Source organism: Hyaloscypha bicolor (assembly GCF_002865645.1).
Source record: "Hyaloscypha bicolor E unplaced genomic scaffold K444scaffold_15, whole genome shotgun sequence".
NCBI classification, from domain to species: Eukaryota; Fungi; Ascomycota; class Leotiomycetes; order Helotiales; family Hyaloscyphaceae; genus Hyaloscypha; species Hyaloscypha bicolor.
Window position 1 is genome coordinate 56,615 of NW_020194517.1, and position 993,755 is coordinate 1,050,369.

The 993,755-nt window shown below is 45.6% G+C and overlaps 337 protein-coding genes and 1 non-coding gene across 338 annotated transcripts; 163 read left to right on the forward strand and 175 right to left on the reverse strand.

Annotated features, from left to right (window-relative positions):
- Nucleotides 1-16,653: 16,653 nt before the first annotated feature.
- K444DRAFT_518094 (uncharacterized protein) lies at nucleotides 16,654-17,478 on the reverse strand (the record flags this gene model as incomplete). Its single annotated transcript, XM_024873831.1, is given in 3 exon segments — nucleotides 16,654-16,787; nucleotides 16,800-17,056; nucleotides 17,159-17,478. Coding segments are annotated over 3 exon segments (711 nt in total), but the record flags the coding sequence as incomplete, so codon positions are not given.
- A 17,058-nt stretch (nucleotides 17,479-34,536) lies between these two features.
- Nucleotides 34,537-35,255, forward strand: K444DRAFT_607129 (putative fatty acid-binding protein). Its single transcript, XM_024879116.1, has 3 exons — nucleotides 34,537-34,628; nucleotides 34,681-34,881; nucleotides 34,996-35,255. The coding sequence occupies exons 1-3, from the start codon at nucleotides 34,613-34,615 to the stop codon at nucleotides 35,160-35,162; spliced, it is 384 nt and encodes a 127-aa protein (XP_024742655.1). The 5' UTR covers nucleotides 34,537-34,612; the 3' UTR covers nucleotides 35,163-35,255.
- Nucleotides 35,256-35,515: 260 nt separating this feature from the next.
- K444DRAFT_517608 (adenosine deaminase family protein-like protein) lies at nucleotides 35,516-37,400 on the forward strand (the record flags this gene model as incomplete). The annotated part of the gene is made up of 3 exons (XM_024873791.1): nucleotides 35,516-35,672; nucleotides 35,722-36,108; nucleotides 36,157-37,400. The coding sequence occupies 3 exons, from the start codon at nucleotides 35,516-35,518 to the stop codon at nucleotides 37,398-37,400; spliced, it is 1,788 nt and encodes a 595-aa protein (XP_024742656.1).
- Nucleotides 37,401-37,683: 283 nt separating this feature from the next.
- K444DRAFT_150864 (uncharacterized protein) lies at nucleotides 37,684-43,014 on the reverse strand. The gene is made up of 2 exons (XM_024870605.1): nucleotides 41,070-43,014; nucleotides 37,684-41,012 (listed from the first exon to the last, which is right to left on the reverse strand). Exons 1-2 carry the CDS (start codon nucleotides 42,705-42,707, stop codon nucleotides 37,968-37,970), a joined length of 4,683 nt encoding a protein of 1,560 aa, XP_024742657.1. The 5' UTR covers nucleotides 42,708-43,014; the 3' UTR covers nucleotides 37,684-37,967.
- Nucleotides 43,015-43,168: 154 nt separating this feature from the next.
- K444DRAFT_649780 (acyl-CoA dehydrogenase-like protein) lies at nucleotides 43,169-45,955 on the reverse strand (the record flags this gene model as incomplete). The annotated part of the gene is made up of 11 exons (XM_024885603.1): nucleotides 43,169-43,466; nucleotides 43,515-43,572; nucleotides 43,620-43,788; nucleotides 43,833-44,145; nucleotides 44,260-44,324; nucleotides 44,510-44,581; nucleotides 44,738-44,967; nucleotides 45,049-45,268; nucleotides 45,455-45,551; nucleotides 45,686-45,701; nucleotides 45,926-45,955. 11 exons carry the CDS (start codon nucleotides 45,953-45,955, stop codon nucleotides 43,405-43,407), a joined length of 1,332 nt encoding a protein of 443 aa, XP_024742658.1. The 3' UTR covers nucleotides 43,169-43,404.
- A 573-nt stretch (nucleotides 45,956-46,528) lies between these two features.
- K444DRAFT_552018 (uncharacterized protein) lies at nucleotides 46,529-53,536 on the forward strand. Its single transcript, XM_024876569.1, has 3 exons — nucleotides 46,529-47,031; nucleotides 47,092-53,427; nucleotides 53,479-53,536. The coding sequence occupies exons 1-3, from the start codon at nucleotides 46,855-46,857 to the stop codon at nucleotides 53,494-53,496; spliced, it is 6,531 nt and encodes a 2,176-aa protein (XP_024742659.1). The 5' UTR covers nucleotides 46,529-46,854; the 3' UTR covers nucleotides 53,497-53,536.
- Nucleotides 53,537-56,587: 3,051 nt separating this feature from the next.
- K444DRAFT_552021 (putative polyubiquitin) lies at nucleotides 56,588-57,240 on the forward strand. Its single transcript, XM_024876570.1, has 3 exons — nucleotides 56,588-56,671; nucleotides 56,726-57,063; nucleotides 57,160-57,240. The coding sequence occupies exons 1-3, from the start codon at nucleotides 56,638-56,640 to the stop codon at nucleotides 57,232-57,234; spliced, it is 447 nt and encodes a 148-aa protein (XP_024742660.1). The 5' UTR covers nucleotides 56,588-56,637; the 3' UTR covers nucleotides 57,235-57,240.
- Nucleotides 57,241-57,517: 277 nt separating this feature from the next.
- K444DRAFT_580205 (formaldehyde dehydrogenase, glutathione dependent) lies at nucleotides 57,518-59,128 on the reverse strand (the record flags this gene model as incomplete). The annotated part of the gene is made up of 7 exons (XM_024877695.1): nucleotides 58,964-59,128; nucleotides 58,887-58,901; nucleotides 58,717-58,831; nucleotides 58,526-58,661; nucleotides 57,838-58,475; nucleotides 57,757-57,788; nucleotides 57,518-57,703 (listed from the first exon to the last, which is right to left on the reverse strand). Exons 1-7 carry the CDS (start codon nucleotides 58,982-58,984, stop codon nucleotides 57,518-57,520), a joined length of 1,143 nt encoding a protein of 380 aa, XP_024742661.1. The 5' UTR covers nucleotides 58,985-59,128.
- A 1,025-nt stretch (nucleotides 59,129-60,153) lies between these two features.
- On the forward strand, nucleotides 60,154-61,710 carry K444DRAFT_649784 (MFS monocarboxylate transporter; the record flags this gene model as incomplete). Its single annotated transcript, XM_024885604.1, has 3 exons — nucleotides 60,154-60,289; nucleotides 60,335-60,655; nucleotides 60,712-61,710. The coding sequence occupies 3 exons, from the start codon at nucleotides 60,154-60,156 to the stop codon at nucleotides 61,617-61,619; spliced, it is 1,365 nt and encodes a 454-aa protein (XP_024742662.1). The 3' UTR covers nucleotides 61,620-61,710.
- A 301-nt stretch (nucleotides 61,711-62,011) lies between these two features.
- K444DRAFT_580213 (uncharacterized protein) lies at nucleotides 62,012-65,391 on the reverse strand. Its single transcript, XM_024877696.1, has 3 exons — nucleotides 65,038-65,391; nucleotides 63,106-64,945; nucleotides 62,012-62,995 (listed from the first exon to the last, which is right to left on the reverse strand). The coding sequence occupies exons 1-3, from the start codon at nucleotides 65,234-65,236 to the stop codon at nucleotides 62,137-62,139; spliced, it is 2,898 nt and encodes a 965-aa protein (XP_024742663.1). The 5' UTR covers nucleotides 65,237-65,391; the 3' UTR covers nucleotides 62,012-62,136.
- A 1,058-nt stretch (nucleotides 65,392-66,449) lies between these two features.
- On the reverse strand, nucleotides 66,450-70,575 carry K444DRAFT_517911 (uncharacterized protein; the record flags this gene model as incomplete). The annotated part of the gene is made up of 10 exons (XM_024873817.1): nucleotides 66,450-66,593; nucleotides 66,646-66,769; nucleotides 66,820-67,259; nucleotides 67,380-67,869; nucleotides 67,979-68,409; nucleotides 68,515-69,259; nucleotides 69,319-69,649; nucleotides 69,706-70,165; nucleotides 70,310-70,396; nucleotides 70,510-70,575. 10 exons carry the CDS (start codon nucleotides 70,573-70,575, stop codon nucleotides 66,450-66,452), a joined length of 3,318 nt encoding a protein of 1,105 aa, XP_024742664.1.
- Nucleotides 70,576-88,210: 17,635 nt separating this feature from the next.
- On the forward strand, nucleotides 88,211-89,920 carry K444DRAFT_624316 (uncharacterized protein; the record flags this gene model as incomplete). The annotated part of the gene is made up of 1 exon (XM_024882387.1): nucleotides 88,211-89,920. The coding sequence occupies one exon, from the start codon at nucleotides 88,211-88,213 to the stop codon at nucleotides 89,918-89,920; it is 1,710 nt and encodes a 569-aa protein (XP_024742665.1).
- A 143-nt stretch (nucleotides 89,921-90,063) lies between these two features.
- On the reverse strand, nucleotides 90,064-91,347 carry K444DRAFT_624317 (uncharacterized protein; the record flags this gene model as incomplete). The annotated part of the gene is made up of 1 exon (XM_024882388.1): nucleotides 90,064-91,347. The coding sequence occupies one exon, from the start codon at nucleotides 91,345-91,347 to the stop codon at nucleotides 90,064-90,066; it is 1,284 nt and encodes a 427-aa protein (XP_024742666.1).
- A 1,280-nt stretch (nucleotides 91,348-92,627) lies between these two features.
- K444DRAFT_518372 (putative 13 kDa ribonucleo protein-associated protein) lies at nucleotides 92,628-93,269 on the reverse strand (the record flags this gene model as incomplete). Its single annotated transcript, XM_024873855.1, has 4 exons — nucleotides 92,628-92,786; nucleotides 92,844-92,902; nucleotides 93,030-93,170; nucleotides 93,242-93,269. The coding sequence occupies 4 exons, from the start codon at nucleotides 93,267-93,269 to the stop codon at nucleotides 92,628-92,630; spliced, it is 387 nt and encodes a 128-aa protein (XP_024742667.1).
- Nucleotides 93,270-93,583: 314 nt separating this feature from the next.
- On the forward strand, nucleotides 93,584-94,633 carry K444DRAFT_607144 (vacuolar H+ ATP synthase-like protein 16 kDa proteolipid subunit). The gene is made up of 5 exons (XM_024879117.1): nucleotides 93,584-93,722; nucleotides 93,848-93,860; nucleotides 93,969-94,098; nucleotides 94,150-94,410; nucleotides 94,459-94,633. The coding sequence occupies exons 1-5, from the start codon at nucleotides 93,691-93,693 to the stop codon at nucleotides 94,521-94,523; spliced, it is 501 nt and encodes a 166-aa protein (XP_024742668.1). The 5' UTR covers nucleotides 93,584-93,690; the 3' UTR covers nucleotides 94,524-94,633.
- A 464-nt stretch (nucleotides 94,634-95,097) lies between these two features.
- K444DRAFT_151268 (uncharacterized protein) lies at nucleotides 95,098-96,095 on the forward strand. The gene is made up of 3 exons (XM_024870606.1): nucleotides 95,098-95,708; nucleotides 95,783-95,828; nucleotides 95,881-96,095. Exons 1-3 carry the CDS (start codon nucleotides 95,217-95,219, stop codon nucleotides 95,928-95,930), a joined length of 588 nt encoding a protein of 195 aa, XP_024742669.1. The 5' UTR covers nucleotides 95,098-95,216; the 3' UTR covers nucleotides 95,931-96,095.
- A 3,568-nt stretch (nucleotides 96,096-99,663) lies between these two features.
- On the forward strand, nucleotides 99,664-100,809 carry K444DRAFT_151514 (putative AP-1-like transcription factor). The gene is made up of 3 exons (XM_024870608.1): nucleotides 99,664-100,049; nucleotides 100,109-100,306; nucleotides 100,359-100,809. Exons 1-3 carry the CDS (start codon nucleotides 99,927-99,929, stop codon nucleotides 100,704-100,706), a joined length of 669 nt encoding a protein of 222 aa, XP_024742670.1. The 5' UTR covers nucleotides 99,664-99,926; the 3' UTR covers nucleotides 100,707-100,809.
- Nucleotides 100,810-101,712: 903 nt separating this feature from the next.
- On the forward strand, nucleotides 101,713-104,480 carry K444DRAFT_151508 (putative transketolase). Its single transcript, XM_024870607.1, has 6 exons — nucleotides 101,713-101,862; nucleotides 101,974-102,020; nucleotides 102,067-102,162; nucleotides 102,400-102,484; nucleotides 102,548-104,206; nucleotides 104,257-104,480. The coding sequence occupies exons 1-6, from the start codon at nucleotides 101,809-101,811 to the stop codon at nucleotides 104,371-104,373; spliced, it is 2,058 nt and encodes a 685-aa protein (XP_024742671.1). The 5' UTR covers nucleotides 101,713-101,808; the 3' UTR covers nucleotides 104,374-104,480.
- On the reverse strand, nucleotides 104,301-106,526 carry K444DRAFT_607154 (uncharacterized protein). The gene is made up of 3 exons (XM_024879118.1): nucleotides 106,389-106,526; nucleotides 105,787-106,305; nucleotides 104,301-105,733 (listed from the first exon to the last, which is right to left on the reverse strand). The coding sequence occupies exons 1-3, from the start codon at nucleotides 106,443-106,445 to the stop codon at nucleotides 104,588-104,590; spliced, it is 1,722 nt and encodes a 573-aa protein (XP_024742672.1). The 5' UTR covers nucleotides 106,446-106,526; the 3' UTR covers nucleotides 104,301-104,587.
- A 1,307-nt stretch (nucleotides 106,527-107,833) lies between these two features.
- Nucleotides 107,834-108,049, forward strand: K444DRAFT_607156 (uncharacterized protein; the record flags this gene model as incomplete). Its single annotated transcript, XM_024879119.1, has 1 exon — nucleotides 107,834-108,049. A coding segment is annotated over one exon (216 nt), but the record flags the coding sequence as incomplete, so codon positions are not given.
- A 413-nt stretch (nucleotides 108,050-108,462) lies between these two features.
- On the forward strand, nucleotides 108,463-109,452 carry K444DRAFT_607158 (uncharacterized protein). The gene has a single exon (XM_024879120.1). It carries the CDS (start codon nucleotides 108,531-108,533, stop codon nucleotides 109,158-109,160), a length of 630 nt encoding a protein of 209 aa, XP_024742674.1. The 5' UTR covers nucleotides 108,463-108,530; the 3' UTR covers nucleotides 109,161-109,452.
- K444DRAFT_152034 (uncharacterized protein) lies at nucleotides 109,362-110,526 on the reverse strand. Its single transcript, XM_024870610.1, has one exon. It carries the CDS (start codon nucleotides 110,081-110,083, stop codon nucleotides 109,562-109,564), a length of 522 nt encoding a protein of 173 aa, XP_024742675.1. The 5' UTR covers nucleotides 110,084-110,526; the 3' UTR covers nucleotides 109,362-109,561.
- On the reverse strand, nucleotides 110,174-111,387 carry K444DRAFT_151828 (uncharacterized protein). The gene is made up of 2 exons (XM_024870609.1): nucleotides 111,042-111,387; nucleotides 110,174-110,524 (listed from the first exon to the last, which is right to left on the reverse strand). The coding sequence occupies exons 1-2, from the start codon at nucleotides 111,234-111,236 to the stop codon at nucleotides 110,264-110,266; spliced, it is 456 nt and encodes a 151-aa protein (XP_024742676.1). The 5' UTR covers nucleotides 111,237-111,387; the 3' UTR covers nucleotides 110,174-110,263.
- A 719-nt stretch (nucleotides 111,388-112,106) lies between these two features.
- K444DRAFT_639831 (putative zinc finger protein GLI2) lies at nucleotides 112,107-112,985 on the forward strand (the record flags this gene model as incomplete). The annotated part of the gene is made up of 2 exons (XM_024884422.1): nucleotides 112,107-112,415; nucleotides 112,470-112,985. 2 exons carry the CDS (start codon nucleotides 112,107-112,109, stop codon nucleotides 112,983-112,985), a joined length of 825 nt encoding a protein of 274 aa, XP_024742677.1.
- A 1,024-nt stretch (nucleotides 112,986-114,009) lies between these two features.
- On the forward strand, nucleotides 114,010-114,886 carry K444DRAFT_624327 (uncharacterized protein; the record flags this gene model as incomplete). The annotated part of the gene is made up of 3 exons (XM_024882389.1): nucleotides 114,010-114,177; nucleotides 114,367-114,804; nucleotides 114,845-114,886. 3 exons carry the CDS (start codon nucleotides 114,010-114,012, stop codon nucleotides 114,884-114,886), a joined length of 648 nt encoding a protein of 215 aa, XP_024742678.1.
- A 294-nt stretch (nucleotides 114,887-115,180) lies between these two features.
- Nucleotides 115,181-116,657, reverse strand: K444DRAFT_517411 (uncharacterized protein; the record flags this gene model as incomplete). Its single annotated transcript, XM_024873774.1, has 2 exons — nucleotides 115,181-116,529; nucleotides 116,606-116,657. 2 exons carry the CDS (start codon nucleotides 116,655-116,657, stop codon nucleotides 115,181-115,183), a joined length of 1,401 nt encoding a protein of 466 aa, XP_024742679.1.
- A 1,764-nt stretch (nucleotides 116,658-118,421) lies between these two features.
- On the forward strand, nucleotides 118,422-121,965 carry K444DRAFT_580248 (uncharacterized protein). Its single transcript, XM_024877697.1, has 6 exons — nucleotides 118,422-118,982; nucleotides 119,034-119,047; nucleotides 119,102-119,156; nucleotides 119,217-119,455; nucleotides 119,513-120,471; nucleotides 120,525-121,965. Exons 1-6 carry the CDS (start codon nucleotides 118,846-118,848, stop codon nucleotides 121,866-121,868), a joined length of 2,748 nt encoding a protein of 915 aa, XP_024742680.1. The 5' UTR covers nucleotides 118,422-118,845; the 3' UTR covers nucleotides 121,869-121,965.
- Nucleotides 121,966-122,210: 245 nt separating this feature from the next.
- On the reverse strand, nucleotides 122,211-123,349 carry K444DRAFT_552067 (NAD(P)-binding protein). The gene is made up of 4 exons (XM_024876571.1): nucleotides 122,772-123,349; nucleotides 122,604-122,708; nucleotides 122,472-122,552; nucleotides 122,211-122,415 (listed from the first exon to the last, which is right to left on the reverse strand). The coding sequence occupies exons 1-4, from the start codon at nucleotides 123,279-123,281 to the stop codon at nucleotides 122,329-122,331; spliced, it is 783 nt and encodes a 260-aa protein (XP_024742681.1). The 5' UTR covers nucleotides 123,282-123,349; the 3' UTR covers nucleotides 122,211-122,328.
- Nucleotides 123,350-127,220: 3,871 nt separating this feature from the next.
- On the reverse strand, nucleotides 127,221-129,988 carry K444DRAFT_552070 (Rgp1-domain-containing protein). Its single transcript, XM_024876572.1, has 2 exons — nucleotides 129,290-129,988; nucleotides 127,221-129,237 (listed from the first exon to the last, which is right to left on the reverse strand). Exons 1-2 carry the CDS (start codon nucleotides 129,822-129,824, stop codon nucleotides 127,286-127,288), a joined length of 2,487 nt encoding a protein of 828 aa, XP_024742682.1. The 5' UTR covers nucleotides 129,825-129,988; the 3' UTR covers nucleotides 127,221-127,285.
- A 112-nt stretch (nucleotides 129,989-130,100) lies between these two features.
- K444DRAFT_552073 (Mob1/phocein) lies at nucleotides 130,101-131,661 on the forward strand. Its single transcript, XM_024876573.1, has 6 exons — nucleotides 130,101-130,225; nucleotides 130,279-130,344; nucleotides 130,547-130,710; nucleotides 130,760-130,853; nucleotides 130,905-131,038; nucleotides 131,087-131,661. The coding sequence occupies exons 2-6, from the start codon at nucleotides 130,322-130,324 to the stop codon at nucleotides 131,326-131,328; spliced, it is 657 nt and encodes a 218-aa protein (XP_024742683.1). The 5' UTR covers nucleotides 130,101-130,225; nucleotides 130,279-130,321; the 3' UTR covers nucleotides 131,329-131,661.
- Nucleotides 131,662-131,856: 195 nt separating this feature from the next.
- On the forward strand, nucleotides 131,857-132,778 carry K444DRAFT_517753 (OSCP-domain-containing protein; the record flags this gene model as incomplete). Its single annotated transcript, XM_024873803.1, has 4 exons — nucleotides 131,857-132,030; nucleotides 132,139-132,456; nucleotides 132,516-132,608; nucleotides 132,665-132,778. The coding sequence occupies 4 exons, from the start codon at nucleotides 131,857-131,859 to the stop codon at nucleotides 132,776-132,778; spliced, it is 699 nt and encodes a 232-aa protein (XP_024742684.1).
- A 342-nt stretch (nucleotides 132,779-133,120) lies between these two features.
- On the reverse strand, nucleotides 133,121-136,464 carry K444DRAFT_517775 (uncharacterized protein; the record flags this gene model as incomplete). Its single annotated transcript, XM_024873806.1, has 6 exons — nucleotides 133,121-133,490; nucleotides 133,544-135,870; nucleotides 135,923-136,022; nucleotides 136,075-136,192; nucleotides 136,249-136,287; nucleotides 136,341-136,464. 6 exons carry the CDS (start codon nucleotides 136,462-136,464, stop codon nucleotides 133,121-133,123), a joined length of 3,078 nt encoding a protein of 1,025 aa, XP_024742685.1.
- A 358-nt stretch (nucleotides 136,465-136,822) lies between these two features.
- Nucleotides 136,823-137,764, forward strand: K444DRAFT_152347 (uncharacterized protein). Its single transcript, XM_024870611.1, has 2 exons — nucleotides 136,823-137,290; nucleotides 137,344-137,764. The coding sequence occupies exons 1-2, from the start codon at nucleotides 137,006-137,008 to the stop codon at nucleotides 137,563-137,565; spliced, it is 507 nt and encodes a 168-aa protein (XP_024742686.1). The 5' UTR covers nucleotides 136,823-137,005; the 3' UTR covers nucleotides 137,566-137,764.
- Nucleotides 137,734-138,655, forward strand: K444DRAFT_517640 (uncharacterized protein; the record flags this gene model as incomplete). Its single annotated transcript, XM_024873792.1, has 2 exons — nucleotides 137,734-137,919; nucleotides 137,972-138,655. The coding sequence occupies 2 exons, from the start codon at nucleotides 137,734-137,736 to the stop codon at nucleotides 138,653-138,655; spliced, it is 870 nt and encodes a 289-aa protein (XP_024742687.1).
- Nucleotides 138,656-138,968: 313 nt separating this feature from the next.
- On the reverse strand, nucleotides 138,969-140,009 carry K444DRAFT_639841 (aldolase; the record flags this gene model as incomplete). Its single annotated transcript, XM_024884423.1, has 1 exon — nucleotides 138,969-140,009. One exon carries the CDS (start codon nucleotides 140,007-140,009, stop codon nucleotides 138,969-138,971), a length of 1,041 nt encoding a protein of 346 aa, XP_024742688.1.
- Nucleotides 140,010-140,546: 537 nt separating this feature from the next.
- K444DRAFT_580266 (amidohydrolase 2) lies at nucleotides 140,547-141,831 on the reverse strand. Its single transcript, XM_024877698.1, has 2 exons — nucleotides 141,080-141,831; nucleotides 140,547-141,026 (listed from the first exon to the last, which is right to left on the reverse strand). Exons 1-2 carry the CDS (start codon nucleotides 141,726-141,728, stop codon nucleotides 140,626-140,628), a joined length of 1,050 nt encoding a protein of 349 aa, XP_024742689.1. The 5' UTR covers nucleotides 141,729-141,831; the 3' UTR covers nucleotides 140,547-140,625.
- Nucleotides 141,832-142,740: 909 nt separating this feature from the next.
- On the forward strand, nucleotides 142,741-143,360 carry K444DRAFT_607174 (uncharacterized protein). Its single transcript, XM_024879121.1, has one exon. It carries the CDS (start codon nucleotides 142,975-142,977, stop codon nucleotides 143,203-143,205), a length of 231 nt encoding a protein of 76 aa, XP_024742690.1. The 5' UTR covers nucleotides 142,741-142,974; the 3' UTR covers nucleotides 143,206-143,360.
- Nucleotides 143,361-145,406: 2,046 nt separating this feature from the next.
- K444DRAFT_639843 (HAD-superfamily hydrolase) lies at nucleotides 145,407-146,948 on the forward strand (the record flags this gene model as incomplete). The annotated part of the gene is made up of 3 exons (XM_024884424.1): nucleotides 145,407-145,765; nucleotides 145,815-146,153; nucleotides 146,258-146,948. 3 exons carry the CDS (start codon nucleotides 145,407-145,409, stop codon nucleotides 146,946-146,948), a joined length of 1,389 nt encoding a protein of 462 aa, XP_024742691.1.
- A 2,560-nt stretch (nucleotides 146,949-149,508) lies between these two features.
- On the forward strand, nucleotides 149,509-150,547 carry K444DRAFT_607176 (uncharacterized protein). Its single transcript, XM_024879122.1, has one exon. It carries the CDS (start codon nucleotides 149,555-149,557, stop codon nucleotides 150,440-150,442), a length of 888 nt encoding a protein of 295 aa, XP_024742692.1. The 5' UTR covers nucleotides 149,509-149,554; the 3' UTR covers nucleotides 150,443-150,547.
- A 1,737-nt stretch (nucleotides 150,548-152,284) lies between these two features.
- On the reverse strand, nucleotides 152,285-153,024 carry K444DRAFT_517647 (L30e-like protein; the record flags this gene model as incomplete). The annotated part of the gene is made up of 2 exons (XM_024873794.1): nucleotides 152,285-152,655; nucleotides 152,730-153,024. The coding sequence occupies 2 exons, from the start codon at nucleotides 153,022-153,024 to the stop codon at nucleotides 152,285-152,287; spliced, it is 666 nt and encodes a 221-aa protein (XP_024742693.1).
- A 1,176-nt stretch (nucleotides 153,025-154,200) lies between these two features.
- On the reverse strand, nucleotides 154,201-155,114 carry K444DRAFT_607180 (ubiquinol-cytochrome c reductase complex ubiquinone-binding protein). Its single transcript, XM_024879123.1, has 4 exons — nucleotides 154,996-155,114; nucleotides 154,832-154,857; nucleotides 154,477-154,654; nucleotides 154,201-154,423 (listed from the first exon to the last, which is right to left on the reverse strand). The coding sequence occupies exons 1-4, from the start codon at nucleotides 155,052-155,054 to the stop codon at nucleotides 154,369-154,371; spliced, it is 318 nt and encodes a 105-aa protein (XP_024742694.1). The 5' UTR covers nucleotides 155,055-155,114; the 3' UTR covers nucleotides 154,201-154,368.
- A 108-nt stretch (nucleotides 155,115-155,222) lies between these two features.
- Nucleotides 155,223-156,240, forward strand: K444DRAFT_607182 (uncharacterized protein). Its single transcript, XM_024879124.1, has 2 exons — nucleotides 155,223-155,598; nucleotides 155,651-156,240. The coding sequence occupies exons 1-2, from the start codon at nucleotides 155,278-155,280 to the stop codon at nucleotides 156,164-156,166; spliced, it is 837 nt and encodes a 278-aa protein (XP_024742695.1). The 5' UTR covers nucleotides 155,223-155,277; the 3' UTR covers nucleotides 156,167-156,240.
- Nucleotides 156,241-156,419: 179 nt separating this feature from the next.
- On the reverse strand, nucleotides 156,420-158,613 carry K444DRAFT_580281 (DUF676-domain-containing protein). Its single transcript, XM_024877699.1, has 4 exons — nucleotides 158,581-158,613; nucleotides 158,111-158,513; nucleotides 157,746-158,046; nucleotides 156,420-157,696 (listed from the first exon to the last, which is right to left on the reverse strand). Exons 2-4 carry the CDS (start codon nucleotides 158,164-158,166, stop codon nucleotides 156,692-156,694), a joined length of 1,362 nt encoding a protein of 453 aa, XP_024742696.1. The 5' UTR covers nucleotides 158,167-158,513; nucleotides 158,581-158,613; the 3' UTR covers nucleotides 156,420-156,691.
- Nucleotides 158,614-162,110: 3,497 nt separating this feature from the next.
- K444DRAFT_639849 (P-loop containing nucleoside triphosphate hydrolase protein) lies at nucleotides 162,111-163,283 on the reverse strand (the record flags this gene model as incomplete). Its single annotated transcript, XM_024884425.1, has 3 exons — nucleotides 162,111-162,459; nucleotides 162,524-163,146; nucleotides 163,197-163,283. 3 exons carry the CDS (start codon nucleotides 163,281-163,283, stop codon nucleotides 162,111-162,113), a joined length of 1,059 nt encoding a protein of 352 aa, XP_024742697.1.
- Nucleotides 163,284-163,784: 501 nt separating this feature from the next.
- Nucleotides 163,785-165,517, reverse strand: K444DRAFT_518017 (MFS general substrate transporter; the record flags this gene model as incomplete). The annotated part of the gene is made up of 4 exons (XM_024873825.1): nucleotides 163,785-164,244; nucleotides 164,294-164,725; nucleotides 164,777-165,048; nucleotides 165,098-165,517. 4 exons carry the CDS (start codon nucleotides 165,515-165,517, stop codon nucleotides 163,785-163,787), a joined length of 1,584 nt encoding a protein of 527 aa, XP_024742698.1.
- A 974-nt stretch (nucleotides 165,518-166,491) lies between these two features.
- Nucleotides 166,492-167,644, reverse strand: K444DRAFT_607188 (DUF427-domain-containing protein). Its single transcript, XM_024879125.1, has 5 exons — nucleotides 167,557-167,644; nucleotides 167,327-167,466; nucleotides 167,066-167,251; nucleotides 166,764-167,019; nucleotides 166,492-166,713 (listed from the first exon to the last, which is right to left on the reverse strand). The coding sequence occupies exons 1-5, from the start codon at nucleotides 167,562-167,564 to the stop codon at nucleotides 166,560-166,562; spliced, it is 744 nt and encodes a 247-aa protein (XP_024742699.1). The 5' UTR covers nucleotides 167,565-167,644; the 3' UTR covers nucleotides 166,492-166,559.
- Nucleotides 167,645-171,401: 3,757 nt separating this feature from the next.
- K444DRAFT_607192 (Orm1 type endoplasmic reticulum protein) lies at nucleotides 171,402-172,573 on the forward strand. Its single transcript, XM_024879126.1, has 3 exons — nucleotides 171,402-171,891; nucleotides 172,006-172,364; nucleotides 172,413-172,573. Exons 1-3 carry the CDS (start codon nucleotides 171,759-171,761, stop codon nucleotides 172,461-172,463), a joined length of 543 nt encoding a protein of 180 aa, XP_024742700.1. The 5' UTR covers nucleotides 171,402-171,758; the 3' UTR covers nucleotides 172,464-172,573.
- Nucleotides 172,574-172,788: 215 nt separating this feature from the next.
- On the forward strand, nucleotides 172,789-174,155 carry K444DRAFT_153074 (uncharacterized protein). Its single transcript, XM_024870612.1, has 2 exons — nucleotides 172,789-173,426; nucleotides 173,478-174,155. The coding sequence occupies exons 1-2, from the start codon at nucleotides 173,035-173,037 to the stop codon at nucleotides 173,842-173,844; spliced, it is 759 nt and encodes a 252-aa protein (XP_024742701.1). The 5' UTR covers nucleotides 172,789-173,034; the 3' UTR covers nucleotides 173,845-174,155.
- A 4,342-nt stretch (nucleotides 174,156-178,497) lies between these two features.
- Nucleotides 178,498-179,393, forward strand: K444DRAFT_607194 (uncharacterized protein; the record flags this gene model as incomplete). The annotated part of the gene is made up of 1 exon (XM_024879127.1): nucleotides 178,498-179,393. The coding sequence occupies exon 1, from the start codon at nucleotides 178,855-178,857 to the stop codon at nucleotides 179,389-179,391; it is 537 nt and encodes a 178-aa protein (XP_024742702.1). The 5' UTR covers nucleotides 178,498-178,854.
- Nucleotides 179,394-180,592: 1,199 nt separating this feature from the next.
- On the forward strand, nucleotides 180,593-184,795 carry K444DRAFT_518127 (uncharacterized protein; the record flags this gene model as incomplete). Its single annotated transcript, XM_024873836.1, has 3 exons — nucleotides 180,593-182,801; nucleotides 182,886-183,316; nucleotides 183,365-184,795. 3 exons carry the CDS (start codon nucleotides 180,593-180,595, stop codon nucleotides 184,793-184,795), a joined length of 4,071 nt encoding a protein of 1,356 aa, XP_024742703.1.
- An 873-nt stretch (nucleotides 184,796-185,668) lies between these two features.
- Nucleotides 185,669-187,055, reverse strand: K444DRAFT_607197 (uncharacterized protein). The gene has a single exon (XM_024879128.1). The coding sequence runs from the start codon at nucleotides 186,794-186,796 to the stop codon at nucleotides 186,086-186,088; it is 711 nt and encodes a 236-aa protein (XP_024742704.1). The 5' UTR covers nucleotides 186,797-187,055; the 3' UTR covers nucleotides 185,669-186,085.
- Nucleotides 187,056-187,269: 214 nt separating this feature from the next.
- Nucleotides 187,270-188,082, forward strand: K444DRAFT_624353 (kinase-like protein; the record flags this gene model as incomplete). The annotated part of the gene is made up of 1 exon (XM_024882390.1): nucleotides 187,270-188,082. The coding sequence occupies one exon, from the start codon at nucleotides 187,270-187,272 to the stop codon at nucleotides 188,080-188,082; it is 813 nt and encodes a 270-aa protein (XP_024742705.1).
- A 147-nt stretch (nucleotides 188,083-188,229) lies between these two features.
- Nucleotides 188,230-189,225, reverse strand: K444DRAFT_518341 (uncharacterized protein; the record flags this gene model as incomplete). Its single annotated transcript, XM_024873854.1, has 2 exons — nucleotides 188,230-189,148; nucleotides 189,200-189,225. The coding sequence occupies 2 exons, from the start codon at nucleotides 189,223-189,225 to the stop codon at nucleotides 188,230-188,232; spliced, it is 945 nt and encodes a 314-aa protein (XP_024742706.1).
- A 487-nt stretch (nucleotides 189,226-189,712) lies between these two features.
- On the forward strand, nucleotides 189,713-190,456 carry K444DRAFT_517714 (Adaptor protein complex sigma subunit; the record flags this gene model as incomplete). Its single annotated transcript, XM_024873799.1, has 5 exons — nucleotides 189,713-189,757; nucleotides 189,813-189,930; nucleotides 189,981-190,120; nucleotides 190,171-190,179; nucleotides 190,235-190,456. 5 exons carry the CDS (start codon nucleotides 189,713-189,715, stop codon nucleotides 190,454-190,456), a joined length of 534 nt encoding a protein of 177 aa, XP_024742707.1.
- A 1,400-nt stretch (nucleotides 190,457-191,856) lies between these two features.
- Nucleotides 191,857-192,849, forward strand: K444DRAFT_580308 (mitogen-activated protein kinase-like protein MAF1; the record flags this gene model as incomplete). Its single annotated transcript, XM_024877700.1, has 1 exon — nucleotides 191,857-192,849. The coding sequence occupies one exon, from the start codon at nucleotides 191,857-191,859 to the stop codon at nucleotides 192,847-192,849; it is 993 nt and encodes a 330-aa protein (XP_024742708.1).
- A 2,009-nt stretch (nucleotides 192,850-194,858) lies between these two features.
- On the forward strand, nucleotides 194,859-196,094 carry K444DRAFT_153312 (Translin). The gene is made up of 4 exons (XM_024870613.1): nucleotides 194,859-195,134; nucleotides 195,177-195,273; nucleotides 195,318-195,463; nucleotides 195,510-196,094. The coding sequence occupies exons 1-4, from the start codon at nucleotides 194,960-194,962 to the stop codon at nucleotides 195,818-195,820; spliced, it is 729 nt and encodes a 242-aa protein (XP_024742709.1). The 5' UTR covers nucleotides 194,859-194,959; the 3' UTR covers nucleotides 195,821-196,094.
- Nucleotides 196,095-196,247: 153 nt separating this feature from the next.
- Nucleotides 196,248-197,019, forward strand: K444DRAFT_517941 (uncharacterized protein; the record flags this gene model as incomplete). Its single annotated transcript, XM_024873819.1, has 2 exons — nucleotides 196,248-196,565; nucleotides 196,618-197,019. 2 exons carry the CDS (start codon nucleotides 196,248-196,250, stop codon nucleotides 197,017-197,019), a joined length of 720 nt encoding a protein of 239 aa, XP_024742710.1.
- Nucleotides 197,020-199,242: 2,223 nt separating this feature from the next.
- On the forward strand, nucleotides 199,243-201,930 carry K444DRAFT_153317 (uncharacterized protein). Its single transcript, XM_024870614.1, has 4 exons — nucleotides 199,243-199,881; nucleotides 199,932-200,187; nucleotides 200,291-201,380; nucleotides 201,435-201,930. The coding sequence occupies exons 1-4, from the start codon at nucleotides 199,712-199,714 to the stop codon at nucleotides 201,632-201,634; spliced, it is 1,716 nt and encodes a 571-aa protein (XP_024742711.1). The 5' UTR covers nucleotides 199,243-199,711; the 3' UTR covers nucleotides 201,635-201,930.
- Nucleotides 201,931-202,100: 170 nt separating this feature from the next.
- Nucleotides 202,101-203,641, reverse strand: K444DRAFT_607210 (DNA glycosylase). The gene has a single exon (XM_024879130.1). It carries the CDS (start codon nucleotides 203,576-203,578, stop codon nucleotides 202,226-202,228), a length of 1,353 nt encoding a protein of 450 aa, XP_024742712.1. The 5' UTR covers nucleotides 203,579-203,641; the 3' UTR covers nucleotides 202,101-202,225.
- A 626-nt stretch (nucleotides 203,642-204,267) lies between these two features.
- K444DRAFT_517998 (FAD/NAD(P)-binding domain-containing protein) lies at nucleotides 204,268-206,354 on the forward strand (the record flags this gene model as incomplete). Its single annotated transcript, XM_024873824.1, has 4 exons — nucleotides 204,268-204,411; nucleotides 204,593-205,166; nucleotides 205,337-205,620; nucleotides 205,671-206,354. 4 exons carry the CDS (start codon nucleotides 204,268-204,270, stop codon nucleotides 206,352-206,354), a joined length of 1,686 nt encoding a protein of 561 aa, XP_024742713.1.
- Nucleotides 206,355-207,730: 1,376 nt separating this feature from the next.
- K444DRAFT_153490 (uncharacterized protein) lies at nucleotides 207,731-208,908 on the forward strand. The gene is made up of 2 exons (XM_024870615.1): nucleotides 207,731-208,784; nucleotides 208,839-208,908. The coding sequence occupies exon 1, from the start codon at nucleotides 207,851-207,853 to the stop codon at nucleotides 208,673-208,675; it is 825 nt and encodes a 274-aa protein (XP_024742714.1). The 5' UTR covers nucleotides 207,731-207,850; the 3' UTR covers nucleotides 208,676-208,784; nucleotides 208,839-208,908.
- On the forward strand, nucleotides 208,438-210,073 carry K444DRAFT_153496 (PLC-like phosphodiesterase). Its single transcript, XM_024870616.1, has 5 exons — nucleotides 208,438-208,784; nucleotides 208,869-209,032; nucleotides 209,089-209,268; nucleotides 209,317-209,421; nucleotides 209,475-210,073. Exons 1-5 carry the CDS (start codon nucleotides 208,745-208,747, stop codon nucleotides 209,907-209,909), a joined length of 924 nt encoding a protein of 307 aa, XP_024742715.1. The 5' UTR covers nucleotides 208,438-208,744; the 3' UTR covers nucleotides 209,910-210,073.
- Nucleotides 210,074-211,286, forward strand: K444DRAFT_153511 (uncharacterized protein). The gene has a single exon (XM_024870617.1). The coding sequence runs from the start codon at nucleotides 210,238-210,240 to the stop codon at nucleotides 211,057-211,059; it is 822 nt and encodes a 273-aa protein (XP_024742716.1). The 5' UTR covers nucleotides 210,074-210,237; the 3' UTR covers nucleotides 211,060-211,286.
- Nucleotides 211,287-211,489: 203 nt separating this feature from the next.
- K444DRAFT_639862 (SET domain-containing protein) lies at nucleotides 211,490-213,442 on the forward strand (the record flags this gene model as incomplete). The annotated part of the gene is made up of 5 exons (XM_024884426.1): nucleotides 211,490-211,756; nucleotides 211,816-212,001; nucleotides 212,222-212,384; nucleotides 212,541-213,259; nucleotides 213,323-213,442. The coding sequence occupies 5 exons, from the start codon at nucleotides 211,490-211,492 to the stop codon at nucleotides 213,440-213,442; spliced, it is 1,455 nt and encodes a 484-aa protein (XP_024742717.1).
- Nucleotides 213,443-215,306: 1,864 nt separating this feature from the next.
- On the forward strand, nucleotides 215,307-218,730 carry K444DRAFT_607217 (uncharacterized protein). The gene is made up of 4 exons (XM_024879131.1): nucleotides 215,307-216,066; nucleotides 216,119-216,719; nucleotides 216,770-217,127; nucleotides 217,180-218,730. Exons 1-4 carry the CDS (start codon nucleotides 215,586-215,588, stop codon nucleotides 218,395-218,397), a joined length of 2,658 nt encoding a protein of 885 aa, XP_024742718.1. The 5' UTR covers nucleotides 215,307-215,585; the 3' UTR covers nucleotides 218,398-218,730.
- Nucleotides 218,731-218,767: 37 nt separating this feature from the next.
- On the forward strand, nucleotides 218,768-219,671 carry K444DRAFT_153532 (uncharacterized protein). Its single transcript, XM_024870618.1, has 2 exons — nucleotides 218,768-219,504; nucleotides 219,558-219,671. The coding sequence occupies exons 1-2, from the start codon at nucleotides 219,056-219,058 to the stop codon at nucleotides 219,571-219,573; spliced, it is 465 nt and encodes a 154-aa protein (XP_024742719.1). The 5' UTR covers nucleotides 218,768-219,055; the 3' UTR covers nucleotides 219,574-219,671.
- Nucleotides 219,672-219,729: 58 nt separating this feature from the next.
- On the reverse strand, nucleotides 219,730-221,134 carry K444DRAFT_517892 (P-loop containing nucleoside triphosphate hydrolase protein; the record flags this gene model as incomplete). Its single annotated transcript, XM_024873816.1, has 3 exons — nucleotides 219,730-219,759; nucleotides 219,809-220,928; nucleotides 221,037-221,134. 3 exons carry the CDS (start codon nucleotides 221,132-221,134, stop codon nucleotides 219,730-219,732), a joined length of 1,248 nt encoding a protein of 415 aa, XP_024742720.1.
- Nucleotides 221,135-221,739: 605 nt separating this feature from the next.
- Nucleotides 221,740-223,836, forward strand: K444DRAFT_153654 (P-loop containing nucleoside triphosphate hydrolase protein). The gene is made up of 2 exons (XM_024870619.1): nucleotides 221,740-222,687; nucleotides 222,849-223,836. Exons 1-2 carry the CDS (start codon nucleotides 221,918-221,920, stop codon nucleotides 223,726-223,728), a joined length of 1,650 nt encoding a protein of 549 aa, XP_024742721.1. The 5' UTR covers nucleotides 221,740-221,917; the 3' UTR covers nucleotides 223,729-223,836.
- Nucleotides 223,837-223,876: 40 nt separating this feature from the next.
- Nucleotides 223,877-224,665, reverse strand: K444DRAFT_639866 (uncharacterized protein; the record flags this gene model as incomplete). The annotated part of the gene is made up of 2 exons (XM_024884427.1): nucleotides 223,877-224,500; nucleotides 224,633-224,665. The coding sequence occupies 2 exons, from the start codon at nucleotides 224,663-224,665 to the stop codon at nucleotides 223,877-223,879; spliced, it is 657 nt and encodes a 218-aa protein (XP_024742722.1).
- A 384-nt stretch (nucleotides 224,666-225,049) lies between these two features.
- K444DRAFT_607221 (uncharacterized protein) lies at nucleotides 225,050-225,763 on the reverse strand. Its single transcript, XM_024879132.1, has 2 exons — nucleotides 225,586-225,763; nucleotides 225,050-225,534 (listed from the first exon to the last, which is right to left on the reverse strand). Exon 2 carries the CDS (start codon nucleotides 225,525-225,527, stop codon nucleotides 225,231-225,233), a length of 297 nt encoding a protein of 98 aa, XP_024742723.1. The 5' UTR covers nucleotides 225,528-225,534; nucleotides 225,586-225,763; the 3' UTR covers nucleotides 225,050-225,230.
- A 97-nt stretch (nucleotides 225,764-225,860) lies between these two features.
- K444DRAFT_607222 (tubulin-domain-containing protein) lies at nucleotides 225,861-227,825 on the reverse strand. Its single transcript, XM_024879133.1, has 7 exons — nucleotides 227,722-227,825; nucleotides 227,632-227,672; nucleotides 227,407-227,573; nucleotides 227,157-227,339; nucleotides 226,813-227,106; nucleotides 226,296-226,760; nucleotides 225,861-226,246 (listed from the first exon to the last, which is right to left on the reverse strand). The coding sequence occupies exons 1-7, from the start codon at nucleotides 227,727-227,729 to the stop codon at nucleotides 226,013-226,015; spliced, it is 1,392 nt and encodes a 463-aa protein (XP_024742724.1). The 5' UTR covers nucleotides 227,730-227,825; the 3' UTR covers nucleotides 225,861-226,012.
- A 5,915-nt stretch (nucleotides 227,826-233,740) lies between these two features.
- On the forward strand, nucleotides 233,741-236,524 carry K444DRAFT_517748 (uncharacterized protein; the record flags this gene model as incomplete). The annotated part of the gene is made up of 2 exons (XM_024873801.1): nucleotides 233,741-235,561; nucleotides 235,610-236,524. The coding sequence occupies 2 exons, from the start codon at nucleotides 233,741-233,743 to the stop codon at nucleotides 236,522-236,524; spliced, it is 2,736 nt and encodes a 911-aa protein (XP_024742725.1).
- A 301-nt stretch (nucleotides 236,525-236,825) lies between these two features.
- Nucleotides 236,826-237,920, reverse strand: K444DRAFT_624371 (glycosyltransferase family 8 protein; the record flags this gene model as incomplete). Its single annotated transcript, XM_024882391.1, has 3 exons — nucleotides 236,826-237,300; nucleotides 237,393-237,828; nucleotides 237,884-237,920. 3 exons carry the CDS (start codon nucleotides 237,918-237,920, stop codon nucleotides 236,826-236,828), a joined length of 948 nt encoding a protein of 315 aa, XP_024742726.1.
- Nucleotides 237,921-239,254: 1,334 nt separating this feature from the next.
- On the reverse strand, nucleotides 239,255-242,684 carry K444DRAFT_659106 (uncharacterized protein; the record flags this gene model as incomplete). Its single annotated transcript, XM_024886328.1, has 6 exons — nucleotides 239,255-239,837; nucleotides 239,945-240,512; nucleotides 240,566-240,888; nucleotides 240,944-242,287; nucleotides 242,402-242,546; nucleotides 242,598-242,684. The coding sequence occupies 6 exons, from the start codon at nucleotides 242,682-242,684 to the stop codon at nucleotides 239,344-239,346; spliced, it is 2,961 nt and encodes a 986-aa protein (XP_024742727.1). The 3' UTR covers nucleotides 239,255-239,343.
- Nucleotides 242,685-243,567: 883 nt separating this feature from the next.
- On the reverse strand, nucleotides 243,568-245,724 carry K444DRAFT_552159 (cytochrome P450). The gene is made up of 3 exons (XM_024876574.1): nucleotides 245,461-245,724; nucleotides 245,261-245,409; nucleotides 243,568-245,193 (listed from the first exon to the last, which is right to left on the reverse strand). Exons 1-3 carry the CDS (start codon nucleotides 245,587-245,589, stop codon nucleotides 243,840-243,842), a joined length of 1,632 nt encoding a protein of 543 aa, XP_024742728.1. The 5' UTR covers nucleotides 245,590-245,724; the 3' UTR covers nucleotides 243,568-243,839.
- A 699-nt stretch (nucleotides 245,725-246,423) lies between these two features.
- Nucleotides 246,424-249,812, reverse strand: K444DRAFT_607226 (HET-domain-containing protein). The gene has a single exon (XM_024879134.1). It carries the CDS (start codon nucleotides 249,436-249,438, stop codon nucleotides 246,703-246,705), a length of 2,736 nt encoding a protein of 911 aa, XP_024742729.1. The 5' UTR covers nucleotides 249,439-249,812; the 3' UTR covers nucleotides 246,424-246,702.
- A 1,718-nt stretch (nucleotides 249,813-251,530) lies between these two features.
- On the reverse strand, nucleotides 251,531-252,320 carry K444DRAFT_607228 (putative 40S ribosomal protein S24-B). Its single transcript, XM_024879135.1, has 3 exons — nucleotides 252,129-252,320; nucleotides 251,781-252,028; nucleotides 251,531-251,716 (listed from the first exon to the last, which is right to left on the reverse strand). Exons 1-3 carry the CDS (start codon nucleotides 252,209-252,211, stop codon nucleotides 251,637-251,639), a joined length of 411 nt encoding a protein of 136 aa, XP_024742730.1. The 5' UTR covers nucleotides 252,212-252,320; the 3' UTR covers nucleotides 251,531-251,636.
- A 166-nt stretch (nucleotides 252,321-252,486) lies between these two features.
- Nucleotides 252,487-253,673, forward strand: K444DRAFT_607229 (FAM86A protein). The gene is made up of 2 exons (XM_024879136.1): nucleotides 252,487-252,783; nucleotides 252,866-253,673. Exons 1-2 carry the CDS (start codon nucleotides 252,532-252,534, stop codon nucleotides 253,643-253,645), a joined length of 1,032 nt encoding a protein of 343 aa, XP_024742731.1. The 5' UTR covers nucleotides 252,487-252,531; the 3' UTR covers nucleotides 253,646-253,673.
- A 732-nt stretch (nucleotides 253,674-254,405) lies between these two features.
- On the forward strand, nucleotides 254,406-255,573 carry K444DRAFT_607230 (uncharacterized protein). The gene is made up of 3 exons (XM_024879137.1): nucleotides 254,406-254,633; nucleotides 254,689-254,800; nucleotides 254,905-255,573. Exons 1-3 carry the CDS (start codon nucleotides 254,443-254,445, stop codon nucleotides 255,460-255,462), a joined length of 861 nt encoding a protein of 286 aa, XP_024742732.1. The 5' UTR covers nucleotides 254,406-254,442; the 3' UTR covers nucleotides 255,463-255,573.
- A 173-nt stretch (nucleotides 255,574-255,746) lies between these two features.
- Nucleotides 255,747-261,400, reverse strand: K444DRAFT_607231 (uncharacterized protein; the record flags this gene model as incomplete). Its single annotated transcript, XM_024879138.1, has 2 exons — nucleotides 261,067-261,400; nucleotides 255,747-260,992 (listed from the first exon to the last, which is right to left on the reverse strand). Coding segments are annotated over exons 1-2 (5,108 nt in total), but the record flags the coding sequence as incomplete, so codon positions are not given.
- A 376-nt stretch (nucleotides 261,401-261,776) lies between these two features.
- On the forward strand, nucleotides 261,777-263,042 carry K444DRAFT_649834 (alpha/beta-hydrolase). The gene is made up of 3 exons (XM_024885605.1): nucleotides 261,777-262,094; nucleotides 262,141-262,213; nucleotides 262,273-263,042. The coding sequence occupies exons 1-3, from the start codon at nucleotides 261,860-261,862 to the stop codon at nucleotides 262,781-262,783; spliced, it is 819 nt and encodes a 272-aa protein (XP_024742734.1). The 5' UTR covers nucleotides 261,777-261,859; the 3' UTR covers nucleotides 262,784-263,042.
- Nucleotides 262,871-263,719, reverse strand: K444DRAFT_154017 (uncharacterized protein). Its single transcript, XM_024870620.1, has one exon. The coding sequence runs from the start codon at nucleotides 263,531-263,533 to the stop codon at nucleotides 262,958-262,960; it is 576 nt and encodes a 191-aa protein (XP_024742735.1). The 5' UTR covers nucleotides 263,534-263,719; the 3' UTR covers nucleotides 262,871-262,957.
- Nucleotides 263,713-263,855, forward strand: K444DRAFT_t6. The gene has a single exon. It is a non-coding gene; the product is annotated as a tRNA-Tyr (tRNA).
- A 760-nt stretch (nucleotides 263,856-264,615) lies between these two features.
- Nucleotides 264,616-265,516, reverse strand: K444DRAFT_639874 (triacylglycerol lipase; the record flags this gene model as incomplete). Its single annotated transcript, XM_024884428.1, has 2 exons — nucleotides 264,616-265,364; nucleotides 265,414-265,516. The coding sequence occupies 2 exons, from the start codon at nucleotides 265,514-265,516 to the stop codon at nucleotides 264,616-264,618; spliced, it is 852 nt and encodes a 283-aa protein (XP_024742736.1).
- A 588-nt stretch (nucleotides 265,517-266,104) lies between these two features.
- On the reverse strand, nucleotides 266,105-266,798 carry K444DRAFT_624381 (V-type proton ATPase-like protein subunit G; the record flags this gene model as incomplete). The annotated part of the gene is made up of 6 exons (XM_024882392.1): nucleotides 266,105-266,278; nucleotides 266,379-266,479; nucleotides 266,542-266,550; nucleotides 266,609-266,642; nucleotides 266,705-266,743; nucleotides 266,796-266,798. 6 exons carry the CDS (start codon nucleotides 266,796-266,798, stop codon nucleotides 266,105-266,107), a joined length of 360 nt encoding a protein of 119 aa, XP_024742737.1.
- A 263-nt stretch (nucleotides 266,799-267,061) lies between these two features.
- Nucleotides 267,062-267,360, forward strand: K444DRAFT_517662 (uncharacterized protein; the record flags this gene model as incomplete). The annotated part of the gene is made up of 2 exons (XM_024873795.1): nucleotides 267,062-267,157; nucleotides 267,211-267,360. The coding sequence occupies 2 exons, from the start codon at nucleotides 267,062-267,064 to the stop codon at nucleotides 267,358-267,360; spliced, it is 246 nt and encodes an 81-aa protein (XP_024742738.1).
- Nucleotides 267,361-267,764: 404 nt separating this feature from the next.
- On the reverse strand, nucleotides 267,765-271,642 carry K444DRAFT_518145 (putative DNA-directed RNA polymerase II subunit RPB2; the record flags this gene model as incomplete). Its single annotated transcript, XM_024873840.1, has 3 exons — nucleotides 267,765-267,927; nucleotides 267,974-269,202; nucleotides 269,252-271,642. The coding sequence occupies 3 exons, from the start codon at nucleotides 271,640-271,642 to the stop codon at nucleotides 267,765-267,767; spliced, it is 3,783 nt and encodes a 1,260-aa protein (XP_024742739.1).
- Nucleotides 271,643-275,980: 4,338 nt separating this feature from the next.
- Nucleotides 275,981-278,377, reverse strand: K444DRAFT_607239 (phenoxybenzoate dioxygenase subunit beta). The gene is made up of 4 exons (XM_024879139.1): nucleotides 278,134-278,377; nucleotides 277,437-278,005; nucleotides 276,918-277,361; nucleotides 275,981-276,772 (listed from the first exon to the last, which is right to left on the reverse strand). The coding sequence occupies exons 1-4, from the start codon at nucleotides 278,189-278,191 to the stop codon at nucleotides 276,188-276,190; spliced, it is 1,656 nt and encodes a 551-aa protein (XP_024742740.1). The 5' UTR covers nucleotides 278,192-278,377; the 3' UTR covers nucleotides 275,981-276,187.
- A 775-nt stretch (nucleotides 278,378-279,152) lies between these two features.
- K444DRAFT_624384 (uncharacterized protein) lies at nucleotides 279,153-281,690 on the reverse strand (the record flags this gene model as incomplete). The annotated part of the gene is made up of 5 exons (XM_024882393.1): nucleotides 279,153-279,317; nucleotides 279,365-279,613; nucleotides 279,670-280,954; nucleotides 281,004-281,182; nucleotides 281,235-281,690. The coding sequence occupies 5 exons, from the start codon at nucleotides 281,688-281,690 to the stop codon at nucleotides 279,153-279,155; spliced, it is 2,334 nt and encodes a 777-aa protein (XP_024742741.1).
- A 2,361-nt stretch (nucleotides 281,691-284,051) lies between these two features.
- K444DRAFT_552178 (trafficking protein-like protein particle complex subunit 3) lies at nucleotides 284,052-285,313 on the reverse strand. Its single transcript, XM_024876575.1, has 4 exons — nucleotides 285,188-285,313; nucleotides 285,127-285,135; nucleotides 284,851-285,073; nucleotides 284,052-284,799 (listed from the first exon to the last, which is right to left on the reverse strand). The coding sequence occupies exons 1-4, from the start codon at nucleotides 285,220-285,222 to the stop codon at nucleotides 284,488-284,490; spliced, it is 579 nt and encodes a 192-aa protein (XP_024742742.1). The 5' UTR covers nucleotides 285,223-285,313; the 3' UTR covers nucleotides 284,052-284,487.
- A 170-nt stretch (nucleotides 285,314-285,483) lies between these two features.
- Nucleotides 285,484-286,735, forward strand: K444DRAFT_518061 (WD40 repeat-like protein; the record flags this gene model as incomplete). Its single annotated transcript, XM_024873829.1, has 4 exons — nucleotides 285,484-285,621; nucleotides 285,700-285,826; nucleotides 285,879-286,634; nucleotides 286,686-286,735. 4 exons carry the CDS (start codon nucleotides 285,484-285,486, stop codon nucleotides 286,733-286,735), a joined length of 1,071 nt encoding a protein of 356 aa, XP_024742743.1.
- Nucleotides 286,736-287,814: 1,079 nt separating this feature from the next.
- On the forward strand, nucleotides 287,815-289,361 carry K444DRAFT_154323 (uncharacterized protein). Its single transcript, XM_024870621.1, has 3 exons — nucleotides 287,815-288,608; nucleotides 288,658-288,990; nucleotides 289,042-289,361. Exons 1-3 carry the CDS (start codon nucleotides 288,024-288,026, stop codon nucleotides 289,276-289,278), a joined length of 1,155 nt encoding a protein of 384 aa, XP_024742744.1. The 5' UTR covers nucleotides 287,815-288,023; the 3' UTR covers nucleotides 289,279-289,361.
- A 5,100-nt stretch (nucleotides 289,362-294,461) lies between these two features.
- Nucleotides 294,462-295,219, reverse strand: K444DRAFT_154391 (uncharacterized protein). The gene is made up of 2 exons (XM_024870622.1): nucleotides 295,115-295,219; nucleotides 294,462-295,061 (listed from the first exon to the last, which is right to left on the reverse strand). The coding sequence occupies exons 1-2, from the start codon at nucleotides 295,136-295,138 to the stop codon at nucleotides 294,552-294,554; spliced, it is 534 nt and encodes a 177-aa protein (XP_024742745.1). The 5' UTR covers nucleotides 295,139-295,219; the 3' UTR covers nucleotides 294,462-294,551.
- Nucleotides 295,220-295,746: 527 nt separating this feature from the next.
- K444DRAFT_518538 (uncharacterized protein) lies at nucleotides 295,747-296,688 on the forward strand (the record flags this gene model as incomplete). Its single annotated transcript, XM_024873873.1, has 1 exon — nucleotides 295,747-296,688. One exon carries the CDS (start codon nucleotides 295,747-295,749, stop codon nucleotides 296,686-296,688), a length of 942 nt encoding a protein of 313 aa, XP_024742746.1.
- Nucleotides 296,689-299,301: 2,613 nt separating this feature from the next.
- K444DRAFT_639881 (uncharacterized protein) lies at nucleotides 299,302-300,862 on the reverse strand (the record flags this gene model as incomplete). Its single annotated transcript, XM_024884429.1, has 2 exons — nucleotides 299,302-299,682; nucleotides 299,729-300,862. 2 exons carry the CDS (start codon nucleotides 300,860-300,862, stop codon nucleotides 299,302-299,304), a joined length of 1,515 nt encoding a protein of 504 aa, XP_024742747.1.
- A 2,521-nt stretch (nucleotides 300,863-303,383) lies between these two features.
- Nucleotides 303,384-305,509, reverse strand: K444DRAFT_580376 (putative sugar transporter; the record flags this gene model as incomplete). The annotated part of the gene is made up of 6 exons (XM_024877701.1): nucleotides 303,384-303,915; nucleotides 303,982-304,339; nucleotides 304,392-304,753; nucleotides 304,903-304,977; nucleotides 305,036-305,135; nucleotides 305,185-305,509. 6 exons carry the CDS (start codon nucleotides 305,507-305,509, stop codon nucleotides 303,384-303,386), a joined length of 1,752 nt encoding a protein of 583 aa, XP_024742748.1.
- A 999-nt stretch (nucleotides 305,510-306,508) lies between these two features.
- K444DRAFT_552196 (uncharacterized protein) lies at nucleotides 306,509-310,610 on the reverse strand. The gene is made up of 3 exons (XM_024876576.1): nucleotides 310,100-310,610; nucleotides 309,829-309,972; nucleotides 306,509-309,777 (listed from the first exon to the last, which is right to left on the reverse strand). The coding sequence occupies exons 1-3, from the start codon at nucleotides 310,164-310,166 to the stop codon at nucleotides 306,893-306,895; spliced, it is 3,096 nt and encodes a 1,031-aa protein (XP_024742749.1). The 5' UTR covers nucleotides 310,167-310,610; the 3' UTR covers nucleotides 306,509-306,892.
- Nucleotides 310,611-311,015: 405 nt separating this feature from the next.
- On the forward strand, nucleotides 311,016-315,438 carry K444DRAFT_154591 (uncharacterized protein). Its single transcript, XM_024870623.1, has 2 exons — nucleotides 311,016-311,417; nucleotides 311,473-315,438. The coding sequence occupies exons 1-2, from the start codon at nucleotides 311,221-311,223 to the stop codon at nucleotides 315,131-315,133; spliced, it is 3,858 nt and encodes a 1,285-aa protein (XP_024742750.1). The 5' UTR covers nucleotides 311,016-311,220; the 3' UTR covers nucleotides 315,134-315,438.
- Nucleotides 315,439-315,743: 305 nt separating this feature from the next.
- K444DRAFT_659128 (membrane associated DnaJ chaperone-like protein) lies at nucleotides 315,744-316,882 on the reverse strand (the record flags this gene model as incomplete). Its single annotated transcript, XM_024886329.1, has 2 exons — nucleotides 315,744-316,772; nucleotides 316,835-316,882. The coding sequence occupies 2 exons, from the start codon at nucleotides 316,880-316,882 to the stop codon at nucleotides 315,744-315,746; spliced, it is 1,077 nt and encodes a 358-aa protein (XP_024742751.1).
- A 268-nt stretch (nucleotides 316,883-317,150) lies between these two features.
- K444DRAFT_624397 (uncharacterized protein) lies at nucleotides 317,151-321,261 on the forward strand (the record flags this gene model as incomplete). The annotated part of the gene is made up of 9 exons (XM_024882394.1): nucleotides 317,151-318,093; nucleotides 318,151-318,212; nucleotides 318,301-318,669; nucleotides 318,854-319,548; nucleotides 319,673-319,979; nucleotides 320,127-320,246; nucleotides 320,546-320,605; nucleotides 320,802-320,838; nucleotides 320,927-321,261. The coding sequence occupies 9 exons, from the start codon at nucleotides 317,151-317,153 to the stop codon at nucleotides 321,259-321,261; spliced, it is 2,928 nt and encodes a 975-aa protein (XP_024742752.1).
- A 632-nt stretch (nucleotides 321,262-321,893) lies between these two features.
- On the reverse strand, nucleotides 321,894-323,443 carry K444DRAFT_624398 (uncharacterized protein; the record flags this gene model as incomplete). Its single annotated transcript, XM_024882395.1, has 3 exons — nucleotides 321,894-322,332; nucleotides 322,382-323,330; nucleotides 323,401-323,443. 3 exons carry the CDS (start codon nucleotides 323,441-323,443, stop codon nucleotides 321,894-321,896), a joined length of 1,431 nt encoding a protein of 476 aa, XP_024742753.1.
- A 2,531-nt stretch (nucleotides 323,444-325,974) lies between these two features.
- K444DRAFT_154752 (uncharacterized protein) lies at nucleotides 325,975-326,385 on the reverse strand. The gene has a single exon (XM_024870624.1). It carries the CDS (start codon nucleotides 326,322-326,324, stop codon nucleotides 326,091-326,093), a length of 234 nt encoding a protein of 77 aa, XP_024742754.1. The 5' UTR covers nucleotides 326,325-326,385; the 3' UTR covers nucleotides 325,975-326,090.
- Nucleotides 326,386-327,493: 1,108 nt separating this feature from the next.
- K444DRAFT_624400 (isoflavone reductase family protein-like protein) lies at nucleotides 327,494-328,570 on the reverse strand (the record flags this gene model as incomplete). The annotated part of the gene is made up of 3 exons (XM_024882396.1): nucleotides 327,494-327,714; nucleotides 327,770-328,388; nucleotides 328,448-328,570. The coding sequence occupies 3 exons, from the start codon at nucleotides 328,568-328,570 to the stop codon at nucleotides 327,494-327,496; spliced, it is 963 nt and encodes a 320-aa protein (XP_024742755.1).
- A 3,671-nt stretch (nucleotides 328,571-332,241) lies between these two features.
- K444DRAFT_154796 (uncharacterized protein) lies at nucleotides 332,242-335,541 on the reverse strand. The gene is made up of 3 exons (XM_024870625.1): nucleotides 335,285-335,541; nucleotides 334,776-335,078; nucleotides 332,242-334,721 (listed from the first exon to the last, which is right to left on the reverse strand). Exons 2-3 carry the CDS (start codon nucleotides 335,065-335,067, stop codon nucleotides 332,419-332,421), a joined length of 2,595 nt encoding a protein of 864 aa, XP_024742756.1. The 5' UTR covers nucleotides 335,068-335,078; nucleotides 335,285-335,541; the 3' UTR covers nucleotides 332,242-332,418.
- A 637-nt stretch (nucleotides 335,542-336,178) lies between these two features.
- Nucleotides 336,179-338,398, reverse strand: K444DRAFT_649853 (ATP-dependent RNA helicase-like protein dbp5). Its single transcript, XM_024885606.1, has 4 exons — nucleotides 337,780-338,398; nucleotides 337,244-337,729; nucleotides 336,957-337,194; nucleotides 336,179-336,903 (listed from the first exon to the last, which is right to left on the reverse strand). The coding sequence occupies exons 1-4, from the start codon at nucleotides 338,106-338,108 to the stop codon at nucleotides 336,439-336,441; spliced, it is 1,518 nt and encodes a 505-aa protein (XP_024742757.1). The 5' UTR covers nucleotides 338,109-338,398; the 3' UTR covers nucleotides 336,179-336,438.
- Nucleotides 338,399-338,570: 172 nt separating this feature from the next.
- Nucleotides 338,571-341,473, forward strand: K444DRAFT_607263 (uncharacterized protein). Its single transcript, XM_024879140.1, has 4 exons — nucleotides 338,571-338,746; nucleotides 338,806-339,017; nucleotides 339,074-340,653; nucleotides 340,704-341,473. Exons 1-4 carry the CDS (start codon nucleotides 338,702-338,704, stop codon nucleotides 341,063-341,065), a joined length of 2,199 nt encoding a protein of 732 aa, XP_024742758.1. The 5' UTR covers nucleotides 338,571-338,701; the 3' UTR covers nucleotides 341,066-341,473.
- K444DRAFT_154851 (uncharacterized protein) lies at nucleotides 340,912-341,818 on the reverse strand. Its single transcript, XM_024870626.1, has 2 exons — nucleotides 341,550-341,818; nucleotides 340,912-341,472 (listed from the first exon to the last, which is right to left on the reverse strand). Exons 1-2 carry the CDS (start codon nucleotides 341,598-341,600, stop codon nucleotides 341,053-341,055), a joined length of 471 nt encoding a protein of 156 aa, XP_024742759.1. The 5' UTR covers nucleotides 341,601-341,818; the 3' UTR covers nucleotides 340,912-341,052.
- Nucleotides 341,819-342,267: 449 nt separating this feature from the next.
- Nucleotides 342,268-344,219, forward strand: K444DRAFT_607264 (glycoside hydrolase family 72 protein). The gene is made up of 3 exons (XM_024879141.1): nucleotides 342,268-342,661; nucleotides 342,713-343,373; nucleotides 343,424-344,219. The coding sequence occupies exons 1-3, from the start codon at nucleotides 342,538-342,540 to the stop codon at nucleotides 343,983-343,985; spliced, it is 1,347 nt and encodes a 448-aa protein (XP_024742760.1). The 5' UTR covers nucleotides 342,268-342,537; the 3' UTR covers nucleotides 343,986-344,219.
- Nucleotides 344,185-345,001, reverse strand: K444DRAFT_154871 (uncharacterized protein). The gene has a single exon (XM_024870627.1). The coding sequence runs from the start codon at nucleotides 344,865-344,867 to the stop codon at nucleotides 344,385-344,387; it is 483 nt and encodes a 160-aa protein (XP_024742761.1). The 5' UTR covers nucleotides 344,868-345,001; the 3' UTR covers nucleotides 344,185-344,384.
- Nucleotides 345,002-348,524: 3,523 nt separating this feature from the next.
- On the reverse strand, nucleotides 348,525-349,873 carry K444DRAFT_154909 (uncharacterized protein). Its single transcript, XM_024870628.1, has one exon. It carries the CDS (start codon nucleotides 349,434-349,436, stop codon nucleotides 348,579-348,581), a length of 858 nt encoding a protein of 285 aa, XP_024742762.1. The 5' UTR covers nucleotides 349,437-349,873; the 3' UTR covers nucleotides 348,525-348,578.
- On the forward strand, nucleotides 349,178-350,159 carry K444DRAFT_154915 (uncharacterized protein). Its single transcript, XM_024870629.1, has one exon. The coding sequence runs from the start codon at nucleotides 349,494-349,496 to the stop codon at nucleotides 350,043-350,045; it is 552 nt and encodes a 183-aa protein (XP_024742763.1). The 5' UTR covers nucleotides 349,178-349,493; the 3' UTR covers nucleotides 350,046-350,159.
- Nucleotides 350,160-358,664: 8,505 nt separating this feature from the next.
- K444DRAFT_659137 (HET-domain-containing protein) lies at nucleotides 358,665-361,456 on the reverse strand. The gene is made up of 4 exons (XM_024886330.1): nucleotides 360,865-361,456; nucleotides 360,721-360,740; nucleotides 359,237-360,669; nucleotides 358,665-359,183 (listed from the first exon to the last, which is right to left on the reverse strand). Exons 1-4 carry the CDS (start codon nucleotides 361,392-361,394, stop codon nucleotides 358,791-358,793), a joined length of 2,376 nt encoding a protein of 791 aa, XP_024742764.1. The 5' UTR covers nucleotides 361,395-361,456; the 3' UTR covers nucleotides 358,665-358,790.
- A 539-nt stretch (nucleotides 361,457-361,995) lies between these two features.
- Nucleotides 361,996-363,555, forward strand: K444DRAFT_580403 (FAD-binding domain-containing protein; the record flags this gene model as incomplete). The annotated part of the gene is made up of 3 exons (XM_024877702.1): nucleotides 361,996-362,127; nucleotides 362,176-363,340; nucleotides 363,388-363,555. The coding sequence occupies 3 exons, from the start codon at nucleotides 361,996-361,998 to the stop codon at nucleotides 363,507-363,509; spliced, it is 1,419 nt and encodes a 472-aa protein (XP_024742765.1). The 3' UTR covers nucleotides 363,510-363,555.
- A 242-nt stretch (nucleotides 363,556-363,797) lies between these two features.
- K444DRAFT_607273 (uncharacterized protein) lies at nucleotides 363,798-364,666 on the forward strand. The gene has a single exon (XM_024879142.1). The coding sequence runs from the start codon at nucleotides 364,037-364,039 to the stop codon at nucleotides 364,370-364,372; it is 336 nt and encodes a 111-aa protein (XP_024742766.1). The 5' UTR covers nucleotides 363,798-364,036; the 3' UTR covers nucleotides 364,373-364,666.
- Nucleotides 364,667-365,965: 1,299 nt separating this feature from the next.
- Nucleotides 365,966-367,403, reverse strand: K444DRAFT_639896 (cytochrome P450; the record flags this gene model as incomplete). The annotated part of the gene is made up of 5 exons (XM_024884430.1): nucleotides 365,966-366,078; nucleotides 366,134-366,782; nucleotides 366,829-367,092; nucleotides 367,149-367,324; nucleotides 367,385-367,403. 5 exons carry the CDS (start codon nucleotides 367,401-367,403, stop codon nucleotides 365,966-365,968), a joined length of 1,221 nt encoding a protein of 406 aa, XP_024742767.1.
- Nucleotides 367,404-368,344: 941 nt separating this feature from the next.
- On the reverse strand, nucleotides 368,345-370,701 carry K444DRAFT_154997 (general substrate transporter). Its single transcript, XM_024870630.1, has 8 exons — nucleotides 370,268-370,701; nucleotides 370,006-370,218; nucleotides 369,696-369,957; nucleotides 369,311-369,648; nucleotides 369,001-369,255; nucleotides 368,851-368,941; nucleotides 368,658-368,797; nucleotides 368,345-368,591 (listed from the first exon to the last, which is right to left on the reverse strand). Exons 1-8 carry the CDS (start codon nucleotides 370,470-370,472, stop codon nucleotides 368,449-368,451), a joined length of 1,647 nt encoding a protein of 548 aa, XP_024742768.1. The 5' UTR covers nucleotides 370,473-370,701; the 3' UTR covers nucleotides 368,345-368,448.
- Nucleotides 370,568-371,440, reverse strand: K444DRAFT_155041 (uncharacterized protein). The gene is made up of 2 exons (XM_024870631.1): nucleotides 371,072-371,440; nucleotides 370,568-370,779 (listed from the first exon to the last, which is right to left on the reverse strand). Exons 1-2 carry the CDS (start codon nucleotides 371,339-371,341, stop codon nucleotides 370,663-370,665), a joined length of 387 nt encoding a protein of 128 aa, XP_024742769.1. The 5' UTR covers nucleotides 371,342-371,440; the 3' UTR covers nucleotides 370,568-370,662.
- Nucleotides 371,441-372,288: 848 nt separating this feature from the next.
- Nucleotides 372,289-373,851, forward strand: K444DRAFT_624411 (uncharacterized protein; the record flags this gene model as incomplete). Its single annotated transcript, XM_024882397.1, has 1 exon — nucleotides 372,289-373,851. The coding sequence occupies one exon, from the start codon at nucleotides 372,289-372,291 to the stop codon at nucleotides 373,849-373,851; it is 1,563 nt and encodes a 520-aa protein (XP_024742770.1).
- A 174-nt stretch (nucleotides 373,852-374,025) lies between these two features.
- K444DRAFT_639898 (uncharacterized protein) lies at nucleotides 374,026-374,991 on the reverse strand (the record flags this gene model as incomplete). The annotated part of the gene is made up of 3 exons (XM_024884431.1): nucleotides 374,026-374,577; nucleotides 374,629-374,804; nucleotides 374,853-374,991. 3 exons carry the CDS (start codon nucleotides 374,989-374,991, stop codon nucleotides 374,026-374,028), a joined length of 867 nt encoding a protein of 288 aa, XP_024742771.1.
- A 1,189-nt stretch (nucleotides 374,992-376,180) lies between these two features.
- Nucleotides 376,181-380,350, forward strand: K444DRAFT_517519 (putative xanthine dehydrogenase; the record flags this gene model as incomplete). The annotated part of the gene is made up of 2 exons (XM_024873780.1): nucleotides 376,181-378,573; nucleotides 378,622-380,350. The coding sequence occupies 2 exons, from the start codon at nucleotides 376,181-376,183 to the stop codon at nucleotides 380,348-380,350; spliced, it is 4,122 nt and encodes a 1,373-aa protein (XP_024742772.1).
- A 233-nt stretch (nucleotides 380,351-380,583) lies between these two features.
- Nucleotides 380,584-382,217, forward strand: K444DRAFT_155139 (retinol dehydrogenase 12). The gene is made up of 3 exons (XM_024870632.1): nucleotides 380,584-381,028; nucleotides 381,078-381,337; nucleotides 381,441-382,217. The coding sequence occupies exons 1-3, from the start codon at nucleotides 380,817-380,819 to the stop codon at nucleotides 382,166-382,168; spliced, it is 1,200 nt and encodes a 399-aa protein (XP_024742773.1). The 5' UTR covers nucleotides 380,584-380,816; the 3' UTR covers nucleotides 382,169-382,217.
- A 49-nt stretch (nucleotides 382,218-382,266) lies between these two features.
- Nucleotides 382,267-386,112, reverse strand: K444DRAFT_580416 (NUC173-domain-containing protein; the record flags this gene model as incomplete). The annotated part of the gene is made up of 2 exons (XM_024877703.1): nucleotides 386,016-386,112; nucleotides 382,267-385,959 (listed from the first exon to the last, which is right to left on the reverse strand). Exons 1-2 carry the CDS (start codon nucleotides 386,073-386,075, stop codon nucleotides 382,267-382,269), a joined length of 3,753 nt encoding a protein of 1,250 aa, XP_024742774.1. The 5' UTR covers nucleotides 386,076-386,112.
- A 296-nt stretch (nucleotides 386,113-386,408) lies between these two features.
- K444DRAFT_552236 (uncharacterized protein) lies at nucleotides 386,409-388,020 on the forward strand. Its single transcript, XM_024876577.1, has 2 exons — nucleotides 386,409-387,394; nucleotides 387,448-388,020. Exons 1-2 carry the CDS (start codon nucleotides 386,676-386,678, stop codon nucleotides 387,569-387,571), a joined length of 843 nt encoding a protein of 280 aa, XP_024742775.1. The 5' UTR covers nucleotides 386,409-386,675; the 3' UTR covers nucleotides 387,572-388,020.
- Nucleotides 387,702-388,559, reverse strand: K444DRAFT_607279 (uncharacterized protein). The gene is made up of 2 exons (XM_024879143.1): nucleotides 388,094-388,559; nucleotides 387,702-388,043 (listed from the first exon to the last, which is right to left on the reverse strand). The coding sequence occupies exons 1-2, from the start codon at nucleotides 388,388-388,390 to the stop codon at nucleotides 387,783-387,785; spliced, it is 558 nt and encodes a 185-aa protein (XP_024742776.1). The 5' UTR covers nucleotides 388,391-388,559; the 3' UTR covers nucleotides 387,702-387,782.
- Nucleotides 388,560-388,697: 138 nt separating this feature from the next.
- On the forward strand, nucleotides 388,698-393,262 carry K444DRAFT_607280 (MRG-domain-containing protein). Its single transcript, XM_024879144.1, has 5 exons — nucleotides 388,698-388,910; nucleotides 389,203-389,458; nucleotides 392,354-392,625; nucleotides 392,673-392,788; nucleotides 392,835-393,262. Exons 1-5 carry the CDS (start codon nucleotides 388,744-388,746, stop codon nucleotides 393,005-393,007), a joined length of 984 nt encoding a protein of 327 aa, XP_024742777.1. The 5' UTR covers nucleotides 388,698-388,743; the 3' UTR covers nucleotides 393,008-393,262.
- A 714-nt stretch (nucleotides 393,263-393,976) lies between these two features.
- Nucleotides 393,977-394,536, reverse strand: K444DRAFT_607282 (uncharacterized protein). Its single transcript, XM_024879145.1, has one exon. It carries the CDS (start codon nucleotides 394,472-394,474, stop codon nucleotides 394,307-394,309), a length of 168 nt encoding a protein of 55 aa, XP_024742778.1. The 5' UTR covers nucleotides 394,475-394,536; the 3' UTR covers nucleotides 393,977-394,306.
- A 244-nt stretch (nucleotides 394,537-394,780) lies between these two features.
- Nucleotides 394,781-397,278, forward strand: K444DRAFT_607283 (exocyst complex component Sec6). The gene has a single exon (XM_024879146.1). It carries the CDS (start codon nucleotides 394,822-394,824, stop codon nucleotides 397,084-397,086), a length of 2,265 nt encoding a protein of 754 aa, XP_024742779.1. The 5' UTR covers nucleotides 394,781-394,821; the 3' UTR covers nucleotides 397,087-397,278.
- Nucleotides 397,279-400,072: 2,794 nt separating this feature from the next.
- Nucleotides 400,073-402,380, forward strand: K444DRAFT_607285 (transcription factor Zn cluster transcription factor-like protein Rds2). Its single transcript, XM_024879147.1, has 7 exons — nucleotides 400,073-400,419; nucleotides 400,502-400,524; nucleotides 400,624-400,641; nucleotides 400,717-401,032; nucleotides 401,087-401,835; nucleotides 401,886-402,082; nucleotides 402,134-402,380. Exons 1-7 carry the CDS (start codon nucleotides 400,314-400,316, stop codon nucleotides 402,183-402,185), a joined length of 1,461 nt encoding a protein of 486 aa, XP_024742780.1. The 5' UTR covers nucleotides 400,073-400,313; the 3' UTR covers nucleotides 402,186-402,380.
- K444DRAFT_607286 (SPO22-domain-containing protein) lies at nucleotides 402,186-405,964 on the forward strand. Its single transcript, XM_024879148.1, has 10 exons — nucleotides 402,186-402,223; nucleotides 402,476-402,566; nucleotides 402,618-402,971; nucleotides 403,019-403,158; nucleotides 403,209-403,946; nucleotides 403,995-404,122; nucleotides 404,172-404,605; nucleotides 404,654-405,208; nucleotides 405,262-405,437; nucleotides 405,488-405,964. Exons 2-10 carry the CDS (start codon nucleotides 402,509-402,511, stop codon nucleotides 405,692-405,694), a joined length of 2,790 nt encoding a protein of 929 aa, XP_024742781.1. The 5' UTR covers nucleotides 402,186-402,223; nucleotides 402,476-402,508; the 3' UTR covers nucleotides 405,695-405,964.
- A 1,943-nt stretch (nucleotides 405,965-407,907) lies between these two features.
- Nucleotides 407,908-409,450, reverse strand: K444DRAFT_639908 (glycoside hydrolase family 28 protein; the record flags this gene model as incomplete). The annotated part of the gene is made up of 7 exons (XM_024884432.1): nucleotides 407,908-408,120; nucleotides 408,182-408,221; nucleotides 408,378-408,543; nucleotides 408,592-408,671; nucleotides 408,718-409,097; nucleotides 409,144-409,285; nucleotides 409,344-409,450. The coding sequence occupies 7 exons, from the start codon at nucleotides 409,448-409,450 to the stop codon at nucleotides 407,908-407,910; spliced, it is 1,128 nt and encodes a 375-aa protein (XP_024742782.1).
- A 1,392-nt stretch (nucleotides 409,451-410,842) lies between these two features.
- K444DRAFT_518209 (uncharacterized protein) lies at nucleotides 410,843-412,598 on the reverse strand (the record flags this gene model as incomplete). The annotated part of the gene is made up of 3 exons (XM_024873845.1): nucleotides 410,843-411,688; nucleotides 411,734-411,986; nucleotides 412,291-412,598. 3 exons carry the CDS (start codon nucleotides 412,596-412,598, stop codon nucleotides 410,843-410,845), a joined length of 1,407 nt encoding a protein of 468 aa, XP_024742783.1.
- A 1,083-nt stretch (nucleotides 412,599-413,681) lies between these two features.
- K444DRAFT_155495 (uncharacterized protein) lies at nucleotides 413,682-414,612 on the reverse strand. The gene has a single exon (XM_024870634.1). It carries the CDS (start codon nucleotides 414,303-414,305, stop codon nucleotides 413,808-413,810), a length of 498 nt encoding a protein of 165 aa, XP_024742784.1. The 5' UTR covers nucleotides 414,306-414,612; the 3' UTR covers nucleotides 413,682-413,807.
- K444DRAFT_639910 (uncharacterized protein) lies at nucleotides 414,339-415,733 on the forward strand (the record flags this gene model as incomplete). Its single annotated transcript, XM_024884433.1, has 2 exons — nucleotides 414,339-414,405; nucleotides 414,457-415,733. 2 exons carry the CDS (start codon nucleotides 414,339-414,341, stop codon nucleotides 415,731-415,733), a joined length of 1,344 nt encoding a protein of 447 aa, XP_024742785.1.
- A 1,951-nt stretch (nucleotides 415,734-417,684) lies between these two features.
- K444DRAFT_607291 (uncharacterized protein) lies at nucleotides 417,685-418,833 on the reverse strand. The gene has a single exon (XM_024879149.1). It carries the CDS (start codon nucleotides 418,812-418,814, stop codon nucleotides 417,717-417,719), a length of 1,098 nt encoding a protein of 365 aa, XP_024742786.1. The 5' UTR covers nucleotides 418,815-418,833; the 3' UTR covers nucleotides 417,685-417,716.
- An 817-nt stretch (nucleotides 418,834-419,650) lies between these two features.
- K444DRAFT_639911 (DNA/RNA polymerase) lies at nucleotides 419,651-421,637 on the reverse strand (the record flags this gene model as incomplete). The annotated part of the gene is made up of 3 exons (XM_024884434.1): nucleotides 419,651-421,351; nucleotides 421,470-421,535; nucleotides 421,587-421,637. 3 exons carry the CDS (start codon nucleotides 421,635-421,637, stop codon nucleotides 419,651-419,653), a joined length of 1,818 nt encoding a protein of 605 aa, XP_024742787.1.
- Nucleotides 421,638-422,525: 888 nt separating this feature from the next.
- On the forward strand, nucleotides 422,526-424,407 carry K444DRAFT_607294 (uncharacterized protein). Its single transcript, XM_024879150.1, has one exon. It carries the CDS (start codon nucleotides 422,750-422,752, stop codon nucleotides 424,310-424,312), a length of 1,563 nt encoding a protein of 520 aa, XP_024742788.1. The 5' UTR covers nucleotides 422,526-422,749; the 3' UTR covers nucleotides 424,313-424,407.
- A 191-nt stretch (nucleotides 424,408-424,598) lies between these two features.
- On the forward strand, nucleotides 424,599-426,559 carry K444DRAFT_607295 (uncharacterized protein). The gene is made up of 3 exons (XM_024879151.1): nucleotides 424,599-425,902; nucleotides 425,950-426,298; nucleotides 426,348-426,559. Exons 1-3 carry the CDS (start codon nucleotides 424,736-424,738, stop codon nucleotides 426,392-426,394), a joined length of 1,563 nt encoding a protein of 520 aa, XP_024742789.1. The 5' UTR covers nucleotides 424,599-424,735; the 3' UTR covers nucleotides 426,395-426,559.
- A 676-nt stretch (nucleotides 426,560-427,235) lies between these two features.
- K444DRAFT_517962 (RmlC-like cupin) lies at nucleotides 427,236-427,788 on the reverse strand (the record flags this gene model as incomplete). The annotated part of the gene is made up of 2 exons (XM_024873822.1): nucleotides 427,236-427,409; nucleotides 427,465-427,788. 2 exons carry the CDS (start codon nucleotides 427,786-427,788, stop codon nucleotides 427,236-427,238), a joined length of 498 nt encoding a protein of 165 aa, XP_024742790.1.
- Nucleotides 427,789-428,336: 548 nt separating this feature from the next.
- On the forward strand, nucleotides 428,337-429,658 carry K444DRAFT_607297 (uncharacterized protein). The gene is made up of 3 exons (XM_024879152.1): nucleotides 428,337-428,625; nucleotides 428,672-429,119; nucleotides 429,167-429,658. The coding sequence occupies exons 1-3, from the start codon at nucleotides 428,509-428,511 to the stop codon at nucleotides 429,217-429,219; spliced, it is 618 nt and encodes a 205-aa protein (XP_024742791.1). The 5' UTR covers nucleotides 428,337-428,508; the 3' UTR covers nucleotides 429,220-429,658.
- On the reverse strand, nucleotides 429,643-431,235 carry K444DRAFT_659163 (carbohydrate esterase family 9 protein). The gene is made up of 3 exons (XM_024886331.1): nucleotides 431,110-431,235; nucleotides 430,326-431,058; nucleotides 429,643-430,261 (listed from the first exon to the last, which is right to left on the reverse strand). Exons 2-3 carry the CDS (start codon nucleotides 431,038-431,040, stop codon nucleotides 429,798-429,800), a joined length of 1,179 nt encoding a protein of 392 aa, XP_024742792.1. The 5' UTR covers nucleotides 431,041-431,058; nucleotides 431,110-431,235; the 3' UTR covers nucleotides 429,643-429,797.
- Nucleotides 431,236-431,749: 514 nt separating this feature from the next.
- On the forward strand, nucleotides 431,750-433,817 carry K444DRAFT_701238 (uncharacterized protein). The gene is made up of 3 exons (XM_024888029.1): nucleotides 431,750-432,021; nucleotides 432,075-432,482; nucleotides 432,533-433,817. Exons 1-3 carry the CDS (start codon nucleotides 431,998-432,000, stop codon nucleotides 433,439-433,441), a joined length of 1,341 nt encoding a protein of 446 aa, XP_024742793.1. The 5' UTR covers nucleotides 431,750-431,997; the 3' UTR covers nucleotides 433,442-433,817.
- Nucleotides 433,818-433,977: 160 nt separating this feature from the next.
- On the forward strand, nucleotides 433,978-435,495 carry K444DRAFT_659165 (uncharacterized protein). Its single transcript, XM_024886332.1, has 2 exons — nucleotides 433,978-434,609; nucleotides 434,657-435,495. Exons 1-2 carry the CDS (start codon nucleotides 434,293-434,295, stop codon nucleotides 435,033-435,035), a joined length of 696 nt encoding a protein of 231 aa, XP_024742794.1. The 5' UTR covers nucleotides 433,978-434,292; the 3' UTR covers nucleotides 435,036-435,495.
- Nucleotides 435,496-436,749: 1,254 nt separating this feature from the next.
- On the reverse strand, nucleotides 436,750-438,142 carry K444DRAFT_659166 (RTA1-domain-containing protein). The gene is made up of 2 exons (XM_024886333.1): nucleotides 437,735-438,142; nucleotides 436,750-437,681 (listed from the first exon to the last, which is right to left on the reverse strand). The coding sequence occupies exons 1-2, from the start codon at nucleotides 438,101-438,103 to the stop codon at nucleotides 437,013-437,015; spliced, it is 1,038 nt and encodes a 345-aa protein (XP_024742795.1). The 5' UTR covers nucleotides 438,104-438,142; the 3' UTR covers nucleotides 436,750-437,012.
- An 820-nt stretch (nucleotides 438,143-438,962) lies between these two features.
- Nucleotides 438,963-440,284, forward strand: K444DRAFT_552275 (uncharacterized protein). Its single transcript, XM_024876578.1, has 2 exons — nucleotides 438,963-439,359; nucleotides 439,414-440,284. Exons 1-2 carry the CDS (start codon nucleotides 439,176-439,178, stop codon nucleotides 440,211-440,213), a joined length of 984 nt encoding a protein of 327 aa, XP_024742796.1. The 5' UTR covers nucleotides 438,963-439,175; the 3' UTR covers nucleotides 440,214-440,284.
- Nucleotides 440,285-440,499: 215 nt separating this feature from the next.
- K444DRAFT_607304 (antibiotic biosynthesis monooxygenase) lies at nucleotides 440,500-441,146 on the reverse strand. Its single transcript, XM_024879153.1, has 2 exons — nucleotides 440,631-441,146; nucleotides 440,500-440,584 (listed from the first exon to the last, which is right to left on the reverse strand). Exon 1 carries the CDS (start codon nucleotides 441,055-441,057, stop codon nucleotides 440,716-440,718), a length of 342 nt encoding a protein of 113 aa, XP_024742797.1. The 5' UTR covers nucleotides 441,058-441,146; the 3' UTR covers nucleotides 440,500-440,584; nucleotides 440,631-440,715.
- Nucleotides 441,147-441,383: 237 nt separating this feature from the next.
- K444DRAFT_552279 (uncharacterized protein) lies at nucleotides 441,384-444,099 on the forward strand. Its single transcript, XM_024876579.1, has 2 exons — nucleotides 441,384-442,011; nucleotides 442,061-444,099. Exons 1-2 carry the CDS (start codon nucleotides 441,566-441,568, stop codon nucleotides 444,024-444,026), a joined length of 2,412 nt encoding a protein of 803 aa, XP_024742798.1. The 5' UTR covers nucleotides 441,384-441,565; the 3' UTR covers nucleotides 444,027-444,099.
- Nucleotides 444,100-446,099: 2,000 nt separating this feature from the next.
- On the forward strand, nucleotides 446,100-447,064 carry K444DRAFT_624440 (uncharacterized protein; the record flags this gene model as incomplete). The annotated part of the gene is made up of 3 exons (XM_024882398.1): nucleotides 446,100-446,808; nucleotides 446,856-446,957; nucleotides 447,039-447,064. 3 exons carry the CDS (start codon nucleotides 446,100-446,102, stop codon nucleotides 447,062-447,064), a joined length of 837 nt encoding a protein of 278 aa, XP_024742799.1.
- Nucleotides 447,065-448,489: 1,425 nt separating this feature from the next.
- K444DRAFT_607308 (mitochondrial putative homocitrate synthase) lies at nucleotides 448,490-450,519 on the forward strand. Its single transcript, XM_024879154.1, has 8 exons — nucleotides 448,490-448,787; nucleotides 448,843-449,057; nucleotides 449,113-449,193; nucleotides 449,245-449,312; nucleotides 449,360-449,905; nucleotides 449,972-450,108; nucleotides 450,163-450,281; nucleotides 450,345-450,519. The coding sequence occupies exons 1-8, from the start codon at nucleotides 448,691-448,693 to the stop codon at nucleotides 450,429-450,431; spliced, it is 1,350 nt and encodes a 449-aa protein (XP_024742800.1). The 5' UTR covers nucleotides 448,490-448,690; the 3' UTR covers nucleotides 450,432-450,519.
- Nucleotides 450,520-452,338: 1,819 nt separating this feature from the next.
- On the forward strand, nucleotides 452,339-453,056 carry K444DRAFT_156183 (uncharacterized protein). The gene has a single exon (XM_024870636.1). It carries the CDS (start codon nucleotides 452,518-452,520, stop codon nucleotides 452,950-452,952), a length of 435 nt encoding a protein of 144 aa, XP_024742801.1. The 5' UTR covers nucleotides 452,339-452,517; the 3' UTR covers nucleotides 452,953-453,056.
- Nucleotides 453,057-453,102: 46 nt separating this feature from the next.
- K444DRAFT_156192 (uncharacterized protein) lies at nucleotides 453,103-453,621 on the reverse strand. The gene is made up of 2 exons (XM_024870637.1): nucleotides 453,515-453,621; nucleotides 453,103-453,400 (listed from the first exon to the last, which is right to left on the reverse strand). Exon 2 carries the CDS (start codon nucleotides 453,385-453,387, stop codon nucleotides 453,160-453,162), a length of 228 nt encoding a protein of 75 aa, XP_024742802.1. The 5' UTR covers nucleotides 453,388-453,400; nucleotides 453,515-453,621; the 3' UTR covers nucleotides 453,103-453,159.
- Nucleotides 453,622-453,955: 334 nt separating this feature from the next.
- On the forward strand, nucleotides 453,956-456,380 carry K444DRAFT_607312 (Zn-dependent exopeptidase). Its single transcript, XM_024879155.1, has 9 exons — nucleotides 453,956-454,274; nucleotides 454,392-454,510; nucleotides 454,564-454,637; nucleotides 454,681-455,201; nucleotides 455,324-455,680; nucleotides 455,728-455,760; nucleotides 455,809-456,147; nucleotides 456,202-456,266; nucleotides 456,318-456,380. Exons 1-7 carry the CDS (start codon nucleotides 454,081-454,083, stop codon nucleotides 455,945-455,947), a joined length of 1,437 nt encoding a protein of 478 aa, XP_024742803.1. The 5' UTR covers nucleotides 453,956-454,080; the 3' UTR covers nucleotides 455,948-456,147; nucleotides 456,202-456,266; nucleotides 456,318-456,380.
- K444DRAFT_607313 (putative cytochrome c oxidase subunit 6B) lies at nucleotides 455,923-456,770 on the reverse strand (the record flags this gene model as incomplete). Its single annotated transcript, XM_024879156.1, has 4 exons — nucleotides 455,923-456,148; nucleotides 456,203-456,266; nucleotides 456,318-456,428; nucleotides 456,548-456,770. Coding segments are annotated over 3 exons (210 nt in total), but the record flags the coding sequence as incomplete, so codon positions are not given.
- Nucleotides 456,771-456,827: 57 nt separating this feature from the next.
- Nucleotides 456,828-457,294, forward strand: K444DRAFT_518267 (uncharacterized protein; the record flags this gene model as incomplete). Its single annotated transcript, XM_024873849.1, has 3 exons — nucleotides 456,828-456,881; nucleotides 457,069-457,141; nucleotides 457,191-457,294. 3 exons carry the CDS (start codon nucleotides 456,828-456,830, stop codon nucleotides 457,292-457,294), a joined length of 231 nt encoding a protein of 76 aa, XP_024742805.1.
- A 192-nt stretch (nucleotides 457,295-457,486) lies between these two features.
- K444DRAFT_156195 (nuclear cap-binding protein) lies at nucleotides 457,487-458,162 on the reverse strand. The gene is made up of 3 exons (XM_024870638.1): nucleotides 458,028-458,162; nucleotides 457,777-457,975; nucleotides 457,487-457,710 (listed from the first exon to the last, which is right to left on the reverse strand). The coding sequence occupies exons 1-3, from the start codon at nucleotides 458,147-458,149 to the stop codon at nucleotides 457,573-457,575; spliced, it is 459 nt and encodes a 152-aa protein (XP_024742806.1). The 5' UTR covers nucleotides 458,150-458,162; the 3' UTR covers nucleotides 457,487-457,572.
- Nucleotides 458,163-458,456: 294 nt separating this feature from the next.
- On the forward strand, nucleotides 458,457-462,333 carry K444DRAFT_517458 (uncharacterized protein; the record flags this gene model as incomplete). The annotated part of the gene is made up of 3 exons (XM_024873775.1): nucleotides 458,457-458,665; nucleotides 458,724-462,240; nucleotides 462,289-462,333. The coding sequence occupies 3 exons, from the start codon at nucleotides 458,457-458,459 to the stop codon at nucleotides 462,331-462,333; spliced, it is 3,771 nt and encodes a 1,256-aa protein (XP_024742807.1).
- A 900-nt stretch (nucleotides 462,334-463,233) lies between these two features.
- Nucleotides 463,234-464,121, reverse strand: K444DRAFT_473026 (uncharacterized protein; the record flags this gene model as incomplete). Its single annotated transcript, XM_024872899.1, has 1 exon — nucleotides 463,234-464,121. A coding segment is annotated over one exon (888 nt), but the record flags the coding sequence as incomplete, so codon positions are not given.
- Nucleotides 464,122-464,627: 506 nt separating this feature from the next.
- On the forward strand, nucleotides 464,628-465,178 carry K444DRAFT_491131 (uncharacterized protein; the record flags this gene model as incomplete). The annotated part of the gene is made up of 2 exons (XM_024873203.1): nucleotides 464,628-465,094; nucleotides 465,145-465,178. Coding segments are annotated over 2 exons (501 nt in total), but the record flags the coding sequence as incomplete, so codon positions are not given.
- A 1,067-nt stretch (nucleotides 465,179-466,245) lies between these two features.
- Nucleotides 466,246-468,485, forward strand: K444DRAFT_639923 (putative sorbitol dehydrogenase; the record flags this gene model as incomplete). Its single annotated transcript, XM_024884435.1, has 14 exons — nucleotides 466,246-466,280; nucleotides 466,367-466,447; nucleotides 466,503-466,560; nucleotides 466,724-466,739; nucleotides 467,128-467,150; nucleotides 467,211-467,266; nucleotides 467,317-467,405; nucleotides 467,455-467,537; nucleotides 467,590-467,687; nucleotides 467,739-467,838; nucleotides 467,890-467,966; nucleotides 468,018-468,104; nucleotides 468,182-468,279; nucleotides 468,340-468,485. The coding sequence occupies 14 exons, from the start codon at nucleotides 466,246-466,248 to the stop codon at nucleotides 468,483-468,485; spliced, it is 1,047 nt and encodes a 348-aa protein (XP_024742810.1).
- A 181-nt stretch (nucleotides 468,486-468,666) lies between these two features.
- Nucleotides 468,667-470,862, reverse strand: K444DRAFT_518107 (uncharacterized protein; the record flags this gene model as incomplete). Its single annotated transcript, XM_024873833.1, has 2 exons — nucleotides 468,667-469,691; nucleotides 469,818-470,862. 2 exons carry the CDS (start codon nucleotides 470,860-470,862, stop codon nucleotides 468,667-468,669), a joined length of 2,070 nt encoding a protein of 689 aa, XP_024742811.1.
- Nucleotides 470,863-471,035: 173 nt separating this feature from the next.
- Nucleotides 471,036-471,816, forward strand: K444DRAFT_639925 (uncharacterized protein; the record flags this gene model as incomplete). Its single annotated transcript, XM_024884436.1, has 3 exons — nucleotides 471,036-471,074; nucleotides 471,194-471,300; nucleotides 471,351-471,816. The coding sequence occupies 3 exons, from the start codon at nucleotides 471,036-471,038 to the stop codon at nucleotides 471,814-471,816; spliced, it is 612 nt and encodes a 203-aa protein (XP_024742812.1).
- Nucleotides 471,817-472,157: 341 nt separating this feature from the next.
- K444DRAFT_624450 (HECT-domain-containing protein) lies at nucleotides 472,158-475,929 on the reverse strand (the record flags this gene model as incomplete). Its single annotated transcript, XM_024882399.1, has 3 exons — nucleotides 472,158-473,077; nucleotides 473,124-475,295; nucleotides 475,344-475,929. 3 exons carry the CDS (start codon nucleotides 475,927-475,929, stop codon nucleotides 472,158-472,160), a joined length of 3,678 nt encoding a protein of 1,225 aa, XP_024742813.1.
- Nucleotides 475,930-476,575: 646 nt separating this feature from the next.
- On the reverse strand, nucleotides 476,576-477,564 carry K444DRAFT_624451 (60S ribosomal protein L15; the record flags this gene model as incomplete). The annotated part of the gene is made up of 4 exons (XM_024882400.1): nucleotides 476,576-476,943; nucleotides 477,000-477,156; nucleotides 477,313-477,396; nucleotides 477,562-477,564. 4 exons carry the CDS (start codon nucleotides 477,562-477,564, stop codon nucleotides 476,576-476,578), a joined length of 612 nt encoding a protein of 203 aa, XP_024742814.1.
- A 1,099-nt stretch (nucleotides 477,565-478,663) lies between these two features.
- K444DRAFT_580488 (HET-domain-containing protein) lies at nucleotides 478,664-479,815 on the forward strand (the record flags this gene model as incomplete). The annotated part of the gene is made up of 1 exon (XM_024877704.1): nucleotides 478,664-479,815. A coding segment is annotated over one exon (1,152 nt), but the record flags the coding sequence as incomplete, so codon positions are not given.
- A 755-nt stretch (nucleotides 479,816-480,570) lies between these two features.
- Nucleotides 480,571-481,658, reverse strand: K444DRAFT_624453 (uncharacterized protein; the record flags this gene model as incomplete). Its single annotated transcript, XM_024882401.1, has 4 exons — nucleotides 480,571-481,048; nucleotides 481,094-481,240; nucleotides 481,307-481,538; nucleotides 481,625-481,658. 4 exons carry the CDS (start codon nucleotides 481,656-481,658, stop codon nucleotides 480,571-480,573), a joined length of 891 nt encoding a protein of 296 aa, XP_024742816.1.
- Nucleotides 481,659-482,799: 1,141 nt separating this feature from the next.
- On the reverse strand, nucleotides 482,800-485,631 carry K444DRAFT_517602 (PSP1-domain-containing protein; the record flags this gene model as incomplete). The annotated part of the gene is made up of 3 exons (XM_024873790.1): nucleotides 482,800-483,400; nucleotides 483,452-484,130; nucleotides 484,254-485,631. 3 exons carry the CDS (start codon nucleotides 485,629-485,631, stop codon nucleotides 482,800-482,802), a joined length of 2,658 nt encoding a protein of 885 aa, XP_024742817.1.
- Nucleotides 485,632-489,058: 3,427 nt separating this feature from the next.
- On the forward strand, nucleotides 489,059-489,421 carry K444DRAFT_624455 (uncharacterized protein; the record flags this gene model as incomplete). The annotated part of the gene is made up of 1 exon (XM_024882402.1): nucleotides 489,059-489,421. One exon carries the CDS (start codon nucleotides 489,059-489,061, stop codon nucleotides 489,419-489,421), a length of 363 nt encoding a protein of 120 aa, XP_024742818.1.
- A 1,072-nt stretch (nucleotides 489,422-490,493) lies between these two features.
- Nucleotides 490,494-491,868, reverse strand: K444DRAFT_156823 (NifU-like protein). Its single transcript, XM_024870640.1, has 2 exons — nucleotides 490,989-491,868; nucleotides 490,494-490,939 (listed from the first exon to the last, which is right to left on the reverse strand). Exons 1-2 carry the CDS (start codon nucleotides 491,784-491,786, stop codon nucleotides 490,781-490,783), a joined length of 957 nt encoding a protein of 318 aa, XP_024742819.1. The 5' UTR covers nucleotides 491,787-491,868; the 3' UTR covers nucleotides 490,494-490,780.
- Nucleotides 491,869-492,016: 148 nt separating this feature from the next.
- K444DRAFT_518478 (uncharacterized protein) lies at nucleotides 492,017-492,776 on the forward strand (the record flags this gene model as incomplete). Its single annotated transcript, XM_024873869.1, has 2 exons — nucleotides 492,017-492,216; nucleotides 492,263-492,776. 2 exons carry the CDS (start codon nucleotides 492,017-492,019, stop codon nucleotides 492,774-492,776), a joined length of 714 nt encoding a protein of 237 aa, XP_024742820.1.
- Nucleotides 492,777-494,807: 2,031 nt separating this feature from the next.
- On the forward strand, nucleotides 494,808-495,539 carry K444DRAFT_157490 (uncharacterized protein). The gene has a single exon (XM_024870642.1). It carries the CDS (start codon nucleotides 494,934-494,936, stop codon nucleotides 495,300-495,302), a length of 369 nt encoding a protein of 122 aa, XP_024742821.1. The 5' UTR covers nucleotides 494,808-494,933; the 3' UTR covers nucleotides 495,303-495,539.
- A 1,715-nt stretch (nucleotides 495,540-497,254) lies between these two features.
- On the forward strand, nucleotides 497,255-500,533 carry K444DRAFT_518411 (ras GEF; the record flags this gene model as incomplete). The annotated part of the gene is made up of 5 exons (XM_024873859.1): nucleotides 497,255-497,698; nucleotides 497,756-498,080; nucleotides 498,128-498,331; nucleotides 498,499-500,390; nucleotides 500,441-500,533. The coding sequence occupies 5 exons, from the start codon at nucleotides 497,255-497,257 to the stop codon at nucleotides 500,531-500,533; spliced, it is 2,958 nt and encodes a 985-aa protein (XP_024742822.1).
- A 679-nt stretch (nucleotides 500,534-501,212) lies between these two features.
- Nucleotides 501,213-502,396, forward strand: K444DRAFT_639931 (uncharacterized protein; the record flags this gene model as incomplete). The annotated part of the gene is made up of 5 exons (XM_024884437.1): nucleotides 501,213-501,334; nucleotides 501,828-501,969; nucleotides 502,012-502,020; nucleotides 502,084-502,268; nucleotides 502,312-502,396. 5 exons carry the CDS (start codon nucleotides 501,213-501,215, stop codon nucleotides 502,394-502,396), a joined length of 543 nt encoding a protein of 180 aa, XP_024742823.1.
- A 185-nt stretch (nucleotides 502,397-502,581) lies between these two features.
- On the reverse strand, nucleotides 502,582-503,586 carry K444DRAFT_701321 (uncharacterized protein). The gene has a single exon (XM_024888030.1). It carries the CDS (start codon nucleotides 503,249-503,251, stop codon nucleotides 502,745-502,747), a length of 507 nt encoding a protein of 168 aa, XP_024742824.1. The 5' UTR covers nucleotides 503,252-503,586; the 3' UTR covers nucleotides 502,582-502,744.
- A 2,149-nt stretch (nucleotides 503,587-505,735) lies between these two features.
- On the reverse strand, nucleotides 505,736-507,563 carry K444DRAFT_624461 (uncharacterized protein; the record flags this gene model as incomplete). Its single annotated transcript, XM_024882403.1, has 7 exons — nucleotides 505,736-505,908; nucleotides 506,038-506,256; nucleotides 506,300-506,555; nucleotides 506,608-506,693; nucleotides 506,761-507,115; nucleotides 507,191-507,211; nucleotides 507,387-507,563. The coding sequence occupies 7 exons, from the start codon at nucleotides 507,561-507,563 to the stop codon at nucleotides 505,736-505,738; spliced, it is 1,287 nt and encodes a 428-aa protein (XP_024742825.1).
- A 4,271-nt stretch (nucleotides 507,564-511,834) lies between these two features.
- On the forward strand, nucleotides 511,835-512,801 carry K444DRAFT_624462 (DUF1711-domain-containing protein; the record flags this gene model as incomplete). The annotated part of the gene is made up of 2 exons (XM_024882404.1): nucleotides 511,835-512,220; nucleotides 512,360-512,801. 2 exons carry the CDS (start codon nucleotides 511,835-511,837, stop codon nucleotides 512,799-512,801), a joined length of 828 nt encoding a protein of 275 aa, XP_024742826.1.
- A 1,002-nt stretch (nucleotides 512,802-513,803) lies between these two features.
- Nucleotides 513,804-517,875, forward strand: K444DRAFT_607336 (SPRY-domain-containing protein). The gene is made up of 7 exons (XM_024879157.1): nucleotides 513,804-514,971; nucleotides 515,038-515,261; nucleotides 515,330-515,454; nucleotides 516,361-516,453; nucleotides 516,503-516,656; nucleotides 516,704-517,228; nucleotides 517,289-517,875. The coding sequence occupies exons 1-7, from the start codon at nucleotides 514,133-514,135 to the stop codon at nucleotides 517,429-517,431; spliced, it is 2,103 nt and encodes a 700-aa protein (XP_024742827.1). The 5' UTR covers nucleotides 513,804-514,132; the 3' UTR covers nucleotides 517,432-517,875.
- Nucleotides 517,876-518,495: 620 nt separating this feature from the next.
- Nucleotides 518,496-519,697, reverse strand: K444DRAFT_639934 (mitochondrial carrier; the record flags this gene model as incomplete). Its single annotated transcript, XM_024884438.1, has 4 exons — nucleotides 518,496-518,860; nucleotides 518,911-519,114; nucleotides 519,165-519,492; nucleotides 519,545-519,697. The coding sequence occupies 4 exons, from the start codon at nucleotides 519,695-519,697 to the stop codon at nucleotides 518,496-518,498; spliced, it is 1,050 nt and encodes a 349-aa protein (XP_024742828.1).
- Nucleotides 519,698-521,095: 1,398 nt separating this feature from the next.
- On the reverse strand, nucleotides 521,096-521,892 carry K444DRAFT_157608 (DUF1763-domain-containing protein). The gene is made up of 2 exons (XM_024870643.1): nucleotides 521,530-521,892; nucleotides 521,096-521,474 (listed from the first exon to the last, which is right to left on the reverse strand). The coding sequence occupies exons 1-2, from the start codon at nucleotides 521,808-521,810 to the stop codon at nucleotides 521,363-521,365; spliced, it is 393 nt and encodes a 130-aa protein (XP_024742829.1). The 5' UTR covers nucleotides 521,811-521,892; the 3' UTR covers nucleotides 521,096-521,362.
- A 172-nt stretch (nucleotides 521,893-522,064) lies between these two features.
- K444DRAFT_639935 (zf-CHY-domain-containing protein) lies at nucleotides 522,065-524,250 on the forward strand (the record flags this gene model as incomplete). Its single annotated transcript, XM_024884439.1, has 2 exons — nucleotides 522,065-523,321; nucleotides 523,369-524,250. 2 exons carry the CDS (start codon nucleotides 522,065-522,067, stop codon nucleotides 524,248-524,250), a joined length of 2,139 nt encoding a protein of 712 aa, XP_024742830.1.
- A 483-nt stretch (nucleotides 524,251-524,733) lies between these two features.
- On the reverse strand, nucleotides 524,734-525,072 carry K444DRAFT_518257 (mitotic-spindle organizing protein 1; the record flags this gene model as incomplete). The annotated part of the gene is made up of 3 exons (XM_024873848.1): nucleotides 524,734-524,802; nucleotides 524,852-524,929; nucleotides 524,980-525,072. The coding sequence occupies 3 exons, from the start codon at nucleotides 525,070-525,072 to the stop codon at nucleotides 524,734-524,736; spliced, it is 240 nt and encodes a 79-aa protein (XP_024742831.1).
- A 334-nt stretch (nucleotides 525,073-525,406) lies between these two features.
- Nucleotides 525,407-525,853, forward strand: K444DRAFT_480831 (DUF636 domain-containing protein; the record flags this gene model as incomplete). Its single annotated transcript, XM_024872994.1, has 1 exon — nucleotides 525,407-525,853. A coding segment is annotated over one exon (447 nt), but the record flags the coding sequence as incomplete, so codon positions are not given.
- A 291-nt stretch (nucleotides 525,854-526,144) lies between these two features.
- On the reverse strand, nucleotides 526,145-526,971 carry K444DRAFT_639937 (uncharacterized protein; the record flags this gene model as incomplete). Its single annotated transcript, XM_024884440.1, has 2 exons — nucleotides 526,145-526,692; nucleotides 526,740-526,971. 2 exons carry the CDS (start codon nucleotides 526,969-526,971, stop codon nucleotides 526,145-526,147), a joined length of 780 nt encoding a protein of 259 aa, XP_024742833.1.
- A 195-nt stretch (nucleotides 526,972-527,166) lies between these two features.
- Nucleotides 527,167-530,820, forward strand: K444DRAFT_580511 (uncharacterized protein). Its single transcript, XM_024877705.1, has 4 exons — nucleotides 527,167-527,397; nucleotides 527,446-528,627; nucleotides 528,676-529,384; nucleotides 529,436-530,820. Exons 1-4 carry the CDS (start codon nucleotides 527,295-527,297, stop codon nucleotides 530,436-530,438), a joined length of 2,997 nt encoding a protein of 998 aa, XP_024742834.1. The 5' UTR covers nucleotides 527,167-527,294; the 3' UTR covers nucleotides 530,439-530,820.
- A 275-nt stretch (nucleotides 530,821-531,095) lies between these two features.
- On the forward strand, nucleotides 531,096-531,994 carry K444DRAFT_607344 (DUF1000-domain-containing protein). The gene is made up of 2 exons (XM_024879158.1): nucleotides 531,096-531,393; nucleotides 531,451-531,994. Exons 1-2 carry the CDS (start codon nucleotides 531,137-531,139, stop codon nucleotides 531,854-531,856), a joined length of 663 nt encoding a protein of 220 aa, XP_024742835.1. The 5' UTR covers nucleotides 531,096-531,136; the 3' UTR covers nucleotides 531,857-531,994.
- A 102-nt stretch (nucleotides 531,995-532,096) lies between these two features.
- On the reverse strand, nucleotides 532,097-533,281 carry K444DRAFT_607346 (DUF814-domain-containing protein). Its single transcript, XM_024879159.1, has 5 exons — nucleotides 532,880-533,281; nucleotides 532,665-532,832; nucleotides 532,512-532,615; nucleotides 532,313-532,462; nucleotides 532,097-532,264 (listed from the first exon to the last, which is right to left on the reverse strand). Exons 1-5 carry the CDS (start codon nucleotides 532,950-532,952, stop codon nucleotides 532,121-532,123), a joined length of 639 nt encoding a protein of 212 aa, XP_024742836.1. The 5' UTR covers nucleotides 532,953-533,281; the 3' UTR covers nucleotides 532,097-532,120.
- A 1,153-nt stretch (nucleotides 533,282-534,434) lies between these two features.
- On the forward strand, nucleotides 534,435-535,379 carry K444DRAFT_478053 (HET-domain-containing protein; the record flags this gene model as incomplete). Its single annotated transcript, XM_024872954.1, has 1 exon — nucleotides 534,435-535,379. A coding segment is annotated over one exon (945 nt), but the record flags the coding sequence as incomplete, so codon positions are not given.
- A 129-nt stretch (nucleotides 535,380-535,508) lies between these two features.
- On the forward strand, nucleotides 535,509-535,775 carry K444DRAFT_484347 (ankyrin; the record flags this gene model as incomplete). The annotated part of the gene is made up of 1 exon (XM_024873071.1): nucleotides 535,509-535,775. A coding segment is annotated over one exon (267 nt), but the record flags the coding sequence as incomplete, so codon positions are not given.
- Nucleotides 535,776-536,159: 384 nt separating this feature from the next.
- Nucleotides 536,160-536,372, forward strand: K444DRAFT_518462 (uncharacterized protein; the record flags this gene model as incomplete). The annotated part of the gene is made up of 1 exon (XM_024873867.1): nucleotides 536,160-536,372. A coding segment is annotated over one exon (213 nt), but the record flags the coding sequence as incomplete, so codon positions are not given.
- A 3,357-nt stretch (nucleotides 536,373-539,729) lies between these two features.
- On the forward strand, nucleotides 539,730-540,650 carry K444DRAFT_518025 (translation protein; the record flags this gene model as incomplete). Its single annotated transcript, XM_024873828.1, has 1 exon — nucleotides 539,730-540,650. One exon carries the CDS (start codon nucleotides 539,730-539,732, stop codon nucleotides 540,648-540,650), a length of 921 nt encoding a protein of 306 aa, XP_024742840.1.
- Nucleotides 540,651-540,941: 291 nt separating this feature from the next.
- Nucleotides 540,942-541,608, reverse strand: K444DRAFT_517589 (DUF1783-domain-containing protein; the record flags this gene model as incomplete). The annotated part of the gene is made up of 2 exons (XM_024873789.1): nucleotides 540,942-541,408; nucleotides 541,461-541,608. The coding sequence occupies 2 exons, from the start codon at nucleotides 541,606-541,608 to the stop codon at nucleotides 540,942-540,944; spliced, it is 615 nt and encodes a 204-aa protein (XP_024742841.1).
- A 159-nt stretch (nucleotides 541,609-541,767) lies between these two features.
- K444DRAFT_517469 (uncharacterized protein) lies at nucleotides 541,768-542,452 on the forward strand (the record flags this gene model as incomplete). The annotated part of the gene is made up of 2 exons (XM_024873777.1): nucleotides 541,768-541,861; nucleotides 541,938-542,452. 2 exons carry the CDS (start codon nucleotides 541,768-541,770, stop codon nucleotides 542,450-542,452), a joined length of 609 nt encoding a protein of 202 aa, XP_024742842.1.
- Nucleotides 542,453-542,620: 168 nt separating this feature from the next.
- Nucleotides 542,621-545,645, reverse strand: K444DRAFT_624473 (ankyrin; the record flags this gene model as incomplete). The annotated part of the gene is made up of 4 exons (XM_024882405.1): nucleotides 542,621-542,806; nucleotides 542,862-544,654; nucleotides 544,746-545,508; nucleotides 545,577-545,645. 4 exons carry the CDS (start codon nucleotides 545,643-545,645, stop codon nucleotides 542,621-542,623), a joined length of 2,811 nt encoding a protein of 936 aa, XP_024742843.1.
- Nucleotides 545,646-547,036: 1,391 nt separating this feature from the next.
- K444DRAFT_607353 (uncharacterized protein) lies at nucleotides 547,037-548,870 on the reverse strand. The gene is given in 5 exon segments (XM_024879160.1): nucleotides 547,037-547,663; nucleotides 547,702-547,703; nucleotides 547,716-548,243; nucleotides 548,295-548,586; nucleotides 548,685-548,870. The coding sequence occupies 5 exon segments, from the start codon at nucleotides 548,712-548,714 to the stop codon at nucleotides 547,202-547,204; spliced, it is 1,314 nt and encodes a 437-aa protein (XP_024742844.1). The 5' UTR covers nucleotides 548,715-548,870; the 3' UTR covers nucleotides 547,037-547,201.
- A 272-nt stretch (nucleotides 548,871-549,142) lies between these two features.
- On the reverse strand, nucleotides 549,143-550,257 carry K444DRAFT_607354 (uncharacterized protein). The gene is made up of 3 exons (XM_024879161.1): nucleotides 549,970-550,257; nucleotides 549,668-549,919; nucleotides 549,143-549,618 (listed from the first exon to the last, which is right to left on the reverse strand). Exons 1-3 carry the CDS (start codon nucleotides 550,231-550,233, stop codon nucleotides 549,211-549,213), a joined length of 924 nt encoding a protein of 307 aa, XP_024742845.1. The 5' UTR covers nucleotides 550,234-550,257; the 3' UTR covers nucleotides 549,143-549,210.
- Nucleotides 550,258-550,463: 206 nt separating this feature from the next.
- On the reverse strand, nucleotides 550,464-551,358 carry K444DRAFT_158050 (uncharacterized protein). Its single transcript, XM_024870645.1, has 2 exons — nucleotides 551,163-551,358; nucleotides 550,464-550,976 (listed from the first exon to the last, which is right to left on the reverse strand). Exons 1-2 carry the CDS (start codon nucleotides 551,255-551,257, stop codon nucleotides 550,646-550,648), a joined length of 426 nt encoding a protein of 141 aa, XP_024742846.1. The 5' UTR covers nucleotides 551,258-551,358; the 3' UTR covers nucleotides 550,464-550,645.
- Nucleotides 551,359-552,015: 657 nt separating this feature from the next.
- K444DRAFT_624476 (uncharacterized protein) lies at nucleotides 552,016-555,072 on the forward strand (the record flags this gene model as incomplete). The annotated part of the gene is made up of 7 exons (XM_024882406.1): nucleotides 552,016-552,130; nucleotides 552,173-552,318; nucleotides 552,356-552,475; nucleotides 552,525-552,791; nucleotides 552,852-553,616; nucleotides 553,676-554,841; nucleotides 554,901-555,072. 7 exons carry the CDS (start codon nucleotides 552,016-552,018, stop codon nucleotides 555,070-555,072), a joined length of 2,751 nt encoding a protein of 916 aa, XP_024742847.1.
- A 1,054-nt stretch (nucleotides 555,073-556,126) lies between these two features.
- On the reverse strand, nucleotides 556,127-556,619 carry K444DRAFT_518431 (uncharacterized protein; the record flags this gene model as incomplete). Its single annotated transcript, XM_024873863.1, has 2 exons — nucleotides 556,127-556,526; nucleotides 556,576-556,619. The coding sequence occupies 2 exons, from the start codon at nucleotides 556,617-556,619 to the stop codon at nucleotides 556,127-556,129; spliced, it is 444 nt and encodes a 147-aa protein (XP_024742848.1).
- Nucleotides 556,620-556,864: 245 nt separating this feature from the next.
- K444DRAFT_639949 (AAA-domain-containing protein) lies at nucleotides 556,865-559,271 on the forward strand (the record flags this gene model as incomplete). Its single annotated transcript, XM_024884441.1, has 3 exons — nucleotides 556,865-556,915; nucleotides 556,983-557,228; nucleotides 557,283-559,271. 3 exons carry the CDS (start codon nucleotides 556,865-556,867, stop codon nucleotides 559,269-559,271), a joined length of 2,286 nt encoding a protein of 761 aa, XP_024742849.1.
- Nucleotides 559,272-559,658: 387 nt separating this feature from the next.
- On the reverse strand, nucleotides 559,659-560,529 carry K444DRAFT_639950 (putative cytochrome c; the record flags this gene model as incomplete). Its single annotated transcript, XM_024884442.1, has 4 exons — nucleotides 559,659-559,683; nucleotides 559,741-559,835; nucleotides 559,894-560,084; nucleotides 560,514-560,529. 4 exons carry the CDS (start codon nucleotides 560,527-560,529, stop codon nucleotides 559,659-559,661), a joined length of 327 nt encoding a protein of 108 aa, XP_024742850.1.
- Nucleotides 560,396-560,842, reverse strand: K444DRAFT_158117 (uncharacterized protein). The gene has a single exon (XM_024870646.1). The coding sequence runs from the start codon at nucleotides 560,797-560,799 to the stop codon at nucleotides 560,539-560,541; it is 261 nt and encodes an 86-aa protein (XP_024742851.1). The 5' UTR covers nucleotides 560,800-560,842; the 3' UTR covers nucleotides 560,396-560,538.
- A 91-nt stretch (nucleotides 560,843-560,933) lies between these two features.
- Nucleotides 560,934-561,728, forward strand: K444DRAFT_517688 (uncharacterized protein; the record flags this gene model as incomplete). Its single annotated transcript, XM_024873798.1, has 2 exons — nucleotides 560,934-561,287; nucleotides 561,342-561,728. The coding sequence occupies 2 exons, from the start codon at nucleotides 560,934-560,936 to the stop codon at nucleotides 561,726-561,728; spliced, it is 741 nt and encodes a 246-aa protein (XP_024742852.1).
- Nucleotides 561,729-561,787: 59 nt separating this feature from the next.
- On the reverse strand, nucleotides 561,788-562,957 carry K444DRAFT_639952 (uncharacterized protein; the record flags this gene model as incomplete). The annotated part of the gene is made up of 2 exons (XM_024884443.1): nucleotides 561,788-562,411; nucleotides 562,463-562,957. 2 exons carry the CDS (start codon nucleotides 562,955-562,957, stop codon nucleotides 561,788-561,790), a joined length of 1,119 nt encoding a protein of 372 aa, XP_024742853.1.
- A 217-nt stretch (nucleotides 562,958-563,174) lies between these two features.
- Nucleotides 563,175-565,087, forward strand: K444DRAFT_552372 (NAD(P)-binding protein). The gene is made up of 4 exons (XM_024876581.1): nucleotides 563,175-563,547; nucleotides 563,761-564,301; nucleotides 564,349-564,541; nucleotides 564,695-565,087. Exons 1-4 carry the CDS (start codon nucleotides 563,398-563,400, stop codon nucleotides 564,843-564,845), a joined length of 1,035 nt encoding a protein of 344 aa, XP_024742854.1. The 5' UTR covers nucleotides 563,175-563,397; the 3' UTR covers nucleotides 564,846-565,087.
- Nucleotides 565,061-567,217, reverse strand: K444DRAFT_639954 (arginine-tRNA-protein transferas-like protein 1; the record flags this gene model as incomplete). Its single annotated transcript, XM_024884444.1, has 4 exons — nucleotides 565,061-565,428; nucleotides 566,028-566,921; nucleotides 567,089-567,133; nucleotides 567,184-567,217. The coding sequence occupies 4 exons, from the start codon at nucleotides 567,215-567,217 to the stop codon at nucleotides 565,061-565,063; spliced, it is 1,341 nt and encodes a 446-aa protein (XP_024742855.1).
- A 2,210-nt stretch (nucleotides 567,218-569,427) lies between these two features.
- On the forward strand, nucleotides 569,428-569,974 carry K444DRAFT_517672 (uncharacterized protein; the record flags this gene model as incomplete). Its single annotated transcript, XM_024873797.1, has 2 exons — nucleotides 569,428-569,458; nucleotides 569,550-569,974. The coding sequence occupies 2 exons, from the start codon at nucleotides 569,428-569,430 to the stop codon at nucleotides 569,972-569,974; spliced, it is 456 nt and encodes a 151-aa protein (XP_024742856.1).
- A 958-nt stretch (nucleotides 569,975-570,932) lies between these two features.
- On the forward strand, nucleotides 570,933-571,595 carry K444DRAFT_518131 (uncharacterized protein; the record flags this gene model as incomplete). Its single annotated transcript, XM_024873838.1, has 4 exons — nucleotides 570,933-570,972; nucleotides 571,140-571,208; nucleotides 571,258-571,295; nucleotides 571,347-571,595. The coding sequence occupies 4 exons, from the start codon at nucleotides 570,933-570,935 to the stop codon at nucleotides 571,593-571,595; spliced, it is 396 nt and encodes a 131-aa protein (XP_024742857.1).
- A 1,712-nt stretch (nucleotides 571,596-573,307) lies between these two features.
- Nucleotides 573,308-575,292, reverse strand: K444DRAFT_580565 (anthranilate synthase component). Its single transcript, XM_024877706.1, has 3 exons — nucleotides 575,175-575,292; nucleotides 573,702-575,106; nucleotides 573,308-573,619 (listed from the first exon to the last, which is right to left on the reverse strand). Exons 1-3 carry the CDS (start codon nucleotides 575,184-575,186, stop codon nucleotides 573,429-573,431), a joined length of 1,608 nt encoding a protein of 535 aa, XP_024742858.1. The 5' UTR covers nucleotides 575,187-575,292; the 3' UTR covers nucleotides 573,308-573,428.
- A 345-nt stretch (nucleotides 575,293-575,637) lies between these two features.
- On the forward strand, nucleotides 575,638-577,058 carry K444DRAFT_158727 (uncharacterized protein). Its single transcript, XM_024870649.1, has 3 exons — nucleotides 575,638-576,400; nucleotides 576,451-576,530; nucleotides 576,580-577,058. Exons 1-3 carry the CDS (start codon nucleotides 575,882-575,884, stop codon nucleotides 576,824-576,826), a joined length of 846 nt encoding a protein of 281 aa, XP_024742859.1. The 5' UTR covers nucleotides 575,638-575,881; the 3' UTR covers nucleotides 576,827-577,058.
- Nucleotides 576,625-577,526, forward strand: K444DRAFT_158680 (uncharacterized protein). The gene has a single exon (XM_024870647.1). The coding sequence runs from the start codon at nucleotides 576,816-576,818 to the stop codon at nucleotides 577,380-577,382; it is 567 nt and encodes a 188-aa protein (XP_024742860.1). The 5' UTR covers nucleotides 576,625-576,815; the 3' UTR covers nucleotides 577,383-577,526.
- K444DRAFT_158710 (uncharacterized protein) lies at nucleotides 577,527-579,369 on the reverse strand. The gene is made up of 5 exons (XM_024870648.1): nucleotides 579,275-579,369; nucleotides 578,901-579,143; nucleotides 578,657-578,742; nucleotides 578,544-578,605; nucleotides 577,527-578,392 (listed from the first exon to the last, which is right to left on the reverse strand). Exons 1-5 carry the CDS (start codon nucleotides 579,275-579,277, stop codon nucleotides 577,671-577,673), a joined length of 1,116 nt encoding a protein of 371 aa, XP_024742861.1. The 5' UTR covers nucleotides 579,278-579,369; the 3' UTR covers nucleotides 577,527-577,670.
- On the reverse strand, nucleotides 578,894-580,251 carry K444DRAFT_158734 (uncharacterized protein). Its single transcript, XM_024870650.1, has 3 exons — nucleotides 579,978-580,251; nucleotides 579,417-579,897; nucleotides 578,894-579,267 (listed from the first exon to the last, which is right to left on the reverse strand). Exons 1-3 carry the CDS (start codon nucleotides 580,052-580,054, stop codon nucleotides 579,250-579,252), a joined length of 576 nt encoding a protein of 191 aa, XP_024742862.1. The 5' UTR covers nucleotides 580,055-580,251; the 3' UTR covers nucleotides 578,894-579,249.
- A 1,167-nt stretch (nucleotides 580,252-581,418) lies between these two features.
- Nucleotides 581,419-584,801, reverse strand: K444DRAFT_624490 (FabD/lysophospholipase-like protein; the record flags this gene model as incomplete). Its single annotated transcript, XM_024882407.1, has 5 exons — nucleotides 581,419-582,959; nucleotides 583,016-583,639; nucleotides 583,712-584,304; nucleotides 584,353-584,593; nucleotides 584,645-584,801. 5 exons carry the CDS (start codon nucleotides 584,799-584,801, stop codon nucleotides 581,419-581,421), a joined length of 3,156 nt encoding a protein of 1,051 aa, XP_024742863.1.
- Nucleotides 584,802-586,858: 2,057 nt separating this feature from the next.
- On the forward strand, nucleotides 586,859-589,871 carry K444DRAFT_607377 (uncharacterized protein). Its single transcript, XM_024879162.1, has 12 exons — nucleotides 586,859-587,362; nucleotides 587,465-587,603; nucleotides 587,664-587,751; nucleotides 587,838-587,854; nucleotides 587,965-587,996; nucleotides 588,065-588,169; nucleotides 588,219-588,407; nucleotides 588,487-588,557; nucleotides 588,608-588,701; nucleotides 588,777-588,805; nucleotides 588,852-589,143; nucleotides 589,196-589,871. Exons 1-12 carry the CDS (start codon nucleotides 586,927-586,929, stop codon nucleotides 589,639-589,641), a joined length of 1,938 nt encoding a protein of 645 aa, XP_024742864.1. The 5' UTR covers nucleotides 586,859-586,926; the 3' UTR covers nucleotides 589,642-589,871.
- Nucleotides 589,792-591,025, reverse strand: K444DRAFT_158809 (uncharacterized protein). Its single transcript, XM_024870651.1, has one exon. The coding sequence runs from the start codon at nucleotides 590,647-590,649 to the stop codon at nucleotides 589,942-589,944; it is 708 nt and encodes a 235-aa protein (XP_024742865.1). The 5' UTR covers nucleotides 590,650-591,025; the 3' UTR covers nucleotides 589,792-589,941.
- A 428-nt stretch (nucleotides 591,026-591,453) lies between these two features.
- Nucleotides 591,454-591,780, forward strand: K444DRAFT_624493 (uncharacterized protein; the record flags this gene model as incomplete). The annotated part of the gene is made up of 1 exon (XM_024882408.1): nucleotides 591,454-591,780. One exon carries the CDS (start codon nucleotides 591,454-591,456, stop codon nucleotides 591,778-591,780), a length of 327 nt encoding a protein of 108 aa, XP_024742866.1.
- A 417-nt stretch (nucleotides 591,781-592,197) lies between these two features.
- Nucleotides 592,198-592,790, reverse strand: K444DRAFT_607379 (uncharacterized protein). Its single transcript, XM_024879163.1, has 2 exons — nucleotides 592,660-592,790; nucleotides 592,198-592,610 (listed from the first exon to the last, which is right to left on the reverse strand). The coding sequence occupies exons 1-2, from the start codon at nucleotides 592,713-592,715 to the stop codon at nucleotides 592,397-592,399; spliced, it is 270 nt and encodes an 89-aa protein (XP_024742867.1). The 5' UTR covers nucleotides 592,716-592,790; the 3' UTR covers nucleotides 592,198-592,396.
- Nucleotides 592,791-623,271: 30,481 nt separating this feature from the next.
- Nucleotides 623,272-625,711, reverse strand: K444DRAFT_517842 (kinase-like protein; the record flags this gene model as incomplete). Its single annotated transcript, XM_024873813.1, has 2 exons — nucleotides 623,272-625,485; nucleotides 625,538-625,711. The coding sequence occupies 2 exons, from the start codon at nucleotides 625,709-625,711 to the stop codon at nucleotides 623,272-623,274; spliced, it is 2,388 nt and encodes a 795-aa protein (XP_024742868.1).
- Nucleotides 625,712-629,645: 3,934 nt separating this feature from the next.
- On the forward strand, nucleotides 629,646-631,036 carry K444DRAFT_659215 (uncharacterized protein; the record flags this gene model as incomplete). Its single annotated transcript, XM_024886334.1, has 9 exons — nucleotides 629,646-629,701; nucleotides 629,755-629,781; nucleotides 629,833-629,859; nucleotides 629,930-630,028; nucleotides 630,080-630,245; nucleotides 630,294-630,335; nucleotides 630,425-630,530; nucleotides 630,577-630,715; nucleotides 630,769-631,036. 9 exons carry the CDS (start codon nucleotides 629,646-629,648, stop codon nucleotides 631,034-631,036), a joined length of 930 nt encoding a protein of 309 aa, XP_024742869.1.
- Nucleotides 631,037-632,235: 1,199 nt separating this feature from the next.
- K444DRAFT_580577 (uncharacterized protein) lies at nucleotides 632,236-633,200 on the reverse strand. The gene is made up of 2 exons (XM_024877707.1): nucleotides 632,710-633,200; nucleotides 632,236-632,655 (listed from the first exon to the last, which is right to left on the reverse strand). Exons 1-2 carry the CDS (start codon nucleotides 632,942-632,944, stop codon nucleotides 632,411-632,413), a joined length of 480 nt encoding a protein of 159 aa, XP_024742870.1. The 5' UTR covers nucleotides 632,945-633,200; the 3' UTR covers nucleotides 632,236-632,410.
- Nucleotides 633,201-633,644: 444 nt separating this feature from the next.
- K444DRAFT_552398 (60S ribosomal protein L3) lies at nucleotides 633,645-635,308 on the reverse strand. The gene is made up of 4 exons (XM_024876582.1): nucleotides 635,039-635,308; nucleotides 634,825-634,981; nucleotides 634,097-634,770; nucleotides 633,645-634,048 (listed from the first exon to the last, which is right to left on the reverse strand). Exons 1-4 carry the CDS (start codon nucleotides 635,128-635,130, stop codon nucleotides 633,793-633,795), a joined length of 1,179 nt encoding a protein of 392 aa, XP_024742871.1. The 5' UTR covers nucleotides 635,131-635,308; the 3' UTR covers nucleotides 633,645-633,792.
- Nucleotides 635,309-635,578: 270 nt separating this feature from the next.
- K444DRAFT_159186 (TPR-like protein) lies at nucleotides 635,579-639,255 on the reverse strand. The gene is made up of 8 exons (XM_024870653.1): nucleotides 638,778-639,255; nucleotides 638,524-638,727; nucleotides 638,394-638,476; nucleotides 638,166-638,345; nucleotides 638,015-638,107; nucleotides 637,806-637,962; nucleotides 637,507-637,751; nucleotides 635,579-637,447 (listed from the first exon to the last, which is right to left on the reverse strand). Exons 1-8 carry the CDS (start codon nucleotides 638,938-638,940, stop codon nucleotides 635,903-635,905), a joined length of 2,670 nt encoding a protein of 889 aa, XP_024742872.1. The 5' UTR covers nucleotides 638,941-639,255; the 3' UTR covers nucleotides 635,579-635,902.
- On the forward strand, nucleotides 639,256-640,134 carry K444DRAFT_158896 (uncharacterized protein). Its single transcript, XM_024870652.1, has one exon. It carries the CDS (start codon nucleotides 639,572-639,574, stop codon nucleotides 640,040-640,042), a length of 471 nt encoding a protein of 156 aa, XP_024742873.1. The 5' UTR covers nucleotides 639,256-639,571; the 3' UTR covers nucleotides 640,043-640,134.
- Nucleotides 640,135-640,790, forward strand: K444DRAFT_701418 (uncharacterized protein). The gene has a single exon (XM_024888031.1). It carries the CDS (start codon nucleotides 640,314-640,316, stop codon nucleotides 640,764-640,766), a length of 453 nt encoding a protein of 150 aa, XP_024742874.1. The 5' UTR covers nucleotides 640,135-640,313; the 3' UTR covers nucleotides 640,767-640,790.
- A 2,706-nt stretch (nucleotides 640,791-643,496) lies between these two features.
- On the reverse strand, nucleotides 643,497-644,592 carry K444DRAFT_509588 (DUF1751-domain-containing protein; the record flags this gene model as incomplete). The annotated part of the gene is made up of 2 exons (XM_024873423.1): nucleotides 643,497-644,166; nucleotides 644,216-644,592. Coding segments are annotated over 2 exons (1,047 nt in total), but the record flags the coding sequence as incomplete, so codon positions are not given.
- Nucleotides 644,593-645,165: 573 nt separating this feature from the next.
- On the forward strand, nucleotides 645,166-645,465 carry K444DRAFT_607387 (uncharacterized protein). The gene has a single exon (XM_024879164.1). The coding sequence runs from the start codon at nucleotides 645,177-645,179 to the stop codon at nucleotides 645,414-645,416; it is 240 nt and encodes a 79-aa protein (XP_024742876.1). The 5' UTR covers nucleotides 645,166-645,176; the 3' UTR covers nucleotides 645,417-645,465.
- On the forward strand, nucleotides 645,230-647,578 carry K444DRAFT_159227 (lish protein). The gene is made up of 6 exons (XM_024870654.1): nucleotides 645,230-645,462; nucleotides 645,537-645,553; nucleotides 645,615-645,766; nucleotides 645,832-646,905; nucleotides 646,957-647,397; nucleotides 647,446-647,578. The coding sequence occupies exons 1-6, from the start codon at nucleotides 645,413-645,415 to the stop codon at nucleotides 647,470-647,472; spliced, it is 1,761 nt and encodes a 586-aa protein (XP_024742877.1). The 5' UTR covers nucleotides 645,230-645,412; the 3' UTR covers nucleotides 647,473-647,578.
- A 605-nt stretch (nucleotides 647,579-648,183) lies between these two features.
- Nucleotides 648,184-650,401, reverse strand: K444DRAFT_607390 (glycoside hydrolase family 51 protein). The gene is made up of 5 exons (XM_024879165.1): nucleotides 650,008-650,401; nucleotides 649,931-649,958; nucleotides 649,556-649,791; nucleotides 649,278-649,498; nucleotides 648,184-649,229 (listed from the first exon to the last, which is right to left on the reverse strand). Exons 1-5 carry the CDS (start codon nucleotides 650,198-650,200, stop codon nucleotides 648,219-648,221), a joined length of 1,689 nt encoding a protein of 562 aa, XP_024742878.1. The 5' UTR covers nucleotides 650,201-650,401; the 3' UTR covers nucleotides 648,184-648,218.
- A 534-nt stretch (nucleotides 650,402-650,935) lies between these two features.
- On the forward strand, nucleotides 650,936-652,836 carry K444DRAFT_624502 (MFS sugar transporter-like protein; the record flags this gene model as incomplete). Its single annotated transcript, XM_024882409.1, has 7 exons — nucleotides 650,936-651,033; nucleotides 651,187-651,247; nucleotides 651,301-651,643; nucleotides 651,699-651,733; nucleotides 651,784-651,941; nucleotides 651,991-652,280; nucleotides 652,337-652,836. 7 exons carry the CDS (start codon nucleotides 650,936-650,938, stop codon nucleotides 652,834-652,836), a joined length of 1,485 nt encoding a protein of 494 aa, XP_024742879.1.
- A 1,248-nt stretch (nucleotides 652,837-654,084) lies between these two features.
- K444DRAFT_552417 (DNA replication factor C, large subunit) lies at nucleotides 654,085-657,793 on the reverse strand. The gene is made up of 5 exons (XM_024876583.1): nucleotides 657,567-657,793; nucleotides 657,464-657,512; nucleotides 657,370-657,414; nucleotides 654,657-657,320; nucleotides 654,085-654,607 (listed from the first exon to the last, which is right to left on the reverse strand). The coding sequence occupies exons 1-5, from the start codon at nucleotides 657,664-657,666 to the stop codon at nucleotides 654,244-654,246; spliced, it is 3,222 nt and encodes a 1,073-aa protein (XP_024742880.1). The 5' UTR covers nucleotides 657,667-657,793; the 3' UTR covers nucleotides 654,085-654,243.
- A 150-nt stretch (nucleotides 657,794-657,943) lies between these two features.
- Nucleotides 657,944-658,811, forward strand: K444DRAFT_518413 (ribosomal protein L16; the record flags this gene model as incomplete). Its single annotated transcript, XM_024873860.1, has 3 exons — nucleotides 657,944-658,378; nucleotides 658,434-658,575; nucleotides 658,630-658,811. The coding sequence occupies 3 exons, from the start codon at nucleotides 657,944-657,946 to the stop codon at nucleotides 658,809-658,811; spliced, it is 759 nt and encodes a 252-aa protein (XP_024742881.1).
- Nucleotides 658,812-659,132: 321 nt separating this feature from the next.
- On the reverse strand, nucleotides 659,133-659,429 carry K444DRAFT_580602 (uncharacterized protein; the record flags this gene model as incomplete). Its single annotated transcript, XM_024877708.1, has 1 exon — nucleotides 659,133-659,429. The coding sequence occupies one exon, from the start codon at nucleotides 659,427-659,429 to the stop codon at nucleotides 659,241-659,243; it is 189 nt and encodes a 62-aa protein (XP_024742882.1). The 3' UTR covers nucleotides 659,133-659,240.
- A 719-nt stretch (nucleotides 659,430-660,148) lies between these two features.
- Nucleotides 660,149-660,971, forward strand: K444DRAFT_159358 (uncharacterized protein). Its single transcript, XM_024870655.1, has 2 exons — nucleotides 660,149-660,166; nucleotides 660,227-660,971. Exon 2 carries the CDS (start codon nucleotides 660,466-660,468, stop codon nucleotides 660,856-660,858), a length of 393 nt encoding a protein of 130 aa, XP_024742883.1. The 5' UTR covers nucleotides 660,149-660,166; nucleotides 660,227-660,465; the 3' UTR covers nucleotides 660,859-660,971.
- Nucleotides 660,972-661,084: 113 nt separating this feature from the next.
- K444DRAFT_659224 (putative voltage-gated K channel beta subunit) lies at nucleotides 661,085-662,541 on the reverse strand (the record flags this gene model as incomplete). Its single annotated transcript, XM_024886335.1, has 3 exons — nucleotides 662,109-662,541; nucleotides 661,908-662,062; nucleotides 661,085-661,855 (listed from the first exon to the last, which is right to left on the reverse strand). The coding sequence occupies exons 1-3, from the start codon at nucleotides 662,224-662,226 to the stop codon at nucleotides 661,085-661,087; spliced, it is 1,044 nt and encodes a 347-aa protein (XP_024742884.1). The 5' UTR covers nucleotides 662,227-662,541.
- A 3,258-nt stretch (nucleotides 662,542-665,799) lies between these two features.
- On the reverse strand, nucleotides 665,800-666,734 carry K444DRAFT_159433 (uncharacterized protein). Its single transcript, XM_024870656.1, has one exon. The coding sequence runs from the start codon at nucleotides 666,493-666,495 to the stop codon at nucleotides 666,028-666,030; it is 468 nt and encodes a 155-aa protein (XP_024742885.1). The 5' UTR covers nucleotides 666,496-666,734; the 3' UTR covers nucleotides 665,800-666,027.
- Nucleotides 666,735-667,086: 352 nt separating this feature from the next.
- Nucleotides 667,087-670,050, reverse strand: K444DRAFT_607399 (putative MFS monosaccharide transporter). Its single transcript, XM_024879166.1, has 8 exons — nucleotides 669,511-670,050; nucleotides 668,945-669,261; nucleotides 668,556-668,797; nucleotides 668,277-668,500; nucleotides 667,824-668,149; nucleotides 667,675-667,763; nucleotides 667,556-667,623; nucleotides 667,087-667,499 (listed from the first exon to the last, which is right to left on the reverse strand). The coding sequence occupies exons 1-8, from the start codon at nucleotides 669,591-669,593 to the stop codon at nucleotides 667,160-667,162; spliced, it is 1,689 nt and encodes a 562-aa protein (XP_024742886.1). The 5' UTR covers nucleotides 669,594-670,050; the 3' UTR covers nucleotides 667,087-667,159.
- A 249-nt stretch (nucleotides 670,051-670,299) lies between these two features.
- Nucleotides 670,300-671,732, reverse strand: K444DRAFT_580609 (ClpP/crotonase). The gene is made up of 2 exons (XM_024877709.1): nucleotides 671,211-671,732; nucleotides 670,300-671,134 (listed from the first exon to the last, which is right to left on the reverse strand). Exons 1-2 carry the CDS (start codon nucleotides 671,551-671,553, stop codon nucleotides 670,641-670,643), a joined length of 837 nt encoding a protein of 278 aa, XP_024742887.1. The 5' UTR covers nucleotides 671,554-671,732; the 3' UTR covers nucleotides 670,300-670,640.
- Nucleotides 671,733-673,366: 1,634 nt separating this feature from the next.
- Nucleotides 673,367-676,291, forward strand: K444DRAFT_518541 (uncharacterized protein; the record flags this gene model as incomplete). The annotated part of the gene is made up of 3 exons (XM_024873874.1): nucleotides 673,367-673,648; nucleotides 673,787-674,719; nucleotides 674,825-676,291. 3 exons carry the CDS (start codon nucleotides 673,367-673,369, stop codon nucleotides 676,289-676,291), a joined length of 2,682 nt encoding a protein of 893 aa, XP_024742888.1.
- A 403-nt stretch (nucleotides 676,292-676,694) lies between these two features.
- On the reverse strand, nucleotides 676,695-677,396 carry K444DRAFT_517556 (uncharacterized protein; the record flags this gene model as incomplete). Its single annotated transcript, XM_024873784.1, has 2 exons — nucleotides 676,695-677,255; nucleotides 677,313-677,396. 2 exons carry the CDS (start codon nucleotides 677,394-677,396, stop codon nucleotides 676,695-676,697), a joined length of 645 nt encoding a protein of 214 aa, XP_024742889.1.
- An 80-nt stretch (nucleotides 677,397-677,476) lies between these two features.
- Nucleotides 677,477-677,808, forward strand: K444DRAFT_518019 (uncharacterized protein; the record flags this gene model as incomplete). Its single annotated transcript, XM_024873826.1, has 2 exons — nucleotides 677,477-677,682; nucleotides 677,742-677,808. The coding sequence occupies 2 exons, from the start codon at nucleotides 677,477-677,479 to the stop codon at nucleotides 677,806-677,808; spliced, it is 273 nt and encodes a 90-aa protein (XP_024742890.1).
- Nucleotides 677,809-678,181: 373 nt separating this feature from the next.
- Nucleotides 678,182-679,134, reverse strand: K444DRAFT_486982 (uncharacterized protein; the record flags this gene model as incomplete). The annotated part of the gene is made up of 2 exons (XM_024873132.1): nucleotides 678,182-678,813; nucleotides 678,861-679,134. Coding segments are annotated over 2 exons (906 nt in total), but the record flags the coding sequence as incomplete, so codon positions are not given.
- A 324-nt stretch (nucleotides 679,135-679,458) lies between these two features.
- Nucleotides 679,459-679,922, forward strand: K444DRAFT_517912 (cytochrome-c oxidase, subunit VIIa; the record flags this gene model as incomplete). The annotated part of the gene is made up of 4 exons (XM_024873818.1): nucleotides 679,459-679,482; nucleotides 679,573-679,615; nucleotides 679,744-679,774; nucleotides 679,835-679,922. 4 exons carry the CDS (start codon nucleotides 679,459-679,461, stop codon nucleotides 679,920-679,922), a joined length of 186 nt encoding a protein of 61 aa, XP_024742892.1.
- Nucleotides 679,923-680,910: 988 nt separating this feature from the next.
- K444DRAFT_607406 (putative guanine nucleotide-binding protein subunit beta-like protein) lies at nucleotides 680,911-682,350 on the forward strand. Its single transcript, XM_024879167.1, has 3 exons — nucleotides 680,911-681,163; nucleotides 681,226-681,543; nucleotides 681,746-682,350. Exons 1-3 carry the CDS (start codon nucleotides 680,957-680,959, stop codon nucleotides 682,169-682,171), a joined length of 951 nt encoding a protein of 316 aa, XP_024742893.1. The 5' UTR covers nucleotides 680,911-680,956; the 3' UTR covers nucleotides 682,172-682,350.
- Nucleotides 682,351-686,495: 4,145 nt separating this feature from the next.
- On the forward strand, nucleotides 686,496-688,300 carry K444DRAFT_607408 (DUF159-domain-containing protein). The gene is made up of 3 exons (XM_024879168.1): nucleotides 686,496-686,724; nucleotides 686,772-687,300; nucleotides 687,352-688,300. The coding sequence occupies exons 1-3, from the start codon at nucleotides 686,698-686,700 to the stop codon at nucleotides 688,053-688,055; spliced, it is 1,260 nt and encodes a 419-aa protein (XP_024742894.1). The 5' UTR covers nucleotides 686,496-686,697; the 3' UTR covers nucleotides 688,056-688,300.
- On the reverse strand, nucleotides 688,288-692,286 carry K444DRAFT_639984 (glycoside hydrolase family 5 protein; the record flags this gene model as incomplete). Its single annotated transcript, XM_024884445.1, has 9 exons — nucleotides 688,288-688,364; nucleotides 688,420-688,484; nucleotides 688,538-688,666; nucleotides 688,792-688,917; nucleotides 689,032-689,083; nucleotides 689,135-689,644; nucleotides 689,693-689,746; nucleotides 691,651-691,758; nucleotides 692,268-692,286. 9 exons carry the CDS (start codon nucleotides 692,284-692,286, stop codon nucleotides 688,288-688,290), a joined length of 1,140 nt encoding a protein of 379 aa, XP_024742895.1.
- A 1,281-nt stretch (nucleotides 692,287-693,567) lies between these two features.
- On the reverse strand, nucleotides 693,568-695,084 carry K444DRAFT_607410 (arad-like aldolase/epimerase). The gene is made up of 4 exons (XM_024879169.1): nucleotides 694,903-695,084; nucleotides 694,448-694,692; nucleotides 694,143-694,397; nucleotides 693,568-694,089 (listed from the first exon to the last, which is right to left on the reverse strand). Exons 1-4 carry the CDS (start codon nucleotides 695,039-695,041, stop codon nucleotides 693,781-693,783), a joined length of 948 nt encoding a protein of 315 aa, XP_024742896.1. The 5' UTR covers nucleotides 695,042-695,084; the 3' UTR covers nucleotides 693,568-693,780.
- A 3,261-nt stretch (nucleotides 695,085-698,345) lies between these two features.
- On the reverse strand, nucleotides 698,346-699,156 carry K444DRAFT_701475 (uncharacterized protein; the record flags this gene model as incomplete). The annotated part of the gene is made up of 2 exons (XM_024888032.1): nucleotides 698,911-699,156; nucleotides 698,346-698,774 (listed from the first exon to the last, which is right to left on the reverse strand). The coding sequence occupies exons 1-2, from the start codon at nucleotides 699,148-699,150 to the stop codon at nucleotides 698,346-698,348; spliced, it is 669 nt and encodes a 222-aa protein (XP_024742897.1). The 5' UTR covers nucleotides 699,151-699,156.
- Nucleotides 699,157-699,985: 829 nt separating this feature from the next.
- On the forward strand, nucleotides 699,986-702,734 carry K444DRAFT_649935 (acyl-CoA oxidase). Its single transcript, XM_024885607.1, has 6 exons — nucleotides 699,986-700,532; nucleotides 700,585-700,680; nucleotides 700,735-700,769; nucleotides 700,860-701,134; nucleotides 701,235-701,875; nucleotides 701,924-702,734. Exons 1-6 carry the CDS (start codon nucleotides 700,170-700,172, stop codon nucleotides 702,611-702,613), a joined length of 2,100 nt encoding a protein of 699 aa, XP_024742898.1. The 5' UTR covers nucleotides 699,986-700,169; the 3' UTR covers nucleotides 702,614-702,734.
- Nucleotides 702,735-703,008: 274 nt separating this feature from the next.
- On the forward strand, nucleotides 703,009-704,758 carry K444DRAFT_517587 (general substrate transporter; the record flags this gene model as incomplete). Its single annotated transcript, XM_024873788.1, has 3 exons — nucleotides 703,009-703,186; nucleotides 703,238-704,046; nucleotides 704,099-704,758. The coding sequence occupies 3 exons, from the start codon at nucleotides 703,009-703,011 to the stop codon at nucleotides 704,756-704,758; spliced, it is 1,647 nt and encodes a 548-aa protein (XP_024742899.1).
- Nucleotides 704,759-705,122: 364 nt separating this feature from the next.
- Nucleotides 705,123-706,316, reverse strand: K444DRAFT_159770 (uncharacterized protein). Its single transcript, XM_024870657.1, has one exon. The coding sequence runs from the start codon at nucleotides 705,834-705,836 to the stop codon at nucleotides 705,204-705,206; it is 633 nt and encodes a 210-aa protein (XP_024742900.1). The 5' UTR covers nucleotides 705,837-706,316; the 3' UTR covers nucleotides 705,123-705,203.
- A 153-nt stretch (nucleotides 706,317-706,469) lies between these two features.
- K444DRAFT_607414 (MFS multidrug transporter-like protein) lies at nucleotides 706,470-708,715 on the forward strand. The gene is made up of 4 exons (XM_024879170.1): nucleotides 706,470-707,121; nucleotides 707,179-707,480; nucleotides 707,527-707,707; nucleotides 707,760-708,715. Exons 1-4 carry the CDS (start codon nucleotides 706,706-706,708, stop codon nucleotides 708,685-708,687), a joined length of 1,827 nt encoding a protein of 608 aa, XP_024742901.1. The 5' UTR covers nucleotides 706,470-706,705; the 3' UTR covers nucleotides 708,688-708,715.
- Nucleotides 708,716-709,386: 671 nt separating this feature from the next.
- On the reverse strand, nucleotides 709,387-712,514 carry K444DRAFT_518275 (AIP3-domain-containing protein; the record flags this gene model as incomplete). Its single annotated transcript, XM_024873850.1, has 2 exons — nucleotides 709,387-712,242; nucleotides 712,341-712,514. 2 exons carry the CDS (start codon nucleotides 712,512-712,514, stop codon nucleotides 709,387-709,389), a joined length of 3,030 nt encoding a protein of 1,009 aa, XP_024742902.1.
- A 2,829-nt stretch (nucleotides 712,515-715,343) lies between these two features.
- Nucleotides 715,344-718,306, forward strand: K444DRAFT_624523 (uncharacterized protein; the record flags this gene model as incomplete). The annotated part of the gene is made up of 4 exons (XM_024882410.1): nucleotides 715,344-715,482; nucleotides 715,532-715,907; nucleotides 715,956-718,036; nucleotides 718,086-718,306. The coding sequence occupies 4 exons, from the start codon at nucleotides 715,344-715,346 to the stop codon at nucleotides 718,304-718,306; spliced, it is 2,817 nt and encodes a 938-aa protein (XP_024742903.1).
- A 614-nt stretch (nucleotides 718,307-718,920) lies between these two features.
- On the reverse strand, nucleotides 718,921-719,566 carry K444DRAFT_607417 (DNA binding methylated-DNA--cysteine S-methyltransferase). The gene is made up of 4 exons (XM_024879171.1): nucleotides 719,433-719,566; nucleotides 719,228-719,351; nucleotides 719,066-719,176; nucleotides 718,921-719,011 (listed from the first exon to the last, which is right to left on the reverse strand). The coding sequence occupies exons 1-4, from the start codon at nucleotides 719,545-719,547 to the stop codon at nucleotides 718,939-718,941; spliced, it is 423 nt and encodes a 140-aa protein (XP_024742904.1). The 5' UTR covers nucleotides 719,548-719,566; the 3' UTR covers nucleotides 718,921-718,938.
- A 346-nt stretch (nucleotides 719,567-719,912) lies between these two features.
- Nucleotides 719,913-722,218, forward strand: K444DRAFT_607419 (uncharacterized protein). Its single transcript, XM_024879172.1, has 6 exons — nucleotides 719,913-720,736; nucleotides 720,916-720,968; nucleotides 721,117-721,212; nucleotides 721,262-721,583; nucleotides 721,727-721,890; nucleotides 722,028-722,218. Exons 1-6 carry the CDS (start codon nucleotides 720,132-720,134, stop codon nucleotides 722,168-722,170), a joined length of 1,383 nt encoding a protein of 460 aa, XP_024742905.1. The 5' UTR covers nucleotides 719,913-720,131; the 3' UTR covers nucleotides 722,171-722,218.
- Nucleotides 722,219-722,666: 448 nt separating this feature from the next.
- On the forward strand, nucleotides 722,667-723,225 carry K444DRAFT_518390 (uncharacterized protein; the record flags this gene model as incomplete). Its single annotated transcript, XM_024873857.1, has 2 exons — nucleotides 722,667-722,868; nucleotides 722,966-723,225. The coding sequence occupies 2 exons, from the start codon at nucleotides 722,667-722,669 to the stop codon at nucleotides 723,223-723,225; spliced, it is 462 nt and encodes a 153-aa protein (XP_024742906.1).
- A 409-nt stretch (nucleotides 723,226-723,634) lies between these two features.
- K444DRAFT_518443 (glycoside hydrolase family 28 protein) lies at nucleotides 723,635-725,451 on the reverse strand (the record flags this gene model as incomplete). The annotated part of the gene is made up of 9 exons (XM_024873864.1): nucleotides 723,635-723,789; nucleotides 723,837-723,868; nucleotides 723,957-723,985; nucleotides 724,048-724,102; nucleotides 724,244-724,414; nucleotides 724,498-724,517; nucleotides 724,569-724,855; nucleotides 725,012-725,173; nucleotides 725,199-725,451. The coding sequence occupies 9 exons, from the start codon at nucleotides 725,449-725,451 to the stop codon at nucleotides 723,635-723,637; spliced, it is 1,164 nt and encodes a 387-aa protein (XP_024742907.1).
- A 1,618-nt stretch (nucleotides 725,452-727,069) lies between these two features.
- K444DRAFT_518428 (carbohydrate esterase family 8 protein) lies at nucleotides 727,070-728,101 on the forward strand (the record flags this gene model as incomplete). Its single annotated transcript, XM_024873862.1, has 2 exons — nucleotides 727,070-727,180; nucleotides 727,229-728,101. 2 exons carry the CDS (start codon nucleotides 727,070-727,072, stop codon nucleotides 728,099-728,101), a joined length of 984 nt encoding a protein of 327 aa, XP_024742908.1.
- A 325-nt stretch (nucleotides 728,102-728,426) lies between these two features.
- K444DRAFT_607424 (uncharacterized protein) lies at nucleotides 728,427-730,487 on the forward strand. Its single transcript, XM_024879173.1, has 3 exons — nucleotides 728,427-729,234; nucleotides 729,756-729,938; nucleotides 729,990-730,487. Exons 1-3 carry the CDS (start codon nucleotides 728,775-728,777, stop codon nucleotides 730,190-730,192), a joined length of 846 nt encoding a protein of 281 aa, XP_024742909.1. The 5' UTR covers nucleotides 728,427-728,774; the 3' UTR covers nucleotides 730,193-730,487.
- Nucleotides 730,488-730,731: 244 nt separating this feature from the next.
- K444DRAFT_160254 (uncharacterized protein) lies at nucleotides 730,732-731,685 on the reverse strand. The gene is made up of 2 exons (XM_024870658.1): nucleotides 731,585-731,685; nucleotides 730,732-731,510 (listed from the first exon to the last, which is right to left on the reverse strand). Exon 2 carries the CDS (start codon nucleotides 731,216-731,218, stop codon nucleotides 730,949-730,951), a length of 270 nt encoding a protein of 89 aa, XP_024742910.1. The 5' UTR covers nucleotides 731,219-731,510; nucleotides 731,585-731,685; the 3' UTR covers nucleotides 730,732-730,948.
- A 390-nt stretch (nucleotides 731,686-732,075) lies between these two features.
- Nucleotides 732,076-734,410, reverse strand: K444DRAFT_639997 (TRP-domain-containing protein; the record flags this gene model as incomplete). The annotated part of the gene is made up of 2 exons (XM_024884446.1): nucleotides 732,076-732,109; nucleotides 732,159-734,410. The coding sequence occupies 2 exons, from the start codon at nucleotides 734,408-734,410 to the stop codon at nucleotides 732,076-732,078; spliced, it is 2,286 nt and encodes a 761-aa protein (XP_024742911.1).
- A 2,153-nt stretch (nucleotides 734,411-736,563) lies between these two features.
- On the forward strand, nucleotides 736,564-738,969 carry K444DRAFT_701509 (uncharacterized protein; the record flags this gene model as incomplete). Its single annotated transcript, XM_024888033.1, has 3 exons — nucleotides 736,564-737,375; nucleotides 737,431-738,888; nucleotides 738,945-738,969. The coding sequence occupies exons 1-3, from the start codon at nucleotides 736,855-736,857 to the stop codon at nucleotides 738,967-738,969; spliced, it is 2,004 nt and encodes a 667-aa protein (XP_024742912.1). The 5' UTR covers nucleotides 736,564-736,854.
- Nucleotides 738,970-739,321: 352 nt separating this feature from the next.
- On the reverse strand, nucleotides 739,322-741,880 carry K444DRAFT_607428 (uncharacterized protein). Its single transcript, XM_024879174.1, has 2 exons — nucleotides 739,559-741,880; nucleotides 739,322-739,497 (listed from the first exon to the last, which is right to left on the reverse strand). Exons 1-2 carry the CDS (start codon nucleotides 741,813-741,815, stop codon nucleotides 739,478-739,480), a joined length of 2,277 nt encoding a protein of 758 aa, XP_024742913.1. The 5' UTR covers nucleotides 741,816-741,880; the 3' UTR covers nucleotides 739,322-739,477.
- Nucleotides 741,881-742,141: 261 nt separating this feature from the next.
- On the forward strand, nucleotides 742,142-742,595 carry K444DRAFT_607429 (uncharacterized protein). Its single transcript, XM_024879175.1, has one exon. It carries the CDS (start codon nucleotides 742,175-742,177, stop codon nucleotides 742,415-742,417), a length of 243 nt encoding a protein of 80 aa, XP_024742914.1. The 5' UTR covers nucleotides 742,142-742,174; the 3' UTR covers nucleotides 742,418-742,595.
- A 717-nt stretch (nucleotides 742,596-743,312) lies between these two features.
- Nucleotides 743,313-744,638, forward strand: K444DRAFT_518247 (Thioesterase/thiol ester dehydrase-isomerase; the record flags this gene model as incomplete). The annotated part of the gene is made up of 3 exons (XM_024873847.1): nucleotides 743,313-743,447; nucleotides 743,501-743,839; nucleotides 743,889-744,638. 3 exons carry the CDS (start codon nucleotides 743,313-743,315, stop codon nucleotides 744,636-744,638), a joined length of 1,224 nt encoding a protein of 407 aa, XP_024742915.1.
- Nucleotides 744,639-744,924: 286 nt separating this feature from the next.
- Nucleotides 744,925-747,442, reverse strand: K444DRAFT_517751 (uncharacterized protein; the record flags this gene model as incomplete). The annotated part of the gene is made up of 4 exons (XM_024873802.1): nucleotides 744,925-746,176; nucleotides 746,260-746,348; nucleotides 746,407-746,429; nucleotides 746,584-747,442. The coding sequence occupies 4 exons, from the start codon at nucleotides 747,440-747,442 to the stop codon at nucleotides 744,925-744,927; spliced, it is 2,223 nt and encodes a 740-aa protein (XP_024742916.1).
- A 1,807-nt stretch (nucleotides 747,443-749,249) lies between these two features.
- Nucleotides 749,250-750,902, reverse strand: K444DRAFT_517555 (uncharacterized protein; the record flags this gene model as incomplete). Its single annotated transcript, XM_024873783.1, has 1 exon — nucleotides 749,250-750,902. The coding sequence occupies one exon, from the start codon at nucleotides 750,900-750,902 to the stop codon at nucleotides 749,250-749,252; it is 1,653 nt and encodes a 550-aa protein (XP_024742917.1).
- Nucleotides 750,903-751,375: 473 nt separating this feature from the next.
- On the reverse strand, nucleotides 751,376-753,000 carry K444DRAFT_607433 (TPR repeat protein-like protein). Its single transcript, XM_024879176.1, has 3 exons — nucleotides 752,525-753,000; nucleotides 751,944-752,465; nucleotides 751,376-751,897 (listed from the first exon to the last, which is right to left on the reverse strand). Exons 1-3 carry the CDS (start codon nucleotides 752,964-752,966, stop codon nucleotides 751,854-751,856), a joined length of 1,008 nt encoding a protein of 335 aa, XP_024742918.1. The 5' UTR covers nucleotides 752,967-753,000; the 3' UTR covers nucleotides 751,376-751,853.
- A 403-nt stretch (nucleotides 753,001-753,403) lies between these two features.
- On the reverse strand, nucleotides 753,404-755,866 carry K444DRAFT_624537 (uncharacterized protein; the record flags this gene model as incomplete). The annotated part of the gene is made up of 1 exon (XM_024882411.1): nucleotides 753,404-755,866. One exon carries the CDS (start codon nucleotides 755,864-755,866, stop codon nucleotides 753,404-753,406), a length of 2,463 nt encoding a protein of 820 aa, XP_024742919.1.
- Nucleotides 755,867-757,294: 1,428 nt separating this feature from the next.
- On the reverse strand, nucleotides 757,295-759,368 carry K444DRAFT_640002 (uncharacterized protein; the record flags this gene model as incomplete). The annotated part of the gene is made up of 2 exons (XM_024884447.1): nucleotides 757,295-758,896; nucleotides 758,952-759,368. The coding sequence occupies 2 exons, from the start codon at nucleotides 759,366-759,368 to the stop codon at nucleotides 757,295-757,297; spliced, it is 2,019 nt and encodes a 672-aa protein (XP_024742920.1).
- Nucleotides 759,369-760,408: 1,040 nt separating this feature from the next.
- K444DRAFT_160537 (uncharacterized protein) lies at nucleotides 760,409-763,012 on the reverse strand. The gene has a single exon (XM_024870660.1). The coding sequence runs from the start codon at nucleotides 762,786-762,788 to the stop codon at nucleotides 760,632-760,634; it is 2,157 nt and encodes a 718-aa protein (XP_024742921.1). The 5' UTR covers nucleotides 762,789-763,012; the 3' UTR covers nucleotides 760,409-760,631.
- A 97-nt stretch (nucleotides 763,013-763,109) lies between these two features.
- On the reverse strand, nucleotides 763,110-765,108 carry K444DRAFT_607436 (DUF124-domain-containing protein). Its single transcript, XM_024879177.1, has 7 exons — nucleotides 764,972-765,108; nucleotides 764,788-764,908; nucleotides 764,719-764,739; nucleotides 764,128-764,667; nucleotides 763,699-764,048; nucleotides 763,464-763,637; nucleotides 763,110-763,411 (listed from the first exon to the last, which is right to left on the reverse strand). The coding sequence occupies exons 2-7, from the start codon at nucleotides 764,801-764,803 to the stop codon at nucleotides 763,367-763,369; spliced, it is 1,146 nt and encodes a 381-aa protein (XP_024742922.1). The 5' UTR covers nucleotides 764,804-764,908; nucleotides 764,972-765,108; the 3' UTR covers nucleotides 763,110-763,366.
- Nucleotides 765,109-765,468: 360 nt separating this feature from the next.
- Nucleotides 765,469-766,908, reverse strand: K444DRAFT_580671 (uncharacterized protein). Its single transcript, XM_024877710.1, has 3 exons — nucleotides 766,790-766,908; nucleotides 765,875-766,724; nucleotides 765,469-765,821 (listed from the first exon to the last, which is right to left on the reverse strand). Exons 1-3 carry the CDS (start codon nucleotides 766,799-766,801, stop codon nucleotides 765,652-765,654), a joined length of 1,032 nt encoding a protein of 343 aa, XP_024742923.1. The 5' UTR covers nucleotides 766,802-766,908; the 3' UTR covers nucleotides 765,469-765,651.
- A 249-nt stretch (nucleotides 766,909-767,157) lies between these two features.
- K444DRAFT_624541 (uncharacterized protein) lies at nucleotides 767,158-767,550 on the forward strand (the record flags this gene model as incomplete). Its single annotated transcript, XM_024882412.1, has 2 exons — nucleotides 767,158-767,389; nucleotides 767,447-767,550. The coding sequence occupies 2 exons, from the start codon at nucleotides 767,158-767,160 to the stop codon at nucleotides 767,548-767,550; spliced, it is 336 nt and encodes a 111-aa protein (XP_024742924.1).
- A 699-nt stretch (nucleotides 767,551-768,249) lies between these two features.
- K444DRAFT_624542 (putative Non-classical export protein 2) lies at nucleotides 768,250-768,802 on the reverse strand (the record flags this gene model as incomplete). Its single annotated transcript, XM_024882413.1, has 2 exons — nucleotides 768,250-768,444; nucleotides 768,497-768,802. The coding sequence occupies 2 exons, from the start codon at nucleotides 768,800-768,802 to the stop codon at nucleotides 768,250-768,252; spliced, it is 501 nt and encodes a 166-aa protein (XP_024742925.1).
- Nucleotides 768,803-771,464: 2,662 nt separating this feature from the next.
- Nucleotides 771,465-773,100, reverse strand: K444DRAFT_160687 (4-hydroxybenzoate polyprenyl transferase). Its single transcript, XM_024870661.1, has 2 exons — nucleotides 773,027-773,100; nucleotides 771,465-772,824 (listed from the first exon to the last, which is right to left on the reverse strand). Exon 2 carries the CDS (start codon nucleotides 772,795-772,797, stop codon nucleotides 771,541-771,543), a length of 1,257 nt encoding a protein of 418 aa, XP_024742926.1. The 5' UTR covers nucleotides 772,798-772,824; nucleotides 773,027-773,100; the 3' UTR covers nucleotides 771,465-771,540.
- A 117-nt stretch (nucleotides 773,101-773,217) lies between these two features.
- K444DRAFT_659257 (uncharacterized protein) lies at nucleotides 773,218-778,101 on the forward strand. The gene is made up of 2 exons (XM_024886336.1): nucleotides 773,218-773,874; nucleotides 773,929-778,101. Exons 1-2 carry the CDS (start codon nucleotides 773,604-773,606, stop codon nucleotides 777,858-777,860), a joined length of 4,203 nt encoding a protein of 1,400 aa, XP_024742927.1. The 5' UTR covers nucleotides 773,218-773,603; the 3' UTR covers nucleotides 777,861-778,101.
- A 951-nt stretch (nucleotides 778,102-779,052) lies between these two features.
- Nucleotides 779,053-779,800, forward strand: K444DRAFT_701527 (uncharacterized protein; the record flags this gene model as incomplete). The annotated part of the gene is made up of 5 exons (XM_024888034.1): nucleotides 779,053-779,132; nucleotides 779,192-779,258; nucleotides 779,318-779,372; nucleotides 779,434-779,492; nucleotides 779,534-779,800. 5 exons carry the CDS (start codon nucleotides 779,053-779,055, stop codon nucleotides 779,798-779,800), a joined length of 528 nt encoding a protein of 175 aa, XP_024742928.1.
- On the reverse strand, nucleotides 779,761-781,020 carry K444DRAFT_649955 (uncharacterized protein). Its single transcript, XM_024885608.1, has 4 exons — nucleotides 780,755-781,020; nucleotides 780,572-780,695; nucleotides 780,215-780,518; nucleotides 779,761-780,161 (listed from the first exon to the last, which is right to left on the reverse strand). Exons 1-4 carry the CDS (start codon nucleotides 780,965-780,967, stop codon nucleotides 780,143-780,145), a joined length of 660 nt encoding a protein of 219 aa, XP_024742929.1. The 5' UTR covers nucleotides 780,968-781,020; the 3' UTR covers nucleotides 779,761-780,142.
- Nucleotides 781,021-781,348: 328 nt separating this feature from the next.
- Nucleotides 781,349-782,013, forward strand: K444DRAFT_517560 (uncharacterized protein; the record flags this gene model as incomplete). The annotated part of the gene is made up of 2 exons (XM_024873785.1): nucleotides 781,349-781,448; nucleotides 781,499-782,013. Coding segments are annotated over 2 exons (615 nt in total), but the record flags the coding sequence as incomplete, so codon positions are not given.
- Nucleotides 782,014-782,657: 644 nt separating this feature from the next.
- K444DRAFT_659260 (serine threonine protein kinase) lies at nucleotides 782,658-785,229 on the reverse strand (the record flags this gene model as incomplete). Its single annotated transcript, XM_024886337.1, has 4 exons — nucleotides 782,658-783,183; nucleotides 783,231-783,867; nucleotides 783,973-784,808; nucleotides 784,865-785,229. 4 exons carry the CDS (start codon nucleotides 785,227-785,229, stop codon nucleotides 782,658-782,660), a joined length of 2,364 nt encoding a protein of 787 aa, XP_024742931.1.
- A 568-nt stretch (nucleotides 785,230-785,797) lies between these two features.
- On the reverse strand, nucleotides 785,798-787,013 carry K444DRAFT_607446 (uncharacterized protein). Its single transcript, XM_024879178.1, has 3 exons — nucleotides 786,741-787,013; nucleotides 786,143-786,696; nucleotides 785,798-786,092 (listed from the first exon to the last, which is right to left on the reverse strand). The coding sequence occupies exons 1-3, from the start codon at nucleotides 786,831-786,833 to the stop codon at nucleotides 786,020-786,022; spliced, it is 720 nt and encodes a 239-aa protein (XP_024742932.1). The 5' UTR covers nucleotides 786,834-787,013; the 3' UTR covers nucleotides 785,798-786,019.
- Nucleotides 787,014-787,074: 61 nt separating this feature from the next.
- On the reverse strand, nucleotides 787,075-788,710 carry K444DRAFT_607447 (glutamine synthetase). Its single transcript, XM_024879179.1, has 6 exons — nucleotides 788,662-788,710; nucleotides 788,553-788,599; nucleotides 788,455-788,500; nucleotides 787,850-788,366; nucleotides 787,372-787,793; nucleotides 787,075-787,323 (listed from the first exon to the last, which is right to left on the reverse strand). The coding sequence occupies exons 1-6, from the start codon at nucleotides 788,695-788,697 to the stop codon at nucleotides 787,285-787,287; spliced, it is 1,107 nt and encodes a 368-aa protein (XP_024742933.1). The 5' UTR covers nucleotides 788,698-788,710; the 3' UTR covers nucleotides 787,075-787,284.
- A 409-nt stretch (nucleotides 788,711-789,119) lies between these two features.
- Nucleotides 789,120-790,154, forward strand: K444DRAFT_160909 (uncharacterized protein). The gene is made up of 2 exons (XM_024870662.1): nucleotides 789,120-789,446; nucleotides 789,605-790,154. The coding sequence occupies exons 1-2, from the start codon at nucleotides 789,286-789,288 to the stop codon at nucleotides 790,101-790,103; spliced, it is 660 nt and encodes a 219-aa protein (XP_024742934.1). The 5' UTR covers nucleotides 789,120-789,285; the 3' UTR covers nucleotides 790,104-790,154.
- A 2,724-nt stretch (nucleotides 790,155-792,878) lies between these two features.
- On the reverse strand, nucleotides 792,879-795,317 carry K444DRAFT_160936 (MFS general substrate transporter). Its single transcript, XM_024870663.1, has 4 exons — nucleotides 794,811-795,317; nucleotides 794,270-794,757; nucleotides 793,698-794,221; nucleotides 792,879-793,639 (listed from the first exon to the last, which is right to left on the reverse strand). The coding sequence occupies exons 1-4, from the start codon at nucleotides 795,003-795,005 to the stop codon at nucleotides 793,083-793,085; spliced, it is 1,764 nt and encodes a 587-aa protein (XP_024742935.1). The 5' UTR covers nucleotides 795,006-795,317; the 3' UTR covers nucleotides 792,879-793,082.
- A 1,096-nt stretch (nucleotides 795,318-796,413) lies between these two features.
- Nucleotides 796,414-798,630, forward strand: K444DRAFT_160985 (uncharacterized protein). The gene is made up of 8 exons (XM_024870664.1): nucleotides 796,414-797,062; nucleotides 797,120-797,403; nucleotides 797,458-797,499; nucleotides 797,544-797,579; nucleotides 797,636-797,745; nucleotides 797,800-798,018; nucleotides 798,071-798,540; nucleotides 798,593-798,630. Exons 1-7 carry the CDS (start codon nucleotides 796,582-796,584, stop codon nucleotides 798,135-798,137), a joined length of 1,239 nt encoding a protein of 412 aa, XP_024742936.1. The 5' UTR covers nucleotides 796,414-796,581; the 3' UTR covers nucleotides 798,138-798,540; nucleotides 798,593-798,630.
- On the forward strand, nucleotides 798,599-800,497 carry K444DRAFT_518109 (benzoate 4-monooxygenase cytochrome P450; the record flags this gene model as incomplete). Its single annotated transcript, XM_024873834.1, has 7 exons — nucleotides 798,599-798,685; nucleotides 798,757-798,826; nucleotides 798,895-799,010; nucleotides 799,151-799,361; nucleotides 799,415-800,019; nucleotides 800,095-800,255; nucleotides 800,335-800,497. Coding segments are annotated over 7 exons (1,413 nt in total), but the record flags the coding sequence as incomplete, so codon positions are not given.
- Nucleotides 800,498-801,747: 1,250 nt separating this feature from the next.
- On the reverse strand, nucleotides 801,748-804,416 carry K444DRAFT_552518 (uncharacterized protein). The gene is made up of 2 exons (XM_024876584.1): nucleotides 803,601-804,416; nucleotides 801,748-803,498 (listed from the first exon to the last, which is right to left on the reverse strand). Exons 1-2 carry the CDS (start codon nucleotides 804,044-804,046, stop codon nucleotides 801,980-801,982), a joined length of 1,965 nt encoding a protein of 654 aa, XP_024742938.1. The 5' UTR covers nucleotides 804,047-804,416; the 3' UTR covers nucleotides 801,748-801,979.
- A 998-nt stretch (nucleotides 804,417-805,414) lies between these two features.
- On the reverse strand, nucleotides 805,415-806,701 carry K444DRAFT_640014 (uncharacterized protein; the record flags this gene model as incomplete). Its single annotated transcript, XM_024884448.1, has 4 exons — nucleotides 805,415-805,970; nucleotides 806,034-806,378; nucleotides 806,420-806,447; nucleotides 806,479-806,701. The coding sequence occupies 4 exons, from the start codon at nucleotides 806,699-806,701 to the stop codon at nucleotides 805,415-805,417; spliced, it is 1,152 nt and encodes a 383-aa protein (XP_024742939.1).
- A 968-nt stretch (nucleotides 806,702-807,669) lies between these two features.
- K444DRAFT_517552 (uncharacterized protein) lies at nucleotides 807,670-811,468 on the reverse strand (the record flags this gene model as incomplete). The annotated part of the gene is made up of 11 exons (XM_024873782.1): nucleotides 807,670-807,913; nucleotides 807,966-808,383; nucleotides 808,436-808,583; nucleotides 808,701-808,930; nucleotides 808,982-809,405; nucleotides 809,451-810,224; nucleotides 810,281-810,993; nucleotides 811,046-811,117; nucleotides 811,166-811,238; nucleotides 811,302-811,331; nucleotides 811,403-811,468. The coding sequence occupies 11 exons, from the start codon at nucleotides 811,466-811,468 to the stop codon at nucleotides 807,670-807,672; spliced, it is 3,192 nt and encodes a 1,063-aa protein (XP_024742940.1).
- A 741-nt stretch (nucleotides 811,469-812,209) lies between these two features.
- On the reverse strand, nucleotides 812,210-812,615 carry K444DRAFT_624557 (uncharacterized protein; the record flags this gene model as incomplete). The annotated part of the gene is made up of 2 exons (XM_024882414.1): nucleotides 812,210-812,461; nucleotides 812,556-812,615. 2 exons carry the CDS (start codon nucleotides 812,613-812,615, stop codon nucleotides 812,210-812,212), a joined length of 312 nt encoding a protein of 103 aa, XP_024742941.1.
- Nucleotides 812,616-813,282: 667 nt separating this feature from the next.
- K444DRAFT_517820 (alanine--glyoxylate aminotransferas-like protein) lies at nucleotides 813,283-814,618 on the reverse strand (the record flags this gene model as incomplete). Its single annotated transcript, XM_024873809.1, has 4 exons — nucleotides 813,283-813,366; nucleotides 813,419-813,777; nucleotides 813,824-814,449; nucleotides 814,530-814,618. 4 exons carry the CDS (start codon nucleotides 814,616-814,618, stop codon nucleotides 813,283-813,285), a joined length of 1,158 nt encoding a protein of 385 aa, XP_024742942.1.
- A 734-nt stretch (nucleotides 814,619-815,352) lies between these two features.
- On the forward strand, nucleotides 815,353-816,973 carry K444DRAFT_161122 (acid phosphatase/Vanadium-dependent haloperoxidase). The gene is made up of 4 exons (XM_024870665.1): nucleotides 815,353-815,854; nucleotides 815,917-816,081; nucleotides 816,142-816,325; nucleotides 816,381-816,973. Exons 1-4 carry the CDS (start codon nucleotides 815,391-815,393, stop codon nucleotides 816,762-816,764), a joined length of 1,197 nt encoding a protein of 398 aa, XP_024742943.1. The 5' UTR covers nucleotides 815,353-815,390; the 3' UTR covers nucleotides 816,765-816,973.
- A 460-nt stretch (nucleotides 816,974-817,433) lies between these two features.
- K444DRAFT_624560 (uncharacterized protein) lies at nucleotides 817,434-817,760 on the reverse strand (the record flags this gene model as incomplete). Its single annotated transcript, XM_024882415.1, has 1 exon — nucleotides 817,434-817,760. One exon carries the CDS (start codon nucleotides 817,758-817,760, stop codon nucleotides 817,434-817,436), a length of 327 nt encoding a protein of 108 aa, XP_024742944.1.
- A 26-nt stretch (nucleotides 817,761-817,786) lies between these two features.
- Nucleotides 817,787-818,684, reverse strand: K444DRAFT_161148 (zincin). Its single transcript, XM_024870666.1, has one exon. It carries the CDS (start codon nucleotides 818,573-818,575, stop codon nucleotides 817,895-817,897), a length of 681 nt encoding a protein of 226 aa, XP_024742945.1. The 5' UTR covers nucleotides 818,576-818,684; the 3' UTR covers nucleotides 817,787-817,894.
- A 619-nt stretch (nucleotides 818,685-819,303) lies between these two features.
- Nucleotides 819,304-821,070, forward strand: K444DRAFT_624562 (uncharacterized protein; the record flags this gene model as incomplete). Its single annotated transcript, XM_024882416.1, has 3 exons — nucleotides 819,304-819,508; nucleotides 819,579-820,058; nucleotides 820,106-821,070. The coding sequence occupies 3 exons, from the start codon at nucleotides 819,304-819,306 to the stop codon at nucleotides 821,068-821,070; spliced, it is 1,650 nt and encodes a 549-aa protein (XP_024742946.1).
- Nucleotides 821,071-822,454: 1,384 nt separating this feature from the next.
- K444DRAFT_649964 (FAD binding domain-containing protein) lies at nucleotides 822,455-824,644 on the reverse strand (the record flags this gene model as incomplete). Its single annotated transcript, XM_024885609.1, has 6 exons — nucleotides 824,320-824,644; nucleotides 824,147-824,251; nucleotides 823,496-824,096; nucleotides 823,119-823,332; nucleotides 822,767-823,067; nucleotides 822,455-822,559 (listed from the first exon to the last, which is right to left on the reverse strand). Exons 1-6 carry the CDS (start codon nucleotides 824,377-824,379, stop codon nucleotides 822,455-822,457), a joined length of 1,386 nt encoding a protein of 461 aa, XP_024742947.1. The 5' UTR covers nucleotides 824,380-824,644.
- A 1,525-nt stretch (nucleotides 824,645-826,169) lies between these two features.
- K444DRAFT_517547 (uncharacterized protein) lies at nucleotides 826,170-828,293 on the forward strand (the record flags this gene model as incomplete). The annotated part of the gene is made up of 6 exons (XM_024873781.1): nucleotides 826,170-826,261; nucleotides 826,312-826,486; nucleotides 826,559-826,928; nucleotides 826,983-827,207; nucleotides 827,256-827,338; nucleotides 827,388-828,293. 6 exons carry the CDS (start codon nucleotides 826,170-826,172, stop codon nucleotides 828,291-828,293), a joined length of 1,851 nt encoding a protein of 616 aa, XP_024742948.1.
- Nucleotides 828,294-829,042: 749 nt separating this feature from the next.
- K444DRAFT_518303 (vesicle transport v-SNARE protein) lies at nucleotides 829,043-829,683 on the reverse strand (the record flags this gene model as incomplete). Its single annotated transcript, XM_024873853.1, has 2 exons — nucleotides 829,043-829,453; nucleotides 829,504-829,683. 2 exons carry the CDS (start codon nucleotides 829,681-829,683, stop codon nucleotides 829,043-829,045), a joined length of 591 nt encoding a protein of 196 aa, XP_024742949.1.
- A 671-nt stretch (nucleotides 829,684-830,354) lies between these two features.
- Nucleotides 830,355-832,016, forward strand: K444DRAFT_640021 (FAD/NAD(P)-binding domain-containing protein; the record flags this gene model as incomplete). Its single annotated transcript, XM_024884449.1, has 3 exons — nucleotides 830,355-830,580; nucleotides 830,633-831,074; nucleotides 831,122-832,016. The coding sequence occupies 3 exons, from the start codon at nucleotides 830,355-830,357 to the stop codon at nucleotides 832,014-832,016; spliced, it is 1,563 nt and encodes a 520-aa protein (XP_024742950.1).
- Nucleotides 832,017-832,543: 527 nt separating this feature from the next.
- Nucleotides 832,544-834,078, reverse strand: K444DRAFT_701550 (uncharacterized protein; the record flags this gene model as incomplete). The annotated part of the gene is made up of 4 exons (XM_024888035.1): nucleotides 833,431-834,078; nucleotides 833,048-833,386; nucleotides 832,746-833,003; nucleotides 832,544-832,546 (listed from the first exon to the last, which is right to left on the reverse strand). Exons 1-4 carry the CDS (start codon nucleotides 833,632-833,634, stop codon nucleotides 832,544-832,546), a joined length of 804 nt encoding a protein of 267 aa, XP_024742951.1. The 5' UTR covers nucleotides 833,635-834,078.
- Nucleotides 833,939-834,377, reverse strand: K444DRAFT_518178 (uncharacterized protein; the record flags this gene model as incomplete). Its single annotated transcript, XM_024873842.1, has 2 exons — nucleotides 833,939-834,265; nucleotides 834,312-834,377. Coding segments are annotated over 2 exons (393 nt in total), but the record flags the coding sequence as incomplete, so codon positions are not given.
- A 1,072-nt stretch (nucleotides 834,378-835,449) lies between these two features.
- Nucleotides 835,450-836,724, reverse strand: K444DRAFT_607461 (uncharacterized protein). The gene has a single exon (XM_024879180.1). It carries the CDS (start codon nucleotides 836,562-836,564, stop codon nucleotides 835,698-835,700), a length of 867 nt encoding a protein of 288 aa, XP_024742953.1. The 5' UTR covers nucleotides 836,565-836,724; the 3' UTR covers nucleotides 835,450-835,697.
- A 1,750-nt stretch (nucleotides 836,725-838,474) lies between these two features.
- K444DRAFT_607465 (kynurenine aminotransferas-like protein) lies at nucleotides 838,475-840,260 on the forward strand. The gene is made up of 4 exons (XM_024879181.1): nucleotides 838,475-838,665; nucleotides 838,822-839,081; nucleotides 839,130-839,202; nucleotides 839,253-840,260. Exons 1-4 carry the CDS (start codon nucleotides 838,493-838,495, stop codon nucleotides 840,130-840,132), a joined length of 1,386 nt encoding a protein of 461 aa, XP_024742954.1. The 5' UTR covers nucleotides 838,475-838,492; the 3' UTR covers nucleotides 840,133-840,260.
- Nucleotides 840,261-840,548: 288 nt separating this feature from the next.
- Nucleotides 840,549-843,209, forward strand: K444DRAFT_659281 (uncharacterized protein). Its single transcript, XM_024886338.1, has 4 exons — nucleotides 840,549-841,876; nucleotides 841,931-842,363; nucleotides 842,412-842,703; nucleotides 842,756-843,209. Exons 1-4 carry the CDS (start codon nucleotides 840,751-840,753, stop codon nucleotides 843,113-843,115), a joined length of 2,211 nt encoding a protein of 736 aa, XP_024742955.1. The 5' UTR covers nucleotides 840,549-840,750; the 3' UTR covers nucleotides 843,116-843,209.
- Nucleotides 843,210-843,214: 5 nt separating this feature from the next.
- Nucleotides 843,215-844,359, reverse strand: K444DRAFT_161348 (uncharacterized protein). The gene has a single exon (XM_024870667.1). It carries the CDS (start codon nucleotides 844,325-844,327, stop codon nucleotides 843,314-843,316), a length of 1,014 nt encoding a protein of 337 aa, XP_024742956.1. The 5' UTR covers nucleotides 844,328-844,359; the 3' UTR covers nucleotides 843,215-843,313.
- A 141-nt stretch (nucleotides 844,360-844,500) lies between these two features.
- K444DRAFT_607467 (uncharacterized protein) lies at nucleotides 844,501-846,474 on the forward strand. The gene has a single exon (XM_024879182.1). The coding sequence runs from the start codon at nucleotides 844,716-844,718 to the stop codon at nucleotides 846,081-846,083; it is 1,368 nt and encodes a 455-aa protein (XP_024742957.1). The 5' UTR covers nucleotides 844,501-844,715; the 3' UTR covers nucleotides 846,084-846,474.
- Nucleotides 846,475-846,899: 425 nt separating this feature from the next.
- K444DRAFT_552551 (uncharacterized protein) lies at nucleotides 846,900-848,907 on the reverse strand. The gene is made up of 2 exons (XM_024876585.1): nucleotides 848,288-848,907; nucleotides 846,900-848,226 (listed from the first exon to the last, which is right to left on the reverse strand). Exons 1-2 carry the CDS (start codon nucleotides 848,603-848,605, stop codon nucleotides 847,198-847,200), a joined length of 1,347 nt encoding a protein of 448 aa, XP_024742958.1. The 5' UTR covers nucleotides 848,606-848,907; the 3' UTR covers nucleotides 846,900-847,197.
- Nucleotides 848,908-849,851: 944 nt separating this feature from the next.
- Nucleotides 849,852-851,743, reverse strand: K444DRAFT_624574 (NUC189-domain-containing protein; the record flags this gene model as incomplete). The annotated part of the gene is made up of 2 exons (XM_024882417.1): nucleotides 849,852-851,257; nucleotides 851,518-851,743. 2 exons carry the CDS (start codon nucleotides 851,741-851,743, stop codon nucleotides 849,852-849,854), a joined length of 1,632 nt encoding a protein of 543 aa, XP_024742959.1.
- A 1,287-nt stretch (nucleotides 851,744-853,030) lies between these two features.
- On the forward strand, nucleotides 853,031-855,051 carry K444DRAFT_517853 (Bromodomain-domain-containing protein; the record flags this gene model as incomplete). Its single annotated transcript, XM_024873814.1, has 2 exons — nucleotides 853,031-854,680; nucleotides 854,728-855,051. The coding sequence occupies 2 exons, from the start codon at nucleotides 853,031-853,033 to the stop codon at nucleotides 855,049-855,051; spliced, it is 1,974 nt and encodes a 657-aa protein (XP_024742960.1).
- A 2,765-nt stretch (nucleotides 855,052-857,816) lies between these two features.
- On the reverse strand, nucleotides 857,817-860,084 carry K444DRAFT_640029 (putative plasma membrane fusion protein prm1; the record flags this gene model as incomplete). Its single annotated transcript, XM_024884450.1, has 1 exon — nucleotides 857,817-860,084. The coding sequence occupies one exon, from the start codon at nucleotides 860,082-860,084 to the stop codon at nucleotides 857,817-857,819; it is 2,268 nt and encodes a 755-aa protein (XP_024742961.1).
- A 1,563-nt stretch (nucleotides 860,085-861,647) lies between these two features.
- Nucleotides 861,648-863,823, reverse strand: K444DRAFT_518388 (DUF1741-domain-containing protein; the record flags this gene model as incomplete). The annotated part of the gene is made up of 7 exons (XM_024873856.1): nucleotides 861,648-862,638; nucleotides 862,688-863,022; nucleotides 863,068-863,180; nucleotides 863,229-863,382; nucleotides 863,430-863,510; nucleotides 863,561-863,683; nucleotides 863,740-863,823. 7 exons carry the CDS (start codon nucleotides 863,821-863,823, stop codon nucleotides 861,648-861,650), a joined length of 1,881 nt encoding a protein of 626 aa, XP_024742962.1.
- Nucleotides 863,824-864,069: 246 nt separating this feature from the next.
- Nucleotides 864,070-865,320, forward strand: K444DRAFT_607472 (iron sulfur assembly protein 1). Its single transcript, XM_024879183.1, has 2 exons — nucleotides 864,070-865,122; nucleotides 865,179-865,320. Exons 1-2 carry the CDS (start codon nucleotides 864,402-864,404, stop codon nucleotides 865,214-865,216), a joined length of 759 nt encoding a protein of 252 aa, XP_024742963.1. The 5' UTR covers nucleotides 864,070-864,401; the 3' UTR covers nucleotides 865,217-865,320.
- Nucleotides 865,321-865,354: 34 nt separating this feature from the next.
- K444DRAFT_607474 (uncharacterized protein) lies at nucleotides 865,355-866,209 on the reverse strand. Its single transcript, XM_024879184.1, has 3 exons — nucleotides 865,978-866,209; nucleotides 865,736-865,849; nucleotides 865,355-865,658 (listed from the first exon to the last, which is right to left on the reverse strand). The coding sequence occupies exons 1-3, from the start codon at nucleotides 866,041-866,043 to the stop codon at nucleotides 865,503-865,505; spliced, it is 336 nt and encodes a 111-aa protein (XP_024742964.1). The 5' UTR covers nucleotides 866,044-866,209; the 3' UTR covers nucleotides 865,355-865,502.
- A 376-nt stretch (nucleotides 866,210-866,585) lies between these two features.
- On the forward strand, nucleotides 866,586-867,457 carry K444DRAFT_640033 (HAD-like protein; the record flags this gene model as incomplete). The annotated part of the gene is made up of 2 exons (XM_024884451.1): nucleotides 866,586-866,605; nucleotides 866,650-867,457. The coding sequence occupies 2 exons, from the start codon at nucleotides 866,586-866,588 to the stop codon at nucleotides 867,455-867,457; spliced, it is 828 nt and encodes a 275-aa protein (XP_024742965.1).
- An 817-nt stretch (nucleotides 867,458-868,274) lies between these two features.
- On the forward strand, nucleotides 868,275-869,875 carry K444DRAFT_624580 (D-lactate dehydrogenase; the record flags this gene model as incomplete). The annotated part of the gene is made up of 3 exons (XM_024882418.1): nucleotides 868,275-868,907; nucleotides 868,962-869,363; nucleotides 869,516-869,875. The coding sequence occupies 3 exons, from the start codon at nucleotides 868,275-868,277 to the stop codon at nucleotides 869,873-869,875; spliced, it is 1,395 nt and encodes a 464-aa protein (XP_024742966.1).
- On the reverse strand, nucleotides 869,802-871,565 carry K444DRAFT_701606 (uncharacterized protein; the record flags this gene model as incomplete). The annotated part of the gene is made up of 5 exons (XM_024888036.1): nucleotides 869,802-870,535; nucleotides 870,620-870,909; nucleotides 871,057-871,344; nucleotides 871,406-871,438; nucleotides 871,488-871,565. The coding sequence occupies 5 exons, from the start codon at nucleotides 871,563-871,565 to the stop codon at nucleotides 870,064-870,066; spliced, it is 1,161 nt and encodes a 386-aa protein (XP_024742967.1). The 3' UTR covers nucleotides 869,802-870,063.
- Nucleotides 871,566-871,851: 286 nt separating this feature from the next.
- Nucleotides 871,852-875,971, reverse strand: K444DRAFT_552579 (uncharacterized protein). The gene is made up of 10 exons (XM_024876586.1): nucleotides 875,691-875,971; nucleotides 875,480-875,632; nucleotides 875,240-875,432; nucleotides 875,117-875,187; nucleotides 873,986-874,931; nucleotides 873,822-873,933; nucleotides 873,505-873,768; nucleotides 873,357-873,425; nucleotides 873,116-873,203; nucleotides 871,852-872,992 (listed from the first exon to the last, which is right to left on the reverse strand). Exons 1-10 carry the CDS (start codon nucleotides 875,820-875,822, stop codon nucleotides 872,096-872,098), a joined length of 2,925 nt encoding a protein of 974 aa, XP_024742968.1. The 5' UTR covers nucleotides 875,823-875,971; the 3' UTR covers nucleotides 871,852-872,095.
- Nucleotides 875,972-876,891: 920 nt separating this feature from the next.
- On the forward strand, nucleotides 876,892-877,492 carry K444DRAFT_517473 (uncharacterized protein; the record flags this gene model as incomplete). Its single annotated transcript, XM_024873778.1, has 3 exons — nucleotides 876,892-876,978; nucleotides 877,044-877,146; nucleotides 877,389-877,492. Coding segments are annotated over 3 exons (294 nt in total), but the record flags the coding sequence as incomplete, so codon positions are not given.
- Nucleotides 877,493-881,623: 4,131 nt separating this feature from the next.
- Nucleotides 881,624-885,260, forward strand: K444DRAFT_607481 (uncharacterized protein). The gene is made up of 11 exons (XM_024879185.1): nucleotides 881,624-881,777; nucleotides 881,835-882,003; nucleotides 882,069-882,724; nucleotides 882,774-882,875; nucleotides 882,945-883,189; nucleotides 883,246-883,279; nucleotides 883,329-883,507; nucleotides 883,574-884,456; nucleotides 884,506-884,691; nucleotides 884,746-884,896; nucleotides 884,947-885,260. Exons 1-11 carry the CDS (start codon nucleotides 881,668-881,670, stop codon nucleotides 885,010-885,012), a joined length of 2,781 nt encoding a protein of 926 aa, XP_024742970.1. The 5' UTR covers nucleotides 881,624-881,667; the 3' UTR covers nucleotides 885,013-885,260.
- Nucleotides 885,261-888,749: 3,489 nt separating this feature from the next.
- K444DRAFT_552586 (mitochondrial carrier) lies at nucleotides 888,750-889,959 on the forward strand (the record flags this gene model as incomplete). Its single annotated transcript, XM_024876587.1, has 2 exons — nucleotides 888,750-888,828; nucleotides 888,962-889,959. The coding sequence occupies 2 exons, from the start codon at nucleotides 888,750-888,752 to the stop codon at nucleotides 889,837-889,839; spliced, it is 957 nt and encodes a 318-aa protein (XP_024742971.1). The 3' UTR covers nucleotides 889,840-889,959.
- Nucleotides 889,960-890,003: 44 nt separating this feature from the next.
- Nucleotides 890,004-890,782, reverse strand: K444DRAFT_649986 (ribosomal protein L22e; the record flags this gene model as incomplete). The annotated part of the gene is made up of 4 exons (XM_024885610.1): nucleotides 890,004-890,283; nucleotides 890,354-890,550; nucleotides 890,644-890,682; nucleotides 890,768-890,782. 4 exons carry the CDS (start codon nucleotides 890,780-890,782, stop codon nucleotides 890,157-890,159), a joined length of 378 nt encoding a protein of 125 aa, XP_024742972.1. The 3' UTR covers nucleotides 890,004-890,156.
- Nucleotides 890,783-891,317: 535 nt separating this feature from the next.
- Nucleotides 891,318-892,261, reverse strand: K444DRAFT_607483 (UPF0057-domain-containing protein). The gene is made up of 4 exons (XM_024879186.1): nucleotides 892,146-892,261; nucleotides 892,007-892,064; nucleotides 891,882-891,958; nucleotides 891,318-891,770 (listed from the first exon to the last, which is right to left on the reverse strand). Exons 1-4 carry the CDS (start codon nucleotides 892,160-892,162, stop codon nucleotides 891,749-891,751), a joined length of 174 nt encoding a protein of 57 aa, XP_024742973.1. The 5' UTR covers nucleotides 892,163-892,261; the 3' UTR covers nucleotides 891,318-891,748.
- A 5,287-nt stretch (nucleotides 892,262-897,548) lies between these two features.
- On the reverse strand, nucleotides 897,549-899,845 carry K444DRAFT_624585 (uncharacterized protein; the record flags this gene model as incomplete). The annotated part of the gene is made up of 7 exons (XM_024882419.1): nucleotides 897,549-898,583; nucleotides 898,634-898,735; nucleotides 898,793-899,017; nucleotides 899,085-899,118; nucleotides 899,180-899,264; nucleotides 899,458-899,497; nucleotides 899,594-899,845. The coding sequence occupies 7 exons, from the start codon at nucleotides 899,843-899,845 to the stop codon at nucleotides 897,549-897,551; spliced, it is 1,773 nt and encodes a 590-aa protein (XP_024742974.1).
- A 714-nt stretch (nucleotides 899,846-900,559) lies between these two features.
- Nucleotides 900,560-901,667, forward strand: K444DRAFT_624586 (uncharacterized protein; the record flags this gene model as incomplete). The annotated part of the gene is made up of 3 exons (XM_024882420.1): nucleotides 900,560-900,783; nucleotides 901,215-901,323; nucleotides 901,539-901,667. 3 exons carry the CDS (start codon nucleotides 900,560-900,562, stop codon nucleotides 901,665-901,667), a joined length of 462 nt encoding a protein of 153 aa, XP_024742975.1.
- A 931-nt stretch (nucleotides 901,668-902,598) lies between these two features.
- Nucleotides 902,599-903,399, forward strand: K444DRAFT_607487 (uncharacterized protein). The gene is made up of 2 exons (XM_024879187.1): nucleotides 902,599-902,666; nucleotides 902,716-903,399. The coding sequence occupies exon 2, from the start codon at nucleotides 902,719-902,721 to the stop codon at nucleotides 903,025-903,027; it is 309 nt and encodes a 102-aa protein (XP_024742976.1). The 5' UTR covers nucleotides 902,599-902,666; nucleotides 902,716-902,718; the 3' UTR covers nucleotides 903,028-903,399.
- Nucleotides 903,400-928,805: 25,406 nt separating this feature from the next.
- On the reverse strand, nucleotides 928,806-929,310 carry K444DRAFT_607488 (uncharacterized protein; the record flags this gene model as incomplete). Its single annotated transcript, XM_024879188.1, is given in 2 exon segments — nucleotides 928,806-928,934; nucleotides 928,946-929,310. A coding segment is annotated over 1 exon segment (261 nt), but the record flags the coding sequence as incomplete, so codon positions are not given.
- A 2,887-nt stretch (nucleotides 929,311-932,197) lies between these two features.
- On the reverse strand, nucleotides 932,198-933,471 carry K444DRAFT_607489 (uncharacterized protein). The gene is made up of 2 exons (XM_024879189.1): nucleotides 933,432-933,471; nucleotides 932,198-933,384 (listed from the first exon to the last, which is right to left on the reverse strand). The coding sequence occupies exon 2, from the start codon at nucleotides 932,987-932,989 to the stop codon at nucleotides 932,522-932,524; it is 468 nt and encodes a 155-aa protein (XP_024742978.1). The 5' UTR covers nucleotides 932,990-933,384; nucleotides 933,432-933,471; the 3' UTR covers nucleotides 932,198-932,521.
- Nucleotides 933,305-934,741, forward strand: K444DRAFT_640039 (cyclophilin-like protein; the record flags this gene model as incomplete). The annotated part of the gene is made up of 2 exons (XM_024884452.1): nucleotides 933,305-933,384; nucleotides 933,457-934,741. 2 exons carry the CDS (start codon nucleotides 933,305-933,307, stop codon nucleotides 934,739-934,741), a joined length of 1,365 nt encoding a protein of 454 aa, XP_024742979.1.
- A 61-nt stretch (nucleotides 934,742-934,802) lies between these two features.
- On the reverse strand, nucleotides 934,803-939,199 carry K444DRAFT_162106 (uncharacterized protein). Its single transcript, XM_024870669.1, has 4 exons — nucleotides 939,178-939,199; nucleotides 938,403-939,118; nucleotides 937,798-938,357; nucleotides 934,803-937,743 (listed from the first exon to the last, which is right to left on the reverse strand). The coding sequence occupies exons 2-4, from the start codon at nucleotides 938,872-938,874 to the stop codon at nucleotides 935,062-935,064; spliced, it is 3,714 nt and encodes a 1,237-aa protein (XP_024742980.1). The 5' UTR covers nucleotides 938,875-939,118; nucleotides 939,178-939,199; the 3' UTR covers nucleotides 934,803-935,061.
- Nucleotides 939,200-939,265: 66 nt separating this feature from the next.
- K444DRAFT_552597 (uncharacterized protein) lies at nucleotides 939,266-940,434 on the reverse strand. The gene is made up of 3 exons (XM_024876588.1): nucleotides 940,061-940,434; nucleotides 939,378-939,998; nucleotides 939,266-939,326 (listed from the first exon to the last, which is right to left on the reverse strand). Exons 1-2 carry the CDS (start codon nucleotides 940,377-940,379, stop codon nucleotides 939,517-939,519), a joined length of 801 nt encoding a protein of 266 aa, XP_024742981.1. The 5' UTR covers nucleotides 940,380-940,434; the 3' UTR covers nucleotides 939,266-939,326; nucleotides 939,378-939,516.
- A 268-nt stretch (nucleotides 940,435-940,702) lies between these two features.
- On the forward strand, nucleotides 940,703-942,617 carry K444DRAFT_640041 (beta-catenin-like protein-like protein 1; the record flags this gene model as incomplete). The annotated part of the gene is made up of 4 exons (XM_024884453.1): nucleotides 940,703-940,729; nucleotides 940,781-940,832; nucleotides 940,879-942,474; nucleotides 942,532-942,617. 4 exons carry the CDS (start codon nucleotides 940,703-940,705, stop codon nucleotides 942,615-942,617), a joined length of 1,761 nt encoding a protein of 586 aa, XP_024742982.1.
- A 124-nt stretch (nucleotides 942,618-942,741) lies between these two features.
- K444DRAFT_607493 (MFS transporter-like protein) lies at nucleotides 942,742-944,691 on the reverse strand. The gene has a single exon (XM_024879190.1). The coding sequence runs from the start codon at nucleotides 944,573-944,575 to the stop codon at nucleotides 943,052-943,054; it is 1,524 nt and encodes a 507-aa protein (XP_024742983.1). The 5' UTR covers nucleotides 944,576-944,691; the 3' UTR covers nucleotides 942,742-943,051.
- Nucleotides 944,692-945,924: 1,233 nt separating this feature from the next.
- K444DRAFT_162482 (uncharacterized protein) lies at nucleotides 945,925-946,846 on the forward strand. The gene is made up of 2 exons (XM_024870672.1): nucleotides 945,925-946,451; nucleotides 946,537-946,846. Exons 1-2 carry the CDS (start codon nucleotides 946,144-946,146, stop codon nucleotides 946,709-946,711), a joined length of 483 nt encoding a protein of 160 aa, XP_024742984.1. The 5' UTR covers nucleotides 945,925-946,143; the 3' UTR covers nucleotides 946,712-946,846.
- Nucleotides 946,847-947,359: 513 nt separating this feature from the next.
- Nucleotides 947,360-949,976, forward strand: K444DRAFT_162284 (uncharacterized protein). Its single transcript, XM_024870670.1, has 3 exons — nucleotides 947,360-947,436; nucleotides 947,502-947,681; nucleotides 947,765-949,976. Exons 2-3 carry the CDS (start codon nucleotides 947,535-947,537, stop codon nucleotides 949,850-949,852), a joined length of 2,235 nt encoding a protein of 744 aa, XP_024742985.1. The 5' UTR covers nucleotides 947,360-947,436; nucleotides 947,502-947,534; the 3' UTR covers nucleotides 949,853-949,976.
- An 876-nt stretch (nucleotides 949,977-950,852) lies between these two features.
- On the reverse strand, nucleotides 950,853-952,300 carry K444DRAFT_624593 (BAR-domain-containing protein; the record flags this gene model as incomplete). Its single annotated transcript, XM_024882421.1, has 2 exons — nucleotides 950,853-952,208; nucleotides 952,265-952,300. The coding sequence occupies 2 exons, from the start codon at nucleotides 952,298-952,300 to the stop codon at nucleotides 950,853-950,855; spliced, it is 1,392 nt and encodes a 463-aa protein (XP_024742986.1).
- A 54-nt stretch (nucleotides 952,301-952,354) lies between these two features.
- On the forward strand, nucleotides 952,355-954,629 carry K444DRAFT_162363 (cysteine desulfuras-like protein). The gene is made up of 4 exons (XM_024870671.1): nucleotides 952,355-952,751; nucleotides 952,799-953,117; nucleotides 953,168-953,991; nucleotides 954,185-954,629. Exons 1-4 carry the CDS (start codon nucleotides 952,680-952,682, stop codon nucleotides 954,605-954,607), a joined length of 1,638 nt encoding a protein of 545 aa, XP_024742987.1. The 5' UTR covers nucleotides 952,355-952,679; the 3' UTR covers nucleotides 954,608-954,629.
- Nucleotides 954,630-957,359: 2,730 nt separating this feature from the next.
- On the reverse strand, nucleotides 957,360-960,589 carry K444DRAFT_517859 (uncharacterized protein; the record flags this gene model as incomplete). Its single annotated transcript, XM_024873815.1, is given in 8 exon segments — nucleotides 957,360-957,945; nucleotides 958,352-958,414; nucleotides 958,431-958,579; nucleotides 958,862-959,229; nucleotides 959,391-959,454; nucleotides 959,512-959,726; nucleotides 959,847-960,403; nucleotides 960,495-960,589. 8 exon segments carry the CDS (start codon nucleotides 960,587-960,589, stop codon nucleotides 957,360-957,362), a joined length of 2,097 nt encoding a protein of 698 aa, XP_024742988.1.
- A 373-nt stretch (nucleotides 960,590-960,962) lies between these two features.
- K444DRAFT_162749 (uncharacterized protein) lies at nucleotides 960,963-961,895 on the forward strand. The gene is made up of 2 exons (XM_024870673.1): nucleotides 960,963-961,260; nucleotides 961,316-961,895. The coding sequence occupies exons 1-2, from the start codon at nucleotides 961,179-961,181 to the stop codon at nucleotides 961,711-961,713; spliced, it is 480 nt and encodes a 159-aa protein (XP_024742989.1). The 5' UTR covers nucleotides 960,963-961,178; the 3' UTR covers nucleotides 961,714-961,895.
- A 221-nt stretch (nucleotides 961,896-962,116) lies between these two features.
- On the forward strand, nucleotides 962,117-963,580 carry K444DRAFT_518450 (uncharacterized protein; the record flags this gene model as incomplete). The annotated part of the gene is made up of 4 exons (XM_024873865.1): nucleotides 962,117-962,320; nucleotides 962,380-962,686; nucleotides 962,775-963,442; nucleotides 963,485-963,580. 4 exons carry the CDS (start codon nucleotides 962,117-962,119, stop codon nucleotides 963,578-963,580), a joined length of 1,275 nt encoding a protein of 424 aa, XP_024742990.1.
- Nucleotides 963,581-993,755: the final 30,175 nt, after the last annotated feature.

Below are 993,755 nucleotides of genomic sequence, written 5' to 3' on the forward strand. Positions count from 1 at the left end.
GTACTAACTAATTAGTATTAATTTATTAATAATATATAATACTATTATATAATTATAAAATACTATTTATATAAGATTAGTAAAGTTATTATTTAGAAATGGGAATTATAATATTAAAATATTAATATATAATTCCTAAATTTATTAAGCCTAAAGAAATCTAGTTTATTAGTCGAATTATTTATAAAATATAAGATTATATAATTATATCTCGTATTTTATATCTTATTATCTATATCTCGTATTTTATATTCTATAACTATATATATAATTCTTAAAGAAATAGCTATATTAATAATTAGAATATATTTTAATATTAGATATAAAAATAATAAAACTCAAGTATTTTATATATATAATTTTAAATTCCGATTTCTTAATATCTATTTAAAGGCTAATAATATATAAATAATCTAATATATTTTATATATATTATTTATATTTTATTAGATTCTTTAAATAAATAAAAATATTATTAAAATATATTATATAAAAATTATTTAAATATTTAAAAAAAATATTATTAATATAATTAGACTATTTATATAACCTTTCTAAAGAATATTATATTTATATATTTTATAATAAATATAAAATATTATTAGCTTCTAAAAGTTCGAATTTATAGTTATATAATAAAAAGCTTAATAAATATCTAATTTAATATAAATTTTAGCTTTAAATAATTAACTTAAAATTTTATTAATAAATAAAAGAAAATATTAATTCTTTTAAATAATATTATTTAAATAATAGAAATTAATATAAAAATATAAACCTCTATTTATTTTTTTAATAAAAAGAACTAGTAAAATAAAGAAAGTTTAATTAGTTTTAATAAAGCCCTTAATTAGATTCTTTTTAAAAAAAATACTTAATTTTTAAAAGCTTTTAAATAAATTATTACTAGAAGAATTAGTATTTAATACTTTTAATTTCTTTATTATATCTAATTAAATAATATTTAATATAATAACCGAATTCGTTACAATTATAATCTTTAATAATTAAGAAATCTTTAATTATTATAAAATATTACTTATATTTATAAAAAGATATATATTTAATAAAAGTAATAAATATAAGATTTTTCGGTTCTTTTTTAGAAATATAAAAAATATAATACTAAATAAAGCAAGTAATATTAATAAAAGAATTATTATAATATATATATACTAATTTCTAAAGCTTTAATAAAAGCTTCTTATTTAATTTATATTTAATATCTTAAAAACTAATATTATTTTTTATAAATAATTATAAAAAGAAAATATAAAACTTCTAAAATATTTAACTAGAATATATTTAAAGCTTACTAAATTTATAATAAGTATTTTATATTTTATTAGAATTAAAGTATAGCCTTTTTAAATAAAAATATAATTCTAAGAACTAAAAATATTAATTCGAATTATTTTTATTTATATAAGAATTAATTAAAATAAAAGTATTATTTATAAGTTTATTAAAAATATAAATAATCTTAAGATTTTCTAAAAGATATAAATTAGTATTTCTTTATAGTTTGTTTTTAATTTAAACTAGCTAGTTATTAAAATTAGTACAATTTCTAATAAAGAAAATTAAATCTAAAAGCTTAATAACTTTAATATTTTTAAAAGAAATAAAAAATAGTTCGGAATTTTTTAGAAAGAGATTTAAAATAGCCGGAATTATAAGAATAATAGAAGTAAATAAAGTAGAAATAACTAAAACTATTATAAACTAATTTATTATAATTATATAATATTTAATATTTTTCTCGAGTTTAATATTCTCAAAAATAGCTTTATTATAATTATAAATATTTTTATATAAAAGAGTTTTTTAAATATTTTTCTAATAGCTTTTTATAATAATATTAATATTTAAAAATAAAGTATTAAATTTCCTGGCCTATTTATATAATTCTTTAATAATAATATAATTATTAGTTTTTAGAAGCTTTATAATAAAAGTAAATAAATTTATTTCTATAAATTTATTTATAATTTATTTATAAATATTAATATAATATTTAATTTAAAAAAAGCTATTAATAGAATAATTTAAACTAATAAAAGCTTTAAAAACCTTAATAAAAGTTAATATAATTTCTAGTTATATAATATTCTAGAAAATTAATTTATTATATATTTTTATTATTATATTTTTTCTAGTAATTTTATTACTAGTATATATATAAGACTTATAAGATTATAAAATAGAGCTTAAGAATAATAATTAGATTATTAGCCTATAAATATCTATTATTTTAAAACTTAATTAAAAAGTAGCTTTTATATAAAGTTTTTTAATTTTTAGAGGTTTTAAATTTTTTTAATATATTACTAATATATATTTATAAAAATATAAATACCTAATTTATCTAAAGGTTTTAAAGGTTTTTACTTTTATTATTCTAGAATTTATTACTTATATTTTTAAAATTCTATTATTTTAATAATATTTATATTTCTAAAAATTCTAAATTAGTTTATTTGAAATTCTTTATTAAATTAAAAGAAATAAGCTCTAAATACTATTATAGATATAATATTTAGGGCTTAGAAAATAAAATAAAAGATTTCTTATAAAAATAATTTAAAGCTAAAAAAGAAAAAACTAGAATATAAAAAACTATAAAAAAAATTTTATAATATATTAATTTATAAAAAACTTAGCTTTTTAAATATCTCTAGTATATTTTAAATATATTTTTCTAATAAAATAATTATATTATATATATTTAGAAAGTAATAGAATATAAATAATAAAATATAAATAATAAAATATAAATAATAAAATATAAATAATAAAATATAAATAATAAAATATAAATAATAAAATATAAATAATATAAATAATAAAATATAAATAATAAAATATAAATAATAAAATATAAATAATAAAATATAAATAATAAAATATAAATAATAAAATATAAATAATTATATTAGCTAATAAGATTAAAAGCTAAATTATAATATAAATATTCTTTTTATTTTCTTTTATAAAATAACTAAAAGCTTATTTTTAAATTCTAATAAATTTAATAGAAATAACTTAATTTTATATTTCTAGTTTAAAAGACTTTTATAAATAAAGCTAGAAATTAATAAAGAAGTAATTAATAAAGAGAAAAAGAGAAATTAATATAAATTCAAATATTTATTTAAAGTAGTAATAAATTAAATATATTTATAATTAAAATATATTTAGAAAAAAAAGAAGTTTATAATTAAAAAATAATTTAAATAAATAAATCTAGTCTTTTATAATTTATAAAAGTAATAAAAGACTTTAAAGAAATCAAATTAAATTTAGTAGAAATTAATTTCTTTAGGCAAATTCTTAAATAATTTTAATTATTTAATTCTAGAAATAAAAGAATAAAAATAGTAAAATAAAAATAAAAAAGAATATTTTAAAGCTATTATTATAACTAAATATATAAAAGAAATAATAGAAATATATAAAAAAAAAATTATATAAGAAATATTTATTAGTTTATTAGGAATATATAATACTATTATATAGGTATAGAAGTACTATTTATATAAGGTTAGTAAAGTTATTATTCAGAAATAGGAATTATAGTACTATAATATTAATATATAATTCCTAAATTTACTAAGCCTAAAGGAATCTAGTCTACTAGTCGAGTTACTAATAGGATATAAGGTTATATAACTATATCCCGTATCCCATATCTTATTACTTATATCCCATTACTTATTACTTATATCCCGTATCCCGTATCCCGTAACTATATATATAACTCCCAGAGAAATAGCTATACTAATACTAGAAACTTTCTAAAAATACAAAAAACAGTATTTCTTTCTAATTATATATAAATTCCCTAATCCGGCCTAGTACCAGATTTTCCAAATACTCTATATATTTATATTACTTCTAAGGTTTTAGTTATATACTAAAGGCTATAGCCTTTTATATATAACTTCTCCTTCTATAATATTCTCCTATTCCATATATTTATTTTCTGCCCTATTTATACTCGACCTATTTCTCTATATCTAATTATATAGTATTTGTATTAATTAGATACTTAAGAATATTTATTAGCTTCGATTTCGTTATGGAATTAGCAGGATTCGATTCTTCTTTAATCTATTTAACTTCTGTAATTTCTCGTTATTTATATACCTAATAAAGATATATTATATTAATTATTAGACGTTTTTCTTAAGTAATACCTAATTTAACGAGATATTCGTATAATAACTTCGAATTCGTATAAATAACTAGTAATAGTTCTATTTCTAGTACTCTATTAATTATAGATTTAACTAAAGTACCTATATTAAAACTATAAGCCATATTATAGAGTTCTAAAGCTAGAATACTTCTAGTAATTCTCTTATATTTAGTAAAGAACTAGTAAATAATATTAGTATATCTAGTTCTATTTACTAGAACTAGAATATATCTAATTTAGGAAAAGAGAGCTCTATTATTTATAAATAAAGCATTTATAAAAATAATTAAATATAAGAACTCCTTTATTAGCTTTATAAATCTTAGTTCTCTAGTAGTATTCTTAATTTACTATTAAATATACTTATTAAATACCTTTATATTAGTTTCCGAGGGTTTAATAGCTTAAGTAATAATTAATAGGTTATATAAAGCTTCTAGTTAATAGGCTAATATAATATATACTTCTTTCGTATATTAGGTAATATATTAGTCCTTAATAAAGAGATTTTAACGAATAGTACCTCTATTACTTATAGTAATAGTATTCTTTATAGAAATAATTCGAAGGTTCTTATACTAGTATTCCTATATAAGAGTAATTCTAATAATATTTATATAAATAATATCTTTATTAAATTTGAGATTATAATTAAAAGTAAGAAATTCACGCTTCTTAGCCAAGAATTTAGTCTTATAGAGCTTTAGTTACTTTACCTTTACAAAATTATTAATTCTAATAAATAAGGTATTATTAGTTTAAAGGCTAATAATTCTAAAGAGTTACTTACTATAAAATAGGCAAGAGTTATAAATTAACTATTTTATAAAGAGCTTATTAATATAATAGGAATAATAAGTCTTAAACTAGTAGTTCCTAGCTTCCGATATACTATATAGTAGTTTTATAACCTTTAGAATAGAATTATTCTTTAGATTTAGCTTTCTAGTAAACTTATAAGGTAAGTTAATATAGAAATTATAATTAAATAAGATTATTAATTAAATATAAGCTTATGAGATATTATATAAATATAATTCTATAGTATTTATTATTATAGTAGTAATACTAAGAATAATTCTCTAACTAATATATTAGATAGTAGGTAATTATATTAATATTATATATTTCTTACTATTATTATAAGCTTAAATAACTAGTCTCGACTTCTTAAGCTTTTTCTTTATATTCTTATTCTTAATCTCATTAATAAACCGGGAGTTAAAAATATATACCTCTTTTAGTATCTAAGATCTAGAAATAACTTTAAATATACCCTTTTCTAGAAGACTAGTAACTTTAACTTAACGGGAATTCTTATATAATTTATTATTCTATAGAAATACCGTAATATCTGAGGTCTTATAAGGGCATCCTTTATTATACTTTAGTAAAATAATAGGAGGAATTATACCCGTATTACCTTTAGTCTTATTATTAGATTTGGAAATAGGTTCAGGTTCGGAGTTATTAGTAATAACCTTAATATTCTCTATATAAAAGAGCTTTACGGAAATTAAACGGAAAATAGTATTACTATATAATAGAGCTAGTATATAGTTCTCTCTATTAATAGCTACTAGCTTATATAGTCTATCCTAACTACTAGATTATTTGGTATTCTCTTTATACTAAATAAGAATATTCGAATTCAGGAGTAGTTTATAAATATTAGTAGTACTAGAACTATTTCAGGTATTTAAAGTATTCGTAATTTAATATCTAGCTTAAAGCTTCTGAATTTCTATTATTACTTTCTTAAGTACCGCTAATTACTATAATATAATAGGTAATAAGATATTATATTTAGTTATTTGAGATAAAGTACTATAAACCAAAAGAATTAGAATAATACTATTAGATTCTATAAAGTTATTAATAGCCTTAAAAGCTATTTAAAATATAGTATCCTTATTAATTCCGTTAATTTTAGTTATAATAATAAGATAGGTATATTAGATTAGGCTATAATAGTATTTTATAATTCCGATAAAATTATAAGCTTTTACGGGAATAATCTTAACCTTAGTTCCTATAGTATTTGCAAGCTAAGTAAACTTCTTATTAGTAAACTACTTTCTAGTATTTACTATAATCTAATTAGGAGAGCCTAAATAGTTATTAATCTAGTATTACTTAAATATATCTCAAATATATATTATACTAATATTCTAGAGCTATTAGCTGGCTTAATATCGAGTACCTTTATTAATAATATAAAATATAGGCTTACCGGAAATATAGAAAATATTAATAATAATAGAATAATTAAAGCTAATATTATCTTTTAGATTAAACTTGAATTATTTAGATAATTAGCTATATTTCTAATATTACTTATAGTACTTTATAAGATACTTAAGGGCTTTTATATTAATATTATAGCCTGCTTATTCTAATATATTTCGGAGCTTACTAATAGATAAATAACTAAAATAATAGTATAGATATTATAATTTGACCTTTATAAGAAAGCAGGAATTATAAATAAAGAATTCGAAAATAAAGCCTTATAATATAGTATTCTAAAGCAAGAAAGAATATTTGAAATATTATATTATAAATATATATTTTCTAGTAAAAGTAATAAAATAATTAGTAAGATTATTAAAATAGATTTCTAGCTTATTTATATTAGCTAAGCTAAATAAAAATAGAGTTTTTAAAAATATAATATGGAATTATACTTGCCTAATTAGTATACTTACTATTATAGATCTAATAGAAGATATAGATTTAATACTAAACTAGATATTAATTTGATTTTTAGTAGTTTTTATTACGAGTATGGTATTTAGGGCTTGGAAAGTAAGATAGAAGGTCCCTTATAAAGATAATTCAAAGCTAAGGAAGAGAAAACTAGAATATAAGAGGCTGCAAGGAAGTATATATATCCTATAATATACTAGTCCTAAAGGAGCTAGCCTTCTAAATATCTCTAGTATATTCCAAGTATATTTCTCTAGTAAGGCGGCCGTATTATATATGCCTAGGAGGTATCTGGGAATTGTAATATTATTCTTCTCCTTTATAATAAGCTTGTTCCCGAGCTTTGTATAAGCCGTTAATCTATCCAATTTCGTACTATACTTCTTCCCAAAGTGAAACTAGTATCTCGGATATAGATATTATATATGAAAGGCCGGTATCTTTACTATATAACCTAGGAGGATTTATTATTATTTCCGTATAGTTCTGGACTAGTATTATTTTTTATATAGTCTAGCTAGTATTACAGGTTTTATAGAGGTCCTGATATATTATTATTATTATTATAGAAACTTTATAAAACCAGGGGGCTATTACTTAGTACCGAAGCTAGATACTATACTAGATCTTTATCCTAACTAACTTACTAAATTCTATACTTTAGCCTATTTCTTACTAGCTTAACTATAATAACCCGTTTAATACCGTATTCTTATTTACTATTCTCTAGTATTAATAGGGGCGGTTCCGGGTTTACTTAATCTAGTAAAGGATTCTGGGGGTCTTTTCGTAGCTTCTTTATATAGAAAACTGGATATATCTTTATAGCTTCTGGCAGTTTTAGAAAGAATAAATAGCTATACTATTTTAGAATCTCAAATGGGTTCTCTATTTAGTTCTCTAGCTTCCGGCTCGGATAATCGGATTTCTAGTACTTTATAGTAACCTATATTTTATTTCCTATTTTGAAATTAATCGAACGGCGGTATTTATTAGCTTATACTATATATTATTCCTATATTTACTTTATATGGCTTTAAGTAAGTTACTATGATTTATGTAATTAATTTACTAATACTTTAGCTTTATTCCTATTTAGCTTCTTTTTGAGTAAATTAGCTTTAATAGGAAAGTTCTAGTCCAGAGAGATATAAGGCTTATAGCTCTTTTTAGTTATAAATAGGGACTAGCTAATAGTTTCGTATTAAAGAGAGGCTTATTAATAATCGATTATAGTAATTCATTTATTCTAGTTATCCTAATAGTAGTTAATATACGGGTATAATCTCTAATTAAAATACTAATTAATAATCTCTGTTTATCTATTTATTTAGAAATAATTAGCTATAGAGAGCTTGAGCTTTATATTAATTCTTATATAGAATTTGCTCTAAAAATCGAATATAAATTAGAGTTCCCGATCTAATATAATTATTTCTGGAATACCTACTTAATATACTATATAGAGTAAAAACAGAGGCACTAGCTACTTGGCTATAATTATATCTTATACGGAAATTATAATTAGGTACTTGGATAAGTGATCTATAAATATAGTAATTATATTATGGCCCGATTTGCTTTCTGGATAGCTCTTAAAGTCTATAGTAATATACTACTAGGGGTAATTAGGAACTAGAAGGGAATAAAGCAAATCAGGCTTTTTATCTCTAGGTATATATAATCTCCTATAAGTATAATAATTACTATAGTATTAATTAATATCCTTACCTATAGATAGCTAGTAATATTACTTCTTTAATAGCTATTAGAGCTTTATATATCTAGGATATCTAGAAAGGGGTTTATTATATATTTTATAGATTAGGGCAGTTTATAAAAGTAGTCCGGAAGTTATTTTGTCCTTTATAATATAGAGTTTTCTATAATATAAAAGGAGGCCGTCTTATAGTATTCAGATATTACTTTTGGCTTAGACTATTATATATGGCTCCTCTAGATCCGGTAATATACGATTATCTTATAGGATCTTATCTATAAGTTATAAACTACTATACTCGGCAGGAGCCTCTAATAGTACTTCTATAGGAGTTACTATAGCAGAGTCTACTAGTAAAGCTTCTAAGAAAATACCTTTTTCCAGGGGAATTATACCTCTAATAGGGATATTCTTCTCCGGAAAATCTTTAGTATATGCTTGGTTTTCAGGGCCGAATTCCGGATTAAGTAAGCCGATTTTATAGAATATTATTATAAGCTATAAATTATAGATAATCTCTAGATTAATCTTATCTTTGGAGAGAAGTACTTGAGTTTATAGCTTCTCCTTAATCTGGCCCTAAATATCTACTTTATCTTATCTTTATAATAAAGTATCTGCTTACTCGTTTGATTTTCCAGAATAATATATAAGCTTGAAGTAATAATAGAATAAGAGCTTAGCCTATCTAGTTTATTAAAAAGAGAACTTCTTAGTAGTTATAAAATACTTCAAGATATAGTAATTAGAATAGACCTTAAAAAGAGTATCCTAAAGGCCTTCTAGCTTAGCTCTCTATTTTTCTAGTACTTAAACTATAGCAAATATCTCCTTATTATATATATTATAATTAAGCTTTATTAGGAGTATAGTTTTGGAAAAATAAGCTATAGGATACTAAAGGCCTGTTTCTGGGTCTTATTAAAAGAGTAGGCTAGTAACTACTTCTTTAGATATATCTATTTCTATTATTATAAATAGATCTGGATTATAGTATTATAAAACTGGAATAGAAATCATAGCTTCCTTTAGGTAAGTAAAAGCCTCTTAGTATTATTCGGACTATTTAAAGAGAATACTCTTTTTTATAAATAAGATAAAAAATCTAGTAATTCATCTATACTCTCTAATAAAGTATCTATAAAAGTTATAGAAGCTAAGGAAGAACTAAATGCCCTTAATTATCTTTGGGAATTACTAGTTATATATTATTTCGACTTTATTAGGATCTACTTTAATACCAGATATAGAAATAATAAAGCCCAAGTACTTTATATATATAACTTTGAATTCCGATTTCTTAATATTTATTTAGAGGCCAGTAAGATATAAGCGGTCTAGTACTTTTCGTATATATTATTTATATTTTACTAGGTTCTCTAAATAAATAAGAATATTATTAAGATATATTATATAAAAGTTATCCAGATACTTAAAGAGTATATTATTTATATAGTATTAATATATAGCCGGGCTATTTATAAGGCCTTTCTAGAGAATATTATATTTATATATTCTATAGTAAGTACGGAACGTTATTAGCTCCTGAGAGTCCGGATTTATAGCTATATAATAGAAAGCTTAGCGGATATCTAATTTGGTATAGATCTTAGCCTTAGATAATTAATTTAAAGTCTTATTAATAAGGGAAAAGGGATATTAATTCTTCCGGATAATATTATTTAGGCGGCAGAAATTAATATAGAAGTATAAACCTCCGTTTACTTTTTTTATAAAAAGAACTAGTAAAGTAAAGGGAGCCTAACTAGCTTTAATAAAACCCTTAGCCAGATTATCTTTTAAGAAATACTTAATTTCTAGAAGCTCTTGAGTAAACTATTACCGGAGGAATTAATATCTAATACTCTCGGTTCCCTTTAGGCCTTTAATCTAAATCTTATAATTATATAGTCTATAGGAAGGAAGAGTATTAGATTTCTTTTTAGAGAAAATAGAGGCATATTTCTTGAATTCCGAGAGTAATATTTTCTATAATTACTAAAGCTCTATTTCTCCCGGTTATTAATTCTCTGGGCCAGAGATAGCTTCTTTTTTTCGAGCTTTAAGCTCTTTATTAATCTTATAAATAGAGATTCGACTAATAATATTATCTTCTTTCTTGGCTATATAGTTAAATACTATAGAGATAAGAATAGCTAGGTCTAATATTTGCTCTTTATTAAGGACCTTTTCTTACTTCTTTAGCTTTTGCTTGGGTATTATATCTTAATTAGGTTATAAAAGCTCCTTTTTTATAGTCTTATATAATTTCCTCTAATTAGTCCGAAAAAAGGAAAACTGCTTTAGAATAAAAGATTTCCAGAAATAGCTTATAATAGAATCTCATTAATTAGTATTTTTTTAATACTTCTTATTAGGTTATTTCTCTAGCTATTACTATAAAGTACTAATAATATAACCGAATTATATAGATTTAGGCTTATTCTTTAGCTATATAAGCCTATATCTTCTATAGTTAACCAGAATATTAATATATACTATCTATTTTCTATTAAGGATAGTATTATAATTTTTAAGGTTTAGGATAATTATAGATATATTAATACTTTATTTATTAATTAGAAGTAAGACTTCTATATATTTCTTAGCAGATTTAGCTAGCTTTCCGTTAAAACCGTATATAATATAGGGTAAGAGAAGGGATTATAGTTCTATTTCCAAGAATTACTCTATAAGTTAAGTAAGCTTTATATTAATAAAAGTATAACTATTAGCTCTAGTATTAATAAGAGAAGAAGACTTAATTCCTAATCTATTTATACTAATAGTATAGGGTATTATAAGAATATCTCCTCTTATTAGACAAGTCAAGTTAATCTCTACTAAATTCATACTATAAGCCCCTAAAATAGAAACTTTCTTTAGGGGTATTTGTTTCCCGGTTCTATACCAGAATTAGAGCTCGAATTCTCTAAATACTTTACTAGAATAGTATATTCTGGTAGAATAGGAACTAAGTCCGGCTCGATTCTAGAAAGAGCTACCTTAGTTTCCTTACTATATAGAACCGGATAGTATCTAATATAGTAGCCGAACTTATTATAGTTATAATATTTAATAATTGAGAGATTCTCGGTTTTTATAGGATATTACTTATACTTATAAGGGGGTATATACTTAATAAGAGTAGTTAATATGGGCTTCTTGGGCTCTTCCTTAAAAATATATAAGAGTATAGTACTAGAAGTAAATTTGGCTAGAATAGCTCTTGCTTTTTTATATTCCTTAGTCTTCTTATATATAGCCTTAATCTGCTAATTATTAGTAGTATAATACTAAGTAAAGCAAGTAGTATTAATAGAAGAATTATTATAGTATATATATACTAACTCCTGGAGCTTTATTTTTATTTTTATTTTTTTTATTTTTTCCTTTTAACGTACTTTATTAGTTTAGAACTATATAGCACGGCCAGCTAAGCTAGCGTGTGTTTTAGTAGCTAATATACAGGCCCAAATTCCAATATAGGTGTAATAAATGGTTGGGGACGTACCCCTGGAACAAAAACTTAAGGAAATAAAGAAATTCTCCCCTATTTCCCTATTTCCCTTTTCCTTTTTCCCTATTCCCCCTTTCCTATTTCCTCCCCTATTTCCTCCCCTATTCCTCCCTATTTCCTCCCCTATTTCCTCCCCTATTTCCTCTCCTATTTCCCCCCCTATTTCCACTACTTCCACCTCTTCCACTTCCACGCTTCGCTCAATATACCATTTTCTTGTATATATACTAGTTTCTTTTAAGAATACTAGTATATTTGATATCCCAATTTCCGTATATAATAGTAACCGTAGGTTAAAAGCACTAGCTTCCAAGCTCCCTTTGAATAGACTAAATAGTCTAAAACGTTCCTCTCTATATAGTATACAATATAGAAGAAGGTGCTTTGTATTCTCAGTTTTGCCACATTTGTATTTATTATTAGACGCTATTTTTAGCCTATATAAATAGGACTTTAAATATCCGTAGCCTAGCTTTAGCTAGAAGAAGGCACTAGCTATAGGCCTAAGTATTCCTATAGGTAGGTTTATTTTTCTGGTTACTTTCCACGGATATATATTACTATATGATTCTAGCTGGGTTTTCGGTTTAGTATAAGATTCTAAAAGTAGTCTATACTCTAGTTTCTTAACTTTATTAATTTCGACCCCTAGGAAAGCAAAGAAGGTTTTTACTAATTCAGGTTCTAATATAGGAGAAGTAGTGCCTAGCTTAGCTAGCTCGTCAGCTTCTTCGTTCCCTATTATATCTGTGTGCCCTGGAACCCAGATTAGTTCTATATTAGCTCCTTTAGCTTTAAGGGCCTTAGTAGCTAATATAGCTCTAATCTGTTGGCTTTGGCCAGGTTTATCAGACGGAGTTTTTAATCTTAGTAAACCAGCTTGGTTATCTGTATAGATATTAAAAAGCTCCCCTCTCTTTGCTTTACTACTAGCATATTCAATAGCCCTAGTAACGCCTTCTAGTTCTCCGTTATAGACTATAGCACTAGCTCCTATATTCTGGCTTTCTCTATATTTAGCTACGACCGGAATATAAGGAGTTTCGTGACTATAAACTGCGAGCCCTAGGCCTACTCCGATTCCTTTTTCAGTCTGAGATCCGTCTATATATATAGATAGTACGGAGCTATTATTATATAAAGTCTTTAGATAGAAATTATATAATATAGCAGTCTCTTTCTTTAGCTGTTTTGATATAGTAATTTTATAAGGTACTTCTCTGTTCCAGGAAGTAAAGTAAAAGTGTCTTATAGTCTCTAGATCTCTAGGGTCTACTAGATTACTAATAGAATCCACTATAGTTTCTATTTGAGACTTTTTAGCCAAGCGATCTCGCTTTAGACAAGTATTATATAAACTATAAAGAAGTCAGAGTGCTCATAACAGATGCTATTACATCTCTAAATCGCGCTAGAATCTTGGAAGGACATATCATACAGACTGCTAGATACTAATGGTGTTTTAGACTTAGTTTAAGGATTCGGCAAGGCATCATCGAGACGTCCGACCTCATGGTTTGAGGCCTTATAAGTAGGTCGGAGCTAAGCTAAGTTCGAGACCCCCTCCCCATAGGAATAATAGAGGAGACAATATATATAAAATACCTCCTAAGTTCGCTTCTCTAGGCTAAGGTTTTGATAGCCTGTACAGGCCCGAATCAATGGAGCGTTTGATTCTTCCAGTCCTTAAAAAAAAAAAAAAAAAAAAAAAAATAAAGTTACTTTTGGAGTTAAATTGCGGCTTATATGCGGATATGCCCGAAGGTTTCGTTTTGTTCGGGAAAAATATCCCACTCGTCTCTGAAATATTTATCATAGCGCGCCAAATAGAAATAGATCCCTAGCCATTTGACTACTTTGCTAGGGGAAACTAGTTCCCTATTAGGTAGTTTTAGACTAGGCTTATTTTTGGAATTATTAAAATGAATAAGCTCAGTTTTATCTATATTAAAGCTAATAGCATTCTTTTTCCCTAAATCGACTATATCCTTTACTTCCCGTTCTAGGGTCTTTATATTCTTTTTAAGACTTTTAGAAGCGGTAGTAAGGGATATATTATCTAAATAGGATCTGAATTTAATATTTGCAGATTTAAATAAGTCTCGGATATAGATAAGAAATAGTATAGGGGATATAGGGCTCCCTTGTGGAATACCAGTAAGTATAGACCTAAATGCTTTAATATTATTATCAAAAGCTAGCCTTAATACCCGGTCGTCTAGGAATAACGATACCTATAGAATAAGGCTAGTAGGTAGTAGTAAACTAATCATAATCTGTAATAGCCTATTCTTGGACACGTGATCGAAGGCGCCTTTGACATCTAGGAAGAGAGTACTAGTTTTCAGCTTATAGGACTTATTTGATTCTACTTTATTTTGTAATAGTAGAGCAGTATTAATAGCTAACTTGTAGAGCCTACCTCTCATTTGAGTATGGTGTAGTAGGTTACTAGTCTCGGCTAAATAGCTAAGTCGCCTAGCTAGTATTCTCTCAGAAACCTTCCCTAAGTAATTAAGTAGGGAAATAACTTGATATACTTTAGGTAGGGAATAATTTGGTTTCCCTGATTTCTTTAGAATAAAGCCAGTAGCTTGTTTCCAGACTTTAGGGTAGTATCCTTTATTAATAAATAAGGAATATAGCCTATAAAAGATGTCTGGAGAAGCTCTATAAGCGTAAACTATAATCTCTTGAGTAACTAAGTCTGGTCCAGGGGTTTTCCCTTTTATCTTAGAAGTACAGGCTTATTCTAGTTCTATTTTAGATAAAATAGGCCAGTCCCACTTTGAGCTAGGCCTATAGTCTATTAGACTAATAGGTGCTGCACTAGGAGGGAGTGGGAAAAGCACAGTTCTAAAGATATTACACTTCTCTTGGAAAGTCGATTTTAGCTCATTTGAGCTATTACTATTTAGGATACTAGGAATAGGTTAATATATAGTATCCTTAGTATATTTCATAGCTTTATAAATCGACTGGGAGTCTTTATTCTCTAAGAACTTATTCCAGTATACTAGTTTAGTGCTTTTAATAGCATTAAAATAGGTATTCTTTATATTTTGGAGTTCTTGTTTATAGAGAGTATACCCTAAAGCTTTATACTTACGGCTATAGTATAGTATTGATTTACATAAGGTTTTTAAGTCTTTATTCCACCAGGGTTTAGAATACGGACTAGTAGTAGATTTTGGAATACTATTACTAGCTGCTTCTACTATTCTATTAGTAAAGTCTTCTGCTAATAGGTCTAGTTCCTGGGTTCCAGGTATACTAGTAAGTGGAAAGGGTATATTCTCAAGGCTATTAGTAAGATAGCTTATAAATTTAGCCCAGTCCGCTTTTTTAGTATTAAATCTGACTGGATTAGAACTAGGCCTATAAGTCGACTTACTAATAGTAAATAGTACCCCAAAGTAATCTGAACCTAAGTCTGGTAGCACTTGCCAGTCTTTGATCTTAGTTACTATTCCACTAGTAGCAAAACTTAAGTCTAATACGGAAGGAATGGACATATTAGGCCTATAGAAGGTACCTTCCCCTATTTTATTTAATAGCCTTAAAGAGTGGTTCTCTATATAGCTAATTAAATAGATTGCATGAGTACTTTGAGGTTTAAGGGAATCCTACCAAGGATAATACATATTAAAATCACCTAGTAATAGAGAGCTATCTAAGAGAGTAGTAGGTAAAATATCCTCTCTTAGTATAGTTAATATACTATTAGGGTCTTCTGAGTAAACTATATTATAGAAATTAATTAGCTGCATTTTTAGTATACCTAGACTCAAGTCTATAATTAGGCAATTAGGATTACTTAGTGAGTTTTGAGCTAGACTAGCCTGTAGTTCGCAAGCTACGTAAACTAGAGTTCTAGGTCTCAAGGTACCGTAATTCGGGAGTATTTGGAAATAGCTAGGGTATATAATAGAACGATATCCCCGATTAGTACTATTCCTTGCTATAATCCAGGGCTCTTGAATTACTAGGACTTTAATATCCAGTTCTATAGCCATTTGCAAGACGTTTTCAGTAGTAGGGCTACTACGATTTATATTAATTTGTAGTACTTTAATATAGCTACTTATTAATAGTAATAGTAGGAGTAGTAGTAGCTTGTTTAATTACTAAGTAGACCTCACATAGCTTAGAACTAGCTGAGTGGGTAGTACTAGAGCAGTTGGCGTATTTAGTAGTTATATAGGGGCATTTTTTATCCTTCTTTTTATAGATAGAGCAGAAATGGTTCTCTATTACGTGCTCCTTACCATATAGCAAGCACTTAGGGTCTTTTTTGCAAATAGAGTCTAAGTACCCGTACCCTGTACACTTAGTACACTATATAGTACTAGAGATAGTATGGTATTTTACTACTTTAGCAGAGATTCCGGCTATAAGGAGTCTGTTTTTAATAGCTCTATTAGCTTGAATCTCGGTAGGGAATACTACTACTACTAAACCGGCTCACTAGAGGCCTGAGTCTCTCTTTTCCTTAGAAGTAGCCTAATAGGGCTGGCCAATAGGCTCTAGACCCTTATTAAAGGTCTTGATCTTTTCTAGGACTAAGTCTATTTCTTCGGATATATCGAAATCACGAATAGGTAGACCGTAGATAATAACTTTATACCAGGGCTCTCCTTTTTATATACTTTTTACTAAGGGAAGCACCCCCTTTATAGTAGCTTCGTTTTGAACCAAAAAGTCAGAGTTGAACTCAGGGGTAGTATTAACTATAATATTACCCTTTGAGGAAAGAGAGACTATAGAGATTACTAGTCCCTTAATTCCCTTAGTACGGAAAGCATTATTAAGCAAATTGCAGACGGAAATAGCTGAAAACAAGCTAGCCTGCTCTATATGAGCTAGTAGGAAGGTGCTTTTCCTAGAGAGGGCTATAGATTTTGTACTAGTATCACGGGCACTAGAACCACTAGGTGGTTTCTTAGTATTACGAGCACTACCGCCACTAGTAAGTATACTAGGGCCTTTTCCTCCCTGATTTTTGGACTTAGTATATAATACTATAGTCCAGTCCTTTTCCGAGTATAGTAGTTCTTGAGTAGCGATTTTAGCCCAAGTAGGCTTTCCGGAGGTAGTTTTAGCTTGAATAGCTTGAGTATCTGGTTTAGCTTGAGTTCTTGCTTGAATTTCGATCCGTTTAGTAGCATTTTCGAGGTTTGCTACTTGGGAGGCTAGTAAAGTACTAGTATGGCGGATACGGCCGAATTCAGTATATTCTCTGAAGATTTCTACTAGATCTAGTAGTCGAGATTGCTGGTCATGTAACGGAGTAATAGTAATAGCTTTGACTATTAAGTCCCGGGCTTGACCAAATCAGTAATTTAAGCTTCATTTAAAGCTTGATTCTGGTACTAGTAGTGGTTTCCGTGGTTTTGGTATATTCCTTATTAATATCACTATTAAATCGCTCGAGCTAGGGCCCCGCTTTAGCCCGTTCTGGAGGGGCTCAGTCGAGCCGCACTAGCCGAATTAGGCTGAGGAAAAGGGGCTGCGAGTTCGTCTGAGGAGATGGGATTTATAGCTAAATCGAATGCGAATTGAGCTCCCTGGCTGAAAACGAGCTATGTGGGGAGCTAGTATAGCTCTAGCTGTCCGCTAGGGCCCTCAGGAAGCTCTCCGAGCTCTTGGGAGTCAATGGAGGGGGGGCTAGAGCCCGGGGGGTCAGGGGGGGCCATTTAGCCTGTTCTAGTTCTACTTATAGTAGGTTCTAGAGCCTGGGGCTAAAGGGCTGAAGTATATGGAGTGAGTTCTGAAGGTGAGTGAAGTGTGGGTGTGAAAGTAGGGGGGGTAAAAAAAACCGTCCTGGAGCTTTAGTATGAGCTTCTTATTTAGTTTATACTTAATATCTTAAAGACTAATACCGCTTTCTATAAATAGTTATAAGAAGAGAATATAGAACTCCTGAAATACTTAACTAGAGTATATTTAAAGCTTACTAAAGTTATAGTAAGTATTCTATATCTTATTAGAATTAGAGTATAGCTTCTTTAGGTAAGAATAGAGCTCTGAGAGCTAATAGTACTAATTCGGACTATTTTTGTCTATATAAGGATTAGTTAGGGCAAGAGTATTACTAGTAAGTTTACTAGAAATATAGATAATCTTAAGATTCTCTAAGGAATATGAATTAGTATTTCCTTATAGCTTGTTCTTAACCTGAACTAGCCAGTTATTAAAGGTAGTATAATCTCTAGTAAAGAGAGTTGGATCTAGGAGCTTAGTAACTCTAGTATCTCTAAAAAGAGTATAAGATATAGGGAATCCTGGACGGAAATAAGCAGGAAATGGTTCGGAATTCTTTTGAGAGGGGTTTGGAGTAGCTAGAGTAGGCAAAGTAGAAGTAGTTAGAGCTACTATAAGCCGATCTACTATAGCCGTATAGTACTTAATATTATTCTCGAGCTTGGTATTATAGAGCTTGGTATTCTCGAAAATAGCTTTATTATAGCTATAGGTATTCTTGTATAAAATAGCTCTTTGGATATTTTCCCGGTAGCTCTTTATAATAATATTAATATCTGAGAGTAAGGTATCGGGTTCCTTGGCCTATTCGTATAACTCTCTAGTAATAATATAGTCTTTGGTCTCTAGAAGCTTTATAATAAAAGTAGAGGGTTCTATTTCTATAGACTTGTCTATAAATTCTCCAGGAATACTAACGGGATATTCGGTTCGGGAAGGGCCGCTAACGGAATGACCTGAACTAGTAGGAGCTTTACCGGAAGCCTTGGCAGAAGTCGATATAGTTCCTGGTTATATAGTATTCTAGAAAATCGACCTATTATACTTTTCCTCTATTATATCCTCCCTGGCAGTCTCATTACCGGTATATATATAGGGCCTATAAGGTTATAGGATAGGGCTTAAGGATAGTAGTTAGGTTACTGGCTTATAGGTGCCTATTACTCTAGGACTTGGTTAAAGAGTAGCCTTTATTCGAGGTTCTTCGATTTTCGGGTTTTTGGAGGGGTTTCTAATATACTACTAGTATATATTTATAAAGGTATAAATACCTGATTTCTTTGAGGATTCTGAAGCTTTTCGCTTTTATTATTCTGGAGTCTATTATTTGTATTTCTGAGGTTCTGTTATCTTGGCGGCGCCTATATTACTAATAGTTCTGAATTGGTTTATTTAAAATCCTCTATAGGATTAAAGGAAGTAAGCTTTAAATACTATTACGGGTATAGTATTCAGGGCTTGGAAAGCAAGGTAGAAGGTCCCTTATAAAGACGATTTAAAGCTAAAGAAGGGAAAACTAGAATACAGGAGGCTGCAAGGGAGTATATATACCCTATAGTATACTAGTCCCAAAGGGGCTAGCTTTCTAAATATCTCTAGTATATTCCAAGCATATTTCCCTAGTGAGGCGGCCGCGTCACGTGCGCCTAGGAGGCATCTGGGAATCATAATAGCTATTATAAATCTTATATTTTTCTTTATATAATTTCTAAGATTTCTAATTTTAAATATAATTTTAAATATATAATAGCTTTATTTATAAAATATATAAATTTATAATTCAAGATTAGAACTATTTATTTTATTATTAAAAATCTTAATATAAAATAAAATAAATAAATTACTAACTTTTAATTTATAAATAATAAATTATATATAAGTTTTAATAGATTTATTTTCTTATTTAATAAAAAGAAATAAAAAAAGAAATATAGAAGTTTTTTTTTAGCTAGCTTAATAAATATTTAAAAAGCCCTAATTCGGAAAAAGAAAACTAATTTTTATATAAAACTTCTAAAATAATATAAAAGCTTTTAAAAGATATTCTATTTAATTAAAATAAAAAAATTATTATTTATTTAAAACTAAAAAAAGAATTATTAAATTAAATTAAAAAAGAATTTAATAAAAAAGAATTTATTATATTATAAGGCTTATTATATAATATATCTCGAAATAAATTTCTAATATTATAGAAAATATTTATAAAATTACTAAATAAAGAATTTATTTAAATAAATTATTCTTTTATTATTATTTTTATTAATTTATAAAACTTTTTAAAATATTAGAAAAGTATTATAAAACCGGGTTTTTAAACTTAGAAAATAAAATAAAATAGCTTTTAATTTAAGAATTCTAAACTAAAAAAAGATTTTATAAATATAGAAGCTTTAATATTCTAAATACTAGCTAGTTATATATATTATTACGGTTATATAATACTAAATTTACTAGTAAAGTAATAAAATATAATAAAAGTAAAATAATTTATAAAATTTATATTATTAAAAGAAATAAATAGAAAATAGCCTTTTATATAAAATATAAATTCTATAAATAATTAATAACTTTTTTTAATCTAATAAATATTTCAAATATATTTCAGAAATATATTAATTAAATTCTTAGAAATTTTCTAAATAAATACTATTTTATTTATATAAATAATATTCTAATTTATTTATTAAAATTAAAAGAAAAATACTATAAATATATATAGAAAGTTTTTTAATAATTTTAAAAAGTAAATTTATAACTAAATATTAATAAAATTAAAATTAAAATTAAATTAATAAAATACTTGAAATTTATTATAGAAGCCAGAAAAGGTATTTATATAAATCTAATAAAACTTAAAGCTATTTTAAATTAGAAAGTTCTAAAATTAGTAAAAGATATATAAAGTTTTCTAGAATTTATTAATTTTTATAAATATTTTATTTGGGAATTTTTAGAAATTATTTAATTACTATTTAATTATATATATAAGAATCGAATATTCTTATAAATAAATAAAATAGAAACTGCTTTTTAAAAGCTTAAAAAGATATTTATTTCGGGTTTAATACTAATATAATTTAATTATAATTAGAAAATAGTTCTTAAAATAGATTTCTTTAAATAAAATATAAATAAAATTCTTATATAAATTAATAAAGAAAATATTTTATAATTTTATAATTTTTTTCCGAAAAAGAATAATTTTATAAAATATAATTATAAGATTTTATTAATTTATATAATATATAATATTATTATATAAATATAAAATACTATTATATAAAATTAATAAAGTTATTATTATTTAGAAATAGAAAATATAATATTATAGTATTAATATATAATTCCTAAATTTATTAAGCCTAATAGGATCTAGTTTATTAATTAAGTTACTTATATCCCGTATCCTGTATTTTATAATTATATATATAACTTTTAAAGAAATAGCTATATTAATATTAGAAACTTTCTAAAAAATACGAAAAATAATACTTTTCTCTAATTATATATAAATTCTCTAATTTAGTCTAATACTAGATTTCCTAAATATTTTATATATTTATATTATTTTTAAGGTTTTAGTTATATATTAAAGGCTATAATCTTTTATATATAACTTTCTTTTTTATAATATTTTTTATTTTATAAATTTATTTCCTATTTTATTTATATTTAATTTATTTCTTTATATTTAATTTATTTCTTTATATTTAATTTATTTCTTTATATTTAATTTATTTCTTTATATTTAATTTATTTCTATAATTCAATTTATTTCTTTATATTTAATTTATTTCTTTATATTTAATTTATTTCTTTATATTTAATCTATTTCTTTATATTGTACACTTTAATCTTCTTTATATTGAATTATATTTCTTTATATTTAATTTATTTCTTTATATTTAATTTATTTCTTTATATTTAATTTATTTCTTTATATTTAATTTATTTCTTTATATTTAATTATATAATATTTATATTAATTAGATATTTAAGAATATTTATTAGCTTGTATTTTATTATAGAATTAATAGAATTTAATTCTTTTTTAATTTATTTAACTTTTATAATCTCTTATTATTTATATATTTAATAAAAATTTATTATATTAATTATTAAATACTTTTCTCGAATAGTTTTTAATTTAATTTAATATTTATATAATAATTTCAAATTTATATAAATTATTAATAATAGTTCTATTTCTAATATTCTATTAATTATAGAGTTAATTAAAGTACTTATATTAAAGCCATAAACTATATTATAGAATTCTAAAGCTAGAATATTTCTAGTAATTCTCTTATATTTAGTAAAGAACTAATAAATAATATTAGTATATCTAGTTTTATTTACTAGAACTAGAATATATTTAATTTAGGAAAAGAGATCTTTATTATTTATAAATAAAGTATTTATAAAAATAATTAAATATAAAAACTTTTTTACTAGTTTTATAAATTTCAGTTTTCTAATAATATTCTTAATTTATTATTAAATATATTTATTAAATACCTTTATATTAGTTTCCGAAAATTTAATAGCTTAAATAATAATTAATAGATTATATAAAGCTTCTAGTTAATAAACTAATATAATATATATTTCTCTAATATATTAGATAATATATTAGTTTTTAATAAAGAGATTTTAATAAAGAATATCTTTATTATTTATAATAATAATATTTTTTTAAAAAATAATTTAGAGGTTTTTATACTAGTATTTTTATATAAAAATAATTCTAGTAATATTTATATAAATAATATCTTTATTAAACTTGAAATTTGTAAGGTATTTATTAGTAGGTAATAAGATAATAGAATAAATTAGTATATTATAAAATTATAGTATTAAATTCAGTACAGAACTAATCTCTATTCCTTTTATAAGGTCCAGGGAAGCCTCTTCTAAATAAGAGGCCCCGATAACATATATATAATTAGTAATTTATAAGCCTAATACTTATAATATAAATAGTAGTTAGTTATAAAGTCGGAGGGCCTCTAATCTCTCTAATTAATACCTGTAATATCCGAGGTTTGTTATATGCCCTTAAGTTATATACGACCCTATATATATTACAAAATTATAATTAAAAGTAAGATATTTATATTTTTTAGCTAAGAATTTAGTTTCTTAAAGCTTTAATTACTTTGTTTTTATAAAATTATTAATTTTAATAAATAGAATATTATTAATTTAAAAACTAATAATTTCGAAAAATTATTTATTATAAAAAAAATAAAAATTATAAATTAACTATTTTATAAAAAGCTTATTAATATAATAGAAATAATAAGTTTTAAACTAGTAGTTTCTAGTTTCTAATATATTATATAATAGTTTTATAACTTTTAGAATAAAAATATTCTTTAGATTTAGCTTTCTAGTAAACTTATAAAATATTATATAAATATAATTCTATAATATTTATTATTATAATAATAATACTAAAAATAATTCTCTAGTTAATATATTAAATAATAGGTAATTATATTAATATTATATATCTTTTATTATTATTATAAGCTTAAATAACTAGTTTTAATTTCTTAATTTCTTTTTTTATATTTTTATATTTTATTTTATTAATAAACCGGGAATTAAAAATATATATCTTTTTTAGTATTTAAAATCTAGATATAATTTTAAATATATTCTTTTCTAAAAGACTAATAATTTTAATTTAGTAAAAGTTTCTATATAAGTTATTATTTTATAGAAATACTATAAAATCCGGGTTTTTATAAGAGTATTCTTTATTATATTTTAGTAAAATAGTAAGAATAATAAAAGAAATTATATTTATATTACTTTTAGCCTTATTATAAAATTCAGAAATAGTTTTAGGTTTAAAGCTATTAGTAATAATCTTAATATTTCTTATATAAAAGAGCTTTAAAAAAGTTAAATAAAAAATAATATTATTATATAATAGAGCTAGTATATAGTTCTTTCTATTAATAGCTACTAGCTTATATAGCCTATTTTAATTACTAGATTAATTAATATTTCCTTTATATTATATAAAAATATTCGAATTTAAAGAAAGTTTATAAATATTAGTAATACTAGAATTATTTCGGGTATTTAAAATATTTATAATCTAATATCTAGCTTAAAGCTTCTAAATTTCTATTATTTTTTTAAAAAATATTACTAATTACTATAATATAATTAGTAATAAAGTATTATAAATTAAGAGAATTAGAATAATACTATTATATAAATATAAAAATACTAGTTATATTAGTTAGTAAAGTTATTATTATTTAGAAATAAGAATTATAGTATTATAATATTAATATATAATCCCTAAATCTGCTAAGCCTAAAGAAGTCTAGTTTACTAATTAAGTTACTAATAAGATATAAGGTTATATAATTATATTTTATATCTTATATTCTATTACTTATATTCTATTACTTATATCCCGTATTCTATATCCCGTAACTATATATATAACTTCTAAAGAAATAGCTATACTAATACTAGAAACTTTCTAAAAAACGCGAAAAATAGTATCTCTTTCTAATTATATACAAATTCCTTAATCCGGTCTAGTACTAGATTTCCCAAATACTTTATATATCTATATTATTTCTAAGGTTTTAGTTATATACTAAAGGCTATAGCCTTTTATATATAACTTCTCCTCTTATAATATTCTTTTATCTCATATATTTATTTCTTATTTTATTTATATTCGACTTATTTCTTTATATCTAATTATATAATATTTATATTAATTAGGTATTTAAAGGTATTTATTAGCTTCGATTTTATTATATAATTAGCAGGATTTAATTCTCTTTTAATTTATTTAATTTCTATAATCTCTCGTTATTTATATATCTAATAAAGATATATTATATTAATTATTAAATACTTTTCTCGAATAGTTCCTAATTTAATAAGGAATTTATATAATAACTTCGAATTCATATAAATTACTAGTAATAGTTCTATTTCTAATATTCTATTAATTATAGATTTAACTAAAATACCTATATTAAAGCTATAAGCTATATTATAGAATTCTAAAGTTAAAATACTTCTAGTAATTCTCTTATATTTAATAGAGAACTAGTAAATAATATTAGTATATTTAGTTCTATTTATTAGAACTAGAATATATTTAATTTAGGAAAAAAGATCTCTATTATTTATAAATAAAGTATTTATAAAAATAATTAAATATAAGAACTTTTTTATTAGTTTTATAAATCTTAGTTCTCTAGTAATATTCTTAATTTACTATTAAATATACTTATTAAGTACTTTTATATTAGTTTTCAAGAATTTAATAGCCTAAGCTATAATTAATAAGTTATATAAAACTTCTAATTAATAGACTAATATAATATATATTTCTTTAGTATATTAGATAATATATTAGTTTTTAATAGAAAGATCTTAATAAATAGTATTTCTACTATTTATAGTAATAGTATTTTTTATAGAAATAATTTAGAGGTTTTTATACTAGTATTTCTATATAAAAATAATTCTAGTAGTATTTATATAAATAATACTTTTATTAAATTTGAAATTATAATTAGAAATAAAGTATTTATATTTCTTAGCTAAGAACTTAGCCTTATAAAGCTTTAGTTATTTTGCCTTTATAAAATTATTAGTTCTAATAAATAGAATATTATTAGTTTAAAAACTAATAATTCTAAAGAATTACTTATTATAAAGAAAGCAAGAATTATAAATTAATTATTTTATAAAAAGCTTATTAATATAATAGGAATAATAACTCTTAAACTAGTAGTTTCTAGCTTCTAATATATTATATAATAGTTTTATAACTTTTAGAACTAAATTATTATTTAGATTTAGCTTTCTAATAAGCTTATAAAATAAGTTAATATAAAAATTATAGTTAAGTAAGGTTATTAATTAGATATAAGCTTATAAGATATTATATAAATATAGTTCTATAATATCTATTATTATAGTAATAATACTAAGAATAATTCTTTAGCTAATAAATTAAATAATAAGTAATTATATTAATACTATATATTTATTACTATTATTATAAGCCTAAATAACTAGTTTTAATTTCTTAAACTTTTTCTTTATATCCTTATTATTAATCTTATTAATAAACCGGGAATTAAAAATATATATTTCTTTTAGTACCTAAAATCTAGAAATAATCTTAAATATATTCTTTTCTAGAAAACTAGTAATTTTAATTTAGAGAAAGTTCTTATATAGGTTATTATCTTATAGGAATACTATAATATCCGGGTTTTTATAAAAGTATTCTCTATTATATTTTAGTAAAATAGCAGGAATAATAAAAGGAATTATATCTATATTACTTTTAATCTTATTATAAAGTTTAGAAATAAGTTTAGATTTGCGGCTATTAGTAATAACCTTAATATTTCCTATATAAAAGAGCTTTATAGAAATTAAATAAAAGATAATATTACTATATAATAAAGCTAGTATATAGTTTTCCTTATTAATAGCTACTAGCTTATATAGCCTATTCTAATTACTAAATTAACTAATATTTCTTTTATATTATATAAGAATATTTAAATTTAAGGGAAGTTTATAGATATTAGTAATATTAGAACTATTTCGAGTATTTAGAATATTTATAATCTAGTATCTAGCTTAAAGCTTTTAAATTTCTATTATTATTTTCTTAAATACTATTAATTACTATAATATAATTAGTAATAGAATATTATATTTAGTTATTTGGAATAAAGTACTATAAACCAAAAGAATTAGAATAATATTATTAGGTCTAGTAAAATTATTAATAGTTTTAAAAGCTATTTAAAATATAGTATTCTTATTAATTTTATTAATTTTAGCTATAATAATAAAGTAAATATATTAAATTAGGCTATAATAATATTTTATAATTCTAATAGAACTATAAGCTTTTATAGAAACGATTTTAATCTTGGTTTCTATAATATTTATAAGCTAAATAAACTTCTTATTAGTAAATTATTTTTTAGTATTTATTATAATCTAATTAGGAGGGCCTAAATAAATATTAATCTAATACTATTTTAGAGTATCCCAAGTATATAATATACTAATATTTTAAAGCTATTAGCTAGCTTAATATCTAGTACCTTTATTAATAATATAAAATATAAGCTTACTAGAAATATAGAAAATATTAATAATAATAAAGTAATTAAAGCTAATATTATTTCTTAGATTAAACTTAAATTATTCTAGTAATTATTCGAATTTCTAATATTACTTATAGTACTTTATAAAATACTTAAGAGCTTTTATATTAATATTATAACCTGTTTATTCTAATATATTTTAAAGTTTACTAATAAATAAATAACTAAAATAGTAATATAAATATTATAATTTGATTTCTATAAGAAAGTAAGAGTTATAAATAAAGAATTCAGAAATAAAGCTTTATAGAATAATATTCTAAAGCAAGAAAAAGTATTTAAAATATTATATTATAAATATAAAATATCTAGTAAAAATAATAAAATAATTAATAAGATTATTAAAATAGATTTCTAGCTTATTTATATTAGCTAAACTAAATAGAAATAAAATCCTTATAAATATAATATAGAATTATACTTGCCTAATTAGTATTCTTATTATTATAGATTTAATAAAAAATATAGATCTAATACTAAACTAGATATTAACTTAACCTTTAGTAGTTTTATTAAGTTTAATACTATTATTAGTCTGCTATAAAGCTTGGAATTAGTTAGAACTAGTAATTAAGAATCTAGAAACTCTAGTATTAATTATAACTTTATAAAAGTAATAAGTATTATATCTTAATATATTATTAATTATAAATATCTAGGTATTTTCTATTTATTTAATAGGCTTTAAGATATGGTTTTTATTTATTATCTAGTATATAAGAAAAAGAAAAGTAAGGTTATTTATAAAAGTATTAGTTATAGAAATAATAGAAGCGGGGGCTATAGGAATAGCTAAGAAGCTCTTAATAAAAATAAAATAGAAATTAGAATAATATTTCTTTCCTTTATTCGTTTTTACTAATAAGGCTTTAAAAGTATTATTTACTAGTTTATTCTTATTATTCTTATTATTTTCTTTTCTTTTAAATTTAGTAATATATTATATATAAATATTACTAAAGTATTTATTAAAATTATAAGTATTTTAAGATCTAAATTAGTAAATATTTCTATTCTTAAATCGAGCCTTTTTAGTTTCTTATTTTTCTAGTATATATTTCTATAAATAATATTTAGGTTTCTTATATATAAAATATAACTTCGAAGTATAATTATTATAATTATAGGACTTAAAATAGTTATTATAGGTTCTAAAGTTATAGCTGGGTTTATATTAATAATTTCCGAATAAATAATAATTTGAAGAATTTTAAGAATAATATTATTAATTAGTAAAATAGGTTTTAGTAATAATTTATTACTTTTTCTTATAAATAGTAATAGATAATTAGAGCTTATTAATAAGCTAGCCGAGATTATTAGAAGAATCCGAGACTATATATTAGTATACTAATAAGCCTTAATAGGAAATAATAATCTTATTATATAAGAATTTGGTATTTTATAAAACAGAAATAAGGCTATATTATAATTTATATAGGTTATTAATTAGTATTTAGATAAGCTCAAATATTGTTTTTTTTGGGGTTCTTTACTATTATAATTACTAAGATAATAGTATTTCATTTATTTAAATTTCGATAATAGAAACCGGGGCCTTTAAAGAAACTATAAATATTTATATAGGCCTCTTTATATATATAGCTCGAGAGCTAATTATTATAGAAATAGTCTTATACTAGTTTCTTTAATATAATAGAAAAAACTCTTACTAGTACTTCTTCTAAAAGCTTTATATATTAGTAAATATTAAGAAAAATAATAAGTTTATAATTAAAACTATTATTAGTTCTATTATATTTCTATATTTCGGAATATATCTTTATTATTTCTCTAATAAGCTTTCTAGTAGAAATAGTAAATATTAATTAATAATAGTTCGGGTTTAGTAATAATACTAATAATAGTAAAAATAAAAGTAGTAAATAGTCTTAACTTAGAGGAAATAAATAAATAGCTTGATTTCTTAACTAAGATTATCTAGTTTCCTTATATCTAGTTTTATCTAAAGTAAGATAAACTAATATAATAGATCCCTAAAAAAGATCTATTCTAATTAGATTATTATTAATAATATTAGCTTTATTTTATATACTTTTTGTTTTTTCTTAGGTAAGATTAATAAAGAATTATATAATAGTAAGGTTTCTATAGTTTTATTTAATATAAATATTATTATACTAAAGTTAGGCTCGAAGATTTTATATAAGTATATAATTAATTAGACTATATATTATAGTATTAAAGTTTTTAAAGTTATTCTAAAATAAATTCTATAGATTATTATTATTCTTCTTATATAAAATATACTAATATATCTTAGTAATTATATATTTCTAAAGTTTAGCCTTTATTATAGTTACTAGGTTAATACTATTCTCTTATTTCTTAATTAGCTTCTTTCTCTTATTAGTATCTATACTAAACCGAGTTTAGATTCTCTTTAGTATATATATATATATATATATAGTTTATAGCAGGAGAGGTTTAAAGATAAGGTAGTTTATAATAGGTTTATAGAAAGAGTTTAGTAATAAAGGTATCTAGATACCTGGTTTAGATGCCTGGTTTAGATACCAGATATCTAGTTCAGATACCTGGTTAAGATACTAGATACCTGATTTAGATACCTGATTAAGATATTAGATATTTAGTTATTAAGATACTAGATATCTAGTAATTAAGATACCAGATATCTGGTTTAGATATCAGATGTCTAATAGGGTATTAAAGTAAATATTTTACTCTTAAATATTTTATTTATAATAAGAAATTTAGAAAGTGAAATATTATAATTCCGGAAGAATCTAAAGCTCAAAGAACTTAATTTAATAATAAAATCGAAGTAGTAATTAAAGAGCTTTAAGGGCATATATAGGGCATATATTTTAGAGAGAGAATTCTATAGATATAAGTATTATATAAGTAGAAAAGATAGTTTCTAAAAAGGTAGTTTTAGGACTAAAAGAAGTTAGTTTTAAAGAATAATAGAAGTTAAATAAATAGATAATTAAATAACTAATTACTTATTAATTAATAAGAGCTAGATATCTTTTTTATAGGCTACTAAATACTTTTATAAAATTAATAAGTAATTTTTTCCTTTAATATAAAATAGACTAGATTTGTTTTAGGCTATTAAATACTTTTAGAACTAATCTAAAATCTTCTCTAATTTATATATATATAATAGGTCTTATTCTAATCTAAATATAAACTAATTAGTATTAGTTTACTAGTAATATATAATAATATTATATAAATATAAAAATACTAGTTATATTAGTTAGTAAAGTTATTATTATTTAGAAATAAGAATTATAATATTATAATATTAATATATAATTTCTAAATCTACTAAGCCTAAAGAAATCTAGTTTACTAGTTGAATTACTAATAGAATATAAAGTTATATAACTATATCTTATATTTCATTACTTATATCCTATATTCCGTATTTCGTAACTATATATATAACTCCTAAAGAAATAGCTATATTAATAAAAATATATAATATTAATTTAATATCTTTAATTATATAATAAATATTATAATTTTTTAGCTATTTATATAGGCTTTAAAATAAAATTAATAATAATAGTTTTTAAAAGTTTTTAAATATTAATATATTTCTAATTTCTAATTATATTATTATATATAATTTTTTAATATAAAATAATTTAATATAAAATAATTTATTTTTTATTAGTTTTAAATTTTAAAGTTAATATTAATAGTTTTTATATTTAAATATTACTAATTTCTAATATTATTAATAATAATATTACTTTTATTTTTTATATAAATACTTATAATTCGAGGTTTAAAACTATAGTTTACTAGAAAATAATTAATTAAAATATATTAGAAAATAATAAATAATATAATACTACTTTTATAATATATAATAATATATATTTAATTCTTTTTTATTTGCTTTTTATTTAAAAGTATTATAAATTATATATAAGTTTATTAATTTTATAATAAAAATATTATAAATAATATATTAAAGTAAATATATTATATAATAAAATAATATATATATAAATAAAACTTTATTTTATTTAACTAATTTTTTAAATAAAACTTAATAAAAAAAAATTATATTATATAATAACCGAGATTTAAAATTAATATATATATCTAATTAATATATATTTAATTTTCTAGCTTATTACGGAATTAATTAATTAATTATTAAATAATTATATAATTAATTAGTCTGAAATTAAAAATATAAAGTAATTAAATTAGATATATTAAATTAGCTAATTAGAATTTTTTATTTTTTAAGATATTATAGTAAAATAATCTCTTTTCCTAATCGGGAGATCTATATTATTTCTATAGCTTTAGAATTATTTTCTTTTATTATTACTACTTCTTGAGTTCCTAAATTTAATAAAATCGAAAACTTTATTTTTAATATTATTATATAAGACGATTTAGCCTTTTTAGTAATATTTCTAATTATAGTAGCTATTTTTCTAACTATTACTTATTCTAAAACCTCTAATTTATACTTTTTCTTTTTTATTTAATTAATAATTTCTTTTTCCTCTATTTTTTTTTTTTAGCTTTTCTAACTCTTTATCTTACTTTTTTAAAGTATTTTCTATAGCTTTAGTAATTTTTATATTTTTTTTTATCTTTTATTTATCTAATTTATCTTATTTAGTTTTTATAATTTTCCTATTCTTATATATAATTATAGCTAGTATTTTAGTTATTCTAAAAAACTAGGTCTTCCTATAGGCTCTTTTATTAAATTAAGCTTTTTCCTATAATAAATTTTTTTTAATTTATAAAGCTTTCTTTAAATCCTCTATATAGTATTCTATAATAAAAGCCTTTACTATATTTATTTTATTTACTTTAGTAAGCTTACGAAATATATTCTTTATTAAATTTTTAGTATATATTTTTATAAATTACTATATATGTTTTATAATATAAAAAATTTAAATTATATTAAAAGATATTTTTAAAGAAGTTTCTAGCTTTAGTAAAGTAATTAAATTAAAAATAACTTATAATTTATAAAGTTATATTTTAGTTTTATTTTATATTAATAAAATATTTAATTCTAATATATTTCTATTTTATATAGATTTAAAAGTATTCTAAAATATTCTTTTTATTATAATAATAATATTTCTATTCTTTTCTATAATTTTATTAATCTCAATAATATAATATATAGTTAATAAAAGAAAATAACTAATATTAAAAGGCTAAAAATAAAATTAGAAATAAAATCTTAAGCTAATTATATATTCTAATAAACTTTATATTAATATAGCTAGAATATTTATTTATAATTAAAAGCCTTTTTTTATATTCTGCTTTTATATAGGTAATAGAATTAAAACCCTAAATAAGATAGGTTAATCTAAAGATATTAGAAAACTATTTATTTACTAATAATATAAAAAAAAAATTTATTTCTTCTTTTAATTTTCTAGCTAGAAATCTTAAAAATCTCTAAAGATTTCTTTATAAATTAAAGCAAGTGAGATCTTTATATTATTTATATAAATAATAATAAATAAGCTAATAAACTCTTATAAGCTATTCTATTTTATTTCCTTAATTTTTCTATTATTATATAGCTTTTTTATTATTATATATTTTAAAATACAAATAATTCTAATTAAAAAATTCTTTTTATTCTAATTATATATATTTTCTACTATAATATTATAATCCTCGATTGCTTTAATTAACTAAATAGAGAAATATAAGTATTAGCTATTTTATTTAGAAAATTTATAAGAAATAAAAATAATACTAAAATAAATAATATTAAATTAAAAAAGAATTAAATATAAGACCTATATTCCGATTTTATTTATAGATTATTAATATTATATAAATAAAGACTTTTAAGCCAGAATAAATATTACTAAATAAAACTAGCTATTTAATTCTTATTTATATTATATTTAATTATTTTCTTTATAAGGTTTTTAATAATATAAATAGTAAAAGAAAGGCCTCGGATTATAAGCTTATTAATTTAATTAATTAAAGCCTCTTTTTATATATTAATAAAAAGTTTATAATATATAGAAATGCCTTTATACTTTTATATAAATATTATTTATTTAATTCTAAATTTTTTACTAATTTTAATATAATTAGGAATTAATTACTTATTTAATATATTAAATACTTTTTCTATATCTTATTTATTAATTATTTTATTAATTTTTGAAATTAGTAATATAATTTAGAAGAAATATATATTAGCTTAATATATATATTAACCTTAAATCTCGGTTATTTAATTATATAACTTAAAAATAATAAAATATAATTTTATAATTTTATATTATATATATAACCCGATTAGTAAACTAGTTTTTATTAGGCTTAATAAATTTAAAAGAAATATATTAATATTATAATATTAAATTTTTAAGTTTTTTTAAAGTTTTAAAAATAAAAATATTAACTTTTTTAAAAAATTTATTAAAATATTACTAATTATTATATAATAAAAACTTATAATTAAATTTTTTATAATATTTAAAAAATATTATTAATATTATTATTATTTATATAATAAATTAAAATTAAAGAAAACTTTTTTTTTTGTTTTTAGTATTCTTTACTTTAAGTTAGTCTGCCCCTTAATTAATACCCCCAGTCGACACCGGGGGCAGGGGAGGGGTCGTCTTACATATAGTCTTGCCGAAAGCACTAGTATGCCTGCTTCCATTTCCATCAACATGCCCCACTCTAGCGGCGGTAGTGCAGATGCAGGCGCTCATGCACCATCGTCGCCGGCTATTACTGGCATTAGCATCACCTGAGGCTCGCAACTGTACGTGTGGTGAAACTACACGTGGCCCAGCTCAACTCGACTCAACTCGTGAAAGATTTGGGACATAGACAGAAGGCAGCAAGTAGCAGAAAGGTGGTAGAGAAAGAGAAGGTAGCAGATAGGAAGATGGTAGCACGGTTAGGGGAGGAAAAGAACAAGAAAGTAAAAAAGGGGGGGGCCTGATGAGCTTGAGGTTGTTGTTGAGATGAGCCAAGCCGGAGCGCTCTGCGCGATAAGATTGTCAAGGTACCAACCAAACCAAACCAAGAGAGGCGAACTCGAGTACCCTCTGCCGTCGCCGGCAGTTCTGCAGCTAGACGTCCCGAAGCTTCATGTGAAATGAATACAGTGAGAAAAGGCATCCAGATTCCTCCAAATCTAACCTCGGAAACGGCTGGTGTACCCCAGACTCTCTCGATGAGGCAGGCTAGTGCTGATCCTTGACTGAACCTCGGCCTGTGTCACATGCAGCGGAATCCTCAAAAAGTACAGTCGCAAAAAGAGCTGACACTCGAAGTTCTTGGCCATGACAAGAAACACTTCTTTACACTACCCCTTCGCTCCCAATTAACATATACCACTCCGCAACTTCTCCTTCTCCTTCTCTCCCCCTTCTCAATTTCGTCTTTCCCTGCCTGCGACTCCACCGTAACGGCAATTTCAACTGGAGGAACCCTTACGAACCCCCAAGCAACTTCACGGCCTCCCACTCGCCATGTCTCTCAAGAACGGTGCTGGACGCCGCGCACCGTTTTCTGGAAATAAGGCTAATCCGTCTACTAGATGCTTTCCCCTCTTCGGAGGCCTTTGAAGCCATCAACGCTGCTCTCCAATCGTCCGACACTGAGCGGAAAGATGCAATTAAGCAAGGAAATGCCGTATTCGCTTTCACGTTAAAGAACAAGGCCGGCGAGACGGAGAGCTGGCATATCGATCTGAAGAACAAGGGAGAGGTAGGGAAGGGGCTTGGAGACAAGCCAACAGGTAAGAAAGCCTTCTTGTTGACCGAATTGATCATTTCGGCTGGACAATGAATGACGTTTATCATGTCGGAGGTTGCTGTGCTGTGCAGACGGGGGCTGACCTCTTCCCAAACAGTGACCCTATCACTCTCTGACGATGACTTTGGCAAATTGGTTAATGGCAAGGCAAACGCCCAACGACTATTCATGGGAGGCAAATTGAAGGTCAAGGGAGATGTCATGAAGGCCACCAAGATGGAGCCGATTTTGAAGAAGGCTCAGGCAGTGAAGGCAAAACTGTAGATGCACTTGGCACTTGTAAAATACTATTTTTGACACTCAAAGCCTCTTATTGGTATCCTTGTGCTTGGACGTCCGGCCGTCCTCGAGTCACTCTCCCCCTTTTATCACCTGCCCAATTGGTTCCATCCCAGAACGCCGCCGCCATCTGGATACTTCATCCCTAGGAAGTCAAGAATTAAGTCTTTGGTGCAAGCACTTGCGGCGCGGGTTCCCTGTCAAGAGACCCAAGAATGGGGGGATGACTAGTTCTATTTACTTTACTGGTGAAGAGCGCACAATACTTAGTGCCCGCGATCCCACCTTCCCGTCAGCCTGCACCCCTCCCTACCTTTACCTCTTTCTGTACAACAGCAATGTCGAGGGTCAAAGATCTTCCTTGGCCGTCACTGATGCCAGATGATGAATGGGCGGAAGTCCTGGAAGGGATTCCTGCCAAGGATGAGCCTTTCATCAACAAGTATCTTGATGGCCGCGAGGCGCTGATCGCTCAGGAAAAGAAGCAGAGGAGCGGTAAGCAGGATTTCTTCTCGACGGCCTCCCCAATTGACAAGAAGCTCAGACCATACATTCCGCCAATCTCTCTCGCCTCTTGCTAAGGAAGCTTGCTCGATCGTCGACCGTATTCGAGATGAGGAACGTCGTACAGTATGGACCTCCGAGTTCGAAGATATCCTGGCTCAGAAGACAGGAGCGAATGTTTATCCCGGCATGATGTTTAGTCTGGCAAAGAAACGCATGGAAGCGACAAAACTATGGCAAATTGTGAGGAAGATGCCCAAAGGGGCTTTACTACACGCCCATATGGATGCTATGGTAGATTTCGATTACTTGTTTGCTGTGCTGCTTGAGACGGAGGGAATGCATATTCATTGCATGTACCCTCTCCACACCCCGGCTGCTCTTGACGGAGCTCCAATAAAATTCAAGTTTCTGACTGCAGAAAGGGGTATTGTTCTGGATCCGTGATTTGTTCATGTGTGCTGACATTTGACAGGAAGTGGAAGGTCCATCTGGAGTCCAGAGTATGTTCCAGACACACCAGTCCTTCTCACCAAAGCCGCAGATTCGTTTCCAGATGGCGGTAGAGCAGGCTTCCTATCCTGGCTCAAGGGTCGTTGTACTATCACCAGCATCGAATCTATTGAACACCATCACGGAGTAGATGCTGTCTGGAGAAAGTTCTCCTCTGTTTTCACGATCCTCAACACAATCATCTTCTATGAGCCAATTTTCAGACGCTTCATGAGGCGGATGATGCAGCAGTTGCATGCTGATGGGGTCAAGTGGGTTGACTTACGATTAGCCTTTACCTTCTTCTATTACGCTGAGGGCAAGGAACAGCCCGAGGCTAGTTATGAGAGAATGTTCAAGGTCTTTGGAGAAGAGATCGAGAAGTTCAAGGCTCACGAGGAAGGCAAGGATTTCTGGGGTGCCAGAATGATTTGGACAGGAATCCGAGCACTTGATACCAGAAAAATTGTCGAGGACATGGATGCATGCATCTCAATCAAGCTGGCTTTCCCCGACCTCATCTCGGGCTACGACCTTGTGGGCCAAGAAGACGGCGGTCGACCCCTCAAGGACCTCCTACCCGAACTATTCTGGTTCAAAAAACAGTGCGCCGAGGAAGGGATAGACATCCCCTTTTTCTTCCACGCCGGCGAGTGCCTCGGTGATGGCAATGCTACAGATCAAAACCTGTTCGACGCCGTCCTGCTGGGAACTCGAAGAATCGGCCACGGGTTCTCTCTCTACAAACACCCGCTCCTGATCGACATGGTTAAAGATAAGAAAATCCTCGTTGAGAGCTGCCCGATCTCCAACGAGGTTCTCCGTCTCTGCGCCTCTGTTATGTCGCACCCGTTGCCAGCACTCCTCGCCCGCGGCGTCTCTTGTTCTCTATGCAACGATGATCCAGCGATTCTTGGCCAAGACACTGCTGGCATGACGCATGATTTCTGGCAGGCATTGCAAGGATGGGATAGCCTAGGCCTCGCTGGCCTTGGATCTCTTGCTGAGAACAGCGTCCGCTGGGCTGCATTTGAGGATCAAAGCTCTTCAGTGTGGGTCCACGACATCAAAGAAGCAACTCTGGGGAGTGGCGTGAGAGCCAAGAGGATGAAGGAGTGGAGTGTGGGGTGGGAGCAGTTTTGCCTCTGGATTGTCACTGAATTTGGGGATGATGGTGAAAGCATCAAGAAACTTAGAAGGGAGACGAGCCTGGACGCCCAGGATTAGATACAGTGTGTTGTTTTCTGCGTTTGTGATTTTGGGATGGTTGTTTAGAGTTCGTCCAGCCCTAAACGGCAGGCGTCATGGAAGGAACATCGAGGCTCGAGTCAAAATTCAACATTGGCATGCAAAGCGTTAGGTTTATGGGATCGGAAATAAAATCCCTGCACCGAACACTAGCATAATGCTTCATTTACTAACTTGAGACCAGGGAGATCGCTCATGCCACGAGGGAGGCTGGATGATATTTCGACCATTTGCTTTATTTACTTAGTACCACCACCACCACAAAATCAAGGTTCTGTCTGAGTATCAACGAACCCATCTATGACATCTAAAACGAGCAATCATCGCTATGCAACGCCAGGCCAATGCCATGCAATCCCTTGATGCAGTTTTAGACACGAGGAAAAAAAGGTCCAAGCCCCCCCATATTCATGCCCATTTTTCTACATAGCTCTCTCCACTCTTCCATAAACCCTATCTATCGAAGTTCGAAACCACCAATGCCATCTCAATAAATCGACCAAGAAGCGCGCCAAAGTAACGCCAGATAGCCAGAGTCTGGCCATCTTATGTGGGCTTGTTGGCCTCGAGAATCTCAGCCAGAGCCTTGGCAAATGCTGGCGTCTTGACTTGCAGAATCCACGTCTCCAATCCGGCTCCATTATCCAAAGGCGTCAAAAATTTCACCGTCTTCTCTTTCGCCTCATACTTGACCCCGGAAAGGAGGCCTTTGTTGAGAATGATCAAGCCCGTTGGATCCATACGAAGTAGAATTCTCGACACACCGGTCTCTTTGTGCTTGAGAACTCTCAACGGCCCCACACCCTTGCTCTCCCATGCATTGTTATCACCACCTTTCTTGGGAGAATATTTCAGTGCCTTCGCGCGAACTTCGTGGACAACCTCCTCATGTTCTTCACCAGGACCTCTGGTGCTCAAATTGAATGGTACATACTTTTCTTTCTCTGCTTCACCGTCACCATCGCCCGAATTATCTCCGTCCGTGGTCCCGCCTGGAGTTGTCGCACGAGAAGTAGTTGCTGATGCAGCTGCGGATGGGAAGAGCGATGAGGTTGTGCTAGGGGCACCAAAAGCAAAGCCAACAGTGCCTGGAGTTGAGCCTGCGGGATTGCTGGTTGTACCAAATAAGGTGGAGAGCGGAGCAGCTGGCTTGCTCTCCCCGCTAGCAGTCCCAAATAGATTTGAGAGTGGTTTTGATGTCGAACCAGGAGTCTTATTGAGACTACTAAAGATACTCGAAGGACTTCCAGTCTTAGTCGGGGTTGCGGCCGTAACACTAACTGTTGGAGTGGGATCCTGGCCATCCTTGCTCGGTGTAGAACTGCCAAATCTGATCGGGCTGTCGGGCTTCCAAGTGTTGTCACTTGGAGCGGCAGTACTCTTGTTGAATACGCTTTTCATATCACTAAATGGACTGGCAGTATTTGGTTGTGTATTCTCTTTCTCTTTCTCTTCGTCGTCGAAGGTACGGCGGACCACGTTCCCATTGCTGTCTTTAGTGATTCTGTCGAAAAGTCCCCCAGTAAAGCCCCCCATTGGTGTACTAGTCCCGGAAGGTGATGGATTAATGACTTTAGTGATTCTGTCAAAGAGTCCCCCTGTAAACTGGCCTGTTGGTGTACTGGTTCCCGAAAGCGAGGCACTCCCGAACTTGGAAGCAAAGGGGTTGGTCTTCTTTGCAGAAGCCAGGCCGGGACCCGTTTCTTCAGCAGGCGTGCCTAGTCCACTTGCACTCTCTCCATCCGGCTGATACGTGGGGTCTTTCTTCTCCGAGTCCACTTCGGGCTCACTTGCTTCATCCCCACTCTCATCGTCCGCATCACCACCCTTACCACTATCGGCATCAGAAAGGTGACCGAAGATGTTGTTGCCAATCTTGACAGGCTTTCCTGGTATATGACCGTCGAGGACAGACCCAGTGGAGCTGCCAAAACCCGGAGTTGGTGTTCTCGAGCTATTCACGGAGCTGGACATGCTGTTAGACGCCTGGGAGGATGGGTTCTGACCAAATAGCGAGTTCGGGAACGTTGATGGTTGGGTTCCAGCTATGCTTGCCTGGTTGCTACCTTCCTTGATAGTCGATGAGATCGTAGCCGATGGTACAAACGTGAAACCCTTAGAAGTTTTCGCAATTTCTTCCATTTCCTTCATCTTTTCAAGTTCCCTTGCTCTCCAGTTTGCCTTAAATTCTTCGAGGTCATCGTCCGAGTCGTACTCCTCGTCTATGGCCTTCTGCAATTCTTTTTCTTTGGCCTCCTTCGCCTTCTGACGAAATTGCTCTGGAAAATTTGTTGCAACATTGCCGAATTTCGGAACCTTCAAGACGTTTGAATTCTGGTCCATGTTAACAAGGCCAGCCGCGGCATTAGAAGGTGCTGAAAGCTTTGGAGTGAACACATTCGGAGTTCCTGATGTTGCGCCCGGGGCGAAAAGGTTCTGGGAAGAGACTGAAGAGGGTGCCGATGTGGCTTTTGTACCAAACACACTCGAAGATGGACCATTCGTAAACTTGACAGAAGAAGAAACGCCTGGGAGGCTTGCGAAAGCATTAGTCCGAGGGGCATCATCCTTTGGCGTTTCCGGAATTGCTGCCATCTTTCTCTCCGGGCTGCTGTTCCCTAAAGACTTTGACGGGCTGTCAAGAATGTTTCTGAAAATGTTTGAAGTGGAAGAACCTGACGAGCTGGATTCCATGGTTCCGTTCGCTTTTGGTGTCTTCAATTGTCGCAGAGGGTTGCGTGCCACAGAGTCTTTTGTAATCTGGTTGTCGGCCTGTCGCTTGAGTGGGGTTTCCGAGGAAGAAGGGAGTCCTGACGAGGGAGCTTTCCACGATTGAAGATTGTTCCCGTTGACAGAAGCGGAAGCTTGTCCATTGGAATTGATCTCACTATTGGCAAGACCTCGAGCGGAACTTGATGGATCGATCTGTCTCGTTCGCTTCGTCGGATTTTCATTTTCCCGGTCCTCGTCATCAAGTTTCCTCTTTGACTGTTGTTCATGCGGCTTGGTAGAAGCGAATTCGATGCTCTGCTTTGACCGTTTGTAGGCGTGGTCAGCTCCATCAGTCACCTCGCCCATCTTCCGCTTCAACTCGAGGGTATCCCCCATTATCAACCCACGTTGCTGTATACAAAACTCTAGAACAGGTGTGGCATCCTCATCAGGATTAACTGAAGCGAAAAAGTCTGACATCGCCTGATGGAGGATACGCATTCGAATTCCTTGGTAGAAAGCCATCTTCTGAAACCCGGTGTAATTTGGGGGTAGTAGATGCGCCATATCTTCTTCCGTCATCTCACTCACTTCCTTCATTTGTTGCCGAGCTGAAGTGTTTTTTCTTTGCAAAGCCTCACTCTGGACAGATTCACTAGTGGAGGTAGCTGGGGCGTCCGGAACCAAAGACGAACCACTTAATCTCTGTGGGCTCTTCGAATGCTCCAGGCTTGGGAACATACCGTTAGGAGGAGGTTGGCTTGCACTAGCCGGAGCGTCAAGGGGCTTCATGGGCGAAAATATGTTACCACTGGCTTGAGGCGGCTGTGCCGACCCAGAGGAAGGCTTGGCGCCGTTCGTGGCAGGTGATGGAGTGAACTTCAAGGAATTAAAATGGTTTTTGTAGGCATCGGCGACATCAACTGGAGAACTTACTGTTAATTTGGAAGCTCCGAAAATGTTGGCAGCTGAGGCAGGTTTGCTGAAAAGGGAGGAGCTAGCAGTGGGGCCAGTCTCCGGAACACTTCCATTCACCTTTGGCTGCGCAACTGACTGATCGATTGGCTTGTTGAGATTTCCGAATAAATCATTGTTCAGCTTGGTCTCTTGGTTCCCAAACATGCTGCCAGCCGATGCTTGCTGATTTTGATTACTGGAATCAGCGGTCGATGCTGTTGGTTTATTGAGGTTTCCAAACATATTACTTGTAGGAGAAACTTTGGACTGCTGCTGCCCAAAGAGGGTGGATTTACTTGGTGTTGTAGGTGCTTGAGCGGCATCTCCGAAGGCATTGTTCGCTGTGGATGCCTGAGCAGGATCCGAGAGGCCGAAGAGGATACCTGTCGCGGGTGCTGCAGTCTTTTGCTCCTGCTTTCCAAACACATTGCTGACCGGTGAGGCTGGGACATTCAGATGAGCAAATGGGTTGGACAATAAGGCCGTTTGTTGATTTGACAACCCGAATGAATCTGTAGGCTGTGCGGACTGCTGAGGTTTAATAGATCCGAAGAGATTGCTGGTGGGCGGGGCAGGCACCGGAATAGAATTAAAAATGATGCCAGAACTTGACGGAGGGGCGGAGGCCTGACCGAAAGTGAACGGCGAGCTGGTAGGCTTGTCTTGTGGAGGCGCTGGCTTTGGAGTACCGAAGGGAGTGCTTGCTGTGGGAGCAGCCGATGTAGGAGAAGGGAAGAGGCTATTTGATTGGGGGGCAGGTGCTGTGGAGGTAGTAGAGCCGAAGAAATTGCTCATTTGAGGAGCAGCTGTCGTAATTGGAGCAGACCCGAAGAAGTTGCTAGTTGGGGGAGTAGGCGCTGGAGTAGAACCGAAGGTGGTGCTAGAGCTCGATGGTTGCCCGGAGGTTTGACCGAACAAGAATGGAGAATTTGCAGGCTTATCATTTTGTACTGCCGGTGCTAAGCCGAATGACCCTGCGGGTTGAGATGACTGCTGATTGAAATTGAAGGGACCTGATCCGAAGCTGGAGCTAGGAGTGGTTGGCGCAGGTTGTGAGGCTGGCTGGAAGGAAAATGGGTTGTTTGCAGGCGTGGCAGGGGCGGTAGAACCGGAGTTGAAGTTGATCCCAGAAGGTCCCGACGGTTGAGAGGCTCCGAAAGGAAACATGCTTCCTCCTGATGGCTGTTGCGTCGCACCAAATTGGTTGCTTGGCTGGCTTTGCTCAAAAGGATTGGAGGTCTGGAAGGGAGAATTGCTCTGTTGAATCGTTGAAGGGCCTCCAAACTGTCTCTTTGTAGCCCTATCGTCGCCCGCGAAACGCCCATTGCTTTCCGACTCATCTTGCGATGGCTCCTTCGTGGTGTTCGATCTGGGACCGAAGGAAGGTGGAGGAAGACTGAGACCTTGCGCAGAAGCAGAGAAGTTGAATTCGCCCGGAGCTTGGATGCTGCCTCCGAAGAGACCACCGCCGCCGTTCTGCGAAGGAGATTGCATTGACGTAAATTGCTGTTGCGCTGTGGAGTTGGGTGGTTGGGATCCGGTTCGTCGAGATCGTGGTCTTGCTTTGATATTTCTAGCTGCGAGCTGAGCAGCATTGGCGCGTTGAGCTTGCTCCATTGTTGCAGTTCAAATCGGAGCGCGCACTATTGTGGTTGGGTATTGAGCCCTCAACAATAGCAAGGAAGGAAAAATAGGAGATCGGGAGACTGTCGGCGGATCGAGTTTTGTATCAGGTTGACCGTGGGTGAATCAAGGTGAACTCGAAGGTGAACCAGACTCGATGATGACGATCACCAAGGCCCCTTCTCCAGCGCAACGGAGCGCGAAGCTAACCCAAGACGAAGAAATCCAATCAAGGGAAGACGTGTCAATCATGTGAGGCGCATCGTGAGCTGTTCACGAGATGAACTTCGTTCTGGTCGAGGTTAAGGACGCGATGGAGAAGGCGAAGATTATCTGGGCCAGGCTGGAGACATACATCACGTGATCTAAATATTTACTTACCTAAGGCATCTACCCCAAGTCGCCCAAAAATTTCCATAGAGTAAATGTCTCGACGGGATTAAATTGATGGAGGGCCCAAGTATGGAAAAGGCTCATGGGGCGCTTCAACGGGCGCGTCTTCCATTTGGAATTCTACACAGAGGCAAAGTCTGTGTTTACAACCCCTGAATCCATCGTTACAGAGGATGCAGGTTTCCAAGATCCAATATCTGAACAGGACACACGGATTTGCTGGCACGGGAGCTGGAGATATCTTCAATTGACGTTCCGGTTATTCCGTGTACCTCACACTCACGCAGAACACCCGCTCTTACAGCATGCTCCGGGGCATGTTCTTCAGCACCTGCCTCACACCCAGATCGCCGAGAACCTCTGCAGAATTATCAGCCTTGCTCCGTCACAGGGGAAAGTAGTATATACCTTCAGCACCGCCCAGGATCGCGTCGAGTTTGTAAGTACGGTGGAACATTTCAATGGTCTTCCCCATACCAGTCTGCGTGAGCCCTCTTCCCCCAAATATTTTACGGCGTCGTCTGTTATCGCATGAGCCGAGCGTGTTGCAAACATCTTCAGAAGACCTATGGGCCCAGCTAAATGGGCAGACTGTTGCTTGTAAGGCATCAGGGTCATTTGATAGGTAATGCTCTCGAGCCATGCCTGGTTAGCCTCGCAGTGTGCTATCATCTTTGCAAGCCTGGGAATATTAGCTGGCATAAAGGAAATGGAAACAGCTAGTACTTCTGGCGGACGGCGGGTTGCTCGATCAACCTCTTTCCGAATACCAACCGTTGATTGCTACATTTTATGCATTCTTCTGTTACCAGTCGTCTCACTCGAATGACAGCGCAAGCCATCATCCACCCCTCGTGGTTGAAGTTGGATAGGATTACGTGAAGCCCTTTATTCTCCTCCCCAAGAAGATTTTTGACCAGAACCTTGACGGAATCGAATGTGATGAATGTCGTCCCAGCAGCTGCAGAGTAGCTCGTTTTGATAGCTTCCGTCTCCACACCTTCTCCCCTCTCGATCAGAATGACGGAAAGACCTTTGCCTATTATATTTCGTTAGAATGCCGTTGAATATTTTCGGAATATTGGATGAGTTCGGGAAGGGGCGCTCGAATGGTCTTTTTTTCCAGAAATTCAGGTCGAAGGGTCTGACCAACCTGTTTTGGCCCCAGTCACAAAGTAATCGCAAAAGACTCCATTTGTAATAGTTGGTTGTACTAAACTGTATTCACTGAAGATCTAACTACCTAGGATATTCCTCTCCTTATCTACACATCACTCAATAAAGAGAGCGTTCTATCCTCCGTATCCTGTATCTCTCTTTACACTTTTAGTATCAAGAGTTGGTCGAAGTTCGCAAGTAGTTAGCACGTGCTATACGAGCTAGCCCTTTCAACAGTAACCCACTTTCTTGTCCCATTTACAATGTAATGTTTTCCGTCTTGGGTTTTTTCTGCAGTGGTTCTCAATCCTGCGACACTCACTAGGTGACTTCAAAATTAGCATTGCCAAACAGATGATCAAATGCTGAAACAGTTTTTGACGAGTGCATCCCTCCGAAGAAATCCTCGAAGAGAAGAAATCGCCGACAAAACACATCAAATGCCAGGTTCGGGCTCGGAGGAAAACATTTACTCTGAACCCGCAAACGCTTCTGTAATAGCTAGATATACCTCCTTCTTGCCCGAAAACACTTCCTGGGCGGTCTTGTTCTTCCAAGCCTCATTATTGGCAAATTGAAGTACAGCTGTCAGACTTATGGTCATTCCAGCCTTGTTTCCATCTTGGAAAACCCTAGCGTTTGCTTGAACCATCTTTTGAGTAATTATTAAGTCATGAAAATAGTCAAAGTCCTCGCCTTTCACCTAGAAGAAAGTCAGCATTCCCTGTTGATACTATATTGTCCTGGGAGGAATAGAACAATAAATCTAGCCCACTATGCTTACAGCTCCGTCCATAATGTTGACGCCATGCAGATGCTTGCCGGGTCCAATGCGCATAAGTAGGATTCCCTTGGACATTGAGTCAACGAGTTCTTGGGGGGTGCGCTTGCCGGTTTTCTCGCACTCCTGCGCAACTGGATATAATTCCTCGTCTGTAAATATTCTCATGGCCTTTTGCAACCTACGGTGGCTTTCCTTGTAATAGGGGCTTTTGAACTGGGGACTAAAACAAAATTAGCAACGTATTGTTGGGGAAAAGGGAGCGCCGCGGTAGATCACCCTCTCCACCACCGAATACAGGAGTTGGGGTAATAGAACAAAGAAATGGACTCTCCACGTAAGCCATGTTGATTCACCATATGGAACCACACTCAAATCGCCAGGCTGCTGCTCGATATCCTTCGACTACTCGCCCTCGATCTGACCTATGCAGAGGTTTGAGTACCTTTGAGCAACTTCTTGCCGGTGTAAGTTGTAAAATGCCACGGTGGCGTCAGTTCCGGCCACTTAGCACCGAATTAGCACTTAAGATCGAGAAAATGCTTCGGTGCTTGGCTGCAAAGGAGTTCCATCCTGCCGCCGACACAGCATTCGGGGTCTCATGAGAAAAACAACAATTTAGCATAAGAGCAAGCCTTACCCTGCTTGAGAACAGCCTACCAACGAATTAGCAACGGGTTTCTTTAGGGAGGAGAGAGTCGGGAGCGAGCCGGGAGCACGAAACATCCTCCCGATCAGTGAAGTAAGGAGCTCAGGATATGGAACAAAGAAAGGGATTGGCTACCTCGCCTCCAGGGTGCGCATCGATGAAATCAGTAGCATCGTAAATTTTGTTGTCGATGATAAATTAAAGAGAGTCTTCCGTGTTATTCTTGGCTACCTCCTCGCGGGTGAGAGTCTTATGAGGCATTGTGGTGATAGTTTGAAGGATCGTGGTACTGGATTACTGGCTCAGAATTGAAGAGGAAAGAGGAAAGAGGAAAGACGTGAGTTTGAAGTCGCCCGAGACTCCATGAGTCTGGAGCTCGAATCTGAGGGTGGTGACAGTAATCCAGGATCAGATGCCGAGGTCCAGCTCCTCCACCAATCAACAGGTTCATTTATTAAACCAAGCATGGCAACTTGGCAAGGGGCTAGACTCAACGGAGGCGACAGGAAAACTGGGGCCGAAGGCCTGTGAAAACAGCTGGACTTGGCTGGCGTCGCTCTGATGTTTCGATGGATGGACAAAATCATTCCCATAGAAAAAGTTTACCAAGAATTTCTCTCTGGCCGTTTTCCTAATAATCAGGCCAATAAAACGGCCAAAATTACCCAGCAATCTGCATCCTTTAAGCACGCGTCTCCATCAAGACACAGACAAAAACAAACAAACTTGGAAATGTTCGAAGGTTTCTTGGAGACATCACCAGTTCAGCACTCACAGGGCTGGCAGTGAGTGGACTTCGGCGAAAAACACAATGACGCATTGACACGTGACGTCTAGCTTATCGGGTAACCTTCAGGTAGTCCAGGTTTGATAGGGCAAGAACGAACGACAACACCACCATGTGGCAAGCATGAGCTTCCAGGAAAGCCACAACCACATGGCCATTCCTTTCGTGGTGTCAACACCAAAGGTACAGCAAACATCCTTACGCTATAAACGATAATGAGAGCCCGACTTGGAGTCTCGCCCCAGACTGTCCACGCGGCTCCGATCAGGAGCCGCACCTCTTGAGAGTCACCAGGCCCGCTCGTCGCTTTGGAACCATTAGGGGGCTCGTTTGATATACCTCCTCGAGCCTTACTTAAACCACTTCCGATACCATGGCGTCCTATCTACAAGCATATTTCCAGGCCTCCTCCATGCCGAAGCGCCTCCTTCAATACGCACTCTCCAGGCTTGAAATCCTCGATACAAACGCTTTGGATTTGGACAATTTAGATATAGCTTTGGGCAAGAACACCGTGCTTGAGTTTCGAGATGTGGGCCTGCGCCTGAAGGTAGTTCATCACTAACTGAGGTGCTCTCGATCCATTTGCTAACACTCTATGTACTCGTAGAAACTGGAAACGTTCCTTCAGCTACCTCCTTCGCTCGAACTTATCAAAGCTCGTGTCCTCCTCCTGCGTATCTCCGTTCCAGTCGATGTTTACATTAGTCCAATACTGGTCGAGGTTGAAGGCGTCGAGAGTCATCTACGCGTGGAGTCCAAGTCGGAAAAGCCTACTCGTACGAAACATGATCGGAAGCGAAAAGGTCCTCAGTCGAGTGATCCCTCTCCCCATAAAATCCCCGAAAGAGGCTCGAAGGGTGCTCATTTCGAGGATGGATCGGACTCCGCAATACCAACGGCAGCTGACCTAGCACAGTCCTTTCTGCAGACTGAGACAGAGGAGGAGAGAGCTGAATTGGAAGCTGCTATTTTGTCAGAAACCCATGAGATCGGCTCATCTTCGGTTTTGAGTGATGATGGCGAACTGCCAGTCGGTACAGGGACTGCACTGTCCTTACCAACCTTCATGGCCAACTTTCTGCAGGGTATTGTTGACCGCGTGCAAATAAGAATTCGAGGTGTCACTTTCAACCTAGACGTGGATGTTCCGAATGAGAACTCAAGATCGCCTCCTTCCAGTGCAACGGATCCTGTTACTATTCAATTGAAGATAGAGAATGTCGACGTTGAGGGCGTTACCCATGGTCTAAATAAGGATTCACAGACCACTGCCAGCAATAGGTTGCCCCGATCCAAGGAAGGCAAACGCCTTATTTGTCTTTCGAAAATTCGAGGGTCTTTGATATCGGAGGCGGCTGTTTTCTCCTCTTTAGCTCGATCCTCCGCATTGTCCTCACCATCGGCGGCACATTCTGACATATTTGAGGACAGAAAATCGGGTTCTCAATCCCACTCGAGTACTCGAGAGAGCCTTCTGCAAACGGTTGACCGAGGATCATCGCCTGAGCAGACACCTACTGTTTCGTCTAAATTATCAATGAAATCTTTACCCGGGAGAAACATAGATACGAAGTCTCTCAGTAGTTCAATCGCTGCGAGTGATAGTGGTCGTTTTGATGACGCTTCGGAGGACGGCAATGGGTCGAATATGTCAGAGAGTGCCCATCTCAGTGAAGTTGGAGACAGCGTTTTTCGGAACTCTGCGTACTTCGACCAGGTTGGAGAAAGCCAGTATTCAGTGGAGAATGAGAATGAGGACGGAGGATCTGCTGTCCTACCTTCTGCCCCTCGAGGTCTAAACAGCAAGAATTTAGCCTCGGCACTGTCTACCCCACGAGCTTCCGTTCACCTCTCAGACATAGAACCCGAAGTCTTCAGCCCGCGAACTGTCGAAGATGAACCCCCTCCTTCAATGTTGCAGTCAACAATATTGCCAACAAGAGGCCACATCAGGTTCTCAGCAGATCGTGTTTCGCAATCTCAGCCATCCCTTTCCTCTGGGACTTCTAGATCATCTGCAGAGGACGGTTTCCCCCCAATGGGAGATATCTCGACATTGACCGACACTGCTCAAGACAGTGACGAGGAAGAGAACAGCTCCACCCCCGTGGGAGAAGAAGACCTTGCTCAATCTCAACTATTCAGCCATGAAGACGCCGAGAGTATGTACATGAGTGCTTTATCCCATGACTCTTCTTCGTCGAGAATTCCGGGAGGGTGGGGACAGTCAAGCAGTGAGAGATCTGCTCCTGGTAGTCCAATTCCTTCGGAGGCGAAGGCACAGCCTTTGGACAATCTGGAAAATGCTCGCCATGCTGCGCCCGTCCCAGCATCACCAGAAGATGAACATTTTCTTCCTTCCATGTCAGCCTCGAATACACCGAGAAGAATATCAACACTCGCTTCAGATACGTTTACAGAGATTCAACATCCTACATTTGTGCCACAGGGCTCAAGCGGAGTCTCGGAGCGATCAACGGCATCATCGGACGAATACCCCAGACTGAACAAGCAGGTTTTCACTCTTGATCGCATCGACGTCTATCTCCCTCCTGTAGCTACCAACACTGCCTCGGATCCCTCCAACCTTTCCTCTGCCAGCTCTATTTTCAGCTCGACCTTTGACGGGCAAAGTGACGCTGAAAGCTCTACCTCAATTAACATACCTGGTGCATTCTCTACTCATCTTCCCGCTCAGATTAGATCGTCCATTCCGCCTAAGTTCCCGCCGAAGTCACAACCAGTAGAACCTAAGACGCACACCGAGGATTCGAAAAGTACAATCGAGTTGCTCATCGGCCACCTTCTCTTGCACTTTGATATCTCAGTCGGACGGCTAGTTTTCAAGCTGGTGCACCAGCTGAAAGACATCTTGAATCAAGGTTCCCCAGCTACAGTGCCGTTGAAGCCGGAGTCAGGCCCCATTGACAGAACGTATATTCTGTGTGCGGAAGAGATATCTCTCAAATTTCTGGAAAGACTCGAAGGCATTTTGAGCCTTGCCGGCGAGCCTGACGTTGGACGATGGGCTGCGCCACCTGAAACCGAGATTCTTCTCCGGGCAACCCTCACCGGTCTAAACATTAAATCCCAGTCTTTGAAATCAACGACGAAGACGTTGGTGACCCTTAAGAAGTTTGTGTTTGGATACGCGACGGAGAACATTGTCTCTTTTGACCCTGCCTTACAAATGAGGACCTCTGTTCGAGACCTCAAAGCTTCTGCCGGCGTTGATGTGTCTGTGAGCATTACACATACCTCTGAAGTAACTCGTTGTGAGGTCACCACTCTTCCGATGCATGTCTCAATAGACCTACAAAGGCTCGACGAAACATTTAGCTGGTTTGGTGGGCTTAGCAGTGTTTTGAACTTAGGCAGTTCTATTGCTTCGAATGCTACTATCACTGCCAATAGTCCTGGCAAATCCAAACCTCGTGGTGTTCGATTCGAGACTCCCATCAGACCTGATGACAAATCTATGGCCATGCAAAACAAGGCCGATGTCAGGATTGGAGGTTTCATTCTTGATTTGGTGGGCACGGAATGCAGTGTTGGGGTGGAAACTTCAGCAGTCAAGGCTGTCAGTCGGAGTGAAGGTATTGGTATCTCTGTGCAGAAAATTAGACTTTCTGGTCCTCATCTTCGACGATCCAACGAAGATCCCGCCATCAACGTTGAGATTACCTCCACCAGCATCGAATACTCTCCTTCGCCAAAAGATGAAGACTTGGATCGCCTACTGTCTCTGATCACCCCATCGAAAGCTAAATACGACCAAGACGATGACATATTGCTTGACACCCTTCTACACCAGCGGAAACAAGGCGCAGTCCTTAGAATCTCTGTTGGTGATGTCCAAACTCGAATAGGTCGACTACATGAGCTCAGCTATCTTCCAGAATTGGGTGATGAGGTTTCGAGGCTATCTTCTGTTGCAAAGTATCTCCCGGATGACGATAGGCCAGGGCTGCTCTCCCTAATCATGGTCAACAAGTTCAATGCGCAAGTGGATGTCAATAATAGCCTTGGAACCATACAGCTCTCATCGACAGATGTTGAAGTTGCTCAGATTACCCTCCCAGCACTCATAGCGCTTAGTGTGAATACCGCATCTGCTCGTCGCAATTCTTCGGAAGATCTAATCGGAGCTGCCACTGACCCCGGGCTACGTCAACCGGGAGCCAGGGCACCCGCTATCATGGCAAGAATGATTGGCGACGAGATGGAACCGGTGGTGAAGCTCAAATTGTGGAACCTGAAAGTCGAGTACAAAGTACCTACTCTAATAACTTTGCTCGGGTTGGCAGAGAATGCAACTGCACAAGACGTTTCTGCGAGTCTCACAGCATCTGTTGCTACTTTGACAGATTTTGCGAGGACAAAAATACCCCGACCTGTCATGTACGGTCAAGTTCGACCTGGAAACCCAAGCACTGCAGATTCCAAACCGCTCATCATTGACGTCGTGCTCCGTGATTGTCTTCTGGGCTTGAATCCGCTTGGTCAGCCTTCAAAACTTCTTGTTGTATTGACCGAAGCACATCTAACGGCAGCGCTTCCGAAAGACCAGAATGCCAACGCATCATTGGACTTGAGTAAGGCTTCATTGCTCATCATTGACAACGTTGCAAATATAAATCCTATGGATTTAAACTCGAGACCCCAACGGCACTCGTTTGACGGTGGCAGCACTCAGGTGGCGGATCTGGGCCGTATGGGTTATGTTCAAATTGGCTCCTTGTCTTCAGCTAAAGCGATCGTTCTGATGATGACAAACGAAGAAGGGGAGCGTTCCATCGATGTGGAGCTCCGAGACGACCTTTTCGTTCTCGAATCGTGTGCCGACTCGACCCAAACATTAATTGCGATTCTGAATGGTTTGACGCCACCCACCCCTCCCAGCAAGGAGATCAAGTATCGAACCAAGGTTATACCTGTGCAAGATCTCCTAGCGTCACTGTCTGGTGACGCTTTCGGTACCGCTGAGGGAGACTACAACTTTGACGATGATTTCCCAATTGATGGGTCGGGAGCTGAATACCCCGGTGGTGACGATGGCGACGATCTTGAATTCGACTCTCATTATTACCAAAAAGATCCTGGTGAGCAATACAGACAAACTGTTCTGGAGTTTGAGGCTGGGTCATCTGCCTCGACACATTTGACGAGCCGGGATACCCGCGACGGCGTCTTACTAGAAAGCATTATTGATCCGCATGAGGAGCCTACGAGCGAAGCACTTGAATTTCAGGACGATCATTTTGGCACGGGCTCTATCTTGGAAGGCACCGCCCATAGGTGGAATTCGGCAAAGAACACTTACGACCGGTCAAACGTGCAGAAAGTTAAGAAAAGTCCCCTCAAGGTTTGCATTCGTGACGTACATATCATTTGGAATCTTTTCGACGGCTATGATTGGCAACACACCCGCGATGCCATTACAAAGGCAGTCCAAGACGTCGAGTCTAAAGCAATCGAGAAACGAGCACGTAACGAGAGACGACCAACGTTTGACCAAGATATTGAGGACGAGGAAACTGTCATCGGCGATTTCCTCTTTAACTCGATTTACATCGGGATTCCAGCAAACCGGGATCCTCGTGAGCTTGCCGCGGCTATCAACCAGGAGCTGAACGACAATGCGACAGAGACCGAGTCTATTGCGACTACATCATTGTCTTCCTCGCCAAGTAGGCAAGGGGGCCTACACAAGAGTAAGGGCAAGAAACTGCGACTGAACCGAAGCAAGCATCATAAGATAACCTTTGAATTGAGGGGCGTGTCTGTCGATTTGGTGGTCTTTCCACCTAATAGTGGCGAGACTCAAAGCTCTATTGATATTCGTGTACATGATTTTGAGATCTTCGACCACGTGCCGACGTCGACCTGGAGAAAATTTGCTACCTACATGCAAGACGCAGGGGAGAGAGAGACCGGCACCAGCATGATCCATATCGAGATACTCAACGTCAAGCCCGTCCCTGAACTTGCCGCGTCTGAGATTGTTCTCAAGGCGACGGTTCTTCCACTCCGCCTTCATGTCGATCAAGATGCCCTTGATTTCATTACAAGATTCTTTGAATTCAAGGATGATTCTGCTCCCGTTCGTGAATCTCCAGGCGATGTTCCATTCCTTCAGAGAGTGGAGGTCAATTCCGTTCAAGTCAAGCTTGATTTCAAGCCAAAAAGAGTGGACTACGCTGGCTTGCGCTCTGGTCACACAACAGAATTTATGAACTTCTTGATCCTGGATGAAGCAGATATGGTTCTTCGCCACACCATCATCTATGGAATCTCTGGTTTCGATAAGTTGGGGAAGACCTTGAACGACATTTGGATGCCGGACATCAAGCGCAACCAGCTGCCTGGTATCCTTGCAGGTTTAGCACCAGTACGATCTCTGGTCAACGTCGGAGACGGTTTCAGGCACCTTGTGCTAGTTCCCATCCGTGAGTATAAAAGAGATGGGAGAATTGTACGGGGCATTTCGAAGGGTGCTGCTGCATTTGCAAAGACTACTGGGACTGAGCTCGTCAAGCTTGGTGCAAAGGTTGCGATCGGTGTTCAAACAGTTCTCCAAGGCGCAGAAGGCTTTCTTGGTCCCGGTGTCCAGCCCGTGAAGACTCCCTTTGACGAAGACGACTCGGAAGAGGAAACTAAACAGATCAGCCTTTATGCCAACCAACCTGTCGGCGTAATGCAAGGCCTTCGAGGCGGGTATTCAGGTCTTCAACGAGATCTCCTGCTCGCGCGGGATGCGATCATCGCGGTCCCCGGCGAAGTAATGGAAAGCGGGAATGCAGCAGGGGTATTGAGGGCGGTGCGTAAACATGCGCCGACCGTAATCCTTCGGCCTGCCATTGGCGTTGCAAAGGCAGGAGGTCAGATCTTGATGGGTGCAACAAATGCATTGGATCCTGTCCATCTACAGAAAGCGGAGGCTGTAAGCCACCCCCATATTCACGTCGATAGAGAGAGACACTAATGAAAACAGAAATATAAGAAGCATTGATGACGTGATGACATTGAACGCACGAATGGTGGGGGGGGGGGTTGCATCAGAATGGAGCCATCATCAGCATTTTTTCACAGCATAGTTGTGGTGCGAGGTGTTTTCGGGCGGTCATGCATATACCGGTAATTCATTATAGACTACTTTCCCTGGTTCATTTGCCATACACTCGATACCAAATTGAAACGATGGAGACTCATTGAAAGCACTACTCTCATAGTGATAAGAAAAGCGACGCAATCTTCAATCTTCCCAGTCACGTGGTATACATTAGTGTTCTCGCTTCTGATATTCCCCTGAATAATCGCTAAAAAGTGATCTCAATTCTTAGGTCCCAAGTCAAGTTAGCTGGGTATATGAGTAATCTCCTTCCCAACATTCCCCTGGGAATTTCCCTCCCAATATAGTGACTTGCCTCACATCGAGAACTTTTCATTCAAATATCTCTTGAACCGTGGGCAGCAAGAATTCTCTTTCTCTAGTGCGCGTGGGAACAATAGAAGCTGTCCCTTTCAGAAGAAGGTACAGATAACATTTCGTGGCATCTTTTTTGAGATATATAAAAGAGGACTTCAACCCCGCACGAGAACTACCTGGGCATCCTTTCTAAAGATGTCATGGAAGCAAGATCCAGCGAAGTTGATTTACCAAGGTATCACCTGCCATCGATGGATCTGCATACCACCGTCGCATTCTTCAATCACTGACCTCCAAACGTCAACCAACCCCACTCTCGAGATATGTTTGATACCTCTAACAGATCTCTTGGGTTTCCGGCAAGCGCTTTCCAGGCATCGGAAAAGATCCTGGTGCTTAATTACTAGTGTACGCGCGGGTATTTGAAACTACACATCCTGTCACTGGGGAGCTGCAAGGCAGAGGTGATTGGGATCTTTAAGAAACAAGCGGCTTGCTCCACTTCCATCAAGAGTTTTCTCTTAGCATCTTCCCTCGGTCAAGCTTGGACTGAGTGGTCAACAGCACATCTCCTCCATAAACTCGCAAGAAGGTACTTGGATAATCCCTTTCACTCTCCGATGTTGGAAAGATTGGTTGGAAGGACAGCGCAGCAAGCACAACATTGGATGTGAAGCCAGAAGGGATAAAAACGCCTACGAGGACGGAACCGCTTTGGGTTGAAAATAATCAGATAGGGAGAACAGTTCCAATAGTTCTACAAGGATATTTTGATGCATTCATTATCCCTAAGTTCTAACAATAAACATAAATAATAAGGTTCACAATACCTCACCACCCTTCACCCGTCTGAGACGGATGCTCAACGGGTTTAGACAGCCGTCAATTCTCCGCATTATGAACGTCTAGCTCACGTTAACAGTTCTAATAGCCCATAAGCCGCTGACAAAAGCGAGTGATGTTACTCATGGCTCGGCCGTCTCGTCTTCCGAAGACAAGGAATGCTACCAGAATCGTCATGAAAACTTCAATCCTCGATGAGACGTCCAAGCCGCAGCACCTACACAGAACCTCCCCTCAAATAGTATTTTGGAAGAACACTCGGAAGATACATACTGACGGTCTAATAAGCAGTGTCGAGTCTGGCCCGTGCCTTCCAACAACTCCAGCCCCGGTCAAACTTGGCAGCAAAGCAGCAATGGTAGATGCCGGTCCACTTGGAAGTTGCGGTACCACACAGATGAAACATTGGCGTTCCTCAGCTTCAGCCGGTAAACTGTTTGAATGGCTGTAATGCTTGTATGGCTTGGTTCCGAACGGATATGGACAAGAACTGAGTGCAATTGGGGGTGCCCGGGATATTCCCAACGGACCAGGCTACCACAAAGTATTCTGGTTGGCAAGTTCAGCCTTGCTGCACGTACAATGTACAATGCGCCCCCGTACCAACCAACGGTGCCTGTCTGGTGCTCCAAAGTATGCTGCACTACGTTCGGCGCGGCCTGCAGCTACGAACCCTGCATGTTGACTGCAAGGAGTCTGGATTGCGCGGGATTGCTGCGAAGTCCGAGAATCGCCTGCTCTGCATGAGGTCCAGGCGTGCTGGCTCGGCACGTGGACAGAGAACTGCGCATGCTCATGCTGGACCGTGAACCTGGACCGTCTGAGGTCGATCTTGTTGAGACCACAAGCTGCGGCGCGGTGCAGTCAGTGATCAAGCAACTTGCTCGTGCTCGTCTCCTTGACCGCGATGCCCCCAGATCCAATACAGTACCACATCAAGTTTCCAGACTCGTTTCACAAGCCAGGAATGCCCCGTAGGTGTGGGCTTTGAAGTTTCTTCTGATGTTCTTTGGCACTCTAAAGCCGCCAGGGAGGCGACGCTTTGCCGCATCCAGCGAGAGCGAAGACTTGAGACCTGCTCTCGTGTCAAAGGCCAATTCCCGGATTGAGGCAGCATCGTGTTCAGAGATGCCAGGAGAGCGTGCAGGCATGGCGCCGGATGGGGGAGCGGAACGTGAGGTGGCAGTGAGAGGGGCGGATCCTCAGTAGAAGGAAAGGGAGTCGCTGGCTGAAAAATAACGAATAGGTGCAAATATTAATATCAAGAAGAGGGCCCATTTGCTAGGTCATAGGTAATAGGTAATAGGGCAAGCCTCGGATTTGATAGAAGCTGCCGCTGCGCTCCGCTGCCGCTGCCCAAACCCAGCCGAGCGCCGGGAAGGCTTTGAGGCGAAGGCGACCTGCCTGCTGTCTCCCTGTCTCCCTGTCTGCCTGTCTGCCTGTCTCCCTGCCGATAAATAATGAATGACTACACTTCCTTTGCCCCCTCGCCAATGCAGTAATTCGCAGCAACCCAGCAATCTCACAACCTCACCACCTCACCACCTCACAACCCAACAACACACCTTTCAGATCGCCATCACCACCACATACTCGCCACAACCCACACCCACACCCACACCCACACCCACACCCACAGCACACCAGCGCCGGTCGTCCTTCAGGGCAACAACAGCCTCTCGATCTTTTAGACCCTCTCCCTCCCTCTCTGACTCTCTGTTGAAGCCTCGTCAGCGCCTCGCTGTGCTTATCTCGCCCACCCATCACGCCACCTCATCTCCTCGCAAACACTCCCGTCGACCTCAACTCCGTCAAATACACATCACCATGCGTTCGTCATCTCCCGTCTCTCGATCTGCGTCGCCAGAGCCGGCAGACACCATGCAAATATTCGTGAAGAACGTGGCCGGGGAGAGTACGGCCTCTCAACCTCCCACTCTCTGCAACTACCTGCTAACGAAACCCCCAGCAATACCGATGATCGTACCTCAAGATCTGTCTATACGCAACCTCCGAACCCTACTGTCAGTGCGGACCTTGCTCCCCGAAGATGATCTCCGCCTTGTCTACGCCGGCAGGCACCTTCCCCCCTCGAGTACCCTCGCGGAGAACAACATCCACCGGGAGTCAACCCTCCACCTCGCCGTACCACTCCGAGGCGGTATGCCACCTAAGAAGATCCGCTGCACGTACAAGGACTGCAGAGAAGGAGCCCAGAGAATCATTGGTGACTGCGGGTTTTGCAATGGGCATTTCTGTGGCAAGCATCGTTTGCTGGAGGACCACAAGTGCGATGGCTTAGAGGACGTAAGTTATCCCCTAGGTTCCCCAAGACGAGGGCCGCAATGGTGGCTCATTGGCCTCAGTGATGTACTCATGGCTAACACGTTACTTGATGAACAGTGCAAGAAGGAAAGCCATGATCGGAATGCTGCGCAGCTCAACGCTGAACGAACACAGGTGATCAGGGGCATTTAGAGGGTGTCTCAGCGATATGTATATGGGATATGGGGGCGTTGTGGTCGATCGACCGGCATTGTCACTTTGTATTTAACACTCGACAGGCCCTCTTTGATTTTAGCGGGTGTAAGATGGATGATCTTCCATTATGCTCCTGGGTTCATCTGCGCGTAGACTAATACAATCCATTCACAAAGCAATCTTACTTCACCGCGAGCCGGAATAATCTTTCTTGATGCATGCTTTTACCTCAGTTTTTAGTGAAATTGCCACCCAACCAATATTTGGCGTCGAGCTCCTCCTACTTTCTCATGTCAACGACACAGCGAATGCAATCTCCTTGCTTCATTGTCTCAAAAGCCGCATTTATCTCTGGAAGCGTCTTTCGGTGAGTGATGAACTCATCTACCTTGAGCTTGCCCTTCATGTAATCGTCAACCAGGTCTGGGAGTTGGGTGCGGCCCTTAATTCCGCCAAAAGCGCATCCCTAGAAAGCGCCTCGTCAGAAAGTTTTTCGGCAACGAAGAAAAGAGTCCCTACCTTCCAAACGCGGCCAGTAACGAGTTGGAATGCTGCAGCAGTATTAGCAGTTAAGACCAGTTCAGCCATGGACCGACTTACGCCGAGTCGAGATCTCCTGTCCCGCAGCTGCGACACCGATGACGATGCTCTGACCCCATCCTTTGTGGCACGCCTCCAAAGCCGCACGCATCACGCCAACGTTTCCCGTGCAGTCAAAAGTGTAGTCGCATCCCCCATCGGTCATCTCGATCAATTTCTCGACGATGGTCTGGTTCTTCAGGTCGCCTGGGTTCACGAAATCGGTGGCACCGAACTTCTCGGACCATTCCTTCTTATTCGGGTTCAAATCCACGACGATGATTTTGGAAGCCTTCTTCTGCACAGCGCCCTGGACGACCGAAAGACCGACACAGCCTGCGCCAAAGACGGCAACAGTGGAGCCCTCCTCAACATTCGCAGTCACCGTGGCTGCGCCATAGCCCGTTGTGATACCACATCCTAATAGACAGGTTCGGTCCATCGGCGCCTCTTTCGTGATAGCGACCACCGAAATATCCGCAACGACAGTATATTGGGAGAAAGTGGAAGTGCCCATGAAGTGGAGGAGATCCTTGCCCTTGCACTTGAATCTTGATGTGCCATCAGGCATAACACCCTTCCCTTGCGTAGCTCTGATCTTGCCGCAAAGGTTTGTCTTGCCGGACTTGCAGAACTTGCATTCTCTGCATTCTGGAGTACTGCGGAGGTCGTCAGAGATTGGCTTCTAGACCACGAGGGGCAAATGTACTAAAGCGCAACAACGTAGTCTCCGGGCTTGACAGAGGTGACGCCCTCTCCAACAGACTCTACAATCCCGGCTCCCTCGTGGCCGAGAACGATTGGGAAAGCTCCCTCAGGGTCCTTTCCCGACAGAGTGTATGCATCTGCAGAGGCAGTCAGCTCTCGTGATAGCTCTTTGTATCCGATTTAGACACGTACCAGTGTGACAGACACCAGTATAGTAGATCTCGATCCGGACTTCATGGGCCTTTGGCGGGGCAACTTCAATATCCTCAATGGTAAGATCTTTTCCTGCCTCCCACGCAACTGCCGCCTTTACACGATATCAATATCCGTCTCGGGATCCAGGGATGTCGAGTATTACTAACCTTGCAGGTGATGGTCTAAATCGATTCAAACAATCAGCTCATGACGCACTTCTCACATCAACAGCAGCTCGACGTACCTTTCCGACGGTTGAAGCCATTTGGATGTTACCGTTATGGAAGTCTTAGTAGTGGGTTGAAGCTGGAGGATGTCTGATGTCTACTTTTGGCGAGAATGGTGTTAAGAGCCCAGGAGATGCGATTGTGGTTGAGCCTTTTGCTATTATTGACGTATGGTTGCGAAGTGGAAGGAGAAGGAGGGGTAGTTGCGAGGACCAGGCCCCCACCTCGGGTCGGGGGTCGGGGGTATCTCGCCCTTCGGGGAGGGGAGGAATTTGCCGAATTCGGATGACATATTGACATATTGACATACTGACGTCGAACATACTTATTAGCCAGTCACCACGCGGGAATGAGAAGGGCATGGCCCTGAGCATGCGCGGCACTTGGAGGGCAATTCCTGAGATTGAGATAGAAGGTCTGGTACACGGTACGGTCGGTGCATTTCATCCACTCACAGGGACCAGGCGCGAGACGGGACGAGTTTTCTTGGCCAGTACACAATGCTGTCTTGCTGACCGCAACCCCGGAATCTATTCCCCGTTTGGGAGATATTCTTGCCCGCGCACCTACTCCCGTCACTTGAAGTTAACAATGATTTCCGCAATGAAGGCCTCCAAGGAAATTCTCCTTTCGCTCTCGTCATTCATGGACTGCTCATGTGACCGTCTAAGGGCAGCTGCAGCAGGATGATCCAGCTAGCCAGCTTCACCGATCTCGCTCTATGGCCCAAGTCAGTGCAGGGAAAGTTGTGTACAAATTTTTACCCGAAAGTGCTAAGCGTAAGTTTGATTTGAGAGAGGATGATCTAATCTTTGTAGCCATTCCAACCCGGCCTCATGATTTAGTATCCCTAAACATTGCCATTGGCATCCGGGACCAGCCTTTCAAAACGAAAGGCATCAACTCCCAAGTGGTATTATTATATTGGCAGTAGCAAAGTATGCGTACACCTCGGATCCCGAAAATCTAATCCTTCCTGTTGCATTTTTCAAAGTTAGGTTTGTTCTGCTTTCAGTTTCTGTAATGATGAAAGCGGAAAGCACGTGATCATTGTTGGCATATTAGAGTTGGCCACAAAGGAAGCTTTGAGCAAGAGAAGAAACGAGCCTTCGTTGCACACATTCAAAATGAAGTGTCCATGTTAACGCTCAGCGACTCTATACTTATTCAACACCAAAATATAAGCACATTTTCTCTCCTTGCGAGCATGCCCTACGTGGCACCGCTGCCTCCCGTCAGCCGCTCGAAGAATAGGTTCTCCTTGGCACAATTCGAATTGCCTCCCCTCCAAGACCCCAGAGATGCATGGGAGCTAGCTTTTCCGAGTAGTACACCTTATGGCGGTAGTTATTTCTCGACATCTGACACTGAGTCCCGGAATTTGATAGATAAACCTTTTGACGAAGGCGTTGTATTCCCCGAAGGAGGGCGACGAGCGTGGCTCGTAGTCTTTGGGTCATGGTGTGCGCTTTTCTCCTCGTTGGGACTGATGAACACCATGGGGGCATTTCAAGGATATATATCGACACATCAACTAAAACATCTTGATGTTGCAGTGGTGGGATGGATATTTTCCCTTTATGCTTTCCTTACCTTCGGGGTTGGGCTCTTCGTTGGTCCACTTTTCGATAAATATGGGCCAAAATGGCTCGTGCTATCTGGAAGTGTCCTGGTCGTTCTGAGCATGGACCTGATAGGAAACTGCATTGGTCAGTATCCCTTTCCGTGGTCCGATATCTCCCTACCTAACCTGTACTTCTTCTAGAATTCTGGCAATTCATGATATGTTTCTCCTTGCTTGGTGGAGTTGGCTCTGCCCTACTTTTCTCTCCGTCCATTGCCATCATCGGGCACTACTTCAGTCGTCGCAGAGGTTACGCAACTGGCATTGCTGCCACCGGTGGGGCATTCGGCGGCATTCTCTATCCTCTCATCATCCAACTCGTCACGCCTTCCACCAGCTTCCTCTGGTCGACGAAGCTGATAGCCTTGATCTCTCTTATTCTCTGCGGTTTCGCGACCGTCTTTATGCAACCACTCCAGGCACCAGGCCCAACCGCGAGCGCTTGGCCAAACCTGCTCATTCTTCGTCGCCAGGCATTTTCCCTGACAGTATTAGGGGTCTTTCTGGTAGAATTCGCGCTATTTGTACCGCTGACGTATATAACTTCTTACTCCAGGTCAATGGGCTTCTCATCTTCGGTTTCCTCTGCGGTGCTGCCGGTATTGAATGTTGGATCTGTGTTTGGACGTTGTCTTCCTGGGTATTTCGCTGATAGATACGGACGGTATAATATCGCCATCTTAGCTATAATTCTCACGGCCCTCTCCGTGTTTGATATTTGGCTTCCATTCGGACACACCCCGCCTGGTCTCGTGATTTTTGCTTTGCTATTTGGGCTCTCCAGTGGCTCGAGCATTAGTCTCACGCCGGTATGCGTCGGTCAACTCTGTCCGGTGGAACAGTATGGGAGATATTATAGCACTTGCTTCAGTATTGTCTCTATTGGCTGTCTAACCGGGGTACCTCTTGCAGGCATGATTCTGGATGCGGATGGGGGTATTTACAGGGGATTGATTCTGTTTGTTGGTGGCTGTTACGCCGGGGGTTTGGTTGCGTTTACTTGGGCAAGACTAATGGCCACCAATTGGAGACTGAAGAGTAAATACTAGATTGGAAAAGGCGAGGAGGGATTATGAATGTACCAAAGTTGGAGCAGCAGTTGGAGCAGCAGTTGCTGGGGTAGCAAATATAGGATTTTTGCAAACCGTGGCATCACGCAAGGTTTTGTTCAGGAGAACGGGACCTTGTTGAAATCGTGTGCTTTCGCTTGCACTCTATCTCCCCTAGAGCCGACATTAACCCCTGCCACTCAAGCAAGCTATGATGAGGTGGGAGTGAAAATACTGCTATATTCGCCATGTAGTCTCTGTGGAGTGGGTGCCTGCTTGCCGGCTGGGTCAAGTTCTCCCTGAACACATGAAGTGTTGACTTCCTCCTATAAGGCGAGATTGGGACATTCAGACTGCAAAGACTTGGTTTTGGTTCGACCGAAATGAAAGAGGAGAATATGCCTAGAAGTTTATTTTCATAAACGCTACGACCTTTAACCTGGATCTATTACTTGTTCTGTGTGGTCGCTTCTAGATACTGCTCGCCAGGCCTCAAACCCATTATATGTACATCAGGTTACGCCCAGACGAGTTTCTTCAGACTATGTCCCAACTGCTCCAATAATCCTGTGCTCTTCCTCGCTTCAGAAAGAGATATAATATCAGCGCTTTCCACAATGCTCTTTCTTTCCGTGCCAACCTCCACCACTTGGCCATGGAGAATCATTCTCTCGATCTCGGAGCAGATCGCCTTGACTTGTTCGATCTCACTCATTTGTGTCTCATTCCCAGCAGCCACCGCAGACCGCGTGGATAATGCTTTCAATGCCAAAACTCGAGTCACAGGAGCAGCTGGTCTGCCTATCAATTTTTCCAGAGCAGAAGAAGGCTGGGAGACGAGGGACGTTCCGCCAAGCAAACCTGCCTCGTTTCTTGTTTGGATATTTGACAATGATCGAGAGTTAACCCGAGTGATGTCGTCTGCTCCAGCGGAATAGGTCACAGCAATTCCGACATTTCGCTGCTCGTCAGCCTGGGCAGCCGATAGCGTTGAAGTAATGTATGTTCCATATCTGATGGAAGAAATGTGCTGAAGATCTACTCGTTCAAAAGAAGAAACTTTCTCGAGATTCCAATCGAATCTGCAAGAATAGAGTCCTACGTCTGTGAGGAGCAAGACCGACTCCTCAAATGGCGATGACCTGACAGTATCTGGGGTCTGTGGAGTTAAGAGGGTCCAGCCACCGACTAACTCTTCGTGCTCATCTGGCACACAAATTTTTTGACACATTTCGATGGCTTGTTCTCGCAGTTTTGGCATTGATACTGCTGGGTCGCCACTCATAAGGTTGGATTCAAACTCTTCGAAGACGACGGAGGAGACGTTTCCCAAAAGGAAGTCGATCGCTGCTTGACTGAAATAATCATTGACAATGCTATGTATCTATTAGCAATGACACATGGTTGAGATGTCGGTCCCTAGAAAGCTCTCGCACTACCACGTCGGTGAATGTGCGTGGCATCTTTGGATCATCGAAGTACGTACCCACTGTAGAACCTAGAGATAGATATCCCCATGTCTTTCAAAGCCCCTTGAAAGTCTCTCTTCCTGTTCCTAGTGAAGTCACCCTTCATAGCTGCAGTCGAAGCGTACTGCTTTGAGATCGAGTCCCCATTATCAGCCCAAAGTGTATTAAACCACCGTGTAGTCTGATCAGCTTGAAGAGACATGTCAATGCCTTCACTTTTCAACTGTAATTCCAACACCCTTCTCCCACATGCACTTTGGGTGACATTGGTTCGGTCGAGACAGTCCATGCAGTTGGTTCTCAGGACACCGGTCTGTTTCCTCAAGAGCTTCCCATCAACTTGGACTGTATCGCCGAACTCGTCGAGAGTCTTGCCTATTTCTTCAAAGAGAGAGCTGACATTCTCAAATCTCATTCCTCGGCATACCGCATGGAAGTCAAACCACTCGAAACCCACAGGCGAATCTTCGTTACGCTTTGCTTCATTGTACCTGCTCAAGTACATCTCATAAGACTCCCCAACAATAGCTTCATTTCCATGTTTCTCTACCAATGACGCGATCTGGACATTTCCATACAACTCGGAAAGCCTCGTGAAATGTTTGACAAATGCTCGATAATTCATATCCTCCGAATGCTGTAGTTGGGGCACCGGCTTGAATGAATAGGGGGATTGCGAGAAAAAAATTGGCACGCTCCCACGAATCTGCACAAAGGAGTAGATTTTGTTTGACGGAGTCCAAGAGCTATCAGATAGAACTTGTTCTGTCTCGACGGTATTCGCCGTAAATCCCTCTTCGTCTATACCCCGACGCAAATATCTAAGGCCGGCACGTTGGACAGATCGCCTAGAAATAAGGGTCAACAAGAATGATTTCATGGACTTGCTTGCTCCACTAGATCTAAAAGAATCTGAATCGTCAATGGACTCTAAATGACCACGCCCAGCGGACATGTCGACAAGTTCCATTGAAGACTTCACATCCCCGTCTAGACCAATGACTGGCTTAGGAGGATCAGAATCCATTTCAAAAGACTGTTGCCCGACAAAACCTTGCATGAGAGGCAGGACCAGAGAAGTTTGGCCTGCATCGATAAATGGCTCTATAATATTTCGATTCCAGAAGAACGTCGGGTCGACTTGTGTATGGAGTGGTAAATCATTTGTCGGCCTCCGGTTCATCAAGCTTCTCGTGATATCAAAGTCGTATGAGAAGAAGAAACTTTGGCTCGAGCCAAACAGGATTTGCGTGGTTCGAAGCAACTTTGGCAACAGCTTCGCAGCAACATCACTGACTTGCTGGTCCCTTATGCTCGTATCATTATTCTTGTCGGAATCCGAGAATGTTACATCCTGTCCTGGTGTCTCAACTTTTCCGGATTCGTTCCCATCTGGTGTACTAATGCCCGACTCTGATACGGCCATCCCAAGATTCCGCCTTTGGTCAACAGCCCAGCCTTTTCGGGAGAACCATTTCTGTGCAAATCGGCCATATGACCCTTTTCTCTTCATGACGTCTTCAGCAACGCTGCTTGTTCTTTGGTGGCCACTGGAAGCGGAAGAAGTGTCTGCAGGAGGCGGCTGTACGCCTTCATCGTCCACATCTTCACTGATGGCGGCCGAGAACTCTTCATCGTCCCCATCCGTGTCACTCTCACCTAGGCCATGCCCGCCAGCGGCCCTTCGCTGGATCGCAGCTTGGGTATTTATGATCGAGGCTTCGGCTTCTGAATGAGATGCGAGGGGGGTTAATGTTACTTCGGTGACAACGTAGATAGGTTTCCCTTGAATCTGTGCAACCTGCTGTCGTCTGGTTATTGATATGAGAAAAGAGAATTTCGAGACTTTTAGTAGACCTGTGGATACGGCGTCAGCAATTATCTCTATGTCCCAGTCCCGGCACATTGCCCAAAGCGGAGTGTACAGCACAAGACTGCTTCAGGCTTACCGACGACTCCAAAGGCCTCAAAACTCTTCCCAGCCTCATCACTTTCCACTCCATCCGCCAGAACGGGCCCAATGGTGTTATCTTTGTAAGCGATCTTTGCTGCGGGGATGGTTCGCTGCCCTCGAGAACCCAGCGGCTGCAAGACGAGTCCATCGATGGCTGCAAAGACGAGGACCTTCCGCACCAGGCCGGGTGCCATTTCCTTACGGTGGGGAATATATACAAAGGGAACAGAATGCCATTCTTGAGTTAGGATTGAGCGTTGAAGCGTTAAGAAGAGGAGAAGAGGTGAAGAGGTGTTGACCTAGCTTAGAAGACTGTCTCAAAGTTTTCCGGGGTGCGGGTCCGCAACACAAGGCTCGAAGGTCCCCGAACCCGCTGACGTTGTCAATTTTCATCCGAACTCTCTTCTTCCGAGAGACGTACTTTGTCACAACCAGAGCTGTTCAAATGCGTAGTGTATTTTACCCCTTTTCTGTCGGCCAACTTACTCCAACATCTGTCGGCGAAACATCTCAATCCCGCTGTTTTTGGGCGTTTTGGGGTCAATGGGATATTCACAACTTGTAATGGCTTTGTATTATCTATACTTCATGTCTTCGGGTGGAGGAGACTCTCGTTGATTGACGTATATGGTGTGATCATAATCATGGGAGACTCCAGCTCCTAAAGGGTCCTGAACTCTTACATTCTCGATACAAAGCTCCTACAATACCCCCAATCTCTGAATTGGTGGGTCGCTCTCATCATATCCCGTATGTACATGCGTCTGGATCAAAATATCCAAAGCCTCTGAATCGCTCCATGAGCCTGGATGCTAACGTCGCTCGCCCAAGTTACAAAAAGGAATTGTATTACACCAAGTATCCACTTTTGATATCCGTCGTTTATGCTAACTCCTCGCCAGATACGCCGGACCTTTTGTTGACAGAAAGAAAATCATGGGTATCTTTCGAAATTAAAGAAGACTTGAAAATAGAAGAGGTGAGCAACGAGCTCTGCCTCCTTAAGGAATCGAAGTAGGTGTCGGGTTGTAAGCAGGGGCGAGTGTATTCGCCACGAGCTTGGACAATGGCACCTGCTACAAAGAGCAGCATTGTTATATTGATGACTGGCACGGTGGATCGTCTTGCTTCTATTTTTGGTAACCGGAACTATCGAGCTGGAAGGCCTAGACAGGTCAGGGTGGATTGGTTCCGTTGGCCAGTGGAAGGATTTGAGGCTCATTCTTGCTGGATGATGCCACAACCTCTTGTTCAGACGCCGTGGAGCTCTTATTAGTCAGAGAGGAAGTTTCTGTCTCTTCGGGAATGGTGGCGAATTTCTTTAGAACTTGTTTAAGGGCTGGTCGTCGAATTGGCTTGCTATAGGATAATTAAAGGTCTGATTCTGCAGTAGCCAGGGAGTTGGGTTTACCTGAGAAAATGGTCCATCCCTGAGTCATAACATTGTTGAACGTTGCTTTCTTCAGCAAATGCTGTTAAAGCGACAATTGGATTCACATATCCCATTTGTCGGATCAATCTTGTACTTTGAAGACCATCCAAATTGGGCATCTTAGCAAGTTAGTACAAGGCGTGCATTAAGAATTACAAATTATCGACTAACCTGAATGTCCATGAAGATCAAGTCAAAGAACTGATTTTTGGACATGCTCTCCTTGACCATATCATAGGCTTCTTGGCCATCCTTCGCAACAACAACGTCATAGACGTCCTCAAGTTTCAGCATGCTTAACATAATGTTAGCCCAATATTATTGATATAGTTGAACATGGCTTACCGGAGCACGACTTCTTGGTTGACCAGGTTGTCTTCGGCCACCAAGACTCGAAGCTTCGAACCTGGCTCTTTCCCAGCAGAGGCGGTACCAAGTGCAGCAAATTGCTCCTTAGAATCTTTTGTAGAAGATGAGGATGGAGCAGCGGCGAAAAAGGGTTGGCTCAAACCAACCAGTCGCGGCTGGGCATCTTTCTCAAATCCCCCCTTTGGACTGGCATCCCCAGGTATCTTGGGCGTTGATGCACAATTTCCTTCTGCGTTGCCTGACACACTGGCAGGCCTGGAATGTATTTCAGAGCTGCTTGTCGACGGAGCTCGTGAGCGGGTGTATTTCAACGGTATTTTCATCGTGAAAGTCGAGCCTGTCGTAGTACCAACAGCATCATTACTAACAAGAGATATACTTCCGCCCATCAAACTAGCAAGCTGGGAGCAAATGGACTATGAAAAAAACGTCAGCTCTGTTACGCTCAATGGGGTGTTCTTCTTAGTGGTTCGTAAACGGCAAGGACGCTTCAAAGGTGTCCAGTTGGGAAGAAGATCAAAAATAGGAGAACTGACCAGTCCAAGACCAGTCCCACCGTATTTCTTGCTTAGACCAAGGTCTCCTTGGACAAACGGTTCGAATACCCTGTCTCTAAGATGTTCGGGAATGCCCGGTCCTGTATCCTCAACCTCAAATTGGAAAATGTAAACCTTTGCGTTGGCTGGGGGAGGTGTTGGTGATCTCTCACGAACATGAATTCGAGGTGTGGATTTTGGATCTGCAGCATTCAAAAACAACGCGGTCCCTACTGGGTTGGATGCGGAATTGGAAGGCTTCCTTGAGACCTGAGAAGTCGAGCCAGAATCGTTGCGTTGACGGTTCCTGGAAGTGCGTTGTGAAGACTGCTTTGATCCCAAGGAGTTTCTGCTTCCATCCGAGACCGTCTCTGCTTCTCCTAAGCACTTAATTCGAACCTCAACTTTGCCACCTTCGGGCGTAAACTTGAGGCTGTTGCTAACAAGATTTATGATCACCTGGAGAATTCGATGTTGATCACCCCATAGACTGTTCAACAATTAGCCATCGCCCAAGAAATGTATGAAAATTGACATGAGGGCTAGGGAGGTAAGACTGGACAGAGAGCTGGCATGGATATAGGAGAGGTGTTACTGACTGCATATCTTTTAACCTGCCCGCGCCTTGAGGTCCCATTGCAGGCAAGACTTTCTCAGTGAAAGGTACCGAATCGGGCTCAGTATCAGTGTTGAGAAACTGGACGTCAAAGTTGATCTTGCCTTCCTGAACTTGTTTCGTGAATATCGTGAGAATCTGTGTTTTGATATCAATAAGTCGGAATTCCTTTTCCTCCAAGCTCAGTTGTTGCCCGATTTGATTCTTGCTGAAGGTCAATAAGTCGTTTAGGAGATGAAGTAGTAGGTCGCCAGATTTGTATACGACTTGTAGACTCCGTTTGATTCTTGGCAAATCGTCTTCGCCCATACAGACCGCACACATCCCGAGAATGCCGTTCAGCGGGGTTTTCAGCTCATGGGATATGTTTGCAATGAACAAAGTTTTGCTCTCATTTGCTGCTTCTGCAGCTTTCTGTGGGGGGGAATCAGCGATATAATTCTGCGCGCTCCATGGCCTGAAACGGAACGACATGTGGCAACGAGGGGTTTTGGAGGGGCGGAACGAAGTCAAGCTGACCTTGGATATTTCTAGCTCTTGTGTACGTTCAGCCACTTTCTGTTCAAGTCTTTCGTATTGTAACATAAGCTCATCGGACATATCGTTGAAAGTTTTCGTCAATTCCGTCAGTTCGTCAGTGATGAAGTGTTTTCGATCCCGGACTTTGGCTGGGATCTTGAAGACTCTCCTCCTTTCATCCTCTGTGCGCTCAGTTTCAGTTTTTTGTTTCCCAGGGTACGCCAACCTTCGCAATTTCATAAATAGGCCCTTCTTTGATCGTTGAGATGTGCTCGTTGGACTTCTCCTCACTTCTACATCACCGCCGAGTTCGCATCCAGATAGATCTGCCTCGTCAAGCCTTTCAGATCTGATACTACCATTTGGCGTGTAGCCAGGAGGTGCAATTGATTTCTCCGTGGCATCTCTCAACCTTCGTATTGGTCGGACACTGTAATGGGCAATGGGCAGAATAATAAGAATGACGAAGCCAATAGTACCGAAGACACAACTCAAGACAATAGCCCTAAGGTGGTTAATGGGCGCCCATGCTTCAGAGTGGCTTTGCTCCACTATCAGGAGCCAGCTCACGAGAGAACTTTGCGGTCTAGCATATCCGACGGCAACAGTAACATTGTTTTCGTTCGTTGTAGTAAGAATACTACTGGCGTTATTTATGGCACTGTTTTGCTTTCCAAATCCTGCTACGGCAGCTGGATACAGGCCCATGCTAAAGTTCGAACGAATGCTCTTGTTGAGAGCTTGACTACAGAGCAGTCAGGCTTGATACTCGACAGGATGGGCGCAGGGTGTATGTCTGCTTACTTGTAAGCCAAGTGCCTATCGGAGTCTCCGGGAGCGGCAACTGGAGGCAGAATGTAGCGAACGGAGGCATTTCCCAATGCGCCTGCAGCAGGGGCGTAAGTGTCGGTGGCAGGCCGCTGTGTATACTTGAACAGATTTTCGCGCCTGTTAGGTCCAACTAAAATCACAATTCCAGTTTTGGCCAACCCTTCGCGAGACTGGCTTACATCGATGAGCGCAGTGGCTGCGGCAACTACTGTCATGAAGCCAAGGACAAATCCGGGCCTCCCATCATCTACTATTGGCAAAGTCAAGGACACCAGCGCATAGGAGTTGTTGATTTGCAGTGGTCCTGAAAAAGTCAGCCTCAACTGTTCTTAGCTCGATAGTCGCCTCGGAAGTCATTACCAAGCAAGAGGGCCGATGTTGCGTTCAGCGGAAAATCCAGAAATGCAGTTGCGTTTACCGCGTTTACCGTAGGATCAACATGGTCATGTTTATTAGATACACCGTATGTGATGTTCGGGTACAGTTCTGTGGGATAGCCTAAATCACCGGGATCTCCAAGCATTGCATACGTTCCGTTAGGATATTGTTCAGGCAACTGGATCCCCGCGGTATTTGCGGTCGCCCTTAACAGTCCACTTGAATTGCCAGTTGTGTTCCGCGAGTATACTATCGTCTGAACGAGAGACGAAAATCCACCGCTTGCTAAGGCTCCATCAACGTCCCTTATGGCGGCAGTCCAGTTGCTATCCGATAGATTTCCTCGATAGAACTGTTTGAGTGCATCCTGAAGTACTATTCTCGTCACGATAGTTGCACAGGTTGCCTGGATGAGTAAGAGGTCCGATGCAATTTGTGATGCCTAGAAGAATGTCAATCTTGCGATGAGGGGGTTCGAGGAATCCTTGCCCAGGAATTATGGGCGGTAAGAATGCAGTAGATGATATTCTCGCAGAAGCAAAGGGATCTTTCAAACCCGGCCAATAACTAGAATGAAGTCGCTCACCTTCAAACTCGCGGCCAAGGTGAGCTCTGCAGAAGTGACATTGACCACTAAGTTGTGATTATTTATCCATATGGCGATGGCTAGGACCTGGGCAATGGAGGGTCAGCAATTGAATAAAATTCCGGGAGGACTGGCATGACTCGAGAGACTATCATAGGTGGAATGAGAAATGGAGAAGGGCTTTCTCCAGCAACACCTACGGCAAGAGGTGCCAATGCGGTGACCAAAACGACGGCCGCCAACTGTTCTCGAATACCGATTCGCATGTTGACCAGCTTCCCCAGGATGCGAATCCCGATCCACCAATGTTCCACGCCTTGTGCATGTGTACACTTTCTTGAGTACCGCTCTCGACTTGACGGGAGCCAGCAGCGTGTGCTGGCTTGGGAGCGGTCGATTCAGAGGGCCCGTTGCATATCCCTGGCAATTGGCAAGGAGGATTGCTCTCTGCCAGGCGCAATTGTCAGTCTCGCCGGTGTCGAGTCGAGGCTGTCTCTGTCTTTGCTGGGTGACTGACGCGGCTAGGATGCCAGCTGGGAAAAGCGGCTGTCCGGGGGAGTGCTCCGTTCGTTAAGCTGGTCGCTCCATGGTCCGTCGAGGCTGAGGCTGAGGCTGGCAAGGCCCGAGGGGGAGGAGACTTTGGCAAGTGAGGGTAAGGAAGAGCTGAAGAGTTGGTTGCGGGCCAGCAAAAGCGGTTCGCGGTGCAGAGGAGGTAAGGAATCGCATACGGTGGAGATGGGGAATTGGGCGGGTCCTTGGCACGCCGGCTTCCTGTCAGAGCCAGAGGCTGAGGAGAAGCTAGTCTAGCCCAGCGAAAGACCACCACTGACCAATCGACGCCTGGGAACAAGCCTGGGGTTGATACGGTAATTATCTCCGAGGGCAAGGATAAGGACCCACGGCCATAAGGACCCACAGCCATAATGGCCTTAGGCATCCATATGTATATAGGCACTCTCTGACAGACTACAATCCTACCAACCTTTCCACCCAACCTACTTTTCTACGGCCACGTCTAAGCGTCTTCAAGACCACAGGAGCAGAGCAGAGCAGAGCAGAGCAAGTGCACGGGCACATCGTTGGCGACGAACGAGGCAAGGACGGACAGCCAGTCAGCAATAATACTTCAAGGCAAGGAGGCTCGCAGCGATTTGCAGCAGAGTCCTCCAAACAGAAACGCGGAGTCCCGCCGTTCCAGACCGACTCGAAGAGCCGCGCAAAACATCGTTTGGTGTTGCACCAAATTGCCACCACCACTGCCACGGTGGCAACTCTGGTGGACGGAGAAAACTCGCACGAAACACCGGCCCTGTGAGGAGAATCGTTCGCTGTATTGTGGGCAGTTGCATACGAGAACCTCCCGTAGGTTGCACAAGATCCGGGGAATCCGAGGATTGGAAGGATGGCCTTCAGTTGATGGATCATCCAGGATGACACCTTACTTGGCCCCGAAGGTTAGGTAAGGTTCGTTAGCTGGTGTTAGCATCCCGGGGCGAAGTTTATTCCACGGATTGCAGGACCCTTTTCCTGCCTTACGAAAGGAACTACGAGGTAGCTAGAGGAGTGGAAGATAGGGAATGGAAAGTCCCAAGCTCGCTGCTGGACCTTTGGACATGTTTTCAAACTAGCAATAGCTGCACTATATGTATTCAAGACAGAAACCCGGCAGCCATATTTTGATCCATGAGACTAAGAATTCTGGTGATGAGATGTACGGGTTTCTTTGCCTACAATTTGATACTCACTGACGTAAGCAAGCACCGGTAAGTATGAATAGTGTTGACTTGCCTCATGGGCGCGTCACTGATATGGAGTGCTCTTGCAAAGCCAGGAGTGGAGGAAGGCGGGCCACGTGATTCAATTGAAATTGCAAGATGCAGAGAACGGAATTGCGAACAGGTGGGTGAGAGAAGGGACGCTTTGAATGCATTTATTCGCTCGCTCACTTGCTGCCCGGATGAGAAGAGCACAATGCCGTGCCACCTGGTGAGGCATGGACTCACGTGACTAGCACTCGCTGAGGTGTTAGGTCGAGATGGGCCAGCCTTTGTCATTGTACATTGACGGAGGCATCAAATGCAACAATCCAATAAGCATGGTCCATTTCGAAGCAAGCATGATATGGCCTAACAGAATAAATAATGCTTTGGTTATTAGTACGAAAGCGCGCGGTGTTGAAAACCGTCCATCTGCCAGAATGCGAGGAACACCAAAATCGCTACATTTAGAAAATCACACCAAATCTCAATAGAACGCCCGAAACTCCTCAAAAGTGCTTTACATAATAAAAATGAAGCAGATCTAACTTTGGCGAAAGTTTTATAATAATAGAATATAAGGCGGAATTATGAGAATTTCTGTAATGCAGCATTAAAATTGTGCCCGTCCTCGCTTAGCGAGTTAAACGGATTTCAATGCCACACGCTTTTGTATTGGTACTGGAAGCGCTCCAGGTTCCAAGTTTGAGGGCAATATCGCTTCCGTGAGATAGTAATAGCATTAGACAATACTGCGAATGCATTTGAAGATACCCACGAATTAATGGCAAGGTCTAACCTGTACTTTCGCTTTATAATATATTAGAAGCTTGCAGATATCGAACTTGAAGAGTGGAATATAATAGGAGATATTAAGGCCATGATTATATCTTATATAATTCTTGTAAAAACTCGGCAAAAACTCGGTAAAAATATAACAAATATATTCAAAAAATAATTAATAAGAACTGAAACTCGTGTTCTTTGAATTATTATTTAAAAAAAAGAATATGAATTAAATAGCACCTGTAACGGCTGGCATAACGGCATAATCTGCCAAGAACAGGATATCGGAAACAGGTGCAAAACAAAGCTAAGCCGGTGTTACGAGCACAAGATCTAGGGCCTGGAAGGCGTGGTTAGACTGTCTCTATTTCGACGATTCAAAGCTAAAGAGAGAAGAGGATCCCGAAGGAGCCTCGGATCTAAATAATCGCGAGCTATATACGGGCCCACGTACTAGCTTAAGCTCGGGGTCACGTATAATGATCAGGTAACTACAGATGCCTCGCTCAGATGCCAGATGCCTCTCTAGCTCTAGTCTAACCCCTACTAGTACCGTATATCGTAATAACCGTAATATTACCCCCCCCCTCGAAGTAAGCTCGTCCCCGAGCTTCGAAAGTCCCTGTTAAATTTCCAAGTCGCAGGTTACATGTCAAAGGCCAGGGCCTTTTGTATGTAACTTTAAAGGATTTCCGTCCGTATTATGCGGTTCCGGCAGTATATTATTCTTGGCGTAGTCCAACTAATAGGGGAGATTCTGGGGCGGTCCTGGCTATTCGGGATTCTTATTATGGAAGCTCTAAAGAGCTAGGGCGCTATTACTTAATAAGGAAGCGGGATACTATTCCGGATCTGGGTCCTATCCTTTCTATTAGACTCGGTACTTTAGCTTTCCATAAAGTAGTTTTACTACTTATATCTCTTAAACTTCGTACTCCGTTTCCCTGTCTTATAGTTCTAATAGCGGAGGCTCCGGATTTGCTTATCCGGGAAAAGGGTTACCTAGGTCTTTATATAGCTTCTCTATATAGAATACCGGATATATTCTTATTAATTCCGGAAGCTTGAGCCTAAAGAAATATCCTACTTATTCCAGGATTTTATATGGTTCTTCTATTTAGTAAGCTAGCTTGCGGCTCGGATAATTATTCTTCTAGTACTTAGTAGTAATTCATATCTTATCTTCTATTCCGAAGTCTACTAGTTAGTAGTACTTATTAGCTTGAGTAATATAGTATTCTTATACTTATATTATATTCTCCTATACTTTTTGCTATAATTTATAGAGCTATATTATTAGGGCCTTTGCCTCCTATTTATTTAGCTCTTCCTTTAGGATACCTAATTATATTTGGGTTTCCTAATCAAATAATATCTGTGGTTTATAGTTCTTTTCTATAAGAAATAAGGATTAGCCTATAGTCTTATAGACTAGAGCTACCTACTAGTAGTTAATTATTACTACCTATTTGTTCTAATTATCCTAGTAGTAATTTATATAGGGATATAACTATTAGTTAAAGTACTAGTTAATAATCTCTGTCTGGCTATTGGTTTGGGGATAGTTAGTAATTAATAACTTGAGCTTTATACTAATATACTTATAGAACTCGCTTCAGAAATCCGATATAAACTAGGGGCCTTAATTAGATACTATAGTCTCCGGGATACTAACTTGGCAAACTATATAGATAAGGAATAGGGGCACTAACTCTTTAGCTATTACTATATCTCGGATAGAAATTATAATAGGGTACTTGCCTAGGCAATTAATAAAGATTACTACTATATTATACTTATTCCTATTCTCTAGGTACTTCTTGAAATCTACTAATATATATTACTAGAAGTAGTTAGGGACTAGTAATAAATACAAGAGCCCTGGCTTCTTATTCCTGGAGATATGGGATTATTGGCAGATATAGTAGTTATTCCTATACTAATTAATATTTATACCTTGGCCTGGCTAGTAATAGCAGGCCTAAAGAAGCTATTAAAGCTTGACTTGTTCTGGATATCCTATTAAGAGCTATATATATGCCTCCTAAATAAGGGCAGTATATAAGGGTATCTCAGATATTATTATATTATTAGATATAAATAGTTTATTATATTATAAGAGAAGGCTGTTTTATAGTATTCAAGTACTTTTCTTTTCGTTTCTTGCCTTATCCTATAGCTCTTCTAGCTCTAGTAACTCTCGGTTCTTACTTAATAGCTTATTTATTAGCTAGATACTATTATACTGGGTTTCTTCCTGAGCCGGGCTTATAAAGGCCTTAATTAGGGCTAACTAGAGATCCCGTATAATATTATTATTAATCTTTTATTATAGGAGGAGAATTTGGGTTTGGTAAGCTACTATTACCTTATTTTAGGTAGTTATATTCTCGTATTTCCTACTTAGGGTATCCGCTTATTTATTTGACTTGCCTATCCGATATATAAACTTGAAATAGTAATAGGAAAGGTATTTTACCTAGCGAGCTTATTTTACTAAGAGCTTCTTTATAATTATAAAGTACTCGAGGGCTCGGTAGTCTAAGTAAATTATAAAGGATATCTCCTATAGGCCTTCTAGCTTTGCTTACTATTTGGTTAAAAAGAGAATAATAATAAGTATTTCTTTATTATAGATATTATAGTTTAGTTCTACTAATTATATAGTTTTAGAGAAAAATACTACCGGATATTAGAGTCCTATCTAGAGATCTTATTATAAGAGAATACCGGCTATAACTCTATTTAATATATTTGTCTTAATTATAGTAGAGAGGTTCGGGTTATAGTAGTATAAAATTAGTACCGAGAGTATAGCTTGCTTTAGCTTAATAAAATCTTCTTAATACTAATCTGTTTACTTAAATAGAACTCTCTTATATATTAGAGCTATTAAGGGCTTTATTATATGGCTATATTCCGTAATAAAGTACTAATAAAAGTTATAAAAACCCAGAAAGCCTTATATTCCTTTAACTATCTTTAGTAATTACTAGTTCTTAATAACTACTATCTTGTCTAGATCTATTTTAATATCTCTAGTAAAGATAATAAAGCCTAGGTATTTTATATAAGTAATCTTAAACTCTAATTTCTTAATATTCGCTTAGAGGCCAGTATCCCGTAATTACTAAAAGATCTTTTATATATGGTTTTTATATTCCAGGGAATTATTCAAATAAATTAGGATATTATCCAAGTAAGTTATATAAAAGATATTAAGGTAATTAAAAAGGATATTATTTATATATCTCTAATATATAGTAGGGCTATTAGTTAGGCCTTCCTAAAGGACCTTATACTTATAGGCCCTATATCTTATATGAAATATTATAAATTCTTCTGATTCTGGGTCTATTCGGATCTAATAGAATACTTACCAAATATTAAGCTTTATATAGACCTTGGCTTGAGCTAGCTATATAAGGGTCTTATAAATAAGGGAAAGAGAATAATAGTTCTTTTATATTAAATTATTTAGCTTGTAATAATTAATATAGAATTAGAGAGCTCTATTAGCCTTCTTTATAAAAAGGATCGGGGATATAAAAGGAAACTGGCTTAGTTTAATAAAGCCCTATTAGAGGTTCTTTTTAAGGAAGTACTTAATCTCCTATAGCTTATAGGTTAACTATTAATAGAGCGGGGAATACCCTAGGCTCTCTGGGCCTTCGGGATTATTAATCTAAATCTTATAGTTATATAATTAATATAGGGATAAGACATTTAATATTTTTTTTAAGAAGATATCTATAAAATCCTTGAACTCCTCTAGTAAGACTCTTACTAACTATTATAGCTCTGTCTCTTCTGGCTATTACTTGCCCGGGACGAACTTGTTCTCTTATTATAATTCTAGCTCTTTATTAATCTCGAAAAATAATATTATAAAGAAAAGATTCTCCTTCTTTTATAGGTTTATCTAGAAAGCGGCCGGCGAGATATCTATAATATTAACTAAGGGCCTTAACTAGATCTTATAGCTTTTCTTTAGATAGTATAATTTTGATATTCCTGTCTCTAACTTAGGAGAAACTTCTATATTCCCTAAGATTACTTGTATTTCTCTATAGTATTAAGCTTAATTCTTTTACTATATACGGCTTTCTGAGCCCGGGTTAGGAAGAGAATAAAGAGGTTTCCTCTTTATAAGCTAAGATCTCTAGAACTTATTTATAGCTATAGCTTTATTTCTTCTATCTATATCTTCTTAGTACTAGTTGCTTTTCCCAGGTTCCAAGTTCTTATATATAGTAGTTAGGACCTTATTTTAACTCTTCTTTCTAGGCTAATTATTTGGCCAGATTAATCTTCTATTCTTATAATTAATTAGGATACTAGTACTTATAAACTACTATTATTCCAAAATTATATTATATTTGCCTAGTCCTATAACTAGTATAAGTACTAGGACTTTCTATTCGTTAATTAAGAATATAAGCTTAATATAGTAAGTAATAGGTATGGCCTGCTTACTATTAAATCCTCTTATATTACAGGGTAATACTAATTAAGTAAGCTTAATATCTAGAAATTATTTAATTATTCTTATAAACTTGAAATTAATAAAAGTATATCCGTTTACTCCGGTATTAATAAAAGAAGAAGTCTTAATATCTAATCTATTATTACTAACTATATAAGAAAGTATAAATACTTTACCTTCTAGTAGCTAGCTTAAATCAACTTCTATTATATTTATATAATACGGCCCTAAAAAGAAGACTTCCTTTAGGAGTCCTTGTTTCCCTGTTCTATATCCTTGAATAGCTTACTTATAGTAAGTACTACTAGCTTAGTTACTAAAACTTACTTTATATATTTTATCTTAGGCTCTAGATAGTTCCTAGATATATAACTAAATCTATTATAGTTATAGTACTTGAGATCTGAGGATCCAGGCTTCGGGATAGTAGGCTTATCTATTACTAGGGTCTTGGGAGCGGGCTTTATATAAGGGGCGCCTCCTGGGCTTGGCTTGTCTATACCTTTATTAGCTTTCTTAGATACCTATTCTTTCTTTTTATAGTAAGCTCGGATTTACTAGTTATTTATAGTATAGTATTATACGAACTCTATAATACGGATAGCCGGGTTATTATAGTATATAGCTATGGCCTCTTAAAGCTTCCAGGTAAGCTTATTATTTAGGTTATCCTTAAGGTCCTATAGGTTAATATTTCCGTCTGCTATATACCTCAGAAACAGGATATAGAACTCCTAAAAGATCTGGCTCTTTTTTATAGATAGCTCCTTAAATACTTGCCGAGTATTATATTCCTTATTCGGATTATTATATAGCTTCTCTAGATAGATATATAGTTCCCTAATAGTCTCGTATATATATTAACTATCCTGGTTTAGGCGAGGAAAAATTAGTATAAGGGTATGGCTACCTATATGGCCGGATATATAAATAATCTTAAGGTCCTCTATCTAATAGGTATTAGAGTTATTATAGAGCTTGTTCTTAATCTAAACTAACTAATTATTAAAGGTAATATTATCCTTGGTTATATCTTCGAAAATAGAAAAGTTAGGGAGTTTGACTAAGTATTTATCTTCTAGAGCAGGGGAACCGGTTATCCCGGCAGGCTATATAATAAGCTTCTTAATAATGGCTTTATTCTTTTATAAGGCTTACTTGGTTTCTCTTAGCTAATCCCGATAATTCTCGCTATAGGCAAGGATATTATATGTCTTCAGAATTAGCTCGATAATCTCTTCGTATAAAGCCTCTGGGTTCCAAAGTAACTCTTGGAACTTTGCCTTTAATAAGGCAGGTCTCTCTTCTTTCTCTGCTCTCTGGAAAAGAGTATCTCTTCTATTATGAATATTAACGGGATGCTCGGACCCCTCAAGAGACTTAATAAGAGGCTCTGGTCCACCTTCTAGTAGTATACTAGTAGTGTCTCGTGCCATAGCTCCTTCTGACTTGCCCAGTCGTTCCGGGACTTGCTTTCTTGTAGATCTTCGTTTAGTAGTAAGGTTGCTGGCCTATCCGCTTGCCTGGCCGGTCCAGGGCTTTCTTGCCTAGTCGTTCTAGGGCTTTCTTTTGTTCTGATATTGGTTGACCGGTTCGGGAGTAGCCACGGCGCGTCACATCTGTACTCGTCGAAAACCGATCGGATGGGTGTTATTTAAATCCTCCGCAGGATTGAGAAATGGGTGAGCTTTGAATTATGTTACGAGTATAAGATCTAGGGCCTGGAAGGCGTGGTTAGACTGTCTCTATTTTAACGATTCAAAGCTAAAGAGAGAAGAGGATCCCGAAGAAGCCTCGGATCTAAATAATCGCGAGCTACGTACGGGCCCACGTGCTAGCTTAAGCTCGGAGTCACGTGTAACGATCAGGTGACTACAGATGCCTCGCTCAGATGCCAGATGCCTCTCTAGCTCTAGTCTAACCCCTACTAGTACCGTATATCGTAACAACCGTAATAGCCGGAATGCTTGGGCGAGACAATACTAAAAGGTCGAGGCATCCTCCCTACTTTATTCCACAGCTTAGTGTAACGGCGGGATCGAGGCAATGGCCAGGGCTCAAAGATCCAAGAATCTCATGTATTGAAAAATACTAAGCTAAAGAGAAGAAGGAGAGAGAGAGAGAAGGAGAGGGGATAAAAGGAGGGAAATACTAGCTAAAACCACTGAAACGCCGGCTAGCTAGGTAAAACCAGTCATGTGACAGCCACTCCCATATGCCCCCCAGCCAGCGCCGTTACACTTAGTATTTTCCAATACATGAGATTCTTTGAACTTTGAGCCTTTAACTATTGCATTAATCCCGCCATTATACTAGTAAGTCTTTTATTACTTCTTATATTTAAAGACATTCTAGTAATATAATAAATATTATTTAAAGGCTAAATATAGTTTCTTATATTATAGGCCGAGATGCATCTCTCAAAATTATTTTTGGTCTCTATATACCTGTAATGGGTACACGTGATGGCGCATGGACAGGTATCAGATGTCGTAGATCTAGTTTCCTATTTTGGGTACAGCTTGCAATCGGAATCATATGGATCGCATGGGATTTCCTAATTAAGTAAAGGGCTTCGCATGCCTGGCTAAGTACTAGGGAATATATAGGGAGACGCTTCTAGCTTTAGAAGGGGCATTAATTAGTCTCTTATTAGAATTAATTCTTGGAATTAGTTATACTTGTAAGTATTACTCCGTAGCTTACTTACCTTAACTACTTGTATATTACCCTGCTATTACGTGCCTTATATTCTAATTGATCCAATCTTCGGGGAGTAGTTTATTGCGAGATAGTCAAGCCGTCGACAGACAAAACCACTAATAGCTAGAGTATTAACCAGAAGAAGCGCCTCTGCTATTACTAGGGCGACCCAGTCAGGTACCCAGGGGAGCGCCTAGTTAGCCACTCTAGCTACTGCCTAATTAGGAGAAAGAAGTAGAACTCAGATATCCCCAGAACTAGCTAGCAGGATAATAATAACAGAGAAGCTAGCGGCGGCTCGTTATTGCATTACTGAGTTAGAAGCAGAGATATAATAAAGGGAGGATCTAGAGGATTTGGAAGCTCAGATTTACTGTCTTAAGGATATTCGGATACCTATTATAGAACCTATTATACTACCGGTAGTATATTTAGTTCGCAGGACTCTAAAAACCCGAGAATTACTAACCTATAAGGGGAAGAGTATTAAGGAAGCCCAGGACTTCTTTTACTAGGTGGAGCTGAAATAGTATAAAGATAGCGGGATTACCTGGGCTATAGATATAGCAAAGGTTATATATTATGCTTCCTGCTTTAAGGATATAGCCAGGAATATCTGGAAGTATAGGGAGTAATTAGTAGGCATTAATACTACGGATTAGGAGACCTTTATTAAGTTTATAAAGGATTTTATTTTAGATCCGGAGAACCGTAGTAATAATACCCTTACCAAGTTTAAGGATATAAAATAGTAGCCAGGTTAGAGTATCTAAAGCTTTATATCCTATTTAGATAGCCTATTAGATAACTTGGGATATACGGGTTTACTATAAAAGCAGGATAACTTATTTAGTAGCTTGAGGCAGGAGATTCGGGATAAGATTAATTACTAAGGGAACGCTTTACGAGAAAGGGAAAAGCTTATTTCTATAGCTATAAAGGTCAAGAATAACTTGAACTAGTTTACTCGACGGAAATATAATAATAAGCTAACGGGTTAATAAAAGAAAGGAAATTAGAGAAAGAAAAGAGGAAATAATAAAGGGAAATGGAAAAGAAATATATTCTTATTATAAGGTTTATATAACCGGAGTAGCAAAAGTATAGTAATAGGGTCTAATATAATACCTATATTAGAATCTATAAGACCGGATATAACTTGCTTTACCTGCCAGAAAAAGGGTTACTATACTACTACTTGCCTAAATCAGGGAAAACTAACTTATTATAATTATAATAAATCTGGCTATAAGGTATATAAGTACCCAGAACTAAAGAAGCCGGGAAACGGGTATATTCCGTAATAGTTATACTCGTTTATACTATAGAGGGCAAGGCCCCTAAAACGAGAATAGTAATTAAGATTACTATTAAGACGAGGAAAGGTAAGTAAAAGATTAGAGTATTAGTTAACTCAGGTATAGAGGCTAATTATATAAAGAGGAAGTTAGTCTTAGATATAGATATTTCATTAATATTAAGGGTAACTTCCTTATTCTTACTAGAGAGAAAAAGGATTTATTTATATAGAGATTATATTCTTGGGGTTATTATTAAGGATATACTAGGGAACTAAAGGGAGGCTAATATATACTTTATATTATGTGATTTTAATCTGAATTATATTAATATAATACTTGAATTTCTATAGTTTTACTAGGTTAACTCCCTGATTTCCTTTAGAGAAATAATATAAAAATACTAGATTTAACTATAGAAAATTAAAGTTCTGAATATCAGGAAGTTTATTAAAGTAGTAAAATATAAGGTATATGTTTTTCTATTAATTGCCTATCCTATAACGGATAGCTAAAGAATTACTACTATTACTATAAACGGGATAGCTATACTTTCCAGGAAGTATTAGAACCTTTTCCGAGTATTCTTTATAGAGGCTATAGGTATATTACCTGACTACTATATAATAGAGTATTATATAGATCTGGAACCAGAATTCTAACTATTATATAGTTCTATATATACTTTATTAGAAAGAGAGCTTGAAGTTCTTCGGGAATATCTTAATACTAGCTTAGAAAAGAGGTAGATCTATTATTTTACTAGTCTAGCTAGTACCCTAATTATGTTTATTTCAAAGAAAAGAGGCAGCCTATATCTATATATTAACTACCGGGGTCTAAATAGGATTACTATTAAGAACCAAATACTATTATTACTTATTAGTAAGATAATAGATAGGCTTTATAGAATAAAGATATATATAAAGCTAGACTTGAAAAATACTTATTATTAGTTATAAATACGGGAGGGTAATAAGTAGAAAATAGTATTTCAAATATATTATAAATATTTTAAGTATTATATTATATTCTTTAAATTATCTAATACTCCAGTAATATTTCAGGTATATATTAATTATATATTAGTAAGCCTTATAAATATTATTTATATAGTCTATCTAAATAATATTTTAATTTATTTAGAGAACCCAGAATAGTATATAATAGTAGTCTAATATATACTCGAGTAGTTATAGTAATACTAGCTTTTTATAAACTTAATAAAATGCGAGTTTAATATAGAAAGAGTAGAGTTTCTGGGATTTATAATTAGCCCAGATAATATAGAAATAGAGGCTAGCCGGGTTATAGCTATTAGGAAATAGCCGGCCCTAAAAAATAATATTCGAGAAGTTTAAGTATTCCTGGGTTTTACTAACTTTTACCGGAAGTTTATTTATAAATATTCTAGGATAGTAAAAGAATTAACTAATTTACTAAAAACTAGCGGAAAACTACTATATTAGTTTAGCTAGATAAATAAGGCAGATAAGGCTTTTAGGGAGCTATAAATTATATTTATAATAGTACTAATTCTTTATTATTTTAACCTAGCCTTAAAGATTTATATAGAAATAGATACTTTAGGATTTATAATTATAGGTATAATTTCCTAGCTCTTTAGTAAGAGGGCAGAAGCCAGGTAGTACCTTATTATTTTCTATTTAAAAAAGATAATTATAATTAAGAGTAAGTATAAGATATATAATTCTGAACTCTTAACTATTATTCTGGTATTTCGTACTTAGTAGTATTACCTGGTATATATCCGGTATACTATTATTATTAAGATAGATTATAATAATTTGAAATACTTTATAACTAAAAGAAAACTAAATAGTTAATAGATAAGATAAGTAAAGAAGCTGGCTGCCTTTAACTTTATCTTAGAGTACTAGCCAGGGTATAGTAATTTTACTAATAGGCTATTAAGGAGGCCAGACTTTATAGCAGATATAGATAAAGATACTTTATTACTTATATTTTATAATAAGCTATAGAATATAGAATAGAGAACCCTATAGATAGTAGTAATAGAATACTATACTATTCCTATAATATTATAATATAAGGCCCAGGAGAGAGGAGATAAGCATTCCTTAATTAGTAAAATATTAAGGAATTCCGAAAAGAAAGTCTATTTTAGTAATAGAGTAATACCGGAAATATTACTACTTGAGCCTATTACTAGTATAGCTAGTTACAAATAGTATATATTATGAATTCTAGCTATATGAGTAGCTAGGTCCGAAATAGTATATAAGAAAAGCAGAGAGATATTATTTGAACTACTATTATAGTACTAAAGGCTTAATCTATTAGTATAATACCGGTAGTATAAATAGTTCTTAAAGGAGATCTTTACTAGAGCTATTAAGACTTGGGAACTTAATATATCTGGGTTATTAAGATATCGGGATATTATCTATATACTAAATAAGCCGGCTCTTAAAAAAGAATTACTATAAGCTAACTATAATAATCCTATAGGTGGGTATTTTGGTACTAGCAAGATACTAGAGATCCTTTAAAGAAAGTACTTCTAGTAAAGTATAAGAAAGGATATAAAAGACTATATTAGAACTTGTCTTATATATTAATAGACTAAGGTAAAGAGATATCTGCTATATAGTATATTTAGTTCGTTTCTTTTTTTTTTTAAGCTATAGTAAGAAATTACTATAAACTTTATTATAGGACTATTTCCTTCTAGGTTTTATAGTAAAGTATATAATTCTATACTTATTATTATTAATAGGTATATAAAAATAGTATAATATATTCCGATTACTAAGGAGGTCTTGGCTCCTGAGCTAGCAGAGCTATTTATATACTATATTATTAAAGACTTTAATATGCCTGCGGGTATAACCTCTAATAGAGGATCTGTTTTTATAAGCAAGTTCTGGTCAAGTCTATACTTTTACTTAAAGGTTTAATAATAACTGAGTATAGTATTCTACCCGTAAACTAATAAATAAATAGAGAATCTGAATTAAACTCTAGAATAATACTTGAGGTACTATACTAGCTATTAGTAGGATAATTAGGTAATAAAGCTTGCTCTTACAGAATTTATATATAATAACTTTATATATTTAATAATAGGAATATCCCTATTTTATATCTTATATAAATTCTATTCTAGTATTAAACTATATATTAAGAATAATATTTTAAAAGGAAGGGTACTAGTAATATAGGAAAGAGTATAAAGGATTTAAGTAAAATAGGAGATACTAGAAAAATAATAGCAAGAAGTAATAGATATATAGAAAAAGTACTATAATAAGAAATATATTAATAAGGAGTTTAAGATATATAATAAAGTCATATTTTATATAAAGAATATTTAATAGCTATAACCTAGTATAAAGCTAGTAGATAAATATCTTGGCCCCTTTAAAGTTCTAGAAGTTATAAGAATATATAAATAGATATACTACTTGGAATTACTACTATTATATTAGATCTATAATATTTTCTATATTTCTTTCTTGGAACTATAGTATCTATAAGCTAGTATTATAGTAAAACCAGAGCCGGTCGAGATTGAGGGCAAAGAGGAATTCGAGATAGAATTTATTATAGCCTATAAGAAGGGCAGAAAAGAAAGGGAATATCTCGTTTATTAGAAAGGCTATTTACTAGTAGATAATATATAGGAACTACTAAGTAATCTAGAGAATATAGCTTAAGAATTATAAGAATACTTGAAAAAGAGTAATATTATAATACTATAAGCTAAATAGAGGCATAAAAGATAAATGCTTTTATTAGGAAACTATTAAAAAACTATATATTTATTCTTGGAAAAATTATATAAAAATTATTAAAAATTCTAATTTCTATATCTTATAAATATCCTACTCTTATAACTATTCTCTACTATTCTTATTATTATCCTTATTAGGATTCTCTTAAGAAACAGGTAGTAAATTGGCCTATAAAGCTATTAGCTATTAGTAAGAAATAAGGAAGAAGTAAGCTTACTTAATACTAAAAAATATTAATTATACTATTAAAAGTACTTTATACTTATACTAAGCTAGTAAGAATTACTTAACCTATTTCTTGGATTATTAGGGGAATCCGTTAGCCTCGAATAATAGCTTTAATATAAGAAGTATATATAGTTTAGTATAGAAGAAGAATAGTAATAGCCTTTTCCCTTTCGGATAAAGAATAGGGAAGATGCTTATATATATTAATAGCTTAAAGAAGGCAATTTAACCGTATTATATATACTTAAGGAACCTTAGATAGTATTAGAATAAGGAATAAAAGAAGGAATTTATAACTTATAGGATTATATTTCTTATTCTTAGAGTAGTAGTAATTATATACCGAGTAATTATTACTCTTAATATAAGTAAGGTCGGGAAACTTAGTAATATTCTTGGAATATCAAAGATAGTAAGGGCAAATTAAGGATATGGGAGCATTAGCCGAACGGGTAGTAATAGGCTAATAAGTACTAAAAAGAGTATTTATCTTAATAGATAAAGAAGTGGAAGAGGGAATTAGAAGGGGACTTAAATAAAGCTTAAATAAGGCTTGAAGGAGCTTAAAGGAGCTTAAAGAAGGCTTGAAGAAGGAAGGCAAGGGACGAGGAGGAGCTAGGTACGGTATTATAATTGAAAAAAAGGAAGGTTAGTTAGTAGGAAAAGGGAGGCCTTTTTATAATATCCTCTTCCCGAATAGTAATCGCGAATTCGGAACCGGCTCTATACCAGGAATACCCAGAAAATTCCAAAGAAGGGATTTATAAATAAACCAGAAGATCGGATTAACTTTTCCAAGCTCTTGGGCCTATAGAGTAATGATTTATTTGCAAATAGAGGCTAAGTTGGGATTTACGAACTAATCAGGAGATCGGATAAGCTTTATATCCGATAGTATATACTATATTCGTACTACCTTTGCGAGGGGGAATCGCCAGAGGCGATTTGCGAACTAGCTAGGAAGGGTTAGTGAACTATATCCTCAACTCCATTACCTGGTGTAACGATGGGGCAATTATGGGGAGTCTTTGGGGAAAGCCAGCGGCCAGGAAAGTTTCAGGGGGACATTTGTAAAGCTATTTGCAGTTTTCCCAGGCCTCTTGGGGACAAGGGCCCAGAGGGGGGGTTAATGTAATAGGCACACGTAATGGCGCATGGACAGGTATCAGATATCGTGGATCTAGTTTCCTATTTTGGGTACAGCTTGCGATCGGAATCGTATGGATCGCATGGGATTTCCTAATTAAGTAAAGGGCTTCGCATGCCTGGCTAAGCACTAGGGAATATATAGGGAGACGCTCCTAGCTTTGGAAGGGGTATTGATTAGTCTCTTGTTGGAATCAATTCTTGGAATCAGTTACACTTGCAAGCGTCACTCCGCAGCTTACTTACCTTGACTACTTGTGCATCACCCTGCTATTACGTGCCTTACAATACCTCTATATCGGCATAGCAAATGCTAGCGTATTAGCGAAGCGGAAGGCTTGTGCCTCTAACTGGGTGAGCTGCAAAAACTACTCGGACGGTGAATGTCCCTTGTTACCGAGCTGTCATGCCCATCTCTTCTGGTCGACTTGTTATTGTTATTATGCCGATACATATGTGGTGTGTGGTCCATGTTAGGGGGGGTTATGCTTAGCATCTTTGAAGCATAAGCTCTCTGAGCGAGGTGGGAGGAGAGTCAGGGGATGCACTTAAATGAATAAAATTCTTATAAATTGTGTCTTGGCGTTTTATTTCGGAATTAGTAGGCCACAATTTCACAGAACTTTTAGTAGGCTATAAAGTAAAGTTCCCGTGCCACCCGGGAAATGTTAAGCTGCAGAGAATATGCAAAGCAAAAAGTGCCTCTGTCCTGCTTCCGTCTTGTTAAGGGTGTTACCCGCATGTAAATCTCAGTCGTATCATTCCTGCGGAGAGCTAATTAGAGGTCCTCCTTGTACCTTTCGGAGGCACATGGTCCAGCGTGCATGTTCACAACCGAAATCCGCAGGCTAAGTGTGGACAGAATCCGGATCGCGCGTTGCCCCTCGCTACCCCTTAACCTCGTTCCCTTCGCCTTCGCGAACGGAAGGGTTGGCTTCCCAAGCGATCTCGTGAAACCAACGCGACTTTGGGCGTCAACGTGAATAAAAGCAGTCCAGACGACCAGAACAAGTCCGTATCGAAAATGCCGCATTCGGAGCTCGATGCAAGCGCGTTTTTACGCGTTTATTTCGCGGTTCCCAGGGCCCCTGGGGAAGCGATAGGCCAGCAGATACTGCTGTGCAGCAATCGCCCAACTCCAAGTCGGCTGCAACTGGCACGTTTCACCTTGTCAATTGGCCCAGCCATCGCCGGCCCCAAACGTGCATGCCCCGCCCCTGCACGCTGCTGCATTCAGGCACTGCGCCACGCTGGAGAGAGCCCAGTAGACGCGGGAGAAACGACTTCTTCCGACTGTCACGATCGTGGCATTTTCGTGTTTGTCCACACTTCTCTGCATCGAGATGCATATCGTCCAGCTTCAACAACTGATCGGTGACTCACAACTCCCAATCACGTGCGCTGTACTTGAGGCATTATGTGAATTATGGGGAGCAGAGGGTGGGTATATGATGGGAGCTATGCTTGTTTTTGTGCTTAGCCACCCTTTCTTCATTTGGTGCGCTGTGTGTTGCTCTTTCTTTCAATGTACCTGCGTTTTCTTAAGCTGCAAAGCGCAAGCCTCAAGCCTAAGACCTCACCCATCTTCAACGAGATCAGCGAAGCAATTCAAAGATAGGCTGTCTGTCTGTTCAAGTTCAATAGCCGTTCCCTTATTGCTTTGGTTGTCAGGACCCCCCTAATAGCCCAATCCTCTCCTCCACCGATATGCGCAAGTTATGGCCTCAGCCAGCCCAGTTTTCATCCGCCTCTGGCGGGTCGAAGGCGTGCGCTCGACTCTCCTCTCTCACCTGGACACCGAGTCCATCTGTGCCTTGCGCCTCACATCATCAGAGTGCCGTGAGCTCACGATTCCAAGTCTTTTCACCCGAACCTGCTTGACCTTCACACCAAGCGCTCTCACACGAACTTCTCGACTCGAGGCACTGTCTCGGATAGGACACCACATCGAGCACCTCACCTTCTCCATGCCCCATAATCCGGCAACGTTCCTACCTCCCTTGTTGAACCCATCGACTGGTCGAGAGGTCAACTTCCTATACACCCCTCACACATCGTGTGCATCGGTCACCCAGCGACCAAAATATGGATCGCCGGAATTGGGTGATCTCCTCACACAACAATACCCTCCCATATTTCATGCTGCAACCAACGTTCCAGCATTTATCAAAGCCTTTTCCCGAATGCCCAACCTTCGCCATCTCACGATCTCCTGCCCTGGTCAAGATCCAGCCCAGAGATACCGTCGAGATGCGGTCGATTATGCGCTCATAAGCTTGCGCATAGCTATCGAACGAGCACCGCTTCTCAAGCTTGAGAAGCTCTCACTCAGTCACATCCATCCATCTGGGCTTCACTACCTTCGTCACCTGCCTGGCTTTGGGACTACGCCCTCTGCTGGTCGACGATGGAAACAAATCAAGAAGCTCCACATTACCATGGACTCCTGGGACTTCCTTGGCCTCCGCCCGGGACGGGACCATCTCAAGATCCTCGATGATTATATCCGCAGCTTCTCATCAAATCTGGAAAAAGTGAGTTTCGGATGGTACGGGAGGAAAGGACCATGCCCCTTTACGTTGTTTAGCGACCCCCTCTTTGCGCCACCCAGGAGGACGGCTAAACTATTCGCCGAGGTGACTTCGCCGATGTCACCCTTGCCAGATGCACCTCCTCGGCCGGCAATGAGGTTCCCCAAACTCCGATACATGCAGGTCCGTAACTCGACCATGTCCGTAGAGCAAGTCTCTGATTTCATCTTGGGTCATCGCCACACCGTTCGCGAGTTCGACTTCGAGAACGTAGGCTTGATCAATGGGGGAACTTGGGAGGATGCATTGGCACCTCTCACAAGATTCAGTGGCAGCGATGAGTGGTTGTCTTCGCAGAGTGGCTCGGAGGCAGAGAGTAGTACGGGTTTCCAAGGCCACTCTGACCTGGACTTTCTTGATGATATCGCAGAAGAGTTTGAGGAGGTTGTTGACACAAGCGCTACAATGCCTGACGATGCAGATATCCCAAGAACATCAGTTCAGGTCAAGAAGAGGGTTCGCAAGCGAAGGCGTAAGCATAAAAGAACGAAAGGAGGGCTCAAGATTTCCAGTCCCATACCCATCTCCGGTCCGATCGAGGAAGTCTTACAGCCTACTACTTTCAATCCAAATGTGCAAGGCGTTCAGCGAAACGTTCGGATGGACGCCGCCCAGCAAGCGCTCGCTGATGATCCTGAGAAGAGGGTGTCCGCTTTGAAGAAGGCCAAGGAGACTATTTTGAAACGCCTCGGCAAAGAGTTTTACAAAAACCAGGACAAGAAAGATAGTGTAAGAGGATTCTTCAACAACACTTGTGCTTCTGGTTGGAAGAGTAGGGCCATGATGGTGCACGAAAGTAGTTCAGCGCTCGTTCCGTTGATGTTTAGTCGCTGCTAGTCGATGTTGTAGCTTTATGTATTCTGATCGTGTGGACCTTTGCTTTTGACCGTAACGAATAAATGAAATCGCTTTCTTCCAAAGACATCCAGGGCCGCTTCTGTGCAATTTGCTCTTTTGATGCTGCTCCCAATATCCCACGTTTACACCCGGCGATAAAGGTGCATCTGATAACGCATGTTCTCCAATGGGATCGGATACCGAATACTTTCTGGAATTCGAAACCATTTCGAGTCCTCAGAAACCAGTTTCACCCACTCTGGAACGCTTTCGCTACCCCTTGACTTTTGCGTCTCGAGTAAGGTGTGATCAAGCAGCCAGTACATGGGATACCTTTTGGCTTCAGTCCCGACGGTAGTCTCTGAGTAGCTGCCAGGGCTATCGACGACAAGTAACAATGAGCCGGATGTGACAGCCGCAGTCAAATTCAACAGGAAAGCCGTCGTCTTCCCAATCGACGAGGTATACAATTCATTCAGTGTAAAAAGTAAGGTCACAAGCATTGGTCGTCCACCAGCGACATCAACAAGTTCGCTTCCGCTCATTCCCAGTACGTTGTCTTGTCGGAAAGTAACTTTGAAATTGGTGTTTGCCGTAAGTGCTTCGTTTGCTTCTTTCGCTGAGGAGCTGGCGTATTTTGATAAAGGAGGTGGCGTGGTGAAGCTATCATGAAGTTTGCGGACAACTCCCTGCCATTGAGCGGTATCGACCAGACACAGATCAATCCCAGGCGATCTGTCAGGATTTGAAAGGCCATGCTCCGGCGATGACTGCTGATTCAAGTCATTTTGTTGTCCCTTTCCCTGAAGAGAGAGCTTGTCAAGTCCTTCCGAGGCTGCGAGCACGTCTTCTCCAGTACTCCGAAGCATGGTATCCTGCAAATAGCGGAGAAAGCCACCGAAAGCAACGACTTCTGCAGCACCTCCACCGAAACAAGTAACACCCATGGGGGACGCATCGTCTCCAGCCGACCCATCTTCCAACTCTGGTGGGGTTATTCTGCAGACTGGGGAGATCTCTGTAAGGTGCTCGAGGAGATCTACCAAGATGGACTGATAACAGAGGGTTCTGCTGGGACTCCATCGAATTGAGTACGCTTCAAGAAATTCCTCCTTGCCGAAAGCTTTGGTGAAGTCTCTTTCGTACAATGCCTTTTTTACTTCCTGTAACAAGGCTTGCAGGGTGTCAGATGCAAGAACTCCAGGAAAAGTATCTCTGTAAATGTTAAGAAGGAGCTGTTGCAGTTCGACCGGTAGGGCGGCTTCCGAAATGGCACTTGAGTTCGTTTCCTCATCCTGGATGGCTCGCTTTGATTTGGCTGGCTCTGCTTTCTTGGAGAAGCCGGGGCCTTTCCATCTAAGAGGCGATTTTGTGTCCTTTCCAACGATGGCTCCATAGCCCTTGCCAAATCTACCATTTTTCCCCATCTTGAAGCGTGGTTGTAAAATTTTGCAATGTTGTGTCGAGGTGAGGGCTGAGTTTCGATGTGAGATCTCTTCTCGCTTGCCTTTTTGCGCTAGTCTAGACACAAAAGCGGCACTAACTGTTAGTGTCCTACCCCTTTAAGTTGGCTATATATCTAGCCCAGAAGGAGAAGGATTTGATATTCCAGAATTTTGGCGACACTGTTATGGAACAATATTGAATGTACAGTAATTTGAGGAAAGTTTACGAAGATGCTGCATTTAAAATGCTCTCTTACCTTCAGGACAATGGAGATGAGTGAGGCTTTTCCATGTGCCATGAGATTTCTATCAAGCACATCACTATCGAGTGTCAGCATTGAAGGTGGGCCTGTCTTGACTTCTGCATCTTTTGCTTCTAAGCAGTTGACAAGTTCCTTGCCAGAATCTCTGCGGATGATGCCACTTCTGAAGTAAGTGTTATTGAAGCTTTGAGGACGGTTTCTGGCTGACGCGTTTTCAATGCAGCATTCCAAGCAAAGACATTATCCCATGTCCCATGCCTTCAGAATAAGAGGTTTGGCTCAAGCTTCAACCTGTTCCAATCTCGGTCCATTTATCAATAATTCTTATTCGTGCTGGCTCTGAATTTCCCACGAGCGTGAAGAGGACCATCTCAACACGCATCAACCAAATACAGATCCTCGGCTTACAGAATGACCTTCTTGGTATGCAAAAATATCACCAAGAATGCATTCCGCTCAACTCCATCGATTTGTTGTTGGGAAGCGGAATTTCAGTCCAGAGGTACCTTACTGGGTGAGGCCCAAACAACAATTTTTGCAGGTGGCTTTGTGTTTCCGACCCTTTAGGATAGCATAATTTCGACTGAGCCCCAAATATTGTATGCCAAAATTATTGCATTGCTCTGAAATACAGTGACAGAATGGAGTCTTCGTCGGGTATAAACTAGCATAAGTTGTTTTCCGGGTTGACTGAGATGCATGCCGAACCAAGGTCCATCGGGTTGTGATTCTGGCTGTTGGGGTGCATTTCAGACCTGATCTAGTATTGTCAGCAGTTTCTGGGTAGTGCAAAAGTAGTTGCTGGACTTGTTTGAGCTTGCGGTTTAAGTCTCAAGAATGAGCCACATCTGAGCATTCCTTCCAGCCTGAACGGAGGATTTGTGTAGTTTCGGAATTTATTTTGCCTGGCCGCTTGGATATCTACAAGCATGCAATGCCACAGTCCCGCCCAGACTCCGCGTGCCTTCATCTGCAGTAGGTCTATGTGCGTCCAACGCTTTAGATCATGAGTCTCTCCACCTTGTCTTTCAGACTCCGGATCTGGTTCATGAGATCGCTGGCTTCATTCGTGGTGATGCTCGCTGCAATCACGGCTCTGCTGACACCGCAAGCACGGCCCAAAGCTGTCTTGCTAGGAACGTATACATATGGAACGTTCTGTGGCATAAATTAGTCCTCAATCTGGAGCGTGTAGATATTCAGAGAAAACCTGACCTTGTCTTCGCAGAGAAGCGGGAGATGCAAGAGAATGGCGAGAGGGGCGGTATCAGCTGCTAAATCACAGAATCTCGGGTTAGTACTGCAAGGCAAATTCTCGAGTCAAGACTGTCATATCTCCGGAAGGAAGAGGTCGCATAACATGCGAGGAAGGGAATGGGTGCTCTAGGGAATTGGGCTTACCAAGAATGATAATTTCAGAGATACCTCTATTTAAAGTCTTGGTCGCTTCATTGGCCCCCTTCTTCAACTGTCTGTAGTGAGATGCTTGTTGGACGATATCCAGGATCTCTTGCGTGAGCCCAGAATCCGCTACAGGCCATGCTAGAAGCTATCAGCAATGATCCCAACATAACAGCTGTTGTAAAAGAATCGAAATATAATGTAGATCTTACCAGCAGAGCCGTTTTGTTCCTCTGCCATCGTGGAGTGAAGTTCGAGGAAGGACGTCTAGAAGAATGTTAGAGCAAGCTCGAGCTTTGCGCCGCGCACGCCTCAGAAGGTCACAAATACCTTTGATTAGAAGAGAGTATTCCGAGAAAGGTGAACTAAAGCTGGCAGGGTTCCTTGCGTTGGCTCGCCCTGTTGCTGTTGTTTGGTGGGGGGTTTCTTGAATCCTGGATGTCTTCAGAAAATGTTCAGCCAGAAATATTTCGCGGAGGCGCTAAACCCAAAATAGATACTAGTGCCGAGCTAACAGACCTTGAACCTCATCATCGCCTTCCACGACAACATCTCTCCAAGCTCAACGCCATCACCCAAGCCTTCAATCGTCCTTTGATCAACCCAACGAGCTTCAAGAGCATCTGCACTTCTTCCACTCCAGCTTCACACACCAATTACGATGTCAGACATGGGAGATTCCTTGATCTATTGGTGAGTGCTCCTGAGGTCCCCTTTACCTTAGTCAAGATATGCTTCACTTTGCACACAATGCAAGCTCGTAGTAGCCCGACACATTATGATACAACTTTATTCATATGCTAACCATATTCCTGTAGCCCGGTGTACGCGGTTCGTATCCCCTCGCTCGTAGAGCTCCTTCCGCTGCAGCATCTTGCAGGGTCAAAACATGGGAGCTCAATTCATTGTCGTCGAAACATCGTACTGATCGTAATATAGCCATTCTTTGGCGCTATGGGCTGCACTTCCGCCATTGTATTCACATGCTTTGGTGCTGCATATGGAACCGCAAAATCTGGTGTCGGTATTTGCGCTATGGGTGTTCTCCGACCCGATTTGATCGTCAAGAGTAGGCTGAGAAGCTCTGTATCAAAGCACCATGATGCTGATTAGGCAACAGATATCGTCCCGGTCATCATGGCTGGTATCATCGGTATCTACGGTCTCGTCGTGTCTGTCTTGATCTCCGATGGGCTTCATCAACAGTTGCCTCTGTACACTGGTTTCATTCAACTCGGTGCAGGATTGAGTGTCGGATTGGCCGGTTTGGCTGCAGGATTCGCCATTGGTATCGTTGGTGATGCTGGTGTGAGGGGTACCGCACAGCAACCTCGCCTTTTCGTTGGCATGATTCTCATTCTTATTTTCGCTGAAGTCTTGGGTTAGTGAATTGCTTGGATGGGTTCGCCGATGGTGCTAACGCTCCCAGGTCTTTACGGGCTGATCGTTGCCCTTCTCATGAACTCGAAGGCGAGCTTGGATGTCTCGTGTTAAACGTGGACACCACGTGGGAAAGGGGAAAGGGAGCCAATGACAATTGAGAATATTCTTCTCCCCTAGAACTACATGTGGCTATGGAGATCGGGGGTTACGGGGGATCTGGGGGGTCTCGAGGGAAGCTTTCGCGGCCAAGCCATGGCTGAATTATGTGTACTGTGCTTGTTCAACATATGGGGCGTTCTTGATGCATAGAGAGTAGAGTTGGCAGCAAGTGGTCAACGTCCCGTGTATGGTAGTATTTCTATTGTTGGCATCCATGCTAGTCCTTGGCCTTTCCCAGTTTAATGTGGTCTCATGCGAGAAAGATTTGAATGCAGATTCTCATCCCGCGTCCTCGAACAGCACTAACTGCCACATGGCATATGCGATTACATACGGCAGGAGATCATATCTCCTTCCCACGGAAGCAATCTCAATCCAATTGGAGGGAGATGGAAGCTTTCTCTGAGCTTCTTTGCATGCGGAGCACCGGGCCATTGGGAAACGATTATACTGATTTATCAAACGGCCCGCTGAGTCAGGCGACCCCACCTTCAGAGGATCACTCCCTCGATACCCCGCAGCTCAGCTCAGCTCAAATCACCACCAAGAACTCACCACATATCAAAGACCACATGCTGCAGACGCGGCACTGTCTCCAAACAGCAAAAAGTGCCCGTCTCATCCACACTCATCTTAGCCGCAGCCATGCGTCTGCCATACATCGACGCCGCCGATCCAAAAGCCTTCACCACTCCCGAGGACCACGCAATCATAGCCCGGGTCCGCGCCCGGCGAGCGCCTCGTCCTCTCCAACCGCTCGACCTCACTCTCCTTCACTCTCCTGCTGTGGCCGACGGCTGGAACAGCTTCCTGGGCGCGATACGGACAAAGACCAGCCTACCAGATGACGTGAGAGAGGTTGCTATCTGCAGAGTGGCGGTCATCAACCAAGCATGGTACGAATGGGCACATCACGCTCCTCTGGCCAAAGCTGGTGGTGTAAGTGAAGAAGGCATGGAACTCCTAGAACAACCCGATCTCGACGGGAAGAACGGGAGCGAAGTGTTGAGCAAGAAGCTCTGGGCAGTGGTGGACTATACAGATGCTATGACCAGGGATGTTGCAGTTAAGGATGGTGTTTTTGAGCAGTTGCGGGAACACTTTTCTGAGCAGGAGGTTGTCGAAGTCACGGCCACGGTTAGTGTTATCTGGGCGCAACGTTTGACGCGAGGCAGATTGCGGGGAAGTGCATGCTGATTCACATGTTGCAGGTTGCCGCATATAACTGTGTTAGCCGATTCCTCGTGGCTTTGGATGGTAGGTTCCTATGTCATTCTCGTATGACAACAAAGTGCTGACTGGAATACAGTGGGGGAGAAGAATGCATGGAGATCCCCGGGTGTTTCAAACTCTAAGTGAACGTGTTTGTGGTGATTCGGTAGTTGGGGGAAACCAGAGAACCTGTTTGCTCTTACTGTACATGGTGCCTCATGTCCCACATCTCTACGAGGCAGCCGTATGCGAAGCATGCGCAGCATGCGCAAGTTTCTAGAGGTTATCGAAGCTATATTCCTCGAAATATATGTACCCAAAAAAAAATGCTTGTCGCCTTCTTGAACCTCTTTGCCAATCCCTCGAATACAGACGGAGAGACGGCATTTGTGGCAATCGCGGGGTTCTTATTGGCAGTGTTTTACGGTACAGTATTTGAGATCTGTGAGAGGGGCCCAAGATCGATCTTCACGTCTATCATATGACAATCCCACAGCACTGGGCTTGCAGGCAGGGCCTCTCTGGATGAGAAACTCGCCACTCGACATCCAGCTGTCGGTAGAAGCCGATTTGGTGCTCAGAAGAGTGCCGAGAGTGTGGCAACCACCACCATGGCATACCCCAGTCAGGCTCCTCGAATCAGACTTTATCGGATGAAGAGGCGTTGATGACTACCCTTGAAGGTGGGTTTTGGCGGGAAGAAAATACTGCAGAACAGAAAATAGTGATTCGTGGAAGATTGAAACACAAATGCAGACAATAGGCATGGGCACCCAATCAATACAGTATCGACTCTGGCAGACTAAGAAAGCTCGAAAAGTTGGTACAGGCCCGCCAATGATCCAATGCCAGTGCAACATCCAGCGTCAAAGTGCAGGCTCGGCAGCAGATTCCCCATCAGTAAATTAAGGTGTGAAAAGGTCACACATCCAGCACGGTTGATACGGAGAGCATTTCGAGTGGCTCGAAGTACGGACGGACTCCGATGGGTTTCTGGGTCAGGTCTGTCACTGATGTACAATTCATCTCAGGAGGTACTGCGATGGTATCCAGGTCGGGTCTGTCACTGATGAACAATTAATTCATTTCAGGTGATACTCCGAAACAAGCCGTGCCGTACGGAGGGACGCTACCTCTGCACCTCGTAAATTTACTTCTGGAGGCAAACAAGCTCACGGCGTAGGTTCTGATGCATACATGGTAGGGAACGCGACAAGAGCGTTTTGGGGGAGTGGGAAAGCAATGCACGGCTGCTACTGCAATGTGCTGCACAGTCTGCACTGCAGCGATCGCATTGGCTTGCTAGTGCTTGTGCTTGTGCTTGGCTTGTGCTTGATCGAAGCCTTGCTTATCACGACATGACCGACATATGGGCTTGGCGCTTGGCGCTTGGCAGTTGGCAGTTGGCAGTTGGCAGTTGGCAGCCCGCAGCACTGGCTGCGAAGGCGGCGCGGGGCGGCGATGCGCTTTACCCGAAACTACATTTCTCGGATACGCCTCCGATGTTGGTGGTTTCCAGTCTTCCAGAACGACGCGCGAGCGTGAGCACGAGCACGAGCACGAGCCTGCACCGCTTCGTGGCATCACATCGCACCGCGTCGCATCTCACTGGCTGGCTGGCCCCTGGCTCGGAGGCTGGCTGGTTCTTTGGCGCTGAGTGTTGGGCACTGGTCACTGGTAAATTACTGGTCTCTGGTCACTGGTCTCCTCTCCAGGAGTCCAGGATACGTTGTTATTCTCCGTAAGGATTGCTCAATTGCTCGAGCCGGCTTGGCGTGAGCAACCGAATCTCAGGGTCCTGGACGTTCCCAACAGGGGGAGGGGAGGGGAGAACCGGGGCAGAACCGGGGCAGCCCCAACCCCCCCCCCCCCCCCCCCCCCCCCCCCCTCCCCTCCAGCCTGACACCGCAGCGTCGTCACAATCGTACGATCTTTTCTAAAACGGTCCCAAGCATCGACAGCCTGGGGCAAGGGGGGTATATTATTGCCCAAGAGGGGATATGATCATTGTTGGTCTCGGTTCTGCTGGCCGTACATTGTACAGTAGCATCATACACCGATAGCCCGGGAGCAGTTAAAGCTTAACCTGCTTAGGGCAGTCTGCATGGTATGCGTGGTATGTATGCTATGTGTGGTATGTATGGTGCCATGCCGTTGAGCCGTTGACGCTTCAAGACTCAAGGACACCACCGGGTCTTCGAGGATCAAGAATGGTGACTCAATGCTACTGTATCCCGAGCCTCCCAGCGGCCAGGCTCGGCGAACGGTTATCGCAAGAGACTTGCCTTGCGATGTGCCATGCCGATATGCGATATGCTTCAGATCTCGCTGAGTCGCTGAAGTGTTGCCCGACGTGCGCGTACTTTCTTGGCCGAGGAACCTTGGTCCTGGCGCCGAGGAGGGCGGATTCCTCAACTTTTATATTCGTTTAGTTACTGTAGATGACTATTCATGGGCTTCGGGCGTAGCGGGAATAGGAGACGTCCTCCTTGATGAGACGGCTGCTGGGGCTGAGGGAACCCAGACAGGCGTCAAGTGTCCAGGATCGAAGTGTCCGAGCTTTGGGACCCACCGCTGATCCAACCTTGCTTGAACTTCATCTCAAGGCGCGGCCGACACGGAGAACACGACCAGGAGTCCAGGACACGAATCCACGACTCTACTGTAGTATCCACGACTCTCGAGTTTCTCGACGATGGCCCCGACGAGCCGGTAATTGAAGGAGGCCAACAGAGGCCGACGGAAGCACTGCTGCTCCTTTTCTACTGGCTGATCCGGGGCACGGGCACGAAGCATACAGCACAGGAGAAACTCCACACGAGGGAAGGGCGTGCGGGCTTGCTCGAGGCGCGAGGCGCAAGGCGTGAGACTTGAGAGGAGAGGCTCCAGAGTCCAAACGTCCAAAGCCCCCAAGAGAAGAGCTCAAGCCCGATGGCGTGCAAAAGGCCGAGAATGCGTCCGGGAAAATGCACCAGTGAGGCCACCTGTGAGTGCACCACAGTCACCGCCCGAGACGTGCGGCTGCGCGGCGCTCGAAAGCCAATTCAGCACGCCGAGCCGGCGTGAAGACTGCAGTGCTGCACCTGCTGCCGCAGCCGCTGCACTTGTCGTCGAGTCGTCGTCGAGTCGTCGTCCGCAACTCCGCATGCAGAGCACCGTAAGTCCGCCCAAGCCGGGGGCTTGTCACTTGTCAGCCTGCATAACCCCCTGCGGCGTGTCCGGCGTTCCACAGGGACATTGCGATCATGTCAGGAAGGGGGGCCGAAAGCCACCTTACCCACCGTGCCCGTCAGCAGGCTTGGCGTCCCGGGGGCGAGGGGGGGCGAGGGGAGGGCTGCTCCGCTCTTGCAAAGTAAGCAACTTTGAGTTTGCGTGTCTCCGTTTACATAAGGTGCGTGCTGCGTCGTCGGCCTACTGTGACTGGCCGGGCCCGCGCCTCCTGGCCCCCTCCCACAGTTCACTTCCCCCCCCCACCACGCAGCTCGGGCAGGCACCTGCCACATGGCTCTCGTTGCCCAACCCTACCAGAATCGCGCACCAAATGTATGCCACGCCGTGGCTGGTTCCCTTGAGAAGGAGTGGAATGTTGGGACCCGCTCGTTCTCCAAACGCATAATCAGATTGGGGCAGTCTGTGATCCTGGCCTCCCCCCTCCCCCTCCCCTTCTGCTCCCGCCCTGGCCCTGGCCCCGGTCATCGCACACGAGCCTTACCGCTCTCCTCGCCCGCGAAACTGGCGGTCGTGATTGGCGCGAACATTGTCCCAGAGAGGCATCGACCATGGCCAAGGCGGGCTCCCTCCTCTTAACTTCTGTCAACAGTCAAACGCTGTGCTTTGGGGTCCCAATGCACTTGACTCTTAAAATGCGTGTCCACCGTCGAGGGTCATCTCGTCCCGAATAGAATCCATCAACCGAGCTGAAGCGAAGCCCTCCATCCAACTTTTAAACTTGGGCTGTCCCCTCACTCAGCCTTCCAATTGCTTTCGAATCTCATATTCAGTACCCACAGCCTTGCCAGAGACAAACTACCCCGTTGGGCAATACCGGTCAATAATCTTCTTGAGAAGCCACCTGAACTGAGCAGCAAGCAATCCGAGACTCAACCACTGCCAGCTATCCTCCTCTCCTTCTGTATCTTCGCGATGGCCGCTGGACAGTACGACAGTTCCGACAACCAGGCGTATATGATGACTCCAGAGCTCAGCGCCGCGATGTATGATGGAACGTCAAGCGAGTCCTCCGCGAGCTCGCCCCTCAACTGTAATGTAAGCCAAGCGCTGCTCCGTTACGTGGAGCTGTCCAATATGCTGACGATTCCTCACAGGGATTTGACAATTTGTACGGCGCGAACGGCTTCATGAATTACCCCGCATTCCCCATGCAGTATCCTATGAGCGGTGACGGTATGGCGCCTTTGGGGCTGATTCCAGTTGAGTTGGATATCGAGGGTCTTTATGAGGACCACGATCGGCGGAGGAGGAAGGGGGGCAGTGATAAAGTTGTGTCCTCTCACGTGCATTCCGTATGTCGCCCAATCAATGCATTTGTGCAGCACATGACTGATAGGTCCGTAGCGTCGCCGAGCCCAAAACCGCGCATCACAACGGGCTTTTCGGGATAGGAAAGAGAAACACATGAAAGAGCTTGAGCAACGGCTTGCTGAGCTAGAAGGTCGGCATACTGATCTTTCGAGGTCATATGAGTCGCTGCAACTTGAATATACAAGCGTCAAGCAAGAGCTTGAGAAGTTGCGCAAGGACAGCTCGAGAACGGATGGAGGGTCTTCCAGTTCATCATCATCATCGAGGCATTACCACTCGAGAGGGTGGGAAGATTCAAAAGGAGAAATCCTTGACCCACTCTTGTTTGATGTTTCTGCATTTTGCTTTGATCAGGATGAAGGACACGAGCGAAAAGACTGAGAGGGAGGCTATTTGTTTTGGTGTTTGGAGTTGGTCGGTGCTATAGGTTTTTCGGTCTGGATGGCCTGGGATGCATGGACAGAGGCGGAGCTTTGAATTCTGAACCATGATAATGACATTCTTGTGGATATTGTTCGATATATTTAATTGAATGTTGAATTGAGATCATCCCATCATGTCCAGGTTCCAACTTCATCTTGAATCTTCATGATGCGCGAGAAAGGTGGAGAGATGCGGGCGGGGTCGTTGGCGGGGTTAAATTGTTCCTGGTGCACAGCACAGTAAAGTCCGCATTGGCGAGCTCAAGACAAGATGTCCGTCCCATGGGCTCGTTGTGGCGTTTGAGAATGCACAACGAGTAGACTTGTGCCTTCTGTTGTATCCTGGGTTGTATACTTGGGGAGGAGAAGTTCAACATGGAAGCTCTCTGCGTCCAACCTGCTCGGTGTGTGCTTCCCCGAGTGACCCCACTGAGGATGCAGAGTTGGAATGCTTTTTCGAAGGTCCGTGTTCATCTTTTTCCCACACCAAACTGAAGGAGGAATTCCGAGGATAAATGCATTCCAAGCCAATTTCCCACGCGTGGGAGAGTCAAGCAAACCATGACTAGACCTGAAGACAAGTGGTATGGCAGAGCTACTCCGTACTGTTCGAGTCAACCCACCGGGACTCGAGAAGGGTTCCTTCTTTCAGCCATCCGATGCCCGGAGAGCCGAGCCTTGTCAAAAAGTGTGAACTGCGTTGGAGAAAGCATGTCGGAAAAACTCAACCTGAATTCAATGACAATGAGAGTATTTACGGCGGATTTGCAGTCCTGTGCCTCTCCCGGGAGGGCGGAGGAGGAGGAGGAGGACGACGAGGAGGGAGGAATTCCACGGATGTCGCGGAGAAGGAGAGGTGCAGAGAATGAATGGGCAAAAAGTTCGAACATTGGGTGGATCACAGAAGGGTCGGAGGAGTGGCTGACAAAGCCGGTGGATGGTGGGGTTCCTCAACATGTCCCACGTCAGGAATTCGAAACTTGTCCCTCCTCTCCTCTGCTCTCGCAACCTCTTAAAAAACACCTCAATTGGCCATCGGAACTCCACTCTCAGTCGCAATCATGGGCTACACCGACGTTGATAAACTGGCTGTTAACACCATTCGACTTCTTTCTGTAAGCTCACGTCCCAGAAATCAGTTCCGCCCCCCCACACCCGCGCAGAGGCTGTTGAGGCATCTCCAAGCATCATAATTATACTACAAAGTACTAATCAAGCTTCAACAGGCCGATGCCGTATTCCATGCCAATGCAGGCCATCCTGGGGCCCCTATGTGAGTGCGCATTCATAGCTCACGGATCCGTATTGACCATGCCCAGGGGAATGGCCCCAGTTGCCCACGTCCTGTTCAACAAGACAATGAACTACAACCCAAAGAACCCAAAATGGCTCAACAGAGACAGATTCGTCTTATCGTGAGTGCCACAATCCGTTTCTCTACCACGCAATCGACATTTTTCTCGCGCGGGCCACTGTGCTCCGAAAGCCTACCCGAAGGAATATGGCAGTTGAGGCCCAGAAATCGACACAGTTTTACTTCGCATGAACCGCTACTTTTTTGACAAGATTTGCTGGAAACTCTATTGTTGAGAATCTACACTTCTTCCCGCTCTTTATTTGACTTTGCCACAAGCTATACTGACAGACCCTAGAAATGGCCATGCTTGCGCGCTTCAATATTCCCTCCTCCATCTTGCTGGGTACAAACTCTCTATCGATGATCTCAAAGCATTCCGCGTAAGTCAGAATCCTGTGCTTTAATTCTCAACAATCTGCAAGACTCTAACGCAGAAGTGCCAGTCATTAGATAGCATTACGCCTGGCCATCCCGAAGCTCACGATACTGAGGGCATTGAGGTGACTACTGGTCCTTTGGGTCAAGGTTTCTGCAACGGCGTTGGGCTTGCCATCGCCCAGCACCACTCATCTGCCAAATTCAACAAGCCTGGCTTTGACTTGATCAACAACTACACATATGTGTTCTTGGGGGACGGATGCATGATGGAAGGTGTTGCCAGTGAGGCAGCCTCCCTGGCCGGACACTTGCAATTGGGCAACCTTATCGCGATCTATGATGATAACCACATCTCCATCGATGGCGACACTAACTGTGCTTTCACCGAAGACGTTGTTCTGCGATTTAAGGCTTATGGCTGGCACACCGAAATTGTTGATGATGGTGACCACGATTTAGAGGGCATTGAGGCTGCTATCAAGAAGTGCCAAGCTGTGACTGACAAACCATCCTTGATCAAGCTCCGAACCACGATTGGTTATGGGTCTCAGTTGCAAGGCACTGGTGGCGTTCACGGAGCCCCTCTTAAAGAGGCGGATATGAAGCAGGTCAAGACCAAGTGGGGCTTTGATCCCGAAAAGTTGTTCGTCGTTCCCCAGGAGGTGTACGACTTATATCACAAGCACGGAGCTGAAGGTGCTGCAAAGGAACAAGAGTGGGAGCAGCTCCTGGAGAAGTATGGTCAATCATACAAGACCGAAGCTACAGATCTCAAGCGCCGCTTGGCTGGGGATCTTCCAGAGGGCTGGGAGAAGACCTTGCCAGTTTACTCTCCATCGGATTCTGCAGTGGCTTCCCGAAAGCTCTCTGAGATTCTCCTCAATAAGGTCCACGAAGCAATTCCTGAATTGGTCGGAGGCTCTGCAGATTTGACTGGCTCGAACTTGACCAGATGGAAGGATGCCGTTGACTTCCAACCCCCTTCCCTCGGAATTGGCGATTGGAGTGGACGTTATATCCGTTATGGTGTTCGCGAGCACGCTATGGGTGCTATCATGAACGGTCTTGCAGCATATGGCACCATCCTCCCATACGCCGGTACTTTCCTCAACTTCGTCTCCTATGCTGCTGGAGCAGTACGTCTCTCTTCCTTGTCCCAAGTTCGGGTTATCTGGGTTGCCACGCACGACTCCATTGGCTTGGGTGAGGATGGACCGACTCACCAACCTATCGAGACACTTGCACACTTCCGTGCTCTTCCCAACTGCATGGTCTGGCGTCCAGCTGATGGAAACGAGACTAGCGCCGCGTACTATGTTGCCTTAACTTCGAAACACACTCCCAGCATCATCGCTCTCTCCCGCCAAAACCTTCCTCAGCTTGAGAATTCTACCATCGCTCACGCCATCAAGGGTGGTTATGCCGTTCACGAAGCCGAGAAAGCAGATATTACTCTTGTCTCTACCGGTTCGGAGGTCGGCATCTGTGTTGACGCAGTCAAGTATCTCAAGGAGCATCATAACCTGACTGCACGTGTCGTATCTATTCCTTGCTTCGAGGTTTTCGATGCTCAGCCCAAGGAGTACAGACTCAGCATTCTGCCAGATGGTATTCCGTCTCTTTCTGTCGAGGCCATGTCAACCATGGGCTGGGAGCGTTACACACACGAGCAATTTGGTCTCAATAGATTCGGTGCCAGTGGTGCTTACAAGGACGTCTACAAGGCAGGCAACTTTGTTAACCATGTATTGATACTCGCTAACCCTTTTTACAGAAGTTTGAATTCACACCAGAGGGTATCAGCAAGCGTGCGGTCGCCACTGTTGACTTCTGGAAGAGCGTCCCCAATATCCGCTCTCCTATCAATCGCGCTTTCCAGCAGTTAATTTAAGCTGCACTTGATGGTCAATTGGATGAGTATATGAGAGTTTTGGGAGGAGAAGAATATGAGTATATAGCTTGCAAATAGACCAGAGAAGTAAACAATTTCCGGACACTTGATCCTTTCTAGATACTATTCCCACAATCATACAAGGTAGAATGGTTCGTGAATTTCTCTACCACTGAACATGCGGATACAGACGTCTAATCCTACAGATCCTATCCTAAACCTCAAATATCTCCCCGACCCCTTCTCCGCCGCCCCTTCTATTCTCTACCAAATCCAATCTCCATCCCTCCCAATTCTTCAATGCCCTCTTGACCTCCTTGACCCTCTCTATCCTCTTCTTTGCCTCTTCTTCTTGCGCCAACCGGAACGCATCCTCATCAAAGTCCAAGTCCTCATCATCCTCTAATAATGCACCTTCAGCAGCAGCAGAATGCACGTTCGCTCCCGTGATAGCATTGAAGCCACTCTGAATGAAATCCCCTAATCCCTTGCCTCCATGAGCAAGGCTTCTCCGCCGACTAGGGGACATCCCTCCAAGGTCGACATCTGTGAATCTCGCACCAGGGCTTGTAACACCAGACGATTCCTCGCCTTCCAGCTCCTTTCTACGTTCACGCCAGACGCCCCGTCGAAGCTCATGCACTTCTCCTTCCAAGTCCCGGACTTTCTTTTCCAGGCGTTGCCGCTCTTCGTTCTCGAGTTCGTCAACACCTTCGTCGTCGATTCCTTGTGCGTCTCGTTTACGCAACCTCTCTCTTTCTTCACGCAATCGTAGGTTCTCGTTCTCAATTCCAGCTAATTTGGCCCGAAGATCCGATGCCTCTTTCTCTGCCTTCTCCCGTTCTCGTTTTTGAGCTTGAGATCGCGCATCATGTTCCTTATGTAGGGTGGCCAATGTTGCTACCTTCTTTTCTAAAGCGTCGACCTTCTTTTGCAGTTCTTCGCTGTGCACTTTCGCTTCTTCGGTTTCTCGTTCTAAGGTTCGGAGTTTAGTTTCGGCTGATATGCGTTCACTGCCTTCTTTGACGGCTTTCTCGGTCGTGCGTTCCAGGTTCTTCTTTAAGTCCCCGAGTTCCCGTTGTGCGGTTGCAGCAGAGCGTTCACTGCGAGCGAGCTTCTCTTCCAACGCGGCAACTTGCTCTTTTTCTGAAGAACCGGCCACTAGACGGTCGAGGTGGGCGCGGAGAGTGGAGAGTTCGATTTCCATGGATTCAATGGTGGATAATTTGGAGGCGAGAGCGGCTTCGTAGTCTGCAGGTGCAGTGGTGGAGACGGAGGGTGAGGAGCCATGTCGAGAGGCTCGTGAGGTTTGGGCTTGGAGTTGTGCGTTTTGACGATGGAGAGCCGCGACTTCTCCTCTCTGAATGGTATAATTAGCAATCGTAGTAGCGGACTGCACACGAGTTCCCGTACCAGCTTTTCCAATTCCTCAGACGATCCGGAGCCTATGTCCTTTTTTGATGTGGTGTCATCCTCTGCCTCTCTCAATTCCTCCAGCTCCTCCTCAGCCTTCTTCCAACGTCTCTCCCCATCAATTGTCTCCTTAGCAAGCCGTTTGTTCTCCTTTTCCAATTCCTCAATCTTCAAGGCCTGTTTTCGGTAGATATCTGGAGCTGTGTCTCCATCTGGGGAGAATGGTGGGTAGTTGGGAGATAATGGTCCGCCTGATGAAGCTCGAAACGAGGACGACCGCATTTTGGATTGGAGAGACAACGACGGCTGTCGTTGATGTAATGTAGCACCGAGGTTTGAAACTCTCTCCTCTGAGGCCTTGCCATCATCTCCCTCTTCCACCTTGGTCCCGTCCACTTCCTGAATGGGGGGTTCGGCCTGGACAGGGCTTTCTTCACTTTTCGAAGATTCCGGGGCTGGCTCTTTCTCTTCCTTCTTTGCACCTATTTTCTTTTGTTTCTGCTTCTTCATCTGCTCGAACTACAAACGAGACGAGTCAGTACATCCACCTTGAAGTAAAAGCTTCGCTGAGTTTGGAGAGAAAGAATGCTAAGGACACGTACACGCTTCTTCGCAGCTGCCAGCTTTTCAGCCTTATCTTTTTCTTCTGCATCTGCCATGATTGCTGGTTTAAATCTGGGTCAATCTGCTAGTAATGGATGAGAAGTTGAGGTTGGCGAGGAAGTGGTCTTGGAGACAGCTTTCACATGGCCTTACTCAAGGTTAGCTCCCTTTACAGTGGTATGCAAAAACTCCCTGTTTTAGCGCGTTTTTGACGAAAAGTGGTACCTTGAAAAAATGGTACTGAATTATATTCAACCACCAATTGCTCCACCAAACCACGCCCGAATTAGGTAAGAAGTAGATTAATTTACTCCCCTGAAGTAGCTCTTGCTAATGATATAATCAGATTACGATCCACCCCCTCCTTCCCTCACCCGAATTTGTAGCTATTGAGCCTGCACATCGAGCCGAATTCTTAGCAAACCCAACTTCTCCCCTGTCTACGAACCAATTCGCCCTTTTTTTATTAATATCGATGGGCAGATATTAGTAATTTGATATCTATGATATTAGAGGAGAAGGCTGAGCTAAAATAGCTAAAGGCGATGGAAAAATCGGGTACTAGTATGGGGATTTCTCCTTATTATGAAGGCTAAAGTCTCCCTTTGGTATACTATATGGAATTCAGAAGCTAATTAGTGTTTTATATTGAATATAGGTACTTAGTAGCACCGATTGCTAATATGGTAGCCCCATTCGAAAGCCCCATTCGACAGCCCCATTCCAAAGCACTATTCCGGACATCCAAGCAGAAGACTCGATTCGACCAGATATTGCCTTTAGTACGTACCCTGAAGACGAAATTAGCTTCTACCAGGGTATAGGCAACTTACAAAAGCAGGATTATTAAGAGTTTATAAGTTCTGGGCTATTGGATGACGATTACAAGGCGATTGGGGGGTAGGGAGAATGATATTTAGAATCGAGGTTGACGAGCTGCCCCCTTGATTTCCACGTATCACTGGTTTAGGGAGGCGAGGAATGGACCAATCAGATTACAGGATTTTAGGCTCTTTTGAAGAGAGTTATTACTGGTGTTGTGGTCATTGTTTTTAGTCGAGTTTGTCTACATTTGGAGTTTTTCCCTTATACTAAATATTTTTGCAACCACGCCGTAGGATTTTTTTATATTAGAATAATTAAAAGAGCTATTTCCCACGATTCTAAATCAGCTTTCGTTTTTTTAATAGCAGTTGTGGTTATTAAGAACCGTAGTATTTTTTAATTAGTATCAATGTCGGCTCTCTAGTAAAGTAACAAGTGATTTTGGAACCACCTTTTGTAATATTAAAATCACCAGAACTTTAAGTAATATTAAGTATGGCGATTTCATTGATTTCATACTAATTCTACAGGGAAATTCCGATATCCTGAATTATAGAAATGCCCTCCAGCCTTTCTAGCCCCCGTCTAAACCTCCAAACCTCCAAATGGTATTAATTAGGTAATTTCCAAAGTTTGGATACTTCCCATAGACTTTCCTGCAATTCCCTCGCATATTAGACTTAATATTGCGAAAGCCCCCCCTAATTGGGTTCAAAATTGGGCAATAGGGAAGCAACTAATATATCCAGATTCCCCCCCTCCCCACCCCCCTCCCACTTCTGGCACATATCAAGCACCCTCTGACTCCAGTGTATACCACAGTTATCCATTATAATAATCGAAGTCTTCCCCAGCCATAAAAACACTACGGGAGTACCCTGTTTCCCATCCAAAATCGAAATTATCGTACCACTGCTCAAGGAGCTCCCGGTTCTGCACGGGTTGTGCGAGAAGATCGTAGATGGCCGCGATGCGCGCGGGCTTAGGTAAGGAGCTATAATCTGCTCTTATCATTAGCAAGAGATACTTCAGGGGAGTAAATTGATCTACTTCTCATCTAATTTGGACGTGGTTTGGTGGAGCAATTGGTGGTTGAAAATGATTTAGGTAACTTTTGGTGCACCCATTTTTAAGTGTACCGCTTTTCGTCAAAAACGCGCTAAAACAGGGAGTTTTTGCATACTACTGTAGCTAGTGCAGGGGTCCCAAGCTAAAAATACGTACGTGGTTATCAAACCACATTCAACATCTAAGCTCACCCCAACAAAAAGACCTCAGAAGCAAGTCTCACATCATTCCTGTCTCCTTGCTCGAGGATGGCAAACCCCGCTTCGAGCCAGCTGGTTCAACACCTGGCGGACCGAGCCCTCACTCCCATCGTCTCCTCTTCTCGGGCCCCCTCTGCCAACAACCACAATCCGCAGTCGCAAGCTCAAGCGCAAGCACTGGCGTCTCTCACAACAACTGCAATTACAGCCTACGATACAGCTTCCAGATTAGGTCTTGGTCTACCGCAGCGAATCATGATTGAGACGCAATCCTCGGGTCCAATCATACTCCATTCGTATCTCAATCCACCATCGGTGCAGCGAGCACCAACAGTATACGTAGATCATCACGAGGATGTACGAGGCATTGTGGAACAGGCACGGGAAGATCTGAGGCCCTTATCTGGGACTACAGACACTGAAGGCATGGGCGAACACGGAGACAACAGCGAAGTACTGGTCAATGGGGACCCTGGTGGTGCCGAGGACGCGGAGGAAAGCTCTGTCCAGCCACTGCCGATGTTGATTGCTTCAGTTGTAGCGCCCACTGCTGCAGATGCAGTATATGCAAGAAGAGCGGCCGCGAGATTAGAGCAGACTGGGAGAATTGTCCAGAGGGAATGGATAAGGGAACATGAGGGGTCACATGCGGCGGTTGCAGATGGCGAAGATGGTTGAGAAATCTTACCATGCCACCATGAAGCTTGTAAGATCGATCCTTTTGGGGGCAAAAGTCCTGAGCAGATGCTAGAGATGGTAAGGAGTGATGAAAGAGGTTTATCCTGCAGCCTCCAGATTGGCTCCAGAGACATCTGGTGATGGCTACTTCGTCAATGAACGAAGGGGAGGACGGCGCAGTGTGGAGTATTATACTCCCAGGGCTAGAGCTGGGGATACATCTGGGTAGGTATCACAAGTAGAGGGCCGGAGAAGTCACCCAATATACCGCATGCAAATGAATTGCCTCGTATGCTGCGGCCTATCAAACACAGCCGGCTGACTGCTATGTCATCTTCTTATCATGATTGTTAAGACAAACAAACCCGGCACCGAGCGGTTGGGTGCTGCACTCCGCCCCTTTACGGAGTCCGGTACACCTCACCGTCCCCAGTCCTCAGCAGGTGTAATGAAGCTATCTCGATCATCGCTTCACCGGTGCCTGCCGGCGGCCTGAGGATGGCAGTGGGGCAGGAGAGCGCGGCCTGGCCAATGTTCTTGCCTGGCCAAGGCACTTGTCGCGCGAAACACAACTGGAACCCGTTTCCTCCTCCACGGCGCGACGGTGAAGTCACGGTCGATACCGAAGGGGCTGTGCTGCAAAGCCACGATCGCTGCCGATTCGTCTCCCTTTCCCGCTCCCGCATGGCGACGAGGCCTGGACAGGGCGACATGCAACGCTTCCCGCGAGCTGCAGCCCTAAGAGACTTCTCACACCGATTCTCACAAGCTCTGATGCCCGCAGCCGCTCCCTCCTGTTCGCTGGCCCAGCCTTCGCCTGCGCTTTTGGCCCCCACATCGACCCCGCAATGAACCCCACCTGTCGGTGAAGACTGAAGATCTCCAACGAGGCGGAGCTCTGTGGCATGGCCACCAGGCGTCATGGCTGATGGCTCGACTCACGATCGGAGACCTTGCGAGGTGAACTGCTCCTTGTGCATGCGGAGTTGGAACTTCAATCTCGAGTTGATTAATATATATTCGGACCCGTGCTCAGTTGTCACGATGCTCATTTATTTTCCTGGCTGGTTGCGTTGGCGAAGGATTGTTGCTGTATCGTGCGTTCAGGAACGTCTCGTTATTGCATTTTCCGCATTTGTGTATTGTTGGAGCAAGCGCATTGCATGACCTGTTGCTATCTTTTGCAAGGCCCTTGTAAGAGGCTTGATATCGTTCCACAAGTATAGTCTTGCAATTCGTTCACCACAGTTCCGCGGTGCTGGGCAAGGAAGACTTATTGAACGAGTAAGCTGCCCATATTTTTTGTATCGTAGCCGAGCTTCCCCCTTCCTTATCTTGGATAAAAATGCCTCTTTCTTTGGGACCTGCAAATGAGATTAGCACTTCCTTGTAAAGAGTTCATTCTCAGCGTTTGTCCGTGGTTCCTTTTGGTTATTGAGACTAACTTGGGAAGAAAAACTCTACTATTGGTGAAAGCGCGACAGAATCTCAAAGGAGAAGAAGTCATCCAGAGCAAGACAAACCAGCAGGAGAGCAACTCTACTGATCTGTTACCGCCAGATCAACAACGTCCAGGACCATATCCTCGATCTTGAAAACCAAAAGAATTCCTCCGTCGTACTGTGGGCAGGCATTTTCGATGGTTGAGAATCAATGATCCAGGACAACGATTTCGCGAAGACTTCAGGCAGCTTCAATCGCTTTGGAAGGCTGATACTCGATCGCCCTCGTCTCTTGGATTCGACCTGGCCTTGGGTCAACCTTCAGGCTTCGGTTTCAGTGTTGAAGGGGGGTTCCTGCGAAATGGCCCCAGATCAGGTGTCCCGACTGCAATATCACCCACATCGACGTTATGATGCACCGAATGCCAACTACACTTACTTTGAGCCCCAAGAGTCTCGTAAGTGCACTCCATCTTTTCCTATTGGCCACGTCACTGCTGCCTAGAAACCTCATCCCCTTCCCAAGCTGGCAACAACGGTCAACGTCGTGCTTGCGGTTTCTAGTGTTCCTAGTTAGGAGGGATCGGGATGCCTTCCTGCCTTCCTGCCTTTCAAAAACTGTGCTGCTGCTCATCAAGATTGGGAGCTGGGCCGGGACAACCTCCGGGCCATCCTGGCAAGTTCAGACATTGGGCATGCACCAGCCCCTTCTTCATTGTACTAGGAGTGTGCAGACATTCACGCATCTTGGCCAGCCTTAGCTTGTCCAGGACTGACGGGTACCATAGAAATCGACGGGCCAGTCATCAAGAAAGAGTACCACGGTCAGTACTTCACGCCTACGCCGCCGCCGCCCTCAACGTGTGAGTACTCGGAGAAGGCAACGTACGCCAACGAGGCGCACCTCTTCCACGGCGTAAGGCCACCGCCGCGGCCAATGGAGGGCCGGCCTCAACAGGCAGACATGGGCCCAACACATCGCAGCCCCTCAGGTGACTCATCACCCCCCCTCCTCATTTTGGCACGTGCCAGCTCACCCCAGAGACATGTGACTGATTCCGCCTCATATTTAACAGTCATGGCTTCCCGGCCGGCGACTCAAGGCTTCCACCTGCGGGCCTCGAATCACCCAAGTACAAATGGACGACGACGTCCGAGTGCGGATGCAGCTGAGAATTGCGACCAGCTTGAACGAGGATCCAATCAGCAGATCCGCTTACTAAACTATGCTGGAAACGCCACTCGGCACAGCCACAGCCACAACCAAACCTGTCAACCTGAGATTTATTCGATCGTAAGGCACCAACAACGCGAACAAGCACTCCGTCACGACCAGACATCCGCGACGTACGAGGCCCTTCGCCACAGCAGCACAGGCCCATATCAATCTTCTATTGCTGCCTTCTCTCCTAATCACCAGGATCCTTACTTCTATCCCTATACCGCCGCGATGTCGCTGTCATACGAGACTCGAACCTTCCCCGACTACCCGCAATCCGCTATGATGCACGACCCCCACCAAGAACAAGACGACAATAGCATTCAGCATCACCGGTACCCGAGTCCCCCTCCCCCGCTGAGCGAAAACCCATACAACCCGCAAACCATGGATGCGGCGACGGCGCTGGCGATGGATGAGATGCCGGAGTTGCCACCGAAGGACGAGTCTGACGCGCCGAGTCCTGGCCGATCGAAACCTATACCAAAGCCTGATCGTGAGGTTACCAAGGGCGAGGATGGGCGCTTTGTCTGCAACTGGGCTGGGTGCACGGAGGAGATCCGTTCCTTCAACCGAAAGTGCGAGTGGTCAAAGGTAGGCACATTCCTCGAGTTAATCTATACTTATGTGAGCTAACACTTCTTCTAGCATATGGACAAGCACGATCGTCCGTATAAATGCCCGGCAGAAGGGTGTGAGAAATTGCCGGGGTTCACATACTCGGGAGGACTATTAAGACATCAACGAGAGGTACACAACCTTCATGGCGGCCCTCGAAAGCAACTCAACTGTCCGCATCCAAATTGCAAGAGATTCTCCGGCAAGGGCTTCTCTCGACAAGAAAATCTGAACGAGCACCTCCGCCGTGTGCACACCGATGCTGGAGAGATGCAGAACGAAGAAGAGACCGAGGAAGATGGAAGCGAGAGAGCGGGCATGAAGAGAAAGAGGGGTATTGTACGAGATGACGGCGGGGATCTTCGTCAGGAAATGGCAAGACTTCGAAATGAGAACGAGGAATTGAAACGCCAGAGCGAGATGCAAACTGCTCAGACGGCTTCCCTCATGCGCCAACTTCAAGAACTCCAAACTCTGGTTGGTGCGAGGCTTCAGCAAAACCAGACTCACCAATCTCACGCAGCTCCTCAAGCCCACATGATGTGAAGCCCTGGCTGGCGATACTTTTTTCCTTTTCAGTTTTGGCGCGAGCAGCATTGGTGGAGTTCGGGACTCATTGGGAGGCGTTTCATGGCATGATATCACATTTTGCTGGGCAGGTTGCTGATAATGGACTCTTCTCTATGATGGCAAAGCAACCCCGTTCTCGCTATTCTATCCTGTACTGTAGTAGACAAATAATTGTACCCCTATCTAAAACTGACGTTGAGCGCAAGCCTGAGGCAAGGTGATGTGAACCTGATTGTCCAGACATCCATCCGCCCCTGAACCTGGAAATTTCACTTCAGCCACAACCCTGTGGCAATGAAAACTTCCTCCATACTTCCTCCATACTTCCTCCATACTTCCTCCATAAGCTCTCCTTATTCTCTGCTGGTAAGCTCTACCGACCTCACCACCTTCTGGGAGAGTGTCCATCATGAGCTCAGCCTGCTTGTGCCTGGATTGCCTCAAAGGTAGCCGCAACGCGCAAGGCCAACGACAAAACCAGCCTCACGTCAAGGAGGCTTCTTCTGACTGAGAACGAATCCTTTCAGTCACGGAGGTGAGCCTATCGGTTTTACCTTCCCGGAGCTCTGCAAATCTCGACAATCTGGTCAGCCGATACCTGGACTTGAGAACTTGCTAACAATTTGGTCCACAACTAATGCAAACTTGCGTTGATCGCCTCCTTAACCTGCCTTCTTTTAAGTCTACAATGACTTGTTGGTGTTTCCCTACCGGTAACAACAAGATCTTTAATTTCTTATTCAATTATGGGTGAGAAGGGAGGCATGGCCTCAAAAACAGGCCATAATGGGCGTTCATGCGTCATTGGACGGCTATCGGCACAGAGACATGAAGTCGGATGTGTTACGGTAAAGAAAACGGCATACATCCCCACCATTTCGCTGAGAAGTCTCGCTGTGACCTTTAAAATTCCCGTCTCGTTAGAATCATCTAACGTTACCTTGACGGTAGCATCTGTCCATTCTCAAATTCACAGATCTTCATTAACTTTAGCATCATCATGGCAGAGACTGACATCCATCCTCTTCAAACGTCAGTTGCCAATGACACGAAGGTCTCATCGTATAATAAACATATAGGCTCGAAACTTGGAGACCCGGCCAGACGTCTCCTCGAAACTTACAGCAAGATTTCCTCAGACGAAATAGAAAAGCATGTCTACGCAATCGTATGCCCCCTTCCCCCCTTTTCATCGGCACGCTCACGGAAATGTACAGCGAGATGAGGCATGGAAAGTCTGGCTATATCCGTGTATTGGCCAGTTCCGCTTCCTCGACCTTTCCATCAGCCAGTCTCCCCACTATCCAGCCATCCTTTGAGCGCCTTAAGAAGGGCGATCAAAACTTCCTCGATCTAGGGTGCTGCTTCGGACAAGATCTCTGCTGATGGAGCCCCATCTGAGCATCTCTACGGAAGTGATCTCCGCCCAGAGTTCTTCGAGCTGGGATACAAATTATTCAGAGATGAGGACACGCTTCAGAGCAACTTTATTGTCGGAGATGTATTTGATCCTTCGCCGCCATTGTCCGCGCTGGATGGGAAGATTGATATCATATACGCTGCGTCCTTCCTCCGCTTGTTTGGATATGAAGACCAGATCAGGGTTTGCAAGCGAATTGTCAATCTGCTGAAGGAGAAGAAGGATTCGGTGGTACTGGGAAGGCAGGTTGGAAATGCCAATGCGGGGGAACGGCCTCGGAGGAACGGCCCGACTAAGGCGAGACGGAGACATAATGAAGAGAGCTTTAAGAAGATGTGGGAGGAGGTTGGGAATTTGACTGAGAGCAGGTGGAGGGTAGAGGTTTCCTCAGAACCCTGGGCTGGAGAGAGTGAAGATGGGTCACGGAGCTGGAATGATCCGACCATGCTTCGATTGAGGTTTGCGATTTTCAGGGAAGCATGAAATTTCCAGCTTCCTTCGTGCAATTGTTCCCGGAAGTTTTAGGTACAAGTCACAGTGTTTGTAAACATTTCTATTATTGTGAGACACAGAACGAACAGAATATCTAGAACACAAGACTTCGAAGTCGCCAGCATTCTGTTTCACACATCTTCACCTCTCATTCGAGCTTCATTTTTCGTCTCATTTTGACCTCGTCTCGTCCCACCTTCTCCTTTCATCTCACCTTATCATCTCCTGTCATCTCGCCTCATCTACTCACATCGCCTTCTCATCTCGTCGCTTCTTCCACTTTCATCCCATCTTCACCTCTCATTTCTTCCGAGATACTCTCAATCATAACCCTCACATTCTCAACCACCATCTCCACCACACCCCTCTCCACAACCCCCTCCTGCCAACAAAACCCAAGCGTCAAGCACCCATCCGCTCCTGTCACAATCCCAGCAGCAATAGCACTACCGCTCACAAATGCACTCCTACTAAACACTACTTTGCCCATCTTCCAAGTCTCTTTCTCCTCTGGTTCAATCTTCATAATGCCTAGATTACTCACATCAAACGAAGTCCCTCTCTCCTTCCCCACTCTCCCCAAGAAAAAAGCCCGCATATCCCTAATCTGCTTGAATTTCGCAACGTTTATCTTTTCTCCGTTGGTTTTGAGATAATCGTTTATTAATCCTCGAGAGCGCTGGGCTTCGAGCCAAGGGAAATGTGCCTCCGGGGTGCGGTCGTAGTAGGCCGAGAAGGCATCGAGATAGACTCCTATTACGCTCTCGTTGACGGGTTCGGGGAGAAAGCGGCGGAGGGACACGGGGATCGTGCATTCCAGTGAGTTGAACGTGTCGGGCAAGATAGAGAAGAGGGCAGAGGCGATGAGCACAGGGAGGGTGGAGGTCAAGGTTGTGCCGTGCAGTTTGCAAGCTTGCAGCAGGTGGTTTGTATTTTTGGCAGAGAAGGTCAGGGAGTGGAAGTTGCTTCGGGTTGGTGGGATGATGTTGGAGCCTGACCAGAGATTGGTTGGATTGGGCGACGTAGAAACAGGCGGTGTTGCGAAAGGAAGGAGAGCCTCGAGGTTGGGAAGCAGGGGTGTGTTGGCTGGGAGGACGATGGCGCTTGTCAGGGGAGGAGGATTTGAGGAGAGGGCTGCGACAAAATCACGGTGGAATACCATCCCCGACGCCCCGTCACCAAGTGAGTGATGGAAGATGAATGATGCTACGAATTCTTTCTCTGTTTCTGGGGACGTCACGATAAGCAGTCGCCAGTACGGGAGAGTTCCGTGGCCCTCCTTGAACGGCGTATTGTGCTGGGTCTCCAGAATATTGTCAAGCTCAACATCTCTACCGCTTGCGGCCACCGGCTCTTGCCTAGTCACGAAAGTCACAGCATCCTCGAGGTTGATTTCAGGGAGTCTAGCAAAGTATGGTTCATTCGAGTCTTCATCCAAAACAATGGCTGAAAGGGCTGGATGGCGATGAATGACTATTGCCAACGCACAGAAAATTGTTGCCTTGAGATCTGCTAATCTCAAGGTTGGGCATACATAGGCAGCTGAAAGGCCAACATTGTTGTAGAAGCCTAGGTGGTGGCGTGCCGAGGAGAACTGTTCCAAGGCTCCTTTAAAGGAGTTAGCCGAAGTGGTCTCAGGGTGAGGCATGCGGTAAGGACATTGAGGGGGGTGGTGACTACTCACCGAGAGGCCGAAGTTTCTGGAGCTGCATGATGTTTGTGGATGGCATGGACATTTTGGAGATGGTGGATTCAGCACAGTTGTGAATGATGTTCAAGTAGGAGGTGGTTTGAAGACACGTCAAGCAGAAGGAGTCCTCAAGATCCAAATAGCACTTGAATTTTAAGAGCTCTAAAGGTCTCAATGTCTAATGTGAATTTCAAAAATTCGTAACGTGAGCGAGAAGAATGGAAAAGAACGAAAGATATTTGATCCCTTCTCGTCTACTCGATATATATTGCAGGCTGCAGAGGGAGGGGGGTAGGGGGATACAAGAAAACTCGATTTGAACCTGAGGACTTTGGATGAGGACAGAAGCAAGTCAAGTGAACGAGATTCCGTGCCCGACCTAAGGCAACCTATATATTGACTTGGTTTGACTTTTCGTTGTGCATTCGGGTGCTTGCATACTGCATAGCCTACTGCATGCAGCGTGAGTCATGGCGACCCCCACCCCTGAGAGCTTGCCGAGGAAAATGCTGAGTAGGGCTCGGCTAGAGCACTTGATGACTGGGGAGATATAATAGTACCATGCTGCCGTGAAACATCGTTGGTGCATGGTACCATTCTGTGCAGGAGTGTCCTTACCCTTCCCCTCCCCCCCTCGATGCAGATCAGGGCCATTCCAAACTGGAATTCAGAACTAACCACATCCGAGAGAATCTGGGTGGGGTAGCAGAGTGTGATATCGCGTTTCAACCACAAACGACTCAAACACAGGTTCAGGCGAATTATTTTGCGGGGTGACACGGCTCCAAATCCAGGAGCAACCCCGATTAGACATGCTATTAATAGGAAAGTTGGAGCATTACCCAAAATCAGAAGAGAGGCAGAAACCATTCAGGATAGCGCTGGAAGGGAAGACGTTACTTGCTGGCACTCTCAGATAAATTCGACTCGCTCCTTGCTGTCTTCACTCACGCCCATCCACTGGGCTTCATCATATCTTCCCCAATGGCCTCGATTCTCTCGTAACCCGTAAGTCTGCTGAGACACTATAAAATAAAATTAATTCTATGCATCGGGAGTGCCTGATGTGGCCGGAGCTACGTGCACCATCCTGCATGCAAGTCTTCGCCCAGGATGAGGATTGCGTCACCAGGAACAGACATGTATCTGTGGGGTTCAAATTGGCGAATCTATTTCGATTCTCCAACGTTTAAGGTTACTCTTCAGACGGTAGATTGTCTGCTCACTAATCGACCTGGCCGTACGCGGCTGATCTTCTTTCGATGAAGCATTTGGGACTGGTGGTTGAGATACCGTAGCAGGATTGCGAACAGCCTTGGCAGCCAGGGTTTCACAGATTGGCAACGATGAAGGACGCGCGTTGACTCGTCCAATTTTGGAAATGTGAAGTTGATGATGAGGCTGCTGAAGAAGCTCCCGCCCCAGATACCTCGGCTCGAGCCGAGACTCTGTTCCGTGCCCTATCCCCTCCTACAGAGTACGAGAGACTCGGGTTGAGCGAGACACTATGCCGTGCCCCTATTCCCCTCCTCCGGCGCTTCCGTCCCGTTGTAAGGGTATCTGCTGTCTTGAACAGTGACCGCAGGTTCAAGCCGCACACCACAGTTGAGCTTGGAACGAGCAACAAACCGTTTCTTTCCCAGCGCTTTCTCCCTCCCTCTGTCTCTCCTCTGTTCGCCAACCAATCGATGATGCCGAATGGCGAGTATCTCCGCCGTTTTGCCTGCAACTGCCGCGTACAGTACTACTGACGGCTGCCGGCTCGCGGCTGTTGTTCTAACTTCTCACGCTGATGCTGATGCTTGTGCAGGGCGGCCGGCGACTCTGCAAGGAATCGAGGGAAGTGAGTTCTTCCGATCCCGGACAGCCACGCCAACACCCACGCCGATGCCCACGCCGACGCTCACGCCCTCGCCTCACTCTCATGCTCACGGTCTCGTGTGAGGCAACCCCTGCTGCAAGAGCTGTCAGTGGTCTCCGTGCCATGGGTCCCTTGCCCCTGCAACGAGGAGAACAAGGAGAACTCCGATCCGCAAGCCTTTCAACCCACTACCCACACGCGTCTTGCACCCTCATCTTTAAATCAACGTGGGACTTGACCGGCACTCCAAGTGCACCAGCAATTGCCATCCCATATTGTGCGGCTCTCCCATCAGTGTGTCCAGCACCCGAGCCCATAAGCCCCCGCGAGACCTGATGGATCTCTAAACTGTCCCCGCTTGCCGCGTTACAAAATGGCAGCTCCCACGCCCACAGAGAAGGAGGAAACCCAATCCCCATACCCAGTCGCAGAACCCGAGCCTGGAAAGAGTAATCCTTTTGCTTGCAATGTTTGCAAACGGAACTACAGTCGAGTCGATCACTTAGCCAGGTACGCTGCTGCCAAGGATTCCTCCGTAGCGCTTTACGTTGACTGCTCTAGGCATTACCGATCTCGTCCGTTTCACAACTTGCTCTTTTTTACAATCTCACTGACTATTTTAATGACAGATACACGTGAGAAACCATTCATTTGCCAGACTTGCAGCAAGGCTTTCGCTCGAGCGTAAGTCTTCATACTTTTGGTCATAGCAAGTACTTATTAATAGCTCACAAACTCAACCAGAGATCTCCTGAAACGACACTCTGCAAGTCACAGTGACAAAAGGGATGCAAAAAGACCTCAGAACTCCTCGCCACAGTTAGCAAGAGTTGCCCAGGCTTGCGTAGCATGTGCAAGTTCAAAGCTCAAATGCGGCAATGAGAGACCCTGCCACCGGTGTCAAGTGAAGGGAACAGAGTGCATCTTCCCATCAATGGCGGAAAAGCCTAGAGGTTTCTTACAAAAGTCAAGCACTATGAAGAGTAAGTATTCGAATTGGTAGCAGGAACTTCTTTGAACTAATTCGGGGTTCAAAATAGCAGAGCAAATTGTTGACATTGACACTCTTGAGGGGGCAGCGACTTTGTCTTCAATGGATGGCCACCGCCGAATCATCCAATTTCAAGATGTTCCTTATCAGAGCATACTACAACCCACTCCTTCGGGGAGCGAATTCTCACAGGACTCGAAAGGTAAAGCCATAGAGTCGAATCCCGTGGATTCCATGAACCATGCAATGTTAGACATTGATGATTCGTCTCTCGCGGATTTTCTTAGCAATGTCATGATGCCTACTTCGCCCAACTCCTTGGCAGCGGCTGCCCCTCACTCTCTGGACCTCATACATCAGAGCTACTACACTGGACGGGACGTTTTCAACTTTGGAATGGACTCAAGTCTGGATTTCAATGAGATCGATTTCGGATGGATCACCTCAAACGCAAGGCAGCCGGTATGGAACTACGGCGCTGCCCCTGAACCCGAACGAGCACTCCCTTTGCGTGAAGCTCGGGCGCCGGATGTGAGTAGTGGCATAAGCGCTGGAGCGGAAGCCTTTCAAAAGTCGATCTGGCGATGGCAACCTGCCCAACAAGACCATGCTCATGCCGAGCAAGTCAATCTTTCATTGCCGTGCAAAGACATGCAAACCCTAGAACCCCGGCATGGCCCTGACGTACTTGATCAAACCTTGGAACAAACTTCTCGAGACAAAATCTTAGCGATGCTCCTGAGCGGCTGCAAACCATCGAATATATCACGTGTCGTTGCATCATTTCCGTCTGCAGAACTATTGGACTCGCTCATGCACTCCTTCTTCCGATCCGAAGTCCATAGGACCGATTCCTGGATCCACTTGCCTACTTTTAGTGTTCAGAGTCAAAGACCCGAACTTAATGGCATTGTTGTGGCAGCAGGCGCAGTTCTCTCAGGTGTTCCCGCATTAAGGAAATTGGGCTTTGCCATACAGGAAGCTGTACGGTCGGCGATCCCAAAAATTGTAAGTACCTATTACCTCTTCCCAAGCTTGCGATTAACAAGTCTTGCCTTTAGTGCGAAATGGACAATAGCACTACCAGGGAGTTGCAAATTAACCAAGCCTTCGCTTTGGAATTGAATATTGGACTGTGGAGTGGCAATAAGCGGAAGCTGGAAATCACTGAAAGCAACTCGCAACCTTTGGTAACCATGCTCAGACGTGCAGGCCACTACCGACGGAAAGCACCCACGGAACCTCCTTTACTTGAGGACGGGCCAGAGGATCTCGAAAGAAAGTGGCGAGATTGGGTTGAGGCTGAGTCCTTTAAGAGGCTGGCCTTCCATACGTTAATTCACGACGCACAGGCATCAATCTGCCTACTAACTCGCCCTCTGGTATCTTACGCCGAGATGTCACTAGAACTACCCTATTCTTTAGCACTTTGGCGTGCCAAGACTGCAGTGGAATGGCGGGACGTATACTTGAGGAAACTGCCAAACATTTCAAATAGGCTTCCATCCCTTATGCATTGCATCCACGACATTGAGCCCGTGAGCATGGTCCAGGATTGCATTGACCTACAGTTCTCTATCCTGGTTATCCTTCACGGGATATGGAGTCTTGTTTCCGAATATCGTCAACTAGAATTTGTTCTAAAGATCCAACCACCACAAGTGGGACAGGGGAGCGGAAACTCGATCACCAAAACCTGGCACTGGGAGCTTTGTCAAATACTAAATCGCTTTAGCATGACGGTTTCTGGATTTGACAGTGGCATACCCCAAGAAGCTCGCATTCTCCACGAGCTATTCATGATGAATCTCCATGTCAGTTTCGAGGAATTGCAGCTCTTCGCAGGCAAGGAAGGATCGGAAGAGGCACACCGAGTCTACCCGCTTCTCCAGAAATGGTTTGACAGTGGGCTATCTCGAAAGGCCATCTTCTACGCTGGACAGATTCTGCGGGCTGCAGATTTGTTCCCGTCAAGCCAATTGCGAGATTTCTATGCTGTGGCTCTCTACCACTCGGCTCTGTGCTTCTGGGTCTATGGAATATGCTCGATGGGTTCTAGTCCCTCGGATCAGATGCAGGACCATCATATGGGCGGCGAGATCGAGGAACCGGTCTGGCTTGACGGGGAAGAGACAGCTAATACTAGACGTTTTTTTGCTACGTCCCGTGGGATTCCGATGATCAGGGCATCGTCGAGACTTGGTGAGGAAAGTGGTGCGTGTCGAGTTGATGATCCGAAGGCGGTCATGGAGACTATCACTTATATTATGGGTAGGAATTGCAGTTCTGGGAGTAGCGTGTTGCCTCCTTTGGTTGAGAATTTGGGCCAACTTATGACAGATCTGGGAAATGCGGCGTGGATTGTTAGTAATCAATCATCCAGGGGGGTGCTAGGTTCTGATTGATACCCAACGATATTGTTGAATTAAACCATACAAAGTGGTCGGATATTTCGATTATTGTCCGCGATAGGTGTGGTACACTCAAGATTCGAGATTCCGGAATGTTCTCCTATATCTTGAAATATTCAACTTCCCCCACCCACCTTCCAAATGTGCCGCAAGCTGTGGTATATTTGATTTTCTAAATCATTCTTACTCGAGCATTCTCAAATACCAAGGAGGTGAATGTACGCAAATCCGGTGGAAGCCAATGTGGGCATGGTTGCTGGTGAGCTGCACTTGTCTACGATTGTAGAAGTTGAAGATTTTTCAAGATCAACTGTCTTGAGAGCATATTGAGAAACTCTGCGTGAGTGAATGCCATCTTCTATCGTGAATAATCTCGAAGCAAATTCATAAGGAAATTTTCTCATTCATTCAAGCTCCAAAAGAATAAAGTTTATAAGCTAGCCGTATGGCAATATTATATTGACAAACCTGCATCAAGTACCGAGTTTGTCCCAGTCGTTGAGGAGCTGTTGGCAAGACAAAGAATCTGCTGGGCCACATCCTGAAAGGATAAATCTTAGCTCCTGTTACGGGAAGATTAATGGAACATAGACCTACCTCAACAGTAGCAATCCTTTTCAAGGGGCTCCTTGCTGTCACACTGTCGATTTTTGATTGCGGGAACTGCTTGCCCCAATCCTGTTATGGGAGTTAATAAATAGAACATGATCTCGAGGCAACGATCCTTACAGTCATGAGAACTCCCGGTGACACGGAATTGACACGAATCGGGCCAGAGATCAGAGCGAGTGATTTGACGAGGTGGATTTGCGCAGCTTTTGTCACAGAGTACGCCTGGTCAAAGTCAACTCACACAATTCGAAAGCAGCAATGAAAGAGGCAGGGGGCTCCTCGTACCACGGAACTTCCGCTCGGTTTGACGCCGGCCAAAGACGCAACTGTAATAAAAGAGCCACCCGACTTCTCCAAGTGCTTCCTCGCTGCATGAAACAGGAACAGATGACTTTTGACATTCATATTGAAACATCGATCCCAATCGCTCTCGTCAACATTCTCGTCCAAATTAGAGAAGTTTCTTATCCTCGTCCAGCCATGATTCGAGACGACGAGGTCAAGTCGTCCCATGGCAGCAACGCTCTCATCAACTAGTCGGATGAGCTCTGATTTTTGAGAGACATCCGCTTTGATGGTAATGAAACGTGGGAGTTGGGCTTTCTCTTCCGTAGACTTCTTGGAGTCGAGTTGCTCTAACTCTTTGACAAGACTGTCTGCCCTTTCTGGACTGGAGAAATAGTTGACGACAACACGGACGCCACTGGATGCCAGAGCTTTAGCCGTTGCCGCTCCAAGTCCAGCTGAGGAAGCTGTGACGAGAGCTACGGAGTGGTGAGATAAGCAAGGAGACATATTGAGGAATCCAGAAGGGGCAGTGGATGCTGAACAAGAGACGAAATTAGGTGGCTTTTAATTGATTTATCGCCGTGAAGACTGGATGAGAAGGAGAACATGATCACTGTGCATTCCCGAAGAGCCGTTGTGGAGCCGAAAGTGGGGGCGGGGTATGGGTAGCTGCTGCCCCTATTCTTCCCAAGTAACAAAAAGGAAGTGAATTTTCAGGGGCGGCCATCGTTTTCTCCACGACTCAATATCCCGCCGCAAGTCTATGCGTTGTTTTCCTGGATACGAGAATGTATCAACAAAGCCTTGAATAATCTCCCCATTTGACTTGTCCATGAAAAGCAAACAACTTTTATATTGAGACCAAATGTCAGGGAGCAGTAACACCCGCATGAAAATGTAGTTGAAAGAAATCGCTAAGGTGAGTCCTTCATTTTCATCCGACACCCTCCGTTTTCATAATATGTTTCCCGTTCTTATCTCATGTTTCCAGTTCTCGTCTCAAACCTCATCGTTTGACTCGTCTCTCTGGTTCTGCTTTATAACACCTAACCTCCTTAGCGTGCCAATGAAAATTGTCCTATTAATGACACTTCTTTGACTATTAATCCATCCGTTGAGCTTCTATTCCCTAGTGCGGCAGGGAAAGGTATGTTGCTGAGGTCCTTCCAAACCTCCACCTTGGATCCCTCTCTAGTAAAGTGCGGGCTGATGTGATCAGCCCGCTCTTTCCAAACTCTTCAGTATACCTCGACAGAATCCACACCACCACTTCGTCTTCCTCAGAGACTCGCTACTCCAACAGTCTGGAAAGATTTTGAAATCCAACTCACGCCACTCTCTAAGATGTTCCTGCAAACGGTAGCTTTCTCAGCCTGGTATCACTCAATTCTAATAGCCGGCTTGTTAAATCACGAGAATGAGTTGTGCAATTGGGCAAGATGGTCGACATTTAAGGTCGAAACGCAGAGCTGAACGGGACATGGATCCGAGGAGAGCGTGTCTGAGACGTGAAGGAGATACGTATGGATGATGGGAGACTTGTGGATTTTTTCTTCGTGTTGAATCCGGTCTAAATTTCTCCTGGAACTCTTCTCTTTATACCCGCAGGTACAAAAGTGGAGGTTGCTAAGTATGTTGACCCGATAGATCTCCGTCTCCTCGCCCGTTGGAGGCCACAGCGATGATGCACTGGAGGGGGTCCCCTTACTGGAGGAGTAGATGGACGATCGAAGTGTTCGGATCGACAAAGCCTGTCTTGACAATGGCAATATTGGATCATTGTCAGTTCTTTGAGTGGACAAAGAGTTGTTCCTCGATGTGGAGATCAAGGATGGCGATCTGAGAAATGGCTGGTTGGATGAGGGTTGTTGCAGCGAAGGTAGATATGCGAAAGATGGATGGAGGGCTAAGATGTGTTCCTGAGTTTTTCTGGTGGCTAGGGTGCTGATCCTCGACGCTGAAGACCGCCTTTGCAGAGACCTTCCGCCATGCCTTTGGGCGATTAATTTAGATTTGGAGGTAATACCTCGGTATTTAGATGCATGGAGGCGATACACACTTTCATCTAGGAACTTTCATCACTTGCTACAGCATCATCGGGGATTTTCGATAGATTAAGGAACTGCTTACAATACGGTATTCGAGGACCCTCATGCGTCTTCAGATATGAAGTAATCTGCTTCATGTCATCTACACTCACCGAGCGTGATAAATGGTTGACCTCTCTCATAAGTACTTTCCGACCACGTTGAACTCTTGGTCTCGTGCTTTGATTACGAGAAACTGAATTGAGCCAATCGTCCTTTTCACCACCTTGAGTATCAGTCAATTCAACCGGCGATTGGGGAATGTCCTCTTCAGCTCCAAGGATGCGGCTTCCATCAGACAACGAGTCAAATTGCTCCTCACCTGTCTCTTTGGTGATCTTGATGACGTCGGATTGTATGGCTGTTTGATGTTTTCCAATGTCATGGGATGAAGACAAAATCTTGGGTCGTCCACGAGGAGTTTCACTTCGTAGAGGTCCACCTGGAAGGTAGGTGGTGATCAATTGCTGGGGTACCCATCGTGTGAGATCAAACTTTCAATTTTCTAAGCTAATTTTAAGATTCGGTAGATAGCGTATTGGGGTTTCAACCCCGATTTTTTTGGTAGGCCACCGACCGAGTTCGAAGCATCAAGGTCATTTGGAGAGCGTTGAATACTAGTTGCCCTATTCAGAACAAAAAAGGGGTGAGGCGGGCCAGTCCATCATCTTCAAAGGATTTATAACTCAAGTATGAAGTTGACGGAGAAATAGGGGTTGTTGGCAGAGCATTGAAGAAGAAGAGTTTTCCGTGCCAGGATCTTCCTGTTTTCCTCGGTGTCAGGAAGACAATGGCATATCGCGTGAGACACTGCACCGGCTGTAGATCTGTTCCTGGGGCAAAATAACAGTGGGTCATGAGAATAGTTGGTGCAGATGCTAGGACAAGGCTCTTTTCGATAGCCATACTGGCATGTGCGGTGACAACCCGTGAATATGGAGACTCCATTTGATGCCCCATGGCGAGGGGTCGACTACATCACAAATTGGTAATCTGGGGTAATCAGGGACCGTAAGTGACACGGGGCCATGGACGATACTCTATAGATGGTAGCAGAGCCATGATCCCGTAAGTGAAATTTCCCATCCGAAGTCATGCACTGAAGACTAAATGGAAGGAAATGCGGCACAAGGAGTCCCAAAAAATAAATTGACAGGAGATTAGATGAACCTATACGGAGTGTATCAGTCGGCCGACAGCAATCTCGACTGTCTCATCTGAGACTAAACTTGCTTCAATATTTTGGTTGGTGAATTTGCAAGGCTTGCCGATGGCGTTAATATGCCCGATTCGCTGGCTGTTTCTTGCAAGCAAAAGGTCCGCATGAAGGTAATCAGCGAAATCCTTCAAGTATATAACCTGTCCACTGTCGTCTGTAGATCACTAAATAAAAGTTGTGGCCGAGTTACTACGTGGGGTGGAAGGTGATGCTATTGTTGGCGAGGTTTGGCCTTGCAGTAAGGTAGCAATCGTCTCAAATGAAGGGAACTTGGCGGGTGGATTCAGGGGCTCGCTAGTGAAGCGACCGAGCCGACTTGGCACCGTACCCCTGAAGTATTTTGTCCCAATTGAAAGGCACGAAACAATGAATCTTATCACCTACCGCTCAGAAGAGCTCCCGGGCGCCTCGGGAATGAACCATCGCCCCCGGTCTTTCAAATAGAGACTCGTACCCACTGTGCAGCGCCACGAACACGTCTGGCATCCCGAATCGCTAGACTCTCTGACTTGACTAATTTTCGTCTTAGAATTGAGATCTCATCTCCAACCATATGAAAATCAGTCTTTCTTTGCAATAATGTAAAGCCTCACCTGTGCATACGCAACCGCACAACAATAATCAGATGATATTCTGACTTATTTCAATCCCCTGAATACCGGCTTGGCGCCGAAGGATTATTCGTCTCCCTCGGCCCGATGCAGCACCCGAAACCCGCGTCGCTTTCGAAAAGATCGATTTTACCCTGGCGACGAGTTTCTCCACTGCATCAATATCAGTGTCTGTGGCATTGGCAAAAGGCGAGGAAAATTATTCACTCAATGTCGAACATAAGTTGATATTGACTTTTCCTCAAGATCTCGGACGAAAGACGACTTGAGACAAAAGTAGAGGCAGAGTATTCACACTCGAAGCCAAGGACAATCTGAATGGCCCAAAAAGACTTCAAACATTGAGTCGATGTGCAACAATCGATAAATAGATTCATTTCACAGCTCAACTAGAAGGCCATCGATGTACCTAAAACTTTTGGGACATTGCGTGTTAACATCCAATCCGGCTGGAGCTGAGCCAACTTGGCCCTGCCTGCCTACTCAAGAAGAAAGAATCACGGGTTGCGGTCCGGTCATAGAAATGAATGCACTTAGATTTTATGTCTGACTTCTATATATCACCAGCGCCAAGATGCCTACCACGAGATCTATCTATACAACAAGGCCTTGCGAAGCCCCTTCGCCTCGATCGGAATTCCCTCCTAGAGCACCATAGACCCTGAGAGGGACAGATACCTCGAAACTTTCGCAGTCCAGGGCTTCTGCTGATGCGAGAACCACACCTCGATCGTCCCTTGAGACTTCTTCTAAAAGGTCTGCATACCCTAAGGCTGACTCACTTTCTCCAAGCAGACGTGGAGTAACAAATTCTATCCGCACGCGCCAATCTAGACTGACGCCGCTTGTTATAAACTCCGGAGTGGCTGAGACTGGTATCGTGGGGGAGAAAACAACTCGTCTTGCGAAAAGAGTTGATTCTGAAAGGGAGACATGGACCTTACGCGTGACCCGAAGAATGCTGGCCTCAGATCGCAGCGCAATTGTGTGGTCCACCTTCTCCGATGTTTCAAGGGCTGCGTGTATTGCATAGCAGGGAATTTCAGCGTCTGTGAAGTCGATGGCTGCAGTGACGGTCTCGCCCAGCCTATACGCTGGTCTGGCAAGCATGACCACAGCTACTCTCTTCCCACTGCGAGCGATTTCAAATCTATTTGCGCTTTGCTGAGCTTCTGTTGTGACGTTGCTCCTCAGAATTGCCATATCGATGGCTTCTTTTGCTGTTACGGGCTCTTCGATCGATGAATGCCGCCGAAGTGACCTCGGGGCATCCGTGGGAGAAAGTAACCCCAGACTAGAATTTTGTCGTGGTTTTGTAAGTAATTCATCAACGTATGACAGAAAGTCCTCCAATGTCGATTCATTTGACTTAGGAGTAGTCTTAACCTCCAGCTCTTTAGATGCTCCCAGATTCTCGATGCTTTCCACGGCTTTCACACGAGCCTGATCGCGAAGGATGACGTACGGAGCCATCAGATCATGTCCAAGAAGCTCACCATGAGTGTTGACGCTCCCTAAAACTCGGAAGGGTACTTCCACCGACTTCACTTGCTGCTCTTTAGCACCTCCCGGTCTCTGTGTCCCAATCACTAACTTGTATGAGATTTTGATGGCCTTGCCACGATGAGTTGGAGGCAAACCCCGCGGCAACTTGAAGGAGTATCTGTAGATCCTGCTTTCCCCGGGAGCAAGCCGAAGATCGACAAACAAGATGGATTGCGGGGTTGACAGAAGCGGGATCGACCTCGAGCCAGCAATTCCTCGCATCTCTTTTATGCTGCTGAGCTCGCCGCCGCCGAGGAAACCACCAAGGGAGTCTCCAAGATTCCCCCATCCAAAACCCCGCAGGAGTCCACTATCTCGTTTACTCGTTTCCACTCCGATCACTCCACCACCTTGGCCTCCAACAGCACCCTTCCGCTTCACCTCCTCGAATGGTGCTTGGCTGATTAACGAGCCATCTAGAGTGAAAGATCCATGTATTTGTGCGTATCCCATCATCAAGGTCTCCGGTTGTCGGTGATTCATTGGAGCAAAATTCGAACCTCGTCTCGAGTGGCCCGCATATGAAGGCATTCGACCAGATGCCTGGGGTAAATACTCCGAGGCTAGGGTCTCCGTGGAGTTGTTGCTAAGTGAGTAAAACTCTCCACTGCTTCTAGGTGTTCCTACTACACTGGACGGTGAAAGTACTCTTGCCGCGGGAGCAGAAGGGTGTTCCGTTATGGCAGGAATTGGTTCCTTCGACCGTGGTGAAAGTAACCGAACGTTATCTTCGACATTGTGCGATCCTCCTGCACCATTGAATTGATCCACAGGTCTTGCATCTGCAGGAGGAGAAACCGCTGGGAATTTGAAGTGCTGTGGAAGGGCTGATGTTGATCCTTTCCGTCTCGTGAAAGGGCCTCCTGAGATATCTGGGGTCGACGCGGCGGTCCCGGCTTTACGCCTCGGGTGCTGCTCTGGTGCAGTTGAATCAGCATCTTGAGGAGAGAACGAGGAAACCAACGGCGAAGGCTGAGTAGTAGATCGCTGATTTATCGGCGCTGCAAAAGTCTATTAGCAGCAGCTCTGCCACCAAAGTAGGGTCTCATCTACCAGACGTAGGTCCTCCATTGACGCCATATCTTCGAGGAACTATCTGCAGACTTGCAGAACGGCCGTGTCCCCTAGATAGTCGACGGGGTCTCTCTGGCAAGCTTCCATGGCTCTTCTGATCGTCGAACCCTCCTTCACTGGCTCCGATAGATATAATGGATACGGATCGTTTATGCGTGCCACCATCTTTGGACGCTTTCGGGGGCTCTCCGTTCCAAGATCCCGGCGCAGACTGCACTGGCGCAGTGCCCACTGGCGCAGATAACGAAAGGGCTGTTCGATGGCCCCTATTCGGCGGGGAAGGTCGAGGACTCAGGGTAGAGTTCATCTTGATTTGTGCAGTTGGGGCCTTCCTCTGCCTTTCCCCCCCCGATGCGAACCCATTGGCTGCTGATGGATGTAGCGATGCCTTCGATGGTGCAGGAACAGTGGCAACATTCTTAAACGTGATCTGGCACTCGACTTCCTCGCCGGCAAAGACCGTCTGCTCTGTCCATTGCACGAAGACTCTTATATTGGTCAATGGTGTCGACATGTCGGTGATATGGCGACTGAAGCTCCTTCTGCTCGAAGGAGAGATGTGCTGCTGGTCATGGATGCAGCATCAATAAAGCCAGATAGCGTCTGTCTGCCGGCATAATGAACTCTGTCGTCGTGAGCTCCAGGTGCGTTATTCGGTTCCTGTACTTTCAAAACTCCTGGCCCAAGTGAGATCCAGTCGGGTGGGGCCTTAGGCTCCTGGATTTACTCGTCAAGGTTAAAGTTCGCTAGCCAACGGCAGGTGCGAAAGTAAACAAGCGCTCGCCTTCAAGCATCGCCACGACTTCAACTCTTGCTTGATCTTCGACCCGTCCACACCCAAACTCTGAACGAAGCCAACTCTTTCCCTGTGTTGAAGGCAATCGAAGTCTTGCAAGCCCAATTGGGGTCCTAGTCGTACGCGAATCCCCCTGAGGATTATTATTGCCCTGCTAACGCGTGGAATGTAGAAAAGCCTAAACAAATTGCTTGTTTTCTATTTCCAAAGCCACGATGACTTCCTTCATCACAACTGTGTTAGTCTTTAAATTTTTCCCCAATGGCTTTTACTATTCTGCACTTCTTGAGTCCTCGTGCTCCCAAAGCCCTGCCTCCCGTTTGCACCCTCGCTCAATCCGTTTCGTCCGTGACGGTTTCGGTGAGGGCCGAAAAGGGTCCTTTTATTCAGGTCCCTGAAGCAACATATGTATCACCTTACTCACAGAAGTCTATGGATAGTAACCAGCGGACGAAGAATCAGTTCAGACCGCGAAACGCCACGAAGGGCACCACGAGCTACCAACTGCGACAATATGCCGAGGCTACACTGGGCGGGGGTAGTCTGCGAAAGATTGTAAAGCTTCCAGAGGGCGAAGACGAGAATGAATGGCTGGCGGTCAATAGTAAGAAGTTTGATTGTCGTGGGGAATGCACAAGCTTACCTCGATTCAGTGGTGGACTTCTACAATCATATCAACCTTCTTTACGGATCGATCACCGAATTCTGCTCCCCACAATCATGTCCCGAGATGAAGGCCACAGACGAGTATGCAAAACTCTCTTTGTGCACGCAAACTTGATCTAATTTTCCCCACAGATTCGAGTACCTTTGGCAGGATTCAGAAAACTACAAAAGACCTACCAAAATGCCCGCACCGACATACATCGAACATTTGATGGGATGGGTCCAAAACAATATTGACAATGAGGCTGTGTTCCCCAGCAGAATTGGTGCGTGGAAAGGAGGCTCGAACTAAGAATTTCTTCTAACATTCTCAGGTGTTCCCTTCCCCAAGTCGTTTCCCAGCATGATTCGACAAGTGTTCAAGCGCATGTATCGTGTATACGCCCATATTTATTGCCATCACTACCCGGTCATTCGAGAACTTGGCCTCGAGGCTCACCTTAATACCAGCTTTAAGCACTACGTTCTGTTCATCGATGAGCACAACCTTGCTAGTGGAAAGGACTTCTGGGGACCATTGGGAGACCTTGTCGACAGTATGCTCAGAAGTGACTGATTATTGAATTGATGAAGGGACGAGGCAGATATGAGCATGATCACAGCGTTGGCGTCACAATCGGATGCTTTTGGGAATGGGTCTTTCACGGGATGTGCTGCTACAAGGCGGCCGGAGAATGGTTATGACGTTAAAGTGCACCTATATTGAAGCCAAGCTTCAGCAGCTGAACATGAATTCTTTAAGAAATTCCTTTCTGTCCCAGCGTTTCCTAGTGAAGCATTACAGTAACATCTGCAAGGCGAAGTGTGGACAGGTCATGGTGATTTCTCAGATTGGAAGCCATAATACTTTGCGAAAACATGACTACATGGGCCAATGAAGGAGGGCGAGGGGAATAAAAAAAGGCTTGCGTTTAAATCTCAATCGGTACATTGGTGTTTAAGTCTACTTTGCATCCGTCTTGCAAGGATGCAAAATCACGTGATCATGACACAGCTTGATTTTCCTCCATTGCCGAGCAACCTCAACTTCGGACGTCCACGAAGCTCTCATCTCCCCTCCGCAACCCCAATTGATCATCTCATCATGCTTTCGAGTCGAGCAGTCCTCCGCGCTACCCGAGCGGCAGCTCCTCAACGGATTGCCGTCCCAAGAGCAATCGCAAGAACGCAAACCCGATCCTACGCAACGCCTGCGGCTGCCGATTCGAAACCGCCTAAGGCTCTCTACGGCCTTGATGGCACTTATGCTACTGCTCTGGTACGTTATTTGCGCATTAAATGTTGTCAATTGCGATGAATGATGTCGATTCTGTGTCGGTGGGGGGTGAGGATGAATCAGGCAAAAGGCTAACAAAACCCGCAACAGTACACAGCAGCAGTGAAGTCCTCTACCCTCGACAACACCGCCAGAGCCATTGAAGCATTAAACCAAGTATACCACAAAGATGCCAAACTTGCAAAGATTATGGAGGCCCCAACCTTGTCTGCAGCAGACAAGGCCGCGATCGTTTCCGAGCTCCATAAGCACACCGGAGGTGCGGATAAAGGCGATACCGTGAAGAACTTCCTCGAAACATTGGCTTTCTACAACCGGTTGGGTCTGTTGAAAGGAGTCTGTGAGAAGTTTGGCGAGCTGATGAGCGCGGCGAAGGGGGAGGTTGAGTTGACTGTGACGAGTGCTTCGGTGGGTTGACAGACGAGAGCCAAGGCCTTTGTTGCGGTATTTGCTGACTTTCGGTACAGCAATTGGATAGCAAGACATTGTCCCGACTCGAGACTGCCGTCTCAAAGTCTCAATATGTTGGACAAGGAAAGAAACTCAAGGTCACGAATAAGGTATGTTTTTCCCCCAAAAGGGCATTCAATGGTCCAATCGACTCACCGAATTTCAGGTCAACTCCGATATCCTCGGTGGACTGATTGTTGAGATCGGTGACCGGACAATTGATCTCAGTGTTTCATCACGAATTGCCAAGATGAACAAACTCCTCACTGATACCTTGTAAAAAATCCCACATCGGGAAATTCCTTTGTTTGGTCGGGGGGGGAGGTGAAGGCTGGTGGTTGTTGAGACGGAAGCCACAGCATATTTGTACATGATCAAGTTAGAGCTTTCCAACCAAGAAATTTGAATTGATATGCAGGAGTAAATGGTAATGCCCCAGGGGAATGCTTGAGACGCTAAACATGGTTCACTGATTGACGACGGATCTACTGTTCTAGCTCTATATAGTGTTGCGTGCTCTCTTCAGCCCTTTCTTTCCTCCTGCAATTCAACGCCGGAAGTTGAACAGAGCACAGCCGGAACAACGAATGCTTAGAAGTCATTTACTATTATACTTTATCATTCACTGACCATCAAGCTGAGCCTCAAACTCGTCACCTGTCTCAAAGTCGGCAGACGAGTTACTGCGAACTCTTTCGAGCTGCTCCGAGACATAGTTCGCTGTATGAAGATCCGCTTCTTGGCGCTCTCGCTCCCTCTCCGCGTTTTCGGTCCCAACCGAAGGTCCGACTGATATTGGAGCATCCCCATTCACAGAGGCATCAAAGTCACTTCGCGCACCGATGGAGCGGGCTGTTGAAGAGCGACGCATAGTCTGATGTGGAGACTTGTCGGCCCTCCCTTGGGCAACATGACGGGTGAAAGTATCATCGAAGTAGTGTGCCATTCCTGTGGATGGTGTCTTCGGCGTCTGGGGTAGACGGCAGCTCAATCTTCACCCATATTAGCTTCTAACATATCAAATAAAGGAAAAGGGCTGGCTTACCCAGTGTCATGGATCATTCTTGCGATCAATCCTGTCCATCCACACTGATGCGTAGCACCAAGTCCTCGACCACTATCACCATCAAAGAATTCATAGAACCATAAATTATCCTTCCAATAAGGGTCGAAATCCAATAACTCATTTCCATCATTGATTGCTCTTCGTCCATCATCTCCGCGTGCCATGAGATGTTGCAAGCGATGCTGGATTTCCTCGGAGACACGGCCGAGATGCATCATCTCTCCTGAGCCAGTGGGACACTCAACTTCGAAAGTAGGACCATAAAACATATAGAATCGCTGCAAAGATTCGACAAGCAGAAAATTGACGCAGATCCAGATCGGACCTCTCCAGTTACTGTTGCCTCCAAACAGACCACTGTCAGAATCTCCGGGAACGTAGCTAACCTTGAACTCCTGCCCATTCACATCCATCGAATAAGGGTGTTTCTCGTGGAATTTTGACAGTGATCGGATGCCATGGTCGCTGAAGAATTCATCTTCGTCCAACATCCGTTTCAGGATCTTCTCGAGGCGATCCTTGCTCACCAAGGACAACAAAATTCTATTGTCCTTGCCCCTCTTTCTGATGCTAGCCATGTTGCGTTCAGCCACATCGTGCCTATTTGCAATAAACCAGTCAACGCGCTTCTTGAAAGATGGCAGCTTGTTGATGAGTTCGGGTTCCAAGGTGAGAGTTGCATATAATGGGATGAGGCCAACAAGCGACCTGATCGGCAGTTGCTGCGTCCATGGTCCACCCCAAGAGATTGCATCATAGTAGAAGCCATCTTCCTCGTTCCACAGGGACTTCTCTTCTTTGGAACCAGATTTGTAGGTCATGGCGTCACTGATAAGGATGAAGTGCTCAAAGAACTTCGAGGCGATATCTTCGTAAATTCGACGGTGTTTTGCCAACTCCAAAGCTATATTCAGCATGCAGAGGCAGTAGAAAGCCATCCATCCGGTACTGTCAGCTTGCTCCAGGACACCTCCTGTTGGTAAAGGCTCAGACCGATTGAATAGACCAATGTTGTCAAGGCCCAGGAACCCTCCCTCGAACACATTCTTTCCATCGAAGTCTTTACGATTGACCCACCAAGTAAAGTTGAGCAACAGCTTTTGGAAGACCCGCTCGAGGAAGTCGAGATCTTGGCGTCCGTAAAGCTTTCTCTCGATCTTGAAGGTCCGGAATGTGGCCCATGCATGAACAGGAGGGTTGACATCTCCAAAATTCCACTCGTAAGCAGGTAGTTGCCCATTCGGATGCATGTACCATTCCCTAGTGAAGAGATCAAGTTGTTTCTTGGCGAAGTCCGGATCAATCATGGCCAAGGGTATGCAATGAAACGCCGAGTCCCACGCTGCGAAGAAAGGATACTCCCACGAATCAGGCATAGAAAGAATATCATCAAGATGCATATGCTTCCAATTCGTGTTTCTGATGGCTTTGCGCTCTGGTGGAGGCGGAGGTTGACTTGGATCTCCATTTGCCCACTGGTCCCATATGAAATGATAGTACTGTTTTGTCCACATCATTCCTGCGAAGGCTTGACGCTGAATATTGCGAAGATCCTCAGACATTGGAAGAGGGCTGATGCGATAGTAGAAGTCGTCGGCTTCCTCTCTCCTCTTGTCGATTATGTCGTCGAAAAGCTCTTCATCCATATAGTCTTCGTATTTTTTGGACAATCGGAATCTTACTACAGCACATTCGCCTGGAGCTACTCCACCGCCTTCATTGAAGGCAAACCAAGCAGCAGATTTAGTGCCGGCTCGTTTCGGGTTGATGGCGTTCTTCTCCTTGTCTACAATGTACCGGTGAAATGCATCCTTGACGTATGGCTGTTCATTCTTTCCCTTGTACAGCTTTTCGTAATTCGTATCATTTTCCGTGAAGATAAGCTCTGGTAGCACATCTTGCCCACTTGGTCCAACTCCGGGTGAGGGGGAGAGTTGGAAATAGCGTTCTCCCAACTTGTGATGCTTGCTTGCCGCAACTGTCTCACTCACTTGGTGGATGCCGGGCTTCTTGTCCGGAGTCTCATGTCCCCAAGCCCACGTATTCCTAAACCACACATGCGGTATAATGTGTAATGGGGCAGGTTCCGGTCCTCTGTTCCATGCAGTTACTCGGAAGAGCAACTCTTCATCGGTTTCCTTGGCTACCTCAATGTTTATGTCCCAGTACCTATCGTCGTCAAATATGCCAGTGTCAACAATTTGGTATTCTCGATCCTGTTTTCCGCGTCTCGCGTTCTCCTTGATGAGATCCTCGTATGGGAATTTTCGTTGGGGATATTTATACAAAAGTTTCATATAGGAATGCTAGTTCAGTGAGTAGCTGAAGTTCGGTACGTGCGGGTGATCATCAACGAACTGTTGGGGTATTATCTAGATGAAAATGCGCCTCCTTAATACTCTCGCCGTGATTGCCTTGTGGGTTCGATAAACCGAAAAGCCGTTCTTTGAGGAAGTTGCTGCCCAATGTTTAGCAAGCTATCATGGGATTAAAAGCTTCAAATCACTGACTCTTCTTCGTTCCAGAAAGCAAATGCGATATTCTGAAAACCGTGTGTATCCGAAACTCCTGCAATGCCATCTTCTCCCCACCTAAAAGCTCGGGATCGCGCATGTTCGTGGGGGAAATCTGGAGGATCGTTAGTGGCCATTATAATGGATGTTAACGCATTTTAGACAACTTACGACTCCATGCATCACCATCAGGACTGTAGTCCTCACGCACTTGAGGTTTCAGTCAGTAATTCAATCCTTTGGAAAGGATCAAGGGAAATTACCAGTGGCCCATTGTCTCTCAGCAACGTAGGGACCCCATTTCTTCCAGTATGCCTCCCGTTCTCTATCCTCCTTCAAGCGCTTCTCTTCCTCGGTGAGATACTCATGGTGATCTATTTTGACCATGATGGCGACTTGTCTCTGTCAATTGATGCAGAGTTTTTCGTTGGGAACGTCCTCGTTGAAGCTGGAGAATCAACGACAGCCAGCAGCAGAGGGTCCCAGAGACCGCTTTGTGTTGGGCTGAGCTTCAATCAACTCGAGAAGCTCGCAGTAAGAAAATTTTTAACCGGTTATTGAGACACCGCGTTTGGAGAACGAGTCAACGGTGGGAGCTCTGGTGATGGTCGGTGAACTAGGGCAGGGACAGAAAATGTTCAGAAGCCGATGGCGCTGGAGCATCGGCGATAGCTACCTTAAGTTGTTCCCGAATCTCGATGCTTTGCGTGAGTGGGACCGGAAGGACGGCGAACCTTGGACGAACCGCAGCAATTCTTGATATCTGGCCTTGCGGGACGTAACCTTGCTGCTCTGATGCGGCTCGAGAGCTTGATGTTGCGCATTTGCCAGCGGGCTGGGCTCTGATGTCATGTCGATTTTGGCTTTGGCGAGATTCACGGGCCAGGGGTAGGGGAAGGGTTGGGGAAGGGGAAGGCGAGGGACGGCAATGCTCGCGGGATTCCTCGCTTCATTCTCCTCTAAAGAATCTAAAGAATCAACTCCACAGCTTTTCTCTGTCGACATCAGATACATCACCAGCGTTTACACGCGGTGGGCTGATAGCTCTGTCACCTTTCCACACCCAGTGAAGATCTTCCTCACCCAGGCTTCCTCCCGCCCGATTGTTGGTACTCTGCTGGCCCCCATTGGCTATTTCCTACCAGTTCGACCGTTGCTGGCTTCGGCACAGCAAAAGCAGGTCAGGTCATCATCCAGGCACAAGCCAAAAGCCGTTGGTTTCTCCATTACCCCTCATCGCACGTGTTGCTCAGGGCGGGGTTCTAGGGGTCTCAAACTCAAAGTGAAACCCTCAGCTGCGCTGTTCTCGCAGACTCGCAGACCCTCGCTCACCATCTCCGACCACCAGCCGGAAGACTGGTTCCTGGCAAAATTATTCTTCCACCCCAAACGGTCGGTTATGTCTTGGCATTTCCCGGGGATGACTTACAGGCGGTAAGTCGCTTTGGCGCTTTGATAGGTCGTGCGAGAAGGAAGAGTGCTTCCTAGAAGCACTTGGTTACCACCTCGGCGGACTCGCGCCGCCGGCGAAATAGAGTACTTGTATCCTCTTGGTGAAAAAGGGTGCATATAGCAGTAAGGGCACAACTGGCCTTCTCCTCTCCTCTTCTCTCCTCCTCTCTCCCTTTTTCTGTACTACCTATTCGCATTTTCGTCATGTCTACTTCCACAAAATATGAGCCGAACGAGCAGGAGAATTCAAGGCTTCGGATTGGAAGCCGTGATAAAAACGTTGGATGGTTCACTTCAGATCTCGAGACCCTCACTCCTGCCCAGCGAGGCCTCTTCGAGAATTACAGCCGCATCCATCCAGATCGCGTCATCCCACACATCCTTGAAGTTGTAAGAGCATCCTTTTCCGTTGCTATAACCTATTTTAACCCCAAATTGATAGCGAGAGAAAGCCTGGGAATTTCATCCCTTACCTTGCATTGGGCAACTACGATTTATCGACTTTGCTCTTTCGCAGTCTCCTCTGTACCCAGAAATCTTATCACGTATCAAATCGGGGGCGAATTTGTTAGACCTAGGGTGCTGCTTCGCTCAAGACTTACGAAAGCTTGCCTATGATGGAGCTCCCGATTCTTCACTTTATGGCGCCGAGTTGGAAAGCCAATACCTTGAGCTTGGTTACGAGTTATTCTTGGACAGAGATACCTTTCGGGCAAAGCTCATCGTGGCAGATATCTTCGATGAACAAGGACCACTTCAAGAAATAGACGGAAAGATGGATATTGTCCACATTGGGCTATTCCTTCATTTATTTGACTTGGACGGGCAGCGAGAGATATGTGAACGGATTGTGAGATTGCTTAAGAATGAGAAAGGAGTACTAGTGCTTGGGACACAAGTCGGGAGCACTAAACCCAAGGATGTACCGTTTGGCGCGGCCAAGAACGTATTTAGGCACGACGAGACGACCTTTGAGAAGTTGTGGAAGGAGGTTGGGGAGAAGACAGGGAGTGCGTGGAAGGTTAAAGCATGGATGGATGGAGGGCTAGGTGCTGGGTCGAAAAAGCGTCCATGGGACGACGAAGATACCCGGCGATTGATCTTCGAGGTGGAAAGGACAAAATGATAGCATGCGCAGGAGAGCTTGGCTATAGAAGTTAGACTGATTTCCTCTGGCGGAGCACTGTGTTCATACCCCTTCTTGTAGTTTCATGAATTCATGACTTTCTTCCTCATTCACGGATATTTATCGCCGCATTCCACCCCTGATTCAGACGACATCACATTTTCAAAAAGGGATTGTTGCGTGGAGTCCGAAGAAGTAGTTCGGGGTGGTCTCCTATTGCCGCATAAATATACCACTCTAGACTGTCTGCTTACGGTTACCAATGGTATTAATCCAAACTCCCTGATCCGTGGCTTTGAAGCCTCTCAGTAATCTAAACACTCTTTTCCACAGCTTCTAAGTCATCCATAGCTTCTTTCCAATTATCCCATTCCTTGTCCCCGCCCGGAATCCCTCCAGTGAGCGGCAACCTCGTCCCTTCTCTATCTCCCATTCCCAATACTCGACTTACTGCCTCCTTGATTCCCACTGTGCCAAACTTGACCACAAGTTCCTCAACCACGCTAAGTTTATATTGTAACAGTCTCCTCTCCTTAACCTCCTCCTCGGTGGGTGCATTCTTAACAGAAAGATTATACAAATGCACTACAGATTTTGGGAAGAAGCCCGCAGTTCCATCAATAGCTCCGGCACATCCCAAAGCAAGAACTGGCAAAAGTTGCTGTCCCAATCCTGTAAAGGTATGGAATTTCGTATTATCAATATTGGGATTCGCTCCAATCTGAGCATGATACGAGACATCTCCATGGGACAGCTTGCAGCCAACGATATTCGGGTGTTTTGAGAGTATGGCGTAGGTAGACGGAACAACTTTGACGTTGTTCGAAACTCCAGGGTAATGGTAACTAAAACATTGTAAGCGAACCACCAGATTAAATTGAAAAGGGGGGAGAACTCGCATCATGACAGGAATCGGACTCTGGTCCGCAACAGCAGTAAACCATTGAATGATTCCTTGCTGGGTGCTCGCACCCGCAAAGTATCCCGGGACAAGACAAAGGCCCCACTGACACCCCGCTTCCTTCGCACTTTTCAGCTGCTCCACCACCACCTCGATATTCTGGGCCGCTGTCCCGGCAATGAGGGGATACTCCTTGAAGCCTCCCCCATCGAACGCCTTTCTTACGGCACTGAGAACTTCGAATCTTTCTTTATCACTCAAATGGACCGCTTCTCCCGTGCTGCCAAGTAGGACCAAGCCTGTAATCCCCGATTTGGCGAGGTGGAGTGAGTGTCTGGCTTGTGTCTCCAGATCCAGTGGTGCGGCAACGGCATTATAATTCTGAGCTGTACGTGAGACGAAGAAGGTCGGGACAGGCACGTAGACGCCTGCGGGAGGAGGACTGGCAATCATCGTTTCGTTCTCGTGCTCGCCGTTACGCTTGAGTTGGACTTGTGTTACCCGGAAGATGGGGGTTTGGGAATGACAAGAGAGCACAAGGTGCCACTGGGCGGTATATAAAGTTCCAACATTTTAGTTTCTCGAGGCCCAGCCAACGGAAGGTGCAATCGTGGTGGTACACAGTAGCCATTTTTTTTCGGGGCAATGTCCAGCGAACTGAGCGAGGCCCCAACGTGTGGATTAGTAACGGGCCCGAGGGGTGAGGGGTAAGCACGAAATGAAGTAAGTGGACCGTGGGATAAGGAAGGACTTGATTATTGGCGGCGATATTGTGTATCGCGTTGGCTGAGAAAGATTAGGTGATGGATGGCGTACGAGTTCTTTGGAGGTGTTTAAAATCCTTGATGATACTAGTCAGGTGCATGGTTTTCAAATGCACCGATTGGAGCAAGGTGACGGGTTATGGGTGGTTGATTGGTTGGAGACCCTTTCTGCATATGGGAGCCAATCATCCTCATCTCACGGGTCAGGTTGCAGATGGAAGTGTTGAGACTGCAAGAGGGGTATTTTCGATGGATACATCTGGAAGCAACAGACTACAATGACTTTTTGGTATCTCGCTGAACTCTCACATCAACTCCTTAATTCCGTACGCCTTGATAGCAGTTCCGCTCCAAATCATAATCTGCTCCGCCTGACTCAAGCTAGCCAAATCACAGAACCTAGCCACTACTTGCCTCCATTTCTTCCAGGCATCGTCAACTCCGATAGTACACACTGGCCAGTCCGAGCCGAACATGATTCTGAAGGGCCCAAATGTAGCCAGAATGACCACAAGATATGGCTGAAGAGCCAGGAATATATCGTCTGCTGATGAAGCTTTGAGTTTATCTGGCATCTCAGAGAAACATCCACTCAGTTTCATATAGGTCTTGCTGCATTTGCTGAGTCTGAACATTGCTGTTCTCCACGCAACAAATTTTGGATCTGTCTGATTGTATACCGAAAGGTCCGGCTTGCAAAGATGGTCTGCAGGAATATCAGTAGTCGGAAATGAGATTCAAGGCAGAACGAATACTCACTGATTATGAATGTCACCTTGTCCTCCTCATCCACACCCTCATGAGCCTTCTCAATCATCTCCACCGCTTCCTCCAACTGCCACTTCCCACCTCTATGCTGATCCACCCCAAGATCAAATACGAACCCCTTCTTTCCTAACCACTTCAATCCCTCAATAAACCCATCCTGCAGCATCGCCCCCTTCGGTTTATCTTGCACCAGGTACCTAAATCCCCTAATCTTCCCAAAGCTATCCTTAGCATGCTTCTCCACCCCCTTAACATAGCGCTCCAATACCTCCGCACCGCTTGGCACAGGAGCCCAAGGAACAATCGCCAAGCACTGTTTCTTCTGTTCTGAGGTATGTCCTTCCCCGTCTTTCGGCGTACCAAGGGCAATTCTCTTCAGCCAGTCAACTTCCATCAAGGGAAATTCCCAGCCGGACCCATCCTCGAGCCCTGTAACGAGATCATGCTTGCGGTCTGTCTCGAGGAATATAAAGCCTTCGAGGGAGGGAGGAGAGCCAGTGGCTGCGGCATATTCTTCGAGTGAGTGTTGGCTGTGCAAAGGATTGGAGGGTTTGCACCACGCGAGGGTTTCGATTTCCGATGCGGGGTAGAGATGGATGTGGGAGTCGATGATGGGGTAGTCTGCTGATTCTTCTGCCATGCTGCTGAGTGATGAAGTTCGGTGCTCCTTTGGCCTTATACTCTCATATGTATATTACTTGACAGTGAAAGTCTCGAGGATGAAGGTTGTTGATGGATGGTGTGAAGATCGCAAAGGTCCGGGGAAAGTCTTCGCCGACTTCTATCCTGAAACTCCAATCAACCCCACCTTCCGCATTGGGACTCGAGACATTCACCTCCTCGAGACGTCACAAAATATGTCTCTTCAGGAACTCGGATTTCTCTCTTCATTTCATTCATTAATCTCAATTACATCCAGAATCCGTCAAAATACCAGATCCTTATGACTCAACGGGCATCGAATATTACAACATTCCCCCTTCACGTTCATAAGTGGGGTTAAGAAGCCGATCAAAGTCGTTTACTGTTCATCTAACCCTTCCAGCAAAAAAAGGCAGCTTTGATTCTAACATGCTACGCTGGACACATTAACGAGACTCTAAGCTTTGCTTCTGGGGCTCTGAAAGACTACCGTGTAATTGCTGTAGCCATGCACGGGAATGGGGAGGCTTCAGCACCTTCCATTGATCCCGATTTCCCGTCAGATTACTCCTTGATGATCAGACTGTCTAAATTCTCAGTATCAGTTGATCACGGAGCAGTTGGGGTATCAAAAGTTTGGATGCTGTTATTGGATATAGTATGGGTGGTTTTGGTGTTTTTGATAGGCTTATTATTGGGCTGTGATGCAAGGTTCTGGGTCTGAGCCATCTGTGAAAAATGTCGTTCCCATCTGTGGAAGTGCCAAGACATCTGGGCATAACAAGCCAATATGAATTTGCAACAGATAAAGGGGGCCTTCATGGGATTTGATAGCTTCGTGCTGATAATCGTTTAGATTACGCATTTCTTGGAGGACCAATAGCTGCCCGACAACGAGCTCTGATAACCATGGTGGGAAGGGCAAAGAACACGGAGTGGCGGCCACACAAGGCATGCGTGCTTTTGGACGAACTTATTGTGCATGGCTTACATCTGGATGTTTTTGAGGCGAAACTTCATTTCTATATTTTTGACTGTCTCATGCTTGCCCCTGGGGACAATGTGTCCCGCTCTCCCAGAACAGTCTCCATCGAGCAATCGCTGACCCCTTGAAAAAGCCCGAATGGTTTAGGCAATATATACGGAAGAAGATAGGCGCCAAGACTCTTATAATTGGATACACCCTCCGACAGGGGAGTCGGAATTCGAACTTTTGGACGCAGGACATCCATGCGATGGGCAGAATGTGGCAAGCCAGTGATGTTGGAGTACTTGCTGCAAACGGTTATTACAAAACGGCGTTAGAATGGGTCACCGCGAGGGTTATGGTGATGCCCAACCAAACGGATCAGTATTTCGTAGTGTATGACGGAGAACCCGAAGCGAAGAATCTGAAAAATGGGAAGTTCAACCCAACTCCGACTATCAGGGGGCACATTGGAGGAGGAGGGGCCAATAAAGTCGATACTAAGTAGGTGGACGGAGAAACATCTAAGTTCTTAAGTGAAGGAGTTTTGGGAGAGGTTGGAAGGCTTCAGATAGATGAATGACGGACGATGGATGAAGAGGTATCTCAATCCTTGGCGGGTGTGTCTTATTATGGATAGTTTCCTATCTTTAACCTCAAAGCAATTGAAAAGAAATTGAACTGCTTTCAAGTTGAGCGCAGGAATATCTCAGGTGCTCCGGTACATTCAAATGTCGGCAGTAGAATCTCGCCCAACTTTTAGTACATTCCGATTTCCCAGCCAATGAAGTAAGTGTAAAGCGGATTCAAGACCGGAAATTTGGGACAGTGGTGGCCAACAAGATCATCGATTTGTGATTTTGAAAACTTTTCGGAAGTCGGATGAAGTCGGATAGTGTCCCACTCTTCCACTGTTGGAGATACCTGAGGATTCCTGAGTCATGAAATCGGGTTGGATTCCATTCGCTTGAACGGACACTTTCGCAGAATCTTTCTCTGAGCCGACGCATGATTACGTCATATTGCCTTGGAGATGTGACTCCAGCAGCGACTAATACGCGCCAGGCAAGGACGGACTTTGAAGCTTACCTTAAAATCATTTTTAACATGTGAAGTAGCACAAGCACTGGTACGAAAGTTAAAATCCTATAGCTCATGTGTCAAAGATATTAAAGTTCTGAAAGAAAAACGCGGCCGAGCTGTAAAATGTGCAAAGCAGATAGAAATAGACTGAATCCATATGATTCAAGCTACTGTGCACACGCTTGACGAAGCTGCATCCGTTGCTGATGGCTAAGAGTTCGAAAGATGGCCGACGTGACTATGATCCAGGGTAACACGCCGAGATGGACGTCTGCGGTCATATTTAATCCCTCACATCGATATTTTTGACAGCGAGACCCTCTCACCGTGTGTACTGTAATGACGATTGTCAATGTGCTTGCCCCTGGCACATGCAAGTAAATTGATATCCTTTCCCCTGGGGTTGGCCATCCTCGTGCAACTGATCGGCACTGCCCCAGATCGCTAAGTCTGACTATCGGTGAGCCCTGAGTTCTGCTTCTCGGCCAATGCTTCTTCCTAAAGCAGGTATTTTCACTGCGAGGCGGGACAGGAACATGACCAGGTCGTTGAGTCAGGCGGCTGAGGGCAGGAGGCGACGGTTGTTATCCATTGGCTAGAAAATGCCGGCTAAGCGAGGCCAAAAAATGGAAACCAGCGCCGGTCCCAGCCCCAATCCAACCTCTAACCTCGTTTTGCTCAACGGTGGATGCCATGACTCTCATCCTTTAACCCAGCTCCAATTGAAGGCCACCGTTGCTTCATACTGTAGTACTGTACACGCCGGCGGGTCCTCGTACAACTCGTACCATCTCCCACTCTACCCATCCCCTATTCGAGAAAAGATGCGGCGGCTTAGCTAACCACCTCGTCAACATGAAGCACGCCTCTCCCGGTTGCCCCTGTCGGACGAGCCCCGGATGTCCTGCAGCACTGCGTCATATCCCGAGACAAAATGGTTGCAAGCCTTCTCCCGGAATGATTCCTTGAAGCAGATCTATCCATTTGCATTGCTGACAACAGGTTGTTGACTTATCATTTGCCCATGTGCAAAAGCCCTTTCCATAGGATCCCGAGCATTGTTCCGCAGCTAGAAAACTTCATGAAATATTGAAGTTGGCCTGCACAATCCCACCTCGATCTTCAAAATGTGGGCCTTGTTCCGTCGATTTTCTCACCACCAAGATGCACCCGCTCCGTCTAGTTGTTCCTGGAGAAGAGTGGAATTATGGGTCCTGTTCACACCTCTCTTCGAGCAAGTGCGAACAACAGCTGAGGTGACCGATTCAACAAACTAGAGCGAGGTAGGAACGCTTTGCCATCACATCTTCTCCAGATCCATATATGGCTCCACTGGTACCCGTGATCCTTTCCTTCTAAGTTTGCTGCGCAATTCCGCTTGGTACCGATCTTACTCCAGGCCCAATCCCTCTTGTTTGACTGCAGCTTTCCTTCCCAAGCAATTTCTGGGTCAGACAGCGCTGTTTCAGACGAACGAAGTTAACGACGGAAGACCCACTGTCTCCAGAGGCTCCACGTTTGTAACCCGACTCACGGCGAGTAGACGTATATCTTCCCACGATGGCGCCGTCGAATCTGTTACATCCGCCTCGGGGCAAGAGACCTGGATTTCGACGTCTCTCATCCATGACTGCCACAGAGAGAGATATCAAAGAAGGAGGCCCTGTTGTTATTACACCCGAAAGAATGATGGCTCAAAGATCACAATCTCAGCATGGCGGCTTTGCTGCCTCGCTGGAGACTGCTAGAAATGAGTTGGCGCAAATCGACCTTGAAGAGGAGGCTATGATCTCTCCGACGTCAAGCTCTCCCGAGACACCAGGCACACCTGCCTCTCCTCTCACTCCGGCAGACCCCCCAACAGCTGATTCCTTTGCCTTTGCCTTCGATATCGATGGAGTTTTGATTCGAGGAGGAAGACCCATTCCCGAAGCCATCGAGGCGATGAAAGTGCTGAATGGTGGAAATGAATATGGGATGAAGGTGTCAGTCCACCGAGACACCACTTTCGAAGGATCTTGCTCACACAAATAGTCCTTATATCTTCCTCACCAACGGGGGAGGTAAGACAGAAGCAGAACGCTGCATCGATCTCTCGCGTCAACTCGACATCGAGGTCTCTCCCGCTCAATTCATCTGCGGTCACACTCCCATGCGAGAGATGGTTGCGAAATACGAAACCGTGCTAGTCGTTGGCGGAGAAGGAGAGAAGTGTAGACAAGTCGCTGAGGGCTATGGCTTCCGAGATGTTGTCACTCCGGGTGATATCATCAAGGATAATGAGGCTACTACGCCATTCCGCAAGTTGACGGACGAGGAGCGAGCCAACTCGAGAAAGAGAAACCATGGCGAAACCAAGATCGGAGCAATCTTGTAAGTATTGCCAAGACTAAACCCCCCACCTGACCCCCACTCCCCCTTTTGCCCCTTCCTGCCGACCCCGCCTTTCGGTAACCACAGCACTGACTTCCGTCCAGTGTTTTCGCTGATAGCCGTGACTGGGCTGGTGATATTCAAATTATTCTCGACCTTGCCATGTCAAAGGGAGGTTACATTGGTACATTGTCCGAGACTTTCGACGAAGGTCCACCCATTTACTTTTCACACAACGACATCGTTTGGTCCGCAGCTCATGACAACGTGCGTCTCGGCATGGGCGCTCTGCGGAAGATGGTCGAGATGCTTTTCAAAGATCTCACCAAAGGCAAGGAGCTCGAGACTATTGCCTTCGGAAAGCCACAAATTGGCACATTTGAATTCGCCACGAGATTATTACAGCAGTGGCGAAAGGATGAATACCGTATCAACAGACCCCCTGAGACTGTCTACTTCGTTGGTGACACTCCTGAGAGTGATATCCGAGGTACCAACCAGTTCAATGATAAATCAAAGAACGAGTGGTACTCTATCCTCGTCAAGACGGGTGTCTACCAAGATGGCACCGAGCCCGCGTATCCGCCCAAGATTACCGTTGACACTGTCCTTGATGCAGTGCAACACGGTATGAAGCGCGAATTCAGCAAGAAGATGCAAAAGGCCACCGGTGGCATGCCAGACGGCCTGGGGCTCAAGCACTTGCCACTCAACGGAGAAACCAAGGTTGGGACGAAGACTCCCATCTTGGAAATCAGCGAGCCCTCGTCCGAAGTTGGCACGCCAGGCTTATGATCAAACGCAGTCGGGAGGAGCACATGCAGGGTTGAGCAGAACAAGAAACAGATTGATTTTTCCTTGCGTTACGAGGTTATCGCAACCACGAAGAATACCTCGGAACACATTTCGGACCGCGAGGGTGAGCTTAGACTATGGATCAACAGGGCGATCATAGGTTCTAGATATGGCGTTTTTTATTTCCATACATGGTATTTCGGACGGAAAAGTTGCTAGAATATGGAATCTTATCAATGGTTCCATCACTTCTCTGTGTCGTGGCCGGTTGTCACGTGGGCTGAATCCGGCTTCCGTGCTGCCTGTCTTGTTCTGGTTCATATGAAGTCGTTCCTTCCCCCATCCACCTATAGAGGAGACCGGTTTGTCATCGCCTACCTCCTACGCCATTTTGCATCGGTATCCTTCATCGGATTATGGTTATCTCCTGCACCTCTTCTCTCAAGGGTCCCAGCCTCTACTCCTACAGTATTTCCTTGTTACCGTTCCTCCCAATTTTTAACTTTAGTCTCGGTGAAATTCTATGACATGCTGCAACTTTCTTGTCTTATTTATAAGGCGAACTTTCGATCATGTTAAAGAGATTATTTTTACCCGACTATCCTCTGGTCACCAAGCTTCAATGTACTGAAAGCTTTGGACAAATGAGGTGATCTTCGAATGTAGAAAGCGACCACCAGAGTCAGGATGACATTCTATGTGGGATGAAACCTCTACCTTGACCTGTCAATCCTCAACGTGTCGAATCGACTCTGGGAGCCTTCGCTGATGTTAGTACTCATCGAATATCGGCACTCGAAATATGGTTTGAAGTCCGGAAGCTCGATGGAGATTCTGCTCCGCTAAAGGTTCTTGGCTTAACGCGAATTCCTGTCCTCCAGGATCTGACAACGTCCCTCGCGGTCAAAGCATCTCATCCTGACACCTTTCGAAGCTATTATGCGCTCAAGTTCCTGTTTCTCTTCACACCATCGGACTGGAAGTTCCTCAATTACACCATCTAAACTTCCCGTTTGTCGTCTCGGCCCGCAGGTAGCTCTAGACCCTGCAAGCCGCCATGCACCAATTTGGGCGGTTAAGGTTAATGCACCTGCACAACGGTATCACAAAATCCTTTCGCGATCCACATGGAAAAGATGCCAACACAAGACACACTTCGAAGATATCTTGCCCTCTCACATTCCACAGCATTCACTCCACTGCTCTGACCATGGCCCGTCGCTCCTGACAAATCCGTCACAAGGCCGCCGCAACCGCTGTGCAACGATGCAGCTCCAGGTAGCTGCAGCTCCGTATCTGCAGTAGTATGGCAACCTTCACAAGTGTACATTTCAGCAATATAATGGACCCGAGAGGGTGCTGACTGCTTGGCCCGGGGGAACTTGCTTCTGCAGCCGCACCAAGAGTGTGCTGACAGGTCTTCAAGGCCCCCAATTCGACCCAACTTTCAACTGTACTTAACTATCGATTCTGGCTCAATGCTTGAGTGTCCATGGTGGATCAAGCCATCTCGCCAGGTACGCCCTGGACTTCGTCCCTCGAGACCGGATGCGCGTCCACCAGCAAGCAAGCTTTTGGCATGTCTTCCGGTGGTCGACCAGTCGCTGTGTCTGCCGCTCAATATGCACATCATCACGACTGACATCTGTCACCGTGCCCCATGGCGACACGGTTCGAAGATTTCAGTGGCGGCCGCATCCGCTTCCGGGAATGGCAGATTGTCAGGTTGAGCAACTCTCGGACTCGGGCTTTCTTCTTCGTCGGGAATCGTGATGGGGTCGTGAAGGGGGTTCTCTCGGGGGAGTTCAATGTCACAATCGATCTCCAGATCAGCCACCAGGATGCCGGGCAAGAACACGGCTCTGATTGGGCGGATATTTGCTGGCGGTGCATCTTGGCGAGGGGGGCGCTCCTAGCGAGAGGGAGCTGGGAGGGGAAGGGGGCGCGCTGAGTGGCGGGGCCGCGCAGGGGAGCAGGAGAGAGCAGGAGAGCAGGGTTCGAAGCGCTGAGGGACCAAAGCACTCTAGCGTCCGCTCACCTGCGTACCTGTAGGCGCCGGGACTTGCAGGTCTCCAGTGCGAGGACTCGCAGCAAGCCAGCTGCATCCGCCAATCATCCAATGACTATCCGCAAAGAGCCCGTCCTGCCTTGTCACCGAGTGTGCTTGCTTGTGTGCTGCCCCTCACCACCACTCGCGGCGTAGTGCAGAGCTGGCAACCGCCGCTGGTGGGCCGCCCACGCTGGCCCCCCATAAAGGGAATCTGGATCCCCAGTTGGCATTCCTTTCTCTCCTCTCCAGCAAGCAGTCAATCCATCCAAGAGCTAGTTCCCTATCCTCCCGTCGTCCCTCTTCGTCGTCTTCGTCTTTTTGTTTTTGTTTACTCCGTCCCTGAGCAGTGCTCATAATATCATACTTCGTATATTCTATCTAATCCACCGTCAAGTTGCTGGCCAACTTCACCGTCATTAATTTAATCCCCCATCAAACGTCAGAAATCCATCCGGCAGAACCGAATACTCCCAAGAACTAGCTCTTCTTGCTCATCAAATTGATTTCGTTAAAAAACATCCCCTCCGACAAGTGCATTCATTAACTGCCCCGAACAATGGCCTCCGTTCAACTCTCCTTCGCTTTGCGCACCTCCTCCGGCGTCAAGACCGTCCATCTCCTCGGGTCTTGGGATAACTACGCCGGACAGCTTCCTCTTTCAAAGGACAAATCTTCGTCCAAGTCTGGTTCGTGGAAAGGGACATTCCGATTCCAAGGATCGACCCTCGAGCCGGGCCAACGATACTGGTATTACTACATCATTGACGGCTACCATGTATCGCATGACCCGGGCCAGTCTTCCACCACCGAACCGACCACTGGACGCATCTTGAACATTCTTGATGTCCCAGCCGAGAAGACCTACAAATCCTCTTCCAGCCATTCCAAATCTAGCTCATCCAGAGACAAGCACTCGTCCAAGTCATCTCACTCATCCAAGCACTCATCGTCCAGCTCGAGGCGAGCCTCCCGCCGCGACAGCAATCTGACCGTCGATATCCCGAAAGGCCGTCCACTATCTATGTCCGAGATCAAGTCGCCCAAGCCAATCACACCCCATGCGACCAAGTACATTCTCACGACAGATTACAGCGCCCCGACGGTCGAGGAACTCACCTCACGCTTCAGCACCACCACCATTGACGAGAACTACGTCTACGACAGTTCCATGTCGCCACCGTCATCCGTCGGCTCCAGTCTCTCGAGCCGCTCGGACAGCGACTCACCCAGCTCCGCAAGTTCTCTCAGCGACTACAGCACGCCTGGCTCCGGCAGCGAATGTAGATGTGAGCGCTACGGCATCACACGCGGAGGGGATCGGGTGAAGCTCGACTGCGGCGGTTCTCGATGCGGCTACAGCGACGACGACAGTTCCTCTTGCTCGTCCGAGGACGAGTACGAGTATCATAGTTCACGACGCAATGGCCTGGTAGTGAGACGATGATAGATTTTACTTATTTTTTGGAAGGGAGAGAGGAAGGAAGAAGCGAAGCACATAACGCCGTCCATTCATTACGGCCAGTTCCCTGTTTGCAACCAACCCCACACGCGCGTCCAGTTAGCTGGTCTCTCTGCACCGTGTGACACACCAAAGCCGAATCCGCGGCCCGCGGTCACGTTTGTTGTGACTACGCGATTTCGTTGTATTTTTTCAACACCATGTACGGGATCCCGAGCAATGGGACTCCGTCCAGCATGACGGGGAAGGGACGAAGACTGCAATGGCAGTTTTGAGGTCAATGGAGACACGTGCAGGGAGGCACGCAGTGTCTACCGTGAAGTGTGGTCTCGGGTGAAAATCCGAGCTAGCCATGCAAAAGTTCTAGCGCAGATGGTCAACTTTCATGCGCTCTAGACATCAAGATAGATAGATGACAATTGAATCTACTCTATGCAGACATAGCTCTTTCAAATTGTGACAAATGCACTTGATAATACTTTCGGCCCAATGTCGCTTCCCCTTTTCTCCTCGCTTATGCCCGAAGTCCACATTCACTTCTTGAAAATGCCTCGAACTCCTTCACTTTACACTTCGAATGAAGTGCACCACTGTGAAACACAAAGAGACTTGGTACAATTAAGAAGGTATGGTGCAATGAAGGTGAGCTGGTATAATGAACAGGGCCAAGCACTTCATTTGGTACAGCTGGTACTATCAGGGAAACTTTGGTATATTCAACAAAATCTAGTACAATCAAGAGGGCCTAGTTCTCCGACGCAGCTAGGAAGTTATCTTGCTTAAATGTCAAAAACTCTCCTCGTGATTCACGAGCCATGAACGAGCTCAGAGCCAGAGAAATCTACGAAGACGGGTTTGGAGCACAGACCGCAAATGACAAGTATTTAAAGCACGAAAGATTCTCAGCACTGCATTTCCCCCCTTAAAATCAACACAGCTGAACTGAACCGAACAACACCGCGATATAGGTAATAAGATCATATAGTACTCCAAGCTTGTCAAAGAAACTTTTCTACCAGCTACATTTCTCAACAAAAAACAACAAAATGGTCTTGGTCTGCCGAAACGGGGTCATCAATTGTGTATTATGTGCCGAAGGAAGTGGCTGCCCGGAATATCGCTGGCGCGCAAAGCCCGCTTAACCAGAACAAAACGGAGAGGAAGCCTCTACAGCAAAAATTAAGATGGTCTGCATCTGCCGGACCAGTCGCGTGAACTGCGTTCCATGTATGGAAGGGGGCAGCTGCCCAGATACTGCCGGCGCGTGAAGCCCGTACCAGAGCAAAGCAGAGAGGTGGCCTCTGCACATGGCAAGAAAGAGAATAAACCGGAACGAACTGAGCTTGTAGCACTTCTCGAATCTCTCAGAAAGGCTACAGAAGCTATTCAGAAGCTCTTGAAAGTCGTCGACAAGCAGGTGGAGGATGAGAAGTTGTCGCCTGCGGTTTTACCGACTGAGACCACTACCACTGGTGGCCCAGATTTGGAAGCTATCTTGGGAAAGGAGTCGAAAACCGAGGACGAGGGCACACAAGAAATTGAGGACCAGAGCACAGAAGATGAGCTTAACTAGCTCTAAGGGGAAAGTAGAAAGATGATAGGAGGCCTGCATATTTTCTGCGGCTCGCGAGACATACTATAATCGAAGAGCCATTTGATTTAGCCTCTCCATTGAAGAATATGCTCAATTGTGACTTTTCAAATTCCAATCCCACCCAGAACGCCATTGACAATCCACGAGCAAGAGTCATGCTCTCGCGTATGATACAACACCAGAGCCCAAACGCAAGGCTTTCCCATTCAGGAGTATGTCATCCCAAGCCTTCGTTATATCCGAACGTTCCTCGACTCCTTCTCCACAACCTTGACCAGATCTTTATAGACCTCTGCGAACTCCTCATCACCCTCAATTTTCTCTGCCTTCTTGGCGCCAACTCTCGACTCCGAAACCATGACCACGCTCGTCGGTCTTTTTGTGTTTCCTGCTGCTCCTAATTCCGCCCGACTAGTGACGAAGATGTAGGGTACGTTGTGATCTTCGCAAAGGACAGGGATGTGTGAAATGACATCCATGGGCGAGATATCTGCTGCGAGAATAACGATGCCCGGGAAAGCGGTGTTGGCTGCGCCTTGAGGTGATTTTCGCAGTGCCTTGACGACTTCCTTGACTCCACGCTTGAGAGTTTTGTTTTTGGCAGCTGCAGAACATTCGAAATTAGTTTTGCTTCCAGGAATTATAAGTATATGGGCAACAGAGAGCAGCAAATCGCACCTTTCTTAACACTCTTCAGCACCTTCTTCGTAACCTTCTCATCCGCCAAAGGATTCGCAAACGGCACCAACGCACCCACAGGTTTCAAAACAACCTCCCCACTGCCCTCCTTAACCACCAGGTCCTTCGCCTCCACATCAGCTTCGACCTTAGTCACTTCCTCGAACGCAGCAGCAACATTATCGCCATTAAGCTTCGACTTCTTTTCCTTCTTGGACTTTTTGACGCCGTCGGCATCGCTGCGCTTCTCCTTCTTCTCCTTCTTGTCACGCTTCTCGGATTTCTCTTTCGCCATTTTGGGGAAGGTGGTGGGGTGGACAATTGGGTTTTGGGCAGCTTCGACCCACGATGAAAAAAAGTTTGGCGATACAGTATCGAGAAAAAGCTGGGGCTATTGCGCTAGTCCGAAAGGGTCCTTATCGAGCTTTGTCTTCAGTGCCAGCCTTGCTTTCGAAGGTTCTCAGTTCCGTTCTCAATCGCTATTTGATCTTTAAAAGAGGCTAATTCGATACCAGTCCATTTCAATTCTAATTTATTACTTGTCAACAAAAACTTCACAAAGTGCCATTTCACATCCACAAAAGCGCTCAATTTCTCACTTGTCACGCAGCTCACCTACCAATCAGTTCGTGCCTGAGTGATGAGAGTCATGGGCCTGGTGGCCTGAATTAGTTCAGGGCGGGAGACACATATCTCAGTTTTCAAGGGTTTGAACAGCTTCGGATTCAAACTTGCTACATGCAAACGGCTTCTCTGCCGGGAAACCAAGAGAGTAAAGGAGTCAACAAATTAGCAAACGATGATACCAGCCAACCGTCCCGAGCTTCTTCTGCAGCATGAGGGGAAAGATACCACCAAGACGATCCTGCATATTTCGAGCGCCATGTCAATCCAATAGCACCATCTACTTTCAGGTTCTTCTGCCCCAAGTCCCGCCCTGAGAACAATCCGGAAATGCTCTCTCTACAGAGGTCGTTCCATGACTGTCCCGGTTGAGCCTCAAAACATTCCTGGATGGTTCCCACAGCTACCGCCTAACGTTGAAGTGTATATCTATGCGGCTTGGCGAAATGACATTGCCAATCCCGGACCGAAGGCGTCAAACCAGCACCGAAGTTGATCCTTTCGTCACCACCAAGCTGTCCCTCTTTCCCCAAAATCAAGAACTTCCAGAAAGCATTCCATGTGGCATTTTGTACAGCTCACAAGTCGAAGTCGAGGCCGTCCAGTTGAGCTTGGAGTGTAGAGTTTCCGCATTGATTGAAGAAGGGTCGAATGGAATGTTTGGAGCCATGCTGGGTGTTTAGAAGATGTACGGATTTCTGGATTTTCGTAGAGAATTGACGTTGAAGTCGGAACTGAGATATGACGCGGGAACCTGTGCTTGGCAAGGTTGGATATAGTAAGCTTGGTCACTTGGCCACAAGCTCCAATCCTGATCAATCATAATAAACACTGCAAAGAGAATAAAGGGGACTTTCAAGAACCATCAATTGAAGCGCAGTCTACTACTATACACCCAAATCCAGCTTTCTACCACAGGTTGCTAGCCACCAAACACCTTTTAGTTTGGATCATTCGCTGTCGGCTAAAGCGCAACACAGCACTGCTTAGCATTGGATCCATACTAGACCTCTCTCTATTCTTCCTCACCAAATTCCAGACGGCCCTCTTTAGAGTTCAGGTACTCGTTTCTATAGGCAACTATCAGCGCCGTCCCAATTCAAAGGATAATCCGCAGGCAAACCTCTCGATAGCCCAGTTCATAGCAACGTAGCCAAGAATGAGCGGCGGGGCGAAGTAAAGAACTTGGTGGCTAAATCGTCTCCATGTGTTGAAAATGGCTGCGTTGAGTGTACCGGCGAGAGGACGTTGTGCGTTGGCGCTGAGGCCGTAGTGGATAATGCCTCTCTGTGTTTGCGAGCCTATGCAGATCCAGTATCAGCTTATCTTCCTTCTCTTCACCCAAACAGCGATTCCAACTCCATCCCTCCTGGCAATCTCCTTCTCTGTCTCGTCCAAACGAGCTCTCCCATGCTTCTGCATCGCCATCGTCGTGTATCTGGATCCAGGAATTGGGACCAAAGAGCTTGAGAACTCACCCAGGTTGCCCCATCCTCCAAGATACCTGTAAATAGCCACAATCAGTCTCTGCCACAAGCGTCTCCAGATATCCCACGATCCAATGCTTACAGGAAGCTTGATGGCGACCTGCACGGCGGAATCGGAAGAGCTTTGCATGCTTGCAATCAGAGGGCAAACTCACTTTCCATACTTCCCAATAGGGGAATCACCACCAGAGCGCATAATCTGAGAAGGTCTCATCGTGAATAGCTCGTAAGGGGTCGACTCGAGGTTCAATTGCGGGTGAGGATGAAATCTGCCGTCGTCGTTGGAAGTCGGTTCATGCTCGCCAAGGCTTCCGACCCCAGGCGCGCTAGCGCGGAATCCGAAAATGTAAAGAGCATCGAAGAAACAACAGTAACTGCTCCAGCTCCAGCTCGCAAACCTCACAATCAAGCTTGTATCCAGAATCCAACCTGTAAACATGGCTCAAGCACTACAGTCACTGTACAAATACGCCATCCCGCTTGCCGTCGGCGCCTCCTTCGTCCAGGCCTCGATTTACGATGTGAAGGGTGGCACTCGAGCTGTGATCTTCGATCGATTGTCTGGAGTGAAGGACACAGTTGTGAATGAGGGCACGCATTTCCTGATCCCATGGCTGCAAAAGAGTATCATCTACGATGTCCGAACGAAGCCAAGAAATATCTCAACGACGACCGGAAGCAAGGACTTGCAGATGGTGAGCTTGACTCTCCGAGTTTTGCATAGACCAGAGGTTCAGCAGTTGCCCAAGATTTACCAAGTATGTTCTCACGGAGTTTGAGAGTATTTGGGATGGTAACTGATGAAGCTAGAACCTCGGTCAAGATTACGACGAAAGAGTCCTACCTTCCATCGGAAACGAAGTCCTCAAGTCCATCGTCGCCCAGTTCGATGCTGCAGAACTGATCACCCAGCGTGAAGCAGTCAGCAACCGCATCCGATCCGACCTCCTCAAGCGTGCCCAAGAATTTAATATTGCGCTGGAAGACGTCTCAATTACGCATATGACATTCGGCAAGGAGTTCACTCGTGCAGTAGAGCAGAAGCAGATTGCTCAGCAGGATGCTGAGAGAGCTAGATTCATCGTAGAGAAGGCTGAGCAAGAGAGACAAGCAAACGTTATTAGAGCTGAGGGAGAAGCCGAGTCTGCGGATACGATTAGCAAGGCCGTGGCGAAGGCTGGTGATGGCTTGATTATGATCAGAAGAATTGAGGCCAGTAGGGAGATTGCACAGACATTGGCGGGCAACCCTAATGTCACATATCTTCCGGGAGGCGGTGAGGCTGGAAAGGAGGGAGGTGGGAAGTTTTTGTTGGGGTTGAGATGATTAATGAAGGCGGAATTGTAACAATAGCATGGCAAAATGTAATCATCCCCACTGGTCAGGTCAAAAGCACCCACTTCTTCTACAATGCATATTGTGTGACTGGTGTATTGAAATCGTGAAATGGAGGTTCAATTTCCTCCGCAAGGAAGAGGAAATAGTAAATGGCAGGATGAGGAGGACTCTGGTAGAACCACCGGTTCAATGAGAAAGACTTCATATAATGAAGAGAGTTTGGCACAACAAAGAGGATTTGGTGCAATGAAGAGGAAGCGGTGTTATTACTTTGAAACCTCAAGCTCACACTCAAGCAGCGAGTGAATCTCGACTGTACCATTCGATTGGGCTATATTACATGTTGGACCAGCTTCCTCAAAAGCTGCAAGAAGTAAAAGCAGCACCTCCATGCACGCCAATCGCTAGAAATAAGAAAATCCAATCTAATAGACCCGCTCCAAATGCAGCAATAACTCGCGGTCCAGGCATCGTTAATCATTCCCATCATGCTTCATTCCCCACCACACCCTCTCACAGGAGGAACTCCTCGTCCAGCCAATGGCGGAGAACTACTCTGCCTTCATCAAAGCTCGGCTTGTCGACTCGCACAACGATGGCAGCGTGACTGTGTCTCACCTTGTGAATGTAAACCGGATACTTTCGGAAGCCAACGTTGTCCAAGGCTTGAACCATTTGAAATTGATATGGAGCTAAAGCGAGGGTTGGCGCCTCATGTCGAGGCCCAGGCTTCTCTGGATGATCGTCGTCAGCAGAGCTGTTTGACTTTAATTGTCCCCGGGATGACTGGGGTCGGTCCGCTGGCTCCTCTTGAGCTGCCTCTTCTTCAGTACCAACGACCAGGTACTCGTTGTCTTGGGCGCTGTTTAGATTCTCGTAGACATCCTCGACCGCTTCTCGCATTCCTGTAATGAGGAGAGGGACTCGGTAGTTGCTAGGCTGGATTCCAGCGAGACCTCGTTCATGGAGTCGAATTCTTCGGTTGCTTCTGAGAGATTGAACCCCAGAATTGATCAGAAAGGCTACAACTCCGACGGGAATGAAAAATATCATAGCCAGGAAGAGCGGAAGGCGGCCAATGGTAGTTTGAGAGCTTCGAATGATGTTTCCGTAGCCAGTGGAGTCTGTTTCCTCTGGTTCGATTGGTTCGACTGGAGCTTGGGGATCCAGAACAACGTCTTCATAACCTTTCAAATAGTTGATCTTGACTTTGTCCAGGTTGGTGAAGGGGTCGCTCTTTGAGATTCCCGTTGTGTAATACACTGCACTCCTATCGTTGACGACGTTCGTATACAGTGTCCTCCGCTCAAACAATGCTAACCCCTTAATGAATATAGACTCGGGGTCCGCGAGAACCTCGAGCAATGGTTTGCCTGTCTCGCGGAAGTTGTCGATGGTAAACAGCTGCCTTCCTGAAGCAGAGAGAGTTCGCGCACCCAGAACGTTCCAAATATGATTATGCCATCCACGGAGAGGGGTCCGCACACCGAGATGAGGTGTTGCAAAGGTTGCGAAATTCTGCAGGAGTTAGCAACAATCTGCGAGCTGGCTAGACGTCGGCGCATACCACTGGCGTGATCTTTTCGAAGAATCCTTTGCTGTATAGTAAACCAACACAAAAACGGGCAACAAGACCACCGAGGGAATACCCAATGAGAGAGATCCTCTTGATCTCTTGGCTGGCTTTTGCCAACTTCTCAATCTCCTCCTCTATTTCCTGGCAGACCCGCTCGCCACCCAACTCGATTCCGTCGTAAGTGAAGCTTCCACTATTGCGTTTAGCAACGAGAATGTGTAAGTTTTCTTCTGGATGCTTTTCTCTCAGAGATTTAGCCATGACCTCGAGGTGGTTAGGATTCCCCCATAACCTAGAGAGGAAGTAAGTCAGCGCCTTGTCAACCCGTAAGTGTCAGGAATTCTGAAGCAGCGTACCCATGCACAAGCACGCAGAGATGCTGCGCCTCGCGACTGGAACCGGTGTAGTCCATCTGTTTGTTATTGAAGAAGGCCCGGTCCAGGGAAGAGAATGAGAAGGGGAGCAATGCGAGATCTAATAGTCGTCGTAGTCGGATCTGCCTCGCGAAGTCGAGACAGGTCTGACCACTTAAGCGTCTGACTACGGCGCGAGCGGGTTAGCTGCTTCTGGAGGGAACAACGCGAGCTGGGATCTGTCTGCAGGTCAGGTATGTAAGACAATGACGCAGTCCTTCTAGTGCCGCTGCACCTGTCAGTCGGGCCTCAGTTTGGAGAGATTAACTCGCGAACTCGAAGACGTGTTTTTTTGTGCGAGAGAAGTGCTGCGCTGCGAATTGAAGGGGAATTGAGGGTTTCCAACCTAGCACGCATTCAGTCAGTGGCCGCTGATAAGGAGACCGCAGAGATAACCAAGGTCAGAATAATACCGCTTGGCGTTGCAAATTTGCAATGAATTTGGCTGGATACGAAATACGGTGCATGTTCGGAGAATGAGTGGCCACCGACTCATATAAGAGCATCATCCAGATCCAAAGACTTTCGGGGTTCGCGTCACTCTTGGAACATCGAACAATGGCACCTTGGTGATTGTTCCGGATTCAACGTGTACAGTACATTCAGTGAGTCTTGGGTTTTGGGTCCCAGATTACTTTTGTGCATTCAGAGCCTTGCCTACATTGAAGAAAACAAGCTTTACTGGAGAAAGAGTTAATGGAAATGTCCTCATGACGATAGCATGAAGGGGAGCACCCAGCCTCATCGTGATGTTCCAAAATGGAGCAGGCGAGGCTCAGAGTGCCCGAAGAAAGCGCCAAGGAACCAGCACCATACTTTAGTCCATCAAAAGACCTCATCCTTCTTTAATGATCTGTGAAGGCAAGCCGAGACTATTCGAAGGTAACGAGACACGTTTAATCCACAGCGTTGCGAGTGAAATAAAAACATGTAAACACAACCACCATATTTAATTGAGGTCCTGGACCCCTGAATTTGATTGGCGTTTTCAGAAGACGGAGGCGACAACCCCTGGTCCCAGGGCTGAGTCGCTTAAATTTACTGGACAGCAAACTGCTTGAGCACATCAACCATGGCAACGGACTACAACTCAAACCCGAGCAACAGCAACACCTAAGATATTCATGCAATCCACCTACCTTGCATCTCAAAATGGTGCACTTTTGAAGGCTAATCTACTCCATTGGCTCTCATTCATCTTTGTCGCCACTTGTCGAACTCCATCAAGGTCACCCTTTCAAGTCACGAGCCACCACGAGCCTTGTCCCATTCAACGTTCTCATCACGAAAGACCAGTCCCGTGGTCCTCATCCATTTGATGAATTCGCTTCCCTTCATAGCATTCTGTTGCTCTTGGTTCAGGCCCTCGTGCTAAGTCTATTGGCTTCTTCCATTTTCTCGTCACTCGTCCCCCACCCACCTCCCAAGAAGTGGTCCCAACGCCGTTTCTCACACCCTCGACCACCTGATGCAACACAAACAACAAACACCGCAACCCATCACGTGGTCATAGGCCTCACTTAAGGGCCGGCCTCGTTCGTTCGCCGCATCATGTTCGCCTCTAAGGGGTTGTTCTCCCAACTTGCCTGCCCGTATCAAGGGACCTGTGCTCTACCTAGCTGTATCTTCAGGCATTCTGACGGCAAAGCGAACGCAGGTGCAACCGTCTTCCAAGGGGAGCAAAGCGCCGTGGATGATCAGCAGGGTCAGCGAAAGAGGCAGAAGGTGACCTATGATAAGTTCGAAGAGACTGCAGGTGAGATTGGATTGGGCGGTACAGCTGCCAGTAGAGCGACTGCCGGGCCCTCAAGTCTGAAATCAACGCCAGAATCAAAGGCTCCAAAGAGACGCTCAGCTGCTACCAAAGAAATATCTCCCCCTCCCTTGAGACGGCAGTCTGCAAATGGAACGCGAGTCCCTCTTAACATAGCCCCGGCTCAGAACGGACGCAGCTCAAGCGGCGCTGCCACGCCAAGCATACCTCAGGCTGCTGTTCAAATCCCAGTCAAAGCTCCGTTAAAGGTAGAATCCTTAAACCCTCGTGTTCTCAAGAGAGGTGCCCCAGCTTCTCACGATATGAGGTATAAACTGCTCAAAGCATTGCACGAGCAACTTACTCGACTCAACTCTGAGCTGGTGAAGGATGCAAGCCATTCCGAGGAAGAGCTTATTCTTTCCGAACAAGCGCTCATTACCATGTGCTTGGATATTGAAGAGGAGGCAACAGCTTCACCTTCCATCTATTCCAATCTTGTGAAAAACAAGATTTTGGCTTACAAGCGGATGACTGTTAAGCAATGGATTGAGGAGAGAGGAAAGGAAGTTGCCAAGGTAAAAGCTTTGGAAGCGACTTCGATGTCGGACACGCCAACGACCAAGCCGCCAGAAGCTCCAAAGCCAATCGAAACAGGACTGAACATCCATGAGGAGCTCACTCTGCTTCATCGACTCTGCACTCCCATCACAGGGCTATCAAAGCACGGCTATGTAACCGAAATCCCAACCGAAAAGGAAATCGAGTCGGCGAAACAAGGGATCGAGATGGCTAAGGGATGGGAGGTCTGTGATCGTTGCAAGACTCGTTTCCAAGTCTTTCCTGGACGCAGGGAGGAAGATGGTGCCTTAACCTCTGGCGGAAAATGCACATACCACTTCGGCAAGCCATATTTCCAGGAGCGCTCCCCTAATGAACCCAAGGCAAAACGTGTCAAGAAATATCGATGCTGTGGAGAATCAATGGGCGATTCGACAGGCTGCACGCAAGCCGAGAACCATGTCTTCAAGATATCCGAGGTGAAGAGATTGGCAGCAATCTTGAACTTTGAAAAGACTCCCGAGAATCTCGCGAGCGTGTCAGATAGACCAGTCTGCATTGATGGGGAGATGGGATACACTGTCTATGGGCTGGAACTTATCCGTCTCACAGCAACCTCGTGGCCAGACGGAGAGCCACTATTTGATGTACTCGTTCGCCCCATGGGCCCAATTCTTGATCTCAATTCTCGCTATTCCGGTGTCTGGCCTAAACACATGGCGGAAGCCCTTCCTTGGTCTGTATCTGCTCCTGACGACAAGAATGGCAAACTCCGCATCGTCGAGTCTCCTGCAGCTGCACGTACGCTTCTCCTCTCGTATCTCTCTCCTGCAACACCGCTCATCGGCCATGGTCTCGAAAATGACCTGAATGCCACTCGGATGATCCACCCCATCATTATCGACACCGCACTCCTCTTCCCCCATAAAGCCGGCCTCCCTTACCGCAATGGCTTGAAAATGCTCATGCTGACACACCTGAACCGGCATATTCAAGTGGTCATTGATGGCAAGATGGACGGCCACGACAGCAAGGAAGACGCAAATGCTGCTGGAGACCTGGTGAGATTTGCATTGGCCAAAGAATGGTCGAAAATGCAAATGAGCGGTTGGGTAGTGAAGGATGGGGAGTTCAAGCCACCGCTGCCGAAGGAGCCGCGTCCTGGAGCACTGGCGGGACCAAAAACGACGGTTGATTCGCCTATCAAGATCTTGTCGGATACGACGATTGGGAGGAAGAGATCGAGGGAGGAGATGGAGGCAGATGTAGAGGATGGCGAGGTGGTGACGGGGCTTGATGAGGACTGAACAGTTATCTACTTCTGAGGGCTGTGGCTATCGGATTTCCTGGACAGTGAGAGTCCCGGGATCCGCCAGTATGACGCGCATGACATACGACAGCTATCAAGAATAGTAAATAATACTCCTGGAGAAGCCTCAACAAACGTGCACGTACAATGAATCCGAGTATGTGGCCGATATGGCTGGGGTCCTTCACACCGTCCACACTTCGGCATGAAGACATAAAATAGATCTCAAGACATTTATTTATTCATGACCATTTCTCACAGATATTGACCCCATTTCCTCCAAACTCCGTAAATGCAAGTAAATTGACCGGCTCCTGCCCTTAAAAGTCCATATTCATTAGATGCTCCTCTACAATCCTCATAAACTTCGCCACAAAAGCCTCCAGATGGAAAATAACTTTCGAGCCCATCCGAATTCTATGCTCATAAAACGCTGACCATTTGATGACTTCCGCCTTCAAAGCATCATCGACTTGAGGTATAAGCTTGAAAGTTAATGTCTTGAGAATGGTCGTAGGAGGAATGCAATGCGTGAGGAGGTCATAGAGTTTGGCTCGCACTTGGAGGATTCGTGCTGGGGAGCGCTCTTCTATCATCTCCTTGGCGACTTGACCGATCAGGGCTTCCCAGTCAGGGGGGGGTATTGGTGTTTTGTCTGATACTTTCTCGCTGTGAAGTAGCCCCGTTAGTTCCTGTCTGAAGGTATGGGTAAAGGAGGTGGAAATGAACATACTTCTGCGCATGCACCGCCTCAAACATCAACAGCGCCCTTCTCAAATTCCTTTCACTCTCCCGCGCAATCCTAGCATTCAACTCCTTGGCCACCGCCCATCCCTCCTTCCCCGCACTCCTCTCCAAAGCCTCACAAATCTCCCCCTCCGTCGGCGCCGCCACCCTCACCAATAGAGTCCTACTTCGAATCGGCGCAATGATGTTCGCCGTGCTGTTCGCCAGTAATATCAGTCGCAAATTCGGACTATACTTCTCCATCGTCCTCCTCAAAGCCGCCTGCGCATCGCGCGTCAAGTGATCCGCCTCGTTAATAACCACGACCTTGAACCGCTGCTTCGCGCTCTGGTCAACTTGCTGCGTCTGTGCTACCTCCTTCAGCAAATCTTGCACAACAACACGATCGTAGTTCCCAACGTCAGACGGAGTGATCTCGAGATGGTAGACTGAAGCCACGATGTTGAATTCTAGTTTTCGGTTGGAGGTCGTTTGGAAGACGCGCGAGTCGATCTTTATTTTCTCGACGCCGGGACCGTAGAGCTCCTTCAGGGTTGCTACAATTCGGGTTTTCTTCCCTGCGCCAGAGGGGCCGTAGACGAGGAGATGAGGGAAGTCGCCGCTTTGGGCCTGGAGTTGGTGAGCTTTGGAGGCAGAAGGAAGGAGGGGACGGGACGTACAAGAGATCGCAGACGCTCAGAGAGATCTTTGTGGTAGGTCAATTGGTCGAGAGACCGTGGTCGGTGCTTGTCTACGAGAAGCGCCATCTTGTGTTGTGGTGGTGGAAGGGAGGAGACTTGTTGAAGATTGAAGTTGACGACGCGCTTTTCTGACAAGAGACGCGAGACCGCGTAGAGTGTTTAGATGCACGTGACCACAGATTCCCCTATTCTTTACCTCATGCCATCGCGAAGGCATGCTGATCAATCAGGAGTTGGAAGCACTATTATAAATCTTTGCAGCACTTAGCCATGTCAATCGATTTTTAGCATCAATTTTGTCAGAATTAGGTAGGTGCTGTCATCACTTCGTAATTGTAGTTCACATCAAACCATGTACTGATGGTGTCTGTTCAAAAGCTTCGTTATACAATCGAATGTACTGGTTGTACAATTAGGTATGTCTCTAAATCTATACCGTGTTCCACGCTATGTAACCAAGAGTTTCAGATTCCAGAACTCCACGCTAGTCAGATATTTGTCCCACCAGTCCGGTCTCATCACTTCATATCCAGTTCAAACTCTAACTCAACTCCATTTTTATTCGACTTAGACCGATGGGCTGAACTTGCTCATCTTTCTGATCTTGGCTCCATAAATATAGAACAAGACTGGCGCCGGAATCATGGCAATGCAGAGGAAACCAAGCAAGGACGTAGCCCAGTTGACGCCGAGGTTGAGATACATGGCTCTAGCAAACAGGGGGAAACCGGCGCCAGCAAGGGACCGTAGAAGAGTATTAGCGGCAATGGCACTATTTGCATGCCACATGTAGACGTCGATAATGTAGTTCAAGCCCTGCAAGAAGATCATCAGGATTCCCCACCCAATAGGAATACCAGCGATCACTTGAGGGACCCATGTGATGTGAGGGCTACTGGTCCAGGCGAACCAGAAGAGTCCGATTGGCAAAATGATTGAGCCGAGTATCATAGGTGGAAGACGTTCTTCGGGAATGACTCTACCATGCTTTTTCATCTTGCGAGCAAATCGGGTCTTGGTGACGATACTGGGTTCGGTTAGAAAGCTGAAGAAGGGACGGAAGATTTGTGACTTACGTGATAGTCACACTGCCACAGAGAACTCCAATCAGAATTCCCAGGAATGGGAGGGCACCGACACCTTGGTTCCATCCTCGCTCCTCTTGAAAGCAGATAGGGTACGCTTCGAAGAAGAGATACAGCGTTCCGTATATAAGTGCCATGTAGACAGTGACAAGGAGTAGAATTGGTTCTCGAAAGAGCATCTCAAATGGTCGTAATAGATAAGTGTTAACTAGCGACTTGGGATTAATATTGATGGTGTCTCTTTGGCTGTGAATTGCCCAGTTCTTGGTCTCGAATCGAATCTTCTTTGCTCGTGATTGAAGGATCTTTGAATGAGAGGTCTCTGGGACAATTAAAAATCCGATGGTTCCGAAGAAGGAAGCCATGATGAGGGTGATCCAGGCAGTCCATCTCCAGCCAAGGTGCGACTGCGTGATGAAGCCACTATTTGGCGGTCAGCAAGTTTCAAGAGATATCGAAGAGCTGGTAACTTACCCCATGATAGGTCCCGCAATAGGGCCAATAAAGGTCGCCGCAGCAAAAACACAGACAGCAATGCCTCTGTCCACAGGTCCAAAGAAGTCTGCGAGGGCTCCTCCCACAATTGCAAGAGGAGCCGACGCGAAGGCCCCTCCGAAGAATCGACACAGCATAATAGTGTATAAATTTTGTGCCACTGCAACCGGTATTTGGAAAATGGCAAAGCAAAAGTAGCCAAAGAATAGAGGCATCTTTCGCCCGAAGACCTCAGAGCCAGGACCCCAAACCTGTGTCGTTAGCAAGTTAAATCCAAACAACCAAAGACCGGAGACTTACCAGAGGCCCAGCTCCAAAGCCGAGGACGAAGAGCGAAGTGCCAAGAGTAGTGACCTCGGTCGAGACCCCGAACAGCTCAGCAACCGGGACTGTTGCATTACTGAAAACACTCGAGGCGAACGTTACGCAGAAAGTCATCATGCCCAAGGCAATGGTAACTATCCACTTCTTGTTTGTTGGCCAGTTCATTGGGTTCTCCGGGTCATCCGGGCCGTCCCATTCGATCAAGTTTGGGTCCTTCTGTTTGGACTCTTTCCTCCTCAGTTGTTCGGCCCTCCCGTTATCGCTGTGTTGGTTTCCCTTTTCCACATCAGAATCTTCACCACTTCCTTCTAATACTTCGTTGCCGTCGAATGTATCGTCATATTGTTGACGGCTTGGGCGTTGTCCCAGCTGGGAGTCATTAAGTGGTTCCGTCATGTTTGTTGTCTTCTCTGTCAGGGCGTCGAGATGTTCTGTGCTGTCGGCTCGAGTAGGGACCTGTGTTCTTTCTGTATCCGATGATGACCGCATTATAAACTGAGGTTTGTAGCGGGAGAGTAAAGGATTATATCAAGGGTACTTCCAAAGCGGGGCGTCCTAGTCGGGACACGATGCCAATGCTAGATGGGGGCGTTGTGGATCTTCCGTAGAGTGATGGGTAGGAAAGTGAATGGTATCATGCAGGTTGAAACGTGCGATGTGAAGACCGGAGATGGAAGGGTTAGATATACTTGGAGATACGAGACTTATGATAAGCAAGAACGGATATAAGTAAACAAAAGGGTATCCCATTGGTTATCACTAGCAAAAAACGGGCATTTCTCACGGTGTATTGCTCGGCCTGCGGCCTCAAGTGTTGCAATTTGCAAGCAAGGAGACCAAAGGCAAGGGAAAGACATGGGGGCTGTACACTGGAGACGGCGCGCTTGTCACCGACGTTGTTCGTCCCAGCAATTTTGAAGACCGAAGCACCGAGAAAAGGGATGGGACGTTCTAGCGGCCAATGAGCTCAGGGGCAGAGGTCGAGGCTTGCACGGCTTCCACAGTGGTCAAATGTTGGAGCACAACATTAACGCTTGCGCAGCTCGGAGTGACGGAGTCAGAGCCAACAGTACACGGGGAAGAGGAGAAGGGACGATTTGCTGTCCTCGTCCGCCTCTCAGCCCAGTGAGAAAAAATCGTTGATGCTGTGGCGTTGTGATTTTGAAGATTTCTGATCAAGCCCCACAGTGTGACTACAGGGGGGCAGGATGTGTGCCGAATAGCGTGTTCGGCGTAACAGAGCGCGAATGCCGAGGGCATGAAAACACGTCTAAAGGACCTTCGATGATTCATGTCCGGCGGAGATAATAAAAAGCGAATGAAGAAAAGTTGCAGAGAGTCGGGGCCATGAGTAATCCGATTGGAAAATATCCGCTCTTGCAGGAGAGGAGAATGAAAAGTCCGGGCCGAACTCCTGAGTTGTCTGTGTTGCAGGCACTCACTTCTCCTCCTTCACTCCATCCACGAAGACGTCCACCTTCTCATTGTAGAAACACAACCTCCCGGCAACCAAAGCACTCTCTGCCGTAGGATAGCGATAGTACCAAACCACATCCTTGATTTCCTTCCCCTTGACATTGACATTGTAATAACTACCCCTCGTAAGCAACATCCCTCAACCCATCCAAAAAGTGGCACTCACTTAGCCATCCCCTTGTAAGGACAATAACTCGTCGTTTCACTCTCCGTCAGAAACTCCCAATTCATACTCGTAGTAGCCAAATAATACCTTGGTCTTAACATCGTCTCAAACAGAAATACGTTTTGTGAGCTCTTCGCAAGAACAGTGCCATCGACCTCGATTCGGATCTCGCGGGAAGAGGGGATGCATTCTACACGCTTGTAGGGGTCTTTTGGGTGAGTACCGAGAAGCTTTTCGTCTTCCACAAACCAGCCATCTATTCCGTCAGTAGTGAAAAAAGCAATGGCGTTGAGAGTGCGAACCGAGAGCAGAGACTTCAATGCGCACGAGATCTTCCAGCGGCCCTGCATGATCAAATGCAAGAACTCTATCTGTGATCTTCCCTCCTGCGCTCAGTTTTCCTAGCCAATATGACTTCTTTGCCGAGGACCCAACTTCCTCCAGCACTCCCTTCTCAAAGGCAGTTTTGGGGATGTAGAAATATGGATCTGTTTGGCATCAATTACATTCCATTGAAGATCATGCAACAATAAATCAGATATGAGAGTAAGGACAGGACGAACAATAAGCGTGCTCCCAAACATATTTAGCACTGGTAGTATCGAAAACATACTTCCCACCCAGCAAACCGCGAACTCGGCGAGGTGTACCTTCAACTTTATGAGGCCCTTCAGTTGTGAGTTTTTTGCCTAGTGCTTCGAGGCTGTGGCTTGCTTCAGCGTATATTCGGACACGTCGTTTACGTGATGATGCTGCAATCGCAGCTCTCCGCAATCTCGGAGTTGGCACTTACTCTGCCATCTTGGGAACGAAAATAAAATGCGATTTCAAGGGTAAAGGTGGAGTGCCTTGCACGGTGTTGTAGAGCTCGAACAAGTTTGTCGTGACGGTAAGCACACTTATGCTTAAAACGGATAATATCCATTTAAGCAGTGTAGTCATCTCTTTGCGGGGTAATCCGGTCCTCGGTGCGAGGTCCGAAATTCCAGATCACAAACGGAAGAAGAGTAGCAGCTCTAAATCTTCATAGGAAGACGAACTTTTACGATTATGATTCATTTGTGTCTATTCATCTGTTCATGAAGGATCATAAGCCACTGAGAGTCTATGCCCAGACGCCGGAAGATGCAATGAGGCAAATCCCATGAACCCTTGATGCTCATAACGCTCAAGCAACGATGCTTGAATAACATACAAGAATGTTTTGCACAAAGGTACTGTACACGTTCAAATAATTCCGCCAGGCATATCAGAGAAGCTGGGGCTTGATTGATAGCATCAGCCCGAAAACCGAGGGCATCCGCCACCTTGCAAAGGAAGCAGTCAGGTCATGGGCTGACGCAAGTAGCACCAAACGCCGAAAAGATTCAGGGTCCATAACATCAACCTCGCTTGCGAGCGTTGGCCTCCATCTGCAAGCGGTCTCGGTCCCTCTTGGTAATTCTTGGATTCCGCTTTTTCTTGCCAGGTTCCGCCGGCCCGCCCTTTTGGGCATTCGGACCACCTATCTTCCTTCCGCCCCCATTATTGGGCCCTGGCATCGATCGGGGATGCATTCCTTGCGGAGGACCACTTGGTCGATTCAATCCGTGTTGAGGAGGTTGAGGAGGTTGAGGAGGTTGAGCAGCGTGATATGTCATACCTCCGGGGTAGTTGTGCATGCTCCCGGATCCTTGAGCAGCCGCATGCGGTCTGCTAGGTAAAGACTGCTCGTTTGAACGCCCAAACCGAATGTGGCCACTCTGAACGGGGGGGTTGATCTTTGCCCGAATGAAGCCTTCACCATCGTCACTGTCATCGATTTCAATAGGGTCGTTGGCCTTCCCTTTGATGCTGAATTGCTTGTTCGATCGTGGTGGGATGGAATAATCAATGCCAGAGGAAAGCGCACGATCTGAACTAGCAGGGTCAACGTACTTCTCCAGGTTCCGTTTGGACCAGGTATTTCCATCCGAGAGAATGCGGCCTCTGTGCAACCCGCACTCTGGTCCGTAGTGATCACTTCCTCCACACACATAACAGTGAACCGGGATGTCCCGAACTGTACGTATCTCTTCGGGCCTGGGCTCATAACTACGCCAGATGTACTGGCAAGCGATCTCGAGGTGATCCTTAGAACCACAGATGTCGCACGCAACTGCCTCGCCTTTGGAACGAGCAAGTTTTTCGGGGCAATCTTCCTTAAAGTGACCTCGTTCGCGACATTTGTCACATCGCGCGTTGAAGGGGCATGAAGCCGTAGAATGCTTGCCAAAAGTAGAGCATGATGTGCATGAAAGAGCAGGGCAAGTTGAACTCCTGTGCCCAAGACATCCACATGAGAGGCAGCGAGGGGTTGTCGAGGCCGTGCGTGAGGGGAAATATTTTTGTTGCAGAATAAGTTCTGCTTCATTCATGTCAAACTTCATGCTTTGCACCCCTTTGGCACAGACACCGGCATCTATCAAGTCCGTACTTTCCGATGCCACCACATCGACCATGGTTGTATCATCATCCTTCGGAGTGGTTTGTCCCTTGTCCGTCATGGACCGCTCGACGTTGGTGGATGTTCCTCCAAGATCGGTATTCTCCTTCTTCGATGATTTAACCCGACTGAAATCAGATTTTCTTAGGCCAGCTTTGGTATCACCACGTTTTGGTGGATTTGGTTCCAAGCCAGCAGCCTTGGCTTTGTCGGGATTCTCAATTGCCCCCGCGAGTAGAGGCACAGAGACCATTCCCAGACCGACACTGCTTGCCGCCAAGGGACCATTCGATGTATTTGAAGCCTCCGTATCGGCAAGGCGCTTCGCCTGCTCTAGAGTCAAAGCATCACTGGCTGTCGCAGTTGTTGAAAGCCGACCAGTAAATCCGAATTGCATAACATGGCTATAGAAGACGCTTACATAGAGATGAAACGCTGCGATGACATTCTTTTGAGTGAGCAAGTCTCGTCTCTTTCGGTGTGCCGCAAGAAAGGCCGGCGCAAACACATTGAAAGAAAACTGTTCGATATGAATGTGCTTGCCTTGATCAAGTATCTCAGAAAGAGGAAAGTTCACTCCACTCTTTTGATAAGATGGGTTGCACTTTCGAGGATAGCAGGTGAGGCCCCTCGCAATATCATCCGGGGCCGCCTTGCGAGTGGCTTCTTCGAAAGTTTCCCGTTGCTGTTCCAATTTTTTTGCCTCTAAGACACGATACTCTTCTTGTTGTTGAGGATCGAGTAATTCGAGCTCGGCACGGGAAAGCTTCCTTTTTGATCTGCGGGGCTGAGGATCTTTCATCTCTTCCAGCACCTCTCTAGCTTTCACTTCTCGATTCTTTGCCCTCTTTGCCATATGAACTGCAAGAGCTTCATCATAAGCCTGCCTCTCCGCGGTTGTAAGATATCTCAACTTTTTCTTGCCAATTCTTTGGAACCTTGCTGGGGGCTCAGAGATAGAGGATATCACAGGTGGACCACCAGATCCAGCTATATTACTGTGCCCACTTTCTTCGCCCTCACTATCATCACCCTCAGAAGAGTCTGGCTCTGGTTGGAGGCCTGCTTGTGTTTCTATGATGTTCGTCGGTTCCCATGCCTGCTCCTCAAGATGGCTTCCAGATTCCGAGATGCGAGCCTGTGGTTCTTGATAGGGAAATGAAGCCAGACTGCTAAGCATCTCGGTCTGTGCTTGATTGCTTGTCAAAGCTTTGCCATCATCAACGAGCTCATCAATCTTGTCATCCGAGACTCTCGCAGTATCTTCGTCACAAAGCATAGGAGTATCTTCCTCTGTTGCAGATGGAATTACTGAATCAAGGCTGCTTTCAGGTCTCTCTCCCATGAGACTGATTGGATTGACTTGACGAGACCGACGTTTACTCTTGCCTGCAAATGAAGTTCGAACTCCGCTCTGCACACCTTGGTTCCAAGTAGCAGGTATGGCGTTTTGAACTCCGGCAGCAGATTGGAATCCATCAGATCCATGTTCAACAATGCCAGGAATGGACCGCGTCGTAGTGGCATCTGGCTTGTCCATCACTTTTCTCGAAAGCTCCGACGCTGACTTCTCACGCTCCAAACACGAGGATTCTTTGGCTTCGACCTCAGAGGGTTGCTGATCGAGAGAATGAGAATCATTTAACGCCATATCCAGCTCAAGACTTATAGTGTCCAAAGGTAGGTGTGTCTCCTTGACGCGTTTATGGGATCTCTCTTCATCAGAGGAGTCGCCAGCATCGGCAGGCTCACGATACTGCATCGAGTCATGGAGATCGCGTTTTCGGCCCACGACAGACGTCCTCGAAGCCTACAACGTTAGCCTGGACTAAAACATTAGAATCAGCCGCCCTGAATAGGTCGAAGCCTTGTTCCAAGGGACACCGCAGTCGTAAATGCCCTCGTGGTGCAAATTCACCGTCGTGTGTTTGTTGTGGATAGAGTTAAAGTTTTGCTCGGAGCAGTGGCTTCTTCGGGCGAGAATTCCCTTCCCTGCTGGCGCTAGTCGAGGCTTGCATTGGTCAATAACGCCAGAACTCAACCTCGTACAAGGTGACAACCCCAGTCTCTGCTGTCTATTCATCCCCAATTCGACTTGCGTCCCCCAAATTTTCTTTATCTGTTCCCTTCCTGCCCAGTATCTTGTCACTCGCTTTTGGCTGCGGTCTAGACTCACGAATTAGAGGTGAGCATCTCCTCAAGCTGACCGGATTCCTCTCCGGCCTAGGTACTTCTGGCCACTCTGCGCGTGCCTCCTCCAGCTTACGTTCCGCCACTTATCACACAGTTACCAGATGCTGACAGGGTGAAGCTATCCGATTTAGGACCATCGAGCTTGCCCAGATCCTCTCCAACTCTGCCGGCGTCAGAAACCCCCATTTTCCATCGAGACCACGCTCTTTCGAGCGTTTTCATCACTCAATATTCCACCTCCTACCACCGCCAAACTGTCTTCCCCGATACTCCTTCCTCGCACCGTCTCCTACGACGCGAGCTCGAAGGGTCCACGTCCGAGCGGTCCGTACAGAACAATGAGCGAACAAAAGACGGGGAGGCGGCGGCGGTCGAGTAGTCTGCTATACCAGGAGCCACCGGAGACAATAGAGCATATGAGTGACCAGGCAGCATTGCCAAATTTGAATGCAAACTGGGTGAATGCGAAGGGTCAGTCATCTCCAAACTTCTCAAGCCATGCCAAGCTGGAGGCAACCTACAGCTTCAGTTGTCGAAGGAAGCTGGTAGTCTTCCGCCACCATTGCTGACATGATCATACCAAAGGGGCCTGGACAATACATCTAGTTCTTATTGCGTGCCTCAAAATCCTTTTCGACATTATCCCTGGTGTCTCGCAAGAAACCTCGTGGACTTTGACAAACATTTCATACATGTTCGGGTCGTTTCTCATGTTCCACTGGGTCCGCGGAGTACCTTTTGAGTTTAACGCAGGTGCTTACGACAACCTAAATATGTGGGAGCAAATCGACAATGGCGCCCAATACACACCTGCAAAAAAGTTCCTTCTCAGTGTACCAATTGTGCTGTTCCTTCTAAGCACTCACTATACCCACTACGACCTAACGTATTTCACAATCAACTTTCTGGCTGTACTTGGAGTTGTCATACCAAAGCTACCATACGTATGTCGTCAAGGGATATCTTGTTGAGCATACTAACGATATTAATAGAGTCACCGCACGAGGGTGGGTCTCTTCTCAGGAGCTCCAGAGGATAGGTAGCATGGATGACTGCATGGCGATTGTACGATGTTTAGGCTTATGGGCCATTCTATCATGGAAGGATACACCCAACCAGAGACGATGAAAGATGTATTTAAGACAGCAAAGAAACACGTCAGGTCTTGGCTACATCAGTCACAGTGGTTCTTGGAAATGGAGTGTCTTCTCCGAAACGTCACATCAAAGTCTGCTGTCCAAAAGAGCGGAGAAGACGTCGAGGTAAGAGCCGTCGCCACGCCTTACTCTAAAAGTACATAATTTATGCGCTTTCCACACCAATTGATTTGACAGCTGCTAGCGGCCGTGGATAAGGGCTGCTTAGCATGGTATATGATTCAGTTTCTGGGTCCTAGAGACTCAACGCGTGTCATTGATCGGGCTCGAAGTGACGAGTATCTGTTGAGGAGATATCTCCTATGGTGACGTTGAGTGCTGCTCATTGATCTATTAATGCATCGATCTTCCTCCTCAGAGTCTTCTTGTCAGAATTTCTTCGGCTGTCAATTTAAGTATTCTCTTTTCACACTCGCTCGAACCCTGCAAAGTCAATCGCTCAAAAGATTCGTTCAAGATGCATTTCTCTTACGCCGCCGCCGCCGTCCTTGCTGCTGTTCCAAGCAGCGTCAACGGCTACATCGCTGCTCGTGCTCACCCCACGGGGATGATTGCTCACATGCAGTGGGACAACAAAACCGGGACTGCTTGGCACAACAAAACCGAGACTGCTTGGGTCACCGAGACTGTGACTGCCTACAAGACGTACTGCCCGTCCGCCACGAAGTTCACGAAAGGCACAAAGACTTATACGGCCACTCAGCAAACCTGGGTCACAGTCACCGACTGCCCGAACAAGTGCACCATCTCTTACCAGCCTGCCAAGCCAAGCATCGTTCCCGTCGAATCTGCTCCAGCTAAGAACGGCACCGCGCCTCAGCTCTCAACCACCCCTACCAAGCCTATCCCGTGAGCTCATCGTACTACCAACCCAACATACCTATAGCTAACCATCCTCAGGGTCCCAGCAGCACCAGCCTGCAATTGCCCACAGGCCAACGCCACTGGTAGCACTTGCGAGTGCCCATCTACCGGACCTACTGGCTCTACTGGTTCGACTGGCTCTGGCTCTACTGGCTCTGGCTCTACCGGTTCTGCCGGTTCTGCCGGTTCTACTGGCTCTACCGGCTCGACTGGCTCTACTGGCTCTGGTTCTACCGGTTCTACCGGTTCTAACGGCTCTAACGGCCCGACTGGCTCTGACTCAACCGGCGGTCCGACTGGAAACCAAGGTAACACCCAAGCCCAGACCACCAGCGCAGGTGCCAAGCTCTCCGCCAGCCTCTCCTGCCTCGCCATGGCTGCCATCTGCTTCTTCGTCTTGTAAGCAGGTATCGGTAATGGTTGAAATGTTCGCTATGACTGCTGGGTTGTGTGGACACAAGGAAGTCTCGGGTGAGGAGATGGGTGCATTGAATGACGAGCATGTTGGCGTCATGATCTAAAAGTTTTCTGTGTTTCGATGGTCACTGCTGGTATGAAGAATCGAGTTTGGGGAGTTATTTCATTGGTGTGATTGGTATCGGGGACGAGGTCGGGACGTTAACAGATAATAATATTTAATAATTAATAATTTGTGGATTGAGACTCTCGTCTGCCTCTGTGGACTTTTATTGATCTCATGTAGGTGTGTTTTGCAATGATTCGTGTGCGGGCAAGATACGGCGCTGACGAAAGGTGAACCAAGATTTGTCGAGGAGCGGCTTCGCTTAATATAGGGGGTCACGTGGCTGCCCCTTTCTGTTCTTGAACTCGCAGTCCCAGAAAAGTGCAGGTGTAGAGACTAGCAGTACAGAATTTTGGATCATACAATGTAACTCCTCCTAGTTTTGGAATCAGACCTTGCCACTGAACGAAATTACAATGATGTTTCAAAGCACCACGAAGGAAAGTTTCGAAGATGAATTAGAACGATAAAGCTTTGGCCCCCGTCCTGGTGTCAGACTCATCTAAAATTAGCGTCTCATGACTGGTTAAAGGATCGAACGTTTATTACTTTGTTCTGTGATACAATTGATAACTTAATCTCCGTTTATCTCTAGCAGAAAACTTTTGCACATGCTCTCGGCCAGATCTCTGGACTATGAAGCTTAGTTGGACAAAGAAAGCTGGTAACACATTCGAATAACATTCTTACCAAGAATAGGACACATAATTAAATTGTTCACTTCAACAAGAAGACAGCCGCAATATCTAGAACAGCTCCCTCAATGCAAAAAAAAAACTCTTCCACTCCGCAAGTATAAATTACCTCTCCATCTCTCGCCCGCCTCCTCGTTCCATTCTTTCGTTTAATCAATTCAAACACCACTTCACCCTTTGCCATTCATTCTTTAATCCATCTTCTCGCAATCATTAATTCACTTCACAATGTGCTGGACCACAGAATCGTACTTCACCCCCTGCACCCACTGGGGTAGCGCCAGTGTCGAAACTTTAAGTCTCGAGGCAACAGCGTCGAGATTTCGGAGCGGGTGTAGTGATTCAACCGTTGCGGGCGTCACAAGATACAACACGCCATGTCCGGCCTGTAGGAAGTGAAACATCGAGATTTGAGGGTGCAACTAAGGATTGAGAAGATGGGCGTGCGAGTTGGGGTTGGAGTTGGGAAATGAGTTGGCGGGGAATTGGGAGTAGAGAGGAAAATGTTGTCGCTGCAGGAGCGTTCGGACAGGTGCTGGATGCCATGCCGGAACAGCGACTACAGATCATCGCCTCCGCGACATAAAGTCTAATGTCTAATCAAGAATGCATTACTTGAACAACCAAAACTTCTGTTTTTGAGTTCCAGTCCTTGACACTTGAGACAACGTGAGTGACAAGCAAAGATAGAAGCAAAGTAACACGAGCCAAAAAGATGATAGTTCGTTCTTCCCAGAAGAGTGGTGATCAAGCTACCGGCTCCTGTTCTCCTCTTTCTTTGTCCCTGGTTCAATCGCCTTCCTCCGTCTATATAACCTCTCTCATTTCCTAGACACTGAAATTAGAAGTCGCGGAACTTTGTCCATGTGGATATTTGTATGCACGAGTCTGAGAGATGATAGTTCGTTTGGGGAAAAATGGTGATCAAACTATGACTCCTGTAATCGCTCACTAATGATATTAGTCCGCACCCTTTTTGGGGGGTTCATATGAGATGTTTTGATGCTCGGTGAGAAGAGTCTGGGTCATGGCTAAGGGTCTGAAGATGATAGTTCGTTCGAGAGAATGGCGATCAGCTGTAACTTACCTCCTGTTGATTGGGCACTAATTGCTGGGTTGAGGCGTCTTGCGAAGACTTCCTTGTGAGATGTTTTGAGGTTCGGCGAGAAGTGCATGATATATTGAGAAGGTCGACAGATGATAGTTCGTTCGAGAGAATGGTGATCAAGCTAGTTGACTTATCTCCCGCTTATTGGGCAGTGATTTCTGGGTCGAGTGACATCTTGCAAGTATAATTTTAATCCCAATGGTTTCTGCCTTTCCAAACCCACTTTAAACGTTGATTATTAACCCCATGGGAAATACTTGGATACAACCCCAAGATCCCATAATGCGAAATATGGAAATAGTGAATTGCCAAGGAGCAATTGAGGATAGGAGGAACTTCTCACTTTAAAGTTGATCCTCACTTCCCCAAGTAAAGCACCGAGAATGGCAAAGAAAAGGCTCCTGACAAGTGACTTTTTAAATCACCTCGTCATCCAAGGCGAATCCAAATTAGTCGTGCAAGAGCGAATATCCTCAACCGCGAAAAAACAAACGAGGCCAGCATTTTTTTGACTATGTAATCCCCCTCCTCTCTACATGGCTTCGATCTAAGCTAATCAGAAAAGTCACAGAACACCAGCACCCACGAGCACAACCTTCGACAACAATCTACAATGTTCCTGGCAATGCCGAAACAATGAGCCATTGACAAGAGCTTCGATATTCGGAGCTTCCATCCATTCGAGGACATCAGGTATGTCGCATGTCTGCACGCAGTCGACTCGATTGATGGCCGTGACGCCATTGATGCTCTCGGAGCGGAGCTGCTTGACGTTGGTGATGACCCTATGCGGAATGGGTTTGGTGGAGGGCAATTCACCGCTTTTGTTCATCCTCGCTGGTGCCCGAAATGCGTTGTGCGGCGTACCGCCCTCCTGAACCAAGGATTGGCCACGAGACTTGCGAAGATCGATCCCTTCACGGACAATGAAGTAGTACGCAGAAATGAGAAAGCATATGTCTTAGGTGTTTTCCAAGGTAGAGTCTATGCCCTCACCGCCCCACTTGAGGAGAACGAGCAGGCCGAGTGTGCCGATCTTGAGCCCGGTATAGACGACGTTGTTGACATGCTATTGGAGGACCACCTGACCGAAGGCGAGGAGGGCATCGAGGAGCCTGCTGCAGATCTGGGCAACGGCGGTATGCAGAACCTGACTGACAAGATGTTCGGTGCCCGATTGGCTGAGGGCGATAGTTGTTGGCGACACTCATGAATAAGTGCAGAGTGGGGGACGAAGAGATAGAGCTTGACGAGCTGCACATGGTGCTGGAGATCGAGTTAGAGCTAGCGCACATCGCAGACCTGGAAGAGAAGAAAGGGTTCGAGGACGGCTGAGACCTTCAGGCGGGACTCGAGAGGATCGCATTGAGCCACGATGAGGACATCGAGGAAAGAGGAGAGCTGCTTGGACAGGGTTTGCCCTGAATGCTGTTGCTGTCGATCATGGTGTCGATCATGGTGTCGATCATCCGTGTCTTTTTGACAAGTTTGCCTCCGTCAGAATTGTCACTGACCAAGAGGTATTGACCACATACGCAAGCTCACTATGATGTAGATAGAGACATAAATGACAAGACTCGATAATGAACTGTTACTGGTGAAATTGGCCACCGGCCTTAAAACGCATTGAAGACTATTTCGAAGAACTGGTATTAGGAGTAAAGCTTCAACAATGAGCGAGTGGTAGTTCTTAGAGCAGCATGAACTCTGCAGATGCCTCTCACAAATGATGAATAAGGACTGCGAGAGGACGACGGTGGTGTATGGACAATTCCCAGATTTGAGAGATGATGCACCCGACATGCACATCAGCAGATCCACTTGGATAGTAGATGTAGGTGGGACTCGAAGCGGGAAGATATACTTCGTCAGCATAAACTGAAACTGCTTTCCGCCTCTCACTCCTACCAGCGAATGGTTCCAACCTCGTCCGACTTGATATATCGACGCGATTTATCGCGATTGACCCTGGGTGGCACGCTCCGATGGATTCTGGCCCTGGCCCTGACCCCGAGGATGATTTTCGTGCAGGTCTCCCATGCTTGATGGGATCAACACGGCATATAATGCGGTGCAATGTGACGAAGAGAGCAAGACCCGACAGCACTGCATGCACCAAGCACTGTTCATGGCTTGCTAGATTGATCCAGTGCTGGGAACGAGTCAAGTCGGCGACTGAGTAAGTGCACGTTCAATTGTTGCAGCACTTGCTGAAGCCTGAAGCGTCTCCACAAAGATTCGCAGCGGGATTTGCCTCATTGGGGGGAAGTTGTGGAGGAGGTCTGAGGGCGGACGACTAAAGTCGAGAATCTAGAAGGGGTGGAATAATGGTGGAATGCGGAGAAGGCGAGCCTTGACTAGCAACATCTGGACATCTGCGAATCATCTCTTGCGTGTTGGGGGCAAGAGGCAGGGTGCCAGGGTGGACGATCCGCGGGGTTGGCACGGTGCCTTTTGGCGTGCTGGAGATGTGATGCGGTGCGAGGCGGTGCGATCTCGACGAGCTGTCAAAATCATCGCCGCCGTCACTGCAAATCTTCAGCCTGCAAGAGCTTGTTTGCTTGGTACAGCCTTTTGCAGGCCCGAACGCCCGCCTTGTGCCTGTCCTCCTCCCCTCCTCCCAGCGCGGCCCTCAACTCACACTCCACACGCCTACACACACACACCCACACCCACGCACACGCACACGCACACGGTCGGCACGCCGTCGTACTCCGTACTCCGTAAGGTCACCGATCCCTGATCAGGAAGCAAAATTGCTGGGTGTCAGCCACGCGAGGTCTCCACCACCACCACCATCGCTTCGGTCGTTGGACCGCTGCCATCCTGCGCCAGCGCTCGGGAAGCATCAATTAGAACAGAGTTCCACACCACTAGAACGATGGCCTCCCCGCTCCAATTTCGCATGCCTTGGCGATCTTGCGTCTTGGTGCAAGTTAGTGATCTTGAGTCTTGGCCTCTTGATCAACTGTCAACACCTCAACACCTTCTTCACCTCTCGCCTCTCGTCCGAGGGGCCCGTGGTATCGGTGTGACCCCTTTCTTTTTAGTCGTGGATGCATGCAGAAGAGAGGAAAATTATGAAACATGCAGCCGGCCCAATCTCTTTGTGCTGCCGGAGTGGGAGCTCGGATTGCTGGGCTGCAGGTACGGAGAACCACACCACTTCACTGGCCACTGTTGCTTGACCGCAGACCTCGATGTCCCGTCCTCCTCGTGCACTCAGCCGACCAGAATGCTGCTTTTGGACTCCTGTGTCACTCACTCCCCCTACCGGTGGCTACAACTATTGCGATCCTTGGGGCAAGGGATTGCTTTTCTCTCCTCGTCAATGGAATTGGAAGATTCCTTCCTTATCAGCGGGAAGCCGTCGACGTTCGGTGCAAGCAAGATGCACTCTTGCCGCGTCCCGAGGGCTTCGACTACTTGATCCAAGAGTTGAGACATATTGGCAGGAGGTTCCCCGTTGCCCCAACTTACCCGTGCATCATGGAATGTCTCTGGACTCTTTGTTCTGGCAAGGGCAGGCAGCTCAGCCAGTATTGGCACGTTTCTTGGCTTATGACAATCAACGATCTCCGTTCGTGGGTTTTGTGGAGCACACGGAGGCTAGTCCTACTATGAAGTGCGCACTGCTTGTGTGGCTCAGACCAAAGCCATATTGGTACCTTAACCCAAAGCAGCTGTGAGGCTCGCAGCCACCACCAGCTGATTGTGTCAACCCGATCTGCACAGATCTGTCGCCTTCTGCCGTTCTTTGCCAGCTTCCGTCTGTGGGCCTGCCTGCGAGCCTGCCTGCGAGGAGCTGCCCTGTACTTGTACATCATGACATATAACCATCCCGCGCCTCGTCGTCCCGCCCATTTTGCCCTTCTGCCCTCCCTCCTATCTCCCAACTCCCATCTCCCGCCTAACCTCCATCCATTATTGGACGACGCGAGTCTTTCAGCCTTTTCATGAGGCCCTCTCATTCTACGGTCCCGACGGATGCGCCCTTCCCCCCAAGACTCTCGCGGCCGGATCTAACCACTCGCGAGCAGAATCCGATAATTTAGATGCACGACCCCTGAGTTGGGCAGCCCATACCAGCTACTTTCTCGCTTCACGAATCACGTCAGCTCCAGCCTCTATCTCTTCTCAGTGCTCGCCGTCCGCTCCTTCTTGACAACTGGCGAGTCTGCGCAGCGTCTGACGCTTTCAGAAGCTCACCATTCCTTGACTCGACCTTTTGGCTGCAATTGTCTCGCAGCGCAATATATACATACATATTTATCCGCGGTGTCTCTGCGCGCCGAGTCCGTCTGCCGACTCCCGCATCGGCGCGACTTCGACGATTTTAGCTGCGATTGAACTTTCTCAGGTACGTCCAGACAACGGTTCCGCATTCAGGGGAGACCTCCAGAGGAACTGGCGAAGGTTCGAGCCAGACCTATCTTCATCTACATCTACGATCTTCTTCACTTCTCCGATATCATAGTTCGCTTCAAGTAGCACGAATTTGATAGGAGCACAACATTCATGTATCCCATGCATTGACGAGTCGGGCGATCCGACAGGAACCCATACATCTCCAACCCCCTTCGTCGTTCCCGTTTCGGTTCCCCACAATTTTGGGATGCAGGAAGGCTAACTGGATAAATTCCCAGAGACTTCTGTTTTTGATCGTGCGACTCGTCGAAATCCCGATTTTTATTTTCCGATTTGTTCTTCAACACCATCCCGGGGGCAGGGTTAATGAAAGACGAATTGACGGCACAAAAGGAGAAGATTTGAATGGTGTTTGAGGGCTAGAACTCGGCGCTGTCACATACCGGTAGAACTCAAGATGGCACCTCCAGACCTCGCGGTACACACTGGTCGATCATCAAGATCGCATAGCATCTCGAGCGACAGGCCTTCTTTGACAGGATTTGGGAACTTGCTCTCTCCACCAACATCAATTACACCAGATCCCGCCTTCATTGCCGCATCTGCTGCCTCGCAGATTGTCACAAATGATCATGACAGCCTAGCCGATACTTGGTTCGATCAGCACGGCATTGAGCCCTCTGGAGAGACCGCACTTGTCGCCCCGCCTGCGTTGAAATTGGTCAACCGCTTTCTGGACCAGCTCTTGTTCAACTTTCTCTCCATATCGAAGTCGACGTCTCTTGGGTCTCTTCGACCCGCAGTCAGTGAGGTCTTGAAGCCGAAGCTTGCCAAAGATGCAATCAACGGTGCCGATCAGGAGTTGCACGAGTACTTGGGAGGCGGAGAAGATGAAGAATTACTAGCATTTCACAACGGGCTGGAACCGGGCAGTGATTGGGATCTAGAATTGGTCTGGAAGCGCACCCGATTGCGATGCATGGTTTACTCGTCTCTCGGAGATATGGAAGAGGAGGATGAAGATTATTACACCGAGCAGGAACAGCTCGATGGACCCCCAGGCTCGAGCAGCAACCGATTCTCCAATAATCCAGGAGTGGTGTCTCCGGCGGTTGCTATTTTCCTCACCTCAATCTTAGAATATATGGGAGAACAGGTTTTGATAGTCGCAGGTCAGGCTGCATATCACAGATTACGTGCGAAGCATGAACGGGAGGAAAGGGAAGGCATAAGCACGCCGTCAGAAATTGCCGATCGTGTAGTAGTGGAAGAATCGGACATGGAGCGTGTTGCCTTGGACAGAACTCTAGGGCGGTTATGGAGAGGCTGGAAGAAGAGAATACGGTCGCCTACGAACTCCATTTCAATGACTCGCTCATTCTCGAGAGAATCCATGACATCCCAGCCTCAAGGCAGCCGGGCAACGAGCATGACACCTGAAGAGGCTATATCAGAAGATATGACATCGCTGGCAGCTGTCTTGGCTGAATATGAGCACGCGGCGACTATCCCTCTGCCAATTACAGATGATGATGTGAGAGAAATTGAGATTCCAGGTCTTGCAAAGCAGAGCGATGATGAAGAGGAGGAAGAGTCTAGCGCCGATGAGGAGCTTCTTGTAAAGTTACGTCCGAAGAGTATGATCGTTTTCGATCACCCCGCTCCCGAATCGTCGACAGAGCATTCGCAGACGGCAAACCTCCTGTCTCCGAAACCGAAGAACCGCAGAAACTCGTTACCTCTCCCTTCAAGAGCGCCTTATTCATCCCCTTCATCAACCGAAGTGCCTGCTGGAGAGGATGGAGAAGAAGTTGAAGGTTCACCTGAGAAAGAGCCTATACCAATTGAGGAAGCTAAAGCGGAGCCGGAGGCTGTCAATGAAGAAAATGCGACCTCAGATGATCACAAGGGCGTTGTCGTTGGTGTCATTGCCGGAGCTGCTGCTCTCAGCGCCGCTGTTGTCGCAGGCGTTGTGGCGGCCGCAAATGGAGAAGCCCCATACACTGCACTGGAGAGCTCGAAAGAGGAGACCGATGCGGAGGAGGAGTTCACTGAAGAACCTCAGATCATGACATCCTCTCGTGTCTCAATTGGTGGAGGTCATATGACTCCAGACGAACCCAAAGCGCTCTCTAGACAGTCCAGCGTGCGATCTTCGAGTGTGCATTCTCTACGACTGATTGATGTGACCGCAGCCAAAAGTCCAGTCCGGTCACGAACTGGGTCTATGGATGCAGCTGACTATATATCTATTGGACGACCCACGGTAACGTCTCGACCCGGCAGTATACATTCTCCGGTTTTGGACACTCCAACACCTCGAATTGCTAGTCCAGTGGCAAGAGGTGCTACTTCCAGCCCTGTCATTCGAAATGGATCGTCCGTCAGCGTCAGGCACCCAGCTGGAGATTCTATTTCTGAGCTGGAGGAGAAGGAGGCTATTGATACCGAATCAGAGCCTAGGACGGCAGTTCCGGCTGATGTTGCAAGATCAATGCGAGGCGCTGATGTGGATCCAAGCCCAACTTCATCTCAATTTACAGCCGACAATTCCAGCAAAGGTGCCACACCACACACCTCCACATTCATTCTTTCCGCTCCTCCTGCAGCTAGAAATCTACGAGATGGTCCAACATCTCATCCAAGTGATCGTTCCGATCAGCAAAGTTCGACTTTGTCGGCAACCACGCGAGCTCTTGGTGTAGAAAATGGCGTTCCTCCCCTCACTCCTTTGCGTGAAATGATGGAAGGAGCACCAGATACTTCAGATGAAGCCAGTAGTGTTGCCCCAAGCAATGACGCGCAGAGCATGTCGGAGTATGGTATCAATAGCCATGCCTCATCGGACTCCACTTCGACAAAACCCAGTTCCAGACGTGTTCCCGACCAAGAACCTTCAATCCAGGCACAATATAACGTTATTAACCCACTTCGAAGCTCGCCGCCGCGGCCTTCAAGAGACGAGACACGAAGGATTGCCCCAGAACCCAAAAGTCAAAGATCCATCCACACATCCGGATCTGGGTCGTCTTCCAACTCTCATAAGATCAAGCCGATCCGAACTTCTCAGGAGAGTACATCAACGCTTGCTGAAGACAAGGGCCGAAGCTTTGAGCAGCTTATCCGCAGTGACCAAACCATTCAATATACACTGACACCACAGAACATGCGCAACATCGAGGTATGCACCCCTATGGTCCCTCTTGACTCGAGCTAACCTTCTCCTCAGTCTCCCGAGTCACCTCGCTACGCCAATCATGCTATTCTTCCGAATAGCAACGATGCCCAGAGGCCAAACACGAGTCGGTCACATTCGTCGTCCGTTAGCAAACTTACTGGATTGAACTCGCACCCGCCGATAGAACTCCCCAGATCGGCGAAACAACTCACACAAGTCCCTCGACCTTCAAACACTGGGTCAAGAGTGCGACCGAACGCTCCTCAGCCCAGGGATGCTCGAGTGGATCGGGATTCCATCGGAGACTTTGCCGATTTCATTAGAAGTACTGGTAAGATGCGCCTTGGCTTTAAACTCCTACCCAGCGCCTATCCTCATGCTAATTTTTTTTATCTTCTAGGTCCTGTTGATTCCTATGAGCGAATACCGCCCCGGACTGCTCCTGGTCATCGGGGAGCTAACGGTGTAGCTCGTAATGGCAGCGCCTCATCGCCACGGTCTGTCACAGCAGGGCCTACCCCACGGCGTACAGAATCATCGGCAGGTAGGAGCAGATTGCAAGCTCGCGATGCCACCGTTACCCGCGGTGACAGTATCAGTGATCTGATCGACTTCGTGCGATCAGGACCTCAGCTTGACAAGGAGAGCCATCGAATTCCTCGTACTGTTGCCCCATTCCGAACTACTATGGATTCAGACCAAATGTCAGGGGCTATTGGTGGCAGAGCGGTTGACGCTTCGTTACCCGATCCACGTTACAGTCAGGCATCCACATCTGCCCACAACTCTGTTAACTCACAAAGTGCTTTGTTGTCCAATGCCTCAAAGAACAAGCCTCTTCCGATTCAAAACAACCGGCACGACTTCGAGGAGGAGGACATGATGCCGAAACGGAAGACTCGAAGGGTTCGAGATCCCTATGCTATTGACTTCTCCGATGATGAAGAGGAAGAGGAATACGAAGCAGCCCGAAAACCCAAAGTCACTCAGGAGGAAAGCTTGGCCGACTTCCTCAGAAACGTGCCTCCGCCACCAGAGTCTACTGTAACCCCGATTTTCGTACCTGACAAGAACATCAGAAAGAAATCTAGCACATCGAATCTGATGTCCCGTTTTGGTCGAAATGGTTCTGGCCCCCAAATCCCGCCGAAACCAGATGTCACCAGCCAGATCGTCCGGCCACAACAACCAAGACAGTCGTATACGCCCATCGCTGCGAAATACAGCACGACGATGAATCTGAATCAACCCCCACCACCGACGAGCAACTATGTTTCACAACTGCATACTGCCCGGAATACCAGCCGAACCAAAGTTGCTCAAAAGAGTTATCAGCCTCGGGATGCCGTATCCTCTGGGAGCAGAACGAACGATCTGGCCGATTTCCTGATGAGGAGCGAGCCTCCAAGCAGTACGCAAACGCAGCCGCAAACGGAGGCGAGCGCATTTCAGCGAATGTTCGGCCGAAAGAAGGTCGCTTGAAGATCTGAGCATATTTATTTTCCTATATCTCTCTCAACTTGGCTTCGGCACTGCAAAAAATCGGTGGACCTCTGCTTTTATATAAACTTTACTCAACCCATTGGCGCATCGGCGCACTTCTTTCTTTGCACGCCATTCGGTCGACTACGCTGTTGTTCGAGTCAAGGGGCTTCGTCGTTGGTTATAGATACCACTCATGAAGTGCTTTCCGCCTTTTTTTCATGATGATATATGGGGGTTAAAAGGATAAGAGGATCTATCGATGGTCCTCATTTACGATTGATTGATTGTATTTACGAAACGTGCTCCTGAAGAGGCCATAGCGTTGGATTAATTTATTTCAGATCTTAATTCTTACCATCTTTCTATCTATATAAGTACGACGGGAGAGGAGCTCATTGTCCCAAGGCACTTTCGAACATTGAATGGCCATGTACTGTACAGCAAAACTCTCGGTTCTGAGATGAGGTTGAAGGAGAGACGTTCGATGTTCAGGGGAGTTTGGAACATCGGGGAGGGTATCTTTCATTGTACCAGAAAGTTTAGAACATTGAAGCGAGATGCAACAAACCTATAGATATTGCTATTCACTACATTTTCATGCTCAGATGAAAATCAATTAGATGGAAACCCCTATGAGATGAAACTTTCCATCAGATGAATATTCAACGTCCGGAATTCTCCAGCTTTGAAGACAAAATTGGAAACAAATTACGAAGGCCGGTCGGAGCATATCTTCAACTTTCTCAACTTTTGAAGAAGTTTCACGTCTCAAAAGGGCGAAACTTCTCAGAGTGTTGATCGGAGATTTCACTAATTTCTAAAGAGGACTAATGAGGATAGAAAACAAGATTGTATTTAGATTGTACTGCAATATAATGTATCGACGCCGAGCTGGACAGGGGTATCTCTTAACTAAATCAACCAAATTCAGCAAAATGGCTGGGCGTAAACGCCGAATGCAAGTGCGAGTGCTAGAAAACTCCCATATGGCGTACACCTCCCTTCCTTTCTATGTTTCTATGTGATGATTGTGACGGCAGTACTCCAGCAATGCGGGATCGAGGTCGTGAACTTGGCCGTGGGTGTCGTGGCTTCGTGATTCTTGAGTTTGGGAATGGTGATGTGGTTCGAGTTGGGGCCGTGGCTTTGTTGAGAGGGCTGTAAATAAAGGGCGAGCCTGGAGGATATGCCATGGTAGCAAGTATTGATGTAATATTTGGCTGATTCGATTACAGATTGATTGGATCGATCTGATGCGTGGCCGAATAATCTCACGTGGACGGTGTTTCATCTGGGACTGGCCATGGATGATTCGATGGAAGCATGCCTCTTGTGCATCAACGGAGATCTCTGTAACTCTGCCACGACTCCAGCCCATCCTTGCCGCTGGGGGCTTCCAACGTTATCCCCATGGCCCATGGCTTGCGTGGTGAGTCGTCGAAGTGGCGGTTTCCTCTGGATGCCTTCGGTCAAAGCATGCGGCAACGTGGGTCGTACCGATACCTTTTGATGGTGTTTTTCAGGGTCCTTGGCCGAACCGTGATGTTCAGAAGTACTCTTCGCAGCTACAAGGCCCATGTATACTACCAAGAACCTCATTCGCAGTAGATCGAGTCTCCTCACACTCTCCTCCAATCTTTTTCTCTTCGATGCCCACAATAACCTTGTACTGGACCTTAATCTCGTCCCTCCTTCATCAATCAATAGTCCGTTCAGATCTTCCCTAAGGTCATCACCACATTTCTGTATCTCCCTCAACAACTTCCCCATCCGCAGCTTGTCCTCGAGCCGCTGGACCTTCGCCACATCCCTATCGTAAGATTCGTTCTCTTGGATGGAGAAGTCAACCGCATCGATGAATGTCGTGATTTCATTGGGAGCAGCGAGGTATGCGCTGGTGTACGTCGTTGCGACTTGTAGCACGATGAAGGCGGAGACAAAACAGGCGGTGAATAGGAGTAGTAGCGTTACGAGAGGTAGGTCGTTCGTGTCTGCCATCTGATAGTTGTGGCCGGGCGGGTTGGCGATGCTATCGATACAGGCGCATATTCGTGGGAGTGTTCGGAATGCTGGTGGTGAGAACTATTGCCACTTCAGATGATGATGTGGTTGTCAACCGTCACCCGTGAATGATGGGTTGTGAGACCCTTGTAAGTGCATTTGCAGCTGCAGAGAACGGGGGTAAGAAGTACCATCACAGATTGGGCGATTGGGCGTCATTCACTGAATAAGCCAAAACCAGTTAATTGTGTGAATAATCAATTATCTGAAACTATGTTTGTGAGTAAGAGTTCTTGCCTGAGTTAAGCTTTTCATCAAAGTTGAAGGCGTCCAAGGGGTTTGTGCCTCTGACGTTGAGTCTGCGGGGTAATTGTGAAATTTATGCAAGATTATCAGGAATTTTCACCGTCCATGTGCATCCATGTCACTTCAAGGCTCCTTCACTGCCCACCACGAAAAACAAACTCGAGATGGAGGCCCAAGCAATACACCCATGCGCCGCCAATTCAGATGAACGAGTTCTCCCCTCTATCTTCAGACATCCCTCCGCCGCAGCCCCGCTCCTCATCACTCAAGGCGCCGAAGCACTCCTCTACCGCAGCACCTACCTCCTCCCCAGCACACCATGTGCGCTCAAGTACCGCCCCTCAAAACCATACCGACACCCTATTCTTGACGCGCGATTAACGAAGCATCGGATCCTGTCTGAAGCGCGTGTGCTAGTAAAGTGTAGACGAGAAGGGGTTCCCGTTCCGGCGGTGTATGCTCTCGATGAGGCTGCAGGATGGTTGATGATTGAGTGGATCGAGGGGGAGGTCGTGCGGATACGGCTTAACGAATGGTTGAAGAGAAGGAAAGAAGAGGATATAGCGGAGGGAGTGGATGATGGGGAGTTATTGGAGCTGATGACGAGGGTTGGCAGTGCCGTGGGGAGACTGCATGCTATTGGTGTTGTGCATGGGGATTTGACTACAAGTAATCTGATGCTACGTCCTAGGAGCAGGGAAGTGTCAAATGGTGATAGTGAGACTGCTAGTAAGATGCTGGATGGGAATGTTGTGCTCATAGACTTTGGTCTGGCGAGTCAGAGCCAAGCGGATGAAGATCGCGCTGTTGATTTATATGTGCTTGAGCGGGCATTTGGGAGCACGCATCCTAGGGCAGAGAGCTTGTTCGTGGAAGTTCTGAGAGAATATGGGAGGAGTTTTAAGGGGGCCAACGTTGTTCTTAAGAAGTTGGAGGATGTCAGAATGAGAGGCAGGAAACGTAGTATGCTAGGTTGATCTTCTGAGCAGGAAGATGCCAAATTCTATCTGCGGTTGACGTCTCGCTATCTTCTCATGTGGAGATGCTCATTTATGAAACCGCGGGATCTAAACGCCAAAATAAATGCCATATATGCAATCGCCTCCAGTATCTGCCTGCAATCATCATTCCTCTAACTCTGCAGCCGCAAAATATCCTTTATTCTCAATCACCCCTCTGTCTCGAACCACTGCCGTATATTTGACAACCCATTCCGGTGTCAGGTCGCCCTTCATCCCATCTAAACCTCGTTTCGATTCTGAAAGAACTCCTGCTCCCCTTACCCCTTGCCCCAAGAGCTCTCTTAAAGTTCCGCTGGGAAGAATATCCGTGCAATCGTTATGCGTGAGAAGCTCAATTCGTTCAAGCTTTGCAAGCTTCAAAAGAGGCGGCGGAACATTGCAACAGTCTTTCACGTTGACCTGGTCTACCTTTGGCCGCACCTTGACTCTCGCTAAGAATCTGGCCAACTTCTCACTTCCAAACTCTGCCAAGCCTAACTTCTTGACAATACCTTGGGTGTGAAGTTCCTCAAGTGCCGGCCAAGATTCAATCTCTTCCTCGTCGTTCCCTTGCGCCGAGTTCCTCTTATCTGCCTCCCATTCGCAATCACCATCGAAAGACATTCCGGGAAAAGATACAATGAGTAAGTCGACGGACTCGACTCCCAGCTCCTTCAAAACTAGTCCAACGGCGTCCTTGGTGTACCTTTCTCTCTCTTTGACGTCTGCGCCCGGCAAGTAGAATAACTTCACCGTTATATCATATTGGCTTCTTTCCTCAGCAAGGCCAGATAGTGACCAGTCTATGGTGGGTATATAGAAATCAGAGCCTTGTCTCGTTGTCCATACTGAAGCTTGTGGTCGGTGTGAGGGCTGATCTCCGTCATAACTGCTTCCGGGACTGCCATTCGTTGCAGATAAAGGAGGAGAATAATCTTGCTGGGCTGCAAGAAAGTTACTCCGGAGGGAGTTTGTAAGCTCGAGATTTGATCGGTCTGCTCCAGGTTTCCTGATAATCGAGGGACCGCCGGTCATAATATTACTAGCAGCAGGCCGGAGTCAGCAAAGTCTACGAGAAAGTTGATTTGCTTACGACGTGGAAAGGATTAATCGCGTCATCTTCAAGCCAGTAATGGGCCTCGTAAGTTAGTAGACAGAAGTGAGGAGGTGCCGGAGGCCGGATGTTGGAGGGTCATTCGAGGATTGGTAATACAGAAGGTAGAAGTTCCTCGGTACTGTTGATAAGTTGCTGGTCCTCCTCTTCTCAAGAATCGCAGCTCAGATCCAGTCAGAGCGCGGAGAGGACCGCGATGAGGTCTAGATCGGGGGGTGAATAGAAGTTGATTGAGAAAATTGCTGCTGCAATCCTCGTTGGCGTAGTTATGAAGCGTAGTAACTGCTCAATAGCCGAAGTCCCTCCGGCGAGGCTATCTCCGAACCCCTCCATGCAAAAGCGGCACCATACATGCATTCTGCACGTGCCGAATCGACAATATCAGACGGCAGCGCTCACAAAGCCAAAAACATCGACATCTCCACCGATGGCAATCAAGTAAGCTTGCTGTGTTCCCTGGGAGGAAAGAACTCGAGTCTTGTCGCAGGACTAATGCCTGGCAGCTATTTGATCCTGCTCTCACGGCAGGGCAAAGTCGTGCGTGCTCACCGACAATCCCAGACCCCCCAGCTCGCCACTAATCCTTCCGCAGAGACTCGCAAAGTGGTTCACTACACTGTCACCGAAGGAGAAGGCAAAGATCATCAAGGATGTCTCGCAACTCGTGCTGGCACGGCGGACGAGGATGTGCAATTTTCTGGAGTACAAAGGTTGGTTGTACCGCGGCTTTACAGACCTTTTGCTAAAGCTCCTCTGCCAGATTCGAAGATAGTCTACCGTCGTTATGCTTCCCTCTTCTTCATCGCCGGATGTGCGTCGACAGATAATGAACTTATAACCCTGGAGATCGTCCACCGGTATGTCGAGCAAATGGACAAATACTATGGTAATGTGTGCGAGGTAAGAATTCCCCTGCCGGAGATAAAAAAGCTGGACTAACACTCTGACAGTTAGACATCGTACGTTACGACTTATATGGTGTTCTTTCCTTGATCCCAGATTGACCCGAGCTAGATTTTCAACTTCCAAAAGGCGTACTTCATACTAGATGAATTACTTTTGGCTGGAGAGATGCAGGAGAGCAGCAAGAAGAACGTCCTAAGAGTGATATCGGCGCAAGACTCAATCGAAGATACCGAGGTAAGTGGAGCATGGCTGTTTCGATTTTACGGGGTCGAGTTGTGCTGTTATACATTCACTGCACCGGGTCGATACCCATATCCTCTCATACACTGACACATATACCCCCTACACCAGGTCGATGAAGAGGTTACGAAAATCATGTGAAAGGCGGTCCTTAATATGTATTCAGAAGGCGCTGGAGGTTGGCGTTTTGGTTCAGGAAATACATCAGATTCAGCCACATGTCCTTCGCAACCTCCTGCTAATCTGAAATTTTCTGATATCTTAGGCATCCGAGAGACTTATGAGCGCACTTGGGGAGTCTGGCCTTATCTAATTCACCGCACTTCGAACTTCTCAGTCACATCTTTCCAACCTTGCTTGCCGAATACGAAAGGAGTTCTAGCTGCATTCGCTGAATTCGTGTCGTTTTCTCAATGGTTGACTAGGCGTCTGGAGGAATGGGGGGCATGGAAGAACTGGGTGTTGAGAGCATAACCCTGAACGGAGTATAAAGGAATGATAAGTACCATTTGCATATCACTTGTTTGACATCCTGATTTGAATCTCCGACTTAATGTCAGCAAGATCGCATTTTCAGATTCGGAGAGCGGTCGACAACAAGGCCAGCTTACAGAACCAATGACTATACTTTCTAAGCAACCTTCGGTCCAAGATCCGGCTGGTTTGCTTGGAATTCTAATTGCCAGGACATCATGCATTAGAATAACTCTTGCAGGAAACAGCAGAGAAGCTCAGCTGTCAAGCCTTTTGGGTGTCCTTTCCATGGCTGCTACTCTCCACTCCTGACAGCATGTGTATCTATCGGGCGTGCTGATTATTCACAGGTGTTTCTTTCTATTACATGGTCACAAGGTGCTGCTACAGAATTCCAAGACCTGATGTCCAAGTTAGAATCTCCTCGTCCACCACCTTTGCCACGTGCGCCCAAAGTGGCATGGCCGGATCATTCCGCGCTAAACGGAAACAGGGAATTGGCGGCCCTGGCCTTTGTCGCCATCGCAACATCGCAATCGCGCTGACCTCAACCACGCCACCTCGCCCACTCCCCCATTTCCATCTCTCTACACATCGCAACTTCATCAAACAATCATCCTCATCTTCGAGTATCACGATGTCCCCTACCTGCTAGACGCGAGTCTAGCTCGAGAACACCTTGATCCGTCCTCCGCAGCCAGCGCGAGGAAGGTTCAATCCTTGATTCTCAGCCGCAGGTCCACCCAACTACCCATCGACAAACAAACATCGCTGCATCTGCAGCAACGTCGATAGATAGGTCTTATCTGCATTATTAAGAGGGATTAAGTTCCTGGTTGTCAGTTTCCGAGTCTGAAGAGTCCTCCGTAAGGTCGCATCTCCAACAGAACACTCGGGTTCGGTCGCCACACGCTTTTGCCTCCTCCGATAACGCGCAACACCCCCATCATCTTCGTCATCCTGATCGCATTGATAAGAACAAAATCTAGTCTCAAGGCATCCCTCGAACAGCCAAGATGAAGTTCCTACCACTTCGCGACTTCGACGACGTCACAAGCGCGTTGAATTTCGAAACTCCCGATTGCCATGTCATAGGCGGCTGCGATCTTTATACAACGAAAGCCGCGGGCTCAGACAAGAAACTCTATCGAAATATCGAGAACTCCCTAGAGTCGCAGTATGAGTCTCTGCTGCGATTGTCGGCCTCGGTCTCACCTCCCAACGACACTGGACCCTCACCTTTGAACCTGTCTCGATCAAGTCCGTTCGGGCCATTAAGCCAAGTTTCAAGCCGTCGTACGTTTGCCTACTTGATCGCCACTCTTAACGCTAGTCACCCTGACTATGATTTCTCACACATCCTCAGGCCTGCGGACTTTAGAAAGGAAAGAAGTTTGAAGGCCGTTATCAACACCATCGACTCTACACTTTACAACCTCCGCCCCAGTTCAGGTATGACTCTCCAAGTTCCGTCGCAGACAAGCTATACCACAACTGCTTCTGCTCCTCCAACAAGCCAAGCATGGGGTCCTCAGATGTGGTCCATAATCGACAAGGAGATGACTCTCAAGGAGTGCACCGTATATTGTTGGGCTCCTCCCGATGAGCCTTTCGAGGAAGAGGAAGGCTCGATCTGGAGTCTGAACTATTTCTTCTTCAACAAGGAGAGAAAGAGGGTCGCTTACATATATATTCGAGGTGTCCCAGTGATGACTCACAGCCCCAGACAACCTGCCAATATGTCGAAGAGGGCAGGCAGCGGGTATGACTCTGGAGCAAACAAGCGGGCTCGATATTGGCTTGGTGATCAGGCGGCTAATATCACTAATGATCAAGATACAGAAGATCTAGAGGATGTGGTTATGTGGGATAATGGTGATGAAGGCTCTGAAACAGATTTCTTCGACGATTATTCCTACGAGGCCGACAATGATTCAACAGACGACCTCAAAGAGAAACCTCGCGGGATGAGCGAGGAGATTGCTGCCTCTATGGATATGGATTATTGAAGCATTTTCTTCTTGGCGGTTCGGATGCCGAGCAATGGCTGTGTTGGCGCTCTGAACCTGCGTTATACCACTTTGGTCCTAATTGTATGAATTTTCCTGGCTTGTAGGAGTATGGAGGCACACCTAGGCTCTGCGGTAATCAGGAAGGCGTAGAAGTGGTGGGTCAGTGGCTGGCGTTTTCGGGAGGTTGTGGGTAGGCGTAACAGTCCTTCAATCCTGATACCAATAACAATCAGTTTCTAGTTTGGATTTCACTTAATTGCTCTTGAGTCTTGGCTTGAGTCGGAAGGTCTTGCACGGCTTGAAGACTGTGGGGGTGCATATGGTGTCACATTGCCTCGTCCCCTCTCCTTTCAGGTATCTGAATTATCTCTAGGTTCCTATTTCGAGACTAGTTCCTCCCCGCCAAAGGATACCTGTTTATTTGACAGCTTCAGAAGTTATCGACGTTCAAGATATTGCTCACTTTTCCATTGGCCGTACCTCCACTGGTAGCCTCATCCAACCAGGGAGAGCATTAACGAGCATTTCCCCATTCCGTGTAGATTGACTGAAAGGATGTCTCACGTCAAGGTGCGTGAAGTCCGTAATCTAGTCAGCGCTGACAAGCTTAGGAGGTAGCTCTACTCCACCTAATGCCTCCCTTTCAAGTCTTTGCAATGAGAGCCTACAAGTTGTATGGCTGCACTTTGGTAGCTAGGTCAGTGGAATGTGATCTGTTTCCTCTCCAAGCATGCGTAGGATGGATGGATGAATGCATGGACGGATTTTTTTCTCTTCCTTAATTTTCTTTTTCTTAAAAACTTGTTTATTACGCTAGCTCCTGATGGTCACCATGCTACCGGAGTAGCATCTTTCCCGCGAAGGGGGGTGACGGGTGGTGACGCCACCAGAGAGGAAGGAGCGTTAGTCAGCTAGCCATTAGTTAGGGCTCCAGACGTGAATACGAATAGAGCCGTCTTTGCCTCATTTGTTCTCTTGACAGAATTGGAAATGATAGATCTGTTGAGAGCTAGTAAAGACGGCAAAAGCAAAGATTTCAGATAAGCTAATAGGCAAAAAGAGATAAGGAGAACAGAAAGAAGAGTCCGAAGCGGCGAGCGAAGTTCTGGGTACACTGTGTGGGGTGGCTTACCAACGCCACGGATCTGTTATGCCTCGTTCTTATAGGCTGGAAAAGGGGAGCGGATTCAGAACACCGTGGGGAAGGCTTTAGAGATCAAGAAAGTGAGCAATAGAATGAGAACGTTAGTATGTTTATGTGGGAGTACAATTCAAGTACAGGTCGGACTGTCCTGAGATTTGCCCGATGCTGGAGCCCTTCAAACTTTGGCGGGGTTTGTCTATTTAGCAAACATGTTTGCTCTGTTTGCTCTGTTTGCTCTCGCTTATCTCACTAGCGGGCACGAGCCACCACAGGCAGTATATATTCAAAGCTGCGCGCCCGCCTTCAACTCTTTTTTCTTTTCTCCTTAGCTCTCTTTGCCTATTGGCTTAGATCAAGTAAGCTTTCATCCTTCCATCTTCATCAAGTCAATGCTAACAACTTCCAAAGGTGTAGTATCTGTTCTTTTCAGTTTAATCTCTGAAAGATTCCTACGGGAATCACATTGATTATACTTATTTTTCTCTCCCGGTTGAGGACCTCTGGGCTTGCTCATGTCCTCGACCACTGTGTCACTGGTATTACACTGCCTCCAGTTGACGCGAAATATCTTTTCATTGCAGATTCTGGCTTGCCGGAAATGTGAAGAAGAGTCATCGAGAGTTCGAGAAAATCAGCCCAAAAGGACGAACGTGAGAAATTTCACCAAAGAGCCGTTTGGGTCTTGCGAGAGGAGCCCAGTGACGACGCAGTGCTTGAGCAGAGGCTGGCATACGGCCAAGCCTGCTGTAGGGGAGGCATAGGAGGGGGAGGCTGGGAACTGGGAGCATGATCTCGATGTCAAATACCATTTGTACTTGTAAGGAAACCTGATTGTGCAGTTTCCGTGACTCCGTGAAGTGAAAATACGGCCACCGCTGCAAATCTGGACCTAAGATCGAAGTTCTGTGATAACTCCAACTCTGCCCTTTCGAACCCAGACACCTACTTCCCCGACCAACCACCATGGCCTCCAGCTCTGGAATGATCGATCCTCGGATCTTTGAGCACCTCCAAACTAAGATCGATGAGGACGCCGAGGTCAGAGACCAGATTCGTGCCATTACCCAGACGTTGGAGAGACAGGGAAGAAATGGGCAGTCCATTCTCTCCCGAGCCCATTCCACCCCCGCAGCACACCGTGAGTATACCCCGCGCTGTCACTATCGCTAACGAACCACAGTGAAGCCAGTCCTCGAAGCAGCAGAGGTTTCTATCAAAGATGAGATCGAGAGCGTCACCAAGCTTGCGGCTGTAGCCTCAAGCTCTCCATACTACAAGTACACGTTGCTGTCACGAATGGAGAGCTAGCTGACTGAAGCAGATACAACAACTTGTGGTCTCGAGATATTCAGAATGTGGTCTTTTCTATTCTCTTCTGTGGATGGCTTGGAGGGATGGGCACTGCCAGCAAGCCAGCAGAACCCGGCAAGCTTCTCACGATCGAGGAAGTCGGTGGGATCCTGAATGGTGGGTCCGATATTCATTCCTCGAGTTTGCGTTGACCATATCACAGTTCCCGTTAATCTTAAAGACCGAGATGCCTTCCATATCACCATCGAGGAGTACCTCCAATCCCTGATTACCCTCATCGAAGAACTTGCCCGACTGGCCATCAATTCCGTTACATTGGGAGACTACCAACGACCTCTACAAATCAGTCAATTCGTCAAGGATCTCCATGCCGGTTTTCAGATATTGAACCTCAAGAACGATTCATTGAGACGAAGAAGTGACAGCATCAAGTACAACGTCAAGAAGATTGAGGACATTGTCTACGATCTCTCTTTGAGGAATCTGGTGCCAAAGGCTGGCTCTGCAGCGTGAAGGGAATTAAGAATACGAATCTTGTTACAAGGCTACGATTTTCACGAGATCACGAAGCAATTGCCTAAAGTCATGCTGGAAAAGGCTGGGAGTCACAAAAGAATTACACGTAGCAGAGGATTGATGGAATCAAACAATTTGATGGTGTTTGAGTTGACATGGTTAATCTTGTCTACTCAATCCTTTGCCTGGCTGCAAAATAAACCATAATGCTGTAAGAGGCCCGAGGCATCTTGAACCTGAGCCGATAACCCCACAACCCTCAATTTGCAGCAATTGTGCTTCGCTGTTTCGCTGAACGGAAAAATTGATACACGTCGGACTAACGAATTTCCGTTCCGGTCTTCAAGATCCCGAGCTCTCCAGAAACGTGTTCCTCGACGCGACCAACCTCAATATCATAATGCCCCTCGTGGATCCAGTAACAATGGCCAGCACAAGTCCAACAAAGACAACAGTCCCTGCCAAACTCTCAATGCCAGTCGAGCTTCTGCCAACCGACCTTGCTCGAATCGTCTCTCAAGCTCATCCAGTGCTCCTCCTTTCTGCTTATTATCTCCGCTTCCCGGCTCTGGTCGCAGACCCAGTCTCTACATTACTGGATTCATTACTGCCCCTGGCAGCCATTCAGATAGCCTATGCTTTCATCTGTCTCCCAGCAGTTGGAACGACCTCAAAGCCCGTGGAGAAAGCCAAGTCCGGAGAAAAGAAAAAGACGCCTGAAGCGTCCAGCGCGAAGGCCCTCGTATATCTCGTTCTTTCCCACATGATACAGATCAAGGCTAATTGATTCCCAGACGGTCATTTATGCCATTCTTCTCTCTCTCATATCCGTTCCCGTCCTAGCAGCTGTCCAGGTCCTCTTCGGCGCTCCGATCACTACGCACATCCCTCATACTCTCCTAAGTTCAGCATATGTCGCCTTACTAGCTATCTTTCCTCTCATATACGTGCACGGATCTGATGGGGCGAAGTGGAGAGAGATAGCTTCTGTGTATAGCCCAATTGATGAAGTGTTCGGGGCATCTGTTGGTTGTTTCCTGGGAGCTTGGTTGGGTGCTGTGCCCATTCCGTTGGATTGGGACAGAGAATGGCAGAAGTGGCCGGTTACAATCGTCACTGGTGCTTATGCTGGGTACATGGTTGGGAAGCTGGCTGGAGGGTGGTTGTTGAAAGGGAAGAGGATTGAGTTCGACTGAAAATTTTGCTTGTGTTAAAGATATATTCGACAGCTGTCAATCGCATCTACTGCGGACAATTATTGCCAACCAGGCGGGGATTGTGTGCAGAGCCCCTGCTTCTGAAAAGCTACGGATACTTCGCATAGTTGCGCTTAGTATTGTTAATGCTCTAAATTTCTCCCCGACTTTGTACTACGAGTACTTAGTAGGTGCATTTCTTGGGAAAAGAGGGATGTAATTGGACTGGTCAATTGCCAAACCAGAACGCCGCTCATCCAAGCCTCACCGAAGCCAGTATAGTCATCATGTCTCGTTCCCATGGCTACCTGCACATACGGTGTAAAGGGAGTGGACACATCGGATTGGACTCCTGTACGTGCAGCTATGTCAGAGACGGGTGTTGCTATAGAGAAAGCACGTGCACAACCCTGTCTACAAAACTTTGTAAAAGCCTCTATGGCAACAGCACAACGACAATGATCACCTTACATGAGTCCAGTCCAATGCATCCGCTCCCTTACCTACAAGGTCGGGGTTCCTAGGCAGCACGACTCCACCTTCTTAGTCAATCCTTCGAAAGCTGGTCCGTCAAGGATTTGAAAAGGAAGAAAGGCAAAATCCGACACCTTCCTAATCAGGCAGAAGACCGTCTGTCGTTCATTGCGTGATTTGGGTCATTCATCCACGGCGAGATCCTCCTTTCCCACGAGTTGGCAAAGATCAGACCGAATACTCCGTAAGGCTTGGAGCTGAGACCGCTTCCAAGCCCATTCGCGCCGAGTCGGGAAACTCTTTGCTGCCTGAAAAGCAGCCAGAGGAGGTTTCCCTTATCGTCTGAGCTATGAAGCACACGAGGATTGGCTCAAATGATGCGATTCTTATCGAAGGCGGGATTGGGGAAATGGTGGCGTGAAGCGGCTTGAAACTCTTGTGAGCAGGGAGGCGGGCATGCCGATGATGCTTCGATGCGTTGTTCTCGAAGGCTGCCAGTTTTGGCTTGAGCCCGAGCTGAGGACGCCCCATAAGCATCGGAACCTCTGAGGCAATAATGTGGCTGATGTATCACAAGATCTCAAGCCATCGACATGGACATGCCTCTACGGAGTAAGTCGAAAATAGAAACGGGTTTGATGTTTGTGGAACGCGACTCGGAAACTCAACCGACGATTCGAAAACTGGTGCTTGCCTTTGGATCGCCATCATGTGGTTTTCTTCCTTTGCGATCTACAACTGGATTTAGCTTCGAGTGGTCGAGAGCATTCCTGGCTGCCCTGGACGGCTGAAGCCCAAGTTACAAGTAAAAAAGATACACTCCCGTGCCAACGCCCCAATGGCGGGCGCTAAGAAAAGCCTATTTTGTGCAAGGATGTTTCGCGAATTAGAGTTGCAGCAGATGAAGGCTTTGAGATTTCGGCAGCGAATGGCAGGGCTCCCCTCGCGACTCCGATCTTGGCATATAAGGATTGTCAGATCCTTATCAAGAGTATTCAAGACTGCCTCGGGAATGCCGCTCAAGAAACCACCGGAGAAGGCCCTTGCAAAATGCCAATGCGCATATCTTCTTGTCTTCTTCCAGCAAGCTGCATTTGGAAGGGAAGGATTCGAGACTCGTGCCATTTTACAATCTTGAGGTCTAAATATGCCCAAATGCAGGTAGATATTTCTACGCTCCGTGTGTGGCCCCAGATCGCTGTGCTTATTATTGGGAACAGGCTGTACCACGCGAGCAGGAATAAGCTTATACCTTTGCACGAGGTGGAGACTCTCCACATCCGTCTCCAGAAATACGGGATCTTGCTCAAGCGAGCTGTGACCAGCGATCTCAGGAGGAAGCATCGCTCTCCGTCTTGCAGCAGGATTCGATTTTGTACTACCGATGATCTTATTTCCAAACATAGAGTCTCATGAGGTACCGACTTGGCATTGGCAGATGTCGCATGATACTGAGGCTTGGTGACATGCTAAGTGGCAACAATGTGGCCATCAGCCAGTAATCTGATTGGTGTCTTGCATTCGAACACCACGCCCAGGACAAGTTGATAGGGCGAACTGAGGCCAGTCCTTTTACAGCTTTCGGGGTGATTATCAACAACAACGTATCTACCCATTTAAATTTAGCGACACAGGGGTTCCAGTTCTGGCACATACCGGAAAGTCAACGGCACGAGTTTTTTATTGGCCTTCACTCCCTGTCTGTGGCTGACTCGCTACATTTAAATGGGAAGATACGTTGTAGTCAATTCGAGGCAAAGAGAGAGATAGCTAGAAATACCAAGGCACTTCTGAAGCGGAAGCCCCAAGCGGCCACATCAACGATAACAAGGGTCCAAAACACAGCCAGCCCCTGGACAGGCTTAAAATATTTTCACATTTAACTTTTGTTACCGACCCTACAATGGACTAGCAAAACCTAAATTAGAACTCGAAGGAGCCTTGCAGGCTGAAAGCTCGAAATTCAACCAAAGAAGCCGTCAAGATGCAGCGGCCCAGCGGGGAACGCGCTGGAATCTCCTGCGAGATGCTAGGGCAGACTGCATGAGCAGGCTAGACATGCTTGACCTCTTCGGCCTTTCTAGTAAATGCTCTTATCAGTTAGTGTGTGTAACACCAAACCAGTGGCTCTCTTTATAAAGTCAAGTCAATGCCCTCGCCCGTCCCTTGCCCTTCCCATCATCCTCCTACAATACTTTCAGGCGATTGAATCACAATCATGTCGAATGAAAAGTACGACAGTGACGCGCCTGACTATGATGGTCATGGCCACGCTACTTATGTCGACCCCACCACGGGAATGGAGAGTAAGGCTGGTGTGCTAAACGAAGCTGGAGAGCTATACGGGAATATTGAAACCGCAGAGGAATACGGTTATGTCTCCCGAGGGTAAGTGGCCGAGCTCCAAGAAACCTCGGACTCTGCTGATCCTCTCTCAGACTCAAGTCAAGACACATTCAGTTTATCGCTTTAGGTGGTACCATTGGAACGGGCTTGTTCTTGGGTATTGGATCTGCTCTCACGCGTGCTGGTCCCCTTTCAGTCCTTTTGGGGTACACTTTCACTGGTATTGCCATCTTTGCTATGATGCAGTGCTTGGGCGAGATGGCCACATGGCTTCCTCTGCCTGGTGCCATCCCTCAGTTCTGCGCCAGATATGTTGATGAGGCACTTGGTTTTGCCGTTGGATGGAACGTAAGTTGCTTCGATCATCCTTGAGATGTCAAAAAACTCCTCAACTTAGGAGTACGATGCGAGCTTGAGCAAGGCGCCAAAGCTGACTCCTTGTCTCTAACAGAACTGGTATGCATCTGCCATCACACTCTGTGCCGAAATTTCAGCAGCTTCGATCGTTATTCAATATTGGCCCGGAGCTGACCACATCTCGGTCGCTGTATGGATATCAATCATCATTGTACTGGTCCTCTGCCTGAACATCTTTGCCATTCAGATTTATGGCGAAGCCGAGTTCATTTTTGCCAGCATCAAGATCGTCACCATAGTCGGACTTTTGATTTTGGCCTTCATTGTTGATCTTGGCGGTGGTCCAAACCACGACCGTCTTGGGTTCCGTTATTGGAAGCACCCAGGCGCGATGAAGGAGTATGGCTCGACAGGAAACACTGGCAGATTCTTGGGTTTGTTTTCCGTGCTGGTCAATGCAGCTTTCTCATACGGCGGTGTCGAGTTGGTTGCTGTGGCCGCTGGTGAAGCCGAGAACCCCAGGAAGAATATTCCCAAGGCAGTCCGCAGAGTGTTCTGGCGTATTCTGTTCTTCTACGTTCTCGGCTCTCTCGCAATTGGTGTCCTGGTGGCATCAAACGATCCGCATTTGTTGAGCGCCCAGAAAGCCGGTGCTGCTGGTGCAGCCCGATCACCCTGGGTCGTTGGGATCCAGAATGCTGGCATCAAGGTTCTCCCTTCCATTATTAACGCAGTGATCCTGACGTCAGCGAGCTCATCCGCAAACGCCTTCCTCTACACAGGATCCCGCTATCTCTTCGCCCTGGCTCAGAACAAGCAAGCACCACGTTTCCTCCTCCATTGCAGCAAAGCTGGCGTCCCGTACTACTGCGTTGCGATTACGGCTTCGATCTCACTACTCACGTACTTGTCCGTAAAGAAAGGTGGCCCTGCAGTAGTTTTTGATTGGTTCCAGAACCTCACTACCATTGCTGGACTCTTCACGTGGTGCTCGATTTGCATCGCATATATTCAATTCCACAAGGCACTCAAGGCCCAAGGAGTAGACCGAAACACACTTGTCTTCAAGAGCAAATTCCAGCCATACACCGCTTGGTTCGCCTTCTTCTATTTCGCGATGATCATTATTTTCAACGGATTCCACGTCTTCGTTGGATCTCGTCACCAGAACTGGAACGTCACTGGTATGTCCTCTCCCCCAAATTGAAATTTGTGTGACCAATACTCATTTACCGTAGATTTCTTGGCCGCCTACATTGGTATACCGATCTTCTTCGTCCTTTACGGATTCTGGAAAGTTTTGAAGGGCAGCAAATGGATTCATCCTGCCGACGCCGATATCTCGACCGGCAAAGCTGCTCTAGATGCAGAGGATGGGCAGTGGCCTGAGCAGCACCCAAGAAACGTTATTGAAAAGATATGGTTCTGGATTGCGTAGAGGATGTCGAGTTGCTGCTGCTGCTTTGCGCCTATATTCGTGGGATGTTTGTGTGCTAGCATAGTGGAGAACCGTGGGATCGTACTGAGATAATGTTGCATATAGCTTCATTAAGAACCAAATTCTTTGCTGGGTTCCTTTCAACAGCGGATAATGTGACCCCGAACACATTTCATGTTTCTGTCAAAATTGTCAGACTCTAATACTGTGGTTTGAAAGCTTCACCTTCTTCGCTTCTCCAGATGACTTTTAGATCTCTACACCTCGCAGCTCCCTCTGTCCTATTTTGGTGTAATCGAGAAGTCCATTGTTCTTAAATTTCCAAGTCAACGACGGACGGGACTTGCTTAGATCTACTGTATGCGACCCCAACTTCTGAAAACCTGTAAATGGCGATGAAGCAAGGCTGGTGGATACAAAATTGGACTCAAAGTTAACAATAGATCTTTACCTGAAGAATATGTATCTGAATACTTTCAGTTGGAGAAAGTGAAAGCTTGAAATTGTGCCAAGGAAGAAGGTACTGTACATACAGAGAACAACCAACCAACATTAATATTACAATATGCCTGATATACGATGGCCAAACCATCATCTTTTGCTTTTACGCTTTGAAGACTTCTCCAGTTGTCCAGGGGCGTTGGCAATGTCATCCAATGTCATCTTTTCTTCCTCCTTCGTCAAGCCTTCCTCAACTAGCAACTCCAGAACTCCCTCCACAAAGACTTCTGCCTTCGAGTCTGCATTTACTGGGATGTCGTTGACGACCTCTTCGACCTTGATGACCTCGCTTTTCTCTATCACAATGCCTTCTTCATCTTTCTTGACCTTCTCCTCCTTTGTCTTCCTCCCAAGAGTGACCTTGCTTCTCTCAGCAGATTTGCAAAGTCCCTCCAGTCCCAACTCGCAGTCTCCACACTTCCGACCAACCGGAAGACAAACAGTCTGTCCAAAGCCTACCAATAACCAGTTTATCTCGTGCCATAGTTCCTTTGGTAGCCACGCCTGTAACGCCAATCTTGTTTCCTCTGGTCCTTTCGTCTTGTGCCATCCCCACAGGTTCGTAATTCGGTGTACATGCACATCGACACCTATTCCCTCCGTCCTTCCCCAAGCGGTACTCATACACAGGTATGCCATCTTCGGGCCGACCCCAGGAAGAGACATCAAGCCTTCAATAGAATCCGGAATATCGCCGTCCCATTGATCCCTTAGAATCTCAGCAGTGGCCTTGATGTATTTCGTCTTGTTATTATGGAAGCCCACCACCCAGATCAACTCGTTCAAGAGCTTCGGATCCACTGCCAAAATATTCTCCAGGTTCAACCCAACAGGTTCCCCTTCCTTGTATGCCGGCAGTTCATTCTGCAACCTGCCCATCGCGACAGCATTGGTGGTGTCCTTTGTCTGCGAGGACAGCATCAAGGCCGTCAACGTATGGTATCTCTTGACTTTTGGGCTAGCCTTCTCCTCTGCCAACCTCTCACAGCCCATTGTGTCTACCGCAGCATTTTGTGCAGCTCCTGTAGTCCTCATCTCCTTAACAACAGCGTAGACCTCCGCCCAGTCATTGGGAGGATGGATCTCGACTTCGCCAGTCTCTTCATTCTTAATCTGTCGAGCTGGTTTGCGGACCTTGCGTTCCTTGGAAGGCGAGAATGTTACACTGTCCTCGACTTCGGTCTTGACGGTCACGGTCTTGTGTGGCGACTGCTTGATCGGCGTTCGTGGGGTGGGGTCTCGTTTCCGTTTTCGTGATGGAGGAATAACATCTTCGATATCTGTTGTATCTTGCAACGGTTCGGGCGAATGTTCGTTCTTGTTCGAAGAATTGCCATGTGCAAAGCGTGAGAGGGAGGACCGTGTGCTTCTGCAAGATGTTGTGGAGACGGATGTGGCATTGATGATCTTGGAGGTCTCCTTCGAGATCCTCGAGGTCCTCATTTCGATGGTGGGCCAGGCGACTTGTACCGCCGGTGAGACCTATGGAGGTGCAGTTACAGAGTGCTTTTCACTGTCTTACCCGCAGAAGGGTGTTCAGCCCCCTGAATCCAGCGCTGAATCGACGGGTCGGCCCGCAAACCGCAGTGCCCAGATCTGTTCGCTGACTAAAACAATGTAGACCTCATTCAAGACACTTGGCAGCGTCTGCACCATCCTGACGCAGAGAGGGGATTGAATCTACGAATGATGGCTGGTGGAACCCTCTACCATCTGTTGCCCAGAATGTACGTGTCTTCTCTCCGATCTGCGTTGAACGAGCATGACTGTGCCTACTGTTCGGAACCTTGTTTTGTACCTAAGCCCTTCTATGACAAGCCTGTGGACACAGTTGATGAGCTGTTTCACTGCTCTCAATCACTGACCTGGTTCAGGTCAAAGCTCAAGTTGGGCAAAGGAGATGTACAGTGGCTATAATGGATAAATCGTGCCTTCCTCGAGAACTCTGGAGCGATTCAAATCGGTCGTAGGCTGCACGTGGTCTGTCTCTTTCAAACTCCCCAAGCATTCTCAATTGGCCTCTTAAACCCTATCTTTCACTTCTCCCCATTGCTAAATTGCAATTGCCTGGTATTTTTAAGCTGGGATATCATACTTTTCAAGAATATCAGCGTCTCCCCGACGAAGCCAACATGGACGCTTATCCAATGTCTTACACTTCTCCATCTCGCAGACACTCCTCACGGATCTACCAGGATCTCGCTAGATATCGACTATCGAACCGAGCCTGTACAGATGTCAAAATTCAGCAACTCGTTGTCGATTTCCAGAGCAAAGTATGTCATCTTCCTGGAACCTTGCAATATGTTTGTCAAAATATCTCTTAGGGCGCTCTTCCGTCCCTTGACCGAGCTTGAGGATGATTTTCGCCCTCAAAACTGGCAAAGTCAAGTGCCTGGAGAACACATATATTTCTCTTCTTCATAGTATGGACGATGGACTAAGCTCCTGCTTTAGCTGCTTACCAGAAGTCACTCAACAACACCGGAAATATGTGTGGTAGGGGCTGGGCTAGCAGGGCTTCGATGTGCAGACATCTTGCTTCAGCATGGATTCAAAGTCACCGTACTCGAAGCTCGAGACAGGGTTGGAGGTCGTGCCCATCAAGAAACTCTTCCATCAGGTCATCTGGTCGATCTAGGTCCGAACTGGATCCATGGCACTGACCACAACCCCATTCTTGATCTTGCAAAGACCACCAAAACTGCAATGCACACATGGGGTGAGAAATTTAAGGTCTTCGGCGCGGACGGCAACCTTCTTGGTGAAGGAAGAGAGTATAACGACGTGATGTGGAAAATCATTGCGCAGGCATTCAAATACTCAGCCCAAAATACATCCACAATCAACCCGAATGAAAGTCTCAAGGATTTTTTTGAAAAGAAGCTCCTAGAAGAGTTTCCTGGACAAGCAGATTTGGACAAGAAAGAAATCCTTATGCAAATGGCTGAGCTGTGGGGCGCCTTTGTTGGAAGCCCTGTGTATCGGCAGAGTTTGAAATTCTTCTGGCTCGAAGAATGTATTGATGGAGGTATGTTTTGCCCAGAATATTTTTTTTCTTGTCCTTCATCTATTCTTTGACATCCTCCGAACACTCGTCCGGCGAAGGAGTTCTCCAAACGTTACCATCCTTTGCCTGCTTTTCTGCTCTTCGCAGACTTTTGCAAGGAACCCAGAAAATCACATGCTGAAATTCTTTAGAGAACTTATTCGCTGCTGGAACATACAAGGAAATTCTCGCCACTATTGCTGCACCGGTACTGGCTGGCGCGAAATTGGAACTTTCCACCAAGGTTACACACATCAAGTCTTGCTCGGGTGTCATCTCAATTTCGACTGACAATGGACGAAGCCTTGAATTTGATGAAGTTGTGGTAACCACACCTTTGGGCTGGCTGAAGAAGAACAAGCATGTTTTTGATCCTCCTCTTCCTCCAAGACTCTCCACTGCCATTGATTCCATCGGCTATGGCTCTCTGGAGAAGGTTTGTTGAAAATGGCAACAAATGAGATAAATGACGCTGACACTGACCAGATCTTCTTAACTTTTCCTCGTGCTTTCTGGCTCGATACTCCGGATAAACAGAAGTTCACTGGCTCTATTCAATGGCTTTCCCCCCAATATGCAAAGGAGACGAATCCAGCCTGTTGGAACCAGGAGGTTGTAGATCTTTCAACATTGCCCGGCTCTTGTGCACATCCCACACTATTATTCTATATGTATGGCGATCAGTCAGTTGCGATGGCTGGCGAGCTTGCTTTACGAAATGAACGAGAACAACGAGATAAATACCTTGTGGAATTTTTCAAGCCTTATTTCTCTCGACTGCCCAACTATAAGGAGGGTTCGAAGGATTGTATGCCAGTTTCGTGTCTTGCAACAACTTGGGTGTTAGATGACCTCGCTGGAAATGGTAGCTATAGTACATTCCGAACTGGCCTTCTTGAGGGTGATCGAGACATCGAAATCATGAGAGACGGACTTCCGGACAGAAACATCTGGCTTGCTGGGGAACATACCTCTCCATTTGTAGCCCTCGGTACATCCACTGGTGCATACTGGAGCGGCGAGGCCGTGGGTTTGAGGATTGCGGATGCATATGGCAAAACTGCGAGAGACGGCGGTGACCAGCATGAAGCTTCAAAGCTCACTACTGGCGATTCTGACAAGGAGGTCAACATCAGAGGTTTTGCTGACAAGGAGTTGGATGAAAGCTAACTGTAAGCGTTGTGGTCAAGGTCTGCTAGCGATGACATCGTTTCAGGGGCGTGATGCATTGCTGTGGTGACTGTTTTCTTGCGAGTTGGCTTTTCGAAGACAGAGATTGTGGATAGATCTCCCTAGGCTAGTCCTTCAACTTCACAAGAGACAAATGACAGACAACTTGAGAAAGTCATTGCGGAAGTTCTTGTGATAAGGGGTTCTTTTAACTTCAGTACGAATGACAAGAATCCCACGAAATTTCCACCCCGCACATCATTCTTTCCATAAACGACATCACCTCTTACAGAACATCCTTCACCAAGGTTCGCGGGATGTACTTCATTTAGCTTCTGGCGAAATCTGCCTTTGGCCAACCCGTTCGCTTTCTATCTTATGTTTCCTCATCTCTAGGCAGGAGAAGACAAGCCAACACGTCTTACTCGCAATGTTTAAATATTGTATTTTTCTTGCGTCGGTCGACCATTTGCCAATCACAAACGAAGATGGTCGTAGTGCGGCCCTCTGACATGCAGTTCAATCTGACTGGCACGAGGTTATTCGACTTGTTAGCCCTTGCTGCCAACACAAACACAAGAGAGACTCTCAAAGTTTTGCAGGTATTGGGCTCAAGATCGCATAGTTATTGACGGAAACGGGGATTGTGTCCCCTTCTCCCACAAAAAATATTGCCCAAAAGGATAGCACATCTATTTTTATTTCATTTAGGCACTGCTCGAGACCAGAAGAATTTTAAAGAAAGCTTGATGATTCAAGCATCAAGGTATAAGTGCTGTCATTTATCTTGGACCAATAACGAGAAATGGAAGCATCTTCAAATGTTCTTGAGCACAAGTAAGCCTCACCCCATTGGTGTGTGAATACGAAGATACCACTTCAGGAACCTGATGAACCAAACGATGTGGCGTTTACCGAACGATTTTCTACATAAGGACGGTGGTCCCCTCGCTGGTTGTCAGGACTTGACGTTCGAAACAGAATCGCATCCCATAAAGGTCCTGCCCACAAAACTTCACACATCTCCACAAAACGCTTTGGACTCCCGAACGTTTTGGAGACCAGACGATGGTGCTAATCTGAATTTTTGCTGTCAGCTGAGCTCACAAATGTTCCAGTTCATCTGCGCTTTGTTTTCGCACCGTGGAGCATCTGGGAATATCCACAGAGTTGTGTCCAGGCATTTCAGCAGCGAAGTTCTATGCTTGGCAAGCGCCGGCTGGTGTTGTGAAACCTCGACGTATCACGGAGCCTAGGTCAGTCAAACCAATTATGTCTAATAATGTTGTCACTGTTTTGGCACCGGCAAGAGATGAGCCGTGCGTGAGGGTTGCTGCGTGCATCATTTCCACTTGTCATCCTCATTGTCTGCGAGGCTGTCCCGTCCGGCGTATTTAGCGTCCCGGAGACGATTTAGGGTATTCAGCTGGCCCCTCCTCCAAGCATGAGGCGTGTCGATCAGCGGGAAGGAGAAACAATTCGAGCGGATTCAGCGCATGATCTGCGTTGTGTCAACGGATGTGGCACGGTATCAGAAGCCCAGAACCACACGGAAGCACACCAAAAGAGCATTCGACCCATGTTCGCCAAATAGCCAGCCTCCCGGAATTGGAGTTGCACATACAGTATGTCGTTGTGAGCTTTTTTCGGCATGCGGCCAGACGATGCTGGCCTGCAGTGGTGCAGTGGTGCAGTGCTGCAGAGGGCATCTCAGAGAGACTCAGACCGCTTTTCAAGCCCGGATGTCGGACTTCCCGGGCTGCATGTTGGTCCTGATTCAGAACGCGAGCAGAAAAGAACGCGGATTATTGTGCAGTAACACCCTCCACGGTCAGGGCCAATTTGGGGGAAGCTCTATTTTAGCCCAGGGTGCATCGACCCCGCTACAGGGAGGAGGGAGTTACGCGTTAGCCGCAACAACAGCAGCAGCAGCAGCTAATCACAGAGTGGCCAGCGGCCCACACAGAACGGACTTGACGGCATTTGTGGAGGGCCAGGGCCGGGACCAGGACCAGGACCAGGACCACGACCAACTGACCTCGACCCCCCCCCTCATGACCTTACGACCGACCATCCGACTGCATTCCAGAACAACCTATTTCGCAGCCCTGGTGGCCCTCGAAGGACAAAGGGTATCGATGATCGAGATCGGCTCCCGCCGTCCCGCTTCTGTGCAAATATCTTCTCTTCCTTCGCCAACGTTCTCCCTCTCATCGACGTTGAATTTAATACTTAATGGACTCGGTCCGCGGAGCTTGCTCTCCATGTTCTACTCTTCAATATCGCGGCGCGACTTCCTTTGGCTTTGGCTTTGGCTTTGATTTTGATTTTGACTCCAGCGCATGAACTCGAGCAACGATACTTCATTTCCTCAAATCTGAATTTACAGAATGGCGGAAACCCTGCCGCTACTACGAGAAAAGATGGATCGTGAGAACTCCCCAGTTGCCCTCCGATTGAGAAGCAAAACTGAGCCTCTGGAAGCTGAAAATAGGTCTTTCATATCGGCCATAGACTCCCCAAAAGGACCGCGACCACAGGCTATCGCACATAGAGGATATAGAGCTGCATTCCCCGAGAACACCATGGCGGCGTTCAAGGGCGCTGTCAAGGTTGGAGCTCATGCCATAGAAACGGATATCCATCTGACGAAAGATAGCGTCGTGGTGTTGTCCCATGTAAGGACCAATTGGATCTGCACATTGTGATATTATGCAATTCTAACATATCTCAGGACCCTACGCTTGAGCGGTGTTTTGGGAGGAAGGACAAGATTATCGATTTGGAATGGAGAGAAATAGAACCACTCAGAACAATCCAGCAACCTTGTGAACCAATGCCTCGACTCCGAGATTTGCTTGAATACCTCTCCGAACCCGAGCTGGAGGACATTTGGATGTTGTTAGATATCAAGGTAAGCTAAACGGCCTTGGTGGAAGAGCAAGGCTAAATCTCAAAATAGATCGACAATAACGCCGAAGACGTGATGAGGCTGATCGCGGCGACACTAGAGGAGGTAAAATCTTCACGGCCTTGGAGTGAACGAGTTTTGCTTGGTTTCTGGATGGTGAGTAACTGCAAACAAGCCATTTTCAATTCCCCCATCTGACCATCGTCCAGCCCAATTACCTTCCTCTGCGCGCCAAATATCTTCCAGATCATCGCGCAGCTCATATTGGCTTCAGCATAACCTATGCAAGACAATTCTTAAAAGAGCCTCGAGTAGATTTCAATATGCTTCAAAAAAGCATGGTTGGACCCTTTGGCAACAAGTTCCTCCGTGACATCAAAGCAGCCGGACGGTCCGTATTTATGTGGACAGTCAACGACGAAGAGAAGATGAAGTGGTGTATCATGAAAGAGGTCGATGGAGTTATTACCGATGATCCGCTCAAATTCCTGGATATTTCGAAGAATTATAACGGAGAACGATGTCGACTTCCTGTGACTCAGTATGGAACCGCCATTTGGATTAATATCATGTCAACCATTTTTGGTTTCATGTACAGGCTCAGGGCCATGTCCTCAAGAGGTAAAGGAGACCAAAGCAGATGAGACGCAGTGGATAGGCTCAGTGGAGACGAATTTATGACTTCGAGTGTGTTGAATAATGATATAGACGGCCAACACAAACATAAACGACTAATGAAAGACTCGGGACTCGAATTTCTAGCAATCTCATCCCGTGTGTTCGAAGTCCAATAGCTCCTATTCTTGTATTGCTTTTTGTTATAGATCAATATGGACTCGTGGCAAGCTAGAGTGCTTCGCAATCACGGTCACTTTCACAGTCATGACATTCTCTTGACTAACCACAACTCAGAAACCAATACCATTTCAATCACCTACACGGTTCAATTAAAAACCCAACAAGACATACCAAATGTGCATCAAACACATCAAGAAGTACACACAGTGTCCCCACACAGGTGTTAAGATCGAGCATTGCGAGATCTACAAAGCCAACCCAGACGCTTGTCACAAGAAAGAGAAGTGCCCGGAAACGATAAATGGCCACTGTCGGAAATGCGGCGGTGGTCCGCAACCAGAGCCCGTCATTACCTACGTCGACTTCGAGACAATCTCATCATGGAACAGAGAGTCAGCATCCAGCATCGAAACACCATCAAGCCTGAATTCCGGTGTCGAGCTGATGAGGAAAGGGAGTCAGAAGGCGGTAGGTGGTGTGAAGAGGTTCATCGGCAGCATCACGAGCAATCGCAGCAGTGGTGGCAGTTCAAGCCTGCTAGACGCAGTCTCAGAGACAGAATCTCCCTCTAGAGGTGAGAACACCGCATCTTACCCCAGTACGATCGAGCTACTTGCTGAGAGTAAGGCGGTCGATACATCGACGTCTCATGCGAAGCGCTGGCAGGGACCTACAGAAAGCTCATCGGGCCACATCCTCTCGAGTTCGAATACGACTGGCGGTATGCACGAGATACAACCCTCACATGGCCGTGATATTGAGACTGCTTCTGCTGTCACGACTTGGACGAAAATTATTGTGAAGGCTAGCGGAATACAGGATTCGGGGAGAGCTGGAGTTTCCCAAGCTGATGGGGTTTTGTATCAACAAGAAGTTGATGTTTCACAATTCAATGTGGTTATGAGCCAAAGCAGACTTGAGGAATTAGCCAAGGCTGATGAGAGATTGGCGAGAGTGAGGGATGAAAGAGGATATATTAATTTCAACATAGTTTGAGTCTGTTGGCATAGGCATGAATTCCGAAGCCACGCAAAAGCAGTAGATTAAACCTATGACTGCTGGATTATGTTGACCAATGTTTGATAATGCTTTCGAGTCGGAAACAGTTGTTCTTCTGAGAATGGCTACTGTAGAGGTGTATACAGCATCATACTTCACACGTGCCCTTTAGAACACGAATTTATCTAACATAGCAACACCGCGGTTCACTTATCACATATAATTAAGAAGCGAAAAGCCCGAAGATGTATTTTGATTCAATTTCTTTGACATCCATTAGAAGAAGTGACGTCTCAATCACGTGTTTCACAACCGAACATCTCGAACACGTCTTGGTTCAAACCTTTCATCAAAACAACATTTGAAGCCGGCCTTGAAAGCTCATAATTTTTTCTCCACAACTGCTTGGTATAGAATTACAAACGCCATGCATCGAGACAAACTTCTCATTACGGCGTTGCCCGCTTGGTGCAAGTTGAACGACGTCAATTTCCTGGACAGCAGAGTGAAAGACCTCGGGGGTTCGAAGGGCTTCGGACTCGTTACTGAAAGAGCACTGAACTCGAAAGGCACATTCGACATCCCGACTTTACTCACAGTGCCTCGTGACCTTATCTTGTGTGCGGAAGCGGTTGAAGAGCATGGGAAGGCGGATCAGCATTTTCGACAACTGTTGGATGCTGCTGGTGGAAAGGTCTCTCCCTGATACCTAACTATACGGTGTTTAATGGAATGTGGCTAATTTCAACGCAGTCTTTGAGAGGAGATGTTCTCTTATTCCTCTTGATGCAAATGACTATCGGGTCACCAAACCGCAACCAAAATGTCGGCTTGTCTACGGCTTGGACGGCTTATGCGAATATGCTCGCTGATGTTGTTCCCGTTCCATCGATGTGGAGTGAAGAAGAAAGAATCTTGCTATTGGGAACGTCTCTTGAGGTGAGTTCTTGACAATGTCTTTTAAATGTTGTCATTAGTTGGGCATGAACGTAAAAGCCATCCTGAGGGTTGCATCTTCCTCCTGCAAGGGCAATCAGCTTGCAGCATTGGATATGAAAGTTTAATCCAGCACTTGTCCAGAGCTTGTTCTTTGAATTATCAAATTGTTCTCCTCTTTTCTAGGCGTTTTCCCCAAGAGGCTTATCTGACAATGTTCCAGACAGCAGTGAACGCTAAGTTGGCTGCCCTTCTTCGGGAATTCGAGGCCCTCCGTGAACAGACTGCCATGGTTTCTTGGTGCAAAAAGTGTTGGTGGGACAACGAGGCTTTACAGTTCGAAGACTGGATTCTTGTCGACGCCTGGTATAGATCACGTTGTCTTGGTAAGCTTATTTCCATACCGAATCCCTAGCTTCTCTATGAGAAGAGGCTGGGAGCTTCACGAGAGCCTCTATACGCATTTGTGTCTTGGGAGCTTGGCTTCTCAGCTCCTGAGCTCTTTTCAGAAAATCGGCACACTTCGTACTAATTCGATGCAGAGCTTCCAGATATTGGAGAATGCATGGTTCCTGTTTTAGACATGGTCAATCACTCCTCACAACCAAACGCCTACTTCGAGCATACGTCCAGCAACGGAGTCTCTCTGCTTATGCGGCCGAACATGGAACTTGAAGTTGGTTCAGAGATCGCCATCAGTTACGGAACGTCGAAGAGTGAAGCAGAGATGTTGTTTAGTTACGGTTTCATTGACGAACAAAGTACGAACAAAAGCTTAGCTTTGACCCTCGAGCCATTTCCAGATGACCCGCTGGGAAAGGCAAAGAAAGCAGCCTTTGCAGGGCCGTCTCTCCTTCGAATCTATGTCGATCAAGACGAGATAAAATGGGAATGTCCTTTCCTGTTCTTGATGTTACTCAACGAGGAGGACGGTCTAGAGTTTCGGATGCTTCAGCAGACTGATGGCTCACGCAGTCCACTGAAGGTATTTTGGCAGGGCTCTGATAAAAGTGACGCCACGGAAACTTTCGAATCTCTCATCAGCAGCCATCCTCTCAGCGATGTCTTCAAACTTCGAGCTATCGCCTTGCTTCAGGACCGGGTACGCCAACAGCTTGAACGTCTTTATGAGAGCGAAGACGAAGTGGACTTAGTAGCAGACACACCTTTCGTAGGGCCGGATCGAAGAAGTAGCGCCATGTTCTTGAGAAAAAGTGAAAAATCAACTTTGGAAAAAGCCTTTGCGGCTGCAGATAAACAGGTCAGTGTGGCATTGGGCAAGCCAATGATTACTGGTCGCTTGCGCTGAGCTAACGCTTCACAGAAAAATGGCCTGCTGGAAAGCGAGGTGGTGTTGCGTTATCTCGGATCAATGGATGGCGAAGAAGAACCGGGAGACCAAGAGACCAATAGCAGTGATGAGCTTCAAGAAGATTTCAGCTGAGACCAGTGGACTTATGCAAAAGACTTTCATCGACAAGCGCCTCTGCCACATTATTGCGGTTGGAAGTCCTTGGTCAGCGCAATTTCCGCAAATTTTCAGAGATGAAGGCCCGGAAGCGGATGAACCCATCCCGGTGAGGGTTTTTGGTCTCGTAATGAAGCAAATGCCTCCGATGATGGCTGAGAAGAGGCTGATTCATGAACCTTTGATTGGGCTCTTCCCACGTTGATTCAAGGAAGATCTTCATCTCAAATCGGATCTGCATCATAGTCCCGAGTCATGAATCTCACCAGTTGAAGGGTTTATTTCGTGACAGGGAGGATTGCTTGCATTTTGGAAACAATTTGGAAGTGTTCAGAAAGTTCTCCCAGACGGAGACTCAAGAAACGAGACACTCAAAAGTCTCAAAAAGGATACAACTTTTCAATCTCATGCACATCCTCAGATCCCGGCCTCGGCTTACTACTGGTATGGTGTTCTCGAACTGTCGAAAGATCGAAACCTTAATTAAGGGAACATTTTACCGCCCGCCAAGGTGAAGCTTGGCCGACCAAATGAGGACTAATCTCAAACTCTCTTTCGCACACACCAGACTCACAACCAGACCATTCCCCGCGTTCTCCAGGTTCCGCCAAGTGACACTCGGCAACCTCTGACGGAACACACCTGGAGCTGTGATGTTATTCGATGCTCATGACGCGTTGTGATCGCACGATGGAATTAAAACGGTGGCGAGGCAGTCACCATCGTATGATACACAGAACTCCTGCGCAGTGCTCAACAAATTCCTCAAGACCAAGCTATTTTTGACCAACCCTGTGCTGTCTACCATGAAACCCGAACACCATTTTCTCACGGCTTACTGTTTTCTGACGGCTTACTGTTATTAATTTCCTCGAGGGTCCGAGATAGGTACAGATAGTACAAAGCGCTCTGCATCCAAGGGGAAAGGTGTCCATTGCTACTGTAACTAAATCCTGTTAGTACAAATGATTTGCTCACATGATATGTTAGTAGATTCGGGGGCCCGGGGCGGGTTCTGGTATTTGGCTAAAGTCGAGCCACTCATCTCCTCAAATATACTACTGTATCCGACACAGGCAAAAGGATACCGGATTAAGACCCAGAACGAGATGCAATATGAATTCCAATGCTGAGAGGGAAGGGGCCCAGATCAGAAGGCTGCCTTGCAGCCCAGCGCCGCCGATGCTCGCGACACGGGATGCTCGGTGAAGCTTCAGGAAGATCTGTTTCTGCTTCCGACACCAGTCGAGGCGTAAGGTTATGTGGGGTCGGAAGATGACGGGGCTGAGTGCTGGAGAACTTCCCCAGAGTGTCACTTTTGCTGCTTTGGGGCGGTTGGTGTGCGTCTGATCGGCAGACAACTGGCCATGGCGGTGGCCATGAGGAACGCGGCCTGGCAGCATCGATCTAGAAGGAGAGCCAGAGGGATCTTGCTGGAGGGACCTAGCTGGGGCGGTGGTGATGGTGAAGCGTGGAAATGCCGCCAAATAATCGCATTCTTCCGTTGGCGATGGTGCTGGCCAGTGAGACGGCCGCCTCGCGGATTCGTGGGCTTTTCGTGGGCTTTCCCGCCCCGCCTCCTTGTCGTGCTGCCGTGCACCAAGAGGATGGTGCGCTGCGGGGGGGCTGGGCTGCCAAGAAGGATGTCGCATGGGCGCATGGGCGCATGGGGCATCCTGGGCCACATCATACTGTTCTTGGCGATGGGCTGCGGACAGAAGAGGAACCCACGCCATTATGCCCACCACTCACCGTGCCCACTGCTGCTCTCTTTCCCCACATCCTGCTCCGTAGTCTTCCTGCCCATCCTATCCCATCCCATCCCATCCCATCCCATCCCCTTCCATCCTGCACATCTTTATCCCCACAACTTCGCACCCCTCACACAACCCTCTTCTTCTCTCAACACTTTCTCGTCGACTGTCAAATCCGCCATCTCTCCATACCGCGACCATTCGACGACGATACGACTCGACCGTCTCTTTCTCTCGACCGCTGCTTGACAACATTTGATGGGTTTGGGATTCATGCGAAGTTGCGACTGACTGGGACCCCGAGAGAGGACGGAATCCGTACCCCCGTGGCAAAATATCTCCGGACACCATTCACACTCGACAGAATGCCTGGAATACTTCCTATGAAAGTGATCAAGGTTGGGTCGAGTTCGCAGAGCCGGATTGCCCAAGCCTGTGATCGCTGTCGCAGCAAGAAGATACGCTGCGATGGCATACGACCCTGCTGCTCGCAATGTTCCAACGTCGGCTTCGAGTGCAAGACCAGCGACAAGCTCAGTCGACGAGCGTTCCCGCGTGGATATACCGAATCGTTGGAGGAGAGAGTACGTGCGCTAGAGGCTGAAGTGAGGGAATTGAAGGATCTGTTGGATGAGAAGGACGAGAAGATCGACATGCTGTCCAAGATGCATCAGAACCGTCGCCCGTCAACATCGTCTGCCCCAATAGCTTCGGAATCTCGAAAAGAGATGGTTACTACGCCGCCGAAAGAAGATGTGTTCCGCGTTCAGGCGTCACCGTTGCTGCTTGGATCAGAAAACTCGGATTCGTATTTCATGGGAGCATCAAGTGGTCGAGCTTTTGTCGGTATCTAGCCGTGTTTACCTGAACTAGTTTATCCATAGCTAATGTCATTTAGATGCATTCAAGCGAAGAATTCAGGAGAGCGGAAAATCCCTCGCCGGTTTCAACACCGAAGCGTTCCTGAACATTCAGGGCGACAAGACCCCCATTTCTCCAGCCTCCGTGTCTAAAACTTCAACTGCACCGCCTCGCATGTTTTCCGATAGATGTGTGAATGTCTTTTTCCAAGAGTGGGCACCGCTATTCCCGGTCCTTCACAAGCCTACGTTCCTTAGATTGTATGAGGAGTACATGTCGAACCCGGACCAGGTCACCGAGCCACACAAGCTGGCACAGTTGCATCTTGTCTTTGGTATTGCTGGATTGTCCAGTGATATCCCTGACCGCGATCAAATTGCTTTCTGTGAGAATCAATGGCACATATCCCTCGAAGCAGTGCTTATGGACAATACACTTGTAACTCTTCAGTGTCTGATCCTTGCACTCGTTTATTGCATTTCTAAAGCCGACTACAATCGTCTTCAACATTACAAAGGAATCGCCATTGGACTTTCTCATCGTCTGGGATTGCACCAAAGCCAAAAACGGTTTTCATTCGGCGTTCTTACTATCGAAACACGGAAGAAGGTTTTCTGGACGCTCTACACTGTTGATTGGTAAGTGCACATTATCATGTTTGAAACGATCAGCTTCTAACGCGTTGTAGTTTCTCCGCTGCTCTCCTTGGTCTACCAAAATTGTTGAAAGAAGAAGACATCCATGCAGAGTACCCATCAGACACCGATGACGAGTATGTCACCGAAAAAGGTTTCCAGCCCACCCTTCCTGGCGAATCCACGAAGATCTCCAGTGCTTTGGCTCTTTTCCGTGCCTCGCGTATCCTGTCCAAGGTCTTGGATCAGAATTATCCGGCTGCTGCAACACATGATCTCTCGCTTCAGTCCCTCACTTCCCTCGAGACCGAGCTCAACGAGTGGTCGGACAACCTCCCAGCTCATCTCAAGCTCACATTCGTTCAAGATAAACCGTCGACAGATGTCACTGGAAGTCGATCTGCGTTACTTGTAAGTTTTGATATCATATTGGCTGATTGCAAATTTGCTCACTGTGATAAAGTCTCTCGCTTATTACTACATTCGCACTCTCATCCACCGGCCTGCTGTTGGCTCGACTCTTGGTAACAAGGCATCGTCGTCTGTCATCTCACTCGCAGACTCCAGCAAACACATCATTCAGATTGTTCAGCTCCTTGAAGAGCGAAGCATGTCTTTCTCATTCTTCTTGAACAAGAACGAGATGCTCACACTCTGTGGTCTGAGTCTCCTCTATCAAGGGCTCGACCTTAAGCAAGAAGGCAAATTAATGCAAGATGGTCAACGCTTGGTCGTATCTGTTATCCACCTCCTCGAGAAGGCGCGAGCCCCTGGAGCAGCTGACTTCAAGAAACTTGCTGCCTCTATGATCAACTTGGAACCACAATCAAGAGTATCTCCTGGACGCAGCCCTAACAGCATGGCCGCTCCTACAAGTGCGAAGTCTACTCCTTCACCACCAATTGCCAGGCAACAGATTCGGCCCCAGATGTACCGTCAAGGAAGTGCTACAATGAGTGAGGCTGACTTGCTATCTCAACAAGAGAAGCTCAGACGCGCTGCAGTTCCAAACATCAGTCAACGTCAGGATTATAATCCTCGGGGACGGACCTCAACAGACTCCACGCGTTCTGAGTCGCCAATGTCCAAGCGCGATTTCCGTTCCTTAGCTCAACAGCTACCAACAATGTTGAAGCCTCGCCAAGTGAAGATTGAAAAGCCCCCGAACCTAGATTATCTCTCCCTTAGCAGCACACCCGTTCCATCGCAACCCCAGTCTCCAATTCAAAACCGTACGCAACAGCAACAGCACAGGCAAAACAACCATGCCCCCATGTACCAAAACAACCCGTACTCTACTACCAAAACTTCAAGCGTGTCGCCATCGGAGTGGGAGGCTCTCCTCGGCTCTCTCGATGGAGGTCAGACGAACTTGTACGATGCAATCTATGGTGGTCCTGCCCTTTCACTTACTGAGAATACCACCTCAAACTATGGCGACTGGTCTCCGGATTCTCAATGGGATATGACTTCGTTTACCATGAATGATTTCAGCAGTGTTCCTGGCGCGGCTCGGAGTGTCTTGAGCTTCAGCGAAGAAAGTTTGAGTTCCGGAGAAGATCTCTCAGCGAATGATTTAGGGTTGGGCGGTAGACCACTGGACTACAGACAGGCTTTATTACCGCGATCTGGCTCGGATGGGTATCTGCTTGAGGGGCTGGATGCGACTTTTGGTTTATAATGTCGGGAAATATGACTGGAGCAATGGCATCTTCATTGGGCTTTTGACACATTTGTAAATATCTCGTATAGCTGGGATACATTGGCTATGGTGTCGACTCGGCGCTGTGGTTGGGGGAAGTCTCCTTTGTTAAAGCGGAAGATTTACTACTGTTGGATATGGTTTCATGATGATATTCACCTTGGAGAGTTCTCACTCCAGGTTTTATAGCCCGAAAAACGTTTACTTTGTTATGCTCGATGTACGTTAGTTACATATCTATGGAATGAGAACCGGAAGTTAAAATAATATTCGTTTTTATCGGTGAAGTCTGGCTGCAAGTGAGGTGTCTGTATTCGGGATTTGTTCAATTCCTGGACCACACTGACGTTAGACACTAGATAAATAAGAATCATTTCACCTTTTTCGCTGTCTCTTGGGGTCTCAGCTCTTTCATTCCGTGTCTCTCATGTGTGATGCCTGTCCACGTGGGTGGGTATAGCCAAGGCTTTGGGCATGACGACACCATCCCTAGAGAATCCGGGGCAAGTAAGGTAAGGGGAGCTCCCTCACTTCACTTCAAGCTATTTTCAAGCTCCTTCTCTGCATTCTACAACAAGATCCATTGCTTCAATCAGCACATCCAATCCAATACAAACTACTTCTAAACCTTGCAAATATGCTTCCCAACAGAGCATTTCAAACCCCTTCCCTATATGCTACGGCAAGATCTGTTACTTCGGTTTCAAGCAGCACATCCAAGCCAATACCAACTCGTTTCCAGGCCCCTAAAATGCTAAACCACAACGCCCGCTTCATGACTCGTGCCTTCCACCGCGTTCTACCAAAGGTTGCGAATAGTTCTACGTCTCCGGCAATGACAGTAAGACGTTTGAGCGGTTCACCAGTGAATAGGAAATGGGAGGGGAGACAGCCAGAGGAGAATCCGACGCGGGAGAAGGACACGGATAATGTGCAGCATGATGCGGTTAAGGAGGGGAAGGAGGAGCGGGCTAAAGGGCAGGGGAGCAGAGGGACGAGCGAGGAGAGTGGGGGTTCTAATAAGAAGGCCAAAGAGGAGTTTCCTGAGGCGCCAGATACGATTGGGATGCAGGATGAGAGAGGGGGGTGAGTGTTTGTTTTCTTTGAAAATTGGGAGAAGAGAGGCTGACGAGGTGTAGGAATACGAAGATGTGAAGAGGAAGTGAAGGAGGAATGAAAAGAGGAAGGAGGTAGTGAAGGCTTGAACTAGTAGCCTATTTAAACTCAAATCTTGGACCTGCCCATTCCCCAGAACTCCGTTGCTATGCTGCCTTTACCCTGTTGAAAGCTGGTGTTTCTAGCCTGATTAATTCATGCCCGGCCGACTTTAAATGAGAGAATCTGTGATGTGTTAGAGATGGAAGAGCATTCTGAGTAAGACAGGACTCACATCGTTCTTCCCAACCGCAACAAGATCATCCTCCGCAACCCTCACCCCACCAGCGCCCTCGACATAAGCCAAAGGAGCATCACCCATAACCTTCCTCGCAACCTCCGCAACAGTCGTATTCTTCTTCACCAGCACACAATCCCGAAAGACAGCATTCGAACCCGAGGCACCAGAAGCAAATGTATTGACATTCCTTACGGGAAAAACCGGGACCAAACCCAGCAGTTCTGCAGCCTGCGAGAGAACTTGCACAACCCCCGTAGACCCAAAACGGTACAGCACCATATCCTTCAGATTCTCTATGCGATTTTTGAGTTTCTCGTCGAGCTCCTTCAACCCGCCACCGTCCGGATCTCCGTCTGCTATCAAATCTTCCCTAGTATCGACAAACTCGCTGCCTTCTGTATACCTGATGAAGCCCTGCTTTGCTAGCTTCCTCAAGAATACCTCTGAGATTGCAGAGCAGAGGACTATCGAGTTCGGGTCCTGCATCTTAGCGATCTTGCTGATGTTCTTGTCTGCGTCCGCATGGTCGATTTTGTTAAGCGCGATAACCGTGGGAAATTTCTCGTCCGTGAAGGCGTTGACGACTTTGTCTATAGTCTCGTCGGACCAATGCTCCAAGGGCTCCTTCAACGCCAGTCTATCCAGTGTCCTGGCTACCACGGTAGCCGTAGATCCGTATCCTGAGAATTGCCCTTGTAGAGTCTCCACGGCCGTAGCTTTCACAGCTACGTGCCGCCGTCTTATCGAGCCCCATTTCTGCATCAGATTCCCGCGTATCCATTGTACTATCTCGGAGCGTAGCCAGACGATATCTTGCGAGGGGTCGTAGCCTCGTGTTGCTTTGCCTTCCGCATCCGTAGTCCCCGACACGTCTACCACATGGACCAGAGCATCTGCATGTCGTAAATCATCCAAGAATTTGTTCCCCAAACCCTTTCCCTCATGTGCCCCTGGCACCAAGCCAGCTACGTCCAGCAACTCGATAGGAACCGACCGCCGTCCATCAACGCAGGCTCCATAGTTTGGTTTACATCGATCGGACAGGTTGTATCGTTTGCAGGCGCATTCGATTTGTAGGTAGCCAATGGCACGCTGAGGGTCTATCGTTGTGAAGCTAGCAGTATTTAAGTAGATATTCGAAGCTGTGGGAGTCGTCGTGCTTACGGGAAGTTGCCTGGTCTCTTGTGAGCTCGAGGTCATGGAGGAGGGTTCGTGGCTTCACCAACCAACTTTGGAACTGGCATCGGTCAAGCTGTTTAATGTGGTGCTTTTACCACTTGACGGCTTTCCGACTAATCCGATTAAGGGGTCTCGCGGCATTGTAGAGCGTTGATGAGAAATTGTGGTGACTTGGAGTTCATGTTAGTGGGGTCGTTACGATAAGGAATATATTTTTGGTGCAAGCCATCACTTTTTATCCGGTGGCGGCCTTCGAAACGGTCCTCCAAGGCAACACACTTCTCTTTCTGGGCGACTTTTCACAATATTTTATTTTTAGTCTCATGGCATTTCAAATCACATATTGCTTTATCATCTTACTCTCGTCTTTCTGTTGGACCCTGGGAGAGTAAGCTCATCCGCGACCGGGCTTGCCACCTGAGACAAACTCGTTCAACTATCTCGGAAATGAATAGGGCTCCATCAGTTGCACTCAAATTGAATCATCATGACCATTCAGCTTAAGTGCCAGTCTTCTCTTGTGTATTAGGGTAACCGGATTCCACCCTCGCTCTGGCTCGCACAAATCCTTCATCTCCTAACACCGGAAAGACCTCAGTCCAGTCAAAAGACTCAGGATGAATTAAAACTGGGCAATAAGCCTTCAAAGTCACAGACACTCGTTGTTCTAGGGAAAACGGGGAGTATGAAGCAGACACTTGTCTTCCCGATAAAATTGGACATATTTAGTAACCGTTATTTCGTAGTGAGGGATGGGGAGAGGAGTTTAGGAAAGCTTGGAGCGATTTCAGCCCCTGAAACTCGGCTACAGTGGCGCCGGAAGCCTGTCGAAGGCCTGTGCTTTGACGCGTCTTCCCCAGAAAATCGCGTCTCGCTTTCAAGAACTGTCACACGAACATCATAGCTTCTCCAGGTTGGCTCAACATGGTTGCATGCCCTATTTGTGGCAAGGCAGTCAAGCCAAGGGATATCAATGCCCATATCGATTCAGGTTGCGCATCTTTTATTGATACCGGTTCGCCGCCACCTACTCAGCAGAACGGAGCTCCACCTCAAAAACCGCCTGCATCCCAGAAACCATCGGTCTCAACCTTCTTCCAAACGCCTGCAGCTAAGAAGGCAACAGCATACCTTACACCGAAGGTGGAACCGAGTCCTACTCTGAGCTTTCAACCAAAAACTCAAAGTAATGGCACATCAACCCCGAATCCACAGCCACGCAAAAGGTCCTTCGAAGATATTGCCCCCGCGATCAAGGAAGAGACAGAGCTTCAAACGAAAGTAGAGGACGAGCAACCTGCAAAGAAGCCGAAGACAAATGCGTTCCAAAAAGCTGCACCATTAGCAGAGAGAATGAGGCCAAAATCTCTAAATGATGTTTGCGGACAAGAGCTGGTAGGGCCACACGGGGTGCTAAGGAGTTTGATCGAGCAAGATCGAGTACCGTCTATGATTCTGTGGGGGGGTGCGGGAACTGGAAAGACAACGATTGCGCGGTGCATAGCTTCGATGGTGGGATGTCGATTTGTGGAGATCAACAGTACCTCGTCTGGAGTTACAGAGTGCAGAAAGATATTCGCGGAGGCAAGAGGGGAACTGGGCTTAACAGGACGGAAGACCATCATTTTTTGCGACGAAATACATCGGTTCTCGAAATCTCAACAAGACGTCTTTTTGGGACCAGTGGAATCCGGGTAAGTACTATTTCCATATTGATTTGCTCTCTTTTTGTTTGGGAGCTCAGAGCCCCAGAGCTTCACGGGAGCTTGCATTGCCAATTGTCTTTGGAGCTCGGCCCTCACCTCTTAAGCTTCTTATTATAAATCAGGCAATTACCATACTAATCTGATGGTAGGCAAATTACCCTGATTGGAGCCACCACAGAGAATCCTTCTTTCAAAGTTCAGAACGCACTGCTTTCGCGATGTCGGACATTTACTCTCCAGAAATTGACAGACGAAGATATACTCCAAATCTTGGAACGTGCTCTTGCGACGGAAGGCCCAAACTATACACCTACCGACTTGGTGGACTCTGAACTCCTCAAATATTTATCTGCATTTGCCGACGGGGATGCACGAACCGCCTTGAATCTCCTCGAGCTTTCTATGGGTCTCTCAACTCGGCCATCTATAACCAAAGAGGAGATAAAGTCTGCCTTGACGAAGACCCTAGTCTATGACAGAGCAGGTGACCAACACTACGACACCATATCTGCCTTTCACAAATCGGTACGAGGTAGCGATCCAGATGCTGCGCTCTATTATTTGGCTCGAATGTTGCAGTCAGGAGAGGATCCTCTTTACGTAGCTCGACGGATGGTGGTGATAGCTTCAGAAGATGTTGGACTAGCAGACAACAGTATGCTCAGCCTAGCAACTGCAGCCTATACAGCTGCAGAGAAGATCGGGATGCCAGAATGCAGGATTGCTCTGGCTCACGCAACTGTAGCTTTATGCTTTGCTCCGAAAAGCACGAGAGCCTATCGGGGATTGAACAATGCATATGCGGCATTAAGGGAACCCGGGGTCGCTGGATTACCAATTCCTATTCATTTGAGGAATGCGCCGACGAAGTTGATGAAGGAGCTTGGGTATGGAGACCAGTATAAGTACAATCCGAACTACAAGGAGGGCAGAGTAGTGCAGGAGTATCTGCCCGAGCAACTGAGCGGTCGAACATTCTTAGAAGACAGAGATTTGGGTACAGAAATAGATCCCGGAGCATGGCCATAAATTTGAAGCACATATGAGATTGTTTTGAGTCTCAGCATTGCGACGGCGTTCATTGGATTGGTGGCAATTAGTAATGCTCAGGTAGGATATAGTGTCTGAACGTTTGACCAAGTGTCTTACAAATTTTGTTCTACACTCTCTGGTACAATCATGCAGGAGTGTCTCCTCCTAAAGCATCATAACCATTATCACCAGTGGTACCCTGCTGTCTCGGTATGGCCGCATCTCCAGCCACATCTGCATTCGTCCTGTTCATTTTCTCTTCTGCTAAACGTCCTGGATCATTCTTTGTCCCTATCTCCTGGTTGAAGCTTGCATTCTTCGAATCATTACTCTCAAACCCCCCCTCAGTCAAATTCTTTCCACGAGGTCCGCTTTTATTTTTAAACTGAGCGTTGATATAGCTCGGAGCAGTCCTAGCTGCGTTCGAACGCCCGCCCGTCTCATAGGACCCCTCAGTATTCTCAACAGCAAGGCCCTTGGATTGCCCACCAGCAGCGGTGGGGTAAGAGGTGGATGCAGCTCCTAGCTTGCGCTCCTCTTTCCAGTCTTCCTGTGCAAGTCTCGCCTCGGCGTCGGAGGCGGGATCTAGACGTGAAGCTCCTGATGTGTTGGCATTAGCAAAGGTAGAATTTGCGCCCTTGACGTCTTGAGGCTCGCTATTGCGGTTCTCTGAGAAGCCGCCTCCTTCTCTGGTTGATTCTGCCGCAAGGGAATCCGAAGCTACCGGTCCAGCTCCTTCTCGAATGGCGGGTGCGTTAAGGTCGGTGACCTGGAAGAGCAATTAGTTAGATTACCTCTTTTAAGATCTACCTTCGATGAGAGCGGTAATTTTGATTCGCAACTTCAATTAAGAACTAGTGAGATTGCGGCTTGCTATGCAGGAAGAAGTAGAGCGCCTTACCTTGGTGCCGAGGCTTGGATTGTGTGTTAACATTGTGAGGGCTATATGGTTATGGAAGATCTCGTTGATAAAGACGAGACGCTATTGAGGATTCAAAGTCAACTTTCGATTATGTATGTTCCAAGCTCAAACAGGTTCTTCCGTGCTGCAGGTAAGTACTGTAGCATCATAGTGAGATCAACGCCATGACATCACCCGGAAAATGTGTTGAACCTCGCCCTCCACCCAAGCAGTATTTTTGTCGCATTTTGTGGAGATTGACTCTGATGGCCATGAGTGCGATCGGATGTTTTAGCTGAGACTTGACGTGATTAAAATTTGAGGAGCTTCGTAAATACGTCAGTAAGTGAAAGTAGCGCGAGGGGCAAAAAGGAGAGGAAACTGTGGTCACGTGCACATCTTCTAAACTCGACCTACAAATTATGTGTGGAGGGCTAGGAGGTGTGAGGTGAGAGATGAGTTTCCTCGAAGCGTCTAAACTTGTGTAGGTAAGAGCAGGTAGAAGTCTGGAATGGGAACCGTTATTCGAAAGGACAGCACAGCTTGGATACCCAAACCACCCCAATTACCAGTACATTTACACAAGCACAACTGTCCTCTATCTTGAAGTGGCATCCTTTGGCGGGCCACTCAACCCTTCTTTGCCTTGTCTCCCAACACCGCTCATATCGGCACCGTCCTCCTCTCTCACACCACTGTCCTGCGTAGCTGGCTCTCTCAAGCCAGTCGAGGAAGCCTCACCCATCGACATCTCTTCTTGTCGTTCGCCGGCCATAACATTGACTGTGCGAGCATCGGCGGAGTTCCAGTCTGAGGCCACAGGAGGGTCTTCTGGGAGTGGGAGATTGGCTTGTCTCTCGGCGATGAGGCCTGCTTTGCTCTGCTGTCCAGACATTTTGATGCTGTGCTTATCAGCTTGTGATAGTGATGTAGATTAGGAAAATCGGACGTACAGTACTTTCGTGGAGAATATAAGATGTTCTGTTCGTGAAAGGAAATTGAGATGAGGCGAGGTAAGATGAGAAAAAGATGAAATGGGAAAATGGCAAAATGCTTGCTGCACTTGCAGCTATTATGACATTTGATCCGGTTCCTGGCCCCGCAAAGCTCCAATTATGTGAGAAAATCAAGGGGTTCCCTGCTAGCGAAGAGGAGGGTTTGGTCCGATGCAGAACGAAGAGGAGATGACGTTTAGTTAAGGATGTGCAGAATTGATGACTGAAGAAAACGGCATCAACACTTAGACTTTAATTCACGAAACTTCTATTCATATTGGTATCATCAATTATTCATGAACAAGGACGCCGCCTCAACCATAGACCCCTTTGCACCATAACCCTCGACTCCGGAACTGATCCCTTATACAGTACATTATTGAAATCAGGATACTCTCTTATCCCCAGCCTCTCCGGCCGTAGTCTTGTCTCCTGCATCGGGATTCAAGTAATCCGCGTCTTCCGCCGCCTCATATTCGGCAATGAGATCTGTGACCACCTCTCTTGCCTCATCGAACTCGTTTAAGTTGTCCGCAAATGGCGCCGTTTTCTTGTAACCTTCCATGAAGGCGTTTCGTTTCCGCATGCCGTCGTACTGTCTCACGATTCGTTTGAAAAGCTAGAAAATGAGTTAGTCAGGGTGGCAGTATTCAGTGATACCGGCTTACCGTTGCGATACTTGTGTGGTTTGCCAACATAAGCCCACTAACTCGGTGGTTCATGGGGATATATGGACTCTTCTTCGTCAACGCCACCTGTATACTGGCAGGTCCCCACGGAATGAAAGTTGCGAGTCTCCGCTCTCTGATTCTGAGAAGACTCTTATGGACATCGGTCGGATCAACATCACCTTGAATGACGTTCAATATTGAGATATAACAGCTCTTCTTCCCGGGAATTGTTGAGACCATGCGATTCTTGGGTTGAAGAAGCCGCCGCATCACGTCCAGCACAGTAGTCTTGCGAACCGTCTTAGCTTGTTCAACGTTATCGCCCGTGAATGGTGTGTAAGATGTCATCAAGAAGTGGCACCGTGGGGTTGGGATTAGGGAAGCAACAATGCTGACAAGGTCGTTGTGCATGTAGCCCGGATAACGAAGGGTAGTAGTACTGGCGGACATGACCGTAGACACCTGTTTGAAGAATTAACAGTGAACGGGGAATATATTGACAATGGAATCCTACCAGCTGGTTCGTTTGTTGAAAGGAAGGCTCTTGGACGTGTAGTCTGTCTGCAGCAATTCGAGAAAGGGCCCCATTGTCAAGGACAACGACCGAGTCGGCATTTTGTGTTAATCTTCGCATCGAGAGCAGACTGTTATATGGATGTACCACAACGTCTCCTGAATTGGTGGTATCCGGAAAGACAGAGTATGTCTGGATGATCTTTTTGGGGAATCGGTCGTTCAATCTTTCCAGTAGAAACGAGCCCAGGCCAGATCCAGTGCCTCCCGCTATCGAATGAAGCATCATAAAACCCTGAGTTAAGTCAGAGACTGCTCTCAAATCTTGTTTGCCTAGCCCCATACCTCGAGAGAGTCACTTCCGTCCGCTTCGCGGTCGATCATCTCCATTATGTCCTCGTGGACCAGCTCTCCTGTTTGATACCCATCTCCCCAGTTGTTTGCAGCGCCCACTCCGTTCTTCCCAACAAAAAAGTTCTCGGGGTTGTAGATGTTCTTGTAAGGGCCTGTTTGAATACCGTTGATGACCTGGAGTTTGTTAGCCTTTGGCCATTTGCTACGCCGGCATAGAGCGCAAACGGTTGCATTCACGCACACGAGGTTCCAAATCTATCAATATAGCTCGAGGGATATATCTTGTGTCATCAGACTGGTAGAAGAAGACATCTTTGCGGTCACCGCCCTCTGTCGCAAACTCCTCTAGATTCCCATCTTGGCTGATCCCATGTTCCTGGCACAGTTGTTGCCAGAACTGACTTCCAACTATATTCCGCCACGATTAGAAGCTGCTCGAAAGCTTGTCTGGGGCATGCAAACTGACTGCTGTTGCCGCATTGGCCGGCCTGAACTGTGATAATTTCTCTGCAGGACTGTCAGTCAAGAGTCGCAGCTGCAGATTGCCAAACCATACCTAGGCATTATCGTACCATGGATGGCAATTCCCAAGTAATGTGCAGAGGAGGACGGAGATTATTCGTTGCAAATCATCCAGCAAATGTTGAGTCTTTGTGATCGCGTTTCGTGGGGTTGACGACGCGTTTAAAGTCGCGCTAGTACGGGCTGATTTAGCGACGATGCTGCAACTATAATTTTTTTCGCAAAATCAAAATTATGATGAATCGCGATTTATTTAATGGCCACATTTTATATGGAAAACACACCTAATTATGGCCAAATACGCAACTCCCATGCATTATAGTCAAATGTATCCAGTAGTATTACTCTGTTCTCGCTTTTTTGAACTGCCCCCGATTATCCCTACACCTATTCCCCGGCCTATAATCACTATCCCCTGGTAATTCCTTCTCTCTATCGTCAAGATCTGAATTATCGTCGTCATCGCTTGATATAATCACCTCCCGCTTCCTCTTTAATATAGACTTCAGAGGACGTTGAGTGGATAGAGCGGGAGCGGGAGCAAACGCTAGTAAAAACGTCAGATCTACTAGTATATTTAAATCTATTAACTTACTAGATATAGAAGCAGGAGCAGGAGCAGGAGCAGGAGTAGGATCAGGAGTAGGAACAGGAGCAGGAGAAACCGTAATTCTAGCTTCTAGCATAGGCATATTATCGTCTGAATTAAAATCGTCAGAATTCAGGTCATTACCTAACTAATTCTTTAAAGAAGCAACCTTCTCCCATATAGCTTCGATCTATTAATTAGGAGTCAAAGCAGGTAAAGAAGATGCCATAGATATAACTATAGATATAGATACTACGTTAGGGGTAATATCGGGAGAGTCTCCTAATAGGGGGCTAAAATCTAGGAGGTAAGACATCTCTCCATCCCTTCTTTCACGCTCATCCTGAATCTCGTCGTCTCTTGCCTGAATTTTATTAATATCTTAATCAAATACAAGATAAATATGCTTTGGCATTCTCTTATTTAATTAGCTAAAATAGGATAATAAGCCATTAATAGTATTTTCAGCTCCATATATCAGATTAGTCACATGGTCGATCCTCTTGTTTTTATCCTTTGGCCATACCTAATTATATTAGTACTAATTATATTAGGATACTAATAAATAATAGCTTACTTTAGTAGTAAAAGATACCCCATTTACGCATTCCAAGATCATAATCCATTAATTAAGCTCCCAGTCTTCAAGTAACGGAATTAATAATAAAAAAGCCTTGGCTAAATATATAGCAAACTCCTTATATAATAGTTCTTGACTATAATAAAGTATTATATTAGCAAAGAGGTATATATTTCTATAAATAAGCTTTACATACGTATTAAACTATTCTACTATCTATAGCTCAATTTGAATATTTTGAGCCTCCTAATACTCTTCTAAGCTAAGGAACTTCTTTGTAATTAAAACAGGTATACTCCTCCCAGTAAAGCTACTCTCTAGTTCTTCTATTTCATATATACATAGTATAATAGAAATAAGGACCTTATATCGTTTTTCGATAATAGGAGCAGGAGGAATCAGCGATTTACTCTTACTAAAAGCCCTTACACATGCCCCCTGGCCGAGAGTAAGGGAACCAAGGGCTTTACCCCTTTTAAGGACTAAACCTAATAAAATTAGTATTAATATAGGAGTTAAACAAATAGATATATACTTTCGCCCTGAGCTTCCTAATAGAAATTACCACGTAATCGCTCTAAACGCTCGAGCTTAGCCTGCTATCTCCTCTTATATACTTCTGATTCAAGAACCTCCTCTAAGAGATCCATACCCGAGAAATAGTAAAAAGAATAGGAATTAGCTAAGATATTAACCCCTTGGTCTCTTAATAGCTAGGCGGCAGTATTCTAAAGTTGAGTTTGACTAGAAAATAATATATTATCTAATATAATAGTCGGTATAGCTAAAATAGGAGTAATAGGAGCAGGAGAAAAAGTAGCTAGGTTAATTGCACCACATAGTAGACACTTTATTATAGAGGGGGAATATAGTACCTCCCGTATAAAATAAGAGTTCCATAGATTGAGATTATTTATTAAAAACGTTTAGGGATAATATAATAAGGATCTAATTTATAATTAAATATTAGAAGGAGGGTATAGCTAATAAATCTATAGTTTAGTAAATAGTAATATAAAGTCAAGTAGCAGGATAGAACTATAATATATTAATATTATTTTAACCCTTTAGCCCATACCCCTATAACTTTTTCCCTAGGGAATTTATATATTAGAGACTTATTTTAGAGGTTATTAATAGTAGCGTATTACTAATATATAAAAAGAAGTAAATAGAAGGACTATAAGAAATACCCCTTAGCACAAGTTAAATTCGGACATATTTTATTTATCCCTAATATTATTCCTATATAAACTATGGTTTCTTATACTAGGGGCTATAGAATATTAAGTAAGGGGCTATAGAAATTAAGGGAGAGAAACTAAATTCCATATAAAAAGAGACATTTTCACCAAATATATCTTATAATTACTTTAAAAGTTCTCAAGAACTATTAATTTAATAGAGCTAGTATTAACGGAGAATTTGATCTATACTATAAACTTCTTACTACTAAAATAACAAGTTAATAAAATAATTATAGGAGGTATGGAAAATAAAGAGGCAAGGGTTAATTTTCTAACAAGGTAAATCATATAATCTTTTGACATTAAACTACCTATAACTATATAAATTTAACTAATTAAGCAGACTACTATTAGCTTCTATAATTAATTGCTTTACCAAAAATTAATATTTTTAGCTAGTTCTTTCTTTAGGATATATATTAATATGTCCCTATTTAGCCTCTCTAAGGCCGGGTAAACCGACTAATATTTACAGGAGGAATTTCTAGATTATTCTCTTCCTCTGCTTCAGGCTCAGATATATATCCATTATCCATAAACTATCTATATTCTTGACTATTTATAACCTAATTACTATTTGCCCTATTAAAAGTAATACTATCTATAGTAAATCTAGTATCCTCCGCATTATCTTTAACCTTCGCTTCGTCGTCAGAGCCAATATAGGTAAGATCTTTATCTCTATAGCTAGCGTCTCTCCCTTTATTAATAAACTAAATGCCATCTTAATTATTATAATTCTTTAGCCTTGCCTCTTCTAGTCCCATAGCTACCTCTGGTAATAAATTCTAATTATATATACCCTTAGGTATTAATAAAAGCCCTAGCTTTAGACAAGTATTCTTCGTATTAATTAGGTAGTTACTAATTGACTTCCTTAGATATATATATATACTCAGGTAATTCAGATCCCTATTTAAGTCACATATAAACTCCATAATTAGGAATATAAAGCCGGTATTCTTAAGCTCTTGCTTATACTACTCAAGTATAACCTCTAGTAAATATATGTCTTTATTATAGCTAGCATATCCTTCATATAGCTCGTTTAGTTTATTAATATTAATAGGAATCCCGTAGTCCCTAACCCCTATCTGCTCTAAAAACATATAGTTCTGGAATAGTTAACTAGGGATAATATATAGATAATTAGGCTATTTCCTAATTAAATAAATATTCCAAACCCGGACAAACTCCTTAGTTTACTCCCGTATAATAAGTAAATAGACAAAAAGCATAGTAATATAGTCAGGGAGAAGTTTACGGGAGTAAAGCCTTTGAGAGTATAGTTACTTGAAAAATATCTTCCATTTATTTAGCATATCCTATATAATATTAGCTAATTAAATAAGTCTATATAGGATTAGTATAGATAAATTACCTTCACAACTTGCCCCCATTATGCCTCAATTCATTAATTAGCTATACTAGTCCCGAACTAATAGAGATCTGAGAACTAATATGAATTAATACCCCTTATTTAGTATATTGCTTTATAGAGGATATAATAGATATTAGTAATTATAGGTATTTCGCATCCTCTATCCAATTAAATATAGAGCGGAATAACCTCTATTTCGTCTACTAAGTCAAGGTATTATACTAGGATAGTAACCTGGAAAATAGTATAAGTAAGTATATATTAGTATAATATTAATTAGCCTAAAGGAGAATATAGTATAGAGATTTAGGGGGTTTATTACCTAAATTAAGGGTTTTTCAAACAACTAGTTCTCTATAATACTATAGAATTACATAGCCGGAATCACGACTAAGTGAATTTTGGCATTTTCAAGGGAATATATTTATACCGAATTAGGAAATACTACTACTTATAGCATAACCATTTGAGATTCTAATATAAATCCAAGGTACGAACCATAAATAGGCATTAATACTAGTATATATCTCAATCCCACAAAATCATAGCTAAGTAAACGGATTAGTAATTATTAAGATAATAATTTTTGAAGTTAAGTATATACTATACTTACCTTATAATAGCCATTAATAGACCAAACAAAGTTCGGCCCATAAATATTATATTCCCCCCTAGCTGCCTTTATCTCTTCCGAGTAACGTTATATACTTTCTGGATTAATTTCCTATATTACAGAAGCTATTCTATTTCTAGAAAACTTCTGGCCATTCCCTAGAGAATTAAGATAAGTATATAGAAGCCGGTAGCCATAACTTCTAGTATTACCTTATGGGCCTTTATCCACTATATATTACTTGAGGATATGGCAAAATTACTCCTTTTCTAGCTTAACTTGCGAATTAAGCATTTGACGTCAAAGGCCCATAGCCCGGCAAGCTTATTATAATAGTTATAGATTAGGAATATCATATCCTAAGCTCCGGAGGTTAGTAAGTATATTAGTATTAGTCATATGGATATTACAAAAGAACCAGGCAATAAGACCCTTCACCTGCGGCAAAGGATTAAATATTAAACGTTTAGAGGGCGTTTTCCATTCGGAAAGCCTACTACATAGTATTCTCAGGGAAATATCAACGTCAAAGTCATGCTTTAACCTCTCCACAATAGTCTCATATAATAGCTACTGCTCAATTAAATAAAGAATATGGGCTTAATAGCACATAATATTAATCTTAAAACGACCTATTATAAAGAGTTTAATAATAATAGATTAATAGTATTAGAAATAATAATATAGGAACAAAAGTATAAACGAAGTATACCAGATAGCTAGTAGGCCAGGGGGCATATCACGTGCATTTTATTAATTTTTCCTACCCTATTGCATTCCTACCATGGAATATAATAAAACACCATATAGATTAACTGTTTTAATTGTATTCTACCATAGAAATTAGCTAGACTATTAATAATAGCACATTTTTAAAATATCGTAATTTTGATTTTGCGAAAAAAAATTATAGTTGCAGCATCGTCCTTAAAGGAGCCCGTAGCTAGCGCACCCTGGAGATCTTCCGAAGTTCTGGTGGTTGATTGGCAACGAAGCTCGTAAATATTATCATTGCCTACTATCGACAGCTCATCGCCAAACATTTCCACGACAACGAGTGCCAATAAATTGCGATCTCGAATCGAAGCTTCTGCATCTCTGCGCAATCATTGCTTTCAGAAACCGCTCTGGGGAGCATCCACGTCGCAATGGCCTTCCAGGTCCCATTCTCCTCCAGCCCTCCATCAACTCCAGACAAGAGATCAAACAATGGCAACAGCAGCTTTCCATTCGGGGCCTCAAACCCTTCCACGACCCCCGCTGGACCTCCGCCTTCGTCGAATGGTTCTTTCACACCTGCAGGACCACCTCCTTCGTCCTACTTCGGTAGCTCCATGATAGGCAACGGAAGCCCGCTCAAACCGCTGTCATTCTCCCAGCAAAGCGTCTTCGGATCACCCTCTTCGCCCTCTGCGAGCTTCTTGCGCCCGTCCGTTGCACCCCAGCGCTCTGGGCTCAGTAATGAGTACCAGGTTTCCTCTCGACGAACTTTTCAAGCTCCGGAAGAGAGCGAGGAAGAAGACTCGGCTAACCTAACAGAGGATGAGCAGCAATACAACGAAAATCAGGCCTACATCGGCGAAGACGCCGAAGACGCCGAGGAAATGACAGACGAAGATGCACAATATGATGATGACGAGGCCATGGATTATCAGTCTGAGAATCCTGCATCAAGAACGAATGGGCGGGGCTACGACCAACGCAGCGCCTCTGATTTGTTACTTTCCGCAGAAGGTGCGCTGAGAAGGAGCAGTGAAGGGGGCATTCTTGGGGGAAACGATTACTTGTCACAATCTCTACTACGACCAAAAGAATCGATTTTTGGATCGATAGCAAAAGACCTATATACCAGAATGCCTCCACCACAGGTCACAGAAGCGGATGATCTTCTTCTCAACACCGAAAGCATCATCACTCGGCTTTACGAGCAAGGCATTGGTGCCTCGGAAGAAGAAGATAGAGTTCAAGAGGTTTTGATGACGATCCCCGGCGAGCTCGTCAACCTTTGGGAGGACTATGACAGAAATACTAGAGTGTACGATTCAGAAGAATACACAACCGCGATCGGGCCAGGACCTAAGGCGACGAATTTCCAGAAGTCAAACTATATAGCTGGCCTTGCACTTCAGATTCATCATCCTCAGAGGGAGGCCAATTCCTTTGGGACTAGCAGAGTCAAACCTTTACCACAGGTCATGCTTGAATGGCTTGATGATCATCACAATGTATTCCCATCTTACCTCGAAGAGGTACAACATCACCGACCAAGTCCTTCCAATAGCCGACTTTTCTGGAGCACTCTCTTCAACAGTCTTATACGTGGGAAGATCGTTGCGGTTGTCAATCTCCTCACAGATGCCGGATGGAGACATGCAAGAAACGATTCCGATGTCGCCGTTGGCCAGTATAATGAGACTGGATTTAGTGGTGCAGCTCTGCAAAATGTTGAGAATGTTGCAGCGGCTGCCGTCAAGGTTTTCCAGCTATGCCCTGCCGCACATGGGGACTGGAATATTCGGGGAAGTGAATGGACCTTGTTCCGGCTTCGGATTTCCCAGGCAATGGAGGACCTGAAGCGCTATGCAGAAGGTAATAACAGGGACCGATCTGAATCAAATGCTTATGCCAGGTCCTCCTTTGCAGGCAAGTCCGGAACATACAGCAGAACTGCTCAGAAGGCAGAAAGCAAGGTTCCATGGCACATATACCAAAACTTGGTCACTCTTTACAGTATTGCAATGGGAGATGCCAACGCGATTGTTGAGGTCTGTGAAGATTGGGTTGAAGCCGCTGCCGGATTGCTAGTATGGTGGGATGAAGGAAAAGACGACAGACGACAAGCTTTGAACAGATCCCGAAATACCTATCGTGCTTCACTGCGAGGTTCTGAAATGGAACACTATTTGCACAAATTACGGAAATCCTTCGAGACTGCTACCAACAAAACCACGGATTTTGCGGTAAACACTGCTGACGAACTCGAAGTCAGCCTGGCATCTCTCCTCGAAGGAGATAATGAAGCCGTCGTGGGGTTTTTGCGGGGTTGGTCTGGCCCTGTGTCATCTGCTGTCGCAGAGGTGGCTTCTCTTGCTGGATGGCTGCCACAACCAGAGCCGCAAAGCCTCATCAACATGGGCAGTTTAGACCAGGAGGATTTGGATTTGCTGGGGGTTAACTCATCGCCTTCAAAGACCGATGGTGTTAAGGATCTGACCCTTATCACTTATGCCAAATCGTTAACGCATCGAGGCCAATTGAAGAGATCTACTTCCTCCGGTCCATCCCAAGAGGGTTGGGAATTAGCTATTGCCATTCTCGGCAGACTCGACTCGACTACCCGTTCCGAAGAAATAGTGGGACATTTTCTGCAAGGGTTCCCGTTAGCCTCAACAACTGTTGTCGACAAGCTCTGGAGATTACTAAATGAGACTGGGATGGGTCATCATGCCGAGAGTGTTGCTGAGGTAAGAGCTCTCTTTTGCTACATTGGGTGTAATGCTAAATGGATACAGTCGTACGCTACTCGCCTCGCCGACGAATCTCACAAATATGGTGAGGCTTTATGGTATTATGCACTAGCACACAAGATCCAAAAGGTCAAGGATGTTTTGGATCTTCTCATCTCGTTCTCTTTGATACAATCGACAGCCTTCCCACCGGAGCCAGAGTTGGACGATCATTTACGCCGACTTGTAGCATCACCGAAAGATGCGTTGACGGAAATCTCCCGAATGGATTTTGAAGCTGCCGGGTTGCTCCATAAGATGCTGAGCGGTTACGCAACACTGCGTAAATTTTACAGTCTTCGAGACGAAGCAGAGGTGCTTAAGGGAGGGAAGCCAAAGAACAGCGCCGTTTCCCGGAAAATTGAAGCTGCTTCAGCTCTGATGGCTGTCATATCCAGCTCGGACGACAACATTCGAGGTGGATTTTACGACGAAGAACGTGGAGCGGTTGTGAACGTTGACTTTTTGCTTGCATTATTGGGTGAAGCAATGGTCTTCGTCAACCAGACCGACTATACTATCACCGTGGGTCAAATCGACGTCTTGCTCAAAGCGATCGAGGATCTCCAAACAGTCGGGCCGAGAGTGTACTCTGCATGTGCCGAGTTCCTACAGACGGTGATTGCTTCTGGACAAGGTCTCAAGGGGTCATCTCCTACCGATATGCTGAGGAAGACAACATCGAACTCCAGTGGTTCAAGCAGCTTCTCTATGATTGGCAGTTCCATGTTTGCGTCACAGCTGAAGCATTCGATGGGGAGCAGCGGCGTCATCGTGAAGGGAAATATCAAGCGCGGTTGGGACTGGCGACAAGGAATTTCTGCATCCACAAATGGAGATGATCTCTTGAGAATCTTGAGACATGGGCTGGCAAAAGATCTTGCGAAGGCATGGCTTAATGAGGCTGATAATAAAATATAATAAGTGGATGGTTGGCTGTATCGGGGCATGCATTCTATGGCGTTATGATATGGAAATGTCCCTTGAAGGAAAATATGGATCGCATGGCCGGCGGGAATACTGCTCATGTGGAAAATACAGAAATGATACCCTGATCCTGAAGCACGAGAAGCTGCGATCACCATATTTTTTATTCATTCTCCACACCATAGACTCAAGCCTCTAAATCTATTCCGAATTTTCTATATACATCTCTTCAATCGTACAGAGATAGCGACTCCTTGATGGTCCTGCAACTTCGTCAAGGCAAAGAACACTTTCTCTAAAACCCATCTACCTTTATCCCCTCCTTCTTCTCCAGCGCTAGCCTCTCATTATTATAATCCACCCACCAAACATGTGTCGGATCCTTGGAGACACTATTCCCCTCTCCATCCATCTCATCCCACGGCTTCGGAGCCAAAATATAATGAACATTCTTCACCTTATCATCCTTCCAGATCTCACTATGCACGTTCTCCCACCTCAGCGTTTTCAGCGCATTGTAGATATACGGCAACGGGACCCAGCAGCCTTTGAACAGGTCAGAGAGGAGCGACTGGTCGGCAAAATCCATGTCGATGGCGGCATCCGATTCCATGTGTGCGAGGATCAGGCCGTAGACAGTTTTGGAGGGGTTCACGACTTGCAGGCCGCCGTTCATGAAGCCTAGGGGACCGACGGCAGGGTCGGGTCCGGTTGTTTGCGCGATGTCAGGGGTGGTGTGTTGGCTTGTGAAGGCGCAATTTTCTGGGACCCTGTTTGTAATCTCTCATCAGCCCGAAGTCTTCTTTGCTAAGCTAAGGGTAAAAGGAGAAGAGGGGCGGGCGGACAGGGCGGTAAAACATACCAGTCCTTGGGATAATGCGGCTTCTTCAACGGATTGCAAACACACGCATGCCCTGCCGCAAACACCTTCTTCCCTTTACCCCCCAACTCCGGCCCATCAAGCTCCATCTCCATCAGCTCATCCATGTTCTGCAGTACCAGCATATCACTGTCGAGTTGTACAACCCTGTCATACTCTACGAGACTGAAGGGTGTGAGTTTGGACCAGCAGTCGTAGAAGCGTGGGTCATTGGAATAGTCCTTCCCTGCTTTCGGAAGCAGGTACTCGATTCTCTGCTTGGGGATTCCCCGTGCTTCGAGCGCGGCGTGTCCTTCAGCTGGGAAGTCATCGGTGTACAGGGCGACAAGGGGGTATTTGGAGCCTTGCTTCTTGAGACTGAAGTCGAGCGTGATGAGGCCCGAGAGATATTTTGTGTTGGTGATGAGTGTCGTCCACACTGTTTATTATCAGTATTTTGCTTTTGCCTGCCTGGCGGGACGCCGCATGCATACCTTTCCTTGCCTCAGTAACTCGTGGTATTTCAACCATTTTTGCAGGAAGATGCTTCCTGTCACGGATATGGTGATAACGAGATCTGTGATTTATATACAAGAGAAGAGAAGATGAGATTGAACAGTTCAGAGGAGCACAAACACCGAAGAAAAGGTTTGATACAAGTGTTTGCCCCGGTTTGACGCGTCTTTCGTGGCCCACAAGCTGTCACTGCATTATCGTTGATTTTTGGTTCCTAGTACCTAGATAGGTACTAGCCGAAGGGTGCACGCCACCGGGAGCAGTATATCGGGAGTTGAACCCAACCTACAAGCCACCCTAGGGTAAGTTATTTCGGTCCTTTATGTGCAGGCCTACCCTTGTAATACTAGGTCAGGAAGGTACTATAATTAACCATTAAGTGTATTCGGTTTTTGTTTGGAATATGGGTTTATTGTAGGATATTTTAGCCCGCTTCTCGCGGTTATTTTTCTTTGGTATTAAGGCTTCTCGAGTGTTCCACAGAACTCGCCTTGGCTTAACATCTCCGCTTTATCAGTCTTTATCGCTTTCTTCTTCTCCGTTATCGAGTTCAGTATCAAGTCTCGGAGGTCCCATACGCAACAAGCATTGTAGTCCTTTCCGGATACTTAAAGTCCTCGGGTCCTCTCTCTAGAGTTTTCGAAATAATGAATGGTTGTAATAATAGTTTCGGTAAGCTTCGTTTTGTACCTACTATATTGTGTTGCGTTTATACCCGCCAGTTTCTTTACTTGCTTTGTATCCGGGTCATAGATATCATCTGGGCACCGGGCACCGCCCACCAGCTGTCAGAAAAGTGTTTATCCCGATGGGGATGTTTTGCGACAACCCCACTACCTGCACGATGGAGGGGCAGCACCTACCTTGGCGCTCGGTTACGTAATATTGCAGGGGTTTGGCCTAAGATTAACGAGTTTCAGGGGCTGTAAACAACGTTATCGAGACCTGACCTGCCATCAATCTACTTCAAGGATCGACCATGGTGAGACTGTGACAGGCAGTGCCCTGGATAAACAACGTTTGGACGACGTACTCAGCCTCGGATTTTCTAGTCTTCTATTTTAGTCTTTTGCGTCGTAAAACTGGATCACGTTTCTGGAATTGCGGCTGGACGGAAGCGAAATTCCACTGTCCCCGTTCAGCCTGGACATTTACCGGGATTGAAGGAGAGATTGATAGTATTCTACAACTTCCAAGGTTTCGAACGGAGTGGCCTGTGAATGTGCCATAAAGTGATAGAACATTCAAAGGGGATGTATTTGAGATTTCCATTGACTCTATGCTATGCTGTATGATCCCTGAGTAGAGGTGTTGAATTCTCAAGAAACTTTCGATGGTACAAGTAGAGGGTAGAACTATTTCTGAGTGTTGAACTCAATTCTCCCAACCCTTTGAATATATGCAGGGGCAAAAAGTGACCGCCACCACTATCTCCAGCTTAAGAGCTGTTAGTTTGCTTGCTCAACTGTTGCATGATAATACCAAGCTCCTTGAACTTTTGCTCGTCTTCATCATCATCCCCTCCATCACTTCCATCATCGTCACCTCCATCACTGGCGCCATCGTCATCACTGTCGGGGTCTTCGGAGCCTTCGGAATTTGGCTCGATGGAAGTATGGACAACCTCGTTTTTCTCACGCGCATTCATCCATGCCTTTTCAATGGCGTGACCCTCCTTCAAAAGCTTCGCTTTCAAAACAAGAGTTGATGGATCCAAACGGCTGACTTGAGAAGCAGGGGCTTTAAACATAGCCTCGAGATCTTCGTGGAGCTTGCTTGATGCTTTCATAGACGTTTCGAGTAGCTTGTGGGATAGCTCATGCTTTTTCTTCTCAAAAATGTTCCGGATATTCTGGTCCATATTGACGTACATAGACGTCTTCTCAATATGATCTGATAGAAGATCCTTCATCCGATTTCCTACTCCTTTTCCTACACAAGTAGTCAGTCATTGTTCCAATTGTCATTTCATTGTCTCAATTCTTCTGGAACAATCGAGGAGAATGTCCCGACGCTCCTCAGAACAATCCAGCACTTACCTCTTTCCTTGCCCATTTTGGATGTATATGGTTTCAAGCTTATAGCAGCCAGCCTAGTGGTTTCAATAGAAATCTCCTGAGCAAATTTCCCCAGTTTTCGAATATCAGATAATTGAGTATTTGCTTCGTCCTTTAGTAGCGAAACCTGTTCAAGTATTCCTTGGAGAGGCTTGTACCCTGGGTCGCAAATAAGTTCAACTGTATTTTTGATATCGTCGGCGTAGGTACTGAACTCTTTGAGGACATTCGTCTCATGTTGCTGGAGGACTTTGGGTATCAACTTATTCACGATATCGTCCCAGGCGGCCGTCAATGGAACGAGTATGACACTGGCGAATTGTTCTTGCCAGTTATGACGTTGCTGGTTCTTACCGGAGGTCATGTAGACACCATTTCGGGCGCAAATTGCCTTCCATGTCTGCGGGCGTAGCTTTTGGGATTTTATGCGTTCGCATCGCTTCGCGGCCATTCCTGGTGCTCCAGACACCGCTCTGGCCAGTGTTGATAGCAACTCGTTACTGCACAAGTGGAGTTCGGACTTCGTATCATTCTGAAGTTGTTGGATCGCCTTGCAACATATTAGCTAGTACTAGTCTTGAGTGAGAATGGCCGATTACATACCTGTTCATGCATCTTAAACTTCTGTATCAACAAACTCTGTAACTCCACTCTCTGGTCCTCTGACAGGCCATGCGTTTCGTTCTTACTTTCTGCCGAGGCTTTGATGTCAACGTACATGAGACCTAATTGAGTGATCAAGTTGCTCGCATCTCTCTCTTTTCGAGCCAGAGTACACTGTTTTGCAAAGTTCTGCAGTTGTGGAATCTGCGTCGAATCCAAGGTTGGAAAAGCTTCCGGCTTCTTAGACCATGCCTTTTTCTTCTGCAAGGATTCGTAAGCCGTCGAAGATACACAGAAGGTTCTTAAGTTGCATTGTCGTATATCTGCTTGGTGTTAGTAGAGTGTTCAACAGAATCATGATTTCCTGCTAGCCTTTACCCTTGGTGACCACTGGGACCTTGGAGTTTCCACCATCTCGCGACTGGCTCACTTTCTGCTTGTACTCAGTGAGGCCCGACTCGAAGTCGTGTTGCAGACGATTCTGCACGATTCTATTGCGAGTGGAGATGCATTCCATCATCACTTTAATGCGTAATGTTTCGACGTTTGCCTTCAGCTCGCCTTCTCTCTTTACCGCAGTACGCTTTTCCTCCAACATACTTTTCTTCTGTTCTTGAATGGTTTTGAGGCGAGAAGATGGATTGTGCAGGCTTGACTCGTTGATCGATTCTGTTGCTTCGGCCATGTCGTTCCTCTTCCGCTTTCTATGCAATGTTTGGGAAGGGACATCACCTTGGAGTCCTTTAATTGATTTGATATCTGCATTAACCTTCTTAAGACCGTTCTGAAGTGCTCGGCGTTGCTTGGTACAGTCCCCCAAGGCCAATTTTTGTTGCTTCTGCTCGTTGAGTACGTCGGTCAATAGTTGGTCCTTTCCTTGTTGCTCCTGAATGACATTACTGTAGTCCACGTTATCTGTGTGAGTTGCAATGAAGGTAAGAAAGTTGTTATTATACTTATTTTCCATAAGTAATTGTCTCTTGAAGTTGCTCCCGAGAAGGTTTCTCGCAACAGACTCGTCAACGGCTCGGTCAATCTTAGCAACGACCCAAATATGGCTCAGCTTCCGAATGTAGCTCTCAGAAACACGGGCTCTGGCCTCATTGTAATCTCCCTGGCCTGGAAGATCTACCAGAACAAGACCGTTCTGCAAAATAGGGGCTTTCAAGCGGACCTTCACAACTTGTACGAAGGGCCAACAAGCTGCCTGATCTTCTTCGCCGGTGCTGCTGATGATATCATTGATCTTTTGTGAGAAGGATTTTGCTGTTGATTCGCGGATCATTACCGTCTGTCCGAGAATGGTCGACAAATCTCGGACTCTGCCTAGCTGTTCCATTGTCATATCCAGTATTTTCTTGACATCCACCCCAGGGTATATCACTTTAAGTTTATCGCTTGCAGTCTTTGCTTCGGTTGACTGATCATCGCCGAGCGCATCGTCCTCGAGGTCGTCCATGATGTCTCGTTTGAGAGTTTCAAATTCCAAAGCCCATTCTTGTGGAGTGATGTAATGTACATCTGCTGCATACTTCTCTTCGCTGTTGGTAGATTCATTGAAGCTGATTTCCACAACTACTGAAGTACACGCCCGCATGCAGTTAGAAGGGACCACGGATTTATCTAGAAGAGCGTTGATTAATGATGACTTTCCGCTCCCTGTTGAACCAACCACTCCGATGAAGACCCGGGGTCCTTCTCGGGCCTGAGCCTCGATTGATGCTATGAAAACTTGTTAGCAATTTGTGTAAATATAAAAGTCACAAGTGTCAGATCAAATTTTGTACAATGATAGGAAGAAAATATAGGGTCAGACAATTGAAGGTACCGACTCACCTATTTTCTGCAACCATTCCACACATTTTGGAAGAGCTGAAGCGTTGTCTTTCAGGAGGGGAATTAATCGATTCACGAAGATCAAACCGAGCTCTACTATCGCCTCCTTTTTGGTAGTACGAACCAGTGGATCTGGCTCAGCTTCCTGTGTCGACGTACCATTAGTAACTGTACAAGTCAGATAGAGCAGACCTACCAAGTCAGACAACAACTTTTGAAAGAATTCGTTCTCCGTGGCAAACGCCTTAGTGCCACGCAGTCGTGCAAGTGCAGCCGGCGGCATCTTGAGCTTCAAAATGTATTTATTCTCAGAATTCCGCATACCTACGTCGATTGTACTCAGCGACTGCGGTACAATCATACGGAGAGAGGCAAATACCCGAGAATGAGGAGATCAAGATTCAATAAAGGTGAATCATATTAATGAGTTGGCTGGGTACGTAGGTGTCTCTGAAATTGAACGAAGTCGTTGTTGTAGATTGACCTAGAGCGTGGATTAATAAATACACGGCTCGTAAAGAAACGGTTGGAGGTGTAATTGTGAAGAGAAAATTTGGTAATGGTGAATCTTCGAGAGAACGGAGCAATCTCAGTTTTAATGGTGTAGAATGTTCGTTGTGTAGGAGGAACAGTGTGGAGTATGTGTGATATGGAGATGGGAGTGTGTGGTACGACAAAGCGATTTCTGGGTGCTCACAGCTTAGGAGGATTGTTGTTCGCCGAGAGTGTGGTACAATGAGAGGAAGAGAAATGAGGGAGAAGGGGAAGCTCCTTAAGTAATTGCGAAGAGGAAAGGATGCGAAGTGGAATGAGTGACTTGAAAATGTTGCTTGAAGCAAACTGCGTGAAAAGGAAGGGATTATGAGGAAGTTGCGAGGACGAAGGTGAGTGCAAAATGGAAGAAGCGCTCTGAGGACGTTGGGTGGGGATGAAGTAACGAAGAGCAAGCTGAAGGGAAGGGAAATTTGTGAGATACTTAAGTGTCCCAACGCAAGGAGAAGAGCCAGAAATTGCAGAAGACCGAATTGATTGTCCAGCTCCTCACCTGGCGAATGAGAGGCGGTGCGGTTATCAAAGCCGTGGTTGTGACTGTGAACAGCGAAGTTGGCGGTGAACCTTTAAAGCAAAGAGATCTTCGAGATGTAAGAAGCCTAAGAGCATGCAGTCTTCCGTCGGACTTGAGGGGTACATTGAGGGAGGTAGAAGCATGAGCAGAAATCCCCATGAAGTGAGACTTAGAGCACAGCGTCACCGCAGTCTCCAATAGCGGAACAGAGCGCAACTGACATGCTATTTCACCTACTGCATTGGTTTCAAGCCCTCAATGCGTCACTTTTGGTTGTGGCGATGGTTGTACCAGGAGGTTGATGTTGAACAGTGAAGACGAGGGTGACTTCTTGGCTTACACTCGCATAACAACATACAAGACCTTCGTGATCTACTTTCGTTTTGTTACACGACACGGAAATCCATCAGCCGGATGAGCAGCAGCTCTGAAAACATGATACGCTCTCTCACCCCAAGCAGTCTTCAACCCCTTCCTCGGGTGCAACTCATCCCACTCATCATAAGCTCCACAAACATCAAACTCCCTCACAGTCATCGCCAACACTGTCTTCGCATCTTGCATCACCAACGTTTGGCCAATGCAGTTGCGAGCTCCGAACTCGAATGGTCTCCAAGCTCCTTTGGCCGGGTAGAATGGATGCTCTGGGCCGACTAGCCACCGCTCAGGGATGAAAGACTTAGGCTCTTTCCAGTAGTCTGGGTTGATGTGGATGGCGCTGTGCATTATTAGAATAGTTACTCCTTCCGTAGGGAAGCGATTGCCGTTTGAATCTTGGAGAATCGAGCCGGGAAGACCTTTTCGGACGCCAGAAGCAGCTGGGAACAGACGCATCGTTTCCTTGATAACTGCGGTGGTGTAGGGCAACATGTTGATCTTCTGAGGCTGGTCGAGTAATTGAGGTCCAACTGTTGATGGGTCGGCCCCGAAGACTTCGTCAAGTTCAGCTTGGATTCGGGTCATAGCCTCTGGGTGCTTTGAGAGGAGATGATAGCAGTATTCTATTGTGGATGCGGTTGAATCATGGCCTGAAAAGAGAAAGGTGCGAATGTGAACCGATGCCCATTTCTCGAAGGATGGATCCATCCGACTTGATGTTTTCGCTGAGGGATTTTCTTTCATGTAATTGTCGAGAACGAGATCCATGACTGAACGAGGAGGGGAATCGCTGCTCTTCTGGCGTTCTGCAAATCTTTTTTCCAGTTCCTTTGATACATAACTGTCCATCTGGCGACTGTTGTACCATTGAACTAGAGGCCGAGCTGGATTCCATCTTTTGAAGAGATTCAGTTCACCATCCGCGATTTGCCATCGAACCTGGCTCCTCATCGCATGGCCCAACTGATTGAATTGTTTTTTAGAATGCAGCCTGGAGCCTAGGATAACAGCGCCTATGATATCCATCATGAAGTAGCCAAGCAGATCGTCCAGTAGGAAGATGTCTCCCTTGGTAGCGTGATCTTTGAAAATCTCAACCAAGTCTGCGGTTTCTCTGACGATGTTATGCGTTTGACTTAAGATGAAGCTTGCACTAAATCCAGGATTAAATATCGCGTGTGATCGTTTCCACTCTGTACCATTGAGTGTGAACAGAGTGTCAGTCCCACCAGCGAACGGGCGGAAGAATCTGTCCAGATCAAACGGTTTTGGAAGATCGAGTTCTTGGGTTGCTTGAATGGCTAATGAGGGGGAAGAAATTACCAAGAATGGGATACTGAATGGCCAACTGCGAAAACAGCTTTCAGTGCTCGCTCTCCATGCTTCAAGCCGAGGAGAAACTAAAATTTACCTACAGGTCCAGGTAGAAACACGAATCCCACTTTTTGAATTTTTTCGACAACTCGGTGATCAGGTAATTTTGATGGGCATTGCTTGGAAAATGCTTCAAGAGGGGCAAGAACGCGAGCAAATTGCCAGTGACAATGTTCCAAGATGGCATGGGCTTCTAGACGTCAGATCTTTCAGCCATGGGGAATGAGCGATGAAAACATACCAGGCCCTGCCTTCGCAGCTTGTAGAATAGCTGCCTCGAGTGCAACCCTTTGACAATTATATAGCTCAAAAGTGCGGCGACAAGCGTAAGAGCAACCTGCCAATAGGCAATGGGGAAGGTTGGGTCCATGATGCTGGATCAGGCTGCCAAGCTGGCCACGATTGAAGGTATTCACCACCTAAGCCTCTTAGACCTGAATGAGGAATCTGACCTGAAAATGACCTGGAACTCACTCCACACTGCGAAAGACGAAATAAGAAAACGTAGTGGCAGAAGACGCGAGTTGCTCAGCATTTTAGGTCAAAGAATGGAAGACGTGCCATTGGATCAGGAGCAGGCCTCCTTCATTGGTCAACATTTCAGCCCCGCCAGCAGCCACTTGGCATGGGAAAAAGTACAACGACCCCCTCCCACCCCCGAAGGCCTTTCCCCCCCTATCGCGGGTATGAAATAGGAGTATTAATAGATTTTAGAGTTTTAATAATGTCTAAATAATTACTTGTATAAGTTTATATATAAGAGCTCTAGAAGGGATCACCAGCCAACCGCCCAAATCACTCAACCGCCAAAAAAATAGTTTTACTATAACCACACCACAACCACATCCCAAAATGAAGAAAACAAGTTAATATTCGTGATCTACGACCTCACTTTAGTCATTCCACAGAGTTTCAAAATTTTCCGAGCCCTTTGAAAATTTTCCAAAATTTTGCTTGGGCGGTTGGCTGGTGATCCCTTCTAGTTTTGGGATATGGATGAGCGAGACGATTATTGCGCACGAGGCAAATAAGTTCCAGGTACTTAATCGCTAAATTTTCAGGCTCTCTTAACGTCGACACCCCTAACTAATACCCCTCAATTAACACCCCCCAATCGACATCCCCCAATTAATATCTGGGGAGGTATCGTTTTATATTTTCCCGTTCTACTAGAAGTTATTAGGAAATATGCATTATTGTAAGCCTGCAAGACCCTAATTTTTATTTTTATTTTGACTAATTGCGATATAACTAAATTTGTCTGAATATAATAATAACAATAACAAGCCATCAGAGCAGAGAATACGATACGCGCATTAGGTGCCAATATACATTGATTTGCACATATTGGTGCATACAAAGTAATATACGCGCACCTGCTACCGCTTGCTGATTTCGGTTAGTGTGGCCCCCATCGACACCCCAAATCGACACCGGGGGGAAGGGGAGGGTCGTTTTACTTTTCCCCAAAGATACCAAGCTGTCAAGCAAGGATGACCTCCTCAGGCGTACTAAACAACTCTCGCGCAAGCAACCAGGCACTAAAGATGACCTTCCCCACGCCTACCCGCCGAGCAATTGGCCCATCCCACTCAACCAAAATCAAATTTACCGTCGACCAAAGGAACTTTGGCCGAGGTTGTCCTTTCTTAGCAGTGAACAAAGCATCTAAAAATTTCATCACAGAAGGCTGTTCCGCCTGAGCGGAGTTCACTCCGTACCTGCCCATCAACCCTTTTGAAGGCGCTGGGCGTAATGCTTCCTCGAAGAACGAGCGGCAGTTCATGAATATTTGCGACTCTGGCAGCTTAGCACTATCAAAGGTCCATCTTGGGATGAAAGCTTCGTCAATTTCCGCTACGCTGAGAGAGAGACCCCAGTTGATGGTCAGGAACTCGAGAGGTTCCTCCCTCCCCTCTTTCGCTAGCCTCAGGGTTGTCCAGACCTCGCCGACACAAGAGCCGTTGTGATCAACGAGTTCAAAGACACTCGCATCGTCGTCGTGAGTAGGGAGGATGTGGTGCAAGCACCGACCGATATTCAACTTGACAATAATAGTTTCCATCGAAAGTAACGGAAATCTGTATTTTCGCGCTATGTCCTGAAGGTCTTGGCGGCTCCGACTCGATTTCGAGCTGTTGTTTTCGTTCTCCTTAAACATAGTACCGTCTGCCATGAAAGTGTGGAGGGATAATGTCTCCTCGCAGTTTAGAGGAGTGACTTTCTTTTCTGCGCAGTAGAACATGTGCTTAACAGTGTGGTCACGAACTGCCAGGGGCCAACCGAAACATGCTACGATATTACCGCTGGCTTTGCCGACAATCTTCCTGGTACTCCAGTCACGCTTCTTCTTGGGTGGCTCGTAGGGATAGTAGGTTGAGGGGGAGGAAGACGAAGTCGAAGATGAAGTCGAAGATGACGAAGAGCCGCTGTCACCACTGTAGTCAGACGATGACGACGAGTCGGAGTCAGAGGATCCACTCGATGCCTTCGCCATAGCTTTGCCCAGACGTGCCAGCAAATTCCGAATCGTGATCATGATTGTGCGAATCATACGAACATCTAGAACATCGTATCCAACCCCATTAACACAATGCCACGCCGCCCATGTCCAAGATGGCAAATTTGGGTCGGATCGGATGTGCCTCTTTCCAGGCTCAGGATACCATAGAAGAGACTGTGCAAAGTATGCTTTAGGAAGTCCACAGATGAATTGCCCTGTATCTGGCTTTAAAGTTTTGAGTACACCGCTGATTGCGATCAAAATGTCGTTTGGATTTGTCAGAGTCCGCTGAGTATATTCTCGAATGGCGGCAGCATAGTCGGGAAATCTGCCTAGGTAGCTCCATTGATCATCCACATGGAGTTGAGGAACAATCATCTTAAGCAGAAGGAGTTTCCCACTCACATTATGGCGAGGCCTATCAGCGGCCCATCGATATTTTCCCGGCCGTGATTCGATGCTGTTCGATAACCTTTTCGTCTCGTTGACAATTTCTTCCGTCCAAACAGATTCTGAGCATCTATAATAGACCTGATAGTCCGTGAAAAGGAGAATTCGCTTGGCCAGAATCTTTTCCTGGAAGGTCCACCCCCGGGTGTTCCAAATCAAAGACTGTGAGTTTTCCAACTCTGTAAATGACGGAGACATTGCAGCAAGGTGCATGCCTTGAATTTTTTCCGGCCGTGGGGAGTTTTTGCGTGGTACCGAAATTCCAGGAATTCCACTGTCGGCATGTAGCCCCGATGCTGCTGCAATTGTAAGAGTCGAACAGTTATAAACGGCATCCATCCTTTCTAGATGGAGGTTCTTCGCCTTAGTGGGATCATCTTGGATGATGCAGAGGGCATCGACCCAGAGATATCGAAAGCCAAGAGTAAGGGTAAGTGATATCGCATCTTCAATCGTTTGTGGCAGGTGATCAGGAAGTGGGGTAAGCTCCTCCCCAGTTGAGGAAAACCGGATGTCCGCTCTGTTTGTGACTACAGGAGTCATTCCAGTTTCCCGTAGCATGTCGTCTGTGCCCCAGACGTAGCTGAGGGTCAAGTATTGCACTCTAGCGGTCGATACCTTCACAATCGTTCTCTCTTCCACATCTATAAGCCTCAACTTCGTCGGTAAATTTTGACCACTGACTCCATCTTGTTCGCAGATATCACCATGCCAATCTTCGCAGAGACGGAGCCATTTCTTCAAGAGATAGGTATCAACCTTCTCTCGATCCAGCGGGCGGCCAAAAAATTGTTGATCCTCCTTACGCACACCATGAGCTAAATACTGAATACAACTCCTGACTTCTGGAGTATCTTTGACATAGACAACAAGGCGATAAGCAACATCTTGGCACTGTTTTGCGGTCGATCTTAGGTCCAGCTTGTTGGAGTACGTGTCTGAATTCAGTTTGTCGTAGGGTGATTGCTCCACTCCAAGCTCCCAGCTCGCATCGTTGCTCAAAATGATTTGATCATCTAAGTATCGTGGAGACCGATTGGGGTTTGCTATGAGAGCGCTAGCAACGAGTCGACAAAACGAACAGTATTGGCTACGCAGAATCTCCTCCCACGTTCCTAATCGGATGTCCTGGGTCATCTTATGGTAGAAATTATGATGGAAGGCGATGGTACTGCATAAGCCGCACAGTTCCTCGCTTCTCTGAACGACTCCCGCGAGTGGCGGTTGAAAACCGAAAGGGCGAGGCTGTGGGATGGTGGTAGGCATTTTGGAAAGGTGGAAGTCGACTAGGCAAGCTTTGAAGAGCGAGGACAGGGAGGACAGGCACTCTGCAGAATTGAACAGAAATAGGTGCAGGCAACGTAAAGAGGGGTAGAGCTTTTGGAAAGGAGTCGCCGGCGAGCGGCAAGGGAATGTAACTTTCATATCTTCACGACCGGTGGGGCTGCTTCGCCAAGTCCCACAGGCTGCTGCGCCCAGAAACTTGACGCTCTCCAGCCTCGACTCAATCTCAAACCACACCACTTGGTGACTCTAAAGAACGCGCTTGCGGCTTCGTCGGCGCGGCTTCTGGCCACAATCCTCAAAAGGGAAAACACGACCAAAGCCACTGGCAGTATCCCGTGAGTGGAGAAAAAAATTTTCTACTTCAAATTTGTGAGGACGACGCTGATGATTGACTGAAAGACATTGATAAGGTTCACGCTTCGAGACCTGACAGATGACTCGCTAGAGGCGCGCAAGCGATGGTGGTGTGTTCGGTCTGCCAATGAACAGCATCGTCTTCGGTGAGTGAAGTGGGAAGATCCGGGTGTGGGAACGTGTGAAGACTGCAGAGATCAGGATCCGGGAATTGCCGAGAAGGCTACTGCGGGTTGAAAGTATTGTCGATGGACCGGCCAACGCTGAATGGGTGTGCAAGTCAAACTCTCGCGGTAAAGCTGTCAGTTGCCATACACGTGATTCTCCCATCTTTGGTTAGCTCGGCTGCAGAGGCATACAAACCTTCCACTGAACTGCACTTCTTGTACTTTAGATACTATCTCAATCTATATCAACTTTACCGTCATATTTTGAAGCCTAATTACATGCCAAATAATGCCTTGTTCATACAATTGTCAAAAGCCTTTTGTGAAAAAAGAAAACGACCTTTAAGTCACAGTTAAGCCAAGGAAACTGATATACGATGGAGTGCTAAGGGGAAGTAACTGCGCAAGACCTAGATAGTTGCCAAACATTGGTGTGCAATGTACTGAACTGCCCAAGATCATTGTAATTGTCCCTATGACGCATTTGCGGTAAGAATCAGTCGATATATAGGAGTCATTCGGACCCATGCGTGGGTTGAGTCATGAGCTATTTCCAGGATAAAATGAACGAATGGAGGGAAAGGAGGTAAGCGAAGGGGCTTGGCGACTTTGTATTCCGTCTCCATTGACAGACAAAGCCAGGCATTTTCAATGTCCCAAGTCAACTTGAACATTTCAGATATGTTCTCTCTGGATGTTCCCTTGTCTTATCGTACATTCAAAGCCTGCTCTGTAACAAACTCCAATCTCTCTGAGTGGACCAAGGTCCGACGTAGCTGAGGATGTTGAAAACGGCTGCCGCTTCTGTGTCCACCACGAGATCCTAGAGCTTCTCCAATAAGGCTGTCAAGTCTACATCATGTTCATCCGTGTACTTCATAACTTATGATTAGAGCCTTCGCTACCCCATGTAAGAAAAATCTTGGCATACAAGATATTCCTGGAACAAGTAACTGGAGGAAATTAAGAGCGAAAATTAAAGCATCAGAGTATTAATGGTGTTGATCATTGGTGTCCAGTTTGTCCAGTTCAAACATGTTAGATGTGAATTCATCGTTTGAGGAAGGAATTATACAAGAGGAAAAGACCCATCAAGTGAAATCCGGAAAATGTTCTGAATTGGCACTCCACGTTCTGAGAGACTTCTCTCACTCGAGCTTTTAGGCGCGCTATATTGACTCTAGCGAGTATCATTAGACACGAGTTGAGCCAAGAAAAATAGACAATCATGTAGGTGTGAAATGAACTAGAGGGTAGACGCATATTCAAAAGGGTACCTCGGCATTGAACAGCAAGAACGCATGGCTAGCGAACCATATGAGAAGCTCGATGGAAACTTCCAAGCAGCAGACTCTGGGCGAGCTCCTTGTCTTGGCAGTAATTTGCCACTCGCAGTATCTCGACCTAGAAAGCGTAGTCTGTAATACGCATGCTCATCATAACTCACACTCAGTCTTTTCGTGGACGAAAAGCAAGTTTATTGTTTGTATTGACCTCAGGATCCATAAGATTCCATGCCATCATGTCCCAATGTCAACCCTTCGGCCCCAGAAGCACCATATGCAGAGCCAATGCGAATGCATGCGTACAAACACAAAGCCCATTCCCGCAACACCAATTTGCCTCCGTCTGCAACACCAGGAAAAGGCGAGTCGTCTATTTCTCCTTCTTCTTGGCCGCACCCTTGACCTTCGCCGTACCTCGGAGAGTCTTTTGTCGGTTCTTGCGTTGCTTGCCTAATCCCCATTATATTAGCATCGCTGCAACTGCCATGATCCGCACATGTGATTGACGACGTACGCTGCTGTCTGCTGGGCTTCTCGATCTTTGACGCGAATCCTACTCTGACAAGACGATAATGGGGCTCAAACTTCTTCAAGGCTTCTGGCGAATCGTAGACGAGCGCGAAACCAGTTGTCTTTCCACCGCCGTATTGTGTTTGCAGACCGAAAACATTGACTTGGTCCTTGTTGGCCTTGTACATTTCGGCGAGCTTGGCTCGGAGTTCATCCTTGGAGATGTTGGCACGATTTGGGTGAAGGATGTCACTATCACAGCAGCGTTAGAATCACAATTCCAATTCCAACTCCGACATCATCTTTGTGATCGGAATGACGGCGATTCGATTGAAAGGTAGGCAAAACTTACACGACCATTTGCTTGCGGCCGAGAAGAGGATTGCGGATGAATTTGCGAGTTCGCAGCGTAACGGGTTGTTCTCGGTCCGCCATCTTTGCGGATTCAAGAGTCGATAGTTCTGCCTGCGAGAGTATCGAGACAGATATCGAGGGGTGGTTGTCAGTGGAGGTCGCTGTCGATTGAAGACTCGCGGAAAGTTTGAGGAGTTCTCGTCGATATCGAGAACGCGCTAAACTATGATGAGTGATATAAGCGAGCACACAAGAATTTTTGGTGAAGGGCTTTGCAAAGCCCTAGTGGCCTTAGTAGCCTGAGGCGTCAAGGTTTCGAGAACGTAAACCTCGCCCTCTGCGGTTCTTCACTTCTCCAACATCATATCAAATCATGATTTATTCGATGAATGGTGGAGAGGATGGAGAGTCAATTATCGGCCAGTGCTAGGCAACAACTCAATCTTTTCGTTCGTCAATACCTTCAGCTCCAGCTCAATCTCGACTACCCGGATGAAGAGCATCTTCGAAATGACGCCTTTCAACTCTCCTTATGTTCTCATCTGTTCTCAGAAAATGGAACCAAGAATGCGTCTCCGGTGCGATATCAGCTTCGAGTCTTGAAAGAGCTCACAAGCAGAATCGAGCAAAGTATTCAAGACTGGGAAGAAGAAGTATGCTGTTTCCTTCAAATTATCAGCTACATGGCGAGTGTAGTTCATATTTGCATCACTTTCTGACTGTTTTATCTTTCAGGGCATTTCTGATGACCTCATGAACTGTCTTTCATCATTGCTTGCATCTTCTGTTCCGCCCGAAGCAATTTCTGCTCAGCAAAAGTCATATGTCACGTATACACTTTCTTCCCTTCCCTTACAAGATCAAGCTGCCCCAACTATCACTCTTCTTGAAGCTCGGAATCTTGTTGCGGCATCTGGAACCACAGGACTCAGGACGTGGGAGGCAGCTCTTCACCTTGGCAACTACCTTTGCGCAAATCAGGCCACTCTCGTTCGTGGAAAGTCCATTCTGGAGCTAGGCGCTGGAACTGGATACGTCTCGGCATTATGCTCGAAACACCTGGACGCCTCACACGTTATAGCTACCGATGGATCCGACGATGTGGTTTCCGGCCTCTCGACAAACTTCTACCTCAACGACCTGCAAGACTCCACAATCATCGAAGGCAAAGAGCTGAAATGGGGACAGGCGTTGGTCGGCGGAGAACATCCGGAATGGAATGGTGGGCGGAACATTGACCTGACTCTTGGAGCTGATCTGACCTACGATGGATCTGGAATACCGCAACTCGTTTCGACTTTTGGAGACCTGTTCGAGCTGTATCCGGCGATGAAAATCATTTACGCTGCGACAGTTCGAAATCCGAAGACATTTGAGAAGTTTCTTGGGGCATGCAGAGCGAACAAGTACGTTGTCGAGGAGATCAAATTCGGGATTGAGAAGGCAGAACTCCAGGAAGGTCCATTCTATTCGGATCAAGTCCCGATTCAATTATGTCTAATCACTAGATCCTGATACGCGAAGATCGCAATCCAAGATCCATTAGCTCTAGTCTCTCGGCAGTGCGTGAAAGTCTGGCTCTCGCTCTACATCCCACCCAATCCCCTCATCATCCCCCTTCACCACCCCCAATCAACCACCTACAGCTTATAACGGCTTAACGCAGAGGCTTTGTTCCTTCCCCGTCCGAGCATAATTATACGGATCCTCCTTCGCCAGCCTCTCCATATGAGCGCGCACCAGGCTAAAGGATTCCCACATAGCCTCCTCCTCTGTTCTCCCCGCAGCCAGCAAATCCTTCTTGAACTGATCTCTCTTCTCAACCGACTCTCTAATTCTATTTAGCTGTACTTCCCCAGGCTTTGGGTGCGGCCCCTTCATCGCTTCATCGCACTTTTCGCTGAGTTTGCCCTTCTTCCAGTTGTTCACGAATATCCCTTTGGAATCCGAGGATTTTGGCTTGTTTTGTTCCGGCATTTGGTTGAATCAGTTTATTGATGGGAGTTTATCTTGGAAACTTCCTGGGTCGTGTTTTTGGGGAGGCGTATCAGAGTGTATAGTGTTTGCTTGGATCTTTTGTTGAGAAAGAAGAAAAGAAATCTGGAGAGAAGAACCTGGCACTATTTATCATTACTTCGGATTCTGGAAGGTGCGAATGACCGTAGGGCACTTTTGGGAGAATGGTTTAAGGTTGCGTGCTCCCGGACTGAATCAAAAGAGTCTGGGTATCGAAAGATGCAAATGAATGAAGATATAATCTTAAGGCAATGATTCAGCAGTAGCGGTATGTACTTTGTAGTATTTATTGAAGGATGGCTCTCCTCATGATTACTCTATGCACATTTCTCAGCCAGATTGCCTGCAATCAAGCAAATATCTCGAATGTTGTTTTAATGAAATGGTATCGTAGCAAGACCGAACGCCAACGCAAAATTCCGACTCCTATGTTAAACATGTCTCATGCCTCATTATTACGGTCCTCCATAGCCTTTCGTGAATGGCTCTTAAGACCTCGATCAGCAAAGCCTCACCAGACTCATTGAGCCATACTAACTTACTCATCGGAACACGGCTCCAATCGCCAATACTCCGGCAGCAATCGCAGCACCTCTCGCGTTCAAATGGCCGGCACGCGCAATTTCAGTTCCACCAGGTAGGACAGGCTCATGCCTAATTATTGTTAGCACTCAATTCTTGAATGAAGCCCTCTACAAAAAGGCCTAAGTAATTCTAGGGAACATCCGATTGTTCGGAAACGAAAGAGAAGCACTCACCAACCACACATGGTAACCGTCTTATCAAAAACATTACAACTCCAGTACGTCGTCAAATGCCACTTCTCCTGCAACCCCAACACACCACCCTTCCCAAGTTCCGGGGGGCTCGTAACCATTGCCTTCCCGGACTCCGTGCTCGTCGACGAGGCTGAAGACAAGGCTGACGCCGCAGTTTCCAGCGATAAGAAGCCCGATAACGCCGAGGCTGGTTCTGGCCTCGAGACCGTCGTCCCAGCCTCGCAGACCGAAAAGAGAACCAGCAATACCGGGCAGGCGGTGAAGATTCTCATTTTCAGAGCTAAATTCCAGAGACAAGAAGGACGGAAAAGAAGGAGGTTGGGAAGGCACAGGTTGAGTAATGAGCAGGTGGCTGATAACGTGATGGGTTCGCACGTGCCGAGCTGTGAGTGGTTGGCTGAGGTCGAGGATGTAGGTATGCGTGCTGATTATCGTAATGCCTGTCTTAGTTGGACTCGACAGCCTGATTTTGCTCAAAGGTGGGCGACTAGCAGATCTTGCACTCGAAACTTGTGTCTGAGAATATTGGGAAGTTGACAAAATTGAAGGAAGGTCGGAATTTGAAGGCTGTCCAGCTTCGACGGAATGACAATGAGTAACCAAGTACATTTAATTATTCACGAAACTAATCGCACATTTTTAGGCACACTCAGAAGAGGTATGAGGGGGGGGGGGATGAAACGGATGCGAAAGAAGGCTGCTTGTGACTCGAGACGAATGTTCGCTGTTCTCTAAGCTGCAGATGCATTGCCCGGCTTGGAAGCTCGGCACAGCCAATCACCTGGTTGGTCCGGGCTGCTGTGAAACGAAACGACACAGGACTTACAATGGTGGTTAAACGGTTCGATACTGAATGAACGGCGCCTCCTTGATTGTGTTCTTAGAAAAGGAGTTGTATTAAACTTTCATTTCTCCCCAAAGTCGTATCGAAAGTCATTGCTAAGAGATGCGGAGAGTAAGCTGACCACTCAACAGCCTCAGGATGAAATTATCAGAAAGCTTGAAGATTGGCAAATTGCAGAATCGTTCTCGAATTAGAATAATGGACAGGACTGCCCTTTCAACAATACTGCAAAATTTGAGTGTGCTCAATGCAAACCAAGCCATTTATCTATCCCACTCGGAACGCCATCGTCCGTCCATATGGTATCTTCATTGTCAAACAGTAAAAACGACTACGGACAACTCGAACTTCACCAAAACACATCACCTAGCACTCGTCTTTCTTCTATTCTGTGTGTTGAGAGATGCCTGAGAGGAAGGTCTCAATCCAACGCTCGTATGTCTCCTGGTCTCAGCCCCCCGAACATTGCTGTGCTTCTTCGGTATCCACCCTGTCTTTGGATCATCATCCTCATACGAATCATCATCCCCATCATCGTATCTCTTGGAAGGGCGTCGAACAGTCTTCTCCGGTTCAGATTCGGGTTCAGCTTCAATATCGCTGGACATTGTCAGATCGACGATTTGTGATGCTTGAGGCTGGCTTTGAGAGGGACGGGGTTGAGAAGCTCGAGGGATCGAGGCTCGCGGCTGGTACGCAGGCTTCTCCGAATTCCTACCCTTGGACGGCCGATTTGCGGAAAATGATCTTTGTTTCTGGTTTAGTGTAGTTTGATAATCTTCGAAAACGTCATCGTCGAGGGCTTCCATGGCTTTCTTGTGTCTAGCGTCCTTTAAGCTTTTCGTAGGTGTCGCCGTCTCGCGCTTTATTGCCTTCTGAGAAGATGCTATCTCTTCGATTGTAGGCAAGACTGACTCATCGGATGAAGGATCATCCTCGAGGATTTCAGGGCAGTTCCATTGAGGAGCTTTGTATTCATTGTCCGATTCCCTCGGTGGCTGCTCAGGTTCGTCAACATCAGACATGTCGATTTCTACGGAACTGGAATTGGTGACCTCTTTTGGAGTGGCAGAACGAGCTGCTTCCGACTCTACGTCTGGCTGAGGATCGTGTGATAATTTGTCAAAATCAAGACCACCTGCTTTCGATTTATCTGCACTCAAATTGAAAGTGTCCTCAAAGTCAAAGTCCGGCTGTCGGCCGTGATCTGCAACCTGGCTGGTGAAGGAGGAGCCCACAGATAAACCCGGATATCTCACGCTTGGTATCGACTCTCGCTCATCAGCACCATCTAGGCCGAGGCTCAAGCCTGGACCGGGGAAAGTCTTAGAGTTTTCCACGTCTGAGGCGGGGGTCGGACTTCTCTTTCGCAGTTTAAGTGCTTGCCATGCTTGTAGGCCTTTGCTTGGTGGTAGTGTCCTCGCTGGGGCCTTCTTTCCGCTTTCAGTTTGCGTGGTCTTGAGGGCTGCGGAAGTAAGAGGGGAAGATTGTGACTCTTGTGGCTGTTCAGTAACCTGAGGTGGTGGATTCGCAAGCTCATCAACGGTTTCCCAACTTGATTGAGGAGGTGCCGGAGGAGAATCTTCACATTCATCCTTTTCTGGAGACCTCGAAGTGCCTCGTGGCTTTCTGGTTGGTGAGGATCCGAGACCATTAAACTTCGGAGAATATGGACGCTCGAGGGGAGTTTCACTCATGTCCATGTCCTGTGCTAACTTCTTCAATTCATCAGGCGACTTCATACCATCAGGTCGAACGAGTTTCGTGAGCGAGGATGGGACGCTAGAGTGAAATCCTCCTTCCTCCCTCATCAAGTGAGTCCACTTTTGCCTACCCTCTTCGGAAATATCCTCTGCCAAGTTGTCAATAGCAGAAGTGTGATTCTTCTGTAGTTCTGCCCATGGCGTATCCGGTTCAACAATGGAGTCGTTGGCAGGAGTGTTTTTGCTCAGGGGTTCAGCAAGTGCATCTACCATGCTGTCCCTTAATTGACTTTCTGCAGATGGAGTCTGTGGTTCAGCAGGTGCATCTAACATGTTTTCCTCTGGTTGATGCGGTTCGGGGGCATCCGAGTTCAAAGGAGTCTCGGTGACATGGGAGAATTGAGCTTCCTCAGCATCACCGGTAGGTTTTTGTTCATGGCTCAAAGTAACTGTATCAAAACCTGTGAGCTCCTTTGCCTGAGACGATTCGTCCATCCCCACATCACCGCCTATATTTGGAGGTGGCTCCTGAACAATCTTAGGCTCGATGAGTTCGTTGAAGAGAAGATTAAGCATCCCTTCGTTGTCTTCATCATCCATTTCATTATCATCAGGGATTTCGAAATTGGAATATATCCTCTCCCCGGTTTGAGGATCGTAGCGCTTGTTTGGCTGTTGTCGGTCCCTCATAGCCAGAGTAAGCTGGAGCTCGCCACTCTCGGCGATAGCGATCACAATGGTTGTGCGATATGCCGAGATTTGCGGCTGCCACTTTGTAGCTTCTGACATTTCCAATTGTTTGAAAGCAATGGTCATGCCTACTTTGGCCTGGCCATCATTGAGATCTGGCAAAGTGGATGGATCATCTGGGAGAAGTGCGAGGTCTTCGGGTCCTTGACTGAATTCAGCAATTGGAGTCTGTATGTCATTCATCAATTGCTGACTGATTTCCCCTTCAACGTCATCGCTTTGAAGCCGCTTAGCTTGGATGGGATTGTCGAATTGCGAGGTCGTGGTGTCGTCTCGAAAGCTTGGTTCGTAAGAAGCATCGAGATATTCTTGTTCTTCAGCATAGTTGTGCTTGCCCTTCCGCCGTTTTTGCTTCTTCGAGGCTCGAGTATCGTCTTGGTAATACTGAGCTTGGTCTCGTTGATCCTTCTTCCGCTTTCCTCCCCGGTCGCCTTTGTATTGGCCTCGTTGTTGAGGATCCCATCGCTGTTCGAATGGAAAAGGTGGTTCACTCAGATCAACTGCATCTTGAATGCACTCCACAGCACGGTAGATGATCTTTTGTCTCCACTCGTCGAGGTCTTCGACGGCCGTTTCGTCAATGGGATCTGGTTGTGGATCCTCAGTTGGTTTCTTTGGTACCAGCGGTCGAACGCCTTTCATGAGGTTGTTTCGAACTTTCTCTTCATCCTTTTTCGTCTTCGGCGCCCTAACCCCCAACGCACTAAACAAAAGTCGTTTCCCTGCACCTAGGTCCAGCTTTGATCGTCGTGATGAGCTCGGCTGCCTCGACTCTGTAGAAGGCTGTGGAGGTTTCGGAGAGGCCGAAGGGGTATCGACAGCTGCCATTTCTGGAGCTGTTGAGGGTTTGGCCATCTCAACCTCTGCACCATTATTTGGCGGAGGCGTTGAAGTGTGCTCAATTTGATCGACGGCGATTGAAGCCGGATTTGCAACCTCCTGTGATACAACTGCCTGTGACTCGACAACCTGCCGCGGTTCGACGCTCTGCTCACACTGCAACTCGGCACTGCTGTGCAACTCGACGCTTTGTTGGGTCTCGACAGCATGCTGAGACTCTAGAGATTCTCCAGCAGATTCTTCAACCCCTGTCATCTCAACATCAGGGCCGGATTCAGTAGGTGGCGATTGATGGACATTTCTCGAGAATTCGGGATCAACTCCAACGCCACCAGCTGCAAGAGATGCGAGCAGTTCTTGTCTGCGATGTTCAAATTCAAGCCCCTGGCTCACGGATTGGTCCGTTTTTTCACTGGATTGTCGGAGGGTCCTGGCAGCCCTAACGGCCTCCAATGCAGCCAATGCGGTCTCTGCCGATGTTGTCTCGTCTATCCCCAAGCCCCTAAAATCAGCTATCGTGGTTCCAGCCGGAAGGATCCCCTTCTTTTTAAATCTGTCTAAGGCATCTGCATTTCTCCTACGCTGGTTTCTCGTATGGGTTTGGGTTGACCCTTGTCCTGGAGCTGCGCTTGGTATTTTCTTCGACTTATTGTCCTGAGATGGAGATGTTGTATTGAGATTAGCAGGAGCATTGATAAGAGTCTCTTGCTTGCTGAAAGGGGAAGCCTCCTCCGCTGATTCATCATCATCACTCGATGAGTCGCTGCTGCTCTCGCTGCCACTTCCTGAGGATGACGTTCCACCATCTGAACCCTTTCCTCCCTCGGCCTCCTCGTCGGAGGAATCGCTACTATCCTCACTGCTGCTAGCATCTTCGTCATCGGACTCTGAACTCCCATCGTCGCTTTCTTCTTCGCTTTCTTCCCCCTCGACTTGAGACTCTTTGTCTATGAATGGGGTTGAGGTGAGGCCTTTTGAGAAATTTTCATCCAAAGCAAATCTGACGCTCTTATTGCTGGTGACTGAGGCTGATCTCCTTGATTCCGAACGTGGTCGAGCAGGCGAGCTTTTCAGGGCCGCTGCCATGACCGACAGGGCTTTGCCGGACTTGATAGAACCCGGGGGAAGTCCATTCTGGTCGTAATAATCGAGAAGTGTATTCTCGTCTGGCTCGACCTGCATACTCGCCAAATTCTCCGATTCATGCACAGACAGGGTCTTCGCCATTGACCAGGTTTTGGGCACCGTCAAATCGCCTTGATTAACTCCTTGTGAGATCTCAGTAACCACACTTTTTGGCTTCTCGGGGACGAAGCCTCGTGCCATGGCTTCATAGGCTTCTCCAATATCCTCCGACCCGTTGAAGACGTACTTGCACACGGCCAGAGGCGATTTAGGAAAGGCAGAATGCAACTTACGGATCTTCGCTCGAGTTACCTGATCCCTTACGTCCGCAAGGGCAGGTTCATTAGAATCGTCGGTGGCTTCTACATCTGCGTGCGAGTCGACAGGAGGTTCTTCCCCATTTTCGGCTTCCTTCTTTTCGTTGTCTCCTTCAAAGTCTTCTTCACTTTCGCCGTCCTCGTCTGCATCTTCGTCTTCTCCAGGAGCGAAGTCTTCATCATCCTCTTCATCATCATCTTCAAAATCAGCGTGTAAGATGAGCTGCCTATTATTATTATCCTCCTCAGAGTCTTCCGCTTCGTTTTCCTTAAGAGTCTGAAACCATTCGGGCTCTTCATCGTCTTTGTTGTGTTCGATTCTTTGCCTTTTTCGTGGTGGTATATTGATAGCAGGTCGATCCCCTGCTTTCCTCAATAGTGGTCTGCCCCAGGCAACGCCGTCGACAAGATGTTTACCATCGGTCGAGATTTGCATGCGTCCAGAGACTCGTCGTATCTTGATGTCCTGGGTGAGAAGAGGTCGTATTCTAGAAAAATGTTAGTTCTACGATACGAAACTGAATCACACCTCATTAAGGTGTCTGTAATAGGGGATACGAACATGACTTCATCTTCGTCCTTGATTACACTCGCCAAATGCTGAAAGTGAAGGCATTCGTAATTGACTCCGTTGTTGCCCTTTACCTCGACAGCATAGTCATCCAGACCCCATTCGCCATCGGACTCGATCGGTATTACCTCGTTTACCTGCTCAAGAAGATGGTGGATGGTGGGATTAGGACTGGTGTCGATGGCCCAGATGATGGGCGTGTCCGGGAGGCGATGGCGCCTTACGGTCAAGCGTAACCTCATGATGAAGGTTGCACAGGTTGACAATGGAATGTGATGGCGCGGAGAGAGACACGGTAGAGTGTGGGGAAAGGATCCGAGGTTGTCTCTGGCGGGACGTGACGACGCGAAGAAAGCTGAGAGTTCGCGTTCAAACGAGAGTGGCGCCGTGCAAAAAAGAAGTTAGCCCTGATGATTGGGCGGATTTCAATCGCCGACAACTGTCCTCCTTTATCATAACTGCTTTTCAATTTCATGATAGAGGGCTTTTCAACCCATTCGGTCGAACACGTCCATTGAGCTTCTTGCATTGATTTGAGAAAACTATCAATTGAAGCTGAAAGCCTGCACTAGCAGCTTAAACGGTGAGTGAGTCTTCTCCCGACCTGGGCCGGAGATAAAGAGCTCCACCGGAGGTAAGGCGATGGATGATAAGAAACGAATCACTGCACCGTTTCGGGGTTGGAGCATCAATTGAGCAAAAACAGCTGTTCAACCCCTAACTCTCTCTCATTCTGTTTCTCAATTGAAATTCACAACTTCTCAAAGGCCCCAAAAACTCCAACATGTCCTGCCCAGCTTGCTTCCAAGGAGGCGTCTCGACCAGCCATCCAACTGGCAAAGAAGCTACTGTACACGGCCTTGCTACGTACGTTGCGGAGCCAGAAGAGAACACCACGCCTAAGGGCATAATTGTCTTCATCACCGATGCTTTTGGCTGGGACTTTGTGAACAACAGGGTCCTATGTGATCACTATGCAAAGGGAGGATTCCTCGTCTACTGCCCGGACTTCATGAATGGTAATCCACTCCAACCGTTCTTGAGACTCTTTTAACAATTCCTCAGGAAGTTCCATGCCATCCAGAGCTCTCACACTTATGGATGAAATCATGAAGCCTGGGTCTTGGTTTAATGCTTTGTCCGGAAGCCTCTCTATGTTCTACAATTACTGGCTATGGGACTTCCTTGGAAATATAGAACACGCTACTCCGTCTCTCAACCCCGAGTCTTCTCCTTCGTTAAAGCTCTACGAACTTCCCCACCTCCATTCGATACGAACAATCTCAAGGTAGGTGCTGCCGGCTTTTGCTGGGGAGGGAGACATACAGTACTTCTTGCAGCGGATACCCCCTCTTCCCGAGTCTATAGACACGAGTCACAGGTCAATTCTTCCTCTCTCGAGCCCTTGATAGACTGTGCTTTTACCGCCCATCCCTCCTACATCGAAGTTCCCAGAGACATCGAAGCCATCACCATTCCAACCAGTGTGGCCGTCGGCGAGAACGACATGGCTATGGGGGCGAATAACATTCAGCAGATGAAGGGCATTCTCGAGAACAAGAAGGTAGGCGAGCATGAAGTCATTATTATTCCGGGTGCTAAGCATGGATTTTCTCTCCGTACCCACCCAGATGATAAGCACGAAACGGAGTGTGCTCAGCAGGCGGAGGATCAAGCCATTTCGTGGTTCGCCAGGTGGTTCAATTAATCACACTTGTCCACTTGTGGATAGCTTTGGGTTTCTGGAAGCTTTCATGATTATATATATAGTCACGAGTTGTACAATGTTCACGCCCCAGTATCTGCAGTGGCATTACGTTCAATTACACAATGACCCAAGTAGATTTCTCACATGCCCGTGACATGAATACCCTCAAATCTCTCACAATCCCGATTGTCGTTTTCTCGGGCTGTCCTCAAGTCTGACCCTCTTCGAGCTCTTCACTGGCACCTTCTCCTCGCGCCGCCCAAAAACCCAGCAGATGAAACCAAAGATCCTACGTATCAAACTCCAAGTCGCACTCATCAAATCAGAAAACTCACTGGCCGTCCATCTTAAAACAGCCTTGAGGACCTTGTAGCCCAACCACGTACAGACGAGGCTGAAAGAGGTAATCACAATCAACGCGGCTGCTATGAAGATACCGTAAATTATTCCGGGCAGGTTAAAGAGTAACGCCAGGCAGACTATCCAGATCCAACCAGTGATTATGCTGAGGCCAAGGATAAAGAGGCTGATGAGGATGAACATCCTGGCGGTTGAGGTGACCGGATATGTATAGATCGGATGAACTTTTGATAGAGCAATATAATTATAACAGATGGGAAACTGGCAGAGAATGATTGAGACGGCGGGAGCTTGCTGAGAAAGAAATCCTCCAAGACAAAGGAAGAACCTCCACAAAAGCAGGAAAGATTGAACCGCACATGCGGACAAAGAGAACAAAGAAAGTCTCATTGCATAGCTGAACTCTGGTTTTGAATCTCCAAAACTAGTGCAGATATGTTATTCACCCGCTATGTCTTCACCAATGACATCCCTCACCGCCATCATCTGCCACCCCCTATCCGAACCTTGCCCCACTCTCCTCGCGACACCAGTCGTACGTACTAGAATAACGACTTTTTCATCAACAAGATCGGATGGCGCAATGGTAGCGCGTCTCCAATACAGTCTACCTCTTCTTCTCGTGTACTAATAGATGCTCTCGGGCGCTCTTGGTGAGGAGTAAGTAGCATTGGCACGGAGAAGGCTCTAGGTTCGATTCCTAGTCTGGTCACTATCATCAGCCCTCAAAAATCTACTTTTTGATTTTCTTTTTTTTGGTCTTAAAGAACTGGAAGGAGAAGACGAGTGTGAAATATTTTTGCATAGGAAATTAGCCGAGTGAGTAAGTGAGTTTGTGATGAGTGTGTGTTTTTTGTTTGCTTTGCGGAAGACAAGATAAATGTTACGCGAATGCCGGAGGGGTAAATTGTGATTAGAGCAAAATATTGTTCAGACTGATTGGAAGATTGTTGAGTAAACCTGGGGGCTTGCTTAATGGACATTGCTTGGTAGTAATTTTTCATACAATGTTCTCATTTGGCAGAACATCCATGCAGCAGAACACTTTTTTGATGCAACATTTGAGGTATATTGCCGGGAAACGCAAAACTGGTAAATAGAGAAGCGTTAACGATCATGGCATAAAGATTGAAGTAGCAGGAACGGCAAAGCAAGAAGCATCAATGCAATGATAAACCAAACATGGTGTTCGAGCAATTCCCAATAGGGCTGTAGGAGGTAAACCCAAGACATATACTGATGTGGATCTTCGCAAGTGGATTAATGAAGTTGACTTCCGGAGCTCTGCTTTTCTATTAATAGTGTACACACATACTCGTACAATACTCGCCTTCCCTAATTATCTAACAGGTCTCCTCTAGCATCTCTATAGACCCTCTTTTGCAAGCATATCTGCAATGTCAAGGTAGAATGCAATAGCATTGAACCTGTCACTAAATCAGCAAATACACCACAAACATTGATCACTAAATTTACTTTCTCTCGTTTCCACTCAGTTGCGAAACGGCCCACTTGATCCTATTCGTCCAATTGATCAAGTCCAAATGAGAAACGTTTACCAATGTCCCCTTATACGCCCCCCATTTCGCACTTTCCACGCTAACCAACCCATCGTTGATCCCCTCCAGCTTCTGCACAATCTTATGCGGCTGCCGGAATGCACTCCAAAAGCTGGGTGCGAAAGTAGCCCCGTAAGAAAAGTACCTCACACCCTGAGCATCTGGTGTTTTTGGATTGAACTCTTCCGCCATGTACTTCCTCGTCAACTGGCTGAAGGCTCCCGTACTGATGCCCAGCCTATCGAAGAATTTGTAAAAATACGGCAGGTAATTAGCACCAATCTCCTGGAAACAGTAATCCGCGAAAGCAGAACCTCGATGTGGAGTAGCAACCGTCGTCAGAGAGAGGACTTCGACATTATTGGGTTGTAGGCGAGAGATCATGTATCGAGCATCCAGACCTCCCATACTGTGTGCTATGATATTAACGCTCTTTCCATTCGCCTTGGTCGCTATATCTTGTCCCAGTTTCGCAGCCCGTTCTTCGATTGACCCCAAAGCGGGGACCGAGGCGATGATGACCTCGATGCCATTTGCGCGCATTGCGTCTGTGATCCCCCGCCAGTAATGAACTGGAGGAAATGGGAAGAATTTCGGTACTATCTGGAGCTCGCCGAAACCCATAAGACCGTGTGCTAGGACGACAGGATGTTTTGGAGTAGCTGTCTGCATCAGCGTTATTCGAAAGAAGACAAACTCCTGGAATATTACCATAATTCTCCCTAATCGTAGCAAAATCATCTTCAATGGCTCTGCCCAATATATTGGTCCTCGGATCTCCGTCGGTCTTCTTCTCTTTCTGCGCCATACGCATACATCGGTGGCAGGAGAACGTCCTGGATTGATATACTGATGACATGACGATGCTTCTTGGGCGGAAGCGTACATTTTGAGAACTCCATCTCGTGCGTGCTACACGAGCTACCAGTATCGTCATCGCTGAAGCTTATACATTGAGTTTGGAAGCGTTGGTGAGGAGATTCCATTTTGAGGAAGTCGCGCTGGGGAAAGTCATGAACCCATTTTGCGATGGCGGCAGTGACGTCGACTGAATGACCCCTGCAAGCATGTGACTTGAGGCTGCATCAGAGCGTACCGTGCGAATAGCTTCACATGGACAATTTGGAGGCACAAAACGTAAGAGGGACATTTTTTGCTTTACTTGAGAGGTTTTCCTACCATGTAGTTTTTGTAAGATGCAATAGCAGTATCTGCAATCTCGAAGACAAGGATATCATTGTAATACTACGAACTGCACTATAGTTATGCAGCTCCTTCGTAGGCCCACCGAATTCCCATGCTGAGTTCAAGCCATTCAAAGCTCATGCAAGCATCCATCATTCCGAAAACTCTAGGTCGTACACTCATCCTGTCTCTCCTTCCTAGGACTCATAGCCTCCGTTTATTTCGGCTTCTCAATACGTTCTGGAACGACAGGTGTGATCTCAAAAACGGCCTTCAGTAGATCCTTGACAACCTTGTCTTGTCCCGTCTTGCCAGCTTCCTTGATCTCCTTCATCTTAGTCTCAGCATCCTTATTCGCATCTTCCTCGGCCTTCTTGTTGCCACTGGTGTGCTACAGACCACATAATTAGCATACATACCACACGACGAATCTCCTATGGCAGCTGTAGTTCCCATCTGAATGGAGGAAAGTAAAGCCAGGCTCAACATACTTCCGCCTCAAACTCCTTGAACTCCTCATCCTTAGATTTCCTGTATGCTTCGATCTCCTTCTTGGCCTCATCTCTTGCCTCCTTTACACGCTTTGTGCGGTCTATCCCAGTCAGTTCCCCTTCTTTCTCCAGCTCGTATTTGCTTGGGTGGAGCTTTGCTCACATTCTCTAGCTGCGACGCAGTTAGCACTCCGCAACCAATTGATTCTGCCTCTACACACAGAACCTACCTCTCTGGACAATCTTCTGAGCTTCTCTCTCAGCCTATACGCAATCAGCACCTCCTCTACCATTTCTAACTGCATTCTCTCGACAAAGGTACGCACATCAAGTAGAGTCTGGATCCCCGCTGAATTCTGTGCCGACTGCGAAACAAATTAGCCCGAGGTTCGGCAGACAGCCGTAGAATAGACATACCATCTTGCAAGGCTCCTTCTTTTCTTCAAAGCTTGCGCGGTGTGGTTGAGCTCGTTATCGCTGGAGGTGCAAATAGAGAGTTGAGGGTAGCTCCACTCCAAAAAGCAATGAGCTTCAAACCCCTGCTCGGCTAGTCCACTTTGGTTGTCTTTCATTGCAACGTCCACTTCTCATGACACCTCCAAGTTCTTCACCATGTCACACTGAAAATTCAATTGCAAAGTCAGGGGAAGGTTCAATCAAGAGGCCGGAAAGCAGGAATCGCCATGTCCCGCGTAGCAAAGCTCACCCTCGCGGGGACGTCCCTCTTCGCTATTGGCACCATAGTCTTCGTGCACCACGCCCAGCAAGCTGAGAAAGCAGTTCGTCTCTTACACTCCCAAAACCAGTAGTGTCGAAGCTAATGCAGGCTCAGGCAATGCACCAAGGCGTAGTCCGAGACGTGGAGCAGCAGCGATTAAAGAAGGAACGCCAGCTCGATTTCGAGATGCAGAAGGCCCTGGAAGAGGAATACAAGAAAATTCAAAGTGTACACGATGGAGGGACAGTACTGAATAAACAATGATGACGCAACTCTGTTCCCCTTATAAATCTCTCCTCTGTGTATCATGAACGGAATTGGTGTCCAACAGCAAGCATTGGGCGGCGAATCGGCTCATTTCTCAAGACAAAAGTAAACGGGATGGCAGCATAAGCATATCACAGGAGGGCACTAAAAGAATCCAGATCATTCCTGCATTCATTTCCCTGAGATCTAGATATGGTACAATAAGGGGGTTCCGCTTTGGGCCTCCCATGGCAAACGAACTTGGCGGTATTAAACTATGCAAATGTTTTCGAGGACCTTTTCTTCCATTCTCGCTCCTTCCCAAACGCCCCGATATGCAAAGACTTTCTCCTCTCCCCGACCATGTCTCCTTTTCTCATCATACATTCTTACATCTCCCCCTCCATTTCCCCACCACTCGCTCAGCGAACTGAAATCCCGGATCGCTTGGTGAACATTCTAGATGCGATGTTCATCGATGCCAGCTCTTGGAAGAGTAACTTGGCAGCGTAGGGAATGTGGATCTGAGAAATCTTGGTTTTGTTCTTGCAAGGTCTGCACTCGAAAGATTGTGTGGAAAGTTTACTATTGCATGTCAGCGTTAAATTCCCCAGGAATGGTTGAAACTTACGCAATCGGTGTCATAAGTCCACAGATGTCACAAACGTGGACTCTGAAAGCATCCGATACCTCGAACAATCTCTCCTTCAAGAAAGCACTTGCTCCGTGAGAGATCATACAATCACGCTCCATTTCTCCGAAACGAAGACCACCATCTCTAGCACGACCTTCCACTGGCTGTCTTGTCAGAATCTGAACAGGCCCTCTGGCTCGCGCGTGGATCTTGTCATCGACCATGTGACGAAGACGTTGGTAGTAAGTTGGACCCAGGAATACTTGTGCCATAAGCTTGCGTCCAGTATGGCCATGATACATGATCTCAAAGCCACGAGATTGATACCCATGATCACGGAGGAGCTTGGAAACTGAATCAACAGTGACTTCCGTGAAGGGTGTAGCGTCACCTTCAAGACCTCGGAGCGTGGAGACCTTACTCAATTGACATTCAATCAAATGAGCAATTGTCATACGAGACGGAATGGCATGAGGATTGATGATCAAGTCCGGCACGATTCCCTGCCTAGTAAAAGGCATATCCTCTTGTCGGTAGGTAATACCGATAGTTCCCTTTTGACCGTGACGAGAAGCAAACTTATCGCCAATCTGTGGGATCTTGGTTGTTCGCATTCGTACCTTCACGAAGCGGAGACCTTCGGCATTGGTTGTGATGAGGACCTGGTCGACAATACCGTTCTCCGTGCTACGCAAGGGAGTGGATGCATCTCGCTTGACATGTGCCTTTGTACGCTGCCCAAGCTCTTCGGCATCTGGTGCAATTGGCGCAGTCTTGCCGATGATGATATCCTCTCCCGAAACACGAACACCTGGCGCGACGATTCCATCATCATCGAGCTTGTCATAAGTCCCATGCTTCAGTTTCAATGTATCTTGTCTAAATGGCTTCTCGAATTGTTCAACCACATTCATGCCAATACGCTTCTCCTGGTCTGTGTAGGCACGATAGAACAGACTTCGGAAAAGGCCACGATCGATGCTACTCTGGTTCATGATGACGGAATCTTCTTGGTTGTATCCAGAGTAACAAGCAATGGCGACAATGGCGTTCTGACCGGCGGGAAGTTCTCGGAATTTCAAGAACTCCATAGAACGAGTAGTTGCAAGAGGCTTCTGTGGATAGTACAGAATGTTCGCCATGGTGTCCATACGCTGGTCAAAGTTTGTGAGGAACACTCCCATAGCTTGCTTGCCCATAGCGGATTGGTAAGTATTACGGGGAGACTAGACGGTCAGCGATGAATTAAAGAAATGCGTACGCATAGTAACCTACCTGATTATGATCTGGGAAGGGAATAATGCTCGCGCAAATTCCCAAAATCATACTTGGATGAATCTCACAATGAGTCCAAATATGCGCTGTAGGGTTCATTGGAGCTTTCACTCTCTTGTTCAAGTCTCCACTCTCGTCCGGGCGAATCTGGTATCCAGCCTGGAGTTGTCTTGAAATATCCAAATCTTCTGGGGTCATGACGATCATGACTGTCTCTTCCTCCTCGGCATCAACATACTCCACTACACCCTCATTGATCAGTCCTTGGAAACCGAAGTAGCCTTGCTCTGCTTTTGCCTCCGCATCCAAATTGGCGGCCATGGCCTGGTCATCTTCCAATCTTCGAATATGATCCTTGTTCAGAACTAGGTTGCCTTTATTAGGGCTATCGACATCGTTGTCGATGACAAATAGCGGCCTGCAAACTCTCCCGGCATCTGTGAAAATCTTGAACTCTCGATCTCGAATATCTCGAATCAGAGAGACTTCATGAGAAATTAAGTGGGATCTTCGAAGATTCTGAACAGTCTTGACGAGGTGGGCTGGGTCTCTGTGAACACCCACCCAGACACCATTAACGAAGACTTTGGTGGCGTTCGGCGACCGCAAAGGTTCGTATTCCTCAAGAACTTCCATGTTCCGCTGGATCATAAACTCGATGATAGGATCGCTGGGAGTACCAACGGTCACATAGCACATGAGTGCCAAATTCTTGACGAGACCACAAGCTTGTCCCTCAGGAGTCTCAGCTGGACAGACCAGACCCCAATGAGTGTTGTGCAGTTGACGAGGCTTCGCAATTTTCCCATCACGGCCAATAGGGGTATTAGTTCGGCGTAGATGAGAAAGAGTAGAAGCAAAGGTATATCTGTTGAGTACTTGGGAGACACCAGCAGTTGAGCTAGCTGCCTTCTTTTGATCACCCCAGTTTCCTGTGGCCAAGGAGTATTTGAGACCATTTGTGAGTGTAGTTGCCTTGACTCCGAGCGTGAGATTGAACTCGCGATTGTTCTCTACGCATCTTTGGAGGTATTTATAGACGTCTTGAGTAAGTCTGCGGAACAAACTTCGGAAAAGCTTCGCAAGTAGCGGGCCGGCCAGATCCAATCGCTTCTTTCCAAAATGATCTCGATCATCAGTTTCGCGACGACCAAGAGCGCACTGCAACATCTTATGGACCATGTAGCCCAAGAAGAACGCCTTGCGGGTCTCGCTGCCTTCCTTTTGAGAAATATGGGGAAGCAGCTCCTTCTGCATGATATCGCGAGCGTACTTGACACGTTTGTCACGGGTCAATGTCGCTCCACTACCACGCTTGCCAATAAAGTCCAAGGCAACTTCTCGGTCCTGGATGACAAAAGCCTCTTCGATACAGGGTTTCAGCATCTCCAGCATTTGGGTATCTGTACGGTCATAGCAAATGTGGTTTAAGATGTCCTCGTCAGAGACGACACCGAGCGCTCGGAATACGACAGCGATCGGGATATCGGTCTTGATATATGGTAAAGTTGATTTGATAGTTTGGCCGAAACCACCTCTCTGACCATCGCCTTTTGCGAAAAGCTTGATGGTCATCGATGAGATCAGACGCGACCCCTTCTCGAGAGCGCTTCGAATCTCGGCAATGAATGGAGTAGGACTGGGCGGTGCCTTCTTGAATACCTGGACGATGTTCGCTGCACTGCGCTCCTGCGCGATCAGGACTTTTTCGCTGCCGTTGATGATGAAGTAACCACCTTGGTCGTATGGACATTCGTTCCAGGCATAGAGATCGTCTTCATCGAGATCCTTCAATATGCAGTATTTCGATTTCAGCATAATGGGAAGCTTCCCAATGAAGACCCGATCCATTGCCGGCTCTCCTTTATCCCCAACCTGTCCACCATCTTCATCTTCCCAGAGCAGTCTTGTCGGAATCTCGCCACTTCTGGCCATCTCTGCCTCCTGCTCTTCATCAAGCTCATTGAGAGGAATGTCGCGCTCCACAGCCACCGATACCTTCTTTGTCATTTCGAGGTACAGAGGGCTCGAGTAGGTCAGGTTTCGCAGTCGCGCTTCTTGGGGTAGCATGACTTGTGTACTTCCATCGCCTTCTGTCATTGCTGGCCGCGACAACAAGACCGTACCAAACTTGATCTCATATCTTCGAACGGTGATAGGGTTGTCTTCGGAGTGTGGTGGATTGTTCTGATCGAGGGTGAGTTGTGAGTTCTCCTCTACCAATTCCTGCATCGTCGTAGACACAAATTCATCGAAAGAATCGAGCTGTTGTGAGACTAGACCTTTGGACTCGAAGAACGATGAGATAACCGTCCAGCAGTCCTCGGCCGTGATCCCAGCGTCCTCCTCCCCATACTCATCGTACTCGTAGCCTTCTTCGTATTCAGCCATCTTGAAAGGTCCCGGAGTCGCAAGAACCGTATATTAGAGCAAAAGAGGTGGATGGAGGTGCGCTCGAGATGCGGAAGAAGTTGAGAGGAGCTGTCGCCTTCAGCGAGATCGAGGCGCGTGTCGCCCCGAGGCCTGGGTGACTCTAGTAGGGGAAAAAAGATGGCATTAAGATCAACAGCAGCCCCAATAAGAGATTCTGAGTTTGACGGGGAGATCTGCGCAGTGTTGGGGTGTCGTCCTCGGACGATGTCGTTGATAGAATATTTTGGACTTGCCTCTCTTCGATGTCTGTATTTCTGAAGGGGCGCAAGAGCGGCTAGTCCCAAATAGGCAAAAGCGGGTTTGACGAGGCTGACTACAGGGCATTGTCAACGACGCAAAGTCCATGCCGCAGCCTTGGAGCCTCCTATTCACTCTTTGAAGGAAATTTCTGACTTCAAAATGACTTTTAAGCTGTCCGAATTGCATATAACCGGGAGCTAATGGAAGAATTCGAGGTTTTCGGCGATATATCGAGCGGAAGCCAGCCCTCACGCCTTTCAGAGCCCCTGAACGGCGGAAGGCGTGGAGATGGAAACAGTGCTGGCTGGCCGCAAAATTAAGGAGGTTGGTTTTTTCTCAACTAATCATATCGCTCGGCCGTAATGGTATTAAAGCGCCGAAACAAGCGTTCCGCATTTAAGGTTATCAAGTGAACGGGGAAGTACTTAGAGCGGTGACTCGCGGTGTGTAGAAAAAGCGGCACTCATTTCAATGCCTCAAGCCAAGCTGGATAATGGGAATCCTTCCTCTCTAAATGCACACATGCGATATTGTGCATTCAAAATTTACTCCCTTGGAATATCTCGGAAATTGTAGAATACTGGTTACCTGCCCCTCGCGAATCCAAATGAATGGAGCCCTCACAAGAATGTCCAACTTTGGCTTGGGACATTGAAAGTTCAAGGTTCAGTCCCTCTTTTCCAACCCGCCGCGAAGGCAATCAATTTGCGTTTGCTGCGTCACATATGCCGGATACACTGCAAAGGACGTTGCATTTCTGCTTTTATCTACCAACGCTTTATACGTTCTCCTCTGCTGCATATTTCCCATTCACGTGCACGTATCTGTATCTCGCAATACCCTTGCCCATATCGAGAACCGCTGGATTCGCGTCCTTCAGCGGCCGCTCTTGGATGAAAGGATGGATCTTGTTCTTTGTAGCAACTCGAGCATCTGAACATTATCAGCAGGAGAACCAATGGCTGATCCACCCAGCTTGGCATCCTTTGTGATGAGAGCAAAGCCGTTAAATACTGGGATCTTATCCTCGGGCGCGCCGACCTGGAAGGAGAAGTTAGTGCATGCTCAATACAAGAAACTAGGAGTGCCACTCACCTAGATGGATTGCCCGTTCGTCCTCAAAAGATGGATATATTCTACAATAGGCATATTCAGGCTTGATACTATCAAAACGGTGAGATCGAGACTTCAAGAATTGGCCTTGTTCCAGCTATCCTCAAAGACCCGGAATTAGCATACTGCTTTCAGATATTTCCCGGATAGAATGTTCCAAAAGCTGTTGGACATTGTGACAAGAGGGTTTGATATTTCGAGAAGTTGGAGCTTACCCTTTATCTTCTGTAGCGATGGATTTGGTGCCACCCATCCTCATCGCATCGTCCTTCTTCGAGTTTGTTCTTGAGATGGCTACCACTTCATCACATTTTGAAGCCTTGGCCCACAAGCGCCCAAAGTGCCACAATCCACCCACACCAACAATCCCCACTCTCCTTCCGGGGCCAGCACCATTCTTCACCGAGGGGCTTCAGACCGTTACACCTCCACACATCATCGAGGCTGCTTCAGCTGAGGAGCAGACATTGAATGTACTAAAATGAGACTGAACATATAGAGGAAAGGCATTCGAAAGGTCTAAGTTGTCTTGGGACACTGAAGATCAATACTATTTTTTAATCCACCGCGAGAATATATTCTGAAAAGTCAGATTCTATATGATCGGCTTCATATTTGCCCGCAGATTCTTCTTCCGGAAGCTGTTCGTGAGTTTGGCATGGGTGAACTATTCCTGGATTTTCAGACAAGGGCCCCTGCATGACAATGTACCATAAGCATGCTGTAAGTCATAGACGAATGCCAGCGCTACTTTGAAGGGTAGCTTTCTTCGCCGGGGTGCTTTGGATACCAAGCTGAACGGTCGACTTCACCCGATGCATTTGCATTACGGTCGATCACCATCAGAGCTTCGTAAGCTTCAATCGGCGTCGGGGTAACTTCATTGGACTCAGCTACTGCGGTAACAATCTGTATGATATGCTTTTTCAGGATCATGCCAGCGTAACACAGGCTTTTTCCTATTGTTCTAAGAATAAACAATACTTCCTCCTCGACATTTCGTCTGTACCAGTTCATTCGGACCGTTTCCAGACGCAAATATCAAGTCAGGTGGGAAGAAGCCAGCTGGCGTTCTATAAAGCAATCAACACCCTTTACTTTCGCTATTCTCAGTAACACCATCAACTTGATTAGCAACTTATTGTCCTTGATAAATAAAAATAGTCGTTGAGTTGTTGAACGAGTATCTTCTCAAACATCAGCCATGCAGCTATTCAAATACCTCATCCTCTTCGTCAGTGTTACTGTCGCGATGCCTTCTGCAGAGCAAGTGAGTTGTGACTTCATCATTAGACTGCCCCCAATTAACCTTTTCAAGCTCTCTCCACGAAGTTGCTCGAAGAGTGAGTTACGTTCAAAACTTGACCCACACATAGCTGTCTGACCATGACGCAGCCGTTTGCGTTAATCATTGTTGTGCCCAATCTGGCTGCAATGGGTATCTCTACTGTACCAATTCACATGTGAGTCGTGCTGTGAAGACATATATTCGATGCTAGCGAGAATATGGACCTGACCGAAACCGGCAGTGTTCTGGAAATTCATGCGTTTGTGACTGCAGGTATGACTAGGATAGAACTTGAAAGCCGACAGCGGTCTGAAATTGATGTCTATTCATGGCAAATTAGGCTAGGGTGACTTGAAGCTGATCATCTGTGTTATTCTTGCCATTTCATGTCCTATGAGTATAACAATGGAGCACGCCTTCTTCATGAAACCCTTTGTACAGCATGTCAATTCTACTTCCCATATTATAGGTTGTTATTGTGACCAATGACACCTTCCCTAACCGAATATTTATAGTTCACCTCCACTCCGTCCTTGCCGTCATGATAAAGCTAAAATGTTCGAATGTGCCGGGGTTCTCTGGGTCCGTCAAAACCTCAACCTCCAAGTCCTAGATTCTCTCACTCAACAGCAAGAATTTGACGAAATGGGGTTATCGATAAGTGATATAACAATTTCCCACCGGGTTTCAAGACTCTCACAACCTGTGTATATTAGTAGAGGGCTAGACGTAACAACGACGTTTAGCTGTACCTCATCGGCGTATTTCTCCATAGTAACTGATTCCTGTTATTAGTAGCTGACTCCTCTATTTCTACCCAAGCCAAGCTCAGAATCATGCCTTAGACATTGCTCGGAGAATCCCACAGTGAGCCATGGATCATATCGATTGCCGCGTCGACAGTAACGGCAAGAAGTCGAATGTTCCGGACATCCGTGACCAACTAATGAGTATTGAGACTCAAGTATCTAGATAAACTTGGACCAGTATCAATTTATTAGAAATCGTAGATATACCAGCACCTGGGGGGAATTTGTAAAGTACAGAACTCGAATGTTCCGGAAGTCAGGGGATATTCGAAGGCGGAGAGAAACACTCGAGGACGGGCCTGCTTCACAATCATTGCGTCAATTACAACCTGGGAAATTCTACGCTCATCTGATTAGTATAGCCCAAGGTGCATAGGCCCGCCGTCAACGTCTATGAGCAGATAAAATGTATTAGCTGAGTGAACCCCGCAACAAAACCGACTCCATTACCGAGCAGGTAAAGGGGAGAGATGGGTCAAGAAGTCCTAATTATGACGCAAATGAGGACGCACACTATTATCACACCCTAAATGCATTATGCAACTCCCACTGGAAGCATCTGGGAGGTGTTTCTCGAAGAATGGCCGCAGATTTTTGAATGTTCGGAACCACTTGCACGAATCGCTCTGCCATCCTTGCTTACTCTCTCGGCACTGGTCCCAGTACTCAGGTCTACTCAAATCCTTTAGAACTTCATCTTTGACCATAATGGGACGTTAAAAATCGAAAGTTGGCAGACTGAAGAATGAGGGCAATGGAGAAAGAAACGTGACAATTTGGTTGTCGCCTGCTTCCCCTTTCAATTTGACATCGAATTTTGGTTGAAGCAATTATAGAATGTGTATCATTTGACTGCTATCTATGAAGCTGTTGAGGGTCTCGAAGTACGTTGTTGCTTTGGAAACTGTCTATCGAGGCACGTTTTGGCTACTGCTCAAATACAATATCTGCTCTAAGAACTACCATACTGTCCTGGGACAATGAAAGGAGTTGGAGCGCAAGAGAAAATATTACGAAGAACCCAGAAAGAACCTTAAGCGTGGAACGCTTGACTCAGAAATCTATGACGATATGCCCAATACCTCTCGAAACACAACTCAACATCGCATTTGCCTTGTTCTCTCCACTTAGCCCACTTCCCCGATGATCCACTCTCCCTTGGCAGACCTCGACTCGACAAGTACCGCAATTGCCTGTCTCACAACTCGAATCGACCTCCAAACCAGCCTCCCTAATAGTTTCCAGGAGTGTCTTCTCTCTGTCCACTGTTAACACCTGCCCGGTCTTCTTTACCTCCACAGTAAAGGGGTCTCCCGAAGTTGCAATTTGGAACGCTTCAAGGTGAATTTCCTCTGGCGACATACCACATTCCTTTGAAGAGCGTATAATATCCTCGACCATCCGCTGCGGTCCGCAACTATATACGAAGGAGTTCCAGGAGCGATCTTTGAGAATTTGAAGGACATCCATCCGTTCGCCTTTCGATTTGTTGTAGATTACGACGTTTGATCTCATTTTTTCGACCAATGATCTGAACGGAATGTCTTCAGTAGATCGGACGGCGTAGTGAAGTGTGTAGTTCCAGTTGATTTGAGAATAAATGTCCATGTGTGCGAGGAAAGCGGTGATACCAATACCCTTGAAAATGGTACGTTAGCATGCTCGCTATGGAACTCAAAGAATATACCGCAATTTGTGGAACACTTGGAAGGGACAAGACTTGAATGGACAAGGCCTCGTGAGACCTCAAAATAGGGAAAGGTGAACTCGGAAATACACGTACACCTGCTATAAAAATATGATTTGAAGACTGGGGAGAACAAGGAATACTTTCAGTAAGATTCCCTGCAAGGATCTTATCTCCTTGCTGAATTATTTCATGTAGGTATCGTGAGCCGCCACGGCTGTCCTCCTCGAGAGCGATTCCGAGTTGGAAGCGATTCGTTGTCCCACCTACGATGGAGTAAGGGCGAATCAAGCCGTTGGGCAATTTGAGTCGAACGAAGAACCCAGGATCCAGCTCTTCTCCTTCGCCAGGTCTCTCAAGAATAAAGGAGGCTATTCTGCTGGTTTCGGCCTTCTTCTCAACAACTTCAAACTCCTGCCAAACCTCTGGTTTTTTCTTCTTCCCACCGTTTGCCTTCTCCTCTTCTTCGGCCTTGAGTTTTGCAACTCTGGTCTTGAAGGCGTTTTTGCACTCGTCCCCGAATTCCTCAATCTTCTCCAGCTATGAAATTTGTTAGTACAACCTTCTGCCAGTTCTAAAAGTTCTTCTTAAGCGAGACCGGAATGGTAAACGCACCTCCATCAACTTCTGAAGATTGTCCTTATCGCGATGCAGATACTCTTGCACCCTCTCAATTGTCCAGTGGGGATACTTTCTCTCCACCAGCGTGACTTTATCACCAACCTCCATCCACCCCTCTTCAAGCACCTTGTAGTACCACCCCGTGCGACTCTTCTTCCATGTTTGAGCCGCGAAGCCCTTAAGTCCAAATCGATGATTCAGCTTGAAGCAGGGTTGTCTGGGCAACGAAATTTGTAACAGAACCCCATCTTGCCCACCAACCCGTATAATATCCCCAATACAAACATTGCGCTCGTTCATTCCGCCATTCACAACGAGATTTTCTCCAAATCCACCGACCTCAAACGCTTCTTCGGCCTCGGGGTGCTCCTCCTTCCAGTCCTTGTAATGGCCCGGAAAATATTGATGCACGGCTTTGTCGACACCACCATGGAAAGTGAGATCGTGTTCATCGCTCTCGAGACCTGTGAAAGAGCAAAAGACGCGCGTGGTGCGCGGAAGCTTATAGATGCCCGTTGTGATCGACAGCCCACGCATTTGTTTCATCGTGCTGGTCCTCACTTCTATCGACGAATTAGCAAGGTATGTCTTCAGGGAGGTGCGAGCTGGGAGCGAGCAAGGATCATGAAATATCCTTCCGACCAGCGAAGTAGAGAGCTCGGGATATGGGACAAAAAAATAGGTTGTTTACGGAGAATGGTGGCACTTTCCCATGGGGCCCAAAGGTCAGGTTGTGAAATTGGTGCCATATTCGACTTGTGGTGACTTCGGTCGCTTCTGGAGTTTGGAAAGAGCAGTGAAAGAATGGTGTTCCGGGGAAAATAGGGGGGCAACTTCGGCTAAAAAAGGGGTGAATTCTGAAAAATTAGAAATAGGGCCGTAATTTTATGAAAAGGCGGTGTGTCTTCGGTAAGGGCGGAAAGCAGAGATTTGCGACACAGAGATTTGGTAAATAGAGAAGAAGGAGAGAAAGGTGGTGAGAGTGGAATAAATAAGATGACAAGCGCTAGGCGCAGGCGCGCAAAGCACAGTAGCGGCGGGGAAAGCAACCTCCCTACTGGCTAATTTTCGGCCTACTTGCTACAGCAACACATGCATGTTTTGTCCGAAGGGTGGATCTGTCCTTGAATGATTAGAACAGAGTAAAAGACCGAGCTTACCACACATGAATGGTCTTCGCGAATCTCTGTTGCACACACTTCTCTAGGCATCGGTCTGAACATTAAAGTGTGCTCCGTTGTAAGCAACAGCCTTTCTCTCCCGCAATAGCTGCCCGCATCTGGATGATAAATACACAGGATTCCTCCATGACCCCAGCTTCTTCGTGCATCAGTAATAAACAGATAAGAATTTGTTGAGTGACCCCCAGACTCCGAATTCCACCTTGTCGCTCTGATACCGAGCGCACTGCGAGGCACCAAAACACAGTAGAGTATGTATTAAGGTCCTTCGTTTCAACAATCAAGCATAAACATAAAACAGGAAACACGATACTATACCCGTATCCGAGCACACAAATTTGCAGATGTGTATGTAAAAAGGGAATTTTTGAGACAGTCGAGAATTTGATCCTTCTAATCATTTGAAACTTGGACTCTTTTCGCGTAAACAATGAACAGGCCAGAACAGTGAAGTGGTATGATCCGCTAACGCCGGAGGTATGCTCGAAAACGCCGGAAATTGATGATGGCACTCATGAGGCCCCTATGGTCATTCTGCTCCGATTGTGTTTTCGTCTAGGAAACCAGACGCATCGAAGTTGAAGTTGTCTTCCGCCCCGCCATCTTGGTGTAAGAAAGAGTCGAAATCGAAGTCCTGGAGTACATCCAGGCTACCGTTATTGGGAGCAAATTCCATCTCATTCGAGAAACCGAACTGTGAAAGTTAGCAAGATACCTTGAGGTAGGCTTGGTAAAACTCACAGAATCGCCGCCCAAACCGAACCCACCAACCTGTAAGGGGTCTGGCTGCGAGACCACACCAATATTGGCAGCGGGCCCAGTTGGTTGACCGTTCGTGACCGGTTGAACAGCGCCGTTCTGTCCAGTGAAGCTCTTTGGGTGGACGGGGGTGATCGGTGTCTGGGGCGTCGTTGTTGCTGCGGTAGCTTCAGCGTCGGCAGATGGTGTAGCACCAGCGTTGATTGCGGTGGATCCCTTCTTTGCAGTCCGCTGTCATCAATGTCAACATTTCTACAAAAGTATCCATTAAACGCATTAAAATATACCTTTGTTTTAGCATCCTTCGAGTCATTCTTCTTCTTTGGATTCGGCTTATTAGGTTGTGATGGTGTCTGTGGAGCAGCATTTTGCTGTGGAGAGGACGTCTGTGTGCGACCATTGGCAGCTGCACCAGTTGCCGGAGCTGATGGAGGAGGGGGCATTGCTCGCTGCTGAGGAGTGCCCATGTTCTGCTGGGGAGCTCCTTGCACGCTTTGTTGCGGCATCATCTGTCCGTTAGGTCCATTTGACCAATTCTGAACGCCGCCTGCCTGTTGTTGCTGTGCCATGGCCATTTGTTGTTGCGGCGTCATTTGGTTGTTAAACCGACCAGGAGCTGGGTGCGAGCTTGGGGGTCTCATGCCGTTGGGCATAACACCGTTGAAATATTGCTGATTCATGCCGCTCGGATCCATCGGTCCACCAGCAATGTTGAAGTTCATGGCAGCACCGGGTGAACCACGCGATTGTGGTTCTGGTAAGGGAGACGCCATTCCGCCACCGGGATTCATGTGAGGTGTACCCCGTTTCATTTGATCACCCGGATTGGGTGAGTTCACAGAACGAGGACCTTGAGGTGAGGTGCCTTGGAACGGTTGGCCGTTGGCTCCCATACCTGGGCCTGCTTGACCCCCAGAACCATCTGGTCCTCGAGGCATCATGTTGTCTTGCTCTTGTCGGGCCATCATAAGTCTCTTCTTGTTCTGTTGTTCTAAGAGCATGAGCTGCATTTGATAGTCTTGCAAGGCATGATTTCCACCCGCAGCACTAGGTTGGCCGCCCGGACCTCGCATGCCATTCGGCCCCATTTCGCCAGGATTATAGTAATTGGCTATAGCACCCCCATCTTGACCTTGGGTCATCATCGGTGAACCTTGGTTCGGGGGGCCTCCTGGGTTTGGCATAGGTTTGGAACCAGGCATCTGAGTGGCTTGTTGTTGGGCTAGGTTGGCTTGGTATCCAGCCAATCTTGCTTGGGCTGTCGCGTTCGCACCGGGCTGGAACTGCTGAGCTGTCAGATTGTTTGGTTCGATTCCATTGGTAAGCTGCATATGTGCGGCTTGAATAGCATTGCTGGGGCCAGTTTCTCCCACCTGTTGGGGCATTTGTCCTCTTCCATTTGGCATTTGTTGTGGGTTAAATTGGGGTTGATCAAGGCGAGGTCGTTTCGAAGGGGAGGGCGCGTTTTCAGCAGATCCAGGAGATTGGGGCCGTTGTTGATTGTTTCCATCGGACGGGTCTCGTTGCATCTGTTGCTGCTTCTGCTGTGCGAGAATTTGCATGTTAGGAGTCCTAGAGAATGTTAGAAGAGTTGTGTAGCTGGGTTGTAGGAGGTACTTACGCATTTCTGTTGTTATGGATGGCCTTCTGTCTCAGTTCATTGTTCTGGTTGAGATTCATATTGTTTACTGCTTGACCCCTCATCATCATAGCTTGCTGATACCCTTGAGGTAGTTGCATGTCGCCCCGAATGCCCCGGAGCATTGCTTGCTGCTGTTCTTGCCTCATCCGTGATTGTGCCTTGAGAAGGTCTTAGCTTGAACTTGACGAGAAATGCCATCACTGTACGTACCTGTGTATGCGTGACATATTGCAGAACATTGCGTCCGTCTCCTTTGCCACGCTGAGCATTGAACATATCCCAGAATAAACACCACCACTCGTATAGAAAGCAACTTTCTGGGCATTCTTTGGGGAGATTTGGATCCGGGAGGTCCGCTGGTCGTTTCGAGTCGATATCGTCCTTCGAATCTCCATCAGCTCCCTCATCGCCTCCGTTTTCGTCGCGACGCCTTCCAGGACTATCCTTGATAACATTCATCGGCTGGTCGCTATTCAGCAGTGACCTCGCGCAATCGTACATGCCATTCCTTAAGAAGTATTCGTAAATGTATGTGTTGAGTTGCGAACGGTTGTCGTTTGCGGGCATCGGTGGACGAACTCCAGCAGCTCCATTATTCATCATGGGCATGCCGCCACCGACTGGGCCACCCATGGCATTCATTCCTCCCATACTGACGTTGTTCATCTTCGCGGATTATGGTCGCGAAAGATTTCCCTCGTGTTCCTGTGCCTTGCAGTTGAGAAAGCGTGGAAAAAGCTCCGTCAGCCACCGCACCTCTGACGCGGAGCGGTTAGAGCCGACTGTCGCAACGGCGGATCTTCTTCACGTCGACGAGCTTGGAGGATATGGAAACTGAAGCTGCCAACTCGTCACAGTTTGACCGGAATGTGCAGAGCAAGTGAGGCAAATTGGAAATCGGTGATCGTGGACCGCCGTGTAACTTCCGTCTCACACCCTTTTTTGCGAAGGACAAAAAGCGAATGCGATAGGCGCGCGAGGGAGGCAAGCGAGGGTGGTTCGGGGGCGAAAGAGGTTAGGGCGTTCTCGTCGACAGAATGCCGTGAGAGAGGATTCTCGCCCTGCGATCGTCGACTCAATGGGTTGTCGATGCCGGGTCGAGGGATGCTGTTGAGATATTGAGTTTCTGGAGTGATGTCGAAAGACCCAGATGGGGGTGGAGTGTGCAGGCCCCAGGGTATATCTCAGCACGCTTACTTCTGACTCCAGCCTCGCTGATTGAGGACGTTGTTCAAAATGCCAGCACCGGACGCCACGGGGGAGGCTGCGAGGATCAATATCAACGAACAACTCAACCAAAAGGCGCGCAAAGTGCGTATCGAGAGTAACCGGGCATGAATCGAGGGAGAGCAACGAGAGGGAAAAAATCAGACGTGAGATGGCTGGAAGGTCTCGCAAGATTCAACTTTCGCACTATGCTGCTTTGGTCTTTTTACCCTGAGTCTATTGGATCGCTTAACTGACACACGTGACTCCATCGGATCTCCTTTCTTTGGATCGGAGCCAGGACTCTCAGGGCTTTGAGGGAAATCCTGGTGCGAGAGCTATCGATGGACTTGACATTGAAAACAGATAGTCTTCAAGATGCCTCAATGATGTGCTGTTCATTTCGAGCTGCGCTCTGAAGTTGGGCTCATCCGCTAAAATGAAGCTCAGACCTACAAACTGACCGTGTGACAGCCAACTTCGTCGAACCCATCGATCATGCCTTGTTCATGATAGGCCCAAAAGGACTTCCTGCGATCTCTTTTGCCTTTAAGAAGATAAAGTTTACTCAACACTTGCGAGCATCTGTCCACGAACGAAGGTTCTGCCAGTGGTGGTCACGTGATAAAAAGCATCGCTGGGCAGCATCTTCTCGTCGGTTGGCTGTATTCGTCCTTACGGCTCTCGGGAGAAAGGGAGATCGTTAATTTATTGAGAAAAAAATGTCCGTCTGACAATGATTGTGACGTGGCTCATATACTCCTTCCTTATGATATGATAGACATCATTTCGGTTCGTCTGCCTAGACGGCGAGAGCCAATGAGGTGATGAGTGAAGCGATTTCTAAGGAGTGGTTTGTCGTTGATATCTGTTGCGCCAGTGAATGGAGAAGTGCAGCCCATAGGCAGTAATAAAGTACTAGAGGATGAGTTTTAGTGACAGTTGTGAAGTGCTAAAGGCGGGATTCTTCCAAGTTCGAGCGAATCTTGGTTCAAATTCGAGCTCTTGAATAACTCAAAAAGGGGCCTCATTAATAATTTTCAAAGAGTTATTCAGGGGGAAATACTTATATTGGATGAGCTGGTCACTTTAAGCGAACCCAAGAGAGATACTCCTGAAAATGGAAAACTGATGGCGATTTTCTTCAGGAATATAGTATCAAAGGATCCGAATCATAAGAAGACGTAAACGAGGCCCAAAAAGTCTTCGTGCGATAATCAAAGCGTTGATCTCTAGTCGGTTGTCCTGCGAAGTCGAGAAGTGTTGACTCTGGGCAAGGGTGACAGCTCTACCCATTGCCTAGAACGATCTGGGGTGATTACAACTTGGGGTTACTAGATTACTAGTTACACAGTCTCGGTCCCAATCCCATATGCTCTCCTTTTTTCTAGCTTTATTTCCCTTAGGAAATCTTGGTCGTGCCCTCAGTCTCGCTGTGACATAGAAGGGGCGCACGTTCCTTCAACGACAACCTCCCAACTTCCTCCCAAGCTGACTTCGTGATGACATAACAGCACAAGTCGAAGATGCCTACAGAGTTCCAAAATTAGCCTCATCCAATTTCTAAAGACGCAGGGAATGAGGCAGTTGCAAACCGAGTAGAAAAGACTTCCCTCGATGGACCCTTCGAAAACTAGATATGCCACCGCTATATGAAAACCCTCCCGCTGTTTAACTAAAAACCTGAAAATACACCGCTAAGTAATCAGGCCTTTTTATTGCCTGTGCGATATGCAACCAAGCCTCCAAGAAAGTTTGGTGCTTTCAGGAGTCACCAGTCGTCTTGGTACTGATGGTAATACCGAAAACACTGGAAACGCTGCCGAACGCTGTTTGGAACAGAACTTCCGTCACGAAACATATTTTAAAATATTTATCTAGTCACATATGCAAGAAGCGTGCACATGTTCACAAAATACACCTCTGTGGTCGCGATACATCCACTAACAAGAGGGCCACCAACATTAACCACTCGTCAAATAGGCCCCCAAAATTTTCCCCGGAAATTCACTGGAACAAGTGAAACGTAGGAATGAGACTGAAAACATGCAGATCTTGATGAAGGCTACTATGCAAAGCGATCTGGACGATAGCCCGGGGAGATGAATGCTGTATATTTTGCCATGATGACAACAGCAATGGGCCACTAATCCGTGTCCTCAGTGATCTAGTATGATTCTGAGCTGCCAAAGTCGCTGCATTGATATCTCTAATCCCGCCTCTCCTGCGCCAGACGCCGAAATACATGCACAACGCCTCACTCATCGTCCGCCGGCATCTCATCGTCGATATACCGTATCAGAGATATCCTCATCTCCGTAGAGTCATTGCCCCTCAATACATCACTGATGAAATGTGCCTCTACTTGCATCTGCACCATCTCCAAAGCACCTCTCAACACCCCGCAGAAGATATTTGAGTACCATAACTCGTCTTGTGCCCTTCCATCGTCTGGTAACTCGACAAAATCTGCCAGGGGGTTTTCTTCGAAGATAAGAGAGAATTGTTTGCTGTCACTAGTCCAGTTCGTGATAGTGGGTGTAATGTTCAGGAAGATCTTGAATCCAACCTGAGTGAGTCAGCCCCTGTGCCCGAGCCTTTGAAAGCCGAGGAACGGTACCTTCGCAATCATTTCCGCTGTTTCTCTGAAGTTCGAACACCTCCTCATAGTGTTGGATTTCGCAAGGTAATCCTCGATTAATCTCAGGCCAATGTTGTAACCCATCTTGTCAAGCTGCTTGTTGACTTCAACGTAATCGCTTTCGTAGTCTTTGCATAATTGCGCAACAATTGTGCCATAGGTGAGAGTAACCAGTTCCGCGTTGACCTTATCTACTCGACTCCTTCACTCTGTCAGTTCCAAAGGGAAGCATCCAGACGGACAAACGGATCTTACTTCCACACCCTGTATGCTGTTAGCCTGCCTCTTCAATTAATCCTTGGAATATTTAGCTTACTCTTCGCCAATCCGTGCAGCTTTGGTCGAAGCCATGGTAAAATCTGGCTTCCACGTTTGCAATCAAAGCGACAAGTTAACGTTGTTCTAGACCACAGCCGCACCAGGCACTGGACTGAGACTGTTGATCACCTTGCAGGGATTGAGAAGGCTGCGGCAGTTCGTTTGGATTTTAAGCGCGATTCGAAAAATATCAAGCCCCAGCTTCGCCTTGGTGACTTGAGAGTGAAAATCCTACCCAAGACACGAGCCCTTTCAATTACCATACGACTTGAGTGGTTGCCTCGAACCGCAATCATGTCGGCAGAGAAGCGGCCCGCATCAGATGAATATGGCTCTTCGCAGATGTTGGTGAAGAGGCCAAACCTGGGCAAGGATAGCAAGGCTGTAACTGTCGCCAGTGGATCTGGAGGAAATGGCGCGCTCACACAAGCGGTATGTATCACCTTAGAAGATTCAGGATGAACATGCTGAAGTCTGCCGAAGAGTCTGTTGCTGATATGCGTGGACTAGGCGCCGCGCACCACTGGTCTTCAAGCTCCTGTCATGGAATTGACTGGGCACTCAGGAGAAGTCTTTTGTGCGAAATTTGATCCTAACGGAAACTACTTTGCCTCTGGATCCATGGACAGAACGATAAGTAGGTCTTTTGACTATTCATCATTCGTAAATTCCGGTCTAACAGTTCCTAGTGCTCTGGAGGACGTTTGGCAACTGCGAGAACTACGGCACTTTGACAGGCCATAAAGGTGCAATACTTGATCTACATTGGTCGCGAGATTCAAGAGTGTTATTTTCAGCATCTGCAGATATGCACCTGGCGAGTTGGGATTTGGAGACTGGAACGAGGATACGACGGCATGTTGGACACGAGGAAGTGATCAATACAATGGATATTAGCAAACGAGGTGAAGAAATCCTCATCAGCGGATCTGATGATGGCTATATCGGAATATGGGATCCTCGAACGAAAGGTGCAGTGGACTTTATTGAAACCGAATTCCCAGTGACGGCGGTAGCATTGGCGGAGGCTGGCAATGAGTTATATTCTGGCGGCATCGACAACGATATCAAGGTTTGGGACATGAGGAGAAAGGCCGTGGTTTACTCTATGCTGGGACACACAGACACCATCTCTTCTCTAAGGATATCTCCGGACTCACAATCGCTTCTTTCAAACTCGATGGACTCGACCGTGCGAACTTGGGACATCAGACCGTTTGCTCCAACAGAACGGCACATTCGAACATTCGATGGAGCCCCCGCTGGAATGGAGAAGAATCTAATCAAGGCAAGCTGGAACTCACAAGGGAAGAAGATCGCAGCAGGAGCCGGAGATGGGACCGTGGTTGTTTGGAATAGTGAGACGGGGAAGTTGCTATACAAGTTGCCGGGACACAAGGGGACGGTTAACTGTGCCGAATTATCTCCATCGTCAGATCCCATCAGTAAGTCTTTGCAGCTGAAACCTGCCCAGCAGACCGCTAACTATGAGATAGTCCTGTCTGGCTCCTCGGATCGGACGCTTTTGCTGGGTGAGCTGAAGTGAGCTGACTCGATTTTGAGCTTGGAAAACCTCAGGGCTGTGGCTGTCCTGCGGCTGAAAACAAAATTTGGTGAGGACTTTCAGGAAAGAAAGGATCAAACGATGGAATTTGGTTTGTGATGACGGAGTCGTGGCGTTTCCGCAGACGGCGAAATACCTCCGTTCTCCTTGTTTCGACGCCTGGGGTTGAGGTATCATGCAAACAGCCGCATTCATGCACTCACTACCAACTTGGGCCAATAGTTGCAGAGAGATAAAGGAGAAACGCCAATGAGGTGCACGATGCGGCAAAGTGACTGGTCCAGATTGTACATGGCTGTTTGCATGCAGGTACCATTCTAAAAATCCAAGAAGCAAAAAGCTTGTCAAACTCAAATTTTAACGGTCGATGAGAGGCTTTGCGTGTACTCAACAGATGCAGGAATCCGTGTGAAGTCCAGGGCTCCTTTTGGATTTCAGTGTAGTATCACATACCCCTGACCTGCCCTTGACTGAGCTTCACGCCTCTGAGCGCCGAGGGGTGGCAAACGGCCGCTGTGATTGGCTGCGTGCTCCTCAGCGTGGATTGTCTGAAACGAGCAGGCAAGGGGTGCGGACTCGCTTAGATACATCTCCAACCCCGATTGTGAGAGCGCTCCCTCCTTTTGAGAGATCTAACTGGAGGCCTCGCGCTCGAGGGGTGTTCCCGTCACACCCCCATCGGGTTGCGACTCCTGTAACACGAGGTCAGTGCTTTCCTCGCATCCAACAAACCCAAACCTTCCTTCGAAGCTTGTCTGCTTCTTGACCTCGCAGCCTTTCTTTCTCACACTCCCTCCTGTCCCGGATTCAGAGAGAGGCTCCGTGAGCCAGCTCCCTCGGAAGTTTCGCATTGTACTTTCTTCTTGTCTCTCCTTGGCCTGTGTTTCTTCTTCTCTGGATCGTATCCGTCTTGGACCACTTCTGCAAACCTCGCAACAACACACTCGTTCAAACTATCTCTCGGCCTACAGTTCGTGGACGACCGAGAGTCACTGGCCTTTGGATCCCCCGACTCCTTCGACGTGCATCCCAGAATTGGGTCTTGATCTCGATCCCGATTCCCTATTCGACAGACACTCATGCAGCAGGTCATCTTCGCTTGGTTATGTTGATGGGCCTAGTTCGTGTGGAGGGAAAGTTTTGATGGACGCGTTGGAGGCCGACTTGAATAACAGACGGATATTCCTTAAAGGGTGTAATTTTTTGGATAGCAAAGAGTTGGGACAACAGACACACAAGCGGTTACCCGTACACTTTAACACCAAACGCCATGCCTGCCTCTAACGAGAATACACCGAGACGCTCTTCGGCATCTCAGCCCTCGCGACCGGTCCCTTCGAGACTGCAGAATGTGCGGGTTGGAATAAACCAGCTATTTACAGGACGGTCAATGGTTGGGCAACCCAGAAGTCAGTCGCCTGAAAGTCCAAAGACACCGCGGTTGGCACTTGGCCTTCAGAATCTGCCCTCGACAAGAATCAATATTCCCTATCTCAATCGAACCTCTTCGACGAGCTCCGACAGAAGCACTCGACCTAATACCACTGTCCCACGGACTACTCGAAATCCATTGACTCCGTTCGGCTCTCGCCCTATACCTCCTAGAGGCCTACAACAAGAAACTCGAGACTCTCCCGACACGACCATTCCGCCCCCAGTCCGCCGCTCTTCTGGGCGAAGGTTTGTCGGTGTGGATCCAGCGGAATTACATTTGGCTGAATTAGCACAAGTTGGAAGACGGAGACGGAGACAAAAATCAAGAGCTAGACATAGACATGTGGAACGAAGATGTGGCCCAAAAATAAAGAACAGAAAGATCCGGCAAAAGATTCTGAGCTGCTTCGTCTCAGGAATTGTAAGTCGCGGATGATGCTAAATATGATGAGAATGCTAACGAGGCCCAGTTCCTCACTCTTGTGTTGACCGTCTACCTTGCGTTGGCCCTCTCAAACCGAAATGAGAGTCAGGAATTCCACGTTCTCTTGATTCTCATCATTTTGGTAACCACCATCTTTTTCTGCCATGCTTTGATTCGACTCTGCATGATGATCATGCACCCTCCATCCGACGATGACATGGAGAACCAAATTCTCCCCTCAATGATTGGCCCTGGAGGTTATGCAAATCCTGTTATGCCAATTCGAGTTGCACTAGCCCGTGATGAGGAAGCCGCTGGGATTGAGAGCGATGCGACAAAACTCCCACCTCCGGCTTATGGGCTTTGGAGAGAATCTGTCGTATGTGGACATTTCCACTGGGATTTAATCAAAGATGCTAATACTGTGCAGAGAGTGGATCCAAACCGCATCTTCTGGCAACGAAATGAGGAGGCTGCACTTGGACGCCAAGATGCTACGAGCCGGTCTGAAGGACGCCCTTCGACCGCTCACAGACCACCGTCGTATATCTCAGAAGATGGTGTAGATTATGTGATTGAGGCGGCACCTCGATCGATTGCTCCAACCACCGACGTGCCTTTGCCACCACACCCGTCAGAAAGGGGACGGGTGTGGCCCATGCTATAGCTCTTCCCAAATTATCCCTGTATCTATATATACCCGTATCCGATGTCGAGTAGTTTTTAGCGAGCGTACTGTATTAATTGATTGGAAATAGCGTTTGAAAGATTGGAGTTTGGAGTTTCACGGCACCCAGCATTGGGTATTATTACGTCGGGCGTCTTGGCTGGAGTTACTGTATAGTTTTGTACTGGATTACGAGATATGTGAGCTTGAGCAGGAAGGCTCTTGCGCGTCTGAGGATAGCAGTCGGCGCAGAAGGCATCTCCGGCAGAGGAATAGAAACGGCGAGAAATTTATACATATCTTCAGCCGCAGGGTCGGTGCCACTTGCTTGGTCTGCGTGTAAAATCAACATGGATGGGAAAGCCTCTTGTGGAGCCGGGACAGGAACGTTTCCTTCTAATATCACCAAGGAGTCCTCTCTCCACCACGTGAGAAGCCTCGCAGATCTTGGAATTTATAGAAAAGGTGTGCCAGAACTGTATATATTGGACTGGGCCCAAAGGTTTCAATTGCCCGAGTGATCAGACAATTTTCTCCCCAAAGAAGTCATATTACAGATCTTATGGTGGGAGTCCCCGCAAGCATTCTTTTTCTTTCTCCAGCGAATTTGTAATTGTCGAATCAGGGAAATAAAGAATTCTACATGCGGGCTGCGGTTAGTGCTGCAGAGCATACCTTCTTGCATGAAAAGAAATAGTTAGGATAGGAAAAAGGAAGCACCGGACCGGGAAGTTTCATAAAAGGTGCAGACAAAGGACGAAGTATCTGCTGTCCTGTTCGAAGTTGGTACAATTTCTGCGAACTCCACTCCTTACTTGGTATGTCCTCGGGCCCGCCCCTTTTTCTTTTCCACTCCACTCCACTCCACTCAATCGAGAATTAGAGTTGGTTCGGCCACGGCGAGCGGACCAACCTCGCAAAGTCGTGGTTGCCGGGATTGCCAATTCACGTGCTGCTGCTCGGACCGCCCCCCAGTCCCAACCGCCCCGGCTCCGACTGACTCCCAGTCAGGTCAGGGCCCATATTTAGCTTAGGTAACGAGACTAGCCAGGCCCGATTTTCCACGAGTTTTCCACCGCTGCGAAGTTGCCTTCGAAGCCCGGTCCTCACAAACAAAATTCACAGTTTTGCTGTCAACTGCTCGCGACGTTGTACACGGAGGGAAGAAGGTTGACGGAAGAAGTTGCTGTTGTGAAGGAAGAAGGAAAGCTGCAGGATCTCAAGCAAGCAGGAAGAATCTCTGTAAGTCCCACCGAAAGCATGCCGGTGCCGCATCTCGCACTGCATGTTCCTCGGTGAATTTGTATCTTTTCTTGTCGACCAGACAGACGGTGGCACATCTGCTCTCGATCTCTTCGCCCCGGTATGACAACACCACCACCACCCCGCCTCAACGTCGACCACGACCTCCAATCCTGAGACCATCGGCTTCTAGACTACGTCTTCGAGTCGCACAAGATCCATGCAGCTTCCTGCAGCCTGACGAATGCTGGTCATGCAAAGCAATCTTGATAATCCCCGGCCCTAAATCCAACAACATCGCACCATCGCGCAAGAAGAATGCCGGCCACGACAGTTGAGGAATGGCTACAATCCGATCGAGCAGATGAGCCACCGCACCGATGCAAGAAGATCGTCCGGGAATGGGCCACCGAGGACGGCGCATATGTGACTTGTTGTGCTGACGATGGAACTCAGCAGACTCATCGATTAGTCGCCATGTCTTCACTCTCTCGTCGTGCTTGCTACAAGTGCGGTAACGTTGGCCACTATGCCGAAGTTTGCTCTTCCGCTGAGCGTCTTTGTTACAACTGTGAGTAGAGCCTCGCCTAGAGACATCTCGAATTTTTGACTGATTCTTTTGTGTAGGCAAGCAGCCTGGTAAGCCTCAGCCTCATGATACCAATTGCCTCGATATCCTCTGACACCTGCGATAGGACATGAATCGAATGGATGCCCATTGCCGAGAACCACCGAGGCCAAGCAATGCTATCACTGCCAGGGTCTAGGTCACGTTCAGGCTGACTGCCCAACTCTGCGTCTGAGTGGAGCTGGAACCAGCGGCCGTTGCTACAACTGTGGTCAACCCGGACATTTGGCTGTACGTTCTATCGTTGGCATGGTCATAGATTGGTGCTGACAAGGTCCAGCGTTCTTGCCCAAGCCCAGCTGGCCCAGGCAGTGTTCCTGGTGCGGGCCGTGGTGTTGGTGCTCCTCGTGGTGGATATGGAGGCGGATTTGCCCCCCGTGGTGGATTTGCTGGTGGACCCCGTCCTGCTACTTGCTACAAGTGCGGTGGACCAAACCATTTTGCTCGTGACTGTCAAGCTCAGGCCATGAAGTGCTATGCTTGTGGGAAGCTCGGTCACATCTCTAGGGATTGCGGTGCACCAAACGGAGGACCTCTCAACGTTGCTGGCAAGACTTGCTACCAATGCGGAGAACCCGGCCATATGTAAGGATTCCCTCCTGACAACCTCTGTGACAACTTTACTGACTTGACAAGTTCCCGTGACTGCCCACAAAAGGCTACCAACGGTGACCTCTCTGGTGATGCTGTCGATCTTGGTGTTGCCCCAGTCGCACCAATTGCTCCTGTCGCATAGGCCTCTCTGAGCTCGCCACTGTTTGATAGGCCTCGATGAACTATCGATCACAGAGTGGAATTGGTCATCGATTTCCTTACCTGTACTTGGAAATAAAGCAATGGATCTCATCTCCCGCTCGTTCTGCATATTCGGTTCGGCATACGAATAAAATTTCGCGACTTTCAGCATTCACACGGATTGCTTTTTCGGCGCCTGGTCTTCACATGTTTTCGGACATGAACACCCAAAAGCTTTACACGATATTCATTTTCCTACCTTACGAAATGGCAACCCGGTAGATACCACCTAAACGACGTTGCACCCTTAATTCTGTGGTTCATGGATAGAGATGCTGTAGTCCTGGACTGGGACATGGCATGCTTGTATCAAACCACAGGGAGATGTACGGAGGCGATGGCATGGAGGTAGTGAGAGAAGTGGACGGGCGATGGAAAAAGGATAGACGATGAAGGAGAGTGGTGAAAGACCGTCGATAACAGCGTGAATACACATATCGATGCTGAGTCTATCTGAATTCATGAAGTATTTTTCTAAGCAGCGTTCCCCCTTTTGTGTTTGCATTTTTGGATGGCATGGCGTGATAAAGCTATTACCTCGCGGTCTGGTCTATCTACAACCAGCCGCAACCATACCAAATTTCAACTCCTGGCGTGTAAATAAACCTGCCCTCTTTTGGAAATAACGACTTCATATGATGCTGAAAATCAGTCAAAGTGATTCATGAAGAAGCGAAAGATTTGTTGCATCTCTCGACCCCTCATGACCCTAAAATCTTTCAAACGTTGAGCAATTTGCTTTAGTCCAAGTTCGCGTCTTTTCTGATCTCGATATTAATAGAAAGTGTATCCTACTTAGAGAATCGGGAGTTTTGCCTTGCGAGTAATCGAGGTCACATTGTCGTTAGCGAAATTTGAGTCTGGCTCTTATGTAGTTGAATGGGCTTTTATTGTTCAGCTCACTGGCTTCCTGGCTGAACTGTATATCACTTTCCCAAGTACGTTAGCGAACGTCCGGTGAGTTCCAGTGATTAAGATATAGGCTTTCGAGCTCAACTCTTCTAAATCCAGGCAGACGTAAGCATACATAACATAAGACCCTCGAAAGAAGGCAGTATGCCGAACTGTTTTGCCAATCAGAATGAAGCTCGTGGCTATTCAGCATTAGTATTTTATTATTGATGCAATCTGTTTTGATGCTTCTTTAATATTCGGTTGAGGGGATATGAAGAACTTGAAAACACGTTGGCGTTTCCCCATGGTTGAGCTGAAATCAACACGCTTTGGAAATCTAATATTACACTACATGACTTAACAAAATCCAGGGTCCTGTTATGCAAGCGTAGACTTCGTGTGGTTGACAGCTTGGCGAGCCAACGTTCCAAATTCGGAATGGCCGATTTTTTTGACTGTCTCGACCATTTCGTTTTCCACTTCTTCCTCCAACCTCCATCTCTCTCCTTCATGAACAATCCTCACTGACCAACCTTCACCATCGCCTGCTGCATCTTCCCATCTTCAATGCAACTTGACATTGAAGATTGGACATTCACTCAAGTCGTTCTCACTGCTGTACGAGTCGGCATTCTGTCTGGACTGATCTTCTGTGCTACCCCTGCGCACATACTACCTGACGCTGAAGAGCCCCAGGAAGATTGATTGATCCATCACTCTGCTATCTGGTCTCAACACCACATTAATACCACAGTACTTACCCTTCTTGATACAGCTTTTCCCATCCACTCTCGACGCTTCTTTCTGCCTTTTCCACATCGCACACTCCATTCCTCCTTGTTCTCGTCTGATGCAAGCTGGGCATCGACCACTCTCTACTACACCATTAACACTTCTTTTCTCACTAATTCTCCTTCGAGGCTTCTAACAGAGCGCTACAACCTCACAAGGATCCCCGGTCGCTATCAAGATGGCTGGAACTTCGATTTGCGGTGACGAGGAGGATGTGAGTTAGCCTCGAACTGCTTTTCATCTAGACTGACCCAATAGAATATCATCATCGACATCGATGAACTGCAAGCTCATGGTTAGCTCTTCTGCCATTATCGTCAGCTTGCGGACTGATTATGGGTTTAGGTATCAATGCCGCCGATATCACCAAGCTCAAGAACAACAACATCTGCACTATTGCTGCGAGTCGCTCGAACTTTCCTTGATGGTATTCGAGATTGCTGATCATCTGCTGCAGTCCTTATCCGCTTGCACAAGTAAGAGACTTCTGAAAATCAAAGGCCTTTCCGATACCAAGGTCGAGAAGATCAAGGAGGCCGCTAAAAAGCTCTCTGTGAGTTTGCCGTTGCATGCAGTAACTTTCATTTCTGACGCCGAACAGCCAACTACGACAGGGTTCATCACTGCTGCTGAACTTCGCGAAATTCGTAAGCGATGCATCCGGATCTCGACTGGGAGCAAGCAACTCGACGCTGCGTTGAATGGGTAGGCTGAACAAACATCACAAACTGGATCACCGCTGATTTCATGCAGTGGCTTTCAAACAATGAGTATTAACGAGGTCTATGGAGAGTTCAGTATGTGTGGAAGGTTCTTCCTCATGGGTGGTAACTAACAATTGCAGGATGCGGCAAAACCCAACTTGCACACACTATGGCTGTCATTGCACAGCTTCCCAAGGTAAAGTTATTCCAGCTATTTGTCAATCCCACTGCATATTGACAGCATCCAGGACATGGGTGGAGCAGAAGGCAAAGTTGCATATATTGGTTAGTCGTCCACCTTTATCGAAGGACCATTGCTGACCTTGGAATAGACACCGAGGGAACATTCCGTCCTGAGAGAATCCAAGAGATTGCAGAGCGGTTTGGTGGTAAGCTACCCGAAAGATATTTTGACTAGTTGTTGCTGAGTACTCTAGTCGACCCTGATCAAGCTTGCGAGAATATCTCCTATGCCCGTGCCCAAAACAGTGAGGTAAATTGCACCTTACACTTGTGGCCAGTTCAGCTTTTGACAGAAACAGATGCAATCCGAATTGTTGGAAGGTCTTGCCGCCAACTTCGCCACCAACGAGTACCGTCTCCTTATCATTGACAGTGTCATGGCTCTCTATCGCACCGACTTCGTGGGCCGTGGTGAGCTTTCCGAACGCCAGCAAGTCCTTGGTACCTTTCTTCGAAGAGCCACTCAGATGGCGGAAGAATTCAACCTTGTGGTTCTTATGGTAAGCTTCTCGTTCTTCAAAGTTGCACCGTTGCTGACCTTTCGGCAGACAAACCAAGTCATGTCAGACCCTGGCGCCAGCGCTCTCTTTGCAGGAGTCGATGGCCGCAAGCCTGCTGGAGGACATATTCTCGCCCATGCTTCTACAACCAGACTTCTCCTTCGGAAGGGTCGTGGTGAGGAGCGTGTTGCTAAGATTGTGGACTCTCCTGGTAGGTCTTCATCTTAAAGATCCCAAAAATCTTCCAGAAGCAGACCGTTCCAACCGTTTCCATATATATCTGACCACCGTGTGCAGACTGTCCAGAGCGCGAGGCAACCTATATCATTACCACCGGCGGCATCAATGACCCGGACAAGGCTTGATCCAGTCGATATTGTCAACAATTTGGGAAAGGCTTCGCCGACCCTCGAAATACGCATGACTTTCTCCACCTTGCTATCTCGCGTGTCTGTCTCTGAAAGAGGATAACTTAATTGCATATCATCGTGCTTGGAGTTGCTATTGGAAAAGGAGACGGGAATACCCCTGTTGCTTAGCGCCATCTAGATTAGATTAGATCTCGGCTAGAATTTCTTGCTCCAGAAAAAGATCCATTGACCTCAAAGTGTTCTTCCCACCCAATTTATGACCTCAAGAAGTCACAACAGTTAACAGTCGGTAATTCAACATGTCGAAAATTGGGGAATATACAATTCTCCCCATCTCCATCCCTCCTACGCCCGCATACCCCAAGCATACGACGCATACCCTCTACCTCCGACTCCACGCCCCAAAAATTCCCACCGAGAACGACGAGAGGAGTCTATTCGTCGTTAATGTGCCGATAGACTCTATGGTCGCGCATTTCCGCGCTGTATTTGCCAGTCTGACTGGCGCGGGACGAGTCGAGGATGTGACATTCGAGCACGAGCGAAGATGTGCGGTGCCCAGCAGAGAGGTAGCCCTAGTCGGGAAGGCCAGCAAGAAAAGGAAGAGGGGATCAGAAGGCACAGAGGACAACGGAGTCGCAGAATTACCACAAATCTGGGATCGAGAATTACGACGGAGCGGCAGCACAGCCGTGGTACTTTTCGTTGATGCGAAATCCGTCAAATCGGCTCTGAAAGCTGTGCGGAAGCTGCATAAATCTTCGAAAAAGGAGAAGGGTAGGGATGGTGCCTGGCCTATATGGGGAGCAGGAATTGAGGGGAAGGTGGCGAAGTTGGGGAGCGCGAGGTATTTGGCGCATCAGAGGTTGCAATATCCGGATGAGACGGTGTTGAAGATGAATGTGGATGCTTTTATGACGGAGTTTAATAGGATGGAGGAGGAGAGGGCGAAGAGGGAGAAGAGGATGAGGAACGTACCCGATGAGGATGGGTTTGTTACTGTGACTAGAGGCGGGAGGACGGGCCCGGCGAGGAGTGAGGAGGCGGAGCAGAAGAAGACGGAGATGGCGGAAAGGGAGAGGAAGAAGAGGGAGGAGCTTCAGAGTGCAGGATTCTACAGGTTTCAGGTGAGAGAACAGAGGAAGGCGGAACAGGGGGAGTTGGTCAGGAAATTTGAGGAGGATAGGAAGAGAGTTGGTGCTATGAAGGAAAAGAGAGGACGGTTCAGACCGGAGCGCTGAGGAGCAGATGACATACAATAAACTAACCGTCTCACGTGGGCACCGATTGTGCCGTTAAAGGGGATGTGGAAGGTACGTGAGGGCTTCCCTCTTTGCGCTATTGTAGCTATTTTCCTGATGACTCCGCGGGGCCATATGAGCTCTCAGTCTCCCCCGGGCCAATCCCTGGAGGCGAAGAGAGCAGTGCCTACAAAAACCGCAATAACAAATCTTCTCAAAATTGTCTGAATAATTCTCTACTCAACGTTATGCTTGGCCTTCAAACCTTTCAGCTGTTCGCTGACAATTATGTAGATTGATCAACCTTCTTTCGGACTGTGCCATTACCATAAAGCTTTTAGAAAGAAAGAGTAAAACCCGCTCGGATCGCCCACAGAGCAGACAGGCCTGTCGAGTCGCTGCAACTAGTCTTAGTTGAGCATATTCGTGTTTACCTTAAGAGTAGCAATAAACGGCTTTCTCCTACCTTTTGATATTTATCCATTGAAAAGTGGACCCTTCCAGTCTCCACAAACTGTAGCCAAGGAAGTGGGCTGATTTGACTCAAGCTCTGTAGCTGGTTGTGGACGAGCATTGAGTGGTACTTCGGCTTGTTTAATACCTCTTTACACGCACACCATCCCGCCGCCTTGGCCCCTGAGCACAGGAGTTTCCTTGGGATTCTGATCATTGATTCACAACCCGAAGCGATCTGTCCCAGCTTGGAAATCTCTTGTGGCACCTTGCTGAGCATGAGCCTGGACTACTTGGACTATTTTGTAACAGGATTGGATGCACCCAATTTGTATGAGGCTGCAAGTCTGACCATGCTTCACCTGTATTTGTATTGGAGTTGGACTCCACTGCAAAGAGGAACATCATTTCTTAGAAGAGACGATACAAACTGGTCCAGCGATGGAGATCTATGAAATAACTGGAAGGTATCATTATAAAACTGCAGCGGATGGAGAATGCAAAGATGATGTTCGCCATTCCACATAGCAGACACCTAGACCAGATTTGGGATGGCTTTATTTCAGGGACTTTGTCACGATAGCTCCAGTCTTGCAAGTTGTTTCGTCTGAATCGAATGTTGTCTCGATCTGAAGTTTCACACAGTTGGAGGCAGCTATCTTCGAAACGGCACTTGTTGATTTTAGATTCCGCTGCATAAGCTGGTGTTTTCACCGCCCAATACCTTTGGAGCAGGTGTATTCGTTGATTATACTTTCAGATGGCATTTACTCGAATTTTTTAGCCACACAACCTATCTAAGATTTGCGTGAGATCTACTTAGAACAGTTAAAAAAGGAACATTCAATACTAGCAAAGCTTCCCCAAGAGAAAGAGGAACTGCAGGCCATGGCATACCGAATCCAAATTCAAAGGGTTTCTTTCTAAAGCGAAACGGGATGCTGAATCCTGAATGCACCAAGTCTTCCAAGGGAAGTCAAGCCCAACGCACTTCCTTATTGTATGATCACTTCCACCACCGTTATCTTGCTTAATGTCTAAATTCTTCGAGTACAATAGAACCCACTCTAAGAGATTGTCAACGGCTTCGTCTCAATGTTAAATTTTACCAAGTGCAATGGGTGATCCTCAAGGCTCAAGCATCAAGGTTGAAGACTGCATATTACTTCATATCTGACCTAGCTCGAAGCTATAGTTCTCATGTATCAAGCCGACTTTTCATCTACAGCGAGAATTACATGCCCTCGCCTACCGAAACGGATCCTTAAGACTTGTTAGGTACAAGCCATCTGAACGATGGAACTCTCTTGTTCCGGGTGACACGGTTCCAACCATCAAAATTTCTGCTTCTTGCTCAGAAGCTTTCTTCTCGCATCAATGCCTCACCCCACCAATCCCACAGAACTGACACCAACATGGCCTCTCTCTTCGAGCCTCTTCCCTACCAAACCTTCTCATCTGCTTCCATAGCTCGCCTCCAAGCCTCAGGATACGACCTCAGCATCCCGGGCGATATATACAGATACGAAATCATAACCCCTTACGCGCCGTCGCCCAACCAAGTACCGTATTACCAGCCCAAACTTGTCCCACAAGATCTTGAGCCGCCGGATATATTAATGTACATTTTCGGAAAGGTCAGAGCACGTGAAATTCGGAATTGAAGGCAATATATAGCGCCCGGCGGCGACAGATTGTGGCCGGCACTGAGCTGAGGATAAATATTCGCGACAGCGTGGTTGTGGAGCTGATTGTCGATGCCCCTGCAAATGAGGAAGGGGAGACGGCTATGTAGCGAATGGCTTGAAAATAAGAGATAACATATGGGGATTGAATGAATTTATTCTTGGCATTTGGTTACCCGGGGTTCTGGAGAATACGGACAGCCCTAATGGAATGGACAAGGGAGAAAAGGAGAAGGGCGTGTTTGAGTGCAGTCGGGCTGGGTCTGAATTGGATACGCCATTGGACTGTGGACATCTCGGGGCATGTATCCCAACTAGGTACCCTTGAACAATTGTTCACGTTCCTATGGACTCAGTTATGGGAGCGCGCTTGAGGGTGTTGATGGGAAGATACAAAGGGGTGAACTGATCGAATACTGACAGCCTCGGTATAGGTATCGCGTGGGTATTATTATTTGCGAGGGTTGGTTGGGTATCATACAATGGCACTGCTGGCCCCACCAGCGCCGCCAGAAGAGCCCTGCTTGGTATAACTCGGAGCTGCGCCCCCTTTCTCGTCCATGTTCGGGGCGTTGACATCAGTGACACCACTGTACTCTCTTCTGGGCCCATCCGCTGGACTCATCTCATCTGCCATTGCATCCTCGTAACTTGGTGGAGCGTCATCGAGATCTGGTGCTCCAGGAGCCCCTACTTGTGGTGGATAGGCTGGATCATAAGCTTGTGGCTGCGTTTGTACTGTCGGCCGAACGGGAATGGTGGGTCGAGAAGCAATGGCGTCGAGAAGGGCTGCAGGTGGATGGATGCCAGAAAAGATCTCAACTTGGAATTTCAAGGGTAAGGTGACAATTTGAGGCTATGACTGGTTAGCAAAAGAATTTAATCTAATATTGAACATTTACCTGTATTTCACCTGGAACACCAAAGCCTAATCCGACGCGCACCTCAAGCTCGTACCTCCTGGTAAGATTGCAGGTATGGAAGGAAGGTGCTACAGTATTAGGCAAAGGTATCCGATCCCACAAGGATGGGTCCACCATAGTCTCTTTCCGGATCTCTTCGTCGGGCGACCCAAGGGGAATAGCAAGTCCAGTCAAACTCATTAACACCCACGAAGTCGTCTCTGTTCTCACCACACCTTGAGCTCTGACTTCCGTGGACCCAGATAAATGCACCTGTAAAGACATCAAGAACACATGTTCGGGACTATCGTTCAACCTCCTCGCAATAATTCGTAATGGCAGTGGCTCATTGCACGTCAGGATTGCAGGACTAGGTAACCGCGCATCGATCTCTCCTTTGGGGGCCTTATCTGACAACTGCGCAGGTTTCTTTTTGAACATACTCGACTTCTTCGCATATGACGCCAAACCAGCTTGGAAAACGTATGGCCTTCGTGCATAAACCTCGTTTGCGGTCTTCGGCGGTCTTGGAGGTTCGATCGGGAGGAACTTGAATCCAATCGCATTTCGCCTGTTCTCTTTGAAAAGGGAAGGCCGTTGGACGGTGACCTTGATGTAGTATCTGATCTCCGCTTCGCCAGGAAACCCCGTGAGAGATGGGGGCAGTGTTCTCTTGACATGTCTGTATTGTAATTGTTGTAATCCAGCTAATCCAAATCCCGCGAAGCCACTCCCGGGTCCCATCTGCTGCGAATGCGGATCTGAACAGCCATTGTTGAACGGGATCTTGAATCGGAAAGGGTATTCGTGTTGTCCCGCTCGCAAAGTATATGCTCCACCCAAGCCACCCGAATCCCGGCTGGGAAACACCTGATTGACCTTGTAGAGGATCTTGTGGTTCTCCATAGCTATCCCATTCCGCTGGTTTTGCCGCCCATAGAGTTGCTGCTGTGCCTGTGCCTGTGCCTGTGGCCCCATTGGCCGCATCAGGACAGTTCTACTCTCCCCCTCCAGCTTAACAAGTATCGCGGACACATTCTCATCGCTGGTGAGTGAGAGAATTATTCTGCCGCTGATGAAGTCAAGGTTCGTGTAGAAGGCGTGGGGATCATCCAGTTGGATGCGGACCGACATCTTGGGCAGGAAGATGGGAAGCTATCGATTGGAATCGCATAGAATTGATCATCGAAGATGGATCGCTGGCCTTTGACTTTGATAGCTCAAACCCTAGATGTTCGGCGTCGTCGGATGTTCCGTGGCTGATCGACTCAGCCTCGTTCGGAGGGGAGATGCCTAGACTGTCTACGCAAGCCTGGCTCACTTGGCGGGACAAGAATGGTAGAAGATGTAAGGGGCAGATGTCTCATGATGAGGTCGAAAGGGAGGATAATTGGAAGCAGAGCTGTCAGGAGCGTCTCTGTTTGCGCCAGCCTCACAGGCTAAGCTGTGAAAGAAAAGAAACGGCGTCATGGCTCGCTTGAGGATCCGGGAAACCCCTGCTTGCTGTGCTGACTTTATTTCAACCTTTTGCGGCAAACACTATGCAGTTCTTGACGAGAATCGATTCAAATTCACTTCCAGGCGTGTTCAAACTCTGCTCACCTCAGGGAGCAGGGGACACAAGCAGAACTTGTTGGATGTGGCGCCTGGCAGTGGCAGGGCAGCAAGTTAGCTAAGCTGAAGGGGTTGATGTTAAGAAAGGGGGCCCATCCCAAAGAGAGCCTACATCCTGAAAAGGACCGGCCAAACAACCCGTCTTGAGGTAAGACAGGCAGTCTTCTGGAAACTATGACTCGTTTGTATCTACTTGTGAATAGAAACAGAAACATGAATTCGCTATCTATAATTGACATGCCAGATCTCGATCATCACTGCCCCCTCACGGAGGGCCACCAAAGCTACTCCCCATCTTTTAAAATACCCATCTTCAACACTGCAGTTGTAGCTTCCCTAACTGCACTATTAGGTGTCCACTCTCCACGTCCAGTAGCTCACCGTCCCACCAGTCCCGGGCTAACGACCCTCTCCCCATCCGAGTCCAGACCCATTCCAGCCGACCGTTGCGTCTTGAGTCGGTGAGCCCGTCCCGGCAAGTCACCTATTGACCAGATACAGAGACAACTCGAGGCGTCTGAGGAGATAAGTATCGAGCCGGCAGCAATCACTTGACTGACCCCTGCTGAATGGTCTTGAAGAACTGCCTAGCACTTGCTACATCCAGATCAGCATTATATGAACGTAAAAGCAAAGCTACTTAAGGGGGAGAGAAGTAATCAGAGAAACTTATCCCGGAGGCATCCTTGCCAGTGGTTACAACTTACGAATCTCCACCTCCTGCGAACGTAACACGGAAGATAAACCCTGCATGGCCTCGCAGCGTGTGAAGCACACAAGTCCATCATCCGTGATACGCCCGACGCACGCCGTTCCGTCTTGACTTCCTGAGATGAGCAGATGATCGGCACTGGACACAGCAATAGTCCGCACTTTCTCGGTGTGTGCGGTTACCACACCGGTACAATTGCCTTCCGCAACGTCCCAGACACGAATCGCGGTATCGCGAGACGCCGAAATGACCCGCTCCTTGTCGCTACGGATCCTGAGAGAGCGAATAGTGGACGTGTATCCCTGCAGCTATTGCTGGTGTCCGCTATATGCGCAGGGAAAGAATCAGACGTTCATTCTTCACGGGCTGTGAGGGAAAGGCTAATGCATTTATATACATTCGCCCCGTCTCTAGAATGGTAAATACTAACTCTATGAGAAGATCCCAGATCTCAATCAAGTTGTCGGTGCCTCCGCTTGCTAGCACATCCCCCTGCACTGCTAGAGCGCAGACGACACCCCCAGACGACCCCCCCAGAACTAGATAATCGCCTGTTGCGTGTGCCATCGATGTTTATATACTGCAATCTCGCCGTTGTCCATGGCGACGATAATGTATTTCTCTGTAACATGGAAACCCGTACATACTACTTCCACTGGATCGGTAATGACATTCGAGGAAACCGGCTGCGACAGGACACAGGTCCCGATGAGCTTAGGGCTTCTCTCCATGATACTATCTTCCGGCTTGAATAAGGTTTCGTTGAGCTTGGCTACCATCCAAAGTCTTCGAGGCGAAATTACGTGTGTATCAGCAGAGGATCTGCAACAATGTACCCGTACGCAGGTGTAATGTTGGCAATAAGCTGAAAATAATACCTTGTATAATTTGCTACTACGGTTGTCTTCTCCTGCATATGACGATTTTGTTAGCAGATTGATTTCAGGTAGTACAATTGGTAGCCTTCAACTCGAAGGAGGCTTAATAACCTCGAACTTCCCAGATATTAGAAGGTGTTAGACTTCCAATGTACGATCATCTAAGGGAATGTTGAGAAAAGCAGTCAGTATATTCAATGTTTAACTTGGCTTGGGAAATTGAAGATATTTCCTATTCCCGCCGATTAAGATCGCCTCACATTTAGTTCAACGCGTTCCATTCTCAGGTCTTCAAAAGGAGGAAGGTATGAATCTTTTTGCAACATTTCTTCTAGTTATTCAACAAGGCCCCACAAGGATGGAGGGTATCCAAAGCTTCACACGCCATTCTATGTTACTCCAAATCAACTCCAAGTTTATGCTTTATACTGCTTTTGCTTCGTTTCAGCTGTCACAGCATCTGCTTTCCCCGTGTCTCTATGGGCAAAAAGATCATTGCAACGAACGCTGCCAAAAGGAGAGCACCACTCACGAAAATTGGAGCTTCGGGACTTGTATCTGGGATATTCGCTGCAATAATGGGAGCACAGAGCCCACCGATCCGGTTCAAGAAACTGGAGATTCCTATTCCGGTTCCCCTGTTCGGTGCTGGGAATACCTCCGGTGTGTAAGCATAAAGGACGCCATACATGATGTTTTGGAAGAATGCTTCGACGGAAGAAAATCCCAGCTGATATTTCGAGTCTGAGGAGATGGTGAATAAGAAGAGGAAGATTCCAGAGAGCATGGTCGCCATAGCCATGGTTCCTTTACGGCCAATGTACGGGATGTCAACCATATAGCATGCGATGATCGAGCCTGGAACTCCAACCACCGAGGTAATCGCATAATTGCGGTACGTTTCGTAGCTGCTGACTCGTTGACCAGAAGCATTCCTGCCATTGCTGAGATACTGAGGTAGGAAGGCGTTGAAAAGAGGGTACCTGTTGTTATTAATGTTAGCCACCAAAGGTCTACTCAAGAAGACAGTGTCTTGAGGTAGCTCCTACCCAATGCCGATTGCAAGCCAGCAGAACCAGAGAAGTAATGTCGTGATTGCGAGCTTTCTGGTATGGAAAAGTGGAGCAATTCGCTCTGTCGAGAACGATGACAGCTTCCGGTTAACAATTTCCATATCGGTGAGCTTCTGAACTTGTACCGTCTCAGGATGGCCACCGATCTCGTTGAGTATGTCCTCGGTGAGCCAAGTTTTAGTCCTGTTTTTGCTTGCCATTCCGTGCACAACGGCCACTGCTTCAGCTTGACGTCCCCTGCTGAGCAAAAACTTGGGGGACTCGAAAAGGTGGAACAGAACAAACCGAGAAAGGAACATCACGAAGGTCATGGCCCCCATCGTATAGACGAAGTCTGCAAAACAGATCAGTATTGAGGGATCGAGACGTTCCTGGGGAAGACTTACATCTCCATCCCTTGTCAACGACGTAGTGAGATCCCAAAAATCCCCATCCAATCAAGGATGCAACTAACTGACCGACTGGCCACCAAACCGAGAGGAGAGTCAGATGTCGACCAGAGGCGGTAGGGAGGAATTCCAAAAACAGCGCTCCGTCGACAGGCAAATTGCCCCCAACGCCTACACCAAGTGCCGCGAAGAGGCCACAGGCACCAATCCAAGAGGGTGCTGCTCCAGCTGCTATTCCAAAGACGCCGGCTATGAGCAGTGTCAAGTTGAAAGCTAGACGACGTCCCATAATGTCACTCCCGATTCCCCAAAAGCTGGCTCCTACACACAGGCCCGTAAACAGAGCACAGGTCGTGTACCTGGTGGCGTCGGAGTCAGCATTTTCGGTTAGAAATGTGCGTATTGAAACCCTTTTCGAGTGTTCTTTCCTCTCGAGACATATATGAAGAGGAGAAAACACACAAGGCAACTAGGAGAAGAAATTCGGCCTCAAGAGAAGTTAACGTACCTGACTCGAGTCTCAGAGATGCCAAATTCGGCTTGTAAGGATGGCAGAGTTACCGCAATTCCTTGTAGCCAGAGACTAAAGACCATCAGCTTTCCATTCTTCCGATATACCTGGTAAATCGAGGGGAACTTACTTGTCTGCACACCATCCAAATCCACATAAGATGAATAGCTCCCAGTTGTACCTGCCCATCCCAATGTCTTGAATCGCCTTGTTGATAACTTTGCTCTTCACTATGCAGCTGTCAGCCTCCAGACACTCGGGGTTCCAAAAAAAACTTACAATCATACGTGCTATCATGACCACTGGCTGCCACATCTTCCATGACCTCAAAGCGGAGTCCCTCGATAGTATAAGGGCTGTAGTTGGCGCTACTGGTGCCCACCACGCCTTCTTCGCCACTGCGTTCGCTAGTATTGAGCAGGCCTGCTTCCTTTTTCGCGCCGTCAAGATCTCCGTTATTGTCATGGCCTTCGGCGGAGCGGCGACGAGCGTACTCAACTTCAACCGTTGGGTGACGTTGTGCTTTCTCGAGAGGAACCAAGACGTCGTGATAATCGTTGACAGAATCCTTGTGGAATAGGCTTCTGATCGCCAGAAAGCCCATTTTTGCGGTCGGAGTTTGCTGCGAAAATCGAGTATTGCTCTACTTATTAAGTTGTAAATTTGTTGGCCAATTTGTCGCTATGGTATTTCGAAGTTGCAGTGGCTGAGGTGGTCGACAATGTATATTGCGGGGGACTTCAGTTAAAAATGGTCTTGTAGAGACCAAAGCTCATCATAACTATATGGATACCCTTTTGACCGAATCTCGAGCAATACACTTCACGAAGTGATCAAAATTGCCTTCTGCACTGATAAAATGCCGAAAATGTTTTCGATTGCCACCTGCTTGGAGTACAGAACTTCCGGTCGTAGTTTCCTCTTTTGTCCAACAGAAAAATGCGTTCTAGCTCCAGTTGCCGTTTTGAAAATTTGTAAATGGGAGTACAAGTTAAGATCGAAAAAATTAATGGAACCTTGGAACCGTGGAATATAACAGTATTTAAGTGAATTCGGCGGGGCTCGTCACTTTGCGTCCCCCCTTTTCATACAGTAGACTACATTGCGTATAGCTACCAAGTTTAGCCTTCTCTGTCTGCGCTATCCCTTTCGCAGGCATCCGTTTCCTTCCGGCTGGTACCGGTTTTTACGAAGAAACCAAGCAACTTCCGCGTCAAGAGAAAGCCAAGTGCGCGATTGTGTAAATCTTCGTTTTAGTTTGAAGCGTGACGTGCATCTTTGCTCCTCCGAGCTTAATGTCTTGGCCACACCCGCACTTCTAGTGACGCTACACCCTTTCGGTTGAATAGCCGTCCGAGTGAAAACTTTTCGCACAGTTCAGTATGAGCTCGTTGTGGGTGAAAAAAGCGGTTCCCTCGAGTTACGGTAGATCCAAAGTCTACCTCCTTGAATGCCCTGGCAGTTCTTAAACATTCAAGTCCTCAACTTTGTAAGGCTAAACTTCCAACATGACTTGGAGCACTGGAAAGATGTCCCATTGTTTCCGTTCACTGCGAGACGGGGACTTAGAAATCAGAGAAGAGATGAAGGAAAGCACAGGGAAAGGAACAGTACATCCGCGAGGATAGAAGACTTGATATCAAACATTTGTGTTGGTATTTCTCTTCCCCTATCTTCTGTATGCTACAAAAGTGCTGCGATGTAAATCGCTTGAAAGGTCATTGCTCCTCGTCGCCATCGTTGAGCACATGCTTCACGTCCGTGGCATCTTTGGGCTAACCCATCCAGATATCATCAACCCATTGCCCCTGGTTTCCACTGCCAGTCCTGCGTGCCAGCCTCAACCAAGAAATTAGACGGAAATATACGGTACGTAACAGAGGAATTTGTTACCAGAAGATTGGAAAGAGAATGGAATGTGCAGCCTTTTTTGGTGCCACAAAATGTATAAACAGGAAACGTAGTGCTGGGCGACCCGAGTTGCTGCTTATGCCGTCCGAGGTTCGTGTGCTAATGCCTCACCCAAGCCATTCATATCGAGGAACGTGCTGTCCGGCTTCTGGGCATCGGACTTCGAAACGCCAGATACCCCACTATCACCCTCCTGCGGGTCTCGATCGAAGATAATGCCTTGAATATTCAGCCCATTCTTGTCGCTTGCAGGCGTCTTCATTGCTTCCTCGTCAACTTGCTCATCGAGATTCATGAGCGCTGGTGGACGATGTCGCATGGCCCGAGCCTTCGCAAGAGAGATTGTCTTTTGCTGGTATGTAGTTGTGATAGGTTTGGTATCGTCACGGTCGATGGTAGCCTTCATGAGTGCGGCCATCCAGAGTCGTCCTTGCTTAATATTGGGTACCGCGAAATAATGTACAGTGGGCTTTGTAAATGTAACTGCTCTTGATAAGCCTGCCCTCGGAGGTACGAGTTTGAAGATGAATATCGAGTCGCCGCTTCCCTTGCTTAACGTCGACTCCGGCTCGGCGGTAGCCTCTGTCTCTGCGATTGTTACAGTATGGGCTCCAGATGGGCTGGTGGGACTGTTTGTAGCGCCGGTAAGCGTTGCATGAAGCCCAGTCAGGCGGTCGGTATCAGCAGGAAGGACACGATGAAATGAAATATCGATCAAGCCTTTTTCTTCAGTATCGTTCTCAGAGTAGTAGTACGACAGACGGCGACCCTTTAGGATGAATAGACGCGGCTTCCAGGTTGTCATCAAGTTCGTGCTCTTCTTCTTCATCCATCCACTATAGTCTGCACCAATCATCTGCTCTTGAGGTGTCTTCTTCTCAAGTCCTCGAGTATATGCACTTGTCTCCTTTTTGGACTTCTTTCGACTGGCCCGTGCGCTGCCTGGAGTCGTCATCGTTGTGTTGGAGCTCTTAGCATCAGGTGAATCAAGTTCAAAACTTGGGCCACCAGACGGGGTGCTAGAACCAGTCCGTGACGGGGATTGCAGTGGTGATTCCTTTACAACTGAAGAATCTGCGTCCGTTGGTGAAGTGACACGAGCCTTTTCATGACCTGTGACCGCATCTGATATCGCCCTCAGACCGAAATGTTTATTAGAGATCGGTTTGACAGGTAATAACCAGTCGGCACCTCGACCCTGTCGCGCCTCTGGAGATTTCGGCATGGTTGTATTTTCGTAAGGGCTACCTTCTAGTTTCGTGACTGTGGGAGAAGGGACGTCTTTCGGGGGTGGTAAGGGTCGAGGAGGCGCGTTGATGGAATTCTCTGATGGCGTTCGTCGGCGACCGTTGACTGACAGCCCATAGTATTTTTGTGCAGCTGATGGAGGAGCAGAATCTCGAATAGAATCGACACTGCCAAATCTAGAGTGTCTTGAATGTGCAGTGGCTGTTCGGAGCCTTTGTTCATCGGTGTAGCTAGAATTTCGCGAATGGGTGGTCGTCGTGGCCGTGCTACCTCGCTTTCTCAAAACATTTCTCTGCCGTCCTTCAATCTCACCGCCTGAGAAATAGCCCCGATCAAGTGAATCAAAAGGACTACTAGACTGAGTCGGCCCTTGAGACAAGTGATCAGTTGAGCTTCTAGAAATAGTTTTGATCTCTGATGAAGACAGTGGACGGCTTGGAATTACTGATAGTGTCGGTGATGCAGCAGCGCCCATTGTCCAATTTCTGTCAAAAGAAGGCTGCTTTTTGTGCGTTGTATCTTGGGCTTCAAGTCCATCTCCTGCTACTTTACCCATCAAAGAAGCTGTACTGAATTCATTTGCAGAACTTTGTCTGGAGTGATGTAGATCACGGATAGATGCAGCAGAGGGTCTCCTTTTTTCACCCATAGGTCTAGGGGTATCGTGGGTGGTTCGAGGGAAAATGGGAGACACAGGAGAAATAGAAGTGCCCTGCGAAGGTTCAGCTCTGGGGATGCTCTGCTGAGAAAGGCGAGTCTTCTGCCGAGACCCTGGCCTCTCCATCATGCTTGGAATCCTCGGAAGCATTGTCGAGGAATTGATACTTCGGCTTCGATGCCGACCAGCATCATCGGAACCAACCTCACTGCCATAAGTGGCGGTATTTCGTCTTGTTGAGATATCCCCTTTGACCTCGTCTTGAAGACTCTTTATTTTTTGCCATGTCTTCAATCTTCGGCCAACCGAACCTAGATCAAATTCTTTAAGAAATAGAGAAGTTTGATCCATGCCTAACAGGACTTCTCCTGAGATTTCCTGGTCCCGGAACACCTCACAGTGTTTTGTCTCCACCCCAGCAGTGAAGAGGTACTCAGCAACCTGATCGGATGTCCAATTTTCAACCTCTTCTTGAGTGTGCTGCCCTTCCTCTTCCTCGTCTGTTTCTTCCCCGTTTATGTAGGATAATCTTTGATCTAGGTGGCTGCTATATTCGCTTCCAGAATCTGTAGCAAGGCGCCGGTCTGCTGCAGTAATGCTATGATGAGGCGAATTCATGTCCGTTATGTGTTCATCAATGACACTCAAAGTCTCGTTCATTACCGGGCTATCTTGGCCATGATCGTGAGATTTCACGGCAGTAATGCTTTTCGACGGTATGGGTATTTCGATCGGGGTCGTGATTGAAGAGGTTGGAGTCGGGGCTTCGGTCTCTTGAGCACTACTTGATGGAGCCAACGGTGAAGTCATTTTGGAAGTATCAAGAGGTTCCGAGGCGCTAACATGTCGGCTTGGCTGTGGGGTTGGGTCTGCTTCGGTGCTTGGAGGGGCGGAGGAGAATTCAGAAGCAATCGGAGTTTCTTTGACGATGGATGCCACAGATGGCTGCACTGGCTTCTCTTTTGGTGGCTCAAATGTGATGGGCTGGGATCGCGGAAGTGTAGAAGATGTTGGTGGATATGACGGGGGGGCGCGGGGAGCAATCCTCGTGTACACTGCCAAATCTCAGTCTGTGGACTCGGGTAGAAGAATCATCAAACGCTGACCTTCAGGGAAAAGACCGCTGTTTCCGTTTATCAAATGCCGTCCCAGGTACCACCCATCACCAAAGTCATCGTCCCTTTCGATCAACTCGACGCGATCCCCTTTCGACAGGCTCAATTCATCTGAGCTGCGCGCTGAGAAGTCATCTGGATTTGACAGGTAAGCACTTTCCCCTCACTTACAAAACAATGAAACGTCCCAGCCAGATGATCCGTTTCGTCCATTGCGACTACAATCAGTCGCACACAACACAGCAACAAAACAGTCACTTACGGACTACAATCAACATCTGCCCTGGCTCTGGCCGCCCGCTGGGCTCGATCGCCGGTCGGGATGCCATCTCTCCTCAATGCTGACTTCTCACGGTCCGCCAGACGCCGGCCGTCTTCACAGCAAACACATTTGAGGTTAGGGATAGGATTCGGTGTTTTTGAAGTAACAATGAAAATGCCTGGTCTAGGGATAGAGATGTTTCGAAAGGCTATTCTTGTTCTGGGGGGGTCAAACTGAGGCTCCGCAGTCGCTTTCGAGATTCTGAAGCCACGATAGTTGTTGCATAAAAGACAGCGGGTAACTTTGCTGTCGCGAGCAAGGGTCGTGGAAACCACTCCTCCACGAGCGCACACGACCTCAGTGCATGCGGTGTGCAGCCCTGGATTAATTGGTAACTGCGGGTGCGCGACGGTGCCAATGATGGGGAGCAAAGTGTGCTGTGGTGAAGATGGAGAGAGTGAGTGAAGCACGAGGAGAAGCTGGGCTGGCTGGGCTGGCTGCTGCGGTGGTGGTGTCGTCGCGCCTGCCACTCGGCGAGACGACGACCCACGAACCAGTCGCCATGCAGCTTCCGTTGGGCCTAAACCCAAACCGGGCAATCTTAGCGTCGTTGAAGGCACGATGGGCATGATGCACTACAAACATCGGGACCCCAAAACGGAGGCAATGTTGAGCCAGAGAAATACTGAGATCGATTCGCTCCGCAAGTAGTGACGAGTCGAGTCCATCTGTGCATGTTTATTCAGAACGAAACCCTTATTCTATAATTAACTCGCTCTATCAATCTGCATTCCCTTCGTAACATGGACCTCGACCTTTGCGCCAACAGGTCGATGTAAGGCTGCGATTCCTTCCTCCCACTGCTCCACCGTTTGCGAGTAACGACTTGTCAAGCAGCACGTATCCGCTGCTCTGTTCTCGCAGGCCCCGAGCCACGGCGACACCCCGTCTACCCGCACAGCCTTGTCTCACCTTTCGGCAGCTCTATCTTGGAGGGTGGCGGTGGCCTATGGTACGAGCCAACGCTTGTCCTCCCACCTGCTCCCCATACTGACTCTCCAAAGTCTGATCTGGACCTTGTGAACTCGCTGCCGATGTCTGCTCCCCTACTCACCTAAGCAATGCGCCGACCTCCAGACAAGGATGGACAGCCGGCCCTGTCCGAGAGGGATGTTGATTCATCGAATGCCACGCTCAACACTCTCTTTGGAGGCGCCCGGCAGAAGTCATGGATGCTCGGTGCTGGAGCTCCAGTGCGTCCAACTCCACGGACGAACGTATCGAGATCTACGTTGCCGCCTGTCGCAATGGCACAGAGGTGAGACCCAAGGAAGTTGGAGGTAGCGAAGAGGCACAGCTGACAGAAGATTTAGGACGGCCGCTCCAGTTCTGCCATCCCCAACCCCAAGCGATGAACCGAGTCCGATAATTTCGAACAATTCTATAAACGGGGCACGCAATGAGAACCGCAGCGCCATACGCAATGACGGAAACAGGCGTACCTCTGCAACAAATACCAGTCCTCCGCGAAACCAACAAACCTCCCCAAACGAGGCTGACATTCAAATTCGGGCTGGGCCTCAAGCCACAGAGACACAACCTCGACCCACCTCATCCTCAAGATCGCAGATCCAGGCTGGACCGTCTACCGCAATATCGACACAGATGGGTGACTCCCAACCGTCCACGACGATGACTGAGCTCCCGCCGCTCCCTTCATCTGTACTGCTTCCATCAGACCAAGAACATCGGATTCAACTACAGGAAGTCCAGTTGCCGTCGTTGCAAAAACAAATAACAAGCCACCAACAAGTTCAAAGCCCGGTTCAATTGAGCTCACCGGCTGCGGTTGGGTCTTCACCATCGAGGGATCAAGCACATCAATACCCAGGATTGCAGACACAAGGGGGCCAGAGTAATCAACACTGGCAGGGCGCACGAGGGCAATTGCCAAGTCCTACTCAAACCAGCACATCCTCCCCAAGGACAAACTCGGATTTGCCGCTGCCCTCTACCTTGATGGCAAACCAAAATCAATCATATCCAAGTCCTGGGACGTTTCACGCAAGTGCCTCCCACAAGCGACAGCGAACCCAAGTCGCTGTTATGCCGTCATTAAAACCTCGAGTGGCTATGATCGAAACCCACATCGAGTCAGTGGGCGGCAGAATGAACTTGAACGCAGGGCTAGAGAAACCTCGTTTTCAATTACTCATAGAAGCCTGCAACAGCGAAGATGCGTTCTATGTTGCACTTCATCAAGTCTTCTGTGTCTGGGACTTCGATCAAAATGACGTTGCTGCTATTCGTGGATTTCCCAACCGTACCGTTCTTCATTCAGCTTTCAAGGTGCTTGGACAACTAATTCGAGACAATGAACAACTAGCCCCCAACCACAAGAAGTGGTTTGCTGGGTTTCCCAGCCCCCTAAACCATTTGATGAACAATTCAGAGCCTTATCAACTCGTAATGGCCGATGTTGGAATATTCTTGGACAAGCTTGCGGCGGAATGGATTCCTTTATCAATGGAGTGCACTAAAAGAGGATATCCACCTCTAGTCGACGAGCTTGTGAATCGAATGGGCCTGCTGTCGCCTATCCTGCAAGGCGTAGTGTTCACAGCCACACGTCGGACTATGGGAATCAGTGATGGAGAGACTGGAACGAGGGCGGAAAGCCTCTTTAGAAGAGATCAGCGGGATCATCAATTACTCGCTGCTCGATATAACACAAACCGGCCACCCACTGCCAAGGAGGTAAATGAGCGAAACGCTCACCTCGCAAATGAGTATATTGCTCTTCACAACCAATTCTTGCAGCAGCGGCGGGCTTCAGGGCCGGCGTACGGTAGTCCGTTAGGGCAGGTTTCTACACCCACACCGGTAGTCCCCAGCAATGCACATATTCAACAAGGTGCCCAACTTGCTGTTCCTTCGCCTTGGCAACAAAACCCCCAGCATCAGGCTTCCTGGAACCAGAATATGCCTAGTCCTGACCCAGCTGGAAGCTGGCAATTCGGCAACCAGCAAGCTCAAATGATGGGAAGAACAACGGCTGGTTCGCCCAATCCTTCCATCGTTGCAGGTCGGCCACCAAGTGTAGGTGCTCATCGAGTGTATGCAAACACACCGAGTCCGACTCTTCTCCAGGGCCTCTCTATGCAATCACCCGTTCAAGGCTTCCAATTCCCTCCTACAGCTAGGAGCAACAGTGGCCAAATGCAGGTTTCCCAGAATACTTCAGCTTATGCAGGACCTAATGGAACGTTCTCTCAAAATGGCGCACAGCATGTCGACCCATCGGCACAGCACCGAAACCAGATAATGATACAGCAGCAGCAGCAGCAGCAACAACAGCAACAGCAACAGCAGCAACAACAACAAGTAGCGGCACAGTATCAGGGACAAGGGCAGCATAGTTTGGCTTCATATCAGCAAGCCTTTGCATCACAGCAGGGTCAATGGCAACAAAATCCTCAACAGCAACAACAGCAACAACAACAGGCATTATTAGTGCAGCAGCAGCAGCTCCAGCAAATCCAACAACAGCAACATGTGCTTAGCCAACAGGTCCTGAACATGAACAGAACCGCTCAACTAAGACAGAGCAGTAGCGGGGCTCTCGACTTACAGCAGCGTGCTCATGCCAGAAACAGCAGCATTAGTAGTAGTGGGCGTCGAACACCAGGTGTGAATCCCATGCCTGGTCCCTCGCCCCGGCTGAATCAAGAATCTGTACCGGGTCCTCGAAGAACACAGCCGGTCTTCATCGATCAAATACAGAATGAAATTCAAGCGTACAGCCAAACCCACCCACTTCAACGGCCCCTTGTGCCTCCCCTAGGATATGTACACCCTCAACAGGCCGTGAACCCGGAGATGACTGCTCTCCATCAGGCACATATCCGAAGCCCACTCTTGGTTCCTGTCTATGCTCCACCCGCCACCATGAACAAAGAGGATCCGGCCTTTCGATACTATCAAGCTGTACGAGACTTTGCACTTGATCCAACAAAGATACCCACAAATACACCTTTGTCAAAATTCGAATTCCGAGTTTCAGAAGCCGACTTTCAACTTATTCCCAGAGACGGCCCGCCAAGCAGTAGTCAGCTGGCGACGCGAGAGTTCAGACGTGGAACACTCCAGTTTCGCCTGCGATGTATTCAGATGAAGAAGTCCGATGCAATATGCTCTACGCCAGACTGGATAGTCAACGACACAGTTTGGCCAGAGAGCGCATGTTTAGAGATCAATAAGAAACACTTAGAGATTAGGCGGAAGAATCACCACGGAAAAGACCTCCCCATCGACATCACAGCATTCGTGCGAGCTGCCGGGCCTAATTCAGCGAATCGAATCACCGTATCAATTACCAGAGGTCGAACCAAGATGAAAGATTTCACCTATTTCCTTGCCGTTGAAATAATCGAAATACTTCAACACGGTCAGATTCTTGATATGTGCCGACAACACCGAGTTCCTGCATATCAAACCTTGGATAAGATCAAGAAGAGTCTTGCATCTTCCCAGAATGATGACGATGAGATTGCAATGGTGTCGAGCGATATCTCTGTTGATCTTTCCGATCCTTTTACAGCCCGGATTTTCGAGACGCCTGTGCGTGGCAGCAACTGTCTACACCGTGAGTGCTTCGACCTCGAGACCTTCCTTATCACTCGAAATAGCAAGCCCAAGCGTCCCCAGCAACCTTGCATGATTGATGTTTGGAAGTGCCCTCTGTGTGGCAGGGATGCTCGACCATATAGCCTCCAGATTGACGACTTCCTTGCGTCAGTGAGAGCAAGGCTTGCAGAGCAGGACAATCTCGATGTAAAAGCTATTTGGATTGATGCAGATGGAAATTGGTGCCCCAAAGAAATACCAAGATCCTCGGTAAAGCGATCTCACCCGGACGATAGTGAGGACTCGAGCGACGACGAGGGTGCTCGGAAGCAGAGAGCTCTCTCAGCAGCAAATCAGACGAGGAGTATTAAGAAGGTGGTGGAGGTCATTGACCTGGACGATGATTAATTTAGCTTTCAAAAGAATTTTGGTTTTGGTTTTCTATTTTTTGTTAGCCGGGGTCGCCTTTGCATTGCAGCGTTTATTGGCGTTAGGCTGGCCGGGATGGCTGTTTGCATACATCTTACACGGAGTCACTACTTGCTCTACTGGAGCTTTACCGAAAGGAAATGGCGTCAATATGGAGTTTGATCCTTTGCTTGGCTAAGCATCTGGCGTTACAATACTCTGGGTCGCCGTTTATGAGGAGTTGATTCCATGGGTCTACGAGGAATACGATGGGACTCTGCCCTTGAACAGACGCACACATATGTATTGTTTAGCATTTATAACTTCATCGAGCATTTTGCTTCTCTCTGCTTGATGTGAGGTGTGTTTCCAGAATGTCCAAATCATCTCCGAACAGTGAGCTTCCCAATATCCTAGTGAATTTTTCAACACCTCCAGAGGTCATGAACCTTTTCAAAAGAGACAGCAATATCTATTTGGCCTTCTAACTCAGGTGCCGAACTCAAATGTCACTTCAACTCGGGGTATCATCCAAATGCAGGCAATCATAGCTGTCAAAATAAGGCTGAAGGTTTCTAAACAAAAGCAAAGCAAGAATCTTCTATCCGTGCTATCTATTCCCTCTTGCACCGACTGGCGCGTCTGCCCGTCTTCGCTTCAGTAAATTTCCCAATGCATCGCGTACTTCCGGATCTGATCTTATAGTATTTTCGACCAACCAGTCCTTAACCTTCCCTTTGACATCCCTCAGTGCCTCATTATCTCCAACAAATGGGCTCATTTCCATGCCCATTAATCTCGTGGCTTCGATGTCGGCGGCCTTCGCCGTAGCCTCTAATCGGTCTAATTGTTGCTTTAATGCAATTTCTGGGTTCGCATTTGCTGGGATGATGGACGGTGGTTGTAGAAGGGGCCCAATCTGAGAAAATGCGATATAAAGGGTGACGCTAAGTTTTCGCGCCAGCTGGATGAGTTGAAATGGTAGGTAGGGCGGGTGGCGCGTGAAGGTCGTGAGGAGGGGATTTATTAACTTCGTGGCAACGTGAGGGAAGTATGGACGTGAAATGGTGTGGAGTTCGAAAACGCAGAGGACGACGAGCGTAAGCCAGCGCCAGTATTTGCCCCATTCGAGATATCCTAGCAGACCGAGGATATACATGAATATTGCCGCCACGCCGTAGTATGGAAGGATCGACTGGAGGCCTTGGACTATGAAGTCGCGGACACTAGAACAGCGTTGCCATTCTAGGATAGACGGCCCAAATCGCTCATACGCGAATCGTTTGGCGGGGTTGAGAAGCGTGTCTTGTGCTTGCTTGAGGTGGACGAAGTATGCCTCCGAGGAAGTGGAAGAAGATGAGAGTTTGTCGGGGTGGTAGATGGCTGCTAAGCGCCGGAACCGAGATTTGATTTCCCTCTCGGGAGCAGTATGTGCGATCCCTAGATCTTGGTAGAAATCGCTCGCCCTCCGGATGTCCCAGTCTGCTTCGTAGATTGTGTATAGTAGGTAGGCAGAGACAACTATGATGTGGATACGTTGTCTGTGAAGGATGAAGCGTGGCGTGCCAGGTTGAGGCTTAGGATCACCGGCACGAATAGTGATGCCATAGTATATATTTTGGACCCATCCTGTTACAAGCTGGGAAGAATATTAGCAAATGTTCTCCATGTTGCTTCCTAGTCTGGAAGTTGGTTGCTCACGTTTGGGAGAAAGGTCCACCCTGCGAGGGAAAGGAGGTTATTTGACATGACCACAGTTATGGCTCTGATCCGGTCCAAGTAGGTGCTCGAGAAATATCATGTAGAGGACCAAAAGGTTGAAGGAGAATGGAAGAGGGTTGCTGCACGTTGGCGACTCTGATTAGTGAAGTCGCGAGGCTTCAAACTGTCCAGATCTTTAGCCACATTGACAGGGGCCACCGGTTAGTTGCGCTAGTGCATCTCAGCCTTTGAGGCGCAAAAAAAGGCAACCTTAAATTTCGAGCAAAGAAACTCTTGACGACAACCGCACTTCGACATGTCAATTGAGAAAGCAGCAGAGCCTCCAGTATCCAAAATGGGCCCTGAAAAGCACAAGCCAAGATCGGACAAGAAGCATAAAACTACACATGGCGAAAAGCGGAAACGAGACCACGGAGAGGACGGGCTCAAGGCAAAATCGAAGAAACATAAGTCGGACAAGGCAGCGTCTCAAGCCTCAGCTCTGGATATCACAGCCCCAGCCTCGCCGTTTCACATCCAAACAGCATCGCTATACCTCCCATTAGCGCCAGTCTCTCAAAAATACCCCCTCGAAGGACTCTGCGCCGAGCACATCTCTCCTCTCATCCTCACTTACTACCCGCCCCTCAGTGGAGTTCTGCTATCATACAGCAATCCACGATTATCCGAAAAGCCATTCAAGGACGACGGAGAGTCGGTGCTGCTGCGGAATATCGACGAATATGCGGTTAGTTGGGCTTGGGTAACAGCTGAATTTCTGCTTTTCAAGCCGGAGAAAGGAGCCTTGTTGGAGGGCTACATAAATCTTCAAAACCAGGGCCATCTCGGAATAGTGTGTTGGAATCTGTTCAATGCCAGTATCGAATCGAAGAGATTACCCTCTGAGTGGAAGTGGAAGGATGTGAGCGATATGAAGAATAGACGAAACGCGGAACAGGGAGAGACGTATGCGGAGGAAGGACCGGGATTCTGGGTTGACGGTGAAGGAAATAAGGTCGAGGGTATGGTCAAATTCAGGGTGAGGGAGATCGAGTCGAGCCATGACAGGGAGAGGGGGTTTTTAAGCATTGAGGGCACGATGTTGAGTGAAGGGGATGAAGAGGAATTGGTTGAGAGTGAACGGGTAGGGGCACAGACCGCGAGGGATACTGCTGGAAGGCGGCTTGGTGGGTCAAAAGCTTTGGGAGCAACGAGTTTGGGTGTGATAGTGGAGACGGATATGATGGACGTCGATCCAAGTGCGAAGAAGCATAGGCACAGGGATTGAAAGAAGGAGTTGAACAACATTTCCAAAGCGGCAAGCAAAGTTTTACCTACGACCCTCCTTTCGCTTCAAGATCCGTCTAAATTCATGACAGTGAGCCGCCAGGTGAACGACTACAAAATTCCTTGCTGATCTGTCCCTGATCATAAAAAATTTCGTTGCAATTCATCAACGCCTCCAGTCAACATCCAACTCACCACCAAGACAACATCCCTCCATACAGAGGAAGCGTACAATGGCTGTACTCATCCGGCTCAGAACCAACAAGGCAGGAGCCAACGGTGACGCAGCCTTCCAGTCAGGCAAGGAAGTCCTGAAGAAGAATATCAGCCTGTGGTCCATCCCCTACGAACTCCCCGCTACCGCCAACGAGGGTCCTCCTACGGAGCCAGTGGTCATTCGCCACTCTTTCGACGACCTCCCAAACGGTGTTGAGGTGGTCTCATATGGCAATTGTTTCGTCACTGGCCTCATTAGAGCTTACCATCAAGGTCTTCATCTCCGTTTGAGACCAGAGGACGTTTGGCTTTCAATACTGTCTCAACTCAGGGTAAGAATGCTCGACTTTCCTTTCCTAGCTAAACACCCACGGATATTGGAACATCCAGGTTCTTCTCCGTCCTTTTATAGACTCCTATGGGTTTGAAAACATTCAGTTCTGGTAACCGCCAAATCAATCACAATTTTGAGAAGAGCATTTAGATCGTATTCACCGAATACTGACTTCTTTATAGGTCTACGCATACCGTCAGCCTAACTCCATCCCTGGACTCTCCTCTTCCCACAATTTCAATGTCGACCTCTCCATCGATCTGGAAACTGATCCCGGAACAATCGACTCCACCTATCTGGAGGAGAAGATATCTGGACTATCCCACACACTTATGAGCAATGATGCCGATCTCAGGCATTGGATTCTCCCGAATTTTAGCTCGACAACTACGACCGACCGAACAGTTGCCTCTGTTGTGATGATGGGCCAAGTTCGAAAGTCTACAAAACCTGATTACGATAGCCGCCTTCGAATTGGATTGTCGTCCGTCAAATTGCTGGGAGAGAAATCAGACTGGGAAGAGATTTTGCGCCGAGTAACGGAGCGAGTTCCTACCTTTGGCAGCAAGGCTACTGAATGGTTCAAATTTCTGGACCCAGTCATCAAAGGCATCATCTTGTCCTTTGATTCTCCCGATCTCCCCCAGACCAAGGAGTTTTGGGGTCAGGCATGCCATTTCGACGGTGCCAACCTTGGTGTTGATAGAGAAACCATCACAGGTTGGATCACAGCTTTCTGCTTCTGGTCAGACTCGGGAGATTGTCTCCACCCGGATTTCATCGACGGGAATGCCCTCCACCATCATCGAAACCCTATCGAACAGCCCGGCCGTGGAGATGCACGTAGTATACTCTGGGATCAGGATAGAGATAATTGGTAGGTAGCACGGACAGACATGTTCCCTATCCTCAAAATTCTCATGCTTTCTCCTGAAACAATATATACATCCGTGCTGGAACAATGCCATTACCAAGCAATCGCTGACTCCTGCGTTTTAAAGGATTGTCACCAACCTTATTGACCGCAAGAACATCTTCATCGGAGGTGTGAAATGTCCTCACATTCTCCCCGAGAATATCCCAAATGGCACTGCTACGGCTTTGACATATGTGAGAGATTACTCCAATCGGGTGGCCTACTCTGTTACCATAGTTGCAGGCTCTATGGGAGCGGTACCTACTGCGGTTGGCTATCTTCATGATGAGACTGTCCTACAACCTTGGTCTGGCTGGTTTCTATTGGAAGATGGATTGAAAGCAATGCCGCCACTCCAACAGCACAGGGTTCTCAATGAGAATGGCCATGAAGTGATCGAACTGGACTAGTTGGGTGCTGGTGGTTTGAGCGCCAAATCCGGAAGATACATCGCTGTGATACTGGAAGGGAGTCATCGCCGCGACTCGGGGGACATCCTTCTTTGCAAGTGCTGCTGCTCTGGACTCAACACTACCTAGACCGGCTCTGAATTTTTCTGTATTTTTCTGACTATGAATGGCACTCTGCGAGCGATCATGGAGAGTGGTTGGATTAAGGGACCCCCATATGAGGACTTCAAGCATTTGATTTTACTAGAAGTGAGTAAAATGCAAATTGTCATCGCAATAATTTCTGCTCTCCTGTGATGTTGATGTCGAAATTATTCCTTAACAAATAGCTTTGGAACCCCTGAACCTTAGCGATGTGGATCATCACGTGAATTGCATTTCGGGACTTTGTCATCCCGCTCCAAACTCTTCTTGCCTCTCACAACAACAACACCAATTACTTGAACATCCCTTCAGCACAAGTGAAAACAGATTTTCGGCATTGATTCCGATGGTGTGGTCTCCTGCTCTTGAGGTAGTTGTCAAATTGCTTACTTGGAACGCCACAGGTCCATGCGGACGCCTCGAAATTTGCCTCCAATGTCACCAAGGAGGAGGCCTATAAGCAGGTACTAGAGCAGGCCGAGGCTCTCTTTGAGGGTCAAAGGAACTGGGCAAGTCATTTTCGGGGCTGCAGTCAACAGGACTAACGTGGTCAAGGTCTGGTATGAAAATTATGTCACGTGAAGTCGCGAAAATGCTGAAGACAGTAAATTACCTAGTAATCTAGCAAACACTGCTTCGTTGATATGGCACGCATATAAGTCTCTCCCAGCTCCTTCCTCGGAAGTGAATTGGGCTGGTGAGTTGCTCCTTCTCCTGCCGGATGATGATCTATTCCTTTCGGAGCGTTGTGCCCCCAACTTTCCAATATCTGCTCACCTCAGCAGGATTCTACGTCCTCGATCCTTCCACCCCCAACCAACTGATTCTGGGCCCCTTCCACGGTAAAGTAGCCTGTCAAACCATCAGGTTCGGAAAGGGCGTGTGCGGCGCTGCGGCAGAGAAAATGGAGACCCAGCTCGTTCCAGACGTGGAGGCGTTCCCTGGCCACATCGCATGTGATGGAGATTCGAAGAGCGAGATTGTGGTGCCTATCTTGGTGAAGGGAAAAGTTATGGCGATCATTGATATCGATTGTGCGGAGATTCAAGGTTTTGATGAGGTTGATAAGAGAGAGTTGGAGGAGTTGGCGGAGTTGTTGGCTCATTCATGCAATTGGTGAAGTGGCAGAGAGCTCTCAAGTGCTTAGATTTTCGATGAGATGGTACAGTACTAGATTTCAAAAACAAACTCAGAAACCATTTGCCAGTCGTTGAATTTCAAATTTATTTATGAAAACATCAACTGACCTTCTCTTGAGCGTAGGAGCTTCTTCAACACCCATAATATGATTCGCTTAAAATTTCCAAGGTCGGGTCACTTGTCTCTCTGTCAATTGAGATGAGATGGAGGGGGAAGCCATCAAGAAGCGTGAACAAAAGCAAGGCGAGAGGCCAATCATTTTATGCAGTTGATACTGGATTGATTGAACACGAGCGTTGAAAGGAGTTCAATTCATGCATGCATTACTTCATGAAATGGATGGCTGGCTGGCTTGATTCCAGCCCTCATCATAATATCCACAATTTGTACAAGTTCCATCGCTCAAAATGCCTCCTCGAACACCATTCCACCATGAAAAGTCATCCCTCGTAGACGATGCTCCTAGTTCGCCTTCCCGTATACCACGCTCGCAATGCAGCAAAACAAAATCGGCACCTCTGCTTCCCCAAGAGGCAGCTAATCCTCTCCACGAACCCGATGGCCACATGATCGAAAACCAGCGGATAATTGTACACTCTCCTAGGGAACATTTCACCGTGCACTACTTCCTTCCGGTAAGATCCTGCTCAAGCTCCTCAGCACCTCCTGCATCGGTAGATCTCTGGTTCCAATCTCTTCTTTTTCTCTACGATCTCTATCTTCCAATCGGACTGCACTCAGAGCCAATATCTTGTCAGCAACCCTGCCCACGGTTTCTTGATATTGCTCCAGTTTATGCACCCCGTCCGCGAATTGGTCGATCTTAAATTCTAGGCCCGATTGCAATACTCTTAATCGCTCGGCTGTCTGGTTTCTCAGATCTAGTGCAGATCTCGAAGCAATTTCCACGAGGATGGCTGCTTGCTCTGGATCAAGTAGTGAAGCATCGATTTGTGAAGGGCTGAGTTCTCGAGTGTTATCTGGAAACAACGGGGGAAGTGAAGGCGGAGGTTTCGCTAGCGCCTTCCATTGATCCCGTTCTTCTCGAAGTCTATGGATTTTGTCAGCACGCTTTCATATACGAGGGGAAATTCGCATACAATTTAAGTCTAGCTTCCAATCCAACGAGATTCTCCTCCAACTCAATATTTCGTGGGTTGGGCTTTTTAATGACCTTTGTTGGGGGAGGAGCCGATTCTTCTCGATTGAACCAGTCCGAGAACTCGGATTTGTTCGCAAAATCCTTCAGTAATGATTCTTTAATCATTCGCGCTGCAAAAGTTAGGAAGGCATTAAAAGGTGTTCCGTACTGCTCACCTGAAAGTTCTGCTGTATTGTCCTCATTGCCATGAGATGGCTTCTCGCCCATACATCGCTCCCCGGTCCATGTTAACAGTTGCTTCATTCTTCTGGGCTCACTTAGCCCTTCTGCTTCAATATGTTTGTAAAACTCCGAAGTTTCCACTTCTCGATGCGGTATTGCACTATGCCCGTTCTCGATCAGAGAACTAGCTCTCCGCCCTCGAAGTCCCAAGCTACTCCTCCTGGCGCCATTCCCTCCTTTCTTCCTTAATTCCTTGTTGCGATTGATGATAGGCGTGTCACTGAACGGTAACGAGACTACCGTCGACTGTTTGCTTTGATCTGCGATTGACTTATTCGTCTCCTCCACGCTCGAATTGCCAACCATGTCTATCGTGTCATAATCGCCCGGTTCCCCCCTCGAAATATTGGTACTGCTATCGCCATTTTGACCGATTCCCGTAGACGAACGCGTAGCTTTTCTCTTTTTCGGCACAACAAGGGTATCGTTGTCTGCTTTCGGAGTCGAAAAGCTCATCTTCCGCCCTCTCGCATTTTTTGCTGTTGCCATCTTCTCATTGTCGCGTTCCCTTGGTTGTTCCTTTGGCTTTCGACCCCTCTTCGCGGTCGAAGGCGCTGGAGCAGGAGCGGAAAGGGGTTCTGGTTCTGGTTCTGGTTTTGCCTGTGCGGTCTTGGTTCGTTTTGATCCTCTGGTAAAGACAAAGTCGCCATCCTCTTCATCATACGCTACAAGGGCCGTCAGCATGGAGAATTGCAATGCGCGCAAAGCGCTCCTGGCCCATCCGGGGCATCTTACCAGCAAGCCGCTTGCTTCGTCTTCGCGCCGTAGGTTGACTCATGCTCAGCGTTTCAAGGGGAACTCGAGTCCGTACTATAGTAGTCATTGATCTCGGTTTTGTAGACGCATCAGCTTGTGTGTGTGTTGGCGGCTGACCGAATCTCGCGACGATCTGCCTGTCGCGCGTTGATCCCGAACGTTTTCGCGTCAATTGATGGTATCGTAGCCCGTAGATGTCGAGGCAGGGAATGCGGTGTGCTGCATGGATGAATCGCTCGTGCGTCGTCGTCTTGAAATGGCTGGATTCGACGATGCGGGAAAGAAGCGGGTTTGTTTACACTGAGCGTCGCGCTAATATCCACCACGTGACTCGCACTCCACATCTCGTAATACATCTTTCTGTCTCATTCAGCTTGTAAGGCTGTCAGCACCACATTCGCTCTACTATTGCGCCTATGTCAAGTGGTCGAACTCAAGTGTTTCAGGAGAACAACTACGGAAGGGTTTTGTTACGCGTCCCGCTTAACAACGAGCACATCTCAGCTCAACCCTTCCATCACCAGCCCAGCTGTTTGCGACTTGAAGCAGTGAGCAAGTACAATCGAGTAGTACCCACATTCTGGGCTACCAAGCGATTGTACTGCATCATGGGCCTAATCTCCTCGTTCGGTGTACTTGATGGAGATTTCCCAATGTCTCTCAGGCGAACATTTCTAGGAATTGTTGCCTTGTGGGATGATGATATTAATTCTCTACGTCTCCACGCTCTCATTTCCAATTACGCCCAAGGCACCTTTTCCTCTTTGGCAACGTGACTAGGTCTCGTTCCGCAGGTAGCATCGGCTGCCTTCTTCCAAATAGCTGTCACATTCGTGATCATACTTAGCTCATATTACAATCTACAATCTGCTGCTTCATAGACGAATTGTGCGGGGATTCCGTCCTCAAGGTGGTCCCTCAAAATGTTGTCTCTGACATTTATTGAGGTATCCGTGCTCCGGTTTAGAGGGAGTTCAGAGTAGCCGGTAGTCGCCGTCCAATTTCCTAAATGATACTGTAGATCTCGTACTCATTGCAAGCGCAGTAATCTGACGGATGTGTCTGAAAAGATAATTGTTTGCTCCTGCAGTAGCGCCGATTCCTTGAACTGTTGATTTGTTGGGTCGTCCTCCTGTGACGCGATAGATTTCACGCCGGCTTGCAATCTCATTAATTCACTGAAAATACCACAGGTTGAGGCACAGGATCCGTTATAAACCTGACGATATTAGAAATCATGCTCTCGAACAGAGTCATCAGGATAAGACAGAATTGGAAGAGCCTTACCATCATGAGATCCTCTGCGTCGAACGGCTTGGTGAAATTTTCCCGGTCACCATATCCGGTCATCGATGCCCCAAGCCCCTAGACCGGATTATAGTTGTAGAGTTATCATCAAATTCCATCTGATTAATTGTGTGAGGCTATCGCCATTAAATTGCTCTAGTTTGAATTTGTCTTCGTATATTATGAATGTCGTATCGAAAGTTGAGTGGCGTTTCATATGCGAAATAATCTACTGAGCTAGCTAACTGCTGCGGTGGAGGAATTGGCAGAGTATTGTGAGAAGCCTTTGCTTATGATCCCGAAGACTTCATGCTCTCGCATGCGGGTGAACAGAACACTAAGTAAGGTGCTTCGTTTGATTAAGGGAGTGAAGTTCTCAGAGGCAACAGCTCTTCTAAAATCCACTCTCAGAACAAGAAGCCTGCTAGAACAAAGATATGCAGGTTTCCACATAACAAAGAAAAGAACAAATTCTAGAGTCTCCTGGAACCAACATGAACCCGCCCTAAACGATCTGCGGAAAGAATTAACGGAAAAGGTCATATCCCAACAAGATGTCGCCTCCCCCATTTCTAAAGAGGTCAGTGGTTATTTTTGTCTTCCAGGCAACCCTTGTATCAGAAATCAACGTCTGGACAACCGTCTGAGATTGGATTGGGAACCTGCGCTCGAATAAAAGAATGCTCAGGACTGCCACATCAGAGTATCTTGGACCGTCTAGGAAGGATCCCGAGATTTGTTGATTGATGGTTATTACATGTGGATTTGGGTAGTCGTGTGCTGGAGCCGACGTCGTCGGAGGCGGAGTGGGTGCTTTCGGGGCTGTCTCTTGGCTCGGGGGGGGGGGGGGCATTTTGATGAGGTCCAGTCCAAAACTCCTGAAACAATAATGGCCCATCTGCAATCCCGGTGGAATCCCCAGTTATTTCCGCGTAGTTATGATCAGTAGCTATCGTGCCGATCTCGATCTCGATTATTGTGTTGGCGCTGGGATAAAAGTATCCAAAGCGTCCTGCAAGTGCAAACATTCCAGTGTATCTTTTTTGAGTAGATTGGGTATCGAATTCCATCTTGAACATCGGATTATTGTAAAGGGCGCCTGGATCCTGTAAGAAGCCAAGTTGAGCCAGATCTTCTAAGAAAATATCTACTTCTTGTCCATTAATCTTGGCAAGAGCGGAAGGAGTCCAATTGCAACTATTGTAAGCAATTATGTCCTATAAGTGATATTAATATTTAAATTCTAAGGGTGCGCGGGCTGCTTGCCCTTTGCTTATGCTTTTGGTACCTCCTTTCCATCTCTACTCACGGGTACAATCTCAACTGGCCTGCGAAAAAAGTATTGACTTTCTCAAAAGTTCTGGCGAAAGCGACAATGCCCATCATGAACACCTTGGAAAGTCATGCTCATTATTATAGTCTCCATTTTTGATGTTGCTCAGAATCGAATTGAGATTAGCATATATGTTCATCGCAGCTTGCATGTACCCAGCGGGAGGATTCTTAGGGTATGAAAGGTCTATTTTCAGTTTGTAGGCAATTGGGATCCAGCTCACCCGACTGTCATTGCAGGCAAGGAAGAATAGAAGTGACCACATTGGTCGCAGCTGCAGCATTCCGAGGCACCGAGGTCAGGCAGTTGTAAGCTAATTGGGAATCTTCTGTGGGAATTGCTTCACCACGAGTCAGCTGAGAGCCGGAAAATGTTGACATTGACGTACCAGAACATGTTGTAGCAGCGGCAGACTTCGAGTTTTGGCTCACAACAGCACATGGGCTCTCCGTCACGATTCCATTGTGTCTCTTCGCATATGATGCCACAGTGCTCTGTGCCAGAAGTAGCAGAAAGAAAAAGTATCGGGACTTCTTTGTATAAGCACTGGGCGATAAGTCAAGCAACTCCAAGCAGAATAAACCGAGGTCACACAACAGCAGGACCGTTTATCTTTATGGCTTCCATCTCAACTCAAATGCATTAACTAAAGCATCGATATCGGCTGATGACTTTGGTGGGAAGCGCACTCTACTCCTTTGGGGCCTTGTTTCGTTCAAACCCTCTTTATTTGAATCATCCATCAGTGGCATGCGTTCTGCGTGTCTCTCTCACTTGTATCGCCATCATATACGGAAACAATATATGTCCCGGTTTGGCAGCCGTTGAACGCTGCTGAGCCAATGATCACACTCGGGGACAAAAGCGATGTTTCAGCCAAACAGCGGGTGATTGGCACCGCTGACAGTGCCGGGATTGTGGGGCACGGCAGAGAAATCCATGGAGTTGGTTTAGGTACAGCCCCCACGTGTCACTTTTATAACCACGACATTAGATGTGTATTTGTCTGGGCTGCATATCGTAGTGAATAGAGGTACACTTCCCTCAATTATAGGGGTATTTAGTTCTGTGAAATTAGTTGAAATGTAGTCTTGCAGAGGGCTTAGAAGGCTTGCGGACGAAGAAGCTTACTGAAAAAGCAATTCAGCCGTCGCTTGCGGGTGTAAGATTCACTGTTTAGGCTTTCGTTCGAGCGGAGAGGGAATTCGTAATACAGCAATCAACAGATATTCCTGTAATTCTAAAAGACTTTTCATTGTGGTATCTCTACTAAGAATGTTAAAAGGCAGATGAAAGTACATACCGTGCAACTACATACTGCAACGACGAATGGGAGAAATAACATACAAGAAACCACAGAGCATGCTTTTACCAAAATTTGTCAATCCTCCTTCCTTTAGATCTGCCAAAGGGCTGCGTGCGTACCATTGACGCAACATACGTATGTCTACGCTATTGTGCTCCCCAATGTTCCCTTAACCAATCCCAAAAATTTGTTGGAACGACGTTGACAAGAGTGTTGAGGTTCGCGGTCGTGTAATCGTATCTTCGTTGCTCCGTTGCGATGAGCTCTTGCACGCGGCCAACCTTGGCAAAGTCTTGATAATAGGTAGCATGCTCAAGGTGGGCAGGCAAATCTCTCGCTTGTATCACTTCTTGAACGAATGGTGCTCCTGGTTGTTGTTAGCTAGCCAACTCGGATCTCATGCCGACTAGATAACAACTCACCCCCTTTTACAGACTCAGCGTAGAGTACAACCTCTGCAACTGACCTTCGATCTCCACGCATTTTGAATTCTGCTGGCCAGTTCTGCAGGGGAATGTCAAGTGCTGCAACAAGGAATTGTACCACATCGTAAACTGAAGTCAAGCACAGGAAAATGGGAACTGCTTGGCCTCCGCTCTGCCTCTCGACTATTTCCGCGGTGCTAGCTTCCACATCCATCAAGTAAGAACCTTGGTAATAGACATTTGTAGAAGTACCGATGCCCAAAGATCCTAAGCCACCACGAGCAAACCTCTCGTAAAACACCCCGCAAATAAATATCGTGGACGCCATGCGGTGTCGATGATGGTGAGACCAGTGCCGAAGCCTATCAAGTGTCGCTGCTCTGCCACGATCTAAGGGGTCATTACGAGGTCGACGTCCTGGTGGTCCTTCAAACTCCGCCGGAACAAATCGACGGACGTCAGAGTGAGCAGCAGCGTCGATAAGGTTGATCTGGGGATTTCCCGAGACAGTTGATATGACAAGATCGATGCCCCTGAGGGTATAGCGAAGTTCATCTTGACTATCATAATTGACAACAGCGATCTGATAGTCAAGAGCTTCCAAGTCAGGTTGGGCCTAGGAAATCTGTTAGTGCCATCGTCCTCCGTTGCTGGAACGCCTCCTGGGAGTTGTACCTGTCTTGACAATATGATGAATGGATGAACAGTTGCATTCAAGTAGTGAGCAAAGATTCGTGCAAGTCCACCAGAGCCAGCTATCGCTATTCGCATCATGTTTTCTTGTGGTTCGTTTGCCATTTGACGAGGCGGGTGCAGCCACAGGCTTGCTTTTATTCCTGAGCCCAACCCAAACACCCTCCATGCAATTATCAGAGCGACAGGCAGAAGACACCGTTGCGGTCTTAAGAACAAATTGGCTTCAAGTATGGCAAGGCAAACTAGCCACTAGGTGACTCAAGAATTTGTTCGCTCTCCGACGATACGAAACCAAAGACCGAATCACGATTTTGTCCAAGGCGAACCACTGGCGTCTAGGGGAGAATAAAGTTACAGCATCGCAAAAGGATTTAACAGGATGATGTAGAAGGTAATGTGATAGAAAGACCGCTAGGATGATTTGTGGTGTGGCGAATCGTTTGCCGTTGACCCCTGACTGGGTTCGACATCACGGAAGCACTGAAGATGCCTCTTCTCCGTCGGAGCAGGCAATAGCGATATGAAACGCCATAAGATATGACTGCCTTGAGGCTCTCTTTAGTGTTTGCGTCGGACTCGCGTGGGAGGTGTGGCACTCAATCCTCCGTGGCGCGTACCCTAACTCAGGAAGTCAGGAGCCGGCAGAATAGTACCTGAACAGCAATGCAACGTTCGTACATTAGCCCACAGGGCTGAGATTTGCACCCTCAATCTCGTCGTAGATGTGGAGGCCGTTCGAAAGAAGCCAGCCCAAAGAAGAATTAGGTGTGGAGAATTCTACGTCCAGCCAGTTCAAGGGGCTGAGAAGCAGTTTTTGCATTCTTGCAAATCAAACGTTTTCAGCCGTAATACCCAGTCATACACAAGATACCAGTTAAGGAATATTATGATTCGGTGACATGGTACAGCCCGGCATACTTTCCACACCGAAGGGGCACATCGCACCGAACCACACTCACGGACTTCGTTGATGAGCGGAGAATTTTCTAGGCTGCACTAGGGTCATCACCCCCCAGACATCGAAGGGCGAGTGTTGATTCGCATTGACAGATGTAAGTAATTTTTTAGTGGAGAGCAAAGGGCACTAAGGGCGTTTATGAGTCTTTTCTTGGTACAGAATGGGCTTTCCCACTGAGGATGTGGATGCAGCTGCAGGTGGCCTGCACACGGCTTAAGCTCTCCCGAGCACTTGTTTTATCCGCCTCATTGTAAACAAGAATGCAATGCTCAAATCAAATCATAAGAAGGGATGGATACACAGAGGCAAGGCTCTGACGATAGGAGCGCATGCACGACAGGCTCTAGGAGCCCGGGAGACTGGAGATTGCACCTTGCAAGGCAGTTCCACCCCGAGAAAAAGACCCTAATCTGGGAAGCCCTATAGGATGAATTCGACGATACTGTGGTACGTCAGTCAGGCCGCTTTAGGGGATTGAATCCCATGAATCCCTGAGTTGGGGGCCAGTCCAAGCCGTGCAGAAATTGGGGAAAAAGGGTCCAAGCCGAGTGATTCTCCCGCCATTTCTCAAGTCCACTCGAACCTCTCGAGTTAGTGTCATACGAGCTGCCGTCCTGAAATGCTTTCTATTCGAGCTCGGAGGAGTGATTGGTCGACGTCGAGCCCATCGAGGAGGAAAGGGGGTCTTTTGTAAGGCTGAACCAAACATGCAAGTATTGCATAACCTTAGCGCTGCATGTGCACCACACCATGTCGTAGCCTAAATAGCAGTGCAAAGGATAATTCTTGAATTGACCACTGCGGCTGAGAAAACTGACCTTCAACTTGATGAGGCTCAGTCATCAAAGAGCTGAAAAGACATCAGGACCTTCCGTGTTGTGTTTAGAGCCCATGGTCATGTGATCGCTTAGATGGCACGGGGGCAGGGCGGCAGGAGGACCGAGTTCCATTTTAAGAAGGCCGTGAACTCCAGCCACTTTGTGCACTTGGCACAAGGAAGTATGCAACCTCAACAACCATGACAGCATTCCACTTGCATATCTCGTGGTGCATTGAAATGTCGAGCACATCTAGGAAGCCTGCTGAGAAACTCCAGCGTTGCTCCACCATCGACTCATCGGACGACGGAGTCAGCACTTGCTTCTTCCACACACCGAGTAGCACTTGCCGCGAATAACCAGAGGAATTCGGAGGCAGAGATCTCCTCGAGAGACATCTGCGTCATCGCCGAGTTGGAATTGGCCTTGGGACAGTGATCTTGCTTTCCTGAGCAAACCAACGTGCAGAATCCACCTTACCAGGCTTCGTGTCAGCGACCACGCGACCCTTGGCCGGCTCGAGACAGGTCTCTTGGATCTATCACCCGCTCCTAGTCCTATCTTACCGACGAGAAAGATATGAGCTGTCTGCTACCTTCGTCGAAGTTCAGATTAAACATCGATCCCTGTGAGAAGAGTCGACCCGAAAGGAATATGGCTCAGGAGATTCGAATCTCCACCCCCTCTCCGGCCTTCACAGCTGTATTAGGCACCGAAACCCCAGCGATGTTGAACGGGAAAGTCTGGCAAGTAGCCTAGGCCCTCCTCCATTGCGGAGAGCCCGAAGTCCACCATGGCATGGGTTAGGAACGAAACAGAAGAATCGCGTGGAATAACTTTGATGAATATGAGCTCTGGTATCTGAATGCCGTTCCGTTTCCGCATTTTCTGATTGCTTGTCTCCTTTGATCATCTGTTTCTCTGCATATCGAGTACCCTGGCATGCGACATGTGGGAGCAAACCATTGGTAGATGTCAATGAGTTTCAAACCTGAAGCGGTTGGTTGCCAGATGCCGTTCCAAGTCTGAAGATATCGACGGCAAGATCCAATGTCGCATCAAGTTGCTGCAGCAGAACAATATCGCGAGGTGGAACCGCTCTACATTTCCTCTGCACAGGAGTCAAGGACCACCTATTCAAAGACGATAAGCAGGGCATTATATTTTGTCTCTGCAGAAAGGATTCTATGAATCTACCTCCCATCTTTGTGAGTGTTTGCTCCCGAAGCAAATGTGATACATCTTCAGGAACCCAAAAGCAAGGATTATATCCTCTGGTAAATTCCACTTCTTTATAATCGATTGATCGCGTGTCGCTAGATGTGAATCTCATGGCCTGATGGGTGTCCAAGCCACTAATGTCGTTGAACGTGAACCTCCAGACTTGGTGGGTGAACTTTTGGGTCATCCAGTTTCTTCAATGAATTTATTCCAACAAGTGAGACTGCAAAGTTTGGAAAGGAAGGAAATTGCCAAAGTTGACGAGAGAGACCGAGCCAGGCGAGTCGGAGGCCGACTTCAAGAAGACGGAACAAACCACAACTATCGAATAATTAGAGTAATAATAATGTCAAAGAGAACTGACGTATGTCACCTCAGAATTCTTTCTCTTCTTTCAAATGCTTTTTATAATACAACCAATCAACAGTGAGTCATCGACACCCACCCATTTTCTTTTTCTCAAAATATCGATTTCTGGAGGTACGAGTACTTCAACGGATGAAGCGGGGTCTATTTATGGCACAGCCCAGCCAAGCGACCATCAATCCCAGATTCTTACAAGGCTACACTGCAAGAAGCCAAATCCAGCAATGCTTTAAATACCACCAAGTCATGTCCAAGTAGAATAGCTCCTGCCAATTCGAGAGAAGAATGCATTTGAATTCGCAGCACTTCTATGAATACGTTACAATCGTTGCACCACGCACTAGCTATTCTTACATGTAGACCGAGATGATTACTTTCATAGATGAACGAATGCCCCTTAAACGCCGATCGCGTCATGCGTTTTCTTTTCGCTTTCCCTGACCATTGAGCCCAAGAAATAAATGTCCCCAAACGCCGGCAATGCAAAACCCGCTACCTCCCCCATAACCATGAACACCCCCATCAATTCTCATCATGCATTATACCCTAAGCAAATATCCCTGAACCAAACTCCAAATAACTTTCTACTACTGCACACTCAAAAACAACTCCTCTCCCCTCCTCGTCGGCGTAAGTTTCGGTACCCAGCCCGGCGTATTCGGCAACTCCGTCCTCTCAAACTGCTGCCCCGTCCTCGCCTCATAGTCCCCGTTGTCCTCCCCCCTCTCACTCCCCAACATCGGTCTCCAGCTGACCTTCTTCGCCTCCTCGATCTCCTCTCTCCCTAGCACCCTCCATTTCCCATTCCGTTTCTTCTCTTCTTCATGCTTCAAGGCGAGGGCGTTGGCCTTTTGCTCGCCTCGACGCTTGGCGAGCAGGGATGAGGAGGTGGAGATTTTGGAGGCGGTAGAGTATTGGGACATGCTGGAGGAGGAGCGGGTGAAGGTTATCGAGGGGTGGGCTTGCAGTGGCTTAGGGACTAGGGATGAGTTGCTTTGGGATTGAGAGATGCCCCATCCGCCTGTTGCGTCTGTCAATGGTTGATTTGAAGGTGGATTTGGAGGCGGTCGTGGAATATTGTTTTTGAGCTCCGTCTGTAGCCTTGGGAGGTAATAATTTCGAGGTGGCGGCTGCAGTTCGAATTGTGGGGGAGGTCGAGCCTGTGAGCGAGCCGCTGCTTTTACAGGAGGAGCTGGAAAATCATACGTGATATCTCCAGAACGTTGCCGTTGGTAGCCTGAGAGTCCAGGTTCGGAACCAAAAGGCTGCATTCCTACTTGTTCCTGGACTTGGTTTTGCACCCGAACTCTTTCTCGCTCTCGTTGAGCGGCGATTTCCGCTTGCCGCCATGGTTTCCCAGCTCTGCCCTGGGAACCTAAAGCTTTTGTGAAGTCTGGCTGTGGCGGCGGCGGAACCAAGCGTATCGTATTTGCACTCAAGCGTCCGGGAATCTTGGGATAGCTGACTGGGCTTCGGCCGCTGGCTGGGGATTCCACCACTGGTGACAGAGCCTCAGCAGTTTTAGGCTCCTGCTCAAGAGGCGAGACGATGGACTCTTCGCTCTCGAAGGACGTAAGTGAACCGACGGAATTGTGGTCGTAAGGTCCGGGTTGTCTGTACGACCTCCGAGCATGCTTACTGCTATGTCGAGCTACCTCACTTGCTGGAAGTGATCCTCGTTGTGAGTAGATTGAAGATGTAGTTGTGATTGGTCTCCCGTTCTGAGTTGGAATGGCAAGTTGCTGTTGTTGCTGCTGCTGCTGAGTTCTTGAATACGCATCCGGTCTCCGTGGCTGAGAGAAGCTTCCAACTTTTGAGCCCAGAGTAAGAGGCTTCACATAGGAGATTGGCGACATGGTCAAATTCGAAACTTCGCCTGAGCGCGATTGACTTCCCACTCCAGTGGTATTCAACGACAGCGGTTGTGCCTGAGGGTTCGAGTCTAGAGGCTTGGTGCTTATCCACCTCCCCGTGGAGTAATCCCAGATTTGTTCTCCGGAATTAGACCTCCAGGTGTCGTCACGGGCGACAGCAGTATCTGCACTCTCGTCGTCTTCCTCAAATTGGGTTGCCGTGCTCTGCCTGCTTACAGCCGAGGGTTGCACGACTGGTTGAGAGAATGCAAGGCCGCCTGGTTGTGCTCTTTTTTGTGATGGTGGCATCATTAGAGTCAATGTAGGCTTTTCCGGCAGCAGTCTAGATTGTCGCTGCGGTCGCTGCTGGTTAACCTTTGTCTCGGGGGAAATAGCGAGACCAATCGTCCCCTGCATGACGCTTCTTCTCGAGAACATATTGGGATTCGAAATCTCCAGCCTCGGAGGTACTTTTGGTGGAATTCTGCCGGCGTTTCCATTGGGCTTCCCTGGTCCTCCTCTTTCTGTAGGTCCCTTGAAGCCCACAAACTTTTGTGTGCTGCTACTTGTTGAGGGGTCCATTTGAAACGGTAGCAGGTCGCTCTCCCGTGCCTTTCGGTACTGCCTCCTCCTCCAACATGCAAATATGATCAGACATCCGAGTGCCACTGCACCTCCTCCAATGGAAGCCACAGTGATACCTATGATTTGGGGTCTAGTCAAAGAAGGTATTGGTGAAGGAGTAGGTGACATTGAAGAAGCTATGGCCGAATAGGTGCTGCCAGCTGGCGTGCTTCTGACGGGAGAGCCTGATGAAGTAGCGAATGGAGAACTGGACGATGATGGTGTGGAGGTGCTTTTGATACTCATCGTGTTTGACCAATTTGAACTTTGTGTTGAGGTTGGATTTGGCGCTACCAGAACAATGCTAGGCATTGAACTCTGCACAATCAAGGTTGCTGTAATGGTGGCATGTGTGTTAGGGAGGGCGTTTGCTTGCCCGGAACACATCCCAAATGCATCAAAAACGACAGACTCTGTAACTAGTCAGTATTCGAGCGTAAAAGCAGAGCCTGGGGTTTGTAGCGTACGCTGAGCGTCGTTTCCCTTACAGAAACCAACATTATCCTCTGAAATTATACATTGTACTGCCCCTTCTCCCACCGTGTATCCTGTTGTAGTATTGTGAGAACAAAGACAATCTAACGCCGGTGTTGTGCCGCATGTAGCAGTATCAAAATTCGAATCTAGAAATGATATAAAGCAATCTTGAGCACAAGTCGGAACGAACTTCGTGAGCTCAGACGTGAGAGTGAATGCCGCATGGGCGAAGGAAGAGAATGCGTATATCAGGAGGATTAGCCTTGACCAGCATAATGCCATCCTCGTCGGAGCTGTGTGGTGGTGATGTTAGCATGTCTCTTCAACGAAATTCTCCGCCTCCCTGCAATTCCAGTGACCAACTTATTTGAAGACACTGACGACGATCGAGTCTTGCACAGCCCCAACAAGCTCAGCATGCCAACATTTGGTCTCAAAGGTTTCAACCTGGTGGCCCCTTCCAACACCCGAGACAGGCAAAAAGAGAAGGTTGACTGACCTTTCAGAGCCAGAGATTACTGTCAGAGGCGGCCAGCGTCTCGAACATACTTGCAAGTAATCAAATTCCAACGCCTTTTTCTAACCATCCATTCTAAGGCCACAAAAGAGAATGATATTTCATGAACTCGTGACCATCCAAATCAAAGACCAATGCAACGCGATGCAGAACCTCAAGATCTCAGCAACATATGAAAAAGATAAGCAAGGGAAATTTGCGAGGTAGGAAGTGTGGAAATGAGATGTTACAAACCCCGCGCTTGCTTCGATACTTAGCTTCTTCATGGCAGCAGAGAATGGGGCTCAGTCTCCAGTGCCTCACCGTAACGCCGGCGACGAGATTGTGCAGGCAGGCCCTATTTCGAGGACCAATGACCACTGCCGGAGACCAACGGCGATCCGCTGGGAAGCCATATCGTCATGTTGCCCCGGGGAACAGACGTTTCGGTCTCATTTCCAGGGAGTGTTCATGTAACTACGCGCTGTCCTGATGTCGGCGAGGTGTTTTGTGTATATTTTTGGAACACGGAGAAGTCGTTTGGTTGGATGAGAGTCCTCGCGCTTGCGCTGAGCGCTTAAAACAGATCACGTGCTAGATCCAAATGCAATGACACCGCATAGACTTCCTGAAAAAGGGATGATGATGTGAGATATTTAGTGTTGTTTTTAGAGATAACTGCAGAAAAGCTTGTTGGTGGAGGAATTATAATAGACACATGCTGCTTCTCTTCGGCAACATCGTTGCATCGCAATCCAAGCTCCAACTCCTCCTGACTAGAAGACCACAGTAGCTCAATGGATTCCTGCAAGCTAATGGAGGAGAGCCTCCTTTTCTTCTAAAGTAATCGATATAACCCCGAGAATGTCTCGCACAGTCCTACAGAGGTCAAGGGAACGGTTGTTGATATTGTATTGGATTCATCTTCTTTATTCGTGGTATCTAAGGCTCCGGTTTGCCTGTGCAACGCTCTGATGTAGGGTTTCCTCCCATGATCAAGCACCCCCCCACCCCCGAGGTCTCCTTCATAGCCGCGCATAGTTTCTTAAATGGCGCTAAGGCTGCTCCCTTTTCCCTCTATAGAATCAATGTAAACGCCCGCTTTTATGAGGCTCGTGGAATTTGTGAAAAAGAGAAATCATTACCCAAGCCCGTGCCTAGGACTGAAGGTTGGTTCCAGCACGGCTCGACTTGATGACGTCCTTCACGATTGTCTCCGTCTTGTCCCAATCATCTTGGTCGAGCTTCACCAAATCGATACCGTAATGGGCAGCGATCTGAGAAAGTGCAGCAAAACTCTTTCTGTCAAAGACGAAGCTTATGCTGACACCGACACGTCCGAATCTGCCAGTGCGACCGATACGGTGAAGATAAGTCTCTGGATCAGGCTCTGCATCACTTCGGCCCTTCATGGGAATATCGTAGTTGATGACCATGGACACCGAGGAGACATCGATACCACGGGCAAGAACGTTGGTCGTGATGAGAACCTTCGCCTTTCCTGATCGGAAGTCCTCAACGATGCTGTCGCGCTCTGCACCTTCAAAAGCGCTATGTACAGCTACAACTTTATGCCCGTCTTGTGTAAGGCGCGCGGCAATTTGCGATGCAGTATCCTTCTTCTGTAATTTGCTAAGTGAGGGCTTGTCTCAAGACTATGATTGGTGGATCTTACCTTGACAAAGATGATTGATGATCCGATTGTCATTAGTCCATAAAGTGATGCTAGAATGTCGTACTTTCCCTCGTCAGAAGGGCAGTCCATGTACATCTGCTTGATTCCGCCAACAGTAAGCTCGTCCCGCTTCAGTTTGATCTCGTTCGCCCCGGGGCTAAATTGTTGTGCATATCTCATGACGGTATCGGGAAACGTAGCTGAAAACAAAAGGATTTGGTCAATTCTTGGAATCATCCTGTCTTAATGTAAGCGGAGCTCTCTAAGTTCAACGGGTGGATACGAACTGTTTGACACGAAGACACTGGTCACCTAGACCTTGTTGATCCAACATATTATCGGCCTCGTCCAAGCACATGACTTTCATGTTGGATACGTCGAACTGTCTTCTCTTGATGAGATCCATCACAGTACCTGGTGTACCAACAACGACCATGGCTTGAACCTTGGCGTTTCGCTCCACGGCGCCCGGAACAGCCGCTTGAATAGTCAGACCAGGGACGAATTGGCCAATGCTCTTGACAACACCCTCGATTTGGCGCGCCAGTTCACGGCTAGGAGCGAGGCAGAGAGCTTGTGGCTGATGCGGCTTGGTGTAGTCAAGGCGAGAAAGAATGGTGATGACGAAAGCTGCCGTCTTGCCGGTTCCTGACTGTGACTGAGCGATCATGTTGGTTGGAGGATTTGAGAGTAAGAGAGGAAGAGCTTTTTCTTGGATTTTTGAGGGCTTCTTGAAGTTCATGGAATAGAGACCAGCCAATATACTCTGGTTGCTGTTCGCTGTTAGTTAGTACTCATTTGAAATTCAAGCAGGACTACTCACATTCCCAACTCCTCGAATGTGCTGACTGAGAACAACGGGCTGTTCACGTCGCCTTGGATATCGCTCAACTTGACTTCAACTTCATACTGTGCGTCATGAAGGCCTGAACCAGCGTGAGGTGCAGTTGCGCCATCCAGCTGTGCTTCTTCAAGAGTGCCTTCAAGCCGCTTTGACTCGGTTCCGACAGGCGACGCAACTTCGTCAGCCCACGAGTTCGAGGGATTCGGTGCGCCGGGTGTGAATGATGTAGTTGCCGCGTCAAGCTTGGAGGCTGCAGGGCCAGTAATGCGGTCCGCAAGGGAGCCGCTGGCCTTTGGTGTCTCTGACATTTCGAGGGTGGTTTGACTTGGTGTGACTTGGAGATCAGAGAGAAGCTTAGTGAGGACGTCGAGTAGTGATCGCGGGAGATACGTGGGAGCTTATGCTGTCTGCGAAAGGTGAATTCGAGACTAGGCTTCTGGAATGATTGTGGGGAAAATGGTGGAGAGCCTGAAAATGTCGCGTCGATCAGGAAGAGGGAATAAGATCGGGAACTTGAATGAATCAAGATGGAGAATAGAATCGCGGATGGTCGCGTATTATATGCGACCAGAAGGTGGTGAGATAATATGAAGTTGTTTCGCAACAGCTTTCAAGGTCGAGCTCAAAGAAGCTCTGGGTGAATTTTGGCGATGGCGGGGTCATCTAATGCCTCGGATTTCAGGCTTACATTGAGGCACGAATGCCGGCTCGGGACAATCGGCCCGGGCTGGAACTTCGAAGCCCACAATGCATTCAGGCTTCATCGAACTGAGTGGGGTGCTGCGCCTTCATACAGCCCGCGACAGAACTCAAAAACCTCCGACGTCCGATTATGCGGCTTCACAATCTTGCATGCATTCCATGATTTTAGCTGTTCTGGTTCATCGCTGTGGTGGTAATCATGGCAGATGTAGACATTGCTCCAAATTTTGGCCTCGAACTGAAGGTACGCGACGCTTGCATAATTTCCTCGAAATCGCATAGCTAACAAATGGACTTTTTCAGGATGCCTTCAAGCCGGTCAATTCTTGGGTGGCAGGCGGAATCACCTGGCTTGACGATATCCAGCAGTTTTACCGGGAGCGAAGTGTCATCGAGAAGGAATATAGCGCAAAGCTTGCTGCGCTGGCAAAGAAATACTATGAGAAAAAGGCGAAGAAGTCGAGCAGCCTGAGTGTTGGAGATACGCCAGCTATGACCCCAGGATCATTGGAGAGGTATGGGCTGGTCGTGAAGTTCGAAGGAATACATGGCTGACGCGGCTCTCCTCAAGCGCATCCCTCACCACATGGACCACACAACTCACAACGGTCGAGTCTCGAGCGGCGGAACACGACCGATACGGAACAGAGCTGATCACACATATCGCAGAGCCTTTGAAAGTACTTGCGACTCGCTATGAGGATCTCCGCAAACGTCATGTCGAGTATGCGGATAAATTGGAGAAGGAAAGGGATTCAACATACAGCGATTTACGCAAGATGAAGGGCAAATACGATGCTGCATGTCAAGAAGTCGAAAGCAAGCGGAAGAAGGCAGAATCCTCATTCGACTACTCGAAAACAAAAGCCCAGAATGCCTACCAACAGCAGATACTTGAGATGCACAATGTCAAGAACAGCTACCTGATTGCAATCAATGTCACAAATAAGCAGAAAGAAAAATACTACCACGAATATGTTCCAGAACTCTTGGACAGTCTGCAGGACTTGTCAGAATCACGGACGACCAAGTTGAACGGGATATGGTCACTTGCGGTGCAGCTCGAGGCTGGTGCGTTGAAACGAAGCACCGATTTCGTCAATCATCTGTCCCAGGAAATACCTAGAAACCAACCTTCCCTGGATTCAATGATGTTTGTGAGGCACAATGCAGGACCGTGGCAAGAACCGGGAAACAAAGTATTCGAGCCCAGCCCTATATGGCACGACGACGATGCTATGGTAGTGGACGATACCGCAAAGGTCTTCTTGCGTAATGTACTTGGGAAATCCAAAGCGCAACTCGGGGACTTAAGGAGAGAAGTTGACAAAAAGCGAAGGGAAGTGGAAGGCACAAAACGAGTGAAGCAACAAATTCGAGAAGGCAAGGACAAGAGGGATGAGGTTGAGGTGGTGAGGGCTATTTTTGCAATGCAAGAAGAGTTACACCAAGTTGATCACAAGCGATTGACCGCAGAAGTTGAGACCTCAACGATCACGGCGGCCGTGGGCGATGTTACACTTGGGGCAAAGAGTCACAACTTCAAATCTCAGACCTTCAAGATACCCACAAATTGTGATTTGTGTGGTGATCGAATATGGGGTCTTTCTGCCAAAGGGTTCGACTGCAGGGACTGCGGTTACACATGTCACAGCAAATGTGAGATGAAGGTTCCTGCTGAATGTCCTGGAGAGCAGAATAAGGAGGAGAGGAAGAAGCTGAAAGCAGAGCGCCAGGAAACTGCAAACTCGCTCAAGAGCCCGACTTCGACTGGTCTTTCTGATAGTATCACTGAATTGCCTACGATGAGTCGGTCAAATACCATGAATTCTTTGAGCTCTGGTTACGCGGCTAGTGCCCATCGATCGGTTTCTGGCAGTGGACTCAGGTCTCCAGCTGAAGAGACGCCTCCCGAGAGGCCGACGTCTCTCAAGCCAGACATCAGTGGACCTAACACGCTGAGGAAGAACAGAGTTGTGGCACCACCGCCTGCTGCCTATATCAGCGAGTTACCTGGGAGCGCACCTGTCAATGGGTCAGGATCTACATCGAACGACCAGAAGGGCAAGATGCTCTATTCTTATGATGCAAATGGAGATGGCGAGGTGACAGTGGCCGAGGGTAAAGAAGTCACAATCCTCGAGCCAGATGGTAAGCAAAAACGCCGTACCTGCTTCGAAATCTACTGACGTTGCGGGCAGATGGAGGATGGATCAAAGTCAGAACAGCTGGCTTCAAAGAAGGTCTCGTGCCAACGGCATATGTTGAAATTCTCGCATCAGCTCCCCGGCCCTCATCCATCTATTCCAATTCCGGATCGTCAATGGGCGGCAGCGTAACGACGAAGAAGCAAGGCCCAGCAGTAGCGCCCAGACGAGGAGCAAAGAAGCTCAAATACGTAGAAGCACTCTACGAGTATACTGCACAGAGCGAGGCAGAGCACAGCATGTACGAAGGCGAGAGATTCGTACTGATTAAAGAAGACCCAGGTGATGGATGGGCAGAGGTTGAGAAAGGGGGAGTCACGAAAAGCGTGCCAGCGAATTACGTTCACGCTGTATAGCGAGCGACATTGCGTACGAAGTTACGAGAGATGGGCAAGCGAAAGGGTGCATGGAGAATGGGCATTTTTGGATTCGTGTGTACTCGCACGATTTTGATCACAGTCTTAGGCTGAGGCATCGAGAGCGTTGAAGTGGAGTCTGTTCTGGGTCTTGTGTAGATTGCCGGTGGGCCATCGTGTTCCAACTTCCAAGAAGTAGTGGCAGGCACAGCCTGCACACGAGTCGATACTTCCAACAAGAACAAGACTTTTGCATGCGTGTCCTGCATGCTTGGGATTTCCACCTGGTCAATCAACCTCACTGCTAATCCCCAACCACAATCGCCAAGTGTGTTCCAAGACCGGCCACCGAAGTGGCAATTTCTGCCGTCTCGCACCGCCATCGTATTTATTTTCGCTTGCTTGTTCTAAAAATAAAGGATCACTCAAAATGTGTGTCTTTTCATTCTTCAAGCAGGAAAACTGCAGCATAAGAAGATCTGACTGAATATCTCGATGACCTCACCGATCTTCCCTTGCCAGTGATTTGCGGCATCCGGACCCCGCTGAAACACGCGTGAATCGCGACAGCTGGCAGCGGCAGGCCAGGGCAGCTTGGGGAGGGTTTGGCCCCGCGGCACGCCAAGAAATCGGCATCAGAGGGTATTGGCTGCGGTGGATATCACCGAAACGAAGGGCAAATCTCGCTTGGTCGGAGGCTGGGGGGCTGTGTTGAAGATCTCGATTTCCATTGATTGTCCATTGATTGGCACCGTGGTGTTGAAGATTATTGGGGGGTGTGCAGAGTTGATACGGGATGGGGCCGGGGGCTGATGATACGGGGGACGGGTCACGGAGCATTTTCGAGATACTGCACAAGTACTGTTCTTCGGCGTGTGTGCGGTACGCTTGTTTAGGGGAGGCAGGGAGCCCTTTGACTTGATCGTGGCAGAGAGAGCAAGCGCTGGCGAGGTTACTTCATCGACCCTTCAAATGCAGCTCACCCATGCTCGAAATAGAGTGGTGGCACTGGTGGCCGCTCATGGCGTGTTAAAAAGCTGGCTGGTGCCGTGGACGCCCACGCCCAACCCCCCTGCGAGCCAAGGGCAGCCGAGCCTGCCCCCCCTGAAAATCAACCTCCGCCAGCGTTCCAAAGCAGCTAGCGCCCAGCCACCATATCCCCCTGCCCACACATTTGACCTCAAATCCCGGCCGTGTCAAATGTCCTGCCAGCTTCTCCCTTTTCTTCTTCCTCTCCCCCTCAAAACTTCATCCTCGATCATATTTCATCTGCATTGTCGGGCCCAGTCATTCGTTGCAACTGCCCTTTTGCCCTTTTATATTGACTTCTAATTCGAACCTTCTTTGATCGGTCTCTCACTCACTTGAGACGCTCAACAATCGTTTTACATTTACTGCCAAATTCTCAAATCTCCTCAACCCACTTCTCCACGCCTATCCGCATTAGTTCATCCCATATTATCGTCCCGAAAATGAAGACATTCAATGCAATTGCAGCTCTGGCTGCAGCTACCTCCGTTTACGCTGCGCCCTCTCCCACAGAGCAACTCGAAGCTCGAGCATCATCTCTTACTGCAATCACAGTCAAGGGCAATGGTACGCCGTCGATACGCGATAACCCATCAATCACCAACTGACATGTTCCAGCTTTCTTCCAAGGAAACAACCGATTCTATATCCGCGGCGTCGACTATCAACCAGGAGGATCTTCGAAGCTCGTGGACCCCTTGGCCGATTCCACCGCCTGTACGCGTGATATCGCCGAATTCAAGAAGCTTGGCTTGAACACCGTCCGTGTCTACACTGTCGACAATACTGTAAACCACGATGCTTGCATGTCAGCGTTGGCCGCTGCAGGCATGTACTTAGTGCTAGACGTCAACACACCTCTCTACTCCCTCAACAGAGCCACCCCAGCACCATCCTACAACTCCGTCTACCTCCAGAACATCTTCGCCACCATCGATGCGTTCGCAAACTACACGAACACCTTGGCTTTCTTCTCCGGTAACGAGGTTATCAACGATGATTCTACTACCTCCGCTGCACCATACGTCAAGGCCGTCACTCGTGATATGAGACAGTACATTGGAAGCCGTGGATACCGCCAAATTCCTTGTGGATACTCAGCAGCTGATGTCGACTCCAACCGTCTCGAGATGGCTGAATACATGAACTGCGGTACCGCTGATGAGCGCAGCGACTTCTTTGCTTTCAACGACTACTCCTGGTGTGATCCTTCTTCATTCCAGATTTCCGGATGGGAGCAGAAAGTTAAGAACTTCACCGGCTATGGCCTCCCAATCTTGTAAGTCATCCACCTCCAGTCTCGGAACTCGTGAGCTAATTGTTACCTAGCCTCTCTGAGTATGGTTGCAATACCAACACCCGTAAATTCGAGGAAGTTGCTGCTCTCTACAACACGGAGATGACCAGCGTCTACTCTGGTGGTCTCGTTTATGAGTACTCTGAGGAAGGTAGCAAATACGGCCTCGTCACCATCAACTCTGATGGAACGATCACCGAAGGAGCTGATTACGCCGCTCTCAAGACCGCCCTGGCTGGAACCGCTCCCCCAACCGGAGACGGAGGATACAACTCCACAGGAGGAGCATCCGGCTGCCCTGCCAAGTCCGCTAACTGGGACGTCAGCGGTGATTCTCTTCCAGCCATTCCCTCCGCTGCGGCAGACATGATGAAGACTGGTGCAGGCAAGGGTTTCGGTCTCACGGGCACCGGATCCCAGAACGCTGGTGGAACTTCGACTGGAACTGCTACTCCTGGCTCTGGATCCGTCACTGCTACCAGCACTGCGAAGAAGAGCTCTGCTCCTGGCCGTCAGCCCCCGTTCGACAAGACCCCTATCTTGGTTGCAGGTTTGGCTGTCGCTTTCTCTCTCTTCGGAGCTTGTCTGCTATAAATGATCGGATGGAGTGTACATAAGGAGTGTCAAGTACGTAACAAGGTATGGAAGGAATCAGAGGGCTGAGACTGGATCTTGCATGGATAGAGGTATACCACTGACACGAACCTGGAAACGGCTGTTGCTGATGGATTGGCATTCTCGGTGTTCTCGTTTGTTTTTCTTCTTGTGGGTGTATGAGTCAAAAATTGCCTTCTATGTAACAAAAGGCCTGTTCGACATGGCGTGTGCTAGGCATGTCAAGATAGCTGGCTGAGGAAGAGCTGTATGACAATAGAATCTTTAAATTGTAACTTCACTTCTGTTCTTGCTCCCTTTGTTTCGCAACCTACAATTCCGAGCTCACTTCTCTGAATTGGTACAAGTTCCCTTTTGCATGCATGCAAAGCAAAGGGGTCACCAAGGTGTCACCCTCTGAGTAAAATCCTCGCTTAGAAGTTGGAATGCAATAAAAGGGGGGTCCACGCATCCTCGCCTGAGGTTGTAACAACCAATAACAACCTGGCTCCCGGCCAGGGGGAATGAGATACCTTCGCCGTAACTGTGCTGAAGCGAAGCCTCTTCATGTTGGCACCAGGTACGATGCAGAACTCGTTTATGTACTGTGCCTCTTCCTACACCGGCTTTAGTGAGCTTATTCAAGTATCCAAAACATCCACCGACGGTTGACCAACAGAGTAGTTTAAGTACATTGAATGTTTTTCTGAAAGGATATATATATTTAAAAAGTAAATTCTGTTGGAGTGGAAGGCAAGCATTGCAGTTATGTTTTACGTGAGAGACATCTTCTAAGAGCTCGCGAAGAAGCATTCTATTTCTGTCTCGCCGCTCGAGGAAGCTTCGAGGGCAGTTCAGGATGTCGTAATCAACGATTCTCATCCAGCCCTCTCACCCAATCATGCGCTCCGCTATCGATTAAGCCATTCCCTCCCCTTAAGGGTTTTCTTTTCTTGCTTTGTTCGCTTCTCCTGCCACAGCCGTTGCAATGCCCTTCCGGATGAGCTGTTTCCAAACTGATCAGAAGGAAAGGGCTTTGATTAGAACAGGCGAGTGGGACGCTTTCGGTGTAATGCTGCTCCAGCCGAAGCCCCTTCAATATGCATATAAGATATTTCATCAGACAAATCCCATCGGGCGAGTTTGTGTGAATGCACATCACGCAGTTATTAACTGATTCGCATTGGAGTCCTTCACACGTCAGCCTCGTCCACCCAGAGAGAAGCTCCCTTTGGACACAAAAGACCTATATATATTTCCCCAGACTAACCCAAACCACCTGGGGAAAGCCTCTTTCTCAACTCCTCGGAGTGTCACAAAACATAAGAGTCGTTGACCCGTTACCTAGCCTCTCTAATCCAAGGCCGGTAGAGACTCAAGTACTATGCCTAGGACTCTCTCGCACAGGAACTCTGTGTTCGTTACCTCTCGCCCAAAATTACCAACTGGATGCTTATTGATTAATGGAATGCAAAGCGCTGTGCACTACTCTCAAAATCCTGGGGTATAAATCCGACTGTTTCAAAGAAATGTCCTCTGTGGAGGCAATGAAGAATAAACACCTGTCCTGCTGGAACGAAGCTCTCAAAACAACGATTTCTAGGGAGGGGAAGCCTCTCTCTCGTGCGGAGCTTGATAAGGTGCTTGGGAGGTACAGTGTAGAAGACTCCCTCTCCTTCTTGCCCTCATTCTAGACTTCTCTTTGTTCCCGCCTAAATACTTCTCTGGGGATTGGCTGAGTGAGAGAGACAGTGTTGATGAAAGGCCACATCCGACGGACCAACAGCCCTCTTCGTAGACGCTCGCCACCTACCCAAACGCAACACGCGCAATGCTGATAAATGGCTCGCATCTATGGAGGCGTCCTACTACGAGATCCTGAGCTGGCGGTCCTGGCGTGTACTGTGCCTTTCCGACCCCGTCAGTCCCTCCCCCTTTTCCACTTACCCAAATCCCCTTAGCATGCAAACTCCAAACAAAGCAACTCGATCAGGAATCGAAAAGTTGATGAAAGCGGCGTATAGATGCTCGACACATTTATCTCAATCCTCTCTCTCTCCCTCCCCCCTCTCTCTGGACCTCCGGCTCCTCTTGCTCGCGCCCTGTGCTCCGCGGGGCCCGGTTTCCTTGCTCATAACGAGTACGTTTCGCTCCATCGTGCCCAGGGAACAATTGCTCGAGTATACGATCCAAGAGGGCTGGGGGGCCCGCCGTGCGCGTTTCCGAGGAAGCGTTCCCGAGGATTGATGAGGGGGATAAACGACCAAGATATTCAGGACTACCTTTTGGGCTAAGGAGGTGATTGCGAGGATGGGGGTGGTTTGGAGGAGGAGCGGGCGTTTTTGAGAGATTGGTGCGGTGAATTGAAGGGCATTCTGCTCCTAGCTCCAATCAACCCCTTCTCGTTGCAATCTCGAACTGCAGCTCAACAAACCCCCAGCTCGTCTGCTTCAAGCTTCAACATCGTCCCCGAAACCCAGTCGATCAAGTGCTGCAGCTTTAATCAGCAATCACTATTTCCTTGTAGCTCTTGACATGGAGTTCGAGCATCGGAGGAACTGAAAATGCAAAAGGTATCTATCTTCTAGATGCCGAGTTCGCTATAAAACGAGCTCCCAGAGAAGGTCATCAGCAGCCAACCAGGCTCCTCGAGATCGGGCTGTATGAGACGGCCGAAACTACACCATTGAATCTTAATGCCTAGCCTGAGCCATTGCAGGTATAAAACACAATCCATCAAATTGACAACCGGAAACCTAGACTAGCTGAGAGCTGGAGCTTCAATGAATAATGTGCCGAAGACTTTCCAGGACGTTTTCACCATAGAGAGTAATACATCTTACTCATGGATCGATTCCGGCGCATCGTCCAGAATTCACTCGAAGATATGAACGAGGAAGCTTCACGATAAGTGAGATCGAGGGTATAGTTCAATCCACAGAGCAAAGCAAAGCCTCGGTACTCTCCTCACACCTACTCACTCGTTCTCTCTGCGTGTTGTGGGAGTTTCGCATCCCCGTTTCCACTTAGGCCAGATCCACAACTCCTCGTTGCGTGTGGCCGTCCAACCTGCTCAACCCGTGCAGCATCACGCTTTTGACACGACAATCTTCAATACCCCCCAACAACCACCCCCATGCAGCAGCCAGCAAGCCTTCTTCCAAGCTGTCAAAAACCAAAGAGAGGATGGTTTCATTGGCGACAAAAATCATTCCCTCAGATGCGATAAATTGCCAGTCTCCATTCCCTTTCAAACGACGAATTGCACTCCCACCAGAGCGTCCCAACCCGTGCTCTCTGCCCTTTTCACTCCGCCTCACCAAAGCAAGGGCTCGTCGGGTCCCCCCTTCTGCAACGTAGCAAACATACACGTCTTTCATTCAATAGTGCCTCGGAATTCTCCAAGCCGAAAATGGCCCTTCCTACTCCCTTCGGGTAACCTCGAGGACGTGAAGGGATACTTAAATAATGATCGAAGTCGAGCCAGACCAAAGTTCGTATGAGTCTATCCCACTCAAATACACAAACTTGACTTTTTTTAATGTCCAAGGCTAGATGAAAATACGGACTTTTGACTTGTTCCGAAACCCTCCTGTTCCTTACCATCCCCCGCCCGCATGATGTGAAATCCTAGCAATTTGGCAGCGCGCTATTCTGAATTGTTCTACACACCTGAAAAAACACACTGTACTGTACAAAAATTATAAAATGAAAAAAATGAAAAAAATGAAAAAAACTCTAGTAAAACAGGGAACGAGAAGAAAAAAGTGGAAAAGTTTGCCGTTCTTGTCATGAAACGGATATGCCGTTATTTGCTTAATTTATTTAATATAATTTTTCTCTCGGATTATCGTCTGTCCGACGTTTTATTGAACGGACGAGGCACCCCTTTCCATCCGATCTCTAGATCTGCAGAAATCGAAGAGAAAGCCCGTTGTGCCTGCATGAACCGAACACATGTGGAACATCCAGATCATAGATAGGCAGGTGTCTGGTAGCGTAGTCAAGAAATCCGAGTATATACTTCTAGATGTATGAGTCCGGGCCTGGTAGCTTTCCCTAGGATGTACGAGCACACTTGGGACATGAGAACGAAGATTTGTGTCGAGAGCGATGGTTGGCACTTGCCGAGGTACAATGCATCACGTGAAAGACAGAGAATGTCCTTGGTGATGTAGGAGAGAGGAGATGAAAGGAGAGGTCACCGGTATCCGGAGAAGGTATGGAGGGTAGCATCCACATCGATGCTCGCACACTGTATTATGTCGTCTATCATAGAGGGTAAATATGCTAAACTGAATGATGATCCGTGGATCCATCCAGGGTGTATACAAGCCTCTTCAAGTCGAGGCTATCGATATTCATGATATCGTCGTGATATCGTGCATGCGTAAGCTGCACTCTACACCAAGGCACAGTCCATTTTGTTGCGTATGTTGCTGTGTCTCCACGCCCCTGAATCCACACGATGGGCCTAATTCCTAAAAGCAATTGCTCTTGCTCACACTCTGAACGCCAATCTATTCCCATCCCGATTTTGCTCCAACCCACTGATCGATGCTCCGCTGATTCCATACAGAAAATACAATTCCATTACTCCGGTACACTCTTAGGTTTCCGCCGTCTCATTCTTGGAATAGATCTGACGTTCGTTCTTCCTGCAGCGTTGACAGCCGCGACGCATTCGGCGCTCCCCCGCCATCTCATCACACCGTACTTTCGGATTCCACTGGGCGTACTCGCCCGCCGTAATGTCATCTCTTCCTCAATACCCCAGTCCTCATCAGCAATCTCGGAGAAGCCTTCGTCCTCGTCAGGAATATTGCTCCCTCGGAACTGATACCCAGTCGTGTCAACGACTAACTCTTCTCTTCCTGCTCGGCTTGGTGGCGGACTTGAAAGGTATGGCCTTGATGTAGATTTGTGGAGGGTACATTGTGAGTTGGTGACGATCATATGATCGACCAAGGCGTTGATGTCACGAATATGGCTGCTGGAAGCTTGTAGCTGCACGTTGAGCTGGCGTTGCAGTCGACGACAAGCAATAGTTCCGCCTTGTGGGCAAGGGAGGGAAGGGAGGCCAGGTAAGGATTGTGTATATGGTGATGCGGGCACGCTGATCATCCCACGCGTTGTCGAGGTATAGGACATTTCTTCTGGTGTAAACTCGTCGTCCATATCGAAATCTGGACTAGGTAACGGATCGTCCCGCCCTTGCCACACTGATGGTTGTGGTAATTCATCGTCCTCACGACGTAGTGACTGCTGGGAGAATTTGTGGATGATGCCGTCGACGGTATCTTCTTGATAGGGACTCCATGGAGGCAATGGCGACTGTCGTGTCGCCGATACAGGCGAGGGGAAGGATATGTCGGTGGGTGAGGCGGAAATCGTCTCTTCTTGCTGATCGGTTGGTTGTGCCTGAGCGGCAAACGTGAAGTGCTTGAACATGGTGATAAAATTTGATTACAGTATTACCGTGCCTCGAGGATCAATGGATCATCATCGATGCAGTTCCAGAAGGAAGAAAGAATGGGGGATGGTGCGATTATGAGTCCATTCGCAGGCCCAGACGAAACGTCGCGGCTGAATCCAGAGCTGAGAGCTCGCGATCCGGGAACAGAGGGAGCAATAATGCCTCGAGTCGTGGGGCCAGTGCTAAGCTGTCTCGAGTCGATTTCCAGCAGAAGGGCGTTTGCGCACGGGAAGACGATGCTGAAGTCGAGTCTGTTCGTGCGGGAGACGCTCCTATTATTTCGATGCAGCTGTAAAGTTAAGGGTGAGGGTGAGGGTGAGGGTGGAATGGGTCGAGGTGGAGGTCGAGGTGGAGGTCGGGGTGGAGGTCGAGTTCGAGTTCGTTGGGTAGCAGGATGCGATGATGGCGAGAGGACGGAGGAGCGAAACAGTTCGGCCTGGCCTGCCTGTCGCTTGGCGGGAGAGCAGCACCAAGCACGCATCAACCATCAACCCAATATCCCGCACCCGGCACCAGCACCGCACCAGCACCCAGCACCCAGCACCCAGGATTCCAGCGAGCAGAGGGAGCGACACCCACACTAGCGGCTAGCGTGCGCCTCCACGGGTGGGACTAGGTTGCATTGGGAAGCTCGCCGCTGCTCGATTGGACGAGAGGCCACTGGGCAGGGATGCAGGGATTCCGCCATTTTTGGTCAGGGTTCTTTCCTGTGTCGCACTGTCGCACCGTCGCTGTGTCTGTCGCTGCTTGCCCGAGCGGCCTGTTCGCGCTGGACCGCTGGTGCAAGCGAGCACGTGCGCACAGTTGAATCCCATGGCCATGGCCTGGACCAGGAAGCGGGCTCCGATGCGATCTACTACGTATATCCCGAGTTGCTACATATATCAGTGTCAAGGCCTTCAACTACTGCCATGCGATGCCATGCGATGCCATGTTATGCCAGGCAGCCAGGCTCGGCTCTGCTCTGCTCGTGACACCATCACATTAAGCTTTTGCTTTTCCCTCGACGTGCCTGTACAGTACCGACCCGCTGGATTTGGATAGGGAGCGGGATTTGGGGAAGACCGCGGCTGCATCAGCCTGTTCGTGTTCACGAGTCACGACCATCAATAATCAAGGGGCTTCACAACTCGCAGCAATAAGGCCGAGGCGTTGCTCCCTCCTGGAAGAGTATGATGAAGGGATGAAGGGGTGAAGCGATCATCGATGGAGCGATGAAGGCCCCATCTCGACCAATCTGTCAACTGGGCAAGCCAGTTTGAGCAGACCTGTCCTCCGTCCAGCACGTCTGCAGGTCTGCAGGTCTGCAGGTGCAACTCAATTTTCAGTCTGGCGGCCCTGGCGGGAATATGATCTTGGCCTTGTCTCGACTCCCGGCGCGCGGCATGCTTTGTTCTCCCCACCGGATCCAGCCATCCAGCCAATGCTTTGCGCCTCCCCAGAGCCCTGCCTTCCAAAGGCGGCCACGGGTCGAGCTGAAGAGCAAATCACGTCGCCCGTTCATCAGAAATGACGAACGCCTGCAGCAGCAACTGATCGATGCATCGACGATGGGCCCTCAGCATTGCTGCTCTCCCGTGTTTGGTTGAATGAGGGGGGGAAGGGGGGGGGCGATGGTCGGGCAAACACTGGCCATGTTTCGGCACAGCCCAAGCCCACGCTCGCGGTGGCCCCCTCCATGCCGGTCAGACCATCCCACTCCGGGTGCAGCGCTCCACTCTGGCTGCTTGGCCACTTGGCTGCTTCCAATCACCGCATGCTGGGGAACGCTGCAGAAACAGGCTAGCCCCAGAGCCGCCCATCCCCCCCTCGTCCTTGGCACGACCAGCCGCCAGCAGAAATCCGGGAAATCGGCTACGCCAATAAATGGGCGCTGCTGCCCCGATCAGCTGCCAAAACCCGCGGTCGCTGCAGCCAGCCTTGGCTCGCCATGGGTCTGAGCTGACCTTCTAGCGCCCTTCTAGAAGGATCAGCACGGATCAGCATACGGAGGAGCATCACAGATCAGCCGTGGGAGGCGAGCCCCGAGGCATGTACAGTATGTACCTTTACCGAAGTCTGGACGAGCCAGAGGCGGCCGGCGTGAGTCGTGACGGAGTGTCCGACCAAAAAGAAAGGGGCAACCACAGAGGCGGCATCCTCTGATCTTGTTCGTCCAGATATGTATCAGCCGTGATGTTGACACTTCGCAGACAGCATGAAGCCATTCAGCCCTCAATGAGTAGTGCGCTGTCCTGCTCGTTCGCGAGCAAGTAGGGATCATCCTATATCTTTCGGCCTATTTTCTGATGTGGATGGAGGATCCGCCGCTGTTGGCCAGCCTGCCTGATTCGAAATGAGACCTGAAATTATGGAATTCTGGCGTCAAGCCCCCACCAAGTCATCGGCGCGTCCCAGTGTGAAGGCGCCGGGAATTTGATTCGCGTCTTCCTCATTCCATTCGTCGAGTCTATCTCGGAGACTTTGGCCCTCGGGACGTTGTTGTGGGCTGCTGACAGCTTGCGCGATCCGGAACTTCAGCCCTGAGTCTGCTCTAGAGTGACACCTTCTTGATTCGTTACCGAGCAGCGAGGTCCAGGAAGGTTACCATCTCCATGTGAAACGCTGTTTCTGCTCTCATTTCTGCCCTTGTATCATTGGAAGGGGTACGGCTTGCAGTGAACGGCTCGCCTTTGACTCCGTTAAATCAGGGGCATCCCCACGATAGCGAGGTCTATCTGCAATGCTGTTTGGCTCTGGCCGTGGAGGCTATGTATTCAAAACGTTGGGAAAGGGCCGAAAGAAGTCTTTCGATGCATTTCCGAACTCCGTCCCTTGATTTGACCCCCAACATCCTGAAGCGCTGGTTTGAAACTCTATTTGCACGTCCTCATTTGTCGACGCTCGGTTCACAGTACTGTACAGTACAAGCAGGGGCTGAGCTGGAGGACTGCAAAAAGTCGCACTATCAGCCGCGCTGCACAACACATGCTCCATCTCTCATAAACCTCGGAACACATCCTGTCCACTCCCATCTCTATCAAAACCACCTTCCAGAACACTGCTAAATCTATGAGAGGACAACAATGCTGTACCTCTCGAAGACGTCTGGTTGCCTCCTATCCAGTCCCGCATGCACACCATCTTCCCAGAATATTACCTAGCCTAATATCGAAGCATCTCAGCAAGTAGATTGAAATGAAAGCAAGACTTTCTGCGACCAAACAGCAGGCTGCATCCATCGTTTGCCGCTTTACTCTGCCCCGATCTCGAAGTCGTCATTCGTTAAAAAAATCTTCTAGAATATTTCCTAGTTTTAAAATTAGTCGGAGCTCAGCTCCCTCAAACTAACTCTTATTCTTGAAAGCTCTGCTAAGAGTTAGCTCACAGACGAAAAGGACCGTTAACCTCTTTCAGCGAAGATCACCCCCCCTTTTCAACCGCAATCCATAACATCCTTCCTCATTCGTCCATTCAATACTCCATCAAAATGTCTCATCTCACTTCAGAATTCAACGCAATTCTCTCTCAGGTAACTCGAATTTTCTTTCTCTTTGAATGCTGACTCTGGCTCGATGCAATCCTCGACAGAAGTTACCTGTCAGCCAGCTTATCTCATCTCACACTCCTCGAATCAGAACAAGATCAAGCTGCGGGTCCTTGTACCCTACCATATTCCCTCTGTTTTCTAGAATATTACTCTGTTTTGAACGAAAGGTCAGCTCAGTTGACGAGACGGACTAGCGAACTCGCGCAGCCCGATCCAAACCCCTTTTATTCTCGGTGAGTACCGTAGTTGGTGGGTCCTTCCATCGATCTCATTCTCTGTTTCTGAAGTCAGTGTTTCTATTCGGTTCCAAGTGCCTAGAAGCCTCCACTTGGAGGCTCTTGGTGCATGGCATGCTGCTCACCTAAACAAGTCGGAGAAATCAAAATTTACTGTCCACTGATGTTGCTCCCAGAAACTCGATCTCAAATACATTCCGACGGTGAGGTGGTGGCCACTTCCATCGAAATCTGGTTCTGGAATCAACGGTTCCAAGGGCTAGAAGACCGTATCCTTAGGGCAACCGACCTAAATAAGTCGGAGGGAAGGAATCTCGCTCTCCTGCCCAGTGAGATTCTTTTCCACGTCAGGAGCATGACTACCGGTTGTCGCACCAAGTCGTACACCCAGAATTTCAAAAGGTGGGAACAGCCCAGGACTCTGGGCTTGGGATACACGACGCTGTCACCTGTCTCGGCTGTTGTTAACTTAAATTGCTCCATGGAGATCTGGAGATGGGAATTCGATTGGCGAGATGCCAAGAGAAGCCGTTTAGCAGCTTTAAGGTAGTCGGAGGTGAAGCCTGACTATTTTAGATTGAGATAGGGAGGGTGGACTCGGTAGTTAGAATCGGAAGTAAAGATTCATGTCTAAGACACCAAGATCTCATCTCTGCTCTCGAGAGGGAACCAGGGAAGCCAGAATGGAGAGCGAGCTCGCGAGGAAGCACTCTGGGTTTGATCATGTGGTGGGAAAAGGGGGGCATCAGGAGGGGCTCGGTTGCGAAGCGAGGTCCCAAGTCAAGTGCTGCTTGTATTCAAATGCACATCATGATTTAAAGCATTAAACATACATCATCGGATCCGTACTGGATTGGGATTTCTATCACTGCATTCCACACTTCCAAAATTCCGAGGACACTCAAAGGCATCAGCATCACCTTTCTTTCGCCCGTCTTCGGGTCCTTGCATGATTACCTTACATGCTTCTCACTTTTTGCTTTTTTCCTCCTCTCCAAAATCTCCGTTCGAGATTCGAGAAGTGGATTCGATAAGCAGTCAACCGAACAGTTAGTGCATAAGAGAATCCCATCCGGCGATCGATGGAAGAGTTGAGATGCAAGCCAACGGGCGGCAAGTCTTCCCTGGATACAAAAACGTTGGCCCCAGCTTCAGCCCAACTCTTTCAAGTTGAGTGGGGGGTGCGACGCCAAAAAAAAAAAAAAAACAGGAATGCCACCACGCGAACCCTACCTACCCGCCAAGTTAAGTCTCATCTCTCTGCGTGTGTGTGTTCGCTTAATAACTGCAATCTCGTCGTCACTCCCATTTGAGGTCAAGAAAAAAAGACGTTTTGTTTGTTCCGTATCAAGAAACGGCCCATTGGGGGTGGTTTTTCAAAACGCGGCATCTGCCGAAACAGGGGAAGAAGAGAAGGCCGCAAACCTCCGTCGGCCGGCTGGTTGGCTCGACTGCAAAGCAAAAACTCGGGCGTCGCGAATGAGATGAAGAAAAAACCGAAAACTCCCCCCGATCCATGTAGAGTATGTCTCGGGCATGTACATGCATGCTTTGCATTTCCCCGTGAGAATATACTGTACACTGTGTCTTTTTTTCTCTGCTTGCGTGTGTGAGAGAGGGTGGTTTGGTGGCTGTGGCTATGCGGAAGGAAGGCAGGAAGGATTTTTGGGGCGTGCAAGAGAGAGAGAGAGAGAGATGCGGGATGCCGTCGGGTGCGTGCATCGCGACGTCTCAGATACACGTGCGGAGTAAGAGTAATGATTGTTCAATCGAGTTAGTTGAAATGCGATATTTGCTTTGCCCCTTTTTTACAGTTCGTGTCTGGCTTCGTGTTGAAGGAGGTGGAATTCAGATGCACAAAAAAAAAGACACTGAACGCCGGGAAAGAGTAATCACCCCCTTTTTCAAACCCCGCAACCGAGGCCCCGTGGGAACACAACAAACTCTAATCCGCACAATCGACCTGACCGCCCATACTTCCTTCATATTCAGATCCTCACAACAGGCTGCCAGATCCCACTTGATGAATTGAGCGAACTCTGCACTATCTCCCCCTTCCCCTCCCCTCCAACCTTCCTGCTGGGAAAACCTAACCTGATCGCTCCACCCCGTGCTTACCACCGAAGCACCAGGACCCATTCCTTTCGTCCACGCCCCATTTACCCCCGAGACTTCGTTCGACTGCGGTGTATTCGCCCATCCAGGGCTCGTCCTTCCCGTTGCGTTCGACGATATAGCGGCCGGGAAACTAGATCGGGATAAGTTGTGAGCGGTGAATTGCGAGATGGTGGAGAGAGTCGTTGTGAAGGAGAGGTAGAAAAAGTCGGGGATGAAGGCCCAGGAGAGGGTTAGAGAGGTGGTTGGTGGGAGGATTAGAGGGCTGTTATAAGCGTTGCTGAATTGGTCAGTTGGGTTTGTACAATCATATAGTAAACGGGGGGAAACGCACGTAGTAGCCAGTTCCCGTTGATGTCCTCAACAGTGAAGATTGTGTTTGCTTTGCGTCCATGTAGACCACTTGTATGTACCCCGGAGCGTTGAAGGTTACGACTGCGAGACTGCTGCCTTGTACAGCTGCAGAAGCTATCACTACATCTTGTTCTGTCCCGTTTATTAAAGCTAGTTCGGTGACTTCGTGGTTGGTGTTACGGTAGAAGATTCGAAAGCCTTTTTTACTCTAAATCTGAGGAATACGGCTGCAATAGAGGAGTCTTCTGCAACCGGGCTTGGAGGGTGTTTGAGATCCGGTGTTGGTGAAGGTAGAGCAGCTGGTGGGTGTTAAGACTTGACAGGTCAGGTTCGCCAATACGATTTGGCTGTTGAGAATATAGAAGACGGGAGGGAAGGTTGTGCTGTCGGGGCTTTCGAAGCTGGTTGCTGCCAAGGGTATATTCTGAGTTAGCACATAGCTGAGAGTGATGACTTGGGCGGCGGAGTAGTTGTGTTGGTAGAGATGCGGTAGTTGATGGCGCTCGAGGTGAGGTCTTGGTAGACGAGTTGCATATTCCATTGTTTGACGTTCTTGACGGAGAGGTCGGAGGCTGCGAGGCCTGGGTGCGGCGCCGGATTCGAGCTTTGTTTTTTGGAGATGCCTACTGCGGCGCTGATGGCGATGTTGGCGAGGGAAAACAAGGCTGATATCGCCAGAATGACAAGGTATTTACGTTTCATGTACCTCGTTCTCCGAATCGGAGGTTTAAGTAAAAGAGTTTAACAAGCGCTCATTCAATGGTTCCACCTGGTAGACAACCCCTTCGGATCTATCATCAAATGAATATGCGGCCATGATTGCCTTGAACAGTTTCAGACTTCGGAATATCTGTGGTATATTCGGTACAGGGGAACATTGGTATCTTCGGACTCCTTCGCTGGCTTTCTAGGTGCGTGTATGTAGATAATGTGAAGTGACCAGCGTAAAGCCGTCTTGACTCCCCAGGGTTCATCTTTTGCCTCGACCATAACTCAACCAACAGACAGGAACTTTCGAACTCTTTTCAAGACGATCAATTTCAGAAGTCCGGCTTCATAGTGAACAAAAAGTATCAGGGAATGCTCTAGATATGAAATGTTATGTGAAATATCATATGAAAGGAATTCAGTCTTTGCACATCTAAATTTTCAGCTAAAAACTTCATATTCGAGTTGAATTACATATAGTGAGACTGTAGGGGAGATGGCATATGATTCCCGTCCAACCTAAGGTTTGGGTTCTGGTACAAGATGTCAATAGCCTTAAATCGTGGGATCAAAACTTGACAGACCGCAGGAAAGTTCAGCTAACTCGCTGAATTTGGTGCTAAATGGCAGTTTTAATTTCAAGGTTTAAGTTTTCGTCTGAGATTTTGACTTTTTGTGGTGCAAGTTCGCCTCCAGTTGTCATGACCGGAGCTTCCCATACCGGATTATGGGCCTTATGAAAGGGATTCCTTGCTCACAGGAAGAACGCCTCGTTCTATATCGTACGGTTGATTTGCTTGCCACTAATAGATAGTGCGCACAGTAATATGGGGCGAGTTCTCGAAATAGGGGCGAGTCAGGGTTAGGCGAAAGGGCTCCGAGCACTTGGCTATGACGACGAAATTTAATCTGAAAGCAAGTACCATTCTTTCTTCGATGCTCCGACCGAGTCGGTCCTTCCTTATGTTCAGACAAGAAAAAGCGCCCGGGCTCGCTCGCGCCTTCTGGCATGGTGCTTGGCTCATCAGGCCATTTCTAGAAAATATCAGATGTGACCTTCCTCGCAATTTCCTCTTCTCCTCCAACACTCTCAATTATTTCACCATTCATCCGGTTTTCTGCTGTTGGGGGAACGAGAAACTCTTTGCGGAGGTAGTGTTCGCGTATTTGAAATGTACACTTCTGACCAGAGACAAGGAGACACAAGGAGACCGGGTACCCTACATCAGGAACCCACATTGCGAGTCCGGATAGCCCTCCAGAGCCTGGCAGCCTCCATTGGGAAGCATATACTATATCAAAGCACCTGTAATAACCAACCCATTCAACCATGAGGTCCGCATACAGTGCTTTGGGGGGTTTTGAATAATCTGGACCTGTCAAACCAAGCGCTATGCATGTCCTTGATCACAGCAGTCTTCAAGAGCTATGTATCCGGTGAGAACGGGGAGAAGTCGGTAACTTCGTCCGATTGTACGCCATGGAGCAATCGCAAGTAATTCCAGTCCAAGTCAAAGCAGTAAGCGTGCAGAGCTGCAATCCAGAAGACAAGTGTTCTGTCGCCGCAGATGAAATTTTTGTTATTGTTCGGTACAACTTGCTCTTAAATAGTCTAGGTTCTCGAGAAATAAGGTTGACGGAAAAGTTTGTAAACCACCACACAAGCCGCTTTCTCTTGCTCACTCAACTCCAGCAGTTCTGCTGAGTTGTTTTTCATCTTGTGTGTGAAAATCTGCTCTCTTTCACCCTTCTCTAAGAAAATGCTGCGTAGAGAATTCATGAAATCGATGGTGAGGTCGCCATCAGTAGTAGATTCACCAAGCCAAGGATCCGCGTAGTAAGCTTTCTCATTTTGGCCATTCTGGCTATCTGCTGGCTTTTCTCAAGTGTATCGTCCTGGAGTGGATTGTGGATGGGAGCACCCATTTGTGTTGTCACACGACAGTGTCTTTTACAGGGGTTAGTACAAGTCAGGCTTCAGTGGACTGGACTTCAGCCCCTGGAATGCCACAACCCCTGCTACGCTGTGGCACAAGCCGATCGCCGGTAGCACGAGAGTGATCGAGAGAGAAACCGGATATTCAGATTCATTGAACTTCGTGAGGCTCATTTAGGCCATAAACTATGAAATCAAGACATCCAGATTGACGAGCAGTCTACTATGTCCCCACTCCTTACCTTCCTTTCGTTTAGAAGTGTACTTTATGGGATGCTGTAGTATGGAAAAATAATACGAGTATAGACTTTCATAGTCTTCTCCAAGACCTTACTGAAGACTGAATTGGGAAAGCTGAACGAGGATCAGACTTAAAGGGACACGAACAAAAAAAAAAGGCTGAGAGATCATCCAGAATCACCACACGGAGCTTACCTTGGCAGAATGAACCCTAGAAGAGAGTAACAATCTGCGGTGACCCGTCCGCTATCTCAGCAGCCTGCTCATCCTCCACAGACCACCCCAGTTTCTCGCTCTCATTTTTGCCTTGCATAACCAGACCAGCGCTCGTCGATGGATCATTGACCTCACTCATTCTAACCAAACTCACAGTTCCGATCCTCGTGAACGTTCTCATGCCATTCGCCCTTAAGATGAGCGCATGTTCGTTATCCAACATCAGGGCAAAACTAGGAAAGCACGCCTCGTCGTCAAATTTGGCGTGACCACTTCCAAACTTCTTCGTTCCTGTGCCACTTTGAAATTCGACGGAAATAGTGAATTTGAACACCCGTTTGTACCTCTCCTTCTCCCATTCAACCTGATGAAGGAGATACAATGGGCCCTGAATCTGTTAGTTTCTTACCCGGGTCACTATACAGAAATTTGCAGGTTCACCTCGATTATCATCCATCCGAGTTGCACTCTGCCGAATTTATCCTTCCCTGCAGGTGGGACCTGGATATCAAGACAGCGTGCTTGAATGCCCTTCTCGTTTAAATGACTGTACTCTATTTTCCCATCGAGAGCAGCCCAGGACCACGACGGAGCGCGATACTGGGCAGGGCGTTTCACGATTGCCTTTGTTGCTGGCGGCATCGTGGCGTCGTGTTCTGAATCATCGCAGTGATGCGAAGGCTCGTTGATCTCGACCGACCAGTAGAGATCTTTGATAATATTGTTTCCCCAAAGTCCCGCTATATAGCGGTCTCCAGTTTTCGACGCCATCAAGTTCGCCAACCCTGATAGTGCTGGCAGCTTGTCTTGGTCTCTCGTGAGGTGACGACCCGTATACTCCTGCACTAGTTTGTGCCAAATATCGTGACGAGATTCGTCTCCTCCACTAGGATATCGTGATGCCACCACCTTTTCCATGGTGGGGAATTCCCTCGTCATGAGAGCACCGTCTTCGCAGAGCACGCAGTACTGGCACTCCCAATACATCTCCTGTGAACCGTAGTGAAGAGTCCGCGGTGATAATAAGCGCTCCTGCAGTGTCCATGCCCGCTTGTTGAGCGGTTCATGCTCGAATGGGTCGACTTTGCGGCCGAACCGGCCTACGAGATAGTATTTTGGATCGTCTTTCAAAGACGGAGGCATCCATTCACACGTTACGTAAAGGCGAGATTTTGGGTCTCCCTGCATAGCCATTTCTCGAAACCGCCGGATCTCGACCGCGTTATCCCTTCCGTCTATGATTAGACCTGCTGCTAGAGGGATAGCTGTGAATCCGGTGGTCCACGAATCGCATGAAATACGTGGGTTGTGAGTCGAGGCGAATTTGATATCACGCCCGTTTCTAAAGCAGCCAGAAGCGTCGTCAGCTGAGCTCAGTGCAGAGATTGTGAGATAGGCGTGAGCGTAGACGTTTCCCATTCTGGACGCTTCAACTTCCCAATCTGAGAAGTCATCCTGAATGATACACAGGGAGTCGATCCACAAGTAGCTGATGTCCAATTTACGGGCAATGAGCACTGCCTCCCTGAAAGTTGGGGGTAGCTGGGCGACAGTAATGCCTTCGCGATGCTTTACGATGTTCCATTTTGTTGTTGTGATTCGATGCGAGAGACCCCAAGAATGGCTTAGAGCCAAGTAGTGGCTTCGTTGCTCTCCGAGCTGAACGACTCTGATTGTCTCCCCTGATCCACTTACCTCTAGCAGTCGAGTCGGAACAATTGGCGAATCTCTGTTCTTGTCACAAGAGTGATTTTTGTCGCAGTCATGGCCTCGGTCGCACTCTTCTACCCATTTGTGGACTCGTTGAAAGGCTATCTCAGAGCCCTGAAAATCAGTTCGAAGTCGCCCAGGGACAATGGCAGAAAATTCTGATTCTGGACGAGTGTGTCATTGATGCCACTATCAATTTTGCCATGAATACTCACCCTCATCCGTGCGAATCCTCCTTCTGTAAGTCAGCACATTGGAAAGTAGAGAATAAGACAATTATTGAAGAAATAAATCGCTTGAGGTGTATCCTTAGAGATAGATAAATCTGATTGCGCTCCAATAAAAGAAAGGGAACTTACAAATACGTCCCCTTGATAAAGACATCTGTCTCACTATTCCCTTCCGCTTCACCCAACATTGCCCCTTTACCCAATCTAATACCCAAACCAACCAAGAGTGGATGTCTGTCACGGTAGGGCGACCTGTACCAGTTTCCGTAAAGCCATGGTCTCACATTGCTTCCCTGTGGAAACCGAGCATCCAGATCTACCGACCGTGGCTCACCCAATTCCGCCTGCGCGCTTCCCGTATTCATTACTACTGCACCATTGGAGAAACCGCGCATGACGCCCATAGTATCGTACATCCCTTCAAACACTTGTGTCATGAACTTGCGGCCATCTGGCAGCTCCTCAGATGGCTTGGACATGACAATTCCACCGGGAGATGTTAGGTAACAGCCTGCTGCCCACAGAATAATCTTGCATAGCTTGCAAGATTTGGCTGATTCTCTCAGCGCATCGAGGGTGGGCTGGTGTGGGAAACCTTCTTCATTCTCGTAGGGAAGGTCCCGGAAAGGGATATCGAGGCAGAAGCGACAGTGCGGCATCGTGAACGTGAGCTACAGTTGCTTGATGCGAAAGCCAAAGGCTGTTTCGGTGTTGGCGGAAGCCTTAAGCATCGTTAAAAGCTCTTGTCGCAAAGAGAGGGGTCTCTGTATGCGTACATTGAGGAGCTGAAAGATGGCGACCGGCAAATCCCGACACCTATGTATCGCTGAGAAACTTGGCCTCTCGTCGATTGAAGCGTCCGCCAGGCTTTCTCAGCACCGATCTCAGAGAAGAGTTGTGAGCATGATATTGGATTGGGTTTCATTGATGATTGTATCGACTCTGATGGAAGCATTTCGTCAAGTCTCGCTTAAACAAAGGGGCTTACACTTTGAAAAGCCGGAGTCAACATCAACATACAAGCTTTCTTTTCAGTTTGTACATGGAAAATGTGAGGGATGTCTTACCTGCCAAACCAATACACGTCCTTAGTAGCCAATTTCGTGCTTAGTATTGGCTGCAAGAGCTTTCCGGGTAGGAAGGCAGCTGACGTGAGATGGACTGATTAGTAGAGAAGGGAAGAAAGAGATACAAATGTTTCTCAATTCTTCTTCCTAATTCTGTACACTTTATCTTATCTGTGAGCGTACAGAGTTCAAGATGTCTGGACTTTTCCCAGCTGTACTCGCTCAATTAAAAGAGAAGTTCTCGGATTTGGTGATCCTCACACCTGGGTCGCCTGAATATGAGGAGAGTATGCTGAGGTGGAATATCGCTGCTGAACACAAAGCCGTAGGTTCATTTCCATTCCACGGGGGCTCGCAAACTTATATTTACTAGGGCGCAGTGATCTATCCTGTCTCAACACAGGATGTCTCCAATATTCTTAGCTTTGCTCGTGCCAACTCCATTGAGCTTGCAGTTTGTGGCGCTGGTCACAATCACCGCGGCAACTCGGTTGATGATGGACTGATTGTCGATCTCAGGAAATTGACTGGAGTCTCAGTTAACCCACTTAGCAAGCGGGTCACGACGGAAGGTGCAACCGTCTGGGGGTCGGTCTATGAGGCTGCAGGAAAGCACGGCCTTGCTGTGGTGGGAGGTCTCATCCCCTCGGTCGGTGTTGGCGGCTTTACCTTAAACGGAGGATTGGGCTGGCTGACGAGTGCTCACGGGGTGGCTCTGGATAATCTGATTGAGGCTGATGTTGTACTAGCTGATGGGAGGATCTTGACATGCTCAAAGAAAGAGAATGAGGACCTCTTCTGGGCAATAAGGGGTGCAGGCTCAGCCTTCGGCATCGTAACCAGATTTGTCTTTCAGGCCCACGAAATAAACACTAAGGTTTGGACTGGGATGATGATGTTTGAACCGAGCCACCTGAAAGGCGTGGTTGACATGGCCAATAAAGTCACTTCCGAGGGAAACGATGGAACTGCATCAATGGCCTTTGCCATATTTGCTTGTAGCGGTGAGCTGGAGGTTCACGTGCTTGTCTTTTATAACGGTTCCGAAGAAGAAGCAAAGACGTACTTTGCACCCTTATTGGAGTTGCCCCGGAAAGTCGATTTGGTTCAAATGGTTCCATTTTCTCAGGCAACTATGCCTCATGGATCCGCCCCAGGTCGACAGTGGAGAAAGGTTACCGCAGGAGGTTGTCTCATCGTACCTTTAGATCACTCTTTCATCCAGAGTATCATGGATGACCTCGAGGAGTTGGTCACGAAGATCCCGGACGCCCTGGAAACAATATTTGCGTGCGAGATGCATAATCCTTACGCTACAATGAGGGAAAAACAGACCTCAACCGCATTCCCGTTCCGTGGGAGACATGGCAGCATACAGCTCATGCCCACTTGGACCCAAGAGGAGAATGACGAAGCTTGCTGGGCATGGTGTAGGAAAGTAGACAAAAAACTTGCAAAGGAGTTCCAACGAAGAAAGAACGAGGAGGGAATGGATGAGACTACCAGAAGTAGTGTGGGGACGTACATAAATTATGACGGTATGTTATCCCACGAAAACCACCCTGTTCGATCTGACATTTGATAGGTTTGCACAAGAGCCCGAAAGCCTTGTATGGTGTGAATTATGAGAGACTCGTGGAGCTGAAGAAGAAATATGATCCTGGAAATGTCTTTAAGCGATTTGTGGACCTGCTTTCTGGCGAATAGTTGGATGAAGAACAGTAGACTAAAAGATTTAATTCAAGACATCTGGAAAGATGTTAATGGTTCGTTCAGACATGGGAGGAACAATTCAAGCAGACGCGCAAGCATCTTGGTGAAATGTGGGTCGGCCCGAATAACCATCAAACCCGGACTCGGACACCAGACAGAGGACTCAATTAAAAAAGGGGGCTGGGTGGGTGTGTTCTGAAAGTTATGATTTATGAAGACTTAGGTATCTTAAAGGTGAGACACTACTTTCCGATCTTTCGTCCCAGATTTCCAACACCAGATCCGTCTACCACTCCTTCACGAAACCTCAAATTCGATCAATTGAGCACAAAACGAACCCTCGAAACCCCAAAAACATCCCAGTCCTGAGAACAGCCTCAGCCAACGAGTCTCTTCTAACTTATACGCCGCAACACCCGAATAGCATCGACAAAAAAAAAGCCATCATATTCCCTATTCCCGGCGGCTTGCAGCTGCATCCAGCCACTGCCAAGACCTGTGCCTCGCCGATAAATTCGGCCATGCAACCCCACGTCCAGTTTCTCCTCCCACTCATCGCTCTTCTCTCTTTCACAACAGCAGATCCGCAAGCTGTCGCCGCTGGAAGGGTTGCTACAACCTTGGCTGCATCACAATCTCCGACAGTTGGGACGTGGGGAAGCTTGTACACTGTTGGGACCGTGACGAGCGTATCGTGGGTTGTCTTCACACAGACTTTTGCTTCGACTGCGCTAGGGACCTGGAGTCTGGGTGCTACACCGGCGGCTGGGATAATTGGATTAGGGACTATTGCAGGAACCGTGGGCTCTACGAAAGCAAAAAGGGCAATGCCTACACCGGAGCTGGGAAGTGCTTGAGGAGAAAGGAGCTGATACGGCGGAGAATGGTAATGAATAGAATGGATGGCACACAACGGCCGAGAAGAAGGCACTCCAGTTCGAGATCGTTCTGTTCAGCATTTCAGCGACCTTTCATCTGCAGCATCAGGATATTTGGAGCGATCATTAGATTTGACGACGAGACGGCAACGCAGTGCACGCTGTCTCCTTGTTTCTCGGTGCATTGGATGAGTTAGAGAGATACCATAGACTTGGTTGGCATTTTTGTTGCATTGAGGATTGTTTGGAGTTGGAAATCGTTGCTTCTGTCCACATAGAGGAATGGGTTACAATGCAGAATACTGCAATGCGATCCCTCTATGCATTCGTTTTGCTTGCTTTGATCCTCAGTTCGTCCCAAAGGGACTCGATGGGCAAATGCCATTTATCTGCTGCTATTTGCGTGCTTACCTGCTGCCATTTACCTGCCATTTTCTTGCATTTAGCTTGGTCCCCAAGAAACTTTCCTTGACAGCAAGACAAATCATCGAGGTTCATGTTGTCTTCGCACAACGAAGGAGATGCTTTCCAACCGCGAATATCCTGAATGCCTTGAGCAATCACTTCTCGTCCTGCCAGATGCTGGACGTCTCGAGTGATTTGAGGCCTTCCAGGTTCCGTGCATCAAATGAGGTCCGAATGGCTTGTAATCCTGCATCGCCGAAGAGAAAGCATCACCGCAATTGACAGCAGGTCTTGAAGACTTGCGTTGATGCTACATAATGCGATCGTTATCTGATGAATGTTTCCTTTTTGAAATTGGTGGCAAAGCCTTAAAAAATAGTTTGAAAGATCCTGTGCAGATGAAAAATATTCAGCTCCAAGAAGTAAGATCGGCGCATGAATATCATCTCATCGCCAGAAAAGCAATACAAACCAGAGTTGTCGAGTACCTTGATTGAAGCGTTGCTCCGGGTGATAAATTGAAATCACGTGGGTCGACTTTCCAGCGGGTTTAATATATCCAAATAAGCAATTCTGTTGCTAAGAGTTCTCCAGTCGTAAACATGGCGAAAGTTAAGTTTCTGGACATACACACTCAATACTAGTCATAGCTGTATGTGTACCGGCCCTAACTTCTACTGCGATAGTAAGATATCTTGTGTCTTTCCCAAAGAGTTCAAGACAGCAAATTGGTATCAAGTGCATTGTCCCGGAATCTGTTGTAGTTTTGATGGCTGATATTGGCCGTGAAGCCTTGCCAAGTCAGAGCTATTTCTGACGCTCGCAACGACATTTCGACGGTACAACATGGAGTTGTTTGATACTATTTTTGAGCGGGACGTGGAACTGAAGCATAATATGTCACTCCCACAACCGAGTGACAAAAGCAGAGGCATGAAGTTTTGTTCAAGCGAACAAAGTTGTGAATATAAGGTTCTAGATCCCCATAGTGACTGTGTTCATGGTTTTGAAAGATTTAAGGATATAGTTAGAGGATGTGAGGAGAGTCCTTTTATTATGGTTATACTTAGATTCTGCAAATATGCCCAATTACCTTTGTTTCTCGATTTTTATTTTTATATATTTTTTTCATGTAACAAGTGGCGAGCTGTTTCTCAGAAGGGCGCATCAGAATACAACAGGGAGGTCAATGATACCAACATCCTTAGTCGGTGGCGAATATTTGACTTTCTCGAAAGGGATCGCCAACTTCAACTTTGGAAGCTTCTGCCACAGCGTGGCTATAGGCACGAGTGTCAGCATACAACATAACAAGATCACGCCTGAGCTACTCACCAAACACTATCTCCAGCTCAGCCCTAGCCAGCCACTCAGCCACACACCTATGCTCACCCCACCCATACCCCAACGCTTCTTCCTTTCCTCTTGCTCTCTTCATATCAAAGACGTCAGGATCCAGGAACACATCCTCATCTCTATTTCCACTCTGCGTGGCAGCAATAATGCCCTCTCCTTTCTTGATAGCCTTCCCACCAATCACCACATCCTCTTTCGCAACTCTCTTCGTCGCCAGTGCTGACGCAGTATGGTACCGACACAACTCTTCCACAAACTTTGGAGCCCACTCCAGGGGCTCTTTCTTCATATCTTCAAGTTGGTCCGGATTTTGGAGGATTGTGACAACACCAAGGTTAATCATATTCACCATCGTGGCATTACCAGCCACCAGGAGCAAGAAAGCAATTTGCACAACGTCGTCTTTGGTCAAATGACCAGGCTTGAGCTGTTCACTCACGAGGAGACTGATGAGATCCTCCTTTGGAGCAGAAAGCCGCTTGTCGACAAGACCCGCCATGTATTTGAGCAGTTCATCGTTGGCGTTTGATGCTTCGGTCGCCGTTGCTGAGCCGTTGCTACGGATAGCTGCGAAGTTGGTAAGGGTTGGCAGGTCGGAGAGAGGCACGCCGAGAACGCTGTAGATGGTCTGGAATATGTCAGCAGGAGTTTGAAGTAGGAAAGAGAGAAAATACATATGAAGGGACAGGCAGAGCGAATTTCTCGACGAGGTCAACTGGTTCGGACCCTCCTCTCTTGATCATCTCATCCAAGAGGGAATCCACAGTCTTCTGGATTTGTGGACGCATGCTATCGATGTGCGCTTTGGTGAAGAGTGACTCCACCATGCTTCGTTGCTGCATATGAGCAGGCGGGTCCATGTCTACGAATGTTGGCTTGTTCTTCGCAGCGAGCTTCCCACCGGCAGAAAGTTCTGGGAAGCCTGGTCGAGTTCGTTCCTTTTCGGGTATCAGTGATTTTCCAATTGTGTAATTGGGGTTGAGTGTGGTCAAACCTTCGAAAGTCGATTATCAGTCAACACGCTGCACATATCCTTATGCTTAATAACCAGCCAAGCAAGACTACCATCCCACAGCTCAACCTGCGAGACAGGATCACTGGCTCGTAGACGTGCATACTCGAGAGCTGGAACCGCTCCTTCAGGGCGAGCAAACGGGAACTTAGGTGGTGCTGCTCGATAACTCAGTCCCGCCTTCCGGATCGAGGTTTGAAAGAGTGGGAAGGACTTACACCACGTTGAGGCAGACATGGCTTTTGAATTTTAATGGTACGAAGACCACGGTTTTGAAACTATAATGTTTTAGAAGAAAGATATGAGATGGGAAAGGGAAAGAAAAGGGGAAATCTGTGATGGACTTTATAGTCCGGCATTCCGGCGTGAGGCGTTGAACATGGAGATGGAGGGGTCTGCGGTGCACGATGCAATGTGCTTTCTCCTCTACATGCGCAACCTGATTTGGCAAATTTCTTGACCCGGAAAGTTCTCTTGAGGGTGTACTTCTCCACGGAGAAGGGATGATTCTTACTTTACGGACGTATAATGTCGCCTGATGTGAAGTGCTTCCCTTAAAATGTGTCAGAACAAGTCCTTATTGGACATTAGCGAAGGCATTTAGTTGTATGCTTACGGAAATAAACCAGCCGCCACTGGCAATCTCAACTACAACTATGGGGAAGGAGTTACAATTGCGCAGGGTCTCTTATTATGCGTGGTGAGATTTGCCCAATCCATTCAATCACAAAAATGCTGTCAGCGCCAAGGTATCAAACAAGCTTCCTGCAAATTCTTCGATCAGGAGATTACTTGCTGATGATTTCAGAGTTACTAGGGTTTCTAGGGGACGGGAGTTGAAACAAAGCACTGTCATCATTAGATGCATGTGCAAGAGCCAGGTTTGTTATGCATGCCGTACATTACCAAACGAATAGAGTCGTTCGGACGCAGCTACCGACCGAGGTCCCGAAGACCCTGGAGAAAAGGAGAAAGCTATGCTTCGAGATTACATGGGTTGCTTCAATCTCGTGGCAAATTGTTGGACTTCGTCTTTGGATGTTGGGTGCAGAAGCAGATCCGGGAATGTTGCTAGAGGGGTTATATTGAGTGGGACAGAAAGTGATACGCCAAGAGCACAAATTGTATTTGGCATAGCATTAGATGAATCATGAATATCATTTTACCAGCACCTAAGGACAAATACTCATTTACCCCACATGATATGATCGAGAAACCATTTTTCATTGAAGATCCGTCTTGAAACGAAGCGGCATCCAATGAAAGCGCGAGCGCGGTTTTCCTAAGGAGAATGAGGAGAAAACCGCTTATAGGGAATGCTTTCTTCCAAGTGCGTGACTGCCTGCTTTCCAGGCCGCTCGTCGTAATATAATTGCTTCTCGACGGCCCGGGCGACGTTATCGGCCAGCGATCTGTCTTCGAACACTGTTGCGCTTGTTAGCTACCCGTAAGAAGGGAAAACCGTCCGAAGACGCCCAAGTAAATACTTACAGAATGAAAGTTCTTCCAGGGTTCTTCCATGAGTCTCGGGGTAGAAGAAGTATACGCAGGTAGCTTCTACTGCAATCCAACCCACGTAGACGGCGAAATATTTCCATGTTATGGCTTTGAGAGCTATCGGATTCACGTATCTGTGATTTCAGATTAGAGCAAGAACATCAGAACTTCTGAGGAAACTACTTACGTCGAGAAGAATCCGGCAGCACGCCCGAAGAATTGCTCGACGGAGATACCACGAGCTCTTTCCGCAAATGGGAAGAGTTCTACTAGGTAGGCTAGAATAGAATAGAATTAGCCTTTACCCTTGAAGACATCCGCGCAAGGCTATACGTACTGTATGTGAGAGCGTTATTACCAATGTTGTACATTGGAGAATGGGCAAATATGAAGAACAAGGCTAGAATAGAGGCGGCTCGTCCACCTTTGCCATGAGCCTTGGCGGACATGAATTGCTCAATCGACGTGGTAAGGCCGATGTAGACTAAAAGCATGCCACCAAGACTGATGAGAAACATTCTTCGGCGTGGGAATCTCGTGACGATGAGTGAAGCAATCGTCCCGTTGATGAGAGCCCAGCAATTTTGAGAAACTGGGGTGCCCAAAGTCAGATGGGTGGGTCTGTAAGGCGAGTTTGGAGAACTTACTATTGATCCTCGTCTTGGCGTGAACGCTGGTCCAACCCATCATACTTAATATATCAGAAAGATAATAGCTGAGCAAGGTATTGCCGCTCCACTGAGTAAACAATCCAATCATGGCGGCAATGTAAACACGTTTTCGCATGCCGGATGTTTTCAGCATGCCCCACCAAGATTGTCTGGCATACTCCAGCTCAGTTTTGATGGTGGTCCTGATCTGGGCCATCTCAGCACGAACAAAGAGAGAATCTCGGTCGCCCTCAGCGTGATATTTCACGAGAATTTCAAGTGCTTCATCATCTCGATCTTTGCTGATGAGATATCTAGGACTCTCAGGCAGCATGCTGGCAGGTATTAGTTGGTGTTATGAGTAGAAGTCCGAGTGACTTACAAGACGAAAATGAGCTGGAAAAGTGACGGAAATATTTGAAGCACGGACGGGATGCGCCATGCCCAGGTAGTAGTCAACTCAGCTGTCTTTAGAGAAACAGCCGATGCTACTACTGCTCCGATAAAGTAAGACGAATTGAACAAGGAGGTCACGATAGCACGCTCTTTCGGGTAAGCAAGCTCTCCAATCATTGCAGATCCGGAAACGATACAGAAGACGATGCCGAATCCCAATATCATTCGAGCTACAATATACATCGCCGCTACCATTTGTCAGTCAATCAAATTGAAAAGAAAACAAGAGCACTCGCTATTTTGAGCACAACCCTGTATGACTCCGCCACACATCATGGTGAGAGAGCCCGTAATGATAGACCATCGTCTTCCAAACCATTGATTGGCACTAGGAGCAAGTGGAACTGCGCAGATACCACCCAGGCTATAGGAAGCACCGATGATACCGAGAAGAGCAGGCTTGATCGAATATTCGTGCGTAGTTGGATCTCTATATCCATTTCCGAAGTCTATGAGTGTTAGACACGATTCAAATGGCCCCACTACGTGCGGACCTACAGTGCAAGAAAGGAGGAGCGAATTGTAATGTGTTGATCAGTTGAGAATCGAATCCGGAGGTCATTTCTATTCCCATACAGGCAGGGAAAAGTAACAAATAGAGCGTTCTGAGATTCCTCTTTTTGTACCAAGGTACGTTATCCCCGTCAACAATCCGGGTCAACACCGGATCGCCGTGAGCGATCTCATGAGCGTAGATTGCCATATTTCATCTTCATCGACGACGATAACTTTTGGGAGTTTTCGGAGATGGTAATGAAGATAACAGTGTTGGCCTTGCAGGCGCAGCACGGCCGCGACATGTATGTAGTCATTGCCTCTTCCGAGAGTTTGAATCTGGGGTTCCTAATTCGTATTCCTCCAGGGGTGTCATCCCCGCATAAATTCAGCGAACATCAGCCTGTATCCCACAACCAACACGCCAAGGTGGAATCCTCTATTCCGGGGGGCCCGATTAAGTTAAAAGTTAGGATAGGTTGGAGGAATATCGATCTGTGGCCGAAAGGATGCCGCTAGTGGAGGTCATCCCTTGCTCGTTTGATCCACTTGGAGACGAGAACAGGCTTTGCAAGGGGATATCCTGACGCTGCAGATCGCGTCCCAGGAAAGTAGAGGCTCGAGACCGCTGGAGACGGGGCAACTTGACTGGGATCAAAGATAATTCTTAAAATTCGTGCAGCCAAGTGCCTCTCAACTTCGGGTAAGTTCCGAGGCAGCCCTTCTCCAACACGTTTGCCAGAATATAGGATCGAGGACTCCCTCCAAGCCAAGCAGTTATAACACACGAGAACAGGCCACACTCACTTGGCAAGCAAACTGGACGCCAACTCCACGAACAAACAGTTTTCGAGCACATGCGGACAATAAGGCGCATGCGAGGGCCGCATCCCGAAAAGAGCAACCGACAGAGCGGTCTTGCGGCACATTGCCCAACTCCAACACCTGAACACAGCACTCCCCACCCGCCACTGAGGGGCAAACGTCGCAAGAGCCCTCTTTGGGAAAGACCGCTAAAGACGAGGATACAAGTATTGACGAACATCTAAACTTCCTGCGGGGAGAGCGGGGAGCCATTCAGGTAGAGATATGACACCTCCAACAGCATCGCAACCAATTCTGGAGAACAAGGGGTGGGACATGAGCAGACATCCTTTGATTCTCTGTCTCCATTTGTTGGTGAAGGTGGTGCCTCTGCATGAGGCATGGTGAGGACAGCAAGATTAATCTGGATCAAGACTTTGGCTATCGCGCTCGCCTGCGATAGTGAAATCATATGGAGGAGAAAAAATGTTTTCCGTCTGCGAAGCAGAATGGAGCGGCGGGGTTGTTTTTATTGGATTCACACCAGATTCCTGCCGAGCCGTGCAAAATAGGCTCGGAACTTCGGAAGGAGGCCGAGGGCTTGGCATGGAATAAAGACCTCCTTTGTTCTCATTTCACACGTGATATGTATGAGCCGGAGTTTTTCCATCTTCAAAACTGAGGTGTTGGTGAGGTCGATGGGCCCGTTAAAGGTCCAGGACAGAGACCCCATTGGATTGGTGCAACGGCAAATTCGGTATTCCCGAGGTCGGGTAGTTTAGGTCACGTGATATAATTTGCTCCCCAAGGCACCAGAGACAACCACCTCGTTTACGCTGACGTTTGCGCAGTACCACGTCAACTCGCACAAATCTCATCACTCTGGTAGGTCAGTTCGCGTATGACTTCGCAAGCTATGTAAGCACTGCTCGAAGTACGAGCTCATCGTCAGCATTTCCTCCTGCGGAATGAGTATTCAACCGATTTGGTTGAAAGGCGGCATGGCATGTATTGGCCTAAGCTGCGTGGTAGGTGAGGCCGAAACAGCTTAGGACGGCCTGAGCTTCCTCAAGTAGTATTCCGTCTTTCCAGCTTGGACTCAGCCTCCTCTTTGAAATAATAATACGTGCCTGACAAGTACTGTACCTTCAAAATGCCGTCCAAAAGTTTTTCTCTTCTTCATTTCCATCCTCAACTCTCATCGAAAAGTTTCGTTCAGCATGGCGAACCCATCCAATAGCACAGAGCAATTGCCCGTCGAGCAGCAGAGTACAAATGGCAAGAAGAACAAGGCCAATGCTACAAAGAAGAGAGCTGGTGCAAATGCAGCGAATGGAGCCGCTAAAGCTGCCAAAGCTGTGATATCCAAACAAACTTTCTCGCAGAAGCTGGGGAGTGACCTTGCAGATGGATTGCTCAAAGACTCGAGATCGCTCGAAGAATCCATGAATCTCGTCGACAGGGTGACCTTTGTCAAAGCATCAACAGCCCAGAATGGAACCTCGACCACCACAATCGTCACAGCTACCGCGATCCAGGAACAAGCAGAGATTGTCATCTCAGGCGAGATCGACGCATTGAACCTCGATGCTGTTGACATTGTTCGTCCAAAGAATCCGAGAAATATCTTCGATCTGGATGACTTTGCAGCACTCTCGGCACTCGAAGAGCTGATCGGACGGTACGGCCGGGTCTCTCACATGGGCATTCTCGATAAATCATATACCTTCTTCATCACCGAGGATCGGAAAGCAGCGCTGTATTACAAGGTCAAAGACAAGATCGCCATTGTGGGCGGAGATCCGCTCTGCGACCCTAGTCTGTTTCCCCAGGTCCTGTGCGAGTTCGAGAAGTACAGGAAGAAGCAAGGGCTAGGAATTGCCTTCCTAGCCGCTGGACAGACATTCGTCGCGTATGCGAGAAAGGAGAACTGGACGACGATGTGTTTTGCAACCGAACGAGTCCTCAACCCCATAACGAATCCCGTCTTGCAAGGAACTGCTGGAAAGTCCATCGTAAGGACAACAAAGAATCTCTTGGATCCGAAGAAAGAGGGGATCACGCTCGAAGTCTACACACCCCGGCTTGGCAAGAATCCGCGCTTGCAACAACAACTCGTCAATGTTTATGAAGAATGGCGAGGACACCGAAACGGATTAAAGGATCGAAATCAAGCATACATTACCGTTTATGATCCGTTTGCCTTGCCCGAGCTGATGACTTATATCTACACCCAAGACCGGAGTGGCATGCCGAACGGATTTGCAGCTCTCCGAATTCTTGGTGCGAACAAAGGGTACCACCTCGATCCGTGTATCGCAACCCCTGGAGCACCAAAAGGGATTACGGACCTCCTTTTATACGGGGCAATGGCTCTTTTGAATACGGCGAAGATCTCGTATCTCAGTCTAGGATATGAGCCTCTCGATGATCTTGGTGAGATAACAGGTATCCCGAATGTGGTTGCCAAGATGTCAAGGAAAGTTCACAAGCGTATATTCCGAGGACTGCATGTAGCTGGCAAGAAAGGCTACCATGATAAGTTCCGACCGGATGAGACTCAGCAGTCGAATCTCTACCTGGTCTTCCCTCCTGGCATACCGAGTTTGCGACACATGACAGCGATTGTTCATGTAGCGAATATCAAGATCCACAAGGTTATTTTTGAGAGACCGCCGGCGGCTGCAGTGGAGAACGAGAAGGAGGCGGAAGGGAATGAATCAGTGAGCGATCAAGGAGGTTCAGCACAGAGTTCAGCGGTAACATCGACAGAGCGATTGTAAGACTGGCATTGGTAGAGCTTGGTAAATGGTAGGAACAGGTAGAATGAGGAGAGTTAACATTGGGTAATGCGGCCAATTCAAAACTTTCGTATTTCAAAAAGCTCCTCTCGATTGCAGAGATGATTCCACTTCGTGAACGCTGTGATACATAAAGGGGAAACGCCGTGCAGAACGTCATAGTTTTGTTCTCATGTACCACAGGGCGAAACTTCCCATAGCGAGTGGTATGACAACCTTCCCAGCTTTGCCCAAAAGTTCAAGCAGAGATTGCATATTGGTCTTCTTGACGTAGTCCTGCCACGCCTTGGTATCATTGACTCTCGGGAACGGCATGTCAGGCTCCTCAACCTCCAGAAATTTGCACAACGGACCCCATCCCTCCTTAACATTGTATTCCAAGAACTGCTTTCCTTCTGCCAACTTCCGTACGTTCTCATTGTATGATTTATACCAATCTCGTCCCTCCGCAGGGAAATTCCCTAAGGGCGTGAGGCGGTAAAGTCGCTGCAAGACTGGCCAAGGGCTGGGCCTGGGAACGACGCTTTGTACGATCGTTTGGAGAATGGTGGTTGGACGGCCGAACATGAAGTTGCCAGTCCAAAGTGTATTCATCACGGACTTATACCAAGACTCCACATCGTCACGGACAGTGAGGAGGATCTTGGCATCGGGATAGGCTGCAACGAGTTCCTCGTTGAACATAATGCAGGGAAAGTCAGACACAGCCTAGGATGTTTAGTACACACCTGAGGAAGCGGTAGGAGGGGTTCAGTGTACCATGCAATGGCCGAGCAGCTTGTCGAATTCCTCCTTTCCATACGGCTTTCCGATTCCCTTGTATTTTGCGTCGATTGCTTCAACCCACATCGAAACATCTGAGGGGTTCTCATCAACAACCGTCACCATGTGGTAGACATCTCTGATGCCGAGGTGCATTAACGCTGTTCGCAATGCTGCTCACTATCAGCATTCTTCATCGTCAGGGGAAGTATGAAGCATACAAGCAGTGCCAGTTCTCCCTTGTCCGAGGCAGAGCACTTTCATGGGCACTACCCTCTCACTGTTCCGCCTGTCGATATTGGTGGTAGGCATCATGAGCCCCAATTTAGTGAGCTTTGCATCCCCTAGCTGCAGAGCCATTGTGCTTGAACTGGCTGTACAACGGCGATTTGTGTGTACTCTGTTGAAGATACCATTCGTTGAGATGAGAAGTTGACGACGTTAGAGAACTCTGCCTGTGTTGCATTGGGGGCTGGGGGTTGAGCTGATGCCAAGGTCTTTCAGCCTGTTACTATCCCCCCCCTTGAATACTTACAGTGGGTCCTGGGATAACACCACTCCTGCACTGACCAACTCAAGGGTGTATAGCCAATAGCGATTCTGGAGAGCACCTGATATTTCCTAGTTGGGGGTTATAAACGAGGTTTCAGGGTGGCGTTACTAAAGGACCCACTGTAAGTATTCAAGGGGGGGGATAGTATAGAAAAGGAGACACATGATTGGCTCGAGGACGTGGCGCGGAATGAACGAGAGAACAGAACACAATTGGAGCAGACATTTCTCTTGGCGGTTGATAAGACAGTGACACTAAGTCGAAGGAGACACTACTTCTATTTGCGATTGCGGCCCAAGCAGTCCATCACCCAGAATTGAAAATCAAAAGATCTTTCCCCATAGATTCTTGCATTGAAAGACGTCGTTTGTTTTTATGGGGACCTTGAAAGAGTCGACTTGATTGGCCAGGGTCTGGGCATCGGAGTCGCCCGAAAGCTGGTCCTGGCTACGTCCCGTGGCAAAACCATCCCCTGTTGCAGCTTGAATCAGGATCTCATGAAAGTCTGATTTCAGATCTGACCCAGGGACTCTTTTCTTGTCGGTAGAGCTTGCATACTGTAGTTCGAGACTCCCAACATGTGACGAAGATACAGGCAATTGCGCTGCTGAAGAGGTTCCAGCAACGGGAGTCTCCCAGCATTTGTCCCTGCTGCATTGCAGGGATCGTCCAGCCCCGCATCTAACGTGCATTGGCCGTCACCGCCGGCAAGAGGCTATCGGAGAGCTCCATCGGAAAGAGCTCCTGGGACTGGCTGAGATAACACGCGGCCGGCCGTGACATTAAGTCGTGGGGTCTTGTGCTTGAAGAAGAAATATCTTCTTCTACTCTCTCTTCCTCTTCCCCATCTCTCATGGATCGCCTCAATGCTAACAATCCTCGAACTGTGTTGACTGGTGAACTATCGCTGCCACCTGTGAAACCCTTCTAGCTCACTAGATAGTGAAGCTTCCGGAGCAACCGACTTCGAATACAAACCTTGTTCAACAAATCAACATGGCACCCATTGCAATCTCACCCGAACCCCAGCCAGCCGTCTCGAACAGTGCCACACACAGTCTCTCTTCTGTCACGACCACTTACGATGATACCCTACGGTTCTACCTCAATGGCACACGCGTTGTGCTAGACGATATCGATCCGGAGATAACTCTCCTTGAATACCTTCGAGGAATTGGCCTCACTGGGACGAAGCTTGGCTGCGCTGAAGGAGGCTGCGGAGCTTGTACAGTAGTGGTTTCTCAATACAATCCAACAACGAAGAAGATATATCATGCAAGCGTCAACGCATGTCTGGCACCGTTGGTCAGCGTGGATGGAAAGCATGTCATCACAATCGAGGGAATTGGAAATGTCAAGAAGCCACATCCTACCCAGGAGAGGATTGCAAAGAGCAATGGAAGCCAGTGTGGATTCTGCACACCTGGAATAGTGATGAGCCTTTATGCTCTCCTCAGAAATGACTCAAGTCCTTCCGAACATGCCGTGGAAGAGGCATTTGACGGCAATCTCTGCAGGTGTACAGGTTATCGGCCGATCCTCGACGCTGCCCAAACGTTCAGTGCAGAGAAGTCATGTGGCAAGGCTAAAGCCAATGGGGGCGGTGGATGTTGCATGGAAAATGGAGGCGGTTCTGGGGGGTGCTGCAAAGGCAACGGATTCAAGGACGACCAACCTATCAAACGATTCACCCCACCTGGGTTCATTGAATATAACCCCGACACGGAACTTATCTTTCCCCCTGCTCTTACCAAGTATTCATTCAAGCCATTGGCATTTGGGAACAAGAGGAAGAGATGGTACCGTCCAGTCACAATGGAACAGCTCTTGGAAATAAAGAGTGTTTACCCTTCGGCCAAAATCATCGGAGGATCCACAGAGACACAAATTGAGATCAAATTCAAGGCCATGCAGTACACTGCCTCGGTCTTCGTAGGCGATATCCCCGAACTTCGACAGTTCTCATTCAAGGCAGATCACCTAGAGATTGGCGGAAACGTCATTCTTACCGATTTGGAGTCGATTGCGTTGAAGGCGGTTGAGCACTATGGTCCAGTTCGAGGCCAAGTGTTTGCTGCAGTTTATAAGCAGCTCAGGTACTTCGCAGGTCGCCAGATCAGAAATGTTGGCACTCCTGCTGGTAACCTAGCCACCGCTTCTCCCATTTCAGATCTCAATCCAGTCTTTGTGGCGTCAAATGCCATATTGGTGGCCAAATCTCTGGACAAGGAGACAGAGATTCCGATGTCTCAATTCTTCAAAGGCTATCGAATGACAGCTCTTCCACCAGATGCCATTATCGCTAGTATCCGAATTCCGGTCACCAGCGAGAAAGGCGAGTTCTTTCAGGCATACAAACAGTCGAAGAGGAAAGACGATGACATTGCGATTGTCAACGCTGCCTTCAGAATGTCCCTCAATACGTCCAACACTGTAGAGAGTGTAGATCTTGTTTACGGGGGTATGGCTCCAACGACCGTTGCGGCCAAGACCGCCAATGCCTACCTCGTAGGCAAGAGTTTCACCGATCCCGCTACGCTGGAAGGTGCTATGAATGCCTTAGAGCAAGGCTTTGATCTCAGATTCGGTGTACCCGGTGGCATGGCTACGTACAGAAAGTCTCTTGCCCTTGGATTCTTCTACCGCTTCTACCATGAAGTTCTTTCTAAGCTTGAAGTTAGGGAAGTGGACATTGATACTGAGGTTGTTCCGGAGATCGAAAGAGTGATATCCACTGGAAAAGAAGACACCGATTCGACAATCGCCTACCAGCAAAACATTCTTGGAAAGGCAAATCCCCATGTGGCTGCGTTAAAGCAGACATGTGGTGAAGCTCAGTACACTGATGATATCCCGGTTCAAAAGAACGAGTTGTTCGGTTGCCTTGTGCTTTCAACCAAAGCACGTGCCCAGATTCTGTCTGTAGACTACTCGCCAGCAATGGAACTTCCAGGAGTTGTTCAATGGGTTGATCATACAGATATGCCGTCACCAGAAGCAAATTGGTGGGGAGCCCCTGTTTGCGATGAAGTCTTCTTTGCGGTCAACGAGGTCTTCACAGCCGGACAGCCAATTGGTATTATTTTGGCTGACAGTGCACAACACGCTGCAGCTGGAGCAAGAGCAGTAAAAGTTGACTACGAAGAGCTGCCTGCAATCTTCACCATCGAGGAAGCAATTGAGAAAGAGAGTTACTTTGAGCACTATAGGTATATCAAGAAAGGAGACACAGAGGAAGCATTCAAGAATTCGGATCATGTTTTCACTGGCGTTGCTAGAATGGGCGGCCAGGAACATTTCTACCTGGAGACCAATGCATGTGTTGCAGTTCCCAAGCCTGAAGATGGAGAGATGGAGATCTATTCTAGTACCCAAAACCCCACTGAGACGTGAGTATCGTGTGGGCTATGAGAGCTGCAATTGCTAACGCTCAACAGTCAGGCGTACGTTGCGCAAGTCTGCGATGTTGCTGCCAATAAAGTTGTCTCCAAAGTTAAGCGTCTAGGTGGCGGATTTGGTGGCAAAGAAACTCGCTCAATCCAATTGACGGGTATCGTAGCTCTTGCGGCAAAGAGAACAGGTCGTCCAGTCCGCTGCATGCTGAATCGAGATGAAGATATGGTTACGTCTGGTCAAAGACATCCGTTCCTTGCTCGTTGGAAAGTGGGAGTCAACAAGGATGGAAAGCTCCAAGCTCTCGATGCAGATGTCTTCTGCAATGGCGGCTGGTCTCAAGATCTGAGTGCTGCCGTTGTTGACAGGTCACTGTCACACAGCGATGGCTGCTATCTCATCCCCAGTGTCCATGTTCGAGGAAGAATTTGCAAGACCAACACAATGTCCAATACCGCCTTTAGAGGCTTTGGTGGCCCTCAAGGGATGTTCATTGCAGAGTCTTATATGGAAGAAATTGCAGATCGTCTTGATATCCCAGTCGAGAAGTTGCGGGAGATTAATTTCTACAAGCCTCTTGAGGAAACGCATTTCAATCAGAGCCTCAAGGACTGGCACGTGCCGATCATGTACAAGCAGGTTCAGGATGAATCGAAATACGCTGAGCGACGAGAAGCTATCACCAAGTTCAACGCCACGCACAAGTGGAAGAAGCGAGGTCTTGCTCTTATTCCCACCAAGTTCGGTATCTCTTTCACGGCCCTCTTCCTCAATCAAGCCGGTGCGCTGGTCCATATCTACCACGATGGATCCGTTCTTGTTGCTCATGGTGGTACGGAGATGGGGCAGGGCTTACATACTAAGATGACGATGATTGCTGCGGAAGCTTTGGGTGTTCCCCTCTCCGACGTTTACATCTCCGAGACTGCAACTAATACCGTTGCAAACACTTCTTCTACAGCTGCGTCTGCATCGTCAGATCTCAACGGCTATGCCATCTTCAACGCATGCGCGCAGATCAATTCTCGATTAGCCCCTTACAGGGAGAAATTTGGCAAAGACGCACCGATGAAGAAGCTTGCCAGCGCTGCTTATTTCGATCGTGTGAATCTGTCAGCAAACGGCTTCTACAAGACTCCAGATATTGGATACACATGGGGGCCGAACGAAGGCCAAATGTTCTTCTATTTCACGCAGGGTGTTTCGGCTGCCGAGGTCGAAGTCGATACACTGACTGGAGACTGGACTTGCTTGCGAGCCGATATCAAAATGGACATTGGACGATCGATCAACCCTTCAATCGATTACGGCCAAATTGAGGGTGCCTTTGTTCAAGGAATGGGACTCTTCACCACAGAAGAGAGCTTGTGGTTCCGCGGCGGTCCTATGAAAGGCCAACTCGCAACTCGAGGACCAGGCGCGTACAAGATTCCCGGCTTCCGTGACATCCCACAAGAGTTCAACGTCTCTATGCTCAAGGGCGTCCAATGGGAGAACCTCCAAACGATCCAACGTAGCAGAGGTGTTGGAGAGCCGCCTCTCTTTATGGGCAGTGCCGTATTCTTCGCAATCCGCGATTCTTTGAAGGCAGCAAGGAAGCAATATGGTGTTGAGGCTGAAATTGGCGTCAACTCGAAAGATGACGGGCTGCTGAGGTTTGAGAGTCCGGCGACTCCCGAGAGGATTAGGACGAGTTGCGTTGATCCTATTGTGAAGAGGGCTTTTGTCAAGCCTATGGAAGGGGAGAAGAGCTTTTTTATTGCGATTTGTTGAATAACATTGACATGAGAAACGGCTGGGTTTGCTTCATTGTATTTATTGGTAAGGAGATACTACGATTATTTGCTCTTCCTTCCCCTTCCTCTCTGTTCAGGGTTAAAATTGTATTTAATGCCCGAGCTAGTAAGGGACATTTAACCACCCGCCAACACAGAGAGACTCGATGCTTTCTATTCCCCCATCCAATCAACATATCGGGCTAGGTCGGATGGGAACAGTGACCAACACTTAAAGCGTAGTGCAGCACGTGCCATCCGCTACCTCAATGACTTCACCTGTCAAATGTAACGGATCTTCAACGTCAAAACAAAATGCACTCTAACTAGGATGTCGGAGTCACCATTCCTAACAAGGTAATTAAGAGATGAGAGTCCCAGGGCTTGGAGCCTTCGAATCTCCTTTTCTTTCCCCTGTCAAAACTCGCAGCTTTTTGTTTGAAGAAGTTACATCAGCTTGAAGTATGATGACACTTAGACTCAGCAGTCCTGCACCTCTGCTCAAATTTCTCCACAGACAATGTTCCTCTAGACTCATCATATCCGTTAGTTCTTCATTCAATTTCAAAAATATCAATCCATCACGTTCAAGGAGTCTGCATACTAAACCACCCAAAATGGCAGCAATCGTCGACACAGTCAGATCCACCATCGCCGAGAACTTCGGCGGGGCAAGGTACCTCCCCCCCTTTCTCCTTCCTTCATTTCTTACTAATTCCAACAAGTCACTCCCTCGCAAAACCCGAACATCAATTCTCCCTCTCCGAGGTCCCTGACTTAAGTGGGAAAGTGGCACTCGTGACCGGAGGGTCAGAGGGTATAGGATATGGCTGCACCCACACGCTGCTCTCGCACAATATAAGCAAGCTGTTCATCCTCTCGCTTTCCCAGGAAGTCGTCGATGGAGCGTTGAATTCGATAAGCGAGGAGATGGGACCGGAGGCAGCGAGGAAGGTTACGTGGGTCAAATGTGATGTTGGAAATTGTAGGTCGAAAAGATTTCTATTCTGGACAGCCCCATAAAATTCTCCGGAGGCAATGTCCTAGAGTTTCCTGTGAAGGGAATTGCTGACTCTATCGTTATGCAGGGAAGGCTGTGGCGAAGACAGCAGAGGAGGTTGCTGAGAAGACGGATAGACTTGATATCTTGATCTTGAACGCAGCGAGGGGAATTATGACCTACCAACTCACCGAGTATGGAGTCGATCGGCACATGGCGGTGAACCATTTCGGGCATGTGATCCTGGCAAGTCATTTGATGCCCCTAATGAAGAAGACTGCGGAGAAAGGGGACTTCGTCAGGATCGTGACGCTGGGATCGAACGCTCACCAAGCTACGCCTTCTGACTGCAAATTCGAGAGTTTGGAGGAGTTGAACACAGATCTTGGACCTAATGGACAGTATGGCCGAGCGAAATTGGCACAGATGCTGTATGCGAAGTTCTTGAACAAGCATTTGACGCAGGGGAAGGAGCCGAAGATCCTGGCGAATACTGTACATCCTGGGTTTGTGGATACGAAGATGAGTCAGGAGGATATACACGAACCCTACCCACTTGGCGGTTATGCGATGAGTGTGGGAATGAAGCCATTTAAGAAAGATCAGTGGCAGGGCTGCGTAAGTGCTGTCTTCGCTGCCACGAAAACGGAGAGGAGTGGCGAGTATGTCTGTCCACCTGCCATTCCGGAGAAGGGGAATGCGTTGTTTCAGGATGAGAAACTGGCAGAGAGTTTGATGGCGCTGACGAGGAAGGTGGTTAAGGAGAAGATGTATGAGGAGAGCATAGGGAAAGGGTGTCCGATGGAGTTTTACTAGATGAAGCACTCTATAGTACTAGTTATTTTGGGGACAATGGGCACTTGGACGAAACATGGGAAGCAACAGTATTCATGACATTGATGCTAGCCTTTTACTCATCTCCTGCCTTTCCCACGAGGTGATTTTATGACTCCGCCACGGCCTCTGTGACCACCGTTTCCATGCCGTTTTTCTTCGCCCAATCCTCTCCTTCCACTAGCAATCCCACCTCTGCCTCCTCTCGGACCGCCTCTGCCACCTCGGCCCCTGGAGTTGTCCCGAGAATTGCCACCGATCTGCTTTTTCACAACCTTCAGATCATCCTCATCGACGTCCATCTCATCGTCTTCATCTTTACTCCTCTTGTTCGAGAACTTCAGTCTTCCACCTCTGCCTCTCTGAACTGCATCTCTCCCCTTGATAGCTTTCACATATGCGCCCACGCCACCTTCATCATCTCCTTTGTCATCAGCCGGGGTATCAAGAACCATCGCACCATCATCGCTATCACCATCAAGTAACAATTTGCCATCCAGATCAAACCTTGCTTTCGTTTTGCCAGGTGCGCGTCGCTTGAGCGGTTTCGTTGATGAGATATTCGCCAGCGCTCTACGATCCAGCAGATCAAGAGGTTCGTCTTCGTCTTCCACGATATATGTCTTTCCGCCTTTCTTTGCCCCTTTCTTGCTCTTGCCGAGGACTTCGTTGTCTGAGACATCCGATCCATCTGAGCCATCATCACTGCCGTAGATAGCTTCATCGTATTCGCTCTCGAAGCGGCCTTTCCTCTGGCCAGTTTCGCCTTCTTCATCGCTACCTTCGGCACCTGCTGCTTTGGCGGCATCCTTATGTCTTTTATTTCGCTCTTTCGTCTTCCGAATATTGGCGATGAGCTTGCGGTCTTCTTCGGGACTGTATTGGTTTATAGTAGAAGCTCCAAATCGGCGAATCATCCGTTCGAGGATGTGCTTGACTTTCGCCTTGAAATGTGCTTTGTGCTCGTGACTCCATACCATTAAATTTGGTATTAAAGTCTTGAGTCGGGGGAGCATGAGATCCTCAGGTAGACTGATGACACAGACTTTCACAAACCCCAATACACTTCGGACGATTTCGCGGTTGTTGGAGGTGAGGAAAAGATCTAGGGTTTCAACAAGTTCGGAGACGGTTTCTGGTTTAAGAGCAGCCCGGAACTGGTAGAGAATCCTAGTCAGTGCTGTGATACAAGCTGATTGCATATGTGGCGAGTTGCCCGCCAAACCAGCGCTGACCATGGTGAAGTATTCTTCGAGGGTTCCTTCGACTGCTGGGGTATCCTTTGGCATGTGTGCTACTTTGTTGTTCTCGATCAACACACCAGGAGCTGCTGCAATCTTCTCACCCATAAGAACAAGAAGGTCAAAAGCAGCTGTTCGGGCACGCTCATTGACTTCCTTGCAAGAGATGACAACCTCGGAGAGAATTGCAGGGATAAAATGGAGGGAGTCATTCGGTAGGAATGGAATGAGTGTCGATATTGCGGCAAGTCGATCTCTCTTCGCTGGAGCTGATACTTTCTCTGCACTGCCGAGAAGTAACTGTTGAAGCTCGGCACTTCGTTCTTCCAAGGCAAGCTTGCCAACTGGAGATTCGGCTAGTCGGGGGATGAGCTTGTATGCTTTCTTCTGCAGTTGTGGATCGTCATCTTTGATGATAATTAAAGACGCGATATTGAATAGAGTGCTGAAACTTTCTCTCGGTAGATAGATGGAGATGGTAATGACAAGGTCCATGAGAGTATGGCTCATAGGTGGCATCTTATCTGTTGCGCTCTGCTGCTTTTGCTTCTGTTTTTCTGCCTGCGTTTGCGTCCCTGCCTCGGAGAGTGACGACTGCAGCATCGTTGTGACCCGCTCAAAAGTCTCCATGATCTCCTTAGAAGGAGCAATGCTCAGATAGGCATTGATGCAGCATAGGATATAGCCTCTGTACTGAGGCAAGGTCTGGCTGTAGACATTAAACAGAACAGCTAGCATATTACTTGCGAATCCTGACAAGTAGTCGAGGTTCTTCTGAGCAGCAGCCTTTGAAACGCGATGTTGGAGAACAAGATCGTCCTCGCCTTCAATGTCAACAATCGCTTGGTTCGACTCCACTAATGTCTGAAGAGCTCTGCAGACGTCAGATCGCAAGTTGACTTGCTTGTACAGTAGATTTGAAACCAATTCTGCAAATTCTTCGTCAAACGACTCGACCAGATCCAATGGTAGATCACAATATCCGGGGAGGAGCGCCCATATTTGCTGAACTAGAGTCTCGAAAATCTTGATCTCCATGGTCTTTTCAGCTTCACCATGGTCGATGACTCTTTGGAACATCAGTTCGCTGAGCGGAACGAACTCAGTCTTAAAATGTTGCAGATTCGTGTTGTTAACATAGTCGCGCAGAATAGGTAGCATCCAGGCTCGTCCAGGCTGTCCTGGCTTTGGTTTTGCAAGATTGAGGGGTAGGATCTTGAGAACGCTCTCTGGCCCCATGGCTCGAACAGCTTTCCCAATGATCTCATCTGCCTCTTTCTTGCCACTAAAGGATTCGTTGCCACGAAGCTCGCCAATAGTTTTCACAACATCAGCTAATATGGGATCTGCTTGCCATCGAAGGCCGTCGAACATGGCTCCCATGACATTGAATGTTTCCATCCAAGCAGCCTGGTATTTGATACTCAAAAGATCCACTGCCACTTTTGCAAGCCTCCGCAGGATTTTCTCGTCGTATATTGACGGCTCCAAGAGAACAGAATCCGGGACGCAATTTGCCATAAACGAGATCAAACATTCCGAGGCAGAAACTCGAATGTTGTGTGATAAAGATGCCAGGAAGGCTGAAATCAAATTGAACAACTCCGGGAGCTTTTGGAAAGTCTCTTCGGGTTCGATTTGCGCAGAGACGTCATAACCTCTCGAGAGCACAGCAATCCAGGGTGGGAGGAGTTGGGAGTCATTCTGAGATGGTCGTAGCTCTGAGATTACCTCCAACAGCCTCGGCAGTTTTGAGGAGGATTCGTCATTCGCCATACCCTCGAAAATGATCTCGAAAACCTCGAATGCAGCCATAGTCATATATTCGTTGCTAGATTTTGAGATATTGAGAAGCACTTCGCACAATTCTTCGATCTTCTTGCTAGGCCAGCCTCCCGAAGCAGCCGCGACTGTTTTGACCAACTGTAATGCGTGTATCAATGCCGGTTCGTGCTCGGTTGTCTCGCTTTTCCTTTGTTTCTTTGCTTGGGTTGATCGCGCAGCAAGTTCACTCAAACTCTTCAAAGCGGTCTCAGCACACATATCTGCAGCAGGGTGATCAACAGCTGGACTCGGTGGTGGGTTCTTCAAGACATTGGTAATAGCTTCTTGTGCCCGCTTCCTGATCTTCGGCCTGTGATCAACTGCCAGATTTAGGAGACCAGCCATAGCTCTTCGGGGGCCGATTTGTGTTTGTGAAAGTTCCCATGCCGCTGAATCTTGAGCAACCAATAATGACTCGAGGCATCCTATCGAAGGTCTGAGCAAGGGAGCGTCTGCTTCGGGGAAAGTCAAGGCCGGGGCAATATTTGTGAGGATTTGTGAGAACTTCGAGCGGAGGAGAGGCTGCGGGGCATATGGAGTAACGACATCGAGGAGGTAGACAACCGAAGTTGCTAAATCTTTATTGACGCCTGCTGCCGAGACAGCTTGTCGAAGTAAGGCAAGAAGTGCTGCGAAATATCCAGTTGGTGAGGGTTCTGTTTTCTGGTCCCGCAGTGTATCCTCCACCGCGGACAGTACAATGTGTGTCTAATGTCTTGGTTAGTACACTCTATTCAGAATGGCTTGGAGATGGTTAATACTACCTGATGCTGGTTCTGCAGCTTCGGCGATCGGATCTTGTCGAGCTTCTCTTGGAGAGACATCTTGAACGAGTAGATGGGCCCTTTGCGCCTTGCTGCGAGTTTTGTCGAAAATGTCTCTCGCAAAAAAAGTTTCGCGATAATCGATAGCAAGCGACCACTTGCGCAAAGTCCGCCGTAGCGACAAGGCTCGGCCCAATATCTGGAAAACGTGCCCGGAGGGCTTGTTGCGTTTGGGATTAGCTCCGGATCTGCTCGTCAGGTTTGCCAATGAGACGAGCCATTCTGAACAGTACGCACGTGGGATGGAAAGTACTGCGAGCTGGCCTGTGCTTCTTGCCAGGGTCAAACTCTCGGCCTGGGCTTGCTCATCTTGTCTGGTGTGGAGAGGCGCTGGCTGGCGGGAGAACCAGCAGCAACAGAGCACCCTGACTTTCTGTTGCCTTCGACTGCGAACCGTCAACATCTGGCCTCATCCTCTGTCGTTGCACAATATTACTTGACTGTAATCTTTGCCAAATTTCTGAATTGCTTCGTCTCTCCTTGACTTTTGTCTGTTATTGCCCGCGGTGCGCATTCCGCTGCGCTTAGCCTTATCGCGCCTTTCTACTCCCTCCACATCTCACTCTCCAATTCCAACCAACAAAACAGAAATCAACAACCATGCGCTTCTCTACCGCGACTCTTCTGGCGCTCCCGCTGCTTGCGGCTGCCACTCAAGAAGCTTCTCCTCTGGACCAAGCCAAAGCCCAGGCGGAATACTGGCTTGGGAAGATCGCCTCATACATTCCAAACCCAAACAAGCCTCACAGTCCCCAAGAGCCCGCAGCCAAGGCCGGTGGCAGGACTCTCAAAATTTTGACCCTTAATGACTGGGAGCAAACAATTCGATCAAGCGTTAAGTCTGCAAGCACAAAGCCTGAGGAGTGGTGGATTCTAGTTACTGGAGGCAACAAGACCTGTTTCGGCCAGTGTGGACAAATCGAAAAGGCATTCAATGAGACTGCTCTCTTGTGGTCCCACAATCCTGCCGCTCCGCATCTGGGATACCTCAACTGCGAAGCCCAGCCAGTACTCTGTAACGCCTGGAGCACCGGAGCACCAACTCTTCAGATCTTTGAGGTTCTCCCTCCTCCTGCCAAAGTCGATGTTCGCAGCAAAGGTTTAAACACTACTACGACCACTGTCAAGACATTCACAGATCTCCACGCTTCGAAAGCATGGAAGGAGCAGACTCCTTATGAGGGCTTGTTCCACCCATTCGATGGCTTCTTTGCTAAGAATGGTCTTGCCGTTCCCCTTGGATATTTCTTCTGGGCTTTTGCCATCATTCCTAGCTGGATGTTTATGATTGGTATTTCGTTCCTTAGCAGAAGCATCATGTAAGCCCCGAATTAGGCTCTTGGTCGAAATTATTTGCTGACAGCTAGTTTAGGAGCAATAGAGCCATGGGCACTCAACCAGCGAGACCAGCAGCTGGTGCAGCACCAGCTGGAGGAGCAGCACCCGCTCGCGTAAGAGGCGCCCCGCCGGGTGATGGCGTATCCTATTTATACTAACTCTCCATAGTAAATCGAGGATGAGATAGAGAAGGCTGTGCAGGAAGGAACTTTCACAAAATGGTTAGGGCAATAGGGTGGATTACGGGACTCTTCATGGCATGGTTTCATGGCAGGCTGTGTGTGGGCTCAGAAAATTATATAGTGATCAATCATAATTCCATTGGGTATCAAAACGCCTAAAACCCCCACCCATGACCCTTCCCATGCGTCATTTCTTCTCACAAGACTTCTCTAGTCTTTCTAAACCCTCCAGGACTTGTCCTCGAAGCTGTCCATTTGCTAATCGCCCATACCGAAGATCGCTAAGTCCTCCAACCGTGTTCCGCATCTCTTCCAGCAAGGTGCCCGCTTCTTCATCCAGCCTCCTGATCTCGTCCTCCACATCCTCAACTGCGCTCTCCAATTCAGGTAATATTGAGGTCAGCGTATGTGGGTTTGAAATCGGTAGATTAGCACTCTGCCCGAATAACTATTTCCTATCAGCATCACATCTTTTAGCATGAATCCCGCTTGGCTTACAGCAGTCTCAACAGCCACTTCATCATCCTGCTCCTCCTTCTCAGCTTCCCTCCTAGCCCTCACAACTGCCCGTCTTTGCATATTTCCCCTCTTCACTTCGGCAATGATATTCTTGGCCACGGCATCTGTGATTCGTGCCCGCTGATTCTGGAGATCTCGGTAAAGGGCTTTGACTTGTGGGGAGGATTGTTGTGATTTGGGGAAGAGCTGGGTGAACGATTTTAGGGTTATAATTGCCGGGAGAGGAGCAGGTGGGAGAAGAAATGCCGAGAGAAGGGTTGCTTCTGTTGGTGGCATCGTGATAGTTGTGTGTACGTTGGTGGTTTCAATTGTGAATGTTCAGCAATGACGATGGGCTTGCTTTGTTCTTTCCTGACTTGACCAGATGTCGTTGTGTAGAAGAAAGTACAAGAATGCCCACTACCACCCAAGGCACTCAACTAAAGAGGAGTAAATTCGGTGTCGACTCAGTCTTGTTATTAGAACTACTGAGGGCGGCAGGACGCGACTTGGGAAACGCGGTTCTTCCCCGGCCCGACCATTGATCCGTAGTTTACTTTATTTAATCGTTCACCTCCTCGCTTGGTAGTCCCCTCAATTTCAGAATACATCACGACGCGATCCCCAACTGTAACTGGAAAAGCATCAAGATGGCACCATCGAAGCCTGCCCAGGCTAACGCGCCTTTTGCGAAGGATGAGCGAGTACTATGCTTCCATCATGAGATGCTGTATGAGGCGAAGATTCTGGATGTCCGAGCAACAGAGGATAAGGAGAGTTGGCAGTACAAAATCCACTACAAGGGCTGGAAGAATACGGTATCTTCTCCTAATTTGCTTGGTAGAGTTGAGAGTTACTAACTCGGAGTAGTGAGTGCTCACTTTCCTTGTAAGGTGACCGTTGCTTCCAAAGTTGGAAAGAGCGTCTACCCAAAACTTTTCTTTCAAGTCGTCGAACTTTCGACCTTCACCCCAAGAAAACATCCCATGCTGTCCATTTTTTGTCTTTAAATCAGTTGCCCAGAGTATCGAAACAATGGCTCGTCCTCTGCGAGAAAAAGATAAGGACAAAGTCCAGAACATCTCTGCTAACCACGTGTGGAATAATAGCTGGGATGACTGGGTCCCGCAAGACCGGGTGCGCAAGTTCACGCCAGAGAACAAAGAGTTGGCTGCACAGCTGCATAACCAAATGAAGTTGTTGCAGCAGAAGGCTCCGAAGTCTGTTGGCAAAGGTCCCGGCAAGAGAGGTCAAAATGGTTCAGATTTCAGCTCTAGAAATGATAGTGAAGAGCTAGGTGGTAGCGTTGCGGCTGCACCAGGCAGAGGAGGCCCAAGGCGGAATCGGGATTATGATTTGGAACATGTAAGCAACTTCCTTTTCTTTATATTTTGCTTAATGTCGTTTGGGTCTGGATATTGTGGAGAAGATTCCTCCATGCACTTGCGAGCTACTGAACATCTTCCCTGCTGGGGTTGGAGCCCTCACTGGACAGCCATGACTAGCCTCACTAGTCTACGGCATTGATCACATCGCCCTCCTTTCCCTGGACTGGACTTAGGACAGCTTCTGAACCCACCTCCGGGTTGCAAGACAACAGTATGCTCAATTGTCAGCAATTGTGTTGGTCCACGATCGTGACTACAGACTTCAGTTGTCTACGACGCTTAAAACACAAGACGCAGTACTATATCTTAAGCTCGCACCGCAACAGATCTTCTCCCCAGTTGGCAATATCCTTGCTTTTCAAGGGGTCCCTGAGCTTAGTCGGGCTTTGAGAATACTTTGAAGCTCATCGCTGATTTGACTCATCTGTTGATCCAACTTGGACATTGTGTGCACACTACATGCCCCACTTGTTTCGACATGCACTGTGCTCCTACTAAGATTTTGCATCATCTTATTGACTGTTCTCGGCACGCTTTCGATCACCAGATATCTGGAACGAGTTTGTGCCAATGTGCTCGGTTACTTGAAGCTACTGTCTTTTGATGGCTCACTTCCGGTAGCTTCTGTGACCTGAGCCATTTTCAATCAACAGCCAAGCGATAGCTTCAGACTCTACTTCTCCCAAGGTCATTCTGCTCTTCATACCGGCGTCCTTGCCATATTGCCCTTCGTTGGCTCACACGCTCTCACTCCCAAGGAGAGGAAGAAGGCGCCCGCAATCGCTTTCGAAAGTTTAGCTACGGTCTCTTCTATTGACATTCACGTCGTCTTCTAGTCTACGACCTAAGATTAGTACGAAAACACGAAGTCAGTACGTTCCCAAAAGCGATCCAAACTACACGCTCTCACTCCCAAGGAGAGGGAAGAACGTATTCGCTATCGTTTTCTAAAGTACGACTACTCTCTCTTCCACATCGATTCCAATCACGAAACAACACGAGCACACGAACTTGTAGCGTTTCTCAGAGCGATGTCATTTTCCTGCATGGCACGGTAAATCGCACGTCCCCAACCTGCCAGAAATTGCTTCCCAGGACTACACATTGGTCTCGTCCCCTCCAAGTCTTACAACACAAAACAGCCCCTTTTGCACTCGCTCCCGCTCTCACTACACAATGTCCTCAATGCACGATTCCAATGACGACTCCGAGTGCACAGTTGACTGTGACTTCAAATCGATGGGACCCCGTGCGAGCGCCACTGATACGTGCCGTCCCCGTAGTGACGGAGCCCATCAATCAGTAAGTCATGATGCCCTCCGACCTCTGTGGGAATATGTTCTGATATTTAACTTAACTTAGAGCAAGTCGGTGATTCCACCTCCACTTACATCAAGTGGCATGCCCCGTCTTGGTCTATTTGATCCACCCCGTGGCATGATACCACTGATTACACCAATTGCGATTGAGCCTGGCAGCCCTAGCATTGGTAGACCGAATCAGTTACGAGACAGGGAGCAGAGTGAGCAAACGACGCTCTCGGCCTTGGCCTTTCCACAGATTTCTGCCATGGCTTCCTCGTCAGGAGCGACCGCCGGTCAAAAGAAGCGCAGCTTCCCCCCCTCCGCCCATAAAGCATTGCGTGCAAAGAGGGGAAAAGATGCACTCAAACGTGGATATGTACTGCCTCCACGTGGAGCTTCAGCGAAGGAGAGACGAGCAGCCAGAAAGGCAGCAAAGCCAATTCTCCCATCGACCACACCTCAATCTAACCCTGGTAGCTCGCTTATTGGCATGTTCGGTGATTCACACAACAACGAGAACCGAATCGAGGATTCGATGCAAACTCCTTCAATCCCACCGGTCGCGGGACAATCGGATCCGGACATCTCCTGTCCTGGCAATTTTGATCGTCCACAGACCAAAGAGACCCAGATTCAGGACTTGAAGATGGCTCGATCCACTGCACGATCCAAAGACAACAACTTCCGAGCATCCTGCCCTGATTCTCAATTCAATTCAATCTTTGAACAGAATGTAAGTTAAGCTCTTCAATCCTACTTCCCCGCTTTGTCTATAGATGATGAGAAGTATCACCTACGTCATCTCAAGTTACAAAGACGAGCCGGTGCCGTTCTGATTGAGCACACACACTGACTCCACATTTTCTCAGGGGCAGGGTACTTTGGAGTCTGAGTTTGCTCCTTTACCAGCGTGTGCACTGGGTCAACAAGTTGCCTTCGACGAGTCTGTCTCAGTCTCCAATCCATATCGAGGAAATTCTGCAACAATGCATGGACCTGGCCGACAAGCCCCCTCAGACGAGTCTCTCCCAGCTTCCGAAGCATCTCGAGAATCATCTGCCTCTGTAGCCGCGCGATCTTTGGGTCTACGAGTCCCCTCAGACGAATCTGGCCCGGCGTCCAACGTATCTCGAGGAACTCGTCGAACTAGACGCAACCCAACCCCGACTTGGAGCATCCCAGGACACCCTGATTGGGACGTTATTAAGGTCCTCATGTCCGATGACATGTTGGCGCCTGATCCACTTCTGACCCTACCAAAGCCCAATCATACCTACCTCAACAGCCAAGGCAAGCTCAAGGATCCGTTCAAATACGCCCTACCAGCCAAGGTCGAAAGCCCTCCTCATCCGAAGCTAGTAGAGCTCAAGAAGAATGGGAATTACACGGCAGCTCACGGAATCTACTACAGGGATATGCAGCATGATCGGAAGGCTCCCATTGCAGGAATCGCTCCGCCAGACCCACGTAACTCTGTAGTCAGAGACTACGACTTTGACTTCGGATTGGACTTCTTTCCTGGTCTCGGCGCCTTTTTTAACAATGTAATGACTAATGGTGAATCCCAGGAAGAATCATTTCACGCCAAGCCTGCTGTCAAGCTCCTTATACCCGACCACATCAAAGCAATCCTCGTCGACGACTGGGAGAACGTCACGAAAAATCTCCAGCTCGTCCCACTTCCCGCCGCTCAACCTGTTAATGCTATTCTCAATGATTACCTGCAGTACGAAAAGCCACGCAGACAAGCTGGTAGCGCCTCGGCCGACATCTTGGACGAAGTTGTTGCTGGTCTGAAGGAGTACTTTGAGAAGTGTCTGGGCCGAATTCTCCTGTACCGGTAAGACGATTAAAAATGCCTATAATTGTGGATGTTAATGCCTACAGCTTCGAACGCCAACAATACATTGAGGTCCGTGAAGGAATTACCAAGGGAACGGGTGATTTTGCAGGGAAGGGTCCAGGTGATATCTATGGTGCGGAGCATTTGTGCCGTCTTCTCGGTACGCCGCTCTTCCTCTCCATACAATGCTGTGCTGACCACCATAGTCTCCCTGCCAGAGTTGATCGCCCAGACCAACATGGACCATCAATCTGTCAACCGTCTCCGTGAGGAACTCTCGAAGTTGACCAACTGGCTTGGACGAAATGCTCTTGTTTATTTTGTCAACGAGTACGAGACCCCCGGCCAAGAATATACCGAGAAGGCGAAGAATCTCTAGGTGGTTTCGTATGGTAGCATTGGCATGGAGAACGGCGTCACCTGATATTGCGGTATTGGAAAATGGGACTGTGGAGCGGAAGACTCGTTCGTCTGCCAGGTCTCATTTACCCTGCGTGCTCTGAGCACATCACATTGCGTTCTTTTTCTCCTTTCTGTCGTATTACACTTTTCCTTGCAACACATCATCGCAGGCACATCTGGTGGTTGAAGGAGCCTTGACTCGACTTTCGCCTGATTCCTGCACTCACACACCACTCTCATACATGCATTTGAGCGCTAATTCATGGCGCGCTATGATACACCTTCTAGACATCATAGCAGGTATCACTTGTAGGAATTGAGATATTTCGCATTATCCTTCTTGCAGTTGTGTTATAGTAATACTCATAACGTGCAACAAAGTTTGATCATGTTCTATTAGACTGCTATGAATATGCCTACAGAGTTCACAACACTACCAGACATCCGCTTTGTCCCAACCCTCACTAGTCAACGCGTAAAACGACCACCATCTCGAAGCCAGTTCTTATTTTGACAGGCGGCCACTGTTGAAATGAGAAATGTCTCCTATGTAGGTGCATTTCTGATCTACATGGTTGAACCGAAATGTCAGGGAGCCTTTATCATCATCCAGCATACTACAATTAATCCGCGCGTGTAGAACCCATTCCCGTTGTATCCTTCAAGCTACTTGTAGATAGTTCTCCCAACTCTCGCTATCTCTACTGTCTGAATCCACAAACCTGCCGCAAGGTTCACCGAAAGTGCGAAATAATTGGTTTGTGATGCTCTCGTTCCTGCTGCCACTATGTATAAGGGGAAAATTGGATTGTTTCTTTTGACTTTGAGGGCACGACGGACGTGCTCCTTGAGCTAGTCATTATTCCAGGGGCGATCGCACTTTGTAGAGGTGTTCTTTATAGCTGTTCATGTTTAGTTGAGTTCAATACTGGTGCTGATGTTAAGAGTAGGAAGCAGTTGCCCTCGTTCTAATATCTGTTACAGGAACAGTCTTTGTCTAATCCCAAATCTTGCTGGCTTTGTGATGTTCGGTCCAGCAATCGATTGTATGTTACAACTCGAGCCCAGATGAATCCAAACGCCATTGTGGGTTCCGCTTAATGTACAATATCGCCAGGATTGGCTTTGTAGAGTGTTCGAGACACGCTTCCGAGGCCATCCAGTCATTTCTCCACCATCATGATCCAAGTCGACTCATTCATAGCCTGCCAGCGCCTCCATGACTCGGCCGTGCTACCGTTTATTCCAGCCCAACACTTCTCCTGCTCCAATCTCGTCACCGTGGAACCGCGCTCTCCAAGTAGAATCCAGGATCCGGCCGCCGCTCAGCTTTCAGCTCCTCCTTGGTCAGTGGCCTATCCACTTCCCGAACTGCTACCAACTCCTTGACTCTCATGATCTGACCTGCGACCTCGGGTGTGACTGGGTAGAAGACTGTCTTCATTCGTTGACGCAGACCCAGTGCTTTCAACACTCCTTGAGTCCGTTTTGGCAGGCCGATGCCCGATCGAATGAGGGTTATTCGGAAGTAAGGCATTGTCTTGCAATTGCTTAGTTAATGACCAATTCATTCATTACTGTTCTGAACAACATACCTCTGTCTTGCAAGGACTTTGCCCTTTGTCGATGGTTAGGATGGAGTCCAAGCTGTCCCAAGAAAACCATTAGCGACTTCGGCATGTTCCGAAGCAGACGCGACCAAATGACGAAACGTCTCAACTAAAACCTTACCTCAAGACACCAAACATGGCATGAAGACACACCAAAAACATTGCACCGCTTGCTTCCACTATGACGATGGACAGTTCCTCCATCAAGCTCGCCGAGCTGCTCCGGCACGCGGACGATCTAGACAAAATCCCAGCCATGAAATCGGAATATATTCGCAAGAAAGCAACGGTCGATGCCCAGCTCCGGAGCGGGCTGAAAGAGCAATTGGAAATTACACAGTCTGGCATGAATGGGATTACCGATGGGCAAAGAACTGTCCAGCTCATCAAGGAAGAAATGATGAAGATCGATAAGCTGTGTGCTGAAGCACAGAACATGATTCGGGATTTCCCCAACATCAACCTCGTTTCCCAGACACATAGGAATTTCAGCGCAGTCGAGACAATGAGGAAGAATTTGGACAGCTTTAATGATCGGCTGGCGCAGGTGGAAATGTTGCTCAGAGAGGACGATAAGGATCTGGAGAATATGCCAAACTTGCTCACGGTGCACTATGAGTTGACGCAGTTGAGGAACATACGGGATGATTCCATGGAGCAGATTATAAGGGCGGATGATGCGGGTATGCAAGCCACACTGGAAGACTATTTTGCGAGGTTGGACGAGACGATTGAGTGGTTTGATGAGCATGTGGGAACCATTGCCCTCAATCTGATCAATGTGCTGATCAATGGGAATAATGGGTTGGTAGTAAGGCTGGCAGTTGTTCTTCATGAGGAGGAGAAAAGCGATAAGAGGGTTAAGGCGCTGCAGGAGGCGCTGAAGGATCATAAGGAGATGGCAGTCCGGTTCCAGAGTATTACAGATGGAGCCAAGACTGTGAGGGGATATAAAGAGAAGTTCTTACAAGCGATTAAGATCAACGCGGAGGGGCAGATAACAGAGACAAAGCAGGCGTTCTTGGAGGATCCGTCGAAGTTAGAGAAGAACCTGAAGTGGTACTTCAACGATCTCAACGCTGTAAAACAAGGGATGGTTCCTTTGATGCCAAAGAAGTGGAAGATTTTCCAGACTTATGGCAAGATTTACCACCAGCTCATGCACGACTTCCTTATTGGCATGATCGACGATCCGAATACCACCTCAGCCAATACTCTAGCTATTCTCAACTGGCCCGAGAAGTACTACAAGAAGATGGCGAAGCTAGGCTTCAAGCAAGACGAACTAGAACCTCCTATTCTGGATGGTCGGGAGAGTGAGCTGGTTAGAGAGTTCCGTCAACTCATTATCAGATTCCTCGACCAGTGGATTGATCGGATCTTCAAGACAGAGCAAAAAGACTTCGCAGACCGGAACGTGGATGGCTCTAATCTTGACGCGGATGAATATGGCTACTTCAGAACGAAGAACCTGGTTGATTTATGGAGAATGTTGTCGGAACAAGTTGACGCAGCTGGGAACTCTGAACGAATGGACGTCGTGGAAGGCGTGATAGATGCCATGATTCTTCGACTTAAGACAAGACAACAGACCTGGCAGAAAATGCTCGACGACGAAGCAGCCAGGTATTATGGCAATACTCCTGAGCTTGAGGGATTCCAAGCTCTCCAAGACTGGCTTGTTGCTACAGCAAATGACCAAATTGCATGTGTAGATGACAACGAGGAGGAAGGACGATTTGCATACCTCACCAGCTTCCGTCAAAAGTTTGAGCCTTTGGTCTCGCCTGTGTATCTCGAACGAGTTGACGTGGAGATCTCAACACTCCGTGATGGATACGTGGATCTCAGTACACACTGTATTGCAAAATTCGCACAGCTCATCTTCGCTGTGGACTTCAAAACAGTTATGCCAGATTTCTTCACACCTAGATGGTATGCCGCAACAGCAGTGAAGCAAATGGTGGTCACGTTTGAAGAATACGTCGGCGATTACAAGAACGTTCTCCATCACTCTCTTCTCGATATTTTCATCGAAGAACTCGCCGACGAGCTCCTCATCCGTTACCTATCATCCGTCAAAAACAAAGGCGCCAAATTCAAGCGTCAAGATCCCTTCAAAGACAAGCTATTCAACGACGTCTCAACGGCCTTCGAATTCTTCAACAACAATAATTACCTAAGTCCCGATGTTGCCGAAACCATTAAGCAGAAATGGAAAGTTACGCAGAATTTCTTGGAATTGATTGAGGCCGAGAAAGCCGCCGTGCCTGAAGTTTTTGCTGCATTCAAGGCAGAGTATTGGGACTTGCAGTTGAGCTGGGTGGAGGCAGTTCTTAGGTCGAGAGACGACTTTGACCGGAGTATGTTGAATGCTGTCAAGGCCAGAGCAGCGTCAATTGATGTCATCCGAGGCTTGGAGACGATAATGAGTAAGGTGAAATAGGTTAGGCTTTGAGGCTTGGGATATTTGGTTTGAGCGTGGAGTTCAGCGGGCATTTTCTGGCGTCAGGGGCCATACAGCTTCCGGTCAGATACTGGAAGTGTTGTACAGTAAATCAGAGATTCGATCATATTCCAGCCAAGGGGGGGAAATCAACAAAACATGAAAATCAAGCTTCTCAATGGAAAACTCTTGCTACTGTATATTCATCCGCAGATCACGTGCGGGGCTTGAATGACGCGATTCTGATTGGCGAAACGCGACAACATATCAACGACGCGATATCAATCCCTCATCGGGCCTCTAATATCACAACACAAAATGGTACGAAATCTAACCTCCATACCTTCGGTTTAATTATCTAACATGATCAAGGCCCCCGAACCAGAAATCCTAAAACGAAAGCGTTCGCGACCTTCAGATTGGTGGGCTGCTGCTCCCACGACCCCACAACAACACGATGAGCCCCCAGCGAAGAAGCGCGGAGGATCTTCCAATGCGCACGCGGATGGAAAGGGAATGAAAGATGCGCCTGCGGCGGGGAATCGAGGAAAGAGTGCGAAGGAGAAGGAAGGGGGGAGGGATGGAGAATATGGAGAAGAGGATGAGCTGCAGGAGAAGCCCGTGAAAGGGGGACGAACCTCTGGGGGCGGGGAAGGAGGCTCAAGAGCTGCTAAGAGAGCGGAAGGGAAGAAGGGGAAAGGCGCACAGGAAGCTGCTGAAGAACAATCGGCACCGAAGAAGTGTGGAAGAGCTACCGCCGCGCAGGTCGATGAGCAAGTTCAGGAGACCATGGCGGAGAAATCGGCGGCGAAGAGGAAGAAAAGACCTTCGGGTGGAAGAGTTGAGGAGCCTGTTGAGGTTGTAAAATCGTCGAAGCAGTCGAAATCCGTGAGACGTGGGAGGTCATCGAATACTGGGGCGGAAGTGAGGGCTGATACTGAATCTGCAGCTCAAAGGGATATCGCAAAGAAACGCAAAGTACGTCCAGCTGCGGAGAGGGAAATTGAAATCGAGGCCGAAGAACCAGATGAGGACCCAATTGCACCGCAAAAGCGTCGTCAACCTGCGAAGAGAGCGGAGGCTGAGGCTCCGATTGATGAATTGGTTGACGACGAGTCCTCAGGACAGAAGAAGAACAAGATTAAGAGGCGATCTGGTGCTGAAATCCTTGAGGCGGAAGCTCTTGCCTTAACGACTACGGAAGATTATGCAAAAGGTAGAAGACGGCCTCCTATACCCAAGCCAGGGGCAGTCGCGCCTTTCACAGATGATCATGATCGAGGCAGGAAACGCACCCGGCACCCAGATGCCAATATTCAAGATGTTCAACCAGCAGCTTCATCTACAGTCGACTACCAAGAAAGGGGCCGAGCGCGTACTCGTCGATCTAATATTGAACCCAAGGAAGCAGACATGGCCAAACGGCCGAAGAAATCGAATAATAGTCATCAAAGGGATCAGCGAGTCGAAGTAGAAGCCGCATCTTCAAAACTACAGCGTTCGGGACCGGAAAAGGGAGCCAAGCCTGCCGTTGAGAAGCGCACAACATCTACCAGGGGCTCTACGGCGGCTGAGCAGCCTCAAAAGTCCAAGAAGCGAACAAGGTCGTCTATTGAGGGAGTAGTGAAAAGGTCAGCTCCAGAGCCTTCAAATGCTCATAAGAAAGGCTCCAAAGGACAAACCCAAGAGGAAAAGCAACCTCGCAAGTGGAAGGATTTGGAGCGTGAGTCTCTTGTCCCTTTCTGATCCAATTGTCTTCTAATGCTTATAGAACATCCAGCAAGTGAACCTGTGAAGCGTCGGCGGATCCAAAAGCCATCGCAACATGATCACGATACCCATGAGCCCGAAGAAGCACCCATGTATCAACATTTACAGGCAGTGACCCGCAGAGTGTCACACCAAACTATCGAGTCCAAATGGGAGCCTTTACCGTCTAACTGCGTTGAACGAATCTCCCAATTATTATATGACCTCCAAAGACCAGTAGTCGTTCGTTACAACGACGAGCGGAAGAAAATGCAGTCAAGCACAGCCTTACAAATGATATCTCGCAGACTCGTCAGCAAGATTTCAAAGGGGCTTCCTTTTCCACAGGGCACACGGAATTATCGAGAGGACGATTTTGACTTTGAGAAGATCTTGGATCACACCAAAGCTTTAGAGGGTCAACTCACCCCTGCACTTCATGCCAATGAGCTTCTGGAGGCTCAGGTGAGCAAGGAAATGGCATTGCTCGAGTCCGAAAAGGAAAGGCTAGGGACGTTGGAGGCAAATGCAAAAACTGAAGCAGCTTTGAGAAGTGAAGCAGCCCGGAGATTGCACTCATTGCTTCAACCACAGCCGGGAACAATGGAGATTGAGGGATTGAAGGATGACATTAGCCTAAGTATTGGTCAAGGTGACCGGCCACTTGACATTAAAGTAAGTCTCGTTACTTTCCGCTGCCATCTACTAAGCTAACCCCTTCCCAGATCCAGAATGACGAGCATCTTCAAGCGCTTGTAAAGGAGCTGCATGGTCACGTGGACAGCATTCAGGGGAACATTCGACAGGTTCGAGGCGTCTCCCAAGCCATTTCTAAGAGTAAAGCTACTGTGCAGCTCACGCTCTTTGGCCACCTTGATAGTGTGCAGTATGAGGAAGTCGTGTTGGGAAGTGAGTGAAGGATAAAGCAGGAGAGCACAAGACACTGGACGAGCTACTTTGAACTGTACCTCGGGGATGCGCCGATCAGCGCTATGATTGCATGACATGATGTACGACTCTAGTAATGAAGCATAACTACCCAATAAAGATACCCAAAATTTGCCATCAAATGAGAATTCCCCGACCGAAGGTGAACTGGAAACGTGCAGGATGTACTCTGTACTCGTACCTGCTGGCTGGCCGTGGGGCCCCGAGGACCCTTGAGCCGTGCATTCGCTGCGGTTTTCTCGGTTTGTGGCTAGCCTTGAATCCGCCAGCCCCGCGTGGGATCTTCAAAGACGACAACCACTTGGCAACAAGAACCGCCAGTCGATGCCACAAGCTTCTTTTGAAGCTACGAAAGCTCTGGAGGATCGATGCTCATTGATTGAATATCCTCCATCGCTATTCATAGCTGACTCGACCACTTTGGGAGCTCCACTCCAAGAGCGCCTCCACACGAGACCTCAGCCGGTCCGTAAGACGACAGCGCGACGTCGCAATCCGATGGAAGCCCTCGAGGCGTAGAATCCAATGTCATGGAGCAAAATGGGGCAAGCAATGGGCACGAGACGAAGCCGCAGAAGTCTCCACCCGCGTCTGGCGCAAACAAAAGCCCCAAGAAGCGGCGCAAAGTAAATCATGGTTCGTCCAGCAAGCCAACGGCCTCGAACAACCTCAAGGATCCCTCTGAAACATCTACTGACCTTGGAACGTGTTCCTGCAGCTTGTGTGTATTGTCGCCGATCTGTAAGTCTTGCATTGGGTCTAAATACATGGAAGTACTCGGCGTATGCGCCTATGCGCATATTGTTTGGCAGAAGCTAATTCGATCTGGTATTTGACCAGCATATGACATGCGATTTAGTACGACGTCCTTTCCAATAATTCAGCCACTCGTGGTACACAATGTACTCTGACTAACATCTTTCTGTGACACAGGAACGCCCATGTGCACGCTGTATAAAGCGCAACATCGGACACCTCTGCCATGATGAGCCCCGCGAACCGGAATCGGCCACGAAAAAGTCGAAGAGCCAGCATAGCAATTCTGTGGCGGAGGATGTTGGGTCGCCGCCTGATCAATCACAGGCCAATGTCGAGAGTGGCATGAGCAATTCGTTCGAGGAGCAATCGCAAGATACCAGTCTCGACTTGGGCACAATCACTGCTTCCCAAGGTGGGCCCTTACAGATTGTTCAGCCATCACCTGTGTCAGGAATCCAGGCAAATGCCCTCAACAGCGTCAGCAATCAATGTAAGCTTGGTTCCTGCTCAATTCGCTGGTTGTGAGTAATAAAGAGAAACGTAGTTGTCGGGTATTCGAACGACTGGCTTGGATCTCAGAATCAATTTCACGATATGCATAACTACCATCCTTCATATATGTTCAATGCGCCGGAGGTTAACAACGAGTACAACCTTCTGAACGATTTTCTGAACAACAGTTTGCTTGATGACGGTGCATTACTCCCAGACGACACTTCAAACTTCTACACAGATCAACCTGGAGTCATGTTGCCTGGCGCAGCCAACACTAATGCTGGCCCTTCTGGAACGCAGCCTCAAGCAACTTTGCAACCCCCGGGAAACCCTCAAGGCAATTCCATTTCCAGACCAGCGAGTGTCATTCCGACTGACAAAGCACGCGAGTATTATCTTCAAGCCGCTGATCCGACTGGCAATGATGCGCCTGAAGAGAGAATGCAAAGATTGCTCCGAGCAAAATATGATGCGGGAATGCTGAAGCCCTTCAATTATGTGAAGGGCTACGCACGACTATCTGCTTACATGGATAGCCATTTGCATGCGGCTCAGAAGCAGAAGATTCTTCGACAATTAGATCGTTTTAGACCGAAGTTCCGAGAGAAGGTCCAGGAATTGACTGATATCGAGCTCATATATGTGGAAATGTGGTTTGAGCGCAGCTTGATGGAGTATGATCGTGTCTTTGCAAGCATGGCCATACCTGCATGTTGCTGGAGGAGAACAGGAGAGATATTCAGAGGAAACAAGGAGATGGCGGAGCTGATACATGTACCCATAGAGAAGTTGAGAGATGTGAGTGTTGGTAAAGTACGACCCTTGAACCCGTTGCTAAAATTTTGCAGGGCAAGATTGCGCTGCACGAGATTCTCGCTGAGGAATCGCTGGTCAACTATTGGGAGAAATTTGGAGCAATTGCTTTCGATCCAGCTCAGAAGGCACTCCTCACTTTCTGCTCGCTGAAGAATCCAGATGATCAATCAAAAGATCCAACGATCAAGTGCTGCTTCTCGTTCACAATTAGAAGGGATGATCACAAGATGCAAGTCACGTTATCCAGTTCCTTTTGGACATCATTTGCTGACGAACATAGTCCCTCTCTGATTGTTGGTAATTTCTTGCCCCAAGATCCAGTGAAGCAATGAGGTCTTTCTACAACATATTTGCCTGTAGATTAGGGGTGGTAAGTACATAAAAGTTGCTTGCTCGACAGGCGTTATTGGTCATAGGAAATCTTAGGTCGTTGCGAGGCAGCGACGAGCTGAGCTTGAAATACAGCATGACCGGCATGCCTTTTTCTTCTGTAAATCGAACGAAAACTTTCCGTCACGTCTATTCCCATGAAGTTTTCTTGCATTGTCAATAGATTTGTGACTCCTTTTTTCAACACTCGCTTCGTCTCGGCAATCTCTACTAAAGAAACACCGACTTCAAGCCTCGTCGATATTCATCCTTTCTAAATGACAACATGGCGCCCGCACAATCATCTCGGCCCGAGAAGGACAAACGTTTAAAGATAATCCTTTGCAAGTTCCTCACCCTTTTCGCCTGCTCTGCTGACTCGTCATTGCGCCCAGCGTTCGCAACAGACCTGGAAGCCCAGCTGCCTGCAGCCACCAGAGCAAGAACATCAGGGACGCTTCTAACCGAAATAGGAAATCAGTTATCAAATTTCCCCGCCAAGTTTGGTACGTTCGCTACTTCAAAATGCGAGGAGGTTGATCAAATTGGCACGACACTTTGGAATCTCTGCACCCGGCTTCGACGCGACGTCGAGTCCGACAATCCAAGAGATGTTCCGATCATTCTGCTTCTGACTCGCGTGTTCTCCTTTCTCCTGTTGGATGGAGCATATGAGGGTGGAAGGAATGCTCCTGGAAATCTAACGAGGCTAATGAAGATTGGAATCAAGGCTGGGAAGAGCTGCATAGGTTAGTTGGAGTTTGCCCGTAAAGTACATCTGCTGACACTATCTCAGAAAGGAAAGAAGGCGATCTGGCCCTCAAGGTGCTCGAAAAAGTTAGCGGATATGTCAAGCCAGATCCCGGGGCAGCGCCAGGGGACAGAGAAGCAGTTGAGAGGCTTGTGCCTGAGTATTATGTGCTCAGAACAGCTTTGGCGAGCAACATCATTGCGGTTGATCCCGACTTCAGCTGACATACGTGTAGGCCTGGCACCTCGACCAGCTCGATATAGCAGAGCATATGTTCAAGCTGTCGCTATCATCTATCCAATCCTTCGATTCGAATACAGCAGAGAGCTTGGCTGATGTCCTGTACGAGATGGGAAAAGATCTCCTGCATAAGCAGCAATACCAACTAGCCGTAAAGTGGCTAGAAAGGTCGTATGAAGTATTGAATGATCAAGAATTGGACAGGCTCAGCATTGATGCCAGCGAACTTCGAACATCAATCATGCAGACCTTGATCAAAGCCCTATTATATTTGAAGGAGCCTGGAGCAGTTGAGAGAGCTCGTAGCCTTGTCAACCTTCTCGAGAGTGTGCTTGGGGACAAATTGATTGTCTTATTACTGAAGCTGGAAATTCTTTCTGCGCCTTCGACGGAAGCTTTCGATTGCAGTCAATACAGCGATGTGCTACAAAGAATGACTAGATCAATACCCCTATCGGACGTCAACTTCAAGTTATTTATGTTCCACGTACGAAAACTGAACGACAAGAGTCCGAGTTTGGCGTGCAAGGCGCTCGATGAACTTCTGAACCTGCGGATACTGAGAGAAGAGCGGGAGGAGTACATTGAGAAAATTCTGATCACTCGAATTTGGATCACAGTCAGCCAAAGGGAAAGCCCAGAGACAGTGGGGTTGCTTCATGAGTTGTTCTCGTTGATCATGGAGAATATCAAAAATCCCATCAGCTCCGTGGCTACACATGGGGCTCATACCGTTCGTGGATCTTCCCTGAGTCGGAAAGTTGGGTGCTAATTGCGGTAGTTGTTGTGGAAACGTATCGAATCGAGTTATGCTGCAGGACAATTTGAAATGGCTGAGAAGTGGTGCCAATTAGCCACACATCAGATATTCGTGAATTCGGGGGAGCATAATATGGCTCGTATCTCGAGGTCAAAACCCTTCAGATGAATTGAACATGACAGTGTTGACATTCCATAGGAAGCTTCTCCTTTGTGCTATGGCAAAGAAGGACGTTGGCAGCGCTAGGGAGATCTTCTCCTCGATGTCGGACTCGACTAAGAACGAGCCCATGAGTCGGTTTCTCATGTACAAGATTGCAATTCGATGTGGAGAAAGTGATCTCGCCGCCGAGAGCCTTCAGATCATTAGCTCTGCGACTACGAAAGACCCAACACTCTTATATGCTTGTTGTTTGGACGCCCAGCAGTCCGGAAACAAGCTTCAAACCATTGCCGCTCTGCAACTTGTTCTTGATAAATATGGCTATGCCGCTCCCTCTGCGATACACCTACCGTCACTGCTCCGCATAACAATACAGTTGATGGTCCAACTACAAAAAGAATCGCAGAATACCGCAATTTTGGATGACATGGAAGTGACTGTGGAGAAACTGTGCAAAGCATTTGAAGGAGGTACTACCTCCAACACCTCACTTTAGAAAACTCTGACACATTATATAGCTGTATCCTCGATGCGCAAAACAAATGGCCCGGATTCTGTCTGGGATATTCGTGAGCTTGACTGGTTCTCCAAGAACTCATATAACCTTGTTATCAAGAATATCTCGAGTTGGTCCCCACGCCACTCTTTACAAATGTTAACATGCTGCATCGCCTTCATCGATCAATATCCGAAGGATATCAGCGACCAAATATCAGACGATCTTTGCCTGCGCAAGATGTTCTGCGAATTCTCGGCGGTGACTGCATTGCTTGCTCTGGCTCGTGGTGGAGACAATATCGAAGTCCAACTGCAAGACTATCTCAATCTTCGAAAGCATGTCGACAGCTTTGACGCTCTACTACAAGAAAAGACGGGTAAACTGGGGGAAGAAGCGGAGGAAGATCTTCTCCGAAAGCTATCGATACTGATAGCTTTTGACTTCGAGGCTGCTTGTCATTTGAAGGCATGGGATGATCTTCACGATATCATTCTGAAGGCAGAGTTTACTAAGAGCCAGCGAGTATACGAATTAATGGCGGATTGTATCCTGTGCTCCCAAGCTCCAACGCAAGGTATGCTACCCAATATTTTCCGTCCATCGGGCGAGAATTAATGGATCTGGCAGTTTCAGTCTCGGTTCTGAAGAAGATTGTCAATGAAGCTTGGGGTCTTGATACAATGGATGTTCCAAAGCTTGCCAAATACATGCGCTGCCTCTTCCAAATTGCCATGTTGGACAATATGGAGGTTGCCGAACAGCTCCTTGATCAGGCTCATGAACAGGCGAAGGAGGCTGCGGAGGTAAAGTCACTCCTGTCCATTACTGATAATTGAACGCTAATGATGAGCAGACCGATCAACCGTACCCGACGGAAGAAATCGAATGGATCGCTACTCGCTCTTTCAACTACGCAGTCGACCTTTACTGCGCTGGTGATGAAGATGGCTGCAAAAACTGGACAGCGAAAGCATTGAATATTGCTCATTATTGTTCAGATCAGGGTGGTTTGGAGAGGCAATTGCAGAGTAAGTTGCTGGTTTTGAAGCTTGATTCTTGATGTCCATGGGATTATGATGATGATTAGGGAATTTTCACGGCTATTGAGTGCTTGTGCTTGGGATGGCTTAATATTTGCTAGAAGGCATGTCTTGGAAGATATTGGCATGGTATAGTTGGCTTATGACATGTCATTGCAGAGGAAGGTACTATGTCTACCGCACAATCGGTCGCATTTGAGCTATTTCTATTGAAACCCCACCCCCAAATTCTCTTATCCTAGGCACTCCGACCGCTAGTCTGATAGAATATCGGAAATAGTGTTTGGCCGCTTTTGATGTTTAATCATTACTTTCTGAGAGTTAAACAATGGTATACAGTAGAAGTGGGTCTAGAAAAGGGACTCGGAAAGCCATGCAAGCACGCCAGACCCTTAAATTTGCTTTCAAATAATTGGCTACCGGGGAGCCATTGTACCTATAGGATACTGTGGGATTCATCTGCAAAAAGATGGGGCTGTAAACCAGAAATGCGAGAGTAACGATCTCGCTATTCCCCTCTTCACTCCAGGTTGCACGATCGACACCAAATCTCCACCACTCCCTCTCTTGAGTATTTAACAGATCTCACAACACGGTACACTGAAATAATCACTCATATGATTATATCGACACTGGTCGTATTATTGGTGGTATCAAATCAGACTCGATGATTTATACTTCATTTAATGGGGAAGAGGTAAGGTTCCCGCTCGAAGCCCAGAAGATTCTGCATTCAGCCGGCGGCTCAAGTCTGGTGTCCTGGAAATCAAGCTCCCTTTTTGAAGACAAGAGACATTGGCAACGAAGCCGTTGGTGACAGCAAGAATCGCTCTCAATTGGGAACTCAGGCTCACACTTCACGGCCTGTAGCCGGTTGCAGTCCAAGGAAACTCGAGCGCACCTTCTCAGCCACGGATTTCTCTGAATGTTGGTGGATGATGCTTCAGCAACAAACCTTGACGCGTCTAGGTTGACGCCTTTTCCTCTTCGGCGAAGCATTCTGCTTGTGAAGTGACAGGTATTTAGGTACCTCTTGATCGGGTGCGTCGAAGTCGATTCGAACATGGGCCACTTCATTGCATTTGAGAACGTCGATATCCTTTCATATTCGCAGAGGATATTAAATGCAAGCTGGAAATAACGTGATATGTCCTCTCGGAACAGCCTGAAATGGAAGTGACGAAAGATGCACTTTCCCAAAATTGCGACGAAGTTGCAATTCGAGATTTCTGGCACGTCTCCCCCCCCCCTCTTGCGTATTTCGGGAGAGCGGAACCCCGATGTAACGAAGCAAGGAATAGAGATGTGTTCCGATGATATGAGGCAATTATACCTCGTGTTGGGGAGAGGGAAGTCACTGAAGAACAAGCTTTGGCTGTATTCCTTCTGATATTGGGATCACAAGTAGTAGAAGAATTCGAAGAGGTTACAGATGGCTGAGGAGGGAAGGAGACCTAACACTGACTCTGGAGCTAGGAAGCTCATATCAAAGCCGAAGGATCTGGGGCGGCAGTCGCCGTGCCCTCAAGATCGTCATTTCAAATCTTTCCAGCTCCAAATGGTCTCAGGATCTAATAGTCAGTGTAGAAACACCAAAGACAGGATTTTTCAACAGTTGATGCGAAGATTACGACACGAGTGGAGAGGAAGGTATGGTGAATGACAGTGAGAGGATTCGTGACAACAGATGGCAGTTTGACAGCGAAATACGGGTACAGAATGCTTCTGTGGAGAGTATGCGTAGTCGAGAGGCAGTTGAAGCTAACTTTGGAATGCTCATATCATTATCACCAGCTTCTTAGGTTGTGCATTGTTCAGAATTGTTTCTTCGGCGAATTGAACTACTACCGCGAGAACTACTGCAACAATGGTGAAGACGGGGAATAGTGACGCCCCTTCAAAGATAGAGGGGGCTTATTTATATCCACAATGGAACCCAGTCTTCTCTCTGAGCACGACCGGCACTAGGTAGGAATGAACACAGACGGAGCAACTGGAAACCCGGATGGAATAAGAGAAACTCGCAGTTGTGCACGAACGTATTTACAAAGCACACAGTACAATCCAACCCCCAGGCTTGGACAAGAAGATATATCAAACAAGAATGCGGGCAAGTGCCCAAGCCTCCCTCGTTTGGCCCTCCCACAACCTCTCAACCCTCCGCCACTAATCCCTCAGCCTCCCGACCCCCAAAAACCCACCACAACAGCAACCACCATGCTCACTTGAGAGTCTAGCAAGAAGCCCCGGAAGGAATGTTCGTACACGCCGTGCTTGTCTTTCCGCCGGTCACGCTGTTGCCACTCCAAGTCCAACCCGAGCAACTGCCCTTTCCGCAAAGGATATAGACATTGGTAGCCGAGCTGGCCACGGAACCAGTGACACCGCTAACCGTCAAACCCGTGATAGGGACACCCGTCGTCGGAGTGCCCGTCGGGGATCCGTTCTATTTTCATCAAATCAGCAATTTTTTCTTTCATTATGCGTTGTGAGGTGTTGTTGCTTACCTGGTAATCTTGCTCGATGACGATTCCATATTTGGTGATTCTAGGCGATCTCGGAGTCAGCATTGCACGATTAGGAAGGTATTTGGAATCGAAACCGTCTTTCGCGTGGTCTTTACTCTAAAGACGTGTCTTAAGAGTGGGACAGCCCCGCAAGGCGCCTGAAAGAGGATGACTGGGCTCGGAGAATGGCACGTACCCAGAGAGTGTGATATCCTTGTAGGTTACACCAGATACGGAACCGGTGGCACCATAGACAGTCTTGATGCGGACACCGTTTTGGGAGTTCTTGACCGTTGAGCTTGAGATGGTTACAGTTTTGACGTCGTTGTCAGAACGCCCGCCAACGCTACCGATCGAGAGCCCTATGGATATGTCAGTGAAAGCCGCTAGATAAGAGAGAGGGAGCTCACCGTGGCCTCCTGAGCACGTTCCACCGGTAAAAGAAATGCTGGTTCCGCTGTTAATTGCGAGGCAATCATCTTGGTTTTGACTATTGAATATCAGTACGGATTTTCGGAAAGTTCATAGAGGCTTACATGTTTGCTCCAGTGATTGTAACTCCCGTTGAACTTCCAACATCAAAAGCGTCAGTGTTGTGTCCTAGAGAAGTGCCGGCGGAGTTATCCATAACGAGGTTGGTGACGACCAAATCCGTAGCAGAGTTGATGCTCATGAGCTGAACAGGAGAGTTCTTGAAGTTAAGGCCAGAGATTATAGAGCTTTTCATCGAGTGTGCGTAGAAGAACTTTGGCTTGGTCTTGCCTCCGTTTGATCCCTGTCCGTCCCACCATCTAGCTCCGCCTCCATCGATGACATGCCCTGAAGCCCCGACAACAGCGACATTAGTTCCAGAAACCGAGATCAAAGGCCCACTCCACTCTTCATAGCCAAAGGTGGTGGTGCCTTCGAAGAAAACCTGGGATTATTAGTAAGTACTATGTACTAACTGAGGTATGGCTTACGTGGGTGCCAGAGGCGAGCCCGGTCAAGTCGAGGGTTGTGCCAGAAGGAACAGCAACGTCCGAGAGGACGATGGTAGCGCAAGAAGACTTCGACTTGCTTGCTGATGCAGCACCATTGCTTCCAGAAAATGTGCAGGTTGCTCTAAGACCAAGGAGTTAGCAACTATACTGAAAAGTGGGACTGAGTTGATGGAACCAACCTTTTAGCAAGATCAGGAGCAGCGGTCGGAGCCGGCGCCGCAGCAGGTGCACAAGCAACAAGAGAAGCCGTGGCCAAAAGGCCCAGCACGGCTGAAAATTGAACCATGATTACGGATTCACAAAAAACACAAAGGACGGGAAGAATGTATAATAGATGACAGGACCGTGCGTGCCATAGAACCAAAGGGCGAATATAGGAAGAAGATGTCCTTGTCATCCCAGAAAAGTAGATCAAGCCATTTTATATGTTGACCTCGAACGCAAGCAACAATCAGCAGCGCCATGGCTTCAGGGGTGGGTAGGGAGGTGCCCCGTGGATTCTCCGCTAAGACGGATACTGGGAGTCCTGAAATCTGCATCTTGAGCCCGGATCATGCTGCTGCCAAGGCTGAGAAATGAAAAGTCAATCTACATCTAATCCTATCAGCTGGACGTCAGCAGTTTGAACAGACCTCATGGTGACACTTACTCCACCAGTGACATTTGAGAACCTGTTTCTCGGCGTTGCTTGTCTTAACTTCTCGGGGGGCCGGGCCGGAGAATGGCTCAGAAAGGAACATATTCTAGAAGAAAGGGCTCAGATAGAGTGTTCTTGGACGAAGGCTGCGCCTTTTCCCCAACAACGGGTTATTAAGGATCGCCCCGCTCAGCTCGAGGCTCGAGCATCGTGAAGGTGGAGTCAGTGGATTCCACCGGTAAGATTGCCGATTCAACGGGCATGCTAAGCCTCTTTAAGCTCATCATCTGATGTCCCAAACTCCCCATTATGAAATTTCCCTTTATTGCTTGCTGCAAAGCAGATAGTTCTTTGGGACAGCCTGAGTGCTGGTTCTTGGCTTCAAAGACCGCGAGGGATTGAGCGGTGGAGAAACTAGTGTTTCAAACTTAAAATCACCTGTAGGTGCGAAACAACGTGAGATGGGATGTTCCGTGGAATCCGATAGGATCTATTTTAAGCATCAGTCAACGTTGTATTTCGCAGATATCATGGAAGAATTTCTTCCGTGTATGAGAGATTCTCCTTCGTGGTTCCTGGTGATGAGGAGCTCGCATCGGTACCTGAATAATGCGGGGAAGCTTGTGCTCGACGGCAGTTCTTGGGTCGAAAAGCTTCCGTCTTGGAAGCTGGAAATGCGGAGAGAAAGTTTATGTATTGACGGTTTTCGACTTCTTGATAGTTTTTCTCGGGTTTGTTTCCCATGTTTCGGAATATTTGATTCCGGCAACCGCTACACGTGATCTGGTTCTCCAACCCTGAGCGCCCGAAACTTGCTTCAACCTTGGGAAACAGGATCGTTGGCAAAGTACGGGCTAGATGTTAGTTGCGTTTCAAAACACACCTTCGCGAGGATCCACCATAAGGGTGGCCAGAACTCGATAGATCTTCGGCTTTCTACCTTTAATTTTAACAACAACCTGATATCTTACAAGTACAATCTAAACGACCATGCAGTGCTTTTCGGTTTTTCTACCCAATCTCCAATGCAAATCTACCGTCTCACTGATTTAAGACTTCATGTAGAAGTTTCCCTAAAACGCCACGAACCCGCTGCGGCTTCTCACCGACACACGTAAATACCACCGCCGTGCTCATTGCGAAAGCCAGCGTCTCTTTCCACTGATCTTCCATCAGATACCGTCTTGGGAGGAGCGTAGCCAATGCTCTCGGTGCAACAAAAAGACCAAGTTCTTTCCTTCGTCCTGCATTCTCGATCAAGACGCTCCATCCGCAAAGTGCGCATCCACCACCAACACACATTCCAGAGTCAATCTGTTGACAGACTGGAGTGGATGTTCCTAATACACGAGGTCCGATACGAGTCCGTGTGAGGCAAATACCATAATAAAATAATGCTATGAAGGTCCCCAGGAAGGCCGAAGAACGGGCTGAGGACTTCACCGCATTCGTGATCGCATTTTTCGATGGTTTTCGTAATGTAAGGAGAATGTTTAAGGGGAGGTAGGTCGAAAAGGCCCATACGAAAGACCGAGCGAATCTCGATACCGCATGGTACTCGCAATTCTTGCCAGTACCCATGTGGACTATCTCGCATGGATAGGGGATGCTCTTCACAGGATCCCCGTACTCCAGAGGCCAATGATAGGTCTTGCACATACCTGCTAGGAGGTGAGCTTGTCCGGTCTCAACTCCGTATTTAATTTCGCCATAACGACAGCGGCGCAAAGCTATCAGGAGCCGCTGATCAACTGCTGCAGCCGACTTGATCCATTTGTTGTATGAACGCGGCAGACGATCTGGCGTGTAAATCCAAGCCCACATGATCAAGGCGCAGGAAGTCGAGAAAATCAAGGAGTCAGCTAGAGTTGACACGGCAACATCGGTCTTCGAAACGTTAGCCAAATTTGAATAGAGAGTTAAACAATTTACCGTGCTCCGTTTCCCCGAACCCGTTCGTCTTGCTCTTCGATGCGACCACAGCTCTCCGATGATCACATCAAGTGCTCTGGTAACAGCGAAAAGCGACAAGTCCATGGTTCTACCTGCCCAACGGATGGGCCTTTCGACCCGTCCAGTAGGGGTATCGACCGTCACATGGTCAACGAATGCATCACTGTCTTTTGATTGAAGGAGCTTCAGACTGAACCATGCAGCAATGAAAGTCGAAAGCCATCTTGCAAGTCTGCAAGAACGTTAGTAAATTTAGTCAAAGTGCCAAGCCCTGACAAGATTTGTTCCACAAAGACACCGGTGCTCAGCCATCGGGCGGGAAAGGAATCAGGAAGACATTTAGCACAAGGCACTGGGCTCTTGCTCTTGCCATTTTGCCGCGAGCCGAGCATGATCGAGTGCTGGGGTAACCGAGAGCCGACTTGACGACTGACGAGATGCCGGGGCATTGGGAAAGCTTACCTCAACTGGGCTAACTGTGAAAGCTTTGCCGCAAAAGTAGCGAAAAGTTTTCGTAATGGTAACTAGCTATAGACTTAGACTTGTGTAAGATGGGAAGCAGGGGGTCACGTGCCTGTAGTAAAGTTGAACCTCCGACAAGTGCGGCACAAAACGTAGGAAATCTTTGAAACTCCAAGCCCCCTTTCAAGATACGAAACAGAGCTGGGAAAAAAGGGTCGTCGGGCTCCTCGTCGACCTTCTTCCGCCTTCGACTTAGATGTGTCAAGAGTAGAGTTAAAAGCCTCGGCCCCGTCGAAGAGGCATATCCCAGGACGTATGCTCGGAAAACCGGCCGCAATGCAGGAGGAATCACTTGCTCACTGCGTGGGGAGAGTTGCTGCATGGCCATGGGTAGAAAAGAAGCCTCCTCCTCCCTGAAAGACCAGCGAATCTGTTTGCACCTTTAACACTGCAACGCTGTGGCGGCCGGATGACGAGAAAACTTCTTGTTTGAACAGGGCTGATCGTGCACTCTCAGATCCAGCGTTGTACAGTAGGGGGAGATGCGGGTCATGTCGGTTTGAAGAAAAACGTCACATACAACTTTGCAAGGGGCTTGGTGGCCGAGGATTCGCAAACGGCCCAGAAGGGAAGTCTACCCCGGAATTTGATACATGCGTAGATCTGGAGAAGCGGCTTTGCACCTCGGAAATCGAAATTGCTGTGCTGGTTTTATGCGGCCCTTGGCAGAATGAAGGCCTTCCTGGTCGTAAATACGCAAAGGCGGAAAGAAAAGGGGCGCCGGGGATCCCAAGGCTTGAAGGACCGTCAATTGCTGTTCGGGAAGGAGGATATCCAAGATCTTGTCCTCGATCTTGTTCTCGATCCTTGAGGGTCGAAGCGAGGGGTCGAAGCAGGGGTCGAGAGGCAGCAGGCGGGAGGCAGACGGACGTTGACGCAGGACGCCGTCGTAGGGCCGTTTGTGGCTTTCCCTTTCCTTCGCGGCACCGAGTCAGCTCGAAGAGCGTACAGTAATAACAGCTGCAATAACAACGGTGCACAGGGAGCAGAAGAGTGCGTGCGGTGAAGAATGGGCGGAATTGAGAATAATATGGTACGTAGGTGGTCTGCGTGGCGGCAATTGCTGGCTGGGAAAGGGGGGGACGTGGCGCTGGGGCGGGAAAGTGGATGGACGGTGGATGGTGGATGGTGGATGGTGGATGGGATACACCGAGGTTCCTGCCTTAGCAGGCGCAAGGCCGGAGAATCGCGCAAAACAAAGAAAGAACAGAAGAATACAAAAGACTCGCGATCTCTGCAGCCCGAATAGGAATAAGGGAAAGGGAAAAGCGAGTCGCATCACGGCCCACGGCGCATGGCTCACGGCTCTTTATATTGTGCGCACCTATCACGTCCACGTCCCGTGTCCGGGCAGAGGGAGAGGCTCGGTGGTTTGCGGCATCTGTTTCGCGGAGAGCACTAGCGCAACAGGCCCACGCTTGGCCTTCCCTCCCCTCCCCCCTTCTGCTCTGCAACGGCTCCAGCCTCCAGCCTCCAGCTGCTGGAAGATTTGCATGTGAACATCAACTTCAACCCACCAGGCCGACCAGCACTAGCCAAAGGCTCCAGCCCTGGGCCATACGAGAGCTTCGTTATATGCATATATGCATACGCACAACTTGTGGAGATCCCGCAGCTCTGGATTTCGTTTTTGAGAATTGTTGGGAACTGTTGAAGTCTCGACCAAACCGTCTTTAAATCTCGCCGAAAGCGCCCCTCCCCTCCTCCAGTCAGCCGACTGCCTGACTGCCTGCCTGCCTGCCTGCCTACCCGCGATCTCGAATACCCGCGCCGCCATATTGCATCCCCACTGCCCAAAGTTCGAGCTCCAAGAAGCTCGCAACCTTACGTGCAGCGAATTGTCCTGGCCGCTGGCAACGTCTACGTTCGAACGCAGACTCCTGTGGCCTGGGAGACTTGCCCCCCGCCGTCCTGTCAGTTTGCGGAACCAAGTACCACCGCACAGAAGAGGCTTCTTTATGGGGGACGAGATACGACGTCGCCGTTGAACGTTTGCAACGACGACACGAATACAGCGTGGTGGGGTCATTGAGTTTCCTCGCAACTCGGCGTTACGGCACTCATGCTCGCGGTTCAGCGTCCCAGTATGGGTTCATCGAAACCACCGAACCTCGAGATGCCTTTTGGCTGTTGGTCTCCGTTGCACAAGCACTGGGAGACATCCGCTGACTCTGCCGCAGATTCCTTCGACACCTCTGGCTCCAACTTCCCCTTCCCTTCACCTACAGCGCCTGCCCCAGGTCCCTCTATCCTCGATGACAACGAATCCAAATTTCTCGATAGCTTCTTCGATGGTGTGAGCTCGGATCAGTTCAACTATGACTTTTTCAATAATCCTCCAGATGGCTCCGAGCTTAGCCTTGGGTGGGAGGAACTACCGCCAACGTTCATGGGGACAACTTCTTCGTTTGGCCAACAACCACAGCCCGGAAATCATGGATTCTCGGATATGAGCTTTGGCAATATGAACTCTCAGATGCATACCGTACCGCAAATACCTTCCTCCACATCCGCGGATGTTCTGGCCGCGGCTACGTTATTACAAAATGGACCACATGGTAGATCAATGGGTATCCAGGATGGCATGTTTCGTGAGGATATTCCAAGACCAACAAACGGCCAAGTGAGGCATCAATCGATAGCTCAACAAACACCTCGATCACAAGCTGACTTTCAGCAACGATTACCTGCTGACGAGTTCATGCGGGATAACTTTTATACGGACATGGTGTTTGGACCCCAGAGCAGCTCATCGATGCGACATCGAGGAGTGGACCAAAAGGCCGACATTCGTTGGGGATCTGATGTAGGCTTTGCAAGTGCTCAAGGCTTCGTTCCTCCTGACCATCAGGAAAATGTGGTGGCTACGGAACGTTCACATATCAAAGCTGTGGAAGAAGCATTTTCACTCAACAAGATTTCCCACGCACCGAGCAGTGCCGACACTACCCGACCTCCAAGTCCAATTGGAGGCCCGTCATCACACCAAAGAACAAGATCGATTGGGCAAAAGGGGGAGCAGGAGGATATGGATTCAAGAACACGGAAGCGGAGGAAGAGCAAATACCAAGAAGACGCGGATGATGATGACGAGTCACCCGCTTCACCAACATTTAAGCCTGGCGTTAAGAAACGGAAATCCAAGAAAGGATCTGAAGAGTCACCGGAATCGGAACAAGCAAGTAAACGACGGAAATCTGCTGCCGCCGCTGCTGCCAAAGCAGTACGAGAAAACCTCACTGAGGAGCAGAAGCGCGAAAATCACATCAAGAGTGAGCAGAAACGTCGAACTCTAATCCGGGAAGGTTTTGAGGATCTGGGAGAATTGGTACCAGGACTAAAGGGCGGTGGGTTCAGCAAGAGCGCTGTACTCATCATGGCTGCGGATTGGCTGGAGGAGCTAATACATGGGAACGGGATTCTACAGCACAGGCTCGACCAACTGGAAGGCCGGTAAATCCAGTCAAGGGCTAAAATGGGTTATTGGCGAAAAGGGCATGTATGGAGTACTGATGATTTATCACGGGGCGGCACGGTGGTTTATGATACACAAGAACATCTGTAATGGGGTCCCTCGGCAAAGAGGACAAAGGGGTCTCTCAGCTTGGCTGAGCAGGCGGGTGGGTACACTCAAAGGGCGGATACGTACTGTAATCTCAAACATACAGACTGCAAGGATCTGATATGGACAAATCAATTGACAACTTGCTGTTTGGGGCTGGCTCTTCGATTCTCCAAATCCAAGGTGAATCGGGTTCTGCTCACTGTTCGTACCTCGGCTCCCCTCTCAGCCATTTCTCCTGGCATGGCCAATCGCAAGTGCTTCCCAACTTTATTTTCTCTGTCACTTTGATTGGCTCCATACCATCATTGTACCAATGTCCACTTCTCGTCATCCCAAAACGCCATCCAGCGCTCAGCGCTGCAAGCTGACTCGGCAGGAATTAGCTAGACTGTGTACCAGCTCTTTACACTCGTCCCCCAGGAGCCTGCGAACTGAACGCCATCCAGCGTTGCAAACTGACTCGGCAGGAATTAGCTAGACCGTGTACTATCTCTTTACACCCGTCCCCCAGGAATTTACGAACTGACTGCCCGTCTCTTCAACCAGGCAGCTCTATTGCCATGCCCAGAGTCTCTCGCACGCCAGCAGTTTCGATCAAGCAGCCGTCGGCAACCTATCCACAGACGTTGTATGGATGTTGAAAAATTACGAACGGCGCAGAGGGCATCACTTCAGGGAGGATCAATTCGCGACGTATTTCCAGTCAACGTTGAACAGTCCGCCCGTTTGAATCTTTGATACGACAAATCCGAGAGTTTGTTGGCTCCAGACATATTTTACGGACCACTATGCGATCTCGCACAGCATGTAATGGATAAGCCCTCTCTGGCCAGTACCCACGTTGACGCTGATAAAGCAGAAATCTTGGCCTTGGGCGAAGACGACTTCTACTAGCACTTTGCAGAGATACTTCTTATGCAAATCGTACTCTAAGGTTTCGACGCTTCGTTTCCTCTCACAGCGTAGCCCCATGGCCATCAAAACGTATATAGCACTCCTCTAGGGAGAGTATGCAAACTCTACGTTAAATGTTTAGAAGTTGGAGAGAGATCGTTACGCAATAGAGCTCGCTGTCGATACATGACAGGCAACTAGGATATACGATACCTTTCGCTATCCAGGCACGGCACCCATCAATCTTCTATACTTGCCGTGCAAGGACGGAAATGCTATCCCGAAGCCCTATTTTTGTCCATCACATTCGCTTGCTTGTGCTGCCAACTTTGTAGATATGATTGCCAAAGCTGATGGCACACCACAGGTGGGCAAGCCGTCGAATAGAATCAGGACGACTGCGGTAGATATCGGCAGCTGTAGGAGTTCAATGTACTGTCCGAGAAGAACAGAAAGATTATGTTAGTTCAGTTGGAGAAGAAAGGTGAGCGGGCCGAGTTTTTTGCTTCATTTTGGCGTAGAAAGGTTTTTGGAACCAGATTTGGTTGTGAGAGCCAGTGGATTGAGTGTTTGGAATTGAAATTGGTTATTGAGGGTTGGGTGAGGTGGGGCTAGGTTATCGTTCGAGCATTGGAGCAGAATAGAGAGAGTGTGAGTAGGCGATGGATCTTTTGGTTGCGCAGCTTGGCTTGGAAGAGGATGTTGTTAGGTGGAGGTGGAGGAACGGCTGTGATTGAAGTAATGACTACGGGATGTTTCAGAGGTCAGAAAGGATTTTGAAGTGATGGGACTTGATTGAAGTACAATTGTGGAAAGATTTCTATATGTTCTTCTCGTGTACCTATGACTCATCTCCTCTAATAAACGTATTCTTCGACCTAATACAGTTCTGACGAGCCGAGCTTTATTGTAACAGCAGCATCAATCTTTTGGAAACTTGATATCCTATATTGGATCCGGTTCTGCAACCATTTCCGTCCCCTAAGGAGCAGAATCGGCGAAAGAAAATTTGATCTTGTGCCTCGTGTTGCTGACACGGTTCTGTAAATGCAATTCCGCAGCGGTCAACCGGTAGGCAGGCCCTCTGGTCGCCCTTCTGGCATCATGAGCTGCCTTGTCATCCAAAAGCTTCTGCAGCAAGCCTTTTTGCAACTCGATCTTATAATCGATCGACGGAATGACGAAATACGATTTCCCATCTGCTACATCTTTCCTCTCTTTGTAATCTTGAAAATCATTCATTTCCTCTTTCAACGAGCGAACCATATTGCGACACCAGCGAGGAGATCCCTTATTCGGTAGTTTGAATGTGCTGTCTTCGATGCCCCAGTTGCCGTTCTCAAAGATATCATGGTTATAAAGAACGATTTCCGAGGCAGACTCGGAGGGAGGTGTGCCGTAAAATTTCTCGAGATCCTTTTGCTGGCACCCAACCACGAGGGTGAGGTGTTGGATTCCGCTGAAGAAATTCAATAGGGAGTACAGATACTTTTTCAAATGCCAGGTCGATCGACCCTCCGAGGCTAGAATTGCAAGATTTTGCACCTTGCTGAGGTCTGTGATTGTGTTGAGATATTTCAAGTTGAGAGAAGGGGAGGGTTCGTGCTTTTGAAATGCCATCTCCGTCAGGTAGAGGATGTCCCTTTCAAAATTAAAGTAAGTTTCGCGCAAGTTTTGGCATCCACCTAGTTTGAAAGCTTTCTGGTAGTGCTTTGAAGCAATTTCGTAGGACATATAACAAGCCAGCAGCAGTAGTGGAACAGGACAATCCGAGGTAATACCCCATTTCGGTTTGGGCGTTACATTCTCTGCAGCTTCCGTTTCCATCTGGCAGGGTTGTTTCCTGGCCAAAGGCCGCGTGATGATTTCAACAAGTCTAGGTCCGGCTCCGACGATAGTGAACTCCCAAATCAGTACCTGTAACTCGTCAGGTAGGTTGGGGAACTTCGTGAAAAGTACCCTCGTCTTGCCTTCAGATTCGGGGGGCGTGCCTTGCTCGGCTTTAAGCTTTCGAAAGATGCCTTTCTTGACTTTAGGCTTCAAAGAAATGTATTCCTTGACGCCAGGCTTGGAAGACATGCCTTTCTTAGTGATGTCGGTCCAGGACGGTCGATAGCTGCTAGAATGAAAATTAGCAAGCGAAAGCAGGTCAAATGTGGCCTAGTGGTACCTTGCTGAGTGTGACAATCTTGAGGAAAGTCCAGCAGGTGTGACATGAGACGATTCATATCTTGATTGGCTCCTGGTGTGTGTATCTATGATATGTTAGCATTTTATACCCAAGGCTTCCGTGCTGGGAAGCTCGCCTGGGGATCTGCTAGTTGCAATGTCCAGCATAGCCTCAGAGGTCGCATTGGTAATGTTTGAGACTTCGGAAGGCATTGCGAAAGGTAATTGGTTTATTAACAGTAAGTGAGAGGTTGAATGGGGATTATGTGGTTTGTATTGGACGAATTTGAAACGGAACAAGTGTGATGAGGATTTGGATTGTAAATATGTAGAGTTTTGAGAACAAGGAGTAGGCAATTCTGAAATAAACTGAACAGGAACGCATCTTAGTCCAAGCGTGTTTTGCGGAAATCACTATAGGACCCAAGATGAGGAAGTGGCAGAGCAACCACGTGACAACCCGCTTTTGGCTCGTTTTGAAGGGAACTACGACCCACGACCTCTAGCTGCCCCTTTCGCCTCCGCCGGCCAATTGACACCGAAATTGAGTAGTAGTGTTCCCTCCCTGGATCGCCCAAATACCATGACTCCAAGCCGCGATCCAGGGGCACGAGTACGCTGATCTGGGTTTCTAGACCCAGCTCCGCCGTCAAAACTTGGTACATGTTGAAAAGTTTGGTGTCCAAAGAGTCTTGGGACATTGTTACACTAAACAGGATATTTCTTCCTGGCACAGTTATAAGATTTCATGTCTCAAGACTGTGGAATCGCTCATGAGCTGCCATTGCAAAAGCAGGCATGGTTGCTCCACATTCATGGCATATCTCCCGATTCTCATCTTCGACCTCTTCATCATCCCACTCAACTGGCTCATCAGCGCTAGTTTGGGTCGGTATCACATCTTCTGAGCCAGTCATAGTGCAATCTGAAACTTCATTTCCAGCACTTGGATCTGTTGAGATTGCATCATGCGACTCGGCGACAGCCTCTAGAATAGTATCAGGAGGCACATCTCTATCTTCGACTTTCCATTCCTTGAGAACTTCTTCTTGTCTCTTGAACATTCGTCCTATGTCTCGACCACCACCGTTGCCATCGTCACTTGCTGTCTCAATCATGTTCGTGATGCCAATATTGACCAAGCTTAAATTCCAGCCCGACGGATACGGATGCAACTTCCGGAACATTGGAATTAAGGTCTCTAGGACAAGCTTCTCGACGATGACATCAACGCCATCTTTAAGATTAAACACGAAATTAGGCAGAGGACCCGACCTTGAAATGCGGTTAAAGCTCCTAGCCCTCGTACCGTCAGAATTCAAAGGTGGCCGTGGCCTAGTGGATAATTTAACTGTCTTAGGATGTGCAATCCACCGCCTGGTTGTAGAATCATCCCCGTCATCCTCAAGGAGGTCCACTTGCATTCTTTTGATCAAGCTGGTAGCCAGTATCCGAAGCTCTTTGAGAACCTGTGGCATAGTGTCCAGGCGAGTGTAGGAATCCTCGATGCTGATTTGTGTTGGGACTTTCTTTGCTTGTTGGACCTCGGTATCGTCAATGCCATTTATTAGTCCCCATGCCTTACCTCCGATACCACGTTCAGTACCGGGGCCGCCCAGGACTTTCTCAAGAAGCTCTGGACCCATCCCAGGGAATAATCGGACGTCACGGACAGTCACAGATTCCTTCGTGCCTCCGTAGATAAGTCCCAATTCAAATTCCGCGGGCCTTGAAAGGACATGGTTGCGGATTTTCTGTGACATTTTAAATCCTATTCCAGGTATTTTACCAATATCATGACCGTCGATGAATGCGGTCACGTTACTTTCCACTTCTCTATCGTCGGGGACGACATATGGAGGAAGAAGAGTGGTCTGGCCCTTCGGTTTGTTCAGGTTGCCGACTAGTTTGCTGAGCAATTTGTTGGTGGAAATCCCGACTGTTGAGGTGTAGCCTTTCTGTTCTTCCAAACCCAATCTCAAATGCTGTGCTAAGTGGGAGCCGAGAATGAGGCGCGCCATCAGGGATTCGTGATCGTCGGTCGGGATGTTGGTGTCAGGCATGGGTGACTGAGTTTGAGGAATGTTCGCGAACCCATGCCCTGCAATTTTGGTTGAATCGAACGCAAACCCGACCGTCGGATCGTTCTTTTGGAGTTGAAAATAGGAGTTCTTCAAGTCGTTTGGGTTGAGTAACGACTGGTTGAAGTCAACAATGTCTGTCACGTCCATGAAGACCTCATCAAATCCCAGCCTTTCAACCTTCCCGTTCCAAGTAAAAGCCTCCAGGAATTTGTACAGCTCTTTCGATGCATCTCGAAATCTGTTCAAATCCTCGCCCAGGACGATGACCACATCCGGAACGATCTGCCGAGCCTCATGGATCAGCTGAAGTTTGTGCAAACCGCGCCGCCTTGCTTCGTAATTGCAAGTGACGATAATCTGCTTCTGGGGCTCACTTTAGAAGATGCCGAAGGATCATTAAGGATAAAGATGGTGGTTACCTGTTGCACAGCCTTAGAAGGAGTCAGCACAGCTTCAAAACGGGCAGCTTTTGTCGACTTACGAGAGGAACTGACTTCAGCGCGGGGTTTTCGGCCTCGAACACGCTCGCATAAAAACAGTCATAGTCCTAAATCTATTAGACTTTGGCGTCGTAAGTGGGCGGGCTGTGGCAACTGACGAAATGAATAATGATTCTGTCGTGTCTCCTGGAGGGCTTGGCGGAAGTCATCTTGGCAAGCGGGGGCTGAAGAAGCGTGCGCAAGCTGTTAACGACTTCATTCTCGCCGCTGGCACGCGGGAAACACACGCGGTTCCAAAGTATGAACGTGGAAAAACGGGCTGGATCGTGAGGTGCAAGTACGATGTCGTGAGTCGCAAAAATCGTCCTCGCGTATCCGTACCCTAGAACTAGCGGGTCTAAAAAACGCTACCGCTCCGGCTGTCCACAGCGGAAAGATCTAGCGCTAAGAGAGCTCGATTTGTCTGCAGACTGCCTTCCTCTCTTCGCCACGACTCACTCCTGCATCCCTGAGGCTCACCAATCCGCCTCGTCTCACCCAGGATCCATCCCATCTCCAGTGACTGGCATGGCTTCCTTCAATCGGGGATTCGGGGTACGGTAGTAGCGGTACGAGTACGGACGAAGCGTCACCACTCATCCTCTCTTCCTTGGCTGCCTTTTCGCGGCTCTGGGGTGCTTGCCTCACGCCCCTGTTCTCCACGTTGACCGTCGCGGTCCCAAGGATCTCATCACATCTCCACTGCAGCACTCTATTTCTATTTTATCCCATTTTCATTTCTCTCTGTCACAGTGTCACCATATTCCCTCGCGGATCGGCGCGCCACATCATCTCTTCAACTCGCGGGCGGTCTGTCCGACGGCGTCGTCACGTCGTTCCTATTGCTGGGAGTCTGGGGCCTCGCGGTCGCTCTCTTCTGCGGGCGTCAAGAATAGTCGCTGACCGTGTCCTTGCCGCACTTCTGCATGGATGTTGGATAATGGATGATGGATCGAGGCCCTTGCCGCGCCAACCCTCGAAATAGGACTGCCCAGTGGGAAAGGGCTAAAAATGGCTGTGGCTGACAGACGCTGAGGGCTGCCTCGCTGCGCCAATCAGCGGTGCGCGTCTGAGGTGTGATGGCCGTGCGTGTGTGCTCGGCGCCCGCATCAGACCCCCTCCTCAGCGCTTCAACGAGTCCGGCCCACCAACAGATCGGAAGTACCTTGATGCAGGTATTTTTGCCCCCTTTTGTTTGCCCGCAGCTTCTAGAAATACCCGTCACACCGCGCCTAAAGTGGTGCCGTCGCTTGCATAGTCGCATTGTCAACTCATCACCTGCATGAGCCCTCTTGTTTGGCGACTTCCCCACCAAGGCCACAGGGCTATCCGGGGCCGTGGATCAAAGGCTTCAATCATACAAAAGCCGTCGATCGCCTCTTTGTACCCTCCCACTCTATTACTGTATCGGTCTCTCTCCACGGCCTCAGTGTCTGCCATTCCACTATTGATATCTCTTGTCCTAGATCCCAGGTCTGGTCTTGAGTGGAACACTCTTATTACCCACAGACACTGCGACTCGAGACGATCCGCTGGGCGGGTCTCTGGTGCTTGGCTCCCTATCATGCTAGCTTCTGTTCAAACATATCCGTTAGTCACGATGTCGTTGGATTCTTCACCACGGTCGTCTTCTCCTCCCAAGCGGCCACGGCTTTCTCTTCAAATCAAGGCTCCAGCCATACCTCAGACCCTCGGGAAGTCAACGTCTGCGTTGAAAGGAGATATTGACCCGACATCACCTACCGCCTTTAATACACTCTCAAATGCGTACGCCGCTGCCATCGAGAACGCTTCTCCCCGGACCGCGAATCCTAAGCTCCTAGATACAAAATTGAAGCCCACCTCGCTACGGCTTGAGACCTCAAACTTCAGCGGCAATAAGAGTTATATCCACCCTTCTCAACGCACACAGACACCTGGTCCATTTTCAATCACCTATCCCGATACTCCCTTGTCGGCATTCCCAGGCCAGACCACTGCCACCACTCTACCAGATGGCGATCCAAAACTTCCTGCAACTGCAACTGCAACTGCAACCGCATTCACATTTACACCTCCACAATCTGCAGGTTCTGATCACCAAGCTCAACCAAAAGTTTTCACATTTGCAGCCCAATCTCCCAACAGATCAGTTCCAAGCACACCTCGCACGCCTCGACGAAGGATGACAATTGGCAACTCGTCCCTGGCCGCTCCCTACACCCACCCTCGAGCTTTACACAGCATCCTCCGCAACTCACCCCTACCTCCACGCTCTTCGGTCACACCCGCCACCCCGAGTAGAGTCTCGATGCGGCTAGCAGCAAAGGCTAACAAAAAAGTGGGATATAACGACCCGTTGGAGCAAACCATTACAACAAATAAATATGTCAAATCGCATATCGATCTCCTCGCCGAAGACTCGCCCTTTTCCGCAGAGCAGGAGGCAGATCCCCAGACGACACAGACTCTGGAATTTGCAATGACATATACAGGGGATGAGACTCGAGATGGAGGTCAAACACCAGGCCCATTTGAAGAAATGAGAAGGAAAATGGCTGAAAGTGGACTGGATACTCCTGGATCGCGGAAACGCAAGAGGAGAGAAAAGAAGAGGAAGTGGGAATGGACAATCAATACTACGGAAATGGATGGGGATGATGAAGGCAAGACACCACTAACTGCCGTGCGGAGGACACCAATAACTGCAGTACGGCGAGGTGCATCTGTGTCAGAGGGATCGGAGACGGAAATGTCAGAAGCTGAACCACGATTCGTGCCTTCTGAAGCTGAAGACACTGAGATGTCGGAGGCTGATGAGGGTTCTGTTCAATCAGAACCTACGAGGCCATCCACCTCGTTGTAAAATTAGTTTTGGTATAATGGGCCGGTGAATCTGCCTCTCAGGTATTCTATTGGGGTCAAACCAAATAATAAAAACGGAATTTGCACAGTTTGCTGCATTACCTTTTTCGTATCGGGATTGCTTATTTCTCGCGTGATTCAAAGGGTGCATTGCCAAGGGCTCGGCATTCGTTTCTGCCTGCCAATCGAGTGATTCACAGTTGCAGCTGACCTCCCGAGCCCAGAAAGATGTGCAAGTGTTTCATATTCCTGCACGCCTTGCAGCCTTCTTTTGCGGCGCGTCTTCCAAAAAACAGCCCGCCCCCAACGCGAAAGGAGCGGGACATTTCATCTCACCGAACTCACGGATTACAAAACATCAGCTCTTCCCGTTCCTCCACCTCCACCTCTCAAAATGTGACATTTTCACATTCTATCAATCAAAATGGCAACGGATATCGAGAATCAGCTCGACAATGAGGACTTGGGGCCTGTGGAGGCTAGCGATCCCCTGCTCTCGAAGCCGGACCGAGACCGCTCTTCCAATAAGAGCTCGCGACGCTGTCGGAACAGAAGATCACTGGAAATCATCGAGCTCGACGATATTCCCCCAATCATCAAAAGTGCGAATGGGAATATCTTCTGGGCGGATGAGCAATGCACCAGACGAATTGGTCTGACGTCTACGGAAGCAAGGCTGTTTTTGAAGTTGCTGCAGACTGATGAGCCTGAGAACTACAATTATCACGATTACAAGGAGATGTTTGATGATTTTGGGGCTGAGCAGGCGAGGTTGAAGGAATTAGTTAAGAGATTGCCGTGGTATAAATTTGATACCTATCGGCAGCGGGGCATCTGGAAGGCGAGAATCGAATGGCTTGAAAGAATGAAGGAGCCGCGTCTTTGGCTGAAGTATTTGATGGCGAGACGGAGGAGGATTTTGAAACAGGCGTCGGTGAGGGTGCTGGCCCGCCTAGCGGAAAAGAGACGATGTAAGTTGGAGAACGGTGTGGATTTTGAGAGGGGAAGGCCGCCGCCTGGTCCAAGCCGATCGAAAGAGGAGCTTCTGGGCTTGGCTCAGGTTATGCTGAGTGAAGCAACGCAGACGTCGACACCGAAGGAGACGTCGCCGCTTCCTCCTCCGTCACGGGGAAAACAGCTACTAAGTGAAGCTACGCAAACTTCGACGCCTAAAGAGACATCGCCACTTCCTCCTCCATCTAGGGGGAAGCACCAAGCAAGAGCTAGCGATGCAACCCAAGTATCAGAAAATCGTCTAAGCCATTTAACCTCCAGACTGAGAGATAGTCTCAGCGCCTCACGGCATCGACACAGTCCCCGCTCCTCTCACGTCCAATATCCCATCTTCGAAAAGCCCTTCGAGGCAACGAGAGAAGACATCAAGCGCCAAGTTGAAAACATCATGCCGAAGACTACGCCGTACATTGTAATCGGCTGGTTTCATCGCTCAGCTGGTGATCCCAAGGAGAGGATCTTACAGTTCAAGCAGCCAGAGCAACTTTTTGCTTCTATGAGGAAGGGCGAGAGCCAGGTGAGGGGATACAGGGAGTATTTATCCTTGAAGAGCTTGAGGGGGTTTGGATTGTACAAGGTTCGTTCCACTCCCGTTTCGGTGTATGATGAAATTGACATTCCCAGTGCGACATCTCTCGTGGAGCACATATCCCACTCGTGCTCAACTCATCCCAAGAAGCAGTCCTCGCCCAGCTTTTCTTTGCATACAAAGCTTCGTACAGACACGCAGATGACGATGTAGCACGAGCGTGGCACGGCTGGGTCTCTAAGAATCTCAATGATAGCAAAGAGAACCCTCTCGAAGGCAGATACTCGTTGCAGCTGCTTTACGACTGGTCGAGCTATCGACTGAGTGCAGTGGTTGCCATCCCAGTGATTCTGAGTTTGGCAATCGGGACTTGGTACATGATGGGACAAGGAGATGTTGTAACGGCCTGGACTTTGGCGTTATACATTGTTACTACGGCCGCAGGTGAGTTCCCAAACTCAAAGATGACATGTAATTTACTGATAGAACGAAGCACTTATTGCATTGATGGCGATTATTGGGAGTCTGAAGGACATTTAGGGATACTGGAGATACCATTCTGCGAGCATTTGAGCATACTTTTGCATGGTTTTTAGAGAGGCATAATTTGGAGCATTGAATTATTCAGAAAAGGGACTTGCTTCTGCTCTATCACAGGGATGAACAGAGCCCCTATAGTGTCACTAATAATCTTGAATTATCGCCATTTTTCATATATGAAGAGTCTTGGACGGTCTTCTCTGTGATATGAAAAGGGTGTTTAGCCGACAGGTGTAGAAAGGTGGCATTACACACAGTCCGATTCTCGAGCGAGAGGACAACTTCTCACCTGAGATGAAAACTTCATCGATAACAATCTCAACGTACAAGAAAAGTCGGTAGAATGGGTGCGGTGTGCAATAGAATTTGGGTTTAAGAGGAGTGAATGTGGGGTTCGTTTTGTGTAAGTACGAAAGGGGGGAGTAATTGCGAAGGCGAGCTGAAGACGACAATGTAAACAAAGTTGCAGATGTGCAACAAAAAGCCCGAGGGAGTGATTCACTTGAAGGCAAGGACCACAAATAGAGATGAGTGACTTTCATACAACTCAACATCTGCAACGTACCAGGGAACTTTGAAATATTGGCGTGATGTGCAACATTCTTGGCACTTGCCATAGATGGGAAAACAGCGAGATTTCGAGAAAGGTGTTTTGCAGATTCGAAATAGCGCGTTCCCTGCTTCTCGGTCCTGATCCGGACTCCACAGAAAATAACTTCCCTGCAGAAGAGACAATGAAATATGAATTTCTGTAGAAGATTGCATCCATGTTCAAAATAGGTGGCTCCTAGACAACACTGTGACAGGATGTTGATTGGGAGGGAATTTTATTGATATCCACCTAATATTTCCCACTGAGCTTCACCAATCCAGCATCCTCGTTCTCTTTCTTACACTTCTGACTCCATTCCGGGGCCTCGTCAATTCCGTCGTCCTCCTCACTGTCTCCCTCCTCCTTGGTATGATGAACGGTGGTAGGTTTATGTTCCGCTGGAGAGTAGATAGTGTACAAAATCTACGGGGAGTTTTGTCAATCAATGATCAACCACTCAGTTCAAGAGATCACTCACCAGAGACGTCGATCCAGTATTGATGAATTGATGTTGTGTTCCAGCTGGCACCACCATCAAATCCCCAGCCTCAACGTCCTGGTCTTTTCCATTGATTGTTGCCTTCCTCTTGCCGCTTGTGAACGTCAATGCTTGATCAACGGTATGAACTTCATCTCCAATATCGCCGCCAACGGGGATCGTCATCAAAACCACCTGTGAATAGAGGCCTGTGAACAGGACTTTGCGGAATTCGCCCGATGTACTTGGAAGAGAGGTCGTCATCTTTGGGAAGTACACCATCTCATGTTTGGGTATCCCCGAGTTTGGCTTGAAGTCCGCCATTGTTCGCACGGATATCTGATATCGTGAGACGATTGGTACTTTAGTCAATGCTCGGAGAGTGCTGCGTTGGCAAAGAGCGCGAGTAACTGTTCGAGTTAACATTCCTCGTATGTGAAGATGGAGCTTTATAGATGGCAAAGGCTTATGGAATATATAAGAAAGAACTAAGAAAGGTGACATTAGGAATGACAGAAGTGCAGAACTCTTGGCTTATGATTCCTCTCGTTCGTGATGTCATGACACTGCTGCCCCCCTGAAGGAGAGTAATTGGGGATAGCTCGTCATCAAATGTGCATGGAGGGGAAGACAAATCAGCAGATGGCAGGCATTCGAGAACAGAATCAGCGCTCGAACCGAAAATTGACCTTATTTCCGGGTTGTAAACTCAAAATGTTTTTGCTTGGATGTAGTTTGGAAACTTTCCGATGGCTGTGGTGGAGTAAGGATGAAGTTCGGGAGGATGAACCGGGTTAAAGTTTATCCGATCTAGACCACTTCGGGAAATCATTCGAGATTCTTCAAAGCTTCCTCCAACGACCGCCAGATACGATGAATTCTTTCCCGCGCTTATTATCGGGCTTAGGCCGCAAAGATATAGCTTGGGTATGCTCATCGTGTGCGAGAAGAACACGGCAACGGCCCTCCACACCATTCTTCAAACCATCAATGAGACGATATATCTCCGAATCTTCGAAACCAAGACAAAATGCAGTTCCAACAATGGAACAATTGCGCGCTCCTTTCCAGAAGAAAAATAGTACGACAATGTATTATACAATCAGCATAATATTGGGAACAGTAGCATTCTCATATGGTTCCGTCCCAATGTACAAAATGGTACGCCACCATCCACCCCACCACGAGCACCAGCTAACAGCTCCAGATCTGCCAAACCACCGGTTTTGGAGGACAACCTATAAAAGCATCCGGGCACGGTGGAGCTGAAGGAGATCCTTCCGTGCGTCTCCAACCCGTCACGTCCGCAAAACGAATCCGCATAACGTTCAATGGGTCCGTGTCCGACGTGTTACCATGGAAATTCGTGCCTCAGCAGCGCGAAGTACGAGTCCTACCTGGCGAGACGGCATTAGCATTCTACACAGCGACGAACATGTCTGATCAGGATATAATTGGGGTGGCGACGTATAGTGTGACGCCTGGCCAGGTTGCACCGTACTTCAGCAAGATTCAGTGTTTTTGTTTCGAGGAGCAGAGGTTGAATGCTGGGGAGACGGTGGATATGCCTGTTTTCTTTTATATTGATCCTGATTTTGTGAATGATCCGAGCATGAGGGGGATTGAGCAGGTTACGTTGAGTTACACGTTTTTCAGTGGGTGGTACACGAACGAATTTGAGGACTGTGCTGACTTGTAATAGAAGCGAGGTATGATAAGCATGGGCATCTAACGCCTGTGCCAGTGGGGAATTAAGTGTAGGATATTGTAAATATAGCATCAGCATTGGGTGGCGTTCCGGAAATGTCATGGCTTAAGTTGGCAGAGGTGTATACACACTTCACTAAGTCGTGGATCTGACTATGGCCTTGGAAGTTCTCAACAAGCTCTCGCTTTGTGCTTAACTCATCGCTGCATTCAACAGCTCATCCAGGTATCATTGTTCGCCAGGACGAATGAGTTGCATACGCCCTTCTCCGAAGCGCCTTTTTTAAGGGCTAGAAAATCTGAGGTGCAATTGCTTTGTAGATTCGACATTTAAATGTCCTAGAAGTCGTGGAGCGTTGAGTGCAACATGTAACAAGAATTTCTCCAAGCATCACTCACTTCCAAACTCAAGGTGGAATGGACTGTGACTTGGAGATTCAATATCCCCATTGTCAATAGACCAGAACTGTTAGAACATTGATATCATGTGCAACAAAATGATATATCCCGATCCCGAGATTCGCTTTCAAGTCGAATTCTCGACAGTATCCAAAGTGCGGTTTTCTACTCTCTACACCCAGCTGTTATCGCAGCGAAAGTTCTGGGGATTCTCTATTCTCCTTATATCAAACTCCAGCCGCTATCTTCTTTCCCAAAATCCAAGTCTCCTTTACCACGCCCTCATCATCAAGCACCACGAAATCACCCCTCCGTCCCACCTCAAGCCTCCCCCTATCCTTCAATCCTAGAGCAAGTCCCACATTCTCCGTCACACACCTCACAGCTTCCTGGACTGGGATCTCAGCCCAGGCCATCAAATTTCTGACGCACTCATCCAGCCCAATACAAGTACCAATCAACGTATTCGTGTTCTCGATAGTCACTTTGTTCCCTTCTTTGAGCTGGTTGAAAGGAATCTGCGCATGTCCTGGATAAATCCCGTCTGGAAGACCTGAGAGCTCGATGCTGTCTGTAATCAGGATACAGTGAGATGGTGATGATCGATATGCAATCCCCACAACGCGTGGATGGAGGTGTATTGCATCTGCTATCAGGGAGAAATATGGCGGTGAAGGATCAGATAACAATCCTAAGCTCACAATTTGAGCTGGTTGTTCAAAAGTTTTGAGGGTGAATAATAGAAAAGATCATACCAGGCAGTCCCGGCTCCCGGTGATGCAAAGGATTCATTGCATTAAACGTATGTGTGATCAGATTCGCACCAGCCTTCATACCCTCCTTCCCTTGCTGATAATCAGCAGCGCTGTGCCCCATTGAAACTTTCACATCATACTCCTTCGTCAACTTCTCAATATGTTCTAATGCTCCAGGTAACTCAGGAGCCAGTGTGAGTACTCTGATGCTATCTTTCAGATTCTCTTCCCCGTAGATATTTTCGAGTGATGAAGAAGCCGGGATATGCATATTCGCTGCATCATGAGCTCCTTTCTTGGACGGAGCGAGGAATGGACCTTCAACATGTGCTCCAAGTACTGATGCCGAATACGCGATATCTTCTGGTTTAAGAAATGGGAGCACTTGTTTGAATACCAACGACGAGACGGTTGGGACTGTGGGATAGAACCCCGTGACTCCCGTCTTGGGGAGGTACTGGGCTAATTTCTGGACACCTGCTTGGTAAGTAGCTGGTTCGCCGTAGTGAGCGAAGTGAAATCCGAGAGCTCCATTGATTTGTAGTTCGAGGAAACCGGGTGAGACGATGGCGTTTTTGAGGTCGATGGTTTGGGTATTTTCCGGTAGTGGAGTGTTGGGAATGATGCGGCCATTCGAATCGATGGTGAGGGGTGAACAGATGAGAGCGCCGCTTAAACACTGCCTGCAATTGATGAATTGTGTTGCTGAAGCCATTCTTGAGAGATATAGATTCTGAGATTATGTTGTCAGTGTGGATTTAAGAAGTTCAGAAGTCTGACTGACAGCGCTCAATAGTCTTAAATTGAGGCAAGAAAATGATAAGCACAACTTCTCCTCTCGAGTTCCGCCTTTCTCAACGATTTTGATTGAACTCGACTCCGAATCTACTGTTTATATATTTGATTTCGGGAAGCTTACTGAAGCTATGGTATGAAGGAAACGTTACTCCCACACGTGTTTTGAGACTGTTACCCCACCCCACTATTCGGGACCCCACCAGAGCAAGGATGCAGCTCGCTTCCCTGCCGAAGATCACGAAATAGGGGTTGAACCGCGTTTCTCCCCCTTCAATTCTTAACACCTTTTGAAATTCTTGGAAGTTCTCAGTGATATGGCAGCAACCTCAAACGAAGTTTCATACCAAAGTGGCTTTGTCATCATGCTTGGCCATCATTAAAGCTTGGAATGGACATCAGCTAGAATCCCTCACTTTATGCAATATTTCTTCAATTATTCTTCTTTTGACCATGTCCTTCACTTGCCCTTTCCTGTGAATCCAAACAATTGAAATGCTTCAACCAATGCTAAACTGAGGTCGAGTATCTGCTTTCTCAACAGCAGTAATTGACCTCGACTTTCCAACATCAAACGCTTCTGATTACCCAGAACATTTTGAACATTCCTCAAGATGTCTAACGATCACAAGGAAGGCCCTGGAGGCCATTACTCAGGAGCAAATCCCATTCCTAATATTCAGCGATTCGTCGAAAGTCTCGATGCGGATAAGAAGGCCTGAGACACCAAAATCAACGAAGATATGAAGGGAAAGGGACCAGCGATGTCCAGGATCACAAGCCACGCAAACCAGTTGGTGTGAAAGGGACAAGAAAGGCGGTTACAGACCCTACCACTGGGAAGGAGGTGGAGATTGAAGATGTCAACTAGGATTTCATGAGAGCTGTGGAGGACCCGAAAGTAAGTGTTCTTGTCTCCTGATCAGTGGATGAATGTTGACATTTTAATAACAGCTTTCGGTACCAAACGCAAATGTGGATAAAGAGACGACCGCCAAAACCGAGGCACACCAATCTGGGAAGAGTACAGAGTCAACCAAGATATCACTGCACCTCCAGACCCTATTGAGCCAGGCAGCACCTCTGATGTACCAATTCATGGAGAGAAGACGAATATTCTCTTCCACCCTACGATCAGTCAGCTATGAGCCGATGTATGAATTGTTGGAGCAGAAGGCCATAGTATTATCTGGTGGTGTTCTCATTGCAATTGTAGTTCTTGGGAAGCTGTTTGGCGGAGCACTCTATGGACTGATACACTTGGGAATGTGTGTGGCTTCCGGTATATACTTGTGGATGAAAGAACTTGTGCGGAAAGGCCGTGAGACTGAATGGCAGAGCGAGAAGGATCGTGGCAAACTGGTCAGATAACTCCATAAGCTCACGGCACAGAAACTAATTGATATGAACAGGCAACAGCCAATCTGATCCCCGAATCTGTGGAATGGATGAACACATTCCTAGGTATTACGTGGGGACTCGTTGATCCGGAAATGTTCTCTGGCGTCGCAGATACCCTCGAGGATATTATGCAGGCTTCTGTCCCCAGTGTGATTGAGAACGTTCGAGTTGCCGAGATCAATCAAGGCAGTAATCCCTTCCGCATCCTGAGTTTGCGAGCTCTTCCTGATGGGCATATTGAAGAGCTGAAAGATGACATACACAAACACAACGAGAAGGTCAAAGACCCTCAAGAGCTGGCCGCCGATGAAGAGGGGGGCGACTACTATAACATCGAGTGTTCTTTCGCGTACCATGCTGCACCCACAGGAAAAGGCACGTCCGACAGAGCGAAGAATATTCATATGCAACTGGTTTTCTATCTTGGTATCAAGGGCCTGTTTGGAATACCTCTTCCAATCTTTGTAGAACTTCAAGGTTTGGTGGGAACAGTTCGACTGCGCTTGCAAATGTCACCAGAAACACCGTTCTTGAAGGCCCTCACGTTCACGCTCATGGGCTTACCAAAAGTTCAAGCAGCATGCGTTCCAATGCTGGAAACGGGAGTCAATATCTTGAATCTTCCACTGATCTCCAATTTCGTCAACTACGCCATTGCTGCTGCAGCCAACGAGTATGTCGCCCCCAAGTCGATGACACTCGATATGGGTAAATTGCTTGTTGGTGATGATATTCAAAAGGATGTGGAGGCTTTGGGTGTGCTTTGGATTAGAATCCACAGAGCGACTGGACTCAGCAAGCAAGATCGTCGTGGAAGTCAAGGTGGAGGCAGTGACCCCTATATCACTATCAGTTTCTCCAAATACGGCAAGCCAATGTGTTGTACTCGAGTGATCCAAGATGACCTCAATCCAGTGTGAGAGGAGACTTGTGCTTTGCTTGTCACTCCAGATTTGATCAAAGCTGACGAACAACTCTCCCATGGAGCTCTGGGATTCGGATCGATCGACCTCCGACGATGTGGTTGGGAAGGTCGAATTATCCATGCAGAAAATGATCCAGCATCCCGGCAACATGTATCCACAAGTTTCTAAGCTTCGCAGTATGGACGAAGGTAGTGAGATCCCTGGTGAACTTCATTGGGAAGTTGGATACTTTGGAAAGCCGCAATTCCGGCCTGAGTGGCCGAGTACCAGACGTGGAGACGGAAACTTGATTGCATATTTGTAAGATCCTCCGTGATCAAGGGCTTTTCAAATTGCTGCTCGGATCTGACCACCGATTTGTTGGAAGTTCAGTGTACATATATCTGGATTGAAGTAAATGATTGAAAGAGCCTCACGAGGAACGCGCTGCTGATGTGTTGGCTCGCCCGAGTGACCAATGAGAAGGCGTGCTTTCTCAGAACCTTGTCTCTGGCTCTGACCTCGAACTTCTACACTCTTTCGCTCCTTCCCTTCTTCCATTCTTACAAACATCCCCTTTGGATTCAGAGAACGTGCAAAGTCATCAGATGGTAGACGGAGAATGTCTCTACTCATACATTATCCCGTCAACCCTATGACAGTATCATAGCAAACAATAAGGGTTGGGTAGCCCTGTAGGCACCTGCATGCGGAACAAATGTCCCTTGAGCAAACCGTTCACAACTGTTCTTTCTATATCCAGTTTGTCTGATATATTACGATTCACTTGCGATTTCAAGAGCTACCTCGCGCGGTCCCTAGAATGAAGAGTCATCTCCCAAAGTCTGGGACCCAACTTTCCTGACATGACACAATACAACGTCTCAACGGCGATGGCTCTGTCGACATCACAGACAACAAGAATCACTGCCATGGATATCCCTGCAATACCAGCGAACCAAAAAGAAATCGTCATGCAGGACGTTGCCGCTTCGGATGCCGCTTTGAGCGAAGCATGGAGGCAGTTCACCACAACCGACGCCACAGCTTCGGACCCTGTGGCCAACGAAGCATGGAAGCGGTTCTACAAGACTATCCCCTTTCTTGGTGTGCCCCCCGAAATACACCTCAAAATCTTTACCTTCCTCAATCCTATCGATGCAGTGTGTCTCAGTCTCGTGAAGTACGTTTCTTCATTACCCATGACTCACCAATTACTGACTTGCCCAGCAACTACATGTACACCATCTCTCCGCGTATTGCGCCTCAGTCACATCCACTTTCAATTGGGGACCCGAGCTCCGCCTTCCCAGTTGAGCAGATCGAAGGCTGCAAGCACTGCGTCCCAGTCCGGTTTTACCCTCATCACTGCGAGCTTCATTATCATTTACGGGGTTTCATACCCAAGAAGTTTAATTTCTGTGGCGGCCAGTGCGGAAAGTACACACTGTGTGAGCAGAAAGGTTTCAGCGACAGCCATGAGTATTGTGGAACTTGTGGGGTTAGTTATTGGAGACGCTATGAAAGGGGAAGACGCATGTTGGATATGTTGAGACCTGGCGAGAAGCAGGAGAGGTTGTGCAAGTGGTACAATGACCCGAAAGCTTGAGGAGATGAGTAGTGAAGAAATTTGGAGCTGGGAAGGCACCGTGGACCTGAAGTGTGTGCTTTGACATTTCACGGTGTCGATTTCAGCAAGGGTTTCATTTGATTTGGCCGCCTTCACGTGGGGTACTGGCGGTGTATTTGACGGCTATCACGAACGTTTGGGTGTCTAGACGGAGTTGTGGACGCTGTGCCATTTTTCCTTTGAACACGCGACGGAGTACGGGGACGGAAATCCCACAGAAGGGTTTTCCAGTCGCATTGGATTCACGTTGATTTGAGCGAAGGTTTATTATTCGCAATGGAGTTGTGCCGGGATTTGGGACTGCGGGTTGAGTTGGCTGTTAATGGTTGTACTGTTGGTGTAGTAGCCAAATGAGAAAGCATGGTCTTTAAAAGCTTACGCGTGAGCTTTAGCATGGGTTGCAGCACGTTGTCCAGGAGCACCACAAATACGATATCGTCAAGATGATCACCTATGCCTATATAAACGTTGAAAAGTACTCTATCGGTAATGATATGATGAAGGGGGCAGCAGCTCGTTGTAGAACAAGATTCTTCTTCCTTCAAGCTCAGAGTAAGTATATCACCACCACGGTCAGGTTATCAAATTTAACCACTTGGGTACAGACCCAGACAATCTCAGACCTCAACTCCCCTCAACTTCCAACCTCCAATCCGCAGCACCTGTAGGGCAGGTACTCCATCGTACTATGGGTTTCTTGGCATATTGGTCGCCCAGCGACATCGGGAGGTGGACCGGGTACTTGGATAGTCAGGACAGACTTTCGAAAGGACAGAGTATTGGCAACAGCGACAAGGTGTTCTTGTCAAGCTAGGAATGCGCGGTAGCAATCAAAACGAAGATGCAACCAGTATATCATCTTTCTATGTTCCCACTCCAAGCACTCTTCCAAGAGAAATATCTCTGCCAAGTAAACGACTTGGCTCTTGAACCACCAAAGTTAACCGAAGTGCGTAGGGGCAGCCAAGCAAACCTCACCGACCCAGACTTCATTCCTGAACCAGTAAAGCCAAGCGAAGAACGATCCCTCTAAGAGGTGAGTGATGAGGAGTTGAGGTTACTTCACTACTAACTTTTGGCTAGCAACCGCAGTTGTGGAGTTCAGATTTTCCATGTCTTCCATGCCCAGTTCTACGAACTATTAATCGTCTACCAGGAGGCAAGGTCAATGCTAAACTGCTCACAGGTTGCAAAAGCTCTCATTGTCAATTTCTAGCTTGCTGTCACTCTTGAGTTAATTGTCATTTTAAATTATATGATTGAGTATCGCAGAACTAACAAAGAACTATCAACTTCTCGAGTTGGGAGTAAGATAAACGTTTACTTCATTAACTGGGGTGATAGTCGGATCATCAACTAATTCTAGAGGCTCGAATGCATTATTGTCAAACCTCAGGAGGTTGCAATGTTAGGAATGGTTGCGCTGCCCTATAGATAGCCTCGAAATTCTTCTCGCTGTGCCTCTTGGGGCAGGTGTGCGGAATTTAAGGCTTGCTGTAGCAGTTGAAGTCATGTCTTCAGTGATTTTTGCGAAATGATATTGCATCTGAACAGGTCGCATGTTATTTATAAGCCAAGGGAATAGAAATTGACAATGTCATCATGGTGAATTGCAATGATGCTTCCCAAACTGGAAGAGGTCAGAAAACTATTTGCAACACGAGCAAGGACTTAATAGAGAGCTCAGGTAAGTGAGTGTTGTTAGATAGATACACCTGAAAGAGGTAGGGGTCATGATCGAATGTGGTGTATGCAAGTTGTTCCTAACTCCTTGGCCCGAATTCGGTTCCCGTTCTATGTTCTAGCCATTTCCCACTCCTCTAATTCCATCGAGCACCAAGTCCATTCTAAATATCCCCCCCCGCACGCGCAAGGCAATAAAACAAATCGGGTGTACAAACAGAGAATCGTTGCTCCTGACCTGACCTCCATATTCTACAAAGTTGTACCGGAACATTATTTTGTCGGTGCAACACGCTCACGACTCAAATCCCCCATCATGCTAAGTGGAACGCTAGAGTGCTGCGACTCCTGATCAGAGCTCATAGACTTGTCCCTCGCATTCTTTTTAACTCTGAAGGAGAAGTTGGCTGAGGCGAACGCTCCCTGGAAACAAACCGCTGGGTGTAGGAGAGTCAAGCAACTCGTAGCAATTACAATCATCAGACCCTCGAAGATCATGAAGACGGCTTCGTCAGATGTAAAAAGGGTAGATTTAAATCCACCTGAGAGTTCGACAATACGATATGAGGATCGAGTGAAGATTGTCAATGTAGCAATCATGAGTCCAAATAAGAATACCTTGAAAAGGCGCGAACTGGTGATTTCGAGATATCTCATGTTCCAGTGTCTCTTCGATTTTCGAACGCGGAGGAAGAAGTCGGTGCAGGCAATGGCAAAGAGAACGAGAGATACGTCCTGAAAGATCAAGCCTGCCAACATGATATTCTTGCCGAGGTTACTAGATCTCTGAGTATGGGCAGTTGATGCAATTGCACCACCTAGAGCTTGTAGAACGAGGCAGATGAAGTCGCAGGTACAGAAGACGATTGTGTATGTGCGAGGCTTGAAGCGGGAGAGGTTCTCGTCGTATACGACAACAATTCGGGCGAGGCACAGGTAGATCTACATCAGAAACTGGTTAGCCAGGCTCAAGAACAAGCGGGCACTAAACTTACAGATGCGGAAAGAAGTGCAGGTGCGATGGTGAGAGTGACAAGATACATCAGGAAGTTATTGTTGTCGAAAGGAGAGTTGTGAAGCATGATTCGAGCAACGTAACCAATAACTTCAAGCAACAAACCAAGGACCATTGCAACCATGTAGCCCCAAGTCTTGTGTTTGATGCCAAGAAAGAGTTGTGCGACAATGTATATTCCGAAAATCGCTGCGTAGATGGCGTTTCCGGGGAGTGTTGGTAAATACAGGAAGCTTGCCATAGACAAATCACATGTTTCCAAAGTGCACAGCTCTGGATTCATAAGGAGAGTTATGTTGCCATAGCCTGTTCCGTGTCCATTCGAGTGGGTTAAGTTTGAGTTCGACATCGTGAGGTCATTGGCTATGGGACTTGAAGCTAATGTAAAAATACGATTTGAGGGATGGCAACTGAAAATTGAGGAAAGAAACTCTGAATTTTTTGGAGGGACGAAAATGCCTGGTACTGAAATGATACATGATACACTGGGAATTCTAATCAATTTATACACTGATGTCCGAGGCAGTGCTCAATATTGACTATTTTCAGGTTGCGTGGTGATGTCGGAGTGCGAATGCGCCAATTGAATTTCGTTTGGAAGCTGACATCATCCACCGTGGATGAGGAATTTGCGATTGGTTGAGTACAGTAACTTGAATGTGGTGCCGCGTCTGACATGGCATGAAAGCGAGGCAGCCACTCGCGCTCATAGCCTTCTTGCAATGGCTTTTGACGATGAAGATGAATCAAGATATCGACCTGGCTTGCATTGAGTAGTTCTAGGCTTGTTTACTGCAGTGGACGAGAAGAGCACGAGAAGAGTGCAGGATCTATTTTCAATGCAGATACGGTTCGTCTAAAAGAAACACGGAGTCAAATCTCAAGCGCCTTGGCTTAAAATGATACGACATTGAGCCTGATTGTCTCAGTTGAACCTCAAGCTAGAGATTCAGGCAGCAGACTTATGCATCGAAGGGTTTCATTTTGTCACTTGACAAGGCTGAACCGCTGAACCGAGAAAGCCTGGGGCAATTTGTGATGAAACGTATTTCAGCCTTTGCTCTGCCTCTCTTCGTGAGACATTGGCACACGCCTTGGGAAAACATCCAGGCTAGTGTAATATGACACTTGTGAAGTAATCAGATGGAGGGAAACGTATGTAAGAGTTGTTCCAGAAGTCGTGAAATAAGGCAAAAGAGAATGATGAACAAAAGTAGGTGTTGATCGTGTGCCTCGGAATCTGACGGCGTGAAGGCCCGTGCGCCGGGTCTTTCCCAAAAATACCGAAATCACTTTTGGAAAGTCAGCCTTTCCACAACATCTCCAGCCGCAACATCTGGCACATCGAATTAGAGAATTTGGAGGCTATTTCTTGTTCACAAACCACTCCCTGAGTGCTCCGCCTCTAAAAGATATCCAAAATGGCAGACGCTGCGCCGGACACACCTGTCGTGTCCTCTTCCCCAAGCTTGCCAACCAGCTCACCACCTTCGAGCGCTGCAGAACAAGCACGCATCCGCAAAGAGCGACGAGAAGCCAAGATCAGAGCAGGAGGCTCCGCAAGATTGAACAAGATTACCGGATTAGGAGGAGGCGTCCCAAAAGGTAGTCAACTTGTCCACACAATTCTTTCTTAATTTTGGTTGACAACAGATACAGAGCCTCCGCAACAACCTACATCCCACGCAGACCCAGATGAAGTCGACATCTCCCAGCACTACTACGAGCCACAAACCGCACGTCGCCCCCAAAACGCATCCTCCCAGCCTGCCATCTCCGACGACCAACTGCGCCAAATGATGCTCGGCTTCGATCCCTCAGCAACCCCTCCGCTCGGCGGTCCCCAAAACCCAAATGCAAACCCCTTCGCTGGTTTCCCAGGCATGGGAGGAATGGGTATGCCGCCTGGTATGGAAGGAATGGGAGGACCGCCTGGCGCAGAAGACCCAATGATGAAGATGCTTCAACAAATGATGAGTGGTGCCGTACCGGAAGCAGGACCAGGTGGGATGCCTGCGTTTCCCGGTATGCCAGGTCAACTTACTACCACCGCTGATCCCTCAGCGTACCTCTGGCGTATTGCCCATGCATTGTTCGCCCTCAGTCTGGGTCTCTACATCACCTTCACGACACCCTTCACCGGCACACGCCTGGAACGAGAGACTTCGGCACTAGGTTATACCCCAGGCTCGGATGTACTTACACCCTCCTCAGTCCACTTCTTCTACCTCTTCGCCACCGCTGAAGTTATCCTGCAAAGCTCTCGATTCTATCTTGAGAAAGGGAAGGGGGAGCAGAGTGGGTGGGTGGGTATGGTGATGGGGTTCTTGCCTGAGCGGTGGAAGGGATATTTGGCTTGGGTGATGCGATATTCCAGGATTTGGACCACCGTTAGTGGGGATGCCATGGTCTTGATATTTGTGTTGGGAGTGTGTGCTTGGTTGAGAGGAGGTGTTTAGCTTGCTGCGATATTCACAAAAGAAGAATTTAAATATGACATTGAGATTGTCATTGCACAAACGATACTTGGAACATTGACGCGATGCGCAACAAAAGTTTTACATGAGGTGGAAATTTGCCATCAAGTGATGGGAAGAAAACCTCAATGTTCAAAAGCTCCAACATTCGTAATCACTAATCACCACCAAAAGATCAGATGAAGTCTTATCATCAATGTTAGTTGGCAATTTTGAATATGGCAGCTATTGAATTCGGTATGCAACAAGTTTGGTCTTAGTATTGCCGTTCAGTGGCCGACGAAACCTCCCTGCTCAGAGCATTTCCGAAACATACAGACATGTTGGATTCCGCAATCTTGCTGATGGTATGCCTACATTACATCTCAGCATCCTTCTTCTATGGCCTGGAACACAAACCTAGATTCGAGTGGCTGCAAGTACTTCGTAAAGCTGCACAACACTACTCTGCAAACCCATTCGATACATTAAGTATACAACTCTTTCACTGCTTATAATCCGGCCCAACAAAAGTATCCGCCACCTCGTACATGACAGGCGTCATCGAAGCATACTGCATTGCCTGCATCGCATACGGCCGCAGCTCCTCAATATCTCTCAATGATTCCCCTGCCTCTTTGGTACTCCACTGGCTGTACACCACGACTTTTGTCCCATCATGGCTGCGGTGAAGAGCCGAGGCGACGAAGCCAGGGACATTCTTTCCAGGTCCTGACATGAGTGACGACATTACATCGATGAGCTTCTGTTGGTTTGCTGGGTCGTGGAGTGTAAAGACGTTGATGAAGGTGTACTTGTCGGTTTTAGAGATGGTTACTGAAGACATTCTGTTGTTGAATTGAGGCAAGGATAGAGATGCAATGAAATAAGCTTTAAGCAGAGTTTATTACTTGAAAGAGAAAATGAAGATCAGAGAGTTTACATCCTCGCATGACAGGAGTCAGCACTACCGGTAAGTGGAGAAGTGCGGGACTTACAACCATAAATCCCAAAGCAGACAAGCTTCAGTACGGAAGGTTTCGACATGGGACGCGGCCTTTCCCGCCAGCTCTTCATTGGCCAGTGACAGGCTCGCCACGGCCTTGGCGTCCAAAGTCTCAGCCCCAGCAACTAAATCGGGGTTGTTGCCGCCCACTTACAGGATCCCCTCATGCGACATCGCTGCAAGCCGGGGTGCGTAAAGTTTGGGGGCTGAAGATGGAGCTTCGCTCTCGATCAAGGTCCCGTCGCACAACCTCTCCTTCCATCCCCTTCCCTTCGTTCTTGTTCAATCGTCTTTATCTTCTGTATATAGCTTGCGATCCAGTTAGTCCGACCATGCGCGAACGGAAACCATGCCGCCTTTCCTTCGCGAGCACACGAATGACCAGCCAAAGAGCTATGCACAGGTGATCCGCTCTTTACAGAAAGGGCAGCGCGCGCAAACCTTCGACCCAGGAACCAGAGCCAAGACAACGACGGAAGGGAATGCGATCCGCGCGCGCTTTCAGGGGATAGTGAAGAGTGTGCCGGTGGTCAAGAAGAATACTTACAAGCATGAGCCGATCGATTATGATAACGAGATTCGGATTTTGAAGATTCTGCATGGCAAGGGGGATGATAGGATCGAGTGTATGTTGTTTCCGAGTCGATTTCGGCCGGAGAAGGAGTTGGTTAATGGTAACGGGAATGTCAATGGGAAGGCGACAGAGGAGGGGAGGACGGACAGATATTGGGCTCTGAGTTATTGGTGGGGTGATGTTAATGAAGTTGCTGGGAACAAGATTACCATATACCATGAGTAGGTTCTGATACTTTGGAGAGATGGGGTGAAAGCTAATATGACTAAGTACGGGAGGACGAGGCCAACGTCAAACCATGACTGAGTTAAACCGGTCAGGAACCTTTTATGTACGAAACAACCTCAAAGCCGCGCTCCTCCGCTTCCGCGATCCCCACGACGATGTTAATGTTTGGGTCGACGCCCTGTGTATTGATCAGGAAAATAATGTAGAAAAGAAAGCGCAGGTCTCGCGCATGCACGAAGTTTATACCCAGGCGGAGAACGTGTGCGTCTGGCTCGGAGAAGGAAAAGAGTCGACTCCGGAGACCTTCTCATTCTTAAGAGAGATCCTAGACTTGCGTAATTTTGATGAACTGATAGCGGACCCGGAGACGACATCCAGGAAGTGGGCGCTGATAGTGGACTTAATGAGTAATAGGTGGTTCAGTAGGAGATGGGTCATTCAAGAGCTGGCTTTGGCTAGGAAGGCTTGTGTCCTCTGGGGAGATGAGGAGTTGGAGTGGAGTAATTTTGCAGATGCGATTGCGTTGTTCATGACCAAGTATGAGGAGATCAAGAGGACGAGTCTCGATCCCAAAGGATATCATGATGCGGTTGATGCAAGAGCTTTGGGCGCGAACACGATTGTTCATGCCACCACGAATTTGTTCCGGAAAACTCAAGAAGGAAGGGTTCAACAACGTTTATTGCCGCTAGAGATTTTGGTTTCGAGTCTGCTGCTGGCGTTTGAAGCATCCGAACCGAGAGACACGATCTTTGCGGTCCTCACTTTGGCCAAAGATTCAAGATTCGCAGAGGAAAACACAGATGCTATTATAGAAGACCCTCGCATATCTCCAGATTACGACAAAAGTCTTTTGGACGTCTATGCAGACTTCATGAACTACTGTGTTGAGAAATCGCAGTCGTTGGATATCCTCTGCAGATACTGGGCTCCGTTACCAAAACCCCTGACTAGGGAACAAGCATTGAAGCTAGGTAATTCAGGACGAGACAAGGAAGAGAAAATGCCAACTTGGATTCCATTCATCTCTCGCTCTGCATTTGGAGAGCCGCACGGCGTATTGGGAGGCAGAGTCAATGGAGACAGCTTCGTTGGTGGTCCGGAAAGAAAGGGTCAACAGACTTACAATGCGTCGAATAATCTTCGAGCCTGGGCGAAATTCGGTACCTATGAGCTGGACCCCTCGAGGGATCCGGCACGACGATCGACGTTTCCTGCAAATTTCATGAGACAAGGGAGCTTTTCGTCGAATAAACGCCCCGAGTTAGGCAAGACCCATGTGAATGAAAACCAGCCACACCATTCGAGGAGTGATGGTGCAATGAAGGATCTAGTTGCGGCAAGACAGCCCTCGTTATCCCCGGAGAAGTACGACGGCACGCTGAGTGTGAGGGGCTTTTGTTTGGATCATGTACACGAAGTCTCTGGAAGGGTGATGGGGAAGGGAGTCATACCCGTTGAAGCCTTAACGATGGGAGGGTGGCAACATAGAGGGCCGGAGGATTTGAATGTTCCAGACCAGCTCTGGCGAACTCTTGTCGCTGATAGAGGACCAAATGGAACCAGCGCTCCTGGATGGTATCGAAGAACTTGTTTAGAGTGTTTGCAACACACAGATCGTGTCGGAGATCTCGATATCGAAGGCCTGAAAAAGAGCGTTCTGCCTAGGACGCCAAGCACGATGATCACCTTCCTGGAACGAGCACAACAGATTGTGTGGGGCCGGAGGTTCTTCAAGACAAGAGGCAACAAAAATAAAAATAAGGAGCCGTTGTTCTGTTTAGGATCCCCGGATGTAAGAGAAGGAGATCTAATTTGTATCATTTTTGGCTGTAGTGTTCCTGTGGTATTGAGAAAAGTTTCAACCGGTGGAGGAAACTCCCATTTTGAGTTTATTGGCGAGTGCTATGTTCATGGGATGATGGATGGGGAGGCTTTGGAGGGCCGGCAGCCGATGTATCCGTATGGTGGGAAGAAATCTTGGGTGATGACTTTTAAGTTAAAATAGTTTAGGTGAGATACCAATAATAGTTGTGCACTCCATAGTTTTAACCAAGCGAAGTCAACATTTGAAGTGTCGGAACAACCTTTCATCTATCTCTTAGAACACTTAATCTTTAGCCATGTTCATGGCCTAATAATCTGCCTTGGCTTATTGTCGGAACATATTTAGAACTCACTTTTCGACCTGACTCATCCTGAGGCCACTGCGCCTTGGAGTCCTGCGGCTGTTTGTGTCGGGGTGGCTAAGCCCGTGACTTCTCGTCCACGTGTTCAAAGTACTAGAAAATAGCAGCAATCGCTAAAATTGCTTTTCGATAACCTGACCCAGGAGTTTTTAATGTCAAGGTAGCTTGCTCGGTGATTCGAGATATTGGGTGTTCATTCTGGGTGTTTTTTAAACGTGGAAACGCTCGTGCTGGTTTGGGGAACTCCGCCACCTTGTCCATGATCTGCTGACACTTATCGTCGGGAATCGAGGGAATCTGCTTGTGCATAGTGATTGAATCAAGAGTAAATTATTGGCGACATTCTCCTTTTTGTTCTGTGCCAGCAAAGCAATTGGTTCCAAAAGTGGCTGGAAGGATACCTGGCTCTGTTGCTTCATCAAATACACAACACCCGCAACTTCAACCCACAAGAAATTTCATTCTAAAGAAGTTCAAATTTGATTTCACGGATGCAGACTATCGAAAGCCGATGTGGCGAGTACTTGTGATTGCATGCCAATAATAATCTTCGACCAACAACACAAGGATGGTGGCAATAAAGTCTTGTAACAAGTCCCGGTGCCTACGTCACAGGAAACGAAATGTTTGGGGTAGCCTTGAAGCTTCAGAAGTTCCATTACAATGTCAAGACTTTCCCTCGTACGTGGACATCTTCAATATCTCCAAACTCCTTGCGTTCTGACCAGTGAACAAAAAATAGAAAGGAAAAACCAAAAGATTACATTAAAAGTGCACAAGGTTAGAGAATAATCGGATTTGTGTTCAATTTTAAAGTTCCACAGCACACCATATTGGAAAAGGAGGCTATCCTCGAGGCTGATCCGAGGCATAGCAGAAGGCTGTCTTCAAGATCGTTAGTTTGCATGCTTCACTAGAAACCTGCAGCTCATGCTGTCCTCCAGCCTTTTCGGGGGCACCAGCGCAATGCCGTTGACCTGCAGGCCTTGAGGGATTAGGTGTGAGGAAGTCGGCGAGGCACTCCCAATCAATTTGTCTGTGGTCGTGGCTGTGCCCGAGTCGAGCAGTTGGCAGCCGGAGTCGAACCGCCAGGAGCTGACACGGCAGACACGCATCACAGCCCTGCCGAGCAATGCTGCTGGGAACTTGGGGGCCATTGGCCCCCTTTCTGCAGCAATGGCCAAGCTGACACAGTTCATCAGAAACGACCCCAAATCTGCCCTGAACCGCTCCGCCACACGATCTTCTGGGGCCGCAGACCGCCAGGCTGGGATTTCGAGCCTGAAGGAGCTCCAATCTGGGCTTGGTCTTCAAACACCTGAACCATCAATATTCCGCGGAAATGCTGGACAATATCGGATTAAGGCAAGCTCGAACTCCATATTGCTTTGCTGTGCTGAGGAGAGCTGGCGGCATACGACGGGATTGTGCAATTTTGCCTCCTGAGTGGCATTGCTGCTCCACGCAAGAGAAACACACGAGGACAACCTATCGCAAAGTCCGGCAGGCTGCTGATTCGGCGGCCTCTGATTTGTCTGAAACCGAAGGTCACCGAGGTTGGTGCGCCATCAGTGTGGCTGCATGAGCTGCAGGGATGTGAGCGCCCGCGCTTGACATGCCAAATTTTGCTGCGCCCCGCTCCAGCCCTTCGCAATGTTCCCATTATTCGGGATAACAAGAGGCTTCCGGTCACGGCGACAACTCTCTAGACTCATCGTGTGTTCTTTGTCTGTGTGAATCATTGTCTCTACGATTGCAAGACATGAGCCGAGGCATCCTTTGACAATCCCGGGGAGTGTGTTGTTTGCTCAATTGTCTATATATCGCCAGTGACGGCACCATCTCAGCTAGATCAACACCTGATCTCAAAAGCGCATCTTTCGGACCCCATCATGGAGTCGATAGCAGTTACAAATTCGGATCCAGACATTTTCGATCCAAAGGAGAAGCAGAAGGCGATCTATTTATATTACGATTCTCAATACAGCGATGAGGCACAGGACATCTATTCAGAGGAATGGCAGGAGCGTATACTGTACTGGCACCAGAAGGCGATCGACAGTGCAGCGACGACGCTGAGGTCGGAAGAGAACCTCGAGAAGTTGGATTTCGGAGGGTTCTTCTTGGCCCATCCTATCCCGGCATTTTCTCTCTGGCAGCTTCTCCAGGCGTGTTACGAACTCGATGTGGCTGTTTGTGGGAACAGCAAGGGGGATCTGGATGAGATCGAGTCCTGGCAGAAGATGAACCCATTCAAGTATCTCCGGGACCATAGCGTCCAGGACAAATGGCGGGCATCTTTGGAGCTTTTCAAGGCGCAAATAAAGGCGAAGAGCGAGGATATGGATGTCCAGGAGGAGAGTTGGGAGTTGAGGATGCATGAGATTCTCATCGGTGTAGAGAAGTTCGAAACGGCGTTCGAATCTCTGCAGGAGAACTTCAAGGCCAATCTTGCCAGGCAGAGGTTTGCAGACTGGATGATAGCAAGGATCGACGAGGATATCGGAAAACGATTCTCCATGATCCATCAACTGTTGGAGGTCAAGGAGAGTGAACTCGCGGGCATAAATCCTGCAGAGGAGAACGACGAGCCAGGTCCTTGTGAGTTGATCAAACGTTACCGGCTGAAATTTTGCTAATCAGTTCAGTGGACCCTGCGGCACCAGATTTTCATGTTGCATTTGAAGCTCCTAAACCCAAAAAGAGGTGGTCTTTTAAGAAGAATCAAGATAACCCACGGAGGCCGTCTGGTAAGTAAAATGCACGCCAGGAAGATTTTCGATTTTTAACCTTTCCTCAGCCTCTGAACCAAAATTGCCTCGTCCCACTAGAACGATGTCGATACCCAAATCTCTGAATTTGACGAGAGGCATCAATGCTCTAAAAGAGAAGTTTCGAAAACCGAAAAGCACGAATAAACGCAATGAGCGATGACATTTACTTTTCTGGAATCTAACTTCCTTGGATCCATCCTTCTTGTTTCAAAAACTATATAATTTGGTGAGAATTTCAGAATTTTGCTTGGAGATCTCATTTTTGTTCAATTTTGCCTTCATTCTTCATATTCCTTCTACGACTTATGGATTACGAATGAAACGGCCTTTGTATATCTAATTTGATGGTATATGGAATGGTGTTTGGCGTTCATACAGCTCTAGAGCTGTGGTTTGGATTTTATGATCTGTAGATATTCAGAAGCTTAGATAGTGGAAGATTATTTACTCCTTTAGCCGAAACCTTCTTGGTGTGCTCTTTCCTTGATGGGATTGCGAGCCTTGGCTCTGAAAATATTGAGAAAACGCTGGAATCCGCCCCGGAGCCCTTTGTTCTAGTAAGGCAGGGCAACTGCAATCCGGAAAGGCTTTATTTCGTTTCAGGTTTTGCGTTCTTGGTTTATTGATCTCGGCAGTAACGTATCTCTTTGTTCCCATCTTCCATTTCATATTCTCCGTGGGTTCGATTGTTCAAAGACGAATAGCTAATTTGTACGCATTCCACATCCTTGTTCACTCCCTAAAGATTGTTGAAAGCAAGTCATGACACCAGGAGAGCCATACAACCTCAGAAGCACAGGGAACACTTCCTTCACTAAAGGGCTGGACGTGGGGAAGTCAAAGGAGGTAGCACCAAAATGGAGAGATCCGAATGATAGGATTTGGTGTCAGTTTGTCATCCAACCTGGAAATCGGCGGTGCATGAGAATGTTCTACCCTCCGCCTTTCTGGTCTACGGCTTGTCACCAACATCGGGATAAAGTTGACAGACTCTGGAGATGAACGGCTACTCACGGGTATATTGGAGGACAAGAAGGCTTCGGGCACTGTGGCGGTCTTGAAGGATTGAAAGTTGGGCACATTTTTGTGCCATGACCAATTGTGAAGCAAAATAATACCCTGGAGACACTCGGTTTTGGGGCGTCATGAATTCTTGTGGAGGCTGAGCTTGGGAAAGATAGATGGAAAACTAAAAAGACAATGCAAAGGAACTAAGATACTTCACATAAAGCGCTTCCACGACCAGTAATTCGGTGAAGATACTTCCCTAGCGAGGGTCACGTGTCAAGCCTTACCTTCCTGTCCTCACTTCCATGCTTTCCTGACGCCCTCTCTCGCCCGACCTACGCCCGACCTAGTAGCAATAGGATCAAACATTGCTTTTCCTGGCCGCATGTAACTCTGCAAACATCCAACTTCACCGCTCCTTGCCAACACGTGACTGACCGGCTAACCCAATGATGGTTGAGCGGGTTGCTATCCGATTATCGGCAAGTGAAATATCCATGCAACACGCCGTGTGCTTTTTCTTTTCCTCCCCCACATTTGCGGAGTCATAAGCAAAAACTCGACTCTGTCACTGTCTTACCAACCCACTATCCCCAGTGAATACAAATACTGAGGATATCTCCCTCAATCCCTCAATTCCTCTTTCTTCCATCTTTTCCTTTCTACCAACACAACTCGCCTTCCAACGAACACCGACCAACATGTGCCCCTCGTGCGAACCTGAGCCTGCTGCCAATGGCAATGGCCATGCCAATGGAGCTTCAAATGGCACCAATGGATCTTCCAACGGTTCTAACAGTAAGAGCTTGCAGTTGTGGTCGGCGAGAGCAATGACTAATTCTTCATTGTGCAGGCCACCCAGGATTCACCGCCGTCCAGACCAAGTCCAACCCCCATCCTCACCGAGCGAACCCATACCAACCCGTCGGCGACTTCCTGAGCAATGTGTCGAATTTCAAGATCATTGAGAGCACTCTGCGAGAGGGTGAGCAATTCGCCAATGCCTTCTTTGACACGGAGAAGAAGATTGAGATTGCCAAGGCGCTGGATGATTTCGGAGTCGACTATGTGAGTCACAAATGGGATCACATACTCAAGAGATTTGCTGATACAATTGGCATAGATTGAATTGACTTCGCCTGCTGCGTCCGAGCAATCAAGAGCTGATTGCGAGGCAATCTGCAAGCTGGGGTTGAAGGCTAAGGTTGGTGATATTGGATCACGCCCACTCTCGTGCATTGGCTGAATTGATCAGATTCTCACACACATCCGATGTCATATGGACGATGCTCGAATTGCTGTGCAAACTGGTGTGGATGGAGTGTGAGTTTGAGCCTCGGCATCGTGATTGCTTTTGCTAATTGCCTTAGTGACGTCGTCATCGGCACCTCCTCTTACCTGATGGAGCACTCCCACGGGAAGGACATGACCTATATCACAAATACCGCGATTGAGGTCATCAACTACGTCAAATCACACAATATCGAAATCCGATTTTCGTCCGAAGATTCCTTCCGTTCAAACTTGGTCGATCTCCTCTCAATCTACTCAACCGTCGACAAGATTGGTGTTAACCGAGTCGGTATTGCGGATACTGTTGGCTGTGCATCCCCGAGACAAGTCTACGACTTGATCCGAACTCTGCGAGGTGTTGTGAGCTGTGATATTGAGACACATTTCCACAATGATACTGGTTGTGCCATTGCAAACGCTTATTGCGCTCTGGAGGCTGGCGCTACTCACATTGATACCTCAGTTTTGGGTATTGGTGAGCGAAACGGTATCACCCCTCTTGGTGGTCTCATGGCACGCATGATTGTTGCGGACAGAGACTACGTTATGGGTAAGTACAAGCTGCACAAGCTCAAGGACATTGAGGAACTCGTTGCTCAAGCTGTGGAGGTCAACATTCCCTTGTACGTATCCGGCGCCCCTTCCGCCCATCCCCCCTTTAACTTTTACTGATTAAACTTCCCACACAGCAACAATCCTGTAACTGGCTTCTGCAGCTTTACGCATAAGTCGGGAGTTCACGCCAAAGCGATTCTGAACAATCCAACGACATACGAGATCATTAATCCAGCCGATTTCGGCCTGTCAAGATATGTCCACTTTGCATGTATGTATACCGCGTTCTCTTAATGCTTAGTCGACATGCTAACATAAGATATAGCACGCATCACTGGATGGAATGCAATCAAGTCAAGAGCTAATCAGCTTGGTGTGGAAATGACAGATGAGCAATACAAGGAGTGCACTGCCAAGATTAAACTGCTTGCTGATATTAGACCCGTAAGTCTCTTTATACTTTATATAGATCTGGGATATCCCAGAAGCTAATGTACATTTACTCAGATTACTGTCGATGACACTGATTCTATTATCCGGGATTTTCAGCGGAATCTCAAGCTTGGTAGAGATCATACTACACGACCAGAATGAAATAGAGAGCTTGTTAGAGTTGTTGCTTAAGTACTAAATACTTAAATCGCAATTGTAGTTAGTCTTTATAAAAAGCAATATTTACAACACTTTGAAATTTACCTTTCTTCTTTATAATACAGTCGTATGCGAAAACTCCCTGTTTCTGCGAATTTTAGCCGCATCATGCACTTTTGGTACGCACCTCACCAAAAATTAATGATAATTGATAAAACTCACCCAATAATCGCACCATTACCTCCAGTACCATCCCCATTAGGCAATTTCGACTTTATTCGCAAGTTCCCACTATGGCACGTTCAAAGAGCAAAAAAATCGAGAAACTATTGAACGGATGCACGTATACGTGTAAGTGGGTCAAGTCTTGATTGATTTCTTGTAGAATGGGAGGTGGGCAGAGCCCACCTTATATACATGTCCGTACAGGCTAGTTGGCCTTGCACGTGGTCATGTGCATGTGACATGTCACATGACCATATTCAACACTCCCACTCAAGGACAGCACTAGACGAAACTAGTACCTCCAAATAATCCTGACTATAGAAGATACAAAAATAGAGTAATAAAAGTAGCTCAAATAGTGCCTTTCCTTGCTTCCTTAGCAGCCCGTTTTGCTACCTTCCTTTCCTCCTTCTCCAGACGCTTCTTCTCTCGTTCAGCTGCCAGCTTCTGATCTCTTTCCCTCATATGTCCTTCTATATCGAACTAATTTCGAGAGATATCAGGTGAGGGGCTCTGAGGAGCAGTAAACGAGGGTCCAGTAGTCGAGGGTCCAGCAGTAGACGACTCAAAAGCCGGAGGTATTGGTACTTCAAGGACAGAGGGACTCGGAGGGCTCGGCATATAAGGCTCAGGGGCGTCAAGAACCGATCGGAGTTAGGAGGAGTGTATCGAAACACGAAAAAAAATAGGCGCTAGAGCTTCCAAAGCAGACGACAAACCTTTAGCGAAATCAGGGAAGGCAGGAACCGGAACCATTATAATCTCCTCCTCTGTATCCGATCCATTAGATACAGGTACAGGAAAGCGATCTGCAGAGAGCAGATCGGATAGTTCTATTGAGGGTATTAGCAAGTCCAGGTTTATATTTTCTATATCCATCCCTGACTATTCGAGTTAATGGGCAATCATATCGTCATCAGAGACTAGCTCATATTCACTATCTGCCGTAGCCACCGTAATGTCTCCCACTTGATCCGGAACCGGTATTAAGACGATATTTAGGCGGCTTGTCTTCCGGCAAAGAGCAGGAGGGACTAGTCCTGTAGGAAAGGCAGAACGAGAGCGAGATTCAAAAGAGGACCGTAATCTGGAGCGAATTTGCCGTGGCCCAAGAGAGGAAAAAGCAGGAGAAGCAGAGCGAGAGGGAGGTTTCCGTCCTCTATCTATAATCTCCGGACCATAAATCCTTACGATAATCGTTATGGGGGGTATATCGTAAGCCTAGGGCCAAAAAACAGTGGGACCTCACGGCTGTATCGCACTGTCAAGGATATCGCTAAATCGAGGATCGTTATATCAAGGTTCTGCTGTATAACTGTAAGGAACCTGTACAGTGCTGTGGTCTCGAGTTTGGAATGGTTGTCTACCCGGTCGTTGAGATCATGCTGAACGGCAAAGCACACGCGACCCCCTGAGGGCAGGCTCCTGGTGGTTGGATCATTCCCGGATTGGCCCAATCTTAACACCCTTGTGATTATCTTGAGTGGGAAAGGAGCAAATGATTACTCGTCGGCTGATCCTCACTCTGTTTGGGCCGCCTCGCTTCGCTCGCGCATACAAGTAACACCTAGACACCCTAGCACCCCAAAACGTGGAACCATTTCCTGAACGGCTAGCCCTCCTTCGTCTACAAAATCTTGTCAAGTCACAAGTATAATGAATCGTGAGATCATGCAGAATTTCTAATTAATACGAGGTTGCTCCTCGATGATCTTTTCTATGAATAGAATGTGGCATCTACGTTTGAAGATTACCCATATTTCAAGAATGTGTAAGACATATCATCGTAAGAGTATCACTTTCTAGCTACTTTGCCCTTTTTCAAATTCTGCTCCCGCGTCTGAGCCTTTCTTTTAAGCCCCTTATGCGGCTTCTCTCCCATATCCTCATCTCCCTCTTCCTCTTCCTCCAAATCGACGGCCCCCATTCCTCCCTTCTTCTTCAATTTCGCGGCCGTCTGCCTCTCTCTCTGCTTGTCCGCCTTCCTTGTTTTCTTGTCCAACATCACCTTGACTATCCGTGCCGCAATCTCCTTCTGCGCCGCACCCATCCCTTCCTTTTTCACTTCCTCCCAATCCTCCTCGTTCATCTCTCCCACCAACACCCCCTCACACCACACCCCCTCACACCACACCCCCTCACACCACCAAGATTACTTTGCCCCGTAGGGCGCTTCGTAGCCGGAGCTAAAGGGCGGGGGCTGAAACCCTTCGGAGGAGGAGAGGGAGAGGAGAAGTTGGAGAGTTGGAGAGTTGGGAGAGGGCTCGACGGTGTTTCTGAGGAGCCACTACCAAAATGATCTTACTTTATGTCACGGCACTTAGTCACAACCACAGAAGTTCGAGAAAACATACTCTCAGTTGATTATGGGGGAGGACCAGCCTCGAACCTGAAAGGGGGAGGGACATCAGAGAAGTCTGAGGAGGCCGGGGCCGCTAGTACAAGTATGTACTGGGAGACGGTTCCAGCTTCTTTGGTATGGTTTATAGTCGACATTTTGATAAGATCACTTATGTATGATGGATGTTGAAGACGCCGTTCTGCAACCGCTCATGAAGGCGGAGGGAAAGAACACGCCGAGAGAGATAATTTTTAGTGAGGTACCTTGCCCCCAAACTCCAACTTCGGTCCCAGCAGCAGAAATCACATTAGCCAAGAAGGGTAGAAATGTTGTTACTGCATAGACTTGCATGCCTGCTTTGATAAAAATTTCTCTGCATTTGGGTGGTGGCATCTAAGGGGTTGGCCTTTCTTGATCAGCAAAGGATTTGGCTATTCAAAAGTCTAAAGGGGGAGATGGGGATATCTAGCTGACTGCTGATTGATTTCTGCGGTCTTAATATGCTGGGCTTTGCATTTACCTTAATCTTTCAATTGATTTGATTGGAGATGTCGTCTTGCTCTGCATTCCGGGAGAGAGCGATTTGATGGCTTGTACATTTTAATGATACATTGCTTAAAGGTTAGCAAATTCGGCGGGGAGGGCAAGTAAAAGAAACCAAGCAAGTACACATCACTTGGCATGAAAGATCCCGTAGTAGGCATGGCGGCGATTAAAGTAGAGGATGATTTCATCTGGTAGTCTTGGACTAAGTGTGAATTCGAAAATGCCGTAATATGTTGCACATCGACTCAGTGGCCCAAAGGCTCTGGTACAATGACGCTTGTCCAATGTTTGCATAGTGAGTGAATATGATTGTGCTACCTCCTTTGTGAGCTCAGCCATGAAAGTGCCTCGCTGATGGACCCCACTTTTGACGAATCGGGAAGTCGAGCTACACTTCTTAAGATGAACTCCTAGCCTCCGGAAATTACATTTCACTAATAGCCACGCCCTTGGGCGAGAAGTAACTCTCACGACCCTTTGCGGAAATCTCTCGTCATGAATTCTCAAGCCCTTCGATTGCTCTGCCGGTCCAGGCCAAGCATGGCATCAAAATCCCTCTTCCTATTCCCCTCGCCCAGTCCAACCTGCAGATTGTTCTCTATGACATCGAGGAGAAATGTAAGAACTACTGAGATGTCAGATGAGCAGTTGGCTGCTGTGAAAATTAATAGGGAGCGGTTGTGGAAGGATCTTCATTCGACGTGCGAGTGGGGAAAAGGGGAGAGATGGGGAGAGTAAGTGATGAATTTCTTGCAAATTTTCCAGGAATTTCTTACATTTCGGACCAAACCGTCCTAAATAATAAATCGGATGCTCTTCACGATTGGTACTACATGCTGAACATCTTTCAGTGGACCAACAGACATTGGAATGTCACGTTTGACATTAAGTGATGCAGATAAGCAAGTGCGAGATTGGTTCGTGGAGACGACCAAATCTCTTGGTTGCGATGTAAACATAGATGCTATGGGTGAGTTCTCTAACATTGTATAGTCTTGAGAGCAAAAGCTGAGACTAAATCAGGAAACATATTTGCTGTCAGGCCGGGAAAGAGGGGAGGGCCACCAACTTATGCTGGGTCTCATATGGATACACAAGTAAGTATTCGATCTTTCGTGGATCAACTATTGACAAATTCAGCCTACCGGAGGGAGATATGATGGAATTCTTGGAGTTCACGCTGGTATCGAAGTCCTAAAGACCATGAACGATCTGGACATCAAAACAGAGTACGATACTGGAGTAATAAACTGGACGAACGAGGAAGGGGCGCGTTTTCCGATCTCTATGGTGTCATCTGGCGTCTGGGCGGGCGCCTATACCCTAGAAAAGGCTCACAATGTCGTGGAAGTTGGAGGAGGCAAAGCAACGCAAAAGTCTGAGTTGGAAAAAATTGGATATCTTGGTCCTCTTGAAGCAAGCTACAAAGCAAATCCTATAGGAGCTCACTTTGAGCTTCATATCGAGCAAGGCCCAATCCTTGAGAGCTCTGGTGGGAAGATTGGGGCTGTGGACGGTGCTCAGGCTTATAAATGGTTCACTATCACTGTGAAGGGGAAGGATTGTCATACGGGGACGACGGATTTTGAGAATCGTTCGGATGCTATGCTCGCAGCAGCGAAGCTCATCCTACATAGTCACAACAAGGCTACGGAATATGGGTAGGTGTTGGGGGAGAACCCCTTCCCTATTTTTGACTGTTTCGTGATTTTCTCCCGAGACAATGTCCCAGTTCTCCTGGAACAATCTTATTCGAGCAATTGCTGACACCCCCATTACCTAGATGTCTTGCATCCACGGGAATATTGACATTGAGGCCTGGATCAACGAATACTGTCCCCGGTTGGGTCCAGTTTTCGTTAGACATCAGGTCGAAGGAAGACGCCATAGTCTCGAAACTTGAGGAATCGTTGAAGGAGGACTTCCAACGGATCGCGAGTGGAAAGGATATTGGTGGCGTTAATGCTCAAGGGACCAAGGGAAGGGGCTGTAGTGTGGAGTGGCAATTCGACACCGATTCTCCAGCAACCAAGTTCCACGAAGACTGTATTAAGTGCGTTGAAGCAAGTGCTAGGGATATGTTGGGAACGAATGCAGGGTCACAGGTCAAAAGAATGACATCGGGAGCTGGACACGACAGGTGAGATGCTCTTGATCCAGGTTCAAACACTGGCTGATATCTTCTAGCGTTTATACATCTAGACACGCCCCGACCTCGATGTAAGTATGGACATAAGAATTATGAAATGGTATGCTTACACCTCCTAGGATCTTCGTACCATGTAGAGAAGGAATCTCCCACAACCCGGCTGAATATTGTAGTCCAGAGGATTGCGGAAATGGTGCACAGACTTTGCTTGGAGCAATGCTGCGATACGACCGGCTGAGAGCAGAGAAAGGTGCATAATTGAAACAACATCACCCATTGGAAATAGATATGCTAGAGATAACAGCATCTGCACTTCTTTCAAGAGAACCCCTCTATCAATTCGCCTATCGATTTGTGACACAATGCTCGCAAAAACTGCCCTTTCTCCCTCGCCCGATTCTTCCTCAGTACAATCCTAAAGCATCTACTGATCCAGTCTCGTGGGAAATGTTCCGTTGCCTGCAAGGTATTGTAAGTTTGGGGCGAAGGGTCGTTCAATAACGAGCTACTGACTGCGCTGATCATCCCATCTCTCACACCAGGCACTTGGACACAAGGATCGATAAGCCAAGAAGAACTATATTATCCATCAGAACGTATCCCCTCAGCTCCAACGAGCTCCACATACTTGACGGCAAGGTGCGAAGTCCTCGCCCTTGGCTAGGATGCACTTGTGGTAATCGACATAGTTTTGCCAGCAATGCTTGGTCTGGTTCTGGTTCGGGAAGCGGGCGTCGAAGCCTATAATTCCAAAAGTCAATTGTATTCAGTCGACCTCGGAAGGAGTGTAGCTACCAGCTACGGTAAAAGTTAGCAATCAGACCATTTTCTTCCGGAGGGCGGGAGTACAGGAGCTTGGAGCTTACCAGTGACGAACTTGAAGGGCTTGGTCTCGCGTTCTCCGTCAGACATGGTTGCGATTGTATTTCGAGAGTGTGAGTGGAGAGAAGCTGGGGTCTTGTGGAGGTTCAATTGGAAGGAAGAGGAGTGAGGTCGTCGTTCATCGAGAGGTTCGGGTTCGGCTAGCCCGCGGACTAGCGCGCAACGCAGGTCCGCTCAAACTCAGACCACCTGAAGCTCCCTCCAACTTCAAAGAAGAAGCTATTAGACCTCGGATTCGACCGGCAAAACAATCACCATGCAGCCAAGTATCGCCCTCAGAATGTTCCAGCCGACGAAGCGGATGATGGCTGTGCCGGTACGTTGACGGACCCTTCAATTGAAGCTTTAAGAGACTGACGATGTTTGCTTTTGCAGAAGGAGGAGCAGAGTGGTACGTGATACGATTCCTCTCGAGAAGGCAGAAGCTTGCACGGAGATAGCGATTGTTCAATTGGGCGTACGGGACGGGGTCAAGGATGGACAGAGGCTGATGCAAGGACTCCGCAGCTCACACTATCTCGCAACGACTACGAACTCTCAAGAGAATTCCCCCGGAGTTGATTCCCCTCGGTATACCGGCTTCTATCTCCCGGCATTGAAGGGTATTAATATATCGCAGGAATCGTGGTGGGAATTGCTGTCGGATTTGCCGGGTACTCAATGGCCCGCAAGTTGGTGGTTGACAAGCAGATCCGTCTTTCTCGTCAAAACAGAAAGGACTAGGGGGGAGGAACTGCGAGGGAAGTTAAAAATCGCTGCTAGTCTAGAGATTAGCGGTTTTGGAATATGCAGATTGAACAAGAGAAGCAAGAGCGGGTGTACAGCGTAAATCGCTTCTTGTTGTTTGGCATCCACACACAGCTTCTTGACCACTCAACCTGCGATAGTGAAAAATGAGCAGTAGCATAAGGTGTCCTTCCTTGAAACGCCTTGCAATTTCCCTATCTCTCTGAACGCCACCCATGCATATCCCATCGTGAAAATGGAAGGACCAAACTTCTTCATGCTGGCTTGGGCCCAGCAACATCCAAACCTTCTAAGCCTTGCATGGGATCATCAGGCCTATTTGCACCTGTTTGTGCTCTCTCTGTTGCTAACTTATCCTCCTCACTCACAGCATTCTCTGCAAGCCAGCCCTCCTAGCACCAAACAGTCAGCAGCTGTATTGCCAAGAGAATGGAAAACCAAAGAACAGATGGATCTACCTGCTCCCATAATGCAGTCTTGCTTCCAAGGCCTTCATTGACGTTCTTTGGAGGCTTCGCAGCTGAAACTTTGATTACTCTACCAAAGACTTCTGACTGATCCATGTTGTCGATGGCATCTTTCGTATCTTCTGGGTCCTCAAATTCCACATACCCAAATCCTCGGTGAAGCTCAGTAGAGTTTGGGCCTTCAGGCTTACTGTGAAACGTTAGAGAAATGTCCTACTTGGTCTGCAGCTCTCAAAATGTACGGGATGGAGACGTCTGCAATTTCACCAAAGGGTAGGAACACAGCCTCGAGGTTTGCGGCGGTGACCATCGGCGCTAGACCACCAACATACACAGTAGCTTTCCATCTTGCTTGATCCGACATCTTTCAAATCCCGATGCGTCTTTGAGAAGCAACTTGAAAAGTTGATATCACGTTTTATAATTTTCGCGTAGCCTCGTCACGTGCAGGCTGCAACCGTGAGGCGTGGGGATGTTTAAATCTGTCCACCCGACTTGGAACGCAGCTAAGATCGTCATACTCTCTGGACCTCCTGGACTTCGCATTTTTCCTTTCAAGTTGCGTGTCCTTTACGTTCAGTATTCCTCCTTCACGTTGCCTTTTCTAGCGGTAGAAAAGGTGTGAGCATTCTTTCAGCGAGCATTGGATTTCAGGACAACACATCAACAAGATGGTGCGGTTACGGGAGATCCCCAGGACCGCAGCCTTTGCCTGGTCGCCTGGAGCGGAGATTCCTTTGGTGGTAACTGGTACAAGAGCTGGCGCAGTTGATGCAGACTTCTCTGATGAGACCAAGTTGGAGCTTTGGGACCTGAGTTTGGACAACCTCGAGCAAGGTGTTGAGCTCCAGCCCATTGCAAGCCTAAGCACAGATTCAAGGTATATATCTATATGAATACAAGTGTTAAGGATGTTAACTAATTTATTCTCTGCCTAGGTTCCACGATATTGCGTGGGGTCCTGCCTCCGCAGATCATCCAAGGGGCATAATTGCTGGGGCTTTAGAGAATGGCTCTTTGGACTTGTGGGATGCCGAGAAGCTCATTAAAGGAGCAGACGATGCATTCATGTCACGGACAACGAAACACTCAGGCGCGATCAAGTCACTTCAGTTCAATCCGATCAAGCCGCATATTCTGGCTACAGCAGGCGCAAAGGGGGAACTCTTCATTTATGACCTCAACGATATATCAACGCCTTTCAGATTGGGCACAGCTGCAGCACGATCTGACGACCTCGAATGCATTGCATGGAACAGGAAGGTTTCCCATATCTTGGCGACAGGAGGAAGTGGGGGATTTGTTACCGTCTGGGATTTAAAAACCAAGAAGGCATCTCTGACCCTGAACAACAACCGAAAGGCTGTGGGAGCCATTGCATGGGATCCTAATAATGCCACGAAGTTGTTGACCGCAACGCCCGATGATTCAGCACCAGTTATCCTCTTGTGGGATCTGCGGAACTCGAATGCACCAGAAAGGACACTACAAGGGCATGATCAGGGTATATTGTCACTTTCATGGTGTGAGCAAGACAGTGACCTCTTGTTGTCTTGTGGGAAGGATAATAGAACGCTTCTCTGGAACCCACAGACTGGGGAACGCCTAGGGGAATTTCCTGAAGTTACCAACTGGACTTTCCAGACCCGGTTCAACCCTCATAACCCCGCGCTCTCTGCAACCGCTTCTTTCGATGGGAAGATCTCCATACAGACTTTGCAGAACACCAATTCTACAGCCACTCAGACGCCAGTACAGGGACCTGTGGATGGTGAGGATTTCTTTACAAAAGCACAAACCCAACCACAAGGGGCCTCATTCTCGCTGAAGAAAGCTCCAAAATGGCTCGAGCGACCTGCAGGAGCGTCTTTTGGATTCGGCGGAAAGCTGGTAAGCTTCAGCTTGCTACCAGCAGTAGCCGGACAGAATAGGTCGTCCAAAATCCAAATCTCGCACTTCTCAGTCGATAGTGATGTAGGTTCAGCTACTGAGTCCTTTGAGAAAGCTCTTGTTGCTGGAGACATCAACAGTATCTGCCAAACGCACATCTCACAGGCAAAAACGGAAGAGGAGAAGGCGGATTGGCAGGTCATTGAGACTCTCATTGCTGAGAATCCTCGGAAGCGTGTTACAGAGTTTCTCGGATTCACAGACGTTGTTGGTGAAGCCACCAATGACATTACAGACCTTGATTTGGATGAATCCAAGGCTGACGCCAGTACGGAGGGAACCAACGGAGCAGCAACCAAGAATAGTCGATTATCTACCCTGTTCGCGGATGGTGCTGATGGAGACGACTTCTTGTCTAACATTACAGCGACCAAAGGTGCTAAGACCGATAATCCATTCGATCTATTCTCCGAGACGGACTCTGCCTCTGAGAAGCAGATCACGAAAGCTTTGATGCTTGGTCAATTTGAAAAGGCCATGACCATTTGTCTTAAAGAAGACCGCATTGCCGATGCTCTGATCATTGCCAACTGTGGTGGCAAGGAATTGCTCGAGAAAGCCCAATCAGCCTACCTATCAAGGAAAACCGAGGGTCCCAACTACCTGCGCCTCTTGACCTCCGTGATTGGGAAGAATCTTTGGGATGTGGTTTACAATGCCAATCTCTTTAACTGGAAGGAGGCAATGGCTACTTTGTGCACTTACGCCGACCCGAACGAGTTCCCGGACCTGTGTGAGGCTTTGGGAGACCGAGTTATGGAAACTGGTTCCCTCAAAGATGCATCTTTCTGCTACTTGGTGGGATCAAAGCTTGAGAAAGTCATCACAATCTGGATTACAGAGTTGCAAGCGGCTGAGAAAGCAGGAATCGAGGATCTTTCTGGAGACTCAACATTCTCGGTCCATGCTCGTTCACTACAGAACTTCATCGAGAAAGTCACAGTTTTCCGAGATGTTACCAAATTCCAGGATACCGAGAAAAGCTTAACCTCAGACTGGAAACTTGCTCCCCTGTACCACCGATACACGGAATACGCTGACATTGTTGCCGCTCACGGTCACTTGTCCATTGCCGAGAGATATCTTGATCTCCTGCCAACTCAGTATCCTGCTGCTGAGGTTGCAAGGAACCGAGTGAAGCTTGCCTCGAGAAGAGCGGCTCCAGCACCACAAGCCGCTCAACAACAATCAACAACGAGAACGTCTTCGCGCGCCCAGCCAGCCGTTGGGTACCAGTCTAATCCATTAGGAACATCAGTTGCCAACCCTAAACGACCAGCTTCCAACACTTATGCACCACCAGCAGCCTCTACACCTGCCACAAATCCTTACGCGCCTTCTGCCAATTCTTATGCTCCACAGCAACCACAAGGCTACCAGCCGCCACAGCAGCAAACCAGCTATGGTGCAGGGTATGGAGCAGGTTATGGTGCTCCTTCTGGAGCCTATGGGACACCTCCATCGTTCGGGGCACCCCCTCGGAACCCAACCCCATCTGCGCCGCCGCCGCCGCCGCCACGTGCAAAGGATGCTGGGCAATGGAACGATACTCCGATGGTGACCCAGCCCAAGATTGCCCGCAGAAGCACTCCTTCAGCGGCTCCCATCACGTCTCCTTTTCCCAATCAGCAAAATCTTTCCATGCCTCCGCCAATGCCTGCATATGGTCAAAGAGCAACACCAACACCACCTCCCCCGCCACCAAAGGGTCCCGCTCCACCTCGCATGACCTCACCACTGGCAGGCGGACCCCCGCACTCTTTCCAACAACCTGGTCGGCCATCTTCTTCAGCCGCAAACCAATACTCTCCTACTGTTAGATCCCCAGGGCAGACTTTCGGACAACCTGCACCGCCACCAACGATTCCTAGAGGCCAATCACCATATAATGCTCCGCCAGCAGGGCAACTACCTTCAAACAGATACGCTCCTGCACCAGCCGCGCAACAATATTCCCAATCACCCGGGCCACAATCGTCAATTGCACCACCTCCACAGGGCGGAAATCGACCTCCACCCCCCGCAAACCCATATGCGCCCTCCCAGTCTCCGTATGAAGCTAGTCAGCCTCCACCAGGCCCTTTCCAAAATCAAGGGCCTCCACCTGCTTCTCAAGGGCCACCCCAAGGACCACCTCAAGGATCTCGACCGCCCACCGGACCACCACCTAGAGCCGCGGCGGCTGCTCCCCCGAAAGCCAAGCATCCCGCGGGAGACAGATCTCACATCCCAGCATCTGCTCAGAGAATGGTAGACATTTTCAGCAATGATATGCAACGAGTTGCTTCCAAGGCCCCTGTTTCCTTTGCTCCGCAAGTGAAGGACACTCAGAAGCGACTAAATATTCTGTTTGACCATTTAAATAACGGAGAGCTTCTGAAGCCGGATACCATTGAGAGACTCAATGAGCTCGCAGAAGCTCTGCAATCCAAGAACTACGACGTTGCCCAGAGATTGCAAGTGGATATTCAACGTGAGAAGACAGATGAATGCGGGAATTGGATGGTGAGTGGATTGTTCCTACATTCATGTTCAAAACTAATTGTTGTCTAGGTCGGTGTAAAAAGACTAGTGAGCATGAGCAAAGCTACTCCTTAGACAGAGCGAGGACAGCACAAGAGATGATGGAAGGGATATTAGAGCGTGACATGAAATCGCAACGGAAAGCATATGTAAAAACAATGAAAGTCTTTGCAAGAAACGATGCTCTCCAGTGTCCCATCCTCTCTAGATGAATGATAATGTTGTCTAGTCTTCTGATCTTCCTGGTGGCTAAAACTGCATCTTTCGTACCAACAGTCAGACAAATTCTTCCGCAACTTCATCGTTCTTTGAAGCTACCAAAGTAAGCCTCCATTTCTCTTTACCTCATATTATGGCACTGTATCCGTCCAATGCTATGCTGATTACTTGTGATATCATCGGGGCAGGAGGAACGATAAGTGACCACAAATGCATCTACTCCTTGAACTTTCCAACCATATTTGCATATCTTCCATTACTGTCATTTCACCAACCCGATTGTCCAGACACCCCTATTTTAAGGTAGCTAAAATGTGAGCAAAGCGATTCGTAGGAAGGGATCGTTTGGGATTTGAGGGGGATTGGGGCTGGGCGTTGGGGGAGGGAATCGTTAGGATGCGCAATGAGTTTCATTTTGACAACTGTTCCAGACCACTGAGAACACTGCGGCTGTCACTTCATCTGTTACACATTGAGCTTGGTACAATTGAAGATTTGTGCTCTTAATGCGATTGATGTTTTTCAGACCTACTGACCGCTAGACCAGCCCCAGTTCACTCCATGCCACGCCCTTAACGCCACGCTTGCTGAGAAAAAAGATTTCGAAAGTGCTCCGTAGAACTGAATCATTTAGGTACTCGCTTTTCGCCTGCCCCTCAACTTGTCAGGCTGGGCTTTGGGTACACGGGGTATCTTGGCTTTGCCTTTTCCCTTCACGTGTGCCGACTGGGATTTTGGCCCTTTGGGAACCACTTTCTCAACCTCAACCTCATCCTCCTCAATTTCCTCCACTTCCTCCACTTCCTCTACATCCTCTTCCTTCTCCTCAGCTTTCTCATCATCGTCACTGCTCATAAACTCATCGTCATCATCGAATCCAAAGAAAGTCCTCGTTTTGGCTTTAGCTTCCGATTCCGAGGGCGGAGTTGTATCCTTCGAGCTCGTGCCAGCCATCGCCTCATCGTCACTTCCCGAGTTACCAGATCCCGAACCACTGCCGTGCGACGTTCCCAGGAGATTGTCCTTGTAATCGCCCGACTTCATAGCAGCCAGTACGGCTTCACGAGTTCTCTCGTTGGCCTCCTCCTTATCCTCAACCCATTTTCCATCGACCTTGCCCTTGTTGCCAGATCTGATCTCCTCTTCCCTCCGTTCGGCGAGTTCAACAACTTGTTCCCATCGCTTCCGTCTCTCCTCTTTTTCCTTCTTTGCCATCTCCGGTTTGATTGCCAAATACTCTGCTAATGCTTTTGCTTCATTTACTGTTCGCAACCGACGTCCGTCCAGGTTTCGGCTTGATCCGTTGTCTTCGCCTTGATTCCGCTTCCGTTTTGAGGACATGCGACCACCTGCTGCTCGTAGTTGGGAGCCGAATCCACCCTTACCACCACACATTGGTAGGGCGAGCCGAAGTGAGAGGAAGTCATCCTGAGGACTAGAGAGTAACTTGGAGATAGGATCAGATGATGTCCGTGGCAGCTGCTTGTTCGAGATGGTTGTGAGGATGAGGCGGCTGTTGTGTGCTGGGAGGCGTTCATAAATGCGATCTTGAAGTTGCGAGATTGGCGTATCGGCGGAGAGGGGGAGGGAAAGAGTGGAGGGGAGGTTCAATCCTGGGAAGGACGTCAAAAGAACGTTGACGGTTGGTGAAGCCATACTGGACTTTGCAAATACGTTTCGAATGTTGGTTGTGGTATGAGGTGTTGCGCAAATGGATCAAGGTAGTCAGGAAATCGACAGAAGGGTCAGCCAACGCTGAAACCACTCAATCGCCACTTATACCCCTGTCGGAACACCAAAAATTTATGAAATTTTCATAGTGCTGAGAAAATTCTCAAAACTTCTCAGAGCATAGAAAATGCCCCAAAGAGTCCGATTCCAACGTTAGTATTTCGAAATTATAATGCTGTCGTGGCCAAATTCAGGTTTGAGCGATTGAGTGGTGTGGGCGTTTGGCTGGCGAACCATTCTAATTTAGCGCCGCTGCGACATCTCGGTTCTGATGCGCTCCCACAGAGAATTCGTCAAAATTCAAAAGTTGATCGCGAACTTCCATCACGGCCAGTACAAATCAAAGTACCCACGACCAACCGCCAAGATGTAAGGAAACAATGTGCTGAGTGGGAGAGCCATTGCTAATCATCATCAGGCTTATTCCCAAGGCAGACCGAAAAAAGATTCACGAGTACCTCTTCCGTGAGGGTGTGCTCGTGGCAAAGAAGGACTACAACCTCCCAAAGCACAACGACATTGACACCAAGAACCTCTATGTCGTCAAGGCCTGCCAATCCCTCACTTCCCGCGGCTACGTCAAGACTCAATTCTCGTGGCAATACTACTACTACACTCTCACTCCAGAGGGTCTCGACTACCTCCGCGAATGGCTTCACCTTCCCGCTGAGATCGTCCCTGCTACGCACATCAAGCAGCAGCGATCCCACGCTCCGCCTCGCGGCATGATGGGTGGTGAGGGTGAGCGCGAGCGCAAGCCTTTCGGTGGACGTGGCGGCCGTGGTGGTGACAGAGATAGAGGTGATCGCGAGGGAGGTTACCGCAGACGTGATGCTGGCGGCGAGGGCAAGGAGGGTGCACCATCTGGAGAGTTTGCTCCTCAATTGTGAGTCTACTCTGATTTGCATATATGAACACAGCTAACATAATCAACAGCCGTGGTGGAGTCGGACGTGGTCGAGGAGCTCCTCCTCCTTCTTAGTTTGGCATTTTGTTCTGCTTGCTCGTGCATCCGACAGAAATACCTTACATGTTCTTGAATGGTTGGGCTGAACATTAGCGCGTTTGGTCGAGTGATAGCAATCGCCGGGGGTGCATAGGTCGAAGGTGGAAGTTGACACTTCAAAACTGTCAGATAGCATATCGAGCTTCTTCCATGAGTTTTCCAGGTCTTGCTGTGATAATCGGATTTCCATCCTAATACTCACACCCACACCTGAATCACCTGGTGGTCAAAGAGGATCACACGGCTATGAAGAGAATTCTATGTGCATACACTACTAACCTCTGATTGACCGAGATGTGGAGTTCTCTCCAAAATACCGCAAAATCCCAACCAAGCGTTGGTCGCTATATCTTCCGCTTTAAAAACAGCCACGGTCAACGAGTTCTCATGATGCAAACAAATTCTCCACGCGGGGTGTATGACAACCGAAGGGCAGACACCATCACCAAAAGGAAAGCTTAACAACCACGGCCAGAAATCCAGAATCTAGAACAGCAAGCCAGAGCAGGCAAGGAGTTTCCGATTCTCGCTTGGCTTTTCCCGCTGGCTCCATTGGACTCAACGAATCGCGGCGTTTGCAACATTGTTGGTGCAGATCGGTAACCTGGCGGGGTCCCTGCATGGGTGCAGGAAGGCCGATGTAGGATTCTTCCCCGGAAAGACTTCAAAAGAAATGCGGTGTGCGTTTGAAAATTCGGAACAGTGAACCAATTAGATTCAATTTGAACTGTGATCCAGCTGCAGGGGAGAAAAATTCAAAGTGTAAGGTGCTTTGCTTGGGGGTTGTGGTGCTCGTGGGGTTAGTGACACACCACTTACAGCGGGGTGATCGCCCAAAAGCAAAGCTGGACTAAGACCGAACGAGTCCAAGCTTGACTCCTTCCCACACTGTTAGCTAGCTCATTGAAACGAGGGGTCCTTCTTCCTTTCACAGAAAAGCTGTGCTGTTCTTCTTCAATCGTACCCCCAAAACTTCTAGACATTGAAACCACACCAACCTTACACACTTCACCACCAAGAAATCAAACAAAATGCCTGAGCTTCCCAAGGAAATGCAAGCGCTTAGGTACGTCTACCCCGCTTCCCCTCAGGCTCAGCAACTCTGTAGTACGAGAGGAAGAGAGAAGATGAAGTGCTGACCTTTGAGCACAGATACTCCAAGCCGGAGGTATTCAGCGTCGTCACAGTGCCTCTCCCAAAGCTTCGGGATAACGACGTTTTGATCAAAGTGAAGTATGTTCTGGACCCACAATCGTTATGTTCAATTTCTGACTCTCTTGTCTTTCAGGGCGTGTGGTGTGTGTGGGACTGATCTCCATATCCATGAAGGAGAGTTCATTGCGAAGGTACTCAGACGTTCATATACATGCCCCTCTGGCAAATCCTTCCCACTGTGATTACAAGCTCCAATTGGTTGCTTTCACGATGATCTCGATCACTTGATGGTTGCTTTTCACCCCTTAGTCTAAGCAAATGCTTGGAGCCTCACGCTAACATCCCTCTTTCTAGTTCCCCCTCATTCCTGGTATGTAGGATTTCTGATTCCTCGAGTTCAAGATATTGCCAATCTGCTCCTAAATGGCCAAACCCCACAAATTTTTCGAAAGAAGACCTACTTTGTGCCTGGCCAAATCCTCGTGAAATAAGTTTCAAGATGCATTTGAAATGGAGGCGAGGTTCAGAGCTGCCTAGATCCATTCGCAACTCGTGAAGCATGGTGTCAGGATCTTGAAATCCAATGAAGTTTGACAATCTTGGACCTTCTACAAGTGTTGGAATATTCTAGCCGGAGTTGGATATCAGTGGCAAAAGCTATACCCTCAACCATTCTCAAGTGATTGCGGCTCTAGGGCAAAGAATCACTCGATCCTTGGTTACTTGCACGCTTTCTTACAAATGCTGACATCCTCTAGGACATGAGACCGTTGGTGTCGTTGTACGTACTCCCTGTCCTTCAACTTTTCGGAGTAGAGTCTCTTCTAACTATGTATTTCAGGCCGCCATTGGACCGAAAGTCAAAGGCTTCACAGTTGGTGAGCGTGTCGTAGCAGAGTTCGTCACCTCTCAAATTCCTTCTTGTGCCACCACTGATATTCTCCCAGCAATTCCGAGCTTTGCGAGGAATGCTTCTACTGCCGACGTGGAGAGCTTTTGCTCTGCGAGAACTTCAATGCTCACGGTGTTACCATGGGTGAGTTTCCCCTTGGAATCACACAGAGCAGGATCCTAACATAGTACAGACGGCGGCTTTGCCGAGTACTGTGCATATCCTGCCGCTAAGGTCTTCAAGATTCACAATCTTTCGGATGTTGATGCCACCCTTGTACGTTGTTCTCTGTTTATCATCCAACGGGATGTGCTCTGACAAAAAGTAGCTCGAGCCTGCATCTTGTGCTGCACATGGACTTGACAAGATCTCTCCCAAGATGGGGTCATCCGTTCTGATGTTTGGAGCTGGACCAACTGGATTAGTGTGAGTCTCAATGAAGAATTCTATCGATGGCTTAACGCTGAAGCCAAATAGTCTTGCCCAGATGCTTCGACAAAATGGCGGCTGCAAGGTCGTTGTCGCTGCTCCCCAAGGGATCAAGATGGACCTGGCCAGAAAGCTCGGTGCTGGCGATGTGGGTTTCCAAAAGAGATATATATACGCACGACGGTCCTAACAACAACAGGAATACATTGAACTTTCCCGTTCAAACCCAGAAGTTCAATTCCAGAAGATCAAGGATGAAAACCCATACGGTTTCGAGTATGTATCCATGAGTATAAGATTGAATGAGCAAGGCTGACGAGTTTCCAGCATCGTCGTTGAAGCTACCGGCTCCCCCAAGATTCTCGAGGATGCTATCAACTACGTTCGCCGAGGCGGTAAATTGGTTGTCTATGGGTGAGTTATTCCGTACTCCAAATTGTTTCATCAGACGTGTCTAATTGGATGTAATACTAACTTGGAAATTCTCATAGTGTGTACTCCGCCGCTGCTCGTGTTTCTTGGCCACCCAGCAAGATCTTTGGTGATGAGATCACAATCCTTGGATCGTTCTCCGAGACCTACATGTTCCGTAAGTCTTGACTTTTCCTCCAATATTCAACGTCTTCTGGACAATGCTGACGTCTCTAAGCTGCTGCCATTGACTATCTCGACTCTGGCAAGGTCAAGGTCGAAGGGATCGTCAATAAGACCTTCAAGCTCGACCAGTGGGCTGAGTGCTTGGAGTCCATGAAGAACAAGAGCGCAATCAAGGCTGCCATTGTTTTCGACGACTAAGCTCCCATGATCATCAACTCAGTAGTTTCCTTGTTTCAGCATCAGAATCGAGCACATGCGAAGCTAGAGTATTTCTTACATTCATTGAAGTATGAACTTACGAAAAAATTGCCACTCTTATCACAATTGACGTCACGGTGATGTTCATAACTAAGGAGTTGGGTATCTCTGTCATTCAAAACTAAGCCTCCGCCTTTCTTCGCTTTTCTGCCTTCTTTGCCCCTTTCATTGACTTCCTTGGTCTGCCTTGTAGCTTCCCTTTGTTCGATTTGCTTGCAATATGCAACCAAGCATTTATCGGCCTTCTTGATGCGATGAATCTGCCTTCTGGACTGAATACTTCGACTGCAGGCCAGCTTGGATCAATTTCCTCGAACTCATCCATCGGTTCTGAATCCCACTCTTCACTTTCATCTTGTCTTCTGTCTCGTCTCCACTCAACACGAGTCATCTCACAGGCCTTCTTACGCACTTGAGCTACCAATTCCACCCACCCGCACCCCTCGATCAAGATATCTGTCGCCAGGACGCGATATGGCAGTCTCTCAGGTTTGATATTGACCGCTTCTCGGGCAGTGATGGGACCAGTACGTTCTCGAGTGACGTCCCACTTCAGATGAAAGGTCCCTGCGGAAGTGATCTTCTCGGCCGTCTCTGGCAGAGAAATATTCTCCACGTTCGATTCTCGGGTGTGCATTTGAGTGCCAATGGCCTTCTCGGTGGCTGTAAGATGAGAATGGATTGGTGTAAAGGCATATGCCATTATCATGACATCCGGAGTTGTTGGAGTGATCCGGATGAAACCGCCTAGTATAATGGATTGGCCTGGCTTGATGACTTGCTGGGTAGGGATGATTCGTGTTTTCATTACAAGATTGGGCCGGAATTGTGGTTGGACGTAGCGTTCTAGATCACCTCGGGAAAGTCCGGGAAGATCTATAAGCTCTCCTCTTCCGTTGCCGAAGGAGAGGCGGATTGGTGATGCGGTTGTGCCTGGTAGAGAGGATACAAGTGGCATTGCGGGGTAGTCTGTCTCTGGAGGAGCGGGAGGCAGAAGTGATGAGGTATCAAGAGTGTCTGGTAGCTTGTGGTCTCCCCCGGTTGTCTCAGAGGTTGCTAATGCTTCTGTTTCAGCAAATTCTTCGCCCACTCCAGAGCCTGCCGACGCCTCTACTTCAATCGAGTCCTCAGTGGTTTCTACTTGCTCTGTTTCGTTCGACGTAACGTCAACCGGACTCCAGCTAGTGTTTTGTTGCTCGCCCTCGCCTCTGTTCTCCCAGTTCATGGTAATCGGCGTCGAACTCTTTTTGCTGAGCAACTTGACCTTCTCACTCCTCCCTTTAGGGAATATATCGTGGAAAAGCCGGCTCTTACCAACATTGACTTTGCCAACCATCCATCCACCACCCCCTCTTTGCCAAATCTCCTCCTTCAGCTCCTTGGTCCACCAAGCCTGCCTCGCACTCACACATCTAATGTTTCCTAGACGCACATCTTTGCCTGACCTCCCTAGAGCATCTCGCAGAACTGATCGAAGGTACGGCATCATCGAGTCAACTTGTGTCTTCATTGGTGCTAGTAAATCGGATCTCGTGATGACGAAACTGACTTCGGTTTTCTTCCCATGATAAAATCTCCCCGTCTTTGAGCGCCGGTTGAGTGATCTTTGGGGCGTGAGATGGAGAAGCTTGTGCAGTCCTGGAACCAAGGACATGGGAAAATCCGCGGCATCGATAACATGGTATACATGGTTGTATTTATACGGTGATTCGAAAATGGTATCTCGTATAGACTGTATGGAAGGATGGTGTATATATGCGCCGATTTCATGATGTTTTAGGTTGTGGCATCGATCACATACTGGTGGGGCTGTATCTTTAACTTTCCAGAAGTCAGTAAGAGCTTCTGGTGGAAAAGAGGTTTGCTTACTAGGTATAGAGAAGCCTCCCACGCTCATGCCAGGTTCGACTGATGCTACATTTTCAAGAGCTGCCTTAATTATCTCATCCTCTGCGAATCTTCTCGAAGAGGATCCTCCTTCCAGATATTTCCTTATCGATCTCCTAGTAGGAGTATAAAAACCCGGCGCGACCTGGTCGGCCGTTTGCGAAAGAGCACCACACCCTGGGCATTGTTGAGGTAATTTTTCCAGCAGTGGTGCCAGGATCTTGGGTGAGTCTGTCGTAGGAATCGAAGTAACAGAGGTTATATGCCTCTGCTGTGAGACTTGAAATCGATGTGGTTGACGTTCCTGGGTCCGCAACGTTGGCAGAGATGGAAATCGGACGATTCCAGGACATAGAAACACTGGCAGGTCGGCCACCGGGATCTCAACCTGCCTCAATACTCTTCCAGCAAGTCTCAATCTTCCAGACATTATTCTCATCAAGGGAGGACATCCTTAGAGCTGTCGCAAGATCACCACAGACCTCCTTCAACTTTTTTGACAGGGGTCAGCTTAGCGCGGAAGCTTAAAATAATTGTGCATCTCAAGACGGCGGCCACAACTGGTGGAACGATGTTTCCTACATCCCCAAGATCACATTCAAGATGGTGGCCGTAGTAAGGCGTATGCGAAAGCTGAGAGCAGTAAGAACCCCCATTGTCTGACTCGGAACCCAATTCATCTGCTAACAGTTGTTCCACAGAAGGTAGAACACTCCCACCAGACCGTAACACAACGAGAACTCAATTGACCCATCCCACAGTTGCTCGCCATAAGATTAGGACCCGGGGCGGCAATATTGCCACCAGAGGTAACGAGGATCCATATGGACTTTGCAGTCGACATCCATGACGGACACCATGGACCAAGGTACATGCTCTGCTCTCTCTCCGCAAGACCAACACTGAACCTCTCTCCAGGAAGTTTTGGAGGAACTGCCTACCACGATTAAAATACCACAATCCCGCGGTTCCCATGACAGTAAACCGAACAATCAACCAGACTGGGCCCGCCCTCATGACCGTAGACTTCACCTCCCCCAAGGCCGCCGCGACCATCAAACCCGAAATCTCCTCAACGACCGATAAGCAAACATCTACAGGGCCTGTACCAGAGTCCAAAGCTGGCCCGCCCACAGAAAGAACAGAAGTGATCAATATGAAGCATAGACATGACTCTGAGATTTTAGAGCAGTTGCTGAGGCTTACGAAGGCGAAGGTGGTGAGACCCACCGCGGAGGAGCAAAGGGAGATTCAGGAGATGGAGGAGCAGAACGCGAAGAGCGAAAGAGATGCAAATATGATGGCCAAGGTTAATGCAAAAAGGAAGAGGGAAGAAGAGATCCTCGAGCAGGCCAGGGGTGAGGTAGAAGCTATACAGGAATGATAGGTATTCGTGCTTCTGAAAGGAACGTGTGCATGGGAAGGCGTTGAGCTGTAAATGGAACAACATCAGGAAACAAACCTGTACATCAAATGTGTATCCGGTCGAGAGCGCCTATGGGCGGATTTATGAGGAGTACATAGGGGTCAAAGGAGTTATCATAGACTCTTCTGTAACATTACCCTACCGATACTACTACTACTACTACTCCTACTGCCTTGACCCGAATGGAGGTCTAGAACGCCTACGCTTCCAAAATGCATTTATGAACACCGTCCCAGGTCACCGAATGCCGGTCATCCCAATTTCCTTCCCAACCATAGAAAACGCCGCAAGAACTCCCGTCATTTCAATCCAAACCCTTCACTCTCATTCACAGCTCTCCAAAGCCTATCTTCAAGCCTCGCCCTCGAACTATACCTCCACAATGCCAACACGTTAAAGCATGTCCTTGCTGATGGGAATCTCAAGCTATCCTCGCCTAAACAAGAAATTTTGATAACCAGATTCGTAGCACCCATAGCTGGGATACGATCACTGCCAGTAATGAAGCTGAGCAACTTCCTCTGGTCTTTGGGGTTTGCAGTCTGAAAGGACTCCCAAAACCACTGTACCACAGGCTCGGTCTCGGGATTGGGGACCTTCCAATTTTCGTAAGTGGAGACTGCGCGCAGAGAGGCAATGTCAAGTGGTTCGTCTGAGCCTCTGATGAGGAGTTCAATCTCCTCTGGTCTGAACAGGGAGAGAGCATTTCCTCCGCAGACCGTGAAAAAGCCTCGTTTGAAGGGCTCGAATTGACGTGTTACTGCTGTATCCAATAAATAACGAACGTACAAATCAACGAACTCGCGCCTATTAGCGTTTGTCACTGGTCGCTTCTCCCCTTCTACACAGAGTGGGATTTGGGTCGTTTGGCCATATCGCTCGATGTCTGCCACAAAGTCCCGACAAAAGGTGGATTCTACGTCACCATCATAATCGAGAAGTTGTCGTAGTCCATTAGCTAGTACTGGCCGATACTCGGCGAGGTCTTCCAACGAGTAGGTCATAGACGGTTTGGCGTGGGATGCTGCCCCAGGCGCCGCCGGAGGACCAGCAGCAAGTAGCTTTCGAAATGCAAAAGGCGGAAGAGCAACGTCAAGAATTGTTGAGTTGTATATGGCTAGACCAAGAACAACACCAACCAGGAAGAATTGATCAGTTGTTTCGAAACTATTGGGGTTGAAGTAGCAAAAATGCGAGTCGTCATCATAAGTAAACATGCCTGTCAGTTGTTAGTCTTCATGGAGTTGCATGGATGGGCATTATACCATGTTCTGGGTTGAAGACATCTCTGACAAGTAGGAGAAACCATTCTTTCCTCAGGCCGCCAGCGTCTATTCCTTCTTCTCCCTTGAACTCAATCCGCAAGCCTTTCTTGATCTCTTCTCCTCCAGTACCCACGACTTCGCTGACCCCTTTAAGGCTGTCCTCCACAAGACACTCTCGACGTATTTTCAAGACCAAATATTGATTCACGGTTTTCCGAGTCATGATGCTATCGAAGAACGCCTCTCTTGCTTTGACTTCCATCTGTCGGCGAGCGTCGTGCTCCATGATCTGAATCTTGGCCCATATGCTGAGGAAGAATGGATACTGACAAAAGGAGAATTTACCTCTCTTTGACTCCCACGCTTCAAAATCGGCAATGAGGTCAGTGTAATCGAGTAGCATGTTGTAGAAATCGCTTGTTGGCACAATCTGTCCATGGTTGTGTGCTCTATCACGAGCAATCAAACCTGCACTATGTCCACCTTCCAGTAAAGCTAGCGGACGTATCTCTCCCCGTCTTGTAAACCCGCTATTATTTGCAGAGAAAAATAGGGCCATGACTCTGGCTGCAGCTTTGATTTGCCAATCGTCGTTGTAGATGACAGACTTCGGCTTTCCCTCGCTCCTCTTAGACGGTTGACTGGAAACACCGAGGGCAGCATGCAAAGCCGCTGAGCTGTTCCGACCAGGTCCGCTCATACTTGGTATTAATCCAGCTGTGGGGTCCTGATCTATCTCCCGCTTTTTGCCGTGTTGTCTTGTGAGCCTGTAAGTAACAAAACTTCCAATCAAATCTATAGCTCTCTGGAATTGCACGTCCGAGTATCTCGTAAACCAGGAGACTAGATGATGATGGCATTCGTTGGAGACATTTGATAAAAGACCCAAAATTCTCTTGATTATTCCCGAGTGTTGGCCTGAGCTGCCTTTCCCTGCATTCGTTGTTCCTCTTGTGGAGGGCTGCATACCCCATTTAGCAGCTTCGGGCTTATTGAGAATGAACGGAGTAATCCGATCTCGCGACCTGGATCTGGATCTGGATCTACTTCGCTCCTTTGTCCATGATGTCGGCTGCACAGGGTAGAGCAGAGGATTCGCAAGAATGATAAGCAAAAATCGAAGATCATTCGGTTCATTCAAAAGACGCCCAGGGCGCTTAAGAAGGCTCTCCGTTGCTTTCAACAAGACGCGCTGAGCGTGGGACTGCGCTTCCAAAACTTGGTCTTCGATTTCTTCCAGTTCTTCGCCGGATGGTCTTTGAAACTCAGACTGCGTGAGATCCTCTAATCGTTTTTGCCAATATCTTCCTCCGTCAAGGGCAATGTTATACCACTCAGTCAATTCAGACCAGTCAATTCGAGGAGACTTCAGGGTGACCAATTCATGGCTATTTGCGGCACGCTGTGTTCGAGCACGTTCGGGGCTTCGTATTTCCGACCGTTCTCCCGTCCACCAGGAACCGTTCTCGGCGAAATCTCCAAGAAGGAGGGTCTTGGCATCCATTTCTGACAGTTGGGTTTCGTTTCGAGGGTATCTTTCACTCTGTGGAGGAGCTATACGTTGTTTGGTTCCCTCACTTGCTGCTCTTGGTGCCATATGTGGCCGTACAGTACTGAACGAACTGTTCACACACTCGAAAGACCCGAATGATGCGATTACATAATCTTCCAATGGCTTAAACAGATGTTTGGAGGCATTTGCATGTTTCCGTGGCACATGTTCATCCTTTGTCCTCTCTGCGGAGTTCCCATCTTCGAATCGATTCGCGACTCCATCAGTGGAACGGTTTCGACCAAGGCCTCGATCTCGTTGTTCCATGTGGGCCTCGAAAACACCCCCAGGCGATGATCTTGAGTAGGGACCAGGGATACTCTGGCTGAAGGCGGGCTGGACAGTTTCTCTGAAATCAGCGTATTCTTCCATTTGACGAACAGGTCTACTAGGCGGATGTATTGGAGGGGTTTGTCCTGGAAATTGCTGAGCACGAGGTTCTTGAGTAATTGGGATGTTAAGGCCCCTGCTGTCCTGGCGATTTTCTCGATCTGGTGACCGAGGCGGAGAAGGAACAGGACTTGAGGTTGATTCTTCATCATCTCTCAAGCGTTCACGAAGATACGTAGTAATACATTGATCAATGATTTGCCTGGTCTTCTCTAGAGACAGTGGAGAAACTGCTTCAGATGAGCATAAATCCAGCATGGATTTTGGTAAGAACATACCGTTAGGAGGAATATGCTGGCCAGAATGTATCCCGACTTTCGCTGCAACAGGCGCTCTGTGACCATCTCCACATCTCGCCTCCAACATAACGGGCTTGAGGTCGTTGATCGTCAAGCAGACCGTACACCTGAAAACCTTCAATTCTTTTGGCCAACGGACCATAGAATCACAGGTCATGCATTTTCCAGTCATCAGGTCCTTGTCCGGAACTTTTTGCTTTCCAGCTGGGTGCTGTGCGACATTTCGTCGAGCCTGAGGGGAGGTTGCATCATCATCTGTAGACTCGAACCCAGCCGCAGGTATCTCGCCATGTTTCTTCTTCTTGGCCGAAAATAGTGAAGGGAAAGGATGGCTCATTGAGCGCCCATGACTCGCTGTTCGCGTAGGTTTCGAGGATCTCGAGGCACCATGGTTGCTGTGCGGTGGAGGAGGCAGACTCGGGATTCCGTATGCATTCTCCAATATATCTGTCTCGGTGACTCTCGACCTTGATCGTGCTGGAGATGCAGCATTTACATCAACGAGGTTCGGGCCTGGCTCATTGCGTGAGCTCGGTGAAAGCAATCGGCTTGACCAAGGAGGCATTGCACAGCTCTCGATCATGTACGGCTCGAGGCGAGTGGGACATGTGGTGTAACCGTCTCATTGAATTTGTCAGCAGAGAATTCGTGCCCTCATTGAACAATATCCAGGAGTGTCCCTCGTCCGCGACGGTTGCTTGGCTTAGAAAGTCGAGTGCTGTCGAAGGCTCCTTCCTGTTCAGCCCCACATTAGCTGAGGCTTGCCCAGACCTGTGGTAGATCTTAATTACCTTGGTCCATAATCTATTCCAGCTGTCTGCGTAAAGGGGGGGCTTAACAGCAGACAATTTTCTACCAGATCTTGCGAAATATATTTTGGTTGGCGCATAATGCAACCCGACGAAGTTCCCCCAGTTTCATCAAGCGGCTAGTCAAGAGGGGTGGTGATATTGATGCCTCAATACGAGGTGCCAAGGAATTTGTTATCAGAGTGAGAGGATAGACTTTAATTACCCTTGCAACTGAGTCTAATTAATCACGGGGTCACATTGAGAGATTCCTTCACAGCTTCTTAATGCTTTTCCATTCATAAACGTGTGATATCAGCAAACCCCTTGTCATGTATTTGCGAAGCAGTGACCAGAGCCATAAACCGCACCACCTCTGGAAAGCGAAGTAGCACACACCACGCAAAGCTCCCACTAAGACATCTATCTGTATCTTTGGAGGTTGAGAGTGTTGTGTCTCTTCCAGGTCTTTCTTCGGCCAGCAGTTGTCTTGTTATATCCGTGACCTTTGCCCAAACCACGAGACTTCTTGCCAGTTGCGGTGAGACCTCGAGATTCGCGGTGCTTGTGGACGGGGTTGACGATCCAGCTAATGCGAGGATCGCGGCGGATGGCCTTGTGTTGAGGGTCGACGAGAATGACCTCGAAGTACTTGTAGGTGGAGTCCTGGTTAATCCAGTACGAGTTGAGAACACGCAAGTTGGCGCAACGACGTCCGACACGCTCCTCAGCAGTCGACTTGAGGGATCGTTGGTACTTGAGCTGGTTCACACCTTGGTTGGTAGGCTTGCCTGTAGAGAACCCATCAGCGAAAGTGGTAATCGTCATGTCGAGACTGTATTCATACCGTATGTAGCACCCTTTGGTACCGGCCGCTTGCGACCTCCACGACGGACACGGACACGGTAGATGACATAGCCTTGCTTGGCCTTGTAACCCAGACGGCGTGCCTTATCTGGACGAGATGGGCGGGAGGCGCGATGGACGACGTTTAATTGTCGGAGCTATATTATGCACTCTCAGCTAATGTTCAACGAGTGTATAGCAAGGACATCTAAAAGATGACCACATTTCACGTCCGCAATATTCCAATGTGTCCATGGACGAGATTCGAAGTATTGGTTCGGTTTCGAGGTTGAAAAAGGGTCGGTTTATCTTACCTCCCAGCATCGGACACGGAGAAGGAAGCGCAGGACATCGGACTGCTTCTTCTTATGAAGCTCCTCAACGTATTTTAAAGCTCCCTGAAGTCATAGAAGAGTCAGCATTCCTCTTCAAGAAGGTGAAGTCGAGGTTCTGAAGACAGAGGGGGCTGAAAAAGAGGGAACTGGTTCCAGAGCAATAAGAGCCCTTCAGCGGTCGCAGACTCTGTCGTATGAGAATCAGTCTATGGGATTCAATTGACTGACCATGGTTGAGGTGACGGGCGCTGGCGATTTGGCGTCGTTGTCGGTTGATGGAAGTTCGAGAGTTCGCGATATTTTCAGAAAATTACGGTGGTGTGCGATGTGTTAGCGCGAAAGATAAGCGAAAATGCCTGAGCTGTCAGGCGTGGAGATTGCCCCCTGATCTCGACTTCAACACCTCGAAATGTCCTTTGCGAAAAGTGGCTTTCGCTGAATTTATCCTGTTTCTCAACATTCAAGCATATCTGGGCTCTTCACGGCTTGCAAGTACCGTGGAAGTCAGCATTTCTGACACTAATATCCCCCTCTCGCTCAGATGAATGAAATTATGAGTCGACACACTATTTGCTAGTTCGAAAAGTTGTATGTATTCTTGTTCTTATGGTGCAGCGACGATCTCACGAGATCCTGATCACCCAAACCCAGCCAAACCGAAGCCTCTTCAAATTCTCCACGTGGATCTTGAACATTGAAGCCCAATGTCTCCTAAATGTTTCACAAGTTCGGTTCCTCTCTACCCTACCGGGCTCTGGCTCGCCCATTGCACCAAAAAAAACTTAAAGCTAAGTTGAGAGACGTTAATATCCCGAAAGTTTGGGACAACTTATTTTATTCCTGTACTTGGTGTCTAAATCTCATCAGGTATTCGGACTTTAGTTCAACCCCCACCCCCCTCCCCGTGCAGCGCCATATTCTTGACCCTAGTTGATGACCACTTCAGCTCATGAAATATTATAGCAATCGGGACTTCAATCAATATTGCCTCGGGTTCATCTCGTACTTCAGAAAAAGACTTCTTCGACCTCAATGGACCCTGGCTAGTCGCTCAGGTCGCATCATGTCAGCATCTCTACCTGAGTTAAAGAACCATTCAGGAGAATTGCAACATCAGACGAAATGCAAGATATGCGATGATTTGCAGAAAGTTGGCCAGACGCTTTCGTTAACGTTGTCTCAAGTATCCGGAGCAGCAACAGGAGGCTGCCAAACATGCTCCATCCTCAAGGAAAGTTGCACTTATGCTAGGGATGTATTACACGAACTGGATGCAGAACAGGATGCTCAAGTCAGCCTCCAAATTCCAGTCGTTGATGACGGCTTTCCAATGATTGTTGGAATCTCGGACATTGATGGTGGTTACTCGTTCAACGAGGTGTACACAGTCTCTGGTTGTACGAAAGCACCCTGGCTGCTCATTGGAGAAGGTTCAGAGAGAACGATAACCACCGAAGAAACCATCCAAGTTCTCAGAGGCTGGATAGACACCTGTCTTACTTCTCATCCTGCGTGTGCGAGACAACAGAAAAACTTGCCCACGCGAGTTTTGGACGTGTCCAGCCACAATCCTTCATTACGTGCCTCTCATGGAGATAGAGAGCCATACGCAGCGCTGAGTCACTGTTGGGGAAAGTCGCCCCTGATACAAACGCATCGAGATACTCTCCGAGATCGATTTGACGCAATACCTTGGAACAATCTTTCAAAGACATTTCAGGACGCTGTAACGACTACCCGGGAGTTGGGACTTCGATATCTCTGGATCGACTCACTTTGCATCGTCCAGGATGATCCGGAAGACTGGGCAAGAGAGTCTGGAAAAATGGCTTCAATCTACGAAGGTGCTCAGGTGGTGTTGGCTGCGAGTGATGCAAAGGATGGGCACGATGGATTTCTGAGACCTCGTTCTGGTTCAGCTTCACCAAAATCAATATTTCAGGGCATCAAATCCAACGGCAACTCATACTCAATTCGAATACGCAAGGGAGATTACCATAAATGGTATGGCGATGCATTGCCTCCCCGTAGCCAGAGTTCTCCAGACTCCTCTCCGCTATCTACCCGAGGATGGGCATTTCAAGAAAGGCTTCTTGCCACCCGTTATGTGCAATTTCGATCGGAAGAATTGATCTGGGAGTGTAGATCTGCTCTGTGGTGTGAGTGCGGAGCGTTGACCCGTCCATCTCAACAGCGCGAGCCTCTGTCCAAGAAAGCCTTCTACGACACTCTGGGGTCTTCTACTCATTCAGAGCTATTCTCTTTGTGGAGTAAGATTGTAAATGCCTATGCTATTAAGGCATTGACGAACGGAGGGGATGTCCTTCCAGCATTATCGGGTCTGGCCAAGCAGTTCCAGAAATCAAATGCTGGAACATACATAGCAGGGCTATGGGAAGCTGACTTTCCTCTTTGTCTTCTATGGGAAGCGCGCGCAGCAAAAGCGTCGCCGTATCGAGCCCCATCTTGGTCTTGGGCATCCATGGACACTTCTATTCCCGGGGGTTCTCTACTCACGGAGTCTACATTTGACAGCAAAACAAGTACCCCTACAACAGTTTTAGCAACCGTCGAATCAGTTTCATGTACATGGGATTCTTCTGACCCTACGGGACGCATCTCCGCTGGCTACCTTATTATTACAGGGAAAACCCTTGACATCATTGCTACAGAACCTGTGGACAACCATGAAGACACGTCTATGCAAGGATGGTTTGATTGGGACGCTAGACTTGCACGTCAACCGAGACCATATGGCTCCAAATGGATCCCTCGACGTGGGATCGAAATTTTCACTTTCAGATTCCATGCCGATACTCCTCTCTCCAACCCAAGAGAGTTGACATGCCTCCTCATCGGCGAAATTCCCACTAGTCAAGCACCCCGTGCTCTCGTTCTCCGTAAACTGAGTTTGGGTGGCGGCCAGGTGGTGTATGAACGCGTCGGCTTGATCGATCGAGTGATATTCGGATCAAGCGTGAGGAGTTATAACTGGATGTACCTTTTCGAGTATGCTCCAACAGACACGATCACGATCGTGTGATGGATGAAACTCATTGTGTTTGCGAGCTTTAGGCGGAAAATAGAGGCATTGCTCTGTGTAGTCTAGAACAGCATGTTTGATTGCCCTCTGTAGCAATCTGTTCCCCCCAGATCCCCGCAATGTAATGTTATCATAAAAAAAATAGCAATGCCCGATGCAAGCCACCATGTTTTTGTATAGGAATATCCCGAGCTTCACGCCATAATCGCCTTCGCAAAATTCTTGTCAATCTTCTTGAAAGCCTTCTCCTGCTTCCTAGCCATCCTGCCCCATCCAACACCGGGAATCTCCTGCTTATAAATCGCCTCAGCATAGACAGCCATATTCCCATCAATCTCCGGATCTCCTCCCTGAACCAAGGCATCGTATTTCTGCAAGCCAGCAATATGGCCAGCTTCAATGACTTCCTCTGCAGTGCGGATTTCCTCTCCCCAGTCATTGGTCATCAAATCTGCCAGCTCGATCTTGACTGTCTTCTCGTTGGCTTTCTCGAATTGCTCGATGAGGGCGAAAGCGTTGGCAGTGATCTGCTTGCTCCGCTCGTAAAGGACAGCAAACGAGACTTCAGAAGCAGAAACTCTTCCTCTGGAGGTATCGATTTGTGGTGCAGTGGGACGAGAAGACGCGTAAGAATTGGTGAAAGCTTCAAGGAAGTCATTGTCGAGTTTGGCACTGTTCGTGTAAGCTTCCGAACCGGGATAGGTTCAGTGGACCTACGACGCGGCGTTGAGACTATCACGACGTTTCTTGAGAGCTTGATCCGCGTTGCTGATACCATTCGTAAACTTGTCCATGTACTCATTAGCTGACTTGGCCGCCTTGCGCTTCTTCTTGCTTTCGAATTCGACAAGTGCTAAGAATTGCCTGAAGGTTGACATCATCAACAACCAACTTTTTAAATCACGGTAAGATCACAGGGTGGCTACTGACTGGCTTTCCAGGCGTCCTTCATCTTCCTCGTACTCATCGGCTTTAGTCACGCGCTTGACAGGTTCGGACTTTCGCGATTTTGGTGCTAATTTCTTGACGTATTCCGGCGCGACATGGTCCTCGTCGACGAAGAGCTGATCGCTAGAGTCACACTCTCCCTGACTTAAGTCGGAGTCCTGTCTCTGAGTGGCAGAGGTCTTGCGCTGCTTTCTTTTGCCAGTTGGCAGGGCGCCTGGTAATTGTCAGCCTTGTATACTCGCGAGCGCTCTGCGAAGGGAAATATGGAGGTGAAGAAGAAAGTGACGGTTGAGGACCTACTTTCGGACTTGCGCTTGGTTGCAGTTCTCGCCATGGCGGTTCAGTGCGCTTCGATGTTGCTGAAGTAACTGTTGAATCGAAAAGGATATGTTATCTAAGAACAAGGTGTCGCTCTCACTAACCGAACGCCGACTTTCTCACCCTATTCAACCCGGAACTCCTAAGGCAAGGCCGACTTCGAATACGCCAGTTGTATCACTAATGATGGAAATTGACTTTGTACTACTGCATGCCAAAGCTTGGCCATTACCAGTCAAGTCACAAAAAAAGTGCAGTGCAGGAGAAGTTTGATGTAGTGAGTATCTCATTTCTGCTACTGCTTGGTACCGCCCCCTTTACAAAGCTTCAAGATGCGGAAAAACCCATTTTGAGAGAGGTATCGATCGGAATTCCATCGTCCTTTCAAATTACCCAATTCTCCTATTTTTAAAGATCCAGCCGGGACACCTTCCGAATTTGTTTCAAATCTGTCTAAGCTCGCTGTCTCCCATATTGTGCCATTTTTCATGAGGTTCGTAAATGAATGTAATAAACGCCCTTGTCTTGATGCGCTAAGAGTCCTCCTGCAGAAACAAAGGAGATAAAATCAAATTGCGAAAGGAAATTGAGGGGGCCGCCCAGAGTGTTCTACCAGGCTATGAGCATTTCAGTCTGTCTGAGATGCTGAATGAACTTGAGATCGTCCGTCTGTTACATAAATAGCGTGAGCCATCTTCTTTAGTAGCAACTCGGCCGCCTCGAGTCAGTGAAGATCTGGGAGACCATCCGGAAGTGTTCTGCAGATCAGATGATATAGTGGCAGCGAACGCTCCGAAAATTGGTATGTAAATAGAATATGCAAATCGAAGAATAACAAAGAAGCGAATGTATGATGGCCCAGAACCGATGGTTCTAGATGCGAAGTCGATAAAAGCCGGGTATAGAAATCCAGATCCGAGCAGAACGTAGCTCGAGCCGAGATCATTCTATCTGATTATCTGGCGGCGATATCTCTTGGTGGTCTACGTCGTAGCTCTGAATGTTGTTGGATAAATACCGTGTCTCAATGGCGCGTCAGAGGCCGAGCGAGCGAGGAACATAATACACCGCGAATCGCACGAAATATCCAAAGACGGACGAAAGTCTGCCCTAAGAATTTGTGTGAGCTCGGGTCGATAGAGGTATTAGATAGTGGATTAGCGGGTGTTCATGGATAGGCCTTGAAAACTACTAATCCAGGTTTCGTTTGTCTGAAGACCATTGGAATTTCTGCCGAAGTCGTTGGTATCGTGGGTCGGCGTAGTTCCATGAGGGGATGGGAAACGAGCAGGAAGACCTTGGTACTCCGAGGGTGCTGGGAATCCACCGAACGGGTCCATGGGAACGAAGCCGCTGGGAGAGACTGTAACATTTCGGGGGGCAGCGGCGAACGGTGAGTACCCATATGTATAACCTGTAGGTTGAAAAGCGGTCGGGGGCATTGCAGCTCTATCTAGGGAAGACGTAAAGGGCTGGGCAAAAGCGCCTTGATAGCCGCGTCCTGCCTGAGGAAGGCCGTACGAGGACTGCTCGGCTGGTTGTGGGCGTCTCTCGTTTTGAGCTGTACGGCTTACACCAACAGCACCTGGTCCGATGCCACTTGGGGCTTGGAGACCAAGGGATGGACTGGCAAAGGAGGCGGGGTTTATAGCAGACATCCAAATCCTAGTCTTGTACACCTTAAAGAGGTCCGTAACAAGAGAGTTGAAGTTGATATAAGCATCAGCGAAGTAGTAGAACGTAAGCTTCTTCCAGTCCCTTGCAAAACTATTAGTATATTGTACGGCTCGCACATCGGATAGGACTTACATCTGAAACTCAGCGTCGAGAATCTCCATGTGAAGACCGTGCTCCTTGACTTTTTGCATACAGACTCTCTTTGCCTTTGCCTCATTCCCCTCCTTGTCTCGAAGCGCTTGAATTTCGTGGTTCTGGGCCAAACGCTTAATGATCTTTGGTTTAATCTCACCAGGATTAGGCTCTTGCATGCCGTGCTGGCTTGGGGGTCCCATTCCACCAACAGCACTTCCTTGGAGACCATTCGATGCCGCCATTAAGCCAGCGCCGGTGCCATCGGAATTGCCTGCTGCGCCTTGGGAGTACATCATAAGCCATTTGTAGTGCTCCTCGGCATAATGTTCCTTTAACTCCTTGGCTGATGCCCAGTCGACATTGTCTCGAGCGACAGTGCCCAAATCCGTTCCACGATCTGCCTCGACAATAACAAGATCTCCTGGCTTGACCGAGAGACCTGTTCCTTCTTGAACGTAGAAAACGTCTGCTCTCGAGCATTTGAAGAGGACAATATACAAGAGCTGGTTGTGGCGAGGTTGTGCAAGGCCACCACTGTACATACTACGATGAGGAGATGTAGCCCGTCCCCCACCATATTGCGCAGCGTATGGGTAGGCGGATGGTTGGAAGATTGTGGTGCCGTATGCGTCGACGTTTCGAGGAAGGGTAGCAATACCGCCGAAATAATTTGCCGCTATTAGTGGTCCATGTGAATAAGCTACTCTTCAAATCTGGCTCAATGATACCTTAAGGGAAGAAACCAACTTCTGTTTCTGAAACGAATATCGACGAATATTATTAAATTTGGTATACTCACCATGTTCATTGACACTATAGCCAGTCGTGTCTTGATATCTATTCTGATAATCCTTTGGAGACATACTCTCTTGCAAGCTGCTCTCGTGAGGTAATAAGACATCACCAGTAGAGCTCACTGAACCTTGCCGGGCCGGGACATCAGCGAAAGAATGGCGTCGACTCTGAGGGATATCGGCCAGTCCACCAAAACCAAGGGAGCTCTGCCAATAGGCCTTCTTCACGTTTTCGAGCTTGCGATTCTCAAGAGAATTGTAGGAGGGAGGACGCTGTTGACCAGCCACACTATACTCGCTCATTCTACGAGCCAACAGACCCTTCGAAGTAATCTCTTGCAGTTCATTGATCTCGTCGAGCTCATCAATGGCGTAATCTGACTCTTCAGGCAGCGGTTCTTGCATAGAATATGCCCCACCTAAGCCATAAGCATTACTCGTGGAGGACCGAGGTCGAATGCGCGAGTTTTGATATTGTTGTTGTTGTCGCAGAATTGCGTTTTCGCGGGCGAGGATTTCGATCGTCTTGGCTTCATTTGATTGAAGAGCCACACCGTGGTTAGAGCCATTCGTGCTTTCATCGTCATCGTCGTCAACTTCCTTTAGCTTACTAAGGCCACCTTCATTTGACATTTCGCTTAGCATGCTTGGTCTTGATGGACGATGTTGAAGGCCAGAGTGTTGTAGTGGTCGCCCTCGTCCAGAGAAACCGGGACCACTAGCAGCAGAGACCGCAGAGGCAGGTGAATCGGGATCCAGTTGTCCAACCGAGTATGATTGAGACCGGTACGTCTTTGGTGTAGGATGGAGAGGAATAGCAAAAGGAATTGTAGGGTTCGGGGGCGGATCTCTGGGAGGGTTTACGTCGCCGAAATACCCATTACCAGAGCCCGAGGGATGAATTGAAGTTGGTGAAGGGAGGACCTCTGTGAGTCTTGAAGGAGGCTCCTTCCGAGCGTCATTGTTCCAAATACCACTGCCCCATGGAAACGTACTTGAGCCCGAATGCCCTCGTCCAACGCCAGCCGTGCCTTGAGCATGTGCACCCCAAGTACTAGACTCGGCAGAAGGTGTGCTCGGATGAGATGTTGTCGGGGACATTGAGCTAGAAGCAAAGGATCCTTTACGAGGCTGAGCGCTAGACTGAGTCGTGTCGTTCAACCAAGATGCTCGTCTCGTGGGCTTCTGGGGTTGAATTGCAGGTTGGTGATGGTCTTGGCGGTCACCTTCGTCGTCTGAACTAGCCAAAGCCTCGGAATCAGGGGTTGAGCGTCTTCCGTTGAATTTATCCAGTAAGATCGACGGATTGCTTGATGTCATGCTGGAGGTGGTTGATTGTGGTATTTTGGCACCCTGGCCAAGCTTTGCTGAATTGGCGCTCATTGCGTTGGTGGTGAGGTTAGAAGTGACTATGTATAATAGTGAGGGTATGGTGTGATCTTTTGAAAAGCGAAGCTGGGGTCTATAGAGACAAAAATTAGTGTCTGAAGGTAAAGCTAAAGCATGATAGTCGATGTGTAAAATCCTACAATCTCAGAGGCACACACCAGAAGGACACAACGAGTAAAGGGGGTCGGATAATTGTCTGGACAGTAGATGTTGCTGGAGTGAATCAGCTTCGGGCCGAATGAAAGTTGAAAAAGGGGGGCGCTAGTAAGCGAGGCGCTAGTCTAGAGAGAGGACATACAGGACGGAGGCCAGCCAAATCGACTGCAGATGGATGATGGATACCACCGACTGCTGAAATCACCTGTGCTGCTTTGGAAGGCGTTGGTGTTTAAGAGAGTGGGAGACCAAATGTTCTTTTTGAGAAAGACCGCTATCAACTGCGTCCTAAAAAGATGTGACCTGTGTGGTACATCTTCTGGACTCGTTAGCACGGCTTTTGCAAAAGATGTGAGAACGACCAAAAGACCAAAATAACAGTGTTGGGTGTAAGATGATGTACAGGTTGAAGTGTTGCTGTGCTATTGGGAAACATGGATCTGTGACAAAGAATTGTGCTCGAAGGATGCACACGGGAATTCTATTATAGGATAGTTTATGAGTGAGCTTTAGCACAATATTTTGAGCATTTGCTTGGTACGCTTGTCAGGGCTGACCAAAGCTGATGAAAGGGGTTTGACAAGACCTCAACTCTTTGGGTCAAATCTTCAGGGTTGAAAGTGAAGGTGAAGGGGGGTTTTGTAGAATGACAGATGTCAGGAATCTCAAAAGATCTCCTAATTGATGTGTAGGGTGTGTTGTGATCTAGTGATGATCCGACGAAACGGAATTTGATGTAGGGAAAAGCTGACAATTCAACGAAACGGAACTCGAAGCAGGGAATGTGAAGGGGTGATGATCCGACGAAAGAGAAGTTAACGTAAATGTACTGTAAACGTAGGGATAATCCAATGGAATGGACCTTGAAAGACTGTCTATCCAACGAAACTGGACTTGATATGGGGACAGTATTGTGAAGAAGAGACGATCCGACAAGACAAAATCTGATGTAAATGTGTTGTGAATGAACTGACAATCTGATGAAAGAGTATGCGAAATGTGGGAGTGTGTAGTGAATGCGTTGTGATTGCAGTGAAGAATGTCGCGAGGAGGCAAAAGGAACTGAGAGTACTGTTGTGGGATGTACAGATAAAGAAACGTACCTAAAGGTCCGACGATCCTCAAGAGACCAAGGAGCACTTAGAAAGCGAGTGAATCGCCAAGGATCAACGCAGACCTACCACTTCTTGCTTCCTTCTGATGAGAGGATGGGAAGTGGAGGCCCCGAGATCAATTTCGATGCCGTTGATGAGTGTGTAAGGGCAAGAGTAACAGAAGTAGGAGGATGAAGAGGTAGTGGTGGTGGTGAGGGGCGGAGGAGGGGAACTCGAAGATGCAAGATGAGAGATGAGGTTGGGGACGGAAGTTCGTGTTTGGGGCGGAGGGAAGGTGGCTGGGCTTGGTGGTGTGAGGGAGTCGATGATAGAATGTCGTAGGAGCTTGCAATTACGTGTATGTGTATGTTTGATGGTCTAGATAGAAGGAGAATTAGCCGATTTTCTCTTCGGGCGCAATGGAATCGTATTTTGAAGTGTTGTAGCGTTAAGTCCCCGGGTGTATAGAATTAACATCAGATGAATTGGGCCAACGATGAATTAGGTACGAGGCAATTGGTGTCTAGAGGCTGCAAGATGATCCTTTGATTTGCATTTGCGCCCCAAGAGAAAGAAGGTGCCACAAAATGATCAGACAGGCATCGAGTCGGCCAAAGGTGGGTCGTCATCTGGTGTAGGGTATGACAGCCTTCCCAGCTCTTGAAGCATAAATACTAAGTTTATCCTTTGATCCCACCTCACAAATACGCCTCTGGTATCCCAGAAACCGGAGCTCAGCTGAGAGAGAAGACGCAGCGACCACGGTATGAAAATATGACCCGCCAGAGACGTCGAGGAGGCGCAGGTCTAAAAACACAAATAGATATGTGGACAAGACTCACCACCGTGCTATTAGTACGTCCAGGAAAGAGCAATCTCGAAAAGGAATTAGACGTAGTATCTAAACTAAACTGTCAGCCGCAAGTACCGAAGATACATGTCCACATGTATTTCCCAAAAGCTGACCAGGGCCCAGGAAGCAATTCAAAGCACCCACCTCAAATAACCGCAGCAGCCGTATGAAATCGTAAAGTCTTCTAAATCTGTCTGCCGTTGTCGCTCTTTTTCAATTTATGTTGTGCCGACCCGAATAACCATCTATTGTTCGCCGAAAGATTTACCAGAGCGTGGGAAAGAAAGGAGAATCGTACAGCCTTCTGCGCATTCGGGACGTTGTTGGAGGGAGGCTTGGGTCGCCCAGACTATGCGTAGCCCATTGTCGAAACGAGGAGGAAAGACGAGGGCCTTGCTCTCGAGAGCTGCCGTCGGAATGGCAGGAGCGTCGGGGGACTCACAAAGTGGTGAGAATCAAAATGAAGGCTTCGTGAGGTGGAGGCAAGGCGGCGCATATGCGGGGAACAGCGTGTGCGACTCGAAGACTTTTCGGACTCGGTAGACCGGCGCTGAAGTAACAGAGAAGGCTTGCCGTGTCACGCAGAAGGAGAACCTGGCCTGATAATGGTTCTCGAGGGAGGAGGAACAACGCTTTTCAGACGAGGCGTCGTCGTGAAGTTGGGAAGAGGATCGAGAGGGACGGTGCGATGGGGATCGTCCTCACGCTAATATCAGCCACTGCAGTGGCCTTCAATACCCTCGCCCGGGAACCCCCTGCGCGTCCAGACGAAGGAAGACGGGCACCCCAACCCCTCATCGTTGTGGTGTTCACACAGGGGCCCTGGTCGACTTTCCCGCTCCAGATTCTTTGCATGAATATATCTCTGAATATCGCGGACGCTGAGCAGTGCCCGCGAGTCTGAATATATCTCTAAATCGACGTCGCCAGAATAACAGCGCCGAGAGACATACAGGGCTATGCCCCTCTCTGCACGGGACAACCTGTGCCCCGCGGAGTGCTAGCTTTCTCTGGCAAATTATCCCTTATACAACATCACCAATCAGGCCATGGGTCACACGCCCTCTTTAATCTGGGTGAGAAGGGGTGCTGGTGCTGCTGGATGCGAGAGAGGCGAGAAAGCTTGGTCGGACGAGAACGGCGTTGAATATTCCCTTAATGCCCCAGAGGGCTTGGTGCAGTCAGTCTTTGAACTCTGCGCTAACTGCTTTGACGGCGTCCTCAACCCGTTATGAAACCCCACAGGTCCCTGAAGAAAACACGTTGTGGATCCTGGAGGAGAGCGGCACGTCTTCGCTCTCAAATGTCATGGCCTGTCATGTCTTTCCTGTCTTTCCTGTCCTGTCTTGTCCTGCCTTGTCTTGCCTTGCCTTGTCTGGCTGGTCTTGCCACAGGAGGCTCCCTCCTTTTCCTCCGTGCTGCTCGTCCCCACCGAGGAGTTCGAGACCGCTCGATACCCCGATTCCTGGAGCCATGGCACACACGCATGTGTCAAAGCAACTCCTCAACGGCTGCGTCTGTTCCCCAGATTCTCGCTAAGTCGAACGTTTGGCGCTCCGAGTGTCAATGTGTCAATCTGCAGTGGAGCTTGCGCTTCATTCCTTGGGCATCTTGGTTTTCAGCAGACCCGATCTCAGCATTTTTGCGGGGTAGCTGCAGTATGGCGACCATCCCCAGGTGAGACAAGCAAGCAGGCAGTTCGTTCTGTGGCAGCGTGTGGTGTACGATCAGCGATCGCACAACGGGCACCAGACTTCCAATAATTCCTAGCCGTGCTTTCCAAGTTGACCATTCTCATACCATAGTATTGCGCACGTCTAGGATTACTCCGGCACAGATCATCCTCCCTGCGAACCCCTTGGCTCATGCAGCACGGAGCTTGAGGGTGTGAGGGGAAGCCTGGCTCGCTATTCGCTGGCCGCAACATTCTACCGTGCCCCCCATCGACGAGAGGGGAGCGGCCTGCATCACCAATCGATCCACAAGAGATGGAGGTTGCCGAGCAAGTGAGAATGCGCTCAGCCTTCTCCGCAACACCTCCTGAAGGTGGGGCAAGCAAAAACAGACCTCCTCACGATGCTGCACGAGACTTCATCTGGCTATTCTCACTGCCGTGAAACGAGAAGTTTGTCCGAGTCGCCCATATTGAACAAGATATTCGAACCGCGGCGCACATTACGCTCCATGTCACTGCGGGGCAGAGTTTTCTCGGTTTAGCAGGTCCGGCCGAACTCTATTCAACTCCGGCACTGATATCCTGCTTACCTGATTGTTCGTAATGATTCTGTACATGCAGCTATGAAAATGTGCAAATGTATCAATGCAATTTGGCACCTGCAGTCTATCCTCTTGGAGAATATCCACACGAGTCCGGAACACCGAGGCTGGCAATTCAGTAGATTAGGCCAGGCACAAAGGGGCAAGAGATATTCTACTCATATCTCTCAGTGTTTCCATGCGTATTAGGACATCGTGCTCAGAATTTCAGGATCTGGTTGTCCTAGAAGACTCTATACAAACGTATTCTGACTCTTGTCAATGTTCAACATATGCTAGGGCATCTTACCTACCATCTTGCCGATTGTCATTGCCCGGCAAAAGTTCGTACATGCGGTTGTAGACACAACTTGAGGTTGTCAACCTGATTCCTTGATCAATGTACGAAGAAAGCATGTCTAGAGCTCTGGCAGGTCCGGCCGCAGGGAAACGAGAAGTTTCATGACCCAAGGCTGAGAAGTAGCCTGGTTCGGGACATTCAATTTCGATCCTCGTAGAATACACATGCCATTGTGAGACATGCAGTCTAGCGCTTTGGCTAGTCTGGCCGAGGAGGCCCAGTCCCTAGATTGTCCAGACCTTCGGGTAAGACGTATGAAATGATTTCGAACTCTCAGTTCGATGGTTTGATTCCCCGGGAAATGGACAGGATGTTTTGAGACAGTCATCATCCACATCGCCGGGCACTAGTTTGGGTGCTACCATGTCGAAACGTACCGTTGAAGACATTTATTATTTCTCCATCTGGCGTAAATAGATTCCTTCAACCGGGGACGGTATCTATAGTTCCCTTTCCAACAGTTGAAGGCGCGGCATCGGCTCCCTTTGTTTTCCGTAATTTCTCTTCGAATTTTGCAAACTCCGCGACCGCGATCTCCTCTTCCTGATCCAGGACCTGAGTAACACCTTTCACTTCCTCAATCTGGGTTTGTTAGCCGCAGCCTTTCTAGAAAGTTTCGCCAAATACTCACATAGTGCATCAACATTCCCTCAATACCATTTTTCAACGTAACAGTGCTCGAATCGCAGGTCCTGCAGGCACCTCTCAACTTTAACATCACCATTCCGTCCTCAAATCCACGGAACTCAATATCTCCACCATCCTCCTGGATTGCCGGTCGTATTCTCGTCTCCAATAGCTCCTTAATCATTCCAACCACCTCACTATCATTCTCATTATACCTTAAACTGTCTTCTTCCCCACCATCCTGCCCACTCTCTCCAGGCCTACTTTCAGTAACATTGACAATCTGTGCCCCCGATGTAACAGCCTCTGTTATCAGACTGAAGATTTCCGGCTTCACATGAGCCCAATTTGCATCTCCAGCTTTCGTAACCGTAATAAAATCCGCTCCATAGAACACCGATGTGACCCCATCAATATTCATCAGCTGTGCAGCAAGCGGTGATGGATGTGGAGGTGCAAGAGTCGACCTAGGATTCATGTATTCGATGAAAGGAGAGGAGAGTCCTGGTGGTAGGATAGGATGGTTTGGTAGGAACTTGAGAGCGTCTGGGTTTGGTGTGTTCTCTGTCTGGATGAAGATGCTGCGACTACCGCTGACAGCAGGCGGCTTTACCATGGTCGAGGGCTGGTGTAAAGGGTGCAAAGTCGGTCGTGTATGCGCATTCGAAGCTGCCATTGCTGGAAGTCGGGTACTTTGGTGAACGCATCTCGCAGCGTTGTGGTGGACGGGTATCGATGGCTTCGAAGGTCGTGTCTTGGTGAGGAATGACAAAGCTGCCTTTGAGAGTTTCCTAGATGCCATTGTTTGAATTGACACTGCAGGAAGTGTGTTACAGTTGTTTTGCTGTCGAGATGGCGAAGTTGAAGAAGGCCTTTGTAATCACCTGCATGGGTCTGAAAAATTGGCGTCATTGCCGATTGGCAAGGATCTGGTTGTTTTGATAACGCAAACTTTCAAGCTCTTTCTTCAACAACATGTCAATCTCCAAGACCGCGAATGACGAAAGTGCGCAAAAAGACGCAGAGCCAGCGATGGATACGCCAGATGCGGAGATTGTTCCAAATGGCGCTGATAACTCAACGAAAACAACCGTTGGCCAAGAAGTTCCGAAGCAACAAGAGGAGACGCGGGAGAGTTCATTGGCCGAAGCTGACGTGCCAAAGAAAAGGCTATGTGGCGTATGCAACGAAAAGGAATGGAAGTATAAGTGCACTCGATGTTATTTCCCATCGTAAGCCCTCTTTTCAATGCAGGTTTCGCAAACTGATGTGGTGAAGCTGTTCTTCAGCATGCTCAACGATTCACAAAGCGACACACCCTGCCCTTGAGCCCAAGCCTGCGGAAACCAAACCAGAACCAAAACGTCAAACCAATGGAGCTACACCGAGGCCTGGCACCATTGCTGCAGCAGGATTCAAAGGTCCTTTCGCGGTTTTGGACGATTCGAAAGACCTTCAGCTTCTATTCAAGATATACCCAAAACTTCCTGCGCTTCTCGACCAAATCAACACAGCTACTCTCCGACCATTAGAGGAACTTGACGATCTCCCACAGAATGTGCATTCGAAGGGGAAGAAAGAACAGTCGTGGACTTACGATCGTGGGCTTGAGAAGGGAAGAGAAGCGTTAAATCGCCTTCGGGACACAGACGAGGGCGTCAGGGAATATTCAACATTAGTGCTGCAGATTCTGTCCGGAGATGTAGGCATCTCTGCTACACAACTAGTGGAGAAAGAGCTGAAGGAAGAAAATGCAAAGATCATAGAAGCTCTCTTGCAGGGCGAACTGTGAAGAGTCGGGCTGGAAACCTTCACACTGAAGAGACGCGGGAGGACAACCCCGCTGGAATCGTGGGGAAGGTCACCATATAATTGGTAAGAAACCCAGGTGCTGAATTCGGGTGGCATGATTTCGCTCTCCAACCGGTGCTCTTGAAAGGGGATTTCGATCCTCCTTCGTGGTGGACGAGAATAGCCGCACTGAACGTTGAATTTTCATTGTCCCAAGTCAAGTTGGTCAAACCCTCCCCAAATGTTCCTCATATCCTTGTACATTCAAAGTCTACATTCATGGCTGACTCCAAAGGAGATACAGTATGTCACTATAGTTTATACGGAGATTCGGGCTCGGAATTCAAACTCAGCATGGGCCAGAGTTGGGTTCATAAGACATGCTTTGGGAATTGCTCAAGATACCCCGGAACCGCTAAAACGCATAGTCGGAAAAAAGCAGCCACAATCCATTACAAGCAATGTTCAACGGCTCTTGGGACATTCTACTGGCAATGTCCAATAGTTGCTGGAACATTCCGATCAAATCAACTCGGATGGCGTTTGAAGCGAGCAAGAAAACTTCCCCTTATGCCTTTGTTCCCATCTGGCGGAGATCCATGATCACCAATTCCAGCCACAGCTTCATCTCGATCTGGCTTGACTTTTTCCCTCTTGCCCAGCATCCAAGTCGACTCCATCTTCCGCAAGAAAGGACTTGTCCGCGAGTGCTGGTTTTTCTTCGTTGTTTCAGTCTCACTGTCCCGTTCCGCCCAATCAGGTCTATCCTTTGCAACAGGCAATAGTGGCTTCGGTTTTGATTTCCCCGGCGGAGGTGGTGACGATTGAGCCTCCGTTTTCTCCCATAAATCCCCTGTGCTCATCGGCCGTGAACTGCTTCTCTTGTGCCCTGAAGTCAGATGAGCAAACTCCAACTGGAACGTTCGCTGCGGTGGTTTGTATATCTCTCTCTCCATATCCGCCTCAGCAGCCTCCTCCAACTCGTGCGTCCATTGAAATTGATTCCGGTTCAATAAGATTTGCCTTTCTAATATCGCTTGATCGATAGCTTGCGTCTTCTGAAGACTCGTAACTGGGTATTCAAGATGAGGGTCCTCGAGGCTTAGCTTCTCTAGGTGGGACTTAATACCCATTGACGGCAACTTGTGCGACTGTCGCCTGACATCTGGTGTCGTCGTCCTTTCGAAAGCCGCGGCGGCGACCGTTGGAACATGGTGGTACACGACATTGGCTTGCGCCAGAGCAGCTCTCGCGGCCCGTGCCTCACGTCGGCGCTCAGCCTTGATCTTCTGCTCGGCGAGATGAGCGTTGAGCCGACGACTTAATTCCTCGGGATCGAATGGCTCTCCTTGCTTGACTCTTTGCCGCCGCCCATCTTTCTTTGGATCGCGCAGTGGATGCGTCATTGCACGGGCAGGTTGATACTATGGTGAGGTCAGAAGGAGATATGGACGAAGGAGGTATTTTCCAACTTACGGAAGGCCAATCGGCAGGCGGAGGAGGGAGCGTGGTGGCTGTTGCCATTTCAAGAGGAATGGACTGACTTAAACGCAAGATATCTCAGGCGCGACTTAAGTTCCAGAGCCTCGGGGTACATTCACATTTCACAAATCCACAACTTCGAAGTCTCACATGAAGGACATAAAGTACGAGGGCTGTGTAACGATGCGCAGGAAACGGCGAGGTAGTTAAATAAACCCACTAAGGCAGATTTGGATTCGGAGGGGTGCGCCACGGACTGAGGAGGAAAAGCCAGCCTCCCAAAGCAGTTAACCGTTGGCCAGGTTGTGGTCGGTAATGCCTCTCAATCAGGGAAAGCTTCCCCCAGCAAATGAACGCGCCTGGGTTCTATTGAAACATACCGACCTGGATGTACTGCGTCCTGCGCGCATGCCGAATAATGTACACCTGTGATTCCACGGCCGTATCGAAGCTCGGAGCCTCGAGCCTCGGCGGGCAGCTGATCCCAACTCCAGATCCAGATGGTTGGCTGCTGATTTCTGCGTCGAGATTATCATTGGCGACTCTGTCTCCACAGAAACATGCAGGCAGCAGGCTGCACAAACGATGTGGAGAACCCTGCATGCTGATGCTTTCTGTCTGGCACGCGATCTCAAGAGAGCAATTCTGACTGGCCAGCCCCTTGAAGTTCGATGCGATGCTCCTCGAGTCCTCGCTCACCGCGTTCACCGCGTTCTCTCGAGGCCGGCCGGTACAATGCCTCTTCCTAGTTGTACGGCTGTGCGGAGGTACATTGACTTTCAACCGTCTCTTTTCATCTCATCACCGAGTTTCTGCACTTGAAAGCACGAAGGCACGTTTCAGGTTCTCGACGTTCTCGATCATTTCCACATTGGTTCTTCCGTGGTACGTATCATCAAAGGCAACGCTCCCGTCTCCCTCGGTGTTTCGTCTCCTGCTGTGGCGCACGAAACACGAAAGGAGATTTGTCGGCTGGATGTTGCCGCAATCTCAACTCTTGATCGCCCCGACAAACGAGACCTCCACAACACCCCATGCCTTCTGAAACTTATCTTAGAAGCAAAAGGCTCGGAAATGGCTGGATCTATATATGAACCACTATCGATCTCCAAGCACAGTATGAGATTGCCGAGTGGATCATCGCTTTCACCGGGACTCTAGCCCGGACTTCTAGCTCCTCCTGAAATCTACACCGGGAAGAGTAATAATATAAACTCTGAAATTATGTTTCGAGCTTGTCTTTCACAACACTCTTCAACTATTCAACGTGGGCGAATGGGCCACCCGAGGCCGTTCCTTGAGCTAGTTGAGTAACTGTCTCAGTCCAGCTCCGTGGTATCCCTCGACTACAGCACAGCGCCTTTTAACATGAGCACTTCTGACGTACACTACGTCCGTACTGGCTGGGGGTTAGTTCGGCATTGTACCTGCTTCCTTAGAACACTTATTTGTCGGGACGGACGTCATCAAGCAGACCTAGACTCGATCTCGGGCGGAGAGAACCATTTCTTATCTGAGGATGGCAGGCTGGCGAGCTGCAGGTCATCCGGATCCTGCGGACCAGCCCGTCTCACGCTGGCCGGCCTCATGTCTCAATGATGTCAAGAGGACGGTCGATCCTCGCCTGCACCTGTCCATGTCCAGCCTTGCAAGGCTTATCAAAGGACGTAGCCTCGCCAATCCGAAGGTTTGGGAGGTGGCTCTGCTCTGATAAGATGCAGATGCTGAAAGTTATCTAATCCGGTGTGGACCCACGTCGACCTGTTCCATTTTTTGTCTTTGGACCATTCCTTGTCTGTAGGCTCGTTGTTTGGGATATTCCTCAGACCACTCTTACAGCTTCTATGATGCACTCGGTGGCTTAGATACCCACAATATCTGATCAACAGAAATATTCTCGGGTCCTTATTTGAGAACGGACAGCTCGGGGCCGTTGAGGGTCCGATGCGTATGCCCCAAAGTACAGTGCTTCATTCTCCAAGGGGTCGGAACATGCAGAATCTGATCAGATCAAGAATCAAGATGTTGAGCGACAGGGGATGGAATTCATAAAACCAGGTTAAATACGGCAGCCAGGAATCGGATGTCGATCCCCGTTCCGAGTCGGAACATATGGAGTTTCGATTGTTCAATGTTTCCTGGACACCGCACTTTGCAAGGCTCGTCGACGTGCCTTGCAAGCTGCAGCTTCACCGATGCTCCTTTTCGAGTTGGAACATTGCAGTAGTAGAGACCGAATTTGGAAACTTCCCTGTCTTCAGTGTGACCATCAACAGGCAATCGCAATGCGTAAGTGGCATCGATTTGTTTTTCGGGGGAAGACGGTGAAGCGTGAAGATCGTGATGGCATCATGGCAGCAGACTTACTTACAGGGACAAGATCAGCGACAGTGGTGAAGGCTCCCTCCCAACAACTGAATCCCACACGTGAACCACGCTGACTGGCTCATGGCCACGCGGAATAATTACTTTTGAAGATAATGGAGAGGCTTTCGGGGGGCTTGGAATCGCATGCTCTACAGTAGCGAGTACTGTGATTCCCAGCAGCAAGTGCATGTGCATGATTTGCTGCTCCGGGCGCTCCCAACGGGCGCGGAGCTGTGCCAGCGAACCAGAGATCCACGTGAGAATACGGATAGCGGAGGGAGACCGACAAATTCCCGAAAGACAGGGCCAAGGCGAGCAGGATGGGGCCTCGCTCGGGCTCTGGTTCTGGCTCTGGATCTGGCTCTGGCTCCCAATCCCAAAGCATGAACGAGAGAGAGTAATAAGTGTGCAATCGTCGTTCGCTCCGCACAACAGCTTGGCCCCCCGTCTTGTCTGTTGTCAGCTATCCCGCCTGTCGAAGCTGCTGGCGCTTCATTGTTCCAACTTCTCCCGGACAGCTCCAGAGCTTCCTCGATCTCACAGCATGATCGCAATAGCTGCGGGTTACCTAATATCTCGCAGGCCTCGGGTGCTGGACCACCGTCTGAACAGTGTCCTTTAATCTGAATCATGGCTTCTCACGATGTTCTGCCACACCGCAGCAAGTCGAAACGCGGCCGGTCCTCCAACTCCATCCCCGCCAGATCTCCGGATCACACCGCGAACGCGAACATCTCCCAAACTTTATCGAACTCAACCCCGCGGACTACAAGACCAAGGCTTGCCTCTCGCACCAGCTCCGCCCCTCTTTTACCAGCAATAAAGGTTAAAACTCCCAATCTCCTATCGGAGGAGGACGAGGGCGGTATCGACCTGTACAGCATAAGAGACTCTGTAGCTTCAATAAAAGACGACCCCTTCTTCAGGAACTACCAAACCCCCAACTCGGTATCGTTGGCCCGCGAATTGAGGTCTGCAACATATTCTGAACGTATGCGCGATGGAAAGTCCCCTCATGAACCTTCCCCTCCGTCCCCCAATAGAACTGCACTCGACAACTCAGTCAATCTGCCGGTGAGCTTCCCTCCCTCTCTTGAGTCTGAACCGCACAAACTAATTCTTGGAATCTAGCCTCAGTCAAGAAGCGGGATGTCCGACATAAACATTGCAGTTATTGGAAGTTCTGGCGTGGGGAAGAGCACACTGATTCAACGGGCCCTGAGCTTACGGTCCTCTCCAACATCCATAGCTTCGAGTCAGCGGATGTCAGTGGACAATGTGGTGTATACTGTTAGCCTCATTGAACTCGACCTCGAATCTTTCGATATCGTCCCCGACCGCCGGATCCAATGGCCGAAGCAGATAAACGGTCACATTGTTCCCCGCATGGATGGAGCTTTGTTGTTGTACGATGTCATGAATAGCGAGAGTATACAAGAATTACCCCAAACTTTAAGTGAGTGTTTCGGAGGATTGCATCGAAGATGCCTGCTAACCGTTCAGATGGGCTAATGGCTTCAAACTTACCCACTATCCTGGTATCTTGCAAGTGCGACAATCCTGACAATACCCGCCAGGTCAGCGTGGAAACCATGGAGGACGCCTGCTCATCCTGTGTTGAGGCTGTGAAAACTGCTTCCAATGTCCCCGAGAGTGCCAGGCTGTGTCTATCCTCGATGCTGAAAGCCATCATGGCAAGCCGGAATGGTCAGTCTCACCAAGCCCATTCACGTGTTACTGGTTTCCCTCGATTTATATTTCACCTTCTTTCTCCTATATCTATCCATATCGAGAAGTGCTCAATATCCCGCGCATGACTTCATTGCTCTCCTGTCAGTCACGCTTCTGTCTAGTATATAACTGACAGCGTAAAGCTGCAAACTCTGCCGCTGAAATCACAGGGGCCCGTCGCCGAGCTACCTCCTCTGCGAATTTAGAAACCCCGCCGGATTCTTCAAGGCCTCTTAGTCAACACTCCAAGCACAGTCGTGCGAGCTCGGAATATTCCCTCTTGCGAGGATTTCCCTCGCCGCCCCCCGTTATGCCGCGAGGAACCCAGTCGCGGCCCAATGGGCGGACTAATCTACAGCACCAATTTAACCTTTCCCTTCCCGACCCACACGACGCCCCGCCACTGTCGTCGCATCCGATGTTTCGCCATGATGGCCTTCAAACCTCGTCCGACTCTAGCAGTAATCTTGCGCCAGGTGCAAGTTCACGATCTCCATTGCCTTCTCCTATGACCGGACGGGCGGTGGATAATTCGTTTCTTGATATGGAAGAGTCGGACGGGGACGGATACCGCTATTCGGACGATATCCCCATTCTTGAGCGAAATGATGATAGCTTCTTCGATAAGCCTGCCAAAGTTGCGGGAGTGACGTTCGATGAGCTCGTGGATCGTCTGCTGGGTCAGAACATGTCACGGGCCGACAACAACTTCTCGGACATCTTCTTGTGTCTATACAGAAAGTTTGCCGCGCCAGGCGAGCTATTTGGGGCGATAGAAGCACGGTTGGATCGTATAGCAGAGGATAAGAACACTCACTATCTCACGCGGACTACGACGCAGCTTCGTATTATTACTGTGGTTGCCAAATGGGTCACAACCTATCCAGGAGACTTTGCCAGCCCTATGACAAGTGCTAAACTCGATACCTTCATCAGCGGGCTATCTGGCGAGCCTGTATTTGCTGCAGCTGCGCAAGAGATGCGAACTCAATTGCAATCCCGTGTGATCGAGGATGACGACACCGGATGGGCTCGAACAGATGCAGACGTCGAGGTCGAGACCGGAAACAACGTCGAGTCAGCCCCTGCTTCCCCCGTTCGACGGAGAACAGATCCCAGAGATCTAATGGAGGAAGAGGACGGCGGCTCGCACATGGATGACGAAGGGGATGAGGAGATGGAGCGGAAAGAATCAAAAGTTGATTCGAATATTTCTGGACGTGCAGACTCCCCTCATGAATCCATAGCACCTTCTTTCCACACGGTCGAGGACTATGAACGAGAAGCAGCCTCTATGGTCCCCAAGGGCAATTTACCCCTCACTAAGTTTCGGTACCACATCTTTATGGATACCTCAGATGACGATTTTGCCGACGAGATGACAAGAATCGACTGGGTTATGTTCTCTTCGATCCGCCTTCGAGATCTTGTCCGCCACGTCAGTCTCCCACTGGAACAAAAGGAGAAGTGCAAGAGTTTGGCAAACGTTAATCGGATGATCAATCACTTCAACCATGTTGCCAAATGGGTGGCTAACATGATCTTAATGCGAGACAAGGCCAAACACAGAGCTTTGATGTTAGAGAAATTCATGACTATTGCCCTGAAGCTTCGGCAACTCAACAACTACAACGGATTAGCAGCCGTGCTCGCAGGAATCAATGGAAGTGCAATTCATCGTCTTGCACAGACCAGAGCTTTGGTTCCAGCTGAAGTACAGAAGCGCTTTGCAAGACTTGTGATATTGATGGGCACTCAAAAGAGTCATTTCGCGTATCGCCTTGCATGGGAGAACTCTTCGCTGCCTCGTATACCTTTTATCCCCCTCCACCGACGAGATCTCGTGTCAGCAGAAGAAGGCAGTCGAACCTTCGTTGGAGCGAAGGCGGAAAGAATCAACTGGAAGAAATTCGAGGTACTGTCAGAAGTCATCTTGCCGATTATGAAGAGCCAAGTCGTGCCATATCCGAATCTCTCGAAGCACGACATTGCCCGAGAGCTGATTTTAGATTGTAGAATGCCCGTTGATGATGAAGTATGCCCCCACTCCCGCCGCTACAATCACGCATACTAACCTTAAAATAGGAAATATATCAACGCAGTCTCCAACTTGAAAGTACTTCAGGAAGTGTAGAATTTGCTAAAAAGAAGTTTCCTTGGTTTCAGAAGGAAAAGTGATTAATCAAATGGGCATATTTTGAGCGACATTTGTTCGGTTCAGGCTGGATTTTTGAGGAGGCTTCTTTTCTCATGGTATGGCGTTGGGGTGTGCTTGTTCGCGCATACCCAGTTGTGATGATAGACGATGCGCATACGTAATATGTTCTTCAAATACCAAAGGTGTTCTAAGTGAAGCGGGAGCTATGGGCATTCTCTGCAGCCTTTCTCTGCAGCCTTCCAAGCGGTTGTGGATATGGATTGAACGAGGGACGCATGATGCTATGTCCTACTTATTCCGAATCATCCTCCGTCAGCATCACAAGTGCTTCTCTAAGGAATCTTGTGTCCGTGAAGGCAACCCCGTTCGCTTAGGCAGTTTGACCTTCCCATAAATGGTACAAGTTGGGGGATTGGATTAGGGAGTGGCGAAATAAGATTAATCCTCAACTGCGGTTCGCGGACGCTTTAGGATGAAAGTAGCCTGCTAAAAATCCCCAAGAATTGGATGACGATCGCCCCAACCCCACAACACTGCCAATTCCAACTGCCAATATTACTATGTATACACTGCCACAACACTAACTCCCCATACCTTGGCCCTTTGGCAGCATGACTGTGGCTGCCGAATTGAATTCCTACTTGTCAAGCACTACTTGCGCTTCCCCATCACGGATGTAAAAGGATCCCGCTATCAAAAATGCCTCTCGGCGGACTTCCGGCGCTGGCCAAGACCTGCGATGACTACAGAATTGATTCTCGCTCAATGTTTACTTCTGGTTCCGTACTTGGCTTTTCCCGTACTCAGCCTCGAGTGGCAATGTGTTATTCTCCCAAGACTTGGCAAGATGAAGCATCATGTTCGCTCTCTCTTTGGGAGGAGAGGTTTTCTTACAAGACTTGCTCTCCCTCCTTCTCCATATCCTCCATCAAACCAATCATTACTCTACTCTCACTTTCACATGTCAGAATTATCTTGATCTTTACAACAGTCTCAACCAAAACAACATCATGAAGTTCATAATCATCATCTCCACCGCCGCCCTGCTAGTCTCATCTCTCGCTCTTCCACCGATATTACCTACGGTACTGGGAAAGCGTAAATTACCCCGCGGGCACAAGCCAGAACCTCCCTTCCTACCCATCATCACCAGGGCCAGCTTCTTCTCATAAAATGTCGATTATTCCTTCTATGAGAGCTGAGAGCCCGGGAGGTTCACGGGAACTGGCATGCGTATTTGTCTTAGGAGTTTGGTTCCTCCGCCCCTGAGCTCCGACTTCAACTTAGTAATACTGCGTACTAATTCGATGACAGCGGTTGGGAAAGCGTCAAGTATCCCGCTGGGACAGGCGGGTTTTACGCGTCTCCTTTCGCCTTCACAAGCACATACAATATCGCTGCTGTTGGCTCTGGGTTGCGGAATGGCACAACTCCTGCCCCGGGCCGAAAAGGCGCTGTTGGATAGTTTAACTTTGGTATCAATTCTAATACGGATAAGATCTGCCATGTAGGCCTCTTATTCTCTCCCGTTCAATCTTTCGAATAATTTTGATGTTGACATTGAAGCCAGAACATTACACTCCTCAACGTAGCAGGCACCTACCAAGCTCCCGCCCGAACCGCAACACACATCCACGAAGCCGCCCGGGGAGCATCCGGGCCACCTCGTCTCGCGTTCCCCAACCCAGTTGGTGACGATAAGAAGAGAGTCGGTGTTGGCTGTTTGACGGGTCCGTTTACCACTGGATTTGAATGGTCCGAATGAAATGAATACTCCGAGCGGGTTTGCATTGAAGAGGATTGAGGAGAATCCGGCCGGGTTCTTTGCGGATTCTCATACGAATTTATTTTCGTTTGGGGTTGTAAGGGGGCAGCTTGCTTAGGGGAATTGAGAGCGGAATGATGGTAAAGAGAGGGGGTATGAGAGAGAGCTGGAGAGGGATAGGGTGGTAATGGCAGATGCGTTAAGGTGTCTTGTACCAATTGAGTCGCCATAATTCAACTCGGGCAGTCACTTCTTCGTTCTGTCATGAGGGTTTCCTTGCTTCAAGCCAATATGCAAGTGATGAGCGAAGTGTGATCAGCATTGTGAGAAGTGTAATTGCTCCTAATATCCCCTCTGTGCCACACTCTATCCAACACTCACAGGCTTCTTATCCCAAACCTAAAAAACTTCTGTTCCGTCCACTCTAACGGCTGCCAGTACCTCCACATTAAAATTCCACAGCAACCTAGCCAAAATAACCCGCAACTTGACCCAACATAGTTGCTGCCCAAGACACCCGTGAGGGCCCATGCCGAACGGATGGTACGCTTCTTGGCTGTCTGCGGAGTAGGGGAAGCGAACCATATTGCCAAAGCCAGCGTTCTGGGATAAACCTCTTGGGAGAATAGAAATTGGTTTTGGATCTGAATATGGTGTAGCAGGGGATGCCGACTGTGTTGAAAGCACAGCGGATCTCATTGACCAAAGCCTTCATCTCCTTTGGATGTGTGATCAGATTCTTGATTCTGCCAGCCAGTGCTGCCGTCAGAGTCTCACTACCTCCAACAATCACTGCCATGGTATTGGCAATCATCTCTGCTTCCGATATGCCGGTTTCTGGTGATGACTTGTGGGAGAGAATGTAGGACACCATATCTAGGGAATCCGTCTTTCTTTTAAGGCGATTGTTGACGTTTTGCTCTGATGTGGAGAGGACTAATTGCAAGCTAGCTAGGACGGATTTCGGTGTCATGTACGAAACCAAGGTTGTGGCTACGAGAGCCCGAAATTGTAGAAAAACGGTGATCCGTGGGCGGTAATCCTGTTTCTGGAGGCAATTGAAAAATTCGCCCCATCCAAGATTACCGATGATGTCGAAAGTGGTAAAATGAGCCAGTGGATGACATCAACAGCTGGCACTTTTCCTGCATTCTCTGCCCCAGCTTGATGAAGCTTCTTGACCATGAGATCCACATATTGAGTTATTATTGATTCTTGTAGCTTAACAACTTTGTCCGAGAATGTAGCTCCAATTGCTTTTCGAAACTGGGCATGGTCCGCCACACGAGCTGAGATGAGATTGTGTGCCTCGACGCCGGGCGGTCAATTCCCCAACTGAGGTGGACGGAGGAACTCCTTGCTCACGGATATATCTCCCCAAAAAAACAGGATCAATGAATGAAAGCTCCCCAGGACTGATTCGAACAACGCTGCCGTACCTGTCGTGGGGCACATTGAAGCTGTAAGGAGAAGGCAGACAGAGGCAAGACGACTCTATTGGTATCTAAGCTCGAAGCCCTAAATGGCTTGGCTGACTAACGGCTAGCTGGTTCCTTCCCTGGTGGCGTCACCACCCCCACACGTCACCCAACAGAAGCAGTATGGGAGACGGCCTTATAGCATCTTTTGGAGGAGCGGAAACTGGAAAGCTGCTCATAGTGGATAGCCGGGGAATTTTGAAAATGGATGGAAGTATAATTTGCAGATGGCGGTGCTGGTGGCATACTAGAATTATGCCAATCTGATGCTCGTATTTACATTGGATTGGACTCACTACTAGAAATATAGTAGTGATGGCTGCTGAGAGCTAAGTCAAGCATATCTGATCAGTCAATCTTATGAAACACGAAAAGGGGAACGGAGGAAAGATGATGCCTCGCATGGGAAGAACAGCATTTGTATTCGCAATTGTTCTTAGTTGAAATTCGAGTATCCGCGGGGTGGAGAACCCTGCAAGTTATTTCTAACTTTACTATGGGTTCTTGAATGATTGTTGGTCAGCCCGGAAGATCAAAAAATTCTACTATGGTCGTATTCTTCGTGCAATTTTCGTTTGATCCCTGAATTGGCAGAGGATCACTTTGCGAGTGTTGGATTTTAGATCTGCCAGGGAGGGCGCTAATGCACGGGTGGTCGGGAAAAGGGGCTCGCTAAATTTTCGCTAACCCGACCCCTGCATCCAACCGCCACATCGTCAACTTTCCTGGAGATCTCCGATTTCTATCTGAAGCAGGAAAGCTGTGCACGATTATATTTTATTCTCCCAGTCGAGTTTGCATGGGAGTTCATCTCCAGCAGACACGTATGATCCTCAGGACTCGTCTCGATCATCTTTCAGCAGCCATAGCTCCAGCAAAAAGACCTCAAACTCGCAAGGTAGGATGCATATTCCCATTTCACAGTCCCCAGTATCCTTGACTGAGGTATGCCAGGTCGAGACAACACGAAACTCAAGGTTGCTGGGGCTCTCGTATAGATCCAGGTCATTGCCACATCTGGCTCGCCTATGGAGACGATCTTAAACGGCTTCTACACTGCTGAAGTTATGAACTTTATTTCCTGGAACACAGTCTACTCGATATTCCCTAATACCACCTTCAATGAAAGAAAAACTTATTCACTCCGACCATGGGACGACTATTTTAGACCTCCGGTAGCAAAACACAGCCGCCGCGGTTGGGCCACGCGGTTGACCACGCTGGAATTGGTCTGGGAAGAAGACAGAAAAAAAGTCGAAGTCACTTGAAGCCGCGTGGGGCCAACGATTGGCGACTCTCTCTGATGGAAAGTAATTACTGATACTTTGTTCAACTACTCCTGCTTCGAGATCTTTAAAAATGACATACGGTACGAGAATGGGCTTGAAGACATATGTAACCGACACTACGAGGTCAGAGCCAAGAAATCTGCATCCTGTGTACTCAAGTATGAGTATACGTTATCCTGTACGCTCAAGTTCCCGCATCCATTCTATAGCCGAGGCAAAAGGGGGATGAAAGAGGATTTCTGGGCATGGCTTGGCCCAAGATTGGAGAATTTGACCTATCGAACTTCAAAAGCTCGACGTCACTGAGAGACCGTTTCCAATTGTTTTGGATCATGAACAAGGAGATGGATATAGTAAGCGGGTAATTTGCAATCTTTGCTGGACTTGAGCTTTGTCTCTTGATGTTATACGGGATTCACTACAGGAATGGAGACCTGGGGCGATCATGTTGCCGAATGGTGTGAAGCGGACCGCAAACGAACACCTGAAGAAGAGCTTGAGGAAGTGCGCTTGTAGTAAGCGGATGATTTGCAGTCTTTGCTGAGACATGAGTTTCGTAAGCCATGCAATTGTCAAACCTCTCTCTCGTCTATAACAAATCGTGCATAATACGTGAAAAGGCCCTTTACGACTCCCGAAAGATAGCGGAACAGTATGCCCTTTTCCTCGGATGTGCCACCACTCAGACGCCTAACACCCTGCTTGTCCCTTACACTTCACAACCAAAGAAAGCATATGCACTACGCAGATTTGGACAAGGCCGAGAAGAGGCGCAAGAAGTCGTGCTGCATCCGTGATTGCTAGTACCACTCCTGCAACTCGGACGAGCCGGACGAGCCGGACGAGCCACTTACGATTGAGCCCTAATAATGGGGTTGAATATCATTCATGCAGAAGATGGTCAACATAGGCACAGAAGTCGTCGATGGATTTCGCAACAAGACCTTGGTGTTTTCAGCTTCCCGGTTCCCCAATATGGAAATCTCACTTACACGATTGATAGTCGTTCCGGTTCCGCCAATCCTCAACAGTCGAGCCACGGTTTGGAGGTGAAGACACTTGTCGCGGAATCAGGCTAGCCAGCCGTCTGAGATGCCGAAGCGGCGTGAGAGCAGGTGTCTTGTGTTCACCGTTGCCTCTGTATCCGCTAATGTCAATCAGAACAGGTCGAGACTCCAGGATAGTAGAGCTGGGGCGACATGGTAATACGACTTTTATGGTTAGCAATGGTTAGAATTGGCGGGTATTGCTTACTTGTCGACGCTCCTTCATGTGTCACCACATTCATTACTGATTCTTGGATGGGTCGTATCTCTGGATCAGATTCAACACTTGGGGAGAGAGGTCCGTCAGAGGTAAGAACAAATTGGGCGTTCCTTTTGGTGTTCGTCTCTGATGCCTCTCGTGCTGCCTTTGCTGCTCTGTTCCTCTTGCGCTTTTGTGCTTTCCTCGCACGATCACCTTTACCGCGCCTGGAGCGCCTTTTCCCCCGTTTCTTCTCTGCCACTGGCTAATAGTCGTGTCAGTAAAGAAACCCCGGGTATCTTGATTCTATTACCCACTTTGTCCCAAGTGTTTCCTATGGCTGCCTTTCCAGTGTCGCACGTGCCCGTGCGTTGACTCGCAGATATGCTAGGCGGAGGATCATCTACTGTATCATGACTCTTATCCAAACGTTGATGGGGGTGGTCTCTGTGTATGCAGATAGCACTCACTGCTTGCTGCTCTTCTCTTCTTTGCAGCTGCTTGGTCGCGTTTCCTCTTCTCCTCGATCTCTTCTGGTGTCTCCGGCTGGGTATCAAGTCTCTGCTTCCTAGCTTTCTTTGCCGCTCTATCTCTAGACCGGCCTTTGCCTCGTGTCATCATGGCGGTGCTGTTGCTGATATTTTGATGTGTGGAAAGAGCAGGGGGTTTGCTGTAAACACGAGGGAGCAACTTAAGCGAGTTCGCTCCTGCCAAAGCTGTTGCAGTTCTCTGAACTGCTGAACACTTCTTCGCCAAAACTCTATTTTGAGGCACTTCTCGAAGCGATGCCTCATCTATGTTGAAATGGGCCTTCTTCCCTCCAATCTTCCCACCGTTGATATTCGGGAAATGTTTACCCTTCTACTTGCCCTAAACTAGATCAAAAAGCCGGACACCTACAGAAGCACTCCTTGTCAATGTCTACTTGGTGATTTGTGCAGCTTTGGAATACATTGACTGGACTTCCAATTCTCGAAGAGTATGGAAGGAACGATCTGAAGAGCGCGTTGATCTGGTGGAAAGAAGAGGAAGATGGGCTGGAAGCTGAAGTGGAAGTGCTGTATCAGGAGCGTGAACTGTTAGCGCAATGCTTCACCTTTTCGGCACGAATATAATACCCCAAGTCTCCTTCCTCGGAAATGACGTTAGTATTGAGGACCCCTTTCGTGCTCTTGTCTAGCAAAGGTGCTAAGATATGTCCAACGGGGGAAACATGGGCACATGGCCGATTATAGATACTCGAGTTCTCTATCGATGGATGCACATAGATCATTTTTCTCAAGGCCCAAGGGCAGGCGGAGACATCGGGAGCTATTTTCTATACTCTCAGAGCTCTTTCTTGCAGGGAGCACGTTAGATCACTCCTCTTAAGCCTTTTCTTTAGGCTCTTCTCCTTAGGAAGTATATCTTTCATTCCCTAATGCCACGACACAATCTTGTTCTAGGCAGCTTTACCACCCAGTTACTTAATAATGTGCTGTGGAAAGATTCAGATCTCCACATCTACATTCATGACGGAGAAGGTGCATCAAATTTTGACAATTACCTATGCCAGAAGGAGAACTACGCTCTGGAGGAGAGCACAATCTCTCATTGTATTTACAGAAGAATTGTTTTGGTATGTTTTGTTGTTGTTGACTATTCTGCTCTTTTTCTTCAGAACATTGACTCTAACCCGATATGGCAATATAGCTCTTCCCTTCTCTTCAGAACATTGATTTTCACTTTCCCCCAACGTCACATCCCTCTCGCCTCGCAAGGTCTATCTCCTGAAATTCCGTAACCAGCTCAACACGCCCTACATCGCAAAATACCTCAAACTCGGTTGACCTCGAGCAGACGCCATCACAAAAAGAACTGTCGTGCAGAAAACAACGAGATCCTCACTCTTAACTGAAGTCAGAGAACCAAGACATGTCAGCGATACTAAAACACGGAAGATAATGCTAGGCACCACAGGAGTTGAGCCGTCCACGGTTCCGGATTTCGTGCTAACGAGTGCGTGCATCGAATTATTCTACTTTCGAGAAGGACCCACGTATGGGCACTGGAGGTATCATCGCTATACCATACATGCTCACGCCTATGTGGTATGCGTACTGAAGTATACATACATGACTTCTCAGGCAGAAAGAGTTTTGTTGTGGGGCTTCTTGAAGGCAAAGCTGGACGGCTTAACTCGAGACGAGCTCCAGAAATTCGGCGAGGAAGAGAAGCCAGCCTTTATTGTACAGCCAAATCCTCCCGACAATGGCTTCTACATGTCTAATTCGACGTTTGAGAAGCCTCCCACATGGCTTTCTTCGATGATCTAGCGCTGCAGTGGCACGGGGAGTAGCTTGAACACAGGAAGAATGTCAAGCTGGCGGATATTGGCATGGGAGGAGAAATTTGATTTGCTTGGGCTCTAGATATTTTCCATGGTAGAGATAGGCAGTAAACTTAATGGTGGATTGGCATCATGTATCAAGCAGGTGGCTCTCGCAATGGCTCTGTTCGATCCCAAAGAAGCAATTCCGAGTAAGACGTAGTTCTAAGCGAAGAACCTTGTTGTGTCGCACGTGACTTAGCTTAGCGCGACACCCTGTAACCGAACTCCCTACCAAAAGCACGACCCCACCAAAAGCACGATTTAGCGAATTTTTTATTTCTTAATAATTAGATAACTATAAATCCGTTTTATATAATATTTCATATATAAGCTCTATATATATAATAAAATAATAAAATAAAATAATAATAAAGTATTTTGTATAATTAAAGAAAATATTTCAAAAGATATATATTTTATTTTATTTATTAACTTTTAATATATTTTAATAATAAATATAAAAAATAATATAAAATTATATAAGTTATATTTTATTTGTTATAGTAACTTAAAATATATAGAAATAATTTATTAAAACCTATTATTTCTAAATAAAATCCAAGTTTAAGTTAATTTTTTTACAAAAATATTTTTTTTAAAAAACTTTTTATAAAATAAAAGCTAATAAAGTATATATAATAAAAATTATTAATTTTATTTCTAATATTATATATAAGATATCTATTTATTAGTTAATCTTTATTAAAAGCTCTTTATATATTTAATTTTATAATTTTGAAAATATCGTATTTTAAGATATTATAAAAAACTAATAATATTAACTTTATTAATAATCTTATATAATAATTATGATTTCTTTAAGCTAATATTTATTTTAATAGATTTTATTTAAATATTCTTTAAGTAATATCTTTATTATAATTTTATATAAGCTTTTTTTAATTATTTAATATATAAATCTCTTAATTATTATTAATTTATAAGATATTAATAAAAATAGTATAAACTTTTTATTATAAATATAACTTTAAGACATAATTAAATAAAAATAATAAAGAGATTCTTATATATATTAATATAATATTTATAAATTCGATATTAAGTAATTAATAATATATATATTTATTATATTTATTTATATAAAGCCTTAATAATTATGATTTTTATATTTAAAATATCAGTTCTTATATAAGATATTATATATAACTTTATATCTTATTTTTATATCTTATAAATACTTTTTTATTTAAAATTAAAAATTAAAAAAATTAAAATTTTAAAATTTCAAATTATTAGTTTTATAATTAAGCCTTTTATACTTATAATATATATAATTTTAATATATATCTTAATTATAATATTATAAAATAGTAAATCTAGAATTTTTTTACTTTATAATATTATATAATATAAAAATTATATTAGTATTTATTATATATAACTAAAATAAGAAAAAGCTTATTATATTAAGAAGTATTAAGTATTTTGATTATATAATATACAAAGTATATTCTAACTATTTGAAAGATCCTATATTTAAAAAATTAGATCATTTTATAAAGTGGTTATTCTTTAATTAATTAAACTATTTTTATGTAAAACGTGCTTTTGGTGGGGTCGTGCTTTTGATAGGGACTTCGGTTATCTTAGTTCTCGAGCTCCCCGCTCCTTCTTCTTCCCTCTTTAGACGTACATTACACACCCAACAGAGCTGTTTTCTCTTGAAGACACCAGCCCCGGGTCGTGATAAACCTGGTGTCGGAGATACTGGAATGGATGGAGGCAATGCTACTGGAGATAATTGCAATGCTGGACTTAGTGGAGGTTATGGTGATATGGAAGGTACTATACTGTTAGAGCTTTAGAAGATTTTCTTTTTAAGACCATAAAGACTCCTGTGCAGACTTGCCCGAGGTGGAACTAAATAGTAAATCACTCCTTCTCTCTTCTTCCTCTCTTTCTAGCCTTGATCTTATTGACATAAAGAAAGTAAGCTCTCTTAAAGTTAGATAGACCAAGTCTTAAATATAAGCAAATCAAAAGGAAAAAATGCAATTCCGCATTACCCACTCAAATCTTACATCAACAGCCAGTCCTCGATCCCCGCAATTGCGTCTTGAAGAGAGATTTCCGAGAATTTGAGGCACAGCGAGTTGGCAAATCGTGTATTTGCAAATGTTGGACCGCGATTTCAGTGTTGTAGGGGCCAACCACGAGGAATTCGCAGACGAGCCAGGGACCTTGGCTCTTTGCAGTGGCTACGGTCACATGATTAAGCTTGTGCTACAATATGGAAGATTTAAATGAACAAGTACAAGGGCTATCAAACCCAATCTGGCGGTTACGGGATCTACATGAGCACTTTAAGCAAACTATTCTACGCTGGAAGGCAACATTTTGAATAATTGTCACGTGCAGCCTTTCTCCTCACCAACGACAACCAGGCTCAACACCACCATCCATCGCGGGCATCTCGATTTCATTGGCGCAGGATTAGTTGCCAGCATAGCCCTCGACATCTTGGGCCCCAGCCCAAGTCTCGACGGCAGACCACTTGGCCACAATGAAGTTCGCAGCCTCGCGTGAGGGCTACTGGTAGTTCGTTTCTGAAGGGGGCTTCCGATGGCGTAGCGGACAGTTTGAGAAGCTGAGCGAGCTGGTCAAAAGTTTATCGAACCGACCGCGAAGTCATGCAGGGGCCACACACCGCGAGAAATATGCGGAGAAGGGATGGGATGACGAGTCCCAAAAACCGAAGATCAGAAAGAAATAGATATTGCAGAAGCAAAAATAATCAAGGCCATTCATAAGGATTTGGCCTAGGAAAGTGCGATTGGCTCGCTCGCGAAATTCCCGACAAAGAAGTCACGCTTGCACGCTTGAGCCAAAACCTTTTCTCCAACAGCGATCCGAAAATTGCATTTCGATGGTGGCAGAGACGCGCGAGCTCTTATTAAAGAGCGGCGCCCGCCCCTTCTACCAAGATGATCATCACTCACTCCATCACATCGCCGCCCATCGAGATAAATCATCAGCCTCCCCCCGCACATTTACACTTGCGAATATCGGGTTGCGAAACCTAGACATAAGCCGTGTGATTATGAAGGAAGCCTTCTCTCAATCTTCGTTTTAGTTGCGACCGGACAGATCCTGACGCAGTCCTTCCTCCAACCTCCTCCACCTCGAACCAGATCTCAACCATCAACTCCGCGATGTCTTCATCAAGCAAACCGGCGATGGCCTCCACCAGTCGACGAAAGTCTTCGAAGAGCACCTTAACCGTCACCCTCAAACTGACACCCAAGGCTCTGCAGAGATTCGAACCTGCCACACTAGTCAAGGAAGAATCTCCATCAAAGGAGTCTTCATCAACAATTTCGAATCCACCGCCTGTCGCACCGAGCTCAAATGGAGACAATCCATCCGAGTCGAATGTCAATACACCTGCTGCCAACGGCACACCTGTCCCCTCGTCGATGCCACCACCGACTGAAGGGGTAAAGAAGAAGGGTGTGAAGAGAAGTGCAGGGCCTGCGTTAGGACCAGATGGGCTCCCCAAACCAAGGGGCAAGCCGGGCCCGAAGAAGAAGGCAAGATTGTGAGTATACCCCCTTCAACTGGTCTTACATCCGTCGTTCCCACGTCGCTGTATCTGGTCGTATTTGCATCGACCTCTCACAAAGATTCAAGACTGCGAATTCACTTGATTGTAAAGTTGCTAACTCATCGTGTAATAGGGAGGATGGTTCAATCGACCACTCGAGTACGGCACCGCGAGCCCCGAATGCTACAGCGGCTCACAAACTCGGTCCAAAGGCCAACCAAGGCGCTATCAACGCAGGTCTTCGTGCCCTCGATCGGTCTGGCAAGCCGTGTCGCAAATGGCAGAAGGGCAGCTTCACACTCAAGAGTTTCACTGGTGTCGTTTGGGAGATTCCACGCTGGACAGCACCACCAAAGATCAGGGCTGAAGGTACCTCGGGAGATTCTGCATCAGGGGACAGCAGCAAAGAGAACAAGGACAACAGCCAGCTGGCGAGTGAGAAGAGCGAGAAGAGCAATGGTGGCGCTGACATCGAACTTGGCAGCACGGCTAGCAACAACGCCAGCTCACCAGCACCATCAACCCTTCCGCCCTCGTCCGCACCAGCGGCCCCCGCCGTTGCTGCTTCCGCATAAACATTGGCGTCTTTCATACTGGGTCGTTGCACCTAGACTTGTATTAAGACATTCCGGTCACCGTCTGATTTCCTACCCCCACCTTCTCTTCGGTGGTTAGACACTGGACCCCAGGGCTCATCAGGGATTAGATGTACTTCTTGATTTGCTCTATTTGTGGAATCTTTTCGGCGGAAAAAAATGGCGTTGGACTGTGAACTCTACAGCATTGGCGGGAATGCTGGAGGGATGGGCATGGCGTTAGGGCGATGCATTGCGGCATTGTATTATAGACTGCATTACCTGTACCAGAGCGCAAGAATAAAAAAAAGAGGTTTCTTCGGCCTGTGCCCTGTTTTCAATTTATTCCTCATGGACTACAGACATCGTGAAGCAATACCTTAGACCTGTGGCCAGATGAGAGCAAACAACACCGAAGCCAGTCTAGAAAGAAGTATCCCAGTGCTTCATCACTTAAGTTTGAATGATACAACATGTTTTTAAATGAGACTCGGAGAAAATAATGAGTCCAACCGCGCACTTTGTCCCATCTTTAGAAGTTCACATTTGAAACAGTTCCTAGCGTACAACGTCTTACGAAATACCATAGGCTACCAAGTATTGATGAGTTGGAAGAGTCAAATCAGTAAGAATTAAATTTTGTGTCATCTAGATGTTTAGGGCTCTAGGAAGGTATCAGGTGTCATAAAATGCAAATTCTCTCCAAATAGGAAGTTCACACGTCTGCTCTCAAGTGACCTGATGCCCGACTGAGGATTAGGAAGTCAGGCCAGTGATTACACACCAAAGCGTAGTTGTTTTAAACAGTGACAACTCAACATGGTATCATAACTCCCAAAAATCAGATTAAATGATCGTAAGAGAGAAACACTTGGTCAGGAGTTATCTCGCATTAGTTGAAAGGTGTCATACCTCCGTCTCGTGACAAGTACATGGACTTCCCCACATGGCTCTATCGAGTCTAGTTCGCTTGGAGCTCCGCGCCTGTATTGCATCTTCGTCGTGCTTGATGATAACACATGTCGAAGAACTGGATTCCCAACCAAGTACAACTGACAAAATGAGCTCGCATGCAGGCCCCCAGCTGTGGTAGTGGCGATAAATCTATTTCCTTCCATATTCACAACATCTGCTGGCCATGAACAACCATCTTCCGCCAACACTCCCCACCTTAGACTCATTCGATTCACGGAACGCTTGATCTAAGGAAGGGGCTTATTCACAATTACGAGGCCAAGAGAATATCAGGCCAGCTCTTCGATATATTTCCCGCCCATCTACCGCCCACGAAACACGACCCCGAACAACTTTAACCTTCAACCACTCGCAGCATGACGAATTCGTATCCTTCGGGCTCACCGGGAGTTCCAGATTCGAGCATGCCGACTGGGGCTCCCGGATTCATGCCACGAAGATCTTCGTATGCCTCTGTCGTTTCCGGTACAGCTTCTGGAGCCTCCCAGCCTTTTCAACAACCTGCGAGGTCTGGCGCCTTCTCCCACCTCCTCAATCAGCACCCCGACTTCAGCTACGATTCAACCTACTCAAACTTCGGCGGACATTCGCGGTACGATAATAGAGTTTACGATATGGATTTCACTACAAATGGTGGCGGTCATGGACGACCAGGGTCCTGGGGGCGTGGCGGACAATTGCCGAGTTTCTCCAGTGCCTTTGGGCTACTCATGAATGGGCATAGTTATGGGGGTTTTGGCGGTGGACATATGGATCAGTTTTTCGTGCCATCGTATCTCAAGGGGTCAAAATATGTCCAAAGGCTGGAAGAAGCACACAAGGCGAAGTTGTCGGCACACAAGGAGGGACACTCGGCACAGTCTTCTCAACCAGGTTCGCTTTCGACAAGCGCAAGCAGTATAAATCTACATGCGAAGATGGCCCCTTCCCATCGAGGGATGACATATGACTTGATCGAGAAAGCCCCGCCCCTTGAAGACGAAACTCTAGCGCCCTTGCCCTCAAAATGGAATAATCAAGACAAGCATGGGGCGTTGGAGGTGCTGTCAGACGGGCAGGAGGTCAAATTTGCGGGCCCAAAGCCGGAACGAGATCGAGATCACGAAGCATACGCCATCAGGGCAGACCATCCCATGCCTCCGCAGTGTGGTATCTATTATTTTGAAGTGACCATAATTTCCCGGAAGAGAGAAGAGTATGGTGCCCCCCAACCCCACCCCACACACCAATTTACCGTTCAAGGTTCTGATAAGCTGTGCAGGAGTTCTATTGGCATTGGTTTCTCAAGTAAGACTGTGCCATTATCAAGATTGCCTGGATGGGAGCCAGAATCGTGGGCGTATCACGGAGATGATGGACATTCGTTTTGCTGCCAAAATTCAGGAAAACATTACGGTCCTCCATTCACAACCGGCGATGTTATAGGATGCGGTGTAAACTTTAGAACAGGATCTGCCTTCTTTACGAAAAACGGAGACCATTTAGGTTCGCACCTTCTTCCGTTGACAGAATCAACTTACCTTCTGAGTTCTTCATTGCTAACAAAACTGAAGGCACCGCCTTTCGCGAGATCAAGGGCAAACTTTATCCCTCAGTGGGAATGAAAAAGGCAGGCGAGCATGTGAGGGTCAACTTTGGGCAAAGCCCATTTATCTTTGATATAGATGGCATGATGTCGGCAAGTAACCATAATTTCATAAGTTCTCATTCTGTTAACCCACATATCCCCTTTTCTGGCTCTGCTACTTCCATCGGCGGATTGGCTCTCGACGGCCCTTCCGGATCTCAAACATCTTCTACAATTACTATGGATGCTGGATCTGCTACTGCGAATGGTGACTCCGAGGGCTCACCCGCCGAGAACGATCACCAACCGAGCAATGGAACACTGGCAGAGATCATTTATCCACCTCGCATTAGAACATCCACCGAACGCTCCCAAGAAGAGATTCGCCTGGCACTGGGTCGTGAATGGGAATCAGGCGATCCAAATCCTCTCGGTGAACTCCGGCTCACCGCAGAGCACGTTGTCGGCCTCTCCCATACAATGTACCGCTTGCTACAGAGATATCGCATATTCAATAGAGCAACCCCACGACGGCGACGAGATGTACGGTCAATGTTCCGCGAACGCTTGAACAATGAGCGGCTATCTCGTATACTCCAAGTCAGGGACTCGGAGGACGGCGCTTTAGATCTGTTTCGGACAGTTCGAACGGAGATATTGTACGAAATCGCGTTGAACAATGAGTTGGGGAGTGTCCTAGACTACCCTGGCTCGGAGATTGAGCCGCGAAGTCAATCACAGTCACCAGGAACCATTGTTGTTTCGGCCGACTCCAGGAGAGAAACGATGCATGCAATGAGGAGAGCTCTTAGGATTGTCAACCCTGTTTCGTACAATACTACCAGCCGAGGAAGACAGCCAGAAGCCCCGGAGAGAGTTGCTGAAAGTCCCACTCCATTCTTGGACAATACAGCCAGCCCAAGAACACAATCACAAACCGTTGTTGTTTTCCGTCCTTCAGGACCAAATTTTCGGACTTGCCTTTTTTCAAATATATGGACTAATTTTCGAGAACAGTCAGAGAAGAAGCACATTAGGCAAGAAATCGATGCAACTAGCACGGCAAAGCTTGCTCCGCCTCTCAGCGAGACCGAGCTTATCCAGTCTCTGGTAGGTCATATCTCTCTGTATCGACGAAATGCTTGTCTAAGATTAGCAGGTCCTTCAATTCCTGACACATGACGGTTATGTTGAGACAGCTAAGGCCTTTTCCGAGGAGGTCCATGCCGAGAAGAAAGCTTTAAGTCTAGATCCTAATGCAGCGGTAAATGGCTTTGAGGCGAAAGAGGATGAGGATGCTGGTCATCGACAACGTTAGTATTCTACAAATCGTCCGCCCCTCAATCTAATTCTTTCCTAGGAATTCGAGCTGCTGTTCTTGACGGAGATGTTGAAAAGGCCCTCAAATACACAAACGCTTTCTATCCAAACGTGCTCAAGGACAACGAACATGTCTACTTTCGATTACGCTGTAGAAAGTTCATCGAGATGATACGCCAAGGAGCTGAACTTCACAATTCTACCTCTACGAATGGCACCAAGAAGAGCAACGGTCACAGTGGGGACTGGTATGATGATATCATCAATCAAGAGATGGATGTCGATGATCATCCAAATCAGAGCAACAACTGGGACAGAATGGACACGGAGGAACCTTCAGGAAACCAAATGGAGTACCAGAGACTATTGTCAGACACTTTAGCTTATGGGCAGGATCTTCAGGCAGAGTTTCAAAACGACCCGCGGAGAGAAGTCAGCATGGCTTTGAAGGACGCCTTTGCTCTAATAGCATATGAGGATCCGATCAATGCCAAGGAGGTTTCTCATCTGCTGGACCCCAGCGGTCGGGTAGCAGTGGCTGAAGAGCTGAATTCTGCAATCCTATGTAAGTTTAACTGCTGACGGCTACTCCACCGCTTCTTTCTGCATATCTGACAAAGCACAGTATCTCTCGGTAAATCTTCTTCCGCAGCTCTTGAACAATTATATCAACAAACCAGCATCCTCCTCGAAGATCTCCGAGAAGGAGGTGGACCAGGTGCTTTCGTAAATATTGACGACTTCGCTCGACCTAAGATCGGTCAATGAGGTCCCCACAGGCGAACTCCGGCGCCGCATAGTTGCCTTGGTAGATGGGACCATATTGCCCGAGGCGTTTTCCTTTTCACAACTCAGCATGCATGCATTGTGACAGGTGTATCGGGCCGGGTGGGCAACGAGTTGTTGTCCCTTATTCCCCGGCATTGAAATTGGCTCGTTGATCTTAGATGCAGGTGGTCGGATGGAGCTTGGTTAGGCTGGATGGGGGTCTGGGTGGACATTGACTTGAATGATTTTGCGAGGTGCTTGGTGCGTGGATAGACCGGATTGTGTCGCCGAGGCGATGGTTATCATTGTTCATAGGAATAAATCACTCTCAAGATATGTGAGTAGCTGTGCCTCCGGACGTTCTTCGTTTGGCGCTTGCGAGGGGTTTGATTTACGAGAGTATGAGTTGAACCAGGAAGATTGAACAGGTTTGACCATCATGCACGCCAGCTTATTATGATTTTGTCTCGTCTTGAACGTTGAAGGGAACGATGGGAAACCTTTTGGTACGCGCGATGAATGCCTCACTCAATATCGGCCCAATGTTCGAAAGATGTGGGTGGTATAATGAGATTTCCCTGGAAGCCGAGACTGAATCTTTCGAGCCATCCTTTTGTTGCTCGTGCTCAATCTTCGTACGCAATTTCGAAAAGTTCTGGTACAATGAGATTCTGGACTCCAGTTGGCAGTTGAGAGTAAATCCCCAAGTCATCCATTTGCTGCACATCACACTCAATGTCCCAAAGTTCTGGTATATTGAGATTGTTCTTGAAGTCGAGAGAGGATCCTTACAACTCACTGCCTCAGGTATTCTGCACACCTCTCACCCAATGTCCCTCGACTTAGGTACTGGTTTTGGAAACAGAGTGCAAAGTAGTTTTGAGAGAATCTGTGTGACCTTGGAGAATCATGGGGAGTCTGTGAGAGGCGATGACGAGGTCGTTGAGACAAATATATCACTTCTTGTTGCTCGCTCTATGTACAGCCAGAACCTCATCGGGCCGTAAAAGATAAACTGTATACAAGAACCCATTGAAACTCCGAAAAATGCAACCTTTCTTTACCTAGTCTTCAAGAGCATTTATCTGCTTCTTGATGAATTCGAAAGCCGAAAAAAAGATCGAGTTCACAACACATGATCGACCCATCGAGACTCCTAAGCCGCGGTACATCCTCTTGTTGAAGAATTGGATCTTCGGCGCCTTCTCAACCCTTTCGCCCTTGCAATGCGTAAGACAATTTCGTTGATAGATCGATTTCGCGGAGTCGATCGGATAAATCAAAGCCCAACTTGCCACTCCACATAGCCCACCAGCAACCACTACGGCGAATGGATTTGTGGGAGATTTATCGCGGCGGTATGTGGTAAGGATCTGCTTACTACTTTCATAGGTCATGAAATAGATCGCAGTACCTAACGTATCTCGGACTACGCTAGATCAGTATACTGCCATGGAACACACATCACCTCAAACTTACGCAGATGCAGATTGAAGCCAGAGTATAGCCCCATGAATCCACGATGCTTCACAATGTTCTTTGCAGTTTTGAATGTGCCCTTGTTCTGGTAGCTTGAAGCAACGGCAATAGTCCTTCCGGTGGCTGGCTCGGAAACGCTCGTGCGATTTCGATCTGCCATGAGAACTGATACTTGAGCGCTAAGCTTGGTCAATTCAAAAGGACCTTGATTGGTTAGTTGATTGGAGAGCCAGTCCTGGTTTGCTACTACTCACATGCTACCAGTGTGATGAAAGATCCAGCTGTAGCTCCTGCAGCTCCAAAGCATGCAACTGTAGAGAAAGTCGGATAGGTCCCAGGAGTGTTAACATGGACAAGAGGGTCTACGCCGAAATTGCGCTTGAACCAGGCGGCGTAGGTGTACTTGGATCTTTGGTATACAGAGAATGAAATCGTGCGGACCAGAGTAACGCTTGCCATAGGTGCCGTAACCCCTCGAAAGAAACCCCGCCACTTCTCTGTCTTGTAGGTATGCCGAATGCAATCCGTAAAGCTGTCATATTTGTACGTCTGCATTCGTGTCTTCACGGAGTCCAATGGAAACTAGATCGAGTCAGCAATTGACTGATCGCTGGCATGCACTGGGACGTCCTACAGCGGCGAACGTGGACAGGATGGAGCTCAGGGATGCAGCAACCTCCGTCCGATATCTCTTGACCCATCTTCTCTGCTGGTACGGGTTTGCTTCCGGAATGTTGGCCAGATGGTCGTGTTGGATCCCATCTCGCTGACCGGGCCTCACGGGCATCATGGCAGGAACAGTGGATCACGGCGAGCGTTGTGAGACGAGAGTCTCCTCAACGTGCTCGCGATGGAGACAGGTCAGGATAGTCCATGAAGTCTTCTGTCGACTGGCAAATGCGACGGAAGAGGTGGACTGCAGTTTTGCAATCGCGAAGGGAAGCGTATTTCGAAAGTTGGGCGGCGTCTTGCGGGGTCGAGATACTGTTTGAAATGGTACGAGTTACATGTACCTCTGTGGTGGGAGGGAGTGGAGGATCTGGAGGAAGTGGTGGAAGTGGTGGAGAGAGCCGTGTGGCTCGGGCGTGTGCGGACCAGGTTGTGATTAGCTCAGAGGGGTGGAATGAAGTCATACCCTCTGAATGGACAGCTGCTGCCGGCCTCGCTTTAGCTTCCCCTGCACCCTCCCTTGCCTGCAATCGGATTATCCCACATGTAGCACAGTTAGCAAACAGGATCACATCCTGCAGCTTCACACGGCTCGCAGAAATCTTGACCAGCCAGGCCATCCCAGTCCCCGAGCATTTCCCCGCAAACCGCAAACCGCAAAGCTGAAGGCTGAACGGCAGTCCACAAGGCAGTCCTGCTCCTGCTCAAGGATGGCGGCCTGCTCGTGTCTTTGCCTCCAATCAACGCCAAGCCAGGAGAACTCAGTTGTGGCAGGCCAGTAGTTTTCAGTCGGGAGTGCTGAGATGCTTATCTATTGCGATTGTCTCAAAAGCGGACAGGTGCACCTGCAGAGTAGGTACGAAATAAGGCCTTGCTTTTTACCCGTATTGAGCCATGGTGATCATCCACAACCCAATACACCTTTCGTGCCGTGTTTGCATAGTACAATATTGATGCACATATGACAAGTATCTTCTACGGGGATTCGTTGATCAAGCGCCTAGGCTTCTGCTTATATCATTGGACGATCTTCTCATATTTGAATGGTCCCAAGCCCTCGAAGTATCCCCGTCGAAAACAAAGGGAGGGTGGTGATTGTTGATGGCCGCAAGGTAGTCTTCACTGACAGAGAGGCTCACAGGATCCGTAAGGAAACTATTCTTACCACTCTCATTCGGAAAGGATTTTGGGCACGTGGTTTCTTGATCTCAGTCGGATCAGGAGGTTATTTCATCTCCAAGGCCTCATAAATAAACTGTAGGGAGTCTGCGGGGGGCCTCCGTTCGGGCTTTGAGCACTCTCATGGTATTCTCCCAAGACCAATTTCCCGCAACCCTCCCATTGTCCCTCGCCTTGTGGGATCACTGAAGTGCCAGGGCGATACTACCATTCTCAATGGCCGAAAGCAATTGTAAGTTGAATCCAGTGCCGTCTGCTGCTAAGATTGGCAAAAGCCGACTTGCATTGCAGTTCTCATCGCAAGGCACGCTATCCTCGCAAGTCACAGCGGCTGATGGCTGATCGTGAGAATTCTCTCTGCAGGACGAGAACTGCTTCCAGGGCCCTCCCCGAAGAGTTAACCGTAGAGCGCGGCCAAGGGTGAGAGCATCAGGGAAGAGCCCCAGTAGCACGAAGACAATGTCTTCTTTTCGAGCCTAGATGGTAAGATTGCAGATGACCCGCCGAGATGCTGATGAAACTTCGGGTTATTGCTTAATGGATGAGGCATTGAGCGCGGCACCATGGCGATTTCGGGAGGTTTTGAATGCGGATGGCCAACAGCTCAGCGCAGGCAAAGACCCATACTATCGTTGAGCATGGCCAAAGTCATTTGATAATGAAGCCTCGCAGTTCCCTGGACCTGTCTCTGGACAGTGGTTGGTTTCTTGTCTTTTCTAATGTGATAATCAGGACGTGCATTTGAGAACCCCCTTTCCGGGAATAACATACCTTTCGTAAATGTGTTTTTTCTTCTCCCAATACGCCGTGTGCAACAAATTTCTGACAATTCGATGCTCGAGTCCTGCCTCCTTTGCCGCAAAGCCGAGGAATTTGACGGTTCTGTCTATCTTCTCTTGGTTGAAAGATGAAGGGTCCTCAACCCGAAAGGCCCTTCTTAACTGATCCCGTGCGATATATCTGGCTGGCTTTGAGTACTGAACTGCGTGAAGAAGGCCCCTATATAGGTGTCGATATGCATGAATGATCTTTTGCGGGCTTGGAGTCGACATTGCTCTGTGGATACTGAAGCACAATTTGAGATGAGAGAAAGAACAAAAGCTGTCCCGGAAATACTTGGAGAAGCACGTGCAGAATGCAAAAGATCTTCGCTAAGATCTTGGCGGCTACGGGCCTGAAGCGGCCGTCGTCCGGCTCTTGACTCCGGACTTCACCTCGGACTGGAGTGAGGTGGAAGACTAACTTACCGTCATCCACATACAAACGACCGACCTATGCAGTACCTCACGAGATTAATGTTCACCAAATGAGCTCTCTCGTCTCCGAATTCCTAATAAACCCTGTTCTTCGCCAAGCCCGTCGATTCTCTCGTACCAGTCACACGCACGACCAAATCGGCCCTCTTTCTAGTCAACGGTCAGCCGAAACTCAACATGAAGTGGCGATTGCGGATATAGTCGAACGTCTGGAAGGGCTCAATGAGTCCGGAAATGGAGGAAGCGGTGCTATAGAGAGCCTCTCTGGGGCTTCTCTCACATCGTCCCCCATTGAAGACAATGGAGGACTTGAGGCAGAGCTTCAAGCTCTAGAGGCTGGCCGGACCCCGACTATACCAGCGCCCTTTAGCTCTGCACACGTCGTGCCCTTACGGGTGGCATCTTTACGGTCAGAGCCAGGCCAAGTGGACGATGATGTTTCGGATAATCCATCCTTTGGCGTCCCGGGACGTTTCCGCACGAGCCCGCCCTCGAGCGATACGGGCCACAATGCTGCGAGCATGAGTCCTGCTGGAGGGTCCTCTAGACGTTCGACATTAGAAGGTGGACAGCCTGGATCGAGCAATCACCATAGGACTAGTTCACTGCCTGAAGACGATGGTATGGGGGCTTTAAGGCATCAAATCATCATGATACAGTCAATGGACGTCCCAGCTGAGCAGAAAGCTCGACTGATGCATCGTCTCTTGACTCGGGGTTATTCTCAAGCACAAGAAATGTTCCATGCAAGGCATCAACCGTCTGCGCACTCTCAAGCTAGTATGATCAGCCAGGAGAGACCTAGTACACCGGCTTCCTTGAGCTCATTCATTTGGCAAATCAATGGTGCACTAGATGCTGCACCCCCAGAACAGCAATATACCTTCCAGCTCTCTCCGGATGATCTCCGACCCACATATGCACCTCCTAATCCACCAGAAACGGATGAAGATGGGGACATCAACGTGGAAGAGCAAACCCCGGTTCTTGGCTGCCGCCATTACACAAGAAATGTCAAGCTTCAATGTTCGTCTTGCGATCGATGGTATACATGTCGATTGTGCCATGACGAGGCAGAGGACCATATTTTGAACCGAAAGGCAACCAAAAATATGCTCTGTATGGTTTGTGGATGTGCGCAACGGGCTGGTGAGTTCTGCGTTGGTTGCGGCGAAAGAACGGCCTGGTATTATTGTGATGTTTGCAAACTTTGGGACAATGACTCCACCAAAAACATTTATCACTGCCATGATTGTGGTATATGCAGGAAAGGCAGAGGTCTTGGAAAAGACTTTTTCCATTGCAAGGTGTGTACTTTCCAGTGGATTTTATGACTATCTAACACACGCTTTAGACATGTGGCACCTGCATGTCCATGGCAGTAGAGCACTCTCACAAGTGTATTGAACGGGTTTCAGATTGCGATTGTCCCATTTGCGGAGAGTACATGTTCGATTCCCCATCCCGCGTGGTCTTCATGCTCTGTGGTCATAGCATACACAAGGCATGTTGGGATGAGCATATGAAATCATCCTACAAATGCCCCATATGCAGCAAAAGTATGATCAACATGGAGACGCAATTCAGGAATCTAGACCGGGCTATCCAGAATCAGCCGATGCCTCCTCAATTCCAAGATACCAAGGCTATGGTATCATGCAATGATTGCTATGCCAAAAGCGCAGTCAAGTACCACTGGCTCGGCCTCAAATGTGCCATCTGTGACTCGTACAACACCGCTCAACTTTCAATCCTAACGGACCCAGAGGTAGATGTGCCTCTGATTGAGCGCCGGGAAGCTGAAAATGGTTCACCTCCTGCCCCCGCAAATGACGAAGGCACAGCACCCACTGGTCTCGCGCCTGGGCCAGGTCTTGTGCGGATTAGAAGACATTCTTCGCATGTGCAAACACCTTCGACGTCGCTTGGGATATCTGACCGATTCTCGCCCTATCCACTCCCTCAACGCATTGGACGATCTGTATCACCCGTGCGAAGCTTGGGACTTCTAGAAGAGACCGTGGTCAGTCATGCCATGGAAACGGACGATTCGGCGGAGGAGGATGATCTTGACTTTTGGGGTCGAGACGAACGAAGGAGCTTTACTTCAGCTGATATTATGGATGATGAAATGGAAGATGAAGAAGAATCAGATGAAGACTCTGCCATGGACGAGTGTGATGACGAAGATGGTGACGAAGATGAAGATCAGTTTGAGCTGTTTGGGCACCGTTAATTTTAGGGCTGGGAAGAGGGCAAGGCATTTGGTTTGGCGTTTTTTTACAGTCGCATGAGAAATATTGGGCAGTGGATACCTAGATATGGAATGGTAGGGCGTTTGGATTCGGGGCAAGGGAGGTGGCTCATTGTCTATACCTAATGGCGCCGTGAACCTCGATAATTCGATTACATTCGTGGTCATAACTTTTGCCTCCCAGATCTGCCGATCCATGACCCTATCTTCCATTGTCCCAGAACTCCCTTAGACATCTAACACCCTCTAAGGTGGCTTTTGTATTTTCGTCCGCTCCTCAATGCCCTGCCAGATCTGAATATTTACTGATACGAATCCTTCGAAAGAAGTAGTTCGAAGGATAACAGACCCAGTCCCGTATTGCGTCGGTCCTTCAAAGACCAGCTTCACCGACGGAGCCCTCTCATACAAGCTCTGATGTAACCAATTCTTCGCTCAAATACCCGTCCATTTGCCCAGGCCCCATCATTGACTTCTCGACTCATGCACCTTGATAGTCTCATCGGCCTCCCGCTTCAACTCCTTGACAACTGACTGCGTAAACATTAGCTGCCATCCCACAACGCCACACGGAGAAATAAACCGAAAGTGCTTCTGGGTTGACGCCATTCTCAATCAGCGATATGCAAATTGACAGTGTCTGGCGATCAAGGTCTGCGTTCTATATCGTGTATCAGCTTGCGTTCCTGCTGGACGCGACGGTGTACTAACCAGTAAGGTAGAGATCTCGTGGAAGACATCGATGACTTGACGTGCTTGCGCCTGAGTGGCCTGCTTATCTTGTTTGCTCTCTCCTTCGGGCATTTTGTGGTTTGGTTTGATAGGAGCGGTTGGGCTGATGCTTGTTGAAGTGGTTCAGCGAGGCTGATGATCGACGCGGTTTTCGCGTGTTCCGATCTTTCAACACCTGCCCCGCATCACGCCCTGCAGCTGACGAAATGCATAACAATGACAACACCCGAGTTTACGTTTTAACTCCAAACTCTTCATGAATATAAGTCGTCATGAATCTGAATTTAACAAGCCATTCTTGAGAGTCTCTGTCTTGTATTCTTACTTCACATTGTTCAACATGTCTCCAGCACATTGAAAAGCACACAGACCACTTCTCACAATGTCTACCAAATCCGAGCCAGCACTCACTGGATGCTGCCAATGTGGTCATGTCACATACTCTTCTTCCTCTCTTCCCGACGAGTTCACCAACTGCCACTGCCAAACCTGCCGAAAGCTCTCCGGCGCGCCATTTCTCACATTCGGACGCTTTCCAACATCCGCAATCACGTGGACCTCAGGAGAAGAGTCTCTCACGAAGACAACATACTCAGAATTGGCAGAGCGCACTCACTGTGCTGCTTGCGGAAGTCCGATATCTATGCAGTATAAATGCCAGCCGGGGTTGATTAGTATTACAGCTGGAACCATTGATGAAGATAGTGTGAAGAAGGAGTTGCCGAAGATTTCGGAGCATATTTTTGTTGAGAATGGGAAGAAAGCTGGGTGGTATGACATACCTGATGACAAGATTCTGAGATATTCTAAGTTCCCACCGAGCTTCCAGAGGAAGATCGAGGAGTGGAAGAAGGTTGTGCCAGCGCCGGGACTGGGATAGGGGCTTTGCTTGCCTCCTGAATGTTCCCGATCTTCATGGGACAATGGGACTCTACAAGTTGTTTGTCCAGAAATTGCTGGAGTATTAGCTAACTTGTGGATTTGGGGCCATATTTTATTCGTGGAAGACACATTGTAACCTAGATGCCTAGTGTGTGAAGCTCCCTATAGGTTTTTCTACAGCACTTCTGGCACTACCCATGATAACTTGAAGGCGTCTCTTCTAAACACAAAAGTTCCTCCTTCCAACTACAATGATCTAATCTCATGCCTTGAGCGCTTCCACAAAAAGCTCCCTCATACCCTTCAACAAAACGCGCAATTCCCTACACTCATTGATCTTCTCGAGCACCCGCTCGACCTGTTCTTTCTCCAATTTAGGCTTGCAGTATGGAATCTCATAGTCTCTCTTCGTAGCATCCAGCTCAAACCACACTTCTCGAGTCCAGTCCCTATCATCTAGGTGCGTGAAGACAAATTTGAGGTGGTCGTTCATTCCGGCTCCTTCGATCCTCAACCCCAGAGTTGAGGTCCAGAAGTCGAGTTCGGGGATATTGAATCTTGACTGCGCGTCAAGGTGTTGAGCATGCGCCCGCTGTGCAGCCAGACGCGTATCGATTTGTCTCTGTGTGTCCTCGATCTGCTGCCTGAGATTCTCCTTCGTCGCAAGTTGTGTATCCCGCTGTGCGCTCAAATTCGCAATGGCCGCCTTCATCTCATTTGTCTCCGCAGCTTCTTTCGCAAGCGTTTGGTTATGTGTTGTTGATTTCTGGGAGAGAATCTCGATGTCCCTCTTCTTCATTCGTTGATCCTCTGTATTTTGTCAATAACAAATCATGTAAACAATCTTCCGCTCATACCTTTCAATTCGGTAACATTCATTCGGAACTGGTTCCTTTCCTCTAAGACCCGCTTCCGCCCTTGCTCTATGAAAGTATCGAATTTGACTGTGAACTTTGCCATTCGGTCGCGGAGCTCGTCGAAGCCGAAGTTGATACTCGGCAGCGAGTCAGCCATTGAAGGCGCGTCAGCCGTTGAGAGCGGAGGGCGCATCGTGCTGGTGGGAAGTGAGGGCTCAAATGCGGTCGACATAGTGAGTTATCTGGTGGATTTGCCAATGTGATATCTTTCAATGGAGTTGCGTTTTCTGAAGTTGTGGTCTCAGAAGCCAAGTGGGTATTGTCATGGGCTGGCCTCCGTTGCCGAGGGAACCACTAGTGTCCGATAAGCTTTTAGATACGAAATTTCCGAGCCCAATTCCAGTTCCTTTCGCAACGACTCTGTACACCTCACCTGAGAATGAATATCTAGGACACTCTTTACTCGACTTCGAATATTGATCATTTCAGCTAGACATACAAGTATCGAAATGATTGCTTCAGCATCTCCCGCTTCCCGACGTCGACCAAAGCCAAATGACTGATCACCGAGTTACTGACCTCTCCTACGGTCACCTTGGAAAAGCTTCTTACGATACAGAAGAAAATGAGTGGACGTTTTCAAGTGCGAAAGATCAGAGTGAGCTACGTCTGAAGTTCTGCGAGGCTTCTGCTAACCATTCCCTAGATCAGCGCATCCAACAGCTTCTGCCTTTAACGGAACGCTTTCCCCCCTCATGTCAGAATGCGCCTAGGAAAGATGGTTCACCTTATCAAATTGCAAAGTCGCAACTGAAGTGGCTTTTGAAGACTCGACCAGAGACATTTCCTGCAAATACCATCACATCCACCCTAGCGAAAGCTCATGATACTTGTCAAACTGAGCTCTCACGCTCTGGATCCCTCTTGACAGTGGCACGTGCGGTGGACGTCGATCGAATATCCAGATCTCGAAGACCACGGATATTGTGCATGCCTTGTGGAGGAGCAGGGCATATTCTTCAATTGATAAGACCCAATACAGAGAGGCGTGGATGGGGAAAGCACAGTGCAGCCAAGGTTTCACTCCTCGAGTTGGAGTCATCAGAGCAAGGCTATTGGATTGGAATAGGTGGTGCCATTCGGCAGATTGAGAGTGCTGATGATGAGAACGAGTCAGGGACCTGGCTTGCAGTTCGCCAGGACACTATCATCACAATATTCCGACCTCTGTATGGCAAACTCTACAAGACCACGGGACCTCCTACTGGATTTCGCACGGCAAACTCCTCTTCGAGACTCAATCCTAATCCTGTGGCTACGTTGACTGGTGGGAGAACAACGTCCGAGGATTACATGGATGTTTCATTCAATCCATGGTATTCTCGACAATTTGCGGCGGTAGACGCGCGAGGTCATTGGTCTATCTGGGACCTCGAACGACGAGATGGTAAAGGCTCACCAGAACGGTTGATATCAGGGAAGAGAGGAAATTTTTATCACGGTCCTGCACTGAAACCCCATCCAAATGATCACCCTGATGGCTGGTATCGGATATTGTGGGCATGCAACATCAACACAATTGTTGTCTGTAATAGGCGCCAGATTTCTGTCATTGATATGAAATCCGCCCTGGTTAGACTTCCGAGCACTGAAGTTCTCGCTGGAAACAGCACAGAGTGGATGCTTGATCTAAAGCGAAGCCCCGAGCATCTGAATTACTTGTTTATTTTGACGACCTCGCGAATTTTTTGGGTTGAAATTATCCCACCTGGGGAACTTGGAGGAGGTCCAACCGCCTCTAGTGGCATCAAAGTGATACTTTCGTATCGGCACTTCAGAGATCCAAACGACGAAACTCTAAGACTTACTCTGGTCAATAATGATCCCGGTATGGTTTTCTTCAAAGCACATGAAACCGAGCTAACCACATTTAAAGTCACCGCATTCATTTTCTCCGGCAAGAGTCTTCTTATAAATTATTACTGTTTTGGGATCAACACAGATGCTCCCGGTTTAGGAACTTCCTTTCAAGGATCATTTACACTCACCTCGGACTCCGATGAGCCTGAGAAGGGCCACAAGTCCTTGCAAACACTGTGTGTTGTGCCAGCGCCCTTGACATCAACTTCGTTCACAAGCTCTGCGGGGCCAGAACTTCAATATCTTGTACAAGACGTCAGATTCTTCCAATTATGGGCCTTAAACGCAGACCTTGGATTGGATTCCACACTGTTATCAGTTCATAGGTCTGACTCCGAAGGAATATCGCGGCCCAGACTGCTTATTACGGCTCCACCTTTCAAGCTCACGCAGTCCCTGCGTCCCCAAGGACCCCAGTTTGCGAAAGACTCATTTATCGTGGCTGATGGTATGGACGATGAGCGTTCTCTTGGCAACGGATATACTATTCATGACAGTGGGGTGCATTCTACTACCGGCCGAAACAGAGATGACCTACGCTTCAGACTGAATTGGAAGGTGATCTTCCAGCAAGTCTTTGGTCTTAGCAATGTCCAAATCGAAAATGATGATGAAGTTGTTGAATCAGCAGAGGATGGAGAGCAGAGACTAAAAGAGTTTCTGGATCGTGCATTCTCTCATATACAAGAAGGAATAAAGGAGGAGAAGCTTGCAAGCAGCTCTCTGTACGTAAAACACTTTTGCCTCTTGCATCCTTATGTGCTAACCTTAAGTAGACATGAGATTATCGGAATTTTAGGCCCTTCGGGAGATATTGAGCCAGCCGCTGCGCGTCTTCGCCAGTTTCTGGACGCTCTGCGCCAAGTTTATAGTCCAGAGGAAACCTCAACATTCAACTTCGTGCTGTCAGACCTTACAGCATGCCCCGCAATTCAGTTCCCCTTGGAGCAAGCAACCAATCACCCAGACCCAAAGATTGTCTTCAATCAACTAATTGATAATTGGATGGCCAGTCTTCCACGCGACGTTTCGAATAAGGCACGGCTATCAAAATTCAACATCATACGTCAGACTGCCGTTGAACTTTACCTGAGTTCTTTTGCGGTGTCGCTCCGAAACAAGGCAACTGATGTGAACATCGGGACGGTTCAAAATGACGACGATGATCTTACTCTGCCCGAACCGGACACCGAGTACGGCACAACTAGAGAAAGCTCGCCTGTAAACTTTTCTTCTCGACAGGTTCCATTCCCTAGGAGTCAGCCAGATTTCAACTTGCCCACGCCCGCGCAAACGCCCTCATTGTATTCGCGTGCTACCTCAGCGTCTGAACATAAGGAGGATCCAGCAATAACCCGCTTGCGGCAATATGCAGTCTTCATCAAACCCAAGCCTGACTTTGGAAAATCCACGATTCTCTCACAATGGCCCTCGAATCCTGGCAGCGATCCAGCCAACTACTCGTGGGAAGCGAAACAGAAAGGTGCTGAGGAAGATCAGCATGGCGCAGAAAGAGAACAGCGGAATCGTAAGGAGGAAGCTCGCCGCCGCAAAAGGACGGAGAAGTTTTTGAATCAAGAGCGAGATCAGACTGCAGAGGTTACATCGCAGCCGATGGTTGTTATCCCTTCTGGAAGCCAACCTGCAGTTGCCCACAATGGTTTCAGTTCGCAAACCGTGGAAGATGTTCCCATGACTCAACCAGATAGAGGAGCTTTCGGGAGTCGTTCAGTCCAGAAGAGCAAGAAGGCAAAGAAACATAGGACTGCAGGATTTTGAAGAGTAGATGGAGATTAGAAGATAGAGCAGAAGACCGTGGGGATTTTTTATGAATCCGACTACATTCGGGACCCTCAACAGACGTAGACTCGTTGTATCAGCACAATTGATGGAAAAATTTCCGTGTTACTGCCACTCCCCTCTCAATCATTTGAAGAATATCTTGTTCGATAGTTCGAGGAAAGAGCTGATCGAGAGTCGTGAATAAATCTCTGGATGAATGTAAGAATACAAAGGCACTTTGGTCATTCAGACTCAGGATCCATGTTATTATTCAGTTCGAATTCCGAACATTTACAAGGTCTCGTCATCCGGTGTCCGAAGAGTGACTCGAATAATAAAGCCCCTGATCTAGTCATACACCGCGAATGTATGGGGTCGGAATGGAACATTGGACCTTTTCTGGACGTCCAAGCTTCTGATTGTCCAGGGCAGATCGAGAATATTGGCGGTGATCGTTCTAAAGTTGGATGGTATAATATAACGAGGGAGAAGCTCGGAAATGTAACAGATTCAACAATGATGATTTTCAACCATGCGAGATTCAAACCCCCAAAAATGATGACTTAAAGGACGAAGGTTGGTCATGTGAAATTGCCCCTCGTTTAGCCCGCCACCCGCTCAAACCCCCTCTTGATCTTTTTATATTGCTTCACACAAGCCTCCACACCTTCTCACAATCATCGAAATACGTCAAAATGTCTGGTCACTGCCATGAAGATCACGACCACTCAGGTCACGGCCACGATCATGCCGGACATGATCACTCAGATGACATAACGCCCGCTTTGCAATACTCGCTGTACCAACACATCAGCTTCGACGACATCACCACCAGCAACGAATCCGAGCCGCACTCCGGAAAGGCGATTATAAAAAAAACATGGGCCGAGCGACTGGAAGCTGAACCGGAGCTAGAGAGTGACGCCGACGAGCAACTATTGATGCACATTCCGTGCGTTTGCATTCAGGACCTCTAGACTTGGACGAGGCTAACAGCAACCCACAACAGCTTTACAGGCCAAGTCAAGCTCCACTCGATTCTAGTCCGCACCTCCAACTCCTCTTCAGCTCCCCAAACTCTCAAAGTCTTCATCAACCGCGACGACATCGACTTCTCACTCGCAAATGACCTAGCCCCAACCCAAGATTTCTCCCTCTCCCAGACCTCCGAGATCCAAGACATCCCTGTCAAAAGAGCTCTCTTTGGCAAGGTGCAGAGTCTGACGTTATTTGTGGAGGACAACTATGGAGACGATGTGACGAGGATTAGTTATCTGGGGTTCAAGGGCGATTGGATGCAGTTGGGAAAAGCGCCTACGAATATTCTGTATGAGGCTGCTGCGAACCCGGCGGACCATGCATTAAAGGGTACGAATGTTAATCAGATGGGGAGCAGTCTTGGGGGTGGACATTGAAACTAGTGGTCCTTGAACAATGACTGGGAGATAGGCAGTTGACTAGGCAAAAGGTCCAGGCATAGTAAGTACATTTAGCTGTTGGCTTACATATGTGACTTTGATGGCGTTTCCGGAAATGGATCAGGCGAGTGAAGGGGAGCATGCTTTTTGCATGGCTAAGGTGTTCGGAATGTTCTTGGGTTTGGGAAACAATCAAAAACTTCACAATACGTTGAGAAGTAGTAAGAACGAATTCAAGTCTAGATCAATGCCCTAAAAGCACTACATGAAATCGTCCTCCAAATCCTCTCGATCTTGGTTGTTCACATCTTCTGGGTCTTGTTCCTGAAACAGTTCATCATAAGCATGGTCTTTCTGCCATTTCTTTTCTTTCCGCTCTTGAGCTATTTTGGCCTCTTCCCTCTTCTGCATATGTATTAGTTTGTAGCCATTCTAGGTGGGAAGGACGCTTGCCCGCTCCAATTTTGCAGCTTGGTCTTTCTTTCTCAGGACTTTCAATTTCTCCACCCTTTCCATAGCCAGGTCTGGGAACTTTTCGACTTTGGTCTTGTTCAGGCGATTGACGATAGGGTTCTCTCTCTGAGATACAAGGACTTTCTTTACCTAAAACAAGACTCAGTAGACGGCTTGACCCAAACAATATCCGACGAACCTTTCGAGGATCCTTAAAACCCACTTGACCAACCGCCATCGAGCCATCTTTCTTCAGATTCGACCAAGGAGTGTAAATGACTGTGATATTGTCCTTCTTATTCCCTAATCCAGACATCAGCATCACGTGCCAGCTATGAATCTCTCACCGCACCTTCAATAGAATTTGCCTTTGTGAGCTGAGCACAATCGACAACTAGATCCTCAGGTATATTCTCCCAGGAATCACCTTCATTCATCCGTAGATATATGTGTGCACTTGACAGTTTGTCGACGTGAAACCAGACGTCCTCCTCAAGGCCGTATTTGATGAGATCCTCATCTAGTTCTCATCAGTACAATTTCTGTAGTATGGCCTCATAAACTCACTCTCCACCTTATCCTTTCCCACGTAGATGAACGCCTCCGGAGATACCACGCTGGAAGTGAAGTAGAAAACCATTGTAATTTTTGCGAACAGTGCTCATGCCCCTCTCAATGACACCGGCCATGTAGTGTTGGTAGGCGACTATAATTGACTCTCGATATGATTCAGCTTTGAGAATTGTGATATCTCAAAGGTCGATTCGTTGGTTCAAGTCTTGTGGAAGTTTCGCGAGCTGCCAGCTTTTGATATTGAGCGCAGCCAAGGTCCTTCTCGCTTACCGTAGCGAAAGAATAATCATCTCGAGCTCCCCCGAAACTAATTGTCACAACGTTAAGTCCGACTATTACCAAGAGTGCAGAAATGTGCGCCGTCCCCACCCCGCCGGCGGCCTGAACAGTGAGCTGGTGAGCCAGGCCGAGCCAAGGAGCGTGCGGTTGCACATGTGCACCAAATATTACGTGATTGATATGCTGTGAATCGTCCGTGAACCAGCCCAAATGCAAAATAAAACGGGCTCGAATTGTGTCGACGGCAGCAGCAATTGGTCCTTCAACGTGGCCTGAGCTGGGACGGTACCCAGACCCGATTGAAGGGGTACGATTACCACAGTATTATGGCTGGTTTCGTGAGGCATCAGCTTTCCCTACTGCGTACAGTACTAAATCTGCAAGGCACCGTAGAAGGTATCACCCACCAACCGCCCAAACCCCCTTTCCGCTCAACTTGGATTTTGGAGACCTCAACGCCACAAAATCGAAAAATTAATGTGATATTCGCAATATTTCGAGTATTCTCTATAATCTGGCAAATTTTTAGAATTTTCCAAAGACTTTGAAAAACCGAGAAAATTTTGGTGGGGTAGGCGTGGGCGGAAAGGGGTTTGCGCGGTTGGTGGGTGATCCCTTCTACCCGATTAACGTGGCCAATGCGCCTGGTCCACTGACTTTAGTAGCGCAAATCTGCCTAGTGAGCCAACAATTCAGCTCTGTGAGGCTGTGTCCAGACAACATATCTACAAGCCAGCAAATGCAATATTTTTCCTTCCTTCACTTTCTCTCACTTGCTTTCCTGTGTGCAATCCTTGTGTGGACAACCTGACGAAGTCCCAACCTGCCTCATTAATTCCACTCTAGCATTCTAACGAGTTCCCTGCACCGAATCCCTTCTTGAACAAGTTTGAGAAGCTGACTCTATTATAACGGAGGTAAGGCTGGCGAAATTGATCGAGACGTTGCTGCAAGTGAGCTAAAATAACGAAGTGAGATTGACGCTACAACCCAAACTGTCAGCCGAAATCCTGCTAACGTAGACCCAGCCTCGTGAAGCTGGCCCCCCGACGACGAGCCTTGATCTCGACAACGCTATTCTCTTTATCCTTCAACCTTTTCTTCCCAATACAACAAATAAGGCTGTGCTTATATTGCCAATAATACGAGGGTTAGTGTATTGACTTTATTGAATATTTGACTAATTGACTCCCTAGGCAACTACCAACTTCTAGACTACGCTACTACACTAGACTAGCCGTCAGCCCAAATTCTCCCTTAATAGATATTAATGGGGGAATATATATACCAACCGATCGATCACGATCGCCCTTCTATTCGGCTCCTCCGACTTCTTCGCGGAAGCTTTTCGGATATTATTCAAGGCGACCTTTTCGAGGGATGGATTAATCAACTCGAAGGTGGTATACCGTATAATGCTTTGTCATATACATGGGGAACTACAGAAAAGTCTGCCCGTATTATCGTCAATGGATATATAATGCGTATTACTTCGAACCTGTATACGGCACTCCAGCATCTACGCGTTTATAATATGGACATAATTCTGTGGATCGACGATATTTGTATCGATCAAGCGAATATGCAAGAGTGGAGACATCAAGTTCAACAAATGAGTTATATCTACAGAGAAGCCGAACAAGTTATTGTTTGGTTAGGCTTGGGTACCGAAGAGACTAACTATACTATGGATTCGATCAAGCGCCTACAAGAGAACTTTATCAAAATTGAAGGCGGTTGGAGACGTTCGGCTCAACTTTGGATGCACCTACAAAGTAGGCCAGAAGACGCAAATTTTCACGAATACGCTAAGTTACATAAAGGAATGGAGTTAATATTAAAACGGCCATGGTTTCAAAGAATCTGGATCTTGCAAGAAATTGCTAACGCTCGAACCGCTACTATCTACTGCGGTAGGAAGTCTGTCTCAGCGCGAACTTTTGCTCAAATGCCGTCTATAATAGGGTTACAACCCGAGCCCCATTCCCAAGCTGTTCTGGAAATAATGCCTGGTCTACGCAAAGAGTCTTGGTGGGGGCAAGATCGGAATTTACAAACTCTATTAAGGAAGTTCCGTGGAAGCAAAGCAACAGATAAGCGAGATATTGTCTATGCATTACTAGGCATATCATCCGATGTATATCAGAGCGACACTTTGCTTCCAGATTACACGAAGTCGTCACAGCAGGTTATCCGGGATACTATTTCATTTTTACTATCTCACACAGATCAAAACCAGTTTTATTATATTTTCCTTAACTGGGATTGGCCGGAGTTTTTACAACATTTAGATTCATTAAGTGACGCGGTTCTCGAAAGTGCAGTCCGGAACGGGTATGAGGCTATTATGCCGCTACTGCTCGACCAGGGCGCCGATATTGAGGTGAAGGATGAGCACGACCAAACGCCGCTATCGTGGGCTGCTGAGAGAGGGCTCGAGGCCGTGGTGAAGCTGCTACTAGACAAGGGCGCCGACGTCAACGTAACCACCAAGGACAGAGAGACGCCGCTGCACTGGGCCTCTCAGAGCGGGCACCTCGATACCGTCCGGCTGCTGCTCAAGAAGGGCGCCGACGTTAAGACGGCGAACAAGTACGGAGAGACGCCGCTGCACCGGGCCTCTCGTAACGGGCACGCCGACATCGTCCAGCTACTACTCGAGCATGGCGCTAACGTCAAGACGGCAAACAAGGACAGAGAGACGCCGCTATACCGGGCCTCTTCTAACAAGCATATCGGGATCGTCCAGCTACTACTCGAGCATGGCACTAACGTTAAGACGGTGAACAAGGACAGAGAGACGCCGCTATACCGGGCCTCTTCCAACGGGCACGTCGAGATCGTCCGGCTACTGCTCGAGTATATCGCCGATATTAGCGGGGATACTCAATACGGACAGACGCTGCTATACTGGGCCTCTTTAAACGGGCATGGGGAGATCGTCCAGCTACTGCTCGAGCAGGGCGCCAATGTCAAGGCGGCTGATTCTGATGGACGGACACCGCTATACCGGGCCTCTGCCAATGGGCACGCCGAGATCGTCCAGCTACTACTTGAGCGTAGCGCCGATATTAAGGCAGCGGATTCTGACGGACAGACGCCGCTGCACCGGGCCTCTTCTAACGGGCACGCCGATTCAGGCTCGGCAAAAATACCTGAGGCATCGATACCGGTATCGATAGTATTAGGTATTTTTCAGGTATTGTAAGAATCGATACGTATCGATACCTTATCGATTCTTACCCCTAAAAATTATCTCTTTATTTTATTATTTTATTTATATAAGAATATATTCATATATAATTCCTTTTATTTCTAGTCTTTCTATTAAAAAATTTATTTACTATTATTAATAAAATTTAATAATATCTTAAATTTAAAATACCTCTCGTATTCGGAGAATTAAGCCCCGTATTCGTATTTCTTATCAAGGCACTAAATATATAAGCGAGCCTCACGAAAATCTCAAAAGCTCATTTTTACTTAAAATGGCCGCATTGAGATTAGTTTTAGCCTAAAGTATAAGATAAGTAGCTAGATAGAAAGCCTAAATTAAGGAGAATATTTGCGTTACCAAAAATTTTCTTATAAGAGAAGTAGTTCGAAAGTTAATTGTAATTAAAGGGGAAAATTAGGTTCAGGGAATCGATACCTTACGATTCTGGCATCGATACCTATCGATACCGGAAATTTAGGTATTTTTGCCGAGCCTGCGCCGATTTCGTCCAGCTACTGCTCAAGTACGGCGCCGACATTAGCGGGAATACTTAATACGAACAGATGCCGCTGCACTGGGCCTCTTCGAGCAGGCACGCTAATATCGTCCAGCTACTGCTCGAGCAGGGCGCCGATATCAAGGCGGCGGATTCTGACGGACGGACGCCGTTACACTGGGCCTCTGCGAACGGGTACTCCGACGTCATCCAGCTGCTGCTCGAGTACGGTGCTGATATCAAGGCAGCGGATTCTGACGGACAGATGCCGCTGCACTGGACCTCTCGTAACGGGCACACTGATATCATCTAGCTGCTGCTCGAGTACGGTACCGATATTAAGGCAGTAAACAAGTACAGACAGACGCCGCTATACCGGGCCTCTTATAACAGGCATATTAATATTATTTGGCTATTTATAAAAGGCGCTAATATAGTTAAATAGTTTATATTCTTTATATTTTATAACTTTAATAAAGAGAGGCTTAAGAGAGCTAGTATTTATATATTAAAATATTTCTATATAATTTCTAAGTATTCTAGATCTAGAAATCTAGAATATTCTAGTATATTCGCTTTTTTATCTATTAGCTGCGTAATATTACCCATATACTTATCTTAGCATATTCCTATATGCAATTTAGCAAGTAGTCGATTTAAAGTTCTCTAGGCAGTTGGCGCACAGGAGTAGAAGGGTTCTGTGACGTTGAGACAGCGTCGGATCACCATTACGTAAGCGATAGTCATAGATTTGAGCATCCTCGCTTCACGAGGAAATAGACAAGCTTTTACACCTCACTCTCTGGCCAACGTCACTACGTGACAGGTTCACTCACCAACCGCCCAAACCCACTTTCCGCCCAAGCAAAAAATCGTTTTTTCTCTCACTGTTTATAATACTAATAATTAACCAAAATTGATAAAAATTGATTTCTGTTATTTACTAATACTGTCCCTCTTAATTATAAGAATTTTTATAAGAGGACTTATTTTGATTATTCTTTAATATTACTTTAAAATTCTCAAAATATAAATAAGAACTTAGTTTTATAAGTAATAATAATAATCATTTTTGCTTAAGAAAATAAAATTATGATTAAAGAGTATATTTGTTAACTAAAACTTAACAAAGTATAAAGTTATATTAATAATTGATAAATTAATATTAAAGTTGAATTTTGGCTTGGGCGGGAAGTAGGTTTGGGCGGTTGGTGGGTGAACCCTTCTACCACACAGCACCAAAGCGCGCTTTTGCCGCTTTTAAGCCCCCCTAAAATAACTAAAGCAAATTTCAATCTTGCGGGGCAAGTTGCAAATACTGTAATAATATAGCAAAACTACACAATTTTGAATTTTTAAAAAGAGACTTTCAATTGCAAGCCTTAGGCCTAAGAGAATCCATTCTTTCAATATTAAATCTATCACGTTAACATACGCAGTTTAAATACGTACCTAAAGCGGTGCGACGGCAGAATCACTTATTAAAAGGGCAAGACTTCTCGCTTAAATGTCTCAGAGCATGCAAGGAAACTCAAAGAAGACGTAAAAAAGGCTTTGATAGCTTCAGCACGTACAGCAAGGACCCCATACCAGCCAGCACCCACAGAGTCCCTATGAGAAGCCTCAACGCACTCTGCGACAAGATCCTGCGACATCCTACCCCTACCCAACTCTAAAAGCGTCGAGAATGTCAGGATCCTTATCAAGGAATACAAACTACAACAACCAAGACTCACGACTCTGTTCAAAATATCCAGAAAACCGCAACCTCTATCAACTCTACTGCAGACCGTATCTCGAACGCCACGAAAACCTATGCCTCCGCGGTTTTCGAGGAAATTTCTGGTCTTTTCGTTTGTATTTTAAGATAAACCTTGCAAAAACGTTGTGAAACGTGAGGGGCTGATATATTCATTCTGCAAAGATGGATGCTCAGTTCCGAGAGGTCCCCAGAACCTTGACGTGGGGAGACAATGTTCAAGACCTTATCTCAAAGCAGTTCCCCGAGTCCCGAGCCTCCCACGGCCATCATCCAATGCAGGTCCTTGTCTGTATATCTGACGCCTCCAGCAATGATGAAGATCAGACAAATTAGCGCTAACGCTATGGTATCATGAGTACTCATATTGATATTGAATCCGGTGCGCTCTCTTCGGCTATCTAGTAGACTTTAGACACCTCTACTTCCGTAGTTGGCGTCCCAGTTATCCTAGTAAATCCGGCAAAGAAGAATTCTGCTTATGATACGGTAGACTCGACAAAGAAATGTTCGTTGATACACCCTTTGCTCCGTTTGGGAAACGGAGGAAGCCTTCAACATCGACAATCTAGTTCTAAGCGAGATCCCTCCAGCGAGGACCTTGTAACGGAAGCGGAAGTAAGATCAACTCGCTTTTCTTCATCTTATATCTTGCCTTTCCACTATCTATATTCGTGTAAGGATTAAATGTATATATAGAGTAATCTGACTAAATTTTCGTGGTGTAAAGTCGAGGTATTTGGTCTTAATGCTTTGCGACGTGTTAGTTCAGGCCCTGACGGCTGTCATTGGCTTTGGCGCGAGCCCAGACCTCTTCTGATGAGACTTCGGCGGCATATTAACGACTGTTGAAAGTAAAAGTAGGAGAAAGGGGGATATCTTGGCTTTAAATAGTAGACGCATCTCGCGCACCCTCGAAGGCCTTCGCATTTCGCGTTTCTCGAATGGGGCGACTGGTAATTAGTGCCATGTATTGGTTGTTACAGGAAAGTACTCACCTGAGGCATCAACACTGGCTTGGTAAATTTAAAGTGGCGTCCGCAAATCATCTCAAGATTCCCCGATATCATCAAAGATTCAACGCCCACGCAAAATGGCGCCGAAGCTGCCAACAAGCTGGGCACAATTGCCTCCGACATTCCTTCTCCCGGATGCCTTCCTCCCAATAATCACTAAGCGCGGCGTGAAGTACGGATGGACGACCGCACCAGCTCGCGGAAAACCAGCGCGGTTCAACCAGAAGACTGCTGGGTTACCGGTCCTCGAACAATCACCTGCTGCAGCCCTCGCACGGAAGGAACTTACGTTGCCTTTAAGGACGGGAGCTTTGGGGATCAAGAAGGGGATGACGGCGCTCTATGATCCGGATACGGGGGTGAGGACGCCTTGCACGGTTGTGCAGTTCGATAGGGTGCAGGTGGTGTCACAAAAGACGAGAGAGAAGAATGGATACTTTGCCGTGCAGATTGGCAGTGGGTGGAAGCAGCCTCAGAATGTTGGGAGGCCATTAATGGGACATTTTGCGGGGCATGGTGTCAGTCCGAAGAAATTTGTCACGGAGTTTAGGGTCAAGAATGAGAGTGGATTGTTGAAGGCCGGGGTGACAATTGGGCCGGAGTGGTTTCTTGAGGGCCAGTTCGTGGATGCTAGGTCGGATTGCAAGGGGAAGGGATGGGCTGGTGGTATGAAGAAATGGGGATTCAAGGGTCAACCGGCCTCCCATGGTAATTCGAAGAATCATCGTACAATGGGTTCGTCTGGTGCCTCACAGGGAGGTGGTTCGAGAGTCTTGCCGGGGAAGAAGATGCCGGGGAGAATGGGTGGAAACCAAGTCACGATTCAGAACGTTAAGGTATTGAAAGTTGATGCGGAGAAGGGACTTTTGGTGCTCAATGGGTGTATTGCTGGACCGAATGGTTGCGTCGTCAAGATTCAGGATGCTATCAAAAAGCCATGGCCAACTATTCCAGCAGCTATGGAAAAGGTGAAGGAGGCCTTGGCAGCAAATGCATAGAGGAGCTGTACACTAAGATTTGTACATTATTTGTGGCATATACAGGCATTTTTGTTGGAATATGCCAGAAGGAGTGATATATAAAAGGAAAGAGGTCTGAAAAGGAGGCTTTGTCCTGGTCCTGTATTGAGCATGGAGCCAGGCCCTCACTTCACAATCTAAGGCTCCTGCTCCTCTCACTCAGTTCAACGGTAGAGCAGAAAATCCATTTTGCGCCATTCCAATGCTTCCCCTTTCATCCCACCTCTCACGCCGTAACTATCTCATGTACCCCAAGAGCTTACAGCCCACTTACCCAGACAGGTTGGGAGCATACGACCCTCTTCCCACAACCTTTGGCTCTTCAGGATCTAGTGCAATACCCTGGAATGGGTCACTCCCATCCAATAAATCAATCTTCGCCCCATATTTCGTCTCAAGACTCCATTCTGTCGTCTCAAACATCCCCATCCTCGTAGCCCTAAAACTCTTAAACCGCATCGTCCCACTATTCATCTTGCCCTTAACCTCGAACTGGATATCAATCCTGCCATGCAACTGGTTCATCTCTCCCCAAATCCAAGGCATCTTGTGCGCAAAGTATATCTCATCCCCCAAGTACTCGCGAGCTTTGGGAGAGGTACGGAGTGCGTACATGGTGGAGGAGACTACGCTTGACGAGGACTTTTGGTAGTTGAAGATGGCGAGAGTAGAGGAGATGAGGACGGCGAGGAAGATGGGGACAGTGCGCACCCAGCGCATGCCGTTTTGCGGGATATCTAGTAAACAATTAAACACTCTAATTTGGTGCCTGGATGTGAGTTGACCAACCTGGAAGCTCTCGATCCGGCCTCCTCGACATCAAAGGTCCGTCTCCTGGCTTCGGTGCAGCAATCAACGTCCTCCTCTGCACAGGATTTCTCCTCGCTGCATTCCTGGCACCAGGCAGTGCCCGCGATCGCAGTAACCGTTGCAGCATTTTGACGCAATTGATGTTGACGTGGAGTCGGGAAATTGGAGCTCGACAAATCTATCGAGGGTGGTCCGACGTGTTTGCACGGTTTGCTTTTCGCGAGGCTGCAACTTTCTTCCTTGATTGTTCCAGGAACTGACGAACATTCAACGTCAACCATGCAAGATGGAGCAAACTACAGCAAGATTGCGCAAGACGTTTCAGTATCCTACGGATAACGACTCCGAGGATTCTTCGCCGGGAGCTTTAGATGAAGAAGGTACGTTCCTACTGTTTCCTTCCTAAACCTCAGCCTTTTGAAGCAAACCCATCCCTTACTAACGCAAGCTTCACAGAGCAAGAAAATTTAATCCGAACACTCGAGCAGGAGAATACGGCTAGAAATAAGCAGTTCGCAACTGCTCTCCTCGCTCTTCCGCTCTTGAGCATAATACCCTATATCACGACGCTCGTGAACGGACACACAACCCTCCTGTCAATCCTCAGCATCACATCTCTTCTCTCGACCGCATGCCTGCTCTATATCCTGCCTCCAGGCCGAACCGCTATCTCGTACTTAGACGCGTTAAACAACTCTCCCTCCAAAGACAAGCCGATCCCACGTCAGTTCTCACGGAACTTGAGTCACGAGGGGCCAATAAAGCAGTACTTGCCGTATCTGAATTTGGGTCTATGTTGTATGCTTGTACTGTTGGGAATGGTGGTTGGTAGGAAGACCGAGTTGTGGTGGGGATTTGGCTGGTTGCCTGCGGGCGTTTACACCGTTGTGTTGCTGGCGAAGTGGTTGATGGGAAGTGTGGACCCGGAAGGGGAGTTAGGGGGATTGAGGTATGGTTTTAAGGGAGCATGAGTCTAGACTCCCTGATTTGTAGTACAAGCGGTGAGGAGAGATCAATAGAAGCGAGTTCCGATGAATGATACCCGATACCCATGCGAACATGTCAAATTTGGACTGTATTCTTGATTGCATTGTTTCATTCTCGGACTAGCTGCTTCTCTTCTTTGGCTCATGTCTACGTCACATGTCGATGCTCTCGTTGAATCGTAAGACCCCGTTTGCTTTCAAGACGCCGTCAATGCCTTCTGGTAGTCTTGGGAAGGGATCACTTAAGATTCCTCTATCCACCTGTGGCTCTGCCGATCTGTCCGTGACAAGCACGAGCCCCTGTGCTTTGATAGACTCGATAAGCGCCGGTATCATATCCTAGTACATTGTTAGCACTCTATTTCCGCCAGAGGCAGTCTTGAAAGGGCCTTACCAGAAGTCGTGAGCAACAAATCAATCCCATGAAATTGTTGTTCTGAGCAATCCTGACAGCCTCCTTGATCGAAGTTGTTCTCCGTCCGCTGCTCTGAGTTGACAAGGTGCTGTCTATCTCGCCCTCACGACCTAGGTCGTTGCATAAGAAAACGGGGTAGTTCGGTTGCTTCCAATTCAGGGCCGTGCAAACGGTAGGATTGTACGAGCTGAAGACAATAGACCTCATTGAATCTGGGGAGCGTTCTCTCAGTGCCCTCGCGTGGTCGAAGACAACTCCAAGGATGGCATCCCCAAATACGTTGATATTCACCGTTGGCCCAAGACGCAATGTATTCTCTTCTTCTGATGATGGATACAGAATTTGAAGATTGACATGCATGCCTTTTGGTAAAAGATTGAGGGCATCTTGTAGCGAAACAGCAGAATTTGAAAGGATCCGGTGGATCTCAGCAATTTTCTCCAATGGTTGCCTTGGCAGGTCTGCGAGCGAGCTCGCCTTGCTGGCATGGCGGGAGCCAGCACTTATGAACTGAACATATGTCAGGCGGCTGACAGGAAATTCAATGTCCATATAATCCATTGTCCATCTGGGCCAAAGTACAGGCACGCCATCACAGGTGTGTTGGACATAGAGCTGCACATAATCTCCCGACAAACTTGAGCCAGTGATAAATGCACTCGGTCTGTGATCGAACTGGCTGGTTGCCTTCCAATATGTTTCGAAATCCGTGATCTCCAAAGGCTTTCCCTGGAATGGTTTGATCACTTGAAAATTGAAGGTAATTTGTCCAATTGCTCTTAGTCTCGGATCAAAGAGAGGTAAACAGCAGCGGCCTGAGCTGCTCAGCAACGCGCGAAACGTGCTTGGTAATGCGACAGTCTTCGCAATGACCCTGGCACCATATGTAGGAAAGACATCAAAATCAATGGCAAAAGAATCTAGATTGTCAATCTGAAAAGAAACAAGCCGGGTATCTTCCTGGAAGGGGAGTAAAATGTTCTTGGGTATTAAATCGGAAAGTTTCGAAGAGATTGTAAGGCGAGCTGCGGGATATTTGCTGTCGTGGAAGAAGACCATCGGTGGTTCACCGCCCTCCTCGAAGCTAATTTGTACGAAAGTCTTCGTGTCGAGGAAGTTATGGCCGTATCGTCGTAAGGGGATAATTGGGGGTGGCAGCTCCAACTCTGGGATAGTATCGGCGTCGATGCTCATTGGAATTGGAGCACTGCTAGACATAGCGCCAAGATGTCCAGCATGAATCGGCTGTCGCAGGCCGGCAGTCATGGATATCGATGACAAGAGTCTCATACACTCTAAATGGCCTTCCCACGCTGCATAGTACATGGCAGAGAGCTCCTTCTCATCTAAGATATCCGTCTTGACCCCAACCTTCAACAAGGTCTGCATGCAAGGTACATTTCCTTCACTTGCTGCATGGAAGAGGGGGGTCCAGGAATAAAGCTTGTCGATCTGGTCCAGATCCGCGCCGTAGTCTTTCAGCAGAAGGAGCAGCTGAGGGGTTTGCCCAGAGCGAGCGACTAAGTGCTGTGGATACAGGCCTTCGGCGTCAGGTAGTATATTTGCTCCATGTTTCAAGAGTAGTTCAACGATTGATATTGAGCCATGCTCACACGCCAAGTTCAAGGGCACATGGTCAGCGTCAGAGATGGGGTCAATACGAGCAGAACGAGCAAGAAGTCTTTCCGCACACTCTAAATGTCCGTGTATGATGGCGTGTATCAGAGGTGTAAAATTATCGTGGTCTATTAAATCGATGGTGGAATGGTCCGCTAAAGTGGAGGTTAGTCTGCTGCAAGAGGAGGTATAGGGCTTAGCTACCATGAAGCAAGGCCTCCATCATGTCAAGACGGCCATGCATACAAGCATAGTGCAACGGAACTCGTCCGTAAACGTCTGTTCGACTAACAGCAACACCTTTTGAAAGTCCTACTGCTAGGACAAATGAGTTGCCGTAAATGGCGGCCTGGTGGAGGCAATTCCGCTCGTTGATGTCGTCCTCCGACTGCACGTCGACGAGTCCAGTGTCTAACAGTAGTTGCAATGATTGTTCTGGTCCTTCGTTGATTGCCGCAAGGAAAGTCCTCGTGATCCGCTCCAGCAATGCGACATCTCTAGAGCCATTTGGATCTGCAGCAGTCTTTAGGCGCAAGAGGAGATCTTTAAGGGGCTCAAGGTTACCCGATATGACGGCTTCGAGCAGCAGGGTATCGGCATCGCCCTCGTCAGTGCCCAGCAGATGCTGGCTGCTCACAATATGATCCGCGTTTCTATCAAAGCTAACGTGGTCGCCTTCAGACCAAGCGCCAAGTTCTTGCAAACTGGTAGTTGCCTGGTCTGACAACTCGCTGATAACTGTTGCATTGAAAAACGGTTGCACCTCGACGGCCCGGGAAAGATAAAGCTCCTTAGTCTTTGACTTCGATGTTTTGTCCCATTTCTTCAAGATTTTCGAGAATGCTGTTCCGTTAATTTCGACGAACTGCTGGAGTTTGTTGAGATCGTTGCCGAATTGCTGGAAGCCTTCTTCGAGAGTTGTGAATTTTGCGGAACGCCTAGATGTATTACCACTGCGAGATTGAAGAACCTTCTTCTTGTCTAGTAGAGTCTTGAGGCGGATCTTGAGCTGTTTGGTGTCAAGTGTTAGGGGTTGGACTGCAGTTGGCGAAATAGGGGGCTGGAGGTGCTACAAACCTCTGCTTCCTTCTGAAGGTAAAACGCATTGACTTTCTCTAACTCCCGTTCCTGTTGACTCTTCAGCATGACGGGGGAGGCATCTCATTGTGTTGTTGCCTTACTAGTTGAAAGAAGAATGTGGCCTTGTTTGCTTGTAAGGCAGCTTGAGAGTCTACGATGCCTGCCGAGCGGTGAGCGTCATTCTGAGCGAGCAGCGTGGGTGTCGCAGAGAGCTTCTTGATGAGCTGCCAGCAAAGTATTAGCGCACATGGCACATCTCTTGGTCAAAAAGACCCTGAGAGGTGACGCGAGAACATTGCTTTTTCTACACTTTTGAGTTCTGATCAACACACCTTCTTGAGAGCCTTATAGTTGACGAAACTCGCCGCATACTCAGGGACCTCGAGCTGCCGTTTCTGAATCTGCTTGCCAAACTTCCTGAGAGCGTACCGGCATGGTCAGCTTCCGGGAAGGGACCGAGAGTACCGACCCCGTGCAGCACTTTATGCACTGAACGGGAGTGAGAAGGGGAAACGTACATAATGCGGTGTTAGCACCCGCAGAGCCCTGAGGGGCTTTGAGCGAGTGAAGAGACTTGAGAGGGACAGCGAGTATTTCAAGGGTTGATACGGAGCACGTTCACATGTAGGAAGTCATAGCCGCTCGTCTGGATGAATGATAAGCTGCCCAAGAAAGCCACAGCCCAAGGGATGGTATGACGCCGAATTCGAGGGGAGAGCTGCAGAGCGTTTGAGGGGGAGATCGAGTGCAGGTCCGCTGGCGGTTCGCCCGTACAGTGGATGAGCTAGGTAAATAAAGCGTGCTCGTACACGTGCGTAACCTTGGCACAGGGGGGGTTGGTGGTCGGCAACACAGCTGTGGTCGAGGCTCCCGTGACGATTTGCAGTGATTATTGGGTGTGCGAGCTCGGAAACGGGCACAGAACGGCAGAAACTGGGAAATACAAGTGGGAGATGCTATCGTGAAATGAAATGGCGGGGGGTGTGACGAGTGGTGTGGAGGTTGAAGAGCACCCGTCGTTGTTTGGGAGCGGACGCCAAGTGAGTCTCCGGCCAAAGCGGACTAGTGAGGGGCAACACTGCAGGGCTACAGGGCAAGCACAGTACGGTATTTATCTTACAGTACAAGTACGGATACTGACACGTCTTAGCTGTGCATCCGGTTCATGGGGAACACGTTGAAGACCTTCTAGCTGTGCATGTTGCGTCGTTCATGAAAATCAAAACTTTCTTGTTCAGGGGACCAGGCTGAGCTCGGCGCTGGCGGACCAGTCAAATCGGCACGTGGAATACCGGGAGAACTTTGGAGGCGCCACCAGGGGCTGCAACTTGCAAACTTGCAACTTTCGACTTGCAAGGCTGGGCTGGCAACTGTACTTTGATCTCCGCGCTGTGGCTGTGCACTCTTGGCCGCGAGGCTGACGGCTCGACTTTCAAGCAAGAAATTCACGATGTGACGGCCGTTCATACTTCCATATATTGTTGTGTAATCACGCGAGGTGTGCTGAAGTCAACACAGTTTGTCAAACCATGTGGATATCATTGGACTTCCTCCCTATGAACAGAATGGGCTGGGCTAAACGACATTTTCACTGAGCCGCCCAAGAGCAGATTTCCCCACAATCAAGACTTCCCGGCCAATTTATCATCTGCAATCTTATCCTTGGTGCCAACTGTCTCAGCCGGCTCAGGTTTCCGCGATTTGGGCTCGCCGATATTATCGGCCATAGCTTCAGCAGCAGCCTTCTTGAGTCTCTCCGCATCATCCATCTTAATCTCTTTTCCACCAACACGGTCCTTGGACTCCTTCTCGTCCTCGCTGTCTCCGAGGCTGAAAGGGTCATTATCAGTATCACCAATAGGGCTTGGGTCAACTGTTGACAGTGGTTGCCATTTGCTCTGCTTTCCCGATGGTGGGGCATTTTCCTTCGCAGGAGCGACCCTTGGAGAGTTGCCGTAAATGTCAATCTCCTCTGGTGGACCACCTTGGAAAGAGACCTTACGACCGTCGGAAGATCTTGGTGCAGCAGGGGTCGGCTTGAAGAGGTCAGGGTTTGCAAGAGGCCGGGTTGAGCGGCGGGCGGGTGCTATTTAACAATCAGATACTTCACAATAACGACTACGGAGCATAACTCACTACCATCAGGATTCAGCTGAATTCCTGCAAAATCATCACTGAGAACTTGAGGGTCAGCATCGTAGCGACCGTAATCACCACTTTGTCTTCCATCACCGCTTCTGCGACCATGATATTGGTTGCTTGAGCCGCCTGCGTTATAGCCCTGTTGGAATCCATCTTCATCCTCCCCGTCAATCTTCTTCCTCAAATTCGTAATCCATCCGTTGACTTTGCTTTGCGTCTCAAGGAAGCCTTTCTTCAGATTTTCTTTGATAATAGGAAGATCATCATCGAAAAAGGTACGGTTATCTTCTTCTTCATTGGGTCTCATACCAGTCTGTTGTCTGCGGGGTTGACCACCAGTTCCTCTGCTGGTAGAACGTGTACCATCTTCTCCATGGCCACCATAATGTTCGGCGAGTTGTCGAGCATATTGCTCATCGGCTTCGAGTTGCGACAGCGGCGTAGATCCCATTCGTTGAGTAGTTGGGCGGGGAGGCTGTGGAGGAGGTGTCGGCTCTCTAACAGCATCGGGATCAGACATGCCTGTTGGTAAATGTCAATAACGTATGTAAAGATTGCTATAAGAGAACATACCAAGCAGAGCATTGAAAGCAGGCTCGACACGGCCACCACTTGCTCTCAAGACGGCTTTGACGACAGCTGCATCGATGCTTGGGAACGCTTCCTTCAAGGTATTTTCGGCCTGTTGCTGTGGGCTGAGAGGGCGGGGAGGCTTTGCTGGCGCTTCTTCTTCAACCGTTGCATGCTTTGCTGCTGCCGGCGCATCACTGCCCAAAACACCAGACTCTTGAACCTCGTCGTCGTCCATCTCTAATGGTCTTGCTGTTGTCGGGGATTCAGCTCCTGTTCCTGTTGGACTTTTCATCTAGAGGTTTAGTTGTCAGTAAGCTTTCCCCAAGCATGCAAGGGCCAAATAGTGCATGAACTGCAATGTCCCAAGGCGGACAGGACGTATCAGCTTACTGGGCTATCCGTGGGTTTCGATGCAGACATGATGTTGTCGTTTCGAATCTGGCAACTTGTTGATCAATGAATGGACAATGCTCGTGAATGTGTTGTTATTCCTTCCGAAGAATGCCAGCCTCTTTTCTTATTCCTGATGCCTAAAGGTTTCGCTGCTCTGTACGTGTTTGAGCTTGTATATTCGCGAGCACTGACGACGCAGTGCGCCACATTCGATGTGGCTTTGAAATTTGCACGTGGCGCCGGAGTGGCGGTGCGCCTTGTGCTGCAAATTCAATGAACTCGGTCCAGTGTGACAATCAAGGTTCGTAGGACTCGAGGTTCTTAAAACTCGGAAGGGGAGGAATTTGATGATTGGGAGATTTTGGGAAATTCGAGGAGACTTCAAGTGTGCCATAACTGGAATCAACACTCGAAGGGAAAAGTCTCCGATATATCTATCCAGTTTGACTTGGGATGTTTGATTGAATTCATTTTTTTGTTAATGTCTCTTACTTCCAGGTCTTGCGGGTCAAAGGGTTTCTATTCATGGTCCACCAAAGTATCTTACAAGCAACCTTTCTCTATGCTGTACAAGGTTTGCTCTCCTCCGTAGTGCTCGACAAAGTTTCTTTTCTCTCCATCCCAGCTCATCATCTAGCAGCAATTGCGTATAAGCAAACACGCTTGCATCAAATAACGCCGGCTTATCATTGCCAAAGAACCAGGAGTCATCCCCAAGTAAAATAGAAAGCGCCTCGAATGCCTTATCCGCTTCACTGTACAGATCATCTGTGTCGATGATCGAGGTATGTTTCAGTAGCTCTGCTTCTGCCGCTGCTCGAAGTTGGTGTGATATTGAGGCTCTAACCAGAGAGTTTGAAGAAGTTGGTGAGACGTAGAGCGGGTAGGCCACGGCCGAGAAGTTCAGGGGCTCGAGGTACAACGTATAAAGCTTGGAACGTGTCAGAAGAGCTCACTAAAGAATTGGCTAGTATGCTCACCCAAGCATTCCGTATTCTGTGGTCAAGGAGAGATTGGTATGCTCCATACCGCATAGTTGAGGACTCCTCTACGTTGCCTCCATGTTCCGTTGCATACTTTACAAATTTATTCGAAGCAATAGGGACGAGTGAGTCTTGCGACGTATTTGATCCATAAATTGCTGGAAGTAGGAATGGCAAGGAGCCCGTAGGAGAGGAATGGTTATTCGATGAGACGAGACGGTGGTCCACTCCAGCGATGTTCAAGAAGGTCTGTACTTTCTTAGTCCACAGCTCGGAATCAGATTCTTCACCGCACCCACCTGCCATTTCAGACAACTCGGGTTGAATGATGGCCTCCCCGCTGCTGCATCTTGATCCTTGCTAAACACATAGAGACTCGGTATCCTCGCAGGCTTCGGGGCGCGTAACGGAACTTGATTCGGGGGATATGTCACAACCGGAACCAGGTCGAATAGCTGCTTCACCGGAGCCGGAATTGAGAAGAAATCTCGGACTTTCCTCGTTGATCTCAAGAAAGACGACTGGTCTTCAGCTACCTTTTCTGTGGCTTCCTTTGGCGGCATTGAGATGTGTTCGTTGCAGATTCTCTGATCATTGAAACGCGGCTTCATACGCGCGTATCGCCGAAAATCTGTGAGATCCAGCCCCTTTCCGGCGTAGCCAAGTGTGGAGAGAACGCTTGGGCTTTGACTGCAGGGTGGGGGTGGTGGCAGAGATTCGTGAGCAAGCCGTCATAGGCCGATCAACAACTGCTCCTGCATCTGCATTTCAGCCCACCGTGAATTTGTGACACCTTGATCTCATCGCACTGCTTCTGCCTGCTTCATCGAAAAACACCGCCAACAGAAAGCACTCTACGATACTAATAAACCCACCGATATCAGGCCATTATCGCGGAGAGAGTCTTGACACTTCATCCGGCGGCTGAGATTCCCCATTTTGCTGCAACCGTCTCACCGAGGTAACCTTCGGCCTTTACGTGAAGTAACTCATCGCACCATTTCCCTCGACTTCTTTCAAAACCGTCTCGCTGTCCTCGTCGCCATCGGAATCTGAACAGGATTCTTTGTCTCGGCCTCGCTCATACTTCGCCATAGCAAGGCTCGCACGCACAAGACCACCGATCACCTCCCCGATTGTACGAGATCCGTTTTGAACCAGCAGAAATGGAGGCGCCGCTGTCATCGCCATCTCTGAACGGGCCCTCCAAGAATCAATCTTCATACTTCGCCTCTTCAAACTCATCGTCGGCACAGTCAAGTGGGCCAACCTCAGCACCTCAGACGACACAACCACAACAACCCCCACAGCCTCCTCCACAACGACAAATACCTACGGACTCGGCGTCTCCTTTCCTTCGAGACTTCAACCTAGTAGCGGAGGCTGCAAAACGAGCGCAGATGGCGGTTCTTATGAGGGATCTAGAGGCAGTGGGGATTTAGTTCGGAAAAATTCTTCCAGGTCGTCGGCGTGGTGAGAGGATTTTGGATTCCCAAGATGCTCTTGGACAATGGCGACAGCTCTCCGAAGATCAAAGCGGGCTATGACAACAAGAACTATAAACAATGACAAATAGGACGAGCGCATGAGCGAGTGTTTGAGTAGCAGGATACAACATCTCTTTGAAGATTGGAACTCGTTTAGAAGGAAGGAAATGGCTGGGATGATATTGTCATTTGTGTGATGCAACGCATTTGTTGGCGTATTTCTAGGACTTTTGGATTCAGGCGTTCAGGGATGTCACATCAGCGCCACTTCTTTCTTGTTATGATGCCACCTGGCAATGGGTTATGTATAAGCATGGTTTGGTCAGTAACAGGAGGCAGCTGGAGCCTAGATCAAAACTAATGGCAGACTTATTGAATTTCGTCTTTGTTGTGGCTAGTATAGTTGCTCAGATCTTAGTATCTTCTCGTACCACCAATTCCGCGAGTGAAAGTGATAAGATGTATTCAAACTGCTCGAACTTTGAACCTGTGTTGATGAGTATGGTAGGATAGAGAGAATGGCAAGCAAGTTAAAGAAAACAACTGAAATATGCCACAATCAAAGGGCTCGACTCGACTCGAGTCATCTGCCTGGGGCCTAAACTTCATCATGTGACCTTGCCCAGCTAATGGCGCTAACGGAAATCGCTTTAAATCCCTCGACCTCCACTCCAATGTTCATCCCCATTCATACTCTCACGACATTTGTTCAAGGACATCCTTTCTTTACAAACACCACGCATGTCCTGCTGGTGTAGATTACAGGATCTTGATACCGTGCTGGCCAGCGCTTGCACGAGCACTAACCCTCTTTTGCGAGCAGGAATCACGATCATGGTAAGCTGAAAGACTTTCAAGATGGGGAAGAAGAAGAAATCGCTCGGTGCGAAGGCCAAGGGCACCAACACGGCCTCGAATTCAAAGGCCGCTCGGCGTGCAGCGAACGCTGCATCGAAGGAGGAGCGTCGTGCCCGTAAGTTGGCGCTCCGTAAGAGAGAGAAAAATGGATACACAGCAGATATGTGGGCGCAGCCAGCCCCGTCGCACCTTGTCGCCAAGCTAGATGTTCCAAGAGTGAAGTCCAAATACCAGTCATACTTCGAATTCGCCGCGAACCCGGAGAAGAAAGACAAGAAACTCGAATTCAAAGCAGACCTTCCCGTCTCCTCGTACTCGATCACAGCTAATTTCTTCATAGGTCACGAACGACGCGGACCCACCCCCAGGCTTTGTATTTGTACCTATCGGTGACCCGATATTGACCAACGCGTGTAAGGAGCTTTCGAGAGAGAAAGACGCTATGATATTCATCGTTTCGGTACGTCGCTCTCTGGTTGTGTGCCATCATCACTAAGCTTTACGTTTAGACCCAGAAGGAAGAGAAGTCGAAGATATCCGAACATATACATCGAACAGGGTACCATTTCCGTGAAGTTATCGTCGACGAAGCCCGTGAGATTGTTGGAGAAACAGTAGTAGTCTCGCAGCCGCGTCGTTATGGCGCCAATGAAATCGAACCAATTCCGGAGTCCCAAGAGGAGATCAACAAACAAGCAGATGCTGCCATCCGAGACTTGTTCCCCCGTATACCAAACACAGATCGTACAATGATCATAGAACATGCGTTCAAGAAGGTAAGTTTCGAAATCAAGGACCCTTTCTGCTGTCATTTTCCTGGCACTCATTCCTTTCAGGGCGCTATGTTTCATGGTGAGCCGACGGTTGGATTGCAGACCAACATTCCCTTGTCTCGCCGAGTGCAACTGGCCGTTCTTGCTCACATCAGGCACACTCATACAAGATATGACAAGCTACTTAGAGAGACGACATGGATGAATGCTAGAAAAGCAGTCGAACCGGTTTGCTTGGATGTTCTCGTCAAATGGCGAGGAGATGAGGAAACTGGTCGCGATCAGATGGATGAAATCATTCGTGAAGTTGTTATCATTACCGACTCTGAGGGAGAGGACGATAGCTCCGAAGACGAGGATAGCTCAGAAGAGGAAGGTGAAATTACCTCTGCTAGTTCCACGGAGCCACCAATGTCGCGTCCTCAGCAGTGGTTGCCTGAGCCAGTACAGCAAACAAGGCCACTGATCGTTTCGACTCCAGGCGCTACGGAAGATGAAGACATGGAAGAGCCAGTCTCGTCACGCACACGGACGAGGCCACAAAAAGATAAAAAAGCACAACGCGGCTTCAAGAGATATCAAGCGGCTTGGGAGGAGGCCGTGCATAGGCGTCAGGATCCGGCGTACCCGACCGCCCGCGCTCATAGTAGCACACCGTTGGAAGGAAGCATGACCAGGAGGCCTGGATCAACAGTGGCGTCGCCACATCAAGGTTTCCAGAGGTCCATGCAAGAGCCGACCACAATTCGTCCCTCGAATTTAGCATATGACTTTGGCAGGGATGATCAAACAAGATATCATGCGGACGCAATGAGCGCGACAAGACCAGTAAGTGATACAGATTTTGGGTACTCACATGTTACCATTCGCAGAACTAATCACTGTAGATCTCTTACTACTCACACCCTAGGGCAGCTCCCGGACCACCAACGCAGAGAAATGAGGAAATCGTAAGACCCCAACCTGATCGTTATATACACCTCCAAGACATCCCGGCACGTCTTGGCACTCCTTCCCGCCCAACAAGGGACCAAGGACTATCACAAGTAGTGAGAGGCTCTTCAGCAACGCAAGTTCTTCAAGATATGCTTGTCCCTTCTATTGAACCAGTTACAAGCGATGCTGCATTGCCGCGCTTGAACGAACCATTAGTTGTTCAGGATAGCATTAGTTACTCTCAGGATTCTCGTCCTCGACGAGTAATTGAGCAACGAGTGCATTCACCTGCACCACGACCTCGGGCTATCATCAATGATGGTAGTCCTCAGGTCAAGCGTCGTCGCCTGATTCATGAAGATGGTGCTGGCCACTTCAGACCTCTTCCATCGCGTGATTTCAGTCTCCATTCTACGCATGATTCTCATTTGACATCGACTTCGTCTGCTCATTCAGGAGAGTTTCTTGCACGACAACCCAGGCTATCTTCTCAGTCTACTCAAGGTTTGTTCAGGGATCAACCCACATTTATAGACCCTGCTGCAGCAGAGCGACTACCTGTATACGACGCGCCAGAGTTTGGATATTTCAAAACGCATCCAGGTTATTTGAGGAGGATAGATGACAGGCCTTCTATCCAAGCACCAAGCATGGGGCAAAAGTCAAACCCAGCCAAGGACAATATGAGTGAGGGTTCTTATTCTGGGAGACCGACCCATATGCAAAATCGGAGTGAGAAATGGGAGGTCGTTGAGCGTGATAGGCGTCCTCCGCCAGCAGAGTATAGCCGGGGAAGTCATATTCCGAGGCCTCTATCGCCAGAATTTTCTGTGTCTTCTCGCACATTATCTCATTCCTACGGTCCTAGTTCTGTGGTTCCAGATCAGGATCTCATCCCAAGTTTCTCTCAATCTCGGATTATTCATGCCGAGAGAGCACCTCAGAGCTTTGTCAATTATCGGAGTGTACAAGATCGTGAGGTTCATTCAACCCGAGGTGGTTTCACTATTCTCGCCGAGCGAGTACCTCAGAGTCATGAGGATCATTCAGCTAGGTCTTTCGCAACTATTCCTTCAGTTCGAGCAAGGTCTCCTGTGCGATACGTTGAGAGACCAGTGTAAGTGTTGGCATTCGCTACTTAGTCAAGAGCTGGCTGATGTGGAATTGTGGTTTTAGATATTACAAAGACGAATCACGCCAACCTGTTTATTACGAGGAAAGTCGACCTATTCCATGGCCTCTTGAGAGACCAGAGACACACTTACGAGGCCGACAATTACCGCCGGGAGAGGCACCGACACACGCCAGGACCGTACATCCAAGACGCCAAGTGATCGTGCTTGAATAACGGGCTTGAAACCGGAACGAAGGACAAGAAAGTTGAATCGGAACGGAGGAAATAAAGATCAAATGGATGGGAATGTATTAGTACGATCAAGAACTATGATGCAGAACATGTTCTGTTGATTAAGGTTTATGCTATGTCAATAGGGGAGGTTAGCTTGTTCGGGCGGGTGCATCAGGAAGGCGCAATCACTACGCATTCAATGGGGTCAGCATTTCCGGGCGTTAAGGCGAGTGCATCATGAGGACAGGGAAGCAAGCCTTACTCTGTGTTGTGCCAGTCTATATCATGGATTTCTCGTTGTCCTATTGTAGAGTACGATCATCAGAGAGTGTGCAAGCGCTATTGCTTCACATAATTAATGCCAGAAATGTCCAAAGGTTTAAGGGTTCGATCTCTAAATGTACAATCAGTGCTTGGACTTCCATCAGATGACTGGATCCCTGAATTTTCAAAAGAGCTAGGGACTTGTAAAGCATTGGGTCCCCAAATCTGCCACTCAAATCCCATTGATGTCCGGTGGTTTGGGTTCTTGATACTTGAATTTGAATTCATGGAGCAGTCTAACGGGACCTTTTTTTGCGGCATCTTATTGACACTGATAGATATCAACATGTGAATGTCCCAGGACTTTCTGTACATTGGCGTACAATACAAATGTATACGTGTGTCCACGATACTCACATAAGACGTTAACGAAAGGAGCCTTGACTACAAAATTGTCGATCTTGAATTGATTTCCGCTGAATTTCGTTACTCGTACACTAGTACACGTTTCTAGGGTATTAATCTTTGTTCAAAATGCTCAAATGCTCATATGTCGTAACGCCTCATAATGCTCCAAACAATTCCTAAGCCAGCATGGCTTGCCGCTGCTCCTCTCTTTGCTGTTGCCTGATTTTTGCTCTCACTTTGGTTGGTAGTTCCGTTGTTGGAACTTCTGGTAAAGGCACGCCGGTAACCTCTGCCTGAAGAGCTTCAAGCTCGTCCTCCACTTCGTCCTCGTCCTGATTCGATATTCGCCCACCCAACATCTCACTCACCTCCTACGGAATTATTAGCAAGTAAAAAGGCTATCAAGCCAGGAACTCACCTGCTGATAAGCAACGGCATCAGCCGTCTCTCCCATCAACTTCTCCACATGCTCTAGCCCACCCATTTCCTTATGAATCTCGTTCAGCACGTTCGTGCCTTGTTGTAATCCAAACACAACATCCTTTTGCACCAGAGCGAATTCCACACTGCTTGTCAACTTCTCCAGCTGCTCCAGCTGCGCATCCGTCTTCGCCAGTAAAGATTCTTGGTATTTCTTCCTCCGCAACGCTAATAGTGCTCGCGGTTTGTCCCCTTTTGCCAACATCTGCTTCGCTATTTCCTTTTCTCGATCCGTGAGAACTGTAATGCGCCGCTGATATTGATGTAACTTGTCGCGTTGATTTTTCATGTCCAGGATTGCTCTGACTTCAAATCAGCCAATTTGCTCGTTGCTAAAGGCAAGTAACGTACTTATCCTGGGCAGAGATCTTGTGAGCGCTCGCAGAGTTTCCCATTGTCGTCGCTGGCCTCCTTCAACGAGTCTGGAAGCGGGCATGTTGTCGCAAGCCTGGAACTTGAGGACGAGCGGTCGTCATCGAGGCTGCTCGCTTGCCAAAGGGGGTGGGGAGGGGTGCGATAACCGATAAGGCGGCAAGTCCCGGTGCATTGGGGAATTTTTTCCCGCTCACCGACACAAAAGCTCTTCCGCTGCAACGAAGCTGGGAATGTCACTTCTCGGGAACATCTATGTTCGGAGATGATGGTATCTCGAGGCCCAAGGCCAACCTTGACTCAGGGTCTAGATAGAGAGGTAACTACTGACGGAGGGTTCCGTGTTGGGGAGAAGTTGGGTAGGAATTGGTGCTGATCCTTTTCAGATCTATCAAGTAGTGCGCAAGCTGGCTGATGAGCAAGCCCAGCTCGAAAATGGTGGGAAACGCCTGACCGTCTCGAATGTCTACGACAGCATAAAGCATTCGAATTCCAGCTTGAAGCGCAGAAGCAAGAAACTGCTTGAGGACTCGATCGACCGAGTTCTGCTCGTGCTGAGAGAGGAGCAAGATGACAGCGAATCTCTGGATGGCGATTTTAATGGCTTGGAGGATCCCGTTCCACAATCGAAGGTTGGGCGTAAGTCCTCCGAAGTATGAATTTTAGTGCTAAGTGTAATCTGCCAGGAACAAAATATCATGAATAAGAGCATCACTCGCATGTGGGCAAAATCGACATCTGCTTCTGCGAACATGACCCCGAGAGAAGGAACCCCTCCACCCAATGGGACCATTACACCGATGCTGCCTATCCAGTCTCTGCAGAATGAAGGCACAGAACCTCCGGCAAAGACAGAAAGACAGGCAAATGGGGAGCCCAAATTGAAGCGTCGAAAGGCGGACTCGAGGAAAGAGGTGGATCGAACACCTCCTACAGATATCTCATTGGAAAATCTTGGAGGAGTGGACAACGTCATCGAGGAATTGAATGAGCTGGTGGCCATGCCTATGTTGTATCCGGATACATATATTCGCACTGGAATACAGCCTCCTCGTGGAGTGCTGCTACACGGACCTCCAGGCTGTGGGAAAACGATGATAGCGAACGCCTTTGCAGCAGAAATAGGGGTATCATTTATACCCCTATCGGCCCCCTCGTTGGTAGCTGGAATGTCAGGAGAGTCGGAAAAAAAAATTAGGGATATTTTTGAAGAGGCGAAACGAATGGCACCATGTCTCGTCTTCATCGATGAAATCGACGTCATAATGGGCAAGCGGGAGAGTGCTCAGAGGGAAATGGAGAAACGAATAGTGGCACAGATGCTCACGTGCATGGACGAAATGGCATTGGAGAAGACGGGTGGGAAGCCAGTGATCATTATTGCAGCTACGAATCGACCAGATAGCTTAGATCCGGCTCTTCGAAGAGCAGGCCGATTCAACAAGGAAATCAACTTGGGTGTTCCTAACGAGCTTGCTCGTGAGAAGATTCTACGAGCTCTGACCCAGAAATTGACGCTACCTGGAGATTTTGCATTTCGAAGTTTGGCAAAACTCACACCAGGTTTTGTAGGGGCTGATCTGAACGATGTTGTGTCTGTGGCGGGCACGGAAGCAATGAAGCGAATGATGGCGGTTCTGAAGCAACGTACTGCCACGGCCATGGATCTCGATACCTTATCCTCAGACGTCACACTTCCACCTTCGCTTCTCATACTACGTTCTCTGGTTTCCCATGCCGGCGAGTTCTCTCCCGACGGTGACTTCTCCATCACATACCAAGATTTCCTGACCGCAATCCCCAAAGTCCAGCCATCAGCCAAGCGCGAAGGATTCGCAACGATCCCAGACACAACGTGGTCACACATCGGCGCCCTCCACGAAGTCCGCGAGCAGCTCGAAATGGCAATCGTCGAGCCCATCAAGCGACCTGAATCCTTCGCTCGCGTTGGTATCACAGCACCAACAGGAGTCCTTCTTTGGGGTCCACCAGGCTGTGGGAAAACCCTTCTAGCAAAAGCCGTGGCAAACGAGTCCAAAGCAAATTTCATATCGATCAAAGGTCCGGAACTGCTCAACAAGTATGTTGGCGAATCCGAACGGGCAGTGCGTCAAGTGTTTGAGCGAGCTCGTTCTTCTGTGCCTTGTATCCTGTTCTTTGATGAACTAGATGCACTGGTACCGAAACGAGAGGACTCACTCTCTGAAGCTAGTAGCAAGGTTGTCAATACTTTGCTCACGGAGCTGGATGGATTGAGCAACAGAGCGGGGATTTACGTTATTGCTGCAACGAATAGACCGGATATGATCGATCCTGCCATGCTACGTCCTGGTCGATTAGGGACGTCGGTATTGGTAGACTTACCTACGCCGGACGAGAGAGTTGAGATTCTCAAAGCGTTGTACAAGAAGGCTCTACCTGCCGCTGCACAGAGTGAAGTGGATGGATTGGAGAGTGTGGCGAGGGATGTGAGGTGCACGGGATATAGTGGAGCGGATTTGGGCAATCTGCATCAGGCTGCTGCAGTTGCGGCGCTGAAGAGGGAGATGGCTAATGGTCCCGGGAGTGAGGAGTTGAGGATCCAGGGGGGTGATTGGGAGGTGGCGCTGGGGAAGGTGAGGGCTAGTGTTAAGGATGTCGGGAAGTATAGGAGGTTGAAAGAAAGGGGGATGTGAATTGGAGACTACTCAGCTGTGGGGATTTCAGTCAGTGAAGGTACTGACTCTTGTGCTTCCGGATATACACTGGTCTGGCCAATCTCGAACGAGCAAACTTTCTGACTATAGGTACAGTCTGGGACAAGATTTACATTGCCCTAGTCATAGAAGAAAATTCATACATCTTGGATGTATAACAATTTGAAAAGTTTCAAAATTTAAGATTCTATGCCCGAATTCCGGGACAGGTATCAGGTGAAAACAAGAGAATCACAGCAGGTAGCAACCTCCACCGGGTGCCGCAAAAATGGAGAAGAGAGAATCTGGAATTTGGTCGAACGCACAACCCAATGCTGTCTAACCTAGGAGTACAAGCTATCTAATCTATGAATACAATCCCACCTTCTACTTTGTCTCTTCGCGGAGGAAACTAGAGAATCGTTAGCTTCATGGCAATAAATTTGGATTTCTTTTTGGAAACACGTACGTGATCAGGTCGTTCCGGTCCTTGTCCTTCTTCAATCCACCAAATGCCATCTTCGTGCCAGGAATGTACTTTTTCGGGTTCTCGAGGTATTCGAACTATAACTCCGTCAGAATTGTACCACGTTTATTTTTGAAACTTGGAAGCACAACGTACCAGAGTGCCCTCATTCCATTCAATCCCCTTTGCCTTGTTGGCATCGGTGTATGAGAAGCCCTCGACTGAACCGGTGTGACGTCCGAACAAGCCGTGCAAGTTGGGGCCGATCTTGTTTCCTTCACCTTCGCCGAGGGTGTGGCATTGAGCACATCGTGTCTTGAAGAGGTTGGCACCCTTCTTTGCATCTCCTATATTGCGAAGCCTGTCAGCGAAAAAATTCTCTCTTGTTCGTTTGTAGCTGGAAACAGGATCTGGGCGCAAGTTGGCGGCAACAACGAAAATTGGAGGAAAGGATTCTGGGCTTTGGGGATGAAGTCTCTGTGCATGGGAGATGCAATGAGCCAGATCTCTCGGCATTCCATGCACGATCGGTCGTATCGTTGGAGCGGATGTTTCGGGGGTAGCGTGTATGGGTCGAGATAGTGCCCCTGGCGTCGACGACGATGAAAGAGCTGAATGTCATCGCAAAGAACATGCCAATATGCTTCGATATCCTCTTCACCTATGGCCAGAGTCTCAATGCCTTCGAAGCAAGTCGTACGACTCAATGGCATTCCTCTCAAGGTGACGTGATGCATTTTTTGCCAACTTCAGACGTAAAGGAAAAAAGTACGTACCGTCCTTGAAAGGCATGTTGTCTAGTTAGAACAGTTTATTGAGTTCGAAAGGGTGATATGTGCAAGTGAGCGTTTGTTGGAGTATGGGGGAGGAGTGTGAGATTTTGTTTGAGTCTTTTATGATTTTGGGAGAAGAGAAATTCTTGAAAGTCGGGAAAACGACAGCTGCTGTTGGCAGTAGCTTGCCAGGGATAGGACGCACGTAAGGCAGCACGGCCACAGCGGAGCGACGCCCAGGGCCAATGAAAACCTGAATATTGGAAAGCCAGACGGCCGTCAGCCACATGTGCGGCAAATTACGGAACGAGCTGGCTGTGTGCAGTTTTGCGGGTGGAGGTCGCCGTATAAGTATTTTAAGGCCTGATCGGAGAAGTGGAACAAAACCACAGAGCCCCTTCCTGGAGCCTCTCACTGTGCTCGATGCCTCCGACGACTTCAATCCCGCGGTTCCTGCTACCGCAGAGGAGCGCAATGTGGCGTACACGTCTCTCGATACCCGCTTCAACCTCCCACACGATGCGCAATGCCTCGAACCAGAAAAAGAACTCGAACTCGAAATCAAAGCCACTCGTGCTCGAAAAGCCTTCCAAGTTCACACCTCCATCCCACCCAGCTCAACTCCGTAAACAGGGCCCTCGATATCCAGGTCCCCAGTTATCCGATGAGGAGATAGCGAGGCAAACGACAAAGAAGTACCCGAATATGATGCCTCCGGAGGGGAGTTTTATGCATTGGTTTATGAACAACAAGACTATTCACATGTGGATTACGCTGGTACTTTGCATCCGATTACTGTAGCTTGAAGAGAGATACTAAATTGGTTTCCAGGGCACGCTTTTCACGTTAGCAGGAACTGTCTGGATCACAAACTTCAAGCGCAATTCTCCATTTGCAGATATGCTGCCTTCATGGACACAGTTATTCATCCACCCAATAGCATGTGTCCGCACGTTCATGGAAGTCTTGAAATTGGACTCCGAGCGCAGTACTGCGGAAACGATGGAACGAAGGAAGAGGAAGGTGGAGGATGTGCAAAAGCGGGCTGCGTACCGGAAAGCTCATGGCATGGAGACGGATGATTTTGGCGGATGGACCGCAAAGAGTGATGGACAGCTATTGGGCCCTGGCATGCCAATTGGCGATGCGGAAGGAGAACAGCCAACTGAGCAAGTGAGACCCAAAAAGCCGCTGAAGAAGTGGTTGGGAATTTGGTAGCCAACAAAATTCGACAGACTTCGAAGTCATGGGTATCTTGTCATGAAGAATCTGTACAACTAGCCCAACTCTACCGCCTCAAGACCCTCCAATACGTCCTCCGCAACGCCTCCTTGTTCTAGCACTTTTTTTATCATGGCAGCAATCAACTTCCTCTTGGCTCCACCTCTCGGAGGCTGCCAAACGCCTTCTTCATCCAAGGTCTCCCGCTGAGTCGATGTCTGCTCCGTTGTAGCAGCTGTACCTCCTGTAGCAGTGTTCGACGCATTCGGTACTCCAGGAGGCGTCAGCCTTGACGGTGGATCAATAGTCCTAACAGCCAACAATCTCAAATCTCTGCTCTTTCCAGCATCAATATCCATGCCAACTCCTCCAACTCCATGAGATCTCTCTCCAATTGAGACAGCCAGTACCACTTCCGCAACAGCAAGCTCCTCCTTGCACGGATCGAAAATAATGTTGTCCTTCACAGCCATAACTAGAAGCGTGACAGGTGGACGAGCACTAGTAGTTTCGGTAGTCCGTGGATAGAGAAAGAGAGAAGCTTCCCAGTCATCGTCGAATAGTGGATCCTCATCTTGCTCTGACTTTAACTTTGGCAGTCTTGTAGAAAGTAAAGCAAGATGAGTGGTGAGAGACAGCAGCGGCAGAGGATACGACAGTGGCTGCGAGAGCAACAGAATCTATCTCACATTAGCTTAAGACAAGAAGATTCCCAAAGGGTTGTAACTCACATCCAAATACAACTTCCAATGAAACCTCCTATTGATCCACAACCGCCTCGTAAACTCCCCGTCAGCAAGCAACGCCTCACTGATCATCGCCGCCAAGAAAACCGGCATCGGGTCATCATCTCTAAAGCCAGGAATCTCCACGCTCATCTCAACCCATTCATTCAACCCCTTCTTCTGTTCTGCCTCTTTCTCACTTCTCCTTGTGTCCTCATCTTCCTCGTCATCGTCGTCTCCGCCGATGTTCTGGTCTTGGTAGCTTGGCCGAGATTTCTCCACCTCTGCTTTGATTCCCACAATTGCTTCTGTCCCGTCGGCGAAACAGATACGCGCGCTACCATTTGTGCCTGGCAAGATGTCCGTCTCTGCGATCAAGGGTCGGAATTGGCTCGGTGTACGGCCATCAGGGCGGATTGTCGGGGTGAGTGAGAGGGATGTATGGAGGTATGAGAGCTCTGCAGGGCTCAGGAGAACCTGTTGGGTGGCTGATGGCGCCATCTTGACCTTGTCCAAGTCCCCTTGGCCCAGATATTAGAATGAGCAATCGAATTTGTATGTTGTACTAGGTTGTCAAGGAGTTCAAGGATGTTTATGTATAATCATGCATTTTCTCCCTTAGCTCGGCAAGGCTACGGGGACGCTAGTGCAAGGCTGATCCACGAACGACACTGCTCTTGGACAACATCCCATGCTTTCAACTTCTCACAAAAATTGCCTTTCCTGCGTTCCTTCGCCCTCGTTTCACTAGCACTTTCGGTTCCATCCGTCAAAGCAATGATTTGACATCATCTGGTACATTTTGGAGGAATAATTACCCCGCTACCCCTCCACAACTTCAACTGCCAGTCTCGGAGCTGTGTTATCTACAGCATATTAGCCAGGCAAGGCTGCAGATACGACGTACATGATTCTCAGTCAAAGCTTAAAGAGTCACCAAGATGTTACGAATGCCACAGGTCATTTTTAGGAATAAATTCCTTCTTCCTTCTCTTCCTCCTCCAACGTGCAAGAAGGTGTTGATCACAGGAGCATCAGGCGGTCTGGGCTTAGCAGCTGCGGTACATTATATCAATTTAGGCGCTTCACTAGTGAGTGCTTTCATCAGGAAATGGCTGAATTTTTCGCGCTAGCTTAGACTCCTGAGGATCCTAATTGCTCCTAAACACACTTGAAGATCCAGGTCTACCTCAATGTCCCAGAAAGCTCTAGATACATTGGTATTCCACACTTCTCAATATCCAGCATCCCTTTACGCATTTACACTCCATCTCTGCCCTCTCAACAACCCCTAACAAACCCAGGTAATCATCACCGCCCGCGATGCCTCAAAAGGAGAAGCAGCCATCGCCTCAATCGAAGCTCAAACCGGCACCGTCTGGAAAGGAATCGTCAAGCTTATGCTCCTAGACATGAGTGCCTTCGCTTCAACCAAATGCTTCGCCGACAAACTCAAATCGGAGATCCAAGAGATTGACATTGTCCTGCTAAACGCCGGTGCATTAAACACATCCTTCAACCTCAGATCAGAGGGGTATGAGGAAACGATCCAAGTCACAGTTCTCAGTACCGCGTTATTAGCTCTGCTTCTATTGCCGTGGGTGAAAGTCGCTGGGAAGGGAAAAGCGCATCTGGGTTTCGTGACGAGTGGGACACATCGGCGTGCAGCCATTGACACCTGGCCGAAAGACAATGTGCTTCAATGGCTGAGTAAGGAAGAGAATTGGCCATGCAGTATGTATGCAACAGCCAAGTTACTAGAGCAATATGTTGCGAACGAGATTGCGAAGTTGGCCGTAAACCCTTTTGGGGTCCCTGAGGTTATTGTGAACTCAATGTGTCCTGGTCAATAACCCTTCCACGATAATGAATTTTGCTGATAGTCAGCACAGGAATGGTGAAATCAGACCTCGGAAGAGCATATAAGAAGAATTATCTGCTCTCGCTGGGTGTAGATATTTTCTCGAATCTGGCTATGAAGACGACGGAAGGTGGTGCGAGGACGCTTGTTCTTGCAACGATGACTACGCCAGACGAGAATGGGAAGTATTATACGAATTACCAGTCAGATGAGGACTATAAGCTGTACGTTCACATCCCAGAAGACTTCAATCAGCTCTGTGAAACTAGCGGGGGGGAGGCGGGGTGTTCTCAGTGTCACTAGTTGAATGAGTGGTGCAGAGAATGACTATTTGGTTAACACTTGGTAGTTTTTAGCATGAACTAATCATATCACAGGGCTGTCCAACACAACATACTTGGACCAGAAGGACAGGAGATGCAGGCAGAAGTTTGGAAGGAGGTTTTGGCAATTCTGGAGGAGCAAGTCCCTGACGCGAGAGAGATACTGCACCGAGCGATGGCACAATACCCTTTGATGCGCCTCTGATTTAGTAATTGGCTCATGTTCTTGTAAATTTGTAATGGCGTGCGTCTTTCTCTTGAAATTATCTCGCACATTGATATCCTGACTTCATGATTCGTGATTCGTTTCTTCGTTGCCACCGCCATGCTTCGGTCGCAGTCTACTTTGCGATTCGTAATTGTTTGAAGAAGCCTTGGAGCAATCAGATCATCGTTCATCAAGTCTCCCGGTTTCCGGTGTTAACTGAAGTAAACAACCATATCTCCAGCAGCCTCCGCTCCTACAGCAGCCACCAGTTCAGCAATGATTCCCTTGATAGAACGCGTGCTCCCCATATCGCTCGTTTCCCAACTCACAAGGTCCCCAGTCTCTGCTTCTGTGTCTCGGACACGTATTTTGATGTGATCGAGGTCAACTTCAGCGAATATCTGCTCTTTCGTGAGTATGCCGGGGATTGATCGTTCGAAGATAGGCTTTTCGGGGTCTGGTACAGGTCCGTCTTCCTCATTAGATTGTCCATCGAAGTCTGGGTCATCCATATCCGTATCTGTGGAGTCGTCGGTTGGATTCGCAGGTGTTGGGGTTAGGGGCGCTACCGCCGAAGACGCTGAAAAGAAGCTTGTCAGAAATCTCCATGTTCTGGAAGTGTTTTCGAGTGTGCCAGCTGAGCAGGGGGATTGCCGGATGGAATGGTTCAACTCGAAAGGAATATCGGCGTTGATATTATAGATGTTCCAACTTGGAAGTGTGTCAACAATCGGACTTCCCAAATGAACCGACTCGCATTCTGGATCTCTTATTACTTCGTCTGGTGCATCCTGTAACGGAGATTTGACGTTGGTATGCTTCAACAACGCGGGAGGATTATCTATAGTTCGGTGGGCTCTATTCTGACTTTTCCAACTTGGAAGGCATATCAATCAAATGTCCCGACCATCGAGAGGATGTTGCAATTGAAGATACTTCAAGAATTAATGTCCGACATTTAGAAGAACTGAACTCAGAAACATCGGCGTTATTTCCCATGTTCCAACTGGCTCGGGACATATCATAACCAGACTTTTTAATGTTTTGGGTTGGGAAGAAAAGCGACATTAGGGCCGTGCCAAACTCCAAGACGGACGGGAAGGTGGACGAGTAGAGATTTATGATTTTCCAAATGCAAAAAGTCGGACACAACGTAAATAGGACAGCCTCGGGTCTTACCTGCTTGTTCAAGTGAAAGGCTCACAAACTTCTTGCTATCCAGCCTTTTCTTCATCTCGTCGTCCAGCGGATCCCAGTTGTAGGACCCAGGATCCAGCATGTACTGAGGCGTGTAGTCTCCTTTGTATCTCATTTTGACACAGCTGTGGATGTAGAATCCTGCATACCACCACTTGTATCCTTCTTCCTTTGCCAAGGCAATTTCTCTTAAAGCACCAACTTTTCCAAGGCCATGCTGATGGACAGATTCGTGATAGATAAAGTACACGGCACTAACGCATTGTGGAAGGAGATCAAGTACTCCAATGGCGACAAGTGTCCCGTCGATTCGATAACATTGATGGTATGATCCCAATCGGCGTTCCCGACCATCAAACTTCTCTGCTGACCGAGGCAGTGGAGAATTGCAGAGGAACTTCTTGAAGCCCGGTCTCGATATTCGGTGTGGAGGTTCATGGTGAACCAGACGTTGATAGTTCTCGAACAGGACATATTTCTCCTCCGTGAACTCATCCGGCTCGAGCGTGACTGTCAAGGAATATGAAGGCTCAGGCGGGGTTTTCAGGTGTCCCTTTTCGCCTTCATGAACCCGCTCCACTAAATCAAAGTCGGTGTTGCGCTTCTTGGCTTGCTCGCGTGACCTAGGATAGAACTTTGCCGTGTCTTTGATGTAAGAATCGCCAAGGATATGCTTGTTGAACCGATTCAGAGCCTGCCGTTGATCTTTCGAAGCATGGAAGAGCTCGGAATCGAGACGAATTGTGTATTGAGGGCAACATGATGCCAGCTGGTCAGGCTTGTAGAGCAAACTTCCTGACCTTCTCCAACCGCGATTAAGTAGACATTGATAGAACCCAGTGCTCAAGGAGGTTGTCGATGCGTAATATGAAAAGCCTAAGCAGCCAAAAAGTAAATATTGGGCAGAAACTCGGGTAGAAAAAAGTTCGATGCCCTGCAGAGAGCCAAAATAGGGGAAAATTCCAGTGCAAAAAAGGACAACCCGCTAGAAACCTGAGACCAGGTGACAAACGGTGTGGAAGATTTACGTTTCTGTGACCTACTTCCAGATTTGCTGTGGCAATAGCCACAACTGTTGTTGCTGTATCCTGTCCACTTTTCAGCAATTATATCCAGTGTAATTGGGTTGGCTGCTCACCAATAGGGCTCAGGAGCGAGTTGATTTTGTCCATAAGAGCGGTAAAAATGAGTGATTCCACTTAAAACTCACTGTCTCCTTCCGCAACTTTGGATCGCAGAGAATTCGCAAGAATAAAGTAAAAAGATTTGTAAAGAGGGCAGAAGCAACTATTTAACATAAGCTCGTCTCCCTGTATACGGGCTTGCATCTGTTGTGCTTCACAGTCGCGAAAGTGACGTCGATATTTTGTCCTTGGTTGAGAAGGACTAGGCCCGCTAAATTGTGCAGCTTTTTCTTCCACCGCAAGAGTGCCCGGGGTTCCTTTCGCACTATACTTGATTTGGACTACTGACTGATCTCGATGAATCTCGCTTATGTCATGCGTAGAGAATCAGAGAACGTCTGATTTATGAGACCACGACCACAGTTATCACGGTATCACAATTGTGCTGCCTCCATGCCATTTGAATCTGCGATCTGCCAAACAGTAATTGGAGTCGACATCCTCGAGCAATCAGTCGCCCCCTTGAAACTTCTCATGCGCGCCTCGATGAAGGAAAGCAGAACGCCATTGGCGGGCAATTTGTATACAAGATGAAGATGCGACTCCGTGTACCGAATTAAGGCTTCATTCTTCCATTTAACTTATTTGAAGCAGTCTTGTTGAATCTCCTATTTTCATTATTAGCATCGGAACGACAAGCTTATTTAGTTTACGTGTATGCGGAAGTGGCTCGTCAGGATTTAAAAGTGCCACTAATGGTGGCTCGTATGTAGAGAAGGACGTTCGCTTTGAAAGTTGCGCGATCTTTAGTGACAGCTTACAAGGAAATCGGAGACCCAGTCACCCTGGCGCTGTACTAGGACTTCTTTCTTCAAATATCGTTCCCATCGGTGATGTTTGACGTGGCTACTCCTATGTTAAATCAGAACGTCATTCTTCTGATATTGGATGTTGAGCCTCGATCCGTGGTATCTAGTCATCAGGTTGAGTAAGGAGCAGCAGATGCGAGTAGTGCGGGGGCCGGCCGCCTTCGACGCACCATCCAGAGATTCCAGACTGAATGGGCGGTTCTAAGAGGCCTAAGGAGAGTGGGGGTTGGGTAAGGGCTGGTGAGGGCTGGTGAGGGCTGGTGACAGTGGTGAGGGCTGTTCAAGGCAAAGAAAATCCGAAGCCAACGCTGTAGATGAACGTCGTCGAAGCGATCAAACACGTTCCTCGTGGCACGGAAAACCATTGGAGAATGGCTTTGGATTTAGGGTTACGTCTCTTACCAATAGCGCGCGTTTGGCATGCCCAGCAGCCCAGGGTCTGCATCCCGCAGGGCCGTACACACCACCGGAAGCTGACGATGAGGCGGCTACTTCGGTTAGGGAAGGAGAATGCGGACAGAATGCGGACAGGATGCCGACGTGGGATGGCGAGTCGCAACGGGGGACGAGCTGAGGGTTGCAGCGCAGATATAAGAGCCGTCCTGGAGTACCTGGCCCTGGGCCTAGGCGATTGAAGGGGGGAGGAAGGAGAGAAGGAGAGGGAGCGGAAGAGGTCTGGAGACAGGTACTTGTAGAATGCAGAATTTGCATCTACATCTGCATTTGTCGGAGCCGGCAGGGCGGGCCAATATGCAGCAGCTGCTGCAGCTGTGCCATGTGCGAGGGTCAGCCTGCCGGCAAAGGCTGTTTGGCTCTGAATACATTGCATTGCTGCGCTGTCCGGTGATGGTGCTGTGCAGGCAGTCGACTCTGATGTTGTTACTTACGAGTAGTGGGGGTGCTGCATGTGAACCTCGTTCTTCCACTTCCCTTCCAGACGCCGTGGCCAAGTCGGCGTAGAGCGCCTCCAAACAGAGGCTATCTGCCAGTCATGGCTAGGCGGATGCAAGTAGCTTTGCTGCTTCTCTGCGTAACGTCGAAGCAAATAATTTACTCCGTACTAGACCAAGGCTTCCTCCACATCCACCTCCACCTCCACCTCCACCCCCATCAGCGTCCTTTTCTCACTGCCAGACCACCTCTCCTCTACTACCTAGCACCTTCCCACCAGGTCCGCCTCTTCAATCTCGAACTTTTTCTTGCTTCTGTGTTCCCCTGGCAGCAATTTTAGTCTCCCAAGCAGGCGCCACCCCACAAATTCCACCATGCCCGAGCTTTAAAAGCTGCAACAAATTCCAAACTTCTCGGAAGAGGAGCAAATCCTCTCGGGCGCCCTCGTCACCGAGGTGGCGCACTGTCTTCATTATCATGTCGTCGTCAAGCCGCTCAATGGAGTCCCGCACAGGCCGCTCCAAGCAGAGTAAGTTGAGAATTTCCCAATTTGAGGAGGATGCCCTGCCTGGACTTCTCTCTTACAAATCAGCACAGAATTCAAGCTGACGGTCCTTTAGGATACAGCGAGTCCGGGGATAGACTAGTAGCAGGCGTAGTACCTTTGAACGAAGCCAAAACCCACGTCCTCTTGATCCAGTCCACTCGAAGACACGGCTGGGTCCTTCCCAAGGGCGGATGGGAGTCTGATGAGAGTTGCACTGAGGCTGCACAGCGGGAGGCATGGGAAGAGGCAGGAATTGTTTGCAACGTCGACTATGATCTCGGCACAATCAGAGATACTCGAGCTCCCAAGCACATGTCCAAAGACGCCCCCAAGTCTCTATACCAGTTCTACGAGGTCACGGTCACAAGGGAGGAGGCAGATTGGCCGGAGAAGCATAAGAGGACTCGACAGTGGGCAAACTTTGCGGAAGCTTCAGAAGCTCTCAAACACCGTCCGGAACTCCTTGAAGCTCTCAAGCGGTCAACCATTCAGCGGTAGCCTTGCGGGCCCGGCGTTCTATCCATCCACACTGCAGTCGCGGCGCAACAGCACTTGTCGTACAGGTCGAGGTTGCCTACGTCAGCCCCTGGATCGAGAGCTATAGGATGTCGGGGTCCGAAAACAGCAGAGATTGCAAAATTCGCGGTGAATTTCCTCGGTTTCTCCAGTTTCAGTCAGGTCGTCGGTACAAGGAGCGTAGCTTCGCAGGCTGGGTCGTTTCCTTTGGCAAACATCATCGTTGATCATTTCCCCTGCACTAGAAGACAATCAAGTCGGATTCTGCCGTACTTTTTAATCCAATGGCCAACTTCATTGATCCGGCACTGACAGACCTTGTCGATTTGGTTATCCCCACAAGCACCAACCAAAATGCGGAGCATTCTCATGGGGGTTTTGGCATTTCATAAGACATTTTGCATTTTGCATTTGCATGGCGTTTTCAGACAGGGGCATAAAATGGGCATGCATAGGAAGGAGGCGTCGATGGCAGACGTAAATTTAACACAAAAGACCTGTACATGTAGAAAGCGGCTTGATATCTTATCTGTGTTCTTAAGGCCTCTAGACCTTTAGAATAAGATAATCGTCCAAGCCGCTGAGTAATCAAAAGTCGATTTCACTAAAGAAACGCGTTTTATTCCCGTCCAATTTTTTGTGGCTCGATGTGGTCCCTTGCATGCGGCTCTCCTCTCCAGAAACGTCACCAAAGTTCAGCCCAACGTTCGTTTCCACCGACTCATCTCTCGCCTCCCCTGCCATCACAGAGATTTCTCCCAACGCACGCGACTATGGGTTGGAGCTCATGATATCGAATTCTTGACCTCATCGCCCATTGTGCAAAATGGAAAACCTCACACTTGAGGAAGTCCCTCCACAGGGAGCGCCGGGCGGGGCGCAAATGCCACTTCCAGGACCAGGCATGCCACCACCTCCGAACCAGCAATTGCCGCCGCAGATGTTCACCACTGCTGCGCAATTACTAGATATGACTGATAGTACGGATTTCTCTGTCTTCACTTTTAAATCTTCCTCGGGGGCAGTGGCTCTGCTCTCAGCCGTCGCTCTGTCTTTGCTCCGTACTTTCCAAGGATCAAGCACGTCTACTTGGGATCATGCGTTCACTTTTCAAGGGAAACAAATGGGCTAATCTTACTTACTTTAGAAAAACTCATGGTCGCCCTCCGCGACGGCAGAAAACTAATCGGTGTCCTCCGCAGCTGGGACCAATTCGGTACCTACATCCCCTTCCCCTCTCCTCCCTTTCTAACAATTACCCCCAGCAAACCTCGTCCTCCAATCCACAGTCGAGCGCGTCTTCGTTCCCCCACCCTCTACTTCCTCCTCCAGCAATCCTTCCACACCCACACAGCCAGGACTCTACGCCGACATCCCCAAAGGCATCTTCCTAGTGAGAGGCGAAAATGTGTTGTTGCTGGGAGAGATCGATTTAGATAAAGACGATGATCCCCCGCCGGGATATGAGAAGGCGGAGGCGGAAGTGGTGCATAAGCTTGCGAAGGAGAGGCAGGCTAAGGAGTCTCAGATTGAGAAGGTTAGGTTGGGGAAGTTGAAAGAACTGGGATTTGAGGGGGAGAATACTGGGGAGGCGCTCATCTGACGAATGGAGGGTGGGGGAGAACGGCGGCTTTCGTGATATCAAAAATGGGCTAGAGGAAGAATGGAAGTGGGGGGGCTGTCACTTTGCAGAATATTGTGAAATGCATCAAGTTTCAGCGGGAGATGGATGGTTGAAATGAATTAGTGGTCTTGAAAGCCGCTATGCTTAGAACTCGTATGAAATGGGTGGCATGGCTTTGCTCATTCAATCCGAAAAGATTTCCGGGGCTGTGAGACATGGTTCGCCTGTTCAGAAGCCATTTGTTGCGCTGAGATCGATAAACCCTGCGATTTCGACTCCTGATCATGAAATCTAAATGTGAGTAAAGCGAAGTTGTGAAGTTTGGGGGTTCGTAATAGTCAAATTATCTTCAACGGATAAAAAAATCTCAAAGGGATGAAGAAGTATTCTCCTACCTTCATCCGATGCTGGAATTTCCACGTTGTGGAAGGGCGAATGATTGTACTGAACAGATCTGGTAGTACTTGAACAATTCCACATGATTTAAGTATCAAGGGGATATACAAGTATTTGAATTACTCAACGCTACCTCGACGACAACATCCTCATGTTTTTTGTAAAGTTAGTCTTGGGATGAGTAAAGATTCACTTGACCGTAAAATGACAAAGGAAAGAAAGTAAGGGTATATTAGGCAATTGACAAATGAAAATGCCTCCCAATCCCAAAGCCTCTTCATTTCCAACAGTATCCCTTCAACCCAGAGCCCGTCCTAACTCCTGTTCCAAGCCAACTCATGCCACACAGATATCCTACGCAGCAGGCGTCTCCGCACTCGCCGTCTCATCCTCCGTCGCCTTCTCAGTCTTCTTAATCGCCTCCTCCAACTTCCTCTTCTTCTCGGCAGCCTTCTCCCTCTTCTTCGCCTCCCCCTTCTCCTTCTGCGCATCCCTTTTGACCCTCGCCCCTTCACTAATCACTGCCGGCCCCGCCCTCACAACATGCCAACTATATACCATGCCCGCCTTGAAGCTCACCCACGAGTTCTTGAAATGCTCTTTGGCCTTCTTGATGTCATTTTTGGCGTACGTGGCGCGGCGTTTGGCGCGGTACTGTTGCTCTGCTCGTTGGGCACGCTGGAAGGCTGAGGATGCCTGTTCGCGATTCGCACGCAGCCCGAGTTCTGTTCCTGAAGTGCCCGGACGGCCGTTGGGTGGGAGGGGCTTGTCTTTGAGGCCAAGGGCTCCGGTGGCTTCTGCTTGGGACATTGTGTATAACTTCGCGAAATGTTGGAAAAGAAGGGAGATAAATTAAAGCTTGTATATATCACTTCACTGAGGGAAAATGAAAGAGACGTCCATTAAGTGGAATGATGGCAGATGTGAGAATGAAGAGGGGGATCGTGAAGCGCGTGAGAAGAATCCACCAGGAAATATATCCAAGAGAGATTACCTTTATGCCTGTCGCAATTTTGCGCGACTTCGACGACACATCACCAGGAGCTGCTTACTCGAAGTCCAATCGCTTTGTGAAATTTTCCTTCTTGAAATCAATGCATTGATGGCGAAGAGGTTGATCCTTGTCAATCTTCTCGTGGCAGCTATCAAAAGGTGGAAAGAAACGGATTCGACAAGGGAGGGCGCGGAGATCTCTTATGTGAGTCATTTTCATGCCATTTCAGATGTTCTAGAGTGTTTGATGAGGCGTGGGTGGCGCGTGAAAGAGGTGGAGAAACGCGTTTAGTAAGGTGAGGGTTGTTTCAATATGAGAAGCGATCAGGGGCTTTGAGTTGGCCAATGAGGACTGAACTGGTCTGGTCTACACTAAAACGGCTGATCAGGAGAGGAAAGATTGACTCCAATTTTTATTTTTTATCATGCAAAGTACCCATCTTGCTGCTCCCTTTTCTTGGTGGGGTAAGGAGTCAGCATCGGCTTTCCTCCATTCATTTGTTCCTTCAGATATCGCTCCTCGGCATTCTGGAGGGAAGTCATGCTGGCCCTGAGCTTATTCATCGTCTCGATGTACTCGTCGTAGGGATCCGAATCAAACACTATGCCGCCCCCTAATATGGCGCAGACAATTAGCATTTCATTCTCCAAGAATTGATTCCCTCGAGTGTCCGACCCCTGGCAAGGAATACTCACCTGCTTGCAGATATGCGATCTTGTCCTTAAACACCATGGTCCTCAAGGCAATACAGGTATCCATCGCTCCCTCGGTTTCGTTGCCATCGGTATCAACGCTCGCATAACCAAAGTAGCCCACGGCTCCAGCATAGACGCCTCGCTTCTCCTTCTCCAGTTCCGCAATGAGTTCCATTGCCTTTACTTTGGGTGCTCCAGAGGTGGTACCAGCGGGAAATATAGACCTGAAAGCATCAAATCTAGTCATGCCCTTTCTCAGGACTCCGGAAACCTGCGAAACCAGATGCTGGACATGGCTGAACTTCTCCACAACCATTAAGCGATCGACTCTGGTAGTCAACGGATCACACACTCGATTGACGTCGTTTCTCGCAAGGTCAACAAGCATGACATGTTCTGCTCTATCTTTTAATGACTGTCGAAGTTCTTCCGCAAGCACATCGTCTTCTTGGAGATTTTTCCCCCTTCGCACAGTTCCAGCAATCGGGTGGGTAATGATGCGTCCTTCTTCTTCTTTCACAAGAAGTTCTGGAGAAGCACCGATTATTTGGAATCCTTCGCAGTCTATGTAGAACAGATATGGAGATGGGTTTACTCTCCGTAGTTGTCGGTATATGTTAAAGGGGTGAAGAGAAGTTGGCCTAGCGATTCGTTGAGACGGTACAGCTTGGATGATATCACCTGCCATAACATGCTCCTTCAACTTCTTGACATGTCCTTCGTATCCTGCCTGTCCGATGTTCGAAGTGTATTTCTGGTCGAGTTTTATAGGGGGTTGATAGGGGGGGGTTGCATCTCCGGACAGAAGCACATTGATCATCTCGAAGATGGTAGTTTCGGCTTTCCTATAGGCATCTTCAAGATTTGAAGGATCCTCGGGAATGTGAAGGTAGGTGATGATCTTTACAGCCTCGTAGAATCGATCAAAGGCGACGATCGTATCGAACAGCATGAATAACGATTCGGGCACTTTCAATACATCTTGCATCGGCCTGGCAGTCTTTGGCTCAAAGTACCGCACGCAGTCGTAACCAACATAACCAATGGCTCCTCCAGTGAGTGGTGGTAGTTTCAATCCTGGAACTTCTGCCACCCTGGTCATCGCAAGCTCTGCCTCCAGACCTGGGAGTGGATCCACAGACTCGCCATGTCCTTCTCCAGTTTTGAGGACCTTTCGAGGACCTGCACCCACAAAGCTGTAGTTTCCAACCCTCTCCGACGCCGCACTCTCAAATAAAAAGGAGAACTCGGACTTGTATTGTGCGGAGATCTTGAGGTATGCCTGTGAAGGAGTGATCAGGTCGGAGGAGATTTCAGAAAAGACGGGGACTCGATTTGGAGCATTCGGTTTGCCATTGAACTTTTTCAGCAGATCCCGTACGGCTTCCAAGGAAGGCTGGAGGTCCTGGCTTACTGTAAGCTTTCCCATCATGCACAAATATGAAGAGTCACAGAATAAATAAACAAACCTACTCCGGCAGACATTGTGACGGATTTCACAACTCAACAACCCACACGGTATTTCGAGACAAACTTTCCTCGGTAATTGGGAGGTTTGAAATAGTGAGGAGTTCGTCTGAATTGATGGAGGAAAGATGGAAGGTAAGTGAATAAATTAGTGATGACGAGAGGAAAGCGGTGAGCAGCGGCAGAATCTTAAGCTTCCCCGAATGGGAAAGTGGTCTCTACGTAGGAGAAATAAGCGGCGGCCGAAATTGGCCCCTGCGCCAACCCAACACCTCAACTTTCCTGCCCTCTTTTTGAGACTACACAAGTCAATTAAAGCTGCAAAAGACGTATGTAGGACTTGCGAGATCTGGTATGACTGTAAGAAGTCGTAGAGAGAAAAGAAATTAATTTGCTGTGTAGTAAATACTGATTTTCTGGAGTCCGCTGAATTTGTCAAAATCGGCCACTTTTCTCCTCCCGCTAGAGTGGCTGGGCTAGCGTGGCTGGTGAATATCTCCCCACTACAACAGCCAATGAATTCTAACACACTCTGATAATGTCGTCTCTTCTTCCTCGCAGCATTGTTTCCATGATTTGCCAATAGAGTCAGCATTCGACACATTAATTGTACCGTTCTGGCTAGCTATCCCTTGTCTCTTTGCTATTTGCCAGGATTCCCACCACCTCGCTCATAACCAACCTCGCCTACGGCCACTGCCGCTGGCAGCAAAATGAGTCTACAATACCTAGGAATCAGTCATTTTCCCGTCCTCCACCGGCAATTCTCCTCGCCGACAAAAGGAGCTTTCTTGGACTCATCTCCCAGTCAGCAAGACCTTACTCAAGACAGCAAGGATGTCCTTATCGAAAGGTTGAATGATCTAGTGCTACGTCTGTCAACAGCCCAGGAGCTGGAGGCTGGTGCAGTGACCGCTGTTCACTCGCAAGTAGACAGGATTGAGATGATTTTGAGAGGTGAAGAAAAGCACAAGCAGCCGAACCATCCCCGCAGTGGAAGTGGAACACCGGTGCCGAAAGATGACCCATTCTGGGGCCCTGCTACCCCAACACAGAGCATTAAAATGCGTCTACCAGACACGTCTACTGGTGGTCAGCGACCACCGCTTCGTCGGAATTTACAGCAGATGTCTTCAGCAAAGGCCAAGGAAATGGCACAGGAAGCTGAAGACCTAGCTTCAAGAATGGCCGTCACTCTTGAAGAATTTCAACGTAGGAAAGAAGAGTCAGATGTAGGCCCATGGAAAGTTTTGTGTAAGACCTAGTCACTGACACCAGAAAGCACATTCACGATTTACTTATAACACGTGTTGAGAAGGCAGCTGAGAGAATCCTGGTTCTAGAGTATAGGATTGCAGAGATGTAGGTCAATTTTGGACTAATGTCGCAGTCTAAGTCTAACAGCCCACAGAGAGAATGATTTTGAGGCAGATCAATCAGAGCTCAAGTTTCTCCGGATCCAATTACAGGCACTTGAAGCCCAATGTGCTCAATATATTCCCCGCAACGAAGACCCTGAGCTTACGGAGAGCATCTTGAATTGGAAAGTCGACTGGGAGGACATTGACAGGCGGTCTAAAGCCCGGAGGAAGAAGTGTAAGATGTCGTTGTCAGTGAGTAATATGAGTGACTCCCAGACAGCCGTGGATGGCTCTTGAAGTTGGGACAGAGCAATCCATAACAACAGAGCCATGTATCAGTAACAACCTGATATTACCCAAAATCAGGGTGTCACCTTGCGGGTTCGAGAAGATTCCGTCGTCGATGATCATTGAACCGGAGGATCATATATCGGCGCAACGGTCCAGAGCTAACGACTCTTTTTCCTCGCAAAAACACAAAATCGAAAGCAGCCTTCAACCTATTCCAAAGTCCAACTTCAGAAATATCCGGATCATGGGTAAGAAGATCCCTCAACCAAAAACATCAGAATCCATCATCGCTCAGCTTAAGCAAGCACAAGAGCCGCACAGTCGATTCATCAACCAAGCCCGCGATGCTAAACGAAAGCTCGCTGCAGCTCAAGGTATGGCCATCCCGAGGTGGGAGGATTATTGGAAAGAGCTCGATGAGTGGAGGGATCTCGTAGTGGAGCAAGAGATCGATCGAGAGCTTTATCAGCATGGCTTTGCGCCGACACCTCCGACAACCCCTGTTCCTCGACCCGTCAAACCCAAGGATCTTGAGAATGTTGGTGGAAACTCTAGGGAATGATGTTTTGTCGAGCTTCTTGAGCTTCAGGCTTTCGTTGTCTTTCGTGAGGGGAGGTGGTGGTCGGATTTCAGCGCATAGGAGTCGGCTTTTCTTGGTTGGGAAATTTTGATGTGCTGCGCTCCTGTGATCATTCAGGGGGGGTGGGGGGGGGCAACTTTGAATGTCCCATACCCAAGATACTTTCCAGCAGAGTGCCAGTATGCATATTTGGCAAGCGCCCAAGTCGGATCTGCCGCTACATACTCCGTAGTTAAATCAAGGTGTATACTGAAGTTCTCATCCTATTCATTATTCTGACGGTCCAATTGCCGTATTCGCGAGAATCTCGGAGAAGTTCCAAGATAAGTGAGTTGATCTGATCGCCACTTCGTTGGATGCCGCTGAAACTCGTTGCTCGCACATTAATATCCCACTATTTTCCTTTTCGCGATCCCTATCCATAGTGACGCCGCGAACTCTGGCCCAACCTGGTACCCATCCATCCTTGTCAATATATTCCTCCTCAATTCTCATTGTCCATTCACACAATTTCCCCATACACACACTGTCACACACTCCTTCCCTTCTGGGGTACTTGAGCAATAGTGCTATGGCTTTCCTCCTCAGCAAAGGATCCCGACATTTTAGTGCAGTTAGGAACATAGGGATTACAGTGTAAGAATCAAAATTGAACGCTGGCCTCTTGAAGTGTCTGGCCTTTTGAGTTCCCTGCCCATCTAGAGTGCCGAGCATATATTCCGACATCTCAACCATTACCCTAAACTCGTCGAGATGATGGTCGAAATCTTCCTCATTGGCAACGAGGGGTGCCGTGCAGCCCATAAGCGCCGACACAATACGATTCCTCATCAAGGCTGCGGGGAATAAATCAGAGGGGTTGTTCTCCTCTTTGAGACGCTTCCACAGGGGCGCAAATGCGGTCTTCCAACGCATAGAATCAGCAGCCATACTTTCCAGTGTTGCTAGAACTTTTGGCTCGCTACAGGAGTGCCAGCCATTCATCGGGAATGCTGCAATATCACTAGGTCAGTATTTTCCGAATCTAGAATGTGCCAGAAATATATTGAACAGTAGGATCTCTTTCTGGGTGGTACAAGTACATGGGGTGAAGCAAAACAGGCTCGGATTATGGGGAAGAAGCTAGGAAACCATAATTCTTACTATGAAGCGGAGGAGGAGGTTTCTCTAATGGAATTTCGTGGCACACGAAAGCCATGGCTCTTCTTGACATTTTGTTAGCTCCACAGGCAGAGAGCTTTGTCAGTATGCTTTACCTAATAATTGCTTCTTCGCATATACTCGCTTCGGACAGAGATGTGAAGATGAGTGGCATGCGCTCCAGCACTTTGCGTCCTCTGGCCTGCCATCGACTTAGTTTGGAGCTCTTCTGAATCTCGAGAGGGAGCTGAAGAGCTGAGAAGCCAAGCTCCTAAGACAAATATTTATGACAGCTCCCGTTAAGTTCCTGGACTCAGATCTCTCGAAGAAACAGCAAATCATCAGGAGATTACGACTTACAATGATCATTGCGTGATATTCCGGAGATGGCTGCTCTGAAAACGATACGATTTGGGTGTCCAGTCGGCTGAAGATTCGAACCAGCTCGCCCTCAAGACTGCCGCTATAGGCAGGATCTGATCCGACAGGCCCGGCAAGCAGAGATTGAGCAGATTCATGCCACTCTCTGATGAGCCTCAAACCGGTTTGGATTTGGCGTACCGCAAAGTCCAGATTGCCGTTCCAAGCTTCGAAGCAAAGGATCTAGTTGTTAGAGTCTCGGATCAGCATGCCTGATTGGGATGGTCAAGCTTGAACATGTTCACAGAACAACGGGAGAAGAAAGCGTTTGACAAGTGTCCAGGGAATGTCATTGCCCCGAGAAATTCTCGTACCATGAGTGATGTTAGCAAAGCGATTCTGATATTCGATCTGCCTTCCAATGAAGCGGCCTAAATACAGTTCAGTCTTGTTGAATGTACTTAATAATCATCTACATTGAGGTAATTGTTCTACAGGAGCAGGGAAAGCGCTCACCCTCATCTTACTGATTGCAACCGAATACTCTTTCAAAGCATTTAGATGATGCAAATGCGAGCTCTTATCCTGGACATCCAAGGACAGGGATTCGAATTCGTCAAGCATCTCCATCTTCATATCCATTGCACCCAGAGCAACTACAGCATGCCGAAGAGAATCATCAGACACGCAGGCCTGAAGAAGCATTTGCCGGAAGATTCCTGCATCGTAATATGGCAGAATCTGAAAAGCAGTTTTGGTGCAGAAGACTTCGAAGTAATGGTGATCTTTTTGGGAGTGGAACAAAACGTGAGAAGGATTGTTTACAAGAGAAGGAGAAGCTCGTTTGGGAAGTAACAGGGGTTTCCGAGAAACAGCAATCGCCAATGCCCTCTTCTCACAATTTGGGCCTTCATTCTCATAACCGTCACATTGGACTCTGAAACTGGTGCAACGGACACAGACCGGCCTTTCCTCGCCACATTTCACGCGTCGTTTCCTGAATCGTGGTCAGCGCAAGTGGCAATGGAACTCCTGATGGAGAGTTGGGGCACCGCCTCTCTTCCTGATCAGGCTTACTTGCAAGTACGGCAACCTAATCTTGTCTTCGGTAGCCCTCTCCTCTTCATTTTGGGCTTCATGGGATGCGTCGACATAATCAAAGCTGTTGCTCCCTGACACGTGTTTCAGACAGCGAGTTGAAAAACAAAAGCGGTAAAGCCGTTGAAGCACTCATGGAAAGAGCATGACCAGACATTAGCGGTTCACAGCTCGAGCATTGAGAGGCATCAGGTAGCCTAACTCAATGGTATTTTGGTTGAGGTTGCGTGTAAATCTGGGGGGAGTTGCGAAGGTTTGGTCAACAGATGAATCGGGGCTTCATTGTGAACTGGCTGGTCGACTTGTTCTCGGTTGTGCACGTGGTGTAAGCATAGCCTAAGCTTTGGGGCGGCTGACCGACCAATCATCTGCCTTGCGAACAATTTGAGGATACGCTCGCTTACTCGCAGGTACTCGTGTGTACAGTGGATAAAAAAACCCCTAACGTCCATCCCTGCGTGCCGAAAAACCCCGTGTGCCGAAAAAACTTCATAGTTTGAGGGTCTTAAATCTCCACCACGTAAATATATAAAGTTATAATTAGTTTGTAATTGTTCTTTGGCTATTTCTCTACAAGGGCTCGAATGAAGTCAGAAAAATATTATAGTTTGGCTATATTGTCGATCGTCCTATTAAAAGCGTCAAAAGCTGCTATAGCTAATACCCCCTGCTTTATTATAATAATCGACCTGTCCCCGGAACTCGGGCCCGTAGTATAGAGCTTTTATCAAGTTTAAATATAACTCCAAAGGTTTGAAGACACAGAGCACAAGGAAATCTGCCTGCCGGATTTATCCGGACAAAAAGTGGGAGGTACACAAAATGCCTAGCCTCTTAATAAGCGAGGCAGGATTTATTGCCCTTACCTTGTATTCACAGCCACGCTAGTCGTATTTTATTACGCAATTTATAAATATCACGTGAAAGTGTGGCGCAGTATGGCGTTCTTCTAGAAGTTTCCACGGCAGCCACATGTCTGCCTCCACACGGAGTTGCCACTCAGTAGTTTCAATCCGCCACTCAGTCGTTCCAATCCCCATCCCCATCTCCATGTAAGGTACGGAGGGAATGCCTTATGAGCGACCGCGCCAGTAAAGCCTTTGCAGAGGCCTCCCTGCCGGGAGAGCCTCGAACATATAATGCCAGATCAAAACGCAGTGGAGTTTCTCTGGCTACCCTGTATCATGGTAATCATAGGTGGCGCTCGAAAGAAGAGAAGGCCCTAGGCCAACAGCTTCTCACTCCATCGGGGGAGAAAGCCCTTAAACAGTGTTTGAAACTAGTAGCTGACCTCAGGAATCCTATGTGAATCAAATGTTTACTTCCCCTCGCCTTTAATATCGCCTGCCAATGTTCCACGACGACTAAAGCGATCAACCCTCCGGGCAAGAACTGGGCTTTGGGCTTCTAGAAGCGCTATCTAGCACTTGTTGTTCTCAGCACCTAACGCATGCAATATGTCCCGCAGGTTCTGTGACCTTGGATGGTCTGGTCCGACAGCTTTCTCGTACCCTTCGAGAGCCTTTGAATACATGATCCTTGCTTTCGCAAGGTCAGCTCGACTTTCGAAAAGAGAAGCGAGTCCCCATATTGTGTGAAGCGCCGGGATGTAGGTTTCAACATCCGTACCAAGAGCCGTCTTGTAGCCTTGCAGCGTCCGCTGGTACATTTCCTCTGCCTCGTCGAGCCTGCCTTGCTCTTGGTAGAGACTCCCTAGATTATTGACTGTGCGGAGAGTCGACGTATGCTCTGTACCGAGCGCCTTCTTTTTGCCCTGTAGCGCCCGCTGGTACATCTTCTCTGCCTCGTCGAGCTTGCCTTGCTCTTGGTAGAGATTGCCTAGGTTGTTGACTACGCTCAGAGTCGACGTATGCTCTATTCCGAGCGCTTTTTCTCTGCCTTGCAGCGCTTGCTGGTATATTGTCTCTGCCTCGTCGAGCCTGCCTTGCTCTTGGTAGAGAATCCCTAGGTTATTAACTGTGTCAAGAGTCGACGTGTGCTCTGCACCGAGCGCCTTTTCGTTGCCCTGCAGCGCCCGCTGGTACATCTTTTCTGCCTCGTCGAGCTTGCCCTGGTTTTTGTAGAGACTCCCTAAATTATTAATTGTGCGGAGAGTCGACGTATGCTCTGCACCGAGCGCCTTCTCTTTGCCTTGCAGCGCCTGCTGGTACGTCTTCTCTGCCTCGTCGAGCTTGCCTTGCTCTTGGTAGAGAATCCCTAAGTTGTGAACTGCACCTAGTATCCCAACTCGTTCTTGAACTAACTTGATCTCACTGCTTCCGCTTTCCTGAGTAGACCATTGCCGTGCCCCTTTCATCACAACCCAGCGAGAACACGCTTGCGCGTGAGGTAGAAGCCGGCGTTGTAGAGCAGATGAGTCCAGCGATGAGCTATGGGGTACGGCCCATCCAACAACGATTACTGCTAGCTGAGCAAGTTGTAGTCGCAAATCCTCACCCTGGGAGTAGTACGCCCATCTGTGGACAACTGGGTGAGTAGCATAGCCTCTTAGGCCTTGAACATCCTCAATTAATGAATAGTTGCGTAGTAATCGAATTGCTTTTGTAAAGGCTAACTCATTCGTTGCGATGTCTCCAATCCATTCTGATAGGCGTGTCGCAGTAGTCGTAGACGCATTGCATGCTGCTGCAAATAAACCGTACCACAGATCTTTGTTGTTGAGAAATGCCCAGAGAAGAAGAAGGTTGGCCGCAGTTTCGTGAGTTTTTCGAATGGCACCAAATGAGATAGCCCAGGTCGTCCAGACATTGCGATCGGGGTAGTCCTGGAGTGGGGCGCCCTCCCAGTCACAGGATTCCATAAGCTCTTTCCACTTCTCCTTGTAGAACTCGACATATCTTTGAGGCTCAACTCCAGTCTCATGTAGAAATGCACCTGCCTGTGCAATTGCGAGCGGAAGGCCGTCCAAGAAGTCCAATAGGCGGTCGCCTTCAGCTGGGTCTACAATAGTATTATTAGCTCGATGCTTATGCTTATATGATAATGTCCATACTTACCATGCTTCCTCTTATACCGGGTCTGAAGAATAGCTCGTGCTTGATCCTGATCAACCTTTCCCAAATGCTGCGAGTTCCCAAGCTGCTCCAGCTTGGCTAGTCGAGTTGTGATTAGCACAGAGCCATGGTCGGCGCCAGAAAAGTAGTGCATCATGTCGTATGCGTCAGGATTAGGATTGTGACCGTTGTAATCCCTATCGACATTATCGAAGATAAGCAGCCACATAGCGTTGTCCTCCTGAGCAAGCCAGCCCATGACTTCTCGGACAACTATGTTGATGTCGACCTTACTGCCAGCATAGTATGTCCTACTCGACTCGGAAATCTGGCCTTCTGGGATTCTGCTCGCACAGCTTGCAATGCTCTGTACGAGGCTGTCCTTGCTCCTCCCATCTAGCCAGAATATGGCACTAAACCTGCGCTGATGCTGTGAGGCAAACTCCACCGCTAACTGTGTCTTACCAATCCCACCGAGCCCATGAAGTACAAGTCTCTTCTGCTGACAGCTATACCGTTCTGGGAGGAGCACTCGTTCAAGCTCTGCCATCTCGGTAGGTCGTTCTATAAATTTGCTCACTCTTGGGATACCTTTGAGACTGAAGACTATTCGATATTCTCCAAAGTCTATATAAGCATTTAGCTACATGACTGATAAATCATTGAAACAAACTAAGAATTGAAAATTTCAGGACTGACATTCTCTTCCTGCTATATTGTTTGCACATGCCTGCAATTGCTTAAACACACCCTGAGATCCGATATAGCGTCGTGTAGCCGCGGCAATCTCTTTCCTCTTCTTCGACTCCTCGAGCCCGATCTCCTCTAGACCTCGATCAACATTGAACCGGTAGTATTGACCATTATCCTCGAGGTGTGACTTGTCTCGCCGAAATTTTTCTGCCGTCTGCTCCGTCTCTGTAGCAATGGTAATAAGCGTCTCACCAATATGTAAGACATCGTCCCGAAATGGTTTTAAGGAGGGGACGCCAGTACCGATCGAAACTACACATTTGATCCGGCCCTCGAGCGGCTGCGGCCCCCACATAAGCTGAGCTTGATTCCAGACCTCCCATATCGGATTGTTAGCTCCCGTTGCTCCGTCTACAAACTCTTCTCTATACCGTCCGACAGCAATAGGATCAAAAAAGGAGGACGCCGCTGACGTTGCACGGCAGGCTTCCCAGATCTTAACGCTATTAAGGAGGTCACTCCCGCCACGCGGCGACTTGTAGCTTGTCAAGTATACTGTTTCGCTCGTCTCTTTGCTTGTCGCGCACACGAACCTGGATCTATTAGGGACTTGCTAGATACTCCAAGTGGGTATAAGGCTAACGTACACCTTGCATGGATCATCTGATACATCTTTGAGCAACGCATCCACCTGCAACCCTTGCTCTGTGACCACTTCCTTGACGGCTCGGGCCAGCTCTTCCGAGTCAAACCTGCCCTGAATATTACCCTTTACTGTGACGCGATGCCTCTTCTTCTCGAAAACCTGGTCCGAAAGCGACAGGTAGGCATCGATGCAGTCGTCGATACTCATCTTCAGGCGGCCGAGCATAATTGCGACAAGTCTAGCTGGTCAGCACATATATCTTTGGTCTGCGAATATTACAATCACCTACCCACCAGTGCTTGTTCCCCCAATCATGTCGAAATAGTCGCATGGCTTCGGAGGATTCTCTGGGTCTACAGTCTCCATGAGCTGCTGGAGGATCATAAAGGCTGACAAGCCACGGACTCCGCCGCCATCGAGCGCGAGTAGGCGGAGATCTCGATCTGGCATTGTTGGAGAGAAAGAGTCTCAGTGAATCTTGACTTGCTGACTTGGTATGCGTAATGGTTTGTTGAGCTGAGAAGTAGGCTGCGCTTATTAACTCAGCTGAACAACGATGGCAGCATGCGCAGCTGCGAGCGCGGCAATCCAGCCAGTTGCGAAATCTCTAAGGGCTCATGCTGTGTCGTTCAACTAGCATGCTGCTTCGTGTGCTTAAGAATTAGGAACTCTATTATGCATGATTTTGGTAGATGCGAGACGATAGGGTCGATGCTGGCTTGAAATGCGGTTATGTTCAAGATTTTGTTTGCGATTTTCGTGCCTGGACTAGCTACGCTAGGCATCAAAGTTATTACTAAGCTGGATGTGGCGCATTAAGCACAACAATACCTCTAGCCACTATTGGCCTTCATGCCTCAGGTTTCGTAATTAAATTACAGCGTAAATATTATGGGACGTGCGGGATTGTTTCGTACTAAGCCAAAATTGTGATCCGAGGTACAGAGCCGCGCAGTAAATTTGCCCGCAACAGCAGCCACAAGGCTAATGACGAATTCCTGTAAAGGGATGAGGTCTTAGAGCTCCGATAAGACCCTGTTATAAAGTATTAAGATAGTATGAGCTTAGTGGTGGAGCTGTGGTGGAGGAACTCTATTACCTTATAAAAGGAGTTTCTTTGTAAATCAGGCGTGAGGACGACGATGCGAACGCGATTTTCTAGTGGGAGGGGTTTAGAGTATCCGGGAATGGCCACGGAACATAACTCATAAAACATTATAGAAGGTATTAAGGTGTGCATAGATTTTAAGATGCTTAAAGTCAAAGTACCTATTATTTTTTTCGGTACGCAGGGTTTTTCGGCACGCAGGGATGGACGTTACCCTGAAGTGTGTTTCTACAAGTAGCAGGTTCGCCTCCACAAAACCTTGAATTCCAGCTCTCTTATTCGTTAGTACCCCGTCTTGCGGCGTCTGTGGATCCAGACAAGGCATGGGTTTATTCACCTAAGTCACCAAGTATTTCCGCACACGGTCGGACCAGCGCACCACGCTCCGGTCTTTAAGGTTCTCCTATCGAGTCACGTGCAAGCTTTTAAACCTCCGCTGGCGGAATAGCCATATTATGGGCAGCTCAGCCTACTTCTTGTCCAGACATTGAAGTAGAAGTTGGCCATGATCTCAATATAGTCTCCAATGCCACCGATTGCAGCATCGCAATTCTGGCAGTCGACATTGGGATGTCACGGGACTGTCTAACTTGAAGAGGTTAAGAGAATAAGGACAAGCGAATGTCAAAACCATGAAGTCCGACGTCATACATTCAGACATCGGAAAGTGATCGTCCAGGATCACCGAATCGCAGCAATTCTAAGAGGCCGCCTTTTTATCTCCCCAGGGATTTCTCAATTCTTATCCATTCAATTCAGCTCTTTCGCTAGATCTCACCCTCAAAACTACAGAAAACGCCGCACAGCTATGGAAATGACGTCGGGCTCGCGAAGGTCCCCATTCTTGTGGTGGGTGGAAATGTTCTGTCTGGGGAGAAGTTTATCAGAACCCTGAGCTTGATGTACTGTGACGTTTGTGGAGGGGCGTCGAAAGAGCACCACTTTGTCACTTTGAAGTCAACGTTGAAACTCTGATTCCTTAAATCTGTGAGCAAAGCGAGCGACTATCGTTGGCCTCTAGCCAGGAAGCACTCTGGTAAAGGTGGCCACAGCGGATGAATCAAAGTTGGGCTCCGCATGTGACTCTAGAACTTTTATATGTTTTTCTAGCTAATTCAATGGCGTGGCCCGTCAAACTTGTTACTCACAGTTCGGGAACCGGTCGTGGCGGAACGACCAATCAGATTCCTTCTCCCACCTCCTAAAAGCCTCAGCCGCTCATGAATTTCCTTGGTCTGCTCATGTTGCAGTGACGATCAGCTGAGGTGCGCGTGTGCCCCTCAATTCCTAGCTGGCATAGTTAGAAATGCGGCGAGGCATACATTAGCTGTCCGATTTCCATTTCATCATTTAATTATTCTTTTGTGTTACAGCTTCGTCCTCTTCTCTTGGGTGAGTACTTTCACCAATTTACCTTGACGGATTGTACAGATTTGGCGATCCAGAACAATTGGTACTGTTTACATCATGGCGGTCCCTGATCACGAGAAGGAGCGGAAGGAGTCCAGCAGCGATTCCCTCAGCGGCAACACCGAAATCGAGAACACTTCCGTTAATCCTAAGGCTTCTGGTGCCGTTCCAGAAAACGTGGATGCCGACCAGCTTCGAGCAAACATCAATGCAAAAATTGCGAACCCCTTGTCTGGCTTCACTCGTGCTCAACTAGCCCAGAAGGGAGAAGAATATGTTAGGACCAATAATGTTGGCAATGAGGAAGATATTCGGGCCTTTAGACTGGGCGCAATTCTTGCTCAGGATCCCAATCGGCACGCCGAGGTTGACGGACTTACAACGGAGGAAAGTGAGGTCTTAAGCAAGGAAATTGCCAAGAAATGGTCTCAACCTCGACTCCTCTATCTTGTGATCGTTCTCTGTTCAACTTGTGCAGCTGTGCAAGGCATGGGTGAGTCCCGCCCCTTCCAATCTTCGAATCACGGCATGATGTTTTCGGCTCCGGTGGTGGAGGTTATCCGGTTTCGATGCTTTTGACTGACCATTTTCGCAGACGAGACTGTTGTAAACGGGGGACAAATATTTTACTCGCAACAATTTGGAATCTCTGACAAGAATAGCTCAAGAGACTCGTGGCTCGTAGGGTTGGTCAACTCAGCACCTTATCTTTGCTGCGCATTCATTGGCTGCTGGTATAGTGTCTCTTCTATGATTTCCTTAAACCTATGAGAAATCGAAGCTGATCTTTAAAGGTTGACGGTTCCCTTCAATAACTGGTTTGGCCGCCGAGGAACGATTTTCCTCACTTGTAGTTTCTCTGCTCTGGCTTGTATCTGGCAGGTATGTAATTCCGCAAGTTGATGATTCAGAAACTTCCTTCCGAGCAGAAATCACACCTTCCAAGGTGGAACTAACATTCAACGCAGGCTTTCACTGGCTCGTGGTAGGTCCTACCTTCTCAAAGTCTCAATCTCACTTGTAGAAATGTTCAACAGCTCCTAAAACATTCTATAACCGAGAACATCTAGAAGAAGTATGCTGACTCCGATCTAGGTGGCATATGTTTATTGCCAGGTTCGCACTAGGTATTGTTTCTTCAATACTTTGTCTCTGGTTCACCGTAGATCTTATCTAATTCGACTTTTGACGGCAGGCTTCGGAATAGGACCAAAATCTGCTACTGTGCCCATCTATGCGGCTGAATGCTCCCCTCCTCAGATCCGAGGTGCTTTGGTGATGCAGTGGCAAATGTGGACTGGTCTGCCATGTCTCAAATTTGCAGAAGAACCACACTAACTGGATGCCAGCCTTTGGAATCTTTGTCGGCTATGCATCTGATCTCGTATTCTATCATGTCCCAGACCAGCATGGAATCACTGGCCTGAACTGGAGACTCATGCTGGGATCCGCTTGCCTGCCCGCAATAATTGTGGTCTGTTTCGTTTTCCTTTGTCCTGAGTCACCTCGTTGGTATATGAGCAAAGGTCGACACGAAAGTGAGTAATCCAGCGCCATAATCTTGCCCCCACCCCCTCCCTATCTTCGCTTGATCAGTTACTGACCCCGACTCTTCAGAGGCATATCGGAGTATGTGTAAGCTTCGGTATAACAAGGTGCAAGCTGCTCGCGATATATTCTACATGCATGTGGGTCTCCATTTGGTTCTACCACTTGGAGCAATAGTTAACAGGAAAAGACCCTTCTCGAAGCTGAAAACCAAAGCATGATCCTGGGCAAAAGTAAGATTGCGGAACTAGTGACGGTACCTAGAAATCGTCGCGCAATGCAAGGTGAGTTCTGGCCGGAGTCGTTTCTTCAATTTTCAGAGAGCTGTGTATTGTCTACTGACCTGCTCGTCTCGACAGCATCCGAACTCGTTATGTTTATGCAACAGGTTTGTGGCATGAATCCCGTTGGGTAATATATCACTGACGATCTAGTTCTGTGGCGTCAACGTAATTGCCTATTACTCAAGCGAGATATTCCTTGAGGCGAACCTTTCCGAGATAAGTGCTCTTGGTGCTTCTCTAGGTTGGGGCGTAATCAATTTCCTCTTCGCCATCCCAGCTGTATATACCATCGACACTTTTGGCCGTCGCAATCTGCTCCTAACCACTTTCCCTCTCATGTCTCTGTGCTTGTTCTTTACTGGATTCAGCTTCTGGATTCCCAGTTCCTCCGAGGCTCGGATTGCCTGCGTCGCTCTTGGCCTGTACCTCTTTGGCATTGTTTGTAAGTTTCCCCTCTCCTCTCTCCGCATCACATTTTGTTAATACTTCGTTAGACTCGCCCGGAGAAGGACCCGTTCCATTTACTTACTCTGCAGAGGCGTACCCCCTATACATTCGTCCCCTTGGGATGAGTCTTGCTACAGCAACAACTTGGTTCTTCAACTTCGTTTTGAGTGTGACTTGGCCAAGTTTGCTGAAAGCATTCAAGCCACAAGGTGCATTCGCCTGGTACGCAGTCTGGAATATCATTGGATTCTTTGGTGTCCTCTTTTTCGTCCCCGAGACCAAAGGCAAGACGCTGGAAGAGCTGGATCAGGTCTTCGGAGTTCGATCGCGTGACCATGCCGCATACGGATTAAGACAGCTCCAGTACTTTTTCAAAAGATACATCTTTAGGCAAGACATTGAGCCAGAGCAGCTTTATGAAAAAGATAAGGTCGAGCATCATCCCGACAGCTTCACACAGGAACAAGTGGCGGATCAGACGACGAGAGTCTAAGAATAGAGAGTTGTCGATGGATCTTCGGTACAAAGACATTCTGTCACTGTTGCCTGAACATGATGGAATTGTGTTTGCGATTCCCGGAAAATTGTAATATGGAAGCTTTTGTAAGATTATAATTATGGACATCTAATATGGGTCATTATACGCGTCAGTCCTTTCACATTCACGACCACGGTCCAAGTGGAGATGTTGATGTAATTTTCTTGGTGTTACCTCGTCTGAAGCACATCGAAAGCAAATCCATTCCCGCCGACCTCAGAGGTCTTACGTCTTTGTTCTCACCTTGCACTTACCTCACTTGTCGCCCTTGCCCTTGCCCTCTTCCTTTGCTCCTCCGGCACCTTGCTGTTGAGTTCTCAGGGCCGCCAGTAGGGCTGCCCTTCGGGCCCCCCTGCCGGCTGCAAAAAATCCTCCTCCAGGTCCTTGCAGCTGAGCTTGCATCGCGGCGATCTGATTCATCCTACCGCCTACTGGAAGTCCTCCAGATCCTTGAAGTTGAGCTCTCATGGGGTTCAACCCGCCACCTATTCCTGGAAATTGGGCTTGCCTCGCTATGGTGCGATCCCTCCTGCCGCCTGATAGGAGGCCTCTCGCACCTGGCAACTGACCCCCCATGGCTTGAAGCCCTGCAGCACCAGCTCCTCCCACGGCACCTCCAGCGGCACCAGATCCTCCAACTATACTAGGTCCCGCTCCAGGCCCTCCGATTCCACCGGGCACTCTCCCAGGTCTTCCATTAGGCATTCCAGTCCCAGCCATGAGACCCTGTGATTGACCATTATTTCGCCCCAAGGGTAGGCGTCCCTGCAAGAGTCCCTCCATCGGCACCCGTCTTGGGCGGAGCATTCTTTCAGCAACATCAGAATCATCCCCCTCTCTTCCCCTCCTTCCTCTTCGGGTTCTGCCATCGCGGCCTACTGGTGGCCAAGGATCCGGCCCGCCTTGGCCATAAAATGCCCATTGTCCACCCCCACCACCAAATCCACCAACTCCTCGAGCCATTTTCTGTTCCTGCGACTGCCTAACTTTGGTTTTCAAGTTGAAAGTATGTTATGAGTAATAGTCGTGACTGTTGACCGTTTTAATTTGGAAAGAGAAAGAGAAAAGGTTTTGGGCAAGGAGAATAGGCCAGAGGAATAAGTAATGGGAAAAGTGGAAGAGAAATGGAGAGATTGGAATGGAATCAAGTGAATGGGAGACACAAAGAGAGGAAAGGGTAGACTTGATTTCTGCGATGCTGTTAGGAGACAAACGGGAACATCTTGAATGATATTGCTAACATATCTGTTGTGCTGTGCCCGCTGATTCAAAGACTTCAGTCTGCAGCTTTCCCCTTTTGACTCGCTTGAGCTTACTGCCAGACTAAGGTGCAGTTAATCTGATGACAAAAAATCCGTCAGGTAAAGTCAAAGAAGAAAAAAACCAGTGAATATGCCATTTTGTTTGACTTCAACGCTTCAAGCCTTTTCTTCAAGCAACACATCTCCTTTTAACCTTCGACTTTTAATCTTCGAAATAGGAAATCAAGAAAATTTATGCAATCTGGAATGATCGGGCCTCACATCCTATCGTCAAGAAAGATAGAATATTGAACTAAGAACTAAGAACAAGTTCCCTTGGGTATCCAAGGATATCCCTGCATGGAGGTGGATGGTACAAGGTCAATTACTTTCAAGATTAACCCAAAAAGAACCCAATGAGCTGTTCGAAAATTTATTTGCTTCCTTTCGATCATCAAGACCAATCGCCATCCACCATCAATCACCTAAACAATAATCCACCACCATCATCTGGCTCTTTAGCATCATGGCAACTCCCTCGTTCAATCGACGAGCTGCCGGTCTTAAGTCGATCGGGGCAAAGAGGTTCCTCGCTGAGGACTATGCACGTGCCCCGGGCGCACTGAAGACGCTCCTGGGCGATGAGTACATCATTGGGGATGGCGTCAAGCTGCTGGCAAAGATGCAGGGACTCAGGCCACTAAAGCAAAATACGAAGGACAGAACCGAATCGCAATCTCAAGTCCCCCGCGAGAAGGAGAAGGAAAAGCGAGCGAAGAAGCAGAAAGAGCAGCAAAAGCGAGCAGAACAGAAGAAATTGGAGAGCGGGGAGAATAAGAACGCTGCTTTCTAGTTAGCTATGCGGGTTCATCTCTTCCGTCCACTTCCTGAGCAGATCCGAAAATCGATAGTTCCGCTATCGAGACCCAGTTTCTCAGTTCACGGCTCATCAAACACAAGCATCAGCCGTCGACGAAGCTTATGTAGGCGGGATGAATATGTGAATTGGAAAGTATGGCTACGGGGAAAGCATTTGACCGGCTGATGATGATCTGATATAGGAAGTTTTCGTCATTCCGTGTTTGGTACTCGGCGTCATGTGAGGACACTCTGCGTGAATGAAGAGGCTTCATCAATCACGATAACGGCAGTTGCTGCCATGATTAACATACACACTGATAACATTTAAGTTGCCGACTGCATTGTGGTTGATGAGGCGGACCTGGAGGTCTGCCAACTATCGATTCCTTCCAAGGAAGTCGGAATTGAAGCTGCTGAAGAGTTGACTGAGCTTTTTGCAATAGGGCAAGCATATTGTTCGTCATCCTTTGGGGGATCTGGATAATATCGAATGGTTAAAAAAGGGCTCGCTTCATTCGTACACTACGCAGAACACGGAGCTGATAAAGGCAACATGATTTCAGGTGAGCAAACAACTGAGGTCCCAACCACCTCCATCTCCTCAACCCTCATCTCAACGGTCCATGCTCCCCCTCTCCAGCTCTCTTCACACCGCTCGCAACTCTAGCAGCACCACCCTCAACTCCTTCCGCCACGTCTTTGATGCCATCACCGACTGGCTTTCCTGTCTTGCCTGTCACTCCATTAACGGTCTCTCCTACACCGCGTCCTGCTGCGCCAACGACTCCGCCGACAGTGTTGGTCACGCCGGATACGAGGTTCCTGGTGAGGGTTAGCCAGACAACGATATTGCTGAAGATGGGACAGCTACCCAGCAGTTGAAGTAACCCAAGTGACCGCTCCTGTAGCTCCTGATTTACTGGACATATTGATAATTGATATTTTTACTTGCTGATATTTCAGAATGTGTGTGTAGCTGAAAAATAGAATCGTGCAGTGCAGGAATGATGAAGAGTCGTTGGGTTATCTTGTTTTGATGTGGCTGTGCTCTCCCCCCTTAATTGGGGGTCTTCTACGTCACCGCCACAAGGATCAAAACAGGTCTTTTGCAATGTTTACATATTGACATAACAGCACTCAACTCTGATTGGAGAAGGAAACGATCGAATCATGAAAAGGAAGCAGATCGACTTGAGTATGAGTCATTGCCCCACGTTTCCTTGGAGACGAAATGCCGGAATGTACGGAGATCAGGTAATGGATTGGCGTAGCTTGTAAGTTGTTCTCGAGAATTCAAGAAGACATCATTAGGGTTGGCTGGTTGTATCGTTACCCGTAATAATATAAAAAGCTTTACCTTTACGGTATGTAAGAAGCTTTTATCATTATAGTACGTGCACCCATATATATATAGATTAGAAGGTTTAATTGGCCCATTCCAGGGCGTCAAAATCGAAGCTATTCAGGAAATCGTCCACCTATACAGGGCCCTCCTGCTCCTGCCTTGCAATTATATCCTTATTAATCACTTGCTAGGCTTTAGTAATATTAATTTCCTCCCGTCTCCTCTTCCCTAGTACCAATATAGGAATTATAGACTGAAATAAGCCTTGAAAGTACTCTGCTATTATTAAATCATTCTCTAAATTAAGTATAATATCTTATATAGTATCTTCGTCAAGTATAATTCCTATATCCTTTTATAATACCCGAATATTAATATATATAAAGAAGAGCTTATTAAGTACTTTAACTAATAATTAATTTCGTAATTTCATATAGAGGAGGTTTATAACTAAGAAGACTTATTTAGAGGCTATAGAATTCGCAGTAATATTAAGGAATTAAAGGGCAATTACGGCTAGGCTTTTATTAATAAATTACTAGTAAATTTTAGTAAAGCCTGAGAATTAGAGAATATATTACTTATATAAAGGTACTAGAATATCTTCTCATTTTCTATATATTTCTAATAATAATTTATAGGATAAAAATCACTATTTTAGTAGATATAATTAATAAAGGCATTTACTATTTCTAAATTACTATATTTGTCTAAAAACTCGGAAATCTTTTACTAGCTTAATTATAGAAACTAATTAAATCCAGTATGATTTTTGGGGCTAAGTAAATATACCAGGAAATAGTAAACTTGTACTTGCCTCTCAAATTAACTATTCTAACTATGGGTCTTATAATTGAGATACTTTCGAATATTATATATAAAGGCAAAGTATATAGGATTAGCAAATTTTTTAAGATATACTCGAATTTCTATCTAATAAGAATATATTATACTAATTATACTATAGGTTAATTCAGATATCTTTTATTTCTTATAAATAACCTTAAAAAGGTCCCTTATTTACCTTAATTTAAACTAGAAGTTCTTGCTTTATATTAAGGCTATAACCTTCTTTATAATAGCCTTTAATTTATTAACTTATAGATTATTTATATAAAGCTTTAAAGCTCCCTCGTTTTGCAAAATAAACTAAATTAAATAAAACTATAGCTAATTAGTTAGGGAAATTATTTAATTAGGGCTAATTCTCTAAACCTACCTATATACCCTATCTAGTATTCCCGGCAGTAATTAAAGTAATTGTTTTATTAAGTATTACTATTTGCTTTTATTATAAGATAGCTAATTAGAGTATTAATTTATACCCAAAATATAAAATAATTAATTAGAAATCAAGCCAGAAGTTATAAAGTTTAGATAATATCTATACCTTAGCCTCTTTTTCAGGTTCTATAATATCCTTAATAATTAATTAAATTCTATTACAAGTATAAGATCTAGGGCCTAGAAAATATAGTTAGACTATCTCTATTTCAATAATTCAAAGCTAAAGAGAGAAGAGGATCCCGAAGGAGCCTCGGATCTAAATAATTACAAGCTATATATAGGCCCATATACTAGCTTAAGCTCGGGGTTATATATAATAATCAGGTAACTATAGATGCCTTTCTAGCTCTAGTCTAATCTCTACTAGTACCATATATTATAATAACCGTAATATTACTTCCCTCTTTAAAATAAGCTCGTTTCCGAGCTTCAAAAGTCTCTATTAAATTTCCAAGTTACAGGTTATATATTAAAGGCCAGGGCCTTTTATATATAACTTTAAAGGATTTCCGTCCGTATTATATAGTTCCGGTAGTATATTATTCTTGGTATAATCTAACTAATAGGAGAGATTCTGGGATAGTCCTGGCTATTCGGGGTTCTTATTATAGAAGCTCTAAAGAGCTAGGATACTATTACTTAATAAGGAAGCAGAATACTATTCCGAATCTGGGTCCTATTCTTTTTACTAGATTCGGTACTTTAGTTTCCTATAAAGTAGTTTTACTACTTATATCTTTTAAACTTTGTATTTTATTTCCCTGTTTTATAGTTCTAATAGTAGAGGCTCCGGATTTGCTTATCCGGGAAGGGGGTTACCTGGGTTTTTATATAGCTTCTTTATATAGAATACTAGATATATTCTTATTAATTCCGGAAGCTTGAGCCTAAAGAAATATCCTACTTATTTCAGGATTTCATATAGTTCTTTTATTTAGTAAGCTAGCTTATAGTTTAAATAATTATTCTTCTAGTATTTAGTAATAATTTATATCTTGTCTCCTATTCCGAAGTCTACTAGTTAGTAGTATTTATTAGCTTAAGTAGTATAATATTTTTATACTTATATTATATTCTCCTATATCTTTTATTATAATTTATAGAACCATATTACTAGGGCCTTTACTTCCTGTCTATTTAGCTCTTTTTTTGAGGTACCTAATTATACTTGGATTTCCTAGTTAAATAATATTTATAGTTTATAGCCCTTCTCTATAAGAAATGGGAATTAGCCTATAGTCTTATAAACCAGAGCTACCTACTAGTAGTTAATTATTATTATCTATTTGTCCCAATTATCCTAGTAGTAATTTATATAGAGATATAGCCATTAGTTAAAGTACTAGTTAATAATCTCTATCTAGCTATTAATTTGGGAATAATTAGTAATTAATAACTTGAGCTTTATACTAATATACTTATAGAACTCGCTTTAGAAATCCGATATAAACTAGGGGCCTTAATTAGATACTATAATCTCCGGAATACTAACTTGGTAAACTATATAAGTAAGAAACAGGAGTACTAATTCTTTAGCTATTATTATATCTCGAATAGGAATTATAATAGGGTATTTATCCAGATAATTAATAAAGATTACTATTATATTATACTTATTTCTATTCTCTAGGTACTTCTTAAAATCTACTAATATATATTACCAGAAATAGTTAGAAACTAGTAATAAATACAAGAGCCCTAGCTTCTTATTTCTAGGGATATGAGATTATTAGTAAGTATAGTAGTTATTTCTATACTAATTAATATCTATATCTTGGCCTGGCTAATAATAGTAGGCCTAAAAAAGCTATTAAAGCTTGGCTTATCCTGGATATCTTATTAGGGGCTATATATATATCTCCTAAATAAGAGTAATATATAAGGGTATCTCGGGTATTATTATACTATTAGATATAAATAGTTTACTATATTATAAGAAGAGGCTGTCTTATAATATTCAAGTGTTTTTCTTCTTGTTTTTTGCCTTATTCTATAGCTTTTCTAGCTCTAGTAACTCTCGGTTCTTATTTAATAGCTTATTTACTAGCTAGATACTATTATACTAGGTTTTTTCCTGAGCCGAATTTATAAAGGCCTTAATTAGAGCTAACTAGAAATCCTATATAATATTATTATTAATCTTTTATTATAGGAGGAGAATTTGGATTTAATAGGCTACTATTACCTTATCCTAGATAATTATATCCTTATATTTCCTATTTAGGGTATTTATTTATTTATTTAACTTGCCTGCCTAATATATAAACTTGAAATAGTAATAGGAAAAATATTTTATCTAGTAAGCTTATCTTACTAAGAGCTTCTTTATAGTTATAAAATACTTAAGAGCTCGGTAGTTTAAATAAATTATAAAGGGTACCTCTTATAGGCCTTCTAGCTCCGCTTATTATTCGGTTAAAGAGAGAATAATAGTAAATATTTCTTTATTATAGATATTATAATTTAATTCTACTAATTATATAGTCTTAGAAAAGAATACTACTAGATACTAGAATTCTATCTAGGAGTCTTACTATAAGAGAATACTAGCTATAACTCTATTTAATATATCTGTTTTAATTATAATAGAGAAATTCGGGTTATAGTAATATAGAATTAATACCGAGAATATAGCTTATTTTAGTTTAGTAAAACCTTCTTAATACTAATTTATTTATTTAAACGGAACTTCTTTATATATTAGAACTATTAGGGGCTTTATTATATGGCTATATTCTATAATAAAGTACTAATAAAAGTTATAAAAACCTAGAAAGCCTTATATTTCTTTAACTATCTTTAGTAATTACTAGTTCTATAATAGGTATATATAATAGTATATAGACAGGTATTAGATATTATAAATCTAGTTTCCTATTTTAGATATAGCTTATAATCGGAATTATATAAATTATATAGGATTTCCTAATTAAGTAAAGGGCTTTATATACCTGGCTAAGTACTAGGGAATATATAGGGAGACGCTCCTAGTTTTAGAAGGGATATTAATTAGTCTCTTATTAGAATTAATTCTTGGAATTCGTTATACTTATAAGTATTATTCTATAGCTTACTTATCTTAACTACTTATATATTACTCTACTATTATATACCTTATATTCTAATTAATCCAATCTTCGGGAAATAGTTCGTTATAAGATAGTCAAGCCATTAATAGACAAAACCACTAATAGCTAGAGTATTAATTAGAAGAAGTGCTTCTGCTATTACTAGGGCAATCTAGTTAGATATCTAGGGAAGTACCTAGTTAGTTATTCTAGCTATTACCTAATTAGAAGAAGGGAGTAGAACTCAGATATTCCTAGAACTAGCTAGTAGGATAATAATAATAGAGAAGCTAGTAGCGGCTTATTATTATATTACTAAGTTAGAAATAGAGATATAATAGAAAAAGGATCTAGAGAATCTAGAAGCTCAGATTTGCTATCTTAAGAATATTCGAGTATCTATTATAGAACCTATTATATTACTAGTAGTATATTTGGTTTATAGGGCTTTAAAAACCCGAGAATTACTAACTTATAAAGGGAAAAGTATTAAGGAAGTTCAGGACTTCTTCTATTAAGTAAAGCTAAAATAGTATAAAGATAACAGGATATAATAGGTATATGTAATAGTATATAAATAGGTATTAGATGTTATAGATCTAGTTTCTTATTTTGGATATAGCTTGTAATTGGAATTATATAGATTATATGGGATTTCCTAATTAAGTAAAGGGCTTTATATACCTGGCTAAGTACTAGGGAATATATAGGGAGATACTCCTAGCTTTAGAAGGGGTATTAATTAGTCTCTTATTAGAATTAATTCTTGGAATTAGTTATACTTACAAGTATTACTCTATAGCTTACTTACCTTAATTACTTATATATTACCCTACTATTATATGCCTTATATTCTAATTAATCCAATCTTCGGGGAATAGTTTATTATAAGATAATTAAGCTATTAATAGACAAAACTACTAATAGCTAGAGTATTAACTAAAAGAAGCGCCTCTGCTATTACTGGGATAATCCAGTCGGGTACCCAGGAGAGTACCCAGTTAGCCACTCTAGCTATTGCCTAATTAGGAGAAGGAAGTGAAACTCAGATACCCCTAGAACTAGCTAGCAGGATAATAATAATAGAGAAGCTAGCGGCGGCTCGTTATTATATTACTAAGTTAGAAGTAGAGATATAATAGAGAAAGAATCTAGAGGATTTGGAAGCTCAGATTTGCTATTTTAAGGATATTCGGATACTTATTATAGAACCTATTATACTACCGGTAGTATATTTGGTTTGCAGGGCTCCAAAAACCCGAGAATTACTAATCTATAAGGGAAAAAGTATTAAGGAAGCCCAGGACTTCTTTTACTAGGCGGAGCTAAAATAGTATAAAGATAGCGGAATTACCTGGGCTATAGATATAGTAAAGGTTATATATTATACTTCCTGCTTTAAGGATATAGCCAGGGATATCTGGAAGTATAGGAAGTAATTAGTAAATATTAATACTATAGATTAGGAGACCTTTATTAAGTTTATAAAGGATTCTATCTTAGATCCGAAGAACTATAATAATAATGCCCTTACTAAGTTTAAGGATATAAAATAGTAGCCAGGTTAGAGTATCCAAAGCTTTATATCCTACTTAGATAGCCTATTAGATAACTTGGGATATATGAGTTTGCCGTAAGAGCGGAATGACTTATTTAGTAGCTTGAGGCAGGAGATTCGGAACGAGATTAATTACTAAGGGAATGCTTTACGAGAAAGGGAAAAGCTTATTTCTATAATTATAAAAGTCAAGAATAACTTAAACTAGTCTACTTAACGGGAATATAATAATAAGCTAATAGGTTAATAAAAAAAAGGAAATTAGAGAAAGGAGAAAGGGGATAATAAAGGGAAATAGAAGAGAAGTATATCCCCGTTATAAGGTTTATATAACCGGGGTAGCAAAAGTATAGTAATGGGGTCTAATATAGTATTTATATCAGGATCTATAAAACCGGATATAACTTGCTTTATCTACTAGAAAGAGAGTTACTATATTACTACTTGCCTAAATCAGGGAAAACCGACTTGCTATAACTATAATAAGTCTGGCTATAAGATATATAAGTATCTAGAACTAAAGAAGCTAGGAAACGGGTATATCCCGTAATAGTTATACTTGTTTATACTATAGAGAGCAAGGCCCCTAAAACGAGAATAGTAATTAAGGTTACTATTAAGACGAGGAAAGGTAGGTAAAGGGTTAGAGTATTAGTTAACTCGAATATAGAGGCTAATTATATAAAGAGAAAATTAGCCTTAGATATAGGTATTCCGTTAATATTAAGGGTAACTCTCTTATTCTTATTAGAGGAAAGGAGAATTCATTTATATAGAGATTATATTCTTGGGATTACTACCGAGGATATACTAGGGGACTAAAGAAAAGCTAATATATACTTTATATTATATAATTTCGATCTAAATTATATTAATATAATACTTGGATTCCTATAGCTTTACTAGGTTAACTTCCTGATTTCCTTTAGGGAGGCAATATAGAGATACTAGATTCGACTATAGAAAATTAAAGTTCTAAATACTAGGAAGTTTACTAAAGTAATAAAGTATAAGGCATATGTTTTTCTATTAACTGCCTATCCTATAACAGACGGCTAAAGAATTACCGCTATTACTATAAATAAGATAGCTATATTTCCTAGAAAGTATTAGGACTTTCTCCGAGTATTCTTTATAGAGGCTATAGGTATATTACCCGACTACTATATAATAGAGTATTATATAGATCTGGAACCAGAATCCCAACTGCTATATAGTCCTATATATACTTTATTAAAAAGGAAGCTTGAAGTTTTTCGGGAATATCTTAATACTAGCTTAGAGAAGAGATAGATCTGTTATTTTACTAGCCCAGCTAGTATCCTAATTATATTTATTCTAAAGAAAGAAGGCGGCCTATATTTATATATTAATTACTAGGGTCTAAATAGGATTATTATTAAGAACCAAATACTATTACTACTTATTAGTAAGATAATAGATAGGCTTTATAGAGTAAAAGTATATATAAAGCTAGACTTAAAGGATACTTATTATTAGTTACGAATATAGGAAAGTAATAAGTAAAAGACAGTATTTCGAATATATTATAAATATTTTAAGTATTATATTATATTCTTTAGACTATCTAATACTTCGGTAATATTCCAGATATATATTAACTATATACTAGTAGGCCTTATAAATATTATTTATATAGTCTATCTAAATAATATTTTAATTTATTTAGAGAACCTAGAATAGTATATAATAGTAGTTTAATATATACTCAAGTAATTATAGTAATACTAGCTCTTTATAAACTTAGCAAAATACGAGTTTAATATAGAGAGAGTAAAGTTCCTGGGATTTATAATTAGCCTAGATAGTATAGAAATAGAGGCTAGCCGGGTTATAGCTATTAGGAAATAGCCGGCCCCAAAGAATAATATTCGAGAAATCCAAGTATTCCTGGGTTTTACTAACTTTTACTAGAGGTTTATTTATAGATATTCCAGGATAATAAAAGAATTAACTAATTTACTAAAAACTAGCAGAAAACTACTATATTAGTTTAGCTAGACAAATAAGGCAGATAAGGCTTTTAGGAAGCTATAAATTATATTTATAATAGTACTAATTCTTTATTATTTTGATCTAGCCTTAAAGATTTATATAGAAACGGATATTTTAGGATTTATAATTACAGGTATAATTTTCTAGCTCTTTAGTAAGAGAGTAGAAGCTAGATAGTATCCTATTACTTTCTATTTAAAAAAGATAACTATAATTAAGAGCAGGTATAAGACATATAACTCTAAACTCTTGGCTATTATTCTGGTATTCCGTACTTAGTAGTATTACCTAGTATATATCCGGTATACTATTATTATTAAGACAGATTATAATAACTTGAAATACTTTATAACTAAGAGAAAACTAAATAGTTAATAGATAAAATAGGCAGAGAAGCTAGCTATCTTTAACTTTGTCTTAGAATACTAGCCGGGATATAGTAATCCCGCTAATAGGCTATTAAGGAGGCCAGACTTTATAGTAGATATAGATAAAGATACTTTACTACCTATACTTTATAATAAGCTATAGAATATAGAACAGAAAACCCTATAAATAGTAGTAATAAGATACTATACTATCCCTATAATATTATAATACAAGGCCTAGGAAAGAGGAGATAAGTACTTCTTAATTAGTAAGATACTAAGAAATTCCGAAGAGAAAGTCTATTTTAGTAATAAAGTAGTACCAGAAATACTATTACTTGAGCCTATTACTAGTATAGCTAGTTACAAATAATATATATTACGGATTCTAGCTATATGGGCAGCTAGGTCCGAAATAGTATATAAGGAAAGTAGAGAGATATTATTTGAATTATTATTATAGTATTAAAGGCTCAATTTATTAGTATAATACTAGTAGTATAAATAGTTCTTAAAAGGGACCTTTACTAGAGCTATTAAGACTTAGGAACTTAATATATCTGAGTTATTAAGATATTAGGGTACTATTTATATACTAAATAAGCCGGCTCTCAAAAAAGAATTATTATAAGCTAACTATAATAATCCTATAGGTAGGTATTTTAGTACTAATAAGATACTAGAGATCCTCTAGAAAAAGTACTTCTAGTAAAGTATAAAAAAGGATATAAAAGACTATATTAGAACTTGTTCTATATATTAATAAACTAAGATAAAGAGATATTTATTATATGGCATATTTAGTTCGTTTCCTCTTTCCTTTAAGCTATAGTAAGAAATTACTATAGACTTTATTATAGGGCTATTTCCTTTTAGGTTTTATAATAAAGTATATAATTCTATACTTATTATTATTAATAAATATACGAAAATAATATAATATATTCCAATTACTAAAGAGGTCTTGGCTCCTGAGCTAGTAGAGCTATTTATATACTATATTATTAAAGACTTTAATATACCTGCGGATATAACCTCTAATAAAGGATCTGTCTTTATAAGCAAGTTCTGGTTAAATCTATACTTCTACTTAAAGGTTTAATAATAGCTAAGTATAATATTCTACTTATAAACTAATAGATAAACGAAGAATCTAAACCAAACTCTAGAATAATATTTGAAATACTATACTAGCTACTAGTAAGATAACTAGATAGTAAAGCTTATTTTTATAGAATTCATATATAATAATTCTATATATTTAATAATAGGAATATTCCTATTTTATACCTTATACGGATTCTATCCTAATATTAAACTATATATTAAGGATAATATTCCAGAAAAAGAAGTACTAATAATATAGGAAAGAGTATAAAGAATTTAAGTAGAACGAGAGATACTAGAGAAATAATAGTAAGAAGTAGTAGATATATAAAAAAAGTACTATAATAAGAAATATATTAATAAGAAGTTTAAGATATATAATAAAGTCATACTTTATATAAAGAATATTTAATAGCTATAACCTAGTATAAAGCTAGTAGATAGATATCTCGGCCCCTTTAAAGTTCTAGAAGTTATAGGAATATATAGATAGGTATACTACTTGGAATTACTATTATTATATCGGATCTATAATATTTTTCATATTTCCCTTTTAGAATTATAATACCTGCAAGCTAGTACTATAATAGAACTAGAGCCGGTTAAGATTAAAGGCAAAAAGAAATTCGAAATAGAATCTATTATAGTTTATAGGGAGAATAGAAAAGAAAGAGAGTATCTCGTTTATTAGAAGGGCTACTTACTAGTAGATAATATATAGGAACTACTAAGTAATCTAGAGAATATAGCTTAAGAATTATAAGAATACTTGAAAAAGAGTAATATTATAATACTATTAGCTAAATAGAGGCGCAAAAGATAAATACTTTTATTAGGAAACTATTAAAAAACTATATATTTATTTTTGGAAAAACTATATAAAAATTATTAAAAACTCTAATTTCTATATTTTATAAATATCCTATCCTTATAACTACTTTCTACTATCCTTATTATTATTCTTATTAGGATCTTCTCGAGAAACAGGTAATAAATTAGCCTATAAAGCTATTAGCTATTAGTAAGAAACGAGGAAGAAGTAAGCTTATTTAATACCGAAAAATATTAATTATACTATTAAGAGTACTTTATACTTATACTAAGCTAATAAGAATTACTTAACCTATTTCTTGAATTATTAGGGGAATTTATTAGCCTCGAATAATAGCTTTAATATAAGAAATATATATAGTTTAGTATAGAAAAAGAATAATAATAGCCTTCTCTTTTTCGGGTAAAGAATAAGGAAGATACTTATATATATTAATAGCTTAAAAAAGGCGGTTTAACCATACTATATATATTTAAGAAACCTTAGATAGTATTAGAATAAGAAATAAAAGAAGGAATTTATAATTTATAGAATTATACTTCTTATTCTTGGAATAGTAGTAATTATATACCAAGTAATTATTACTCTTAATATAAGTAAGATCGGGAAACTTAGTAATATTCTTGGAATATTAAAGATAATAAGGGCAAATTAAGGATATAGAAGTATTGGCCAAACGGATAGTAATAGACTAATAAGTACTAAGAGAAGTATTTATCTTAATAAATAAAGAAATAGAAAAGGGAATTAGAAGGGGACTTAAATAAAGCTTAAATAAGGCTTAAAGGAGCTTAAAGGAGCTTAAAGAAGGCTTAAAGAAGGAAGGCAAGGGATAAGGAGAAGCTGGGTATAGTATTATAATTAAGGAAAAGAAAGGTTAGTTAGTAGGAAAAGAGAGGCCTTTTTATAATATCCTCTCTCTAAATAGTAATTACGAATTTGGAACTAGCTCTATACCAGGAATATCCAGAAAATTCTAAAAAAGGAATTTATAAATAAACTAGAAAATCGGATTAACTTTTCCAAGCTCTTAGGCCTATAGAGTAATAATTTATTTATAAATAGAGGCTAAGTTAGAATTTATAAACTAATTAAAAAATCGGATAAGCTTTATATCTAATAATATATATTATATTTATACTACCTTTATAAGGGGAAATCGCTAAAGGCAATTTATAAACTAGCTAGAAAGAATTAGTAAACTATATCCTTAATTCTATTATCTGATATAATAATAAAGTAATTATAAAAAGTCTTTAGGAAAAGCCAGTGGCCAGGAAAGTTTTAGGGAAATATTTATAAAGCTATTTATAGTTTTCCCAGGCCTCTTGGGAATAAGGGCCTAGAGAAGGAATTAATATAATAGATATATATAATAGTATATAGATAAGTATTAGATATTATAGATTTAGTTTCCTATTTTGGGTATAGTTTATAATTAGAATTATATAAATTATATGGGATTTCCTAATTAAGTAAAGGGCTTTATATACCTGACTAAGTACTAGAGAATATATAGGGAGATACTCCTAGCTTTAGAAAGGATATTAATTAGTCTCTTATTAGAATTAATTCTTAGAATTAGTTATACTTATAAGTATTACTTTATAGCTTACTTACCTTAATTACTTATATATTACTCTACTATTACATACCTTATATAGGATTACCTAAGCTATAGATATAATAAAGGTTATATATTATACTTCCTATTTTAAGGATATAGCCAGAGATATCTGGAAATATAAGAAATAATTAGTAAGTATTAATATTACGGATTAGGAAATCTTTATTAAGTTTATAAAGGATTCTATCTTGGATCCAGAGAACTATAGTAATAATGCCTTTACTAAGTTTAAGGATATAAAATAGTAACTAGATTAGAGTATCTAAAGCTTTATATCTTATTTAAATAGCCTATTAGATAACTTGGGATATATGAGTTTATTATAAAAGTGAGATAACTTATTTAGTAATTTAAAATAGGAGATTTAGGATAAGATTAATTACTAAGGAAATACTCTATAAGAAAGAAAGAAGCTTATTTCTATAGCTATAAGAGTTAAGAATAACTTGAACTAGTCTACTTAATAGGAATATAATAATAAGCTAATAGGTTAATAAAAGAAAGGAAATTAAAGAAAAGAAAGAGGAAATAATAAAGGAAAATAAAAGAAAAGTATATCTCTATTACGAGATTTATATAACCGGAGTAATAAAAGTATAGTAACGGGATCTAATATAGTACTTATATTAGAATCTATAAGACCGGATATAATTTATTTTACTTACTAAAAAGAAAGTTATTATACTATTACCTGCCTAAATTAGGGAAAACCGATTTGCTATAATTATAATAAGTCTAGCTATAAGATATATAAGTATCTAGAACTAAAGAAGCCGGGAAATAGGTATATCCTATAATAGTTATACTTATTTATATTATAGAGAATAAGGCCCCTAAAACGAGAATAGTAATTAAGGTTATTATTAAGATAAGGAAAAGTAAGTAAAGAATTAGAATATTAGTTAATTCGGGTATAAAGGCTAATTATATAAAAAGAAAATTAGCTTTGGATATAGGTATTCTATTAATATTAAGGATAATTCTCTTATTCTTATTAGAAAGAAAAAGGATTTATTTATATAGAGATTATATTCTTGAAATTACTATTAAGAATATACTAGAGAACTAAAAAAAGGCTAATATATACTTTATATTATATAATTTTAATCTAAATTATATTAATATAATACTTAAATTCCTATAGCTTTACTAGGTTAATTCCCTAATTTCCTTTAGGAAAGTAATATAGAAATACTAGATTTAATTATAGAAAATTAAAGTTCTAAATACCAGAAAGTTTACTAAAGTAATAAAGTATAAGATATATATTTTTCTATTAATTACTACTATTATTATAAACGGGATAGCTATATTTCCTAGGAAATATTAGAACTTTCTCTAAATATTTTTTATAGAGACTATAGGTATACTATTTAACTATTATATAATAAAGTATTATATAGATCTGGAACTAGGATCCTAACTATTATATAGTTCTATATATATTTTATTAGAAAGGAAGCTTAAAGTTCTTCGGGAATATCTTAATACTAGCTTAGAAAAGAAATAGATCTATTATTCTACTAGCCTAGCTAGTATTCTAATTATATTTATTCTAAAGAAAGAAGGCAGCCTATATCTATATATTAATTACTAGAATCTAAATAGGATTACTATTAAGAACCAAATACTATTACTACTTATTAGTAAGATAATAGATAGGCTTTATAAAGTAAAAATATATATAAAGCTAAACTTAAAAGATATTTACTATTAGTTATAAATATAAGAAAATAATAAATAGAAGATAGTATTTCGAATATATTATAGATATTTTAAATACTATATTATACTTTTTAGACTATTTAATATTCTAATAATATTCCAGATATATATTAATTATATATTAGTAAGCCTTATAAATATTATTTATATAATTTATCTAGATAATATTTTAATTTATTTAAAGAACCCAGAATAGTATATAATAGTAGTTTAATATATATTTAAATAGTTATAGTAATACTAGCTCTTTATAAACTTAGTAAAATACGAGTTTAATATAAAGAGAGTAAAGTTCCTGGAATTTATAATTAGTTCAGATAATATAGAAATAGAAGCTAGCCAAGTTATAGCTATTAGGGAATAGCTAGTCCTAAAAAATAATATTCGAGAAATCTAAGTATTTCTGGGTTTTACTAACTTTTACTAGAGATTTATTTATAGATACTCTAGAATAGTAAAAGAGTTAACTAATTTACTAAAAACTAATAGAAAACTACTATATTAGTTTAGCTAGATAAATAAGATAGATAAGGCTTTTAGGAAACTATAAATTATATTTATAATAGTATTAATTCTTTATTATTTTAACCTAGCCTTAAAGATTTATATAAAAATAAATACTTTAGGATTTATAGTTATAGATATAATTTCCTAGCTTTTTAATAAGAGAATAAAAGCTAGGTAATATCCTATTACTTTTTATTTAAAAAAGATAACTATAATTAAGAATAGATATAAAATATATAACTCTAAACTCTTAGCTATTATTCTAGTATTTTATATTTAGTAGTATTATCTAATATATATCCGGTATATTATTATTATTAAAATAGATTATAATAACTTAAAATACTTTATAATTAAGAGAAAACTAAATAATTAATAGATAAGATAGGTAAAAAAGCTAGCTACTTTTGACTTTATTTTAGAATACTAGCCGGAATATAGTAATTCTGCTAATAGGCTATTAAGAAGACCAGATTTTATAATAGATATAGATAAAGATACTTTACTACTTATATTTTATTATTACGGTTATTATAATATATAGTACTAGTAGGAGTTAGACTAGAGCTAAAGAAATATCTAGTATTTGAGTAAAATATCTATAATTATCTAATTATTATATATAACCCCGAGCTTAAGCTAGTATATAAGCCCGTATATAGCTTGCGATTATTTAGATCCGAGGCTTCTTTAGGATTCTCTTCTTTCTTTAGCTTTAAATTATTAAAATAGAGATAGTCTAACTATATCTTTTAGGCCCTAGATCTTATACTTATAATATAATTTAAAGCTTACCTATTTCTTAATCCTATAAAGGATTTAAATAATACCTATCTAATTAGTTTTTAATAAATATAAATATAATATATTATAACTACTTCCGAACTAGTTAACTAATATTAGAATAAAAGAAAGCCCTAGAATAACTAGGTAAGAAAGCCTTAGACTAGCTAGATAAGTAAATAGGCCAGTAATCTTACTACTAAATAAAGATCTATAAGAAAGCAAGTTCCGGAATAACTAGGCAAGTTAGAAGAAGCTATAATATAAGATACTACTAGTATATTACTAGAAAATAAACTAGAGCCTCTTATTAAGTCTCCTAAAAGATTTGAATATCCCGTTAATATTTATAATAGAAAAGATATTCTTTTCTAAAAAGTAGAAAAAAAAGAGAGACCTGCCTTATTAAAGATAAAGTTCCAAGAGTTATTTCGGAACTTAGAGGCTTTATATAAAGAAATTATTAAACTAATTCTAAAAATATATAATATTCTTATTTATAGTAAGAATTATTAGGATTAGCTAAAAGAAATCAAATAAGTTCTATAAAAGAATAAAGCTATTATTAAGAAACTTATTATATAGCTTATTAGAATAACCGGTTTCCTTATTCTAGAAAATAGATATTTAATTAAACTTTCTAATTCTTTTATTTTCGAAAATATAACTAAGGATAGTATTACCTTTAATAATTAGTTAGTTCAGATTAAAAACAAGCTCTATAGTAATTCTAATACCTATTAGATAGAGGATCTTAAGATTATTTATATATCTGGCTATATAAATAGTTATATTCTTATACTAATTTCTTTTTACCTAAACCAGAATAATTAATATATATATAAAACTATTAGGGAACTATATATCTATCTAGAGAAACTATATAATAACCTGAATAAGGAATATAATACTTAATAAGTATTTAAGGAGCTATTTATAAAAAAGGGCTAGACTTTTCAGGAATTTTATACTTTATTCCTAAGATATATAATAGACAAAAATATTAACTCATAGAACCTTAAGGATAACCTAAATAATAAACTTATCTAAAAGCTCTAAAAGGCTATAACTATATACTATAATAACCCGGCTATTTATATTACAAAGTTTATATAATACTATATTATAAATAACTAGTAGATCCGAGCTTATTATAAAAAGAAAAAATAGGTATTTAAGAAAGCTAATAAAAATATAAATAAGCCAAGCCCAAAAGGTACTCCTTATATAAAGCCTACTCCCAAGACCCTAATAATAGATAAGTCTACTATTTTAAAGCCCGGATTCTTAGATCTCAAGTACTATAATTATAATGGATTTGATTATATATCTAGGAACTATCTAGAGCCTAAAACAAAATATATAAAATAAGTTTTAGTAGCTAAGCTAATAGTACTTACTATAAGTAAGCTATCTAAGAATATAGAACAGGAAAACGAGAACTTCTAAAAGAAGTCTCTTTTTTAGGGCTATATTATATAAATATAGTAGAAGTTAATTTAAGCTAATTACTAGAAAATAAAGTATTTATATTTTCTTATATAGTTAGTAATAATAGATTAGGTATTAAGACTTCTTCTTTTATTAATATTAGAATAAACGAATATATTTTTATTAATTTCAAGTTTATAAAAATAATTAAATAATTTCTAGATATTAAGCTTATTTAATTAGTATTATCCTATAATATAAGAGAGTTTAATAGTAAATAGGCTATACCTATTACTTATTATATTAAGCTTATATTCTTAATTAATAAATAGAAGGTTCTAGTACCTATACTAGTTATAAGACTAGGTAAATATAATATAATTTTGGAATAATAGTAGTTTATAAGTACTAGTATTCTAATTAATTATAAGAATAGAAAATTAATCTAGCCAAATAATTAGCCTAGAAAAAAAAGTTAGGATAAGGTCCTAATTACTATATATAAGAACTTGAAACCTGAGAAAAGCGACTAGTACTAAGAAAATATAAATAGAAGAGATAAAGCTATAACTATAAATAAGTCCTAGAAACCTTAGCTTATAAAGAGGAAACTCCCTTATTCTCTTTCTAATCCGGATTTAGAAAGCTATATATAGTAAAAGAATTAAGCTTAATACTATAGAGAAATATAAATAGCCTTAGGGAATATAGAAGTTTCTCCTAAGCTAGAAATAGGAATATTAAAATTATACTATCTAAAGGAAAGCTATAAGATCTAGTTAAGGCCCTCGGTTAATATTACAGGTATTTTACTAGCCGCTTTTTAGATAAACCTATAAAAGAAGGAGAACCTTTTCTTTATAATATTATTTTTCGAGATTAATAAAGAGCTAGAATTATAGTAAGAGAACAAGTTTATTCCGGGTAAATAATAACCAGAAGAAACAGAACTATAATAGCTAGTAAGAATCTTACTAAAGAAGTTTAAGGATTTTATAGATATTTTCTTAAAGGAAATATTAAATATCTTATCCCTATATTAATTATATAATTATAAGATTTAGATTAATAATCCCGAAGGCCCAGAAAGCCTAGGGTATTCCCTACTCTATTAATAGTCGACTTATAAGCTATAAGAGATTAAGTATTTCCTTAAAGAGAACCTCTAATAGGGCTTTATTAAGCCAAGCCAGTTCTCTTTTATATCCCTAATCCTTTTTATAAAAAAGGCTAATAGAGCTTTCTAATTCTATATTAACTATTATAAGCTAAATAACTTAATATAAAAGGACTATTATCCTCTTTCCCTTATTTATAAGACTCTTATATAGCTAGCTTAAGCCAAGGTTTATATAAAGCTAGATATTTAATAAGTATTTTATTAGATCCGAATAAATCCAGAATTAGAAGAACTTATAATATTCTATATAAGATATAGGGCCTATAAATATAAGGTCCTTTAGAAAGGCCTAACTAATAGCCCTGCTATATATTAGAAATATATAAATAATATTCTTTTTAATTACCTTAATATCTTTTATATAGCTTATTTAGATAATATCCTAATTTATTCAAATAATTCCCTAAAATATAAAGACTATATATAAAAGGTTCTTTAATAATTATAAGATACTAGCCTTTAAGCAAATATTAAGAAATTAGAGTTTAAGATTATTTATATAAAGTATTTAGGCTTTATTATCTCTACTAGAAATATTAAAATAGACCCAGATAAGATAGTAATTATTAAGAACTAGTAACTACTAAAGATAATTAAAGAAATATAAGGCTTTCTGGGTTTTTATAACTTTTATTAATACTTTATTATAAAATATAGCTATATAGCAAAGCCCCTAATAGCTCTAATATATAAGAGAGTTCCGTTTAAGTAAATAGATTAGTATTAAGAAGGTTTTACTAAGCTAAAATAAGCTATATTTTCGGTACTAATTCTATACTACTATAATCCGAACCTTCTTACTATAGTTAAAACGGATATATTAAATAAAGTTATAGCCGGTATTCTCTTATAGTAAGACCTCTAGATAGGATTCTAGTACCTAGTAGCATTTTTCTCCAAGACTATATAGTTAGTAGAGCTAAACTATAATATCTATAATAAAGAGATACTTATTATTATTCTCTCTTTAACTAAATAGCAAGCAGAGCTAGAAGACCTATAGAAGGTATTCTTTATAATTTACTTAGATTATCGAGTTCTCGAATACTTTATAATTATAAAGAAGCTTTTAATAAGACAAGCTTATTAGGTAAAGTATCTTTCCTATTACTATTTCAAGCTTATATATTAGGCAGGCAAGTTAAATAAATAAATAGATACCCTAAATAGGAAATATAAGAATATAACTACCTAAAATAAAGTAATAGTAGCCTACTAAACCCAAATTCTTTTCCTATAATAAAAGATTAATAATAATATTATATAGGATCTCTAGTTAGCCCTAATTAAAGCCTTTATAAGCCCGGCTTAGGAAGAAACCCAGTATAATAATATTTAGCTAGTAAATAAGCTATTAAGTAAGAACCGAGAGTTATTAGAATTAGAAAAGCTATAGGATAAGGCAAGAAATAAGAAAAAAGGTACTTAAATACTATAAAATAGCCTCTTCTTATAATATAGCAAACTATTTATATCTAATAATATAATAATACCTGAAATACCCTTATATACTACTCTTATTTAGAAGATATATATATAGCCCCTAATAAGATATTTAGGATAAGCCAAGCTTTAATAGCTTCTTTAGGCCCGCTATTACTAGCTAGGCCAAGATATAGATATTAATTAATATAGGAATAACTATTATATCTACTAATAATCCCATATTTCTAGAAATAAGAAACTAGGGCTCTTATATCCGTTACTAGTCCCTAACTACCCCTAGTAGTATATATTAGTAAATTTTAAAAAGTATCTAGAGAATAAGAATAAATATAATATAATAGTAATCTTTATTAATTATTTAGGCAAGTACCCTATTATAATTCCTGTCCGAGATATAATAATAGCTAAAGAGTTAGTATCTCTATTTCTTACTTATATAGTTTACTAAGTTAGTATCTCGAAGACTATAGTATCTAATTAAGGCCCCTAGTTTATATCGGATTTCTGGAGCGAGTTCTATAAGTATATTAGTATAAAGCTCAAGCTATTAATTACTAACTATTTCTAAACCAATAGTTAGACAGAGATTATTAACTAGTATTTTAACTAATAGCTATATCCCTATATAAATTACTACTAGGATAATTAGGACAAATAGGTAATAATAATTAATTATTAGTAGGTAGCTCTAGTTTATAAGACTATAAGCTAATCCCTATTTCTTATAAAAAAGGGCTATAAACTATAGATATTATTTAACTAGAAAACCTAAATATAATTAGGTATTCTAAAGAAAGAGCTAAATAAATAAGAGATAAAGGCCCTAGTAATACGGTTCTATAAATTATAGTAAAAGATATAGGAGAATATAATATAAGTATAAGAATACTATATTATTTAAGCTAATAAATACTACTAACTAGTAGACTTTAGAGTAAGAGATAAGATATAAATTACTACTAAATACTAGAAGAATAATTATTCGAGTTATAAGCTAGTTTACTAAATAGAAGAACTATACGAAATCCTGGAATAAATAGGATATTTCTTTAGGCTTAAGCTTCCGGAATTAATAAGAATATATCCGGTATTCTATATAGAAAAGCTATATAAAGACCTAGGTAACTCCCTTTCTGGATAAGCAAATCTGGAGCCTCTATTATTAGAACTATAAGACGGGAAAACAGAATATAAAGTTTAAGAAATATAAGTAATAAAACTACTTTATAGGAAGCTAAAATACTAAGTCTAGTAAAAAGAATAAGACCTAGATCCGGAATAGTATCTTGCTTCCTTATTAAATAATAGTACCCTAACTCTTTAGAGCTTTTATAATAAGAATCCCGAATAGCCAGAACTACCCCAGAATTTCTCCTATTAGTTAGACTATATTAAGAATAATATACTACCGGAACTATATAATATAGACGGAAATCCTTTAAAGTTATATATAAAAGGCCCTGGCCTTTAATATATAACCTATAACTTGGAAATTTAATAGGAACTTTTAAAGCTCGGGAATAAGCTTATTTTAAGAGGAGAAATAATATTACGGTTATTATAATATATAATACTAGTAGGGGTTAGACTAGAGCTAGAGAAGTATCTAGTATCTAAATAAGATATCTATAATTACCTAATTATTATATATAACCCCGAGCTTAAGCTAGTATATAGGCCCGTATATAGCTTGTAATTATTTAGATTCGAGGCTCTTTCGGGATCCTCTTTTCTCTTTAGCTTTAAATTATTAAAATAGAGATAATCTAACTATATCTTCTAGGCCCTAAATCTTATATTTATAATATTTATAATAAGCTATAGAATATAGAATAAAGAACCCTATAAATAGTAATAATAAGATACTATATTATTCCTATAATACTATAATATAAGGCCCAGAAAAAAAGAAATAAGTACTTCTTAATTAGTAAAATACTAAGGAATTCCGAAAAAGAAGTTTATTTTAGTAATAAAGTAGTACCGGAAATATTATTACTTAAGCCTATTACTAGTATAGCTAGTTATAAATAGTATATATTATAGATTCTAGCTATATAAGTAGCTAGGTCCAAAATAGTATATAAGGAAAATAGAGAAATATTACTTAAACTACTATTATAGTACTAAAGGCTTAATTTATTAGTATAATACTAGTAATATAAATAGTTCTTAAAAAGAACTTTTACTAGAGCTATTAAAACTTAGGAACTTAATATATCTAGGTTATTAAGATATTAAGGCATTATTTATATACTAAATAAGCCGGCTCTTAAAAAAGAATTATTATAAGCTAACTATAATAATCCTATAGGTAAGTATTTTAGTACTAGTAAGATACTAGAGATTCTCTAGAGAAAGTACTTCTAGTAAAATATAAAAAAGAATATAAAAGACTATATTAGAACTTGTCTTATATATTAATAGATTAAGATAAAGAGATATTTACTATATAGTATATTTAGTTTATTTCCCCTCTTTTCTAAGCTATAGTAAGAAATTATTATAGATTTTATTATAAAGCTACTTTTTTCTAGGTTTTATAATAAAATATATAATTTTATATTTATTATTATTAATAAATATATAAAAATAATATAATATATTCTAATTACTAAAGAGGTTTCGGCTCTTGAACTAGTAAAGCTATTTATATACTATATTATTAAAGACTTTAGTATACCTGTAAATATAATCTCTAATAAAGGATTTGTCTTTATAAATAAGTTCTAGTTAAGTCTATATTTTTATTTAAAGGTTTAATAATAGCTAAGTATAGTATTTTACCTATAAACTAATAGATAAATAAAGAATTTGAACTAAACTCTAGAATAATACTTAAGGTACTATACTAGCTATTAGTAAGATAACTAGATAATAAAGCTTACTTTTATAAAATTCATATATAATAACTTTATATATTTAATAATAGGAATATCTCTATTCTATATCTTATATAAATTCTATTCTAGTATTAAACTATATATTAAGAATAATATTCTAGAAAGAGGAATATTAGTAGTATAGAAAAGAATATAAAGAATTTAAGTAAAACGGGAAATATTAGAGAAATAATAGTAAGAAGTAATAAATATATAAAAAAAGTATTATAATAAGAAATATATTAATAAGAAGTTTAAGATATATAATAAAGTTATACTTTATATAAAGAATATTTAATAGCTATAACCTAGTATAAAGCTAATAAATAAATATCTTGGCCTCTTTAAAGTTCTAGAAGTTATAAGAATATATAAACAGGTATATTATTTGAAATTACTACTATTATATTAGATCTATAATATTTTCTATATTTCTTTCTTAGAACTATAGTACCTATAAGCTAGTATTATAGTAGAACTAGAGCTAGTTAAGATTAAGGGCAAAAAAGAATTTAAGGTAAAATCTATTATAGTTTATAGGAAAAGCAAAAAAGAAAGAAAGTATCTTATTTATTAAAAGGGCTATTTACTAGTAAATAATATATAGGAACTATTAAGTAATCTAAAGAATATAGTTCAAGAATTATAAGAATACTTAGAAAAGAGTAATATTATAATACTATTAGCTAAACGGAAATATAAAAGATAAATACTTTTATTAGGAAACTATTAAAAAATCATATATTTATTCTTGGAAAAACTATATAAAAATTATTAAAAATTTTAATTTCTATATCCCATAAATATCTTATTCTTATAATTATTCTTTACTATTCTTATTATTATTCTTATTAGGATTCTCTCGAGAAATAGATAGTAAATTAGCCTATAAAGCTATTAGCTATTAGTAAGAAACAAGAAAGAAATAAGCTTACTTAATATTAAAGAATATTAATTATATTATTAAGAGTATTTTATACTTATATTAAGCTAATAAGAATTACTTAACTTATTTCTTGGATTATTAGGGGAATTTATTAGCCTCGAATAATAGCTTTAATATAAGAAGTATATATAGTTTAGTATAAAAGAAAAATAGTAATAGCCTTTTTTCTTTTAGGTAAAGAATAGGAAAGATACTTATATATATTAATAGCTTAAAGAAAGCGGTTTAACTATACTATATATATTTAAGGAACCTTAAATAGTATTAGAATAAGAAATAAAAGAAGAAATTTATAACTTATAGGATTATATTTCTTATTCTTAGAATAGTAATAATTATATATTAAGTAATTATTACTCTTAATATAAGTAAAATCGGGAAACTTAGTAATATTCTTGGAATATTAAAGATAGTAAGGGTAAATTAAGGATATAGGAATATTAACTAAATAGGTAATAATAGGCTAATAAGTACTAAGAGAAGTATTTATCTTAATAGATAAAGAAATAGAAGAGGAAATTAGAAAAAGACTTAAATAAAGCTTAAATAAAGCTTAAATAAGGCTTAAAGAAGCTTAAAGAAGCTTAAAAAAGGCTTAAAGAAAAAAAGCAAGAAATAAAAAGAAGCTAGATATAGTATTATAGTTAAGGAAAAGGAAGATTAGTTAGTAGGAAAAGAGAGGCCTTTTTATAATATTCTTTTCCCGAATAATAATTACGAATTCGGAACTAGCTTTATACTAGAAATACTTAGAAAATTCTAAAAAAGAAATTTATAAATAAACTAGAAGATCGGATTAACTTTTCTAAGCTCTTAGACCTATAGAATAATAATTTATTTATAAATAGAGGCTAAGTTAGGATTTATAAACTAATTAGGAAATTAAATAAGCTTTATATCTAATAGTATATACTATATTTATATTATCTTTATAAGAGGGAATTACTAGAGGCGATTTATAAACTAGCTAGAAAGAATTAGTAAACTATATTCTTAACTTTATTATCTAATATAATAATAGAATAATTATAAGAAGTTTTTAGGAAAAGCTAATAGTTAGGAAAGTTTTAGAAAGATATTTATAAAGCTATTTATAGTTTTCCCAGGCCTTTTGGGAATAAGGGCTTAGAAAAAAAGTTAATATAATAGATATATATAATAGTATATAGATAGGTATTAGATATTATAGATCTAGTTTCCTATTTTAGATATAGCTTATAATTAGAATTATATGAATTATATAGGATTTCCTAATTAAGTAAAGGGCTTTATATATCTGGCTAAATACTAGAGAATATATAGGGAAATACTTCTAGCTTTAGAAAGAATATTAATTAGTCTCTTATTAGAATTAATTCTTGGAATCTATTATATTTATAAATATTATTTTATAGCTTACTTATCTTAATTACTTATATATTACCCTATTATTATATATCTTATAAGTTCTTAATAATTACTATCTTATCTGGATCTATTTTAATACTTCTAATAGAGATAATAAAACCTAGGTATTTTATATAAATAACTTTAAATTCTAATTTCTTAATATTTATTTAAAGGCTAGTATTTTATAATTACTAAAAGATCTTTTATATATAGTCTTTATATTTTAGGGAATTATTCGAATAAATTAGAATATTATTTAAATAAGCTATATAAAAGATATTAAGGTAATTAAAAAGGATATTATTTATATATTTCTAATATATAATAAGGCTATTAGTTAGGCCTTCCTAAAAGATCTTATATTTATAGGCCCTATATTTTATATAGAATATTATAAGTTCTTCTAATTCTGGGTCTATTTAGATCTAATAAAATATTTACTAAATATCTAGTTTTATATAGACCTTGGCTTAAGCTAGCTATATAAGGGTTTTATAAATAAGGGAAAGAAAATAATAGTTCTTTTATATTAAGTTATTTAGCTTATAATAGTTAATATAGAATTAGAGAGCTTTATTAGCCTTTTTTATAAAGAGAACCAGAGATATAAAAAGAGACTAGCTTGGCTTAATAAAGCCCTATTAAAGATTTTCTTTAAGGAAGTATTTAATCTCCTATAGCTTATAGATTAACTATTAATAGAATAGGAAATATCCTAGGCTTTCTGGGCCTTTGGAATTATTAATCTAAATCTTATAATTATATAATTAATATAGGAATAAGATATTTAATACTTTTTTTAAGAAGATATTTATAAAATCCTTAAACTTCTCTAGTAAAACTCTTACTAGCTATTATAGTTCCGTTTCTCCTAGCTATTACTTATCCGGAATAAACTCGTTCTCTTATTATAATTCTAGCTTTTTATTAATCTCGAAAAACGATATTATAAAGAAAAGGTTCTCTTTCTTTTATAGATTTATCTAGAAAGTAGCTAGTAAAATACCTATAATATTAATTAAGGGCCTTAATTAGATCTTATAGCTTTTCTTTAGATAATATAGTTTTAATATTTCTATTTCTGGCTTAGGAAAAACTTTTATATTTCCTAAGGCTATTTATATTTCTCTATAATATTAAGCTTAATTCTTTTACTATATATGGCTTTTTAAATCCAGTTTAGAAAAAGAATAAAGAGATTTCTTCTTTATAAGCTAAGGTTTCTAGAACTTATTTATAGCTATAGCTTTATTTCTTTTATTTATATCTTTTTAGTACTAGTTATTTTTTCCAGGTTCTAAGTTCTTATATATAATAGTTAGGACCTTATCCTAACTTTTCTTTCTAGGCTAATTATTTGGCTAGATTAATTTTCTATTCTTATAATTAATTAGGATACTAGTATTTATAAACTATTATTATTCTAAAATTATATTATACTTATCTAATCTTATAACTAGTATAGGTACTAGGATCTTCTATTTATTAATTAAGAATATAAGCTTAATATAGTAAGTAATAAGTATAGTCTATTTACTATTAAATTCCCTTATATTATAAGATAATACTAATTAAATAGGCTTAATATCTAGAAATTATTTAATTATTTTTATAAACTTGAAATTAATAAAAATATATTTGTTTATTCCGGTATTAATAAGAGAAGAAGTTTTAATATCTAATTTATTATTACTAATTATATAAGGAAATATAAATACTTTATCTCCTAGTAATTAGCTTAAATTAACTTCTACTATATTTATATAATATAGCCCTAAAAAGGAGACTTTTTTTAGGGGTCTTTATTTCTCTATTCTATATTCTTAGATAGTTTACTTATAGTAAGTACTACTAGTTTAGCTATTAAAACTTACTTTATATATTTTGTTTTAGGCTCTAGATAGTTTCTAGATATATAACTAAATCTATTATAGTTATAGTACTTGAGATCTAAGAATCCGGACTTTGGAGTAATAGACTTATTTATTACTAAAGTCTTAGGAATAGGCTTTATATAAGGAGTACTTCCTAAACTTGGCTTATTTATATCTTTATTAGCTTTTTTAGATACCTATTCTTTCTTTTTATAATAAACTTAAATCTACTAGTTATTTATAATATAATATTATATAAACTCTATAGTACAAATAGCCGGATTATTATAGTATATAACTATGGCCTCTTAGAGCTTTTAGATAAGCTTATTATTTAGGTTATTTTTAAGGTCCTATAAATTAATATTTCTATTTATTATATATTTTAGAAATAGGATATAAAACTCCTGAAAAGTCTGGCTCTTTTTTATAAATAGCTTCTTAAATACTTATTAAGTATTATACTTCTTATTTAGATTACTATATAATTTCTTTAGATAGGTATATAGTTCCCTAATAGTCTTATATATATATTAACTATTCTGGTTTAGGTAAAAAGAGATTAGTATAAGGATATAGCTACCTATATAGCCGGATATATAAATAATCTTAAGGTTTTTTATCTAATAGATATTAGAGTTATTATAGAGCTTGTTTTTAATCTGAACTAACTAATTATTAAAAGTAATACTATCCTTAGTTATACTTTCGAAAATAAAAGAATTAAAGAGTTTAACTAAGTATTTATTTTCTAGAATAGGAGAACTAGTTATTTTAGTAGGCTATATAATAAGCTTCTTAATAATAGCTTTATTCTTTTATAGGGCTTATTTGGTTTCTTTTAGCTAATTATAATAATTCTTATTATAGGTAAGGATATTATATATCTTTAGAATTAGTTTAATAATCTCTTTATATAAAGCCTTTAGGTTCCAAAGTAATTCTTAGAACTCTGCCTTTAATAAGGCAGGTTCCTCTTTTTTCTTTATTCTCTAGAAAAGAATATCTTTTCTATTATAAATATTAATAGGATATTTAAATCCCTTAGGAGATTTAATAAGAGGCTCTGGTCTACTTTCTAGTAATATACTAGTAGTATCTTATACTATAGCTCCTTTTAACTTACCTAGTTATTCCAGGACTTGCTTTCTTATAGATCTTCATTTAGTAGTAAGGTTACTGGCCTATTTGCTTATCTAGCCGGTCCAGGGCTTTCTTGCCTAGTTATTCTAGGGCTTTCTTTTATTCTAATATTAGTTAACCGGTTCGGGAATAGCTATAGTATATTATATTTATACTTATTAAAAACCAATTGGATAAATATTATTTAAATCCTCTATAGAATTGAGAAATGAGTAAGCTTTAAATTATATTACAAGTATAAGATCTAGGGCCTGGAAGGTATAATAGTAGTTACTAAAAGGGCAGCAAGTCAGGAAGTAATCCAAAGTAGTATTATAACTGAAACTTGAAGAAGCAAGTGAGTTATAGGAGGTATAAAGCCTTATGGGCTTGCATACGGACCACGTATACGCATGTACTTGCTAGGATACTTGGGCACTCTATAACAGAAGGCATAGTTAGACTATCTCTATTTTAATGATTTAAAGCTAAAGAGAGAAGAGGATCCCGAAGGAGCCTCGGATCTAAATAATCGCAAGCTATATACGGGCCTATATACTAGCTTAAGCTCGGGGTTATATATAATAATCAGGTAACTACAGATGCCTTACTCAGATACCAGATGCCTCTCTAGCTCTAGTCTAACTTCTACTAGTACCATATATTATAATAATCGTAACAAATTCTATAAGAATTATATCTAATACTAAAGACATATATTAAATCAGGATCTAATTTGAGCTTTGCCTAACTAGCTTACTATATAAAACAGGTATTTATTAATAAAGACCCTAGCCTCTTAAGATCTCTTTATATAATATCCAGAGCCTTCTACTTTATAGACTAAACAGTTATATTTATAGTTATATTCTTGTCTTTCAAGCTCTTATTACTCTAAAAATATAATATTCCCTTTATAATTACTAATATATTTTCGATTTATATATTACTAATATTCGTAAATTCGTCTATAATAATACTAATATTACTTGAGGTATTAATAATTTCGGTAACTTGTATTTTTATAGAATTATAGTACTAATCGAGAATTATAGAACCAAGAGTATAGTAATTAGGAAGAGTATAGCCTAAAGCTTTAAAAAACTCTTACTATTCGGAGGTCTCAAATTAATAGAAAGGCGAATAGGATATAAAGATAGCTATACTAAATAAGGTATTAAGCTTATACTTTGAGGAGGCTAGAGTACTATAAGAATAGAAAGTAAGCTTCTTTTACTTCTTATTATTAGGAAGACCCTTTGCCCGTTACTCTTTTTAATGCTTTTCTATTTAGAGATATAAAGTATATGTTTTAAAGTAATTTTCTATAATTATAGTATTCTATATCCGGGCAAATAGTAGAGGGTCTTTGCTATCTTTATAGTAGTAGTAATAAGCAAATGGCGTGGATTATCCAGGTTTTGAGGGCTTCTTATTAAAGGTATTATAAACCCAATCATGTTTAAGAGCATACTAAACGTTATTGCCTCCCATTTTATTAATTCTTGTAGTATTAATAATTAATAATTAGAAACGATAGAGCATTTAGGAGGGAGATTTTTTTCTGCCGCTTGCTTACCGCTCGCCCGATTAGGCTAGTGCGTTACATGACTGTAATGTAAGGTGTAAAATGCTTTACTTAATAAATTACGGTGGTAATAGTAAAACACTTTTCTTTTATAATAAAGTGCCAACCCTAGACATCATGCTTTGAATCGACAACTCTTCTCACCGCTCGAACAACCCCATGCCGCCGAGACATTGTAGTCAGCAGCAGATCAGCTTGTGCTAAGTTGCATATCCCGCCCCCGAATCCTCTCCGGACATGCTGCAGGCTGACTACAAGAAACAACGGAAGAGCTGAAATTCTGCTTATGGAATTAACATGACTGAAAGGTCAAATTAAGTCGTTCCACGGAATTTTCGGTGACAGACCCACAAGTAGAATTATGCAAACAAACTTTTAGTGCGCAACATTCAGACCGCCTCAGAAACATAAAAAGGCAACATTCTGCAGGGACCTTCGAAACTGCTCACCGACTTGGCCAAGCACTCGAGTTGCTAGAGTGCTTCCATCTGATCATCAGGTCACTGCAGCCTTGCTGTATAGGCCTTGCATTGGTCCAGACCTCCACTCCTGGGGCGGATCAACTAGTAAGGTTCTAGCATGGATTCTTTTTGTGACGTGGACGAATGCCGTGTGGTGTGTGGTGTGTGGATTAGTGAGGCGGACGCTTGTCCCTTCCCGAGCGACGATTGCGATTTGTGCATGGAATACGGCGTCATGCCATTGATTGATTGATCTGGATCCCTCTCATTCGTCTAAATACACCCTTTCCCAATTCCAATATACGATACGCTATGCCAGCAGCGTAGCAGGACGTATCGATGGCCAATTTCCCAGAAAAGTTCGATTAATCGCATCAATCGGATCCATAATCAACAACCCCTTACCATCCCCCCATAGATCCAGATGCACCAAGATATCCATAGAAGAGGCATCTTCCTATAAATTCAGTTCCGCCAGGACATTCTTGAATCGTACAGACAAAACAGATGACTCCCTAAAACAACGTGTGGCGAGAACTGTACATGCTCTCGCCCGCAACGATAGCCCAGCCATCCTCGAGAAGTGACAAAAGAGATTTTCAGCTGTGAAGCAGTCTTGCTCGCCTCTCTCTTCCAAACTTATATTTGTGCAGTCTATAGGGGGTATTTTGAAGACAAGAAGCAATGAGAATCGCGTCTATGGCGGCTCCCTCTTAAGGTATGAAGTATAACAATGAAAATGAGGTGTCAACAACAACTAGACGCCGGAATATACACGCTGAACCCCGGTGATGGAAGAACAAGATGAGCCCACGTTACAAAGGAACGTATGAAAGTGAAGGAGGCCATGCCCCCAGAGATCCTCAACACCGTGCAAATGTAGATGTGACAAAAAGAACTTTTCCTCCTTTTGATGTACAGACTAACGATCTCCTGATCGTCTAAAAGCGGCTCGAAGCTGCAAAGAGACTTGCAGCGGCGTCGGCGGCCCATTCATTCTCCTCGTAGTCGTACGGTGGCGTTGATGACTGTTTGTCCCTGACTGGGGCTTTCGAGGGAGTCACATGCGTAATGCCTTGTCCGAAGAGGACCGCATTTCCACTGGCCGAGGGGGATGGAGTAGGATAGGGATTTGATAGTGCCAGGTTGCTGGAGGACTGTCTCAGGGCTTGTCGACCATCGTTCTGACCAGAATTTCGGTCCAACCGTTTCATAACTCTGTGGGTGCTGGATAAGACCTCGTCAAGCAACTCGTCTTCCTCATCGGGTGTTTCGTATTGACGAGCCCCGCCAGGCACTTGAGAACGCCGTGTCCGACTTGAGATTGGTCCCACGCCTCGTAAATTGTCCACTGATCGGGGTTGTTGGGGAAGAGAATGGTGACGCTTAAGGACGCTGCTCGGACTGATGAGGTGGTTTGGCGGAGGGGGAGCATTGCCTGCTTGGGATGAGTCAAGATTCTGCTGCACATTTCGCAGTGCCTTATCTAAAGCCTCGTAGGTATCGACCTTTTGAACAGGACTTGGAAGTTGGCTGCTATCAACTACCATCGAAGAACGATTGCTGGCCCATGGTCCACATCCTGCTTGGGCTTCAATGTCCATTGACTTGGGTGAGATTGGTGTCTGGGATTGACGGCCCGAGAATCGCCTCGCTCGTTTTCTCAAATGTGAGAAGAAACTTTCTTTCTGCCCATTGGGCGGCGAAGCAAGGCCCGAGTTGCCATTCAAGGCCATCTCAGCTTGTTGCCGATGTATATCGGCATAGTGATTGTTCGTTGATGCCACCGAAAGCTGCCTGCCGATTTTCTTGGCAACTTTGTCGTCTACATTCAATGTCTGCTGACTAGCATTTGAGTATGAATTGCTATATGATGGTGTGCGACTGCTTGCTTGTGCTGTGACGGCATCTGACAAGGGGGATATGGGCTTGATTGTGGGTAAAATGGGCATTGGAGCACCGTTGGATGGACCATTGTTCCATGTTGATCTTTTGGCAGCTGGTGGCCGGGTCTTCGTTACTGGAATCTCGGTGGCTGCATGCACGGGTGAGGGCCGTGGAGCAATGTTCTCCTTTCCAGCTGACTGCGCAACGCTTGCGGAGCTCTCGGACCGGCCGATCAACGATTTTCTAAACCACGATGACTTCGAAGATGATGTCGCACTTTCTGTCAAGTCTTTGGAGCCACGATAGCTCAAGTCCGATTGCTTCCTACCGAGCATCTTTGATGCCGACGACTTGGGCCGGAGAGGATCAACGGCATCGGTAAAGAATTCATGAGCCAGAGCTTGCGTGGATGTCGGTCTGCTCTTCGGATCCCACATCAAACACCACGTGACGAAGTTGCTGAGTGAAGCTGGCCATTGTGGAGGCTGAAGTATGGTATCCATGGAATGAGGTGCCATCTTTGGGAAGGAAAATCCAAGTTTGCCGGCCAGGCGAGTGCCTTCCCTCCAATCTCCGCCTCCAACTCGTGAACCAGCTTTGTTGTACCAATTGCCCGGGCTGCCCATAATCTCGCAGACCCTCCACACCTGGTCAACCTCGTTCCCCCCCGGAAATAATGGCTTCAGTGTCGCAATTTCGACAGCCATGGCACCAATCGCCCAGATGTCAACTGGTGCCGAGTACTCTCCCGCACGAAGTAAAACTTCGGGCGCGCGATACCAACGAGTCGAGACGTAAGTTGTATAGGCGAGTTTCGAGTGAGTCTCCCGAGCAAGTCCAAAATCGGCAATCTTAACCGTGTACGCGGGTGGAGTTGAGGGAGGAGTGACCATGGCCGAGTATCGTCGAAAGGATGTACCCGAGTCTTGCTGTGTTGATGTCGACACGAGGATGTTCTCGGGTTTGATGTCGCGATGGAAGAAATGGTGAGCGTGAATATGCTCCAAACCCTGCATAATTTGGAACAGGATACTTTTGACACTGGCGACATCTAAACATTTGTGGTCACGGGCTTTCATCAATTGATATAAATTCCCGTCCATGTATTCCATGCATATGTGGAGCTTCTTACTGAAGGGATCGAGGAAGATGTCCAATGCTGGGACAAGGTGTTGATGTTGAGGAAGAGTTCTGAGGAATACGACCTCTCGAAGTTCGAGACACGGAGCGAAGGACTCGAATTGCTTCTTCATCGTTTTGATCGCGATCTAACATGGTCGGTTAGCTTCCATGATCCTGTATGACTTTAGGGACACATACGATAGTTCCTCGTCGTGCCACACTAGAACCTGCAGCACGAACTCGCGCAAGCACGACGCTTCCAAAGCTGCCATCTCCGATGTCTTTCAAGACCTCAAATCGGTCTTCCAACGCCGTGCCTGGTGTGGTTTGAGGTGTCGACCCTCGATGGGTGAGATCGTACGCTACGGTCATGGTTGAGGTGGAAAGGGTGGTCCTCCGGCTATTTCATCCCAGGTTGAAGGTGTTGAGGTGCTGGATCAACGATGGTGCTGTTCGAGTAACAATGTCAGCCGTGTTTCAAGCAATCTTCGACGGCTATATCACGACGTAGAATTCAATCAAGCATACCTATGATTGCCGTTGATGAGCTCGTCGCGAGGTGATTGCCATAAATGAGTGTGGATAGGTCGAGCAAGTGCAGTGGTCGAAGGAGCGATGGAGCGACCGGAAGGGGATACTGGAGATGAGCGAGCCTCGCGGACGATGAGCGGAGTCGATAGGGGTAACGTCAGAGTGGTTTGGTGATGCTGAGGACGCAAAGGAAGTGTCGATGTTGCCTCCCAAGTTGTGGATGAGGTTGGCTAGGACAGCGCATGAAGTTTAGAAGGTCGCGCGTTGTCGCATGAAGGATCGCCAATCTGGGAGAAGCTGGCAAATTTCGGTTACAAAAATGGATTCGAGAAGGAACGTTCCTTCAGGGGCCGCGGTGGCGGGGCGGGAGAAGGCACAATTAGCAAAGGCGGCATAAAGTTGGGGACGAGGACGAAGGCGTGCGAGGTTAATTGACTTTGGTCGTGGTCGGGGTCTGGGTGATGTACTGTATCACTGCGAGCCTGCGTGCCCTTGTTGATGGGGGCCCCGCTAGCCACGACAACGCTGCTGGGAGGGCTCGCTCGCTGAGTGAGAGATGCCAAAATAGAATAAGCTCCAGAATTCCTTTACGCGTGGATATGGATTTGGTTCTTAGTGCTGCTGAGCCTTCAGGCCTTTGCTGATTGTTTCCAGGTCTGAGGGCTTTCGATAGCACTTGCAGTTCTGTAGTTACAGGTCCGGACCTCGAAGAACCGTGATCTACAGAAGTATGCGCGTGCGCGTTATTGGGAGGGCGGTGCGGCACTTTCTCCATATCCAATCCCTTCCCCTATTTTTCTGGTGCCCAAGCAGCTGTCCCAGGAGCCCCGTCGAATAAAAGCATCCCTTGACTGCTGCCCAATCTTCTCACCTCCGGCTGTCACGTTTTCCCCGTCCCTTGGAGCCCTCTTCACAAACGACCAACGGGCGGCCGAGCCCGAGCCCCTTTTCTCTGTGATGGGACAAGGGGCCCCATCAATTAGTCTGTCCGTTCCTGACCTAGTCTGCATTGCTCGGCCCTAAAGCCACTTACCTGCAACGCTCACTTGGGAGTAGCTTTCGGGACGGTCCCCGGCTCTAGCCTTTCCCCTGCAAGCCCCATTGTGCCGGCCCAGGAGTAAGGTGTCGAGATCGGTGAGGTCAAGCTCTCATATTATTGAACCCCGGAACATTCCATTTTGGAAACATCAGAAACAAGGAACTGTTCAGTGCGGCACCGGCTCGGCTTGGTTGTGGCTGTGCCAGGCACAGGGGGTAATTGGCCACCCTTCCAGGCAGGGTGCATGGATGCTTTTGCAAGGATCCCAAGCTTTTCGCTTTTGAAACGCAGTCATCGGATGTTTTAGGGGTTCCAGAACCCGAGGGTTTGGATTGGATCTCTGAGACAGGTTCTGAAAAGGAGAAAAGCCGTAGCGTCACGTGCTGGCTCGTAACGTCATTTCCACTTATTCGTCCCTAGAAGTTGAACAATCTCCAATAGTCTCTCTCTGTTTGGAGTTCAAATGGATCTTGAGTATAGTGCTGGAAGTATCCGCATGGTCTGGACATCACAGCGTATGACGAAACATTCTTGAAGTCGATGAAGGTGAAGGTGGTTTAAGACCTTCAAGCTGAGGGCAGACAACATTATTCAAATAAATGATGTGTAGCAGCGGGGAAGACATGGCCAGCGAAGACTACCTCCAGTGGAGAAGCGAAGTCGATGATAATCTGCTGCAAATGCACCAGCAGCCGTCAGCAACCTCATTTCCAAGAATCTGAATGATTGAGACGGAGAAAACCAGACCCGTCGGATCAATAGAGGAGGGCTGCCTCGAAAGCCAAGCTAGCAACTCTGAACCACTGTTCTCAGTCAAAAGTTTTTGACATCTTTCAGTCAATCATGGCTCATTCGCCCTCAGAACGGAGAAGACGAGCACTTCTGCAGCGGGAAAAGCAGTTCCAAAGCGTTTGCAATTGAAGCCAGTGAACTCCAGGACAAGGAACCAGAGCAGCAATAGCAGCAATAGCAGCGTGTTTAGCAACTCACAGAGGTTGACAGTGTCTAATCGAGATCCGAGAGGAAAGGCCGTGGGATTAGTGTTCCGATGTAAGCTTGGTTAAATTGTTCAATTAAGGACTTCAAAACAATCGGCAAGGCAGCAATGCTGGTTGCGAGACATATTCATTGAGTAATCTCAACGTATCTGGGGGATGTTAGCCATGATCAGACATCGGGGCAGTTGGTGAGCTCACGAGTGTGTCAGTCATTGTTCCAGTGGTCTCACGTAACATGCAAAGCGCGTAGAAGGTAGTCTTCAGAGGCTGATAGTAGGTAGGAGGAAGATGCAAAGTCGCTGTAGTAACCTTGATCATGAGCGTACTGGTCACATTTTTCGAGGAGTAAATAAGTCCCGTATAATTCTCCTCGAATCGACCGCACCATTACATTTTACGATGCCATCGATAATCGGAGAAGCGTGGAGCAGAGATAACCAAAGCGAAAGAGAACAGTGAGCTGAAGAAAGAGTGCAAGGCATAGCGGAAGTTTCTTAAGGATGCAGAAAGCGGTGGTGCTGCTGCCAACATGGAGCCCAGCGAGGGCCTAATCCCAGTGGAGGCTGGCGCATCAGACTTTGGTCCTATTAGCGTTCTTCCACAAACTGCAAGGGCCTTGATATAGGATCTCTTAAGCATTGCAGCCCTCTCATTGACAGTGCCTTAAACTCGCTCTGATGCCATTAACGCCCTTGCCCTCACCTTGTAGATGTATTCGTTGAACTGCTTTGAAGCAGGGAGCATAATTTTCCACTCGAGACGAAAGCATATTTGTAGCTGGAAGCTTAAGCAGGCTGGGTATTCAATGCTGGATGACCGCTGTATGGTCTTGGAGTAGAGGAACACTCTCTGGTCTGGAGTTGTCGGCATGATTCCAGAAGTGGCCGGGAGTAAACATACTCCGAATGCGCTGGCTCCAGGTCAAGTCCTGGGGGTCCCAGAGCGAGTAAGAATAGCTTCATGACTGTCTCGCTGTCTTCCCCCTCGCTATCTGCTTTTCTTGTAGGATCTTGTTGAGAGAACATCTGTGGGGATGGAATCGTTTGGCGATCTGCTTGCAAAGTTGAGATGTAAACACGGGCGAATATGACGGCATCGACGTCAAAGCAGCAAAGACCTTAGTTCGAGCATCGATTGTAGGGCTGCAGCACATTAGCATAGATGGAGATTGCATTCTTTACAGACAGTCTTTCATGTTGAGGAGGGTAGATATTGATATGTCTGCTGCAAGGAATCAAACCATTGAAAAAGGGGTGATTCGGGAAAAGAAATCCAAAATAACTTCCGGGGCTGTTCAAATGCCAAAGGCCGTTGGTTCTTCTTCCCAAGGCAAAAAGCGACTCCGTTTGATCTCAAATAGCCTGTTTAAATCAGATTCACTGCGGAGAGGTGCAGTGCAGTGCAGCTCAGCCTTTGGAGGAGAGTGCTCGCTAAAATTAGAGTGCTAAGTCAACACGCCTGCTTAAAGGCCATTCTCGCAGCTAAACCATTTTCTTTCTTACAACCCTCATTCATCGGAGGTTTGTATCGTATCACCGCCTTCCATCCCCAAGGTAGATGTCTATGGGCCTCCATCACACTCCTTCTACCTCCTTCTCCTCCACAATTCCCCACTCGCTCAGCTGGAATAGCGTCTGCGTGGCTTCAGCTCTGGGAACCCCCTCGCCCATGCTCCTCACCCCTCCACCGATCTACCTCTGCACTCTCATCACATCTTCATCCGCCTTTCAAAGCAAGCATGCTAACTTTCGCGTCACAGAATACCACAAAGATGAAGAACTTCACTTCCGAGCAGTAAGTTCGATCTCGGATTTTGAAAGTGAACTTCGGCTGACTCGCCTTTGCAGAAAGAAGTCCGTCCGGCTCCTCGACAGGTGAGTTACATTCTGCAAATCAATCTCTTGAAAGCTGCTAATGCTGAATAGATACAAGTGTTTCATCTGCCAGAAGTGGTAAGCTTGCCTTCTCAGTTCCTGAGATCCCCTTTCGAGTACAGAAAATTCCATACTAATTCGATCGCAGGAAGCCCAATGCCTGCTTCTCCAAGAAGCAACTAGGCACATACACCTACAAGGAGGGGACCGGTCAATCAGTCGATGGAGTCTCCGCTCGCCTTCGTTGGTAAGTCCACAACTGCGAGACTGTGACTGTTCCAAGGCTAATCCGAGATAGTATGGCTTGCGTTGGAGGTCAGACTGGTGAGTTGAGGTGCGAAGGACCGTGCGGTCTTGTTCTGGCTCTTGATGCATTCTCAAAGCAAGCTCGTAGCAATGGTGGTAGCAAGTGGTGTGTTAGCTGCACTTCGTGGAAGGAAGCTGCTGAACCCGGTGTCACCACTGTAAGAATGAAACATCAGCGAAAGTGATGCACTTCTGACTTTTTCAAGGCTCCAGCTGTCTCCACCGACATCGCTCCGGATGAACAAGATGTAAGTGAATGCTGGAACCCTTTAGTACATTGAGATCTTGAGAACGACGCGCGGTTGATTGTGATGTGCGATGGCTGACCTGAGAATAGACTTATAATGCTACGGCGACGGCCAGCGAGAATGACAATAATGCTGCTATGAGTGACCCCGAAGCAGGCTGGTCTGATGACGAGTATGAAAGCTACGGCTACCCAGGTAAGAATGCCATATACCATCTGAGAATTTGTTAACAAGCGAATAGGCGCTGGTACATCCGAGCTGGACGCCGCTTCATCCGCCGGTGTTCACACAAACTTCACCGCTGTTCCGTACGCTGGTTTTGGAGCTTTGAGTCTGTCTGGTGCTTCCGAGAATGAGAACTCCTATGCCGCCCCCCTTGGGTAAGCCTACATCTCCCTATCATATTTTGAATGCAATGACCAATATTGTGTAGTCAACCATCAAGGGGTGCTTGTGGTCTGGGCTCAAGTCTTTCTGGTAATGTTCCGACCTACACAGCCTACGATTCTCACGGCAATGCGCACACCAAGCAACGTGTCCCGTCCGAGACAGCCTCACAAGCTTCAAATGCTACAGTTGTCCCTGAAAGAAACAGCAACTGGGCAAAGCCTGCTGGCCGAAGAGTCGAGCCGAAGATGACAACCCCTGTTGTTCTTCCTTCAGCACATGGCTATGGAAGCGACTCAGAAGACGAGATGTAAACGGATTCCGCGGCTCGCCTTTGTGGATGGATTTAGGTGTGGTCCGGTTTTCAAAAAATGAGTTTTCACTTCTCCTTGCATTCTGCAGTTGATAGATAGCCTTGCACAGTACTCACGAATACAATGAATTCCAGAAACGAGATCCAATCGATGAAAAGTAAAAAAGTAAATGTTACATCTCTCCCAAACCTCGAGCTTACTGCAGAGTGGTGGGCTCAACTTTCTAGTGGTCTTTTAAGCTGCAATAGGGCGAAGGGAGGCGAGTGATTGTATTCAGAAAAGTTGGGTCGTTAATATAATTCATTTTCCCAACATTATTTGGGATATTTGAACAATAGGGATGCTGCGAAAGTGGAATCCGAAAGGCACTTTCTTCGTACTGTAAATCTGCTAGAAGAATGACCGGAATCCAAGAATCTAGCAATTAGCAGGGCATTCTCCTCGGAAAGGCAGGGGTTTCTGAGAGAACACCAAAACATTTCTAGAAGTATGAGAAGTTGTCCCTCGTCCAGACAGATGCATGGGCTAGACATGAATGACAATACCTTTGATCAGCGGCCCTGTTCCACGCCTTCATAATTTCTGCTTCAAGGCATCTGAAAATGCACAACTAAAGGACATCATGATAACAAGTGGTACTGGCTCCCCTGCTCAATTCCAACAGGCCGCGTTCCAGTCGTAGTGCGAAATCAGAGAGTTGAGTTTGAAGGATGGAAGTGCGAGGTTTGTTGAAATGAAGTTGAAGCTTCATTGCAGTCAGTGACCCTTTTCATCACGAAGATTCTGCCAGTCACTCTTTTCCAATTGTTTTTGTATTTACGGCCATACGGTTGGATGTTCCTTACTAGCTCTCTCGAAAGATGGACGGATTTTTGGATGTGATTTTTAGGAAGGATGGGTGTGTCCTTCATTAAGCTGGAAAAAAGAGATGTGCGAGTGATCATGTATGTAGATATGCTTACTGCCCGGTACATCAAAAGAGACTACATATAAACTTACTACGCTCTGTATCAGTAATGTTATCCGGAATATCGATAAGATGTAGTTGAACTGAACACTATTTCCTTACTCACATCCTCGAGCAGCTGCAATTAGAGCAACTCTGTTCTACTGGAAGGTAAGCCTCCAGGTTCCGGAAGCTATACCTGCCTTCTGAGTTTTTATGGGCACGCCCACGAACTTCTTATTGCGTTTCACCCGTTCAATTTCTCTAGGTTTTCCATGTCCTTTGTTGGCTTTTATTGGCATTCATTTCGCATCTCATGTATAATACAGACTATTCCGTCATGAACGATGGCCTTCGTTGCAATCTAAGCCTACGTGGCTTCTGAATATCCCAATTTGCACAATGTTGCCATGCCTCCCATGAGCAATCTAGCTCTCAACAGCTAAAGCCTTGGCCCCAATGAGCTTCCCACTCCCAATGCCAACGACCCAATACTCAGCTCTCGAGCCCTCTCTACCGATCCTGTAGACCCTAACATCACTCCCCTTTGTAGCATCCCTCGTGGCATCAACAATTTCCTTGTATTGTCCTTGTGTATCCCACTCTCCAATATCCATAATCTGTACCTCCGCATCATCAGGACTTGGGTGGTTGACCAACTTCGCAAAGGTAGCTAGTCGTGCCGTGTCAGCGGAGGGTTAACATCAAAAGCGGAGAAGCAACTGACCCTCATCCGGCAGCTTCTTCCCCTCAAACTTCAGACAAACCGGCACAAACGGCTCATCCGCATCGCTAACATAGAAAGCATCACTCGTAGCCTTCTTCAGCGCCGCCGGGATCGTAACGCCCTGATCCAGAGCCTTCAACTCCACCTTCCCCTTCCCCTGCGTCTTCGCTGTCCCCTCATTGGGATCCCTATTCGCCTTATCCAGAAACGCCATGTAGTCCTCGTCTGACGCCATCCTGCTGAGCTTCACACCAGCTAGTCCCTCTCCCGGGCCTGTTCCTTGCGGCCTCGTTGGTTTCGATTTCGTGCTCGTGCTATAGAAGAGCTTCTTCTCAGCCTTTCCAATTCCTCTCTTCTGGACGAAAGAAGAAGATGGGATGAAAGAACGCTCAAAGCTCACGCAGTAGGCGCTGGTACGGGCGCTGTAGCGGCAACGCCCCTCGTCACTTCCAAGGTCGCCGCAGCTTCTGTCTCGGTCCTGCTCTCGCCACCGGGCTCGACTGTTGGCGGGACAGTGGCTAGATGCTCGTCTTGGAGCCCTCGTTGTGCGTCCTTGACAGACGGCGATTGCGCGCCTGCCTGCGAAGCTGCGAAGGGTGATAATGGCGGCGATACAGATTCGACACGAGCGCGATTTTTAGAGGCTCCTCCCTCCTTCTTCTCGCGCAGTTTCTTGATGTAGTGAGAGGAGAGGCCTAAGCAACCGACGACAGCTCCATCAGGTTCAGAGCTTTATGCTTTATGTAGGGGTTGGTGGGGTTGATGAGGCGGGGTGATTGGATTGCATGTGCTTGGAAAGGACGTGCGCTTTTGAGGGGCGATGACGAATGTGGGCAGGAAGATTCAAGAATTTCAAGGGTGTTGAAGGATTCGGTGTTTGAGATCATACATTTCGAATTGGAGCATTATGTCACACGAAGTACTGGACAGAATTGGTACAATTTTGTTGCTTTTCATAGATTCATTCATGAATTGCTATCTACTCCATGCCCAGATTTTGGGTGACCATCAGAAAGCACACGATGCAATGTAATCCCCCCTTACACCAGATCGTGAAGCCGGAAAAGAAATGCAATCCCGCACTTAAGAAGTAGTTTGGATGTCCTTCTTGAGCGTACCCAGGAAGTTGTGCTTCTCTTGAGGTGTTTGATATGCACCGTGGCCGAACTTCGACGAGGTGTCGATCCATTTCAGCTCAACCTTCTCCAATGCCTTTCTCGAGGTGTGAATGAACATGGACTTTCGGAGAGTCATGATCCGCTTCTTGACACCAGGAACAGAACCTTTGAGGATGATAAAATCATTCTTGACCTCGCCATATCGGACAAAGCCACCCATACTGCATAGTCTTAGCGATAGTTAGGAAAACCAATTGGACGAAACTTACGGAGTGATTTGCTTCTTGGAGACATCGAACTCAGTTGATGCGTTACCCTCGTCCTCGCCCTTGCCAATACGGTAGACCTTGTGGTTGGTCGAGGTACGGTGGTGATATCCGTCTTGACCAGCACGGGCAACAGTCCACTGGACGTGGGAAGGATGCCAGGCACCAATACAAGCAACCTTTCGGAGACCCTTGTGTGTCTTTCTCGGAAGTTTCTTGGTTCCCCATCTGCTTGTGACACCCTGGAAACCGTGACCCTTGGTAACAGCAATGACATCGATCATCTCATCTTGCTCGAAGATGGAGGAGATCTCAACTGGCTTCTCGAACAAACCGGAGGCGAACTCAACCTTGTCAGCAACGCTGCCACCGTTGACTTGGATTTCCATCAAGTGGGCCTTCTTTTGCTTCAGAGGGGTCTTGCGGATTTGGGTGTGGGCGAGAACACGGACAACGGTGCAGTACTTCTTGATGCGCTCGAGCTCACGTGTGATTGAGGAGCCAGAGTTCTCAGAGTGCTTCTTGGCATACTTGGTGAAGGCCTTCTTCTTACTCTTGTACCAGTTCTTGTAGAAACGACGCTTAACCTCATCGCTCAAGTGCTCAGCCCAGACGGTGGTGAGGGATCGAAGACCGCGAGGAGTTTCAATGTAACCAACTAGACCAACAACGATCACCTATAAAAGATGTTAGCCATTGGCACAAAGCCAAGCGGGCTGCATTGTTCGTACCGGTGGTGTCTCGATGACCGTAACAGCCTCAACAACCTCCTTCTTGTGTGACTTCGCACCGGGTCGGTCGAGGTCGCGGACGATTGTGGTCATGCCGGCCTTGTAGCCCATGGTGGCAGTGAGGTGGACAGGCTTTTTCGGGTCATCCTTGGGGAAGCTGATTGAAGTTAGCAAGCTCTTGACAACCGCGAGGAAGAGGGGAATTTTTTTTCACCTCTTGACCTTTCCTCTATGGCGGGCAGCTCTCTTTCGAGGCAAGAAGGCAAGAGAGCCGTGGCGGGGTGCCTCAAATTTTCTGTGCGACATCGTTGAGGATCTCGAGATACGTATCTGAGATCGCCAATGTCGTTGAAATGGTCTTGCGCGTCGGCGTTGCGCAGTTGTTGATCTGAAGATATTCTCTGAAAATATTACCGAAATCTGGCTGTGGGAGGCTTTGTGCTAGCGCGGCGCTAATATCTTAGCGAATTCAAGAAAAAAAGCGATCAACACGTGATCCGAGAACATGACAAGAGAAGAGAAGAAAACCTGGAAAGACTGACTATCAATAGACACGAATTTCTCCATCAAGAACAAACCCTGTTAATGTACGGGTGGAAGTAGTACAACGGATTTGGATTGTCCCAGAAAGATGTGGTTCGTCCGACTTGTCCAAGCTCCACAGCCAAGGTCACGCGATCTGCTTCACAAACTCGAGGCCATCAGAGAAACTCAGTCTAGTTCGGACGTCAAGACCCAAGCACGGAATTTCCTGATGCCAGCCTGATATTTGGCTCTCATCTCTCCTGTCGTTTCTACGATACTAACACAGTCTTCAGCTGTTATGGAACCTATCCAATTCTTCGTTGTCGATGATCCCAGACCCAGATGAGTTGGTTGCGAATACACAATCTCACTCTCAACTGACGCACAATCATCCAGCTCACCTCGAAGTTTTGCATCTCGTCCGACGATATCACTCCATTCACAATGTTTAGGGAACTTTTCGTGAAAATTCGTCATTCTATACAATACGCTCAACGAGAAGAGTGATTTACACTTCGTGAGATCAACACAAACAAACGAAAACATTTCCAACTCAAGCCGCGGTTTCAACTTTTGGTTGGCCATTCGACACACCGTTCACAGCATGCCCGTTTACACCACTTGGGGATGTAGTCTTGGCTTCTCCTGATGCAGAACCTGGCCCAGATCCCGATGCTGAAACAATGCCACCCTTCTTATCCTCTTCTCCATCGTCATCATAGTCTTCATCAACATCCATCTTTCTCGCTGCACGTTCAGGCTCTCCAACAAGTGGCGGAGGTGGGGGTGGATGATCGAGGCGATCTCTCTGCTCTCGGTCCTCCATGGGATACTCCTTTGGGGCAGGAGGCGGGGGAGGAGGGGGCAACTCATGCATTGGAGTGTGCACCGGCGGTGGTCCTTGCTGCATAGGTGGGAGGTGATTTGGTGGGAGACCATGGGTTGGTGGATGATGGGCGGCTTCGGACGGATGATAGTTTTCATTTGCTCGGCGCTGCTCCTCTGCTCTTCTTTGTTCTTCGACGCGTCGCTGATCATCCATGCGCCTCTGCTCCTCACGGCGGGCTTCTGAAGAGCTTCGACGGAACTGCTCTCGCGGGGGTGTAGATGGTCTGCGGTGATGCATGTCATTCATCTGAGCTCGGTTCTCGTCTGATGCAGCTTTCTTCATAGATGGCTCTTCTTCCCACTCCCCTCTTCTCTTTGAGCCAACGGAACCTGGCCTCTCCCCGTTGCGCTCAGCTGCGGCTGCTTCTGCAGCAGCGAGAGCAGAAGCTGGCGGAGGAGCACCTCCCTCGATACCACCAGGATTGGAGCTATCTGGATGATGTGGGTACTGGTGGGGGTGTGGATAACCAGACTTGGGAGATGGCATTCGGTTGTCCATTATCGGTCGGACTTGTGGGGGAGGGCTGCCACCTCGAAATGAGGGTAAAGAACCTGGGCCTGAACCGTTCATGTTTGACGGTGCCGGAGGAAGCACAGCAGAGCCACCTGGGCCGGCGTAATTTGGATTTGAGACTCGCTGTGGCTGAGAAGGAGGGCCTGATGGCGGGGGTCCGGGTTGAGGTAGTCCTGGTCCTGAGTAAGGGCCCATAGGGGCGTGATGCTCACGTGGAGGAGTGCGACGAGGTGGTGGTGGAGGAGGAGGAGGGGGTCCTCTATCAGATCCTGGGTATTGTCTCATTTGCTGCTCCTGCCTAGGGCTTTGAGCACGAGGTGGAGGTGGAATCGGACCGGGGCCACGAGCTGGTTCCCGCTGGTCATACGGATTTGCTGGATGCGGCGGTGGATTTATCTCGGCCAGGCGGCCACCCCAGCCATTTGCGGGTGGTCCCGCTGGCGGTCCTGAGGGTGGAGGCTGGGGAGCTGAGTTGCCCCATTGAGGTCCTGGAGGACCAACTGCCCCAGTAGCCTGGTAAGCCTGAGGATGGACATCTTGCGGAAGTGGAGCACTTGTCTGCACAGGAAGTCCGTTGGTCTGGCCACTGCGGAGTAGCTGAAGACGAGCCTTGATGTGCACATTCTGGGGGTCGAGCTCGGCGGCTCGTTGATAGGCATCCAGGGCGTCGTTGATCTGGTTGTTGCAGGATTCATACTGTAACACCACTTAGCGATGTCTCAAATGGAATTCGGCTGAAAATGAAGCAAACTTACCAAAGTTCCCAAGTCGTACCAGACCTCGGAGATGTACGGGTTCAAGCGTATCGCGCGGGAGTATGCATCAAGTGCATCTCGGTACTGGTTAATTTGGTAATACAAAACGCCAATCGAGCACCAGAATGTCGGGTTCCGTCCATCGCGATAGACTGCTTGTTGATAGGCCTCGTACGCCTTTGGGTACTTTTGTTGTGACATGTAGCATCGGCCAAGCAGATACCAGCTTTGCGCATCACTTTGATCTGCCACGTGTTAGTGTGTGGAATGTGGGACCACTCATTTTTGACGAGTCTTACCAGAACTGACAGACTGCTCCAGATACTCAATCGCTTGCTCCTGGCTGCTGAAACTGTTGCTCTGCTGGTGATGCAGCCAGCCAAGCTGCTGAAGGACCTTTGCATGCTTCGGATCTCGGTCGAGCACACGTCGATAGGCCGACTTGGCATTGTCGTACTAAAACGGTCGTCAGAATTAGGTCACTGTAACTGGAAATCAATCGACTTACATCTTTCTGCTGCTCATGAACATGTCCAATCTGGAACCAGATGTCCTCTTCAGTCAGAGGGGTCGGTGGCACGGAAACAATGTATCGGAAGCACTGCAAACAATGAGCGACGGCGTAATGTGGGCATCTTGCTTCAGGCTGCTCTGCTTACCTCAAGACTTTGCTGGTACTTCTGCTGCTGCTTGTAAATTATACCGAGGCGGAAGTAGATTTCGTTGGCCTTTTCGAAGTCGGGTTGCATGCGCATGACTTGCGAAAACGCTTCTTCGGCATGCTCGAGCGACCCATAGCGATCGTAGAGGATGCCAATACCGTACCAAAGTTTCGGTTCCTGGTCAACGTGTTAGTTATAGAAAATACGAGAGAACGTTTTGGCTACCTTCGGGTCCCTGAGGTGGTATAGGGCTTGCTGGTACGCCGAGTAGGCTTGTTGCAAGTCGTCCATCATCAAATAACAGTGGCCTGCGGGAGTTAGCGACAGCAAGAACAAGCAAATCTACGACACTCACCCAAACTCCCCCAAACATCTCCATTGTTGCCATCTAGCTTGAGAATGTTTTGGAGGTACTCCACGGCTTTGTGGAATTGCTCTTGTGTCCGGAGGATGCAGCTTATGGCGTTCATGGCGGGAATGGACCTCGGATTGGCACGCAGTGCGTGTTCATAAGAAATCATAGCTTCATCGAGATTGCCCAGAAGCTCTGCAAGGCTCCCTGTACAATTGTGTAAATGACGAGTATTTGATATGGACAAGACCACCTACCAATTTGTAGCCACACCGCTTCATTCATCGCCGCCATCTGTTGCTGCGCAGCTGGCCATTGCTGCTGTGGAGGAGGCATGCTTGGCGGCGGTGGAGGAGGACCACTAGGTGGACCATGATGCAAATTCATACCAGCCGGAGGGGACGGGTGATGCGTCGCCATGGCTCAGTTCGCGACAAATTGTGAACTCCGCCTAGGATTGCGGGTTCGCACCCAAAATGTATCGCCAAAAAAAATACAAATATTCCAACCCGTCAAGAACAGGGGCGGATCTGAAGTCTACTGGGACAAGTCAATCGATCAGAACCATGCGAATACCATCTGAAGCACTCGATCGTTGGAGGGAATAAACGTCAACGCGGTCGCACTTCGAGGCGGCTGCTTTTGGTGGCGCAGGGGTCCAGGAGCTCGGCCGAAGAGATATTCGTGATAAGTCTCGTGGAGATAGATGCAGAGGGTGAAGAGGACGAGTGCAGGCAGACCTGTGTCGATGGGGGTGTCGATGGGGTGTCGTTGGGGGTGAGCTCGACTCGCAGCTTCTCGCTCCGTACAACGCTCAGAGTTTGAGGCTGGAAGAAGGAAGTGACGGAGCGGGCAAAGGAAGGAGCAGCCCACAGTTCCATCAACACCGCGAACTCCCCTTACCCAGCGCTAGCACTTGTCTGACCAGGAAGCGCATGGGAGGCCGGCTAGCCTGAGCTGCAGATGCTTGTCATCCATGGATTTGTGGCGCCCACAACAGCCCGGAAGTCGAACATGATGGGTCGCTGGCGGGGCTAGGCCCAACTGGGAAATGACTGGCCGCCAGGGGCCATTCCGCGCTCGCGCTATGCCCGATGGCGTACTATCGCAGGGGAGGGGGGGAGGGGGAGGACTGTCCAAGGGGGGAGGGCGTGGGATCCGCTGCAACTCTGCAGTTCTGCAGTGCTGCAGTGTGGGCGAACGGTTGACGCCGCGAGCTTTCCCGTCCGGGCCCATTCGCAAGAATGATGTTCCAACTTCCCCGGAATCGTGTGCAGGACAGTACTGTTACTGTACGGGGAGTACTATAAATTTACATTGCAGCGCGCGTGCTCGTCTCGTCCTCGTCCCCGTCCTCGTCCTCAGACTCCGGCGCAGACTCAGGCTCAGTCAGACTCGAGCCGCGATCAACTGCGCCGTCCTCTGGGTCCCGCCCAGCAGTCAGGTCGTGATGGTCCGCGCAGGTCTCAGGGCAGGCAGTCCCGCGAGCGCAAGACTTGGGCACGACGCAGTAGTGTCGTGACGGCGCCGGGGCCGGGCGGAGGGCATTATTTGACGGCGGACAGAGCTCGCATTTGTGGGGGTTTTGGGTTGCAGCGGAAAAAGGCCATCATCGATGGTGATGGGCAAGGGGCAAGGGTGTCATCGTGGTGGTGGCTGTCCGATGTCTCACGCTGGGGAAACACTCGACGAGCGGCGAAATAAGACTAACTAACCTGCGGCCCGGTTGCCCTATCGGGATCCAGGGCTGCAGGCCGCTCGTTTCTCAACGATCCAGGGAGCAAAGACCAGGCATGCCAGGCAAGACCCAGCATGGCACAAGAGATCCGGGAGCCATGCCAGTCTGCCACCCAGTTGCCAGAGCCGGAGCCAAAGGCAGAGCCAGAGCCAGAGCCAGAGCCAGAGCCAGGGCCAGAGCCAGGGCCAGAGCGAATGGAGTGGCACAGCATGAGAGGTTCGGCAAAGTCTTCATCTCCTGCAGGCGCAAGCGAGCAGGCCGGCGCCCACGCCAGCATGCATATCACCACCAGAAAACGGCTGCAGCGATCAATCAATCAAGCTTCAGCTGTCCATCCGGGGCTCCCACTGCCCTCCCTACTGGGCTCCCAATGGGGTATCAATCCAGAACCCTTGATCAAATACCCAGCCCAGGTCTGGTATATCCTGGCCGCTTGCCACGTCTCCCGTCCCAAGCTCCCATGACTCAAGTCAGATATCTTAATAAAGATACAGTGCTTGCGCAGTAGTTCTAGGCTGCGTCGGAATAAATTCGATGAGGTGAGTCGTGTCGCATTCAGCCGCCGCATCCGGATGTGAACTGTATTATTTCCCCGCGTCTCCAGACGGCAGGGAATGATATCAACGAAGCTTGGGTGTGATGATTTCCTCTTGATCTTGAAACAAGATCGACAACGCTCAGAAACATCTCGGGAGAAAACGTGAAGTCTCTCAGATTCGGCTTATCCGGGAAACGGGTCATGTCTCTGTCGATGTCTGTGAATAGCACTTGACTTGTGCTGCCACTCACAAACTTCCTCCCCCATCCTTCGCCAAAGCAGCACAAGGGCCCAGGAACCCAGCCGCCCTCCTCGGCGTCACGTTCCCCCCCAAACCATAAACCATCTCAAAGCGAAGCCTGACAAACGTCACGTCCTGTAATGCAGTGCATGGTGTGGCTGGGCGCATACATACAAACACAAAGCTATTGTCGGCAATCCTCCTCTCATGGCCCTTGGCCGCCCCCTTCCATTTTCTTTTAGACGGACTGACCCCTCACTGGACTTTAACTGTCACCAGCGCGACGATGCGCGCAGAACACCTCGATTGGATAAACGACTGTGCTTTTCAGCCACTGGGTACATGGCGGCACTGAAACTGGTACGACATAGCTCTTTTGCTTGTCCAAAGCTTGTCGACTCAGGGAGCGATGGCCGCATCGAGAATGGTAGCACGTGACATGGAGATCGACTTCGTCTTCGACTTAATATACTTGGGATATGAGTGTTCTCCATGAGGGGCCGATACTGCGGAGGTGGGTGGTTGGGAACATTTATCTGGAGAAAGAAGAATCGGAGAATCATGGAAGCTCTCGGCTGGTCACGTGCTTGGGGCTTGACCTGCATGCAGACAGAAGGGTTTTTTTTACTCTGAACCGCCACGACGCCTTTCTACATGCCAGCATGCCAGCCCCATCCGGAAAAAAAGAAAAGAAACCGAAAAACCTAACTGAATTTCCTCCAAATCAGCAGCGTGAAGATCCCTACCTCCAAATCGAACGCCCCACGTCCACTTTCATCCACATATGCATGCTTCAAAGGCTCAAACATGGGCGGCTACGAGGCTAAAAGCGCATGCCGCTGACCGACAGCGGCGGCATTTGACCTATAAAAGTTTCATCGGAAGCCACTCCTCCACCGCAACACCAGTAAGGCAAGGCAAGGCGCTGTGCATGTATGTCTCCCTCCCCCACGAAGGAGGGCGAGCGGCAGGCTATGAATTGTGTCAGATGCACAAAGCTGTTGCCTTCCCCCCCTCCTCTGTGCATCCCGCCTGTGCTGACAATCGCAAAAATCCCACTGGGCACCGCTGCGGCTGATCCCGAACACGGAAATGGCCCAAGCCCCGTCCCCTCGCCTCTCCTCCCCCATCCAAACAATAGAACTGGTGCGAATTTGGAGAAACAGGACTCAGAAGAAGTGGAATCACAGGTTCAGAATCAAATCTCGATCCGTGTCTCACGCCCCGGCCGGCTCGTGGAGTGAGTCGGATTTCCTTTTTCCGGGGGTTCTTGCCATCTGCAGAAGTGAGCCCCTGGGCACCAACCCCAACATCAGAAACCTTCTCCGCCACCATCTCCCACCAGCGCCCTGAAGTTGCGCCACTTAGCCCACTGAGACGCCTTGCCAGCTAGCCTTTAAAGATCGAGACCCTAGGCCTTTTGGGCACCCTGTTTAGTGCGTGCTTGACGCTGAACAGTGAACGCGATTGAATCATAGGGGGTGGTCAATAAGAATGGGTAGGCTGCACTCGGTGACTGCGCCTTGAGGTTGGAAGGTGAAGATTATGAGGGAAGAGGATTGTGGAGTCATTAAAAACACCTCGGATCATTTCTTGCGTTTGAAACATCCAGTTAATAATACCATAACCCTGCCAAGGCACCTGCGAGCTGTCCCCCGCACATGCCTGCGGCTGCCCAGCTATATCACAACTCGTAGGACAGTAATTCTCCCTTTGACCTAGTTACTCTGTAATAGTCCCCTAACATTTACTACACTCCACTGTCGTACCCGAAGGACATTAACAAGTCTCCCAGAATGTTGCAGTAATGCGGGTGTATGTAATATAATTCAGATATATCAGGAAGAGAGGTGTGGCGCGGAGGGCCAGAGCTTAAGGTTAAATACAGTGAATATGGTCACGTGAGGTCAGATCACGTTGTCAGCCTGCAGTTGCCATGCAACATAAAGCTTAATAATTAAATTATGATTAATTAGATAATTAAATAAATTAAATATAATTAATTACCTTAATTATTTTTTGGACACACTTTATAACTATAATAGGGTAATATGCATATGCTTATTAGCCAGGATTTGCCTATACCCACTGCGTAAGTTCACGTTCAATTTTCACATCAGCTAGGCAATATGGCGTAGTTTCTATCGAACGCCCACTAGATGAATCATACCAGCACTTGGCTCAAATGAGATCATTCTTCTAAAGTCCTCTACATAGAAGGAGCATCTTTATTTGATGACGACCATTCGTTTCTGGTGGTCGTTGCCTCACTAGAGCTTCACTTGATGACAGAGCAGCTGAGAATTTGGGTATCATAGTGATATACAGTCAACATTATACACGCCTAGCACCGAGATCTATCCGCAGATCCTCCAACGCCACCAAATTATAATAGGATCACGCCGCCGTACGATTGTCATATCTTCTTTCTCTTAATGAGCTCCTTTTTCGTCTTCTCTTTCAGGTACATAAGTCGTCTCTCCAAGCATGGCAGATGGTGTCTGAACATTTGGCTGAGGTTGTATTTGCACACTAGGCCCGGCTTGAGTTGGCGGTGGAGTTTGAGTCTTCGCAGGTCCTGCTGTCGCAGCGTGTAACCTCTGATCTAAAGCCTTCAATGCCAAAGCCCGCCTCCTCTCTGCTTCTGCTCGTGCCCCTCCTGGAGCACCTCGCTGGATAAAGGTATCACCTCGAGATGCTGATACGTCTGCGGCTGAGAACGGTGTACATATGCGCAGTGACACAAGGATGTTATAAACCTGGTTCGAGAAGACGGAAACGAATGGCTTCACTGGGTCGGGGAAGAATTCGGCGAAAGCAAAAGTTTCGCTAGCATCTCCTCGCAATGAAGCTGGTTGGGAAGTTTCGAGGTCTGGGAAAGCAGGCTTATAGAACCGCAGATATGTCCAGCTAGTCAAGAATGCATTCGTGACCAGGAAGAAACTGGCAGCACTCAGGATGGGAGTGAGGGATAGCAGAAAGACGCCGAGGATATGGAGGAGGGGGAATCGAGGAACTCGGAGTGAAACAATGCCGCGGAACAGCGTAACGGTATGTGCGGGTACGAGTTGTGAGAAGGCGACAAGGAAGGATATTTGTAAAGATATGGTGCCGTTGATAGTCATTAACCTCGGGTTGGTCAGCAAATTGAATAGCAGGAGTGGAAGTCTGCACTTACGTCCAGCTCATATCCCCAGTAATTGCAAATAAAATCACCAAGGCCCCAAAGCAAGCCAAATTAGGGATCAGCGCAGCAACTAGGAGAAACTTTCCAAACTCTGCTGACGTCCACGCTCTCTCAAGATACCTCCCTCCATAGTAGATTGTAGCGCCAGAGATTCCCAGCGTGAAGACATTGTTCTCCACCAGAGTTGTGGTGAGGAAGGTCCAAGGATATATCAGAGATAGTTGCGGTACTAGAACGAGGTATGGAACGACGACGTCAGACTCCTCCGTCCATTGCCGGTAGCGGATTGCAAAACTCAGGAGAGACTGCGCCACAAGGGCAATGAGGAGGAGACGCGTGATGGGTGGGATGTTCAGTCTAGGAGGCATGGCGGCGTACTTGGAGGGTCCTTGGAGGATCGACGTAGGGGTGGAGGGACGTTGATTGTTCCTGAGTCTCTGGATGTTCCAGAGCTCCAGAAGGAAGAGGACAACACGCGGAAGTTAGCTCAGTCACGTGGCATATTTTAAGCATCGAATGAATCCGCCTCGCTTCGAGAACAAGTTGAGCAACGCCTGAAACTCCCGGGCATGTTCAGAAGATCCACTCTCCCGTTCCCTACCATCCATGCTGCTGAACGTTGCCCGCAGTTGATCGCATCTCTATCACATCTACACTCACCATCGACATGTCGCACCGCGTGTAGAAGCCGCTATGGCCGCGAGATTCTTATTCTCCCTGTTCCCAGGCCCAGACTCCTCTGCTCCTCTGCTCCAGTTTGTCACAGCCAATCGACAAACCCTGCGAACCCTATGTCGCTGGCGCGCCGCTGCTCACTTTAGCAGGAATTAGGGAGAGCCAGGCGATCCAGCAGAAGCAGCACCGCACCTCCGAACACCCTCTCCCGCGCCCATTGGTGCGTCTTGATTGGAAGCCTTGAAGGCGTCGATCCCTGACAACGAAGCACCCCTACATGGTCTCTGCCCCTGCAAAATCGTACCTGCTCTCGGCTTGGTGGTGGCCAGGTCTGCCAGCCGCCTTAGTCCCAGTCCCCACATCAAGCATCCCGCACGACTATTTCGTCTGTTCCGGAGGACCTTCATTCCTGATCTCGACACTCACCCATCAACACCAGCCCACAAGACGACCTGACGAATATACCGCTCCCCGCCATCTCCTCGTGCATCGCGAGGCCCCCACAGCGAAGCGATGACGAAGGAGAAGCTCGATTCCCATAGGATCAACTATCTGATCTGGAGGTACGTGTTTCCTCGTGATCCACCCGCTCGGTTTTCAGGTACAGAGGCTTTCGCTAACGGCAATTACATCACAGGTATCTCTTGGAATCAGGTTCGTACACGTCGGATTCGGTGTATCAGGCCCTTGGTGAGAACTAATCACGGTGCTCCAGATTATCGAGAGACTGCTGCTCGACTCCAGAAGGAGTGGAACGTCCAAGATCCGCAGGAGTTACCATTTGCGCCCCATGTCACTCATCATGCACTAGTGTCTGTTTTGAACAGAGGCCTTCTGTACAATGTGCAGGAGAGGGAACCCGAGCAGGTGCGTAGAAAATGAAATTGGGAGCTAATCCTGACCATCTCGGTCCCAACTGACACTCACCGCAGTCCACGGGCGACGTTGCGGCTCCTGCGTGCGGATTCTTTGGTCCTTTAATGCCAGCATCGCCAGCGGCTGACGAGGATTTTGAAAATGCCCGAAAACGCCAAATCGACAACGACCAGGCCCAAATTCAAGGCGGACCACCAGTAAAGAAAGCACGTCTCAGCAATGGCTACGAGAATGGCTTCGAACCAACTCCAATGGACATCGATGACGACCAAAACGGCGATGAAAACGCGTACCCATCGCCCGAGCAGGTGCCCTCTCCAGTCATTGTCACGGTCGGACCCGAGCAAGGCACGCAGGTGGACAAAGTCCACGAACTGTCGACTGAAACGACGTTTCTCGAGCTTTCAGATGAGCCTTCGTCGAGAAACGCCGTGCTGCTACAATGCGAATTTAATCCCATTGATCCCACGATCTTGGCCGCAGCGGGAACCGATGCGCTAGCCCGCATGTGGACGCTCTCGCGTATCATTCCCGATTCAGGGTCGGAAAGCCCCAGAAGCACCAGGAAGCCTGTCTTTGCATCTGCACACAACCTTCTCGACGAGAGCGCTCCTTCTACTACTACTGCTACCGGTCTATCGTGGTCATCCGATGGAAACTATCTCGCAGTATCTAGTGAGCCGCAGGATGACGGCGATGGGAATGGGAAGGTAGATGCAAAGGTGGAGTTCTGGGACAACAATGCACAATCCTTCGCCGAATTCAACAGCTTCGAATCGCCGGTTTGTTGTCTCCATTGGAATCTTGCCAATACTGCCTGCTTGGCCATCTCCCCGCAGGATGAGAACAGAGGTACGCTGTTGACTGTCATGCTCCCAAATATGAGCAACTCCTTGTCTTACTCTTTACCAAATCATTCGCTGGATCAGCAAATGCTGGATGCTACCTGGACGAGCGAGGACGAATTTTTCATATGTGGCGGTGACCTCCTTCTCGCATTCCATTGCACTGAAGAATCGATATCACCCGGGAAAAAGCATGAGACTCGAGACAACGACACCCTTTGCAGGGTTACCTACGACTGGCACTCCCGGCTGCTGGCTACCACGAACGAGTCAGGCATAATTGATGTGCGTCAAAGATTGAAAAGGTCCTCTGAATTCTGACTGACTTGTGGATAGATTTGGGATCAAGCAGCACACATCCGTTCATTTAACGCTCACCAAGGCCAAGTTAATTCGTTGGTCTGGCAACCCATTCCGTTTCTTGTGGCTGTAGAAGATGATGCAGAGCGACTGCTGGCGTCGTGTGGTGAGGACGGGGCCATAAGCATCTGGAATGCCCGTTCTGTAGATTCAAAACCAAAGTGCTCAATGACGATGGGCAACGCTGTAGTTGCCGTGTCATTTACACCTGATGGCGCATTTATTGCTGGTGCTACTAGTCAGCGAGTCTGTATTTGGAAAGTTGACGATGTTCACCTCCCTCGAGCGATTTGGACCAGAGGAGATGAAGTCGGCTGGCGAACACCCCAGTCTCAACACTCCTCCACAGATGAGGACCAATTTTCGTTATGTTGGGATGCAAATGGCCAAAAGCTTGCCTATGGGGTGAACAGTCGGGTATGTCTATTTCTTTCATGCGATCTCGCAGAAACTAATCAAATGAAGTTGGCAGTGATAAACTTTCGCCGATGACCGGACGACTCAAGGAAAACGACAATGAATCTTGACAGTGTGCGACCTGACGACTTGGGATGGAAATATTCGGCGATGGTACTATGATTATACCATTGCAAGTACGTCGACGATGAAGTATGACGGGACGATACAAAATCAAACCCGATTTCATCATGAATGTTACGGCAAGGCGGTAGCTCGAAACAGAGAGATAAGGCACCAGAGGTGGCTTAAAAGCGACAAAGTGTCGTGCCGCGGTAGAGACGCGATTGGCTTGCAAGCCCGCAAGCCTTTTTAAAAGATGCACTATCCCTTACTGGGTAATCAATAGAGATTGATATACAAGCATTGCATAAAACACTAAAGTGTCCACGAGCAGTGCTCGGGTTGTCCATATAACGGGTTTTGATTGTCTGTAGCGCTGCCTTTCCGTTTCTCCAACCCTAGATCTCATGAATATCAAGTTGGCAACCCCTGCCAGCGGGTGAATAAATTGGCAGTGGTAATACAGAACTTATGCAACGAGACGATTTTTTGGTGCAACTCAAGAGGCATAATTTGTCACACTACAGTAGTTATGTCACCTTTATCTTTAATCACCAGGTTGGGAGAGGGTATGAAGACGCAATGAAACTCAGCATTCAACGACTTCAGGAATTAGGAAGGAACTTATTTTATCGCTCTTCAAGTCTCTCACAAATTTTGTATTGCACTATCGAAAATGAAACTGTTGCATCTATTTTGCTTTTGGGTCGCTCAAAGGCCTACGCAGACCAACCCAGCTTCCTCGTATTCAAGCGTACCCCATCTCCCTGCACCACCTCTGTGATCTTCTTCCTAGTCGACCACCTCAGCAACGTCATGGAGTGTTTCGCGAACTTGTACTTTCCTTGGCCATCCCATTTACTCTCCTTCACGCCCACTTGCTCTTCCCCTTCCACATTCACAGCTTTGACATCCTTCCCAGTGATTGTGTATACCTCTACTTCTTTTCCCACACTCACCAGATCAACTTCAAAGTCGGTTGTCTCGTTGATGTTAACGACCACAAGACTAATGACTCCATGTTCATTCACAGAAGCACTGACATCCAACCAACTAGCACCTTGCTCCAGCACCCCCTGAAGCCAAGCTGGTTCCGTCACACCACCATAAGCGCCAGCACTGACATGAACGCCTACCGTCCAACCCCTCATATACCTACTGAAAAGTAACAACGGCCACCATGTCGCCTGCTTCACAACCCCATCCTTCGTCGTCATCAACGGACTAATAACATTCACGCTCTGCGCAATATTCGCCATTCCTACCCACCGACTCTGCCTCACAAAAACATTCAACCACACCGCCACCCCGAGCGCATCAGACAGCGTATACAGCTCCTCCGCGCCCTTTTCCCCGGGTGCCCGCGTAGGATCCCACATATTCCACTCATCGAAGCAGATCTTCGTCTTCCCCACACTCGGCGGTATGTTTTTTTCGATCCGCGCAATATCGATCAGTGCGGCAGCCGTCTCAATCGCGCGCTCAGCCGAGAGCGGCGCGGTGACGTTCGAGAGGTGCGATTTGCCAGACGTGTAGATGTGTATTGAGTGCATGTCCGCGTACTGGATGCAAAAATTGAGAACTTTGTGGTCCCATGATGAATGGCCGGTTTCGCCGCAGAGGATGAGGCAGAGAGACGGATCGAGAAGTTTGAGGGCTTTGGCCCATTGGAAGGCTTTCTTGGAGTAGTCTTCTGCCGTCATTTGCTCAACTTGCCATGGGCCCCAGACCTGGGCTTATCAGTCCAAATCTGAAGAAAAGAGGCGAGAAGGACGCACCTCGTTACCTAATGCCCAATACTTAATATTGTAAGGCTCCTCATGGCCATTCTTCCGTCGAAGGTTGGCATAATAAGTATTCCTCGTCCCATTGCAATACTCAACCCAAGCTAACGCCTCATCCAGAGACCCAGTTCCCATGTTGAGACAGAAATACGGCTCAACTCTGTTCTCTTTCCCTTCACTCAAAACTCCGAGCCAGTGCATGAATTCGTCAGTCCCTGTCACCCATCAGTATTTTTTGAATGGAGAGAGGAGCACATGCTCGCGTTACGTACCGAACTGATTAGTTTCCGTCCCCAGCCAAGCAAGTTCCGGACGAGAAGGTCTGTTCTCTCGCGGTCCAACTCCATCTTGCCAGTGGTAAGTTGCGATGAAATTCCCACCTGGGTAGCGGATCACGGGAATGTCGAGGTCGCGAAGGGCAGAGAGGACGTCAGTCCTGTAGCCATGGGTGTCTGAAAGTGGGTTTTCGGGGTCGTAGATGCCGCCGTAGATGCAGCGGCCCATGTGTCTGGAGAGGGTTGCTGTCAGCGAGAGAAGTTGTGATGAAAATCATGAAATAGGGGATTTCGGGAGGATGCTTTGAGAAAGAGTCCACGGAGGAATGTAAAGCAGATTGGCTGTCATAAGTCCAAAAGCAGAAGACTCACTCCATGAAACCTCCATATATGTTTGGATCTTCAAAAATCGTAAGTAAATTTCTGACTTCACCCCATTCTTGACGTACCGATTTTCGAAAGTCTCCTCGAGACATCGACAATAATCGAGGGGGTTTCATCTTCAGGAATTCTCGTGAAAGTCGTCATCTTTCTACTATGCTTCGGCCGTGCTTGCGGGGTGGGAATGGCCAGTCTTCGTGGCCGACAGTCAGACAGCAGAGGTAAGATATCCCATCCCAAAATCTCTTGAGAGCGGGCCATTGGATGATGCACATTTCGGTATTTCTGTCACTTCTTGGCGGCCTCAGCTCATGACGGCTCCATCTTCCATGATGAGCCCGCAGGCGCCACAAAAATATGTGGTTGACGGCTGCATCAGCGAGCGCGCTGATTGGAGCGCATATATCCTCATTTGCTACTGTGTATGCAAGGAGGGGAGAAGGCGCCTCTCTGGCCGCTGAGTTGTGGAAAAATGCAGCAGCGCCCGCGCCGTCAAGCTAAGGTTACTTCCTGTAGTGCCCAGAAGCTTGACCTTCCCCACACTTCACTTTGGCCCCGCCAGCCACTTGGTCATTGCGACAACATCGGTCAATTGCCAGCAACCGACCGGGCTCCACGGTTTGGACGTGCCGAAATGGAGGACAGAAGAACGACCGAAGTGGACGGTCAAGCGGCATTGGCTGGATGCCACCACCTCAATGGTATGCGGGCCAATAGAGCAGTTCCTGTTTGCCGTCCCTCGTCTCCCTGGCGTTTGCACGCCACACCAACGGCGCTCTGCTGTGATACTGTATCTGCTCTGCTTGGGATTGAAGCAGTCTTGCACATGGCAGCCCCCCAGTCTCCCCGCATGGAAATCTTCCCCCCACCGGACGGAAGCTATTCTCCGAGACTATAAGGATGCCTTTCCAATCCCTTCCCTTGTGAATTTTCTCATGTCATTCTTGCCTCTGGCAGTTCTCCTCTCTTTGTTTCTGTGCCTGGAAATCAGCCATCATGGTTCTCGCTCCAAAGCTCTACCAGTTCCTCGTGGGCGTGTTCGCCTCCATGGGATCTATCCTTTTTGGATATGATCTCGGAGTTATTGCTGAAGTGTGAGGGCGGTGGTCTTCTGGAATAATGACATTGTACTAACTAGAATCAAGCATTGCATCCCAATCCTTCACTACTTTCTTCAACCACCCAACCAGCACTCAAACGTGAGAAATTATCCTGCTAGTTGCCGTGGAAGATACTAATCAAGCTAGTGGAATTGTTGTATCGTTCTTCACGGGCGGTGCTTTCTGTGGAGCTGGATTGGCAGGTCCTGTAAGTCTACTTCCCAGCCAGGTCACAACTGAACAAGTGCTAACAGCCAGTAGGCGGGAGATAGACTGGGACGAAGATTGACGATTGTCATTGGAAGCATAATCTACCTTCTCGGTGGAGCCCTGCAAACGGGAGCTGCAAACATGGGTATGCTCTGGGCAGGACGTTGGCTGGCAGGTGTCGGTGTCGGCTTTTTGGTCATGATCATTCCTCTATATCAGTCCGAGATTGCTCATCCATCAATTCGGGGCACAATCACATCTCTCCAACAGTTCATGCTTGGTATTGGGGCCTTTGTCGCTGGATGGATCAGTTACGGGACCTATGTTGGGCTGCATAACCAGGCTCAGTGGCGCCTGCCACTCGGTCTTCAGATGCTCCCAGCTGTTGTACTTGGTGAGACATGTCATTCAGGGTTTTGGAATCGGTGTTTACTGATTTGGTTGGCCAGGCGCCTTGATTATGCTCTTCCCGGAATCGCCACGTGTAAGTCACCTCTATTTTCTTTCAAGAACTAAAACTAACAACTGTTTCAGTGGCTCATCGATCACAACCGACCAGACGAAGGCTTGAGGACGCTTGCTCGGCTTCACTCCAATGGCGACGAAAATGACCCATGGGTCAGGGCCGAGTTCGATCAAATTCAGGAGAGCATCACATTTGAGCATGAGAACGAAGCTAAATCATACTTTGAGTACGCAGTACCTCCCTAATATCACTTCTCGGAGACTGACTTCGACTAGGCTCTTCACGAACAGATCCTCTTTTCGTCGCTTGTTCATTGCCTGTGCCCTCCAAGCCTCCATCCAAATGACTGGTGTCTCAGCCATCCAATACTACAGCGTCAAGATCTATGGGCAAATTGGCATCAGCGGCTCAGACGCTCTCAAGTACCAAGCAATCAACAACATCATCGCCCTCGTCGGAGAAGCCTGCTGCGTCCTATTCGTTGACAAGCTCGGACGTCGACGTCCCTTGATCGGAGGCAACCTCTTCAACATGGTCTGCTTCCTCGTGGCGTGTATCCTGATCGGTGTGTTCCTCCTCAATCCCCCTCTTAATCTCAACTATAGTTAATGCCAAACACAGCCAAATTCCCACCCGGCACAACAAACAACCACGCCGCCTCCTGGGGCTTCATAATATGCACGTGGCTCTACAACTTCTCCTTCTCCGCGACGTGCGGCCCTCTGTCCTGGGTCATTCCCGCCGAGATTTTCGACACACGGACCCGTTCAAAGGGCGTCTCGATCGCCACCATGGTATCCTTCGCCTTCAACACCCTGATCGGGCAAATCACCGACACGGCGATGACCAACATCGGATACCGATACTACTACCTCTTCATTATCTGCAACTTTACGAACGCACTGTTCTTTTATCTATTCTTGCCTGAGACGAAAAATCTGCCGCTTGAGGAGATGAATTATCTGTTTACGAATGCGCCGTACCTTGTGGCCGGACATGATAAGAGTAAGTATCGTGCGGGCTACGCGGAGGACCTGGAGAGGCGCGCTGTGGAGATTAGGGAGAAGGGTGGGGTTATTGGGGATCAGGAGCATGAGGAGGATGTAACAAGGGTGCAGTAGCCTGAAATGCGAAATATCAGTGAAGTGAGTTGTAGTCGTCAAATTGAAAACTTCTGTTTGTAGGAGAGATAGCTGAAAGAAACCCCTACTCAAGAAGCACCGTTAAATATGCAACGTTCCCCGTCACCGATTATCACCATGGCGTGGCAAATCGGAGCTCAAATCTTCGCTTTAGTATTATGCAGGCACACGGTCAACGGGTCTCGGACTCACTCGTGTCGAAAGGCAGCAGGGCAGTTCCTCTAGGGTAGTCACATGCCTCGCTCCGAACTCGCGACCCTCCTTGATATACCTCAATAAGCATTCTTTTTTATTTCTGCAGGAAACAAGCCTTGAGAAGGTGGTTAAGTGTGGACTGGCGCGGGCTCCAGCCTTCAATACCCCATGAAATTGTGTTGACGTCGTATATAATTAATTTAAAGCGTTTGTGTTTCAACTCACTGGCTTCGTGGCTGAGCGGTACGTGACTTTCCCAAGTACGTTAGCGAAAGCCTGGTGTGTTAAAGTGCTTAGGAGAAGCTCGTCAATATCAACTCTTCCTAGACTTTCCTAGAAATCTAGGGTAGTCGTAAGCACACTTAACATAAGACCTTCAAAAGAGGGTGGTGTGCAGAACTGTTTTGTCCCTCCAAATAATTTTTCTATACTCTTAGTTAGGCACCTTTTGAAGCTTTTGATAAAGTTGCTAAGCGAGAGAGGGGTGAAAGCAAGATAGAGGCACTTATGTATTTCAATTTAAAGTGAAGATCGATAGTTCTGGACAAGTGGTTAATAAAAACGACACACAAAAACCCACCCTAGCGCACGACTTTTGAGTGTAGAGGGGCTTTAAAAATCCCTTTTTTAAACGGGTTTGCTAAGTAAGGGACGCCTGGCGAGTCCTGGAGTTTTTGCCTTCTTGGGGTGGGCTTGAGCGCTCTTTTGTTTTTCGCGGTGTGTTTTGTCTTATCTTTTGGCAGTTGTTAATAAGCGAGCCCGTTTCAAGTAAGAGTGGAGAAGTAAACAGTGTGAATGGGGGAGATTTACTGAGCCTCGAAGGATGGAAATCGATCCAAGAGAAAGGAATAAACGTGTGCGGAATTGTCACTTTAGTCTATGGGGAGTCAGACATGCAATGTGAGATAAGGATTAAAAGAGAGAGATCCTCAAAACCTTTTGCTGTTAAAGACTCGCTCGGCAAAACTGAGATCGGGAGGGAAGGGAACCCTATTTCTGTTATTATTCAGAATAGAACTGCACACGAATCGTCTCACAGACCTTAAGTCCAAATGTAGTTTCATTCAATGGCTATCGTGTATCAACGTCTCTACTACCCCAGCAACCAAATTCATCCAAGAGCAAGTTTGATCCCCATATGCTTCATAAACAATGCTGTATTTACTCGTACAACCGATCTGAATCCACGATTTACTTCTTTCCCTTACCCTTCGCACCAGCTGGTCTTCCTCTAGGCTTAGCAGCCTTCTTTGGTTTGACATCCTCCGATCCATCATCCTCATCGTCCTCATCATCATTCTTGGCCTTCGTCTTGGAGGCCTTCCTCGGTGCCGCCTTCCTTTCCGCAGCCTGCTTCTTGACCTTCGGCTGCTTGATGTATTTGTCTTTCTTCAGGTCGGTCTCGTCATCATCTTCCTCCTTTGGTTCAACTGCGATTTCATCATCTTCCTCCTCCATTGCTTCTTCGAGATCCGGGACTTCCTTGGTCATCTTTGCTGGTGCCACAACATTGCTTGCTTTCATGAATGGCAGAGGATGGGTTCGGGCGTTGTAGCTACAATAAGTTAGTGCTGGATTCTTGGGATATCGCAATCAGTGCTTACAGTCGGGTGAAAGCAGACTTGGTCTGAGTCTCCAAGCGAACATTTTCTTGATCTTGAGGTCCTAGACCAAGTTCCATCATGTAGTCGAAATCATCTTTAGTCAAGAAATAGCTATCCATCAAGTCAATGACCTCATCAACACTATCCTTACCCTCCATCTCCAGACGTTTGATCATCCGCGTCCAAAGGACGGGCAGATATTGCTGACGGATTTCGTGCCGGTCCCCAGACGATCGAAGACGCATGTGTGATTGTATCTCCTTCACGTATCGAAGCAACTTGTTCATCTTGCTGTTGTTGCCAAGCCAGCTCGTGAACGCGATCTGGCTTTGCACGAGGCCTGCCACGTAACTGGCTGGTCTGACAGTACTGAACACCGCATGTGTTGGCATAAGACTCCATTGTTGCTGTGAGCCGTGGATCATCCTGTCAACTAGGTCTCCATCACTGATGCTCTCCGCAGCCTGGTCTGCAAGCTGCAGAGCTTTAAGATTTGCTTCCTTTCCGTTCAATTGCCCGATCAGGGATGGTTTGGTCTTCAGAAAATTTTCTTGAACCATCAGGTAGCTGAATTCATGATCATTGAAATATAACTCGATCTTGTCGTTGAGAGTAGCCTTGCTCGCCGGCGCGAACATTCCACCACCAAGAAGCTTTTGGCAAAGATCCCAAGGCTTCAGAACCACGTGTTTCTCCCAGGCTTTGGTCATTGATTTGCCTTTATCAAAGTCCATAGCTGTTTGATCGAGCTTGGCTGTAGAGATCATGTTGATGATTTGCCGAATGTCTTTATTGCTACCTTCAATAAGAGCATCGATGACATTGGGCGGAAGCTTGAGGCCTTCTCTGTGGCAAATGGTAGCAATTCGAGATCGGACTTGCTCAACAGTTGGACGTCGGAAAGGAACATCCAAAGTTACGTGATCGAAAGGCTTCATCTTTGGTAACTTTCGGTCATTGCAGATCAAGATCAAAGGGATATCAGTCTTCTTGCACACTTTAGCCAAGGCGCCAACTCCACCTCGATCTCCTGCAGACATGCCGTCTACCTCATCCATGATGAGTACAATTTTCTTCTTGTGCTCGTCGACTTTCTTCCCATCCCCAGCAAAGTATCCCAATAAGGAGTTGTTGTTCAGGACTTCGTTGAGGCCAGATTCAACCATTTTCTTGCTTCGAGTGTCACTGGCATTGCTCTCCAAGACATCGTAACCGGCGAGTTTGGCGGCCAAATGAGCTGCAGTTGTCTTTCCAATGCCGGGTGGACCATGAACGATAATGGCTCGATATCCGCCAAGGCCTTCAGGACCTTTCATTGCAAATCCATACTTGTGTGCCTTAGCCCAACCTTTCAGCCAGTTCTGAATCTTTTCCACTTGACCTTTATTGCCGCAGATTTGATTCATCGACGTCGGGGCGTATTTACTTGTCCACAATTGTGAGGACGGGTCAGGTTGTCGAATGGTAGGGGGAGGGGGAGCAATGCCTTTCTCGGCGGCGAGTCTTCGCCGTTCCTTTTCAGCCTTCTTGGCTTCTAAGGCTTTGCTCTTCTCTTCTCTCTCCATTTCCTCGGCCTCTTTCTTGATCTTTTCCAATTCTGCCTTCTTCTTCTCCAAGTTCTTCTCTGCAGCCTTGCCATCTCCACCGTTGGCCGGCATCGTTCGAATGAGTGCAAGGAGGCCATCCTCATTAATGGTCTTAATCTTCAGGTCCGAAATTTTTCGAAGCTTGCTTGGACCAGCATCTGTCCCGAGGACTACAAAACTAGTCTTGCTGCTGGGACTCCCCGTAACCTTACCGCCATAGCGTTTTACAAGTTCTTGTCCCTCTTCTCTAGAAAGTGTCTCAAGCAAACCAGTGAACACAAACGTAAGACCGACAAGGCAGTTCTCTTCGCCGACAGGTATCTCCTTCGACCCAGCCGCAGGGGGTGGTCCTGCGTTTCCACCGCCCGCTCCAGCCTTTCTCCAGTCGAACTTGTGATCCGGATCTTGCGGTGGAGGCGTAGGTGGACGGACTGTGGGGATGTTATCAAGAATTGCCCGTACCGCAGAACTTTCCGGCTCGTTCTTCTTCGGAGCTCGAGGTTTCTTGGCAGGAGGTTGTTTTGCTGATTTGCTCTTTGAAGACTTGGCAGCTGGAGTGATGTCGTCCTTATCCTCGTCAGATTCCAGATCCACGGACTTCCGCTTCTTGCTCCCAGACTTGGTGACTGGTTTGTCAATGTCCATCATGTCATCGCTATCATCTGGTACTACAAAGTCATCATCTCCAACCTCCTTCATGTCAACATCCTCATTCTTCTTATTTGTGACCGACTTGGATTTGGTACTTGTCTTCTTGGGCTTCGGTAAGGGTTCATCATCACTATCGACTTCCACGTAGGCGTCATCTTTGTGCTTCCCATTCTTCTTCACATCAGCCGCGAAGATGTCATCTCCTGCATCCTCGTCATCATCTAGGAAAGCAAAATCGTCATCGTCCTTTGGCTGGCTGTATGAAGCTGTAGTCTTTTTGCGGGCAGATGATCGGCCGTTGGACTCGATAGGTTCAACTGCTTTTGGCTTTGTCGGTGTTGACTTAGCAGGCTTGGGCTTGGCTTTGCTGCTCATTGCAAAGTAATCTGCAGTGCTTGTTTCTTCGCCTTTGGGGGATTCTTTCTTGCTGGTGATTCCGTTAGTGAAGTGTATTGTAAGACAAAAGACACGCTTACACAGCATTCTTAGGAGGGGCTCTCTTCGGAGTCGCTCTCTTAGATCTTGAGGGAATTAGTAACTGTACATTTCTCGAGGGCCCGGGAAACTAACGGCGGAGCAGGCTCATCGTCATCACTGTCATCAATGATCTTGCGGCTTTCTAGGACGATTTAGCATCTGTGAGCCATTTCGGGCCAGTCACATAAAATCTTACTGCTGCGCTTTTTCTTGGAATCTTCTTCCTTCTTGCTTTCCTTCTCGCGAATGGGGGTATTGGTTTTACCCCCAAAGAAGCTCCGGATGTCTGCAGGCATTTTGAGTGTCCGAGAATCTTCGTAAAGGGCGGCTTTGATGGTAGCACAATATTTCCTCAAAAGATTAGGAAATTATCATTGTGGTGGGAGGAAATGCGTTGAAAGTTTCGCAGACCACATTGATGATGTACGCGACTTTCTTGACGCGAGAACGTCGGGAAGGCGCGACCCTGCCTAAATTGATTGCCCTTGAAATTTTAGGCAATAAGGCTGCCATTTTCAACATCTGGGGAACTTTCGTCGAAGCTTCACTTCAGCAGCAAGCAACTCAACAATCATGAAGCTTCGAAATGTTTCGGGCTTTGCTGCCCAATTTGAGAGGCTTTCTATAGCTTCTACCACTCAGCGACCTCTTTGTACGGCTCTCTCCTCTTCTACCTCGAACAAACCATCTTTTCCTTATAATGGCACCTCAACTCGGCGACCGTTTTCGAACACAACCGCTAGAGCTGGTAATTGGCTCCTGCCAACCATGCCAGAGAGGAAGAGATCACGGAAAGGACGACCTCGTGTGCCAACAGGCGGATCATCTCGAGGGACAACCATAGTATGGGGTGATTATGGCCTGCGGATGTGTGATCATCATCGCAGAGTCAGTGCTTCTCAACTGAAGATTGGAGAAGAAGCTATCAAGGTCCGGCTAAAGGGGATGCGGTATCGATTGTACAAGAGGGTTTGCGCAAGCATTGGTGTTTATAGCAGTGGTAATGAGGTATGGTTGAAGCAGGTTCTATTTTTCAACGGGAGTTGTAGCTCATGATATCCAGGTTCGTATGGGGAAAGGGAAAGGCTCTTTCGATCATTGGGCATCCAGAATTGCTGTCAGCAAGGTAATTTTTGAATTGAAAGGGGATATTCACGAACAAGTGGCAAGAGACGCCTTCCGATTAGCCGGGAACAAAATGCCTGGTAGGTCATGGGTTTCATTGTACTTTAGCAATATAGCACTGACTTATGCCGCAGGCCAATACGAATTTGTAAAGAAGGGAGATCCGCCTGTTGTTGGTATCACGAAATTGGACGGCATTACAATGGAAGAACTGAAAAGACCTCGACGTAAGATTCCTTTGGGATCAATATCAGCTAGGTCAACATCTAAAACGCTACTACCAACTGCTTCTGCATCTACGTCTCCAGCGGCGTAAACTGTACTTGTATTATAGACATATTGTTCTTCATCAGAATTTTAAGCCTCTGAGAGAGGAGGAAAACAGAAGAAATGACACTTTGTGAGCAGTGAAGAAAGAGCCACTCCACTCCACCCAACGTTACAAGCCACAGCTGCTCAAGTCGCAGAAAAAAATAATTCGATGTTGCCAGGATATTCTATTGCAGTGGAATTCTTCCAGCTTGATGAAAACGCCGAGTACGCCTCCTTTAGCCAGAACTCCTTGCTGCAAATCGTGAGATACCCTTGATGCCCAGCCCATTGACTACATCTCCATATTTCACATTGTGAACAAGCCCCAAATAGCCCATGCAGGCTCTCACCTCTTTCACTCATCAGAAGAGCTCTCATCATTGTTTTGCGTCTCCTTAAGTACCTGCATTCCATCGTCAGCTCCAGGCCCGTATCATGCAGCAAAGGCATCAACCTCGTCCAGCTTCATCTTTAGTGTTGTCATCATATTCTCTTTGATCACCAGAGTCTGGTCATCCAGCTCTTCGACGATGAAGGCATGCTCTTCGTTGTCTATCTTGACGATGATGGACTTGATAGACGGATCGCACTGCACGAGAACACCTGGATAGATTCTTAACATTAGACAAGTATATCCCAGAGGAAACTGGTAGAGAAACGCGAACCTCTGATAGCTCGAGGCATCTTGAGCCTGCTTAACTTTCGCTGCCTGTTTGATCAAGAGGTTTGATGTCTCGTGACTTCTGGAGAGGAGTTCCGGAAGCCTGTAAACTCCGGAGCCGGAATGTTTCACGTTGGTTGGCGGACTGCCGTCTCAGCATCGAATACCTAAGATGACGAATCAAATCCCGAGATCTGTGCCAAGCGTGCCAAGGGGTCCGGTACTTCCGGGCTTTCGTGCATGAGCATCAGATGCTGGGAGTCATGGATGAAGTGGAGGGGTTGGTTGCTTATGAATGCAGCTGGAGCTGCGAACATTCGATCGATGTGTTCATTCACCTTGCATCGTTATTACCCCTATCATCTTTTCCCCCGCCAAAATCCATCATTGTTCGAGTCAAACCGAGTCAAATGTGAGAGGTGAGGTTCATCATTGATTGCCAGGAAGTGGTGATGACGACGAGACACACGACCAAAGTACACATGCTCATCTCAGCCTAATCGCTTTGCATTTCCACTTCTTCTACTCCTACAACAAATCTTGTCTTGTTGCATATCAAATATGCGTTCCAGACAACGATCGAGACCGTCCTGTGCATGTGCCAGGACATTTCAGTTCTCCTCGTCCCTGCTCTTCCTCTCTATGATCCTCCCCTCTTCTTCCTTCGCCCAGATCACCGCCACTTCAACAAGCAGTATGTACATTCCCGAAATCCTGTTTACTCTTCCATCAAGTCACGCTAACCTCGGTTTCTTCAGGCTCTGCGTCCTCAACAGCAAACCCAGCATCAACCTCCTCGCCCTCCACATCTCCAAATCCTCGACCAAGCCCCACAATAATTGATCCTCCCCCCTCATACCCCACAAACACCACCTCAGAATCCGACATAAACAACAATGTCTTCCACTTCTACTTCCTCATAATCGCCATCGCAGCCATCATCTTCTTCCTCGGCATTCTCTACATCAGCCGCAGAAAGAAACGGAAAGCAGAAATTATGCGTTCAAACAGTCAGCGAGCACTAGCACGAGACGTCGAAGGTTTCCGCAGATTTGGTCGAACTATGGGAAGGAGTGGACTCGGTTGGCCTACCAGCACAACGCAGAGGATTAGAACCGATGTTGAAGAGGGCTTGGATGAACTGGGCGAGGCTCCTCCGCCTTATGTGCCGGGAACGAAACCTCCGAGCTTGAGGAGTGTAGAGAGGGAGAGGAGGGAGAGTTCGAGTTCTGAGCATATTGTGGGAGAAGCTGTGGAGTTAAGGCCTCTGAGTAAGGATGTTGAGCACCCGCCGGGATATCATGAGCATCTTGCCTCTGAGGCTGGTGCTGGGGTTACGAGACCAGATACGGCTGTTACGGCTTCAGAGAGGTTTTCGTCTACGAGGTGACTTATTCACCATACGGGAAGCTCTTCGGAGCAGGATGGGGCTGTGGTTAGGTAATGGAGTACATGGTCGGGGTTGGATATTGGCGTTGTGGTCCAAAATTGGGTCGGTACATATGAGTGGTCAAGGAAGTGCATAATAACGGACAACTCTCAATCCAAGCTGTCAAAGCATTGCTTTGGAAAAAGGAGACTTTTGATTTCGTATTCTCATGGCTTGCTCTCAGATCTTAGTTGAATCTTCTTGTCATCGCAGCTGGCTTATTCCCGAGTATTCCATCAATCTCTTTCAAAATGTCCGGGGTCAACTTCTCCTGAGCAGACAGGGCTTGCACGCTGTCATAAACCTGTTGTGGACGACTAGCCCCCGTAATCGCAGAACTGACTCTCTTGTTCTTCAACACCCAAGCCATCGCCAATGTAGCCAGAGAAATATCCAACTTCTGAGCAACCGGTTTCAATTTGGCCACAACATCGAGGTCCTTCTTCCAAGCTTCGTCACCAAATCGCTCATTCATGCTCTTCACCCAAGGATCATCACTACTCCCCAGTCTCGAATCTTTCGGTATCCCGTCATTATATTTCCCGGTAAGGATTCCCGTTTTCAGGGGACTGAAAATGGTTAAGCCCAGTCCAGTTTCTTCGTACAAGTGCTGGAATTCCTTTTCGACTTTCGTGCGAGCAAGCATGTTGTATTGTGGCTGTTCCATAATCGGTCCAATTAATCCCAATTTGTCGGCAACTCTCCACGCAGAGGCGATCTCGTCCGCATCCCATTCAGAAGTTCCCCAGTAGAAGGCTTTCCCTTGGTCGATGATATGGTTGAAGGCTCGAACTGTCTCTTCGATGGGTGTATCGCGGTCAGGTCGATGAGCGTAAATCAAGTCAACGTATTCTAGGTCCAACCGTTTAAGGGAGGCATTGACGCCCTCGATAACGTGCTTTCGAGAAAGCCCGACATTATTAATTGGATTTTCGCCAAAAGCAGCCCCCCAGTATATCTGGCAACTGTCAGTTCTTGTCCGGGAGGATTGGATGAAAAAGGGGGCGTACCTTGGTGGATATAACAAGATCATTGCGCTTCCAACCAAACTTCTTGATTGCTTGACCCATAATTTTCTCGGACTCTCCATCGCTGTATCCTTCTGCACAGTCGAAGAAATTTATGCCGATATCGTAGGCCGCTTTCATGCAAGCAAAGGTGTTTTCTGGATTGGGTCAGTATTGTAGTTGGTGGACAGAAGTATCACTTGCCATTCTCGACATGCCCACCATATGTCAACCATCCGCCCAGGGAAATAGCAGAAACCTTGAGGCCAGAGTAGCCCAGGCGTCTGTATTCCATTTTCGGGAGACCTGATGGTACTGACATCCTGTGAAGTTGTCGAATATTGAAATCAGTCAGGATAAGTTGTCAATTGGGAATGAAAAAAAGACAAGCCCCCAATGTTTAAATCAATATAATTTCGAAGCGGGAGAAAGAGGGAGGCCCTAGAGCTTTTATACGCCCAAATTCCTTGCCCCCTTAGCGGGGTAAATTCTTTCCAAAAATGGGGGCATATTCTGAAAGTGGCACCGTTGGGCCACAATATGTCACTGTTCGTACGGTTCAGACGGCTGAAATCTCCGTGTTGAAGCAATTGATAAGCAGTTCTGACGTCTGTGTGACAAGCCACAGAAATTTCCGCCAACATCATCCCATTTTTGAGCTGCCTCCTTTCGAGAAGGATGAGGTCTCGGAGAGAGATGCCCCGCAGCGGGGCGGGCAGCCAGTCGGCGCTTTGTTCAGGGGCTGGCCCCTGCTGAAGATCCAAATCGTTGGCGAGCGTCTCGACGACATGTCGAGGATTCAGATCTTCTGCTGCAGGGGGTGGCCGTACTCAACTCCCGTGGCGAGGAATCTAAATCTGGTGTCCTTGGAATTAGATTTCCACCGCCAAGTCATTGACCGTATTCATCTATCCGTGTTCAGCAGCACAGAAAAGTTCTCGATGAATGCCAACAACGGAGTCCAGATCGATGGGCCCATGGGCCTCGAAAATCAGACCCTTAGTCCTTTATCGCAGAGAGGAATAATTGTGTCATGTTGCAATGGAGTAGTGGTAGTCCATAGGTTCAATGCTCAGACGGGAGGCTCATTGAGGGGGACGTCGAAAAGGACTATGTTGACTTGCCCTTTTCCTCGATACAAAGGATCAGTCATAATTCGATACACTTAGTCTGTCGTCCCTCAAAATTCGACTCTCGAACTGCAGCTACTGAGAGAACTTTTGGAATCGGCATATTTCATTGCAAGTTCTTCAGGCCTCCTCCCTAATGCCAGGAAGTCGAGCTTAAGCCAGCTCAATCTCGAGGGGCATTTGCTTACATGTTTAAGCCACTCTTGCAACACTTGCTGCATGTCTTTTCAACTCATTACATTCAAGGCTTGGTCCTTTTAGAACTTAATTGGACGTTGCTCGGTGTGGATGTGAAAGCAGGTTCATGGAACCAGTTGGTCTGGGCCTCATTCAAATTCAACATTCCCTTTAATGTATCAAACAATTCAAAGGCACGGACGCCTGAATTAGCTGAGCTGATACTACCAACTGGTGGAAATAGGGCCAATTCTTACCTATACATACTTCTGAAAGACCTCAACCACTTTATTGTTATACCCGCAAGCAAAGCTTTCCACCCTCGGTCTGCGTCACAACAACCAAAACGTCGAACTCGAGTGAGCGCTCACGTTATATGCCATTCCATCTAAAGCCAAGGATATTCACCTTTGATATTTGAAGGCACCAAAGGTACCGGAAGGTGACTTAGCTGTGCTGTGCAAGCTTTGGTGGCCCTTACTTCGCTTGGAGGTTAAGATAAAAGGCCGATTTTCACCTTCTGTTCACCTTCTTCCCACAGCAACTTCTTTTCCTTTCACACTCGACACCTGTCTTTCCATCTACTACACTACAACCTTTAGCCATCATCTCGTCAGTCCTTCGCGAGGTCAACCACTGGAGAAGAGCACTTCAATTTCTTGTAAGCGTCCCCGTCTCCTCGTTCGAGCTCCAGCCCCTCTTCAGATTGGCACATCTTGCACCCAACACGCCGTCGTCTGCTTCTATCTTAACACTCATCGAGGTAACCCTCTACATATTCGCATCACCATTGCACGTATACTCTTCCCTCTTCACGGACACAACTTCGTGTTCATTCGCAAACTCATCACACGTCGGTCTTGAACCTCAATTCTAGATCGTCGCGTTGAAGTTTTTGGACGATCGGAGCCTCGGTGAGGACCTTCTCAACAGCTCCGTCATACTTTCCCTCACTTCCATTCACTATTTCTTGCCTGTACCGAAGACAAAGACTTTCTCAAAGGGCAGTATTCGGCAAGACAGTGTCCATCACAGCTCCCCGTATTTTTTACATCCAATTCACCCTCCTGATTCATCATCATTCATCTTTCCACTCATTTCCTCCGAAACTCCTACATCGTTTTCAAGGTTGTTCCTTCTTCCTTCGTCGATCTGCAACTGCTTTCACCTGCAATAAATTCATAATCGACCTTGATTGTACTGGTACTCCTGCTAACATTGATCCTCTGCAGATCGAGGACTTGATTTTACCCTTGCATTCGTCCAAACGACCAACATGTCCTGGGACACTGGAGCCGGCGGTAGCTGGAACGAGGGTGGAGACGCAGCAGCACCTGCTAGTGGCACATGGAACGGTGGTGAGCCAGCTGCGAATGGCTATGGCGGAGGAGACTATGGTAATGGCGGAGGAGACTATGGTAATGGCGGCGGCGGTTTTGGTGACGGTGAAGGCGGTGGCCGCCAAGGCGGTGGATGCTTCAACTGTGGTGAAGAAGGGTAAGTTCATGTCGAGTTCATTATCTTTGATTTCTTTGCTGACTTTGTATCAGCCATTCCAAGAAGGACTGTCCCAACCCAGCAAAGCCGAGGCCTTGCTTTAACTGCGGTGAGGACGGGTAAGTCTATCTTTTTCCCTCGGTTGTTATCACATGAATACCTTCATTCAAGAGCAAACTTACACGCGACCCTCTTGATCAAGTTTCTTCAATTCCCTGTTCTACACATCCACATAGCGTCGAACCTCCAACTAACTATTTCAAGTCACACCAAGGCCGAATGCCCCAACGAGGCCGTTGCACGCGAGTTCACTGGCACCTGCCGTCTCTGTGAGCAGCAAGGTCATCGTGCCTCCGACTGCCCCAATAAGCCCCCTGAGATCTGCAAGAACTGCCAGGAGGAGGGTCACGGTCCTTTCGAGTGCAAGAACCCTCGAAAGATCGACCGCAGCAAGCTTCCTGATGTCGAGCCAGCTGCTTGCTGGGTCTTGATCAAGGAAGCCGTAGCAGAGCGTGATATGGAAGATGTCAAGGATGCAATCCAAATCTTCTTGAAGTCAGTCCCTGAGACGACTTATGCTGAGCTCGAGAAGGCTTTCCGCACCCAGAGCATCAGTATCTACTTGATCTGCGTCGAGAAGGAGCTCCAGCCGACTTTCACCAACAGTAAGTGCATTCCGTCCCTCCAATCTCAGAACTACTTCTCGTGCTCGATATCATATCTTGTTATCTTCAGCGAATTGGCGATCAAATTAAGCTAAATAGTTTCTAGTGGACCTTCAAGGTAATCTTGACAAGAAGTACTCGGTTTCTTGGCGTTGGTCCGATAAGGCTGCCCGTCCAAAGGAGAAGGATGGATGGCCAACTACGGAGGAGAACCTTGAGCGATTGCAGGATGCTGGTGAGCCTGTTGATCGTGGCATCGTCAAGTGTTCCAACTGCGAGCAACTTGGCCACATGAAGGCTAAATGCCCCGAGGAGCCGAATGAGGTTGATCGTCCAGTTGTCAAGTGCTACAATTGTGATGAGATCGGCCATCGTGTTCGTGATTGTAAGTTCAATTCTCTAATCTATTCGTTTCGAAAAGTTGCTGATCAAGAATGCGAAAGGCCCAAACCCGCGTCCTGACAAGTTTGCATGCCGCAATTGCAAGCAGTCTGGCCATTCGTCCAAGGAGTGTAAGTAATACCAGAGTCGACTTTTGCTCTGTAAACATACTGATGCTGTCCTAGGTCCAGAACCTCGTTCGGCCGAGGGCGTTGAGTGCAAGAAGTGCGGCGAAGGTATGTTTCACAGCCAAATCTGCTTCATCCATAGAATTTAATGGCAATAGTTGGTCACTTTTCTCGTGACTGCCCTCAAGGAGGCGGCGGCGGCGCTTGCCACAATTGTGGTGAGGAAGGTCATCGCAAGCAGGACTGCACGAATCCACGGAAGATTGTTTGTCGCAACTGTGACGTCGAAGGTCACGAAAGCCGAGACTGCCCCGAGCCAAAGGACTGGTCTCGTGTTAAGTGCTCCAATTGTCAAGAAATGGGCCACACTAAGGTCCGCTGCAAGAAGCCGATTGCTGCCGAGGATGGCGACGCTGGCGGTTACGGTGGTGGTGCTGGTTTCTCTGGCAATGCTGGAGGTGACGCTGCTGATTACTCCGGCGGTGGCGGCGACTTCGGCGGAGCTGCTTCTGGTGGCGATAGCTGGGGTGGAGGTGGCCAAGTTGTTGCTGCTAGTGGAGGCTGGTAGATTTCGTTCCCTCTTGGACACCACTTTTCTGTCGATTGCCATCATCAGGGCGACAGATATTACGAGTGGATTCGTTCGGGATTGCTTCTTCGAAGGCCCTTTTCTCTGTCAATTGTCATACTCAATGGCGGTGGACCATATGAGCGGAGGGGTTTCTCTTTTTTCATTTCACACGAATGGTTGTGAGTTGCTTGCATGCATGAGAGGTGAGGAGAACACGACAGAAATGACAAAATAGCTAGCACTTTTGTGTATCTAGCGACCAAAAACACTACATACCCACAAATCATTGCGTACTTGACGTGATACATGTTGAATTGTCAGAAGCTTCCGTTGAATAGTTAATACTTGAGCTTCAGGCACCTTTATGAGAGCGAGTGGGAGGAGTGATTCAACGATGGGTTGAGGTTTGAGGTTGATTGTCCTCAAAAACTTCTTCGCTTCTAGCAACTAAGAACAAAGCAAGGGGCAGGGGTAGTTCTTTGGAAAAGAACCTTAATCCGGTAGTCTTGCCGTTTGCGGAACTTGGAAATCACTCCACATGAAGCTGGACTTTGGGAAATGAAGTAAGATCGAAAACAGTCCTTTTATTTTGTACCTTGAGAGTATCTATTAACCGTCTTCACCACACTCCAATTCTCACTTCCGGCCGGCTCGCATCTATCTGTGCTCATTGGGTATCAACTCTCCCCTTTTCTCTCCAATTACTTCACACATTATTCTCCCCCTTCTCAAGCACCGAACTGTCCCCGCTCTCCATCTCTCGTCCCCCATTCCGGTTAACATCCTCCACACCTCTAACCATCGGCTTATGCGTAGCTCCAGCAATGCTGTTTGACCTGACAGCATGTTCCTCTGTCGCCTCATAGTCAATAAGCAACTCCCCATGCTTTCCATAGCGCAATGGCTCGTTTTCCGCTGTCTTGACCACACCCAACCAGCCGCGCCAGCCTCGTTGCGTCTTGCGGAAGATGATGTCGATCTCTTCGAGGGAGCGATAGGCGGTCTCCGGATAGAAGAAATAGACGACGGGAAATATGAAAGCATTGCTACGGTGGGTTAGCACTTCATTTGTGGAAAGGGGAGGAGAGGGAGAGAACCATACATTACGGCGAAGATAACGTAGGTCTTGTATCCGATGGATGAGAAGGATACGGGGGTTATCATCACAACCTGGGAAAGACATTAGTCTTGACGTCTGCGGAGGAGGGAACAGAGGCGTACCATGAAATTGAAGATCCAGTTTGCACTGGTAGACAGACCGTTGGCTGGTGCTCGAACCTTCAGTGGCACAATTTCTGCGGGGTAGAGCCCTGTGAAGGTGTTTAGCAAAAGTTGATGAACGAGAAATGTTGGGAGCACTGTAAACTTACATGTCATTCCCAACCACCCGACCGCGAAAAATGTGTTGAAGACAAACAAGAATACGGCAGAGATGACGCCAGGAGCTGACCCTCCCATGTTTGATTGAGACATGTAATTCATGCCAGCAAGAATTGCCATCGAGCCTGACATTCCGGCAGCACCGAAGAGCATGAGAGAGCGTCTTCCAAACTTCTCGATAGTATAGACGGCAACCCAGGAGGCGATGAAATACTCTGTTCCGTTTGCAGCAGCAAGAAGGCGGGCGGTAACATCTCCAAGTCCAATGTACTGTTGGTATATGGTAGCTGCGTAATAGGTGATCAAATTTATACCACTAAAACAACTCAGTAACATGTTTCTTCGGGGGGGTAAGGACCCAGGTGTGGGTGGGAGGATGAGACATCCTCCCTACCAGTGAAAATAGGGAGCTCGGGCTATTGACAAAGGAATGGGTTATTTACGATATTTGTTGGAAGACTTGATTGACATAGCCTAGGACAACACGGTGGAAGTTCCTCTCGGGTCCCATGGAGAACAGGTCAGCCCAACCATGCTCCTTCATCTCCAGGACTGTGTCCTTGATCTCGACAAACTCGGTACGGACAAGGCGGTCGTCCGTTGGCAAATCGGCCAGAGCTGCAATGACGTTCAGAGCTTCATCTTCGTTTCCCTTGAGGATAAGCCACTGGAGAAGATTAGAGTCTATTCAATGTCCCATGATATCGGAAGATACGACTTACTCTTGGTGATTCGGGAAGTTCAAGGATGAATGCTAACAGGATGAGAGCGAAGAAAATCTGAAAAGCAATGGGGAAACGCCAGGACACCGTGCTGGGTTCGAGGAAGGAGAATCCGAAATCGACCCAGTAAGATAAGCAGATGCCTCCTGTAATCATAGCTCCCTCGATCATGACCATCTTTCCACGTTTGTGTGACTTGGAAGTTTCTGATGCCCACGTGGGAACAGTAGAAGTGTTCATGCCTACATTATGTCGAGTCAGTATTAGTGATCAGAAAATAGGACCATAACGTCTTGGACATTTCGGATAGGGTTCAGGGGTCCAGGACACAACATTAAACCGAAACTTCGACATTCAAGTAAGGGAAAGAAGCTAGAGAATATACGTACCATTACCAAAACCAGTGATGATTCTCCCTACGATCAAGTGGGCCAAGCTAAAAGCAGAGCATTGTAGAATGGCGCCAACAATCATGATAGAAGAGCCCAGGAAGATCATCTTCCTTCTACCGAGAAGATCACCAATGAAGATGGTGATGACAGCCCCAACGAAGCAGCCAACATTGTAACTCGCAACTGAGATACCCTGGATGGTGGCAATGTGGTTGTTTCCTGGATTGTCGACCGTATTGATCTCGGGAAATTGTCGGACCCAGCTTCCAAGAGTCAGAAGCCCACCCATAACACCTTGGTCGTAACCAAAGAGACTGTGTGTTGGTCAGTGCCGGTCCCAAGCAAGCTGGAAATTGAAATAAGGTAGAGTATAGAGAGTGCTAAAAGGTATTAAAATGAACAGATCCCTAGTAAATACTTGAGCTGATCTAGGCCCGACATAATCGCAGAACTATCACGGATACTCCTCCGTGTGGAAAGAAATAAGATGCCTCTAGGAGACGGCAAGAGCAATGGGGAACTCAATCGAGCCGGATTTTAGATGAGACAGGAAGGGACCTCACAAGAAATCGATTCCAGCAATGATCCCCACTGCAAGGTTAAGGGATTGGCCTCGGAGGCCAAAGTACCGACCACTGCCGAACATGATGAAGCTAAGCTAAATGTTCTGGAGGTTAAGGAAAGTGTCGCGAGACTGACGTATAAAACCTCTGTTGTCAAAAAGGATGAAAAACAAACAAGAACGAATTTGTTGAAAGGAAATTGGGGTGTTGATCATGGACTTATGTAGAAGACTCAGATGCCACGAGGACCGCTATTATGTTTTAGTACAGTCCGAGGATGATCACTCAAAAAGGCGTCCCGGAACGGTGCGGTCGTGCCTGCTGTCACACTTTCAAAAAGAGTTCTGCGGTGTGAGATACTAGCTCCTTCCCTGGGACTGACTCGTCTCTCATTGCCAGGATCCCAAAGGCCCTGAGAAATGTCTCTGTGGAGAAAGAATTTTGACATCTCACCCCGTTGATTTGGCGAACTGGTTTCGTCTGGGGTTTCTCCTCCTCCACACGCTAATATTCGCCGCTGATCATCGCGGGTGCTTGCCGAATCGAGCAAACGCCTAGAAACCGAAATATTTCCAAAATATTAAGGCTTCGGATTCCCAGATTGGGAATACCGTTCAAGCGATCCTATGCAAGCACGACGGGCAGCTTTTGATCTCGTCGAATGGGAGCTGTCTTGCTGGCGGGGGAGATGTTCCGTCGTGCGCCGTTTGACGCCTTTGGGGTTGATGTCATACTCCGGGTGTTTCTCATCCTCAATTTTCACCAAGTCCTCCACATCACTTTACGTGAGAAGCCGCCAGACAATGAAATACCTTTTGGTGGACCCTCTGGGTTACCCAAAGAAGTAACCCGAATGTCGTGAAGTTGAAATCACATGAGTGAGGCCCTCAGATCCCCCCCTGAATTAACGGTCACCGAAAGTCTCACTGTCGCGTGGGCTTCGGGCCAAATTAGAGGATATATCAAATTACTCAGAGGTATGGCTATTGACTTCGACAAGCCTCAAGAGTACATTTTCTTACCCACCATGTCATGATGTGGATAACATTGTCTCAGAGGAACCGGCGTTAGCTCGACGTATGGACTGCAGGGCTGCACGCCAGCCGAGTTGGTGGAAACGGGTATCTTCATTAGAGCTTCTCAAATCTAGGTTTCGTCTTCCTTAGCCCAGACAGCATAGCTCTCTCAACGTCGCTGGTCTGTATTGCCGCCGAGTTCCAGACACCAGTGTATCTCAAACTGTCCGCAACGGTGTGATCCCTTGCGTGGTTCAACAACTCTTTCGTCCCTTGCACTGCAATCGGACTCTTGGTCGCCAGCAACTCTGCCATCTCCAGCGCTGCCTGTAATGCCTTCTCTTTTGTCTCTAACACCCGACTGACATATCCTACTTGATATGCTTCTTGTGCTCCGAAGACTCGAGCTGAGAGAGAGACCTCCTTGACCCAGGAGAAATTTCCCACGGCCTTGGGCAGGCGGGTAAGTGTTCCAATATCTGCAGCTAGCCCAATGTCGACTTCTTTGACAGCAAATTTGGTGTCTGCACTGCAGATACGAATATCGGCGCAGGTTGATATATCCATACCCAGACCAAGGGTAAAGCCATGCATTACGCATATCACAGCTAGAAGATAGAAATTAACCAATGATGATTTCTCGACGCCGCAATGGAGATAAAAGACCGAAAGGGGGAAACGTACGTTTCTCGCACTTCTCCACGCTACTTATACAATTTTGAAACTCCTCCACATGCCTCTTGATCCCCACCGCTTTTCTGGCCACATCCTCTGTTTTGCCTTCCTGCTGTTGTAATATCCCTGCTTGACTTGCAGCTTGCACGTCTAGACCTGCTGTGAAAGCTCTATCCCCTGCCCCGGATAAAATTATAGCTCGAATTTCGGGATCGTGTGATAGGGTGTCAAAGACGGTCTTAAATTCTAACCACATTGCTTCAAAGAATGAATTGAGTTTTGAAGGGCGGTTGATCTGTACGTGGGCGACGTAAGGTAGCGGTCTATCGACAAGGAAATATTGGTACGGCATCGTGGGGAGATGGAATCGGGAAGGGAAGGAGAGTTGGCGGGCTGGTTAGGGTTCCGGTTGCTTCTGGGGACGATGGTAAGGGATGGATAGATTAGAATGATTCGAATAATTGTGAGACCTCGTTGCTTGTTCCAAGTTAGATAGTAAGGATTGTACGTTTTCTCACGATCGGGGTCGTCTTGTTAGGAATACTCATCAAGGTCGGCAGTAAGCAAGCTCGGGCAGGAGGCTGAGGTTGTGCCTCGGCTGCGCTCGTGAAGGGCAATAGAGCTAAAGCGGCACTCTTTTTCAATGTCCCAAGTCAAGTTGGACATCTCAAACAATTCTTCCCAGGTGTATACTTGCATTATGGTACATTCAAAAATTCTTCACTTTGTATGTCTGGGAAGCGTTACTGTATTGAAACCCTATCCCAGATAACGTTCTAGCTTTGACTGAACTTCAGAAGATCTTGAAAACTGGTGCCGCTTTTTTCATCTTTCACGAGCTGAGATAGGGGTAACGGGGAAGTCTATTCCTTTCATGAACTCATCTTGGATGTGATGCAATGCGTAAGTTGGTTTCTACTTCGGTTGGGCTTCCATCGGTCCTTCAGGGCAAGCAGATGGTCAATGTAATTTTAGAAGCGACTTGTTTCTCCCCGTCCCCCCTGCACTATGCATCAACCACGCTCCGAGAAATAAGCAATTCATCCTTCCTTCTGCATAAATTCTCATTTGTGCTCTTGAATCGAGCCTCAGTGGAGACTAATTTTAGGCCCTTTATATTTACTTCTTCCATCTCCTCAACCCATGAACACGTTGCATTGCTGTTCAAGTGCTGGCATATTGCAAGGATTGAACAGCCAATGCAGTCAATTCTGTCAGAGCCTCGATTATTGGCATGCTGAGTGAAAGTGCTCCATACCAGCTCGAAAGTCAGAAGTCATGGCATGTGCACTTTTACATTGTACTTGCACGGAAAGCACATCCATAAGGCTGAATTTTGCGGGAGGACTGAGATCGACCCCTCGCCAAGCGCCTATTTTCTCTCGTGGCTTCTTGGCTTGCAGCGGGCGCGACAGGGCGTTTATTGCAGAGCACCAGCACTGCAGGAATCACTTCACCCTGGTCCGTTCGTTCGTTCTTTCAGAACGCAACGCAGGAGCTAATGCTTTGTCACGCAGGGTGACCTTGCAGAACGGGGAATGAACGCTGTTCAGAATGCTGTTCAAGACGCTGTTCAAGCAGCGAGGGGCTCTAAAGAGGAGCTCCAAACCCACACCGGCTCCTCAAATGGTGGTGCTGGTGCTGGTGCTGGGGGCCTGTGGGGTGATCGCTGCAGCCTCTCAACGGCCGGAATGTGCCGAAACGCCGCAGCCAATCACCGCTGCTGAGATGCCGGTGATTCCTGCGATCGTCGTTTTGTCGTTCTGCTGTGCCCCCCGAAGCGCATCTGTGCGCTCTGCCGTGGCCAATCCTCACTGAAAGCAGGAGTGCTCGCCGACTTGTCCTCCGTACCTCTGACTTTGAGCGAGCGATTATGGTCTCGCGGCATGAGAATGGTTATTGGACGCGTTGACTGATTGCCCGAGAATGAGCATATCCCATGTCTTATGTCCTATGTCCTATGTCTCACTGACCCTCCGCCAACATCTGCCTGCCAGCTTTATCCTGCGATGACCGAATCGATGCAAATTTTCTCAGAGCAATACCAATAAATGCAAGTTCGAACTCTCTTTCGTACAATTAGACCTTACGCCTTTGCGCTCCCTTGTGTTGATGGTCGCGTTTCTGGTTGCAATCGCTGATGTATGTCTTGCAGTGTGCGCGAGATGATTGAAATCGACGAACATAGCCTGCCGTTTGTGCGAACCGGCCAAGCGCTGCTCATGCTTGATCTGCAAAATGATTTTATTGAGAGTAGTGCTGTGCTGCCCGTACGAAATCCCCCAGGCTTCATCGACAACATAGTCAAACTACTCCCCGAGTTCCGAGCTTGCGGGCCCGTAATATCAATCCGCAGCATCTTCGAAGCCTCTCGGCCGTTCAACGAGCCTCAAGGCGAGAGCGAGAGCGTTATTACCAACGACGAGCTGCCCCCCATCACAAGAGATGTCGGCTCTAAGTCGCGGGCGAGACTCTTGAAAAAGCTCACGGAACAAAATGGCAAGAAGTCCCAATCGAGAACCACGGATTTCAGCACAGCGGCACTAGCGGTGGACAATGGTCCTGAAATGGAAGAAGATGACGAGGATGACGATTCAGAGGAGGAAGATAACTCAGTACCGGAGACCTTCTTGACGGTGGGGCCAGGATTACAACAGAATGTCGTCTTGCCTGCCTCGCCTGGGACGAACTTCGCTGAATCCATAGTGATGGCAGCCGATGTCAAGAAGGACTTATTTGGTCAGAAAACATACTACTCGGCGTTTAAAGATGGAAGTCTTGTCCAGACTTTACGGGCGAAATTCGTGACGGAAATCTACATCTGCGGAGCTCTGACCAACATCAGCATCTTCGCGACTGCGATGGACGCTGCGCGGCATGGCTATGCGATCACAATTGTTGAAGACTGTGTTGGTTACAGAAGCAAAGCGCGGCACAACGAAGCTTTACGGCGACTGCAAGAGTTCGCTGGCTGCGAATTGATGACCAGTAAGGAACTCATCGAAGGCCTACGAGAAAAGGCGAGAATGAGACAGGCACCTGCTCGGCACCCAAGGCCGCAACGACCACAAGGAAAGAATGCTGGACTTGAAAATTTGATGGCTAGCCTGAGTCTTAAATCCGCAGAGACGAATTCTACTGGGTCGTCAGCAAAAGTGGCTGATAGGGGCGATGCCGGTGCTGCATTACCAGTTGATGATACAACCGAGCCACCTGATGTTGAATTTCCAAAAAAAGCAACGGACGTCGACGGCAAGAAGAGAGAAAGAGTTAAGTCGAAAGTAAAGTCGCGACGACGGCCTTCAAAATCATTGCCGAAAGAAATTGGTGTTCCTGGAGAGTCATCTCATTCATCGCAGGAGAAATCTCCCCCAAGTCCAACATCTGCTACCCTCAGCGCTGCATCGCAGGCGCTCGAGAAATTGCCAACGTCTTTTTCAACAGAGACCCAGCCATCGACTTCTCTTAGCGTTGAAGGCTCAAAGCATAAAGAAGATAGCCCCAAATCATCTCATCTCGTTGTGGATCCTGAGCTCAAGTCGACTGAAAATGGAGCGACTGCCAAAGATGCCAAAGATTCCAAATCTGTTAAACCGCTGTCAGCGTTGAAAGCAGAGATGGAGCCGGCTTCGAATGCAGACGGCCTTTTCTCTCTGTGTGAAGGTGACACCTCAATCATCCATAACCTTCTGGACGATGAATCAGAGAAGGGTATTTTCGAAAAGCTTCGAGACGAAGTACGATGGCAGAAGATGTCTCATCAGGGTGGAGATGTCCCAAGATTAGTAGTTGTTCAGGGTGAGGTTGAGGAAGATGGAAGTATACCCATCTATCGGCATCCAGCAGACGAATCACCTCCCCTACTACCATTTTCACCCACGGTGTCACTCATTCGGGCACAAGTCGAGAAAAAACTTGGGCATCCAGTTAATCATGTACTGATCCAGTACTACCGTGATGGGACCGATTACATCTCGGAACATAGCGACAAGACGTTGGACATTGTTCCAAAGACTTTCATCGCAAATGTCAGCCTGGGTGCCCAGAGAACCATGGTGTTCAGGACGAAGAAGCCTCACAAGACAGACGACACCGTTAACATTGCTCCTGCTAAACCCCGCGAAGCTGTCAAAGCCCCTCTTCCACACAATTCGTTGTGCAGGATGGGCTTGGTGACGAATATGCGCTGGCTGCACAGTATTCGCCAGGATAAACGCCCAACACAGGAGAAAAAGCCTGAAGAGCTGGTCTACGGAGGTGGCCGAATCTCATTGACGTTCAGATTGATAGGAACGTTCCTCGATAAGGACCACCAGAAAATCTGGGGTCAAGGTGCTGTGGCCAAAACCAAGGAAGAAGCAAGGAGAGTCATCAATGGGAAAACTGAAGAAGCGGAGAGGATGATTTACGCATTTGGCACAGAGAATCAATCTTCTGAATTCGGCTGGAAAGCGACCTACGGTGAAGGTTTTGATGTTCTTCACATGTCGAGCAGTCCGAAATTGTTCCTATCTGGCGATTTCGTTGCGGATCTGAGAGTCAAGCTGATGTTGGCGGAATATGGCATTGCGTGGACCGAGGGCAAAGTTTCGCCTTCCTTCAACGGGAAGGGTAGGAGTCCTTCTAAAGATGTTCCAGAACTTCCCGAGGCCTTCCCTGTCAAGTTCGTTGACAGTGATTTGAGCAAGTCTACTATCGTTGGAGATCTAGCCATCTTACTCTACCTCGATGCAGTATACGGACCCATGGCGAACAAAAAAATTAAGTCGCCGCAGGAGCTTGCAAAGCAGTATACTCGCATGTACCAGAGCGGTGATCTCCTGAAGTTGTGGAAAACAGAGCCTTTCAGCGCGAAGCCATTTCAACGCGAATTGGAGATGTGGGAAACCTTTGCAAAGGAAGAGTCAAAATTCATCGCTGGACCTTCGATATCTCTGGCCGATTACGCCATATTACCTGTCTTGCTCAAAGTTCAGAATGAATGGGACAAATTTACAGGATTCGATAATTTGGCTGATTATTGTTGCATGTTGAGGCACATAGACTTTGTCGCTAAGGTTCTTGGTCCAATGGAAGCAGAGAGTACTTGATTTAAACCTAAGGGATTGGGCGAATTGGAGACCAAATGGGATCAAGTGTTTGAGACGAAAGGAATTGAAGGGCAACAGGACGAACAATGAGGCATGATACTGTCTTAGATGATAGGGTGTTTCATGGGTGAAAACGGACATCCAGATTTTCTTGCCTCTTTTGGGACATGGCGATGGCGATAGGAACAAGGAAAGGATTTACGGTACTAAATGAAATAAAAGTCACAATTGTCAAGTACCTGGGCTTATACATTGTACTTGTTCATAGTAATTGATCCTGACGGCCATCATATTTAACTGGCAAAGCTCTTGGCAGGGCCAAGATCTCGTCATCATTCCAGAGGATCTTTTCATACATTGTGCCAGCTCGCCCTAGCAACATCATTTCAGGATATCAATCTCCCTACCCCCATCTAAACTCTTCCATCTCACAAAACCCCCTCCACCCCTTCCCATCCACAACCTCCTGCCTCCTCTCCCTCTCCCCCCAAGCCTCCTCAACACTAATCCCCTCCCCAAACGCACCCACCGTTACCCTCTCAACACCAAGCCACCCCCTCCATCCAACCATAACATCCCCTCCCACTCCACCAAGCACAAAAGTACCCATCCATTCCCGTCCTTTACTACCATGTTTCCCCCAGAGCATATAGTTCTCTAACCCTTGTAACGTTACCTTCAACCTCTCCTTCGAGCACCTGAACACATGAACATGCCCCAAATCCCCCATCGACAACCCCATCCCCATCAAATGACTTGGCGAGAACCGTCCATCGAGATCAAGCACTGCCACAGTCCCCTCTAAATCTCTCACCAGATGACTTATCATGGAATAGATCAAAGGGAAGCCGCGCCCGGTGATGGATAGGTTGCCGCCATGTTGCTTCCAGAGGTCATCGAGGACTGGGATGCCGGTTCGCGAGGGACGGACGTGGTTTGAGTGTGTACGGAGGTCTTTGAGGAGCTGTTGAAAAGAGGGTTAGTTTCGGGGTCTTATCGATAAGGAATGTTTAAGACGCACGTCTTCCAAGCTCCCTTCTTCTGCCGCTACTTCCCTTAGCAGTCTTGCTCCGAGGACTTCCGTAGAGTTGATCTGTAGTGCCATCCTGCCAGCCTTCGTTCCTTTGGTATTGAGCTTGCTCTACCTGGGGTGAGCATAAGCGTCAGAGAGGAGGAGCGATCAACATGGCACCATTCGTCGAGACGTGGCCGGCGCGCGAGCTAGAATTCCGCTCACAGGTCTCGCTGAAAGGGAATAAGAGGAAGGGATTCGATGGCGATTTGAAGGGGTGCGAGTTGTTGGAGATGCTGCAGTATAAGTGTGAGGTTGAGAAGCCGGTAACGAGGGAGAGTGTGACCCGGTGCTGGCCTATTGAGAGGATGTTTAGACGGTGAGTTGCTTGCTAATTGGGGTTTGGAGATGAGTGATGGCTGATTTGGGTGTGTTTAGGTGTGTGGATCAGAATGGGGGTTTTATGGTTGAGACAACGGCTTGGGAAGGGAAGAAGGGTGGTTGAGGGTGGAGGACGGAGTTTTGGAGGATGTTGATGCTTTACGTTCATGAACTTGTGGATCAAATGGGCCTCCTAGAAACGCAATCAGGGCCAAAACCATTTGGTACATACACGCGTCACGAGAACGTTGGAACAACTCGACAGAGATGATGATTCATGTCGATCTGCCTTATGCTGCGAAGGAGGCCATTGATATAGGCTATGGGTGTTTATTCTTACAGTTCTGCTCGCACCCAGTCACCGCTGTGTGCATGAGCTGTTCCAGAAAATGCAAATGCCGTCTCTGAGCGAGACTTCCCAAACTCCACGCTCAAATGCTCAAGTACCCAAACCGAATTCCATTATGTCTGCATCATATCTCGAGTACCGGAGGAGGCTTTCTCTTCGCAGGAGCTCCCTTTCTGAAGAACGGTGAATTGGCGTTGACAATCATGCTCTGATCACGTTCCTGGCTAGCCCCTTCACCTGCCAATGACTGTTTAGTGAACACGAGGTCGTCCATCGCTTTCTCCCAAACCTCATGCCTCTCTTTGCTTTTCGGGTCCTTGCTTGCTATCTTCTTGACATCTTTCTCCTTCCCTACTTTGCTCACTCTCGTCAACCGCCGCAACGCTTCTTCACCTTGCCTAGCAGCTTTCGCAGCTTCCTCTCGGATCTTTCTCGGATTCGTCTCCCGGACGGACTGCTTATCAGTCCATTTGTACGTATGTTGACCTGGAAATGAGGGGAACTTTTTTGGTATGTACTGTTTGTCGTTCTTATCTTTCTCTCCACTGAGTTCAGACCCTAATAAAATACCAGCTGAAGATGTCGGTAACTTTTCCACTGGTAGAGCCTCGAGTTGAATGAGCAATTTGGAGCGAGGAATTGGCGGGTTCAGATGTGGCTCTATGGAGGCGATAGGTAGATCGAACTCTTCAAGGGCGTATTTGAAGTCGAGGGGCGTTGGGAGTGATCGTCTTGCATTGAGCATTGAAGAAGTCACTTTGGAAAGGAAGTGCGCCGCGTCTGCCTGAGTGAGCTTGTACAACTTTAAAGGTAAGATCAAAACTGACATGTCTCAACTTCCGCGCACATTGCCTCCAAAGACTCCGGCGTAGCTGCTGTGAATCCCACATGCTCAAGAGTGAGCGCAACTGAGCGCAACAGAAGCTGATGCGGATCGTCATCGAACATGCGTCTCTGGCTGGGGATCGGACTCGTATCCTCTTCTGGCGGTGGCGTATTAGGTAGAGTCTCCTCGAATCTTCTCCTCTTCATCCCGGGCTCGTCTATGCTGTCATCGTCGCTGTGCGAAGGAGTGGAACGCTTTAACGACATCGGAGCCATGGTGAGAAAGCCCCAGCGGCGACTGAAGTAGTCGATCGTTGAAACATTCAAAGCAGTATCAAGGACAGTCGCATGGCGATGGAAACCATACGTTTGTCGAGTTGTCAAGTTGAGGTTGATTCACTGTTGCAAGTAATTTATATCTCCAGCTCGATATTCGCAGCCTCGACAGTGCAGTAGATCGCGGTTTTTGGTGATCCGTGCACGGTCACGTGCCTTAGCTCGGTTCGATATCATGCGATTTCGACCTCCTTCACTGTTCTGTCCCCAACGACCAAGAACCACAACTGAGAGCTTCCGCACAGAGTTCACAAATCAAACGCAATGGCAATCAGACCAATTACTGGAGTAAGTATTCACAACCCCAGACGGACTTGCTCGGGCAGCTCCATTCGCGATCTTCAAGCTTCGGGAAACATGGGCTGACTTCTCTTCCAGATGCTCCGACGGGGCCTCGTCCTTGACCTCAGCGTTGCCGGCGGTAAGTGATATCAAACTCGGAATAATATATCGTGCGGGAAGGAACCTGCGGATATGGGGTTTCGTGCCAATTGGAAAGGGAGGATAGCTTGGGATGGTTCTCAAAAGACTGATCCGTTTACAACATAGGCCTCGGAATGTCATTCGGATACCTCTTCTGGTAGGCTATAAGATTCTGATTATTCTCAATGGCAAGACGGATTTCATTGACAATCTGTAGGTACGGATACCACGTACCCGCAGTCAACAAACGGGATCGATACTACAGCAAATTGGAGGACCAGAGAGCGGCAAACGCGGCAGCATAGAGAGGTCCAGAGCATTATAGATGGTCTGAGCAGTCGGAATGGGAGGTTGTGGAACTGGCGGATGTCGATTGGGTTGATGCGTGGACGAAGGAGGTGAAGTTGTACATTACCAACATGGACGGAGCTTTGGCAATGCGTACACGTTTCCGATTCTTCGAGTTGCACCTTGGACATTCAGACCTTTGTCGTGTGCTTTACGAAACCGAATGTTTCTCTACTCGAATGTCATGCAACCTCATGTTGAAAAGCTGGTATGATGTTTGTATCAAGCCGATCTGGATGAAGAGCCTAGAAGTGTCTGGCCTTCACATTTCGTTAATTGTATCAGCCGATTTACTTCCGGTAAGATCGTCTTTAATTTTGGACAGTACAGAGGAGTTCGAGGATATTGGGCAGCTTTGAGGCTGAAGGTCCATGGTAAAGGTCTTGGCTGCCTGGGTGAAAATGAATCCGAAAAGAGTCAACATGAGTGTCTTGAGGCTTAAATATATATATATCAAGCAACAGGCGCCGCTACAGGGTATGTATAGTTAAGACGTTAGAATTTTATGAAGCAGGTTTCTTGGGTAGTAACGGCTCTCGACTTCAATTTCGCGGAACTGATTGATGAATGGAAGAGAATGGACTCAATTGACATGACTCAAAGTTACTGAAGATCCAAATTATCACCGGCTCTCGAATTTATCTCTGCCTCACTATCAAACGTCTGGGATCCCTTTCCAGCGCAATCCCCTCTTTGGCGATCACGTGACATTTTTGGTCTTTCCAAGTCTGGCATTTGCCGCTGCGATTGCGTCTATTGGGACTTATTTCTTTTCAAAGCTTACTTTAAAATATTGAACACTTTGCATGCAAGAATGTTGATTTTCAAAAGTTTTTTTCCATCGGCCATGCCAGGAGGCCACATTTTGCGCTAAGGTTAGCGGGGCTTAGGGTGTCGCTTAGAGATCCCGCCCACAGAGATTATTTCTACGATATTTTGTCCAAACTCGACGTCGCAAATCGATTGAGCAACGCCCAAACGATCCTGCAAGATGACCGAACAACTCATTCTCAAGGGCACCCTTGAGGGCCACTCGGGATGGGTCACCTCCCTCGCGACCTCACTCGAAAACCCCAACATGCTACTGTCCGGTTCTCGCGATAAGTCGCTGATCATCTGGAACTTGACCCGCGATGAGAGCTCCTACGGTTACCCCAAACGATCTCTTCACGGTCACTCGCACATTGTGTCTGACTGCGTATGTTATTCTACTGGGCCAATGAGTTTCTGCTGTGAGCATAAACGCTAAGACTGATCTAGGTTATCTCCTCCGACGGTGCCTATGCTCTCTCTGCTTCTTGGGACAAGACTCTCCGCCTTTGGGAGCTTTCCACCGGTACCACCACCAGACGCTTTGTTGGCCACACCAACGATGTTCTGTCCGTTTCCTTCTCTGCCGACAACAGACAAATTGTCTCCGGGTCCCGCGATCGAACAATCAAGCTCTGGAACACTCTTGGTGACTGCAAGTTCACTATCACCGAGAAGGGCCACGCCGACTGGGTTTCTTGTGTACGATTCAGTCCAAACCCTCAAAACCCGGTCATTGTCAGCTGTGGATGGGACAAGCTTGTTAAGGTGAGCAATTCGACATTGTGCAAGTCAGAATTGGGCGAACGGGCTTCTATATGATGCTACGCAATCTACAAAGTATTTGCTACTTCAGAGCCTGGGAGACCAGGCCATGAGACAAACCAACACCAATGCACTGAAATTGAGTTTCGCTCGCCTAGAATTTTGAAGCAGTTTCGTACAAGAATTGTGCTGACAGCTTGGATAGGTCTGGGAGCTCTCTTCCTGCCGGTTGCAAACAGACCACATCGGACATACTGGCTACATCAACACCGTTACTATCTCCCCAGACGGATCTCTCTGCGCCTCAGGTGGCAAAGACGGAACCACCATGCTCTGGGATTTGAACGAGTCGAAGCACCTGTACTCCTTGAACGCTGGTGATGAGATCCACGCCCTCGTATTCTCGCCCAACCGATACTGGCTCTGTGCTGCCACCTCCAGCAGTATCATCATCTTTGATTTAGAGAAGAAGAGCAAGGTCGACGAGTTGAAGCCGGAATTCCAGGCAGTTGGAAAGAAGAGCAGAGAGCCAGAGTGCGTTAGCTTGGCGTGGAGCGCGGATGGTCAAACTTTATTCGCTGGTTACACTGACAACATCATTCGGGCTTGGGGTGTTATGTCAAGAGCGTAAGGAGTTTGATTGCATAAGGGTTATCATGGTCGGGAAGACTTTGCGGGCTTTGCGATCTCTTGTTGGTTGACAAGTTGTACTCCAGAGCATGGCATTAACCGGAGCTCAATGAAAAATTAGAAATTCATCAACAACAAGTGCCGTAATAGAGCAAATGTTGCCAATAGATTGCTACTTGGCTTGAAGTTTAGCCTTCAACACAACCTCTTGGCAAGTGCCAAGGGCTTGCTCTACGTGTCAGGTGCAAGAAAACAGGGTATTTATGACCTGTTCTCATAGCCTCAACCCAAAGTTAGAGGTCCACTTGGCAGATCAATTGCTACACAATAAGCGGGTATTGCGCGCTACAAGTGTCCGCTAAACTGTCGATAGACGCGATGATCTCATACGCCCTGCTATCAAGACTTCAGCCTCTTGGAATAGACTGGGCCTACGACCGGCCGTCAGGCAACAAGTAACTAGACTCATAACTTCTGACATATCCTCACAATGTCGTTTCTGCAATTTCTCCTACCTTAATAGATAAAGCCCTCAGTTCACCACTGATCTTGCAGAATATCGAAGAGTTGACTTCCACTGGATCGCCGAGGATAAAAAGACTCACCAAGCACAATAGCTGTTAATCTGGCTCGAGCACCAGCCATTGCTTACCTGCGACCTACCAGAATTCCAATTGGACCTCACAGGCGACGTGCATCCTGTGCCTATTTTGTCGTTGCGGCCACCGAGAGCAAAATCCCGGTCTAACAAATCGCAGTCAGAGGATTTCTCTGGATGTCGTGTCCCTTTCAGAGGCGTAGCAACGATATCTCGTTCAAGATATAGCTCCTTCCAACTGTTTTACGGGATAGTGAATAGATGGATGGTATTGCAAAACTATTTTTGGGAAGATCGCAACCATCCTGCTTTCTATCTGGAAGTCATCTCAAGTGCCATAAATCAACCACACTTTGCGAGTACAACATATTATCTCTCTAAATGCTCACGCTGAACACGAAGCTCACTGATGGGCTCGTTGCAATTGTCTTTATCTGCCTGCTACGAGTTGGACGGAGTGAAGGTTAGTTCAGTCCGGGTCGTTGAGGTTATATGCTTATCTAGACCAGCTCCCCATAGCTCCACCACGACCGAACTTTCTGCCGTCTAACTGGGCAGCCAATGTGGACACTGTACAGTTGAGGGAATCGGCACCACTAACCAATGATGACCTGATATAATCACAACGTAATCTTACATGGCAACAGCGATATACATTGTCATCAGTGATACTAGATCTACAATCGGATCTTCAATCAACTACACCAACACTATAACAGCACTAATTGATTCAAGCGCCTGTCTTAATTCATGGGAAGTATGTAGCGGACAAACTTTTTATACCTTCAATACCATCTCTGGAGTGGATTCTTCGTGAGCCAGTATCCTCTTTGTCTGCTGCCTGAGACTGATTACAACAGTATCTAGTCTTCTTCTAACGCACACGAACACATTCATTGCAGAGCAAATGATTTCTAAGATTTGGAAATCCACGGTAAAAATTACGAGACAGCCATAATGCCAACTACTATCTGCGGTTACGATGCGGCCGTGACTCTCCCAGAGGTCACGTATTACTATACTTATACCGCATCGCTCAACTGGACATCTAGTAGATCCCTGTTGGAGGATGGTGACAAGAGTGTTGAACTAGGCCCATTTGTGAGAGGCTCGGATTCATCTGCGTCCTATTTCATGACTTGGGCTAGGTTAGGGTCACGTCCAGGTCCCTGCAGTATGATAATGGATGGATACGCAACAGCCAAGATTGGAGTTACAGCATTGACCACCAACAGACCCTGGTTATGAAACCGGCTTTAATGGAAATATACGGCGGAGGACGGCACGGCTATCAGTCATTGGCATCAGAGACACCAAGATGCGAACTTGCAAGTCCCCTGCTGCGCTACCTCCCACCTCGGCCGAAGGGTGGCACACCTCTCTCGACATACTTCTCGAGAGAAATGGTCACTGAGTAAGTAGCATGTTTCTGTCACCGTTTCGAAGTACTGGATAGTTCCAGAGGAAGTACACCTTGAGTGTGACACTGCCTCACTAGCTGCCAGATAGGCTCAATCTTGTCTTCTATAAAGTCGTATCGGACATTGTAAATGAATCTAGAGAAGAAAAAGTTCTAATTACCGCACAAGACACCCATCAGTCAATATCGAACCCAGTCAGAAGATGACCCTCGCCTATTTCACTCCTAACACTTCAAACTTTTGACCCCCCTGCCTCAAGAAAAGCTCTCTTTTTAAATGTAGATAGGTATTTAATAGCATATCAATGCATTCCTTTTGCTGTTCCTATCATAATTATCCTTCTCCAATGAGATTTCGTGAGGTGACGTAAATGAAATGAACAAGAGGTTGTCGCCCCTCAGGATTTACCCCGCGGAACAGGGGGCAGGGAATAAATAGAGTTCCGTTGCACGTCGCATTTTAAAGCCATAATAGTCTAAATTCCTTCAGTATCAAATCGAAGCATTTTTCTTCCGCCACGAGTACTTTTCGCGGTCTGAATCCATGAAAATGACTTCAGGCTCAAATCACATTTGCGCATACTTGATCAGCCGACTTCTCATCACAACAATTTTGGAACTCGTCGCATTTCTTTAATCTTATTACTAAAGCTAAGTGGACGGGGAACTGTGAAAGGACCGCAGAAGAGATGCAGTTGACCAGATCAGGCATTTCCAAGCCAAAAACCTGCCCACCCAAGACAGAAATTCATGCGATTCAGCCACCGTTCCTACACCCCACTGAGATCACCGTATTTCCAGCCTTGAACAAGCCCATTCTTGTTGCCTTACACTGGAGCCCAAGTCACCATCATTGACCCATTGGCTGCGATAAGAATGCATGGCATCACAGATGGGATGTTAATGCGTAGTATGGCCGCCCCAATTCCCATTGTTTCTGCAAGGATTGCCTCTTGGGCTGTGCTGGCCATGCGAGCACCTGTTGGAGCTCGGGTATCATTCAAAAAATTATGAAGCGGGGGATTGCTTGACTGGTGACCGGTTTGTGATCCTCTGTCGGCGGAGATCGGTTGGTTGGGCACAGCTCGACTGAAGTCGCGGATAAAATGCGTCTGCTGAGCTGTGCCATTGGGGTTGAAAGCCTGACTTGTGCCCAGGTGTTGCTGGAGATTGGAAGCATGTAAGGGTCGTCGAAGAGTTCCCGCAGAAGGTCCAGCTGGGAAGGATGGTTGCTGATGAAATTCTAGGTCAGAACACTACTCAGTGACGGAACGAGACGAGCAAAGCCAAACCTTGGACATCTTGAAATGCTTTAAAAAAAAGACTTCAACTTTCGCAGACTTGAGCTCAAAAGACTGGTAGTGCGAAATCTCGTTATACCCAAAGAATATCTTCAGTTATGAATGAAGTTATGCTCAAAAATTAGTTCGAGAAACTTGAATGACTTGTATCAGCACATGGGGAGCACCTTCTAAAAAGATTTTGAACGGAATTTATACTTCTCTGTGGGTAGCAGACCCATAAACCAACATCGCGAACTCAATTGACAGAGTTCTGTTCTGAAAATTGAATTCCGAGAAACCAGATCCGAGATCTAGGAAAGCAGACCAACATATCTAAAAATAGACTTCTGATTGAAAGGGGACAAGAGGGCTGATAGAACTGAATAAGCATCTGGGAACATATTTCCGTTGTTTCAATAAGCGCCCGAGTTGGGCGAAGATGTTTACGTGCTATGTTGAGTCTATCTTGAGATAAGCTGGTCAAGACCGTGCAGGACAATTGACTCCAAACGCCCCCTCGAAACACTTGCCTGAGGATGATGAACTTCAATGTCAGCAGCTGAAGTAATTTGATGACTTTATCATCAATCAAATGCACACTGGCAGCTAGACTTAACCAATGAAGCGCAAAAACACTTTGAACAGGTAATTTTGATGAGCTCCCAAGAACATCCGCGCTGGCGTGTAAGATTTGGAAGACCGCAAGAGATACTGAAGTGGGCCACCCAAAGACCCTGAAACTTTCGGAGGCTTCGCATGGCGCGCCATCCAACTTGGTCGAGATATATTTAGATGTTGGTCCTGCTGGATCGACGCTTTTCTGCAGTGTCGACGTGGTGGGTGAACATGGAAGAACATTGGTGGTGTGTGGCGCTTATGCCATTTTGAAACAAGGGCAGGTCAGCAACAAAGGTAGGTTCTGATTGGACAGGGGTGTTGGAAAGTTTATGGGTCACAGGTATCTCGAAAACTCATTTCTTGTATTCGATTTCCTGGAAATCAGAATCTGGTTTTGGGTCAGGTTCAACACTTAACGCGAAGTCATGTGATCTCACGGTTACACGAGCCGCTTCCTGTGACGACACGCGACCTGCAGCTGGACAGAGCCCTCTGAATGTCACTCAGCGAAGTCTTCAAATCTGGGGAGATTACAATTTTCAGTTCACACCTGAAATAGAGGTCACCACTCCAGTTCCGTTTAGATCAAGAATGTGACGGCCTCCAAGATGTGTGGAAGATACGCGCTTGCTTGGGTATGGATACGTCCTCTGCACATGGGGTCGCAGCTAACAGCCTGCAGCGGGCCTCCCAAGTTAGGGCCTACCTTGAAAATGAGCATATGCCGATTTATGAGGCTCCAAATGACGAAGGTGATGGGGCTCCGCGACAAAGCTACAATTTCGCTCCTGGATATTATGGCATTGTCTACCGTGCAGACACACCTGATTGGGGCGCAGGACCTCGGCATCATAAGAAGGGGGAGGGAGAGTCTGAAGAGCAACCTCCAGCAGAGGTTGAAGAGGGGGCAGCTGAGCCACAGGAAGTCCGATACAAGCTACAGTCCATGAAGTGGGGTCTTATCCCGTTCTGGACGAAGCGCAACCCTGATTACGGATCCATGATGAAGACAATAAACTGCCGAGGCGACTCGTTGATCGAAAACAAGGGCATGTGGACGACAATGAAGCAAAAAAAGCGATGCATAGTCCTGGCTCAAGGATTCTATGAATGGTTGAAGAAAGGGAAGGACAAGATCCCTCATTTTGTGAAGCGAAAGGACGGCAAATTGATGTGTTTTGCTGGTCTATGGGATTGTGTTCAATATGAAGGTCTAGCTCCTACCGCTTCTCTGATGAATGTCGCTGACTGCTGGTCTGCAGGCTCAGACGAAAAGCATTACACTTACACCGTTATTACGACCGATTCGAATAAGCAACTCAAGTTTCTTCACGACCGAATGCCTGTCATATTTGAAAATAGCTCGGAAGAGCTTCGGACTTGGCTAGATCCGAATCGCTTAACTTGGTCGAAGGAACTACAAAGTTTGCTGAAACCATTCCAAGGAGAATTAGAGGTGTATCCCGTCAGCAAGGAAGTTGGAAAAGTTGGCAACAATTCTCCTAATTTCATCATTCCCGTCGCAAGCAGCAAGAACAAGTCGAACATTGCAAATTTTTTTGCGAAGAGCGCTTTGAAAGATACCTCAAAGCTTGGGGTCACAGCCAAGACTTCGAAATTAGTCGAATCCAAGAGCGAGAGCGCCCAGAAGGAGACGAAGGAGACGCCAATCAAAGCCGAGGACGAGGATCGTAAAACCGTCAACCACTCTGGATCCGAAGATAATGCCCCTCTACCTGCTCCAAAAGAGGAAGCCAAACAGGGAATCAAACGAGAGTTGGATGTCCCAGACGAGGAGTCACTAAAGAAAGTAGCAAAAACATCCGCCAGTCCATTTAAAGCGTCCTCTCCTCCCAAGCCAGCCCGCAAGACAAGAAGTGCCACAAGCAATAATACAGCAAGTCCTTCTAAAACTTCGGGAAAGGACAAGGGCAGTCAGAAGATAACGAATTTCTTTGGGAGATAAGTGGCAGGTGGCGTTCATGTCAGATACCAGAATCGGAGTTTGGCGTCCAGTGGTGTTGTCTCATAACTGTGGGTGAAGCCTTCATCAATGGTGGCAAATGTTTATTACGCAATTAGTTGGAAGAAACATGACCGGACCATCATGTATATTTACAAATGAACGGTAAGTATATACAGTGCGTCAAGCGAGAAAACCATGCGCTTTATTTGCAATTTCCAGCCGTCGGCCAAATTTATCGTGCTAAGCAAGACTTTACAAGTGAAGTATCTTGCATATTTGTTCCGCTCCCAGTTGGGGTCTCCGTGAGAACTGTTTCATATCGTTAACTATAATCTGGCAAGTAGGGCCTTCAAGAAATGCTGACCATATGTCGAGTCGAATGAGCCTGCGGACCACCCAATGTAGCCCAGGTAGACGTCAGAATTTGCACTAAATAAATTGTTTAGCATCGGTTCATCGCAAACGTTAGAAGGAGGCTGTACTTGATGAATGCTATTTGTGTACACAACAGCTTCTGGCACGACGCTACATTGCCACCGCCTGTCTCCGAATTCAAAGCCATTCTCTTGTTTGTTCGAAGCCATGCAGCAAGGGGCTGGAAGGCATCGGCACTTGAACAAATCAGCCACATGTTACTTTATGGGGAAAGGGAAAAGGGAGCCGAGAGCTGTGACATCATCCCGCTAGCTAGTTTAATAGGGACCTCGGGGCATGGAGAAAGAAATAGGTTCTTTACACATTGTCTTTCGTGCATTCCGGGTGTGTTCCACTGTTATCACTATCCAAGTATTTGTGTACGTCGAAGACGAGGTTTGTGGTAGTGCCACCTGGGTTCGTGACATTAAGCAAAGCTGGGCCCGATCTGCCATGGAATCAGTATGGTTATTCCCTAATTTTCAAAACAGCAAGCTCAGAAGCTTGGTGGCTCCTGAGAAGCTCTCGGCCTCTGAGTTTTCACAAGTATCGAAAGTCTTACCCATTCGAGATAAATGCTCCAGCCGAAGTGTAGTCATTTCCTGGCAAGAGAACTTAAGATCCATTAGATTGTGTGTTATCACTGCGGATCTACGAGTACTTACTTAACTGGGTAGTTGCGCCAGCTCCTCGGATTGCGTTGACGACAAGTTGGACGGTAGCAGCCCACTTGGTAATGTCTACCTCGTGAGGTTCGTTCATTACGCCAAATATGATATTGCCAGTTCTCTTGTATTTTGTCGCAAGTTGCGTCCATAAGTTAACAAACTGGTCATTTGTGGGCCCTGATCCTTGACCTATAATCTGTCCATTCCAGCGTGCGTAGTTGTGAACGTCAATAACACAGCTTGCACCGGTGGCTAAACATGCTTGAACAAGTTGATCGTATTTTGCGAGGTTCCCTGAATCAAGGGTTCCTCCTAGCTTGTTATTGACCAGATACTGCCATCCAACTGGAAGTCTGAAGATGTTCATGTTGTCGTTCGTGGCAAAGTGTTGCATCTGAGCTTCCCCATCTGGTCCATTCAGTGCCCTTACAGGAGGGTATACTTTCGAAATATTTTGGCTTCCATCAGTCAGACACCCGAAGTCGAAGCCTGCAATGTTCACTCCAACTGACAACTTGTTAGCGTAACGTTATGTCAGAAGTGTTGATAGCTCACCAAATTTGACCTTGCCAGTTCCGCTTGGGGCAGGAGGCGCAGCGGTTGATGCTACTGTTTGCACGTCAGCATTAGCTTTTATGACCCGGTCCAGTGACTGTCGGAGTTCGAGAGGTGTAGCCAACCAGTACTGCTTACCATCAATGTTACCAGGCAAAGCAAGTGCCCCACTGGAAAGCAAAATGCATGAGAATACGAAAAGCCTCATTTTGAATTTCAAGATGCCCTGGATTTAGTCCTAGAAAAAGAGATCATAAACCGCGAGTACAGGAGCAGCCCCTATAATTATATAGGCTCCATCATGGAGGAGAACTCAATTCGAAACCACAAACTCCCCCACGATTCCCCCTAAAGAAGTGAGTGCTCTTTGACATTAAGTGGCTGTCGGGCCGAGGAGACTTCAGGGCCAAAATACAGTAGGGCTTGAATGTTCTCCGAAAGCTCAAACCTCGTGACATCCAAAGTCAGTGGAAGCATAGACTCAACTATTGCAAATTGTCTTGTTTACAGTGATAAGCAACACATCTGGCTCTAAACAATGTTGACATCCTACCAAGCGGCGCGGATGGCCGTATGGGGATGCGTTCGTCTGACGAAATCGATCAATATCCTACCATCTTAAGATAGGGTCATGTGCTGATGGTGATCCGAATAGAGAAACATCGGGCAATTTTTTTCCGGTGTCAATCTCCATGTTTAAACCACGCATGTGGTTGTGGTTTCAAACGTCATGGGTATTAATCCGGAACGCCTTGCCAAGTTGGGGGGGTACTCAGGGGTAAACGGTCGGCAGCTTGAATCTGAATCTTTGGAATGCAACGACTTGCATGAGCGATTTGAAGTGTCATCTTTACCGAGATCTCGTTGGAGGAATAAATGTCCCTCGACTGATCCCAGTACACTCCTTAATGCCCTTAGTTAGTAATTCCAGCATGGCTCCTTGGACGCCGTATCCGTCGGCAGCTGTGCCCCGTGGAACACCTTGTTCAAGTGAACCTGTCCTGTTTCATGGTGCCGTTTGTGTACTGACTTAGCCCAATTTATGTTTTATGTTTGATTGTACGGCTCCGTTCCCGGAGGTTGTTGTTTCGGTCAGAGAGGTTCAGGGCAAAACCGGGCCAAAACTACTAAATACTGGGCTGCATCTGCTTCTATTTGATTCTGACTGACCATGAAGTGTATGGCTTCAATTTTTTATTTCCGCAACGAAGTCACGATGTGACATAATCGCCTTGTCCCGATGTTCAACCCAAGAAGGCCAGGAACGGAAGTATCCCATGCTGCCTGGGACAATCAGGAAGGTACCCCACATGTATGTTTTGGTGACTAATTCTCGCCAATATAACCACGATATTACGGAGAATCCCCGTCTGCCAAGACCTTCAGAATTGATTTTCACTATCATAAAACATCGTTCCAGAGTTCCACCATCTTAGGGTAGTATGGCTGCTCGCAAAATCAGAAAGGCGGGTAGGCATTTAAATGCGCCCATATATGATTTGTAGCTAGTAACTCCATTGTCCGCGACGCTATATTCCCAATTCGAGACAGCAGCAGCGCAGTCCCTGTCCGGACGATCATTAAACCACGAAAGTCCCAACAACAGGTGGTGATGCCCCAGCAGCGCTTAATGTTCTTATATTTTCGAGGAAGGTGCCTATCAGGCGGACTTTCGAGGCAGTGTCACTAGATTCGGATCAGCATGGTTCTCGATCGAGCACAGTATGAAACTCACGGCCAGATAAATATTGGTACATTAACAACATTGGCAGCCGCAGTCGCCATGGCTCCAATAAGGGAAGATATGGCTGACGTAGAAATCTCAGATTCCTAATTTGGATTCGTGTACAAAGAAGCGCTTGGGAATGGATTTACAACTGCAGCTGCGGTGATACCACCAGGAATGGCTGTATCCGTTAGACTACCATCCACGGGAGTGGTCGATGTGGGTTTACTACCATAATTTTGGGCCGAGACTGGCAAGAATTGGTTGTAATAATCGTTGCTACAAGTGCACGTATATCCTGAAATGCATTCAGTTGACACCTGATATTGAAGCCCGCCACCTGAATGATCGCAATTTTCGGGACAGGGAGCTTTTGAAGTCTGATGGGTATGACTTCGTCTACACGGGTCGAAACATCGCCAGTTTGCCGGACACTCCGACCAACCTAAGATGACATCTCGACCGAGATTTTTTGCAAGAGATTTTCAGTACATGCCCTTGGGCAGGAACAATGGAATGCTTACTGGGGGACTTGATGCCAAATGCGAGTAAGTTAAACCAGGTCCGCGATCAGGGAACGGGTCAGTGGAACGCGCTCAAAGCTATGCATATATGGGGAAATTTCATGATGTTATTTTATTGACTCAAAAGCCCATCTACGGAAGGAGATTCCGAAATGAGGTACGCGAGCAACGTTCTGATGGGCCGCACGGCAGGGAGCTACTTATTGGAGACTTTCTCCAGTTTTGAGAACTAGCTTCTGTCTGTATATTTCACGAGATGATGTATATTCCGCCCGAGGATTTCGCCAGATTGCTATAAAATGGTAGAAAATTTCTCGCTACACACGAGACGGTTCAACAATCATGTACAACGCAGCGAGGCGGAGAGCCGCTCTCAAGATAGAATATATTGAGATTCGTAAGCCAAGATGCCGCCTAAGTTACAGCAGCGAGGTGACTAAATAAATCACTTTTGTAGGTAGGAAATTTTTGACCCGCTCCGTATTTTGTCTGAAGATGTATAAAGAGGGTTGCTGGCTAGAACTAAAGCCGGAATCGCTCTTTGCCAGGCTTGGGGCTAATCCTTTCATAGGAATCTTGCGTAGCGGGGCTGCTCAAAATGGCTTGCAACATGATCTGGTGATGGTTAGTACAATGAGATAGAGATCTGAGCTAACGGGGCAGGCGCCGGTTGGATATATTAGCATAATAAGGAAGGATGAGATTGTGGTCGACAATCTATCCGTCGATTAGCCGACCTTGATGGCCGAGGGTCTGAGAAATTCAGGGGTAAATTTAAGCGAGGAGCCTCGGCTGGCTTTCAATGCCACAGCTGCCCAGCCTGCGGCCATTCTCTCTTGCCCCAGGCTGATCCCCCGCGATTCTCAGATGCGAAAGTTCTTTGCATCGATCAATAGATTGCGAGATGCAATCAATCATGCATTTTGCGAAGACATGCAAGTATTTGCAATCGCCTCAGACAAAGCTTGCTGACACAAACTACACCGTTCCTGGCCCAGCAGTGCTGTCATGCTAGATTCCTTCACTCTTGCAGAAAATGGAAAGAATGAGGGTGGCATGTAAGGGATAGTGAGCAACACCGCGGCACAGCGGTGTCTATAAAAGCAGTAATAGCCTGGGTTGCATGACGCTAAATACGTATATATATCTGCTGCCTTGGCGTGTCTCATCACAGTGGCCGCATAGGCACGTATATCCTGACCTTTCATAGCGTCATCTTGTGTGTAAACGTCCACGGATAGCTTCTTCATCGCTGTCGGTACAGAGTCCTTAAACCGGTCGATGAGAGCTTTAGCCCACACGTCAATGCCCTCTGGCGCAAAGCGAATTGCGAGTCGAGTAGTCTCTTCGATTTCCTCCGTATACCAGCGCTGTGTTATACCTCGCAGGCAAGAGTGCAGATTCCCACGGACAATTGCCTCTCTTCCTTCTCACGCATTAAATTTAAAAGAATCAACGAAGAGATAGACGTTCTTCCATACGGTGGCTTTTCCCTTGGTATTCGTAGTCAATGTCTTCCAGGGTCGTTGGTTCGAAAAACCTGATGTCTTCCGGCGACCAACGCATAGAGACCCCGCTGGCGTTGACTTGGTTGAAATCGTTACCAAATCCGAAGGCAAGTAGGGGTGGTTTGGGGTTCTTGTTTGTTTGAGGGAAAGGGGTGAATATTTTGGGAGAGTTTCCACGCATGTCAGGAGACGAGAAATCTTGCCTTCCTCGCAGCTCTACCATCTCTTGCTCAAAGCTGAGCTCCAAGAAGTCTAAAACCCTTCAACTTCAGGCTCCCGAGGAGACCAATGCTAAATTGAGGTTTCATTTACAGCGGTAAGAAAAGGACTTTACTCTCCATGATCAATCTTCATGTTCTCAACTCCGCGCTCAATAACCCCTGGTCCAGCCATTGCAAACTCGTAGTCCAGGTCCGGTTGCGCTTCACGATAGAGTATGTTCTTCTCGCTGCTCATCTTGAAGTTGTATGCAGCCTCTTCATCTGTAACGATGTGCTTTACCAGCGCAGGATTCCCTGCACGAGCTGCCTCGACGGTCAATTGAATGGCACACCCTCGATCCAAGAGCCCGAAGAGGAAGCCAGCTTCGTCGACGGTACTACCTGTAGACAGGAGGCCGTGGTTGAGAAGGATTGCAGTCTAAGATGTCAACATATGATGATGAGGAAAGTTCAGGAGGAAGGTACGATTACCTTATTTTTCGGACCCAACGCTTGAGCGATATTTCTCCCTTCCTCAGCAGCGAACACGATACCGCCGTAAGAATTGTAAACAGCAATGGAGTTGTGAAGAAGGCAAATATCCTGGTTCAGCATATCCAATCCCTTTGCAAACACCGACCAAGTTCGGCCTGCATCGGTGTGAGCGTGGCAGACTGCGTGAACGTCGGGACGAGCTTTGTGGATTTCAGAGTGTATCAAGAAGCCTGCAGCATTTGCAGGTTTGGACTATCATACCCTCAGTAAAAGATACCAAATCGATTTTCCGAGAAACGAACCTTGTTTCCTCCCACCACTTTGCCGGTGTTGACATCAAGACAGATCAAATCCCCAGCTGTCATGAGACCGAAATGTTTTCCAAGAGGATTCATCCAAATATAGTGCTCAAACTCAGGATCTCGCACGGAGATGTGACCGGACTGGCCTTCTGTGAAGCCTTTCCGAGAGAAGTCTCGGAATACCGCCGCGGTATGAATCAAAATGTGCTTTCGATGTTCCTCATGAGTCGAAAATTCCGGAATGCCTGTACAAGAGAATTATGAGTATGTCTTCCCTCAAATGAGAATATACAGCATTCCATGGATTTCTCATGATCTGATCTGTGGTACAACAAGAAAGAGGCAATGTGAAAAGATGTTGCTTGGCACGAAGTATTGGAGCTCTTCGAACGGGATTGCTATGAACACAGCATCTATCAAATTTGCATCGAAGATAAAGGGGAAAACTTTCTCACCAGCCTGGACTATGGGACCGTGACTGATTGCTTCCAGCGGAGTCTTCTCCTCAGCCCCATGGATGTGCTTTTCAACCTGTGCCTCTTTCGCCACCCCCACTCGCGGTACCACGATCTCTGATGTTGCCGAAGGAGCCATCTCTGCAGGAGTGACTAACGAATTTGCAGAAGAGGTAGAAGACGAGGTAGCGGTATCACTTGATGAATTGGAAAATTTGCAAACAGTCTCTGTAGAAGAATGTAATACAATACTTATTAAGCTTTAAAGGGCGTGGATGGTGCTGGGAAGGGCGCAATGCAGAATAGCGGGGTCCAAGAATGGGGTGGAGCCGCCAAATGCGGGTTTTTCCTTTTGGCTATCGTATGCTCACCAAATACGGAGAATGGAGCGGACAATTCCGTTCGAGTGATAAAGAAACCATTCGATGGGTTTCAAAACGTTCAGTCAAGCAAGGCTGGTCGATCAGGGGGGATATCATACAATCTTGGTACCTACCTAACGACTCCCCTAATACTCCGAAATAGTCACCCTTCGGAAGTGCTACAGAGACCCGAGTCGAAATGACGGTCACTATGAGCGCCCAAATGGTCGCTCCCAGAACACTCTTATCCCGGAGAATTCTCAAAGTGTCATCCTGAATCCAGATCGACTGGTCGAACACCAAGAACCGGCTTCTGGTATTTCTCAACCCAGCAAGCATGTTCAAAGCTATTCTTGGGACCAAATGTGGGTCGACTTGCATGCTGGAAACTAGCATCGTTTCCCTTGATCATCTCATGAGAATGGCGGATTCGGTCAACCATTTGTAAAGATCGATTTCCACGTAATGAAACAGGTTCCGGCCCGTTTCTCCTATCTCTGAATCTACATCTTGTTCCCAGGGACGGAGGTTGCGAGCGTGTCTCTTGTGTAGAATCACACAAAGTCCTTATACACTGCAACCATCGTTGATATTCCAAGCCACCAGACAAGAGCTTCGAATATTCTCCACCACCGACTTGCTCGGGATAGTGTGACGACGATGACAATGATGAATCCGAAGGCATTGTGAGTGACATCCATAGTAAGGACGAAGAATACTGGAGGCTTGTTTCCATTGCAAATTGACCAGCGGATGAAGTTTGGAGGTGATTGGCCTCGAAGCGTAGCTTCTGCAATCGTAGCACCTGGTTGAAGAGTAGACGGATGGGTTGTATGCTGGAGAGCATGAAGGCAAAGGGCTCGATCTTTGTGGGGAAAGGTTCAATTCTCGGTGTGTGTTGAAAGCAAGGTAATGACGCATTACTCGGTTGACCCCTTCTCTCATGGGCTGAATCGTGACTGTTACTGGTCAGTAAGGTATTGCCTCCCAAGAATTGCTTCCCACACAGGGTTGCTATTTTAAGCCAGTCTGCGGAGACACGGAGGCGTTAATTATGGTCTCTGGTATCAACGGTGCCACGGCTCTTTCATTCTTTATATCACCACACACATGGCTCTCCAGGCTCATGTCTTGCTCGTCGCCGAACAATGCACCATCTTTGATGTTACAGCCTATTTCCATCATGGTGGCAACAGCTTCCCTTCTGGCCTTCTTATTTTCCTTTTCATTTCTGTTCCCTTTGACAAGTCCGAGACTTCGGTGCTGACTGGAACCATTCCGGAGAAAGAACCTTCTCCTTTTCTGGCAATGCCTCGAAGCGGCGGACGTAGCTCTCTGTACCACAGAAAGAACTGATGATTTTCTGCATTGTGTTCCACATAAACCAGATAACTCATGAAATTATTCAGGGAGCGGGTCTAACACGATTACCAGCAGGGAACCAACTTCTCCGGGTCATTGAGGTGTACCGGAAGGGCTTTGTTGTTTAGAACCTCACCAAAAGATTACCCCTTTGGAATCACCCGCTCGGACTCCAAGAACAGTTAGAATTCCTCCCAGCTTTGGAGTGCTCGAAGTACTTACTTTTAGCTCTATCAACATATCTCGCTCATTCAGTGGCATTGGTAGGGCCAGTGGGAGGGTTGAGGTAATCTGGTCGACGATAGAAAAGAATGGACATATCGACGGTACATTTTTCAATGGTTCTCAAAAAGCAATCAACAATAAAAAAAATAAAAACCAATGTCTGGGATAAAGAGCAGAGAGGCCATATGGAAAGGAAGGAAATCTCGGTCGCGCTGTGAAGCAGCTGGAAGATGCACGTCAACCAAGGTCGGAGGTACGTTTGTATATCTCAGAAGGCCAAAGAATGCCTGGTGATGACCTGAGAAGAGGCTACTGGTTGGAGTTTAATAGTTCTGGCTCTTCTCAAATGTAGCTATTGGTTAGCTCTGGGCCGGGGCCGTTGAGAGGCAAGTGTCATTTCTCGAACAGCATTGGTCTTTCAAAATGGTGATCGTCAGTCCCAACTAACTATAGTTCAGGACTCAAGCTCCTGGCTCAGCCTTGATGTCAAAACGAGCCAGTGGGGAAGTGTTCTTTGCAATTTTGGCCCCAGCCAGAATGCCGTTTCCAGGTATTCGGTGAAGACTTCTTCAAGATGTGAAGCTCGTTAGTCTTCAAAATGGCATTTCTACAACAAACCAGCACACCTTGGTGCTGCAAATTGTAAGAAAATTGTTCATGTCTTTGCTAGTCTCACCGGACGCGTGGGTGACGCCAGTTATTTACCGGATCCAAGTTTTTCTTGGTGTTTAGGCCGGAGCTAGTTTTGCGGAAGAGATTTTCGACTCAGGTAAATTACTCTCCCCCCTAATTAAATGTAACAGTGGGTCAAAGTGCAGGGGTTTTTTTGTACGGCAACTTGGACCGTGCCAGGCTGGTTCTGCGGGGACCCACTATTACATTTATTTAGGGGGGGGGAGTAACGGAATGACCAACTACCGAGAGCTAATAGCCACGTGAAAATTAGTTGTGCTCTAAGAACGTGGACCTTAAATGGAAATTTCCGTCGACATTATCCTGGGGAATGTTTCTCAGGGTTTGCTACTAGTCTCTAGGATGCCTGGGTGAGTGCTTGTACTCCTCCACTGCCACTGCTCCGTGGAGGCATGGTACAGTTATTAAAATGTCTGCCACCAAGCATACCTAATTGTGAAAGTCAGGGGTGTAATTTCTCATCTGACCTCCGACTGATGTCGTGTTCAGAATTGCTTAAAGAGTGTAGAAGCGATGGCCAGCGTCATTTCCCCCAAGATTACCAGGATATCACGAAATTTCATCAGAGGTTAGAGCTTCGATAGTCGCAGTGGTAGGTACGGGGCAGGAAGGAAAGGGTTCTCTCCACGACTCATGCGTTCCTGGAATCCTATCAAGTGATCCTTTGAATACTTGGTGCATGTAAATGGTTCTTCGTGATTACGAGTGGGAGTAATTTCGATTTCCTCCGCTGTCTGTAAAGGTTTGATAATGGGGCAAGCTCGGTTGATTCCTAGCACGGCTCAAATCCAATCAGTTTCATCAACGGATTCCCATCAATACTGCTACAAGTACCAGGAACCACCCAGACGAGTACGGAACGAACAAAGTTGACATTACTGAGCCTTGGGAACCTTTCTCGATCTGCGCCACCTCTCCCTCTTTAGTCACGGTGTATGTTGCTGCGGGTGCTTCAACCACTGTATTGGTGATCGTGATCGGCGTTACTTGCCCATTTATCATAGAAGAAGGAGAGATAGAAACTGGACCGGATGTTGCGGTTCCAGCATCGCTAGTTGTTGAATTGAGCGAGGTCCCAATGATGGAGGCGGTTGAAATATGTATGCATCCGTTCGGCGAACACAGGTCGTTCTTTGGACAACATCCACCACCAGTTTCGGCAGAACATTGAACAAGAGATGCTAGGCATTTCGGTGGGCGGGACTCGGAGGCTTGACACTCGAATTGTGACTTGGACGCATTGCAGCAGAAAATTCCCGACAGAGTAAACGATCCCACGTAACACACTGCCCAAGGTGGGCAACATATGTTCTGGCTCACCTGTCAGCGCGCCCACGATCAACGTATCCCAGGTGCCTCCACTCACAGGTTGCTCATATGTTTCGCAACTGCTCTGCTGATCCCCACAAACATAGTATGGTACATTGTGCTGTGGTGATCTTCTCTGTGGATCCACTTTCCAAACTTCCTGCCTCCTCAAAGGGAGAAACAAAGTGTCTGCGTAAAACTTGTCCTGTTCCTGACTCTCGTCCCTGACCTTCAGCCAGCCTTGACCTCCGAATTCCCGGTAGTATTGGTGTGCAACAAAAAGAAGGCAGATTGCCATAACGAGGACGACCACCCCTGCTAGACAGTAAATTAACCACCGGTAGCGAAAAAGCCCATCGCGAAAGCTAGAAGTACGAGAACTAGAGGAGGATCGAGAGAATCCCGGCTGAGGAGGTTGGGAAGTTGATTGCGGATTCATTGATGAATCGGTACTGATGGAAGAAGTGATGGATATTTTGGGCAACGAGCATCAGAGCGAACGAAACTTGATGAGAAAGATATATGAGACGTTCGAATGCCATCTAGGTACGGTAGGTTTGTGGACCTCCAAGAGGTGTGAAGGAGAGACACAAGGTCTGACGGTCGCTTGACATAATGAGAAGGAAGGCACGTAGATTGCGAACCCGCGAAGAAAGCGCATTTGGAAAGAGCGAGCAATATTATCGCTCCCAAGACAAACAACAGCATCATGAGACTTGACAACATGGAAAAAGCGATGCAGTGCACAAATTAGGGGAGAAGACAACTGCTCAAGCAATATTCCTTAATGCCTCCCTCGCCCGCGGGAGCCATCGTGTCCAACACCTAGGGTAGAGCGTGGATGAGAGCGCATCCTGATGGCTGAGAAATGATTCAGGGACGGCTTCTAATGATGTTGTTGTTGTTGACATAAGAGACGACAAGGATATTAAAAAGGGGCTCAGGGGGGTTGAAATGATTGGTCAATGCAGCGGCTTGCGAGCTCGAAGCATCTCAGCGGCCGAGCACCAATCCGGGTGCTCTCTTGCATCAAACCTGCAGTGACTCTCATCATTCTGACTTCAGATTGACTGCTCGGAAGCATACGGTGATGACTCTCTCAAGACGAATTGGCTGTGGCCCCTTCCACAACCAATTAGTCATCGAAACGGAAAGGCCGAGGTACGATGGCTAGCTTCTACGGCGGCCCATGCCGGATGCCCAAGAAGACTTGGAGGTCCATATACAGATGCTTGACGACCGAGGGCCGACGAAAGGAGGAAAAACATAAATATTCCGTGCTACGAACCATTGCCCATTAAAAATCAATCGATCAAAATGTCTCCAACTCCTCAATGGGTGAAAGATTTGAAGCCCTCTCCTCCCCAAGGCACTGACCTTCTCGCAGCGGAGCGAGAGAAGTCCAAGGTCGCTGTGGAGAAATTGTCCGAATTTCTCTTCACCAAGGAGGTACTGGAGCGTCAAGACCGTATCTTGAAGATCCTGCAAGCCGAGAAAGTCTTCGACAAATCCCAGAATTACTTCGATGGCCGCGTCGACCGATTCAAGGCCTCCCTGGCCCGGGCCAAGAGACTGAGGCAACTTCAAGTCAAGCATAATTGGGATCCAGAAGAATATATGTGTGCCAACGAGCTTATATCAGAGCCTACTCCATACGGGCTTCATGCGTCGATGTATTTGGTAGGTTTAAGACAATCCTATACGACCAATTGCTTACTCGCTTGCCCTCCAGACAACACTCCGAGACCAAGGTACGCCAGAACAGCACAAACTCTTCCTCGAACCCGCAGAGAATTACAAGGCGATTGGATGCTATGCACAGACCGAAGTAAACTTCCATTTTCTTGGTTAATCAAATAAACTAGCTAATAGTGCTCATTAGCTCGGTCATGGCAGCAATGTTCGTGGGTTGGAAACGTAGGTGTTAGGGGACGAAACCCATTCTCATTGTTTAACCCTCCTATGTTTTATCTAAATGAATAATTGTTGACTTTATCGTTAACCTAGGACCGCAACCTGGGACTTTAAAACCAAGTCATTCATCCTACACTCGCCCCATCTTACAGCTTCGAAATGGTGGATTGGTTCTCTTGGACGGACTGCAAATCATGCTGTCGTTATGGCACAGCTGATTATTGGCAACAAGCCCTTTGGCCCACATCCTTTCGTCTGTCAGATCAGAGACATGAAGACCCACGAACCCCTCGAAGGCGTTCACGTTGGAGATATCGGTCCTAAGTTTGGTTACAATACAATGGATAACGGATTTCTCCTTTTCAACCGTAAGTCGTTAGTTCCTCCGAGACCCATCTCCTCGCTCGCACGATACTACATCAAATCCTCTACTTTCAAACAGAGCTAATCCGCGAATCTGACTTTCAGACGTTCGAATTCCCCATGTCAATATGTTGGCACGGTTCTCTTCCGTTGATCCTGAGTCTGGCAAATACATCAGACCTTCTTCACCCTCTCTCATCTATGGCACTCTAACTTGGGTACGATCAACAATCGTGCTTCAGTCAGGTGGCGTCTTAGCGCGGGGTATTACGATCGCAACAAGATATGCAGCTGTCCGACGTCAATTCCAGGACCGAGATGCGCCTTCAGATGCACATGGTGAAAATCAAGTCCTCAATTACACCATAGTTCAATTCCGTTTGCTTCCTCTACTTGCAGCAACATTCGCTCTACACTTCACTGGAAAGGCTATGATGGCATTGTACCAAGAGAACCAGAAGAAGATGCAATCAGATGTTGGAAAAACCTCGGACATCAACAGGGGAGCTGGCCCAGAGGAGACACACTCCGGGAGCGATCTGCTTGCCGATCTTCATGCTACATCCTGCGGCCTCAAAGCTCTCGGTAGCACCACGGCAGCTGAAGGACTCGAAGTATGCCGAAGAGCCTGTGGTGGCCACGGCTATTCGAGTTTCGGAGGAATTGGCGCATGGTATGCGGATTATCTACCAACCACAACTTGGGAAGGTGATAATTATATGTTGACTCAACAGGTTGCTCGATATGTAGGCCTTGTGTTTATACTCAAAGATCCACTGCTGATTATCTTGTAGTTATTGAAATCCGCACGTGCTGTTCTGAAGGGCAATGCTCCAAACAACGATACGACTCGAATCTTCACCACCTTCCTTCAGAAACAAGATATGGGTGCTGCTCACGACGTTCTTGGTTCAGACAGCGATCTTGTGGATGCCTTCGCCTGGCGTACTTCTTTCTTGACATTCGAGGCTCTGAAACATCGAGACACTGAGAAAAACTCCTGGAACTCTTTGTTGGTTGATTTCTGGCGCCTTAGCACCGCTCACTCAGAATATCTTGTGGTCAAGAACTTCTACGATGCGCTCCAAAGTCAGAGTCTGCAATACGAGCTCGACCCCGCCACGATCGATGTTCTGCACAAGCTCTTCCGTCTCTATGCACTCAACACACTTGAGAAAGGCGCTTCCGAATTCTATTCCTCGGCTGCTGTCACCGTTCGCCAGATTCAGTTAGCAAGGACTAAGACTGTCATGAGACTGCTCGAGGAGGTCAGACCTCATGCTTTGAGACTTGTAGATGCTTGGAGATTCCCTGATTGGCAACTTGACTCTTCACTAGGTCGCAAGGATGGCAAAGTTTATGAGGATATGTTTTACCGGGCCAGTGAGCTCAATCCACTCAATGGGTTGACTGTTGATCCGTACCCGGATAGTGATGTGTTGATTAAGAAAGATGAGACGGCAAAATTTAGGAGCAAGTTGTAAATTGTAAATGGGGGCTTTGTATATATATATGTTGCTCCCCTGCTTGAATATGATTGGAAGGAAAAGTCTCAACTCAGCTCAGTCTTGGCTCTGGAACAGAATTCACATCTGCATCATTCCGTGACAAAGCCATGTTCAAAAATAAGAAACGTTCTGCAAGAGATAAGTGAAAGAAACTCACTGGAAGCGTGGAAGTAATAGTACTGTGACCCAAAGAGAAGTTGCGAGGCTGATAGAACCATCCAGCCTCGTCGGCTTCGCAACCGCCGACCATGAGATCCACTTTGACCCAAATGAACTCCATCGTCTTGACAACACACGATTGTACACCATGCATTAATGTCCTCCCGACCCCATTTACCACCGCCGCTACCAACTCAATAGCCCTTCACAGCATGGCTGACTCCGCAGACGAGCCGCTGATGCGGCATGAGCCGGAGAACGATGACGATCCAGCTGTTGCCGTTGACCTTTCCGATGTCTCTCTCCTCCTCGAGAAGAATCTGCGGCATCCAGGTCTATTCGTGTGGCTACTTACTTTCTCAGCGGGGATCAGTGGGCTGTTATTCGGATGTGGGTATCCCTCAACTACAAACAGAAGGAAATGACTGATGAAAATGGTAGACGACACTGGAGTCATTTCCGCGACCCTCGTCTCGATCAATAGCTCCCTCGGCCACCCATTGACGACTCTGGACAAGAGTCTTATAACTTCTGCGACGGCGCTGTTTGCATTGCTCGTCTCTCCCATCTCTGGCGTGCTGGCAGATAAGTTTGGAAGGAAGAGAGTTGTGCTGTTGGCGGATATTGCGTTTATCCTCGGTGCTTTAGTACAGACTGCCACCTCCTCTGTGGCGGGGATGATTGCTGGCCGATCGATCGTGGGACTTGCTGTTGGGGCGGGAAGTTTCGTGGCCCCGTTATATATTGCTGAACTTGCGCCAGCTCCGTTCAGAGGGAGACTGGTGACGCTAAATGTTTTATTTGTTACACTTGGACAGGTGGTGGCCTATATTGTCGGTTGGGTTTTTGCGGAATGGGGGAATGAGAATACGGGCTGGAGGTGGATGGTTGGTCTAGGGGCTTTGCCGGCTGCGGTCCAGTGTTTGGTTATGTTGATTATGCCAGAGACGCCGAGATGGCTTGTCCAAGTGGGACAACATGATGAGGCTAGGAGTGTTTTGAACAAGGTGTTTGGAGGTGGTATTGAGATACAGCGTATGGTTGATCATGTTCTGAGAGGGATTGAGAACGAAGTTCGAGAAGAGGAGGAAGCGAAGAGAGGGAGGCTGAGAGGTCAGAGTAAGAAGGGAAAATCAACTTGGCTTACTGGCTCGAAAGATAATTGGAAAGAGCTGTTCAGAATTGGTGGGAATAGAAGAGCATTGACTATTGCTTGCTTGCTGCAAGGTCTCCAGCAACTATGCGGTTTCGTAAGGAAGAGTGGCCTAGAGCAACTTGGTTTCAAGCTGACTGAACTTATAGAACTCCTTGATGTACTTCTCCGCCACCATCTTCACCATCCTGGGCTTCGAAAGCCCAACTCTAACCTCTCTCTCGGTGGCGCTGACGAACTTCCTCATGACTTGCGCCGCTCTGTTACTCATCGACCGTATTGGACGAAGGCGTATCCTCCTCTGGTCCATCCCAATCATGTCCATTGGCCTCCTTCTCTGCAGTTTTGGATTCCATTTCATCACCCTGCCCGCTGATCTTAACTCGAAGAATCCATCATCTTCTTCATCTGCACATGAAGAGATCCCGCTCTCAGAACGAACAGCTCCATTACTCGTCCTTGCAAGCGTAATGCTGTATGTCGGCGCCTATGCTCTCGGACTTGGGAACGTCCCTTGGATGCAGAGCGAGCTCTTCCCTCTCAATGTGCGCTCCCTTGGCTCGGGACTAAGTACGAGTACGAACTGGGGCGCAAATTTCGTTGTTGGGTTGACCTTCTTGCCAATGATGGAGTTCCTGACGCCTGCTTGGACATTTGTGATCTATGCCATTGTATGCGTAGCAGGATGGCTTTGCATCTGGCGTATATACCCCGAAACAAAGGGATTATCTTTGGAGGAGACGGGAACGTTGCTTGCGGATGGTTGGGGCGTGAGGGAAAGTTTGAGGAGAGCAGAGGAAAGGAGCTAGGCTGGTCGGCATGGCGATGGCCATGGAAATTTTTTAGAGAGAAGATATAAAGTCTTCCGACTTTTGGCCGAAACGCCAACACGCAATTCTCACAATTTTTGAGACGTTTTAAGCACCTCTTCCAACTCAAAAGGCCGATCTTGCCATCAACATCACAAGCACCTCTTTTGACACCAAGTTTGCAATATCTGCTCGCAACACTGGATGAGTGGACGAGGACAAGGAAGACGATTATCTGCCGGATCCTCCTGCTTTCAACGCCTGGACGTTCGCCCCACCACATTCACCACCACCACCACCACCACTGCCAATTGCGCTAAATAGTCTTTGCAAAGAAGAAAGATTAGCGGAGAGTAAGTGCTTATGTCTCGTTCCCCTTCTCTATCGTCTCTTTGAATATCTCCTGCCATGAGTTGCTTTCATCAGAGGTTCTTACTGCTGTCATTCAAGTCCATTGAACGGACGAAAGTAAACCAACCAGGGGGAAGACTCCAGTCAAAAGCACATCATTATCATTTATTAATCCTTTGTGTAGTTTCATAATGACTACTCCGGCAGACGAGACGACCCAAAGCCCACCCGAAACAACAGACGAAGACCAATTAATAGCCAATCTCATCCAAGCAGCCAATTTCTTGCAAGACCAAATCAATACAGTCGAGCAACTCCTCTCGTCCCGCCAAAGCATCGACCATCTCCTACCTCGACTCGTCGAGTTTGATAAGCTCTTGCGGGAAAGTCTGAAGGTTGCTCTGAAGACCTTGGAAATGGACGATAAGGAAATGGAGCGCTTTAGAAAGATCTTGCAACGGTCGAGGAAGTTGAGGGAGCGGGTTGGTGGGATGAATAGGAAGGCGAGGATGGGTGAGAACCTTTTGGAGGGGCTTTTTGCTTGTGGGGACCTTAGGAGGATGGTTTTGGGTGACCTGTTTTGTCGGGACTTTGAGGAGCTCTCATTGGGCATGCAAGGACATGGGGACGAGAATGAGGAGAAGACGGGTGGAAAGGGGGAGGGAATGGAGTAATGGGCGATATATGTGGATAAGGACCATACTGAATGTGAAGGAGTGGCATGCATAACGACAATGCACTTGGATAGATTAGAGAGACGAGAACAATGTAACCATGGACGATACCTGTGCTGTCAGTTCTCTTTCGTCCCTGATCTGAATTATGTGAGTGATAATAGCCTTACATTATTCTGCGCCCTCTTGAAATTGCTATGCGCATTTTGTGTATCAATATCCAAGCTCCTAGATTGCTCTCAGCTTTAGTTTTTGCTCACACTACTTCGAATCTCGTAATATCACATGGCAATCCTACTGTAATCCCTAGAAATAGCAATGGATTCTACAGGCTTGCAGGACGGACGTCGGCCTTTGAAAATGAAAAAAAGCCCATCTATCTCCTCTCACAGCCTTGCATCGGCATTCGGGCTCGGCCTGGAGAATTTTCAAGTCCTGGCAACCCCTGCACAACCCAGCCCTCGCTGAATTTGAGACGAGAGCTCCACCGTTTCCCGTTCAAGACGCCACCTCACAATACAGTATGACATCACTGTCAAGCGCAATAGCAATATCTCAGGCAAAGAAAGGACAATCTTTGATCTTCCCCGGGACAAGCTAGTGAAGGTAAGGTTAAAGGTTCTTAAGTCCAGAGCTATTGCCGACCAGCCCTGCGTTCGGACGTGGCCGAGCAGCACCTGCAGGCTCTGATCTCCGAGGCAGAGGCACAGCGAGTGCCCAGTGACGAAATCACTCACAGACCCTGCTCGCTGCGAGATTCTGCGGGCGGCTTACTAATGCACCTCGGTGATCGGTCGAAGCTTGTTGACGCCTCACAGACAGAGCTGTGCCAATAAATAGCAAGGCACCCCTCCCTCATTTTTACAATTGGCGATTCAGTCCAGTTCCTTCACTCTTTCCATTGTCCCCAACAGTCGCCAACATGAATGAAGCTGATCGAGAGATGGAGAGGAACGAGCGGGATGCCTCTCCCGAGAGGTTCTCCGCAGTGCGCCCCAGCCATGAGATTGAGCGAATTGCTACCGCGTCCAGCACCTCGACAGAGTCCTCAGAAGGGTCTGTTGCGCGGAGGGACAGCGCCATGCGTCGAATGTCAACACAGAGAGACTTAGAAAGACACCCAACGGTCATCAGTCGGATACATACAGCAAAATCGCAGCACGCGGGCACCATTGGACGGAGTCTTACTGGCAAGAGCCGCGAGAGCAGGCGGCCCCTTCCTGAGATGGGGTTAGGCAAGCCGTATCCACCACTTCTACCAGCTCAGGAGGAATATGTGGTTGAGTTTTCTGGTCCTGACGATCCGTTGCACGCTCAGAATTGGCCAATGAAGAAAAAGTGAGTTGATGTGGGATTGCCCCTCCTGATAAGCTCTCGTCTAACCGTCTCACTTAGGGTTCTCACTGCAGTCATGCTAGGATACACTACATTGGTATCGGCATTTACGTCCAGTATTTTCTCGACCGCGACTCGAACAGTAGCTGCACAATATCACGTTTCGACTGAGGTTGGATTGCTTGGTCTTTCACTTTATGTGCTTGGATTTGCACTTGGACCTACATTCTGGGCCCCTCTCAGCGAATTGAGAGGACGAAGACTACCGATCGTCATTTCGATGTTTGGCTTCTCGATTTTCCAGATTGGGGTCGCAGCCGCGAAGGATTTACAGACCATCTTTCTGTGCCGCTTTTGGGGAGGTGGGTCATATCCACTCGCTCCGGAGTTTAGAGCTGACCTGCATAGGTATTTTTGGTGCATGTCCACTTGCCGTGGTTGCCGCTATTTTCTCCGACATGTTCGATAACAGGACTCGTGGATTGGCTATCACCGTTTTCTCAATGACAGTTTTCACTGGTCCGCTTTTGGCGCCATTCATTGGTGGCTTCATTGTGGAAAGCTACCTCGGATGGAGATGGACTGAGTGGTAATTATATTCTCTCCGTATCCTCAATTTAGATGCTAACAATACCCAACAGGTTAGTTGCTATCATGGGTTTTGTTGCCTTCTTCTTGGATCTCTTTTTCCTGGAAGAGACCTACCCACCTGTGATACTCATCTCCAAGGCCGCCGAATTACGCCGAAGAACCAAGAACTGGGGTATCCACGCCAAGCAAGAAGAAATCGAAATCGATTTCCGCGAGCTGGTCACCAAGAACTTCTCCCGTCCCATGCGTCTCCTGTTCACCGAGCCCATCGTGCTCCTCCTCTCAATCTATATGGCCTTCATCTACGGCCTCCTTTACCTCTTCCTTACCGCCTACCCCATCGTATTCCAGCAAATTCACGGGATGAGCGGAGGCGTTGGCGGCCTGCCCTACTTCGGGATGATCATAGGCATGGTCTGTGCCGGAATCTACATCGCACTAACCCAACCCAGCTACAACAAAAAGCTCGCAGCAAACAACGGCATCCCGGTTCCAGAATGGCGTATCCCACCCATCATCATCGGCGGATTTTCCTTCGCAGGCGGCTTGTTCTGGTTCGGATGGTCGGGCTACAAGAGAGAGATCCATTGGATTGTCCCCACGCTCTCCGGGCTTCTTACTGGTTTCGGCCTGCTCTCCATCTTCCTGCAGGCTTTGAACTATCTCGTGGATGCATACCTCATGTTCGCTGCGTCAGCGATTGCGGGAAACACGTTCCTGCGTTCGTTGGCTGGAGCAGGCTTCCCGCTCTTCTCACAATACATGTTCAAGGCCCTAGGTGTGCAGTGGGCAGGTACATTACTTGGCTGTGTTGCTCTTTGTCTGGTTCCGATTCCCGTGGCGTTTCTGATTTACGGAGAGAGGATCAGGAGGAAGAGTGCCTTTGCGCCGACGAAGCCTATAGAGCCCGTGAGCGAGGAGGATGAGGTGCCTGCTGGCTTGGTTCAGGAGAAGACGACGACGGACAACAATGTTTGAGTTATGAGGTGGGATGACTTCTATGGTGTGGATAATGTTTCATATGGGTTGGATGGATATTCGGCGGCGTTTGTGATACCAAGAACGGGGTTTGGTCCTTTCGGGCATTTTTGTTAGGATAATCTGGTATCTATAGTCATACCAACCTAATGTCAAAGCCACAATTTCAGAAAGAAGCTCTTGATTGAGAAAATCAGCTAGGAAGTGTGCGTCACAATCACCAGGGATCAAATAACACACAGTAAATTAAAGTATTTTTCATTCAATTCAGCTTCTAATGAACGCTCCTCTCCTCTCTGATCTGCCCTGTCTGCTATACTCTACACATCAATGAAGATCACAAGCAAGAAATCTCGTAAGGAAAAGATCGTTCTTTCCTGTCTGCCTGCTCGATATAGTCCCGTAGCTCGATAGGACAGAACCGTAGCTCTCTCAATAAGACCGAGCCACAAGTACGCCGTGCCAACGCCATGCTGGAAAAGAGAAATCCATGCTGCTTGCAATGCCCTCCATCACACAATATACTGCGGCTGATTATGTACCGCTCGTTGCTATGAAGACAAGTGGTGGTAAGCCCACCCAATCCGAAAAGAAAAGGAGAGATGCGGTAGTGAGACAAGTGACATGAATCGAACATTGTTACATCCCCTCCCTTTCTCGTCCCCTTCAACACCTGGACTCGGAGCCAGATGACACATTTCAGATATCAGCAGGCACCTCGCTCTCCCCATTCTGCGATCCCTCGTGAATAGCAGTAGAAGGAGAAAGTGGTTCGTCCACTGCCTCGGCCAGCGCATCTGCCTGTGTCATGCCATTCTGCCTCTCCCAAACTTCCCTGCGGATCCTCTCATCCTTCGCCTTTCTGGCGCGCTCGACCTCCTCGAAACCGCCTGCCTTTTTCAGCTTCCCCTCTTCCACGAAAGTCCCCAGTTCTTTCTGGAACTCTCCACCTCGACGGCTTTCGAGTTCTCGCTGGCGGAGTTTCTCGGCACGCTCGATGGCTTCGAGTCTGTTTTCGTGGTTGGGTTGCAGGGCGCGAACTTCTCCTAGTACGCCTTCTTTGGCGAGAGAGGGGTCGGCAGCTGGGATAACGACATGATTCAAGCCTCGGCCGAGTATGCGTGTTCCAGAGCCAGGGGCGTCTTTCATCTGTTCCTTGGTCGCTTGCTCCACCAGTGCGAACGTCCCAGCAGCCTTCTCAAGATCGTCTTGAAGATCAGTGGCGAGGTCCTCTGCCATAGTCACTTCCTCGCGGTCATTGCAGACGGTCTCGAGCTCCTGTTCCCAGATCTTGGTCCAGACCGGGCGCTCACGTTTCAAGTAGTCTTGCATCTTCTTGAGCTCCATTGTGGCCTGGGAAAGATCTTTGGCAACGGTCTCGAGTTGACGAGGAAGAGGACGCACGCCACGCAAAACGACGTCTTTGCGAAGATCTTCGACGATATCTTGGAGGTCATCAACTTGTTTAACGAGCTTGTCGGACTCTTCACCAAGCTGTTTCCTGCCAGTGTTGATGTAAGCACGACCTTTTCCATCCTTGATATCAGGAATGGCGGCCTTGATAGCTACGCTTTTTACAGAAGTGGCCTTAGTGCGAATGATAGACATCGAGTTTTGAATATCGGATTGAAAGCCAGAATAGGTCTGTCGAAGGACAGCAAGATCTCGCCGCAGGCTTTGAATCTCGCTCATTTGAGCCGAAGTGTTGATTTTCGAAGGGCTGATAAGTGGGCTGTTTCGTTGATTATTATAAGACACCCTCGACAAAGGCGCTGCCGCTAATCTAGCAATATCCCTTGCAGTGTCATTCTGCCGCTCAGATACACGCTGGATGGTTGCCGAGTTGTCCTCGACTGATGTTTTCACCACGTCCATCATCGACCTGAGTCCGCCTATTCCTTCATCGATATGACGCTTCACCTCATCCAACACCTCAACATTCAGCACCAGTACAGACCTATCCTTGATGTCATTGAGGTCCTCAAGCTCATGACGGACACCTGAGACGGGATCCTGAATATAGATCTCAGGGAGATCTGTACCATTACTATGTGTATTCCACGCAAATTTCTCGATGAAAGCAAGTTGCAGCCGGGCCATGGACAGGTCGTTGTACCCATCAGTAAGAACAAACTTCTTGACCTTTGACTTGTACTGTAGGAATATTGTCAATTCTTTGCCTGGAGGAGGTGATGGTTCAGGCGTGAATTGTCTGTCCTGACTCGAAGACACAATAGTGGCCTGCTGCTGGTTTCGGGGCGCCTCGGAGAATTCAATCTGGTCTTTGGCGGTACTACTAGGTGAAGCCCCTGGTAGGAGTGGTAGAGCATCGCTGGGGGGGCCTTGGAGGGTTGCACTTGGCGTATCAAAATTGACGGGCGGTTGCCTTATCTTATCTTCTGGCGTCTTTGCAGTTGGGCTATCGTCCCTGGGTGGTTCACTTGGTGCTTGGATTACTTGAGCTTTTGAGCCTTCTTCTAATACCCGACTTGGGATGCGGACTGGTGAAGCCTCAGTTGCAAGACGCGACTGTTGGCGGTTGTGTCTTTGATCTCCTCGGTTTTGAACAGCTCTCATAGACTCTCTAGCATCATTCCTTCCCCTATTGGGAATGGGAGAGTTCTGGGCAGGGGGTGGAAGCAGAGGCACACCATTCGGAGATGCACCGAGGTGCTTAGAGATCTGATAAGCTGAATATCGTCTCGACGCTCGCCTCTCGAGATCACCACCTCTCTGTAACGCCGCAAGTGCATTTTGCTGCTTGGGTGGCGGAGGAGGTGGTGGAAAGGCGTCTACACTAAGCTCTTCCGGCCCTGCTCGCCGCGAATTTTGTGACTCGTCTCCGGGATAAGGTGGAATGATTGTCATGGCTTGCATTGTTGAACTTGACAGTGTTGACTGCTCTGAAGACAGAGACCCTCTTGATGGATCTCTACCGGGAAGTCCTCTTCTATTGGGGTTCGCAGATGATGAAGATCCCCTGGGAGGAACGCCAATCTCATTCGGCATTGCGCTGTCCCTATTCTCAGAGATACTGCCATCTTGAAAGCTGTTCGATATCCCTTGATCGAGTAATGTGCTAAGTCCAGTGTTGCCACTATTGACGCTGCTAACGCTGCTGTTCCGAGGTACATCCAACACGCCATTTTGACTTGACCCCTCTCTCGACTGTTTTTGCCGAAGTTTTTGTTGTTTTCGTTTCAGGCCGTGAAGTAGATTTATGATGATATCTCGGATTCTAGGCAGATATTTTTCCAAGCTTTCGACACTAGCTTCTTGACTAAGAGTTGACTCGAGGATGTGTCGTAGAAGCTCAGGTACGTTGCCTAGGTCGGAGGTATCGACATTGATAGCGGTGAAGGCTCTACAAGCTATATTGAATTCGTATCCTAGCCTAACATATACATCTGAGACTTGTGCATCTGTAGCCTGGTGTCTGGACCACTGTGTCAGGGTTTCGAGAAGCTGTTTCGTTGCGACTAGGAGGTGGGTGACACTCTTCTCGATCTGCGATAGAGGAGGAGCAGTCTGGCTGCTTTGGTTCGGTTGGGGTGGCTGAATCGCAGAACATGTCAGCTCTGCAGTGAATGAGCGGAGGGGGTTATGAAGCGAAGCGCTCGCAATGACGGACGCGCTTTCGGTCTGGCACTTACATTCTGTCTCCTGCTGCCACCGTTTGCTAGCGATTTCGCAGAAGATGACGATGTCCGTGGCTGACTTCCAGGGCCGGGGGACATAGATCGTGCGGGGACGGTCGGTGGAGGTCCTGGATCTGCGGCTGGCGACCTTCGCTGTATCGATCTTTGAGAGGTCGGGGGCGCCTGCATCTCTGCGATTTAAAATGCGGCTCTAGCATACAATCATAGCGTCGTGAACATGAGTTCCCACAGAACAGGTGCACTCGCTGTGAGGAGGTATCGTATGTCTATCCTGGCAGATTTGCGGTTCGACGATTTCTAACCTGTCCGGTCTCACATCAAGCAAGTGAAGTTCATGGTTCGTTACGTTAGGTCGTTGGCGGAGGAAACATCTTGCTAACCGAAAGCGCTAGGCTTCATTTAGACACTCCATGAAACAAACAACACTTGCAAAAAATGCAGTCACAACTTTCTTCACGTCTTGACACTGTCAAAGCAAACGGAGTTGAGCTATTGATCAAAGCTAATATCGACACAGAGGGGCAGGCATCGCTCCAACCCCTAAGTTAACCGAGTGAGCATCGGCTCAAAGACAAGCCTGTCCTGCGGGAGTTGGGGAGATCCTTCCTCGGAAGACTTTCTGCAGCTCTCTCTCCTTACTAAGGTCGAGCGATCCTGGCATTCTTTTTCCTCCGGCCTCCCTCTCCTATGCATCGATGATCCGCGACATGAGAGCGAGAGAAAAGACGTGGCCTCTCGTTGACCTGAACCATTCTATTCCAGAGTGATTTATTTATTTTCAGTTTTCAGTCTTGCGAGAGAGTTCGAGCAAATTGCCAAAGCAGAGGGGCACAGTCACAAGACAAACCCCCCAAGCTCAGGAGTCAGGAGTCAGGAGGCAGCACTCAGGTAACTCTTACAACAGGCTAGCCGGTCCCTGTGCCCAAAGGCTTTCTGCAGAGTGGGGGGTATTCGTATTGGGCGAGTAGTTCTGCCGGGCTTTTTGCGAGACAGTGTGTTGATAATAGCATGCATCTCTCATACTGCCCACAATGCAAACGCAAACGCAAATGCAAATGGTATTGTGGTCCATCCAGACCCTGCTCTGTGCGCTGTCGAAGGTAAATATAACGATCACGGACCACGGCACTTTATGCTCCATGCTTGATTGGCGCATGCCGGCTGGCACTTCTCGTGGGATTGGCTCCTCCAGCAATCAGCCGCCTGCGCCTCCCCTGTCACGGAGAGGGTTCTCCTAATAAGCGTGCGCCAGCCTCCAGGTGCTATGATCGACAAAATCCGGGGCAGCGCTGAGCTGGAGGAGAGCACAGCGTTGGAGCCTTGGAGGACACGGCCAAAAACGGACTGCTACAAGTACTTTGTAATAAGTCTGCTAAGTCTGCTAGAGAAGAAACTGCATGTGAATCCGTGAATCCCTCCCTACCGTGGATGGGATCATGGTCTGTGATTCGGTCTCCCTTTCCTGATACTGATACGGTATTCCCTGGGTCTCACCGATGAAATCTAGACCTAGGCCCCGGGTATTCGAACACATAAGCGATCCTCGTCGGGTACTCCCACGCTGTCCAGCTCGAGCTGCTGCTGCTGAGGACGAGAAGAGGACCGACTGTGGAGGCGTGGAGGCCATTGCAAAGCGAACAGCTCCAAAGCGTGGGCTCCCAAGCGTGGGCCCCAAAACACACAGTGTCATGGCGATGATGGCCTTGAGTGGCTTAAAAAAAGTCGTGCTCGTGTGCTTGAGAAGCCAACCCTTCTTCATTCAGTCACCGCTGCTGCTCCAAACCCTAACGACGTGGTCCTTCTATCCAGACACAGGACCCTTTGCATCAACTCTATCGATCCAGTCTCGCGTTGTCTTGCTCTCTTCGTGCCCTGCCCGGCCCTGCCCTGCCCTGCCCTGCCCTGCTCTCTGGAGTTGAGCTCTTTACGTTCGTTCGCCCCAGCAGTTGCGCCCGCACCTCCACGTCCCTTCCCGGAAGCGTTTAAGCTCCCGTTGCAAGGGGCTTGAAAGCTCGCCCAGTCAACGCCGCCGAAGCAGAAACCCAACTAAAATCCAATCCGACTCCGACCACCTCTTTCTACCCACTACCAATTCTACGCAACTGCTCGAACCTCACGTTCTGTCCTTCAGAGCACTCGCCCCATCCTCCTCCCCTCCTCTCCTCTCCCTTCCCATCTCTGCCCTACGTGCGGTTCATGGCCGGAGAGCGTGCGTGCATTTATTGAGTCCTTTCATTCTTCTCGCGCTTTTTTGTCCTTAATTTTGACCACCGCACGATTGCTTGCTTGCTCAACCCCCAACCACCCCCCTCGCATTTTCCGTCACCTTCCACCTTCCACCTCCCGCCTCCACAATCGACACCACGCACCAGCATCGCGCAGACTCCGCATCCTCCGCTCGAGGGACGTTGGTGGATGTTAGAAGGAGAGGACAGGAGGGCATCGCGAGTTTTTCAATCTCCCGAGGTGAGACACCACTTCTTCACATCCAGCCTCCTCAGGCAGCCCTGGATTGGAACTTGCAGCTTCCAGCATCGACCAGCCCAATATGAACGACCATCTTAATGGCGTTTCTAGAGCCGCGCATCTACTGACAGCTTTCAATTTTGTAGACAGGCTTCCTTGCGGCGGAAAGCTTGCCTCACTGGGCACGGGTTTATCACCGGAACAAACACAATTTCAGTATTGGCGCGACTGTTCATGATCAGTGAACGATCTGCGCAAGGCTATCAATCACCAGGTGAGTCTCTCAATTCATTCATAGATCTCAGCCTTCCATGCCAGACTGGCTCCTCAGCTTCACATGCTGCAGCAGCCCAACGTGCGTGTCACGTCGCCTGAGCCTGGTTGGGAAAAGTGCATTTCCGCGCTCGCCTTTCCACAACATTGAGAATATCTCCTAATGCGTCTCGAGCCTAGATACCGCAGCCTCTGAATTGACGATTCTTGTACGGAAGGCACTGGCTCGAGTAAATCTAGCCGGTCCACACCCTTATAATGGTCCAGGGTAAGAAGGCCAACGAAATGTCGAACGGCACAAACAAGTATCAACAGCCCAACATGGCCTTTCAGCGAAACAATTTACCAGATTCTCGTGGAGGTAGCGCGGGCAAGAGTGATGGAAAGCCACAGAATGGTGAGTTGGAAATGTTCCAATTCAGTGCCAGCACACTGACTTCAATTAGGCAATGCCAGTTTCTTCCGCACAGATGCTGCGATCTCTGGTGCCAAAACCCAAGGCGAGCGGCCGCTTCAGAGATGGGTAGACGATGGCCCTGCACCTGTCGATGCTTCTTTGGAATCTGGACGAAATTCGAAGTCTACAGGAGCCTGGGACCAATTCGCCGAGAACGAACGCCGCTTCGGGCTGAAGACCGACTATGATGAAAACATCTACACAATGCCCATCAACAAGAACGACCCCCAATACAAGCAAAAAGCAGCTGCGGCTGATAAGATTGCAAGAGAAATTGAGCATAATGTACCTACCAATCCGCATGTGGCAGAAGAGCGCATTATAGATAATGTGGGAGGAGATGATGGTGTTGATGAAGAAGAGAAGTAAGGCACGCACCCCTTCCTCAATGCTCTTTGCTCACAATTATGCAGGTACAGTGGTGTCCGCCGTCAACAAGAGTTCCCACCTCTGGGCTCAGTGAACAACAACAAATACACACCCCCAGCGAGACGAGCTCCTACTGGACAAGCCACTGTCAGTGGTGCACCGGTCGATCCGGCCATCATATCTTCACAGCTTGCCCGTCCCGATAAGCCAGCAGCTGAACGCCCAAAGCCCGCTGTGGCTGCCAAGGCATCAAAGCCAGAGTTAGCTACCCCTCCTACTACAACCGAATCCAGCTTTGCTGCTACCCCAGAGACGAAAGCTACACTCACCACAACACCATCCTCCTCTAGTCGTACCGCATCTCCTCAGGTCAAACCTGAAGGTGTTCCGAATGCTACCGCGACCGTTGAGCGCGACGTTACAAACGCCTTCAAGACTTTCGCGACTCGGGAGAGGAGAGTCGTTGAGAACGCTCGCATGACGAAGGCGAAAAATGATAAGGAAATCAAGTTGAATGACTTGAAGAAGTTCGCAAACAACTTCAAGCTCCATACGCCAGTTCCATCTGACCTTGTCCCGATCATTGCGAAGGATCCTGCAAAGCAAAAAGAGATTCAAGAAAAGGCCAGGCGTAATGCTGAAGAATCGTCGAAGACACATGCCCCCGAGGCCGCCAAACCTATCGCAGCTGTCCCAGATGCTACTAAGCCCGCGCAGCGTCCAGCACCAGCTCCACACGGCACATCTCCTGCAAACACCTCCAACCGCCAGAACCCTGGACGCAATTCTGCTTTTGTGCAAGGCCCATACAACCCAAACCAGCCCTTCAACAACAGGGGATCTAACCAGACCTCGCAGCCGCAGCCGGCACAAACAAACCGCCCAGCTCCAAATCTTGGCGCCCGTTTGAGGAATCAGGAGCAGAACAAGCATAGCCAGATACCAGTGAATCCAATTCCAGTTCATGAAACGCGTCTTCCACCCACTGGTCCTGCCAATATTGTCGACCCTAACTTCTCACGGCGATCTAGTGGCGTGGCAAGTGTAGGACCAGCTGCCAGGCTGAACCCAAACAGCATCGAGTTCCGCCCAAGTCCAAATGCTCCATCATTCAGCCCGAACGGTAATCCCAGCACTGGTTCAAGCCCCAGATCGGCTCTCAACACTACTGCTCCCACCCCAGTTACTCGCTCATTGCTTAAACGCAAGCCTATTCCGGAATCAGAGCGCCCATCTATCAAGGGCAAGTTCAATGCCTTGGAGAATATCAAGACGTTCAAGCCAGGTCAAGGAAAGGACTGGAAGCCAACTGGAGGCATCAAGCCCGCTTACGATACTCCCCCCATCTTCAGACAGGTTGCGGACGAGGAGAAAGCAGATTCTACGATCCACATGACCTATGCCAAGACATTTGAGATGGCACACTTCCCGCCACAGACCATGTCTCCCCCAAATCCTACCCACGCCATTCCCCAGGTTCCACACCAACATCAATTGCCGTTTCATCTACAACAAGGTGTGCATAACAATATGGCTTCAAGACAGTCTCCTCGCCAGCCACCGATGAATCTTCACGGCAATCAGCATGCCCATGGACCCACTCCACCATTCAATGGCCACGACGAGCACCGTATGATGCCATCACATTCAGCTCAATCCTATGCATCTCCTCGACTTCAGAATGTCCCAATGGCATATCCATCGCCGATGAATCAGAACGCACAATTAGCCTTTCCTCCCCAGATGATGCAATATTCTGGGGCACCACCAATGCAACCACAGCTTCGCTCGTTCTCCCAGAGTCATCAGTTCATGCCTCAGCAGGGGCAAATGGGCCCAATCATGATGCCAAATCCCGCCGGCTCATTCTTGACTTCCCAAGGCATGGCCCCTGGGCCCCAGATGATGTACCAACAGGGAGGACAAGGCCCTTTTATGCCACCTCATAACGGCCCACCCGCCATGCCAGCCAATGGTTTCCCAAGCCCAGGACGAGGTGCACCAATGATGATGAATCAGGGTTCTCAGCAAGGCCATCAGCAGCCCATGTACGGGATGAATCCTGGTATGAGCCCAGGACCGCAGTATGTCGCACCCATGTACCCTCAGCAACCACCTGGACAAAGTAAGACCCCTCATTTTCCTCCTACCTCATTCTTACTAACATGAAATAGTGCCCATGCGCGGGTATGGCGGACCTAATCAGTTTGGAACGAGTCCTCAGCAGATGCATCAATATGGACCTCAACAACATCGAAACAATCATCCGAATGGTAATTACAACGGTAATAAGAATTTCCAGCAACATGGTCAGCATCCTAATGGACCGGCAAGCAACCAAATTCCCACCGGACCCCAAGTACGACCGTCGGAAGGCAGCGACGAAACAAAATGAGCGACTGAGCTCTGTCGTTGACATATTACCTGGCGCCGATGCCTTTGGCATCAAACCTCGTTTCGTTATAGCATATCTGAACATAGCTTCGTGCCAGAATTGGTCTATGCTACATACTTAGAGCTGCTGCGTTATCTGAGGATCCCCAGGTTGCTTGGATTCGCGGCACGAAGCCGAATATCGAAGCCTTGGATCGTGACGAGTTCTCATTCCGTCTCGAGCGCATTTGGTGCGTCTTCATGTTTTGCTTAGTTGTGGGCATCAGTTAACATTCGTGGAGAATCTGATATCAGCAAGGGTTCCCTACATCGTCTCACCAACTGCTCACAATCCAGATGGACAATTCGTACTCCAACTGCAGCTAGGGAGGCCAGGGAGGGACCACACCATTGTTCGAATCTCCAGGGACGAGAGTCGTCAATGCAGTGGCGAAGCTGAACAGACTGGCAGGGATATTTGGGACCACACTTTATGGGGACTTCTGTGGAAAGGTGGACAAGGTCTTTTGCAAAACAAACACCTCGTGGCTCTTGTGGATTTGTATCATAGCTTTAGGTCTACAAGCCCTTCCACCACTACACGTCTGCTTGTGACTTGCTCCTAACGTGAACTCCTTCTACTGGTCCAGCTAATCATCCCTCGTCGTCGGAATCTATAAGGGGAGCAATTCCAGCTGCTTCTTCACTAGGTAGCTGTCGAGGGAACCTGTTGTCACGGTGATCAGCTATCAGAATACACCGCTTCCCCAGTTCAACAGACCATCCATATTCTGCAAAATCCACCATCAACTCGCCCAAATTACCTGTCGTGACAGTCACACCCTCACCGCGTAGGGCTTGAGCTTGATTTGCTGCGCCTGATGGATAACCTCTACTCTTTTATTAGATTAACAATTGTAGGTTCAACATGAGAAGTGATTACCTCGGTGAGATGATACCCTTCGAGTTGATCACGCGTTGCCAAGGAACGTTTCCATTGTGGAAAGTTTGGCTTGTATCAGACGAGAGATGCTTGAGGCAAACGCCTACTTGGCGGGGGCGTTGAGCTGGCTTGCATGTCAGTCTTTGTAATTTCAAAGTCCGATTCCACTGGCGAAAGGGTAACTTTGTAAGAAAAGGGGTCTCACGGGTTCCTATGAGCCTTGCAATATGGCCGTAACTTGTCACCTTTCCATGAGGAACCTCTTGGATTGCGCTGTAGACTGCGTGGAAGAACGCTTTTGCTTCGTCTGTTCGAGGCATGGTTGCATCTGCTTCTCACATCCTTCCGTGTTCTCGCGATGAAAATGCAAGCGGACGCCTTGGAGTTGACACGAGATCCCGTGATTTGCTGGGATCAGCGCCAATCAGCTTCATTCAGATCTTGCATAAGATGGGGTAGGCTCCCCCAGCTTTAGCTTTTCTTCCAGTATAAAATAGGGAAGCACGAACCCCTTCTCGGGATCATGCATCCTGAGTTGTACAGTAAGTCCTCGGAAAGATAGGTCTGCAGCTGGCCGAGACCATCTGTTGTGCCAGCTAGCAGAGGGTCGGCACACCCCGCCATCCTCGTCAGCGGGTCGATTGCGCTACGGGAAATCTTGCTTCTGATCTTCCCAGCCACCAGATTTCGATATCGAGATCTAAAGTCTATTTTAGATCTTGCCCTCAAGTGCCGTCGTACTTCCTCAGTCTGATGCAGATGCATGGACTTTCTTGTCCATAACTTTTCTGGCTAATTAGATGCGTTGTTCATTCATTGCGTAGTGCTGATATCGGGCTCTTTTGTCAGCCTTGCCTTAGATCTCGAGAGCTCCAACTTTGTTCACACCGCAACGACAAACGCAATGCGACTCGACTTACGGATACTAGGCCTGCCGGCTTCCATACTGTTTCTCTTGGCCTCTCGCATGATATCTACAAATGCCGCGCAAGACGAAGAATCTCCGGTACAATTGCAGGGGGATCTCCCCATCCAAAAGCGCTTGCCTCCAGACTCCCCGCAACGCCGCAGGCAGCTCGAAGCTGTAGAAGAACATCTACGACTTGGCAGAAGTCCAGTTGGAGTATTAAAAATGAGCTCTGATGAAGGAGAGAAGTTCTACATGGATTACTGGCAGTTCGAAGGGGAATTGGAGCAGAGTCAGCTGTTGAATACTGGCATATCGTTGAGAGCTAGAGATGAAGAAGAGGAGGCTCGACTGCTGGCAAATTCGTCAGCGACTGTGTCCTTCAGACCGCCGTTCGCTTTACATACGGAAGAGTGGTCTGATACACTGGGTTTTGAGGATCTGAGAGCTCGCAACGTTGTCGATGATCGCAGCTCTGCTGCTGTTCTTGCCATGCTCACGAAGAGGGGTTTTCAATGCCCGACGGGTACCGCGAACTGCACTGATGCGGGATTTCCAAACAGCTGCTGCCCTACCACAGAATTTTGTTATCAAATTCAGGAGTTAGTCAAGGTCATTTTCTTACAAAATTGCTGTTTCTCTTTAACATATGAGAGTGGTGAGCTGGTGAGCTGTTTTGAGACCTCTCTAGGACCCCTCACCCTTACGTCAGCAAAGCACCTTCAAAGCTCTCAGCTCCCTCGAACTTCGCTCGATTTTACAGTGCTAATTTCCTGGATAGTACGGGCCTAGGGCCAGTTGGCTGTTGTCCCAACGGGTCGGTGTGTGGAGGAAGTAAGTCTCCCACCCATAGCATTTATCGTACTTTTATGTCCTGCCGAGTTGTTTATTCTCTAGCTTTGTCTTGGGATGCGACTGCCCCAAAGTCACTGTTCCAACTCCAGACTCTGCTCATCGAGGCAATACTGATCCTTGAATGTAGCGATCAGCCCTTGTAATGCTCCTAACACGGCTTGTGATGACAACAGCTTCGGAGGCGGCTGTTGCATACCGAATTTCGTCTGTGCTGGAATTGGCTGTAAGTACTTCAGTGGGGACCTGTGCAGGTTAAAGGCTCATTTGTTTAGGCGTTATAAATTCAACGTTGGTTACAACGATAGTGGTCACCCACACTTTCACAGTTTCCGCATCATCAACTGGAAGGAGTACTCAAACAACTACAGTAGTCAGCACGCTGACATCTTCAACTTCGTCTTCTTCCTTGCGAAGCACTTCAACATCCGTGACTGGCACAGCTACAGGAAGTCCTCCCGTCCGTCCAACAAGTGATACGTTAACTTCGACGTCGACCCAGGACACAGGCCCTTGCCCAACTGGATTCTACGGATGCTCAGCCACGTATGGAGGCGGGTGTTGCAGGACATTCCGTAACTGTGATATAACTTCATGGTTCGTAGAATCTCTCTGTTTAGGGTTCCATCCGACTTGTTTGCTTCTCAGATATGTCTTGAGAGTTGACTGCTCGCAAGACACTCTCTGAACTCCAAAGTATACCAGTTAAAGCAATGCTGACTCGAGGATCTGGATTGTAGCCCTGCAGGCAGTTCTACAACAATCGTTAGTAGCGGGGTCACTCTTGTGGTTCCAGTAGGGCCAGCTGCAACCGTGAATTCTCCGACAGGAAGCTGTGCTACAGGTTGGACGACTTGCGATGCTTCCTTAGGCGGTAATTGTTGTCCTAGCAATTTTCAGTGTGGTCAGACCCCTTTCTGCTTTCCCTGCTCCACATGTCATACGAGTCTGGTCCCTTGGCTGTCGCTTGAGAGTAGACTCAGAGACATTGTCTCAACGCCAAAGTCGACCCTTGTAAGGCAATACTGACCCGAAGTTTAGGGACAGCCACTTGCTCGTCTGCAGCCGCGACCTCGACGGCCTTTGTACAGAAAGAAAGTCCAAGTGCTGGATTCAGTAGCCGGGGAGTCGGGGCCTTCGGTGCCATGATAATGACCTTCATGCTGGGATTAATTCTTGTATAGACTTGCCTTGAACGAATTGTATAGAAATGAAGCAATATCACGTATGGCAACTTCTCAAAAGTCCCTCGGAAGTCCCGAAAGTGACGACCCTCATTAACACGTGACACCCCTGTCGTTCGACCTTCCAAGATGACGAACTCAACGTGGGGGCAACATCTTCCCCTTTGAAAACAACATCACACCAAACGAACACGCTCTTCTCCCGAATCTCTGAATCCAAGCCCGCGACGGAGTCTCCTGTATCTTTCACGCGGGTGCAAATAACGAACAGAAAAGCATTGCGCCCAGCGATCCGTGATTCGCAGCTCAAGGACTTCGGGGGGGGATCATTCCCCAAGGCGAAGAGGCTTTTTTTGCCAGTCAGTCGCAGTCTCTTCGATCCTCCTCAAACTCTGCCAGAAGGAGTCGGGAAAGAGAGACAAGACGATAGCTAAAGAGCGGCGGGATGACGGCAGCAGTGCGAGCACCAGGAGGCGGAGGATCGGGGCAAACCCAGATGCGAAATCCAGTGCAGGGTGGAGGCAGAGCGAGCCCGGCTATTACGGCGCCGGCGCCGAGACAGGCGGTGCTACATTTGAGGGGCGCGACGAGGGAGGAAGAGTGTGAGCGTGGGCAGGAGGGCGAGAGTGAGAGGAGGGGCATTTCGTGGGCGGAGGATGTGGTTGATAATGAGGGGATGGGGAGGAAGAGTAGTAAAGGTCTGTTTCGTCCCTTTTGCGTCCCTCTCATCTTTTGAGATGATATTGCTGGGGGAGGAGGAGGGGACGGGGAAGGGGAAGGGCTGACAGGAGATAGTCTGCTGCATATACCACGCTCCGAAAGGAATCGACGAGTCGAGTGATGAGAGCTCGAGTGATTCGAGTAGTGATAGTGATAGCGGGGATGATGGGTCCGCAAGGCCGGTGAGGAAACAGGGCGGTGGGCATGGACATGGACATAATCACGATCATGATCACGGAAAGAGGTCTGGAAAGGGGAAGGGGAGAGCGAGGAGTCCGAATGCGTATGAGAAAGTGCGTAAGCCTAAAAGTGAGGGTGCTAAGGATAAGGGATAGGGTGGGAGAATGATTGAGAGTGGAGAAAGATGGTGTCTTGATATGATTGTGTGACAAGGCTCTGAGCTCGGGTTGCGGGTTGCATTGGGAGGCGTTCTGGTGCCTAGCATAGGATTTCTGCATCTTACTGCTTCGTCGTTACGTTCGCATTCTCTGAGACACTCCAAGTGGGAAGACAGCGAGCAGCAGAACTAATGATAATCATGTATAATGGCAGAACCGATCCCGTTGCTTGTGTAATGCTTTTTAAAAGTATCTACAGTTGAAAATTGATTGACAAGTGTCAACATACCGCTCCAGTGCCGGGAGTAAAAAGTACATATATACATAAGAATAGGGGTTCGTTTCGGCCGTCCTTAGAGGTGTCAAGTGTCGCTTGTCGTCGCGCAGTCTCATCAACTCTCGTATTCTAAGAGCAGGACGCTCCTGACGGGACGTTCTTACAACTAGAGCTTGTCTTTCCGCCAGTCACAGAAACGCCTGTCCAAGTCCAAGATGAGCAAGACCCGCTTCCACAAAGGATTTGGATGTTCGTTCCGGAAGACTCGACGGTTCCAGTTATACCTATATGAGAGTCAGCATAGTCTGGTCAAGAGAATGGGGTTCCTTACCATCTAGAGTAAGATCGGTGATGGGAACACCACTAGAATAAATTAGCATCATGTTACTTTGGGGAGTAGGGGGCCGAGAGGCGGGGCGTCCTCTCGACTCCTGAGAATGGGGGGAGGTACGTAGTCGGATTTCCAGTCGGGCCGCCATTCTAAACGTCCCTTAAGTTAGCAAGCTCCTCTTTACTGTGTGGTGTTGAGTTTTGTTGCTTACCTCGTAATCCTGCTCGATGATGATTCCGTATTTCGTGATGCCGGAGAGGGTGATGCTAGACAATCTCAAAGTCAGTACTGCCCTCATGAAGTGGATGTTGGTGGGCTGAAACAGTCTTTCACGACTTCTTCGCGCTGGAGACATGCCAGAGAGAGGAACAGAGGGAGGAAAGCTGAGCTCAGAGATTGCCACGTACTCTCTATAGGATACACCAGAAACGGAACCTGTGGCGTCGTAGACGGTCTTAATCCGAACACCATTCTGGGAGTTCTTGATAGTGGAAGATTCAATATTGACACCTGAGACAGTGTTGTCATCTCGACCTCCTACAGAGCCGATCGAAAGGCCATGGCCGCCCGAGCAAGTCCTATATTACAGGATCTCGGATCAGCACGGCCTTCAAAGATATAATTGGGAGTTGGATAATGCTCCGAGAATTGAATGACTTACCCTCCAGTGAAGGTTATGCTCTGCAATTTTGTTAGCAAGTTTGAGGAGACGAAAAAGTTTTGATAACGGACCTTTCCTGAATTTATAGCCAGACAATCGTCCTGATTTTGTACATTTGCGCCCGAGATTGTGATGCTTGTACTTGAGCCCACATCAAAAGCGTCCGTGTTGGCGGCAAGGGAGTTAGTGTCTCCCGCGCTGTTGTCAATGGTGATATCAGCCAGAGTGAGGCCTGTTGAGCCATCGATTGAGAAGGCTTGTACTGGGGTGTTCAGGATATTGAGGCCGGTGATGGATGAAGTGCCAGTCAAAGATAGAGCGTAGAAGAACTTGGGCTTAGTTTTCCCACCATTGCCGCCTAAATTCCAGAATCTCAGATCAGTGTTGTCTCCAAGCGTACGATTTGGGAGTTGATACAGTAACCCAAGAGTAGTCTGCTCTAAGACTAGCTCGGAGCAGAATACTTACAAGGCATGCGAGAGTTAAAATAATGCTCCGAAGGGTTGAGACTTACCTTTGCCATCCCACCATTTCGCACCATTGCCATTGAGAGAATGCCCGGAGGCTCCAGTTACAGTAATATCTTCCCCTGAGATAGAAAAAAGTGGGCCAGACCATTCTTCATATCCCCATGTCGTCTCGCCCTCAAAGGTTACCTGATAAAAGTCAGCAGGAGCTCAGCAAAAAGGAGCAGTAAAAACTTGCATGTGTCCCTGACCCGAGATCCGTCAAGTCGAGTGTTACACCAGAGGGGACAGTAATGCCATCAAGGACTATGGTTGCACAGCTCTTCTTCGAAGCGCTAGCATCAGCTGCTGCAGTAAAGGTACAGCTAGCACGCTTCTGGAGGGCAGCATTCTTAAGGTCTGGGGCAGGTGTTGGCAGAGGGTTTGCAGAGACGAGAAGTGAAGCCACACCAAGGACCAGCCCAAGTGTTTGGGCGAAATGAGCCATTTGAAAGAATGTCTTGGAAAAGCTTAATGAAGAAGATGGAGTAAGGTAGTAAGCGAGATGCTTGGAGGAACAAAAATAGTGAATGCCAAGAGCGGCTTCTTATAACTTCGGGGACACCCACAAAAGGAGAAGCTGCTCCATCTTCCAGCGATTCCACTGTTCATCCTTCCACGTCAGTTATTCTTACTTCAGACTTCAGTGCAACAGCTCACTGCCACATTGGGAACCTGGAAACCTTCACGGCGGCGGTGTTGCTGTCTTCGATATATCATATATCAAATCCCATTAGTTACCGTCTAAACAGGGATTGAGAAGGCAGGGGCCGCAGGGCGCGTCTGTTTCTTTGCGGACTGCTTCTCAGCTCCTGGACCGGGCCCCATGTTGCGAAGGAAGCTGAGTCCTGATTGGCCACGTAGGTTTGAAGGTTCTTGCACAAGAACAAAAGGAAGTGTGATCAATCGACTGGTGGATCCGATAACAGGCATAAAGGACGGAATGAGGAGGAAAGCACGAGCGGCCATTGGGGAGGCTTCGTTTCGTGTTAATTGAGTTGCGGCTGTAGAAAGGGGAAGTGTGGGGTACATCTCGCTGGCGGCCGATTGGTGCTTCTCGAGTAGAGTGTGGCCCCAGTTTCTCCTCGAATCGCAACAGTCTTCATCCGGTCAAGACGGGCAGTTGCTGATGAGCTTGCCCTACAGATTTGAAACTCATAAGTTGATAAACCTCTTTCGCGGATACTTCCGCAATAGGACCTACCTTCAGTACTTCACCCTTTTACTCTCATCTCGCATCAACGTTGGTCCAAGCCCTGCCGAGTCTGCCGGACCGGCCTCTCTTTCTCTTGCCTTTTCATGCATCGCATCAAGTCTTATGAAGTCAACGCCCATGTTTTTCCGTCCGAGCAAGCCTCAAACTGTTGAAATGACGTGCTATTCGGTGTTCAGGAAGCTGTCAGGTATGTAAACCCCCCCTGGAATCCCTGAATAGGTACACCATCCGCTGACGCACATGCAGCAACTCGGGTCACCTGCTCTATTTCCAACCTTACCCCTCTCAGAGACCCATCGTCTCGGTGTGCTATTGGTGGCATTCAAACCAAGAATCCGTGAAGGGGTTTCACTTTGTTCTCTTTTCTCATGATCTCCGTTGACCCCTTTGTGTGTGCGGCTGTGCCGCCCCTGCGGAACGAATGCTTGATCTGATAGAGTGGTCTTGTTTCAAGTTTCAGTGACGGCCCGCCCGGCACTCTACCTATTACCACGAGCTTTAATGGAAGGGAATTTAATTTATTAGAGGTGGATGATCTAGATCCTTGGGAATTCGGAAATCGGCTGGTCAGCGTCCAAGGTAGGAAACATTTCGTGGGCCTTTTCTTCACATTCTGGAAACATTCTCCACATTTCACTCACCCTTTCCCGCGAAATGTTGGCGGAGTTTTCATTAAAATCCGTGTCTTTCATTTTACTTCGATACATTGCTGGAATAATTAATTCCCTTGGCATCCGTGTGTCTGCTTTTATAACCGGCTTTCCCACTGCACATTCGAAATATGTTCTGACAACTCCCGATCAGCTTCATCGAGTAAGAGTTCGCACACTTTACTTCGCTCTGGTTCAACATGCGCCTCTTACTTGCCGTCAGCTCCCTTGTTACGGCAGCCATTGCCGCAAGCAGGACTTCAGCTCCGTCTGGTGCTATCACAGTTGGCTCCACAGGACAGTACTCAACCGTAGGCTCGCAAAATCAGATGTCACAGAACACAAATTGACGGCCACAGATTCAAGATGCGATAAATTCTTTGAGCACAACATCAACAGCGGCTCAAATCTTATTCATCCAGGCTGGGACATATTCGGAACAGGTCACTATTCCCGCCAGAGCAGCCGCCCTTACGATTTATGGGTCCACCACCGACACAAGCTCATATACAAGCAATGCCGTCACCATCCAACATAGTTCGAGTCTTCTGAGCGGTGCAGCTAACGATGAAGCCACGGGTACGGTCATTAATCTCGCTGCAAACACCAAGTTCTACAATATCAATATCAAGAACACGTACGGTAAAGGATCTCAAGCTATTGCTCTAGCTGCCTATAACACACAACAAGGATACTACGGCGTTGGCCTTTACGGATACCAAGACACCCTTCTGGCTCAAATTGGTAACCAGGTTTACGGGAAATGCTACATTGAAGGAGCGGTCGACTTTATCTTTGGCCAGCACGCACGAGCATGGATCGATAGCTCTGACATTAGAGTTTCAGCAGGAGGAGGTGCTATTACCGCGAACGGTCGTGCTTCATCATCTGATGTTTCCTACTATGTCATCAACAAATCCTCTGTCTCGACCTCCACGAGCTCCACCGCCGGTTCAGGGACCGTGTATCTTGGCCGCCCATGGAGCCAGTATGCCAGTGTTTGTTTCCAGAACACTGTTTTGGGGGCTATAATCAACAGCGCGGGGTGGGAACAATGGAGCAGTAGCACGCCAAATACAGCAGCTGTAACTTTCCAGGAGTATGGCAATACCGGAACTGGTGCCTCGGGAACCCGAGCAAGCTTCTCGACAAAGCTAAGCTCAGCCGTATCTATCTCGACCATTTTGGGAAGCACATACACCAGCTGGGTCGATACGAGTTATTTGGCATAGGTTTGATGGGGATATTGGAGTGGTTGGACGAAACTCGATTCTCAAGTGTACATTGAACCATTTTGTTGCACTCAGAGAACCAGGGATCTCTGTCTTGTACATAGTTCACCAGGAATTGTTAATGTAGAATGGCAGATACTAAAAGCACTTGGGACTGGGCGCGAATTGATTTCATCAAAAAGATATGAACCCCTGAATGACCCTCAAAGTTTAACCGCCGCTTTTAAGCCTCGGATGAAAGCTAAAAAGCAGCGTCACTATCGTTCATAAGGCCGTTGCATCACTGTGCAGAAACTAAGCTATTCCCTGCAAGCCTAAAATCCACCGCAGAATTAATTTAAGCTCCGTCAGACCACGTCTAACACAAGACCGTGAACAGACCAACAACTGTGATACCAACAATGGACTTTTAACAATACTATTGCGAAGATTGGTCAACAACCTCAGAACCAGCGAGAAGGAAGGAAATTCCCCGGAACAGAAGCTACCGAGTAGAGTGGAAAGGACGGAGAAGGACTCAATAGCTCCTTGAACTCCGACTGCGAGGACGCTCTTAAGACAAGGAGGTATCTCTGCTAGTTGAGGGAGTTGCATTTGTACGACGCAGAAGTTTCTCTTTCAGTCCTTTGATCGTCTCCCTTTCCACGAACCAGGACCACCTGCATTCGCCAAGATGCTCCGCACTTCATTACTAGGAGCTCGAGGAGCAACCGGACTCCCACCAACCCTACGATCAAGTTTCCAACGCTCAAACCCCATAAACGCACCCCTCCGCTCCCTAACCCGAAGAACCATCACATCCGGCCCTCCACGAAGCGCCAAACGCTCAACATCCTTCACATTCACATCTCACGCCAGACCACAGAACCCAACCCTCCTCCAGCGCATACGCTCCCTCCGCTTCTTCCACAACACGCGACCCCGCCGCAATGGCAGACCCTCTCCAGACCCAACGCCGAACTTGAATTCGGGCGGGGCCGCTGCAGAAGCAGAACCACAATCGCTGGGCGCGAGGATGAGGAAGTTGTCGAGGGAATACGGATGGTCTGCTCTAGGAGTCTATTTTGCGCTGACCGCCCTGGATTTTCCGTTTTGTTATTTGTTTGTCAGGCAGATGGGCACGGACAAAATTGGTGAGTTTTATTTCTGCTTGTTGTGTTGAGGTTGCGCTGTGTCCAGTCTCCGAGGTCAGGAAAAGGTTTGCAAGCGGCTGGGTAGGTTGTGAAATCGACTACTGGTTCTGGAAATATTGGACAGGACGAGGAATGAACGGTGATAAAGGGATGTGTGGCATCCGAGAGCAAATCGAGAAAACAGCTATGGAAGTGTAGGGGTGAAGAGCTCAGGCGAGGATCCCCCACAAGGCCTTTCAATAGGCGCACGAGCAAAAGAATTTGGGAACAGGCATGCCATCTTTCAGGTGAAAATGAGAAGCGGGAGCTTTCAATATTGGATCGCATTCAAAGTTGCCAAAAGAGCTCGATCCCGATAGTTCGGAGAGAAGCAAATCCAGAAAAGAGGGCAAAGGACCGGCATTCAGGACACTTGGCCCTCGGGTTACCTCTAACTGTTGAGACTGGATATCACATAACCACTTTCTTACCTCATCTTTAATATACAAAGAAAATAGGGAAGAAGACTAACAACCTCACAGGAGAATGGGAACACATAGTCGTCTCATACATCAAACAGGTTATCCCAGAATCCGTCCAAGAAGCCTGGCACAGCTGGCGCTCCTCAATGAAGAAAGCAGCGAGCAACCAAGAAAGAAGCGAGCAAACCGAGCCAGCAGGCTGGGGCGTCGAGGAAGCAGATGCGAGGTATAAGAAGGAAGCAAGTACGTCCCCCTCTACCTTTCTTAAGATTTTAGCTTCCTGACAGAAAACAGGCCTAGCAACACAACTTGCCCTCGCCTACGCAATCCACAAATCCTTCATCTTCATCCGCGTCCCGCTCACCATCTCCATAACGCCGAAGGTGGTGCGCGTGTTGAGAGGCTGGGGCTGGGATATCGGGAAGCGGACGACGAAGGAGGCGAGAGCTATTAAGCGGGCGACGATCCAGGCGCAGAAGCCGGCCAAGAAGAGGTGATGTGTGTAAATATGAATATTTAGTGGGGGTGGGTTGTATGATATTGAGCAAATGGCTGGTTGGCTGGTTGGCTAGAGCTTACGAGGTGATGATGACGGTTGTATAATGATAGAGAGGTGGTAGAAATGCCGATTGGGCAATTAGATTCATTCTACTCTACACTCTTTTGTCGTCTTTCGTAAAAAAAAATTTTTTGTCAATGTTACAGTTGCAGACAAGAAACGATGAACTGCACAACGAACGATACGTTCATAGTTGATAATGATTGACCGAACCCCAGCAATCTTTGACAAACACAGCACTGCAAGTCTGCTCCCATCCAATGTGCTGTGTCCTCGCATTTGGTCAAACCCTTAGTTCATGGATCAAATGCGTTTTATTGACCAAAGAACACTAATATTGCTGAAGTCATCCTCTGCGTAAAAAGTTGAGTGATAATAAAGATCCCATTTTGAGTCTTCGGCGGTGGGTGGTGGTGTGGTGGGTACCATGAATGAGAACGGGAACGAGCAGAACATGGACTTCATCAGTCCATTTCTTAATTGATCCTCGAAACCGAGGGATTTGACATGGCTCATGATACCAGCCGACCCTTCAATCCACCTCTATAAAGAGGACAAGAAAAGCAGCCGAAGTTCCTTCACCAGCATACCCCACCCATTCCACCACACGTCCGCCAGCCCAACATAAGTCCTTGATTCACTATCCTCACGCCTTATTGTCCATTCAGGCGCCAACATGGGGAACTCCAACTCCTTACCCGTCGACTCCTTCCTCGATCGGCATGCCTGCTCCGGGCGCAACATAACCTGGCACTACATCCACGGCAACGGCAATCTGCCCAGCCTCTACCGCGAGTGTCAATACACCCCCGAGATCCTGCGCTCCAACTGCTGCTTCGACGGGTCCTGCAAACCCTTCTCCTTCGTCGGGGAGTTTCACCGCTATCAATGGTACGATTGGGACGGCCTCGGAGATCCGTATGACAACATCACGAATTCCCAGGTCGGGGATTGGGACAGGCATTCGTGGTGGAGGAAGTGGTTGTGTATGGGCGTCGAGGCGAGCTCGGGGCTTAGGGTGTATCACAAAACTCCGCTTGGGTGCGATGGGCTGCCGGTAAGCAACCCGGATGTAAAGCTCGGTCAACCAGACCCGGCATGTGTGCTGGTGGAGGAAGAATGGAAAAAGGCGCCGCCAGCAGAATTATGGAAGACGATTGAAGCGCTCGAGGGGCTTGACCATATGAATGTTAAGCCCCGGAAAGGCACCAAATTCCTTGCTTGAGTAGTGGATTGGAACAGGGCGGAAAGAGTCCCTAACGGCCCACACGTAAGTCCCAGATCAAAGGGGTCAGAAAGATAAGCGAACATCGATAATAATCTATCATACATCAACCCCCACCCCGCTCTAGGGCAAGTCATCCTCTCTGTAAAAAGGTGATTGATTATATACGGAAGAGGATGCAGAAATCACCTGCAATCCTTTCCATGCTCTATACAGTTGAAACAAACCACACACCTCCATCCTTCGCCTCCTTTCAAATGCCGAATGCCAAGTTCCTTTCCCAGCCATGCCCATACACAAAGAAAATGGTGTTTGGTTCCTCTCGATGATCGTAGGATATGTATTGGGCCCTCAGTCCTGACGTATTGAGACCTGGTGTGGTAGGCGGGTGCTTCAAGCTCCCTCAGAATTCGTCTCTTCCTTTGCACAGGATCCAACCCGGATTTACGCCCATTAATGCAATATTGAACTCATTCCACGCACAGCCAGCTGTCGAATTCGCTGGGGCTATGAGAACATGCAAATAAATCAGATAACACCAGTCTCCTGTATCGAGCAAAGTCCCAACTGATTACAACGCCCATTAAGCCCTTTCATTAATGTTCATATCCGGCTCCACGTTGCCAAGGGCTATGTTATGTCAGCTTGCACTCAGAGAGTTGCACATCAAAGTTCTTACCTGGCATTGTTTTGGTTCCTGAATCCCGCAGGACTTGCGTTATTTTGCGATCGGTATCCCGCCGACAGACTTGCTTGCGATGGGTTCTCTCGGTATGGAGAAGGTGATGGGGTGTGTCTGTTACCCAAAGCGCTATTTGATCGCGAGTTGTCTTGATAGTTCGGAGGAGGTCCACGGCTACCATTGCTACCTGCGGGGAAAAGTGGTACTGATGGGTGCAGCGGCGAGTGAGGAGGTTCATGGAATGTACCAGAATTGGCTGTCGACGGAGGAAGTGGCATGCTTGCTGGGTTTCTTAATGAGTCAGATGACCAGGACTCATTATCATCATCTAAATCGAGGTTGTGCTTGTAGCCACCCTTCATATCACCCCTCGCAGTAGCTCCCAAGGCATCCAGCTCCGTAGTCAATTGGGTCTGGGACTTGATGAACGAGGCTCGGTCATCGCTCATCGGTTGGTATCGGGTATCCGGATTCTTTCTAATAAAAGCATATATTGTTGCAAGCAAGACCAGAGCGAGGAGAACCAGCGAGAAGGCGGCGTTGAGAATGAAGAAAATAACACCCACGACACCTGTCACCAAGCCTGGCTGGTTGAAGACATCGGTGAAGATAAGGAGGAAGATGGCATTCACGAAGTTGACGGCACAAATCGCGATGTTGAAAGTGTTCGTGCTCTTGTCCATCCATGGTCGAATGACGCTGGCTCCAATCAAGAAAATAGCTTCAATCAGTAAAAGTGCCACGGCCTGGACTGTTCCAGCATTCTGTCCAAAAGCAATGAACATGCCTTTGACGAGAATGTAGACCAAACATGGGAGGATGAAGTAGTAGGCAGTGGCTCTAAACTGGACGTACAGGAAACCCCACTTATTGAGTGCCGATGGGTCCGAGTAGAGGATGTAGGCAGGGTTCTTGTGCATATCCACTGAACGCTTTGCAATACGGATAACCTTCATTGCAGCCCAGGCAAGTGTTCCAGTCATTCCAAAGAAGAAGAAGATTGCAAGGACCACTTCGGCGGGAGAGTCGACCTCGGTAAACTCCCACAAGCAAAGAATAGTCATCTGGGGATAGCCAATGAGAACCATTCGGAACATGATCCCTTTAAGAACAGTAAACCATCCATTTCGGAAGTCCTGGAACTTGTCGCTCTCCATCCAGCGCCATTTGACAGCGAGTTCGCAAAAACCCTTAAACATGGCAACGAAGAGCATCGTGAAGAAGATGAAGATGCAGAAGAAGATCAAGCCTGTGAGGAAGAGGTTGGTTGACTCAATTGCGGCTCGGAATGCAACTCTCTTGATTCCCTTGACGACATACGTGCCCGAGACCTCGGTGGTAGTACTAGCTCGTTTGCTCATTTGGTGAGCTGCGGTAAGAAGACTAATAGTCTGATCCATTGAGCGTTTCCCAATAGATCTTTTGAGGACCTGAACTGAGGTAGTTGTGAGACTGTTGAGAAGCGTAGCTGGGGTTCCGCCGGTCGACTTCTGGTACCACGTGGCAATTTTCTGCATGAAGTCGACCTCAATAATACCCATACTCCAGTCGAAGTTCTGAGTCCATGATTGAACGATGGGCGGGAGTGGGACAGAGGTGAGCCCAATAATGGCTTGAGCCTGGAAGTATCCGAAAAGAGATAATGCGTTAGCAGCAACGTGGGCTGCGGTGTTCGAGTGTCCGAGTCCGGAAGTGACAGCTGAGGCAACAAGAGCCAAACCAGCGATGACTGCAGTCGCCCATCCCACGCCCTTCTGATCAACCGTTTGGCCGTTCGACAAATTGGCCTCTACACAAGCCAGACTAACACCTGTGTTCGTTGTAGAGTTGATGATGACCTTGACGTTTGCGTCGAGATCAGGGACACCGTATGCAATTCCTGGGATTGAATCGACGGTGCTCTGTTCGAGCACAATGTTAGATTGAATATCAATCTGGCCAGTGCTCATCGGGCACATTCCATTCAAGCTCTTCTGTGTACATGGATTCAGGGTCTCTTTGAAGATGGACAGGCCGTACGCCGTAACTTCGATTCCGAAGGTAACATTGCCCTGGATGGAGGAAACACCGACGACATCGAAGGTAAGTGTCAAGTTGTCTGGCGTGAAGACGACATTGAACAGACTTGCTGTAAAACTGGAATTGTCTTGGCACGCATTGAGGGATTTCGACTCAATCAATCGAATGGCAGAGGTCCCCGAGAGGAGGGAGAGGAAGGACGTCAGCAGGACGAAGGGGGAGAGTGACATTGAGGACCGCATGATGGTGTTTGTGTGTTGGCGGAAGCCGTCGCGGCAAAGGGGGTGAAGTTTGCTGTCCCGGGACTCCGGATCAAGATCGCGAGGCCTGCGAGTCCGGGTGGTACAATGTTGTCCTACAGCACTTCGTTATCGCACTCAGTCCTCCGTGAAATCGCGATAGTCCCTGAGTGGTGTGAGAATGTTGCGGTTGAAGTTTCGCGTTGTTTGGTGAGGTCATCCACGGTTCCTGGAATCTAGCCAAAAGTTGGCAGTTAATGTCCCGGTTGAAGCGAGAGGCGAGGGGCGAGGTGAATGGGTGAAATCGCAGCGAGTGAGATTTCCTGCTCACGAAAACGAGTGTGGCTGCGAGAGAGTATGGAGGCCGGTCGAGATTCGAGAGTCGAGAGTAACGAGGGAAGTCGACGTCGATTGATCTCGGAGGTGTGGAAGATGTTGAAATTGGGTGGGTATGTCGATGGAGAGGAGAGTGAAAGTACTGTAGGAGGCAAGGACGGCAACGGCGCAGCGTATCGACCAGATTGGTTGGTGCGGGTGGCAGACGCAGGTGCAGGTGCTGCTGTGGCCAGGCAGGAGAAATGCAGCGCTGGCTGGCTGGGCTACTGCTGGGCGCTGGGCGCGCTCGTATTGGGTGCGTTGGCGGAATTGGCAGGCGAAAACAGCCGGGGGGGTGGGGGGTGGGAGGTGGCCAGGGAGACGCACCAACCTGCTGTTCAAGTGACACGGAGAGCAAGGGGGCTTAGGGGGCCCAATTAATATCCAGACTAAGCACGCTTTGGGGCAAGTTCGCACCGCTTCCGGTAAGGCGCGCCATGCTTCATTACGAATTTACGCGTTGCCTGCGTGCGTTCTCCTGTCAGCCAACCACATGCCGATCTCCAAGCGATGGAGTTGGAGATCTCGCCCCCCCTGAGCAGAGTCTAGAGGCTAATGATTTGTAGATGCTCGTACTCGACACAAAGTCCGCAAAGCCCAAGACCAAGTCTGACAGATTCGTCCTGAGAATTCTTGAACCATCACGAGCTGCAGCTCCACCGCCCCTCGAACATGGTGTACACCCTCCAGCTGCGACGTCCTTGGCTGCCACAACTCGACCTACAGACTTGAAAACCAGCTTCCGTCCCCTCTTCACAACAGATGTTTCTCCCACGGGCCGCCAGTCCTGATCTCCGCACGCGACATCACTCGGCGTATGGGATGGTAGGCCGGTTTCTATTCACGGCAACGTCTGATGTTCCGAACCCGTGGGCCACAGCGTAAAAGTCACTCTTGTAACAATTCGCGTCTGGCCCTCCGCCAAATAATCCCCTCCGCTGGTGTTTTCGGCGGGCCACCACGATCCTCTTTGCACAGCCTCCCTCCGGAACCGGGAATTGAATTGGTGAAATTGGTGCCCCAGAGCCTCGTATCAAGTCACAATCTGGGCATCCAGACTCCAGAGAAACGTTGCAAAGCGCTGACGATCGTGACGATGACGAGGAAGGTAAGACAATCACCACTGTGAAGCATGGATCAATTCGTACCCCAGCCACGCAGCAGTTTCCATACCAAATATCGAGCTTCACAGCCCCAGGTGAGGAGGCATACAGCTTCTTCAGATGACATCTCGTGCTGCACTTAAAGTTCTTATGCGCGGGAATCACCCGTCTCTGGTAGCCAACCTATCTGATCGCAGTTCTTAATGGTTTTGCTGGTTCTAGAATGATTTGAAATATTACGCGTTCGCATGAATCTACTTCAAGGCCATTATCTCCGACCTCACCTTCAAACCGGAAGCCGTTTCGTGAAGCGTCGGCGCGTCGCAGAGTCTCACATCACGGAAGATCGCGGTCACTGATTCCCATGCAAAACGACCCAGTCTGGAACACTGCGCCGATGGTTTCTTGTTTCCAAATATCAGATCGATGGTTCTCCCGGTGCATCCGTTCTTTGGGATCGTTTTAACCTTTACCCAAATTATTTTTAGGTTTTCCTCCCTAACCTTGCATGGTCACGGGAAATTGGATCATGTGACCTGTATGGTACCATCCCTCCGGCCGTCCGATGCTAAAGGCTCATAGCACGTGACAATCTCGAAAGCTTGTTAAATGATTTTGCTTCTATCAAGAGTTGTTCAATGAATCACAAGCAGATCTAGTTGTGTTCCTCCTTGCATTCAACCCTTGGCCTTTCTGCTTTTTAACAGACTTCAAGTGAACGACCAGTTGAATATAGACTACTCCTCCTCATTTAAATCCCGGGTTTATGTATATTTCTCTCACAAAGTGAGCAAGAGCAAATCGTGAAAATTTCGGGAGCAAAGCTACCAGTGTGCCTTGGGCATCTGCAAACTTCCCTTTGCTGCGATTGAACAGCCACATGCAGTCCAGCCTTGCGCCAACGCACCTCAAGGAGGCCAAGGAGGCAGTGAGAACACCGAGCAGCCTTGCTCACCGATGAGAAACATTGCAACTCCCCACACAAATATGAATCCTTTAGATCCTTTCTCAGCGCTATCCGTCGCTTCATCCGTCGTGAAATTCCTTGACTTTAGCTGTCAAGTCGTCTCAAAAGCGAGAGACCTAAACCACTCTGCCGATGGAGTCTCTATCGACCATGCACAGTCTGAGGCCGCGGCAAAGCGTCTGGCTAACTTGGCGGAGGGAATGAGAGCGTCGCTGCAACTGGGCAGCGCAACAAGTGCCGTTTCTGGCAATGAGTTCGTTCTGGTTTTCCGTCATGCGCTGCCGGAAGACAAGGCTATCAAAGTCTTGTGCACTAGCTGCATTGAGATATCAAATCAACTGATTGACAAATTTGGCAAGCTTCGAGTTACGGCGGGGACTAAGCACAGGAGGTGGAAGAGTTTGCGACAGGCTTTGAAGAGTGTGTGGTCGAAGAAGGCGATCGACGACATTACGCGAAAGCTCAATAGCTATCGGAAGGAACTTGAAGGACATGTGCTTCTCTCCCTGAGGTGTGTCAATTTTCTGAAGAGATTGAAAGGGGATTGGGGGCTCACATGCGATTAGTACAAAGCTTCGAGACTTTCAGCTTGCTCAAGATGAGCGCTTCTCTAGCCTCGACGAGAGGACGCAGCAGAGCACTCAAATCTTGGCATTAACTTCGCAAGAAGCCCATTTCAAGCTGGACCAAGTCCTCCAGCGAACTTCTGCAGAGAACTTGCAGTTGATGCAAAATGAAAGCCAGAAGTTTGCCATTGCAAGGGAGCTGGACCGGAGAGTTGATTCCATGATACTTGAAAGTTTGAGATTCTCAGCCATGAATTATCGCCAAGAAGACATCTGCAAGCCTTACCAGAACACGTACAAGTGGGTCTTGAAAGATACCGACCACATCTCCCATAGCCCGTGGAGCAGTCTTGTTCAGTGGCTTCGGTCCGGCAATGGAGTATATTGGATGAATGGCAAAGCTGGATCTGGGAAATCAACATTGATGAGATATGTGTATGAAAACTTGGTGACACGTGCTCTGCTACGTTCCTGGGCACAAGGAGGTGAGCTTCAACTTGCTGCATTCTTTTGTTGGTACAGCGGGTCGACAGAGCAGCGGTCAAAATCAGGACTCCTCCGGTCTCTGCTTTACGATGTGCTTCTGCAGCACCGCGAGTTGATTCGGACGGTCTTTGCTGATGAGTGGATGGAGCAGAGGTCTCTCTGCTACTCTGGAAGCTTGAACGTGACCTTTACGTGGCATGTGAAAAGGCTCCAAAGAGCATTCGTTCAACTTGCGCAGTCAGCCGATGGTCGTATGAAGATGTGCTTCTTCGTCGATGGGCTTGATGAATGCGATGCAGCGGACCAAGACAACTTAAACGAAGAACACTATAGTATCGCACAGCTCTTCAAGGACATCAGCGTCTCGCCAAATGTTAAGGTCTGCTTGTCGAGTCGACCATGGTTGGTGTTTGAACAAATCTTTAGCGGCTTTCCGGGGTTACACCTTCAGGACCTCACACGAGATGACATTCGGGTCTTCGTCTTCGACAAGTTCAATTCGAGCCAGAAGATGCAACAACTAGCAAGAATTCATCCTAAGTTGTACGAAGAGTTTGTCACAGAAATAATAACCAAGTCTGATGGGGTGTTCCTATGGGTCGATTTGGTCGTTATGTCGCTGCTCAGGGGACTTCAAAACCAAGATGAACTGCCTCAACTCCAGGAAAGACTTAGAGGGCTCCCAACAACCTTGGAAAAGCTATTTCAGCATATGTTGGACAGAGTAGACCCGATATACCTACCGGAAGCGTGTCGAATACTTCTAATATATGAATCTGCATCGAGGCACGCCCCACGTGTAACGCCTTTGGATCTGGACCTTGCCACTACAGTAACTCATCAAGAAGTTTTATCAAGATATGAAAAGCCAATGGAAGTACCAGAAATAGCTTTCAGAGTCCATCGGCTCTCAACGAAGCTCAAAACACATTGTCTCGGGTTGCTCGAAGTTCATGATAATTCGGGTACTCTGTGGGAAGCAAATGGGCATGATAGTATAAATCCCGACTCTTCTGATCATCCTGTAGACCAGAACGACACGCAATCAGCTGAATCAAATTGGCAATCTGATGGAGTTCGGTTGGGAACGGAATGGAGGGTAACGTATATACATCGAAGTGTCGCAAATTTTCTTCGCCTACCCCGGGTAATGAAAAGCCTCCGCAAAGAAGCAAGGAAGCAGGCGGGCTTTCAATCGGATCTTTCGGTTCTAATGGGGTATGTAACTGCAATACGGAGATCTGTGTGTATTCGATACGAAGGTGCCACTAGCCACGAGAGGGTGTGGAGAACCGTCGAAGACGCCTTGTGCTGCGTGGCAGACATTGATCTAGCTTTGATTTCCGCCGCACAACAATACTAGGGGAGTTAAGTAACTCGTCCCTTTGATCCAAGCCGATCTTACCTATGGCGACGTTCAACGCGACGGCGCCACCTCATAGCTCCCCCGCCCCAGCTTCCTCGCAACCATAATGCTCCCCGTCAACTCGCGTCTAAATCTATTGCATGCACCGTTACGCGATAGAAGATTTTGATTCTCTTTCGTTGGTCTATGCTCGGCTCACAAACTAGGCAAGAATTCTAAAACCAGTGTTATTGACCATGCCAAATTGAACGAGATGGGGTGAGCTAGTTAACTTACGCCTGTCTGATGGCAGATGCTGTCTGGCGGTTGTACTAGCATGCGTAGATAGATGGCGGATTTTTCGCCTCTCCTCTAACTTGCCTTTGTTCAGTAGCGCTTCCTCGATATGGCGAGCCAGCTGTACATTCAGCTTGTCCATCATAAATAGCGGCTCATTATCTTTTGACTCGATCCAAGGCACTTTGACCATGTGGATGATCTTCGAGTGCTTTCCGGGCAACACAAATTTTTGATCTGGGAATATTTCCCCATACCACTTCAAAAAGTGGTAGCAAACGTAGCAAGCACGTTTACTACACCCAATAAAGCGCTCGTCCGCGTATTCAAAACCGTTTTTCTCGAAATATTTCACAATCTGGAGCTCTGCGTGGTAATAGCGCCGGAATTTACGGCGGTCCCTCATCCACTCATCCAGGGTAGGTGGTGGAGAAGCAGAATGATTGTGGGATGGGTCGTCTCTCATTTTTTCACGGCTCAAGATTTCCTCTTTGAGAGCCTCTCTGCAGTAACTGCTTGTTTGAGGAACGGTAGGGAAGCTTTCCAGCAGTCTTTCCAAGATATTCATTGGCCCGTCTGTACTGATCTCGAATTCTTTCCCTTTATTATCGTACTTAAAGTCATTGTCCCATAGTTGAAAAGTTTTGACCTCGGAGATATTGCGCACCGAGCGAACTTCCCGGGCTGCGATCGCGATGATATCCACGGCAAATGCGTGCGCGCTCAGTCTGTATAAATAATGCTTCAACCGTTCAAACCAGTAAATATTTTTGTCTTGAGCGAGCTCCTTTTGTTTGATGAAATCTGACCACGATCTCCGGTTCAGATAGCACCACTCGGCGAGCTCTGGACGCTGTTTGTCATCCTCCATGAGGACTTTCAGCTTCTGAAGCTCCGGCTTCCATCCCTTGCTAGCTGCGCTGCTCGCTTGTATTTTTGGGGATTTTAGGACCTTCTTTAAGGAAACCAATGCAGATGTGCGGTACGTGTCCATTCTTAGTGTGGCTAGGTCAATGGCCTTCCGGAAGAATTTGGCCCGAACATCCATTCTGTCTTCTGTACTAACATCACGAAATGCATGAATGATAGTTTCGATGAATTTGGGAATGTTTCTGGTGTCGGTGCGTGGAAAGCCTTCATTCGCTGAGATCCATAGGACAGTCTTGTTGTCGCCCACTTTCTGCAGAGCCGCAGCTGCAGTGGTACGTGGGTCTTTTTCAACGTCGCAAAGATATGCGATGCAATCGAGAAAAATCTGGCGGAGTTCAGTCTTGCCTAATGTATTTAGGTTCGACTTGTCGAAACGATAAGGTGGGGGTGATCCTTCATCGTGGAAAGTTTGAAGGCCGGCGTAGAGCACAAGGTTGTCGTAGAACTGAATGTAGAATTTGTGTCTATCGGTGTATAGGACCTGTTGCCAATTTTGTTCGGCATTTTTGTTGGGGCTTTCAAACCCGAAATCATTATGGATAGCGTTATCCAAGGCGTTACTCATATGCTCACGGCCATGATTCGAGGGAGCACCGTTCTGGTTGGGACCAAACTCACTGTCCGAATCCTCAGCCAGGTCATCGTTTGCTTCATAGTTTTCGTCTAGTCCCGGAGTAGGTGGTCGACTCCTTATGTGACTAAGGTCTGCCAGATCCGTCGGAGGGGTTTCAACTCGCGATCGTGGTGATGTATCAAGACTGAGCTGCCTCTGCCTCAATAGGCTGGCCCGCTTCAACTCCTGCTCCTGCTTCCAATCAAGAAGCTTCATATTCCCTGACGGAGAAAAAGTCGTCAGGAGCGCAGAATATGGTCTATGAGGGTTTTGATCGCTCGCGCGTTCGCCTGTTGAATTGAGAGAGGCGGGAGGAATGCTTGATAGGCCATCGAAACCCGGTGCTTGATTCGGCACTCCTGTATTCGTGCCAGAGGTGGAAGGAGGGATGTATGGCTCGGCATTGGGGTTCAGCCCTGATGACGATTTGGTGTGGGTGGATACCCGACCGGTCCGTGCCGACTGGTCATTGGATCTACCGCCAGGCTCCGAACCAATTCTACCCCCGCCTGCCTTGCGTGCATGAGAAGACTCGGACTGTTGCTGCTTGGTTGGCAAGGTAGGCCAGTGAGTAAGGCTGAGAAGAGGCGGAGGTAGATTTTGAATGTTGGACTGGTTTTTTGACGAGCGGTCCTTTGGCATTGGATTATGAAATGCGTGGTTGGAGCTTCGGGCCAGTTTGCCAAGGTCCTGAGAGCGGGAGATTTGGTCCATATTAAGAGATGATAGGGCCAGCTTAAAAGCAATTAGAGATCAACTCAGGTTAAAGTCATGAGAACGTGTTTGGAGAAGTGAAATTTTGAAGATGGTGACTCAACACCTTTATGTACTACTACCCCCCCTCACCCCCCGGTTCAAAGCGCCCTTTTGCCACCGTCTGCCCACCCTCTCTTGCCTCACTCATGCCACACCTAACCCTATTTTCAGCCAATCAGAGCACGTAGAAGCTTCTAGCTCGCCTGCGCAGCCACACCGCAGAAAACACAGCGTCCACTGGCCATACTTTACTTACTTATATCCTCAATTTTTAATGGACTCACAAGATCCACGCTTCACTACCCCGCCGCCTTATTATGGTAACCTTTATGACGCAGAGACCCCACCATCTGCGCAGCCTCGCTCTCCTCTCTCTCCCTGACTCTCAAAAGACTACACAGTCATGGGACTCCCGCAATGGCCCTAGGCCTCAAATTGAGGAATCACAGCCTACGCAGTCTTGGGATTCGCGTGACCTTCCCCCAGACTCTCTTGAGATACCGTCTCCTCCTCTCTTCGTCCCAGACTCTCAAGCAGACTCCTCTCAAGAGCTCTCTTAAGAGACTAATCGCCACTATCTGTGCCCCTGAGACTTCACGTGATAAGGGGCTCCAGATGCAAACAGCTCTCCTTTTCCGGGGAATGTGTAGAAACGACACCCCCCGGGTGTCGATTGGGAGCAAACCAGCTACTAACCCAAAGTAGAGGCGCTCGGACAGGAACACCAAAACTCTGGGGTTTTCTTTAATTTAATTCAATTTTATAAGGAATTAATATAATTTAATGCTTGTTTTATTTACTTATAGCACCAATTAAGGGCTATTCAAATATAATTTTTTTATAAATTTTGGATTAGTAATAGCTCTTTAAATTAAAGAAGTTAAAAGTTAAGTATTTTATAGCTTAAAAGTAAGCTTAAGAAAGCCTAAAAATTTAGCGAAAAAGTCCCTAAAACCAAATATAAGAGCCTTATAAGCCCCTAATTTATAGGGCCTTATAGGGTTCAAAAACTAGAACCTAATTAATTAGTATATAAACTCCCTTAAATTAAAATTCTATTTTAAGGAATCTTTTTACTATAAGTTGGGAAGCACGTGATTATAATACAAGGGCTATGATATACTAGCTTACACTTATATCAAAAAATCTAACTTAAGATTTTTAAAGAGCTTAGGAAGCCAATTACAAGTCGTTGACACCCTTGCCCCAATCGACACCCCTAATCGACACCCGGGGGGGCTCGTTTTAGTTTTTCCCCTCACAACGATCCATTCTTAAAACCCTCCAACATTCACCATCCAATTTGAAGAAGCCATGGCCAGCAAAGCCAGATGTTTACCTCGCCTCACGACGAGCATCCGTGATGCACTTCGCCCCCATTTTCACCAACAAACTAGAGTTTTCTCGGCTTGTTCACGATGCCGAACGGACGGGGTGTTTCGGGAACTGACGGAGATGAGAACGAGGGTTCCATTCATTGAAGCCTTCAAGAAACAACAAGATGAGACAAGCAAGTCTCCACCAGTGCCTGCTGAGAAGGTGGAGAGAGACTTAGCTCCTAAAACAATGTCCGATAGTTACACAAAAATTGTAGGTCATGTGACCATGTCTCAATTGTGGGAGAATGGAGCTGATGAGAGTAGATATTACCTCTGGCTCGGGACCCATGGCTTCTGGACTCTTATATCAATTCTTCTGGTCACATACGTCTTGGAACCATTTTCATGGATCTGGATGCGCTTGCCGGAGTTGTGTCTTACAAGCACACTGGAGATGCTGGAGTCATGACTGTCACCGCAGCAGTGGATCGAATCACTTTAGCGCATCCATTGAATGAGATTTGTGATTTAGAACTCAGCGGGAAAGTCACCTTTGCTACGGGGAGAAGTAGTATGGAAGTCTCATTACAAGTTGCTAAAGCTCCCGAGGAGGGGAAGGAGGTGCAGGACAGCGATATTCTGATGACTTGTGCTTTTACCATGGTATGGATCTTCCTTCTCTCTCAAAATCACCTTTCTAACTGCTATGGAGGTATCTCTGGACCCTGCAACAAAAAAGCCTGTAGCAATTGCTCCCCTCAAGGCCACCTCTCCAGCAGAAGAACGGCTCTTCGCCCAAGGCCAAGCAAACTACGACCTCAAGAAATCCCTTGCCTCCCAAGCACTACGCAAGCAAACGCCCAACGATGAAGAAAGCGACCTGATCCACGCTCTTTGGCTCGCTCAACTCGACTACCGTGATCCCTCGACCTCAGCACGGAAGCCATCTGACGCAGTTTACATGTCCTCCACGACCATCCACTCAGTGCAAATAATGCAACCACAATTCCGAAACCGTCACAACTTCATGATATTCGGCGGCTTCCTCCTGAAATCAACTTTCGAATTGGCATTTACCTGCGCCTCAGCAACTTCCCACACACGCCCGACATTCATTGCCCTGGATCCCTCAACCTTCCTCCATCCCGTCCCCGTTGGCTCAGTACTCTACCTAACAGCAACAGTCGCCTACTCGGACTCCCCACTCGTCCCAGCTGGCGAGGCAAAGGCCAGTCCCAAAGGCAGCTCCCGGATCCAGATCAGAGTTGACTCGAAGGTGAGGGATATCGAGCATGGAGTGACGAAACCGACAGGCACGTTCAGCTATACCTTTGAGGTCAAGAAAGAGATTAAGGTTATTCCGGAGACGTATGCGCAGTATATGCTGTTTTTAGATGCGAGGAGGAAGTATCAACTGTCGGGTGGGATGGTGGAGAGGAAGAAGGGGGGTGTGATGGAGTAGACGTGAGTGAAGAGAAGATAGTTGGACTTGTGGTTTGGATTTGTGACCATCCTGTGCAACTTGGAGTATATGTAGCGTTTAGGCTTTTCTGAGGAGCTCGTTCAGCCGAATTAAATCAGCAAGAATCTATAATGGAGTCAGTACGCCATATCATCGTAAATATACCCTAGTTATACCCCAACCGCTACAATATAGAGGGCTAAAATCTCGCCCACAAGAATGTAAAAAACTAGACCTTCTACCATGAATGCCCATCTATCCCAACCCCTTTATGCAAGAAATCCCCTCAATAATTTTCCCAATTCGATCTCCAAGGCTGACTTGCCTGCCGAGCATCATCACCATGCTTGTAGGCACTAACCAACTCCTCTTCATCAACACCACAATGCACCTCCCCATCTCGTCCCGTGAACCACCCGAGTCCATAAGTCTTTCCAATACTCCCCAACCTCTGCACCATCTCATCATTATTCATCTTCTCAGTCCCTACAAAATCATACAACATCTTACTCTGATGAATGAACGCCAGGATTGAAGCAATGGTATTTGGTTGCCGCGGGAGGAAAGGGTGACGGCGGCGCCAGTAGACCAAGGCAGCGACTAGGCAGAGGTAAGTGAGGATTGCTATTGCCAGACCGAACGACAGCCAAAAGGAGTGGAAGGTCTCTTCGCCCGTATTTGCGCCATTGGGAGGAGCCGGCTCTCCTGGGTTTGGGGGCGGTGGCTGGCCTCCTGTGAAATCGCCTCCGCTTACGCTTGCGAAGCTCGTAGAGCAGATAGTCAACACCTCAGCTAGCACAGACCCGAGACCCACGAGGGCGACGAGGGCGTGTCCATTTAGAAATGCTTTGATGGGTAACCAGCCGAATGCCATGGCCGTGTAGTCCAGTGTGAGGACTCGTGGTGACGCGTGCCGAAGGGAGAGGATATAGAAGGGCTCTATCATTCGGACGTCTGTTTCAAGAGTTCCCCAGGCGAGCTTAATACACACGGCGAAGACAGTAAGCAACCAAGGCGCTTTGTCGGTCACCACATTTGCATTCGGTTCGAAGAGGATGATCGGAATTACGATCATGAAAAGGATCATCCCGATCATGAACGGAATTCCAGCAATCAGACGAAGCATGAGCGGATGGGGATTATCAGCCCAGTTTTGCTGGTTGTATTTGTCTTTCTCGGCTTGCGTTAGAGGAACGCTTTCCTCGGGGGCTAGCGATGAATTCCGGAGACTGTAGCGATGAGTTTTGAGCTTTTCGTGGATCATGTCTGGGGGAGACGTGTCAAGATCTTTAAAATCCATCAAGATGTGACTTCTGTTCGCCATGGCTGCGATACCAGCAATCCCTTTGACATCAGCCACCAAACCAGAGGGGCGCCGCTCGAGCTGCCAGATCAGCACACCTCCCATAATGGCGAGCAGGACTAGGACCGCGCTTAACATCCGAGACCAGACAGCAAGAATTTCGATGTGCTTGAAGCCGTCTGCACCATTTGCTTCACGTGTCGCTCTATCGGGAGTGAGTGATATGGTTGCAGCCCTGTGTATTGTCAGCGTCAACGTTGCTCTCAAACTGTAGTTCGATCTGCGAAATGAAGGCAAACGGCCTTGGGGGGCGTTTACTGTAAGGTTGGAAGAAGTGATACTGCGATCAATGTCGCCATTGAGGACACTGCAACTGCATAGTGTTTGAATCGAAGCGCTCTGACAGGCTAAGTCATATATATGGTCAGCATTATTATGGACCTGGTAGGTTTAAATACTGCTTACGCGTAGGAAATTAAAGAAGGTAACTGTGAATAAAGTTAGAGCGGATTGTGAATTGTGTCGAGAATTGATTCGGATCAAGTCTGGCCTCGTGTGCGCCTGTTCCAGGTCTATACTTGCCATTGCGCCGAGGCCTGATTGACTTCTGAAGAGTCTATGGAAAGAGTGGTGTGAACTTACTATAATCGACATTGATTGACTCCGCAGCTAATGCACCTCCCTTTTTAGATAACTGGTAATATGCTTCTAATCGTTTCACTTCAAAATCTGTAACTTGCCACAGAACACCAAACGAGACGGCGATCAGAGTCGGGAGATACTTGAACGAAAAGTAATCCCAAGTTTTGAGCTCCGCTGCAGACTTGAACGAGTACAGTGGTTTTTTGTCTGACTTCTGTAAGAGATACTCTTGGGCTGCAGCAAGAACGGCTGAGAGTACGCTGAGAACCAATAGATATGGCCATCTCATTGAGAAGGGTTTCCAATTCGCCTGCGGGTAGAATATCTCGACTGTTGCAGCGGCCATGGTGTTTTTGCGGCTTTGCTTTCCAGAGTCGAGATGATCGAAGTCCACGGTTGAGGTGCTCCCGCCAACAAAAGAGCTAATATCCACTGCAGGTTCTCCAGTTCCCCCAATTGTAGGTTCCTCCACAATAACTTCAATAATCTCACCACGCTTGTTGGCTTCAATTTGACCCAGTTCTCGAACCGTCGGCGTTCTCCCTAGGCCTTGACTTCGAACGGAAGGAGTACGAAATGAGGACGGTCGAAATGATAGCCTCCGAGATAACCCGGTAGGCGTGGGAGGGGGCACATTTGCCATGAGATCCGTGCTGGTGATGGTGGTTCCTGGTTTAAGACCGGCTCCCAGACCACCAGTGAGGATACCGGCGGATTCTTGTGAAATAGCTTCCCGCAACTGCTCCTCATTTTGTGGTGGACCTGTAAAGGAAGACACGTCAAAAGGCATCGATGAGAGAATGGGCACTTCCTCCTCTTCCACTGTGCTATAGTGAGCCTTGGGTTGCCCATATCCCATCGACATGGCAGATCCCAACAGGCTCATATCGATTTCCTCGGTTTCTGGGATTGAACCAGTCCGCATGTGGCGCAGCGAGCTTTTCCTCCTCTCGGGGTATCTCCGGGAAGTTGACTTGCCCACAGAAGATCGATAACCGCTAGGAGGAGCAATGGGTTCATAAGTTTGACCAGAAGCTCTGAAAGGGTTGAAGCTACGCGTTGAGGGAGACGTTGGCGATGCCACTCGAAGGGCATCTGGCAAAATCCCCGCCGGTCCTGAACGATTGATCCGTACTCGGCTGATATCGACATCATCCATCGTCTGGGAACGCGGAAGCTCAGTTGAGGGTGAGGGGAGGGAAGCCACCGACACCCTGTGGCCAATACCACTTCCATCAAGGGAGCTAACATCTGAGATATTCGAAGACTGGTGCCTCAAGTCATGATCTGGATCAATAGAGCTAACAGCAGAGACCGAGGAGGATTGATGCCTCAAGTCAGGCCGATTTGGACTCGTGTGCCCTCCATAAGGGTATGGATAGCCACCACCTGAACCATATTGGGCCATGCCCTACTAATTCTCCTTGTTCTCAACCACTGTATATATATATTTCTGAAAAGTTCGGTAAATGGACTGTTACGGAAAGATATTAGTACATGAAGAGTACAGAAAACAACCGCAGATCTAAAAGGTTTCGGGACTTCTCACTCAACAAAGCGATTCCACCACTCGGCACGGCTGACAAGTGAAGAGCCAGCGCTGGAAGAACTCCTGGAAGAACGCCGAACAAATAGCAGATCCGAGTTCCTGTCCTCCACGATCGATGCCTCCTTCGGCGACTCTGAGGTCAACAGCCTTGAGAGACAGTCGATGTCTTCTTCGTCGATCCAGGCGGCGCGTTCGAGGTCGTTATCGGGGGTAGGCTCTGCACAAGGCTGAATTACAGGAGCGCGGGTCGTCGCAGATGTGAAACTGATTGAACGAATGAATAGACACAACAAACAATTGTTGTCCCGTAGTCAAGGCTGGGGACAGCACGAGAGAGAGAGGTTATACACGAGCGATTGCGTCTCCATTTCCACGCGGTTGAGTTCAGATGAACGTGTGCTGGCTGCTGCCAGGGCTGAAAGGCCAAGAAAACCGGCCCCCACAACAGAGAGCCAATGGCAATGCGCAGCTGCTGCCACAGCATCTCGAAATAGAACAATTGTCTCACGGCTCGCGCTTGTCATCAAATGGCTTCATCCTCCCAAAGTGTCCCGCAAAGCTGCACCTTCCAAGTTCCCGGCAGAGAGAGTTGTTCGCATCCATCAACTCGTTCCCAATGCGAGTGTAGGGCTGAAAATAACGTTTTGCAGTTGACATTCTGGACCCGGCAGCGGGAAAAGTGCGCAGGGGTGACCAGGACAGTGGTCGCATTGAAATTTGAGTGATGATTGACAAGGGACCGTGAAACAGAGCAGCACACCAATGGACTTTCGAAGCACGACTTGTGCGACGAAGCTACTTGCTTCGTCATGTCTCGGCCCATGAGACTGTTGTCAGACCCAGCAGAAGATGTTGAACGATGTCCCAACAGTTGGCAAGCGCAAAGAAATTGGGGAAGTACTTTGCAGGCTGAAGGGGTTGGTTCAATCCTTATCACAAGTGTCACCCTAGATTGGGTGCATAGTCACATGAAATCCACCCAGGAAAAATGAATCAGAAAAATGAGGTTTTAGTGAACTTTTCAGTTAGATATTACTAAGTAGCTCGATATGTACTCGCCTCCAATATCCACGGCGGTTATTACGATGTCTTTTGTGCACAATCCACGGAAAGATAATCAAACAAAGAGTCCTTGTTTGACAAGGCTCTCGATATCTCCTCCGGCTTCTCTCACGGCTCTCATCGCAGCCTGTGATAGCTTCCTTCTCTTCTCCAAAGCTTCCTTTTCCCTTCTCGCTTTTGTCTTAGATGAGCCACTTGGCGCAACTCCAGTCAGAATTTTCCTGCTATCTCTAGGAGTGAAGTTGACAAAGTCAACAGTCCCTAGGGTAGACGGTGCACGCGGTGTTGAGTTCTTGTTGTGCTTCGGTGACTTTCGCTTCCTGACCTGGAAGGTAGGAGAAGGCGACTCGTAATCGCTTGATCCAGAGCGGCTCTTTCGCATCGGAGTAGATGATTGTGGTTGCCTAGATGGGGCGTGTGCTCTTTTGCGGTTTGCGGCATTACAATGCGGTTGGGATCGGGAAGCCGTAAAGTAGCCTTGCCGCATCATGGGCGAAGTACCCATGACGAAGGAATGCTGGGCGGCAAGGCCGGGCATCTGGATCATGAGCCCGGATGCCATCTTGGAAGGATCGAAGGCAAGCTCGTGTCCGTTGTATGAGAGGCCGTTCTGAAGTTGCGTTACGAGTGACTTTGTAGCTCGCTGGGGGTTGGCGTGGAAGCTTGAGGGTGATGGTTGTGCCATTGGTACCGTTGCAGCATTGGTCCACCATACTGGCGCGGCAATATCCGCCGGGCATAGAGTTGAGGCTTCATACGCGGTGAATTTTGATGAGCCAGGGATCTGTGACCAGGGTGCTGAGACGTTTTGAGGTTGCGGGGTGGTTGGGAAGAAGTCCGAAGGTGGTTGCTGGAAGCTTACCGATATCGTGTGCTCAGCACCCAAAGTCGGAGTCGCCAGCGGCGTATCATAGGCAGCCTGGCGATCAATTGGTTTGTTCAAGTAACTGTTGTCCGAAAAGCCATTTAGGGGCTTTTGTTTTGTGCTAGCTGAATTCAAATAGTCGGGGAGATCAGAGATTCGGGCAGAAGGTGGTGGTGTGAGAGGAGCGATACTTTTCTCGAAATCGAAGCTGAATTTCGTAGCATCAAGTGCGAGCTTCTGGCTCCAGTTATCGGTTTCGTTGCTGTGTGATCGCTTCATTGCTAGCGATGATGTGGATTTTCGGATAGGGCTTCGCAGTCTTCTGTCAATTGCTCCAGTTGTTTTTCTGACTGTCTTCGTTAAAGACTCAACGAGGCGACTCTTTCTTCGTTCAAGAAGTGTAGCGCTAGGTGATGGAGAGGAGGGGACGGAGTTGTGGGAATACCTGGCTATTTGAGGCGAGTCTAGACTGATAGCCCCAAGGCTGAGTAGCTCGCTATCAGATACTGCGGCTCTGCCGGAGAGTTCTGCGTAGAAAGCATTGCCTTGAGCTGAGTGTAATGAGGCTTCATCCTGGGTGAACGCCCATGAATTGCCTTGCCAAACGTTATCGATGACTGAACGTTTCGCTTCATCGTCTGTCGAGTCTAGAGACGTGCCTCCAGAATGGCTGTTGCTGGTATCCAAGTACGTCGAGTCTGGTAAGCTGGGGTATTCTAGAGTTTCATTTCCGAGAGGGCTGAATGTGAGGAACTGGTCAAAAAAATCGCTGCCAAGCTCCTCATAGGTTTGGTCGAAGAGGTCGGAGCTGGTGTGGTACGAGGCAATGGCGGAGAATGACATCTTGAGAGAGAAAATGATTCTGTTGCACGGCGGGAGGGTGTGTTTCGAGTGTCGTGCGGTGGCTTGCAATGAGGCTGGAATAGCTTACGCGGGTAGGGAATCTGAGGATGGTGATCTGGAAAGCAAACATGCAAAACAGGTCCAAGATGATTTATTTATGGCGCAGTCAGGGGCTCTGAAGACTGACCAGCCGTCTGCATTCAAACGTATTATCCAGAACAATGAAAACTCCGGAATGTGGAGGTCTTAGAAGCCCGTGACCTGGCAATACACGTGATGATGGAAACCTTACCCCCTGTCAAAGAGTAGAATGAATTCCTGATGTGGCCATGTTATTATCGTAACCGAGGGTGGTGGGGGTGGCATGCTAGCATTGCTTAGGAAGGGTATATGCATGCCTTAGCTAAAGTAGAGCCTCATCGACAGAAAAGCCTCAGGATGAAATAGAAAACAATGAATTGATTAAGGCGCGCTTGCTAGGCCATTATTTGTTCACTTTCTAGCCCAGAACTCTTCAACTGACAGACTGCCTCAGCGGTACAACAGTTTTTGTGATGTGGCTAGAAACCACTTCTCAAGAATGCTTCCCGGGATCTGGAATGTGACAGCCACCTCGACATTCGTGGTTATACATTCCATCATGCCGTGATCCAGCCCCCAGTTTCTTCACTCCACGAACGCAAGCAGCACTTCCAACTTCGGGTCCTCCCGCGGGGCTAACCCGGCTTCTGGTGCTATCATTGTTTTGGACTCCGGAGAACATTCATGAGATAACGGGTTCCTGCATCTTATGCGGAGCTTTCATGCATATGCATGCCTGGGAGACTTCCCGCCCGTCCATCACTCTTGGCATATGCTTAGACATTTACGAAGGTTGAAAATGTAGAATTTATACATGAAAATTTTTTTCGCTGTCGCCATATTATTCATACATAACTTACAAGGCGATCTTTATGGCCGGTCAGTTGTGAAGATAGGTGGCATGAAGGCCATACCTTCGCACATGTTAGCAACCACCACCAAAGAGCTGGGCATACGTACCGCCACCACCAGTTCTCTTTACACTTTGACCCAAGCCATCTCCACTGACGTCCGCCTTTCCCTCATGGATACCTCCCGCTGATCTCGAGAGAACATGCCGTCGTAACATCGCCAGCACCTCGCTGTTCCTCCATCTTGCAGGTACAGGTCTGTACGCCGGCTTAAAAGTGCCAACAGTTTGTGCCCACTCTCCACTCCTTGGCTGGCCTTGTCTCCACTCATCGGTCTTAAGCTCCGGTCCAGTCTGCCTTGCCGGGTCTGTTCCTTGTGCGACGGGCGACATCTTGTCGGTCCCTTGAGCGCTGGCAGTAGCACCTGTAGCTCCAGAACCAGCACTTTCAGCAGTCTCTTGTGATATTGGCGTAGGCTCTTGGGTTGCCCAATAATATATATCCCAGTCGTTCTCGTCCAAAAATAAATCGAATTGTGCCATTTGCGCAGGTGTCATTTCTCGCAGATGGGCTTCCGCGAATGTGGACATCAAAAGATCACTCTCGAGTGTGCCTCTTTTTCTACTTTGATCTACACACATATAGGTTAGCCTTCGTGTTCCACATTCAAGGTTCAAAGTTGATGCGAACATAATAACCTGGCTCTCATGGTATTCGCATCCTCGCCCGTTCTGCGTAACGGCTCAACTTTGAACTTCGCACCCTCCATTTCACCAACCCCCATCTCGGCATTCGGTCCTTTGTCCGGTTCTCCCTTCTGTGTGCCACCTGTCATACGCTCAGTATTTTCCGACACAGAATCTTTAGGCACAAAATCTGGATCGATGGAGGAAATGAGCTCCGGGGGTGCATTCTGAGCCCCCACGGAGGGCATCTCGTTCGCAAGTGTAGAATTTGTATTCGTCATATGTGGATTGAGTGGTTTTTCCGACTGTATCTTTCGGTGGTCTGCAGTTCCCTCATGCTCTTTGGCATTTCCTTGACCGGCCATTCGACGAGAGGTGGTGGACAATGGTCGTGTGAGGACCATTGAAGGCCGCACACTGCGGAAAACTAGTCTCGTAGCAGACATATTGCTCGAGCTCAAGGTTGAAGCTGTTGTGAGGATGTTGTTGGGCCAGGAGGACTTGTTGAACCTGTTGATACTCAACCTCGGGAAAGTCGAGGGGAGTCGCTTGCGTCATGATGTTTTCTTTCCATTGCGGCCGAATACGCACGTGATCAGCTCGACTGATCCCTCAATTATCGGAGCCTCTGAAATGCCTCGAAAGAAGATGCTAGGAGGTTATTTGGAAGATCTTTGATTGAGGGAATATAAGCCCAAAAACTGTCACTTTGCATGCTCTCCGTGACTTGCAGAATCTACCGCTGGGTTAAATCAACTTGTAAGTCTCTTCAACAATTCAGGATTTTGAAGATGAATTAGCTGACATGTTAGCTTCTTTCTCAAAGTCTTTCGACACATGCAAACAGCACGATTCATCTACATGCCAAGCTCATAGCAGATATTTAATCATCTTCAATAGATTCGACACCTTCTTGCTCGTCTTGCTCATCCGACCCAGCAAAATATCCCACGTTTCGCTTTCTCTTCCTTCCTCTTTCAAAGTCTGCATCTTCTTCCCTCAAGCCCCGTCCAATGTGCAAAGACTCACTCTGGTCAATAGAATCTAGCTTCGCCTTGCGTCCTATGAATGGTTTTGGTCGTGTGAACGTGACTTTCCTTTGTGGTCTGTACAGATTCGTGGTCTCCACAACTTTGGGAGCTGAGTATTGGGGTACGGCCTGAGCAGTCTCAGAGGTCGAAACAGAATCCGAACTCGAGACAAAGATGGAACCCTTCTCAGCTTGAACACTAACGCCACCTTGCGACGGCGGAGAGTTCACTGTCGATGCCATTTCGAACTGCGACTCTCGATGTCTCGAAACGGATGGAGATGATCTGGTTTCTGTGATCCTAGAGGCTCCGCGAGATATTGATGAAGGTGCAGCAGGTGTGGTTGTGTGTTGCAGGAGTGGACTGAGATCTGAAATGGCAGATCTATCCCCAGAAGACTGCCCAAGTATTGATGTGCCCAAAAGTTCTGTCTTTTGATTTGGCATAACAATCCGTTCTGGAGAGGGGAAAGAACCATCCACTTCATCGCCCATACCACCAAACAAGAGTTTCATCCAAGACTCGTTTGGATCATCCTCCATAAAGGAATTTCTGGGGAGAGCTAGAGGAATAGCTTTTGGGGGCTCCTTGTTAGCAGGAGAAAATATTAGCCTGGGGTTTTCCGCCCCGACTTCAACTCCCTCGAATTCAAGTTGTATCAAGTCTGGGCTCAGCGGTATGACTTCATCTAATATTCCCGAGACTGGAATATTTGATTCTCCGGGGCTAGTCGTTGGTTCTTCTGAATCCGACATTTGCAGCTCTAATGAATCCTCATCCTCGACGTCATCCCCTTCTGAACCTACATGCCAGGGAGCATGACTCGTGCTCACTCCGGGACTGATAGGTACACGCTGAACACTTCCCTGCTCGTTGTAATCCGATGAGTAGTCATGTTTCTTTTCGGGGGCAATCCATGTTTCCCATATCTCATTCTCCAGCACCTGGGAGCTTGGTATGACTGGCTTGTTCTTTCCAACCTGCGCCATGGTGCTCTCAGCTACGTCTGAGGAGGCTGAACGGAGCAGAACAGACACTCTTGAACTTTGGGGAGCTGGGTGATGTATCGAAGCCGTAGACGATGAAAATATTAGTCTCCTGGGATAGGGATTGTTGTTCTCAGGGGCCGGAGTTATTCCAACATGGCGGGTGTTTGGATGTGGTTCGAGATTGTTCTGATGACCGACTGGATGTTGGTCTTTTCCCTCTGGCTCCGATGCAGTTTCTGAATTCCTGATTGCCCATCCATTTGCGGAGTCTTCTGCTACATATGGTATATGATGGCCCTGCTCTAGCCCAAGTGCCAGAGACGTATTGTTGAGGCTGAAATCTTGGTTGTGGATGCGCTGATGACTGCCCATTGAGTATCTGATGGCAGCAAGGTTGCTGGAAGGAACCCGTGGTGACTCGTGTCCAGCGGATGCGTTAGGATCGAGAAGCATCATGTCTGACGATGTCGTCTGAGATCTCCTGTGTGCGGTTGTCGAATGGCTGCCCATTCTGCGAGACGCTGAGCTCGAGCTAACACCAGGCGGAACGACTCTACCGCCAATAGAAATTCGGACATCTGCTCTTGGAGGCTCTCTGTTTTGTGGACCCCCTTGACTGGATCTCTGGTTCACCAAAAGACCTCTTTTGTTCGGGAAAGGCGATGTAATATGCAATTGCTTTGAGCTGTATCGTGCTCGGTGTCCATCGGTTATCTTCCTCCTCCTGCCAATATTCTCTTCTTTCCGGGGAGATGTAAAAGAAAGCCGTAGAGGTCGTTGAATATTGACGCCGACCCAGTCTCCCTTTCGGAGAATCTTTCTCCTCTTCTCTGATAATGACTCTTCCTCTTGATCTACAATACTCTTCATCTCTGATACCGCTGCCGACTCCTCTTGTTTCCGTTCTGCTTCTCGAGGAGGAGTCGCATTGTACAGGTCGTCAGTTGGAACTCGTTTTGGCTGCTGCATGACAGGAACTAATATTTGTCGGCCTTGGGTAATCTCCAGGGATTGGGACGAATGTCTGGAACTACTTTGCTGGGCAGCATGCCCGGTGGATGTGAGATGGCCATGGTGTTTTCGGTTTGATTGACTGTCTCGATGATCGTAAGCTTGAAGGGTCGTGTGCCTTGCGGCAGAAGTTTCGCGTTGGCTTCGTTCACGATCCCCTACGACGTGATCGAAGAATGCCCATTTGATTGGCGAATGATTCTTCGGACCACTGCGTAAGGCCTGCTGGACCTTCGCGAAATGCTGCTTCTGCCGGGCCTTCACCGAATTCGAACAGCCCGAATGCCTCGAAAGGCGGCCCCCGGTCCAGTTCATCGAAAACGCGATGGAAATAAGATCATATGCTGCTAGAATCCCATGAAGAGAAAGGATATTAGATGATACGAAAAGGGATGGAGGAGAGACAATGCAGAGATTGTGCAGTGACCCTAAAAAGTGCATATGCTCGGAAGCGAAGTCGTGAAATCATCAACGTATTTGAGTGGGAATGCACAACTAATCCATCATAGAAGGGAAGCCAACTATTGAGTATTTCTAAGGAAAGCTTCCATCCGCATATCTGAAATTACTTCGCTTGCTAGCATAGCACAGAATTTCTGCACCTGCCCTGAGCAGCTTCCATCTCTCTTCTTGAGACCAAAGAAGTACTAAGTCTTTTGCCTCTGTTTGATAGAATATACGGGAGCATCTATTTTACACCTTTTCACAACTTCAGGAATATTCCAGCCCATGATTAATGTGATTGGAGACTTCCCTGTGCATCGGCATTTTGAGGCCAACCAAGGGGCAAGACAAGATAAATGCCAATAACCCAAGTGCGACTACAGGTCTTATGAGAAGTTTATCCGTTGCTGCGCTACCAAGACTGTATCAGCATTGAAAAGGGGTCCTATGTGAAATTAACAAAGCATTTCGGACCCGGGAATTGTCGACTGTCACAGCCAGTGGTCGAAAGATCGGTCAAATTCGTACGAACCTATTTAAGACCATGGTAAGAGCACCGCCGCAGAAAGAAAGTCTTTGTTCAAGTGGTGCTTTAAGGAAGCGAGAGACGATAAAGAGGCAGTGAAGTGAGACTCATACAAGGACAAGTCTTGCGAAGTTTCTAGCCCTAGTGCCCTAGTTTTCAACCAGCCAAGCCCGAACGCCGAAGCTAGCCGGCCAAAACCGGGCCCACCAGCAATGGCTTTGATTTATTGAAATAAGCGATTTTTGCACTCAACAGTGATCTCACTCAGGTGGTGTGGTGGTTAGTCACTCTCGAAAACCAAAATTCGATCATAACTAACAGTCGTTTGCAGTAATGGTAGCACGTGACGTTGTGGTCATTCTTCATTGAATCTCATACAATATTCCGTTTCAATCTGGGTTCGATTCCCAGCACCGCCAAGGATTCTCTTGGATTGAAGTTTCAGATGGTTTGATTCCATCGAGTTCGTCATGAAATTTTTTTGGCCCTCTTTTTGGAGGGGAACTCGAGTTGCGGTTGAATTGATTGACCGGGTTGCTCCTTCTCATTTTGTCAGTCTTGTGTGTCATTACCTGCTCGCTAATTTCAGGGCTGTGGAAGTTCTTGAAGAGCTCGCTTGACAGCGGACTTGTTTCAAGAGTGACTACAAGGACTCTTGAAACTTTTGGTTGGCTTTTGATCAAGGAACAATTATTACATTAGGACATCCACAATAATGTTCTAGTGCAAGGAAATCGGTTCATATTGCACCTGCTACGGCACTGCTGGGTATCTTATGAGCCTCCCAAACGCCGAATCACAAACTCCAACCAGATCCCAATATCCTCAGTAATCTCAAGCATTTTCCCCAGATCAGCTTCAGTCAACGCCTTCTGCTTACCCTCGTCTTCATCCCCAGCCTTCCCATGCAGTATATTTTGCCCAACCACCTCAACTACACCATTGAGCTTAATCTCAAACGCGACAAGAGCATCCCTGCCTCTAAAAGGGAAAGCTACCTGCAATTTCAGAGCTGGTTGCGTATACAACGCCACATCATAGCGGAGAGGCCCTCCTTCTGGAAGGGAAGTCTGCGCCATGAAGTCTGCAAACTCAGCCCTTTTGCTCTTTCTATTTGTCTTCGGGCTTTCCAGTGCCACAAGCTTGGAGTCCGCACCGAAGCTGTTCCCTAGGAGTGTTGAGAGAAACGCATACTGTCGAAGAGCAGGAAGCATTTGTACCAGCTGTCTTGGATGTGAAAAAGGTAACTCCGTCAAACTTCGGCCATAATCAATTTTTACAATCCATAATTTGGGTAGGTGAGTGTGAGTAGTCTTCCCTCCCTCCTTGGTGAAGATAGGTACTTCGACTTCTCTGCTAATGACCCTCGATTCGCTGTCGACTTTATCGTCTGGACCGCGTGGAAACATCAACCCATCGAATGTAGTGGTCTGGAATACATCCATCGTTGCGTTCGTGGAGTGATGTATTTGTGCCGCGAGTGAGTAAGGAATGATGACAGGAGGGTCGAATTTCGCTACGAACATAACTTCTGGATATTTTTGACCTGTAGCCGCTTGCTCCACGCCCTCCATAGCATCCGGCTTGGGCGGGTCTGTCGAGGGAAGCAGTATATTTTCGGGCTCTAACCAATCAAGAATAGGACCGTGTTCGGGGGCCAGAAGGAGATCCTCCGCTGGAGGATCTGCCTTCAGGATATTTGTTGAAATCCAATTTTCAGAGACTCGGATGGGCAGGTAACCCAAAGCCGGTGTTGGAGCGCAGTCAACCAATATAGACCAGGTCTTCTCGCTGGCCTTACCTCCGATTCGACGTTTCTCTTGCCAGTAATCCAAGCTCAACCCTAATCGGTCCCTCGTATGCATTACCGGCTTACCGCTCTTCGTACACATTGCCGTCCTCTCAATCTCATCTCCATCACTCTTTACCATCTCCCCTCCCTCTCTCAGCCTCGCCACTTCCCATAAATGCAGCCTCTCCAAACTCTCATAGATCCCTGCAATCGCCTCGTGGCAATTTAGTCCCGGAATAACACTCAGTTTATCCAACTGTGCCAACCTCTCTAGATTCGCCGCAAACCTATCTAGCATCTTCGTCAGCGGGCTCTCATTTGGCCGAAATTCCAGATCCCTTAAGAGTATAGCCCCCGCGTTATGCGTATGCCTCGTTACAATCTCCGGGCTCTCAGGGAATGAAAGAGACACCTTCTTCACCACGTTATTTGCAAAGTCAATCTCGAGTGCCAGAGCAGAACCTGCAATGATCAATGTCCGCGTGCTGGCTCCACTACCCATATGGTCTTCCCACAATGCATCCAATCCCACCCTGCGTGCTAGTCGTTCGATACCTGCTTCGCTGAGCCGGCCTTTGTTCGTCTGCAATCATGTCAGAATTTCCCTCAACACCTTTCATACCCTTCGTCCAGAATACCTTCAAAACATCCATCACAACCCCCAACTTCCTCCTTCTCTCATCCTCATCCGCCCTCGCACTACCCAAAGCTCCTCCCACTACACCAGCCATCGGTGTCCCCATACTCCCCATCCCCTCGAGTCCTAACCCCTCCAAGCCCGGATTACCACCCAATGCCAGCTGTGCACTTGGGCTATCATACCCCTGGCCAAAGCTACTGTTGGTAGGATGGTTGCCGGCAGGGTAGCCGTACAACGTATTCGAGTTTGCAGGTGACTTCTTCACCTGCTGCGGTGAAGGGACGACAGAGCGGGGCCCATGGGGCGAGAAGGCAGGGTGGGAGGGGTGGTTTGAAGCTGAGAAGGGTGTCGAGACTGGTGGGGTTGCTACAACTTGGGCGGCCGGGTGTTTGCCGCCTGGCGTTGGTGTTGCCATCGCGAAGATAAGAGCGTTATGAAATGGCGAGATTTAGAGACAAGTTTGACATTCTTGGGCGTTGCGTGCGGACGGTGAATATGGAAACTTATACAACGCGTTGTGGATGTGAATTGACGCGATTTGATGATCGGCAGCTTCCAGATATCTTCACTTTTATTTTAGCCGAGACCCCCACCTGTTCTACACATGCAGTTAAAATATTTATTTGGAATACCCTCGGGGTACAATCCGTGCAGTATCAGTTTCGGATCCTGAAGTGCTTAAAGCAGTCAGTCTTCCAGGCTTTGCCCGCTGAAATCCAGGTCTAAGGATTCGACTTACACTCCCAAGGCGTATGAACCGTCTTAGGTGCCTCAACCCTACTCTCAAATCGTATGGGTGGACCGACCGGCAAGGTTTGTCTTATTCCTGGAGTAGTCTCCCAACATTTGCCAAAGGAGAAAGGATGGCCTTCAATCTTATCGGACGACGAGTTTGTGTTCTGTCACTGCACTCTAGCCTAAGAAAGTATCTCTGTCGATAAGGATGCTCTCAAGATCTGGGGGATAACCAGCTGGGAACACGCGTGCTATTACCCAAGCTACTTCGAAAGTCCTTGCTATCGAAGCTCTAAAGGGTGGCAAGTAAGCTATCTCCGAATACCTTAGAGACGGTATCCTTTTTAAGGGAATCATCGACCGGGAATACGCCAGGTACTACCTACGCTACTTCGAACCCGCTCCTATCGAAGCTCAGCATCGCCCGACTACCTTGAAGATGATATCCGCCCTCGCGGTGGACATAAAAAGCGACACCAATTTCCATTGTACCAGGTCAAATTTGGACAAAAATCTGGATTTGAGAAGAGAAGTGTTGAATTTTCGACAGCTTTCGAGACATTCGACATGCCCTGGAATATACGAGAGCTTCGAAGAACATTGAAAGGGGTAACAGCCGAATTGCCCATCGAACCTAGTAATCTTACATTTAGTGCCGCTTCTTAAAGTGTGAGCAGAGGCTAGTGGGCCGTTTTTAGAGTATATCACATTTTCATCATATCTTTTCAAATGAACAACTTCGATTCAGTACAATTATGATACAGAAAGACTATCGCTGACTATAGGTCAGCCGTGAATAGTGTAATGATACTCGATAACCAAAGAATACCCATTGGACGTCTCAACCTCGGACGACTAGCGATTCACTCATCCCTTTAAACACCTCCTCTCATTCTCATCTCAGTTTCTCTACATTTCCAATATTCACGGCGCCCTGCGAACTTTAGGAAATGTTTCGAGAAGTTTTCAACTCAATGTCCGAGCTCTTGTCAGAGCAACGCCCATTAGCCCTCTGCAGAACACGTTTGGAAAAGCTCTCCAACGCTTTTTGCTCCTTGAGCTTGTACAGCATGATCTCCAACTTTTGCTGGATCTCAGTCGCCTTGATTTTGTGAGCAGGAACAAGTGGAGCCTCCTTCTCCCTTTGTTGAAAAAGAAGCATTTCAAGTTTTTGCTGAACTTCCGCCGCACGCTTGAATGGGTTGCCCTCACCAGACTTTCCTTCAAATTTCGGGCATTTCGTTTGCTCTACTTGTGCGTCAGACTTTTGATTCTCCTTCTGCTCAAATATCGCATCCTTAGGTTTACGCTGTCCAGTCATCGGATATTTCTTCACGAAATTCTCCAGAATTTGGGCACCCCAAGCTGGAGCGAGAGCTTTCGCTTCACGATGTCCATCTTCGATGGGCTCCGAAGTCTCTTCGAATAGACAGATAAGATCCTGAGTGGCCATTGCACGGTACGACTGTTTTGAGACGTTACCAGACCTTGAAAGTCGTACACGAGAAGCATCTTCAAGAGCCTGAATCTTAGGCGTTTGAACAATTGGCAATGTTAGCTCCATGTCATAAAACGGAAGTGTGTAAGTCATGGGGATTGGATCCGGTTTGAAGGCGATGTACGGCGCATTCAGAGAACTCTTCGTCTCCGTTGGAGTCAGTGGAATGATTGGGTTTTGGCTGACAGGTACCAGAGGAATGAAGTTATTCGCCCTGCAAAATTCATGGAAATCATCGACCTCTTGATCGATAATCGTTGGAGGCAGTCGACAGGTATCAATCCAGATAGGATCTTGCTCGCGGAAAGCGGGCGTCCGAGGTGGTGGTGGTGGTGGTGGGGGGGCGCCCGGCGGCGGAGGAGTGCGAGAGGCTTCACATCTCGGGCAGTCCAACGCCATTTCATAACCACAGAACCAACATTGGATGATTTTAGCTGCTGGACCAAGTTCGCTCTTGTCGTTCTTCTGTGTCTCACCAATACGGGCTCGCCTTCGTGTGACACCTAAGAAAAATGGCTCTTGCTGACTATCTTCCATAGACTCACCAGAAGAGCGCTCTCGGAAGGCCGGTGCCCGAGGGTTTAGTCCTTTCCCTGGAATAGCATTTGAACCCGTGTGGGGCTCCTTTGCCTCTTCCTCGGAGGCCTGTGTAGGCTTGGTAGCTTGGTCCTCATCACTGTCCAAGTTTTTCAAGGTTTCTAAAAACTCTCGGATTGCCTTTCGATCAACTTTCTTCAAGCCACAAGCTATGACAGCTGGATCCCATTTGACGGACTTGATGGAACTCTGACTTGTGGACTGCTGAAGTTGTCGGCTATGATTCATCTTTGATCTAGACTTTGGTACATCTTCTTCCCCGTTTGATTCTCCGTCAGCATGGCCTGGGGATTCGGGCTCAATTTCTCTTGCAATCCTGTCAGCCACAGCCGCTTTTTGCTCGTATTGGGGGTGGTTCCTATTGAGGAGCATTGTGTAGATATTCTCATCATAGTCAGTCTTCAATCCGAAGAGGCGTTCGTTCTCAGCAAATTGGTCCCAGGCCCCTCCTTGTGAATCTGGCTGTACTCTAACTCCAAGAGAAGGTTTGTTGATCGTGTTCGGACTAGGGGGTACTGCTACTTGAGGCACGGTTTGTTCGTCATCGGATGTATCTGGATCAATGCGGACAGCAAGGGATGCCTTCCGTATGTCATATCCCCAGGTAAGGTCCGACTCAGCTTTGGGAGGAATGGGAGGCTTTCTCGGTTCTGTTTTTGGATAAGGAGATGGCGGTATAGCTTTCAATGTTGGAGCCTGCTGGGTGTTTTGTGGACAGGAAAATTCTTCTTGAGTTAGAAGCTTTCCGCGAATTGGAAGCTTCCTGGGTAATATGCGAGCGCTACGTTTAGCTGCTGATGCCTTGGTGCTTGTCGGAGACGGCGAAGTTCCGCCGTTCCAAGGAGGCCTAGTTGTAGCGGCAGATTTGATACTTCGGAAAGTGACTCGAGTAGATTTGTAGGAATTGGACTTGACTAGCAGACGATTCCGTTGTGCCTGGTCTTTCGTATCATTGTCCTGCCCGGTGTCGTTGGTGTTGCCTTTCTTCTCACCTCTGCCGGACATCTTGCTAGATATTCAACGGCTCCGGGCCGTACTCATGCAACCAGTTGAAAACCCACACCCAGGGGTAGCCTGGTCAGACCTTGTAGATACTGTCCTCTAGCATCCAAAGCGGTAGTTTGACTAGCTCCGGCCCTGGTTGTTATCGCCAGCAGAAATTCCCCCAATTTGCTGATGTGCGGATTTTGAAGAACATAAATGTAGTGGGTGAGAATGAAGGAGGCTTCTCCAAAATGAAAAATGGCTAACTCTGATCTTCAGATAAGCAGTGGATAGCAATGCACGAAGGTGTGTGGTGCTCTGTGCCGAGCGGTGATGATGTTGCAGAGAGGACAATTTTTGGGAGCAAATTCTAGAGTTGTACCGAAAGTTCAGGAAGGAAGTAATGGGATTACAAGATGAAGGAAAGGGCGATCTCATCCTTGACTTCCTAAGCGAGAGGAAAGGGGAAAGAACGAAAGGACCAGGAATCACGTAGTTTGCATCGGTTGATAAGCACGATTTGGATATGGGCTTCCACTGCAAAGTTACTCCAAAGAATGCACCCCGAAAGAAAGATCGGAACTCGAAAATCCATCAAATCAAACTGCAGCTGCATGTCCACTCATCCATTGTCCAAAGGCAGTCTACAGGTAAGTCAGTTCATATTCAGCATCTATTTTGGGAAAGCAGGCTTACCGGATTTCTCGTTTGCATGAACACAGCCCCTGGACCAGTGAATTTACACACCAGTCCTTCACCTGAAGACAGACCTGAGATAATACCTCCTGAAGCAACTCTCTCGAGGATATATTTCGTGTTCCAAGCGACAAGATGGCCATTGTCAACGATGTATCTCTCTCCTTCTGCTAGCTATTCTCTCATCAGTACAATTCACACAAAATCTAGAGGAAGAAGCGATCAAGTGGCTCACATCTTTCCGAATGATTGCACCCAAACTGCTAATCCACAGTAACCCATTCCCACTCATCTTATAAACGAATAACCCCTCCCCGGAAAACATAGCTTTTCCAATTCCTTGCCTCTTGTACTCCTTCACAATCCCCTGCGTACAAGCCAAGAAGGCATCTCTTCCCACACTCCACTGATCATCTCCGGACAACTTGATATTTGTGATATCTCCAAGGGAAGCCGGAGCTAGGAGTAATTCCCCAGGTCCCGTGAAGGTAGAATGTGCCATTTCCCCACCGGCGATCAGTTTCTTCATGGAGAATTTGATGGTTCCTTTCAACGTTACGGTGGGCGACATGGCAATCATTGCACCTGTGCACGTCGTCAGTTTGTCATACTCAATCCATCCCAAAGCACTCATTGGAGGGGGAGAACCGGGAAAATTACGTACCCGGCTTCACAGTTAATGGACAGCCCATAGCAAGTTGGAAAGTCACAATAGTATTCGTGTCCCGATGACTGATTCTATAACTGCCTCCATTGAACGTTCCTACATCATCCTGCGTCGTACTTGCGCCGACAAAATGTCCGGCCGGTGGAGCACCATGATCGAGATTAAAGGTCTTGCTAGTGTTGAGGCCAGGTTTCTCGACAGGATAGTCTTCCTCGTGTTGTCCTACATATCCACCGGATGGAGGCGGCTGTTCATAAATCGGAGTTGGGGCAGGTTGTTGCTGGACTGGTTGCTGGTAGGATGTGCGGTGCGAGAAATTTGGGGTTTGGTAGTGTTGCTGGACTTGTGGAGGAGTTGGCTGCGGCACTGAAGGTTGGGGATACTGTTGCTGCACAGGAGGTGTAGCTTGTGGTGGTGGTGGAGGGTAGGATCCGCCCTGCGGGGGAGTAGCCTGTTGAGGGGGTGGAGGATAGTAAGAAGGGTGTGAGGTCTGAGTTGGGGGAGGGGAAGATGGAGGAGGAGCATATTGCTGCTGCGCTGTAGAGGGATTGAGCCAAGGTAACCATGCAGTCTTTGAGGAATCCTCACCTCCGTTCCCTCCTGGAGGAGCTTTTTGGAGTCAGCAAGCTGCTCATCTAGCGAGACTGAATAACTTACGTGGATAATATGACATAGCGACGATATTGAAACTTCAGACAAGCTGTAGATTGCAATATATGAGGCTGCGAAAGCTACTCAATGCTCTGTATCGAGAAAACAGCTGTTGCAAACGAGGTTTCTACAGGCAAATTGTCAGCTGCAGCCTCGCAACCCTGCACTGCCGAGATATAAGTCATCTCACCTCAGCTCCAAATATCTCTGCAATTGTTGTCCAGTTCGTAAGCTCAATCAATCAGACAAGCATCACCGTCAGTCTGCAAAGTGCGAGAAAAATATGGAAGAGAGAGGGCAAGAAAGCAGAGCTCAGCTCACCAGCCGAAGGAGGGGACGCGCTGCCAGATTCTTAGCGCGCCCCCTCACTCGTTGGTGGGGGCTGTGTCTATTTCGAGTGCACGAATCGCTGGCCATTGGCCAAGATTTGGCACTGAGCAGCTGTCCAATGACCTTGCTTTTGGGGTTGTGCAATGTCCTGATGGGAGGTTCCTAGCCGGGCGCTTAGAGGTCCCTTGGCGCGGTGCGACACCTAGAGGCCGGGACGGGATGGGGAACTTGAAGAGCGGGAGACGTTCAGTGAAGGGTGTTCATTCATCAACCTTGACGATTTCGTGGTATTGTACTTTACGGATAAGCCATTTCGTTGTCAGTACTCATATCACTCACTGAATTCCCAGCTCGAAACTGGATCATTTAATTTTCTGCATAGCTCTTCTATGTATGTACTGGTAATCCTTTTTGCAACACCTGCAACACATGATTTCGCAGGTCTTAAGGATCAACTGCCTCCGGCAATGCTCAATATGCATCCACCATCTTGCCTGGAAAGATCTGTAGCGCCCCAATGCAACCGTCCATCCAATTTCTCTAACCTTGCTGTCTACGTCTCTTTCCAACTTGTGCAGAGAAACCGGTCTTGATAGCAGTAACACTTCGTCGAGAACCGCAGGAGTTACAGGTAATGAAGTACAATCTGTTCTCTCCCTTGTTGAGTTCCGTATCTGGAGATCTGCAGGTTTTGCAGGTGACATATTCCACTGATATTACGTTAGTACCTGTTGCCGTATGATAGAGGCCTCGAAACACTCACTGATATATCTCCTCAACACGTTCTCAATCTGCTTCTGCTGGAATCGACCCTTGATAACCAGACGTCTGCTACCATCAACGGAACCACTCGTACCCAACTCAGCAAACAGATATGAAGTGACATGCTCATCAGTTCTCTTCATGCGCTTGCAAATCTCGGCAATGTTGGCGAAAATCGTCTTCTTGTTGCCTTCACGCAGACACTGAGGAGGTGGGATCTTGTAGCTTCTTGAACCGCTCGATGCATGGTCTGGGTTCTTTTGGGCGAGGAGGGTGAAGAATCGGGAGAGCAGGCTTTCGTAGGGAATCCGTGTCGTGCAGTCATGTTGCCAGATGCCAGTCCCCTTCTCCATATCACCGTCATCAACGGGTTTCTTTTCAGCTGCAACTGCAGCCTCTCTCTCCTCTTCCTTGCCTTCGATATCGAGTGCAGCAAGCTTGGCGGCGAATTCATCCTCCGTGCCTTCCTTTGGCTTCTTGCTCTTCTTCTTTTTTTTCATCGAGGAGAGATCCAGTCCGCCATCCTCAGCAGCCGCCTCGCCTCCCTCAGCTTCTCCATCCTCTGCCTTCGGTGTCTTGCTCTTCTTCTTCTTCTTCATACCCTTCAACATATTGGCGACATCGTCATCGTCATCTTTGGTAGGCTCATCATCGAGAGCTTGAATGGGAGGGTCAGTAAAGTCCCCCAAAGCCTGTGATAGTGGCGGCGTACTTGGTGAGTGTGACATTGCCGTCGTCGAGTTATCGTCGTGGCCGTCCGCTTTCATCGTGACTGCCCCGTTCTCGTCTACGATCGTCGTGCCTTCGCTGAATGCTACTGATTTGCGAGCTTTTCGTTCCTGAGGAACGTCCTGTAATATGTGTTACAAATTTGGGCTGTGGAAAGCTGAGGTGGGGTGTGGAAAGGCGAACTTACGACATCTGCCATGATTGCGGTTGGTTTCGACTGGAGATACTCCTCTGATGGTATCAAGAGATTTGAAATGTTCACGTAGTAAGAAGACAAAACTTCGAATGTGAAGTTCGTGGTTGTCTTTAGTTGAAGGAGCCTTGTAGTCCCCCGCACATTTTTGTAAAATCAAAGAGTCACACACACGTCACGTGATCCTTACGGCTTTGCCTGATATTTAGCTCATTCGAGATGCATCCCGAATGAACGTGAATCTACCAGCACATCCTCATTCGATCCCGGAGCGCCTCTGGAACACTCAATGCATCGGCGTAGCCGGCGGTAGCGCTTCCTGTGCTCTCCCATTGACTGATTCCGGTTGATACCGCTTCAAAATGTCTACCTCAGACTCCTACATCATCCACGATGCCTCCCCGGAATCATCCAACGACCAAGACGAGGTCGATTCCCTGCCGTCCTCGATAGACAGCAGTGACCTGGACTCAGAGGAGGAATCAGATGCGCAAAGAGAGTGGGAAGCTAGTCTGCAGCAGCTGGAATTGGTCTTGACGATGGTCATTGTGCCGTATGCTGGGAAATACTTGGGCCGGAAGTTTGCATATTGGAGTCAGTTCCTCTCGCATATTTGCATGCAGTTCGTTCGCTAACCCGCTTGGTTTATAGGCTGGGCAAAGTATATGAAATGGATGTATCCGGTCGAAGTCCGATTTACAAATGAGACTGCCTTCAAGGCTGCCGGAGCTGTGGAAGCCGCGGCTACGTTGTGATGAAGATGAACACGATAGCGTTGCATAATACTAGATGCCGGTTTATAAGGGATTTCAGAGATGGCATGGGACATGGCGTTATTGGTGTAAAGTATGAACAGATTGCGCATAGATTCATGCCTCTGAGCACGTACATAGGAATGAACACAGCTCGTCCGAAGCTTCACCGGGAAAGGGCAATGTGTTTTGGCATGACCTGAAGAACTCTTACCATCGAGATTTTATTCAAACATTCTGATAATTGAGTAGCCTCATTGCAGAGACCCGTGTCTACAAAGATTGAATGTCACAGGTCTAGGAGCCTTTGAACATCTGGGATGTTGTGGATATTCAGAGTTCTTCCGTTATTTTTGCTCTGTTATTCAAATCTGCCTCCCCATTTTCATATATACATTAGGTATTCATGTCTCCATAAGCCCTGCCCATCCCTTGTTGCATGCCCAGAGTAAATAAAAGTACAGCGTAACGCCATGCCCACCGCAGGTTGCCCCAATCCATCATGAGTCTCGCTCAATGGGTATATACTTTTCCAGTGCCAGTTCAATGCAGGGCGTGGACCTTCACCTTCCACAGATATTGAGATGCCCGCATCAGACTCCAAGTCCTACTTGAATTGTCAGCTAAAGGCCAGTCACAACGCCCGAGCAACAGAATAAGCAGCCAAGTCGCATAACGCAAAGGACTGCTTACCGTATCCATTTAGACCTGGGACATGGGCTGACCTTTGCGTCCTCTCATGGACATCGAGCTTCTGCCACCCATGGCGCTAAGGACGAGAGATCCAACGAAAGAAGCGAACAGGAACCAGAAGAATGCGGTGCTGGCTTGGAGTTCGCGGCATCGCTTTGATGTGTCGTGTGAGCCGTTGGTTAAGCTGTTGGTAGTCGTGTATGACTGCAATTCTGTTAGACATTAAGAGAAAGTCGAGGCATAGAATGACACTTACGGTGTTGCCACAGCTATGGACCCCAAGCTTGGCAGCCAAAACCACACCAGCAACGAATGTGAAGACAACGGCGAGCGCATCCAAGGCTATCAGGACCTGCAGGATTATGTTCTCCAAATCCGTAAATGCCACCACGAGGCCGATCAGCAGGACTATCCACGAGAAGACTGCGACGAATATTGCGTAATTGACGCTTGAAGGGTTTCCAGAAAAGGCCTCCGCGATGACATTGCCGATCAAAGCTGTAATAAGAAGGGTCCAGACAAATTCAGATGCTCGGAAGCCAATTTGAACGAATTTTGCCATTTTTGCAGTGGTGTGTGGAGTTATTAAAGAAGAGGAGGGTGTCGAAATGCGAGGTCGAGGGGTGAAGATGATCTGTCAATAGCTTTGAAGGTGAGATGTTAGAGTTTTGCAACGCGGGGGAGGAGGTGTTTGCCTTTAAAGCCCAAGCGGAGTGATCGGGAGGTTATGCAATTCGATGATATCACGCGCTAGTGAAAACGTAGAGTCAACACTGCACAGATGATGCGGATGATCTGGACCAGGACGCTTGGGCGAAAAGGACGACCTAATGTCTGCGACTCGGTTTGAATGCTCGGAGGCGATTTGAGACTTGGTTTTTGGATGGGGTGATTTTTTGGAGTTTGTGGTTTCCCCTCGTGTGAAGTTATCTTGGATAACACAAAGATCACTGGTGACCGTTCGCCTGGCAACGCTCTTCTTTGGCTTTTACTGCGCTGGTTGCCACCCCAATCGTCAATTGAATTCAATATACAGTACTAAATTGCACATTGAAAATCTAGTACGTTCATTATCGTCATCAGTCTTTCGCTTCTTCCAGATATTTCGGCACTCTAGTAGCATCTTGTTCCGCGCGCGCAAGTCGACGTTCCCGAGTCAATCGCAATGCCCCCACCAGAAAACTTCGCACAAAACGTCCAAGCTCCCTGCAAGTCTGGAGAAAAGATCCTGACGTGGGCGGCTGAGCCATGTCTCACTGCGACACGCCTCCCTCCATTATTTGACCCTCGGCCAAGCGGCAATAGTTGTGGAGATCTCCAGTGTTTTAAAATGAGTGAGATCTAGGCCGAAGACGCTGTTCTGGAATCCTCTGGGTGTCGTTTGGTGGAAAGGAAGAATCGCAGTTCAGCGACTTGCAAGCGTACAGTAGTTCTATGACGTCGTGTGGACCGGTCCATAGGCTGCTGTTGTACAAGTGGGGTTCACTTATCCCCACTGCCGGCATCACATGCGTACCAAATGCCAGCGGCGCTGGACCTGGCATCCTCGTGAGCAATCACTCGCTGACTGCCTCGTACCTGCGCGGACCTAACTGAAGGATCACGGAACGGAATTCTGGGTTTGGCTGGGGTCAATTGTAAGGCTTTAGACCTGTTTCACAATCCTGCTCTACTATCCTCTCGAAACACGACACGAACCACAAGAAGCTGTCCTTCAACAGAGCTCAATGAATCTGTTTTGTTGAGCATTACTCCCGTTGTATGCAGCTCGCGTGAATTGCTGTCAGACCATGGATACATACAGGGTTTGGATTCAAAGGGTTGAAGAATACATTTCTGGAGTTTGAAGGATGTTCCTAAGAAGTGTTGTGCACACCATGATCTTCATGCCGACGTGCTCCAAAGTACATTAACACTTCTCGTTCCTACGTCATTCCTTCTGCCTCCGCCTCCACTTACTCTGACCCCTCATCTGGATCTCCTGGATCGCTATCGCGGTCGGGATCGTTGCACGGATAAGTGAACACTGTACTCGGTGTCTTTGCCAGCGCAATCTCTTTGGCGCGCCGAGCAGTTAGACCAGCCAGAACGCCGTGGTCGCCACTATTCGATTTTGGGAGCTCCATGTTGTGGAGACCTGAGAACGTGTCAGCAACAAGCTCTTCTTGGATTGGAAGGAAATATGTGTAGACTAACACTTAAATCACATGTAAAGAGAGATTGACCATCAACCTGTGTGTTGCTGAGAGGTAGGGGGAAGTATGATTTTTAATGTTCTTATTACCTCATTATTGAGGGAATGAAAAGAACTTATATACCTAAAAGTTCAGCGAGCTTTAGTTTCCCAGCGAAGCCTTGCCGTCAAATATGTGAATATCAAGGCAGGCACGAGGGTATGTTCATAGCTCAATACTTTCGGGATGAGGTCACTTGCCGTGAATTGCTTTTACTGCCCAAAAATACGAAATGTTATTTGCTGAAGTGGCCGGGCTTATAGGAATCACAGAGCATTCCCAGGATCTACCCGAGATTGGCAGGGCAGCGCGTAACTCAACCCAATAATTCCAAGACGTGCATTGCGGCTGAGTTTGCATACTTAGGCAATTCATGTGAATACGTTTGCTCACTTGCGTTTAACTTCCTTGCATCAAACAATCCCAATTGGATTTGGGACAAACTCAAACTGTATGCAGTGAGTGGCAAGGTGTGGATGACAGGCAGCAGTGTTCATTGATTGATGCTAATTGCATCGAAGGACGACATAAATAGAGTATTGATGGAATCGAAGTTTTTTAAGTCGGCTTCAGAGCTTCGATTGAAGAGTAAGTGCTATGATGAAGATACATGGCAAGGCGCTCTCAATCATTGGTCGGCCGAGCAAAAGAGAAAGAAAAGAGTTAATTCAGGCACCAAGTGCCACACCGCTCGATACAGACATAAAGGCTGCGCGTGCCACACAAGCTCGGCACAAATTCTTGCCTGGTTCGATGCTGGAATGTCACTGCGGCTTCGGGATGTGCCGGAACGTGAGCCGCTTCTAGCTCTATTCAGTTTTGCAATTCAGCTTCAACGGCAGAGACTCGAAGTTCGTGGAGCAAAGTGTCTACATTAGGAACACTTGGAACACTTGCCTGCAGGGACGCTATTGAGGAGCTCTATGATTTTGTGTAATGATCAAGATAATCCATCAAAGGAGGCCATGCCTCTCAATCTCTGCTTCTTGGTGATACACTTATGGAAGGTGAAATGGGTTCTCAATACCTCAGAACATTGTCGTACACGCCGATCAATTGTACACTCTCAAACACGTTCCTTCGTCTCATCGTCTTGGCCTGGTCTTTTGGAAAATTGCACAAGATACTCTGCCCCAAGTCCAGCAGAGATCACACCTCCAGTCAACCAACATCCGTTGACAAACCACCACCAACAATCCTTGACACTCTTCAAGTTGACCTTTTTGATCATTATCGCCAGTGTTACTGCAGCACCACCACAACTTCCAACGAAGAATACAGGACCAGCTCCAGCGGCCATGCCGGCACCTGCCAAGAGACCGATCTGAGCAACAGCCAGGCCACTCAAGATCTGTTTCGTCTGCTTGTCATGCTTCAATGCAATGCTCTTGATTCCAGCCTTTGAGTCATCCTTTATGTCCATATGGGCATAAATCATATCGTACAACACAGTCCAGGCAATGTTCGAGGTGTAGAGAAACACTGCTGCTGTGAGAGCTGCACTGTTCTGTAGTAAATCGACCCCAAGGGCAGGGAATCCCATAATAGCGCCCCATGAGAAAGTAAGCCCAAGAACGAACTGAGGATAGTAGGTAACTCTCTTGGCCAAAGGGTATGCTGCCACAAGCAGCAAGCTTGGGGTCCCGTAGAAAAGGCATTGGGATGGGAACTGCAGTAAGATGCCGAGGCCAGTGAGCAACTGAGCACCCGTGAATATGAGAGCATTGAAAGGAGTGACTGCATCTCTGGCAATAGGTCGAAGTCTTGTTCGTCTCACGTGAGGGTCGAGGTTGCGGTCCCAGAGGTCATTGATAGTACAGCCTGCTCCACGCATGATAAGAGCACCACTGAAGAAGAGTAGGGATGTGCCGAGAACTGAAAGAGGAGAGGCTATGGGGATTGCTAGAGGAGCGGCAAGGAGTGTCGAGAACAGGCATGGAAAGAAGAGGTAGTAGGTTCCAGTTGGCTTGTCGAGTCGAATAAGCTCGGCATACGGAACCCATGATGCCGGAAGGACTGAAAGAAGGCCAGTCTTTGGCTGTTGGTAAGTTTCGAGAGGCAGAGAATCGGACTCAGAGGTTGGAATGGAGCCTTCTCTGCCATTGGCTGTTACTGAATTTGATTTGGCAAGAGAAGGATGGAAATGCCTTCGAGAAGCAGTGACGAGGGATAATTGGCGCTGGGTTCCTGTATGGACCAATGTCGCACTGATTCTACCATGGCTTTGATAGAGCTTAGATGGCACTGGGGAGCGATTGTATGTTGTCCGTAGTAACACACCTCTGCAGCTAGCAGGCAGGCGGAATAGCCCTGTGCTAGCCATTGTACTGCAGAAGCTTGCAATGAGGACCTTTCAAAACAGTTAGTTACATATACTTTGAGTGTACTTAGAACGATCAAGGGAATTGGAAGCTGCATGAATTTTCACTTTCTGACGGTGACGCTTCCGATCGCCAGCATAGCTCCAACGATTCAGGGGTGTGACTCTGAAATTGAAGGACAGCTTGAAAATGGGAAAACCTAACAAATAAGAGATTCCAACAAGGGCTTACTCGCTGTTGCTAGCTCCACTCCCTTCCCTTCCTTCGTTTCGGTTATTATCCACAGAAATCTGGTGGAAGATGTTTTATGGTGTTTTCCCGGAGTGAAATTTCCAAGCCAGATGGTCCGAGCTTTTGACAAGGCTACTGTAGCCAACTCGGCAACGCGAGGCGTTCATCTTCTTTGTGCAAGGGACTCCACCGTTGATCACACCTCACACGCAGCGCGCATTCGATCTCGCAGTTGGCATTGAACTCTGCAGCTGTTCGAAGAGAAGTCAAGGCGTCTTTTCAGGCTCGGAGGGTGAGCCTACCGCTGGGATACAAGGCTTGGCGCAGTAACGCGATAGAGATCAGCTTTACGCGATTCCCGAGTACTTTTCCGAATACCTTCACCTTTGGGCTTTGGCAAACACCTCTCACAGTCTCCGTACTTTCACAATACACCGCCCGCACACCTTACGCATACACTTGTGCCTCATCAACAACTGATTTGCTGATCGTCGGCAGTTGCTCTACCATGCGCTCAGAAATGAGAAGGTGGAACGACACTTAGCTGACTAGACATCGCTCTTTTGTTTGCATCATCATGCCTTCACAGGCGCACCCACAGGCGCAGTTTGTGCCCATACCCCCAGATTTCGACCCGAAAACACTCGTTGACAACACAAACAACTTCGACTGGGTGACCAGAGTCTCCACTGATACGCTGAAGGAGCACTCCATCCAAAGCTTCGAAGCGCTTGTTTTAGCTGTGGTGATCCAGAGCGGAAAACCACTCGTCATTGAAGATTGGGGAGAGAGCCTTCCCCCTTGGCTCTTTAGTAGGAAATGGCTTGAAGACAACTTGGGGTCCAACGGTAAGCATCTTTGAATCACCTCACCCACCATGTGCTGATACCGAGCTTCTGCAGCTGAAAGAGTTCGAGATATTCCCAATGTCGTCGATATACCCATGACGATAGGTCATTACTTGAGATCTATGGAACAGCTCACGAAGCAATTCACAGCATCCAACTATCGAGATCCCAAACGACAACGGTTATATCTGAAAGATATTGACTGCCCTGGTTCGTGGGCAGATCATTTGAAAGAGACCATTCCGGAGTGCGTTTATTACCTGAACGATTGTATTGAGTCCCGTACAGGTGGCGATGGCGCAATACGTGAGCCAAACGAATACGGTCAAATGCGATACGGCAAAGGAGTTGCGCCGGCAGGCGATCTGATGTCTAGTCTTCCGCCAGAGATGCGTGCTCAGAATATGATGTGTTATATTGGTCATGAAGGGACATACACTGCCGCCCACCGAGAAATGTGCGCTTCCCTTGGCCACAACATCATGATCGAAGCCTCCGAAGATGGACGAGGAGAGAAAGCTGGTAGTTCCATATGGTTCATGACTGAAACCAAAGAGCGTGAGGTTGTGTCCGAATACTTTCTCTCCATGCTTGGCCACGACATTGAAGTTGAGAAGCACTTTGCTCAGGTCAACGCTTGGAAGAAGGCGCCATTCAACGTCTGGGTTGTTGATCAAAGAGTGGGAGACCTGATTCTCATTCCTCCATTGGCCCCGCACCAAGTCTGGAACCGTGGAACCCGTACTATCAAAGCCGCCTGGAATCGTACGACTGTTGACACTCTCGAGCTTGCAATACACGAGGCTCTCCCTCGTGCCCGGATGGTCTGCCGAGACGAACAATACAAATGCAAGGCAATCATTTACTACACGCTAGTAAACTACTACGATCTCCTCCAGCGAGATACGATTGAGCCGAAGATGTGGAAGTACGGCCGGATCAAACAACTGTTGGAAGACTTCAAGCGGCTGTTCTCATTGTATCAAGAGGTTTTGGTCAGCGAAATGTTCTCACCAAAGCTGCCAGAAGAGGAAAATGTTGAGATGTTACCATACGACTCAAACGTCACTTGCTCGTACTGCCGTTGCAACATTTTCAATCGGTTCCTTACTTGCAAGGCTTGCATCCAGTACGGTCCGAATGGAGAAGAAGATACATATGATGTGTGCATGGATTGTTATGCAATGGGTCGTTCTTGTGCTTGCATTTCTAATTTGAGCTGGGTTGAGCAATGGAATTGGAGCACCCTTGTTACAAATTATGAACAGTGGCGGAACATCGTCGTGCAATTTGACGGATACTTCGACACGATGAGGTCTCCTCAACCGCTTGATATTGCGAGGAAGAGATCTGGAAAGAAACCCATTGCTGAAGTCTGTCAGGAGCAGCTGAAGCTTCGACCGTTTACCGATATAACCAAGCCGAAGGAGCCAACTCCAGAAATGTCAGACGTTGAGCCTGAAGTCGACGATGAAGGACGTCTTAAAAAACGAAAGGGGGGGAAGAAGTCGAAACAATGGAAACCTGGCAGAGGAAGAGTCGAACCAACAAAGGGCAAGACGCAGGCCTGCCATATCTGTTGCCATCATGACTACAAATGGAAACTCGCCTTCTGTACGACATGTAGTCTAGCGTACTGTTATGGCACCTTGTGGCGTGCTTTCGATTTGATGCCTCAGACGGTCATGGAAGACAAGGAATGGCAGTGTCCGAGATGTTTGAAGATGTGCCCTTGCGGGAAGTGTCGAAAGGACCCGAGACAGACCCCCTATCAGCCGAAGGGAACACTCCTTGGCCACGACACAAGAAAAGTAGCTGATTATCGAAGTATGGAAAGTCTCGTTGATTTCTCGAAGACAAATTTGGGTTGGCTGCGTGACGAAAATGCGGACAATCCTCACGAGTCTGGGAGGATGAAGAAATTGAAGGAGAAAGCCGAGGCAGAAAAAGCTCGTGTCGACACAGTGGATGAAAGTTTCCTTAACGATGGTGCCCCCCAAGATCCATTTGCCGGTGCTGCTGTTGATGACAACGCTACCGGCATGGCCGATATTGACCCGGAGCTCCGCGACTCTGATCCATTCTCCTCATTTACAAATGGTAATGGTCACTTCCAGAGCCCTTACGACCTTGTAGACTCTGTTGCGAATGGAGATGACATGAATATAACCAACGGATTCAGTGAGGATCCGAACCTTTGGATGGATGGCCATTATGATCTGGACGATTATGATTCCTTCAATCAACAACCAGCAAGTTATCCTTCACGACTCCTTGCCCCAGTAGCCCCAATACCGGCTCCAGAGCAATCGTACCCGGATCCATCCAACATCGGCCAGAACCGGATGATGGGCATTGGTTATTATCAGCAAGGTAATGGTATCGACAAGATCCTCTACGATCCTCCCAATTCGAATAATTCAGTGGACGACTTATCCCAGCCAATGGCTCAACGACAGATCCCAAATATGGCACTGTCAGACCTCCTGGACCCGGCATTGCAGCCACTGTCAGAGACAGGCAAAAAGCGAAAGAAGATTGGTGAAACTGGAAGCGGAGATGAACATGACCTAGAGTTCTTCGCTTCCAAACGCCAAAAGACGCTTGCGAAGAAGAGAGAAGCTAAACAAGAAGACATTGATGAAGTCACTTACGGCTCGAAGCCCGACAACCGTCCACCTCGTCGCAGTACAGGAAAACCGCAAACGTACATTGATTTGGGCGAGGATGCGGTTTCTATCGAGGAAGATGAAGAACTTTCGCAATTCTCTCATATGCGTAAGAAAGAGCATGGCGATTCTGATTTGGATCTTCCTGCTCAAGCGATGAGTCGTCGTGGAAAGCCCAAGCCCAAAGAAAAGAAGCCTACCCCAGCAAAGAGAAGAAGCATGCGAGCGCAGCCATCTAGTAGATCCGGATCACCATCGGGAGCCCCAAATACAATCAAGACACCCCGAAAGTCAGCTTGGCTTGCGAGAAAAGAAGCAGAGGAGGCTGGAGTTCCCTTCCCTGAGGAATTGCCGAAGAGAACGAAGAGACCGCGTGCTTCCACTGCGACTGATGCAACTAAATCTTCACCAGCTGTGGAAATATTTTCCGGATCCGAGGGCGGCGTGGCTCTCGATGACAGTGATGTTGACAGCCTTTTCGGTGAGCCACGGGAGCGACCAAAGAATGACGAGGGTGTCACCTGGCGTCCTTCTGGGGTGGATCCGAAGGTACAGATTGCCGAACCGAGGAGTATTTCAGTCAATCAAGACGATGAGCGGCCAGTCTCTAAGCCTGTTGTGAAGGTTGTGCAGACATCACCCCAGCCAAGTCATGACCAGCCAGAAAAGCCAGTTGCCAAACGCAGAGGCAGACCCCCAAAGAAGCCACAAGCGGCTCCACCGCTCGACCTTGAATCGCCGTCACCCCCGCCAACCCGATCTGCCCCAGTGCCGAAGTTACTTTCCCTTAAGGAAAAACTTGCATTGAAAGGTAAATCGTTCAAGATTGTTGCCAAGAAGGGGCCTGAACTAGCAGCCTCGACTTCCGGTCCTCCAAGTGCAAGAAGCACCCCATCAATACTTAGGCCGATCTTGAAGAGCCCATCAATCGCCAGCCCTGTCGGATGGAGGAGCGTGAATGGAAAATCACAGCCGGCGGGTGACAGATATGCGAGTTCCCCTGCCGAGTCGTCAAATAGCAAAAATGTGTCATTCGCACCTGCACCAGCTCCACCAGCGAAGAAGGGTCCTACGGTTGTTCGACTTGTGAGCCCCGAATCGACCTTCGAAGACTCGGGAGCGGAGCGTTCAGAAGATGATGCCTCTAGAGGATCTGTTCCAGATGACTCGTCAGACGATAGTGATGCAAGCATACCTGCTGTTCGAGTATCGCCAAAGCTCTTGCGTGGCGGCGGCGTTTCACTCCGGGGACGAGGGGGTGTCAGAGGTGGTATGACTGCGAAGCGAGGACGGCCAGCAGCTATCAAGGATAAATAGTGATCTAGAGAGCGCTGCTTGATGTGTAGGAACCGAAGCTTTACTGTGTAAATATTCAGAAATTCGGAGGCTTGCGCTGGTTTCCTTTGATGCTGTACGTCAGAATCTAGACAAGCAAAATGTTTTGCTGTCTTCGGGAACATCCATCACGGCTGGTCGGAAGGAAAGCGACGCAAGCCAACATACATAGGTTATTAGAAGGAGACATAATAGAGGAAAAGCATGCAATTTTCTTAAAGGGCTTGGTTCACAACTGCAAAGTGCTTCCTTTTGGCCACAAACGCCACCCTGAAAATGACTTCCACGTACAAAAAAGCCCTCTATGTCAGGCGGTGCCATATCAACACCTTCTCTCAACACCTTCTCTCAACCTCTATTGCATCCCCCTTTTCTTGAAGCTTCCTCCTTACTTCGGCTGGCTACCATAAGCTTTCCTCCCTGGGCCTTCTTATCATAACGGCTTTCCGTCCATCTGCTTCTCACGTACTCTATCTCAGGGTCTCTAAAGCGCGGAATTTTGAAGCTTGTATGAAGTCATAGATAAACCCATTACTGTCCGTTGATTGTGGACTGGGAAAGACCACCCCTGCCTTTGCAGTGGGTGCATACAACCTTCCTTCATCGTTTCGCTCGGTTGGAAGGCGATTTACATTAATTTTCATAGTCTAAGAACGCCCAGAATGTTCTCGGCCTCCTGATCGCAAAGTATGCCCGAGGTCTGGTTTCTGGTGCCTTAGATGAACTTTAGCAAGTATGAACCGTCATTTGGAAGACAAGTCTACCCCGCAAATGTCAACTTTCATATGTTCATAGCCCCTGACTCTGAAGTAATGCATTACACGCCTAAGGGCTGGTTCGTACGGAGCAGCTCGCTGAATTCCGGGGACCAAGGATTCCTCGTCTTTTCAGATGTCAAATCATAGCCGTTCAAACGCACAGACTTCTGATCATAGTTCATATTCTATGCTCCACTCCGTGGAGTCTAATTGAGGTTCTCCATAATTGGTAAGACTGGGGGTCCAGAGCCCCTCAATTCTTGTTGTAGCTGACGTAGCTCGATTGACCCCTCTACCTGACAACATTGGAAGAGGATACATAAAGCATTGGGCATCTTCATTTGAAACAATTCCTTTCTCACATTCCAATTATCAAGCTTGATCTCTTTACATAATACCCAAGCATTCCAATAATTATGTCTGCTGATCATGGAAAGTGCCATTGCGGCCAAATCGAGTGGCAGGTGAAGCTTGAGGACAGAGCACATATTCTCTGGTATGGTCTTTGGATGCTTGGTTATCATATGAGGAAATCCCCACTGACAATCTTCACAGCCACTGTGATACCTGCAAGAAACTTGGAGGCGGTGCCTATTCATTGAATCAAATTGTGCCAAAAGAGGTCCGTAGATTTCTTTTCGACCCGAAATGACATCAAAATTCCACACTAACACCTAGTAGAATCTCCAAATCACCAAGGGCAAACTGAACACATATACGTACCACGGCGACTCAGGTAAGTTGATTGGGATCATCGTCAAATTCACATCAAAAATGGTTGCTAACACATCTTTCAGGCAAACCCGTCAATTGCTATTACTGCCCCAACTGCACGACTCACATCTACCATCATCAGGTAAGCTTATCTTCAGACTACATTGTTGCTTGTTGTTTGAGAACTCAGGGCCCGGAGCTTCATGGGAGCTTGCATGCCCATTTGCCTTAGAAGTCGGCTCCTTGGCTCCTAAGCTCTCTCGTCCAGTTCAGAAATTTATTATACTAATTCGATGGTCAAAGACTGTGATGGGTGACAAGATCGTGATCCGAACCATCCTCCTGGATCAGGGCAAGTCTCTCAAGGCGGGAGCTGAGATTTTCGGAAAGGATCGTCTTTCATGGGTCAAGGAGGTTGCTCAAACCTTTGAGGTTTTGCCACCATCGTAAACTTGGCCAACTTTTAAGTCGCCTAATTAATATAATCCAGTAAAGCAAGTCGACTTTATTACTTTCTATCTTACTTTCATCTCGCAGCCAAGGTTCAGTCAGAATCAGGAGCAACTGAAAGGGTAACACCGAGCTTTACATATTGTCTCTCGTCCCTATTCATGAACTCTTTCCTTCCTCGTCACAACGTAACATGGGAGGTATCTGAATTCTAAGGCAGTTCTTGCCCTCCATCGAATTGTCATTATATACCCAATTCTACAGCCCACTAGTAAAACAAGGAGGTCCATTGCCATAGAAATTTCTCGCCACACCACGCTATCCGCACCAGTTTTCGAGCCCTTAGATGAGATGCTTTGACCTATTAATGTGTTAGTAAGCTGTGCCCATCTTCCAAGTTGTCCTGCAACATACCTGAAGTACGCCCTCAAATAAACAACCTGCCACGCTCCCAATGCTACCAGCATGCCCATTGTCCCAAAAGCAAACCATTTAACCCGGGTATTCGTGCTCTCATTCGTATCTCGAAGCTTCTGCTCTCTGGTTCGTAGATAGTCCATCTCGGCCACGATTTCAGCCACCATCTCCTCAATACGCCGTAACTCGGTCTCAACAGGTTTCAGCTTTTCTGTTGCTTGGACTGCGGACCAATCCTTTGCGTCTGCGCCGATATCGATGTCGAGTTCTACATGTCGGAATGGGTGGCCAACGTGTTTAGCTGAAAAAAGAAGTCAGTATTGACTGCAGAATTCAAATGAAAGGGCAACCTACACCCGGAGAATTGGTTCTCGAAGCACACATCAAATGATGCATCGGCGTGAGATGTGAAAGCCATCCTTTGCTCTCCAGCAACATCCTTCGGTCGTCCATACTCGTTTCCAACAGCATCCTTGATCTGTGAATTGCATTGTCAGCACATACCCTTTCATCAAGAGTCTAAGATTCCGAACTTACATGCATATTGACTACCATCCCGTCACCTTTATACCCATCCACAGTAGCCGTAACCACCACCAGGGTATCCTTCGCAACAAAATTCCGGATGCATCTTGTTCCCTTTGCATCCCCCCGACTTGCGGCTTCGAGATCGAATTTCAGGGCCTCTCCGCATGCAAGAAACAGCAATAGGCTGCACAATGTGCGCAGGAGGGGCTGTAAATATGCCATCTTGCCGGGTGTTTGTGTGAGGTTGTCTGTTTCCAGAATGGCATCTGTCGCGTAAAGTAAAAGGGGACGTTTTTGGAACGTGGCAATTGGCAGGGCAGGGATCATCGGTCCAGAGTTTGAATGTCACGTGAGTGGAAGTCGCGAACTTCAACTTGACATCTGAATTCCAAGGAAAGCTCGACTTTCATTGTACAACCTCATCAGTAACATTTGAGCGTCAACACCGCCAATATGCCGAAATGCAAGTTCTATGCCCTGCGACTTGTCTAATGAATTCTGCTAACATCATCACAGTCTTCTGTAAGTTCTCCAGGCGCGAAGTTCTCGGGCTCTCCACCTTCTCAAGAGCCTCAGAACAGCTCATGCTGACCCGTAACAGGCGACTACTGCGATGTGTACCTCACACACGACTCGATGAGCGTCCGCAAAGCTCACAACAGCGGAAGGAATCACCTGCGAAATGTCGTAGACTACTACCAACGTACCGCCTGCATCCTTCCCCATCCTCGTCAACACTAACAAACCTCCCAGAAATCGGCCACGAGAAAGCCCAGTCCGTCATCGACTCGATCACATCCTCCTATGCGGCAGAAGGTCAATCCTCATCCAACCCTATGCTCGGTCAAAACCCTGGCCTCAACCCACCTCCCCCATTCGCATTCCCAGGCGGTACGTCTTCTCCTTCTCCTCCTTTTCAGGCCCTTCTAACGCAGCTTTTAGGCGTCCCACCACCCCCCTTTGGTATGCCCGGTATGCCGCCAATCCCCGGAATGCCTCTGCCAGGCGGTCTCCCGATTCCACCACCAGGCGGCCGTGGAATGCCAATGCCACCGTTCCCTGGCGGTCCAATGCCTCCTCTCCCCCAGGGCATGCAATTCCCACCCCCGGGCGGCCTTCCTCCGAATTTCCAGTTTCCGCCACTGCCGGGTGGGTTCCAGCCCCCGCCTGGATTCCCGCCGCTTCCTGGTGCTCCTGGGTTTGATGCGCAGAATCAGGGGCAGCAAGGCGGTCAAGGTCAGGGGCAGGGTCAGAATGATAGACGATGAATAACAAGACGAAGTTGGAGGCGTGGTTAGGAGACCATATCAGGTTGAGCTGAGAATGGGACTCTGGCGTTCAGGAGCAACATATGGCGTTGGGTTACAAAATGTAAGATTATAACAGGCTTCACTTCAGACGAAGTCTCTCGGACTTCACATACTCGAGAATATCAAAAGAATGCTCTTCACATACAAAAATGTGTGCTTAGATATGATACCTACTTTTGATCTTATAAAGTTCTCAGGCCAGTGGCCTAATAGGCACGGAAGCAACTTCACATCTCGCCCTCCACATTTAATTCTCCTAACGGTACGCATATTGGATTCCTATCCCTGATCTGATCTATGATGAAGAACCTCACTATTGCGCACAAAGAGTGGAGATAACCACGCATCCATCTTCCTTGCCATTACCATGCGTGAGAAGAGAAAAACTTGGAAATAAATTTCTTCGGGTATTCAACCATTCCTGAACAACGCCATGCTCGAAGATTTTCTCGGCCTCTAGGCGTCTGTTCGTTTCGTTCGCTCATATTTTTCCTCCTCGGCGTCAAAGATTCTTTCCATAGCATTCCATTCCATCCTGCCATTACCCAACCTAACCCTCATCTCGTCGTTTAACATTACCTTCTTATCCAGAAGAAGGCCTCTCAGTCCGCCTCGGCAAGTTGAATGATTAACTTGGAAGCTAGATCTAGGAATGGGAATGGTGAAGTGACGTCCTTCTCTTCAAGTAGCATTCCATCCGGAGTTTCGTAGCCGGCACACTTGAAGTCGACCAAGTATACACCTACCTCCATTTCATAGAGTTGGATGTCGAGATGCATGCCGACGCTCTCAATGGGCCTCATACTTGACGCTTTTGGGGAAGACGAGGCCTCCTGGGATGTAAGGGAACCACCGGCGCTACTAAGAGAGGCTGCGGAATGACGACGAAGATCTATCGAGGATGAGTGAGTGGATCCGGGAGGAACGATTCCAGGAGGGTACATGCCGTCTTTCTTCCAGCGAACTCGGAGCACCCAGGGGTCTGCCGGTAGCTTGTAACGCGCGTTGGGGTCAACACTGCCGAAACTCAACTTTGAGCCATCATGTCGGTTGGTTTGCCTGCTCATGGAATCCGCATGGTGTAATGAGCCTCCGCTAGCGTTCGATATGAAGCTGTTATTGTTTGTTCTGATGTAGATTGTTAGCACTGCGTTAAAGTATTGAATCACACCTACCCTTCGTCGCCCTCCCCATCCTCTCGACGAAACGGAGTCCAATCTTCATCCACAGCCCACTCAGCTCCAAGCTTCTGAAGAGCTCTATAGATACAGCCAATCGCCTCCAGAGGCTGATTGCGTGACCGGATGCCGAATTGCCACTTCGTTGGTTTTACCTTCTTCAGTGGAACAGGCGTCATTCCGGCGGGTCTCTTACTTGCTTCGTCCAACTTGAGCTGACTGCGAGAGTGAGGGTTGAGGCGACGCATGGTCTCAGCTTTCTCAGCCTCGGTTTGAGGGTGTGGTTCATCAACTTCTGAGTGAGCGGTCGAAAGAGGGTTTCCAATATTCCTACCCGTTCGTCGAGCCTCCATAAAATCCTTGTGGTAGGTTGGCAGACTGCTTGGAAGAATACCAATCTTGCTGACGTAGGGTCGAAGTGATCTATCAGTACCAATCGAGCTTGAGGAACGGGGAGACATAGCATCCACAAGGGGACTTGGCCGCACCATGGGAACTTCAGAACCTGCAGAAGGCTCCTTGGCGACAGGAGATGCTGGCGGGGAGATGGCAGCGTCCAGCTTAATGCCATCATTCCAAGGCGGTGGCGAGGAAGCTTGGAATAGAAGTTGGCCTTTGTCGTCTGCAAGATTAGCTGTAATTTGCGTTAGTAAAATATTCAATGTTTTCTTCGCCGTGTAACGATTCCGTCCAAAGCTTGTGAAGAGAATTTGTAGTCCATAGAAAAGGGTGGACTTACGATTGGCCTGCATCAGCTTGTTCTCTCTCACAATCAAGTATGCATCCTTGATAGCAGATGGCTCTTCAGCAGCTAAAGCTTCCTGAACATCCTTGATACCATAACCCATTGTCTTACTGATCTTTTCTGTGACTTGATCGTGCAGCTTCTCTTGGACAGCAGGACTGGCATGTGGTGCAATAAGCTTTGGGTTGATAGCTTTGCTAGAATCAACTCCGGTATCCAGGAACTCCTCGACGGGTGGTTGTAGATATGCCGGTAAATTCTTGAGGAACCACGGATCCATTCGAATCTCTTCGATAGTTGCTCGGTGCACAGGATTGACCGCCAACATCTTCTTGATCAACGAAGCAGCTCCAGAGCTCATATAATTCGGCACGACGTATTGGCCCTTGGCAATCTTTGCGAAAAGAGATGGAATATGTTCATCGTCGAATGGCAGTCTGCCAACGAGGAGAACATAGAGGATCACTCCACAACTCCAGACATCGACTTCCGGACCAGCGTATAATTTACCGTTGATGACCTCTGGTGCTGCATAATTAGGAGAACCGCAGCTTGTCTTCAAGAAGTTTCCGTCTGTCATGATGTTGCTAAGTCCAAAGTCCGCAATCTTGACGTTCAGGTTCTCGTCGAGGAGGAGGTTCTCCGGCTTCAGATCTCGGTGAACGATCTTATGTCGATGGCAGTATTCAACGGCACATATAATCTGCTGGAAAAATCTTCGAGCTTCGTCTTCCTTCATCTTGCCATTCTGTACGATATAGTCGAAAAGCTCACCGCCGGCGTATTCGAGTACCATTATGATTTCCAGCGGAGTCTTAATCACAGTATATCTGCGGGTCCCAAATTAGGCTCTGTGTCATGTAAACAAAGGAGAAGCTCAACTTACAGCTTGATGATGTGGGGATGTCTGAGAAGCTGTAGATATTCGATTTCACGCTCCACCCGGCCAGCCATATCACGACTGATGAGCTTCTTCCTAGCAATGATCTTAAGAGCCACCTGCTGGTTCGTCACACGGTGCGTGGCCAGCTTCACCTTTCCGAAGGACCCTTCTCCCAGCGTACGGATGATATGGTAGGCGCCGATTCGCTGCTCAGCCTTCTTCTGAGGTGCAGGCTCAACAGATCTGTTATGGTTGCTATTCTGCGTTCGACGACTGCTCGCATCTGGAGGCTTGTTCTGCGCGCGGCGGTTCGCCGAGGGCGCGAGAGAGATCTCGAGCTCTCCATCATCGTACGCGCCGTGAGGCATCATGGCGGGGTTGGAGGTTGCTTTTGGGTGGTGGATGGGAGGGGAGGGATTGCGAGCGACGTCGTCTGCCCCACCAAAGCCGGGTGACAAGCGAAGAGATGATCAACAGCTTGATTGATGGGTGTTGAAGGAGATTCCTCGAGAGTCAAGTGGCTGTCGCATTCATTCTTGGGTTGGTCGAGAGCACAGGTTCTTGGTGTCACTTGGTGATGTCGAGCTTTCAGATGGGCTGGCTCACAAAATGGCCTGCGAGCTCGCTGGCGCTTGTCAGGTTGGTGAGGAGGTCGCTAAAAGCTGCTCCTGCATTAGGGGTAAAAGCGTCGTACAATACGAATCGAGCCGGGATTTTGCGGAGTATGAATCCTGAAAAGACTCTTAAACCGCCCTTATATCTTAGCTCCGGTCGGATATTTGTTAATTAGGCTTCGCGCGTGGGTGAATTACAATAGATGTTGGAAGTTGCTGTGGAAGAAGTTCATTCAGGCAGCCGCGACGGAAAAATTACTGGGCATCAGTGACTTATCTACAGCCAGCCTATCACATGCAAACTCTCGTACATTTGCAATCTCTCCTTCTGTAAATAAAATGCCACGGGGCTTATTTGCCATCCCGGTTTGATAGTAAAAGGCCAAGATCGGTCGTTGTGCCATGGTTTCCAAGGCGAAATTCCTCATGGTTCTCTTCCCATTCACTTTTCCTTTAAGAGTTCCAAGTCATTAAATACATTGAGCTCCGAAGTCGGTCTTTCCCCCGCTGTACATGCCTGTTTCCCAAATATCTAGACCCATCATCACAGCCCCTTCTTCTCTTCCTCCTTCAGTCTCTCGACCAATTTCCCTCTCAAAAAGTCACTCAATCCCAATCTGCGAAAGTCAGCAAACTACACTTCACCCTTTGGTTCACAAGCACTCACATTCCCTCCCTCGTAATAATCCTATAACTCCCACTAGCCTGCCAATTCCCCTTCACTTCCCCCCCACCAGCCACAAACTCCCCCTTCCCATCAACCTCCAAGCTTCCAAAAATGTCTTCCGGCCATGCAATGCGTCCATAATCAGGAGGCGCTCTCATATCACTGACATGTAACCATCCTCCTCTCCCACCTCCTCCTGCTCCTCCTTGACTACTCGCTCCCCCAGCCCCATCACCTGCTGTACCACCTCCTCCCCCAGAACGAGGAAGCTTCCTCTTCGGCTGCTGAGGGAAGAACATACCCCCTGAACCTAGTGCAGAGCCAGAAGTCGATGCAAAGGCTGCGGCTTGGCCTTGCACCAGGGGGTCTTCAGTTGCGTGTAGCCGCAGGACATCGTTGAGGATGGAGAGGAAATGCGGGTTTTCGGTTAAGGAGTCGGGCGTTGGTGGTATTTTGGTTGTTGTGCCTATTGAGAGATTTTGGGAAGGTGGTTCGGTGGGTAAGAGAGTGAGGATATGAGAGTTTGTTGGTTGTGATGGGTTGGGGAAGATGTACTGGACGTATTAGATGGTGACGCTTAGGGCAGGAATTGACGCACAATGTGAGGATTTGATGGGAGAGTTGAGATTGAACGGAACAATGGCCGTAGCGGCAATCTCGCTGGAGTTCTAAAGAGTGTTGTGCAAAGCATTATGAACTGTTGATTCAGTCGTGGTGAAGCTCCGCGAACGAAACTCAAATTATTCTGAGCTCGGACATTGATGGAATGACGTGCAGTATTTACAGGGGCGGGGCTGCACGAGCGCTCAAGGCTGACAACATTTGGCAAGGCTAGCCTCCCCGGAAATTGTTCGGAGACTGTGTTGTTCTTGTATATTTGTGTTCCTGGTTAGTGTCAAACCCGTCATGATCTCGGGCAAGTATTTGGTTGCCAATCGAGGTGAACAACATAGAGCACGTGACGGGGTATTTCAATTGGTATCGATTGTCCTAGCCCATGCAATTTACAAGGCAACTCTCGAAAGTTGGGTGACTGAGAAAGGAAATCATCGCTATCATAAAGCATCAATCTCCGAACCATTGAATCACGCCATTAAGTCTTGTGTTGTACACCGCAACCGTCCCCGTTTATCAACGCCGATCTATTTCTTCAGAGAGGTCTCCTCCAGGCCACCATAGATCTGCAACATATTAGTACAATGCGAATCAAAGGGTAGCAGAACGCTTACAGTCTCCATCATAATACCAGTGATTTGGTATGGGTCAGCATTTGAAGCTGGTCGTCTGTCCTCGAAGTAACCATAACCCTTGTGTCCGCACTCTCTCGGGATACGGATGGATGCACCACGGTTGGCTACACCATAAGTGAAGGCATCGATGTTACCAGTCTCGTGTCTGCCAGTAAGACGCAGGGTGTTGTCCTCTCCGTAGACTGCAATGTGCTCCTTGTGGCGGCCCTCGAGCTTCTTGATAGCAGCCTCGATGTGCTTCATGCCTCCCTCGACTCGCATCTCCTTGGAAGAGAAGTTGCTGTGAAGGCCAGCTCCATTCCAGTCACCTGGAATTGGCTTGGGGTGGAAAGAGATCTTGGCACCGAACTCCTCGGCAATGCGGTGGAGAAGGAAACGGGCAAGCCAAAGGTGGTCACCCACTAAGCAGGTGACTTTAGCTAGATATTCGAAATTTTCAAAAAGGGGATAGACTTACACTCAATACCCTCACAAGGACCGACTTGGAACTCCCATTGAGCAGGCATAACCTCGGCATTGGTACCGGAGATCTTTACACCAGCGAATAAGCAAGCCTTGTAGTGAGCCTCGACAATGTCCCTGCAGTAGACCTTGCCAGTGCCAACACCACAGTAGTATGGGCCTTGTGGACCCGGGTACCCACCAACTGGCCAGCCATAGGGCTTGTCGAGGGTGTCAAGGAGGGTGTACTCTTGCTCAAGACCGAACCATGGCTCGTGGCTCTTGTGGGCCTCCATGAGCTTAGCACACTCATGGCGGTAGTTGAACTTGTTCGGGGTTCCATCAGGATCCCAGCACTCGGTAATGACCAAGATGTTGGGAGCGCCACGGAACGGGTCGGGGAAGATGGCCACAGGCCGGAGGTAGACGTCCGAGTTGTCGCCTGGAGCCTGGCCAGTAGAGCTGCCATCGAAATTCCACTCAGGAAGGTCCTCAATCTTGAAGTTACCATCCTTTGGGACCTTGGTGAGAGTCTGGAAATTTCCTGGATCAGTATGTTGTTCTCAAGTCCCGGCCCGCGTCGGCTCGCGGGAGTGGGAGCGAGAGTGGGAGTGGGCTCACCTTTGACTTGGAACGAACGCCACCGGTGGAGTCGATCCAGATGTACCTTTTGAACGATGAGTTGCGATTCACAGAGAAAACGATGCTGCGATACTTACTCGGCCATAGCACTGCCCTTCTGGTCGAGGGCCATGTACTTCAACAGCTGCAGCAGGGTTAGCACGGTGCGGCGCAACGGGGACATCTCCGAGCTCGGCAGTAACTCACGTTGGCAGTGTACGAGATGGTGGTTGTCGTCGCCATGATTGCGGTGTTGGGGGGGTTGCAATTGAGAGGATTGTTTGTGGGTACGTGTATGATCAGCTTCAACAGACAGAGTCGTGTTGTTGTGCGGAAGAGAAGTTTGGAGGGGAGGGAAGGCGAGGAGGAAGTTCTATTTAACGATAAGGGAGCGCCCAAGTTTTTACCCGGCACCGGACAGGGGTCGGTCGTTGGTTCCTGCCCCTGCCCCAGCTGGCAGCGTGGGACACGATACAAGCACTACAAACCGAAACCATGAATTATTGAGCGAGTAAGGTCAGTCCCCCCCAAACACAGCGAGGCACATATTTTGCAAAGCTTTTCATGGCATCACTTGCTTCTTCCTTCTTTGTCTGCGGAGTGCCGACAAGTAGTAACCCCAGCGTGGTCAAATTTTCGCGTGCACACGACACCTCGCTGTCCAGCTTTGCGGGAATTTCACTCTTTGAGCCTTTTTGTTGAAGGGCTTTTCTCGCTCGCGGACTTTTCAGCCACACACCTTCGGATGCGCCCCCGACCTCCACTCCACTCCACTCCCATACCATACCAGACAGCTACTCCATACACAGCCAGAGAGCCAGACAGCCAGACATGTGGAGAAAGAGGAATGCAGCCCAGGTTGGATCTGAATCTGCAGTGACTTCGAATTTTCACCATCTGCCTTCGTCATGCAGGCCATTCCCGCAGCGAGCAGCAAGCAGCAAGCCGTTGCTGCCGCCGCGAAACTGGAGATCGTCACGAAGCTGCTGCTGGTATGTCATGGCATTTGCCTGCGCTTCTTCATCTCCCGTTGCAGTGCTCCGTGACAGTCGCAGCACCCTCGCTCACCTCTCGACCAGCGCGTTCAAGATGGTCCAGTGCGGAGGCTTGGGGATATCTTACTTTGGATACCACTGACCAGCCCCTCCAGGTTACACAGCGTCAGCGTCAGCGACAGCAGGGTCCTGCAAAACCCGGAATCCATACACCGCAGCTTCACTGCTTCAGTTCCGGGAATAGCTCTCTCTGCTGCTCGCTTCCCCCCCACAGGCACAGAGATGTCAGAGAACGCCTCCCGCCAGCAGCACAGATTTCGTTTCGTAACTTTCCAGCGGTCCCACCCACCGCCAGGGGGTTTTCTGTGCCTCCCACGCATGATCGCATCACATTCTCGGCGCCCCCATACTCGTTCATTGTTCTCGTCCTTTGTTGAGGATGTCATTTGCATTCATCATCCCCAGGTCAAAACGCTTTATTCTTACAAATGGAAATTTTCTTACGGGACAAAGGAGTCCAGAACTCGGTCCGCCTGGGGACGACAGGGAGAGCTCGACGGATCCGTACCCCGCCGATGGTCTCGGCGTTCAGCCACTGCGATAAGGAATTCTGGGATTGTGATTCGTGCATTGGGAGCCGGACCAGTGGGGTGAGTAAAAGCGGTCGAGTAAATGCGCCGGGCGGTGCCGCCGTGCTGGGACTGCCCTGCCCCAATGAGGTGGGCGGAACGAGATTCGATATCACGTGCTCTCCAATCAGGATGTTTTCGTCCCGAAAGCTCGTGGCCGTATTTCTATACTGTACGACTTGGTGTTGTTCGGATTGGCTTTGTTTCCGACAGAGCCTGGAAACTGGCTTGCCAAGTTCCCCAGCCCCAATCTCACCAGATCTCACCAGAGTCTGACACAGTCACCTGAGATCTTAGTCAGATCCAAAAATCTGTCGTCGTTTTCTCGTACGTAAAATACAGCAAACCATTCTTACATTTCTGGTTCGTGTTTTACATGCATTTGGATGCCAGCTCCTCCGCTCCCTTGCGATACTCTAGTCGAGGATCAAGTGGTGTATGGATGAAAACGGATGGTCGGGAAATCCTCACGCTGCCGCGGAAACAATCTTCACTCTCTCTCAGAAACAAGGAGATAAATGATCGTATTCGGTCCGAAAGCCGGTACATTTCTGTCTCTGGACTCCTTCCTGTGAATGAAAAGCCATATTTGCACTACACAACTTCTTTTGATTCCTGAACAATGCATCGGCGTTTGCAGGGCATATGGGAGTTTATCCAACGTCTCACAACTTCTCGGATAATTAGAGACTGTGGCACAGGAGTGGGTATTTCGTGTGACGCAATTTTGTTCCATTTCGTATTCAATGTCCCAGAAGTTTCTTGGACAGAGATTACCGAAGCGGCTCGCCTCGTTATCATTAACCATAAACTTAATACAGAATCTCATACAAGGATAAACAAACAATTTACGTCCACAGCCGGTAGGACAGAGCCGCCAACGACTCCCCTCTTGACAGTACAACCGCTTGTTCAGCATGTCTCGCATTTAGAAAGGACACCCATTTGACAGAAGAGGAGTCGATGTTCGGGTGCATTTTTGGAGGTTGGCCTCCAGCTGATGCAATTGAAGGAAACGCATTCATAGCTGGGTTTCTGGCCACACTGCAAACTCATGAGCGACGATTCGTACATTGGCCCGAAAAACTGTTTATTAGATGGACTAGACAAGAAGGTGCTTGTAGTATGTTGAACTTGTGCCCACCAAATTGCTCCTTGGTCAGAGGAACGGCAAGCCGTAATGCGGTATTCCTCACCAGGCAGCTGATTAGGTGGCTCCACTGGAATCAAATCCCAAGTAGGAAAGCCAGGGGCAGTCAGTCCTATCTCGAAGTGAACAGATGGACAATGGAAATGTTTTTGTAACTTACAAGCATGAGTTCAATCCCTGTAAGGCACCATCTCATACGATCCGGTTGAGAGCTGTGTTGGCGGTAGACCGTTGAGAATCTGATCTGGGAGATTGAATTCGGCTTGGGCAGCAAGACAGTATGGGTAGTGCAGCAATTCTCGAGGGGACCGCCGTTCTTCATTTGCAAGGGAGCCTGTGGGAGTCAGTTTCGATTATTATTAGGATATGATTGGAGGGAGTGATTCGGGCCGTCGCTTTAAGAACTCTTATCTTATCAAATACGAAGTCCGCATGTTGGCGATACTTGTAAGTTTTACTCCTCTCAGAATCCACACCTGAAAAAGTTCCATCTGGTTCCATGAATGGCCAGGTAGGAGCAATGAGGCCAATTGACAGCGTTGAGGTTGACCATTGGAAAGAGCTCAACATACTATCTGGAATCCCAGGAATAAGGCCGTCTGGGTTGGACGAAAATTCTCTTCCTCCTGTTCGACCGGAAGACTCTGTAATCCGGACCCGCGGTAGAAGGTCGGGTAGCTTGGATATTATCCGGGACCCAGGAACTCGAGTCCATGTCAATTAGGAACGCCGCCACTGCTTGTCACTGATTCGGAGGATATTCAGACTTGCCTGTTAGGAGAGCTGTAGACTCAAACTCTCCGCGCCTCGCTTTCTTTGCTTCCTTAGTTTTCTTGATTCGCTGAGAAAGTGGTTATACTCCTCGGCGAGAGATTGGCACTGCTCCAGGTACAACTTCCCATCTACCACTTCTATGGCCCATTTGGGATCCATCTCTTCTCCATCCATATCCCTGCACCCTTGTATTTCCGCCTTGTTTTCTAGGTGGACGAGCGGTCCTTGATAAAGTAAATAGATGCTGTTTGCTTATTGGTGTCCGGCCCTGGGGACTCTTCAATGCCTGTAGATTCTTCAGAACTTGTCGAGTCATCAGAGTCATCAGAGCTAATGGCCGGAAATATAGACAGTGGTGAGGGATAGGTTGGCAGCGAAGGAACTGGTCCACGAGCTGTTTGCTGGAGGAGAGACAGATGGGGTTCAAGATAACGTCAATGGAATAGTTGATTTTGATGATGCTGTGGGAGGACACGTGAGGGCGTCAAGAGAAGGTTGTGGAGGTGAACTGCCCAAGATGGAAGATAAATTCGATGAAATGGAATTGCCATCCAGGCAGATTGAGCGTGAACGGGCCCATATGCTCGAGGTAATAAAAGAGTGTGGGAATACAAAGACGGTGGGTGAAGTAAGGTAGTTGGAAGCTTTGTGGGAACTGGTAGCCACTCCCATAAACAAAAGCAGAAGCTACCTTGGGCAATGAATCAAGATGAATTGCAAGATACCCTACGCATTGAAATGGAGATATGGTTCGATGGAGTTCATGGCACAAATCATACAGCAGGAGACCGGACAGGGTTTGGGTCTTAGCCTTGGGGAATACAAACGGACAGATTTTGACTCCTAGGCGTTGCGAGATATCAACCACTCCAAAATACAATGGATATTGAAAGCCTCCTGGATCCCATTCTTTTGAATTGGAGTGAAATTGCTCTTATTCCGGGTGCTGCCGGAAAGCACGAAAGCGCGAGAAACTCTTCTTCCTTACCCATCAACTACCCTTGTCATGTTCTCTGATCTCACCTTTCCCGAGAGTTCCGATCTTTCGTTGCCTAATTATGACTATTATATAGGAAAGGTTTACTTCTCGCCAATTTCCTCATCGTGGTGACGATGGAGCGTTACGATCACCTTGTCCGTCATGCGATCATCGACATTAGGAGTAAGGAGAGCACACAAGACGCAAATACCGCTGAAAGCGATCGTTGAATAGAAAACAGTCTGGTAGGCATGGGAGCTTGCAAGCTTGTAGGCCGCGATTCCAGTTGCCTCGATGGAAGCAGTCAGTCCGTCAACTTTGGCGAACGCAGCGGGGGTTCCGACAGCGACTGCTGCCAGGAATGACGGGACAGATGAGGCGGGTAGGCCTGCCGCGATGAGTTTCGGTGGGACTTCGTGGGGGATCGTCTGTTGTAAGCGATTGGTGAGAATCACGGTGTAGATGACTTGTGCGACCGTCGACACAGCAGTACGCATTGAGCCCGCGACCCCAACGGCAGTCCCAATCTCGGACTGGTCTTTGATCGCGATGCCGGTAATAGTAAGGCCAATGGAATCCATAAAGCCCACAGATACGGTTCCGAGGAAGAGACACGCAATAACGGTCTTTTGGTTGAATGGAGTTGCGCATGCACAGGCTGGAAAAGGTCCGTTAGATGGACATCTCTGCTTGCAAGGGAAATACGGAAGGCTTGCCTCCAAGGAATATTCCCATACTTATTGCTCCCAGCACTATTTGCCTTCGTTGTTTGCCAAGGTATCGACAAAGACTACCACCAAGTAGCTGGCCAGCGTTTATGCCACATCCAGTGACGCAACAAAGCAAGCTTCCATACGTCAAATCGCTCGTATAGAGCGAGAATACCATTGTTGGCCAGACGATAGCAAAGGCGTAATAGACACTGGCCCCAAGAGAAACCACCATCATAGTTGCCACCCATGGGACGTTTTTAAAGAGGTGCATAGGGACGAGCGGTTCATTAAGAGGCATAAAAGCCTCGTAAAGAACGAAGGCGACTAGAGCAAGAAATCCAACTACAATAGTTGCAATAACGTGCGCAGACTTCCATGGGTAATAAGATCCTCCCCAAGATATACCCATAAGGAAGACCAAAAGACCACCCACTAAGAGTATCAGGCCAATAAAGTCGAAGTCTATGAAAACTTGTCGCTTGGTCTTCTTGTGTTTGTACTTATCATCAAACGTAGGAGGGAAGTAGCTATTATCCCTTAGAAGTTAAATTGAACAGAGCGGTTTTGGGGCTTACCAGAAAAACCAGCATAGCGTAGATGCGGCATTGATGCCAATCATTAGGTAATAACAGGAGCGCCATGTATGTTTTGTATGTTGCACAAAGGCGTACGCAATTGCGGGCCCGAATCCTACTACAGCTGTCACCCAAAGATACAAATATACCTGGCTAATGAATCGATGCTTGAAAGGTATAATTTCTCCGACCACAAACGTGTACGAGAGTTGAGGAGCCGCTGCGAATCCGACCAAAACGGACCCGCCGATCAAGATAGGAACTGTTGTCGCAAGTGCACTAACAATACAGCCAATAAGAGCGAGAGCAGATCCCAATATAAAGAACCATCGGCGTCCAAAGAGATCGGACAGACGCCCGACGAGAACTTGTCCAATTGAGAGCGTGAGCGTGTAGACTAGCGCAATCCAGAGGTAATTGGGATCGGGACCAATATCGTCGTTGATGACACCAAGGAGAGGTGCAACGAGAGAAAATGTGCCACCGCCCTGTATGCAAATTTAGCCCCGTTTGTTGTATTCTAGAGAGGGGGCGTACTTACTCCAGTGAAAGCAAGGCCAACCGCCAGCATTGTTCCTAGGAAGGAAGGGCTGCGGAAGTAGCCTTTGGGTAAATCGTGGGCATCGATGTCGAAAGCAGCTTCAGCTCCGACCTGCTGGACCATGGGGGAGTGACCTTCTTTCTCATGCTCTGTGGGGGTCACGGCATGTTCGCCGTCGCTGGTTGAATGTGCCATGTCGATGAGGACCAGGACCAATGCGGTACGTTGGGGATGGAGATGGAGATGGAAATCTCGCGGCTCGAAACTTTGGTGGAGTTAGAGCAGAAGAGTAGAGTTTCCCGCGAGGAGCCTCGTCCAACATCAACATAGAGCTGGAGGGAGCTCATGTCCCGAGTGCCGATCGACAGCATATTTATGTAAGTTACCCGCAGCGTCGTATCAGCCGTGCAGCCCGCGGCGAGCGAGACAAGGCTGGTCGTTGCCCGGCCGAGAGCGCTGCAAATAATATGATCGATCGATCCATCTGAAAGCTGGATGGAAGGCATGCATCCGACCCAAAACGGGCAACCGGTTCTTGGGTTCTGGGTTCCGGGGTACTGGAGGTCTGGCGGCAGCACTAGCCCACCTCGAGTGGATTTCGTGGGAAGCAGGGGGAGCTTGAGGGAGCTGGGGGAGCTGGGGAAGCTGCAGCCTGCAGACGGGATAGAGATAAAATTAAGCATTTTTGTGCGGCCTGACTCGTGGTGGATTGTGCTTGCCCTTCTCCATTCCTTCCATCTGGGTCTTGCAAGCTAGACAACGTCTCGCTCGTACGTCTCCTCCGTCCCTTCTTCACGGACAGGGTACTCTCTATATCCACATGTCTTACGGCTATCCTTATCTCTCGAGGCACAGCTCCTCCTCAATCCACCACCACTCCTCCATCAATCTGTTGCACAAGGTCACAAGGTCGGCGTTCTGGCGTTCTGGAAGGGCGGAAAGAAGGCCAGTAGCAAAACCATGGAGCTGGGACGCGGCACACCACGACAAGGGAGAACGGGGAGCGAGAAGTGGGCTCCGCATGCCCAAAAACAAAAACAAGAAGTGCAGTGCCGTGTTTCGTCTGCAGCGGGTTAGCGAGTAAGCAGCCTCGCTTCATTGAAGGTGTCAAGCCAAGGTCAGCAAGGTGCAAGGCTGCTGCGGGCGTGCAGGGGCGCGGGAGCGCGGAGCGGGAAAGTGCACGCCAGGGGGCGGGGCCGAGCCGTGCCTACCCCCGCCCCCACACAATGGGAGCATTCCAATTGGTGACTGGCGCACGCCGCGCACAGCACTCCCAGCTCTGGCAAACTCCGTACAGTACTTATCATTGGCAGTGCGCGCACGGGACATCCTATTGGCTCTCTCCACCCCTTGTTTCTTTCTGCTTTCTCCTCCTTTCCCCTCCTTTCCGTCGTCCCCGCCCCATGTCCTCCGAGCACTGAACAGTGAACAGTGAACAATACAGTAAACAGTGAACAGTGAACACTGAGCACTGAGCACTGAGCACTCAGCGCCCCGCCCCCGTCTCGGTATTCATCGCCGATCCGCACGGCCGCAGACTTCGGGAGACGGTGAGGCGAGGCTCCGTGGAGCGCAGCTGCAGGCCAGCCGACATAAAATAGAGAACCAGCTTGTGAGCCCGCCGTACAAACCCGTCCCCGTCACCGTCACCGTCCCTCCTACAGACTGCAGTCCAATCCGTCTTCTATCTGACGCGAGTGGGCTATGAGACATCCCATCGTTCCCCTGACCCCACGTGAAATCCCGAAATCCCGAAGTTCTGAAACTCAACATGTCAAGTCCCGCAGGCAGTCGCTCTTCAGAGAATTCTCCAGACTCTTCGGGGAGTGGGAATGGCAACTCGTCCTCCAAACCGAAGCAAGCGCCTCGATCAGTGTCGCTTCTGACGCCCGAGCAGTTACAGCGCAAGCGCGCCCAAGATCGTGAGAGTCAGAGGCATACCAGGGCGCGCGTCAAGCAAACAATTGCAGAGCTGGAAAGAAGGGTGGAAATGCTGACCGAAGAATTGCATCTGGTCAGGCTGGAGAGTGCTTCCCTTCAGGAGAAAAACCAATTGGCACCCCCAGGAACAATCCGGTCGGCTTCCGCAGTGGGCCCTCCACACCCCATCGTGGAAGACCCTAAATGCTTTCCCGAAGGCACAGCCGCCGTTATGGACGTTGTAGTGCGACAGCAGAGCCGCATGTCACAGTACCTGGAAATGGGCTCGCAATTTGCAGACTCGATAGTTATTGCAGGACAGATCAGCACAGGTAATCCCAACCTACCGAGAAGTGGAACTATTTATTGGCTGACAATTATCATTACAGAACCTGCCAGCCAGACCATAATTGATCCCAGTCTCTTCTATTTATATCAAGATCTTGAGCAGCAACCATTGTCAATGCCGGTCTGGAAAGCTAGGCCAATTCATTACCCGGCAACTTGCAAATATGACCACATCGTTCTTGATCTTATGGCGAATCTGAAACCACTTCATCAAAACGGGGGAACCACTCTGGAATTTGCCAATCCCAGCTTTCCTCACATCTCAGCTCTTTTGAACCCGCAGCAGTATTCTATGATGTATCCTTTAGCGGCGGAAATTGTGTCGGTGAGTTCAGTATCCTTTGGCAGTAGGAGGTGATTGAGTCGCTAACCTTAACAGAAGGTGATCTACGTTTTTACAATGGACAGCCTTCCTGAACAGGTGAATCTCCTCTCAGTTATCTTGGTCATTCTAATTCGACATAGATTGCTATCATGTGGAATATGTGTACTTTGCTACGAGTAAGTCGAGTTCTTTGTGTTCAAGTTCCGCGTTGCGGCCTTGCTGATTGTGATAGTGGATGATTACAGGCAGTGAAGAAGACTACTACGACATGCCTGACTGGATGAGACCTACAGCAACTCAAGTTGTCACTGCTCATCCCACCTGGGTAGACATGTACCCATGGTACGTACTCGGTAATATACTTTTAGCCTTCGTACAATTACTTAAAGTCTCCAGGCCAAAGTCGCGCGATAGGTTGTGTCGAAACGCAACATATCATGACAAATACCAAGCATTGACAAACGCAGCCAACGAAACATTGTCAATTAATTGGCCTTATCAACCTGAAGATACTCTAATCAAAATATCTCCCTCTGAATACACAATCAATCCTGTGTTTCTAACGCATCTTCGAAACCTTGATAACTGGACCGTTGGCGCAGCATTTATTGAGGAGTAAGTTTTAATTAGGCAGAAAGGAGAACCACACTAATTACAAATGCTACAGATATCCCGAATTTGAGCACGAAGTCAAAATAGGGAAGCCTCGACTGTGGGGTCCGGCCTATACTTAGGGTGTTGTAGCGAACAAAGAAGTTGAGATCGAGATCGAAAGGAGAGCGGGTTGCCCAATCCAGCAACAACATATCATGAGAGCAGCTGCTTTGCCGAGTCCGCAGTCTCGGGAAGGTCCCTTGACTCGTAAGCGCCGACTGACCACTGCCTGACCGAAACCGTCGACATGCAGCAGCACAGCGATAACCGGACTGCCAACACCTCCATCAACTCGGCCCCATCGGGCAACGGGCTCACAAGGCTAACTTAGCTGATTTATACCCAGATCGTCGTCTACTGTACTTCGGATTCTGATGCGTTCTATGCACGTTTTAGCAGGCAATCATGGGTCTCCTTACCTTCCTCGCCCAGCTTCCAGTGTCTTTTGGATGGCGATCGCTTGGACTTTTCTTCTTCATAGCTGTGAGTAACCAACAATGGAAGATTTTCAGATGAAACTAACAAAAAAACGAAGGTAATCATTTCCCTCGTTAGCCATACAGTCTACAATTTGTACTTTCACCCCTTATCCAAATTCCCGGGTCCGTGGTATGCTGGTATATCAGAAGTAAGCTCTCAAGAACGGGTAATAAATCACGGGGGGGGGATAAAATATCTGACAGAAATGGCACCCCGTAGTTTTTCTTCGCCTATACCATCGTCAGTGGATCAGGTTATTTGACAATGAGAGATCTTCATGAGAAGTACGGTACGTACCAGCACCAACCATACTTCTCTTTTTAACCACATAGCCTTTCTGGCTAACGAATGATCTAGGTGAGGTGGTCCGCGTCGCTCCAGGCGAACTATCATATTCCTCTGCGAATTCCTGGAAAGATATCTACATGCAGCGCAAGTCAGGTAATGTCTTCACCAAGGACCCCAGATTTCTCGTCACAGACGATACGTAAGTAGAGTAGTGGCTCTAGAACAATTCGACCCTGCCAAGAAGGGAGGGCTAATCCGAAATCCCAGGCTTCGAGCTCCCCATCTCGTCAGCACTACCAATGTTGAGGAGCATAACCAAGCAAAGAAACTGCTGGTACGTCCTTGTTTCTCACGGGTGCACGCAAATGAAACCAATCAGCTGACTTTTCAGTCTCATGCATTTTCTCCCAAAAATCTCCTTGAGCAGGAAGATATTATTCTGAGGTATGTCAACATATTGATGGCATCCATGGCCGAGGAGTCCCGCAAAGGGCCCTTAGACCTCAAACAATGGTACAATTGGGTTACATTCGATGGTACGTAAAGGATAGTGGCCAGATTGCAAGAATGTTTCTAACTTTGATTCAAGTCCTCGGAGAACTTTGTTTCGGGGAATCATTCGGCTCGGTCGAAGCAAGGAAAACCAACGAATGGGTCGCGACAATCCTGAACATGGTGATCTTTGTTTCCTGGTCTTGTGCCCTTGGCCACGTGTCTCCTTTGCTGGAAAAGATGGTTTGGGTTCTCAGCCCACCATCGGTCAGAAAAGCGGCGCTTAATCATATCGAGAAGTCCCAAGCAAAGATCCAGGCTCGAATAGATAGAGGAGAAGGGGAGAGGAAGGACTTCTGCTCTTATATATTCGAACTGAGGGACCAGATGGGTCTCAATGATTGGCACATGACTTCGTATAGCAATACCCTAATTATTGCAGGGAGCGAAACGACTGCGACAACTCTGAGCGTGTTAACATACTGGCTGTGCAGGACACCGCGCGTGTATGAGAAGTTGAAGCAAGAGATTAGGTCGCGATACAATTCGTCGAGCGAGATCACTAGTCAGAGTGCGACGTTTCCATATTTGACGGCTGTCATCAACGAGATATTGAGGCTCGTGCCACCAATGCCCTTTGGGACGCCACGGGTTGTGCCCAAAGGCGGCGAGACTGTGGATGAAGTCTTGATTCCTGAAGGAGTAAGTTTACGTGGCTTCCTTCCCCATAAGGTAAGTGTGTATAGGGAGTGGTAGAGCTGACTTTGCCTACCTCAGACAGTGGTCAGCGTCCACGGCTACTGCGCAGCGCGTAATGCCAAATACTTCAAATACCCTGATTCCTTCGTCCCTGAGCGTTGGCTAGATCCGGAGAGCACCGACAATCTCTCCGCGAGCTGCCCATTCCTTCTAGGACCTGGAGCTTGCCTTGGACAGAAGTACGAGCGGCCCTCCCCAATTTGCCCCAAGCCTGGAATCTTGAAATTAAAGTGGTTGGCTGACTGACGAAATTGATAGTATGGCGCTGATGGAGATGAGGATTCTGATTGCAAAGAGCGTGTTCTTGTTCGACTATGACTTGGCGGATGATAATGAGCGCGCGTGGGAGCATATGCGTAATTTCATCCTGTGGGAGAAACCCGAGCTGTTGGTCAAGGTTACACCAAGAGATGTTACTTGATATAGATATATTCCCCCCCAACAATCACTTTCAGTTTTCAAGGTGTTTCAGACTCTCTCTCTCTTGGAGGAATTTGGCGGCGTGAACGAAACGCTGGTCGTTTCATTTGTTGCCAATTCCGCTTTAAATTCTGCTTGTCAAATAGTTCAACGCTTTCAAAAATGTCTTTCGTTAAGGAATGCATATTTTAATATAGTCCCTTTTTTTTCTACTTCTTCTACACAACTCTTTCACGACCATGGATTCTAAAAGCTGGTAGGTGAAATGCACAAAATCTCATAGACCATTCTTCGCCATTCCGAGAGTAATTTGAAAAGTGAGGGGTTAGTTGGCCAGCCAGCCAGACCGCGATTGCGTGACAATATGATGTGGTAGATTGTATTCGGCTTCAGCAGGAAAGCCGTATCGGTAGAATAGCAATTGTTGAAGAGGAAGCTCCTGATCCTCGTCTGACAAGTGAAGCTTGAGCCGAACCGGGGCCAATCTCTCGCATCAAAACCGGCTTCACAATAAAAGGGGGGGTGTTTTACCTTCTCGCGGTACTGCCCCGTTCAGCGGTACCGGGCGCTTAACTCAATACCTGAACCAAAACAGGGAACTGCGCTGCAACAATTAGAGGCCTCGGTACTCTAGCCCGCGTGGTTAGGTTAGAAACACTGGGAAGCCCGACAGGCTGGGATAGCGTCCTTAACGAGCGACGCGGGTACAAACGAGGTATGCTCTGCCACAGCAAAAAAACTGGGCGCAAGCCAAGGTTTCCGGGTTCCCGAGGGATTTCTTTTGCTTCTCCTTTCTGCTCTACCCTCTTTTTATACTAAATGAGTTTGGAGGTGCCAGTTCGCTTCCGTGTCGCTTTTCTTGGGACCTTCTCCCCCCCCTTTTTCTTTCCTTTTCTTCTTTGCGAGCGAGCAAAAATCTTCATCTCACCTTGTCAGCGTAAGCGAGGGGGTGAAATAGGGGCATTTCGTCCCGAACTTGACATTGCCGAGCAATCTTTGCCGTGGAATCGCCGCAACGCCGAGCCCACTAGGCTTTGCGGAAGCAGCATTCGAGGGCACTAAAAATGCAGTGCGGTTTGCCTCGTGACTAGGCAACCCAACTCAGTGGTTCAAAATCTCAATTGAAGTGCTCCGGAAGGAGCCATGCAGTCTGTAAGTGAGTCTTGAGGGGTACAAAACTACGAACCAACTGCTTGATTTGAGCATTCAATTGCACTGTATTTGCAGTGCAACTACTCTTTTATCAGAAATGCCATATTAATTCACTGCATTGATTCAGAGTTCTATGCGCAAATCGCGATGATAGTTTAAAGGCTGCAAAAGTGATCGATAAAGATACTGTCTTTCATAAAATCGACTCAGCGAGTGGTATCATAACAAAAGTCTATGAAAATAACGGCCAAATACACAAATCAAAAATCAACACTAGCTCTAATGGGAATCATAACTTCATAATCGCACCCAATCCAAAAACACCACCTGTCTAGTGCTCAAGATCCATCTTCCCGGTCTCGGTAACCTCTCCGCCCTTAAAAACACCACCAGCATTTCTCTCCTCATCATACTCGCTGCTCGTCTCGCCATAAGCCATGCTCGGATCCTCAATCTGATCACCGACTTCCATCCACACGTCACTGGTGGCCGGAACTGGGAAGAATTTGCACAGAGCCCAGTAAGTCGTCCCTGCAACAATGAACCCACAGAAGAAGTTCAGGCGGTAAATGTAATTGGCGCCAGCTGGGACAGGCTTGCCAATCGCCCCAACGAAACCAACAATGTTGATGAGGATTCCGGCGATATACGCAGTGTAGCCTCGCCAGTGGAATCCGAACCAAAAGTAGTATGGTGAGTTCTTCTTGGCGGAGTAGAGGTCTTTGATTTGCAGGTATCCGCGACGGACGACGTAGTAGTCGGAGATGATGACTCCGGCAATGGAAGACAGAAAGACACTGTAGGCAGAGAGGTAGGTGGTGAAATTGTTAGCGCTTGAGAGCAAATTCCATGGGCACATGACAAGCCCAACAAGAGCGCAGATATAGCCTCCACGGCGGATGTTAAGATATCGTGGGAGGAGTGCAGTCATATCAGTTCCTGCAGAGACACTATTGGCAGCGATATTGGTCCCGAGTTGAGCGAGGGCAAATGCGAAAGCAATGAAGAAGACACCGGCACGGTTGCTGTGCGTTCCTTCATCGAGGAATGATTGAAGAAGCTCAAGGGGGTTCCAGATTGGGTCCTTGTGAAAGATAACAGTAGAGGAGGAGGACACGATAATACCAATGAATGAGGTAAATGCGAATCCAGCAGGGATAGTGATAAGTTGCGACCAGAGGGCATCCTTGGGCTTGCGAGCGAACCGAGCAAAATCGGGGTCATTAACGATGAGGGTGGCGAAGTTGGCGATAGCGCTCATAATACCGGACACCATGCCCCACGCCAATTTGGAGCCATGAGCACTGGCTGGTTGGTGCACAATAGGTCCGATGCCGTGAGCTCTGACGATGGCCCAGATAAAGAATGAGATCCCCGCCGTGGGGACAACAAAAGCCTTAACTGTGAACAAGTGTCGAATCTTGTGGACTGGGAACCAGATCGCGGGGAGTGAGCAGAGCCAGAAGATGAAGAAAGAGACGAAGTCTCTCGTGTTTGTTCCGGAGTTGGGAATGCCATTATGGAGGTTGGTGAACGATGGCCAGATGGCCTCGATCATGAGCTTGACGCACTCTCCTCCGATCCAGGCTTGGACTCCATACCAGATACAAGCCATGGCCGCTCTGTTGAAGACAGGCCAAAGAGCACCCCAAATTCCGAAGCTGGAACGGGACACAACGGGGAATGAGATGTGGTATGTTGCTCCAATTCGTCCAGTCATACACACGAAGCAAGCCGCAATAGCATATCCCAGCCAGACGCAGATCCATGATTGCCACCACGACAGTCCTTGGGAAACAATTGCGGTCGAGGAAATCATCCAAGTGTTGATATTAAAACTATCAGATACCCTGCAAAGAGTTAGCTTTGTCGAAGTAAGTTTGAAGGTCAGGGCAAGATCTCATCCGTCATTTAGTCTCAACATGAGGTCAGAAGTAGAAAGTCACACATACCAGAATCCCACAAAATTCCACGGACCCCATTGACGGCGTTCAGGTTCCACAGGCTTCAAGTCATGGTTGTTCAGCATCAACTGAGCATTCGTCAAACCGGGTTCCGAATCAACTGCGAGTCTGTCCACGAAGTGGGCGAGTTTCGTCGACTTGACTTTCTCCATGATGAACTCGAAGAAATAGGATTCGTCGGATGAATGATATGAGGGGGAACGGTATGCAAGTGGGTGCGCGTCTCTTCTTATGCGGAAATCGGCAGCCTCGAACACTCCCTCCAACGAATCAGAGCTATGACGTTCAACAGGAGTTGATGGGCTGGGAAGTAATGGCGAGTTCTCTGCGTCTGCGAAGCTCTTCGAAGCACCGTGGCCGTGGTGTCGTCTTCTCGGTGTCGGTGAGGAAGAGGAGCTCTCTGAGTCTGGTCTTCCATGTTGAAGGGAGGGCATCGGATCCAATATATAGACCTCTTTGCGCTGCAGCCCAAGATCTTCAACCAGAGGGCTTAGAAACGTTAAGGTTCTAACATGCAGAGTCCAAAAGCCGTTCCTTGGCTTCGGAGGTATACGTCTAACTGGCCACCAAGACTCTGGGTCCTGGCACCGCTTATCGCTCAAAGCTGGATTTTCATTCCCGCGTTGAAGCTCTGATACAGCAGCTATCCAGCTGACGGGTGCAGGTCAAGAGTTCTCGAAGGTATTCTAGCGGCGAAAATGGCAGCAGGCTTGCCAGTGTGAGGCCAGTCGCGTGCGTCCTTGCTGCCAATCCATGCAGGGAGGTGGCAAAGCGTGGGGGACTGCCGGCTGGTGCGATGACGAGACGGGCGCGCGAAAATGAAGCAGAGGCCGACCGAGAAGAAGCACGGCAGCCCGCGGCGGGTTCGCAAGGCCACAGGGGAAACAGGGAGCCACAGCCAGGCCTTGCAAATCCCTATCAAAATCTCCTCGGCCGCCTATCAGCGCGTGATCAGCGCTTGCTCGACCGGCTGCCGTTGGTGCCCCCGGCGTCTTCCACGGCCGGAGTGGCTGCGGTCTGTGGCACGCCTCACCTGTAATTGGCTCGGCATGCAGCCGCTTCCACACCTCGCAAAGGTTGTGATACACGATAAGGTTTCCTTACTCGATGAGATCGCATACACAATCAGCGCTGGCCTAGCATTTGCGGGGAAGCGAGCCTTCGCATTTTGTCACCTGCAATCAGCCCTGGTCTTTACATGTCGGTGTCTCCGGGCAGAATCCTTCAAGGACGAGGGTGAGGCTTCTGAGTGATCAGGAGCACATTGGTTTTTTAGTTTTTTTTTCGTATTCAGGAAGTATGCTGGTTGCTCTGAGGTTCAAGGGTGCCAACGTAACGTCTCATTTGTGTATCCCTTGATGGAAATAGAGTGACGTGCTGCTCACAAGTCGCAGAAGCTCGAGCACTTCATACCGTTTTACAGAATTACTATTACATTTCGACACACTTCCCTAGATCTACAATACTTTTGCTTCGAAGTCTTGGCCTCCAAACCTACGAATCTCTATCGAAAGGCCTCGAGTGGTCAGGGAGATGAATCTTGAAAACCAAGGCTTGGTTATCAAGAGTAAACCCGCTATCATCGGAGTACTTGAAAGCACCGCCCTCGAGATACCCATCCTGGGTGATAAAGTCGTTATCAGACATACTGAAGACGCACCACTCCACTCATCATCATCATCATCATCGACTTCGATGTCAACTCGCAGTTGACATCGGGGTCGGTGAATGAGTAAAATGTTGCTAGGGTGATGGCAGAATTTAATACACCCGCATCAGTGGCAATGGAGCAGTTGGCACAGTCAAACAGATCCCTTGATGTCAGTTGCAGAAGCAATATCGAAGACATCAATGTGGCGGTACACTGAGAGCGGAGATGACTGGCCGTGTCCAGCACCAGAGTCTCTGGCCAGAACGAAGAACTGGCCATCTTGGATATGGAATATCTCCGGCTGCGCTGCTACTTTGGGATTCTTGGATGCCTTCGCTGTAGGATCGTTGTACAGAGGGAGAGGCACGACAAATTCTCTCGCATACTGGGGTGCGCTTGGGACGGTGATATCGTACTCGACGAGACGGGTCTGCCACTCAGTCTGCTTGTTGGTGCCCCCTTCTTGGTTGAGTGCGGCTTGCATGAGAACATACAGGGCGTTGCCACCTCCGGTGACTGTCAAGCCCTCAAAGCCATGGTTGTTGTCACGTCCGGTGGGGTTATTCGCTGGAAATACATCATCGCCGGCACCCTTATTATCGTAGAAAGGGGGAGAATCGGCAGAGAAAGACTCCGTTCCATTGCGCATAGGAATCATGGCATCAACAGGTCGAATCGCTGCAATCAGTAAGCCGGCAGCACTGAACCTGTGAGCAAGGTCAGCTCCCAACCTTCAAATCAGAAACAGGAGAACGTAACTGTAGATATACGGGCCATGCTCATCGCTTACCCAGAAAGAACCATCAGGATTGAGGGCCAATCCTTTAGCATCAACAGGAACCCTGCGGCCTCCAGGACCTACGTTGCCAAAGCTATCTCCAGTGTAAGTTGCTACAGATAGGTCTGGGAAACTAGCGAAGCTGAGATGACCCATTGGATCCGCGCCCAAACCGGTACAAGGTGTTCCATCAAGACCAAAGAAGCGGACAGTCTCTTTGTAAGTGAAGAAAAGGTTGTTTCCAGACTGATTAGCGACTGTGGCACTCGGTTCTGGAGTGAAGAGGATATCGAGCTTGTAGATTCTTGGCTGGAAGTTCAACGTCCCTTCCATGTTCCTTTCGTCAGACCAATTCACTCCAGAAGTAGCCAAACTTACCAGCCTCGATCCGGCAGTGCCCAAAGAACTCCAGTATTGCTTCCATTTAACAGCTTCACCCACTGGGATCGATCGATCAATGGCAAGCGAAGACCCAATCCCACCAATCGTATCCCCAAACTCATCACTCGCATCCCCAGAAATGGCGCCATAATCAACCAGTTCCTGATAAGTATACTGTTTCCCATTACACGTCGTCTGATTGACAAACGCGCTTTGCGCCACTACAGTCGCTACACCAGCCACCGCTCCCACCACTGTCGCCAGTCTGGCAAAAATCATCTCGAACTTGAAGAATGCGTAGGAAAAACGGATGCCCGAGACAGTTTGTCTTAAATCAATGCAAGAGGCAAGCCATGGCCGTTATTTATAATTCCATGTCTCTCCCACTTTGCGGAGAACCCTACGGTACCTACCTGGTCGAAACCATGACGATCCTGTACCCATTTCTCCCGCCCTGCACTTGCATTTGCATTTGAGAAGTGCAGAAACCCACTGCGTAACCTTACTTAGGGACGGGACGGTGTAACTTCCAATCTAAACAATCCTTCTCTAAATGTCCGGGAAGGGCAACCAACCATTGACGCATCGTTCATGAAAGAGCGCCAAAAACAGGTAAAGTCTTCCTGCAGCATCGCACTTGGAAGAGCTTCGAGAGCAAATCGAGAGTTAATTGAAGATGACGTGCGTGTGCATTTCAGCAGCAAAAATGTTAGAAGTCGATAGTTTACACACTTTCGTCGGACGTCATCTTGCTAGAGTGGGTGCTTTTCATGTATGATGAATTCTGCTGCATGTCTGGCATCTACATACGGCGGTCCTGTCTTCGTTTCTCATATTGCCTCATCATCTTCGTGCATCATCCACCGTCAAACCATGTTCCTCCGAGATCGAGACGAAACTTCTTCGCAAGCAATGCAAATCTGTAAGGTATCGGCTCGCGATATGATCGGAGAAGAGAATCTAAAACAGAAAAACAACTTTTTAGACATAATCAAGTTCAGCCCCGCAGCCCAACTCCAACCGAGCGCGTGGTATATCGTCAGAGGAAAAAGGTGGAGCAAGAGTGAAAGATTGTATCCAGGGAGTCAGGCAGAAGCCACTGCAGGGCATAGGCGAGGCGTTCAAAGATCGTACATATCCCACCCATCCATATTGTTGACTGGATTAAGGCGACGATTGCATATTGTGGTATGAGTGGCGTCTTGTGCTTCGACCTTCGCGTATTCCGTTCTCAACTCCTCCTCGAGTCACAAATCATCATCATCCTCTGCGAGCTCAGCAGGTTTGAGTAAGCCGCCAACCTTTGACAGCCGCTCTCGCTCAGCAGCCTTGGCATCACGTTCCATCTGTTCCTTCTCCTCCGCAAACAACTCGGCATTGTCACCCGCAAATTCCTTCAACTGGATGAGGAAATCACGAAGGTTGAGCTTGAATCGGTCGTAAGCACTGTTGAGAGTGAACAAGCCCTCGACAAAGTTCTTGATTTGTCCCCTATGTCAAGTTAGTATCAGATAAGGGTAAAAATAGAGTTCGTTTGACTTACGGTTGCAAGTTTGGGAAGGCATTCTGCAATAGATTGGCAACGAAGCCGCCCAAGAACTCCTTGTTGCTTGTTCCTGCAGGGGCCTGATCTGGCTGGTAGATGGGTCCTTGGATCTTGGGTTGCGTACCGTCCGCGGGCTCAACGAAGTAAAACATTCGGGAAAGCAGCATGGACTGTGACTTGAACCCAGCTTTGTGGTCTGTGTCGGTAAGTACGAAGAAAACGTCCTGTAGGATGGGGATGAAGAATTGCTGGAAGAAAGCATTCGATGTTGAGGGGTCGGTTTCTGCGATGTTTGTAATCAACTCCAGACACATGTTAAGACCAGCATATTCTACTTCACGGTTGTCGTGCTTACTGGCCCACATGCAAGAGTCGATGACAAACTTGAATTGTCTGTTATCGAGCTTGAGAAGAGCTTCAAACGGTGTTAGCTGCTGTTGCACATTGAAACGGTTGTGTTGGCTTACCTGGGAAACAGTGTAGGTTGATGGCGCGAAGGAGTGTGAAGAATTCGACACGATGCTCAGGGAACTCCGAGAAATCCTTGTTAATCATCTCCAAGGTACACTCAAAGACATTTTCCATGATTGTAGGGACTTGGTCTTCCATAAGAGACTATAAATTGATGTCAGTAATTCAGGGTTCAATAATTTTGAAAGAATTCGTCACATATATAGAAGTAGAAAGGGGATGCACCACTGAATATTTCGAGCGATGAGGGGTCCAACGTACAGAAAGCTTCGTAATGATTGTCGACATGACCTTCAGAACTTCAGCGTCACGAGCGTTGGGGACGTTTCGGTTGTAGTCGACGAGCACAGCATCAAGGAGAGCAGGGACGATGTTTGTTCGGACCATCTCAAGATCATCGGCCTTCTCAACATAAGTCTCGATCAGCTTCAAGATCTCTTTCTTGATTGTTCTTAAGCCTCGAACTCGTGGCATCTTTGTTGCGATTTCACCTTCATTATGTCAGTGTACTTTGTTTCAGTTGGCATGGAACCTGGGCTTACCATCTCGAGCAACTGCTTCAGAAATCATCTGGCTGGTAGCACGGTACATAGACAGCATGTCCAGATAGATTCTGCCGATTTGAGGGTAGAAGTAGCTTCCAATCGACGTGCAAGCCGATACATTCGTCTTCATAACGTTTCCAATAATCTTGATGGTGTCTGCATCTTGCAGAGTGGTGGGGTTGGCGGTAGCTTGAGAGATGATTTGATCCCACGCAGCATTCGGATATGACATCAGTTCAGCGATAAGGCGCTCCTGGGCATTCTTTTGAGGTTGTGCGGCGATCATGTAACCACAAGCTTCATAGAAGGTGTGGACCTGCTGTGGTGAGAGATCATAGGTGATCTTGCGCATGGTGCGAACTATTTCCTCAATGAATGGCTCTGTCTCTCCTGGTTGCAAGGCAACGAAGTGTCGCTTGCACTGCCTAGCGATCTTGATGAAGGTGTCGCAAGCCATATCTTGAACACCTTCATGTGATTCGTGCATGAACTCGAAAAGCTTATTGACCACGGTTTTCAGGAATTTCCAGTGTGCCTTCAGGAATCGTGGATATTGGCCGACAATGTACATGATGTTACTGGCCACGACAGCTTTGTTGTCCTTGCCTCGCTTCATCTCTGTAAGGCCAAGAAGGTCCTTGATAACCGTCACCAAGAAACGCTTCTCGGTTTCTTCGTTCATTGCCAAGGAAATGGATCCAATAGCCCAGCACAATGTGTTGCAGTTGGCCCACGACCATTCGGAGCCATCAACTTGGCGTGCTAACTTATCGGTCATAATTTGCTCGGTATCGACGACATCCAGATGGGTGAGGTAGACCAGACACTCGCGCGTCGTCTTGTATAGCTGGATAGTATCACTCTCCTTCACGAATTCTCTAACAATCTCCCCCTCATCGTTCTCAACGATAAGCACTTCCTCAGGTCGGACCATCTTCTCAATCATAACGACTCTCAAATTCGACAAGACTTCGTTGTATTTATGCTTGCGGAGCGGGTAGTTTGCCAGAACACTAGGGTTTGGTGCACCGGGATTTGTAAGTCCACCAACTCCCATGTTAATGAGTGGGTTGACATCTGTGATAGGGAGTGATTGCATCTCATCGTACAACTCCTGCACAAGCTTGGTCCAGTATTCCAAACAGATCTTAAAGATTTCTCGGTCTTCGATTTGGGAAATTCGGATTAGGTAGAAGTGAGCATGGGTCAGGAAATCGCGATTCGGAAGATTCTCGATGAGCTAGTCAACAAGTCAGTAAGTAAGTCTTTCAAAAATGGTAGGCATTGGATTCCTACATTGAGATGAACACCGAAGAAATTGGTAAGGAAAAGCGCAAGGTTTTGAATGAATTCCTGGTCCTTTGAATTGCTGGAGGAGTAGGTTGATTTCAGGTCAAGAGAGAGCGGAATGATCTTGGATATGGCTGTGAGAACTTCTGTGAACATCTGGACCAGCTTCTCATCGTAGGCGTTGTTTTGACCAGTTTGTAGACCACCAATCTCCGTCAAGCATTTCAAAGTCACATTTCTGAACTCTGGCATTTCCAGGAATCGCGTACGTAACGTATCGATGATGGGGGTTTCGAAGATATAGCCAAGTGGGATCCAGTTGAAGAATTTGAGGAGGGTCTCGAGTGTGGCCTTGATCAAACTTGCCTGGGTGGCAGAGTTCAAAACCTCGTTGCAGAGCTGGAAGATGGATGAAAACTCCGCACACATAGTTTGCTTCAAGTTCTTCGTCTTCGTCGAGGTCATTGCGTCCGCCGAGAAGTCAAAAACCTCTTCGGATAGCAACCGCAGAATCGCCATGTTATTCTCACATATCGACAGACTTGTATGGCACGAGGAGATGATTTCGTTGATGAAGGTGGGCCAGTTGTGGGGCCACTCTTGCTTGAGGATAGAGACAAGGACGAGGTTGAGCTTATTGAGGAGGGTTCGTTGGGTTTTGAGGGATTCTTCGGAGCCGGAGGACTGGATGATGAAGCCGACCACGAAGTTGCGAATTCCTAGATTCAGCAGTCAGCAAACCCGCTCTGTCAAACAGACAGAGATACTCACCTTGGCATTGCTCCTTCGGAAGAACCTTCCACCTGGTCATAATGACACTGTCGAGTACTTGCAAGCCCAAGTCTGTAATTTGTCAGCGCAGGGAGATATCTTAAGATGGATGGGACGAACATTTCGTCTGCGGATATGTAGCATCTTGCAAGATCTTATCGACCAGTAACCAAGCATCTGGATCTTCCTTGAACTGTTTGAGGCGTGAGCATATGTTCGCAGTAAGAGAGGCTCCCTGGCGCAAAGGCGGACATACCTGGTTGAGAGCTGCTTGAGCAACCTTTTGCTATACACCCAACGCGTCAGCAAAAGTATGAAACAAGCCAGAGTCAAGCTGGTAAGTTTGCAGGTACTAACCGATTCACCTCGGCCTTCATAGAAGGCGCGGACAGTCGCGTCAAGCTCTTCAATGGTTGGAGCCATCTTCGCAGCTTGATCTCAAGGTATGGGACCTGTTCCGGCGGCGATAGATCGATCCTCGCTTCGAGTGTGCTTTAGTACAGCTCGCGCTGGCAGGAAGAGTCTTCTCGAGAGCACGGGTTGGTTGTTGAAGGAGTTGTATGAAGTTGATGGCAAGTAGGAGTTGGTCCCAGCCTTCGAGATTGACCCCTCCACGCACCAGCATCTGTCGGCGACGTTTTGCTGCCGCGTCGGCTACCGTATTTATACACTAAATCGAATTAGGTGACCGACAACCGACCACCAACCTCGTCTCAAATATTTAAATCGCCGAGAAATGATCTTCTCTTTATATTTACTTTCCAAACGTATGGTGCAGCTACTGTGATGTTCGTCTGTAAAGCGTCTCATTCAGAGGAATGCTCCTGACTAGTCGTCTTTCATTGTGTGTTGTCACATATTTCAGTCCATCGCTTCATTGGCTCTGGAGATGGAAAGACGTGGTCCACTGAAAAAAATGAAATTGCTTTCCAGCACATCTATGCTTTAAAATATTTATGTACAAGAACTATTCCTCTCATAGAGTTTCATTGACAACAACACCTGGGATTAAGTAATCCCATTCGCTGGGTCTACCTCCGTACATTAAACTCCCTGTGCCAAATGCCAGCAGCAACGAAAGAGCATCGTCCCTGAATACCATTTTTGGGCCCGATCCGGCCCGATCCGGCCCGCATATCCCTCCTCCCCAAACTCAAAGGCTTCTTATAGGTAGGCAACTAGAAGCCCTGAGAGAGCAGCAAGTCCGGCAACGTACTTGCTCATCTCAAGGGCGCTCATCGCTCCTGAAGTCGTTTTTGGGGTAGGTGTAGGTGTAGCGACCGTAGCGGCTTTGGATGTGGTAGCTACAGCGGTTGTCGTTGGCCTGACAGAGGAAGATGTGGTGAATGTGAGGTTAGATGTTTTGTATGAAGATGAAACCACAACCGAGCTGCTGCTTGCTCGCTTCGAGGATGTCTATTCATACGATTAGTATCTATTGACTATTGGTTCAACTCAGCTGAGGCTCGTTCCCTGCTGAGGTGGTGAGGTAGCATCTGGAGGTTCTTACAGCGTTTTGTGCCATGGTTCCGGCAGCAGCGAGGACAACGAGGAGAGATGAGACACGCATATTGAAGGATGAGATGTGGTAGATTTTGCGTGAATGATATGATGTAGTTTGGAGAAAATTTGGTAAGCAAAGAGAGGATATTGAATGGCTGCGTTGATTGAGGAGAGTGTCCTTATACCTGCACAGGAAAGCCGCCAATAAATACACTTCGCTACCATGTTGCGAACAAAACGCTAACAGCATGCCTTTTGCCACAAGCGGATCAAACTAATCATTTGGGCTTCGAATTGTGAATCATCAATTAAAGCTATCGATGAGCTATCGATGAGCAGAATTTTACAGTTGGGCCAGATTCCCCATTCTGGCCACGGGCTGAAAGCCAGAATCAGCCTGAGTCTGTGAACAGCTGAAAGGGGTAGGGTGAAGGAAGTCGCCATCTGCAGGCTCTACCTTATAGAGCACGAGTAGCCGCTCCAGTGACATGCTTAGGCAATAAGTGCTTCTTGCATTTTGAAAAGCGGCAGGGCTTCTTTCTGCACTTCGAGGACTCGGTAATTGCGGCTGTGGCTGGGAGAAACCATAATCCAATCGGAGAAGCCTGGAGAATCTTGTTCGCAATTGCGCCAATCTAGGTTGTCATTCGGAGAACGTGGGTCTATTTACAAAGTCGCCGAGCGAGAATGTCTCTCAAAAGATTGCTTTTTAGTGCAGGCAAACCCTCTAATTTTTAGGCCTTTTGGTAACCCGCCTCTGACAACCCATTCTGCAAAGCCTGGATCGCACGACCGATATCATCACGCTTGGGGTCAGTCTAGAGTAACGTAAGTCGAGAGTGACAATTTGAGAAGGTGTACGATTCTTACCACGCTTACTCCCATATGGCCAACTCTGATATATTTCGCAGCAATTTCCTTGTGTAAACCACCAGCGAATACAACACCTTTCTTTAGCAAATTTGGTAACAATTCTGGCGCCTTCACGTTTTCTGGAAGGTAAATAGCGGTCATTCCATTGGCTTGATTTGCCGGATCCGAGGCCAGCTGCTTCAGGCCGAGGTCAGTCACAGCCTCTTTAATTTTCTGCGAGGCTGCTCTGTGTGCCGCAAAGCGTTCGGCCAATGGCTTTGAAAGGATCTGAGTCAAAGACGTGTGGAGAGCGTGGATCAGTTGTGGTGAGGGAGTGGCAAAGTACGAGGCTTTCTTCGCTTCGTAGTTTTGCATAACTATTGAAATCAGCCCCTCCCTACGGAGAATTTAGATTGGACTTACTAGGCAACCAATTCTTGAAAGAAGCGAAGTAAGACCCAGGAGGGGTCTTCCTGGCCTGGAACGTCTTAATTGCTCGGCCGCTGTACATCGAAATGGACAGCCCAGCGGGGCAACCGATTGCTTTTTGGCTTGCGGTGATCACGCCATCGAGTTGCCATTTGTCGAATTCAATCTCCTCGGATCCAATACTACAGACACCATCCACTATCACGAGCGTATCGGGAGAGACCCGGTGGACCATTTCTGAGAGTGCCTTCAGCTCGCTCAGGACTCCAGTCGAGGTATCAACGTGTGTAACTGTTAGCAGCTTGTATTTCTTCTCCTTCAACGCCTTCTCAATTTCCGGAAGCTGGGGCCTTGACCCAATGGATGCTTTCAGCTGTGTTGCTTGGACCCCATAAGTCTCAAAACAATCCGCAAAAGAGTCTCCAAAGTATCCGGTATGGAGCACCAACACTTCGTCCCCAGGTTCTGCCAAATTTGCCGCAACCAAGTCCCAGCCAAGAGTTCCGGAGCCTGAAATCACGAACGGTTGTGAAGAAGAGTCTTCGGTTTGGAAAAGCTTTCTCAGCATCGACAGCGTCTCGCCGAATGTTGCAACAAAGGGTGCTCCAACATGACTCTCACTGTCAACAAGTACAAGTCAGCCCCAGTTCAACCGTAGACATAAGACAAGTGCAGCGGGTGGTAGTGAAGCCTTTCATACCTGTGATGGCTCATGGATTGAAGAACGGCATCATCGAACTCAATTGGGCCCGGAATGAGCAGAGTTGGGTGATTTGGTTGACCTGACATTTTAGGCTTATCGGAACTGAATGATCTTGATTGCGTAGACGCGTTGCTGGAAATCTTCTCAATTGAAAATGCAGTGTTGATAGGAACCGATGGTCGAGGATCCATATGCCTCGAGATCACCGAGAGTCTTGCGAGAGGAGGAGCCAGTTTGATGGCGGGGTAGAAGGCTCGGAGAGCCAGGGTTACAAGTCTGAATGTAGTGTCCGTTCCTGCCCGATTGGACAACACAGAAAGAGATCTAGAGTAGATTAGGAATAGAAATCCCTCCTGGCTCTCGCTGACAAGGGCAGAAGTACGGGCAATGGAGAGGATACTTACAAAGGGATGTGGATCTGGGCCTCTATATGGGCCAAAAAAAAATCCACCCAAACTCCGAAGCCCGGGGGAGACCGACGCTGATCACGTGCTCGGTGGGTACTTGAAAAAGGGGCGGGGGCTGCCGTGTCCTCCCTTCGAATCTCCTCGATATACTGTAACACTTTTCGATTTGTCTCGTAGAGAAAAAATTCACAGCTAATGCTCTCTGACGGGCATCGTGATGTTTCTTTCCATTAAGTTTTGCGGAAGGAGATCCTGCCTGTAACTTTAGGTCCTGTCCAGGCGATGCCGGCTATCCTTTGCTCCTTCCGAGTCAACAACAAGAACCTTTAGGTTCTGCTGTGACTTCACTAGATTAATAACAATCTTCCCCTTTTATTGTACCACTTTATCTCTACCTTTTCTTCCTCTTCGATGCATCCTCCTTTCTTTTTCTGGTCATGGTGTCACTCTCATGATCCTGCCAGCATCTTATGCCGGTTCGCACGTCTGTCTAGCACTCATGTCTTTGATCACAACGCCCTCAAACAGTTATAGCCCCTCCCTTCGTCGCGGACATGCAATGAGAAGAGGCCGCGCCGCCTACATCCAAGTTGTCTGGTTAGAATACTTGTGCCTCTTTGTCGTCGCTGCCTTCACATTAGGCCTTTACTGCACCCCTACGTATTACAAGGACTACCGTGTGGTCCCGATGCTACCTTCGATTACGCCGTCTGGCATATCTCAACCTTTCGGGCAGTTTCAACTCCCGCTAGAGATAAGCTATCCATTGGTAGGGGAGCCGCTCCCGACGCGTGGCTGCGCGGTGGTGGTTGTCCTCGTTCCACTTCTCGTCATAGGGATGTTTCAAATCAAGACTTGGAGTCTTTGGGACTTCCACGCTGGGGTCGTGGGTCTATTGAAAGCTGTGGTCTCTACGTATGTCGTTATGTTTTCTCTGTCTCCACTACTTCGAGGAGGCAACATTGACAAAGTCTCAGCTCGTTTGTCTGTACCACCCTAAAGCATTTCATTGGCGGTTTCCGGCCTTTCTACATCGAAGCGTGCAAACCAGACTGGGATGCCATCGTGGAAGGTATCCATCAAAAGATATACCGTTTCAATGCAACACTATGCCTCGGGAATCCGAGTGATATAGACCGAGCGTATGTTCTAAATTTTCTTCTTAAACTTTGTCAAAGAATATGTTCTCACATTGAGAACAGTCTCCAGGCTTTTCCGAGCGGCCATGCTTCCAGTTCATTCGCAGCTGCAGTCTTCCTCTCCCTTTACCTCAACGCAAAGTTGAAAGTCTTTTCTGATCATGCATCACATTTCTGGGCATTCATGGTCGTGCTAACGCCCCTGATATTGGCATCCCTCGTCTCGGGCTCAATGCTTACATCCCATGTAAGCACTCGATCCGTGAATTGCTTGGGAAAATCCATGTTCTGATAATACCCAGCAACACCAAGCCCAAGATCTGATCTTCGGCATGATAATAGGTCTCATTCTTGGGATGCTAGCCTACCGCTCAGCCTACGCAGCGGTGTTCGATTTCCGCCTCAACCATATTCCCCTCTTACCTTTTGCAATCAAGACTCAATACTCTCAAGATGCCGATTGCCTTCAAGATGCACAAGCCAGATTAAAAGGAGAGCAAGGTGCAGAAGATGATGAGCTGGTATTTTGGAGTTGGTGGAAACAGGCTAGCCCGAAAATTGAGGAGAAGGAAGAGGAGATGCCATGGCTGCAGAGTATCAAGTCTGTGCGAATGGCCGGGCAAGAACCAGTGTCGAAACCAAGGATGCGAAAATGCAGCCCGGAGCCAATTGTGTTGAAAGCGTAGGAAGATGAAGAGGGGAGAAGCAGCGTTGATTCCATGACCTTTGCGCAACTCCAGACTGGGCGTTGAGCGTAATGGAATAGAGGTTTCAAGGTGATGAAGTAAAAACGTCGTACCACAGTGTGCGGTTGGTATAGGTAGCAAATTGGAGAAATGATCCTACTGTATTGGGATAATTCTACACAAAAATAAAAAGTACACATATTCAAATTGGACTATTAAAAAGAGAATTGAGTGGCTGTAGAGCGTCATCGTGCTTCAGAAGGCCGGGCATGTTGGAGAACGGCTTGGGTAGATTCATAACCAGAGCAGAGGCTGGATATTGGCGTTCTCCCGAAAGAGAGATGAATCCCTAGCTTGTCAGACGAAGGACGACGCATTCAAGAAGGATACTTACTGGTCGAAGGTTATAATGTCCCGCATGGTTGCTGTAGAATAGGGAGTCAGTAATCGCAGGATCGACAGCAGAATACATGAACATCCAAGATACTCCAATGTAGAACATGCTTTGCACGTTTACTTACTACTTATGGTCACGAGGAAAAAGATCCAGGTACAAGTATCCAAGGAAATCTCCGCCGTTGATAGCATCTTTCCAAACACTAAAGACTATCACGTCAGGATGCCATATCATCACATGTTCCGGTCTGAATTTAGAGAACTGGTCTGCAGTTATCTTGCAAAACTGAAGGCCGAAAGCCGCGAGAAAGTCGACATCATGCCTTCTAAGAATCTTTCTAGGGAGAAGTATTCCGAGAACTTCTCCTCGTCAAAAGAATGCGTCCGTACTTTGGTGAGGTTACCGTAGTAGCTGAAATCCCAGAAATGAAATGTTCCAGCCTCCTCAGGTACAACACCACTGGCATCTTTGCTTTTCGTGCTCTCAATATGCGCTCGTTTGAGATCCAATAACGCATCCAGTTCCACTTTCGCAATGGGCATCAGCTTCTCTTTAATATCCTTAAGGAATGCATTGACAAAGTCTGTCGATTCCGCCATCTTCCTCTCGAGCTAGCACTCAGCGTGATTTGGGTATCCTAGGAGCCTAGCAGCTTCATCTCTTAAAATTGTTCTCTTTAACCTTGGGATGTTGTCCAGACATCTGTTGTCGTGACTAACGTATATTCTCTGTCTTACTGCTCCACTCCTAACGAAGCGCAACGCATGATCAAAATGGGGTTTCTTAAAGGAAGCCAAACTTTGCCGGGATGCTCCCCATCTCCGACCTTTAATGAAGTTAGAGATTCCATAGGCAATCCGTCAAGTTCTTGAACCCTAAGCCATACCCCAGTACTTGTATTGAGAGATTTAAGATATGCAACACTCAACTCCCGAAGCTCTGTCTGAATTTGAGTAAAACGACATCGGTTTAAACCCTCCTCAATTCCCAAACCATTGTCCAAAAATGCTTGATGCATTCGGCCCAGATAGAACAGGGACTCTGGATCCAACAACTCCTTTCTTCGAACCACAGCGTCGACAAGCTGGAAGAGATCTTCTCGCATCAAGAACTGAGAATCAAAACCACCAATAAGTGCTTCAAATAAATTGCTAGCGTTACGCAGTTCTTCAGAAGTGGATGTTGAGCTGAAGAATTTGAACAATTTCTTGAGGGCGATGGTGTGGTTGTCGTCTTTCGCAAGGGGGAGTATGACATTGTTGAAGGTGGCATCTTCTGGACGAAAATTGGCTGCAATTTCGTCCTGGAGTTTGCGTGTGTGCCCCAAAATTGAATAGATGCCAGCCAAGACGCTCGCAGGAGTGTGGTTGAAGTTCGGAGGGGTTTGCGGAGGCATTTTGAAGGTATTGGCCATGTTGCCACTAGAGCTGAGGAAATTTTTATTTGAATCGGGTCACGAATGCAGTATAGCTGTTTGGTGTAAGCCAATTTGCACCTTGTTCCTAGACTCGGTGGGACATTGATTTATATTGACTCTTAGAGAGCGTGCCGGCAAGTCATTTCAGGAAGCTGCTCGCAGCAGACGGAACGTGAGCTGCAACATATTTCATGGCACTTGCTATGAGAGACTATCAAGCAGTTCGGCGAGACAGATCGGGATGATCCCCAGCTTTCCAGACTTGTCTGACGAGTTGATGAGGGAAGTTGGAAAGGCGATGGGTTTTGACCCCGGAACATGCAGGCCGCGGATCCTTCTGACAAGTTGTTAGCCAACAAGATACTCTCATCGCCGGCGAACTTGATTAGGATCGGGGCAAAACCCCTAATCGCATGCACCCGAATAGAGCGCCAGTTTCAAGATGCTTGGAAGGCAGTGTACTGCGGCCGTGGTGATGAACAAGGGCGTCGAGAGGCGATGAAAAGAAAATTGCTTTAGCCCATGGTCAGTCAAGAAGAGCAGCTGTTCTGAGATATACGCGAGGAGTACCAGTAGGTCAAGCGCTGCTTGCAGGCACACCTAAACCGGTGGCAACACAAGGGCAGCGTCTGCGATAACGATAGCAATGTCCTCCCACTCCCACTCCCACTCTTGAACATCCACCTTCGTACTCATGAATCCTCCATCCATCACTTTGTACCTCAATGGCAAGCCTCGCCACTGCCTCTCCTCCTGCAAATGCCCCTGCAGAGCCTCCAGCGAAGGAGTACCGCTGCTCATGGTCGGGCTGCTCGAAATCCTTTTCCAGAGCTGAGCACCTCCACCGGCATGCCTTAAATCACGATGAGACTAAGGGCACTTTCACGTGTCAAAGATGCCAGGCCGTTTTTCGACGAAGGGATTTGCTAGGTAAGTGAGAATTTGGTCAAGACTATGACCTTTTCACGAGGGGGCCACCTTGCTCATGTGATACCCACAGATAGACACAAGGCCCGGCATAAAGAGAAGGACGACGAAGCAGGTGGAGAGGGACTGGGGAGACTGCAGACTCGGAAGAGGCTGTGGCGGGATTCTACCGGTGCTGTAGTGACTAAACGAAGACCAGAGCATGAGAAGAGAAGTGTCTCTACTACCGCAAGCAAACGTCTGAAACTCCGGGATCATTCCTTCGAGTCAACGAATGGCTTCACAGATCAGAAAGATGTACCGATATCGCCTCCACCATCCACAGGTGAGCAGATCTCAAACAGATCAGACGCGGCTGGATCGTCAGAACTTCCTCGTGAGCCGCCGCAAGCAGACGATCTCTGGCCAACCTTGAGCGAAGATGCTATTTTGCCAGATGACAGCGCTGCTGTAGAATCCTTAGAATTTTTGTGCAATGCTTCATGGGGCTCACAGTCTCAGGAAAGCACCAGCACTGATATCCTGTACAATGACTTCTTTGCCCCAGATACTGGTGAGTAAATTACACGGTTTCGAGTCTGTCCACTAAGACCTCTGCAGCTAGTTCTTTCAATAACCCGTTTACGACACTCAGCTATTACAATTGGTTGTTTGAGAAAGAGGCCTGCCCTACACTGGGATTTGAAAGTTCACAACCAACTAGCAACACTTCGATTTCCACGTCGGATGTTTACCCCCACTCCTCGCATGAGCAGTGTGGCAATAAAACAAATCATGTGGAACTGCCGCGCTCTTCTGGTATAATCAGTCAAACATTCAAGCAACCGGATCTCGGATTCGAAATGCCCGGAACTTCCTCTCACTTCACAAGGCGTTCCTTTTCACAAGAGTCAATGAGCCCAGAGACATCTGCAGCAAATCAAATTTTAGCTCTTTCGCAAATGGCTGGAACTAATATGGCCGCCAGCCTTGGGTATCCCAGTACTGGGTTCTCTTCCCTAAGACCGAATCAAATCCAAAGGAATGGTCTGGATTATCTCCTTACACCCATAACTTCGGGGTCAAGTTATGAGACGGACAACAATTTTGATCGATTCAAGCAGATCAGAAAGCGCCCAGCCATGGACGAAGCTGCTCGGCAAGGTGTTCTAAGTTTGATCGATCGAGGTCGTCCTAAAGTACCAGATGGGCTGGAGATAACCAGAGACCACCCTCTGCTATCTCTCTCAGTCTTGCAGGAGTATTGTGATCTATATTTCACCCGATTCAACATCTCGTACCCGCTCCTCCACCAAGCAACATTTAGTCCATCTGGCGTTGACCCGTTACTTTTGACTTCAGTACTTCTACTTGGTGCCACCTACAGCGATAGAGAATCACATCTATTCGCCATCTGCGTGCACGATATCATGCGTGCTCAAATTCTTGGTAGTCCAGATTTCACAACTCGGCCGCCATTATGGATTCTGGAGACTATCCTGTTGGTCGAGTGTTTTGGGAAGTCTAGGGCCGGCCAGCTGCAGCATGACATGTCACACCTATTCCATGGCCTCCTCATCAAGTAAGTTGACTCCACATCCGAATTCGGATACTAATCCCCCGGATCCCCCTGTTTCCTGAACCGCTTCCACTAGATATTTCTAGTGAGACTCCATTGAAATTGGCATGGACTCTCCAGGCTGTGGAATTAAAACTAACGTAACAATTTAGTCTGATTCGGAGGAGCGATTGCCAATCAGCTCGCTGCCATGATCTTGAGAACAGCGAAAGGGATATTAACACAAGATGGAAAGCTGAAGTTGATGCAGAGCAGCGAAGAAGGTTTGGCTTATCGTTATCCATTAAGCCATACTTCCATGCTAATTTACTGAGCAGACTCGCATTACTTTGCTTTATGTGGGATACCCAACATGCTGTACTATTCTCGCAATCACTTTGCATGAATGCTGCAGAATTGAAGCTTACCCTCCCCTGGAATACGAATTTGTGGGAAGCAGAGACTGCCGAGGAATGGCATAGGCTTCACTCCCAAGAAAAGTCACAACCACCCTATCTCTCAGTCCTCAAGTCCTACTTCAATCCAGGCGCAGCAACAAGATCGTGGTCTCTCAATGCTCTCTCTCAAATATTGATCCTGCACGGCCTGATGTCAATTGCCTGGGATCTAAATAGAAGGGATCAAACCTCGCTAGGTATGTCTTGAATCATGGCGTTTCCCATCCCCTTGAATTGACCAAAGTTTAGGACTTGCGGTTGCCCAAGATGAGTCATGGCAGGCAAAAATTGGCCGCTCTTACGATACCTGGAAAACAGACTTCGATTCTTATAGCAGAGAAAAACTTCTCTCCTTGGGTGACAACGATGGATCAAAGGAAGAGTTCCAAAAATTCTGCACCGCCATTCTCGCCATATACCATGCTGCACACATCATCTTACATGCGGAAATCAATGATATGCAGATAAATGCAGGAGCAAGTCACATCATTGGCCGACTGTAGGTGTTGGGGGAGAAGCCCTTTCCTATTTTCGACTGTTTCATGAGATTCTCCTAAGACAATGCCCTCTCTTGAAACAATCCTAATGGAGCAATTGCTGACTAACCCGTTACCCAGAATCACAAAAACCGACCGAGAGCGGTCTCAACTTCGAGTTGAACGCTGGGCCAAAAACGGCTCTCCGGCTGCCGCTACAGCTGCCTCACATGCTGCACTAATTCTGAGAGACGGCATTCGAAAGCTCAAAAACTGGGACGTGGGACACTTCTTCTACTATCCTTGGATTTTATACTTGGCTACTTTGACATGTTGGACATTTCAAATTTGCACCAAGAACAACGAGGCTGGTGATGAAGTCCCAGTGAGTACAGGTGACGACGAGGAGAGTGATTGGGATTCAAGAGCTGAGATGAATGCACTTGTCAGCGCTATGGCAAGGTCCAACCTCGAAGATCTAGGCAAGGTTGCCAGCAAATACCGGATGGGAGATTTGCCCCGAATAATGGCTAAGCATCTCAGCAGCACCAGGTGGGCTGTTGTGCAAGAAGGTGTGATTGTCCTAAAGGGCCTGACAGGGAAGAGTAAAAGTAGATGAAGTAATAAGAGATCCGATATGTCTACAGATGACCACACACACATGCACGTCAACTCATAATCGTGCTCGAACCCTTTTCCCAACCCTCGGCCAATGTTCATCAACCTAACATGCGGATTAGTCCTTTGCGACCTCCAAAAATTTTACATCAACAACGATTATTGTACTTACATCTTTAAGGTGATCGTAACCAAGTAGCTTAGGAGCCAGTTCAGGATCTCTCCAAGCCAAAGCTTCCCGAGGAGGTGTCGGGACCATTCTCATTCTTCGATCTCTATCTTCTTGCTCCGGGCCATCATGAAGATGATAAAGATACTGCTGCAAATTCCCACGCTGCACAACCATCTCTGTGCGCCCCTTCCGGCAATGTTCGTAGACACGCAAGGCCATCTGCTTTTCTGCTGAAACTTTGGAGGTTATCCGTGAGAGACATTCACCTAGCACGGCGCCGTCTTCGAGGGACATTCCTGCCCTAAGGGTCATCAGTACGAATTTTTCAAACGAAAAGGGAACGATTTCTTACCCTGAAGCTAAATATGGTAACGTTGCATGCACCGCGTCTCCCAGTAACGTGAAGGCTCCAGAAGCGTGGCTCCAGCTGTCCATTCCAGGACGAATGCAAAGACGCCATTTGTAAACCGACTCACACATACTCAAAAGCTTTGGTATTCTTGGATCCCAATCTTTAAACAGTGCTCGCATCTCTTCCACATTACCTTCAAGCGTTGATGCTCCGGCTGGCACTGACGGAAGATTTCCCAGTCAACATTATTTCTTTGAAATGAATTTGAGAGGATTAAGTTTGATCCAAGAGCAGGTGACATGGTTTGGGGTGAGGAACATGTCTCACAGCTATCGAAACGATCTGGAAAGGAACGAAATAACTCAGAAAATACCTACTATCATCCGGCACCAACAAAACCATATTAAACAATTTCCCTCCCTTCAACACATAGTTCACTGCATGCATATCCGGCCCAAGCCAATAATTGACTTGCGGGTCAGTAACAAGAGAAGCCAGCTCGGGATCCTTCATCATTTCTGATGTGGATAAGAGCAGTCGGTATGCTAGATCGCCGGTCGGAATCGCAGGATCCTCCCTTCGCAGCATGACTTCCCTCAACTTACTGTTAATCCCATCCGCACCTACCACCAAATCGGCCTCGATCTCTCTCCCAGGCTCCAATACCACCCACGCCCTTTCCCCATCCCTACAGATCCGCACATCCACAACCCGCGAGTTACACTGAACGGCAGCACCAAGCTCGATCGCTCGATCGAGCAAACACTGGTGAAGACTCGCACGGTGGAAATCCCAGTAAAAAGTGCCAGGATAATTAGAGGCAGAATCTTGGAAGTTCATGGAGCTGATGAGGTTCCCTCTCCAGCCACGCATATTTACTTGCTTGGGTCTTGTAGCGTGAAGTGAGAGGGCGGCACGCATTCCCCATGATTGTAGGACACGGCTGCTATTTGGGAGTATCTGGATTCCTGCTCCCACCTAGGCCATGCTATGAAATACGCAAGGGAGCTGGGGGAGGGGAGACTAACTTCAGCAATTTCCGATGCAGACTCGAGTACGAGAACATCGTGACCAGCGAGGAGGATGGAAATTGCGGCTCCAAGGCCGCCGAGGCCTGCTCCAACGACGATGACCTGGTGGGTGTGACATGAGTGTGGTGATACTTAAGAAGCTGTACAGCCGTTCGGGATCGGGTACTCACATTCAACTTGCTGTCCTCTTCCCTCATGATCTTTAGCTTCGCAGGTATATATCCGGACATATTGTACACCAAACAAAAAATCAATCAGGGCATCGATTTTGATCAAATCCTTCCTCCCAGTCGTCGAGAAGAGGACAGAACCGAGGAGGATGATCGAGAAGATATCTTTAATCCCCCGAGTCCTCCAGCATCGCACATCCTTATCCTATCGCCTAATCCACTCTTAACAGTGACACAGCGATAAGAAACTCTCGCGATGTTCCTCGACATCATGATTCGAGGATCACCAGTGGTTGCTAGGAGCAAGAGTGGAGGAGTGGGGGAGGGGCGGCGGTAACGAAAGTGCGGGAACTTGCGGACCGCTTACCTAAAAAAGGCATCACAGGATCTACCGAAAATGGCAATGATTTGAGCCCTTACACCCCATTCCTTAGAAAGATTGGGAATATCGTGATTGGAGTGAAAGAGATCTTTTGGATATCATTTTAGAATGTAAGATTAGCCCTAAACGTAAAGTTCCAAACTGAAGCACGGGCTGCACTCCTCGAATTTTTGGGAGATATCCAAGCCAAATTTGAGTACCACCGAGTTACGGATAGACCCAAAACGCAGCTAACGGCCGAGTGAAGACGATAAGATTTGGTAGTTATATAAGAAACGAGTAGTGCTTGTCGCGGGAGACTTTTGCTGAAGGCTTGCTGAAGCTGGTACAAATGAAGCAATTTTCGGTGTTACTCCCCTTCAAGGGCTTTCTTCTCAATTGAGAAGAGATTGGGGCAGGAGTGAAGCATTACAAGTGAGAAGACAAACTCACCTCCTATGCTTGACTGGGCCGTCAGCTGATGCGAGGATTCACGAGAGTCAATATGAGTAGACAGGAAAGCATTGGGAAAGGCTTTGCAGAATTCATGAAAGGCTCTGACGGAAATTATGATATTTGCGTTTTGTACGCTGGCATCAATCGCAATTTGTCTTTCCTTGGCATAAAAGGTGTTATGAGAGCGATGGTTCCCGCCATGGTCGCAGAATTGGTCAAATATGCAACTGTTCCCCATTAGCCCAACCATTAGCTTCTACTCACAAGCCATCTATCAATTCGGCATCTGTCGGCTATGTCCGAAGTGAGATGACACCTCCAGTAAGCAGAAGAGGGAACCAAATGGAAGAAATTCTGATAAAATATAGTTTCCGCATCTCCTTGAGCACTGGAAAGACGAGAACATGAGCGGGAAAATAGCTATTCCAAGCGACCTCCGAGGTGGTTGTATATTCTTGGCGAGCGATGCAAGCTCGTATGACAAACAGGATCCTGTATTGATGCCGGGATGACGAAGTGCAAAGAAGTGGCGGTGTTCTAGAGATCATGAGGATTTAAAATCAAGTCGGAAACCGCTTCTCCGTCCATACACTCAGTAATAAGATAAGAATTCGTTTGCCATGCATTGCGAAAGGGGTCGGAGAAGCGAAGCATGAAAATAGGGGGCGGGAAAGGGGGTCGGCTAAAACCATGAAACAAGAATGAGCCGGCCACCGTAAAATATCGCGCGGTGGCCCGACAACCTGACGATAACGTCGTCATTACCACGCCATTCTTGAACCCCCATGTATGAGCATCAGACGATTTTCGAGCTGATTTCAGAATCATGCCCCCTCCACTCTTCCGCCCGTTATCGTACGACCCAACAACGGCTGCTCAGTTGCACGACTTCTAGTCATCACGATGCTTTTCACAACGTTTCCACCTCAGTATTTGAGCGATTTGAGCCACCATGAAGCGTCCTCGTACAGACGACTTGACGGACCTTTCCGCCGGGGAGCGAAATGGCAGTGACGGCTCTGTCGATGTGCAGATGGTCAATGGAAACCACGATGCCAAACCTGTCAAGGAAAGCACGAATCACGTGGTGGTGGTTGGCGCTGGTCCTGGCGGTCTCATGTTGGCGTGCGCTGTTTGCAGTCTGTTGTTGAGGCCTTGAGCTAATGAGCAGATAGGTCTAATCTGGTTCGATATGGAATCAAAGCAACAATCGTTGACGACCGTGTTGACAAGACGTCCACTGGTCGAGCCGATGGTCTTCAACCGAAGACGATCGAGACGTTCAAGCAACTTGGCTTGGCTGGCCCACTCTTACGGAGGGGCGTCAGAATCTATGATATCTGCTTCTGGGTAAGGCAACAACGTTCTATTTGATATTTGACTGTAGAATTTGAACGGTCTCGTGACTAACCAGTGAGACAGAATTCTTCAGCTGATACTCCTCTCCGCAGGACGGGTAGAGAAGTGCATTACCCGCCGGAGGTAGTCGACGTAGAAGAGCCATACATCCTTCTTGTTCACCAAGGAATGATAGAGGATATTTTTCTCAAAGACTTAAGAATGCGAGGCGTTGAAGTGATTCGAAGCAGCCCATTCTTATGTTACTCGCAAAAGAAAGATGGGAACTCTCCCGTAGAGGTCGAATGCACTGACCTGAAAACGGGAAAGACTCGACCTTTCAAGACTCAGTACCTAGTCGGCTGCGATGGCGCTCATTCTAAAGTCAGCAAGGTAATGCTTGGCCCTGTTGAGCACAATGAGAGCTCGAAATCAGCGTGGGGAGTTCTGGACGGTAAATTTCCTTTACGAAGCTGAGCTGAGAATGTGACACTGAGCTATCCACTAGGCGTTATTGAGACCGATTTTCCCGACCGTTGGAGTAAAGCTGTGGTCAGCTCAGAAACCGCAGGATCAATTTTGTGCATCCCCAGAGAACGAAACATGACCAGGCTGTACATTGAGCTCCATCCAGCAGAGGCTCCAATATCCTCAGATGCTGCGACTGAGGAATTTGTGATGTGGCGAGCCAGGGAGATCATGAAGCCCTTCTCCCTCTCGTGGAAGACAGTTGGTAGGCTGCATTTTCGAAGATGCAATGGCCTTCGCTGATTAATTTTAGAATGGTTTGGAATTTACAAAGTGGGACAACGAGTCGCCAAGCGATTTTCTGACGATCTGGAGCAAGTTTTTATAGCTGGAGATGTAGGCCCCCCAGCCCAGTCATTCGAACTTATGCTGACATTATTATAAGGCAGCTCATTCACACTCTCCCAAAGCAGCTCAGGGCATGAATGTCAGTATGCATGACAGTTTCAATCTTGCATGGAAACTCAATCTAGCCGTCCGAGGCCTTGCAGCTCCGGGTCTGCTTTCGACCTACGAGCAAGAGAGGAAGAAGATCGCCGAAGACCTCATCGACTTCGACTTTGGTCATGCAAATGCAATCTCGGCAGGTGACCCCGTAGCTTTGGCCGAAAACTTCACCAAGAACATCCGATTCATCTCCGGAGTTGGTGCAGAGTATTCAGAAAACATCCTCAACGTACTTGAAAAGAATTCCAAAGGAGGATTACGATCCGGCTCGTTGCTGTTGCCTGCCAAGGTCACGAGATACATCGACGCCAACCCCGTCGATATCCAGCTCGATATTCCAATGCTCGGACAGTTCCGCATCTTTTTCTTTACTCCAGACGTCAAAACCGCTTGCGCCTTCCTTGACAAAGTTTGCGAAGAGATTGCGTCTCCAAGAACGATTCTTGGCCGTGTGTCCAATGCTGCTGCGGTTTCTTATGCTACGCTCAGCCCAGTTCACACTGAGATGGATGAATTCGTCCAGCCAAACCGGTACACTGGTGCCTCGAAAGTCTTCACTTACTCCATAGTAACAACCATGAACAAGGAAGACGTTGAGATTGCCGATCTTCCGCGACTCCTACAGGACAGCTGCTGGACTTTCTACTTGGATTCTGTGATGAAGAAGCCGACTTGCACTGAGAAGTGGCTTGGAAAGCTTTCCGAGCACGAGGTTGCGATTGTGAACGTGAGGCCGGATGGATATGTGGGAAGCGTTGGTCGCTGGAATGCGATTGATGTTGGCGCTGACTGTGAAGCAGTGACTTGGCTGGATGCATATTACAAGGGTTTCTTGAAAGCTTGATCTAAGATTCATTAAAATAAGTGTTGGTGTATATTATGATGACCGTTCATATCTTCTTTACCAAAGGTCAATAAATTCGGGTTTTTTATGATTGTCACAGCAACTTGTCCAAAATCGTATGAGCTGAGGAAATGGTCTCTCTATTCTGGTTCCACAGGGTACCGTATCTTGCCCCCAAGAAGGATAGCTCAAGTTCCCAACACACTAACTCCCAATGCGGGCATTGAGAGATTCGCAGTGGCGTGGGAAAGTTCGAATGTTGCTCTGGGACTTTTTGCGAGAGTGACAAGTGAGGAAGTGAATTTCATGCATGCCATTTACATATTGTATCTTAAGAATATTCCAGGTTGAACTTTGCAATATGTGAGAGTCACGGATTAATCAGTGTACCAAAAATTGTAGAAAAACCAAAGCCCCCCTGAAAAAGGTTTGAACGTTAGGACGATCTTCGGCACTAATGGCAGGATCAAGGGCATTTCACTTGTACAGTAATTTTGCAAGTCTCCAAATAAAATTTACAGTGCATTGAATTAATTGTGATTACTCCTACAAACAAAAAGAGTATCTGGAAGCAGCCCGAACGCCAAGAGAGCCTTACCTCTATTTGAACTTGCTGTAGATGACAGCAAAAATAAGCAGAACCAGAACCGTAATAATGGCAATGGTTATAATCCGATTCGTAGCCATCCTGAGCAAATTTATCAGTAAAACATCTCCCGAAGTAGGCTACAACCGGGAAAAGGGACGATTTACCTACGCGCCATCCCTCTCAATGTCTTCACACTCCTATCCACATATCCCTCACTCTCCAGCAGAGTATCTCCTGTATGCTGGATCGTCTCCCTCTGTCTATGTAAATCCGCCAGCGTGCTTGCACCAATAGCCTCTGTCTCATTCGCCAACGCCTGACTGGCCTTCAACCTCTGTGAGCTGCGATCCAACCTATCTGTTCCAGACAGCAATTGCTGTCGTTGCTCGAGCTGTACATCGTTTGGGTTATCCGAGTATCGGCTGCCGAAGAGAGCAGAGCGGTCATCGGCCATAGAGCGAAGTTTCCGCTTTGCGGAGTCGACGTCGGATTCGTGGTTGCGGAAGCGTTGGTTGACTTTGGTACGTGTTGCAGATGGAATGTTCTGCTTTTCAAGGCGCATTTGATCGAGCTGAAAGTACGGTCAGTATCATCATCTAGGGCCAGAGACATGACGCCTACCAGCTCGCTGGCCTCTTCTAACGCTCGCTCTGCCTGGCTGATGGCTGCTTTGCGTGGCTCGCCGCTCAGGTCTGGGATTTGATCCAACTTCTGGTTCAAGTCGGCTTGGACTAGTTTGAGCTCGGCTTCGTAGCTGCTGAAGAGCTCAGAGCCAGCGTCAGTATCGAGTGGATTCGACATCTTGAGTGTGTGATGATTGCGAAGAGATGCTGACGGGCTTGGCTTTCGTCGTTGCCTTTAACGAGCGTCGCAATGGTCTCGGCTCGGTGTTTGCTAATCTGGCCTCGTGATGAGAGGGTGACAGGCAAATACTGCACGGCAGTATTCGAACGGTTAAACAGATGTTGTTCTCTTGTAGGTTGTGGGTGCGAATGGATGAAGATGGAGATGTGGTTGTTGCGAGATCACGATGTCTTCTGATGCTATCGGACCTGCTTCATCAACGCTTGTGGATACGCCTCAATTCCTCAGCCACAACAAAATGTACTGGGATCATGGTTCCCTGACGATATTAACCTCAATACGGAAAACGTTTGAGCTTTGACTGGCCAATTCAAACATCCTCTGACGGGGACAAACACTCGATTTCCAGTCATGAGTTGGCCTTCTTGATTATACTTTTCATGCATCCCTCGTCCCCATCTTTCATCGCCGGGCACAAATTCTCGAGTCTCACATGAAAGACGCTAAGAGCTTGCCTTCTTGTCTCACATGCGCTGCAGAGCAAGGGAAATGCCGTCACCGCAACAGCTCCCCACTTCCAGCTCGAGCTCGAAAGGATACGGCAATGATTTGTGAATATACTTCCTCTTATATCTCTTCTTCCTTATACAATTTCCTACCTTTTAATTATGGCTCCCCTAACAAATCCTGTCCCTAGAAAGAAGATCGCGGTCATTGGCAGTGGCAGCGCGGGCATCGCTGCGCTATGGGCGCTGAACAGAACTCACCACGATGTGTATATGTACGAAGCTGCGGACCGATTAGGAGGTCATACGAACACTGTCGAGTTCAAGCATGGAAAATCGAAGACTTTGGTGGATACGGGCTTCATTGTCCTGAACAGTGCCACTTATCGTATGTACTCTTTGCGCCTCCTGCGCCAATTGCGGAAGCTAATCTTGTGTAGCCAATTTCATTGCTTTCCTGAAAAATATCGGCGTGCCTACGGTTCCAACTGAGATGACCTTTGGAGTTTCTCGAGATCAGGGGCTGTTCGAATGGGCTGGGACATCACTCGCCGCGGTCTTCGCTCAACGACGGAACTTGTTCTCACCCCGCGTGTGGAGAATGATATTCGATATTATACGTTTCAATCAGTTCGCCTTAGATCTTCTGAAAGATGAAGAAAGGAGTGAAGTATACCGGAATGGAAATGGGGCTGCGAACGGGAATGGGAAAGGGGTTCATCAGGCAGAGAAGCAAGAGACGATTGGCGAATATCTTGATCGGGAGGGTTACTCGGATGCATTTCGGGATGACTACCTCATACCAATGACTGCAGCGGTTTGGAGTACAAGTCCGGATAAATGTTCTTTGGAATTCCCTGCTGTTACTTTGGTCCGATTTATGTGAGTCTTGCCGGCCGGGAAATACCAATATTACTGACAGAACCCAGGTGGAACCATCACTTACTGAGCACCGTTGCTACAAGGCCGCAGTGGCTGACTCTAAAACATGGTGCCCAGAGTTATATCGATGCTGTCATGAAAGGATTTCCACCAAACCACGTCTTCCTCAATACCCCCGTTAAATCAGTAACCAACACCGATAACGGTCGAGTCAGGCTACACTTAGAGATCGGACAGGAAGATGTCTACGACCATGTCATAATTGCCACTCACGGCGACCAGGCTCACAATCTAATCCTCCCTGAAGCCGATTTGGAAGAAAAGGAGATCCTCTCTGGTTTCCAGACAAGCAAAAATAACGTAGTCCTCCACTCAGATCTCTCCTTGATGCCCAGGTCAAGAAGAGCCTGGTCCTCGTGGAACTACATTACCGAATCATCCGCAACTTCTTCAAATATTGATCAAGTGTGTCTCACGTACAACATGAACATATTGCAACAAATTCCTGAGCTCACCTTCGGACATGTCCTCGTGACCTTGAACCCACTTCATGATCCAGACCCCGCGTCAGTTCAGGGACGATATACCTATTCACACCCTCAATATAATACCACGGCCATTAGATCACAGAGTCTGTTGCCACGAATACAGAACACCCGAGGCATCAGCTATTGTGGGGCTTGGACGAAGTATGGATTCCATGAAGATGGCTTCTCAAGCGGACTCAAAGTTGCCCAGGATCATCTCGGTGCACAGCTTCCTTTCAAGTTCAAAGACAGTACGTTTAGTAGAGGCAAAAGACCTGTTCTTGGAATCAGTGATCTGGCATTAAGAGTCTGGATCATGTTCGTGCAGATGATTATTATAATCATTGACAGGATATGCGGTGTGCAACGAGCTACGCCTCAATCGGTGGAAGTGAAGAAACTCAAGAATATCTAATGAAGAATTCATGACTGGTGTTTGGCGCATGAAAGGTTGTGGCTATAGCATTGTCAAACATTTAGAAAGACAATTCTACGAGGTTATGATTCCCCAACACGACTCATCTTGCTCCTCTTCCTGATTTAGATTCTACTTCTTCCATCTACTTTCCTTTTTTGCGCAGGTTCAATTACTTAGTTACTTACTAAACTGCCTATCTCGCCATCGCCCCCGGATTCTTCGAGTCATGATCTTCCATTGATATACAACCCGTAAACACCACAGCACACGCCAGCAACAACCACGAGCAAAACAATTGCAATTGTGACTGCGATCTTGGTTAAGGATGCCAACGGCCTTGTCCACACAAGTGACAAAGTTATCACAAGCATCAAAGCAACTCCAATTTAGAGAACAATCGTAAGTGGTTTCTTCAACCACCGCGGTACGTATCCGACCACTTCTTCGTGAAATTAACCACTATGTAATCTCATCTTGATAAAAGGCCAAGAAAATGAAGGGGACTGATGCTGCAAATACAATACTCACTACAACGCTATCAGTGATTCTGGAGCACAAAGAAGTTGAATTCCGCACTAGGAAGTTGACTTACACATGTACTTCAAAACATAACCGTATCATTGAACGAGAACGAATTGATATTAATAGCGAAGAAGGCAGCCATAAACGAGAGTGGAAGCTTGATCTACTAGATTTAAATGTCTCAAAGGAGAGTCGAGCACGTACGAAGACAATGGTAATTATCGTGAAGACCAGAAGAGTCTTCCCTTGCCTCGCAGTCTCCTCGGCCTGTTTTCCAGCAAGTGCAGCTTGTTCCACGAGCAAGGCAGATTGTTCCACCCCCAACTCAGCCTGCCTGGCCCCATCTTTCGCGTGGCCTGCAGCAATTCTAGATTGCTCCGCTATGTTTTCAGCTTGTTTGCGGGCTGAAAGAGCTTCGGATATATTTGCCTGCTTCTGCTTCAGGTCGAGAAGATGTTTGATCTCATAGCATTAGCATGAAGTTTGGATGTGTTGGAAGAATATACCTCATCGTACGCCTTGTTGGCCAGTTCTTCCATCTTTTTGATTCGGAACAAATGAATTTCGAGGATTCTGTTGCGCTTGTACGATGCATGTGGATCTTGCTCTTTGCCCGGCTTAATCTTGGCGTCTTCAATGATCCCCCACATTTGTGTCATGGTTGTTTCTTGGTCCTTTAAGACCATTTTCAGGATGCTCAATTCATCCCGTATATCCTTTATTTCTACTAGGAGCTTTGTCTCTCTAGATATGCTCAAGAGTTCGACCGAATCCGCATCTGGTGAGCGGTTTAGTCGGTCGAGACCCTCAGTAAATTCTTGGAGGAACTGTGCCTCTCCATCAACCTAAAACTGTTAGCAAAAATATGGACAGCGAAGACTGGGCTTACTACCGCTCCAATGAAGCGTTCAAAGAAATCTAAGAATTGAAATTCGTCAGGGATATGGTATTGATCAAACACATTGGCACAGCAGTCAGTGATTAGTGTTGCTAGATCGTAGACGGAAGCTATAGGGGTTCTTGATGAGAGTGTCAAGTGGTTGAGATGATTTGTTGGACATTCAATGGGTCTTCTTGGATCAGCGGCGACCATGATCTCGTCCTTGGATCTCTATCGAATCGAGAATTCCTGGGTTGTTGACCTGATGGACCAGCTGTTTGTCCTCTGTTTTTGTCGCCTTTTTGATTGTGCCCCAGGGAGTTGCCGGCAAACCCTGGTGGAACTTTTCTACTTGTTAAGCACTTTGGTGTCGGGGAACCACCTCCTAGAGGTGGAGAGGCAGACCCTCTGAATACTGGATCATCACTCCTATACTCCGGGTCTCCTGCCATCCATTCTGTCAGTTCTCGTGCATGCTTTTCACCTTGTCGAGGTGGAAGAGGCCCAGGAGGGAGCATTAGCCAATTCGGGGCTGAAGGAGGTGGAGGTCCATGAGGAGGCCTTGGCTGGTGCCTGGGTGATGGCCCTGGTTGAAGGGGAATGGCGAGGCCTTGGGGATGGCTTCTAAGAGGCCCAGGAGGAAATGGCCCACGTTCGGAGGGGGGGACTCCAGCATAGGCCACATGTGCATAGAGACGGACCAACCAGGTTCGATCAATTCTTCCCAAAGAGTGGGCAGAACAATCCCCCCATCTGATCCAAGCAGATTATAATGGCTTTCTACAACATGATTGCCAATGATTTCGATATGTAGGAAAGCTTCCCGTATTAGCGCTTTCATACTCTATTTGATGTCAACGACACAGACCCTAAGAGAGGAGTACACTTACTGGCCAAGTTTTACACGGGTCAAATGGGAAATTGAACTTCCGCCCAATTGCATCCTTGAACTTGATAACGCGCCTACCCCAGCTTGTAGGATTTAGTGGCCCAGAGGCTGTGGAGATCCGCTGCGTTTACCCAGGATTGCCGACGTTGAGGACAGCAACTTATAACGGAATCTAGGACACTTTAGCAGAGTAGATGATCTTCGGAACAGATAATTTGGTGCCGTTGTCGGGGACAAAGCTTTTCGTTAGCTCTGAACGGCAAGATTGCCGGCCCTTCCAGTAACGGAACTGTATTGAGCACGTCAATTATTGCATTGTCCCCTGCTGCCAAATCCTCCACTGTCTGGAAGCCGGATTTTCTTGTTCGTTCCATACTGCAGGAGCAGCTCCGCTATTTTCAGGTCCTCCCTGCCCCCCTGCGCACGACAATGCTTAATGGAGTATCGCCAGCTAGATCCCTCCAGTCGACGTTTGCGCCATGCTTTAGAAGAACCTAGCAACTTGGATATGTCTTTTGCCAATTGCAGCGTGTAATGCCGTAATCCGGGTTTTTAAATTTAGAGCTTCGATATTGGCATTGAATTCCACAAGAAGTTCAACAATATGTTGATACCTAGCTAACGGGAGAGTTAATAATTGCTCGATATTGGTTGTTTCAGGAGAGGGCAGTGTCTCAAGGGAAAATCATGGATAATCGCGAACAGGACAGTGTTTCTCCCCTAACACCTACATACCCTGATACTGCGGCAAAGTCAAGAGGATTCTCGCCACTATTTTGGTCCGCTTCAGTATCCGCCCTCTTGTCTAGCAAAAGGCTCACTTTTGATTTATGATCGTTGCACACCGCTAGGTGGAGAGCAGTCTGTCCGTCGAGGTCTTTTCGCTCTCGGGCTGGCCCGTCCTGGGCACAAGAGTTCTCGCACAAGATTCTCATCGCCACTCTTAATTGCATCTAGGAGGACATTGTCAGAAGAGGGGTCTTTAGTCCTTTCGGGACTTTTCCCTCCCAAAAGAAGTGCCATGAATAACAGTTTTGGAATTGCAAAACGCCGAAAAGCTTAACAAGGACAGGCAAAGAAAGATTTTCAGTACTGCAAACCGAACTTCAGCTTGAAAGGAAACGGCATGGTGAGGCTGAGGAGATTTGACCACGTGCATTAACCCCTGAACTTACATGCATACGACTTTGAAACTTGTCCTACAGGATGCCAGCTTGTCCGCCAAATCGACCTGATTTGAGAAAGTATAATTCCATAATTACATCCAGCGAATTCTCGACTACTGACTCCGCAGAAATGTTCGAGTGTTGGGTATCATTGTCGGCAGCCCTTAGTTGCTGTTGAATACTGCTCATTCTCCAAACACCGGCCGTAGTAGTTCGGAGTATCATGATACAACCCTCAACATACCAAATGTGAGGCTGAGCACAAACCCTGTGAAGACTGCAATTTGTCTCCTTCTCGACCACACCCCTCCTTCTCTGATCAACCATCCTATACAACCCAGCGGCCATAAGAAACCCATAACGTTCCCCCAGAGCAGATCATCTAGTGCTCCACCTCCGAGACCATCTTCCCCAAAGTCGAAGCCACCATTGCCTGCCCCTGTGCCAGCATTTCCGGCATTATCATCAATCCAGGCATCTTCCATCCGCAATAAGGTGTTCGGAGAGGGCATAGTATCTGGAGTGTGTATATTGGATTGTATGGATCGAAACTGTAATCGAAGTTGATTTACCTCTGCTGCAGTAAAGCCAGCAGTGAGAAGTCGCGTGAAACCTCGGGGAGCTGGGGTTGTTATCGTTTTGGCAGCAGATTGTGCCGAACCTTCATTGCCTACCTCACTTCTGCCGGTCTTCTTAGACTTGTTCGTCGAGGCAGTAGCTGCAAGGGCTTCCGCAGAAAGCTCCGAGGATGTCAATGCATCGCCGATAGAGCAATTGATGTAGACGCGTGGAGGAGGTGGCTCGACTGCTTTCCCCTTGCCTTTCGGATCCGGCGCTCGAGGAGGTGGGAAAGGAATCTTTAGCACGGCAGACAAGAGATCATCGTCTTTCAGGAGCTTGCCAGCGTGTATAAAGCGAAATCGATGCTGCGAAGTAGGAGGGTCAAGCTTTGACCGAATGAGGTGCTTCAAAGCAATTACTGCCGTTTCACCAGGCTCTGGAACATCCAGCAGAAGATCTGGAATCGAGGTCGTAAATCGGACTGTAATATGCAGAGTCGTATCCGCCGACGATACTAGAGAAGCCATTTCGGGCAGCTCTTCTGATGAATCTGGGTTCGAGGAATATGCACCGAGAGAGCAGCCAACGACTCTCGAGGGAGTGTCAGTGGTCACATTATTGACAATAATTAACAATGACCTCTAGTCGATTATCGAGGTGGGAATGCGCCTGCTTGTGACGTTGGACAGGTGCTGTTGATGCGCGAGCCATGTTCGGGAGTAAGAAAAACACTCAAATGTGCGGCCGCTAGCGTGACAGGGGTAAATCCTAACTTCTCTCGAAGATCATGATTCCAACCGTTTTCATCTATCGTCATTAAATGGGGGCCAATGAGGAGAATGTTCTCCTTTCCCTTCCAAAACTACATCTGAGAAGTGTCTCCACCAGAATTCCCTTTCCTGGACGTCTTCCCTCTTGCCGAAATCAGCTTTACACACTCGTTTGTGTTCATTTTGCAAGCTGTGCTCTAAGTGGAGTGCAGCGCTTGATATGATCTCCGGTACGAACGAAAATTCTAAGTGATTAGCCGTGCAGTATGTGTATTCTGTCGCTATGGGTTGCTTCGCTTATCTCCAAGAATGGTAGCAATCGGCCAGGACGACCAGGAAGTGGAGTGAGAGCGGGTAATGACAAGTGGTAGCTCCCCAAGCCAAGTTTAAATTTTTCCTCTTTCGTAATCGTAATTCACCTCAATTTCGGCCCCCTAGCCCAAACAGTGTGGAAACCTGTGCAATCTTGGCCTCGACATTCCCAATCCCGTTGAATGTTGGCTTGTGGTCTTCTGCTCCATCGGACATCAATTTCTCACTCCTGGATGGCTATGACCCCCACCAAGGACACCTTGCTCCTGACTGCTCTATTGATTTCGCGGTCTGCAGCATCCTATTTGTGGAGCCCTGTTGAGTGAGGAAATTCTTCTTGCCGCTCAAAGCACATGACGGGAGCGAGATTACCTCTACTCATACAAGACTCTCCAGTCTTGGGACTTACTACTCTTGGCTCACACCACATTCGATCCAGACCTTATGCACTAACCATATTTGGAATCACGGCATCTTTGAACCAAAGGCAATTAGCAAAACAGCAGGTGAAGGGTGATCTGCAAAACTTTGGCAGGAGCAGCCAGGTCTGACTGGGTCAAAAGGGGCGGATCTAGCAGTTTACTGAAACTGAAACGACAGTTGTGTATGATTCTCTTGCCTGGCCGTGAGAGATCCAATACTCAAGTAAAGGGTCGGTATGATTTGAAACAGCGGAATTGAAGGCGAAGCTTTTGTACGGTCGAAATGCACGTTTGAATGAGCAGATCCAAGGTCCACGCAGGCCACCCCGAGGTGGAGGGCACATGCAGTTCATTCCGAGGCGGAGGGTAGTATTTCTCGGCATAGTAGCCAAAGTTGGGGTAAGAAGCTTCACGGAAATGTACGTGCCACATGAGAGCATATTTTGCTTCTGCATAGCCAGGGGCCCGCAACGTCCCGACTCGTATTCAAGAGAATTCGAATCCAGGTTTGAGCTGCATAATAATCCATCGTGTTAAAACACCGTGGACGGGTTTATGTTTTGCAGAGTCCATTGGCGGGGAAGTTTTGACCGAAACGAGGCAAAGGATGGGAACTGGACCTGAAAAAGAAACACCTGGGGAAATAAAGTTTCCAAAAGAGTAAAGATTCCAGTTCTATAATTTTCCCAATTTCGGGGTGGAGAAATACTTCAAATTTGGTGAACATACGTAGTAAATGCTAGTGAAGGGTGAGGAGGGGTAGCGGCTAGGGGGCGCATTCGCTTAAATCTACGGAGTCCACCGCGGCCGTGGTAATCCCGCAGTTGACGCCATTTCGAAGCTGCCTCTATCAATTTTTGCGCAAAGGGGTCAGCATTTCGATTCGTGAGCAATTGCCCCCTCTAGTACGCGGCCGCTAGACCGCTATATAGTCTCCATGTTAAATCCTCCATGAGGCCTCGAACTGCAGTTTGTCTGCTGGTACGACCCTGGCAACACCTCATTCACAAGTACTCGACCCCTCCATCCGATTTCGGTGCTCGAAGAAACCTCCATCGTATAATGGAAAAAGGAGCAAAGATACAACCCGCCAAGAGGGTTGCAGGCAAGAGACAAGATGTATGGTATGTGGCAGGTCTTTTGTTGTTTATCTATGGACAACTTTCCACTGCTGTGACAAGTGTCTGTGACTGGAGTTCCTGCCCATGAGTAACACAAGGGAGCCTCTGTTTCTTCTTCATCAAAACCTGCCTTGAACGGGTGCTAACATTACTCTGCAGGACGATTGTCAACGAAGCTGCCGCGGCATCTCCAAAGCAACCCATTGTCAACATGGGCCAAGGGTTTTTTGGCTATAACCCTCCACCTTTCATCATAAATGCTGCAAAGCAGGCTCTTGACAAGGTTGATTGCAATCAATACTCGCCGACAAAGGGAAGACCGCGTCTAAAGAAAGCCATTGCGGATGCTTATTCGCCATTATGGGGACGCAAACTGAATCCAGACACCGAGGTAACGATTACAACAGGAGCGAATGAGGGTCAGCAATTTATGCTTTGGCGGTAAGCTTTTTGCTGACGAATGGCAGGCATGTTGAGTGCATTCATGGGTTTCATCGAAGAAGGTGACGAGGTGATCATATTTGAGCCTTTCTTTGATCAGTAAGCTGTCTTTTCTGGGCCATGTCTATCCACAAACTTATCCTCCGCAGGTACATCAGCAATATCGAGATGCCGGGTGGCAAGATTGTTTATGTTCCGCTTCACCCGCCACCTCAAGGAGCCACAGAAAACACATCAGCTGCCGAATGGACCATCGACTTTGAGGAACTGGAAAGAGCAATTACAAATCGGACAAAGATGATTGTCATCAACACTCCTCACAATCCTATTGGCAAGGTATTTTCAAGAGACGAGCTACTCAATATTGCCAACCTCTGCATCAAGAACAATATCATCATTCTTTCCGATGAAGTTTACGATCGACTCTACTATGTCCCTTTTACCAGGGTAGCCACATTGTCTCCTGAGATCGAGAGACTTACCTTGACCGTGGGGTCAGCCGGGAAGAACTTCTATGCTACAGGATGGCGCGTTGGATGGCTCATTGGCCCCCCGGATCTCATCACTTACGTTGCGGGTGCACACACTCGAATCTGTTATACTACTGTCTCACCTCTCCAAGAGGCTGCAGCCGTGGGATTCGAGCAAGCCGATGCTGAGAACTTCTGGGAGACAACAAAAACAGAAATGAAGGGGAAGATGGACTCGTTTAACGAAATATGGAAAGAGCTTGATTTGCCATTCTCTGATCCCGAGGGTGGCTACTTTGTGCTTGTCAATATGAAGAAAGTCAAGATACCGGCAGATTATCCATTCCCAGATCATGTCAAGGACAGACCTCGAGATTTCAAACTCAGCTGGTTCTTGATACAGGAAGTTGGCGTGGCAGCTATTCCACCGACAGAGTTCTACACCGATGCAAACGCTCATATTGGAGAAGACTGGTTGCGATTCGCAGTCTGTAAAGAGGACGATGTTCTAGAGCAGGCAAAAGAGCGTCTTCGGGATTTGAAGGAATACATAGAATAGGCCTCAAGGTACATTCATAGGTGGTGGCTGAGCATGGCAATGTCGCCGTTGATTCATAGAACTATCTTAGAGTTTCCTAACTGGGAGATGGTAGAATAGAGCATTTTACAAGATTCAACCATTTTTGCCCCTCACGGTAGCTGAGTCATCTGCACATAACCCTTAATGCTGTCGTTTCCGTAGCTGACAATCTACGTTACGCCACATCCTGGCAAAAGGTTACATAACCAAGAACGCAGTTCTTGGCGTTGCCATCACTTGTATGCCGCGGCTAACCATATCTAGTCACGTGAAGCCCCACGCGTGATCATGCCCCGAAATGATGACCTCGGGAGGCTCACCTCTGATCGATCACGTGAAGCTTACCTTTCGCGCTTCCTGGTTTAGAGCAAGTGCTTCCGACAATGTTGATTCCACGAACAGGGAGCAGCTAGACCTTCATCCTTTCTTTTATGTCAATACCGAGACCACCACGGGCCGATCCAGAAGTTACACATCAATATCGCACACATGCCATGTACCTGTTCCTTTCATGATAATGCACAAGCTGTCGTCAGGCTTAAATCCGAATAAGTCCTTGATGGATTTTCAAATCTGCGTCCTCACCAATCTACCGATATGCCACCAAAGGAAAGCGGAATTGGATACCGTCGAAACGGCAAGAAACAAGCATGCGAGCCTTGCCGGAAAGGGAAGCTGGCTTGCGACCATGGGGCACCTTTTTGCGGAAGATGTGTGAGAAGGAAGACAACCGCAAAATGTATTTATCATCCAGCGCCGATGACCAGAAAGACCGCGATAATTTCCCCACAGCAAAGTTCAAGCGTCTCTACTGATCAGGCTGGTCAATTACAATCTCCACAATCATTGGGAACCTCTCACCCTCCGCCCTTCCAAGGTTCCACAGAGCTGCTGCCTGAAACCCCGTCACGTGAAGGACAAAATGGTGCAATTGCTCCTGAATTACCTGCTACTCAGAAGTCTGTCATTAAACGAGACATATTCAGTACATGGAAACCTAAAGCGGGCTGGAGTGACATGATATTCAGACGGTCGGCTCGATATTACGGTCCGACTAGTTTTGCAGCTATATTTTCTGAACACCAGGAAGACTTGTTGGATATTGGAGAGGACATTCGAAAGCATCCGGGGGCATGGCCATTCGGAGTACCCCTTCTCGGCCGAGAAAGACCAAACGGACCTACGGCACGTACGAAACAAACTGTCAAGGCCCTCTTGAACATTCCATCAAGAGAAGTTTGTGAGATGCTCCTCGCCAATTTTGATTCCATTCGTGAATCAAGCCTGAATCCTGTAATGGTCAGGCATTGCATCACGAAACTATGGTCTACGTTCGAAGCCGAATTGTCTGGGCCGCGAGAGGAGGAACCCATGGCTCGTATTGCTGATGTCCTTTTTGAGAATGAAGAGACACCGTTAGCACCAAGTCCTGATGATCCAACCGAATGGATGAATACTTTCACTGGCTCCAATATTCGATTTGAGATGATGGGCATGCTATTTTGTTTTTTCGGACTGGGCTTTATGTCGTTGCAGGACTGGGATCCGGCCTTCAAAGCGACGGAGAACGATGGGAGAGACAGAAAACAGACCGCCTGGAGGATGAAAGAATGTGCTGGCGTATGTTTGAAAATGTGTGATGATTCGGAGACTGTCAATTACCTTGTCACAGCCCTGATTCAGAGCCTGAAAAGGCTGGAAACTGGTTGCACAGGGGATGACAGTAAGCAAATCATACAATATAGTCCTTGTCAACTTGATGCTAATAATCAAATAGCCTACAGCATCCGACGTCTTCATGGGGACCTGATTACGACAAGTATTACTTCTGGGCTTCACAGACTTCCCGACTACGCTACTAGCAAGGTAACAGCGAGCTCCGAGTACAAGAGACGACTATTCTGTGCAATATATTGCAATGACAAGACCCACGCGTCTTTGAATGGAACGCCGCCCCTGCTTACTCGAATGTTCTGCGACGTTCAGCCATGTCTTGATTTGCCCAGTGAGGCGACCTTCTTGCCAGAGGATGAGTTGACCCTTGAACTCAACAAACTTGACGTAAATGGATGGAAGAAATCAGACAAATCAGACGATACCTACTATCCGGCCACTATCTTGCGCGTAAAAGTTCAGGTATGTACCATCAGGGAAGAAATCTTGGAACTTGCCCTTGGTGTCAACGTGGACGGCTCAGAAGCGCGAATCAAGTGAGCGAATCAAATTTCCACTTAATATTCACGCTAATGAAAGGCCAGTGATTTGCATCGTCGATCATTCGAGATGTATCAGGCTATTCCTCCTCAACTTCAATACTACACCGAGGGAAAGATACCGAAGGGTAGCACAGGAGGCCTTCTGTTTGAGCAATCCCACATTCTGCTTCAATACCTCCAAAATAAGTTTCTCATAGATCGAGTGGCCATCGCGCGGGGCTTTGCGAATGGGCAGGGCCTTCTTGATACCGCTATGGAGATGATAGATATCTCAATGATGTTTTGGATCAAGAGAGATCAGCTGATGCGCTTTTCTCACAGCTTCGACTGGATTGTGGGTGGATTCATCACGTATCTAACGCTGGCTGGCTGCTGATTTCGAATAGATAACATATTACGGCATTCCTTCTGCTGGTGTGATCTGCATTGAGCTTCTCAAGGACGCAGTGGGCCGAAGCTCGATTCAATTCTCACGCTCCGATGGCATCCAGAAATTAACTCTCTTTATCGCGTTTTTGGAGTGGGTAAGGCCAACAGATGGAAACTATACCCTTGCTCAAAGATTGAGAAAAGTGGTAAGACGGGTCCTGGATCATGTCCTTGAGCCATCTCAGAAGGAGGTAAGGGACGAAGAAGGAAACGAGTTTCCGTTTGATCCCATGTTGGCAACATTTAATGAGATGGATGATTTGGATTGGCTGAATACTATCGATTGGACGCAGGGATCCTGGATGGGTTTTAATTGATGTATGTACACATAGAGACATTTGCTGCATAGCTAGCTGAAACTTTGGCAAAAATTGATTCTGCAATGCAAAACGATACCTTCATCGTTCCAGCTTTTCACTGAACCACATTATAGGAATTTGAAATTCAATCCCATAACTATCTCCACGTCATCGCTCGAGCAGATTTCACTAAATCGCTCTTCCCATCGGTAAGTCTCATCTTCCCCAGGCCCAGCCATTTGAGTCCTTCTGCCCACCAACAACGAGATGGCAAATCTCAACCACAGGAGCTTTCCACAAGGGCTTTCCCTTTTCCTTCATCGAAGTATTTCTATTATCAACCGACATATCGAATTTCAAACCATCATTATGCATCTCGAATAGCGCAAGGAAGTCCCGCCGCGCAATTTCCAACTGCCTCACTGCGGCGTCTTCAAGGTACTCGTCTTTGTTATGAGCCCCGGTCCCATGAGGCGCCACAAAGTCTATGGGGATGCCGGCGTTGTGCAAGTACTCGAAGTTCTGCACGGATCCGAACAAAATGAGCTCCTCTAACGCATTCCATGACGTGGCTACGTCGACAAAAGGCCAGTGTTGATCTTGGGCAACATTTATGGCGAGTGAGCGCGCACCACGCTCCCTGCAAATGTGAACGAACCACAGAAATCGATCCTCGAGATCTGAGCCAAAGGAGTCGGGCTTCAAGAGACAAAGCCTATCGCAGGCGAAATTGACGTAGATCCGGGGAGGTGTCGAGATATTGACGATTGAGAAGTGATGAGAGGTTCCAAATTCAAGTTGATAATGCTTCAACCCCTCTTCCCTGGCTTCCCTACAAATGTGGAGAACAGCAGGGTGAGAGCAGAAATGCGAGTAGAATTTGTAGGCATCAAAATGTACGTCTTCAGTTACACGGATCACTCCTAGATTGTCCGTGAAGATGTCAACATTGCGAGGTTGGTAGCACACATAACTCCAGATCTTGATACGGAGCTCAGAAGGCAGCTGCCCAAAACAGGTGAAGTTATCTTGAACAATTTCTTCGGAAGCTCCCTCTTGATTTGATTCTGAGGTGGTAAACGGGTCCCACGGGGCTAGGTTGGGAATCTCCAGGCTTGAGCCCAGCCTGTTGATTGCTGCCATGAGGTCTCGGGAGGATAGGCCGATGTTCCTCAGTGCCGCCGCCGGTGACTCTGTGGTTGTTTGAGTTGCATAGTCTGAGTCTGACATTTTCAATCGATGGGATGATGCACCAGATGGAGATGAGAGTGCTGAGTAAGTGTAGTCAAGAATGCCAAGGCTCGGTGATCAAACGAGGTTAGCTTGAATGTGAAACAAAGCCGAGGTCATGTAAATTGCACTTTTTGTTCCATGTCAGTCAAATTTGGGATTGTTAAATTTCCATCTTGAGCTGTCTTTTTTCTCGATCATAGAGGTGAGACGGTCTATTGAGACGTGGCCATATGAACAGCTGCCCTGCTCCTCTTTCTCTCTGGTCCACCTTCTCATATTTCTGTCAACCTGCACCGGTTGGCTCAGCGATAACCAGTGTGAAGAGGAGTTGTTGACATGTCAACGACGCCCATTCTGCCCATTTCGCAGTGTACGGCTCCAATACATGAATCAGAGGCATTGCAAAATCATTGAGCAGTACCACACAGGATCGAGACATTCGGATTGCCTCCAAAAGCAAGTTTTGATACATCTCTCGAGCTTAAGCATGCCCCGGCTTCCGACAGGTTCATCGGACCCAGTCTCCTTCACCTGTACCTGTCCGGCCTCCAACGATGGCCTCGTTCTCCTCTTCTACCGCTATTTCGCAGCCTCCCCACCACTACCCTCTCAACATGATTCCTCAGCAGCTGAGCCCTCAATTCTGGCCGCCTTCCACACAAATCTGACGCAGAAATTTAACCTCGGAGGCAAGATCCGCGTCGCGAAGGAAGGATTCAACATCACAGTTGCAGGCACCAAAGCTGAAATCGAAGCCTATATCCAGGAATGTATTTCCCATTGGTCGTTTTCTGGTCTTGATTTGGACACGGAAGCTAAGAAGAATGGTTTTTTCAAACCTACTCCGGGAGGATGTGCATGTGTGTTTGGAGGTCCTCGGGCCAGTGTCCGTGTAACTTCTGAGATTACACCGATGGGAGTAATGAACTATAGCCCTAAAAGTTGGGATCAAATTGAAGTTCTGTCCCCAGAGGAGTTCCATGACAAATGCTTGAAGGATGATGGGACAGTATTGATGGATGTGAGGAATCACTATGAGTCAAGAATTGGATATTTTGTGCATCCAAAGACAGGAGAACCTGCTGTGAGACCTGGGATTAGGAGATTTTCGCAATGGCCGCAATATGTGAAGAGGCATATGGCTGGAAAGGACGACAGCGAGCGGACTGAGGGCAGACAATTTATGACGTATTGCACTGGAGGGATTAGGTGTGAGAAAGGTGCGAGATTCTTGCAGGAGAACATGGAGAAGCGGGAGGGAGATACAGTGTGCACTCTGAAAGGTGGTATTGCTGCTTATCTAGCTTGGATTGACGAGGAGATCAAGCTGGGCAGCAAGAAGCCCGAACACTCTTTATTTCGAGGAAAGAATTATGTCTTCGACGCCAGGGGTTCAATGGGACTTAGTGAAGAAGCTGGAGACCCCGTATCAAAATGCCACCTGTGTGACAAACCTTCAGACAGGTTGAGCAAATGCCGATCTAAGGGCTGTCACCTTGTTCTTGTGGTCTGCGAGCATTGCGAAGAAGCAGATCCGAGGTGCTGCCAGAGCTGTCGGGATTTTGATGATATCTGTGCTTCTGAAGAGAAAGGGGAAGCGCGGCCAAGGCCGATCTGTTCTTGCGAGAAGGAAAGGGAAGAGCGGCTCTGGGGACCACGGCCCGTCAAAGAATCGAGGCATCCTGCTGCGAATTCGAGAATCACTCGAGCGAAGGCCAACGATATCAACATTCAAGTCAAAATTATCGAATGAATCTCATCCGCACACCTACCGGCGTCACGGGAACTCGGGCCTTTCCCCATCATTTCCAGGAAACATATCCCTGCCAAGCCTATCCGATATGCAACAAACCATTCATGTTCCCGTTGTGAACCATGGGTTTTGAAAAGGTGTGTTTATTCTCCCAAGGTATCAGATCAAGCTACCAACTTAGTCGGTGGCGCTTGTACACGCCAGTGATGCGCGACAGAAAGGTGTGAGCGGGAGGAAGTTTGGGCCCGATAAAGGCGGATGAATATGCTCAACTGCATCGACACTTAACAACTAGCGAATGCTGCATGGATATCACAGCTTCCCTCGATCATTCGCGAATGAAAAATAATGCTAGTTGTAGTCAATCCTTTGCGTCTCCATTCATACCGTAGTTCTGCAGTGCTTCGACTACAGTGACTCGTGGAGACGAGGAAGTAAACAAACGTTTAGCGAAAGGTACCAAAAGGAGCAAAACAAAGTCCCACAAACCAAAATTGCAAAAGAAATCCCAGCGGGACCCAGAAACTCAGCTTTCGCTTGGTTATCTGTAGCAGAGCATATCTCTTCTAAACCGTACCCTTATCTTGATTTCATTGAAGCACTCGATCAAGATAGGATGCTACATACACTGATGTTTCAAGTGTGTTCAGACTTAACGTCTACGACTGGAGATCTCTGGTGCAAAATAAGCTTATTTGGATACATACGACCAGCAACAAAATTCGCTAATTGCATAACGTGACCTTGATTTAGGTTGTCTGTTTTGAACTCTTGCACCCATGACGAGGACTTGCAAAACTTAAAGCACAGAGCCTTGGCCATGGGAGGGACGGAGCATGTCTCTTTGGCCGGTACCAATGCTACCGATTTGGCTATCTAATTTTATGGTTGCAAGTGCTCACAAGAGAATCTACCACATCACACAGGGTTTCAAGAGGAAACTTTTAGACGACACTGTACGACATCCTTCTATATATCCATTTCTTACAACATCTTTGGTATCTCCTAAATGCGACTCAAACGCCAGGAAACCTTGCTCGCTATTCCAAAACTCCACAAATGCCTACCCATTCCCACGTTCTTTAATCCCATCAAATGCTACATGCAACATCTCTCAATGCTCCCACTGATTCCTCAACGTCTTATTCCCCCTAACCATGTCCCCAATCTCTTTCCCAATCATTCCCTTCACCGCAGGCCCAAGGTTAAACGAATCCCAGAAAAGGTAGTCTTCCGGCCCTTTACAGACTAGCATCCCGTTAAGATCGATCAGGCCGTCTGTGTCGTCACCCTCTGCCTCATGCACGCAGGGTTGGTATACGCTTTCAAATAGGCTCTCTCCCTTTCCGAGACCAGATGCATCGGAGAGTCCTTCATCTTCGAGCTGGTGTTCGATAATAATATCGAGAAGGAGTTTGGGGAGGTCGTAGTAAAAGACATCTTTTTGAATTATTCGGTCTTCTTCTGTGGGCTGGAAAGGCTCGCTGTTGTTGCGGATGTCTTCGTCTGATGGGCTTTGTTCAAATTTTTGAGGAGCTGGTGGAGGCGGGGTGACGACCCATTGCGCGACTTGGTTCACCATGATGTTGTTCCAGCGTTCGGTGAGGTAGACGGCGTTTTTTTGTTGCTCTGCTACGCTGCTCGGAGATGGAGGAGAAGGGCGAAGCGTGAGCCATCCTGGGAGCAGCGTAGGGTCGAAGAGTCTCGGTATTATGACTCGGAACGAGGGTGCTGTGGTCTCCCTGTGATCTGTAGTGTTTGCGGAGTAGAGGTTGGTAGTGAAGTGGTTATATAGGATATCTAGTTGCTTGAAGATTTCCTTGATTGAGTTGTCTGTACCATTTTGCCCAATGGGGTAATCAAGCCTAGAGAAGTCGTAAACATCCCAAAACCCGAATGAAAGCACGAATATAGTTTCGGTCGGCCGCTGTGTTGGTAGTGGGAGAGCTATGTATGACTGGATTTGAGTAGCTAGGTCGGGTAGAAGTGATAATTCGGCGATTTCTAAAGCGATGGTGTATTTAGACTTCGAGATCGTGGCTTCGTGAATTGAATTCGATGTCATGACCCCTGTTGGCGGAAATGAAGGCCAGGATTCAAAAGGTTGGGACGCAGCGAAGTTAAGACGAGAGGTACAGTTTATCTGCGATAATTAGTAACTCAATATATATAAACAAAACAATAAAGAATAGATAGTAGCGTACCTCTTCGCACAAATAATCAGCCCAGCTTTTCCCTTTCCCGCCCTGCCCATTTTCAATTGTATCATCAACCCACGAATCACCGAATATCACCAATCTAGTTCCCTCTCCGCCAAGATCCTCCTCTACCTCTTCATAACTTGAGCTCCAACTCCATAATGACCCATCGATCGTGGTACCAAGGGCAATCTTCTGTAATCGCGTGCTCACCCTCGAAGTAGGAAGCAGAAGGACAATTGTAACAAGCGACAGCAGCGTCAACACAATCGACGCCCCGAGGCGCTTTCTCAAAGCGGGCATCGAACCAGCACCTGCAAACATCCAAACGGCTTAGGTGATGTTTAGCCAAGCCAAGCCAAGCCAAGGTTGTTGAATCGCTGCAGCCTTGTGATTCCGTCGGGTGAGAGGAGGAATGCCAAGACTTGGCTGGGGGTCGAGCCGACCAGTGAAAAGGCGGGCCAAGTCGCCACGGCTTTTGCCAAGGTCCTAGAGTGCAACACAGGTCCCGAGTTGGCTAATGAGGCTGCGAGGGTGACATTCAGCCTTGCGCAGTCCCTGTGTTGTTGCTGGGTTGCATGTATAGAAGAACGAAGGGAAGGGTGATGTTTATGAGGGGAAATCGCTGTTGGAGAGAAGGTACGAAGAGAACTTGGGCAGTGCGCGTGGGCGTCGTAAGCAGCATTTTAGTAAAAGTGGAGCGGCGCATGGGGACGTTACAGGGCTCCCCTTTTGAACGACTAGGACCTGCATTTGACAGGTTTCCGATGAAGCAACTTCTCACATGGTCTCTTTGTCTGGAAACCACCACATTAATTGGAAATATCGGGCTGGGCATGTTGAATGAAATTGGAATCTGTGTTATGGAATATTGCGAGGAAGGAAGCATGACCTTCAGACCAGACGAAAAGGGGAACTCGACCGATACCTCAGCTCAGCCTACTTGAGCGCGAGGACAGTCCATACTTATGTGGAGAAACCCGCACATATGAAGTTATGAGTAAAAACAAGGAGAGCCGCATTGATGCAATTGTGTACAGCTATTCCTGTGTCAGTGAGACAGATGCTGCTTTAATACTCTGCTAGGCTGGCACAGATCAATTAATCACGTTCTATCCATAGCAAATTCTAGAGAGCTTCCCAAGATTGGAAAGTCAAACGGCGTGAAACGCATAAAGAACGCTAGGCCGAGAATACATCCTTACTAGGGTAACAGCTGCTGTACTTTAATTTTTAGCAGTCGTCATCACTGGGCTCAGGCGAAGCACTAACTTCTAAACGGTGCAACGTCGGTGCCGCGCTTGAGGTTATCGAGTAGACAGGAGATCGTCGTCATGAATGCTTGATGACTAGTTTCGTCCGAACAAAATTTTCACCCTGAAAGGCCGGAGCAAAACCATGAGTGATATCATATTTGGATTTTACATCCAAGGTTCTACCCAAGGCCGAGGTCTCAGATGTCACGGTATCACATACATCTATGCTGTAACATAGGAGTTCTGCTGTCACACAACAGAGAAATACAACAGAACGCCGGGCCATGCAACGCCCAAATGCCAATCAGTCCACTTTATCTTTTCTTCGAGAATAGGCTGCCGGTTCGAGGTAACTTCGCTGGAGGAACTCCATCATCACTCTCGTCCTCTCCCTGAGAATCCTGATCATCATGATCTACCTCATCTTCGTCGCCAGAATCGGCATCGGTCTCTTCAGCCTCGTCGTCTATTAGATCGTCGTCGTCGCTGCTGTCCTCCTCCTCGTCCGAATCTGCTATGATGCCGTTCACCATAGGCATGTCTTCGGACACCTCACTCGCATCATCCGATATGTCCTCCAAATCTCCATTCGGGGCGAGTCGTTGCGGCTTAGCAGCCGCCTCATCCTCTTCACTCTCCTGGCCCTCAACGTAGATTACCCCATCATCTTCTTCCCCCTCATCTAACCGTCTGCGCTGGATCTGCATGCTCCTCCGTAACTCGATTTGTGCTTCCAACATATCCAGCTTTCCTTTCAGAGATAACAGACTTTGCAAACCCTTGGCCCTCTCATCGATAACTTTGTTCAACTCCGCCAGCTTCTTGATCAAGTCGGGTTGTGTTGCTAAATATCCTCCATGACTGACTAGAGTCCATTGCACCCACACCATCAAACTTCCCGCTCTGCCAGGCCGTCTATGTAATCGATCGGCAAGCTTTTGTAATAGGGTTCCTGCGAGGGGAGACTCGAGGCGCTGTATTGTGGCTCGGATCGTGTTGACATCGGGGGTGTGGAGGCAGGATTCGAGAAGGGAGACGTCGTTGGTCTTGAGAGCTTGTGTAAGGACAGTTCCGAGGGATGCGCCGGAAGGAGGCTGTATTTGCGTGCCTCTGGGGTAAGACACTGTGCGTAATGAGGGGTCTTCGAACGCGCCAGCCACATCTATGGGCTCTGATGCATTTGCCCGCACAAGGTCACCAAAGGATGGTTCGCCTGACTCTTCGGCATCGTCTGATAATGGCGCATCTGCTGGTGATCCTGCATTTTCCATAGCCACATCCGCCTCGGCTGCAGACTCTGCCTCCGTGCTCTCCTGATCTGAATCTTCCTCTGCCCCCTCGGCTTCACTACTCGAATCGCTGGAAATATCGATCACTCCATTCATGGCCGACTTGGTCGCATTCCCACCGCCTGATACCACGGTTCTAGACTCATCAAGATTCCCTTTGCCCAAGACCTTTGCGCTCTGCTTGACCGCGGGCAGGCCAAGCTTTTGAGGGAGTTTCCGTTTCGTCGACATAGCGGAATATGGGAGAGCGAAGTTGGAGGTTGGAGGAGCCGTCCAGCCCCAGGCGAAGGTGGGAAGTGCCGGCGAGTCGAGTGGCTGCTGGGAGCAGAAAGGCTGATGTCTGGGCTGTTCACTCGCTGGACTCGAGCTCTCTCGTTCCTCCGCAAACTTTTGGGTTGAACTTTTTTTCTCGATGGCGATCACGTGCGGAACTTAGAATTGGGCATATTGCAGCTCTCATTGGCTGAACGCCACTAGCCTTTTGAGTCATCCTGGAAGGCACCGCCAACGCTCATTGGGTGCAGCACTGGCAGGGATTCTCTCTAGCGCCTTCGGTCGGAGGCCGCTCTTCTTCAAATAAATCTCGGTCTCCTCCCCAAATATTTCTCGCATGCTGATTCTTGAGTATCCGACCTGATTCGACCGGACCCGCGATACGACACGACACGACACACGACCACATGACACGCACTACCTGAGAAACACCGCTCCCCAGCACCCAGCACCCAGCACCACCCTCGACATCGCTCCTCTGCGCAATCCACTCTGCTTGATTTTGCCGCCCGTTTTCTTGCGCTTCGGCCCACACAGCCTTCTTCTGTGCGCCGTGGCCCTGGCTGTTGCTCCCACCTTGATATTTGATCCGCATCTCCCGCCTCGTGTATTTGGTCCCTTTCGCTAGCTGGCACCTTCAACATCAACGACGCGCATCTTCACCACCACGAATCTATCTCACCCGTCGCGTGCTTTCGGCGCTGTTCTCATCGCGCGCATCTTCTTTCCATCGGTGGCGCATCCCCCTCGTCGACGTGGAGTCATCGACGCGCTTCTTGAAGTTGCGCAGGCCAACCGCCGGCCGTTGACCCGCTACCCGCGAGGCTCGCCTTTGCGACGAGGCTGCCGCTTCAAAAGTCAACAACACCTGCCCCGGCCCCAGCACGGCCCCAACATTGAGCCAGGCTTCCTACAGCATAAGTATCTGGTGTCGCATAACCTTTCGCAACCCGGTAGACCATTCATTGCATTGCCCTACTGGAGTCTGATCTCTTAATTCCTGTCTTTGGCTCCTGCCGCCGTGTGCCGCGCTCTGTTTGTTGATGGCCGTCATGACGTCTCAACAATCAGACGGTGTCGCATTCGATCAGAAGATCACGCCCGTTCCATCATCAGACAAGATGGCTTTGGATTTAGAAATCAACGGGTGAGTCTATCTCGATTAATTTTGTTGCTGTCGTCGTCTCCTTCCCTTCTCAAAACTGTATACTTATTATGAATCAAAACTTTGCAGAAACTCAAATCGAAATGAGACCACCCTTGATTCCACCCCGCTTGACCTCACCTTTGACAAAACCGTCGAGATCTCACCTCCAACCAACTATGAAGTGAATGGCGCATCCCAAAATGTCTTCGCCTTTGAGTCGAACCACGCAGTAACCAACTCTGTTGACGCCGCTATGGATTTTCAAGCGACAGCTATATCTCCCGCCTCGGCACAAAATTCTTCTCAGCTTCCTGACACAAACACAACAGCGTCGGAAGCGCCCTTCTCGACGTCACCCGACGCGCAACAACCTGATACTTCAAGTCTTCTCATTTCTGCCGAATCAGCGATCGACTCTGCAATTGACGACGTGGCGGCAACATCTACTGTGCCACCATTTGTCGAGGCGCAAGAGTCCGATCTCAGAGATACGACCTCGTCCCTTGCTCTTACACAGCCTGCGCAACAGCACCCAGCAGAGCAACTGGAGGAGGAGCGACTACCCGACTTTGGTCTCGAGATTCAGACAGGCGAACATTCTACATCGGCTGTTGAGCCCGAGATCGGTGCAGCTACTGGAGTGAATGAACTCGCCTCTGAGCCCTCTGGTGCCGAGCCATCGTTAGACGAGCCAGCTTGCCCACAGTCAGAAACTGTCCCCATTCAAAATCCCTCCATTCCACCCGAACCTGCAACAGAGCCTCAAGTCGAACAAGAACAGGTCATGGCGCCCGAGCCCAAAATCGAGCAAACCGACATGGAAATGGCTGACGCGCCAAGTCTCTCCGCACCACTAAAGGTCACGCATGAACGCGAAGACGACGACGAGATCGAGCGATCTGCCAAGCGAACCAAAACCGAGGATGAAGAGATGCCCGATCTCCCACGACCAACTCAGAATGGCGATGCCTCTGGTGCCAAGGCCGAGGGCTCACAGATCACACCATTCGAAAGCAAGGAGATTATGAAGATCTTGAAGAATGGAGCCAGAACACAATCGGGCAAGAATTTCCGAGCTCCAGTGGCAATATTGTGGCCAGGCTTTGCTGAGTCGTATGATGCAAAGATCCCGAACCAGATCGATCTCGCATCAATGGAGAAGAAGCTGAAAGATGGACTCTACCTTACCGTTCAAGCTATCAAAGACGATGTTCAACTGCTTTACGACAATGCTTTGGCGTTCAATGGCCAGGGACACTCGATTGAAGTAGCTGCCGCGGAGGTTCGATCGGCTCTCTTAAGCAAGTTGGACAACCTTCCGTCCGAGCCAGTGGCGCTCCCCAAGAGGGAGAAAAAGTCAAAGAGATCGACTCCTGTCCCCGAGGCTAGCCCTTCCGCTTCCGTAGGAGCTGGCCCACGTGTTGCACCTGCACGAAGACAATCGAGAGGCGCTCATACCGCTCCAGCACCTGCAGCTGCTCCAGTGGCTCCTACTTTTGCTCTTGATCCTACCACAAGCACGCCTCTAATTCGTCGAGACTCCACAAAAGTTGAGGGGGGTAGACCAAAGCGTGAGATCCATCCTCCGAAAAACAAGGACTTGCCATATACGGTTCGACCAAAGAGCAAGAAGCACGCCACCGAGCTCAGGTTCTGCAAGGAGTTGCTTGTCGAAGTTCAGAAGCCAAAGCACTACAGTATCACCAACCCGTTCATGATCCCTGTCGACCCTGTTGCCCTCAACATCCCAAACTACTTTACAGTCATCAAGAGGCCAATGGATATCTCGACTGTGGCTAAGAAGCTTGATGAAGGCAACTACACCACCGCGCTTGAATTCGAGAAGGATTTTAGACTGATTGTCTGGAATTGCCTGAGATTCAACCCCCCTGGAAATCCAGTCCATCTGATGGGCAAGCAGTTGGAGGAGCTCTTTGAATCTCAATGGGTCAAAAAGGATGAATGGATTGCGGAACACTCCCCTGCCCTTGCCAGTCCTGAACGCACACCAGAATCTGAAGATGAGGAGAGCGAGGAAGAGGTACCGGAAGGACTCTCGACAGCAGCATCAGCGGCTCGGGTGCGACTCATCGAAGAGCAAGGAAAATTGATCACGCTCATGGGTGCCAAGAACAAGGAGCCACTTCTTATTGAAATGCAACAGAAGATGGTAGAGGTTGTCCAAAAGCTTGTGAACGATGAGGAGGCAGCACTCAAAACCAAGAAAGTCAAGAAACCCAAAGCCGCGCCGAAGGCTGTCAAGAAAGCCCCACCTCCAAAGAAGGCTGCCGCCCCAAAGAAAGGAGGTTCGCAGAAGCAGAGATATATGGGAACTTTGGAGAAAGAAACCATTTCAAACGGTCTTATGTCACTTCCGGATGACGTCTCAGGAACTGTTCTGGATATGATCAAGGCAGATCAGCCTGATGTCGATGTAAGTTCACCGTTTGGAGCCGTTTGTCCTAATCTAATATAAATTAGGTCGGTGAAGATGGCACGCTCGAGCTTGACATTGATCTCATTAGCACTCCTACCCTCTGGAAGATCCATGGCTTGATCATGCAATATGCTCCCGAGGTTGAAGCCACAATCAAGAAGCAGATGCGGGAGCGTGAAAGCCCTCGAGCTGTCGCCAAGCCAGCCCCAAAGAAGAAAAACAAGCCGATGAGTAAGTCCGAGCAAGAAAGCAAAATCCAGCAACTCCAAAAGACGGCTCTTGAGTTTGAGAGACAAAGTTCCGGCTCGCAAGAACCCGTTATACCCAGTATTTTCATCCCCGCTGATTGTTTAATTTACAAAGACTAATCGTTGTGCAGCTGTCGAAGATTCTAGTGGTGATGAATCCGATTCCGAGGAGGAATAGATTGATGTTGGCATTTGGCCTTGACGATCACCCATCAGATCGACTCCTCGCACAATCCCCCGTTCCGACCTGTATCATACTCTTCCCCAAAAACGCATTCAATGTATATTACACATTCGCATTTTCGATATGCTTTCTTCAACGCCCCTTTTCACCCCGTATCCGCCTGCGATGAGTTTATGGCGGATATAGAGGCTCTTCTGCATTGATCGATGACTATTCCGCGCGAAGACTACCAAGGGATGTGACACCACATCAGGAAAAAAATTGCGTTTATTGACGAGGAGAAAAAGTGCAATGCAGATGGCATGGGATGAGAGCCGCATGGCATTCTGCTATTGCTTTTGCTTTTGCCCTACAGTTTGCATTTCTGTGGGAGTAAGAAGCGAAAAGAAAGATGTGTATGATAGAATCTCCAGAGTGGTATTTGCGAACGTGCAGCATGGAGAAGTACCGCAGCTGCCGAGATTCGCCGATGCTGATAGTCTGCCAACGAGCAGTAGCATGAAATAAGAAAAATAATCAAACCCCAAAACTGCGAGATCGTTAATGAAGACTGACCAGATGAGACCCCATTTCTTCTCATCTCCAAGCGGAGGGACGTTGAATGATCATGCTGCCCAAGACTTCCAAACTGTTGGTGCCACGTGCAGTTGATTAGCCGGTTTTGTGTTGAAGCTACTGAAAGTACACTGCAATTCTTTCCGACTTGAAGTACTCGCGCAAAGTGCGCTGCCTAGCTTCAATTGCAAATTACGAAGGTCCGGTGTCAGATGCGCTACGTCCTCGGGAATAGCATCTTGAAATCGTAAGCCGAACGTGGGAAGAATGCAACCAGGCGAAAGGAGATTCGATAAGGCTCACGAGCAAATGAGGGGGGAAATCACGTTTGAACTCGTAAAGATGCCCTAAAGTCGTTCACCGAGGCGAAGCCCGTGTACAATGATATTGAAGAAGCAAAGATTGCTTGGGAGCAAAGAAAGCAAGGAGAGGGGAGAGGCGAATGAAGGGCGAGCGAGCTTGTATAGCGAAGATGAAACCTAATGGTGCAAAGAGCATTCTTTCTAATGCATTGGGGCGGGCGAGGTAGAGCTCCAAGTTATAAATTTCACCCGCATTTTCTTCTCCCTCATATCCATCTTCTTCTCGGTGATTCCTCCACGCGGTATGTGTCGTGTTGATGGACAGAAACTGACTTAAATAGCAGGCTTTCCAAGAGGGCGAAAACTCCAAGGAAAGCAGATGGTCTAAAAGGTTGGGCTTCAAAGCCCAGGGTTGAGGTAGAGGCCGTCAAGACAGATACCAAACCTCAAGCGAAGGCAAATGCTGCTGCTGTTGTAGCAGCCACGGCTGTTCCGGAGAAGGGATTACTATCAGACACGGCAAAACTTGAAGGCCATAGGCAGTTCTCCGTGATGGCTTCCCAGCATAAGAGCCACCAGCGCCTCCGCCCATACCACCCGCGCCAGAGCAACTTGTAGTAGATGCCTCCAAAACTCCCCTCTTCGCTAGGTGCCTGGCAACCCCCAAGAAGCAATCATCCGTGTTTGTTTGACATCAACATAAGGAATCATACGAAGGCATCGGCTTCATGTGCGTCTGAGAGAGCGTGAGAAAGTAAAGCTCTTCCTACAATGGAGAGCCTGAAGGGTTTGGCAGGGTGAGAGTGTTACTCCTTATACGATGATCACCGACTCGATAGCACCATAGTAGCGAAGTCACCAACCAGCACGCCTCCCTTCCTCGGACTTGCCTTGTGCCTCCTTACAATGTCCTTCAACATCAAGATTCCACATCCACAACCTCTCCTCCCTATCTAAGCGCTCAGCAATCTTCTTCAGATCGCTTCCTGCCTCTGGACTCTCGAAACATAATAGATTCCCTTGCTCGCGGCTCGTAACAGTGACTTTGCACGTTCTTGGCACTCGCACGCAATCATAAGCTTTGAATGCCGCTGGGGGGTTGGATGAAGAAGAGCAGTGGCCAAGTAAACTACTCAGGACATACGCATCTCCTATCAATATGCCTTCTCCCTCGCCGTAATGTGGGGTGAGAGCGGGAGCTGCATCCCTGAGGAGGCAGAGACATCCTTTGTGGAAGGTGTTGACTTAAGGATGATCGAAGATAGCGCGACTTCTCCATGCAGCTTTCCCGTACTCCACGCCCTGTCCGCAGAAAGAGACCGGGAAATTACTGGCAGCTCCATGCCGCCATCAGCAACTCCAGTGATGTTAGTATTTTGAGGAGAAGGTTGAGATGACTTGAGTGAGAAGGAGCGATGGTTGTCGAACGTTTTGTGGGTTCCGGTTCTGGGGGCCCGGATTCAGGGTGATCCATACTTTGTTAGATATCAAATAGATTATTCACACTCATTAAAGGTATTGGGCCACAGTATCATAAATGTCCATTCTCTATCCTGCTTCAACTATGATATCTGCTTGTGTGTCCTCATGCGATCTATAAGCAAGGTATCGGTGCTCTGAAATGAATATCTTCACTGCAAAAAATGCCTCCTCAGAGCTCGAAGTGCTTCAGACTAGACTTCGCCTCGAAGAAGCCACCACAACGATCAAAGCAATGGATGAAGGTAAGTAAGCAAGCAAATAAACGGCTCTGAACTCCTTGTTCCCATGTCTATCCAGTCTCCCAAACGCCGAAAGTACAGGAATTAATCGGAGGGCTCAAAGGACCAGCCAGTAGCCTCGACTCATCGCTTTCCGTCGCTATATCCGTCCACATAACCGTAGCTGCTGGCTCTCTCGTGACCGGGCTTGACGCTTGCATCCACGCTTCGGTGGCCAACGTGTCCATACTTCTCATCCACTAACCCTCCGGTAGCCCATACATCTTCCGAGCTTTGCATTGGGTGTACTGAGCTAATTGGTCCTCCGAACTCTGGGAATTTCGAGACATCGGTTTGGTTCGGGGATCTAGGCGAGAGAGGCGCGCGATTGTCTCCGGTGTAGCCCACAGGCCCCCCCTCTCCTCGTGTCTTGTCTCGGCTCATCATCGCGAATAGCACATACACGAGACCCATGAGCATAATCAAAACCCAGACTAGAACCACGCATGTAGAGATGATGGCTTCTTGTCTGATGGCTTCCTGCAACTTGTCGGTGACTTTGACGATAGCGTTGGTGATATCATCGCTTGCCACACTGCCCGGTGAGCTGAGAAACGATGCGGTTGGGTCAGTGCTGGCATTAGTCAAACTTGCTGCTGCCCCCAGGGAAAAGACGTCGGCTCGGAATTCTGGGAAAGTGACATGGGCGTGGTCATGAACCCACGTAAGTCCTTTCTCAATACCCGCGATCTTGAGGCCGATGAGACAATTCAGAACCTCCATAATCGGGTCGTACAGGATTGTTCCACCGAAAGTTGTGTTCAAAACGGATGTCGCCTCATCGACGAAGGTGACCAGCGTATCATTGAGAGCCTGCGTTGTGGTGTTTACCCAGCCAAATACATCTTCATTTACTTTGTCGTTTGTGGTCTTGATAACGCCATTGGCCGAAGCAGCCCATGATTCAGAAGCATTATTGAGGGCAGCAACCACGGTTCCTGCAAAATCTCCAACCTCGTTGGCGAGAATTGGGACTTCCTTCTCGATAGTCTTGAGGACGATGTATTGACAGAGACAGCTGAATAGACCCGCTAGCCCAAGAGCCAGAACGAATAATGCCGGAAGAGAGGTAGCATATGCAATGAGCCATCGAGTAAGAATTTGGCGCTTGGAGCTCTTGAACTTGGAAGCCAATTTAATACCTGCAGTTGCTGTGTACGGTCGAGAGGCAATGTAGATAACATCCATAGGATCAAAAGCGTGCTTCTGGAGTAAGATCGATCTTTGACGCATGGTGTGCCATCTGCGGATTTCAAGGAAGGCCATTGGGATAATAGCTAGAATGGCCAGGATAGTCAGAACCACGATGAAGATCTTCTGGGCTTCGTAGACCACTTTCACAAGACCACCGAAGAAATCCTGGATCTTGGGATTGTCAGAGCAGAAAGTCAGAGCCTGCTTTTCAGCGACTGGGAAAACGCTCTTGTCGAAGGTATATGCTGCCATGGATTCATTAAGCAGCTTTTTCACCTCCTCAAAGGGAAGGCGGAGGACATAATTTGTGGCATTTTGTACATCGGCGAAGGTCGGAATGGAGGCATTCAGTTTGGTCAGGTCCGCGTCCATTGTCGTGGGGTCGATGGTAATGCCGTTCAATTTGGAGATAAACCCGTCCACATTGAGAGTGGGAGGCGTCTTCGAACCGCCTAGGATACCACCAAGGTTGATGGCACTTAGGAACGTGGTGAGGCTGCTCTCGAAGCCCTGGATATCCTTTGACAAATCGCCTGTGATTGTAGATATGGACTCGTTCATGAACGTTCCGACCTTCTCGATCATATCGATCGCGGCGTGCAAACTTCCAGTCACGGCGAACGTGATCAAGCAAACGTACATGGACGTATACATGTTGATGAAGAATAGAACGATCTCCTCCACTCCAGTAATAGTAAGCATCAGCATGTCCATCATCCCGGAGATAGCATTTGTCACGCCATCAGCAACGAGAGCGTTGACACCTTCTGATAGATAATGAGGCATGGAAGCCATTGCACTACCAACATTTTCGACACTCGTGCAAGCAGACAATGCTTCGGTCTTGGCATTGGCAATGTCGTTATTGATGTCCTTGAGCGAGAGGAGAAGTCGAACAATGATCAGAAGTAATAAGACCGTCCATCTATTGATCCATGTTTGCGATAGTCGTGCTCGAAGACCGAGATACGGTGTGTAGTAAGGAGCTGTGCTAGGAGGGGCGCTGGCGTCCGAGTGCGCATTCCAGTTCCGCATCTCGTGATCGCCAGCGTTGAGGGTTGATGGTACGTCAGGGAAGCCCTGACTTGGTTGATTTCTTGCGGAAGACATCTCTGTATGTGAAGCTAGAAAACGTCTAACCCCAGCCAGTGGAGACATTTAGTATGTGTTCTTTCTCTGTATGAATGTCTTGTTTCGTGGTGAAGAATCGTTGCGTTTGACGAAGGAAAGTTGTAGTGGCGTGGAAAGTATTATTTTGTATGACTGATTCAGAGGAAACGATGACAATGCTCAATAGAAATTATTCGCAAAGGAGATTCGTGAATAGAAATATCAACTATTGTGGTTGCTTGGTGTAGAAAGAACAATGATTAATTTTAGTGATACGACGACAATAGTAAAATGGGGAGGTGAATCACGCAGGCTCGAGAAGGACAATGAAAGCAGGTGCAACGTACACTTTAAAACAATACAAAGACCCAAACAGCGACCTTTGACTCAAATGAATCGCAAAAATCTGAAACGAGGAATAGCCTTGGTTTCTAATTCCAAAATCTCGGTCATGCGCAAAATCCGGTGTTCTGGCTGCGACTCGATGTCCTTTGTTACTGTAGCCGCAGTTCCAAAAATAGGCGCTTTGGCGATTGAGCCCTCACAACCAGTAGATTCTGCGACGAACTAGACCAGTGAAATCGAAGACCTGGCGGCTCTTAAGCGCGGCCGAGGGTAAGGCAATGCTGGGGTGAGTGGTCCTGTAGTCTTACTGACCGGTAATACTGGGTAAGACTGGTGATTGATGCTCCATAAACTTGACTTGCGATGATTCTGATATGGACGATTTGGCTGCGAACAATTCCTCGGGAAGGGAGGGAGATCATATACCAATACCAGAAGAGATCTTTTGCAAGGGGACACCGAGATGGAGCGGTGCAATACTTTGGTGGTGCCCATTCTTTCAAAGAAGTCGCCTCCGGGAGGAGGGTGGTGTCCTTCTTTATTCGCCTGGAGCAAGTCACACCTTCGGGTCCCACCCAACAGGAGCGCTCATGACGCACCCAGTCCAGCGACACCCTGCCGAACGCCATTGAAGCGATAAAGGGACTCGTGGAGCATCATGGCTGTGCCTGGCGCCCCTGAATTTTGGCTGGAATTTCCTGCTTTCCACGCATCGTGACGGGCAGGTACGGCGAATTCTAGTGAGGTGTTCACCAGAGGTTGAGTTGTTGCAGCAAGGTTTTTGGCCCTGGCCAATGACGAGCGCTCGCTTCCGTTCAGGGGTGAGAACAGGGGTCCTGCAAAGACCCTGTTAATCCTGGTCTTCCAAGATCTTCAACACCCACTGTCTGAACTGAGAAATCTTCAAGATGATCTTGGAGGCGGTGCTGATTCTGCCAGTACCTCGGCCAGAGCGTGTGACTCACTTCTCAGATACAACCGGGTCACTTGAAAGTTGAACAGTGAGCGAATGGGAGGGATGTTTCATATTGCTTTCTTCGCTTCTTCGTGATTCGTGAATGGGATATCTTGACAACGTCTGTAAGCGCCGTGCTAACTCTTTAAACGCCCAAATCCAACACTTTTAGACCTGAAGCATCGCGATTGAACTAACGCTCCCTTTAAACATCAGGGAGGGTGTTCCAGAATACAGGAACGGGCGGCCAAGCACATAGATCACGTGTTGGGATCCTCTATCCAAATCGAATTCGCATGGTCCGATGCCATTCAAGGTTCACTGATAAGTCTCTTCACATCAGCCACCGCTGCTCTGGCCATTTTCTTCAGGAAAACCCTCTTGTCGGCCTCTCGGTATTTATCCCAGCTGTCTAGCCCTTCCCTGGCCTGGATGCTCAAAGTCTCGTATCCTTGCTTGATCACTCCCGCAACCTGAGCACTGGTCAAGTGCTTTCCTCTCCTCCCTGAAGCACCCTCTTCCAGAAGTTGGTTGTAATGTGAACTGACGCTGATCAATATATCTATCGAATTGGTTGGGCGTTTCCCCAGGTCATAATTATCGCGGAACTTCACCAGGACTTCTCCCATCTCAACAAGCTTGTAAAACAGGTCGTCATATGTCGTAGGATTTGGTAGGAATGCTTCGCCAGCGGAAAGAGATAAGGCGATGAGATTTACGAGGTCGTCAAGCAGAATATCGACGTGGTGGAGATTCTTGAGGTCGGCGGCATAAGTATTGAGAAAGCGAACGAGGGAGAGGAGTGACCTGAACAGTTCTGGCCAGTGATAATTGAGGCGTGTTCGAGACCGAGATAAGTGGGAGATGACTCTCAATATGGTTCCAATGCACAAGATGTATAGCTCTACATCCAGCCGCCGGCGCAAATTATGGTTGATGCCATCTATCATCGTGTCCAACAGACTTGACGCATATACTCGATCACCCCTCACAATTGGTAGGTAAGGTGACCTCTGCCGACATAATCGAACTGCTACTTTACTTTCCTCGCTGCATATCCTCTTGCATAGGATTTGGTCTTCTATCAGGAGTCGTAAGATGAGGAGGTTGAGATGAGAGTAAAGGGTCGCCCGTGCAGATAGGTGGGCATGTTGGAGAAGATAGGAGGTAAGCGAGAGGAAGCTGCTAATAGGGGCCTCGAGGGCTTTGTCGGCTGGCATGGAGACGAAGTTGAAGCAGAACAATTTGTTTGCATGGGCGAAATCGTACGTTGCCAGAAGAACAGCTGCTTCACTTCCAGGCCTGCATCCAAGTCAGAATTTACTTGGAGAAGAGAGTGTCGAGGCCATACAGTTGAGCAAACTTCTCCTTCGCAACTTCGGGATCAAGCGCGAGAGTTACAGTCTTCGCACCAGGAGCAATCCCTCCCAGCCCTATCATATTCAAAGTCGTACTTATTGACCACCCTTCCGGAAGGTCCTCCTGAACTGCTACATATTTCCCCCGTGAAATCGAACACGTCTGGCCCACAGATCTTATGATTTTTTGAATAGTTCCCTCATTGACAAAATCGTCCAGTCGCAATCGATATGGATTCTGAAATTCGAATTTGTTGTAATTTGCTAGCAGGCCGAGAAGAGTAAATGGCTCAAATGCGCGGGAAGTGGTATCGGAATCTTGAATAAACTAGTAGTGGTCAGCTCTGGACGCCAGGATTTGCAGATTCCTTACTTTCATAAGAGAAGGAAATAAATCGCGATGTGTGAAGTATGAAAGGAGACTCGTTTGATATGCGCCGGAGACAACAGACAATGCAACCTCGATGGCCTTTTGGCGGATGTCCACTATAAAATTTGAGACAGAGGTTCGAAAGTGGTGGCTAGATCACATACAGGTTCTTCCCGTCCTTATTGTAACATCCAATGCAGCAACAAAGTCTGTGAAGACGGCATCCACTTGATCTAATCCTGCAATGACATTGATTATATCGGAACTCGGGTTGGTATATTTCTTTGGAAGAACGGAAGCCAGGAACGCTGTTGCAGTCTACTTTCATCAGCCTCGCAGCAAATCAAGGGAGGCCAAATTCTTACATCGAGAGCGTGTGCATCTGCAGGAGCATTCCCTGCTTTGATGCATCCCACTGCTCTAAAAAACAGCTGCCGTGTCTGCGCCTATATGCGAATCAGAATTCCGGATTTTTATGCTTCTCTCAGCCTCATACCTGGAGGTGCAAAAGGTCGTCGGGACTCAGTTCGAGGATTATTTTCTGCAAGGTGGCCTTGTCCGGTTTCAGGAGAAAGAACTCCCTCCAGTATCCCTCGGATTTCTCACGGTCTTCTTCATCCTGCAAAGTTGTCAGCGAAATGCGGTTCCGTCGAGAATAAGTTCCCCATTCCCCACCTTGAACAATTCCTCGTACAGTGCAACAACTTTCTGCTGGAAGACTTCGGGCCGAACTTGCTGAGTGAGAGGAGATGGCTCCATGTTTTTAAACCATAGTAGACGAGATCCCTGGACGGTCCAAGAGCAAATGAGGCCTTGCTTCGGTGAAGATGTTTCGTTTCGGTCTCTCACCACTTCTTAATCATCAAGTTCTCGCAGGACTCGTCAGCGCAAATGTGGTGCTCCAATATCCACTGACAAGGATCTTGAGCCGACCGATCTGCACTAGAACTAGCGGCAACGGCGGCCAAAATTGCATCACTGTGCACACACTTTTGCGGCGTCAAAGAAAGTGTGGACATGTATGCTAGCCACAGTTCATGACATCGGGTTTCCTCCTGCTCTTTCCAAGAGACGGCTTCTCCTTGTTTTGCGTTTCTCCATTCTCCCTGCATGCATCCAAACATCTATCAACATTCCTATTCACCACCCGATCATTTTTGTGCTTAGAAACTGGGGGACGGTGATTGGCCGATCTGTTCCCTGATGGTCCCGAGAAGTGGTGCGATTACCAAGAGGATAACATTCACACCTTGAAAGGACAACTCCCCGTCCTTTCAACCTTTCAACCCCTCACAGACCTGACCACCTTTCCTCCAATATCCTAGACAGTCCTCAACATGTCTGTACAACGAGTCCTTGCTCCATTGGCGTTGCCATCGAGCTTCTTCCTTCGACTTGCCTCCTCACCCGCAACCTCCTCTCTCCGGCCTTGTCAACATGTCCTACGAACCTTCTCCTCTGCGCAAGCATCGCAAATGTCATCAAAGCGAAAGATGCAGACCAGTACCGCATATCAGCCATATTCCCTCGACACAACACCTCCGCCACCCAGAAACGCTGGCATCCCGGACACTTCAATAGCTGGTGGGGTCCCACAGGTCAACGAGACAAGGCCACCGAAACAGACCGGGCAATATGAGATTTCTGTAGAGAGACCGGCAGAGGAGAAGTACACCATCAGCCTTACAGAACAAGAAGCCCAGAAGTCGGAGCCAACGACCACGACCTCTCAACAAACCCGAGCAAAGCCCAGACCAAAACTACGAGCCCGAAAAGCTGCCATGAACCTCACACCTGGCGCGGTAAAGCAACTGAAAGAACTCCTCAATCAGCCATCACCGAAGCTGATCAAGGTGGGCGTACGGAACCGTGGATGTAGTGGACTTGCATACCATCTCGAATTCGTGGAGAAGCCTGGAATGTTTGACGAGGAAGTCGAACAAGATGGAGTTAAGGTACTGATTGACAGCAAGGCACTCTTCAGTATTATTGGAAGTGAGATGGACTGGGTGGAGGATAAGCTGAACCAGAGATTTGTGTTTAAAAACCCAAACATAAGTATGGTCCCAAGCTCTTCCACTCGTTGATTTTTTTTTCACTGACGGTAATATCAGAGGAGCAATGCGGATGTGGCGAATCCTTCATGGTATGAACGTACGACACACTCCTCGAATCACTCCATCGACTTTACAGCATAGCGTTAGCATTGGGTTGGCGTTTGGGAATTGGATACCAGCATCGGCAATAGAGACGCATAGATGCATACATAGATGTCAAAATGAATGAAAGTTGTGCGCAAATTATGTTTCCTGGTAGAACTGTGCTTGAGAATGATTTGCAGTCGTCACTTATGTGGGAGCTTCACTCTGCCAACTCGTAAAGGCTTCTCAAATTCAACCCCTCCAACGCCCAATGCAATGCCCCAACAACGACCCAATCTAGAACGCTCCTGGTTCATAGTCCACAATTCTTATATTTTGAATAATGCCGTCCAAGCTCTTCACAAACGCCTTATGTGCTGGGTCCTCTTCCAAGTAATATCTCCTATCTTCATCGTTCGTGAAATGGCTTACGAAGCCATGTGAAAATGCGCCCTGCAATAACCCACTTATTAGAAATCTTTTATGTCAACAGTCTGAAGTGAATTGGAGAATGGGAATAGGGTGGGTACTACTTGGTGTCCTTCAGGGGAATTGTCCCTTCCGCCCGAGCAATCCAGGATGTATGGCTGCTTGCTCAAAGGGTGTAAGCAATCCTGCTTCAAAGATAGCATTCTTTTGCAGACCTATATGTTCTCAATCAACATACGAGAGCCTCAAAAAGAGCTTGCATCCAAAAAACAATCCAAGAGCCACCGTTACAGGACCCCGCGATTGCCCCGCAATTTATCTAAAGAGGAGAGTATTGACGTACGTCTTGGATCACACTGCGCTCAACAGACGGCTTAAATTCAAAGAGGACTATGTGCACGAGAGGCATTGTTGCGGATCCCGAAGAGAGAGAAAGGGGAGGCGCATTACAGTGATAGATGGAGGTTTGAAGTGTGCAATCGAAGACAAGTCAGAGCGGAACGTCATTGATGATTATTAAGAGCTTGCAGCTATCAAAAGGTGAAAACCTCCCACCGTAGCATAACATACCACCCAGACACCCAACCATCATTGCGACATGAGACGAAATGTATTGGGAGAGAAGTTTTCATCTAACGTTTGCTAGTTTCACTTCGGGGGAACCTCTTTTCCATCAGCCGACCCGCAACCACCAAATTCGTCCCAACACAGTGGATCGATCAGGGCCACCTCGAATGGTTGAGGTATGATTGACCAAAGATAAGTGAAGCCTTTTCTTTCATCACTGCTCAATTGGAGCAGCATATTCATTTTCAAGCATCGTTTCTCTCTGAGTCACGCCGAGATTTCCTTGGCCATTGCATATCAGTGCGTCCATTTGTCGCGATTCTCAAGAATCGCAAAATCACCTACAGCATCTCCTTCTCAATTGACTCAGATTCGACGTCTGCAATGGACAAGCCACGCACAGAGTAAGTCCTTCAATCCCACCACTGACTCGATCTGACCTTCCCAGCTTCCCATCAGTCCGAGCCTGTCTCTTCGACATGGATGGCCTCCTCATAAACACCGAAGACATCTACACATTATGCCACAACATCCTCCTTCAAACCCATAATGCGGGCCCAATGACCTGGGACATAAAGTCCCAACTCCAAGGCCGACCAGCCAACGAATCCATCCTGCGCCTCCTCTCCTTCTTCAACCTCTCGCACGTCAACCCCGAATCCTACACCAGCGCCCTCCATACAATCCAAGAACGCGAGTTCCCGAACGCCCGACCGCTCCCTGGCGTCGAAGCCTTGCTGCAAACCCTCAGCACAACCCAGAATGGGGGAAGGAGGATACACATCGCGCTCGCGACAAGTAGCCATGAGGGCCATTTTAAGCTGAAGACGCAGCATTTGGAGGATATGTTTGGGGTTTTTAAGAAGGAGAGGAGGGTGCTGGGTGATGATAATAGGATTCCGAAGGGGAGGGGAAAGCCGAGCCCAGATATTTATTTGGTTGCACTTAAGGCTATTAATGATACGTTGGAGGAAGGTGAGGAGCAAATTAAGCCTGAGGAGTGCTTGGTGTTTGAGGATGGGGTGCCGGGAGTTATTGCAGGTAGGAGAGCTGGTATGAGGGTTATTTGGGTGCCGCATCCGGGGTTGGCGAATCAGTACTTTGGGAGGGAGGCTGAGGTGCTAGCCGGGAGGGGAGAAGGAGGGGAGCTGGTGGATGAGTATCAGCTTGGGCGAGTTGGCGACGGATGGGGAGAGCAGCTAGTCAGCTTGGTTGATTTTCCTTATGGGAAGTATGGGATTGTGACAGGGAAATAGACGGTATAGACGAGAAGTGAGTCGAATTTGTTTTGTTCTTCAATAGTTCCTGAATATTCAACGTTCAAGCGGTCCCCCAAAAAGATGCAGATCTCTCCAGGTGCCTCACTTTAGTACTTGAGACTTGAGCTCGAGCCTGTATCAAACACCCTCGTTTCGTTCTTCAAAATTCAAAGCCCTGGCTTTCCTGCACTTCAAGTGAAGTCAAGAACATACGTCTCCATATTTCTAATTTGCCCCCTAATATTTTTTTCCAAAGCAGGGGGAAACCAAATTGGCTCAGCTTGCTTTATTACTAATTTGGCTGGTCACAAAGATGCGCGTTCGGGTTCGTATCCCTGTTCTGAACTACTCAATGCACTATGAGGTGAGATGCCCACCTTCTAGTCAGCCGAACAATTGCTGCGGAGCTTGGGGGTCCTCGAGTGAGATCTGAAGGCTTGAATGACACGATTAATACAACAATAGGGCACGTTTTCAACGTTGTTGGGAACTGATATTCTTTTCGGAGCCTCCAGCCAATCAGAGCAATCCGGGCTCGCGTTGCAGTCGATAAACCCCTAATATGGAGTACTGATTGAGCAAGTCAGACTAGAAGGACTCGCCTTATTTTGTGATTCGAAAGACTGCTGTTCAAAAGAGCCGTTGCCAGAATTTCGGGTTCGGGTTCGCGTTGGAAACTTGGCTGGAGGGATCCCGGTGTACGAGTAAGTACTTTAAAAGGCTGCAAAGCTGCCATTATGTAGGTACCATCAAGCCCAGATTTCAAGTCGCCTTCACTGTGGCACCATTCTGTCTCTTCGAATTGCTCTTTATCATGGGAAACGCCCACAACTCCAAAGTAGCTGCTCTCGAGAGCTTCCTGAAAGACCATCCATACATTAAGTTCATCACATCCTCTTCCCCAGATTACATCTCCCTTCGAGCTGTTTTCAGCCTGGACAGCACCGCCACCCCGCTAGCCATCGTTCGTCCGCAGTCCGCCAGCGATGTAGCTCTTCTCGTCAGCTACGCCAAATCTAATGGCATCAAATTCGTCATCCGAACTGGGGGACACAACATTTTTGGCCTGTCAATTGTTGAAGGAGCTTTGACTATCGATATGCGTGACATCTCATATGTCAATATCGACAAGCAGAGCTCTACTGCTCGGATTGGGGGAGGCATATTGGAAGGTGAATTGGTGGAACAGTTGGCGAAGGAGGGTCTGGCTACACCAACTGCGAGTGTAGGATCGATCGGCCATGTAGGTTGGGCGACTTATGGTGGTTATGGTTTATTTCGGTCTAATTTCGGACTGGGAGTCGATCAGATTGTTGCTGCTAAAATTGCCGATGCCAAAGGCGCCATTTTTGAAGCAGATGAAAGGCTTTTGAGGAGTATTCGTGGGGCTGGAGGCATTTTTGGCGTCATTGTTGAACTGACAATCAAAGTATATCCGCTAAAGGCTGTGAGTATTTAAGTCCTTCAACCTGCCCTTATGCAAATACTAATGTTAAATCAGATCCTCGCCGGGAGCTTATTTTATGATTCCCGAGATCTCAACGCAATTTTCCGGAGCTTTAACGTGGGATATCAAGCGCTTTCGGCTAAAGGAGTACCACCACAGTTGACACTCAACCAAGTCTTGGTCAATACGCCTCATGGCAGGACTTTTGGAGTTATCTTCATATGGAGCTCGGAAGATGAGGCAACGGGAAGACACTGGCTTAAGAAGGTTGAAGCACTGGGAACCGTTGTCATGAATATGGTCGCAATGACCTCGATTCCAGACTGGATCAGAGGAGCAGCCAGATTTACTCCCACTGGCTTTCACGGCGAAGGCCGGACTCGCAACATTCGCCAAATGACTGCCGAAGTCACGGATATCATAGCAAGAAGCTTTGAGAAGATGCCGACGGATCCTGTAAGTCCACCAGGCTCACAAACCCGTTGTGGCGTTGATCATGAAAAAAGTGCCCCATTCCCTTATGATCATAACATATCCAGAAGATCGTTGCTCCACTTTCTCATTTTCTCCATGGGCAGATCGTATTGATAACGCCGTGATGCATTTAGGGATCCATGTTTGCCATCCATGATATGCGTGGTGCTGCTCTCAATTCCGATATCGGTTCTGTCTTTGGAACTCGAGATCCTCACTTCTTGCTTGAAATTCTTGGGGGAGCCGTAGTCAAGGAGAATAGGGAGCAAGCTCTTGATTGGAGCACGTCGCTTTGGCAGGATTTTAAACACATCGAGTCAGGGAATCTTCTTCCAAGCACGTATATCTCATTGGAACCTCCCGATCAGACTCCTGGGGACCCGCTGTCCAAGATCTTCGGGTCCAATGATCAAGAAGTCCGGAATTTGAAGGGAGAGTACGATCCAGAAGACGTTTTTGACTTGGCATTGCCGAAGCTTAAGAATTATTTGTAGACTGATTTATTATTCCGGGACCGGGAAGTGTCTCAGAGCTGGAGCGCAGAAAATAGCTCGAAGATGAAGCCTCTTTTGACCAATAATGCTGAATTTTATCGTTTCTGCTCCCACCCTCTTTGCAATCGTCAACATGGTTCGAGCACCGGATCTCTTGGCTCGAATCAGTAGCGGTTAAGTGGCCTTTCCTAATTTTCGAGTGTAATCTCCCCAGAGATGATTCCGAGAGGCCAATCCATCATCCACAAATATTCCGGTGGCATCAATCCACAAATGCCGTTGACTGTTGTGTCCGCCATCTTGTGTTGCCCAGCTCCATGAATCCACCAAGCACCAGAATCCGGCAGAATACCGAGTAATGCGATATCCCGCGCGAGCATAGCCATAGCTAATGGTTCGTTCTTCTCCAGGTGCTTGATGAAAAGCTGTGGTGCGTGTGGTAAGAAGGCCGTGATGTCTTGCTCAATAGGCGGATTCCCAAACGAGCCATGAGCAATTCGAGAATATGTCGCCTTGAGAAACCCTGCGACTCGTTCGTACACATCTTTTACCTCCTGACTGGCGGAGTCTTCCTCCAATGTTTGCAGGAGAGAACCAAGATCAGCCGATGCACTCTCTAGAAAGCGTGGAAAAGGTAAATATTCGATTTGATTGTCGATGCTGGCACAAGCATCCTCATTAGTGGTTGAAAGCCAAGGAGCAATCTTTGTCACCAGAGCTTGAATGCCTTAGCAGAAGCGATACGTGCCCATATCGATCATGTACGGCTCTTGATGCATATTTGTGGACGCAGAAAGCCAATGGTGATGGGCTATCAAAACGGCAGCAATAATCAACTCTTCGGGATTTCGCAAATTCATGGTTTCCACCGCAGCCCGGTGCTCCTTAAGGGCTTTGCCTAAATACTGTCCCGAAACCAAAGCCAAAGTGTGGTCTTGGGGGTTCATGGACAGGAGATGCAGCGCCGAAATTCCCATCAAAGCGTTGAGAACGAGTTCGGATGAGAAGGCTATTTGAGGAATTTCTACCTCCCACTATGTTTAGTCAGCAAAATTCATCTCAGAAGGAACTCAGAGCCAAAATTCATAAGACTAAACATTCCCTGAGATTTTTCTACAGTGGGGGGCTGGGAATTGTTCCGGAAATTATAGCATGAGACATAGAGAACATCGACAACTTACCAGGGAAAGGGGTAATATCGGAACCGTATTAACAATGTGACGCCCACATGTTGATTTAGTGTAGTGATACATGAGACGTAGTTGTAGCGTATCAGAGTGACCAAGCCCACTTGGAGTAACTATGAGCGACCTTGGAAGAGGAAGTATCTCCCCACGGCTACGGCTCGAAGCAGTATCCGACTCGGTCAAGCACCTGGGACTTCCATCCTCATATGACACATATTCGCAATGAGACAAGCCAAAATAACGCCGCGTACAATTGCCACAGACCGGCCGTCTTTCGTCACACTATTTTCTATTCAGCGTCACGTGAAGAGTTGAGGGTCTTTAGATGTTCCTAAGATCTTACCTTAATCTTCCGTGCTTTACAGTCCTTGCATCCCTATAAGAAGTCAGAAAATACAAAACCGTTATTTTGAAATAACTTTTACCTTCGTAGACTTTCTGTATGGTCTCTTGCGGGGTTTCTTACAGTAGGTGGCAGTCGAATGGGGTTTAGGATCGACCATGTTTCCCGGATGATTTCTTTGATGCGGAAACTTTCACAATGGAATTGATCGTAAGAAAGGGGACTGTACCCGATCCACAGCCAGTCCACTTTTGTCTTGAGACTCGATCAGCGATTTAAGATGAAGGAGCAGGAAGAAGTTCATCAAGTAACTTGTGAGAAGTAAGCGGCTTACGTTATCTTCCAGATTCGGCACAGCAGTGTTTGCCACTGAGTTGCAGGTGGTAATGGGTTAGGGGAAATGACAAGATCCACTTTGGTCATGAAATCCCCGATAGTGGAATTATATGGGCTTCATATTTAGTCGTAGGGTCATGTATGCTATTCGCAACGAGATATGTTTGTGTAGAACTTCTGACCTTGCTCTCCTGAGGCTCAACCAGTCGAAATTCGCAAACAAGCTTCATGCTAATGATTGTACTCGGTCTGGCTGAAACAATCGAAGTGGAGTCTATGATTTGTGAATTGTTCGATTGTTCCAGCCAGGTCGAGTACAATCATCAGCTTGAACATTCGGTTCAACTCACCATGTCACCACCGGAAACTGTTCCCTCCTGGACGGGGGGGGTTTTCAAGACCTCGATCCCCTTCCTGAATGTCCATATCTGACGGGACGGGTGTCTCTTGTAAGCTCTCTCCGATCTCAGAACCATTTCCTGGATGCAACTTCTCCACATGTCTCTCCCTATCATGCCTTCGCACAAAAGCCTTTCCACAGATCTTGCAGTCATATGGCCTCAGATTTGAATGGGTTCTTTTATGAGCATTCAGGTTATGAGCTCTTGTGAACTCTTTCGAGCAAATGTTGCACAAGTGCTTCACGGGCGGCTTCTTGATCTTAGGAAATAGCGCTGATGGATCAGGATGCTGGACGTTGATATGTTTTTTGAGCTCTTTCTCCGTGCTGAAGCCATAGTGACTTCTAGAGCAGCTGCTCTCAGTACAGAAAAAAGGCTTTTCATGTCGACTAGCGTGGTTGTCTCGACGAGTTTCGTCAAGGAAGCCTTCGTGGAAGTAGATACAAGCATGCCGTGGACATTTATGCCAAAGAGTACCATAGTACTGCTCTAGCTTGCTTTTTGTGGCGAGGTCAAGACTCTTTGATGTTCGTAACCCTTCTAGGATAGACCTATTTTTAGTGATGACTTGTCCCAGGTCTCCAAGTGCATCAATTTTGTCCTGTTTTGCTCTAGACTTCCTCGTGTAGCTCACGAGAAGCAACAGACTTTCGTAGAAATCGGAGTCCGCGATATGTTTGCATTTGTCTTTTAACTCCTGTGGAACGCTCTCTATACGGGCGTCGACTGCACCATACGCATCTTGGAAGTCGTTGACTGACGGTCCAATGTTATATTTTTCATTGGCGGCATTCGAAAGTAGGTAAGGAATAGATCCCTCAAGATGATCTACCCAATGTAAAATGGCATACTAGGCGACAGAATAGTGAGCAACTGCTTCGTGAAGATTGTTCAGGGAAAATTGGGACATTGTCTCGGGAAATAGAATCATAGAACACTGAAGAAAGACATAATTTTCTCTCCGATTACTTACATCTTGAAAGGCGTAGTATCCCTTCATGGTATAGTCTATAATCACTTCGTCGGAGAGGCTGGGACCGAAACAGTCGAAGAGGAGATATCTGAAGAATAGCAGAATCAGCAATCGTTTGGAAATTTGACTGCACCGGAAATCGAGGAATATTCGCACGGGAAAGGTCTTGATTATGCCACAGCTTGTGGGACATTGAAAAGCTATATATCCACCGACAAGGTAATTGAAAGGACAGACATACTGCAAGCATAAGAGCGCCAGCTTGTATTCTTCGCTATGGATCTTGACGTAGTCATTATGTGTCAAATAGCTATTGAGAAAAGTCAGTATGTGGAAAGCAAGTTTCAAAGCGCAATTCAACGGGAGCCCAGGCGGAAGGAAAGACTTGCGATTTAGCAGTTCCATGGACGAGTTGAACTCGGTCACCAGGGAGAACGTCAATCAAAGATCCACAGATGTCTCTGACATGAGTACAAAGTTGTCGATTTTCAAAGTCTACTGACTGATCCTGCACGTTCACGGAAACAGCACCTTGAATTTCGTGCCACTTCAGTGAAAGTTTTGAGCAGGCGATCCAACCGAGCAACCTTTGAGCAGTATTCCGTTCTGCTAGATTTGGATTTTGATAGACTCGGGCTACGATCCTCCCATAACTGACAAATTCTTTCAGCTTAAACGGATTACTGGTTTCTCGCTGGCTACTCACGCTTGTTCAAATCCCTTTGGAAATGTTCCGGGCTGAAGCTCTTGTTCTAGTTCCTCTCTGGTCGTCTGTGCGAGGAGGTTCGTTAAGACAAGCTTTGCAAACAGGAACATCCCTCCGAATACGTCAGTTAAAAGCTAAGCCGACTCTTTAGAAAGTGTACATACCATCAGATCCATCAGAAACTGCGGATGCGATGTACTTTGTTGTGCCGTCAGGTAGCCCGAATTTTTCCTGTATGCTCGAAGCCCATTGAGTAGCATAACTTTCGATATCCGACTTATTATGCGAGTCTGTCAGATGCAAGACGGATGCCGTTCTGAGTAACTTGCGGATATCATTCTCATCTTGACTTACGAACAATGCACGTATCTTGCCCGGCATATCGTCCCTCTCGATCTTTTCGATAAGAGAGGTAAAGAAGGACAGCATAGTTTTTCGCTCGGAAAAATCGCACTCATCAATCCCATCTACAACTATGTAGACCTTGGACATCGTCTTCAGACATGTTTCGAGGATTTCTGCACATAATTGTGTGGAGACTAGTGAAACTTGACCACTGCCCACGCAATTCTCGTAAAGGTACGAGAGGAGAGCTTCATCGTGGTTCAGGAGTTGAGCAAGCATCGCTCTTGCCAGAGTCAGAAAGCTCTTTCTTTGAGCATCCTGATAGTTGCAATAGAAGTAGATAATCGTGATAGAATCTATTTTCACACACTCTTCAACAATGAGTGAGGCTAGAATCGTTTTCCTGGCGATAGTCAGCAGTCGACTCTCGGCAGCGAAAGGTCTGAATTGCCCACCAGCTCCAGGTATACCGTTCATCCACATAATAGGGACCATGGCATTGTTTGGATCCATCCAGCTTTTGATCTTCACATCGTGAAGGACCCATTTGCCAGTTGACGGATAATCATGCCGAATAGCTGCTGAGGCTTCCTGATCAAGGACTGAATCCACTGCAGCGAGCCAGTTGACGACATCGAGGCGTTTCTTCTTTTGTGCAGTCTCTTCAATAACTGTAAATTGATTACGCACATGCGCTCGCTCTGCTCGAGCTTCTTCGATCTGAATGATACTGGCTTGTCTTTCAATCAGAGTCTGGTGGGCTGCCTGAAGATCTCAGAGTCAGTACTACGGTAAACGACGAGGTAGAAGGAAGTGTCCCAGATATCGTGGGGCATTATATGGGAAACGCTTTTGAATGTACTAGGAACTTGCGGGATATTGATGGGAGATTGTTATAAAGGTTCTGAAACTCGAAGGACATTACAAAGAAGACCCGAGAGCATGCTTACAAGATCGTCCAGGATGTGTTGAAACCGAGTTTTGAAATCCTTCCATGCAGATCTGAATAGTTGCTTCCATGCTAGAGCAGCTGTTAGATCTTAACGAGCCAGACTTATCTGACAGGATCTTACTCGGCCGCTTGAATACTCTCAGAGCTGCTTGATGGAATTCTAGAATGTCCTCGTATATTACAACTAGAACGCCTGCCATTCGGGGATTGGATTTGAATAAGGAATGATACTGTTCTAACAAAGGGATATTCTCGGCAAGCTGTTGATATGCATCAAGAAGAGTATCGAAAGCATCAGCCCAGGCACTTGCAACCTTCTCAGCATGTGAGTCTCAGACCACCTTGTTTGAAGCGGTCTTACTTGGAGGCAAAATTTCATAGGTCCCCAGACAACGCAGAGCATCGATGAATCGTTGAGAAAGACCTCAATGACCTTCCCGTACTGGTCCATGGCTTCAAGGAATCGTCTGATCCGCGTGAGATTCATCAGCTCTTTGCGTCGCCCTTGTTCAGCCTTAATTCGGCCAGATTCAGCACATTGTTCCATGACTATTGGGACATTGGTCCCTTACTTGGATCCCTTCAACTGCCACCAAAACATCACTGAGCGATGAGAACCGGAAGTCCTCCAGCTCTTGCTTCGTTAGTCGCTTTGAGAAATTGGCCAGGGCCTGGTGGAAACTGTTGTCGATTGAAGAAGGCATCGCATGTGAGATGAGATGAGAAGACGCTACATGGTGTTTGGTCGTGGTGCTCTATTGTCTGATAAACTCCAAGCAGAGTTTGCTTCATCGAAAGTTCGCGGCCGACTGTTGTGCGGAGAGGGAAAGCATTTCTCCAGGTTGAAAATGGGCAGGTGAGTGAGATGATGCAGTGAGGCAGATTCAGAGGGCTGCCAAAGTTTCCAGGCGAGCCAGGTACGGGCTCCTTTAAGGACGATGCTGCAACTATAATTTTTTTTCGCAAAATCAAAATTACGATATTTTAAAAATGTGCTATTATTAATAGTCTAGCTAATTTCTATGGTAGAATACAATTAAAACAGTCGATCTATATGGTGTTTTATCGCATTCCATGGTAGGAATGCAATAGGGTAGGAAAAATCAATAAAATGCACGTGATATGCCCCCTGGCCTACTAGCCATCTGGCACACTTCGTTCATACTTTTGTTCCTATGTTATTATTTCTAATACTATTAATCTATTATTATTAAACTCTTTATAATAGGTCGTTTCAAGATTAATATTATGTGCTATCAAGCCCATATTCTTTGTTTAATTGAGCAGCAGCTATCACATGAGACTATTGTGGAGAGGTTAAAGCATGACTTTGACGTTAATATTTCCCTGAGAACGCTACGCAGTAGGCTTTCCGAATAGAAAACGCCCTCTAAACGTTCGATATTTGATCCTTCGCCGTAGGTAAAGGGTCTTATTGCCTGGTTCTTTTATAATATCCATACGACTAATGCCAATATACTTACTAACCTCCGGAGCTTAGGATATGATATTCCTAATCTACGACTATTATAACAAGCTCGCCGGGCTATGGGCCTTTAACGTCGAATGCTTAATTCGCAAGTTGAGCTAGAAAAGGAGCAACTTCGCCATATCCTCAAGTAATACACAGTGAATAAAGGCCCATAAGGCAATACTAGAAGTTATGGCTGCCGGCTTCTATATACTTATCTTAACTCCCTAGGGGATGGCCAGAAGTTTTCTAGGAATAGAATAGCTTCTATAATGCAGGAAATTGATCCAGAAAGTATATAACGTCGCTCGGAAGAGATAAAGGCAGCTAGGGGAGAATATAATATTTATGGGCCGAACTTTGTTTGGTCTATTAATGGCTATTGCAAGGTAAGTACAGTATATACTTAACTTCAAAAATCATTATCTTAATAACTACTAATCCGTTTACTTAGCTACGATTTTGTAGGATTGAGATATATGCTAGTATTAATGCCTACTTACGGTTCATACCTTGGATTTATATTGGAATCTCAAATAGTTATGCTATAAGTAGTAGTATTTCCTAATTCGGTATAAATATATCCCCTTGAAAATGCCAAAATTCACTTAGTCGTGATTCCGGCTATATAATTCTATAGTATTATAGAGAACTAGTTATTTGAAAAACCCTTAATTTAGGCAATAAATCCCCTGAATCTCCACACCACATTCTTCTTTAGGCTAATTAATATTATACTAATATATACTTACTTATACCACTTTCCAGGTTACTATCCTAGTGTAATACCTTGACTTAGTAGACGAAATGGAAGTTATTCCGCTCCATATTCGATCGGATAGAGGATGCGAAACACCCATAGTTACTAATGCCCATTATATCCTCCATAAAGCGACGTGCTAAACAAGGGGTATTAATCCATATTAGTTCTCAGATCTCTATTAGTTCGGGACTAATATAGCTAATTAACGAATTAAGGCATGGTAGGGGCAAGTTGCAAAGGTAATTTATCTATACTAATCCCATATAGACTTATTTAATTAGCTAATATTATATAGGGCATGCTAAATAAATGGAAGATATTTTTCAAGTAACTATGCTCTCAAAGACTTTACTCCCGCAAACTTCTCCCTGACTATATTACTATGCTTTTCGTCTATTTACCTATTATACGGGAGCAAACTAAGGAGTTCGTCCGGGTTTGAAATATCCATTTAATTAGAAAACAGCCTAATCGTCCACATATCGTCCCTAGTTAACTATTCCAGAACTACATGTTTTCAGAGCAGATAGGGGTCAGGGACTACGGGATTCCTATTAATATTAATAAACTAAACGAGCTACGTAAAGGATATGCTAGCTATAATAAAGACGCATATTTACCAGAGGTTATACTTGAGTGGTGTGAGCAAGAGCTTAAGAATGCCGGCTTTATACTCCCAATTACGGAGTCTACACGTGACTCGAATAGGGATCTGAACCACCTGAGTACGTATATATATCTAAGGGAGTCGATTAGCGACTACCTAATTAATACGAAGAATACTCGTCCAAAGCTAGGGCTTTTATTAACACCTAAGGGTATATATAATTGGAATCCATTACCAGAGGTAGCTATGGGACTAGAAGAGGCAAGGCTAAAGGATTATAATAATCAAGATAGTATTCAGTTCATTAATAAAGGGAGAGACGCTAGCTATAGAGATGAAGATCTCACCTATATTGGCTCTGACGACGAAGCGGAGGTTAAAGATAATGCGGAGGATACTAGATTTACTATAGATGGTATTACTTTTAATAGGGCAAATAGCAATTGGGTCATAAATAGTCAAGAGTATAGACAGTTTATGGATAATGGATACGCATCTGAGCCTGAAGCGGAGGAGGAGGATAATCTAGAAATTCCTCCTGTAAATATTAGTCGGTTTACCCGGCCTCAGAGAGGCTGAACAGGGACATATTAATATATATCCTAAAGAAAGAACTAGCTAAAAACATTAATTTTTGGTAAAGCAATTAATTACAGAAGCTAATAGTAGTCTGCTTAATTAGTTAAATTCACATAGTTACAGGTGGTTTAATATCAAAAGGTCACATAATTCACCTCGTCAGAAAATCGACCCTTGCCCCTTTATTTTCCACACCCCCTATAATTATTTTATTAACTTGTTATTTTAGTAGTAAGGAGTCCATAGTATAGATCAAATTCTCCGTTAATACTAGCTCTATTAAATTAATAGTTCTTGAGAACTTTTAAAGTAATTACAAGACATATTTAGTAAAAATGTCTCTTTTTATATGGAATTTAGTTTCCCCCCCTTAATTTCTATAGCCCCTTACTTAATATTCTATAGCCCCTAGTATAGGAAACCATAGTTTATATAGGAATAATACTAGGGATAAATAAAATATGTCCGAATTTAACTTGTACTAAGGGGCATCCCTTATAGTCCTTCCATTTACCCCTTTTTATATATTAGTAATACGCCACTATTAATAACCTCCAAAATAAGTCTCTAATATATAAATTCCCTAGGGAAAAAGTTATAGGGGCATGGGCTAAAGGATTAAAATAATATTAATATATTATAGTTCTATCCTACTACTTGACTTCATACCACCATTCACTAAACTATAGATTTATCAGCTATACCCTCCTTCTAATATTTAATTATAAATCAGATCCTTATTATATTATCCCCAAACGTTTTCAATAGATAATCTCAATCTATGGAACTCTTGTTTTATACGGGAGGCACCACACCCCCCCTCTATAGTAAAGTGTCCACTATGTGGTGCGATCAACCCAGCTACTCCTCCTCCTGCTCCTATTACTCCTACTTCAGCTACACTGACTATTGCATTAGATAGTACACCATTTTCTAGTCAAACTCAACTTCAGAATACTGCCGCCCAGCTATCAAGAGACCAAGGGGTCAATATCTCAGCTAATTCCTATCCTTTTTACCACCCCCCGGGCATGGATCTCTCAGAGGAGGTCTTTGAATCAGAAGCACGTGAGAGGAGACAGCAGGCTAAGCTCGAGTATTTAGAGCGATTACGTGGTAATTTCCATTAGGAAGCTCAGGGCGAAAGTGCGTATCCATCTATTTAACTCCTATATTAATACTAATTTTATTAGGTTCAGCCCTTAAAAGGGGTAAAGCCCTTGGTTCCCTTACTCTCGGCCAGGGGGCACGTGTAAGGGCTTTTAGTAAGAGTAAATCGCCGATCCCTCCTGCTCCTATTATCGAAAAACGATATAAGGTCCTTATTTCTATTATACTACGTATATATGAAATAGAAGAACTAGAGAGTAGCTTTACTGGGAGAAGTATACCTATTTCAACCACAAAGAAGTTCCTTAGCTTAGAAGAGTATCGGGAGGCTCAAAATATTCAAATTAAGCTATAGATAGTAGAACAGTTTAATACGTACATAAAGCTTATTTATAGAAATACACACCTCTTTACTAATATAGTACTTTATTATAGTCAAGAACTATCATATAAGGAGTTCGCTATATATTTAGCCAAGGCTTTTTTATTATTAATTCCGTCACTTGAAGACTGGGAGCTTAATCAATGGATCACGATCTTGGAACGCGCAAATGGGGTGTCTTTTGCTACTAAAGTAAGCTATTATTTATTAGTATCCTAATATAATTAGTACTAATATAATCAGGTATGGCCAAAGGACAAAAACAAGAGGATCGACCATATAACTAATCTAATATATAGAGCTAAAAATACTATTAACGGCTTATTATCCCACTTTAGCCAATCAAATAAGAAAACGCCAAAGCATATTTATCTTGTATTTGATCAAGATATTAATAAAATTCAGGCAAGAGACGACGAGATTCAGGATAAGCGTGAAAGAAGGGATAGAGAGATGCCTTACCTCCTAGATTTTAGCCCCCTATTAGGAGACTCTCCCGATACCACCCCTAACGTAGTATCTACATCTATAGTTATATCTACGGCATCTTCTTTACCTGCTTCGACTCCTAATCAACAGATCGAAGCTATATGGGAGAAGGTTACTCCTTCAAAGAATTGGTCAGGTGACGACCTGAATTCTGACGATTTTAATTCAGACGACGATATGCCTACGCTAGAAGCTAGAATTACGGTTTCTCCTGCTCCTGCTCCTACTCCTGATCCTACTCCTGCTCCTGCTCCTGCTCCTGCTTCTATACCTAGTAAGTTAATAGATTTAAATATACTAGTAGATCTGACGTTTTTACTAGCGTTCGCTCCCGCTCCCGCTCCACCCACTCAACGTCCTCTAAAGTCTATATTAAAGAGGAAGCGGGAGGTAATTATATCAAGCGATGACGACGATAATTCAGATCTTGACGATGGAGAGAAGGAATTACCAGGGGATGGTGATTATAGGCCGGGGAATAGGCGTAGGGATAATCGGGGGCAGTTCAAAAAAGCGAGAACAGAGTAATACTACTGGATACATTTGACTATGATGCATGGGAGTTGCGTCTTTGGCCATAATTAGGTGTGTTTTCCATATAAAATGTGGCCATTAAATAAATCGCGATTCATCGTAATTTTGATTTTGCGAAAAAAATTATAGTTGCAGCATCGTCGCTAAATCAGCCCGTACCAGGGTTAAGTTTAGAGGGGTTCACCAGCCAAACGCCCACACCCCTCAACCGCTCAACCCTGAATTTGGCCACGACAGCACTACAATTTCGAAAAACTAACGCTGGAATCGGACTTTTTGGAGCATTTCCCATGTTCTGAGAAGTTTTGAGAATTTTCTAAGCACTTTGAAAAATCCTTAAATTTTTGCTCTTTCGACAGGGGTATAAGTTGGCGGTTGAGTGGTTTACTGTGTGTATGCGTTTGGCTGGTGAACCCTTGTAGCGCGCTGGGCCCCTCAAAATCTGCCTGGAGTCCCACCTTTTCTGCAGGCTTCCTTGTGCAGCATGAAGCTGGCTAAGCCTCAATTCGGGAAGCGCGATCAGTTGATCTTCTTTTTCCCAGCCTTGTTGCAATTGAGGTCTTTAATCATGATCAGTCCAGCTATGCATCATTCTCTTTCTACAGTTCACACCGATGACATCCCTCAAACGGACGAGTGGCCTTGAGACCTTTACAGAAAGTCCCCTGAAGAAATCGAGAGAGTCTCTCAATACAGTGGAGCCGATCATAGATTTGGAAGGCCCGTAAGTAGCAATGGAGGTCATAAGTGAAGCGGAATGTCGGGTCTGATTCTCCACCAGTGACGACTTCGAAAAAGCTGCCAAGAGATGGCGAAGGTCGGACGGGCTTTGGTCGAGGTCTCCAAATAGCCCAGGTCAGAGCGACCAAGAAGATGATTCAGGTACGCAAGACCTGTCGAATCGATTGGCGCCGCTTTCGTTTCCTACTACGTCTGTTTGCTTTGGAATGGTAATAATTTCCATATGCCGGTCCAAGTTGCTCTCTCCACGATCACATGCTGAGACTTGCACCAGATCCACAATGCCAATACAAAAATTATGGACACTGATGGCCCACCAATCAGCCATCTTGATGGCGTCCCATCCTTCTCAATCTTCGATGAGCTCAACATGTCGTTCAAAGGTCAAGCAGTCTTCGTTGGGTTCTCCTCCGAACAAGATACTGCGGTTATGAACGAGGAGACCAGCCGAGTCCTTCGAGATCTCTCCAGCTTTGATTCATGCCGCTTTCAAGTGTTCCTACGAGGAGGTTCGCGGAACTTGTCGCGTAAAACCCTCAAGGATGCAGACAAAGACAGATTTATGCCTGTAGACATCGTCATATACGGGTCTCCTGAGATTCGAAAGAGTGTTGGTTGTCTGCTTTCATCTGCTCGAATTTATTTACAACACCCGTGCCATCAAGACCCCAAGACCGAGTACGACAATCCCCATTTTCTGAATTTGACTGACTTCTCCACCACATCCACTCTTTCCCGTCCAATCTCTGAAGCCCACACCCCCCTGGAAATTTCTGAGACTCCAATCGTCTCTTCTGGCGAGTCCAGCGGAGATATGAGAATGGCAGAGACTCTTCAGGCCCAGCTTGCCAAAGTCTTCGGCTCATTGACCAGATATAAGACATTGAAACGCTTGGCGGCTGATATCAAGATAACCACACCTTTATTGCCGTAAGTCGTCTGAGCCCCTCACGATTAGATATAGTTAAATTTTTTGAAGGCACCAAGAAGAAGCTCTGGATTTCATGGCTCAACGAGAGCTGGGGCCAATTCTGACAGATTTCTCTCTTTGGTCAAAGCACGAAAGAGGAAGCGATACTTGGTACGTAACGACCTCATTTATGCCTTGACTTAGGTCTATCTAATGCGATTTCTGTTTTTTTCTCAATAGTTATGAGCATGTCATAACGGGAGTAAGGACTGCTGAGCCTCCAATTGAGACGTTGGGCGGGATATTGGCAGATGATATGGGACTTGGCAAAACATTGACCGTCCTCTCTACAATCCTACGCACTGCTAAGATGAGCAAGTCTTACGCGGAAGAAAACAATGAAACTATAGCAGCGTCAAAATACGACCGGAGTGATACACATAAGATCTTCTCAAGGGCGACTCTCGTCATCGTACCTTCATCGCGTACGTAGGATCTACCCAAGTGAACCCTCAGAGACGAAGCCAACTGACACGAACAGTCCTGATCAATGGGTGGATAGAAGAGATATACGCGTATGTTTTGGCTTCTTTAGCTGGCCTCTAGCTAATCAGCCACCAACAGACACTGCAACGGGTCCTTGAATATTCACGTATACCATGGGCGGAGTCGGGAAATCGATCCTAAATCTCTTGCCGACTGGGATCTGGTTCTTACCACGTATCATACTGTTGCTACTGTAGCAATTCAGTCACCGGCAGCACTGAACGAGATCACGTGGTTTCGAATTGTGCTTGATGAAGGTCAGATTGAGCTTTGTTTACATCGCTAGTCATCCACAAGTTCGTTGTTGAGACTAATAATAGCAGCACATATAATTCGCCGCATGACTACCAAGCTCTGCCAAGCAGTGTCCAGGTTATCTTCGAAGTTCCGCTGGTGCCTCACCGGGACCCCTATCCAGAATAGCCTCGAGGATCTAGCATCGCTTGTTGCCTTTATTCAAATTTCGCCTCTGCACACACTTGCTGAATTCAGGAAGCACATTACCACACCCTTATTGAAAGGGAGGGACCAAGGCTCGAATAGTCTTCGCATTCTTTTGGACTCCATTTGTTTACGAAGGACGAAAAAGCTGTTAAATCTCCCCGACAGTTTTGATGAAGATCGACGGATAGATTTCACTTCACTTGAAATGAAATTCTACAAAGAAACCCAGGCCGAAATGATTGCTACAGTCAAGCAGCATGATAGCCGAGCACGAAACTCCAAGGACTACTTCGGCATGTTTCAGCTCCAATTGCAACTACGCCGTCTCTGCAATCACGGTACTTTTCAGAAAGCCCTCTCCAAATCCCCAGCCGAAGATTTTCAGTTTGATCCTGAGCAAGCGTTTGAGTTTCTTCAAGAGAAAGGTTTGGCAAAATGCACCCACTGCAATGTTGTGGTTGGAGGAATCAAAAGAATCGAAGACAAATGCAGCGGCAGCTTTACCGTATGTGGACATCTATTCTGTTCGGAATGTGTTCCTAAATACAAGGCTGCCCTTCGAAGTATTGCTAGCTCTAGTCGCCAATGCTCGCTTTGCTTGCGGAAAGTCCCCGAGAACTGCATTGCAGAGTGTGATCTTGATACGGAGGGCATTCGAACCATTCTTTCCCCGACATTGTTCCCCTTTGATGGGAGTAGCATTTCTTCAAAGGTTACAACACTCATCAACGATCTCAAGGCCAATGACACTGAAGGCAAGAGGTAAGGAGTCTCATTCGTTCCAGGAGATTAGGCACTTACTCCAACCAAGCATTATCTTTTCATGTTGGACGCGGTCTCTGGACCTCGTTTCACAACATCTTGGGCTGCAGCAGATCAAGTATGCTCGAATCGATGGCACTTATTCGTTGTCTCAAAGGCAAAAGATTCTTGGAGATTATCACACAGATGCTGCTACACGGATATTGTTAATGACTACTGGAACCGGAGCGGTTGGGTACGACCTTCCTCCCCCTGAGTTGCCCTTCACTGATCTGACCTCTCTCGACAGACTCAACCTCACAATAGCGAATTGCGTGTATATCTTAGAGCCACAGTGGAACCCAATGGTCGAGAATCAAGCCATTGGTCGGGTTTTGAGACTTGGTCAGAGCAGAAACGTCAAGGTTGTACGCTATATAGTGAAGGGAACTGTGGAAGAGGTAAGCTTCAGATCTGTTTCCTAAAGTTTTTGCTGACTTCCTGAAACTAGGGAATGCGATCTCAGCAAGCAAGAAAACTAGGCTTTGCAAAACTTGGATGGAAGGAGAGCCAATGAGCAGTTACATCGGTGTCTAAAAGGGATTGATATGCGTAAATATTGGGAAGAATTAAGTACTTATCTTGAACAGGTTACAAGTGAGCAAGGCTCTAGCTTCGCAGCCCTGTCTAGGCGAATGTATTTTCCTCGCGAGTTTCTTGATTCGAGAAAAGGGCGAGACAAGCGAGGTCACATGATAAGTAAATGATCGCTGCTGAGGACTATGTCGCGTGAAACCTAGTCAGTCAATTTGAAATGAAGCTTTCAAGAAAATTGTTAGTGATGTTGACTTCTAAGATTAATCGCTACAACCACAAGCTAAGAGGACCAGCCATCACGTGATAACAGGTGGGCAGCCGCTCGAATTTTGAGGGTAAGTTAGGATAAAATTGAAACGCTAAAAGTTGTAGCATGATTGTCAAGGTGGCCAGCAGTTACCTGGAGACATCTGCAATTATGAGGAAATGAGGGGAGCTCAGGGACATGTCGCGAGCATATCACGTGAGAGCAATGCCCAAGGGTTACTCAAGCAATAAAGAGTTAATAATGTATTTTCTTTATACCTGCGAGTAAGAGAGTACTACTAGCTGAAAAATAGAGAGCCAACTATTTGAAGCCTTCAACGGAAGTTTGATGTTGACCTTAACACGTGATTTAACGGCAGCAAGAGGGCTCCCTGGTGTGAAATATTGAAGTTACGAAGGGGCCTATGAACTTGAAGAGCCCCACGCTACATGAATGACGCTAGTCTTGCGGTAAAACAACTCATTGGACTCTCTGTTCGGACGCCTCATTTTCAGCCTCAGGCAACAAGAAATCGAAAAGCGGTGCTGAAAAAACCGGCCTCCCATCTGAGGAGTTGTCGCTTGGACGTCCAGTGAACTTTGAGGATGTCAAAAGCACTTCTACTAGCTCATTCTAAATTTAGCGACGATTCCCAGCACGTCACTGCTCCACGTGATAAAATTCTCACCTGACACAGAGAAGCGGGCCATAGGATAGGCCAGTGAGACAATACAATCAATGGAAATGGTCCAGTCTCGAAAGGCAACGGGAGACGAAAGCTCAGCCGGTACTGTTTGCAGGCTCTCGCTATCCCGTCCTCTCTATTTCGTTAGCATGGACTGCACTGCCTCGCTGCTTTTACCTCCAAATACAACTGCCTGTCAACTGCACAATTTCTGGTCAAGGCCTCATTCATTGGCACATCTGAATTTCGAAGCCGTCGAAGCCGCCGGACGCTCTGCTGGCCGCAAAATGACCAGCATCTCCAACCCGGCTAGAACCGCAACAACATCACCACTTCTTGCTCCTGCGCCCCCAGATAGCTTTTACTCGTTGTAACAAGCTTTCATACTCCAACGTCTTCCTCGCACACGAGGCGGCATCTGCCCACGTCTTTGCTTCATTCCTAATGTTGGATACAAGACTCGGTGACTTCAATATATCACCTAATTTCGTACCAAATATGTCCAGCTCTTTGATTCTAGAACAGAATTGTGTCAAAGTTTTCTAACCAGTATTCTACATATAAAGATAAGCCCTCGTTATGCTATGCTTCAAGCGCCCGAGTAGATAGTATGCAAGAGAACGTGTTTGGGGCAGGTGAACTCCCGGAGGAGGAGCGGTTGCCAACGAGTGTGCGCGACCAGAGAGCTTCTGGAATTGAGGGATACGGAGTTTCAATCACTTTGTCGTTTGATGTTGATCCAATTGGTTGGGGGCCCACAGATGGGAAACCGCTATTGTATGGGAATATTTCATCAACCTCGTATGCATGAAATGCACTCATGTTCTGGACACGGTCAAATAAAGCCCCACACAGGGATAAAATATGTCTTTTTCTTCCAGAAATTGTGACTTCCGTCTCGAAAGTGGGAGTAAAGGAGAGGAATGTCCCAACGTGGTACCTCATGGTCTCCCAGGATTCACCAGAGTCGCAGATCCAGTATGGAGCCCAGGATGCAAAGTCAGTGTGCACACACGCGCTTAAAATGGTGTCCCTCTCTACATATCTCTTCGTTAGGGTTTGCAAATCGCCTGGTTGTCGCAGGATTTCCCCGACAGGATTGCTCGTAATGCGGGGGACGTTGAGAGAGTGCCATTCCGTGATTAAGGAGCGAGCAAACCTGACGAAGACTTCCTCTGGGGAGCAGTCGTAGTCGACGAGAAGTCCAAGATTTGAGAATCCAGAGAGTCCAAGGAGCCCATAGATCTTGTCTCATGGATTGGTTGCGGCAGCTGACCGGCCGAGTAGGAGGGCCTTCTAGAGCATCTGGTCCTGATCATGAGTTTGACCCTGACCATCGCGTATCTTTTCGATTTTGGGATCAGTTTTGAGGGTATTATGATTCTTTATGGCACTTTCTGGTCGGCGCGAGAGGATAAACTGAGACTGATCCTCTTTTAAGTTTGCCAACTCAACGAATTTTTGCCATTCTGGACGATACCAGGCTTATTCCTCACCGATTCTCTCGTAATATCAGCTTTTAGCCATTCTATATATCGGTACTCTCCCTTCGCCAGGCTTTTTCTCTCGAAGGATAATGCCCAACCAGTGGCCATCCAGGCACCCATCCTAATGAAGTCAAAGTCAGCATACTTTGATCAGAGAAGTGAATACTCTACAGACCTGGCGGACCGAGAGAGGTGTAAACCAGGAAAAGACGCTGCAGGTGAGAAGGATACATAATCGTTCTGTTAGATCAAAGTTGTTGCAGCCACGATGTCTGACTATTTTTAATGCGAGTTCCAACATAGAACTGGCATATCGTATCTCCCGAGAGCAATTTCTTGGAGAATCCACAGCCGATACCAGTAATCTCGCGTTAATAAGCAACACAGATAGACATGTACCTTTCTCTTGAAAGAAGTATACCTTATTCTGGTGCAAATGCGCCAACCAGGTTGGCATATAATGTCTGGATGCGTTGAGGATGGCCCAAGGCGGTGACGTCGACTAAGATCCCTCAACGTCAACGTCGATATCGCCAAGTTGCTTCCATCAGCTTCAACGCTAAGCTAAACTACAACATGCTGGGTAGAGGCATATATGTCTTTAATTTTTCGAACCTGAGCTTCCAGCTCTTGCACGTTTTCTTGGTGATGCACATAATATCAATCTAAAGCTTGAAACCCTGCTTTACTTTCGGACAGTCTTGCAATTGCCGCATGACTGCTGCAAGATTACTCCTGATTGGAAATTTTCCTTCGCTGATCAAAACAATGACATCCGTCCAGGGATTCCGAGGGCCCCAGAGATATGACAAGGTAACGCAATCGCCCCATGTGTACCTCCAAGGGGGCAAAGTGTTGTCCAAAGCCACTAGCCTAGCTTGCACTTGAGTTTGCGGAGAAGATGAAAATGGCCAGCGGTATTTTGTCAGCTACCTAGGAATGGAACGCTCAAGGTACCTTAGTTGCCAATCACATGACTTTCCTTGCTCTACCAGGCGCCTTATATAGAGCTATGAGGTGTTCATTATTTCTGTCTGGTAACATTTTTGTAACGAATTTCAAGCTACAATGTATCTCAGATGCCAAGAATCCTTATCCTAGGACATAGCAATTTTTCAGGGGCTCTTCCGTCCACGTGCACGAGTTCACTGTGGTTTCAGGCTGACGGCACGTGAAATGCATGCTAGCCTTAGTGCATCTTGAAAGCGATGCGGCTGATTGGTCACCTTTCTTCTGTATCTCCAAGCATCACATCAACATCAATGATTAGGTTCAAACCACCAACATGAAGGGGCACGATGACGGAGAAGCAGGAGAGCCATAGCAATTACAAGGGCTTTGTGGCGGGCGTGTTTTCTGGCATTGCGAAGCTCTCTGGTATGTCAAAACCCCACTCCTCCAGGACCGTCCTCGAGATTTCGGCTGGAGAGCTTCTGGGACGATATATCGAGTTAGATTAGAGGATAGGAGACATACGAAAAGATACAGACCAAGCTAACTCACGGTATAGTGGGGCACCCTTTCGATACAATCAAAACAAGGTTACAAACCTCCGACTCAGCCCGCTTCTCTGGCCCCCTCCAATGTCTCCTCCAAACTATACGGAAAGAAGGCGTGCCCGGATTATACAAAGGTGCTACCCCACCGCTTGTAGGATGGATGTTCATGGACAGCATCATGCTCGGGTCACTCACCTTCTATCGACGAATCCTGCATGAAACCCTCTTCAATCCGCACCGCATGGCCGCCTCCCCCTCCTCCTTCGCGGAACGAGACCTCCGTCTCCCTGACTCCAAGATCCACAAGCTGCCCACAATCGGCCACGCCATGGCAGGTGTGATGGCAGGCGCAACAGTCTCGTTCATCGCAGCACCAGTCGAGCACATCAAAGCACGACTGCAGATTCAATACTCGTCCAAGAAGTCCGAGAGACTGTATAAAGGGCCCATTGACTGCCTGTCGAAGATCTACAAATACCACGGTATTCCTGGGGTATATCATGGTCTGTCCGCTACGTTGTTGTTTAGAAGCTTCTTCTTCTTCTGGTGGGGGAGCTACGATGTGTTCACGAGGCTGTTGACTGAGAAGACGGACTTGAGCACGCCGGCTGTAAATTTTTGGGCGGGTGGGCTAAGTGCCCAAGTGTTTTGGATTACGAGCTATCCAAGTGATGTGATAAAGCAGCGAATTATGACGGATCCACTGGCTGGAGGACTCAATGATGGGGCGAGGAGGTTCCCGGATTGGAAGACCGCTGCAAGGACCGTATATGCGGAAAATGGGTGGAGAGGATATTGGAGGGGTTTCTTGCCGTGTTTTTTGAGAGCATTTCCAGCGAATGCGGTAGCATTGTTTGCATTCGAAGGCGTTATGAGGGCTTTACCATAGATGATAGAGAGGGATTTTTGTGTGGCGTTCGGGTTTACAATCTCCTTCAATGTAAATGTCAAATGTACACAGTGTAGCATTATATATAGACTAAGAATAGACCAATCTCACTTCGCTTTGAAACACTCACCTTGGGATCACTTCACATGTAAAGAACCAGTGTTGGGGGACTGTAAAGAGCTTGAAGTGTAGTCACAGAGTAGTTCTTTCTGATACAGGCCATTGTGACAGGAATAGAAGCAGCTTGGCATTGGCAAGCTATCTATGCTCGATATCCTCATTCACTATCCATCGCGACGTCCATCTCAATCGACCCTCTACTCATCCTCCTCCTCATCGGCATCATTGACAACGTTGAAGAATCGAAGCTCGTAAACACCCTTGGAGGTCGAGACAACACGGAGCCAATCTCTCAACTGCTGCTTCTTGAGGAACTTCTTTGTCCTATTCCAGCGGTGTCAGTGATTATCCTTCTTCCCCCTCCCAGAAGCGGAGTAGACGCAGTTGTACTCACAAGTACTTGAGGTATCGTCCAGAGAACTGGGTGTGCGCAGTGACCTCGATCTTCCCATCACCGAGATTCTTGATCAACACAACATCGCCGAGGTTTCCGACACGATTGTCAACCTTGATTTTGTCTTGAAGGAACTTCTCGAAGGCGGAGACGTCGAAGATCTTGTCGCTTGCAGGTTGCGAAGCGTTGATGATGAACTTTTCTTCTCGTCAGCACAAGCTGTTCTACGCACGGCCTCGACTCAAATCCTATGATGAAGATCAGTCCGAGGAGGATAGGAGAGTGTTCACCTTGTTAGTGACCTTGGCCTGCTTGCCCTTGGCGGATTTCTACAAATCGATGATCTTAGCCTACTGTATCACGCCGCAACCTCTCAAGAGGCGGGCCAACAGCAAAGCAATTTCATGTACATACTGTTGATGGTGCCATTCTGTATTCGGGATGTGGTCGCAAAGAGGTAGAATCCTGCGCCGTTTGTCGATTGAGATGGATTGATGAGGAAATCATTGATTTTCGAACCAGAAAAGCTCGCGGAGTAAATTTTGTGCGGTGCCAAGACTTCGAGCTCGCTTAAGATCTTACCTAGGCCTCTCTTTTTGGGTTCACGTGCCTCCCCAGGTGGAGGAGTAAATCAAGGAAAGAGGAGAAGTAAATCAATATTAGGAGGCTAAAGATACTCAAAGTAATCTACCAATTTCCCTTCCCTCAAGCACTCTAAGCCTCTGTTCCAATTGTGAGCGTTTGCTGGGCTTTTTTCAATATCACGTGACTATAAGTGAGCGGAGAACTCTCTTTGCATTTCCTGTTACTGTTTGGCATAGTTCGGGTGGAGGGAAACAATGTTTACCTTCTGTTCGTCTAGAGTGTTCAAGTAAGAGGTACGGTATACAAAATCAGCCACACACACCGGACCGCAGCATGATCATACCTTGAGGATCACAGCATGAGGTGGGTGAACTTGGTATCACGAAACTCAATTTGGAATTGATTGTCTGGGGTGTCGAGAATCTCTTGACTTAATTAATTATCATGTACACGACCGTCTAACCCCAAAATAGACCGCAGTCCGTAGACCTGCCGGCCAGAAACGAGAAGTCCGATGAGAAAGACATGCAAGAAAACCCAATCCTCCCGTTATGAATCATGACCGCAGAAAATCCCATGTGTCCAACATTCAAGCCCCCTGCCAACATGCAGCCAACCAGGATATTAGTCGAGTGCTGAGGAGATACCCAAAAAGCCGAACATGCCGTGCCAAGAAATTCTGTGGAAGATGACGCTACGCTAAACGCCGTTATGTCAATGGAAGCGTAGAAAATTGGCGAAGATTATGTGAGTCGGGCATCGCCAGAGGATGAGATTTCGGATTCGAGAGTAAATGTCGTCGTGGTCGACTTAATACTTTAAGATGATATATCTGCAGCTTGTTAGCGATCGCTCCAGGGCTCATGACGTCAAAGAAACGTCGGATGTGGGTATCAAGGTTTTATTGTTGCCTGACGATAACAAAAAGATTGGAAATACATACAAAGCGTGAATAATTCCGGGAATATAACCAAGAATTGTCAAGAGGATGTTGATCAATAAGTCGGCACCGCAGCCACGCTGGGAGTTTGTTAGTCAAATTCAATGGGCGATGGGTTTCTTGCTTACCTCAAGGAAGACGCCAAGAGGGGGAAGGATGACGGCAAGAATGATCTTGCAAATGTCGCTGAACGTAAGTTAGCTTCTGGGGTGGAAAGACACTCTTCAAAAGTGGTGCGATGGGCCTCGATTCGGAAGTCTGTCTTACCTTGCAGTGAAAGGCATTGTGGATGAGTTATAGATGGACGAAAACTAATTTTTGGACAAGTACAAGAATCTTAAAGATTGTCTTCGGGATTGGGATAAAATTGATATGAATATCTGATGAATGAGAAAGGAAGAGCCGTGGACATCGTTGCTTTATTTAAAGCTTGCCTACCTGAACGCAGCCCACGTCATTGACCTTGGCAAGCGGCAATCAGCCCATGCGCTTGCGTTGCCAGGATTTCCAATGGAGATGCTTCTTCTCTGCGTCACTACCCGCTGGGGGCATCTAAATCGCATCAAATGCCCTTTGATTCGAGTAAGATCCCGGGTTTTCCATAGAAGTTGCTTGGTAGGGTCTCACCAAGTGGGGAGACGTGTGGTGTGGCGGTGGCCGCAAGATCGAAGTGTGGCTGATGCTCGAGACTTGTAGGTCAAGACATCACCAGAAACAGGACAGGAACGAATCCACCCTTGGAAATTGAAGGGGAATATCAGAGGCGACTTCGAGTAGGAGCAGCAAGATTTTGGCAGTTCGGGGTTTGATCCTAGAGACAAAGGGGTTCTATTTTCGTCGCCGGACTTTCCGAGGCGAGTAGAAGGTTTCACTGGCCAACCGCCCAAACTACTCAACCGCCCAAAATCGCTACCTTCAAAAAATCATAATTCAACACCCACATAATATTTTACTACCAAATCAATTGTTTTCTGAAGCTTTTTTAGCCCCTCAACATGCCTGTAAAGAAAAATCACTATGCCGAATTTCCGGACGATCCCAATGAGCTCTCTGAGAGCGTGCGATTACAGATAGCCCATGACGATTATCTCGATCACAATACCAGCAAGAAGACTAAATCCATTCGAAAATGCGCGAGAGAGCATGGAATTGCATACGAAACCCTTCGAGATCGAATTAATGGAGCGAAACCAAAGGAACAAGATACAGCGGCAAGACAGCGTTTGTCAGGGAGGCAAGAGGCGGTCATTCAGTATCATATTCAAAAATTGGAAGTATGGGGCTGGCCCCTAATAGTTCATAGGGTTCACTATATAATAGCGAATTCGGTTAATATTTGAGCTTTTATAATCGAAAAATCGAATAGTATCTAAAGCACAATTGAATATTTAAGTAATGTGAGCGATTATTTGTTCCAAAAATTAGGTACTTAAATTTAGGCTTATTACCCCACTAAACGCAAGTCACTAATTCTTATCCCAAAGAAAATTCAATAAGAAATATTATTATAATAATGCAAAAAACCTTCTAATATACTCTCTTATATTAAGCCATATATTACCAAAGAATTTAGGACGTTATATAAGATATTTAATTAATTATATAGAAATTAGTGAGGGGTAGAGATGGCAGGGTAAAAATCAGTGGGAAAATGCCAAAAATGCTACTAAATAAATAATTTTAGTAATACTATATAGTTTTAAAGTAATATATAGCCATTAGGGGGTTGAGAATACTATAAAGTATTACTATTTAATAGGAATTAAAATTTTATTAAGGCGTTAATTAAATATTAAGATTTTAATTTTGGGCGGTTGAGTAGTTTGGGCGGTTGGCCAGTGAACCCTTCTAATCGGAAGACCTGGGGTCCTCCCCTAATGATTTTCGAATGAGATCAGCTGAGAACTCCCAAGGGCTCTGTTGTACTTGGCGGTTCACAAAGTTAATCGCAAAAGGAGAACTGGAACGAACTCAAACCAGAGTAGGCAGTATTACGGAGTACGGAGGACATGGCTCGTCGTCAACTCCTTTGTCCAAGTCTTCGAGACAAGACCCTCGCTTGGCTAACCATTTTCCTTCTAGTGGTGGCTAGATCAAAGAGAGCGAGCCGGTGTACTTTAGCATTCGTCCCCTTCCGATAACTGGTTACAGTCCCTTTCAACTTTGCTCTCTTCCAGGAAAAGTTCCAGAGGAAGCCTTCACCACGTGCACAGGCCAAGGGGAAAAAGTAAAACGACCCCCCCTCCTCCCCCCCGGTGTCGATTTGGGGTGTCGATGGGGGCCACATTAACCGAAATCAGCAAGCGTTAGCAGGTGCGCGTATTGCATTCTCTGCTCTAATGGCTTGTTATTGTCATTATCATTTCCAGAGAAATTTAGTTATATTGCAATTAGTCAAAATAAATAAATAAAATTAGGGTCTTATAGGCTTATAATAATGCATATTTCCTAACAATCTCTAGTAGAACGGGAAAATATAAAACGATACCTCCCCAGATATAAATTAGGGGATATTAATTGGGGGGTGTTAATTGAGGGGTATTAATTAGGGGTGTTGACCTTAGGAGAGCCTGAAAATTTAGCGATTAAGCACCTGGAACTTATTTGCCTCGTACGCAATAATCGCCTCGCTCATCCCATATCCAAAAACTAGAGCTCTTATATATAAACTTATACGAGTAATTATTTAGACATTATTAAAACTCTAAAATCTATTAATACTCCTATTTCATACCCGCGATAGGGGAAGAGAGGTCTTGGGGGGTTTCTTAGTAATAAACTCGGGAAATGCCAAGCGCTAAGCCAAAAAAAACAAAAAAAAAAAGCTTCTGCCATCAACACCCCTAATAGACACCGGGAGGGAGGAAGGGGGGTCGTTTACCTTTTTCCCGTATCTTTCGGTAAAATTTAACCACGTAAGACTTCCGGGCGTGTCGTTAGCAGAATTACAGCCTTGACTGAGTAGCTTTCGATGGTACCACAGAAGCATGAACTTTGAAGGTGGATTCTCGAGGATCAAAATCTGCACACCAACCAAATCAACGAAGGTCCCAGTCTCTCCACAACAAAGAACCTTAACTGATTGTACGATAGTGACTCGAATAGTGACTGATCTAGAAATTGGCAAGGTATAGAGGCGCTGCAGCTTCGCCAGGACGAGTGAGGATGGGTGGGGCCTGATTTCTAGATTCAGTCGCCGAGCTTTCGACCACAATTTACGGACGTTGGTGAGTTCGATGAGGCGGCGCACTATCTACTTCAAGTCAGCATTGAAGTAACCTGGACGGGACCGTTAGGGGAAGAGCTCTCAAGACTTCGAAATCCCTGCCAAGGTAGCGGCTCGTTGCTAGCGAAGTCTTAACCAAAAATACTGGAGGCTTCTTAATGAAGAGGTCGCGAGTAATGTCAATGTCTTGGCAAGGGGGAAATGGGTTGTAAACAAACAGAAGGCCGCCGAATCATTAGACGAGCGTCGCAGAAAGAAGGAGCAACAAGAGAAGACAATAAGGGACAAGGAGCTCATTCGAAGGTTCGATTCTGCTCAGACCGATGCACAAGTTTTACTCGTGTTCGACTCTATCATGACCAGGATGAGCTGGGACGACACCAAAGAGCCTACAACACTCAATGACCTCTTTAACACTGTTCTCATGATGGTGGATGATGACGATGATGATGCAATGCGATATTCGACAGATGAAGTTGCAGTGGTCGCTACAATCGAGAAAGAAATTGGGGAGGCTCGGAGCGACTACTGGATGGATCTCGACATGCTCGCCAACGACGAAGGATAAAACCACTCGAGAAGAATGACGCTCAAGGAGCGTATGTCGATGCTATTATCGATATCCAAACTTACATCAAATTTCCGGATTTACGAGCAGACGTTGTGGAGGTTGTCATTAAGGAAGAGCTCATTGTAAGTCCTGATCCTGTGTTTCGAAATCCATAACTAATTTTCAATAGGTCAAGGAGGAAGATACGAATGAAGTACAAGGATCGAATACTGCAGTACTGGCCATTTCACCAGCCACAGTTCCAGGCAGTTCCGCCCCCTCAGCTCTGCTGCCTGAGATGTTATCCTTTAAAGTGCAGGCTAGAAGAGGGTGAAATCGACTTTACAGGGCCGACAGGATTTACTGAGCTGCTTGCAGTTGCACATGAACTTGCTAAACTAAACGGGGATGGATCACGGGGAAACATCCCTGGACAGAATGCAGTTGCTCCCGTTGTCACTCCATCGACTGCATCACTATCATAATACGTTTTGGTCATGGAGAAGTCTATTGTTATCATGTATACGCAAGTCTTCAAGTTTATTCTTGAACTATAAACGAATGCAATTGCATCAAGACATTTTGCAGGAAGTTCAAGTGTTGTCTGTCTATCTTTGGGGGCGGCTGAAAAAAGGCAGCCTCACTTGTGGAGCCTACCGAGTGGTGGGTTGTATAGATTAAAATATGTTATTTTGTTGTAAATTAGAGACCTCTGACCGCGATTGAGCTGAGACTGCTAATGAAGCCCGACAGCTTGGGATTAGCATAGTCTCAATAGCCCTCGCGGTCGTAAAAAACGAGGTATGCTCTGCCACAGATAACTGAGCGAAAGCCAAGTTTCTGGGTCCCCCGGGACGTCTTTTGCTTCTTAAATCTAGCTCAGCATCTACTTCTGGCTTGCCCAAATCGTGGTTTGGTGGGTCTCAGTTCAATTTTTGCGACTCTTTTTTCTTCTTCGTCGGACTCACTAAAATGGGAGAGCTTATTAAGCGAGCCCCTGAAGAAGATTAAGCGAGGATCCCCGGTTTCGAAGTCTTCCTCTTCCAGCCTTTTGTTAGGAGATTGATGCAATTAATCGAGGATTAACTTGATCTTTGTGGAAGTTTAACTTTATTAACATACCGCTATTGCGGGTGGAATGCAATATATATAAGTCCCAAATTTCCCCGGAAGTGCGAGACGTACTTACGTACTTGGAAGCATTCAAAGCCCCGAGACCGTTGAGCATCGAAAGATCTGAGAGACAGTTTGTTGTCAGATTTACACTTGAGAATTACGCGATCAAATGAGATCTTGACGGACGCCTAGAGGAAGGCAAACATGCACAATGAATAAAGTGCATCGACGTTGGACGGCAGGTGTGTGGTTTCACTGGCGGCCGTGTGAAACGACATACAGAGATCGAAAGATCCCCTTCTATGCAACACAGCTTCAACGTGTCAACGATTGAGACGAGGCAAGCAACACGATGTTGCACTTGACATCACCAAGATACCGAGATGCAACATCAAGACTAATTACGCAGCGGAAATCGTCAGATAAACCGCTGTGACTTGCAAGTGTAGCAACACGACTAACTGCTGCCTCCAACAACCGGCCACCACCCAAAAAATCTGCCTTCAGAAATGCGCTTGATCAGTTGCCTCCACCATTACCTCATTCTCTCCAGAGAATGGCCGTGGCCAAAATACCATAGTTGTACAATACGTCCAAATTGAGACAGCAAGAAATCGCACACTATCTTCTGTACCTTTTGAATGATTTTGTCTTCGCTTCTCCCAGAATAATGAACCGAAAACACCATACCGCCTGCCACGCGGGCTGTTTAAACCTTTAAACAATGCAATTCGAAATCTGATACGCAGTATAATGAAAATTGTAGAATGGTGAGGTTTTATGCTGCGGGGATGCTCGTGTTTGGAAGGCGGGGAGGAGCCGAGCTTTGGACTTCGATCGGTGGAGGCGGGTAAGATGATTGATAGGGCGAAGGGACGTATGTATGTCCATTCACGAGTGATCCGCCGGATTGTGAAGGTAGCGAGTCATCGCTGTTGGCGGCTTGGCTGCTTTGCGATCCTCGCTTTGACACCGGGCTGCTGTGTCCATAAGACGACTCAGACGGATCGTTGGGAGTATACAAACTCTCGCTATTGGATGATTGGTACAGCTCTTGAGATTGGGAATTCAGGATCTGTCCGGAGCTGTAGGCCATCTGCGATGACGGCAGGGATTCGGGGCTGCTGCTCGATATCGGAATATAGGAGGATTCATGAGGGGTTGCATTGCTATGGATTTTGAGACTATTCAACATGCTGGCGCTCATCAAGCCATTGTAAGATTGATATCCTGGCTGCGAAACCGGCTGAAGGCTCTCTGGGGTTCGCAAGAACGATCCTTGTGATTGACGATTGGTTGCAGGAATCGGGAGCATACGATCATTGGTTGTCAATGGTGTAGGGAGCGAGGTTGTAAAACCTGGTAATGAGAGGCTCTTAGGCTCAGGGCTGATGGCTGGGCGCAAAGGAAAGGAGGTGCTACCGTGATACGGCAACTGGCCATGATTGTAAGCTGAATCTGGTTGATCCACGAACAGCGACGTCTTTGGAAGCTGAGGGGTCGGAGTTGTCCAGCCTCGTCCTGCGGACGTCGTATAGTTCGGCATCGCCATGTGTTCAGATGGAAGCAGTGAATAAGATGAGCCTTGAAGACCGTAATCAACGTTTTCCTCAAAGTCATTGTATGAGTAGTATGACTTGATTGGAAATTGGTACGCCGGTATGGAATTGTTGCGATATTGATAGGGGTCAAGACCCAGTCCATAAGATTGCGGGCCGCATGGAACCATGCGGCAGTTCAAACGGGATCCTGGAGAGAGGTCATAATCATAACCCGCGGATTCGCTCTTCATCTGGGCTTCTGTTGATGAGACCTACAACAAGGTAAGCAAGGACAAAATCGAAGACAATCAGATCTTTTTACCCTCAAGAACTGGCACTGCTCGTTTCCGGCATTCTTGCAATTTGAACACGGACCGCCTTGATCACCGCTGCATCGAATCTTGCGCTTCCGGCAACGTCCACACTAAAGGTTGCATCAGTATTCTTATGGACGCCAAGAAACATACGCTCAGAGACTTACTGCAACAGGGATTCTGCTTCTCGGTCGAGTGTTTGAGTCGTTCTCTGAAGCTTGATCGCCATTTCGATTCTCGGGGCTACCTAAATGCGAGATTCGAGAAGGAGAATAAAGGCCATGTGCTGGAGGTAGGTCTCGGTCATGACTTAAAGGATAACCATGTCCACGGCCACTGAGGCGCCGGAACGGAGCTTCTTGATCATCAAATATGGCTCGAGTCATCACCATCTGGAAGGATGTTTTGTCAGTTTGCTGAATGATTCCCCAAGAATTAAAGATGCAAATCTCATCTCACCTTCAGGATTCTTGTCTTGTTGTCAGAGATGTATCTGGGAAAAAGATCAAAAAGCACAATGATTATTGTGCAGTCAACGAGTGTGAAAAGGATACTGTGCCAGGGAGAATTGACTACTGTAGTAAATCGCGGAATAGTCCGGCAAGGCGATGGTGACCGCTTTAAGTGTGACTTGTTTGCCTACAGGAGTTCAGCAGTAATCTTGCCTCGATTTCAAAAGCATGCGCAAGCAAGATCTGATGCATCACAATTTTCTCCAAGTAGACTCCAGTGGAATAGTGCAATCTGCAAGCAAGAGATTCATGCAGCCTTGGAGAGATTTTGTAAGCTACGGGAGGTTGCAGGATGGGGCGTGCTCACGCATGGCACTTACTACGGATCAGGCCACTGATCTGCAAAGCCCATCGGCAGATCTAGCAAACAGAGCTAGTGTCTTTGATGTGGAGAGTCTCGACGAGGCTCTCAAGGGTCTGAGTTGTTTGGACGAGCTGAGACTGACTGAAATATACCCTGACGAATGGATTCCCAAGTTTTGGGCAGAACGAGACTGTCTCGATTTCATGAAACACAGTCCCGGCAGACAAAGAATGTGGGGCGGTGGGGGAGGAGAGGGGGGCCGGTGGAGGAAGAGTACATGAAATATGACAATCTTGAGTCTCAACTGTAGGGTGGTAGGGTGGAGAGGACACTTTGAGACTCAATTCATATGCCACAATCCGGCCTTCATATCCTTCATCTCTAAATCTGAAAGACAAACCCATCTACCCGGAGAACCTTCCGAGTAAGCTTTTCCTCTTCTAGCTAGAGATACAGAAGTGAAGTGACATAAAACGATCCAAGCTAAGGAGCATGGGAAAGGAAGCAAACTCTGGACAAGTCCCGGAATCCTAACGGTGACTGTGCTACAGAGAGCAAACGTAGACTTGTATCACTCTGCAACACAAGATTGGCAAACTGCAGCCATTATCATCGAATCCTTTGAATGCGCCTCAACAATCATGCAGCTATAATTCAGCACATGCAAGACAGCACATCTGATGCAGAGCCAGCATGATTGCATCCTTGCCCCAGTGACTCTCTTTTATTTAAACCCAACGGCTGCCGCACCTGAGATAAAACCGTGGGGCATCGACTCTTGACCGTTTGATGATTGTCACAAGACTGCAGAACTTGGTGTATGCACTCACTTGAACGAAGTCTAGTCACTTCAAGATGCAATCACAGCGAAGCAAACCTAATCTGTCGCTTTTACACTTGTATCCAATCAATCGCAGACATCCATGGGGATCGCATGTTTGCTTGGATCAACCACAGTGAGGCTAGCTCAGCCACCATGCATCACAGCAGCATCAAATTCAGAATTTCAACATACACAAAATGCTGTAGAACATATTCTGCAGCTGGGGGATCATATGGGCAGACGGAGGCAATTCCTTGGAGGAGACGTCATGGACGGGCACATCTAATTGAAAGCAATGCAACCTGTAAGTGGCAAGGAAAAATATTGCCGCAGTTACGTTCCAAGTTATGAGAGTGGTACTTATGAGGGTAGGATGGGAAACCCGGGGATGTTACAGAGATTCTACAGAGATTCTGCAGCGCTCGCGGCCGTGGTCGCTGCCACAAGGCACCACATTCTCAGATTCCCAACACCCCTGACTCTCTGGCCTTCTGACCCTTGCCGATGTCTCTTTAATCAGTAGGTAAGGTTTGGAGTGAAATCGTGCACCTGGTCTGTGTTGACCAACACCAGGCATCAGTTGTCAAGTGAAGGACACCGTCTCGACTCTACACAGGCTGAGAATGAGTACAAGTTTCAGTGAAGTTCGAGAAAACTTCCGTCTTCAATATCTAACTGAGTTGAAGGCGCGGGAGCCTCCTTAGCATTGGCCTCGTCACACAGAATCTGCGTAAAAGTTTCACTGCAGCACTTTGCATACCTTGCGGTCAAGAGCATGTGAGCAGGATTATTGGCTTAAAGTCATCGGTATGCCGAGGGTGAGGCCAGTGATACAAGGCCGGTTCGGGATTTCTATTGGGAGAACGACTGCCAACTGGTCGAATTTCACACCAAACAGCACATCTCAAAACCTTGTTTGCCTCTCCATGCTATACTGGAATGATATACAGCTTGACCTTCAGCGGTCTCAATTTTTTTGTCAAAGCCACCATTACGTTTTCCGAGAATGTCCAGGCTTGCAAAGAAGGATTCAATGGCCGAGCTGTGGTCCTCGAGCCGGTACGTGTTGTATATGCAGAGGAAGCCGCACCGGCCTCTTCTCGGTCAATTCCAAGATTCCGATGCATACTGTGCGATGCTGGACGTGCTGGAGAATGATGCAGGGCCGGTACGAGTCGAATCGACGGAATGCCACCCTGGGTATGCACACACTATGGCTGCGTCGGAAGTCTAATCCGCCGTCTCCTGATGTCTAATTATACGTTGACTCTCAGTTCATATCTCTGACCGGTGTGGTATCTGTGGCGGGCACGTGGGAGATCCATGAGACTACGGACAATTTGTTGGATTCGCGGCGGCTGGCTGCATTCGGGACAAAGGAAGACGTCTCGAGCATCACTTGAAGTATGCACAGTCCCGTGTGCCTTGAGACCCCATCCAATAATTTCTTTTCATCTTCCAAATACTCGGTAATCGTTGGACAGGGTGACATTAAAGGCACATGCCGTGGATAGGAGGAGTGCAGAGAAGTCGACCTGCTCAAATTATGTAATGACGTAAACAATTTGAAGTATCGAATGTTCTTTGTCTAAGATGCTAGAGTTTAGGTAAGGGAAGGTTTCTTGCTGCAGTTAATCAAGGCAAAGGAGCCGGATCAGGAGGAAGCTGGGGTCCTGCTCGTCACCTTGAAATGGCGTCTAGCCCTTGAGCACGTCTCTCGGACAACCCGATCTCCCACGCTCGTGCAAGATCATCTGTCCGAAGAATTAGGAGCCAGTCGGGTTCCATGCCAGAAGTCACAGCATTGCAGCGTTGAGATTCTGGGAGATCGTTTTCAAGGATCTGGCCCACGGATAGAGAATGCGGTGATGCCAAAGTAACCCCTGGCACGTGACTCGAAAGTCCTCGACGACTCGATGAGAGTGTTCGCAAAGGAGGTTGGCAGGCGTCCGTGAGGCCGAAGGATCAAGGGGTAAAACATTCAAAGATCTCAATGATGCTCGTTCTGATTGGCCTGGCAAATTTGAGATCGCGTTGTCCTAGAGAATGCAGAATACTCGGTCATTGGCACGTTGCCGATTATCGTGACCTTCTTGCGTTGGAGGATCCATGGCTCAACATCCGCTTGAAATTTAAAGGGCAATAGCCACTGGTCTCTGTAGAAAACTTAGGCACCGAGAGGTATCAACACTTGATGATGGTTCTGGTGGTTGTGCTTTGATGAAGATTGTGGTGGAGTGATGAGGATCAGGATGACGCGCTTACAGTAATATGCAGAAACTCCCTGTTTTAGCGAGTTTTCGACGAAAAGCGGTACACTTAAAAATGGGTGCACCAAAAGTTACCTAAATTATCTTCAACCACCAATTGCTCCACCAAACCACGTCCGAATTAGATAAGAAGTGGATCAATTTACTCCCCTAAAGTAGCTCTTGCTAATAATAAGAGTAGATTATGGCACCTTACCTAAGCCCGCGCGAAATCGCAGCCATCGACGCTATTGTAGCACAACCGAATCACCCCGATTTGCACGAGATCGCAACCCGATTTAATACTACCTACGAGACTATACGATATCGACGGTATCAGATACAGGTTCGGAGAGCTCTTGGCTGGGATCCACGGAAAAAACCAGGCCGGCCATTAGTAATTACGCCAGAGATGGAAGAAGCGGTAATGGAGCATGTTCTGAGATACGTCGACATTTATCAGGAGGAGATTATCGACTTTCTTTATAACGAATTCGGTATTCAGCCTTACTAATCGATAATCTTACGCCTTTTGAAGAAATTGGAGGTTATATATAAGAAGATTAAGGCGGTAGCGGCGGAGCAGAACCAGGAGCTCCTTGAGCAGTAGTACGATAATTCGCGATTTTGGAGAGCAGATCAGATTGTTGCTATTAACGAATCAGCTTTTAATAAGTATACTGGATATAGGAAATATGGATAGATACCACAGGGCTTACCTGCGGAGATAAAGATACTCTTGAAGCGATCTCCTAAGTGGTCCCTCTTACCGGTATATATGATTAATAGGCACCTTGATCCTTTGGTTTATTAGAGTAATATTATAGCCGAGATATTCGAAGATTGGATGGAAAATAGAATACTCCTGCAGTATAATCCATAGCCGGTATAGTACGGCAGGCCGTACTCGTCGAAAATCATGTTGTTTTGGCAGTTTTAAGGTTTAGGTTATATAGCAAAGGCCGCAGCCTTTTGCACGTGACTTGCGGAAATCACATAAGAAAGCTGGTTTTTCTGTAGACTTAGAGAATAATCCTTTATAAGTATTTAATTAATTAAGCTTTTATATACTATATACTATTTATACTTTACTATTTATGCTTTTGATTTGTTATTTTGCTATCAAGTCACATTTTGCACTCTGGTATACTTTATATGGGTTTTTGTCTTATTACAGTTTCCCTTCTATATATTTTATAGTAAGTAATACAGGGAGGATAGAAACTTCATAGTTAAGGTAATACTCTTATAAAGTTCTGAGGGGTGTCTATAAGGCGGATTATTAGCTTAGCAAGTTAGGGGAGAAAAGGGCTATTGTAATGCCTTGAGCCTAAGGCCAAAATATTAAGAATATACGAGCATTAATCTCAGTATCTTATATTAATTTCCGATATATCTAGTAACTTGAATACAGGTTAGCTGCAAGATATAGTTACTAGTATAGTATATAGGGATAGTAGAAATAGAGACTAACTATAGAAGGAAAAGAAGCAGAGGAAATAGAATGAGAAATATTATACTAAGATAGTACAAGTCAGACCTTAGTTGGAATCAGACTTTAGTATTCGGAAATGAAGTTATACTATTGATTTGTATATTATTTTTAGTTATAGTAAAAGCCGGAATTAAAGTAGCTTTAATCTTAGTAATAAAGCTTGCTCCTAAGTCCGAAAAGGATACCCAAAAGAGGAAATACTCTTAAATTCAAGTAGAATAGTAAACTGGAATCGGAAATAAGAATCGAAAAGAAATCGGAAATAAGAAATCGTATAGATAAACTAGAGAAGCTTCTAGAGAAAGAAATAGATACCAAATAGAAAAAGAAAAGAGAATTCAGAAAAGTTAGAAAAATTAGTAAAATTATATTTATTATTTTTATTATTATCTTTAATAGTATTAATAGGTATATCTAGTTCGGTGAAATTAAGGGAAAATACTATAGGTATTAAGCCAAAAGAATAGGAAAGAGAATATAAGTAATAGAAATAAGACTAGAAAAGCTATTACTTTATTATTACTAATACTAAAACTTGAACCTCGACTATATCTGTTATTATTAACCGGTTTCTCTCTAATTCCGGTTCCTAAATTAAAAGATATACTTAAACGGGAAATTAGCCCTTTAGGAACCTTATTAGTAGAAGTTTTAGATATAAAAATTCTATAATTAACTATAGAAGAGATTATTAAGATTAATATAGCTAAGAACAAATATATACTAGTACCGGATTTAAATCTGCTATTTACGAAAGCTCCTGAAATACTATAATTTTAGGAAAATAATATCTCTATATTCTTAGAATAATATATAGATATATATAAAAACTATTATATTTCTAATAATACTAAAAGAGAAAGAATTATCCGTTATATCTTTCCTATTTATAAGAATTAGATTAAGGCTATACTAGAATACTATACTAATAATCCGAGAGATTACTAAGAGACTAAATTCTTTAAGGCCTTACTAAAGGAATTCCAAAAATATAACTGGGAAATACTCAAAATTAGCTATAACTTTCTTAATTAGATTATTATATAAGCCCAGAATAAAAGAATCTTATTTAAGTCTTATATTAATATATTTAATAGAATATTAAAGGAATTACTAAAGAGAAAAGAGATAAATGAAATTATTTAGTATCGAGAATTTATAAGAGAATTATCTATTCTAGTAAGAGATTATATTCTTAAGAATATAAACTTCGAGCCTATAGATATTTCTACCTATAAATATAATAAGATATATAAGAAGGTAATAATATCTTATTAGTATAAAGAAAAGAAATATTATTTTAATATTACTAATAACCCAGATATATCCAGATTTAGATAAAAATACTTGGATATAGTAGTCTATAATATAGTTCCCAAACTAGAAGATAATTATTTCTTACTAGTTCCTTCTATTATATTTCCTGAAACTACTATAGATATAAGTAAGAGAAGAACCCAGCCTATAGCTAATTATATAAAACCTACTAAAAGTAGTAAACTTAAAAGAGATAATATTAACTAGCTAGTAAAAAGTCTGGAAAAACTATCTATTACTACTATAACTTAAGAGAACCTATAAAAATAACTTAATATAGCTACTATTATAATTCGGGAAGATATCTATAGCCTATTTATATAGCCTAGCTAACTATAGTAAGTATAATAGTATTAATAGCCTAATAAATATAATTTGAATCTTTAAAAAAGATATACTAGAAATTATAATAGAAGTTATAGAAAATACTATAGTAGCTATAGTAATTAAGCTAGAATAAGTAAAGGGTCTAGATAACTATATTCTAAAGGAAATTAGTCTCAAGTATAATTAGAAAATACTATTTAAGTTAATATAGTCTATAATATAAACCTAGAACTAAAAGAACGAATTTGCTATAGGTACTATAATAGGGATAAGAATAATAATATTAATCCAGAATATATCTATATTTTTTGGTTCTATTACCTACTAATAGAAGAACTTATAAATTATAGATATACTTACCGATTTAATAGAAGATAATATAAAGAGCTATTTAAGCCTAGATAAGAAAGTATTTCCTTTTTCCTTACTAGTAAATACTAGTAGTTTAACTAAATTATTTCTTAAGTCTAAAAAGAAGAATTTAATTATAATTTAAATATTTGATTTAAAAATATCTAGAGATTAATAGAGGATATCTAGTTTATTAGATAAGAAAAAGAAAAGGGAACTAGCTAATCGGGATCCATATATAGGAATAAGTAAGTTATATCTAGGGAATCTAAATAGCCGCTTTACCTTAAAGGAAATTATATTAGAATTACTAATATTTCAGGTTCTAAAATTAATAAATAGTACTAAGATTTGGCTATAAATAGTATTTCTATTAATATTATAACGGGTTCCTTATTAAGGAAAAAGAGAAAAGAGATAGAAATAGCTAAAGAGGTTTTCCGAAAATAAACTAGAGTAAAAGAAAAGCTATTTTATATAAGAGGCTAGAAGAATATTATTTCAAGAAATAATAGATAAGGAAATAGCTTAGCTAAGGATATAGATATTAATACTTCCGGAAATAAATAAAATAAATTAGGGACCTAATATATTCTTAATTATAATAAATATAAAATTCCTAAAATTAATAATATTCTAATAAAACTATTAAAGAAAGTAATTATCTTATTTCCGAAGATTTAGAAGGAAATAAGAATACTTATTAATACCTTAAAAATACCAGATCTAGCTACTATATTTTAGAACTAATAAATCAAGAATAATACTTCTTATCTTACTATTTTATAAATGGGAAATACTATTATATTAAGTATAATTAGATATACTAGGAGATTTATAGAACTAGTAGCTATAGCTTATATAATAGATAAAATATTTAAGGAATTAGAAATACTAGTTTAGGTACCTAATACTAATAGAATTATTTAATTTAAAGGTAATAGTATTAATATTCGAATATTACTGGCTTATAAATATATTATATAAGCTCTATATCTCCGGTTTGTATTTTGAGAACTTTAAGGAAGTATTAAATATAAAAGAATAATTAATACTAGAACTAAAATTAATATTTTCTCTAAAAAGATCTCTAGAAATATTAGTAAAATAGTATATAATACTATAGATTATTAAATGTTTATTACTATTAGAATAGAATTTGGATTTATAGAAATAGTAAAGCTTAGAACTAAAGTTATAAATAGAGTAAAATATAAAAATGCATTTTTCCTAGTTAAAAAAGTTTTAAAAATCCTATTTAATTAATTATTCTTAGTAAAAATAAAAATAAAAATTATATATAAAAGTAATAGTTTATAGAATAGGAGGTTTACTAATCCTAAAAATAACTAGAATACCTGTATTATTATAATAGTTCTATTTTTAAAGAATACTAGAAAATAGAAGAAAGTAATAGTTCAAAAATACTAAGCTCCCAGAATTAAAAAATTAAGTAATATAGAATAGGAAACTAAAGGTAAAGAAGAAAAATAGAGCCTGGTATTATAACTAGTAGTAATATTAAGGGAAATAGAAAGATACCGGAATTTCCTATAGATTCTTTTATTTTAGGTTTAGGAGTTCAGGAAATTAATAATATTTTTAGAGAAACTAAAGCAAAAAAGGCTCTAATTAGAATATTATTAAGAGTAATTCCAGAATTAATAAAAAAAGAAATAAAAAGAATATTAAATAAAGATATTTCTAAAGAAGAAGTAAAGTAGTATTTTCTAATAATAAAGAAATATATTCCCGAAGCTAAGGAATATTAAACTTAAGACTAGAAAGAATTCTGGAATATATAGGAACTTAAGGAAGATATATTAAAATACTAGATAAAAAGATATTCTTTATATCTAACTAGGAAAAAGCTAAGTAAGAAGGTTATAAATTCCGGAGATTAGATAAAAAAAGTACTAGAGAAAATAACTATAGCTTTTAAAGAAAAGAATAATAACTATAGTCTATTTCTAGTTATAGGAATATATAAAATAAAGAATAAGAAGATTTAACTAGTAGATACTAATAATAGAACTAAAGAAGGCCCTAGTAAATATCCGAACTAGTTTAAGAGATCTAAAGCTAGAGAATACCTATAGGAATATACTAGGAAATATAAAAACTACCTTTTACTAAGGATATTAGCTATTCCAAAAGGTTTATAACTTATTCCGGAATATCTTAAATAATTAAATATTAGTAACTGGCTCTGGGAAGAGGAACTGGCTATATTCCAAGAATTAATAATTAATTAAGAAAGTATAATTATATTTAATTAGAAAGAAGTAAGAAAAGTTTATAAAAATATTAGCTTATTTATTCTAATTAAGACTATTAAGTATAAAGCCTAGTAAAAGAAGAATTTCCTATATCCTAAAGTTCTAGTACTAGTAATAGTAAAAATACTATTAGAATACTTGTAATGGCTATATATAATGGCATATAAACAGGTATTAGATATTATAGATCTAGTTTCCTATTTTAGGTAAAGCTTGTAATCGGAATTATACGGGTAATCGGAATCGTACAGATTATATGGGATTGTATTTCCTAGTTAAGTAAAGTGCTTTATAGGCTTGGCTAAGTACTAGGGAATATATAGGGAGACGCTTCTAGTTTTGGAAAGGAGTATTAATTAGTCTTTTATTAGAATTAATTCTTGGAATTAGTTATACTTGCAAGTATTACTTTATAGCTTACTTACCTTAACTACTTGTATATTACCCTACTATTATATACCTTATATTCTAATTAATCCAACCTTTGGGGAGCAGTTTATTATAAGGTAGTTAAGCTATTAATAGACAAAATATTAATAGCTGGAGTATTAACCAGGAGAAGTGCCTCTACTACTACTGGGGTAATCCAACCGGGTATCTAGGGAAGTGCCCAGTCAAGTACTCTTCGTACTACCTAATTAGGAGAAGGAAGTAGAACTTAGATACCCCTAGAACCAGCGGATAGAATAATAATAACGGAGAAATTAGTAGCGGCTTGCTATTATATTACTAAGTTAGAAATAGAGATATAATAGAAAGAAGATCTGAAGGAGCTAGAAGCTCAGATCCATTATCTTAAAAACGTTCGGATACCCGGTATAGAACCCGTTATACCTCCGGCGGTACCTTTGGTTCAGAGGGCTCCAAAAACCCGAAAACTGCCTATTTACCGAGGAAAGAGTATTAAAAAAGCCCAGGACTTCTTCTATTAGGCAGAGTTAAAATAGTATAAAGACGGCAGGATTACCTGGGCTACCGATATAGTAAAGGTTATATATTATACTTCCTGTTTTAAGAATATAGCCAGGGATATCTGGAAGTATAGGGAGCAATTAGTAGGCATTAATACTACGGATTAGGAGACCTTTATTGAATTTATAAAGGATTCTATCTTGGATCCGGAGAACTATAGTAATAATATCTTTATTAAGTTTAAGGATACTAAATAATGGCCAGGCTAGAGTATCTAAAGCTTTATATCTTATTTGAATAGTCTATTAGATAACTTAAAATATACGGGTTTACTATAAGAGTAGAATGACTTGTTTAGTAGTTTGAGGCAGGAGATTTAGGACGAAATTAATTATTAAGGGAATACTCTATAAGAAAGAGAAAAGCTTATTTCTATAGCTATAAGAGTTAAGAATAATTTGAACCTATTTACTTAATAGGAATATAATAATAAGCTAATAGGATAATAAAAGAAAGGAAATAAGAAAAAAGAAAAAGGGGATAATAAAGGGAAACGGAAGAGAAATATATCTCTATTATAAGGTTTATAAAACCGGAATAGTAAAGGTATAGTAATAGGATCTAATATAGTACTTATATCGGGATCTATAAGACCGGATATAATTTGCTTTATCTATTAGAAGAAGGGTTACTATATTACTACTTGTTCTAATTAAGGGAAACCGACTTATTATAACTATAATAAATCTGGCTATAAAATATATAAGTATCCAGAACTAAAGAAGCCAGGAAACGGATATATCTTATAGTAGTTATATTCGTTTATACTATAGAAGGCAAGGCCCCTGAAATAAGAATAGTAATTAAAGTTACTATTAAAATAATAAAAGATAAGTAAAAGGTTAGAATATTAATAGATTCGGATATAGAGGCCAATTATATAAAGAGGAGATTAGCTTTAGATATAGGTATTCTATTAATATTAAAGGCAACTCTCTTATTCTTACTAGAGGAAAGAAGAATCTATTTATATAGAAATTATATTTTTGGAATTACTACTAAGGATATACTAGGGAACTAAAGGAAAGCTAATATATATTTTATATTATATAATTTTAATCTGAACTATATTAATATAATATTTGGATTCCTATAACTCTATTAGATTAATTCCCTGATTTTCTTTAGGGAAATAATATAGAGATACCAGATTCGACTATAGAAAATTAAAGTTCTAAATATTAGAAAGTTTACTAAAATAGTAAAATATAAGGTATATATTTTTCTATTAACTACTTATCCTATAATAGATAGCTAAAGGATTATTACTATTACTACTAATAGAATAGTTATACTTTCTAAGAAGTATTAGAATCTTTTTCAAGTATTCTTTATAGAGACTATAAATATATTATCCGACTACTATATAATAGAATATTATATAGATCTGGAACTAGGATTCTAACTACTATATAGTTCTATATATATTTTATTAGAAAAAGAGCTTAAAGTCTTTCGGAAATATCTTAATACTAGCCTAGAAAAGAAATAAATTCATTATTCTATTAGTCTAGCTAATATCCCAATTATATTTATTCTAAAGAAAAAAGATAGCCTATATTTATATATTAATTACCGGGGTCTAAATAGGATTACTATTAAGAACCGAATACCGTTACTATTTATTAGTAAGACTATAGATAGGCTTTATAAAATAAAGGTATATATAAAGCTAGACTTAAAAAATACTTATTATTAGTTATAAATATAGAAAAATAATAAATAGAAAATAGTATTCCGAATATATTATAGATATTTTAAATACTATATTATACTTTTTGGATTATCTAATACTCCGGTAATATTTCAGGTATATATTAACTATATACTAGTAGGCCTTATAGATATTATTTATATAGTTTATCTAGATAATATTTTGATTTATTTAGAAGATCCAGAATAGTATATAGTAGTAGTCTAATATATATTCGAATAGTTATAATAATACTAGCTCTTTATAAACTTGGTAAAATACGAGTTTAATATAAAAAGGATAGAGTTTCTAGGGTTTATAATTAGCCCAGATAGTATAGAAATAGAAGCTAGTAAAATTATAGCTATTAGGGAATAGCTGGCCCTAAAGAATAATATCCGAGAAGTCTAAATATTCCTGGGTTTTACTAATTTCTACTAAAGGTTTATCTATAAATATTTTAGAATAGTAAAAGAATTAACTAATTTATTAAAAACTAATAGAAACCTATAATATTATTTTAGCTAGATAAATAAGGTAAATAGGGCTTTTAAGGAGCTATAAATTATATTTATAATAGTATTAATTCTTTATTATTTTAATCTAGCCTTAAAGATTTATATAGAAACAAATACTTCAGGATTTATAGTTATAGGTATAATTTCCTAGCTTTTTAGTAAAAGAGTAAAAGCCAGATAATATCCTATTACTTTCTATTTAAAAAAGATAACTATAATTAAAAATAGATACGAGATATATAATTCTAAACTCTTAGCTATTATTCTAGTATTCCGTATCTAGTAATATTACCTAATATATATCTAATATACTATTATTATTAAAACAGATTATAATAACTTGAAATATTTTATAACTAAAAGAAAACTAAATAGTTAATAAATAAAATAGGTAGAGGAACTAGCTATTTTCGACTTCGTTTTAGAATACTGGCCGGAATATAGTAATTTTGCTAATAGGCTATTAAAAAGGCCAGACTTTATAGCAGGTATAAATAAAGATACTTTACTACTTATATTTTATAATAAGCTATAAAATATAGAATAGAAAGCCCTATAGATAGTAGTAATAGGATATTATACTATTTCTATAATACTATAATTTAAGGCCTAGAAAAGAGGAAATAGGTATTCCTTAATTAGTAAAATACTAAAGAATTCTAAAAGAAAAGTTTATTTTAGTAATAAAATAGTATTAAAGATACTACTACTTAAGCCTATTACTAGTATAGCTAGTTATAAATAGTATATACTACGGATTCTAGCTATATAAGTAGCTGGGTCCGAAATAGTATATAAGGAAGGCAGAGAGATACTATTTAAACTACTATTATAGTACTAAAGGCTTAATCTATTAGTATAATACCAGTAGTATAAATAGTTCTTAAAAAGGACCTTTACTAGAACTATTAAGACTTAGGAACTTAATATATCTGGATTATTAAGATATTAGGATACTATCTATATACTAAATAAGCCGGCTCTTAAAAAAGAATTACTATAAGCTAACTATAATAATCCTATAGATAGGTATTTTAGTACTAGTAAAATACTAGAAATCCTCTAGAGAAAGTACTTCTAGTAAAATATAAAAAAGGATATAAAAGACTATATAGAACTTGCTTTATATATTAATAGACTAAAATAAAGAGATATCTGCTATATAGTATACTCAGTTCGTTTCCTCTTTCCTCTAAGCTATAATAAGAAATTACTATAGACTTTATTATAGAACTATTTCCTTTTAGGTTTTATAGTAAAATATATAATTCTATATTTATTATTATTAATAAATATATAAAAATAGTATAATATATTCTAATTACTAAGGGAATCTTGGTTCCTGAGTTAGTAGAGCTATTTATATATTATATTATTAAAAACTTTAGTATACTTATAGGTATAACTTCTAATAAAAGATCTGTTTTTATAAATAAGTTCTAGTTAAGTCTATATTTCTATTTAAAGATTTAATAATAGCTAAATATAATATTTTATTTATAAACTAATAGATAAATAGAGAATCTAAACCAAACTCTGGAATAGTACTTAAGGTACTATACTAGCTACTAGTAAGATAACTAAGTAGTAAAGCTTACTTTTATAGAATTTATATATAATAATTCTATATATTTAATAATAAGAATTTCTTTATTCTATATATTATATGAATTCTATTCTAGTATTAAACTATATATTAAGAATAATATTTCAAAAAAAAAAAACCGGTAATATAGGAAAGAATATAGAGGATTTAAATAAAACAGGAAATACTAGAGAAGTAATAGTAAAAAGTAATAGATATATAGAAAAAGTACTATAATAAGAAATATATTAATAAGGAATTTAATATATATAATAAAATTATACTTTATATAAAGAATATTTAATAGCTATAATCTAATATAAAGCTAGTAGATTGATATCTTGGTTCTTTTAAAGTTCTGGAAGTTATAGGAATATATAGATAGATATATTATTTAGAATTATTACTATTATATTAGATCTATAATATTTTCTATATTTCTCTTTTAGAACTATAATACCTATAAGCTAATACTATAATAGAACTAGAACCGGTCGAGATTAAGGATAAAGAAGAATTCGAAATGGAATTCATTATAGCCTATAGAAAGAATAGAAAAAGAAAGAAGTATCTTATTTATTAGAAAGGCTATTTACTAGTAGATAATATATAGGAACTATTATATTACGAATATAAGATCTAGAGCCTGGAAAGTATAGTTAGACTATTTCTATTTCAATAATTTAAAGCTAAAGAAAGAAGAGGATCTCGAAAAAGCCTTGGATCTAAATAATTACAAGCTATATACGGGCCTATATACTAGCTTAAGCTCGGGGTTACATATAATAATTAGGTAACTATAAATGCCTTATTTAGATACTAGATACCTTTCTAGCTCTAGTTTAACCCCTACTAGTATTATATATTATAATAACCGTAATATTACTCTTTTTTTTAAAGTAAGCTCGTTTCCGAGCTTTAAAAGTCCCTATTAAATTTCCAAGTTACAGGTTATATATTAAAGGCCAGGGCCTTTTATATATAACTTTAAAGAATTTCCGTCCGTATTATATAGTTCTAGTAATATATTATTCTTGATATAGTCTAATTAATAGGAGAGATTCTGGGGCAGTCCTGGCTATTCGGGATTCTTATTATAGAAGCTCTAAAGAGCTAGGATACTATTACTTAATAAGGAAGCAGGATACTACTCCGGATCTGGGTTTTATTCTTTTTACTAGACTTAATACTTTAGCTTTCTATAAAGTAGTTTTACTACTTATACCTTTTATACTTTATACTTTATTTTCCCGTTTTATAGTTCTAATAGTAGAGGCTCCGGATTTGCTTATCCGGAAAGGGGGTTATCTAGGTCTTTATATAGCTTCTCTATATAGAATACCGGATATATTCTTATTAATTCCGGAAGCTTAAGCCTAAAGAAATATCTTACTTATTCCAGGATTTTATATGGTTCTTCTATTTAATAAGCTAGCTTACGGCTCGGATAATTATTCTTCTAGTACTTGGTAGTAATCTATATCTTATCTCTTATTCTAAAGTCTACTAGTTAATAGTATTTATTAGCTTGAATAATATAATATTTTTATATTTATATTATATTCTCTTATATCTTTTACTATAATTCGTAGAGTTATATTACTAGGGCCTTTACCTCCTATTTATTTAGCTCTTTCTTTAGGATACCCGATTATATTTGGGTTTTCTAGTTAAATAATATCCGTAGTTTATAGCCCTTTTCTATAAGAAACGGGAATTGGTCTATAGTCTTATAGACTAGAGCTACCTACTAGTAGTCGATTATTACTATCTATTCGTCCTAATTATCCTAGTAGTAATTTATATAGGAATATAGCTATTAGTTAAAGTACTAGTTAATAATTTCTGTCTAACTATTAGTTTAAAAATAGTTAATAGTTAATAACTTGAACTTTATACTAATATACTTATAGAACTTACTCCAGAAATCCGATATAAACTAGAGGCCTTAATTAGATACTATAGTTATCGGAATATTAATTTAGTAAACTATATAGATAAGAAATAGAGATACTAACTCTTTAGCTATTATTATATCTCGGACAGAAATTATAATAAAGTACTTACCTAGATAATTAATAAAGATTACTATTATATTATATTTATTTCTATTTTCTGGGTACTTTTTAAAATCTACTAATATATATTACTAGGAGTAATTAGGGACTAGTAACAGATATAAGAGCTCTGGCTTCTTATTTCTAGGGATATGAGATTATTAATAGATATAGTAGTTATTCCTATACTAATTAATATTTATATCTTGGCCTGGCTAGTAATAGCGGGTCTAAAGAAGCTATTAAAGCTTAGCTTATCCTAGATATCCTATTAGAGGCTATATATATATCTCCTAAATAAGGGTAATATATAAAAGTATCTCGGGTATTATTATATTATTAAATATAAATAGTTTATTATATTATAAGAAAAGGCTATTTTATAGTATCCAAGTGCCTTCCTTCTTATTTCTTGCCTTATCTTATAGCTTTTCTAGCTTTAGTAACTCTCGGTTCTTACTTAATAGTTTATTTATTAGCTAGATACTATTATACTAGGTTTCTTTCTGAGCCGGGTTTATAAAGGCCTTAATTAGGGCTAACTAGAGATCCCATATAATATTATTATTAATCTTTTATTATAGGAGGAGAATTTGGGTTTAATAGGCTACTATTATCTTATTCTAGGCAGTTATATTCTCGTATTTCCTATTTAGGGTATTTGCTTATTTATTTGACTTGCCTGCCTAATATATAAGCTTAAAATAGTAATAGGAAAGATATTTTACCTAGTAAGCTTATTTTACTAAAAGCTTCTTTATAGTTATAAAATACTCGAGGGCTTAGTAATCTAAATAAATTATAAAGGGTGCCTCTTATAGGCCTTCTAGCTCCGCTTGCTATTTAGTTAAAGAGAGAATAATAGTAAGTATTTTTTTATTATAGATATTATAATTTAGTTCTACTAATTATATAGTCTTGGAAAAGAATACTACTAGATACTAGAGTCCTATTTAGGGATCTTACTATAAGAGAATACTAGCTATAACTCTATTTAATATATCCGTCTTAACTATAATAGGGAGATTTGGGTTATAGTAGTATAAAATTAGTACCGAGAATATAGCTTGCTTTAGTTTAGTAAAACCTTTTTAATACTAATCTATTTACTTAAATGAAACTTCTTTATATATTAGAGCTATTAGGGGCTTTACTATATAGCTATATTCCGTAATAAAATATTAATAAAAGTTATAAAAACCCAGAAAGCCTTATATTTCTTTAATTATCTTTAGTAGTTACTAGTTCTTAATAACTATTATTTTATCTAGATCTATTTTAATGCCTTTAATAGAGATAATAAAGCCTAGGTACTTTATATAAATAACCTTAAACTCTGATTTCTTAATATCCGTTTAGAGGCCGGTATCCTATAACTATTAAAGGACCTTTTATATATAGTCTTTATATTCTAGGGAATTATTTAAATAAATTAGAATATTATCTAAATAAGCTATATAAAAGATATTAAGGTAATTAAAGAGAATATTATTTATATATCTCTAATATATAATAGGGCTATTAGTTAGGCCTTTCTAAAGGACTTTATACTTATAGGCCCTATATCTTATATGAAATATTATAAGTTCTTCTAATTCTGGATCTATTTAGATCTAATAGAATACTTACTAAATATCTAGTTTTATATAGACCTTGGCTTAAGCTAGCTATATAAGGGTCTTATAAATAAGGGAAAGAGAATAATAGTTTTTCTATATTAAGTTATTTAGCTTATAATAGTTAATATAGAATTAGAGAGCTTTATTAGTCTTTTTTATAAAGAAGATCGGGAATATAAAAGGAAACTAGCTTAGCTTAATAAAGCCTTATTAGAGGTTCTTTTTAAGGAAGCACTTAATCTCCTATAGCTTATAGATTAATTATTAATAGAACGGGAAATACCCTAGACTCTCTGGGCCTTTGGGATTATTAATCTAAATCTTGTAGTTATATAGTTAATATAGAAGTAAGATATTTAATACTTCTTTTAAGAAGATATCTGCGAAATCCTTAAACTCCTCTAGTAAAACTCTTACTAGCTATTATAGCTCCGTCTCTCCTGGCTATTACTTACCCGGAACGAACTTATCTTCTTACTATAATTTTAGCTCTTTATTAATCTCAAAAAACGATATTATAAAAAAAAGGTTCTTCTTCTTCTATAGATTTATCTAGAAAGCGGCCGGCGAAATACCTATAATATTAACTAAGGGCCTTAACTAGATCTTATGGCTTTTCTTTAGATAGTATAGTTTTAATATCTCTATTTCTAGCTTGAAAGAAACTTCTATATTCCCTAAGGCTACTTGTATTTCTCTATAATATTAAGTTTAATTCTTTTGCTATATATAGCTTTCTGAGTCCGGCTTAGAAAGAGAATAAGGGGATTTCCTTTTTATAAGCTAAGGTCTCTAGAACTTATCTATAGCTATAGCTTTATCTCTTCTATCTGCGTTTTCTTAATACTAGTTACTTTTCCCAGGTTCCAAGTTCTTATATATAGTAGTTAGAACCTTATTCTAATCCTTTTTTCTAGGCTAATTATCTAGCCAGATTAATTTTCTATTCTTATAATTAATTAGGATACTAGTATTTATAAACTACTATTATTCCAAAATTATATTATACTTACCTAGCCCTATAACTAGTATAGGTACTAGGACTTTCCGTTTATTAATTAAGAGTATAAGCTCAATATAGTAAGTAATAGATATAGCCTGCTTACTATTAAATCCCCTTATATTATAGGATAATACTAATTAAATAGGCTTAATATCTAGAAATCGTTTAATTATTTTTACGAATTTGGAATTAATAAAAGTATATCTATTTACTCTAATATTAATAAGAGAAGAAGTCTTAATACCTAATCTATTATTATTAACTATATAAGGGAATATAAATGCTTTATTTCCTAGTAACTAGCTCAAATTAACTTCTGTTATATCTATATAATATGGCCCTAAAAAGGAAACTTCCTTTAGGGGTCCTTATTTCCCTATTCTATATTCTTAGATAGCTTATTTATAGTAAGTACTACTAGCTTGGCTACTAAAACTTGCTTTATATACTTTATCTTAGGCTCTAGATAGTTCCTAAATATATAACCAAATCTATTATAGTTATAATATTTGAGATCTAAGGATCCGGGCTTTGGGGTAGTAGGCTTATTTATTACTAGAGTCTTAGGAGCAGGCTTTATATAAGGAGCGCCTCCTGGACTTGGCTTATTCATACCTTTATTAGCTTTCTTGAATACCTGTTCTTTCTTTTTATAGTAAGTTCGGATCTACTAGTCATTTATAGTATAGTATTATACGAACTCTATAATACGGATGGCCGGGTTATTATAGTATATAGCTATAGCCTTTTAGAGCTTCTAGGTAAGCTTATTATTTAGGTTATTCTTAAGGTCCTATAGATTAATATTTCCGTTTATTATATATCTCAGGAATAGGATATAGAACTCCTAAAAAATCTAGCCCTTTTTTATAGACAGTTCCTTAAATGCTTGCCAAGTATTATATTCTTTATTCGAGTTATTATATAGCTTCTCTAGATAGGTATATAGTTCTCTAATAGTTTTATATATATATTAATTATCCTGGTTTAGATAGAAAGAGATTAGTATAAGGATATAGCTACCTATATAGCCGGATATATAAATAATCTTAAGGTTCTTTATCTAATAGGTATTAGAATTACTATAGAGCTTATTCTTAATCTAAACTAACTAATTATTAAAGGTAATACTATCCTTAGTTATACCTTCGAAAATAGGAGAGTTAGAGAGTTTAACTAAGTATCTATCTTTTAGAACAGGAGAACCGGTTATTCTGGCAGGCTATATAATAAACTTTTTAATAATAGCTTTATTCTTTTATAGGGCTTGCTTGGTTTCTCTTAGTTAATTCCGATAATTCTTATTATAGATAAGGATATTATATATTTTTAGAATTAGCTTAATAATCTCTTTATATAAAGCCTCTGGGTTCCAAAGTAACTCTTGAAACTCTGCCTTTAATAAGGCAGGTCTCTTTTCTTTCTTTACTCTTTAGAAGAGAGTATCTCTTCTATTATAAATATTAACGGGATACTTAGACCTCTCAGGAGACTTAATAAAAGGCTCTAGTCTATCTTCTGGTAATATACTAGTAGTATCTCATACTATAGCTTCTTCTAACTTGCCTAGTTATTCCGGGACTTGCTTTCTTATAGATCTTTATTTAATAATAAGGTTACTGGCCTATCTACTTACCTGGCTAGTCTAGAGCTTTCTTACCTAGTTATTCTAGGGCTTTCTTTTATTCTAATATTAGTTAACCGGTTCGAAAGTAGCTATAGTATATTATATCTATACTTGTCGAAAACCGATCGGATAGGTATTATTTAAATCCTCTATAGGATTAAGAAATAGATAAGCTTTAAATTATATTATAAGTATAAGATCTAGGGCCTGGAAAATATAGTTAGACTATTTCTATTTTAATAATTCAAAGCTAAAAAGAGAAGAGGATCCCAAAGAAGCCTCGGATCTAAATAATTATAAGCTATATATGAGCCTATATACTAGCTTAAGCTCGAAGTTACATATAATAATTAGATAACTATAGATGCTTTACTTAGATATTAGATACCTCTCTAGCTCTAGTCTAATTCCTACTAGTACCGTATATTATAATAACTATAATAGTCTATAATTTGCTCGGGTAAGAGGTTAGCTATAAAGTAGACCATATATTATCTAGGGAGGTAAATTATAAGATATTAAACCGAGAAGAACTTCTGGTATATTAGGTACTTAAATAAGTACTAGAAAGCCTCTATAGGGCCTATATACCGAGCCTGAAAGTATTAGGTAATCTTATTATCCGTTTCTAAAATAGTAATAATTATATAATCTATTCTTTTATAAATATACTTATAGATATACTTAATTACTTATATAAATATATAAACCTTAATATTAATATATAAGCGGAACTTCTAGAGGAAATATAGGTTATATGAAATAACCTAGTAGTTATTATAGATAACTTCCTGATCTAGAAAGCCTGATTTATAGACCGTAAATATATAGCTATTATCCCGGTACTAGTATTCGGAATACTTATTCTTATAAATAATTATTATAGCCATAAATACTTTAGGGAACCTTTTCTAATATATAAGCAGGGCTATAGGTATCTTATAGATTATATATAGGGCTTTCGGATTATTATTAAGGCTATATGGCCCGTAAGACATCTGGCTAGTAACTATAGCTATAAGTTTACTTATAGAATCCTATAACGGATCTGGGAGCTCGGTATAAATAATCTTATTAACTAAATTAGGAGTTAAGAAGATAGTATTTCTCTTAAGAAATAAAAACAAATATATATACGGAAGGCCATACTTCTAGTACTTAATTATATAAATATAGCCTATATACCGTCCGAAAAGATAGTTCTTGAGATCTATAAGAAGCTCTTTTATTTTTAGGATAAAGATCTAGTAAAGGAGATCCGGATAATTAATTACTTATTACCTGTTTAAAAGGTAATCTATAATCTTAGGCTAGTATAAATTAGCTATAAAGGTAATAAAAAAGCTTGGCTTATTAAAGTACTATATAATAGCTATTAAGTCTTAAAAGAGCTACTATATAAAGTAATTACTACCTATAAAACTTAATAGATAAATAAAATAATAGCTAATATTACTTATATAAATATCTTTATAAATTAGAATATTTGCAAGTTCTATATAGATATCCGTATAGATATTCTACTAGTATAAATAGAGCTAGTTAAGTAAAATAGTCTTATAAGTAATATATATATTAATAATATATTACTAAAAGAAATAGCTAGTATAAAAGAATAGAGAGAAAGCTAGACAAATATAGAAATAGTACTAGTAAAAGACCTATTATTCGAGCCATATCTACTAATAGGTCCTATTATAGTCCTATAACTATAAACCATAGTACTAGCTCGGGTTACTATATAAGAAGAGTAAGATATAATAGAGTAATATATATATTATATATATAATATTAACTATATATATTTACGGATACTTATAGCCTGCCTTATAGACTATAAGTACTAGATTATAATAGCTTATATTTATATACTTATCCGGAATAAAAGCTATAACCTTATTACTTATTAGGAGGTTCTTATAATAATAATTAGTATCTGATTTAAGAATTAAATATATTTATAGGTTAAATAAGATTCGGAAATTGGTTTACTAGCTTATAAGATACTTACGGACTATTTTATAGATTATAATAAACGGATTATAATCCGTAAATATATCTATAAGCTATAAAAGAACTATATAATCTAAATAAGGAAAGTTAGTAGCCTATATATTAGTTATAAAAAGCGGATTATAAAAAAAGAACTATATAAAGAAAGATTTAGTATATAAAGCGGGCTATAATAGGCCTTAGAAATAGAAGAACTTACTATAGATCTAAAAGTATTAGATCTTATAGAAGAAGTTAATTTATATATCCTTTTTATACTTAACTAATATAAAGGTAAAAGTATAATTATATATCCGGATATTTGCCCGAAAGGTCTAGTAAAGCGAATTATTACCTATAAAGAAATAAGAGAAATATAGAAAAGGCTTGCGGATTAGAGGAAGTATTATATTACCCTTCTTATAATAGGCCTTAAAATAATTATTTATATAGCCAAAATAGAGGGCTTTACAAACTATATAATAATCTATAAGTAGACTAGTTATATATATAGGAGCTAGCCAAAAGTGGAAAAGGAAAGCAAGAGGCTATATAATAGGTGAATTAGTAGGAAGGTTCTCTATAGTATAAACTGGGGCTATAATAGACAGTTAACAGATCCATTACTAGTGCTATAGGGCTAGTTCGTTTATAGAGATATCCGTAACCGACTATTATTATTACCGGGAAATAAGAAAGATATTTGGATTAAGTTCTTATAAAGTAAGATATTAATTAGTAATTCGGATATATTACTACTTCTAGAAACTAGTTAAAGAAATTAAGGATAAAGAAGAGAAATACAGACTATATAGGCCATATAGGTCTTATAGATAGCACCTATAGGCCTATAAAGAAAGGCTAAAAATAGTAAGTATCTAGTATATAATAAGTAGGTCTTAGAATTATCTATTATTAAAAGGAAATAAAAGAGAGAATAATAAAGAGAAGAAAGAGAGGAAAGTAATATAAGGCCAGGTTTCTTTTTAGTATACTTGAAGCTAGTAAGAGCCTTAAGAAATCTCCTTTAAGCTTTAAAAAATTATAATAAAAGCCTCTTATATTCTAGAATTACTTAAATATAGAAAAAGATATTTGAGCTTCTTCTCTCTAATTCCTAACTAAGTATTAAGAATTTGAATATAATTATATTCTAATATACGATTCCCTAGAATAGGGAAACTTTAGTATTTATTATATAAAAGTTTTTTTTAAGGAGTCCCGAAAGCCAACTATTTAGGGTAGTCCGAATATAGGATAATATAGAAAAGAAAAGCTATATTTCTTTTTTATTATTTTGAGATTAATATAATTAAATTACTAGATTATAAAGAATATAATTTATTAGTTATTACTAGAAATAACTTTTTAGAATAGATTAAAACTAGATCTTTAAAGAACTTAACTAGTAAGAAGGTAACTAAGTTTATTTGGAAAGAAATTATTTATAAATATAGTTTATTTAGGTAGCTTAAAATAAATAATAGATTAGAATTTAAAAGAGTAATAATTTAGAAATTTAATAAGCTAGGAATTAATAGAATTATTATTTTGGCCTATAATTTTAAGAGAAATAGTATAATTAAAAGAGAATATTAACTAATTATTTAAGTATTTATTATATTTATAATAGATAAAAAGAAGCCTTAGATAGATTTATTATTATATATTTTATTTACTAACCAAATTACTATATATAGACTAACTGGATTTATTTCCTTTTATATAGTTTATAATAAGAAAGTAATATTACTTATAGAAATATATTTTCTAATCTAGAAAATACTTAAATAAAATAAAGTTTATAATAGAAAAATACTTCTGGAAATATATATAAAGCAAATATAGATAAGAGATAAAAATATTAAAAAAGCTAGAATAAAAAAGAATAGAAGATACTAAAAAGGAAAGAAGTAATTTAATATTACTTATTAGATTTATTTAAAGCCTATTTCCGAAAAGAATCTAGTTCTTATATATAATATTAAATTAATAAATTAAGACAAGTTAAGGAATATAAAGCTACTATATTACTAGCTTGGCCTATATAGAATAAGATATATAAATTAACTAAAAGAATATTATATACTAGAAGAACTTAATAGTATTATATTCTAAAAAATATATACCGGGAATTAATTTAAATAGTTTATTAAAAGAAATGAATTCTGGTATTTCCCTAAAAATAAAGTTAATAATAAGTATATATTTATAAATAAATATTTTAAAACAGATATAGAACTAGAAAAAGAAATAGTTATAGAGTATTATAAGTAAAATAGTATTTAGAAAATTAAAAAAGCTACTAGTATTATTATATATATTTTAGAGTTACCGGAATTAGAAAAAGTAAAATATATTTCTTTTATAAAGAATTAAGAGAAAGTATCTAATAATAAGAGCTTTTCTTAACCTGAAATAAAGCTTATTACTTTTGATTTCTTATATATCTTTTGAATTTTCTTTCTAACTATTATTTATAATCTTTAGAAAATATTATTATTAGACTATTATTCTAGAAATTAGATAAGCTTTACTATTACTTATTTCTTATTATTATCTAATTATTATTATTAAATAGTATTCTTAATATATAAAATTTTATTACTAGATCTTAGAAATCGAATATAAAGAATTTCTTTTAGTATAAAAATAAATAGGGGATTAAGAAGTTATTTTATAGACTCTTAACTCCGAACTATAGTAATAGATAGTAATTATATTTGGAATTAGAAAAAGAAAAAAAGAAAGAAAAGGATCTTTTATATATATCTTACTAAACTAGAAACTTTTTAAAGGCTTTACTTGCCTTTTTAACTAGCTATTCTTATAGCTTATACTAGTCTAAAGCTCAACTATAATAATTATAGATTTCGATTTTAACTTGAATTACTATTATAAATTTCCTTATAATACCTAAATAAACTTCCTAATTAGAAGTTATATATAAACGAAATAGCTAAACTAAAAGCCCTATAAAAGAAAAGGGAAACCTTATTAAATCTAATAGTTATTTCCGAAAGTACTTAATAATATATAATTCTAGGAATCTATTAAATATTAAATAAACTAGATCTATTTATTTAAAGCCTATTTTATATTAGAAAACCTATTTCTTTTTTAATATAACTATAGCTATTCTTAAAACTTATATTAAGGCTTAATTAGTATATTATATATTCCTATTTTTATATAAAGAGAACTTCTTTTATATAGAACTCATTCCCTAATTAAGATATTGTTTTATTATTAGAAACTAATTACTTCTTTAAAAAGCTAGTATAATTTACTAATTCTTATTATTAATTTATTTTTTATTATTAAATATTATCTGAATAATTCCTATATCTTTAATACTAATTCGGAATACCTAATCTTTTTATATTCTATATTAACTTTAATATTAATTATTCTAAACTTAATAATAATATTATAAATCCTATTTATATTATTTTATAGTTTTTTTTTCTATATATTCTAATACTTTTGGTATTACTTTTATTAATATAAATATTACTTTTATTAATATAAATATTACTTTTATTAATATAAATATTATTTTAAAGTTCCAAATAACTAAATAGTTTTATATTATTTAAAATTAACTCTAATAAATACTAAATAAATATAATTAGCTTTCGGAAGAGATACGGATTAGTTTTAGAAGAAGTAATATTTTATTCTGAATTATTTCTTAATTTTATTATTCTAATTTCTTTTCTATTAATACTTATTTTATATTTTCCCTAATATTTTTAGTATACTTATATATTTTATCTTTTATATATTTCCTATATTATTTTTCTTTTTTTATACTATTTTTTAAGTTAATAGAAATGTTTTTAAATAAATAAGAAATCGGGATATATTTATATTATAAAATTTATATTATTTTCTTTTATATTTTAATATTTTAAATATTATTATTATATTTATATTTCTATTATATTACCTTTTTATTTCCTTATTATTACTATTTAGTTTAATCTGCCTTAATTATTTCCTTAATTATATTTCTTTAGATATATATATTTATATTCTTTTCTATAATAAAAGTCTAATTCTATATTTTATTTTCTATAATTATTTCTAATTTATAATTATATTATTTTAAATATATTTAATTATTATATCTATTTTCCCTATTATATATACTATTATTTTAGCTTTGTTTTCTTACTAGAAAGAAAGAAAAACTCAAATATATATAATATATTTATATAATTTAAGACTATTTTAATTTATTTTTTATTTTGGAATATATTTAAAAGAAATTCTTATAATCTTAAAAACCTTTAATTCTATAACTTATAATTATTATATTAATAATATCTTTATAACCTATTAAGAATAATAAAATGGCCAAAGAATAGATTTCTTAAGTTAATAAAGTATAGTAGCTAGTTCTTATAAGCTATAGTATTATTAAAAGCCTATAAATTAATAGTATTAAAATTTAGAATATTAAAGGAGTTTAGGTAATTATAGAAGGCCTACTAATACCAGAAAAGATAGCTATAATTACCGAATTTAATATAAATATTCTAGATAAGCTAAGTAATATATATAATGAATTCTTAAAATAGAAAACCTTTATTAGAAACAGAACTAGATTGGGATTAACTAAGAAAGAACTAAAAAACTATTAAGCTAATAATAGAGAATTCGAAAATATTATTAAAGGCATTTCTAAAAGCAGATAAGAGAAGCTTAATAAGATTAAGACTATAGTAAATAGTCTTAATACTAAGAGTCAGAATAGAATTATATTATATAGTAAAGCTTTTGGCTAATATATTAATAATATCTATAATAATCTTAGTAAGAATATTTATAAGAAGTTATATTCTCTTTTTAAGATAAAAGCTTTAGTATATAAAGCTATTTAGTTAATTAATAAAGCTATTTTAGAATATATTAAGGATAAGAAATATTAAAATATTAGTATATTTACTAAATTAGATATTATTAAGGTACTTAAGTATACTAAAGCTATTTCGGAATATAAAGAATTAGAGTTTAAGCTATTATTAGCTAATAACCTTAAAGCTAAATAGTATATCTTTAATATTTCCAGAATTCTAATTAAGGAGTTTATAATAATAAGCCTTTTCCTACTTTTCGAAATAAGCCTAAAGAATAGGCCCCTATTATAATTTCAGCTTTAACTTAACCGGATCTAGCTAAGAAAAATGGAACTAATTTAATAGAATCTAGTAAGAAGACTACTAGTAAAGCTAATAGAACTAGTATAACTAGATAAGAAGAACCTAGTAAGAATAGAAAATAAATTAAGCCTAAGACTCCTAATAGATAATAGAGATCTGAGTATTAGACCAAATATAAGATTAGTAAACTAGAGAAAAGTAAGGAGGAATTCTCTATTTTAAAGGAAAAGATACTATCTAAGAAAACTCCTATAACTATATCCAGAACCAAGAAGCAAAAGACTAAGGATATTGAATCCGGAGAATTTAATAAAAGTATTTAGTATACTTATAAGATATTAGCTAAATAGAAATTAATACTTATTTAATAGGATAAGTATATCTTTAAGGAGGTATATAGTAGTATTATAGGACCTATTTATAAATAAGAATACTATAAGGTTAATAATAGATTCCTCGAAACTCCTTATATAATATATATTTAATAACTTACTAATACTCTTTCTATTAATATATAAGAAATTAAGAATACTCTAAAGCTAGTTACTAAGATTTATAAAGTTACTAAAGGCAAAAAGCATATTTCTATTACTTGGGTAAATAAGGAAATACGAGATTTCTTTTTTAAAAACTAGGAAATTAAAAAGTATAAATATAAATATTATATTTCTAATTAATTCCGCTCTAATTTATAGCTCTAATTCAATATTACAGTTCCTATTCCTGAGTCTAGTACTACTAATCTGGGTACTAATAGCCATATTTATAAGAAAGATTACCTGAAATAAATTAAGAAGCTTAGTATTCGAGAACCTTAATAAAAGAAATAGAAATATTATAGTTCTATCTCCAAAAAATAATATATTAATATATAGAGATCTTAGTAATAGCTATTTTATCTTAGCCTCTTAACTTTTAATAGTAGATCTATTAATATAGCTCGGATTTTACAAGATATTAAGCAAGTATCCTATTTACCTAATTACTTACTCTTAGCTAATCCGATACTTTATTCCTGGAAATATTAATTATAATTAGTATAAAGGTAATACTAAAGATCTGGCTATTACTAAAGCTTTAAATAGCGAATTTTACCTTAGTAAAAAGTATTAGAATATTAGCTATATTTTCCTTATAAACTATAAGAAGGCTATTACCTTTAATAAGAAGTTCTTTAAAGACATTAATTATTTCTCTATTTCTAATAAATTTAAGCTAGAAGTAGCTAAGAAAATAGGCAAATATCTACTAAAGATAGTAAAAGGAAAGACTCCGAATATAATTTATTTGACTAGATAAATAAATACTTTTAGCTAGATAATCTATAAGTCTGGAATTATAGAAAAGTATTAATTCTCGAATAATATATAAGTTAAAAAATAGCTTAATAATAATTTGCTATTTAATAGGCCTTTTACTATAGTTCCTATAAGTCTAGTTACTATTAAGAATAGAATATACGAAAATGAAGTCTCTTATAAGGTTATTAAAGTCTCTTATCTAGAGCTTTCTCCTTCTATTAAAGGTTAATTCAAGAATATAGCAAATAATACGAAATTTAAAAGAGCTATCTATTTAGAGTATATTAGTATAATTTATAATATAATTTACTATAATAAGCCTCCTTAATACCTTATAGTAAAGGCAGAAATTAAGTAATAGTTAAAGGCAAATACTAATTAATATAGAGAACTATATTGGATTTAGTATAAGAATATAGCTAAGCGGATTCGGATTGCCTTTAAGTAAGTTCGGAAGTATAAAATAAGATTATTTAAGAGTAATAAATCTTATTTTAGGTATATAAAGGAGAAGTTAGATTAACTAATAGAAGAAGATCCTAAATATTTTATTATTTCGGACTCTAAATAGGATTTTTCTATTATTTTTAGTATTTAGGAAATAAGTATAAATGAATAGGGAATTAAATATAATATAGCAGGCTATATTTATTAAAAATTATATTATTTTAGCGGTTTTGAGATTTAGGTTATATAGTAAAGGCTATAGCCTTTTATATATAACTTGCGGAAATTATATAAGAAAGCTAGTTTTTTTATAGACTTAGAGAATAATCCTTTATAAGTATTTAATTAATTAAGCTTTTATATACTATATACTATTTATACTTTATTATTTATGCTTTTAATTTATTATTTTGCTATTAAGTCACGTTTTATACTCTAGTATACTTTATATGGGTTTTTGTCTTATTATAGTTTCCCTCTTATTATAATAGCAAGATCAAGGCAATAGTATAAAGGCTCAAAGATCCAGGAAAATCCCATGTATTGAGAATACTAAGCTAAGGAGAAAAAGGAGAGAGAGAAGGAAAGGGGATAAAAAGAGGGAAATACTAGCTAAAACTACTAAAACGCCGGCTAGCTAGGTGAAACCAGTCATATAATAGCCACCCCCCTTTGGCCCCTAGCCAGTACCGTCATATTACCCCCCCGGAAACCAAATCTAAATGCCCTTATTCAGATATATAAAGGAAATAGGGTTTTAACGAAACCCCCAAAACGGCCAGCTTTTAATAGTTACTGTCTGACCAATAGCCACCTCTACCTTTACCTGAGGCTCCAGAACTAGCCTCAGACCCAAAATTGTCTGCAGAACCCAAATCATCCCCAGAATCGTCCGCAAAACTATCTACAGAACCGTCTAAAGAACCAAGCTCGTCCAGGAAACTATCTATAGAATCGTCTATAGAGCCCGAATTATCTATAAAGTCCAAATCGTCCCCAGAACTATCCGCAGAACCGTCCAAATCGTCTGCAGAACCGGAACTAGCCTCTGTATCCGATTCAAACTCGGCTCCAGAGCTAGCTTCGCCAGGATCTTGTCGGCTCTCGGTCTCCTTAGACAATAAATTATTGGCAGGAGGGCGTCATATATAAGCCTCTGGGGCAGAATCGTCCGAATTGTCTGAATCGGAGGAGTAGTAGTATTGTACGAGAGGCGGCCATACGAGAGGCGAATAAGGGAGAGGCGAACGAGGAAGGGGCGAACGTAAGACAGTTACTTCTGTTTTAAATCGGTAAACTGGAACCGATTACCGGGTTTCTTCCGTTTTAAATCGGGAACCCGAAACCGATTAGCGTATCTCTTGTTTTAAATCGGAGGATTACTAATTCTTGGAGGGGGGTACCGGTTCTTTTGCTCTCGTTGATATCGAGGAAGCGTCGTCTGCTCTAGTTGAGGGCCGGACTCCGAGGTTAACTGGATCGTAGAGGACGGGAATCTTTCTTCTTTTAAGTCGGCAGAGGACCGACTATCGGGTTATCGTCTGTTCTAGTTAAGGGCCAGACTCCGAGGTTGACTAGGTCGTAGAGGACAAGGAACGTTGTCTGCTCTAGTTAAGGGCTAGGCTCCGAGGTTAACTGGGTCTTGGAGGACGTATCTTTCTTCTTTAAGTTCGGGAAAATTGCCTACCGAACGTCAGGAGCGGAATTCTGCCTTTGCTCCCCAAGGACAAGCACGGGTCCTTTGCCGGCAGTATTATATCGCCTCTATAGGCCGAGTCGAGTGAGCTTAGTATTATGTAACGGCGGGATCGAGGTAATAGTACAAAGGCTCAAAGATCCAGGAAAATCCCATATATTGAGAATACTAAGCTAAGGAGAAAAAGGAGAGAGAGAAGGAAAGGGGATAAAAAGAGGGAAATACTAGCTAAAACCACTGAAATGCCGGCTAGCTAGGTAAAACTAGTCATGTGATAGCCACCCCCCTTTGGCCCCTAGCTAGTGCCGTCACACTTATACCGGGCAAGAATTCGATTATTATAATAAATAATTATAGTATATACCGGAGCCAGAAAGTATTTAATATATACCGGATATAAGGGATTTGGATATATTAGTTACCTTCTTATTACCTAATTTTGAATCTAATTAAGGAGAGCTTTTATAATATTAAGTCTAATATATAAAGGAATTATAGGAAGGTTTATAGAGAGTATCTAAACTTTAGAGATTATCTAATTAATACCGTTTAGAGGCTTGGACGGGGGCCGGAGGTAGCTAGGAAGGCTAGGGGGCATTTCTATAATTCAGGATATCGGGATTTCCCTATAGAATTAGTATAATATTAATAGAATTACTATATTTAATATTACTTAAAGTTCTAGTAATTTTAATATTATAAAAGATAGTTCCAAAATTACTTATTACTTTACTAGAAAGCCAATATTAATACTAATTAAAAAATACTATAGTTCTTAATAACTATAACTGCTATTAAAAAAACGAAAATATCTTTAGAATTATAGGAAATAGCTCTTTTAATTATTCTAATATATAAAAATCCTATAGTATAATTATAAAAATATTTAGTATAAGAGAAAAACTTCAAATATTAATAATCTTAACTAAAAACAATAACTATAATACTAGTAATAAATCTCTTTAAAAGAGCCTAAAATCCTGTAATCTAATTAGTCTATTCCTTGCCTCCCTAAACTAGTAATATATAGAAATTAAGGAAGTAGCTTATTAACCTCGATTCTAAATATCATCCTCTATCTAATCTCTAATTAATTTGTAATCATTATTAAATATTCCAGAAGTTATAAACTCTTACTAATCCTGCTTCTATAAGTTACCTATATTCTAATAGAAGCTAATTTCGTCTTTAGGATACGTACTAAAGACGATATCTAATTAAATCAAGTTACCTGCTTGGGTATCTATAATAGTACTTTGGGAGGGGGCTACTATATTAGTAATTAGTACCGGAATACCCATATTTAATATAAAAGATTAATTAACCTCCGAATTCCATACCATATATTAAGGAGAAACCTAATCCTTTATAATAAGGAGAAATCCCTATGGAATACTATACTCTTTAGCCTCCGATTTCTCTATTACCTTTAGCTATTTTGGGTTAATCTGCTCCTCTAATACTATAGCTATTAAATTACTAATATTAGTCTATCGATTTTGAGATAAGTAAATATCTAGCCATACTCTAAATAATACTAATTCCTCTCCGATATTAGTATTTCTATAAATTGGGCTAGACTCTTACAAAGTATACAAATCAAAGATACTAGAGAAGTACTTAGCTTAACGATTACGATCTTAATACCGGGAATATAGAAGAGAAGGAAAAGAAGGTCATTAATATTAAAAATAAGGCGAATTAGCTTATAGACAGGGAAGAAGCTGGATTTACTAGAGAAGTTTAGCTCGATAATATAAAGCTTGCTTAATAGCTACGAACTCAGGGGGAGGGATTAGATCGTAATTAGCGGGATATACAGGTAAATAATAGAGTAGTAATACCCGTAGGATGCTATATAAGCTGGCGGAGAGCTCTTCTCTCTTGAATTTATTACTATAGTAGTTATAATTAATAATAGAGCTGGGTTAAAATAAGCCCTCTCTTTATTCATCCTTTACTTTCCCCTCCTCCTTTACCTTTCCCTTACTCTTATTCCGTTATCCACCTATCCTCTATTAATTTATACTATGGTATATCCATTTAATAATCAAATCAGGAGAGATAGTAGTAACATTAGCCTTATTAGAAAGATTATCTCTCTATTAATCTATCCATTTATAGAAATCGTCCAAATCAATCCTGAAATGGTTCCCTTTATAGATAAAGTACTATCGATTTTTATTTGGGCACCCTCCCCTTTCCCCCCTATTATACCTCTAATACCGTAAAAGTAGGCTCAATCTCTCCTGAAATCTCGATTGTATCTTCCTATCTTCGACTAAAGACTCAATAGCAATAGTAGTAGCTGTTTTCCTAGCCTTCTTAATAGAGGGGATGCTCTTTTTAGTATTACTGTCGTTATTTGAATAGACTAGCTTGGGAGAATCTGGTGTTTTTCTTCTCTTTCCTGACGCTCTCTCCGGTTCCGGTAACGATTCGGGATCTCCTTTAGTAACGAATCGGGCTTTAATAGCGCAATCAACGCCTTTGGAGCCCCTAGAAACCATTATAAATTCGAATCTCTCAAAGCTATTCCTATCTTCGATATAGAAGATCTGTCAATGGCTTAAAGCTCTATATAATACCTTCCATTTCTTCCTAGGCTTGACCTCCTTATCCGTCTTCGCCGCTTCCTCAGCCTTCATCTGAACCCAGCCCTTCCAAAATCGGTATCCGTAATATAGAATCGATAAAAAATCCTCCTGAAAAGACTCTGTATGAACTAGCTTATGGTTCAAGTAAACCTGCCAGTTCATGGTAACCACATAGGTCTTTGGTTCGGGCTCTAGAGATTCGTTGGACGATGACGACGATATTTCGACAGTAGGCTCCCTTTGGGGATTAGCTCCACTAGCACCAGTATCAGGAGAAGGCTCTTTTGGAGGCCTGCTAGCACTCGTAAGCTTGATTTTAGGCTGTTTGGGAGCCACTAGAGCGGAGGAGGCCTTAGCCGTAGGTTTTCTCTGTCGTTTTTTGCCTACTGAAGGCGGTGGTTTCTCGATTTTTTTGCTCTTTGAACGTGCCATGGTGGGAACTTGCGAATAAAGTCGAAATTGCCTAATTGGGATGGTACTGGAGGTGGTGGTGCGATTATTGGGTGAGTTTTGTCAATTATCATTAATTTTTGGTGGGGTGCATACCAAAATTGCATGATGCGGCTAAAATTCTCGGAAACAGGGAGTTTTTGCATATTACTGTAAGAAAAGTTCGGCGATCTTCCGAGCCCCATTCCAAATTTAACAACCAACGACTCTAAGTTGCTCCTCTGCCTACATCAGCGTGCCAGAGCACGTTCAAAATATTGATGTGATCTCAGATCTACGGGCTGCTCTTCAGCAATCATGAGTGTCCTCCTCGAAACCTCGGCCGGCGACATCGTCATCGACCTTTTCGTAGACTACTCACCCAAGCTTTGCGAAAAGTAAGCCCTCACCCTCCCCTCTACTTATAAAGTAACTGAACACATAGATACTAAGACATTTGCCTCCCCTAGCTTCCTAAAGCTGTGCAAGATCAAATACTACAACTTTTCGCCCGTACACAGCGTTCAAAAGAACTTCTCCTTCCAGACCGGCGATCCCCTCGGCCCTGACTCGAACGAAAGCGATGGTGGATCCTCAATATGGGGTGTTATCAACGGACCTTCGAAACGAACATTTACGGCGGGTTTTCACCCGAAGCTGAAACATGTGGAGAGAGGGACAGTGAGCATGGCTACAGCTGTGTCACCCAGAGACCCCGATGAGAGGCTTGCAGGCAGTCAGTTCATAATTACGCTGGGTGATAATATGGATTACTTAGATGGGAAGGTGGCCATTTTTGGAAAGGTTGTGGAAGGATTTGATGCATTGGAGAAGATAAATGATGCCTTTTGTGATGAGAAGGGACGGCCTTTGGTGGACATCCGGATTAAGCATACCGTCGTTCTGGATGACCCTTACGATGACCCGCCTGGTCTTGCCGAACCTCCAGAGAGTCCACTACCTTCCAAGGCTCAACTTGCTACAGTCAGGATCGGGGAAGATGACAAGTTGGACGATGAAGCAGATGCGGAGGCTGTGGAGAAGCAACGACGGGAACGGGAGGCAAGAGCTCAAGCTTTGACATTGGAAATGGTGGGCGACCTACCCTTTGCAGAAGTCAAGCCACCGGAGAACGTCCTGTTTGTCTGCAAGCTCAACCCTGTCACTACTGACGAAGACCTCGAACTCATATTCTCCCGCTTCGGCAAAATCCTCTCCTGCGAAGTCATCCGTGACAAGCGCACTGGAGACTCCCTGCAATACGCATTCATCGAATACGAAGACCAAGCTTCCTGCGAACAAGCGTATTTTAAGATGCAAGGTGTGCTGATCGACGATCACCGAATCCATGTCGATTTCTCGCAAAGTGTGTCGAAGCTGTCGGATACTTGGCGCACGGCGACGAATTCGAAGCGGAGGAACGGCGGTGGTGGGTTTGGCGGTGTGAGTGGGCTGGAAAAGAAGAGACAGTATAAGAGTGAGACGGAAGGTAGGGGCAGGGAGAGGAGGGATAGGTATGGGATGATCATAGATGAAGAGGAGTTGAGGAGGCGCCATGAGAGGGAAGGGAAGATGAGCGGAGAGAGGGACAGAGAGAGGAGTAGGAGTCCATATAAGGAAAAAGACAGAAAGCCTTATGATTCAAGGGACGAGAGAAGAGGACGAGGTGATGGGCGTTATAGGGACGGAAGGGATAAGGACCGACATGATGATAGAGATAGGAGAGGTGGAAGGGGTGACTATTACAGACGGTGATGAGAATAGGCTGTCAGCGACTGGCGTTGGTGGCAATCTTTGGTCAGTTGTCTTCACCTTTGGTTCATCACGATTCAGACGGAGTTACATTAAACTGGAGCCGTTGTCAAAGCTATTTAATGTCTTCTACTCATACATAGCAAATGTGAAATGGTTGCTGCCCATTTTGTGCGCCAAAGACTGCACAACACAGTCCCTCTGGCGAGTGCAAATAGCAAGTGCCTCGAGATCTAGCAACAGCAAAGGAAATCGTACTTCACATTGTCTTCATCCAGCGAATCATACCACGTGCTCTCTCGTTCCTTCGTTCCTTCATTCCTTCACTCTTTCATTCCTGATTCATCTTCACCCTCACGAGTTCCTACACCAAGAACAAATCTAACACCCATCAAGATACCACTCGCTCGAAAGGGAGTCTCTTTCTCCGCCATCGTACCCCTGTATGCACAACCTGACCGTGAAACGTATTCCTTGTCGGACCACTTCTTCGCCATCTTTTCTGTTGCGTAGGAAACTACTGAGTCTGCGCAAAGGGAATTTGGCTTCCATGCTAGATCGGCGGATTTCGAAGGGCGCGGTGGACGAGACTCCTGGGCTGTTGAAAACAACCTTCCAGTGGGCGTTGACGTTGCAAAAGTAATTGGTCCAGATGCTGAGCGGCGTGAACCAGGCCTCGGGAAAACTTTGGGACTTGAAGACAAGGGTTGTCGGCTTCCTGGTGTAGATGCCGAGGGCGTGGTTGCCACAGTAATTGGTCCAGATGCTGGTCTACGCGGGCGTGAGCTCTGGACAGGGTTTGGACGTGGATCTAGCGGTTCTCTGCTTGCTGGGTTCGGTAAGTCGGCGCTGATTTGCGGGACTGGCAATGCCGGTGTGGGCGTTAACACTTTTCGAAAGGACGTCGTGCTTCTAGTGCCAGCGGTGTACTTCATTGTGGCACTTGATGATATCGTATGTGCCGAACTGATTGGTGTTTCGAGGTCCTTCGGTATTGTGACAGCCGGACTAGTTGGGGTTGGTGTGTTCATTCCTCGGTGTGATCTCGGATGCGGTTTGGAGTTGCGTACATTCGCAACTCCTGGGTCGACGTCGAGCTTCAGCTTCATGGAGGATCCTACTTCTGGTTTTTCGAGCGATTCACCAAAGTTGCGCCAGAAGTTATCGTAAGAGATGGGCATGGCGATCGACTCGTCGTTTGGTTGATCTGCCTGAACTTTTGTGTCAGACTGAGTGGGCATCATCTTTTGTCCTTGGACCTTTACGGTCTCCTGTGTAGTCGATAGAGGAGTCATTGATGCTTCTACCCCCTCCTGGCCTCTCTTCATGTTCTTCGATACAGCTTGCCCGGGCTTCTTGGCCTTAGCAAATCTTCCCTTGGCAGTTCTGCATTTTGCTGTCTGGCTCTCGTCAGTATCTGGTGTCGGCTCTGAACGTTTGTTTCGAGATGTTTCGAGGGGGTTTTGGACCGGGGTTTGAGTCGTAATTTTATGTGTGGTGCTATTCACCCCTGTTATGACAAGAGCTGGTTTCTTGTAAGTAGCAGTGACCTTGGGAAGATTGAATTGTAACCTTTCGGCTTTCAGCTCACTGATTACCTTCTCTTGTCTGGCAGTGAGATTCCTGGTCGAACGAGTTGAGCTAGTTTCAGCGAATGATGCCCCGAAGGAGGCGTTGACGCCTGTAGCTGGCTTATGAGGCGTAAGCAAGGAGCTGAGTTCTCGAGCTGACATGGCTCCCGAATGTCTTCGTTGTTTCTTGTCGGCTGGCTCTTGAGGCTGGCTGGCTCGGGACTTTTTTAGTGGCCCCATGAACTCTTCTTGCGCTTGAGAGCCTTTCACATCCATTGTGGGCTGATCACAAGCTTCTTGTTCGAGTCTCGGAATGCGACTAGAGACTTTGTTGTCCTTTGAGACCATGTTGGTGCGCTTGGCACTCTTCGGATGTAGGATAGGTGGACTCTCGCTACTTCCCAAAGATGTGTTGCGAGATCCAGATGGCCCCCGCTTTCTCTTAGAAGATCTGGTTGGCGTATTTTCAGAGGCTATGCTCGAGTCAGACTTACGCTTTCGCGCATCACCAGCTCCGTCCAATCCCAGTCTATCTTCTTTAGACATGTCTTCGGCTTCATGAAGCATGGAGCTTGGCTGTTGATCGGATCTGGTAGAAGGCCGACATGGGCTACTGTCCATCTCAGAACTCACTCCTGGCGTAAAAGAAATCCCATCTCCAAAAGGTTCAGGGTGTGGGAGACATTCAAATGGAGTTGAGGGCAGTGTTTCAAGTTGTCTATTACGCAATGTCAGATAATTGTCCACCAACTCTTGACCTCGAAGATTGTCTGGAGACGAGGCAGGGATCGACTTGGATCGCTTGGATCTTGTCGAATAAGTAACCGATTTATCCGCGTCAAACGGAATGTACTCCCACGGATTCTGTTTTTGGCCTTTAGGCGATGGCGTGGGACCCTTGTATGACTTCTGCGGAGTGACTTTGGGCTTGTTCGGATGTCGAGGCTGTGTAGGGGTCGTTGGTCTTGCGGTATCTTTGTTCTTCATCGCTGATCGAGGCATTGACGAATGCATTGCAGGAAGAGAACCTCCACGCTTCAATTGCGCCGATGACGTGACTAAAGCGAGCGGCTGGCTTGATGGTGGATCCTCTTGCAGCTCCATAGATTGGCCCACTAACATGGATGGTGTGGGAGTTGATTCGTCTGTAGAGTCCTTTAGAGGAACCTTTCTTGTGTTGACCGTGCTGAAATAGTACCCATCGTCAGAATTATGTCTTCGAGGTTCTTGCTTTGTGATGGAATCAGACTCTCTGTTATTCTCCTCGCGCTCAAATTCCGCAACTATTTGGGCTTTGTCCTGAGGCTTCAACTCTTCAGGGACAACGAATAGCTGTTGACTCTTGGCACAAATGTATTCGGGGAGTTTCCGACGAGGTTTGATAATATCAATCCACTGAGGTACCGTAATTGATCTTCCGACGGAAATTACGACCTGTAATAGTGCTTATCAGTGCAATAAACTTTGAACCGCAATATGCTTACTTACGTCGATGATGCCGCCTTGACGACCTACTGTACCACTATTCTTTATGTTCTGTGGCACTGATTTCTTCGAAAGTTCCGCCAAGTACTCGCCCACTGGAGATCTGAGCATCTTATACTTGCCTACCCGCCCCCATTCACGTGCTTCCTGGAGCAGAAGTTTGTTGACTTTGTCCCACCTGTCTTCAAAACTTGAGCTCTCATGTGATTTCTCCGACGGAGAGGTATCATCATTTGTCACTGGCAAGATAACCCAGGGTACCTCGAGGTGTGTATCAATTTTTCGCCCTCCAAAAAACTGATCCTTCTGTTCAGCAGTGAGGAGTTCAGCTGTGTGGGATCGAAAGACTCTCGAAGAGGCAAATTCTCCATTAAAAAAGACGTTAACGCAGATGTCTTGGGTATCATTCGTTATGATCGACTCCATGAATGAGTTCTTCGACAGAGAGAGCTCGACCATGACTGGAATTGCGGTTGTGATGGGCTTGGAAACGGTACCTTGCACTAGTTGTGGTAGGCTTTTGGGCTTTCGTTGGACACATCCGCGGCGATTTCCATTCCTCACTGCAAATGTTAGCTGCAGAGTTGCGGTTCACAGAGTTAACTCACCAGAACTCGCGTCTTGAGGTGCACTCTCCTCGGTCTCTAGTGGGCTAGAATCTGCAAACATCGAGGACGAGATAGAGGAGAGAACGGAATCGCCATCGTCGTTGTGAAAGTCATGAGCAGATGACTGGAGTTCCTTTGTTGGTTGGATATCGGGGTTCTTGTGATCTTCTTTGGCAGGAACTGGTTCTTCTTGTCTCCGCTCAACGCTTGGCTTTGTGATGGCGCTAGAAGTCTGACGCGTCTTGAAGAACAAGTCGTGGCCAGCATTAACGATCCAGAAAGGCATGTCAGAGCCGAGAAACTCGACCCCTTCATGTTGCTCTTTCAATGGCTCAACGTCTCGTCCATATGGTGGAGGTGGGTAGGTATATGGTCCGCCTGTGCGCTGCCTCCCGATGCAGCGTTTCGGCGGTTGGTCCGGGTCCCAAACACACAGCTTCACTGTTGTGTCGTGGATGTGGTAAGTCGGCATCGTGACATGTCATTCAGACGCAGCATTGGTTGGAGTATGGAAGCAAAGTATCAGGGAACAGGAAGAGGCAGATGCTGGCCACTCTGCGATTACATCGCGCGTGTCTCTGACATGGGATTGAGAGGAAATTTTGACGAGGTACGCGGCGAATTTTAATGGTTATGCAGGAATCGTTCCGTTCGTGAAGAAGCGAGCCTCGAGAAATTTAAAGGAGAGACTCAGCCAGCTTTCGCGAATCTCGACGCTTATTAAGGTCAATAGGAAAGACCCTTTCTTTTATGCACTTTAACACTGCAAACTTACAGTGTCCAGTTCATATTCGAACGCTCAAGTCATTTCCATCCCAGGAAGGACCGACACAGAGGCATCATCTTGCTGCCACTAGAAACAACGACACTCAGTATTCCACGAAGCTCAATGAATTAAACTGGGCATGCTGGCAGCTACATTACCTATCGGCGTGGGAATTAGACATTTAGCCTTTGAACATTCGGATGACTTACCCCTGTCTGGAGAAAATTGGAATCCTCGAGTTCTTTCTATGCAGATGACTTCGCAAAGGATGGCTTAGATGAAAGCAAATGAACGGCGATTTGAAACACGCCCACTAACGCCCACGCTGATGCAGAGCAACTCAATAAACTAAGAAACCAAGACCTGAGGTCTCTTAGGCCAACTCACAGCTCCAAACCCACCATTTCCGTCCAGCTGCTCTCCTAATTGCATAATCGTCTGCTCATACACTCCGGCGACATCCATCTCAAACTTCTGATTGTCGGCGTCCATTTCAGCGTCTTCCTCAAGATCAATTTCCACGCCGCTCTCTACTATGCCTTCGTCCAACTCTGGCTCCTTATTCATAACATCAACAATCAAGACTCTCGTCGTTTCGACCAACCCTTTACACCTGACCATGTCTGTCTTACTCATCCCACCTCGCATTCCCCTTTCAAATCCCGGCAAAATCTCACCAGTATCGCTATCTTCCCCTTTCAGCAAGCTAGAGAAGGCATGATCCAGCTTCCTTAAAAGTCGGAAAGTGGATTTAGGAGATGGCGGAAATGCAGGGAGATATGTATTTACCGACCCCGCAATATTCAACAAATATGGGATCTGTAAACTTGCTATCCCCCAAGAAGTTGTTTTTCAACATAAGTAAAATTTAAGGTGTTGAGGGTAAACATACGGGTTCCTGAAAGCCAAACTACGTCAACAATCTCCCCAAAATCCTTGGCAATTTGCCCCATACTCTCATATCCCTTCGCATCCTCGAGTCTACTCTCTTCAACAGGCTGAAACTTCTTCGTATATCTTCTCGAAATGTGTAGCAGTCTTCCCTCAACGTACCGTCTCGCAGCATCTTCTTTAGCGGAGCCAGCTCTCAACGGATGAGAACGGGGATGAGGAAGATTCGACCTTGAGGAGCTGGAAGAAGCACTGCTGGGTGCTGGTGATGGCAAAGATGGAGGCAAGAAACCTCCCGGTTCTGGTGCTTGTTCATCCATTTTCGTTATTTGGTCATTTGAATGTGACAATCATTTTTGGTTCTTTTTATAGTCTAGAATGTTCAGGGAGTGATGTTGAACGGGTGATTAAGCAGCGCCTCATCACGTGGTGATATGAACACTGCAAACATTAGCCCCCATCTCGAAAAAGTTTCGAAGGTTGACTTGAAGGCGATACCTCCGAATTAGCAATTCACGTGCACATCAGGATATTCTCGTGTTTCATTTCCTCAAGCTCTTCATGCCCCAAATACGAAACACGGTCAGCTTCTGCAATTGAGAGGAAAGAGCTTCAAGCAGCATTTAGCTGCAAAGCTTCCACGATGTCCAGCCTCGATGATCTTTTCAAGGTACTTGCAAGTTTCACAGCTCCTCAATTCCTCTTCTAATCAAAATCACAGAAACCAGCTCTTCCAAGCAATAAGCGCAAGCTAGACGCATCTCGGGACCCAAGTTTGTCCATCCTCCATATCCTATTATACTAGCTAACTGTCCCCAGATGAAATCTACAAAGCTGCAAAACTCTCCGCAAATGGCCACGCCAAGAACAACGGCAAAGCAGCCGCAGTCGAAAAGGCAGACGACGATGTAGAAGCTGGACCCTCAACACCTCCTGATGACGAAGACTATGGACCGGACATACCAGACGATGAAGAGGGACGATTCTTTGGCGGCGGAGTGACACAAGAAGAGAACGAGATTCTGGATTATATGGAAGGGCAAAAATCTGCTGAGGTAGCGCCAGAAAAAATCGACTCAGCGTGGCTGCGGAAACTGGCTCTCAATTTCGAGAAGAAGATCACGAAGAACGCAGAGTTGAGGGCGAAGTTCGAGAGCGAACCACAGAAGTTTATGGGCAGTGAGGCGGACTTGGATGCAGATATCAAGGCATTGAGCATATTGGCTGAGCATCCAGAGCTATACGGAGAATTCGCGAAGCTGGGATGTGTGGCCAGCTTGGTGAGCTTGTTGGCGCATGAGAATACGGATATTGCGATCGATGCTGTCGAAATAATCAGCGAGTTGACGGATGAAGATGTTGAGGCGGAGCAGGAGCAGTGGACGGTCTTGGTAGATGCTATGATTGAGGCCGATCTACTGGATCTTCTGATCTCGAATTTTGCGCGGCTGAATGAGAACAACGAGTCAGATCGGAGTGGAATTTACTATGCTTTGAGCGTGCTGGAAAATCTAGCTTCACAGACATCTTTAGCGGAAAAGATTGGGCAGGATACGACTGTTCTGAATTGGCTGCTGGATCGAATACCGGAGAAGGAATCACCTGTCAGTCAGAACAAACGATATGCGGCGGAGGTGATGGCTATTCTGTTGCAGTCATCACCCTTAAACCGGAAGAAGCTGTGCGAGCTAGATGGTGTTGATTTGCTACTACAGATACTTGCAGCCTACCGGAAACGAGATCCACTGAAAGGCACGGAAGAGGAGGAATTCGTGGAAAATGTCTTCGATTCCCTCACCTGCGTGGCGGATGAGCCGGAAGGAAAGCAAAAGTTCGTGGAAGCAGAAGGAGTTGAGCTCTGCCTGATCATGATCGAAGAGGGCAAAATGAGCAAATCACGAGCATTACGGCTGATAGATCATGCTCTTAATGGGCAAAGCGGCCCAGGAGTGTGTGAAAGATTAGTCGAAGCTGCGGGACTCAAGGTCGTATTTGGAATGTTCATGAAGCAACAAGATGGCCAAACAACAGAACACCTTCTGGGGATCTTCTCTTCGTTACTCCGATTATTGCCAGCGAATTCCTCAGGACGAATACGGACTTTAGCGAAGTTCGTAGAGAAGGACTACGAGAAGTTAGGGAAGCTGGTGAAACTACGAAGAGACTATGCTGCGAGAGTAGCTGTTATGGACAATGAGATCAGAAATGAGCAAACGAAAATGGATGCAGAGGAAAGAGAGGAGATGGCCGACGAATGGGACTCGAGGAGGTTGGATGCAGGGTTATTCTGTTTACAGACGATTGATGTTATTTTGGCTTGGCTGGTTGCTGAAGATGATGGCGCGTACAAGAGGATTCAAAGTCTTTTTGCGGATCGTGATGAGTCTTTGGTGGTGGTCAAGGCTACGATTCAAGGTCAGTTTTTTTTTGTTTGCCAGTTACATCCACAGTGTCGGACTAACAATTTTGCAGAGCAACTGGACGCCATAGTTGGAGAAACAGAAGAGGAGACCATGACGAAAGACATGCTTAGTACATTAGTACAATTCTTGACATAGTCAATCAGAAGCATGCAAGAACTCATCCTCGATGAGTTGTGCCTGAAAACACTTCCATTTCCTATCAGTCCAGCCTTGTCATAAGGTCATATGGTATATATCTCCAATGGAAAACTGGTGTGAGCTCGCGGTGGACATGAAAAGCGCCACTATATTACAATGTCCTTAGTCAAAGTTGGGCAATGATGCGGACTTTGAGAATATATGGCTTGAATAGTCGAGGCCTTCCGAAACTTTCGGGTATTATTGAAAGTACGAGAGCTCGAGGGAAATTGGGAAAGTTGGGGAGCTGAAGTTGAAATGTCCCACAAGATGGCAATCTTACATTTAGTGTCGCTTTTATTTCTACCGCTAGGTGAGTAACGATAGAACGCCCACTAATTGGCGATTTGGATGTAGATTTCCAAAACTCCTGCAACGCAGTGCACTAGACGTCAAACAGCCTTCTCGCCTCTTCCCGCCCTTTCCCATTCGCTCGGTCTTCCGGCGGCTCTCTCCTCGCCAGTCTTTGCGTTGAATTCAGTTATCAGCCCTCCTGTCCATATTAAACACGGAACAGCAGCGGAAAATCCGAAGAGGCCTAACGACCATGACATCGTTCCCCAGCCAGCATCTGTTCGGACGTAACCCGCCCAAACAGGCCCGATGAGTGTCCCGGCGGCAAGAGCAGTAACGAACAACCCATATGCTTGGGCGTAGGCTCCAGTCTTCCCAAACCTTCCTGGACTTTCCCTCTCTTTGGCTTCCACAACATAAGTTATTTCCGCCATCAAGGGAGGCATTGCCAGGGTAAGAGCGACTCCTATCAAGGATAGCAGTGCGCAAAACAGAACTTTCTGGCCCTGGCTGTCGTGTGTGACAAAACGAAGCAGCACCCAGAATGGAATTGCTAGAGTGAAGCCGGCAACTGTCAACCACCGTGGTCCGTATTTGTCTGAAGCCCAACCCACCACGGGCGAGGCAAATGTTGGGATGATAACAGCGAGGAAAATCAGACCAGCTCCTGTGGAATTCCAGTGGAATGTTTCTTTGACAAAGAGCGGAATCACTCCATCGAAAGCCGTCATGCATGTCATCTGAACGATGCAGCCCCAAAGTGCCGCGAGAAGACGGCGTGATTTGAGGAGAGTGAAAACTGGAGGGTATTTACTAAGTGGTCTCGCAAGCGGAGGTTGTTCCGATGTTGGCGCAAGGGAGTTGAGAGCTTCGGGAGCCACTTCCCTAGGATTCTCCACTGCCGTCTTCTCGGGATCGGATCCTGGCTCCGGAGTTGATAACTCGGGAAATTCTTCGGGCAGCCATTGACGGGCTATTTTCTTTTCAACCAGAAGAAGCCGGAGTAATATGTCCAGGGCGATGAGCCCAAAGGCCATATAGTACACAGGATAATATCCTGCTTTCTGATAGACCACGCCACCGAGCAATGGAGCACTTAGAATGCTTACTGACATGCTGATGCTGGTCCACCCCAAGACCGTCCCAATCTCTGCTTGTCCCACGGTGTCGACCAACAATGCGAGCCCCACCGTCCAAACAACGGCAGCCGATGCGCCTTGAAGCAATCTTCCAACCACAAGCAGTGAAACGGTTCGTGCGAGACACAACATTAACGTCGCACCAGCTAGGGCCAATAGGCCCCCGAGAAGAGGCAGCCTCCTGCTGGAAGACCTATCGGCATAGAATCCAGCGAATGGGGCGCAAACAAGGAGAGCTGCTCCGTACACTGCAAGGAGAATACTAGTATAGCTCTGAACCGATGATGGGGCAACGCCAGCTCGGGATGACAGAGCGAATGGAATGACAGGAACGATCATGCCGTAGAGAAATGTGTCGGTGGCTACAGCTATGCATATTGTCGTTAAGATGAACAGCCTGGAGGACCGCACATGAAGGAGGTAGGGTGGAGGTGTGGTGGCGTTAATCCGCTCTCCCGACAAAAAGCTCCGCAGTCGACCCATTGTTTATACTGGTAAACATCAATGATCTTGGTGAAGCAACATGTCATATAAATTACAGACGTATACGCAGTATGTTGGCATGCTGATAGTACATATTCAAGAAGATTGGGTTGAAGGAGAACGTCCCATCATCTCTAGGGACGAGCGGGCAAGAGTGGGACAGGGGATTTTCAGTGAACAGTCACGCCTTGGAGGAAATAAAGCGGCGCGAAGTTTCAATGTCCTCCTTCATTCAAGTTGGACATTAGAAAGCAATTTTTTTCAATTTGTTCTAAAGTCTCATGCACAATTAGAGGGAGTATGCTTAGAAAGTGCAATTATATAAGGGAACATTTGGACAAGTAGGGTTTGCGGTGTTCAGCTTCGCTCAGGATACTTGGAAATTGAGTGCGCTCCCGCTCACCAAGTCCCGCCTGGGGAAGCTTCAAGATAAACGGATTAGCGTCGTTTCCAGTCCATCTGACTAATATAAGAAACAAATCCTTCCCTCCATATCTTTACTCATGAAACATTCGCATACTCACGAAACCATCACCGTAAGCCCAGTGGTGCCCGAACTATCTCCAGATTGAACGAAGGGGTGGAGGCCACAAGAGCTTCTCTCATTCGTTCCTTTCCGTGTGAAGTTCGGGGAGGCCGCACCAGTTCGCATCCGCACCAATTGATGGTTGTTCCTTCCTCTGATGACTCAACCTCCTTCAGACCTTCTTCTTTGAGCCTGTTGAATGTTGATCTTTACTATATCTCCATCGTCTTCGCCAGATGTTTTCGCTCCTGAACTTCCTACTTCTGCTCGAGACTTCCCATCAAGAGATTGAAAGGTTCATCACTTCATGTTCATCCAAGATGCAAGTGTGAGGATAAGGCATCCATTCGTTCTTTCTCGAGTCCACTGCGCTGTGCAAGGTCCTTGCGGCGGAGTCTTCATCGTGCAAGCAGACCAGCGGTATCCATGGTACATGAGCCGTGCCACTCTCACCCCCATCCCGAGACTGGCCCCCCGTCTTGGGAGACCGAGATCCCGACCTGCACAGGTATCGTCTCTCCCACCTGCCGAATCAGTTCAGCCTCGTATTGCGCACTGCTGACTCTTTTATACCTATCCTTGCGATTAGATGTCCCAAATTTGATACCCCAATCAGAGTCTCACCTACCTTCCGTGCCCCGCTTCGTGGATTATTCATGGCATGTTTATTGTTCGAACCATAGTTGGTTCAATTCTTGAGAAGGAGTTTCCTATTGCCTGATTTTAAGCCTCTGCGGAGAAGCGCAGTTTTGGGCAAGCTGCATCCATATGGCTGCAACAATGACCACAAGAATCCTTGAGATATGTTTCATCTGCACATACTGTACCTGTGACCCCGCATGCGTCTGCTGTCACCTGTTCTTCTTTTGATCATGAGCCTCATACTAAAGCTGCTCAAACATTTCTGGGGTATTTGTGCGTCTATCCGCGAGAGGTGGAGTTTGCAGACCTATCGAGTGGGAGGTGCTGTGAGGTTCTGCGGGGCGATGCTTCCGTGAGGCTCGATTCGAATGAGCCACGAGAACTCAGTCTGCCTCATAAAATGCGGGGCTGCCACAGCATGGTGCCAATACTGCAGTGCATCGACACTACGACCATTCGCGCATTGAGACGCCCTGTTTCTAAGGAAGTTTGGGACAGCAACTCAGCGTGCTGCATGAGCAACATTCCCTGGAGGCTGGGTTCCACAAAACGAAAGACCCGGGCCGAATATCGAAGAGGCTTTTCACCAGGTATGGCATGTATCATGTATGGGATAAAGTATAGAAATATATGCCTGAGTGCGTTGGTGGAAATTTTCTATTCCCTGGATCTGAGGGGGAACGGCGATCTCCTGGAAAAAAATAGGCTGTGAGGCTCAAAAACCCCTCAACACTTTTATTCGTGGTGTGGCGGGACGGTCGCACATTGGTGGGCCTAGCTTATTGATTTGCAGGGGTCGGTTTGAGTGTCTTCGCAGAGCCGCAGAGCCGCAACTTTTTTGCGTTGCCCGCCTGGCGCGAGAAGAACCCGGTGCCCGTGAGTGGCCAGGCCGGATGTTTGGGGACATGATGCAGTGCACATCTGTCTTCAGTACCACCCTTAAAGCCTGTTATCTGTTTTCGCTTTAGCCGTGCAGGGACTAAGAAGGAACCAGTCTGAGACGGAAAAAGAAAACTGCGAAGCTTCCTTCTCTTTCAGTCTTTCTGGTCACGAGAGCCGCGTTGAGAGACGAAAGAACTAGAGGCAAAGTCACTGACTTGGTAGGAGGATAACATGGGATTGACTTGTCGAATTCAAAGCCACGCGGTGTCATCATTAGATCCATCTTACAACATGTTTTGTTGGCCTCGCACCTAGCCCATGCGCAAGTTTCAGCCGCAGAGCCTCCAATCGGACCAATGGGGTTAGTCCATGCAGATTGGCGGAAGCCGCACCGAGACACGAAGCCTCATTCCTTCGGTCATTCTTCCTGGTTGGGCCTCGATGACAGCATGGCTAGCGGAACCACTTTGATGAGGGTGGCCGCTTGCCCAATATCATACGTTGTTCTGACAGGTGTCAAGCTCTCAGGGACCTCAAACCTCGGCAATGTAATCTGGATACGGAATGAAATGCCTGTTCCAAGCAAAGGGTCCAGATCCAAGTCATGCTTATGCGGTGAATGATGAGGGGGTTCCTCAATGTGCCACAAAGAAGGAGCCTCAAGTCTCCTGCAAATGTTGAGCCTCCTCGCCAGCGATATAAGTCCAGTCTGCATTCACGACTTTTGTTCAGTCTCCATTTGGTCATTGCTCGCCTCGATTTACTCTCCGCCAATCGCCAATGCAAAACCTTTACATAATTTTCGGTATAGGTTCGTATCCATCTTCCTTTCCGTAAACTATTTTACTCGTGTAATTAATTTGCTTTTGCATCCAGATAACTCTGGTCCAACTCCCTCGGAAGGGCCTAATGTTTGGTTTAATATCCTTACCATACGAGGTTTTATCAAATATCATTGATAATATCAGCTTTGATGATGCTTTCAATCTTGGTCGAAGCTGCAAGCATTTCAAATACCTTTTCACGGAGGAGAGTATATCCAAGACGATCGTGCAGGTGAGCCATTTTGCATTTCTGGGGTCCTGCACCTTCACGACGTAGTCAGATTTCCACTTTTCAGCTGCTGACACATATTGCAGACAAAAGTGCGATATTCCAATGAAGCCCTGGCCGCGATGACCGTTGGTGGTGGCAATGCTAGAGCACTCCGCAGGGTGGCTAAGAGACGCGACGCTCTCGCCACAGCGAATCCCTTTGTTGTAGCGACGATTGGATTCTGTGATGCTTACCTCTATTGTAAAGGTGTCCTGTGCTACACTCTTGATGACAAATTACGACTTTTAAATCTGCATCATTCGGCTCAGGACGAGCTCGTAATCAGTATCCCTGGCCTCCTCACCCAAGCCCTCTCTGAGATCGGCGATCATAGCAGAGGGGTATTCCAGGTATTACATTACTCCGACAAGATCTTATCATGTCTTTACAAATCTTCGGGCCCGGAATCAACAGCATGGCTAATAGCGTTCCACCTGGGGACGAGAGGAATCCTAATTGTACATGAACTGGAGTCTATCGACAAAATATTTGTGCGCCATAACAAGCAATACCTCTATTATGGAACGCATTCAGAAATCGGAACAGACGGAAACAGAAAATGGGTAATTCAGGGGTACGATTTCAAGACACGGAAATGGTTCGACCAAAAGATACATCTCCCAGATATGGTAGGTTCTGAGATTGGTTCGACAATTTGTTTTGAATTTCATAAGGACTATTTCTATGCCCTTTCCAATCAGACCTCTTTCGAGGTCGAAGAAATAGATTGGACCTCCTTCTATCACTGTATTCGGTTTCCTTTGAACTCTCCTTGCAAAGCGCTTCTGGAAAAGACCGAGAACAAAAGCATGTGGAGAAGACAGCATCAAGAAGGCCCAATCGATGACAGATGGACTAATCTTCGTTTGGACGAGGACGAGAGCTCCGGTCGGCTCAGGATTGTGGAAGCTCGAAAGGAATGGTACCTGGGGTCCAGCAGAAGTCAGCGAACATACTACACAACAGACATAATATTTCCAAAACTGGAGAAGGACGACGAACTACATCTAAACGACTTGCCCACAGCCTCTTCCTCTGACTCCAACTTTGCCTCTCCATCCATCTCCTGGGCTCATGCGTCTCAATCGGCCTCCACCTCTGCGTCCTCCTCATCCTCTGCAAGTACCGCTTCCTCGTCAAATACTGCCTCCACAGACACTTCAAACACCACTGCCTCGCATCCCTCCGAAGACATGGATATATCAGAGCTGCCCGATGTACCGCTTCTCCGACTGCTCCGAAAGGACGATCACCCGCACCACATCAAACCTCCCGCTCGTCTCCCCCAAAATACCCACCCTGGAAACGATGGCTCCTCGCAACCAACTTTCACACTAGCCAAGTCGCGCATACGAACCTACTACACCTCATGCAGCGCATTTCTTGATCTAGTCGATGACCCGCTCCCTACGGATTGGCAAGGCAGACAGAGGCTCCGCTTACGGGCGGGAAGCCGAAGTCTCGGGCCGCCCCTTACTTACATGAACGGCCGCAAGCAAGGCCTCCTCCGACCCCCTTCATCCGATCTCGACATTGCCCTAGCGGAGATGTACCGCGTTCCCGAGATCATATACTGGCCTGCCTCACAAAACCCAGAGCCCAGCCTCCGAAATAAGCATGTCGATGCAATCTACAGGCTCATGAATCCTCCTAGCCATCTGGGCAACGTGGAAGGGACAGCAGATGAGAGAAGTATGGTCTACGTTACAGGGGCGAGGAATGAGCCACAAGCGCTTATCTTCATCGCTTTTGATCCAGCGATCAAGCTTGCTGGTTTGAAGAGGTGGGGTGGTTTGTGCCGGAAGGGTGTGGGAGAAGGGCCGCACATAGATGGGAGGGCAACTGGGTACGCTGCTGAGGAGACAGGACTCAAAGGGGACACATATGTTGACGTGGACGAACGGGATAGGACGGTTACGGTGGACAGGAAAGGCAAGGGCAAAGAAAGAGTGAGGTGCAGCGATATCGCGGTGATGCAGAGCTGCGAAACGGTCGATGTACATGACAGAGTCGCTTTCCCGGGGAGCAAGGTGGGGGTTGGGCTTCGACGGAACGCTTGGGCTTGGAAAGAGAGGGCGATGTATCAGGACATAAATCTTGGCTACTACTTTGGTATGGAGCATGTTGGATGAGGGATTTGGATGAAAGGTAAGTGCGTTGATTGTCTATGTTGGTGGCATATTGAGTGCGCGTTGCTCGGGCGCAGGTTTTCTTTTCTGTGCCGCCTCGAGCAGATCAATAAATCGTTCTCCGACCATTTTTGGGTACACGTGTGCTAGCTGCAGGCTCCTGTGCGGGTGGTAATGGATATCTTGGAAGTGATCCCATTTGAAAGAGAAAAAAAGGTCTTCAGTGCAGCCAGCGGCTCAGTTGGGCAGCTATGGCGCAATATTGTGCTACTAATATTGGTCCTTGGGAGTCTTCAGTTAGTGGATCTTCCAAAATTAGATGGACATTCGCTGTTCTCAATGGCATGTCGAATAGTGGAAAAGGTGTGGCAGAAAGCTTTGAGAAAGTGAGGCTGCAGGGCATTCTGCCTTCGCTTAGCTCGGTGAACAAGAGACATGACATCAAACCTTCTACGCCCGACTACTATAGAGGTTCGCTGCAGGTGGCACAGGCGAATCAAGTCAGGCTTGCAGATTCGCTGTTCCGACAGTCAGATATTTTGTACGAGCGCATATAAGCTTCTGAATGATAGCTGGCTTTGAAAAAGAAAATAGATACAAGGGGAACGAGGGATGAAACCACCTTAAGACGTTGAGCCGTGTGGGGGATTGTGAGGCTCTTTTGACAGGAGTGGGATGTTTGGGTGGGGGATCCGCTGCAGGATCATAACCCCAGGATTGCCTCGCGGTTGCCTCGATCTGACAACGCACACGTCTAGATAGCAAGGTGCATGTGATCCACGAGAGGGGTAAGGCTTCGGGGTAAGATAAAACAAGGCCTGTAAGACGGTTGACTAGGGTTTTATATTGGGTACATGCTTCTCTCAATGCCTACTCCATCCGATGCAAAACCTCAAGTAGCCATGTCTGGCCGCAACTTCTGGAAGGCCAAAATCGGCTTAGACGCTCGTCTCGGGAACTCCTGAAAGAGCGAGTGAAAACGGTATGCCATCTTCAAACCGCTTTAGTTCACTTTGACATAGTTTCCTGGTTCACAAGTTAGCTTGTCTACCCGTTTGTAACCGTTAAGGAGAGCAAGCGCACCTGGGAACTGTCCTTCCTTCCCCTTGAGCTTCCCAGTCCACCATTCGTTTTCATTATTCGTTCTCGTCATAATCTCAATCACGTCTCCAGTCGTAAAACTTAGATCGCCTTCGGCCTGAGCCTCATAGTCATAAAGTGCTGTAGCGGTTTCTGCTGCAGGCACGCCGCTCAACCTTAAAGGCTTGGGCTTCGGGGGAGGTGGAGCTGCCCCCTTTGCTTTTGCTGCTGCCCCCTTTGCTTTTGCTGCTGCCCCCTTTGCTTTTGCTGCTGCCCCCCACGAGGAGCTCGTGGAGTTAGCTCGTGCGACAGTCGCATCACCAGGTGATAACGAAGTTGAATAAGGTGGGGGTGGATTTTCAGAAGAGTCTGAAAATGACGACCGGCTTGGGGCGGGCAGGGCTTTAGGAGAAGGTTTACCTGCTTCGATGGCGAGCTTGCTTCCTGGTGCACCGAGTCGTCCAGGGGGGCGTCTTGCCCCTGCTGTCTTGAACTTGACGATGGAGAGCGCCTCTGCTAGCTCTTTGATATCGCCTCGTTTCGCCTCGTATCCTTCTTCGACGTCGAGCTGGAGGTTGAAGTATCCAATATCGCATCCTTGCATCTTCTCATGGAGCGTGTAGAAGACGTTGAGTTGCATGTAATAGAAAGACTGGAACAATGGCCGGATAAACTCACGCTCCAGTTGGAAGAGCTTCGGTAACTCGTCCTTCAACAGGTCATTGTACGCGTTGAACTCCTGGGTGGATTGTTCCACGTCGTTTTCTGCTTTGTACATCGCTTTTTCATCCTTTAGACTCTTGTCCTTCTTATCTTGCAGCTTTTTCAAAGTCGCTCGGTGCCGGTCATAGTCTAATTGCTTGTGCTGTCGTTTCGTTGCGGTCTTTCTTATGACTTTGATGATCTCCAATAACTCATCCGCAGGCTTAATTACTCGTGTTTCGATCATCTCTAGCTCGGGTTGAAGGGTGGCCAGGAGATCCTGCACAATCGACTCGTATTCCTCACAAGCCCTGATGCCTTCTGGGTTCCCTTCCTGGACTATCGAGTCCGGATCCGACACACGACCTGAAATGGGCTTGTAAATTTCCGCGATAGCCTTGGAGAACTCGATTTGGTGGGTCATCATCCCGTTAATTGCGTCAAAGTATTTTTTGCTCTCGTCGTGGAGTTTCTTCGTCTCCTTCTCCAACTCCTGGAACCGCCGTTCCGCATCGATATAGACGGCATCCTTGGTATTCTCGCCCAAGTTAAATTTCGCCTTGAAGGTTTGAGGCGCCTACCACTTTGTCAGTATTCTGCGACAAACCCCGCCTTTCCCCGGAGCAGGCTTACTCGAATCACGCTCTTCTGGAAACCTTTGAAGCTCATTTCCTCCTCACTGTGTTAGATCTCCCTTGGAATCTTAACAGACTATCGCAACGTGCAGGGTAATGGCTGCGCGGATTGCTGGTGGGGTGGAAGAATTCACAGTTGATTGTTGCGTGAGGTGTTCTTGAGGCCTGGCGATCGTGGAAAGCAACCGGAGACAGACGATGACGAGGACTGGCTGTGGCTTAGCCGCCGCCCAGCGCAGAAGTGGTGGAATTCTCGTAGCCTGGGATACAAGTTCCTTCTAGCAGCAGTGTTGCTGGATAGGTAGTAGATTGAGTCTATTGACAATAAAGAAACCCGAGAATGTCCGCGACATGAAGACGGGTGCAGTGAATAACCCTGGAAGTTGGATTTCGTTCGCAAGTCCCCACCATGCATGATGATGCCGCACTGGCCAATCAGAGCTGCTATCGCTTCTAAGGGCATTTTAGCTCGTCGTGTGAAAGGCGTATAAAATATCTTTGCCTCTTCTCCGGTTTATTCTGATCTTATCAGATTCTTCCCAACGAGCACACCAATATGTCCGGAATAGCTTCAAAGTCATTGCGACAGGCATCCGGCCTGTGCCTGAAGCAACCCGCTTCTGCTGTTCTGTTGCGTAGCACTGCAACAGCTCGAGTGGCGGCGACAAGCCTAAAGACCTCAAGAAGAGGATATGTTTCGGCGACGAGGAAAGATAGTGCACAGGTCAATGTCGACACCGCAATCCGTGCAGAGCAGAAGGCTTTCTTCGCGGAGACTGGTAAGCTTCCGGAGAATCAGAGCATTCCGGGGACCAGTGCAAACGCAGAAGCAATGATGAGTCCAATGGCTGGTATGCAGTGAAGCATGGAAGAAGTTCAATTTTGGCTCACAATTTTGTAGGTGTTCTTAAGCAAGCTACCGTCATGGACGAAGGCCAAAGACCAATTTACCTGGATATGCAAGCTACGACTCCTCTCGACCCGCGTGTGTTGGATGCCATGTTGCCATTCTATGCCGGACTTTACGGCAACCCTCACTCGAGAACGCATGCTTATGGATGGGAGACTGATAAAGCCGTTGAAGAAGCTCGACAGCATGCTGCCGATTTGATTGGCGCAGATCCCAAGGAGATCATATTCACGAGTGGTGCTACTGAGAGTAACAACATGAGCATCAAAGGAGTTGCGAGATTTTTCGGGCGCGCGGGAAAGAAGAGGCACATTATCACGAGTCAGACGGAGCACAAGTGCGTGTTGGACAGTTGCCGACATTTACAAGACGAGGGTTTCGATGTCACATACCTTCCTGTTCAGCCCAGCGGTTTAATCAACATGGAGGAGCTCGAAGCCGCAATCCGGCCAGATACGGCTCTTGTCAGTATTATGGCTGTCAATAATGAGATTGGTGTCATACAGCCATTGGAGGAAATTGGCAAACTTTGCAGGTCGAAGAAGGTGTTCTTCCATACCGATGGAGCACAGGCTGTTGGAAAGATACCAATGCATGTGAACAGGATGAACATCGACCTTATGTCGATTTCATCACACAAAATTTATGGACCAAAGGGAATGGGAGCCTGTTATGTCCGAAGGCGACCGAGAGTGAGGATTGACCCCATCATCAGTGGAGGTGGCCAAGAGAGAGGTCTGCGAAGTGGCACTCTTGCCCCTGCTTTGGTCGTTGGATTTGGTGAAGCTTGCCGGATTGCTAAGGAGGAGATGCCTGTGAGCCCCCAAAAACCCTTTCGTTTTCCGCGTTCAAATGATGATCTGCTTTACATATGCATGGCTTTCCTAGTGATCTCCTTGCTCGCAAGTTGAGACTTCCTTGACGAAACACAGTACCTTTTCTGATTTATTAATTTTGCCGTCCTGTTACCGGAGAAAAACGTCTGAAGATCGACTAACTCTGATATAGTATGATTCTAAACGAGTCAAGATGCTCTCGGACAGACTTCTCAACGGGCTTTTGTCGATGGAGCATACCACACAAAATGGTGATCCAGAACATTTCTACCCTGGATGTGTCAATGTTTCTTTTGCCTACGTCGAAGGCGAGTCTCTTTTGATGGCCTTGAAAGATATTGCGCTCTCATCAGGAAGCGCATGCACGTCAGCATCTCTCGAGCCCAGTTACGTCTTACGAGCACTTGGCAGCAGCGACGAGAGCGCACATAGCAGTATTAGATTCGGCATTGGACGATTTACAACGGAGAGCGAGATTGATTATGTCTTGAAGGCCGTGAAGGAGCGTGTGACTTTCTTGAGAGAGCTGAGTCCTCTGTGGGAGCTGGTCCAGGAGGGTATCGCTCTGGACAGTATTGAATGGAGTCAGCACTGATTGCTTTGGAACGGAACTCGGTGTTTGGCGCATGGGTTACGTGGTTATGGCTTTGTGTTTTCGGATGTACCATATTGAGCAGGTCGAGTTACCTGAATGTATACGATCGTTCGTAAGGACATATTCCGCTTCACCAATACATCATGATATGGCCGTACAAGCCATGTCGCTCGTGCATCCACTAACTCTTCTCTCTCTGTGTGAAGCTGAGATCCATTGTTTCTTAACGCCAGTGATGCCCGCCCAACCATCTATTACACAACCATGTCATCGATCGAGTCCACCCATAATCGACCCCAGCTAGCCATCGCCTTCATATCATACACGTTCTCTTCCTCTCCAGTCGCCTCATATTCACACATTATACAACCCCGTCATGTCCCTCTCATCTTCATCAGCAACTGGAGTCGATATTTACAACCTATAAGATAATCGTATCAGCCACCATTCCGTCAAGGTCTGCAGTACAAAGGACAAACTCACGGCGGAAGCAAAAACTCGCTCCAAGAACTCGAGAAGAACGCAACGGCAACCTATAAAATAGCCAATTAGCCGCCAGTTCTATGAACTCCTCTCCTCTCTGCATATCTGTATTTCTCAATCCCTCTCCTCCCACGCCCAACGCCTCATCTTCCTACTCCCGACATACACTCCAAATAGTCCACATGCATCTCAAGTCTAGAAGCGGGAGAGGGGAAAACATACCCCGAATACTGCAATGCTCCTCACAACGCTCGAATTCTCAGGTGAAGTCACTGTGTTGTATGCGCTGGAGAAATAGCCCTTTGGTTGGGCACGGCGGGGGTCGGCCTTCTGAACTTGGATGCGTTGCTGTTTAGGTGCCATTTTGGGGATTGTGAGAGATCGTTTGTGGTTTGTGGGAAGGTTGACGTGTTGTGAGCTGCTTGTTGTTAATGGCAAGCTCTTCGGCTCCTTTTTTTTTTTAGTTTCTTGGGCATGTAGTGCATTTTGGTGCCTTGTTTTTGAGGCCTGTATAGCACGTGATCAGCGGGGAAAGGAGGTGTTGGAAGGGGCCAAAGGAGGAGATGAGAATTCATTTGACCTCGCTTATTTAGAACCAGCTTATCACCTTGATGTTAGAACTAGGTTCTTATTCTCATTGATCCCGTACTTCCATGCACATTGCAGCCCGCCATCTCCACTTGGTCCAGTACGTGTTAGCCGCCCCTGAGCTTGTCAGCGGCATCCCAGATGTACCAGATCCGCTAGGTTAATTATCTATCAATTATAAATCAACCACCCTTAATTCCATTGCACGGGATACTCAGGCCGTAATGCCTTGGACTTGTGAGTTTCTCCGCTGGTCTCGGGGGATGAGCCCCTATTCGCTGAATAAGCAAGACATTACTCTCCTGACCCTCACTTAATTCCATGGATCAGAAGTCACTGCATTCCAAACTCCACTTGAAGGCGCCATTTCCAGCATCGCTAAACAGGATCATAGAGGGTTGAGTTATTATGTCAGGGAAGTGCTCGGTCGGTCACGGGTTCTAGCGGAGGTCCTTTCGGCCCTTGAGTTGGAGGCACCAACGGCCAGCTTTTCTCAATGGGATCCAGATATACAAGTGAAGAGTTTACGATGTGGTGGGTTTCCTGCTATCAGAATCGGACACTATGATCCTAAAATCCTAGATCCTTTTGAGAGTGGAGTATAAGTGCATTGTGGTTTGTTGTCAAGCAAAGGGCCATTCATCGCCAACATCTTCCTCATTTACAACAATCACCCAAACCCAACAAGTACAATCTTCTCAAGGCACCCACACCAACACCATTTCCACCATGACCGCAAACATCAACACAATTCTCATTCTCGGAGCCACTTCAGGCATCGGTGAAGCGTTTACTCGCTACTTTCATATCAAAGGCAAGACCGTCATAGCAGCAGGCCGTCGTCTCGAACGTTCGATGCCCTGAAATCGGAGCTCAAAAGGCCTAGAAACCTTCCAAACCAACGTCGAGAATGTCCAGACATCGAACCCAAGCTACTGAGACTCGTCCAGAGCTTCCCAAACCTGGACAGCGTCTTCCTCGTATCAGGTAAAATGGAGCTTGGGTTTTTCAGCGATCAATCATCGACCAGCACCAACGCCCATTGTCTCCGAGATCGCCACAAATCTCATTGCCCAGATTGCCTTCACAAGGGCGATCGTGTCGCATTTGCTGTCTTTGAAGAAGCCGGCGACCTTCATTACTGTGACTTCTGGGCTGGCATTCATCCCTCTTCCGTTGTATCCTGTTTACAACTCAACGAAGGCTGGTCCTCACACCTTCAATGTAGTTCTGAGAACACAACTTGCCGGTACAAATATCAATGTGATCGAACTCGCTCCACCATACGTTAACACGGGGTTGGATGAGAGGTTCAGAGAGAAGATCATTGATTGCAAGATGGGCCTGAGAAAGCCCATCCTCCAATACCGCAGAAGGATTATATAGACAGCGCAACCGCTGTGTTCGAGAAAGCAGGCCAGAAGGAGATTGCAGTTGGATTCTCGCAAAAAGGGGCCGATGCATGGAGGAGAGCGTTTGGGCCGATCCTGAAGGAATTCGAGGATAGCGTGTTGTCGCTTATGAGGTGATAGAGTTGCGATTTATGTAGTCGGAAAATGGCCAGATTTTGATTTCCGTGACTTCCATGTTGTTCTCTAGCGCTTCAAATTCGGCAAGGTTATCTTGGCCTTGTAACTGGGGGTTCCCAACCGCTTGATCCCAAAGATCCTTCGAAAACAGGTTAGATAAACAGTGCCAGAATATAGGAACGGCAACTTACCCAATTGAAGTCTCCTGGTATGGTGAGATCAGACCCCAAGTTATCCAAGAAATCAGTTTCCATATTAACGTCAACACCAGAAGGCGAATCAGCTATGAGTGGAATTCCTAGCCCAAACTGGTCTGTGAAATACGGGCTGTATCGCAGCGAGTCGACGTTTGGGTTTGTGGCAGAGGCTGACAAACTATCTTTCGTCACAGGGACATTCACGGCCCTCTCCTGTTCTTCCTTATAGAGGGACAGCTTATTAAGGACTGATGTGAGAATGCTAACCGCCCTGCGAGCATCTCGAGAGTGATCGATCACCTCTGCCCATATAGCTCGAGATCTTTGAATGGCCTGGAGTTTCGCAGATTCTGGAATGATGCACTCTGGGATATCGGCCCTAGTTCTCTTTATTAAGCTCATAAGATCCAGACAAATAAGCATTGCAGCGAGCAAAAAATCGTGATTCGTGATTGGAAAATGATACCATTTTATTGTCTGGAGAATTCCTCCCGTTCGGGCAGCGCGGTGCATGGATGCTTGCATATCAAGGAGCTGAGATCTCGAGTCAGTCTCCGTCTATCGGGAATTTAAATGTGCCCGGCTCTTCGGAAGCATTCCGCACAGGAATTTTGAAATGTTCCACGACTCGTGGGTCAGAGACGGAGCTGGAGAATGGACATACAGCAAGTGCAGCAGACACGCTAGACTTGATTGAATAGAATGAGGCATCCAGGGAGTTAGAATACCAATATTTCCGGTGCAAAAGACCTGGCGGGGTAGTTAGCAATCGCTTGATATAGATTGTTTCGGGAGAACTGGGATATTGTCTAGGGACAAAATCACGAGGTTATCTAGGATAGGAAGGGGTCCTCTCCCAGAAACCTACATACTACAACACAGGATGTTCGATTAGCAATGCCTTTAGAGGATATAATTTGGGGTTGAGACAAAGTCTCATGAGTAACTCGCTCTCAAGATTAGCTTGGGAGTAAAAAGCTAACAAGACATTTGAATTGCGAAGCAATACTCTAAGAAATTAGGGACTTGCTCGCTTTGTTATAAAACAGCTGCATTATATATCTCTCCATCACTCGGGATGGTGGGTCGTTGGCCATTTCCTCCAGCGTTCTTAGCTCTAAATGTGGCGGAATATTTGCCCTTGCTTCCATGAGTTTCAAGTCAAGTTTCAAAACCTATTCCCAAAGAATCGGAGTCAGCATACTTCTTTCAGGTATTTCGGGAGCAGATGTTCCAGCAGTTGTTGGACATTGCTACAAGGGGAATTGATACTCCGAGAACTTGGAGCTTACCTCTTCGTATGGTTGCGGCTCCAGTATATTCAAGAACTCCATGACATGCCTGGAAAATCTCGATTCAGTATTGCTTGGTTAGGAACTTCCAACTCCCGAGGCAATCGCGAGGAAACGGGGGTGGATGTGGAGAGTCGGAATGTCTCTCACGACACATCCAAATACATGGGGATAAATTCGAGAATATGCATACCCATAAGCGCGCATGATTTGCAGTTTGACGACTTGGTACGAGATTTCTGTGTCTTCGCTCACAGGTCGAGATGGTGGAAGCTCTTTCATGTCTTCATATAATTCCTCTTCATAAAGGTTCCGTGGTGGTTGAGTATCGCATTCTGCATACCTGATGCATTTTGGAAGGCCGATCTGGATGGAGAAAAGAAGGTCGTGCTGGCTTACTGCAGACCATATCCGACGTCTCATTTCGCCTTGGAAGACGGACAAATTAGGAAACTGAGAGGGGTCACGATGGTAACCTTGTTGTAGAGCCAGGCGAATCATTGTACCCGAAAGCAAATAAGTGCCCATGTCGCCTTAGCCCTCCAGAATCTCAGATTAATATTGAGTGGAGAGGATGGAACTTAGAGTTAAGATACTATCTCATGAGTGGTCTACACCCGAGATATGGCTCGGGAGTAAACAGCTCGCAAGACAAGTGGGGCAGGAAAGAATACTTGACGGAATCAAGACTTACCATCTCTCTCATCAGCATACTCGATGGTTGCATATAGATACAGCGTCTCACACATGAAATCAACCTGGATCAGTCAGTCCGAAATCATCTCGAAGTGTCTGCCCCTTGGCTGGGCTCTCACTGGTTTCGTAAGATCCGCGATTGTCAGACACTGTGCAGTTCGAACACGGTATAGCTGTATCAGTGCAGGAGCCGTTCCATCATACTCCGGCGGCACCTCGTTGATACGAGTGTACGATTGCATAGCAATGCAAAGAATGGAGAATAGCATTCCAACCCAGATAGTTTTTGTTTTTAAGGGATTGGTCCAGTGTTTATTATACTGCACAAGGTCAGCTCTCCGTTTAAAGTAGAATCAATTGAGGATTTGTGTACCTGCTTGAGGAACGTGGCTTTGTGAAGGACATCTGGTTGACCGTGAGTATGGTGCGAACTTCTGCAATGGCATAAACTCACATCTAGCAGGAATGGCTGGATTGTAGGACTGGAAGAAGCGTGTCACAAGCTTGTCAGCCTCCTCTCTGGAAGGAAGTGAGGCGACAATTGTTGATCGGTCTGGAGGTTGCGTCAAGCCAGAAAGTAAGCTTGGTCGATGATCCTTAGTAATGGGAGATTGCGAGCCACTTGAGAACTTTATCTTGTCGTTCTCTTCACTCCATGCATCTTTCATTGCTCCAAGGTCATTCAAAATCGCATCCCAGTGTGTAGACCGAGTGTCTATTGATATGCGCTGGCCACCAGCTTGATTGAAACTCTCAGTCATGCTGTTGCCATTTGTATCGTGCAATTTGGAGTGCTTGTCCCGACTTGCTGTTTTCTCGTCACTTGACATCATGGAGAGGATGGAATACTCAAGTCGATTGAGACGTTTGCGCATGTCCTCAGCGTCTGAGCGGGGATTCAACTTGGCAGTATTCTTCTTCTCAGCTTTTTCCGCATACGTGCAGGAAGCCGCATTGCTCTCCCCTCTGACAATGCAGTTCTGGCACGGCTTCTCTCGATTGCATTTCAACCTGGGCGACGTCAGCACGTGATTGTCTTCTTACCGGGCAAATGCTAGGAGATGAATCCTGTGCTTTCGATGGCAAGGGGGAATCCCCTCACTTCCTCACTCTGCATGCTACACATGAAAGAGGCACCCGTCTCCGAGTCAAACGCTGTCCGTTCGCTCGGTGTCCAGGTCGTTTGGGAGCATCCATCGTTGGAGGTGGTAACACTTGGGCGAACCAATCCGGGTCCGACTTATTATGAAAGCTATACCCCTATCATGCCTGAGAAGGTAGCAGGTTAGTCTCGGCAACGAGGTTCCACCTTAGTGATAGTTGGTGTGTAGTCTTTCAAATGTTCGACGTTGCAGGTCCCAGAGTTGATGCCGATGCTGACAAATTCAAGCAAGAGAAGCGATTCAGCCACAGGACCACGGGCACAGTTCGCTCTCTGGCCAATGATGAGCTCGCTTGATTGACCGCCGAAGCGGCGGACGGTCGACGTTGATCATCCTGCTACTGTATGCAGGGATGGCAAGGCTGCAACATGCTGACAATGGAATGTCCCCATACCTATCTCCACCTCCGAATGTTTCTGGCTTTCCTCCCGCTCATCTTCTGTGAATATATTTTTCTGGCCTCTGTTTGCTTACTCTTTATCAACTGAAGATCTCACACATGTCCTCGAGTGATTGAGACACCCTGTACGAAGCCCCCGCGAACCGGTCTCTCTTTGCTTTTATGTGAATCCGGTTTGCATAAGCTAGAATCCGACCACAAGTCTGGTTCAGCCGCCTTGAAGATGTCTTCTGTTGGTATTGCTAGTGTTGATGGAGAGCCTCCTAGAAAGAGAGTTCGTAAGGGTACTCGGAGCTGTTGGGAATGTAAGGCGACCTCGTAACCCCGAAGCTCTTCAAGCATGTGCTGATATTAAGACAGGCAAACGAAGAAAGGTCCGATGCCAATTGAGTTCTGAAGATGTCCCCGTCTGTTCGGGATGCATTTCTCGGGGGACGACTTGTCTAAGTCAGGAATATCCTGAAGAGCGTGACACTTCGGCGGGAAATCAAGTTGGCGAGAGACTCGGCCGTGTTGAACGACTGTTGGAGACATTGGTCTCAAAAATCGAATCATTCGAAGAAGAAGAGAATGTACACAAGATCATGACTCCAGAGTCTGTAGGAAATGATGTACTTACGCCATTCACCACGAATGCTTCCGCAAACCCTAACGTCGCCGACAATGCCCCTTTCCTCTCTCTTTTTGAGAACTCAGTTGTAGGTACCAAGCCCTCTAACCTCCCTACTGGGCTGACAATATTAGTTTGGTCGCCGTGATAACGTTCCATCACAAGTCACTTCCCCTGCGGCACCTACAACGGGAACGAGAACCCCCTCCTGCAGACCACCAAAGCTAGAAAGAATTCGACAGGCCTTGGTTGATTTGTTGCCATCTCAGCAAGATGCGGATCTGATCCGCGCTGCCAGCAGCTCCTGGCTTCTCCTCCATGCATTTAATAACCAAAAAGTGGAAGAAATCTCAGCTACAACTTTTAACATTCAAGAAGTTTCCAAGCGACATCCAACCAGCATTGCCCGGTCGATCCTGTTCATTGCGGTATGCGTACAACAATTAGACCCGAGTTTCGACATATCACGCCTGCACCTTCTACCCACCGTTGATGCCCGAATTGACAAATACATGACCACGGTTCAATCTCTCATAACCTCGGACGATGAGATGGTCAGCACCACTGAAGGCCTCGAATGTCTCATATTTCAAGGCTTATACCATATCAATGCTGGAAACCCACGACGTGCATGGTTGACATTACGCAGAGCTTTGAATCTCGGACAGTTGATGGGGATTCATAGAAAGAAAGGTTCTACGATTCCGGGTGGTAGACAGATGTGGTTTCAAGCAGTACAAGCAGATAGGTACCTTGTATGTATTTCACTCACTATTTCAAATTTGGCCCATTTGCTGATCGTACTCTTGTTTAGGGATTGCTCCTAGGACTCCCCTGCGGCTCGGCTGACCTTGAATTTGAGCCCGACGAGAATTTCCAAAACCCAAATGTGAACGTCGACGAGCTCTTTAATAGCAAGCTTTGCAATATAGTAGGCCGAGTTATTGAACGAAATCAATCCGAAAATTCTCAAGTTTATACCACCACACAAAATATCGATGAAGCACTCGAACAATTACACAACGATATGCCAACAGGCTGGTGGGAAATTCCTGCCTTCATTCCAAACGACGGTTCATTAGAGGCTGTGCAGATTTTCAATCGCATCATGTCAGAAATGTGTTAGTCCTCTTGTCTCTTAAAATTTATCTTCCTTGTCTTTATCATTAATCTCGATAGAACCTTACTAACTCTTGAGGGGTCGTAAAGGGTATTTTCAGGTGGTCGCGATTCTCCACCTTCCCTTCATGCTTCGAGCTCCCAAGGAAAGGCGCTATGAATACAGCAGATTTAGTTGCTTGAAAGCTTCCCGAGAGATGATTGACAGATATCTTGCCCTTCGGAGAGCCGGAACTACATCATTCTGCTGCAATGTGGTTGACTTTGGGGCGCTCACCTCCACTGTTACTCTTTACTTGGTGAGTATAATGGAGTCCGAGACAGGTGGTGAAAGTCAGGCACAACGCCAACAAAAGGAATCCGACAAGGCCATGGTCCACGCCGTGCTCAAACATATGGAGGATCTATCGCAGGGTGGCAGGGACTTCGTGGCAACCCAGAGCGTCAGTGTCATCAAGTCTCTCCTGGCAATTGGCTCTCCCGGCTCTCCCTCCGATCATCAGACCGGGAATCTCAAACTCACGATCCCGTATTTTGGTACAATTAGCATAGTCCGGCCTCCACCCGCGGAACAGAACGAAGCGTCAAATCTCTCGTACCTTCAACCATTCCCAGAGCAGTCTCTGCCCATGGGACAGGAACCAACTCCGCAATCTTGGCAAGGCTCCTACACTCCTCGAAGCCCAGGGTTTACAACTCAGACGAAAATGCCCATGATCTCCTTTTCGAGCTGTCAATTCCCTAACCTCTCGTGCCAAGTGCCATGTCAAACTGAACCTCAGCAACCACAACAACCACAGCAGCCACAACAAATACAAGACTGGAGTTTGCCAGAGGATAATCTTTTTTTTGATTCGCTGTTACAGACAGACCTGGAAGGAAATTGGATATATTAATTTTTGTGGGTTATGTGAATCTTCTGGAGTTTGGAAAAGCATTGCCTGACGCAAATATTCCCGAGGGGATGGAACAACGGCGTGGCGCAAAATGTACAGTACTCAAAAAGGTCTTTAGAAAACTATTGAGTTTTCTTAATCTCAACTACTCTTAATTCCGTCCTTGTGGTACATCAGTTTCACTCGCTTGGGCTGAGGAGAGCTTGGAAAAGGGGGCGACTCGGCTAGAGCGAACTGACTCCTATGCATTGTACAAAACAGCCCTTGAGGAAAACACACTTGTCAATTACAGTAATGAGCGGAGCAACAAGAGTTGCAGCACACGGTCCCGACGCAAAGTCAGACGCTAACTGTAGACCTAGATTCTTCGTATCCCATACCGTGGGTACTACCAGAGGTATTTTCGTAACTTTATAATAGGAGATATGGGTTTTTATACTAGCTAGATATTTATCTCTTGTATACGACTATTAGACTATGGGCGACGGGCTATCGTGAAATTATTAAACCAATATTTGCCTAATTACTTAAAGATATAATTGCTATAAATACAAGAACTAGGGCCTAAAAGGCATAGTTAGATTATCTCAATTTTAATAATTCAAAGCTAAAGAAAGGAGGAGGAGGATCTCAAAGAAGCCTCGGAACTAAATAATTACGGAGCGTGTACAGGCCCACTGTGACGGCAGGAACAGAGCAATGGAACGAGGCTCAAAGATCAATGATTTCCTATGTCTTGAGAATTTAAAGCTAAGGAGGATAGGAGTGAGGTGTGGCAGTGGATAAGTAGGTATGGCCAAGACTACTGAAACGCCGAGCTTTGGAAGCGAGCTTGGTTTGAACCACGAGATCTGGGCCGCTTCGCTAAAATTAAAGACTGGCCCCGAAGCTTGCGTAGGGCCGCCAGGCTTTAATTTTGCCCTGATCTCGATTCGAGATTAATTGGATAAAGCTCTCTCTCTATTTTTATAAATTACTATACTCCTTAATTATACTTGCAAAGCTCTCCCTCCCCTTTTATAGGCCCTTTTAAGCCTTACTTTTACTTATTAAGCTCTCTCTCTTACTTAACCCCCCCTCCTTTTTTTATTAAATATAGCCACATTGCGCTCGCAAGCTCGCACTAATGTGACGTGTAAGCGTGCAGTCTTTTAAAGGCTTTTATTTAAATAATTATTGACTTCTAAAGGCTGTTTTCTATCGTCTTTTATAAGACATCCATAGCGTTTTATAGCCCTTACCTCCCTAAGCTCCTGCTCGCCCGATTTCCTAGTACGTACTTGTATATGTCTTTGAAGCTCGTCTCGATACCCTTGCTTGCTCCTTTCTTTGAATACCACATCGACGATTTGACTTTTGCTTCCGTTTTCGGCATATAGAGCACGTAAAGAATCGTCCAAATTCAGAAAGGGGGCGTTTTTGATTGCAACTGGAGCAGTATTCTAAGAGAAAGGTTAGTAAGTATTTACGGACAGGGTTTCCTATTTACGGGCTATAGGCTCGTCCGTAAATTGATCCACAGATACCTCTTTATTCGTAAATTTCTCCTCTTCGTCCGTAAGTCCCCCCTCTTCGTCCGTAAGTCCCCCCTTTTCGTCCGTAGGTCTCTCTTTATCTGCAAGTCCTTCTCCTTTGCCCGCAAGCCCCTCCTCCCTTTGTATCTCCAAATATTGGCTAGCCGTAAGCCAGCACCACGCTTCCTCTTGTTCTTGCTCCTGCTCCTGCTCCTGCTCTTGCTCCCCCCTCTTATACTCGTCCGTAAACTGCTATATATAGCCCCGCTACTTACTATTTGCAAGCTCTTACCGGATCGTTCTCTTCCCATTTCCTCTCTTGCTCTATCTCCCACTGCTTCTCCTCTTTATCCCACTGCCATTCATCGTCTTGTAATTGAGCCTGGAACTCCCTCTACTTCCTTTGGACCTCTCCTTCTGCTAGTGCCTTCTCCAAGTCCACAGGATCCCATATCCCACGCTTTTGTGCCCGTAGCTTTGCTCTCTTCGCCCGTAAGATCCGCCGGTCATGCCTTTCTTGTATAAATTCGCCCGTAGCTTTATGGTATTGGTTATGCTTTCATATGAGGCAGATTTCGCAAGTATAAAGTCGATATCCGTTCTCGTAAAAAGGGAAGCTTGTAATTGGGCGAAAGGACTTGTATCCGGAGTAGCGTAGCCGGTTTAAAGGGAGGGTATCTATTGGGAGCCTGCGGAGCGTACGGAGCCTATAAAGCCTGTGGAATTAGCCTATAAACCTTGTAAAAGGGAGCCTGTGGAACCTGTGGTACCTGTGAAGTCTATAGAGCTTGTGGAGCCCGTAAAGCCTGTAAAATGGAGCCTGAACTATGGAGCGGGCCTAAAGTTTTGGTGTTCCCGTATAGACGTATTCACGTGATAGTGTTAGTTTTCTCCGGAAAATAGCGAAAATATAAGATAGACGAGTTTAGGGCCGCTTCGCTAAAATTATTAATTGGCGGCCCTATGCAAGCTCCGGGGCCAATTAATAATTTTGCCCTAAACTCGTCCCGAGTGGGGTTGGAATTAAAGGGGGTATGTGACTTGGTAAAGGCCTTTACGGACGGTATAAGAAGGAGAATAGCCCGTAAGTAAGTCAAAAGCTAAGCAAGACCCTGTAATATTTCTGGGTATACTATATTACTCGTACGGTTTATATTAGGGGATAAAAGAATATAAAGCCCTGCTTGTGAGGTTACCCGTAAGGCTGCTACATAGAACTGGCCGTAAGAAAAGACCGGCGATTATAAATTCACCCCCACTGCCTCAAATAACTAGCCCTGCGACTTATTAATAGTCATTACAAAGGATAAAGCAAGTGGAAACTGCTTACGGGAGAGTATAAAAGATAGTTACTGATTTGTTAACTGGAGCTTAATCCGTGGAATTATCCGTAATTAGCTATTAAAGTCGCTACCTAGTAGCCATATGCGAATCGAGAACCTCCCAAAGCTATAAATCAATATCCGCAACCCGTTATAAAGCCCTTCCTGCGGATAGAGATTCCGCAAGAGTATTACGGGTGTACCGATTTTGAGTTATAGCTTGGAAAGGGGTAGACCCGGTAAACAGATGCTTTATAAGACCTCTAGAGGTAATTCTGCGATTTCAGGATCCGCCTCGTTTATATTAGCCGAATCTACTATAAAATACGTCCGTTCCTGGCCAGGAAGCATATCCAGGATTATTTAGTTAAGCTCGCGGACCGTATTATTCAGGATTAACAGGATTACCCGTCCGCTAAAGGCCTAGTAGTTATGCAGGGCCCGCAAGAGTCGCTCTTGCGGGTAGACGTAATTAATCAGGTCCGTAACTAACTAGGTACGCGGAATAAAAGGCGGGAGCGTAATCTGCCTATTTAAGGACGGGTTATACGGTAGATAACTAATCTAGTCTATAAAATCCTGCTCGGACGGGTTATTACGGACCCGCATATTAATCCGTAATAATAACTAACGGAGCCGTGGCCAGATCCACGTCTGCTATAGGCAGGCCCGTACTATATCGGCCCGCAAACCGTATGGGACCACTAGTAAGATCTGGGCAAAGTTCCCCCCGAGAATTACGGGTACCTCTCTAAAGAGAACGTCGTCCGCAACCGACCGTAAATCGACTATTAGCCGGTATACTACCTCAAAGTAGTACTTGTGTTATATGGGCACCTCGTCCCAGATAATTAGGTCCGTAGATCGCAAGAGCGCCCTGAGCCGGCTCGTCTTAGTAATCGTACTTACGGACGACTCGTTGAGCTCGAGCGGGATCCGGAACTGGGAGTGAGACGTGCGTCCGTCCGGGAGAAGAAGAGCCGTAATACCCGTTAATACTACATACAGGACTACCTTACCTTGGCCACGGTAATAGTAGCAGAGGGTCTTATAGAGGAACGTCTTACCGGTCCTGCCCGGGCCCTGCAAGTAGAAGTGAGCCGTCTGTAAATCGTCCGTAATTACCGTTATAATTATCTAGAAGCAAGAGCACTAGTCTACGTTTAGCTAGGCTTGTATTGCGGTCGCCAGTAACATCTTACGGGCGTAATTGACCCGTAGATTAGCCATACGGTGGCTTATGGTCTAGTCAAAGGTATTCTCAGGTAGGGTAATGTCCGCAAGCATTTGCTAGAGATCCGCAAGGCCGAGACCGAGCAAGAAGAGGCCATAATTATAGTAAGGGTTAACCAAGGGTAGCGGGAAGTCAATTAACGGGTCGCGGGCAAGCTTGCGGGCCAAGTTATTACAGAAATACTTCTTATACCGGTCCCAGATCACTCGCGTATCCATAATTAGTTACTAGCAGATACCTATAAGAAAGAGCGTCCATAAACCATGGCCAGTCATTAATAAAATAGCCTCGTTAAAGCACTAGAATTATTCCTAATTATTTTTTGCCAAGCCGCGGGTAATATAGGCAGTATAGTACGTGGGATAACGGACGCCCTTAACTAAATAGAGCTCATTAAAGAACCGCGGACCGTATATGACTATTAGTAAGAGCCATAAGTAAAACCGCTTACCCGAAACCGGGCTATAATAGTAAATACGGCTAATATTATACCCTTGCTCGCAGGGCTTCTATATCCGGGTCTTGGTAACCTATATAAAGTGCTATGGGAACTTATAGTAGAGGTATTAGCGGCCGTTCTCGTATATTACATTATACTTAAAGAAAGCTATTAAGGTTAAACGTGTATTTGTGGCCCGGTCCGTAATTTACTCGGGTAAGAGGTTATCTATAAAGCAGACTATATATTACCTAGGGAAGTAAATTACTAAGTACTAAATCGGGGAGAACTCCTGGTATATTAGGCACTTGAACAGGCGCCAGAAAGCCTTTATAAGGCCTATATACCGAGCTTAAAGGTATTAGGTAATCTTATTATCTATTCCTGAGACTATAATAATTATATAGTCTATTTCTTTATAGATATACTTATGAATATACTTAATTACTTATACGGAAGTATAAACCTCAATATTAATACGAGAGCGGAACTTCTAGAAGAGATACGGGTTATATGAAATAACCTAGTAATTATTATAGACAATTTCCTAGCCTAGAAAGCCTGGTTTATAAACCGTAAATATATGGCCATTATCCTGGTACCGGTACTCGGGATACTTATTCTTGCGGATAATTATTATAATTGCAAATGCCTTAGGGAATCTCTTCTAGTATGCGAGCGGGGCTATAGGCGTCTTATAAACCATATATAGGGCTTTCGGATTATTTTTGAGGCTATATGGTCCGTAAGATATCTAACTAGTTATTATAGTTATAAGTTTGCCTATAGGATCCTATAACGGGTCTGGGAGCTTGGTATAAATAACTTTATTAACTAAATCGGGAATTAAGAAAACGGCTTCTTTCCTAAGAAATAAGAGCAGGTATATATACGGGAGGCTATGCTTCTGGTATTTAATTATATATATATGGCTTATATATAGTCCGAAAAGGTAATTCTTTAGGTCCGTAAGTAGCTCCCTTATCTTTAATATAAAGACCTAGTAAAGAAAATCCGGATAATTAATAGCTTACTATCCGTTTAAGAAATAATCTATAATCTTAGGCTAGTACGGGTTAGCTATAAAGGTAATAAAGAAGCTTGGCTTACTAAAGTATTATATAATAGCTATTAAGTCTTAAAAAAGCTATTATATAAAGTAATTACTACTCGTAAAGCTTAATGGGAAAATAAAGTAATAGCTAATATTACTTATATAAATATTCTTGCAGATTAGAGTATTTATAAGTCCTATATATATATCCGTACGGATATTCTACTAGTATGAGCGGAGCTAGTCAAGCGAGGTAATCTTATAAGTAATATATATATTAATAATATATTACTAAAAAAAGCGGCTAGTATAAAAGAGTAAGGAGAAGGCTAGATAAATATAGAGGTAATACTAGTAAAAGACCTGCTACTCTAGTTATATTTACTAATAGGTCCTATTATAGTCCTATAACTATAAACCGTAGTACTAGCCCGGGTTACTATATAAGAAGAATAAGATATAGTAAAGCAGTATATATACTATATATATAATATTAATTATATATATTTATAGACGCTTGTGGCCTGCCTCGTAAACTATAAGTACCAGATTATGGCGGCTTGTATTTATATACTTGTCCGGAATAAGGGCTATAATCTTATTACTTATTAGGAGGTTCTTATAATAATAATTAGTACCTAACTCAAGAATTAAGTATATTTGCGAGTTAAGTAAGATCCGGAAATCGGTTTACTAACTTATAAGACGCTTGCAGGCTATCTTATAGACTATAATAAACGGATTATAATCCGTAAGCATATCCATAAGCTATAAAAGAACTATATAATCTAAGTAAGGGAAGTTAGTAGCCCGTATATTAGTTATAAAGAGTAGATTATAAAAGAAAAGCTATATAAAAAAGGATTTAATATATAAAGTAGGCTATAGCGAGTCTTAGAAATAGAAGAGCTTGCTATGGATCTAAAAGCACTAGATTTTACGGGAGAAGTTAATCCGGGTATTCTTCTTATAGCTAATTAATATAAAGGCAAAAGTATAATTATATATCCGGATATTTGTCCGGAAGGCTCGGTAAAGCGGATTATTGCCCGTAAAGAGATAAAAGAGATATAAAGAAGGCTTACGGATTAGAGAAAGTATTATATTACTCTTCTTATAATAGGCCTTAAAGCAATTATCCGTATAGCTAAAATAAAGGGCTCTATAAGCTATATAATAACCCGTAAGCAGACTAGTTATATATATAGGAGCTAGCCGGAAGCGGGAGAGAAAGGCAAGAGGCTATATAATAGGTAGGTTAATAGAAGGGTTCTCTATAATATAAACTAGGGCCGTAATAGATAATTAACGGATTCGTTACTAGTGCTATAGGGCTAGCTCATTTATATAGATATTCGTAATTAACTATTATTATTACTAGGAAATAGGGAAGGTATTTAGATTGAGTTCTTATAAGGCAAGGTACTACTAGGTATAATTAGTAGCTAACCGGGCCTATTAACTAGTTAGTTAAGTTAGGAAAAGGGGGAAAATATAGACTTAATAGTAATTATAGCTTTTATATATCTTAGCCCGTTCCGTAATAAAATTAGAAATAGGCTAATTTTACTTATAGGTAATATAAAAGCAGGGAGAGTCTATAATATAAATAAAAGAGAGAGTAGTAAAGAGAAAAAGAAAAAAAAAGTAAAGTAAGGCCAGGTTTTTTTTTAGTATTCCTTACGTAACCTATATTTTTAGGAAGCCCCGAGAGCTAGCTAAAGCCTTAAGAATTCTCTTTTTCTTTTCCCGAGCTTTAAAAAATCATAATAAAAGCCTCTTATATTTCAGAACTACTAAAATAAAGAGAAAGATACTTAAGCTTCTTTTTTTTTATTCTAAACTAAGCCCTAAGAATTTAGATATAATTGCATTCTAATACGTGATTTCCTAGAAGAGAGAGATTCTAGTATTTCTTATATAACTCGTATTTTTCAGGAAGCCCCGGGAACTAATTACTTAAAAGTAGTTCAAATATATAATAATATAAAGAAATAAAAAAAATAAAAAAAGTAAAATATAAAGAAATAAAATAAAAAGTAAAATATAAAAAAGTAAAAGTAAAGTAATAATAATAACTTGAAACCTTAGCTAAAACTAATTCCTTTAGCTAAAACTAATTATATAATACTAGCTATTATACTCACGTGCTAGCTAAGTAAAATCATAATATATAACCTAAGTTAATATATATAACCTTAACTTTACTTCCCGACTTTAACTTTATATACTTAATATAAGTTTAATTCTTACTAGTATTATATAATATATTAATTATAATAATAATAAAAGAAATAGTAGCCCTATATAATAAGTAAGAGTAAAGAATATATAAAGGCTTTATAAGTTAATTTAAGTTATATATAAGTTATAAAAATTAATATTATTTAAGTTTTTTTTAAATTAGGTTTTTTTTCTTTTATTTAACTTTATTAAAAAATACTAGTAAAAGCGAATTTATATAATTAAACTTCTTTTATTATTTTCTAATATTAAATATAAAAGACTTATAAAGGTTTTATAATAAAATTAATATATAATAATAATAAGAAAATATATTTATATTTAAAATTATTTAAAATATTTGAATTATTTTCTAATTTAGCTTATATATTAAAAATTCTAAATAAAACTATTTTTAATATATATTTAATAAGTTAATATATTACTTTTAAGTTATATAATAAATAAATATAATATAGCTATATTACTAAAGAAATTTAAAATATTAAACTCTTTATAAGCTAGTATATTATAGAATATATATTTATATTCTTATAATTTCTTATTTTTTAGTTTTTTTTTTTTTAGCTTTAAATTATTTTTATAAAAAATTTTATCTTATATTTTAAGCCTTAAATATTATACTTATAATATAAAAAACTTATATATATTTAGCTAGATACTATAATATAAAGAAGTATATATAGCTTTAAAAAATATATTAATTAGTTTCTTATTATAATTATTTCTTAAAATTAATTATATTTATAAGTATTATTTTATAACTTATTTATTTTAATTCTTTATATATTAAAAGTCTTATTTATATTAATATATAATTATTAAAAAGAAATAATTCTCTTATATATTTATATTAAATTATATAATAATAAATAAGTTTATACTTATATAATTTATTAGTATATAAGAAATAAATAATATAAATATAATTATTATAAATAAAACTTCTTATAAATTAATATAATAATTTTTAAAATATTAATTAATTTAATAATTTTTTATAAAAGAATTATAAATATTATATTTCTTATAATAATAAAAATATAAAAATTTTAAGAATATAAAATTAATTATTTAAAAAATATAATATAGTTTTAATTAATATAATTTATATTAATTAGTATTTATTAGTTTACTAGTAATATATAGTATTATTATATAGGTATAGAAATACTAGTTATATTAGTTAGTAAAAAAATTTTTTTTTTTAAAAATAGGAATTATAATATTATAGTATTAATATATAATTTCTAAATCTACTAAACCTAAAGAAATCTAGTTTACTAGTCAAGTTACTAATAGGATATAAGATTATATAACTATATTTTATATTTTATATTTTATTACTTATATTTTATTACTTATATCTCGTATTTTATATCTCATAATTATATATATAATTTCTAAAAAAATAGCTATATTAATATTAGAAACTTTCTAAAAACGCAAAAAAATAATATCTTTTTCTAATTATATATAAATTCCCTAATCTGGCCTAATACTAGATTTCCTAAATACTTTATATATCTATATTATTTCCGAGGTTTTAGTTATATACTAAAGGCTATAGCCTTTTATATATAATTTTTTTTCTTATAATATTTTCTTATTTTATATATTTATTTTATATTCTATTTATACTTAACTTATTTTTCTATATCTAATTATATAATATTTATATTAATTAGATATTTAAAAGTATTTATTAGCTTTAATTTTATTATAAAATTAGTAAAATTTAATTTTCCCTTAATTTATTTAATTTCTATAATCTCTTATTATTTATATACCTAATTATTAATATAGCTATTTCTCTAGAAATTATATATATAATTATAAGATACGAGATACGGGATATAAGTAATAAGTAATAGGATATAGGTAATAGAATATAGGATATAGGATATAGTTATATAACCTTATATCCTATTAGTAACTTAACTAGTAAATTAGACTTCTTTAGGCTTAGTAAATTTAGGAATTATATATTAATACTATAATACTATAATTTCTATTTCTAAATAATAATTTTACTAATCTTATATAAATAATATTTCTATATCTATATAATAGTATTATATATTTCTAATAAACTAATACTAATTAGTTTATATTTAGATTAGAATAAGGTTTATTTATATATATAGATTAGGAAAAATTAAGCTATATTTATCTAAAATTTAGTTATTTAGGAATAAAGCTATTATTCTAGTTAAAAAGAAAATAACTATTAATCCTATTACCTATAATTCGGTTATATAAGTAGGAAAAATACTTAATCTTACTAAAGTCTAATTATATTATATTAAAAAGGAAAATATCTATTAGTTCTATTATTTATAATTCGGTTATATAAGTAAAAAGAGTACTTAATCTTACTAAATACTAAAACGATTAGCTATTTAACTATTTTATTTTATTTCTATTTAATTCCTATAAAACTCTCTTAAAAACTATTTTTTTTTAAATTTCTGGGGCTTTTAAGCTTTAGAACTATTAAGTTTTTCTAGAATCTCGATATTTTATTTCTTAAATTTTATTTACTAAATTTCTTATTATAAACGAAATTTTTATCTTAAATATAATACTTATTATAAACTATTTATCTTATAAACTACTTTTTTTCTTATAAACTTATTTTTTTTATAAATTACTATATTTTAAACTAGATATAAGCCTATAGAATATATAATAGTAAAATATATTATAGTAAATAATTTCTTTATTAGATTTATCTAATCTAATTACTTTATAAATAATAATAATTTTAAGGAATTAGTAAGAAAATAGAAATATAGGATTAACCTAAACTTTACTAAGGTAAATAAAATAACTAAGTTCTTAAATACTAAGCTATTTTAATATATTTTCTATAAAATAATTAATAATAATCTTTAGAAATTATTTAGATATAATTTTAAAGACTTTACTTATTAAGGAAACTTTAATAAATTCGAATTTCCGAAAATACTATATTTATATAAGATCTTTTAATATAGTAATATATTTATATAATAGAATAATAGTACTAATACTATTATAAATACCCTATATATTATTATAAAAAAATAATAATATATATAATTAAATAAGAATATATTAGTAGTTAGATTAGACTTTATTATTCTTATAAAGAATAAATATCTAGAACTTATTATTTTTAATATTCCTATATTACTATTATCTCTTTTATTACTTTTTTTATTACTATATCTTATATTTTTATTAGATTTATATATTAGTATAAAAGCTTTAGAAATAAATAATATATTTCTATTATTATTATTACTATAATTATATCTGAATAATCCCTAATTTCCTTTAATTATAAGACTTATTAGGAAAATTATTAAAATCTATATTAAAAAATAAAAATATAATAGATCTAATAATAATTTTAATTATAAACTTACTATTTTCCTTAATATTTACTAATATATAAAGCTTTTATAAGAAATACTAATATGAGCTTTTCTTATTATACTAAAAGAACTAGCTTTCTTAATATATATATAAAAAGGCTTATATTAATATTTATAGCTTTTTTAAAGGCCCTGGATTTAAATATCGGAATTTAGATAAGTAAAATACTACTATATTAGCTTCTATAATAGCTAAATTTCCGGAAAAAATAATATTTAAAATTATTTAATTACTAATTAATAAATTATATTAATTATAATATAGTTTTATACCTAACTTATAAAATACTAAATTCTTTTATAATAAAATTATTACTTTTTATTAAGGCTTTCGGATATATAAATATATAATCTTAGATCTTCTTATAAATCTTAGCTAATTTATTAATAAGCTCTAGTTATTTATTATTATATATAAGAATAAATAATAAGCTAATCCCGAAATTTTCTTTACTAATTAATAATATTATTCTTAGAATTCTTTAAGCTATTATTTTTCCGGAAATTATTAATATAAATCTAGCTATAATTTCAGAACCTATAATAACTATTTTAAGTCCTATAATTATAATAATTATATTTTAAAGTTATATTTTATATATAAGAAACCCAAATACTATTTATAGAAATATATACTAGAGAAATAAAAGGCTAAAAAGACTTAATTTAGGAATAAAAATATTTATTAGTTTAGATCCCGAAATACCTATAACTTTAATAAATACTTTAGTAATACTTATATATAATATATTACTAAAACTAAAAATAAAGAAAATAATAAAAGTAATAAGAATAAACTAGTAAATAATACTTTTAAGGCTTTATTAGTAAAAATAAAAAAAATAAAAATATTACCCAGATTCTTATTTTACTTTAGTTAAGAGCTTTTTAGCTATTTCTATTATTCCTATTTTACTAATAATTATAGCTAATACTCTTATAAATAACCTTATTTTTCTTTTTCTTATATACTAAATAATAAACGAAAATTATATTTTAGAGCTTATTAAATTCTTAATAAAAGATATCTAGACTTTTATAATTAATAATATATTAAGATATAATACTTATTACTTTTATAAAGTTATAATTAATACTAGAGCCTCTAGATACTTAATTACTAATTCTAACTAATTCCAAGCTTTCTAGTAAACTAATAATAATATTAAACTTAATAAAACTACTAAAGATTAAGTTAATATCTAGTTTAGTATTAGATTTATATCTTCTATTAGATCTATAATAGTAAATATACTAATTAGGTAAGTATAATTTTATATTATATTTTTAAAAACTTTATTTTTATTTAGTTTAACTAATATAAATAAGCTAGGGATCTACTTTAATAATCTTACTAATTATCTTATTACTTTTACTAGAAAATATATACCTATAATATAATATTTCGGATATTCTTTCTTATTTTAGAATATTATATTATAAGATTTTATTTTTAAATTCTTTACTTATAATTCCTGCTTTCTTATAAAAATTAAATTATAATATTTATATTATTATTTTAGTTATTTATTTATTAGTAAACTTCAAAATATACTAGAATAAGCAAGCTATAATATTAATATAAAAGCCCTTAAATATCTTATAAAGTACTATAAGTAATACTAGAAATATAGCTAATTATCCAGATAATTTAAGTTTAATCTAAGAAATAATATTAGCTTTAATTACTTTATTATTATTAATATTTTCTATATTTCTGGTAAGCCTATATTTTATATTATTAATAAAAGTATTTAATATTAAGCTAGCTAATAGCTTTAGAATATTAGTATAATATATATCTGGAATATACTTAAATAATATTAGATTAATAACTATTTAGGCTCTCCTAATTAGATTATAATAGATATTAGAAAGTAGTTTACTAGTAAGAAATTTACTTAGCTTATAAATATTATAGGAACTAAGGTTAAGATTATTCTTATAAAAGCTTATAACTTTATTAGAATTATAAAATATTATTATAGCCTAATCTAATATACTTATTTTATTATTATAGCCAAAATTAATAGAATTAATAAGGATATTATATTCCAAATAGTTTTTAAGGCTATTAATAACTTTATAAGACCTAATAGTATTATCCTAACTCTTTTAGTTTATAGTATTTTATCTTAAATAATTAAATATAATATCCTATTACTTATTATATTATAGTAATTAGTAATATTTAAAAAGGTAATAATAGAAATTTAGAAGCTTTAAGCTAAATATTAAATTATAAATACTTTAAATACCCGAAATAATTCTAATATTACTAATATTTATAAATTATTCCTAAATTTAAATATTTTCGTTTAGTATAAAGGAAATACTAGTTAATCTAGTAATTAGAATAAACTATATAAGCTAGTAGCTATTAATAGGGAAATATGAGATATTTATTAGTAAGTAATAAGATAATAGAATAAATTAGTATATTATAAAACTATAGTATTAAATTTAGTATAAAACTAATCTCTATCTTTTCTATAAGGTCTAGGGAAGCCCCCTCTAAATAAGAGGCCCTAATAGTATATATATAATTAGTAATTTATAAGCCTAATATATATAATATAAATAATAGTTAGTTAGGATATTAAAAGGCTACCAAACTCTCTAATTAATACCCGTAATATCCGAGGTTTATTATATGCCCTTAAGTTACATATAACCCTATATATATTATAATTATATTTCCCTTCTAGGATCTTATTCCCAAAATCCATTAATTTATCCTAGTAAATATTTAATTAATTATTTATTTAATTAATTATAAACTTCTAGTATCTTGGGAAATAGTTTACTAAATATAATTCTAGATAATAGATATAAAAATTATCTAAATTAGATTAGGGCTAAGTAAGTAAAGAAGAAAAAATAATTATACCTAATATAAGAAGGCTAGCTAGTAATCATAAATTTTATTTTAAGGATCTAAGTAATCTAATTAGCTCGATCCTAAAGTACTAGGCATTACTTTATAAAACTAATATTATTTATTAAATCTCTCGTATTAGAATAATCTAAATAGCTAATATAGAAAGTATTTAATAAATATTTATATAAGAAACCTATATAAATATATCTGAGAATCGCTGAAGAGATTACTTTACAGGCTTTCTGGGAGTATATATTAATAGTATACAGTTCTAATTAAGGACTAGCGAGCGAAAACTAGTAGTGTTAATTTAAGGTAGTTCTTATTTTCTTATAAAAAAAAAAAAAAAAAAAAAAAAAAATAATAATAATGCCCTTATTTATATTTCGGTCTTTTTTCTATAATACCTTAATTAATTTTTATTAATTCTTTTAAATCTCTTTCTATTTTCTTCTTTTGATCTTTCATTATTATTTTTTTCAATATATATTTTAATAATCTTTCTTGTCTTTTTATATATCTATTATATTTCTTTTAAGAAAATATCTTTTATTTCTTGATGGATTTAATAATAAATATAAAAATAACCTTATAGTTTCCTTTTCTATTACTAGTAAATACTTGAAATATTTCAAGTATTTGCTTATTAATCTCTTTATCTTATATACTATAATACCTGGTAAGAAGAATTATAACTATTATAATAAGGGTTCTAAATCTTATATATTAGTAAGTTCTTTAGCTTTAATATTTATTAAAGCTAATATGATTTCAGATTTCTTACTATTTATTAGAGGCTTACTAGTTCTGGGAAAATACTATTATAATCTTTAAGAAATTTCTTAAAGCATATTCTAAATAGTATTATACTAATAAGAATAATACTATTAATTAGGTTTTCGAAAACTAGAAAAATACTAATAAGCTTTGGAATTCTTTTTCCCGTCTTAATAAGGCAAATAATAATATTACTTGGGTTAGTATTTTAAAGATAAGTTTTTTCTAATATACTTAGGTACTTACTAATTCCTTAAAGAAATATTATAATATTTATTTTTAAGGTATTAATTTTATTACCGAGCTTATTACTAAGATTACTAAGTAATTTACTACTAGTATTTTAAGTACTAATAATATAATACTTATAGCTATTTAGGACCTAACTTTAGAAATTCGGGCCTTTTATAAGATATATATAGCTATTATAAGTTCCTTACTTGCTTTTCTTAATATCCTTAATACTAATATTATTATAGTATAACTATATCCTATTAAAAGATAAGCGAATTCCGGAAAATATTAGCTAATTCTTTACTAAGTCCTAAATAGGACCGGTATTTAGTATTCTTATTTTAGGAATTAGGAATTTATAGGAATTAGAGTTTATTTATTTAAGATATCTATAATTAGTTTACTTATAATAAATCTTTTTTAATCCTAAATCTTTTTCTAATAATTTAAATATAATTCTCGTAAGCCTTAATAAAACCCTAGAAAACCTTTATAAATAAAAAACCCAGAGAAAAAGTATCTCTATTACTACTTCGGGCCTTTTCTTAGCTATCTAGGTCCTCTCTTTCTTTTAAGTAGCCTTTTTCTTAGTAATCCAGAATTCTTTTTAATTTTAAAAAGTTATTAAAAAATAGTTTCGGATTTTAAGCTATAGTTTTAGTTATATAATTTTAGAAGTTCCTTAGAATTTTTAAGGTTAAGAAAAGTAAGTAATTAGGTATTATAATCTTTAGGCTAGGCTTTCTATTTAATTAAATACTATTACTTCTTATTTCTATTATCTTATTAGTAATTAATAATAGCTTTTACTTTCTATTCTTATTCTTTATTATTATTTACTAATTCCGGAAGTTCTCTAAAAAAATATAGGTATAGCTTCTAATTCTTTTTTACTATATACTTTTTAAGAAAAGAAATATAGAAAGTTAGATATAAATAATTATATATATTTAGTAGTTCTAACTTATATATTAAATTACTAATATATTTAAGAATCCTAAATAGACCTATAAATTTTAGCTTAAGCTTTCTTATTTTAAGTTTAATATTTCTTATTAATAGTATTACCCAGGCTTCTTTAGAATAATATTTAGCTAACTAGTACTTATTATAGTAAATTTCCTAGTTATTTTATATATAATATTATAAATTCTTAAGCTTTCTCTGCTTTATTTTAAGGGTTTTTAGCCTCTTATATATAGCTAGTATCTCTTCTATAATCTTATTCTCAGGATTTTATAAAAGTTAAGGGTAATATTTATAATATATATAGAAAGATATATCTTATAAAACCTAATATTTTAAGTTATTATATATAAATTCCATAAAAGATAATTTCTTAAACTAGTTATTCTTTTAGGTATTATAATAATATTTTAGGTAATATTCCAAGGCCTAGTTCTGTCTTTTTATTTAATTATTTATCTAAGAATAATAAGCTATACTTAAATACTATTTATATATTAAGTAGAAGCAGAAAGCAGACTAGAACTAGCTAGTAAATACTATTTCTCGGTTAGAAATAATTCTATTAGAGGAGCTAAAAATTAAGAAAACATATTTCTATATAATCTTAATAAGCTCCGGAAAATTAATAGTCTTATAATATATAATATATCTTACTATTTTAGAGTACTAGTTAATAATTATAAGAATTATATTAAAATCGGGACCTTTTATTAGGTTCTTATATAATAGTAAACTTATAATAAAATTTATAGAAATCTTATTTTAGGGTTTCTTAGGCTATAATAAACTACTAAGTAAACTATATAGCAAATACCTCTTTATCTTAATTCTCTAGCAGATATTATATTCTTAATAATAATTATAAATATTTTCTTTTATATTTTTCTAATACTAGAACTTTCTAAGAAGCTCAAGAGTCTTTTCTATTTTATAATATCTAGCTATTAGGTTATTATAATAAAGCTTTATAACTTCTTAATATAAAGCGGAATTATTAGGTATAATAATTCTTAAATAGTATCTAAGTAAACCCGAATTATTTTTCTAGATTTCTTTTCTCTTAATATCTTTCTTACTAAGCCTCTATTTCATAATATTCTAATATTGAGAATTTATTTCTCTAAGCTATCTAGATAATATCTAGAAGGAATTCAGATAAAGAGGCTAGTACTATAGCTCTTTTAGTAGCCGTATATATTTATATATAGGGAATTAGGTATTTATAATTATCTAATTCAAAAACTCGAGAAATTAAGAAATCTTTAGTTCTATTAAATAATATAATTATAAATATCCTTATTACCTTAGCTATAATAATAAAGCTTTTAAGGTATTTCCCTATATCTTGCTTTTTAACTAATTTTATAATTAAGGAATCTATAAGATAATCTATTTACTTATCTTATAGTAAATATTTTTCCTTAGCTATTATAGATATGGCAAGTATTAAATAATACTTATTCTAAAAAAAAAACTTTTTAGATATTTATAAGAATTTCTAAATTATAATTATAAAAGCTTTTTTTAACTTATTCTAAAAAATCAGAAGCTAAGTTATATTAATAAGACCTTTTTTATAATTAGGTCTTTTACTAGGTCCGTTTACTAGGTTTAAGGCGCCTCTATAGTAAATAATATTAAAATCATATATTATAAGATATATTACCTAATATACTTAATAGTTCTCTAGATATTTTATTTCTATAAAATATTAGAGGTTATTATAATCTATAATAACCTCAATTATAAACCTGGATTCTTTAAAGTAATAGTACTAATACTTAAAGGCTTTAATAATTATAAGTAGTTTCTTATTATAGGTATTATAATTATATTTAGCTCCAGAAAGTTTCCGGAACTAGAATATTACTAAATACTAGTATTTTTTTAGGCTATTACTAGGATTAACTTATTATAAAATAGTACTAATAATTATGAATTTTAATATATTAGTTTTAATATAAATCTTCTTAGAAAAGTTAAAATAGACTAGGATAGGTATTATAATAAAAGCTTTTTTTAAAGTCTTAAAGCTTTTAGCTGCTTTATTTATTTATATAAAGGAACCGGATTTCTGGCCCTTTTCTATTCTTTTTAAGAGATTTATTAAGCCTACGGTTACCTGAAAGTAATAGTAAATAAACCTATAGTAGAAATTAGTAAATCTAAAAAATACTTAAATATTATAGAATAATTCTAGTTCTGGCTATTTAATAATATTATAGACCTATTTAGGATCCATATAAATATTTTCTATTCTAATAAAAAAGCCCAAAAATTCGATTTCCTTAATATTAAACTCGTATTTATTAAGTTTATAAAACAGGTTATTTTTATATAGCCTAGTAAGTACCTAGTAAATATAATTATAATATTTATTCTTATTTCGAGAGTAAATAAGGATATTATCTAAATAAATAATTATAAAATAATCCAGGAGCCCTATAAGTATAATATTAATATATACTTGAAATATAACTAGTATATTAGCTAGCCCAAAAGATATTATAAGATATTTAAAATAGCTATAATAAGTTCTAAAAGCTATCTTTTACTCGTATTTTTTATGAATTCTTATTTAATAATATATATTCTTAAGATCTAGCTTTATAAAGATCTTGGCTTCTTAGAACTAGTTAAAGGCTTTATTAATAAGAGAAAGTAGATACTAATTCTTAATTATAACTTAGTTAAGTTTATAATAATTAATATAAAGATATAATCCTCTATTTTTCTTAGGAATAAAAAGAATAGGCACCTTTACTAGGCTTTTACTAGGCCTTATCTAATATTTATAAAGTATATCTTATAAATATAGATATAATACTTCTAGTTAGGTCTCTAATAGATTATATAAAGGCCTATATAAGACTATACTATCTATATTAATAAAATATTTAATACTACTAAGATTAGGAAGTTCCAAAGCTTTATTAGGATTAAAAACCTCTGAGAAATCTTTATATTTATTATTTCGGAAATAGATAGGTATCTTTAAGGCCCCTTTCCGGAAAGTATTAATTTATTATATTAAAAACTCCTGTTTAGTATTACTAGAACTATATAATAAAGTAAAGACCTAGTAATTATTATAAATATATAAAGCCTATTATCTAGAATAGTTATATTTGCCTTTAGTTAAGAATAAGACTTAAAGTACTAGCTTAGGGTACTAGTTAAGCTTCTTACTAAATTCTTTTAGTATTAGGATCTTAATATTATTAGGCTATATAGATATATATATTTATTATTTCTTAATATAGTCTATATATTATATAAGGGTTACTTTATAAAATTCTATATTAAAAATAAGGCTATAAAAGCTAATATTCTTATACTTATAAAACCGGAACTTAAAAGAATATATCTTACTATAATTATTTATAATAAATATCTTAAGATTATAGGCTTAATAAACCTTAAATCTATTCCTATAAAAGATTATAAACTTTTAGTTATATTTAGCTAAGATAATAAAGCCCTGGCTTTAAGCCTAATTATTATTAAGAAAGTTATAGTCTAATCCGATATTACTGAGTTTGCTATATATTTCTAAGGTACTTATTTCTGGCTATATTAATCTTACTTAAATAATTATATAAAGTAATATGCCTTTTTTATTATAGCCAAAATTATTAATATTTAAGATTTGGCCTTTCTTTTTCCCTATTTTTTAGGAGGGTTTTCTCTAGAGTACTTTTTTATAGTAATAGTATTAACTTGCTTTTATAAATGCCTTAACTTTTCTATAATTTTGGCCTTATTAGAGTTCTGCCAAGCCTATTTAGTATATTTAAAATACTTTATATTTCTTAAGAAATATCTTTTTTATTTATAAATCTAATAAATTATACCTAAAGTAGAACTAGTACTTTATTAAGGCCTTAAAGGGGCCAAAGTATTACCTAAGGGTTTCTTATGTGATTTTCGGAACTTATTTTTCCTTTTTTAATAGCCTTATAAATTAGAATTTGCTAAGTTAGAGTTCTTAGGGGCAGAATTGCCCTTATTAGACTCTCTTGCTTTTACTTTCCTTAATTTGAGATAAGTAATATATTTTGCTTTCTAAGCTTTCTTAAGCTATTCGGAAATAAATACTGCCTTATTTCCTAAGAAAATAGATATAAGTATCTAATAAGTCTTATAGTTAGATAAAGTAGTATTAAGAATCCGGACCTAGTTCTTCTTAAAACATAGGTCCTAGTTAATTTCGAGACTAATTATCTGAGTATATAACTCGGTAATTATCTTACTATTTTTCTAATAAAGATCTCGAAGTTTCTTAAAGATATCTTATTAATAGATTTAAGATACTTAGAGTATATTAGCTAAGTAGGCCTTAAATTACTCCTAATAAACCTTATATAATAATAGGCTTTACTTTATTATAGCCTCCTAAGTATTATAAGATTTGTTTTTAAGAATATTTATAATAAAATTAACTCTAGAAAAATATCTATTATAAGTTTAAGACTAGGTCCTAAAGATTACTTCCCAGAAAAACACAAATATTCTTTATTTCTTAAGGAACTTTCTATAATATAAGTCAGGTATCCGGATCTTAAAAAGTTTCTTTTAGTCTAAATATATCTTTAGAATATTATATAGTAACTCCTAATAAATAGTATTAAGATTATTCTTAAAGCTTATTATATTAGGAAAAAGAATAGGTTCTAATCCTATTTCAGGAAGTTCTCTAGTAAGAATTACCGAGAAAGAAGAAATAGACTCACGAATAAAGTTTCTATAAGATATAGTAAACCATAAAATATTTCTAAGAATATTTTTATATTACTCTAATTATAGGATATACTAGTTAATTATATTTACTAATTCTTACTTTTATTAAAGCGCTTTAACTTTAGTATATAAGCCTTATTTCATAGCTTAGGTAATAGTAATTCGGGTATTAATCTTGGTATCTTAATTATTACCGGGATTATTTCCGTTATTATTACTAGCTCTCGGAGGCTCCTGAGAGGCCTTATTAAAAGTATTAGATAAGCCTTTACTATTACTTATATTAGGGTTAATCTAGTTAACTTTCTCTATAGGAATAGCTTTAGTAAAAAGTTATATATTTCGCAGATTTCGAAATATAATTACTTATTAAACTATCTCTTTTAAGAGTAAAGAAATTAGCTTATAAGGTATTTATTAGTAAATAATAAGATAATAGAATAAATTAGTATATTATAAAACCATAGTATTAAATTTAGTATAGAACTAATCTCTATTTCTCTTATAAGGTCTAGGGAAGCCCCCTCTAAATAAGAGGCCCTAATAGTATATATATAATTAGTAATTTATAAGCCTAATATATATAATATAAATAATAGTTAGTTAGGATATTAAAGGGCTACTAAACTCTTTAATTAATACCCGTAATATCCGAGGTTTATTATATGCCCTTAAATCACATATAATCCTATATATATTATAGGAGAACTATATACTAGCTCTATTATATAGTAATACTATCTTTTATTTAATCTCTATAAAGCCCTTTTATATAGGGAATATTAAGGTTATTACTAATAGCCTCGAATCTAAACCTATTTCCGAATCTAATAATAAGGCTAAAGATAATATAGATATAATTCCTCCTATTATTTTACTAAAATATAATAAAGAATACTCTTATAAAACTTTGGATATTATAGTATTTTTATAAAATAATAAATTATATAAGAATTCTCGTTAAATTAAAATTACTAGTTTTTTAGAAAAAAATATATTTGAAATTATTTCTAGATCTTAGGTACTAAAGGAAATATATATTTTTAATTCCCGGTTTATTAATAAGATTAAAAATAAGAATATAAAGAAAAAGCTTAAGAAATTAAAACTAGTTATCTAAGCTTATAATAATAATAAGAAATATATAGTATTAATATAATTACTTATTATCTAATATATTAGCTAAAGAATTATTCTTAGTATTATTATTATAATAATAAATATTATAGAATTATATTTATATAATATCTTATAAGCTTATATCTAATTAATAATCTTATTTAATTATAATTTCTATATTAATTTATCCTATAAGCTTACTAGAAAGCTAAATCTAAAAAACGATTCTATTTTAAAGATTATAAAACTATTATATAATATATTAGAAGCTAGAAATTACTAGTTTAAAACTTATTATTCTTATTATATTAATAAGCTTTTTATAAAATAATTAACTTATAACTCTTACTTATTCTATAATAAGTAATCTTTCGGAATTATTAGCCTTTAAACTAATAATATTCTATTTATCGGAATTAATAATTTTATAAAAATAAAGTAACTAAAGCTTTATAAGACTAAGTTTTTAGCTAAGAAATATAAATTTCTTATTTTTAATTATAATTTCAAATTTAATAAAGATATTATTTATATAAATATTACTAGAATTACCTTTATATAAGAATACTAATATAAGAACCTCTAAATTATTTCTATAAAAAATATTACTATTATAAATAATAGAAATACTATTTATTAAAATCTTTTTATTAAGAACTAATATATTACCTAATATATAAAAAATATATATATTATATTAGTTTATTAACTAGAAGCTTTATATAACCTATTAATTACTATTTAAGCTATTAAATCCTTAGAAACTAATATAAAGGTATTTAATAAATATATTTAATAGTAAATTAAGAATATTACTAGAAAACTAAAATTTATAAAACTAATAAAAAAGTTTTTATATTTAATTATTTTTATAAATACTTTATTTATAAATAATAAAGATCTTTTTTTCTAGATTAGATATATTCTAGTTCTAGTAAATAGAACTAGATATACTAATATTATTTACTAGTTTTCTATTAAATATAAAAGAGTTATTAAAAGTATTCTAGCTTTAGAACTCTATAATATAGCTTATGGTTTTAATATAAGTACTTTAGTTAAATCTATAATTAATAAAATACTAGAAATAGAACTATTATTAGTTATTTATATAAATTCGAAATTATTATATAAATATCTTATTAAATTAGATACTATTTGAGAGAAATACCTAATAATTAATATAATATATCTTTACTAGATATATAAATAATAAGAAATTATAGAAATTAAATAAATTAAAAAAGAATTAAATTCTGCTAATTTTATAATAAAATTAAAACTAATAAATATATAAAATAAGAAAATATTATAAGGAAAAAAATTATATATAAAAAGGCTATAGCCTTTAATATATAACTAAAACCTTAGAAGTAATATAAATATATAAAGTATTTAGGAAATCTAGTACTAGGCCAAATTAGGGAATTTATATATAATTAGAAAAAGATATTATTTTTCGTATTTTTAGAAAGTTTCTAGTATTAGTATAGCTATTTCTCTAGAAATTATATATATAATTACGGGATACGGGATACGAGATATAAATAATAAGTAATAGAATATAAATAATAAAATATAAGATATAGGATATAATTATATAATCTTATATTTTATTAGTAATTTAACTAGTAAACTAGATTTCTTTAAGCTTAGTAAATTTAGGAATTATATATTAATACTATAATATTATAATCTCTATTTCTAAATAATAATTTTACTAACCTTATATAAATAGTACTTTTATATTTATATAATAGTATTATATATTTCTAGTAAATTAATACTAATAGAAATATATTATATTAATTATTAGATATTTTTCTTAAGTAATTCCTAATTTAATAAGGTATTTATATAATAATTTCGAATTTATATAAATTACTAGTAATAGTTCTATTTCTAGTATTTTATTAATTATAGATTTAACTAAAGTATTTATATTAAAGCTATAAGCCATATTATAGAGTTCTAAAACTAGAATACTTCTAGTAACTCTTTTATATTTAGTAAAGAACTAGTAAATAATATTAATATATCTAGTTTTATTTACTAGAACTAGAATATATCTAATTTAGGAAAAGAAATCTTTATTATTTATAAATAAAATATCTATAAAAATAATTAAATATAAGGATTTCTTTACTAGCTTTATAAATCTTAGTTCTCTAGTAATATTCTTAATTTGCTATTAAATATACTTATTAAATACTTTTATATTAGTTTTTAAGAATTTAATAGTTTAAATAGTAATTAATAGGTTATATAAAGCTTTTAGTTAATAAACTAATATAATATATACTTTTTTAATATATTAGGTAATATATTAGTTCTTAATAAAGAGATCTTAATAAATAGTATTTCTATTATTTATAATAGTAATATTTTTTATAGAAATAGTTTAGAGGTTTTTATATTAGTATTTTTATATAAAAATAATTCTAGTAATATTTATATAAATAATATCTTTATTAAATTTGAGATTATAATTAATAATAAGATATTTATATTTCTTAGCTAAAAACTTAGTTTTTTAAAGCTTTAGTTATTTTATTTTTATAAAATTATTAGTTCTAATAAATAAAATATTATTAGTTTAAAAACTAATAATTCTAAAAAATTATTTACTATAGAAAAGGCAAGAGTTATAAGTTAATTATTCTATAAAAAGCTTATTAATATAATAGGAATAGTAAGTTTTAAACTAGTAATTTCTAGTTTCTAATATATTATATAATAGTTTTATAATTTTTAGAACTAAATTATTATTTAGATTTAGCTTTTTAATAAGCTTATAAAATAAGTTAATATAGAAATTATAATTAAGTAAGGTTATTAATTAGATATAAGCTTATAAGATATTATATAAATATAGCTTTATAATATCTATTTTTATAATAGTAATATTAAGAATAATTCTCTAGCTAATATATTAAATAGTAAGTAATTATATTAATATTATATATTTCTTATTATTATTATAAGCCTAAATAACTAGTTTTAATTTTTTAAATTCTTTTTCTATATTCTTATTCTTAATTTTATTAATAAACCAGAAATTAAAAATATATATTTTCTTTAGTATTTAAGATCTAGAAATAATCTTAAATATATTTTTTTTTAAAAGGCTAGTAATTTTAACTTAATAAAAGTTCTTATATAAATTATTATTTTATAGAAATATTATAAAATTCGGGTTTTTATAAAAGTATTCTTTATTATACTTTAATAAAATAATAGAAATAATAAGAGAAATTATATTTATATTATTTTTAGTTTTATTATAAAGTTTAGAAATAGATTTAGGTTTGGGGCTATTAGTAATAACCTTAATATTTCCTATATAAAAGGGCTTTATAGAAATTAAATAAAAGATAGTATTATTATATAATAAAGCTAGTATATAGTTTTTCCCGTTAATAGCTACTAGCTTATATAACTTATTCTAATTACTAGATTAACTAGTATTTCTTTTATATTATATAAGAATATCTAAATTTAAGAAAAGTTTATAAATATTAATAGTATTAGAACTATTTTAGATATTTAGGATATTTATAATCTAGTATTTAGCTTAAAGCTTTTAAATTTCTATTATTACTTTCTTAAATATTACTAATTACTATAATATAATTAATAATAGTATTATAGTTATTATAATATATAGTACTAGTAGGAATTAGACTAGAGCTAGAAAGATATCTAGTATCTAAATAAGGTATCTATAGTTACCTAATTATTACACGTGACCCCGAGCTTAAGCTAGTATATGGGCCCGTATATAGCTTGCGATTATTTAGATCCGAGGCTCTTTTGGGATTCTTTTTTCTCTTTAGCTTTAAATTATTAAAATAGAGATAGTCTAATTACGTTTTCTAGGCCCTAGATCTTATACTTATAACATAATTTAAAGCTTATCTATTTCTTAATCCTGTGGAGAATTTAAATAATACTTACCTAATTAGTTTTTAATAAGTATAAATACAATATGCTATAGCTATTCCCGAACCGGTTAACTAATATTAGAATAAAAGAAAGCCCTAAAATAACTAGGCAAAAAAGCCCTGGACCGGCTAGGTAAGTAAATAGGCTAGTAACTTTATTACTAAATAAAGATCTATAAGAAAGCAAGTCCCAAAATAACTAGGCAAGTCAGAAGAAGCTATAGTGCGAGATACTACTAGTATATTACTAGAAGATAGACTAGAGTCTTTTATTAAGTTTCCTGAGAAGTCCGAGTATTCTATTAATATTTATAGTAGAAGAAATACTTTCTTTCAGAAAATAAAAAAAGAAAAGGAACCTGCCTTATTAAAGGCAAAGTTCCAAGAATTACTTCGGAACCCAGAGGCTTTATATAAAGAGATTATTAAGCTAATTCTAAAGATACGTAATATCCTTACTTATAGCGAGAATTATCGGGATTAGCTAAGAGAAACTAAGTAAGTCCTATAAAAAAATAAAGCTATTATTAAGAAGTTTATTATATAGCCTGCCGGGATAACTAGTTCCCCTACTTTAGAAAGTAGATACTTAGTTAAACTCCCTAACTTTCCTATTTTTAAAGGCATAACCAAGAATAGTATTACCTTTAATAATTAGTTAGTTTAGATTAAGAATAAGCTTTATAGTAACTCTAATTCCTATTAGATAAAGAACCTCAAGATTATTTACGTATCCGGCCATATAAGTAGCCATGCCCTTATACTAATCTTTTCCTGCCTAAACCAGGATAATTAATATATATATAAGATTATTAGGAAACTATATACCTATCTAGAGAAGCTATATAGTAACCCGAATAAGGAGTATAATACTCGGCAAGCGTTTAAGGAGCTATTTATAAAGAAGGGCTAGACTTTCAGAAGTTCTATACCCTATTCCTGAGGCACGTGGCAAACGGAAATATTAACCTGTAGGATCTTAAGAATAACCTAAATAATAAGCTTACCTGGAAGCTTTAAGAGGCCATAGCTACGTATTATAATAACCCGGCTATTTATACTATAAAGTTCGCGTAATACTATATTATAAATAACTAGTAGATTCGAGCTTACTATAAAAAGAAAGAATAGGTATTTAAGAAAGCTAATAAAGGTACGAATAAGCCAAGCCCAAAAAACGCCCCTTATATAAAGCCCGCTCCCAAGATCCTAGTAATAGATAAGCCTATTACCCCGAAGCCCAGATTCTTAGATCTTAAGTACTATAACTATAATGGATTTAGTTATATATCTAGGAATTATCTAGAGCCTAAGATAAAGTATATAAAGCAAGTTTTGGCGGCTAAGCTAGCGGTACTTATTATAAGTAAGCTATCTAAGAATATAGAATAGGGAAACGAGGACCCCTAAAAAAAGTCTTCTTTTTAGGGCCATATTATATGGATATAATAGAAGTTAATTTGAGCTAGTTACTAGGAAGTAAAGTATTTATATTCCCTTATATAGTTAGTAATAATGGATTAGGTATTAAGACTTCTTCTCTTATTAATACCGGAATAAACGGATATATTTTTATTAATTTCAAGTTTATAAGAATAATTAAATAATTTCTAGATATTAAGCTTACTTAATTAGTATTACCCTATAATATAAGGGGGTTTAATAATAAGTAAGCCGCGCCTATTACTTACTATATTAAGCTTATACTCTTAATTAATAGACGGAAAGTCCTAGTACTTATACTAGTTATAGGGCTAGGTAAGCATAATATGATTTTGGGATAATAATAGTTTATAAGTACTAGTATCCTAATTAATTATAAGAATAGAAGATTAATCTAGCTAGATAATTAGCCTAGAAAAAAGGATTAGGATAAGGTCCTAATTACTATATATAAGAACTTGAAATCTGGGAAAAGTAACTAGTACTAAGAAAACGCAGATAGAAGAAATAAAGCCATAGCTATAAATAAGTCCTAGAGACCTTAGCTTATAAAGAGGAAACCTTCTTATTCTCTTTCTAACCCGGGCTCAGAAAGCTATATATAGTAAAAGGATTAAGCTTAATACTATAGAGAAATACAAGTAGCCTTAGGGAATATAGAAGTTTCTCCTAAGCTAGAGATAAGAATATTAAAACTATACTATCTAAAGGAAAGCCATAAGATCTAGTTAAGGCCCTTGGTTAATATTATAAGTATCTCGCTAGCCGCTTTCTAGATAAACCTATAGAAGAAGAAGAACCTTTTCTTTATAATATTATTTTTCGAGATTAATAAAGAGCTAGAATTATAGTAAGAGAACAAGTTTGTCCCGGGCAAGTAATAGCTAAGAGAGATAAAGCTATAGTAGCTAGCAAGAGTTTTACTAGAGAAGTTCAAGGATTTCGCAGACGTTTTCTTAAAGGAAGTATTAAATATCTTATTCCCGTATTAACTATATAACTATAAGATTTAGATTAATAATCCCGAAGGCCCAGAGAGCCTAGGGTATTTCCCGCTTCATTAATAGTCGACCCATAAGCTATAGGAAATCAAGCGCTTTCTTAAAGAGAACCTCTAATAGGGCTTTATTAAGCCAAGCTAGTTTCCTTTTATATTCCCGATTCTCTTTATAAAAAAGGCTAATAAAGCTCTCTGATTTTATATTAACTATTATAAGCTAAATAACTTAATATAAAAGGACTATTATTCTCTTTTCCTTATTTACGAGACTCTCGCATGGCTAGCTCAAGCCAAGGTCTATATAAAGCTAGATATTTGGCAAGTATTCTATTAGATCCGAATAGATCCAGAATTAGAAGAACTCACGATATTTTATATGAGATATGGGGCCTATAAGTATAAGGTTCTTTAGGAAGGCCTAACTAATAGCCCTACTATATATTAGAGGTATATAAATAATATTCTCTTTAATTACCTTAATATCTTTTATATAGCTTACTTAAATAATATTCTAATTTACTCGGATAATTCTCTAGAGTATAAAGACTATATATGAAAAGTTTTTTAGTAATTACAGAATACTAGCCTCTAAGCGAATATTAAGAAATTAGAGTTTAAGGTTACTTATATAAAGTATCTAGGCTTTATTATTTTTACTAGAGGCATTAAAATAGACTTAGATAAGATAGCGGTTATTAAGAACTAGTAATTACTAAAGATAATTAAAGGAATATAAGGCTTTTTGGGTTTTTATAACTTTTATTAGCGCTTTATTACGGAATATAGCCATATAGTAAAGCCCCTAATAGCTCTAATATATAAGGGAGTTCCGTTTAAGTAAATAGATTAGTATTAAGAAAATTTCACTAAGCTAAAGTAAGCTATACTCTTAGTACTAATTCTATATTACTATAACCCGAACCTCCCTACTATAGTTAAGATAAATATATTAAATAAAGTTATAGCCGGTATTCTCTTATAATAAGATCCCTAGATAGGACTCTGGTACCCGGTAATATTCTTCTCTAAAACTATATAATTAGTAGAGCTAAACTATAATATTTATAATAAAGAGATATTTACTATTATTCTCTTTTTAACTAAATAGCAAGCAAAGCTAGAAAGCCTATAGGAGGTACCCTTTATAATTTACTTAGACTACCGAGCCCTTAAGTACTTTATAACTATAAAGAAGCTCTTAGTAAGATAAGCTTGCTAGGCAAAGTATCTTTCCTACTATTATTTCAAGCTTATATATTAGATAGGCAAGTTAAATAAATGAGCGGATGCCCTAAGTAGGAAATACGAGGATATAACTATCTAGGATAAGGTAATAGTAGCCTACCGAACCTAAATTCTCCTCTTATAACGAAAGATTAATAATAATATTATATGGGATCTCTAGTTAGCTCTAATTGAGGCCTTTATAAGCCCGGCTTAGGAAAAAACCCAGTATAATAGTATCTAGCTAGTAGATAAGCTATTAAGCGAGAACCAAGAGTTACTAGAGCTAGAAAAGCTATGGGATAAGGCAAGAAATAAGAAAAAAGGCACTTGGATACTATAAGACGGCCTCCTCTTATAATATAGTAAACTATTTATACCTAATAATATAATAATATTCGAGATACCCTTATATACTACTCTTATTTAGGAGGCATATATATAGCCCCTAATAGGATACTTAGGACAAGCTAAGCTTTAATAGCTTCTTTAGGCCCGCTATTACTAGCCAGGCTAAGGTATAAATATTAATTAGTATAGGAATAACTACTATACCTACTAATAATTCCACGTTTCCAGGGATAAGAAGCTATAATATATACAGGGACGCACGTG

What these genes read in the sequence shown, in the direction of transcription:
- K444DRAFT_607226 (XM_024879134.1), bottom strand. Translation starts at nt 249,438, where the DNA reads ATGCCTACCACCATCCCACAGCCTCGCCCTTTCGGTTTTCAACCGCCA.
- K444DRAFT_659163 (XM_024886331.1), bottom strand. Translation starts at nt 431,040, where the DNA reads ATGGCTTCAGCAACACAATTCATCAATTGCAGGCAGTGTTTAAGCGGC. An exon ending in CCGGGAGCCGGGACTGCCTG is followed by an intron (nt 430,262 to 430,325) that starts GTATGATCTTTT and finishes TTGTGAGCTTAG; the next exon opens with GATTGTTATCTGATCCTTCA.
- K444DRAFT_151268 (XM_024870606.1), top strand. Translation starts at nt 95,217, where the DNA reads ATGCGTCTGCCATACATCGACGCCGCCGATCCAAAAGCCTTCACCACT. An exon ending in TTGTCGAAGTCACGGCCACG is followed by an intron (nt 95,709 to 95,782) that starts GTTAGTGTTATC and finishes CACATGTTGCAG; the next exon opens with GTTGCCGCATATAACTGTGT. An exon ending in ATTCCTCGTGGCTTTGGATG is followed by an intron (nt 95,829 to 95,880) that starts GTAGGTTCCTAT and finishes ACTGGAATACAG; the next exon opens with TGGGGGAGAAGAATGCATGG.
- K444DRAFT_154796 (XM_024870625.1), bottom strand. Translation starts at nt 335,067, where the DNA reads ATGGCATTATGCTGGTCAAGGCTAATCCTCCTGATATACGCATTCTCT. An exon ending in TAAGGGAAACGACGCTCAGC is followed by an intron (nt 334,722 to 334,775) that starts GTACGCTACAAA and finishes GACTAGTTACAG; the next exon opens with AGTCTGTCGTTTTTGATGCA.
- K444DRAFT_162482 (XM_024870672.1), top strand. Translation starts at nt 946,144, where the DNA reads ATGCGGGGCTGCCACAGCATGGTGCCAATACTGCAGTGCATCGACACT. An exon ending in CTCCTGGAAAAAAATAGGCT is followed by an intron (nt 946,452 to 946,536) that starts GTGAGGCTCAAA and finishes ATTGATTTGCAG; the next exon opens with GGGTCGGTTTGAGTGTCTTC.
- K444DRAFT_552372 (XM_024876581.1), top strand. Translation starts at nt 563,398, where the DNA reads ATGTTACGAATGCCACAGGTCATTTTTAGGAATAAATTCCTTCTTCCT. An exon ending in TCAATTTAGGCGCTTCACTA is followed by an intron (nt 563,548 to 563,760) that starts GTGAGTGCTTTC and finishes TAACAAACCCAG; the next exon opens with GTAATCATCACCGCCCGCGA. An exon ending in TGTGAACTCAATGTGTCCTG is followed by an intron (nt 564,302 to 564,348) that starts GTCAATAACCCT and finishes TAGTCAGCACAG; the next exon opens with GAATGGTGAAATCAGACCTC.
- K444DRAFT_607264 (XM_024879141.1), top strand. Translation starts at nt 342,538, where the DNA reads ATGAAGACATTCAATGCAATTGCAGCTCTGGCTGCAGCTACCTCCGTT. An exon ending in AATCACAGTCAAGGGCAATG is followed by an intron (nt 342,662 to 342,712) that starts GTACGCCGTCGA and finishes GACATGTTCCAG; the next exon opens with CTTTCTTCCAAGGAAACAAC. An exon ending in GGCTATGGCCTCCCAATCTT is followed by an intron (nt 343,374 to 343,423) that starts GTAAGTCATCCA and finishes ATTGTTACCTAG; the next exon opens with CCTCTCTGAGTATGGTTGCA.
- K444DRAFT_159433 (XM_024870656.1), bottom strand. Translation starts at nt 666,495, where the DNA reads ATGATGGCAATCGACAGAAAAGTGGTGTCCAAGAGGGAACGAAATCTA.
- K444DRAFT_158680 (XM_024870647.1), top strand. Translation starts at nt 576,816, where the DNA reads ATGGCTCTTGAAGTTGGGACAGAGCAATCCATAACAACAGAGCCATGT.
- K444DRAFT_160936 (XM_024870663.1), bottom strand. Translation starts at nt 795,005, where the DNA reads ATGGCACATTCAACCAGCGACGGCGAACATGCCGTGACCCCCACAGAG. An exon ending in TTGGCCTTGCTTTCACTGGA is followed by an intron (nt 794,758 to 794,810) that starts GTAAGTACGCCC and finishes ATTTGCATACAG; the next exon opens with GGCGGTGGCACATTTTCTCT. An exon ending in TATGGGAATATTCCTTGGAG is followed by an intron (nt 793,640 to 793,697) that starts GCAAGCCTTCCG and finishes GACCTTTTCCAG; the next exon opens with CCTGTGCATGCGCAACTCCA.
- K444DRAFT_580577 (XM_024877707.1), bottom strand. Translation starts at nt 632,944, where the DNA reads ATGGCGTCAGACGAGGACTACATGGCGTTTCTGGATAAGGCGAATAGG. An exon ending in GAAGAAGCTGCCGGATGAGG is followed by an intron (nt 632,656 to 632,709) that starts GTCAGTTGCTTC and finishes CGGCACGACTAG; the next exon opens with CTACCTTTGCGAAGTTGGTC.
- K444DRAFT_607472 (XM_024879183.1), top strand. Translation starts at nt 864,402, where the DNA reads ATGTCTGTACAACGAGTCCTTGCTCCATTGGCGTTGCCATCGAGCTTC. An exon ending in GTTTAAAAACCCAAACATAA is followed by an intron (nt 865,123 to 865,178) that starts GTATGGTCCCAA and finishes CGGTAATATCAG; the next exon opens with AGGAGCAATGCGGATGTGGC.
- K444DRAFT_162363 (XM_024870671.1), top strand. Translation starts at nt 952,680, where the DNA reads ATGATGATGCCGCACTGGCCAATCAGAGCTGCTATCGCTTCTAAGGGC. An exon ending in TAGCTCGTCGTGTGAAAGGC is followed by an intron (nt 952,752 to 952,798) that starts GTATAAAATATC and finishes TGATCTTATCAG; the next exon opens with ATTCTTCCCAACGAGCACAC. An exon ending in TTGCTAAGGAGGAGATGCCT is followed by an intron (nt 953,992 to 954,184) that starts GTGAGCCCCCAA and finishes ACTCTGATATAG; the next exon opens with TATGATTCTAAACGAGTCAA.
- K444DRAFT_552275 (XM_024876578.1), top strand. Translation starts at nt 439,176, where the DNA reads ATGGCAGACGCTGCGCCGGACACACCTGTCGTGTCCTCTTCCCCAAGC. An exon ending in AGGAGGAGGCGTCCCAAAAG is followed by an intron (nt 439,360 to 439,413) that starts GTAGTCAACTTG and finishes CAACAGATACAG; the next exon opens with AGCCTCCGCAACAACCTACA.
- K444DRAFT_552196 (XM_024876576.1), bottom strand. Translation starts at nt 310,166, where the DNA reads ATGGCATCCCGACCGGCGATCGAGCCCAGCGGGCGGCCAGAGCCAGGG. An exon ending in GCAGATGTTGATTGTAGTCC is followed by an intron (nt 309,973 to 310,099) that starts GTAAGTGACTGT and finishes TGTCAAATCCAG; the next exon opens with ATGACTTCTCAGCGCGCAGC. An exon ending in CAGCGGTCTTTTCCCTGAAG is followed by an intron (nt 309,778 to 309,828) that starts GTCAGCGTTTGA and finishes GAGATTTGGCAG; the next exon opens with TGTACACGAGGATTGCTCCC.
- K444DRAFT_701238 (XM_024888029.1), top strand. Translation starts at nt 431,998, where the DNA reads ATGAGAGCTGTGGAGGACCCGAAA. An exon ending in GAGCTGTGGAGGACCCGAAA is followed by an intron (nt 432,022 to 432,074) that starts GTAAGTGTTCTT and finishes TTTTAATAACAG; the next exon opens with CTTTCGGTACCAAACGCAAA. An exon ending in AGAAGGATCGTGGCAAACTG is followed by an intron (nt 432,483 to 432,532) that starts GTCAGATAACTC and finishes TGATATGAACAG; the next exon opens with GCAACAGCCAATCTGATCCC.
- K444DRAFT_156195 (XM_024870638.1), bottom strand. Translation starts at nt 458,149, where the DNA reads ATGTCGGATCAAGCAAGATGGAAAGCTACTGTGTATGTTGGTGGTCTA. An exon ending in ATTGCAGACGTCTCCATCCC is followed by an intron (nt 457,976 to 458,027) that starts GTACATTTTGAG and finishes AACGTTTCACAG; the next exon opens with TAAGCCTGAAGGCCCAAACT. An exon ending in AGACTGCATTATGGGAGCAG is followed by an intron (nt 457,711 to 457,776) that starts GTAGATCCATCT and finishes GTTTGGTGCTAG; the next exon opens with GAGGGCTGGCTTGCAGAGAA.
- K444DRAFT_607424 (XM_024879173.1), top strand. Translation starts at nt 728,775, where the DNA reads ATGCTCCGCACTTCATTACTAGGAGCTCGAGGAGCAACCGGACTCCCA. An exon ending in GATGGGCACGGACAAAATTG is followed by an intron (nt 729,235 to 729,755) that starts GTGAGTTTTATT and finishes ACAACCTCACAG; the next exon opens with GAGAATGGGAACACATAGTC. An exon ending in GAGGTATAAGAAGGAAGCAA is followed by an intron (nt 729,939 to 729,989) that starts GTACGTCCCCCT and finishes GACAGAAAACAG; the next exon opens with GCCTAGCAACACAACTTGCC.
- K444DRAFT_607188 (XM_024879125.1), bottom strand. An exon ending in TGTTTGGGAGCACGCTTATT is followed by an intron (nt 167,252 to 167,326) that starts GTTCGTCCTGTC and finishes GATGCCAAACAG; the next exon opens with ATCCATATTTCTACATCCCC. An exon ending in CATTGAAGTCTCTGCTCTCG is followed by an intron (nt 167,020 to 167,065) that starts GTTCGCACTCTC and finishes CTGACGGAATAG; the next exon opens with ATGGCTGGTTTGTGGAAGAC.
- K444DRAFT_154909 (XM_024870628.1), bottom strand. Translation starts at nt 349,436, where the DNA reads ATGTTCAAGCACTTCACGTTTGCCGCTCAGGCACAACCAACCGATCAG.
- K444DRAFT_552073 (XM_024876573.1), top strand. Translation starts at nt 130,322, where the DNA reads ATGACTTCCTTCATCACAACTGT. An exon ending in ACTTCCTTCATCACAACTGT is followed by an intron (nt 130,345 to 130,546) that starts GTTAGTCTTTAA and finishes GTCTATGGATAG; the next exon opens with TAACCAGCGGACGAAGAATC. An exon ending in TGTGTTCCCCAGCAGAATTG is followed by an intron (nt 131,039 to 131,086) that starts GTGCGTGGAAAG and finishes TAACATTCTCAG; the next exon opens with GTGTTCCCTTCCCCAAGTCG.
- K444DRAFT_607285 (XM_024879147.1), top strand. Translation starts at nt 400,314, where the DNA reads ATGGAGCAAAATGGGGCAAGCAATGGGCACGAGACGAAGCCGCAGAAG. An exon ending in GCGGCGCAAAGTAAATCATG is followed by an intron (nt 400,420 to 400,501) that starts GTTCGTCCAGCA and finishes GTGTTCCTGCAG; the next exon opens with CTTGTGTGTATTGTCGCCGA. An exon ending in CCATAGAGAAGTTGAGAGAT is followed by an intron (nt 401,836 to 401,885) that starts GTGAGTGTTGGT and finishes AAAATTTTGCAG; the next exon opens with GGCAAGATTGCGCTGCACGA.
- K444DRAFT_649955 (XM_024885608.1), bottom strand. Translation starts at nt 780,967, where the DNA reads ATGGCATATTTACAGCCCCTCCTGCGCACATTGTGCAGCCTATTGCTG. An exon ending in GGATGGTAGTCAATATGCAT is followed by an intron (nt 780,696 to 780,754) that starts GTAAGTTCGGAA and finishes TGCAATTCACAG; the next exon opens with ATCAAGGATGCTGTTGGAAA. An exon ending in CGAGAACCAATTCTCCGGGT is followed by an intron (nt 780,519 to 780,571) that starts GTAGGTTGCCCT and finishes TTCTTTTTTCAG; the next exon opens with CTAAACACGTTGGCCACCCA.
- K444DRAFT_607273 (XM_024879142.1), top strand. Translation starts at nt 364,037, where the DNA reads ATGCAACCCCACGTCCAGTTTCTCCTCCCACTCATCGCTCTTCTCTCT.
- K444DRAFT_160254 (XM_024870658.1), bottom strand. Translation starts at nt 731,218, where the DNA reads ATGCCTGTCCCAATCCCCGACCTGGGAATTCGTGATGTTGTCATACGG.
- K444DRAFT_701321 (XM_024888030.1), bottom strand. Translation starts at nt 503,251, where the DNA reads ATGACACCGAAATCCGTCCTAGCTAGCTTGCAATTAGTCCTCTCCACA.
- K444DRAFT_649853 (XM_024885606.1), bottom strand. Translation starts at nt 338,108, where the DNA reads ATGTCAGAGACACCAAAGGCCAGCGGCTCCCTTGCGGACCGCATTACT. An exon ending in ACATTCGAGGAGTTGGGAAT is followed by an intron (nt 337,730 to 337,779) that starts GTGAGTAGTCCT and finishes AACAGCGAACAG; the next exon opens with CAACCAGAGTATATTGGCTG. An exon ending in CAGTGTCTTCGTGTCAAACA is followed by an intron (nt 337,195 to 337,243) that starts GTTCGTATCCAC and finishes ACATTAAGACAG; the next exon opens with GATGATTCCAAGAATTGACC.
- K444DRAFT_154997 (XM_024870630.1), bottom strand. Translation starts at nt 370,472, where the DNA reads ATGGCAATCTACGCTCATGAGATCGCTCACGGCGATCCGGTGTTGACC. An exon ending in TAATAACGCTCTCACATACA is followed by an intron (nt 368,942 to 369,000) that starts GTACGTATAGCC and finishes ATTCTATTCTAG; the next exon opens with CCTACCTAGTAGAACTCTTC. An exon ending in GCTGCCGGATTCTTCTCGAC is followed by an intron (nt 368,798 to 368,850) that starts GTAAGTAGTTTC and finishes CTGAAATCACAG; the next exon opens with ATACGTGAATCCGATAGCTC.
- K444DRAFT_607493 (XM_024879190.1), bottom strand. Translation starts at nt 944,575, where the DNA reads ATGGGTCGACTGCGGAGCTTTTTGTCGGGAGAGCGGATTAACGCCACC.
- K444DRAFT_607180 (XM_024879123.1), bottom strand. Translation starts at nt 155,054, where the DNA reads ATGAGACCTTCTCAGATTATGCGCTCTGGTGGTGATTCCCCTATTGGG. An exon ending in TGGAGGATGGGGCAACCTGG is followed by an intron (nt 154,655 to 154,831) that starts GTGAGTTCTCAA and finishes GGATCTGCATAG; the next exon opens with GCTCGCAAACACAGAGAGGC. An exon ending in ATGAACTGGGCTATCGAGAG is followed by an intron (nt 154,424 to 154,476) that starts GTTTGCCTGCGG and finishes AGTTGCCTATAG; the next exon opens with AAACGAGTACCTGAACTCTA.
- K444DRAFT_154017 (XM_024870620.1), bottom strand. Translation starts at nt 263,533, where the DNA reads ATGAGACTTTCTTTGTTCTCTTTGTCCGCATGTGCGGTTCAATCTTTC.
- K444DRAFT_552551 (XM_024876585.1), bottom strand. Translation starts at nt 848,605, where the DNA reads ATGTTTGCAGGTGCTGGTTCGATGCCCGCTTTGAGAAAGCGCCTCGGG. An exon ending in CTGATTATTTGTGCGAAGAG is followed by an intron (nt 848,227 to 848,287) that starts GTACGCTACTAT and finishes TAATTATCGCAG; the next exon opens with ATAAACTGTACCTCTCGTCT.
- K444DRAFT_607446 (XM_024879178.1), bottom strand. Translation starts at nt 786,833, where the DNA reads ATGCTTTGCACAACACTCTTTAGAACTCCAGCGAGATTGCCGCTACGG. An exon ending in TCCCATCAAATCCTCACATT is followed by an intron (nt 786,697 to 786,740) that starts GTGCGTCAATTC and finishes TAATACGTCCAG; the next exon opens with TACATCTTCCCCAACCCATC. An exon ending in ATTATTACGAGGGAGGGAAT is followed by an intron (nt 786,093 to 786,142) that starts GTGAGTGCTTGT and finishes TGACTTTCGCAG; the next exon opens with ATTGGGATTGAGTGACTTTT.
- K444DRAFT_161122 (XM_024870665.1), top strand. Translation starts at nt 815,391, where the DNA reads ATGATCCTGCCAGCATCTTATGCCGGTTCGCACGTCTGTCTAGCACTC. An exon ending in TTGAAAGCTGTGGTCTCTAC is followed by an intron (nt 815,855 to 815,916) that starts GTATGTCGTTAT and finishes ACAAAGTCTCAG; the next exon opens with CTCGTTTGTCTGTACCACCC. An exon ending in CCGAGTGATATAGACCGAGC is followed by an intron (nt 816,082 to 816,141) that starts GTATGTTCTAAA and finishes CATTGAGAACAG; the next exon opens with TCTCCAGGCTTTTCCGAGCG.
- K444DRAFT_607154 (XM_024879118.1), bottom strand. Translation starts at nt 106,445, where the DNA reads ATGGCAGATGCAGAAGAAAAAGATAAGGCTGAAAAGCTGGCAGCTGCG. An exon ending in TGGCAGCTGCGAAGAAGCGT is followed by an intron (nt 106,306 to 106,388) that starts GTACGTGTCCTT and finishes TCTCGTTTGTAG; the next exon opens with TTCGAGCAGATGAAGAAGCA. An exon ending in CTGAGGAATTGGAAAAGCTG is followed by an intron (nt 105,734 to 105,786) that starts GTACGGGAACTC and finishes TATACCATTCAG; the next exon opens with AGAGGAGAAGTCGCGGCTCT.
- K444DRAFT_607192 (XM_024879126.1), top strand. Translation starts at nt 171,759, where the DNA reads ATGAGCGAACAAAAGACGGGGAGGCGGCGGCGGTCGAGTAGTCTGCTA. An exon ending in AAACTGGGTGAATGCGAAGG is followed by an intron (nt 171,892 to 172,005) that starts GTCAGTCATCTC and finishes ATCATACCAAAG; the next exon opens with GGGCCTGGACAATACATCTA. An exon ending in TCATACCAAAGCTACCATAC is followed by an intron (nt 172,365 to 172,412) that starts GTATGTCGTCAA and finishes CGATATTAATAG; the next exon opens with AGTCACCGCACGAGGGTGGG.
- K444DRAFT_155041 (XM_024870631.1), bottom strand. Translation starts at nt 371,341, where the DNA reads ATGGCTCCCCGCTCTCCCCGCAGGAAGTTTAGATGTTCGTCAATACTT. An exon ending in GCGTCCAGTTTGCTTGCCAA is followed by an intron (nt 370,780 to 371,071) that starts GTGAGTGTGGCC and finishes GACCTCCACTAG; the next exon opens with CGGCATCCTTTCGGCCACAG.
- K444DRAFT_607461 (XM_024879180.1), bottom strand. Translation starts at nt 836,564, where the DNA reads ATGGCTTCTCTAGTATCGTCGGCGGATACGACTCTGCATATTACAGTC.
- K444DRAFT_159770 (XM_024870657.1), bottom strand. Translation starts at nt 705,836, where the DNA reads ATGCATGCCACTCCTTCACATTCAGTATGGTCCTTATCCACATATATC.
- K444DRAFT_152347 (XM_024870611.1), top strand. Translation starts at nt 137,006, where the DNA reads ATGCTCGCGGGATTCCTCGCTTCATTCTCCTCTAAAGAATCTAAAGAA. An exon ending in CCAGGCACAAGCCAAAAGCC is followed by an intron (nt 137,291 to 137,343) that starts GTTGGTTTCTCC and finishes GCGGGGTTCTAG; the next exon opens with GGGTCTCAAACTCAAAGTGA.
- K444DRAFT_160909 (XM_024870662.1), top strand. Translation starts at nt 789,286, where the DNA reads ATGTGGAGAAAGAGGAATGCAGCCCAGGTTGGATCTGAATCTGCAGTG. An exon ending in TCGTCACGAAGCTGCTGCTG is followed by an intron (nt 789,447 to 789,604) that starts GTATGTCATGGC and finishes CAGCCCCTCCAG; the next exon opens with GTTACACAGCGTCAGCGTCA.
- K444DRAFT_607487 (XM_024879187.1), top strand. Translation starts at nt 902,719, where the DNA reads ATGGCACCTTACCTAAGCCCGCGCGAAATCGCAGCCATCGACGCTATT.
- K444DRAFT_552417 (XM_024876583.1), bottom strand. Translation starts at nt 657,666, where the DNA reads ATGCCTGCAGACATCCGGAGCTTCTTTGGGGGTAAAACCAATACCCCC. An exon ending in TTCCAAGAAAAAGCGCAGCA is followed by an intron (nt 657,513 to 657,566) that starts GTAAGATTTTAT and finishes AAATCGTCCTAG; the next exon opens with AAAGCCGCAAGATCATTGAT. An exon ending in GACGATGAGCCTGCTCCGCC is followed by an intron (nt 657,415 to 657,463) that starts GTTAGTTTCCCG and finishes AATTCCCTCAAG; the next exon opens with ATCTAAGAGAGCGACTCCGA.
- K444DRAFT_659165 (XM_024886332.1), top strand. Translation starts at nt 434,293, where the DNA reads ATGACACAATACAACGTCTCAACGGCGATGGCTCTGTCGACATCACAG. An exon ending in GTGTGTCTCAGTCTCGTGAA is followed by an intron (nt 434,610 to 434,656) that starts GTACGTTTCTTC and finishes TGACTTGCCCAG; the next exon opens with CAACTACATGTACACCATCT.
- K444DRAFT_552579 (XM_024876586.1), bottom strand. Translation starts at nt 875,822, where the DNA reads ATGCCTTCTTCAATCGACAACAGTTTCCACCAGGCCCTGGCCAATTTC. An exon ending in CTATGAAATTTTGCCTCCAA is followed by an intron (nt 875,433 to 875,479) that starts GTAAGACCGCTT and finishes CATGCTGAGAAG; the next exon opens with GTTGCAAGTGCCTGGGCTGA. An exon ending in GAGAGTATTCAAGCGGCCGA is followed by an intron (nt 875,188 to 875,239) that starts GTAAGATCCTGT and finishes CAGCTGCTCTAG; the next exon opens with CATGGAAGCAACTATTCAGA.
- K444DRAFT_607408 (XM_024879168.1), top strand. Translation starts at nt 686,698, where the DNA reads ATGTGTGGAAGATACGCGCTTGCTTGG. An exon ending in GAAGATACGCGCTTGCTTGG is followed by an intron (nt 686,725 to 686,771) that starts GTATGGATACGT and finishes AACAGCCTGCAG; the next exon opens with CGGGCCTCCCAAGTTAGGGC. An exon ending in GGATTGTGTTCAATATGAAG is followed by an intron (nt 687,301 to 687,351) that starts GTCTAGCTCCTA and finishes GCTGGTCTGCAG; the next exon opens with GCTCAGACGAAAAGCATTAC.
- K444DRAFT_155139 (XM_024870632.1), top strand. Translation starts at nt 380,817, where the DNA reads ATGATGACACTTAGACTCAGCAGTCCTGCACCTCTGCTCAAATTTCTC. An exon ending in GAGAACTTCGGCGGGGCAAG is followed by an intron (nt 381,029 to 381,077) that starts GTACCTCCCCCC and finishes AATTCCAACAAG; the next exon opens with TCACTCCCTCGCAAAACCCG. An exon ending in CAAATGTGATGTTGGAAATT is followed by an intron (nt 381,338 to 381,440) that starts GTAGGTCGAAAA and finishes ATCGTTATGCAG; the next exon opens with GGAAGGCTGTGGCGAAGACA.
- K444DRAFT_154323 (XM_024870621.1), top strand. Translation starts at nt 288,024, where the DNA reads ATGCCTGCCTCTAACGAGAATACACCGAGACGCTCTTCGGCATCTCAG. An exon ending in GCTGCTTCGTCTCAGGAATT is followed by an intron (nt 288,609 to 288,657) that starts GTAAGTCGCGGA and finishes AACGAGGCCCAG; the next exon opens with TTCCTCACTCTTGTGTTGAC. An exon ending in GGCTTTGGAGAGAATCTGTC is followed by an intron (nt 288,991 to 289,041) that starts GTATGTGGACAT and finishes AATACTGTGCAG; the next exon opens with AGAGTGGATCCAAACCGCAT.
- K444DRAFT_552178 (XM_024876575.1), bottom strand. Translation starts at nt 285,222, where the DNA reads ATGGCTTCGACCAAAGCTGCACGGATTGGCGAAGA. An exon ending in CAGCGGAAATGATTGCGAAG is followed by an intron (nt 284,800 to 284,850) that starts GTACCGTTCCTC and finishes TGACTCACTCAG; the next exon opens with GTTGGATTCAAGATCTTCCT.
- K444DRAFT_156183 (XM_024870636.1), top strand. Translation starts at nt 452,518, where the DNA reads ATGCGGCTTCTCTCCCATATCCTCATCTCCCTCTTCCTCTTCCTCCAA.
- K444DRAFT_158117 (XM_024870646.1), bottom strand. Translation starts at nt 560,799, where the DNA reads ATGTGGCTGACGGCCGTCTGGCTTTCCAATATTCAGGTTTTCATTGGC.
- K444DRAFT_607279 (XM_024879143.1), bottom strand. Translation starts at nt 388,390, where the DNA reads ATGCCACCAACAGAAGCAACCCTTCTCTCGGCATTTCTTCTCCCACCT. An exon ending in AAGTGGCTGTTGAGACTGCT is followed by an intron (nt 388,044 to 388,093) that starts GTAAGCCAAGCG and finishes GATAGGAAATAG; the next exon opens with TTATTCGGGCAGAGTGCTAA.
- K444DRAFT_580671 (XM_024877710.1), bottom strand. An exon ending in CGTGTTGAGGAGATATATCA is followed by an intron (nt 765,822 to 765,874) that starts GTGAGTGTTTCG and finishes ACGTAATATCAG; the next exon opens with TGGAATATGTCACCTGCAAA.
- K444DRAFT_607229 (XM_024879136.1), top strand. Translation starts at nt 252,532, where the DNA reads ATGGAGAGTCAATTATCGGCCAGTGCTAGGCAACAACTCAATCTTTTC. An exon ending in TTCAAGACTGGGAAGAAGAA is followed by an intron (nt 252,784 to 252,865) that starts GTATGCTGTTTC and finishes TTTATCTTTCAG; the next exon opens with GGCATTTCTGATGACCTCAT.
- K444DRAFT_580609 (XM_024877709.1), bottom strand. Translation starts at nt 671,553, where the DNA reads ATGCCGTACCAATATTTCCTTGTCGATAGACCGCTACCTTACGTCGCC. An exon ending in CGTGGAGAAGTGCGAGAAAC is followed by an intron (nt 671,135 to 671,210) that starts GTACGTTTCCCC and finishes TCTATCTTCTAG; the next exon opens with CTGTGATATGCGTAATGCAT.
- K444DRAFT_158710 (XM_024870648.1), bottom strand. An exon ending in AATATCACGCAATGATCATT is followed by an intron (nt 578,743 to 578,900) that starts GTAAGTCGTAAT and finishes AGTCGATGGCAG; the next exon opens with GCCAGAGGACGCAAAGTGCT. An exon ending in TGCGAAGAAGCAATTATTAG is followed by an intron (nt 578,606 to 578,656) that starts GTAAAGCATACT and finishes CAAAATGTCAAG; the next exon opens with AAGAGCCATGGCTTTCGTGT.
- K444DRAFT_154851 (XM_024870626.1), bottom strand. Translation starts at nt 341,600, where the DNA reads ATGCCGCAAATCACTGGCAAGGGAAGATCGGTGAGGTCATCGAGATAT. An exon ending in TGAGGTCATCGAGATATTCA is followed by an intron (nt 341,473 to 341,549) that starts GTCAGATCTTCT and finishes CTTTATTTTTAG; the next exon opens with AACAAGCAAGCGAAAATAAA.
- K444DRAFT_580565 (XM_024877706.1), bottom strand. An exon ending in GATCGCATATCTGCAAGCAG is followed by an intron (nt 573,620 to 573,701) that starts GTGAGTATTCCT and finishes GCGCCATATTAG; the next exon opens with GGGGCGGCATAGTGTTTGAT.
- K444DRAFT_152034 (XM_024870610.1), bottom strand. Translation starts at nt 110,083, where the DNA reads ATGACGCCTGGTGGCCATGCCACAGAGCTCCGCCTCGTTGGAGATCTT.
- K444DRAFT_151828 (XM_024870609.1), bottom strand. Translation starts at nt 111,236, where the DNA reads ATGAGCAGCAGCACAGTTTTTGAAAGGCAGGAAGGCAGGAAGGCATCC. An exon ending in CGAGACTCTTGGGGCTCAAA is followed by an intron (nt 110,525 to 111,041) that starts GTAAGTGTAGTT and finishes TCTCATTTGCAG; the next exon opens with GTCCCAAAGAAAGAGGCATT.
- K444DRAFT_158050 (XM_024870645.1), bottom strand. Translation starts at nt 551,257, where the DNA reads ATGCGCTCGTCCTATTTGTCATTGTTTATAGTTCTTGTTGTCATAGCC. An exon ending in ATTGTCCAAGAGCATCTTGG is followed by an intron (nt 550,977 to 551,162) that starts GAATCCAAAATC and finishes GGAGGAGGCTGT; the next exon opens with GGGGGTTGTTGTGGTTGTGT.
- K444DRAFT_156823 (XM_024870640.1), bottom strand. Translation starts at nt 491,786, where the DNA reads ATGGCATCTAGGAAACTCTCAAAGGCAGCTTTGTCATTCCTCACCAAG. An exon ending in AGGGAATGTTGATGCACTAT is followed by an intron (nt 490,940 to 490,988) that starts GTGAGTATTTGG and finishes TAACAAACCCAG; the next exon opens with ATTGAGGAAGTGAAAGGTGT.
- K444DRAFT_607197 (XM_024879128.1), bottom strand. Translation starts at nt 186,796, where the DNA reads ATGGCAGACACGAACGACCTACCTCTCGTAACGCTACTACTCCTATTC.
- K444DRAFT_607390 (XM_024879165.1), bottom strand. Translation starts at nt 650,200, where the DNA reads ATGGCCCGCTCTCAAGAGATTTTGGGATGGGATATCTTACCTCTGCTG. An exon ending in GAGGAGACTTTCGAAAATCG is followed by an intron (nt 649,959 to 650,007) that starts GTACGTCAAGAA and finishes CGATTTTTGAAG; the next exon opens with ATCCAAACATATATGGAGGT. An exon ending in ATTGGGCATTAGGTAACGAG is followed by an intron (nt 649,230 to 649,277) that starts GTGCGTCCTTCT and finishes TGATAAGCCCAG; the next exon opens with GTCTGGGGCCCATGGCAAGT.
- K444DRAFT_552159 (XM_024876574.1), bottom strand. Translation starts at nt 245,589, where the DNA reads ATGGACCCAACCTTCCCCATTGCCTATTGGCAGGTTGCTCTTACGCTT. An exon ending in AGCTGCGAAGGCAGGGCCTG is followed by an intron (nt 245,410 to 245,460) that starts GTATGTTTTCAT and finishes GACGTCTAGAAG; the next exon opens with CCCATGCCATCTTGGAACAT. An exon ending in TCGTGTTTCTACCTGGACCT is followed by an intron (nt 245,194 to 245,260) that starts GTAGGTAAATTT and finishes CTGTTTTCGCAG; the next exon opens with TTGGCCATTCAGTATCCCAT.
- K444DRAFT_154915 (XM_024870629.1), top strand. Translation starts at nt 349,494, where the DNA reads ATGCAGTTCCAGAAGGAAGAAAGAATGGGGGATGGTGCGATTATGAGT.
- K444DRAFT_607174 (XM_024879121.1), top strand. Translation starts at nt 142,975, where the DNA reads ATGTGGCAAGCCAGTGATGTTGGAGTACTTGCTGCAAACGGTTATTAC.
- K444DRAFT_161348 (XM_024870667.1), bottom strand. Translation starts at nt 844,327, where the DNA reads ATGTCAGACTCAGACTATGCAACTCAAACAACCACAGAGTCACCGGCG.
- K444DRAFT_607336 (XM_024879157.1), top strand. Translation starts at nt 514,133, where the DNA reads ATGACGAATTCGTATCCTTCGGGCTCACCGGGAGTTCCAGATTCGAGC. An exon ending in ATATAGATGGCATGATGTCG is followed by an intron (nt 515,455 to 516,360) that starts GCAAGTAACCAT and finishes TTTCGAGAACAG; the next exon opens with TCAGAGAAGAAGCACATTAG. An exon ending in CCGAGCTTATCCAGTCTCTG is followed by an intron (nt 516,454 to 516,502) that starts GTAGGTCATATC and finishes TAAGATTAGCAG; the next exon opens with GTCCTTCAATTCCTGACACA.
- K444DRAFT_607283 (XM_024879146.1), top strand. Translation starts at nt 394,822, where the DNA reads ATGACGATGGACAGTTCCTCCATCAAGCTCGCCGAGCTGCTCCGGCAC.
- K444DRAFT_158734 (XM_024870650.1), bottom strand. Translation starts at nt 580,054, where the DNA reads ATGTCGACGCATCCCATGAAGCCCAAAATGAAGAGGAGAGGGCTACCG. An exon ending in TTAGGTTGCCGTACTTGCAA is followed by an intron (nt 579,898 to 579,977) that starts GTAAGCCTGATC and finishes ACCACGATTCAG; the next exon opens with GAAACGACGCGTGAAATGTG.
- K444DRAFT_159358 (XM_024870655.1), top strand. Translation starts at nt 660,466, where the DNA reads ATGCGTTCAAACAGTCAGCGAGCACTAGCACGAGACGTCGAAGGTTTC.
- K444DRAFT_607481 (XM_024879185.1), top strand. Translation starts at nt 881,668, where the DNA reads ATGACATCCCTCAAACGGACGAGTGGCCTTGAGACCTTTACAGAAAGT. An exon ending in CGTCTGTTTGCTTTGGAATG is followed by an intron (nt 882,004 to 882,068) that starts GTAATAATTTCC and finishes GACTTGCACCAG; the next exon opens with ATCCACAATGCCAATACAAA. An exon ending in TGGATAGAAGAGATATACGC is followed by an intron (nt 883,280 to 883,328) that starts GTATGTTTTGGC and finishes AGCCACCAACAG; the next exon opens with ACACTGCAACGGGTCCTTGA.
- K444DRAFT_607217 (XM_024879131.1), top strand. Translation starts at nt 215,586, where the DNA reads ATGCCTGGAATACTTCCTATGAAAGTGATCAAGGTTGGGTCGAGTTCG. An exon ending in AAGTGGTCGAGCTTTTGTCG is followed by an intron (nt 216,067 to 216,118) that starts GTATCTAGCCGT and finishes AATGTCATTTAG; the next exon opens with ATGCATTCAAGCGAAGAATT. An exon ending in ACGCTCTACACTGTTGATTG is followed by an intron (nt 216,720 to 216,769) that starts GTAAGTGCACAT and finishes AACGCGTTGTAG; the next exon opens with TTTCTCCGCTGCTCTCCTTG.
- K444DRAFT_153654 (XM_024870619.1), top strand. Translation starts at nt 221,918, where the DNA reads ATGGTTGCATGCCCTATTTGTGGCAAGGCAGTCAAGCCAAGGGATATC. An exon ending in TTGGGACCAGTGGAATCCGG is followed by an intron (nt 222,688 to 222,848) that starts GTAAGTACTATT and finishes ATCTGATGGTAG; the next exon opens with GCAAATTACCCTGATTGGAG.
- K444DRAFT_156192 (XM_024870637.1), bottom strand. Translation starts at nt 453,387, where the DNA reads ATGCCACCACCCAAATGCAGAGAAATTTTTATCAAAGCAGGCATGCAA.
- K444DRAFT_607354 (XM_024879161.1), bottom strand. Translation starts at nt 550,233, where the DNA reads ATGCCGCCAAAGGAAGCCACAGAAAAGGTAGCTGAAGACCAGTCGTCT. An exon ending in CGAGTTGTCTGAAATGGCAG is followed by an intron (nt 549,920 to 549,969) that starts GTGGGTGCGGTG and finishes AAGAAAGTACAG; the next exon opens with ACCTTCTTGAACATCGCTGG. An exon ending in ACAGAATACGGAATGCTTGG is followed by an intron (nt 549,619 to 549,667) that starts GTGAGCATACTA and finishes ACACGTTCCAAG; the next exon opens with CTTTATACGTTGTACCTCGA.
- K444DRAFT_552067 (XM_024876571.1), bottom strand. Translation starts at nt 123,281, where the DNA reads ATGTCTCCTTGCTTATCTCACCACTCCGTAGCTCTCGTCACAGCTTCC. An exon ending in AACCGAGCGGAAGTTCCGTG is followed by an intron (nt 122,709 to 122,771) that starts GTACGAGGAGCC and finishes GACTTTGACCAG; the next exon opens with GCGTACTCTGTGACAAAAGC. An exon ending in AAAGGATTGCTACTGTTGAG is followed by an intron (nt 122,416 to 122,471) that starts GTAGGTCTATGT and finishes TTATCCTTTCAG; the next exon opens with GATGTGGCCCAGCAGATTCT.
- K444DRAFT_607230 (XM_024879137.1), top strand. Translation starts at nt 254,443, where the DNA reads ATGGCTCTCCTCATGATTACTCTATGCACATTTCTCAGCCAGATTGCC. An exon ending in ATAGCCTTTCGTGAATGGCT is followed by an intron (nt 254,634 to 254,688) that starts CTTAAGACCTCG and finishes ATACTAACTTAC; the next exon opens with TCATCGGAACACGGCTCCAA. An exon ending in CAGGTAGGACAGGCTCATGC is followed by an intron (nt 254,801 to 254,904) that starts CTAATTATTGTT and finishes AGAAGCACTCAC; the next exon opens with CAACCACACATGGTAACCGT.
- K444DRAFT_607222 (XM_024879133.1), bottom strand. An exon ending in TGATAGATTTGGAACCTCGT is followed by an intron (nt 227,340 to 227,406) that starts GTGCGTGAATGC and finishes AACAAACTCCAG; the next exon opens with GTCATCAACGGTATTCAAAC. An exon ending in ACCACACAAGTATCGCAACG is followed by an intron (nt 226,247 to 226,295) that starts GTAAGCCGGTAT and finishes CTCATTTTCTAG; the next exon opens with CTTTTCAAACGAATCGTGAG.
- K444DRAFT_159227 (XM_024870654.1), top strand. Translation starts at nt 645,413, where the DNA reads ATGACGAAGGAGAAGCTCGATTCCCATAGGATCAACTATCTGATCTGG. An exon ending in AGGAGAGGGAACCCGAGCAG is followed by an intron (nt 645,767 to 645,831) that starts GTGCGTAGAAAA and finishes CACTCACCGCAG; the next exon opens with TCCACGGGCGACGTTGCGGC. An exon ending in CCTATGGGGTGAACAGTCGG is followed by an intron (nt 647,398 to 647,445) that starts GTATGTCTATTT and finishes AATCAAATGAAG; the next exon opens with TTGGCAGTGATAAACTTTCG.
- K444DRAFT_552236 (XM_024876577.1), top strand. Translation starts at nt 386,676, where the DNA reads ATGCGCTTCTCTACCGCGACTCTTCTGGCGCTCCCGCTGCTTGCGGCT. An exon ending in TTCCTTAGCAGAAGCATCAT is followed by an intron (nt 387,395 to 387,447) that starts GTAAGCCCCGAA and finishes CAGCTAGTTTAG; the next exon opens with GAGCAATAGAGCCATGGGCA.
- K444DRAFT_607387 (XM_024879164.1), top strand. Translation starts at nt 645,177, where the DNA reads ATGGTCTCTGCCCCTGCAAAATCGTACCTGCTCTCGGCTTGGTGGTGG.
- K444DRAFT_607483 (XM_024879186.1), bottom strand. An exon ending in CTCTTGGCGTCTTCCTTGAG is followed by an intron (nt 891,959 to 892,006) that starts GTAAGCAAGAAA and finishes ACAAACTCCCAG; the next exon opens with CGTGGCTGCGGTGCCGACTT. An exon ending in CCCGGAATTATTCACGCTTT is followed by an intron (nt 891,771 to 891,881) that starts GTATGTATTTCC and finishes AACAAGCTGCAG; the next exon opens with ATATATCATCTTAAAGTATT.
- K444DRAFT_607447 (XM_024879179.1), bottom strand. Translation starts at nt 788,697, where the DNA reads ATGGCGACGACAACCACCATCTCGTACACTGCCAAC. An exon ending in AAGGGCAGTGCTATGGCCGA is followed by an intron (nt 788,501 to 788,552) that starts GTAAGTATCGCA and finishes ATCGTTCAAAAG; the next exon opens with GTACATCTGGATCGACTCCA. An exon ending in TCCTTGTGAGGGTATTGAGT is followed by an intron (nt 787,794 to 787,849) that starts GTAAGTCTATCC and finishes TCACCTGCTTAG; the next exon opens with TGGGTGACCACCTTTGGCTT.
- K444DRAFT_580511 (XM_024877705.1), top strand. Translation starts at nt 527,295, where the DNA reads ATGACTGATCACCGAGTTACTGACCTCTCCTACGGTCACCTTGGAAAA. An exon ending in TCTGGTCAATAATGATCCCG is followed by an intron (nt 528,628 to 528,675) that starts GTATGGTTTTCT and finishes CCACATTTAAAG; the next exon opens with TCACCGCATTCATTTTCTCC. An exon ending in AAGCTTGCAAGCAGCTCTCT is followed by an intron (nt 529,385 to 529,435) that starts GTACGTAAAACA and finishes AACCTTAAGTAG; the next exon opens with ACATGAGATTATCGGAATTT.
- K444DRAFT_552597 (XM_024876588.1), bottom strand. Translation starts at nt 940,379, where the DNA reads ATGGATGAACAAGCACCAGAACCGGGAGGTTTCTTGCCTCCATCTTTG. An exon ending in AGTTTGGCTTTCAGGAACCC is followed by an intron (nt 939,999 to 940,060) that starts GTATGTTTACCC and finishes CTTGGGGGATAG; the next exon opens with CAAGTTTACAGATCCCATAT.
- K444DRAFT_607308 (XM_024879154.1), top strand. Translation starts at nt 448,691, where the DNA reads ATGTGCCCCTCGTGCGAACCTGAGCCTGCTGCCAATGGCAATGGCCAT. An exon ending in ATGATTTCGGAGTCGACTAT is followed by an intron (nt 449,058 to 449,112) that starts GTGAGTCACAAA and finishes CAATTGGCATAG; the next exon opens with ATTGAATTGACTTCGCCTGC. An exon ending in GTGGAGGTCAACATTCCCTT is followed by an intron (nt 449,906 to 449,971) that starts GTACGTATCCGG and finishes CTTCCCACACAG; the next exon opens with CAACAATCCTGTAACTGGCT.
- K444DRAFT_158809 (XM_024870651.1), bottom strand. Translation starts at nt 590,649, where the DNA reads ATGGCTCGAGGAGTTGGTGGATTTGGTGGTGGGGGTGGACAATGGGCA.
- K444DRAFT_659166 (XM_024886333.1), bottom strand. Translation starts at nt 438,103, where the DNA reads ATGTCGAACTCAAACTTAACCCACTCGAATGGACACGGAACAGGCTAT. An exon ending in CTGCACTTCTTTCCGCATCT is followed by an intron (nt 437,682 to 437,734) that starts GTAAGTTTAGTG and finishes TTTCTGATGTAG; the next exon opens with ATCTACCTGTGCCTCGCCCG.
- K444DRAFT_154752 (XM_024870624.1), bottom strand. Translation starts at nt 326,324, where the DNA reads ATGCTGCAGCTGCGACCAATGTGGTCACTTCTATTCTTCCTTGCCTGC.
- K444DRAFT_607280 (XM_024879144.1), top strand. Translation starts at nt 388,744, where the DNA reads ATGGCACCATCGAAGCCTGCCCAGGCTAACGCGCCTTTTGCGAAGGAT. An exon ending in GGCCGAATTCTCCTGTACCG is followed by an intron (nt 392,626 to 392,672) that starts GTAAGACGATTA and finishes TAATGCCTACAG; the next exon opens with CTTCGAACGCCAACAATACA. An exon ending in GCATTTGTGCCGTCTTCTCG is followed by an intron (nt 392,789 to 392,834) that starts GTACGCCGCTCT and finishes TGACCACCATAG; the next exon opens with TCTCCCTGCCAGAGTTGATC.
- K444DRAFT_607474 (XM_024879184.1), bottom strand. Translation starts at nt 866,043, where the DNA reads ATGCCTCTCGTGCACATAGTCCTCTTTGAATTTAAGCCGTCTGTTGAG. An exon ending in AGCGCAGTGTGATCCAAGAC is followed by an intron (nt 865,850 to 865,977) that starts GTACGTCAATAC and finishes GAGAACATATAG; the next exon opens with GTCTGCAAAAGAATGCTATC. An exon ending in CCCCTGAAGGACACCAAGTA is followed by an intron (nt 865,659 to 865,735) that starts GTACCCACCCTA and finishes GGGTTATTGCAG; the next exon opens with GGCGCATTTTCACATGGCTT.
- K444DRAFT_580213 (XM_024877696.1), bottom strand. Translation starts at nt 65,236, where the DNA reads ATGGCACCCGGCCTGGTGCGGAAGGTCCTCGTCTTTGCAGCCATCGAT. An exon ending in TGAGGCCTTTGGAGTCGTCG is followed by an intron (nt 64,946 to 65,037) that starts GTAAGCCTGAAG and finishes CCGTATCCACAG; the next exon opens with GTCTACTAAAAGTCTCGAAA. An exon ending in ATCTCTAGGTTCTACAGTGG is followed by an intron (nt 62,996 to 63,105) that starts GTACGTACTTCG and finishes ATAGATACATAG; the next exon opens with CATTGTCAATGATTATTTCA.
- K444DRAFT_607410 (XM_024879169.1), bottom strand. Translation starts at nt 695,041, where the DNA reads ATGGCTCCTTCGGCAACATCAGAGATCGTGGTACCGCGAGTGGGGGTG. An exon ending in CGGTCCCATAGTCCAGGCTG is followed by an intron (nt 694,693 to 694,902) that starts GTGAGAAAGTTT and finishes TCTCTTGTACAG; the next exon opens with GCATTCCGGAATTTTCGACT. An exon ending in AAGTGGTGGGAGGAAACAAG is followed by an intron (nt 694,398 to 694,447) that starts GTTCGTTTCTCG and finishes AGGGTATGATAG; the next exon opens with TCCAAACCTGCAAATGCTGC.
- K444DRAFT_607344 (XM_024879158.1), top strand. Translation starts at nt 531,137, where the DNA reads ATGTCTGGTCACTGCCATGAAGATCACGACCACTCAGGTCACGGCCAC. An exon ending in CAACTATTGATGCACATTCC is followed by an intron (nt 531,394 to 531,450) that starts GTGCGTTTGCAT and finishes AACCCACAACAG; the next exon opens with CTTTACAGGCCAAGTCAAGC.
- K444DRAFT_607465 (XM_024879181.1), top strand. Translation starts at nt 838,493, where the DNA reads ATGAGGCCTCGAACTGCAGTTTGTCTGCTGGTACGACCCTGGCAACAC. An exon ending in TACAACAGGAGCGAATGAGG is followed by an intron (nt 839,082 to 839,129) that starts GTCAGCAATTTA and finishes GACGAATGGCAG; the next exon opens with GCATGTTGAGTGCATTCATG. An exon ending in TTTGAGCCTTTCTTTGATCA is followed by an intron (nt 839,203 to 839,252) that starts GTAAGCTGTCTT and finishes TATCCTCCGCAG; the next exon opens with GTACATCAGCAATATCGAGA.
- K444DRAFT_607304 (XM_024879153.1), bottom strand. Translation starts at nt 441,057, where the DNA reads ATGTCTTCAGTAACCATCTCTAAAACCGACAAGTACACCTTCATCAAC.
- K444DRAFT_607221 (XM_024879132.1), bottom strand. Translation starts at nt 225,527, where the DNA reads ATGTCTGGACAGCAGAGCAAAGCAGGCCTCATCGCCGAGAGACAAGCC.
- K444DRAFT_580248 (XM_024877697.1), top strand. Translation starts at nt 118,846, where the DNA reads ATGGCAGCTCCCACGCCCACAGAGAAGGAGGAAACCCAATCCCCATAC. An exon ending in AGCAAGGCTTTCGCTCGAGC is followed by an intron (nt 119,157 to 119,216) that starts GTAAGTCTTCAT and finishes AAACTCAACCAG; the next exon opens with AGATCTCCTGAAACGACACT. An exon ending in AAAGTCAAGCACTATGAAGA is followed by an intron (nt 119,456 to 119,512) that starts GTAAGTATTCGA and finishes GGTTCAAAATAG; the next exon opens with CAGAGCAAATTGTTGACATT.
- K444DRAFT_580266 (XM_024877698.1), bottom strand. Translation starts at nt 141,728, where the DNA reads ATGGCAGAAGAATCAGCAGACTACCCCATCATCGACTCCCACATCCAT. An exon ending in CAAGGTGACATTCATAATCA is followed by an intron (nt 141,027 to 141,079) that starts GTGAGTATTCGT and finishes ATATTCCTGCAG; the next exon opens with ACCATCTTTGCAAGCCGGAC.
- K444DRAFT_607282 (XM_024879145.1), bottom strand. Translation starts at nt 394,474, where the DNA reads ATGAAGACAGTCTTCTACCCAGTCACACCCGAGGTCGCAGGTCAGATC.
- K444DRAFT_649834 (XM_024885605.1), top strand. Translation starts at nt 261,860, where the DNA reads ATGTCCTGCCCAGCTTGCTTCCAAGGAGGCGTCTCGACCAGCCATCCA. An exon ending in CTGCCCGGACTTCATGAATG is followed by an intron (nt 262,095 to 262,140) that starts GTAATCCACTCC and finishes ACAATTCCTCAG; the next exon opens with GAAGTTCCATGCCATCCAGA. An exon ending in GGGTCTTGGTTTAATGCTTT is followed by an intron (nt 262,214 to 262,272) that starts GTCCGGAAGCCT and finishes TTGGAAATATAG; the next exon opens with AACACGCTACTCCGTCTCTC.
- K444DRAFT_607228 (XM_024879135.1), bottom strand. Translation starts at nt 252,211, where the DNA reads ATGGCGGACCGAGAACAACCCGTTACGCTGCGAACTCGCAAATTCATC. An exon ending in GGCCGCAAGCAAATGGTCGT is followed by an intron (nt 252,029 to 252,128) that starts GTAAGTTTTGCC and finishes CTGCTGTGATAG; the next exon opens with TGACATCCTTCACCCAAATC. An exon ending in GAAGCCCAGCAGACAGCAGC is followed by an intron (nt 251,717 to 251,780) that starts GTACGTCGTCAA and finishes AATGGGGATTAG; the next exon opens with GCAAGCAACGCAAGAACCGA.
- K444DRAFT_153490 (XM_024870615.1), top strand. Translation starts at nt 207,851, where the DNA reads ATGATCTGCGTTGTGTCAACGGATGTGGCACGGTATCAGAAGCCCAGA.
- K444DRAFT_607406 (XM_024879167.1), top strand. Translation starts at nt 680,957, where the DNA reads ATGACCGAACAACTCATTCTCAAGGGCACCCTTGAGGGCCACTCGGGA. An exon ending in CGCACATTGTGTCTGACTGC is followed by an intron (nt 681,164 to 681,225) that starts GTATGTTATTCT and finishes AGACTGATCTAG; the next exon opens with GTTATCTCCTCCGACGGTGC. An exon ending in GATGGGACAAGCTTGTTAAG is followed by an intron (nt 681,544 to 681,745) that starts GTGAGCAATTCG and finishes CAGCTTGGATAG; the next exon opens with GTCTGGGAGCTCTCTTCCTG.
- K444DRAFT_151514 (XM_024870608.1), top strand. Translation starts at nt 99,927, where the DNA reads ATGGCCGCTGGACAGTACGACAGTTCCGACAACCAGGCGTATATGATG. An exon ending in GCTCGCCCCTCAACTGTAAT is followed by an intron (nt 100,050 to 100,108) that starts GTAAGCCAAGCG and finishes GATTCCTCACAG; the next exon opens with GGATTTGACAATTTGTACGG. An exon ending in TGTCCTCTCACGTGCATTCC is followed by an intron (nt 100,307 to 100,358) that starts GTATGTCGCCCA and finishes ATAGGTCCGTAG; the next exon opens with CGTCGCCGAGCCCAAAACCG.
- K444DRAFT_162284 (XM_024870670.1), top strand. Translation starts at nt 947,535, where the DNA reads ATGTTTGGTTTAATATCCTTACCATACGAGGTTTTATCAAATATCATT. An exon ending in TATCCAAGACGATCGTGCAG is followed by an intron (nt 947,682 to 947,764) that starts GTGAGCCATTTT and finishes CACATATTGCAG; the next exon opens with ACAAAAGTGCGATATTCCAA.
- K444DRAFT_607379 (XM_024879163.1), bottom strand. Translation starts at nt 592,715, where the DNA reads ATGTCCAGTAAATCAGGAGCTACAGGAGCGGTCACTTGGGTTACTTCA. An exon ending in TGGGTTACTTCAACTGCTGG is followed by an intron (nt 592,611 to 592,659) that starts GTAGCTGTCCCA and finishes AACCCTCACCAG; the next exon opens with GAACCTCGTATCCGGCGTGA.
- K444DRAFT_607417 (XM_024879171.1), bottom strand. Translation starts at nt 719,547, where the DNA reads ATGCCTCGAACAGACGAAGCAAAAGCGTTCTTCCACGCAGTCTACAGC. An exon ending in TGCAAGGCTCATAGGAACCC is followed by an intron (nt 719,352 to 719,432) that starts GTGAGACCCCTT and finishes CATGCAAGCCAG; the next exon opens with CTCAACGCCCCCGCCAAGTA. An exon ending in AAGGGTATCATCTCACCGAG is followed by an intron (nt 719,177 to 719,227) that starts GTAATCACTTCT and finishes ATAAAAGAGTAG; the next exon opens with AGGTTATCCATCAGGCGCAG.
- K444DRAFT_607489 (XM_024879189.1), bottom strand. Translation starts at nt 932,989, where the DNA reads ATGGCACGTTCAAAGAGCAAAAAAATCGAGAAACCACCGCCTTCAGTA.
- K444DRAFT_153496 (XM_024870616.1), top strand. Translation starts at nt 208,745, where the DNA reads ATGGCGGAAACCCTGCCGCTACTACGAGAAAAGATGGATC. An exon ending in ACTACGAGAAAAGATGGATC is followed by an intron (nt 208,785 to 208,868) that starts GTGAGAACTCCC and finishes TATCGGCCATAG; the next exon opens with ACTCCCCAAAAGGACCGCGA. An exon ending in GCGTCGTGGTGTTGTCCCAT is followed by an intron (nt 209,033 to 209,088) that starts GTAAGGACCAAT and finishes AACATATCTCAG; the next exon opens with GACCCTACGCTTGAGCGGTG.
- K444DRAFT_158727 (XM_024870649.1), top strand. Translation starts at nt 575,882, where the DNA reads ATGAGTCTACAATACCTAGGAATCAGTCATTTTCCCGTCCTCCACCGG. An exon ending in GTAGGAAAGAAGAGTCAGAT is followed by an intron (nt 576,401 to 576,450) that starts GTAGGCCCATGG and finishes GACACCAGAAAG; the next exon opens with CACATTCACGATTTACTTAT. An exon ending in GAGTATAGGATTGCAGAGAT is followed by an intron (nt 576,531 to 576,579) that starts GTAGGTCAATTT and finishes AACAGCCCACAG; the next exon opens with AGAGAATGATTTTGAGGCAG.
- K444DRAFT_607297 (XM_024879152.1), top strand. Translation starts at nt 428,509, where the DNA reads ATGGAACAATTGCGCGCTCCTTTCCAGAAGAAAAATAGTACGACAATG. An exon ending in CCGTCCCAATGTACAAAATG is followed by an intron (nt 428,626 to 428,671) that starts GTACGCCACCAT and finishes TAACAGCTCCAG; the next exon opens with ATCTGCCAAACCACCGGTTT. An exon ending in GTTGAGTTACACGTTTTTCA is followed by an intron (nt 429,120 to 429,166) that starts GTGGGTGGTACA and finishes GACTTGTAATAG; the next exon opens with AAGCGAGGTATGATAAGCAT.
- K444DRAFT_162106 (XM_024870669.1), bottom strand. Translation starts at nt 938,874, where the DNA reads ATGCCGACTTACCACATCCACGACACAACAGTGAAGCTGTGTGTTTGG. An exon ending in ACCTCAAGACGCGAGTTCTG is followed by an intron (nt 938,358 to 938,402) that starts GTGAGTTAACTC and finishes TAACATTTGCAG; the next exon opens with TGAGGAATGGAAATCGCCGC. An exon ending in GTCAAGGCGGCATCATCGAC is followed by an intron (nt 937,744 to 937,797) that starts GTAAGTAAGCAT and finishes GCACTATTACAG; the next exon opens with GTCGTAATTTCCGTCGGAAG.
- K444DRAFT_607429 (XM_024879175.1), top strand. Translation starts at nt 742,175, where the DNA reads ATGGTAACCTTTATGACGCAGAGACCCCACCATCTGCGCAGCCTCGCT.
- K444DRAFT_607263 (XM_024879140.1), top strand. Translation starts at nt 338,702, where the DNA reads ATGGCAGATGTAGACATTGCTCCAAATTTTGGCCTCGAACTGAAG. An exon ending in ATTTTGGCCTCGAACTGAAG is followed by an intron (nt 338,747 to 338,805) that starts GTACGCGACGCT and finishes GGACTTTTTCAG; the next exon opens with GATGCCTTCAAGCCGGTCAA. An exon ending in CACAATCCTCGAGCCAGATG is followed by an intron (nt 340,654 to 340,703) that starts GTAAGCAAAAAC and finishes CGTTGCGGGCAG; the next exon opens with ATGGAGGATGGATCAAAGTC.
- K444DRAFT_154391 (XM_024870622.1), bottom strand. Translation starts at nt 295,138, where the DNA reads ATGACTTGGTTTGTCTGCCGAAAG. An exon ending in CTTGGTTTGTCTGCCGAAAG is followed by an intron (nt 295,062 to 295,114) that starts GTCAGCAACGGT and finishes AAGAACCACAAG; the next exon opens with GTTGAATTCTTCCGCCATCT.
- K444DRAFT_607294 (XM_024879150.1), top strand. Translation starts at nt 422,750, where the DNA reads ATGAGCCCTCTTGTTTGGCGACTTCCCCACCAAGGCCACAGGGCTATC.
- K444DRAFT_607467 (XM_024879182.1), top strand. Translation starts at nt 844,716, where the DNA reads ATGAATCAGAGGCATTGCAAAATCATTGAGCAGTACCACACAGGATCG.
- K444DRAFT_607433 (XM_024879176.1), bottom strand. Translation starts at nt 752,966, where the DNA reads ATGTCTGCTACGAGACTAGTTTTCCGCAGTGTGCGGCCTTCAATGGTC. An exon ending in CATGAGAGCCAGGTTATTAT is followed by an intron (nt 752,466 to 752,524) that starts GTTCGCATCAAC and finishes ATATGTGTGTAG; the next exon opens with ATCAAAGTAGAAAAAGAGGC. An exon ending in AAAGAGAACTGGTGGTGGCG is followed by an intron (nt 751,898 to 751,943) that starts GTACGTATGCCC and finishes ACATGTGCGAAG; the next exon opens with GTATGGCCTTCATGCCACCT.
- K444DRAFT_552018 (XM_024876569.1), top strand. Translation starts at nt 46,855, where the DNA reads ATGGCGTCCTATCTACAAGCATATTTCCAGGCCTCCTCCATGCCGAAG. An exon ending in ATGTGGGCCTGCGCCTGAAG is followed by an intron (nt 47,032 to 47,091) that starts GTAGTTCATCAC and finishes ATGTACTCGTAG; the next exon opens with AAACTGGAAACGTTCCTTCA.
- K444DRAFT_161148 (XM_024870666.1), bottom strand. Translation starts at nt 818,575, where the DNA reads ATGGCCAATACCTTCAAAATGCCTCCGCAAACCCCTCCGAACTTCAAC.
- K444DRAFT_607210 (XM_024879130.1), bottom strand. Translation starts at nt 203,578, where the DNA reads ATGAGGACCTCGAGGATCTCGAAGGAGACCTCCAAGATCATCAATGCC.
- K444DRAFT_552021 (XM_024876570.1), top strand. Translation starts at nt 56,638, where the DNA reads ATGCAAATATTCGTGAAGAACGTGGCCGGGGAGA. An exon ending in GAAGAACGTGGCCGGGGAGA is followed by an intron (nt 56,672 to 56,725) that starts GTACGGCCTCTC and finishes CGAAACCCCCAG; the next exon opens with CAATACCGATGATCGTACCT. An exon ending in AGTGCGATGGCTTAGAGGAC is followed by an intron (nt 57,064 to 57,159) that starts GTAAGTTATCCC and finishes CTTGATGAACAG; the next exon opens with TGCAAGAAGGAAAGCCATGA.
- K444DRAFT_153511 (XM_024870617.1), top strand. Translation starts at nt 210,238, where the DNA reads ATGTGCATCAAACACATCAAGAAGTACACACAGTGTCCCCACACAGGT.
- K444DRAFT_607414 (XM_024879170.1), top strand. Translation starts at nt 706,706, where the DNA reads ATGAATGAAGCTGATCGAGAGATGGAGAGGAACGAGCGGGATGCCTCT. An exon ending in TCTGTGCCGCTTTTGGGGAG is followed by an intron (nt 707,481 to 707,526) that starts GTGGGTCATATC and finishes TGACCTGCATAG; the next exon opens with GTATTTTTGGTGCATGTCCA. An exon ending in GGATGGAGATGGACTGAGTG is followed by an intron (nt 707,708 to 707,759) that starts GTAATTATATTC and finishes AATACCCAACAG; the next exon opens with GTTAGTTGCTATCATGGGTT.
- K444DRAFT_607129 (XM_024879116.1), top strand. An exon ending in GCTTGGAGACAAGCCAACAG is followed by an intron (nt 34,882 to 34,995) that starts GTAAGAAAGCCT and finishes CTTCCCAAACAG; the next exon opens with TGACCCTATCACTCTCTGAC.
- K444DRAFT_153317 (XM_024870614.1), top strand. Translation starts at nt 199,712, where the DNA reads ATGTCGAATGAAAAGTACGACAGTGACGCGCCTGACTATGATGGTCAT. An exon ending in TACGGTTATGTCTCCCGAGG is followed by an intron (nt 199,882 to 199,931) that starts GTAAGTGGCCGA and finishes ATCCTCTCTCAG; the next exon opens with ACTCAAGTCAAGACACATTC. An exon ending in CCAGAACTGGAACGTCACTG is followed by an intron (nt 201,381 to 201,434) that starts GTATGTCCTCTC and finishes CATTTACCGTAG; the next exon opens with ATTTCTTGGCCGCCTACATT.
- K444DRAFT_150864 (XM_024870605.1), bottom strand. Translation starts at nt 42,707, where the DNA reads ATGGAGCAAGCTCAACGCGCCAATGCTGCTCAGCTCGCAGCTAGAAAT. An exon ending in TCGGAGCTTCCAAATTAACA is followed by an intron (nt 41,013 to 41,069) that starts GTAAGTTCTCCA and finishes AATTCCTTGAAG; the next exon opens with TTCACTCCATCACCTGCCAC.
- K444DRAFT_160537 (XM_024870660.1), bottom strand. Translation starts at nt 762,788, where the DNA reads ATGTCCGGCAGAGGTGAGAAGAAAGGCAACACCAACGACACCGGGCAG.
- K444DRAFT_607239 (XM_024879139.1), bottom strand. Translation starts at nt 278,191, where the DNA reads ATGGCACCAATTTCACAACCTGACCTTTGGGCCCCATGGGAAAGTGCC. An exon ending in GGAAAGTGCCACCATTCTCC is followed by an intron (nt 278,006 to 278,133) that starts GTAAACAACCTA and finishes ATTCGTCGATAG; the next exon opens with AAGTGAGGACCAGCACGATG. An exon ending in ATCATATTTTTATAGCAGGT is followed by an intron (nt 276,773 to 276,917) that starts GTACGTGTATTT and finishes ACCATTTTCAAG; the next exon opens with GGTATTGGTATCACCGCTTT.
- K444DRAFT_607295 (XM_024879151.1), top strand. Translation starts at nt 424,736, where the DNA reads ATGGCAACGGATATCGAGAATCAGCTCGACAATGAGGACTTGGGGCCT. An exon ending in GGGGGTTTGGATTGTACAAG is followed by an intron (nt 425,903 to 425,949) that starts GTTCGTTCCACT and finishes TGACATTCCCAG; the next exon opens with TGCGACATCTCTCGTGGAGC. An exon ending in CATTGTTACTACGGCCGCAG is followed by an intron (nt 426,299 to 426,347) that starts GTGAGTTCCCAA and finishes GATAGAACGAAG; the next exon opens with CACTTATTGCATTGATGGCG.
- K444DRAFT_607419 (XM_024879172.1), top strand. Translation starts at nt 720,132, where the DNA reads ATGCGACTCGACTTACGGATACTAGGCCTGCCGGCTTCCATACTGTTT. An exon ending in TTTTGTTATCAAATTCAGGA is followed by an intron (nt 720,737 to 720,915) that starts GTTAGTCAAGGT and finishes TTTCCTGGATAG; the next exon opens with TACGGGCCTAGGGCCAGTTG. An exon ending in AACTGTGATATAACTTCATG is followed by an intron (nt 721,584 to 721,726) that starts GTTCGTAGAATC and finishes TCTGGATTGTAG; the next exon opens with CCCTGCAGGCAGTTCTACAA.
- K444DRAFT_552070 (XM_024876572.1), bottom strand. Translation starts at nt 129,824, where the DNA reads ATGTCGACACCATTGACCAATATAAGAGTCTTCGTGCAATGGACAGAG. An exon ending in CAATGGAGGACCTACGTCTG is followed by an intron (nt 129,238 to 129,289) that starts GTAGATGAGACC and finishes AGACTTTTGCAG; the next exon opens with CGCCGATAAATCAGCGATCT.
- K444DRAFT_659281 (XM_024886338.1), top strand. Translation starts at nt 840,751, where the DNA reads ATGCCACCAAAGGAAAGCGGAATTGGATACCGTCGAAACGGCAAGAAA. An exon ending in TGGTTGCACAGGGGATGACA is followed by an intron (nt 841,877 to 841,930) that starts GTAAGCAAATCA and finishes ATAATCAAATAG; the next exon opens with CCTACAGCATCCGACGTCTT. An exon ending in CTCACAGCTTCGACTGGATT is followed by an intron (nt 842,704 to 842,755) that starts GTGGGTGGATTC and finishes GATTTCGAATAG; the next exon opens with ATAACATATTACGGCATTCC.
- K444DRAFT_160687 (XM_024870661.1), bottom strand. Translation starts at nt 772,797, where the DNA reads ATGGCTAGCACAGGGCTATTCCGCCTGCCTGCTAGCTGCAGAGGTGTG.
- K444DRAFT_701418 (XM_024888031.1), top strand. Translation starts at nt 640,314, where the DNA reads ATGCCAGGCAAGACCCAGCATGGCACAAGAGATCCGGGAGCCATGCCA.
- K444DRAFT_552279 (XM_024876579.1), top strand. Translation starts at nt 441,566, where the DNA reads ATGCCGCCTTTCCTTCGCGAGCACACGAATGACCAGCCAAAGAGCTAT. An exon ending in AAGATTACCATATACCATGA is followed by an intron (nt 442,012 to 442,060) that starts GTAGGTTCTGAT and finishes AATATGACTAAG; the next exon opens with TACGGGAGGACGAGGCCAAC.
- K444DRAFT_607291 (XM_024879149.1), bottom strand. Translation starts at nt 418,814, where the DNA reads ATGTCTTCCAAGCCTGGCGTCAAGGAATACATTTCTTTGAAGCCTAAA.
- K444DRAFT_607353 (XM_024879160.1), bottom strand. Translation starts at nt 548,714, where the DNA reads ATGTCTGCATCGAAACCCACGGATAGCCCA. An exon ending in CGAAACCCACGGATAGCCCA is followed by an intron (nt 548,587 to 548,684) that starts GTAAGCTGATAC and finishes CTAAACCTCTAG; the next exon opens with ATGAAAAGTCCAACAGGAAC. An exon ending in TGCTTTCAATGCTCTGCTTG is followed by an intron (nt 548,244 to 548,294) that starts GTATGTTCTCTT and finishes ATTTACCAACAG; the next exon opens with GCATGTCTGATCCCGATGCT.
- K444DRAFT_607182 (XM_024879124.1), top strand. Translation starts at nt 155,278, where the DNA reads ATGGCTCAAGCACTACAGTCACTGTACAAATACGCCATCCCGCTTGCC. An exon ending in AGTTGCCCAAGATTTACCAA is followed by an intron (nt 155,599 to 155,650) that starts GTATGTTCTCAC and finishes TGATGAAGCTAG; the next exon opens with AACCTCGGTCAAGATTACGA.
- K444DRAFT_607312 (XM_024879155.1), top strand. Translation starts at nt 454,081, where the DNA reads ATGGCATCAAAATCCCTCTTCCTATTCCCCTCGCCCAGTCCAACCTGC. An exon ending in AAAGGGGAGAGATGGGGAGA is followed by an intron (nt 454,275 to 454,391) that starts GTAAGTGATGAA and finishes AACATCTTTCAG; the next exon opens with TGGACCAACAGACATTGGAA. An exon ending in GGTCTCATATGGATACACAA is followed by an intron (nt 454,638 to 454,680) that starts GTAAGTATTCGA and finishes TGACAAATTCAG; the next exon opens with CCTACCGGAGGGAGATATGA.
- K444DRAFT_607399 (XM_024879166.1), bottom strand. Translation starts at nt 669,593, where the DNA reads ATGTTCGGCAGTGGTCGGTACTTTGGCCTCCGAGGCCAATCCCTTAAC. An exon ending in CGGGTGGTTGGGAATGACAT is followed by an intron (nt 667,764 to 667,823) that starts GTAAGTTTACAG and finishes ACACCTTCACAG; the next exon opens with GGCTCTACCCCGCAGAAATT. An exon ending in ACTGGATCTTCAATTTCATG is followed by an intron (nt 667,624 to 667,674) that starts GTACGCCTCTGT and finishes TGTCTTTCCCAG; the next exon opens with GTTGTGATGATAACCCCCGT.
- K444DRAFT_607428 (XM_024879174.1), bottom strand. Translation starts at nt 741,815, where the DNA reads ATGGACCAAATCTCCCGCTCTCAGGACCTTGGCAAACTGGCCCGAAGC. An exon ending in GCATCTGCCATCAGACAGGC is followed by an intron (nt 739,498 to 739,558) that starts GTAAGTTAACTA and finishes CACTGGTTTTAG; the next exon opens with AATTCTTGCCTAGTTTGTGA.
- K444DRAFT_151508 (XM_024870607.1), top strand. Translation starts at nt 101,809, where the DNA reads ATGGGCTACACCGACGTTGATAAACTGGCTGTTAACACCATTCGACTT. An exon ending in GGCCATCCTGGGGCCCCTAT is followed by an intron (nt 102,021 to 102,066) that starts GTGAGTGCGCAT and finishes GACCATGCCCAG; the next exon opens with GGGAATGGCCCCAGTTGCCC. An exon ending in ATGATCTCAAAGCATTCCGC is followed by an intron (nt 102,485 to 102,547) that starts GTAAGTCAGAAT and finishes CAGAAGTGCCAG; the next exon opens with TCATTAGATAGCATTACGCC.
- K444DRAFT_607346 (XM_024879159.1), bottom strand. Translation starts at nt 532,952, where the DNA reads ATGGTTTTCTACTTCACTTCCAGCGTGGTATCTCCGGAGGCGTTCATC. An exon ending in AAAGGCAAATTCTATTGAAG is followed by an intron (nt 532,616 to 532,664) that starts GTGCGGTGAGAG and finishes TGTCTGGATTAG; the next exon opens with GGAATAAGAAGGACAATATC. An exon ending in AAGCTGCAAAATTGGAGCGG is followed by an intron (nt 532,265 to 532,312) that starts GCAAGCGTCCTT and finishes ATACATATGCAG; the next exon opens with AAGAGGGAAGAGGCCAAAAT.
- K444DRAFT_153074 (XM_024870612.1), top strand. Translation starts at nt 173,035, where the DNA reads ATGCATTTCTCTTACGCCGCCGCCGCCGTCCTTGCTGCTGTTCCAAGC. An exon ending in ACCCCTACCAAGCCTATCCC is followed by an intron (nt 173,427 to 173,477) that starts GTGAGCTCATCG and finishes AACCATCCTCAG; the next exon opens with GGTCCCAGCAGCACCAGCCT.
- K444DRAFT_153532 (XM_024870618.1), top strand. Translation starts at nt 219,056, where the DNA reads ATGCTTCCCAACAGAGCATTTCAAACCCCTTCCCTATATGCTACGGCA.
- K444DRAFT_649935 (XM_024885607.1), top strand. Translation starts at nt 700,170, where the DNA reads ATGTCTCCAACTCCTCAATGGGTGAAAGATTTGAAGCCCTCTCCTCCC. An exon ending in TTCATGCGTCGATGTATTTG is followed by an intron (nt 700,533 to 700,584) that starts GTAGGTTTAAGA and finishes CTTGCCCTCCAG; the next exon opens with ACAACACTCCGAGACCAAGG. An exon ending in GATGCTATGCACAGACCGAA is followed by an intron (nt 700,681 to 700,734) that starts GTAAACTTCCAT and finishes AGTGCTCATTAG; the next exon opens with CTCGGTCATGGCAGCAATGT.
- K444DRAFT_552398 (XM_024876582.1), bottom strand. Translation starts at nt 635,130, where the DNA reads ATGTCGCACAGAAAATTTGAGGCACCCCGCCACGGCTCTCTTGCCTTC. An exon ending in CGGTCATCGAGACACCACCG is followed by an intron (nt 634,771 to 634,824) that starts GTACGAACAATG and finishes CATCTTTTATAG; the next exon opens with GTGATCGTTGTTGGTCTAGT. An exon ending in TCCAAGAAGCAAATCACTCC is followed by an intron (nt 634,049 to 634,096) that starts GTAAGTTTCGTC and finishes AAGACTATGCAG; the next exon opens with TATGGGTGGCTTTGTCCGAT.
- K444DRAFT_157490 (XM_024870642.1), top strand. Translation starts at nt 494,934, where the DNA reads ATGCTCCTCGAGTCCTCGCTCACCGCGTTCACCGCGTTCTCTCGAGGC.
- K444DRAFT_552518 (XM_024876584.1), bottom strand. Translation starts at nt 804,046, where the DNA reads ATGCCCTCCCTTCAACATGGAAGACCAGACTCAGAGAGCTCCTCTTCC. An exon ending in TGGAATTTTGTGGGATTCTG is followed by an intron (nt 803,499 to 803,600) that starts GTATGTGTGACT and finishes AACTCTTTGCAG; the next exon opens with GGTATCTGATAGTTTTAATA.
- K444DRAFT_659257 (XM_024886336.1), top strand. Translation starts at nt 773,604, where the DNA reads ATGCCTTCACAGGCGCACCCACAGGCGCAGTTTGTGCCCATACCCCCA. An exon ending in AGACAACTTGGGGTCCAACG is followed by an intron (nt 773,875 to 773,928) that starts GTAAGCATCTTT and finishes GAGCTTCTGCAG; the next exon opens with CTGAAAGAGTTCGAGATATT.
- K444DRAFT_607176 (XM_024879122.1), top strand. Translation starts at nt 149,555, where the DNA reads ATGGCCTCCGTTCAACTCTCCTTCGCTTTGCGCACCTCCTCCGGCGTC.
- K444DRAFT_607144 (XM_024879117.1), top strand. Translation starts at nt 93,691, where the DNA reads ATGTCAGACATGGGAGATTCCTTGATCTATTG. An exon ending in ACCCGATTTGATCGTCAAGA is followed by an intron (nt 94,099 to 94,149) that starts GTAGGCTGAGAA and finishes ATTAGGCAACAG; the next exon opens with ATATCGTCCCGGTCATCATG. An exon ending in TATTTTCGCTGAAGTCTTGG is followed by an intron (nt 94,411 to 94,458) that starts GTTAGTGAATTG and finishes TAACGCTCCCAG; the next exon opens with GTCTTTACGGGCTGATCGTT.
- K444DRAFT_162749 (XM_024870673.1), top strand. Translation starts at nt 961,179, where the DNA reads ATGTCTTCTGTTGGTATTGCTAGTGTTGATGGAGAGCCTCCTAGAAAG. An exon ending in TACTCGGAGCTGTTGGGAAT is followed by an intron (nt 961,261 to 961,315) that starts GTAAGGCGACCT and finishes ATATTAAGACAG; the next exon opens with GCAAACGAAGAAAGGTCCGA.
- K444DRAFT_659137 (XM_024886330.1), bottom strand. Translation starts at nt 361,394, where the DNA reads ATGCCGCACTGTCGCTTCTGCCTCGATATCCCTTTCCGGGACCTTCCC. An exon ending in GAGGATTCGCACGGATGAGG is followed by an intron (nt 360,670 to 360,720) that starts GTGAGTATTCAT and finishes ACACTCGTCCAG; the next exon opens with AATCAGAATTTTCTGCCATT. An exon ending in TCGGATGGATGATAATCGAG is followed by an intron (nt 359,184 to 359,236) that starts GTGAACCTGCAA and finishes TAACAGATTCAG; the next exon opens with GGCCCATTGTATCTCCTTCA.
- K444DRAFT_607286 (XM_024879148.1), top strand. Translation starts at nt 402,509, where the DNA reads ATGGCGCCCGCACAATCATCTCGGCCCGAGAAGGACAAACGTTTAAAG. An exon ending in GTGCAAAGCATTTGAAGGAG is followed by an intron (nt 404,606 to 404,653) that starts GTACTACCTCCA and finishes CACATTATATAG; the next exon opens with CTGTATCCTCGATGCGCAAA. An exon ending in AGGCGAAGGAGGCTGCGGAG is followed by an intron (nt 405,438 to 405,487) that starts GTAAAGTCACTC and finishes AATGATGAGCAG; the next exon opens with ACCGATCAACCGTACCCGAC.
- K444DRAFT_160985 (XM_024870664.1), top strand. Translation starts at nt 796,582, where the DNA reads ATGTCAAGTCCCGCAGGCAGTCGCTCTTCAGAGAATTCTCCAGACTCT. An exon ending in ATATGTGTACTTTGCTACGA is followed by an intron (nt 797,580 to 797,635) that starts GTAAGTCGAGTT and finishes TGATTGTGATAG; the next exon opens with TGGATGATTACAGGCAGTGA. An exon ending in TGGGTAGACATGTACCCATG is followed by an intron (nt 797,746 to 797,799) that starts GTACGTACTCGG and finishes TAAAGTCTCCAG; the next exon opens with GCCAAAGTCGCGCGATAGGT.
- K444DRAFT_157608 (XM_024870643.1), bottom strand. Translation starts at nt 521,810, where the DNA reads ATGTCGACTCCAAGCCCGCAAAAGATCATTCATGCATATCGACACCTA. An exon ending in AAAAAACACATTTACGAAAG is followed by an intron (nt 521,475 to 521,529) that starts GTATGTTATTCC and finishes TTATCACATTAG; the next exon opens with AAAAGACAAGAAACCAACCA.
- K444DRAFT_607436 (XM_024879177.1), bottom strand. An exon ending in TCCTCCAGGAGGGAACGGAG is followed by an intron (nt 764,668 to 764,718) that starts GTGAGGATTCCT and finishes ATCCCTCTACAG; the next exon opens with CGCAGCAGCAATATGCTCCT. An exon ending in GTGCAATCATTCGGAAAGAT is followed by an intron (nt 763,638 to 763,698) that starts GTGAGCCACTTG and finishes ATGAGAGAATAG; the next exon opens with CTAGCAGAAGGAGAGAGATA.
- K444DRAFT_607377 (XM_024879162.1), top strand. Translation starts at nt 586,927, where the DNA reads ATGGCGGTCCCTGATCACGAGAAGGAGCGGAAGGAGTCCAGCAGCGAT. An exon ending in GCAGTGGCAAATGTGGACTG is followed by an intron (nt 588,170 to 588,218) that starts GTCTGCCATGTC and finishes ACTGGATGCCAG; the next exon opens with CCTTTGGAATCTTTGTCGGC. An exon ending in GTACCTCTTTGGCATTGTTT is followed by an intron (nt 589,144 to 589,195) that starts GTAAGTTTCCCC and finishes ATACTTCGTTAG; the next exon opens with ACTCGCCCGGAGAAGGACCC.
- K444DRAFT_155495 (XM_024870634.1), bottom strand. Translation starts at nt 414,305, where the DNA reads ATGACCCCACCACGCTGTATTCGTGTCGTCGTTGCAAACGTTCAACGG.
- K444DRAFT_158896 (XM_024870652.1), top strand. Translation starts at nt 639,572, where the DNA reads ATGACTGGCCGCCAGGGGCCATTCCGCGCTCGCGCTATGCCCGATGGC.
- K444DRAFT_159186 (XM_024870653.1), bottom strand. Translation starts at nt 638,940, where the DNA reads ATGGCGACGCATCACCCGTCCCCTCCGGCTGGTATGAATTTGCATCAT. An exon ending in AGTACCAGCAAAGTCTTGAG is followed by an intron (nt 638,108 to 638,165) that starts GTAAGCAGAGCA and finishes CATTGTTTGCAG; the next exon opens with TGCTTCCGATACATTGTTTC. An exon ending in GGAGCAGTCTGTCAGTTCTG is followed by an intron (nt 637,752 to 637,805) that starts GTAAGACTCGTC and finishes AACACGTGGCAG; the next exon opens with ATCAAAGTGATGCGCAAAGC.
- K444DRAFT_580281 (XM_024877699.1), bottom strand. Translation starts at nt 158,166, where the DNA reads ATGGACTACACCGGTTCCAGTCGCGAGGCGCAGCATCTCTGCGTGCTT. An exon ending in CTCTGCGTGCTTGTGCATGG is followed by an intron (nt 158,047 to 158,110) that starts GTACGCTGCTTC and finishes CTTCCTCTCTAG; the next exon opens with GTTATGGGGGAATCCTAACC. An exon ending in TCGAAAAGATCACGCCAGTG is followed by an intron (nt 157,697 to 157,745) that starts GTATGCGCCGAC and finishes TAACTCCTGCAG; the next exon opens with AATTTCGCAACCTTTGCAAC.
- K444DRAFT_153312 (XM_024870613.1), top strand. Translation starts at nt 194,960, where the DNA reads ATGGCCTCCAGCTCTGGAATGATCGATCCTCGGATCTTTGAGCACCTC. An exon ending in TCAAGCTCTCCATACTACAA is followed by an intron (nt 195,274 to 195,317) that starts GTACACGTTGCT and finishes TGACTGAAGCAG; the next exon opens with ATACAACAACTTGTGGTCTC. An exon ending in AGTCGGTGGGATCCTGAATG is followed by an intron (nt 195,464 to 195,509) that starts GTGGGTCCGATA and finishes ACCATATCACAG; the next exon opens with TTCCCGTTAATCTTAAAGAC.
- K444DRAFT_154591 (XM_024870623.1), top strand. Translation starts at nt 311,221, where the DNA reads ATGCGCCGACCTCCAGACAAGGATGGACAGCCGGCCCTGTCCGAGAGG. An exon ending in CCTGTCGCAATGGCACAGAG is followed by an intron (nt 311,418 to 311,472) that starts GTGAGACCCAAG and finishes CAGAAGATTTAG; the next exon opens with GACGGCCGCTCCAGTTCTGC.
- K444DRAFT_154871 (XM_024870627.1), bottom strand. Translation starts at nt 344,867, where the DNA reads ATGAGAATCGTTGATTACGACATCCTGAACTGCCCTCGAAGCTTCCTC.
- K444DRAFT_607158 (XM_024879120.1), top strand. Translation starts at nt 108,531, where the DNA reads ATGGCAAACCCCGCTTCGAGCCAGCTGGTTCAACACCTGGCGGACCGA.